This window comes from Dermacentor andersoni, chromosome 1 (genome assembly GCF_023375885.2).
Source record: "Dermacentor andersoni chromosome 1, qqDerAnde1_hic_scaffold, whole genome shotgun sequence".
NCBI classification, from domain to species: Eukaryota; Metazoa; Arthropoda; class Arachnida; order Ixodida; family Ixodidae; genus Dermacentor; species Dermacentor andersoni.
The window spans coordinates 286,203,420-287,145,146 of record NC_092814.1 but is presented as its reverse complement, the minus strand read 5'-3'; the positions used below and the strand labels follow the sequence as shown (position 1 = coordinate 287,145,146).

Genomic DNA, 941,727 nt, shown 5'->3' with positions numbered 1-941,727 from the left:
CAAATGTGAACAAACACAAGAGTGTCGTCTGGCCCCGCACATTCAGCAATATATCGCATTTATTACGAATATTCGTATCGTAACGAGTAGACGAACAAGGTCGACTATTCGAAAAATTTTGAATGTAAGGAAGCTCAGTAAGGAAGCTTTCAGAGTGACACAAGGTAGCCTCACCGCAATGAAGGCTTCCTTACTGTGGTAAGGAAGATTTCATTGTTTGGCCCTAAATTTCAAACCTAAATTGTTGCCTTCATGTCCACAGATATTAGCCAGACGTTGCAAATCACTTTGCTTAATTGTTAGCTAGCAACACAGTGTCGTCCGCATAAAATAAACCTGGAAGCCGCTCCATTACTACTGTACCCGCCTGTTTGTATGAGATTAAAGCCGATATTACTTCCTTCTAGCGCTCTCTGCATCCTCACCATGTACATAATAAAATTTAGTGGGGATAAAGGGCACCCCTGCCTCAGTTCCTTGTTGATATGAACTTTCTCCTCGCGCTTCATCCCTTCCCATTCAACGCAAACGTTATTTTCTAAGTAAGTCTCTCTCAAAAGCTGTAGACAATCGTTACCTATATAAGCCTTCCCCTTCCAGAATATCCCACAAAATGTAGCGGTCTACCTTGCCATAGGCTCCCGTAATGTCTAAGAAGGCCACATATAATGGTCTGCTTTCTACTTTTGATATTTCAAGACACTGAGCAAGAACAAATAAGTTATCATCCAAACGCCTACCTATTCTGAAGTCACTCTGATGTTCTCGCGGAATGCCGTTATGTCCCCATGCTTGAAGCTTTAATTTGATTGCCTGCATTGCTAGCTTCTATATAACCGATGTAATGGTCAATGGTCTATACGAGTGAATTCTATCTTTCTCCCCCTTACCTTTATAAGTTAAATCCATTCTACTTTGTCGCCAACTGTCTTGTATTCGTCTATCTTTTAAAGTTTTTTCCACTGCTTTCACCACAGCTTCCTTACTTTTTGGTCCTAGTTAATTAATCAGCCCCACGGAAACCTCGTCTAGCCCTGTGGCTGTGCGCTTAATAATTTTCTCTTCGGCTTTCTTCCAGTTGAAATTTGTCAGCACCAGCTCCTTTTCCACCTGGGTCTTTTTGATGCTCTTTTTTTCTTCAAATGCAACCTCGTCATTGCCTTGGAAAGATTCGGCTGTTATTTTTCGGACGTAATTTCTTGCCGCTTGTGCTTCCAGTCTGTTTTCATCTTCGTCTAGGATATGTTGTTGTATTGTTGTTGACTTCCTGCCTAATAATTTTATGTGGTTCCAAAGTATTCTAGGTGCGGCCTTCTTTTTCTCAGGTGTTTCTGACAACCAACGTTCACTTTCACCTTTTAATTTTGCTTGCACCAGTATTTGAACCGTCGACATTTTATCCCGGCATATTTCCCATTTACTGGTTACTTCACCCTGCGGCAACTGCGCCTTCTTTGTCTGCCTGTGCTCTCGGGATGATTTATTAATTAACTGTATTAATTAAATATTAATTAACCAACTTCTGAAGCAGCGAAGCTAGGAAAAAAATTCCACTTAGAAAGTTACAGAGCGGTTTGCAAAACGTCCGAATGAACAGTTTCTGTCTTTATATCTATTAAGTATTAGTGTTTTTCCGCTTACTGCGGATGTCCGCGAAATGCAAGAAGACACCACGTGACATGCCCGCTAGCGCGTCGGGATCGCACAGCTCCCAAGCGTTCCGCGCACAAACGAACATACCATTTAGCCGGGTGTGCTGCCGCTGCGTCAGCTTATCGCTATCATGAACCGCCGCGAGGGAAGCACATCGCTGGCGTAAATCGCACAGCCAACGCCTTCGTCACTGCCCTGTCGCCTTTTAAGCGGCAGCACGCCCTGCTAGATGCTGTGTTCGTTTGTACGCGGACAGCTTGGGAGCGCTGCAATCACGGCGCGCAAGCGGGTATGTCACGTAGTATTCTTCCTTTTCTTTTTTCTTTTTTTTGCAGCCATCCGCAGTAAGCTAAAAAACGCTAATACTTAATAGATAGAAAGTTAGAAGCTGTCTAATCGGACGTTTTGCTAAGCGTACTTGATCTTCCTAATTGAAATTTTTTGCCTAACTTCGTTTCTTCAGAAGCTAGGTAATTAATCTTCAGTAATTTTCTTATTAAGCAAAATACAAAAAATTGTTTGACACACTACATACAAAAGTGAGCAACATGCCTTTGGTCGCGTCGTCTTAGAGTGCATCGGCATATTTTTTAACTCTGGCTAAAGTTAGTTGAAACACCCTGTATATACAGGATGGCCCAGCTAAACGAATGTTTTAAAAACGACGGAGTGTGCTTTGGGGCTGAAACCAATTGAGTTGTGTTGACAATCGCGCAGCCGAGTTAGCGGTATTTTTTTCGTTTTGCAATGTCACCTATTTAGTATAGCTAATTACCTAACTTTTTGAATATTGGTTTCACCAAGAAAGTGCGAGTACGAAAGTTGTAGATCACATTTAAGAATGGCCGACTAAAGTGCTTGCAATTAAGTACCCATTGATGGAGCTTCTTGCCTGTAAAGAAAGCCCGCGAAATGCAAGAACAACCGCGTGACAGCGCCACTGTTTCAGCGCTCCCAGACGACCGATCAAGAAGCGAAATCTGTTTGCCTGCGCAGCCACCATATATCAGCGCTGTTCGGGAATGGTTTGGCGCTTCCGGTGGCCGCAAGATACGTGCCAGCAACTCTCACTCGTAAGATGTGATCGCGAACGAATAGAAAAACATGACAATTGCATTTTCCTTCGCGATTAAACAGTTATGTGTTATATATTTGCTCGAGCAAGAGCTTTTTCTTTCTCCCATATTTTTTTTTTCGTTGTCTTGTTCGTTCGACCTTCATTCCGCAAGGGGAGCGAATGATATGTTTGTGTGACGTCACGTCGAAGTGCGACACACTTTCATCACCGCCGCTCGCTCTGTGCGCCCGATCGCGACTTGGCACGCGAGTGAGTGTCGAAAAAAAGAAAAGAACCGTTTCCGTTTGATCGTCTGGGGCGCTAAAATATTGGCGCTTGAGAAAGAATGACGTTATCTCATCTCGCTTTGCGCTGCCAAAGAGTTGCGCACTTATTATTTCCTCGGTCTTTTCCTTGCTATGCTCGTACTGACACTTCTCGAAACGTCTTCATAAGCTGCAGCCCTTGTTGCGATGATCCTAAGATATTTTGCGTGGTCAATTGGCGATCTCTTATATCTGCTCAAATGGCACAGTCACGCTGACGGGTTGGTGCCTGTGCCTAAAGCCCGTCATATTACGTTCGATCTTTCACTGCAGCGCCCAGGAAGCGTGCTTCTTGTCTGTGAGCTACCGCTAAATGTACCAATCAATAAAGAATTAATTTTTTTTCTTGTAATATGAGTGTCTTTTATAGCAAGAACTTATTGGCCGCCAGACATACAAAGTGATGCAATCAGATGCCTAAAGCAAGCATTATGAAGCAAAGACGAGGTTCACACGTGGTCCCTTTATATTTACTACTACTACTGCTACTACTACTACTACTACTACTACTACTACTACTACTACTACTACTACTAATACTACTACTACTAATAATAATAACAATAAAGGAACAGACGCGACAACTAGAATACGCCATGAATCCTGTGACAAAAAAGTGAACAACGAAGACGACGTTCGTTTCGCGAGGCAGAGCAGTAGCATCCCACGATGGTCTTATAATCCACATTTCGCATACTTCAGCTTTCATCACTGCAGCACTATTAAGAAAATATACTACTGGAAATAACTTCGCGCAGTCATCGTTGTCAACATCTGATTTCCCTCATCTCAATCTTCCTTGCAAGAACTAGAAAAATCGAAGCAACAATTACGAGACTATGCTGCCGAGTGCCCCCACTGAACTTTTATCTCCGCAGGTCTGGTCTGGCTATAATACCTCTGTGCCCTTCATGCAATGAGAGTGAATTTCTGCAACACCTCTTGACGTGCCAGCGTTTCATTATTCAACGGAAAATAATTTCAGAAGAACACTTCCAAGAGCTTGGCTTAAATTTGATTCTTCCTGTAATTCCTTCCTTTGCTACCGTACTGGCTTACAGCCAGAGGAATGTGTGTGAAGCCCTCTGCCAAGAGTTACTATACTGACTATAGAGGACAAGCTACCCATAGGGCCCATGCATTGAAATCGCGGGAACCGCAAGAGCGCCGCCATGTTGCTACGCGCCGAGGTTACCAGTTCCTGAGACACTCGCTAGACTTGGCGACAGTAGTCAGTTTTAATGTGGCAACCGATAGCTTCTAGCAGTTACAAGCGTAGCCTACGTAGCAGCGTCTCGCTTGTAGTGATGTGATGTGTGAGCGTGCGGCCGTGTGTGGGGCTTTATAAGTTGGTTCTTTATTCTATGTTGCAAGTTGGTGGGGTAGATGCTGCACGTGCAGGTGACACTTATGCAACTGAAGGATGATCCTGCTGAAGTTTCCGGTGGTATGCGGTTTTCAGCGGTCATGCCTGTTGCAGGAGTGTCACGCGACGAGGTTGCCAGTTAGGAGCTCGAAGCTGTAGTCAGATTCCTCGTTGGCGTTCCGTAATTCTCTTAGCACGGGAGCGGTATGTTGCAGAAGCCGCTGTCAGGATCTATCGTCGCGACGATAGATTTTTTTTTTTATACAAGTACTGATCCAGCAGGAGGGCACATGTAAACGACAAACGGACGTCTCAGGAGATCACCTGAATTATAATAAAGCAGCCGGCGCAGGAACTCCAGGGCACCCAAATGACTGTGGGTGCATCAAAGCTCGAAGGGCTCGAAGCAGGTTGCGGCCGCCCAGGCAGGTGTGTGGCAGGGAGTGTTCGCACGGAGAGCTCCCCTGGCACGCGCAGCGGTGCCTCGCAAGGTCGAAATACTTTAAAGGCACCTGCGCCCACGATCTTTCTTTTGCCTCGTTGCAGTCAGCACGATTAACCAGAATAATATGGAGGGCATCCGGTGCAGTCGCGAATATGAGTCATGGCATATGCAGCTCGCGTCGCCTGGCGTATGTAGTAATGTCAGAGTTAGTTGTATGAACTTGATGCATAATACGCTTCGTTACGGTACCTTAAAGGAATGGGTACGCTTTTAGTACCGCCCTAATCCTGTACCACCCCCCCCACCCACAAACACACACACATGCCCCTTTTTTCTATATGTATACATACAATTCCTTCCCACGACAGATTGACCAGTTCAAGTTGTGAACTTGTCCATAACTGTCATAGAAATTACTGTAATAAAGACAATTCCACGATCGGATTGGTTACTTCTATTTTTTGTTGTAACACTGAGAACTACATAGAACCTTATTTTGTATATGTAAGAGAAGTATAGGCCTTTTGCACATGTGGATATCACAAGGTTAATCCAGGGTGCAATACACAGACAAAGCAGCTGCTACAACATGAACTGCAGCTTGAGGGCCACACAACACAGATGTTAGTAAAGGTGAAAAATATAGAGGGAAGCTTCAAATTATGCTGTGTAGCACTGCAAAGTATAACATGTATGTGTACACTAAATGTTCAAAAAATCAATTCATCAACGTCTCATTTGCCTTCAAGTTTATTATGAGCATATGTACAACAGGAATCTGCTGACACACCCGCGGTCAAGGTGTGTTGGCTGCCTCAGCGTATGAAAAAGAAATTGGGTGAATTTCAATGCCAGTGCCACTGCTTCTTGCCTCTGACCTGCACGTGCCTCCACGGCATCTTTGTTGGTGAAGGCTGCACAGGTGAGCTCGCATGGCGAGGCGTAGGAGTCATCCGAGAGAAAGAGTATCGTTTACATGGAGAAGCGGCTGTTTACAGTGCCTGTCGCTATCCCACAAACGCTTCCTTGGCGACTTGGGTGACACACCCACAGTCAAGGTGGCTGTTTGAGGTGGTCTGGCTGCCAAAACGTAAGAAAAAGAAAGAAATTGGATGAATGTCAATACCAGTGCTATTGCTTCTTTCCTCTTACCTGCATTTGCCTCCATGGCCTCTTGGCTTGCGGAGTCTGCATGAGGGAGCTGCTGAGGCTAGGCGTAGGCATTGTATATGCAAAAAGAAAATGCCATTCAAATGGGGAATTATAAAAATAAATGCAGTTCTTATGTCTTTCTTCTTACACTGTTCTTGCCTAAAAGTTTTTGCAGAAAGTTTTTACTGAAAGTTTTTGCTTTTTGCCTTCAGGTGTTACTGTAAGATACTTAGTATGGCGGCGTGCAGCATTGTAACACTTCGTGGAGGCATCTCAAGTGGTAACCAAAAATATAAAGAGTCATCCTTGTCTGCATGAATGCTTTCACTTTCTAAATGCAGTGGTAACTATCACTACTGGTGCAAGGGCCCCCACATCTATGCGGCAATGCCATAGCTCGAAATTGAATATTTCCTTTAGTGTTTCACAAGGTGTCTGATATGTCCACATTAGATGTGATCCCCTTGTTTTTGTTTATTCGAGTGTGGAGAGAGCATCATTAAATTGTTTTTATTTTTGCGTGGCTTGTTTTTTGGTTTGTTTCTGAATTTATCAAGCACAAGTCTCATCATGCTAAAGTGACTCATGTAATGACCATCAGCTTTTGTTTTTCAGGAAAACAACGCATTTCCTGACCCATTGCTTGCTGTCCAATTACTCGCATAATTTTGCAGAGTATTCAACGTATATTGACTTGCTTGACCTCGACTAAAGAGTCTTGCATTTTCAAATACCATTCTTTCTTTAAAATCTTTCGACAGTTCTCATAATTTCTGTATCTTGGGCTTCTGTTACTATGTATTTACCATTTCTGCTTGTTGTTTCTGACTATACACGTCTTCTTTAATTTAGAGCTTAAATTTTACCTTTGCAACTCACAGAATGGCTTGCTATTGCATATCTGCATAACAGGGAAACATGTTTCATTAAACATTTGCAAAATCCAATAGAAGATTGATGAATGCAGCTTGCAGTGTGATTTGACTGAATGAGCCATAAAAGTAACTAATCTCACTCGGTAAATTGAAGCACATATTTGTGTGATGTACAACGTATGTTACACTAATGTGGTGGGTTTTCTTGCTTATACAGAAAAATAATCGGTGCGCGAGAAAAAGTTATTTTTGCATACCCCTTGTACAGACTGATTTGAGGAAAATGAGCTGGAGCCGTCTGCATGATCTACTTATTTTACCTGCCAATATACTCAACAAAAATGTGTCCCAGCTGCTTAGCGGTATTTGAGATAATGTCAGTATTGCATATGTGTGGGTAGTCTAAAATAATTGAATTTTTAAAATGCTTGTAGGGATCTGATGTGTATATCTGCAGTTTACGTATACATGTAAAAGACTCAGAATCAAGTGCAAGTGAACGGTCCCACAGGACCGGAGTCACCATGCATATAGATTCGCTGCACACATTTGTGACCAGAAAAGATATGAAACATGAAATGGCATGCAAGGAAGTGTTGAAGATATTGCACAATTAATAAAACGCCTACGCTATAGATATGTGGGTTCATGCACTAGATTTCGTCAGTATTAGGCACTTGCCTCTTGATTGCTTCCCGACACAGAAATACTTGGCATCAGACTGTTTTTCTGATGTGGCCTTTGTAGAAGCATGATTGTTCAAACTGCAACAATTAACATTCTATAACTTGCTTGTAGATTCGCGAGTACAATTCCGGGTCGCTGGTCCACCTGTCCTGAAGGGAAAGCTGCAAATAAAAACATCGCTCCGCATGTAAAAAAATGCTCTACTGTGACGTTTCTCAAACGATTTTGATGCATCACAATAGCTGTTGTTAAGAATGGCGAACTGCAAGGCAAAATTGCCACCCAATTACGACTGGGGGACAAGACGCGCATCCCCCACTCTCCGTCGCTGCAGCTAGGCTGCGTTCGAAGAAGCGGGCTTTGTGCTGAAAACCGCCTCCATCCACCAGCCCCATCGCCGTTGTGACGAAACGGGTTCGACGGACGAACTATTGTGCCGGAGGTCCCCAGCGCGGACCTGATTTGCTACGCGTGAGCAAGCTGCCGCGGGAAAGCCGTTTTATGTCGCTTCCCATGCGCCGGCCGGCACGCAGGACAACGAGCTACCCAGAATGTCTCCGAGGTACTCGGAACGGCTCCCCTCTGACGTCGGCTCCGGACTTCGGAATGTGTGTGCCTTTGTGTGCGTAAACTGTTGTGCGGTGCGGCGGCGAATTTACAATGAGTAAACGAACGTTCGCGTCACCTTGTATCGCCGGCGGACCGAGTGTTTAAAAACGGCTGTTGTGCGGATGCTCGACACACTTCTCTCGTGCAGTCATGTTGGACTGACACTCTTTTTCTCAAGCAGTCATGTTAGACTGATTTAAATACTGTAAATAAACCCATATTCCTCGTTCTCGATGAGAAGCACTTCTTCCCTTCATCAACGTCCTCAGCGTGGATAAGTTGGACGACGGCATGGGCCCGCTACCTTCGAATTCATGCCGGACTCCAAACTTGACATCGGATCACGAGCGACGGGATTGAGCCCCCAATCCTGACACTGTCTACTCGCGTGATGTTCTGAACAAGAAGATACATTCGTTTACTTACATGTGAAGGTATATGCCAGAGCACTTCGGGGCTTGGGTGGCACAAAAGGCACGAATGTGCCATAGCGTCCGATGTCGTCGCGCGATCACATGTCGAACCTCAGCTGTGCGAAACTACTACGTATCCAAAAAAATAGAGATTCGAATCCGAAATTCGCGCCATGCTATATTGCATGAATGCGTACATCGTGATTTACATAAGTCACGCACAGTGGCGTAGCTGGGTCGTCTGGCACCCGGGGCCCATAGGTCTTCTGTCACCCCCCCCCCCCCCCCGGGTGAAGACGGCGGAAAGAAGGGTGTCTTCAGACGTATATGACACCCCCCCACCCCCACTGGTCCCTTGCACCCGGGGCCTTGTTAGATATGGGGCTGTTTCCTGTGCCTACTTCGAGTTCCCCAGACCACATCGAATCGCGCCACTGCTAAGTAGGAAATGCAGAAACACGGAAAGCACATTCTAGAGACGCGCACGTGCAAACAAGTTGAAGGCCCCCACTTCGTTCGCCGCCGGTAGCTATTCACTGCTTGGTTCTTCCAGAAAGCGAGGGGATAGCCCGGCACTGTTCCAGTTAACGTGAGTCCCGAAGCCAAACGCCTGTGATGTACCGGGAAGGCCTGGCAGCGTCGCACCGGTCGCCTTTGAAGAAGGCATTTGCCACCACAGCGGGGTCGTACCACCGGGAGCAGGTGGGCGCTCGGACAATGGAGCCCAATCGTCCCCCCTTCGCCGCCTTTGAAGAGAGCATTGCACCACAACAAGGCAAGACCGCGGGGAGCCGCCGGGTGTGACATCACCGCACGGGTGCCTACCATTGGCCGAAGGTGGCGTCATCGGAGCGGCCTCTCCCATTGGCCGAACATGACGCGACTTCCAGTCCTCGAAGGGTTTAAAAGAAGCATTCCAGAGAGACCAGAGCATTCCCTGATTCACATCTCTTGAACTTCTTGCCGCGGGCCGCAGCGTCCGAGTTGCTGCCGGCCCGTAATGACTGTACGACTGTTACTTGAGTCTCACCTCTCTGTACATAATGTAAAATGAACCCTCCCAAGTTTTGTTTTCATCCCGAAGTCCGTCCCTCAACCCCTACAGCCTACGGCCCCCCGGCCACCCCTGTTGCTACGCCACTGGTCACGCACTTAGCAAACACTTTCTGTAACCTTAATATTAACGCATCACTTTCATAAAGCCATCAGGTATGCGTTTTTAAATGAAGAAGCATAAGGTGACCTGAAGTTGTTTTCAGCTCTTTCTATAGTAACTGCGGTGGCCACATTGACCAGTAGCAACAGGGCGGCGCCCTAGCGGTTCCAACTTTTTCGGGCCAGCTTTTCCTCTAGAGTTGATTATATTAACTTATGCCCTCTGCGTCTTTCTGCGTGAGACAAAAAGAATTGTATGCTAGAATGCTTCTTAATGTTTGGTATAATGACATAGTTCTTTATGCAATACTAAGACAACTAATTATTCATACCCGTAGCAGTAGACGCTTTAAATCCCATTTGCAAGATACTTATTTGATTTTACCTTAATTTATTTTTAAAAAATGATACATTTTTTCACCGCCCGATTCACGGCCGATCCCCCATTGTGGTTTGTGCCATTTCACTTGGCAACTAGAACAAGAACAATATCGAAGGCGGTTATGGTCTACCTATATGCCTATACCCTTATAATCCCTCAGAAGAGCAGTGGGAGGCAATTCTGCTCAGCGATGATCCTGACCGTCAGCACTGGCTGGTGGGGAGGGCCAGCTCAGCAGCAATAACCAGTGGACTACCGGAATAGGCGGCCCACCCACGAGTTCTACGAATATCCTGCAAATAAAGATGTTTTCAATCAATCAATCTGGGTTGAGCGTCGCCGTTCCTCGGCGTGAGCGTGCGAACGCGCCAGTGCCGCTGCTCGCGCCTTCGTCGTCGTCTTCTTCCACAGCTGGCTCCGACGGCGCTCATCGTGCCAACGTTCCCATACTGCGCCTCCCTCTGCGAAGGCGCTGACGGCACTGGGCCACTGCCAGTCAGTGCGGTTGTTTCGATGTCAAATTCTTTGCCTCAATATATCGCGAAATGAAAACGTATTCAGCTGCGCTGAAATTTCGCATTCGGGAATATCACATTCGTCGGACGTATTTTTCGAAATTACGTTCTGACATGTTCAACGACTCTTCCTGTTATTTCTTTTAAAAGTATGAAAGCCCATTCACCTTGTTTAACTTCTCGATTAATTACTCTTTACTCTTTTATTCGCAGTTTTACATTTTCAAGTTTTCTGAATTCATTAGCTGTGCGTGCAACCTCCGAGCCTTGACCCATCCCCCATAGGTAGTACTAGCCATGCATGTTTTGAAGGCGCATCATCATCACTACTGCGTTCCATTCTTTTCTGCACGATACATCTCGCAAGAATGCGTTCCGCCTCTGCAGAGGACAATGACGACTTGTGTGTTCTTTGTCTGGTTTAGTGCAAGGTCCATCGCCGCCGCCCGAGCTGCCTTAGACCTTTAGCTGCTGGCGCCACTGCAGCTGCAGCTGAACGCTAGTATTTTCGGCGCCTCCCGAAGTTTTTATGCTGCCGTGTTCCCCCCGCAGATGTGCTGCAGACTCCATCGTTGCCCTCTCTCAAGTCTTCGTCGTCCCAGCCAGAACGCGAAGCATGGTTGGCCTTGCTCCGGCCCGAGTCTGTTGCCGCAACATCTGAGCAGCCGATTACCCAACGAAAGACATCAGTTAGCTGGAGCTGTCCACACCGCCACTACAGCGCGGCGCACCAGGCCCCCGTGGGCTTGGGGGTTGCCAACGCCACCGCTTTGCGCCGTGGCCACGATCCAGCCCGCTGGATTGTGCCACCATCGCCGGTTGCTGCGGTGTGTTTTCTCGGTGAGTACCCTCAGCCGTCTGCGACCGGTGGTCGCCCTGCTCGGGCTCACGGTTCTGGCTGCGCTCGCCCCGCCCGCGGAGTCCTGGAGCAACCCATACCTGCTCGTCCAACACCAAGTCTACGAGAAACACCAGGAGGTGCTCGCCAAGGACCCGTCCAAGCGGGCCGCGGGCGAGCAGCGAAAGGAGAACGGGGAGTTTTTCGACTTCATCAAGGACTACCTGTTCAAGTGGTGCGAAGCTGAACAATCGCACTGGCAACGGCCGTGCGCAGTTCGTTGGCGTCGACACCGGCGGCGCCAGAAGCAGCGCGAACGGGTCGGCGGCTTCGGGTGGCGCGGCCGACGCCAAGGACAGCGGCCAGTCCTACCAGCGGTACACGAAGCACACCTTCAAGTTCCGACTGGTGAATGTCAGCCACCCTGCCATCGCTGCAGCGGCCAGAAACGCGCGGGCAATGGCGCGGGCAATTACGCGCCCCAGAAGCCAAGCCACGAAGAACACCACGCGAACGGCAGCGGCGGCGAATCACACGCGGGCGATCACGGCAACAACGCCACGCTATTCGCGCGACAATGGACTGGCAGGTCCAGCGTCGTGTACAGGACGGCTCACCCGACCCACGTGACCGCCGCTCGCACGGACCCTCCGGGTCCGCCTCCGCCGAGGGCTGCTGCTGTGGCTGCGGACAACTGTGAGCAGCCCGAAACGGCCAGGAGAACCACCACCACCACGAGACGGACCACGACTAGGACGACGACAGCAACGACGACCAAGAGGACTACGACGAAGCCAAAGCCGACGACGACCACCAAGAGGCCGACGACGTGTCCACCGACCACGGTGGCCGTGGTTGGTTGCGAGCGACCGCCACCGCCGCCCACAACGACTACGACTCCGAAGCCCTATCTGCACGGCCATCCGTACGTGGTCATCAAACTGCACGAAGTGAAAGGAACCCGTCGCGTGCCGGTCGATCGCATCTCGCCGCATGTATACCTGCGGCAGCTGCTTGCCAACGGCACGAACCCAGAAAGAATGCAGCTGACACGGAACATGTCCTCGTGTTTGCCAGAATATCGCTTTTGGATGCGCGGTGACTCGTCGGAAGCGGCGGGTGACGGCGCGAGTGGCGGCGCATCGGGCTCCCAACTCAAAGGCAGGATGAAGCAGCGGCAGCAGCATTCTCGTTCGCGACGTGTGCCGGCGTACGCGTCCGAGACGGCGGCGCTCAAGCGCGAGGTAGCCGGCAACCTGATGCCCATGCTACGCACCATCCGGGCACTGGACGCCATCGCCCAGAAAGCTCAGCTCGAGGAGCAGCTGCAGGAGGAGGAGGTCCAAGAACAGGAACCGGAGTCCGAGCCCCAGCAGCAGGATTCCTTCGAACTGGTGGCAACCTACACGGCGGGGCAGATCGACCAGCTCCTCAAGCGCTCTCCAGCGGCGCGGCGCATCGTTATATTATTATGTTTTTTTTTTGTATATGGTGCCATTCAGGGGCTGACGCCACGGCGACATGTGATCGGCGTCACAATATCATGAGAATAGCCTGTTCGCACCCTGCTGCGCTTAGGAGTAGCCGAGTATCGACTGAATGGCGGGTGTTTGAATGGCCGGTATGGCTAGGTTAGGCTGGTGGCCTATATTGACCTCAGGCGGGGCGTAGCCCGAAGAGAAGTGGATCCCACACTTGTAGCTAGCACGTCACGGCCATAGGAACTCAATCGACTCTCTTGCATTGTTCAGCGTGTGATACAGCTCATCAGCGCATTGTAGATGACAAGCATGTGTATCTGTGGAAATGTCAGATAACGCTGTGACGCAACGACATTGTGTATGTGCACGTATCACCAATGCGCCCTTGTGACGACCTGCGATCTTTGATCGCCGTATTCTAACCAATGCTGACTGAATCTCAACCGCTACAGCTTGACATTTTTGTTTTTAATTGCCCTTTTATCTTGATATTTAAGTGTGAGCATTAATTTGTGTAAAAAATGTTAACGAATTTCCGTTCATATTGGGTTCGAAAGCGTAGAACCTGCAAATTTTGTTCCCCGGGTCCTCTCTAATCCACAGAATCTACAATTTTAATCGCCGTTCGCCCGAGTATTTAGATGATTCAGCTGTTTCAAAGCGAATCGAGTAAAATAGAGGATGCGATGAACATGCTTAAGGGCCATTTTGCAAAAGGGAACAAAAAAAGTTGGCAGCTTACCAAAACCACCCGTGTCATGAGCGCCCATAACTGCGCCTTAAAGCGACGCTAATAAGATAGCAAGTCGAGCCAGATTGAAAAATTGGGCTTCCGTAATAAGCAGTTTGTTATTCCTTGGGAGGAAAGCATTTGCAAGCGAAAAAATGACGGAAATAGAAAATTGGGATGGTGCGCCCTATCAGATGGTACATTCCATGTGTTGTCATCACTGGCTGACTCACAGAGAGCCACTAAGGGGAAGGGCACGTAAGGTTTGCGTCAACTCGTCCCATTCAAATTGAGGAGCAGCAGGTCGACATTTTCTCCTCAACAAAGTCGCATATTGGCACATAGAAGACGATGAAAAACTTCTAGGCGAATAATCTACCGATTTAAATTGGCTTGATAATTCGCTCTAGTGTCCTTTTAAATTTACTCCACCTGTTGACGTGATGTGACGCCTATTGAAAAGATTCGTATGTCCCAGATTATATGTGTCTATACACGTATGTGAATTGTCCAGGATCCTGTAAGAAAACCCGTTTGTTTACACAGAAAGCCACGTGACACTATAAGAATATGGTTCGGGGCACAAAGGTATTTTATTGCGAGAGCAATTATATAGAAATCACAGGCGCATTCTTGCCGTCGGCGCCGCTGTCTCCGCCGTCACCGTGATGTTCCGTCAAGGTCCACGGGCGATAACACCGCCGCGCGCCTTATGCTGTATGTTCGAGTGAAAGCATGCGAGGGTGAACCGTCGATCGCGGCTCAATCTCGCGCGCGCAAGGGAGCAAAGCGGGGAGGAAGCGCGCCGGCTTCCGTCGCACGCAAGGAACTCGCGGGAGGGGAGGTAAGGGGGCGTTGTACTTCGGCAACAACCTGCAGCCGCGTGCTGTCGCCCGGGCTTTATCTTTTTCATGTTTCATTTATTATACCCTCAAGGCCTGTCAAGGCGTTACAGAGGGGAGCGGCGAGCGGGGAGTGATTAGATGAGAAAATACAGCATAAAAAGTACGTTTTGACAAATAATTCGGTAGGAATAGAATGAGTCGGGAAAAGAAAGATGCTATTATAAAAAAACACAAGATATACAGGCTTATGAAACCGCATTCTGCTAAGTAATGTTGTCTAAGGCATCACGAAGCAAGGAAGTATCGCTGATAAATACAATGTTTACGAGGAGGCCGTTCCACTCTAGTTGCTTCTGAGGTATGAATGACTGGGAAGATGTATCTGGACTGTAAGAAGGAGCGTGAACCTTGTAAGATTGATCTATGCGACGGGATGCGTAGTGTGGAGTATGAATGAATAGACCATGCAGTGGTGTACTGTGAAAAGTTTTGTGAAATAACGATAAACGGGAAACTTTGCGTCGAGGTGCAAGAGATGGAAGAGAAAAGCCAGTTTTTGTGGCTGTTACGCTGGCAGTTCTTTTATAATTCGAAAGAATAAAACAAGCAGCGTTATTCTGACCTAATTATAATGCGTTAATTAAGTTTGTGTTATTAGGGTCTTAGACTGCTGTAGCATAATCTAATTTCGGATGCATTAATGTTTTATAAGCAACAATTCAACAAGCAACAAGTCTGGAGCCTTAAAAACGTTTCGCCTTAAGTAACCAAGAGCGCAGTTAGCATTGTTCACTACAGTATTAATGTGGGTTTCCCAGGTAAGGTTGAATGCGATATGAATTTCTAAGTAATTGTACGAGTTTACTTGTTCTTAAGGAAGATTACTTAAATAGTATACCTGAGTGGAGTTAGGTGTCCTAGATACATGCGTAGCTTTACACTTGTTAACATTTAATTCCATTAGCCTTATACTGCACCAGTTAGGTATTTATATCTAGGTCGGATTGAAGATGGTTAGTATCACAGTCTGTAGTAATTTCTCTAATTAAAGCACAATCATCAGCTAATAGATGAATGTTAGGAGTAACTTGCGAACGAAGGTCGTTAATACAGATTAAGAACACCGAAGGACCGGGAACCGATCCTTGGGTCACTCCGGAGACAACAGAGCACATCGGTGAATCGGAGCCTTCAGCAGTAACGCATTGCGAGCGATTAACAAGAAAGAATTCGATCCGTTTTAAAATATTAGCATTAATATTCAAATGAGTTAGAAGTTTGGGACAGACTTTATCGAATGCTTTTGAAAGTCTAAAAAAATGCAGTCAGCGCATGATGAGCGATCGAGAATTCGATGCAACTGATCAGTGAAAGTTACGAGTTGAGTTTCACATGTGTATGATTTCCTAAAGCCATGTTGGGCCGGTAAAAAAATGCATTACCTTCAAGAAAGTCGACGAGGCTTTTGAAAACAATGTGTTCTAGCAGTTTGCAACACATACTGGTAAGTGAGATGGGGCGATGTATTTAGCTGCCGAGTTTTTATTACCAGATTTGTGGAGAGGAACCGCCTTCCCAACCTTCCACTGATGAGGCAAAGCGCCTGTGTTGAGTGACTGCTGAAAAATTTTGGTTAGGTTAATATAACTATACGCAGAAGTGTTAAGAACTTAGTGTTAATTGAGTCGAAGCCAGATGAAGAATTGTAGTCAAGCTTGTCGATAAGAGCCAATCTAAAAACTTTGATAAGAGCTGCATGATAAAATCTTGAAATCGATCTGTTTTCGTGGTGGAGTCTAGGTGGACCGACGGCTCGTTGCTTTGCGGGTGCTGTGTTCTCACCGCAACGTTTGCGTTGAAGCGATAGACAGCACGAATGTCACTTCGCTCGCTGCTGCTGCCGCACTTCCTCACGCCAGCGTTTTCACAGCGAGTGTCTGCGGTCATCGAAAGTGATATTATGCATGTTTGCCTGTGCGTGCTGACATCATGCTTGTTAATTTATACAGTAAGCGAGTGTTTACAACTTTATACGACCGATAAAACTACTATCTTTAAGTCGTATGGCTGTCTACTAATTTGCTATCGCAATAGGTGCTTCGCCTTCCGGGCGAAAGTGTGCCTCCCCCCCCCCCTTTTTTTTTAAGGTTGTGGGAAATCACGCACAGCCTCCCGCTTTTTTATGTATATCGCGCAAGAACACTATATCATCTGGCCGTGCGTCGTCTTGAAAGGGGACAGCGTAGCACAAGACGCTCGCAATGGATAGTGATTTGGGTGCTTGTGCGTACTTCTGCCGTTCTCGCCGATTATCGCCGCTATAAGACGCTAACATGGCGTGTGATCGACGCTTGTGTAACATAGTTAAATATGCGGGAGTATTGCGTTTCGGTCACATGGCAGAGGCCGGAGTGTCGCCGATGCACTCGTCCGGCGGCGACTTCCTTTACACGAACTCGATGCGAACGAGTGGAGTCTGATTTAGTTGGGCTGGGGCACTGCGCTTTCATGCATTTCACTGAACGCGTGGAGTGAGTTAACCCACCTCTTGTAGGCGAGTCGCTGGTTGGACGCTGGTCGGAGCTGACCGGACGCTGGTTGGAGGCTACGTGCTTCCGCTCCAATAAAAAATTGGAGGCTTATCAAGGTTAAGCCCAGTGGATGCGAAGCATCCACTGGGCTTAACCTTAGCGTATCCTTAGCGTTTGGAGGCATCTTGACCGCATACACGCCCGGCGCGAAGACGCTGGCGCGGTTGCGGGCACAGAGACTGACGCGACGGCGGGCGCGCGCCGCTTCATCCCTGGCGTGACGTCACATATCACGTGATGCAGCGATGGTGGCGCCGCCGCCGCGTCGCGCGCGACGGCGCGAACCGAAGCGTGGAGGCCTCCGCCGGGCGACGTCCGACGGCGCGATATGAGGCCCCATCTGCAGCCGGTGTGACGTCATCACGTGACGTCACATCATGTGATCTCACTTCAGGGTCAATGGTGGCCACCGCCGGGAGGCGACCGATGGCGCGATATGAGGCCCCATCTGCAGCCGGTGTGACGTCATCACGTGACGTCATGTCACGTGACCTACTTGAAGGTCACTTGAAGGTCAATGGTGGCCACTGCCGGGCGTCGCGCGAAGGCCCGAAACCTACGTTAATATGCTTCGCATAAAACAGCCGATATAGCCAGTGGCGTAGTAAAGGGGGGGGGGTGTCATAGATGTCTGAAGATCCCCCTCTCTCCGCCAGCTTGACTGGACCAGTAGCGCGAGCTCATGTACCCGTTGTATCAGATGTGTAGTGCCGCACAATGGTCCGCGCAGCAGCTTTTGTCAACATCCTACGTAATAATTGCACGAACGTTCGGGCTAAACAATGTAATTCGCCAGGTGGTCGCTAAATTACTCGCCTGAGCGGAACGTTTCCTGTGTGGTGCGCTCTTGCGGTGTGCTCATGCTCGGAGCGGGCCGTCACTAAACATACATTCTGGCGATGTGGCTCTTGGGTCCCTCTTCGGTTTAGTCCGCGCTATCTTAAGATAGAATGCCTTAAATATCTGTAATTAGGAATTATAGAGGAAACATTGCAATTCAGGAATTGAGGACCGAAAGTCATTTTAATAACTCAATAAAAACATCTCTGAACAAGATCATCTTGGGTGCTAGAGCCTGCAGTACTTTGGCACTGCGGGTGGCCCAGTATAGCAGTACCGAAATAATAAATATTGAAGACGTCGATCTTCCTATCCTCTCCATTCACTCGTGAAAAAATTACCCCCTTTGGGGCTTATCTTGTCCCACAACAATAATGTTCATCTAACTTGGCCGCATTTCCCTTCTTTAACGCTGCGAGCCCGGTACTGCCAAGTAACGAACAGCTTGCGCCTTATCAGTGTGACACAGCATTCTCGACACGAAAGTAGCGAACGCCGAGTTTTCAAGGAAGGAAACGCAAGCATGACAGATGACGATAACTGTTGCGGGGCAGATGTATACCCCAAAGGGCGCAGCGGTTGTAAGAGTCTTGCCATGTGTTGCGAGCGCAGACAAACAGTATAGCGCAAGCCTTCGCTGGAGTGGGCTTCATCGTGGCCTTCTCTGTTTTTGCGTGGTGCAGGAGGGATCGACGCGAAGCGTGCTCTGTGCCATTCCCAGCCTTGTGGGCGGTACCGCAGCTCGTAGAGTCATGTTTGCCAATAGAAAATAAAAAAAAGGCCTTATAGACCAGAATGAAGAGAACTCGTAATTGTCATACCATTGGCGCCCGCGCAGCAGGCAATCAGATGGCGTTTTCTAATAGAGCGGAGAAACCAGCGTCTCTGACACGCTATTTTCGTTTGTGTTCAGGGTTGCCCAAAGTCAAAATGCTTCAAGGCGTAGCATCTGCGACGATTTTTGTGGAGTTGTTGTTGGGCAACGTATGACAGTCGGGCTTCAATATTGCAAATGCCATATTGGAAATAATGCCTCTAAAATAGCTAATTAAAATTTATATTAAAATATTTTTGTTACTGAGCCATATGTTCAGAAATTCCACATCTCTATTGGCTGCCAAGCCTTACAGTTCGACAGCAGGTGTGCAAATGCGCTTATCATAGGTGATCAGTGCAGCACCCTGTGTTATTTGGTGCAGAAAATAAAACAGCTACATTCGCGATCTCTGGAAACGAAAGCTAAGAGAGAGGGGGGCGGGACCCACGCAATATCCAAGGCGGCTGTGCTGGTCCTGAAACATCACCCCACCCTCCCGCCCCAGAAATTTTCAATATCCTTGCGTTCCTTATTCCACCCGGTAGTAAGGTGGGGGGGGGGGGTGACAGAAGAACTATAGGCCCTGGGTGCCAGACGACCTAACTACGCCACTGTATATAGCGAACACGTTTGGTTGCGTAAGACTACCTGGATTATTTTTCACATTGATTAAAAACAAGCTTGTGCACATTGGCATGTCTAATAATTCTAGAAACTGGCTTGAACGCGAACGATACGGCATCTGCTACCTTCGACGTCAGCTGCAGTCTCGTGAGGAGAGGGCAGCGAGGTATGCAGGTGCGTTTAGACGAGAGCGCCTCGGGCCGGGAGAAGATGTAGAGAAGGGGCGTGGGTGCAATGAATACAAAAAGATGCTCGGAGAGTTGCCAGCATGCGCATAGCAGATGAGGCCACAAAGCTAGGCAATCCATATGTATAATAGGCTGAAATTGAACAGGTGTCCCATTGATAGAGCTTCGGCCATGTGGACGAAAAACTACCTTCTGAATGACTTCTGTAGTGCATTAGCTCTTTAACTTATCAGAATTAATACCCTTGGCAAGTTCTCATAAGAGCTACCTCGCATGGTCGTCCGGTATTCATTTGCCTTGCTCGATTTGTGCTCCCACCTCAGTGTTGGCTAGAATGTATTCGGCTCGTATTCGCTTTGTGGCACATCCTTTTCTTATACTCTCTGATTTTTGAGCTCAGTAATTTTTGCTGCAACTAGTTGTTAAAGGGTCACTAAAGCGAAACAATAAATCAGTTTAGACTAATGAAGTATTGCTTGAGAACCCTGCAGGCAGTTATTTCAAAAAAATAGTTTGATCATTAGATGAGAAAATGAAGGTCCAAGTATCAGTATTTGAATTTCGCGCCGAAACGCCAGCGCTGGTACGTTAGCGTGACGTCAGGGATTCCAGAGTATGTTTTCGCATTTGGGCCACGTTGGCTGAATAAAGGTTCCCGAAACTTGCCGTGTCTGATATTTGGTTCCTTTAGAACACAATGTAGTCAATCTGTACCGCTTTATATAATTAGTAGGCGCTAGAATACGCCATCAAAATCCAAGACATCACAGCCCCCAGGTCTGACAACTTAAGTAGGCGTCGCCACCCGTATTTCGTTCTTGCGCTTTTTCTGGCTTACCAAACGTGTTATCGTTGTAAGAGTGGTGTTTTTGGTGTTGTAGAGCGGTAATTTACTGATGCAGAAGAAATCACTTTTCGCTTTAGTGTCCCTTTAATATTTATTCATTGTAAAAAAAAAATTTTGTCAACTTTGAATGGGGTGACTAGGGGTCTTTACTAGGCGCTACAAAAAAGAAAAAAGAAAAGAAAGAAAACCAGTTTCGAATTATTGGAAAAATGTACGTCCGTTACATCGGCAGATTATTTTTGGAGCATGGTTACAAACTCTCTCTCTCTCTCTCTCTCTATATATATATATATATATATATATATTATGTTTGTGTGTGTGCGTGTGTGTGTCGGATGTGGACTGATTAGTGCGGTCATGTAAGCCATTACACTGTGGGCGTTGTGAGCTTGTACAAAGCTGATGAATGTTGTTGCGTTTGAGGAATTATTTGAATTTGCCCGCGGCGAATCCTGTGCCACAGTCGAAATGGACCTTCCGAGGCTTTCCTATAATGAAGATACTTTCTGGCAGGAAATGTAGATGTGATAATACGGACACAGTACTGACACAGCACAGACCTATTCGAACACATCCTCTAGGCTGGTGTTTAACGGAGCTAACAAATTCATAGATAATAAGGGTACAATGAAAGATTATGATTTTCTTTTTTGGAGACATCCTGATTGCCCATTCGGCTCATTTAGAAGTGGAACGTATATTTATTTTCCTGAACACATTGGTTTTGTCTTTCCTCTACATGTTGTTGGCTTCCCAGTCGGCTTATCTCGCTTTTATTTTTTGACAGGAGTTTGTTTTTGCAGCACGTATGTACTTTCATAAAAGATAAAATGGTTACTTTAATTTGGCTTTGATCCGAAGCAAGTTTCTGGCGCGAAATATAGCTTCGCGCGCACTCTTTCGATGCAGTGCAAGCAAAAATCCGAGATATTGAAACATTCTGTGCCTTTTACATTGCTTTTCGCATTCCTTGCGTGGTCAGAGCGGCGCATCGGCCGCGTTATCAAGGGACTTTTGTTTTCAATGTGATCAGTCGGCCTTAAGAGATGGATAATAAGTCTCACGTAGAAAGGCAGGAATGTATCTGCAAAGCCTAGAAACCTGCTGTTTGTGCTCCTTCCATACCATTATCATGGTTATACGCTGTCTCTTCGGGTTTGCGATAGGCAATGCAGTTGCTTTCGATCAGCTTATTTGAGGGCACTGCTTTATGATGCGGGTGGCCAGCACGCTCAGGTGGTATTTTTCATACTTCGTCAGGTTTTTTTGCCAGTCGGAAAAAATTGTACGCAATTAGTATGTCGCTGAAAACGCCACAGTTAGATGTCATTTTAGGGTGCCTACAAATGCCTCACCGACACTTTGAAAAGTTAGACAGTACCTCTCGAGTTAGATAATTAATTGCAATTACCGAATTAAATGTCAGTAGCAGAAAAACTACTGACGGCTACTCCACTGTACTGGAAACAATATGCACTATGTTTTTTTCGAGTAACACAACTGCTCCTTCTTTAAGTATTCCTGCATGACAGTTGGGGAACACTATGATTCACTTGGTTACTGAAATGAGCCCAAGCCGGATTCACTTGAAATCATAATCAACAGCAGTCATGCGCAGCAGTGCTTATACTCGGACTCACGGAAGAGAGAGAGAAAGGCTGCAGTTTCGCCACTAAGGCGAAGCAGTATTAGTGATAGCCAAGCATGCAACAATTAGACGAAGGAAGATTACACCACCGAGAAGACTCACGCTGTCAAATTGAACTGTCCCTTTTATGATGGCTTGTATAACGCCGTCACTTCAGCGCTCAGTCATTTGAGGTCACACTAAGTTTCTTCATGTGTGTGCTTGTGTGTGTGTGTGTGTGTGTGTGTGTGTGTGTGTGTGTGTGTGTGTGTGTGTGTGTGTGTGTAATATATCATCATCAGTCTGGTTACGCCCACTGCAAGGCAAAGACCTCTCCGCTACTTTTCCAACTACCCCGGTCATGTACTAATTGTGGCCATGTCGTTCCTGCAAACTTCTTAATCTCATCCGCCCACCTAACTTTCTGCCGCCCCCTGCTACACTTCCCTTCCCTTGGAATCCAGTCCGTAACCCTTAATTACCATCGGTTGTCTATCCTCCTCATTATATGTCCTGCCCATGCCCATTTCTTTTTCTTGATTTCAACTAAGATGTCATTAACTCGCGTTTGTTCCCTCACCCAATCTGCTCTTTTCTTATCCCTTAACGTTACACCTATCATTCATCTTTCCATAGCTCCCTGCATCGTCCTCAATTTATATACATATATATATATATATATATGTGTGTGTGTGTGGTTTGGAAAGCTGGTCGGGTCCGCCCTCTCCCCTCCCCCCCCCTCCCGGAAAAATGAGAACTCTCCGCCTATGATGCAAAGTACGCCCAAAGACCGAATTCGAATTTTTGCTTATTTGTATATGCTTTGTGGATATGTACAGGTTCATGTATATGTGGCACAGCATTTTTTACCAGAAACTGTACATTCCAAACAGTCATAAAGATTTGGAGGACGCTTAACCTTCGCCTTGAAGAGTAGAATGCGACAGCATTCAAAGACCCCTTCATGCTTCCAGGCAATGGCAGATTATGTAATCGTAACGTTTGCCGGGAAATGCTGAATGCGAACGCTATGCATGAAGGTGAGCTTTCTGGTAGAAGCGCGGCCTCTTGCGTGGGTCGATCTCCTGTTATTGTTTCGTACTTTTAATATATCAGGCTGAGAAAAGATAACACTTTGTTTCATTACATTTGTTTATGAGCTGCCATTCTGAAAATTCCGAGGAATAACTATAAAAAATGAAAGACAAGGTATGAGCATCTTTCGTGGTGGAGAAGTGGTTTGGTATGCGTCGTTCGGAATTTGGTTCGAAATTCTTTTTGCCGAGGCGATGTGCAATGCCGGACGCGATGCGATAGGCTGGATCTATTGCGACACGAGCTCCCTAACTCTATCGCGTTAAAACATGTTTGAATACTGAGAAACACCGCAATAGATTTGGCAAAGATTACCAAACCTTGCGTATGATCGTTGTTTTCGAGAATCGTAAGATACAGTGAAACCACAAATATTTTAACTATTTCCTTACCTGGTCCACAGAAATCATTCAGTTCGATCGGCAGTTATTCGACACATCGAACACTTCCGTTGGAATTTTTCCACTAACAATGCCATGCACCGTATGAAATGACGACTGAACTTTAACTAATGGCCAAACTTTACAATTTTCAGTAGATTTGGGAGCCTGGAAAAAAATTAACTTAGACTGGAGGTACCGTCGAAATCAGCCTCCAGTGTCCCTAGCAGTTCCTCAATCAAACGGCGCAACAACTGCGCTTTGGTTCACTAGGCAACATGATTTTTCAAATGACAGCGGCAGTGAAGGTACAGAAGCTTCTGTCGGGTTGTCTAATTTTCCCATCCAACGTCAAGGCTGTTTTAACGAAGTCTCAAGCAACTGTGGGTGCTCATGAGAGCATGTTATTCTGATAATTGAGTTCTACTACTATCAAGTGCAACTTTGTTTTTTTCGCCGTAGGTTGCATTTATCCATCGGTCTTTTGAGAGCGTATGTGCAAATTATTACGAACAATTATTCCCACTCTGTGGAGCTTTCATTTACACAGAAGCACGCAGTGTATTTCAGACCAACCTTCGAGCAAAGCTTAATTGACTAGCTGTCTTATTTCTAAGTTTTTGAACACCACCTTTCCAAAGACTGTTTTTCATTACTGTACAATATCGTGCAACACAGCACATTACTGGTCAGTACTGTACTGTACAAAGCCCCTGGAGGGTCCCGCGTCAGTTGAACGCACACGACTAGCAGAAAGCCTGATCAAACACAACAATCAAGCATGAGGAGGCTTCTGCATGCTTTCCAACCTGACAACCATTGCTTGGCGAGCCTAAAGCATGCAGTTAAAAAGGAACCAGGTGCCTGCTGCGAAGAGTACAAACAAATGCTCCATGCACACTGGCACTTAACCATTTTCACATTTGCAACGCCACGGTTTTCCCGCATAGCATGAGTATCACTATGGCTAGTATTCATGCCTACAAATCTGCATAATTATATGCACATATGTAGATATGTGCGCTAAACTTAGAGGTTGGGAACGAGGAGCCAGGCACATATACTTCAGACTCTTTTTCCTTCCTGCAGTGTACTTATACTAAAAATAGCAAATTATTACTTTCATTCATGCTTCTTGAGGTGCTTCATTGAAGTTTTGCATAAGAAATCAAAAACTATTGGAACAATTATTTCTGCTTTACATTGATTCAGAACACCAGTGATTGGGCTACTATATTATGAGTCGTGGTGTACGGTGCAACTACTAAGTCTTCAAATAAGACTTTTTATTATGCAAAAAAGGGGTGAGGCATGCAATCAGGACACAAGAGTAGAAAAGGTGCAAAAGGAAAAAGGAGCAGGTAAAAGGCAAAAAAAGAACAGATATTTGTCCAGTGAAGCACAATAAGAACAACAGTTTTACTGACTGTCGTATGGGTGTGGTTTATAAAATTCCCCTCAGCTGTGGCCAGTTATACGTAGGGCAAACGGGACGGTGTATCAATCAGAGGCTAATGGAACATAAAAGGTCGTTAACCAGTGGATCGCCTTCTAATTTTTCCCTACATTGCCAAGAGTGTAACTGCACACCAGAGTTAAATGAATGCGCGATATTGTACAAGCATAAGAATGAAGATACGCCTCTTTTGGTGGAGGCATGGCATATCTATAATGGTGGAAGTGCGTGCGTGAGTCAGCCTTAGAATACTTTACATAAGGAGGAGATTAAGTGCCTTAACAGCTATCTCTCACGTAGACCGACACATGTAGCCGACTGACACGTGGTGATACCATTCCTGAGCTTGCGCAGATGAGTTTTGTGTCTTCTTTGTTTCTTTTTTTGCCTCAGTGCTCCCTTCACTTGATAGTCGGCGTTCATTTTGTCCGCTTTTCTACTCTTTTGTCCTGTTTGCACGCCTCACATCTTTTTTTGCATATTGAATCCTTACCAACTAGCTCAGCTTTCTGTCATTCTAAGACTTTTTAATATAAATGGGCCGAAAGAGAGCACATTTCTAGCAGTAACAAGAGAGTTAATAATGAGCACTATAACATGTACTATTGACATATTGCAGAAGCAAAGTTTCAGGGTGCCTTGTTAAAAACTAACAAATAAATTTCTGCACGACGGAGCTTGACATAAATTAGAAATTCGAGGGTACTTTACCCGATCAATTTTTTTTTTCGGCAGGAATGTTTTGGCAAAGTACTACATTCCCTAGTACAGCAAAAATCCACTATATTTTATCAGTTTTTAGGTGGTCGAACGCCACATCTGGTCAGCTTTTGCTTCACCACTAATATAAAGAAGCATAAAATAAAGAAAAATAATAATTAGCCAGGGGAACTTGACATCAGTGTCTAGCATGAGATAAGAGTATTTATGTAAGATCCTGCGGTTAACAAAACAGTTCAGGCAGAGGATTAAAATATACGACACCGAGTTTTACCACCACCGTCACGTAAAGTGTGCGTATCGGTAGCGGCAGCATTCTATAAGTGATTCGGAAGCTTATGATGTGCAATTTCCGAACCAAAAGGTGTGAATCAATTAATCGAATTTCAACTGACATATAGATTTTTTTTAACATTCAAAGAAGTAAATTTCGCTTCACAGAAACAATACTGGAGGCATGAAAGGGGCAGAAAAGGAGCTGTAAATTAAATAACTAGTGCTCCTGTTTGGGAACGTTCACACCCGTGTCCCTAGTTCACGCGCAATTTTTTCGCGTTCGTCCTGGCCGATCAGTGCAGGGAAACACTCTTCTACCCTTGTTTGGGCTAGCGTACTGCATTCCCTGAAGGCGATGGGGCATTGTTGCTCGACTGTACGCTGCACATACAGGCAGTGCCCCAGAGTGGACCCTTACCCTTAAAAAAAAAATTGTGGAGAAGTTAATCAAATATCATTGTTCAACGTTAACAAGTGAGATTGAAAGACTATTGGGGAATTGTAACATTATTGAGCAAATTGTTGACAAGTGTTGATAGTTGGCATGCGACGTATTGTCAAACCATCATTGTGGCCTTTCAATTTGAAATATTGTTAGCATATTGTTGAAACTGATGTATTTCAATGTTGAAAGCCCATCGAAGCATTGTTGAAGATGTGTTGAGTCTCAAAATTGAATGCCCATTGAGGTATTGTTGAAATGTATTTGTCAATATGCCCATGGAAGAATTGTTGCAGATCTGTTGAACATCAACGCTCAAATTATGTTGAAAACCCTTTATGCCCCAGTGTGTATTTAGCAGTGTTTAAAACTGCACTTTTCTTAAAGTACTGCAGAGCTATGTTATGTTGCATATAATGATCTTTGATGTCACGATGTTTGCTATGAGAGGATAAGGGTGAAATTTAAATACAGGTGCTTTTGTATTGCAGGCCTCTGTCACCCTGGGCTCAAAAGCATGCTCCTAGATTGCCTGTAATAAACCATATTGTAAAGCTGCTAGCAGTACTGTTATGCCACTTTTTAAATTGTCAGAGTGAATGGTCTTCCACGAGATCAAAAGTGCTGAACTGATGCAGACAAAAACCATTTTTCTAGGTGAACTGTTTATTTGTAACCAAACATCTGTGTAAATGTACAACCATTTGTAGTTTGGGAACATCAGAAACTTCTTAAAAGCTAATTCCAAAGAACAAACTTCCTGCAGCTTGACACCATAACAAAATTGAATACTGACAGATGTAGTCCGTGTGGCACTCAAGTAAAACACATTTCCCAAAAGAATAAACGTTAAAAAATAAATACCCAAATACAATAAGTAGAAGCAGACTGACATGACTGTAAATAAGAATTAACACTCAAGAAAGGTACTTGCTTTCTTTATTAGGTAGCCAGTGGTACTACAACCATGGCATGATTCGCTTGAGCCCACAGCACTCACTGAGACCTGATATGAAGGGTGGTTATCTTTAAGTTTCATGGAATTTATTAAAGACTGGCTGTTGCAGCTAACATAATTCTAGATACAGAGTGCTAAACATTACTTGCACAAGAAATCAAGATACCATATGCAGCTAATTAACAGAAACTCAGTTCCTAATAAATTTTTTACGAATTGTAGCCGGTAATATTACAAGGTGTGTGCATTTAGAATGAATTTCCAGAATGACACCAGTAACGAGACACATGCCATCAGACTGGTTGTAGAACTGCACTGTTGTCGCACACTTACTTATTTTTTAACAAAATGCACATTGAAGCACAAAAGTAACTGGAATGCCCATGTATTTCTCTCACATTTATAGAAAAATCTCGAAACTGGTGTCATCGTGGATATTAATTTCAAGTGAATACGTCTTTCAATTAAACTCACTGGCTGCAATTTGCAAACTGAAATATGTGCCGTGATGTTATAAGTGAATTAATAAATTTGTGAGAATCGGTTGAATATGTTTCCTTTTTTATGTGCTAATAATGTCCACCTCTGAATAATTCAGCTCAAGAACAAGAATTATGCTACCTAGCACAGGCAACTTGAAAAAAAAAAAAAAAAAATCTGTAATACTGAGAAAGGATCACTCTGTACAATTCTTATTTGTTGGTTGAATGGTGTTTGCCAGTTTGAGTAAACCTTATCTACTTTTGAAACATGGCAATCACAATAAGTGATGCTTATGGGAGCAGTTTATTATGCGGCATTGCTGTTGTATGATCCAGTTGTGTTTCCTGCCATGATAACGTTCCTGCGCAGGTCATTTCATATCAAGCGACTTATTAATATTGAGTGCTTCAGATTTTTATATGAAAAAAAAAAAAACAGCTATTAGTGATGTGCTGGAATACTACAAAGTTACTCCTTGTGTGAGTTCCATTTCAATTTTGTTCACTGCCACTAAAAAAAGTATAACGAAAGAATACACAAGAAATCTTGTTTCACGCAAACATGAAAGGCACATCATTGCCATTACCTGAAATTTTTTGTTGCATTTTAAATTTAAGCCGACTTATACCTATTAATTTTTACTCATGTATTTTAGATAGCAATAAACCATTTTTACGAAGTGATGTAAAATGCAGTTTTTACCGAACAACTCTGACAGTGGCACAGATGCACTTGCAGGTGTGCGATTCCATGCCAAATGGACCAGCATTTTTTTGGCACCACAGATATAGCTGAAAACACTGCCATATGTTTATTAGAGTTCAAAACTCCTTACCCACTTTTATTTATTTTTGCCAGATATTTTGTAGCATTTTGGTGACACTTTAGTTTTCCTGCTCAGCTGAGTTAGAGGACATCAATCAAGATTCTTTTTCAAATGCACATTGTATTGATTGAGGCCTTCAAATGGTGTGCATGGACATACAGTGAAGTGATGCAACTGCCAAAATAGCAACATTTTCAAATATTTTAATAATTCAAGTGCTTTTTGGCACTGGCAAAAGTGAGTGAAATTTCAATACGTTAATTTTTTTCGTAACGAAAAATTAAAAGGACAGAACTTAATTACAGAATAGCCCAGGTGACATAGTATAGGAAAAAAAATATGTTGAAGCTCTAAAGGTTCAGCTGATCGCCCGAAAAAAACTAGAATTCTAATCTTTTGCAAGAAGTTTCATGTTCAAGGTAAAAACAGCTTTGGTAGTTGGCCAAAAAATATGTGACACATTATTGGATAGCTCTACATGTCTGCTATGCATGTGTGAAGTTAAAAAAGGCATTATTTTTAAATACAAAAAATTATTTTTTTTTAGTTTTTTGTCAGCACCAACTTTTCTCGGATGTGCGCACAAGCTTGCCGGCCGGGAATGCAGATGGCAAAGCTGGCTTCGTCTGCAACACAGATAACAGAGAAGCGGTGCTGGGGTCTGCATTTTATTGCCAAGAGATGCACGCTCTAATGCAACGAGGCTTGTGCTTGGTGTGGGCCGGGTAAACCATACAGCCATTGCTCATATTATATCAATACGTGTTAAATTCGTGAGGCAGCCCTGCAGTGCTAAAAGATATGTTTCATGCAGTTTACAAAAAGAAATAGCTGCTATTATGTAGACAGTAAATCTAGAAAGAGCGCTGACATTGTTCATACAAAGCATTTTAAAAGACATGTCGCACTGCAATGCAATGCATGCAGGGAGCAGGACACTTTCTGCCCTGCTCCATGGAGCCCAATGACGATGCAAGTAGAAAACACCTTAATTTAAAGGGACCCTGAAACGATTTTGACGATTTTCTACAAACGTACTGAGTCGTTAGAGTAGGTCCTTCCGATCATTAATTGACACATCTAAGTGCTCCGCGTAAAGCGTGTAATTTATTATAAGGTTTTAAAAATGCACATCGCTGCCGATCGGAGCACGCTGCTCGGCGGAATTTTAAGCCGCCCCTACCCATATGACGAAAATCACCCATATGACGTCAGTGGGGCGAGCTGTCCGATTGGCTGACCAGGGCGCGTGATCAATAATTTTTCCAACTTTATGGTAAACAAATGATCTTCGTAATAGTTGGAACGTTAGTTCATTTGTTTTTATAAACAGAAAGTAACATAAAGAGAATGCACAAGAACGATTTTTCAATACAATTAAGCACTTCCGGCACACAGCAAGTGTCGTCTGCTTGTGTTACAACGTACTCCATTTTGACGAGAGCTCCGCGGTCAGAGTTGGTCTCAGTCTTTTCGCGAGCACTATGATTCGACTTTGTTACTTTGTGGACTGCAAACGTAGCGACTGGCAATATGTCAAGCTGCGACATCGTGTCCCTCTGCAAGGCAGCATACGAGCGAGCTGGCTGCTGCGCATCGGACTGCCGCTATCCGATCGGCGCCAGGGTTTGCGCGTTTGTGGCCGTCACTTTACACCGGAAGATTACTAACGCAATAGCGTTTCGCGAGTCCGGTGTTAGGGCAAATGCAAGCGCAAGGGGACAGGGTCTGGCCGCTTGACTGTGCCGTAACGGGATGAGCCATGGGATGAGCAGAATCGCAAATGCGAATGGTCTGCACGGTGCAGCCACCTGGTGGCACAGAGCTCAACCATACACAGTAGCAGTAACGAAGTGTATTCTTCTTTGCTGCTGGTGTGTATTTTTCGCAGGAGTGTAATCATAAACACTTTGTTTTTACAAATGTTTAAAATGTTTTACACTTGGTTAGAGCAATATTAGCGCTTTGTTTGGCTGGTTAAGCGCTGCGCCAACAAGTGGCTGGACCGTGCAGACCGATCAGGCCGCACGTACGTCTACGCTAAAGTTCCTTCATCAGCTTGAGTTTATGCCTCCAGTCATTTGCCGAAATGACTAGCTTGCCTGTGGTTACCGGAATACCAGACACGTTCGGCGCTACGACAGAATGCTCGCAATGCACGCTGCTTCGATAGCTCTCGCTTGGGGTCGACGGCCAAGCGGCTAGCGGAGAGGCTTTACGCGGGCGGGGGCGGGCTTCAAAACAACCGGAAGTGGACGATGTGACGTCGCATCATGACGCGAAACCAGTGAAGGCGGAGCTTAGCCCCGATCGCTCGGCGAACGAGTTGAGGAGGAAAAGCATGACTAGGGAGGAGGGTAACTTCTAATCGCTTGTAGCTCCATTAATACGTAACGCTTCACTTAAATTGTGGTGTGAATGTTCTACTTAAGCTGTACCCTACGCGTCTACAAAATTTGTCCGAACCGTTTCAGGGGCCCTTTAAACTGAAAACCTACACGAGTATGAACAAATTTCTTGTGATGTTGCGTGTTACCACTGTTTCCGAGCCTGAGCATGTTCATCTATAAAAGTCATATATGTGCCGTGTTCAGTCTGATGTGGTGATACGTCGTTGGTGACCAATTTTCGCGTTCATATTAAAAAAATACGAGTTGAGACTGTGGTGCTTGACGTCACCTGCCTTTGTAATGATAAAAAAAGGCAGTCACAGTTTGTTGACAAGCTTTGTGGCTAATTATATTAACAATCTTTCCTTACTAGATGACAAGGCTTCATATATTTATGCTGTATGTGTGATCCACAAATGACCATTATAAAAAATTTATTTATCACACTTAAAGAATAATATCTTTTCGTAACTTGTCACATGCATAGCAGGACATGTAGGGCTATGTAATGATGGGTGACATGTACTTTTGCGCCAGCCACCAAAGCTAACTTCAGTCTCTTGACATGAACACCATCTGAATATCTGGATCATACAATTTCGCTTTCAAAAGAAACGTGTATCAGTGCCGTCTAGCTTGGCTGGGCAAGAACAATCAATTTTTGCCAAAATTCTAGCAAACTTTTTGCGAAGGAAAATAAATGGGGAGGAAGAGTTCGGAGCTTCAACAAACATATCTAAACTTTTTTAACTATATCTGTGATGGTCAAAAAAACGCTGGTTGGTTGCCCTGGAATGACTAAGTGTACGTATGAAAGCAAATTTTTTCAAGAATTTTCTCATTGTATCTACTTTTGAACATCAAGCAAATTTGAAATGGTTTGCCATAATTGAACAGTTCTTGACAAAATTGGGTGGTCTGGCATGAAATGAGTGGAGATACTTAAAAAATATAATAATAAGGAAACACTATCCTAGCTGGAACTATATCAAAAACTAACAAAAATTGTAGTAAAATATAACAAAGCACAGCACTTGTATTCTGGATTGAGCAATCCAACATGGGCTTCTCAGGAGACTAGCATAATTAACATAAATAAAATAAACATAAAAATGTCAAGGCATAGAAAGGCACAACATTTGTATGCTCGTTTGAGAAATCCGAATTGGGCTCTTCAGGACACTAACATAAACATCAACGAACATAAAAATGCAGAGAGTTACAAAAGCACAACACTTGTGTTTTGATATGAGCTGTCCAACTTGGGCTCTTCAGAGGCTATTGGTCCCATGCGAGAAGCGAGGCGAGAGTTCTTTCCATAGGGCATGTTGGTACCAGGAAATCTGCGACACGTGAAGCCTGCAAAAACAACAAAAAGCCAGAACAAGTTTTAAAAAGCAACTTCCACATGCAAGAGTATGGCATATGCAATATGCCCTCGTTATAATAAAATCGATTTATATATTTGTCTTGCTTTATTCCAACTTTCTGTGGGCACAGCTTCACAGCATGACAATTTAAATTTATTCAATGTGGCACAGGGCTCCACTAAGTGTGTGAAATGCAGGAAAGGGCAAAGAGGAATTAAACACTGTAGCAAAATAACTTTATGAATATCCTCAATGTCGAAGATGTGAACTTTACTTACTTAGAAACAAAATAGCGGACAAAAATTTCTTGTCGTTCATAAGAAAAATATTCTTATTGTGCTGTCGCCCCTTGGGTTTCTCCAAAACTGAATTTTCACTTAACTCCTTGATGTGCAGTGGTTTGGGAGTATTGCCACTTCACCTAGTTTACTTTAAAACAAGTTTTTGTAAGTTTCCTTACACAAAAAGAAATATGCTGCTTTATCCTGCATAGAAAAATAAAACCTGTAAAACTGCAAATACTGAAAGGGTTTTGCTGCTCTATTGTGACTTAAAAAAATTATTTACCAGCTTTCTTTTTCTCGGAAAATCACTCTGAAGAACTTAAATCTGCAATAAAAATATTAGGGATGCACGAATAGTGAGACCAAACCGAATAATGCCAGAAGCAAATTGAATATTGGATAGCTTCTGAATAATGAATAGCTGATATCACAATTAATGTAAAATGATGTTCACATCCTACTATTCTTAAAGTTGGCAAGTTTCTGTCATGGCATATTATGTTTCTATGAAGAGCTGTTTATTAAAAGCACAAATGGAGCAGCAAAAAGTTTCTTCACGTGCACAGGACTCTTCAGTAAGCATAAATGATTGCTGTACAGCCTCTAAAGTACAGCTACATAAGTAACGTAGCCTGGTCTGCTATTCGTACAAGTTCTCATGTTTTATGTCTATACTATGTTATTGGAGGTGAAAATTTACCGTACTTTGGCTCAAATTTTGTTTTATTGGTGTCTTGAAACATTCGAATAATATTTGCATTTACAAATAGTGGTAATTCAAAGACCAAATCGAATAGAACACTATTCAATTCGAAAGTTTCCAGTATTTGAACACCACTAAAAAATATGTAGCTCCTAAATTGGAGAGGCATATTTTTCCCCAAAATGTGATCCTCAACGGGCTAAATAAGAGCGACGGGAAAGCCCATTTATCGTTTTGATAAATTTAAGCCCATGCTCTACTTAGCAGTGGTTCATAATAACCCTGGAAACAGGCAAGTGAAGTAAGGAAGCAGGAAACAATTCCAACAATTTCAGAATGGGAGTAGTGGACATGTCCCATGGTCTGTAAGCTTTACACATCATCATCATCATCATTCTATTCATGTACACTGCAGGACGAAGGTCTCTCCCTGCGGTCTCCAATAACCCCTGTCCTGCGCCAACCGATTCCAACTAGCACACCCGCAAATTTCCTAATTTTGTCGCACCATCTAGTCTTCTGCCATCCTCTACTGCGCTTCCCTTCTCTTGGTATCCATTCTGTCACCCTAATGGTCCAACGGTTATCTAGTCTGCGCGTTACATGACCCGCCCAGTGCCATTTTTTTCTGTTAATGTCTATTAGAATATTGTCAATGTCCGTTTGCTCTCTGATCCAAACCACTCTCTTTCTGTCTCTTAAAGTTATGCCTAGCATTGTTCGTTCCATCGCTCTTTGCGCAGTCCTTAACTTGTTCTCAAGCTTCATTGTCAGTCTCCAAGTCTTTGCGCCGTATGTCGGCACTGGTAAAATGCACCGATTGTATACCTTCCTTTTTAATGATAACGGTAAGCTCCCAGTCAGGAGCTCACAATGTCTGTCGTATGCGATCCAACCCATTTTTATTCTTTTGTGAATTTCCTTCTCATGGTCAAGGTTCTCTGTGATTAGTTGACCTAGCTAGGTAAACATACTACTCCACAGACTCTATAGGCCGACTTGTGATCTTGAACTCTTGTTCCCTTGACAGGTTATTTCTCATTATCTTTGTCTTCTGCATATTAATCTTCAGCCCCACTCTTACACTCTCCCTCTTAAAGTCCTCAATCATTTGTTGTAACTCGTCTGCATTGTTGCTGAATAGAACAATGTCATTGGCAAATCGAAGGTTGTTGAGGTATTCGCCATCAATCTTTACTCCTAAGCCTTCCCAGTTTAATAGCTTGAATACTTCTAAGCATGCAGTGAATGGCATTAGAGAGATTGTGTCTCCTTGTCTGACCCCTTTCTTTATAGGTATCTTCCTACTTTTCTTGTGTAGAATTAAGGTGGCTGTGGAATCTGTGTAGATATTTTCCATGGTATTTACGTAAGCGGTCTGTACTCCTTGATTACGCAATGCCTCTATGACTGCTGGTATCTTTACTGAATCAAATGCTTTTTCGTAATCAATGAAAGCCATATAGAGAGGCTTATTGTACTCTGCGGATTTCTCGATGACCTGCTTAATGACATGGATGTGATCCATTGTAGACTAATCTTTCCTGAAGCCAGCCTGCTTCCTTGGTTGGCTAAAGTCCTTATTCTATTGGAGATTATTTTGGTAAATATTTTATATAATACTGGGAGTAGGCTAATGGGCCTATAATTTTTTAGTTCTTTAACGTCGCCCTTTTTGTGGATTAGTATAATGTTTGCATTCTTCCAATTTTCTGGGACCCTTGCAGTCGATAGACACTTCTTATAGAGAGCCGCCAGTTTTCCTAGCATTACGTCTCCGCCGTCTTTGATTAAATCGACTGTTATTCCATCCTCTCCTGCCGCTTTTCCCCAGCCTTGCAAAGCCTTTCTGACCTCATCTCCAGTTATTAGAGGAGTTTCTGTATACTGTTTATTATTGTTTCAAATAGAGTGCTCCCGAATCCTCTGGGTACTGTAAAGGTCAGTATAGAACTCTTCCGCTGCTTTTATTATACCTTCGAGATTGCTGATGATATTACCCTGCTTATCTTTCGGTGCATATATCTTGGTTTGTCCTATGCCAAGTTTCCTTCTCACTGATTTCAGGCTGCATCCACTTCTAACAGCTTCTTCAGTCTTTCTCACATTATAATTACTGATATCACTTATTTTCGCTTTGTTGATCACTTTTGACAGTTCTGTGAATTCTATCTTATCTCTTGAGCTGGACACTTTCATTCTTTGTCGTTTCTTTATTAGGTCCTTTGTTACTTGGGAGAGCTTGCCTACTGGTTGGCCTTGGTGCCTTCCCTCCCACTTCAATTGCTGCCCCTGAAGCCAGCCTCGTTACGGTTTCATTCATTACCTCTATGTCATCGTCATCATCTCTCTGTTCTTAGGCTGCATATTTGTTTGCAAGTACCAGCCTAAGTTTGTCTGCTTTTACCCTTACTGCCTCTAAGTTGACCTGTTTCTTCACCAACGTTACTCTTTCTCTGTCCAAATTAAGGTGAATCCTGGCCCTCACTGACCTCTGATCACTACACATTACCCTACCTATTACTTCTACATCCTGCACTATGCTGGGATTGGCAGAAAGTATGAAATCAATTTTATTTATTGTTTCATCATTAGGGCTTTTCCAGGTTCATCTTCTTTTGCTACGTTTTCTGAAAAAAGTTTTTATTATTCTCAGCTTATTCCTTTCTGCGATATTCTACCAGCATCTCACCTCTAGCATTTCTAGAATCGACCCCTTAGTTGCCAACTGCCTATTCACCCGCCTGCTTTTTGCCCACTTTTGCATTGAAGTCCCCCATTACTACTGTATACTGCGTTTGCACTTTTCTCATCGCTAATTCAACATCTTTATAACACTGATCTACTTCCTCATCGTCGTAACTGGACGTTGGAGCGTAGGTTTGTACTGCCTTTAATCTATACCTCTTACTGAGTTTGATTACTGTAGTGTCTATTAACAGCATTTAGCCAAATGTGAGTACTCGGTTGGCAACCTGAAATAAAGTATGGCATAGAGTTTCCTACAAAATTACTAGAGGGAACTCTGGCGGTGCAGTCGTTGTCCTACCATGGGAATTATGATGGGAAGTACATGGATTTGTCTGATCTTCGTGCTTGTGGATTCAGACGTTCTTGTGGCTTTGTATATTATGCTATATAAATATTATTGTCGTATATTTCGGCGCAATCTATATTCTTCGAAGTGCAGAAGACGCCGGGAACGCGTACAGGTTCTATTAATTGCAGCGATTGAGCTTGTCCAGGTGGCCAAATCGAAACGTGCCAAGCGTCTCAAGGTACTGGCATGCCTGCAATAAATTCATAAGGGCATTTCATTCGCTTGTGGATACGTGCGTCCGTGGCTTAATGGTTTCAATATCAGGCTTCTGTGCTAGAGTCCCTGTGTTCGAATCCTGCCGTCGGGCAATTTTAATGATGTTTATTTATTTATTCAGCAATATACTGTTGAAAATGACGAGTTAACAAAGTCACAATGCCGTTTGAAGCCAAAAAGACGAAGTTTAGGCAAATCCATGTACTTCCCATAATTCCCATGCTGGGACAACCGCTCCCATTGCAACTCCCGTAGACACTAGCGCCAGAGTTCCCTCTAGTAATTCTTGTAGGAAACTATGAAGTATGGGAGCTTGAGCAATGAGTGCGTATCACCGTGTCTCTCCAATCTAATCAATCAGACCGCATCCCGATCTATGCGAACACTAAAATGGTGTCAGAAGTGTTACTTGGTCTCATGTGAGTGCCAAACCAAGTCATTCCGTCGTATCATCCCTCAGCAGCAACCGGAAATCGCAGCCATGGCACACGCGCTCCCTCCTTTCCCAAGTTTCGACCTTCGCGCCACAGACGCCAAGAATACTGGTCACGAATGGACTAAGTGGATAGAAAGGTGCGAGAACTTTCTTTTAGCGTGTGATATCACGGCAGATGTACGCAAGAAAGCGCTCCTACTGCACTACGTCGGCGAGGAAGTCTACGACATATTTTGCTCCCTCCTTGACAGCCCTACACAAGCTGCAACAGCTACAAGCACGACCCAGACCACGCAGAGCCCATCGATGCCAGAATACGATGCCGCACGAGCGAAACTGAGTGCATACTTCGCCCCGCGAGCGAACTCGACATTTGCGATCTACAAATTTCGCCAAGCCCAGCAAAACGTTGGTGAGCCACTTGACGCCTTCTATGCGCACCTCCGGCAGCTCTCTCGCCACTGTAACTTCGAGAACATCGACGCTGAAGTCCAGAACCAAATAATCCTCGCCACAACGTCGGCTCGCCTTCGCAAATATGCAATGCTTCATTCCCTCACTTTACCAGACTTACTTAAACAGGGAAGAATGCTCGAGGATGTCGAACGGGGTGTATCCGAAATCGAAAAGAATGTTGATAGCAATGCAGCGGTGCTCGCAGTGCACAAGGAAGGACAGCACCATGGCCAACACCAAAGAAACAGCCAACAGATGCCACGACAAACCTATGCACCTCAACGACCTCGTGCCTCATCAGCAGATTGTCGCAACTGCGGTGGCAAGTGGCCTCATCAAGGCGGACAATAAAGTTGTGCTGCATGGGGCAAGACATGCAAGGCATGTAACAAGGTTGGTCACTTTGCACGATTCTGTCATTCAACTAGACAAATGGTACAAGCAGTGGACTGTGACAATGGTCCAAGCAGGAATTCACAGACAGTCTGCAGTAAGAGTTCTAGCACCAAAGAATGTGCTGCCACCTGTGACACCAGTTCAAACAGTGACGAGTATGTTTTCGTTGCCATCATGACCTCACCTCAGACAGGCCCATCTCCAAAAGTTATTGTCACTGTCAACAATGTGCCGGTCGGTCACTTTCATAATCGACACAAGTGCAACAGTGTCAATTGTTGGCGAAAATGACTTTGAGAGCTATCGCCTAAAGGTGAAACTCCAGGAAACATCTGTCAGAGTGTTCCCATGCAAAGCAACATCTCCACTTGAACTTCTAGGCAAAGTCTTTGTCACAATGAGATACAAAGATAACTGCATTGAAGAAGACATCTTTGTCATTCGAGGAAACTGTGCACCACTCTTAAGCTTCCCAGCAGCATCCAACCTGGGGCTTGTCCAGGTCACATACCAAGTTAATGAGTGTCAAGGTGACAATTAAGTCAATCGTGGAAGCATTCCCCAAGTTGTTTAGTGGAGTTGGAAAACTCAAAAACTACCACATTCACCTTTTTGTGGACGACACTGTCCCGCCGGTTGCACAACCACACAGGCGTATTCCGTTTGCCTTACGTGACGCCACAGAGAAAGAACTTGAACGCCTCCTGTCAGAAGACATCATTGAGTCAGCCATAGGACCTACACCGTGGGTGTCCCCTGTGGTTATTGTGCCTAAACCACATCAGCCTGATGAAATTCGAATCTGCATGCGTGTTGTGAACACTGCCATTCAACGAGAACGACATTTGTGCCCAACAGTGGATGACATCGTTGTTGCCTTAAATGGAGCAACAATGTTCTCCAATCTTGAGTTAAAGAATGGATATCATCAGTTGGAACTTGACCCTTCCTCAAGGCAACTCACCACATTCTCAACACATGTTGGCTTGTTTCGCTACAAACGACTGAACTTCGGCATGAGCAGCGCAGCTGAAATCTTTCAGAACACCATACTGCTCAATGGCATCCCCAATGTCCTGAATGTTAGTGATGATATTCTTGTTTTTGGGCAAACAAAACAGGAGCACGACTTGTCCTTGGAAGCCATTCTGCAGCGACTCCAAGAAGCTGGATTGACACTGAATGAAAAGAAGTGTCACTTTCATCAACGTGAACTGAACTTCTTTCGACTTAATTTTTCAGCTGATGGCGTTCGTCCTGATCCTAAGAAGATAGCAGCCTTCGTACAGATTAAAACACCGGAATCACCACAAGAAGAGCCTGCTAGGAATGATCAACTATTCAGGCAGATTTCTGAGAAATCTTGCTGACCTCACACAGCCTTTACGTGAACTGACAGTGAAGGATGTTGTATGGGAGTGGACGGAACGACAGCAAAATGCTCTTCAGAGCCTAAAGCAAGCCATGTCCGATGCCTCCACCCTTGCTTACTTTGACCGATCCAAACCGACAGAATTGGTGGTAGATGCAAGTCCACATGGACTGGGTGCTATCCTCACACAGCGTGACAGTGAAGACATTGTAGTGATAGCTTATGCAAGTAGAGCACTTACACCAGTTGAAAGTCGCTACTCCCAAATTGAACGTGAGATGCTCGCAGCTGTATGGGCCATGGAGCACTTCCGTCTTTACCTTTGTGGAGTCAACTTCCTTTTGCTGACTGATCACAAGCCTTTAGTGAGCATACTGCGAAACCCAAGATCGTCACCATCTGCCCGCATTGAGCGCCTTGCTCTACGCATTCAACAGTACAAGTTTGTTGTACAACACACTGCAGGAAGTAGTAACCCTTCCGATTACCTTTCCAGGCATCCAGTTCCTGAAACGAAAATGTGTGCCCGCATCGACAAAGTACCTAATGAGTCTGTCAACATTATCCAGTGCCACAACATCCCAAAGGCCTTTTCAGTTCAAGAAGTCGCTGATGCAACGAAAGCAGACCAGCAGCTACAGTCACTTATCAGTGCTATCCAGCACCCCACACTCACCAGCTGGGTCTCAGCTGAACTGAAGCCATTTGCATCTATATAAAGACAGAACTAACAACAACGCCCGAGGGCATCGTCCTTTGAGGAACACGCTTAGTTCTTCCCGCTACCCTGCAGAAACAAGCAGTGCTGCTTGCCCACAAGATCGAGCCATCAAGGGATTGCGAAAACAAAACAAATGTTAAGAGAAAAAAGTGTGGTTCTCAGGCATGGATAAGCTCGTGCATACTTTTATTAAAAGCTGTCTACCATGTCAAGCAGCTGTTCCCCAAGCAAAGCAAGAACCACTTGCCATGACAGAACTACCCAGTGGTCCCTGGGAAGAAGTATCAGTCAACTTTGGTGGTCCCTTCCCAGATGGAAAGTACGCTATGGTGGTGTTAGATAACTTCTCATGATACCCAGTGGTACATGTCATACACTCCACAAGTAAAAACAATGTGCTTCCCTCCCTGCGACAAGTGTTTTGCCAGTTTGGAATCCCTGCACAGGTAAAAAGTGACAATGGGCCACCATTCCAAGGCAAAGAGTTTGCTGCATTCGCAAAAGAATTCGGATTTCGGCATCTTCAGATCACACCTTTGTGGCCTCAGGCTAATGGCGAAGCTGTGTGGTTCATGAGAACATTGGAAAAGCATGTTCACACTAGTCAGCTTGAGAACACAGATTGGAAAGTAGAGCTCGACACTTTCCTGATGTCATACAGGTCTTCAAAACACTTGCCTACCGGAAGATCACTGTATGAACTGCTGTTTGGCAGACCGATGAGAAATCTTCTGCCTTGCTATGTTGAAGCTGCTTCGGAAACGGATGACGTAACAAAGTTGAAAACAACTGTGCTCCAGAAAAGGGCATACAACAAACAACGTGCTGATGCATGAAGACACGCTCAACCACATCGCTTCTGTGTCGGTCAACGAGTCTTGCGCAATTAAGCAAGACAGACACGACACGTTCACTTCGTACTATGATCCAGACCCTTATGCCATTGTCAGCGTTCATGGATCACAGATCAAGGCATCGAGAGGAAATAGAGTAATAACGCGCAACTCAAGTTTTTTCAAAGATGCCTCTGGCCTTAAACAAGCACCAGCCAAAACATCATTTGACTGTGATGACATCATATATCCTCTACCCACCTCAGTGCCAGATCCTGCACCACCTGCATTGCACCAGAGTTCTCCAAGAGACTGCTACCCAAAGAGAAACAGAAAGCCTCCACGCCATTTTTCTGATTTCGCAACCTGACATTGTGACTGTTTGTTGGTAGGAGATATTCACGACTTTTCAACAGTGAACTGTTTTCCGTTTATGGTTTCCCTAATCACATTGTGTCCGCATTCATTTCATTTTCCCCAAGCAGGGTAATATAGTGTCTATTAACAGCATTTAGCTAAATGCGAGTACTCGGTTGGCGACCTGGAATAAAGTATGGGAGCTTGAGCAACGAGTGCGTATCACCGTGTCTCTCCAACCTAATCAATCAGACCGCATCCTGGTCTATGCGAACACTAAAATTACGACTACTGCTACCCTCTCGTTGATGCTGTAGAATTCGTCAATGTTGCCTGCTATGTCTTTATGGATTAGGAATCCTACCCCGTATTGCTTCTTATCTGGGAGACCTCTATAGCAGAGGACATAGCCGTTATTCAGCAATGTGTAGGCCTCACCAGCTCTTCTGATCTCACTAAGGCCGATAATATCCCAAACAATGCCTGATAGTTCTTCAAAGAGTCCTGCTAAGCTAGCCTCACTCGAGAGGGTTTGTGTGTTAAATCAAATCAAATCAGCTTATTGTCATCTCAAGGATGAGGGCAGGCTTGGAATAAAAGTGACATTAGTCACTTGAGGGGAACCCCAGCCTCCCTGATACATGGAATGCATTGAGGACAGACAAACAAAATTCGTTCATAGCAAGAAAGGGTTAATATTTTACAAGTCGTAATACACATAGATTCAACATGAACTGAAAATATAGATACACAGATTCCTTTAGGGTCAAATTACACAGTACAATACATGAAGACAAATTCCAATATTACACTGAAAGTTTAGTTAGTGATAAATAATATTGCGTTGATTTCATGATAAAAGGGCTTCCCTAATAACACGTGTGCCACATTCTTCAATTATTACCCTTTTTCGAATTAATTTGTGTAATAAAACAGGAACAGTGAAGCGAAGCATTTGTCGGGCAAAGTGTGTTCTACACAATGGAATGATCCAGTGTTGTTGGTGACGAGTAGAGTATGGGATAGTGTATGGTTCTAGTTGAAAAATATCCAAAATATATATTTTTTATATCTTATTGCTAGGTAATACTCGTAAAGCTGATGAATTGGGATAATGTTAAACCATTTAAATAATTCACCCGTGTGTGCATAAATAGTAAACATTAGCAATGTGCCTAATCGCTTTTTTCAGTGGTTTGTATAGTCTACTAATGTTCGTTGCTGTTGTACTTCCCCATACTAAAAAACAATAACTGACATGCGATAAAAACAAGCTGTTATAAAGTGTTATCTTAATGGAAACTGGAAGCAAGGAACGCAGTCGTGCAAGTATACCTCACATTTGGAAATATTAGTTATTAGCTTATTAATTTGTGGTTCCCATGACAACATTGTACAATTAAAAATACACTCCTAAAGTTTTAACCGTCTCTACAATTTCAATTGTCGCACTACCTAAGCGTAAGGCATTGTGTGATGTAATCTGCATCCGCGAGTGAAAAATAACAGCTTTTGTTTTTGATGCGTTAATGACTAATGAATATTGCTCACTCCATGCATTTAGGCTCTCTAATGTAGTGTTGATAAGTGTAGTCAATGCACCCATATCGTTACCAGTGAAGAAAATGCTAGAGTCATCGGCACAGATTATATATTTAGGTTTATTACTAATTTTTACAATATCGTTGATGTATAAGTTAAAAAGCAGCGGCCCTAAAATGCTACCTTGTGGTACTCCAGTGATTATCGGCTGAAGAGAAGAGCAGTAATTGTTCATTTTTACACATTGCGATCGGCACTTAAGGTATGATTTCAAGAGTGAAAGTGGGATGCCACGAATACCATACATTTCTAGTTTTTCAATTAAAGTGTAATGACGGAGACGATCAAAGGCCCTGGAAAAATCTACGAAGATTCCAATGCAGAGCTTCTCATCTTCAAAAGATTTTAGAATCATTTCTTTTTGGGCAGTCTCAGTCTCAGTCGACCTGCCCTTCATGAAACCGTATTGTGATTTTGTTATTATGTGAAATTTGGTGCAAAAGTATGACTCTTTTAAAAATAATTTATTCAAAGCCTATTGAAAATATCGGTAATATAGAAATGGGTCGGTAGTTTGCAAGGTCACTTTTGTCTCCTTTTTTATATAGCACAGTGACAGCAGACGTTTGCATTTGTTCTGGAAAACAGCCTGTCGATAAAACAGGTTATATATGTGAGTGAGCACAGGAGCTATAATATGGATTACATGCTTAATCGGAGATATCTGAAAACCGTCTATGTCACGCGCGCTGGTGTTCTTTAGCGTAGAGAACGTTAAGGCTATTTCTTGATCGTCGGTTGGTCCGAAAAAGATGCTGTTCGTTTCTGTAGTCTCTGCACGAGTTACCGTTGGCTGTAATTGTTGCGCTGGCTGTACAACGTTTATGAGAAAGTGGTTAACTTTTTCTGCAAGCTCTAGATCTTTCACAATGCGGCAATCTATTTCTTTTTCCGTAATTCCTGAGCAAATAGGCGTCCTGTGAAATAACGTATTAAGCTTCCTCCAGATGTTTGCACTCCCATTGCAGCAGTCTGGATCAAGTTGTTGACCTAAATAATTTCTTTTTTCTTTCTTAATAAACGCATTTACTTTGTTGCGGAATTCTTTAAATGTTTTTAGGTCTGATATGTCTCGAGTTCTTAAAAACCTTCTAAAGAGTGTCGTTTTCTTTTTGATCATTTTTAAACATTCATGATTTATCCATGGTTTTCGATTTCTTACGGCATTCTTTTACAACCTTTTCTTTAAGATGCTTCAGATAAATTTGTTTAACAATAGCTATGAATGTCTCGTAGGCCGAATCTGCAGTTAATGAAAGGTTGACTGTACTCCAATCTGTTTGGGAAAGACTTGTGCTGAAAGCAGCTAAGGTAAGAGGCATGATGTCTTGAACTGTTCTAGTCGGTAACTCCGTGGGATTTTTGGTAGCACTGTCTGTAATAAAATAAAGTGCTAGGTGGTCGCTCATATCGCAACACAATACACCTGACTCCACATTATCTTTGTTTATGCTGGTAATAAAAACATCAATAAAAGTTGCCGAATCTGGTGCGATACGTGTGAGGGTATCTGTTACTATCTCGTAACCGTTTGACACAACCGTAGCCACAAACTCAGTTATGAGGGGAGAAGACTCAAGTACGTTGATGTTAATGTCGCCACCAAGAATTAGTCTTGTTGTCGTTTACGTAATTGAATCATTTTTCAAGAACACTGGTAAAATTATTTACAGATGAATCAGGTGGTCAGTATATGACAGAGTAAACGTAATTTCTTGACGTTAGAGTTAAGCATTCAATGTCAGAATTAATAAAAGAAAATTCTGGTACTATCTGAGAGTCTATGTCGTTCTTTACTAAAACGGCAAAGTCACCACCTTTTTTATTCGTACGGCTGAGGAAGTAAGTGTTATGACTACCTTGCCTGTAAACCTGGTCTTCTTATAGTATACCAAGTCTCCGTAATCATTAAAATGTCAAAAGTAGAAGAAAACGTGTTAAGAAAAGCCGATAGTTTATCTTCCTTTTGTCGTGCTGAACGAATGTTTAGATGAAAGCAGCACAGTTTGTAACGAAAGCGACTCGCTACAAGATTATTGACGTCACGAGATGATATTGCCATGGCAAAAGAAAAGAGGCACCACAACAGCGCACAGTGATCCTAAGCAATCTTTTAAATGTCACATATGCTTCACGAATGTGCAGAACACGCGAGTTTTCATTTTTGCATGCAAGAATACGCCCCTCATTCGTCCACACAAACTTCCAGTTTGCTGTTTTCTTTTTAGCTATTGCCATGCCAACAAGTTTCTTTAAAACTGGGCATCAGTGTTCATTGATGAACACAGGCGTGTTAGAGGAGTGGCCAAGATCCTTTGTCGAAATGCGTGTTTTCTTTGCTTTTAAAAGCACCGAATCGCGTTTGGAGAGGCTCTTGAATTGCCTACTATGTTTGGGTTTGAAGTGGCATTTTTTGCAGGTACACGGCGACACTTTTCAACATCATCTTTCGAGATGGGAACATTTAACATGCGCCAATCTCGTGAAGGGTACTAGGGAGGTCCTCATCAGCAGGTTTGGGTATTCCCTTAATTTCAACATTACATATTCGAGAATATTGTTCAGAGGCAGTGATCCTCTGATCCTGTTGAGACATTTGTTTCCTCAAAGCTTCACACTCAGTTGTTAGGTTTTCATTGATGCGCCTTTGAGACTTGTTGTCCCTCGCAAGATCAACGTTTTCTCCCTTTAATTTTTCGTCTTCCTCATTAAAAAAGCTCACTGTTTTTTTAGGTCTCTTATTTCTTTCTGTAGTTCTCTCTCAATTGCATATTTGAATTCAAGCATTTCTTTTCTCATTTCTTCTTGAAACTTTGCTAATTCGCTCATATTCACAACACCAAATTATCACTTTGGCAGCAGAGAGGCAGCAATTTGAATGATACTTGTGTAGTAAAAAAATGATTGCTAGCCTACAATAAACGAAAACAGGCATGTGAGGAACGAACTTTCGCTGCCCTCGCTGCTGCCAAGTGAGGTGCAGGGCTCCACTGGAGCAGGTTTTATAGGAAGGTTTCGTCTGGCGGTGCCCTGCGTCGGTAGTGTCTTTGCTTCGTCAGGTAGTGTTCGTGCCTCGACACGTGTCGATGCGTTGATTTGGCTCTCAATACTTGTGGTGCAGTCAGCAATGCATGGCGGTACAGTCAGTAGACCATGTGTAGCTGCGTCGATTTTGCCAGCGCGCTGTCAACTGCAATAAACGAAAACAGGCGTGTGAGGAACGAACTTTCGCTGCCCTCGCTGCTGCCAAGTGAGGTGCAGAGCTCCACTGCAGCAGGTTTTATAGGTAGGTTCCGCCTGGCGGTGCCCTGCGTCGGTAGTGTCTTTGCTTCGTCAGGCAGTGTTCGTGCCTCGACACGTGTCGATGCGTCGATTTGGCTCTCAATACATGTGCTGCAGTCAGCAATGCGTGGCGGTACAGTCAGTAGACCATGTGTAGATGCGTTGATTTTGCCAGCGCGCTGTCAACTGCTATAAACGAAAACAGGCGTGTGAGGAACGAACTTTCGCTGCCCTCGCTGCTGCCAACGTCCCAAGTGTCGGTTTCCATAGTCGCCAAGGCCTATTCTCAATTTATTAAAGTATATGGGGAAAGGCACATGAATATTTTTTTTCATATCTTAGAATACAAAGTGCTAAAGTGCATGTTAATAAATACGAGTCATAGGTTAGGTGCTTAGAATGAGTAAGCGTCCACTAAACATAGTACTGTTGACAGTGACGCTGGCAATCCTGTCCCTGTTGTTTCTTTGATTGAAATAACCAAAAGAAAATTGCCACACAAATCATGTTCCCTCTGCTGAAAGGCTGCTGTCTGGCATTACATGGACCTTCTTCAATACAGGAGCAACTTTAATTCAGTGTGGTCTGTTCAAATTGGTGGAACTACTGTTTCACATCCCAGAACCTGGAGAGCTGTGTTGATTGCTGAAATTTAGCAAACGTGCTGCTCCTCGAGCTGAGCAGTAATCACACTTGAGCATAGCTTCTCCGCAATTCATGTATTAGAATAATACTTTCAGGCTACTTAAACATGTCCTCCATGCCACTAGATTTGGAGCGTGCTTCACAGACGACTATTCATTGCAATGACAACCAAGTAGCACTGGTAATGCGCAAATGCAGCTCATTTCATCTGGTGGAGCCGCCAAAAACTTCTGGCAATGAAGGCAACTTTTAAATTTTAGAAGCATTTGAGTATGGCGGCATTAGGCACTTAAGATCATATGAACAGTCATTCCAAATGGTAGGCTATTGTAGCACACAACTGCACACATGGGCTACTTGAAAGTCGATTGTTATGCCAATGGCAACTTGCTAATTTTAGAAAACAATGTGAATGTAAAAATGCAACCGGAAAGGATATATGGTACTTGCCTATAACAGCGCTGACCCTGGTGGGGTCAAGAGCCTCTTTTGCCCCTTGGTGTTATTTCCAAAGCGCAAATGGCCCATGAGCTCCTCCTCTGTGAACATATGGTGGAGCAAGGCCCTTGCAAACTTTCCTGGTCCACCAAGGCAGGCCATGGTAAGATGTGCCAGGATAACCTCAATGTGCACTCCTCCAACATATGTGAACCTGCATGTTTAAGTAAATGTTATCAAAGCAGTTTTAAGCCTTTCAAGCATATTTACACAACAGCCCTACTGCAAATAAATTTCAAAAGTACCTGTTGCAAATCTAGAATGCTAAACTTGACTTCTTACTAGCTTCTTATGCTGTTTGGATGCCACGTGTTTCAGAAAAACAATCCAGCACAAACAAGAAAAATAATAAGTAATCCAAAGTATCCAAAACATCTAGTATGATTTAATGTGATTACCAATCTTAGCATACTTCATATTTTCGGGTGTTTGTCTCTATTTTCCCACCCATTTATGTCAATGAGTAGCCCATGGTCTAATGGAAAGAGATTGGGCTGCTATGTTGAGGGAAGTGCGTTCATAATCAACCTTCAGAACAGCTTGGGTGACTAGGTATGTGACCCTGGGCATATGCCACTTTTCAATTATTCTCTTTCACGCTATCTTGGGCAACTGCTGCTGCTTGTGTTTGGCAAGCAGGATTAGGAGCTCGATGAGGGATATGACTGTCGATCGTTACTAAGATTACCACTACACATCAGGTTCGCTTGCTGTGCTCCAGAAGTAATATGTGAGATTCCACTCCATTGTATGAAATGTACATAAGCCGCAAAGACAGTATGTGCCAACCACCACCTCATCAATTAAATTAATCGACTCGCAAAGCACAGGCTAAACAATATCAAGGAGTGAACTCAGAAGTTTGTGGACAGTCAGTTGATGTCCATGTCAGGGACTTCTAGGGAGACTTGGTCACTTCCTCGATGTCCGTCATCGTGCCCTCACACAGTGTATTACAATTCTGTCTGTCTCATTGTGCCACCGTTCTAATAGTCATCACATATCACCACTAATTAAAATATAAATTATATCTACTGTTTATTAAATCTTTATGGAGAATACTTTGAGCATGAGTTTTTGTAGAGATAATGAATGCTACAGCTTAAAGGAGCACTAAAGAAAAATTAAATTAATTAAATTCTGGCGTGTTACGTGCCGAAACGACTATCTGATCTTGAGGCATGCCATAGTGGGGAACTCCGGATTAATTTTGACCACCTCAGGCTGCACGGTACATGGGTAGTTTAGCATTTCACCTCCATCAAAATGCAGTTGTTTAATCCTGTGACCTCGTGCTTAGCGGCGCTGTGCCAACGCCTCTAAGCAACTACGGCATAAAAGCACTAAAGAGAAAAATTATTTTAGATGTATCTGTAAATGACCTTCTACAATCCAAGAGATTCACTCGTACCGTCACAAGAGGCTGAGTAAACCATAAAAGGAGCAAGAGGAAAGATTCGTGGCAGTCCTGCCTTGAAGTCGCCACACCAGCTTGCTGTGACGTCATTGATTTTGATGATGTCTGTTCAGGTGTAGCAATTTTTTTTTTTTACAAATAAAGATGTTCTTCATCGTATTACAAGAAGCCAAAAACCCAAAATAAGAAGCGTCAGGAACTTTTACTGAACCAATACAACCCAAGTTTGTAAAAATACTTGAAATCCACAATGGGACAATGAGGTGTCAGCACGAATATTTTAGGGTGATACCCAGAAAATTGAACTTTGAGCTTTATTTTCTCTAATAATCAAGCAACTACCAAGAAGTTAACGAAACTAGATATTTAAAATGATGTTTTTTATTTTAAATTGATTTAGGGTGTCATTAGTGTCCTCTTAAGAAGGAATGCACTTGGCTGTGTAATAGGATAACATGCATCACTGGTTCACATTAAGGTTGGATTATCAGTACAGCAAAGGGCATGCACTGGCTGCTCCAGAGGGGCGCCCTGCCACCTCCTCTCAACCTCCCAATTTCCCATTGCTTTATGAGCAGTGATGCAATTTTTGTATCTTAAAGAGACATAATGCCAAAAAGATTCATGCCCTGCTGGCTACAGTATGTGGCGACCGGCACTTCACACCGTCCAGCTTGGCATCAATCTTTTTGGAATTTGGCCCTTGAAATGCAGAAAGCCCCGATCACTGATCATTCTTCAACCGATTTTCTCAATGGGTGCTGCCGTTTTGGTTTGATACCCCTAGCAGTGCACTGCTGTATGACATAGTTCATAATACCTTCATTCTGGTAAAACTAGAAAGATGTGCACTCATGTAGACCACTAATGTCCACACTAAGTTTCTGAACGCCCCTGTTATATCAGTCATATACACTGAAAAAGGCACATTCTACGTTTAATATGTTCACAAGTGACACTGAAATTCACTCCCAGTCCCGGTGCAGTTGCTATGTCTTTCAGCTGAGTGCTTAAAGGCAGCATGTCTTATACTGAAGTCACTCTGTACCAATTTATCACTACAGGAAATGTTTGCAGTTGCATCAGCAATGTTTTTTCTGCTTCCTGCAATACATTTTCACGGCATCACTGTATTTGATCATGGTGACGCTACAGAATGGATGGCCAAAGAATTCACCTTTAGCGTTCCAGCTGGGGTGTCTTCCAGCTCATTTTGAATCTGAAAAAAGATGTCAGTATTAAAACGTGAAGCCACGATGCATCAAAAGCAACAATCAAAAGAGTTACATGGAACATTAGGCTGATATAAATGGACGGATACAAATGACTAGTCATTGAAAACACTTAAGTGTGGCTGCTCTTGCCAATGGCAGTGTGAGCTGGTCAAATAATTTATTTCACATTCCTTCCTTATATTAAAAATTATTTCTGCTCATCTACTTAACTGTTATGGCCACATCTTAAAGGCAGCTCCTTCATATAAAACCACAGTGTTGCATTCTTTTACTCCCCATCTGCCTGATGCTACTGAAGTTTTGCTTACTCTCAAAGAAGGTATCTCACAGAACTGCTCCACCGACAAAGCATTATTCCAAGCTTGTGGCAAAGCGTCATTGATTTCACAACGATGCACTTCCCTTTCAATCTGTTCTCTCTATAGTGCTCGGATTCAAAGCAAAAATAGTTTTTCGACATAACTAGCTACTTCCATGGTCACAAGAAACTTTGCTAATTATTGATGTTTATGTTGCCGATAGCGTATACGTGCCGCCTGGAAACACAGCAGGACGACAAGGCACATATGCCCAGGCATCTCGTTCCTTTACTGATTTTAAAACTTTGTAAAATAAATCAGTTACTGAAGTGCGAAAAGCTGAAATTCCACGCTATTACATTTATTTTGAATGTTCTATCCCAGTAAAGTAGGACCTGGAGTGCCATGGAATCTGCCTTTTCCGTGAATGCAAAGAGCGCCTACGCGAAGACGTTTGCGCGAAGCACTCGATGGTGTCAAACGGAAAGATGAAAAAAGAAAGTTGAATGCGCGCGAACTGGTGGAAAACAATATACACGCGGTTGGCAAGGCGTATAACTCGATGATTTTGCAGCAGTCGGTGGCACCACCCTTATTTTATCTCACGTATCGCATAGCATCGCACGTACACCCTTTAAATTTTTTATTATTATCGCGCGTTAGCCTCCTCTGTGTTTTCTGATCGCGCGAACGTCGGCCGCACGGCGTGTCAGCGGCCTTGCAGCAACGCGGGGTCACTCGATTCTGAAGCGAACAGCGCAACAGAATACATTTTCGCTGATCCCACCGCTCCTCGTTGCTACAAGCCCGCTCACATGCCATGTACTAGACGGCGTAACGCAAACGAATTATCTTCGATTACAGTACAGATCGGATGGTTTCGCGTCGCATTGTTTTGCGCTCATTAATAAGGCTAACTCAATCGGTGCTCGAACACCGTATAAGAAATCGTGGCGTACAGCATGCCCTGTTTTAGCTTGCACCACATAGCTGCCTTACGTCCAGTGGCGTAGCAACAGGGGGGGCCGGGGGCCCCGGGTGCAAGGGGCCAGTGGGGGGGGGGGGGGGGGTCATATACGTCTGAAGACACCCCTCTTTCCGCCGGCTACACCCGGGGGGGGGGGGGGGAGGGGGGCGACAGAAGACCTATGGGCCCCGGGTGACAGACGACCTAGCTACGCCACTGCTTACGTCACCACAAGCGGAGTGTGAAGTTAAACCAGAACAAAACTCCATGTTATATACCACAAATCTAGTGCTGTACAACCGATTCTCGCAACGGAAGGATAGTCCTCGGAATGAAAACTAGAAAAGAGGCGCGCGGAACACACACAGGCGCTGAACGCATTTCCGCGCTTTCGTTCACCGCGTCGCAATGGACGAAAACAAGGGGAATTCTAAACACTCACTCACCTTTGATGTCGCTGAGTCCGGGGCGATCTTCGAGGCAACAACTCGATAAAAAGCTAGCAACACGCAGGAATATTCCAAAGAAATCACAGCGAAGCACACGAAGAACGCAAAAAACGCAGGACACTCTCAAGCAAACGGCGTGCACAAACTCCAGGAATGCGGCGAAGCATCAACAGCGCAAACGCGCAATCACATGCAATCATACAAGTACACTCACACAAATGCACACATATATTATCATAAATTGTAGCATTTGATAACAAATTTTGTAATGTCATGAGATTCCTGAACAATTACTGCAATTTTCAGTGTATAAAAGTTTTCTGCTTCGCTTCTTTGATGAACTATTTTCTTTATCGCAGTAACGCAGTGCACCAGCTGGAGCTAATGGAGTGTGCGGGAAATAGCGCAAAATTCAAACGTCGCAAACGCCGCGCCATGTATGCGCGCACAGTTTTCGTCGTTTGGATAGAGAGAGAGAAATAATCTTTATTGTGAGACCAGGCTTCTTGAGCCCAAAGGTGGGTGGCCTCCTCAGCCCAGGTAGCCATGGCTCGCTGCCGCCGTCCGAGCCCTGTTCACCAACCGCAGCTGGCTGTCAGGGTCTTGCGTCACCAGCAGAGCCTCCCACTGGTCTTCCAATTCTTCTGAATCCGCCTCTTTCTGCATGTTATCGCCTGGTGGTGATGATGGTGGTGCTTCTCGATTATTCCTGCACCCCAGTACCATATGGCGCAAGGTGTTGGGCGTGTCCGGCGGGCAGAACTTGCAGTCTCGCCCGTAGGTGCCCGGATACATGGCGTGCAGCGTGTTCCGTGTGGGTAGGTTCCAACCTGTAGTCTTCTCCGGATTTCCGCTTGGTTCCTACTCATTGTCTTATGCGCGTGCGGGTAGCGACGCCTCTGCTTCCTGTAGTGCGCCAAGATATCCGTGTACTTCTTGGATATCCGTTCATCATCCTCCCTCTTCGGAGGAAGACTGGCTCCGGCTCGTCACCAGCTCCGCCAAGGAAGAGCAACTCAGGGCTGTCCAGAGAGCCCGCGATATCGCCGAGAGTCTGAACCTTCCGGCTCCGTCGTGGGTGCGGCCCGCAGACGCTGCCCCCTAACGGGGACACTCATCGTCTTCTCAGGACCAAAATAAAAGTTCTTTGTCTGTCTGTCTGTCATCCTCGTCACAGTCGTTGGTCCGTGTTCTCTGCGTGTCGGAGATGGCTCGGCGTGCATGATCTCGAGCCGCGGCGTGCGCCGTCTGGTTCCCCGCGAGAGACTCGTGTCCCGGCGTCCAGAGGATTTGTGCTGCTCCTATCTCGGTGTTGGTCAAGACCTGAAGTGCTGCCTTTCCAATCCTTCCGTTCATATACCTTCTGCATGCTTCTTGCGAGTCTGTCACCACGGTAAACATGGTCTTCTTGCACGTTGCGATGGCCAGGGCTATGACTATGCCCAGCTCTTCCGCTGTGCTAGCGTCCTTGGCACGCATGGATGTGGCTGTAAGTTGTTCGCCCTTCTCGTCGACCACGCTGATTGCAAATCGGTCGTTCGTTTTGTACGCCAGCTGTGTCTATTATCCCACATTTTCTTCTTTGCTGTTGGTGCGTTCGAGTATGTGCTTGAGCACCTGTATTCTCGCCTGTCTCCTTTCCTTGTTGTACTCAGGATGTATGTTTCTGGGAATGGCACTTATATATAGCTTGTGTCTGATCTCGTGTGGGATACGCTGAGGTAGATGCCTTTCATCCTCGACTTGGTAGCCCAGATCTTGGAGCAGGGCTCTTCCCGTCTTTGTCAGCTTTAGTCTCTCCAGTTGGTTGACGTTGTGCGCTTCGACGAGCTCTTCCCACGTGTTGTGGACTCCCATTTTGAGTAATTTCGCTGTGGACGTGGAGGGGGACAGGCCCAAGGCAATTTTGTAGGATTTTCTGATGAGGGCGTTTACTCGCCACTGTGCACTGTTCGCTGAATTTTTTCCAACTCTGCTCCCCCGGCCTCGTCCTTTTGAATCAGGAGTCCGAGGATGCGGAGCGTCGTAACCTGCGGAATCATGATGCCTCCCACGTTTACTACCGGGTCTGGTATCTGCTGCGGTTGTCGGCCTCTTGTACGCTTTCTTAGCACCAAGAGCTCCGACTTTTCAGGTGCGCACGCAGTGGCGTAGCTAGCTCGTCTGGCACCCGGGGCCCATAGGTCTTCTGTCACCCCCCCCCCCCCCCCCGGTGTAGCTGGCGGAAAGAGGGGTGTCTTCAGACGTATATGACACTCCCCCCCCTATGGACCCTTGCACCCGGGGCCCACGGCCCCCCGGCCCCTCCTGTTTCTACGCCACTGTGCGCACGTCAGTCCACATGCTTCCAGGTACTTTTCCGTAGTGTCAACCGCTTCTTGCAGAGCGTCTTGCTGTTTACCTGTCGACCCTCCCGTAGTACAGATGGTGAGGTCGTCAGCATATATTGCGTGACCAATCCCTTCTATTTGCTTTAGTTGCTTGGGTAGCGAGCTCATCGCCAGATTGAATTGAATAGCATCGGCGAAATGACGGAGCCTCGTGGCGTTCCCTTTCACGGTATGTCAAATTTCTCAGAACGTAAGTTGCCTATCCCCACTGTGGCTGTCCGTTCTTTCAGAAAGGCTTTGGTGTAATTATATATTTTTTCGCCGCAGTTATATACGTTGAGGTGTTGAAGTATGGCTTCGTGTGACACGTTGTCGAAAGCCCCTTTAATTAATGTCAAGTGCGAGGATGGCTCTTTTGCTGTGCGTGTCCAATTTGTCGATGAGTTTTTCCTTGATGTGCAGCAACACGTCTTGCGCGGACAGGTGAGCTCTAAATCCGAACATAGTGTTTGGGACGTGTCCGTTATCTTCGAGATGTTCGATCATGCGGTTGTGCACCATGTGCTCGTAGAGTTTTCCAGCACACGAGGTGAGGGATATAGGTCGAAGGTTCGGCACGCTGATGGACTTCTTGGGTTTAGGTATCATATGGTTACCTCGGCATCAGTGGCGTAGCCAGAAATTTCGTTCGGGGGGGGGCTCACGGTGCAGGTGGACCACCTCCTTAAGAGGAAACATTAGGTCGGATGCTCCTATCTAAATACATGTAGAAGGAGAACTGGCTTTTCTCGGAACCCACTGCACCATATTTGATGAGCCTTGTTGCATTTAAAAGAAAAACTTAAATTCTAGTGACTGTTTGTTTCGAATTTTCTATTTAGGTCGTCAATATTTTATTGAAAAGTGGGAAAAGTCGAATATTTTCAGAAAACGATACAATTAAGCTTACAACTCTGTAAATCAATGAAAATTGATATCACAATTCTGTGAATTGCACATAGTAGTACATCTACAGCGGAAAAAAATTTATATGTTGCACATGAGTCTCAAAAAATTAAGTATTATGGAAATACGGCTTTCGCAGAACCCATGTACATAATAGAGCCAATTCACGTAAGATACAAATTGACATATCGAATTTCTTCGCTTTAAATGGTGTAATGGATGCCGTTTACAGAACCGCGATATCTGTTCTTGATGCAGAGCTAATAATATTTAAACTTCGTGCTTCTATTTGTTTCGAACTTTCGAATTTTTCAAAATATTTTAAACAAAGTTCAGGCCCTAAATCGAAATTTCGCTTCCGATAGACACTAGAATTTAACATGCTGTCTCAAATGCAACAAATTTCATTAAAAGCGATTCAGGAGTTATCTCAGAAAACGGTTTCTGCGTTTTACATGTATCTGAATAGGCCGCGTCGGAGTTGAGCCCGAGCTAAAGCTTCCTCTTAAACAATTTGCCTAGGGATCAAATACACGAATAACTGAATTTCCATTGCCAAAGATGCTGCAAACGAATTGTTGAACGCTATGCACTGTCAATACAAATAAAATATGTATTTTTTCATAAAATAATGTACTCGTATGTGCCAAAAATTGTGCCCAACATAACTGATGTCAATGCTTCTATGTATTTTGTCTATTTAATAAGTAAAGAAAATATCACACGAACTTTAGAACTACATCAGTTTGAAGCCAGCAAAGCAGTGCATGCCGCTGATATGAAAAATTTAAAGGCCATGAAATGAACAAGTTGAGGACAAATATGTTAATAACACTTTGTCATTCAAGATCCTTGTTTACATTCTTGTACATATGCAACGGCCAGTGAAAAATCTCAATGACGCTGCCATTTCTTCCAATGTATTACGCAGCAGCAGCTGTCACCGGTCCTGTATTGTGAGTAATTGCACCGAAATTATAGTCGCAACAGAGACCACGTATAGAAAGCAGAAGTTCTGCAGAATTACGAGGGCGAGTCAAATGAAAGTGAGCCAATGCGAATATATAGCAAACGGGGTACTTTAATTAAAAGTAGCCCCCATGAGCATTTAGACATTTGTCCCATTGACTAAAGAGTCGCGCAATTCCCGTCTCATAAAGCTCTTTGGGTTGCTGCTTCAAAACGTCTGCAACTGACTTTCACGACGTCGTCCGAGACAAATCTGGTTCCCTTGAGCTGTTTTTTTTTTTTCGGTTGCCCCAAAATGTGGATGCCGCAAGGCCACAGGTCTGAGCTGTATGGCGGATGTTGCAGCGTTTCCCGCTTGAACTTCGCCAGTTTTGTATTAACCACATCGGCAACGTGGGAACGGGCATTGTCGTGGAACAAGATGACCCCATTAGTCAATTTTCCACGTAGTTTGTTCTTGATTGCGACACGCAGCCGATCCGGCGTTTCGCAATACCGGAAACAATTGATAGTCTCTCAAGATTTAGCAAATTCTATCAGTAATGGCCCCTGACGATCGAAAAATAAAAGTCAACAGCACCTTTCTGGCGGAAAGGACGGCCTTTGCTTTCTTTGGGGAAGGTGAATTTGAATGTTTCTATTGTAAGCTTTGCCGTCGTGTTTCAGGCTCTTAGTAGTGGCATGATGGTTCGTCTCCGATCACAATTGCAGACAAGAAATCGTCACCTTTATTGTGATACCGGATCAGATGAGTAAAGGCAGCGCTGATCTTCTCCGCATTCTGGCGGTGGTTCAAAATCTTGCGCATCCATTGCGCACACAAGAGCCGATAACCGAGGTGTTCATGAATTATGGCGTGAACCAAACCGTGACTGATGTTCACACGCTCTGCCAAGTTCATCGATGCTTATCCTCCGTTCTTGTCTCATCAGCTCATCAACCTTTGCAATTTTGTTAGGGGTGATTGCACGATGGCTTTGGCCCGGTCTGGGATCGTCTTTGCGAATTTCACGTCCTTCTTTGAACCGTTTGTGGCCAATGAAATGCAATGTTCCATGTACACGGCAGCCATACGGCGACTAATTTCTTTTTGGGAAACACCTTCAGCTGTCAAAAACCTGACGGCACCACGCTGCTCAACTTCTGGAGAGTCCATTACGGCACGCAACCATGTTCAACCCAGTGTATGAGAGCATTAAAGAACATTTATCCTCACACCTGCGTGTCACTTTTGTATATGAGAGATGCCTGAGCGCTACGCGCAGGCCTTGAAGATAATGAACGGAACCATAATTGCGCGGGGTGGGTAGGCTCAATTTCATTTGACTCGCCCTCGTATATTAGAAATGCGAAGATGCAATGTAATATACAAATGCGAAGATACAGCTTGATAAATGAAAAAAGTGTCACTGGAAACAAAACTCACTGCACGTATACACAAAACCTCGTAACAAGATATTTAAATATACGTATAAGTCTTCAATAAATCTGCGTATCTAAGCAAAAAGCCACTGTTATAATGTGTCAAACAAGGCAAATAAACATGTTGCACAATCACAGATTAACAGAATCCTAGATCCTGCCCCAATTCCATCCACTTCCCCCGATGTATCGCGCGCGACGGAAGGCGGCGCGCTTGCTCGTCACTTTTCTCCCTTGCGCACACGAGACTGAGCCACTATCGTCGGCTCACCCATTCCCCCCCCCCCCCCTCCACACCCCACACTCCTTTCACTCGCACATACAGCATGCGGTGCGGGGTCACGATGTTATCGCACTTGGACTTTATGCGGAACATGAAGGCGACGGCGACGGCAGGAATGCGCCTAGAGTGTCCATATAATTGCTATCGCAATAATATAATAAGAGTATCCGGCAGCTGAAGCGTACCATGGCCCATTACTTTCCGCAAAAGAAGCAACAAAATAGCACTTTCATTATGCGACAATTCGCTGCACCGCAACAACGCTTCTTTTTCCTTTTGTGGGGCGGGGGCTCCGTAATGAAAAAAAAAAAAAAAAAACGCAAAGTATGTTGGTAACAATAGAATGCCTACTTTGGGCAACTGATATGGCTATTAAAGGAATATCGAAGAGAACACGAGACGCTTGGTCCACCAAGAACCATGCGCATACTGCCCGGTATCCTACACCGGCGAGACAGGACTTTCTGGAGAGGTTGCGCTCAAGCGAACGCGCTGCAAACCCTCGAGTCCCCACAGTGATGGCGGCTACCGACCATTGTTTCTTTTTCTCGTCTGCTAGCTAGAAAGCGTCCAAAGCTCTGCCAGGCGAAAATGCACTTGGCCAGAGAAAACCGAACGCGCACCGAAGTGCGCCGCGCGGTGGTCGGGGCAACACGAGAAAAACGCATGCGCTCTGGCTGGCTCTGGCAGCGCGTGGGTACGGGAGAGAGAACAAAAAAAAAAAAAAAACAAAAAAAAAAAAAAAAAAAAATTGGAGAGGCTCAATGTGTCCTCGCGATTAAAAGTCAAAGTAGAAAAAATAAATAAGAACGTAGTTGCCTTGGCTGGCTTTAGTGTCTTCACTGGATGCTTTGGCGCAGGTGAAAAAAAAAATGATATTTTTTATGTGACATGACGGCATGAATGAACCACCACAACCCTTAGTCTCATCGGGCCTCGCTGTGGGCTTCGTCAACTTGTCTGATAGCGTGTTCATTTGGCTTGTCTCGTTGTATGGCCCGATGTGCGACTGTGGAAGAGTCAATGCACCTTTGGCGCCAAATATTTATGGGAGCATTAAACTTACAATGTTTCGCAATTGAAAATCTAAAGCACACGTTTGGAAATGCCAATGCACCTTTCACATCAAAAGTTTATGACAACTTTATACCCATAAAGTTTCGGAATTGATATCCACGCGATCCGTAAATTCCATGATAGAGTGTAGATTCCGCGGCCTCCGCGAAATGCCGCGGCGCGCCCGTGCGCCATGAAAACATCCTTGAAACTTTGTGCTCGAATGGGGCTGCTTGCGTTATGTGACTCCCGGTGCATGGGCGTTGCCGCGAAATTCAGCCCGAGTTCGCAATTTTCGTGGTGAAATGGCTGCTCGAGCGTGAAAAAAACGCTCTAGACAAAATCCAGAATGATTTCCGGCGCCGGGGGTTGCTTTTGTCGGCAGTGCATGGACAGCACGAAAAAATTTCGGGGGGGGCGGGTTGAAGCCCCATAAGCCCCCCCCCCCCCCCCCCCCCCCCCGGCTACGCCCCTGCTCGGCATGTTTCCATTCCGGTGGTACTTTACCGTGTTCCCAGCACTCGTTGATGTATATTAAGAGCGCGTCTACAGAGGGTCCGTCAAGGTTTCGGAGTGTCTTGTTGTTTATTCTGTCGTACACCGGCGCCGTGTTGCGGGTGAGCTTGCTCAAGGCCCTCTCGATTTCTGCTTCTGTGAAGGGCTGATCGAGTTCTATATTTGGGTTGCCTCTATACTCGTCGAAGTGCGAATCTACAGTTCTTTTCCGCTCCGTACCGAGGAACTTCTCCTTCACTTCTTTGATAATGTCTTCCTCTTTCCCCGGGTGGCTGTGTATGAGTCTGCACTTTCTGTTTTGCGGCGTTCTTGTTCTCCTTCTTTGATAGGAGAGTCTTGAGCACCGCCCAAGTGCGCTTGCTGCTTAAAGTACCTTGAAGCTTGTTACATATTTCGCGCCAGTTATTTCTTTCAAGTTGTTCAGAGTACTCTTGCGTTTCCTTGATCAGCTTGGAGCTTCGAATTTTGAGTTTCCGGTTGCACTTGTTACGCTGCCAGCGTTTCGCGAGACCCCTCCGCGCCTCCCACAGGTGGAGTAAGTCGGGGTCGACCACGGGGGTGATTTGCGACAGCTGGATTGTCCTCGTATGCTTCTCGGCTCTTTCCACGACTCCTCTGATCCATATTTTTATGTCGTCTATCGTCGCATTAATGGCGCTCTCGTCTTTGCGAAAACATTAAAATTTACGGGTTTTACGTGCGAAAACCACTTTCTGATTATGAGGCACGCCGTAGTGGAGGACTCCGGAAATTTCGACCACCTGGGGATCTTCGCGAAAGGCCTGCCAGTCCGTGATCTTGGCTTTTCCGATCTTCATCGTTGCTTTGTGGTACGGAATGATCGCTTGCACTATAGAATGGTCGCTACCCAGATTCTCGTCCATGCAGCTCCACTCATACTGTTTGAGTCCGTGTACGAATGTGAGGTCAGGGCTGGTGTTTCTAGATACACTGTTGCCGATGCGCGTGGGTGTCTGGGGGTCGTTGAGTAGCGTGAGGAGGTGTTGTTGGGCTACGTTGTGCACGTCTTCTCCTTTTTTCTTTGAGGCCGCATAACCCCAGGCCGCATAACCCCAGGCCGCATGGGGAGCATTAAAATCTCCAACGACTATCAGCCCGTTACCCTTGCTCAGCTTCTTCACCTCTCTCATTAGCTTGTCTAGATCCTTTAGGCAATTGCGGGGCAAACGTGTACAGCCCACCTTTGGTGGGCTGTACACGTTTAACACAAAGAGGCTTTGCTGCTGTTTTTTTTCGGGTACGCTTTCGAAGAGGGTGTGTTCGATGCGGTGTTGGATGTGTCGTTGAGCGTTGATGGCCTTCTTGGTCAGGTTTGCTGTCCTCGTTTTACCGTCGGTGACGTGAGTGAGGTAACCACTGACCTTGAAGTCTTCCGCTTCGGTTTCTTGTAAGGCTATAATATCTGGGTCAAACTGCGCGCAGAATTGTACAAGGTTGCTTCTCTTACTTCGAATAGAATGACAGTTCCATTGCCAAATTTTGAGCCGTGGGTGTTGCTTGTAGTCATCTTTCTTTTTAGTTAGCCTCGCCATCTTGTTCGCTTAGGGTCTGCATTATCTTGGCTTCTCTCGCAGGGTACTTAGGTTTCTTGCGAGCATTATCTCTTTCTTCTAGCATGTGGATGCGTTGACTGAAACTTTCTCCGGATTGTGTCATTTTGGTCTGTAGAGCCTGAATCTGGTTCTCTATTTCGCTCTTGAGAAATTGGAACCCAGTCTGTATCATCTGTGTTACCGTGGTTTGCATAACCTGTGTTACTGTGGACAGCGTGGTTTCCATCATGACTGTCACGTTGGCCTCGATGCGGTCTTCAAGTATCTTGAGAGAGTTCTGGGTTATCACCGCTTGGTTCGACAGTGTTGATGGCTCTGGTCGTGTTGGTGATGATGGTGGTGGTGGGCATGAAGGCCGCGCCGCGGTTGGGGTGTTTGCGATTGCTGGGTCTGTTCTCTCCGTAGTTGTTCTATTTCTCGCATCAGGTATTCAAGCTGTTTTTCTGTGCTGGCTTCCTTCTCTTGTGTCTTCTTCTTTTGCTGTTCTAGCTCTCGCTTCAATTCATAGTTCTGTCTTCGGAGAATCATTATCGTGTCTTCGTACCTCGAGTGCCTTGTGGTTTGAACGCCATTATTTTCCCTCGACGTATGATTGTGCCCTGTGACGACGTTGGCCCAGCTTACCTTGCGCTGGGTGTTGTCGTGTTCCACGCCCGTTGCCGTTGTCCGGGGGACGCTCTGTTGTCTTTCCCTCGATCGCGATCCCGACTTGGATCTGGATCTCTTTGTCTGCTCGGCCTCATTTGGTGACTGTGGCGATGGTGACATGGTCATCATGTGCTCGTTGTCGTTGGTAGATACTACGCTGGCCTGGTGCCAGAAGCGTCTCTGTCTCGATCTTGAGCGCTCCCTGACTCTCAGCGGTGGCGGGGCCGGCTTCAGCTTCCTTCGACAGTCTCTACTCGCCGTTTCATGGGGAATTCCGCAGAGCTTACATCTCGGTTCGCATTGGTGGTTATTTGGATCAGCGTTGTGTTCTCTGCAGTTGTCACATAGTTCATCGTTTGGATTAGGGCAGACGTCTTGTCTGTGTCCTATCTCCCCGCAAGATCTGCAGTACTGGACTGACTTTCTGTAGGGTCTGCAGCGGGTGAGCGTACATCCAACTTTAACGTAGAACGGAACGTACGGGCCCTCGAAGGTGATCACTGCCGACGTCGATCTTCCCAGCATTCTAGCGTACAGGATTTTGCACTTGTTTTCGTTGCTAGTAGATCTACTAGCTGCTCGTCGGTGTTCCTTCCTCTATTCCGTGAACAACGCCACGTACAGTGCTCGGAATTGGCTTGAGGTACGGTGTGACTTCGTATGTTGCGTCTCCTATTTCGTTGCTTGTTATTTCTGCTAGTTTAAGTGCGCAATCCTCTTCTTCAGTACTTGCCAGAATTAAGTTTTGTTGCCACTGTGTCTGTGTGATCACCTTGGCCTAGAGCTCCTGGGGTGTGACTCCGCATGCTTGGGCTAATCCTCTTGCTATCACTCCGTCTTTCCGGTTTGACACTTTCACACCGGCTTTAGGTCTGTAAACAATTTTGTAATGGTACTCTAGTAGCAGTGGGGTCGTTGGCAAGCGAGGCCGTGGCTTGCTTGCGTTGTGGTGGCTCCATGGCTTTTGAGGGGCTTGTTGCCGTTTTCCATCATTCGTGTTCTGCCTTTGTGCTGTGTTCGTATGAGAACTCCTTCTGCGCCTTCGACGTTGCGATGGATTCTTTCTTCTTCTGATGTCGCGCTAGTAGCATCACCCACGGTCCGGTCTTGCATAGTGTTTTTCCGCTGTTGCTGTCGAACCTCGAATCCGTGTCGTTCATCGCTGCTTCATTATTTGTTTTTCCTGTTATGGAGTTCGTTCGGTCAACTTCCATAACGCTAGGTTGCGACTACGTTTGAAGAGAGATAAAACATTTTAAAAAGCCGTTGTCGGGCGGCCCGGCGTGCACGTGGATCTTGAGGCACGAGGCGCGAGGCGCGTAGCCTCAGGCAGCAGGGCTCGACGATCGTGAGTAGGCTTAGCGGGGTACGGCCATCTGCTTGCAAGTTTCAAGATTAGTACTTGCGTGAAGAATAAACTCACGTCGGTGTGCGTGGTCTGTCTGAATGGCGTTTCTTGAGCTGAGTCGAATGCTGCGGACAGTCAAGCGTTGCGAGGGGGCGATCCGCAGGTATTGCAAGCTGAACCGGGAGCACTTGTAGAGCAAGTCTAAAAAAAAAAAAAAGAAGAGTAATGCGTGCCGCAACCATGCGAACTGAACTATTGATCAGAAAAGTATAGAAATGTCGCTGTTTGTGCTTCTTAGTTCGACGTCATGGCAAACTGCAGACAGACCGTCCCATTCTTTCAACATTTGTGCGTGTGCTTCTGCGCTGTGCGATTTGTCTCCGGAAAAGTATAGCAGCGCAGATTGTGCTTGGTGGCCAAGCAGATTCCCAGCACATTGACCAGCCCCCCATCTATGTTACAGAAAAGACATTGGCCTCCATCTGAAATATGAGCACTATGTCGTACATATCGGCCAAGCTTTTAGTTTCGTTCTATTGGGCGCTAAAGGGTAACATCTAAGCGAAACGCACTATGTAAAAACAATGTTCACTACTTTCTCCGCCGCACCCGCCGTGGTGGCGTAGTGGCTGAGGTGTTGCGCTAATAACCCGAGTGCCTGGGATCTAATGCCGGCCGCAGTGGCTGCATTTAGATGGGGTGAAATGCAAAAACGCCAGTGAACTGAGCGTTCGGTGCAGGTTAAAGAACCCCAGTTGGGTCAAAATAAATATGGAGTTTCTTACTACGGCGTGGCTCGTAATCAAAGCGTGGTTTTGGCACGTAGAACCCCAGACTTGCGTTTTGTTAACTTTCTCCGCTATCTTGACCATATTTAACATGGAGGCATGCAATGCCGTTTCCTAACACAAAGCCAGGGCACAGGAAACTTACAATGGACGCCGATGGAAATGCAGGATGTGCCCAATCATCGGTTGTTGGTCACTGCTTGTACGGACGGTTGTCTTCTTCTCGAACTGCGCATATATATATATATATATATATATACACACACACACACAGGGTGTTTCAGCTAACTTTAGGCCGAGTTTAAACTCTGCACTCTATGAAGACGCGACCAAATGCATGTTGCTCACTTTTGTATGTAGCGTGTCGCGCTATTTTTGCATTTTGCTTAATTACCTAATTAGTCAAGGATGATTAACGAACTTCTGAAGCAAGGAAGCTATGAAAAAATTCCGATTAGAAAGTTGCACAGCAGTTGGCAACACGTCCGAATAAACAGTTTGTCTTTCAATCTGTTAAGTATTAGTGCTTTGCAGCTCACTGCGGATGCCCGCGAAATACAAAAAACAAAACAAAAACACCACATGACATGCCCGCCTGCGAGTCGTGATTGCACTGCTCCCTTCCGCGCACAAACGAACATATTGCCACGTGGTGGTGACGTTGAAGAACACAATAGCAATACTGTGAACGACAAAACTAACTTTTATTGGGGGAACCTGTGCCCACAAGACAGGCTACACTTATAGCACAACAATAGCGGCGAACACGGTCGGCGATCGTCGAAAATCTGATCAACGGGTCAAGCGCGTCGGCTTTTATACATCATCGTCGAATGTTCCAAACTAATCGTTGGGACCCGCGTGCCTTCCACAAAGTTCTACACCATTCGCGTCAGGCGATGAAATCAGATAACATAAGGTTCGGCGACAACAGAAAGAGGATAGAAGAATCGATAACTTTCCAGAAACTTCGGATACATGCAGGCGCGTCCCGCGTTATGCGATAACATTTGTTAGGCCTCGAAACTTGGTCGCCCGATAAAGATAAGTACACGTGTCAATATCATTTAACCGGTGTGAACACCCGTCAGCTTATCGCCATCATGAACCGCCGCCAGGGAGGCAGGGAAGCACGGCGCGAAAGCGGGTATGTCAGGTGATATTTTTTTTTTCATTTCGCGGCATCAGTAGTAAGTTGAAAAGCACTAACACTTAATAGATAGAAAGTTAGAAATTGCCTAATCGGACGTTTTACAAAGTGCTCTACAACTTTCTAATTGGAATTTTCCACCTAACTTTGTTGTTCAACATGGCTCATTTTCTTGACTAATTAATTAATTAAGAAAAATACAAGGATAGCGTGACGCATACAAAAGATAGCAACATGCATTTGGTCGCGTTGTCATAGAGTGCATCGGCATATTTTTAAACTCTGAGTAACGTTAGCTGAAACACCCGGTATAACAAAGAATGCGCGTGAAAGAGAGAAAGTTGTTTTCCAAGAAGTGCATCAACTTTTCACATAGAACCTTGTGGCAACCACACATGCCTCTATCCCGAAGTCATATACATACATGTGTGTGTGTGTGTGTGTGTGTGTGTGTGTGTGTGTGTGTGTGTGTGTGTGTGTGTGTGTGTGTGTGTGTGTGTGCGTGCGTGCGTGCGTGTGTGCGTGCGCGCGCGCGAGCGACATTAACTCCCGATACAGCTTTCTGTTGCTCAATACGTGCCACATAAAAGTATTTTTCCCAGCGTGAAAAAAGCCCGCGAATAAACGCAAAGTGCCTCGAGCGGCCAGTCGCGCGGCAATCACTAGCCATCTGCTGCGCGAAAAAAATTGCGCCTGTGTTCCAGCTAACCATGCCACGCATTGCAGATATCGGCGAATAAGCCCCATTCGTTGACTGAACTGCTGGAGCGGTTTCTACGCCTTTCCGCTCAGTCAACGAACCAGCCTTGGCATCATATGCTTCGCGGAGAAGGGAGCGTGCCTCACTTTCAGACCTTGGCTACCTTGTACAGTGCAGCCCGAACTTTCCCATGCTTTTCCCTGTCGTGTTCAACTCTAGACGAAAAGAATTGCTGTCAACTCCTTTCTCTTGAGCACCTGCATAGATTTTCTTATAATAAACTTTATACAGCGACACTGAAATTTATTTGTTTCTGAACATCAATGAAAACTCGCAAAAACAACAACACATTGACCATTTCAAGGGAAAAAAAAGCAAATGAAATCCTTAGGGAACATCACAGCTAAGTTTTTTTTAACAGATAAGACTACGACGTTTCATTAAACAGAGAAAACATTTACGTTCTTGCTCATGTTAAAGGGCCCCTCACCAGGCCCCATAGCAAATTTCGGTTATACGCTGGAAGTTGTTTCATGTCCTCTGGGGAGCGTTCTGCCGCAAAAATTTTTCAAATCGGCTCATTAATAGCCAAGATAGATATATTTCAGTCTCGTGAACCTCAGCAGGCAGTCTCCACTGCCAAGCAAGACGCTCTCTCCACTCGCCCCGTCTAACCTACGGAAGCGAAATTCCCTCCCTCCGTTCTTCCACACCGGAGCTCGAGGATCGCGTGACGCACACGTCACAGGCCCCGCCTTCATTTTTTTTCCTGGCTTTTTTTTTCGGCGCTACGCATTTCCGCTGACGGCGTCGCGCGCGAGCTGTTGTCTCGTTCGCGCAGCACATGATTTTGCGCGCTGTGCACAAGGAAGCATGACTAGCGGTATAATTCAGTGCTACACGAATACTGAGGCAGAACAAGCGGATCGCAGAGCTTGATCACGCGCTGGAACAAAGTAGAAAATGGCCTAGTTTCGGTACCTGCGCACGTGGCCACACGACCGTGGGAACAAGCAGACTGTCTTGCTCCCGTGCGAAGTAAAACAAAAAAAAAAAAAAAAAAAAACACGCAGACATTCCGTTTCTGTGTTTTATTATTTCTCTAAACTTCAATTCGTCAATTCAAGCTACATATTGAACAGATAACAGATGTTGTCTTGCATAATTCTCGAAATCACGTGTCACCACCAGTGACATCACGCTACAGACACGATTACGCAGGCGCAGAGGCACGATTACGTCACCGTCCGGCTTGGGGCGCGGCGGCCGCGAGGGAAGAGGGTGTCAGGATTGGGGGCTCAATCCCATCGCTCGAGATCCGTTGCCAAGATTGGAGTCCGGCATGAATTCGAAGGTAGCTGGCCCATGCCGTCGTCCAACTTAAACACGCTGAGGACGTTGATGAAGGGAAGAACTGCTTCTCATCGAGAACGAGGAAAATGTGTTTACTTACAGAAATTAAATCAGTCTAACATGACTGCTTAAGAAAAAGAGTGTCAGTCCAACATGACTGCTCAAGAGAAAGTGTGTCAGTCCAACCTGACTGCACGAGAGAAGTGTGTCGAGCCTCCGCCCAACAGCCCTTTTTAAACACTCGGTCCTCCGGCGATGCAAGGCAGCGAATGTTCGTTTCGTCATCGCAAAACTAGCCGCCTCCCGCGACAAGGTGACGCGAGCGTTCGTTTACTCATTGTAAATTCGCCGCCGCCCGCAGACCAGTTTACGCACACACACACGCAAACACACAGGTGCGAAGGACTGGAGCGGACGACAGAGGGGAGTTGTTCCGGGAAGCTCGGAGACATTCTGGGTAGCTCGTTGTCCCGCTGCGGCTTGCTCATGCGTAGCAAAATCAGGTTCGCGCTGGGGACCTCGGGCACAATAGTTCGTCCGTCGAACTCGTTTCGTCACAACGGAGATGGGGCTGGTGGATGGAGGCGGTTTTCAGCACAAAGCCCGCTTCCTCGAACGCATCCTAGCTGAAGCGACGGAGAGTGGTGAGGATGCGCGTCTTGTCCCCCATTCGTAATTGGGTGGCAATCCTACATTGCAGCTCGCCATTCTTAACAAGGGAAACGGCGTTCGGATTGAATTTTCAGATCTTTCCTCTGCGCGTGGCGATGTAATACTTTGCAGACACGTTTGTAATCGCGCATTGTATGCTTTGCGCTTGTCAGCTAAAAATGGCCAGACCTGGTGGGTACCCTTAAATTATTATTTGCGCTTTAAGAACACGAAAGATAGGGAAGCCAAACAAGAAGGATAGTGCACTGGAAACTATGCCGCTTCTTGACATCTGATTACGAAAATTTTGTCATAGAAAGTTTCGTTTAACTCTTTTTTTTTGTTTTTAAATATGGACATAGAGCATCCTTTGGATCAGCTCCGCGTTTTGCCTTCACTGCATAGCACCTTTGCTCCCTAGAATTTTGTAAAAAAAAAAAAAAAAAGGCATCGATGCTTTTTCTTTTATTCTCCTTGAAGGTGTTTGTGCGTGGGTGGCGAGAGAGTTCAAGGTGGAGCTAGTCGAATACACCGACCGCAACAGACGACAGCCTGGGAAATGTCGCAACCGCGCTTGCAACTTCTATCGCTGGCGCAGTTTAATTTCCGTATAAGTACTAGAACGAGTACTGAAACTACTGAAACCTGTTAGGAACCTCCTCTAAACTCGTTGCTCACTAGGTTTCCGTTTCGATAGTTTCGCGTGGTTCTGAAAATCTCAAACAACTTACGGAGTACCGTAAGATAGTGGCTGCAAGTTTCACTTTAGGAGTGGACACCTAAAGCTCTAGCGCAGCGGTCAATTCGCCGTAAAGCTACTGTATTACTGCCTTAATTTCATGTCTGTCGCTGTGTCTAAAATATCTCACGATGAAACCAATAGCTACATATGCAGACGAACAACGAATGTCTTCAAGGAAGTTTTTCCTTGCTAGGCTAGCGGACAACAAAGCAGACGTCACTGGCTGGCTGGAAAGGCTGCGAAGTGGAGGAAACTGTTTCTCTTGTGTACGGCCCTATTTTACGGCGAGCGAGGGTATAAAAGTGCTCGTGCGCAGCTTTAATAATAGTAATAATACAAACATAAGACAAAACGCTGTTTTCCTTCGGCATAACAAGTTGGTACGGCCTCAAAACGCCTAACACATTGCTTTTCTCTTTCTGCTGTTCTACGTAGTTGTTTCTCTTCCTCACTTGTTAACGCAAATGCCCCAGTGTTACCCTTAAGTCACGTAGAAAAACAAACCGCGTCAATGTTAATTTAGAATACAAAACGAACAGCGAACAAAAGCGGTGGGTCAAGATCCGTAAGGATGATCTCGGATCTCGGAGGAATGTGAAAAAACTGCAATTTCGGTTGCTACAAGTTTTTCTTTTTACCGAAAATTCAGCTTGTCTATTTTTTTTTTCAGCCAACAGCAAGTCTGCGCGATTTAAAGCGTCGATTTCAACAGCATTCAGCGGAAGCAGGTTTTCATGTTGCCTAAATTTTATATCGTGTTTTCAGGGTTGCCCATATTTTGCGACAAAAACAAAACCTGCTATTTGACGACAGTAAGTGTCAGATATTAAAGTTTTAAAAGAAGCATCAGATGTAATTACATAAAAATAGTATGCCGGTGTTATTTCTGGCTGAATGAATTTACGTCAGAAGTGGAGTTCACCTAACGTGGCCAGACTTTCACAAAATTCAATTTGTGGCCAGACTTTTACGGACATCAAACTGAAAACACTTTGCTTTTCAAATATAAGTGTACTTATTTTCTACGAAAAACTTTTCGCGTTATTAATTTGTAGTTGTTATGTAATAATGGTTTACATTGTATCAGTGTTGCCTAATTACTGCAACTGCGTGCTGTACATTGTTGCCTGATTTTTATGTACCATTAAAATCGACACGAGCATTTACCTTTTATATTTTAGCTGATCAGTAATGTAAATGTAGTGCTTACTGAAATGTATTTAAATATTGCCTCGTAGGGCTTCTGAGGAAAACTTTCTACACCGCATTGTCATGGCCAGACTCCGGGAGTGCCAAATTTAGCGTAAGAGCGGTCTGGAAACATTTCGATCTCTAACTTTTTTTTCTTTTCTTGTATGATATATATCCGAGCGTCATATGTGCCGGTGGCGCGTGTGAGCAATTGAAAACTTAACATTGTAGAAAAATAACAGAAACTATACATTTCTATGCCTGTGTCAATACTGTCGACAGACGGCACCACTGCGGTGAACAACATTCGGCGCCCTGTCCGGGTGCCGCCGTGTGATGGTCCGACGGCTGGTTGCTTATTTGTTCGACTGGTACAGCCGGTAAACTTACATCGCGAGCATGACGCAAGGTGCACCTTTACCGGCAGTGGCAGCAGGGTTCAGTGAGCCACTTCGGGAAATCGCGTACGCCGACGCAGCGAGCGCTAGCAGACGACGCGAGTGACCGCACCACGCTGTGTCCCACTCCTGCCTTCGGCGGATGCCAAAAATTGACGCCGTTATTCTGTGCTGGCCGCTCTATTGAACTGCAGCAGCCTAGCGGAACGTTGTCGCACTGCATTTGCGACTGCTTTAATATGGCATTTATGCGTCAGGTTTGTGTGCTCTGTTTATTTGTTGTGGCTGGAATCGTGCTGCAAATCTCGTCTCTGCCTGTTTCGTAGACAGCAGTTTCTTCATTACGCGTCGCACCGGAGGCTATGGAAGCGTCAGTGCTGGCTGAAACAAGCTTAAATCGGGAGTGCGCATCAGAATTTCCATAGCCCCGAGAGGAGCTTCGAGGAAGCGTTTTCAGCAACCACTCTTGCTGAAATTTAACGCCATCACTTAATACTGCATCTCACCGTGTTGTATTCGTTTGGCGTGCGCCATATTTGCGTGCGGTCCCTTTGCTGGCGTCACGCGTTCTTCTGTACATGCGCACCTGTACCGCTGGGGAGGCGGATTTCGGAGCGTCGGTATTAAGGAGGCGGCGAAAAAAAAAAAAAAAAGAGGACCAAATTACAACAAATAAAATTTAAACACGTGGCCTGGCTGAAAGTCGCGCGTTCCGCCCGTCTTTTTGAAAACAAGGAACGAACGTGGAGCGTCAACACGTTGTAGGCGTGGAGTGCGATGCTAGTGCGAATCGGCCGAAACGACGATGGAAGGTGTTGCTCTTGCCGCACCGAGTAAACTGCACAGAGAAAAGCTGAGGGTGTTTTGGATGCATTACTGTTGCATTCCATGTTGTATTGTGTCCTTCAACGCAGTCCTCGTCGGACACACGCGCCGACGCGGTGAAATGATATAGATCGCTAAAAACGATTTATTGGGTTTTTCAGGAGATACGCTGACGTCCAAAGGCCCGAGCTGCTTCGATTAGCCGCTGGTAAAGCAGCCAGCGTCAAGCAGGGATCGAAGTGACAGTTAACTGGCTCACCATACCCCTTGTCATTGAGAGGTTAGCTGTCCCGCAAGCCTCGTGAGGCTGGTGGCTGAGCCTACTTTTGGCGCTAAATTCCGCCAGGTGAACGTAGCCAGTAGCGCAAGATCGGGCACACAATAGCGAGTCAAATGTGAACAAACACAAGAGTGCCGTCTGGCCCCGCACATTCAGCAATATATCGCATTTATTACGAATATTCGTATCGTAACGAGTAGACGAAGAAGGTCGACTATCCGAAAAATTTTGAATGTTCGTGTTGTTCTTTGTTTTTTTCTTCTTTCTAATCAAATACGAATAATAAAAGGATGATATCTGACCGGCATTTAAACAGTTGTTCGAAAATTCGCACACCCCTAGGATTGAGCTTCGCTTGGCGTACTGGCTGGCTTCAATTTTGCAGTGACGTTCGCGCCCTAAATGTGTTACGTTCGTAGTTTGGATAACCGCCTACTCGGCGCGAGAAGCATTGCCGTGCGTATTTTTCACCCACCCCGCACTCACCATCTCCCTCCACTGCGTTCTATTCTGCGTGCTAACTATTACGGCTGCCTTGTTACCTGCTTTTAAACTCGGCATAATATACCGGTATGCGTGACAAGAATTGACCATGTGCAGGAAGCTGAATTTTTATTTTGTTCAAGCTTCTTTCATGTAGAAGATACACACGGTGCAAGAAGTTAGTTGCATGTCTCTATTGAAATTTCAAAAGTAAATAATATAGTGTCCGAGGCAGGCACGTACCCTAACGTACCCAGGGAGGAGGCGCCCCGCTTTCCTAAAGCGCCGCCAAATCAATGTTGAGATTTAACAGCTATTCGGTGGTCAACATATTGCTGCCTTTTTCACTCCTTTTGGATGACTGTATTTATCAGCATGTCCTGGGGTGTAAACGGCAGTTTTATGATCGATTCGGTGCCCGCGCGATTAACTCGAGATGCGTTCAGTTGTCACCATCTAATTGCAATGGTCATGCGTATCGCTCTGGCTTCGTTAGTTCAACCTTCTTTGTTTAGACTGATCCAGGGATCAGCAAAGGGATTCGGTTCGTAGTGAGCTGGTCTCTATGCTCGTGGAACGAGTTGCGGCAGGAGGAAACGCCACTTGCGTTTAACTTTTCGTTTTCCTTCATTATTTCCTCGAGTGACAGCTCACCGCGACGCTGGCAGATCCTCGGAACCATACACCCGCCATAGGGGCTATAGAAGGCGGAAATTAAAATAATGTGAAACAGCGTCCATGATCAAACCCTGCAATAACCCTTAAACCCATAAGCAATATCACTGTCACCCGTTAGCTCGTCTGGTTTTTCCCTAATTGTACAGCACTTTTCGTGCAAAATTGGCAACTGGAAACAAGAGTCGCAAGGGAGTTGAGAAATTAAGTGAAGCCAAAGGCCTAACAGGAAGGAAAGGCTAAAATTAACAAATTTAACCATTCTTTATGAAAATATTTGTGGATCAACATCTCTTTACTTAAAAAGGAAGTAGAACAGAAAAAGGAAGTGGAGAACAGTTCTGTGTCTTCTGAATGACGCTTCAAGAGTTATCAGTGGAGCCGCCTGACGCAGCCACTTCTCTGCTGTCCTTATGCAGGTGTTATTCTGACCTTCTGCAGTGGGCGCAGTACGTCTAGAACCGCAGCGTCCTGCGCTCTACACGGTTGCACTTCACTTGGTAGAGCAGTAAACGAGGGATCCAAAAGAACAGTGATTGTGCCGCAAATATATATATATCTATAATGCTTCCAGAGCTAACTAAAAAAAAAAAAAACGCCACTATAGTCGGATACAACTTCAGTCTGTGAAGCTCCGCGGACGCCCTCATCACCGCCAGCCACTATTCCTCCGCCAGGCTGCAAATAATTCGTACTTCAAACTTCTCCTGTTACCCAAATAAGGGGGTAATCACAAAAATAAAATTATTAGTGCGTAATTTTGTACGTTTTCCCTCGCCTGGTTTAGTGGACTGGCGAAAGCCTAATTTTTTATTGAAGTGAAATAAAATGCTTGCTTCGCTGCAACTATTTATTGTCAAGTTTTACTTGAGTTGACATGAAATTTATGAGTAAAACGGGTTCTGGAGTGAAAGGAACTGTACCGCAGATATTTGAAAATGTAATTAATTATGGAGTTTTATGTGCCAATATCACGATCTGATAATGAGGCACGCCATATTGTGTGACTCCGGAAATGTGCATCACCTGGGCTTCTTTAACGTGCGTCTAAATCTCAGTAGACGGGTGTTTTCGCATTCCGTCTCCATCGTAATGCGGCCGCCGTGGCCGGGATTCGATCCCGAGACCTCGTGCTTAGCAGCGCAACACCATAGCCACTAAGCAACCACGGCGGGTAGACTTTTTAAGAGTGAAATGCTCAGACTCCATACGCTTTGTCCATGTCTGTTGCACATCTCCTTGCTTCCATCGATGAAAAAGACTCTTCAAGAACAGCAGACGCTCCGGACTTATCAAGTACGACGCCATTATGAAAAGGCCGCATGACGACGATTTTGTTTGCTTCCGTGATTGGCTGGCAGAGTAACACAACCCCGCGCACTCCGTGTGCCTTGGTTGCCAACTGCTGTTAATTAAGTTGTATGCTACTATAGAAATCTGGTATAGGAAGAGGCCTTCGTCCTGCACTGGACATAAAATAGGCCGATGATGATGATATGAACCTTTGTTTTGTACTCCCGCTTGTTTACTTGTTCTTTGCAGTGTTCTTCCTGCGCGAGTCCATTCGATGTGCTTCCTTGTTCGCCAAGTAAAGAAGAGGTGTACCTCACAGGCGTACTACCTGTGAGGTACACCTTATTTCATTTCTCTTTTGCGAGTTTACGCGTCTTTATGGTTAATGGCGGGCGTTATTCACATTAGTACTAGTAAATGTGCCCCCCTCTCTTATTTGCATTGAAAAGTTACCTCGAGTGCCCCCCCCCCCCCCCCGCCCCCGAAAAGAAGTCCTGGGTACGTGCCTTGTCCGTGGGAGAAAGACCAGGGCTTCTTCCGCTTCTTAAGGGGACGCTTTAGCTCGAGCCCAACTGCAACGCGGCCTGTTCAAATACACGTAAAACGGAAAAACGTTTTTCTAAAATAACCCCTTGACCGTTTTTATGGTAATTGGTTGTATTTGAGAGAGAAAGTCGAACTCTAGTGACTGTTGGAATCTGATTTTCGATTTAGGGCCTGAATTTTGTCAAAAAAGGTTTTCGAAAATTCGCAAGTTTGAAAATATAGAAGCACGAAGTTTACAAATTAATAGCTCTGCATAAAGAACAGATATCGCGGTTCTGTAAACGGCACCCGTTATATCATTGAAAGCGGACAAATTCAATATGTCATTTTATATCTTACGTGAGTTTGTTACGTTGTGTACAAGAGTTCTGCAAAAGCTGTATTTTCATATTACTGAGTGTCTAGGATTTATGTGTGACATGTAAATTTTGTCCGCTTGTATGTTCTAGTAGAAGCAATACATAGAATTGTGATATCATTTTTCATTGCTGGGTAACCGAGTTGCAAATTTGATAGTTAAATTTTCAGAACATTTTCGATTTTCGCCAATTTTTAATAAAATATTGACGATGTAAATAAAAAATTCGAAACCATCAGTCACTAGAGTTTAAGCTTTTCTTTTAAACGCAACAAACCTCGCCAAATGTGTACAGTACTTGGCAAAAAATACTAATTCACCTTTTACGTGTAGTTAGACAGGCGCACCCGAGCTAAAGCTTCCTCTTAAGAACATAGCGCTTTGTCACGGCATAAGGCCTCAGCTTCCGTATAATATACCTCACGTGAATTTCCGTGGTTCTCGCCCTTACGGGTCGCTTTAAAAGAAGGAAAAAGAAAATTAGTTTGTGTGGCAAGGTGAGTGTCAGGAAAAGTTACTTAAGGCGGGTAAGTTTTTTTGCGAGCCCTCATGCAGACAGGAGCAATGAAAGGGCAGAGAGGCGAGATGTGCCGAAAGATGATGCAGAAATGATTTCTAAACGGTGGCACTCCCTGCAGACGGGTCTCAAGCAGGTGAACTGCCATACATTTCGCCGATCGTATCCCTATACAAATCCCTACAACGTACGCCCTTCGAAGTCTCGGCACCCTTAGTGACACAGAGATGATCGCCATCATTCACTCGTGCGCTTCTGTTTCTTTGACGTTGTGTGTCGGGCACTCACTTTCCTGCCACGCACGTTTATATGCACGTAGCTGTATTGACGGGCGCCTCCATTGACCTGCTTTCGTGCACACCTGCTGCCCCTGACGAGAGGGACATCGAGACACCCTATTCCTACCCATTCAGCCCCGCCGCCCCGATAGCCCGCGTATTTCCACTTGCTAGTAGGTACAGCGGGGCGTGGCACTTGCGGAGACGACGGACGTTTGCGCGCATGCACGAGTAAGAACAGGGTGCGAGAGAGTAATTGTGGGGGCTTTTGCTCCTTGAATATTCGACTCTGACTAGGTACTACAGAGGAGTTTCTTAGCGCGTGTTGTATGCGCTGGTCCCTAGACGTGCCGGCAGAAGTCGGGGGGCGCGGTAGTGCTGAACTTAGCATCGCAAGTTGGTGGCTGGACGTAATAATATTCATTGAATCGTCTTTTGTACTAATTGAAACAATGTGGCATTACTTCGCAATATAGGCGGCGCCTCCAGGACACCAAAGCGGCAACGGGGACATCAAAGCTGGAACCCGGACTGGTGGGTGGGTTGGGGCTCGCCGAGGCCTGCGCGTGCCCCAACCCACGGGCTGCCCTGCTTCGAGCTTTGATCCCCCCGCTACCCCTTGGGTGCCCTGGAGACCTGCGCCGCCTGCTTGATTATAACCTCAGGTGCTCTCTTGAGCCCGCCGTTTGCCGGTTACATGTGCCCTCCTGGAGCAGTGCTTGTAAAGAAAATGCAGTCTATAGTCGCGACTAATGAAGTCACCCGAAACTGATACAACACTAGTCAGAACCTTGCCCCTTCAGGCACAGCGTTCACCACATGGGGCGTCCGTGCTCACTGCCTCACTGCGCGGGCAGGCAGCGGCGGAGCGTAAACAAACTGGACCGCACTCCGCAATGCCTGCATGCCTAGGCTACAAATGTGCAGAACACGTGTTAAGAAACCTCCTCCGTTGTGCCTAGGCAGACAAAGGAGCAAAGGCCCTCAGATTTTCTCTCTCGCACGCGCTCTTTCTCGTGCCTTCGCAGAAACGTCGAGCGCCGTGAAAAGTGCCACGCCCCGCTGAACCTACTAGCAATTAGAGAGTTTTAGAATAGTGGCCGCAATAGTTTGGGGTCCCAAAGAGCTTTCCGGGTGTTAGCGTTGGGGCACGCAGGAGTGAAGAGTTTTAGAATAGGGCTTTGCGTTTGCGGATAGCTGTATGGATGTCATGAGCGTCCCCTTTGGAACGGGGCGGTGGGTTCGCCACCAAGCTCTTGCTTTTATACTGCCTAATGTCCTACCTAGGTTAAAAAAGATAAAAACAAAAAGAAAACACCATGAACTCTCACAAGGAAGTTTTCTGATCCCCTTTTGTGAACTGTTCTTTTGTAGTTCTCCGTTTATTGTCGTTTCCCTACTTCCACCAATCCTCCAATCGCCTCTTACTAATCCCTTTTGCGGACTTGTTCACTTTTCCACTGCTCTCGCTGAACCCAAGGGCTTCAAGGAGGCCAGTGGTGCCTAAATCGACCACTGGGTAGACGTCTTCACATTCTAATAAAACATGCTCCATAGTTTCCCTAGCTTTACCGCAGAAAGCACATGCTTCTTCCTTCTTACATCTCGCTTTATAGGTACGTGTTCTAAAGCATCCCGATCTCGCTTCGAAAAGTAATGAGCTTCCCTTTGAGTTATCCGAAATTGTTTCTTTCCTGATTTCGTTTTTTCCTCTTAAGTGGTTAATCATGGCAGGTTTCTTTTACACTGCCGCACCCATGAGATTATTTCAGCTTCTTTGACTTTCCGCTTGACGTTCTCTGTTGCTGTGTTGCCCACCCTACAGGCCGCATACTTGCTGGTAAGCTTCCTAGTTCTCTTCCTCTACTGTGAATCAATGTTTTTCCTGTACAGTTACCTCAACCACGGCCGCTCGATCCAAAAGCTTGCATCGAGCGGCCGTGCCTCAACACTCTCCCAGCCCATTTGCTTTCTTCCATATTCCTCAGTCCTTCTTCATACTCAATTTTTCTGCGAGCTTCACTCACTTCAAAACTAGTCCAGCCCATATCACCCTGCACAGCTTCATTTGTAGTCTTCCCGTGAGCGCCCATTGCGAGGTGACCCCCTGACCTTTGGTACCCATCGAGTCCTGAATGTACCCCTGATTTAAAGCAAACAACCGTATTGCCAAACGTAAGCCCTGGAACCATTACTCCTTTCCACATACCCCGGACCACCTTGTACCTATTGTATCCCCATAGCGCTATGTGCTTCATTATGGCTGCATTTCTGTTCCTCTTCACTGTTATTGTTTTTACGTGTGTTTCCATATATCTATTGCCTTCGTTTATTCATGTACCAAGGTATCTTTATTTTGTTACCCGAGTCGTTTCCTGGCCCTGTATCGCCACCGTCTGTTCACTGTTTTCATTGAATACCATAACACCTGATTTTCTAGTACTAAATTTCAAACCTAAATTGTTGCCTTCCTGTCCACAGATATTGGCCAGACGTTGCAAATAACTTTGCTTGTTAGCTAGCAACACAATGTCGTCCGCATAAAATAAACCTGTAAGCTGCGGCTCTACTACTGTACCCGCCTGTTTGTATGAGAGATTAAAGCCGATATTACTTCCTTCTAGCGCTTTCTCCATCCTCACCATGTATAACATAAACAGGAGTGGGGATTAAAGGCACCCCTGCCTCAGTCCCTTGTTGATATCAACTTTCTCCTCGCTCCTCATCCCTTCCCATTGAACGCAAACGGTATGTTCTAGGTGAATCTCTCTCAAAAGCTGTAGACAATCGTTACTTATATAAGCCTTTCCCTTCCAGAATAGCCCACAAAATGTTGCGGTCTACCTTGTCATAGACTGCTGTAATGTCTAAGAAGGCCACATATAACGGTATGCTTTCTACTTTTGATATTTCAATACACTGATTAAGAACAAATAAGTTATCATCGAAACGCCTACCGATCCTGAAGCCATTCTGAAGTTCTCCCATAATGCCCTTATTCTCTGATGATTGCAGCTTTAATTTGATTGCCTGCATTGCTAGCCTGTATATTACCGATGTAATGGTCAACGGTCTATACGAGTGAATTCTTTCTCCCCCTTAAATTTATAAATTAAGTTCATTTTACTTTGTCACCAACTGTCTGGTATTCGTCTATCTTTTAAAGTGTCTTCCACTGGTTTCACCAGAGCTTCCCTACTTTTTGGTCCTAGTTCATTAATCAGCCTAACGGGAACGTCGTCTAGCCCTTTGGCTGTGCGCTTAGGAATTTTCTCTTTCGCTTTCTTCCAGTTGAAATTTGTCAGCACCAGCTCCTTTTGCACGTGGATCTCTTTCATGCACTTTTTTCTTCAAATACAACCTCATCATTGCCTTGGAGAGATTCGGCTGTTATTTTTCGGATGTAATTTATTGCCACTTCTCCTTCCAGTGTTTTCTCATCTTCGTCAGGATATGTTGTTGTATTGTTGACTTCCTGCCTAATAATTTTATGTGGTTCCAAAATATTCCAAGTGCGGCCTTCTTTTTCTCACGTATTTCTAAAAACCAACGTTCACTTTCACCTTTTAATTTTGCTGGCACCAGTATTTGAACCACATACTTTTTCTCCCGCTATATTTCCCATTTACTGGTTACTTCATGCTGCGGAAACTGCGCCTTCTTTGCCTGCCTGTGCTCTCGGGATGCTTTCTGTCGTTCGGCGATCGCTTCTCGTATCTCCTTGTTCCACCAGCTTTTCGGTTTCTTTTTTTTTCTTTCCAACAAATACGTTGTTTCTCTTTCCGTATTTGTGTCGGTATTACACTTAGAAGCTCCCTATATTCCCACTCTTTATTTGGCCATTTGCGAAGTTCTTCCTCGACTCTAGTGACTATATTTGGTATTTGTTCAGCGTTCAAATTTGGACTTGCCATTTTGCACTCCTTGTTCTCTTTCCCAACTATTTTCAAAATGATGCGTTTATGGTCACTCCCTATGCTGCTATACCCTTCCTCATCAATGACCATTTCTCTCAACTTATGAATTTTTTCTGTCATCAGACAGTAATCAATGGTTGATTGCCGGTTTCCCACTTCCCTGTATTCACGATAACGAGGTTATGTTGCTCACAAAGATCTAGCATTGACTTGCCGTTGGTGTCGGTATAGCCATGTAATTCGTGTATGTGGGCATTCATGTCGCCTATTAGGAGAATTTCAGCTCCATTCCCTAAACCCTTAATATCAGCGCTTATCCATTCCACTAACTCTTTATTCTTCTCTGTGCAATTATTTCCGGTCGAGAAATACGTAACGCCTAGCCAAGTTTTTTTCCCGCTCCTTGTACCTTATAACCAAAGATGCTCTTGACATTTTGAATTTACTTTTTTCCATTTGGCTCCCTGATGGATGAGCATTCTGACTCCCCTCCCTTTCCTTCCGACTTAGTTCTTTTGCTCCCTTCCCAAACAGAATTCTCACTCACTGGCGGCTCTTCCGAGTCTCTTAGGTGCGTTTCTGTAACCGCATACACCCGTTCTCTATTTAACTGCTCCTCAATCTCTGCCCACTTTTCCTTTCTTCTCCCGCCTGGATAATTATGTAGCCTATTGCATGGCGAGCTCTCTTCCTTGCGTTCCTCCTTTTTCTGTTATCGACGGCGATGCTCTTCTGAGTTTCCCCTAGGGGACATTCTTCATTACTATCTGCTCTGGCCTCCTGAGTACCCGTGGGCCCCCCGAAAAAGCAACAGCGCGACCACCAAGTCACCAGCCCACTTTTCATGCCAGCCTGTAATTGAAGTGGATCCCGCCTCGTTTAAAACCACTACACCGTCTCACTTCCCTGTTTACTTCGACAACCTCGAAGCCTTTCTCTCCGCTCATTTTCCATATCGCATAATTAGCCGCCACTACGGCTCTTTGTACGTGACTGTCATGTGCAGGCACCTCTGGCACCGTGCACACCACGATCTGCCCCTGAGGGGATAGCTCGCTCGATTTGTCCACCCCCTTCGCCAAGCGCTAGGCTAGTCCAGTCCCTTTCCTGTTTAGGACGTCATTTAGCCCACCTGTTACTATGTCAAGGTTGCGCACAGGGGCATTTTCCGCGAGCTTTTTTCTTGCTCGCTCCATGACAGAACCCAGTGTTCGCCCTGGAAATCTTCCTACCGCCACTCTTTTATCGCCTTTCACTCTCTCCTACCTCTCATTGCTTCCTTCGTCCTTTTCATGCGTGATTCGGACTCGACAATGGGCATTGTCCCCTGTGCTCCCGCTTTTTCCGCGTGGCGGCGTCAGGGTAGGCGCCGCTCATTCCAGGTAACCCTTCATCACGTTGCGCGCATGCCACGTACTTTGCTAGCACTCGCTCTCCTGTCACGTTGGGGGACGGCGTTCCATTGTCACGCACATTCTCGTTCACAATGGCGACCCTGTTCAGCTTTTCCTCGGCTGCCTCAAGTCTTTTTTCAACTACCTTCCGTGCATCACGTTCCCTATTTAGCTCATTTTTGAACTCTTCCACGTGTTTGACAAGCGCTTCCTGGAAAGCCTCCATTTTCTTGAGCCTAGCATCGACATCCCAGTGTGTGCCGATTGACTCAGTTCCCTCTCCATTCTCATCCTCTCCATTTAGCTCATTTTTGAGCTCTTCAACCTGTTTGACAATCTCTTCCTGGAAAGCCTCCATATTCTTGAGCCTATAGCATCGACATCACAGTGTGTGCCAATTGACTCGGTTCCCTCTCGATTTTCATCCCTTCCCTCCTCTGCCTTGAGGGACTCCCCGCGCACTGCCTGCTTTCCCGGCTTTCTTGCCATGTATTGCACGGCTTTTTCTGATGCAAATACTATAATAGTATAATAATGTAGAGCACGTGCCTTTTAGCAAAAACCGATACGCACAGGATCCAAATCTTCACAATGTCGCAAAGCAACTCTCACCACTGTTCCAAAAGCAATCAATGGCGCGGAGACCCAAGTATGATACGCTCTCGCACGCGCTGAACCACGCAGCCATGCTCTCACTTTCCTGCCAAAACACACACAGTAGAACAACTAATAATCATACTAGTCTTGCCACTTTCAAGATACCATTTAAAGGCTACAAACACTCAAGGTCCCACCCGGCTGCACGTGTTGAAATACGTGGCGCGAAAGGGATCTCTAACCACCCTGCAAAACCAGATGTACACGAAACACACCCGCGCGCACGAAATACGAGAGACAAAAAAGAAAGAAAGAAAACCACCGAAATATTGTTTAAAGGCAAAAAAATTAGCAAATAAAAATAAGAAGCAAGCTCAAAGCATACACAAAAACTCATGATTTCGTCTCCACCACGGAGCCCCGAAACGCACGTCCATTCGCCACAACATCCTAATTCACTCATGCCCCCAGGGCAGCGCCAGCGCCTCCTGGGGGCCGGCGCCGAAAGCAACCACGCATTCGGTGGTCGGATGGATGGTGACGGCGTAGCGTGGAACATATGTCCAGATATTAACAGAGCATAATATCTGTACACGAAGAGAATACAAACCAAAAGTGGAGAAACAGAAAAAAAAAACTTTACAGAATGACGGAACACACAACACACATGAGAGTTTTTGTTCAGCTATTGAATTCGCTCTGCAACTCCTTTCAGGAAAATATTAAATTAGGGATGAAGATATCCAGGCACTCTCAATGGGTGTTATATGTCGCCTGCACTCTAGATAGAGGGTCACAAAAAATCTGAAGGCTGAAAGGTGCGCTATTTCCTTGTGCCTTTCTGCGATATGTAAAAGCGAACGTTAGGAAGCAAGTGCGAGCAGAAGATTTCTCCATGTATAAATTTGTGGAGAAAAAGAACATCCGATTTGTTGCGTCTACAGGTGAGGGTAGGCAACGTGAGTGTCTGTGTTAGCTATATGGAGATGGAAGGCTTTTGACAGAATCGATGTTTAAATGTAGACGTGAACTTTTTTTGCACATTTTCGAGAAGTTCACAATTTTACCTACAAGTGCCGCCCCAAACCACGGAGGCGTACTCAAGAACTGGACGGCATATGCTCTTATAAAAGGTTGCAAAGGCCCGGGTCGTTTGAAGTCTCTCGTCAACCGACATGCTGTGCCCCGAGCGTTAGAAGTGCACGCTGCCTCGTCTGTAGAGCGTGCGGCGAGAAACACAGAGAGCTATCGAAGTACACTCGAAGGTCCTTTCTTTCCCTGAGCTCTTGGCAAGAGAACATATTTAGCGCCATAGGGAAATAAAGTCCTGTTAAAAAAAAAGAAGACGTTTCCTATTGGTCGTTTGGGGCGCTAAAATATTCGCGCTATCACGCGGTTGTTTTCTTTTTTCTTCCTTACTTCGAGGGCTTTCTTTAAAGGGACACTAAAGGTTAATATGAAGTCAAGTTAAAGTGATAAAGCAATGCTCTAGAACGTCTATAAGGGGTCAATATAATCGCGAACAGAGCTTCAGTAACCGAGAAATTGGCGTAAATGCGTGACACGATTTGAGACCCCCTAGCGACATTCCGGTACTAGCATGATGACGAAGCACTCCTCATCATAATTTATGTCACTAGTACTCAACTACTCGTATTAAAGAGATCATTTCATTAGATTATAAGACGGAAGAAAATGCTATCTACTTCTATTCGATTCTAAGAAAAATAACATTTTGACGTTACCCTCGAGTAGTATGGGTGGTCGAAAGGTTTCGTTTTCTCTCGACTCTGCGCGCTCGACTATGCGCCTCGCGCGCTTTGGAGTTTCAGTTGTTTCGTTATCGCGTCGTGCTGCGCTGGTTCTGCTGGCTCGCGAAACTTGCTTTTGGAACAAGCAGCGAGAATGCCACGTCCATGTGATGTGGGATGCGTGAGCGGTCCGCGGAACTTGGCCAAGGGCAGTTGCAGCGGCGAATCCAACGTTACTTATCACTGTGTGCCAACGAGTGAACTTCTCCGTTCGACGTGGTTAAGTGCCGTACCACAGCGTGTTGGTAAAGAGCCGAAAAATCGCATAGTGTGCTCGCTGCACTTTTCGTCCAGAGCATTACGAGTTCAACGCCGACTTACTGAAGTCGTGTGGAGTGCCTTTCAAAGCAATGCTTTCCCGTAGCGCTGTTCCGCCGGTCTTGCCTGCATTCTCCGAAGCGCAAGAACAACTACAGGTCGAAGACGGGACTGTGAGTGCGGTATTTGGTTTTCACGAAGGAAAACCTACAAATGTGCTAATATGTACAGCCATGACATACAGTTGCCTTCGTAGTAGTACGCAACGACGGCGGCAGCGCAAGCCCTCAGCAGCAGGTCACGTTCATCAGTGCTTAAATCGCTGAAGTCGAGCCCAGCATCGCGAGCCAATGTGTCGTTGTCAGGGTCGTCCATTGCAACAACCGTCAAAATTGGCGTCATAAAATGAAGAACCAGCTTATCGTCACGCGCTTTCCCTTCAGCTAGCCACAATAGTTCCGCTTTCACTCTGCTGTTGGCTCTGTCGTGGCTCTGTTTCTGGCCGCGCGTTTGCGTTTTGCGCAGAAAAGCCGTAGCGCCGTGTGCGGCGCCGTTTTACTCACCGACGGCGCAACGTCACTATGAGACCATGACGTCACTACTGCTCGATCGGAGGGCGGGCGACTTGAACGGCGCTAGAGGTACGCGGACGCTTCAGAACGCATTTTCTCTTAAAATAAGTCTCTTCTTCGCATGAAACCAGCGTTTCGAGGTTTCTGGGATGGTATTTCAACAGTCCACGTTGACTTAATATTAACCTTTAGTGTCATTTTAAGATGAAGCTTTAGCTCGGGCCCAACTCCGACGCGGCCTATTCAAATACATGTAAAACGCAAGAACGTTTTTCTGATATAATCCCTGGGCCGATTTCAATTAAATTTGTTGCATTTCAGAGAGAAAGTTAAATTCTAGTGATTGTGTGAAGCGGAATTTTGATTTAGGTCCTGAATTTTGTCACAAGAATTTTCAAATATTAGACAGTTTGAAAAAAATAGAAGCACGAAGTTTACAAATTTATACCTCTGCATCAAGAACTTGTTGTAAACTTGACAGTTTCGTATTTTGAAAATTTTCGATCTTTGTCAATTTTTAATAAAAAAGTTGACGACCTAATTTAAAAATGCGAAACAAACAGTCACTAGATTTTAAGTTTTTCTTTTAAATGCGACAAACCTCGTCAAATTTGGTGCAGTGGTTGCCGAGAAAAATGAATTCTCCTTTTACATGTATTTATGTTGGAGCACCCGAGCTAAAGCTTCCTCTTAAGAGGAAGCTTCAGCTCGGGTGCTGAAAGTCTGAAAGTCTGGTTATACGGCACTGGAACTCAAACCGTAATCTTGACATCCAGTCAACAAGCGTAGAGCGCGCCCACTGGCTCGCTGAATTCGAACAAAATAAGAACAGACGAATTATTATTAAGCTCGCCAACTTCAAAGTAAAACAGCGTATTCTTTCCAATAATAATAATAATAATAATAATTAATAAAAACCTAAGAGGATGAGGCTTTAAAATATCAGATGACCCCCGATACACGCGAAAGCTGGTAGAATATGACGAATCCCAAGAGAAAGTTTTTAAGCTTCGCCACGACAAGCTGATTATAGATGGCAGGAGCTGCGCATTTGACCACACCAACAATATGGCCACCCTATGTAAAACACGGCTACCTCGTGATGCCTCCACAAGAAAGTGGGACCCTTTACCGTTTCTTTCACATGAACATTAAAAGCATTCTTCCGAAACGTGATTCTCTTCAATACCTTATCGAAACAACTGAATCTGGAAGAGTAGCATTTACCGAAACACGGCTAACTTCATCTGTTGATTATTCTGAATTGTTCTGTATTTTCTCCGATTTTTATATCTTTCGGCACGGCCATGAAGGTAGGCGCGGCGGTGGTGTTATGCTGGCTACCCACCGTAATCTCAGCTGCTCATTAGTCCACATACCTACGTCAACCGAAGGCTAATTTCATATTTGTAACACTGCATACCCCCCTGTTATATTCGGTGTATGCTGTCGCCCTCCTGACTTGGAAGCTTCCTTCAATTGTTTCGCTACACGAATTGCTTTGCTCTGAAATGTCCTCACACTGTGACGCTTCTGTCATTTTATACGGCGATTTTAACTTTTCCTCCATAAACTGGCTTGATCTGCTATCATGTACAACAAGGACTAACGAACAATACGAATTTTTGAACACGTGCCTCACATTTGGCCTTACACAGATAATCTTGAAACCAACGAAACTTACTGATCAATGCACATACTAGATCTTTAACGTTACATCCTGATAACGTGTCGTCACTAGCAATTTTACCTGAGTTGAGTGATCTCATAATAGTTTACGGTTCCGTTCATTGCAAGCAACCGCACCCTAAAAAAGAAAATAAGTTATTAACACTGTACGATAAAGGAGATTATGCAAACATGAATAGACACTTCGCTGAGTTATGTACTTGGTTCCTTGTTGATCTTCCTGGTAGCTCAGTAGAAACAAACTGGCTATTATTTAAAAACAAATTGTGTGACCTAATTAACACGTAGATATGCCAGTTATTTATGTTAGTGAGCGCGTATCGTCCCCTTGGTTGAATAAAAACAACAGTCTGAACAGCAAAAGAAGGGACATTTTCGAGCTGAAAAAAAAATTAAAGCAACGCATGCGCTTGGGAAAGATACAACGCGACAGAAAAAAAAAAGAAAATAAAAAGCATTTCAGCGCGTTGCAGCGCTGAAATGTTACTTACAATGTTGCGGAATAATTCAAAGCCGTTCTGGAAAATTAAACCAGGCCACCATGAAACTGTCTCTTTATACGACGATCACTATAACTCGCTTCCTGAAGCAGAGATTCCTTAAGTATTCCTTCTGTATTGTAAAACTTGTAAACTTTTTCTTCTGTATTCACCTCTGAACCCCATTATAATCTGCCCGATTTTCCAGAATTTAATTACCGCATTATGCCCGGCATACTACGCCGCCCTCATGGTATCAGTGAACTAAATGACAATCTTAAGTTATCATTTTCAGACGACATCGTTGGAATTAACTCTATGTTAAAGAATACCAAACTTAGTACAGGTGTCATCCTGTCTCATATTTTCCAACAGTTTCTGTCATTAGCAGTGGTGACGCAGTACAGGAAGGTGGACAAGAGTATCTCAGTTCCAAAGAGAGGCCATCACGTACGTAACAGCTATCGACACATTCGATTAACCAGTGGGCCCTCAAAATTAATGGAAGACAATCTATTCGCATATAACCAATTTCGTAATCTTTGTTGGGCTTTCCACTGACAGCAACATGACTTCCAAAAAGGTTTATCCTATGATACTCAGTTTGCATCATTTATTCAGGACATAGCTCAAGCCCTCATCACAATATTCTCATAGGTAGGAATATTCTAATGTTCATGGACTTTGACAAAGCCATTGACAAGGTGGCACTCAAACGGCTATTCCTTAAGCTGTCATACCTAAATCATAAGAGGAGTTTTTTTTCGAAATGGGTCAAATCCACGTAAACAAAAGTTGAGAAAAAAGCAAAAATTTGTTACCGGACCTAAATGCAACGCTAGCAAAGCTATTATATGATATGCTTTACATGTCGGCTAGGGCAAGTTTACGACCACAAGTAATGAAAAATTATGCGGCAGATATGCCCAATATTAGGGTGAGAACTCTGGATTTGGCTCGTATTGAATTGAAACACTGGATTTTAGGCGGTATTGTTATGAAAACTTTATTAAAATTGGCTTTCCAGAATGGCATCATGTAATAATGACAGAAAAGCTATAATAACATTGGCAGCAGGGCTTTGCTGTGCTTCAAGAACAATAGAACTATACTTGAAGAGCAGGTGCGTCTTCTTGGCAGCATAAGCAGCTCTCTTCTAATTCTTCCGCAGGATCATTTCTTTGGGCGCGCCTGAAGACACTAACGAAGTACGCAAGCTCTTCATTGTCTTGCCAGGAATTTCCGAAATGCTTCACAAGAAGGCTGGTCACATCTCTGACTTTCATTTCGTTGACGTGGTGTGCGTACAGTGCACATCTTATGGGTGCTTGTGCAAGGGACCTTCCCCTTTTTAGCACTGACACGAAATTTGACACAGAAACTTTATAGTGAGGCTCTGCTCTAATTTGAGGACTCCTACCAGCTGCATTTCTTTGAATGTAGAAGACCTTCGTTTCGGTTATCTTGAACGGCAAGCTGGATGTCGACTTCATCACCTCCGTGCAGTAGGCCTTCCAGTCGTACGCATGCCAATGTTTTCCAAGCTCTAACACAGTGCCGTGATTTGAAAAAATCCTTTGGTAGCTTTGTGGATTCAGGATTTCTTCGTGTCGTCTAACATCTTTTTCAATTCTGCCAAATACCCTGTCTTGGGGTAAAAAACTGTGTCCTGTGACAGGAAACACAAGGGAAACTACTGAGACACCTGCTGGAGCCTCATTCTGGAGCCACCAAAGAAGCATGCAAAGCACAGTACTGTTCTTGTTTTGTCCAGCACAGCCATCGGCTACTAACCGCACCTCTCTAATTCCTTCGAAGTTAGCGCTTCGAAGTGTATTATGTACCGCACTGGCTACTTGGTTGCTTCCTTTGGAGCTTTCATCTTCGCTCCATGTGTAGGAATGGATGGCCTCTTTGGGCATTGATCCATCTGCCTGGTTTTCCACCACGCAGAGGTGGTACTGATAGAGCTGGCGGCTGTAGTAGGCTTCCTGGTCTGGAACTTTGGGGAGCACTTGATTTTGTTGGCAATCAAATGAGAATGTTTTCAAGTCTTCCATCTTCTCACGCAGCAGGGAATAAAAAGCCTTATACTTCAACTTGTGTACACGTTGCTCTGTTATGACACGCTGCTTCAGTGAAACATCTCCACAAGTTTTCATCTCATACGCATTTTTCAGGCACACAGAGCAAACGTCTGTCCTCGGTGTTCTGAACGAAAGATTGAACGTCGCTCGAAAAATGTGGTGAAAGAAGCCATACTTCACCCTCACATCTTCGGGTGCTTGTTGGTTATAAATCTGCCACAGGTTTCGGATGCTCTTCAGCTCACTTGGAAGGTATAACTTTTTTTTCTTCTTCCGGTTGTAGTGCGACTCTCTTGCCCGAAGTCGCTTAATGAAACCCACAACAGCTGATCGCTTTCGACCGTAGCGCTTGATCTTCTGGTCACCTCCACGACTGTCGGCTTTCACTTCACCTTTTTCATGCTTGTGCTTTATATAGCGAGTAACTGTGCTGTGACTAATATCAAGCACTGCGCAAAACATATCGCGACAAACACGAATCTCTTGGCAATTTTCTATCCGTACCTTGTAAACAACAGCAAGGCTCCGACGAGGTTCCGCTTCTTTTCCTCTCCTACGTTTTACGGCTGTTGGCGTGCAGTACATCAAAACGAACGCCTTTTGTTCCACGCTACACAGTTCGTAAAACTTCTCCTTGAAACGTTTAGTGGATGCTTCTGTCACAAGCGCACACCTGAGAGTCTTTTTCGCGTGTTTACATTTTGGCAACGGCGCATTCTTGCTTTTACGGTGGTGATACGGCTTTTTTTCACTTCGCCGTCGACGTCTAGGGATAGATCTTTCGCCGATCTCTTCATTGCCATCCGAATCCATGAACAACGATATCAGAAAAGCGAAGAACTCGCGAAAACACGAACGAAACACTGAGCTGTCAGGCGGGAACCAACTCCTTGGCGGGAACTGACAAGGAGGCAGCGATGGCTAAATGACGTCATGCCGAAAGCGCTCTCCTATTGGGCAAATGGATTTGGCTCATTTTGATCCGTGCAACAGCTGGATCTGGCTCAATTTCGATACGAAATACGATCTGCGAACACGTTCGCCTGGCGTTATTTGACCCATTTCGTTGCAACGGTTTTTCTATGAGAAAGTTGCCTAGTTTTTCTTGTCATTACCGTTTTATCTGACCCAGTTTCGGTTTGTGGATTTGGCTCATTTCGAAAAAAAAACTCCTCATAACCCCTTTGGCCCAAACAATGAAGCGTTCCTTTCCTTCGACCGCTTCCTAACCTTACGTGCGGCCTCTTTACAGCGAAGGACTGATGGAGGAAGCAAGCGTACTCTGAAAGCTCCCTTCGCCCGTCCTCACGCAAGGAATGGTTGCCGCATGCCTGGGTTCGAGAGGATCTCTTGAAAGATTTACGCGAACACCATTATTCAATAAAAATATGCTGTATCGTCGCATAACTTTTAAATTGAAGTACTAATATAGAGTCGCGTGCGCGCTTTCTTCTAGTTTTGTATACTAAACACAAAAAAGTACCACATTAAAGCGCGAAACTTGATGTGCTAAGCAACGCTGGCACGCCGGCGTCGTGCAGCGCCTAGGAACGCCTCTAACGCCCCTCATGCCGAAGGTGCGACTGAAACAAGCATGCCACCCGCCGTGGTTGCTCAGTGGCTATGGTGTTGGGCTGCTGAGCCCGAGGTCGCGGGATCGAATCGCAGCCATGGCGGCCGCATTTAGATGGGGGCGAAATGCGAGAACACCCGTGTACTTAGATTTAGGTGCACGTTAAAGAACCCCAGGTGGTCGAAATTTCCGGAGTCCTCCACTACGGCGTGCCTCATAATCAGAAAGTGGTTTTGGCACGTAAAAACCCCATAATTTAAACAAGCATACCTGGCAAGACGTACCTTATGGTAGCGTGCTCGCGCTTCTCCGCAGGCGTGCGACAGCGCGCATGCGCAAGCAAACGTCACATGTCTAAGCAGTGAGGTGAAGCGCTCATTCAGGGCGAGGAGCGGCGTAAGGACGCATGAAGGTAGCTTCGGAGCTACCTTACGCTGAGGAGGCGCCAAGGAATCCTTCACTGAGGGCCCCTCAGTAAGGAAGCTTTCAGAGTGACATAAGGTGGCCTCACCGCAATGAAGGCTTCCTTACTGAGGTAAGGAAGATTTCATTGTTTGGCCCTTTATTTTCGACTGACTGTGTGACTTCCTCACAAACAGGAAACAGTTTGTCTGTGCTAATGGGCATACTTCTTCGTCAGGACTTGTTATATCCAGAGTTCCTCAAGGCACCCTCCTAGTGCCATTACTTTTTCCAATCTTCATCAATAACCTATCGACTAACACCTCCTCCTCTATTCGCCTTTTCGCCGACGATTGTGTCCTTTACCGTCATATCCATGGCTTCCATGATAACATTGCCTTTCGAAATGATTTACTAACCCTCGAAAATTGGTTTAGGACTAGGTCAATATCTTTAAATGTCAGGGGAACTTCGCAGATCTCATTCTACCGCCGAGCTTCCTACCAAGCACATAGGTACGCCGTTTTTGGTCCGAGTTATGTTTAGTGAAATCATAGGTATCACACCTATGATGGCATTATGATCACATCGCCTGGGTATCACAGTGACTTATGAATTCAGCTGGTCGCATCATATAGGAAGTGTAAGAAACGGAGCTGTGTCCTTGACTATGTCCTTAAGATTAGCTCGGGGGCTCCTATCTGAATACATGGGAAAGGATAAATCGCTTTTTCTGGCATTCACTGCAGCAAATTTGATAAAGTTTGTTGCATTTAAAAGAAAAAGTTATAATCTAGTGACTCGTGATAGCGAATTTTTTTCATTTAGCTCGTGAACTTTTTGTAAATATAGTTGAAAATAAAAAAAATTCCGAAAATGCTACTTTCATGTTTACAACTCCGTAGCTCAACAATGAGAAATGATATCACAATTGTGTCAGTTGCATCTAATGATGCATATAAAGCGACCAAAACTGATGCATTATACATGGCTTTGAAGTAGACCACTAATATGTGAGTAGGACTTTTGCAAAAGCCTTGATTGCTTCCCGACACAGAAATACTCGGCCTCAGGCTGTTTTTCTGATGTGGCCTTTGTAGAAGCATGATTGTTCAAAGTGCAACAATTGAACAGATTCTATGATTTGCTTGTATATTCGCCAGTACAATTCCGGTGCGCTGGTCTACCTGTGCTGAAGGGAAACCGGCAAATAAAAACATCGCTCCGCATGTAAAAACATTCTCGACTGTGACGCTTTTCAAACAATTGTGATGCATCACAACAGCTGTCTACTCGCGTGATGTTCTGAACAAGAAGATACATTCGTTTACTTACATGTGAAGGTAAATACCAGAGCACTTCGGGGCTTGGGTGGCACAAAAGGCATGAATCTGCCACAGCGTCCGATGTCGTCGCGCGATGTCGAACCTTAACTGTACGAAACTACTACGCATCTACGCAACAGAACAGATATTAGAAACCGAAATTCGCGTCATCCTTTATTGCGTGAATGCGTACATCGTGAATTAGCAAACTTAGCAAACGCTTTCTGTAAACTTAATATTAACGCATCACCGTCATAAAGCCATCTGGTATGCGTTTTTAAATGACAAAGCATAAGGTGACCTGTACTTGTTTTCGGCTCTTTCAATAGTAACTGCGCTAGCCACGTTGACCAGTAGCAACAGGGCGGCGCCCTAGCGGTTCCCACTTTTTCGGGCCAGCTTTTCCTCTAGAGTTGGTTGTATTAACTCTATGCCCTCTGCGTCTTTCTGCGTGAGACAAAAAGAATTGCATGCTAGAATTCTTCTTAGTGCTTATTATAATGACATAGTTCCTTTTTTATGCAATACTTTATTGTCCTCTATGTAACATGCATATTTTTATGATTATTGTTCCTATTATTATTGCGGTGTTTTGCCTTTTCCTTTGAAGTACGCATGTTGTATTGTTTTCTCATTTGTTATAGATTAATGGTCTGAGTGCTTTCTATGACCCGGATTACCCTCCACTTCTGTGTGCTTGTGACTCGTATTCTCTTTTTGTACACTTCTGATTATAATTACTTCTACGATAATCTTATTGGCCTTGTATTATTATTTTTTGTGATTATTGTTGATCAGTTCCCGTTTTTTTTCAGCTTATTACTCACTTATTACATCTGTATGCCTTACTGCACCCCCCCCCCCCCCCCCTATGTAATACGCTCCTGCGAGAGGGCCTTTGGGGGTTTTCTGAATAAATAAATAAATGAATAAATAATAATTATTCATACCTGTGGCAGTAGACACTTTATATCCCATTTGCAAGATCCTTATTTCATTTTACCTTAATTTTTTTTAAATGATTACAGTTTTTTCACCGCCCGATTCATGGCCGATCCCCCAGGGTGGGTTGTGCCATTTGACTTGGCAACATGAAAGAGAACAAAATCGAAGATAGTCACGGTCTGCCTATATGCCTACACCATTATAATTCTAGAGCTCGGCTCTTTGGCGCCCGTTCCTGGGTTGAGCGTCGCCGTCCCTCGGCGTAAGCTCGCGAACGCGCCAGTGCCATGCTCGCGCCTTCGTCGTCGTCGTCTTCTTCCACAGTTGGCTCCGACGGCGCTCATCATGCCAGCTTTCCCATACTGCGCCTCCCTCTGCGAAGGCGCTGACGGCACTGGGCCAGTCAGTGCGGTGGTTGCGGTGTCAAATTCTTTGCCTCAGTATATATCGCGAAATGAAAACATGTATGCAGCTATGCCCAAATTTCGTATTCGGGAGTATCGTAATCGTCGGACATTTTTCCATTCCATTGCATGCTGACTTGTTCAACGACTCTTCTTTTATTTCTTTTAAAAGTATAAAAGCCCATTCATCTTGTTTCACTTCTCAATAACCCTTTAATCTTTTATTCGCAGTTCAACACTTTCAAGTTCAATTTTCTGAATTCATTAGCTGTGCGTGCAACCACCCCAGCCTTGACACATCCCCCATAGGTAGTACTAACCATGTTTTGAAGGCGCATCATCATAATCATCATCATCATAATCGTCGTCGTCATCATCATCATCGCTGCTGCGTTCCATTCTTTTTTGCACGAGACATCTCGCGAGAACGCGTTCCGCCTCTGGACAGGACAATGACGACTTGTGTGTACTTCGTCTGGTTTAGCGCAAGGTCCATCGCCACCGCTCGACCTCTGTAGCTTCTGGCGCCTGTGCAGCTGAACGGTAGTATTTTCGGCTCCTCCCGAAGTTTTTATGCTGCCGTGTTCCCTCCGCAGATGTGTTGCAGACTCAATCGTTGCCCTCTCTCAAGTCTTCGTCGTCCCAGCCAGAATGCGAAGCATGGTTGGCCTTTGCTCCAGCCCGGGTCTGTTGCCGCAACATCTGAGCAGCCAACTGTTACCCCACGAAAGACATCAGTTAGCTGGAGCTGTCCCACCGCCACTACAGCGCGGCGCACCAGGCCCCCTTGGGCTTGGAGGTTGCCAACGCCACCGCTTTGCGCCGTGGCCACGATCCAGCCCAAAGTCACCAGTCGTGAGAGCTGTCAACGCTTCAGCCACGAAGCCCCCGCAGGATTGTGCCACATATTGCCGGTTGCTGTGGTGTGTGTTCTCGGTGAGAACCCTCACCCGTCTGCGACCGGTGGTCGGCCTGCTCGGCCTCACGGTTCTGGCTGCGCTCGCCCCGCCCGCAGAGTCCTGGAGCAACCCATACCTGCTCGTCTAACACCAAGCCTACGCGAAACACCAGGAGGTGCTCGCCAAGGACCCGTCCAAGCGAGCCTCCGGCGAGCAGCGAAAGGACGAGGAGGGGTTGTTCGACTTCATCAAGGACTACCTGTTCAAGCGGGGCGGCACGGTAAAGCTGAACAATCGCACTGGCGGCGGCCGGGCGCAGTTCGTTGGCGTCGACACCGGCGGCGCCAGAGGCGGCGCGAACGGATCTGCGGCTTCGGGTGGCGCGGTCGGACGCCAAGGACAGCGGCCAGTCCGACCAGCGGTACACGATGCACATCATCAAGTTCCCACTGGTGAATATCAGCCACCCTGCCATCGCTGCGGCGGCCAGAAACGTGCGGGCAATGGCGATGCACAAGAAGGGTGACTACGCGCCCCAGAAGCCAAGCCACAAAGAGCACCACGCGAATGGCAGCAGCGGCGAGTCACACGCGGGCGATCGCTGCGACATCGCCACGCTATTCGCGCGACAATGGAGTGGCCGGTCCAGCGTCGCGTACAGGACGGCTCACCCGACCCACGTGACCACCGCTCGCACGGACCCTCCGGCTCCGCCGCCCCGGAGTGCTGCTGCTGTGGCTGCGGACAACTGCGAGCAGCCCGAAACGACCTGGAGAAACACCACCACCAAGAGACGGACCACGACTAGGAAAACGACAGCAACGACGAGGAAGAGGACCACGACGATGCCAAAGCCGACGACGACCACCAAGAGGACGACGACGTGCCCACCGACCACGGTGGTCGTGGTTGGCTGCGAGCGACCGCTACCGCCGCCCACAACGAATCCGACCACTACGTCGACTACGACTCCGAGGCCCTATCTGCACGGCCATCCGTACGTGGTCATCAAACTGCATGAAGTGAAAGGAACCCGTCGTGTGCTGTCGATCCCATTTCGCCGCAGGTATACCAGCGGCAGCTGCTAGCCAACGGCACGAACCCGGAGAGAATGCAGGTGACACGGAACATGTCCTCGTGTCTGCCAGAATATCGCTTTTGGATGCGCGGCGGCTTGTCGGAAACGACGGGTGATTGTGCGAGTGGCGGCGCATCGGGCTCCCAACTCAAACCCAAGAAGTAGCAGCAGCGGCAGCATCAGGAGCATTCTCGTTCGCCATGAGTACCGGCGTACGCTGCTGAGACGGCGGCACTCAAGCGCGAGGTAGCCGGCAACCTGATGCGCGTGCTACGCACCATCCGGGCACTCGACACCATCGCCCCGAAACCTGAGCACGAGGAGCAGCAGTAGGAGGAGGAGGTCCAAGAACAGGAACCGGAGTCCGAGCCCCAGCAGCAGGATTCCTTCGAACTGGTGGCACCTGACACGGCGGGGTAGATTGACCAACTCCTCAGGCGCCTGGACGAGTCGCAAGGGTTCAGGTCACCGAAAAAGTGGACCACGGAGTACCCGGACGAACTGAAAAAGAGCCAGGCCGAGGAGGGCGACCTCCAACAGTTCAACATCCTGCTCAAAAAGGCGCTCGACAAGCTGAGCGTCTCGCCTGACGTCAAAACCAGGACGACGACGGCCAAGCCCCGCAAGGCCGCCGTCTGCAGACCGCGGCTCGGCCTCCGAGACGTGCACGCGTGTTGCTATCCCCGCTTATGGACGAGTCTTGTTTCACCAAGACAAGAGCCTCATCACCGCGTGTGGCCCAGCAAGTGCGCACTTCCTACGTTCCTATAGCGCTGGTGCTAAGGTTGTGTTAGCGTGTGCTATTTAGTACCTGCTCTACCTAAAACTTCAGCTTAAAGGTGTGGGGACTACGAATTTCTGGTGAGCATGCTTGGGGAAACAGTAAGTGTGTGGACTCAGCCAGCCACTCTGCTGGTTATGAATCCACGGTGGCTCGAGTTGGGGTGGATAACGGTACCACCTGACTCGTTCAGGGGGTGTCATCTTCCTGTCCAGCCGCACCGCGCATCGTTATATTTTTTTGTATATCGTGCCATTCAGGAGCTGATGCCACAGCGTCATGTGATTGGCGTCACGATGTCATAAGAATAGCCTGTTCGCACAATACTGCGCTTAGGAGTAGCCGAGTATCGACTGCGGCGACTGTTATGAATGGCGGGTATGATCAGGCTAGGCTCGTGGTTTATCCTGACCTCAGGCGGGGTGTAGACCGAACAGAAGTGAATTCCACATTTGCAGCTAGCACGTCACGGCCATAGGAACTCACTCGACTCTCTTGCATTGTTCACCGTGTGATACAGCTCACCAGCGCATTGTAGATGGCATGCATGTGTATCTGTAGAAGTGCCAGATAACGCTTTGATGCTACGACACTGTGTATGTGCACGTATCATCCATCACGTGAGGTTTGCGTCAACTCATCCCATTCAAATTGAGGAGCAGCAGGTCGACATTTTCTCCTCAATAAATTCGTATATTGGCACACAGAAGACGATGAAATACTTCTAGGCGAATAATCTACCGATTTACCTTGGCTTAATTATTTCCTTTAGTGCCCTTTCAAGTTTACTCCACCTGTTGACATGATGTGGCGCCTATTGGAATGGTTCCTATAGGAATCATTCGAATAGAAATTGGAATAGGAATAGGAATAGAAATAGGAATATATGTCCCATATTCCGTGTGTCTAAACACGTATGTGGATTGTCCAGGATCCTGTAAGTAAGCCCGTTTGTTTACACAGAAAATCATGTGACACTATAAGAATATGGTTCGGGGTACTAGGGTCTTTTTTTGCGAGAGGAATTATATGGACATCCCAGGTGCATTCTTGCCTTCGACGCCACTGTCTCCGCCGTCGCCTTGATGTTCCATCAAGGTCCACGGACGATAACACCACCGCGCGCCTTATGCTGTATGTTCGAGTGAACGCGTGCGAGGGTGAACCGTCTATCGCGGCTCAATCTCGCGCGTGCAAGGGAGCAAAGCGGGGAGGAACCGCGCCGTTTTCCGTCGCACGCAAGAAAAGGGGGGAGGGGAGGTAAGGAGGCGTTGTACTTCGGCAACAACGTGGGGCCGCGCGCGGTCGCCTGGGCTTTATCTTTTTCATTTTAGAGCGCAGCTCTTTGGCGTCCGTTCCTGGGTTTCGCGTCGTCGTCGGCGTTGTCGTCGGCCTCGTAACCAGCTCCGCCCCCCTTTCATCCCCCCAGCGCTAGCAGCGACCGACTGATACCGCTGGATGCCGCTGACGCCGCTAGAGAGTCAAGATAACGTGACTGCATAGAACACCGTCGCCGCCATGCAGAAAGAGGAGGAAAGGGTCCCCCCCCCCCCCCTGTTCTTGTGTGGCGGATAGGGTGCTCTTCAGTTGCCGACGCGCCGGTTATTTCACGTAGGCCCCGGCACGTCGACGAATACGTGACCACCTTCCCACGGCTAGACCTGGTTCTTAGCGCTGCGGAAGCGAGGGTATCATATTGTTTGTGTCGGCATCGGCGGCGTTGTCCCTGAAACCAACTCCGCAGCTGGGGTTGACTCACTATCGGCGTCAGCGGCATCAGTCAGTCGCTGCTATCTCTTCCCTCCTCCCTTTATCGTGTTGTCCGCTTGCTGCGCGCGCTTCTGCCCCCATCGTTTGCCGCTGGGTGTACACGCCGCCCCCCTCCCCCCTCTTCCTGCGAGTCTCCGGTTGTCAAAGCGCCGGCTCGAACTTAATTCCTTTCTTCGCTCCTCCTCCAATGCAACCCCTGTGCGGTGGCAATCAGAGAGCCAGATCGGTGGCGGCGGATCTGTATATGTGCACCGCCCGAGCCGAAATTGCCGCTGCCGTTCGCCCTGTGCGGTGGCAATCAGAGAGCCAGATCGGTGGCGGCTTGACATAAAGACAAACAGCAATTTCCTAACACTTATGCGGGAGAACATCCCGTTCCTCTCGCTCGTAACGCGTCCCACGGCTGTGACAACCTCGCGAGGCACTTGTATAGATCTCGTCTTTGAGAATCAAGCATTGGTGTACCAAGTCGAACATATATCAGTCTATTTCTCCGACCACAAAGCTTCCTTCATGACTGTCAAGAACTGTTAGTGGAGTCTTTGTTAAAGGAATACGTGTGAAAAATAAAAAAAAAATTCTGTGATAGCGCATACATGTGTTGCTCGATTTCTTTGCCTCAATCTATCGAAAAGGTGAAACAGCTTATTTGCTGCGCTCAAATTTCGCATTAGGAAGTAACGTAATCGTCGGTAATTTTTTTTCATTTATTATACCCTCAAGGCCTATCAAGGCGTAACAGAGGGGAGTGGGTAGCGGCAGTGATTAGATGAGAAAAGAAAATACAGCATAAAAAGTATAATTTGACAAGTAATTCGGTAGGCATACAATGAGTGGGAAAAAACAGAAGCTATTACACAAAATACAATATATACAGGGACATGAAACCGCATTCTGCTAAGTAATGTTGTCTAAGGCATCACGAAGCGAGGAACTATCGCTGATGAATACAATGTTTACGAGGAGGCCGTTCGACTCTAGTGACTTCCGAGTTATGAATGACTGGGAAAATGCATTTGGACTGCGAGAAGGAACATGAACCTTGTAAGAATTATCTATGCGACAGGATGCGTAGTGTGGAGTATGAATGAATACATTATGCAGGGTTGTACTGTGAAACATTTTGTGAAATAACGATAAACGGGAAACTTTACGTCGAGCTGCAAGAGATGGAAGAGAAAAGCTAGTTCTGATGGCTGTTACGCGTGAAGTTATAATTCGAAAGAATGAAACGAGCAGCGTTATTTTGAACTAATTATAATGTGTTAAGTGTGTTATTAGGGTCCTAGACTGCTGTAGCATTATCTGAGTTCGGATCTATTAATGTCTTATAAGCAACAATTCAACAAGCAACAAGTCTGGAGCCTTAAAAAGTTAAAGAAGTAAAAAAAAAGAGCGCGGTTAGCATTGTTCACTACATTATTAATGTGGGTTTCCCAGGTAAGGTTGAATGCGATATGAATTTTTAAGTACTTGTACGAGTTTACTTGTTCTAAAGGAAGATTACTTAAATAGTGTACCTGAGAGGAGTTAGGTGTCCTAGATGCATGCGTAGTTTTACACTTGTTAACATTTAATTCCGTTGGCCTTATACTGCACTAGTTAGATATTATATCTAGGTCGGATTTAGGATGGTTTCTATCACAATCTGTAGTAATTTCTCTAAATAAAGCATAATCATCAGCGAATAGATGAAGTTTAGAAGTAACTTGCGAAGGAAGGTCATTAATATAGATTAAGAACAACGAAGGACCGAGAACCGATCCTTGGGGCACTCTGGAGGCAATAGAGCAAGCACATCGGCGAATTGTAGCCTTTAGCAGTTGCGTATTGTGAGCAATTAACAAGAAAGAATTCGATCGGTTTTAAAATGTTAGCATCAATATGCAAATGAGTTAGTTTTTGGATGAGAAGTTTGGGACATACTTTATCGAATGCTTTTGAAAGACTAAAAAAAAAAATGCCGTCTGCGCATGATGAGCGATCAAGAATTCGATGCAACTGATCAGTGAAAGTTCCGAGTTGAGTCTCACATGTGTATGATTTCCTAAAGCCATGTTGGGCAGGTAAAAAAATGCATTACCTTCAAGAAAGTCGACGAGGCTTTTTAAAACAATGTGTTCCAGCAGTTTGCAGCCCGTGGTGGTAAGTGAGATAGGGCGATATATTTAGTTCCTTAGTTTCTATTACCCGATTTCTAGAGAGGAACCGCCTTCCCAACCTTCCATTGACAAGGCAAAGCGCGTGTGTTGAGTGACTGCTGAAAAATTTTGGTTAGGTTACTATACCTGTACGCAGAAGTGTAAAGAACTTAGTGTTAATTGAGTCGAAGCCAGATGAAGAATTGTAGTCAAGCTTGTCAATAAGAGCCCATCTAATAACGTTGATAAGGGCTGCATGATAAAATCTTGAAACCGATCTGTTTTCGTGGTGTAGTCTAGGTGGACCTACGGCTCGTTGCCTTGCGTGTGCTGTGTTCTCACCACAACGTTTGCGTTGAAGCGATAGACAGCACGAATGTCGCTTCGCTCGCTGCTGCTACCGCACTTCCTCACGCCAGCGTTTTCACAGCGAGTGTCCGCGGTCATCGAAAGGGATATGTGTGCATGTTTGCCTGTGCGTGCTGGCACCATGCTTGTTAATTTAATCAGTAAGCGAGTGTTTACAAGTTCATACGGCCGATAAAACTACTATCTTTAATTCGTGTGGCTGTCTAATAATTCGCTATCGCAATAGATGTTTCGCCTTCCGGGCGAAACTGCGACTTTCTTCTCCTTCTTTTTTAAGGTTGTGGAAAATCACGCACAGCCTCTCACTTTTTTATGCATATCGCGCAAGTACACTATATCATCTTGCAGTGCGTCGTCTTGAAAGGGGACAGCGTAGCACAAGACGCTTGCACTGGAGAGTGCTTTGGGCGCCTGTGCGTACTTCTGCCGGTCTCACCGATTATCGCCGCTATAAGACGCTAACATCGCGCGTGATCGACGCTTGTCTGACATAGTTAAATATGCTGGAGTATTGCGTTTCGGTCACATGGCAGAGGCCGGATACGCCGATGAACTCGTCGGGCGGCGACTTCCTTTACACGAACTCGATGCGAACGAGTTGAATCAGATTTAGTCGGGCTGGGACACTGCGTGTTCGTGCATTTCGCTGAACGCGTGAAGTGAGTCAACCCACCTCTTGTAGGCGAGTCGAGCCACGCTTGTCCGGACGCTGGTCGGACGCTACGTGCTTCCGCTCCGATAATAACAGCCGGTATTGCCAATGGCGTAGTAAAGGGGGGGGGGGGGGGGGGTGCCAGTTGGGGTGGGTGTCATATATGTCTCAAGATCCCCCTCTCTCCCCCGGCTTGAGTGGACCAGCAGCCCGAGCTCATGATCTCGTTGTATACGATGTGACGTGCCGCAGAATGGTCCGCGCAGCAGCTTTTGTCAACATCCTACGTAATAATTGCACGAATGTTCGGGCTAAACAATTTGATTCGCCAAGTGGTCGCTAAACTACTCGCCTCAGCGGAACGTTTCGTGTCTGGTGCGCTTTTGCGGGTTTCTCATGCTCGGAGTGGGCCGTCGCTAAACATACATTCTGACGATGTGGCTCTTGGGTCCCTGTTCAGTTCAGTCCGCGCTATATTAAGATAGGATGCCTTAAATATCTGTAATTAGGAATTATAGAGGAAACATTGCAGTTCAGGAATTGAGGACCGAAAGTCATTTTAATAACTCAACAAAAACATCTCTGAACAAGATCTTCCTATCCTCTCCATTCACTCGTGAAAACATTACCCCCTTTGGAGCTTTTCTTGTCCCACAACAATAATGTTCATTTAACTTGGCCGCATTTCCCTTCTTTAACGCTGCGAGCCCGGTACTGCTAAGTCACGAAATGCTTGCGCTTTATCAGCGTGACACAGCATTCTCGACACGGAAGTAGCGAACGCCGAGTTTCCAAGAAAGGAAACGCAAGCAAGGCAGATGACGATAACTGTTGCGGGGCAGATGTATACCCCCGAAGGGTGCAGCGGTTTTAAGTCTTGCCATGTGTTGCGAGTGCAGACCAACAGTATAGCGCAAGCCTTCGCTGGAGCGGGCTTCATCGCGGCCTTCTCGGTTTTTGCGTGGTGCACGCCAGGGATCGACGCGAAGCGTGCTCTGTGCCGTTCCCAGCCTTGTGGGCGGTACCGCTGCTCGGAGAGTCATGTTTGCCAATAGCAGCAAATAAAAAAAATGGCCTTATGGACCAGAATTAAGAGAACTCGTAACTGTCATATCATTGGCGCCCGCACAGCAGGGAATCAGATGGCGTTTTCTAATAGAGCGGGGAGACCAGCGTCACTGACACGCTATTTTCGTTTGTGTTCAGGGTTGCCCAAAGCCAAAATGCTTCACGGCGTAGCACCTGCGACGATTTTTGTGGAGTTGTTGTTGGGCAACGTATGACTGTCGGGCTTCAATATTTAAAATGCAATATTGGAAATAATGCCTCTAAATATAGCTAATTTTAGTTTTATTAAAATATTTTTGTTACTTGTGAGCCATATTTTCCACAATTCCACCTCTCTATTGGCTGCCAAGCCTTACAGTTTGACAGCAGATGTGCAAATGCGCTTATCACAAGTTATCGGTCCAGCATCCTGTGTTATTTGGTACAGAAAATAAAACAGCGGGTACACCTGCTACATTCGCGATCTCTGGGAACGAAAGCGAAGGGAGAGGGGGGTGGGACCGCCGCAGTATCCATGCGACTGTGCTGGTCCTGAAACATCACCCCACACCCCGCCCCAGAAATTTTCGATATCCTCGCCTTCCTGACTCCACCCGGGGGTAGGGGTAGTAGGGGTGTGTGTGGGGCATAGAGTTACTGGTGTGGGGGGGTGACAGAAGACCTATAGGTCTATAACCTATAGACCTATAACCACACACACACACACACACACATACTTAACATATATATATATATATATATATATATATATATATATATATATATATATATATATATATATATATATATGTTACGTATGTGTGTGTGTGTGTGTTTCGAACGCGCACTGATTATTGCGGTCATATTTAAGCCATTACAATATGGGGGTTGTGAGCTTGTATAAAGCTCATGAATGTTGTTGTGTTTGAGGAATTGCTTGAATTTTCCAGCGGCGAATCCTGTGCCGCGGTCGGAAAGGAGCTTCCGAGGCTTTTCAGCAATGAAGATACTTTCTGGCAGGAAATGTAGGCGTCGCAGGTCTCATTTCTATGTGCAAAAGCCCACACATAACGGGTAGCATGGTCAACGGCGAAGTGAATGAATCTTTTGGAGGAACGTATATAGTTGGCAAAAGCTCCGATAGTTTCCACGGCCAGAAGATCAAATGGTTGCTGTGCGGGTGGTAACGATTCCAAGGAACCAAAACATTTGGTTTTCGTCTTCTTGCAGCGCTGGCAAGTATCCCAGTGTCGAACGTATTCGGAAACGTCGGTGTCGATGGCAGGCCAATAATATTGTGGAGAGAGATGTCGCAATATCTTCTTTACTCCGGCATGACCGAATGCGTCATTAGCCTTCTTAAGAAGAGAAGACCGGAGGGCAAAGGGAACGTAGATTTTTCGTATTGCTCTGCGCATCACTATGGTCATTCCATTCTCAATGGTATGCTTGCAAGGCGGTTTGTCGTGGTGGTGCTCTCGCAGTTGTTCAGTAGATAGGAGCTGATTGATAGGGTTTATAGACAGTGCATCGGCTTCGATGCTGTTAACGCCCTTTTGATGCTTGATGTTTGCTTTGTACAGTCTGTTTCACACTTAGGGGAAAACTCGAAGCGCATTGCATCGCGATGCGGGAAGCGCTGGAGTCGGGCGGCGGCAGATGATGATGATGAAAAACTTTTATTCAATAAATTGAGAGTTTGCAGGCCAGAAATGGCCCTTTACATAGGTGGAGTCTTTAGTGTGCGACCCCACTGGACGAAGCTGCTACCCGCGCCCGTTGGATTAGAGCCCTTTGCGATTCCAGCGCAGAGCAATTGAGTAGGGCTGCCTCCCATGCCTCTCTAGTGGGGGCAGGGTTGGGGGGAAGGGACGAATTCATATGACATGCCCACACCATGTGAAAGTTATCGGAGACTTCCCCACAGTGAGGGCATCGCCCATCAACTTTCGGGTCAAAATATTTTGCTATTTCAGGACACAAGAGGGTGTTTGTCTGCAGGCGCCGCAGGGTTCGTTCATCGGCCTTACTCAGGCCCTTAGCAGGGACCGGGAAAAGCCGATGACGTTCGGAATAGTCTGCCAGGATTTCCCTGAACCTCAGAAGCGGTTGTGTAATCTCTGAGCTCGAAGAGTCTGGTTGAGGTGCCCGGTGGGTAAGCGCTCGGGCGTACGCGTCCGCAGCCTCGTTACCTCTAAGGCCTTGGTGGCCCGGAGTCCAAATAATGCGTTTGGGTGAGGGGTCCGATCCCCTCACGGCTCGCTTTAAAATTCGGTAGGCTAAAGGTGATACCTCGCCCGCCAGGTAGTGCTCAGAGGCTCTGCGCGAATCTGTGATGATTACCTTCGAATTCGGGTCCGAGGCGGCAAGTGCTATAGCAACCTCCTCGGCCTGCGCGGAGTTTAAAGCGCGGTAGGAAAGTCCGTTAACTCGTTGGTCCTGGTGAATTACGGCAGCCATGTAGAATCCAGTGGGCCACGGCCCTGCCACATCAACGTAGTATACACCCTGCTTTAATCCATATTGGTGTTCGAGGGCCCGAGCGCGCGCCTTTCGTCTGCCTTCATGTGTCTGCGTGTCCATGTTGCGCGGGAGTGGAGGAACCCAGAGCTTGTGACGCCAGAGCTCCGGAAGCCTGCATGTTTCCTCTGGAATGCACTCGTGTTGTATGTGCAAGCGGTCTAGCAGGTGGTGCCCGGACACCGTCTGCGAGAGTCGCGTGTATTGGTTCACAAGGTGGGCCTCCTTCAACTCCTGGTAGGAGTTAAGCACACCTAGAGCCAACAACTTAGCGTTGCAGGTAACCACCGGGAGGTCCAAAGCTCGCTTTGTAACCTTCCTTATGATGGCGCGTCGATGCGTTCATCGTGTTTCTTTGTAGTGCGAAGGTAGGGTACGGAGTATAGGATCCTGCTTGTTACGAAGGCATGGGCGAGCCGAAGCGCGTCCCTGCCCCGCAACCCGCCGCGTTTGTTGGAAACGCGGTGGATCATACGTCCGACCTGTTCGCCAACGCGTTTGAGTTTGTCGATAGTGGATTCCGGGCTGAGTCTGTGATGGATGAGCAGACCCAGGATCCGGATCTCCTCGACCTCTCTAATAGGACCTCCCACCAGAAAGAGGCGCAAACTCGTGTTATATTTGGGATTGGTTCTGATGTGAAGAAGTTCCGATTTCGCAGGAGCGCATTGGAGACCACAGTGGATAGCATAGCCATCGACGATGGAGGCGGCCCGCTGGAGGCCGTCCTCCATTTCCCCAACGCTCCCTTCGGTAGTCCAAATTGTTATGTCATCCGCGTAAAGTGCGTGATGGATGCCTTCCACCTGGGGCAATTGTTATGGAAGCTGCATCATGGCAATGTTGAAAAGGAGTGGTGACAAGACTCCTTGGGGAGTGCCCCGTGTGCCCATGGTGTATGGGCCATATTCCTCATCCACGATCTTAAGGAGGGCCTGACGCTTCGAGAGGAAACCTCTCACGTAGGCGAATGCCTTGTGCCCGCAATCCGTGGTGCTCAGGTTTGTCAGGATGCTGCCGTGACGAACATTGTCAAACGCCCCCTAAGATCGAGGGCAAGGATGGCCTTGTCGTTGTGGCGCATGGCCGTGGGTCGTATTATGTCGCGATGTAGTTGGAGGAGGACGTCCTGTGCAGACATATGCGGGCGAAAACCAAACATAGTGTCTGCAAAGTGGCCCTTAGCCTCTATGTACGGAGTGAGACGATCCCTAACAATCTTCTCCATAAGTTTGCCCGCACACGAAGTCAGTGAGATGGGCCTTAGGTTGTCGGTATTTACGGTCTTGCCTGGCTTAGGAATGAAAGTGACCAAGGAGGTCTTCCAATCGGGAGGGAGTGGACGCCCGTCCCAGATCTGATTAATGTACTCTAGCAAGTGAAGGCAGGCCCAGTACCGAAGATTCGCCAATAGTTTCACTGTTATGCGATCGCGGCCCGGAGCCGTACCTCTGCGCATCTTAGCTAAAGCCGCCCTAAGGTAGTGGAATGTAAAAGGGACATCAAGGTTTGGATTAGGCTTGCCCGCGTACTCGTACTCGTGCCCAATCGGGTCCTCTATGCGACAGAGATACCTGTCATACAGCGTATCCGCGAGTTGAGCTGTCGTGCCTTGGTTCCCGTGCAAAGCCCGCAGAAATTGTCGTTGCGTCTCCCCTCTCGTCTGAGTGGGGTGAATGAGGCTGCGAAAGAGACGCCACGTCCTTCTCGAGCTCATCTGACGCGCTGCCGAATTGCACTTTTCCATCCAATTTGAGTCCGTGAGCTGGGCAGCATACGCTGCGGCTTGCTCCGTGAGTTCGATAATGCGAGCCTTAAGCTTCCGATTCAGCTTTTGCTTCTTCCACCGTTTGGTAAGGCTTCGGCGCGCCTCCCACAGGTGCATTAGGTGATTGTCCACTGCGGGGATGTCTTCAGAAGTCTGAACTGTCGTAACGTGTTGTTGCTGTATTGTGTGTAATTGCTTTGCCCACTCAGCGTAACCCCCGGAAAAGAGCACGGGAAGTACCTCCTGCATTCTGAACTTATGCCAATCGGTCAATTTCATCTTGCCCCACTTTTTGCGAGCCGCCTTCGTCAGAAGAGTGATTCGGAGAAGGCAGTGATCGCTACCAAGACAGTCCCCCAGGTTCTCCCAGGCGGCATCTTTAGCGTTCTTAGCAAGAGGTAGGTCAGGGCATGTGTCACGCGTTACGGAATTGCCCACGCGTGTGGGCCATGCCGGATCCGTGAGCAGCGTGAGACGAAGTGTGGTGATTAACTCCGCCAGTTTGCGTCCTCTGGCCTTCTCAAAGCGGTATCCCCAATGAAGGCTGGGAGCGTTGAAGTCTCCAACAATCACGAGAGGTTCCTTGTCAGCCGATTTGAGCGCGCGGTAGAAGATTTCGTTGAAAGTTACGCGCTGCTTGTGCGGGGGGAGTAAATATTAGGAATATGTATTGACGGGTAATGGCGCTTAAGTGGCAGGACCTTGACCATGGTATATTCCTGTTCAATCTCCAAGTCGAGATCGACCAGGACTGCGGTGTATGCCTTGTTCACCAGGATGCACGTTGTAGGACATCCCTGAAACGAGCTATACCCAGTGAATTTAGCTTCCGTGCCGGGTTCCTATACAGCCAGGACCGCCGACACGGAACCGAGGGACTGCAGGTAGAGCTGAATGTGCGACCGTTTCTTCCAGCTCCGAAAACCCCTGCAGTTCCACTGTATGATCTCGAATTTCTCTTCTACGGCTTTATTTTGGGCTTTCCGCTGGGGTCGGCTAGCCATAGTGAAGGTTGTTTTTAATTGTGAGGGGCATATGCCCACTCCCCGAAGGCGATGGCACCTCAGACAGAGGCACCACGATCTCCGGAGAGGCGGCAGCCGGACTGTGTTCCTGGGAGCCTATGGTCTGACGAGTGACCACCTTTCGCCTACGCGAATGCGGTCGCGGGGAACGAGAGCGAGAGTAGCTGTTCCTAAATTGGACGCAAGCCCGTTCTTGTACTGTGGACAGGACAGTGTCAATCACGGCTGGAGTTATGCTCTGCACAATGTGCGGGAGCTGCTATTCCCAGAGTTCCCGGAAGGAAGCATGTTCCTATGGGTGGGCAGCGCAACCCGGACGAAAGACGAGAGGAAGTACACAACACGAGCGCAGACTAACAACTGGTTTGTTATTTCAAGCAACGGACTAAGGGAAGATCACCAACTCGCCCAGCTTGCCGTCTTAATCCGGAAGGAAGCCCTGATGTCTGTTAAAATTTTACCTGGCATGTCCGCAATTGTGCGTTATAAATTTTCCAAACGGTGCTCCATAATGGGCATGCGCTCGACTGTTGTGCTGCCCGAGCACTGCGAGACGCTAGATAGTCCTGACGTGACTGAGGCCCTGTCATCTTGTTCAGCTACCTCAGCTTGCTGCATGGGCTCCGAAGGCCCGTCTGTGCCCGAGGCTCCGTGAGCCTGGCCAATTTTGCCTCTAGCTCTTGTATTTTCTTAGCTAGAATTTCGGTCTGGCGCCTGAGTTCAGCATTTTGCCGCTGTAGTGCGGCTTCGGTTGGGGAGGGGGAGGGAGGCCCGGAGACAGCCCTAACGCAACCGCTCACCTTGGTTTGGACGTTTTCCAGGGACGGGAAATCCCCAGCGTTGAAAGTCGGCGCCTTCGTCCTGGAGTGAAAAGGATTGGCGACAAGACCACTCCTTGGGGAGTGCCCCGTGTGCCCATGGTGTATGGGCCATATTCCTCATCCTCGATCTTAAGGAGGGCCCACTCGCTGATGACGGTGGACCAGAGCCTATCCTCGGACAACCCATGCAGATGATGGCGCGCCAGCGATACTTTGAATGAGCCCCAGACATTTTCAATGATTTTGAGGAACGGGGATTGGGGCGGCTACCCCAGGACAGTGACGCCGCGCTCATCGAGCAGTTCTTGCACAACACGTGCAGTGTGGATCGGCGAGCTATCGTGTTGGAATATATAGTCGCCTTCCGGGAACAGGCTGTCATGACCGTAGGGAATCAGTACATCGTCTAAGATTGCCCCGTACCTTTCAGCGGTGAACTTGCCTTCTAAGCGTATCAGTGGGTCAAACCCATCTTTGAAAATGCAAGCTCACACGCTCACACTAGTGCGCCCGCTCGCTGCGACCCGTTGCAGGTACGGCAGCATATATCTGGGACAAGAAAAGAAAGCATATATGGATTAGATATTTTCGATTAGGTAATCAAGTTGTCTAAGGATCTGGGCCAGTCTCACTTATGTTCATGTTTAAAGCATGGATTGCAAGCACTGGCTCGAATCACAAGCGCATGCACTGGCTCAGGCTCGACGATGTAACTGCAGTACTGACCGCAATAAGTTGTTTATTCGTGGTTCACTGGCCTACTTTATTAAGCAAATATGTTAGCCAAATATAGTTGCCCTTTTTACTTCTTAAGTGGTCTAAGAGTTGGAGGTCGTAGGGAGGAACTTGGGAGGAACTAGGCGTACAGGATTTATTTACATGTTTACATTAAAAGAAGGGATACATTCGACAGTCTAACGTGACTCCCAAATAGAGCACGCAAGACGAAGTACAAAGCACACGAGCTCCAAGCTCCAAGCACCCTCGCACACCACTTGTCGAGCACGCGCACGAGCACACAGCTCACGAGCACACAGCTCACGAGCACACTCTAGTAGCCGACAACAGCTGCTTATAAGCACTCTGTCCTCCCTAGAACCCTAGGTGAGGGAAAAACGGCAGTTCACCGCCGATTCGTCGCGTCCAGCGACATCGTAGTCGACCCGCCTTTTAGGGAGAGGGTTACACGCACTTCTACACAGGTTTTACTGACCACGTCGAGGAGAGTGGGTTCTCGTGGTCACGGTGCTTGACCCGAGCAGGCGCCTCTTAATCCCCGAGCTGACCTCGCACAGCGGCCACCTCGGCTGTCCATTGTCTGGTGTTTTCAAAGGCCCATGAGAAGGCACCGCAAAGCATCTCCTTCCAGGAATTCGCTCTGCTTCAGTCGAACCGTGAAGGCGTTGGCGATTTCAATAACAATAGTTGGTCCGTCGATCGCGTTTAGTCATAGTGGCGCCGAGGGGTTTGACGCGGCACATCGTCGTCCCTACGAAACGAGTCACCGCGGCAGGTGGTGAAGGCTTCCATGGTCTCTTCGGGGAATCTCGCCACGCTCGCAGCTGCAGCTGGCTGAGAAAACTTTGCATGTCAGCAGCTAGCCCTGCAGGCCGACAGTGGAGAAATATCTTAGCACTGAATTATTGATCTCACCGGAGCAAATAAAATTAGGATGGATCCGCATGCGAGGTAAACCAACTTAAATTTTAAGAAGTACTGTCTTAAATTTATAGATGAGTAATAATTGGTTCTAGAAAATAACTTACCGAATCTTGGTAGGGTGCCAAATACGGTTTCTCTGGTCGCCAGCGGTCATAAAAGTGTATTTATCACTGAACACAACATTTTTCCTTTGTGACACAGTCCACCCTTCATGTTCTTGGCCAAAGCCGAGCCACTTTGCTCTATTTGTAAACCTAAGTAATGGCTTTCGGGCGGCTAATCTGCTCCTTAGGCCGGCTTCATTGAGCCGCCGCCTCACGGTAGACCTCGAAGCCTTCAGCTTCAAGCTTTGTCGTAGCTCTTGAAGTGAGGCGTGGGGGTCTTGTAGGAGTTGAGGAGGACGTCGGGATGAAAAAACTTGGGAGGTTTATTTACATTATTTACAGTGAGCGTCAATTAACAGTAGTAGAGTCATTACGGGCCGGTAGCAACTAGGACGCTGCGGCCCGTCGCAAGAAGTTCGAGAGAGATGAATCCAGGAATGCCCTAAGAATGCTCCTCTGCTGCTCCCGGTCTGCGTCTTTTAAGCCCTTCGGTGTCACGTTTGGCCAATCGGCGAGCCCGCTCGGGTGTCGTCATTTTCGGCCAATGGTAGGCGCCCGTGCGATGGAGTCACACCCGGCGAAGAGAGTCGCTCCTTGGTCTCCCTGCGGTCTTGCCTTGCTGACTTGCAATGCGCCGTCACCATAGAGGGTAGGGGGCCGCCGCCAGGTTGTCACGGCGCATTACAGCCGTCTTGCTTCGGGACCCAGTTTACCCGCCACAGTGCCAGGCTCTCGCTTTACTTTCGGGAAGAGCGAAGCAGTGAATAGCTCCACCGGCTGTACACGAAGTGGGGTCCGCCAACTTGTTTGCACGTGTCGTGCCTCAGGAATGTGGCATCCGTGTTTCTGCGCTCCTTAATTAGCTGTGGTGCGATTCGATGTGGTCTGGGGAACTCGAAGTAGGCTCAGGAAATGGTCCCGTATCTAACAGTCTCCTACAGCAGCCGCAACAATGGACAAATCCTACTCGTCCGTTGTGTTCCTAGGTGGACGTCCGCGAGGGGCATCCCTGATGCGCCCTTCTTTCTTGTAGGCCTGCAGCATATTTTGCATATATCTCTGCTATATTTTTTTAGTATAGTTCTTAGAACACAGTTCAATATAGTTCAGTCGTTCTTTCTCCGGTACACGGCCAATGTGAAGAAGGCGAACGACTTAGCCCCGTTCTGGTCCGATAAAAAGCTGGAATGAACTAAGACAGACGTGCGCCAGCTTTATTCACATCAATCTCGAATCTTGTAAGCCTGGCTGATCTGCAGAGAGCCGCATCATTCTTCGATCACCAATGAGCGAAGGAAGGAGATGACACTGCATTGGCTTTTCAAGGTACTTTACTTTTATTATCTTCAGAAGTTTAGGAATATCGGCTCAGTTCCCCCAGTAACAATGAAATCCGCGCACTGCCCCTGACAGTAGCACTCTTCCCAACAAAGCGGTCAGCGCGCGCCGCCGTAGTAGACGACGCGGTTCAAGACTACGCTCCTGGGGCGTCTGCGTCGGCGCGAGCTCCTGCCGCCGCCCGACTCCAGCGCTTGCCGCATCGCGATGCAATACGCTCCGAGTTTTCCCCTAAGTGTGAAACAGACTGTACATGGAGAGCTTCATTCAAGGAGCATCGGAACAGACGGCTTCGAGGATTTTTGATGTTTTTAAGCCACTGCACTGGCGCGTGATCGGCGATCACAGTGAAAGGTTTTCAATGTAGATAACAATGCCATTTATCGATGGCATTAATAATTGCTAAACATTCAAGTTTTGTGATGGCGTAATTGATTTCATGTTTTAGCAGCTTGCGTGAATGGTATGCAACTGGATGCTCTCAACCTTCAAGCTTGCTTCAAGACAGCGCCGATACCTTTATTGGATGCACTGCAGTAGAGTACACAAGGTTTGGCGGTATCGTAGACGCCAAGGATGGGTTCTTCCGTTGCACATTTATTAAGCGGAGTGAAAGCCAATGCACAGTCATGGTCCCAGTTCCAGGTGGTGTCTTTGCTGAGTAGGGGTGTCAGTGGATGAGCAATTTCATTAAAGCGGGCGATTTATCAACGGTAAACACTGTCGGGGCCGAGAAAGCGCTGTAACTGTTTAGTGCGTGATGGCGTGGGAAACCGCAGGATTGCCTCCACGTTGCTTTGTTTCGGAGTGACTGTGCCATTTCAAACCCTGTGTCCCAGGTACTCAGTGGAAGTTTGTGTGAACTTACATTTCTTCAATTTCAGTTTAACACATTTGCTTCTAAAAGCGTTTATAAAGGTATCTAAATGCTTCAAATTGTTTGGGAAAGTGTCGGAATAGACGAAAATGTCATCAAAGTATAGTTCGTGACGTACGTCAAGTGTTGTTTAGTGAAGATGGAGTTGGCAGACAGTTCCAAAGCGGCTGGAGCGTTCCGCGGACCAAAAGGCATGGCAAGCCAATAGTAGTGACCGGTACGTGCGACAAAAGCCATTTTCAGAATGTCTTCCGGATGCATCCTCGCGTGCCTGTAACCTGTCGTTATGTCTGACGTCGAGAAACACGTCGATTTCCCGAGATCCAGAGTCAAGAACGTCGTCGATGCGAGGGATGGGTTGATAGTCGGGCACCGTCACTGCGTTTAGCTTGTGGTAATCTACGCAGAAACGCGTGCGTCCTTCTCCTTTTTTCTTGGCCAGAAGCGCTAGCGCTGAGTACGGTGACGTAGACAGTCGCATCACTCCTTGTATGAGAAGGTCGTTGATTGGTGTGTCCATTTCGACGCTATCGGCTTGTGAGCACCGATATAGGGAGCCCCACCGATATATATAAGCTGCTTCAGTGCCATACTCTGAGTTTCATTTACATGCACGAAATCAGAAACTGCACGAAATCAGAATCAGAATGCACGAAAAGGAAACCAGGTTCAGGCCCCCGACCGCGAATTCTACCGAGGTGTCAAGCCGGCTATTTCTACGCCAGGATGGTAGCCTTGGCACACAGTCTAAGGAAAATATTTTCCTCACTTCTGTTGTTATTTTTATTGGTTTGTTTCATCTTGTCTCGCTAGACGTATAGGGAAGGTCTACGTCAAGTATGCGCCAAGAACCATCCCCCCCTAGCGAACCTCTATAGTACCGCGCTCTCATCATATTCCGTGTTGTTCTGTTTTGTCACTTCTCAATGCACGCTGGCGTTCTTGCGCTTGAGAGTCGACACACCTCTTCCTCTATAATTAATGCACGCGCTGCGCTCCAAGCTGCAGGTGACGGGGCAAAAATTACAAGCCCTCCACCTCCACTGGACATGCGTCGTTAACATATAGGTCAGCAGAACTAGCGGATACTCGCTCGTACTTCAGCAATGTTTTCGCTGGGTATGTACTCTTGCTCGTGTGGCAAGACTGCACTATAGTGAACATTGTGGAAGGCCACCTTTAATTTTTTTTCTGCTTGCTTTAAGAGAACTTTGGTTCGATAAACCTTTCAGAATGGTTTACCAATGAAGCGTTCTATGCAATACGCTATGTAGCATATATATACGAATACCACGAATAGATACCACGAATACCACGAATACCCCTACCACGAATAGATGACGCCGTCGACTGCCTCCACTCTGCGTCGTATTTCTCTTCTGTTGATTTACGGTCAGGATATTGGCAAATCCCCACGCACCCCTCAGACAAGGAGAAGACAGCCTTCGTGACACCTGATGGTCTCTTTGAGTTCAACGTTATGCCCTTTGGCTTATACAACGCTCCAGCGACATTCGAGCGATTTATGGATACCGTGCTCCGCGGACTCAAATGGGAAATTTGCATGTGCTATTTAGACGACGTCATTATCTACGGCCGGACATTTCACGAGCACAATCAGCGCCTGTCGATCGTTCTTGACTGTATCCAGCAAGCTGGCCTTATTTTAAACTCGAAGAAATGTCATTTCGGCGAGCGTCAAGCCCTCGTACTAGGCTTTCTGGTCGACAAAGACGGCATACGACCAGACCCTGAAAAGATAACAGTGGTTCGCGACTTCCAACAGCCACAAACGGTGAAAGATCTGCGAAGCTTTTTGGGCCTCTGCTCATATTTCCGGCGCTTTATCAAGAATTTCGCACAGCTTGCCTCTCCCCTCACGTATCTCCTTCACAAAGATACCCCATACTTGTGGACTGCTGACTGCGAGTCGGTGTTTCAACAGCTGAAATTTTTGTTGACTTCTGGACCGGTACTGCGGCATTTTGATCCGGAGGCATCAACTGAGCTGCACACTGACGCCAGTGGTGCGGGTGTTGGCGCTGTGCTTGTTCAACTCTGCGATGGCCGTGAGCATGTAATTGCCTACGCTAGTCGGACATTTACAAAAGCGGAGACAAACTACACCGTTACTGAACTCGAGTGCCTAGCAGTCGTATTCGCCATTCAGAAGTTCCGTCCGTATCTACATGGCCGCGCATTCACGATAGTGACTGACCATCATTCACTCTGTTGGCTGGTTGGGCTGCGTGACCCGTCTGGTCGGTTGGCCCGCTGGGCTTTGCGCCTTCAAGAGTACAGCTTTTCCGTTAACTACAAGAGCGGGCTCTGTCACACGGATGCTGATTGCCTATCCCGTCTCCCATCGCCTCACACTAAAGCTGAGGATGATGACTTCGATGACTACCTAGTTTCCATCTCTTCCGACTTTCCAGACCTGCGTACCTTCGAGAGCGAGCAACGTTACGACCCTACCTTGAAATCCCTACGGGCAGCTGCACGTGAGCCAGCAGGAACAACACCGTTTACTTTTCGTAATGGTTTGCTGTACAAAAAAAATTACTCGGCGGATGGTCCCCCATTGCTTCTAGTTGTGCCCGAAAATCTGCGCCCTGCTGTCCTTCGTTCCATGCATGACGATATCACGTCCGGGCACCTTGGATTTGCACGCACACTTTTCTGGCCCAAGCTCTGGAAAACAACGAAACAGTATGTCGCCAGCTGTACTGTTTGCCAGCGCCACAAGCAAACGACGACGGCCCCAGCAGGCTATTTACAACCAGTTAGGCCACCGACGCTACCCTTTGAAAAAGTCGGCATCGACTTGCTTGGCCCGCTCCCAAAGACGTCAGCTGGCTACCGCTGGATTATTGTATGCGTAGACTATCTTACTCGCTACACGGAAACGGCGGCACTTCCATCCGCCACTGCAGCAGATGTCTCTTCATTTTTGTTGCACCACGTCATACTCCGTCACGGCGCTCCCCGGGTTGTCATCAGTGACCGTGGACGGCAATTCACCGCCGACGTCGTTGAAGAACTTTCACGGCTTTGTGGTTCTGCATATCGGCATTCCACTCCTTACCACCCGCAAACCAATGGCCTCACGGAGCGGACGAATCGAACCCTTACCAACATGTTATCAATGTATGTCGCTGCTGACCACAAGAATTGGGACGCCGTCTTACCTTTTGTAACGTACGCGTACAATAGTGCCAAGCACGAAGTTACTGGATATGCGCCGTTCTTTTTGCTGTACGCACGCGCTCCCCAGATCTTTCTGGACACTATTCTACCTTTATCGTGCCAAGAAGATCTTTCCGTCGCCCAAACTCTGTGTCGTGCTGAGGAAGCACGTCGACTGGCGCATCTTAGGACGTTGTTCTCACAAGGCAACAGCAAGATTCGCTATGATGCGCGGCATATCCCCGTCAGCTTTACTCCCGGTGATTATGTTTGGTTGTGGACAGCTGTTCGGAAAAAGGGATTGTACCGCAAGTTTCTCGCCACTTACACGGGACCATTCGTTATACTCAGCCGCTTGAGTGATGTGAACTATGTCGTCGCCAAAGTGACGGCAAGTAATCGGCGTTCACGTGCGACGCAAGTTGTTCACGTGGCCAGACTCTAGCAGTACAATCACAGGTCCCTTTAACTCGCTCAGCGAGCTTCGTCTGCCCCCGGGGAAAATGTCGCAGCAGTGCGCAACTGATGCAGAGAAAGAAGTAGGGTGCGCGCGTGATCTCGGGGTACTCTGCGCCGGCTGGGCCTAACCTGTAGCTTCCATCTCGGATCTCGTTTCACCCTGTAAATAAACATCATTCGTAACAATATATCGGGGGGAGGGGCATCGGCGTCGCCAGGGGGTGGGGGGGGTCTGAGCCCCCACCCCCCTGGCGATGCCGATGCCCCTCCCCCCGATACACACACACATCTAAGTGTCATTACCAGAGATTTGTCACCCAGATCAGTAGAGGTTTCTTTGTACTTTCCTCGACCTTCTCACTCGAAATTTTACGGGGGCTGATACCTAACTGCATCAGTATTGGCGCGGACGTGCACGGCTTTTAATTCATTGTATTGCTTTTTTTTTCTGCAAATCCCGACAATAGGAGGACACGCGCAGTAGAAGCACTAGCGGCGGCTGCCTCATCCGCATTTTCTCACTTCAACTTTTTTGTAAATTTCCGCTGTAAATGCCATGCTCATATACAATACATTTAAATATACACACAGGACAAAGTTTATTGTTTTTTTAAAAGAGATGGAGGTAGCCAATTAAAAATTACTTGTAAAAGTATGGATAGCCTATGCCTAGACAATGAATGTGTTGCTGTATGTTCACCACACTTCAAATTGCTCTGCGTGCTTTTTTGACCATGAAAGAAACATATACACTGCAATGACTCCTTGGGCAGAGTCTTTTATCAATGGCGTGTGAAATACACGTGAATGTTGTGTGTCTCAGTATTGCTTCTCTTTCCAGTAAGCAATTCTAACGACTCACGATAAAAACATTTCTAATAATTTACAACATATATTAAGGATGGAAACATTGTCAGTTGTTGACGAATTTGACTTCGCCCTGCCATCTGTTAGCCGCCTGGTTAGCCCAGATGGTTGAGCGGCTGTCTCGTAAAGGTCGTGGTCCCAGGTTCGAGTCCTGGACCTGCACGAAGTTTTTCTTCAACTCCGAGGCTTTTCTTTCGAGGAACCCGTATGGGTTTCGTTTGTAGTAATTGATTGGTTGGATGTCTCAATTTTCCTTAATTAATATGTAGGGTGTACCAGTTAACTATCATGCGCCAAGATTTTAAAAAAGAACAATGCATTACTCGAAGTAAACCTAGTGCATGTTGTTTACAGTGAAGCGGATGCCAGTAATTTTTTCGTTGCTGAGATTTAATTAGGTAATTGTAAATAATTATCTAACTCGAACCGTACTATCCTAATTATCAGAGTATGAGTGAGGCATTTGAAGGCACAGCCAAGGGACATTTAACTGCGGTATCTTCAGCGACGTACTAATTTCGTACTAATTCTTTTCCGACTGATAAGTAAACCCCGCGAAATATGTAGAATACCACGTGACTGCGCTCCCACCCCGGATCATAAAGCAGCCCCCTCGAACAGGGTCCCTGTGAGCTATCCAGAACGAAATAAAGGAAATAAAGAAAGATATCGTGACGATCTAGTGCCTTATCTACCGCGCCCCAGTAGATAAGTAACAGGTCGCGTTTGGTGTTACTTGGAAAGAAGCTGTGACAGCTGTTGTCTTAGAACAGATAAAGTGCAGGGATATATAATATATATATATATATATATATATATATATATATATATATATATATATATTTGCAACAATACCCATCACCACAAAAGCGAATTGACAACGTCAGTGCAAAGGTTTAAAGGTGCGTTTTGTTTCGTCCCAGTCACCGTGTGTTTCTCTAATGAGCGGAAGGTAAACATGACCCTTGCCTTGGGAGCTGCAAATGGCAACAAGAGGAAGGCCGCAGATATATATATCAGTCATGGAAGTGTGGCGGTAGACCATACTCATCGACCATCATGAGAAATTATGAGAGCCTTAGACAAACCGGCAACTTCAAGAAAAAGCGGTGGAGGAATCCATCTTTCAGTCCTATAGCGTACGCACGGATGTTCTAGTATTGATGTCCTCAAACCCTCATGCTAGCGTGCAGGGACGTGGCCACCCAGGTATACCAATTTTTGGGGGATTCTAAACGACGGCCTTTCAACCGTACCACCATAGCCTGCAGCGATGCTTAGGAGAGAGGGAACTGTACAATCGTCTAGATTTCTCTAATTGGGTCCTCACAAACGCCGATGAGTCACCAGACTTTTTTAGCAACATCAGGTGCACAGATGAAGCCAATTTTTGCAGAAACGCGAAAATTTGCATAATGCACGCTATTGGACGGACTTCTATCTACACTGGGTTAAGCGAAATCGGCGCGAGTACCTGTGGTCGCTCAATGTGTGGCTCGGAATTTACGCCGGTCCAATTTTCTTCAATCACACACTGACTGGACAGCGTTGCTTGAACGAAATCCTCGGTGGATGAGTTTCTCAGCGAAGTGCCGCTGTCACGTCTTCCACTTCTGTGGTATCACCAAGATTGGGCGCCAGCACACAGCAGTAGTCGAGCACGAAACTGGCTGGATTCAACTTTTCATGCGTAATAGATTAGCAGGCACGGGCCTGTAAATTGGCCGGATAGGTCACCTGACCTCTCTCCACTCAATTTCTTTCTTTGGGGTTATGTGAAAGATCGTGCTTACATGATTGAGACGGACGTCAGATTAGTCCATTACAAGGCAAGGATAACGGATGTCTGCCGTAAGCCACTGAAGATGTGATAATACGGACACAGTACGGTGTAGCTGCAAAAGGGGACCTATTCGAACACGTTCGTAGATAATAAGGGCACACTGAAAGCTTCTTTTTTTTTTTGGGGGGGGGGGGGGGGGGGTGGACATCCTGATTGCCAATTCGGCTCATTTAGGAGTGGTACGTATATTTACTTGCTTGAACGGATCGGTTTTGTCTTTTCTCTACATGTTGTTGGCTTCCCAGTCGGCTTATCTCGCTTTTATTTTTTGACAAGAGTTTGTTTTTGCAGCACGTATACACTTTAATAAGAATAAAACGGTCGCTTTAATTCGGCTTCGGTCCGAAGCAAGTTTCTGGCGAGTAATATAGCTTCGCGCGCACTCTTTCGATGCGGTGCGAGCAAAAAGCCGGGATTTTGAAACATTCTGTGCCTTTTACATTGGTTTTCGCATTCCTTGCGTGGTCACAGCGGTGCTTCGGTCGCGTTATCAAGGGGCTTTTGTTATCAATGTGATCAGTACGTCTTGAGAGATGGATAATAAGTCTCACGTAGAGAGGAAGGAATAGCTGCAAAGCCGCCAAACCTGCTGTTTGTGCTCCTTCCATCCCATTATGAAGGTTATACGCTGTCTCTTCGGGTTTGCGATAGACAATGCAGTTGCTTTCGATCAGCCTATTTGAGGGCACTGCTTTATGATGCGGGTGGCCAGCGCACTCAGGTGGTATTTTTCATATTTCGTCAGTTTTTTTTTGCCAGTCAGAAAAAAATGTATGCAATTTGTACGCACGTCGTTGAAAACGCAGCAGTTAGGCGTCATCTTGAGGTGCCTACAAATGCCCCATCGATACTTTGAAAAGTTAGACAGTACCTCTCGAGTTAGATAATTAATTGCAATGACCGAATTAAATGTCAGTAACAAAAACATTTCTGACGGCTACTCCACTGTACTGAAAACAATATACACTAGGTTTTTTTCAGTAACGCAACTGCTCCTTCTTGAAGTCTTGCTGCATGATAGTTGGGGAACACTGTATGATACACTCAGTAACTGGTCAGTTTCTGGTGGGCAGTAAATGGGAAGTTTCTGGTGTTTGTTTTCGCGCTCGCGCGGTCTATTTAGCATGACATGCGTCTTCTACGCGCTAAACGATTCTGTGAGACATACTGAGGGGGTTTAACTCGGCATGGCCGGACTTTCTGCTGGCATTGAGGCGGACGGAGCACGCAGCGCGACGTTTGCGCGCATATATGAGCCGACAATCAGCCTCGGAGATCACTTGTGTATTTCTGAATGTTTCAATCACTAATGTGACTTTATTGCAGTATTATCCTCCTGTTCTAAGCTGCGGTTTAGGAGAAATGAAACATGCGCGACAATCGTAACAACGTGGGTACCGTTCTGCTACGATAGGAGCTGTGCTGTTATACTTTGACAAGCGTTCAAACTGTTCGCTGCAGGTTACATTGCGTGACTACTTGGTTCGATGGATGAGGTTTCCACCCATGAATAAAATAGCTTTGGCTAGTAATCGCATGATTACAACGAAGGCGCAAATAAAACAACGGACGAAGGAAGGTGACAGGGGACAACCACGTCGCCTTCCTTCGCCCGTTGTTTTATTTGGCGCCTTCGTCGTAATCATATATAACCAACTCACCCACCAACATGTGCTTAGTGATAGCAGCATACCTTGCAGTCTGAATTAAGCTTGTCCAGCAAACGGACTGTTTACGAACTGCGCGAGCGTCCCAAGCAGTGGTAGGTGCTGGATTACAGATACCTTTGTTCTATATAGAGCATGGTCCAAGAATACGGCATCAACGTTTATAGATCTATAAACGTTGTGCGGTGTGACTATGCAAGGTCGTATGGCGGCGTTATCATCTTTTCTCTTGCTTTTTCGAGAAAGACGATGATAACCGAATTTTTTTTTCGTTTGTTCCGTCCTCTACGACGCACTCACACGTATTACGGAAATAAAAAATAGCTATCGCATTCTTTTTATGCGATCACTCTCATATATTATGGCTGTATACAGGCCAAAAAAGGCAATGCCGAAGCACGCAGCTTATATATGTATCGTGCTGGTTCACAGCCACAGTGATCGCTGTGTTGAGCAGCGCCATCGGACTCATGTACGAAGGCTAGCGTAGACATATAGCAAATTCAAGCCAACTAGACTTGAAATGCGTGAGAACAATGCCGGTGTATCACAAATATTTGATAGCGCCTGCCCCTTACATGTTTCGTGGTTGCCTTAGGTTTGCCGCGTGTACGAGCATGCGCTCTTATTAAAACATAAGACATGCGGCCAAGCGCCAAGCGATCAGACAGTGAGCTGATTTGCCATTTAATGCTGGTAATACAGAAAAACCGGTTTTCTTTTTTGAATTAAAACCGATATAAGCAAAATAGTTCACAACACATGCACACACCGCGACTGATAATGCGCGTACACCGCGGATGATTATGCACGTCACATTTTTGCGCCCCGAAGTGCCTACTGTAGTTACCGATGCACCGAAAGGCTTCCCTGACGACCTTATATGAACGGACATGGCGTAAATATCACAAAGTACGATGTAAAACATCTCGAAATCGTTCCGCAGCACGCGACAGCAATACTTTCAAGCAGCGCCGCGCCGGATCGCCCAAGCCAGAGAGGAGGAAAGGCTCGCCGCGCGCCCTATCCCCCTCGCCCGATGAAAAGGTCCGGAAGAGAGAAAGAGAGAGAGAGAGAGAGAGACTGCAGTTATGCCGCAAAGGAGAAGCAGTATTAGTATGATAGCCAAGCATGCAACAATTACACGAAGGAAGATTACATCCACCGAGAGGACTCACGCTGTCAAATTGAACTGTCCCTTTTATGAGGTCTTGTATAACGCCGTCACTTCAGCGCTCAATTACTTGAGGTCACATTAAGCTTCAAGTATATATATATATGGTCCGGAAAGCTGGTCGCCCCTTCCTCCCGGAAAAATGAAAACTCTGCGCCTTTGGTGCAATGTACGGCCAAAGACCGAATTGCACATTTTTGCTTATTCGTATATGCTTTGTGTAAACGTACTAGTTCATGTATATGTGGAACAGCATTTTTATCAGAAACTGTACGTTCCAAACAGTCAAAGATTTGGACGACGCTTAAGCTTCGCCTTTAAGAGTGGAACGTGATAGCATTCAAAGACCCTTGCTGCTTTTCATGCTTCCCGGCAACTGCAGCTTATGTAACCGTAACGTTTACCGGAAAACGCTGACTGCGAACGTTATGGACGAAAGCGAGCTTTCTGATAGAAAAGCGGCACCTCGCGTGGGCCGATCTCCTGCTATTGTTTCGCACTTTTAGTACTTCAGTCTGAGAAGAGATAACATAAAAGGTATGCGCTGTCGGTGTTTTTTTTTTATTACGTTTGCTTGTGGGCTGCCGTTCTGAAAATTCGGAGGAATAACCTTGTAAAAAATGAAAGACAAGGTATTAGCAACTTTGGTGGTGGAGAAGTGGTTGGGTATGCGCTGGTTCGGAATATGGTTCGAAATTCCTTTTGCCGAGGCGACGTCCAACGCTGGACGCCGGGCGCGAGAGGCTTCATCTTTTGCGACACTGACGGGCTCGTTAACGTTATCGCGTTAAAACGTGTTTGAATACTGAGAAACACCGCGATAGAATTGGGAAGGATTTCCAAACCTTGGGTATAATCTTGGGTATATATTGGGTATATATTCGAGAATCGTAAGATACAGTGAAACCACAAATATTTTAACTATTTCCTTACCTGGTCCACAGAAATCAGTCAGCTTGATTGGCAGTTTTTCGACACGTTGAACAATTCCGTCGGAATTCTTCTTCTAACAATGTCATGCATCGCATGAAATGACGACTGAATTTAAGCTGGCCAGATTTTACAATTTTCGTTAGATTGGAAAAAATTTACTTAGACCGGAAGTACCGTCGAAATTAGCATCCAGTGTCCCTAGCAGTTCCTCAAGCAAACGACGCAACGACTGCGCTTTGGTCCACTAGGCAACATGATTTTTCAAATGACAGCAGCATTGAAGACACAGAAGCTTCTGTCGGGTTGTCTAATTTTCCCATCCAACGTCAAGGCTGTTTTAACGAAGTCTCAAGCAACTGTGGGTGCTCATGAGAGCATGTTATTCTGATAATTGAGTTGCACTAATATCAAGTGCAACTTTGTTTTTTCCGTCGTATGTTGCATTTATCCATCAGCGTTTTCAGAGCGTACGTGCAAATTATCACGAACAATTATCCCGCTTTGTGGAGCTTTCATTTACACAAAAGCAAGCAGTCGATTTCAGACCAACCTTCCACCAAAGCTTGACGAGCTGTCTTATCTCTAAGTTTTTGAACACCGCCTTTCCAAAGGCCGTTTTTCATTACTGTGCAATATCGTGCAACACAGGACATTACTGGTCAGTACTGTACTGTACAAAGCTCGTGGAGGTTCCAACGGCAGTTGAACGCGCGCTATTCGCAGAAAAGCTGATCGAACGCAACAATCAAGCACGAGGAGGCTTGTGCATGCTCCCCATCCTGACAACCTTTGCTTCGCGGGCCTAAAGAATGTAGTAAAAAGGTAACCAGGAATTTGCTGCAGTGAGTGACAACAAATGCTCCATGCATGCACACTAGGCACTTAGCCGTTTTCAGATTTGCAAAGCCACCGCTTTCCCGCATAGCATAAGTATCACTATGGCTAGTATTCACGCCAAAAAATGTGCATAATTTTATATGGGCGCTAAACTTAGAGGTTGCGAACGAGGAGCCAGGCGCATATTCTTCAGACTCTTTTTCCTTCCAGTACTTATACTAAAAATAGCATATTACTTTCATTCATGCTTCTTGAGGTGTTTCATTGAAGTTTCACATAAGAATTCAAAAACTAACGGAACAATTATTTCTGTTTTAGATTGATTCAAAACACCAGTGATCGGGCTACTATATTATGTGTCGCGGTGTACGGTGCGACTACTAAGTCTTCAAATAAGGCTTTTTAACATAAATGGGCCGAAAGAGAGCACATTTCTAGCAGTAACATAAGAGTTAAAGATGAACACTATAACATGTAGTATTGTAGATTGCACATGCAAAGTTTCAGGGTGCTTTGTTAAGAAAGAACAAATGAATCTGTACACGACACAGCTTGACATAAATGCCTGAAATTCGAGGGGACTTTACACGATCGTCCTTTCTTTTTTCGGCAGAAATGTTTTGGCAAAGTACTACATTCTCGAGTACAGCAAAAATGCACGATATTTTACCCCAACGTTTTTAGGTGATCGAACGCCACATCTGGTCAGCTTTTGCTTCAACACTAATATAAACAAGAATAAAATAAAATAATAATAATTAGCGAGGGGAACTTGACATCAGTGCCTAGTATGATATATGCGTATTTATGTAAAATCCTGCGGTTAAAAAAACAGTTCAGGGCAGCGGATTAAAATGTAGGACACGGAGTTTTACCAACGCCGTTGCATTCATGTAAGGCGCGTATATTGGTAAGCCATTCGGAAGCCTTCTATTGATTCCGAAACTTATATGCGCAGTTTCTGTAACAAAATGTGTGACTGAATTAACCGAATTTCAACTGACATATCGATTGTTTTTAACATTCAAAGAAGTAAATTTCGCTGCACAGAAACAATACTCGAGGCATAAAAGGAAAAAAAGAAACAGCTGTAAATTAAATAACTAACGCTCATGTTTGGGAGCGTTCAGACTCGCGTCCCTGGTTCACGCGTCATTTCCCGTGTTCGTCCTGGCCGGTCAGTGCAGGGAAACGCCCTTCCATCCTTGTGTGGGCTAGCGTACTGCATTCCCTGAAGGTGATGGCGCCGGCGCGATGGGGCGTTGCTGCCCGAGCGTACGCTGTGCGCTGCGCATACGGGAAGTGCCCCAAAGAGCGGGTTCCCCCGTCGCCTCCGCGCAACACCGCTCTTCCTTTCATCAACCTGACGGTAACTTTCTTCAGTGGAAGAGCGCGTGAGGCTACTTGTAGCGAAGAAGAGGGACGCTATATAGTGCGCTATCCTCACCAGTGTTTTCTAGCGGGTCAATCTCTCCAGCGCCTTTGCTCGGGGAACGCCACTCGTGCCCTGCTCTAACGGTCGGTACCAAACGCCGGTGACTAATAATTAAGCGCCTTTACAAGTGGTGGAGGACGCTTCGGCCTACAACGTCAACCCTGGAACTGCGATCCCGTATACCCTACGCTCAACCACGCCTGAAAACGCATCCCAGCAAACGCCTCCTACTCCATCCCAGCAAGCGCCTCCTCCGTCCATCACGTGCTCTTGTGTGCCTCGCCACTGGGACCCTGCCATTTTGAGCCGCGCTGACGACACCGACGTCGAGTACTGGCGGACGACATAATAGATGGTTAGCGCCCACGGCAAATGGGACGACCCCGCAATACTGAGCAGCGTGCTCTTCCAGGCGGGTGTGGCCCGCCTCGGGTACAACAACTATCGTCCGATTTTCCGACGTGGTCCTCGTTCAAGGCATCTTTAGTGGCTTTGTTTGGTCGCCCGGCTGTGCGCAAACTGCGTGCGGAATCGTGTTTGCGAGAACGTTGGACTTCTTCCTCTAACAATGTCATGCATCGCATGAAATGGCGACTGAACGAATTTTGAAACTCCGGCTAAAGTTAGCCGGGACACTCTGTATACGTATGTGTCTTGCTACTATTAATTTTCCGCATTCACAATTCCGTAACCTAACCTAACCTAACCTAACCTTTAACGGGATGGAGGACGATGCTCTCAACATGCTTCTTGCAAACAATCCTCAGTCCCTGACCGACATCGCCACTCTATGCACATGCTACGAGGAGCTACGCAGGCAGCAAGCGTTGAACCGTCGCCCTTCATCGCGCTACGAACACATTGCCAGTTTGGCTACCATCTCCGACCAGTCAGCGCTACTTTCAGAAATGAAAGCGTTCGTCTGTGGCATTTGCATATTTTGAAACTCCGTCTAAAGTTAGCCGGAGATGTGTCTTGCTGCTATTAATTTTCCGCATTCACAATTCCGTAACAATTTCCCTAGCTACTACTGCACAGATTGGGGGCATTGTTAGATGCAATGTAGCCGGAACGTACCTAGAAAACGCGCAGCTTCACCAGTGGCAGCTGGCTCTGTCGGGCCAGGTATGTGACCTATAGCAAGGTGGACCTATAGCTCGCCTTACACCCCCCCCCCCCCCCCCCTTCCTCCGCCATTTATTTTTTAGCAAAGATATAGCTCGTTGCGGCCTCTCACGGGAGCTTTCACTTGCAAATATCTACTACCCGCACAGGGCCGTAGTCCTTGGTTGTACCTGCCTCTTGTTCAGTGCTATCCACTCTTGAATGGAACACACTAATGGGTGGCTCTCACTTTACAGGTGTGTACAAAGGTGCAAACGGCACTAATCACTAGCCGTCTGCTGCGCGAAAAAAATTGCACCTGTGTTCCAGTTAACCATGGAACGCATTGCACATATTGGGGAGTAAGCCCCATTCGTTGATTGAACTGCTTTAGCCGTCTCTACGCCTTTCCGCTCAGTCAACGAACCAGCCCTGGCATCCCTTGATATGCTTCGCGCAGATGGGAGGATGCCTCACTTTCAGACCTCGGCTGTTTTGTACAGTGTAGCGCGAACTTTCCCATGCCTTTCCCTGTCGTGTTCAACTCTAGATGAAAAGGATTGCTTTCACCTCCTTTGTCTTGAGCACCGGCATAGATTTTCGTGTAATAAACTTTATACAGCGACAATGAAATTTATTTGTTTCTGAACCTCAAAGAAAACTCACAAAAACAACAACACATTAGCCATTTCAAGGAAAAAAGGAAAAGGCAAGCGAAATCCTGAGGGAACATCATAGCTATGATTTTTTTAACTGATAAGACTACGACGTTTCATTAAACAAACAGAGAAAATATTTACGTTGTTGCTCATGTTACAGTGTGCCTCACCAGGCCCCATAGCACATTTTGGTTATACGCTGGACCTTGTTAAGTGTCCTCTAGGGAGCGTTCTGCCGCAAAAAGGTTTCAAACCGGCTAATTACTCGCCGAGATAGAAATATTTCAGTACCGCGAACCTCAGCAGGCGGGCTCCACTGCAAAGCAAGAGTATCGCTCCACTCGTCCCGTTTAGCCTACGCAGGCGAAATTGCTTCCCTGCGTTCTCCGATACCGGACCTCGAGGATCCCGTGACGCATACGTCACAGGCACAGCCTTCATTTTTTTTTTTTTGTCCTCCATTCATTTTTTTTTTTTTTTTTTGGCGCTACGCATTTTGCCCAACGGCGTCGCGCGCGAGCTGTTGTCTCGTTCACGCAGCGCACAATTTTGCACGCTGTGCACAAGGAAGCATGACTAGCGATATAATTCACTGCTACACGAATACTGAGGCAGAACAAGTGGATCGCAGAGCGTGATCACGCGCTGGAACACGGTAGAAAAGGCATAGTTTCTTTACCTGCGCACGTGACCGTACGACCGTGGGAACAAGCAGACGAAGCGGAAGTACATCTCTTTTGCTCCGGTGCGAAGTTAAAAAAAAAAGAAAAAAAAAACCACACACACACCACACACGCACACGCACACACGCACACACACGCACACGCACACACGCACACACACACACACACACACACACGCACACACGCACACACGCGCACACGCACACACGCACACACGCACACACGCGCACACGCACACGCACACGCACACGCACACGCACGCGCACACGCACACGCACACGCACACGCACACACACACGCACACGCACACACACACACACACACACGCAGACACTCCCTTTGTGCGTTTTATTTTTCTCTAAACTTCAATTCGTCAATTCAAGCTACATATTGCAAAGATAACAGATGTTGTCGTGCATAATTCTCGATATCACGTGTCACCACGAGTGACAACACACTGCAGACACGATTACGTAGACGCAGAGGCACGATTACGTCACCGTCTGGCTTGGAGCGCGGCGGCCGCGAGTGAAGAGGGAAACGGCGTTCGGATTGAAATTTCAAATCTTTCCGCGGCGCGTGGCGATGTAATACTTAGCAGACACGTTTGTTATCGCGCATTGTATGCTCTGCGCTTGTCAGCTCAAAATGGCCAGACCTGGTAAGGGGCCCCTTAAATTACTAGTTGCGCTTTAAGAACACGAAGGATAGGGAAGCCAAACATAAAGGATAGTGCACTGGAAACTATGCCGTTTCTTGATATCTGATTACGAAAATTTTCTCATGGAAAGTTTTGTTTAACTCTTTTTTTTTGTTTTTAAATCGGGACACACAGCATCCTTTGGGCCAGCTCCGCGTTTGGCCTTCACTACATAGCACCTTTACACCCTAGAATTTTGAAGAAAAAGAAAAAAGAAAAAGGCATCGATGCTTTTTCTTTTTTTTTGTTCTCCTTGAAGGTGTTTGTGTGTGGGTGGGGAGAGAGTTCAAGGTGGAGGTAGTCGTATACACCGACCGCAACAGACGACAGCCTGGGAAATGTCGCAACCGCGCTTGAAACTTCAATCACTGGCGCAGTTTAATTTCCGTATAAGTACTAGAACGTATACTGAAACCTGTTCGGAACCCGCTCTAAACTCGTTGCTCACTAGGTTTCCGTTTCAATAGTTTCGCGTGGTTCTGAAAATCTGAAACAACTTACGGAGTACCGTAAGATATTGGCTGCAAGTTTCACTTTAGGAGTAGACACCTAAAGCTCTATCGCAACGGTCAATTCGCTGTAAAGCTACTGTATTACTGCCTTACTTTCAGGTCTGTCGCTGTGTCTAAAATATTTCACGATGAAACCAATAGCTACATATGCAGACGAACAACGAAGGTCTTCATGGAAGTTTTTCCTTGCTAGGCTAGCAGACGACAAAGCAGACGTCAGTGGCTGGCTGGAAATGCTGCGAAATGGAGGAAACTTTCTCTTGTGTACGGCCCTATTTTACGGCGAGCGGTGGTATACAAGTGCTCGTGCGCAACTTTAATAATACTAATAATAGAAACATAATAATAATAATTATGGGGTTTTACGTGCCAAAACCACTTTCGGATTATGAGGGACGCCGTAGTGGACTCCGGAAATTTCGACCACCTGGGGTTCTTTAACGTGCACCTAAATCTAAGTACACGGGTGTTTTCGCATTTAATAGAAACATAAGACAAAACGCTGTTTTCCTTCGGCATAACAAGTTGGTACGGCCTCAGAACGCCCAATACATTACTTTTCTCTTTCTGTTGTTCTACGTAGTTGTTTCTATTCCTCGCTTGTTAAAGCAAATGCGCCAGTGTTACCCTTCAGTCACGTAGGTAAACGAACCGCGCCAATGTTAATTTAGAGTACAAGACGAACAGCGAACGAAAGCGGTGTGTTAAGATCCGAAACGACGATCTCGGATCTCGGAGGAGTGTAAAAAGCTGCAAGTTCGGTTGCTACAAATTTTTATTTTAACCGAAAATTAAACTCGTCTATTTTTTTTTCAACCAACAGCATGTTTGCGCAATTTAAAAGCATCGATTTAAACAACATTTGGCGGAAGCAGTTTTTTGTGTTGCCTAAATTTTATGTCGTGTCTTCAGTGTTGCCGGCATTTTGCGATAAAAATAAAACTTGCTTTTTGGTGACAATAAGTGTCAGGTACTTAATTTTGTAAAGGAACACAAGATGTAATTACATAAAAATAGTATGCCGGTGTTATGTGTGGATGAATGAATTTACATCGGATGTGGAGTTCAGCTAACGTGGCCGGACTTTCACAAAATATGAGTGGTTGCCAGACTTTTGCAAACATCAAATTAAAAACGCTTTTTTCTCAAATATAGGTGTTTTTTTTCTTCCACAAAAAACTTTGGGCGTTATTAATTTATAGTTATTATGTAACAATAGTTTATAATGTGTCAGTGTTTGCTAACCACTGCAACTGCCTGCTGTACATTGTTGCCTGATTTTTATGTGCCATATAAATCGGCATGAGCATTTACCTTTTATATTTTAGCTGATCAGTAATGTAAAAGTAGTGCTGACTGAAATGTTTTTAAATATTGCCTCCTAGGGCTTCCGAGGAAAACATTCTACAACGCATTGTCGTGGCCAGACTCCGGGAGTGCCAAATTTAGCGTAAGAGCGGTGTGGAAAGGTTTCGTTCTTTAACTTTTTTTCTTTCGTTGTATGATATATATAGAGCCTCATATGCGCAGATGGCGCGTGCGAGCTATTGAAAACTTAAGGTTGTAGAGAAACAAAAGAAACTATACATTCCTACCCCTCTGTTGATATTGTCGACAGACGGCACCACTGCGGTTGACAACATTCTCAGCCCTGTCCGGGTGCCGCCGTGTGATGGCCCGACGGCTGGTTGCTCATTTGCTCGACTGGTACAGCCGGTAAACTTACTTCGTGAGCATGACACAAGATGCACTTTTACCGGCAGTGGCAGCAGGGTTCAGTGAGCCACTTCGGGAAATCGCGTACGCCGACGCAGCGAGCGCTAGCAGACGACGCAAGTGACCGCACCACGCTGTGTCCAACTCCTGCCTTCGGTGGATGCCAAAAATTGACGCCGTTATTCTGTGCTGGCCGCTCTATTGAACTGCAGCAGCCCAGCGGAACGTTGTCGCACTGCATTTGCGACTGCTTTAATATGACATTTATGCGTGAGGTTTGTGTGCTCTGTTTATTTGTTGTGGCTGGATGCGTGCTGCAAAGGGAAGAAAGCGTTTGTAATATGGGTGCGATCTCGTCTCTGCCTGTTTTGTAGACAGCAGTTTCTTCATTACGCGTCGCACCGGAGGCCATGGAAGCGTCAGTGCCGGCTCAAAGAAGCTTAAATCGGGAGTGCGCATCACAATTTCCATAGCCCCGAGAGGAGCTTTGAGGAAGCTTTTTTCAGCAACCACTCTTGCTATAATTTAACGCCATCACTTAATACTGCATCTCACCGTGTTGTATTCGTTTGGTGTGCGCCATGTATGCGTGCGATCCCTTTGCTGGCGTCACGCGTTCTTCTGTACATGCGCACCTGCACCGCTGGGGAGGCGAATTGCGAAGCGTCGATATTAAGGAGGCGGCGAAAAAAAAAAAAAAGAAAGAAAGGAGGAACAAATTACAACAAATAAAATATAAGCACGTGACCTGGCTGAAAGTCACGTGTTGCGCCCATCTTTTTGAAAACAAGGAACGAACGTAGAACGTAAACACGTTGTAAGCGTGGAGTGCGATGCTTGTGCGAAGCGGCCGAAACGACGATGGCAGGTGTTGCTCTTGCCGCACCGAGTAAACTTCACAGAGAAAAGCTGAGGGTGCTTTGGATGCATTACTTTTGCATTCCATGTTGTATTGTGTCCTTCAAAGGATACCTCGTCGGACACACCCGCCGACGCGATGAAAGGATATAGGGCGATAAAAACGATTTATTGGGTTTTTCAGCAGATATGTGCAGACGCCCGAGCTGCAGCGATTGGCCGCTGCTACGCCAGTTTATGGGCTACCGTCAAGCGGAAACCAATGCCCCTTGTCATAGAGAGGTTCCCTTTCCCGCAAACCTTGTCAGTCCTGTGGCTGAGCCTACTTGAGGCACTAAATTCCTCCAGGTGAATGTAGCAAGTAGCACAAGATCGGGCACACATTACGAGTCAAATGTGCACAAATAAAAGAGTGCCGTCTGGCCCCGCACATCCAGCAATATATCGCATTTATTTCGAATATTAGTATCGTAGCGAATAGGCGAACAAGGTCCGCTATTCGAAAAATTTTGAATGCTCGTTTTGTTATTTGTTTTTTTCCCTTTCTAATCGAATACGAATAATAAAGAAATGATGTCTCTCTGCCAGTGAAACATTGTTTTCGAAAATTCGCAAAGCCCTAAATGTGAGCTTCACTTTGCGTACTAGCTGGCTTCAATTTTGCAGTGACGTTCGGGCCCTAAATTTGTTACATTCCCAATTTGCAGAACTCTGTACTCGGCGCGAAAGGCATTGCCGTGCGAATTTGTCACCCGCCGCCCACCTACCATCTCCCTCCACTGCATTCTACTAGTCAACCGTGCTAACGATTTCGGCTGCAATTGTTACCTACTTTTAAACTGAGAATAATATACCGGTAAGCATGACAAGAATTAACCACGTGCAGGAAGCTGAATCTTTCTTTTGTTCGAGCTTCTTTTATTCAGAAGATGCACACGCTGCAAGAAGTTAGTTGCATGTCTCTTTGGAACTTAAAAAAAAATATATATATAGCGTCCGAGGCTCGCACGTCCCCACTGAGGGGGAGGGGGGGAGGGGGAGAACGAGGGGGCCTGGCCAGCCCTCCCCGCCCGCGCCACCAGTCCTCACACACATTCCTAAAGCGCCGCCAAATTAATGTTGAGCCTTGACAGGTATTCATTGGTCAACATATTGCTAACTTTTTCACTCCTCTTGGATGACGGTATTTATCGGCATCTCCTGGGGTGTCAAGCCAAATTTTCTCATTGATTCGGTGCACGCGCGATTAACTCGAGATGCGTTCCGTTGTCACCATCTAATTGCAACGGTCACGCGCATCACTGTTGCTTCGTTAGTTCAACCTTCTTTGTTTAGACTGACCCAGGGACCAGGAAAGGGATTCGGTTCGTGGTCAGTTGGTCTGTATGCACGAGGAACGAGTTGCGGCCGGAGAAAACGCCTGTTGCGTTTAACTTTTTCTGTTGCTTCATTATTTCCTCGAATAACAGCTCGCCGCGACGCTGACAGATTATCGGAGCCATATACCCGGGATATTGGTTAGATAAGGTGCAAAATAAAATAACACGAGAGAGGCGTCCATCATCAAACCCTGCAATAAACATAACAATGACAATAAACAATATGTCTGTCACCCGTTAACTCGACTGGTCTTTCCCTTATTAGTAGAACTCTTTTCGTTCAAAATTTCCTACTGGAAACAAAAGTCGCAAAGAGTAGAGAAATGAGGCGATCTACTAAGGGACACAGCCAAGGCAACAACCAAACAGGAAGGAAAGCGAAAATTAACTAATTTAACCGTTGTTTATGAAAATATTTATGAATCAACATCTCTTTACCTAAAAAGGAAGTAGAACTGAAAAAGGAAGTGGAGAACAGTTCCGTGTGTTCTGAATGACGCTTCTACAGTTATCATTCGAGCCGCCTAACGTAGCCACTCTCTGCTAGGCTTACGAAGGCGTTTTTGTAAAATCCCGCGGTGAGCGCGGTACGTCTAGAATCGAAGCGTCCTGCCCCCTACGAGGTTGTGCGGGAGTGGCAGCCACGCATCGTTAGGTAACTTTCCAAATAACAATACGTGTCGGTTGTGGCACTTCACTTAGTGGCCAGCAAGTGACGACACAACGAAGCAACGGAAGATGTCGCGGCTCTACCTAGAGCATAAACGAGGGTGGTTATTCCCCAAATATATGTTTCTTTATAGTTCTTCCAGAGCTAATTAAAAGAAAGCGCTACTATAGTCGGAAAGAAATTCAGTCTGCAGTGAAGCTCCGCCCGCGCCCTCTTTACCGCCAGCCACTGTTCCTCCGCGAGGCTGCAAATAATTCTTACTTCAAACTTTTCCTGTTACCCAAATAAGGCGGTAACCACACAAATAAAATTATTAGCGCCTAATTTTATAACTTTTGCCTCGCCTAATATAGTGGAATGGCCAAAGCCTAATTGTTTATTGAACTGAAATAACATGTTTGCTTTGCTGCAACTATTTATTGTCAAGTTTCACTTCAGTTGGCAGTGAAGTTTCATGAGTAAAACGGGTTCAGCAGGGAAATAAGCTGTACCGCAGAGATTTGTAGATCTAATTAATTATGCAGTGTTGTGTGCCAAAACCACGATCTGATAATGAGGCACGCCATATTGTGTGACTCCGGAAATTTGTACCTCCTGGGGTTCTTTAACGTGCGCCTAAATCTAAGTAGACGGGTGTTTTCGCATTTCGTCCCCATCGAAATGCCGCCGCCGTGGCCGTGATTCGATCCCGAGACCTCGTGGTTGGCAGCCCTATATCATAGCCACTAAGCAACCACGGAGGGTAGAGTTTTTGAGAGTGAAATGCTCAGACTCCATACGCTTTGTGCATGTCTGTTGGACACCTCATTGCTTCCGTCGATGAAAAGGCTCTTCAAGAAGAGCAGATCGGTATTAGGTATCAAGTACCACGCCATTTTGAAAAGGCCGCATGACGACGTTTTGTTTGCTTCTGCGATTGGCTGGCAGAGTAACACAGCCCCGCGCACTCCGTGTTCCGTGGTTGCCAACTGCTGTTTATTTAAGTTGTATGCTACTACAGAAATCTACTATAGGAAGAGGCCTCCGTCCTGAAGTGGACATAAAATAGACTGATGACGATGGTCATCATCATCATCATCATCAGCCCGGTTACGCCTGCTGCAGGGCAAAGGCCTCTCCCATACTTCTCCAACTACCCCGGTCATGTACTAATTGTGGCCATGTTGTCCCTTCAAACTTCTTAATCTCATCCGCCCACTTAACTTTCTGCCGTCCCCTGCTACGCTTCCCTACCCTTGGAATCCAGTTCGTAACCCTTAATGACCATCGGTTATGTTCCCTCCTCATTACATTTCCTGCCCATGCCCATTTATATTTCTTGATTTCAACTAAGATGTCATTAACTCGCGTTTGTTCTCTCACCCAATCTTCTCTTATCCCTTAACGTTGCACCTATCATTCTTCTTTCCATAGTTCGTTGCGTAGTCCTCAATTTAATTAGAACCCTTTCGTAAGCCTCCAGGCTTCTGCCCCGTCCGTGAGTACTGGTAAGACGCAGCTGTTGTACACTTTTCTCTTGCGGGATAATGGAAACTTGCTGTTCATGATCTGAGAATGCCTGCCAAACGCACCCCAGCCCATTCTTATTCTTCTGATTATTTCAGTCTCATGATCCGGATCCGCGATCACTACCTGTCCTAAGTAGATGTATTCCTTTACCACTTCCAGTGCCGCGCTACCTATCGTAAACTGTTGTTCTGTTCCGAGACTGTTAAACATTACTTTAGTTTTCTGCAAATAAATTTTTGGACCCACCCTTCTGCTTTCCCTCTCCAGGTCAGTGATCATGCATTGCAATTGGTCCCCTGAGTTACTAAGCAAGGCAGTATCATCACCGAATCGCAAGTTACTAAGGTATTCTCCATTAATTTTTATCCCCAATTCTTCCCAATCCAGGTCTCTGAATACCTCCTGTGAACACGCTGTGAATAGCATTGGAGAGATCGTATCTCCCTGCCTGACGCCTTTCTTTATTGGGATTTTGTTGCTTTCTTTATGGAGGACTACGGTCGCTGTAGCGCCGCTATAGATATCTTTCAGTAATTTTACATACGGCTCGTCTACACCCTGATTCCATAATGCCTCCATGACTGCTGATGCTTCGACTGAATCAAACGCTTTCTCGTAATCAATGAAAGCTATATATATAAGGGTTGGTTATATTCCGCACATTTCTCTATAACCTGATAAATAGTGTGAATATGGTCTATTGTTGAGTAGCCTTTACGGAATCCTGCCTGGTCCTTTGGTTGACAGAAGTCTAAGCTGTTCCTGATTCTATTTGCGATTACCTTAGTAAATACTTTACTATGGACACTTTAAACGGACAGTAAGCTGGTCGGTCTATAGTTTTTCAAATCCTTGGCGTCCCCTTTCTTATGGATTAGGATTATGTTAGCGTTCTTCTAAGATTCCGGTACGCTCGAAGTCATGAGGCATTGCGTATAGAGGGTGACTAGTTTTTCTAAAACAATCTGCCCACCAGTCTTCAACAAATCTGCTGTTACCTGATCCTCCCCAGCTGCCTTCCCCCTTTGCATAGCTCCCAAGGCTTTCTTTACCTCTTCCGGCGTTACCTGTGGGATTTCGAATTCCTCTAGACTATTCTCTCTTCCATTATCGTCGTGGGTGCCACTGGTATTGTATAACTCTCTGTATAACTCCTCAGCCACTTGAACTATCTCATCCATATGACTAATGATATTGCCGGCTTTGTCTCTTAACGCATACATCTGATTCTTGCCAATTCCTAGTTTCTTCTTCACTGCTTTTAGGCTTCCTCCCTTCCTGAGAGCATGTTCAATTCTATCCATATTATACTTCCTTATGTCAGCTGTCTTACGCTTGTTGATTAACTTGGAAAGTTCTGCCAGTTCTATTCTAGCTGTAGGGTTAGAGGCTTTCATACGTTGGCGTTTCTTGATCCGATCTTCCGTCTCCTGCGTTAGCTTATTGGCATCCTGTCTAACGGAGTTGCCACCGACTTCTATTGCACACTCCTTAATGATGCCCATAAGATTGTCGTTCATTGCTTCAACACTAAGGTCCTCTTCCTGAGTTAAAGCCGAATACCTGTTCTGTAGCTTGATCCGGAATTTCTCTATTTTCCCTCTTTCCACTAACTAATTGATCGGCTTCTTATGTACCAGTTTCTTCCGTTCCCTCCTCACGTCTAGGCTAATTCGAGTTCTTACCATCCTATGGTCACTGCAGCGTACCTTGCTGAGCACGTCCACATCTTGTATGATGCCAGGGTTAGCGCAGAGTATGAAATCTATTTCATTTCTAGTCTCGCCGTTCAGGCTTCTCCACGTCCACTTTCGGCTATCCCGCTTGCGGAAGAAGGTTTTCATTATCCGCATATTATTCTGTTCTGCAAACTCTACTAATAACTCGCCCCCGCTATTCCTAGACCCTATGCCATTTTCCCCCACTGACTTGCCTCCAGCCTGCTTCTTGCCTACCCTGGCATTGAAGTCGCCCAACAGTATAGTGTATTTTGTTTTCACTTTACCCATCGCCGAATCCACGTCTTCATAGAAGCTTTCGACTTCCTGGTCATCTTGACTGGATTATGGGGCGTAGACCTGTACGATCTTCAATTTGCAGCTCTTACTAATTTTCACAACAAGTCCTGCCACCCTCTCGTTATTGCTATAGAATTCCGGTATGTTACCAGCTATATCCTTATTAATCAGGAATCCGACTCCTAGTTCTCATAGCCCCGGTAGCAAAGGAAGTGTTCGCTTTTCAGCACTGTTAATGCTTCTTTTGTCCTCCTAACTTCACTGAGACCTATTATATCCTATTTACTGCCCTCTAATTCCTCAAATAGCACTGCTAGGCTCGTCTCACTAGATAACGTTCTAGCGTTAAACGTTGCCAGGTTCAGATTCCAATAGCGACCCGTCCTGTGATACGATTACGCGACGATGATATCAATCTTTATTTTGCACTTTCACTTGTTTACTTGTTTACTCGTTTTTGGCAGTTTCCTGCGCTTCTTTCCTGCGCGAGTCCATTCAATGTGCTTCCTTGTTTGCCAAGTAAAGAAGAGGTGTATCTCACAGGCGTACTACCTGTGAGATATACCTTATTTCGTTTCTCTTTTGCGGGATTACGCGTCTTTATGGCGAATGGCGGGCGTTATTCACATTTGTACTAGTAAAGGTGCCCCACCCCCTCATTTGCATAGAAAAGTTACCTTGGGTTGCCCCCCCCCCCCCCCCTCCCTCGCATAGCTCCGGCCCAACTCCGACGCGGCCTATTCAAATACATGTAAAAGGCAAAAACGTTTTTTTTTTAAATATAACCCGTTGACCGATTTTAATGAAATTTCTTGAATCTGAGAGAGAAAGTTAGACTCTTGTCACTTTTTGAAGCGGATTTTTGATTTAGAAGCAGAATTTTGTTAAAAAGATTTTCTAAAATTCACAAGTTTGAAAATATAGAATCACGAAGTTTACTATTTAATAGGTGTGCATCAAGAACAGATAACGCGGTTCTTTAAACAGCACCCGTTATATCACCGAGAGCGGACCAGTTCAATACGTCATTTTATATCTTACGTGAATTTGTTACGTTGTGTACAAGGGTTCTGCTAAAGCTGTATTTCGATATTACTAAGTGTCTAGGATTTATGTGTGACATACATATTCTATCCGCTTTAGATGTTCTATTAGATTCAATTAAAAAATTGTGATATCATTTTTCATTGCTGAGTGAGCAAGCTGTAAGCTTAAGATTTTCGCCAATTTTTTATAAAATATTGACGACCTACATCAAAAATTCGAAACCAACAGTCACTAGATTTTAAGTTTTTCTTTTAAATGCAACAAACCTCGCCAAACTTGATACAGTACTTGCTAAGAAAAACAAACTCTCCTTTTACATATAGCTTCCGTATAAAATACCTCCCGTGAATTTTCGTGGTTCTGGCCCTTACGGGTCGCTTTAAAAGAACGAAAAGGAAAGTTAGTTTGTGTGGCAAGGTGAGTGACAGGAAAAGTTACTGAAGTCGGGAAAGCCTTTGCGAACGTTTTTTTGCGAACCCTCAGGCAGAAACGATGACAGGGGAGAGGTGAGATGTGCCGAAAGATGATACAGAAATGGCTTCTAATCGGTGGCACTCCCTGCAGTCGGGTCTCAAGCAGGCGAGCTGCCATACATTCCTCCGATCGTATCCCTATAGAAATCCCTACAAAGTACGCCCTTCGAGCTCTCGGCATCCTTCTTGACACAGCGATGATCGTCATCATCCACTCGGGCGCTTTCTGTTTATTTGACGTTGTGTGTCGGACACTCACTTTCCTGCGACGGAAGATTGTATGCACGTAGCGCTATTGACGGGTGCCTCGAATGACCGGCTTCGGTGCGCACCTCCTCGCCCTGACGAGAGGGACATCGAGGCGCCCTAGGACTACCCATCCAGTCGCGCCGCCCCGAAAACCCGAGGACGCGTAGGATAAGCACGACAGCACGGATGGCGCGCCACGTAGTCTGCCAGCCGCTGCTTGTTTACGTGTCTGCGTTAGACGCGCATATCTTTTAATATTTGTTTGTTTCTTATTGTATCTAAACGGTGGCATGCATTTTTTGATGAAGTAGAGACTCATTTAGCTTCGAGCTGTAGTCTTCGCGTTGCAATACAATCAGTCGCACGATGCAATCGCTCTTACGTATGTAATTGCAAGGCTGTGGTTCTGACTGTGGTTAGTGGTTGCGCGACCACCTTTAGCTGTTCCTGCGGTGCCTTTGTGGATATCTCTCTAGGCGGAAATAATTGTGCCACGCGAGCGAATTTTCGCGCTTTGGTACTTTGATTACTACCAAAGTCAAGCGGATATAGCGATTTGCAAGAGGACGTAGGGCGTTGCAAAACTGGTCATTATTTAAAAGCGGTAATTATGTACAAAAAGAAAGGGTAATAAACTTGGCGGAAGATAATTTAACTTTTTTTCGCACTATTATCATGCACGTAATCGTGCAAAAGATCGTTGTGCTAAAATGCTATGTTGTTACTTTTACCGCGTATAAAAGAAGAATAAAAAAAAGTACCGACGATTACGTTACTTCCTAATGCGAAATTTGAGCGCAGCAAATAAGCTGTTTCACCTTTTCGATAGTTGAGGCAAAGAAATCGAGCAACACATGTATGCGCTATCACAGAATTTTTTTTTTATTGTTCACACGTATTCCTTTAACAAAGACTCCACTAACAGTTCTTGACAGTCATGAAGGAAGCGTTGTGGTTGGAGAAATAGACTGATATATGTTCGACTTGGTACACCAATGCTTGATTCTCAAAGACGAGATCTATACAAGTGCCTCGCGAGGTTGTCACAGCCGTGGGACGCGTTACGAGCGAGAGGAACGGGATGTTCTCCCGCATAAGTGTTAGGAAATTGCTGTTTGTCTTTATGTCAACATTAAAGTCCCATCGGTCGTCTCGCTCATGGCTCAGAAAGAACTGGCAGATAATTTCGCAGTGGCGAACGGCAGCGGCAATTTCGGCTCGGGCGGTGCACATATACAGATCCGCCGCCACCGATCTGGCTCTCTGATTGCCACCGCACAGGGCGAACGGCAGCGGCAATTTCGGCTCGGGCGGTGCACATATACAGATCCGCCGCCACCGATCTGGCTCTCTGATTGCCACCGCACAGGGGTTGCATTGGAGGAGGAGCGAAGAAAGGAATTAAGTTCGAGCCGGCGCTTTGATAACCGGAGACTCGCAGGAAGAGGGGGGAGGGGGGCGGCGTGTACACCCAGCGGCAAACGATGGGGGCAGAAGCGCGCGCAGCAAGCGGACAACACGATAAAGGGAGGAGGGAAGAGATAGCAGCGACTGGCTGATGCCGCTGACGCCGATAGTGAGTCAACCCCAGCTGCGGAGTTGGTTTCAGGGACAACGCCGCCGATGCCGACACAAACAATAAGATACCCTCGCTTCCGCAGCGCTAAGAACCAGGTCTAGCCGTGGGAAGGTGATCACGTATTCGTCGACGTGCCGGGGCCTACGTGAAATAACCGGCGCGTCGGCAACTGAAGAGCACCCTATCCGCCACACAAGAACAGGGGGGGGGGGGGGGGACCCTTTCCTCCTCTTTCTGCATGGCGGCGACGGTGTTCTATGCAGTCACGTTATCTTGACTCTCTAGCGGCGTCAGCGGCATCCAGCGGTATCAGTCGGTCGCTGCTAGCGCTGGGGGGATGAAAGGGGGGCGGAGCTGGTTACGAGGCCGACGACAACGCCGACGACGACGCGAAACCCAGGAACGGACGCCAAAGAGCTGCGCTCTAAAAAACGCGTGTGAAGTTCCACGGCGATCCTGTTAGTGCGCTCTCACTGACAGTGGTGAACCATGCTTAACTAAACTTAGTAACTATCTTGTATTTGACAGATGTTGAAAAAAGAAAGTAAAAACTAGTTATGGTGTGCGTACAAGCGGTTGAGTATAATCACATTAATAACTAACTGTTTTCACTTACTTGTACAGGAATACAGGCATCTTTATAAGCAGTCTAAGAATAGCGAAAAGTTGAGTTGCACAACAGCAGTGCCACCAGGATAGGCAAGCCAAACACCGACAAAAAGCACCATGCATCTATGTACCGGAACAGAAGCTGCGTTTAGCGCTCCTTTCACGTATAGCAGGAAGATTCGCTGCGGTTTAAAGCAAATATGTGACGCCGTGGAGCAATGTACATATGCCATCAGTTCACTGCAGTCAGCGCTTTTCGCTACCACACAATATGCCCAAATTGTTCACAGTGAAGCTCTGACCGCCCGGGCTGCCATGTATAGTCCGATCCCGCGGCCGGTAGTAGGGTGTTGCTGCTTTGTCCATCCGTCCGTCCATTCGTTCCCCTGTTGCCACTGGTGCTGTTCTGTGGTCGTCAGACCGCCCACTCACCCTTCAGCACTGGCGTAGCGCGAAGGAAGAACTATATTTTATCCACGCTACATAGCTCGCGCTGTAGTGAATTTAGACAGGCCTATATAGTGCGTGATCGACACAGAATGCGTGGATGTTCTGCAAAATAATACAATAAATCGTTGCATAATTTATGCATAATATATATTCGCCTCGCAGGCCTCTCTAAAGCACAGAGACTTGATGACATATGAACATGCGATAGGAAGCAGTTTCATAATTGTGGCAGAATCCATAGGCTGTTGTAATACGTCAGATTACACATATAAGCGTGGGCAAAACGCGCGGAAGGTAGCTAAATAAGACAACAACAACAACAACAACAACGTTATAATTGTTATATTCGTAGCCATTCCTCCTAGGGAAAAGACACGCCTCAAAGGGTACAATCTTTTTCCTAGAGTATGGTGCTCTGTGATAGCAATCAGCCTATTTTCAGTCAACTGCATTGTGAAAGCAGCTCCCAGCGATCTCCACTTACACTTCTAGAGCTGACTCTTTCCTGTGCCTGCATATTTCGTTGTCGATCGCACCACCAAACACATCTGCCGTCCTCGTCTGTATCTCCCTCTTCTTCCACCCCGTTCTGTAACTCTAATAGCGCACCGGTTATCACCTCTATATATGCATTACAGGACTTGTTAAATTCCACTTTTTTCTCCTAATCTCAACTAAAATATCAGCTATAGTCACGTTTTCATTCTCATTCACATTGTCTTTGTCCTCACGCATAACGTTCGGCCTTTCCGTTCCATCCGTTTCCGTTGCCATATAGTTGCGTTCTCATTTTTTTGTAATGCTCAATGTTAAAGCTCCACAGGTTAGTACAGGTAAAATGCAAATATTGTATATGGTACAGTCGCAGACAGAATATTATGCACCATGAAATCTAAGAAAAAGCTGAATATCTCCGCAACCTCACAACGCAATCTGGTATTTGCATTTTGGACCTCGACTAGAATATGCTAACAACATTGTCGTGGGCAGTTTTACTGGTTACGGCTACAGGCTGCTCGGGAATTGAAGGTTTTCGGAGATCCCGTGGTCCATTTTATTCTGTCCGCGACTGTACTTGTCGGGTGCCTTTCATAACTTGGAGAGAGTCTGGTATTTCCCTTCCAGCCTATTATTTATGTGCCTAGAAATCTCTTTCTCGTGATTCGGTTCGGCTGCTGCTACTTTACGTACTCTGGCACAGCTTCTGTTTATTGGCTAACTACCAACCGCAAACGCTTGTCGCCTTGCAAAGCCTATGAACATATTTTGTCATTTTGCATCTTCAAACCCAGCCTTAGACTATGCCGACTCATGGCCTCAATCACTCTGTGTGAAGTAACTACAGTATTGCAGATTAGAACCTGTCATCTGCAAACCAGAGGCAACTGAGAAAGTCCCAGCTGATCTACACGTCGAATTCTTTCCCACTCTTACAGGTTGAGTGCTTTGAAACATTCAGTAAATAGTGACAACAGTATTTATGACAACTCTAGACGGTGATAGAAGCAAGCATCCCGTATATCGTGGGGTGCCTCAACGAGGTTTGCTGAGCCCAACTTTATTTAATGTCGTTCTCGTTGGACTTGTCAAAAAAAAAAAAAAATCGCAGGCGCAATCTCGGTCTCTGTGTACGCAAACAACATCTGCATGTGGACAACGAGAAAGTACAAACAAACCTACAGCGTGCAGGGTCAATAACGTCCACATACCTAAATAGTTGTGGGCTAGAGCTCGCATTGAAAAAGAGCGTAGACATGCCATTTACACGGAAGTCTAATGGCTGCTACCCCGTTATGATTGATGGAAAAATTATTCCTTCGGTTACCCACGCCAAGCTTCTCGGAGTCGCCATCGACTGTGACCTATCTTGCTCGAAGCGCATTTCTTCATTAAGAAAAAAGCTCGACAGCTTCGCTGAATTCATTCGACATATGTCTGAAAAATCGTGGAGGCCATCCAAATCATCTCTTCTGCAGCTCTAACAGGCACTTTTTGTTGGATAGCTCCGCTATAGTGTACCTGTACTTTCTCGGATTAGTACATCTGCCGTCCGCACATCTGAAAGTGCTCAGGCTCGCACATTAAGAATTTTTCTAGGGCTGCCACGATGTGCTTCCACATGGGGCACTATTGCAGAGGCATGCGCGTACCCAGCTCGAGTTTATCTAGAACGTCAGCCAATGCGAGTGCATGTAAGGCTACTACGAGGCATGGGAATCATCCACTGACAAACGTCACAAGCATACGGCCTGAAGCAGCCTACTCAGAAGCCCTATTGTCGCAGCAACATCTACTGTCGTCGGACTTCGCGCCGCATGACGTACAGTAAGTTGCACTCTACACTGCGTCAAAGCCGAGGGTGAGACTCTCAACCCCCAGAATAAAGAAGCAGTCGAAAACCGAGCTTGCTGGACTCTAACATTTTGCTTTATCCTACATTGCTTACAAGTACGGACACACCGAACATGTTTTTTAGATGGTTGTCTAACACAGGTCTCTTCCGCGGCAGCTTACACTGTACACGGAAAGGGGATCACGCAACGGTTCAAGATAGGACACAGAACATCGTCAGCAGCAGCTGAGTCGATCGGCGTTCGAGAAGCAGTGCGCTGCATACTGCAACAATGCCTCGAGAAGTGGTCAGCTATGCGTTTTTAAATGACAAAGCATAAGGTGACCTGTACTTGTTTTCAGCACTTTCAATAGTAACTGCTGTGGCCACATTGATCAGTAGCAACAGGGCGGCGCCCTAGCGGTTCACCCTTGTCCGGGCCAGCTTTTCCTCTAGAGTTGATTATATTTGCTCTATGCCTTCCGAGTCTTTCTGCGTTAGACAAAAAGTGTTGCTTGCTGGAATTCTTCTTAATGCTTATTATAAGGACATAGTTATTTCTATGCAATACATAGACAATTAATTATTCATACCTGCAGGAGTAGACACTTCAAATCCCATTCGCAAGGTACTTATTTCATTTTGCTTTTATTTATTTAAACAAATAATAACAGTTTTTTCACCGCCCGATTCATGGCCGATCCCCCTGTGTTGGTCATGCCATTTCACTTGGCAGCATGAACAAGAACAAAATCAAAGACGGTTACCGTCTGCCTATATGCCTACACCATTATAATTCTAGAGCTCGGCTCTTTGGCGCCCGTTCCTGGGTTGAGCGTCGCCGTCCCTCGGCGTAAGCGCGCGAACGCACCACTGCCGCTGCTCGCGCCTTCGTCATCGTCGTCGTCTTCCACAGCTGGCTCCGACGGCGCTCATCATGCCAGCGTTCCCATACTGCGCCTCCCTCAGCGAAGGCGCTGACGCCACTGGGCCAGTCAGTGCGGTGGTTTCGGTGTCAAATTCCTTGCCTCAATATATCGCGAAATGAAAACCTATATGCAGCTGTGCCCAAATTTCGTATTCGGGAGTATAGTAATCTTCGGACATTTTTCCATTCCATTCCATTCTGACTTGTTCAACGACTGTTCCTTTCTATTTATTTTGAAAGTATGAAAGCCATTCATCTTGTTTCACTTCTCCATTACTCTTCAATCTTTTGTTCGCAGTTCTACATTTTCAAGTTCGATTTTCTGAATTCATTAGCTGTGCGTGCAACCACCCGAGCCTTCACCAATCCCCCATAGGTAGCACTAGCCGTGTTTTGAAGGCGCATCATCATCATCAACATCATAATCAGCATCATCATCATAATCGTCGTGGTCGTCGTCGCCGTCTTCGTCGTCATCATCATCATCATCATCATAATCATCACAGCTGCGTTCCATTTTTTGCTGCACGAGACATCTCGCAAGAATGCGTTCCGCCTCTGGAGAGGACAGTGACGACTTGTGCGTTCTTCGTCGGGTTTAGCGCAAGGTTCATCGACGCCGCTCGAGCTTCCTTAGAGCTGAAGCTGCTGGCGCCTGTGTAGCTGACCTAACGCTTGTATTTTCGGCTCCTCCCGAAGTTTTTATGCTACCGTGGTCCCTCCGCACATGTGCTGCAGACTCCATCGTGGCCCTCTCTCAAGTCTTCGCCGTCCCAGCCAGAATGCGATGCATGGTTGGCCTTGCTCCAGCCCGAGTCTGTTGCCGCAACATCTGAGCAGCCAACTGTCATCCGACGAAGGACATCAGTTAGCTGGAGCTCTCCACACCGCCACTACAGCGCGGCGCACCAGGCCCCCGTGGGCTTGGAGGTTGCCAACGCCACCGCTTTGCGCCGTGGCCACGACCCAGCCCAAAGTCACCAGTCGTGAGAGCTGTCGACGCTTCAGCCACGAAGCGCCCGCAGCATTGCGCCACCATCGCCGGTTGCTGTGGTGTGTGTTCTCGGTGAGAACCGTCACCCGTCTGCGACCGGTGGTCGGCCTGCTCGGCCTCACGGTTCTGGCTGCGCTCGCCCCGCCCGCGGAGTTCTGGAGCAACCCATATCTGCTCGTCCAACACCAAGTCTACGAGAAACACCAGGAGGTGCTCGCCAAGGACCCGTCCAAATGGGCCGCGGGCGAGCAGCGAAAGGACGAGGAGGGGTTTTTAGACTTCATCAAGGACTACCTGTTCAAGCGCGGCGGCGCGGTAAAGCTGAACAATCGCACTGGCAACGGCCCGGCGCAGTTCGTCGGCGTCGACACCGGCGGCGCTAGAGGCAGTGCGAACTGGTCGGCGACTTTGGGTGGCGCGGTCAACGCCAAGGACAGCGGCCAGTCCAACCAGCGGAACAAGATGCACATCATCAAGTTCCGACTGGTCAATGTCAGCCACCCTGCCATCGCTGTGGCGGCCAGAATCGCACGGGCAATGGCGATGCACAAGGTAGGTGACTACGGGCCCCAGGAGCCGAGCCACAGACAGAGTGCACCACGCGAACGGCAGCAGCGGCGGGTCACACGGGCGCGATCGCCGCGATAACGCCGCGCTATTTGTGCGACAATGGAGTGGCCGGTCCAGCGTCGCGTACAGGACGGCTCACCCGACCCACGTGACCACCGCTCGCACGGACCCTCCGGCTTCGCCGCCGCGGAGGGCTGCTGCTGTGGCTGTGGTAAACTGCGACCAGCCCGAAACGGCCAGGAGAACCACCACCACCACAAGACGCACCACGACTAGGACGACGACAACGACGACGGCCAAGAGGATCACGACGACACGACAGCCGACGACGACGACGGCCACCAAGTGTACGACGACGTGCTCACCGACCACGGTGGCCGTGTTAGACGGCGAGTGACCGCCACCGCCGTCCACAACGAAGTCGACCACCACGAGAACTACGACGACTACGACTCCGAAGCCGAAACTTTTGATACTTGATATACTTCAGCTTGATACTTTTGTTTTTAATTGCCCTTTTATCTTTATAGTTTAAGTGTGAGCATTAGTTTGTGTAAATAAATGTTAACGAATTTTCGTTCATATTGTGTTCGAAAGCGTCGAACCTGCCAATCTTGTTCCCCGGATCCTCTGTTATCCACAGAATCTACAATTTTAATCGCAGTTCGCCCGAGTATTTAGATGATTCAGCTGTTTCAAAGCAAACCAAGTAAAATAGAGGATGCGATGAACATGCTTAAAGCAATTTTTCAAAAAGGGAACAATAAAGCTAGCAGCTTACCACATATCCCCGTTTTATCTGTCGCAAGAGTTAACTATACCATGTGCTCTACGAAGGGGATTAGATGCACAATGCTGTCAACATTCATAGGAGGGGCCGACAAGAGAAAGATCCCTCACGAATGATATATAGGCTTATTACCTAAAATTTCCTAGTATACTTCTAAATCGTCAAATGTTAGGCTGCCTGTGCGAAGTGGGTGTTTCTGGTCTGTAGTAAGCTCATAACTCAGCTTTTAAGCAGATCAAAAGCCCTCACTTAAAGAACGATTGCGCTCAAAAAACCGAAACCATGCGTGTCATGATGGCCCATAACTGCGCCTTAAAGCGACGCTAAAGAAGATAGCAAATCGAGCCAGATAGAAAAATTGGGCTTCCGTAATAAGCAGTTTGTTATTCCTAGGGCGGACAGAGCATTTGCAACCAAAAAAATGACGGAAATATAAAATTGGGATGGAGGGCCCTATTAGATGGTGCAGATCAACAACGTACATAATTGTTATATTCTTAGTTACTAGTTACCCTGCGCCATTATTTGAGGAACAAGCTAACAAGCAAACAAGATGGCGGCGTCCACTGTGAAAGAATAATGACTTGGCGGTAAATGAGTTCTGAGCGAAAATCCTGCATCTCCTATTTCGACTAAGTGCAAACTGGAATCGCTGTCTCTTTTTTCTTTTTTTAGACGCTTGCCCCTCTAATTTGGTATCAGCGCCATCATACTGATGCCAAATATCCTTGATACTAGCCAATGGAACTTCGCAAAGAAAATCCTAAGCGCCCCATCAAGGGTGTCGTTGACGTATCTTTCGCGTGTAAGCATGTTATCATAAAACGCGGGGCCAATAAAAGTGCCACCGTAAATTCTACACCACACATTAACCGACCACTGATCTTGGTGATGTGACTTCGACACCCTTGAGGGTTGTCGTCGCTCCAATAGTGAGCGTTGTGGATGTTCACTTGGGCATTACGTAAGAAAGTAGCTTCACCGGTCCACTGTATTTTGTTGACAAAGCCTGACCCCTCTTCCAGCTTGATGATAATCCATTTTGCAAAGTCCTTTCGATTTGGAAAAACATCTGGTGCAGCTGCACGTACGTGGTATGTATGAAGTTGCCACTTCTTGAATACTCTCCGCACTGTAGGCTTTGACACTCCAGCTTCAGCACCCACACTACGAACACTTGCATGTGGGTCTGAATCAAACTTTGACAGAATATCTGTCTCCACGTCCTCGCCCCGGATTGAAGATTTATGCCGTTTCTTCGGAAAAGGCCCTGTCTATCTCAGCGTTTCATATGCACGCCCAATCGTCATTCAGCTCGGACACGTACCAGGATGCCAGCGTTGAAATAGCTCAACGGCGCGTCTAATGCCAAAACCATATCCGCTCTTTCCTCATTGGAGTAAGCCATATGTGCTGCTCAACGTTGGTCACAACCAATGTTAAGAACGGCCAGCTGCAGTGCAAGTTTGCCACCCACTTACGACTATGGCGGCAACATTCCGGGAGCGCCGCCGCCAACTTCTAGCCACAGCGTGACTAAATCGATTTTGTGACGGAATGAGTTCGGCGGGCCAACTATATTTCCCAAACTCCCCAACGCGCTACCCGGAACGGCTCCGAGCTCTACGGGGCCCCTCTGACGTCGGTTCCGGACCTTCGAACGTGTGTGCATTTGTGCGTGTAGACCGTCCTGCGGAGAGGCGGCTAGTTTGCGATCACCAAACGAACGTTCGCGTTGCCTTGTGTCGGGGGAGGACCGAGCGTTTAAAAAACTGCTGTTGTGCGGATGCTCAACACACTTTTCTTAAGCAGTCATGTTGGACTGAGACATTCTCTCTCAAGCAGTCATGTTAGACTGATGTACTTTCTCAAACAGTCATGTTAGACTGATATAAATACTGTAAATAAACCCATATTCCTCGTTCTCGATGAGAAGCAGTCCTTCCCTTCATCAACGTCCTCAGCGTGGATAAGTTGGACCTCGGCATGGGCCAGCTACCTTCTAATTCATGCCCGACTCCAATCTTGACAACGGATCACGAGCCCCCAATCCTGACACCAAATAGCGTTGCTGTGGAGAACACGCAGAGATACGGGTGCCTGAGGAGCACTGGATATATTGCACTTCGCTGCGATTGGTTCAAACGAGGTAGTACATAAGGTATGATCTACATCCGGTAAACTGGAACAGCCTGCGGGCCCACTCTCTCAGGAACTGACGCGCCGGTCACGGTGCACGAGTGTGAAGCCAGACGCGGCCACCCGATACTGGGACCACGAAGCGATCCGCGCGTGCGGTATGCGAGATCAAAAAAAGAACGTCTGGTAGGCAGTAAGTGTGAGAAGGGGAGCAGACTGGGCCAGTGCGAAAAGAGTCATCGTCTGTAGAAGACGCCTAATCTTCTTGAATATAGCCAAGTTTTCTTTTTTTACCATTAGTTAGACTATCCTCGTGTAATTTATCCGCTGTTATTCGTGCCCTAAGGTTTAAAGCAGTAGCATCATTATTCAATTCGAAAACTACTGCAAGGTCATTTGTGTACAAAGGCGAAATTGTAGCAGCCGTGATCGCCTTCCATCGTTCCCACACGCTTCGCCCTTTCCTTCTTCCAAGCAGAATCAAAATGTCGCTTTCGTGTTTTCTTTTTCGTGGCCTTAGACGCTTTATCGCTTCGGCACTGCTCGGCGAGCAGCACGCATGTGCACCGTCTTGCGATAAGAGCCGCATGCCCAGATACCTACACCAGGCATAACGCCCTGTCGTGGTCCAGTCTCGCTGCAGCCGACCTTGTTCTTCCATCGCACGCTTGAGAGCAGCCGAGCGAATTCGCTTCGCTCGCCGAATTTTTGTAGTAGTGTGAACGAGCTAATAACAGTGCGCAAGCGCCCCGCCACGTGGTATTTTTTCACATTTCGCGGGCATTCGTTGGAACGCGGAAAAAAGGACCACGTGACATATATCGCGTTGGAAACAATTTATTGAGAGATTTCTCAAGGTGCTCTACAACTTTACGTATCGCACTTGACAGGCCCGTAGTGGGGCCATTAGACGACGCTATGGCTCGCAAAATGGAGTGGTACGCAGCAAGGCACCCTCGCGGCGACCTCATGACCGCGGTGGTAGCGGACGACTGATGGAACACACAACAATCGCGGCTGGCCGAGTGGTGGAAGCGGAGGAAACTGCGATTACCATGGCCATGCTAGCGGAAGCGAATACCGTCATCAGCGTTAGCAAGCAGGCCATTGCCAATTTGGTCCGTGGTAGAATTTCCAAACAGGCGTATCATGTCCTCACGCGGCGCCCCCTAAGTGGCTTGAAAACCCTGGTGTGGACCCCGCTCACGCGGCTGTGCCCGGCAACGTGTCGGCTCACAGTTTGGCTCGAGATTTCGCGCGCCGAGCCTCGTCCGCGAATGCGGATGGCTTGAACGAAGAGGAGAGACAAGAGGAAGCCTTCGAGACTTATAACGACTTAGCCCATACGCATCGCTTGAGGCGTCGCGTGCTCCCACCACCGGCTAAGCAACTCGATAAAGCGCTAGCGGTCGCGTTTAGGCGACTCCAGACACATACATATCCACACCCAAAGTACATTAACAAAATCACAGGATGCAAGGAAAGCGACCTATGTAGGCTCTGTTCACAAACAGGGACACTCACACACATAATGTGGGAATGCACCTCGCTCCCATTTTCTCATCCCCCCGTCAGCAGCGAAACTGACTGGACAGCCTGGCTCAGCGGGGACGTCGATCGACAGCTTGAACTGATGGACTGGCCTGAGAAGGCCAAGCAGGCCCAGTTCCTTACTTGAGGCCGATCTTTCAGCCATCTCCGCATTTCCTCTTCCCCCTTTTCATTAAAATTTACGCCCACCACCACCACTTGGGGTCTGCAGCCAATACATAAAAAGTTGATCAACGAAACATAACTAATCCGTTTGGTAAGGGGAAAATAAATATCCCAAGGGAGTCGAGGCTAGTGCCAACATTATGCATTCGGTTCAAGTCGCGTCCGGAGTGCGTTTACGCAGGATTTCATATTATATATATATATATATATATATATATATATATATATATATATATATATATATATATATATATATATATATATATATATATATATATATATATATATCATGTAAAATCCTGCGTTTGACAAAAACTTCCAGATTCCTTCCACCTCGTTTTTTCATGTATCTTTTATTCATTTATTCATGTATTTTGTTTTCTGTCTTTTTCGTTTTTTTTTACGTTGACTATGGGATGCGTAAAATTCTGGAAGCAAGATTTTCGGCACTATTAGGTTGCTCTGCATGCAGAAAATGAGCGACTTGTCAATCGCGTGACACCATTGTCCCACTTTCACGGGCTATGGTCTCCCGTGTTCAGCCGTCACGCTTAAAAAATATATTCACCACGGCTATAGCCGTGGGTGGGCGCGTATACAGCGAGGATGTAGTAAGAAGAAATGGCGGCGCGGATAGAGGTTGTGCGCTCCGGCTTTATTTCCACTTCTGGGGCGACGTCTGCCATGTTTTATTTTGTGTGTGTGTGTGTGAAACGAGATGCAATGAGAAGCGAGCTCGCATAATTTTGCGGATCGCCTGTTAGAGATTAAAAAGGATTACTTATTATTATATTATTTTTCCTTTTTCTTTCGGTAACCGAGCATTCTTGGTAGTGGAGCATGAGAAATTGGGTGAAATCGCCAATGCGCGATTTACTTATCAAACTCGGAAATTAAGCTCTCCCCAACGCCTCCCGTTCGACCTGTGGGTGACGAAGAAAAAGAGAAATCGAGAGTAGGTGGCGGAGGCGTGACTTGAGAATACGTTAACTTGACGATAGCGCACGAACTGCGCCAACTTGCAACAAATTGATAGCGAACTATATGTCGGTTGTTTTCCCTTTTTTTTAGACAGTGCAAGTTTTTATCAAAATGCTACTACCGCGAGACAATTGTGGTCTTCGCGTACGAGCTCTACGGTGAGGCGGAAATACTTTGCTGCTGGTTAAGTTGCCCTAAAAAACTAATTACCAAAAATTATCAATTATCTTTTTTTATTAGTGCCTTAGTGGAGGTTGTTCAAATGGCGAATTTGAAGGCAATCACATTTGAATCCACTATACTTTTTTTCCTTTCTTTTCAATCTTTAAAATCGCACATAATTCGAGATGTTTATCATCGAATTTCAATGGTAAATCCGGGCTATATCGAAACCGTGCTCAACGGCAGCGCGGAAAAGGCTGCCCCGCTATCATATCAGACGGAAACCACCCGCGTGAGGAGAAGCGCGAGGAAGTTGCAAACCGAACGTCTCGGCCTGTCGCGGCAGCTACTGATATACGTCACGTTTTGCCAGGCAAGCGTGTGCGTATGTGGTTCGGGTTGGGTTTTGCCGCGGCATGCTAACATTCAAAATTCGCCCTCAACCTTCTTCACGGGGCGCTGCCCTGTGACGAGCAGCGAGACACGCTCATTGTCTATATTGCCTGGTTTTGGAGTTCAATTTGGATAATGTATATCTAAATTACGTGCGGTTGTTGTTTTCTTCTAAAAGATGGGTCTGCCATAAGTTTTGACGTCCTACAAGTTTTCCGCATTAATGAATGCCATGAAGTTAATATTAAAAGAAATTTAAGTAAAAACTTTTTGTTAATTATCTTTTCAGAGTAACTTATGCAGCGGAAAAGTATTTCCGCCTCGCCGTAGTGCTCGTATGCGAAGGCGGTAGGTGTCTCACGATCATAGATTTTTACAAAAACCTGTATTCTCTAAGAGAGAGAGAGAGAGAGAGAGAGAGAGAGAGACCCTGTATAGGCGGCGACTAAAAGAAAGAAGTAAAACAACATGCAGATCTCACGCACAGTGTGAATCGATGTAAGCGAACGTTTCTGTGCTGTTTGCTTTCATTGAAGATAATTAACGGTGACGTTGACGGCGAATGGTTGTGTTGAATGTGTCTGCGATGTTTTGTCCAACACAAGAGTGGTGAGTTGACGGTAAACGTTACCTTGCGTGCACCACTGCTGTTTGTCTGAGTAGGACACAAAAGACAAAGGGAGAGGTGTTTGCTTGAGGCGTTGTGCGCCATATTTCATAACCACTGAGAGCCTTGAGCATTGTCATTGCCTAACATAGCACATCGCATCGTGGCAGAAGCATTAAACTTGAATTTGATTATGGAGCTCTACGTGCCAAAACTACAATCGGATTATGAGGCAGGCCGTAGAGGCGCACTCCGGATTAATTTTGGCGCCGTGGTGTTGTTGAAAGTGTCCCTAAATCAAAGTGCGCGAGCGTTTTTTATTTAGCCCCCGTCGAGATGCGGCTGCCTCGGACAAATCCGGCACCTCGAGAAATACCATAGCCGCAAACCTAACGCGGCTGGCAGAGAAGTGCTGATTTGACGGTCGACCGGTTCCGTAGTGTCTCCTGGACCCTGCGGTGCGCTTTAATTATTGCGGCTCTGTTTCAGCACGGCATGCGTAAGCTGCCCGCTAGACATATTTGCATCTATGTATTGTTCAGAACTAGCAGAAACGCACCGTACCATACCTTGAATTTAAGTTTATCCAGCGTTCTCTTGCCTTCTCACGTCACCTTTTCCATATTCCTCCCCCCCCCCCCCCCCCCGCCCCACCCTTTTACTTGTGCGGGAACTGCGAGCGAATAGTGGCAAGGCTGTTTTGCACTCGTTTCAGGACAGCGTCAGTTCTACCCATTCTCTGCCTCCTCTCCCCCCTCCTCTCTTCCATGCTGTCTAGCTTCTCTCTGGACTTGCACGTCGGTAGATAGGTAACCGATTGCGCAGGGTCGCGGATAATTACAGCTGTCAAGAGGCTTAGTGGCGACGACCCGGGCGCTCCAGAGGGTATCGTGCCCATTCGACACAGTGCTGTCCAAAGAATGTCCTCGCGGGTATTTTGTTCTCTGCCCCGCTCCTTCCATGTACAGACACGCTCTGAACCACCTCCCGACGCGGTGTGCCGGAAATCAGCAGCAGCAGCAGCAGTGGGAAAGTCGAAGGAAAAGGCAAAGAAAGCTTCGCTTTGAAAAGACAGCAGGCAACAGATTTTTGAAGGAAGCCTACAACAGATGGGAGGACACATTTTTCATAATTCGCATCTCCAGCGGACAATATGCAAATGGGCGAGTAGCTGTCGCAGTTCGTTCGCTAATTAAGTAAAATTGGTTAATCAATTTTTAATTTCTGGTTTTGATCTCCATGTTGTATCGGCAGCATTGCAGGAGGGCGCCGCGGATGCGAAATTTATTTACGCTTGTATTCGTCCACGAAAATTGGCCTTTCTCTCATACGATGTGTACTGCTACATCCAGTGGAGCCCTCCTGCAATTCTGCCAATGAAACATCTGTCTTAAAATGAGAAATTAGAAGTTGACCAAATTTTGTTACTTATCGAGCGGACTGCGCCGTGGCAATGAGCATCACAAACGATGCACATAGTTAACAAAGCTTATGGCGTCCTCGATAATTTGCACCGGTACACACTTGTGCGCCCCGGTACGCCCACTCGTCCTTGATGAATCGCACAGGCGTTCACACTCCGTAGATGGATGGATGGACGTTATGAACGTCCCCTTTGGAACGGCCCGGTGGGTTGCGCCCCCAAGCTCTTGCTATTATACTGCCCAATGTCGTATGAACTCCCACAACAAATTTTCTTATCCCCTATTGCGAACTTTGCTTTTGTACGTCTGCGTGTTTTGTCGTCTCACTACTTCCACCAATCCTCCAAACGCCTCTTACTAATCTCTATTGCGGACATGTTTACTTTTGCACTGCTCTCGCTGAACCCAAGGGCTTCAAGGGTGCCAGTGGTGCCTAACTCGACCACTGGGCAGACGTCGACGTCTGCATGTTTTATTAGAATGTGGAGATCTTCACATCCTAATAAAACATGCTCCATCGTTTCCCTAGCTTTACCGCAGCAAGCGCATGCTTCTTCTTCCTTCTTATATCTCGCTTTATACGGGCGTGTTCTAGGGCATCCCGATCTCGCTTCGTAATGTAATGAGCTTCCCTTTGAGTTGTTATAAATTGTTTCTTTCCTTATTTCATTTTTTCCTCTTAAGTAGTTACTCATGGCAGGTTTCTTTTCCATTGCCGCGACCCAGGAGATTATTTCAGCTCTCTCACTTTCCGCCTGACTCTCTTTGTTGCTGTGTTGCCCACCCTACAAGCCGCGTACGTGCTGGTAAGCTTCCTAGTTCTTTTCCTCTGCTGAGAATGAATTTTTTTTTTCTGTACAGATACCCCAACACTCTCCCAGCTCGTTCACTTTCTTCCATATTCCTCAGTCGTTCTTCATAATAAATTTTACTGCGAGCTTCCCTCGCTTCAAAACTAGTCCAGCCCATATCACCCTGCACAGCTTCATTTGTAGTCTTCCCGTGGGCGGCCAATGCGAGGCGTTCCACTGACCTTTGGTTCCCATCGAGTCCGGATTGTACCCATAATTTGAAGCAAACAACCGGATTTCCAAACGTAAACCCTGCAACCATTATTCCTTTCCACATACCCCGGACCACCTTGTACCTATTGTATCCCCAAAGCGATCTGTGCTTTATTATGGCTGCAATTCTCTTCCCCTTCACTGTTATTGTTTTTACCTGTGTTTCCATATATCTTTAGCCTTCGTTTATCCATATATCAAAGTATTTATAATCTCTTACCCGAGGTATTTCCTGGCCCTGTATTGCCACTGTCTGTTCACTTTCATTGAATACCATAACTGATTTTCTAACACTAAATTTTAAACCTAAATTGTTGCCTTCCTGTCCACAGATATTAGCCAGACTTTGCAAATCACTTTGCTCGTTAGCTAGCAACACAATGTCGTCCGCATAAGATAAACCTGGAAGCTGCTCCTCTACTACTGTACTCGCCTGTTTGTTTGAGAGATTAAACCCGATATTACTTCCTTCTAGCGTCCGCACCATCCCCACCATGTACATCATAAACAGCAGCGGGGATAAAGGGCACCCCTGTCCCACTCCCTTGTTGACATGAACTTTCTCCTCGCTCCTCATCCCTTCTCATTGAACGCAAACGGTATTTTCTAGGTAAATCTCTCTCAAAAGCTGTAGACAATCGTTACCTTTATAAGCCTTCCGCTTCCAGAATATGCGACAAAATGTTGCGGTCTACGTTGTCATAGGCTCCTGTAATGTCTAAGAAGGCCACATATAACGGTCTGCGTTCTACTTTTGATATTTCAATACACTGAGCAAGAACAAATAAGTTATCATCGAAACGCCTACCTATTCTGAAGCCATTCTGAAGTTCTCCCGAAATGCCTATATTCTCTCCCCATGCTTGCAGCTTTAATTTGATTGCCTGCATTGCTAGCCTGTATATTACCGATGTAATGGTCAAAGATCTATGCGAGTGAATTCTTTGTGCCCCTTACTTTTATAAATTAAGTTCATTTTACTTTGTCGCAAACTGTCTGGTATTCGTCTATCTTTTAAAGTTTTTTCCACTGCTTACACCATAGCTTCCTTACATTTTGGTCCTAGTTCATTAATCAGCCTAACGGGAACCTCGTCTAGCCCTGTGGCTGTGCGCTTAGGAATTTCCTCTTTGGCTTTCTTCCAGTTGTAATTTGTCCGCACCGGCTTCTTTTCCGGCTGGGCCTCTTTCATGCTCTTTTTTTCTTCAAATACAACCTCGTCATTGCCTTGGAAAGATTCGGCTCTTATTTTTCGGATGTAATTTATTGCTCTTCCCCTTCCTGTGTGTTTCCATCTTCGTCTAGGATTTGGTCTTGTATTGTTGAGGACTTCCTGCCTAATAATTTTATGTGGTTCCAAAATATTCTATGTGCGGCCTTCTTTTTCTCACTTATTTCTGACAACCAACGTTCACTTTCACCTTTTATCTTTGCTTGCACCAATATTTGAACCGCAGACTTTTTCTCCAGGTATATTTCCCATTTACTGGCTACCTCATCCTGCGGTAACTGCGCCTTCTTTGCCTGCCTGTGCTCTCGGGATACTTTCTGTCGTTCGGTGATCGCTTCTCGTATTTCCCTGTTCCACCAGCTTTTCGGTTTCTTTTTTCGTTTTCAACGAACATGCTGGTTCTCTTTCCGTATTTCTGTTTTTATTACACTTAGAAGCTCACTATATTCTTAATCTTTACTTGGCCATTTGTCAAGTTCTTCGTCACCTCTAGTGACTATATTTGTTATTTGTTCAGCGTTCGAATTTGGACTGGCCATTTTGCACTCCTTGCTCTCTTTCCCAACTACATATCCCATATTAAATATGAGTCGTTTATGGTCACTCCGTATGCTGCTATACCCTTCCTCACCAATGACCATTTTCTCAACTTGTCATGAATTCCTTCTGTTATGAAACAGTAAGCAATGGTTGATTGCTGGTTTCCCATTTCCCGCGTGATCTGCCTTTCACACTTAGACCCTGTATTCACGATAACCAGGTTATGTTGCTCACAAAGGTCTAGCATTGACTTCCCGTTGTTGTCGGTATAGCCATCTAAATCCTGTATGTGGGCATTCATGTCACCGAATAGGATAATTTCGGCATCATTCCCGAAACCCTTAATATCAGCACTTATGCATTCCACTAACTCTTTATTCTTCTCTGTGCAATTATTGCCGGTCCACAAATACGTAACGCCCAGCCAAGTTTTTTTCCCACTCATTGTACCTGATAACCCAAGATGCTCTTAAAATTTTTAATTAACTCTTTTCCATTTGGCTCACTGGTGGAGGAGCATTCCGCCTCCCTGACCCTTTCTTTCCGACTTGGTTCTGTTGCTCCCTTCCCAAACACAATTCTCAATCACTGGCGGCTCTTCCGAGTCTCTAAGGTGAGTTTCTGTAACCCCATACACCGCTATTTGTTCTCTATTTAACTGCTCCCCACTTTTCCTTTCTTCTGCCGTCCTGCAAGCTTATGTAGCGAACTGCGCGGTGAGCTCTCTTTCTTGCTTTCCTCCTTTTTCTATTATTGACGGCGTTGCTATGCTGTTAGGGGACCTTCTTCATTATTACCTACTCTGGCCTCCTGAGCACCCGCGGGCCCCCTAAAATAGCAACAGCGTGACCAGCAAGTCGCCAGCCCACTTCTCGTGCAAGCCTGTAATTGAAGTGGATCCCGTCTCTTTTAACATCACCACCCCTTCTCACTTCCCTGTTTACTTCGACAACCTCGAAGCCTTTCTCTCGGCTCATTTTCCATATCGTCCTCAACAAATAGGGCGCACCTCAAAAAAATCGGCGCAGCGCCGCTGTGCAAACCCAGCAGGCATTGCATGTCGTGCGCGTTGCAGACGACGCGGAACGACTGGTATGGCGACACCAAGGAAACTAGCGCTCCTTGAATTTTTGTAAACCGTTTTTTTTTTTTTCTAGTTTGTCCGATGACTACCAGCAGAGACGGTAATGAAACGCCAGAAATGAGCAATATTGTGGGAGGAGTCGTCAGGTTGTTCATTGACAGCGACTTCATTAATTAGAATTTTTTTATAGTGCCGAATTCATGTTTATTGCGGGGTCGTGCTGTTTATTTCATTTAGAAAAACACATTGGCGTATACAGGCAGGTGTGCTATAACATTATAGCAAAGTACAACAACTCTCAATTTTCTGCAGAGCAAGCTGGACGAGGACGAAATATTTCCAGAAGAAACTGCAGAAGAATACGTCCTGTCCTTCTCGTGGTGAGTGTTCTGCTACACATATGTTTAATAGCATCTATGCAACAAGCCGCTCGATGTCGTTCAGGTTTGGTTGAACTAGGACTTCTGAAAGGGCCATTGTCGTGCTGTTTGGCATGACCGAGAGTACCCTCCATGGGATCGTCCAACGGTTTCCTTCCTTTCTGGAAAGTATCAGTGGGAGATATGTATACGTTTTCCATTAACTGGGGAGGAGATGGCGGTCCTCGAACGTGAAATTCGAGCAGGTCATAAAAAATATTTTTCATCACATATTGGACTGTAATTCCCGCGTATACGGGTGTCCCAGCTAAAGTTAACCAAGCTCTATAAAAAATATCTAGGATATAGAAGGCTGCAACCAATGGTATTCTGTCAGCAGTGACGTACCCCATCAGGATGAGTTTTTTAATTAATTGAACTATCGATGATTCCATTACATCAATTAACACACTTTTTAATTACTAAAGTGAGGGCGCGAAATTTGATAGAAAAGTAATATTTGTGTTTTAAAACACGCGATTCAATTGCTTTTAGTGTACGTGCTATATCTCGCCTGGCTATTTTTTCCGCGTTATAAAGAAAATGTGCAAGATATGAAAATAGCCGCATAATTACTCGACACCAATCGTACGAGGTGTTACGTAAACGTATATGGTTTAATTACCATATACAAACATGACGATATGAATACGCCTTCGTTCAGCGGTTAATGCCTTACCTGCCATTATTTCGTCAAGTTGTAACTTCGCCATCGCAACGTAATATTTCGTGCCATCAATTATGATCTCTACGGGTAAGTTCAACGCGGCGCACGCGCTGCAAAAGGAAACTGACAGCTCGCTCAGTTATGCGCACGGTTCAAACTACGCGCGTAACCGCCAGACGGCGCTAACAGTGCGCACCGGCTAGGGACTTTAGCGCCGGCGCTGTGCATTTTTGTCCCTAGATTTATTTACGTTTGCCCCTCCACGGTGTATAGGGGCGTTGTCCCCCATCTGGTTCTGAGGCGACTCCGGGGCTTATGTGCCGAGGATGCTATTACACATTTATTCCATCGATGGAGCTATCAAAGCAGTAGCACTCATACAGGAATCGCCGAACTGCGCAGTTTTTACAGCTTCGATAATTTCATGAATCGGGCTATTCCAGCGCTTTCTCGGTATGGTGCGCTCATTAAATGTTGGGTAGCAACCTGAGGCGTCAGTCTTGCATATAATTATGCATCACCAACAAGGCGAACTTTCCGCTCCTATTGAGAAGATGGCGAAACATTATATCCGCAGCAGCTGACGCTGCCCTCATTTGTTTTCTTCGCATAACCGATATGACGTACACCAGTAGCGCGTCGACTGCCTGCCCTCACCTCCCCCCTGCCTCCCCCCCCCCAAAAGAAAGAAGAGGAAAAAGAAAAGAGAACTTTTGCGGTATGCAGGCGATCTTCTGGCAGTTCTCTTGAGTGTACAAGTTTTTAATATTCACGGCACTTAACTATCTCGGTTCCATCTGAATCGCTTCACTGCTGCTTGAACCCCTTCACTGCGGTTCCATCTGAATCCCTTCAAAACTTAACAACAACAATAATGTAAGTGAGGAAATAATGATTTACTGACAACTCGGCTTGTCTTTTACCGAAGATGTGTCGCCTTATATGGCTTTTATACACTGGCAGGGTAGAAAGCAGCTGATTATTAAATGTTTCCACTTTTTTACCACTACTGATAGCTTCCAGTCCAGTTATCAAGATAAATGTGCACGAGTATTCTTGTCTTCTTTCACACGTGTCTTAGTTTTTGTGGTGCCATGTGTTTTCACGGGTTATTCCGTGTACACGAGGTCACATTTGTGCGCAGCTAGATGAATTGGTGGCTCTCCGCGTGAGAAGGAACCAGTTTTCCGCAACTGCGAGTGGGAGCCTGCGGTCGATGGTCAGCGAACGCGAATATCAGCGCTGGCGCCCCCTGCGTCGTCTGCTACTACAGAGCCCCTCGCCACTTTCCGCTGATATTATCGCATCTCCACGTGAGTGAGGGCAGTGATCGAGAGAACCATCCGGTTACGTATCTGCGTCCAGTCACCCAAGGACTTGTTCGGGCATATTGGTCCAGTGGCCGCTGTAGGACCTTAATGTAGCTTAGCTAAATTGTCGGGAAAAAAAAATAGTTTACGGAAGGGACGACCCTATTCCTGCTCGATGAGCTGCCAAGGCTGCCTTTTGGCAGTCAAAATAACCAGAACTTTGGTTTCATTCCTGTTCGAAAAATGGTTTCAAGAATTTGAGGTGATCGTGGCACTGTTTGTTGCCTCGAATAATGTGTACTGAGCGTGTGCGGCACTGGCGTTCATTTGTGTGCGCGCATGTGTGCCTGTGTGTATGTGTGTTCCTACGCTGGGAAATTCATGTGCTTGTAGTGTACGGGCAACAAGGCGGTGCGATGCTAACGTTAGGTAGGTAACGGGCTGCAGCGTCAGCATTGTGAGACGTCTTGCTCGTGCCCATTATATTAACTGCAAGTTGGCCGCATTTCAGTGACAGAAAGATGTGGCGATGCTCACCTAACACCGCATGCGCAGCTTTGGCGAGCTCTTCGCTAGTGCTTGACGCGATGCATATCTTCCTCTGTGTCCATGATTACTTGACGTTTTTGTCCGATAAGACGTTTACCTTTTGTTTTATGCACTTTTTTTTTCTTTTACATCATCGAACACTGGTAATGTCTGCGTTGGAATTTGAGAAGGATGTAGTGAGTACTTGACAGAGCATTATTACGCGTAGAGTATTACAATACGGCAAGTTATTGAATAAATGGAAAGTCACTCGGAGCAAGACTTAAGATGTGCACCCTAGAAAAAGAGCACACCGTTTGGGGTGTATCTTGTCTCCAAACAATAATCACCATTTGTCTTGCTTGCGTTTGCTTTGTTGAAAATTCTTCGTTGGCTACTTTCGTGTCAAGTATGCCCATAACGCGCATGCCGTTCTTGACCTGGAACAACCGGTGCTCAGCGTTAAGGATAGGAAATGCACGCAAGAGAGATGACAATTCTTGTTTAGGGGAATTACATGCCTCAAAGGGTACAATCTATTTCTTACAGTATGGTTGTATGTTATAGTAATCAGCCGATTTTCAGTCAACTGCATTGTGAAGGCAGCTCCCAGCGATCTCCACTTACACTTTTAGAGCTGACTCTTTCCTGTGCCTGCATATTTCATTGTCAATCACATCACCCAAGACATCAGCCGTCCCCGTCTGTGTCTCCCTCTCCTTTGACAACGTTCTGTAACTCTAATAGCTCACCGGTTATCCCCTCTATATATGTATTACAGGACTTGTTAAATTCCACTTTTTCCTCTTAATCTCAACTAGAATATCAGCTATAGTCGCGTTTTCATTCTCATTCACATTGTCTTTGTCCTCACGCATAACGTTCGGCCTTTCCGTTCCATCCGTTTCCGTTGCCATATGGTTGCGTTCTCATCTTTTTGTAATGCTCAATGTTAAAGCTCGCAGGTTAGTACAGGTAAAATGCAAATATTGTAAATGTTTCTTGTGGGGTGCCGTTCATAACTTGGAGAGAGTCTGGTATTTGCCTTCCAGCCTATTATTTATGTGCCTAGAAATCTCTTTCTCGTGATCCGGGTCGGCTGCTGCTACTTTACGTACTCTGGCACAGCTTCTGTTTATTGACTAACTACCAACCGCAAACGCTTGTCGCCTTGCAAGGCCTGGGAACATATTTTGTCATTTTGAATCTTCAAACCCAGCCTTAGACTATGCCGACTCATGGCCTCAATCACTCTTTGTGAGGCAACTACAGTGTTGCAGATTAGAACCTGTCATCTGCAAACTAGAGGCAACTGAGATAGTCCCCAGTTGATCCCCACGTCGAATTCTTTCCCACTCTTACAGGTTGAGTGCTTTCAAACATTCAGTAAATAGTGAGAACGATATTTATGACAATTCTAGACGGTGATAGAAGCAAGCATCCCGTATATCGTAGGGTGCCTCAAGGAGGTTTGCTGAGCCCAACTTTATTTAATGTCGTTCTCGTGGGGCTTGTCAAAAAACTCGCAGGCGCAGACTCAAATACACAAATAACATCATCATATGGACAACGAGCAAGTACAAACGAACCTACAGCGTGCAGTGTCAATAACGTCCACATACCTAAATAGTTGCGCACTACAGGTCTCATCGAAAAAGAGTGTAGCCATGCCATTTACACGAAAGTCAATGGGCTGCTACCCCGTTATGATTGATAAAAGAATTATACCTTCGGTAACCCACGCCAAGCTTCTCGGAGTCGCCATCGACTCTGACATATCATGGTCGAAGCACATTTCTGCATTAAGGAAAAAGCTGGAAAGCTTCGCTGAATTCATTCGACATGTGTCTGGAAAATCATGCGGGCCATCCAAATCATCTCTTCTGCAGCTCTACCAGGCACTTTTTGTTGGATAGCTCCGCTACAGTGTGCCTGTACTTTCTCGGATTAATACATCTGCCGTCCGCACACCTGAAAGTGCTCAGGCTTGCACACTAAGACTTTTTCTAGGGCTACCACGATGTGCTTCCACATGGGGCACTATTGCAGAGGCATGCGCGTACCCAGCTCGAGTTTATCTACAACGTGAGCCAACGCGAGTGCATGTTAGGCTACTGACGAGGCACTGGAATCATCCACTGACAAACGTCACAAGCATACGGCCTGAAGCAGCCTACTCAGAAGCCGTGTTGTCGCAGCAAGATCTACTTTCGTCAGACTTCGCGCCGCATGACGTACAGGAAGTTCCACTCTGGACTGCGTCAAAGCCGTGGGTGAGAATCTCAATCCCCGGATTAACGAAGAAGTTGAAAATCCTGCTTGCTGGGCTCAAACATTTTGCTTTATCCTACATTGCTTACATGTACGGACACACGGAACATGTTTTTGTAGATGTTTCTCTAACACAGGTCTCTTCCACGGCAGCTTACACTGTACACGGAATGGAGATCACGCAACGGTTCAAGAGAGGGCACAGAACATCGTCAACAGCAGCTGAGTCGACCGGCGTTCGAGAATCAGTCCGCTGCATACTGCAACAATGCCTCGAGAAGTGGACAATTATGCGTTTTTAGATGACGAAGTATAAGGTGAATTGTACTTGTTTTCCGCTTTTTCAATAGTAACAGCGCTGGCCACAGTGACCAGTAGCAACAGGGCAGCGCCAAAGCGGTTCCCACATTTCCGGACCAGCTTTTCCTCTATAGTTGATTATATTAAGTCTATGCCCTCTGCGTCTTTCTGCGCGAGTCAAAAAGGATTGCTTGCTAGAACTCTCTTTAATACTGATTATAATGACATAGTCCTTTTTATGCAATACTTAGACAATTAATTATTCATGCCTGCCGCAGTAGGCACCTTAAATCCCATTTGCAAGATACTTATTTCATTTTACCTAAACCTATTTTTAAAAGATGATAACAGTTCTTTCACCGCCAGATTCATGGCCGATCGTCCAGTGTGGGTTGTGCCATTTCACCTGGGAATATGAACAAGAACAACGAAAGCCCAGTGCTTTCTCTTCAGTGTACCGGTTTCGACGCCGGTTGACGCCATCATCGACTCCATCGAAGAAGTCGTAGGTGCCAGAGGGTTGCAGTATCTGCAACATCACGGCGGCAACAAGTTCTTGGTTGCTGTCCGCTCCGCGGCACAGGCAGCCAAGATGGCGGCAAAAGGCTCCCTGCTGCTCGCCAACAAGGTCGTACCGCTGGAACGCATGGGCACTCCAGCAGTTTATGTGACGGTCTATCGTCTTCCACCCTGTGTCAGTGATGACGCCCTGATTGCTGCACTTGCACCGTATGGGAAGTGCCGAGGCATTTCCGACGTCGTTTTCAAGGACAGGACGGACATCAGCAATGGCAGCCGACTGGTCAAGCTCGAGATGGTAAAACCTCCACCGAATTTCATCATGGTGACTGGCTTTCGGGTAATGCTGGAATACAAAGGAATGAAGAGAGTGTGCTCCAAGTGCGGTGCAGAAGGTCATTTTGGGGCCACCTGCACATCAGCTCGATGCGCCCGATGTTCCATTTTCGGCCATGCGACTGCAACGTGCAACGCGCCATGCAGACGTTGTAATGGCGAGCACGCCACTGTTGACTGTGTGTTGCCGCGTTCGTATGCTGCTGCAGTGACACCAGTGACGCCCGCCCAGCCAGGACTGGGCGAGAATACATCTGAAGAGGCAGCACAGACGCAAGCCACAGATCAACCAGGAAAAGAAAGTGCCCCAGAGGCGCCGACGCCAGCGTCCCCCGATGCCAGCGACGCTGCGTCTTCTCCCTCTACTGACCAAGAGAGCAACGAGACGCCACCTGCCACAATGGCGTCGTGTGCCACGGATGACGATGAGGAGCCTACGTTAGACGCCCAGTCTACGCTATCACAGCGGGAACGGCTCCTTGCATGTGCTACAACACCGAACGCTAGCGAGAACGCGGATGGACGCCATCGCGGCCTCCCCGAAGTCTCGGCCCGTCCGTCGAGGATCACGCCGGTTGCCAAGAGAACGACCGCGCTTGCGAGTGGTACCAGTACAGCGGTGAATGAGAGACGCATGCGCTCGCAAAGAACGTCTGAAGAAGCCAAGAGAATGCTCTCTTCAGAGAGCTCTACGTCATCAGAACCAATGGCGACACCCTCCAAGAAATGCAAGAAAATGCCACGAGACACCACTACCATGGACGTTGTCTCCGATTCGGAGACGTACTAACAATGGCGCCTTACACTGCTTCTGCTGCCCGTAAGGGCTGCTTTTCCTCTACTCCCCGCTACGAAGCTCAGGCAGCGTTGACGGAACGGTGTTTGGCGCAGACATCGCGTTCCCGTCCCTGTGCGAGCGTCTGCAACCTCGGTATTTTAGTAATCAGCTTGCTTCCGGCTAACTTGTATGAAGAACATGAACAGTGCCCGTTTCGCGTTCGCCGCTGTGATACTCCTAAGTCATTGCTGACTTTGCCGTGTTCTGGCTTGTTGCACTGATGTAGGACGCCGATTCAGTTCGCAACTAGCTTGTGGTAAGCCATTTGTCTTAGTCTATTTCTGTACGCAACTAACTCACCATGTATTTGCACATAATGACACTTAACGCACAAGGTTTCGTAGCATAGATAAGCAGAGGGAAGTAATTCATTTCGTTCGCGAGAAAAAAGTCGACCTCCTGTTTCTTCAGGAGTGTAACTTGAGAAACAAGCAGGAAGTTAAAAGATTTCGCGATGAATTTTCTGTTAAAGCTTATTTTTCATATAGCCCCGGGAGATGTCGTGGTGTAGGAGTGGTGGTTTTTCGTAGGGTGCTTCTACATGGAAGTTACCGCCTTTTTGACTTGGAAGGTCGTGTAATAGCTTTTGATTTTTTCTGGGGTGAGAGGAAAGTTCGGGGATTGAATGTCTATGGACCCGCCGTACGGTCCGACCGCAATGACTTCTTTGCGAGACTCTCCCCATTTCTGTTAGACAACCACCCATTCTTTATCGTTGGCGATTTTAACTGTGTGCACGACCCCATGCGCGACTCACGAGGGCCACGACAATACGCTTCCAATACGCACGCAACTGAATTATCTCGTATAGTGAAAGAATACAATTTATCGGATGCGTGGGTCCATATGCATGGCGGAAGTTTTGGCGCCACATGGCAGCAAAGACAATCGCAATGTCGTCTAGATCGAATGTATTTCCCCCCTGAATTAACAACGCAAATTGTCCCGTGCAGCATCCTCGATCTCCCCGCGGACGCCGGGTACATTTCAGATCATCGCCCTTTCGCTGTCATATTGAACCTCGAAGGAAGGCCAGGTGAACGCACTGACATGTGGAGACTAGACATTGCTTCTTTGCGTGATCAGGCGACTCTAACCGAACTAAAAGTGTCAGTAGCTACAACAGTTTGCGATTATGAATGCAATATCGAAGCGTGGTATACTTTAAAGGAAAGGTGGAGGTCAGTATGCATAGCAGCTAGCAGGAAAAGAAAAAGAAAAGAGACCGAACAGCTTTGTGAGTGCCTGAGAAGGATAAGAATACTACGAGACGGTAACTCCCAAACACAGTTAATGCGCGAATACCTAGATCATCAGCGTGAACGCTACCATAGACTTATGAGCTGGTACTATCGCACGTCTGCAAAGGCGTGGATGACCAGCAGGCCAATTTCCGACCCTGAGGTACTGCGGCTGGCTCGTGCGTCCAGCAGGAGGCAGAATGGCAGCTCTTTCATTGAAAGGGTAATAATAGAAGATGGCACAGAGAGCGATGCGAGGCGAGATATCGAAAGAATTTTTTGGAACTGGTTCTCAGACGCATTTTCATCGGAAAAGATTTATAATGCAGAGCTATTGAGTGAAGAAATTTCAGACTTTTGCGCTAACCCACCTCAAGTAGAAGATACAGAAGGCCAGAATTTATTGTCTCAACAAATCTGCAAGAAGTTTTTGATGTTATACGATCTATGAACAGCGGATCAACACCCGGTCCAGATGGCTTACCAGTCGAATTTTACCGATCTTGCTGGGAGGAAGTAGGCACTGCCTTAGTGTCGCTCCTTAACGGCATTCTTGCACGGGAAGGTATTCCTAAATCGTTTAATCGGGGCCGCGTAATGCTCTTGCCAAAGCTAGACTCCAACCTTGCAGAACCCTCATCCTGGAGGCCTATAACGCTGCTCAACACAGCGGAGGATGGAGCTTGGATGGAGAAAATCCAGCGGGGGATGGAGCTTGCCGTGCATAGTTACATTCGGTAGGCTGTTGTGCACTAAGAGTACATGTGATCTACTTGATGATGATGAGTACCCTGGTAGGCCACAGCTTCTTTATTGGCTGGGCCATTACCGTCGAAGGCTTATGCCGCAGAGTACAGGCAACTTGCTTCCGACGGCGGTAACGCCAGCACCGCAGTATGCGGCGGCTGCGCGCTTGCAAAGCCAGCTTGTACAGCTAAGAATTACAATGTGGCGTGCGACACCAGTTTCCAGGCTTTGTGAAATATTGTGTGAGACAGCTGTACCTCCACGGACAGCTACTACACAAACATGGACAGCTGTGCTTTCACCTGATTTGCCCTCTCAAGTGAAGGATTTTCATTGGCAATATCAGTGGGGCATTCTACCTACAAGAGACAGGCTTGAACGCTGGCATATGGTAGCGAATGATAAATGCATATATTGCGCACAAACAGAGACAAACGCGCATGTAGTAAAGGACCGCGTTGTAGCACGCACCTTCTGGAAGTTAGTTGCAAGAATGTTCGGAATATCCATCGTGCGGCCACCACAGCGCCGAGATCGGTTTGCGAGTCTCGTCTACTACAGCGCTAGCTACATTTTGTGGTGCTTCCGTAACATCGCAGAACGATCTCGGCAGTCAAATAGAGCAATGTATACCCCAGAATGCGGAAACTACGGGTGATAATATGAGGTCATCTTGAAGAACAGTTGTTCAAACTCGGTGAAGCCGGGTTTCTTCGCCGCTGGCCTACGCGGTACATAACCGTCTCCCGAGGCAAAGTCTTTCTACAGCCAGAATAATGCTCAATTCTGTTGCCTGAGTTCAGACTGTATCTGTATGTGCCCCGGGTACCTTTCATAAATTCGAGGCTGACAATAATGCTTTTGCGTGGATACGGTAATGAGTTTTGTTGTTGTTGTTGTTGTTGTTGTTGTGTGGCAAAGCCAGTGTCAAGTGGACACCATTTATTATTTCATGTGTTAATCGGTTTTGTTTACATCAAGTATGATGTATTACATGTGATGTACTTTATATTGTACTTTTCGTTCATACCACAGTTGTAAGCGTGCCTACGGGTCAATAAATGTCCTTGTCAGCGAACGCACCAGCGCCGCTGCTCGCCCCTTCGTCGTCGTCGTCTTCTTCCACAGCTGTCTCCGACGGCGCTCATCATGCCAGTGTTCCCATACTGCGCCTCCCTTTGCGAAGGCGCTGACGGCACTGGGCCAGTCAGTGCGGTGGTTTCGGTGTCAAATTCTTTGCCTCAATACATATCGCGAAATGAAAACATGTATGCAGCTGTGCTCAAATTTCGTATTCGAGAGTATTGTAATCGTCGGACATTTTTCCATTCCATTCCATTCTGACTTGTTCAACGACTCTTCCTTTATTTCTTTTAAAAGTATGAAAGCCCATTCATCTTGTTTCACTTCTCCATCACTCTTTAATCTTTTATTCGCAGTTCTACATTTTCAAGTTAAATTTTCTGAATTCATTAGCTGTGCGTGCAACCACCCGAGCCTTCACCCATCCCCCATAGGTACCACTAGCCATGTTTTGAAAGCGCATTATCATCATCATCGTCGTCGTCGTTGTCATCATCATCATCATCATCATCACTGCCACGTTCCATTCTTTTCTGCACGAGACATCTTGCAAGAAGGCTTTCCGCCTCTGGAGAGGACAGTGACGACTTGTGCGTTCTTCGTCGGGTTTAGCGCAAGGTCCGTCGACACCGCTCGAGCTGCCTTAGACCTGTAGCTGCTGGCGCCTCTGCAGCTGCAGCTGAACGCTAGTAATTCGGCTCCTCCCGAAGTTTCTATGCTGCCGTGATCCCACCGCAGATGTGCTGCACACTCCATCGTTGGCCTCTCTCAAGTCTTCGTCGTCCCAGCCAGAATGCGAAGCATGGTTGGCCTTGCTCCAGCCCGAGTCTGTTGCCGCAACATCTGAGCAGCCAACTGTTACCCCACGAAAGACATCAGTTAGCTGGAGCTGTCCACACTGCCACTACAGCGCGGAGCACCAGGCCCCCGTGGGCTTGGGGGTTGCCAACGCCGCCCCTTTGCGCCGCAGCCACGATCCAGCCCAAAGTCACCAGTCGTGAGAGCTATCAACGCTTCAGCCACGAAGCCCCCGCAGGATTGTGCCACCATCGCCGGTTGCTGTGGTGTGTGTTCTCGGTGAGAACCCTCACCCGTATGCGACCGGTGGTCGGCCAGCTCGGCCTCACGGTTCTTGCTGCGCTCGCCCCGCCCGCGGAGTCCTGGAGCAACCCATACCTGCTCGTCGAACATCAAGTCTACGAGAAACACCAGGAGGTGCTCGCCAAGGACCCGTCCAAGCGGGCCGCGGGCGAGCAGTGAAAGGACGAGGAGGGGTTGTTCGACTTCGTCAAGGACTACCTGTTCAAGCGGTGCGAGACGGCAAAGCTGAACAATCGCACTGCCAACGGCCGGGCGCAGTTCGTCGGCGTCGACACCGTCGGCGCCAGAGACAGCGCGAACGGGTCGGCGGCTTAGGGTGGCGCGGTCGACGCCAAGGACAGCGGCCAGTCCGACCAGCGGAACAAGATGGACATCATCAAGTTCCGACTGGTGAATGGCAGCCACTCTACCATCGCTGCGGCGGCCAGAAACGCGCGGGCAATGGCGACGCACAAGAAGGGCGACTACGCGCCCCAGCAGCTAACCCACACAGAGCACCACGCGAACGGCAGCAGCGGCGAGTCACACGCGGCGGTCGGAGCGACAACGCCACCCTATTCGCGCGACAATGGAGTGGCCGGGAGAGCGTCGCGTACAGGACGGCTCACCCGACTCACGTGGCCGCCGCCGCGGAGGGCTGTGGCTGCGGACAACTGCGACCAGCCCGCAGTGGCCAGGAGAGGCACCACCACCACGAGACGCACCACTACTAGGACGACAACAACGACGACCAAGAGGACCACGACGACATCAAAGCCGACGACGACGACTGCCACCAAGAGTACGACGACGTGCTCACCGACCACGCTGGCCGTGTTTAGCGGCGAGTGACCGCCACCGCCGTCCTCAACAACTACGACGGCTGCGACTCCGAAGCCGATACTTTTGATGCTTGATATACTTGAGCTAGATACTTTTGTTTTTAGTTGCCCTTCTAACTTTATAGTTTAAGTGTAAGCGTTTGTTTGTGTAAATAAATGTTAACGAATTTTCGCCCATATTGTGTTCGAAACGTCGAACCTGCAAATTTTGTGCTTTATTGGAATGCATCATGTAACCGCGCAAACAATAAAGGACGAAGAAGGAAACACACAGGACAGGCGCGGACAGGCGGTGTTTCCTTTTTTTGTCCTTTGTTGTTTGCGCGGTTACATGATGCATTCCAATATCGACCACCAGCTAGCCCGCTTATCCCTGGTAAATTTTGTTCCCCGGGTCCTCTGTAATCCACAGAATCTAACATTTTAATCGCAGTTCGCCCGAGTGTTTCGATGGTTCAGCTGTTTCCAAGCGAATCAAGTTAAATAGAAGATGTGATGAACACCTTAAGGGCAATTTTTCAAAGAGGGAACAATAAAGCTAGCAGATTACCAAATATCCGCGTTTTATCTGTCGCAAGCGTTACTCTACCAGGGGCAGACAAAAGAAAGATCCCTCACGGATCATATATAGGCTTATTACCTAAAGTTTTCTAGTATACTTTTCAATCGTCAAATGTTCGGTGGCCTGTGCCAAGTGGGTGTTTGTGGTTTGTAGTAATTAAGCTCATAACAATTCAGCTTTTAAGCAGATTAAAAGCCCTCATTTAAAGCACGATTGCGCAAAGAATTTTGCTCCACCTTGCTCAAAAAAAAACCGAAACCATGCGTGTAATGAGCGCCCATAACTGCGCCTTAAACGACGCTAAAGCAGGTAGCAAGTTAAAGCCAGCTTGAAAAATTGGGCTTCCGTAGTAAGCAGTTTGTTATTCCTAGGGCGGACAGAGCCTTTGCAACCGAAAAAATGACGGTAATAGAAAATTCGGATGGTGGGCCCTATTAGATAGTACATGCCATGTGATGTCATCACTCGCTGATTCATAGAGAGCGACAGAGGGGAAGGCCACGTGAGGTTTACGTCTACTCGTCCCATTCAAATTCAGGAGCAGCAGGTCGAAATTTTCACCGCAACAAAGTCGTATATGGGCACATAGAAGACGATGAAATACTTCTAGGCGAATAATCTACCTATTTAACTTGGCTTAATAATTTCCTTTACTGTCCTCTTGCGTTTACTCCACCTGTTGACATGATGTGACGCCTATTGAAAAGATTCCTATGTCCCATATTACGTGTGTCCATACACGTATGTGGATTGTCCAGGATCCTGTAAGTAAACCCGTTTGTTTACACAAAACGCCATGTGATTCTATAAGAATATGGTTCGTGGTACTAGGGCCTTTTATTGCGAGAGCAATTATATGGACATCCCAGGTGCATTCTTGCCGTCGGCGCCATTGTCCCCGCCGTCGCCGTGATGTTCCGTCAAGGTCCAAGGCGATAACTTCCTCGCCGCGCGCCTTATGCTGTATGTGCGAGTGAAAGCTTGCGAGGGTGAACCGTCGATCGCGGCTTAATCTCGCGCGCGCAATGGAGCAAAGCGGGGAGGAAGAGCGCCGTCCTCCGTCGCACGCAAGGAACCGGGGGAGGGGGGGGAGGTAAGGGGCCCTTGTATTTCGGCAACAACGTGCGGCCGCGCGCGGTCACTCGGGCTTTATGTTTTTCACTTTTCATTTATTATACCCTCAAGGCCTGTCAAGGCGTTACAAAAGGGAGTGGGGAGTGATTAGATGAGGAAAATACAGTATAAAAAGTACAATGTGACAAATAATTCGGTAGGAATACAATGAGTCGGGAAAAAAAAGAAGCTATTACAAAAAAATACAAGACCTACAGGCACATGAAACCGCATTCTGCTATGTTGTCTAAGGCATCACGAAGCAAGGAACTATCTCTGATGAATACAATGTTTTCGAGGAGGCCGTTCCACTCTAGTGACTTCCGAGGTATGAATTAGTGGGAAGATGTGTTTGCACTGCAAGAAGGAGCGTGAACCTTGTAAGAATGATCTATGCGAGGGGATGCGTGTTGTGGTGTATGAATGAATACATCATGCACTGTTGTACTGTGAAAAATTTCGTGAAATAATGATAAACGGGAAACTTTACTTCGAGCTGTAAGAGATGGAAGAGAAAAGCCTGTTCTTATGGCTGTTACGCTGGCAGTTCTAATTCGAAAGAATAATACGAGCAGGGTTATTCTGAACTAATAATAACGTGTTAAGTTTATGTTATTGGTGTCCCAGACAGCTGTAGCATAATATGATTTCGGATGTATTATTGTTTTATAAAGCAACGCTTTTAAAGAGTCTGGAGCCTTAATAAGTATCGCCTTAAGTGACCAAGGGCGCGGTTAGCATTGTTCTCTACATTATTAATGTGGGTTTCCCAGGTAACATTGAATGCGATATGAATTCCTAAGTATTTGTACGAGTGTACTTGTTCTGATGGCAGGTTACCTAAATGGCGTACCGAAGAGGAGTTAGGTGTCCTAGATACATGCCTAGCTTTACACTTGTTAACATTAAACTCCATTAGCCTTAGACTGCACCAGTTAGATATTATATCTACGTCGGATTGTATACGGTTAGTATAACAATCTGTAGTTATTTCTCTAAAGAAAGCGGAATTATCAGCGACGAGATGAATGTTAGAAGTATCTTGCGAACGATGGTCGTTATTATAGATTAAGAACAGCAAAGGACCGAGAACCGATCCTTGGGGCACTCTGGAGGCATTTGAGCAAGCACATCGGCGAATTGTAGCCTTTAGCAGTTGCGTAATGCGAGCAATCAACAAGAAAGAATTCGATCCGTTTTGAAATATTAGCATCAATATTCAAACGAGTAAGTTTGTGGAATAGAAGTTTGGGACAGACTTTATCGAATGCTTTTGAAAGTCTAAAAAAATGCAATCAGCGCATGATGAGTGATGAAGAATTCGATGCAACTGATCAGTGAAAGTTACGAGTTGAGTCTCACATGTGTATGATTTCCTAAAGCCATGTTGGGCAGGTAAAAAAATGCATTACTTTCAAAAAAGTCGACGAGGTATTTGAAAACAATGTGTTCTAGCAGTTTGCAGCACGCGGTGGTAAGTGAGATGGGGGCGATATGTTTAGTTGCTGAGTGTCTATTACCAGATTTCTGGAGAGGAACCGCCTTTCCAACCTTCCACTGATGAGGTAAAGGGCCTGTGTTGAGTGACAGCTGAAAAATTTTGGTTAGGGTTAGTATACCTGTACGCAGAAGTGTTAAGAACGAAAGTGTTAATTGAGTCGAAGTCAGATGAAGAACTGTAGTGAAGCTTGTCAATAAGAGCTGCCTGATAAAATCTTGAAACCGATCTGCTTTGGTAGTAGAGTCTATAGGCGGACCAACGGCTCGTAGCTTTGCGTGTGCTGTGTTCTGACCGCAAAGTTTGCGTTGAAGCGATAGACAGCACGAAGTTCACTTCGCTCGCTGCTGCTGCCGCACTTCCTCACGCCAGCCTTTTGACAGCGAGTGTCCGCGGTCATCGAAAGGGATATGTGTGCATGTTTGCCTGTGCGTGCTGGCACGATGCTTGTTAATTTAATCAGTTAGTGAGTGTTTACAACCTTATAAGGCCTATAAAGCTACTATCCTTACTTCGTATGGCTGTCTACTAATTTGCTATCGCAATAGATGCTTCGCCTGCCGGGCGAAACTGCGACATTTCTCTCCTTCTTTTTTTTTTTTTAAGGCTGTGGGAAATCACGTACAGCCTCCGGCTTTTTTATGCGCATCGCGCAAGTACACTATATCATCTTGCAGTGCTTCGTCTTGAAAGGGGACAGCGTAGCAGAATTAAGACGCTTGCACTGGAGAGTGCTTTGGGCGTCTGTGCGTACTTCTGCCGGTCTCACCGATTATCGCCGCTATAAGACGCTAGCATGGCGCGTGATCGACGCTTGGATGACATAGTTAAATATGCGGGAGAATTGCGTTTTGGTCACATGGCAGAGGCCGGTCCGCCGATGAACTCGTTCGGCGGCGACTTCGTTTACACGAACTCGATGCGAACGAGTGGATTCAGATTTATTGGAGCCGGGACACTGCTTGTTCGTGCATTTCGCTGAACGCGATGAGTGAGTCAACCCACCTATTGTAGGCGAGTGGAGCCACGCTTGTCCCGACGCTGGTCGGAGGCTACGTACTTCCGCGCCGATAAAACAGCCGATATAGCCAGTGGCGTAGTAAAGGGGGGTGTGCCAGAGGGGAGGGGGGGGGGGGGGTGTCATATATTTGTGAAGATCCCCGTCTCTGCGCCGGCTTGACTGGACCAGCAGCCCGAGCTCATGTACCCGTTGTATCAGATGTCATGTGCCGCAGAATAGTCAGCGCTGCAGCTTTTGTCAACACCCTACGTAAGAATTGCACGAATGTTCGGGATAAACACTTTAATTCGCCAAGTGGTCGCTAAACTACTCACCTCAGCGGAACGTTTCATGTGTGGTGCACACTTGCGGTGTGCTCATGCTCAGAGCGGGCCGTCGCTAAACATAAATTCTGGCGATGTGGCTCTTGGGTCCCGGTCCGCGCTGTCTTAAGGTGGGATGGCTTAAATAACTGTAATTAGGAATTATAGAGGAAACGTTGCAATTCAGGAGTTGAGGACCCAAAGTCATATTATTAACTACACAAAAACTCCTCTATAAAAAATCATCTTGAGTGCTAGAGCCTGCAGTATACTTTGGCACTGCGGGTGGCCAAGTATAGCAGTACCAAAAGAAATAAATATGGTACAGAGACGTCAATCTTCCTACACTCTTAGAGAAAGTTACACCCTTTGGGGTGTATATCTGCCACACAACTATAATCGTCATCGGCCTTGCTTGTGTTTGCTTTCTTGAAAACGCCGCGCCCGCTACTTTCGTGTCGGGAATGCTATGTCATGCTCATAACGCGCATGCCGTTCGCTACTGGGAAGTGCCGGGCTCGCAGCGTTAAAGAAAGGAAATGCCGACAAGACAGATGACGATTTATGTGTGCAGGGTGTCTACCAACCGGGAAAACCGGGAATTCTCAGGGAATTTGAATAGCCTGGAAATACCCAGGGAAAATTAGCTGTAACTTTATTCAAAGGGAACGAAAGTCGTGTTAATGCTGGCTCCAGTAACAGAGGAATCCCAACGAATCGTCATTGACCCCGTGTCATCGGCACGATGTATTGCCAGAGTAGTTATCTACCGATTTTCCAGACGCCCGATTTTTCGGACATGCCCGATAATTCGCACGGCTTTGCGGCACCACCACGTACTCTATGTAGTCAATGTATATTGCCCTGCCTCCAGGTGTGAAATGGCATTAATCAAAGCCACCACCGCCGCCATTTTGATTATCTCGCCGCCTCGAACCGGCACTCTCGCACGCAGATTCGCTGGCAGCTGTAGCCGCCAACTCGGCAACGTTAGGCCTAGCTGCTTCTACGTGAGCCATTAAACTTCTTGCCGTGCACTGTCGTGTTTTTCATTGAAAGAATTCGTCGCTGTCATCAATGGCACCGACTCCGCCTTTGTAATCCTCCTGATTGACTTCGAAACTCGCAGAGCACATCGCGTTGCGTAATGCCAGTCTCCGATAGTTAGCTTCGCCTGAGTACTGCTTTGTGGGGCGGAGAAGAAAAACAAGCGTGGGAAGGGGCAATTGGCACGGAACACAGTATATATTCCTTAATTATACACGCGTGCACCCCCTCTCCTGTCACAGTACGAGCATCGATATGCCTAATAAGTGTACTGGCAGGTCTTAAGATCTATTTTGGACGCGCCTGTGACAATTTTAGCCCTTAAGGGCAGTTAGAGACGTGCATTCATTTTATTCGGACTGCCCGATTTTCGGATATTTTTGCGGGCCCTAGGGAGTCCGAAAAATCGCACGTTTACTGTACAACTGACTAAGAGGATGCTTCAAATGATCCAATGTGGGGTGAAAGGGTGGTAGAAGCAGGATGAGAATAGAAAGGACCGATGCACTGAGGAAGTAACGGGAAAGGAAGCGTGCCGCCGCCCCTTTGAAGGAGCTTGAGCCCAAAAAAGAAAGTTTTGGCTGAGGCCGACATTCAGATGTCCCTCATCCAAACCAAAATAAACTCTTTAAAGCAGTGAAACCCAACACTGAGATGTTGTGTACGGGCTGAGAATATGTCAGGACAGTTTAGGTTGACTTCTCAGCTGCAAAGAGATAATCTTAGTTGCGACAGAGTTCAGGCGGCATACCGATAAGCTTCCTATCAATTGATAGAAATATCTCATATTCAAAAATATTTACTTATGCATGCATCTCCTTTTCATTCGTATTTGAAGATGTTCGACTCAATTTGGAATGGGTCTTACCATTTTTTTCACTGTGCATTTTACTAACACCTTCCTGCTGTGTTCTTTTTAAATAAAATAAATATTACTCCTTACTATTCAAACTAAGTAGATGTATTCCCTTACCACTTCCAGTGCCTCGCTACCTATCGTAAACTGCTGTTCTCTTCCGAGACTGTTAAACATTACTTTAGTTTTCTGCAGATTAATTTTTAGACCCACCCTTTTGCTTTGCCTCTCCAGGTCAGTGAGCATGCATTGCAATTGGTCCCCTGAGGTACTAAGCTAGGCAATATCATCAGTGAATCGCAAATTACTAAGGTATTCTCCATTAACTCTTATCTCCAATTCTTCCCAATCCAGGTCTCTCAATACCTCCTGTAAGCACTCTGTGAATAGCATTGGAGAGATCGTATCACCCTGCCGGACGCCTTTCTTTATTGGGATTTTGTTGCTTTCTTTACGGAGGACTACGGTGGCTGTGGAGCCGCTATAGATAGCTTTCAGTATTTTTACATGCGGCTCGTCTACACCGTGATTCTGTAATGCCTCCATGACTGCTGATGCTTCGACTGAATCAAACGCTTTCTCGTAATCAATGAAAGCTATATATATAAGGGTTCGTTATATTCCGCACATTTCTCTATCACCTGATTGATAGTGTAAATATGGTCTATATATTGTGGAGTAGCCTTTACGGAATCCTGCGTGTTCGTTTGGTTGACAGAAGTCTAAGGTGTTCCTGATTCTATTTGCGATTACCTTAGTAAATACTTTGTAGGCAACGGACAGTAAGCTGATCGATCTATAATTTTTCAAATCTTTGGCGTCCCCTTTCTTGTGGATTAGGATTATGTCAGCGTTCTTCCAAGATTCCGGTATGTTCGAGGTCTCTTATCTTGAACAGAGACAACTCCCACGCCGGGAGCAGACATTACACACCCTAAATAAATTACACCGCAGGCCTTTCAGTTTAAGGAAACTTTTGGGTCCTTGACCAACAACGTCCTTGCAGAAGAGCGCTTTAAAAGCTCGAAAACTTTTCTTGAAGACAGCGGCATTGTTGGGTGGTAGTAACGCTTTTATTGTTCCCTTCATTTCAATGTCGCTGTAAATATGCATGTGTTTGTGAATTATGTTATGTTGACTCTACTGTCGTTACTATATGTCCTAGTGCATTTACACGATGTATGTACCACCCGCAGACTAGACGCTGTGCTATTAGGCGATAGTGTCATTTGTATCTTTGAGACTTTTATCCACATAACTGTGGAGACATTTACCTTGTACATTGTATGTAGCATGTGTTTCTGACGTCACAGTCTTCCTGGGAAAATGTTGCGTGACGAATCCTGGTGCTTGTGTTAAAGGATTATTTGGCATGTAATCTTCAACCCTGTATGTTGTATTATAGAACCACTCAAGAGATAAGGAGTAGCCGGCGCCTTAAATTGTGCGCCAACATCTCCATATATCATATCAATAAAAAAAAAGTGCTTTACTTTCTGTGCTTGTTTTCATTGTGCTAACAGTCATTATCAAATGTGCATGAAACTGACTTGGGCCTGCAAAGTATGTCCATTAAATGTTTTTCCGGTGCTCTTTCATCTATATCTTAAGCTTACTGCTACCTCACTGATCTTTATTTTGCACGTGCCACGGTTCCACTCATTATGTGAACCATCTTCAGCTGCGCTGCCAGGCTATGGAAAGAGGTGCCTTGCCTCTTGTCATTCTTTAGCACGTTCGGGGACACAGTGCATTGCGAGAAGTCAGCTGCTATCACAATGTAAAAAGTGCGTATTGGCTGTCATGAGTATATCCTGAACACACATTTTCAGGATTATCTCAACATTAGTTACGCAATCGAAGCCAGCCAATGAGGATGAACTGCTGGCAAAATTTTCAAGTGACTCTGCTGGCAGAGTGTCTGCTCCCTAATATTATGTTAGCCACACTGTTTTGTCAGTGTGCTGCATTTATCTTTTCTGACACAAATTTACTACCCAGCCAGATAAGATATTGTCAAACCATTAATTTTAGGCCCATACACATGGTCCCTTCTTTATTTTATCATATTCTGGAAATGACACCCACGTCTAGCTTAGATTAGCAACATCAGCTTAAGTTATGCACAGAGTTGAGTTGCTCCACGTGAGAAAAAAAGATCACTGCGTAGCTAATAGGAATTAGATGGGTATGAAAAATTATTTGTCTTTATGTCTTGTTGTACAAGTTGTGCTGTTCATTTGATGCACATAGTACGTAACACGTAAACACAAATGTTTGTGTATCTTGCATTTACGTGCATGTGTGTGTGAATAAAACAGCACAACTTCTAATATCAAGGCATGTTGTACCAACTATACCCCATCAAAGATGGTGTATGTGGTATTCAGCTGATCTTGTTTAAATTTTATCACATGGTGCATTTACAACATTTCATACGTGTACGTAAACCAATTTATGGACTGTATCCGCTGCATGTGAGAGTGCATATTTTAGACCAATGCGGTACTTGAGGCAGCAGCTTTTTATTTACCTTTTGCCATCGCTTATTAGAGGGAACTTGTTGATTATGCCAGCCAAACATTAACTCATATAGAGGTTTGTATTTGGTATACCAGCAGTGATATACTGAATGCAGCTGCACTCCTTTGTGTACTAGTGAGATGAATTCCACTGCTCAGCATTCTGTCACGTGTTGTTCTTCAGTCATACACGGTGACTGTATTTTGTGTCATGAGTTCTAGGCTCATTTTCACTTGGGCCTTTCGATGAAGTGAAATCTGCCTCTTCAACAGTCAGTTTAGTGGAAAGCCACCACTGAACCAATAGCTCAAAGAGCAATTCCTGCATGCTTTTCACCAATCAGGTAGTGTGCGGAAACTATGTGTGATACGTCGCTTCAGCTACACCAATAATCACACAGCTGAACCTGCTACATGTAGTAAAGTCATTGATATAGGCAGAGGAAGATGTTGCACGTATGCAACAGTTACTCATCCCTTGAAGTGTGAATGACCCAAACCTTCGCAAGCATATCGGTCACAACCATCCGGCAGCACAAGTGGGAACACTTGGGCTATCACAAGTGAGAACAAGCAGAATAGTGCCACCATCTGAGCTGGTTTGTCGTGATTACCTCGCCTGCATGTTTCTTGTTTACATTGGGTAGGCTTCTTACTTTTTGAATTAACAGTTTTCGCAACATTTACTGTGCTAATGAAGGCACAGCACAAATACCAGTACTGAAGGAGGTATATACAAGTAGGGCAGAGAACTTATGAGTAAGTTCAAAAATATACAGGTAAAACTACGTCGAAGAAACTAGTTTCTCTTTACAATATATAACACCGGCAATGAACACACATTCAGAACATGCAATAAGTACCCTGTGTGGAAGATTGACACCTGTGATGCCAAAAACCTGTTTGCCTTTTGAATATTGACATAAAGAAAAATTCCACTGTGTACTTCAGTGTCGGAGGGTAAAATATCAAAGAAGAGGTGCAAAACGGATTTTGTATGTAGTAGTCCATTATGAATGTGCTACACAAGCTGTGCCAGAAATAGCTATCTGTGTGCAAAGCATTGGACAAGGTACCATGCGTATGTCTGACGCATTAAAAATCTTTCGCATTGAACATTCTGAGCTCTAGATGTGAAATGCATGTTGTGTTAAGCTACAAATAGCACATATACGTATTGACCTGCACCACAACAAGCTGATGTAACAAAAGAATATGTACACCTTAGTGTTATGTTGCTTTTCATGGTGTCTCAGTTTACTTATTACAGTTTTGAAATTACAGATTGCTTCAGATGTTTATAGCTGAAAACCACAGAAAACTACTTGCATTGTTACTGCAAGGTCACAATACGAGGATGTGTGTGGTATCCTTCCTGTCCATCGATGTGTCCTTGCACTACAAATGCAAAATGTCTCACCCCCTGCAAAGCTGAGCATCCACCCTTACATTCCAAATGCTCTTTTGAATGCTCTGCGGTTATGCTTATAAGCACATTGTGATAGGAAATCTAGAACACCTTAATTTAAGCGTGATGTAGAGGGTGGTTTCTGCATAGCCAAATCGTTCTCGCGTGCGTGCAGGAATACAGCATTGTCCAGTGACACTGTATAGTCAAGGCGTAACAGTGAACGACTAGCAAACAAAGCAATGGTTAATACTAAGCTGACCCATACGTAGGAGCATTATGTTATCTAACCCACACGCAAAGTTGCTTTCAGTGTACTGAATAACCACAGCTTTGATTTACCAAGTTATATTACTGCACATACACAATGCTGAAACGTTCTGTACAATGGTGAGCAATGCGCCAAGGAAGGAAAGATTACTTGTGATGTGTGGATTTGAATAGTAGATGTGAATGCATACCCAATTCACCAGTATGCATGTTTTCTTCTGGAACAATCTTACATTTGGCACAGAGGCCGATCTACTACGGCCTCTTGACTGCAAATTTCTGTGCTTTCACAGTACTTATGGGAGTAACATTCATTTGGCTACACGAATAGTGAATAAATAATGGAGCACAAGAATCTTTCAGTTTTACGTAGAACACCTTGTGCATTATTCACAAAACTGAACTTAAGAAACTATTTGCTGGTTTATTATGTGAATAAAAAAACATGGCAGTGAGTTTTTCCTCATCTTTTGTGCAGCCCTGTCTTCCGCCATATGAGCCTTGATTTCATTGTCATGTGCATGTTAAAGCAGGTACTAATGAAGAAAGACAAACACAAAGCCACTAACTACATCAACCTTTTCACACCACAAGAGGTCACTGAACTCGATCACTACTAAGTCAGGTGATTTGATAATCTCGGTTTGCCTTCAAATAAAATACAGGTACTGGCCAGCTAGCTGTTTATGCTATGCTATGTATATTTTGTTTTGCTAAAATATGGCACTGTGCATCAGCTAGAAGGTTGTCACTGCACAAATACATAAACAACATGCAGCCTATGCCCACCTAAGTGGGCATGGGCTGCATGTTGCATAAGTGGGCATGCTGCATGTTGGATGTTGCATAAATAACCTGAGTAGAGCTTACAATAGTTCATGTGTCCTGTGCATCCTGTGAGCTTATTTTTTGTATGTAGAGCAATCAAAATGCATGTATGATGCTGACAGTATCAAACAGTCTCAAGTCGATCATCCTTGTTTGCTGCCATGGGTACCATGGCTATGGTACTGCTTAATTTTGTGCACTTTGGTAATGTTTTGTACATTGTTGAAATGCTAAATTAGGTGTGTCTAAGTAGTAAGGTGGCAACAGATTGGCCACCCAGGCTGGCAAGAAAGAACGCCATTGTTTGATTTCTCTCAAACAGCAACAGAAATTATTCGCTTTCAAATTACTCCCCTTGGAAACATCTCATGAGTATACATCTGCATAAGGTCACTGCTATACATACATATTGCTTTTATGCCAGTCATAATTAGTTGTACACTCACTGCTTAACCTTGAATTCCTTGCTGCATCAAGTTAACCACTTATGCACAACCTTATTGCACACAGTGAGAAATTAATTCATTCATCGCTGAGCACATCATCTGAGGTTATATTTTGTTTGGTAAGTTTACAAGCCGCAAGTATTAAATTTCTAATATGCATGTTTGATGCCTCATTTTTGGTGGCTTTAATTGTATAAAAAAAGGAAAAGGCATTTCATGCATCCAAGTGCTCTAAACACTTTTTTATATTGGCAGAGTGAAAAAGAAAAGAAAGCATGAGCAAGCAAATGCAGCATATGAGCAAGCTGTACCTGGAGCCTCACACGCGTGCTCAATGGTAAATAGGGGTGTCTTGGCGACCTACACAGCTGTATTCCGCGACAGATGAGCCTGTATTCCGTATTCTTGCTTTCATTAACACTACAGAAACCGCGCCGCAAACACGGGGATTTCGGACGAATCGCTTCCGGCGACACTATCACTGTCGCGTGACGTAGAACGCAGCACGTTGGAGAGTTGGAGATATTTTGTTCAACCAGCCAAGGCCGCCCGCACTGAAAGTACTCGTCCGAGAATACGTTGCATGCTGCGACGTGATGGGATTGCAATACATATGTATAAGGTGGCGCAGATAAGATGACTGTGCAGTGTTTCGAAGAAGGGTGGCGGTGCCATTGCAACACATCCGGCTGCAGTTGAGAATGTGGCAGCCTAGAGTCGCATTTTCACCGTGACGTGGAAACCTGAAATCACATCTGCAAAAATATGCCAGTGTCGTCTGCTGCAGCGCCTCCTTTACGTAAAGGATGTCTGTTGTCAAAGGTAGTTGCCAACCTTGAACACCTTTGCTCCGCCGAATGGTTGCCAGCTGTCAACAGGCCGTGTCGCCCAATAGTAGTGCGCTTGTGATCCGCTCGTGCGGATTGAGCGCGCACCGAATTTTGCGACACCATCCGCCTTTTGGGCGTCCGGACGCGAGCGGACGAGAGCGGGAGGGATGGTCGGATTTGCCATGTTTGGGCACTTCGATAAAAATATCAATAGAAAAAGACAGTGTATGGGAAATTAACTACACTTGCTAATCGAAATAAACAAATGATAAATAAATGGAAGTGGATGAAGAAACTTCTGGCCACCGGTGGGGATACGGACTCACGTCTTCAATTAAGAACTGCAGTTAGTTTCTCTTTTAAGTGAAACAATCCTTTGAAGCGCTTGAAACGAGATTCAGGCACACGGCCGCGAATTCTTCCGAGGCGCCAAACCGGCTATTTCTACTCCAGGATGGTAGCCGTGGCACCCAGTCTAAGCAAAATATTTTCCTCACTTCTGTAAAGTAATTTTTAATTGGTTTGTTTCATCTTGTCTTGCTAGACGTATAGGGAAACTCTACGTCAAGTATGCGCCAAGAACCTTGCCCCCTAGGTAACCTCGATAGCACCTCGCTCTCATCATGCTAATTGTTCTGTGTTATTGTTAATTGTGTTAATCATGTTAATTGTTCTGTGTTGTCACTTCTCAATGCACGCTGGCTTTCTTGCAGTTGAGAGTCGGCCCACCTCGGCCTCTATAATGTACGCGCTGCGCTCGAACATGCCGGTGACGGGGCAAGAATTACATAATTAAGCCCTCACCTCCACTGGACATGCGGCGTTAACATCGGTCAGCAGCAATACCGGATACTCGCTCGTACTTCAGCAATATTTTCGCTGGTTATGTACTCACGCTCGTGTGACAACACTGTACTATAGTGAACATTGTGGAGGGCCACCTTCAATTTTTTTTTTGTTTAAGCGAACTTTGGTTCGATAAGCCTTTCAGAATGGTTTACCAATGAAGCGTTGTATGGAATACGCTATGTAGCATTTCTTTTTCATGGGCCATGTCACTGTGCAAAGTACGGCCAAGGACCGGAACGCAAATTTTGGCTTATTTGTATATGCTTTGTGGAAACGTACATGTTCATGCATATATATGTGGAACAGCATTTTTATCAGAAACTATACGTTCCAAACGGTCATAAAAACGTGTTTGAATACTGAGATAAAGCGCGATAGAATTGGGAGAGATTCCCAAACCTTGCGTATAATCTTTGTTTCCAATATTTTATTATCCAAATATTTTAAATATTTCCTTACCAGGTCCACAAAAATAAATCAGTTTGATCGGCAATTTTTCGAGACGTTGAACAATTACGTTGGAATGCTTCCGCTAACAGTGCCATGCACCTTATGAAATTACGACTGAAATGGCCAAACTTTACAATTTTCAGTAGATTGGGAAGCCTGGAAAAAATTAACTTCGACCGGAGGTATCGTCGAAATCAGCCTCCAGTGTCCCTAGCAGTTCCTCAATCAAACGACGCAACGACTGCGCTTTGGTCGACTGGGCAACAAAACTTTTCAAATGACAGCAGCAGTGAAGGCACAGAAGCTTCTGTCGGGTTGCCTAGTTTTCCCATCCAGGGTCAAGGCTGTCTTAACGAAGTCTCAAGTAACTGTGGGTGCTCATGAGAGCATGTTATTCTGATAATTGAGTTCTACTACTATCAAGAGCAACTTTGTTTTTTCCGCCGTAGGTTGCATTTATCCATCGGTCTTTTGAGAGCGTATGTGCAAATTATTACGAACAATTATTCCCGCTGTGTGGAGCTTTCATTTACACAGAAGCACGCAGTCGCTTTCAGACCAACCTTCGACCGAAGCTTGACTAGCTGTTTTATCTCTAAATTTTTGAACACCGCCTTTGCAAATGGCGTTTTTCATTACTGTACAATATCTGTCCCGTTCAGCGAGAGCCGTGTTCGCTATCGTGCGAGACACGTTGCCCTTGAGAAACCTCTCTATAAATTCGTTCCCGCACGATATATTTCACGTGGTCCTTTTTTCCGCGTTCCAAAGAAAGCACGCGAAATATGAAAAAAAAGTACCAGCTGACGGGGCGCTTGCTCACTGTTATTGTGAGCAAGCGTGCGATGCATAAACAACGTCGGGCGCAGCGAGACTGTGTCGCGACAGGGCGTTATGGCTGGTGTAGGTATCTGGACACGCGGCTCTTATCGCAGGACGGCTCAAATACATGCTGCTGGCCGAGCGTTGCTGAAGAGATAATGCGTCTAAGGCCACGAAAAAGAAAATACGAAAGCAGCATTTTGATTCTGCTTGAAAGAAGACCAAGCGCGTGGGAACGATGAAGGGCGATGACGCCTGCTACAATTTTGCCTTTGTACACAAATGACCTTGTAGTAGTTTTCGAATTCAACGATCATGCTACAACTTTAAACCTCAGGGCTGAAATAACTGCGGATAATTCACGCGGGGACAAAACTAAGTAATGGTAAAAAAAAAGAAAACATTTGCTATATTCAAGGAAGATTACGCGCCTTCTTCAGACGATGACTCTTTTCGCACTGGCCCAGTCTGCTGCCCTTCTCACACTTAATGTCTACACGACGCTCTTTTTTGATGTCAAACACCGCGCGTGCGCATCGCTTCGTGGTCGCAGTATCGGGTGACCGCGTCTGGCTTCACACTCGTGCACCGTGACCGGCGTGTCAGTTCCTGAGAGACTGGGCCCGCAGGCTGTTCCAGTTTACCGGATGTAGATAATAAGTTATGTACCTCGTTTGAAGCAATCCCAGCGAACTGCAATATATGCAATACGGCCGTATCCCTGCGTGTTCTCCACAGCAGCGCTTTTTGGGTGGGACCAACGTTGAGCAGCAGATATGGCTTACTCCAATGAGGAAAGAGCGGATATGGTTTTGGCTCTCGGCGCGTCAAGTGGACATAGAAGGCGCGCAGTTGAGCTACTTCAACGCTGACATCAAGGCACGCGTCCGAGCTAAATGGCGATTGTGCGCGCATACGAAACACTGAGACAGACTGGGAGGTTTACGAAGAAACGACATAAATCTTGCATCCGGGGTGAGGACGTGGAGACAGACATTCTGTCAAAGTTTTCTTCAGACCCACAAGCAAGTGTTCGTAGTGTGGGTGTTGAAGCTGGAGTGCCACCGTCTAGGATGAGGAGAGTACTTAAGAAGAATCAACTTCATCCGTACTACGTAGGCGCATCTGCACCATATGTTGGAGCCCCTCGATTTCCAAAATCCAGCGGACTTTGCAAACTGGAATATAATCAAGACTTTGAGGGACCTAGGCTTTGTCAACAAAATACTGTGGACAGATGAAGCTACATTCTCACGTAATGCCCGAGTGAACATCCACAACGCTCACTATTGCAGCGACAAAAACCCTCACTGGGTTCTTAAGACACATCACCAATATCAGTGGTCAGTTAATGTGTGATGGGCAATTCACGGTGGCACTATCATTGCGCGGTGTTTTTTGATAACACGATTACAGGCGAAAAATACGTCAACGACACCCATGATGGCGCACTTAAGGATTTTCTTTGCGAAGTTCCTTTGGTTAGGATCAAGGTTATTTGATATCAGCATGATGGTGCAGAAAGGAATAAGCTTTGAATAATGAACACCTTTTTCAAGAAGCGTAGCAACAGAAAGTGGACGTCTAGAAGCCCTAATGGTGAAGCAAGAAATGAAATTGACTTCATACTTTCTGCAGACCCCAGCATAGTGCAGGATGTAGAAGTGATAGGTAGGGTAAAGTGCAGTGATCATAGGTTAGTGAGGGCTAGGATTCACCTCAGTTTGAAGAGAGAAAGAGCAAATTTGGTCAAGAAGAAATAGGTCAACCTAGATGCAGTAAGGGTAAAAGCAGACAAATTCATGCTGATACTTCCAAACAAATCTGCAGCCTTTGAACAGAGACATGGTGATCACATAGAGCTAATGAATGAAACCGTAACTTGGTTGGCTTCAGAGGCAGCAGTCGTAGTGGGAGATAAGGTACCAAGGCATCCAGTACGCAAGCTCTCCCAAGTAGCAAAGGATATAATAAAGAAAGGACAAAAAATGATAGTGTCCAACTCAAGCGATAAGATTGAATTCGCGGGACTGTCAAAAGTGATCAACAAGGCGAAAATAAGTGATATTCGTAACTATAAAGTGAGCAAGACTGAAGAAGCCGTCAAAAATGGACGCAGCTTAAAATCAGTGAGAAAGAAACTTGGCATAGGACAAACCAAGATGTGTGCACTGAAAGATAAGCAGGGTAATATCATAAGCCATCTCAAATATATAGTAAAAGCAGCGGAAAAATTCTAGACGGACCTGTGCAGTACCCGGAGTGGTAAGGATACTTCAATTAGAAACAGTAATGAACAGGATACAGAAACTCCTCCTATAACTAGCGATGAGCTCAGAAGGGCCTTGCAAGACATGAAACGAGGAAGAGCGGCAGGAGAAGAGGGAATAACAGACGATTTAATCAAAGATGGAGGAGACATATTGCTCAGAAAACTGGCGGCTGTTTATACGAAGTGTCTATCGACTGCAAGGGTCCAAGAAAACTGGAAGAATGCAAACATTATGCTAATCCACAAAAAGGGAGACGCCAAGGAATTGAAAAATTTAGGCCCATTAGCTTACTCCCAGTTTTATATAAAATATTTACCAAAATAATCTCCAGTAGAATAAAGGCAACACTGGACTTTAGTCAACCAAGGGAACAAGCTAGGGTAGGAAGGGATACTCTACAATGGATCACATCCATATCATTAATCAGCTTATCAAGAAATCCGCAGAGTATAATGAGCCTCTCTATATGGTTTTTATAAATTACGAGGAGGCATTCTATTCAGTAGAGATACCAACAGTCATAGCGGCATTACGTTATCAGGGAGTACAGAATGCTTACGTAAATACCTTGGAAAATATCTACAGAGCTTCTAGAACTACCTTAGTCCTACACAAGAAAAGCAGGAAGATACCTATAAAGAAAGGGGTCAAACAGGGAGACACAATCTCTCCAATGCTATTCACTGCGTGCTTGGAAGAAGTATTCAATGGGGAAGGCCTAGGAGTAAAGGTAGACGGCAAATATTTCAGCAACCTTCGGTTTGCCGATGACATTGTTTTATTCAGCAACAATGCAGACGAGTTACACCAAATGATTGAGGACGTTAACAGAGAGAGTGTAAGAGTGAGGTTGAAGATTAATATCCAGCATACAAATATAATGAAAAACAGCCGAGTGAAGGGAAAAGAGTTCAGGATCGCCAGTCCGCCTCTAGAGTCTCTGAAGGAGTACGTTTACCTATGTCAATTAATAACAGGGAACCCTGACCATGAGAAGGAAATTCATAGAGGAATAAAAATGGGTTGGATCGCATACGGCAGTCATCGTGAGCTCCTGACTGGAACTTACCGTTATCATTGAAGAGGAAAGTATACAATCAGTGCATTTTGCCGGTGCTGACATATGGCGCAGAGCCTTGGAGACTGACAAAGAAGCTTGAGGACAAGTTGAGGACCGCGCAAAGAGCGATTGAACGAAGATTGCTATAGGCATAACGTTAAGAGAAAGAAAGAGAGCGGTTTGTATCCGAGTGCATACGGGTATAGACGATATTCTAATTGAAATCAAGAGAAAGATATGGAGCTGGGCAGGTCATGTAATGCGCCGGTTAGATAACCGTTGGATCATTAGGTTTACAGAATGCGTACCAAGAAAAGGGAAACGCAATCGAGGACGAAAGAAGGCTAGGTGGCGCGATGAAATTAGGAAATTCGCTGGTGGTAGTTGGAATCGGTTGGCGCAGGACAGGGGTAACTGGAGATCGCAGGGAGAGAGGCCTTCGTCCTCCAGTGGACATAGAACAGGCTGCTGCTGCTGCTGCTGCTGCTGCTGATGATGATGATGATGTTGATGTTGATGATCGCGCGCACGGCAGCAGCAAAGCTTGCAAATGGCTGCATGAAGTATTCCCGCAGCAGTGGATTGGAGGGCATTGGCCCATTGCTTGGCCGGCACGGTCGCCAGATTTAACTCTCCTCGATTTCTTTTTCTGGGGCTACGTCAAGGATCAAATATACCGGACACCAACCACAACATCAGAGAACCTAAAAGGAAACATAAGTCTGCAACTCCATCTCGGATATTATGATCAAGAACGCCTCGGAAAATGTGCCTATGAGATGTCAAATGTGCATTGCAGCAGATGGTGACCTCGTCGAACACGCTTTATTGCTGGAATATCATTCCGGCCCTAACGCCGCCTCCCCCCGAAGCCCCATTACATTCCGTCGGCAGGCTGCCAGCTCTTGCCCATTTCAAGCATGAAAAATGAAGCTATGTTCTTGCCCTTTTTCGTCTCCTTAAATGTTTTATCGCTTCGGCAACGCTCGGCCAGCAACACGCATTCCCGCAGTCATGCCATAAAAGCTGCATGCCCAGATAACAACCCCAGACATAACGCCCTGTGGCGGGCCAGTCTCGCTGCAGCCGACCCTGTTCATCCATCGCACGCTTGAGAGCAGCACAGTAACTGTCACGTGGTGTTTTTGATATTTCGCGCGCTTTCTTTGGAATGCGGAACACCACGTGAGATATATCGTGTTGCAAACAATGTATTGAGAAGTTTCTCAAGGGGCTCTACAACTTTGCATATATGACACTTGGGGTGTGCAGCCAAAATTTTAAAAAGTTGAGTAATAAACATATCTAATCCATTAGTTAAGGGCAAAATAAGAAAAAAAGACGCCTGAGTAACTCTAGGCCAGTGCCAACATTATGCATTCGATTGAACTCGCGTACGGAGTACCTTTCAGTTTTAAAACTTTGGCTCAAGTTATGTGGGACAACGTGTATACAAGGTGTCCCTGCAGCTAACTTTATACAGAGTGTAAAAATATGCAAGACCCGCCGTGGTTGCTCAGTGGCTATGGTGTTGGGCTGCTGATCAGGAGGTCGCGGGATCGAATCCCGGCCACGGCGGCCGCTTTTCGGTGGGGGCGAAATGCGGAAACACCCGTGTGCTTAGATTTAGGTGCACGTTAAAGAACCCTAGGTGGTCGAAATTTCCGGAGTCCTCCACTACGGCGTGCTTCATAATCAGAAAGCGGTTTTGGCACGTAAAACCCCATAATTAAAAAAAAAATATATGCAAATGCCACGTAGCCGGACAGAACAAAGGTATGTTGTTTGCCGTCGCTTGGAGATACTGAAACTATTTTTTTTGTACCGCCTAATTACATAATTAGCCATTATTAATTAATCAAAGAAGCTCGCGAATATACACGCAAAATTACCGCGCGACTGGTCGCTCGAGGCACATTTCGTGTATTCGCGGTTTTTTTTTTCACGCTCCGAACAACACTTTTATGTAGCACATATCAAGCAACAGAAAGTTGTATCGGGAGTTTTTCATGTCGGTATACAATTTTCTCATTGACACTTTTCATGTAATTATAATATTTACGAAATTTATTTATTTATTACGACTAATTATCTAATTCGGCGGAATGAAAAAAATACTATGAGTATCTCCAAGCGACTGCAAAGAATATTCTGTCCAGCTATACGTGGCACTTGCATATATTTAAACTCTGGCTAAAATTAGCTTGGACACCCCGTATATGTATGTATCTTGCTGCTATTTATTTTCCGCACTCAAAATTCTTTAAGAATTTCACTAGCTGCTACTGCACAGATTGGGGCCATTGTTAGATACAATGTAGTAGGAACGTACCTAGAGAACGCGCAGCTTGCCAGTGGCAGCTGGCTCTGTCGGGCCGCGTATGTGACCTATGGCAAGGTGGACCTATGGCTCGCCTTACTCCCCCCCCCCCCCCACCCCCCCCACCTTTATTTGTTTGAACAAACCTATAGGTCGCTGCAGACTCTCAGGGGAGCTTTCACTTGCAAATATCTACTACCAGCCCAGGGCCGTAGTCCTTGGTTGTACCTGCTTCTTGTTCAGTGCTGTTCCCTGTTAAATGGAACAAACTCATGGGTGGCTCTCACTTTACAGGTGTGTACAAAGGTGCGAGTGGCACTAATCACTAGCCATGTGCTGCAACGGGAAAAGTTTGCACCTGTGTTCCAGTTAACCATGGTGCGCATTGCACATATCGGGGAATTCGTTGATTAAACTGCTGGAGCCGTCTCTACGCCTTTCCGCTCAGTCACCGAACCAACCCTGGCATCCCTTGATCTGCTTCGCGGAGATGGGAGCGTGCCTCACTTTCAGACCTTGGCTACCTTGTACAGTGCAGCACGAACTTTCCCGGACTCTTCCCTGTCGTGTTCAACTCTACATGAAAACGATTGCTGTCAACGCTTTTCGCTAGAGCACTGTAGATTTTCGTGTAATTAATTTTATACTGGGAGGCTGAAATTTATTTGTTTCTGAACATCAAAGAAAACTCGCAAAATCAACAACACATTGGCCATTTCAAGGAAAAAAGAAAAGACAAGCGAAATCCATAGCGCACATCATAGCTAAGATTTTTTTTAACAGATGAAACTACGGCGTTTTATTAAACAACGAGTGAAAACATTTATGTTCTTGATGATGTTAACTCATTGTTTGCGCTTGAAGAACACGAAGGATAGGGAAGCGAAATATAAACGACAGTGCACTGCAACCTATGCCGTTTCTTGACATCTGATTACGAAAATTTTGTAATAGAAAGTTTTGCTATAACTTAAGTTTTTTTTTTTTTTTTTTAATCCGGGCATATGGCATCCTTTGGACCACCTCCGCGTTTTGCCTTCACTGCAGAGCATGACCATGACCTTTACACCCGAGAATTTTCGACAAGAAATATGTATCGATGTTCTTTCTTTGAAATGTTGCAGCCGCGCTTGCAACTATTGTCACTGGCATAGTTTAATTTGCGTACAAGTTCTAGAATGAAACCTGTTGAGAACCTCCTCTAAACTAGTTACCGACTAGGTTTCCGTTTCGATAGTTTCGCGTGGTTCTGAAAATTTAACCCAACTCTCGGAGTACCGTAAGATAGTGGCTGCAAGTTTCACTTTTGGTGTAGACACCTAAAGCTCTAGTGCAGTGGTCAATTCGGTAAAGCTACTCTATTACGGGCTTATTTTCAGGTCCGTCGCTGTGGCTGAAATATTTCACGATGAAACCAATACATATGAACATCGAATGGCTTCAATGAAGCTTTTCCTGTCTAGGCTAGCAGACGACAAAGCCGACGTCACTGACTGGCTGGAAATGCTGCGAAATGGAGGAAACTGTTTCTCTTGTGTACGGTCCTATTTTACCGCGAGGGGTGGTATACAAGTGCTCGTGCGCAACTTTAATTAGTAATAATAAAAACAGAAAACAAAACGCTGTTTTCCTTCAGCATAACAGGCTCAGAGTTGGTACGGCCTCGAAACGCCTAACACATTGCTTTTCTTTTCCTTTGTTTTACGTGGTTGTTTCTCTACCTCGCATGTTAACGCAAATGCGCCAGTGTTACCCTTAAGGCATGTAGGAAAACAAACCGCGTCAATGTTAATTTTGAGTACAAAACAAACAGCGAATGAAAGCGTGTTAAGATTTGTAACGACGACCTCGGATCTCGGAGGAATGTCTGCGGATTCGGTAGCTACAAATTTTTCTTTTTACCGAAAATTAAGCTGGTTAATTTTTTTTTTTCAACCAACAGCAAGTTCACGCGATTTAAAAGCATCGATTTGAACAACATTCAGCGGAAGCAGTTTTCTGTGTTGCCTAAATTTTATGTCGTGTTTTCAGTGTTGCCCATATTTTGCGACAAAAACAAAACCTGCTATTTGGCGACAATAAGTGTCAGATATTTAATTTTTTTAAGAAACATAAGATGTAATTACATAATAATAGTATGCCGGTGTTATTTGTGGCTGAATGAATTTACGTCGGAAGTGGAGTTCAGCTAACGTGGCCGGACTTTCACAAAATACAATTGGTGGCCAGACTTTTACGCACATCAAATTAAAAATGCTTTCTTTTCAAATATGAGTGTACGTATATTCTACAAAAAACTTTTCGCGTTATTAATTTGTAGTTATTATGTAACAATAGTTTACAAATTATCAGTGTTTGCTAACTGCTGCAACTGCGTGCTGTACATTGTTGCCTGATTTTTATGTACCATTAAAATCGGCACGAGCATTTACCTTTTATATTTTAGCTAATCAGTAACGTAAAAGTAGTGCTTAGTGAAATTTTTTTAAATATTGCCTCGTAGGGCTTCTGAGGAAAACTTTCTACACCGCATTGTCATGGCCAGACTCCGGGAGTGCCAAATTTAGCGTAAGAGCGGTCTGGAAACATTTCGATCTCTAACTTTTTTTTCTTTTGTTGTATGGTATATATCCGAGCGTCATATGTGCAGGTGGCGCGTGTGAGCAATTGAAAACTTATGATTGTAGAAAAATAAGAGAAACTATACATTTCTATGCCTGTGTCGATACTGTCGACAGACGGCACTACTGCGGTGGACAACATTCGGAGCCCTGTCCCTATGCCGCCGTGTGATGGTGCGACGGCTGCTTGCTCATTTGTTCGACTGGCGCAGCCGGTAAACTTACATCGCGAGCATGATGCAAGGTGCACTTTTACCGGCAGTGGCAGCAGGGTTCAGTGAGCTACTTCGGGAAATCGCGTACGCCGACGCAGCGAGCTCTAGCAGACGACGCGAGTGACCGCAGCACGCTGTGTCCCACTCCTGCCTTCGGCGGATGCCAAAAATTGACGCCGTTATTCGGTGCTGGCCGCTCTATTGAACTGCAGCAGCCTAGCGGAACGTTGTCGCACTGCATTTGCGAGTGCTTTAATATGGCATTTATGCGTGAGGTTTGTGTGCTCTGTTTATTTGTTGTGGCTGGATGCGTGCTGCAAAGGGAAGAAAGCGTTTGTAATATGGGTGCGATCTCGTCTCTGCCTGTTTCGTAGACAGCAGTTTCTTCATTACGCATCGCACCAGAGGGTAGGGAAGCGTCAGTGCTGGCTCAAACAAGCTTAAATCGGGAGTGCGCATCAGAATTTCCATAGCCCCGAGAGGAGCTTTGAGGAAGCTTTTTTCAGCAACCACTCTTGCTGAAATTTAACGCCATCACTTAATACTGCATCTCACCGTGTTGTATTCGTTTGGTGTGGGCCGTGTTTGTATGCAGTCCCTTTGCTGGCGTCACGCGTTCTTCTGTACATGCGCACCTGCACCGCTGGGGAGGCGGATTTCAGAGCGGGGGTATTAAGAAGGCGGCGAAAAAAAAAGGAGGAACAAATTACCACAAATTTACCGCACTGGGTAAACTGCACAGAGAAAAGCTGAGGGTGCTTTGGATGTATTACTGTTGCATTCCATGTTGGGTCCTTCAACGCAGACCTAGTCGGACACACGCGCCGACGCGGTGAAAGTTTATAAGGCAATAAAAACGATTTATTGGGGTTTTCAGTAGATACGTGCAGACGCCCGAGCTGCAGCGATTGGCCGCTGCTAAGCCAGTTTATGGGCCACCGTCAAGCGGAAACCAATGCCCCTTGTCATGGAGAGGTTCGCTTTCTCGCAAACCTCGTCAGTCCGGTGGCTGAGCCTACTTTAGGCACTAAATTCCACCAGGTGAATGTAGGAAGTGGCAAAAGTAGCTCAAACCCTGCAATATCCCTTAAACTCATAAACAATATGACTGTCACCCGTTAACTCGGCTAGTTTTTCAGTAATAGTAGAGCTCTTTTCGTGCAAAATTGCCAACTAAAAACAAGAGTCGCAAAGAGGTGAAAAATGAGGCGATCTACTACGGGAGACAGCCAAGGCAACAGCCAAACAGGAAGGAAGGCGAAAATTAACAAATTTAACCGTCGTTTATGAAACTATTTCTGGAGCATTATCTCTTTATTTAAAAAGGAAGGAGAAAAGAAAAAGGAAGTGGAGAACAGTTCCGTCGGTTCTGAATGACGCTTCTACAGTTATCATTCGAGCCGCCTAACGTAGCCACTTCTCTGCTATGTTTATGAAGGTGTTTTTCTTACCTTCTGCGGGGGGCGCAGTACGTCTAGAATCGCAGCGTCCTGCGCTCTACGACGTTGTATGGGAGTGGCAGCCGCGTATCATTACGCAACTTCCCAAATAACAATACGTGTCGACACGGCTGTGGCGCTTCACATCCTAGAGCATAAACGAGTGATCCAAAAGAACTATTAATGTTCCCCAGAGATATATTTCTCTATAATTCTTCCAGAGCTAATTCATAAAACTGTACTATTGTCGAATACAAATTCAGTCTGCGGTGAAGCTCCGCCCGCGAACATTTACCGCCAGCCACTGTTCCCCCGCGAGGCTGCAAATAATTCGTACTTTCCTGTTACCCAAATAAGGCGGTAAACACACAAATAAAATTGTTAGCGCGTAATTTTATAACTTTTGCCTCGCCTAATATAGTAGAATGGCCAAAGGCTAATTGTTTATTGAACTGAAATAAGATGTTTGCTTTGCTGCAACTATTTATTGTCAAGTTTCACTTCAGTTGGCAGTGAAGTTTCATGAGTAAAACGGGTTGAGCAGTAAACTGAACTGCACCGCAGAAATTTGAAGATATAATTAATTATGCAGTGTTATGTACCAAAACCACGATCTGATAATGAGGCACGCCGTAGTGGGGGTCTGCGAAAATTTTACCACCTGGGTTTCTTTAACGTGCACCGAAATCTAAGTAGACCGGTGTTTTCGTCCCCGTCGAAATACGGCCGCCGTAGCCTGTATTCGATCCTGCGACCTCTTGCTTAGGAACCCAATACCATAGCCACTAAGCAACCACGGCGGGTAGACTCTTGAAGGGTGAAATGCTCAGACTCCATACGCTTTGTCCATGTCTGTTGCCCACCTCATTGCTTCTGTCGATGAAAAGACTCTTCAAGAACAGCAGACCGGTATTAGCTATCAATTACCATTTTGAAAAGCCCGGATGACGACGTTTTGTTTGCTTCTGTGATTGGCTGGCAGAGTAACACAACCCCGCGTGGTCCGTGTACCTTGGTTGCCAACTGCTGTTTAATTGAGTTGTATGCCAGTACAGAAATCTACTATAGGAAGAGGCCTCCGTCCTGCTGTGGACATAAAATAGACTGATGATGATGATATGAATCTTTATTTTCCACTTTCGCTTCTTTACTTGTTCTTGGCAGTGTTCTTCCTGCGCTTCTTTCCTGTGCGAGCGCATTCGATGTGGTTCTTTGTTTGCCAAGTAACCAAGAGGTGTATCTCATAGGCTTACAACGTGTCAAATACACCTTATTTCATTCCTCTTTGGCGGGTTTACGCGTCTTTATGGCGAATGGCGGGCGTCATTCACATTTGTACTAGTAATGGTGCCCCCCCCCCCTCATTTGCATAAAGAAGTTACCTTGGGTTGCCCCCCGCGAAAAAACAATCGTGGCTACATGCCTGGTCGGAGGGACAAAGTTTCTTCCGCTTCTTAAGAAGAAGCTTTAGCTCGGACCGAACTCCGACGCGGCCTATTCAAGTACATTTAAAACGTAAAAGCGTATTTTGAAAAATAACCCATTGACCGATTTTAATGAAATTTGTTGCAATTGAGAGAGAAAGTTCAACTCTTGTGACTGTTCGAGGCGGATTTTCGATTTAGAGCCTGAATTTATTTAAAATGCTTTTCGAAAATTCGCAAGTTTGAAAATATAGAATCACGAAGTTTACAAATTAATAGGTGTGCATCAAGAACAGATATCGCGGTTCTGTAAGCGGAATCCGTTTTATCATCGAAAGCGGAGAAATTCAATATGTCATTTTAGAGCTTACGTGAATTTGTTACGTTAAAAAATTAAATTATGGGGTTTAACGTGCCAAAACCACTTTCTGATTATGAGGCACGCCGTAGTGAAGGATTCTGGAAATTTCGACCACCTGGGGTTCTTTAACGTGCACCTAAATCTAAGTACACGGGTAATTTCGTATTTAGCCCCCATCGAAATGCGGCCGCCGCGGCCGGAAAATTTGTTACGTTGTGTACGAAGGTTCTGCAAAAGCTGTATTTCCATATTACTAAGTCACAAGGATTTATGTGTGACATATATATTCTGTACGCTTTAGCTGTTCCATTAGATTCAATTCAAAGAATTGTGATATCATTTTTCATTGCTGAGTGAGCAAGCTGTAAGCTTGATAGCTTAATTAGCAGAAAATTTTTCATTTTCGTCAATCTTTTATAAAATATTGACGACATAAATAAAAAATTCGAAACCGACAGTCACTAGATTTTAAGTTTTTGTTTTTAATGCAACAAACCTCGCCAAACCTGATACAGTACTTGCTAAGAAAAACAAACTCTCCTTTCACATGTAGCTTCCGTATAAAATATCTTTCGTGAATTGTCGTGGTTCTGGCCTCTACGGGTCGCTTTAAAAGAACGAAAAGGAAAGTTTGTTTGTGTGGCAAGGTGAGTGACAGCAAAAGTTACTGAAGGCGCGAAAGTCTTTGCGAACGTTTTTTTGCGAACTCTCAGGCAGAAACGATGAAAGGGGAGAGGTGAGATGTGCCGAAAGATGATACAGAAATGGCTTCTAAACGGTGGCACTCCCTGCAGTCGGGTCTCAAGCAGGCGAGCTGCCATACATTCCGCCGATCGTATCCCTATAGAAATCCCTACAAAGTACGCCCTTCGAGCTCTCGGCATCCTTCGGGACACAGCGACGATCGTCATCATTCACTCGGGCGCTTTCTGTTTCTTTGACGTTGTGTGCCGGACACTCACTTTCCTGCGACGGAAGATTGTATGCACGTAGCGCTATTGACGGGTGCCTCGAATGACCGGCTTCGGTGCACACCTCCTCGCCCTGACGAGAGGGACGTCGAGGCACCCTAGGCCTACCCATCCAGTCGCGCCGCCCCGATAACCCGAGGACGCGTAGGATAAGCACGACAGCGCGGATGGCGCGCCACGTAGTCTGCTAGCCGCTGCTTGTTTACGTGTATGCGTTATCCGCGCATATCTTTTAATATTTGTTTGTTTCTTATTGTATTTAAACTGTGGAATGCATCTTTTGATGATGTAGAGACTCATTTACCTTCGGGCTGTAGTCTTCGCGTTGCAATACAATCAGTGACTGCACATGTCAAGCGCGCGATGTTTGATCGTCCCGCCCTCTGTTAGTCGCAATTACTCACATTGTGATTCAAGCAGCTCACACACAAAAAAAGAAAGAAATACCTTTAGCGTTGTTTTAACCAAATCCATGTGGTGGCTGCGATACCTGAACACAGCGGTTTAGCGATCCCTTGTAACGATGTGTTGATTATTCTGTAATCTTTGTGAGACCAGGAAATATCGACAAGGTGGTGTGAGATCATTCAGCACCAGGAAGGAAAATCTTAAGCGCTCATATGATTTTGCGCGATGCAATCGATCTTAGGCGTATGTAATTGCACGGCTGTGGTTCTGACTGTGGTTAGTGGTGGCGCGACCACCTTTAGCTGTTCCTGCGGTGCCTTTGTGGATATCTCACTAGGCGGAAATAGTTGTGCCACGCGAGCGAATTTTGGCGCTTTGGTACTTTGATTATTACCAAAGTCAAGCGGATATAGCGATTTGCAAGAGGACGTAGGGCGTCGCAAAACTGGTCATTATTTCAAAGCTGTAATTATGTTCAAAAAGAAAGGGTAATAAACTTGGCTCGCGATAATTTAACTTTTTTTCGCACTATAATCATCCACGTAATCGTGCAAAAGATCGTTCTGCTAAAATGCTGTGTTGTTACTGTAACCGCTTATAAAAGATGAAAAAGAAAACGCGTGTGAAGTTCCGCGGTGATCCTTGCTGTTAGTGCGCTCTCACTGACAGTGGTGTACCATGCTTAACTAAACTTAGTAACTATCTTGTATTTGACAGATAGTTGAAAAAAGAAAGTAAAAGCTAGTTATGTATGCGTACAAGCGGTTAAGTAGAATCACATTAATAAGTAGCTGATTTCACTTACTTGTACAGGAATACCGGCATTTTTATAGGCAGTCTAAGAATAGCGAAAAGTTGAGTTGCACAACCGCAGTGCCAACAGGATAGGCAAGCCAAACAGCGACAAAAAGCACCATTCATGTATGTGTCGGAACAGAAGCGTTTAGCGCTCCGTTCACGTATAGCAGGAAGATTCGCTGCGTTTCAAGCAAATATGTGGCGCTGTGGAGCAATGTATCGCATCAGTTCACTGCAGTCAGCGCTTTTCGCTAGCACACAATATGCCCAAATTGTTCACAGTGAAGCTCTGACCGCCCGGGCTGCCATGTATAGTCCGATCCCGCGGCCGGTAGTAGGGTGTTGCTGCTTTGTCCATCCGTCCGTCCATTCGTTCCGCTGTTGCCACTGGTGCTGTTCTGTGGTCGTCAGACCGCCCACTCACCCTTCAGCACTGGCGTAGCGCGAAGGAAGAACTATATTTCATCCACTCTACATAGCTCGCGCTGTAGTGAATTTAGACAGGCCTATATAGTGCGTGATCGACACAGAATGCGTGGATGTTTTGCGGAATAATACAATAAATCGTTACATAACTTATGCATAATATATATCCGCCTCGTAGGCCTCTCTAAATCACAGAGACTTGATGAGATATCAGCATGCGATAGGAAGCAGTTTCATAATTGTGGCAGAATCCATAGGCTGTTGTAACACGTCAGATGACACATATAAGCGTGGGCAAAACGCGCGGAAGGTAGCTAAATAAGACAAGAACAACAACAACAACAACGTTATAATTGTTATATTCGTAGCCATTCTTCCTAGGGAAAAGACACGCCACAAAGGGTACAATCTTTTTCCTTGAGTATGGTGCTCTGTGATAGCAATCAGCCTATTTTCAGTCAACTGCATTGTGAAGGCAGCTCCCAGCGATCTCCACTTACACTTGTATAGCTGACTCTTTCCTGTGCCTGCATATTTCATTGTCGATCACACCACCCAAGACATCTGCCCTCCCCGCCTGTGTCTCCCTCTCCTTCGAGCCCGTTTAGTAACTCTAATAGCGCACCGGTTATCCACTCTATATATGCATTACAGGACTTGTTCAATTCCACATTTTTCTCTTAATCTCAACTAGAATATCAGCTATAGTCGCGGTTTCATTGTAATTCACATTGTCTTTGTCCTCACGCATAACGTTCGGCCTTTCCGTTCCATCCGTTTCCGTTGCCATATAGTTGCGTTCTCATTTTTTTGTAATGCTCAATGTTAAAGCTCCACAGGTCAGCACAGGTAAAATGCAAATATTGTATACGTTTCTTGTCGGGTGCCTTTCATATCTCGGAGTGAGTCTTGTATTTGCCTTCCAGCCTATTATTTATGTGCCTAGAAATCTCTTTCTCGTGATTCGGTTCGGCTGCTGCTACTTTACGTACTCTGGCACAGCTTCTGTTTATTGACTAACTACCAACCGCAGACGCTTGTCGCCTTGCAAGGCCTATGAACATATTTTATCCTTTGGCATCTTCAAACCCAGCCTTGCACTTTGCCGGCTCATGGCCTCAGTCTCTCTTTGTTAGGTAACTAGAGTGTTGCAGATTAGAAGCTGCCGTCTGCAAACCAGATGCAACTGAGGTAGTCCCAAGTTGATCCTCACATCGAATTCTTTCCCAGTCTTACAGGTTGAGTGCTCTCAAACATTCAGTAAATACTGAGAACGATATTTATGACAACTCTAGACGGTGATAGAAGCAAGCATCCCGTATATCGCTGGGTGCCTCAAGGAGGGTGCCTCGTTGGACTTGTGAAAAAACTCGCAGGCGCAGTCTCGGTCTCAGTGTACAGAAATAACATCTGCATGTTGACAACGAGAAAGTACAAACGAACATACAGCGTGCAGTGTCAATAACGTCCACATATCTAAATAGTTGTGGACTAGAGCTCTCATCGAAAAAGCGTGTAGCCTTGCCATTTGCACGGAAGTCAATGGGCTGCTAGCCCGTTATGATTGATAAAAATATTATACCTTCGGTTACCCACGAGAAGTTTCTCGGAGTCACCATCAACTGTGACTTATCTTGGTCGAAGCACATTTCTTCATTAAGAAAAAAGCTGGACAGCTTCCCTGAAGTCATTTGACGTATGTCTGGAAAATCATGGGGGCCATCCAAATGATTTCTTCTGCAGCTCTACGAGGCTCTTTTTGTTGGATTGCTCCGCTACAGTGTGCCTGTACTTTCTCGGATTAATACATCGGCCGTCCGAACATTTGAAAGTGCTCAGACTTGCAAACTAAGAATTTTTCGAGGGCTACCACGATGTGCTTCCACATGGGGCACTATTGCAGAGGCATGCGCGTACCCAGCTCTAGTTTATCTACAATGTGAGCCAGTGCGGATTCATGTAAGGCTACTGACGAGGCACCGGAATCATCCACTGACAAACGTCACAAGCATACGGCCTGAAGCAGCCTACTCAGAAGCCGTGTTGTCGCAGCAACATCTACTGTCGTCGGACGTCGCGCCGCATGACGCACTGGAAGTTTCACTCTGGACTGCGTCAAAGCCGAGGGTGAGAATCTCAATCCCCGCAATAACGAAGAAGTCAGAAATCCAGCTTGCTGGGCTCAAACATTTTGCATTATCCTACATTGCTTACATGTACGGACACGCCGAACATGTTTTTGTAGATGGTTCTCTAACACAGGTCTCTTCCACGGCAGCTTGCACTGTACACGGAATGGCGATCACGCAACGGTTCAATATAGGACACAGAACATCAACAGCAGCACAGTCGACCTGCGTTAGAGAAGCAGTCCGCTGCATACTGCAACAATGCCTCGAGAAGTGGACAGCTATGCGTTTTTAAATGACGAAGCATAAGGTGACCTGTACTTGTTTTCAGCTCTTTCAATAATAACTGCGGTGGCCACATTGACCAGTAGCAACAGGGCGGCGCCCCAGCGGTTCACCCTTTTCCGGGCCAGCTTTTCCTCGAGGCTTGATTATATTATCTCTATGCCCTCTGCGTCTTTCTGCGTTAGACAAAAAGTATTGCTTGCTAGAATTCTTCTTAATACTTATTATAATGACATAGTTCTTTTTATACAATACATAAACAATTAATTATTCATACGTGCAGCAGTAGACACTTTAAATCCCATTTGCAAGATACTTATTTCATTTTAATTTTTTTTTTAAATGATTACAATTTTTTCACCGCCCGATTCGTGGCCGATACCCCAGTGTTGGTTGTGCCATTTCAGTTGGCAACATGAACAAGAACAAAAGTGAATATGGTTACGGTCTGCCTATATGCCAACACCATTATAATTCTGGAGCTCGACTCTTTGGCGCCCGTTCCTGGGTTGAGCGTCGCCGTCCCTCGGCGTAAGCGCGCGAACGCGCCAGCGCCACTGCTCGCGACTTCGTCGTCGTCGTCTTCTTCCACAGCTGTCTCCGACGGCGCTCATCATGCCAGCGTTCCCATAATGCGCCTCCCTTTGCGAAGGCGCTGACGGCACTGGGCCAGTCAGTGCGGTGGTTTCAGTGTCACATTCTTTGCCTCAATATATCGCGAAATGAAAACGTGTATGCAGCCGTGCCCAAATCGGACATTTTTCCATTCCATTCCATTCTGAATTGTGCAGCGACCATTCCTTTTATTTCTTTTAAAAGTATAAAAGCCCATTCATTTTGTTTCATTTGTCCATTACTGTTTAATCTTTTATTCGCAGTTCTACATGTTCAAGTTCAATTTTTTTAATACATTTGCTGTGCGTGCAGCCACCCGAGCCTTGACCCATTCCCCATAGGTAATACTAGCCATGTTTTCAAGGCGCATGATCATCATCAGCATCATCTTCATCAGCGTCGTCGTTGTCATCATCATCATCACTGCTGCGTTCCATCCTTTTCGGCACGAGACACCTCGCAAGAAGGCGGTCGGCCTCTGGAGAGGACAGTGACGACTTGTGTGTTCGACTGGTTTTGCGTAAGGTCCATCGCCGCCGCTCGAGCTGCCTTCGACCTGTAGCTGCTGGCACCTCTGCAGCTACAGCTGAGCGCTGGTATTTTCGGCTGCTCCCGAAGTTTTTATGCGGCCGTGTTCCCTCCGCAGATGTGCTGCAGACTCCATCGTTGCCATCTCTCAAGTCTTCGTCGTCCCAGCCAAAATGCGAAGCGTGGTTGGCCTTGCTCCAGCCCGGGTCTGTTGCCGCAACATCTGATCAGCCAGTTGTTACCCAACGAAGGACATCAGTTAGCTGGAGCTCTCCACACCGCCACTACAGCGCGGCGCACCAGGCCCCCGTGGGCTTGGGGGTTGCCAACGCCGCTGCTTTGCGCCGTGGCCACGATCCAGCCCAAAGTCACCAGTCGTGAGAGCTGTCAACGCTTCAGCCACGAAGCCCCCGCAGGATTGTGCCACCATCGCCGGTTGCTGTGGTGTGTGTTCTCGGTGAGAACCCTCACCCGTCTGCGACCGGTGGTCGACCTGCTCGGCCTCACGGTTCTTGCTGCACTCGCCCCGCCCGCGGAGTCCTGGAGCAAACCGTACCTGCTCGTCCAACACCAAGTCTACGAGAAACACCAGGAGGTGCTCGCCAAGGACCTGTCCAAGCGGGCCGCGGGCGAGCAGCGAAAGGACGAGGAGGGGTTGTTCGACTTCATCAAGGACTACCTGGTCAAGCGGGGCGGCGCAGCAAAGCTGAACAATTGCACTGGCAACGGACGGGCGCAGTTCGTTGGCGTCGACACCGGCGGCGCCAGAGGCAGCGCGAACGGGTCGGCGGCTTTGGGTGGCGCGGTCGACGCCAAGGACAGCGGCCAGTCCAACCAGCGGAACAAGATGCACATCATCCGGCTGGTGAATGGCAGCCATCCTACCATCGCTGCGGCAGCCAGAAACGCGCGGGCATCGGCGATGCACAAGAAGGGCGACTACGCGCCCCAGGTTCCAAGCCACAGAGAGCACCACGCGAAGGGCAGCAGCGGCGAGTCACACGCGGGTGATCGCAGCGACAACGCCACGCTATTCGCGCGACAATGGAGTGGCCGGTCCAGCGTCGCGTACAGGACGGCTCACCCGACCCACGTGACCACCGCTCGCACGGCCGGCTTCGCCGCCGCGGAGGGCTGCTGCTGTGGCTGCGGTAAAGTGCGACCAGCCCGAAACGGCCAGGAGAACCACCACCACCACGAGACGCACCACGACTAGGAGGACGAAAACGAGGACGACCAAGAGGACCACGACGACGCGAAAGCCAACGACGACGACGGCCACCAAGAGCACGACGACGTGTTCACCGACCACGGTGGCCGTGTTAGGCGGCGAGCGACTGCCACCGCTGTCCACAACGAAGCCGACCACTACGACAACTACGACGACGACGACGACTACGACTCCGAAGCCGAAACTTTTGATACTTGATATACTTGAGCTTGATACTTTTGTTTTTTATTGCCCTTTTATCTTTATAGTTTAAGCGTGAGCATTAGTTTGTGTAAATAGATGTTAAGGGATTTTCGTTCATATTGTGTTCGAAAGCGTCGAGCCTGCAAATCTTGTTCCCCGGGTCCTCTGTAATCCACAGAATCTACAATTTTAATCGCAGTTCGCCCGAGTATTTAGGTGATTCCGCTGTTTCAAAGCGAACCAAGTAAAATAGAGGATGCGATGAACATGCTTAAGGGCAATTTTTCAAAACAGGAACAATAATAAAGCTAGCAGCTTACCAATATCCACGTTTTATCTGTCGCAAGAGTTACTTTACCAGGTGCTCTACCAAGCGGATTCGATGCACAATGTTGTCAACGTTCATAGGACGGCCGACAAGAGAAAGATCCCTCACGGATGATATGTAGGCTTATTGCCTAAAATTTCCTAGTATACTTTTCAATCGTCAAATGGTATAGGCTGTCTGTGCCAAGTGGGTGTTTGTGGTTTGTAGTAAGCTCATAACAATTCAGCTTTTAAGCAGATCAAAAGCCCTCATTTAAAGAACGATTGCGCTCAAAAAACCGAAACCATGCGTGTCATGAGGGCCCATAACTGCGTCTTAAAGCGACGCTAAAGAAGATAGCAAGTCGAGCCAGATTGAAAAATTGAGCTTCCGTAATAAGCAGTTTGTTAATCCTAGGGAGGACAGAGCATTTGCAATCGAAAAAATGACGGAAATATAAAATTGGGATGGTGGGCCCTATTAGATGGTGCAGATCAACTACGATATAATTGTGGTATTCTTAGCCTTTCCTCCTAGTTACCCTGCGCCATTATTTGAGGAACAAGCAAACAAGATGGCGGCGTCCACTGTGAAAGAATAATGACTTGCCGGTAAATGAGTTGCGAGCTAAAATCCCGCATCTCCTATTTCGACTAAGTGCAAACTGGAATCGCTGTTTTTTTTTTAGACGCTTGCCCCTCTAATTTGGTATCGGCGCCATCATGCTGATACCAAATATCCTTGATCCTAGCCAATGGAACTTCGCAAAGAAAATCCTAAGCGCGCCATCAAGGGTGTCGTTGACGTATCTTTCGCCTGTAAGCGTGTTATCATAAAACGCGGGGCCAATGATATTGCCACCGTAAATTCTACACGACACGTTAACCGACTACTGATATTGGAGATGTGTCTTCGAAACCTTTGAGGGTTGTCGTCACTCCAATAGTGAGCGTTGTGGATGTTCACTTGGGCATTACGTGAGAAAGTAACTTCATCGGTCCACTGTATTTTGTTGACATAGCCTGACCCCTCTTCCAGCTTCATGATAATCCATTTTGCAAAGTCCTTTCCATTTGGAAAAACATCTGGTGCAGCTGCACGTACGTGGCACGGATGAAGTTGCCACTTCTTAAATACTCTCCGCACTGTAGACTTTGCCACTCCAGCTTCAGCACCCACTCTGCGAACACTTGCACGTGGGTCTGAATCAAACTTTGACAGAATATCTGTCTCCACGTCCTCGCCCCGGATACAAAGTTTATGCTGTTTCTTCGGAAAAGGCCCTGTCTATCTCAGCGTTTCATATGCACGCACAATCGTCATTGAGCTCGGACGCGTACCTGGATGCCAGCGTTGAAATAGCTCAACGGCGCGCCTTCTATGTCCACTTGACGCGCCGAGAGCCAAAACCATATCCGCTCTTTCCTCATTGGAGTATTCCCATATCTGCTGCTCAACGTTGGTCCCACCCAAAAAGCGTTGCTGTGGAGAACACGCAGGGATACGGCCGTATTGCATATATTGCAGTTCGCTGGGATTGGTTGAAACGAGGTACATAACCTATTATCTACATCCGGTAAACTGGAACAGCCTGCGGGCCCACTCTCTCAGGAACTGACGCGCCGGTCACGGTGTACGAGTGTGAAGCCATATGCGGCCACCCGATACTGCGACCACGAAGCGATGTGAAGTTAGTCTATCCCCGTGTAATTTATCCGCTGTTATTCGTGCCCTAAGGCTTGAAGATATAGCATCATCGTTCAATTCGAAAACTACTGCAAGGTCATTTGTGTACAAAGGCGATATTGTAGCAGCCGTGATCGCCTTCCATCGTTGCCACGATCTTCGCCCTTTCCTTCTTTCTAGCAGAATCAAAATGTTGCTTTCGTCTTTTCTTTTTCGTGGCCTTAAACGCTTTATCGCTTCGGCACCGCTCGGCGAGCAGCTCGCATTTGCGCCGTCTTGCGATAAGAGCCGCATGCCCAGATAACTACACCAGGCATAACGCCCATTCGTGGTCCAGTCTCGCTGTAGCCGACCTTGTTTATCCATCGCACGCTTGAGAGCAGCACGGTAACAGTGCGCAAGCGTCCCGCCATGTGGTATTTTTTCACATTTCGCGGGCTTTCTTTGGAACGCGGAAAAAAGGACCACGTGACATATATCGCGTTGGAAAGAATTTATTGAGAGGTTTCTCAAGGTGCTCTACAACTTTACATATCACACTTGACAGGCCCGTAGTGAAGCCATTAGGCGACGCTACGGCTCGCTAGATGGAGTGGTACGCAGCGAGACACCCTCGCAGCAACCTCATGACCGCGGTGGTAGGGGATCACAAGGGACGACTGATGGAACACACAACAATCGCGGCTGGCCGAGTGGTGGAAGCGGAGGAAACCGGGATTGCCATGGCCATGCATGCGGAAGCGAATACCGTCATCAGCGATAGCAAGCAGGCCATCGGCAATTTCGTCCGTGGTAGAATTTCCAAACAGGCGTACCATGTCCTCACGCGGCGCCGCCTAAGCGGCTTCAAAACCCTGGTGTGGACCCCCGCTCACGCGGCTGTGCCCGGCAACGCGTCGACTCACAGTTTGGCTCGAGATCTCGCGCGCCGAGCATCGTCCGCGGATGCGGATTGCTTGAACGAAGAGGAAGGACAACAGGAACCCTTCGAGACTTATCACGACTTAGCTCATAGGCATCGCTTGAGGCGTCGCCCGCTCCCACCACCGGCCAAGCAACTCGATAAAACGCTTGCGGTCGCGTTCAGGCGACTCCAGACACACACATATCCACACCCAAAGTGCATTAACAAAATCACAGGGGGCAAGGAAAGCAACCTATGTAGGCTCTCTTCACAAACAGGGACACTCACACACATAATGTGTGAATGCAGCCCGCTCGCGTTTTCTCATCCCCCCGTCGGCAGCGAAACTGACTGGACAGCCTGGCTCATGTTCCGGGGACGTCGACCGACAGCTTGAACTGATGGACTGGGCGGAGACGGTCAAGCAGGCCCAGGGCCTTACTTGAGCCCGATCCCTCAGCCAACGTTACTAGACTAGCACCCGCCGTGGTTGCTCAGTGGCTATGGTGTTAGGCTGCTGTGCACGAGGTCGCGGGATCGAATCCCGGCCACGGCGGCCGCATTTCGATGGGGGCGAAATGCGAAAACACCCGTGTACTTAGATTTAGGTGCACGTTAAAGAACCCCAGGTGGTCGAAATTTCCGGAGTCCTCCACTACGGCGTGCCTCATAATCAGAAAGTGGTTTTGGCACGTAAAACCCCATAACTTAACGTTATTAGACTAGCTTCAGTTGTAAAACTCCCTGCCTGCGCGCTTACAGCTGCTGTCGCCACTTCTGTGACAGCCGCCAGATGGCAACGTCCACTGCAGACGCCTCGTCACAGCCTTGAGCTCGTGCGGAGGGGCAGTTAGCGCGTGTTTCACGCTCGCTGGCGTTCTCCCTTGTCCTAATTAGTGATACCACGAGAAAGCGGTATCCACCCGCAGGAATAAGATTTATCGCGCCAGTGCGTTAATACTGAAAGAAGGGTGCACTGCACGAAAGGAAGAAACGCATACAGCGAAGCGCAGAAGCTGCTTTTCTAGATGTCGCGTGTTTCTTCCTGTCGTCTTAACGTTTCGCGCAGTTTAGGCTCGCGAGCCTGAATATCTGGCGAAAGGGCGTGATTGTAGGATGACCTTCATCCCCACCGAAGCTTCTCACCACGCCAAAGAAGCGCTACAAAAAGAAAGATGAGGTCGGTCTTTCTACACACATGCCACAAAGAAAAAAAAAAAAAGAAGAAGAAGAAGTCGCATTTTTCATTCCGTGAAGATGCTTAATCAGCAAAGCTGAAACGTGCGGCCCCTGTGTTTATCACTGGGTTAATCCCGAGGGTTCATTAAAGTATTTCTCAGTTATAAGGTTACACACACAATCGGCTGCGACGGAGAGAACGACGTCACTGACGGTATGCCCGCAGCCCGCAGTTGTCGCTTGCGTTCAAGGTCTCGAGTTTGCTCGGCGGCGTGGTTAGCAGCCTTCCAGTGGCGTAGCCAGAAATTTCGTTCGGGGGGGGCTCAAGTTGCAGCTCGGCCTCCTCCGTATGAGGAAGCATTAGCTCGAGTGCTCCTATCTAAATACTTATAAAAGGAAAATTCGTTTTTCTCGGCAACCACTGCACCAAATTTGACGAGGTTTGTTGCATTTAAAAGAAAAACTCAACATCTAGTGATTGTTGGTTTGTAATTTTTGAATTAGGTTGTTAGTCTTCTATTAAAAATTGGCAAAATCGAAAATTTTCAAAAAACGAAACTATCAAGTTTACAACTCTAACTCAACAACGAAAAGGGGTAATACAATTCTGTAAATTTCATCTAATAGTACATCTAAAGCGGGCAAAATTGATATGTTACACATGAATATAAAAAAACAATAATATGGCAATGCAGCTTTTGCAGAACCCTTGTACCCAACGTAACAAATTTACGTAAGATGCAAAAAGACAAATCGAATTTGTCCGTATGAATGATCTCATGGATGCCGTTTACAGAACCGCGATATCGGTTCTTGATGCAGAGCTATGAATTTGTAAACTTCTTGCTTCTATTTTTTTCAAACGGTCGTATATGTGAAAATCTTTTCACAAAATTCAGGCCCTAACTCGAAATTGCGCTTCCAACAGTCGCTAGAAATTAACTTTCTCTCTCAAATGCAACAAATTTGATTAAAATCTGTCCAGGGGTTATCTCAGAAAAATGTTTTTGCGTTTTTCATGTATTTGAATAGGCCGCGTCGGAGTTGGGTTCGAGCTAAAGCTTCCTCTTTTAAGAGGAACAGCTCGGGTGCTCATATCTAAATACATATAAAAGGGGAATTCCTTTTTCTCGGCAACCACTGCACCAAATTGGACGAGGTTTGTTGCATTTAAAAGAAAAACTTAAATTCTAGTGACGGCTGGTTTCGAGTCTTTCATTTAGGTTGTCAATTTTTTATTGAAAATTGGCCAAAATCGCACATTTTTCGCAAACGAAACTATCAACAATGAAAAATGATATCACAATTCTGTGAATAGCACCTAATAGTACATCTACAGCGGACAAAATTGATTTGTTACACTTGAATGTCAAAAAAGATAAGTAATATGGAAATGCGGCTTTTGCAGAACACTTGTACACCACGTAACCAATTCATCTAACATACAAATTGACATACCAAATTTGTCCGCTTTGACTGTTATAATATATGCCGTTTACAGAGCCGCGATATCTGTTCTTGATGCAGAGCTATTAGATTGTAAACGTCGTGCTGCTATTTTTTTTTTTCGAACTTTCGATTTTTTCAACCTATTTTAAACAAGATTCAGGCCCTAAATCGAAATTCCGCTTCCAAGAGACACTAGTGTTTAACTTTCTCAAATGCAACAAATTTAATTAAAAGCGATCCAGGTCTCAGAAATGTGTTTCTGCGTTTTTCGTTTATTTGAATAGGCCGCGTCGGAGTTGGGCCCGAGCTAAAGCTTCCTCTTAAACAATTTGTCAAGGGATCAAATACCCGAATAACTGCACTGCCACTGCAAAGATGCTGCAAACGAATTCTTAAACGCTACGCAATGTAAAAAAAGTAAAATATGTATTTTTTCATAAAAGAATATACTCGTATGTGCCATGTGCCAAAAATTAAGCCCGAAATAACTGATATCAATGCTTCCATGTTTTTTGTCTATTTAATAAGTAAAGGAAATATCACACGAACTTTAGAACTAGATCAGTTCGAAACCAGCAAGGCAGTGCATGTAGCTGATATGAAAAAAGTAAAGGCCATGAAATGAACAAGTTCAGGACAAATATGTTAATGAAACTGTCGTTCTAGAACCACGTGTTTACATTCTTGTACATATGCAACGACCAGTGAAAAATCTCAATGACGTTGTCATTTTTCCAATGTATTACGCAGAAGTAGCTGTCACCGGTCGAGTATCGTGAGTAATTGCACCGAAATTATAGTCGCAACAGAGAGCATGTATAAAAAGCAGGACTTCTGCAAAATATACGATGGCGAGCCAAATGAAAGTGAGCCAATGCGAATATACGACAAGCGTGGTACTTAATTTAAAAGTAGTCTTCATGAGAATTAGGCAATCGTCCCATTGACTAACGAGTCTCGTGATTCCCGTCTCACAAAACGTCTTGGGTTGCTGCTTCAAAAAGTCTGCAACCGACTCTTTCACGTCATCGTCCGACATGAATCTGGTTCCCTTTAGCTGTTTTTTTCGGTTGGGCCATAATGTGGAAGTCGCAAGGCGACAGGTCTGAGCTGTATGGCGGATGCTGCAGCGTTTCCCACTTGAACTTTGCCAGTTTTGTATTAACCATATCAGCAACGTGGGGACGGCCATTGTCGAGGAGCAAGATGACCCCCTTCGTCAATTTTCCACGTTGTTTGTTCTTGATTGCGACACGCAGCCGTCCCGGGGTTTCACAATGTCGGAAACAATTGACAGCCTCTCAAGATTTAGCAAACTCTATCAGTAATGGTCCCTGACGATCGAAAAAAAGTCAACAACACCTTCCAGGCGGAAATGATGGCCTTTGCTCTCTTTGGGCGTGGTGAATTCGAATGTTTCCACTGTAAGTTTTGCCGTAGTGTTTCAGGCTCGTAGTAGTGGCACCGTGATTCGTCCCCAATCACAATTTCAGACAAGAAGTCGTCACCGTCATTGTGTTGCGGGATCAGATGAGTCAAGGCAGCGCCGAACTGCTCCACCTTCTAGTGGTGGTTCAAAATCTTGGGCATCCATTGCGCACACAAGAGCCGATAATCGCGACGCTCATTAATCACGTGACTCCCGGTACATGGGCCTTGGCGCGAAATCCAGCCTGAGTTCGCAATCTTCGCTGTGAAATGTCTTTTAGAGCGTGAAAAAGACATTCTAGACAAAACCCAGAATTATTTTCGGCTCCGGGGGTTGCTTTGGTTGGCGGTGCATAGACAGCACGAAAAAATTTCGGGCGGGGGGGCTGAAGCCCCATAAGCCCCCCCCCCCCCCCCCCCCCCCCGCCCCCTGGCTACGCCCCTGCAGCCTTCGCCTGCAATTTGCCGCTTGTGGTTCTTCGAAATTAAATTTCTTCAAAATTAAATCTTTCCGTTACGTAAGACCATGAGTGGCTCATACCCCCGTAAACGCGGCCTCCCTATTACGACGACAGAAGTGAAATTCTACGCTGGAAAGATGAACGGCCACGCAGCCAGGTCCTGAAGACGATGACGAACGCGGGAGCAGTGGCACGAGCGCGTGCCATTGATTTCGCAGAGAGTTCCCGGTCGGCACGAGGAATCGCTCTGTTTCACGCCGAGCGAAGCGTCGCATTGCTGGGAGCAGTGGCGTAGCAACAGGGGGGGCCGGGGGGCCGTGGGCCCCGGGTGCAAGGGGCCAGAAGGGGGGGTGGGGGTGTCATATACGTCTGAACACACCCGTCTTTCCACCGGCTACACCCGGGGGGGGGGGGGGGGGGGTGACAGAAGACCTATGGGCCCCGGGTGCTAGACGACCTAGCTACGCCACTGGCTGGGAGCACAGAAAAAGTGGTGCGCCGAACTGTCGACATCGTTCCGATAGCCGCCTATGCAGCCAGGCACGCAGCACGTCGGCATCGTCTGCTGATATTCTTAACAAAGTCGGCGAAGGCTACAGTTTCGTGGATTACATGCTTGCTGAAATTTGCCGTCGAAACGAACCACAGAACACACCAACGCTGCAACGCACGCTTAGTCCGGCCCGCTCGCAGAGCCGGCTAGTGAGGAAGTGAAGCAGGGCGCGACTGCAGCGCCACGAAGGCGCGGCCGGGTGGCGGTTCCGCGCAACGGCGCCGAGTTTTAAAACTGAAGCTAGTCTAGTAACGTTGGCTTCAGCCATCTCCCCCTTCCCCTTCCCCCTTTTCATTAACGTTTCCGGCCAACACGACCACTTGGGGTCTGCAGCCGATACTTAAAAAGTTGATCAACAAAACAAAACTAATCCGTTAGGTAAGGGGGAAAAAAAAAATATCCCAAGTGAGCCGAGGCCCGTGCCAACATTATGCATTCGGTGCAACTCGCGTCCGGAGTGCCTTTCATTTTATTAACTTTGGCTCAAGTTATGGAGGACAATATATATATATATATATATATATATATATATATATATATATATATATATATTATATAATGTGATATGAAATCCTGCGTTTCACAAAAACTTCCAGATTCCGTCCACCTCGTTTTTTCATGTATCTTTTATTCATTTCTTCATGTATTTTGTTTTCTGTCTCTTTCGTTTTTTTTTTTTTACGTTCACTATGGGATGCGTGAAATTCTGGAAGCAAGATTTTCGTCACTGTTAGGTTGCTCTGCATGCAGAAAATGAGCGACCTGTCAATCGCGTGACACCATTGTCCCCTTTCACGGGCTATGGTCTCGCGTGTTCAGCCGTCACGCTCCAAAAATATATTCACCACGGCTATTCAGCGGTCGGTGGGCGCGTAAACAGCGAGGATGTAGTAAGGAAGAAATGGCGGCGCGGATAGAGGTTGTGCGCTCCGGCTTTATTTCCACTTCTGGGGCGACGTCTTCCATGTTTTATTTTTGTGTGTGGGTGTGAAAAGAGATGCAATGAGAAGCGAGCTCGCATAATTTTGCGGATCGCCTATTAGAGATTAAAAAGCAGTACTTATTATTATATTATTTTTCCTTTTTCTTTCGGTAACCGAGCATTCTTGGCAGTGGAGCATTAGAAATTGGGTCAAATCGCCAATGAGCGATTTACTTACCAAACTTGGTAATTAAGCTCTCCCCAACGCCTCCCGTTCGACCTGTGGGAGACGAAGAAAAAGAGAAACCGAGAGTAGGTGGCGGAGGCGTGACTTGAGAATACGTTAAATTGACGATAGCCCACGAACTGCGCCAACTTGCAACAAATTTATAGCGAACTATATGCCGGTTGTTCTGCCCCCCTTTTTTTAGGCAGTACAAGTTTTTTATCAAAATCCTACTACCGCGAGACAATTGTGGTCTTCGCGTACGAGCTCTACGGTGAGGCGGAAATACTTTGCCGCTGGTTAAGTTGCCCTAAAAAACTGATTAACAAAACTATCAATTGTCTTTTTTATTAGTGCCTTAGTGGAGGTTCTTTAAATGACGAATTTGAAGGGAATTACATTTTAACCCACGATACCTTTTTCCTTTCTTTTCAATCTTTAAAATCGCACATAATTCAAGATGTTTATCATCGAATTTCAAAGGTAAATCCGGGCTATATCGAAACCGTGCTCAACGGCAGCGCGGAAAAGGCTGCCCCGCTATCACATCAGATGGAAACCACCCGCGTGAGGAGAAGCGCGAGGTAGTTGCAAACCGAACGTCTCGGCCTGTCGCGGCAGCTACTGCTGTACGTCACATTTTGCCAGGCAAGCGTGTGCGTATGTGGTTCGGGTCGGGATTTGCCGCGGCATGCTAACATTCAAAATTCGCCCCCAACCTTCTTTACGGGGCGCTGCCCTGTGACGCGCAGCGAGACACGCTCATTGTCTATATTGCCTGGTTTTGGACTTCAATTTGGATAATGTATATCTAAATTACGTGCGGTTGTTGTTTTCTTCTAAAAGATGGGTCTGCCATAAGTTTTGACGCCCTACAAATTTTCCGCATTAACGAATGTCATGAAGTTAATAGGAAAAGAAAGTAAATTAACAAATCGTTGTTAATTATCTTTTGAGAGTAACTTATGCAGCGGCAAAGTATTTCCGCCTCGCCGTAGTGCTCGTATGCGAAGACGGTAGCTCTCTCACGATGGTAGCTTTTTACAAAAACCTGTATTATCTAAGAGAGAGAGAGAGAGAGAGAGAGACCCTGTATAGGTGGCGACTAAAAGAAAGAAGTAAAACAATATGCTGATCCCACGCGCAGTGTGAATTGAAGTAAACGAACGTTTCTGTGCTGTTTGCTTTGATTGAAGATAATTAACGGTGACGTTGACGGCGAATGTTTGTCTTGAATGTGTCTGCGATATTTTGTCCAACACAAGAGTGGTGAGTTGACGATAAACGTTACGTTGCGTGCACCACTGCTGTTTGTCTGAGTAGTACACAAAACACGAAGGGAGAGGTGTTTCCTTGAGGCGTTGTGAGCCATATTTCATAACCACTGAGAGGGATGAGCATCGTCATTGCCTAACATAGCACATCGCATCGTGGCAGAAGCATTAAACTTAAATTGGATTATGGAGCTCTACGTGCCAAAACTACAATCGGATTATGATGAGGCAGGCCGTAGAGGCGCACTGCGGATTAATTTTGGCGCCGTGGTGTTGTGTAACGTGTCCCTAAATCAAAGTGCGCGAGCGTTTTTTATTTCGCCCCCGTCGAGATGCGGCTGCCTCGGACAAATCCGCGACCTCGAGCAATGCCATAGCCGCAAACCTAACGCGGCGGGCACAGAAGTGCTGATTTGACGGTCGACCGGTTCCGTTGTGTCTCCTGGACCCTGCGGTGCGCTTTAATTATTGCGGCTCTGTTTCTGCACGCCATGCGTAAGTTGTCCACTAGACATATTTGCATCTATTTATTTTTCAGAAATAGCAGAAACGCACCGTACAATACCTTGAATTTAAGTTTAACCAGCGTTCCCTTGCCTCCTCACGCACCTTTTGCATATTCCTCCCCCTCCCCCCCCCCCGCCCCACCCTTTTACTTGTGTGGGAACTGCGAGCGAAGAGTGGCAAGGCTATTATTCACTGGTTTCGCGACTGCGTCAGTTCTACCCATTCTCTGCCTCCTCTTCCCCCTCCTCTCTTCCATGCTGTCTAGCTTCTCTCTGGACTTGCACGTCGGTAGATAGGTAACCGATTGCGGAGGGTCGCGGATAATTACAGCTGTCAAGAGGCTTAGTGGCGACGACCCGGGCGCTCCAGAGGGTAATGTGCCCATTCGACACAGTGCTGTCCAAAGTACGTCCTCGCGGGTATTTTGTTCTCTGCCACGCTCCTTCCATGTACATACACGCTCTGAACCACCTCCCGACGCGGTGTGCCGGAAAGCAGCAGCAGCAGTGGGAAAGTCGAAGGGAAAGACAAAGAAAACTTCGCTTTAAGAAGACAGCAGGCAACTGATTTCTGAAGGAAGCCTACAACAGATGCGAGGATAAATTTTTCATAATTCGCATCTCCAGCTGACACTATATAGATGGGTGAGTAGCGTTCGCAGTTCGTTCGCTAATTAAGTAAAATTGGTTAATCAATCTTTAATTTCTGGTTTTAATCTCCATGTTGCATCGGCAGCATTGCAGGAGGGCGCCGCGGATGCGAAATTTATTTACGCTTGTATTCGTCCACGAAAATTGGCCTTTCTCTCATACGATGTGTACTGCTACATTCTGTGGAGCCCTCTTGCAATTCTGCCAATAAAGCATGGGTCTTAAAATGAGGAATAAGAAGTTGACCAACTTTAGTTACTTATCGAGCGGACTGCGCCGTGGCAATGAGCATCACAAACGATGCACATAGTTAACAAAGCTTATGGCGTCCTCGATAATTTGCACCGGTACGCACTGGGGCGCCCCGGTACGCCCGCTCGTCCTTGATGAATCGCACAGGTGTTCACACTCCGTAGATGGATGGATGGATGTTATGGGCGTCCTCTTTGGAACGGCGCGGTGGGTTGCGCCACCAAGCTCTTGCTATTATACTGCCCAATGTCCTATGAACTCCCACAACCAAATTTTCTGATCCCCTATTGCGAACTTTGCTTTTGTACGTCTCCGTTTTTTGTCGTCTCACTACTTCCACCGATCCTCCAATCGCCTCTTACTAATCTCTATGGCGGACATTTTTACTTTTGCACTGCTCTCGCTGAACCCAAGGGTTTCAAGGGTGCCAGTGGTGCCTAACTCGACCACTGGGCTGACGTCGACGTCTGCATGTTTTATTAGAATGTGAAGATCTTCACATCCTAATAAAACATGCTCCATCGTTCCTTCTTATATCTCGCTTTACACGTGCGTGTTCTAGGGCATCCCGATCTCGCTTCGAAATGTAATGAGCTTCCCTTTGAGTTGTTATAAATTGTTTCTTTCCTTATTTTATTTTTTCCTCTTAAGTAGTTACTCATGGCAGGTTTCTTTTCCATTGCCGCGACCCAGGAGATTATTTCAGCCTATCTCACTTTCCGCCTGACTCTCTTTGTTGCTGTGTTGCCCACCCTACAAGCCGCGTACTTGCTGGTAAGCTTCCTAGTTCTTTTCCTCCACTGTGACTCAATGTTTTTCCTGTACAGATACCCCAACACTCTCCCAGCTCGTTACTTTCTTCCATATTCCTCAGTCATTCTTCATAATAAATTTTACTGCGAGCTTCCCTCACTTCAAAACTAGTCCAGCCCATATCACCCTGGGCAGCTTCATTTGTAGTCTTCCCGTGGGCGGCCAATGCGAGGCGTCCCACTGACCTTTGGTTCCCATCGAGTCCGGATTGTACCCCTAATTTGAAGCAAACAACCGGATTTCCAAACGTAAACCCTGCAACCATTATTCCTTTCCACATACCCCGGACCACCTTGTACCTTATTGTATCCTCATAGCGATCTGTGCTTTATTATGGCTGCATTTCTCTTCCCCTTAACTGTTATTGTTTTTACCTGTGTTTCCATATACCTATTGCCTTCGTTTATCCATATATCAAGGTATTTATAATCTCTTACCCGAGGTATTTCCTGGCCCTGTATTGCGACTGTCTGTTCACTTTCATTGAATACCATAACACCTGATTTTCTAAGACTAAATTTTAAACCTAAATTCTTGCCTTCCTGTCCACAGATATTAGCCAGACTTTGCAAATCACTTTGCTCGTTAGCTAGCTACACAATGTCGTCCGCATGAAATAAACTTGGAAGCTGCTCCTCTACTACTATACTCGCCTGTTTGTATGAGAGATTAAACCTGATATTACTTCCTTCTAGCGTCCGCACCATCCCCACCATGTACACCATAAACAGCAGCGGGGATAAAGGGCACCCCTGTCTCAGTCCCTTGTTGACATGAACTTTCTCCTCGCTCCTCATCCCTTCTCATTGAACGCAAACGGTATTTTCTAGGTAAATCTCTCTCAAAAGCTGTAGACAATCGTTACCTTTATAAGCCTTCCCCTTCCAGAATATCCGACCAAATGTTGCGGTCTACGTTGTCATAGGCTCCCGTAATGTCTAAGAAGGCCACATATAACGGTCTGCTTTCTACTTTTGATATTTCAATACACTGAGCAAGAACAAATAAGTTATCATCGAAACGCCTACCTATTCTGAAGCGATTCTGAAGTTCTCCCGAAATGCCTATATTCTCTCCCCATGCTTGCAGCTTTAATTTGATTGCCTGCATTGCTAGCCTGTATATTACCAATGTAATGGTCAAAGATCTATGCGAGTGAATTCTTTCTCCCCGTTACTTTTATAAATTAGGTTCATTTTACTTTGTCGCAAACTGTCTGGTATTCGTCTATCTTTTAAAGTTTTTTCCACTGCTTACACCAGGGCTTCCTTACATTTTGGTCCTAGTTTATTAATCAGCCTAACGGGAACCTCGTCTAGCCCTGTGGCTGTGCGCTTAGGAATTTCCTCTTCGGCTTTCTTCCAGTTTAAATTTGTCCGCACCGGCTTCTTCTCCGGCTGGGCCTCTTTCATGCTCTTTTTTTCTTCAAATACAACCTCGTCATTGCCTTGGAAAGATTCGGCTCTTATTTTTCGGATGTAATTTATTGCTCTTCCCCTTCCTCTGTGTTTCCATCTTCGTCTACGATTTGTTCTTGTATTGTTGAGGACTTCCTGCCTAATAATTTTATGTGGTTCCAAAATATTCTATGTGCGGCCTTCTTTTTCTCACTTATTTCTGACAACCAACGTTCAGTTTCACCTTTTATCTTTGCTTACAACAGTATTTGAACCGCAGACTTTTTCTCCCGGTATATTTCCCATTTACTGGCTACCTCATCCTGCGGCAACTGCGCCTTCTTTGCCTGCCTGTGCTCTCGGGATACTTTCTGTCGTTCGGTGATCGCTTCTCGTATTTCCCTTTTCCACCAGCTTTTCGGTTTCTTTTTTCGTTTTCAACGAACATGCTGGTTCTCTTTCGGTATTTCTGTTTTTATTACACTTAGAAGCTCACTATATTCTCACTCTTGGACATTTGTCAAGTTCTTCGTCACCTCTAGTGACTATATTTGTTATTTGTTCAGCGTTCAAATTTGGACTGGCCATTTTGCACTCCTTGCTCTCTTTCCCAACTACATATCCCATTTTCAATATGACGCGTTTATGGTCACTCCCTATGCTGCTAAACCCTTCCTCACCAATGACCATTTCTCTCAACTTGTCATGAATTCCTTCTGTTGTCAAACAGTAAGCAATGGTTGATTGCTGGTTTCCCATTTCCCGCGTGATCTGCCCTTCACACTTAGGCCCAGTATTCACGATAACCAAGTTATGTTGCTCACAAAGGTCTAGCATTGACTTCCCGTTGTTGTCGTTATAGCCATCTAAATCCTCTATGTGGACATTCATGTCACCAAATAGGATAATTTCAGCATCATTCCCCTTAATATCAGCTCTTACGCACTCCACTAACTCTTTATTCTACGCTGTGCAATTATTGCTGGTCCACAAATACGTAACGCCCGCCAAGTGTTTTTCCCACTCGCTCTACCTGATAAGCAAAGACGCTCTAAACATTTTGAATATATTCTTTTCCATTTGGCCCCCTAATGGATGAGCATTCCGACTCCCCCTCCCTTTCTTTCCGACTTAGTTCTGTTGCACCTTTCCCAAACATAATTCTCAATCACCGGCGGCTCTTCCGAGCCTCTAAGGTGCGTTTCTGTAACCGCATACACCCCTATTCGTTCTCTATTTAACTGCTCCTCAATCTCTGCCCACTTTTCCTTTCTTCTGCCGCCCTGCATGTTTATGTAGCCTACTGCGCGGGGAGCTCTCTTTCTTTCTTTCCTCCGATTTCTCTTATTGACGGCGATGCTATGCTGAGCTTCCCTTAGGGGACCTTCTCCATTACTGCCTACTCTGGCCTCCTGAGCACCCGCGGGCCCCCTAAAAAAGCAACAGTGTTACCAGCAAGTTGCCAGCCCACTTCTCGTGCAAGCCTGTAATTGAAGTGGATCCCGTCTTGTTTAACATCACACCTTCTCACTTCCCTATTTACTTCGAGAACCTCGAAACCTTTCTCTCGGTTCATTTTCCATATCGTCAACAAATAGGGCGCACCTGAAAAATCGGCGCAGCGCCGCTGTGCAATCCCAGCAGGCATTGCATGTCGTGCGCGTTGCAGACGACGCAGAACGACTGGTATGGCGACACCAAGGAAACTAGCGCGCCTTGAATTTTTGTAAGCCGTTTTTTTTTTTTAGTTTGTCCGATGACTACCAGCAGAGGCGGTAATGAAACGCCAGAAATGAGCAATGTTGTGGGAGGAGTTGTCAGGTTGTTCATTGACAGCGACTTGATTAATTATAATTTTTTATAGGGCCGAATTCATTTTTATTGCAGGATGGTGCTGTTTTTTTTTTACTTCGAAAAACACTTTTGCGTGTCCAGGCAGGTGTACTATAACATTATAGCAAAGTACAAGAACTCTCAATTCTCTGCAGAGCAAGCTGGACGAGGACGAAATATTTCCAGAAGAAACTGCAGAAGAATACGTCCTGTCCTTCTTGTGGTGAGTGTTCTGCTACACATCTCTTTAATAGCGTCTATCCAATAAGCCGCTCGATGTCGTTCAGGTTTGGTAGAACTAGAACTTCTGAAAGGGCCATTGTCGTGCTGTTTCGTATGACCGATAGTACCCTACATGGGATCGTCCAACGGGTTCTTTCGTTTCTGGAAAGTATCAGTGGGCGAAATGTATGCGTTTTCCATTAACTGGGGAGGAGATAGCCGTCGTCGAGCGTGAAGTTCGAGCAGGTAATAGTATTTTTTATCCCTTAATGGCAGAATATATTCAACTGTGATTCTCGGCGTACACGGGTGTCCCAGGTAATGTTAACCAAGCACTTATAGAATATCTAGGATATATAGAAGGACGCAACCAATGGTATTCTGTGAGCAGGGACGTACCCCATCAGGAAGAGTTCTCTAATTAATTGAACTATGGATGATTTGATTACATCAATTAACAAAATTTTTAATTTCTAAAGTTAGGGTGCGAAATTTGATATAAAAGTAATAATTGTGTTTTGAAACATGCGATTCAGTTGCTTTCAGTGTGCTATGTCTCGCGTAGCTATTTTTTCCGCGGTATTCCGCGTTATAAAGAAAATGTGCAAGATATGAAAATAGGTACATGATTACGCGACACCAACCGTCCCAGGTGTTACATAAACGTATATGGTTTAATTGGCGTATAGAAACATGACAATATGAATACGCCTTCGTTGAGCGGTTAATGCCTTACCTGCCATTATTTCGTCAAGTTGTAACTTCGCCATCGCAACGTAATATTTCGTGCCATCAATTATGATCTCTACGGGCAAGTTCAACGCGGCGCACGCGCTGCAGAAGGAAACTGACAGCTCGCTCAGTTATGCGCACGGTTCAAACTTCGCACGTAACCGCCAGACGGCGCTAACAGTGCGCACCGGCCACCCTAGCACCGGCTAGGGACTTTAGCACCGGCGCTGTGCATTTTTGTCCCCGGATTTATTTACGTTTGCGATTTACGAGGAGACTCCGGAGCTCATGTGCCGAGGATGCTATTACACATTTCTTCCGTCGATGGAGCTATCTAAGGAGTAGTACTCACACAGGAATCGCCGAACTGCGCAATTTCTACAGCTTCGATAATTTCATGAATCGAGTGATTCCAGCGCTTTCTCGGTATGGTGCGCTCATTAAATGTGGGGTAGCAACCTGAAGCGTCAGTCTTGCATATAATTATGCATCACCAACAAGGCCGACTTTCCGCTCCTGTTGAGAAGATGGCGAAATATTATATCCGCAGCAGTTGACGCTGCCGTTATTTGTTGTTTTCTTCGCATAAGCCATATGACGTACAGCAGTACGTAGCGCCACGACGGCCTGCCCTCCCCTCCCCCCTACGCACCCCCTCCAATAAATAGAGGAAAAAGAAAGAAAAAAACCTTTTGCGGTATGCAGGTAATCTCCTGGCAGTTCATTTGAGTGCACAAGTTTCTAATATTCGCGGCACCTAACTATCTCGGTTCCATCTGAACCCCTTCACTGCTGCTTGAACCCCTTCACTGCGGTTCCATCTGAACCCCTTCAAGACTTAACAACAACAACAATAATGTAAGCGAGGAAATAATGCTTTACTGAAAACTCGGCCCCTCTGTTACCGAAAATGTGTCGGATGGTATGGCTTTTATACACTGGCAGGGTAGAAAGCAGCTGATTAATAAATGTTTCCACTTTTTTACCACTACTGATAGCTTCCAGTCCAGTTACCAAGATAAATGTGCACGAGTATTTCTTGTCTTCAGAACGTGTCTCAGTTCTTGTGGTGCCATGTGTATTCACGGGTTATTCCGTGTACACGAGGTCACATTTGTGCGCAGCAAGATGCTTTGGTGGCTCTACGCGTGAGGAGGGACCAGTTTGGCGCAGCTGCGAGTGGGAGCCTGCGGTCGATGGTCAGCGAAAGCGAATATCACCATTGGCGCCCCCTGAGTCGTCTGCTACTACAGAGCCCCTCGCCACTTTCCGCGGATATTATCGCATCTCCACGCGAGTGAGGGCATTGATCGAGAGCACCATCCGGTTACGTATCTGCGTCCAGTCACCCAAGGACTTGTTCGGGCATATTTGTCCAGTGGCCGCTGTAGGAGCTTAATGTAGCTTAGCTCAATTGTTGAGAAAAAAAATAGTTTACGGAAGTGAAGACTCTTTTCCTGCTCGATGAGCTGCCAAGGCGGCCTTCCGGCCGTCATAATAACCAGAACTTTGGTTTCATTCCTGTTGGAAAAATGGTTTCAAGAATTTGAGGTGATCGTGGCACTGTTTGTTGCCTCGAATAATGTGTACTGAGCGCGTGCAGCACTGGCGTTGACATGTCTGCGCGCGCGCGCGCGCGTGTTGTGTGTGTGTGTGTGTGTGTGTGTTCCTACGCTGGGAAATTCATGTGCTTGTATAGTGCACGGGCAACAAAGTGCTAACGTTAGGTAGTTAACGGGCTGCAGCGTCAGCATTGTGAGACGTCTTGCTCGTGCCCATTATCTTAACTGCAAGTTGGCCGCATTTCAGTGACAGAGGGATGTGGTGATGCTCACCTAATACCGCATGCGCAGCTTTGGCGAGAATTCGCTAGTGTTTGACGCGATGCATATCTTCCTCTGTGTCCATGATTACTTGGCGTTTTTGTCCGATTAGTCGTTTACCTTTTGTTTTATGCACTTTTCTTTTTTGTACATCATCGAACACTGGTAATGTCTGCATTGGAATTTGAGAAGGATGTAGTAAGTACTTGGCAGAGCATTATTACGCGCAGAGTATTACAATACGGCAAGTTATTGAATAATTGGAAAGTCACCAGAGAGATAGGACTTAGTACTTGCACACTACAAAAAGAGCATACCGTTTGGCGCGTATCTTGTCTCCAAACAATAATCGTCATCTGTCTTGCTTGCGTTTGGTTTCTTGAAAATTCTGTGTTGGCTACTTTCGTGTCAAGTATGCATGCATATAACGCGCATGCCGTTCTTGACCTACAACAACCGGCGGCTCGGCGTTAAAGATAGGAAATGCACGCAAGACAGATGACAGTTATTGTTTAGGGAAAAGTCACGCCTCAAAGGCTAGAGTTTTTTTCTTACAGTCTGTAAACTGCATTGTGAAGGCCGCTCCCAGCGATCTCCACTTACACTTGTAGAGCTGACTTTTCTTGTGCCTGCATATTTCATTGTCGATCACACCACCAAAGACATCTGCCGTCTCCGTCTGTGTCTCCGTCTCCTTCCACCCCGTTCTGTAACTCTTTTAGCGCACCGGTTATCACCTCTATATATGCACTACAGGACTTGTTAAATTCCACTTTTTTTCTCCTAATCTCAACTAGAATATCAGCTATAGTCGCTTTTTCATTCTAATTCACATTGTCTTTGTCCTGACACAAAACGTTCGGCCTTTCCGTTCCATCCGTTTCCATTGCCATAGAGTTACGTTCTCAATTTTTTTAATGCTCAATGTTAAAGCTCCACAGGTTACTACAGGTAAAGTGCAAATATTGTATACGTTTCTTGTCGGGTGCAGTTCATAACTTGGAGAGAGTCTGGTATTTGCCTTCCAGCCTATTATTTATGTGCCTAGAAATCTCTTTCTCGTGATTCGGTTCGGCTGCTGCTACTTTACGTACTCTGGCACAGCTTCTGATTATTGACTAACTACCAACCGTAGACGCTTGTCGCCTTGCAAGGCCTATGAACATATTTTATCCTTTTGCATCTTGAAACCCAGCCTTACACTTTGCCGGCTCATCGCCTCAGTCTCTCTTTGTGGGGTATCCACAGTGTTGCAGAATAGAACCTGTCATCTACAAACCAGAGGCAACTGAGATAGTCCCCAGTTGATCCTCACGTCGAATTCTTTGCCAGTCTTACGGGTTGAGTGCTTTCAAACATTCAGCAAATAGCGATAACGATATTTATGACAACTCTAGACGGTGATAGAAGCAAGTATCCCGTATATCGTTGGGTGCCTCAAGGAGCTTTGCTGAGCCCAACTTTATTTAATGTCGTTCTAGTTGCACTTGTCAAAAAACTCGCAGGCGCAGTGTCGGTCTCAGTGTACACAAATAACTTCTGCATGTGGACAACGAGAAACTACAAACGATCATACAGCGTGCAGTGTCAATAACGTCCGCATATCTAAATAGTTGTGGACTAGAGCTCTCATCGAAAAAGAGTGTAGCCATGCCATTTGCACGGAAGTCAATGGGCTGCTACCCCGTTATGACTCACGAAAAGTTTCTCGGAGTCACCACTGACTGTGACCTATCTTGGTCGAAGCACATTTCTGCATTAAGGAAAAGGCTGGACAGCTTCCCTGAAGTCATTGGACATATGTCTGAAAAATCGTGGGGGCCATCCAAATCATCTCTTCTGCAGCTCTACCAGGCTCTTTTTGTTGGATAGCTCCGCTACAGTGTGCCTGTACTTTCTCGGATTAGTACATCTGCCGTCCGCACATTTGCAAGTGCACAGCATTGCACACTAAGAATTTTTCTAGGGCTACCACGATGTTCTGCCACATGGGGCACTATTACAGAGGTTTGCGCGTACCCAGCTCGAGTTTATCTACAACGTGAGCCAGTGCGAGTGCATGTAAGGCTACTGACGAGGCACGGGAATCATTTACTGACAAACGTCACAAGCATACGGCCTGAAGCAGCCTACTCAGAAGCCGTGTTGTCGCTGCAACATCTACTCTCGTCGGACGTCGCGCCGCATGACGTACAGGAAGTTCCACTCTGGACTGCGTCAAAGCCGTGGGTGAGACTCTCAACCCCCAGAATAACGAAGAAGACGAAAATCGAGCTTGCTGGGCTCAAACATTTTGAGTCATCCTGCATTGCTTAAATGTACGGACACACCGACAATGTTTTTTAGACGGTTCTCTAACACAGGTCTCTACCGCGGCAGCTTACACTGTACACGGAATGGCGATCACGCAACCAGGGGCGTAGCCAGGGGGGGGGGGGGGCTTATGGGGCTTCAGCCCCCCCCCCCCCCCCCGAAATTTTTTCGGGCTGTCCATGGACCGCCAACCAAAGCGACCCCCGGCGCCGGAAATCACTCTGGATTTTGTCTAGCATGCCTTTTGGCGCTCGAAAAGACATCTGACCGCGAAGATTGCGAACTCGGGCTGGATTTCGTGGCCACGCCCATACACCGGGAGTCACATAACGCCAAGCAGTCCCATCCGAGCACAAAGTTTCAAGGGCGCTTTGATGGTGAGCGGGCTCGCCGCGGAATCTCACTGAGGCCACGGAATCTATGGAGCGCATGGATATCAATTGCGAAACTTTATGGGTGTAAATCTCATAAGCTCTTGATGTGAAAGGTGCATTGACATTTCCAAAGTTGTGCTTTTGATTTTCAATTGCGGAACTTTGTGGGTTTAATGTTGTTATAAACATTTGACGCCAAAGGTTCATTGACTTTTCTAAAGTCTTACATCGGAACATACAATGAGACAAGTCAAATCAAAGCAATGGCAGACGAGTTGACAAAGCACGCAGTGAGGTCCAATGAGATGAAGCGTTGGGGTGATTCATTTGTGCCGTCATGTCACATAAAAAAATATCAACATTTTTTTAACCTACGCCAGAACATCCATGTCAAGACACTAAAGCCAGCCGAAGTAACTACGTTCTTATTTATTTTTTCTACTTTGACTTTTATTCGCGAGGTCACATTGAGCCGCTTCAATTTTTTTTTTGTTCTCGCTACCCTACCCGCGGGCTGCCAGAGCCAGCCAGAGCGCATACGTTTTTCTCGTATGGCCCCGACCACCGCGCGGTGCAGTACGGTGGCGTTCGGTTTGCTCTGGCCGAGTGGATTTTCACCTGACAGAGTTTTGGACGCTTTCTGGCTAGCAGACGAGAAAGAAAAAAAAACAATGGTCGCTCGCCGCCATCACTGTGGGGAATCGAAGGATTGCACCGCGTTCCTTGAGCGGAACCTCTCCGGAAAGTCTTGTTTCGCCGGTGTAGGATACTGAGCAGTATGCGTATGGTTCTCAGTAGACCAAGCGTCTCATGTTTTCTTCGGCATTCCTTCCGTAGCCGCATTAGGTGCCCGAAGTAGGCATTCGATTCTGACCAACATACTTTCCTATGCGCTTCTTTTTTTTTTTTTCATTTCGGTGCCTCCGCCCCACAGCAAAAAAAAAAAAAAAATACATTGTTACGGCGCAGCGAATTGTCGCATGGTGAAAGTTCGATTTTGATACTTCTTTTGCGGAAAGTAATGGGCGACGGGACGCTTCAGTTGCCGGATACGTTTATTGTATTATTGCGAAAACAATTATATGGACACTCCAGCCGCATTCTGACCGTCACCGTCGCCCTCATGTTTCGTATGAAGTCCAAGGGTAATAACACCGTGACCACGCGCTGCATGCTGTATGTGCGAGTGAAAGCGTAGGAGGGGAGGTGGAATGGGTGAGCCGACGATGGTGGCTCAGTCTTGTCTGCGCAAAGGAGAAAAGCGGGGAGCAAGCGCGCAGCCTTCCGTCGCGCGCAATACATCGGGGAGAGTGGATGGAATGGGGGCGGAATCTAGGATTCTGTGAATCTATGATTGTGCAACAGCTTTATTTGCCTTGTTTGACGCATTATACACAGTTACTTTTTCTTACATACACAGACTCATTGGAGACTTATACTTATACTTAAATATCTTGTTGCGAGGTTTTGTGTATACATGCAGTGAACTTTGTTTCCATTGACACTTTTTTGTCCTTTATCAAGCCGTATTTTCGCATTTGTATATCCCATTGTATCTTTGCATTTCTAATGTACGAGGGAGAGTCAAATGAAAGTGAGCCTACTCTAACCGCGCAATAATGGTTCGGTTCATTATCTGCGAGGCATGCGCGTAGGAGAACGGCATGTCTCATTTACAAAAGTGACACGCAGGTGTGAAGATAAATGTTCTTTAAGGCTCTCATACACTGGGTTGAATATGGTTGCGTCACATAATGGACACTTCGAAAATTGAACAGCTCGGTGTCGCGAAGTTTTTGACAGCTGAAGGTGTTTCCAAAACAGAAATTAATCGCCGTATGGCTGCCTTGTACGTTGAACACTGTATTTCATTGACCACTGTGAAGCGTTGGAGCAAACGGTTCAAAGGACGTTGCAAAAACATTCCAAGACCGGGCCAAAACCATCGTGCAATCACCCCCCACACAATTTCAAAGGTTCATGAGCTGATGAAACAAGAACGGAGGATAAACATCGATGAACTGGCAGACAGTCTGAACATCAGTCACGGTTCGGTTCACGCCATAATTCATGAGCTTCTCGGTTATCGGCTGTTTGGCGCGCTATGGATCCCCAAGATTTTGATCCATCGCGAGAAGACGGCGAAGTTTCGCGCTGCCTTGACTCATCTGATCGGGTATCACAATGAGGATGAAGACTTCTTGTTTGAAATTGTGATGGGGGCGAACCTTTGTGCCACTACTACGAGCCTGAAACACGATGGCAAAGCTTACAGTGGAAACGTTCGAATTTACCACGCCCAGAGAACGCAAAGGCCATCATTTCCGCTGGAAAGGTGTTGTTGACTTTTTTTTCGATTGTCAGGGTCCATTACTGATAGAATTTGCTAAATCTTGAGAGGCTATCAATTGTTTCCGATATTGTGAAATGCCAGAACGGCAGCGTGTCGCAATCAAGAACGAACAACGTGGAAAATTGACGAATGGGGTCATCTTGTTCCACGACAATGCCTGTCCCCACGTCGCTTATGTGGTTAATACAAAACTGGCAAAGTTCAAGTGGGAAACGCTGCAATATCCGCCATACAGCTCAGACCTGTCACCTTGCGACTTCTACATTTTGGGGCAACCGAAAAAACAGCTCAAGGGAACCAGATACAGACTTTCTTAAGCAGCAACCCAAGGAGTTTTATAAGACGGGAATCACGCGACTAGTTAGCCAATGGGACAAATGTCTAAATTCTCATGAAGACTACTTTTAAATAAACTACCCCGTTGTTGGCTCACATTCATTTGACTTGCCCTCGTATATCTTGCAGAACTCCTGCTTTTTGTACGTGCTCTCTGTCGCGACTATAACTTCGGTGCAATTACTCACGATACACGACAGGGGACAGCTACTCCTGCGTAATACATCGGAACAAACGACAGCGTTATTGAGATTTTTCACTGGCCATTGCATACATACAAGAATGTAAGCAGAGTTCTTGAATGACAAAGTTTCATTAACATATTTGTCCTCAACTTGTTCAGTTCATTGCCTTTTAATTTTTCATATCAGCGGCATGCACTGCTTTCCTGGTTTCGAACTGATATAGTTCTAAAGTTTGTGTGATATTTTCTTTACTTAATAAATAGACAAAAATATGGAAGCATTGATATCAGTTATTTTGGGCAAAATTTTTGGCACATACGAGTATATTCTTTTATGAAAAAATACATATTTTATTGTTTTGACAGTGCGTAGCGTTCAAGAATTCATTTGCAGCATCTTTGGCAATGACAATGCAGTTATTATTCATGTATTTGATCCCTCGACAAATTGTTTAAGAGGAAGCTTTAGCTCGGGCCCAATCCGACGCGGCCTATTCAAATACTTGTAAAACGCAGAAACGCTTTTCTGAGATAATCCTGCTAATCGCTTTTATTGAAATTGGTTGCATTTGAGAGAGAAAGTTAAATTCTAGTGTCTGTTGGAAACACAACTTCGATTTCGGGCCTGAATTTTGTTTAAAATATTTTGAAAGATTCGAAAGCTTGAAATATAGAAGCACGACGTTTACAAACTAATAGCTATGCATGAAGAACAGATATTGTAGTTCTGTAAACGGCGTCTATTATAACAGTGAAAGAGGACAAGTTTGATATGTCAATTTGTATCTTACGTGAATTGGTTACGTTGTGTACAACGGTTGTGCAAAAGCCGTATTTCCACAATACTAAATTTTTTTGAGATTCATGTCTAACATATCTATTTTGTCCGCTGTAGATGTACTATTAGATGCAATTCACAGAATTGTGATATCATTTTTCATTGTTGAGTCACGGAGTTTTAAACTTGATAGTGTCGTTTTCTGAAAATTTTCGGTTTTGACCAATTTTTAATAAATAATTGACCACCTAAATGAAAAATTCGAAACCAGCAGTCACTAGAATTAAACGTTTTCTTTTAAATGCAACAAACCTCCTCAAATTCGGAGAAGTGGTTGCAGGGAAAAACGAACTCCCCTTCTGCATGTATTTAAATAGGAGCACCCGAGCTAAAGCTTCCTCTTAAGGAGGAGGACGAGCTGCAACGTGCCCCCCCCCCCCCCTCGAACAAAATTTCTGGCTACGCCACTGGCCCCATGTATATAAATATATATATATATATACATGGGGCCAGTGGCGTAGCCCCCCCCCGAACAAAATTTCTGGCTACGCCACTGCACGCAACGGTTCAATATAGGACACAGAACATCGTCAACAGCAGCTGAGTCGACCGGCGTTCGAGAAGCAGTCCGCTGCATACTGCAACAATGCCTCGAGAAGTGGTCAGCTATGCGTTTTTAAATGACAACGCATAAGGTGACCTGTACTTGTTTTCGGCTTTTTCAATAGTAACAGCGCTGGCCACATTGACCAGTAGTAACAGGGCGGCGCCCTAGCGGTTCCCACTTTTCCGGGCCAGCTTTGCCTGTAGAGTTGATTATATTACCTCTATGCCCTCTGCGTCTTTCTGCTAGAGTCAAAAAGGATTGCTTGCTAGAATTCTTGTTAATGCTGATTATAATGACATAGTCATTTTTATGCAATACTTAGACAATTAATTATTCATACCTGCAGCAGTAGACACTTTAAATCCCATTGACAAGTTACTTATTTCATTTCACCCTAATTTATTAAAAAAAATAACATTTTTTTCACCGCCCGATTCATGGCCGATCGCCCACTGTGGGTTGTGCCATTTCACTTCTCAGGATGAACAAGAACAAAATCGAATATGGTTACGGTCTGCCTATATGCCTATACCGTTTAATTCTAGAGATCGGCTCTTTGGCGCCCGTTCCTGGGTTGAGCGTCGCCGTCCCTCGGCGTAAGCGCGCGAACGCGCCAGTGCCGCTGCTCGCGCCTTCGTCGTCGTCGTCGTCTTCCACAGCTGGCTCCGACGGCGCTCATCATGCCAGTGTTCCCATACTGCGCCTCCCTTGGCGAAGGCGCTGACGGCACTGGGCCAGTCAGTGCGGTGGTTTCGGTGTCAAATTCTTTGTCTCAATATATCGCGAAATGAAAACATGTATGCAGCTGTGCCCAAATTTCGTATTCGGGAGTATCGTAATCGTCGGACATTTGTCCATTCCATTCCATTCTGACTTGTTCAGCGACCATTCCTTTTATTTCTTTTAAGAGTATGAAAGCCCATTCATCTTGTTTCACATATGTCCATTACTTTTTAATCTTTTATTCACAGTTCTACATCTTCAAGTTCAATTTTCTGAATACATTAGCTATGCGTGCAACCACCCGAGCCTTGACCCATCACCCGAAGGTGGTACCAGCCATGTTTTGAAGGCGCATCTTCATCATCATCATTATCATCTTCAGCGTCCTCGTTGTCATCATCATCATCACTACTGCGTTCCATTCTTTTCTACACGAGCCATCTCGAAAGAAGGCGTTCCGCCTCTGGAGAGGAGAGGACAATGACGACTTGTGCGTTCTTCGTCGGGTTTAGCGCAAGGTCCATCGCCGCCGCTCGAGCTGCCTTAGACCTGTAGCTGCTGGCGCCTGTGCAGCTGCAGCTTAACCCTAGTATTTTCGACTCCTCCCGAAGTTTTTATGCTGCCGTGCTCCCTTCGCAGATGTGCTGCAGACTCCATCGTTGCCCTCTCTCAAGTCTTCGTCGTCCCAGCCAGAATGTGAAGCATGGTTGGCCATGCTCCAGCTCGAGTCTGTTGCCGCAACATCTGAGCAGCCAACTCTTACCCAACGAAAGACATCAGTTAGCTGGAGCTGTCCCACCGCCACTACAGCGCGGCGCAGATGTCCTCCGTGGGCTTGGAGGTTGCCAACGCCGCCGCTTTGCGCCGCGGCCACGATCCAGCCCAAAGTCACCAGTCATGAGAACGGTCAACGCTTCAGCCACGAAGCCCCCGCAGGATTGTGCCACCATCGCTTATATTGCGTAGGCACCAAGTCCCTCACCACGAGCGGTAGCTAGTGGTGAAGCCTTGGTGCGTCGTGTTCGTTGATGGGTGACTTTCACCGGTTGCCACCGTGTGTGTTCTCGGTGAGAACCCTCACCCGTCTGCGATCCGTGGTCTGCCTGCTGGGCCTCACGGTTGTGGCTGCGCTCGTCCCGGCCGCGGAGTCGTGGAGCAACCCATACCTGCTGTTCCAGCACCAAGTCTACGAGAAACACCAGGAGGTGCTCGCCAAGGACCCGTCCAAGCGGGCCGCGGGCGAGCAGCGAAAGGAAGACGAGGAGTTGCACGACTTCATCAAGAACTTCCAGTTCCTCCGGGGCGGCGCGGCAAAGCATAACAATCGCACTGGCAACGGCCGGGCGCAGTTCGTCGGCGTCGACACCGGCGGCGCCAGAGGCAGCGCGAACGGGTCGGCGGCTTCGGGTGGCAAGGTCGAGCCAAGGACAGCGGCCAGTCCGACCAGCGGTACACGATGCACATCATCAAGTTCCGACTGGTGAATGGCAGCCACCCTGCCATTGCTGCGGCGCCCGGAATCGCGCGGCCAATGGCGGTGCACAAGAAGGGCGACTACCCGTCGCGTGCCGGTCGATCGCATCTCGCCGCAGGTATACCTGCGGCAGCTGCTTGCCAACGGCACGAACCCAGAGAGAATGAAGCTGACACGGAACATGTGCTCGTGTCTGCCAGAATATCACTTTTGGATTGGCGGCGGCTCGTCGGAAGCGGCGCGTGACGGTGCGAGTGGCGGCGCTTCGGGCTCCCAACTGAGAGGGAAGAAGAAGCAGCGGCAGCAGCGGCAAGATCATTCTCGTTCGCGAGGAGTGCCGGCGTGCACGGCCGAGACGGCGGCGCTCAAGAGCGAGATAGCCGGCAATCTGATGCGCGTGCTACGCACCATCCAGGCACTGGACGCCATCGCCCAGAAACTTAAGTACGAGGAGCAGCCGCAGGAGGAGGAGGAGGTCCAAGAACAGGAACCGGAGTCCGAGCCACAGCAGCAGGATTCCTTCGAACTAGTGGCACCCGACACGGTTGGGCAGATCGACCAGCTCCTCAGGCGCCGGGACAAGTCCCAAGGGCTCAGGTCGCCGAAAATGTGGACCACCGAGTACCTGGACGAACTGAAAGAGAACCAGGCCGAGGAGGGCGACCTCCACCAGTCCAGCATCCTGCTCAAAAAGGCGCTCGACAAGCTGAACGTCTCGCCTCACGCCAAGACTGGGACGACACCGGCCAAGCCCCGCAATGCCGCCGTCAACAGATAGCGGCTCGGCCTCCGAGACGTGCGCGTGTGCTGCGATCCCCGCGTATGGACGGGTCTTATTTCACCAGGCCCAGCAACTGCGCAGTCTCTAGCTTCCTATAGCGCTGCTTCTAAACTTGCGTTAGCGTGTGCTGGTTAGTGCCTGCTCTACCTAAACCTTAAGCTTAAAGGTGTGGGGACTACACATTTCTGGTGAGCATGCATGGGGATACAGTAAGTGTGTGGACTCAGCGAGCCAGCCACTCTGCTGGTTATGAGACCATGGTGGCTCGAGTTTGGGTGGATAACGGTGGCCCCTGACTGGTTCGGGGGGTGTCATCTAATTAAGTACCTGTCCAGCCGCGCGGCACATCGTTATGTTGTTATATTTTTTTGTATATCGTGCCATTCAGGGGCTGATGCCACAGCGTCATGTGATCGGCGTCACGATGTCATGAGAATAGCCTGTTCGCCCACTGCTGTGCTTAGGAGCAGTCTTGTGACGGTATACGATCTTTGACCGCCGTGTGTTCTAACCGTCGCTGACTGAATCTCTAGCGCTACAGCTTGATATGTTTGTTTTCAGTTGCCTTTTTATCTTTATAATTTAATTGTAAGCGTTAATTTGTGTAAAGAAATGTTGCCGAATTTTCGTTCATATTGTGTTCGGAAGGGTAGAACCTGCAAATTTTGTTCCCCGGATCCTCTATAATATACAGAATCTACAATTGTAATCGCCGTTCGCCCGAGTATTTACATAATTCAGCTGTTTCAAATGGAATCATGTAAAATAGAGGATGCAATGAACATGCTTAAGCGCAATTTTTCAAAAAGGGAACATTAATAAAGCTAGCAGCTTACCAAATATGGCCGTTTTATCTGTCGCAATAGTTACTCTACCAGGTGCTCTACAAAGCGGATCGATGCACAATGCTGTCAACTTTCATGGGAGGGGCCGACAAAAGAAAGATACCTCACGTATCGTATAGGCTTATTACCTAAAATTTCCTAGCATACTTTTCAATCGTGAAATGTTAGGCTGCCTGTGCGGAGTGGGTGTTTGTGGTTTGTAGTAAGCTTATAATTCAGCTTTTAAACAGATTAAAAGGCCTCATTTAACGCTCGATTGCGCGAAGAATTTTGCTCCACGTTGCTAAAAAAAACCGAAACCCTGCGTGTCATGAGCGCCCATAACTGCGCCTTAAAGCGACGCTAAAGAAGATAGGAAGTCGAGCCACATTAAAAAATTGGGCTTCCTTAATAAGCAGTTTGTTATTCCTATGGAGGACAGAGCATTTGCAACTGAAAAAATGACGGAAATAGAAAATTGGCATGGTGCGCCCTATTAGATGGTACATTCCATGTGATGTCATCACTGTCTGATTCATAGAGAGCGACAGAGGGGAATGGCACGTGAGGTTTTACGTCAACTCGTCCCATTCAAATTGAGGAGCAGCAGGTCGAAATTTTCTCCGCAGCAAAGTCGTATATTGGCACACAGAAGACGATGAAATACTTCTAGGCCTATAATCTACCGATTTAACTTAGCTTAATTTCCTTTAGTGTCCTCTTGGGTTTACTCCACCTGTTGACATGATAGGAATCTATTGAAAAGATTCCTATGTCCCATATTCCGTGTGTCTATACACGTATGCGGGTTGTCCAGGACCCTGTAAGTAAACCCGTTTGTTTACATGTAACAAAAAGGCATGTGACACTATAAGAATATGGTTTGGGGTACTAGGGTCTTTTATTGCGAGAGCAATTATATGGACATCCCAGGTGCATTCTTGGTGTCGGCGCCACTGTCCCCGCCGTCGCCGTGATGTTCCGTGAAGGTCCAAGGGCGATTACTTCTTCGCCGCGCGCCTTATGTTGTATGTGCGAGTGAAAGCGTGCGAGGGTGAACCGTCGTTTGCGGCTCAATCTCGCACGCGCAATGCAGCAAAGCGGGGAGGAAGCGCGCCGTCTTCCGTCGCACACATGGAAGCGGGGGGGGGGGGGGGGGGTAAGGGGGCGTTGTACTTCGGCAGCAACGTGCGGCCGCCCGGGCTTCATCTTTTTCACTTTTGATTTCCCTCAAGGCCTGTCAAGGCGTTACAGAAAAGAGTGGGGAGTGATTAGATGAGTAAATACAGTATAAAAAGTACAATTTGACAAATAATTCGGTAGGAATACAATGAGTCGAGAAAAAAAAGAAGCTGTTACAGAAAAAGATACAAGATAAAGAGGCACATGAAACCGCATTCTACTAAGTAATATTGTGTAAGGCATCACGACGCAAGGAATTATCCCTGATGAATACAATGTTTGCGAGGAGGCATTCCCACTCTAGTGACTTCCGAGGTATGAATGACTGGGAAAATGTGTCTGGACTGAAAGGAGGAGCGTGAACCTTGTAAGAATGATCTATGCGACGGGATGCCTATTGTGGAGTATTAATGAATACGTCATGCAGTGTTGCACTGTGAAAAATTTCGTGAAATAATAATAAACGGGAAACTTTAGTTCGAGCTGCAAGAGATGGAAGAGAAAAGCCTGTTCTTATGGCTGTTACGCTGGCAGTTCTAATTCGAAAGAATAAAACGAGCAGCGTTATTCTGAACTAATAATAACGTGTTAAGTTTATGTTATTGGTGTCCCAGACAGCTGTAGCATAATCTAATTTCGGATGTATTATTGTTTTATAAAGCAACGCTTTTAAAGAGTCTGGAGCCTTAATAAGTATCGCCTTAAGTGACCAAGAGCGCGGTTAGCATTGTTCTCTACATTATTAATGTGGGTTTCCCAGGTACCGTTGAATGCGATATGAATTCCTAAGTACTTGTACGAGTTTACTTGTTCTAAAGGAAGGTTACTTATATAGTATACCTAAGAGGAGTTAGGTGTCTCGGATACCATGCATAGCTTTACACTTAACATTTAATTCCATTGGCCTTTAACTGCACCAGTTAGATACCATTTCTAGGTCGGATTGAAGACGGTTAGTATCACAATCTGTAGTAATTTTTCTAAGGAAAGCACAATTATCAGCGAAGGTATGAATGTTAGAAGTAATTTGCGAACGATGGTCGTTAATATAGATTAGGAACAACAAAGGACCGAGAACCGATCCTTGGGGCACTCTGGGGGCAATAGAGCAAGCACATCGGCTAAATGTAGCCTTTAGCAGTTGCGTATTCTGAGCAATTAACAAGAAAGAATTCGATCGGTTTTAAAATATTAGCATCCATATGCAAATGAGTTAGTTTGTGGATTAAAAGTATGGGGCATACTTTATCGAATGCTATTGAAAGAATAAATAAACTGCCGTCAGCGCATGATGAGCGATAAAGAATTCGATGCAACTGATCAGTGAAAGTTCCGAGTTGAGTCTCACATGTGTATGATTTTCTAAAGCCATGTTGGGCAGGTAAAAAAATGCATTACCTTCAAGAAAGTCGACGAGGCTTTTCAAAACAATGTGTTCCAGCAGTTTGCAGCCCGTGGTGGTAAGTGAGATAGGGCGATATATTTAGTTCCCGAGTTTCTATTACCCGATTTCTAGAGAGGAACCGCCTTCCCAACCTTCCATTGACGAGTCAAAGCGCCTGTGTTGAGTGACTGTAGAAAAATTTTGGTTAGGTTAATATACCTGTAGGCGGAAGTGTTAAGAACTTAGTGCTAATTGAGTCGAAGCCAGATGAAGAATTGTAGTGAAGCTTGTCAATAAGAGCTGCCTGATAAAATCTTGAAACCGATGTGCTTTGGTAGTTGAGTCTATAGTCGGACCGACGGCTCGTAGCTTTGCGTGTGCTGTGTTCTCACCGCAAAGTTTTTTTCTTCTTCTTTTTTTTAAGGTTGTGGGAAATCACGTACAGCCTCCGGCTTTTTTATGCATATCGCGCAAGTAGACTACATGATCTGGCCGTGCGTCTTCCTGAAAGTGGACAGCGTAACACAAGACGCTTGCACGGGAAAGTGCTTTGAGCACCTGTGCGTACTTCTGCCGGTTTCGCCGATTATCGCCGCTTTAAAACGCTAAAATGGCGCGTGATCGATGCTTGGATGACATAGTTAAATATGCAAGAGTAATTGCGTTTCGGTCACATGGCAGAGGCCGGAGTGCCGCCGATGCACTCGTCGGGCGGCGATTTCGTTTACTCGTACTCGGTGCGAACGAGTGGAGTCTGATTTAGTCGGGCTGGGGCACTGCGTTTTCGTGCATTTCGTTGAACGCGTGGAGTGAGTCAACCCACCTCTTGTAGGCGAGTCGAGCCACGCTTGTCCCGAAGCTGGTCGGAGGCTACGGTCTTCCGCGCCGATAAAAACAGCCGATATAGCCAGTGGCGTAGTAAAGGGCGGCGGAGGAGGTGCCAGTTAAGGTGGGGGGGGATTGTTATATATGTCTAAAGATCCCGCTCTTTCCGCTGGCTTGAGTGGACCAGCAGACCGAGCTCATGTATCCGTTGTATCAGATGTCACGTGCCGCAGAATAGTCAGCGCTGCAGCTTTTGTCAACAACCTACGTAATAATTGCACGAATGTTCGTGCTAAACATATTAATTCGCCAATTGGTCGCAAAAGTACTCGCCTCAGCGGAACGTTTCATGTGTGGTGCACTCCTGCGGTGTGCTCATGCTCGGAGCTGGCCGTTGCTAAACATAAATTCTGGCGATGTGGCTCTTGGGTGCCTCTCCGCGCCGTCTTAAGATAGGATGCCTTAAATAACTGTAATTAGGAATTATAGAGCAAACATTGCAATTCTGGAATTGACGTCGGAAAGTCATATTATTAACTACACAAAAACTCCTCTAAACAAAATCGTCTTGGGTGCTAGAGCCTGCAGTATACTTTGGCACTGTGGTTGGCCCAGTATAGCAGTACCGAAAGAAATAAACATGGAACAGAGACGTCGACCTTCCTACACACTCTTAGACAAAGGTACACCATTCGAGGTGTATATCTGCCACACAACAATAATCGTCATCTGCCTTGCTTGAATATGCCGCGCCCGCTACTTTCCTGTCGGGAATGCTCTGTCATGCTCCTAACGCGCATGCTGTTCGCTACTGGGAAGTACTGGACTCGCAGCGTTATAGAAAGAAAATGCCGACAAGACACGAGACGATATATGTGTGCAGGGTGTCTACCAACCGGTAAAACCAGGAATCCGCAGGGAATTTGAATAGTCTGGAAATACCCAGGGAAAATTAGCTGTAATTTTATTCAAAGGGAACGAAAGTCGTGTTAATGCTGGTTCCAGTAGCAGAGGAATCGCAACGAATCGTCATTCACGCCGTGTCATGGGCACGATATATTGCCAGAGTACTTAACGACCGATTTTCCAGACGCCCGATTTTCGGACATGCCCGATACTTCGCACGGCTTTGCGGCACCACCACGTACTCGATATAGTCAATGTATATTGCCCTGCCTCCAGGTCTGACGTGGCATTAAGAAAAGCCGCCACTGCCGCATTTTGATTATCTCGCCGCCTCGAACCGGTACTCTCGCACGCAGATCGGCTGGTAGCCGTAGCCACCACTGCGGCAACGTTAGGCCTAGCTGCTTCTACGTTCGCTATTTTGCTTCTTGGCGTGCGGTGTCGTGTTTTTCATTGAATGAATTCGCCGCTGTCAGCAATGGCACCGGCTCCGCCTTTGTAATCCTCGTGATTGGCTTCGAAGCTCGCAGAGCACAACGCGTTGGGTATTGCCAGTCTCCGAAAGTTAGCTGCGCCTCAGTACAGCGGTGTAAGCATAAGAAGCGTGGGAAGAGGCTATTGTCATGGAACACAGTATGTATTCCTTAATTACACACGCGTGCACCCCATGTCCTGTCGCAGTACGAGCATCGATATGCCTAATAAGTGTACTGGCAGGTCTTAAGAGCTTTCTTGGACGCGCCTGTGGTGATTTTACCCCTTAAGGGAAGTTAGAGACATGCATTCATTTTTTTCGTCTGGCCAATTTTCGGATGTTTTTGCGGTCCCCAGGGATTCCGAAAAATCGGAAGTTTACTGTAGAACTCACAAAGAGGATGCTTCAAATGTTACATGGGGTGAAAGCATGGTAGAAGCAGGATGAGAACAGAAAGGACTGACGCACTGAGGAAGTAACGGGAAAGAAAGCGTGCCGCCGCCCCTTTCTTTGAAGGAGCTTGAGCTGAAAAAAGAAACTGTTGGCTGACGCCGCGATGCAGGTGTCCCTCATCCAAACCAAACTCGTTAAAGCAGTGAAAGCGAACACTGAGATGTTGTGTACGGGCTAAGAATATGTCAGGGCATTTGAGGTTGACTTCTCAGCTGCAAAGAGATAATCTTAGTTGCGACAAAGTTCAGGCCGCATACCGATGCGCTTGCTATCAGTCGATAGAAATGGCTCATATTTAAAAATATTTACTTATGTATGCATCTCCTTTTCATTCGTATTTGAAGATGTTCAACTCAATTTGGAATGGGTCTTACTTTTTTTTTTCACTGTGCATTTTACTAACACCTTCCTTCTGTTTTCTTTTTAAATAACGTAAGTATTACTCCTTACTATTCAAACTGGATTAAGAGGAAGCTTTAGCCCGGGTGCTCCTATCTAAATACATGTAAAACGAGAATTCGTTTTTCTCGGCAACCACGGCACCAAATTTGACGAGGTTTGTTGCATTTAAAAGAAGAACATCAAATCTAGTGACTCTTGGATCCGGATTTGTCATTTAGGTCCTCATATTTTTATTAAAATTTGGCAAAAATATCATATTTTCAAAAAACCAAACTATCAAGTTTACAACTCCGTAACTCAGCAACGAAAAATCATAATGCGATTCTGTTAATTGCATCTAATAGTACATCTAAAGCGGACAAAATTGATATGTTACCCATGAATCTAAAAAAAATTGGTCATATGTAAATAGAGCTTTTGCAGAACTTTCGTACAGAACGTAACAAATTCACGTAAGCTGTAAAATAACATATCGAATTTGTCCCCTTTTAATGGTCTAATGAATGCCGTTTGCAGAACCGCGATATCTGTTCTTGATGCAGAGCCATAAATTTGTAAACTTCGTGCTTCCATTTTTTTTTTTTCAAGCTTTCGAATATTTGAAAATTCTGTTAACAAAATTCAGGACCTAGATCCAAATTCCGTTTCCAGCCGTCACTAGAATTTAAGTTTCTCTCTCACATATGCAACAAATTTCATTAAAATTGGTCCACGGGTTATCTCAAAAACGTTTTGTGTTTTACATGTATTTGAATAGGCCACGTTGGAGTTAGGCCAGAGCTAAAGCTTCCTTTTAAGTCATTTTTTTTTTTGTTTCAGCATGCTTACTAGAGATTCACAGCATCGGCCAACATGGTGTCAGTCTGTCATGATATAAATGTTCAGGCTCATTCACGGAATTTTGCAAAGGTGCTCAGGGAAAACCTGGAAAACTCACGAAATTTGGAAATGTCAACTTGGTAGACACGTTGTGTGTGGCAAGATACGACCCAAATGGTTTAATTTCGTTTTAGAGTTTGAGAATTTTGTTCACTCCTAAAAAATTACACCCTTTGTGCCTTATCTTGTCCCTCAACGATAATCGTCATCTGCCTTGGTCGCATTTCCTTTCTGTAACGCTGCGAGTCCGGTACTGCCAAGTCACGAACGGCTTGCGCCTTATCAGCGTGACATAGCATTTTGGACACGAAAGTAGCCAAAGCGGAGTTTTCAAGGAAGGAAACGCAAGCAAGGCAGATGATGATAACTGTTGCGGGGCAGATGTATACCCCGAAGGGTGCAGCGGTTTTAAGAGTCGTGACATGTGTTGCGAGTGCAGACCAACAGTATAGCGCAAGCCTTCGCTGGAGCGGGCTTCATCGCGGCCTTCTCTGTTTTTGCGTAGGCCACGCCAAGGATCGACGCGAAGTGTGCTCTGTGCCATTCCCAGCCTTATAGTGGTACCGCAGCTCGGAGAATCATGTTTGCCAATAGGAGCAAATAAAAAAAAAAAGGCTATATGGACCAGAATGAAGAGAACTCGTAACTGTCATATCATTGGCGCCCGCGCAGCAGGCAATCAGATGGCGTTTTCTAATAGAGCGGGGAGACCAGCGTCACTGACACGCTATTTTAGTTGAGGTTCAGGGCTGCCCACAGCCAAAATGCTGCAGGCCGTAGTACCTGCGACAATTTTTTTGGAGTTGTTGTTGGGCAACGTATGACTGTCGGGCTTCAATATTGCATATAATGCCTCTAAAATAGCTAATTAAAATTTTATTAATATATTTGTGTCACTTGGTAGCCATATTTTCCACAATTCCACATCTGTATTGGCTGCCAAGCCTTACAGTTTGACAGCAGATGTGCAAATGCGGTTATCACAAGTTTTCAGTGCAGCACCATGTGTTATTTGGTGCAGAAAATAAAACCGCGTGTATACCTGCTACATTCGCGATCTCTGGGAACGAAAGCGAAGGGAGTGGGGGGGGGGGGGGGGGGCTGCGCCATATCCAAGGCGGCTGTGCTGGTCCTGAAACATCACCCTACCCTCCGCCCCAGAAATTTTCGATATGCTCGCCCTCCTGACTACAGCCGGGGCGGGGGGATGACAAGAGCTATATGTCGCGGGTGCCAGACGGCCTAGATACGCCACTGCATATAGCGAAAACGTTTGGTTGCGTGAGACATGGTGGAATATTTTTCACATTGATGAAACACAAGCTTGTGCACATGGACCTGTCCAATAATTCTTGAAACTGGCTTAAACGCGACCGATACGGCGCCCGCTACGTTCGACGTCAGCTGTGGTGTCGTGAGGAGAGGGCGGCGATGAGTACAGGTGTGTTTAGACGATCGCGACTCGGGCCGGGAGAAGACGTAGAGAAGGGCGCGTAATGAGAAGGGGCGGGTGGAATGAAAACAAAAAAATGCTCCGAGAGTTGCCAACATGCTCATAGCAGATGAGGCCACAAATCTAAGCAATCCATATGGATAAGAGAGTGAAATTGAACAGGTTTCCCTTTCATAGAGCTTCGGCCATTAAGCAGAATGGACGAAAAACTAGCTTCTGAATGACTTCTGTAGTGCATTAGGTCTTTAACTTATCAGAATTAATACTCTTGGCAAGCTCTCATAAGAACTACCTCGTATATTCGTCCGGTATTCATTTACCTTGCTCGATTTGTGCTCCCACCTCAGTGTTCGCGAGAATGTGCGTGCGTGTGTGCGTGTGTGTGTGTGTGTGTGTGTGTGTGTGTGTGTGTGTGTGTGTGTGTGTGTGTGTGTGTGTGTGTGTGTGTGTGTGTGTGTGTGTGTGTGTGTGTGTGTGTGTGTGTGTGTGTGTGTGTGTGTGTGTGTGAGGAATATGGGCTGATTAGTACGCTCGTTTTAGCCATTACACGCGTACATGTTGGCGTTGTGAGCTTGTATAAAGCTGATGAATGTTGTTGTGTTTGAGGAATTGCTTAAATATTCCTGTGGCAAATCCTGTGCCGCGGTCAGAAATGAGCTTGCAAGGCGTTCCAGCAATGAAGATACTCTTCAGCAAGGAAATGTATGTGTCGCAGGTCTCATTTCTATGTGGAAAAACCCACACATAACGGGTGGCATGGTCAACGTCCAAGAGAATGAATCTTGCGAAGGAACCGTAGTAGGCAAAACCCCCGATAGTTTCCATGGTCAGAAGATGAAATGATTGATCTGCCGGTGGTAACGATCCCAAGGAACCAAAACGTCTGGTTTTCGTCCTCTTGGAGCTCTGGCAAATGTCGCAGTGTCGAACGTATTCGGAAACGTCGGTGACGATGTCAGGCCCATAATATTGTGGAGAGAGAAGTCGCAATGTGTTCCTTATTGCGACATGACCTTAAGCGCCATGAGCCTTCTGAAGAAGAGAAATCCGGAGAGCAAAAGGAACGTAGACTTCGTATTGCTCTGCGCATCACTATGGTCATTGCATTCTGAATGGTATGCTGCAAGGCGGTTTGTCGTGGTGGTGCTCTCGCAGTTGTTCAGCAGATAATACCTGAATGATACGTTTTATAGACAATGCATCGGCTTCGATCTTGTTAATGCCCTTTTCGTGCTTGATGTTTACGTTGTACTTGGAGAGCTTCAAGGACCTTCCGAACAGACGGCCTCGACCATCTGTGATGTTTTTAAGCCACTGCAATGCCACATGATGGGCGATCACAGTGCAAGGTTTTCCACGTAGATAAGAATGCCATTTATCGATGGCATCAATAATTGCTAAACATTCAAGTACTGTGGTGGCGTAATTTATTTCATGTTTTAGCAGTATGCGTGAACGTTATGCAACTGGATGCTCTCGACCTTCATCATCAGCCTGCTTCAAGACGGCGCCGATACCTTTGTTGGGTGCATCGCAGTAGAGTACACAAGGTTTGGCGATATCGTAGATGGCAAGGATGGGTTCTTGCGTTACACATTTATTAACCTGAGTGAAAGTCAGTGCACAGTCATGGTGCCAGTTCCAGGTGGTGTCTTTTCTGAGCAGGCGTGTCAGTGGATGAGCAATTTTACTAAAGCGGGCGATGTATCGACAGTAAAGTTTGACGGTGCCGAGAAAACGCTGTAACTCTTTAGTGCGTGAGGGCGTGGGAATCCGAATTGCCTCAACGTTGCTTTGTTTCGGAGTGACTGTGCCATTTGAAGCACTGTGTCCCGGGCACTCAATGGAAGTTTGTGCGAACTGACATTTCTTGAATTTCAGTGTAACGCTCTTGCTTCTAAAGGCGTTAATATGGCATTTAATTGCTTCAAATTGTCTGGCAAAGTTTCAGAATACACGACAATGTCATCGAAATATAGATCGTGACGTTCGTCAAGTGGCGTTTGGTCAAGATGGACTTGACAGCCTGTTTGAAAGTGGCTGGAGCGTTCCGGAGACCAAAAGGCATGACAAGCCATTCTTACTGACCGGTACGTGTGACAAAGGCCGTTTTCGGAATGTCTTCCGGATGCATGCTCACGTGCCAGTAACTTGAGGTTATGTATGACGTCGAGAAATACGTCGATTTCCCGAGAGAGTTAAGAACGTCGTTGATGCGAGGGATCTGTTGATAGTCGGGCACCGTCCCTGCTTTTAGCTTGCGGTAATCTACGTAGAAACGCGTGCGTCCATCTCCTTTTTTCTCGGCTGAAGCGCCGGAGCAGCATACGGTGACATAGACAGTCGTATCACTCCTTGTGTGAGAAGTTCGTTGATTTGTCTGTACATTTTGACGCTATCGACTAGTGAACATCGATAGGGAGCCCTGCGGATGGGACCATTCTTGGTTAGAGAAACGTGATCCGTTTCGCTAGTGATGCACCCAATGTCAGTCATTAATTTGGAAAAGATGGCCTCGTATTTATGGACAAGCTGCTTCAGTGCCTCCTCTGAGTTTCATTTACATGCACGAAATCAGAAACTTCGACTTCCTGCAAACAGTCGTCCTTATTTGCCGTGGAATGCTTTTGTGGACGAGGGTGGAAGATGTCATTGCCTTGGCGAAGAGTTACGGTATCAAGATCCAGAGGCAAGCTAAAGAGACAGGAATTGTCCAAGCCAAGACGTTGGTTGCTCTTCATGCCTTAGAGAACATGTGCCTGAATTTCCTTTGTGATTTTTCCGATCTGTGTCTTTAGATTGACGCCACCCAAAGTTTTGGTAGATGATGTAACTCGTTCAATATTGATGCATGAATTTCTCATTATTTGGAGGTGAAGAGCCGCCAGCACTGCTTCGCTGATACAGGTAATCGTGGCTCCTGTGTCAAGAGTAGCGCTAACAGGGTACCCGTTATTGAGTGCATCAAATTGAATTAACAGAGCTTTTGGTCGCCCTCCTCGTTTCCCTGGTTGGTAGCGTGGGCGGGAATGCTTGCGCGTCATGGACATTCATTGTACCAGTGCATCTGTCGGGGCAAGCCATCCGTTGCGCCGTGTCTGCATTCGAACGCGGTTGCTCGTATTACCGCATTAGGTGGACGCTGACGGGCGCTGGTGTTTGCTGTGTTGATCCGCATGTTTTTCGGCCTGGTAGAACGCGCTGTGATTTAATTCGCTGCATAGTTGACTCTACTTGCAGCGCAGCTTAGAGCCCCGTCGCTGGTGTAGACGGGTTAAGCCCAGCAAGAGCCATCTCCATATCGGCGGGAAGGTCGTCGATGAGCCCTGATATGAGGTGCGCTGTTACGTTTGGCCGAGCAGGGCTCCGAGCCGTGACAGGAACACGACGCCGAACGACGAACAACGTTATTTTAATCTGGCATAGCTGCTGCCGGTTTCTACACCGTAGCTTCGGCGTGGCTCCGCTATCATTTTTAACGTCGTCGCCTTCACGAAGGGAAAGGGAAACACAATCCTCCTCACCATAACAACCATACGCGACGGCATCACGCTGACAGGCTCGCCGGCCTTCGGCGCCTGGTAAAGGTAGACGCCTGCGCGTGAGCGCAACAGCGTGTCCTTATGGCCGGCGAGGCGCCCCAGCCACATTTTTTCATTGTAGTAATACTCCAGGTACTGGCTCGAATTAGCCGACAATGAACTGACGGGAAGGATCCGCGATGGTGCTTGTAAGGCGTTGTGTCATGATTTGAGTGACGGTCTCCCAAGATGCGTCAGTGTCAAACTCCTCGGTAAGGTACCATCGGAAGGCCTCACCTTCAAGGTAATCAGAGAAATGGCACAGCTTGTCTCGCTCCGTCCATGCAGAGGCCGCAGTCTTCACCTCGAAGTGAAAGGGGACTTGTCAAAAGGGACGTCCTCGGGTGGTCCCGACTACTTCAGCATGTTGATGGCTTTCTTGGATGTTGTTATGATGTAGGGCACGGTCGATCCTGCCGTCTAGTGTTCGGGCGACCATCTCCGTCGGCAACCTCCTGCTCGCGTCATGTATATATATAAACGAGAAGAAAGGAAACCGAGGGCCCCCATTTTTATTAATCATTTCGTAAGAAGCCAAGAACCAACGATACCAAAGACAGTATCGGAGGAAGAAGTCCCACCGTGCGGCCGCTGCTTCTCCGGTGAAATAATATTTTCTGTTTTCTTCGAAGAATCGGTGGTGTATTCAGGCTGTGCTGTTTTCCAGAGAGAACAGATATCCCGTGGAATACCTATGTTCTAAAGATCACGCTCAATATCGCGTGGTATTGCTTCGCTCTGCAGCGCATCTACGCCTACCACGGCGGTAGGCAGCAAAGAACACCGGCACGAGCCATATGTCCCACAGCGCGTTCCTAGGGGCATGAGTGCCGCAGAATCGGCGCCGCACTCGGAAGTGCCACAACACGCGCCTAATGTCATCAAGCCGGCAACACTAGTTTTCAACGCTGCGCTACCTTCCAGCGCACATTCAGTGAATATGGCTGAGACAAGCGAAAGTAAAGCCAAGAAACCACGGGTTGACGACGACAGGACATCTACCTATGAGCTAAGATGAAGACGTAGACTTCGATAAAACACGGTTCTCCTTGCTAATGTATAAGAAGAAGCGGCCTGAGGGAATTTCAGTTGTTTTTCTACCCTCACAGGAAGGCCGCAATTTCTGGCAAGTGAATTCAAACCGCGCTGCGTCAGAAATTCCGCTGCAAAGGAAAAGGTACAGTCATTCCGCGTGAATAGAGATGGAAGTTTCGCTGTCAGCGTTACTTCAGTCTCATCTGCAAGACATCTACTGTCGTAATGAAGCGAAAATGAGCCATCCTCCCAATCGTAGCAACTGCTACAAAGGAAACCCATGCGGATTCCTCGAAAGAAAAACCTCGCAGTTGAAGAAAAATTCGTCCTGGTCCGGGACCACCGCCTTTCCGGGGAAGCCGCTCTACCATCTGAGCTAACCAGGCGGTTAGCAGATGGCAGGGCGAAGTCGAATTTCAGCATTCGTCATTCCACATTTACCGCTAGACCAAACATTTAAAATATCCAGAGAGACATCTTCCACCGTGTCAGAACTGTTTGGAATCCTGTGTGCTTTGCGTTTCATAACACCAGAAAAGCATTCGCCAAAATTGGTTATCTTTAGCGATTCGCAAGCCGCTCTCACATTACTACAGAGCAATAAGAAAAATTCTTTCAGCACTTTGCTATTGTATGAGACGCCCAAAGAACTTACAAAAGCAAGGGCAATGAACCACGTAATTGCACTTCAGTGGATACCTGTTCCTGGTAATACTGCAGCGGACGCAGCTGCGAATCGGGCAAACAACCAATCTTCCCCTATTCCCTAGCGAAGTCCGTCTGATCCTGAGACAGATTTCCTGTCGTCTCAGCAAAACTACCTGGTTTGATCGCAATCTAAGAACTCGGAGTTATACTTTATAGACCCATGCATAAACCTAGCTATCAATGCCGCAAATTCTAAGAGACAACAGAAAATTTGAAACATTGGTGCACCGCCTGCGTCTTGGTACTGTATTTACGAGATACTTCTTGTACAGGATAAAATGTGTCTCCAGTCCGCAGTGTTCTTGTGGCCATCGAGACGAAGATGTGCATCATCACCTCCTCGAGTGCACGAAATACGATCCACAAAGAAGAGTATATACTGCAAGCAAATTTGTTGCTATTAGATAGAAGACCATTCACCATTAAAAAGATGCTTGGCCCATGACCAACTGCGGGCCTTGAGAAAAGAGCACTTCTTGCTTTGGAAAATTACTTAGAGGACACCAACATTTTGGGAAAATATTAAGTTTCAGATGATCCTAATACATTAAATGAGTGACATAAATGTGGTTCTGGGTTCAAAATTGATTCATGTAGTGATCGTAATTTTTACGCAATATGTATAATTCTCTTCTGTACTTGAAGTGTAATTACATGTGTTGTGTTTTGGCTGTTCAAGATATATGACTTTGTAGATGCGTATGTGCACTGAACTCACGCACAAAACTTTGCGATTCATGTACTGTAGGACTGTATAGTTTTTACTCATCCGGTGTTCTACTGAGTGTAACATTTTGTGGCACCATTCTCCCTTTCTACGCAAAAATTTGTTTCTTTTGCAATTGACAAGTAGTAGCCGGTGCCGTCATCCGCCCGTCCGTTTCGCCATCGTCCGCACGCCTGCTTGTCTGTCATTGGCTGGTCTGAGGCGGACGGTATCGGGTGTCGTCACAGCAAACATGGTGCTTGCTCAAAGCGAAGCCGAAGCGAAGCGGGGACGCGAGGTCTAAGCTACAGCCGTGTCAGAAGTAGTATTTTTCTCCTTCTTATGATTTTTACTAGAGTTATCTGGCACCCACGGAGATAGTCACCGAAGGCAGCAAGCCGGTGCACCCTTCCAGGCCTCGTCAGTGCGTGCGATCGCCTAGAGGAACAGACGGAGCGCAGGAAGTGTGTTGTGTTTACGAGAGCGTCGGAAGAAGTATTTGAAGCCGTCGACTTCGTGATTTTTTTGTTCCACGCTTCGCGTGCCCGTCGCAAACGAGTAGTCTATCACATACACGTGCATTCTCAGCAGGACACATGTTCAGTGCGTGGCGAAATAAGCAGTGTACGATTGGCGCACCCAGCGAACACGAATGATATCCGTTCTGTTTATGCGGTTCGTTGCCGCGAAGTGGTGAACGGCAGCCCTTCGCAACTTTCAGAAGTAATGATACGATCAGTAGCGATAAGCTTTTATTGCCTCGTTATCGCTGCCATTCAGCGTGTGAGCCGTTTCGCCGGCAGCGATGCCCAGAGGTGACCGCGACGTTCGAGCGGTGTTCTTGCTGTTACGGAATGTGTTCGCAAGCTACAAACCGTGACATATATGTGCGATGTGTCGCAGCGTTGCTGGGTGTAGAAGTGCTCGATCTACGCGATGTGCGTGTGCTCAGAAGTGAACTGTGCAGAAGTGTTGCCGATCGCATTTTCATATTTAGTGCCATTACAGATAAGCCCTATCACACCGGCCTTTTCTGCTTTGTGCATGTATCGTTTGTTTCAGAAGTTGTTACTGCAATTTCGAAGGTGGTTCTATTGTGGGGGAGTTTAGGGAACATCATAATAGTAACGTGCGTTAGGACATAAAGCCTTGTCCTGAAATGTGGACGCGCCGGACAGCACTAATGCCATGAATGAAACTTTCGGGCAGCCTTTTTTATCACGTGGAAATTGGTATGAATAGCAAGAATTTCAAGATTTCACGAAGTAAATTGCTTTATATTTTGTCATGCAAGTGTCTTACATATACACAAAAATCCTAACTGCATTTTTTTTTTTTTTTTGCTGGTGACTAAGCAAAGAGTCTGTTTGTGATGACACCAGTGGCTTGGTAGATGAATACGTTATAGGTAAGAACTGGTTATTTCCTTCTTATTAACTACAAATTCCACATTCGCTGACAAAAGGCAATATGAATGTAAAAATGAACACGTAAGACTAGTAACAAATAATTAAGTGTCACAGGCACGGTGATATATGATATTCAGCTAGCAGCCAGCAGAAATACGCGAATGAAATTTTGCCTGCAGTTCATCCTCACTGGTTAGCTATGGTCACGTTACTGATGCAGGCAGAATTGGGTAAGCGAAAGTTTGCTGTTACTTTGTATATCCACCCTATTTGATTATCTGGTTCGTGTCACCTGTTTTGGCAGGAGCCTACAGTTTAAAGCAAATAATAGCACACGTACCAACATTATGTGCCTGATAAGTGCTAGTTATGCGAACTACAGAAATATGCCGACAGTACTTTCGTCTTCAAACACAGCATAAAAGCCACCCATTGTCTCTAGACATAATGAAACGAGATAGAACTTATGTTCATATAGAAATTCGAAAAAATCTTCACATATTGCCAAGAAATGAATTTTGGAACTCAGATGTCGAATATCCTCCATGGCTGCTTACACTTCCAAAATTCGAATTGTCAGTAGACGGGATATTCAAAAAAAGAGACATGTCCATTCACGCTGCTCAACAACTAGCATTTTACCAGATATATATGCGGTATTCAGGATACACACATCTATACACATGGCTCCAGTACAGCAACCTCTTCAACTTCATCATTCATTATACCGCACCTCAACAAACAAGAATCATTTAAGTTATCTCGTGCGACTTTGTCCACAACGGCTGAACTGTTCGCAATCCTATGTGCGATAAAATTTATATTGTCAGTAAGAGATGCACAAAAATGGGTAATTTTCAGCGATTCACAGGCAGCTCTTACATCACTCTGCAGCAGAAAAGGGAAAACATTCAGTGACAGTATAATATACGAAACACTTAAACACCTCACAAAGGCAAGCGAAGCGAAACATGCAATAGCATTCCAGTGGATACCAGGACATTGAAACATTCCTGGCAACACAGCAGCCGATGAAGCAGCACGACAAGCATGCCTCAAAGATGATGCGGTTCTGCTCCCAATATCAAAGAATGAATTACGCTGCATTATAAGGACGTCTTTCAAAATATGTAGAAACACTTGGTTTGACCAGAATTCTAAGAGCTCGAACTTATACTATATCGATCCATTTATTGAATTCAAATTTTCATTGTCATTAGACAGAACTATGGAAACCCTTATTCATCGATTAAGGCTAGGCACTGCCTACACAAAGCATTTCCTACACAGAATTGGCCGTGCGGAAACCCCTGAATGTGATTGTGGATTTGTAGACGAAGATATATATCACCTCCTTCTAGATTGCCCACATCACGACACACCAAGAAGTCGACTTAAATCAACCCTGTAGCATCGTCAAGAAAAGCCAACCTACAAGCAGCGCACCCTACGTGCATTACGCAAGAATCCTGGTACGACACCTGGGCTAGAGGGGAGAGGGCCACGGGAAGCGCGGCGCTCGGCACAGAGTGGAATAAACGTTCCTTTGAGTTTTATCCGAGTCTAGTCTTCTTCTCATCATCAGCAGCAGCAGCCTGGTTATGCCCACTGCAGGGCAAAGGCCTCACCCATACTTCTCCAGCCACCCCGGTCATGTACTAATTGTGGCCATGTCGTCGCTGCAAACTTCTTAGTCTCATCCACCCGCCTAACTTTCTTCCGCCCCCTGCTACGCTTCCCTTCCCTTGGAATCCAGTCCGTAACCCTTAATGACCATCGGTTATCTTCCCTCCTCTATACATGTCCTGCCCATGCCCATTTATTTTTCTTGATTTCAACTAAGACGTCATTAACTCGCGTTTGTTCCCTCACCCAATCTGCTCTTTTCTTATCCCTTAACATTACACCCATTATTCTTCTTTCCATAGCTCATTGTGTCGTCCTCAGTTTAAGTAGAACCCTTCTCGTAAGCCTCCAGGTTTCTTCCCCGTACGTGAGTACTCGTAAGATTAAGCTGTTATGCACTTTTCTCTTGAGGGATAATGGCAGCCTGCTGCTCATGATCTGAGAATGCCTGCCAAACGCACCCCAGCCCATTCTTATTCTTCTGAATATTGCAGTCTCATGATCCGGATCCACAGTGACCACCTGCCCTAAGTAGATGTATTCCCTTACCACTTCCAGTGCCTCACTACGTATTGTAAACTGCTGTTCTCTTCCGAGACTGTTAAACATTACTTTAGTTTTCTGCAGATAAATTTTTAGTCCCACCCTTCTGCTTTGCCTGTCCAGGTCAGTGAGCATGCATTGCAATTGGTCCCCTGAGGTACTAAGCAAGGCAATATCATCAGCGAATCGCAAGTTACTAAGGTATTCTCCATTAACTCTTATCTCCAATTCTTCCCAATCCAGGTCTCTCAATACCTCCTGTAAGCACTCTGTGAATAGCATTGGAGAGATCGTATCACCCTGCCGGACGCCTTTCTTTATTGGCATTTTGTTGCTTTCTTTACGGTGGACTACGGTGGCTGTGGAGCCGCTATAGATAGCTTTCAGTATTTTTACATGCGGCTCGTCTACACCGTGATTCTGTAATGCCTCCATGACTGCTGATGCTTCGACTGAATCAAAAGCTTTCTCGTAATCAATGAAAGCTATATATATAAGGGTTGGTTATATTCCGCACATTTCTCTATCACCTGATTGATAGTGTGAATATGGTCTATTGTTGAGTAGCCTCTACGGAATCCTGCCTGTTCCTTTGGTTTACATAAGTCTAAGGTGTTCGTGATTCTATTTGCGATTACCTTAGTAAATACATTGAAGGCAACGGACAGTAAGCTGATCAGTCTATAATTTTTCAAATCTTTGGCGTCCCCTTTCTTGTGGATTAGGATTATGTTGGCGTTCTACCAAGATTCCGGTACGCTCGAGGTGTCTTATCTTGAACAGAGACAACTCCCGCGCCGGGAGCAGACATTACAAACCCCAATTAAGTTAGACAGCAGGCCTTTAAGTTTAAGGAAACTTTTGGGTCCTTGGCCAACAACGTCCTCGCAGAAGAGCGCGTTAAAAGCTCTAAAGACTTTCCTTGAAGACAGCGGCATTGTTCGACGGTATGAACGCTTTTATTGTTCCCTTCATTTCAATATCGCTGTATATATGCATGTGTTTGTGAATTATGTTATGTTGACTGTACTGTTGTGACTATATGTGATAATGCATTTACATGATGTATGTACCACCCGCAGACTAGATGCTGTGTTATTAGGCAATAGTATCATTTGTATCTTTGCGATTTTTATCCACATAACTGTGGAGACGTTTATCTTGTATATTGTATGTAGCATGTGTTTCTGACGTCACAGTCTTCCTGGGAAAACGTTGCATGACAAATCCTGGTGCTTGTGTGAAAGAATTATTTGGTATGTAATCTTCAACCCTGTATGTTGTATGACAGAACCACTCAAGAGATAAGGAGTAGCCGGCACATTAAATTGTGCGCCAACATCTCCATATATCATATCAGTAAAAAAGAAGTGCTTTACTTTCTATGCTCGTTTTCATTCTGCTAACAGTCATTAGCAAATGTCCTTTAAACTGACTTGGGCCTGCAAAGTATGCCTATAAATGTCTTTCTGGTGCACTTTTATCTATATCTTAAGCTTACTGCTACCTATAATTCGTGGGTGTAGGATGTTGGACGCTATAAGTGGCTATCTCTCTGATCTTTATTTTGCACGGGCCACAGTTCCACTCATTAAATGAACCATGTTCAGCTGCGCTGCCAGACCATGGAAAGAGGTGCCTCGCCTCTTGTCATTCTTTAACACGTTCATGGCCACAGTGGATTGAGAGAAGTCAGCTGCTATCACAATGTAAAAAGTTCCTATTGGCGGTCATGAGTCTATCCTGAACACAAATTTTCAGAATTATGTCAATATTAGTTACGCAATCGAAGCCAGCCAATGAGGACGAACTGCTGGCAAAATTTTCAAGTGACTCTGCTGGAGGAGTCACTTGGACTTGTCTGCTCCCTATATTATGTTAGCCACACTGATTTGTCGGTGTGCTGCATTTATCTTTTCTGACACAAATTTACTACCCAGCCAGATAAGATATTGTCAAACCATCAATTTTAGGCCCATACACATGGTCACTTCTTTATTATATCATATTCTGGAAATGACACCCACGTCTAGCTTAGATTAGCTACATCAGCTTAACTTATGCACAGAGTTGAGTTGCCCCATGTGAGAAAAAAAGATCACTGCGTAGCTAATAGGAATTGGATGGGTATGAAAAAATTATTTGTCTTTATGTCTTGTTGTACAAGTTGTGCTGTTCATTTGATGCACACAGTAACACGTAAACACGAATGTTTGTGTACCTTGCATTTACGTGCATGTGTGTGTGAATAAAACAGCGCAACTTCTAATATCAAGGCATGTTGCACCAACTATACCTCATCAAAGATGGTGTATGTGGTATTCAGCTGATCTTGTTTAAATTTTATCACATGGTGCACTTTCAACATTTCATACGTGTATGTAAACCAATTTATGGATTGTATCCGCTGCATGTGAGAGTGCATGTTTTAGACCAAAGCGGTACTCGAGGCAGCAGCTTTTTATTTACCTTTTGCCATCGCTTATTAGAGGGAACTTGTTGATTATGCCAGCCAAACATTAACTCATATAGAGGTTTGTGTTTAGTATACCAGCAGTGATATACTGAATGCAGCTGCACTTCTTTGTGTACTAGTGAGATGAATTCCACTGCTCATCGTTCTGTCATGTGTTGTTCTTCAGTCATACACGGTGACTGTATTTTGTGTCATGAGTTCTAGGCTCATTCTCACTTGGGCCTTTCGATGAAGTGAAATCTGCCTCTTCAACAGTCAGGTTAGTGGAAAGCCAACACTGAACCAATAGCTCAAAGAGCAATTCCTGCATGCTTTTCGCCAATCAGGAAGTGTGCGGAAACTATGTGTGATACGTCGCTTCAGCTTCACCAATAATTACACAGTTGAACCTGCTACATGTAGTTAAGTCATTGATATAGGGAGAGGAAGATGTTGCACGTATGCAACAGTTACTCATCCCTTGAAGTGGGAATGACCCAAACCTTCGCGAACATATCGGTCACAACCATCCGGCAGCACAAGGTGGGAACACTTGGCCTATCACAAGTGATAACAAGCAGAATAGTGCCACCATCTGAGCTGGTTTGTCGTGATTACCTCGCCTGCAAGTTTCTTGTTAGGCGAGGCTTCCTACTTTATGAATTCACAGCTTTCACAACATTTACTGTGCTAATGAAGGCACAGCACAGATACCAGTACTGAAGGAGGTATATATATAAGTAGGGCAGAGAACTTAAGGGTAAGTTCAAAAATATACAGGTAAAACTACGTCGAACAAACTAGTTTCACCTTACAAGATATAACACCGGCAATTAATGCACATTCAGAACATGCAATAAGTGCCTTGTGTGGAAGATTGACACCTGTGATGCGAAAAACTGGTTTGCCTTTTGAATATTGACATAAAGAAAAATTCCACTGTGTACTTCAGTGTCGGAGGGTAAAATATCAAAGAAGAGGTGCAAAACGGATTTTGTATGCAGTAGTCCACTATGAATGTGCTACACAAGTTGTGCCAGAAATAGCTATCTGTGTGCAAAGCATTGGACAAGGTACCATGTGTGTGTCTGACGCATGAAAAATCTTTCGCATTGAACATTCTGAGCTCTAAATGTGAAATGCATGTTGTTTTAAGCTACAAATAGCACGTATACATATTTGACCTGCACCACAACAAGCTGATGTAACAAAAAAATATGTACACCTTAGTGTTATGTTGCTTTTCATGGTGTCTCAGTTTACTTAATAGCGTTTTGAATTTACAGATTGCTTCACATGTTTATAGCTGAAAACCACAGAAAACTGCTTGCATTTTGACTGCGAGGTCACAATACGAGGATGCGTGTGGTATCCTTCCTGTCCATCGATGTGTCCTTGCACTACAAATGTAAAATGTCTCACCTGCAAAGCTGAGCATCCAACCTTACATTTCAAATGCTCTTTTGAATGCTTGGCAGTTATGCTTATAAGCACATTGGGACAGGAAATCTACAACACCTTAATTTAAGTGTGATGTAAAGGGTACTCTCTGCACAGCCAAACCGTTGTAGCGTGCCTGCAGGAATACAGCATTGTCCTGTGACACTGTATAGTCCAGGCGTAACAGTGAATGACTAGCAAACAAAGCAACGGTTAATACTAAGCTGACCCATACGTAGGAGAATTATGTTATCTAACCCACACGCAAAGTTGCTTTCAGTGTACTGAATAACTACAGCTTTGATTTACCAAGTTATATTACTACACATACACAATGCTGAAACGGTCTGTACAATGGTGAGCAATGCGCCAAGGAATGAAAGATTACTTGTGATGTGTGGATTTGAATAGTAGATGTGAATGCATACCCAATTCACTAGTATGCGTGTTTACTTCGGGAACAATTTTGCATTTGGCACAGAGTCTGATGTACTACGGCCTCTTGACTGCAAATTTCTGTGCTTTCACAGTGCTAATTGGAGTATCATTCATTTGGCTACACGAATAATGAATAAATAATGGAGCACAAGAATCTTTCAGTTTTACGCAGAACACCTTGTGCATTATTCACAAAACTGAACCTAAGAAACTGGTTTATTATGTAAGTAAAAAAACATGGCAATGAGTTTTTCCTCATCTTATAGTGCGGCCCTGTCTTCCGCCATATGAGCCTTCATTTCATTGTCATGTGCATGTTGAAGCAGCTGCTAATGAAGAAAGACAAACACAGAACCGCTAACTACATCAACCTTTTCACACCACAAGAGGCCACTGAACTCACTACTAAGTCAAGTCATTTGATAATCTCGGTTTGCCTTCAAATAAAATACAGGTCCTGGCCAGCTAGCTGTTTATGCTATGCTATGTATTTTTTGTTTTGCTAAAATATGGCACTGTGCATCAGCTAGCTAGGTTGTCACTGCACAAATACATAAACAACATGCAGCCCATGCAGTGGGCATCCTGCATGTTGCATGCTCCATAAATAACCTGAGTAGAGCTTACAATAGTTCATGGGTCATGTGCATCCTGTGAGCTTATTTTTTGTATGTAGAGCAATCACAATGCATGTATGATGCTGACAGTATCAAACAGTTTCATGTCGATCATCCTTGTTTGCTGCCATGGGTACCATGGCCATGGTACTGCTTAATTTTGTGCACTTTGGTAATGTTTTGTACATTGTTGAAATGCTAAATTAGGTGTGTCTAAGTAGTAAGGTGGCAACAGATTGGCCACCCAGGCTGGCAAGAAAGAACGCCATTGTTTGATTTCTCTCAAACAGCAATAGAAATTATTCGCTTTCAAATTACTCCCCTTGGAAACATCTCATGAGTATATATCTGCATGAGGTCACCGCTATACATACATATTGCTTTTATGCCAGTCATAATTAATTGTACGTACACTGAACTTTGAATTCCTTGCTGCATCAAGTTAACCACTTATGCACAACCTTTTTGCACACCCTGAGAACTTAATTCATTCATCGCTGAGCACATCATTTGAGGTTACGTTTTTTTTGGAAAGTTTACAAGCCGCAAGTATTAAATTTCTAATATGCATGTTTGATGCCTCATTTTTGGTGGCTTTAATCATGTAAAAAAAGGAAAAGGCATTTCATGCATCCAAGTGGTCTAAACACTTTCTTAAATTGGCAGAGTGAAAAAGAAAGAAAGCATGAGCAAGCAAATGCAAGCATATGAGCAAGCTGTACCCGTAGCCTCGCACGCGTGCTCATTGGTAAAGAAGTGTGTCTTGGCGACCTACACAACTGTATTCCGCGACAGATGAGCCTGTATTCCGTATTCTTGCAAGCTTTCATTAGCACTACAGAAACCGCGCCGCAAATACGGGAATTTCGGACGAATCGCTTTCGGCGACACTATCACTTTCGTGTGACGTAGAACGCAGCACGTTGGAGAGTTGGATAGATATTGTTCGCACTGAAAGTAATCTAAAGTAAGATAAGATGACTGTGCTGTGTTTCGAAGAAGGGTCGCGGTGCCAATGCAACACATCCGGCTGCAGAAGAGAATGTGGCAGCTTAGAGTCGCATTTTCACCGTGACGTGGAAACTTGAAATCACATCTGCAAAAATATGCCAGTGTCGTCTGCTGCAGCGCCTCCTTTACGTAAAGGAGGCGATGTCTGTTGTCAAAGGTAGTTGCCAACCTTGAACACCTTTGCTCTGCCGAATGGTTGCCAGCTGTCAACAGGCCACGTCGCCCAATAGTAGTGCGCGTGCGATCCGCTCGTGCGGTGCGCACCGAATTTTGCGACACCATCCGCCTTTTGGGCGTCCGCACGCGGGCGGACGAGAGCGGGAGGGATGGTCGGATTGACCATGTTTGGGCACTTCAATAAAAATTTCAATAGAAAAAGACAGTATATGGGAAATTAACTACACTTGCTAATCGAAATAAACAAATGATAAATAAATGGAAGTGGATGAAGAAACTACTGGCCACCGGTGGGGATACGAACTCACGTCTTCAATTAACAACTGCAGTTAGTTTCTCTTATAAGTGAAACAATCCTTTGAAGCGCCTGAAACGAATTTCAGGCACACGACCGCGAATTCTCCCGAGGCGCCAAACCGGCTATTTCTACTCCAGGATGGTAGCCCTGGCACCCAGTCTAAGCAAAATATTTTCCTCACTTCTGTAAAGTAATTTTTAATTGGTTTTTTCATCTTGTCTTGCTAGACGTATAGGGAAACTCTACGTCAAGTATGCGCCAAGAATCTTCCCCCCTAGGTAACCTCGATAGTACCTCGCTCTCATCATGCTCCGTGTTTATTGTTCTGTGTTGTCACTTAATTCTCTATGCACGCTGGCGTTCTTGCGGTTGAGAGTCGGCACACCTCGGCCTCTATAATGCACGCGCTGCGCTCGAACGTGCCGGTGACGGGGCAAGAATTATACAAGCCCTCACCTCCACTGGACATGCGTCGTTAACATCGGTCAGCAGCACTAGCGGATACTCGCTCGTACTTCAGCACTATTTTCGCTGGTTATGTACTCACGCTCGTGTGGCAACACTGCACCATAGTGAACATTGTGGAGGGCCACCTTCATTTTTTTTTTTTCGTTTAAGCGAACTTTGGTTCGATAAGCCTTTCAGAATGGTTTACCAATGAAGCGTTGTATGGAATACGCTATATGTAGCATATTTTTTTTTTCATGGACCATGTCACTGTGCAAAGTACGGCCAAGGACCGGATCGTAAATTTTGGCTTATTTGTATATGCTTTGTGGAAACGTACATGTTCATGCATATATATATGTGGTACATCATTTTTATCAGAAACTATACGTTCCAAACGGTCATAAAAACGTGTTTGAATACTGAGAAAAAGCGCGATAGAATTGGGAGAGATTCCCAAACCTTGCGTATAATCTTTCTTTTCAATGAGGTAGTGATCGACTACACTGACGGGGCCCCGTACTTTACCATGTGCACTACAGCGACGGGGCCCGGCACTTTAACATCTACACTACAGAGGCGGGGTCCGGCTCTTTAACCACATTGAATTATGACAAAAATACGAACATATATATGGACATGTTGATATAAGAACGGTAATCGAGGTCCCATGACCATGATCGTATATGACAAAACGTGGAGAATAGCGTTTTTGCGATTTGCGATACATTTTTGTTGCACATGGATATTTTCTCAGCGATCAGTGATCAAATCTCGATACATCTTGCGTGAAGTTTGGGCTGAAAAGTGGCTTCTTCATAGCGCGTAGCTCGTGGAGAAATGTTCAGGAATTTTTCCCAGAATAAGAAGACAACAAAAGAAATAGTGTTTGAAACAAACAAGTTGTTAGGCCTACCTGAGAAAATACTCAAGCATGACAAAAACAATTGTGCATGCAGGAGGGCCCCAGACTTGGAACTTTGCGAAATCGCAAAAATAGCATACTCCATTTCTTGTCATATAAAACGTTTTCCCAAGAAAACTAGAGCATTTCGAGCTAAGGGTTATTCCTTTGTGTCAACATATTCGCCCATTACATATAAAAATTCTATAGAAAAAAAAAATGGTAATGGGACTTTGATTAGCGTAATCTGAAGATGCCCATATTGAGAAAACTTTGCATAATTTGGAAAATTTCACACAATTCCGACAAAACCACACCTTACTTTTTGGCGCAGATGTGACAGACACACATTTAAAGTGCAGTCACTTCAGGCACGCGTCACACCCAATGGCGTTATCATGAACCCTTTGCTGACATGCACTACATGTCCAGAAACTGTGATTACGCTTCTGAGTAATTGTTGCAGTGAGCGCGGCCCACCCATCATCGGTGAAATAGTTCCGAATTTCACCTATCTCAACTCTGTCGTCCAGAACTGCTGAGGAACTTTCTCAGGGGCGACTTCAATTCCTTTCTCACCAATCTTGTGTCCCCTGATAGTCTTTGGAGACATGGAACAGCGTACCCTTACAAAAAAAAAGCACAAACTTTCGGCAAATCACTACAATCATATTTATTAGCTATAAACCACTGATTTGGTGCCTGTATTCCTGCTTGGCGTTCTCTTCTTTGCGGTTTGATAATTTATATAACTGGTGATAATTTTTATGCATGCTGTAAAAAAATTCTTTTTTTGTGTGTGTTTTTAATGTGCTAATGTGTTGCATTCATCCTCTGCATTGATACCGCTATGCTTGTACCGAATGTGTATTATATTTCGCATCCAGACCCATCCACTAGCTTACGCCTATTGAGTCCAACAGTTTTTTTCGTATGCACTGTAACACCTATGATGATGATAATAAAGAAAGAAAGAAAGTTTACAAAAAAAAAAGGCAATGGCATATGTGGATGCTTGTGTAGCACCAGACAATGAATACTGTACTGGATTAAGAAAAAGAAGCAGCGGGTAATTGCTCGCTTAGAAGACCGATAAGCATTCAGTGCGATGCAACTTGAGAAATAATGATATTGAAGCTTCGGAGACTTTAGAAGAAAAGAAAAAGAAAACACTGAATCATCGCGACGGCACAGCACAAGTCGCCGTACGTATAGACGTCGAAGTCCCTAGCTCTAACGAAATTATTTTTGAACAGCTCTGGTAGTGTACATGCAAGAATGGTTGCTTGCGTACGGTCAAATGCTCATATACTGCGGCATAAAGCTCATGGCACGGTGCGAAAACGCTCTCGCAGCGAAAGCGAAACATTGTGCGCGGACATGCATGCAGACGCGCAGTCGGTCACCGCGAACCCGTGCGATCGCTGCATTGAAGCTTAATTCTGTGATGCTCCATTTGGTTACACAGACGGCCCGCTATAAGAACTTATTTCACATAGTTTTCTCTCAGCGATTGCTACCTTTAACGCAAGAAATCGGTTCCGGGGAATCGACCACGGCGACCGCGGGCAGTGTCCCAGCTTACCGTACGCAGTAGGTAACGAGATAGCGTCTGTAAACCATTCTGTGCCTTCTGTTTGTCCAAGATTATGATTTTAAAGGTAAGATGCATCTGTCATTTCGAGAGTACTTGCAAAAATGCCCAGGAGAGCTCCCGCGTAGTATGTTTATTTAGCGCCGATAGCCAAACCTAGGTATGCGGAGCGTGCCGCGTTACCCCTCAGGCGCTTCCGACAGATGGCGACTCCGTAAGCACTCGGCCCCCATTAGAGTTTTTGTAGGAAACTCTATGCTAGCACCCAATACCGACATCGTTATAGTGACGGCCCCGTCGATACAGTGTTGTTGTTAAGTGACGGGCCCCGTCACTGTAGTGCTGTTGTTAAAGTACCGGGCTCCGTCACTGTAGTCACTACCTTTCAATAATCTTAAGATACCGTGAAACCCAAAATATTTTAAATATTTCCTTACCAGGTTCACAGAAATCAATCATTTTCATCGGCAATATTTCGAGACGTTGAACAATTCCGTTGGAGTTCTTCCACTAACAATGCCATGCACCGTATGAAATGACGACAGAAATGGCCAAACTTTACAATTTTCAGTAGATTGGGGAGCCTGGAAAAAATTAACTTCGACAGGAGGTATCGTCGAAATCAGCCTCCAGTTTCCCTAGCAGTTCCTCAATCAAAGGACGCAACGACTGCGCTTTGGTTGACTGCGCAACATAATTTTTCAAATGACAGCAGCAGTGAAGGCACAGAAGCTTCTGTCGGGTTGTCTAATTTTCCCATCCAACGTCAAGGCTGTATAACGAAGTCTCAAGTAACTGTGGGTGCTCATGAGAGCATGTTATTCTGATAATTGAGTTCTACTACTATCAAGTGTAACTTTGTTTTTTCCGCCGTAGGTTGCATTTATCCATGGGTCTTTTGAGAGCGTATGTGCAAATTATTACGAACAATTATTCCCGCTGTGTGGAGCTTTCATTTACACAGAAGCACGCAGTCATTTTCAGACCAACCTTCGACCAAAGCTTGACTAGCTATCTTATGTCTAGATTTTTGAACACCGCCTTTGTAAATGGCGTTTTTCATTACTGTACAATATCTGTCCCGTTCAGCGAGAGCCGTATTCGCTATCGTGCGAGAGGCGTTGCCCTTGAGAAACCTCTCTATAAATTCGTTCCCACACGATATATTTTACGTGGTCCTTTTTTCCGCGTTCCAAAGAAAGCACGCGAAATATGAAAAAATACCAGCTGACGGGGCGCTTGCTCACTGTTATTGTGCTGCTCTCAAGCGTGCGATGCATAAATAAGATCGGCTGCAGCGACACTGGCTCGCGACAGGGCGTTATGCCTAGTGTAGGTATCTGGACACGCGGCTCTTATCGCAGGACGGCTCAAGTACATGCTGCTGGCCGAGCGTTGCTGAAGGCCAGGAAAAGAAAAGACGAAAGCAGCATTTTGATTCTGCTTGAAAGAAGAAAAGACCAAGCGCGTGGAAATGATGAAGGCCGATGACGACTGCTGCGATTTTGCCTTTGTACACAAATGACCTTGTAGTAGTATTCGAATTGAACGATGATGCTACAACTTTAAACCTCAGGGCTGAAATACCTGCGGATAAATCACGCGGCGACAAAACTAAGTAATGGTAAAAAAAAGAAAAAATTGGCTATATTCAAGGAAGATTACGCGTCTTCTTCAGACGATGACTCATTTCGCACTCGCCCAGTCTGCTCCCCTTCTCACACTTAATGTCTACACGACGCTCTTTTTTGATGTCAAACACCGCGCGTGCGCATCGCTTCGTGGTCGCAGTATCGGGTGACCGCGTCTGGCTTCACACTTGTGGACCGTGACCGGCGCGTCAGTTCCTGAGAGAGTGGGCCCGCAGGCTGTTCCAGTTTACCGGATGTAGATAATAAGTTATGTACCTCGTTTGAACCAATCCCAGCGAACTGCAATATATGCAATACGGCCGTATCCCTGCGTGTTCTCCACAGCAACGCTATTTGGGTGGGACCAACGTTGAGCAGCAGATATGGGATTACTCCAGTGGGGAAAGAGCGGATATGGTTTTTGCTCTAGGTGCGTCAAGTGGACATAGAAGGCGCGCAGTTGAGCTACTTCAACGCTGGCATCAAGGCACGCGTCCGAGCTCAATGACGATTGTGCGCATACGAAACACTGGGACAGACTGGGACGTTTACGAAGAAACGACATAAATCTTGCATCCGGGGTGAGGACGGGGAGACAGATATTCTGTCAGTTTTCATCAGACCCACAAGCAAGTGTTATTAGTGTGAGTGTTGAAGCTGGAGTGTCAAAGTCTAGGATGAGGAGAGTATTTAAGAAGAATCAACTTCATCCTTCATCCAACTTCATGTTGGAGCCCTGCGATTTCCAAAATCGAACGGACTTTGCAAACTGGATTATAATCAAGACCTAAGGGGACCCATGCTTTGTCAACAAAATACTGTGGACAGATGAAGCTACATTCTCACATAATGCCCGAGTGAACATCCACAACGCTCACTATTGAAGCGACGGAAACCCTCACTGGGTTCTGAAGACACATCACCAATATCATGGTCAGTTAATGTGTGGTGTGGAATTCGCGGTGGCACTATCATTGGCGCGGTATTTTTCTTTTAACACGCATACAGGCGAAAAATACGTCAACGACACCCATGATGGCGCACATAAGGATTTTCTTTGCGAAGTTCCATTGTCTTGTATCAAGGTTATTTGATATCAGCATGATGGTGCAGAAAGGAATAAGCTTCGAATAATGAACACTTTTTTCAGGAAGCGTAGCAACAGAAAGTGGACGTCTAGAAGCCCTAATGGTGAAACAAGAAATGAAATTGACTTCATACTTTCTGATGACCCCAGTATAGTGAAGGATGTAGAAGTGATAGGTAGTGTAAAGTGCATTGATCATAGGTTAGTGAGGGCTAGGATTCTCCTCAGTTTGAAGAGAGAAAGAGCAAATTTGGTCAAGAAGAAACAGCTCAACCTAGATGCAGTAAGGGTAGAAGCAGACAAATTCAGGCTGGTACTTGCAAACAAATCTGCAGCCTTTGAACAGAGACATGGTGATGACATAGAGCTAATGAATGAAACGGTAACTTGGTCGGCTTCAGAGGCAGCAGTCGAGTGGGAAGTAAGGCACCAAGGTAACCAGTAAGCAAGCTCTCCCAAGTAACAAAGGACCTAATAAAGAAACGGCAAAAAATGAAAGTGTCCAACTCAAGAGATATGATAGAATTCGCGGAACTGTCGAAACTGATCAACAAGGCGAAAATAAGTGATATTCGAAAGTATAGCGTGAGAAAGACTGAAGAATCCGTCAAAAATGGACGCAGCTTAATATCAGTGAGAAAGAAACTTGGCATAGGACAAACCAAGATGTATGCACTGAAAGATAAGCAGGGTAATATCATAATCCATATCAAAGATATAGTAAAAGCAGCGGAAAAATTCTAGACTGACCTATACAGTACCCAGAGTAGCAGGATGCTTCAATTAGAAACAGTAATGAACATGATACAGAAACTCCTCCTATTACTAGCGATGAGCCCAGAAGGGCCTTGCAAGACATGAAACGAGGAAGAGCGGCAGGAGAAGATGGAATAACAGTCGATTTAATCAAAGATGGAGGAGACATTATGCCTGTAAAACTGGCGGCTCCTTATACGAAGTGTCTATCGTCTGCAACGGTTCCAGAAAACTGGAAGAATGCAAACATTATACTAACCCACAATAAGGGAGACGTCAAGGAATTGAAAAATATAGGCCCATTAGCTTACTCCCAGTTTTATATAAAATATTTACCAAATAATCTCCAATAGAATAAGGGCACCACTGGACTTTAGTCAACCAAGGGAAGAAGCTAGGGTTGGATCACAATGGATCACATCCATGTCATTAATTAGGTTATCAAAAAATCCGCAGAGTATAATGAGCCTCTCTATATGGCTTTTATAAATTACGAAAAGGCATTTGATTCAGTAGAGATACCAACAGTCATAGCGGCAATACGTTATCAGGGAGTACAGAACGCTTAGGTAAATACCTCGGAAAACATCTACAGAGCTTCTGCAGCTACCTTAGTCCTACACAAGAAAAGCAGGAAGATACCTATAAAGAAAGGGGTCAAACAGGGAGACACAATCTCTCCGATGCTATTCACTGCGTGCTTGGAAGAAGTATTCAATGGGGAAGGCCTAGGAGTAAAGGCAGACGGCAAATATCTCAGCAACCTTCGGTTTGCCGATGACATTCTTCTATTCAGCAACAATGCAGACGAGTTACAACAAATGATTGAGGACGTTTACAGAGAGAGTGTAAGAGTGGGGTTGAAGCTTAATATGCAGAAGACAAATATAATGATAAATAGCCGGGCGAAGGAACAAGAGTTCAGGATCGCCATTCGGCCTCTAGAGTCTCTGAAGGAGTACGTTTACCTAAGTCGATTAATAACAGGGAACCCTGACCATCAGAAGGAAATGCATAGAAGAATAAAAATGGGTTGGGTCGCATACGGCAGACATCGTGAGCTCCTGACTGGAACTTACCGTTATCATTGAAAAGGAAAGTATACAATCAGTGCATTTTGGCGGTGCTGACATATGGCGCAGAGCATTGGAGACTGACAAAAAAGCTTGAGAACAAGTTGAGGACCGCGCAAAGAGCGATTCAACGAAGAATCCTAGGCATAACTTTAAGAGACAGAAAGAGAGCGGTTTGTATCAGGGTGTATACGGGTATAGACGATATTCTAATTGAAATCAAGAGAAAAAAATGGAGCTGGACAGGTCATGTGATGCGCCGGTTAGATAACCGTTGGATCATTAGGTTTACAGAATGGGTACCAAGGGAAGGGAAACGCATTCGATGACGAGAGAAGGCTCGATAGAGCGATGAAATAAGAAATTCCCGAGTGGTAGTTGGAATCGGTTGGCGCTGGACAGGGGTAACTGGAGATCGCAGGGAGGGGCCTTCGTCCTCCAGTGGACATAAAACAGGCTGCTGTTTCTGCAGCTGCTGCTGCTGCTGATGATGATGATGATCATCATGATGGTCATGTTGATCGCGCGTACGGCAGCAGCAAAGCTTGCAAATGGCTGCATGAAGTATTCCCACAGCAGTGGATTCGACGGCATTGGCCCATTTCTTGGCCGACACGGTCGTCATATTTAACTCCCCTCGATTTCTTTCTCCGGGGCTACGTCAAGGATCAAGTATACCGGACACCATCCACAACATCACAGAACTTAAAGAATAAATAAGGCAAGTCTACAACTCCATCCCGGATATTATGATCAAGAACACCTCGGAAAATGTGCATATGAGATGTCAAATGTGCATTGCAGATGAGTGTGACCTCGTGGAACACGCATTATTGCTGGAAAATCATTCCGGCCCTAACGCTGCCTCCCCCCTCAAACCCCATTAGGCTCCGTCGGCAGGCTGCCAGCTCTTGCCCATTTCAAGAATAAAAAATGAAGCTATGTTGTTGTTCTTTTTCGTCTCCTTAGATGCTTTATCGCTTCGGCAACTCTCGGCCAGCAGCACGCATTCCCGCAGTCATGCGACAAGAGCTGCATGCCCAGATAACAACCCCAGACATAACGCCCTGTCGCGGGCCAGTCTCGCTGCAGCCGACCTTGTTCATCCATCGCACGCTTGAGAGCAGCACAGTAACTGTCACGTGGTGTTTTTTGATATTTCGCGGGCTATCTGTGGAATGCGGAAGACCACGTGAGATATATCGTGTTCCAAACAATTTATTGAGAAGTTTCTCAAGGTGCTCTACAACTTTGCGTATGACACTTGGGGTGTGCAGGCAAAATTAAAAAAAAAGTTTATTAATTAAACATAACTAATCCATTAGGTGAAAGCAAAATAAAAAAAAAAGCCTGAGTAACTCTAGCCCAGTACCAACATTATGCATTCGTTTCAACTGGCGTCCCGTGTAGCATCTAGTTTTAAAGCTTTGGCTCAAGTTATGTGGGACAACCTTTATACAAGGTGTCCCAGCTAACTTTATCCAGAGTGTAAAAATATGCAAATGCCAGGTTGCTGGACAGAACAAAGGTAATGTTGTTTGCCGTCGTTTGGAGATACTGAAACTATTTTTTCGTACCGCCTAATGATATAATTAGCCATAATTATTTATTCAAATGAGCCCGCGATTACACGCAAAATTACAGCGCGACTGCTAGCTCGAAGAACTTTTCGTGTATTCGCGGGCTTCTTTCACGCTCCGAACAACACTTTTATGTAGCACATATCAAGGAACAGAAAGTTGTATCAGGAGTTTTTCATGTCAGTATACAAATTTCTCGTTGACACTTTTCATGTAATTATAATATTGACGAAAGTTATTTATCTATTACGACTAATTATCTAATTAGGCGGAATGAAAAAAATACTCTGAGTATCTCCAAGCGACGGCAAAGAATATTCTGTCCAGCTATACGTGGCACTTGCATATATTTAAACTGTGGCTAAAATTAGCTGTGACACCCCGTATATGTATGTATCTTGCTGCTATTTATTTTCCGCACTCAAAATTCTTTAAGCATTTCAGTATCTGCTACTGCACAGATTGGGGCCATTGTTAGATACAATGTAGCCGGAACGTACCTAGAGAACGCGCAGCTTACCAGTGGCAGCTGGTTCTATCGGGCCGCGTATGTGACCTATGGCAAGGGGGATCTATGGCTCGCCTTACTCCCCCCCCCCCCCCACCCCCCGCCCCCTTTATTTGTTTGCACAAGCCTATAGGTCGCTGCAGACTCTCAGGGGAGCTTTCACTTCCAAATATCTACTACCAGCCCAGGGCCGTAGTCCTTGGTTGTACCTGCTTCTTGTTCAGTGCTGTTCACTGTTAAATTGAACACACTCATGGGTGGCTCTCACTTTACAGGTGTGTACAAAGGTGCGAGTGGCACTAATCACTAGCCATGTGCTGCAACGGGAAAAATTTGCACCTGTGTTCCAGTTAACCATGGAGCGCATTGCACATGTTGGGGATTTCGTTCATTAAACTGCTGGAGCCGTCTCTACGCCTTTCCGTTCAGTCAACGAACCAGCCCTGGCATCCCTTGATACGCTTCGCGGAGATGGGAGCGTGCCTCACTTTCAGACCTTGGCTACCTCAATTGCACAGTGCAGCCCCAACTTTCCCGGACTCTTCCCTGTCGTGTTCAACTCTACATGAAAACGATTGCTGTCAACGCTTTTCGCTTGAGCACTGTAGATTTTCGTGTAATAAACTTTATACTGGGACGCTGAAATTTATTTGTTTCTGAACATGAAAGAAAACTCACGAAAACAACAACACATTGGCCATATCAAGGAAAAAAAGAAAAGACAAGCGATATCCATAGTCCACATCATAGCTAAGATTTTTTTAACAGATAATACTACGACGTTTCATTAAACAACGAGAGAAAACATTTATGTTCTTGATGATGTTAACCCATTATTTGCGCTTGAAGAACACGAAGGATAGGGAAGCGAAAAATAAACGACAGTGCACTGCAACCTATGCCGCTTCTTGACATCTGATTACGGAAATTTTGTCATAGAAAGTTTTGCTTAAACTTAAGTTTTTTTTTTTTTTTTTAATCCTCGCACATAGCATCCTTTGGACCACCTCCGCGTTTTGCCTTCACTGCAGAGCATGACCATGACCTTTACACCCGAGAATTTTCCACAAGGAATATGTATCGATGTTCTTTCTTTGAAATGTTGCAACCGCGCTTGCAACTATTGTCACTGGCGCAGTTTAATTTCTGTACAAGTACTAGAATGAAACCTGTTGAGAACCTCCTCTAAACTAGTTACCGACTAGGTTTCCGTTTCGATAGTTTTGCGTGGTTCTGAAAATTTAACCCAACTTGCGGAGTACCATAAGATAGTGGCTGCAAGTTTCACTTTTGGTGTAGACACCTAAAGCTCTAGTGCAGTGGTCAATTCGGTAAAGCTACTGTATTACGGGCTTATTTTCAGGTCCGTCGCTGTGGCTGAAATATTTCACGATGAAACCAATACATATGAACATCGAATGGCTTCAACGAAGCTTTTCCTGTCTAGGCTAGCAGACGACAAAGCCGACGTCACTGACTGGCTGGAAATGCTGCGAAATGGAGGAAACTGTTTCTCTTGTGTACGGTCCTATTTTACCGCGAGGGGTGGTATACAAGTGGTCGTGCGCAACTTTACTTAGTAATAATATAAACAGAAGACAAAACGCTGTTTTCCTTCAGCATAACAAGCTCAGAGTTGGTACGGCCTCGAAACGCCTAACATATTGCTTTTATTTTTCTGTGGTTCTACGTAGTTGTTTCTCTACCTCGCATGTTAACGCAAATGCGCCAGTGTTACCCTTAAGGCACGTAGGAAAACAAACCACGTCAATGTTAATTTTGAGTACAAAACGAACAGCGAACGAAAGCGTGTTAAAATCCGTAACGGCCATCTCGGATCTCGGAGGAGTGTAGAAAGCTGCGGATTCGGTAGCTACAAATTTTTGTTTTTACCGAAAATTAAGCTGGTCTATTTTTTTTTTCAACCAACAGTAAGTTCACGGGATTTAAAAGCATCAATTTGAACAACATTCAGCGGAAGCAGTTTTCTTTGTTGCCTAAATTTTATGTCGTGTTTTCAGTGTTGCCCATATTTTGCGACAAAAAAAACCCTGCTATTTGGCGACAATAAGTGTCAGATATTTAATTTTTTAAAGAAACATAAGATGTAATTACATAAAAATAGTATGCCGGTGTTATTGGTGGCGGAATGATTTTACGTCGGAAGTTGAGTTCAGCTAACGTGGCCGGACTTTCACAAAATATGATTTGTTGCCAGACTTTTGCAAACATAAAATAAAACGCGCTCTTTTCTCAATTATAAGTGTAGTTTTCTTCTACAAAACTCTTTTTGCGTTAATAAATTATAGTTAATGTGTAAGAATAGTTTATAATTTATCAGTGTTTGCTGACTGTTGCAACTGCGTGCTGTACATTGTTGCCTAATTTTTGTGTGCCATTTAAATCGGCACTGGCAATTATCTTTTATATTTAACTGAACGGTAATGTAAAAGTATGGCTGACTGAAATGTTTTTAAATATTGCCTCGTAGGGCTTCCGTGGAAAACATTCTACACCGCATCGTAGTGGCCAGACTCCGGCAGTGCCATATCTAGCGTGAGAGCGGTGTGGAAACGTTTCGATCTTTAACATTTTTTCCTTTATTTGTATGATATATATCCGAGCCTCATATGTGCAGGTGGCCCTTGTGAGGAATTGAAAACTTAACATTGTAGAAAAATAACAGAAACTATACATTTCTATGCCTGTGTCAATACTGTCGACAGACGGCACCACTGCGGTGAACAACATTCGAAGCCCTGTCCCTATGCCGCCGTGCGATGGTCCGACGGCTGGTTGCTCATTTGTTCGACTGGCGCAGCCGGTAAACTTACATCGCGAGCATGATGCAAGGTGCACTTTTACCGGCAGTGGCAGCAGGGTTCAGTGAGCTACTTCGGGAAATCGCGTACGCCGACGCAGCGAGCTCTAGCAGACGACGCGAGTGACCGCAGCACGCTGTGTCCCACTCCTGCCTTCGGCGGATGCCAAAAATTGACGCCGTTATTCGGTGCTGGCCGCTCTATTGAACTGCAGCAGCCTAGCGGAACGTTGTCGCACTGCATTTGCGAGTGCTTTAATATGGCATTTATGCGTGAGGTTTGTGTGCTCTGTTTATTTGTTGTGGCTAGATGCGTGCTGCAAAGGGAAGAAAGCGTTTGTAATATGGGTGCGATCTCGTCTCTGCCTGTTTCGTAGACAGCAGTTTCTTCATTACGCATCGCACCAGAGGGTAGGGAAGCGTCAGTGCTGGCTCAAACAAGCTTAAATCGGGAGTGCGCATCAGAATTTCCATAGCCCCGAGAGGAGCTTTGAGGAAGCTTTTTTCAGCAACCACTCTTGCTGAAATTTAACGCCATCACTTAATACTGCATCTCACCGTGTTGTATTCGTTTGGTGTGGGCCGTGTTTGTATGCAGTCCCTTTGCTGGCGTCACGCGTTCTTCTGTACATGCGCACCTGCACCGCTGGGGAGGCGGATTTCAGAGCGGGGGTATTAAGAAGGCGGCGAAAAAAAAAGGAGGAACAAATTACAACAAATTTACCGCACTGGGTAAACTGCACAGAGAAAAGCTGAGGGTGCTTTGGATGTATTACTGTTGCATTCCATGTTGGGTCCTTCAACGCAGACCTAGTCGGACACACGCGCCGACGCGGTGAAAGTTTATAAGGCAATAAAAACGATTTATTGGGGTTTTCAGTAGATACGTGCAGACGCCCGAGCTGCAGCGATTGGCCGCTGCTAAGCCAGTTTATGGGCCACCGTCAAGCGGAAACCAATGCCCCTTGTCATGGAGAGGTTCGCTTTCTCGCAAACCTCGTCAGTCCGGTGGCTGAGCCTACTTTAGGCACTAAATCCCACCAGGTGAATGTAGGAAGTGGCAAAAGTAGCTCAAACCCTGCAATATCCCTTAAACTCATAAACAATATGACTGTCACCCGTTAACTCGGCTGGTTTTTCAGTAATAGTAGAGCTCTTTTCGTGCAAAATTGCCAACTAAAAACAAGAGTCGCAAAGAGTTGAAAAATGAGGCGATCTCCTACGGGAGACAGCCAAGGCAACAGCCAAACAGGAAGGAAGGCGAAAATTAACAAATTTAACCGTCGTTTATGAAAATATTTCTGGACCATCATCTCTTTATTTAAAAAGGAAGGAGAAAAAAAAAAAGGAAGTGGAGAACAGTTCCGTGTGTTCTGAATGACGCTTCTACAGTTATCAGTCGAGCCGCCTAACGTAGCCACTTCTCTGCTAAGTTTATGAAGGTGTTGTTCTTACCTTCTGCGGTGGGCGCAGTTCGTCTAGAATCGCAGCGTCCTGCGCTCTACGACGTTGTACGCACTGGCAGCCACCCGTCATTACATAACTTCCAAATAACAATACGTGTCGACACGGTTGTGGCACTTCACATCCTAGAGCATAAACGAGTGATCCAAAAGAACTATGAATGTTCCCCAAAGATATATTTCTCTATAATTCTTCCAGAGCTAATTCAAAAAACGCTACTATAGTCGGATACAAATTCAGTCTGCGGTGAAGCTCCGCCCGCGAACTTTTACCGCCAGCCACTGTTCCCCTTCGAGGCTGCAAATAATTCGTACTTTCCTGTCACCCAAATAAGGCGGTAACCACACAAATAAAATTATTAGCGCGTAATTTTATAACTTTTGCCTCGCCTAATATAGTGGAATGGCCAAAGCCTAATTCTTTATTGAACTGAAATAACATGTTTGTTTTGCTGCAACTATTTATTCTCAATTTTCACTTCAGTTGGCAGTGAAGTTTCATGAGTAAATCGGGTTGAGCAGTGAAATAAACTGTACCGCAGACATTTGAAGATCTAGTTAATTATGCAGTGCTGTCTACCAAAACCACGATCTGATAATGAGGCACGCCGTAGTGGGGGTCTCCGAAAATTTTACCACCTGGGTTTCTTTAAGGTGCACCGGTGTAGACCGGTGTTTTCGTCCCCGTCGAAATACGGCCGCCGTAGCCTGTATTCGATCCTGCGACCTCTTGCTTAGGAACCCAATACCATAGCCACTAAGCAACCACGGCGGGTAGACTCTTGAAGGGTGAAATGCTCAGACTCCATACGCTTTGTCCATGTCTGTTGCCCACCTCATTGCTTCTGTCGATGAAAAGACTCTTCAAGAACAGCAGACCGGTATTAGGTATCAATTACCATTTTGAAAAGCCCGGATGGCGACGTTTTGTTTGCTTCTGTGATTGGCTGGCAGAGTAACACAACCCCGCGTGGTCCGTGTACCTTGGTTGCCAACTGCTGTTTAATTGAGTTGTATGCCACTACAGAAATCTACTGTAGGAAGAGGCCTCCGTCCTGCTGTGGACATAAAATAGACTGATGATGATGATATGAATCTTTATTTTCCACTTTCGCTTGTTTACTTGTTCTTCGCAGTGTTCTTCCTGCGCTTCTTTCCTGTGCGAGCGCATTCGACGTGGTTCTTTGTTATCCAAGTAACCAAGAGGTGTATCTCATAGGCCTACTACGTGTGAAATACACCTTATTTCATTCCTCTTTTGCGGGTTTACGCGTCTTTATGGCGAATGGCGGGCGTCATTCACATTTGTACTAGTAAAGGTACCCCCCACCCCCTCATTTGCATAAAGAAGTTACCTTGGGTTGCCCCCCGCGAAAAAACAATCGTGGCTACATGCCTGCATGGTCCGAGGGATAAAGTTTCTTCCGCTTCTTAAGAGGAAGCTTTAGCTCGGACCGAACTCCGACGCGGCCTTTTCAAATACATGCAAAACGTAAAAACGTATTTTCAAAAATAACCCATTGACCGATTTTAATTACATTTGTTGCAATTGAGAGAGAAAGTTCAACTCTTGTGACTGTTCGAGGCTGATTTTCGATTAAGAGCCTGAATTTATTTAAAATGCTTTGCAAAAATTCGCAAGTTTGAAAATATAGAAGCACGAAGTTTACAAATTAATAGCTGTGCGTCAAGAACAGATATCGCGGTTCTGTAAACGGCATCCGTTATATCATCGAAAGTGGAGAAATTCGATATGTCATTTTACAGCGTACGTGAATTTGTTCCGTTGAAAAAATTAAATTATGGGGTTTAACGTGCCAAAACCACTTTTTCATTATGAGGCACGCCGTAGTGAAGGATTCCGGAAATTTCGACCACCTGGGGTTCTTTAACGTGCACCTAAATCTAAGTACACGGGTGTTTTCGTATTTCGCCCCCATCGAAATGCGGCCGCCGCGGCCGGGAAATTTGTTACGTTGTGTACGAAGATTCTGCAAAAGCTGTATTTCCATATTACTAAGTGACTAGGATTTATGTGTGACATATATATTCTGTCCGCTTTAGATGTTCTATTAGATTCAATTCATAGAATTGTGATATCATTTTTCATTGCTGAGTGACCAAGTTGTAAGCTTGATTGTTTAATTTTAAGTAAATTTTTCATATTCGCGAATATTTTATAAAATATTGACGACATAAATAAAAAATTCGAAACCGACAGTCACTAGATTTTAAGTTTTTGTTTTTAATGCAACAAACCTCGCCAAACCTGATACAGTACTTGCTAAGAAAAACAAACTCTCCTTTCACATGTAGCTTCCGTATAAAATATCTTTCGTGAATTGTCGTGGTTCTGGCCTCTACGGGTCGCTTTAAAAGAACGAAAAGGAAAGTTTGTTTGTGTGGCAAGGTGAGTGACAGCAAAAGTTACTGAAGGCGCGAAAGTCTTTGCGAACGTTTTTTTGCGAACTCTCAGGCAGAAACGATGAAAGGGGAGAGGTGAGATGTGCCGAAAGATGATACAGAAATGGCTTCTAAACGGTGGCACTCCCTGCAGTCGGGTCTCAAGCAGGCGAGCTGCCATACATTCCGCCGATCGTATCCCTATAGAAATCCCTACAAAGTACGCCCTTCGAGCTCTCGGCATCCTTCTTGACACAGCGATGATCGTCATCATTCACTCGGGCGCTTTCTGTTTCTTTGACGTTGTGTGCCGGACACTCACTTTCCTGCGACGGAAGATTGTATGCACGTAGCGCTATTGACGGGTGCCTCGAATGACCGGCTTCGGTGCACACCTCCTCGCCCTGACGAGAGGGACGTCGAGGCACCCTAGGCCTACCCATCCAGTCGCGCCGCCCCGATAACCCGAGGACGCGTAGGATAAGCACGACATCGCGGATGGCGCGCCACGTAGTCTGCTAGCCGCTGCTTGTTTACGTGTATGCGTTATCCGCGCATATCTTTTAATATTTGTTTGTTTCTTATTGTATTTAAACTGTGGAATGCATCTTTTGATGATGTAGAGACTCATTTACCTTCGCGCTGTAGTCTTCGCGTTGCAATACAATCAGTGACTGCACATGTCAAGCGCGCGATGTGTGATCGTCGCGCCCTCTGTTAGTCGCAATTACTCACATTGTGATTCAAGCAGCTCACACACAAAAAAAGAAAGAAATACCTTTAGCGTTGTTTTAACCAAATCCAGTGGTGGCTGCGATACCTGAACGCAGCGGTTTAGCGATCCCTTGTAACGATGTGTTGATTATTCTGTAATCTTTGTGAGACCAGGAAATATCGACAAGGTGGTGTGAGATCATTCAGCACTAGGAAGGAAAATCTTAAGCGCTCATATGATTTTGCGCGATGCAATCGATCTTAGGCGTATGCAATTGCACGGCTGTGGTTCTGACTGTGGTTAGTGGTGGCGCGACCACCTTTAGCTGTTCCTGCGGTGCCTTTGTGGATATCTCACTAGGCGGAAATAGTTGTACCACGCGAGCGAATTTTGGCGCTTTGGTACTTTGATTATTACCAAAGTCAAGCGGATATAGCGATTTGCAAGAGGACGTAGGGCGTCGCAAAACTGGTCATTATTTCAAAGCTGTAATTATGTTCAAAAAGAAAGGGTAATAAACTTGGCTCGCGATAATTTATTTTTTTTTCGCACTATAATCATCCACGTAATCGTGCAAAAGATCGTTGTGCTAAAATGCTAAGTTGTTACTGTTATCGCGTATAAAAGAAAAAAACAACGCGTGTGAAGTTCCATGGCGATCCTGTTAGTGCGCTCTCACTGACAGTGGTGTACCATGCTTAACTAAACTTAGTAACTCTCTTGTATTTGACAGATAGTTGAAAAAAGAAAGTAAAAGCTAGTTGGGGTATGCGTACAAGCGGTTAAGTAGAATTGCATTAAGAACTAGCTGATTTCACTTACTTGTAGAGGAATACAGGCATCTTTATAAGCAGTCTAAGAATAGGGAAAAGTTTAGTTGCACAACAGCAGTGCCAACAGGATAGGCAAGCCAAACACCGACAAAAAGCACCATGCATCTATGTACCGGAACAGAAGCTGCGTTTAGCGCTCCTTTCACGTATAGCAGGAAGATTCGCTGCGGTTTAAAGCAGATACGTGGCGCTGTGGAGCAATGTATCGCATCAGTTCACTGCAGTCAGCGCTTTTCGCTACCACACAATATGCCCAAATCGTTCACAGTGAAGCTCTGACCGCCCGTGCTGCCATGCATAGTCCAATCCCGCGGCCGATAGTTTATGCTGAGGTAGTTGATGGCCTTTGACAGTCGCGGCTGTGCGCCTTCAAACTGCTCCAAATAGCCGTGTTATCTGCAGTGCCATTGAGAGTTCGTTTCTCATATTGTTTAACTTAGGTGCGGTTTGCGAAAAGGCTCTCGCTTCGGGAGCCCGCGTGGGGTCACAGTTTTGCTTGTCTCGTACACTGTGGCAGCGCCGTTCCGTTCCGTTCTGTTGAAGTTTTGCGAATTAAAAGAGAAAACCGGCAACTTCATCACATTGGAAAGCAAGATGGACCTGCTGCCGGGGTATCTGCTGCTGCCTGCTGCCACTTGGGTGTTGCTGCTTTGTCCATCCGTCCGTCCATTCGTTCCGCTGTTGCCACTGGTGCTGTTCTGTGGTCGTCAGACCGCCCACTCGCCCTTCAGCACTGGCGTAGCGCGAAGGAAGAACTATATTTCATCCACTCTACATAGCTCGCGCTGTAGTGAATTTAGACAGGCCTATATAGTCCGTGATCGACACAGCATGCGTGGATGTTCTGCGGAATAATACAATAAATCGTTACATAATTTATGCATAATATATATCCGCCTCGTAGGCCTCTCTAAAGCACAGAGACTTGATGAGATATCAGCATGCGATAGGAAGCAGTTTCATAATTGTGGTAGAATCCATAGGCTGTTGTAACACGTCAGATGACAGATATAAGCGTGGGCAAAACGCGCGGAAGGCAGCTAAATAAGACAACAACAACAACAACAACAACGTTATAATTGTTACATTCGTAGCCATTCCTCCTAGGGAAAAGACATGCCTCAAAGAGTACAATCTTTTTCCTTGAGTATGGTGCTCTGTGATAGCAATCAGCCTATTTTCAGTCAACTGCATTGTGAAGGCAGCTCCCAGCGATCTCCACTTACACTTGTATAGCTGACTCTTTCCTGTGCCTGCATATTTCATTGTCGATTACACCACCCAAGACATCTGCCCTCCCCGCCTGTGTTTCCCTCTCCTTCGAGCCCGTTCTGTAACTCTAATAGCGCACCGGCTATCCCCTCTATATAGGCATTACAGGACTTGTTCAATTCCACATTTTTCTCTTAATCTCAACTAGAATATCAGCTATAGTCGCGGTTTTATTCTAATTCACATTGTCTTTGTCCTCACGCATAACGTTCGGCCTTTCCGTTCCATCCGTTTCTTTTCATTTTCTTTTAATGCTCCATGTTAATGCTCCACAGGTTTGTACAGGTAAAATGCAAATATTGTATGCGTTTCTTGTCGGGTGCCGTTCGTAACTTGGAGAGAGTCTGGTATTTGCCTTCCAGCCTCTTATTTATGTGCCTAGAAATCTCTTTCTCGTGATTCGGTTCGGCTGCTGCTACTTTACGTACTCTGGCACAGCTGATGTTTATTGACTAACTACCAACCGCAAACGCTTGTCCCCTTGCAAGGCCTATGAACATATTTTGTCATTTTGCATCTTCAAACCTAGCCTTACACTTTGCCGGCTCATGGCCTCAATCATTCTTTGTGAGGTAACTAGAGTGTTGCAGATTAGAACCTGTTGTCTGCAAACCAGAGGCAACTGAGATAGTCCCCAGTTGATCCTCACGTCGAATTCTTTCCCAGTCTTACAGGTTGAGTGCTTTCAAACATTCAGTAAATAGTGAGAAAGATATTTATGACAACTCTAGACGGTGATAGAAGCAAGCATCCCGTATATCGTGGGGTGCCACAAGGAGGTATGCTGAGCCCAACTTTATTTAATGTCGTTCTCGTTGGACTTGTCAAAAAAAAAAAAAAAAAAAAGAAACTCGCCTGGCGCAGTCTCGGTCTCATGGTACGCAAAACACATCTGCATGTGGACAACGAGAAAGTACAAACGAACCTACAGCGTGCAGTGTCAATAACGTCCAAATACCTAAATAGTTGTGGACCAGAGCTCTCATCGAAAAAGAGCGTAGAAATGCCATTTACACGGAAGTCAATGGGCTGCTACCCCGTTATGATTGATTAAAAAATTATACCTTCGGTAGCGCACGCCAAGTTTCTCGGAGTCACCATCGACTGTGACCTATCTTGTTCGAAGCACATTTCTTCATTAAGAAAAAAGCTGGACAGCTTCACTGAAGTCATTCGACGTATGTCTGGAAAATCATGGGGGCCATCCAAATCATCTCTTCTGCAGCTCTACCAGGCACTGTTTGTTGGATAGCTCCGCTACAGTGTGCCTGTACTTTCTCGGATTAATACATCGGCCGTCCGCACATTTGAAAGTGCTCAGGCTTGCACACTCAGAATTTTTCTAGGGCTACCACGATGTGCTTCCACATGGGGCACTATTACAGAGGCATGCGCGTACCCTGCTCGAGTTTATCTACAACGTGAGCCAGCGCGAGTGCATATAAGGCTACTGACGAGGCACGGGAATCATCCACTGACAAACGTCACAGGCATACGGCCTGAAGCAGCCTACTCAGAAGCCGTGTTGTGGCTGCAACATCTACTGTCGTCGGACGTCGCGCCGCATGACGTGCGGGAAGTTCCGCTCTGGACTGCGTCAAAGCCGAGGGTGAGACTCTCAATCCCCGGATTAACGAAGAAGTAGAAAATCAAGCTTGCTGGGCTCAAACATTTCGCGTTATCCTACATTGCTTACATGTACGGACACACCGAACATGTTTTTTAGATGGTTCTCTAACACAGGTCTCTTCCGCGGCAGCTTACACTGTACACGGAATTGCGATCACGCAATGGTTCAATATAGGACACAGACCATCGCCAACAGCAGCTGAGTCGACCGGCGTTCGAGAATCAGTCCGCTGCATACTGCAACAATGCCTCGAGAAGTGGACAGCTATGCGTTTTTAAATGACAAAGCATAAGGTGACCTGTACTTGTTTTCAGCTCTTTCAATAATAACTGCGGTGGCCACTTTGACCAGTAGCAACAGGGCGGAACCTATAGACCGTTTCATCGGGCGAGGAGGATAGGGCGCGCGGAGAGCCTTTCCTCCTCTCTGGCTTGGGCGATCCGGCGCGGCGCTGCTTGAAAGTATTGCTGTCGCGTGCTGTGGAACGATTTCGAGATGTTTTAAATCTTACTTTGTGAAATTTACGCAATGTCCGTTCATATAAGGTCGTCAGGGAAGCCTTTCGGTGCATCGATAACTACTGTAGGCAGAAATATGTCTTTAGGGCGCAAAAATGTGACGTGCATAATCAGCCGCGGTGTACGCGAATTATCAGTCGCGGTATGTGTATGTGTTGTTTACTATTTTGCTTATATAGATTTTAATTCAACAATCAAAACCGGCGCCTCTGCATTACCAGCATTAAATGGTAAATCAGCTCACTGTCTGATCGATTGGCGTAGGGAGTAAAACATAAAACATAAGAGCGCATGCTCGTGCACGGCCAGCCTAAGGCAACCACGAAACATCTGAGTGGCAGGCGCTATCAAATATTTTTGATACACTGGCATCGTTCTCACGCATTTCAAGTCTAGTATACTTGAAATTACCATATGTCTACGCTAGCCTTGCTGCATGGGGCCCATGGCGCTGCTCAACACAGCGATCACTGTCGTTGGTGAGCCAGCATGATACATATATATATATAAGCTGTGTGCTAGGGCATTGCCTTTTTGGCCTGTATTCAGCCATATATGAGAGAGTTCGCATAAAAAGAATGCGATGGCTATTTTTGAGCGCAAAATTTCCGTAATACGTGTGAGTGCGTCGTAGAGAACTGAACGAACACAACTGAAAAAAAAAAAAATTCGGTTATCATCCTCTTTCTCTAAAAGGCAAGAGAAAACGGGCTAACACCGCACAACGTTTATAAATATATAACCGTTGATGCCGTATGCTTGGACCATGCGCTATATAGAACAAAGATATCTGTAATCCAGCACCTACTACTGCTTAGGACGCTCGCGCAGTTCGTAAACGGTCGCTTTGCTGGACAAGCTTAATTCAGACTGTAAGGTATGCTGCTATTACTAGCCAAAACTATTTTATTCATGGGTGGAAACCTCATCCATCCAACCAAGTAGTCACGCAATGTAACCTGCAGCGAACAGTTTGAACGCTTGTCAAACAGCACAGCTCCTATCGTAACAGTACGCTACCCACGCTGTTACGATCGACGCGTATGTTTCATGGCTCCTAAACCGCAGCTTAGAAATAGAGGATAATACTGCAATAAGGTCACATTAGTGATTGGAACATTCGGAAATACACAATTGATCTCCGAGGCTGATTGTATATAGCCTCAAATATGCGCTCACACATCGCGCTGCGTGTTCCGTCCACCTCAACGCCAGCAGAAATTCCGGCCATGACGCCTTAAACCACTTCAGCACGTCTCACAGAACCGTTTACCACGTAGAAGATGCGCGTCATACTAAACAGACCGCACGACCACGAAAAAAACGCCAGAACCTACCGCCGAGCGTATACCTGCCATGCAAAAGACCGCTTTCACCCAAGCCAGTATGGCGCTGCTCATAGGCGGCGCCACTGCGTTCACAATATGGCGGCGCCTACGAAAAAAACGGTCTATAGCGGTTCCCCCTTTTCCGGGCCAGTTTTCCTCTAGAGTTGATTATATTAACTCTATACCCTCTGACCCTTTCTGCGTTTGACAAAAAGTATTGCTTGCTAGAATTCTTCTTAATACTTATTATAATGACATAGTTCTTTTTATACAATACTTAAACAATTAATTATTCATACATGCAGCAGTAGACACTTTAAATCCCATTTGCAAGATACTTATTTCATTTTACCTTAATGTATTTTTTTAAAAAATGATAATTTTTTCACCGCCTGATTCATGGCCGATCGCCCAGTGTGGGTTGTGCCATTTCACTTGGCAACATGAAAGAGAACAAAATCGAAGATGGTTACGGTCTGCCTATATGCCTACACCATTATTATTATAGAGCTCGGCTCTTTGGCGCCCGTTCCTAGGTTGAGCGTCGCCATCCCTCGGCGTAAGCGCGCGAACGCGCAAGTGCCGCTGCTCGCGCCTTCGTCGTCGTCGTCTTCTTCCACAGCTGGCTCCGACGGCGCTCATCATGCCAGTGTTCCCATACTGCGCCTCCCTTTGCGAAGGCGCTGACGGCACTGGGCCAGTCATTGCGGTGGTTTTGGTGTCAAATTCTTCGCCTCAATATATCGCGAAATGAAAACATGTATGCTGCTGTGTCCAAATGTCGTACGCGGGAGTATCGTAATCGTCGGACATTTTTCCATTCCATTCCATTCTGACTTGTTCAACGACTCTTCCTTTTATTTCTTTTAAAAGTATGAAAGCCCATTCATCTTGTTTCACTTTTCCGTTACTCTCTAATCTTTTATTCGTAGTTCTACATTTTCGAGTTCAATTTTCTGAATTCATTAGCTGTGCGTGCAACCACCCCACCTTGACCCATATCCCATAGGTAGTACGAGCCGTGTTTTGAAGGCGCATCATCTTCACCATCATAATCATCACCATTATCATCATCGTCGTCGTCGTCGCCGTCATCATCATCATCACTGCTGTGTTCCATTCTTTTCGGCACGAGACATCTCGCAAGAAGGCGTTCCGCCTCTGGAGAGGACAGTGACGACTTGTGCGTTCTTTGTCTGGTTTCATCTGCCTTAGACCTGTAGCTGCTGGCGCATCTGCAGCTGTAACTGAACGCTAGTATTTTCGGCTCCTCCCGAAGTTTTTACGCTGCCGTGGTCCCTCTGCAGATGTGCTGCAGACTCCATCGTTGCCCTCTCTCAAGTCTTCGTCGTCCCAGCCAGAATGCGAAGCATGGTTGGCCTTGCTCCAGCCCGAGTCTGTTGCCGCAACATCTGAGCAGCCAACTGTCATCCGACGAAGGACATCAGTTAGCTGGAGCTCTCCACACCGCCACTACAGCGCGGCGCACCAGGCCCCCGTGGGCTTGGAGGTTGCCAACGCCGCTGCTTTGCGCCGGGGCCACGATCCAGCCCAAAGTCACCAGTCGTGAGAACGGTCAACGCTTCAGCCACGAAGCGCCCGCAGGATTGTGCCATCATCGCCGGTTGCTGTGGTGTTGTTTCTCGGCGAGAAACCTCACCCGTCTGCGACCGGTGGTCGGCCTGCTCGGCCTCGCGGTTCTGGCTGCGCTCGCCCCGCCCGCGGAGTCCTGGAGCAACTCATACCTGCTCGTCCAACATCACGTCAACGAGAAACACCAGGAGGTGCTCGCCAAGGACCCGTCCAAGTGGGCCGCGGGCGAGCAGCGAAAGGACGAGGAGGGGTTGTTCGACTTCATCAAGGACTACCTGTTCAAGCGGGGCGGCGCGGCAAAGCTGAACAATCGCACTGGCAACGGCCGGGCGCAGTTCTCGGCGTCGACACCGGCGGCGCCAGAGGCAACGCGAACGGGTCGGCGGCTTTGGGTGGCGCGGTCGACGCCAAGGACAGCGGCCAGTCCGACCAGCGGAACAAGATGCACATCATCAAGTTCCGACTGGTGAAAGTCAGCCACCCTGCCATCGCTGTGGCGGCCAGAATCGCACGGGCAATGGCGATGCACAAGATAGGTGACTACGGGCCCCAGGAGCCGAGCCACAGACAGAGTGCACCACGCGAACGGCAGCAGCGGCGAGTCACACGCGGGCGATCGCAGCGACAACGCGACGCTATTCGCGGGACAATGGAGTTTGGCCGCCTCAGCGTCGCGTACAGAACGGCTCACCGGACCTACGTGACCACCGCTTGCACGGACGCTCCGCTTCGCCGTCGCGGAGGGCTGCTGCTCTGGCTGCGGTAAAGTGCGACCAGCCCGAAACGGCCAGGAGAACCACCACCTCCACGAGACGCACCACGACTAGGACAACGACAACAACGACGACCAAGAGGACCACGACGACGCGAAAGCCGACGACGACGACGGCCACCAAGAGTACGACGACGTGCTCACCGACCACGGTGGCCCTGTTCGGCGGCGAGCGACCGCCACCGCCGTCCACAACGAAGCCGACCACCACGACAACTACGACGACTGCGACTCCGAAGCCGGAACTTTTGATACTTGATATACTTGAGCTTGATACTTTTGTTTTTTATTGCGCTTTTATCTTTATAGTTTTAGTGCGAGCATTAGTTTGTGTAAATAAATGTTAACGAATTTTCGTTCATATTGTGTTCGAAAGCGTCGAACCTCGAAATCTTGTTCCCCGGGTCCCCTGTAATCTACAGAACCTACAATTTTATTCGCTGTTCGCCCGAGTACTTAGATGATTCAGCTGTTTCAAAGTGATTCAAGTAAAATAAAGGATGCGATGAACATGCTTAAGGGCAATTTTTCAAAAAGGGAACAACAATATAGCTGGCAGCTTACCACATATCCACGTTTTATCTGTCGCAAGAGGTATTCTGCCAGGTGCTCTACCAAGCGGATTCGACGCACAATGCTGTCAACGTTCATAGGAGGGGCCGACAAGAGAAAGATCCCTCACGGATGATATATAGGCTGATTACCTAAAATTTCCTAGTATACTTTTCAATCGTCAAATGGTAGGCTGCCTCTGCCAAATGGGTGTTTGTGGTTTGTGGTAAGGTCGTAACCATTCAGATTTTAAGCAGATTAAAAGGCCTCATTTAAAGCACGAATGCGCGAAGAATTTTCCTCCACCTTGCTCAAAAAACCGAAACCATGCGTGTCATGAGATAACTGCGCCTTAAAGCGACGCTAAAGAAGATAGCAAGTCGAGCCAGATTGAAAAATTGGTCTTCCGTAATGAGCAGTTTGTTATTCCTAGGGCGGACAGAGCATTTGCAACCGAAAAGAATGACGGAAATATAAAATAAAAAAATTGGGATGGTGGGCCCTATTAGATGGTGCAGATCAACAACGATATAATTGTTATATCCTTAGCCATTCCTCCTATGGACGCCAGCGTTGAAATAGCTCAACGGCGCGCCTTCTATGTCCACTTGGCGCGCCTAACGCCAAAACCATATCCGCTCTTTCCTTATTGGAGTAAGCCATATCTGCTGCTCAACGTTGGTCACAACCAAATAGCGTTGCTATGGAGAACACGCTGAGATACGGGTGCCTGAAGAGCACTGGATATATTGCAGTTCGCTGCGATTGGTTCAAACGAGGTAGTGCATAAGTTATGATCTACATCCGGTAAACTGGAACAGCCTGCGAGCCCACTCTCTCAGGAAATGATGCGCCGGTCACGGTGCACGATTGTGAAGCCAGACGCGGCGACCCGATACTGCGACCACGAAGCGGTGCGCGCGTGCGGGATGCGAGATCAAAAAAGAACGTCTGGTAGGCAGTAAGTGTGAGAAGCAGAGCAGACTGGTCCGGTGCGAAAAGAGTCATCGTGTGAAGAAGACGCCTAATCTCCTTGAATATAGCCAAGTTTTTTTTTTTTACCATTAGTTAGTCTATCCCCGTGTAATTTATCCGCTGTTATTCGTGCCCTAAGGTTTAAAGATGTAGCATAATCGTTCAATTCGAAAAGTACTGCAAGGTCATTTGTGTACAAATGCTAAATTTTAGCAGCCGTGATCGCCATCCATCGTTCCCACGCGCTTCGCCCTTTCCTTCTTTCAAAATGTTGCTTTCGTCTTTTCTTTTTCGTGCCCTTAGACGCTTTATCGCTTCGGCACCGCTCGGCGATGTTAGATACGGGACCTTTTCCTGAGCCTCCTTCGAGTTCACCAGACCACATCGAATCGCGCCACAGCTAGTTAAGGAGCGCAGAAGCACATCTACCCCGTTCCCGAAGCGCGGCACGTGCAAACGAGTTGGCGTCCCCCACCTCGTGCGCCGCAGGTGGACTATTCACTGCTTGACTCTTCCCGAAAGTGTAACGGGAGCCTGGCACAGTTCCAGGTAACGCAGGTCCCGAACAAATCTGCTTTGCAGCACTGAAACGTCGCCCCCATCCGCCTATTGTGACGGCGCTTGCAAGCCGGGGAGGCAATACCGCAGAGAGAAGTAAGCACTCGGACAATTGGGGCCCAAGAAGCGAGCGTGTGCGCCGGGTGTGACACAATCGCACGGGCGCCTACCATTTGCCGAAAATGGCGTGACCTGGGCGGGCTCGCCGATTGACCGAAGGTCACGTGACTTCGTGACACCGAAGGGCTTAAAAGACACAGACCGGGAGCAGCAAGGGAGCATTCCTTCATTCATCTCTTTCGAGCTTCTTGTCACGGGCCGCAGCGTCCGAGTTGCTGCTGGCCCGTAATGACTTTGTGACTGTTAATTTCTTGGTACTCTCACTGTAAATAATGTAAATAAACCTCCAGTTTTCATTTCAAAGTCCTCCTCAACCTCGGCCAACTCCCGCACCCAACGGCAAGGTCCAAATATCTGGGGGACAGCAATTGGGATTGTCCTCCAGATCCAACAGCGAGCAGCACGCATTTGCGCCGTCTTGCGATAAGAGCCGCATGCCCAGATACCTACACCAGGCATAACGCCCTGTCGTGGGCCAGTCTCGCTGCAGCCGACCTTGTTCATCCATCGCACGCTTGAGAGCAGCACGGTAACAGTGCGCAAGCGCCCCCCCCCCCCCCACGTGATATTTTCTCACATTTCGCGGGCTTTCTTTGGAACGCGGAAAAAAGGACCACGTGACATATATCGCGTTGGAAACAATTTATTGAGAGGTTTCTCAAGGTGCTCTACAACTTTACATATCACACTTGACAGGCCCGTAGTGAAGCCATTAGGCGACGCTACGGCTCGCAAGATGGAGTGGTACGCAGCGAGACACCCTCGCAGCAACCTCATGACCGCGGTGGTAGGGGATCACAAGGGACGACTGATGGAACACACAACAATTGCGGCTGACCGAGTGGTGGAAGCGGAGGAAACCGCGATTGCCATGGCCATGCATGCGGAAGCGAATACCGTCATCAGCGATAGCAAGCAGGCCATCGGCAACTTCGTCCGTGGTAGAATTTCCAAACAGGCGTACCATGTCCTCACGCGGCGCCCCCTAAGGGGCTTGAAAACCCTCGTGTGGACCCCCGCTCACGCGGCTGTTCCCGGTATTAGATTCGTCGGACGGTCCTACCGCTGTCGACCAGATGTAGGAGTCGTCGGACTATCTCGCCGCTGCCACCATTTGAAGGAGATGAAGGTCGTAGACAGGAACTCGGTGAACAGGATTTATTTACATATTAACAGATTAAGCAAAATACATTGGCAGACTAGCGCGACTCCCATATAGAGCCCGCAAAACTAACATACAGCAAACAGTTTACGAGCACACAGCTCACTAGTACATTTCTAGTATGACAGAGCAGTCAGCTCCCGACAATGATCACGACACGAGCACTCCCTAGCAGCCGGCAAACGCTGCTTATAAGCTCTCCGCTTGACGTCATAGTTCGGCGTCATCGTTCGGACGAGGACGGAGCAGGAATGGAGGGTGAGGTGTGTCCAAGCATTGTAAACTTGCCGCCGCCCCGCACTGAGGCTTCGGAGGCAACGACCGAGGGGAGTCGTTCCGCAGTATCGTTTACGCCCACACACACGCAAACACACAGGTGCGAACCCATACACACAAAGGCTCCGGAGTCGACGACCGAGGGCTTCGTAGAACTGTGCTCCGTCTGGTGTGGCGCGGCGGAGTGCCACATTCCTGAACTGACCGCGCGCCACGTGGCCGCTGGTCATCCGCAGTTCTCGGTACTGCCCAGCTTTCAGTGCCGACGTCAGAGGGCCTCGTAGAACTGCTCTGTCCCGGGTGGTGCGGCCAAGTACCAATTTCCGGAGTTGATCGTGCGCCTCGTGGCTGCCGGCCGTTCGCAGCTCTCGGAAGGGCGCACCGACTGGTGGGCTTGGAACTCGTGCAGCGGGCTGAAAGCTGGCACGTTGCCACCCCGTATGGCCATTCTTAACAGCTCCTCCATGGCCCGGAAAATCTCGCCTGGCCAGTGCTGGCAACCGCTGGGCAGGAAGAGAATGGCTGGCGAGCAAGACGATGGCTTTGCTCTCTGCAACCCCTGCGTACTTGGAATGCCTTCAACCATCTTACAACAACTGGCACAGAAGAGCCGACCCGGCAACACAATACCGCTCAGCGTTCAAACGCCCGGAATTAGCTGCTAACCCACCAGGCCTCCTATCACAATTTCCATGCAAGTCACTCAACTGGGAATCCCAAATTTTGCCCCAAAATTTCGTGCCGCCAAAGCGAGCGTTCACGTTCCTCCTGAGTTCGACCAAACCCGACCGTCGCGCTGCACAAGAGTAAAGGTTTACGCAGAATTAAACAGAAGCCTTTCAAACACCAATACTCAAACATAACTTCAGCAGCCTAACTTCGCGAACAGCCTGTTCCTAGCCTATCACAGTGGCCTACTTATCTCACGTACTGTTGCCACTGAACAGTCTGGCCAACTCCACAGGTACGCAATCACAATCGCGCTAGCTTTGCGGTCCCTATTCCGAACACGTGCTTGCATCCTACAAAGTTTTCATGACGCTGACTCACATTTGTTCCTTTAGTCCACACAGGACACGTTCCTTAAATAAACAACCAAATTTGCGTAACTTACGCAACACAGAGGAACCTTCGAACAAATGTGTCTTCTACTAACTAGCTCTTCGCACGCGTACTAGAGAAGTCAGAACACGGCTGCCTTCGACACACCCGAGCAACCCAGTCATAAACGTTCTGCTTCCTTCCGTCCACACAGGACACGCGCTAATGGACCTAAGAGCTCTTCTCAGTGCAAATCACGCACTTACTGAAAATCTACGCGGTTAACCTTAGAAAATAAAGAAACGCTTATAAAAAAAAAAGAAGGTTAACTAAAACACACGCGCGTTACGATAGGCCTCTCAACAATAACCTTGACACTCAGGTTATTTACACACACACACAAAAAAAAGAAAGCCTATGTACTCATTATTGAACATCTCGCGAGACTACAGGTTTACATAAAACGCATCTTTCAAATCTCGGAGCTTCCCAAACGAAAACACAAACAAAGCTCAAACCTTACACATTGAAAGAAATCCCAGTCTCAATTCGCGAAAATTCTCCGATGCTCAAAAAAATCAAACAAAACAACATGTTTCTACGGAAGGACTCTTGGCCTCCCTTTCCAAACGCTTTCGTCTGACTCATACTTTGAGTCGGAACCGAGGTGGCCGCGGTTTAAAAGCTACTCTGGCTACGGAGGAACAACAAAAGGGCTGACTCACTATCAGCTCCCGCAAGACGTTACGGTCTCTTGCCAATTTGCGTCCTCGCGCCCCGCTTTCAACATGACCTCGACTGACCGCGTCGCTACTCCCCACCTGGTCTCGTCTTGCCACTTTGCGCTTCTTTGTACTGCACGCTGAGCTTCGAAGAGAACGACGGAACGACGAGGAATTTGACTGCCCCGTGCCCTTTGTCCGCGTCCGTGCAGAACAAGCTTCTCGGTCCCCCTTTGACCGGTGGCTCGAACGTTTTCGATGCGTCAACATCGTCAGTGACGACCGCACCTTTTTCCTCGCGCCCTGCACTCTTGGGTCTCTCGCCATCTTTGGCGGGGCTACATTAGTTACCGTCTTTCGGTCTTTACGGCGCTTCTTTCTGAGGCGCTTTCTCCTCGAACTCTCTTTCATGCCGTCATCTCGCGCCTCGTGCTGGCCGTTACACATCTCGTCGGCCCGGATCGGTCTCTTACCCGCACAGTCTGAGTGATTTACATTTAAATCTACTCTCACTTTGCCTCGACTGGCGGACAGCTCAACCGACTCTGGAACAATGCAGCAGGCTTTACTCGAGTTAGACAACCCGCACTCTTGCGAACTGCCCTCTACTACATTGCCCAGCTCACGCTGTTTATCTGCACACAGCCCGTCGGTATCGATCGCTGTCTCACGCGCACAGTCCGAATGATTAACAACTGAATCATCCCTATCTAGGCTATCTAGACTGGCGGAGAGCCGCACCGATCCCTGAACAATGCAGTTGTTTTCTCGTGAGCTACGGAGCTCGCCATCCCGAGAACTACTCTCAACTGCACCGTCCAGCTGGCACTTCTCTTCTGCACGGAGATCTGACTCGACATGGGTGCTCGCGTCTGTCAAGTCCGTAGTATTCTGTACCTCGCTAACGACCTCACTACCATGAGATGCGACGCACACGCGCGGTAACTGTGCCAATTTGTTCGCAGCTGGCCTAGCTGTCTCTACAGTCCTCTTTTGGCACAGCACCTCGTCGCTCTCACTCTGGCCTTTAACGGCCTCTGTTGCCACTAAGGCTTCGTTAGCTGCTAGCACTTCGAGTTCACCTATGAACGTGCTGCTACTCTCACAGGTACTACTACCTTTCTCGGCTTTCGACGAAAATCTGCAATCTACTTCTTCACACTTTTGCTGCGTCCAGCCTACGGATTTCTCAAGCCGCTGTTGTCTCTGTGCCAATAACTGATCACAATACTGTATCTCTTTGATCAGTGCTGCCTTCTCTCTCTCATATTTTTGCTCCCGCTCACGCTTACGTTCCTGATACTCGCGTTCGCGTTCATTCTCACGTTCGTGACGCTCACACTTAAGAGTAAGTTCTTGAAGCTCACGCTTCCGTTCATTCTCGCGTTCTTCACGCTTACGCTCACTCTTACGTTCACGACGCTCACGCACCAGTGGTTCCTGTCTTTTACTTAGAATTCTTTTGCCCATTTGTTCTATGAATTCCAAATCATTGTTACTTTCTAGAATGGTTTTACGAATCTCTGACTCCCTCAAGTCCTCATCTACGTTTACCTCGATCTCCTCACACAACCACAACAGGTCAGCTCTCGTCAAACACATTAGGACCATGGTCGCTACTTTAAGCTTTGGCTCTGCTGTCACACAATACTTGTTGCGATACCCACGCAAATCAAAATACAAGTAAAAGATCCCAGCGAATCAAATCAAAAACACAGAGAAATTGAAGCCTGGTAAATCTTACAGCCAAAACCAAACGCTTACCCACTGAAGCAGCACCATATCGCCAGTCCTTCCCCGCCGTATCCAGTCAGTTGCAAGAGGTGGTGTATCTCAAGTCGCCTCCAACTTGATCAGAATGCCGGTCGGTCACCATGTGCCAACGTCCGTCAGCTGCCGTTGCTGTCTCCGAGTCGTAGGCCGATTTACGAGCCGCAGGCCGATCTAGGAGCCGTAGGCTGATCTCACCGCTGCCATTCAGTTATTAGATTTGGCGGTCGTAGCTGTAGAGATGAACTTGGGACGACAGGGCTAGGCGAGCAGGCTTTAATTGCAGGATTAACATTTAAAACAGGACATGCATTGGCAGACTATTGCGACTCCCATATGGAGCCCGCAAAACTAACATACAGCAAACAGTTTACGAGCACACAGCTCACTAGTACATTTCTAGTATGACAGAGCAGTCAGCTCCCGACAATGATCACGACACGAGCACTCCCTAGCAGCCGGCAAACGCTGCTTATAAGCTCTCCGCTTGACGTCATAGTTCGACGTCATCGTTCGGACGAGGACGGAGCAGGAATGGAGGGTGAGGTGTGTCCAAGCATTGTAAACTTGCCGCCGCCCCGCACTAAGGCTTCGGAGTCAACGACCGAGGGGAGTCGTTCCGCAGTATCGTTTTACGCCCACACACACGCAAACACACAGGTGCGAACCCATACACACAAAGGCTCCGGAGTCGACGACCGAGGGCTTCGTAGAACTGTGCTTCGTCTGGTGTGGCGCGGCGGAGTGCCACATTCCTGAACTGACCGCGCGCCACGTGGCCGCCGGTCATCCGCAGTTCTCGGTACTGCCCAGCTTTCAGTGCCGACGTCAGAGGGCCTCGTAGAACTGCTTTGTGCCGGGTGGTGCGGCCAAGTACCAATTTCCGGAGTTGATCGTGCGCCTCGTGGCTGCCGGCCGTTCGCAGCTCTCGGAAGGGCGCACCGACTGGTGGGCTTGGAACACGTGCAGCGGGCTGAAAGCTGGCACGTTGCCACCCCGTATGGCCATTCTTAACACCGGCAACGCGTCGGCTCACAGTTTGGCTCGAGATATCGCTCGCCGAGATTCGTCCGCGGATGCGGATCGCTTGAACGAAGAGAAGAGACAACAGGAACTCTTCGAGACTTATCACGACTTAGCCCATTGGCATCGCTTGAGGCGTCGCGCGCTCCCACCACCGGCCAAGCAACTCGATAAAACGCTTGCGGTCGCGTTTAGGCGACTCCAGAGACACACATATCCACACCCAAAGTACATTAACAAAATCACAGGTTGCAAGGAAAGCGACCTATGTAGGCTCTGTTCACAAACAGGGACACTCACACACATAATGTGGGAATGCACCTCGCTCCCGTTTTCTCATCCCCCCGTCAGCAGCGAAACTGACTGAACAGCCTGGATCAGTTCCGAGGACGTCGACCGACAGCTTGAACTGGTGGACTGGGCGGAGAAAGCCAAGCAGGCCCAGGGCCTTACTTGAGCCCGATCCCTCAGCAACCTTCCCCTTTCCCCTTCCCCCTATTCTTTAAAATTTACGGCCACCACCACCACTTGGGGTCTGCAGCCGATACTTAAAAAGTTGATCAACGAAACATAACTAATCCGTTAGGTAAGGGGAAAATGAAAAATATCCCAAGGGAGTCGAGGCCAGTGCCAACATTATGCATTTGGTTAAACTCGCATCCGGAGTGCCTTTCATTTTATTAACTTTGGCTCAAGTTATGTTGGACAATATATATATATAATATGAAATCCTGCGTTTCACTATAACTTCCAGATTCCTTCCACCTCGTTTTTTCATTTATCTTTGTGTTCATTTATTCATGTATTTTGTTCTCTGTCTTTTTCGTTTTTTTTTTTTACGTTGACTAGGGGAGGCGTGAAATTCTGGAAGCAAGATTTTCGGCACTATTACGTTGCCCTGCATGCAGAAAATGAGCGACCTGTCAATCGCGTGACACCATTGTTCCGCTTTCACGGGCTATGGTCTCCCGTGTTCAGCCGTCGCGCTTCAAAAATATATTCACCATGGCTATTCAGCGGTCGGTGGGCGTGTAAACAGCGAGGATGTAGTAAGGAAGAAATGGCGGCGCGTATAGAGGTCGTGCGCTCCGGCTTTATTTCCACTTCTGGGGCGACGTCCGCCATGTTTTATTTGTGTTGTGTGTGTTTGTGAAACGAGATGCAATGAGAAGCGAGCTCGCATAATTTTGCGGATCGCCTATTAGAGATTAAAAAGGAGTATTTATTATTATATTATTTTTCTATTTTCTTTCGGTAAGCGAGCATTCTTGGCAGTGGAGCATGAGAAATTGGGTGAAATCGCCAATGAGATTTAGTTATCTATCAAACTCGGTAATTAACCTCTCCCCAACGCCTCCCGTTCGACCTGTGGGAGACGAAGAAGAAGAGGAACCGAGAGTAGGTGGCGGAGGCGTGACTTCAGAATACGTTAACTTTACGATAGCGCACGAACTGCTCCAACTTGCAACAAATTTATAACGAACTATACGCCGGTTGTTTCCCCCTTTTTTTAGACAGTGCAAGTTTTTATCAAAATGCTACTACGGCGAGACACTTGTGGTCTTCGCGTACGAGCTCTACGGTGAGGCGGAAACACTTTGCCGCTGGTTAAGTTACCCTGAAAAACTAATTAACAAAAATTATCAATTATCTTTTTTATTAGTGCCTTAGTGCCAGTTTAAATGGCAAATTTGAAGGCAATCACATTTGAATCCACTATACTTTCTTTCCTTTCTTTTCAATCTTTAAAATCGCACATAATTCGAGATGTTTATCATCGAATTTCAATAGTAAATCCGGGCTATATCGAATCCGTGCTCAACGGCAGCGCGGAAAAGGCTGTCCCGCTATCACATCAGATGGAAACCACCCGCGTGAGGAGAAGCGCGAGGAAGTTGCAAACCGAACGTCTCGGCCTGTCGCGGCAGCTACTGATATACGTCACGTTTTGCCAGGCAAGCGTGTGCGTATGTGGTTCGGGTCGGGATTTGCCGCGGCATGCTAACATTCAAAATTCGCCCCCAACCTTCTTCACGGGGCGCTGCCCTGTGACTCGCAGCGAGACACGCTCATTGTCTATATTGCCTGGTTTTGGACTTCAATTTGGATAATGTATATCTAAATTACGTGCGCTTGTTGTTTTCTTCTAAAAGATGGGTCTGCCATAAGTTTTGACGCCCTACAAATTTTTCGCATTAACGAATGCCATGAAGTTATTATCAAAAGAAAGTTGATTAACAATTTTTTGTTAATTATCTTTTGAGAGTAACTTATGCAGCGGCAATGTATTTCCGCCTCGCCGTAGTGCTCGTATGCGAAGACGGTAGCTGTCTCACGATCGTAGCTTTTTACAAAAAACTGTATTCTCTAAGACAGAGAGAGAGAGAGACCCTGTATAGGGCGGCGACTAAAAGAAAAAAGTAAAACAATATGCAGATCTCACGCGCAGTGTGAACCAATGTAAACGAACGTTTCTGTGCTGTTTGCTTTCATTGAAGATAATTAACGGTGACGTCGACGGCAAATGTTTGTCTTGAATGTGTCTGCGATGTTTTGTCCAACACAAGAGTGGTGAGTTGACGATAAACGTTACCTTGCGTGCACCACTGCTGTTTGTCTGAGTAGGACACAAAAGACAAAGGGAGAGGTGTTTGCTTGAGGCGTTGTGCGCCATATTTCATAACCACTGAGAGGGTTGAGCATTGTCATTGCCTAACATAGCACATCGCTTCGTGGCAGAAGTATTAAACTTGAATTGGATTATGGAGCTCTACGTGCCAAAACTACAATCGGATTATGAGGCAGGCCGTAGAGGCGCACTCCGGATTAATTCAGGCGCGGTGGTGTTGTTTAACGTGTCCCTAAATCAAAGTGCGCGAGCGTTTTTTTATTTCGCCCCCGTCGAGATGCGGCTGCCTCGGACAAATCCGCCACCTCGAGCAATGCCATAGCCGCAAACCTAACGCGGCGGGCACAGAAGTGCTGATTTGACGGTGGACCGGTTCCGTTGTGTCTCCTGGACCCTGCGGTGCGCTTTAATTATTCCGGCTCTGTTTCTGCACGCCATGCGTAAGTTGTCGGCTAGACATATTTGCATCCATTTATTTTTTGAAACTAACAGAAACGCACCGTACCATACCTTGAATTTAAGTTTATCCAGCGTTCCCTTGCCTTGTCACGTCACCTTTTTCATATTCCTCTCCCCCCCCCCCCCCCCGCCCCACCTTTTTACTTGTGCGGGAACTGCGAGCGAAGAGTGACAAGGCTGTTATTCACTCGTTTCGCGACTGCGTCAGTTCTACCCATTCTCTGCCTCCTCTCCCCCTCCTCTCTTCCACCTTGTTTAGCTTCCCTCTGGACTTGCACGTCGGTATAAACGTAATAGTTTGCGGAGGGTCGCGGATAATTACAGCTGTCAAGAGGCTTAGTGGCGACGATCCGGGCGCTCCAGAGGGTATTGTGCCCATTCGACACAGTGCTGTCCAAAGAATGTCCTGGCGGGTATTTTGTTCTCTGCCACGCTCCTTCCATGTACATGCACGCTCTGAACCACCTCCCGACGCGGTGTGCCGGAAAGCAGCAGCAGCAGTGGGAAAGTCGAAGGGAAAGACAAAGAAATTTCGCTTTAAAAAGAGAGCAGGCAACTGATTTTTGAAGGAAGCCTACAACAGATGCGAGGATAAATTTTTCATAATTCGCATCTCCAGCGGACACTATATAGATGGGCGAGTAGCGTTCGCAGTTCGTTCGCTAATTAAGTAAAATTGGTTAATCAATTTTTAATTTCTTGTTTTAAGCTCCTTGTTGCATCGGCAGCATTGCAGGAGGGCGCCGCGGATGCGAAATTTCTTTACGCTTGTATTCGTCGACGAAAATTGGCCTTTCTCGGATACGATATGTACTCCTACATCCCTTGGAGCCCTCCTGCAATTCTGCCAATGAAACATAGGTCTTAAAATGAGAAATTATAAGTTGACCAACTTTAGTTACTTACCGAGCGGACTGCGTCGTCACAATGGGCATCACAAACGATGCACATTGTTAACAAAGCTTATGGCGTCCTCGATAATTCGCACCGGTACGCGCTGGTGCGCCCAAATGGATGGATGGATGTTATGAGCATTCGCTTTGGAACAGCGTGGTGGGTTGCGCCACCAAGCTCTTGCTATAATACTGCCCAATGTCCTATGAACTCCCACAACCAAGTTTTCTGATGTATATTGCGAACTTTGCTTCTGTACGTCTCCATTTTCTGTCCTCTCACTACTTCCACCAATCCTCCAATCTCCTCTTAATAATCTCTATTGCTGACATGTTTAATTTTGCAATGCTCTCGCTGAACCCAAGGGCTTCAAGGGTGCCAGTGGGGCCTAACTCGACCACTGGGCAGACGTCGACGTCTGCATGTTTTATTAGGATGTGAAGATCTTCACATTCTAATAAAACATGCTCCACCGTTTCCCTAGCTTTACCGCAGCACGCACATGCTTCTTCTTCCTTCTTATATCTCGCTTTATACGTGCGTGTTCTAGGGCATCCCGATCTCGCTTCAAAAAGTAATGAGCTTCCCTTTGAGTTATAAATTGTTTCTTTCTTTATTTCATTTTTTCCTCTTAAGTAGTTACTCATGGCAAATTTCTTTTCCATTGCCGCGACCCAGCAGATTATTTCATCCTCGCTCACTTTCCGCCTGACTTTCTTTGTTGCTTATTTGCCCACCCTACAAGCCGCGTACTTGCTGCTAAGCTTCCTAGTTCTTTTCCTCCGCTGTGAATCAATGTTTTTCCTGTACAGATGCCCCAACACTCTCCCAGCTCATTTACTTTCTTCCATATTCCTCAGTCATTCTTCATAATCAATTTTACATCGAGCTTCCCTCACTTCAAAACTAGTCCAGCCCATATCACCCTGCACACCTTCATTTGAAGTCTTCCCGTGAACGCCCAATGCGAGGCGTCCCACTGACCTTTGGTACCCATCGAGTCCTGAATGTACCCCTGATTTAAAGCAAGCAACCGCATTTCCAAACATAAGCCCTGGAACCATTACTCCTTTCCACATACTCCGGACCACCTTGTACCTATTGTATCCCCATGGCGCTCTGTGTTCCATTATGGACACATTTCTCTTCCCTTTTGCAGTTTTCCGGTGTTTCTTACATCTATTGCCTTCGTTTATCCATATGCCAAGGTATTTATGTTCTCTTACCCGAGGTATTTCCTGGCCCTGTATTCCCACTGTCTTTTCAGTTTCATTGAATACCATAACACCTGATTTTCTAACACTAAATTTTAAACCTAAATTGTTGCCTTCCTGTCCACAGCCAAACATTGGAAATCACTTTGCATGTTAGCTAGCAACACAATGTCGTCCGCATAAAATAAACCTGGAAGGTGCTCCTCTACTACTGTACTCGCCTGTTTCTATGAGAGATTAAACCCGATATTACTTCCTTCTAGCGCCCTCTCCATCCTCAACATGTACATCATAAACAGCAGTGGGGATAAAGGGCACCCCTGGCTCAGTACCTTGTTGATATCAACTTTCTCCTCGCTCCTCATCCCTTCCCATTGAACGCAAACGGTATTTTCTAGGTAAATGTCTCTCAAAAGCTGTAGACAATCGTTACCTATATAAGCCTTCCCCTTCCAGAATAGCCCACAAAATGTTGCGGTCTACCTTGTCATAGGCTCCTGTAATGTCTAAGAAGGCCACATATAACGGTCTGCTTTCTACTTTTGATATTTCAATGCACTGAGTAAGAACAAATAAGCTATCATCGAAACGCCTACCTATCCTGTAGCCAGTCTGAAGTTCTCCCGAAATGCCATTATTCTCTGCCCATGATTGCAGCTTTAATTTGATTGCCTGCATTGCTAGCCTGCATTGCTCCCCCTTACATTTAAAAATTAATTTCATTTTACTTTGTCGCAAACTGTCTGGTATTCGTCTATCTTTTAAAGTTTTTTCCACTGCTTACACCAGATCTTCCTTACATTTTGGTCCTAGTTTATTAATCAGCCTAACGGGAACCTCGTCGAGCCCTGTGGTTGTACGCTTAGGAATTTTCTCTTCGGATTTCTGCCAGTTGAAATTTGCCCGCACCATCTTCTTTTCCAGCTGGGTCTCTTTCATGCTCTTTTTTCTTCAAATACAACCTCGTCAGTGCCTTGGAAAGGTTCGGCTGTTGTTTTTCGGAAGTAATTTATTGCCGCTTCCCCTTCCAGTTTGTTTCCATCTTCGTCTAGGATATGTTCTTGTATTGTTGTCGACTTCCTGCATAATAATTTTATATGGTTCCTAAATATTCTAGGTGAGGCCTGATTTTTCTCACGTATTTCTGAGAACCAACGTTCACTTTCACCTTTTATCTTCGCTTGCACCAGTATTTAAACCGCAGGCTTTTCCTCCAGGTATATTTCCCATTTACTGGCTACCTTATCCTGCGGCAACTGCGCCTTCTTTGCCTGCCTGTGCTCTCGGGATACTTTCTGGCGTTCGGCGATCGGTTCTCGTATCTCCCTGTTCCACCAGCTTTTCGGTTTCTTTTTTCTTTTCCAAAGAACTTGTTGTTTCTCTTTCCGTATTTCTGTTGTTATTACACTTAGAATCTCACTATATTCTCACTCTTTACTTGGCCATTTGCCAAGTTCTTCCTCAATTCTAGTGGCTATATTTGTTATTTGTTCATCGTTCAAATTTGGACTGGCCATTTTGCACTCCGTGCTCTCTTTCCCAACTACATATCCCATTTTTCAAAATGATGCGTTTATGGTCTCTCCCTATGCCGCTAAATCCTTCCTCATCGATGACGATTTCTCTCAACTTTTGAATCGCTTCTGTCATCAGACAGTAATCAATGGTTGATTGCCGGTTTCCTACTTCCCACGTGATCTCCCCTTCAAACTTAGGCCCTGTATTCACGATAAACAGGTTATGTTTCTCACAAAGGTCTAGTATTGGCTTCCCGTTGTTGTCGGTATTGGCCTCGAGCTACACCACTGGAAAGGCTGGCGCCACCGTCGGCGTGACGTCCTATTAGGGATCACGTGGATATAGCGGCCGCGTCGGCTGCTTCGGGAGCGCCGAAGCGTGCTGAAAACGAGAGTTTAAATTCCCTCGTACGCTGCGGTCCTCATTTAGTGGCGAGATTTTCCCTCTTCGAGTGTCTCCTTTGCAACGCTTGAGAGCACTACAATAGATAGTGGCTGACTTTGAAGGCGCGCAACATGGTCTACTGCTGGGTGCCCCATTGCCGGACGAACGCAACAGAGCCCGGTGACAGCCTTATTCACACGTATCCGCAGGACAAGAAGGTGCGTAAACCTTGGCTCGCGAAACATAAAACCGACAAACAGTCGTCGGCTACCACTCGGGTATTCAGCAAGCACGGACGCGGGGAAGATTTCTGCTATGGCGCCGGGTCTGCGATGTTCGGAAAACGCGCACTGAGACGCTCGCCCGAGTCCACTGCCCGACTAATGTCATGCCGGTTTGGTCTATGAACTTGTTGATGCTATAGATACTGGCGAGTTCACTGGAGTGGAAAGGGAGCGGTAAGAAGCACATTAAAAAAAAAGCAGGGCATATGGTCATGTTTTTGTTATGAATTAATCCACTGGATTACAAAAAAAAAAAAAAAAAAAAGCAGCCGCGGGAAATCGCACGCTGAGAACACCTTTAAACATACAGTGCGACGCAACTCGAGAAATATTATTGAAACGTCCAAGAATTTAGAAGAAAAATAAAAGATTGAATCGTCGCGACGGCACATCACAGTCCCCGTAGGCGTCGAAGTCTCTACAATGGAATTATTTTTGAACAGCTCTGATAGCGCCCACGCAACAATGGTTGCTTGTATACTGTCAAATGCTCATATTCTGCGGCCTAAAGCTCATTGCACGGTGCGAAAACACGCAAGCGGCGAAAGCGAAACAGTGCGCGGACAAACATGGAGACGCGCGGTCGGTCGCTGCGAATTTGTGCGATCGCTGCACTGAGGCTTCATTCTATTACGCTCCATTTAGTTATACAAACACTAGAAGAACATATTTCGCATAGTTTGCTCTCAGCGTTTGCCTACCTTTCACGCAAGAAGCTGGTTCGGGAGACTCCATCGCGGTGACCGCGTGCTGTGGCGTTCACTGTACGTATTCGGTAACGAGATAGCGTCTGTAAACGATTCTGTGCTTTCAGTTTGCCCAAGATTATTATTTCGACAGTAAAAAACATCTCTCGTTTCGAAAGTACTTAGAGAAATTTTTGGGAGAGCACCCGGGTGGTATTTTCAGTGAGCGCTGACAGCAAAACCTATGAGGAGCGCGCCGCGTGATCCCTCATACTACGCCAGCGAGGCGCTTCCGATAGATGGCGACTCCGTAACTCCTCGCCGCCAATACCTGCTGCATTCGCGACCTCTGGGAAAGAAAGCGAAGGAGGGGGACCCGGGGGACGTGCGCGGTGTCCAAGGCAGCTGTACTGGTGCTGAAACCCGGAAATTGTTGATATCCTCGCCTTCCTCGACTACACCCGGGGGTGGGGGGGGGGGGGGGGGTGACAGAAGACCTATGGGCCCCGGGTGCCAGACGACCTAGCTACGCCACTGCTCTTAACGCATACATCGGATTCTTGCCTATTCTTAGTTTCTTCTTCACTGCTTTTAGGCTTCCTCCATTCCTGAGAGCATGTTCAATTCTATACATATTACACTTCCTTATGTCAGCTATCTTACGCTTGTTGATTAAGTTTGAAAGGTCTGCCATTGCTATTCTAGCTGTAGGGTTAGAGGCTTTCATACATTGGCGTTCCTTAATCAGATCTGTCGTCTCCTCCGATAGCTTACTGGTATCCTGTCTGACTGAGTTAGCGCTCACTCTGACTGAGTGAGCGCTGACAGCAAAACATATGAGGAGCGCGCCACGTGATCCCTCATACTACGCCAGCGAGGCGCTTCCAATAGATGGCGACTCCGTAACTCCTAGGCGCCAATAGCCATCTAAATCCTGTATGTGGGCATTTATGTCACCTAATAGGATAATTTCAGCATCATTCCCGAAACCTTTAATATCAGCTCTTATGCATTCCACTAACGCTTTATTCTTCTCTGTGCAATTATTTCGGGACCACAAATACGTAACGCCCAGCCAAGATTTTTCCCACTCGTTTTACCTGATAACCAAAGATACTCATAACATTTTGAATTTATTCTTTTCCATTGGGCTCCCTGATGGATGAGCATTCCGACTCCCCCTCCCTTTCTGTTCGACTTAGTTCTGTTGCACCCTTCCCAAACATAATTCTCAATCACTGGCGGCTCTTCCGAGTCTCTAAGGTGCGTTTCTGTAACCGCATACACCCCTATTTGTTCTCAATTTAACTGCTCCTCAATATCTGCCCACTTTTCCTTTCTTCTGCCGCCCTGCATGTTTATGTAGCCTACTGCGTGGGGAGCTCTCTTTCTTGCTTTCCTCCTTTTTCTGTTATACACGGCGATGCTATGCTGATCTTCCCTTATGGGACCTTTTTCATTACTACCTACTCTGGCCTCCTGAGCGCCCGCGGGCCCCCTAAAAAAGCAGCAGTGTGACCAGCAAGTTGCCAGCCCACTTCTCGTCCAAGCCTGTAATTGAAGTGGATCCCGTCTCTTTTAACATCACCACCCCTTCTCACTTCACTGTTTACTTCGACAACCTCGAAGCCTTTGTCTCGGCTCATTTTCCATATCGTCCTCAACAAATAGGGCGCACCTGAAACAATCGGCGCAGCGCCGCTGTGCAATCCCAGCAGGCATTGCATGTCGTGCGCGTTGCAGACGACGCGGAACGACTGGTATGGCGACACCAAGGAAACTAGCGCGCCTTGAATTATCGGAAGCCGTTTTTTTTTTTAAGTTTGTCCGATGACTACCAGCAGAGGCGGTAATGAAACGCCGGAAATGAGCAATATTGTGGGAAGAGTCGTCAGGTTGTTCATTGACAGCGACTTGATTAATTATAATTTTTTATAGTGCCGAATTCATTTTTATTGCGGGATGGTGCTGTTTTTTTTTTTTACTTCGAAAAGCACTTTCGCGTATGCAGGCAGGTGTGCTATAACGTTATAGCAAAGTACAAGAACTCTCAATTCTCTGCAGAGCAAGCTGGACGAGGACGAATATTTCCCGAAGAAACTGCAGAAGAATACGTCCTGTCCTTCCTGTGGTGAGTGTTCTGCTATACGTATCTTTAATAGCGTCTCTCCAATAAGCCGCTCGATGTCGTTCAGGTTTGGTAAAACTTCTGAACGGGCCATTGTCGTGCTACTTGGCATGACCGAAAGTACCCTCCATGGGATCATCCAACGGGTTCTTTCGTTTCTGGAAACTATCAGTGGGAGATATGTAACTGTTTTCCATTAACCATCGTCGAGCGTGAAGTTCGGGCAGGTAATAATATTTTTTATCACTTAATGGCAGAATATATTGGACTCTAATTCCCGGTGTACACGGGTGTCCCAGCTAATGTTAACCAAGCACTTAAAAAATATCTGGGATGTAGAAGGACGCAACCAATGGTATTCTGCCAGCAGGGCCGTACCTCATCAGGAAGAATTCTCTAATGAATTGAACTATCGATGATTTGATTACATCAATTAACAAACTTTTTAATTACTAAAGTTAGGGCGCGAAATTTAATAGAAAAGTAATAATTGTGTTTTAGAACACGCGATTCAGTTGCTTTCAGTGTGCTATGTCTCGCGTAGCTATTTCTACCGCGTTATAAAGAAAATGTGCGAGATATGAAAATAGCCGCATGATTAGGCGACACCAACCGTAACAGGTGTTACATAAACGTATATGGTTTAATTGGCGTATGCAAATAGGACAATATGAATACGCGTTCGTTGAGCGGTTAATGACTTACCTGCCATTATTTCGTCAAGTTGTAACTTCGCCACCACAACGTAATATTTCGTGCCATCAATTATGAACTCTACGGGCAAATTCAACGCCGCGAACGCGCTGCAGAAGGAAACTGACAGCTCGCTCGGTTATGCGCACGGTTCAAACTACGCGCGTAACCGCCAGACGGCGCTAACAGTGCGCACCGGCTAGGGTGCCTCGATGCGCGCGCCCCGCTTAGGGTGAGGTCACCCTTTGAACCAGCCGGCGCCGCCTAAACCTGTTTTCGCGCGCTCCCTCCGCCATTGCGTTGCCCGCGTCGACTTCGCCGCGCTGCTGTGCGGGCGTCCTCGAAACGCTGCTGCGTTCGCGCGGCTTTCATCGGCGTAGAATGCCTGGATGTTGTGTTCCTCAGTGCTCCAACCATTCGAGAAATGGTTGGAGGATGTTCCATTTTCCAAGGGACCCAAAAAGGCGGCTTCTGTGGCTGGTGCGAGTCAAGCGTGACAAGTGGCAACCGACGAACTCCTCGTGTGTCTGCAGCGTAAGTGCCACATGTTGGTTCAGTGCTGTTTTTGTTGCGATTTATTTGTATTTTGTTGCGTTTGGGCAGCTAAGTGTCGTTCAATATTCTTCTTGCTCGGCTTAAAAAAGCTGCGTGAAACACTAAAACAAAGTAAATGAGTTTCACTACAGCGCGGTACAGGCCATTGTCTGCCGCTTGCTTGTTCGCATCCGAAATTGCACGACACGTGTCCGCTGGGGAATACGTACCACGCGTGCTTTCGCCGCTTCTTTTCATTCAAAGGTAATTGCCTTTACTAGGCGCTTGCCAGCGAATTGCGGTCTGGGCCCAAACATTGCATCAAGGCACAGAGCATGAGGACAAGCAAGGGCACATAAGCTGTGGCAATTACTGTGCAAATGGATGGTCCAGGAACCAATTTTGATTAATTCACTCACGATTTCTGAAGTTGTTTTTGACATGTGTGCGGCGTTGGGTAGCTTCCGCTGCCTATTAACCGGACGCTTCGTCCTACGACGCCGCATTATGTCAGTAAATGAGATTAACAGAGATCGTTGTTATGTGCAGATTGAGGCGCTCATTCGAGTAATTCGCCTGATATTTCGACTAATTTGTTCTTTGGCCTGTTAACCCGACGCTTCGTTCTGCGATGGCGGATTAAGTCAGTGAATGAGATAGACAGGATATGTTATGTGCAGATTGAGGCTCTCATTCGAGTAATTCGACTGATATTTGGACTACTGTGTTCTCTTGCGTGCTGCCTTCATTGTTTTCATTATCGAGCCGGAAATGCGCCGCTAATTTCAATATCAAATTCATCTGCAGGCTCATTTCGAAGCCAGCAGCTTCGAACAGAACCGCGCGGATGGGTGGAAGAAGCTCAAGCCTAATGCTGTACCAACGGTGTTCCCATTCAAAGGTGAGATGCCTCCTGACCCTGGTATTTGTTACCACGTTGCTTATCGGCTCATTATCTACATTTGAAAAAGTTATGTGAGGAAACGATTCATGCGCATACATATTAAATTTTCTGGCGCGCCTTCTATTCTGCTTTTAGTTAACACAATCTTAAATATATGTAATGGGCATTTTTTCTTATTTATCTGTTTCCAGAACTTCCTAAAGAGCGAAGGCCACCAAGGGAACGAAATGCACACGTGCCTGCATTATTCAGTGACGACGCAGCCGCACACAATTCTTCACGAGAAGTGAGAAACGTTCTTCCCTCAACTACGCAGGAATTTTCTCCCGCTGATTCTTCGTCAGACGGGGAGATAAATGAGAGATTGGCGGCTACGGAAACCAACAATGCTAATGGGCAACTTACTTCGACCCCCAGGGATGCACGGCTTCAAGAAACTGCAATAGTTACTGCGACCCAACCCCTCGATTCTGAGGCAGCTGAGCTTAGGAAGAAGATTGCAGATCTCACAGCAGCCAATAATAAGCTTAGACAACATCATAACGAATCTAAGAACACTGTCAAAAAACTACAGATGCAGGTACGCAAGCTGCAGAAAGAGGCAACTAATTTCTCACGAAATACGAAGTTTTTAAATGAAGACCAAATTCGTGCTCTTTCTCGGAACAACAATCATGGTAATTCGTGGTCAGCGCAAACAGTAAAGCAAGGTCTAAAAATTAAATTTGCTTGTGGAACCACCGGGTATGAAACACTCAGAAAGATTGGCTACCCTCTTCCATCCAGCAGAACGTTAGCAAGAAGAATTCAGGGCCTGAAGTTTCTGCCAGGTATCCTGCATGAAGTGATCGACGTCATGAGGTCGAAAGCAGAGGGAATGGAGGACGTGGAGAAAGACTGCGTTCTCTTTTTAGATGAAATGGAGATAGCACCCGGATTTGAACTCGACCGTGGCGAAGACGTGCTTCTGGGAGGAACGACGTTGCCCTCAAAGCCTGAAGAGCCAGCCAATCATGCTTTGGTGTTTATGCTAGGTGGGGTAAACCAGAGATGGAAGCAAGTGATAGCCTATGAATTCACTGGTAGGCACGTGGACGGCTCTGTACTCAAGGCATATGTCCTGGAAATAGTGCAGATATGCAGCCAGATTTCTCTAAGAGTCCGTGTTATCACATGTGACATGGGTGCAGCAAACCGCGCTATGTGGAGAGAATTTGGCTTTTCGAGCCACCGCCATTCGACAACTTCGTGCTCAATACCTCACCCAACCTTAAAAGGGAAGGAACTTTTTTTCATCTCGGACCCGGCACATGTCCTTAAGAACCTGAAAGGACAGCTTCTAAGCTCAAAAGTTTTCACACTCAGTGATACTACAGTAAGCAGGAACGGACTGACGGCCTCGAAGGTGAAATTGGAGCATGTACAGGCCGTCTTGGATTATGACGCAGCCAACGAACTTAAGGTAGCACCAAATTTGTCAGAAACCCACATTAGTTGTGGGCACTTCACCAAAATGAAAGTAGGAGTCGCTGTCCAGCTCTTCCGTGAAGCCCCACCAGCTATTCGGTTCCTAATAAAAGAAGGAGTGATTGAGCCAGAGGCCGAAACAACAGCGTGGTTTATGGACCTCGTTTCTAGGTGGTATGCCCTCATGTCATCGCGTCATCCCACCATGGCGCTAAGCCGCAGGAACATTACTAAATATCATGCCGCCTTGGACACACTACGCACGGCAACAGACACCATCAGAGAACTGAAAATGGGCACTGGATCTCAGTGGAAGCCATCGCAAGCAGGGGTCCTAATTGCGACAACGGCTGTCCTTCGCCTTCAAGAAGTGCTTCTTGGCAGTGAAGGGTATGAATTCCTCCTCACGAGCAGGCTGTTGCAAGACTGCCTAGAAAACCTTTTTTCTGTGGTGCGGCTCATGAAGCCAGTGCCCACTGCGTATGACTTGAAGTGTGCACTCCGACTCGTCAGCGTCAGCCACTTTCTTCACACTCCGAGATCAACAAGCTACGAACTTGACGACCGCGAATACCTTGTCGATCTGCTTGCACATAGCAAGAAGGAATGTGCAGAAAGCGAAGTCGATGAAATCAACGACACGGAAATTCTGTTCATTGAAGAGCTCACGTCAACCGAGTGCCGCATCTTGTTTTACCTTGGCGGTTTTATTTTGAAAGGAATTTTGAAATCTATAACTTGTCCGCAGTGCAAGGCTGCTCTCCTTGGCAAGCCTGACGATCAGTATGCTTCCCTGACTGCACTCAAGGAATACGTCAGGGATGGGCAAAACCTCGTATATCCAAGCGCTGATGTCATGAAAACTTTAAAAAACTACGAGGAACATTTCACCGCTGTCAACTCATGGTGCACAGGCAAATTTTTCACCATGAAGTCGCCACTTCGTTCTCTGATAGCCTATCTCGAAGGCATAGACAAACCCTCAGTGAACACATGCATGGCTCACAAAGAACGAATAAGCAAAATGCTGACTGCTGCATATGCCAGAGTGAGGCTCCGAATTCATCTCCGACAAATTCCGAGCACTCATCCTAGTGGCCACGGAAGCAAGACTTGTGCAGGGGTCAGCCTTGCGTAAGCAAGCTGGAATCTGCAGTTCTGCGAGCCTTTTCCTTCAAAGTCTGAAGTCTGCATCTATATATATAGTGATCACAACTATTTTATCAATTACGGTCTATTTAACATAAATGTCGACTTTTAAAAAGTGCAATAATGTTCAGTGTTCACGTTCCCATTAAACACAAATCTCTAACTTTGTGTGTTTTCATAAGCACTGAATAAATGATTTCATGTTTGCTTGGGTAACAGCTTTTGTATTCATCTGGCTGTTACCAGACGAAAAGGGGACTTTATATTTTATTACCGTTGCTGATGCTGTTTCTTCAAAGCGTGCAGAACCAAGACGTTGTTGCATTGACCGCGTCGGCTGAATTTTCTTACCGATCAAATTCACTCACTTGCATTGGGACATCAGTGAGGTTTCCCATGCAATCCTGTTTACCGCGCCTCCGTTCACGAAGAAAAATGCCCATTCAGCCTTTTAACGCCCTCCGCATAACAGCGCGGGAGAAAGGGGGTTAGCCCCAGTCGCTGCCGAGCGTGAGATAGGGAGCCGGAAAGCGGAGGAGTCCGTTCTCCGCGAGAACGAGCATGCAGTGGGAACGAGAATGGCGGCCGCCGTAGCAGACGACGCAGATGTCCTCACCCTAAGCGGGGGCGCGCGCATCGAGGCACCCTAGCACCGGCTAGGGACTTTGGCACCGGCGCTGTGCATTTTTGTCCCCGGATTTATTTACGTTTGCCCCTCCACGGTCTGCAGGGGCGTTGTGCCCCCATCTGGTTCTGAGGCGACTACGGGGCTCATGTGCCGAGGATGCTATTACACATTTCTTCCGTCGATGGAGCTATCTAAGGAGTAGTACTCACACAGGAATCGCCGAACTGCGCAGTTTCTACAGCTTCGATAATTTCATGAATCGGGCGATTCCAGCGCTTTCTCGGTATGGTGCGCTCATTAAATGTGGGGTAGCAACCTGAGGCGTCAGTCTTCCATATATTATGCATCACCAACAAGGCCAACTTTCCGCTCCTGTTGTGAAGATGGCGAAAAATTATATCCGCAGCAGTTGACGCTGCCCTTATTTGTTGTTTTCGTCCCACAAGCCATATGACGTACAGCAGTAGCACCTCGACGGCATACCCTCCCCTACCCCCTACACGCCCCCCTCAAAAAAAAAAAAGAAAGAGAGTAAAAAAAATTTTGCGGTATGCAGGTGATCTCCTGGCAGTTCCTTTGAGTGTACAAGTTTCTAATATTCGCGGCACCTAACTATCTCGGTTCCGTCTGAACCCCTTCACTGCTGCTTGAACCATTTCACTGCTGTTCCATATGAACCCCTTCAAGACTTAAGAACAACAATAATGTAAGCGAGGAAATAATGATTTACAGACAACTCGGGCTTGTCTGTTACCGAAGATGTGTCGCATTATACGGTTTTTATACACTGGCAGGGCAGAACGCTGCTGATTATTAAATGTTTCCATTTTTTTACCACTACTCATAGCTTCCCGTCCAGTTATCAAGGTAAATGTGCACGAGTATTTCTTGTCTTCCGCACGTGTCTCAGTTCTTGTGGTGCCATATGTGTTCCCGGGTTATTCCGTGTACACGAGGTCACATTTGTGCGTAGCAAGATGCTTTGGTGGCTCTGCGCGTGAGGAGGGACCAGTTTGGCGCAGCTGCTAGTGGGAGCCTGCGGTAGATGGTCAGCGAAAGCGAATATCAGCGCTAGCCATAGAGTTACTATACTGACTCTAGAGGACAAGCTACCCATAGGGCCCATGCATTGAAATCGGGAACCGCAAGAGCGCCGCCATGTTGCTACGCGCCGAAGTTGCCAGCTCCTGAGACGCTTGCTAGACTTGGTGACAGTAGTCAGTTTTAATCCGGCAACCGTAGCCGCGTAGCAGCATGGCGCCTCGCTAGTAGTATCGTGATGTGTGCGTGGAGCCGTGTGTTTGGGCTTTATAAGTTGGTTCTTTATTCTATGTTGCGGGACGGTGTGGGTGTGGTCCATGTTGGCCGTACAGGTGGCAGTTATGCAACCGAGGGATGATCCTGTTGAAGTTTCCGGCGGTATGCGGTTTTCAGCGGTCATGCCTGTTGCAGGAGTGTCACGTACTCGACGAGGTTACGAGCTCGAAGCTGTGGTCAGATTCTTCGTTGGCGTTCCGTAATTCTCTTCGCACGGGCGCGGTATGTCGCAAAAGCCGCTTTCACGATCTATCGTAGCGACGATAGATCGGGTTTCTTTATTATTATAAGTACTGATCCAGCTGTAGGGCACTTGTAGCCGACAAACGGAAGTCTCAGGAGAGCACCTGAGATTATAATAAAGCAGGCGGCGCAGGAACTCCAGGGCACCCAAGGGACAGTGGGGGGATCAAAGCTCGAAGCAGAACGGTATGTAGGTTGGGGCCGCCGAGGCAGGTGTGTGCCAGGGAGTGTTCGCACGGACAGCTCCCCTGGCACGCGCAGCAGTGCCTCGCAAGGTCGAGATACTTTAAAGGCACCTGCGCCCATGATCTTTCTTTTGCCTCGGTGCAGTGAGCACGATTAATGAGAATAATATGGAGGGCATCCGGTGCAGTCGCGAATGCGTCATGGCAAGTGTAGCTCGCGTCGCCTGGCGTGTGTAGTAATATCAGAGTTGGTTGTATGAACTTTATGCATAATACGCTTTCTTACGGTACCTTAACGGAATGGGTCTGGAGGACGGTGTTGGCACATTTTTTTCGTACCGCCCTAATCCTATACCCCCCACTACAAACACACACACATACCCCACCCCCCTTTTTTATGTACACATACAATTCCTTGCCATGATGGATCATAGCCTCCTTTATTTTTGAGAAATAGAGGAGGCTATGGACGCATTGACCAGTTCAAGTTGTCAACTTGTCAGTAACTGTCATAGGAATGACTGTAATAAACACAATTCCACGATCGGATTGTTTACTTTCATTTTTTGTTGTAACACTGAGGACTACATAGAACTTTATTTTGTATATGTGAGAGAAGTATGTGGATATCACAAGCTTAAGCCAATGTGCGATACACAGACAAAACATCTGCTACAACATGAACTGAATTGAGGGCCACACAATACATACGTAATTAAAGGTGCAAAATATAGGGGGAAGCTTCAAAATACGCTCTGTAGCACTGCAAAGTATAACATATATTGTATGTGTACAATAAATGTTCAAAAAAACACTGCATCAATGTCCCATTTGCCTTCAAGTTTATTATCAAGTTCAAGTTTACTGAAGTTTATTATGAGCATATGTACAACAGGAATCTACTAACACACCCGCAGTTAAGGTGGCTGTTCGAGGTGTGCTGGCTGCCTCAGTGTAAGAAAAAGAAATTGGGCGAATGTCGACACCAGTGCCACTGCTTCTTGCCTCTGAGCTGCACGTGCCTCCGCGGCATCTTTGTGCACAAGTGTGCTGGCGTGGCGAACGTAGGAGTCATCCGAGAGAAAGAGTATCGTTTACATGGAGAAGTGGCTGTTCACATTGCCTGTCGCTTTCCCTAAAATGTTTCCTTGGCGACTAGGGTGACACACCCGCAGTCAAGGTGGCTGTTCGAGGTGTGCTGGCTGTCTAAACAAAAGAAAAAGAAAGAAATTAGATGAATGTCGATACCAGTGCTATTGCTCCTTGCCTCTTACCTGCATTTGCCTCCACGGCCTCTTGGCTTGCGGAGTCTGTATGAGGGAGCTGCTGTGGCTAGGCGAAGGCATTGTCGAAGGAAAAAGAAAATGCCATTCAAATGGGGAATTATAGAAATAAATACAGTTCTTATGTCTGTTTCTTGCACTGTTCTTGCCTAAAAGTTTTCAAAGACAGTGTCCAGAATACACCAGCACTTTGACTGCTTTTGCTGTTTACCTGCAAGTGCTGCTGTGAGATCCTTAGTACGGCTGCGTGCAGCATTGTAACACTTAGTGGAGGCATTTGAAGTGGTAGCCAAAAATATAAAGAATCATCCTTGTCTGCATGAATGCTTTAAATTTCTAGATGCAGTGGTAACTATTACTATTGGTGCAAGGCCCCCCACATCTATGCGGCAAGTGCCATAGCTCGAAACTGAATTTTTCCTTTAGTGTTTCACAAGGTGTCTGATATGTCCACATTAGACGTGATCCGTTTCTTATTATTTATCCCAGTGTGGAGAGAGCATCATTAAATAGTTTTTTTTAATTTTTGCATGGCTTGCTTTTTGGTTTGTTTCTGAATTTATCAAACAGCAGTCTCATGATGCTAAAGTGACTCATGATATGACAGTCATCAGCTATAGTTTTTCAGAAAAACAAAGCATTTCCTGACCCATTGTGTGCTATCCCATTACTCGCATAATTTCTCAGAGTATTCTACCTATACTGACTTGCTTGATTTCCACTAAAGAATCTTGCATCTTCAAATACCATTCTTTCCTTAAAATCATTTGACACTTCTCATAATTTCTGTACCTTGGGCTTCTGATACTCTGCATTCACCATTTTTGCTTGTTTCTGACTAGAAATGTCTTCTTTAATTTCGAGCTTAAATTTTACCTTTGGAACACACGGAAGGGCTTGCCATTGCATATCTGCATAAAAGGGAAACATGTTTCATGCGAAATCCAATTGAAGATTGATGAATGCAGCTTGCAGTGTGATATGACTGAATGATCCATAAAAGTAACTCATCTCACTTGGTAAATTAAAGCACTTATTAGTGTGATGTACAAGATACGTTACACTAACGTGGTGGGTTCTCTTGCTTATACAGCAAAAGAATCGGTGCGCGAGAAAAAAAAATGTTTTTTGCATACCCCTTGTACACACTGATTTAAGGAAAATGAGCTGGAGCTGTCCATATAATCTACTTATTTTACCTGCGAGTATGGTCAACAAAAATGTGTCCCAGCTGCTTAGTGGTATTTGAGATTATGTCAGTATTGCATATGTGCCTGTTGTCTAAAATAACTGAATTTTGAAAATGCTCGCAGGGATCTGATGTGCATATCTGCAGTTTATGGATACATGTAAAAGACTCAGCATCAAGTGCAAGTGAACGGACCTACAGGCCCGAAGTCGATCATGCAAATAGATTCGCTGCACAAATTTGTGACCAAAAAAGATATTCCACATGAAATGGCATGCAAAGGAAGTGTTGAAAATATTGCACAGTTAATAAAACGCCTACGCTATTAATATGTGGGTTGATACACTCGTTATGCAAAACGGAGATGAGGCGTGCAGACAGGACACAAGAATAGAGTATTTACAAGCAAACATGCAACACGAGCGCCGCCCACTTCTCTACTCTTGTGTCCTGTCTGCACGCCTCACCTCTGTTTTGCATAATGAATCCTTACGAACTAGCTCAGCTTTCTGTCGTTCTAAGTCTCGATGCAGTCGATTTCGTCCGCATTAGGCACTCGCCTCTTGATTACTTCGTGGCACAGAAATACTCGGCATCAGGCTGTTTTTCTGCTGTGGCCTTTGTAGAAGCATGATTGTTCAAAGTGCAACAATTAAACAGATTCTTTGAGTTGCTTGTGGCTTCGCCAGTACAATTCCGGTGCGCTGGTCCGCCTGTCCAGCAATTTCCTACTGAAGGGAAACCTGCAAATAAAAACGCCGCTCCGCATGTAGAAAAATGCTCTACTGTGACGCTTCTCAAACGATTGTGATGCCCCACAAGAGCTGCCTACTCGCGTGATATTCTCAACAAGGAGATACATTCGTTTACTTACATGTGAAGGTATATGCCTGGGCACTTCGGGGCTTCGGTGGCACAGATTGCACGAGTGTGCCATAGCGTCCGATGTCGACGCGCGATCGCATGTCAAACCTAAACTGTACGAAACTACTACGCATCCAAAAAACAGATTCGAAACCGAAATTCGCGTCATCCTTTATTAAATGAATGCGTAGTTCGTGATTTACATAAGTCACGGACTTAGTGATCGCTTTCTGTAAACTGAATATTAACCCACCACCTTCATAAAACCTCAGGTATGCGTTTTTAGATGACAAAGCATGCGGTGACCTGTACTTGTTTTCAGCCCTTTCAATAGTAATTGCGCTGGCCACATTGACCAGTAGCAACAGGGCGGCGCCCTAGAGGTTCCCACTTTTCCGGCCCAGCTTTTCCTCTAGAGTTGTTCTACTAACTCTATGGCGCTAGCGTCCCCTGCGTCGTCTGCTACTACAGAGCCCCTCTCCTCTTTCCGCGGATATTACCGCACCTCCACGCGAGTAAGGGCATTGACCGAGAGCACCATCCGGTTACTTATCTGCGTTCAGTCACCCAAGGACTTGTTCGGGCATATTTGCCCAGTGGCCGCTGTAGGAGCTTAATGTAGCTTAGCTCAATTGTCGGGGAAAAAAATAGTTTACGGAAGTGAAGACTTTTCCTGCTCGATGAGCTGCCAAGGCGGCCTTCCGGCCGTCATAATAACCAGAACTTTGGTTTCATTCCTGTTGGAAATATGGTTTCAATAATTTGAGGTGATCGTGGCAGTGTTTGTTGGCTCGAATAATGTGTATTGAACACGTGCTGCACTGGCGTTGACTTGTGTGCGCGCGTGTGTGCGTGTGTGTGTGTGTGTGTGTTCCTACATCGGGAAATTCATGTGCTTGTAGTGTACGGGCAACAAGGTGGTGCGATGCTAACGTTAGGTAGTTAACGGGCTGTAGCGTCAGCATTGTGAAACGTCCTGCTCGTGCCCGTTATCTTAACTGCAAGTTGGGCGCATTTCAGTGACAGAAAGCTGTGGTGATGCTCACCTAACACCGCATGCGCAGCTTTGGCGTGCACTTCGCTAGTGTTTGACGGGATGCATATCTTCCTCTGTGTCCATGATTACGTGGAGTTTTTGTCCGATTAGCCGTTTACCTTTTGTTTTATGCACTTTTCTTTTTTTTACATCATCGAACACTGGTAATGTCTGCATTGGAATTTGAGAAGGATGTAGTAAGTACTTGGCAGAGCATTATTACCCGCAGAGTATTACAATACGGCAAGTTATTGAATAATTGGAAAGTCACCGGAGAGACAGGACTTAGGACTTGCACACTACAAAAAGAGCACACCATTTGGGGCGTATCTTGTCTCCAAACAATAATAATCATCTGTCTTCCTTGCGTTTGGTTTCTGGAAAATTCTGTGTTGGCTACTTTCGTGTCAAGTATGCATGCATATAACGCCCATGCCGTTCTTGACCTACAACAACCGGCGGCTCGGCGTTAAAGATAGGAAATGCACGCAAGACAGATAACAATTATTGTTTAGGGAAAAGTCACGCCTCAAAGGCTAGAGTCTTTTTCTTACAGTCTGTAAACTGCATTGTGAAGGCCGCTCCCTGCGATCTCCACTTACACTTGTAGAGCTGACTCTTTCTTGTGCCTGCATATTTCATTGTCGATCATACCACCAAAGACATCTGCCGCCTCCGTCTGTGTCTCCGTCTCCTTCCACCCCGTTCTGTAACTCTTTTAGCGCACCGGTTATCACCTCTATATATGCACTACAGGACTTGTTAAATACCATTTTTTTTTCTCCTAATCTCAACTAGAATATCAGCTATAGTCGCTTTTTCATTCTAATTCACATTGTATTTGTCCTGACACATAACGTTCGGCCTTTTCGTTCGATCCGTTTCCATTGCCATATAGTTACGTTCTCAATTTTTTTAATGCTCAATGTTAAAGCTCCACAGGTTACTACAGGTAAAGTGCAAATATTGTATACGTTTCTTGTCGGGTGCCGTTCATAACTTGGAGAGAGTCTGGTATTTGCCTTCCAGCCTATTATTTATGTGCCTAGAAATCTCTTTCTCGTGATTCGGGTTGGCTGCTGCTACTATACGTACTCTGGCACACTTCTGTATATTGACTAACTGCTAACAACAAACGCTTGTCGCCTTGCAAGGACTGTGAACATATTTTATCCTTTTGCATCTTCAAACCCAGCCTTACACTTTGCCGGCTCATGGCCTCAGTCTCTCTTTGTGGGGTATCTACAGTGTTGCAGAATAGAACCTGTCATCTACAAACCAGAGGCAACTGAGATAGTCCCCAGTTGATCCTCACGCCGAATTCTTTCCCAGCCTTGCAGGTTGAGTGCTTTCAAACATTCAGTAAATAGTGAGAACGATATTTATGACAACTCTACACTGTGATAGAAGCAAGCATCCCGTATATCGTGGGGTGCCTCATGGAGGTTTGCTGAGCCCAACTTTATTTAATGTCTTTCTCGTTGGACTTGTCAAAAAAAAAAAAAAATCGCAGGCGCAATCTCGGTCTCTGTGTACGCAACTAACATCTGCATGTGGACAACGAGAAAGTACAAACAAACCTACAGCGTGCAGTGTCAATAACGTCCACATACCTACATAGTTGTGGGCTAGAGCTCGCATTGAAAAAGAGCGTTGACATGCCATTTACACGGAAGTCAATGGGCTGCTACCCCGTTATCCCACGACAAGTTTCTCGGAGTCATCATCGACTGTGACCTATCTTGGTCGAAGCACATTTCTGCATCAAGAAAAAAGCTGGACAGCTTTGCTGAAGTCATTCGACATATGTCTGAAAAATCATGGGGGCCATCCAAATCATCTATTCTGCAGCTCTACCAGGAACTTTCTGGGGGATAGCTCCGCTACAGTGTGCCTGTATTTTTTCGTTTTAGTACATCTGCCGTCCGCAGATTTGAAAGTGCTGAGGCTCGCACACTAAGAATTTTTCTAGGGCTACCAAGATGTGCTTCCACATGGGGCACTATTGTAGAGGCATGCGCGTACCCAGCTCGAGTTTATCTACAACGTGAGCCAGTGCGGATTCATGTAAGGCTACTGACGAGGCACGGAAATCACCCACTGAGAAACGTCACAAGCATACGGCCTGAAGCAGACTGCTCAGAAGCCGTGTTATCGCAGCAACATCTACTGTCGTCGGACGTCGCGCCGCATGACGTGCTGGGAGTTCCGCTCTGGATTGCGTCAAAGCCGAGGGTGAGACTCTCAATCCCCGGATTAACGAAGAAGTCCAAAACCCACCTTGTTGGGCTCAAACATTTTGCGTTATCCTACATTGCTTACATGTACGGACACACCGAGCATGTTTTTGTAGACGGTTCTCTAACACAGGTCTCTTCCGCGGCAGCTTACACTGTACACGGAATGGAGATCACGCAATGGTTCAAGACAGGACACAGACCATCGTCAACAGCAGCTGAGTCGACCGGCGTTCGAGAAGCAGTCCGCTGCATACTGCAACAATGCCTCGAGAAGTGGACAGTTATGCGTTTTTAGATGACGAAGCATAAGGTGAATTGTACTTGTTTTCGGCTTTTTCAATAGTAACAGCGCTGGCCACAGTGACCAGTAGCAACAGGGCGGCGCCCTAGCTGTTCCCACTTTTCCGAGCTAGCTTTTCCTCTAGAGTTGATTATATTAACTCTCTACCCTCTGCGTCTTTCTGCGTGAGTCAAAAAGGATTGCTTGCTAGAATTCTTGTTAATATTGATTATAATGACATAGTCCTTTTTATGCCATACTTAGACAACTAATTATTCATACCTGCAGCAGTAGACACTTTAAATCCTATTTGAGGAGATACTTATTTCATTTCACCTTAATTTATTTTAAAAAATCATAACAGTTTTTTCACCGCCCGATTCATGGCCGATCGCCCAGTGTGGGTTGTGCCATTTCACTTGGCAATAAGAACAAGAACAAAATCGAAGATGGTTACGGTCTGCCTATATGTCTATACCATGATAATTATAGAGATCGTCTCTGGCGCCCGTTCCTTTGTTGAGCGTCGCCATCCCTCGGCTTAAGCGCGCGTACGCACCAGCGCGGCTACTCGCGCCTTCGTCGTCGTCGTCTTCTTCCACAGCCAGCTTTCCCATACTGCGCCTCGCTTTGCGAACTCGCTGAGGGCAGGGCCAGTCAATGCGGTGGTGTTGGTGTCAAATTCTTTGCCTCAATATATCGCGAAATGAAAACATGTATGCAGCTGTGCTTAAATTTCGTATTCGAGAGTATCGTGATCGTCGCACATTTTTCCATTCCATTCCATTCTGACTTGTTCAACGGCTCTTCCCTTTATTTCTTTTGAAAGTATGAAAGCCCATTCATCTTGTTTCACTTCTCCTTTACTCTTTAATCCTTTATTCGCAGTTCTACATTTTAAGTTCAGTTTTCTGAATTCAGTAGCTATGCGTGCAACCACCCGAGCCTTGACCCATCACGCAAAGGTAGTACTAGCCATGTTTTGAAGGCACATCATCAACATCATCACCACCATCATCATCCTCGTCTTCGTCGTCGTCATCACTCCTGCGTTCCATTCTTTTCTGCACGAGATATCTCGCAAAAATACGTTCCGCCTCTGGAGAGGACAATGACGACTTGTGCGTTCTTCGTCGGGTTTAGCGCAAGGTTCATCGACGCCGCTCGAGCTGCCTTAGACCTGTAGCTGCTGGCGCCTCTGTAGCTGCGGCTGAACGCTAGTATTCTCGGCTCCTCCCGAAGTTTTTATGCTGCCGTGGTCCCTCCGCAGATGTGCTGCAGACTCCACCGTTGCCCTCTCTCAAGTCTTCGTCGTCCTAGCGAGGATGTGAAGCATGGTTAACCTTGCTCCAGCTCGAGTCTGTTGCCGCAACATCTGAGTAGCCAACTTTTACGCAACGAAAGACATCAGTTAGCTGGAGCTGTCCCACCGCCACTACAGCGCGGCGCACCAGACCCCCGTGCTTGGAGGTTGCCAACGCCGCCGCTTTGTGCCGCGGCCACGATCCAGCCCAAAGTCACCAGTCGTGAGAACGGTCAACGCTTCAGCCACGAAGCCCCCGCAGGATTGTGCCACCATCGCTTATATTGCCTAGGTGAAGTCCCTCACCAGGAGCGGTAGCTCGTGGTGAATGAAGCCTTGGTGCGTCGTGTTCGTTGATGGGTGACTTTCGCCGGTTGCCATGGTGTGTGTTCTCGGTGAGAACCCTCACCTGCCTGCTCGGCCTCACGGTTCTGGCTGCGCTCGTCCCGCCCGCGGAGTCCTGGAGCAACCCATACCTGCTCGTCCAACATCAAGTCTACGAGAAACACCAGGAGGTGTTCGCCAAGGACCCGTCCAAGCAGGCCGCGGGCGAGTAGCGAAAGGACGACGAGGAGTTGCACGACTTCATCAAGGACTACCTGTTCCACCGGGGCGGCGCGGCAAAGCTGAACAATCGCACTGGCAGCGGCCGCGCGCAGTTCGTTTGCGTCGACACCGGCGGCGCCAGATTCAGCGCGAAGGGGTCGGCGGCTTCGGGTGGCGTGGTCGACGTCATGGACAGCGGCCAGTCCGACCAGTGGTACACGATGCACATAATGAAGTTCCGACTGGTGAATGGCAGACACCCTGCCATCGCTGCGGTGGCCAGAATCGCGCGGCCAATGGCGATGCACAAGAGGGGCGATTACGCGCGCCAGGAGCGAAGCCACAGAGAGCACCACTCGAACGGCAGCAGCGGTGAGTCACACGCGGGCGATCGCAGCGACAACGCCACGCTATTCGCTCGACAATGGAGTGGCCGGTCCAGCGTCGCGTACAGGACGGCTCACCCGACCCATGTAACCACCGCTCCCACGGACCCTCCGGCTCCGCCGCCGCGAAGGGCTGCTGCTGTGGCTGCGTACAACTGCCAGCAGCCCCAAACGACCCTCAGAACCACCACCACCACGAGACGCACCACGACTAGGACAACGACAACAACGACGACCAAGAGGACCACGACGACCACGACGACGCCTAAGCCGACGACGACCACCAAGAGAACGACGACGTACCCACCGACCACGGTGGCCGTGGTTGGCTGCGAGCGACCGCCACCGCCGCCCACAACGAAGCTGACCATTACGTCGAGTACGACTCCGAAGCCCTACCTGCACGGCCATCCGTACGTGGTCATCAAAGTGCACGAAGTAAAAGGAACCCGTCGCGTGCCAGTCGATCGCATCTCGCCGCAGGTATACCTGCGGCAGCTGCTTTCCAATGGTACGAACCCAGAGAGAATGAAGCTGACACGGAACATGTCCTCGTGTCTGCCAGAATATCACTTTTGGATGCGCGGCGGCTCGTCGGAAGCGGCGGGTGACGGTGCGAGTGTCCGCGCATCGGGCTCCCAACTCAAAGGGAAGAAGAAGCAGCGGCAGCATCTGCAAGAGCATTCTCGTTCGCGAGGAGTGCTGGCGTACACGGCCGAGACGGCGGCGCTCAAAAGCGAGATACCCCGCAATCTGATGCGCGTGCTACGCACCATCCAGACACTGGACGCCATTGCCCAGAAACTTAAGTACGAGGAGCAGCCGCAGGAGGAGGAAGTCCAAGAACAGGAACCGGAGTCCGAACCACAACCGCAGGATTCATTCGAACTGGTGGCACCCGATACGGCTGGGCAGATCGACCAGCTCCTCAGGCGCCGGGACAAGTCCCAAGGGCTCAGGTCGCCGAAAGAGTGGATTACCGAGTATCCGGACGAACTGAAAGAGAACCAGGCCGAGGTGGGCGACCTCCACCAGTTCAGCATCCTGCACAAAAAGGCACTCGACAAGTTGAGCGTCTCGCCTCACGCCAAGACTGGGACGACAACGGCCAAGCCCCGGAACGCCGCCGTCTATACGGATAACGGCTCCGCCTCCGAGGCCCGCGCGTCTACTGCGATCCCCGCCTATGGAAGGGTCTTATTTCACCAGGCCCAGCAACTGCGCAGTTCCAAGCTTCCTATAGCGCTGCTGTTAAACTTGCGTTAGCGTGCGCTGGTTAGTGCCTGCTCTACCTAAAACTTAAGCTTAAAGGTCTGGGGACTACGCATTTCTGGTGAGCATGCATGGGGATACAGTAAGTGTGTGGACTCAGCGAGCGAGCCACTGTGCTGGTTATGAAGCGATCGTGGCTCGAGTTTGGGTGGATAACGGTGCCACCTGACTCGTTCGGGGGGCGTGATCTAATTAAGTACCTGTCCAGGCGCGAGGCGCATCGTTATGTTGTAATTTTTTTTGTATATCGTGCCATTCAGGGGCTGATGCCACAGCGTCATGTGATCGGCGTCACGATGTCATGAGAATAGCCTGTTCGCCCACTGCTGCGCTTAGGAGTAGTCTTGTGACGGCATACGATCTTTGACCGCCGTGTGTTCTAACCGACGCTGACTGAATCTCGGGCGATACAGCTTGATATGTTTGTTTTCAATTGCCTTTTTATCTTTATAGTTTAAGTGTAAGCGTTAATTTGTGTAAAGAAATGTTGCCGAATTTTCGTTCATATTGTGTTCGGAAGGGTAGAACCTGCAAATTTTGTTCCCCGGATCCTCTGTAATATACAGAATCTACAATTGTAATCGCCGTTCGCCCCAGTATTTACATAATTCAGCTGTTTCAAATGGAATCATGTAAAATAGAGGATGCAATGAACATGCTTAAGCGCAATTTTTCAAAAGGGGACAATAATAAAGCTAGCAGCTTACCAAATATGCGCGTTTTATCTGTCGCAACAGTTACTCTACCAGGTGCTCTACCCAGCGGATTCGACGCACAATGCTGTCAACGATCATAGGAGGGGCCGACAAAAGAAAGATCCCTCACGTATCGTATATGGGCTTATTACCTAAAATTTGCTAGCATACTTTTCAATAGCCGAATGTTAGGCTGTCTGTGCGAAGTGGGTGTTTGTGGTTCGTAGTAAGCTCATAATTCAGCTTTTAAACAGATTAAAAGGCCTCATTTAAAGCTCGATTGCGCGAAGAATTTAGCTCCACGTTGCTAAAAAAAAAAAAAAAACCCGAAACCCTGCGTGTCATGAGCGCCCATAACTGCGCCTTAAAGCGACGCTAAAGAAGATAGCAAGTCGAGCCACATTGAAAAATTGGGCTTCCGTAATAAGTACTTTGTTATTCCTAGGGAGGACAGAGCATTTGCAACCGAAAAAATTGACGGAAATAGAAAATTGGCGTGGTGCGCCCTATTAGATGGTACATTCCATGTCATGTCATCACTGTCTGATTCACAGAGAGCGACCGAGGGGAAGGGCACGTGAGGTTTACGTCAACTCGTCCCATTCAAATTGAGGAGCAGCAGGTCGAAATTTTCTCCGCAGCAAAGTCGTATATTGGCACACAGAAGACGATGAAATTCTTCTAGGCCTATATTCTACCGATTTAACTTGGCTTAATAATTTCCTTTAGTGTCCTCTTGGGTTTACTCCACCTGTTGACAAGATGTGACGCCTATTGAAAAGATTCCTATGTCCCACATTCCGTTTGTCTATAGAGGTATGCGGGTTGCCCGGGACCCTGTGAGTAAACCCGTTTGTTTACACAAAAAGCGATGTGACACTATAAGAATATGGTTCGAGGTACTAGGGCCTTTTAGTGCTAGAGCAATTATATGGACATCCCAGGTGCATTCTTGCCGTCGCCGCCACTGTACCCGCCGTCGCCGTGATGTTCCGTGAAGGTCCAAGGGCGATTACTTCTTCGCCGCGCGCCTTATGTTGTATGTGCGAGTGAAAGCGTGCGAGGGTGAACCGTCGTTTGCGGCTCAATCTCGCACGCGCAATGAAGCAAAGCGGGGAGGAAGCGCGCCGTCTTCCGTCGCACGCAAGGAAGCGTGGGGGGGGGGGGGGAGGTAAGGGGGCGTTGTACTTCGGCAACAACGTGCGGCCGCACGCGGTCGTTCGGGCTTTATCTTTTTCACTTTTCATTTCCCTCAAGGCCTGTCAAAGGGTTAAAGAGGGGAGTGGGGAGCGATTAGATGAGTAAATACAGTATAAAAAGTACAATTCGACAAATAATTCGGTAGGAATACAATGAGTCGAGAAAAAAAAGAAGCTATTACAAAAAAAGATACAAGATAAAGAGGCACATGAAACCGCAGTCTACTAAGTAATATTGTCTAAGGCATCACGAAGCAAGGAATTATCGCTGATGAATACAATGTTTGCGAGGAGGCATTTCCACTCTAGTGACTTCCGAGGTATAAATGACTGCGAAGATGTGTTTGGACTGAAAGAAGGAGCGTGAACCTTGTAAGAATGATCTATGCGACGGGATGCGTGTTGTGGAGTATTAATGAATACGTCATGCAGTGTTGTACTGTGAAAAATTTCGTGAACTAATGATAAACGGGAAACTTTAGTTCGAGCTGCCAGAGATGGAAGAGCAAAGTCAGTTCCTATGACTGTTACGCTGGCAGTTCTAATTCGAAAGAATAAAATGAGCAGCGTTATTCTGAACTAATTATAACTTGTTAATGAAGTTTATGTTATAGGGGTCCCAGACGGCTGTAGCATAATCTAATTTCAGATGTAATAATGTTTTATAATGGAAAAAATTTAAAGAGTCTGGAGCCTTAAATAGTATCGTCTTAAGTAACCAAGGGCGCACTTAGCATTGTTCACTACATTACTAATGTGGGTTTCCCAGGTAAGGTTGAATGCGATATGAATTCCTAAGTACTTGTAGGAGTTTTCTTGTTCTAAAGGAAGGTTACTTATATAGCATACCTAAGAGGAGTTAGGTGTCTTGGATACCCATGCATAGCTTTACACTTAACATTTAATTCCATTGGCCTTTTACTGCACCAGTTAGATACTATATCTAGGTCGGATTGAAGACGGTTAGTATCACAATCTGTAGTAATTTCTCTAAGGAAAGTACAATTATCGGCGAAGGTATGAATGTTAGAAGTAATTTGCGAACGATGGTCGTTAATATAGATTAGGAACAACAAAGGACCGAGAACCGATCCTTGGGGCACTCTGGGGGCAATAGAGCAAGCACATCGGCTAATTGTAGGCTTTAGCAGTTGCGTATTCTGAGCAATTAACAAGAAAGAATTCGATCGGTTTTAAAATATTAGCATCCATATGCAAATGAGTTAGCTTGTGGATTAAAAGTTTGGGACATACTTTATCGAATGCTATTGAAAGAATAAATAAACTGCCGTCAGCGCATGATGAGCGGTCAAGAATTCGATGCAACTGATCAGTGAAAGTTCCGAGTTGAGTCTCAAATGTGTATGATTTCCTAAAGCCTTGTCGGGCAGGTAAAAAAATGCATTACCTTCAAGAAAGTCGACGAGGCTTTTTAAAACAATCTGTTCCAGCAGTTTGCAGCCCGTGGTGGTAAGTGAGATAGGGCGATATATTTAGTTCCCGAGTTTCTATTAGCCGATTTCTGGAGAGGAACCGCCTTTCCAACCTTCCCTTTACGAGTCAAAGCGCCTGTGTTGAGTGACTGTTGAAAAATTTTGGTTAGGTTAGTATACCAGTAGGCGGAAGTGTTAAGAACTTAGTGCTAATTGAGTCGAAGCCAGATGAAGAATTGTAGTGAAGCTTGTCAATAAGAGCTCCCTGATAAAATCTTGAAACCGATCTGCTTTGTTAGCAGAGTCTATAGGCGGACCGACGGCTCATAGCTTTGCGTGTGCTGTGTTCTCACCGCAAAGTTTGCGTTGAAGCGATAGACAACACAAAGGTCACTTCGCTCGCTGCTGCTTTACACTTTAATTCGCCAAGTGGTCGCTAAACTACTCGCCTCAGCGGAACGTTTCATGTGTGGTGCACTCTTGCGGTGTGCTCATGCTAGGAGCGGGCCGTCGCTAAACGTAAATTCTGGCGATGCCGCTCTTGGGTCCCGGTCCATGCTGTCTTAAGGTAGGACGCCTTAAATAACTGTAATTAGGAATTATAGAGGAAACATTGCAATTCGGAAATTGAGGACCGAAAGTCATATTATTAACTACACGAAAACTCCTCTAAACAATATCGCCTTTGTGCTAGAGCCTGCAGTATACTTTGGCACTGCGGTTGGCCCAGTATAGCAGTGCCGAAAGAAATAAATATGGAACAGAGACGTCGATCTTCCTACACTCTTAGACAAAGGTACACCCTTTGGGATGTATATCTGCCACACAACCATAATCGTCATCTGCCTTGCTTGTGTTTCCTTTCTTGAAAACGCCGCGCCCGCTACTTTCGTGTCGGGAATGATATGTCATGCTCATAACGCGCATGCTGTTCGCTACTGGGAAGCACTGGACTCGCAGCGTTAAAGAAAGGAAATGCCGACAAGACACATGACGATTCATGTGTGCAAGGTGTCTACCAACCGGGAAAACCAGGCATTCTCAGGGAATTTGAATAGTCTGGAAATACCCAGGGAAAATTAGCTGTAACTTTATTCAAAGGGAACGAAAGTCGTGTTAATGCTGGCTCCAGTATTAGAGGAATCGCAACGAATCGTCATTGACGCCGTGTCATGGGCACGATGTATAGCCAGAGTAGTTAACGACCGATTTTCCAGACGCCCGATTTTTCGGACATGCCCGATAATTCGCACGACTTGGCGGCACCACCACGTACTCGATATAGTCAATGTATATTGCCCTGCCTCCAGGTCTGAAGTCGCATTAATAAAAGCCACCACTGCCGCCATTTTGATTGTCTCGCCGCCTCGAACCGGTACTCTCGCACGCAGATCGGCTGGTAGCCGTAGCCACCACCGCGGCAACGTTAGGCCTAGCTGCTTCTACGTTCGCTTTTAAGCTTCTTGACGTGCGGTGAAGTGTTTTTCATTGAATGAATTCACCGCTGTCAGCAATGGTACCGACTCCGCCTTTGTAAGCTTGTAAGCTCCGCCTTTGCGAGCTTCGAAGCTCGCAGAGCACAGCGCATTTCGTAATCCCAGTCTCCGAAAGTTAGCTTCGCCTCAGTACAGCTTCATTCTACATTCGCGATCTCTGGGAACGAAAGCGAAGGGAGGGGGGGAGGGGGGGCTGCGGCGTATCCAAGGCGGCTGTGCTGGTCCTGAAACATCACCCCACCCCCCGCCCCAGAAATTTTGTATATGCTCGCCTTCGTGACTACACCCGGGGCGGGGTATGACAAGACATATATGTCGCGGCTGCCTGACGGCCAAGCTACGCCACTGGATATAGCGAACACTTTTGGTTGCGTGAGACTTGGTGGAATATTTTTCACATTGATTAAACACAAGCTTGTGCATATGGACATGTCTAATAATTCTAGAAACTGGCATGAACGCGACCGATACGGCACCCGCTACGATACTGCGCCCGCTACCCACACACGCGCACGCGCCCGCGCGCGCGCGCGCGCGCGCGTGTGTGCGTGTGTGTGCGTGTGTGTGTGTGTGTGTGTGTGTGTGTGCCTGTCTGTGTGTGCGTGCGTGCGTGTGGATGTTTGTGTGTATGTGTGTGTGTGTATGTGTGAGCAGCACGACAAGCATGCCTAAAAGATTATGCGGTTCCATTCCCAATACCAAAGAATGAATTACGCTGCATTATAAGGACGTCTTTCAAAATATGTAGAAACACTTGGTTGGACGAGAATTCTAACGGCTCGGACTTATACCATATTGATCCAGGCATTGAATTCAAATTTTCATTGTCATTAGACGGAACTACGGAAACCTTTATTCATCGATTAAGGCTAGGCATTGACTACACAAAGCATTTCCTACACAGAATTGGCCATGCGGAAACCCCCAAATGTGATTGTGGATTTGTAGACGAAGATATGTATCACCTGTTTCTAGATTGCCCACATCACGACACACCAAGAAGTCGACTTATATCAACCCTGTAGCATCGCCAAGAAAAGCCAACCTACAAGCAGCGCACCCTACGCGCGTTACGCAAGAATCCTGGTGCGACACCTGGGCTAGAGGGGAGAGGGCCACGGGAAGCGCGGCACTCGGCACAGAGTGGAATAAACATTCCTTTGAGTTTTATCTGAGTCTAGTGTTCTCATCATCAGCAGCAGCAGCCTGGTTATGCCCACTGCAGGGCAAAGGCCTCACCCATACTTCTCCAACCACCCCGGTCATGTACTAATTGTGCCATGGCCATGTCGTCGCTGCAAACTTCTTAATCTCCTCCACCCACCTAACTTTCTGCTGCCTCCTGCTACGCTTCCCTTCCCTTGGAATCCAGTCCGTAACCCTTAATGACCATCGGTTATCTTCCCTCCTCATTACATGCCCTGCCCATGCCCATTTCTTTTTCTTGATTTCAACTAAGATGTCATTAACTCGCGTTTGTTCCCTCACCCAATCTGCTCTTTTCTTATCCCTTAACATTACACCCATTATTCTTCTTTCCATAGCTCATTGTGTTGTCCTCAGTTTAAGTAGAACCCTTTTCGTAAGCCTCCAGGTTTCTGCCTCGTACGTGAGTACTGGTAAGACAAAGCTGTTATACACTTTTCTCTTGAGGGATAATGGCAACCTGCTGTTCATGATCTGAGAATGCCTGCGAAATGCACCCCAGCCCATTGTTATTCTTCTGAATATTTCAGTCTCATGATCCGGATCCGCAGTCACCACCTGGCCTAAGTAGATGTATTCCCTTACCACTTCCAGTGCCTCGCTACCTATCGTAAACTGCTGTTCTCTTCTGAGACTGTTAAACGTTACTTTAGTTTTCCGCAGATAAATTTTTACACCCACCCTTCTGCTTTGCCTGTCCAGGTCAGTGAGCATGCATTGCAATTGGTCCCCTGAGGTAATAAGCAAGGCAATATCATCAGTGAATCGCAAGTTACTAAGGTATTCTCCATTAACTCTTATCCCCAATTCTTCTCAATCCAGGTCTCCGAATACCTCCTGTAAACACACTGTGAATAGCATTGGAGAGATTGTATATCCCTGCATGACGCCTTTCTTTATTGGGATTTAGTTGCTTTCTTTCTAGAGGACTACGGTGACTGTGGAGCCGCTATAGATAGCTTTCAGTATTTTTACATGCAGCTCGTCTACGCCCTGATTCCGTAATGCCTCCATGACTGCTTAGGTTTCGACTGAATCAAACGCTTTCTCGTAATCAATGAAAAATATATACAAGGGTTGGTTATATTCCGCACATTTCTCTTTCACCTGATTGATAGTGTCAATATGGTCTATTGTTGAGTAGCCTTTACGGAATCCTGCCTGTTCCTTTGGTTGACTGAAGTCTAAGGTGTTCCTGATTCTATTTGCGATTACCTTAGTAAATACTTTGTAGGCAACGGACATTAATCTGATCGGTCTATAATTTTTCAAATCTTTGGCGTCCCCTTTCTTGTGGATTAGGATTATGTTAGCGTTCTTCCAAGATTCCGGTATGCTCTAGGTCTCTTATCGTGAACAAAGACAACTCCCGCACCGGGAGCAGACATTACAAACCCTAATTAAATTAGACCGCAGGCCTTTCAGTTTAAGGAAGCTTTTGGGTCCTTAATTGGCAAACAACGTCCTTGCAGAAGAGCGCTTTAAAAGCTCTAAAGACAGCGGCATTGTTAGACGGTATGAACGCTTTTATTGTTCCCTTCATTTCAATGTCGCTGTATAAATGCATGTGTTCGTGAATTATGTTATGTTGACTCTACTGTTGTGACTATATGTGATAATGCATTTACACGATGTATGTACCACCCGCAGAATAGACCCTGTGTTATTAGGCGATATTATCGTTTGTATCTTTGAGACTTTTACCCACATAACTGTGGAGACATTTACCTTGTACATTGTATGTAGCATGTGTTTCTGACGTCACAGTGTTCCTGGGAAAATGTTGCGTGACAAATCCTGGTGCTTGTGTAAAAGGAATATTTGGTATGTAATCTTCAACCCTGTATGTTGTATGATAGAACCACTCAAGAGATAAGGACTAGCCGGCACATTAAATTGTGCGCCAACATCTCCATATATCATATCAGTAAAAAAAAAAGTGCTTTACTTTCTATGCTCGTTTTCATTCTGCTAACAGTCATTAGCAAATGTGCATTAAACTGACTTGGGCCTGCAAAGTATGTCCATTAAATGTCTTTCCGGTGCACTTTCATCTATATCTTAAGCTTACTGCTACCTATAATTCGTGGGTGTAGGATGTTGGACACTATAAGTGGCTATCTCTGATCCTTATTTAGCACGGGCCACGGTTCCATTCATTAAATGAACCATTTTCAGCTGCACTGCCAGACTATGGAAAGAGATGCCTCGCCTCTTGTCATTCTTTAGCACCTTCGGGGACACAGTGCATTGCGAGAAGTCAGCTGCTATCACAATGTAAAAAGTGCGTATTGGCTGTTATGAGTATATCCTGAACACAAATTTTCAGAATTATGTCAACATTAGTTACGCAATCGAAGCCAGCCAATGAGGACGAACTGCTGGAAAAATTTTCAAGTGACTCTGCTTGGCGCTATTTTGTAGCAATGCCTTCTGTCATCGTTCTGTCATGTGTTGTTCTTCAATCATACACGGTGACTGTATTTTGCGTCATGAGTTCTAGGCTCATTTTCACTTGGGCCTTAAGTTCGATGAAGTGAAATCTGCCTCTTCAACAGTCAGTTTAGTGGAAAGCCATCACGGAACCAATAGCTCAAAGAGCAATTCCTGCATGCTTTTCGCCAATCAGGTAGTGTGCGGAAACTATGTGTGATGCATCGCTTCAGCTACGCCAATAATCACACAGCTGAACCTGCTACATGTAGTGAAGTCATTGATATAGGCAGAGGAAGATGTTGCACGTATGCAACAGTTACTCATCCCTTGAAGTGTGAATGACCCAAACCTTCGCGAACATATCGGTCACAACCATCCAGCAGCACAAGTGGGAACACTTGGGCTATCACAAGTGAGAACAAGCAGAATAGTGCCACCATCTGAGCTGGTTTGTCGTGATTACCTCGCCTGCAAGTTTCCCTTTTATATTGGATGGGCTTCCTACTTTATGAATTCACCACTTTCACAACATTTACTGTGCTAATGAAGGCACAGCACAGATATCAGTACTGAAGGAGGTATGTACAAGTAGGGCAGAGAACTTATGGGTAAATTCAAAAATATACAGGTAAAACTACGTCGAACAAACTAGTTTCACCTTACAAGATATAACACCGGCAATGAACACACATTCAGAACATGCAATAAGTACCCTGTGTGGAAGATTAATGGCTGTGATGCCAAAAACCTGTTTACCTTTTGAATATTGACATGAAGAAAAATTTCACTGTGTACTTCAGTGTCGGAGGGTAAAATATCAAAGAATAGGTGCAAAACGGATTTTGTAGGTAGTAGTCCACTATGAATGTGCTACACAAGTTGTGCCAGAAATAGCTATCTGTGTGCAAAGCATTGGACAAGGTACCATGTGTATGTCTGACCCATTAAAAATCTTTTGCATTGAACATTCTGAGCTCTAAATGTGAAATGCATGTTGTTTTAAGCTACAAATAGCACGTATACATATTTGACCTGCACCACAACAAGCTGATGTAACAAAAAAATATGTACACCTTAGTGTTATGTTGCTTTTCCTGGTGTCTCAGTTTACTTAATACAGTTTTGAATTTACAGATTGCTTCACATGTTTATAGCTGAAAACCACAGAAAACTACTTGCATTGTGACTGCGAGGTCACAATACGAGGATGTCTGTGGTATCCTTCCTGTCCATCGATGTGTCCTTGCACTACAAATGTAAAATCTGTCACCTGCAAAGCTCAGCATCCACCCTTACATTTCAAGTACTCTTTTGAATGCTTAGCAGTTATGCTAATAAGCACATTGTGACAGGAAATCTAAAACACCTTAATTTAAGTGTGATGTAGAGGGTGGTTTCTGCATAGCCAAACCGTTCAAGCGTGCATGCAGGAATACAGCATTGTGCTTTGACACTGTATAGTCCAGTCGTAACAGTGAACGACTAGCAAACAAAGCAGCGGTTAATACTATAAGCTGACCCATACGTAGGAGCATTATGTTATCTAACCCACACGCAAATTTGCTTTCAGTGTACTCAATAACTACAGCTTTGATTTACCAAGTTATATTACTGCACATACACAATGCTGAAACGGTCTGTACAATGGTGAGCAATGCGCCAAGGAATGAAAGATTACTTGTGATGTGTGGATTTGAATAGTAGACGTGAATGCATACCCAATTCACCAGTATGCGTGTTTTCTTCTGGAACAATTTTACATTTGGCACAGAGGCTGATCTACTACGGCCTCTTGACTGCAAATTTCTGTGCTTTTGCTAATGGCAGTATCATTCTTTTGGCTACACGAACAGTGAATAAATAATGGAGCACAAGAATCTTTCAGTTTTACGCAGAGCACCTTGTGCATTATTCACAAAACTGTACCTAAGAAACTGGTTTATTATGTAAGTAAAAAAACATGGCAATGAGTTTTTCCTCATCTTATTGTGCAGCCCTGTCTTCCGCCATATGATCCTTCATTTCATTGTCATGTGCATGTTAAAGCAGCTACTAATGAAGAAAGACAAACACAAAACCACTAACTACATCAACCTTTTCACACCACAAGAGGCCACTGAACTCACTAAGTCAAGTCATTTGATAATCTCGGTTTGCTTTCAAATAAAATACAGGTACTGGCCAGCTGTTTATGCTATGCTATGTATTTTTTGTTTTGCTAAAATATGGCGCTGTGCATTAGATAGCTAGGTTGTCACTGCACAAATACATAAACAACATGCAGCTCATGCCCAACTAAGTCAAGTAACCTGAGTAGAGCTTACAATAGTTCATGTCTCATGTGCATCCTGTGAGCTTATTTTTTGTATGTAGAGCAATCAAAATAGAACACGCATGTATGATGATGACAGTATCAAACAGTCTCAAGTCGAACATCCTTGTCTGCTGCCATGGTTACCATTGCCATGATACTGCTTAATTTTGTGCACTTTGGTAATGTTTTGTAAATTGTCGAAATGTTAAATTAGGTACGTGTGTCTAAGTAGTAAGGTGGCAACAGATTGGCCGCCCAGGCTGGCAAGAAAGAATGCCATTGTTTGATTCCTCTAAAACATCAATATAAACTATTCGCTTTCAAATAAGTACTCTCCTTGGAAACATCTCATGAGTATATATCTGCGTAACGTCACCGCGATACATACATATTGCTTTTATGCCAGTCATAATTAATTGTACGCTCACTGACCCTTGAATTCCTTGCTGCATCACGCTAACCACTTATGCACAACCTTTTTGCACACCGTGAGAACTTAATTCATTCATCGCTGAGCACATCATTTGAGGTTATGTTTTTTTTAAAATGTTTACAAGCCGCAAGTATTGAATTTCTAATATGCATGTTGGATGCCTCATTTTTGGTGGCTTTAATTGTGTAAAAAAAAGGAAAAGGCATTTCATGCATCCAAGTGCTCTAAACACTTTCTTAAATTGGCAGAGTGAAAAAGAAAAGAAAGCATGAGCAAGCAAATGCAAGCATATGAGCAAGCAAGCTGTAGTGCTCATTGGTAAAGAAGTACGTCTTGGCGACCTAAACAGCTTTATTCCGCGACAGATGAGCCTGTATTCCGCATTCTTGCAAGCTTTCATTAGCACTACATAAACCGCGCCGCAAACACGGGGATTTCGGACGAATCGCTTCCGGCGACACTATCACTTTCGCGTGACGTAGAACGCAGCACGTTGGAGAGATGGAGAGATTTTGTTCAACCATGCAGCCAAGGCCGCGCGCACTGAAAGTAAACGAAAGTAAGATAAGATGACTGTGCAGTGTTTCGAAGAAGGGTTGCGGTGCCAATGCAACACATCCGGCTGCAGAAGAGAATGTGGCAGCTTAGAGTCGCATTTTCACCGTGACGCGGAAACTTGAAATCACATCTGCAAAAATATGCCAGTGTCGTCTGCTGCAGCGCCTCCTTTACGTAAAGGAGGCGATGTCTGTTGTCAAAAGTTGTTGCCAACCTTGAACACCTTTGCTCCGCCGAATGGTTGCCAGCTGTCAACAGGCCGCGTCGCCCAATAGTAGTGCGCGTGTGATCCGCTCGTGCGGATTGAGCGCCCACCGCATGTTGCGACACCATCCGCCTTTTGGGCGTCCGGACGCGAGCGGACGAGAGCGGGAGGGATGGTCGGATTTACCGTGTTTGGGCGCTTCAATAAAAATTTCAATACAAAAAGACAGTGTACGGGAAATTAACTAGACTTCCAAATCGAATTAAACAAATGATAAATAAATGGAAGTGGATGAAGAAAGTACTGACCACCGGTGGGGATATGAACTCACGTCTTCAATTAAGAACTGCAGTTAGTTTCTCTTTTAAGTGAAACAATCCTTTGAAGCGCCTGAAACGAAGTTCAGGCACACGACCGCGAATTCTTCCGAGGCGCCAAACCGGCTATTTCTACTCCAGGATGGTAGCTCTGGCACCCAGTCTAAGCAAAATATTTTCCTCACTTCTGTAAAGTAATCTTTAATTTGTTTGTTTCATATCGTTTTGCTAGAAGTATAGGGAAACTCTACGTACAAGTATGCGCCAAGAACCTTCCCCCCTAGGTAACCTCGATGATGATGATGAAAAACGTTTATTTGCTCTATTTTGCAGGAATTTTTGCGGCTTCAGATGGAGTCTTCCATCTTCTCTCCAGGGTCGGTTCCCCTAGTCCAGGGATCCGCTGAGGGTAGCTGCCCGGCGTGCACGCCTTACTAGTCCTTATTGGACTTTCTGGATGTCGCTGGATAGCATCCTCTCCCACTGTTCCGCACTCGGGTTCTTTATTATGGCTAGCCCATCTGTTTTCTGGCAAGCCCATGTGGTATGGTATAGGGCTCGTTTGTCTCCACACCATGGGCACTTGCTCTCGTACTGCGTGGGGTAGATCTTGCTTAGCATGTTTAGGCACGGGAATGTTCCCGTTTGTAGCTGTCGCCATGCTACGGCGTCTTCTCTATTTAGTTGTTTGTGAGGGGGCGGGTATTTTCGTCTGATGCCTCTGTAGTAGTTTAGTATCTCTGAATAGCTTTGGGCTACCGGCTCGGGTTCCTCAGCGGGGTCGGGATTGTTGGATGCTCGGTTTGTTGCCTGCCCTCGAGCTATCCTATCCGCCTCCTGATTTCCCGTAATGTCGGTATGTCCCGGCACCCAAACTATCGTGTGTTTGGCCTGGTTGTTGACGGTTTTGCCACTTGAGTGGAGGATGCGGAGCGCGCTGTGGCACGGTCGCCAGATTTAACTCCCCTCGATTTCTTTCTCTGGGGCTACGTCAAGGATCAAGTATACCGGACACCAACCACAACATCAGAGAACTTAAAGAATAAATAAGTCAAGTCTGCAACTCCATCTCGGATATTATGATCAAGAACGCCTCGGAAAATGTGCCTATGAGATGTCAAATGTGCATTGCAGCAGATGGTGACCTCGTCGAACACGCATTATTGCTGGAAAATCATTCCGGCCCTCACGCCGCCTCCCCCCCAAACCCCATTACACTCGTCGGCAGGCTGCCAGCTCTTGCCTATTTCATGCATAAAAAATGAAGCTATGTTCTTGTCCTTTTTCGTCTCCTTAGGTGCTTTATCGCTTCGGCAACGCTCGGCCAGCAGCACGCATTCCCGCAGTCATGCGATAAAAGCTGCATGCCCAGATAACAACCCCAGACATAACGCCCTGTCGCGGGCCAGTCTCGCTGCAGCCGACCTTGTTCATCCATCGCACGCTTGAGAGCAGCACAGTAACTGTCATGTGGTGTTTTTGATATTTCGCGGGCTTTCTTTGGAATGCGGAAGACCACGTGAGATATATCGTGTTCCAAACAATTTATTGAGAAGTTTCTCAAGGGGCTCGACAACTTTGCTTATGACACTTGTGGTGTGCAGCCAAAATTTAAAAAAGTGGACTAATTAACATAACTAATCCATTAGTTAAGGGCAAAATTAAAACAAGAAACGCCTGAGTAACTCTAGGCCAGTGCCAACATTATGCATTCGGTTCAACTCGCGTCCGGAGTACCTTTCAGTTTAAAACTTTGGCTCAAGTTATGTGGGACAACCTGTATACATGGTGTCCCTGCAGCTAACTTTATCCAGAGTGTAAAAATATGCAAATCCCACGTAGCCGGACAGAACAAAGGTAATGTTGTTTGCCGTCGTTTGGAGATACTGAAACTATTTTTTCGTACCGCCTAATTAGATAATTAGCCATTATTAATTAATCAAAGAAGCCCGCGAATATACACGCAAAATTACCGCGCGACTGGTCGCTCGAGGCACTTTGCGTGTATTCGCGGGCTTCTTTCACGCTCCGAACAACACTTTTATGTAGCACATATCAAGGAACAGAAAGTTGTATCGGGAGTTTTTCATGTAGGTATACGATTTTCTCATTGACACTTTTCATGTAATTATAGTATTTACGAAAGTTATTTATTTATTACGACTAAATATCTAATTCGGCAGAATGAAAAAAAAATACTCTGAGTATCTCCAAGCGACAGCAAAGAATATTCTGTCCAGCTATACGTGGCATTTGCATATTTTTAAACTCTGTCTCAAATTAGCTGTGACACCCCGTATATGTATGTATCTTGCTGCAATTTATTTTCCGCACTCACAATTCTTTAAGAATTTCACTAGCTGCTACTGCACACATTGGGGCCATTGTTAGATAGAATGTAGCCGGAACGTACCTAGAGAACGCGCAGCTTACCAGTGGCAGTTGGCTCTGTCGGGCCGCGTATGTGACCTATGGCAAGGTAGAGCTATTGCTCGCCTTACTCCCCCCCCCCCCCTCCCCCCTTTATTTGTTTGAACAATCCTATAGGTCGCTGCAGACTCTCAGGGGAGCTTTCACTTGCAAATATCTACTACCAGCCCCGGGCCGTAGTCCTTGGTTGTACCTGCTTCTTGTTCACTGCTGTTCACTGTTAAATGGAACACACTCATGGGTGGCTCTCACTTTACAGGTGTGTACAAAGGTGCGAGTGGCACTAATCACTAGCCATGTGCTGCAACGGGAAAAATTTGCACCCGTGTTCCAGTTAACCATGGAGCGCATTGCACATATCGGGGAATTCGTTCATTAAACTGTTGGAGCCGTCTCTACGCCTTTCCGTTCAGTCAACGAACCAGCGAGCTGGCATCCCTTGATACGCTTCGCGGAGATGGGAGCGTGCCTCACTTTCAGACCTTGGCTACCTCAATTGCACAGTACAGCCCCAACTTTCCCGGACTCTTCCCTGTCGTGTTCAACTCTACATGAAAACGATTGCTGTCAACGCTTTTCGCTTGAGCACTGTAGATTTTCGTGTAATAAACTTTATACTTGGACGATGAAATTTATTTGTTTCTGAACATCAAAGAAAACTCGCAAAAAGAACAACACATTGGCCATTTCAAGCAAGAAAAGAAAAGACAAGCGAGATCCATAGCGCACATCATAGCTAAGATTTTTTTTAACAGATAAAACTACGACATCTTATTAAACAACGAGTGAAAACATTTATGTTCTTGATGATGTTAACCCATTATTTGCGCTTGAAGAACACGAAGGATAGGGAAGCGAAAAATAAACGACAGTGCACTGCAACCTATGCCGCTTCTTGACATCTGATTACGAAAATTTGGCATAGAAAGTTTTGCTTAAACTTAAGTTGTTTTTTTTTTGTAATCCGGGCACATAGGATCCTTTGGACCACCTCCGCGTTTGACCTTCACTGCAGAGCATCACCATGTCCTTTACACAAGAAAATTTTCCACAAGAAGTACGTATCGATGGTCTTTCTTTGAAATGTTGCAACCGCGCTTGCAACTACTGTTTCCGTACAAGTACTAGAATGAAACCTGTTGGGAACCTCCTCTAAACTATTTACCTACTAGGTTTTTGTTTCGCTAGTTTCGCATGGTTCTGAAAATTTAACACAACTTGCGGTGTACGCTAGGATAGTGGCTGCAAGTTTCACTTTTGGTGTAGACACCTAAAGCTCTAGTGCAGTGGTCAATTCGGTAAAGCTACTGTATTACGGGCTTATTTTCAGGTCCGTCGCTGTGGCGTAAATATTTCACGATGAAACCAATACATATGAACATCGAATGGCTTCAACGAAGTTTTTCCTGCCTAGGCTAGCAGACGACAAAGCCGACGTTACTGGCTGGCTGGAAATGCTGCGAAATGGAGGAAACTGTTTCTCTTGTGTACGGCCCTATTTTAACGCGAGGGGTGGTATACAAGTGCTCGTGCGCAACTTTAATTATAGTAATAATACAAACAGAAAACAAAACGCTGTTTTCCTTCAGCATAACAAGCTCAGAGTTGGTACGGCCTCGAAACGCCTAACAGATTGCTTTTCTCTTTCTGTTGTTCTACGTAATTGTTTCTCTACCTCGCTTGTTAACGCAAATGCGCCAGTATTACCCTTAAGGCACGTAGGAACACAAACCGCGTCAATATTAATTTAGAGTACAAAACGAACAGCGAACGAAAGCGTGTGACGATCCGTAACGACAATCTCGGATCTCGGAGGAATGTAAAACGCTTCGGATTCGGTAGCTACAAGTTTTTTTTTTTACCGAAAATTAAGCTGCTCTGTTTTTTTTTCAGCCAACAGTAAGTTTGCGCGATTTAAAAGCATCGATTTCAACAACAATCAGCGGAAGCAGTTTTTTATGTTGCCTAAATTTTATGTCGTTTTTTCAGCGTTGCCCATATTTCGCGAGAAAAATAAAACCAGCTGTTTGGCGACAATAAGTGTAAGACATTTAATTTTTTAAAGAAACAGTAGACGTAATTACATAAAAATAGTATGCTTGCATTATCTGAGGCGGAATGATTTTACGTCGGAAGTGGAGTTTAGGTAACGTGGCCGGACTTTCACAAAATATGATTTGTTGCCAGACTTTTGCAAACATAAAATTAAACGCGCTTTTCTTGTCAATTATAGGTGTAGTTTTCTTCTACAACTAACTTTTTGCGTTATTAATTTATAGTTAATATGTAACAATAGTTTATAATTTATCAGTGTTTGCTGACTGTTGCAACTGCGTGCCGTACATTGTTGCCTAATTTTTGTGTGCCATTTAAATCGGCACGGGCATTTACCTTTTTTATTTTAGCTGATCAGTAATGTAAAAGTAGTGCTGACTGAAATGTTTTTAAATATTGCCTCGTAGGGCTTCCGAGAAAAACATTCTACACCGCATTGTCGTGGCCAGACTCCGGGAGTGCCAAATTTAGCGTTAAGAGAGGTGTGGAAACGTTTCGATCTTTATCTTTTTTCTTTCGTTGTATTATATATATCCGAGCTTCATATGTGCAGCTGGCGCTTGTGAGGAATTGAAAATTTAAGATTGTCGAAAAATAAAAGAAACTATGCATTTATATGCCTGTGTCGATACTGTCGACAGACGGCACCACTGCGGTGGACAACATTCGGACATCAAAAGCGTTACGTTTTGGGCGAGTTGGTTGTACGTGGTTCTTATCAAACTTTTGCGCGCAGAAAGACAGCACGTCGAACGAAGAAGGGATGCATGTTGTGTGTCCTTTCTTCGTTTGACGTCCTGTCTTTGTGCGCTCAAAAGGTTGATCAGAACATTCGGAGCACTGTCCGTATGCCGCCGTGTGATGGTCCGACAACCCGTTCGTTCCACTGGTACAGCCGGTAAACTTACTTCACGAGCATGACGCAAGATGCACCTTTACTGGCAGTGGCAGCAGGGTTCAGTGAGCCACTTCGGGAAATCGCGTCCGCCGACGCAGCGAGCGCTAGCAGACGACGCGAGTGACCGCACCACGCTGTGTCCCACTCCTGCCTTCGGCGGATGCCAAAAATTGACGCCGTTATTCTGTGCTGGCCGCTCTATTGAACTGCTGCAGCTTAGCACGAATGTTGTCGCACTGCATTTGCGACTACTTTAATATGGCATTTATACGACTCGAAGTGGGATTTGTCTGCTCTGTTTATTTGTTGTGGCTGGATGCGTGCTGCAAATCTCGTCTTTGCCAGTTTCGTAGACAGCAGTTTCTTCATTACGCGACGCACCAGAGGGAATAGAAGCGTCAGTGCTGGCTCAAACAAGCTTAAATCGGGAGTGCGCATCAGAATTTCCATAGCCCCGAGAGGACCTTTGAGGAAGCTTTTTTCAGCAACCACTCTTGCTAAAATTTAACGCCATCACTTAATACTGCATCTCACCGTGTTGTATTCGTTTCGTGTGCGCCATGTATGCGTGCGGTCCCTTTGCTGGCGTCACGCGTTCTTCTGTACATGCGCACCTGCACCGCTGGGGAGGCGGATTGCGGAGCGTCGGTATTAAGGAGGCGGCGAAAAAAAAAAGGAGGAACAAATTACAACAAATAAAATATAAGCACGTGGCCTGGCTTAAAGTCACGCGTTCCGCCCGTCTTTTTTGAAAACAAGGAACGAACGTGGAGCGTCAACACGTTTTAGGCGTGGAGTGCGATGCTTGTGCGAAGCAGCCGAAACGATGATGGCAGGTGTTGCTCTTGCCGCACCGAGTAAACTGCACAGAGAAAAGCTGAGCGTGCTTTGGATGCATTACTTTTGCATTCCATGTTGTATTGTGTCCTTCAACGCAGACCTCGTCGGACACACGCGCAGACGCGAATAAAAACGATTTTTCGGTTTTTCAGTAGACACGTGCAGACGTCCAAGCTGCAGCGCTTGGCCGCCGCTAAACCTGTTTATGGGCCATCGTCAAGCGGAATCCATGCCCATTGTCATGGAGAGGTTCGCTTTCCCGCAGACCAGGTCAGTCCGGTGGCTGAGGCTACTTTAGGCACTAAATTCCACCAGGTGAATGTAGGAAGTAGCACAAGTAGCTCAAACCCTGCAATAACCCTTAAACTCATAAACAATATCACTGTCACCCGTTAACTCGGCTGGTTTTTCAGTAATAGTAGAGCTCTTTTCGTGCAAAATTGCCAACTGGAAACAAGAGTCGCAAAGAGTCTAAAAATGAGGAGATCTACTACGGGAGACAGCCAAGGCAACAGCCAAACAGGAAGGAAGGCGAAAATTAACAAATTTAACCGTCCTTTATGAAAATATTTCTGGATCATTATGTGTTTATTTAAAAAGGAGGGAGAAAAGAAAGGAAGTGGAAAACAGTTCCGTGTGTTCTGAATGACGCTTCTACAGTTATCAGTCGAGCCGCCTAACGTAGCCACTTCTCTGCTATGTTTATGAAGGTGTTTTTCTTACCTCCTGCGGTGGGCGCAGTACGTCTAGAATCGCAGCGTCCTGCGCCCTACGACGTTGTACGCACTGGCAGCCGCGCATCATTACGTAACTTCCCAAATAACAATACGTGTCGACACGCTTGTGGCGCTTCACATCCTAGAGCATAAACGAGTGATCCAAACAAACTATGATTGTTTCCCAAATATATATTTCTCTATAATTCTTCCAGAGCTAATTCAAAAAGCGCTACTATTGTCGGATACAAATTCAGTCTGCAGTGAAGCTCCGCCCGCGCCCTCATTACCGCCAGCCACTGTTCCCCCGCGAGGCTGCAAATAATTCGTACTTCAAACTTTTCCTGTTACCCAAATAAGGCGGTAACCACACAAATAAAATTATTAGCCCGTAATTTTACAACTTTTGCCTCACCTAATACAGTGTAATGGCCAAAGCCTAATTCTTTATTGAACTGAAACAACATGTTTGCTTTGCTGCAACTATTTTTGTCAAGTTTCACTTCAGTTGGCAGTGAAGTTTCATGAGTAAATCGGGTTGAGCAGTGAAATAAACTGTACCGCAGAGATTTGAAGATCTAGTTAATTATGCAGTGTTATGTACCAAAACCACGATCTGATAATGAGGCACGCCGTAGTGAGGGTCTCCGAAAATTTTACCACCTGGGTTTCTTTACCGTGCACCGAAATCTAAGTAGACCGGTGTTTTCATCCCCATCGAAATACGGCCGCCGTAGCCTGGATTCGATCCTGTGACCTCTTGCTTAGGAACTCAATACCATAGCCACTAAGCAACCACGGCGGGTAGACTTTTGAAGAGTGAAATGCTCAGACTCCATACGCTTTGTCCATGTCTGTTGCACACCTCATTGCTCCCGTCGATCAAAAGACTCTTCAAGAACAGCAGACCGGTATTAGGTATCAATTACCATTTTGAAAAGCCCGGATGACGACGTTTTGTTTGCTTCTGTGATTGGCTGGCAGAGTAACACAACCCCGCGTGGTCCGTGTACCTTGGTTGCCAACTGCTGTTTAATTAAGTTATATGCCACTACAGAAATCTACTATAGGAAGAGGCCTCCGTCCTGCTGTGGACATAAAATAGACTGATGATGATGATATGAATCTTTATTTTCCACTTTCGCTTGTTTACTTGTTCTTGGCAGTGTTCCTCCTGCGCTTCTTTCCTGTGCGAGCGCATTCGATGTGGTTCTTTGTTTTCCAAGTAATCAAGAGGTGTATCTCATAGGCCTACTACGTGTGAAATACACCTTATTTCATTCCTCCTTTGCGGGTTTACGCGTCTTTATGGCGAATGGCGGGCGTCATTCACATTTGTACTAGTAAAGGTGCCCACCCCCCCTCATTTGCATAAAGAAGTTACCTTGGGTTGCCCCCTGCGAAAAAACAATCGTGGCTACATGCCTGGTCCGAGGGAGAAAGTTTCTTCCGCTTCTTAAGAGGAAGCTTTAGCTCGGACCGAACTCCGGCGCGGCCTATTCAAATACATGTAAAACGTAAAAACGTATTTTCAAAAATAACCCATTGACCGATTTTAATGAAATTTGTTGCAATTGAGAGAGAAAGTTCAACTCTTGTGACTGTTCGAGGCTGATTTTTGATTAAGAGCCTGAATTTATTTAAAATGCTTTTCAAAAATTCGCAAGTTTGAAAATATAGAAGCACGAAGTTTACAAATTAATAGATGTCCATCAAGAACAGATATCGCGGTTCTGTAAACGGCATGCGTTATATCATCGGAAGCGGAGAAATTCGATATGTCATTTTAGAGCTCACGTGAATTTGTTACGTTAAAAAATAAAATTATGGGGTTTTACGTGCCAAAACCGCTTTCTGATCATGAGGCACGCTGTAGTGAAGGACTCCGGAAATTTCGACCACCTGGGGTTCTTTAACGTGCACCTAAATCTAAGTTCACGGGTGTTTTCGTATTTCGCCCCCATCGAAATGCGGCCGCCGCGGCCGGGAAATTTCTTTCGTTGTGTACGAAGGTTCTGCAAAAGCTGTATTTCCATATTACTAAGGGACTAGGATTTATGTGTGAGACATATATTCTGTCCGCTTTACAAGTTCTATTAGATTCAATTCATAGAATTGTGATATCATTTTTCATTGCTGAGTGACCAAGTTGTACGCTTGATTGTTTAATTTTCAGAAAATTTTTCATTTTCGCGAATTCTTTTATAAAATATTGACGACCTAAATCAAAAGTTCGAAACCAACAGTCACTAGATTTTAAGTTATTCCTTTAAATGCAACAAACCTCGCCAAGCTTGATACAGTACTTGCTAAGAAAAACGAACTCTCCTTTTACATGTAGCTTCCGTATAAAATATCTTTCGTGAATTGTCGTGGTTCTGGCCTCTACGGGTCGCTTTAAAAGAACGAAAAGGAAAGTTAGTTTGTGTGGCAAGGTGAGTGACAGGAAAAGTTACTGAAGGCGCGAAAGTCTTTGCGAACGTTGTTTTGCGAACCCTCAGGCTGAAACGATGAAAGGGGAGAGGTGAGATGTGCCGAAAGATGATACAGAAATGGCTTCTAAACGGTGGCACTCCCTGCAGTCGGGTCTCAAGCAGGCGAGCTGCCATACATTCCGCCGATCGTATGCCTATAGAAATCCCAGAAAGTACGCCCTTCGAGCTCTCGGCATCCATCGGACACAGCGATGATGGTCATCATTTACTCGGGCGCTTTCTGTTTCTTTGACGTTGTGTGCCGGACACTCACTTTCCTGCGACGGAAGATTGTATGCACGTAGCGCTATTGACGGGTGCCTCGAATGACCGGCTTCGGTGCACACCTCCTCGCCCTGACGAGAGGGACGTCGAGGCACCCTAGGCCTACCCATCCAGTCGCGCCGCCCCGATAACCCGAGGACGCGTAGGATAAGCACGACAGCGCGGATGGCGCGCCACGTAGTCTGCTAGCCGCTGCTTGTTTACGTGTCTGCGTTAGACGCGCATATCTTTTAATATTTGTTTGTTTCTTAATGTATTTAAACGGTGGCATGCATTTTCTGATGATGTAGAGACTCATTTAGCTTCGCGCTGTAGTCTTTGCGTTGCAATAAAATCAGTGACTGCACATGTCGAGCGAGCGATGTGTGATCGTCGCGCCCTCCGTTAGTCGCAATTACTCACATTGTGATTCAAGCAGCTCACACACAAAAAAGAAAGAAAAACCTTTGGCGTTGTTTTAACCAAATCCAGTGGTGGCTGCGATCAGCGTTGCCAGATTGGAAAGTCGGCACGACACCAGAAACTCGCTAAAATTTCCCCAGATTTCACCAGAAAATAACATTGCCTTAAAATGCACAAAAATGACCAAGAATTAACATTCGTCAAGCACTCATCTTATTATTTATATAAAATCACGATGAGAAGCCTTTAATCATCCCTTGGAGCATCGTAGATGCCTGAACGAAACCTGCGTGGCATATCGTCTGTGATAGTGAACTTCACGCAACACCCCTCTCTGGAGGTCAACGTTGTGCGAATTCGTACAATGGAATTCAAAGTTTTCAGCGACATTTTGTTCCTGTACTTCGTCTTAACACACGTGAACTGACTGAAGACACGCTCCACCACTGCATTCGACACTGGGCAAGAAAGACATGCCAGTGCATACAATGCAATTTCCTGGTAGGGCTTTTCCCCCATGGCATTTTTAAACTTGAAAATTCTAGCCCAGATTGTTGCAGAATCCTCAGGAAGTTTCCCGTCGAAGGCGGCCTGCGCAACAGGTTTTTGTGACAGCGAAACGAGCGGAGCATCAGCACGTGTGTTGGCTGGCCACTTGACGCATTGCCGGTGGCCCGGTATTGCTCTTCCCCTGCTTCCCACGGTAAATTTGTACCTCCACTAGAACAGCCGGTGCCGTCTATTGAAACGACTTATAACTATACGTGCGTTGAAACCTAGAGCTAGCATCACACGCTAGCACAAACTTTAGCTACAGTAAGCTTTATATAGTTCACTGTACCCTAGCAGTAGCACAACAACACAGGGATTTCATGAGGAATAAACAAATACAAATATAGGCCTTAGAATCGTGGCGGCCGCAGGCGCTACCTAGTGTTAAATGTTTGGATGAGCAGCGCGGGTGGACGGTAATTTCGGTAGAGTGGTTTTCCCCAGATATCCCCAGATTTTGTCTGGTGTAGTAGACTGTTGGCCTGGCCACCAGGAGCTCTACATTTTCACCAGATTTCCGAAATCTGGTGGCCAATTTCACCAGATGGCAACGCTGGCTGCGATACCAGAACGCAGCGGTTTAGCGATCCCTTGTAACGATGTGTTGATTATTCTGTAATCTTTGTGAGACCAGGAAATATCGATAAGGTGGTGTGAGATCATTCAGCACTAGGAAGGAAAATCTTAAGCGCTCATATGACGTCGCACGATGTAATCGAGCTTAGGCGTATGTAATTGCACGGATGTGGTTCTGACTGGGGTTAGTGGTTGCGCGACCACCTTTAGCTGTTCCTGCGGTGCCGTTGCGTTCAGTTCTGTTGAAGTTTTGCGAATTAAAAGAGAAATCCGGCAACTTCATCACATTGGAAAGCAAGATGGACCTGCTGCCGGGGTAACTGCTGTTGACTGCTGCCACTTGGGTGTTGCTGCTTTGTCCATCCGTCCGTCCATTAGTTCCGCTTTTGCCACTGGGGCTGTTGTGTGGTCGTCAGACCGCCCACTCACCCTTCAGCACTGGCGTAGCGCGAAGGAAGAACTATATTTCATCCACTCTACATAGCTCGCGCTGTAGTGAATTTAGACAGGCCTATATAGTGCGTGATCGACACAGAATGCGTGGATGTTCTCCGCAATAATACAATAAAACGTTGCATAATTTATGCATAATATATATTCGCCTCGTAGGCCTCTCTATATTTTATCCTTTGGCATCTTCAAACCCAGCCTTACACTTTGCCGGCTCATGGCCTCAGTCACTCTTTGTGAGGTAACTACAGTGTTGCACATTTGAACCTGCCGTCTGCAAACCAGATACAAATGAGATAGTCCCCAGTTGATCCTCACATCGAATTCTTTCCCAGTCTTACAGGTTGAGTGCTTTCAAACATTCAGTAAATAGTGAGAACGATATTTATGACAACTCTAGACGGTGATAGAAGCAAGCATCCCGTATATCGTGGGGTGCCACAAGGAGGTTTGCTGAGCCCAACTTTATTTAATGTCGTTCTCGTTGGACTTGTCAAAAAAAAAAAAAAAAAAAACTCGCCTGGCGCAGTCTTGGTCTCTGTGTACGCAAATAACATCTGCATGTGGACAACGAGAAAGTACAAACGAACCTACAGCGTGCAGTGTCAATAACGTCCAAATACCTAAATAGTTGTGGACTAGAGCTCTCATCGAAAAAGAGCGTAGAAATGCCATTTGCACGGAAGTCGATGGGCTGCTACCCCGTTATGACTGATTAAAAAATTATACCTTCGGTAGCGTACGCCAAGTTTCTCGGAGTCGCCATCGACTGTGACCTATCTTGGTCGAAGCACATTTCTTCATTAAGAAAAAAGCTGGGCAGCTTCGCTGAATTCATTCGACGTATGTGTGGAAAATCATGGGGGCCATCCAAATCATCTATTCTGCAGCTCTACCAGGAACTTTCTGGGGGATAGCTCCGCTACAGTGTGCCTGTACTTTTTCGTTTTAGTACATCTGCCGTCCGCACATTTGAAAGTGCTCAGGCTCGCACACTAAGAATTTTTCTAGGGCTACCAAGATGTGCTTCCACATGGGGCACTATTGTAGAGGCATGCGCGTACCCAGCTCGAGTTTATCTACAATGTGAGCCAGTGCGGATTCATGTAAGGCTACTGACGAGGCACGGGAATCATCCACTGACAAACGTCACAGGCATACGGCATGAAGCAGCCTACTCAGAAGCGTGTTGTCGCAGCAACATCTACTCTCGTCGGACGTCGCGCCGCATGACGTGCGGGAAGTTCCGCTCTGGACTGCGTCAAAGCCGAGGGTGAGACTCTCAATCCCCGGATTAACGAAGAAGTCGAAAATCAAGCTTGCTGGGCTCAAACATTTCGTGTTATCCTACATTGCTTACATGTACGGACACACCGAGCATGTTTTTGTAGATGGTTCTCTAACACAGGTCTCTTCCGCGGCAGCTTACACTGTACACAGAATGGGGATAACGCAACGGTTCAAGACAGGACACAGAATATCGTCAACAGCAGCTGAGTCGATCGGCGTTCGAGAAGCAGTCCGCTGCATACTGCAACAATGCCTCGAGAAGTGGACAGTTATGCGTTGTTAGATGACGAAGCATAGGGTGAATTGTACTTGTTTTCGGCTTTTTCAATAGTAACAGCGCTGGCCACAGTGACCAGTAGCAACAGGGCGGCGCCCTAGCGTTTCCCCCTTTTCCGGGCCAGCTTTTTCTCTGCGTTAGACAAAAAGTATTGCTTCCTAGAATTCTTCTTATTACTTATTATAATGACATAGTTCTTTTTATACAATACTTAAACAATTATTTATTCATACGTGCAGCAGTAGACACTTTAAATCCCATTTGCAAGATACTTATTTCATTATACCTTAATTTATTTTTTAAAAATGATAATTTTTTCACCGCCCTATTCATAGCCGATCCCCCAGTGTAGATTGTGCCATTTCACTTGGCAACATGCACAAGAACAAAATAGAATATGGGGACGGTCTGCCTATATGCCTACACCATTATAATTATAGAGCTCGGCTCTTTCCCGCCCGTTCCTGGGTTGAGCGTCGCCGTCCCTCGGCTTAAACGCGCGAACGCGCCAGTGCCATGCACGCGCCTTCGTCGTCGTTGTCTTCTTCCACAGTTGGCTCCGACGGCGCTCATCATGAAAGCTTTCCCATACTGCGCCTGCCTCTGCGAAGGCGCTGACGGCACTGGGCCAGTCAGTGCGCTGGTTTCGGTGTCAAATACTTTCTCTGAATGTATGTGTACATGTGTGCAGCTGCGCTCAAATTTCGCATTCGGGGGTATCGTAATCGTCGGACATTTTTTCAAAATTCCATTATGACTTGTTCAACGACTCTTCCTTTTATTTCTTTCAAAAGTATGAAAGCCCATTCATCTTGTTTCACTTGTCCATTAGTTCTTAATCTTTTATTCGCAGTTCTACATTTTCAAGTTCAATTTTCTGAATACATTAGCTGTGCGTGCAACCACCCGAGCCTTGACCCATCCCCCATAGGTAGTACTAGCCATGTTTTGAAGGCGCATGATGATCATCATCATCATCATCAGCATCGTCATCGTCGTTGTCATCATCATCATCACTGCCGCGTTCCATTCTTTTTCGCACGAGACATCTCGCAAGAAGGCGTTCCGCCTCTGGAGAGGACAGTGACGACTTGTGCGTTCTTTGTCTGGTTTCATCTGCCTTAGACCTGTAGCTGCTGGCGCCTCTGCAGCTGCAGCTGAACGCTAGTATTTTCGGCTCCTCCCGAAGTTTTTATGCTGCCGTGGTCCCTGTGCAGATGTGCTGCAGACTCCATCGTTGGCCTCTCTCAAGTCTTCGTCGTCCCAGCCAGAATGCGAAGCATGGTTGGCCTTGCTCCAGCCCGAGTCTGTTGCCGCAACATCTGAGCAGCCAGTTGTTACCCAACAAAGGACATCAGTTAGCTGGAGCTGTCCACACCGCCACTACAGCGCGGAGCACCAGGCCCCCGTGGGCTTGGAGGTTGCCAACGCCGCTGCTTTGCGCCGTGGCCACGATCCAGCCCAAAGTCACCAGTCGTGCGAGCTGTCGATGCTTAAGCCACGAAGCGCCCGCAGGATTGTGCCACCATAGCCGGTTGCTGTGGTGTGTGTTCTCGGTGAGAACCCTCACCCGTCTGCGACCGGTGGTTGCCCTGCTCAGCCTCACGGTTCTGGCTGCGCTCGCCCCGCCCGTGGAGTCCTGGAGCAACCCATACCTGCTCGTCCAACATCAAGTCTACGAGAAACACCAGGAGGTGCTCGCCAAGGACCCGTCCAAGCGGGCCGCGGGCGAGGAGCGAAATGACGAGGAGTTTTTCGACTTCATCAATGACTACCTGTTCAAGCGCGGCGGCGCGGCAAAGCTGAACAATCCCACTGGCAACGGCCAGGCGCAGTTCGTCGGCGTCGACACCGGCGGCGCCAGAGGCAGCGCGAATGGTTCGGCGGCTTAGGGTGGCGCGGTCGACGCCAAGGACAGCTGCCAGTCCAACCAGCGGAACAAGATGCACATCATCAACTTCCGACTGGTGAATGGCAGCCATGCTACGATCGCTGCGGCAGCCAGAAAGGCACGGGCAACGGCGATGCACAAGAAGGGCGACTACGCGCCCCATGTGCGAAGCCACACAGCGCACCACGCGAACGGCAGCAGCGGCGAGTCACACGCGGGCGATCGCAGCGACAACGCCCCGCTATTCGCGCGACGATGGAGTGGCCGCCCCAGCGTCGCATACAGGAGGACTCACCCGACCCACGTGACCACCGCTCGCACGGTAAACTGCGACCAGCCCGAAACGGCCATGAGAACGACCACCACCACGAGAGGCACCACGACTATAGGACGACGACAACGACGACGACAACGACCAAGAGGACCACGACGATGCGAAAGCCAACGACGACGACGGCCACCAAGAGTACGACGACGTGCTCACCGACCACGGTGGCTGTGTTAGGCGGCGAGTGCCCGCCACCGCCGTCCACAACGAAGTCGACCACCACGACAACTACGACGACTGCGACTCCGAAGCCGAAACTTTTGATACTTGATATACTTGAGCTTGATACTTTTGTTTTTTATTGCCCTTTTGTCTTTATAGTTTAGGTGTGAGCATTATTTTGTGTAAATAAATGTTAACGAATTTTCGTTCATATTGTGTTCGAAAGCGTCGAACCTGCAAATCTTGTTCCCCGCGTCCTCTGTAATCCACAGAATCTACAATTTTAATCGCAGTTCGCCCGAGTATTTAGATGATTCAGCTGTTTCAATGCGAATCAAGTAAAATAGAGGATGCGATGAACATGCTTAAGGGCAATTTTTCAAAAAGGGAACAATAATAAAGCTAGCAGCTTACCAAATATCCGCGTTTTATCTGTCGCAAGAGTTACTTTACCAGGTGCTCTACCAAGCGGATTTGACGCACAATGCTTTCAACGTTCATAGGAGGGGCCGAAAAGAGAAAGATCCTTCACGGATGATATATAGGCTTATTACCTAAAATTTCCTAGTATATACTTTTCAATCGTCAAATGTTAGGCTGCCTGTGCCAAGTGGGTGTTTGTGGTTTGTAGTAATGTCATAACAACTCGGCATTTAAGCAGATTAAAAGGCCTCATTTAAAGCACGATTGCGCGAAGAATTTTCCTCCACCTTGCTAAAAAAACCGAAACCATGCGTGTCATGAGCGCCCATACTGCGCCTTAAACCGACGCTAAAGAAGATAGCAAATCGAGGCAGATTGAAAAATTGGGCTTCCGTAATAAGCAGTTTGTTATTCCTAGGGCGGACAGAGCATTTGCAACCGAAAAAATGACGGAAATATCAAATTGGGATGGTGGGCACTGTTAGATGGTGCAGATCAACAACGTTATAATTGTGATATTCTTAGCCATTCCTTCTATTTACTGTGCGCCATTATTTGAGGAACAAGCTAACAAGCAAACAAGATGGCGGCGTCCACTGTGAAAGAATAATGACTTGGCGGTAAATGAGTTGCGAGCGAAAATCCCGCATCACCTATTTCGACTAATTGCAAACTGGAATCGCTGTTTTTTTTTTTTTTTTTTTTTTTTAGACGCTTGCCCCTCTAATTTGGTATCAGCGCCATCATGCTGATAGCAAATATCCTTGATCCTAGCCAATGGAACTTCGCAAAGAAAATCCTATGCACCCCATCAAGGGTGTCCTTGACGTATCTTTCGCCTGTAAGCGAGTTAGCATAAAACGCGGGGCCAATGATAGTGCCACCGTAAATTCTACACCACACATTAACCGACCACTGATATTGGTGATGTGTCTTCGAAACCTTTGAGGGTTGTCGTCACTCCAATAGTGACCGTTGTGGATGTTCGCTTGGGCATTACGTGAGAAAGTAGCTTCATCGGTCCACCGTATTTTCTTGACAAAGCCTGACCGCTCTTCCAGCTTGCAGTTTGCAAAGTCCTTTCCATTTGGAAAAACATCTGGTGCAGCTGCACGTACGTGGTACGGATGAAGTTGCCACTTCTTAAATACTCTCCGCACTGTAGACTTTGACACTCCAGCTTCAGCACCCACACTGCGAACACTTGGATGTGGGTCTGAATCAAACTTTGACAGAATATCTGTCTCCACGTCCTCGCCCCGGATTGAAGATTTATGCCGTTTCTTCTGAAAAGGCCCAGTCTATCTCAGCGTTTCATATGCACGCACAATCGTCATTGAGCTCGGACGCGTACCTGGATGCCAGCGTTGAAATAGCTTAACGGCGCGCCTTCTATGTCCACTTGGCGCGCCTAACGCCAAAACCATATCCGCTCTTTCCTCATTGGAGTAAGCCATATCTGCTGCTCAACGTTGGTCACAACCAAATAGCGTTGCTATGGAGAACACGCTGAGATACGGGTGCCAGAGGAGCACTGGATATATTGCAGTTCACTGCGATTGGTTCAAACGAGGTAGTGCATAAGTTATGATCTACATCCGGTAAACTGGAACAGCCTGCGGGCCCACTCTCTCAGGAACTGACGCGCCGGTCACGGTGCACGAGTGTGAAGCCAGACGCGGCCACCCGATACTGGGACCACGAAGCGATCCGCGCGTCCGGTATGCGAGATCAAAAAAGAACGTCTGGTAGGCAGTAAGTGTGGGAAGGGGAGCAGACTGGCCCAGTCCGAAAAGAGTCATCGTCTGAAGAAGACGCCTAATCTTCTTGAATATAGCCAAGTTTTTTTTTTTTTACCCTTAGTTAGCCTAACCCCGTGTAATTTATCCGGTGTTATTCGTGCCCTAAGGTTTAAAGATGTAGCATCATCGTTCAATTCGAAAACTACTGCAAGGTCATTTGTGTACAAATGCTAAATTGTAGCAGCCGTGATCGCCATCCATCGTTCCCACGCGCTTCGCCCTTTCCTTCTTTCAAGCAGAATCAAAATGTTGCTTTCGTCTTTTCTTTTTCGTGGCCTTAGACGCTTCATCGCTTCGGCACCGCTCGGCGAGCAGCACGCATTTGCGCCGTCTTGCCATAAGAGACGCATACCCAGATACCTGCACCAGGCATAACGCCCTGTCGTGGGCCAGTCCCGCTGCAGCCCACCTTGTTCATCCATCGCACGCTTGAGAGCAGCACGGTAACAGTACGCAAGCGCCCCGCCACGTGGTATTTTTTCACATTTCGCGGGCTTTCTTTGGAACGCGGAAAAAACGACCACGTGAGATATATCGCGTTGGAAACAATTTATTGAGAGGTTTCACAAGGTGCTCTACAACTTTACTGTCACACTTGGCAGGCCCTTAGTGAAGCCATTAGGCGACGCTACGGCTCGCAAGATGGAGTGGTACGCAGCGAGACACCCTCGCAGCGACGTCATGACCGCGGTGGTAGCGGATCACAGCGGACGACTGATGGAACACACAACAATCGCGGCTGGCCGAGTGGTGGAAGCGGAGGAAACCGCGATTGCCATGGCCATGCTTGCGGAAGCGAATACCGTCATCAGCGATAGCAAGCAGGCCATCGGCAATTTCGTCCGTGGTAGAATTTCCAAACAGGCGTACCATGTCCTCACGCGGCGCCCCCTAAGCGGCTTGAAAACCCTCGTGTAGATCCCCGCTCACGCAGCTGTTCCCGGGAACGCGTCGGCTCACAGTTTGGCTCGAGATATCGCTCGCCGAGATTCGTCTGCGGATGCGGATCGCTTGAATGAAGAGGAGAGACAACAGGAACCCATCGAGACTTATCACGACTTAGCTCATAGGCATCGCTTGAGGCGTCGCGCGCTCCCACCACCGGCCAAGCAACTCGATAAAACGCTTGCTGTCGCGTTTAGGCGACTCCAGACACACACATATCCACACCCAAAGTACATTAACAAAATCACAGGTTGCAAGCAAAGCGACCTATGTAGGCTCTGTTCACAAACAGGGACACTCACACACATAATGTGGGAATGCACCTCGCTCTCGTTTTCTCATCCCCCCCGTCAGCAGCGAAACTGACTGGACAGCCTGGATCAGTTCCGGGGACGTCGACCGACAGCTTGAACTGATGGACTGGGCGGAGAAGGCCAAGCAGGCCCAGGGCCTTACTTCAGCCCAATCCCTCAGCCATCTCCTCCTTTCCCCTTCCACCTTTTCATTAAAATTTACGGCCACCACCACCACTTCGGATCTGCAGCCGATACTTAAAAAGTTGATCAACGAAACATAACTAATCCGTTAGGTAAGGGGAAAATAAAAAATAGCCCAAGCGGGTCGAGGCCCGTGCCAAAATTTTGCATACGGTTCAACTCGCGTCCGGAGTGCCTTTCATTTTATTAACTTTGGCTCAAATTATGCGGGACAATATATATATATATATATATATATATATATATATATATATATATATATATATATATATATATATATATATATATATAGGGCGGCGACTACAATACAGGGCGGCGACCGGCCTGTATAGGGCGGCGACTAAAAGAAAAAAGTAAAATAATGCGCAGATCTCACGCGCAGTGTGAATCGATGTACACGAACGTTTCTGTGCTGTTTGCTTTGATTGAAGATAATTAACGGTGACGTTGACGGCGAATGTTTGTGTTGAATGTGTCTGCGATGTTTTGTCCAACACAAGAGTGGTGAGTTGACGATAAACGTTACCTTGCGTGCACCACTGCTTTTTGTCTGATTAGGACACAAAACACAAAGGGAGAGGTGTTTGCTTGAGGCGTTGTGCGCCATATTTCATAACCACTGAGAGGGTTGAGCATTGTCATTGCCTAATATAGGACATCCCATCGTGGCAGAAGCATTAAAGTTGAACTGGATTATGGAGCTCTACGTGCCAAAACTACAATCGGATTATGAGGCAGGCCGTAGAGGCGCACTGCGGATTAATTTTGGCGCCGTGGTGTTGTTTAACGTGTCCCTAAATCAAAGTGCGCGAGCGTTTTTTATTTCGCCCCCGTCGAGATGCGGCTGCCTCGGACAAATCCACGTCCTCGAGCAATGCCATAGCCGCAAACCTAACGCGGCGGGCACAGAAGTGCTGATTTGATGGTCGACCGGTTCCGTAGTGTCTCCTGGACCCTGCGGTGCGCTTTAATTATTGCGGCTGTGTTTCAGCACGCCATGCGTAAGTTGTCGGCTAGACATATTTGCATCCATTTATTTTTTGAAACTAACAGAAACGCACCGTACCATACCTTGAATTTAAGTTTATCCAGCGTTCCCTTGCCTTCTCACGTCACCTTTTTCGTATTCCTCCCCCCCCCCCCCGCCCCACCTTTTTACTTGTGCGGGAACTGCGAGCGAAGAGTGACAAGGCTGTTATTCACTCGTTTCGCGACTGCGTCAGTTCTACCCATTCTCTGCCTCCTCTCCCCCCTCCTCTCTTCCATCTTGTCTAGCTTCCCTGTGGACTTGCAAGTCGGTAGAAACGTAATAGTTTGCGGAGGGTCGCGGATAATTACAGCTGTCAAGAGGCTTAGTGGCGACGACCCGGGCGCTCCAGAGGGTATTGTGCCCATTCGACACAGTGCTGTCCGAAGTATGTCCTCGCGGGTATTTTGTTCTCTGCCACGCTCCTTCCATGTACATGCACGCTCTGAACCACCTCCCGACGCGGTGTGCCGGAAAGCAGCAGCAGCAGCAGCAGTGGGAAAGTCGAAGTAAAAGGCAAAGAAAGCTTCGCTTTGAAAAGACAGCAGGCAACAGATTTTTAAAGGAAGCCTACAACAGATGCGAGGATAAATTTTCCATAATTCGCATCTCCAGCGGACATTATATAGATGGGCGAGTAGCGTTCACAGTTCGTTCGCTAATTATGTAAAATTGGTTAATCAATTGTTAATTTCTCGTTTTAAGCTCCTTGTTGCATCGGCAGCATTGCAGGAGGGAGCCGCGGATGCGAAATTTATTTATGCTTGTATTCGTCGACGAAAATTGGCCTTTCTCGGATACGATATGTACTGCTACATCCTCTGTAGCCCTCTTGCAATTCTGCCAATAAAGCGTGGGTCTTAAAATGAGGAATAAGAAGTTGACCAACTTTAGTTACTTATCGAGCGGACTGCGCCTTGGCAATGAGCATCACAAACGATGCACATTGCTAACAAAGCTTATGGCGTCCTTGATAATTTGCACCGGTACACACTTGTGCGCCCCGGTACGCCCACTCGTCCTTGATGAATCGCACAGGTGTTCACACTCCGTAGATGGATGGATGGACGTTATGAACGTCCCCTTTGGAACGGCCCGGTGGGCTGCGCCACCAAGCTCTTGCTATTATACTGCCCAATGTCGTATGAACTCCCACAACCAAATTTTCTGATGTCTATTGCGAACTCACTACTTCCACCAATCCTCCAATCGCCTCTTTGAATCTATATTGCTGACATGTTTAATTTTGCACTGCTCTCGCTGAACCCAAGGGCTTCAAGGGTGCCAGTAGTGCCTAACTCGACTACTGGGCAGACGTCGACGTCTGCATGTTTTATGAGAATGTGAAGATCTTCACATTCTAATAAAACATGCTCCACCGTTTCCCTAGTTTTAGCGCAGCACGCACATGCTTCCTCTTCCTTCTTATATCTCGCTTTATACGTGCGTGTTCTAGGGCATCCCGCTCTCGCTTCAAAAAGTAATGAGCTTCCCTTTGAGTTGTTATAAATTGTTTCTTTCCTTATTTCGGTTTTCCTCTTAAGTAGCTACTCATGGCAGGTTTCTTTTCCATTGCCGAGACCCAGGAGATTATCTCGCTTACTTTCCGCCTGACTTTCTTTGTTGCTTATTTGCCCACCCTACAAGCCGCGTACTTGCTGGCAAGCTTCCTACTTCTTTTCCTCCGCTGTGAATCAATGTTTTTCCTGTACAGAGACCCCAACACTCTCCCAGCTCATTTATACTTTCTTCCAGATTCCTCAGTCGTTCTTCATAATCAATTTTACATCGAGCTTCCCTCACTTCAAAACTAGTCCAGCCCATATCACCCTGCACAGCTTCATTTGTAGTCTTCCCGTGAGCGCCCAAAGCGATGTGAGCCACTGACCTTTGGTTCCCATCGAGTCCTGATTGTACCCCTGATTTAAGGCAAACAACTGCATTTCCAAAAGTCAGTGCTGGAACCATTACACCTTTCCCCAAACCTCGGAAGACATCTTACCTATTGTATCCCCATAGCGCTCTGTGCTTCATTATGGCTGCATTTCTCTTCCCCTTCACTGTTATTGTTTTTTCCTTTGTTTCCATATATCTGTTGCCCTCGTTTATCCATATACCAACGTATTTATATTCTGTTACCGGAGGTATTTCCTGGCCCTGTATCTACACTGTCTATTCACTGTTTTCCTTGAATACCATAACACCTGATTTTCTAACACTAAATTTTAAATCTAAAGTGTTGCTTTCCTGTCCACAGATATTAGCCAGAAGTTGGAAATCACTTTGCTTGTTAGCTAGCAACACAATGTCGTCCGCATAAAATAAACCTGGAAGCTACTCCTCTACTACTGTACTCGCCTATTTGTATGAGAGATTAAACCCGATATTACTTCCTTCTAGCGCCCTCTCCATCCTCACCACGTACATCATAGACAGCAGTGGGGATAAAGGGCACCCCTGGCTCAGTCCCTTGTTGATATCAACTTTCTCCTCACTCCTCATCCCTTCCCATTGAACGCAAACGGTATTTTCTAAGTAAATCTCTCTCAAAAGCTGTAGACAACCGTTACCTATATAAGCCTTCCCCTTCCAGAATATCCGACAAAATGTTGCGGTCTACCTTGTCATAGACTGCTGTAATGTCTAAGAACGCCACATATAACGGTATGCTTTCTTCTTTTGATATTTCAATACACTGATTAAGAACAAATAAGTTATCATCGAAACGCCTACCGATCCTGAAGCCATTCTGAAGTTCTCCCATAATGCCCTTATTCTCTGCCCATGATTGCAGCTTTAATTTGATTGCCTGCATTGCTAGCCTGTATATTAACGATGTAATGGTCAACGGTCTATACGAGTGTATTTTTTCTCCCCCTCACATTTAAAAATTAAGTTCATTTGTCTTTGTCACAAACTGTCTGGTATTCGTCTATCTTGTCAAGCTTTTTCCACTGCTTACACCAGAGCTCCCTTGCATTTATTCCTAGTCCATTAATCAGCCTAACGGGAACCTCGTCGAGCCCTGTGGTTGTACGCTTAGGAATTTTCTCTTCGGATTTCTGCCAGTTGAAATTTGCCCGCACCATCTTCTTTTCCAGCTGGGTCTCTTTCATGCTCTTTTTTCTTCAAATACAACCTCGTCAGTGCCTTGGAAAGGTTGGGCTGTTATTTTTCGGATGCAATTTATTGCCGCTTCCCCTTCCAGTTTGTTTCCATCTTCGTCTAGGATATGTTCTTGTATTGTTGTCGACTTCCTGCATAATAATTTTGTATCGTTCCTAAATATGCTAGGTGCGGCCTGCTTTTTCTCACGTATTTCTGAGAACCAACGTTCACTTTCACCTTTTATCTTTGCTTGCACCAGTATTTGAAGCGCAGACTTTTTCTCTAGGTATATTTCCCATTTACTGGCTACCTTATCCTGCGGCAACTGCGCCTTCGTTGCCTGCCTGTGCTCTCGGGATACTTTCTGTCGTTCGGTGATCGCTTCTCGTATTTCCCTGTTCCACCAGCTTTTCGGTTTCTTTTTTCTTTTCCAAAGAGCATGTTGTTTCTCCTTCCGTATTTCTGTTGTTATTACACTTAGAATCTGACTATATTCTCGCTGTTTATTGGCCATTTGTCAAGTTCTTCGTCACCTCTAGTGACTATATATGTTATTTGTTCAGCGTTCAAATTTGGACTGGCGATTTTGCACTCCTTGCTCTCTTTCCCAACTACATATCCCATTTTCAAAATGACGCGTTTATGGTCACTCCCTATGCTGCTAAACCCTTCCTCATCGATGACCATTTCTCCCAACTTATGAATTGCTTCTGTGATCAGACAGTAATCAATGGTTGATTGCCTGTTTCCTACTTCGCACGTGATCTCCCCTTCACACTTAGGCCTTGTATTTATAAACAGGTTATGTTTCTCACAAAGGTCTAGCATTGACTTCCCCTTGTTGTCGGTATGGCCATCTAAATCCTGTATGTGGGCATTCATGTCACCTAATAGGATAATTTCAGCGTTATTCCCGAAACCCTTAATATCAGCAATTATGCATTCCACTAACTCTTTATTCTTCTCTGTGCAATTATTTCGGCTCCACAAATACGTAACGCCCAGCTAAGTTTTTTTCCCACTCTTTGTACCTGATAACCAAAGATGCTCTTAACATTTTGAATTTATTCTTTTCCATTTGGCTCCCTGATGGATGAGCATTCCGACTCCCCCTCCCTTTCTCTCCGACTTAGTTCTGTTGCACCCTTCCCAAACATAATTTTCAATCACTGGCGGCTCTTCCGAGTCTCTAAGGTGCGTTTCTGTAACGGCATACACCCCTATTTGTTCTCTATTCAACTGCTCCTCAATCTCTGCCCACTTTTTCTTTCTTTTGCCGCCCTGCATGTTTATGTAGCCTACTGCGTGGGGAGCTCTCTTTCTTGCTTTCCTCCTTTTTCTGTTACTGACGGCTACGCTACGCTGATCTTGCCTTATGGGACTTTTTTCATTACTACCTACTCTCGCCTCCTGAGCGCGCGCGGGCCCCCTAAAGAAGCAACAGTGTGACCAGCAAGTTGCCAGCCCACTTCTCGTGCAAGCCTGTAATTGAAATGGATGCCGTCTCGATTAACATCACCACTCCTTCTCACTTCCCTGTTTACTTCGACAACCTCGAAGCCTTTCTCTCGGCTCATTTTCCATATCGTCCTCAAGAAATAGGGCGCACCTGAAAAAATCGGAGCAGCACCGCTGTGCAATCCCAGCAGGCATTGCATGTCGTGTGCGTTGCAGACCACGCGGAACGACTGGTATGGCGACACCAAGGAAACTAGCGCACCTTGAATTTTTGGAAGCCTTTTTTTTTAGTTTGTCCGATGACTACCAGCAGAGGCGGTAATGAAACGCCGGAAATGAGCAATATTGTGGGAAGAGTCGTCAGGTTGTTCGTTGACAGCGACTTGATTAATTACAATTTTTTATGGTGCCGAATTCATTTTTATTGCGGGATGGTGCTGTTTTTTTTTTTTTTTTTTGCTTCGAAAAGCACTTTCGCGTATCCAGGCAGGTGTGCTATAACGTTATAGCAAAGTACAAGAACTCTCAGTTCTCTGCAGAGCAAGTTGGACTTGGACGAAATATTTCCCGAAGAAACTGCAGAAGAATACGTCCTGTCCTTCCTGTGGTGAGTGTTCTGCTATACGTATCTTTAATAGTGTCTATCCAATAAGCCGCTCGATGTCGTTCAGGTTTGGTAAAACTTCTGAACGGGCCATTGTCGTGCTCTTTGGCATGACCGAAAGTACTCTCCATGGGATCATCCAACGGGTTCTTTCGTTTCTGGAAAGTATCAGTTGGAGGTATGTATGCGTTTTCCATTAACTGGGGAGGAGATAGCCGTCGTCGAGCGTGAAGTTCGAGCAGGTAATAATATTTTTCATCACTTTATGGCAGAATATATTCAACTGTAATTCCCGCGTATACGGGTGTCCCAGCTAAAGTTAACCAAGCACTTAAAAAATATATAGGATATACAAGGACGGAACCAATGGTGTTCTGTCAGCAGGGACGTACCCCATCAGGAAGAGTTCTCTAATTAATTGAACTATCGATGATTTGATTACATCAATTAACAAACTTTTTAATTACTTAAGGTAAGGCGCGGAATTTGATAGAAAAGTAATAATTGTGTTTAAAACACGCGATTCAGTTGCTTTCAGTGTGCTATGTCTCGCGTAGCTATTTTTTCCGAGTTATAAAGAAAATGTGCAAGATATGAAAATAGCCGCATGATTACGCGACACCAACCGTCCTAGGTGGTTACGTAAACGCATATGGTTTAATTGGCGTATACAAACATGACAATATGAATACGCCTTCGTTGAGCGGTTAATGCCTCACCTGCCATGATTTCGTCAAGTTGTAACTTCGCCATCGCAACGTAATATTTCGTGCCATGAATTATGATCTCTACGGGCAAGTTCAACGCGGCGCACGCGCTGCAGAAGGAAACTGACAGCTCGCTCGGTTATGCGCACGGTTCAAACTACGCGCGTAACCGCCAGACGGCGCTAACAGGGCGCACCGGCTAAAACCCCTCAATTTTTCAAAAGTAGCGCCATTCTTAGATCTTTCCGCTACCCCGCTCACCAATGGCTCACCCTGGCGCGTCCTAGCGCGTTCACCTCCACGCCTCCTGTCCCCCAGCCTCCTCCGCTCCCCCATTGGCCAATCTGTGTCACGTGGAAGCAGGCGCCGCGATTTTGTGTATTTTTTCTTTCCAGCGCGGAGCAGGGGCCGCGCTTTTGTATATTTTTTTCTTTCCAGTGCGCGCCGACCTCCATTGTAGGGCCTGCGCGACGAAAGTACGGCAGGCGGACTGACGGAGTGCGTTAGCGTAATAGTATGTGTAGGGCCGAGAACTTAATTGCGATGCCATGCTGCTGCGCCTTCGGTTGCCACAACAGACACAGCGAGGGCAAAAACCTTCTTGCTTTGCCGTCCGGCTGGCGCAACGCAAAAAGAAGTGTGGAATCGCAGGATCGGGCGGGCTGACTTCGAGGAAGTGGCAAAGAGCGCACGGCTTAGTGAAGTAAGGGCCACGGCTACTGACAACCTCTTATTTTGAGCCTAGTTCACGCCTTCCGCTTCGAAAAAGTGTGTGTTCATGCTCTGCGTGGTTTTTAGCGCGTTGTTTGACTTTTTTTTTTCGAATGTGCTCTCTTTGTTTCATGTAGTTTCGTCTTGCGGTGAAATGCACGCATCTGCAGCTGGCCTGTGACATAAAAGCGACTTTATTCAGGGTGTGTTTTGAGCTCCACCAGAAGTTAGCACATTCTTGGCGCTTTTGCAAGGCTCAATATGATTTACGATGCAGTCTTTTAGCTTCGAATGTACGCCCGCATGTATTGATTTGGTTTGTGGTGATTAACGTTTTTAACGTTCCGAAGCGACTAAAGATAGGATGGAGGTCGTAGGGGATGGCTCCACATAACTTTATCTAGCTCGCCTGGGGATGTTTAACGTGCACTTTGATAGTAGAGTCGTACGTGGGCCGGTAAATTCCTCGTTGGCGTTTCATAATACTCGCGCGGGCGCGCTAGCGCTGCTTTAGAAGTTGGTGCCTCGGCGCGATTGTATTTCTTCAATAAATTTTATTTACTAGTTGTAAGAACCTGTCATTATTTCGTATTATTGACGGCGCTTCCAGGGCACCAAAGCGGCAACGGGAACACCAAAGCTAGAACCAGGGCTAGATGGGGCTCGCCGAAGCCTGTGCATACCAAGGGGGTATAAGATCGCGGAGAACCAATTTTGTATGCGAACACTCCCTGCGACGCCTGCATTATTGTAATGTCACGTGCTCTTCAGAGGCCTCCGTTAGCCATTACATGTGCCCTCCTGGAGCAGTACTTGTAAAAAAAAAACAATATATCGTCACGATTACCGAAACACCCCGCAATTAAGAAAACGGCCCAGTTAACAGGTATTGCTGACCGCACACAGCCGGAATCTCTCACGCGCCGGCCGAACAAAAGTATCCTGCAGATACGTAAATGAACCTACGAAACTACGTACACATACTTTCACGCTGTCGACACCTGAAACTTTGGTAATTACGCGCGTGTTTGAGTACACCGCGTGCTTGCGTCGTGTTTCAGCAACGCGAACTCTCAACGTCGCGCGCTTTACGCTTTAAATACGCCTTGAATAACGGTCCTTTTCTCTATTTCTTCCGCAATTCCAACACAAAATTCTAAAGCCCAGTTACCGACTGACAAAGAAAGACCTCGATTGCAAAAACTGCTCCGCAGGGCTCGAACGAACTTTTCTGCGCATTTCCTCCCGTAGCGTGTTAGCCGTCGTCTGCTGCGGCAGGCCCACCACCGGCGGCGCCACCGTCGAGGCCGCGCCGAGCGGAGGAGGAGGGAAGTGAATGGCGCTACTTTGGGAGATTGAGGGGTTTTAGCACCGGGTAGGGACTTCAGCTCCGGCGCTGTGCATTTTTGTCCCTGGATTTATTTACGTTTGCCCCTCCACCGTCTATAGGGGCGGTGTGCCCCCATCTGGTTCTGAGGCGACTACGGCGCTCATGTGCCGAGGATGCTATTACACATTTCTTCCGTCGATGGAGCTATCAAAGCAGTAGCACTCACACAGGAATCGCCGAAGTGCGCAGTTTTTACAGCTTCGATAATTTCATGAATCGGGCGATTCCCGTGCTTTCTCTGTTTGGTGCGCTCATTAAATCTGGGGTTTTCTCGCCAGAAGCGCTTTCTCGCCAAACACCTGAGGCCTCAGTCTTGCATATAATTATGCATCAGCAACAAGGACAACATTCCGCTCCTGTTTAGAAGATGGCGAAACATTATATCCGCAGCAGTTGACGCTGCCCTTATTTGTTGTTTTCGTCGCACAAGCCATATGACTACAGCATTAGCGCCACGACGGCCTGCCCTCCCCTCCCCCTTACCCGCTCCCTGTCCAAAAAAAAAAAAAGGGAAAAAGAAAAAAAAAACGCTTTTTGCGCTATGCAGATGATCTCCTGGCAGTTCTTTTGGGTGCACAAGTTTCTAATATTCGCGGCACCTAACTATCTCGGTTCCATCTGAACCCCTTCACTGCTGCTTGAACCCTTTCACTGTGGTTCCATCTGAACCCCTTCAGTACTTAACAACATCAACAATAATGTAAACGAGGAAATAATGCTTTACTGAAAACTCGACTTGTCTGTTACCGAAGATGTGTCGCATTCTATGGCTTTTATACACTGGCAGGGTAGAAAGCAGCTGATTATTAAATGTTTCCACTTTTTTACCACTACTGATAGCTTCCAGTCCAGTTATCAAGCTAAATGTGCCCGAGTATTTTTTGTCTTCCGTACGTGTCTCAGTTCTTGTGCTGCCATATGTGTTCACGGGTTATTCATGTACACGAGCTCACATTTGTGCGCAGCTAGATGAATTGGAGGCTCTACGCGTGAGAAGCTACCCGTTTGGCGCAGCTGCGAGTGGGAGCCTGCGATCGATGGTCAGCGAAAACGAATATCAGCGCTGGCGCACCTTGCGTCGTCTGCTACTACAGAGCCCCTCGCCTATTTCCGCGGATATTATCGCATCTCCACGCGAGTGAGGGCATTGATCGAGAGAACCACCCTGTTACGTATCTGCGTCCATTACGCAAGGACTTGTTCGGGCATATTTGTCCAGTGGCCGCTGTAGGAGCTTAATGTAGCTTAGCTAAATTGTCGGGAAAAAAAAAATAGTTTACGGAAGGGACGAGCCTTTTCCTGCTCGATGAGCTGCCGGGGCTGCCTTCCGGCCGTCATAATAACCAGAACTTTGGTTTCATTCCTGTTGGAAATATGGTTTCAAGAATTTGAGGTGATCGTGGCACTGTTTGTTGCCTCGAATAATGTGTATTGAGCGCGTGCTGCACAGGCGTTGACATGTGTGCGCGCGTGTGTGCGTGTGTGTGTGTGTGACAGAAAGTTGTGGCGATGCTCACCTAACACCGCATGCGCAGCTTTGGCGAGCACTTCGCTAGTGTTTGACGCGATACATATCTTCCTCTGTGTCCATGATTACTTGGCGTTTTTGTCCGATTAGCCGTTTACCTTTTGTTTTATGCACATGTCCTTTTTTCACATCATCGAACACTGGTAATGTCTGCATTGGAATTTGAGAAGGATGTAGTAAGTACTTGGCAGAGAATTATTACGCACAGAGTATTACAATACGGCAAGTTATTGAATAATTGCAAAGTCACCAGGGAGACAGGACTTAGGACTTGCGCACTACAAGAAGAGCACACCGTTTGGGGCGTATCTTGTCTCCAAACAATAATCGTCATTTGTCTTGCTTGCGTTTGCTTTCTTGAATATATAGCGCTGGTCTACTTTCGTGTCAAGTATGCGTGCATATAACGCGCATGCCGTTCTTGACCTACAACAACCGGGCACTCGGCGTTAAAGATAAGAAATACACGCAAGACAGATGACAATTATTGTTTAGCGAAAAGACACGCCTCAAAGGGTAGAGTCATTTTCTTACAGTATGTGATAGTAATCAGACTATTTTAAGTAAACTGCATTGTGAAGGCCGCTCCCAGCTATCTCCACTTACACTTGTAGAGCTGACTCTTTCCTGTGCCTGCATATTTCGTTGTCCATCACACCACCCATGACATCAGCCGTCCCTGTCCGTGTCTCCCTCTCCTTCGACCCCGTTCTGTACCTCTAATAGCGCACCGGTTATCACCTCGATATATGCACTACAGGACTTGTTAAATTCCACTTTTTCCTCTTAATCTCAACTAGAATATCAGCTATAGTCGCGGTTTTATTCTAATTCACATTGTCTTTGTCCTCACGCATAACGTTCGGCCTTTCCGTTCCATCCGTTTCCGTTGCCATATAGTTGCGTTCTCATTTTTTTTAAAGCTCAATGTTAAAGCTCCACAGGTCAGTACAGGTAAAATGCAAATATTGTATACGTGTCTTGTCGGGTGCCGTTCATAACTTGGAGAGAGTCTGGTATTTGCCTTCCAGCCTATTATTTATGTGCCTAGAAATCTCTTTCTCGTGATTCGGTTCGGCTACTGCTACTTTACGTACTCTGGCACAACTTCTGTATATTGACTAACTACTAACCACAAACGCTTGTCGCCTTGCAAGGACTGTGAACATATCTTATCCTTTTGCATCTTCAAACCCAGCCTTACACTTTGCCGGCTCTTGGCCTCAATCACTCTTTGTGAGGGAACTACAGTGTTGCAGAATAGAACCTGTCGTCTGCAAACCAGAGGCAACTGAGATAGTCCCCAGTTGATCCTCACGGCGAATTCTTTCCCAGTCTTACAGGTTGAGTGCTTTCAAACATTCAGTAAATAGTGAGAAAGATATTTATGACACCTCTAGACGGTGATAGAAGCAAGCATCCCGTATATCGTGGGGTGCCTCAAGGAGGTTTGCTGAGCCAAACTTTATTTAATGTCGTTTTCGTTGGACTTGTCAAAAAAAAAAGAAAAACAGAAAATCGCAGGCGCAGTCTCGGTCTCTGTGTACGCAAATAACCTCTGCATATGGACAACGAGAAAGTACAAACGACCCTACAGCGTGCAGTGTCAATAACGTCCACATACCTAAATAGTTGTGGGCTAGAGCTCAGATCGAAAAAGAGTGTAGCCATGCCATTTACACGAGAGTCAATGGGCTGCTACCCCGTTATGATTGATAAAAAAATTATACCTTCGTGCTCAGTCTCAAAGTGCTCAGGCTTGCTCACTAAGAATTTTTCTAGGGCTACCACGATGTGCTTCCCCATGGGGAACTATTGCAGAGGCATGCGCGTACCCAGCTCGAGTTTATCTGCAATGTGAGCTAGCGGGAGTGCATGTAAGGCTACTGACGAGGCACGGGAATCATCCACTGACAAACGTCACAGGCATACGGCCTGAAGCAGCCTACACAGAAGCCGTGTTGTCGCAGCAACATCTACTGTCGTCGGACGTCGCGCCGCATGACGTGCTGGAAGTTCCACTCTGGACTGCGTCAAAGCCGAGGGTGAGACTCTCAATCCCCGGATTAACGAAGAAGTCGAAAATCAAGCTTGCTGGGCTCAAACATTTCGTGTTATCCTACATTGCTTACATGTACGGACACACCGAGCATGTTTTTGTAGACGGTTCTCTAACACAGGTCTCTTCCGCGGCAGCTTACACTGTACACGGAATGGAGATCACGCAATGGTTCAAGACAGGACACAGACCATCGTCAACAGCAGCTGAGTCGAACGGCGTTCGAGAAGCAGTCCGCTGCATACTGCAACAATGCCTCGAGAAGTGGACAGTTATGCGTTTTTAGATGACGAAGTATAAGGTGAATTGTACTTGTTTTCGGCTTTTTCAATAGTAACAGCGCTGGCCAATGTGACCAGTAGCAATAGGGCGGCGCCCTAGCGGTTCCCACTTTCCCGGGCCAGCTTTTCCTCTAGAGATGATTATATTAACTCTCTGCCCTCAAAAAGGATTGCTTGCTAGAATTTTTGTTAATACTGATTATAATGACATAGTCCCTTTTATGCAATACTTAGACAATTAATTATTCATACCTGCAGCAATAGACACTTTAAATCCCATTTGTAAGATACTTATTTCATTTCACCTTAATTTATTTAAAAAAATGATAACAGTTTTTTCACCGCCCGATTCATGGCCGATCGCCCAGTGTGGGTTGTGCCATTTCACTTGGCAATATGAACAAGAACAAAATCGAAGATGGTTACGGTCTGCCTATATGCCTATACCATTTTAATTAAAGAGATCGGCTCTTTGGCTCCCGTTCTTGGTTTGAGCGTCGCCGTCCCTCGGCATAAGCGCGCGAACGCGCAAGTGTCGCTGCTCGCGCCTTCGTCGTCGTTGTCTTCTTCCACAGCTGGCTCCGACGGCGCTCATCATGCCAGCGTTCCCATACTGCGCCTCCCACTGCGAAGGCGTTAACGGCACTGGGCCACTGCCAGTCATTGCGGTGGTTTCGGTGTCAAATTCTTTGCCTCAATATATCGTGAAATGAAAACATGTATGCAGCTGAGCTAAAGTTTCGTATTTGGGAGTATCGTAATCGTCGGGCATTTTTCCATTCCATTCCATTATGACTTGTTCGGCGGCCATTCCTTTTATTTCATTTAAAAGTATGAAAGCCCATTCATCTTGTTTCACTTGTCCATTACTTCTTAATCTTTTGGCAGTTCCACATTTTCAAGTTCAATTTTTTGAATACATTAGCTGTGCGTGCAACCACGCGAGGCTTGACCCATCCCACATAGGTAGTACTAGCCATGTTTTGAAGTCGCATGATCATCATTATCATCATCAGCGTCGTCGTTCTCATCAACATCATCACTGCTGCGTTCCATCCTTTTCGGCACGAGACATCTCGCAAGAAGGCGTTCCGCCTCTGGAGAGGACAATGACGACTCGAGCTGCCGCTCGAGCTGCCTTAGACCTGTAGCTGCTGGCGCCTGTGCAGCTGCAGCTTAACTCTGGTATTTTCGACTCCTCCCGAAGTTTTTATGCTGCCGTGGTCCCTCTGCAGATGTGCTGCAGACTCCATCGTTGCCCTCTCTCAAGTCTTCGTCGTCCCAGCCAGAATGCGAAGCATGGTTGGCCTTGCTCCAGCCCGAGTCTGTTGCCGCAACATCTGAGCAGTCAATTGTTAGCCAACGAAAGACATCAGTTGGCTGGAGCTGTCCCACCGCCACTACAGCGCGGCGCACCAGGCCCCCGTGGGCTTGGAAGTTGCGAACGCCGCCGCTTTGCGCCGCGGCCACGATCCAGCCCAAAGTCACCAGTCGTGAGAACAGTAAACGCTTCAGCCACGAAGCCCCCCGCAGGATTGTGCCACCATCGCTTATATTGCCTAGGTGAAGTCCCTCACCACGAGCGGTAGCTAGTGGTGAAGCCTTGGTTCGTCATGTTCGTTGATGGGTGGCTTTCACCGGTTGCCATGGTGTGTGTTCTCGGTGAGAAACCTCACCCGTCTGCGACCCGTGGTCTGCCTGCTGGGCCTCACGGTTATGGCTGCGCTCGTCCCGCCCGCGGAGTCCTGGAGCAACCCATACCTGCTGTTCCAGCACCAAGTCTACGAGAAACACCAGGCGGCACGTGCTCGCCAAGGACCCGTCCAAGGGGGCCGTGGGCGAGCAGCGAATGGACGACGAGTAGTTGCACGACTTCATCAAGGACTACCTGTTCCACCGGGGCGGCGCGACAAAGCTGAACAATCGCACTGCCAACGGCCGGGCGCAGATCGTCGGCGTCGACACCGGCGGCGCCAGAGGCAGCGCGAACGGGTCGGCGGCTTCGGGTGGCGCGGTCGACGCCAAGGACAGCGGCCAGTCCGACCAGCGGTACACGATGCACATCATGAAGTTCCGACTGGTGAATGTCAGCCACCTTGCCATCGCTGCGGCGGCCAGAATCGCGCGGCCAATGGCGATGCACAAGAAGGGCGACTAGGCGCCCCAGGAGCGAAGCCACACAACGCATCACGCGAACGGCAGCAGCGGCGAGTCACACGCGGGCGATCGCAGCGACAACGGCACCCTATTCGCGCGACAATGGAGTGGCTGGTCCAGCGTCGCGTACAGGACAGCTCACCCGACCCATGTGACCACCGCTCGGACGCACCCTCCGGCTCCGCCGCCGCGGAGGGCTGCTGCTGTGGCTGTCCAGCAGCCCGAAACGACCCTCAGAACCACCACCACCACGAGACGAACCATGACTAGGACAACGACAACAACGACGACCAAGAGGACCACGACGACGCCTAAGCCGACGACGACCACCAAGAGGACGACGACGTGCCCACCGACCAGGGTGGCCGTGGTTGGCTGCGAGCGACCGGCACCGCCGCCTACAACGAAGCCGACCACTACGTCGACTACGACTCCGAAACCCTACCTGCACGGCCATCCGTACGTGGTCATCAAAGTGCACGAAATAAAGGGAACCCGTCGCGTGCCGGTCGATCGCATCTCGCCGCAGGTATACCTGCGGCAGCTACTTTCCAATGGCAAGAACCCAGAGAGAATGAAACTGACACGGAACATGTCCTCGTGTCTGCCAGAATGTCACTTTTGGATGCGCGGCGGCTCGTCGGAAGCGGCGGGTGACGGTGCGAGTGGCGGCGCATCGGGCTCCCAGCTCAAAGGCAAGAAGAAGAAGCTGTAGCAGCGGCAAGAGCATTCTCGTTCGCGACGAGTGCCGGCGTGCACGGCCGAGACGGCGGCGCTCAAGAGCGAGATAGCCGGCAATCTGATGCGCGTGCTACGCACCATCCAGGCACTGGACGCCATCGCCCAGAAACTTAAGTACGAGGAGCAGCCGCAGGAGGAGGAGGTCGAAGAACACGAACCGGAGTCCGAGCCACAGCAGCAGGATTCCTTCGAATTGGTGGCACCCTACACGGTTGGGCAGATCGACCAGCTCCTCAGGCGCCGGGACAAGTCCCAAGGGCTCAGGTCGCCGAAAAAGTGGACAACCGAGTACCCGGACGAACTGAAAGAGAACCAGGCCGAGGAGGGCGACCTCCACCAGTTCAGCATCCTGCTCAAAAAGGCGCTCGACAAGCTGAGCGTCTCTCCTCACGCCAAGACCAGGACGACACCGTCCAAGCCCCGCAACGCCGCCGTCTACAGATAGCGGCTCGGCCTCCGAGACGTGCGCGTGTGCTGCGTTCCCCGCCTATGGACGGGTCTTATTTCACCAGGCCCATCAACTGCGCATTTCCTTGCTTCCTATAGCGCTGCTGCTAAACTTGCGTTAGCGTGTGCTGGTTTGTTCCTGCTGTACCTAAAACTTAAGCTTAAAGGTGTGCTGACTACGCATTTCTGGTGAGCATGCATGGGGATACATTAGGTGTGTGGACTCAGCGAGCGAGCCACTGTGCTGGTTATGAGGCTATGGTGGCTCGAGTTTGGGTGGATAACGGTGCCACTTGACTCGTTCGGGGGGTGTCATCTAATTAAGTACCTGTCCAGCCGCGAGGCGCATCGTTTTATTGTTAGTTTTTTTGTATACCGTGCAATTCAGGGGCTGATGCCACAGTGTCATGTGATGGGCGTCGCGATGCCATGAGAATAGCCTGTTCGCCCACTGCTGCGCTTAGGAGTAGCCTTGTGACGTTATACGATCTTTGATCGCCGTGTGTTCTAACCGACGCTGACTGAATCTCTAGCGCTACAGCTTGATATGTTTGTTTTTAATTACCCTTTTGTCTTTATAGTTTAAGTGTAAGCTTTAATTTGTGTAAATAAATGTTAACGAATTTTTTTTCGTATTGTGTTCGAAAGCGTAGAACCTGGAAATTTTGTTCCCCGAGTCCTCTGTAATAGACAGAACCTACAATTTTATTCGCCGTTCACCTGAGTACTTAGATGATTCAGCTGTTTCAAAGTGATTCCTGTAAAATAGAGGATGCGATGAACATGCTTAAGGGCAATTTTTCAAAAAGGGAACAACAATATAGCTAGGAGCTTACCACATATCCACGTTTTATCTGTCGCAAGAGTTATTCTACCAGGTGCTCTACCAAGCGGATTCGATGCACAATGCTGTCAACGTTCATAGGAGGGGCCGACAAAAGAAGGAACCCTCACGGATCATATATAGGCTTATTACCTAAAATTTCCTAGTATACTTTTCAATCGTGAAAAGTTAGGCTGCCTGTGCCAAGTGGGTGTTTGTGGTTTGTAGTCAGCTTATAACAATTCAGCTTTTAAGCAGATTAGAAGGCCTCATTTTAAGCACGAATGCGCGAAGAATTTTCCTCCACCAATCTCAAAAAACCGATACCATGCGTGTCATGAGCGCCCATAACTGCGCCTTAAAGCGACGCTAACGGAGATAGCAAGTCGAGCCAGATTGAAAAATTGGGCTTCCGTAATAAGCAGTTTGTTATTCCTATGGAGGACAGAGCATTTTCAACCGAAAAAATGACGGAAATAGAAAATTGGCATGGTGCGCCTTATTAGATGGTACATTCCATGTGATGTCATCACTGTCTGATTCATAGAGAGCGACAGAGGGGAAGGGCACGTGAGGTTTTACGTCAACTCGTCCCATTCAAATTGAGGAGCAGCCGGTCGAAATTTTCTCCGCAACAAAGTCGTATATTGGCACACGGAAGCCGATGAAATACTTCTAGGCGAATAATCTACCGATTTAACTTGGCTTAATAATTTCCTTTAGTGTCCTCTTGTGTTTACTCCACCTGTTGACATGATGTGACGCCTATTGAAAAGATTCCTATGTCCCATATTCCGTGTGTCTATACACGTATGCGGGTTGTCCAGGACCCTGTAAGTAAACCCGTTTGTTTACACAAAAAGCCATGTGACACTATAAGAATATGGTTCGAGGTACTAGGGCCTTTTATTGCTAGAGCAATTATATGGACATCCCAGGTGCATTTTTGCCGTCGGCGCCACTGTCCCCGCCGTCGCCGTGATGTTCCGTCAAGGTCCAAGGGCGATAACTTCCTCGCCGCGCACCTTATGCTGTATGTGCGAGTGAAAGCGTGCGAGGGTGAACCGTCGATCGCGGCTCAATCTCGTGCGCGCAATGGAGCACAGCGGGGAGGAAGCGCGCCGTCTTCCGTCGCACGCAAGGAACGGATGGGGGGGAGGTAAGTGGGCCTTGTACTTCGGCAACAACGTGCGGCCGCGCGCGATCGTCCGTGCTTTATCTTTTTCACTTTTCATTTAATATTCCCTGAAGGCCTGTCAAGGCGTTACAGAGGGAAGTGGGGAGTGATTAGATGAGAAAATACAGTATAAGAAGTACAATTTGACAAATAATTCGGAAGGAATACAATGAGTCGGGAAAAAAAAAGAAGCTATTACAAAAAAAGATACAAGATAAAGAGGCACATGAAACGGCATTCTACTAAGTAATATTGTCTAAGGCATCACGAAGCAAGGAATTATCGCTGATGAATACAATGTTTGCGAGGAAGCATTTCCACTCTAGTGACTTCCGAGGTATGAATGACTGGGAAGATGTGTTTGTGCTGCAAGAAGGAACTGCAAGAGATTCGGGCTGCAAGAGATGGAAGAGAAAGGCCTGTTCTTATGGCTGTTACGCTGGCAGTTTTTATTCGAAACAATAAAATGAGCAGCGTTATTCTGAACTAACTATAACGTATTAATGAAGTTTATGTCATAGGGGTCCCAGACTGCTGTAGCATAATCTAATTTCGGTTGTAATAATGTTTTATTAAGCAACAATTTTAAAGGCTCTGGAGCCTTAAAAAGTATCGTCTTAAGTAACCAAGGGCGCAGTTAGCATTGTTCATTACATTACTAATGTGGGTTTCCAAGGTAAGGTTGAATGCGATATGAATTCCTAAGTACTTGTACGAGTTTACTTGTTCTAAAGGAAGGTTACTTAAATAGTATAACTAAGAGACGTTAGGTGTCTTGGATACCCATGCATAGCTTTACACTTAACATTTAATTCCATTAGCCTTTTACTGCACCAGTTAGATACTCTATCTAGGTCGGATTGAAGACGGTTAGTATCACAATCTGTAGCAATTTCTCTAAAGAAAGCACAATTTTCAGCGAAGAGATGAATGTTAGAAGTAACTTGCGAACGATGGTCGTTAATATAGATTGACAAGAACAAAGGACCGAGAACCGATCCTTCGGGCACTCTGGAGTCAATAGAGGAAGCACATCGGCGAATTGTAACCTTTAGCAGTTGCGCATTGTGAGCAATTAACAAGAACGAATTCGATCGGTTTTAAAATATTAGCATCAATATGCAAATTAGTTACCTTGGGGATTAGAAGTTTGGGACATACTTCATCGAATGCTTTTGAAAGTCTAAATAAATGCAATCAGCGCATGATGAGCGATCAAGAATTCGATGCAACTGATCAGTAAAGTTCCGAGTTGAGTCTCACGTGTGTATGATTTCCTAAAGCCATGTTGGGCAGGTAAAAAAATGCATTACCTTCAAGAAAGTCGACGAGGGTTTTTAAAACAACGTGTTCCAGCAGTTTGCAGCCCGTGGTGGTAAGTGAGATAGGGCGATATATTTAGTTCCCGAGTTTCTATTAGCCGATTTCTGGAGAGGAACCGCCTTTCCAACCTTTCATTGACGAGTCAAAGCGCCTGTGTTGAGTGACTATTGAAAAATTTTGATTAGGTTAATATACCTATAGGCGGAAGTGTTAAGAACTTAGTGCTGATTGAGTCAAAGCCAGATGAAGAATTGTAGTAAAGCTTCTCAATAAGAGCTGCCTGATAAAATCTTGAAACCGATCTGCTTTGGTAGTTGAGTCTATAGGCGGACCGACGGCTCGTAGCTTTGCGTGTGCTGTGTTCTGACCGCAACGTTTGCGTTGAAGCGATAGACAGCACAAAGGTCACTTCGCTCGCTGCTGCTGCCGCGCTTCCTCACGCGAGCCTTTTAACAGCGAGTGTCCGCGGTCATCGAAAGCGATATGTGTGCATGTTTGCCGGTGCGTGCTGACACCATGCTTGTTAATTTAATCAGTAAGCGAGTGTCTACAAGTTTATACGGCCGATAAAACTACTATCCTTACTTCGTGTGGCTGTCTACTAATTTGCTATCGCAATAGATGCTTCTCTTTCCTGGCGAAACTGCGGCTTTTTCTTCCTTCTTTTTTTTTAAGGTAGTGGGAAATGACGTACAGCCTCAGGCTTTTTTTATGCATGTCGCGCAAGTAGACTACATGATCTGGCCGTGCGTCTTCCTGAAAGGGGACAGCGTAGCACAAGACGCTTGCACTGGAGAGTGCTTTGGGTGCCTGTGCGTACTTATCGCCGCTATAAAACGCCACAATGTCGCGTGATCGACGCTTTGATGACCTAGTTAAATATGCAAAAGTATTGCGTTTCAGTAACATAGCAGAGGCCGGAGTGCCGCCGATGCACTCGTCGGGCGGCGATTATGTTTACTCAAACTCGATGCGAACGAGTGGAGTCTGATTTAGTCGGGCTGGGGCACTGCGTGTTCGTGCAGTTCGTTGAACGCGTGCAGTGAGTCAACCCACCTCTTGCAGGCGAGTCGAGCGACGCTTGTCCCGACGCTTGTCGGAGGCTACGGTCTTCCGCGGCGATAACAACAGCCGATATAGCCAGTGGCGTAGTAACGGGCGGGGGACGAGGTGCCAGTTAAGGGGGAGGGGTGTCATATATGTCTAAAGATCCCGCTCTTTCCGCTGGCTTAAGTGGACCAGCAGCCCGAGCTCATGTATCCGTTGTATCAGATGTGACGTGCCGCAGAATAGTCAGCGCAGCAGCTTTTGTCAACAACCCACGTAATAATTGCACGAATGTTCGTGCTAAACATATTAATTCGCGAAGTGGTCGCAAAAGTACTCGCCTCAGCGGAACGTTTCATGTGTGGTGCACACTTGCGGTGTGCTCGTGCTCAGAGCGGGCAGTCGCTAAACATAAATTCTGGCGATGTGGATCTTGGGTCCCGGTCCGCGCCGTGTTAAGATAGCTAGGATGCCTTAAATAACTGTAATTAGGAATTCTAGAGGAAACATTGCAATTCGGGAATTGAGGACCGAAAGTCATATTATTAACAACACAAAAACTCCTCTAAACAAATTCGTCTTGGGTGCTATAGAGCCTGCAGTATACTTTGGCACTGCGGTTGGACCAGTATAGCAGTGCCGAAAGAAATAAATATGGAACAGAGACGTTGATCTTCCTACACTCTTAGACAAAGGTACACCCTTTGGGATGTATATCTGCCACACAACGATAATCGTCATCTGCCTTGCTTGTGTTTCCTTTCTTGAAAACGCCGCGCCCGCTACTTTCCTGTCGGGAATGCTCTGTCATGCTCCTAACGCGCATGCTGTTCGCTACTGGCAAGTACTGGACTCGCAGCGTTAAAAAAGGAAATGCCGACAAGACAGATGACGATTCATGTGTGCAGGGTGTCTACCAACCGGTAAAACCGGGAATTCTCAGGGAAATTGAATAGTCTGGAAATACCCAGGGAAAATTAGCTGTAACTTTATTCAAAGGGAACGAAAGTCGTGCTAATGCTGGCTCCAGTACCAGAGGAATCGCAACGAATCGTCATTGACGCCGTGTCATGTGCGCGATGTATTGCCAGAGTAGTTAACGACCGATTTTCCAGACGCCCGATTTTTCGGACATGCCCGATAATTCGCACGCCTTTGCGGCACCACCACGTACTCGATATAGTGAATGTATATTGCCCTGCCTCCAGGTCTGAAGTGGCATTAATAAAAGCCACCACTGCCGCCATTTTGATTATCTCGCCGCCTCGAACCGGTACTCTCGCACGCAGATCGGCTGGTAGCCGTAGCCACCACTGCAGCAACGTTAGGCCTAGCTGCTTCTACGTTCGCTATTTTGCTTCTTGGCGTGCGGTGTCGTGTTTTTCATTGAATGAATTCGCCGCTGTCAGCAATGGCACCGGCTCCGCCCTTCTAATCCTCGTGATTGGCTTCGAAGCTCGCAGAGCACAGCGTGTTGCGTAATGCCAGTCTCTGAAAGTTAGTGTCGCCTCAGTACAGCAGTGTAAGCATAACAAGCGTGGGAAGAGGCAGTTGTCACGGAACACGGTATGTATTTCTTAATTATACACGGGTGCACCCCGTGTCCTGTGGCAGTACGAGCATCGATATGCCTAATAACTGTACCGGCAGGTCTTAAGAGCTTTTTTGGACGCACCGCAATTTTAGCCCTTAGGGGCAGTTAGAGACATGCATTCATTTTTTCCGGACTGCCCAATTTTCGTATGTCTTTGTGGTCCCTAGGGATTCCGAAAAATCGGACGTTTACTGTACAACTCACCAAGAGGATGCTTCAAATGATACATGGGGTGAAAGCATGGTAGAAGCAGGATGAGAACAGAAAGGACTGACGCATTGAGGAAGTAACGGGAAAGAAAGCGTGCCGCCGCCCCTTTGAAGGAGCTTGAGCTGAAAAAGGAAACTGTTGGCTGACGCCGTGATGCAGGTGTCCCTCATCCAAACCAAACTCTTTAAAGCAGTGAAACCCAACACTGAGATGTTGTGTACGGGCTGAGAGTATATCAGGACTTTTGAGGTTGACATCTCAGCTGCAAACAGATAATCTTAGTTGCGACAAAGTTCAGGCCGCATACCGATGAGCTTGCTATCTCTTGATAGAAATGGCTCATATTTAAAAATATTTACTTATGTATGCATCTCCTTTTCATTCGTATTTGAAGATGTTCGACTCAACTTGGAATGGTCTTACCATATTTTTCACTGTGCATTTTACTTACACCTTCCTTCAGTTGTCTTTTTAAATAACATAGATATTACTCTTTACTATTCAAACTGGATTAAAAGGAAGCTTTAGCTCGGGTGCTCCTGTCTAAATACATATAAAAGGAGAATTCGTTTTTCTCGGCAACCACGGCACCAAATTGACGAGGTTTGTTGCTTTTAAAAGAAATACTTCAAATCTAGGGCCCTATAACGTAATACTATTCCAATATGTTTTTATTCCAATCTCCTGACGTCAAATATGCGTAACCGCCGACGCAAGGATCGGGCGGTCACCCGCAGGGTTGTCTTAATAGACCAATCAAACGCTCTCCTCGTTCATAGGAGGTCCCTTTTGTTTGCTTGAAAAACGAATAACATTGCCTACACTGAGCGGCTTGTCTTATCGAATTGGCTGACAAGAGGCGAGGAGCATGCTCAAGGGGAGAGGGATTCGATGGGGCCGAGCCACTGCACTGAAAATCGATAACCGGATCAAGAGGGTGGTGCCGGCGTCTGCGGTTGGTCCGCTTTTTCTTACTAGCTTGCGGGAGGGGGGGCTCGTCGAAAATCGCGGCGGCATGCAACGGAAGCTTAACAATGACGCTGAAACTGATCCTCGGCAAAGAAGTGTTGGCAGAACGAGGTCGTAAACGTGCCGAAAGTGCTCGAAAGCGTTACGCGGCCACGCAAGAAGTTTAGTTATACGCAAATAAACCCATGCTCTCCGGCAGGTGAGAGTCGCCAGTGCCTGAGCTATCGGCGGCAGCCATCTTTTATTCCTTTCGGAACGGGGCAGCCTGCGGCTATTCCGAAGAAAATTCAGTTTTGTTCGGCATATTAATGCATCTTTATCGCGTACACGTCACTTTGACGCGGTGAGTTTTTTCGGTTTTGTGACGTCGCGTGACAGCAGGTGAAGTGGGTGCAGCCCGAAAACTTTTGACCAATAGCCGAGGGCTAATGGCGAAAAGGGGTCGAATCAGAAATAACTGTTTTTCTTTTGTTCGATCAAATCATGCATAATCAGTGTGTACACAATGCGTTGGCGGGCTAGTTGGTGCGAATCCATGAATACTTTGTTTAGCGCAAAACGACAGAGACAAGAAAGACGACAGGACAAGGCGCTACTCTCAACTGACATCATTTTATTGCGTCACTCCTTAATAGACCGCTCAAACCAGAGGAACATGCGCAGTGAGCACCATGCGGTGGAGCCACCAACATCCGATCCAACAAAATTCCGTGAATGAGCCTGAACATTTATATCAAGACAGGCTGACACCATGTTGCCAGATGCTGTGAATCTCTAGTAAGCATGCTGAAACAAAACAAAAAAATGACTTAAGGCGAAGCTTTAGCTCTCGCCTAACTCCAACGTGGCCTATTCAAATACATGTAAAACACAAAAACGTTTTTGAGATAACCCGTGGACCGATTTCAATGAAATTTGTTGCATATGTGAGAGAGAAAGTTAAAGTCTAGTGACTGCTGGAAGCGGAATTTGGATCTAGGTCCTGAATTTCGTTAACAGAATTTTCAAATGTACGAAAGTTTGAAAAAAGAAATAGAAGCACGAAGTTTACAAATTCATGGCTCTGCATCAAGAACAGATATCGCGGTTCTGTAAACGGCATCCATTAGACCATTAAAAGGGGACAAATTCTATATGTCATTTTACAGCTTACGTGAATTTGTTACGTTCTGTACTTAAGTTCTGCGAAAGCTCTATTTACATATGACTAATTTTTTGTGATTCATGTGTAACATATCAATTTTGTCCGCTTTAGATGTACTATTGGATGCAATTCACAGAATCGCATTATCATTTTTAGTTGCTTTATCATTTTTAGTGCTGAGTTAGTTGCTGAGTTAGCCACCAACAACCGATGTCGCATGAGTGCGCTCTTGGGATCGGATGTTGGTGGCTCCACCGCATGGTGCTCACTGCGCATGTTCCTCTAGTTTGAGCCGTCTATAAAGGAGTGACGCAATAAAATGATGTCAGTTGAGAGTAGCGCCTTGTCCTGTCGTCTTTCTTGTCTCTGTCGTTTTGCGCTAAACAAAGTATTCACAGTGTGTACACGTCGTATCCGATGGGGAGCTATCACGGTTTTCGTGACGTCGCGTGACAGACAGGTTAAGGGGGGTGGTCCAAAAAAGTTTTTGACCAATCTTGGAGGGCTGATTGCAGAATTGGAATAGAAAAGTTTGGAATAGTTTTACGTTATAGCGCCCCTAATGACTGTTGGATTCGAATTTGTCATTTAGGATAGGATAGGATAGGAATAAACTTTATTTGTCCAACGGTTGTTGATGTTGGTGCCCGGGGCTAGGCTGCCAGGAGTCCATCGCCCGAGGAAAATCTTTCGAGATCCTCGGCAACGGCCCTGGCCCGCTGGACGGCCCACTCCTGGTCTTCGGGTGCCTCGCTGAGGAGGCCGGCTTGCCATCTCTCAGCGAGGCGCCCCGCTTCAGAGGGTTCTGCTGTTGTATTCCCCCTTCCTCTTCGTCCTTGTTCCACGTGGCGTCGGCATTCCCAAAGCACATGGGCCATATCGGCCCGTTCGTGCTCGCACCACGGGCAGCCGGGCGACGGGTGCAGCGCGGGCCACAGGCGGTGCAGGTGGTAGGGGTTGGTGAAAGTGCCCGTCTGCAACCGTCTCAGGTCGACCGCCTGGGACCTGTCTAGGCGCCCGTGGGGTTGTGGATATTTTCTTCGTTCTTTCCTATAGTGACCAAGCACCTCCCGGTACGTTGCCGGAAACTCCTTGACATCGCAGTCGGCGTCCGCGTGATCCCCAGCTCCGTCCGCCGCGATTTGTGTTGTGTTGGTAACAACAGCGGCCGCGCCAGACGGGGTGGCAGCCGCCGTCGCCGTCACTCCTCCGCTTGGGTCCCGCACAACAACGGCAGCGGCTGCCCTCTGGGTGACCGCGTCGCGGCGGGTAAGCTGCCTCGCGTCGACGTGGGCGCGCTCGTTGTGGTTGGGTGGAGTGTCGTTGCGTCTTCGGCCGTTAGCATTGTTGATGTCGTTATTGTCGTGGCTGTTGTTGTTACTGCCAAGCTCCCCGACGTGCGCGGGGAACCACTTGAGGGACTTGTTTGTAATCGTGCCGGATCCGAAGTCCCCGGCCCGGGCGTTGAGCATGCGTGCCACATCCGCGGACACCCAACCTTTGGTGTAATTCCGAATCGCTGATTTGGAGTCGCTGATGATCAAGTTATCCTCCGCACCTCCGTGGAGTACCGCGAGGGCTATGGCCATCTCTTCCGCTGCTTCGGCCGACGGCAGCCTCGCTGATGCCGTGACTCGGATCGTTCCCTTTGTATCTACGACTGCCATGGAGAAGGCGGGCGCCGCCGCCGTCGGCCGGCCGTGTCGATGTTGCCGTTGTTGCTGCTGCCGTTTTTGTCGTAGTAGCAGTAGTGGTGGTGGTGCTGGTAACTGCGGTTCGTCTCGCACATTCCCTTGTAGCGGCGGTGGTGGTCGACGTTCCTCATCGCCATCAGAGTCACCGACTGGCCGCGGGTACCTGGCTGCATCGACGAAGAGGACGCCTTCTTGTCTTCCATGCTTCTCGAGGATTGCTACCGCCCTGCGTATACGTCTTTGCACGTCATACAGCGGGTGCATATTCTTCAGCATGTTTTCCGTCTGTATGGCGTCCCTGACTTCCGGTAGCAGTGATTATTTCAGTCCACGCGCCTCGTGATATCGAATCCCGAGCAAGTCTAGGATTCGTCTTCCCGTTACGGTGCTCGACAGCCTCTCCAGCTGCGCGATTCTCTGCGCCTCGGCGATCTCCTCGAGCGTGTTGTGTACGCCCAACTCGAGGAGCCTGTGGGTTGGCGTGTACTGGGGTACTCCCAGGGCGGTCTTGAACGCCCTGCGGATCGCCACGTTCAGCTTGTCGGCTTCGCTCCTGTTCCAGTCGGCGTATGCGGCGACGTACGCTATGTGGCTCAGCGCGTACGCCTGTATCAGCCTCGTAACGTTGTGTTCCTTCATTCCTTTCCTCTTGTTCGCGACCCGCCGGACGAGGTGTGTGGCGGCGGCCACTTTCTTCTGCAGTCGGGCAACCAGCTCGCGGTTGGCACCGTTCTCTTCCAGCCACAGGCCGAGCACTCGCGACTTGGACACCGCCGGTATTCGGGTCCCCTCTCTCGTCGTGACGCGGACGCCCAAACGACGAGCGTCTAGCACGGCCTGCGGAAGGGGCCCTTTCTTGCGCGGCCTGTGGAGCAGGATCTCCGACTTGTCGGGTGAGCAGACGAGTCCCGTGTCTTCGAGATGCCGCTCCACCTCCCGGACGGCCCGCTGCAGTCGGTCTTGCATTTCGCCGACGCTCGTGTTCTCCGTGGGTGCACCGTCACGTCATCTGCGTATATCGTATGATTGATGCCCTCTATCGCGTCAAGACGCTCCGGCAGGCCGATCATGACGAGGTTGAAAAGCATGGGGGAGAGTACGGAGCCCTGCGGCGTTCCTGCACCACCCATTCGGACCGTTCGTGGTGGGGCCCCGTCGATCTTGACTGTCGCCTCGCGCCCATTCAGGAAGCTGCTGACATATCGGTGGAACCTCGCCCCGAGATCAAGTCGGCTGAACTTGTCCAGTATGGCCATGTGCTTCACAGTGTCGAAGGCGCTCTTGAGGTCTAGCCCGAGTAGGGCGCGCACGTGCGTGCTCGGAGCGTTCACGACCTGTTCCTTGATCTGCAGCATGGCGTCCTGCGTTGAAAGTCCCTTCCGGAAACCGATGATGTGGGTGCCGAAGGCGTCCTGCTTCTCGAGCAGCGTCGTCACCCTGTTAGGGCAGGCATGCTCCATCACTTTCCCGACGCAGGACGTGAGGGAGATCGGCCTCATGTTTCGGACCTCCAGCGGTTTGCCCGGCTTTGGTATCAGTATTATGTCCGCGGTCTTCCACTCTTGCGGAATTTGGCCCTCCTTCCAGCACGCGTTGATGTACTCGCAGAGCTTCTCGATGGCGTCGTCGTTCAGGTTCCTCAGGATTTTGTTGGTGATCCTGTCAGGACCGGGCGCCGAGTTGGTCTTCAGTAGCTGGAGGACCGTTCTAATTTCCTGCACGGAAACGTCCGCGTCCATCTCCTCGTTGGGAGCCCTAGTACTCTGGGTGACTCTGCCCTTCCGGGCGTGCGAGGTGCGTCTGCACGATCTCTTCCGCGAAGGCCTCTGGGTCGTCCTTGTACTTGTGTTGCAGCTTGGCCATCTCTGTACGGGTCGCCGTTCTGGTGCTTGCCGGGTCGAGCAGGTGCCTGAGAATCTTCCAGGTGCGTCCAGCGCTCATGTTCACGTTCATCGTGTCGCACAGCTCCTGCCATTCTTGCTCGCACAGGCGGGCGCAATGCGTCTCGATCTCCCGGTTGATTTCGGCGATCTTCTTGCGTATCTTCCTGTTGAGTTTTTGCCTACTCGCTCTCCGTTGCATGGATTTCTTGGCCGCAACAAGATGTGCCAGCCGGCTGTCCACTCTGGACGGTTGGGGAGCGCCGTCGCCCACGGCTCCGCGGGACCTGTCTGCCTCTTCTTTGGGTGGTTCTTGTCGCCAGTCCGTCCATTCGACCTCATCGGTGGCTTTCTCTACGTCCGCGAGTAGTACTCTGCACCATTCGCTGATGTCTTCGATCGGGCCCTCCTTCTTGTCTTGCTCTCTATTTTTCCGGAATCTGTCCCAGTCGACGATTCTCGCCTTTCGGCAGACGCCCTCTTCGCTTTCATCCTCTCCCACGGTCACGCACAGGATCCTGTGGTCACTCCCCAGGTCCTCGAAGGAGTTCGACCAAGTGACCACGCCCGCGCCTGACAAGACGGAGAGGTCGGGGGACGTGTCGCGGCACACTCCCTGTCCGATCCTGGTGTGCGAAGCAGGTTCGTTGAGTACAGTCAGGCCGAGCTCGTCCATCAGTCTGGCTAGCCTCTTCCCTTTCGGCGAGTCGGCTCCGTATCCCCATTGCGTGTGCGGCGCATTGAAGTCTCCGCATATCAGCACGGGACTGGAGGCGGCCTTGGCCTCGGTCCTCATTTTTTATTGAAAATTGGCAAAAATTGAATATTTTCAAAAACGAAACTATCAAGTTTACAACTCCGTAACTCAGCAACTAAAAATGATAATGCGATTCTGTGAATTGCATCCAATAGTACATCTAAAGCGGACAAAATTGATATGTTACACATGAATCACAAAAAATTAGTCATATGTAAATAGAGCTTTTGCAGAACTTTAGTACAGAACGTAACAAATTCACGTAAGCTGTAAAATGACATATAGAATTTGTCCCCTTTTAATGGTCTAATGGATGCCGTTTACAGAACCGCGATATCTGTTCTTGATTCAGAGCCATGAATTAGTAAACTTCGTGCTTCTATTTTTTTTTCAAACTTTCGTATATTTGAAAATTCTGTTAACGAAATTCAGGACCTAGATCCAAATTCCGCTTCCAGCAGTCACTAGAATTTAACTTTCTCTCTCACATATGCAACAAATTTCATTAAAATCGGTCCACGGGTTATTTCAAGAACGTTTTTGTGTTTTACATGTATTTGAATAGGCCACGTTGGAGTTAGGCGAGAGCTAAAGCTTCCCCTTAAGTCATTTTTTTGTTTTGTTTCAGCATGCTTACTAGAGATTCACAGCATCTGGCAACATGGTGTCAGCCTGTCTTGATATAAATGTTCAGGCTCATTCACGGAATTTTGCAAAGGTGCTCAGGGAAAACCTGGAAAACTCAGGGAATTTGGAAATGTCAACTTAGTAGACACGCTGTGTGTGGCAACATACGACCCAAATGGTTTAATTTCGTTTTAGAGTTTTAGAATTTTGTTCACTCCTAAAAAAATTACACCCTTTGTGCCTTATCTTTTCCCACAACGATAATCGTCATCTGCCCTGGCCGCATTTCCTTTCTGTAACACTGTGAGCCCGGTACTGCCAAGTCACGAACGGCTTGCGCCTTATCAGCGTGACACAGCATTCTGGACACGAAAGTAGCCAAAGCGGAGTTTTCAAGGAAGGAAACGCAAGCAAGGCAGATTACGGCAACTGTTGCAGGGCAGATGTGTACCCCAAAGGGTGCAGCGGTTTTAAGAGTCTTGCCATGTGTTGCGAGTGCAGACCGACAGTATAGCGCAAGCCTTCGCTGAAGCGGGCTTCATCGCGGCCTTCTCAGTTTTTGCGTGGTGCACACCAGGGAGCGACGCGAAGTGAGCTCTGTGCCGTTACCAGCCTTGTGGCGGTAACGCAGCTCGGAGAATCGTGTTTGCCAATAGCAGCAAATAAAGAAAGGGTTTATGGACCAGAATGAAGAGAACTCGTAATTGTCATGTCATTGGCGCCCGCGCAGGAGGCAATGAGATTGCGTTTTCTAATAGAGCGGGGAGACCAGCGTCACTGACACGCTATTTTAGTTTAGGTTCAGGGCTCCCCACAGCCAAAATGCTGCACGCCGTATACCTGCAACAATTTTTTGCAGTTGTTGTTGGGCAACGTATGACTGTCGGGCTTCAATATTGCAAATAATGCCTCTAAAATAGCTAATTAAGATTTTATTAATATATTTGTGTCACTTGGTATGAATATTTTCCACAATTCCACACCTGTATTGGCAGCCAAGCCTTACAGTTTGACAGCAGATGTGAAAATACGGTTATCACAAGTTTTCAGTGCAGCACCCTGTGTTATTTGGTGCAGAAAATACAACCGCGTGTATACCTACTACATTCGCGACCTCTGGGAACGAAAGCGAAGGGAGGGGGCGGGGGAGGCTGCGCCTTATCCAAGGCGGCTGTGCTGGTGCTGAAACATCACCCCACCCCCCGCCCCAGAAATTTTCGATATGCTCGCCTTCCTGACTACACCCGGGGCGCGGGGATGACAAGACCTATATGTCGCGGGTGCCAGACGGCCTATCTACGCCACTGGATATAGCGAACACGTTTGGTTGCGTGAGACATGGTGGAATATTTTTCACATTAATTAAACACAAGCTTGTGCACATGGACATGTCTAATAATTGTAGAAACTGGCTTGAACGCGACCGATACGGCGCCCGCTACGTTCGACGTCAGCTGCAGTCTCGGGAGGAAAGGGCGGCTAGTAGTGCAGTTGCGTTTAGACGAGCGCGACTCGGGCCGGGTGAAGACGTAGAGAAGGTGCGTGGGTCCAATGAAAACAAAAAGATGCTCTGACAGTTGCCAGCATGCTCATAGCAGATGAAGGCACAAAGCTGTGCAATCCATATGGATAATAGGCTGGAATTGAACAGGTGTCCCACTGATAGAGCTTCGGGCATTAAGTAGAATGGACGAAAAACTATAGCTTTTGAATGACTTCTGTAGTGAATTAGCTCTTTAACTTATCGGAATTAATACTCTTGGCAAGTTCTCATATGAACTACCGCGTTTGTTCTTCCGGCATTCATTTACCTTGCTCGATTTGTGCTCCCACCTCAGTGTTCGCTAGAATGTATCGGGCCCTTATTTGCTTTCTGGCACATTTTTCTCTTACTCTGTGGTTCCTGACATCAGTAACTTTTGCTTCATAACATTTCTCGTCAGTCTTGAATGGGGTGTCTAGGGGTCTTTAGCAAGCGCTAAAAAAAGAAAAAGAAAAGAAAGAAAATCTTATTCGAATTATTGCGCGCGTGCGCGACATGAAAGAGAGTTCGAGGAAAAAGCGCGCTAAAGATCGGAATGCGGGGGCTAATGTAGCGCAGCCAAAGACGGCGAAAGACGCAAAAAGCCAGGGCGCAAGGAAAAGAAAGGTGCAGTCGTCGTTGACGATGTTGACGCATCAAAGACGTTCGAGCCACAGGTAAAAAAGAGACGGAGAAGCATGTTCTGCACGGACGCGGACAAAGGGCATGGGGCAGTTATGTTCCTTGTCGGTCCGTCGTTTTTTTTCGAAGTTCAGCGTGTAGTACAAAGAAGCGCAAGGTGGCAAGACGAGACCAGGCGGTAAGGAATCGCGACGCGGTCAGTCGAGTTCGTGGTGAAAGAGGGGCGCCAGGACGGAAATTGGTAGGAGACTGTACCGTCTTGGAGGAGCTGATAGTGAGTCAACCCTTTTATTGTTCCTGGATAGCCAGTGTAGCTTTCGAACCGCGACCACCTCGAGTACGGCTAAAAAGTATGAGTCAGTCGTAAGCGTTTGAAACGGGAGGCCAAGAGAGCTTCCGCAGAAGGAGAGCGTGTTGTTTTGTTTTATTTTTTTTAACATTTTGAAAATTTTCACGATTTGAGGCTAGAGTTTCTTTCAATAAGTAAGGTATGAGTTTTCTTTATGTTTTCGTTTGAGAAGCTCGGAGGTTTGAAAGAGGTGTTTTATTTAAACAATTAGTCTCGCGAGTGTTAGTTAATGAGTATATAGGCTTTCTTTTTTTGTGTGTGTGAGTAACCTGAGTGTCAAGGTTATCGGTGAGAGGCCTATCGTAACGCGCGTGTGTATTAGTTAAACTTCTTTTTTTATATAAGTGGTTTTTTTTATTTTCTAAGGTTAAGCGCGTAGGTTTTCAGTAAGTGCGTGATTTGCACTGAGAAGCGTTCTTATTTCCAATTAGCGCATGTCCTTGTGCGGACGGAGGGAAGCAGATTGTTAACGACTGGGTTGCTCGTGTGTTGAGGGCAGCCGTATTCTGACTTCTCTAGTGAGCGTGCGTGGAACGAGTTATTAGCAGACGCATTCTTTTAAGGGTTCTAGGGAGTGCGTAAGTTACGCAAGTGTAGTTATTTGTTTAAGGTACGTGTCCTGTATGGACTAGAGAAAGACACATGAGTAAGCGTGATGGAACGTTCGCGTGCGACGCAAGTACAGGTTCGGAATAGGGACCACAAAGCTAGCACGCTTGTGATTACGTACTTGTAGAGTTGACCGGACTGTTCAGTGGCCCCAATACGTGCGATAAGTACGCCACTGCGATTATAGGTTGGAAACATGCTGTTCGTGTAGTTAGGCCACTTAAGTTATGTTCGGCTGTTTTCATTTGTTGCTTGCAAAGACAACGGCCCTTTGTTTTGCAACAACAATTTCACTCTGGCCTTGTCGGCATTCGGGGAGAAATGGATAGCGGTTTGGAAAGCGGGTTGGAACTGCTTTATCGAAATTGAGGAAATAAAAGATCAGGGTTCATTTTGACTCAGTAATAGCCTGGCGAGTCAGGGGTGAAGAGCCTGCGCTTACACGTAGTGCAGCGCTGTGTTGTTTTGTTTGTTTGACGTATGTTCTCCAGGGCCCAGGATCACGAAGTTCTTCACACGAGGCTCGACACCAGTACCCTGCAGGTTCTTTCAGCATTTCTCATGGCCAGCGAATTGATTTCACCGGCCATTCCGAACTTCCGGGGCGAGGAGGAGCTGTTACATACGGGACCTTTTCCTGAGCCTCCTTCGAGTTCACCAGACCACATCGAATCCCGCCACAGCTAATTAAGGAGCGCACAAGCACATCTACCTCGTTCCCGAGGCGCGGTACGTGCAAGCGAGTTGGAGTCCCCCACCTCGTGCGCCGCAGGTGGAGCTATTCACTGCTTGACTCTTCCCAAAAGTGTAGCAGGAGCCTGGCACCGTTCCAGGTAACGTGGCTACCAAGCAAAGCTGCTTTGCAGCACTGAAACGTCGCCCCCTTCCGCCTATTGTGACGGCGCTTGCAAGTCAGGATGGCAATACCGCAGAGAGAAGTAAGCCCTCGGACAATTGGGGCCCAAGGAGCGACCCTCGGCGCCGGGTGTGACACAATCGCACGGTCGCCTACCATTGGCTGAAAATGACGACACCTGAGCGGGCTCGCCGATTGGCCGAAAATGGCGTCACCTGAGCGGGCTCGCCTATTCGCCGAACGTGACGTGACTTCGAGACACCGAAGGGCTTAAAAGCCAGAGACAGGGAGCAGCAAGGGGGCATTCCTAGAGCATTCCTTCATTCATCTCTTTCGAGCTTCTTGCCACGGGCCGCAGCGTCCAAGTTGCTGCCGGCCCATAATGACTGTATGACTGTTAATTTCTTTGTACTCTGACTGTAAATAATGTAAATAAACCTCCAGTTTTCATCCCAAAGTCCTCCTCCACATCGGCCAACTCCCGCACCCAACGGCAAGGTCCAAAATCTGGGGGACAGCAATTGGGATTGTCCTCCAAATACAACAATATATGATATTCAGCTAGCAGCCAGCAGAAATGCGCGTATGAAATTTTGCCTACAGTTCATCCTCACTGGCTAGCTATGGCCACGTTACTAATGCAGGCAGAATTGGGTAAGCGAAAGTTTGCTGTTACTTTGTACATCCACCCTATTTGATTATCTGGTTCGTGTCACCTGTTTTGGCATAAGCCTACAGTTTAAAGCAAATAATAGCACAAGTACCAACATTATGTGCCTGATAAGTGCTAGTTACGCGAACTCCAGAAACTTGCCGACATTATTTTCATCTTCAAACACAGCATAAAAGCCACCCATTGGCTCTAGACATAATGAAACGAGATAGAAGTTATGTTCATATAGAAATTTGAAAACATCTTCACATATTGTCAGGAAATGAATTTTGGAACTCAGATGTCGAATATCCTCCATGACTGCTTACACTTCCAAAAATCGAATTGTCAGTAGACGAGATATTCAAAAAAAGAGACATGTCCATTCAAGTGGCTAAACAGCTAGCACTTTAACAGATATATATGCGGTATTCAGGATACACACACGTCTATACACATGGCTCCAGTACAGCAACCTCCAACTTCATCATTCATTATACCGCACCTCAACAAACAAGAATCATTTAAGTTATCTCGTGTGACTTCGTCCACAACGGCTGAACTGTTCACAATCCTATGTGCAATAAAATTTATATTGTCAGTAAGAGATGCGCAAAAATGGGTAATTTTCCGTGATTCACAGGCAGCTCTAACATCACTCTGCAGCACAAAAGGGAAAACATTCAGTGACAGTATAATATACGAAACACTTAAACACCTCACAAAGCCAAGCGAAGCGAAACATGCAATACCATTCCAGTGGATACCAGGACATTGCAACATTCCTGGCAACACAGCAGCCGATGAAGCAGCACGACAAGCACGCCTCAAAGATGATACCGTTCCGCTCCCAATATCAAAGAATGAATTACGCTGCATTATAAGGACGTCTTTCAAAATATGTAGAAACACTTGGTTTGACCAGAATTCTAAGAGCTCGGACTTATACCATATTGATCCATTTATTGAATTCAAATTTTCATTGTCATTAGACAGAACTATGGAAAACCTTATTCATCGATTAAGGCTAGGCACTGCCTACACAAAGCATTTCCTACACAGAATTGGCCCTGCCGAAACCCCCGAATGTGATTGTGGATTTGTAGACGAAGATATATATCAACTCCTTCTAGATTGCCCACATCACTACACACCAAGATGTCGACTTAAATCAACCCTGTAGCATCGCCAAGAAAAGCCAACCTACAAGCAGCACAGCCTACGCACATTACACAAGAATCCTGGTGCGACACCTGGGCTAGAGGGGAGAGGGCCACGGGAAGCGCGGCGCTCGGTACAGAGTGGAATAAACATTCCTTTGACTTTTATCCGAGTCTAGTCTTCTTCTCATCATCAGCAGCAGCAGCCTGGTTACGCCCACTGCAGGGCAAAGGCCTCACCCATACTTCTCCAACCACCCCGGTCATGTACTAATTGTGGCCATGTCGTCCCTGCAAACTTTTTAATCTCATCCGCCCACCTAATTTTCTGCCGCCCCCTGCTACGCTTCCCTTCCCTTGGAATCCAGTCCGTAACCCTTAATGACCATCGGTTATCTTGCCTCCTCATTACATGTCCTTCCCATGCCCATTTCTTTTTCTTGATTTCAACTAAGACCTCATTAACTCGGGTTTGTTCGCTCACCCAATCTGCTCTTTTCTTATGCCTTAACATTACACCCATTATTCTTCTTTCCATAGCTCATTGCGTCGTTCTCAGTTTAAGTAGAACCCTTTTTGTAAGCCTCCAGGTTTCTGCCCCGTTCGTGAGTACTCGTAAGACAAAGCTGTTATACACTTTTCTCTTGAGGGATAATGGCAAACTGCTGTTCATGATCTGAGAATGCCTGCCACACGCACCCCAGCCCATTCTTATTCTTCTGAATATTTCAGTCTCATGATCCGGATCCACAGTCACCACCTGCCCTAAGTAGCTGTATTCCCTTACCACTTGCAGTGCCTCACTACCTATTGTAAACTGCTGTTCTCTTCCGAGACTGTTAAACATTACTTTAGTTTTCTGCAGATAAATGTTTAGTCCCACCCTTCTCCTTTGCCAGTCCAGGTCAGTGAGCATGCATTGCAATTGGTCCCCTGAGGTACTAAGCAAGGCAATATCATCAGCGAATCACAAGTTACTAAGGTATTCTCCATTAACTCTTACCCCCAATTCTTCTCAATCCAGGTCTCCGAATACCTCCTGTAAACACGCTGTGAATAGCATTGGAGAGATTGTACCTCCCTGCATGACGCCTTTCTTCATTGGGATTTAGTTGCTTTCTTTGTGGAGGATTACGGTGGCTGTGGAACCGCTATAGATATCTTTCAGTATTTTTACATGCGGCTCGTCTACACCCTGATTCCGTAACGCCTCCATGACTGCTTAGGTTTCGACTGAATCAAACGCTTTCTCACAATCAATAAAAGCTATATATAAGGGTTGGCTATATTCTGCACATTTCTCGATCACCTGATTGATAGTGTGAATACGATCTATTGTTGAGTAGCCTTTACAGAATCCTGCCTGTTCCTTTGGTTGACAGAAGTCTAAGGTGTTCCTGATTCTATTTGTGATTGCCTTAGTAAATACTTTGAAGGCAACGGACAGTAAGCTGATCGGTCTATAATTTTTCAAATCTTTGGCGTCCCCTTTCTTGTGTATTAGGATTATGTTAGTGTTCTTCCAAGATTCCGGTATGCTTGAGGTCTCTTAACTTGAACAGAGACAACTCCCACGCCGGGAGCAGACATTAGAAATCCTAATTAAATTAGACAGCAGGCCTTTCAGTTTAGGCAAACTATTGGGTCCTTGGCCAACAATGTCCTTGCAGAAGAGCGCTTTAAAAGCTCTAAAGACTTTTCTTGAAGACAACAGCATTGTTGGACGGTATGAACGTTTTTGTTGTTCCCTTCATTTCAATGTCGCCGTATATATGCATGTGTTTGTGAATTATGTTATGTTGACTGTACTGTTGTGACTATATGTGATAATGCAGTTACACGATGTATGTACCACCCGCAGACTAGACGCAGCGTTATTAGATGATAGTATCGTTTGTATATTTCAGACTTTTATCCACATAACTGTGGAGACATTTACATTGTATATTGTATGTAGCATGTGTTTCTGACGTCAGTCTTCCTGGGAAAACGTTACGTGACAAATCCTGGTGCTTGTGTAAAAGAATTATTTGGTATGTAATCTTCAACCCTGTATGTTGTATGATAGAACCACTCAAGAGATAAGGAGTAGCCGGCACCTTAAATTGTGTGCCAACATCTCCATATATCATATCAATAAAAAAAAAAGTGCTTCACTTTCTATGCTCGTTTTCATTCTGCTAACAGTCATTAGCAAATGTGCATTAAACTGACTTGGGCCTGCAAAGTATGTCCATTAAATGTCTTTCCGGTACACTTTCATCTATATCTTAAGCTTACTGCTACCTATAATTCGTGGGTGTAGGATGTTGGACACTATAAGTGTCTATCTCACTGATCTTTATTTTGCACGGGCCACGGTTACACTCATTAAATGAACCATGTTCAGCTGCACTGCCAGACCATGGAAAGAGGTGCCTCGCCTCTTGTCATTCTTTAGCACGTTCATGGCCACAGTGCATTGCGAGAAGTCAGCTGCTATTACAACGTAAAAAGTTCCTATTGGCTGTCATGAGTATATCCTGAACACAAATTTTCAGAATTATGTCAACATTAGTTACACAATCGAAGCCAGCCAATGAGGACGAACAGCTGGCAAAATTTTCAAGTGACTCTGCTTGCAGAGTCACTTGAACTTGTCTGCTCCCTATATAATGTTAGCCACACTGATTTGTCAGTGTGCTGCATTTATCTTTTCTGACACAAATTTACTACCCAGCCAGATAAGATATTGTCAAACCATGAATTTTAGGCCTATACACATGGTCACTTCTTTATTATATCATAATCTGGAAATGACACCCACGTCTTCTAGCTTAGATTAGCAACATCAGCTTAACTTAAGCACAGAGTTGAGTTGCTCCATGTGAGAAAAAAAGATCACTGCGTAGCTAATAGGAATTCGACGGGTATGACAAAATTATTTGTCTTTGTGTCTTGTTGTACAAGCTGTGCTGTTCATTTGATGCACACAGTAACACGTAAACACAAATGTTTGTGTACCTTGCACTTACGTACATGTGTGTGTGAATAAAACAGCACAACTTCTAATATCAAGGCATGTTGCACAGACTATACCCCATCAAACATGGTGTATGCGGTATTCAGCTGATCTTGTTTAAATTTTATCACATGGTGCACTTACAACATTTCATACATGTATGTAAACCAATTTATGGACTGTATCCGCTGCATGTGAGAGTGCATATTTTAGACCAATGCGGTACTCAAGGCAACAGCTTTTTATTTACCTTTTGCCATCGCTTATTAGAGGGATCTTGTTGATTATGCCAGCCAAACATTAACTCATATAGAGGTTTGTGTTTTGTATACCAGCAGTGATATACTGAATGCAGCTGCACTTCTTTGTGTACTAGTGAGATGAATTCCACTCCTTTCACGAATTCCACGCATCGTTCTCTCACGTGTTGTTCTTCAGTCATACACGGTGACTGTATTTTGCGTCACGAGTTCTAGGCTCATTTTCACTTTGGCCTTTCGATGAAGTGAAATCTGCCTCTTCAACAGTCAGTTTAGTGGAAAGCCACCACTGAACCAATAGCTCAAAGAGCAATTCCTGCATGCTTTTCGCCAATCTGGTAGTGGGCGGAAACTATGTGTGATACGTCGCTTCAGCTACACCAATAATCACACAGCTGAACCTGCCACATGTAGTTAAGTCATTGATATAGGCAGAGGAAGATGTTGCACGTTTGCAACAGTTACTCATCCCATAAAGTGTGAATGACCCAAACCTTCGCGAGCATATCGGTCACAACCATCCGGCAGCACAAGTGGGAACACTTGGGCTATCACAAGTAAGAACAAGCAGAATACTGCCGCCATCTCAGCTGGTTTGTCGTGATTACCTCGCCTGCATGTTTCTTGTTTACATTGGATAGGCTTCTTACTTTATGAATTAAGAGCTTCCACAACATTTACTGTGCTAATGAAGGCACAGCAGATACCAGTACTGAAGGAGGTATATGCAAGTAGGGCAGAGAACTTAAGGGTAAGTTCAAAAATATACAGGTAAAACTACGTCGAACAAACTAGTTTCACCTTACAAGATATAACACCGGCAATGAATGCACATTCAGAACATGCAATAAGTACCCTGTGTGGAAGATTGACTCCTGTAATGCCAAAAACCTGTTTGCCTTTTGAATATTGACACAAAGAAAAATTTCACTATGTACTTCAGTGTCGGAGGGTAAAATATCAAAGAAGAGGTGCAAAACGGATTTTTTATGCAGTATTCCACTATGAATGTGCTACACAAGTTGTGCCAGAAATAGCTATCTGTGTGCAAAGCATTGGACAAGGTACCATGTGTATGTCTGCATGACGCATTAAAATCTTTTCCATTGAACGTTCTGAGCTCTAACTGTGAAATGCATGCTGTTTCCAGCTAAAAATAGCGCGCATACATATTTGACCTGCACCACAACAAGCTGATGTAACAAAAAAATATGTACACCTTAGTGTTATGTTGCTTTTCATGGTGTCTCAGTTTACTTAATACAGTTTTGAAATTACAGATTGCTTCACATGTTTATAGCTGAAAACCACAGAAAACTGCTTGCATTCTGACTGCGAGGTCACAATAAGAGGATGGGTGTGGTATCCTTCCTGTCCATCCATGTGTCCTTGCACTACAAATGTAAAATGTCTCACCTGCAAAGCTGAGCATCCACCCTTACATTTCAAATGCTGTTTTGAATGCTTAGCAGTTATGCTTATAAGCAGATTATGACAGGAAATATACAACACCTTAATTTAAGTGTGATGTAAATGGTGGTTTCTGCATAGCCAAACCGTTCTAGCGTGCCTGCAGGAATACAGCATTGTCCAGTGACACTGTATAGTCCAGGCGTAACAGTGATCGACTAGCAAACAAAGCAACGGTTAATACTAAGCTGACCTATATGTAGGAGCATTATGTTATCTAACCCACACGCAAAGTTGCTTTCACTGCACTGAATAACCACAGCTTTGATTTACCAAGTTATATTACTGCACATACACAAAGCTGAAACGGTCTGTACAATGGTGAGCAGTGCGCCAAGAAATGAAAGATTACTTGTGATGTCTGGATTTGAATAGTAGATGTGAATGCATACCGAATTCACCAATATGCGTATTTTCTTCTGGAACAATTTTACATTTGGCACAGAGGCTGATCTACTACGGACTCTTGACTGCAAATTTCTGTGCTTTCGCAGTGCTAATGGGAGTATCATTCATTTGGCTACACGAATAGTGAATAAATAATGGAGCAGAAGAATCTTTCAGTTTTATGCAGAACACCTTGTGCATTATTCACAAAACTGAACCTAAGAAACTGGTTTATTATGTAAGTAAAAAAACATGGCAATGAGTTTTTTCTCATCTTATTGTGTGGCCCTGTCTTCCGCCATATGAGCCTTCATTTCATTGTCATGTGCATGTTAAAACAGCTACTAATGAAGAAAGACAAACACAAAACCACTAACTACATCAACCTTTTCACACCACAAGAGGCCACTGAACTCACTAAGTCAAGTCATTTGATAATCTCGGTTTGCTTTCAAATAAAATACAGGTACTGGCCAGCTGTTTATGCTATGCTATGTATTTTTTGTTTTGCTAAAATATGGCGCTGTGCATCAGATAGCTAGGTTGTCACTGCATAAATACATAAACAACATGCAGCCCATGCCCAACTAAGTCAAATAACCTGAGTAGAGCTTACAATAGTTCATGTATCATGTGCATCCTGTGAGCTTATTTTTTGTATGTAGAGCAATCAAAATGCTTGTATGATGCTGACAGTATTAAACAGTCTCAAGTCGATCATCCTTGTTTGCTGCCATGGGTACCATGGCCATGGTACTGCTTAATTTTGTGCACTTTGGTAATGTTTTGTACATTGTTGAAATGCTAAATTAGGTGTGTCTAAGTAGTAAGGTGGCAACAGATTGGTCACCCAGGCTGGCAAGAAAGTACGCCATTGTTTGATTTCTCTCAAACACCAACAGAAATTATTCGCTTTGAAATTACTCCCCTTGGAAACATCTCATGAGTATATATATCTGCATAAGGTCACCGCTATACATACATATTGCTTTTATGCCAGTCATAATTAACTGTACGCTCACTGAACTTTGAATTCCTTGCTGCATCAAGTTAACCACTTATGCACAACCTTTTTGCACACCCTGAGAACTTAATTCATTCATCGCTGAGCACATCATTTGAGGTTATGTTTTTTTTGGAAAGTTTACAAGCCGCAAGTACTAAATTTGTAATACGCGTGTTTGATGCCTCATTTTTGGTGGCTTTAAATATGTAAAAAAAGGAAAAGGCATTTCATGCATCCAAGTGCTCTAAACACTTTCTTAAACTGGCAGAGTGAAAAAAAAAAAAAGAAAAGAAAGCATGAGCAAGCAAATGCAAGCATATGAGCAGGCTGTACCCGGAGCCTCGCACGCGTGCTCATTGGTAAAGAGGTGTGTCTTGGCGACCTACACAGCTGTATTCCGCGACAGATGAGCCTGTATTCCGTATTCTTGCAAGCTTTCATTAGCACTACAGAAACCGCGCCGCAAACACGGGGATTTCGGACGAATTGCTTCCGGCGACACTATCCCTTTCGCGTGACGTAGAACGCAGCACGTTGGATAGTTGGAGAGATTTTGTTCAACCAGCCAAGGCCGCGCGCACTGAAAGTAATCGTCCGAGAATACGTCGCATGCTGCGACGTGAGGGCATTGCAATACATATGTAAAAGGTGGCGCAGATAAGATGACTGTGCAGTGTTTCGAAGAAGGGTGACGGTGCCAATGCAACACATGCGGCTGCAGAAGAGAATGTAGCAGTCTAGAGTCGCATTTTCACCGTGACGTGGAAACTTGAAATCTCATCTGCAAAAATATGCCAGTGTCGTCTGCTGCAGCGCCTCCTTTACGTAAAGGAGGCGATGTCTGTTGTCAAAAGTAGTTGCCAACCTTGAACATGGATGGATGGATGGATGGATGGCGGGTATACCCTTTGTAACGTGCGGCGGCGTGCGCCACCTAGCCTTTTGCTCCCCCTCCTTTTTATTATTATTCTTTTTTTTCCTTTCTCTATATCCTCTTTTCCTTAACCTAGTTTTCACTCCCCTCCTCCCCCAAAATAACTATCTAAAACAGTAGAGGAAACATTATCTCCCCGATTTATGGTATTATCTATCCCTTGACTTCCTCCACCAAACCTCTAGCCTCCCCTTCGTTACTGCCACTCTTTTCTCGTCTATTTGCCCTCGTTCCCCGGGAAAACCTAATGCCCCTTCCATATCTGCCACTGTTCCCTCTGCCAGGGTCGGGCGAAGGTCTGTGCATCTCAGCACTATATGCTCAGTGGTCTCCATTTCGGCTTCGCAAGCTGTGCACCGAAGGTCCACGTCTTCAAATTTAGCCCTGTATGTTTTCGTTCTCAAAACCCCCGTGCTAGCTTCGAATAATAGTGAGCTGCCCCGCGAGTTATCAAATAAGAGCTCTCTCTTAATCTCCTGTTTTTGTGACCTATACATTGATAGCGCTGGCTTTCCGAGCATTTTTTCTTCCCACATTTTTCTTTCCGTCTCCTTCACCTCCTTTCCCACACTAGAACCACGTTGGACCCCCTTCCTCGGCTGTAGGTATCTATTCCTCAGCTTCCTCGTTCTGAGTGTCCACTTTGTGTTCAAACTTTTCATGTACAGATATTTGTACACTTTTCCTGCCCACCTTTTTTCCTCCAGTGCTGGGAGTCTCTGTTCAAATTTTAGTTTACTTATTGCCTCTCTACCTTCGAATGACGTCCATCCCATGTTCCCCTGCACTCCCTCATTAGGGGTGTTCCCGTGTGCTCCTAAGGCCAACCTGCCTACACTTCATGTGTCTCGTTTCCATGCATGCCTGAACTTCCGATTTCATGCACAGTACTGAATTTCCGAATGTGAGGCCAGGTACCATAACCCCTTTCCATACGCCCCTAACCACCTCGTACTTATTATAGTTCCAGAGTGCCTTGTGCTTCATTACAGCTGAGTTCCTTTTCACTTTTTCAATCATAATTTTTTCCTGTTCTTCCAAGTACTTTTTGCCCTCGTTTAGCCATGCGCCCAAATACTTGTATTTTTCAACATGATCAATCTTAGTGCTTTGTATTTCCAATGGTTCCCCCCTTTCTTCATTGTATACTATTATCCCAGACTTCTCTCTACTGAATTGCAGTCCCAATTTTTCTCCCTCCTCTCCACATATGTTCATTAGTTCCTGTAGCCCTACTCGGGTGTCAGCAAGCAGTACAATATCATCTGCATACATCAGTCCGGCTAGTACTTGAGCTACCCCAGTCAAAAAAAACAATTGAAACCATTTGGAAATATCAATGGGTCCAACTGGAAACGGCAATTTCCAATTGGGCCAAGTGTTATCACCAACAGGACCATTTGGGCCAGTTAGAACGGCCAATTGGTTCATATGGAAACCCTCACTTCCAATTGGGCCAGATGGAGTCTCCAGCAGGACCATTTGGGTAAATCTGAACTGCCACATGGTCCAAATGGAGTTTTCAAAACCATTTGGGCAAAATTTAAGTGAGAAAATGTTACTGTCTTTTGTGTACAAAATTTGCAGATTTCTCTTTCCCTTTTGAAATTTCTCTTTTGAGATTTGGACGTGAGATTCGAGATTGGATTCGTGAGATTGGAAGACACTATTTGGCATTTGGAGGGCAAGTAAATGTGGAACGACCGCAAAAAAAAAAAGTGGTCGGTCTATTGATCATGTTAAACAGTAAAAAAAAAAAAAAAACTTGCACTGTTTTATGTGTTTCTTAAACACACGGCTCAAACAACTTTTAGGCATAAAACAATTTGTAATTTAGCAATATTGTTTAAATTTTTTATTTCACATCTATGAAATAATTCTTCCTTGGAATTAAATTTTGTCTCAGCGTCATTTTTCCTTGGCGACCGAACGAGACAGCATAATCGACATCAACATTAGCAACATGTGCTCGTGTGTGCTGATCGCCTTGCGTGCTTCGAGCGACCGTCTAACAGCACTATGATCACCCACGCGTACGTGCGGTACGAAATCGACAAACATTTAGCAATTGTGCCCGTGACAGACATAAAGAACTTCAAGCTGACGACGACTTTTCGGCGGCTTTTTATATGGTCAAGTGGACGGACGCGGCCGGCACGTGTGCCCACTACCGTGCCAGAATTTTGCAGATCGGAGGTAAGTTTCCGCGTTTCCAAAGCTCTTGTAATTATATTGCACTACTGCACTACACGAGTGCACGGGTCACTCACACTCGTCTGAGTTAAATGATTGCACGCATATATGTATACGCTTTTGTGTAATGTAGCAAATATGCATGATGCACTGAACTAATTTGGACAAAAAGGTTTCAAGTGTGTTGCATGAGTGTTTTTTTAAAAGCAAGGTTTCCCCGAGAGCGTCGTGACAGCACTGGTGAAACGTACGTGGGGGAGAACATTGCTGACATTGACAGAACAGCGAAAAGCTATACTGATTATAGAACAATTTTCTTCCATTTGCTGCTTGAACCTTAGCTACATAAACAGCAAATTGTGACTCTCTTAAACCTGGTTGGATTGCTGAATATTAAAGTTGAGGTGTCTTTTTATCCAATTTCAGCTTGCCTGTCTTGCCAGCTTTTGAGGGCAACAGGTTTTTCAGGAGTCCATACACAATGCTGTCTTTTTTTATCCATTTCTGCAGGTTGTGGCGCGACTAGACCGGAAAGGTGCCATGAACAGTATCCAGCATTGCATTTTCCTTCGTAATAAAGCTTTAAATCCTACTTTTCACTTGTTGCCTCATTGTCACATGTAGTTATTATCTTAAGGAAGTAGTGGCTCCTTGTTGTGTGATATGATGTGAAGCAAGAAAAGCATTGGAAAGAGCATTAATGAAGAGATTCGCTTTTTGTGCTGTTCATATTGTTTTGCATCATATTAGATCACAATATGTATTAACCAACTTGCCGAGCAACATGTAACGTTGTGGTTCCTTATTGCTGTGCTAGTTTGCCAGATTCACACAGCGCAGGCTGTGCACAGTCAAAACCATTTGACCCGTCGAGCGGCTCCATTTGGACCATTTGGTTCCATGCCAATTAGCCCAATTGGTTCTATGCCAACTGCACCATGTGACCCAATTGGCAACAACCAATTGGTTCTATGCCGACTGCACCATTTGAACCAAATGGTATGCAACCAATTGGCCCAATTGTTCCAAGTGGCCCAATTGTGTACTAATACACAAATGGAACCAATTGGAAACAAGTGGAAATTTTCCAATTGGGTCCAATTGTTTTTTTTAACTGGGACCTTCTGCCCTTCCAGCATATAGCTTATGTCAGTTCCTATTGTGCTCTGTTCTAGTCTCTTTTCCATTTGGCTCATGTAAATCATAAAAAGCAGAGGCGACAATGGACAGCCCTGCCTGAGACCTCTTCTTATTTTAGCTGGCTTTGTAGTTTCTCCTCCCATGTTATCTCTACCTCATTATCTGTATAAACTTGTTGTAGGAACTCAATCATCTTTCTATCTATACCATATTCCCTCAACTGGCTCCATAACTTTTCTCGGTTTACATTATCATAGGCTCCTCTAATGTCTAAAAGAGCTATCCATAGCGGTTTCTGCCTGGCTGTCGCTATCTCTATGCACTGTGTTATAACAAATAAATTATCATCTAGCCTTCTGTTCCTTCTAAATCCATTCTGCAGTTCTCCCAAGATCTCTTCACGTTCTGCCCATTCCTCCATTCTCTTTTTCACCTTTGCTCCGCCGAATGGTTGCCAGCTGTCAACAGGCCGCGTCGCCCAATAGTAGTGCGCGTGTGATCCGCTCGTGCGGATTGAGCGTGCACCGAATTTTGCGACACCATCCGCCTTTTGGGCGTCCGCATGCGGGCGCACGAGAGCGGAAGGGAGGGGCGGAGTGACCATGTTGGGGCCCTTCAATAAAAATTTAAATACAAAAAGACAGTATATGGGAAATTAACTACACTTCCTAATCGAATTAAACAAATGATAAATAAATGGAAGGGGAGGAAGAAACTACTGGCCACCGGTGTGGATACGAACTCACGTCTTCATTTAAGAACTGCAGTTAGTTTCTCTTATAAGTGCAAAGTGGAAAATAAGTGCAAAATGCAAAGCAGAAGAGTGGGTCTAAAAATTAATCTGCAGATAACTTAAGTAATGTTTAACAGTCTCGGAAGAGAACAGCAATTTACAATAGGTAGCGAGGCATTGGAAGTGGTAAGGGAATACATCTACTTAGGGCAGGTATATGACGGCGGATTCGGATCATGAGACGGAAATAATCAGAAGAATAAGAATGGGCTGGGGTGCGTTTGGCACGCATTCACAGATCATGAACAGCAGGTTGCCATTATCCCTCAAGAGAAAAGTGTATAATAGCTCTGTCTTTTCAGTACTCACCTACGGGGCAGAAATCTGGAGGCTTACGAAAAGGGTTCTACTCAAATTGAGGACGACGCAACGAGCTATGGAAAGAAGAATGATGGGTGTAACGTTAAGGGATAAGAAAAGAGCAGATTGGGTGAGGGAACAAGCGCGAGTTAATGACATCTTAGTTGAAATAAAGCAAAAGAAATGGGCATGGGCAGGACATGTAATGAGGAAGGAAGATAACCGATGGTCATTAAGGGTTACGTACTGGATTCCAAGGGCAGGGAAGCGTAGCAGGGGGCGGCAGAAAGTTAGGTGGGCGGATGAGATTAAGAAGTTTGCAGGGACGACATGGCCACAATTAGTACATGACCGGGGTTGTTGGAGAAGTGTGGGAGAGGCCTTTGCTCTGCAATGGGCGTAACGAGGCTGAGGATGATGATGATAAGTGAAACAATCCTTTGAAGCGCCTGAAACGAATTTCAGGCACACGACCGCGAATTCTGCCGAGGCGCCAAGCCGGCTATTTCTAGGCCAGGATGGTAGCCTTGGCACCCAGTCTAAGCAAAATATTTTTTTCACTTCTGTAAAGTAATTTTTAATTTGTTTGTTTCATCTTGTCTTTCTAGACGTATAGGGAAACTCTACGTCAAGAATGCGCCAAGAACCTTGCCCCCTAGGTAACCTCGATAGTACCTCGCTCTCATCATGCTCCGTGTTTATTGTTCTGTGTTGTCACTTCTCAATGCACGCTGGCGTTCTTGCGGTTGAGAGTCGGCCCACCTCGGCCTCTATAATGTACGCGCTGCGCTCGAACGTGCCGGTGACGGGGCAAGAATTATACAAGCCCTCACCTCCACTGGACATGCGTCGTTAACATGGGTCAGGAGCACTAGCGGATACTCGCTCGTACTTCAGCAATATTTTCGCTGGTTATGTGCTCACGCTCGTGTGGCAACACTGCACAATAGTGAATATTGTGAGAGGGCCACCTTCAATTCTTTTTTCTTGGTTTAAGCGAACTTTGATTCGATAAACCTTTCAGAATGCTTTACCAAACAAGCGTCGTATATGGTATACGCTATGTAGCATATTTTTTTTTTTCATGGATATGTCTCTGTGCAAAGTACGGCCAAGGACCGGATCGCAAATTTCGGCTTATTTGTATATGCTTTCTGGAAACGTATATGTTATTGCATATATATGTGGAACACCATTTTTATCAGAAACTATACGTTCCAAACTGTCATAAAAACGTGTTTGAATACTGAGAAAAAGCGCGTTAGAATTGGGAGAGATTCCCAAACCTTTCGTATAATCTTTGTTTTCAATAATCATAAGATAAAGTGAAACCCCAGATATTTTAAATATTTCCTTACCGGGTCCACAGAAATCAATCAGCTTGATCGGCAATTTTTCAAGTCGTTGACCAATTCCGTTGGAATTCTTCCGCTAACAGTGTCATGCACCGTATGAAATGACGACTGAAATGGCCAAACTTTACAATTTTCAGTAGATTGGGAAGCCTGGAAGAAATTAACTTCGACCGGAGGTATCGTCGAAATCAGCCTCCAGTGTCTCTAGCAGTTCCTCAATCAAACGACGGAATGACTGCGCTTTCGTCGACTGGGCAACATAACTTTTCAAATGACAGCAGCAGTGAAGGCATAGAAGCTTCTGTCGGGTTGCCTAGTTTTCCCATCCAACGTCAAGGCTGTTTAAACGAAGTCTCAAGTAACTGTGGGTGCTCATGAGAGCATGTTATTCTGATAATTGAGTTCTACTACTATCAAGTGCAACTTTGTTATTTCCGCTGTAGGTTGCATTTATCCATCGGTCTTTTGACAGCGTATGTGCGAATTATTACGAACAATTATTCCCGCTGGGTGGAGCTTTCATTTACACAGAAGCACGCAGTCGATTTCAGACCAACCTTCGAACAAAGCTTGACTAGCTGTTTTATTTCTAAATTTTTGAACACCGCCATTGCAAATGGCGTTTTTCATTACTGTACAATAACTGTCCCGTTCAGCGAGAGCCGTGTTCGCTATCGTGCGAGAGGCGTTGCCCTTGAGAAACCTCTCTATAAATTCGTTCCCACTCGATATATTTCACGTTGTCCTTTTTTCCGCGTTCCAAAGAAAGCACGCGAAATATGAAAAAATACCAGCTGACGGGGCGCTTGCTCGCTGGTATTGTGCTGCTCTCAAGCGTGCGATGCATAAACGAGGTCGGCTGCAGCGAGACTGGCTCGCGACAGGGCGTTGTGCCTTGTGTAGGTATCTGGACATACGGCTCTTATCGCAGGACGGCGGAAATACATGCTGCTGGCCGAGCGTTGCTGAAGCGAGAATGCGTGTAAGGCCACGAAAAATAAGACGACGAAAGCAGCATTTTGATTCTGCTTGAAATAAGACGAAGCGCGTGGGAAGGATGAAGGGCGATAACGACTACTACAATTTTGCCTTTGTACACAAATGACCTTGTAGTAGTTTTCGAACTCAACGATGATGCTACAACTTTAAATCTCAAGGCTGAAATAACCGCGGATAATTCACGCGGGGACAAAACTAAGTAATAGTAAAAAAAAAGAAAACATTGGCTATATTCAAGGATGATCACGCATCTTCTTCAGACGATGACTCTTTTCGCACTGGCCCAGTCTGCTCCCCTTCTCACACTTAATGTTTACCAGACGCTCTTTTTTGATCTCAAACACTGCACGTGCGCATCGCTTCGTGGTCGCAGTATCGGGTGACCGCGTCTGGCTTCACACTTGTGGACCGTGACCGGCGCGTCAGTTCCTGACAGAGTGGGCCCGCAGGCTGTTCCAGTTTACCGGATGTGGATAATAAGTTATGTACCTCGTTTAAACCAATCCCAGCGAACTGCAATATATGCAATACGGCCGTATCCCTGCGTGTTCTCCACAGCAACGCTTTTTGGGTAGGACCAAAGTTGAGCAGCAGATATGGCTTACTCCAATGAGAAAAGAGCGGATATGGTTTTGGCTCTAGGTGCGTCAAGTGGACATAGAAGGTGCGCAGTTGAGCTACTTCAACGCTGGCATCAAGGCACGCGTTCGAGCTCAATGACGATTGTGCGCGCATGCGAAACACTGAGACAGACTGGGGCGTTTACGAAGAAACGGCATAAATTTTGCATCCGGGGTGAGGACGTGGAGACAGATATTCTGTCAAAGTTTTCTTCAGACCCACATGCAAGTGTTCGTAGTGTGGGTGTTGAAGCTGAAGTATCACCGTCTAGGATGAGGAGAGTACTTAAGAAGAATCAACTTCATACGTACCACGTAGGCGCAGCTGCACCATATGTTGGAGCCCCTCGATTTCCAAAATCGAACGGACTTTGCAAACTGGATTACAATCAAGACTTAAGGGGACCCAGGCTTTGTCAACAAATTACTGTGGACAGATGAAGCTAGATTCTCACGTAATGCCCAAGTGAACATCCACAACGCTCACTATTGGAGCGACGAAAACCCTCACTGGGTTCTGAAGACACATCACCAATATCAGTGGTCAGTTAATGTGTGGTGTGGAATTCACGGTGGCACTATGATTGCGCGGTGTTTTTTGATAACACGCTTACAGGCGAAAAATACGTCAACGACACCCATGATGGCGCACTTAAGGATTTTCTTTGCGAAGTTCCATTGGTTAGGATCAAGGTTATTTGATATCAGCATGATGGTGCAGAAAGGAATAAGCTTCGAATAATGAACACCTTTTTCAGGAAGCGTAGCAACTGAAAGGGGAGGACTAGAAGCCCTAATGGTGAAACAAGAAATGAAATTGACTTCATACTTTCTGCTGACCCCAGCATAGTGCAGGATGTAGAAGTGATAGGTAGGGTAAAGTGCAGTGATCATAGGTTAGTGACGGCTAGGATTCACCTCAGTTTGAAGAGAGAAAGAGCAAATTTGGTCAAGAAGAAATAGGTCAACCTAGATGCAGTAAGGGTAAAAGGTGATAAATTCAGGCTGGTACTTGCAAACAAATCTGCAGCCTTTGAACAGAGACATGGTGATGACATAGAGCGAATGAATGAAACCGTAACTTGGTTGGCTTCAGAGGCAGCAGTCGAAGTGGGAGGTAAGGCACCAAGGCAACCAGTAGGCAAGCTCTCCCAAGTAGCAAAGGACCTAATAAAGAAACGACAAAAAATGAAAGTGTCCAACTCAAGAGATAAAATTGAATTCGCGGGACTGTCAAAAGTGATCAACAAGGCGAAAATAAGTGATATTCGAAACTACAACGTGAGAAAGACTGAAGAATCCTTCAAAAATGGACGCAGCTTAAAATCAGTGAGAAAGAAACTTGGCATAGGACAAACCAAGATGTATGCACTGAAAGATAAGCAGAGTAATATCATAAGCCATCTCAAAGATATAGTAAAAGCAGCGGGAAAATTCTAGACTGACCTGTACAGTACCGGGAGTAGTCAGGATATTTCAATTAGAAACAGTAATGAACAGGATACAGAAACTCCTACTATAACTAGCGATGAGCTCAGAAGGGCCTTGCAAGACATGAAACGAGGAAGAGCGGCAGGAGCAGATGGAATAACAGTCGATTTAATCAAAGATGGAGGAGACATAATGCTTGGAAAACAGGCGGCTCTTCATACGAAGTGTCTATCGACTGCAAGGGTCCCAGAAAATTGGAAGAATGCAAAGATTATACTGATCCACAAAAAGGGAGACGTCAAGGAATAGAAAAATTTAGGCCCATTAGCTTACTCCCAGTGTTATATAAAATATTTACCAAAATAATTTCCAATAGAATAAAGGCAACCCCGGACTCTAGTCAACCAAGGGAACAAGCTGGCCTCAGGAAGGGATACTCTACAATGGATCACATCCATGCCATTAATCAAGCTATCAAGAAATCCCCAGAGTATAATGAGCGTCTCTATATGGCTTTAATAAATTACGAAAAGGCATTTGATTCAGTAGAGATACCAACAGTCATAGCGGCATTACGTTATCAGGGAGTACAGAACGCTTACGTAAATACCTTGGAAAATATCTACAGAGCTTCTACAGCTACCTTAGCCCTACACAAGAAAAGCAGGAAGATACCTATAAAGAAAGGGGTGAAACAGGGAGACACAATTTCTCCAATGCTATTCTCTGCGTGCTTGGAAGAAGTATTCAATGGGGAAGGCCTATGAGTAAAGGTAGACGGCAGATATCTCGGCAACCTTCGGTTTCCGATGACATTGTTCTATTCAGCAACAATGCAGACGAGTTACAACAAATGATTGAGGACGTTAACAGAGAGACTGTAAGAGTGGGGTTGAAGCTTAATATGCAGAAGACAAACATAATGTTAAATAGCCGGCCGAAGGAACAAGAGTTCAGGATCGCCAGTCGTCCTCTATAGTTTGTGAAGGAGTACGTTTACCTAGATCGATTAATAACAGGGAACCCTGACCATGATATGGAAATTCATAGAGGAATAAAAATGGGTTGGATCGCATACGGCAGACACCGTGAGCTCCTGACTGGAATTTACCGTTATCATTGAAATGGAAAGTATAGAACCAGTGCATTTTGGCGGTGCTTACATATGGCGCATAGCATTGGAAACTGACAAAGAAGCTTGAGAACAAGTTGAGGACCGCGCAAAGAGCGATTCAACGAAGATTCCTAGGCATAACTTTAAGACACAGAAAGAGAGCGGCTTGTATCAGGGTGTATACGGGTATAGACGATATCCTAATTGAAATCAAGAGAAAAAAATGGAGCTGGGCAGGTCATGTAATGCGCCGGTTAGATAACCGTTGGATCATAAGGTTTAGAGAATGGGTACCAAGGGAAGGGAAACGCATTCGAGGGCGAGAGAAGGCTAGGTAGAGCGATGAAATTAAGAAATTCCCGGGTGGTAGTTGAAATCGGTTGGCGCTGGACAGGGGTAACTGGAGATCGCAGGGAGAGGCCTTCGTCCTCCAGTGGACATAACACAGGCTGCTGTTGCTGCAGCTGCTGCTGCTGCTGCTGCTGCTGATGATGATGATGATGATCATGATGGTGATGTTGATCGCGCGTACGGCAGCAGCAAAGCTTGCAAATGGCTGCATGAAGTATTCCCACAGCAGTGGATTGGACGGCATTGGCCCATTTCTTTGCCGGCACGGTCGCCAGATTTAACTCCCCTCGATTTCTTTCTCTGGGGCTACGTCAAGGATCAAGTATACCGGACACCAACCACAACGTCAGAGAACTTAAAGAATGAATGAGTCAAGTCTGCAACTCCATCCTGGATATTATGATCAAGAACGCCTCGGAAAATGTGCATATGAGATGTCAAATGTGCATTGCAGCAGATGGTGACCTCGTCGAACACGCATTATTGCTGGAAAATCATTCCGGCCCTAACGCCGCCTCCCCCCCCAAACCCCATTACACTCCGTCGGCAGGCTGCCAGCTCTTGCCCATTTCAAGTGTAAAAAATGAAGCTATGTTCTTGTCCTTTTTCGTCTCCTTAGATGCTTTATCGCTTCGGCAACGCTCGGCCAGCAGCACGCATTCCCGCAGTCATGCGATAAAAGCTGCATGCCCAGATAACAACCCCAGACATAACGCCCTGTCGCGGGCCAGTCTCGCTGCAGCCGACCTTGTTCATCCATCCCACGCTTGAGAGCAGCACAGTAACTGTCACGTGCTATTTTTGATATTTCGCGGGCTATCTTTGGAATGCGCAAGACCACGTGAGATATATCGTGTTCCAAACAATTTATTGAGAAGTTTCTCAAGGTGCTCTACAACTTTGCGTATGACACTTGCGGTGTGCAGGCAAAATTTTAAAAAGTTGAATAATTAAACATAACTAATCCATTAGTTAAGGGCACAATAAAAAAAAGCCTGAGTAACTCTAGGCCAGCGCCAACATTATGCATTCGATTCAACTCACGTCCGGTGTAGCATCCAGTTTTAAAGCTTTGGCTCAAATAATGTGGGACAACCTGTATACATGGTGACCCAGCTAACTTTATCCAGAGTGTAAAAATATGCAAATGCCAGGTTCTGGGCAGAACAAAGGTAATCTTCCTTGCCGTCACTTGGAGATACTGAAACAATTTTTTCGTACCGCCTAATGACATAATTAGCCATAATTATTTATTCAAACGAGCCCGCGATTACAGGCAAAATTACCGCGCGACTGGTCGCTCGACGCACTTTGCGTGTATTCGCGGGCTTCTTTCACGCTCCGAACAACACTTTTATGTAGCACATATCAAGGAAGAGAAACTTGTATCGGGAGTTTTTCATGTCGGTATACAATTTTATCATTGACACTTTTCATGTAATTATAATATTTACGAAAGTTAATTATCTATTACGACTAATTATCTAATTCGGCGGAATGAAAAAGATACTCTGAGTATCTCGAAGCGACGGCAAAGAATGTTCTGTCCAGCTATACGTGGCACTTGCATATATTTAAACTCTGGCTAAAATTAGCTGGGACACACCGTATATGTATGTACCTTGCTGCTATTTATTTTCCGCTTTCCAAATTCTTAAAGAATTTCACTAGCTGCTACTGCACAGATTGGGGCCATTGTTAGATAAAATGTAGTAGCAACGTACCTAGAGAACGCGCAGCTTGCCAGTGGCAGCTGCCTCTGTCGGGCCGCGTATGTGACCTATGGCAAGGTGGACCTATGGCTCGCCTTACTCCCCCCACCTTTATTTGTTTGAACAAACCTATAAGTCGCTGCAGACTCTCAGGGGAGCTTTCACTTGCAAATATCTACTACCAGCCCCGGGCCGTAGTCATTGGTTGTACCTGCTTCTTGTTCAGTGCTGTTCACTTTTAAATGGAACACACTCATGGGTGGCTCTCACTTTACAGGTGTGTACAAAGGTGCGAGTGCCACTAATCAATAGCGATGTGCTGCAACGGGAAAAATTTCACCTGTGTTCCAGTTAACCATGGTGCGCATTGCACATATCGGGGAATTCGTTGATTAAACTGCTGGAGCCGTCTCTACGCCTTTCCGCTCAGTCACCGAACCAACCCTGGCATCCCTTGATCTGCTTCGCGGAGATGGGAGCGTGCCTCACTTTCAGACCTTGGCTACCTTGTACAGTGCAGCACGAACTTTCCCGGACTCTTCCCTGTCGTGTTCAACTCTACATGAAAACGATTGCTGTCAACGCTTTTCGCTAGAGCACTGTAGATTTTCGTGTAATAAACTTTATACTGGGACGATGAAATTTATTTGTTTCTGAACATCAAAGAAAACTCGCAAAATCAACAACACATTGGCCATTTCAAGGAAAAAAAAGAAAAAACAAGTGAAATCCATAGTGCACATCATAGCTAAGATTTTTTTTTAACAGATAAGACTACGACGTTTCATTAAACAACAAGAGAAAACATTAATGTTCTTGATGATGTTAACTCATTATTTGCGCTTGAAGAACACGAAGGATAGGGAAGCGAAAAATAAACGACAGTGCACTGCAACCTATGCCGCTTCTTGACATCTGATTACGAAAATTTGGCATAGAAAGTTTTGCTTCTACTTAAGTTTTTTTTTTTTTTTTTTTTTTTTTAAATCCGGGCACATAGCATTCTTTGAACCACCTCCGCATTTAGCCTTCACTGCAGAGCATGACCATGTCCTTTACACCAGAAAATTTTCCACAAGAAGTACGTATCGATGGTCTTTCTTTGAAATGTTGCAACCGCGCTTGCAACTACTGTCACTGGCATAGTTTAGTTTCCGTACAAGTACTAGAATGAAACTTGTTGGGAACCTCCTCTAAACTATTTACCTACTAGGTTTTCGTTTCGATAGTTTCGCGTGGTTCTGAAAATTTAACACATCTTGCGGTGTACGCTAGGATAGTGGCTGCAAGTTTCAGTTTAGGAGCAGGCACCTAAAGCTCTAGTGCAGCGGTGAATTCGCTGTAAAGCTACTGTATTACGGGCTTAGTTTCAGGTCCGTCGCTGTGGCGTAAATATTTCACGATGAAACCAATACATATCAACATCGAATGGCTTCAACGAAGTTTTTCCTGCCTAGGCTAGCAGACGACAAAGCCGGCGTTACTGGCTGGCTGGAAATGCTGCGAAATGGAGGAAACTGTCTCTCTTGTGTACGGCCCTATTTTAACGCGAGGGGTGGTATACAAGTGCTCGTGCGCAACTTTAATAATAGCAATAATACAAACAGAAGGCAAAACGCTGTTTTCCTACAGCATACAAGCTCAGAGTTGGTACGGCCTCGAAACGCCTAACAGATTGCTTTTCTCTTTCTGTTGTTCTGCGTAATTGTTTCTCTACCTCGCTTGTTAACACAAATGATCTAGTGTTACCCTTAAGGCACGTAGGAACACAAACCGCGTCAATGTTAATTTAGAGTACAAAACGAACAGCGAACGAAAGCGTGTCAAGTTCCGTAACGACGATCTCGGATCTCTGAGGAATGTAAAAAGCTGCGAATTCGGTAGCTACAACTTTTTATTTTTACCGAAAATTAAGCTGGTCTGTTTTTTTTTGTCAACCAACCAGAAGTTTACGCAATTTAAAAGCATCAATTTGAACAACATTCAGCGGAAGCAGTTTTTTATGTTGCCTAAATTTTATGTCGTGTTTTCAGAGTTGCCCATATTTTGCGACAAAAATAAAACCGGCCATTTGGCGACAATAAGTGTCAGACATTTAATTTTTTAACAAAACACAAGATGTAATTACATAAAAATAGTATGTCGGTGTTATCTGTGGCGGAAAGATTTTACGTCGGAAGTGGAGTTCAGCTAACGTGGCCGGACTTTCACAAAATATGATTTGTTGCCAGACTTTTACAAACATCAAAATGAAAACGCTTTTATTCTCCATTTTAAGTGTGCTCTTTTTCTACAAATAACATTTCGTGCTAGTAATTTGTAGTTATTATGTAACAACAGTTTATGATTTTACAGTGTTTGCTGACTTCTGCAACTGCTTGCTGTGCATTGTTGCCTAATTTTTATGCGCCATTTAAATCGCCACGAGCGTTTATCTTTAATATTTTAGCTGATTACTAATGTAAAAGTAGGCCTGACTGAAATGTTTTTAAATATTACCTCGTAGGGCTGGCTTCCGAGAAAAACATTCTACACCGCATTGTCGTGGCCAGACTCCGGGAGTGCCATATTTAGCGTAAGAGCGGTGTGGAAACGTTTCGATCTTTAACATTTTTCTTTCGTTGTATGATATATATCCGAGCCTCATATGTGCAGGTGGCTCGTGTGAGGAATTGAAAACTTAGGATTGTAGAAAAATGAGAGAAACTATACATTTCTACACCTGTGTAGATACTGTCGATAGACGGCACCACTGCGGTGGACAGCATTCGGACTTCAAAAGCGTTACGTTTTTCGCGAGTTTGTTGTACATGGTTCTTATAAAACTTTTGCGCGCTCATAGACAGGACGTCCAACGAAGAAGGGACGCATGTTGTGTGTCCCTTCTTCGTTCGACGTCTTGTCTTTGCGCGCAGAAGTTTGATAAGAACATTTGGAGCACTGTCGGTATGCCACCGTGTGGTGGTCCGACAACTCGTTCGTTCGACTGGTACAGCCGGTAAACTTACTTCGTGAGCATGACACAAGATGCACTTTTACCAGCAGTGGTAGCAGGGTTCAGTGAGCTACTTCGGGAAATCGCGTACGCCGACGCAGTGAGCGCTAGCAGACGACGCGAGTGACCGCACCACGCTGTGTCCCACTCCTGCCTTCGGCGGATGCCAAAAATTGACGCCGTTATTCTGTGCTGGCCGCTCTATTGAACGGCAGCAGCCTAGCGGAAGGTTGTCGCACTGCATTTGCGACTGCTTTAATATGGCATTTATGCGTGAGGTTTGTGTGCTCTGTTTATTTGTTGTGGCTGGAATCGTGCTGCAAATCTCGTCTCTGCCTGTTTCTTAGACAGCAGTTTCTTCATTACGCGTCGCACCGGAGGCTATGGAAGCGTCAGTGCTGGCTCAAACAAGGTTAAATCGGGAGTGCGCATAAGAATTTCCATAGCCCCGAGAGGAGCTTTGAGGAAGCGTTTTCAGCAACCACTCTTGCTAAAATTTAACGTCATCACTTAATACTGCATCTCACCGTTTGGTGTTCGTTTGGTGTGCGCCATGTATGCGTGCGGTCCCTTTGCTGGCGTCACGCGTTCTTCTGTACATGCGCACCTGCACCGCTGAGGAGGCGGATTTCCGAGCGTCGGTATTAAGAAGGCGGCGAAAAAAAAAAAACGAGGAACAAATTACAACAAATAAAGTATAAGCACGTGGCCTGGCTGAAAGTCACGTGTTCCGCCCGTCTTTTTGAAAACAAGGAACGAACGTGGATCGTCAACACGTTTTAGGCAGGGAGTGCGATGCTTGTGCGAAGCGGCCGAAACGATGATGGCAGGTGTTGCTCTCCGCACCGAGTCAACTGCACAGAGAAAAGCTGAGCGTGCTTTGGATGCATTACTGTTGCATTCCATGTTGTATTGTGTCCTTCAACGCAGACCTAGTCGGACACACGCGCCGACGCACTGAAAGGATATAAGGCAATAAAAATGATTCATTGGGTTTTTCAGTAGACACGTACAGACGCCCGAGCTGCAGCGATTGGCCGCTGGTAAACCTGTTTATGGGCCAACGTCAAACGGAAAGTATGCCCCTTGTCATGGAGAGGTTCGCTTTCCCGCTAACCAAGTCAGTCCGGTGGCTGAACCTACTTTAGGCACTAAATTCCACCGTCTGAATGTTGGAAGTGGCAAAAGTAGCTCAAACCCTGCAATAACCCTTAAACTCATAAACAATATGACTCTCACGCGTTAACTCGACTGGTTTTTTCCCTAATAGTAGAGCTCTTTTCGTGCAAAATTGCCAACTGGAAACAAGAGACGCAAAGAGTTGAAAAATGAGGCGATCTACTACGGGAGACAGCCAAGGCAACAGGGAAACAGGAAGGAAGGCGAAAATTAACAATTTTAACCGTCGTTTATGAAAATATTTCTGGATCATTATCTCTTTATTTAAAAAAGAAGGAGAAAAGAAAAAGAAAGTGGAGAACAGTTCCGTGTGTTGTGAATGATGCTTCTACAGTTATCATTGGAGCCGCCTAACGTAGCCACTTCTCTGCTATGTTTATGAAGGTGTTTTTCTTACCTCCTGCGGTGGGCGCAGTACGTCTAGAATCGCAGCGTCCTGCGCCCTACGATGTTGTACGGGAGTGGCAGCCGCGCATCATTACGTAACTTCCCAAATAACAATACGTGTCGACACGCTTGTGGCGCTTCACTTCCTAGAGCATAAACGAGTGATCCAAAAGAACTATGAATGTTCCCCAAAGATATATTTCTCTATAATTCTTCCAGAGCTAATTCAAAAAACGCTACTATAGTCGGATACAAATTCAGTCTGCAGTGAAGCTCCGCCCACGCCCTCATTACGGCCAGCCACTGTTCCCCCGCGAAGCTGCAAATAATTCTTAATTCAAACATTTCCTGTTACCCAAATAAGGCGGTAACCACACAAGTAAAATTATTAGCGCGTGATTTTATAACTTTTTCCTCGCCTATTATAGTGTAATGGCCAAAGGCTAATTGTTTATTGAACTGAAATAACATGTTTGCTTTGCTGCAACTATTGTCAAGTTTCACTTCAGTTGGCAGTGAAGTTTCATGAGTAAAACGGGTTGGTCAGTGAAATGAACTGTACCGCAGAGGTTTGAAGATATAATTAATTATGCAGTGTTATGTACCAAAACCACGATCTGATAATGAGGCACGCCGTAGTGGGGGTCTCCGAAAATTTTACCACCTGGGTTTCTTTACCGTGCACCGAAATCTAAGTAGACCGGTGTTTTCGTCCCCATCGAAATACGGCCGCCGTAGCCTGGATTCGATCCTGCGACCTCTTGCTTAGGAACCCAATACCATAGCCACTAAGCAACCACGGCGGGTAGACGTTTGAAGAGTGAAATGCTCAGACTCCATACGCTTTGTCCATGTCTGTTGCACACCTCATTGCTCCCGTCGATGAAAAGACTCTTCAAGAACAGCAGACCGGTATTAGGTATCAATTACCATTTTGAAAAGCCCGGATGACGACGTTTTGTTTGCTTCTGTGATTGGCTGGCAGAGTAACACAACCCCGCGCGGTCCGTGTACCTTGGTTGCCAACTGCTGTTTATTTAAGTTGTATGCCACTACAGAAATCTACTATAGGAAGAGGCCTCCGTCCTGCTGTGGACATAAAATCGACTGATTATGATGATATGAATCTTTATTTTCCGCTTTTACTTGTTTACTTGTTCTTGGCAGTGTTCTTCCTGCGCTTCTTTCCTGTGCGAGCGCATTCGATGTGGTTCTTTGTTACCCAAGTAACCAAGAGGTGTATCTCATAGGCCTACTACGTGTGAAATACACCTTATTTCATTCCTCCTTTGCGGGTTCACGCGTCTTTATGGCGAATGGCGCGCGTCATTCACATTTGTACTAGTAAATGTGCCCCCCCCCCCCCCTCATTTTCATAAAGAAGTTACCTTGGGTTGCCCCCCGCGAAAAAACAATCGTGGCTACATGCCTGGTCCGAGGGAGAAAGTTTCTTCCGCTTCTTAAGAGGAAGCTTTAGCTCGGGCCGAACTCCAACGCGGCCTATTCAAGTACATTTAAAACGTAAAAGCGTATTATCAAAAATAACCAATTGACCGACTTTAATGAAATTTGTTGCAATTGAGAGAGAAAGTTCAACTCTTGTGACTGTTCGAGGCGGATTTTCGGTTGAGAGCCTAAATTTATTTAACATGCTTTTCAAAAATTCGCAAGTTTGAAAATATAGAAGCACGAAGTTTACAAATTAATAGGTGTGCATCAAGAACAGATATCGCGGTTCTGTAAACGGCATCCGTTATAATCGAAGGCGGAGAAATTCAATATGTCATTTTACAGCGTACGGGAATTTGTTCCGTTAAAAAAATTAAATTATGGGGTTTAACGTGCGAAAACCACTTTCTGATCAGGAGGCACGCTGTAGTGAAGGACTCTGGAAATTTCGACCACCTGGAGTTCTTTAACGTGTACCTAAATCTAAGTACACGGGTGTTTTCGTATTTTCCTCCCATCGAAATGCCGCTGCCGCGGCCGGGAAATTTGTTACGTTGTGTACGAAGGTTCTGCAAAAGCTATATTTCCATATTACTAAGTGACTAGGATTTATGTGTGACATATATATTCTGTCCGCTTTAGATGTTCTATTAGATTCAATTCGTAGAATGGTGATTTCATTTTTCATTGCTGAGTGACCAAGTTGTAAGCTTGATAGTTTAATTTTCAGAAAATTTTTCATTTTCGCCAATTTTTTATAAAATATTGACGACCTAAATCAAAAGTTCGAAACCAACAGTCACTAGATATTAAGTTATTCTTTTAAATGCAACAAACCTCGCCAAACCTGATACAGTACTTGCTAAGAAAAACAAACTCTCCTTTCACGTGTAGCTTCCGTATAAAATATCTTCCGTGACTTTTCGTGGTTCTGGCCCTTAGGGGTCGCTCTAAAAGAACGAAAAGAAAAGTTAGTTTGTTTGTGTGGCAAGGTGAGTGACAGCAAAAGTTACTGAAGGCGCGAAAGTCTTTGCGAACGTTTTTTTGCGAACTCTCAGGCAGAAACGATGAAAGGGGAGAGGTGAGATGTGCCGAAAAATGATACAGAAATGGCTTCTAAACGGTGGCACTCCCTGCAGTCGGGTCTCAAGCAGGCGAGCTGCCATACATTCCGCCGATCGTATCCCTATAGAAATCCCTACAAAGTACGCCCTTCGTGCTCTCGGCATCCTTCTTGACACAGCGATGATCGTCATCATTCACTCGGGCGCTTTCTGTTTCTTTGACGTTGTGTGTCGGACACTCACTTTCCTGCGACGGAAGATTGCATGCACGTAGTGCTGTTAACGGGTGCCTCGAATGACCTGCTTCGGTGCACACCTCCTCGCCCTGACGAGAGGGACGTCGAGGCACCCTAGGCCTACCCATCCAGTCGCCCCGCCCCGATAACCCGAGGACGCGTAGGATAAGCACGACAGCGCGGATGGCGCGCCACGTAGTCTACTAGCCGCTGCTTGTTTACGTGTCTGCGTTAGACGCGCATATCTTTTAATATTTGTTTGTTTCTTATTGTATCTAAACGGCGGCATGCATATTTTGATGATGTAGAGACTCATTTAGCCTCGCGCTGTAGTCTTTGCGTTGCAATAAAATCAGTGACTGCACATGTCGAGCGCGCGATGTGTGATCGTCGCGGCCTCCGTTAGTCGCAATTACTCAAATTTTATTGCCACATTGTGATTCAAGCAGTTCGCAAAAAAAAAAAAAAAAAAAAAAAAAACGTCTGGCGTTGTTTTAACGTAATCCAGTGGTGACTGCGATACCTGAACGCAGCGGTTTAGCGATCCCTTGTAACGATGTGTTGCTCATTCCGTAATCTTTGTGATACCATGAAATATCGACAATGTGGTGTGTGTGTGTGATTGTTAGCAGTAGGAAGGAAAATCTTAAGCGCTCATATGATTTCGCACGATGCAATCGATCTTAGGCGTATGTAATTGCACGGCTGTGGTTCTGACTGTGGTTAGTGCTTGCGCGAGCGTCTTTAGCTGTTCCTGCGGTGCCTTTGTGGATATCTCACTAGGCGGAAATAATTGTGCCACGCGAGCGAATTTTCGCGCTTTCGTACTTTGATTACTACCAAAGTCAAGCGGATATAGCGATCTGCAAGAGGACGTAGGGCGTCGCAAAACTGGTCATTATTTCAAAGCGGTAATTATGTTCCAAAAGAAAGGGTAATAATCTTGGCTCGAGATAATTTAACTTTTTTTGCACTATAATCATACACGTAATCGTGCAAAAGATCGTTGTGCTAAAATGCTATGTTTTTACTGTTACTGCGTATAAAAGAAGGGAAAAAACGCGTGTGAAGTTCCACGGCAATCCTGTTAGTGCGCTCTCACTGACAGTGGTGTACCATGCTTAACTAAACTGAGTAACTATCTTGTATTTGACAGATAACTGAAAAAGAAAGTAAAAGCTAGGTATGTATGGGTACAAGCGGTTAAGTAGAATCACATTAATAACTAGCTGATGTCACTTACTTGTACAGGAATACAGGCATCTTTATAAGCAGTCTAAGAATAGCGAAAAGTTGAGTTGCACAACAACAGTGCCAACAGGATAGGCAAGCCAAACAGCGACAAAAAGCGCCAGGCATGTATGTGCCGGAACAGAAGCTGCGTTTAGCGCTCCTTTCACGTGTAGCAGGAAGATTCGCTGCGGTTTAAAGCAAATATGTGGCGCTGTGGAGCAATGTATAGCATCAGTTCACTGCAGTCAGCGCTTTTCGCTACCACACAATATGCCCAAATCGTTCACAGTGAAGCTCTGCCCGCCCGTGCTTGCATGTATAGTCCAATCCCGCGGCCGATAGTTTCTGTTGATGTAGTTGATGGTCTTTGACAGTCGCCGCTGTGCGCCTTCAAACTGCTCCAAATAGCCGTGTTGTCTGCAGTGCCATTGAGAGTTCCTTTCTCATATTGTTTAACTTAGGTGCGGTTTGCGAAAGGGCTCTCGCTTCGGGAGCCCTCATGGGGTCACAGTTTTGCTTGTCTCGTACACTGTGGCAGCGCCGTTGTGTTCCGTTCTGTTTAAGTTTTGCGAATTAAAAGAGAAATCCGGCAACTTCATCGCATTGGAAAGTAAGATGGACCTGCTGCCGGGGTAACTGCTGTTGCCTGCTGCCACTTGGGTGTTGCTGCTTTGTCCATCCGTCCGTCCATTCGTTCCGCTGTTGCCACTGGTGCTGTTCTGTGGTCGTCAGACCGGCCCGTCACCCTTCAGCACTGGCGTAGCGCGAAGGAAGAACTATGTTTCATCCACTCTACATAGCTCGCGCTGTAGTGAATTTAGACAGGCCTACATAGTGCGTGATCGACACAGAATGCGTGGATGTTCTGCGGAATAATACAATAAATCGTTACATAACTTATGCATAATATATATCCGCCTCGTAGGCCTCTCTAAAGCACAGAGACTTGATGAGATATCAGCATGCGATAGGAAGCAGTTTCATAATTCTGGTAGAATCCATAGGCTGTTGTAACAGGTCAGATGACACATATACGAACGTGGGCAAAACGCGCGGAAGATAGCCAAGTAAGACGACGACAACAACGTTATAATTGTTATATTCGTAGCCATTGCTCCTAGGGAAAAGACACGCCTCAAAGGGTAGAATCTTTTTCCTAGAGTATGGTGGTCTGTGATAGTAATCAGCCTATTTTAAGTAAACTGCATTGTGAACGCCTCTCCCAGCGGTCTCCACTTACACTTGTAGAGCTGACTCTTTCCTGTGTCTGCATATTTCATTGTCAATCACACCACCCAAGACATCAGCCGTCCCCGTCTGTGTCTCCTTCTCCTTCGACCCCGTTCTGTAACTCTAATAGCGCACCGGTTATCACCTCTATATATGCACTACAGGACGTGTTAAATTCCATTTTTTTCTCTTAATCTCAACTAGAATATCAGCTATACTCGCGTTTTCATTCTCATTTACATTGTCTTTGTGCTCACGCATGACGTTCGGCCTTTCCGTTCCATCCGTTTCCGTTGCCATATAGTTGCGTTCTCATTTTTTTTTTAATGCTCAATGTTAAAGCTGCACAGGTTAGTACAGGTAAAATGCAAATATTCTATACGTTTCTTGTCGGGTGCCGTTCATAACTTGGAGAGAGTCTGGTATTTGCCTTCCAGCCTATTATTTATGTGCCTAGAAATCTCTTTCTCGTGATTCGGGTCGGCTGCTGCTACTATACGTACTCTGGCACACTCTGGCATGCAATTTTTGTTGGATAGCTCCGGTACAGTGTGCCTGTACTTTCTCGGATTAGTAGATCGGCCGTCCACACATTTGCAAGTGCTCAGGCTCGCACACTGAGAATTTTTCTGGGGCTACCACGATGTGTTTCCACATCTAGCACTATTACAGAGGCTTGCGCGTACCCAGCTCGTGTTTATCTAACCTGTACCAGTGCGAGTGCATGTAAGGCTACTGACGAGGCACGGGAATCATCCACTGACAAACATCACAGGAGTACGGCCTCAAGCAGCCTACTCAGAAGCCGTGTTGTCGCAGCAACATTTACTGTCGTCGGAATTCGCGCCGCATGACGAACCGGAAGTTCCACTCTGGACTGCGTCAATGCCGAGGGTGAGACTCTGAACCCCCGGATTAACGAAGTCGACAATCCAGCTAGCTGGGCTCAAACATATTGCGTTATCCTACATTGCTTTCATGTACGGACGCACCGAACGTGTTTTTGTGGATGGTTCTCTAACACAGGTCTCTTCCGCGGCAGCTTACACTGTACACTGAACGGGCATTACGCAACGGTTCAAGATAGGACAGAGACCATCGCCAACAGCAGCTGAGTCGACCGGCGTTCGAGAATCAGTCCGCTGCATACTGCAACAATGCCTCGAGAAGTGATGCGTTTTTAAATGACAAAGTATAAGGTGACCTGTACTTGTTTTCAGCCCTTTCAATAGTAACTGCGGTGGCCACATTGACCAGTAGCAACAGGGTGGCGCCCTAGCGGTTCCCCCTTTTCCGGGGCAGCTTTTCCTCTAGCGTTGAGTATATTAACGCTATGCCCTCTGAGTCTTTCTGCGTTAGACAAAAAAGTAATGCTTGCTAGAATTCTTCTTAATACTTATTATAATGACATAGTTCTTTTTATGCAATGCTTAGACAATTAATTATTCATACCAGCAGCAGTAGACACTTTGTATCCCATTTGCAAGATACTCATTTCATTTTAGCTTAATTTATTTAAAAAAAAGTGATAACAGTTTTTTCACCGCCCGATTCATGGCCGATCCCCCAGTGTGGGTTGTGCCATTTCACTTGGCAACATGCACAAGAAAAAAATCGAATATGGTTACGGTCTGCCTATATGCCTACACAATTATAATTCTAGAGATCCGCTCTTTGGCGCCCGTTCCTGCATTGAGCTTCGCCGTCCCTCGGCGTAAGCGCGCGAACGCGCCAGCGCCACTGCTCGCGCCTTCGTCGTCGTCGTCTTCTTCCACAGCTGGCTCCGACGGCGCTCATCATGCCAGTGTTCCCATACTGCGCCTGCCTCTGCGAAGGCGCTGACGGCACTGGGCCAGTCAGTGCGGTGGTTTCGGTGTCAAATTCTTTGCCTCAATTGTGGGGCTTCGGGCTAACGTGCCCGGACCCGGCTAGCTAAGGTCTAAGGAGACACGTAGCTCGTCCCCACTCCGCAGCGCACGCAAAGGGGCGCCGCGGCGGGTTCGCTGACTCACCGGCAAGGCGTAGAGACGACTCCAGCCGTGGCACCAACGAATGGGGGTTTATTTCCTGCTATGTACAAAATACGAGTACAATACAGGAATACGGCACTGGGGTGGCAGTCGCAGACTACGGGTGAAAGCTCCCGGGAAGTCTGCTCCGCCACGCTGGCTCTTCCGAGCAGGTTCGCCACACAAAAGGGGGCAGCCTTGCTCAGAGGGGCGCGGGACCAAGGGGGTCCGCACGTCCGACAGCCATGAGCACCGAAAGTCAATCTGTCCGGGCGAAAGCGCCCGCGCACCTCCGATGCTGAAGGAGAGAGAAACCGAAGAGAGGGCGAGAGGGGTACCCGCTCCTCAGGTACTGTTCTTACGCGCGGCGCACGGCGTAACGTGAGCCGCTCGCGCAAGCAGCAGGCTCCGCGTCGCGCCGGCGCCCGCGGCCGCGGGGTATGTACGCTATCCAAAATGAGGCTTGGAACTGCGTGTCCCCAGCGATCGCGCGGCCGAATGGCCCAAGTCGCGCGTGCACAGGAGACAGGGGTCCCAAAAGGGGTCCCCACACAATATATATCGTGAAATGAAAACGTGTATGCAGCTGTGCTCAAATTTCGTATTCGGGAGTATAGTAATCGTCTTACATTTTTCCATTCCATTCCATTCTGACTTGTTCAACGACTCTTCCTTTTATTTCTTTTGAAGGTATGAAAGCCCATTCATCTTGTTTCGCTTCTCCATTAGTCTTTAATCTTTTATTTGCAGTTCTACATTTTCAAATTCAATTTTCTGAATTCGTTAGCTTTGCGTGCAACCACCCGAGCCTTCACCCATCCCCTATAGGTAGTATGAGCCGTGTTTTGAAGGCGCATCTTCATCATCATCATCATCACAGCTGCGTTCCATTCTTTTCTGCACGAGACATCTCGCAAGAATGCGTTCCGCCTCTGGAGAGGACAACGACGACTTGTGCGTTCTTCGTCCGGTTTAGCGCAAGGTCCATCGACGCCGCTCGAGCCGCCTTAGACCTGTAGCTGCTGGCGCCTCGGCAGCTGCAGCTGAACGCTCGTTTTTACGCTGCCGTGGTCCCTGCGCAGATGTGCTGCAGACTCCATCGTTGCCATCTCTCAAGTCTTCGTCGTCCCAGCCAGAATGCGAAGCATGGTTGGCCTTGCTCCAGCCCGAGTCTGTTGCCGCAACATCTGAGCAGTCAACTGTCACCCGACGAAGGACATCAGTTAGCTGGAGCTGTCCACACCGTCACTACAGCGCGGCGCACCAGGACCCCGTGGGCTTGGAGGTTGCCAACGCCGCCGCTTTGCGCCGCGGCCACGATCCATCCCAAAGTCACCAGTCGTGAGAGCTGTCAACGCTTCAGCCACGAAGCCCCCGCAGGATTGTGGCACCATCGCCGGTTGCTGTGGTGTGTGTTCTCGGTGAGAACCCTCACCCGTCTGCGACCGGTGGTCGGTCTGCTCGGCCTCACGGTTCTGGCTGCACTCGCCCCGCCCGCGGAGTCCTGGAGCAAACCGTACCTGCTCGTCCAACACCAAGTCTACGAGAAACACCAGGAGGTGCTCGCCAAGGACCTGTCCAAGCGGGCCGCGGGCGAGCAGCGAAAGGACGAGGAGGGGTTGTTCGACTTCGTCAAGGACTACCTGTTCAAGCGGTGCGGCACGGCAAAGCTGAACAATCGCACTGGCAACGGCCGGGCGCAGTTCGGCGGCGTCGACACCGGCGGCGCCAGAGGCAGCGCGAACGGGTCGGCGGCTTTGGGTGGCGCGGTCGACGCCAAGGACAGCGGCCAGTCCGACCAGCGGAACAAGATGGACATCATCAAGTTCCGACTGGTGAATGGCAGCCACTCTACCATCGCTGCGGCGGCCAGAAACGCGCGGGCATCGGCGATGCACAAGAAGGGCGACTACGCGCCCCAGGAGCCAAGCCACAGAGAGCACCACGCGAACGGCAGCAGCGGCGAGTCACACGCGGGCGGTCGCAGCGACAATGCCACGCTATTCGCGCGACAATGGAGTGGCCGGTCCAGCATCGCATATACAGGACGGCTCACCCGACCCACGTGACCACCGCTGCGGAGGGCTGCTGCTCTGGCTGCGGACAACTGCGACCAGCCCACAATGGTCAGAACCACCACGCCTACGAGACGCACCACTACTAGGACGACGACAACAACGACGACGCCAAAGCCGACGACGCCAAAGCCGACGACGACGACGGCCACCAAGAGTACGACGACGTGCTCACCGACCACGCTGGCCGTGTTTGGCGGCGAGTGACCGCCACCGCCGTCCACAACGAAGCTGACCACTACGACAACAACAACAACAACAACAACGTTATAATTGTTATATTCTTAGCCATTCCTGCTAGGGAAAAGACACGCCTCAAAGGGTAGAATCTTTTTCCTAGAGTATGGTGGTCTGTGATAGCAATCAGCCTATTTTAGGTAAACTGCATTGTTTACCAAAGCCAAAACTTTTGATACTTGATATGCTTGACCTTGATACATTTGTTTTTAATTGCCCTTTTATCATTATAGCTTAACTGTTAGCATTAATTTCTGTAAATAAATGTTCACGAATTGTCCTTCATATTGTGTTCGAAAGCGTCGAACCTGCAAATTTTGTTCCCCGGGTCCTCTGTAATCCACAGAATCTGCAATTTTAATCGCAGTTCGCCCGAGTATTTAGATGATTCACCTGCTCCAAAGCGAATCAAGTAAAATAGAGGATGCGATGAACATACTTAAGGGAAATTTTTCAAAGAGGGAACAACAATATAGCTAGCAGCTTACCACATATCCACGTTTTATCTGTCGCAAGAGTTATCCTACCAGGTGCTCTACCAAGCGGATTCGATGCACAATGCTGTCAACGTTCATAGGAGGGGCCGACAAAAGAAAGATCCCTCGCGTATCCTATATAGGCGTATTACCTAAAATTTGCTAGCATACTTTTCAGTCGTCAAATGTTAGGCTGCCTGTGCGAAGTGGGTGTTTGTGGTTTGTAGTAAGCTTATAGCAATTCAGCTTTTAAGCAGATTAAGAGCCCTCAGTTAAAGCACGATTGCGCGAAGAATTTTCCTCCACCTTGCTCAAAAAACCGAAACCATGCGTGTCATGAGCGCCCATAACTGCGCCTTAAACGACGCTATAGAAGGTAGCAAGTCAAGGCAGACTGAAAAATTGGGCTTCCGTAATAAGCAGTTTGTTTTTCCTAGGCAGGACAGATCATTTGCAATCGAAAAAATGACGGAAATAGAAAATTGGGATTGTGGGCCCTATTATATAGTGCATTCCATGTGATGTCATCACTGGCTGATTCATAGAGAGCGACAGAGAAAAGGGCACGTGAGGTTTACGTCAACTCGTCCCATTCAAATTGAGGAGCAGCAGGTCGAAATTTGCTCCGCAACAAAATCGTATATTGGCACACAGAAGACGATGAAAGACTTGAGTGATTATACTCTAAAAGTGATTAGATGACAAAATGCAGCATAAAAAGTACAATTGGCAGATAATTCGGTAGGAATACAATGAGTCGGGAGAAAAAAGAAGCTATTACAAAAAAATACAAGAAATGCACATGAAACCGCATTCTGCTAAGTAATGTTGTCTAAGGCATCACGAAGCAAGGAACTATCACTGATAAATACAATGTTTGCGAGGAGGCCGTTCCACTCTGGTGACTTCCGAGGTATGAATTACTGGGGAGATGTGTTTGGACTGGAAGAAGGAGCGTGATCCTTGTAAGAATGATCTATGCGACGGGATGCGTATATGTGGAGTATGAAGGAATACATCATGCAGTGTTGTACTGTGAAAAATTTCGGGAAATAATGATAAACCGGAAACTTCGAGCTGTAAAAGATGGAAGAGAAAAGCCAGTTCTTATGGCTGTTACGCTGGCAGTTCAAGTAACTTGCGAACGAAGGTCGTTAGTATAGATTAAGAACAACGAAGGACCGAGAACCGATCCTTGGGGCACTCCGGAGGCAATAGAGCAAGCACATCGGTGAATTGTACCCTTTAGCAGTTGCGTATTGTGAGCAATTAACAAGAAAGAATTTTGTCCGTTTAAAAGATTAGCATCAACATTAAAATTAGTTACCTTGGGGATTAGAAGTTTGGGACAGACTTTATCGAATGCTTTTGAAAGTCTAAAAAAACAATGCAGTCAGCGCATGATGAGCGATCAAGAATTCTATGCAACTTATCAGTGAGGGTTACGAGTTGAGTCTCACATGTATATGATTTCCTAAAGACATGTTGGGCAGGTAAAAAAATGCATTACCTTCAAGGAAGTCGACGAGGCTTTTGAAAACAATATGTTCCAGCAGTTTGCAGCACCTGCTGGTAAGTGAGATGGGGCGATGTAGTTAGTTGCTGAGTTTCTATTACCAGATTTGTGGAGAGGAACCGCCTTTCCAACCTTCCACTGACATCGGTGAATTGTACCCTTTAGCAGTTGCGTATTGTGAGCAATTAACAAGAAAGAATTTTGTCCGTTTAAAAGATTAGCATCAACATTAAAATTAGTTACCTTGGGGATTAGAAGTTTGGGACAGACTTTATCGAATGCTTTTGAAAGTCTAAAAAAACAATGCAGTCAGCGCATGATGAGCGATCAAGAATTCTATGCAACTTATCAGTGAGGGTTACGAGTTGAGTCTCACATGTATATGATTTCCTAAAGACATGTTGGGCAGGTAAAAAAATGCATTACCTTCAAGGAAGTCGACGAGGCTTTTGAAAACAATATGTTCCAGCAGTTTGCAGCACCTGCTGGTAAGTGAGATGGGGCGATGTAGTTAGTTGCTGAGTTTCTATTACCAGATTTGTGGAGAGGAACCGCCTTTCCAACCTTCCACTGACATCGGTGAATTGTACCCTTTAGCAGTTGCGTATTGTGAGCAATTAACAAGAAAGAATTTTGTCCGTTTAAAAGATTAGCATCAACATTAAAATTAGTTACCTTGGGGATTAGAAGTTTGGGACAGACTTTATCGAATGCTTTTGAAAGTCTAAAAAAACAATGCAGTCAGCGCATGATGAGCGATCAAGAATTCTATGCAACTTATCAGTGAGGGTTACGAGTTGAGTCTCACATGTATATGATTTCCTAAAGACATGTTGGGCAGGTAAAAAAATGCATTACCTTCAAGGAAGTCGACGAGGCTTTTGAAAACAATATGTTCCAGCAGTTTGCAGCACCTGCTGGTAAGTGAGATGGGGCGATGTAGTTAGTTGCTGAGTTTCTATTACCAGATTTGTGGAGAGGAACCGCCTTTCCAACCTTCCACTGACATCGGTGAATTGTACCCTTTAGCAGTTGCGTATTGTGAGCAATTAACAAGAAAGAATTTTGTCCGTTTAAAAGATTAGCATCAACATTAAAATTAGTTACCTTGGGGATTAGAAGTTTGGGACAGACTTTATCGAATGCTTTTGAAAGTCTAAAAAAACAATGCAGTCAGCGCATGATGAGCGATCAAGAATTCTATGCAACTTATCAGTGAGGGTTACGAGTTGAGTCTCACATGTATATGATTTCCTAAAGACATGTTGGGCAGGTAAAAAAATGCATTACCTTCAAGGAAGTCGACGAGGCTTTTGAAAACAATATGTTCCAGCAGTTTGCAGCACCTGCTGGTAAGTGAGATGGGGCGATGTAGTTAGTTGCTGAGTTTCTATTACCAGATTTGTGGAGAGGAACCGCCTTTCCAACCTTCCACTGACGAGTCAAAGCGCCTTTGGTGAGCGACTGCTGAAAAATTTTGGTTAGGTTAATATACCTGTTCGCAGAAGTGTTAAGAACTTAGAGTTAATTGAGTCGACGCCAGATGAAGAATTGTAGTGAAGCTTGTCAATAAGAGCTGCCTGATAAAATCTTGAAACCGATCTGCTTTGGTAGTAGAGTCTATAGGTGGACCGACGGCTCGTAGCTTTGCGTGTGCTGTGTTCTGACCGCAAAGTTTGCGTTGAAGCGATATATACAGCACGAAGGTAACTTCGCTCGTTGCTGCTACCGCACTTCCTCACGCCAGCCTTTTAACTGCGAGTGTGCGCGGTCATTGAAAGGGAAATGTGTGCATGTTTGCCGGTGCGTGCTGACACCATGCTTGTTAATTTAATCAGTAAGCGAGTGTTCACAAGTTTATACGGCCTATAAAACCAATATCCTTACTTCGTATAGCTGTCTACTAATTTGCTATCGCAATAGATACTTCGACTTCCGGGCGGAACTGCCGCTTTTTTCTCCTTCTTTCTTTTAAGGCTGTGGGAAATCACGTACAGCCTCCCGCTTTATTATGCATATCGCGCAAGTACACTACATGATCTGGGCGTGCGTCGTCCTAAAAGGGGAAAGCGTAGCACAAGACGCTCCCACTGGAGAGTGCTTTGGGCGCCTGTGCGTACTTCTGCCCGTTTCGCCGATTATCGCCGCTATAGGACACTAAAATGGCGCGTGATCGACGCTTTGATGACCTAGTTAAATACGCAAGAGTATTGCGTTTCGGTCACATGGCAGAGGCCGGAGTGCCGCCGATGCACTCGTCGGGCGGCGATTTTGTTTACACGAACTCGATGCGAACGAGTGGAGTCTGATTTAGTCGGGCTGGGGCACTGCGTGTTCGTGCATTTCGTTGAACGCGTGGGAGTCAACCCACCTCTTGCAGGCGAGTCGAGCCACGCTTGTCCCGACGCTGGTCGGAGGCTACGGTCTTCCCCGCCGATAACAACAGCCGATATAGCCAGTGGCGTAGTAACGTGCGTGGGAGGGGGTGCCAGTTAAGGGGGGGGTGTCATATATTTCTGAAGATCCCCGTCTCTGCGCCAACATGAGTGGACCAGCAGCCCGAGCTCATGTATCGGTTGTATCAGATGTGACGTGCCGCGGAATAGTCAGCGCTGCAGCTTTTGTCAACACCCTACGTAATAATTGCACGAATGTTCGGGATAAACACTTTAATTCGCCAAGTGGTCGCAAAACTACTCGCCTCAGCGCAACATTTCATGTGGGGTGCGCTCTCGCGGTGTGCTCATGCTCGGAGCGGGCCGTCGCTAAACATAAATTCTAGCGATGTGGCTCTTGGGTCCCTGTCCGCGCTATCCTAAGATAGGATGCCTTAAATAACTGTAATTAGGAATTATGGAGGAAGCATTGCAATTCACGTATTGAGGACCGAAAGTCATATTATTAACTACACAAAAACTCGTCTAAACAAAATCGTCTTGGGTGCTAGAGCCTGCAGTATACTTTGGCACTGCGGTTGGCCCAGTATAGCAGTACCGAAAGAAATAAATATGGAAGAGAGACGTCGATCTTCCTACACTCTTAGACAAACGTACACAGACCGTTTGGGGTAAATATCTGCCACAGAACAATAATCGTCATCTGCCTTGCTTGTGTTTCCTTTCTTGAAAACGCCGCGCCCGCTACTTTCCTGTCGGGAATGCTATGTCATGCTGATATCGGGCATGCCGTTCGCTAATGGGAAGTGCCGGGCTCGCAGCATTAAAGAAAGGAAATGCCGACAAGACAGATGACGATTATTGTGTCACGCAGGGTGTCTACCAAACGGAAAACCGGGGATTGTCAGGGAATTTGAATAGTCTGGAAATACTCAGGGAAAATTAGCTGTAACTTTATTCAAAGGGAACGAAAGTCGTCTTTATGCTGGCTCCAGTAACAGAGGAATCGCAATGAATCTTCTTTGACGCCTTGTCATCGGCACGATGTATTGCCAGAGTAGTTAACGACCAATTTTTCAGACGCCCGATTTTTCGGACATGCCTGATTATTCGCACGGCTTTGAGGCATTACCACGTACTCAGTGGCGTAGCTAGGTCGTCTGGCACCCGGGGCCCATAGGTCTTCTGTCACCCCCCCCCGGGTGTAGTCGAGGAAGGCGAGGATATCAACAATTTCCGGGTTTCAGCACCAGTACAGCTGCCTTGGACACCGCGCACGTCCCCCGGGTCCCCCTCTCCTTCGCTTTCTTTCCCAGAGGTCGCGAATGCAGCAGGTATTGGCGGCGAGGAGTTACGGAGTCGCCATCTATCGGAAGCGCCTCGCTGGCGTAGTATGAGGGATCACGCGGCGCGCTCCTCATAGGTTTCGCTGTCAGTGCTCACTGAAAATACCACGCGCAAGCTCTCCCGGACATTTCTGTAAGTACTTTCGAAACGAGAGAAGTTTTTTACTGTCTGAATAATCATTTTGGGCAAACTGAAAGCACAGAATCGTTTACAGACGCTGTCTCTTTACCGAATACGTACAGTGGACGCCACTGTGCGCGGTCGCCGCGATTTAGTCTCCCGACCTGGCTTCTTGCGTGAAAGGTAGGCAAATGCCGAGACCAAACTATGTGAAATATGCTCTTATAGTGTTTGTATATCTAAATGGAGCGTAATGGAATGAAGCCTCAATGCAGCGATCGCACAGCTTCGCAGCGACCGACTGCGCGTCTGCATGCTTGTCCGCGCTCTGTTTCGCTTTCGCCGCGTGCGCGTTTTCGCACCGTGCCATGAGCTTTAGGCTGCAGAATATGAGCATTTGACAGTATACAAGCAACCAATGTTGCGTGGGCGCTATCAGAGCTGTTCAAAAATAATTTCATTGTAGAGACTTCGACGCCTACGGGGACTGATGTGCCGGACGTCGCGACGATTCAATCTTTTTTTTTTTTTTTCTAAATTCTTGGACGTTTCAATATTATTTCTAGAGTTGCGTCGCACTATATGTTTATCGGTGTTCTGAGCGTGCGATTTCCCGCTGCTTCTTTTTTGTAATCCAGTATAATAATTCATAACACAAACATGACCATATGCCATGCTTTTTTTTGATGTGCTTCTTAGCACTCCCTTTCCACTACAGTGAACTTGCCAGTATCTATAGCATCGACAAGTTCATAGACCAAACCGTCATGACATTAGTCGGGCAGCGGACTCAGGCGAGCATCTCAGTGCGCGTTTTTCGAACATTGCAGACCCGGCGCCGAAGCAGAAATCTTCCTCGCGTCTGTGCTTGCTGCATACCCGAGTTGTAGCCGATGACTGTTTGCCGGTTTTATGTTTCGCGAACCAAGCTTCACGCAGCTTCTTGTCCTGCGGCTACGTATGAATAAGGCTGACACCGGGCTCCGTTGCGTACGTCCGGCACTGCGGCACCGAGCAGTAGCCTACCATGTTGCGCACCTTCAAAGGTAGCCACTACCTATTCTAGTGCTTTCAATCGTTGTAAAGGAGACACTCGAAGCGGGAGAATCCCGCCAATAAATGAGGACCGCAGAGTAAACTTTCCTTTTCAGCTTGCTTCGGCGCTCCCGAAGTAGCCGACGCGGCCGCTATGTCCACGTGATCCCTAATAGCACGTCACGCCGACAGTGGCGCCAGCTTTTCCATTGGTGGAGCTCGAGGCCAATACACGCTGTTCTTTTCTGCGCCAAATAACACAGTGTGCTGCACTGATAACTTGTGATAAGCGCATGTGCACATCTTCTGTCAGACTGTAAGGCTTGGCAACCAAAACAAATGCGGCATTGTGGCAAAAAAATTATAAAGTTTTAATTACCAATTTTAGCGGCAACATTGCATTTGCGAAATTGAAGGCCGACATTCATATCTTGCCCAACAACAACTTCACAAAAATCGTCGTAGGTACTATGGCCCGCAGTATTTTGGCTGTGGGCAGCCCTGAACGAAAACGAAAATTAAATTGTGTTTCAGTGACGCTGATCTCCCCACCATATTAGAAAAACGGAAAACGCCACCTGCCTCCCTGTTGCGGGCGCCAATGTTATGACAATTACGACTTTATTGTGATCAATAAAGCCTTGTTTTTATTTGCTGCTATACGGACAAACGTGATTATCCTAGCTGCGATACCACCAAAAGATTGGGAACAGAATAGAGCACGCTTCGCGTCGATTCTTGGCGTCACCATAAAAAAAAAAGAGAACCTCGATGAAGCCCGTGCCAGCGAAACCTGTTGGTCTGCACTCGCAATGGAGAGGGTTGAGGGATCAATCTCACTGGTCCCACTATTTCATATTTCTTTCGCTACTGCCATACTGGGCGCCACCCGCAGTGCCAAAGTACTGTAGTTTGTAGCACCCAAAACGATTTTGTTTAAGAAGCTTTTGTTGAGTTAATAATATGACTTTGAATCCTCAATTCTGGAATTGAAGTGCTTCCTCTATAAGTACTAATTAGGGGATTATTAAGGATATGGTTATTACTTACCTGCCATATTTTTCACGCTACCGAGTTCCTAGTAATCACAGACACATAACTTCATAAAATATCCGGAAATATCCTTACAAAATTCACGTTTTTTTTTTTAATTCTGTGCAGCTGACACAGACACTGTACTTATGACATGAAGTCACACAATAACAACAGTTTTCTGAAACTTTCGAGGGTAAGAAGGAAAGCGTGAAACATAACGGCAGGTTTCGCAGCGGCTTCTCGGAGCGAGCGGGAGAGGGGAAGTAAAAGCGAGCTGAACATCGCGGCGCCCGCGACTATATACAGCCTGTCGAGTCATACGCCGCCAAACTCTTCGGCCGCACCCAGTCTGAAGACGATCCAGAGAATCCCATTCGCGACTTTTGACGGCCGCGCTTATGCAACGTCGCTCTCAACGAACGCTTCGCCGTAAACGAGAGCGCCGGGTGCGCTCGTTGAACGCCCTCTTAGTGCTGTCTTTGTTCGTCTTCGCTGCGCGTTCTGAACGGAAGAGGGACCCAAGAGCCTCAACGCCTTACTGTATGTTTAGCGACTCCTGCTCCCAGCATGAACGCACGGCACACCCCACATGAAACATTCCGCTAAGGCGAATACTTTAGCGACCATTTTGGGAATTAAATATTTTTAGCCCGCACATTCGTGCAATTATTTCATGGGGTGTTGATAGAGCTGCAGCCGACAATTCTGCGACGCAACGCATCGGGTACATGAGCTCGGGCCATGGATACCGGAGCATTCTTTGCCATTTGCGCCCAGTCAAGCCGGCGGAAAAAGGGGTGTCTTCAGGCGTATGACACCCCCCCCCCCCCCCTCCCGCTGGCCCCTTGCACCCGGGGCCCACGGCCCCCCGGCCCCCCCCTGTTGCTACGCCACTGCACGTACTACTCGATATAGTCAATGTATATTGCCCTGCCTCCTGGCCTGAAGTGGCATTAATCAAAGCCACAACCGCCGCCATTTTGATCATCTCACCGCCTCGAACCGGCACTCTCGCACGCAGATTCGCTGGCAGCCGTAGCCACCACCGCGGCAACGTTAGGCCTAGCTGCTTCTACGTGAGCCATTAAACTTCTTGCCGTGCACTGTCGTGTTTTTCATTGAATGAATTCGCCGCTGTCATCAATGCCACCGACTCCGCCTTTGTAATCCTCGTGATTGACTTCGAAGCTCGCAGAGCACAGCGCGTTGCGTAATGCCAGTCTGCGAAAGTTAGCTTCACCTCTGTACTTTTTTGTGTGTCGGGGAAGAAAAACAAGCGTGGGAAGGGGCAATTGTCACGGAACACAGTATGTATTCCTTAGTTATACACGCGTGCACCCCGTCTCCTGTCACAGTACGAGCATCGATATGCCTAATAAGTGTACTGGCAGGTCTTAAAAGCTTTTTCGGACGTGTCTGTGGCAATGTTAGCCCTTAACGGCAGTTAGAGATATACATTCATTGTTTTCGGACTGCCCGATTTTAGGATGTTCTTGCGGGCCCGAGGGAGTCCGACAAATCGGACGTTTACTGTACAACTCACCAAGAGGATGCTTCAAATGATACATGGGGTGAAAGCGTGGTAGAGGCAGGATGAGAACAGAAAGGACCGACGCACTGAGGAAATAACGGGAAAGAAAGCGTGCCGCCGCCCCTTTGAAGGAGCTTGAGCTGAAAAAAGAAACTGTTGGCTGACGCCGCGATGCAGGTGTCCCTCATCCAAACCAAACTCTTTAAAGCAGTGAAACCCAACACTGAGGTGTTGTGTACGGGCTGAGAGTATGTCAGGACTGTTGAGGTTGACTTCTCAGCAGCAAAGAGATAATCTTAGTTGCGACAAAGTTCAGGCGGCATACCGATGAGCTTGCTATCAGTTGATAGAAATGGCTCATATTTAAATATATTTACTTATGTATGCATCTCCTTTTCATTCGTATTTGAAGATGTTCGACTCAATGTGGAATGGGTGTTACCATTTTTTTCACTGTGTATTTTACTAACACCTTTCTTCGGTTTTCTTTTTAAATAATATATATATTACTCCTTACTATTCAAACTGGATTAAGAGGAAGCTTTAGCTAGGGTCTCCTATCTAAATACATGTAAAAGGAGAATTCGTTTTTCTCGGCAACCACTGCACCAAATTTGACGAGGTTTGTTGCATTCAAAAGAAAAACTTCAAATCTAATGTTTGTTTGTTTCGAATTTTTTATTTAGGTCCTCATTTTTTTTCTTAAAAAGTGGCAAAATAGCAAATTTTCAAAAAACATAACTATCAAGTTTACAACTCTAACTCAGCAACGCAAAATGATAATGCAATTTTGTGAATTTCCTCTAATAGTACAACTAGAGCCGACAAAATTGATATGTTACACATGTATCTCGAAAAAAATTAGTCATATGTAAATAGAGCTTTTGCAGAACCTTCGTACACAACGTAACAAATTCACGTGAGCTGTAAAATGACATATCGAATTTGTCCGCTTTTAACGGTCTAATGGATGCCGTTTACAGAACCGCGACAGTATAGCGCAAGCCTTCGCTGCAGAGCGGGCTTCATCGCGGCCTTCTCTGTTTTTGCGTGGTCCACGCCAGGGATCGACGCGAACTGTGCTCTGTGCCGTTACCAGCCTTGTAGTGGTACCGCAGCTCGGAGAGTCGTGTTTGCCAATAGCAGCAAATAAAAAAAAAAGGCCTTATGGACCAGAATGAAGAGAACTCGTAATTGTCATGTCAATGGTGCCCGCGAAGCAGGTAATCAGATGGCGTTTTCTAATAGAGCGGGCCGACCATCGTCACTGACACGCTATTTTAGTTTAGGTTCAGGGCTGCCCACAGCCAAAATGCTGCACGCCGTAGTACCTGCGACAATTTTCGTGGAGTTATTGTTGGGCAACGTATGACTGTCGGGCTTCAATATTGCAAATAATGCCTCTGAAATAGCTAATTAAAATTTTATTATCATATTTGTGTCACTTGGTAGCCATATTTTGCACAATTCCACATCTGTATTGGCTGCCAAGCCTTACAGTTTGACAGCAGATGTACAAATGCGGTTATCACAAGTTTTCAGTGCAGCAACCTGTGTTATTTGGTGCATAAAATAAAACCGCGTGTATACCTGCTACATTCGCGATCTCTGGGATCGAAAGCGAAGGGAGGGGGGGTTGACCGAAGACCTTTTGGGCCCGGGTGCCAGACGGCCTAACTACGCCAGTGGATATAGCGAACACGTTTCGTTGCGTGAGACTTGCTTGATTATTTTTCACATTGATTAAAAACAAGCTTGTCCTCATGGATATGTCTAATAATTCTAGAAACTGGCTTGAACTCGAGCGACACGGCGCCCGCTACGTTCGACGTCAGCTGCGGTGTCGTGAGGAGAGGGCGGCGATGAGTGCAGGTGCATTTAGACGAGCGCGACTCGGGTTGGGAGAAGGCGTTGCTTCATTAGTTCAACCTTCTTTGTTTAGACTGATCCAGGGACCAGCAAAGGGGTTCAATTCGTAGTGAGCTGGTCTGTATGCTCGTGGAGCGAGTTGCGGCAGGAGAAAACGCCAGTTGCGTTTAACTTTTCCTTTTGCTTCATTATTTCCTCGAGTGACGACTCGCCGCTACGCTGGCATATCCTCGGAACCATATACCCGCGATATAGGTTAGAGAAGGTGGAAAATAATATAATGCGAAACAGCGTTCTTCATCAGACCCTGCAATAACCTATAAAACCATAAACAATATGACTGTAACGCGTTACCTCGTCTGGTTTTTCTGTAGTTGTACAGCACTTTTTGTGCAAAATTGGCAACTGGAAACAAGAGTCGCAAGGAGGTTGAGAAATTAAGCTAAGGCAACAGCCAAACAGGAAGGAAAAGGGAAAATTAACAAATTTAACCATTGTTTATGAAAATATTTATGGATCAACATCTTTTTATTTAAACAGGAAGTAGAGAAAACGCTGCCGGAAGTGGAGAACAATTCTGTGTATATTGAATGGCGCTTCTGCACTTATCAATCGAGCCGCCTAACGTAGCCACTTCTCTGCTGTGATTATGCAGGTGTTTTTCTAACCTTCCGCGGTGGGCTCAGTACGCCTAGAACCGCAGCGTCCTGCGCTCTACGCTGTTGTGCGGGTCTGGCGGCCACGCATCCTTACGCAACTTCCCAAATAACACTGTGGTATAAAGCTTGTAAACAGGGATAAGGTGCCTCAGAAAGGCTGGCCAACGTTTCGAAAGGAGGACCTATCTTCGTCAAAGGCGGCCTCGTCATCCTCGGCGTGTTAGTTTTAAAGGGTTAGTGCAGTGACGTCATGTGCGGTTGTTGTCGCTGGCGGTTGGTTTTAAAGAGAGAGATTACCAGAGGAAAGAAGCGCTGTCGTCCGACGTCTGTGAGCTTCATTCCCAAGACGAGGGAACAAGAGCGTGAGAATGGGCACGCGGGGAGAAAAGAAAAGAAATAGAAGCAGAAAAAAAGGAAAAAAAAGGAAAAAAGGGGGGTGGGGGAAGCCAGGGCGGCACCAAGACAGACAAAAAAAAGGGGGGTGGGGTGAGAGTGAAAGAAAAAGAAAAAGAAAGAAAAAAAATGAAATTTTTAAGAAATACGGGGGCTTGGGAGCATGTTGGGGATGGGAAAGGTTAGGAGGTATTCCGGGGGAGTCGTTGGCGGCATGTTTTTGAGGCATGCGCCGCTTGTTTGCTACAAGCGGCGCATTCTAGACAGTAAAGAATACAGTAAAGTAAACTGTCTAGAATGCACCGCTTGTAGCAAACAATACATAGGTGAGACTGGATAACAAATCAATACAAGACTCAATGGTCACCGCGCGGACACAAAACACAATTTACCCAAAGCAGTAGCCAGCCACTTTAATGAACATGGTCATATATTTTACAAGGCAAGGCTCTATATACTACAAACAAATTTCCGTTCCCCTCGCGAAAGGAAGTATACGGAATCATACCTCATACACAAGTTTAATTGCCTACACCCGACAGGAATTAATTTGGCACGCGGCAACTTAGAATCTTTAAAAGCGGTAACTTAAATCTGAAACTCTCATATCATCAACCAAGACACAAAACACATTAGGCCACCAGCTAACTTTAATTCTTAACCTCACCTACTCTTCCATTTCGAAAAAAATTTTTCCTGCCCACTACCTAATTTAATGTACTCTTTCAGGTTTTTACGTCTATACCAACTGTACGACCCCCTTCTTCCATGTACACTTGCCCCCGCCCGCTTCTGCGCGCGTCACCCTCCTGTTTGTTATTCCGGTTTCGGTCCCCCCCTCCCCCTCTCCCTTGCCTTCCCCCCCCTTTTTTTTAAATCTATTTTTTTAAACCCTCTCATCAACACATTCCGAAGTCAATATGCCTTTTTCGGTGCCTCAACCCAGAGTATCGCCATTTCTGGATGCCGCCGTAACGACACCTACGTTGAGCGACTGGGGCAGTGCCCCTTGAAAGACCATGCCGCTGCCTTTCAGTCACCCCATACATTGCACCGCAGACTCCTCGTCGCCATCTTAACTATTTCAAAATTACTCGACGTATTACTGCTATGCTACTCAAGTCACTTTCAACTCAAGTTTTTTTTTGTGTGTCTGTTTTTTTTTGTCTTTTGTGTTACTCGCGCACTGACCGCTTGACCGGCCGTTCTAATGCCTCAAAAACATGCCGCCAACGACTCCCCCGGAATACCTCCTAACATTTCGCATCCCCAACACGCTCCCAAGCCCCCGTATTTCTTAAAAATTTCATTTTTTCTTTCTTTTTCTTTCACTCTCACCACCCCTTTTTTTTTTGTCTGTCTGGGTACCGCCCTGGCTTCCCCCCCCCCCCCTTTCTTTCTTTTTCTTTTTTTTCTGCTTCTATTTCTTTTCTTTTCTCCCCGCGTGCCCACTCTCACGCTCTTGTCCCCTCGTCTTGGGAATGAAGCTCACAGACGTCGGACGACAGCGCTTGTTTCCTCTGGTAATCTCTCTCTTTAAAACCAGCCGCCAGCGACAACAGCCGCACGTGACGTCACTGCACTAACCCTTTAAAACTAACACGCCGAGGATGACGAGGCCGCCTTTGACGAAGATAGGTCCTCCTATCGAAACGTTGGCCAGCCTTTCTTAGGCACCTTATCCCTGTTTACAAGCTTTATACCACAGTGTGCTATTCCATCTGTCAGCCCCTTTCTTGTTTTTGGACTTCCCAAATAACAGTACGAGTCGGTTTTGGCACTTCACTTGGTAGAGCAGTAAAAGAGGGGTCTAAAAGAACTGTGATTGCTCCGGAAATATATATTTATCTATAATTCTTCCAGACCTAATTTTAAAAAAGACACCACTATAGTCGGATACAACTTAAGGCTGCGGTGAAGCCCCGCGCACGCCCTCATAACCGCCAGCCATTGTTCCTCCGGAAGGCTGCAAATAATTAGTTCTTCAAACTTTTCCTGTTACCCATATAAGGCGGTGACCACAAAAACAAAATTATTAGTGCGTAATTTTATGCGTTTTCCCTCGCCTATTATAGTGGAATGGCGAAAGCCCAATTCTTTATTGAAGTGAAATAAAATGCTTGCTTCGCTGCAATGATTTATTGTCACGCTCCACATCAGTTGGCAGTGAAATTTCATGAGTAAAACGGGCTCAGGAGTGAAATGAACTGTACCGCCGACATTTGAAGATTTAATTCGTTATGGAGTTTTATGTGTCAAAATCACGATCTGATAATGAGGCACGCCGTAGTGGGTGACTCCGGAAATTTGCACCACATGGGGTTCTTTAACGTGCACCGAAATCTAAGTAGACCGGTGTTTTCGCATAGAAATGCGGTCGCCGTGGCCGAAATTCGATCCTGCGACCTCGTGCTTAGCAGCCCAACAACATAGCCACTAAGCAACCACGGCGGGTAGACTTTTGAAGAGTTCAAAGTTCAGACTCCATACGCTTTGTCCATGTCTTTTGCACACCTCGTCGCTTCCGTCGATGAAGAGACTCTTCAAGAAGAGCAGACACTCCGGTGGTATCAAGTACGACGCCATTTTGAAAAGCCGCATGACGAAGACTTTGTTTGCTTCTGTGATTGGCTGGCGGAGTAACACAACCCCGCGCGGCCCATGTTGTTAAGAACGGCCCGCTGAGGTGCAAGTTTTGCCGGCCAGTTGCGACAGCGGCGTCAACTTTCTTGGAAAGCCACCGTTACGCTCTAGCCTCGGCGCCGTTGTGACTAAACGCGATCGGCGGACCAACTATTGTTACTGAACCCGCCACCGCCGACCTAATCTGCTATGAGCGGAGGAGTCACTGAGGGAACGTCTCCAGAGGCCCCTTCTCACGCGCCGTTCAAGACGCAAGACAATGGACAACCGGCGGCCGCGCTGCTGGGGGAATCGGATGTGCCGTTCCTGACGTCAGCTCCGAGTTCTGCGAAGGCCGTCTGACGTCAATTGGGGACCGTGAACCTCGCGCAAAGAGGTGTGTGTGTGTAAGCCCTCGTCTACGGTGCCTGGTCGAACGTTTCCCTCACCTTGAGATCAAGGGGTGACCGAGTGTTCATAAACCGCTGTTGTGCGGCTGCTCAGTGTACTTTCTCTCGCAGTCATGCTAGACTGATGAACTGCAACGTCCTGATCTAGATACTGTAAATAAACCCATATTCCTCGTTCTCGATGACAAGCAGGCCTTCCCTTCAACAACGTCCTCAGCGTGGATAAGTTGGACGACGGCATGGGCCAGCTACCGTCTAATTCATGCCCGACTCCAATCTTGACAACAGATTACGAGCAATGGGATTGACTCCCCAATCCTCAAAGTGTGCCTTGGTTGCGAACTGCTATTTCTTTAAGTTGTATGCTTGTATAGAGATCTACTTTAGGGAGAGGCCTTTGTCCTGGCACTGGACATAAAATAGGCTGATAATGATGGTGATATGATTCTTTATTATGCACTTTCCCTTGTTTACTTGTTCTTGGCAGTGTTCTTCCGGCGCTTCTTTCCTGCGCGAGTCCATTCGATGTGCTTCCTTGTTTGCCAAGTAAAGAAGAGGTGTATCTCACAGGCGTACTACCTGTGAGATACACCTAATTTCATTTCTCTTTTTGCGGGTTTACGCGTCTTTATGGCGAATGGCGGGCGTTATTCACTTTTGTACTAGTAAAGTGCCCCCCCCCCCTCCGCACCTTCATTTGCATAGAAAAGGTTGCATGCCCCACTCCGAAAAAACAAATCCTGGGTGCGTGCCTTGTCCGAGGGAGAAAGACCAGAGTTTCTTCCACTCCTTAACAACATAGCGCTTTGCCAATACCTAAGGCCTCAGCCTCTATATAAAATACCTTCCGTGAATTTCCGTGGATCTGGCCGTTACGGGTCGCTTAAAAGAACGGAAAATAAATTTAGTTTGTGTGGCAAGGTGAGTGACAGGAAAAGTTACGTAAGGCGGGTACGTTTGTTGCGAAAGTTTTTTTGCGAATCCTCAGGCAGGAGCGATGAAAGGGGAGAAGTGAGATCTGCCGAAAGGTGAGATCTGCCGAAAGGTGATACAGAAATGGCTTCTAAACGGTCGCATTCCCTGCAGTCGGGTCTCCAGCAGGCGAACTGCCATAAGTTCCACCGATCGTATCCCTATACAAATCCATACAAAGCACGCCCTTCGAGGTCTCGGCATCCACAGCGATGATCGTCATCTTTCACTCGTGCGCTTCTGTTTCTTTGACGGGTTGTGTCGGACACTCACTTTCCTGCGATTGAATTATGAACTCCACGGGCGAGTTCATCGCGGTGCAGACGATGCAGTTGCAAGCTGACAGCTCGCTCAGTTATGCGCACGGTTCAAACTTTGCACCTCCTTGATAATTTGAAACTACCGACACTCTCCTCCTCGCGGCGCTTTCCTCCTCGATTTTCCTAGGCCGCCGGATGCCCACGGCACGCCTTTTCTCCTTGCCTCCCGCGGACGGGCCGCAGCATTCTGTAGAGCCGTGCTACTTTGGGCAAGTTGCGTGCCCCAGTCGTGTTAAAAATTTTGAGAAATGCTTCGTTCCGTCGCACGCGAGCTTACGCTAACTCTGTGGAACACCAGTGAATTCACGAACAGTTATTTAACTAGAGCCACTCGTCGAACTTGGTGTCCTGCAGAAACTTCAACAACACTTTAGTTGCACGCATTGAAGTTGCAGTGTCACGCCATGGGCCGAGGATAGCTTCCTCCGATTGTGGTTGTCTGCCAACGCTGGGTAGGACGCTTTCTAACGTCCTTCGCTCCAGCATATATGCTGGGCAATCGCACAGTATGTGTTCCAGTGCTTCAGGCTTCTGGCAGTGTTCACAGTCGGCGCTGTTCGATTGGCCGATGAGGTGCGCGTAGCGACGGGTGAAAGCAACGCCGAGACGAATCCTGTGTAGCAATGACGTTTTGCTCCCTGTAAGCGTCGGGGGCAAACAAAATTTACCGTCTGGGTCGACCATATGTAGGCGCCTGTGAATGTTGTCATCGTGGGCTCTGTATGCCTTTGTAAAGTCCTGCCGCAACAAAAACGCTGGAGAGCAGGCCGGAGGAATGAAAAAAAAAATGCAGCATTACGGTATGTTTTGCCACGAGCAATAAGAAAGAAGCCTCAGCTTGCAAACAACGCTGTTCTTTGTCGCTACAAAGTTCTTGCGGCCAATGTTATGCAGCCACTGCTTCCTGCGCAAGCCGTCACGCTTTCCTTGTGGTATCATAAAGGTGGCACAATCAATGTTCAGGCTTATTGAATGCAGTTATATGCGAAACAGCACGGCATAGCGCTAGCACAGAGCAGGAAGCACAGCGTGTAACGTTCGCTGCGGCGACCTAAAGCGCCGAGCCAGCCGAGCTGAGGAGAAAAATGACCCGCACGAAAAAGAAAAACACAAGAAAAGCGCAAGATCCGCTCGTTTCCAAGGCCAACGGCAGGGAGGCCAATCGTCGTGCAGAAAAGCGGGGGCTAAACTGGTTGCGGCGGGGGGGACGGGCAAAGGGCGAGGAGGAGGCGAGGAGGTCGTGCGGCTGCGGCAGAGTTCAAAGAGTGGCGCTACTTTCAAATTATCAAGGTACTTTAGCACCGGCGCTGTGCTTTTTTGTACTCGGATTTATTTACGTTCGCCCCTCCACGGTCTATAGGGGCGTTGTGCCCCCATCTGGTTCAAAGGCGACACCGGGGCGCATGTGCCGAGGATGCTATTACAGATTTCTTCCATCGATGGAGCTATCAAAGGACTAGTACTCACACAGGAATCGCAGAACTGCGCAATTTTTACAGCTTCAATAATTTCATGAATCGGGTGATTCCAGCGCTTTCTCGGTATGGTGCGCTCAATAAATGTGGGGTAGCAACCTGAGGCGTCAGTCTTGCATATAATTATGCATCACCAATAAGGCCAACTTTCCGCTCCTGTTAAGAAGATGGCGAAACATTATATCCGCAGCAGTTGACGCTGCCCTTATTTGTTGTTTTCGTCGCACAAGCCATATGACGTACAGCAGTAGCGCCTCGATGGCATGCCCTTCCCTCCTCCCCGACTCCCACGTCCCCCCCCCCCCCCCAAAATGGAGAGGAAAAAGAAAAAAAACTTCTTGCGGTATGCAGGTGATCTTCTGGCAGTTCTCTTGAGTGTACAAGTTTCTAATATTCGCGGCACCTAACCATCTCGGTACCCTCTGAACCCCTTCACTGCTGCGCAAAAGAGGGCCAGGAGATTTGGCAGGACTTAACAACAATAATCTAAGCGAGGAAATAATGCTTTACTGACAACTCGGCTTGTCTGTTACCGAAGGTGTGTCGCATTATATGGCTTCTATACACTGTCAGGGTAGAACGGTGCTGATTATTAAATGTTTCCACTTTTTTACCACTACTATCAGCTTCCCGTCCAGTTATCAAGATAAATGTGCACGAGTATTTCTTGTCTTCTTTCCCACGTGCCTCAGTTATTGTGGTACACGGGTTATTCCGTGTATACGAGGTCACATTTGCGCGCAGCTAGATGCATTGGTGGCTCTACGCGTGAGAAGGAACCAGTTTGGCGCAGCTGCGAGTGGGAGCTTGCGGTCGATGGTCAGCGAAAGCGAATATCAGCGCTAGCGCCCCCTGCGTTGCCTGCTACTACAGAGCCCCTCGCCACTTTCCGCGGATATTATCGCATCTCCACGCGAGTGAGGACAGTGATCGAGAGAACCATCCGGTTACGTATCTCCGTCCAGTTACCCAAGGACTTGTTCGGGCATATTTGTCCAGTGGCCGCTGTAGGAGCTTAATGTAGCTTAGCTAAATTGTCGGGGAAAAAAATAGTTTACGGAAGCGAAGACTATTTTCCTGCTCGATGAGCTACCAAGGCTGCTTTCCGGCCGTCAAAATAACCACAACTTTCGTTTCATTCCTGTTAGAAAAATGGTTTCAAGAATTTGAGGTGCTCGTTGCACTGTTTGTTGCCTCGAATAATGTGTATTGAACACGTGCTGCATTCGCGTTGACTTGTGTGCGCGCGTGTGTACGTGTGTGTATGTGTGTTTCTACGCTGGGAAATTTATGTGCTTGTATAGTGCACGGGCAACAAGGTGCTAACGTTAGGTAGGTAACGGGCTGCAGCGTCAGCATTGTGAAACGTCTTGCTCGTGGCCATTATATTAACTGCAAGTTGGGCGCATTTCAGTGACAGAAAGATGTGGCGATGCTCACCTAACACCGCATGCGCAGCTTTGGCGAGCTCTTCGCTAGTGTTTGACGCGATGCATATCTTCCTCTGTGTCCATGATTACTTGGCATTTTTGTCCGATTAGCCGTGTACCTGTTGTTTTATGCACTTTTTCTTTCTTTTACATCATCGAACACTAGTAATGTCTGCACTGTAATTTGATAAGGATATAGTAAGTACTTGACAGAGCATTATTACGCGCAGAGTATTACAATACGGCAAGTTATTGAATACATGGAAAGTCACCAGGGAGACAGGACTTAGGACGTGCACACTACAAAAAGAGCACACCGTTTGGCGCGTATCTTGGCTCCCAACAATAATCGTCATTTGTCTTGCTTGCGTTTGCTTACTTGAAAAATCTGCGTTGGCTACTTTCGTGTCAAGTATGCACATAACGCTCATGCCGTCCTTCACCTGGAACAACCGGACGCTCAGCATTAAATATAGGAAATGCACGCAAGACAGATGACAATGATTGTTTAGGGAAAAGACACGCCTCAAAGGGTAGAGTCTTGTTCCTAGAGTATGGTGGTCTGTGATAGCAATCAGCCTGTTTTAAGTCAACTGCATTGTGAAGGCAGCTCCCAGCGATCTCCACTTACACTTGTAGATCTGACTCTTTCCTGTGCCTGCATATTTCGTTGTCCATCACACCACCCATGACATCAGCCGTCCCAGTCTGTATCTCCCTCTTCTTCCACCCCGTTCTGTAACTCTAATAGCGCACCGGTTATCACCTCTATATATGCACTACAGCACTTGTTAAATTCCACTTTTTTCTCTTAATCTCAACTGGATTATGAGCTATTGTCGCGTTTTTATTCTAATTCAGATTGTCTTTGTCCTCACACATAACGTTCGGCCTTTCCATTCCATCCGTTTCCGTTGCCATATTGTTGCGTTCTCATTTTTTTTTAATGCTCAATGTTAAAGCTCCACAGGTTACTACAGGTAAAATGGAAATATTGTATACGTTTCTTCTCGGGTTCCGTTCATAACTTGGAGAGAGTCTGGTGTTTGCCTTCCAGCCTATTATTTATGTGCCTAGAAATCTCTTTCTCGTGATCCGGGTCCGCTGCTGCTACTATACGTACTGTGGCACAGCTTCTGTATAATAACTAACTACTAACCACAAACACTTGTCGCCTTGCAAGGCCTATGAACATATTTGATCCTTTTGCATCGTCAAACCCAGCCTAAGACTATGCCGGCTCATGGCCTCAATCACTCTTTATGAGGTAACTACAGCGTTGCAGAATAGAACCTGTCATCTACAAACCAGAGGCAACTGAAATAGTCCCCGTTGGTCCTCACGTCGAATTTTTTCCCAGTCTTACAGGTTGAGTGCTTCTTTCAAACGTTCAGGAAATACTGAGAAAGATATTTATGGCAACTCTAGACGGTGATAGAAGCAAGCATGTGTCGTGCGGTGCCTCAAGGAGGTGTGCTGAGCCCAACTTTATTTAAAGTCGTTCTCGTTGGACTTGTAAAAGAGCTCGCAGGCACAGTTTCAGTCTCTGTGTACGTAGATGACATCTGCATGATGATAACATCTGCCTCTTGCTCTGGAAGCTCTTCAAAGCCGGCGCCCCAAGAAAACAGCTCATCAGACCCTACCAGAATTGCCAGATTCTCTGGGCTCCCCAGAACCCCATCTTGTACACGCATCACTACCCCTTGATAACCAAGATGGCTCCTCCTCAACATATATGTAGTAAGCGCGGGGGCTTCCCAGGCGAAACCACGGTGTGGCAGTGGAATTGCCGGGGCTAGAAGAACAAGTATGGATCACTGATACAATACATCGCTACATCAACAAGGCCACCTGAAACCATCGCACTGCAAAAAACGAACACACACGTCCGCCTACCCGGACACGTCACGTATGGCACCGATACAGGCGACAGCCTTCACATCCTGGTCAGTAAGAAGCTAGTGGCCGTTCAACACCATCTCCAGCAATCCGAACCGCTTGCCATTCGGCTCGAAATTATCCCACAGGCAACAAAGAAGAAGGGTCCCATGTTCGTTCTAAACGTCTACTGTCGGCCGAAAAGCGCGCCATCGGTCCTCAAACTGGTTTTGGAGCAAGCCACGCACGCAGCAGGCAACCACCCGCTTCTAATTGTGGGCGACTTTAATGCAACCCACCCCCTCTGGGGTTATACGTACACCAACCCCAGGGGAAACATGCTTTACAATGTTATTGAGGACATGGATCTCACACTCGTCAACGATCCAAGGAATAGCACGAGGCTCGGCACAAGTGTTCAAAGAGACACGAACCCCGACTTAACCCTCACCAGAAGTATCCCCCAAGCTTGCTGGACCAATCTGGAGGAGTACCTAGGCAGCGACCACGCGCTGCTAGCCACCACTCTCCATGGGCTCGAATACAAAGCCAGGATAGGCACTGCTCGCCTCACGGATTGGACCAAGCTGCGGGAGATAAGAGAAGAAAGAGCTGCGAACGAACAGAGCCAACAGCTTCAGTCAATTAAGGATTGGATCACGCAGCTTCACCAGGATGTGAAGGCGCACACCAAAATGCTTGAAACATCCACCACTACTCCGAGCATCGACGCTCGCTTGCTCCACATGTGGGAAGCCCGGCGTAGCCTGCTGAAGCGTTGGAAAAGGCAAAGATTAAATCGCAAGCTCAAGAGGCGAATAGCACTACTCACACAAGAGGCTGTGGAATACGCTACCACGCTATGGGCGTCTTGCGCTGGAGTTTGAGGTATAGTAGCGGCGCCTGGTGGCGGCGCGGGAAACTACATCTGGGTCGTACCAGCTTGGGTCGTATTGAGCCCTGGCTGTGGCGAAGCACGTTTCTAGGCCGAGTTTTGCGTCGATTCGCACTTTTTTCTGCCCTGTTGCGAGTGCGAAAAGGCTCGTCACTTTTCACAGACCACGCCGACCACGCTGCGAGCTAGCCGCAGCCTATAGTTTCACGAAAACGGACTATCCGTGAGACGTAATGCTGGAAGCAGAAGGAATCGACGACGCCGATCCGGAGGGACCTAGCTCAGCATCGAAAAAGCATCACCATCGATACTGCTGCGTCGTGGGCTGCCATGAACAAGAAGGCCTGAATCCCAACATCCGATTCTATCGTTTCCCTTCAAGGCTTCACCAAGTGGAGCGTCGGGCGCGCTGGATAACTGCAGTTCGTCGCGCTGGGTAAGCGAAACTTCGCGCCATGCTGACTGCTTCACCTGTCTTGAAGCTTGCTTGATTATAGATCTGCGTTCTAAAATTCGGTCTTTTGCACCTACAGTCCCGACGGCAGACCGACATAGCAGCAGGCATAGCTGGTGATTCACGATTCGAAACCCGGCCACAGTGACAATTAACAATTCGACCGGTGCGAAGTGGTGAAGTGCTCAGGTGTGTGCAAATGACCACAAATGGCCGGGCTGATTCGGTGACAATTCACTACCCCACTACGAGCAGCACAGGTTAGAGAGTTAAATGTGCTCATACTTGACCTCAAGCCAGCATGTTGAGGCAGCGCAGCTAGATAGCATAGAGTACAGCAGATCGATGTTCGAGCGTTGTCATTAAAAGCTACATCAAGCGAGCAGCGCACAAGTTCGCGCTGCATCGCGATTCGCACGTACGTGCGAGCTCATATGCATTGCATCAGTTATTACCAGTTACTAAAAGGGACAGATGGCCGCTACTACAACGCAGGCATAACTACTTGTTTAGAGACATGCAGTCAACAAAGATTGCAGGAGACCCGCCGTTTCGCGGCATGTCGAAAGACCGCTGCCGTCGCGGCGCGTACGATCGTGCGCTCGAGCAGTTCGTACATCGCGGCATGCTGAAAGACCGCTGCCGTCGCGGCGCGTACCGTCGTGTGCTCGAGCAGTTCCGTACACATGATGTGTGCTTATCGCTGCTGTGGATTCATTTATAGCAAGCATTTCCTCGCGTTTGTGCGCCTGAATCTAGCAGCGTGCAAACATTACCAGAAGTTCCACTTCGTACGCGACTCGCTTCACTTGCGATTGACACCACGCTAAAACTTCGCCGCTTAATTCTTGAACGGCATACACGTATTCGGCACTGCATAATTTCTTGCCTTTACGCAGCGTGCCACCCCTGAAAAAAATCTTCGGCGCCCGATATTCGCTGCAGGCCGTGATACAACACAACCGAAAGTGGCGGGTCCATATTGTAAACGTGCTTTCCGAAGCAGACGACCGAGCTTGGTACGACCCATTTTTGGACAGAGGGCGCTTTTTAGCACCTTTTTCGCAGCGCCCCCTGGGCAATGCAAGAGCCCCATGCCGAGAGAAGTGGCTATCCCTCTGCAAGAGCTTGTGAGGAAGACTGAGTGCTTCCAAGACGTGGAAGTTATTGAGGTATTTAATCAACCCGGCCAGCAGCAAAACGGAATCCCACCACAATATGGCCCGAGTAATTCACCAATTTCCTGGAAACGAGGCGGACCTCCTTTTGACTCTCAAAGCCCAGTACTTCCCCGCACAGCCATCGGAGCCTCTGCCACCCTACACCGGCACCCCTAAAGAGCTCCTAGACGAGGACATTCATCTACATGAAGTAACAGCGGCGATAATGGGCTTGAGACGCCACACAGCCCCGGGAATGGACCAAATTACCAATAAGGCACTTGTAAATCTTGACAGCCCCTCGCTACTAGAGCTTACCGCTTATCTTAACGAAGTATGGAGGGAAGGAAACCTTCCCGAGGACTGGAAAATGGCCGAGGTTCGTCTGATACCGAAGCCAGGCAAGCCACCAGCAATTGAGAACCTACGACCGATCTCCCTCACTTCGTGTGTAGGAAAGCTCCTAGAGCACATCGTTCTCAACCAGCTACAACCATTCCTGGAGGACTCGGGGAAACTTCCAACAACGATGATAGGATTCCGTCCACACCTCTCAACTCAAGACATCCTACTTCAGCTGAAAGAGGAGGTGATTGTACCAGCGACACGCAACTCCCCCACGGCTATCCTCGCCTTAGATCTTAAGGGGGCGTTCGATAACGTCAAGCATACAGCAATCTTACAGAGGCTGAACGCGCTGGGCTGTGGGGCCAGGACGTACTCCTACATCAGAGATTTCCTCTCAGATAGAAAAGCCATCCTAAAGGTCGGGGACAAAGCCACAAACCCCTTCCTACTGGGCGGGCGCGGCACACCACAGGGCGCAGTGTTTCCCCTCTCCTTTTCAATATCGCTCTAATAGGCCTACCGCCGCTCCTCGATAACATCCTAGGGATCCTGCATGGCCTATATGCCGACGACATTGCCATCTGGTCATCCACAGGGTCCATCGGGGAAATGGAGAACCGCTTGCAGGAAGCTGCAGACGGTGTGAGCGACTATGCTAAGTCATGCGGGCGCAGCTGCGCCCCCCAAAAGTCGAAGCTACTGCTGGTCTCACCGCGAAAGAAGCACACATCCGACTCGCCCACTATCAACATACAACTGGAGGGACACACCATCGTTCCGTCTCAGAGCGTAAAGATATTGGGAATGGTTTTCCAGTCGGATCGCACCAATACAATAATAATTCAAAAGCTTAAGAATACAACAGCCCAAGTTACCCACATGATCCGGCGAATAACAACCAAGACAAGAGGCATGGGGGAGGCGGACACGCTTCGGCTTGTCCAAGCCTTCGTCGTGTCTCGAATAACTTACGCTATTCCATACGCACTTCTCAACGCGACGGAACTCAAGAAAATCAACACAATGATCAAAAAGGCATATAAGCAGGCGATGGGCCTGCCAATCAGTACGTCCACAGAATGCCTACTACGACTAGGTGTGCACAGCACGGCCGAGGAGCTGATACAGGCACATTTATCCAGTCAGCGAACAAGGCTGGCGGTTGCGGAAGCGGGGAGGTCCATTCTCTTACGCCTGGGGCTTTCTGCCCCTCTGGGCCATCCGCCGCCTCAGACTGTGAGCTTACCCCATGCCATCCGAAGCAACATCACCGTACGTCCTCTACCTCGAAATATGCACCCAGTGCACCACGCAGAGCGAAGGGAGGCCCGCGCCCTGGCCATACACAAGCGATACGGGACTTTGCCCTCTACAGCCTACACGGACGCGGCTTCTTACCCCAGACGCGCAGCCACAACAGCCTCCGTAGTCGTCAACAAATAACATCGGACCAGCATTTCGCTCACACGATACAATCCCCTCCAAGCCGAGGAAGCGGCCATAGCCCTCGCGCTCTCCCAAGCAGAGGTTGAAATCATAGTGACCGACTCCCAACAGGCGTGCCACAACTTTGCTAGCGGCAGAATTCATACCACTACGCTCCGGATCATCAATCAAAACCCGCCAACGAGATGCAGTCATGATCATCTGGGCGCCAGCTCATCAATGCATTCCTGGCAACGAGGTCGCTAACCACGTGGCTCGAGATCTGACCCACCGAGCCGACGCCGACGAATCTGAACCAGAGCGCTTGTACCCTTTAATCTCGTACCAAGACATCACACAACACTACAAGCTGACCCGCAGAACATATGCACCCCCACACAAGTCACTTCCTAGAGAGCAGGAGCGATTCCTCCGAGCTCTACAGGTTAATACATTCCCCCACCCAACCAGAAATCACCTCATAGCACCTACACAATTCTCTCCGCAATGCCGCTTCTGCGCAGCGCCCGGGTCCCTCAGCCACATAGTAGGGGGTGGCAGAGCGGCACCATTAAATCCTCCGAACCCTTACCCCACTAACGAGCTTTGGGAGAGAGCCCTGGCCAGCTCCGACCTCGAGGATCAGCAACGGCTGATTGCGAGGGCCCAGGACGCGGCCCGAGCTCAAGGCATTCTGGAATGAGGACGCCTCTCCAAAGCTACATTGACCCAATAAATATGTTTATTCTCTCTCTCTCGGCTTAAGCGCGCAAACGCGCCAGGGCCGCTGCTCGCGCCTTCGTCGTCGTCTTCTTCCACAACTGGCTCCGACGGCGCTCATGTGTGTGTGAAGTGATTTTAGAAAAGGTGCCAGTGTTCCTATACTGCGCCTCCCTTTGCGAAGGCGCTGACGGCACTGGGCCAGTCAGTGCGGTAGTTTCGGTGTCAAATTATTTGCCTCAATATATCGCGAAATGAAAACATGTATGCAGCCGCGCTCAAATTTCGTATTCGGGAGTATCGTAATCGTCGGACATTTTTTCTAAATTCCATTCTGACTTGTTCAACGACTCTTCCATTTATTTCTTTTAAAAGTATCAAAGCCCCATTCACCTTGTTTCTCTTCTCGATTACTCTTTAATCTTTTATTCGCAGTTCTACATTTCAAGTTGAATTTTCTGATTTCATTAGCTGTGCGTGCAACCACCCGAGCCTTGACCCATCTCCCGTATGTAGTACCAGCCATGTTTTGAAGGCGCATCATCATCATCATCATCGTCGTCGTCGTCGTCGGCTTCGTCATCTTCGTCGTCGTCATCATCATCACTGTTGCGTTCCATTCTTTTCTGCACGAGACATCTCGAAAGAAGGCGTTCCGCCTCTGGAGAGGACAGTGACGACTTGTGTGTTCGTCTGGTTTAGCGTAAGGTCCATCGCCGCCGCTCGAGCTGCCTTCGACCTGTAGCTGCTGGCACCTCTGCAGCTGCAGCTGAACGCTGGTATTTTCCGCTGCTCCCGAAGTTTTTATGCGGCCGTGTTCCCTCCGCAGATGTGCTGCAGACTCCATCGTTGCCATCTCTCAAGTCTTCGTCGTCCCAGCCAAAATGCGAAGCGTGGTTGGCCTTGCTCCAGCCCGGGTCTGTTGCCGCAACATCTGAGCAGTCAACTGTCACCCGACGAAGGACATCAGTTAGCTGGAGCTGTCCACACCGCCACTACAGCGCGGCGCACCAGGCCCCCGTGGGCTTGGGGGTTGCCAACGCCGCCGCTTTGCGCCGCGGCCACGATCCAGCCCAAAGTCACCAGTCGTGAGAGCTGTCAATGCTTCAGCCACGAAGCCCCCGTAGGATTGTGGCACCATCACCGGTTGCTGTGGTGTGTGTTCTCGGTGAGAACCCTCACCCGTCTGCGACCGGTGGTCGGCCTGCTCGGCCTCACGGTTCTGGCTGCGCTCGCCCTGCCCGCGGAGTCCTGGAGCAACCCATACCTGCTCGTCCAACACCAAGTCTACGAGAAACAACAGGAGGTGCTCGCCAAGGACCCGTCCAAGCTGGCCGCGGGCGAGCAGCGAAAGGACGACAAGGAGTTCCTCGACTTCATCAAGGACTACCGGTTCAAAGGGGCGGCGCGGTATACCTAAACAATCGCACTGGCAACGGCCGGGCGCAGTTCGTCGGCGTCGAGACCGGCGGCGCCAGAGGCAGTGCGAACGGGTTGGCGGCTTCGGGTGGCGCGGTCGATGCCAAAGACAGCGGTCAGCCCAACCAGCGGTACAAGATGCACATCATCAAGTTCCGACTGGTGAATGTCAGGCACCCTACCATCGCTGCGGCGGCCAGAAACGCGCGGGCAATGGCGATGTACAAGTACGCGCCCCAGGAGCCAAGCGACAGAGAGCAGCACCACGCGAACGGCAGCAGCGACGAGTCACACGCGGCAACGCCACGCTATTCGCGCCACAATGGAGTGGCTGGTCCAGCGTCGCGTATAGGGCGGCTCTAACCGGCGCTGACTCAATCTCTGGCGCTACAGCTTGATATGTTTGTTTTTAATTGCCCTTTTATCTTTATAGTGTAAGTGTAAGCGTTAATTTGTGTAGATAAATGTTAACGAATTTTCGTTCATATTGTGTTTGAAAGCGTAGAACCTGCAAATCTTTCCCCGGATCCTCTGTAATACACAGAATCTACAATTTTAATCGCCGTCCGCCCGAGTATTTAGATGATCCAGCTGTTTCAAAGCGAATCAAGTAAAATAGAGGATGAGAGGAGGACGTTCATAGGAGGGGCCGACAAAAGAAGGATCCCTCGAGGGATCCTTCTTTTGTCGGTTCCTCCTATGAACGTCGACAGCATTGTGCATCGAATCCGCTTGGTAGAGCACCTGGTAGAATAACTCTTGGGACAGATAAAACATGGATATTTGGGAAGCTGCTACCTTTATTATTGTTCCCTTTTTGAAAAATTGCCCTTAAGCATGTTCATCGCATCCTCTATTTTACTTGATTTGCTTTGAAACAGCTCACGGATCCTATATAGGCTTATTACCTAAAATTTCCTAGTATACTTTCCAATCGTCAAATGTTAGGCTGCCTGTGCGAAGTGGGTGTTTGTGGTTTGTAGTAAGCTCATAACAATTCAGCTTTTAAGCAGATCAAAAGCCCTCATTTAAAGCATGATTGCGCTCAAAAAACCGAAACCATGCGTGTTATGAGGGCCCATAACTGCGTCTTAAAGCGACGCTAAAGAAGATAGCAAGTCGAGCCAGATTGAAAAATTGGGCTTCCGTAATAAGCAGTTTGTTATTCCTAAGGAGGACAGAGTATTTGCAACCGAAAAAAATGATGTAAATAGAAAATTGGGATGGTGGACCCTATTAGATGGTACATGCCATGTGATGTCAACACGGGCTTATTCATAGCGAGCGACAGAGGGGAAGGGCACATGAGGTTTACGTCAACTCGCCCCACTCAAATTGAGGAGCAGCAGGTCGAAATTTTCTCCGCAACAAAGTCGTATATTGGCACACAGAAGACGATGAAAGACTTCTAGGCGAGTAATCTATCGATTTAACTTGGCTTAATAATTTCCTTTAGTGTTCTTTTAAGTTTACTCCATTTGTTGACATGATGTCACGCCTATTAAAAAGATTCCTATGTCCCATATTTCGTGTGTCTATACACGTATGTGGATTGTCCAGGATCCTGGAAGTAAACCCGCTTGTTTACACAGAAAGCCATGTGACACTATAAGAATATGGTTCGGGGCACAAGGGTCTTTTATTACGAGATCAATTATATAGACATCCCAGGCGTATTCTTTCCGTCGGCGCCACTGCCTCCGCCGTCGCCATCATGTTCCTTTAGAGCCCACGGGCGATAACACCACCGCGCGCCTTATGCTGTATGTTCGAGTGAAAGCGTGCGAGGGTGAACCGTCTATCGCGGCTCAATCTCGCGCGCGCAAGGGAGCAAAGCGGGGAGGAAGCGCGCCGTCTTCCGTCGCACGCAAGCAACCGCGGTGAAGGGAGGTAAGGGGCCGTTGTACTTCGGCAACAACGTGGGGCCGCGCGCGGTCGCCCGGGCTTTATCTTTTTAATTTTTCATTTATTATACCCTCGAGGCCCGTCAAGGCGTTACAGAGGGGAGTGGGGAGCGGGCAGTGATTAGATGAGAAAACACAGCATAAAAAGTACAATTTGGCAAATATTCCGGTGGGAATACAATGAGTCGGGAAAAAAAGAAGCTATTACAAAAAATACAAGATACACAGGCACATGAAACCGCATTCTGCTAAGTAATGTTGTCTAAGGCATCACGAAGGAAGGAACTATCGCTGAGGAATACAATGTTTGCGAGGAGGCCGTGCCACTCTAGTGACTTCCGAGGTATGAATGACTAGGAAGATGTGTTTGGACTGCAAGATGGAGCGTGAACCTTGTAAGAATGATCTATGCGACCGGATGCGTAGTTTCGAGTATGAATGGATACATCATGCAGTGTTGTACTGTGAAAAATTTTGTGAAATAATGATAAACGGGAAACTTTACGTCGAGCTGCAAGAGATGGAAGAGAAAAGCCAGTTCTTATGGCTGTTACGCTGGCAGCTCTAATTCGAAAGAATAAAACGAGCAGCGTTATTCTGAACTAAAATAACGTGTTAATTAAGTTTATGTTATTGGGGTCCCAGACTGCTGTAGCATAATCTAATTTCGGATGTATTAAAGTTTTATAAAGGAACAATTTTAAAGAGTCTGGAGCCTTAAAAAGTATCGCTTTAAGTAACCAAGAGCGCAGCTAGCATTGTACACTACATTATTAATGTGGGTTTCCCAGGTAAGGTTGAACGCGATATGAATTCCTAAGTACTTGTACGAGTTTACTTGTTCTAAAGGAAGGTTACCTAAATAGTATAGCTAAGAGGACGTGTCCTAGATACATGCATAGCTTTACACTTGTTAACATTTAATGCCATTAGCCTTATACTGCATCGATTAGATATTATATCTAGGTCGGATTGAAGACGGATAGTATCACAATCTGTAGTAATTTTTCTAAAGAATGCACAATCATCAGCGAAGAGATTAATGTTAAAAGTAACTTGCGAACGAAGGTCGTTATTATAGATAACGAACGACAAATGACCGAGAACCGATGCTTGGGGCACTCCGGAGGCAATAGAGCAAGCACATCAGTGAATTGTAGGCTTTAGCAGTTGCGTATTGTGAGCAATTAACAAGAAAGAATTCGATCCGTTTTAAAAAATTAGCATCAATATTCGAATGAGTTAGTTTGTGCACTAGATGTTTGGGACAGACTTTACCGAATGCTTTTGAAAGTCTAAAAAAATGCAATCGGCGCATGATGAGCGATCAAATTTACCGTCTCGGTCAATCATATGTAGGCGTCTGTGAATGTTGTCATCGTGGGCTCTGTATGCCTTTGTAAGGTCCTGCCGCAACAAAAACGCTTGAGAGCAGGCCGGAGCAATGAAAAAGAATGCAGCATTACGGGATGTTTTGCCACGAGCAATAAGAAAGAATCAGCTTGCAAACAACGCTGTTCTTTGTCGCTACAAAGTTCTTGCGGCCAATGTTATGCAGCCACTGCTTCCTGCGCAAGCCGTCACGCTTTCCTTGTGGTATCATGCAAGTGGCACAACCAATGTTCAGGCTTCTTGCTGCAGTTATATGCGCAACAGCACGGCATAGCGCTAGTACATTGAGCAGGAAGCACAGCGTGTAACGTTCGCTGCGGCGACCTAAAGCGCCGAGCCAGCCGAGCTGAGGAGAAAAATGACCCGAACGAAAAAGAAAAACACAAGAAAAGCGCAAGATCCGCTCGTTTCCAAGGCCAACGGCAGGGAGGCCAATCGTCGTGAAGAAAAGCGGGGGCTAAACTGGTTGCGGCGGGGGGGACGGCCAAAGGGCGAGGAGGAGGCGAGGAGGTCGTGCGGCTGCGGCAGAGTTCAAAGAGTGGCGCTACTTTCAAATTATCAAGGTACTTTAGCACCGGCGCTGTGCATTTTTGTGCTCGGATTTATTTACGTGCGCCCCTCCACGGTCTATAGGGGCGTTGTGCCCCCATCTGGTTCAAACGCGACTCCGGGGCGCATGTGCCGAGGATGCTATCACACATTTCTTCCATCGATGGAGCTATCAAAGGACTAGTACTCACACAGGAATCGCCGAACTGCGCAGTCTTTACAGCTTCGATAATTTCATGAATCGGGCGATTCCAGCGCTTTCTCGGTATGGTGCGCTCGTTAAATGTGGGGTAGCAATCTGAGGTGTCAGTATTGCATATAATTATGCACCACCAACAAGGCTAACTTTCCGCTCCTGTTAAGAAGATGGCGAAACATTATATCCGCAGCAGTTGACGCTGCCCTTATTTGTTGTTTTCGTCGCATAACCGATATGACGTACAGTAGTAGCGTCTCGACGGCATGCCCTTCCCTCCGCCCCGACCCCCCCCCCCCCCCCCAAAAAAAAAAGAGGAAAAAGAAAAAAAAAACTTCTCGCGGTATGCAGGCGATCTTCTGGCAGTTCTTTTTTGTGTACAAGTTTCTAATATTCGCGGCACCTAACAATCTCGGTACCCTCTGAAATCCTTCACTGCTGCGCAAAAGAGGGCCAGGAGATTTGGCAGGACTTAACAACAACAATAATGTAAGCGAGGAGAGAATGCTTTACTGACAACTCGGCTTGTCTGTTACCGAAGGTGTGTCGCATTATATGGCTTTTATATACTGGAGGGTAGAACGGTGCTGATTATTAAATGTTTCCACTTTTTTACCACTACTGATAGCTTCCCGTCCAGTTATCAAGATAAATGTGCAGGAGTGCGTCTTGTCTTCTTTCGCACGTGTCTCAGTTTTTGTGGAGCCATATGTATTCACGGGTTATACCGTGTACACGAGGTCACATTTGTGCGCTGCTAGCTGCATTGGTGGCTCTACGTGTGAGAAGGAACCAGCTTGGCGCAGCTGCGAGTGGGAGCTTGCGGACGATGGTCAGCGAAAGCGAATATCATCGCCGGCGCCCCCTGCGTCGTCTGCTACTACAAAGCCCCTCGCCACTTTCCGCGGATATTATCGCATCTCCACGCGAGTGAGGACAGTGATCGAGAGCACCATCCGGTTACGTATCTGCGTCCAGTCACCCAAGGAACTGTTCGGGCATATTTGTCCAGTGGCCACTGTAGGAGCTTAATGTAGCTTAGCTAAATTGTCGGGAAAGAAAAATAGTTTACGGAAGCGAAGACTATTTTCCTGCTCGATGAGCTACCAAGGCTGCTTTCCGGCCGTCAAAATAACCACAACTTTCGTTTCATTCCTGTTAGAAAAATGGTTTCAAGAATTTGAGGTGCTCGTTGCACTGTTTGTTGCCTCGAATAATGTGTATTGAACACGTGCTGCATTCGCGTTGACTTGTGTGCGCGCGTGTGTACGTGTGTGTATGTGTGTTTCTACGCTGGGAAATTTATGTGCTTGTATAGTGCACGGGCAACAAGGTGCTAACGTTAGGTAGGTAACGGGCTGCAGCGTCAGCATTGTGAAACGTCTTGCTCGTGGCCATTATATTAACTGCAAGTTGGGCGCATTTCAGTGACAGAAAGATGTGGCGATGCTCACCTAACACCGCATGCGCAGCTTTGGCGAGCTCTTCGCTAGTGTTTGACGCGATGCATATCTTCCTCTGTGTCCATGATTACTTGGCATTTTTGTCCGATTAGCGGTTTACCTCTTGTGTTATACACTTTTTTTTTTCTTTTACATCATCGAACACTAGTATTGTCTGCATTGTAATTTGATAAGGATATAGTAAGTACTTGGCAGAGCATTATTACGCGTAGGGCATTACAATACGGCAAGTTATTGAATAAATGGAAATTCACTAGGGTGACAGGGCTTAGTACGTGCACACTACAAAAAGAGCACACCGTTTGGGGCGTATCTTGTCTCCAAACAGTAATCGTCATCTTTCTCGCTTGCGTTTGCTTTCTTGAAAATTCGGAGTTGGCTACTTTCGTGTCAAGTATGCATGCATATAACGCGCATGCCATTCTTGACCTACAACAAGCGGGCGCTCGGCGTTAAAGATAGGAAATGCACGCAAGACATATGACAATTATTGTTTAGGGAAAAGTCACGCCTCAAAGGGTAGAGCCTTTTTCTTACAGTCTGTGATAGTAATCAGTCTATATTAAGTAAACTGCATTGTGAAGGCCGCTCCCAGGGATCTCCACTTACACTTGTAGAGCTGACGCTTTCCTGTGCCTGCATATTTCGTTGTCGATCACACCACCCATGACATCTGCCGTCCCCGTCTGTGTCTCCCTCTCCTTCGACACCGTTCTGTAACTCTAATAGCGCATCTGTTATCACCTCTATATATGCACTACAGGACTTGTTAAGTTCCACTTTTTTCTCTTAATCTCAACTAGAATATCAGCTATAGTCGCGTTTTCATTCTCATTCACGTTTTCTTTGTCCTCACGCATGACGTTCGGCCTTTCCGTTCCATCCGTTTCCGTTTCCATATAGTTGCGTTCTCATTTTTTTAAATGCTCAATGTTAAAGCTGCACAGGTTAGTACAGCAAAAATGCATATATTGTATACGTTTCTGGTCGGGTGCCGTTCAAAACTTGGAGAGAGTCTGGTATTTGCTTTCCAGCCTATTATTTATGTGCCTAGAAATCTCTTTCTCGTGATCCGGGTCCGCTGCTGCTACTATACGTACTGTGGCACAGCTTCTGTATATTGACTAACTACTATCCACAAACGCTTGTCGGCTTGCAAGGCCTATGAACATATCTATCCTTTTGAATTTTCAAACCCAGCCTCAGACTTTGCCGGCTCATGGCTTCAATCATTCTTTGCAAGGTAACTACAGTTTTGCAGAATACAACCTGTCATATGCAAACCAGAGGCAACTGAGAAAGTCCCATCTGATCTACACGTGGAATTCTTTCCCACTCTTACAGGTGTAGTGCTTTCGAACATTCAGTAAATAGTGGCAACAATATTTATGACAACTCTAGACGGTGATAGAAGCAAGCATCCGGTATATCGTGGGGTGCCTCAAGGAGGTTTCCTGAGCGAAACTTTATTTAATGTCGTTCTCGTTGGACTTGTAAAAAAACTCGCAGGCGCGGACTCGGTCTCAGTGTACACAAATAACATCTGCATATGGACAGCGAGCAAATACAAACGAACATACAGCGTGCAGTGTCAATAACGTCGACATACCTAAATAGTTGTGGACTAGAGCTCTCATCAGAAAAGGGTGTAGCCATGCCATTTACACGGAAGTCAATGGGCTGCTACCCCGTTATGATTGATGGAAAAATTATTCCTTCGGTTACCCACGAGGAGTTTCTCGGAGTCACCACTGACTGTGACCTATCTTGCTCGAAGCACATTTCTGCATTAAGGAAAAGGCTGGACCGCTTCGCTGAAGTCACTCGTCATATGTCTGAAAAATCATGGGGGCCATCCAAATCATCTCTTCTGCAGCTCTACCAGGCACTTTTTGTTGGATAGCTCCGCTAAGTGTGCCTGTACTTTCTCGGATTAGTACATCTCCAGGCTCAGGCTCGCACACTAAGAATTTTTCTAGGGCTACCACGATGTTCTTCCACATGGGGCACTATTGCAGAGGCATGCGCGTACCCAGCTCGAGTTTATCTACAACGTGAGCTAGTGCGAGTGCATGTAAGGCTACTGACGAGGTACGGGAATCATCCACTGACAAACGTCACATGCATACGGCCTGAAGCAGCCTACTCAGAAGCCGTGTTGTCGCAGCAACATCTACTGCCGTCGGACGTCGCGCCGCATGACGTGCGGGAAGTTCCGCTCTGGACTGCGTCAAAGCCGAGGGTGAGACTCTCAATCCCCGGATTAACGAAGAAGTCGAAAATCCTGCTTGCTGGGCTCAAACATTTTGCGTTATCCTACATTGCTTACATGTACGGACACAGCGAACCTTTTTTTTGTAGACGGTTTTCTAACACAAGTATCTTCCGCGGCAGCTTACATTGTACACGGAATGGGGATAACGCAACTGTTCAAGATGGGGCACAGAACATCGTCAACAGCAGCTGAGTCGACCGGTGTTCGAGAATCAGTCCGCTGCATACTGCAACAATGCCTTGAGAAGTGGACAGTTATGCGTTTTTAAATGACAAAGCATAAGGTGACCTGTACTTGTTTTGAGCTCTTTCGATAGTAACAGCGCTGGCCACATTGACCAGTAGCAACAGGTCGGCGCCAAAGCGGTTCCCCCTTTTCCGGGGCAGCTTTTCCTCTAGAGTTGATTATATTAACGCTATGGCCTCTGAGTCTTTCTGCGTTAGAGAAAAAATTTATGCTTGCTAGAACTCTTGTTAATACTGATTATAATGACATAGTGCTTTTTATGCAATACCTAGACAATTAATTATTCATACCTGTAGCAGTAGACACTTTATATCCCATTTGCAAGGTACTCATATCATTTTACCTTAATTTATTTTTTTTAAGTGATAACAGTTTTTTCGCCACCCGATTCATGGCCGATCCCCCAGTGTTGGTTGTTCCATTTCACTTGGCAATATGAACAAGAACAAAATCGAAGATGGTTACGGTCTGCCTACATGCCTATACCATTATAATTATAGAGCTCGGCTCTTTGGCGCCCGTTCCTGGGTTGAGCGTCGCCGTCCCTCGGCTTAAGCGCGCGAACGCACCACTGCCGCTGCTCGCGCCTTCGTCGTCGTTGTCTTCTTCCATAGCTGGCTCCGACGGCGCTCATGATGCCAGTGTTCTCATACTGCGCCTGCCTCTGCGAAGGCGCTGACAGCACTGGGCTAGTCAGTGCGGTGGTTTCGGTGTCAAATTCTTTGCCTCAATATATATCGTGAAATGAAAACATGTATGCAGCTGTGCTCAAATTTCGTATTCGAGAGTATTGTAATCGTCGGACATTTTTTCTAAATTCCATTATGACTTGTTCAACGACTCTTCTTTTTATTTCTTTTAAAAGTATGAAAGCCCCATTCGCCTTGTTTCAATTCTCGATTACTCTTTAATCTTTTATTCGCAGTTCTACATTTCAAGTTCCATTTTCTGAATTCGTTAGCTGTGCGTGCAACCACCCGAGCCTTGACCCTTCCCCCGTAGGTAGTGCTAGCCATGTTTTGAAGGCGCATCATCATCATCATCATCATCATCATCATCGTCGTCGTCGTCATCATCATCATCATCATTGTTGCGTTCCATTCTTTTCTGCACGAGACATCTCGAAAGAAGGCGGTCGGCCTCTGGAGAGGACAGTGACGACTTGTGTGTTCGACTGGTTTAGCCTTAGGTCCATCGCCGCCGCTCGAGCTGCCTTCGACCTGTAGCTGCTGGCACCTCTGCAGCGTCAGCTGAACGCTGGTATTTTCGGCTGCTCCCGAAGTTTTTATGCGGCCGTGTTCCCTCCGCAGATCTGCTGCAGACTCCATCGTTGCCATCTCTCAAGTCTTCGTCGTCCCAGCCAAAATGCGAAGCGTGGTTGGCCTTGCTCCAGCCCGGGTCTGTTGCCGCATCATCTGAGCAGCCAGTTGTTACCCAACGAAGGACATCGGTTAGCTGGAGCTGTCCACACCGCCACTACAGCGCGGCGCACCAGGCCCCCGTGGGCTTGGTTGTTGCCAACGCCGCCGCTTTGCGCCGCGGCCACGATCCAGCCCAAAGTCACCAGTCGTGAGAGCTGTCGATGCTTCAGCCACGAAGCCCCTGCAGGATTGTGCCACCATCGCCGGTTGTTGTGGTGTGTGTTCTCGGTGAGAACCCTCACCCGTCTGCGACCGGTGGTCGGCCTGCTCGGCCTCACGGTTCTGGCTGCGCTCGCCCCGCCCGCAGAGTTCTGGAGCAACCCGTACCTGCTCGTCCAACACCAAGTCTACGAGAAACACCAGGAGGTGCTCGCCAAGGACCCGTCCAAGCGGGCCGCGTTCGAGCAGCGAAAGGACGAGGAGGGGTTGTTCGACTTCATCAAGGGCTACCTGTTCAACCCGGGAGGCTCAGCAAAGCTGAACAATCGCACTGGCAACGGCCGGGCGCAGTTCGTCGGCGTCGACACCGGCGGCGCCAGAGGCAGCGCGAACGGGTCGGCGGCTTCGGGTGGCGCGGTCGACGCCAAGGACAGCGGCCAGTCAGACCAGCGTTACAAGATGCACATCATCAAGTTCCGTCTGGTGAATAGCAGCCACCCTGCCATCGCTGCGGCGGCCAGAATCGCGCGTGCAATGGCGATGCACAAGAAAGGCGACTACGCGCCCCAGGAGCCAAGCCACAGAGAGCACCACGCGAACGGCAGCAGCGGCGAGTCACACGCGGGCGGTCGCAGCGACAACGCCACACTATTCGCGCGACAATGAAGTGGCCGCCCCAGCGTCGCGTACAGGACGGCTCACCCGACCCACGTGACCACCGCCTCGCACGGACCTTCCGGTTTCTGCTGTTTCTAATTAGTTAAACCGCGCAAAAAGATATATTATGTAGATTTGTTGGCGGGAATATTAGCCATAGTGATGCTCATGCTTTGCGGGAAAGCCTTCAATTTGCAAGTGTGAAAGAAGGGTAAGCGCCTATGGTGCATAAATAATTAATTTTTACTCCTTGCGGCAAGCACCCGTATCTTTTTTTTTTTTTTTACTGCATTCTTGAGGCTCTCGACGCAATGATTGTCATGTTGGGCAGTATGCGCAAGCCACCTCATACTTGATTATTATGTTTATCTGTTTGGCTGTGTACAAGATGATACAGTGCTACTACATATAAATGGCTCTGGAGAACTCACGTTCTTTGTATACAGTACTTCAAGCAGTGGCGTGGCCAGAAATTTATTTCAGGGGGCTTCCGCCGACAACTGCAACTCTTTCCTCTCCTTCATCTCTCTCTCTCTCTCAACATATATATATATATATATATATATATATGTAACGTTAAGGGATAAGAAAAGAGCAGATTGGGTGAGGCAACAAACGCGGGTAAACGACATCTTAGTTGAAATCAAGAAAAAGAAATGGGCATGGGCCGGACATGTAATGAGGAGGGAAGATAACCGATGGCCACTAAAAGTTACGGACTGGATTCCAAGGGAAGGGAAGCGTAGCAGGGGGCGGCAGAAAGTTAGGTGGGCGGATGACATTAAGACGTTTGCAGGGACAACATGGCCACAATTAGTACATGACCGGGGTAGTTGGAGAAGTATGGGAGAGGCCTTTGCCCTGCAGTGGGCGTAACTAGGCTGATGATATATATATATATATATATATATATATATATATATATATATATATATATATATATATATATATATATATATATGTATATTGTGGCTTTCGGCTTCTACAATCTCCACGGACAAGAATGATTTAACATGGAGGACGCGCGTCTTGCAGCCACTTTGCATCAAATATTGCTGTCATCGTTGTGCTGCTAGTAAAAGAAATGATAGTAAAAAAAAATTAAAATTTCGTTTACGAATTGATGCATTTATATAATGTATGCCGATGATCTACCTGGTACATGACTTGGGAAAATGAACAGCGCTGAAAATGGGGCCATACAAAAGCAAGAATGCGCACTATCATGTGTTCTTTAGTTTGCAGGCCAGATTTGTAGGTCAGGTAACAGGGGAGATCACCGTTGTTTTCCAGCCAAACCGCCTAGTGAGTGATACGGCCACGGATACGTACTGGAGAGGGCGGACACTATTTTGCAAGTTTGCTATCATTCAATCGCGTTTTCGGCGTATTTGGTATGCTATTTTATTCTAGATTTCAAAATAAAGGAACGAAGCTTTGCGCTAGAGCATCGATAGTATCATATGATGCGAGTTTCACTCATTCTTGGTGACCTACTGTACGACTTGTTTGAAGAGATGTTGGGAAATAACTTACGATCATGGTATTGTAGTCACCACACGATGCTCATTGTTATTTGTTCGCACTCTTGAATTGAGGCAGACTGTTCGAAACAGGGTTGCTTCCTGTTTAGAAGCCTCTGCGAAAATTACGGTGTCCGTTGCTCGCCGTAAAATAAGGGCCAGTAGCTCTGAGAGATTTGAAAGCGCCGTGTCTCCTGACACCCGTCTATTCCGGAAATTGCCGAGACATTTAATTAGGATGGGCTCTCTGTACTAAGCAGCACGTGTTACGACGAGGTAGGCGAGCCTCAGCTAGGCGACTAGCCACGGCCGTCTGGTGTTGAGCGATTGGGCAGGACGAGACTCTCTCTGTGGGTCCATAATTATCCGCCAACTTCGTTCTTAACTCCTTTTATGCAGGTCCTCCCCCCCCCTCCTCCTCGTATCCATCACTCCACTCCCTTTCTTAACATTCTGTTCCATTAGTCAAGTCACACTCTTCAACATTCACCGGTTTGTTGAACGGCTGCCGCTAACATTCCTATATTTATGTTTCTGCCTGGACTTCGAGGCCATTCACCTACCTTCCCTCCCACCTGTTTGTTGCGGTCATTTCTTAGATCCCGTAGCCCAGCACCCCCGTCCTTGATATACTGTGCTATGCGCAAATCAGCGTTCTTTTAAGGCGAACATTTTTTTTTTAAGTTTGCCCGCGTTGGGCGCGGTTCAAAGCATGTCTGTACAAGGAAGGAGCGTGGAAGAGAGGAAATACGCGAGAAACTCGTTTGCCTTTGTACCGCGTCGAATATGCGCAATGCCCTCTGGAGGTCCCTGGGGTCGATCGCCACATTAGCCTCTTGACAGCTGTAATTATCCGTGACGCCCACAATACCACTCCAGAAATCGCAGCGCTTACCTTTCTACTATAGACCGTTTTTTCATGGGCGCCACCAGCGCGTCTAAAGTTGGGTTCCTCTATATGCTCCCCATATACAGGAACACTACTCTCGGCGGTAGTTGTTGGCGTTTGTTTTCGCGCTCGTGCGGTCTATTTAGCATGACGTGCGTCTTGTACGTAGTAAACGGTTCTGTGAGGCGTACTGAAGTGGTTTAAGCCGATATGGCTGGACTTTCTGCTGGCGTTGAGGCGGACGGAGCAGTCAGCGTGATGTGTGTATGCATATTTGAGCCTACAATCACCTCGGAGATCAATTGTGTATTTGTGAATGTTCCAATCACTAATGTGGGCTTCTCGCAGTAATATCCTCTAGTTCTAAGCTGCAGTTTAGGAGCAATGAAATATACGCGACGATCGTAACAGCGTGGGTAGCGTTCTGCTACGATAGGAGCTGTGCTGTTATACTTTGACAAGCGTTCAAACTGTTAGCTGCAGATTACGTTGCGTGAATACTTGGTTCGGTGGATGAGGTTTCCACCCACGAATAAAATAGTTTGGTCAGTAATGACAGCATACCTTAAACTGAATTAAGCTGGTCCAGCAAAGCGACCGTTTACGAACTGCGCGAGCGTCCTAAGCAGTGGTAGTTTCTGGAGTATACAGATATCTTTGTTCTATGTAGCGCATAGTCCAAGCATACGGCATCAACGTTTAAAGATCTGTAAACGTTGTGCGGCATGACTATGCGAGTTTGTATTGCGGCGTGATCCCGTTTTCTCTTTCTTTTTCGAGAAAGAGGATGATTACCGAATTCCTTTCTTGGGTTGTGTTCGTTCCGTTCTCTACGACGCACTCACACGTACTACGAAAATTTTGTCCTCAAAATAGCCATCGCATTCTTTTTATGTGATCTCTCTCATATATTATGGCTTTGCAGGGCAAAACGGCAATGCCGAAGCACATAGTTTATATATTAAACGAGAAGAAAGGTGGTTAACCGACGGGCCTAATTTTTATTATTCGTTTAACAAGCCATCAAACACTGACATCAAGGACAACAAGGGGGGAATTACTTGTGCTTAATAAATGAAATAAAGAAACGATAATTTAATGGAAATTAAAGTGGATGAAAAAACAACTCGCCGCTAGTAGGAACCGAACCCACAACTTTCGCATCTCGCGTGCGATGCTCTACTTATTGAGCTACCACGGCGCCGTTTCCCCATCCACTTTCTTGGGTATTTATGTGTCCCAGTAGCACTTGCTAACACTCCCAGGGTTCTACTTGGTCGGTTGGTAACAACTTTATTTCGAGTCCTGCAGAGCTTTCACCGACGGGGCCTTAGGTCTCCCACGTGGGGACGTCGAGGTGTTGCCTCGCCGCCGCCTCGCGGGCCTGCTCGACGGCCCACAAAGTGGTCGCCGAGGCTGGGGCTGCGCAGGGCAGCGGCCCACCGCTGCGGAAGGGTTCCGGAGTTAGCACCGTGCGGGTTTTTGTTACAGTCCCAGAGCATGTGAGTTAAAGTGGCTATATCGGTGTGGCTGACCTTGCATATATTTGTCGGGTATGTGCCGGGGTAGAGCCTGTGGTATTGTACCGGGTTAGGGTACATGAGCGTCCGCAGTTGTCTGAGGGCCACCCCCTGAAAGGCAAATAACGAACGCAATCTCGATTCGGACGACGTCCTCTGAGATCGCAGAGCAGGCTGCAATAGCGATGGCCTTATTGGACGACAAGGGGACATCAATCTACAGTGACTCGATATCAGCTGTTAGGGCATTTGCCAAAGGAACCATATCCGAGCTGGCCCTAGGGATACTCGGAAGCAAGGAGATCAAGTCACACACATTGATCTGGTTTCCAGCCCAAATGGGACATATCGAGGGTGCCCCGCCCAACCTCAATGAGTCGGCACACGGAGCTGCGCGAGGGATCATCAACCGCGTAGCTACCGGGCAGCGTGACGCTGGGGGTACTGACAATCGGGACTCTCCTTCCTCGTGCACTGAAATTACTAAGCACTCTTACTTGGCTCGGAGGATCTACCCCCTCCGACAGTGCAAACTCAATAGACCTCAGGCTTTGACACTAAGGCTTCTACAGACGGGGGCATACCCAAACCCCCTACTTCTTCACAAAATGTACCCTGAAATTCAGACAACAAATGCATGTGCACTATGCAATGACTTAGCGAACTTACCTCACATGCTCTGGCGATGTCGCGCGTTACGCGGCGATGAAAGCAATACTTGTTCACGCTGGGATGCGGTCCTACACAGCCCATTAGAGTTGTCGGACGATCCCACCGCTGTCAACCAGATGTAGGAGTCGTCGGACGATCTCGCCGCTGCCACCATTTGAAGGAGTTAAAGGTCGTAGAGAGGAACTCGGTGAACAGGATTTATTTACATTATTTACATCTTAGACAAGACATACATCGACAGTCTAGCGTGACTCCCAAACGGAGCACGCGAGACGATGCATACAGCAAACAGCTTTCTAGCACACAGCTCACTAGTACATTTCTAGCATGACAACGAGCACGCAGCTCACTAGTACATTTCGAGCATGACAACGAGCACTCAGCTCACTACGACGAGCACTCACTAGCAGCCGGGAAACGCTGCTTATAAGCACTTGGTCCTCCCTTGATTCCAAGTGCACGGAAACGTTCGTCCAGTCATCGTTCGACGTCACCGTTCGACGTCACCGCAGATGACCCGCCCTTTTGGAGGAAGCGGGCTCACGTACTCGTGTTGCACACACACAGACAGGTGCAATGGTCCGGAGCCGACGTCAGAGGGGCTTCGTAGAACTCTGCTCCGTTCCGGGTGGCGCGGCCGGGTAGCACAAAGCCTGCTTCGTCGAACTCCTTCACTCGCAGCGGCGACGAGGCTACAGGTTGGCGGTTTCAGCACAAAGCCTGCTTCGTCGAACTCCTTCACTCGCAACGGCGACGAGGCTAGAGGTTGGTGGCGGCATTCCAAGATGAGGTTACCACGCTGGCGTAACTTGCTGGCAAACTTGCACTGCAGCTGGCCGTTCATAACAAGCCCCAACCTCGAAGAACAGTTATGGGCTGTCCAACGGGCCCGCGACGCGGCGGAGAGGCTCGGCCTCTCTGTCCCGACGTGGGAGCGGCCCGCTGCGTGCTAGTGCGAGCCCAAATGAAGATTTTCACCCTAATGAAGATTTTCATCCATCCATCCATCCATCCATCCATCCATCCATCCATCCATCCATCCATCCATCCATCCATCCATCCATCCATCCATCCATCCATCCATCCATCCACCCCCTGCGCCCTGTCCAGCTTGTCGCTGGGTGGAAGGAAGGTGCGGCGGGCCAGGCAGAGGGCCTTGGTAATTTCGTTGTAGCTGGTCAAGCAGTCTTTGGTGCTGTCCCATGGACGACGGTCGCCGGCGCGGTTCGCGGCGTGTGTCGTCTCGTTTCGGTTGCGATGTGTATCCGATACTTCTCCCATGTGCGCCGGGAACCACTGGATTCTGGTTTGAAAATCTACCTCCCGCTGGAATTGCCGATCGCTCAGGACTCGGGCCGCGCTCCGTGAAATCCATCCTTTGGCGAAGTTTCTGACCGCTTGTCGCGTGTCGCAGAGAACCGTGGTGCACGTCGGATCCGTAAGGGCGAGTGCAACCGCCGCTTCCTCCGCTTCTTCTGCGCGCGCGCACGCTACACTTGCCGTTATGCGCGTTTTCCCACTCGAATCGACGACCGCAACCGCAAATCGCGAGCGTTCTGCGTATTCCGTGGCGTCAACGAACCGTGTCCCCATTTAGCCTCCGTGGTTGTGTAGGAGAGCTCCGGCTCTGGCCACTCTTGTTCCCTGGTTGTGTTCCGGGTGGACGTTCCGTGGAATCGGGTCGACTCTTAGCGTTTGTCTGATCGCGTCCGAAACGGCGACTTTCTGGCCTTGTTGTGCGTGGTTACGGATGCCGAGGCTTTCCATGATCTGGCGTCCCGCTCTCGTGCCCGCTAATCTTTCTAGTGGTGAAGTGCGCTGCGCCTCGGCGATTTGGCTAAGCGTGTTGTGAAGCACGAACTGGAGCAGGTGGTGCGTGCTGGTGGACTCGGGTAGACCCGGTGCTATCTTGTACACCCTGCGGATGAAGACGCTGATCTTGGCTTCTTCTCCCTTGTACCAGTTGTGGAATGCCGCGACGTACGCAATATGGCACATAACGAAAGAATGTATGAGTCGTGTGAGACTCGCCTCCCTCATTCCGTTTCTTCGGCTGGTGACACTCTTGAGAGTTCTCATGGCGATAGCCGTCTTGTACTTTAATTTACTAATCGTTTCGCCGTTGACGCCGTTGGCCTCGATTATCATGCCGAGGACCCTAATTCTCCGCACTATCGGGATGGTTGCTCCGTTTCTCGTGCGTAGTTTGATCTCTTCGTATTCTCGCCTGGTCGTCGCCGCATTCCGACCGCACCCGGGTGGTCTGCCCCTCTGCGTGGGGCGGTAGAGTAGGAGTTCCGACTTTTTCGGTGAACATCGTAACCCCGTACTCAAAGGTATTCCTCTATTGTCTCAATTGCTTGTTGCAGTGCCGTTTCGATGCGACCGTCGCTGCCTTCGTGCACCCAGAGGGTTATGTCGTCGGCGTAGGACACATAAATACCCAAGAAAGTGGATGGGTAAACGGCGCCGTGGTAGCTCAATTGGTAGAGCATCGCACGCGAAATGCGGAGGTTGTGGGTTCGGTTCCTACCTGCGGCAAGTTGTTTTTTCATCCACTTTAATTTCCATTAATTTGTCGCTTCTTTATTTCATTTATTAAGGACAAGTAATTTCCCCTATGTTGTCCTTGGTGTCAGTGTTTGTTGGCTTCTTATGATATGACTAATAAAAATCGGGCCCCTCGGTTAACCCCCTTTCTTCTCGTTTATTACATAACGAGGGTCTCGCATCCGGCAACATTGATGCCTTCAGGTAGCATATGTAGGTTTATTGACCGGTTGCCTTCACCAAAAAAGATCACGTTCTCGTGACGCCTGCGGCAAAAAGGACGTTCCACGTCCGCCGCCAAGGTCTGTGAGTGGTGGCGCTGGTTAACACTCCCAGGGTTGTACTAGGACACATAAATACCCAAGAAAGTGGATGGGGAAACGGCGCCGTGGTAGCTCAATTGGTAGAGCATCGCAGGCGAAATGCGAAGGTTGTGGGTTAGGTTTCCACCTGCGGCAAGTTGTTTTTTCATCCACTTTAATTTCCATTATTTTATTGTTTCTTTATTTCATTTATTAAGCACAAGTAATTTCCCCTATGTTGTCCTTGGTGTCAGTGTTTGTTGGCTTCTTAGGATATGACTAATAGTTTATATATATTGTAGGAGTTGGAGGAAATCCCACCGCTGGCGCCAGTTGTAGGAGTTGAGGAGGACTTCGGGATGAAACACTTGGGAGGTTTATTTTACATTATGTACAGTGAGGGTCAATGAACAGTCTTAGAGTCATTACGGGCCGGCAGCAACTCGGACGCTGCGGCCCGTCGCAAGAAGTTCGAGAGAGATGAATCAGGGAATGCTCTAGGAATGCTCTCCTGCTGCTCCCGGTCGGCGTCTTTTAAGCCCTTCGGTGTCTTGGCTTAAAACGACGTTCGGCCAATGGGCGAGCCCGCTCAGATGACGCCATTTTCGGCCAATGGTAGGCGCCCGTGCGATGGTGTCATACCCGGCGAAGAGAGTCGCCGCTTGGTCCCCCTGCGGTCTTGCTACACTGTAGTCTTGCCTTGCTGACTTACAACTCGCCGTCACAATAGCCAGGTGAGGGCGACGGCGGACCAAGGCGGGCAGAATTTCACGGTGTCTTACTTCTCCCTGCGGTCTTGCCTCGCTGGCTTGCAACGCGTCGGCACAATGGGCGTATGGGGGCTACGCTGCCAGGCCTTCCCGGTATATCACAGCCGTCTTGCTTCGGGACCCACTTTACTTGCAACAGTCAAGCAGTCAAGCATTGTATAGCTCCACCGGCGGCGTACGAAGTGGGGGCCTTCAACTTGTTTGCACGTGCGCGCCTCTGGAATGTGGCATCCGTGTTTCTGCGCTCCTCAATTTGCTGTGGTGCGATTTGATGTGGTCTGGGGAACTCGAAGTAGGCTCAGGAAACGGCCCCGTATCTAACAATATGTATCATGCTGGTTCACCAGCTGCAGTGATCGCTGTGTTGAGCAGCGCCCTGGGTCTCATGCAGGAAGCTAGCGTAGACATATAGTGATTTCAAGCGTACTAGACTTGAAATGCGTGAGAGCGATGCCGGTGTATCACAGATATTTGATAGAGCCTGCCGCTTAGATGTTTCGTGGTTGCCTTAGGTTGGTCGTACACGAGCGTGCGCGCTTATGTTTTATATGTTTTAGTCCCTACGCCAAGCGATCAGATAGTGAGCAGATTTACCACTTCATGCTGGTAATACAGAGACACCGGTTCTCTTCGTTGAATTAAAACCGACATACGCAAAATAGTTCACAAGGCGTATACACACACCCCGGCTGATATGCGCGTCACATGTTTGCGCCCCCAAGAGATATTTCTGCGTACTGTAGTACCCGATGCACCGAAAGGCTTCCCTGACGACCTTATATGGATGGACATTGCGTGAATTTCACGAAGTACTATCTAAAACATCTCGAAATCGTTCCACAGCACGCGACAGCAATACTTTCAAGCAGCGCCGTGCCGGATGGCACAAGCCAGAGAGGAGGAAAGGCTCGTCGCGCGCCCTTTCCTCCTCGCCCAATGAGAAGGTCTATACCCAAGTCCAGAGGGAAGCTAGATAGAATGATAGAGAGGAGGGGGAGAAGAGGAAAGGTTGCGCTATCTTCTGCAGCCCTTCAAGGATCACGGCTACCAACACAGGTGGTGTTGGCTCAGCGCCACATGACAACCCCCTCCTCCCTCTTCGGACTTGCCCTTTCATCCATTTCGCTCGTTCGGAGCCCACCTCTTGAAACTTTGTGTTATGTGGGAAAGGGGGAGGGGTGTTGTCAGAAAATTTCGGGGGAGGGGGGGTAAGCTCCTTCCCCCCCGTCTACGCCAATGAGTACTTGTACAATATTAGGCAGTAATGTAGTGTTGCACAATATTGTATACAGTAATGAATAGACATGTGCAGAGTCAGTGTTCCAAAAGTAAGACATCAGACTTATCGCAAAGCTTCTACCGAGGGTCGATCTCAAATCGACTGTATCATCGTATGTAAAGGAAAACTCCGCACGACGGGAAAGATTGCCCGTAGTAAGTTGTACACAGGCTGTCGAAACAGTGATGGGTAAAAGCAGCTTAGTGCTGGAAAAAATGTTGCGCTTGATATTTGTCGAGAACAATTATCAAAACAGCTTGCACTCCTGAGCATGTACTGATGTTTGAGACGTCGTTAAAACTGCGTAGGCGTCGGATCGGAAAATTAGAATACCCGACAGAAGCTACTCTTTCTTTACTCTTTCTTCACTGCTATCCGGTGCGGTGGCTTAGCGGCTGTGGCGTTGCCCTCCTAAGTACGACGAGGTTACAAACAAAACCGATGTTGACGACCAAGTTGATCAGTTTGCGGAACTTGTTTTGAGGAGTATGCGCAAATACATTCCCCAGTACAGGCCTAAACGCTCTAAATATCCCCACTGGTTCTCATCTGAACTCATAACTGCCCTAACACATATAAATCGCGTGCACCGAAAATCTATAATTCCTCTTCCTATTGAGTGGAGAGAAGAATTCCGCTTTTTTCGGGCTCTCTGTAAACGCCTCTATCAGTTGGATCAAGACTCATATATTGCATTCTTGGAAAAGAGCGCCTCCGACCGGCCGGCGGAATTTTGGAAGTACATCCATAAGCGCTCTAATATACGTGGAAAGTGTCTTCGCCTGCTTGGCTCTATAGAAGTCCAAGCAGTGGTGGATTGTTTTGCTGCCCATTTCTCACATCTACGTTGAGCTACAGGTCTCAACGCTGGAGTCAGCAGCACACGACGGCTCCTACATCTAGTGCTGTGTTGCTTGATGAAAAGCTCATCCACGAACTCCTTAAGAGCTTGAAGCATTCCCTATCCTGCAGTCCTGATGGCATCCCCACCGCAATTGTAAAATCTTACGACAGCATATTTGCTCCAGTATTGATATCAGTATTTAACAACTCTTTGACTACTTCTACTTTCCCTCACATGTGGAAAACTGCTCGCGTTTTTCCTGTATTTAAGTCTGGCTCTAAAACCGATGTCTCGAATTATCGCCCGATTTCTCTTCTCTGGGCCTCGTGTAAGATTTTTGAGATTGATCGACACAGCTTGTTGTCTTTTACTGTGGTGAACTTACTCGTTTCGAATCAGCATGGAATTCTCATCGGCCGCTCCACTATCAAAAATCTCGCAAGTTTCATGACACAGACCTCCGCGCCGGTACTTCAAAGGGGGCAAGTTGACACCAATCACTCTGGCCTCAGCAAAGCTTTTGATGCACTCAGCCACTCACTTTTTCTGATCAAACTTACGCACTTTGGTGTTGACTCGTCAATTGTCAATATCTTGCGCATTTAACTTCTTGATAGATCATGTTATGTTAACGTCAATGGTCAAACATCTTTTTAAATGGCAACTAGCGGCGTCCCTCAAGGATCAGAATTAGGATCACTCCATTTACAAATCTTTATTAATGACGTTCATTCCGTTATTCGGAACTCTTCTTTCCTTTTATATACCGATGACATCAAAAATTTTAAGAAAGTTTACACTGTTGATGACTGTCACACCCTGCAGTCGGACCTGCTTTCCTTTTCTAAATGGTGCAAAGATAATAATCTCTCCTTGAATGGAGCGAAGACCAAAGTAATGACTTACACGCAAAACAGCAAGTATTTCTTTTTCTTATTCTGTAGATTCTGTACTGCTGTGTATAAAGCCTGTGAGATCAATGATCTTGATGTACGTTTTGATGCAATCACACTTTTCTGCTCATACTAAACGCTTAAGAGAACTTCTTGCTGGGCAAGTTGGTATTGATGCGTTCTGTCCCGTTGTCCTCTCTTGTGTACTGTGTCTTGTTTTTTTGGCGTCTTAAAAATAGGTATAATGAATACTGAACGTGTTGCTATGCGGGGTAAGCGCTCTCTTCGCTCTGTTTACAGACTATCTAGGGAATTCAAGTCTCCTACACCGTTCCGAAAGTTGTACTCAACTATCTGTCTTCCTCAGCTTGAATATGCTTCGGTTGTCTGGAATGGCTTTTCCAGATCCAACGGTGACATTTTAGATCAGGTGCAGAAAAAGTTTATAAGCATATATTATCACCGCTTTGCAAACACTCACATTGGACCTCGTTCTAACACTGCTGGATTATTTCCATTGCCCTTCGCACCTGACGTAATCCCGTTGACCTTCTCTTTCTCTTCAAACTCCTTCACAGTATCCTCACCTGTGCCGAACCCCTCAGTTGTATCATGCTTCGTATTCCGCGCAAGATCACCAGAGAACATACTTTTCCATGTCCCTGCCTGTCATCAACAACACGCAACCGTCCACAGAATACAGTGTCTTTATAAAGCTGATTTTCATAATCTTGATATTTCTCATAACTGACTCTCATTGTTCTTTCCGAGCTTTGCCTTGTTGTGTCTTAGTTTCATGCATTGTTAAACGGCCCCCCTCCTCCTTTTGCTTTTATGTTTACATTGAGCTTTGTTGTATCTATAGACCCTCTTCTTTTCACAATTCTTTTTATTCATTGCTTCTTTTTAAATTATATTCCCCTGCAGTGTTCTTGTTTTTTGTTTTTGGATTGTAACGTATGCGTGCGCCTGCACTCAGACTTTAGGACTGGGCATGTTAAATAAACATAATTGATCGATCGATCGATCGATCGATTGATTGATTGATTGATTGATTGATTGATTGATTGATTGACGATTGATTATTGTAGGTTGAGGCTTAGACCGGCCGGTTCGGGTTAATTGTCTTGCATTTTTGGTGGCAATAAACATTATTATCATTATCATCATCGTCATTATTATTATTATTGTTATTATTATTATTGTTATTATTATTATTGTTATTATTGTACCGAATAAAAACATGAAATTTACTGTAGACAACCATTAAATGGTTTACCTGGAACTTAAGAACCCAGCAATGCAGATGGACTGCTGAGCATAAAAGCACATCAGATATAGAGCAGGCAACGTACACTATTGCATGCCACCTGTCACTACATACGAGGGAAAGTCATCATCATCATCATCAGCCTGGTTACGCCCACTGCAGGGCAAAGACTTCTCCCATACTTCTCCAACAACCCCGGTCATGTACTAATTGTGGCCATGTCGTCCCTGCAAACTTCTTAATCTCATCCGCCCACCTAACTTTCTGCCGCCCCCTGCTACGCTTCCCTTCCCTTGGAATCCAGTCCGTAACCCTTAATGACCATCGGTTATCTTCCCTCCTCATTACATGCCCTGCCCATGCCCATTTCTTTTTCTTGATTTCAACTAAGATGTCATTAACTCGCGTTTGTTCCCTCACCCAATCTGCTCTTTTCTTATCCCTTAACGTTACACCTATCATTCTTCTTTCCATAGCTCGTTGCGTCGTCCTCAACTTAAGTAGACCCCTTTTCGTAAGTCTCCAAGTTTCTGCCCCGTACGTGAGTACTGGTAAGACACAGCTTATATACACTCTTCTCTTGAGGGATAATGGCAACCTGCTGTTCATGATCTGAGAATGCCTGCCAAACGCACCCCAGCCCATTCTTATTTTTCTGATTATTTCCGTCTCATGATCCGGATCCGCAGTCACTACCTGCCCTAAGTAGATGTATTCCCTTACCACTTCCAGTGCCTCGCTACCTATTGTAAATTGTTGTTCCTTTCCGAGACTGTTAAACATTACTTTAGTTTTCTGCAGATTAATTTTTAGACCCACACTTCTGCTTTGCCTCTCCAGGTCAGTGAGCATGCATTGCAATTGGTCCCCGGAGTTACTAAGCAAGCAATATCATCAGCGAATCGCAAGTTACTAAGGTATTCTCCATTAACTTTTATCCCCAATTCTTCCCACTCCAGGTCTCTGAATACTTCCTGTAAACAGGCTGTGAATAGCATTGGAGAGATCGTAGCTCCCTGCCTGACGCCTTTCTTTATTGGGATTCTGTTGCTTTCTTTATGGAGGACTACGGTGGCTGTGGAGCCGCTATAGATATTTTTCAGTATTTTTACATACGGCTCGTCGACACCCTGATTCCGTAATGCCTCCATGACTGCTGAGGTTTCGACAGAATCAAACGCTTTCTCGTAATCAATGAAAGCTATATATAAGGGTTGGTTATATTCCGCACATTTCTCTATCACCTGATTGATAGTGTGAATATGGCCTATTGTTGAGTAGCCTTTACGGAATCCTGCCTGGTCCTTTGGTCGACAGAAGTCTAAGGTGTTCCTGATTCTATTTGTGATTACCTTAGTAAATAGTTTGTAGGCAACTGACAGTAAGCTGATCGGTCTATAATTTTTCAAGTCTTTGGCGTCCCCTTTCTTATGGATTAGGATTATGTTAGCGTTCTTCCAAGATTCCGGTACGCTCGAGGTCATGAGGCATTGCGTATACAGGGTGGCCAGTTTCTCTAGAACAATCTGCCCACCATCCTTCAACAAATCTGCCGTTACCTGATCCTCCCCAGCGGCCTTCCCCCTTTGGATAGCTCCCAAGGCTTTCTTTACTTCTTCCGGCGTTACCTGTGATATTTCCAATTCCTCTAGGCCATTCTCTCTTCCATTATCGTCGTGGGTGCCACTGGTACTGTATAAATCTCTATGGAACTCCTCAGCCACTTGAACTGTCTCATCCATATTAGTAACGATATTGCCGGCTTTGTCTCTTAACGCACACATCTGATTCTTGCCTATTCCTAGTTTCTTCTTCACTGCTTTTAGGCTTCCTTCGTTCCTGAGAGCCTGTTCAATTCTATCCATATTATAGTTCCTTATGTCCGCTGTCTTACGCTTGTTAATTAACTTCGAAAGTTCTGCCATTTCTATTCTAGCTGTAGGGCTAGAGGCTTTCATGCATTGGCGTTTCTTGATCAGATCTTTCGTCTCCTGCGATAGCTTACTGGTATCCCGTCTAACGGAGTTACCACCGACTTCTATTGCACACTCCTTAATGATGCCCACAAGATTGTCGTTCATTGCTTCAACACTAAGGTCCTCTTCCTGAGTTAAAGCCGAATACCTGTTCTAGCTTGATCTGGAATTCCTCTATTTTCCCTCTTACCGCTAACTCTTTTATCGGCTTCTTATGTACCAGTTTCTTACGTTCTGCATGCAAGTGCATGCAAGTGCAAGTGCCATGCATTAAAACGCGCGCGACGCATGTTTCCTGTATTACCTGTTATAACGCGTAAACCGCACACACTCCAGCATCTGTACGGAGCATACGTTGGGCACACAGCTCTGGGCTGCAGCATTCAGTACATACGTTAGATGCATATAGCTCGAAATCACTTAAGCTACCTTGTGTATCGTACTTATCATGCTAAAGTCAGAAGAAAAGAAAAGAGTACGAAAGTAATATCACTCGCAGAAGCAGTTGTGGAGCATCACCCATCGTGCAGCGAGGTTACGCAAGAACCACAGCATGAACTGCTTGAAGGTTTTAAACGACTGAATTTCGTTCAGAGGTCACACCCGTCATGTATTAGCCGCAGGTGAGGTTTCACGAGCTGTTGCCCGGTGTTGTTTGCTCGCTTTCTCTGCCATTGCAGCGAAGAAACGCACGTCTCCAAGCAACGGCGCCTATCTCTATTTGCTTAATATGGCTGCGAATCCTGCCGCTATCTAGGGCAAGGAGAGAAAGGCGCAGCTCCATTCATTCATTCATTCATTCATTCATTCATTCATTCATTCATTCATTCATTCATTCATTCATTCATTTGCGTTTTATTTGTAACGTTCAAGCTGACCGTAGAGAAGGTTATTCCTTACATACCGTTGTTCGCTGCTGTTATCGTTCTTTATGCCGTAAAGTCACCCAGCCCTTAGTAAACATGGTTCATTTCTGCGAACATATGACCAGACCTTTCGCTGGCAAGAATAAAGCAAAATGCGACTGTGTCGTCTGACGAAGAGCTCGACACGACCGATATCACTACGCCCGAGGCCGCCCTTCCTATCCTACACGCATCCTGATCAACTACCGGCAGCACCGCCACTTAAGCTGGGAGGAGTCAGTTATTTTTTACAGCTCCCCTGAATTCGTTTCTTTCTTTTTCTTCTTTTTCTCCTTTCTTTAAAAAAGAGCCCCAAAGCAACACGGAGGGAGACACAACAGTGCAGGGCTCCGGATCATCAAAGTAACTATTTTCTAGCTTTGTGGATGGACGCTTAAGAGGCGCAGCGCGCGCTTTTGCGGGAGGAGCCACTCCTGCATTATTGACTTGTCAGATACTATATGGGTGGCGTAAGATACCAAGATGCAGCAAACGAGTTATATACTCGTGCAGGCTGCACTACGAATTATTGCAATATAAATGATATAGACACTCCAAGTACATTTTCACCGTTTTCATCGCCCTCGCCATTATGTTTCGTATATAAAGTCCAAGTACGATAAACTCCTATCGTGCTCTGTCTGATGTTGGTGAGAAGGAAAGTACACGAGGGTGAGGCGGTTCGATCCGCATAGTATTTCCGCACGCCCACTGTTGGAGGTCACGTGATGAAGCGTGCTCTAGGGGAGGAGGGCGCGTGTCTCTTCCTCTAACCTGGTCGTTGCTGCGCGTGGCTGTCCGCGCGGCTGAGCGCACACGCGGCCCACGCTAGCCCACGCGCGGTCTCTTGGAGGCATCCCTAGCGAGTCCAAGGCTATAGCAAGGCTAAGGGCGAGCCCAGACGGCAGCTTCCTGCGCACTGTGTTGCCGAGCGCCAAGTGTTCAAGATCGCTTAATCTCATGTTTCCGAGACGCGGTGAAGCGCGAGGCAGCTAGAAGCATTCGCTCCCAGCTGCCGGCGCTCTTCATCGCGCCAGCGATATGACAGTGAGTGTTCGTGCTCATCGAGTAAGATCTGTTCATGTTTGCCTACATGACATCATGCTTGTTCATTTAATTATTAAGCGAATGTTCGCTGCAATTCATACGGCTGACAAAACTACGCACCTCACTTTGTGTAGTTATCTAATACCTTGCTATCGCTATCAATGCTAAGCCGTTCGGGCAAAGCTGCGACATTTTTCTGCCAATAGCTGGTCATATTTACCAATGGTCTCGTGTGAACATCAGCCTCCTTCCGCACTTTCCAAATTTAAGTCACTGTACTGGACACTCTACAGTACCGTGACGCGTGCATCTACAATTGTGCGCGCAAGAAAGAAAAAAAAAAGACAGGATATTTTCTATACCTATCTGTATGTTACTCTTCCGGAATATCGGAAACGCCACAGCCACAGAACGAAACAGAGGTTTGAAGTTCCCGCGCTAGTTCTTCGTGACGTGATAGAGTTTTGACAGCGTCTGTTGCTCGAGTTCAATTAATGGTTTGCCGATGAACAACATTATACTGCATCGCAGAGAAATAAAGATTCCCAAACATCCCAAACTACTTTGAAATTCGTGAAGTCGTACTAAAACGTACCTGCACTGCAATTCGGGCGCGAAATTCGAAAATGGGTAGCATTGCTCTGGATTTTCTCCGCTAGTGAACAACTTTCCCCGCCCAAACGAAGGAGAATTGAGCCTTCAAGAACACAGTAAGAATAAATAAATCAAGCGAGAAAGAAAAAGAAACAAAGCACGCAAACCTAGATGACTCGGAGCTTGTTTTACTTAGCGAGGTAGCAGCAGCAATCATTGACGGAAACAGCTAACGGCCTCGCCGCCTGTAGCTGACCGCGTCGCGAGTGCACGTAGGTGATATATGATGCTTGTCGAGAAAATAATGGTTATTAGAGGTTTATGTCCAGATGCATTTAAGGCTCCGTACACATTGTGTCACATCCGTCCTGGGAGATTCGCCTAGAACGAGCATTTACCCAGTGCCGAAATTGTCTGTTGGGGCGCACACCCTGCGGCTCCAAGCAGTCTGCTAGGCCTGACTGCATCCAGCAGCAAGGCCTCGGGTGCCAGCTGGAGGGGGGGGGGGGGTCGCATATGTCTCAAGACGTCCCTCTTTCCGCCAGCCTGACTGGGCGTAGATGATAAAATGGTAAAGAATGCTCCGGCAACCAGCAGCCCGAGCTCGTGTACCCGATGTACCAGATGTGTAGTCACGCTGAATTGTCAGTTGCAGCTTTAACATCGTACGTATAATTTGCACCAATGTGCGGGCAAACAAATTTAATTCGCATGTGGTCGCTAGACTATGCTCACCTTAGCGGAACGTTTCATGTGCTCGTGCGGTGCGCTCATCTCCGATCATGGTTTGTGTGTCGTCAGTATATACAGGGTGTCCCAGCTAACTTTAACATGAGTTTTAATATATGCGAATGCCACGTAGGTGGACAGAATCAAGGTAATGTTGTTTGCCGTCGCTTGGAGATACCCAAATAACTTTTTGTTCCGCCTAATTAGATAGTTCGTCTTGTTAATTAATCAACTTTTTAAATGTTCTAGTTAGATTAAAGGTGTGAGTGAAAAAATTGGAGAGCAACATGATAAACTGCCGATCTAGCTTTCTGTTGCTCAATACGTGCGACGTAAAAGTGTTTTTCCGAGCGTTGTTGGAATCGCACCGCTGGCACGAGTTGTTGGGGTCTCGGTGCTGACGCCCGTTATTGCCAATGGGTCGCAAGCCCCAAGGGTAGCGTTGGCCTGGCGGCCTGGGGCACTGGAAGCATCCGAAGGTCCCGGCAAAGCATGAGAAGACTGGTAACAGAACAACTTGTTTATTCTAACATAGCAAAAGAGCGGCCGGTCAGGTCGACCGAAGTGGAGAGACGGGAGAGCACGTAACTCAACAGTACAAATCGGAGCCTCTCTCCTGGCGTCCGGGGGCAGCTGCTCTTATACTCTCGGCGTCGCGGTCCAAAAGGGAAGGCCACGGGATGAAGGTCACGGGATGAAGGTCACGGGACGGCGGAGCATGAGCCCACGACGGCGCGCACGGTCGAGCCGAGAGACCTGCTGAACCGAGTGCAGTGACGCATCGCCAACCCGCCCACACGACGGCGCGAACGGTTGAGCCGAGAGACCTCCAGGCTCCTCATTCGGGGAACTCCGCTCCCCGGCTGCCGCGCTTTGACAAGCGAGGGCACACACACACACACGCACACACGAAGACACGTGGCACTGAAACACGCCTGGACACGCTTGGCGGGGAGGCGTTGCGGCGGCGTCGCACGTGCCAAAATGTCCGCCGCTTTGAACGAAGCCTCGGCGTCCGTTGCATCCGCGCCGGCATTACCGCGCGTTGTAGGCGAAACGTAACAGACCGCCCCGCCGGGGGAAGGAGATCCCAATGGTCAGGGGACTGCATCCGCTGTCCGGAGGGATGTCGCTCGATGATGCTCATAACCGAAGTCGGGCGTCCTTTGGCGTTTCTTGAGCGCAGCGCACAGAGAAGGCCTCGTTCTCACGTTCAGGTGCACACAGGACACTGCAAAGTGACTTCGGGAGAGTTGACATTTTTGTTCTCGTTTCCGGCAAGCGTTAGAACTACGCCGAAAGTCAACCGCTCAGTCAGCAAGCACGGCACAACCCTCACTAAGCCCTGCCAGGCTCTTTCCCCTTTTATACTGCTGCCTAGTTCCTTACAGTAGTTTAGCAGCACTCAGAACGCGTCCACAAATCGGAAAAATTGCACTAAAAAGCACATCATCACTTTGAAACACTACACAAAAGCAATAGGTTAAAAATCCTGCCTCAGGAAGAAAAACATCAGTAACAAGCAATTTTGAGGCTGATTCCCACGTTAGGGGCTTCGGCTTAAGCCATCGGCGTTACCGTTGAGACTCCCCTTTTTGTAACGCACCTCAAAGGAATATTGTTGCAAAGCGAGGCTCCAGCGCAGGAGGCGGCCATTTTTGGGAGAGATGGTCTGCAGCCATTGGAGAGGGCAGTGATCCGTTTCAATGATAAACCTCGAGCCGGCTAGGTAACATGACAATTTCTGAACGGCCCACACGATACACGCACACTCTTTCTCGGTGGCGCTATACGCCTGCTCACGACTGGTCAGCTTACGACTAGCATACAGGACGGGGTGTTCTACTTCTCCATTTTCCCGTTGGCACAGTACAACGCCCATGCCTCGCTCACTAGCATCACACTGAACAACGAACCCTTTTGTGTAGTCGGGCGATCGTAGCACAGGCTGGCTTGTTAGGGCGCTCTTTAAGGCGCTAAAAGCTCTTTCCTTCGTCTCATCCCAGACGACTGTTTGCGGCTCTGTCTTTCTTAGAGCATCCGTCAAGGGAGCCGCGATATCAGAGTACCTGGGGATGTACCTCTGATAGTAGCCGGCGACACCTAACAACGACCGAATATCGGTCTTCGTACGCGGTTGCGGGAAGTCTCGCACAGCGGCCACCTTTATTTCAGAGGGGCGGCGACGACCCCGACCAATCACGTGTCCGAGGTAGACAACCTCGGCCTGTGCTAACTGGCACTTGGGAGCCTTGACTGTCAAGCCCGCATCGCGCAGGCGGGTTAGCACTGCCCGCAAGTACGCCATATGCTCAGGCCAGGATGCGGAGAATATCGCTACGTCGTCTAGATACGGTAAAGCGAATTCTTGCTGTCCCCGCAACACTTTATCCATGAGGCTTGAAAAGCAGTATGGCGCGTTCTTGAAACCAAAACTCAAAACTTTAGGACGGAATGTCCCCATTGGTGAAATGAACGCCGCATACCTACTAGCCTCTTCTGTAAGTGGAACCTGCCAATAACCCCTGACAAGATCTAGGGTGGAAATAAACTGAGCGCTACTCACTCTCTCAAGGCGCTCCTCGATGTTAGGGATCGGATAAATTTGATCCTTAGTGATGGAATTAAGCCTGCGGTAGTCGACGCAAGGACGAGGTTCCTTGCCCGGTACCTCAACTAAAATCAAAGGGGAGGTATAATCACTCTCACCCGCTTCTATAACACCGAGCTGTAGCATTTTCTTTACCTCAGCCTCCATAATATCGCTCTGGCGGGGTGACACCCGGTACGCCTTGGATCGTACTGGCTCTGGGGAGGTAAGTTCTATGTCATGAGTAAGGACAGAAGTCCTACCAGGCCTCTCAGAGAACAGACCTTGAAACTCTTGTAAGAGCTGGTGTAGTTCGGTTTTCTGCTCAGGCGACAGCGATGCTTTACTTATTAAGTCACTAATGACTTGATCGGCGTCTTTCCTGTTCGTCACTGAGCCTAGTCCCGGAAGCTCGACCGGAAGCTCTTCTAACTTTCCCGCATCGGGAATTTCCTCTCCAGTATCTGGTGCCTTTAACGCTACAGGCTCAATTTTATCCCGTTCGGGCGTGCTCTGAATACCAGCTTGCTGCGCCTCTGACCCTTTCTCATCGTTCAACAACGTTGGCCCCGCAACTACCGCCTTTGCAGCGAGCTCCCGAACCTTCGATTTGGTTAAGGCCTGAACGCTAGCCTCCCCAAACAAAAGCCCCTTCTCGCGCAGGAGGTGATCGGACCTGTTCGAAAATAGGTACGGGTACTGGGGGGGGGCAGCATAGATGACACTGCGGCCTCCGTCTCAAGTGCTCCGAAAGGTCCTTCAATAAGCACTTTTGCTACCGGCAGACACACGCTATGAGCTTCCACTGCTTGCTTGATCCATGCGCACTCGCCCGTGAACATATCGGGTTCTACGTAAGAGGGGTGAACTACATCCATTGTAGCTGCGGAATCGCGAAGCACTCGGCACTCTTTCCCGTTCACGAGGAGGTCTCGCATGTAAGGCTCGAGAAGCTTGATGTTCTCGTCAGTGCTGCATAATGACAAAAACACGACTTTTGGTTTTGTTTCTGGACACTGCGCCGAAAAGTGACCCGGCTTCTGGCACGTATAACAAACGCGCGCTTGCCTCGTCTCGAACCGCTTTCTGCGTTCGGCTTCGGTTGCCGCCGTCTCCTTACGTTCGGTCGGACTGCTTTCACTCGCATCCGCACTACGTGTATCCCCCTTTGCTCTCATGGGCGTGAACTTTGGCCTCTCAAACTTGGAGCCAAATTCACCCTTTTGACCGTCCTTAGCTCCGCGAGCCCGACGCGTCACAAACTCCTCGGCTAACTCAGCGGCTCTAGCCACCGTACTAACGTCTGGCCTATCCAAGACCCAGTACCGCACGTTCTCAGGTAACCGACTATAAAACTGTTCTAGCCCGAAACACTGCAGAACTTTCTCGTGGTCACCAAACGCTTTCTCTTCTTTGAGCCACTCCTGCATGTTTGACATAAGCCTGTACGCAAACTCTGTATATGACTCACTTTTGCCTTTCTCATTTTCCCGAAACTTCCGACGGAACGCCTCCGCTGACAGCCGGTACTTTTTTAGCAGACTCGATTTCACTTTGTCGAAATCCTCTGCCTCCTCTCTCTCCAAGCGAGCGACTACGTCGGCCGCCTCGCCGGGTAACAAAGTGAGCAAGCGCTGTGGCCACGTTTCCCGAGAGAACCCCTGCTTCGTTCCACGTTCCCCACGTTCGCTCAAAGTTAACCAGGAACAAACCAATGTCCTCTCCAAGCTTAAACGGCCGCATCAGGTCAGTCATTTTGAACAATACTCGTTCTCCTGCACCGTGTGCCTGACTTCCATTACGAGCGCGTTCCATCTCTACCTCGAGACGCTTCATTTCCAAAGCGTGTTCGCGCTCTTCTTTTTCTTTCTGTTCTTTTCGTTCACGCTCATCTTTCTCTTTCTGTTCTTTAAGTTCATGCTCATCTTTCTCTTTCTGTTCTTTAAGTTCACGCTCCCTCTCCTCAATGGTCTCAAGGCATTCCGACAGCTCGTCATCCTCAGCTTCTAACTCAAGAATAGCCCTTAGCAGTTCTGGTTTTCTGAGTTTGTCTGAGACATCCAGACCCAACTCTCTTGCAAGCTCCAGCAATTTCGGTTTGCGCAACGACTTCAAATCCATGGCTGCTCTGAATGCTGCTTTCTCTACTGCCTACTATTGTCTTGCCGCAAACTAACCCGGTAGCAACGACAACCACAATTACCAGCTCTGTTTCTAACACTAACAAAAGCCTGGCAAAACTCAGAAGAAGAAAGTCCCGCACTCACCAAACCTCGCAGCCAAGACTTCAGCGCAGTCGTTCCGCTGCAGGCAACCAGTCATCACACAGGGCTCGTTGCACTGCTCCCGGATGGTCGTTGTGCTGCTCAGCATACATTCAACCGCATCTCTTCGCTGCTGGCCTCCGTTGTCGCGATCCCACCGCTGCCACCAGATGTTGGAATCGCACCGCTGGCACGAGTTGTTGGGGTCTCGGTGCTGACGCCCGTTATTGCCAATGGGTCGCAAGCCCCAAGGGTAGCGTTGGCCTGGCGGCCTGGGGCACTGGAAGCATCCGAAGGTCCCGGCAAAGCATGAGAAGACTGGTAACAGAACAACTTGTTTATTCTAACATAGCAAAAGAGCGGCCGGTCAGGTCGACCGAAGTGGAGAGACGGGAGAGCACGTAACTCAACAGTACAAATCGGAGCCTCTCTCCTGGCGTCCGGGGGCAGCTGCTCTTATACTCTCGGCGTCGCGGTCCAAAAGGGAAGGCCACGGGATGAAGGTCACGGGATGAAGGTCACGGGACGGCGGAGCATGAGCCCACGACGGCGCGCACGGTCGAGCCGAGAGACCTGCTGAACCGAGTGCAGTGACGCATCGCCAACGCGCCCACACGACGGCGCGAACGGTTGAGCCGAGAGACCTCCAGGCTCCTCATTCGGGGAACTCCGCTCCCCGGCTGCCGCGCTTTGACAAGCGAGGGCACACACACACACACGCACACACGAAGACACGTGGCACTGAAACACGCCTGGACACGCTTGGCGGGGAGGCGTTGCGGCGGCGTCGCACGTGCCAAAATGTCCGCCGCTTTGAACGAAGCCTCGGCGTCCGTTGCATCCGCGCCGGCATTACCGCGCGTTGTAGGCGAAACGTAACAGCGTGAAAGAAGCCCGCGAATACACGCAAAATTGCCGCGCGATAGACAGCTCGATGGACTTTGCGTTAACTTACATTACCTTACCATTACAACCGTAAGCCTGCCCATCTACGTGGCATTCGCATGTTACCGTTACAATATTACCTTGGTTCTGTCCAGCTACGTGGCATACGCATATTTTTAAACTCTGGCTATAGCTGCGACACCCTGTACACAGTGTTCCATTTATCAGTTTTGTACCGTTTGTATTGGTTTTGTATTAGTTTCGCGGTGTTGAATAAAAACACTGTCTCCTAGTCTTAGCTAACCGTCTCTTTATTACTTTGTTGTTGTTTGACTTCATGTCAGAAATACAGTGTCTTGTTTTAGCTGCGTGGAATTTTACAGAAAGATCGATTTTGTGAGGATATTTCCCGATATTCTATCAGGTTATGTGTGTTTGTGACCACTAGGAACTCGGTATCGTGCAAAATATCGCAGATAATTAATTAGGGTATCTTAAATAACTTCTTAATTAGCCATTATATAGCGGAAATTTGGGAATTGAGGACCCAAAATCACTTCTTAACTCAACGAAAATTTCTCTAAACAAAATCGTCTTGGGTGTTAGAGCCTGCAGCACTTTGGCACTGTGGGCGGCCCAGTATGGCAGTAGCGAAAGAAATATGAAATAGTGCACCGGCGACGTCGATCTCTCTTTTCTCTCTATTGTGAGTGCAGACCAACAGTAGCTCAAGCTTTAGCTGGCACGGTCTTCAACGCGGCCTTCTCTTTTTTTGCATGGTGAGGCCAAGAATCGACGCGAAGCGTGCTCTATTCCGTTCCCAACCTTGTGGCGGTAGTGCAGCACGGATAATCACGTTTGCCAATACCAGAAAATAAAGAACGGCTTTATGGATCAGAATGAAGAGAACTCGTAATTGCCATAGAATTCGTGCCCGCGCCGCAGAAAGCAGGTGGCGTTTTCCAAGGGGGGGGGGTCAGCGTCACTGGCACGCTATTTAATATTTGTTTGGTTTCAGGGCTGCCCACAGTCAAATTACTGCACGCCGTAGCACCTACGACGATTTTTGTGAAGTTGTTTTCGGGCAACATCTGACTGTCGGCCTTCAATTTTGGAAGTGCAATATCGCCTCTAAAATCGCTAATTGAAACTTTATTAAAATATATTTGTTACTTGTGAGCCGTATTTTCCACGATGCCACATCTGTATTGGCTGGCATGCCAATACAGACAGCAGATGTGCAAACGCACTTATCACAAGTTATCAGTGCAGCACCCTGTGCTATTTGGGGCAGAAAATAAAACAGTTTGCATACCTGCTACATTCGCGATCACTGGGAACGAAAGCGATGGTGGGGGGGGGGGGGGGGGGGGGAGGGGTCATGCGCGGTATCCAAGGTGGCTGTGCTGGTGCTGAACCATCACCCCCACTCCCTCACCGGAAATTTGGGATATCCTCGCCTTGCTTACAGCAGCCAGGGAGGGGGGGGGGGGTGACAGAAGGCCATGAGCCCCGGGTGTCATACGACCTAGCCACGGCACTGCCGATGAGCCTGAAGATATACGCGAAACCATCGCTCGACGCTGACAGTGATCGGGGCCCTGCCGCTAAAATGCGACCGCCGGCCCCAGGCAGGATATTTTCTGGCCGCGTACTAGGAAAGGATGAAAAAATGTCAGCCCCATAATAAGTGTAACCGCAATAAGCATAACTTGACCACGTGATCGCAACATCGACTCTATGTGGTGTCATGGTTTGGCGCCCGAATGCATCTATATGGTTCACTATTTTGCACGTAAAATCAGTGTGCGATCGCGGTCGCGCGTCACTACGCAACAAATACAGGTTGCGCTGCTGAGGACATCACACAATTAACGTTCTATCTGCGGTCTACTTTCCTGCATTGAGTAGAGGGCAGAGATGACGGCCTCGCTACGGAATGGCTGAGTGGCCATTCCGTAATCATGGTCAAGTTTAGGAAATTCAAAGGCGTACGCCTTTGAATTTCCTAAATTTAACCATGATTACGCACGTCTTTTTACCCCAATGTCCCTTTTTCTTAGCACCCTGCTGCATTCTGGCGAAGCTCTCATTTCTATCACCTGTACTGTCATTACAAACGAAATAATGCAACATGTTTCTTAATATTCTTTTTCAAGTGCCTGTGTGAACAGCTGTTTATGAGATTTCGAGAAAAATTCACGATGCTGTATTTTTTTATTTTTATATTTAAATAGCGTTCATTTTCGTAAAAACTTGACATTTGAGGCGAATTGTCAAAACGGTAATTTATGATACAGTAACAATATGCAACAGAATTGTTGAATAGGTTAAGGTCTCGCAGTCCACCGAATTTCAAAATGCTACATGAATTGGTTTAGTTGATAAAAAGTCGTAAACATAGCAACTTTTGAAAATTGTAGCAAATTAAGCAGTTATTCTAAAACGCTTACGTTTTGCACGGAAGCCTCAGACAGTGCTAGCTGACCATTCTTTACTTCTGCGTTTTACAGACAAAAATATGTTCTTTGTACCTGTAACATATTGTATTTCACATTGTTGTGAATTTGCGACAATGCATTGTGCTTGAAATGGGTGCCTCCAGACTGAAGAATTTCGCTATTTTTTTCCTCCTAGAATATTCATTTGGCAAAAAAAGCTACGTTCACTTTCGTGCTGCCGAGTGAAATGCGCATAAAATATTAAATATTCAATGGAATCTAAGATATTAATTTTTTTACCCGTGTTGATCTCTCGTGGAATCAGCCAGGTACACACACACGCACACGCATGCACACGCGCACGCACAAACACCCACGCATACACACGCACAAGACAAGCACAGACACAGAAAAGTGAGAAAACTTGTGCAAGGTGATAGCGTATAGACAGGGTGCTCATTCTGTTGTCATTCTCTTACGAAATATACTCGCCCTCGTTGGACTTTCTTCGTCTTTGTGTTTCCTTTCCACCGTTCATTTTCCCGTAGATACACAGATTATTCCGTTCTTTTCACAAAAGTGCTTTCTGCACCAGTTCCTGACTGCTAAAAAGAAAAATGAACCCCACTGATGTATTGAGATCGGAGGCGCTAGGCGCGGATCTCGAAGGAATGTGAGACAATCGTTGCTGGTCTGGTCCTTATTTATTTTTGAGCGAGAATTGAACTAGCTCTTTTATTTTATGTAGTAACATGTAAGCCAACGTACCTTAAAAACATTTGTTGCCGTAACATGCAAATTTAGATGTTGTTACGTTGCCTGATTTTTATGACTACTTACAGTGTGGCTTGAACTTTGCAATTGAAGACTTTTTTTAATTTTCTCAATAAAGGCGCATCACTATTACAAATTATTTACTGTCTCTGTATGTAAGCACATAATCTTTAAATTCGGTTTTGATAGAAGCTGTTCACAAGTGTATGACAAGCTAGAGGTAGTGCGCAGTGGCCAGACTTTAATAAATGTTTTGACGTTGCCAGACTTTTAGCGACAATAAATAATAGACAAAGTATTTCGGCTTTTTAATAACATTTTAATACTTATTACACATTGTGTATAATTACTTCAGCTTTATTGTAGCAAATTGGTTTTACAGTTATCATTGTTTGCTGACTGTTGTGGACGTGTATTGTACATTGTTGCCTAATTTTTATGTATCAATTGCCGTAATTATACGTTTAATTTGTTATATTTCTATTCATTTGTGTAGATAAAAATAGTTCCCTATCTTGGAAGTTATCGAATATTTGCTTTAGTAAACGTGGTAATCAAATAACAGTTTGTGCCATTGTGACTAGGCGGCATGTGCTTGTGTGGCGCAGTTGTGAACTTGTGAATGCGTGCTTGCGTCGATCATTTCTAGACAACAACGTAATTTTAGTTGTTTACGTAGCGTAAATTCTCAAGTGCCGTATCTACGCGCTCCAGCAGTTGAGTGAGACCAACACAACTTAAAATACATCTGTGACCTAGCGCTTAAGCCGTTCGACCACGTCCAGCCAAGCTCGTCTGTCGTGTGCTCGCCTACGGCGCAGAACACCTGCCAGCTGTGAGCACAGTGCCGCAAGATACGTCCACTGTTGTGGCTTGTGATTATGGAGATCTTTCTTTATTTCCGTGTCGAATCCCGTTGTGCCTTATATATCTGTAGCATAGTAGACGTTCCAAAGGTATTGCATATTTCGTGTGATAGCCGTATTTCTCTCGAAAGTGCGCCTGCGTGCGCGCAAGCGAGCGATATCGCCCCGCTTGGCTCCTCGTAGTACGTGCAGACGCGAGATCTGCGCATACCGTGCTGCATGGGCGCTTTCCGCGCCTGTGTGTAGTTCAAGCCCAAACCACGTGAGAGCGATTTAGTGCGCGACGGCGACGAGCGACGGTCGCGCGAACAGTATCGCTTGTTCTTGTCGCTCCATCGCTCGGTTCTGGAAATCTAGAATTTGTCGCTCGTCGCCCGGAAGTGCTGTGAGCGAACTGGATGAGCCGGAACTGGATGTACATCAGTCGGGTACCATCGATTCTCGCACGGAACGGGCAAACGACCCACTTCGGATGCGTGCAAGGATAAGAACCTATTGCAAGACCTCCAGAGATACGTCATGCCGCTCTTTACTGCAAAACACGTCAACTTAAACCAATCAAGCACGCGTGGTGCCAGTTTCTGCGCGTATTTCCTGCCCTCGTACCGGCGACGCCAGGAAGACTTCGCTTAAAGTCGTCGCTCGCGTGTGGTTCGACTTCTAGGCGACGAGTGAACGCGACAGCCATCTCCATCCCGTCGCTGTCGCGCTCAAGATAGCTTGCATGGGGTTTTATACTTCAGTATTCGAAAGCGGTCGTTGCCATCAAATCTCGGCAACCATTTCAGTTCATATTTCACACCATGAGTTATGTCAAGTTGAACTACTCCATATCGTATGCGCAAGTGCTGCAGCCAGCCGATACCGGTTATACGAATTAGCATAAAGTTCCAGGATACGATATACGTGGCTCTTGGCTCGCCACCCCTAGCTGTCTCTCCTTGCATGCCGCGACGCCCCCTCCCCCTCACTCTTTTTAATAATTGGGAAGATCGCGCTCCGCAACTTTCTTTTTTTTTTCGCAGTGGTAAATGCCGGCGTGGTCGATATCAAATATGCAACTGCGACGCAACGTGCTTGGGAGCCCCGACATTGGCGCCAAACGCAATTATTAAGGGTTATAAAATTAAACGGGCTTAACGTATGCCTCATTGGAATAATTTGCAATTGCGCGTTCTTTTATCGCGTTCCAGTAATCTGTAATACATTTTTGCCCTCGCGTTACGGTTTAGCGACTGCACGCTCTATGTAAGCTAGATTTAGTATGTTTTTACTAGGGGTGCAAATATTCGAAACTTTCTAATATCGAATCAGTATAGTGTGCTATTCGATTCGGTCTCCGAACAGAATAGTCGTTCGTAAATGCGAATGTAATTCCAATACTTTTCAAATATTTCAAAACGTCAACCTCGCCCAATTAAACATCAAAGTGGAGCAAACGTACGGTAAATTTTTCACCCCCGCGGGCATCGCTTAGACATAAAACTTGGAAATACGCATAAGGGAGCAGGCTACGCCGCTTAGGTAGCCATACTTTACAGGCTGTGCGGCGATCGTTCGCGCTCTCCAAAAAGCCCTGTGAAGAAACTGCTTGTTTGCTCCTGATGTTCCATCTGTGCTTTTAATGAACAGCACTTCATAACGAATTATGTAATGACAGAAACTTGCTAACTTTAATAATACTAGGATGTGAACATCGGTTTATATTAATGATTGTTCATTATTCGAAAACTATTCGTCCGATTCCCTCCTGGCACTATTCGATTCGATCTCAAAAATCACTGTTCGCAGCGCAGCATGCCTGGGAGCCGTCGATGCGCTCAGCCAGCCACGGACCCGCACGGCCGCACTATACTTTCAAAATGTATCTCTGAAAAATTTTTTTTCTTTTTTGCGCTACAAAAAATGCCATCACATTTTGCATTTGTTTCGCTATTTCAGCGTGTCCAAGGGACTGCCGAAAACTGAAAGTTAGGGAACGAACTCATGGTTATTGCATCTGCAAGGAGACTGCAGTCTGCTTGCAGCTGATGTGCGAGCAGGCACGTTTCCGGAGGTGCCCGGCCCCCCGCCCCCCACGAAATTAAGCGGCATATCCTTCCCCCCCCCCCCCCTCCTTCCCCGCCCACCCCACCACTCCTCATACACATTCCTAAAGCGCCGCCAAATAAATCTTGAGACTTGACAACTATTCGGCGGTCAACATTTTGCTGCCTTTTTCACTCCTTTTACGTGACGGTAGTTATCGGCATCTCCTGGGGTGTCAAGGCTAGTTTTCTCATCGATTCGGTGCCCACGCGATTAACTCGAGATGCGTGTAGTTGCCACCACGTATTGCAACGGTCACGCGCATCGCTATTGCTTCGTTAGTTCAACCTTCTTTGTTTAACTGATCGTCGGAACCATACACCCGTGATATAGGTTAGATAAGGTGGAAAATAAAATCATGTGAAAGAGCAACCATCGTCAAAACCTGCAATAACCGTTAAACCCATCAGCAAATGACTATCACTCGTTACCTCGCCTGACTTTTCCTTAATTGTACAGCACTTTTCGTGCTGTGAGATACACCTTATTTCATTTTTCTTTTGCGGGTTTACGCGTCTTTATGGTAAATAGTGGGCATTGTTCAAATTTGTACTAGTACAACTACCCCGCCCCCTCATTCGCATAGGGAAGTTACCTTAGGTTGAGCAACCCCCCCCCCCAAAAAAAAGAAAGAAAAATCCTGGGTACGTGCCTGTGTGAAAGGACTCCTGTTCAGAGCTTACATGTCCCAACGCCTGCTTCACCTTGACTTTATACGTTAACTTTATTTATTTATTTATTTCATTTATTTATTTATTTTCCAGCATTTGCTAAATTTACGGCACTGCCCAGTGAGACATAGATTCCTCGGTCGGGATGATTTTGTTCGCTCTTCCTGTCCTACAAACACCTGGGCGTGCTCTGCTTAGTGAGTAAGGTGTCGCGTTCGCGAGGAGCTATAGACGCCTCATCGGTTGCATGACACTGGTCCAAGTTATGAACTCTACATCATGCCAGAAACACTTGCACGGCTGTCTTGCTTTTGTCCCGCGTCCGCGTGAGGACGGTAGAATCTGGTCTGTTCGATCGCACAATCGCTAGCAGACCACTGTCTGATGAGTTTATTTTGGGTCTGGCTCCGCGCATTACAACCCAGCCGCGATTACATAATCCTAGTAGGTTTGTCACTCATTTTCTTCCTGGTCCTTCTGCACCAGTTCAGAGTATATCGCATTTCTGTTAATGCATTCCTGTCGCATGAGTTCGTGTCGCACAAACCGCAGAAGTGCCAGAGGTGTGTCTCTTGGAAATGAGAACTGTCGTAACTTTGTGTAACTCTTCTCGAGAAACACCCTACCTGCTGAACAGTGGCTTCAGAGATGGCGGGGCGTTGAAATCTCCGAGGCAGCGCACGGGCTCGCGCGAACTCTGCACAGGGGGCGCCAAACGTGGCGCCATGCCGCGAGTCAGCGGTCAGTAAATAAATAAAAAAAGAACGTTCCGGACGCCACTAGTTGGTAAAACTATGCTCTCGCTGGTAGTGCGTTCTTCGCACGCTCAGCGTACGTCGTATGGGAGGTGGGGGGGTGACGTCACTTCCAGCGCGGTGGCAAAGTTGCGGTGCTTTCCACCCGCAGGTACCACTAGTCATTTCTTGCCTAGTTCAGAGGTGAAACCTTCGCGGCATTTTAGCGAATCTGGGTTGCAGTCATGTGCGTGAAGGGACTCTGGAGCGTTTCACTGTTTTCACGCCTCTAGTCATCGGGTGCTTGCGAGTGCAGTCTGTACCGGTTCGCTACGTGACCCGAGACTGAACAGCGTACGGAGTATAATAATAATCATAATAATAATAATAATAATAATAATAATAATAATAACCACTTTTTTCGCTTTTGCACGTGCTTATGCGCGTGCACGTGGCACAGCAGGTGAGTGAGTGAAGTAACTTTATTTCGGTCCAGAGAAGACGCAGGGGAGACCCCGCGCCACCTGGCTAGTCCCACGTAGGGACCGCCAAGCCGAGCTTGACGGCCTGATCGCAGGCACTCTGGACGGCCAGGGCTTAGTCGTTGAGTTCGGGGCTGCCCAAGAGCGCAGCCCACCTATCCTCGCTGAAGGAGGAGCCGATGGCTTCACACTTCCACAACACATGGTCCAATGTTGCCCTTAGTCCACAGGCAGGGCAGTCCGCACTGGGATATCTTTCAGAGTATATGACATGAAGAACCGCGAGGTTAGGGTATACGCACGTGCTTGTAAAAGTGGAAGGGTAACCGCCCGCGCTCTGCATAAGGCGGGGTGCGGGAGGGGGAATACCCGTCTTGACAGTAGTGTGTGGTGATTTCATTAAACGTGAGCAAGGGTTCCCCGCGGTGCAGGGGGACTGCTGAGGCGGCGCGGTCAGTGAGTCCTCGCGCGGCCTCGTGCGCGCCCTCGTTAGGGTTAGAGGGAGAACCCTCAATCGACCCCAAGTGAGCGGGAAGCCAAATGAGAGAATGCGGAGAGATACTTTTGGCGCTTTGGAGAACGCGGAGGGCCTGAGGGGAGACCATACCGGTTTAGTAGGCCTTAATGGCTGCCTTGGTATCACTATATATTGCCTCTCTGCGACCATCGAGCACAGCCAGCGCGATTGCAACCTGTTCGGCTACCACGGGCCTCGGAAGTGCGTACCGTAGCGCAGCAAGTGAGCCTTGAATTGGTGTCGACGATGGAGACGGCGAGTGTCTCTTGTTGGACATATGCCCCGGCATCCACGATGCTTGCCTCAATATGGTTATTGCGGACATGCTCGAGTAGAGCTGTACCCCTGGCCCGACGTCTGCCGACGTTGTTTGCGGGATGCATATTGCGGGGAAGGGGCGCGATGTGCAGTTGAGACCTGATGTCGCTGGGAATCCGCACGGCGTCGGGGCACTGGTCGACAGGATTGAGGCCCATCTAGTCGAGTATCTTGCGGTCCGTCGGGGTGCCGGATAGCCTGGGCAGCTGTGTGTGTGCCTCGATAATTTTTTCGAGCGTGTTGTGGACTCCGAGCTTCAACAGGCTTTCGGTGTGGGTGCTTGTAGGTAAGCCGAGGGCAAGCTTAAAGACCTTTCTGATGATGGAATTGAACTTGTTCCTCTCTGCAACATGCCAATTATGCATGGCCGCCGAGTATGAAAGGTGGCAGAGAACAAAAGCAGTATAAGGCCGATGAGATTGTCTTCTTTGATTCCCCGGGGCCTCTTGGCGATCCTTCGAGTGAGGCCGAGAGCACTCTCCGTCTTGGCGGTGATCTTTCTCAGTGCGGTTTCATTGGGACCGTTAGACTCGATATACATCCCCAATATTAGGAGCGAATCCACTCTGGGCACCGAAGACCCGTCACCAGTGAAAAGCCGTATTTCGCTCTCAGACGCCGGTTTCCAATCACGATGGCCGCCGCCTCTGGGTCTTTTCTTGTAGAGAAGTAGCTCAGATTTCGATGGAGAACATCTGAGCCCAGTGGGGGTGGAGGAAGCGCTCGGTCGCATCGATGGCGCTCTGCATGGCGGCTTCAACTTGGCCGTCGCTCCCGCCGACGCACCAGATGGTGATGTCATCTGCGTAGATGCTATGGTTGATTCCTTGAATCTTCGCGAGCTCCTTAGATAGCCCGATCATTGCGATGTTAAATAATGTTGGCGAGATGACTGAGCCCTGAGGCGTGCCGCGTGAACCGAGGGTGATATCTTGCGAGAGGTATCCTTTGATCTTGAGCTTGGCAGTTCTCTGGCTAAGGAAGGATCGGACGAAGTCGTAGGCCCTCTTCCCGAGCCCGAGGCCGGCAATAGACTGGAGAATGAATTCGTGTGCAAATTCACTGGCGCGAGGAAAACGTGCCTAGTTGCCACCACGGGGGCGATGACCAACTTCTCGTCACAGCCTCCGATATATGAAGCAGAGCGTGGTGTCTATTGACTCAGCCGCGCAAGAGAAGGGGTGGACGCGACTGACGCGAGGAGAGCTGTTGAGCATACGCAAATTTCGGCGAAAGTGGTCAATTCAGTATTATTTCTGGGCACATAATTGACTCGGCGTACGTGTTTCACCCTACTAAAGCCCTCGTTGAAACGTGCAGGTTCTGCCATTAAACCTTCGAAAATTGGTGGCGTCTACTCAAAGGCATCGTCTCCTCAAACGGGCGTCACTGTATGCTAGGCGTTTCCGCAAGAGTTCGCCGCGGGCAATATACTCGCAGTATATGTATATGCGACGAAGGCATCGTATGTAGGATGATGACGGCTTCACCACTGCTGGTAAGAAGTTGCGAGAGCTGACATACCATAGTTATTTTTTTTTTCTTTTCCTTGCACAGGACCCTCGCACATGCAGAAGATAGCCGATGTTTCTTTTAGTTAGCTTGCTCCTCTTTAATACATCTCTACATTGTTATTATTAACCGAGGGTCCTGTTGCAGTCTTTAACTTTGGGACCCTCGTCTGTGTATTGTCTCTTACCAATTCATTGTACTTAAAGAATAATAAACTGAAACAAACTGATGTCTTGATAGAGCGGTATTGGTTGAGCGCGCCAGTCTGAGAATAAAAAAGGACGAGGTGTCGCCTTGGCTCGTGCATTTGTTTTTTATGCTTGAATAATTAATTAATTGGAGATCAGGGGTGCCGTCTGGCAGAGTGTGTGGCGAAATGGCAGCGCGACGAATGTACTGTTGTAGCTGCTATTGACCGAGCTGTTGGCGTTGCAAGCGCGCTTATTTTGCAAAAAAAGGCTGATTCTTTGTCCCCGTGCATGCGCTGCTAACAGTGATCTTCTCCACTGTAAATCGTTCATTCATTCGGTTAGCATTTCTCGAGTAGCGTTCTAGGTTACACATACTAGTGACACATAAACACTGCCAGTTGCCGAAGTAGGCTTCTCCACACTATGTCTCTTCTTGAGGAGAAGCCATACTTACAAATGCATTTCAAGGCATGCATGAGTTTCCTTAAAAATTCAGACTAAGTTCGCGGATGCGGGCTATTCTTGCAAAGCGCACGCGGATACACGAGAAAGCTAGCAGATGTCGCAAGTACCAAGTTTAAACTGCCGAGCTAGCATGCTGGCCAAGTACTTTCACTAGCAAAACTTGAGTATTGAGGCAACGCAGGGAGTACATTGAATGGTTACTTTCGACGTTCACGTGCACTTCAGAGAAACTTTTACTGCATGGTACAGCTCCGCGTCCTCATCTGCTGACTCAAACTGCACAGCTGCTTGATGTTTTGTTTCTATGCAAATAAATTTTGCCGTTACGCGCTCTGCGTGCGTCCACTGTGTAACCCGAATTCACTTTCGTTTGACATAGAGCGTACAAGTTCATTATGAAAGTTGTCTGGGCCCGAGGCCAAAGGCAAGTAATGGGTACACGTTAAAAGTGCACTTGCGGCCGCGGTTATTCGTTCACGTGCAATAGGCGTGTTTACCGCAGGGGGGGCCAAAGTATGTCATGCCACCCCCCTCTGCCTCCCCCACCTGCTTTTGAAAGCGGGCACTGTCGGCTGCTCACTGGGAAATTCGACAAAACAGCATCCGAGTCCAAGTTTTCTTTCAAAATAGCGGTCACGTAAGTATTGCTTTCTTTATTGCGTATCTCTTGCTTGGGAAGCGAGGATTGTCTTTCGTGCCTCGCTACAATGCATGGTAGCGGATGACGCGTGGCCAGCATCACTAAGCACTTAACGCTTCTCCGCAGTGCGAGCCGTCTGCGGAAAGTGCCTTGCAGGCCGCCTGAACTGCCGCTGGGCAGTTCCCGCCAAAACAAGTTTCCCTATCCACCGCTTTCATCATCACGAGTTCCTTGGGGCCATCCAAGCACCTTTGAAAACACAGAAGCTGCTATTTTCTTTTTTTTTTTTTTTTGTATAGAGGTGGCGGGACGGGTCCAGATAAAGTATTATAATTTAGCGGTCCCTAATGGTTCACCACTTGGGATGGATGATAGGTCTGTTAATTATAAATATAAACTTCCACTCACTCACTTTGCTACGACGGCAGTTAAGTGCTCGAAATGAACTTTGCCTTGTTCTCAGTCCGTGCATTCCGTTAACGCTGACGACGACCGTTGTCATCGACGACGCACAACGACGATTTTTGTCGTCGTTAAGGCTATCTCGTCATACCCGGCTTCACCAATGCCACAGCGCTAAGAAAAAGAAAACTCCGCAACAGCATTTACCGGCATTTGAAGCCAATGTGTTTTTGGGAGTTGAGGGCGCGAACCACTGCACTATCTCTCGCCAGTGCTCGGCAATTAGTGCGAGGCTTTACGCTTTACACTGACTCCGAGAGCGGCGGCGTCTGTGCGTGTATTTCTAAGGCCAGAACGAGCAGTACTGTGGTGGACTGTAGTGGATTCCGTGCATCGCATAGAAATTGTTCTTAAAAAGATGGCGGCGTGTTTGCGTGCACTTCTCTGTTGCCGTGCTCATGAAAGTGTTTGCGGCACAGAGATGGCGTACATGACAATGATAAGCTGCGAACACGGCACATGCCCACAATGGTAATGCGCCGGGAGTGGCGTGGTTGGTGGAAAACCACGCCGACACAGCGCCCACAACGACAGCGTCAGCGTCAAGTAGTTTACACAGTAGCTCACAGGAATCACAGCCGCCGTGCGGCTGCATCTTTTACCCAAAGAAGCAAAACCAACATGCTCGAATTTCTGTCCTAATGTTAGCAACGCTGCACATCTACAGGGAAAATGAAATTGCTCAAATCCCCAGATAGCATTGTGTCATGTTCAATAGCGGTGCTTAGGCGGACACTGGAGCTCGTTCTAGCACTGTTGGATTATTCTCATTGACCTTACTTCGCTGCCTACGTAATCGCGCTGACCTGTTTTTCTGTTTTCTTTTTTTTTTTCAAACTCCTTCATGGTATCCTCGCCTGCCCCGAACTCCTCTGTTGTATCATTTATTGTATCCCGCCCAAGACCACCAGAAAAATGCCTTTCCACGTTCTTGCCTGGCATGGACACTCAACCGTACACAGAATACCGGGCCTTTAATTGTAGCGCTTATTTTCATGATCTAGATATTTTTTTCATAGCTCACTGTCATTATTTTTTTACCGAGCTTTACGTTCTTGTTTCATAGTTTCACACATTGTTCAAGTGCCTTTCACCTCCTTTTTCTTTTGTCGTTACCTTGCGTTTGTTTTCCGTATGTACACTTTCTTTTTCATATTTGTTCTTTTTATTCATATTTTTAAACATATATTCCCCTGTAGTCTTTCTTCTTTTTATGTATGCGTGCGCCAGCACTCAACCTTAAGGTTCTACCTGGCTACGTTAAGTAAAGGATTGATTGATTGATTGATTGATTGATTGATTGATTGATTGATTGATTGATTGATTGATTGATTGATTGATTGATTGATTTGCTTTCCTCGCGCGGCTGGCCGTTCCAGGCACATTGCGTGTATTCGAGGGCTTCTTTCACGCTCGGAAAAACTTTTACGATGCACGCATTGAGCAACAGAAAGCTGTATCGGGAGTTTTTCATGTTGCTCACCAGTGTTCTCATTTACACTTTTCATCGAATTATAGTACTTGAGAAGTTGATTAATTAAGACTAATTATGCAGTTAGGCTGAACTCAAAACATACTCCGATTATCTCGCACATTTACCTTGGTGCGTGATGGTTGAGACAACCCTATATATGTCCAACACCCTGTCGGAAGAGGTGGACACGAAGATTCTCGGCGACTTCCAACACACTGTTGGACCCGTATAATGCAGCGGTTCCTTTTGCTCGATTCTTTTCTTTTTTTCCCTCATCTACCGCTCACGACTGGCTGATCGTGGTGATGACGTAAGTAAGCGCAGCGCCGTTAGGACTATTAGACACGTTCCATTATCATGGCCTTGGTCTCGAGGTGCAGGTAGAATTGCAAGCACAGGCGCATATCTATACGCTAGACGGTTAACGCCTCTACACGGCCTTGCATAGACGTGATCAATTGCAGCTCCCACTCGAGAGGTGTAAGCGTTCTCAGGAGTTACGCACTGAACTATCCCCCTTAGTCACGAATTATGACGGAGTGTCTATAATGCGTCAAACCTTTATAATTTTATACCATACTGCTGCAGACTGTATTAAAGGAAGCCGCTCCGGTGTTTTCTGGCAAGTCTTCATAATTACAGAATAGTTAAATGTCGTGGCAATATACAGTCATTTATGCCACGTTTCTTCATGAAAAAGAAATTAATCATCAGCTCGAAAAACACTAACAAGTTAGCGCTTGGCTGCAGGTAACACGACAAAGGTGAAACGATACTCTCGTCGTTGCTAAACGTACGTAAAGTGGCACGTTGGACATCGCGTCAAACATGATATAGTGCCTTATACCCAAAGTGTTAGTGTGTGGCAGCGGTCAGCGCACTCAAGCGAATTGGAGCCGCATTGAAATTCACGTGACCCGCCGCTCAATGTCCGAAGTTGTTTTTTTTCCTTCTCACTACTGGACAAAACTGCCAGAAACAAGTTACGTACACGCGTACACTCCGTGAGTACACCGTTACTGATGCGGCTGTAGGATCATTCGCGACGTACAAACCAGCGCCACTATATGCCCGTCGTCTCCAAACTCCTGCACACTTACGTCACAGATGTTCATCGTGCTCGTGAGCCTCGGCTGCGTAAAATGTACTCCGATACGTCTACTCGACGAGACAGGCGACACAAAACTTCGTGGAGGTGGGCTTTAGAAGAGAAGAGTAAAAAAATAAACGTTGGTTTTAAAAGAAGTAACATGGGACGACGTTGTGTCCTGCGATGTTGAAAAGGACTCTTCGGGGCTGCTGACTCGGCGTGCGCATGGGTCTCGAGGCGGACTTCCAAAGTGAAAGTGGTGGCCCATAGATGGAAGCGCACCACACTGTGGGATGAAAGTTGGACGAGCAGAAGTAAGCTGCCTCAAACAGGCTGACCGACGTTTCGATCGGTCCAGTGGATGTCTCGTAAAACAGCTGCATTTTATACGCACTTGAACACTGAAATTTGTGCTGGATCTGAGCTAAAGCATCCTCTTAAGATAGCAACCAACTTGGTGCTAGCGTTGCTGCCGAACTTGTCCACAAGGCTAAGCACAAGCGAGCCAGTGAACTTCGGCAGGCTCCCGCATAACAACAACGCGGAAAACAACGGAGTTAAGTTGGATGAGGCTTCGGCGGTAGGTCGCTGTCCGCGGTTCGCGCATTTCGTCGTGAGCTGTGCCTGACGTCTGATAATTGTTAGCGTGACGTTTTTTTTAATTGCTATTATTTTCCTATCATTCCTGGTACGTTGCCATACCTGACTTAAGGGGTATGAACAAGTACATTTAATACAAATTCTACTGATATATTTACTATGTTACTGACCATTATCAAAGAACATTACAATCCTGAGTACACATCACACAAGTGCACACGTATTATTATATATACATGGCCATCTGTAGATGTACTATTCTTAGGAGATATGCGGCAAGTTATCTTTTGATCCACTTTAATTCCCATTTACCTTAATATTTCTACAATTCAATTAAACATAACAATTAACTTCCCGGACGCTTTCTCGGGCTTCATTGTCTTTTTCTTCCTGTGATTATACCTAATAAATCGAGCCGCTCGGATTCGCTTATTCATCTCGCTTCAGATAACGCGCCGTGGTTGCTTAGTGGCCACGGCGTCGCGCACCTGAGCACGAGTTCGCGGGATAGAATACCGGTTGCGGCTGCCGCTATTCGATGGGGGCGAAAAGCACAAACACCCGTGTACCGAGCATCGGGAGCACGTTAAAGATTCCCAGGTGGTCAGAACTGATCGGGAGCCCCCACCCCCCACTACGGCGTGCCTCATAATGAGATCTGGTTTTGGCGCGTAAAACTCCAGAAGTTAGCTTTTAATCGCGCTTGAATGGACGTCTGAAGGACATCCATTTGCCTTCGAAAGTCATATTTCAGATGTCTTTTGAAGTACGACATGTAAGACACGTGTACAGGACGTGCCTATGACAAACAGAAGCGGACATTCAGAAATTTGCTAAAGACGGAGCCGTGGCCTGCTATGCGAAATGCAATACTATTTCCGCAGGTGTAATGAAGCGCTGTTCTCATACATGTTGAGCTATAATGCAGCTGAAACGTGCTGCGTGCTCAATTGGACAACTTCAGTAAGTTTCGTAACCCCATGTGCAAAATTGGCTTGCAAATATCTATTAGCATACTTTTCCTGTACCCTATAGTACTAACTTTCAGGAATCCTACTTCACAACAGCTGTTGCTAAATGCTTGGTGTTGAAAATTCACCTAAGCATCTAAATGCTCAATTACATATTGACTTTCGATTGATACTTTTTAAAATGTTCTTTAATGAATAAAGTGGCTTACCCAGTTGGGCTACATATAGTTAAAGCGTTGGATACAGTATGCATTTCAACACACAACCAGAAACAAGCGCAACAAGATCGCTTGTGTGGTGGTAGGAAACAATAGAATAGGCATGCACATCGACACAGTGAGTTAATGGCGTTTATTATGTCGCTTTAGTACAGGCTAGAAGGCAGCCTATAACAGAGGAAAATGTACCAGTCTTAAAGCAGCATGCTTGTACTGCTGGAAGGCCAGATGCTACGGCACGGAAAGCCATGTTGTCTTGTCTTGTAGATGCTTCGCCTCTGGAGCACTTGTTTCAGCTGCTATATAATCCGACCACGTAAGCGTCCGAACGCATTACATTCCTCGTGGTGAGAAGCGCCGTTTTCCTGCATCAATAAAAAGAAATGTAAACAGACGTGTGACAAAGAGAAGCTGGCAGGCGGAAACATCTACCTTTCATCTTACTTTTTTTTTCGCTTTCTTTATGCAGGGATACTGATCTGTGAGGAAGCAAGGAATAGATATCAGCATGCAGTTGACGTAGAGCATGTCCAATGTAGAGTTAACGCGGCTGTCCCTTGCAGATAATTTACAGTGCTTTAAATAATACGAGGTTGGTATTGAAGTGCCACCTGAGGATCCCTTAACCGACTGGCAAAACGCAGAGTGTGGTCACTGAAAACCGCAGTTCCTCGACTGAAACTGCCTGCGAACGAAGGATTGTGGACGTCATCGCTTCGCCGCCTTCCTCGCGCCTTTTCGTTTTGCAGCCAGCGTAGCTCTGTTTTTGTTTCTTCTATTCTCCGCACCATCGAGGCCTGTCTCAGTGCCGTGTTCGCGAGTGCGCATGGATGTTTCGATTATATAAGGCAACCTGCTTACGTTGGCGCCTGCAGGACGCGAGCTGGCATTCTTCGTTTGTTTCTTTCTTTCTTACTTATTTACTTTTTCCTTTATGCGTAAGGTTGTGCCGTCCGTGCACACATGGATCGCTGGTTACTGTTTCTGGGGGACCGCATGATTTCATGCGCCAGCTTTGGAAGGCCGCAGCAGAATCTCCGCTTTAGTTGGTTTAAATGGTTTGGTGTCGAGTCTTAACACTGGTGGGTGCCGCATTGTCAAATTGTTCACGTTCGGCGATAATTTAGCGTTTTTCATGACGTAACGTCTCACGCGGTATACCCTCACTGACTCGAGATGCATCCTGTCTGCGCATTTGTCCAAATGAATGCTCACTGAAAGCGATACTCACGAAGGTGATCTACCGCGAATACTGCCGCTGCAAGGGCGTTGCGAAAGCACCAATCGAGCTTTTTGATCCACAATAAAATACTTTCCCATCACCAATAGAAAGAATTCGGAAAACAAGCGTAACCAAGAGCGGGAAGACTGATAATGGCTCAGGTGACAACAATGTGAACGACAACTTGACAAGCGCTATCGCAAAGCAAACATGAGTAAAACTAACATAACGGGCCTACAAAAGCACACTGAAAGTCGCAAAATTCAAGGACAGGTAGCTGGAATAGTGGAATATTTTCTTCGCGGAAACAAACCACTTTTAGTAGTGTGCAACCATATGGCACACATCAAATACTGCGTGAGAAGGCAAATGTTTCTACCACGAACAGCCATTGCTGACGTATTGGTTATTATTGTGGTGCAAATGTTGCGTCAATGCTGTGCCCCCGTGCAAAAGCATTGCAGACGCTGCCGCGCGTGCCTTTGCACTTCGGCACCACAGCCCAGAAAGGAGCTTCTCGCTGCTCCCCCCCCCCCCCCCCCCCCCCGGTCAGAATGTTAAACATCGTGCATAACTTTTACAGTTGTCCAGCTTTCACTTGGAATCATTCTTTTTTAATCGAAGCCGCAAGTTTAAAACACACACAAAAAAAGGCCAGCAAACTATCTTTAGAGCGTAAAATGCGGACTAGTGTAATATATTAGTTTATAGCTTACGTGAAATAGTTACACTGTTTTACAGATGTCTGCCAAGTACCTATTCACAAATTAGTTGAACATTGCAGAGCGATGTACGTATAATATATCGCTTGTTTGTCCACTCTGAATATCCTAGTGGGTGCACTTTGTCCTGCAACTATACTGGCTTATTCTTTTCTCTTTCTTTTAAAATTTAGCAGTTTTTGAGACAGAAGAAAGGAGGGTTAAGTAAGGCCCTTCTGTAAATGGGTAGAGCTTAATATCTTAGAGGGACCCAAATCGATCAGACTAAACAAGGATCTGTGATTGCAACTCGAATGCCCCATCAAAAATTGTTCAAATGACCTTATCTTGCAGCTTGACATGCCACCAAGACAACAAATGTTTTTCTTTTTCTCTCTTTTTCTTTTACCGTTCATTGCAAAAACAGTATTTATTGATACCCCGGCATTCAGTATAGATTCCTCCATTTTAACCACGTGCGAACTCGGTTTGAGGTAGAATTCTCATGACACACTGGGAAACAGCGAATAACGGCCATGTAACACTTTCGAGTACTTGATGAAGAAATATTTTACAAACGCTGTAATTTATGCACACACACTGAGCTCCCCGGACACATCGACTACGTGTCCGAACCCCTTGGTCAAATAAAGTTGTTTCTCTTCTCTCTCTCGGCGATAGTGTTCTCCCCACTGCAGTCTGTGGGTTAATTAGCTGCGTCATTCCACGCAAAATGTCTCAACCGTGACGCTCGAGAAAAATAATTTCTCTCAAAAAATTACGGAAAAAATGACAAGTATATAAGCGTTACTTGCACAGTATTTTCCCAAAAATATTTTGAACGGAAAAAAAATTTGGCCACGTGAGCGCCATTTGAATTCCAGAAATGATGGAAAACCAGGTGCAAAAAACAAATTCGCCAAAAATCTACCGTTTTTCGCATTATTTCAAAGTTGGGGTTTTGTGTTGTGTGAACGTTGTTCTTTCATTAGAAAACAGTTTCATAATATAACTTCATATTTTTTACTCCTTAGCACCGAGGTGAAAACGCGCAAATCCTAGCGTTATTGCGAAACTTTCCCCAGAAAAGGGCCATGATGGAAAACCTCGAATTACTTTTGTAGAACTTGCTATAAAAGCGTGCTATTTTGTAAAATATTATTTTCGCCTATGTGCTGCTCACAGGCTCCAAAATAAAAGCCTGAATTCCGCAAAAACGCTATTTCGGCCTATGTTTAGACGTTTGGCCTATGTTTAGATTGTTTCCAGTACAGTGCTGTAGCCGCCAGTAATTATTTCGTTATTTGAGATTTAATTCAGTAATTGCAATTAAGTGTCGAACTCGAGAAGTACTGTCCTAATTTTCAAAGTGTCAATGAGGCATTTTTATAGGCGTCTCACAATGACTTCTATATGCGGTGTTTAGAGCGACGTACTAATTGCGTGCAATATTTTTCTAACTGCCAAAAAACCTCAGGAAACATGAAAAATACCACGTCAGTGCATTCCCACCATCATCATAAAGCAGCGCGCTCAAATAAACTGGTTGAAACCAACTGCATTGCCTGTCGCAAAGCCGAAGTGAGAGAGCATCACCTTGATAATGGTGGAAGGAGCACCAACGGCAGGTTTCGCGGCTTCGCAGCTATTCCTCCCTCTCATGTCCACGTCACACTTATTATCCGTCTGTCGAGCTCGACTGATCACACTGATAACAAAAGCCCCTTGATAACGCGGCCGGAGCGCCGCTCAGACCACGCATGAAATGCGAAAAGCAATGTAGTAGGCATGTAGAATGTTTCAAAATCCGGGCATTGCTCGCACCGCATCGAAAGAGTGTGGGCTAAGCTACATTTCGTGCCAGAAACTTGCTTCGGACCAAATTAAAGTGACCGTCTTATTTTTCATGATAGTGTATACGTGCTGCAAAAACAGGTTGGTGCCAAAAAATAAAAGCGAATAAAGCGGACCCTGAAGCGATCAACATGTAGACAAAAGAGAAAACCGATGCGTTCAAGAAAGTAAATATAACACTCCTAAATGAGCCGAGTTAGCAATCAGGATGCCTGCACAAAAAAAAAAAAAAAATAAAAAAAAAAGTCCGATTTCACTGTGCCCTTAAAATCAATGAATTCGTCAGCTCCGTTGAACACCAGCCTATGGACGCGTTCGAATATGTCTCCTTTTGCAGCTACGCAGTACTGTGTCCGTTTTATCACATCTTCAGTGGCTTTCTTGATGACCGACGCCGGAATTCTATGGCAGACATCCGTTATCCTTGCCTTGAACTAATCTGACGTTCGTCTCGATCATGTAAGCACGATCTTTCACATAACTCCAAAGAAAGAAATCGAACGGAGAGAGGTCAGGTGATTTATCCCATCAATTTACAGGCCCGTGCCTTCCAATCTATTACGCATGAAAAGTCGCATCCAGCCAGTTTCGGGCTCGGCTGCTGCTGAGTGCTGGCGCCCCATCTTGCTGATACCACTGAAGTGGAAGACGTGACAGCAGGACTTCGCTGAGAAACTCATCCACCACACCTTCAAGGATTTCGTTCACGTAACGCTGTCCAGTCAGTGTGTGATCGAAGAAGATGGGATCGATTATAGCACGGGTGTAAATTCCGAATCACACATTGAGCGATCACTGGTACTGGAGCCGAGTGCGCTTTACCCAGCGTGGATTGTAGTCACTCCAATAGTGTGAATTATGCAAATTTGCCTAGGCGTTTCTGCGAAAATTGGTTTCATCTGTGCACATGATGTTGCTCAAAAAGTCCGGTGACTCATCAGCTTTTGTGAGGACCCGATTCGAGAAATCTAGAAGATTCTACAGGTCCCTTCTGAGCATTGGTGCTGGTTAAGCAGTACATGTGAAAGGCCGTCATTTAGAATCGTCCAAACTGATGACGTGGAAATTAGTACCTGGGCGTCCCGCACGCTAGCATGATGGTTTGAGGCCATCAATGCTAGAACATCTGTGCGTAAGCTAGGAGTCAAAGATGGAGTCCTCCTCCGCTGTTTCTCGAAGTTACCGATTTGTCTTATGTTTTCATAATTTCTGATGATGGTCGATGCGATTGGTCTACCGCCACACTTCCATGACTGATATATATATATATATATATATATATATATATCTGCGGCCTGGTGACTGGGACGAAACAAAACGCACCTTTAAACCTTTGCACCGACGTTGTCAATTCGCTTTTGTAGTGTTAGATATTGTGGAAACAAAAAAAGAAAACATCCGTGCTCTTTATCTACGCTAAGACAACAGCTATAGACAACAACAAACGCGACGTGTTACTTCGGCCGGGGGCGCGGCACATAAGGTACCAGCTCGATCACGATGTTTTCCTTTATTTCATTCTAGATAACTCGGAGGGAGCCTGTTCGAGGGCGCTGCTTTATGATCCGGGTGGGATCGCAGTCACGTGGTATTCTCTATATATCGACCACGGAGTTTTATTTATCAGTCGGGGAAAAAAAAAATAAGTGCGCAATTAGTACGTCGCTGAACATACCGCATTTAGATGTCCCTTGGCTGTGCCTTCAAATGCCTGATTGACACTTCGATAATTAGTATAGTACGTATCGAGGTACACAATTAATTGCAATTACCTAGTTAAATCTCAGTAACGATACAATTACTGGCAGCTACTGCACTGTACTGTAAACAATATGCACTAGGTTTTATTCGAGTAACGCATTGCTCTTTCTTCTTATTCTTGGTGCGTGATAGCTAATTGGGACATCCTGCATATATGTATGACCTTTGCATGCTACTGACGATGTTTCCATCCCTAATAAATGTAAATTATTAGAAATATTTTTTTTTCTTCAGTCGTATGCATTGCTTACTGGAAAGGGAAGCAATACTGAGACACAACATTCACGTGTATTTCACACACCCTTGATAAAAGACTGCTGAAGAGGTCACTGAAGCCTTTGGGTCTTTTTCGTGCTAAAAGAAGCACGCAAAGTAATTTAAAACGGGGTGAACATGCAGCAAGGTATACTTTCTTAGGCATAGGCTATCCATACCTTTAGAGATAATTTTTAATTGGCTACCTCCATCTCTTCCAAAAATATAATAAACTTTGGCCTGTGTGTATATTTAAGTATATTGTGGGTGTGCATGCTGTTTACAGTGGAATTTTAAAACAATGTTGAAGTGAAAAAATACAGATGGGGCTTCCTAGTGCTTCTAGTGCGCGTATCCTCCTATTGTTAGGATTTGCAGAAATAAAGCAAAACAATAAATTAAAAGCCGTGCACGCCCACGTCAACAATGAGTAACCTATTAACCCCAGTAAACTTTCAAGTGAAAACGTCGAGGAAAGTCGAAGGAAACCTCAAATGAAGTGGGTGACAAAGCTTTGGTAATGATACTTTAGGTGTGTGTGTGGGGGGGCACCCACCCCTGGAAAACTCCTGAGGGGGTTCGAGCCCCGGAGCCACCCCTGTAGACGGCGCCTATAGGAGCAAGCGACACCGGGCTAATAGAAGCGGCGGCGGCGGACGCGGTCGTTCATGCGAGATACCCTAGGCTGTCGTCCTGCAGTGGGCGCTGTAGAAGCCGGGGGTCGTGGCCTAGGAGCCAGGCGTCGCACAGAGGGTCGCTCTCTAATCTACGCCGCCGGTGCGTCTCGTAACGGGTAGCTGGCCTACGCTTCCGAGGCGTCACACGGAGGCTATAAGCAGGCCCACGCCGTCGTCGACTTTACTTGTCGTTGGTTGCTTCTTTCGTGAAGATTACGCGGTCGAGAGGATGAGGAACGGAACAGAGGGTTTATTTACATTGGAACTGCAAACTTATTTACATAAAACACGGGGTATCGCACTGGCCGGAGCACGGGGGGCAGTACCTCGTTCTCGAATCCCGAGCTACAGGTCAGCAAAAATATTTCTGAGGACCACACATCAGAACACGCTGGCACACTCCAGCAGTCCGCTTAAACCCCTTTGGTCCTCACTATGTCCCTAGGTCAGGGAAATCTGCAGTCACACCTTCCTCCAACCGGAGCGTTCAAAGTCGCCGCTTCTCCTCTCGGCCTTGAGACCGAGGGTGTGCATAAGCGCTCCGGCACCTTTGTTCCCAGAACACTAAGAAAGGAGGAAAGTTTAGTAGGCAGCTAGGGATTGTCACCCTTGACTCAAACCGGCGCGTCTTGATTCCCGGGATAACCCAGCATTTAGCTGGAGCGTCTGTCGAACGATCAAGAATATGTTACCGGAGTTCGTGAGGAAACGGCGTAGAACGCCCTTTTTCCAGGAGCTTCTTGCTCCCATCGTCCGTGACGGCGACAGTGAGTCATCAAACAACATTCGATTCGCCAAACGTGTCTCGCATTGCTGTCGCCGCAGGTCTGTCCGAGGGGACGCCTTGCTTCACTAAACATTTCGTCGCACTGGTGCAGGACAGGCTGGAAGGTCACTGCCCCCGCTGGCCTATCGTAACAGCGCATCATGGATTGCAAAGAGCACAGTCCGTCGTTGGTGTCTGGGAACGACAAGATCAGCTACGTCATGGTGGAAGTTCCTGCAGTGTATATAATGCCGTCCTGGAGAATGTATCCGCGATCAGAAGCGTCAGTAGTTGGAGAGTGCAGACTCTTGATAAGTACTCGCAGCCAACAGGTCCCTGTACTTCTCGTCCACTATGTTAGTGAAGGCAGACGCAGAGAAAACGCAGTTGGTGGTGCTGTGGTCGCTGTCGTCAAGCTCGTCGTCTGGGTAGCGAAACAGGCAGTCAGGGTCCCTGTGGAGACGGCTAGACTTGTAGATGGCAAAATACGAATGTAATTCAGGGTGTCTAACAACCGGGAAAACCGGGAATTCTCGGGGATATTGAATAGTCTGGAAATACTCAGGGAAAGCTTCGGGAATTTGTGCTTCTATCAGGGAAAATTAGCTGTAATATTATTGAAAGGGAACGAAAGTCGCGGTAATGCTGGCTCGCGTAACAGAGAGGGATCGTAACGAATCGTTTTTTGACGCCGTGTCATCGGCTGGAGGAGTTGCCAGTGAGCAGTCATTGACTGACTTTCCGGACGCCCAATAATTCGGACGACTCCGCGGCACCACCACATACCCGTAGAGTCAATGTATAAGAACGTCTGAAATTTCAGACGCAAGAGCCATTCGCTGTCCGATTTTCCGGACTTTTTGCCGTGACCACAGTTCCGAAACGGCATTAATCAAAGCAGAACTTTTTGTTAGGCTAGTTGGTGCATGTTACTGAAGTACAAAAGCGCCAAACAGACGACACAAGAAGAGACACGGACGAGTGCTCGTCCGTGTCTCTTCTTCTGTCGTCTGTTTGGCGCTTTAGTACTTCAGTAATTAATCAAAGCCACCACTGCCGCCATTTTGATTACCTCGCCACCGTGGTAAACGCTAGGCCTAGCTGTTCAACAAGCTTCTTGCCGTTCGGCGCAGTGTTTTTCATTGAAATAATTCGCCGTTGTAAGCAATGGCACCGACTCCGTCCTTGTGGTCCTCGGGATTGGCTCCGAAGCTCTCAAAGCACGGCGCGTTGCATAATGCCAGTTCCCAAAAGTCAGCTTAGCCTTAATACAGAAATGTTAAGCGGTGAAGCATACGCAAATGTATTGCGGTGAAGTATAACAAGCGTAGGAAGGGGCAATTGTCACGGGACCGTCATCATCATCATCAGCCTGTTTTATATCCACTGCAGGACGAAGGCTTCTCCTTGTGATCTCCAATTACCCTTGTCCTGCGCCAACCGATTCCAACTAGCGTCCGCGAATTTCCTAATTTCATCGCTCCATCTAGTCTTCTGCCGTCCTCGACTGTGTTTCCCTTCTCTTAATTGGTACCCATTCTGCAACCCTAATGGTGCAACACTTATCTAACCGGCGCATTACACGACCTGCCTAGCACCACTTTTTTCTAGTCTCTGTCCATGCATTTGCTCTCTGATCCAAACCGCTCTCTTTCTGTCTCTTAACGTTATGCCTATCTTAGTTCCATCGCTCTTTAAGTGGTCTTTAACTTGTTCTCAAACTTCTTTGTCAGTCTCCAAGTCTCTGCTCCATATGTCAGCACTGGTAAAATGCACTGATTGTACACCTTCATTTTCAATGGTAAGGGTAAGCTTAATTCCAGTCAGGAGCTGACAATAATGTCTGCCGCATGCGCTAGCTCCAACCCATTTTTATTCAATCTTCTATGAATTTCCTTCCCATGATCAGGGTTACCAGTGATTAATTGACCTAGGTAAAAGAACTCCTTTACAGACTCTAGAGGCTGACTGGCGATCCTGAACTCTTCTTCCTTTGCCCGGCTATTCATCATTATCTTTGTCTTCTGCATAATAATCTTCAACCCCACCCATACACTCTCTCTGTTAAGGTTCTCAATCATTTGTTGTAACTCATCTGCATTGTTGCTGAATAGAAGAATGTCATCGGCAGACCGAAGGTTGCTGAGATATTTGCAGTTGATCCTTACTCTTAAGCCTTCCCAGTTTAATAGCTTCAATACTGCTTCCAAGCAGGCAGTGAATAGCATTGGAGAGATTGCATCTCCCTGTCTGACTCCTTTCTTTATAGGTATCTTCCTGCTTTTCTTCTATAGAATTAAGGTAGCTGTAGAATCTCTATAGATATTTTCCACTATATTTATGTAAGCGGTCTGTACTTGATTACGTAATGCCAGGCTATGACTGCTGGTATCTCTACTGAATCAAATGCCTTTTCGTGATCTATGAAAGCCATATAAAGAGGCTTATTGTACTCTGCAGATTTCTCGATAACCTGATTAACAACATGGATGTGATTCATTGTACAGTATCCCTTCCTGAAGGCAGCTTGTTCCCTTGGTTGACTAAAGTTCAGTGTTGCCCTTATTCTATTCGAGATTATTTGGTAAATATTTTATAGAATACTGGGAGTAAGCTAATGGGCCTATAATTTTTCAATTCTTTAACCTCTCCTTTTTTGTGGATTAGTATATTATTTGTATTCTTCAAGTTTTCTGGGATCCTTGAAGTCGTGAGACGTGTTGTATAAAGGGCCGCAAGCTTTTCACGCATGATGTCTCCTCCATCTTTGTTTAAATTGTGCATTACTCTATGCTCTGCTGCCACTCTTCCTCGTTTCATGTTTTGCAAGGCCCTTCTGACCTCATCACAGGAGTTTCTGTATACTGTTCATTACTGTTTCTAATGGAGGTATCCCGACTCCTCTGGCTACTGTACAAGTCAGTATAGAATTCTTCTGCTTCTTTTACTATATCTTCGAGATTGCTGATGATATTACCCTGCTTATCTTTCAGTGCATACATCTTGGTTTCTCGTGTGCCAAGTTTCCTTCTCACTGATTTCAGGCTGCGCTCATTTTTTATGGCTTCTTTGGTCTTTCTCATGTTATAGTTTCGAATATCACTTATTTTCACCTTGTTGATCAGTTTTGACAGTTCCGAATTTATCTTATCTTGTGAGTCTCTTGTCGTTTCTTTATTAGGTCCTTTGTTACTTGGGAGAGCTTGCCTACTGGTAGCCTTGGCACGTGCCTTGCCTCCCACTTCAATTGCAGCCTAGTTACGGTTTCATTCATTACCTCTGTGTCATCTTCATCTCTCTGTTCTAAGGCTGCATAGTTCTTTGCAAGTACCAGCCTGAATTTGTCTGCTTTTGCCCTTACTGCCTCTAGGTTGACCTCTTTCTTCTTGACCAATTTTGCTCTTTCTCTCTTCAAATTGAGATGAATCCTAGCCCTCACTAACCTATGATTACTGCACTTTATCCTACGTATCACTTCTACATCCTGCACTATGCTGGGATCAGCAGAAAGTATGAAGTCAATTTCATTTCTTGTTTCACCATTAGGGCTTTCCCAGGTCTACTTTCTGTTGCTACGCTTCCTGACAATTAAAGGTGTTCACTATTCGTAGCTTATTCCTTGCTGCGAATGCTACCAGCATCTCTCCTCTATCATTCCTAGAATCAATGCAATAATTGCCAACTGCTTGCTCACCAGCCTGCTTTTTCCCCACTTTTGCACTGAAGGCGCCCATTACTACTGTATACTGAGTTTGCACTTTTCTCATGGCTAATTCAACATCTTCATAAAAATGATCTACTTCCACATCATCGTGACTGGATGTTGGAGTGTAGACTTATACTACCTTTAATCTATACCTCTTATTAAGTTTGATTACGACTACTGCTACCCTGTCATTAATGCTGTAGAATTCGTCAATATTTCCTGCTATGTCTTTATGGATTAGGAATCCTATCCCGTATTGCCTCTTTCTGGGAGACCTCTATAGCAGATGGCATGTCCGTTATCCAGCAATGTATTATAATCACCAGTTCTAATCTCACTAAGGCCACTGATATCCCAAACAATGTCTGATAGTTCTTCAAAGAGTACTTTTAAGCTAGCCTCACTCGACAGAGTTCGGGTGTTAAAGGTTTCCAGGGTCAGTTTCCACGACCTGTCCAGGTCCAGAGATTCTTAGCACTGTCTGCTGCGTTACAGGTCTGACTGCCGCCTTGGTCACATACTCCACTGCTGCTGGGGACTGAGGGCCATGGATTAATTGTAGGAATCATGAGGGAGGGAGTGGCCGAATACTGCACCAGGAAGGCCAATTCCTGTTCTGGGGATGGAGTGTCTTTGTTGAAGCTTAGTGGGCCTTCCTAATTTGGTTGTACCTAGATAAGTATAGCCCCACTCACTCTCGGCATCTTTTGCCAGTGTCAGACATCACTCCAAGCCTGCAGATTATACACACGTCCATCCGCCATCTCCTGCCACAGTACGAGCGCCGATACGCCTAATAAGTGTGCTGGTAGGCCTTTTTGGATGTGCTTGTGGCAATTTGAGCCTTTAATGGCAGTAAAACACATGCAATCATTTTTTCAGAATGCCCAATTTTTTTTAATGTTTTCGCGGTTCTAGGAAGTCCGAAAAATCGGATGTTGACTGTACAACTGACAAAGAGGATGCTTCAAGAGGTCCGTGGGGCGAACGCGCGGTGGAAGGAGCACGAGAACAGAAAAGACCTACGCATTAAGAATGAACGGGAAAGGAAGCTAGCCTGCTGCTGCTTCTTTCATGGAGCCTGAGCTCAAAGAATAAAGTGTTGGCTGATGCTGAGATGGAGGTGGCCCTCATCCAAACCAAAATAAAACACTTTAAAGCAGTGAAACACAACACTGAGGTGGTGTGTGCAGGTTGAGAGTAATGCAGGACAGTTGTGGTTGACACACCAGCTGTTGAGAATCTCACTTGTGACAAAGTTTGGGCCTCATACCAATGAGCTTGCTATAAATTGATGAAAATAGCTCATATTCGAAAACATATTTGTTTCTGTTTGCATCTCCTTTTTATTCATATTTGAGAGTGTTCTACTCGATTTGCAATGAGTCTTACCAGTTTTTTCAAAGATATTTTATTCGCTGTTCGTCTTACTAACCCCTCCCTTTTGATTTTTTTCTTGAATAAAATAAATGACACTCCTTACTATTCAAACTGGATTAAGTCTTTCATTACCATGCTTACTAGAGAGTGACTGCATCAGGCAACATGGTGTGAGCCTGTCTTGACGTAAAACAAAGTTCTGTGTCACTCAGGGAATTTTGCAAAGGCATGCATGCACTCAGGGAAAGCCTGCAAAACTCAAGGGATTTAGAAATGTCAGCTTGTTATAGACATCCTGATATTCTTGTAGATGTAATGCATAGCAGCCAAGTCGTCCTGAAGGATCTTTCAGTGAGGACAACAAGGAGAACATGTGATGGCCTTTAATGACTCATAAGGGCCGGTCATTTAAGTATGAGCGGAACTTCGCAACCACCAAAATTAGGCATAGATGCTCATGTTCAGTGATGGACTAGTTACACTTGGAAGTCGAGAGAAGCCTGCCGGTGTAAGCGATAACACGGTCGTTGCAACAATGGCGTCACGCTACTACTGCGCCCATTCCATGGCCGTTGGCATAGGTACGGACTTTGGCATATGCACAAGGATCAAAGTGGGCAAGCACGGGTGACGTTGTGAGAAGGCTGATCAAGTGAGAGAATAAGACAGAGGTTGCGTTATTGCCCCATGTAAAAGGGGCATCTTTCTTCAAAAGCTCAGTTAGCCGTCGTGCTATAGCCACGAAATGTTTCACGAAGCGGCAAAAGTACGAACAAAGGCAGATGAAGCTGCACACATCCTTGGCACACTTCGGAACAGGGAAGTTCATAACTGCGTTCATTTGTGCCTTGGTCCGGTTGCACTTAGTTCACATCAACGAGATGTGCAAGCACGATAATGTGGCAACAGCCAAAGGGGCATTTTGGTGCATTGAGTTGCAAACCGCTCGCCGAAAAACGTCCAGGACTGCTGACAGGCGCTCGAGGTGTGTTGCGATAGTTGTGGAGAATACTGTAAAGTCGTCCAAGTAGCACAAGTAAGTAAATCATTTGAAAACTTGAAGAAGGGGTTCCATCATGTGCTCAAATGTAGCCGGGGCGTAACGTAACCAAACGTCATCATTTTGAATTGATAAGCACCGACAGGTGTTTACCAATTACGGCGGAGCATAGGTCAATAGATGGAAAATAAGGTCATCAATGCGAGGTGGGGGATACACATCCTTTTTTTGTAACTCTGTTGAAGGGACACTAAAAGCAAATATGAAGTCAAGGTGAAGTGATTGATTAGTGCTCGAGAATCTCTAAGGCGTCAATATTAACGCGAACAGAGCCCTAATAATTGAGAAATTGAGGTAAATGCAGGACATGGTTAGAGACTCCCCCAGGACACTAAAGCACTTGCCCGATGACAAAAGCACTTCTGAATTAAATTTTGTCACAAGCACTCAACGATTCGTAGCAAAAAACATCCTTGTATTATAAGACGAAATAAAGTGCTCCTTGTCCAGTTTTACTTCATTTGTTAGAAGAAAGAACTCATTGAAATTACCCTTGATGACGACACGGGCGGTCGAAAGGTTTCATTTTCGGTCGACTCATTGCCGGCCATGCTTTCGCGTTTCACTAGATTCGCTATCGCGTAGTACAGAGATGGTTTTGCTGGCTTGCGAAACTTGCACAACTTGCAAGTAGCAGAGAAGTCAATTTCCTTGTGATGTTGCGGGATGCCCGAATGGTCTGCGCCCCATGACCAAAAAGCAGCTTCAGTGGCAAATCCAGCGCTCTGGATGGATGGAGGGATGTTGTACGCGTCCCCTTTGGAATGGGGCGGTGGGTTGCACCGTGCACCAAGCTCTTCCTATCATATGGCCTAATCTATACCTAGGTAAAAAAGAAAAAAAAAGAAGAAGGAAAAAAAATGCACGATGAATTCCCATTACCAAATTTTCTGACCCCCTATAGTGAACTTTGTTTTTGTACGTCTCTGTCTTTCGTCGTTTTCCTACTTCCACTAATCTTCCAATTGCCTCTTACTAATCTCTATTGCGGACATGTTTACTATCCCCCTGCTCTCGCTGAACCCAAGGGCTTCAAGGAGTCCAGTGGTGCCCAAATGACCGCTGGGCAGATATCTTCACATTCTGATAAAACATGCTCCATCATTGCCCTAGCTTTACCGCAGCAAGCACATGCTTCTTCTTCATTCTTATATCTCGCTTTATAGGTGCGTGTTCTAAGGCATCCTGATCTCGCTTCGTAAAGTAATGAGCTTCCCTTTGAGTTATGATAAAGTATCTTTCCTTATTTCGTTTTTTCCTCGATAGTCACTCATGGCAGGTTTCTTCTCAATTGCCGCCATCCATGAGATTATTTCAGCCTCTCTGACTTTCCAATTGACGTTCTTTGTTGCTGTGTTCTCACCCTACAAGCCGCATAACCAGGAAGCCGCCGTAAGCTTCCTGGTTCTTTTCCTCCACTGTGAATCAATGTTTTTCCTGTACAAATACCTCAACTCTCCCACCCCATTTACTTTCTTCCATATTCCTCAGTCGTTCTTTATGATCAATTTTACTGTGAGCTTCCCTCACTTGAAAACTTGTACAGCCCCTATCGATATCACTCTACACAGCTTCATTTGTAGTCTTCCCGTGAGCGCCAAATGCGAGGCGTCCCACTGACTTTTGATTGCGATCGAGTCCGGATTGTACCTCTGATTTCAAGCAAACAACCGCATTTCCAAACGTAAGCCCTGGAACCATTACTCCTTTCCACATAGCCCGATATTTTCTGGCCCTGCATTGCCACTGTGTTCACTGTTTTCATTGAATACCATAACACCTGATTTTCTAACGCTAAATTTCAAGCCTAAATTCTCGCCTTCCTGTTTATAGGTATTAGCCAGATGTTGCAAATCACTTTGCTTGTTAGCTAGCAACACAATGTCGTCCGCATAAAATAAACCTGCAGGGAAGCTGCTGCTCTACTACTGTACCCGACTGTTTGTATGAGAACCTGATATTACACTCTTAGACAAAGGTATACCCTTCGGGGTGTATATCTGCCACACAACAATAATCGTCATCTACCTTGCTTGTGTTTCCTTTCTTGAAAACGCCGCGCCCGCTACTTTCCTGTCCGGAATGCTATGTCATATGCTGATAACCCACATGCACTTCGTTAGACAGGATACCGGTAAGCTATATCGCAGGAGACGAAAGATATGATTAGGAAACGCCAATGTACGAAAGCCTCTAACCCTACAGCTAGAATAGAACCGGCAGAACTTTCCAAGTTAATCAACAAGTGTAATATAGCTGACACAAGGAAGTATAATATGGTTAGAAGTGAGCATGCTCTCAAGAACGGAGGAAGCCTAAAAGCAGTGAAGAAGAAACTAGGAATAGGCAAGAATCAGATGTATGCGTTAAGAGACAAAGCCGGAAATATCATCACTAATATGGATAAGATAGTTCAAGTGACTGAGGAGTTCTATAGAGATTTATACAGTACCAGTGGCACCCACAAAGTTAATGGAAGAGGGAATAGTCTAGAGGAATTAGACATCCCACAAGTAACGCCAGAAAAAGTAAAGAAAGCCTTAGGAGCTATGCAAAGGGGGAAGGCAGCTGGGGAGGATCAGGTTACCGCAGATTTGTTGAAGGATGGTGGGCAGATTGTTCTAGAGAAACTGGCCACCCTGTATACGCAATGCCTCATGACCTCGAGCGCACCGGAATCTTGGAAGAACGCTAACATAATCCTAATCCATAAGAAAGGGGACGCCAAAGACTTGAAAAATTATAGACTGATCAGCTTACTGTCCGTTGCCTGCAAAATATTTACTAAGGTAATCACAAATAGAATCAGGAACAACTTAGACTTCTGTCAACCAAAGGACCAGGCAGGATTTCGTAAAGGCTACTCAACAATAGACCATTTTCACACTAATAATCAGGTGATAGAGAAATGCGCGGAATATAACCAACCCTCATATATAGCTTTCTTTGATTATGAGAAAGCGTTTGTTTCATTCGAAAGCTCAGCAGTCATGGAGGCATTACGGAATCAGGGTGTAGACGAGCCGTATGTAAAAATACTGAAAGATATCTATAGTGGCTCCACAGCCACCATAGTCCTCCATAAAGAAAGCAACAAAATCCCAATAAAGAAAGGCGTCAGGCAGGGAGATACGATCTCTCCAATGCCATTCACAGCATGTTTACAGGAGGTATTCAGAGACCTGGATTGGGAAGAATTGGGGATAAGAGTTAATGGATAATACCTTAGTAACTTGCGATTCGCTGATGATATTGCCTTGCTTAGTAACTCAGTGGACCAATTGCAATGCATGCTCACTGACCTGGAGAGACAAAGCAGAAGGGTGGGTCTAAAAATTAATCTGTATAAAACTAAAGTAATGTTTAACAGTCCCGGAAGAGAACAGCAGTTTATGATAGGTAGCGAGGCACTGGAAGTGGTAAGGGAATCCATCTACTTAGGACAGGTGGTGACTGCGGATCCGGATCATGAGACTGAAATAATCAGAAGAATAAGAATGGGCTGGGGTGTGTTTGACAGGCATTCTCAGATCATGAACAGCAGGTTGCCATTATGCCTCAAGAGAATATAACAGCTGTGTGTTACCAGTACTCACATACGGGGCAGAAACCTGGGGGCTTACAAAAAGGGTTCTGCTTAATTTGAGGACGATGCAATGAGCTAAGGAAAGAAGAATGATGGGTGTAACATTAAGCGATAAGAAAAGAGTAGATCGGGTGAGTGAACAAATGTGAGTTAATGACATCTTAGTGGAAATCAAGAAAAAGAAATGGGCATGGGCAGGACATGTAACGAGGAGGGAAGATAGCCGATGGTCATTAAGGGCTACGGACTGGATTCCAAGGGAAGGGAAGCATATAGCAGGGGGCGGCAGAAAGTTACGTGGGCGGATGAGATTCAGAAGTTTGCAGGGACATCAGGGCCACAATTAGCACATGACCGGGGTAGTTGGAGAAGTATAGGAGAGGCCTTTGCCCTGCAGTGGGCATAGCCAGGCTGATGATGATGATTACAGAAGGAACATTGACGCATATAAATTACATCGGAACTAGTGCAAGTTATAATTTTCCCTTCGTGTATAATGTTGGGTGGTATCTTCGTAGGATGTTGTTTATGTTTGGGAGGGCATTAGAATATATTGTTATAAAAGCTAGTGGTCTCTCAGATTAAGGTTTAGGCTGTTTCTTAGCAAATTCCGACTGCCTCTCCAATCTTGACGCAACGTTATAAGCCCAGTCGAAAGGAACTTGTGAATAGTTTCTTTCTGCAAGCGTTGTTTTAAGGTCATTAGGGTGGTGGATATAATAATTGTCTTTGCTACAGATTCTTCTTATTCATTTCGCTTGTCTGACAAAAATTCCTCGCTTACAGTGCCGTTTTCTGTGTAGACCGTCATGTCGAGGAAGTTGATTTGACCAGGAGAGTGGTGAGCAGTAAATTTAATACTCGGGTCAAGGAGGTTGAATTTGCTAATCAAGTCTGTTAACGCGCTTGTGCCGTGTTCCAATATTATAAATAGGTGTGGGGTTTTAAAGGGTATGATTTTATCAGGTTTGCTTCAGCTGTCTTATGAAAATGTTTGCATACGTGGGAGCTAATGGTGTTCTTATGCTTGTGCCGAAAGTTTGAAGGTATATGAATAGAATCAAATTCGAAATAGTTGAGCATGAGAACTAACTGACGCCTGACACCGGCAAAAGATGCCGAGAGTGAGTGGGGCTATACTTATCTAGGTACAACCAAATTAGAAAGGGCCATTAAGTTTCAACAAAGACACTCCCTCACCAGAACAGGAATTGGCCTTCCTGGTGCGGTATTCGGCCACTCCCTCCCTCATGATTCCTGCAATTAATCCATGGCCCTCAGTTCCCAGCAGCGGCGGAGTATGTGACCAAAGCGGCAGTCAGACCTGTAACGCAGCAGAGAGTGCTAAGAATCTCTGGACCCGGACAGGTCGCCAATGGAAACTGACCCTGGAAACCTTTAACACCCAAACTCTGTTGAGTGAGGCTAGCTTAAAAGAACTCTTTGAAGAACTATCAGACATTATTTGGGATATCAGTGGCCTTAGTGAGATTAGAACTGGTGATTATAATACATTGCTGGATAACGGACACGCCATCTGCTTAGAGGTCTCCCAGATAAGAGGCAATACGAGGTAGGATTCCTAATCCATGAGAACATAGAGGGCAACATTGACGAATTCTACAGCGTTAATGAGAGAGTAGGAGTAGTCGTAATCAAACTTAATAAGAGGTATAGATTAAAGGTAGTACAAGCCTACGCTCCAACATCCTGTCACGATGATGAGGAAGTAGATCATTTTTATGAAGATGTTGAATTAGCAATGAGAAAAGTGCAAACTTAGTATACTGTAGTAATGGGTGACTTCAATGCAAAAGTGGGGAAAAAGAAGGCTGGTGAACAAGCAGTTGCCAACTACAGCATCAATTTGAGAAATGCTAGAGCAGAGATGCAGGTAGAATTCGCAGAAAAGAATAAGCTGAGAACAATAAACACCTTTTTAAGGAAGCGTAGAAACAGAAAGTGGACCTGGAAAAGCCGTAATGGTGAAACGAGGCTAAATTGATTTCACAATTTCTGCCAATCCCAGCATAGTGCAGTGATTGTAGGTTAGTGAGGGCTAGGGTTCACCACAATTTGAAAATAGAAAGGGTAAAATTGGTCACAAAGAAACAGGCCAACCTAGAAGCAGTAAGGGTAAAAGGTGACAAATTGAGGCTGGTACTTGCAAACAAATATGCAGCCTTAGAACAGAGAGCTGAAGATGACATAGAGGTAATGAATGAAGCCATAACTAGGCTGGCTTCAGAGGCAGCAACTGATGTGGGAGGCAAGGCACCAAAACAACCAGTAGGCAAGCTCTCCCAAGTAACAAAGGACCTAATAAAGAAACAACAAAGAATGAAAGTGTCCAGCTCAAGAGATAAGACAGAACTTGCACAACTGTCAAAACTGATCAACAAGGTGAATATAAGTGATATTCGAAACTTTAACGTGAAAAGACTGAATAAGCCATAAAAATTGGATGCAGCTAGCCTGAAATCAGTGAGAAGAAAACTTGGCATAGGACAAGCCAATATGTATATGCACTGAAAGATAAGCAGGGTAATATCGTCAACAATTTCGAAGATATAGTAAAAGCAGCAGAAGAATTCTATACCGACCTGTACAATACCAGAGGCAGCCAGAATTCCTCTATTGGAAGTAGTAATGAACAGGCTACAGAGGCTCCTTCTATAACTTGCAATGAAGTTAGAAGGGCACTAAAAGACGTGAAATGAGGAAAAGCAGCAGAGCATGGAGTAATACACAATTTAACCAAAGATGGCAGAGACATCATGCTTGAAAAGCTTGTGGCCCTTTGTACAAAATGTCTCACGACTTGAAGGATACCAGAAAACTGGAAGAATGAAAATATACTAATCCACAAAAGGGAGACGTTAGAGAATTGAAAATTTATAGGCCCGGCCATTAGCTTACTTCCAGTATTATATAAAATCTGCAATAGAATAAGGGCAACACTGGACTTTAGCCAACCAATGGAACAGGCTGGCTTCAGGAAGGGGCACTGTATAATGGATCACATCCATGTCATTAATCAGATAATTGAGAAATACACAGAGTACAATCAGCCTTTCTGTATGGCTTTCATAGATCAAAAAAGGCATTTGATTCAGTAGAGATACCAGCAGTCATATATGCATTACATAATCGAGGAGTACAGATTGCTTATACATAAATGTAGTGGAAAATATCTAAAGAGATTCCACAGCTACCTTAATTCTACGCAAGTAGGAAGATACCTATAAAGAAAGGGGTCAGACAAGGAGATACAATCTCTCCAATGTTATTCACTGCGTGCTTGGAAGAAGTATTGGAGCTATTAAACTGGGAAGGCTTAGGAGTAAGGATCGACAGCGAATATTTCAGCAAGCTTCGATTTGCCGATGACACTGTTCTATTCACTAACAATGCAGATGAGTTACTACAAATTATTGAAGACCTTAACAGGGAGAGTGTGGGAGTGGGGTTGAAGATTAATATGCAGAAGACAAAGATAATGATGAACAGCCGGGCAAAGGAAGGAGAGTTCAGGATCGCCAGTCAGCCTCTAGAGTCGGTGAAGAGTTCCTTTACCTAGGTCAATTAATCACAGGGAACCCTGATCATGAGAAAAAAATTCATAGAAGAATAGAAATGGTTTGGAGCGCATACAGCCGACATTGTCAGCTCCTGACTGGAAGCTTACCATTATCATTGAAAAGGAAGGTGTACAATCAGTGCATTTTACCAGTGCTGATGTGTGGGGCAGAGACTTGGAGACTGACAAAAAAGCTTGAGAACAAGTTTAGGGCCGTGCAAAGAGTGATGGAACAAAGATTGCTAGGGATAACGTTAAGATACAGAAAGAGAGTGGTTTGGATCAGAGAGCAAATGGGTATAGCCGATATTCTAATTGACATTTAGAGAAAAAAATGGACCTGAGCAGGTCATGTAATGCAGAGGTTAGATAATCGTTGGACCATTAGGTTTACAGGATGGGTAACAAGAGAAGGGAAGTGCAGTCGAGGACAGCAGAAGGCTAGATGGGACGATGAAATTAGGAAATTCGGGGGCTCAAGTTGGAATCAGTTGGTGCAGGAGCTTCCATATAAACCTCACAAAATTATCTAATGAAACATTTTCGCCAAATCAGTAAAGGAGTTGCTATATTTATGAATTTTATATATAAATTGTAATTATTGTACAAATCATAGATATGTTGGCACACATACAAGACCAGACATACACGCATAATGTCTTGACAGGGCGCCGGCGCCTTCTGAAATACCTAGCCTTCGATTAAATTGAAAAAATATTTGCGCTCCTGTACTACTTTTTTACTTGCTCCCGCAGAAGAAGAACTGCATAGACATGTAGCCTTGACAATGTGGGTTCGTTAGCAAATGTTAGAAACATCACCTCACACCCTCTTACCCCTAGCGGTATTCAAGAACGCAACTTAAGTTGAAGCCCATGCTTGACTTGATTTAAATCACGCCTGTCATGAATGCACTGCAGGAAACGCAGTGAGCGTCCTGAGCACGAGGCATGGGCTCCAACTTAAGTGTCATTGTTGAATGTGGCGGTTAATGTTGCGCAATAAGATAATATGCACTTTTCCTCAATTCAAATATGCTAAGATCACTCAATGGCAACTTTTATAGTGCACGTATCAGTTCAATCTAGACGCATGTGAAATACTAATTTCATTTAGGAACAAGAACTATCCATTTTGAGATTTATAAAATGAATTTACAGGTCAACTGCTTGATGTAAACTGTGACATGATACGCCCATTTGGCTCCCAACTGGGACCATTTACTGCCCACCTGGTCTATACCGGAAAATTTCATGGCCTGTACGTTGATGTCCAACTGGACCAGTTGGTTTCTACTCAGCCTCCAACTGGGACCAATTGCTGGCCAAGTGGTCTATACCTGGAAATAGCATGCCGCGTTGGCGCATAGCTGGAACCAGTTCACTTCCACTTAACTCCAACTTCCACTTCCAACTTGAACCAGTTGGTTTCCACTTAGCCTCCAACTGGAACCAGTTGGTGACCACTTTGCCTCCAACTAGCTGGGACCACTTGCTTCCCAGTAGGCACCCAGTAGAGCACTAGCTCGATTTCAACTGGGACCAGTTGATTACCAGATGAAACCGCTTAATACCAAATGTAACCACTTGAGTTCCCAGTTCAGGATTTTCACTAGGGGGGGGGGGGGGGGGGTAATTGGAGATCGCAGGGACTGGCCTTCGTCCTGCAGTGGACATAAAATAGGCTGCTGCTGCTGCTGATAATGATGATGAGAACTAACTTAAGGAGTGACAGATATAAACTTCAGGAGCGTGCATTTGAGGATCGACTGTGAAGGGGCTTCGACATGGCTTCAATTCCTGTACTCATGGGTATGTTAGTGTAAAGGGAAGAAACATATGTGGTGACAAAAATAGCGCGGTTTGAAAGCATTTAGTTGGCGTTAATGCCGTCGATAATTCGAAGGAAGTGTGGCGTGCCTTGAAGAAAAGATGGGAGGGTTGTCGGGTTGTTTGATAAGTATGACGATTTAAGAATATAGATACTGACTTGGTGGGTGTTGTTATTATACACTGTAGGCCGACCTGCGATTTCTGCTGTAAATATTTCTTCTATGGGAACCTTATGTATTTTAGGAAGAAGATAAGCAGCCTGCTTCTTTGTTCTTGAGCATCACGAAGCAATATTCAAATGGCGTGATTAGTTCCCTTACAGGAGCTTCGCTGTTGTGCCTTGCACAAGGTTGCTGTAGTCTGAAGTTGGGTTAGAGTTGAGTTTTCTACTATGGGTGTCGTTGCTCATTTGTTTCCAGGCCTCATTTGTACCTGCTTTTAGCTTGTTCTCGTTTTGCTCATCGTCTTGTCTGGCTGAGTGATGTGTGCATCAGCCCTGCGGCGCACAGCCAGGACGTCAGAATGTAGTATGGGACGTGGGGCACTCTTGACGTCTGTAGGCGGCTGAATAATGCCTTGTTCGCGGCAACTTGGTGACGGTAAAGGTTGCCGAACTAGTCTTGCAGCTTTTGATTAAGTATATCCCAATTGGTGCACTCACCTTCATGTGTCCGAAACCATACTCAAGGTATGCCACCGAGGTAAAATAAGTTTGCGTGCATGACTGTAGGGTCCCAACGCTTATTGGTGCTGATGCGTTCGTATGGGCTGATTCAGTCCTTAAGGTCTTCCCCATCTTTTCCCAAGAATATATCAAGATCACGGGGAGTGAAGAGTGGCGATGCAGGTCGTTGGGGCGGCAGCAACTGTTGGAGCTGGTTGGCTAGAGCTGTCATCTCCTGGAGCCATGATGGAAGGCTCGACGTACTGTCCACTGCGAAGCCCCGTGACAAGTAGAGGGAAAGTCCACTTCCACCAAATATGTTGTGCTAAACGACGCAGACGAGAAGCTATATACAAGTATATTTACAAGTGAATACGCTACTCTGGGCCAAAAGGCAACAGTCCGCACTAGCTTCACGTTGTCGCCGTCTTCTTCACACCACTAGCCTCTTTGTCATCAGAAGTACTAGTCCTTAGCAATATTGAAGTTCGAGCAGCACAGGTATAACGCAAGGATTCCTTTGCCTCCCAGTGTTAATATGAGCAGAGGCCGCTGAAATCCCCAAAGGAGCTTGAAATGAAATAGGGTTGGAATATAATTGTTACATTATCCCAACCCAGAAATGTGTACCATTTTGCACTCGATAACGTAAAGCAGCCAGTACCAGCACTTACCTTAATATACAGGAAAACTGATCTAACCAGAGTGGTGACAGTGGTTAAACACGCCAGTTTGCTGTGCTGTGCTCCTCCAAAGTCAGTCGATCAAAGTATTCCACATTGCAGAAGGAAGGTGGGAAGAACCGCGCGCTTGTAGTTGACATCGTCAGTGGTAGATTGATGAAGAACCCTTGGGCCAAGTCATAGGTTCTGAAAAAAGAAAAGAAGAAGAAATAAGTACGAGGTGGAAATGGGAGCCTTTAGCGAATAAATCTACAGGAAAGTATGATAGCATCACTCGCACTTAATGAACGCACTTGGAACTGAAAGTTTACGCTGAGGTAGTTGTGTCACTATTTTCTATCGTTACAAGCTAGTGAGCATACTTATGCATATTTATGCTGACCGAGCCCATTCACTCTTTGTGCCTACTACAGTTATCAAACGAACACAGCATCCAACCAAGGCACAGTGTAAACAAAATGGCCGAGATCACTTAACTCTGGCCGAACCTGCGTAGCATCAGCCTGCTGCCAACGTTTCCGCATTAGGGATGTGGCTTTTCGTTTTTTAGAATATATGGCAAAACATGATATTGTGCTTTTCTGTGAAAAATTATTACTATATGTTTTTAATGTAATTGTTGCTGTTGTTTTGATAAACTCAAACAAGACACTCTCAGATGACCACTGCTGCTACCATGGGGTCAGAGATTGAATGCATCTTGTTTATTGCTGTTGTCACATAGGTCCATATTCCACTTTGTTGATTCCATGGTGCTCACTGTTGCCTGTATTTATGCGTTTTCAAGTGTGTGTGTCTGTGCCTGTAGGCTAGCGGCCTGGCACAACGCCACACCAACTTTCGGAGCAGTTTAGCTCAGAAGACCAAAAATGCTAATTATATTGCATCATTGTGTCCACTACTGAGCGTATATATAAGATATAACCATATAAGACATACATACTGTACGTTACATACAAGGCAACAACCTAGCTCTCATATGGCCCGCTCACATCCACTACATTTATGAAAGCGCGTGCCTCCTGCATGCTTGGCTACCTGTGCTGCAACTTCTACTCTGCACTGACTTCCCTTAAGCTTCCCTTATATTGAAGCTCGAATATGCCTCTGCCATTTGGGTGCCCAGCCAGCTTACCATTGTTAACACACTTGAGCATATTCAAAATCGAGCCACTCATTTCATTCTTTCCAGTTATTTGCGTTTGCCAGTGTCACATCGATGAAGACCAGTTTAAACCTGCCAGATTGTTCAATGCATCGTAAGCGCTCCCGCCTCTGTCTCTTTCATAAAATTTATCATTGAACCTCTTTTGAAAGGTGAGATTTTTTTTTCTCCCCCTGCCTTACTAGGTCAGACTACAGCATTGAAGGAAGGAATGCCTGCTTGTCGTACAAACTTGTTTAGCGAATATTTCACCCCTAGGGCAAGCGTCTACTGCAACCATGTTCCTGCTTCCATCCATGGTTCTCACCTCGGATTGTAACAAGTTCAAATCTGCTGTTTGCCATGCTTTTCGTTAAATTGATTGCATGTGCATTTGTTTTTTTACCCCCCCCCCTCTCTCTGTAACGCGTTCGGGCCTTGAGAGTACTTAAAATAAATGAATAAATATATAAATAATTTTGGCAAGAATGAATATGTTATGAAATGAAGAAGACATTGAAAACACAACATGGTGTACTGAACATTGCCGAGGACCAGCCTTTGTCATTTAAGGCCACTTCCCGACGCTGAACTGTCCAACAAAGCGTGTTATCACACACACGCACGCACAAATGCACGTACCCCACCCCCTCACCTGCCGCATCTGTGCGTGCGTGCGCGGGGAGGAAGGCGGTGGTAATTCTAGCTATGTTGCGCTAACTCTTCGAGGCTCGGCGCTCGACCAACTGCGATTTCCTATAACTTGAAGCCTAACAGTATAACAGAAAGGCTCTTTTTACAATTCTTTTTATGAATAAACATTTTCACCAGCGCGCTCACCAGCTGAACTTAGTCGTAAGGCATAGAACTATGCGCCACCCGCCGTGGTGGCGAAGTGGCTATGGCGATGCGCCGCTAAGCCCAAGGGCGCGGGATCGATCGAATCCTGGATGGGGCGGCCGCATTTTAATAGGGGGCGAAATGTGAAAATGCCCGTGCACAGCGCATTCAGTGCACGTTAAGAGGAAGCTTTAGCTCAGGCCCAAACTCCTGGCTCAGATGACCCCTGGAACGATTTTAGTGAAATGTGTTGCATTTGAGAGAGAAAGTTAAATTCTAGTGATTGTTGGAAGCGGAATTTTGATTTAGGGCCTGTATTTTAATTGCGAAAAAAATTTTCAAAAATGGGAAAGTTCGAAAAATATAGACGCACGAAGTTTACAAATTAATAGCTCTGCATCAAGAACAGATATCGCGGTTCTGTAAACGGTATCCATTAGATCATTCAAAACGGACAAATTCGATATGTCATTATATCTTACGTGAATTTATTACGTTGTGTACAAGGGTTCTGCAAGAGCTGTATTTTCATATTACTGAATTTTTTAGGTTCATGTGTAACAGGTCAATTTTGTCTGCTTTAGATGTACCATCAGACGCAATTCACAGAATTGTGATATAATTTTTCATTGCTGCGTTACAGAGTTGTAAACTTGATAGTTTCGTTTTCTCAAAATTTGCGATTGTCGCCAATTTTTAATAAAAAGTTGAAGACCTAAATCGAAAATTCGAAACCAACAGTCACTAGGTTTTAAGTTTTTCTTTTAAATGCATTAAACCTCCTCAAATTTCGTGCAGTGGTTGCCGAGAAAAACGAATTCTCCGTATACTTGTATTCACGTGTAGGAGCACCCGAGCTTAAGCTTCCTCTAAGTGGTCCAGATTAATCCGGAGTCCCGCACTACAGCGTGCCTCATAATCATCTCGTGGTTTTGGCACGTAAAACCCTAGACCAGAATGTAATTAAAATTTAATAATTAACATGTATCGAAAGTTGAACAGAATTACATTAAACTGTTTAATTATTAGTCATACAGGGCGTTTTACAAGGGCAATACTTACTTTCTCATTGATCAGCGGCGCATTACGCCTAAAATAGCATTCAGTGACTGGTAGCCACTCTTCCAATTTCGATAAGCCGGTAAAAATGGACAAAATTACAAAATTCCGAGATTTTTTTTTTCAAGAAAAAAAATACCTTCCATCGAAAGTTTAAATTGCAGACTGTGCGAGAAAATAATTTTCTTACGTATATACACACAGAAATATACACGCATATAACGATGAATTAGCAATAATAATAATAATAATAATAATAATAATAATAACAACAACAACAACAGGAAGAAGTAGATGAAGAAGGAGGAGGACTGTGGTTTTTGACGTAGTTCAGCTGCTAATGTGTGCCAAATAGTGCGCCTGGTAGCACGATGCATCATAATTATTTAAGTAAGGAAGATTTATTTAAAGATACGGTTCAGGCAAGTAAAAACAAAAGTCTTAAAGTGCTGTTCCACAGGTCTGGGAATTTGCACCGTGTTTCGCCTCGGTCGCAAATCGTCTTGGCGGATATTTGGGACGCCAGCGTCCCTGTGCCGACGGCGCCTATCCCCCGGTTCTAACCCGGTTCGAACTGGTTTCTTTCAGCGCTTGCGTACACCCACAATCGAGTAGCCTCAGTCTCACAGAACTGCTGGATTGTATTTAACCGCACCAGGAAATACGCATCAACGCCACTGTGTTCACTGCAAGACTGTTAGCGCTAAAACAAATGTATAATTGCGAAGGATGCAGTACTACCTAAAATGCTCGTGGCTTTCGTTATGGCTACTTTACTGAAACTGTGGGCGAACAGGATGTTGTCTCCGCCGAGTGACATTGGGCTTTCATGGCGTCGCGTCCTGTTAGATTTTCGGCACGCAAGAAAAACGAAAAAAAAAAAGGAGAAAGAAAGAAAGCACGTTTCCTTGCTTTCGCAACTGTGCTTACAAAGAAATGAGACAAAATTCAATCCCGCGGCAGCATTTACTTGTTTTGCGCATGAGCCGCAAGGTTGACACGACGTACGGCGACTGTATGGGACCTAAAGAAAGGGCCGGGCGCCGTTGTGTTTTCGTGAAGGATCGTTTCAAAAGAACCATCGTCATTTATTGGAAACCAAATGAATATGTTTTACCAATTCATCAGTTCAGAAATATTTTTGAATGGTAGCACATTTTACGAAGTTATTAAAAAAAAAAACAGAGAGCGCACAATGAATCAATCATAGGCGCTGATCCAGTTCTGTGTACACTCTTACAACGGTTGCACCCTTTGGGGTGTACATTTGTCCCGCACCAATAATCGTCATCTGCCTTGCTTGCGTTTCCTTTTTTGAAAACTCGGCGCTTGGTACTTTCCTGTCGAGAATGCTCTGTCACACTGATAAGGCGCAATCCGTTCGTGACTGGGAGGTACCGGGCTCGTAGCGTTAAAGAAAGGAAACGCGGGCAAGACAGATGACGATTGCCATCGTGGGACAAATATCACACCCTTTGGGGCTTATCTTGTCCCACAACGATAATCGTCCTGTCTTGCCCGCGTTTCCTTTCTTATAACGCTGCGAGCCCGGTACCTCCCAGTCACGAACGGCTTGCGCGTTATCAGTGTGACAGAGCATTCTCGACAGGAAAGTAGCAAGCGCCGAGTTTTCAAAAAAGGAAACGCAAGCAAGGTAGATGACGATTATTGTTGCGGGACAAATATAAACCCCAAAGGGTGCAACCGTTTTAATAGGGTGCATGGCCATATCGAAGTGTAGAAACACGTAACTACACTTTTTACGTAGATTCTCTTCAACTTTCCGATATAAACGGACGTCGTAAAAAAAATTTGTTACTAAAGATTGAATTATTGCCATTAGGTTCATTATTGAAATAATTAACCTATTGACAATAACTTATCTGTAGTGACGTAATTCGAGTAAACATTGCAGGCTTTTTTTTAAGTGTTCGAGGTAAAAGAAAAGCATAAACACTGCATGTCCGCCATCAGGACTGGCTAAAATATTCTCTTACAACTGTTCTAGCGTAAGCGCTTTTGTGAATACGGGTCCTGATCATTCTCGCGAGAAAAATAATCTTGCCTTTGTAATGATAAAACGTTTATTTTTCTTATTTCCTCGCTTTTTTTTTTCCTTTTTCACATTTTAACGACCTTTGTAACATAGTTTCGTGCCTTACGACAAAGTTGAGGTGGCCCTCGCGCCGGTGAACCGACTTGCACACACGTGGCAGGGGAAAAAACAAATTAATCGATTGCTGTTACCTCGTTCGAAAGTGTAGTTAATTAATGTGGCCTATTCCTTCCCCACGAAATTAATTGGGTTATTAAAACGTAGTCGACGACTTCTACGTTAACTTCCTTCCTACTTTTATTAACATTGCACATATACAGTAAATAGAACGAGCTGGGTTCTTCTTTAGTTCGCCCTCCACAGCCCTTCTCACGTTGTTTATATCCACTAACAATTGCTCATCGAAATTTTCGCCGGTCGTCTTCCCTCGTTTTCTTGTGAGGCCATGATCAGCGACGCTGAAAACTCGCTCGATGTGCGCGCCACATGGAAGGGCGGTGATGTAATGCACGAACACGTTGCACACGATTGTGGTTACCCAATGTCGCGACGCTCGAGTCTGGGCGCTCTATTAAGCTCAGCGTTTCATTGTTGCATGGGCTCGGAAAAGGCGATCCCGGTAGGGCCAAAGAAACGTTGGGGGGGAAAAAAATCGTCGGTAGGTGATTCTCTGGAATCAATCCGATGTGGCTATAGATGTCGAGCCATAGCAGTTCCTGTTCAATTCGTCGGCCAATATCTGTTGATGAGGTGAATCCGCACCCGCGAGGCTACTGCGTTGCGCGACCACAGGTGTAGTGCCCGCCAAATTCAAGTGCTCAAAGCTCCTTCGCTTGTTACACCTTGTCTCGTCAATAAATTACCTGGTTCGGGGTTCGTGCAGAACATTTGATTGAACATTCAAGGACAATTCGATGGTTTCAAGGATGCCGAAGGCCAAAATTCAAGGAGAAGGAAGCAAACCTTGGGCGCTATAACATAAATGTATTCCGAAATGTCTGTATTCCATTTCTGCAGTCGGCCCTCCACGATTGGCCTAAAATGTTCCGGGCCATCCCATCACTTCTCCTGTCTGTGGCGCGACGTCTCGAAAACCGCGAAAACTCTACGTTTGGTATGGCGTGTGGACGCTTACTATATGCGTGATTAGACCGAACAAAAGAAAATTCTTGCTTTCCGATTCTACGCCTTTCTCACAATTAGCCTTCGGCGCGATTCGTCAAAATGTTAATCGGGCTGCACCTATTTCAACTGCCTGTCACGCGACGTCGCAAAACTGAGAGAAGTCACCAAGTAAAAGCTACGTGTACGCATTAAACATGGATTATTATGCCGAACAAAACACAATTTTCTTTCTTTATAGTCGGAGACTGCCCCGTCCCGAAAGGAATAGAATATGTCTGCCCAGCGATCGATCTGGCATTGGATACCGAACTGCCGGGGAAAACGGATTTATTTCCGTATAATAAATGTTTGTGGGGTAGTATAACGTTGCAGATCCCTTTCGGCATGTTACGACTTCATTCTGCCAACTCCGCTGAGGATCCGCTTTAGCGGCATTTTTAACATTCCGTTGCACTCCGCCGCGATTTTCGACCAGTCATAGCAAGCTAAGCAGGGAGAAGCAAGTCTCGCAGACGCCGGCACTGCCCTCCTCATCCGATTATCTGCTTTCACTGCGCTAGCTCGGTCCCACCGAAACCGTCTCCAATTCTGCGTCCTTCTCGACTTTTGTCAGCCAATTAGATAAGAAAAACATGTCAAGATATGCAGTGCTATTCGCTTTCATCATCATCATCATCATCATCATCATCAGCCTGGCTACGCCCACTGCAGGGCAAAGGCCTCTCCCATACTTCTCCAACTAGCCCGGTCATGTACTAGTTGTGGCCACGATGTCCCTGCAAGCTTCTTAATCTCATTCGCCCTCCTAACTTTCTGCCGCCTCCTGCTACGCTTCCGTTCCCTTGGAATCCAGTCCGTAACCCTTAATGACTATCGGTTATCTTCCCTCCGCATTACATGTCCTGCCCATGCCCATTTCTTTTTCCTCATTTCAACTAAGATGTGATTAACTCGCGTTTCTTCCCTCACCCAATCTGCTCTTTTCTTATCCCATAACGTTACACCCATTATTCTTATATCCATAGCTCGTTGCGTCGTTTTCGATTTAAGTTGAACCCTTTTCGTCAGCCTCCAGGTTTCTGCCCCGTACGTGAGTACTGGTAAGACACAGCTATTATACACTTGTCTCTTGAGGGATAATGGCAACCTGCCGTTCATGATCTGAGAATGCCTGCCAAACGCACCCCAGCCCATAGTTATTCTTCTGATTATTTCAGTCTCATGGTCCGGATCCGCTGTCGCTACCTGCCCTAAGTAGATGTATTCCCTTACCACTTCCAGTGCCTCGCTACCTATCGTAAACTGTTTTCTTCCGAGACTGTTAAACATTACTTTAGTTTTCTGGAGATTAATTTTTAGACCCACCCTTCTGGCTTTGCCTGTCCAGGTCAGTGAGCATGCATAGCAATTGGTCCTCTGAGTTACTAAGCAAGGCCATATCATCAGCGAATCGCAAGTTACTAAGATATTCTCCATTAACTTTTGTCCCCAATTCTTCCCAATCCAGGTCTCTGAATACCTCCTGTAAACACGCTGTGAATAGCATTGGAGAGATCGTATCTCCCTGCCTGACGCCCTTCTTTATTGGGATTTTGTTGCTTTCTTTATGGAGGAGTACGGTAACTGTGGAGCCGCTATAGTAGATATCTTTCAGTATTTTTACATACGGCTCGTCTGCACCCTGATTCCGTAACGCCTGCATGACTCCTGAGGTTTCGACGGAATCAAAGGCTTTCTCGTAATCAATGAAAGCTGTATGTAAGCGTTGGTTATATATTCCGCACATTTCTGTATCACCTGATTGATAGTGTGAACAGGCACGTACTCAAGGGGGGGGCGAAATTAAGCGGCATAGCCCCCCCCCCCCCCTCTCCGCCCACGCCACCACTCTTCACACACATTCCTAAAGCGCCGCCAAATCAGTGTTGAGACTTCACAGCTGGTGGCGGTCAACATTTTGCTGCCTTTTTCACTCCTTTTGGATGGCTGTAGTTATCAGCATCTCCTGGGGTGTGAAGACCTGGTTTCTCATTGATTCGGTGCCCGCGCGATTAACTCGAGGTGCATTCAGTTGTCACCACCTATTGAACGGTAACGCGCATTGCTGTTGCTTCGTTAGTTCAACCTTCTTTGTTTAGACTGATCCAGGGACCAGGAAAGGGATTCGGTTCGTAGTCAGCTGGTCTGTATGCACGAGAAACGAGTTTATTTATTCATTTATTTATTTATTTATTTATTTAAAATAGCTTTAAGGCCCAAAGGCATTACAGAAAGGAGTGGGTAAACATAAAAAAATTGTGCAAGATGCAAAGACATATTCAACGTGGCGTTTCATGAATGGTAGTTTTGAAGGTGTCCGTATCCAGGATGGCTGCTACGGTGGCGGGAAGGTAGTTCCAATCGTTGTTTGTGCTAGGGATGAATGCATTACTAGAAAGTTTAGTACGTGAAGACGGCACACCAACTTTGAAACTGTGGTCAGAGCGAGATGATATGTATGACGGTTGGGTGATAAGCTGTTCTTTTAACAAAGGGTTGTGGTGGTAGATTTTATGGAAGAGCGAAAGGCGGAAGCATCTACGACGGAAAGAAAGTTCTGGCAAGTGTTGTTTTCATTGAGTTAACGCTAGCATAACGGGAGCAGTTTGATAAGACGAAAGGCCTGCAAGATTTTGAATGGCTTCTATGCTGTTTATGAGTGTAATGTTAGCCGGGTCCCAAATGGCGCATGAGTATTATAGTTTGGAGCGAAGTAATGTTTTGTAGAGAGTTTCGGTGACGATGGAGCACATGAGAAATTTCGGCGCAAATAGCCCAACATGCGATTGGCATTGCTACATATAATGTCAACATGCATGTGCCAGGAAAGGTTGCTGGAAAGTTGCGGCCGGACAAAACGCCAGATGCGTTTAACTTGTCCTTTTGTTTATTGTTTGCTCGAGTGACTGCTCGCCGCGACGGTGGCAGATCCTCGGAACCATATACCTGCAATATGGGTTAGATAAGGCGGAAAATAAAATAATGCGAAACAGCGTCCATCATCAAACCCTGCAATGACCCTTAAAAGGAAGCTTTAGCTCGGATGCTCCTATCTAAATACATGTAAAAGGAGAATTCGTTTTTCTGGGCAACCACTGCACCAAATTTGGCGAGGTTTGTTGCATTTAAAAGACAGATTTAAAATCTAGTGACCGTTTGTTTCGAATTCTTGACTTAGGTCGTCAATTTTTTTTATTAAAAACTGGCAAAAATCGAAAATATTTAGAAAATGAAGCTATCAAGTTTACAACGCTATAACTAAGCAAAGAAAAATGACATAACAAATATGTAAATAGAATTAATAGTACATCTAAAGCGGACAAAATTGATATGTTACACATGAATCTGAAAAAAAATTTAGTAATATATAAATACAGCTTTTGCGGAACCCTTGTACACAACGTAAGAAATTCACGTAAGATATCAAATTTGTCCGCTTCCAATGATGTAGTGGATTCCGTTTACAGAACCGCGATATCTGTTCTTGATGCAGAGCTATTAATTTATAAAGTTCGTGCTATTTTATTTCAAACTTTCGAATTTTTGAAAATCTTTTTAACGAGATTGAGGCCGTAAATCGAAATTCCGCTTCCAACAGTCACCCGAATTTAACTTCCTCTCTCAAATGCAACAAATTGCATTAAAATCGGCCCAGGGGTTATCTCAAAACAACGTATTTGCGTTTTACATGTATTTGAATAGGCCGCGTTGGAGCTGGGCTCGAGCTAAGCTTCTTCAGAGGAAGCGGTAGACTTCCTCTTTAGAATTTATAGCCTGAATTTTGTGAAAAGGATTTTCAAAACTTCGAAAGTTCGAAAAAGAATAGACGCACGAAGTTTATAAATTAATAGCTCTGCATGAAAAACAGACACCGCGGTTCTGTACAGGGCACCCATTAGATCATTCAAAGCGGACAAATACGATACGTCAATTTATATCTTAAGTGAATTTGTTGCGTTGTGTACAAGGGTTCAGAAAAAGCTACATTTCCATATTACTGAATTTCTTTAGATTCATGTGTAACATATCAATGTTGTCCGCTCTATATGTAACATCAGCTGCAATTTACAGAATTATGATATTATTTTTCCTTGCTGAATTAGAGAGTTGAAAACTTTATAGTTTCGGTTTCTCAAAATTTCTGATTTTTTGCCAATTTTTTTTAATAACAAATTGACGATCTAAATAAAAATTTGGAAACCAACAGTCACTAGATCTTAAGTTTCTCTTTTAAATGCAACAAACCTCGTCAAATTTGATGCCGTGGTTGCCTACAAAAACGAATTCTCCTTTTACGTGTGCTTATAGAGGAGCACCCGAGCTAAAGCTTCCTCTTGAACCCATAAGCAATATGACTGCCACCCGTTACCTCGTCAGATCTTTCTCTAAATGTACAGCACTTTTCGTGCAAAATTTGCAACTGGAAACAAGAGTCGCAAGAAGTTGAGAAATTAAGCGATCTACTAAGGGAGAGAGCCAAGGCAACAGCCAAACAGGAAGAAAAAGCGAATATTAACAAATTTAACCACTGTTTATGAAAATCTTGATGGGTCAACATAATTTTATTTAAAAGGAAAGTAGAGAAAACGCCGCCGGAAGTGGAGAACAATTCCGTGTGCTCTGAATGACGCTTCTACAGTTATCAGTCGAGCCACCTGACGTAGCCACTTCTCTGCTGTGCTTATGAAGGTGTTTTTCTAACCTTCCGCGGTGGGCGCAGTACGTCTATAACCGCAGCCTCCTGCGCTCTAGACGGTTATACGGGACTGGTGGCCACGCATTGTTACGCAACATTCCAAATAACAGTACGAGTCGGTTGTGGCACTCAACTTGGTAGAGCAGTAAACAAGAAATCCAAAAGAACTGTGATTTTTCCGCAAATGTATATCCCTCTATAATTCTTCTAGAGCTGATTAAAAAAACGCTGCTATAGTCGGATACAACTCAAGTCTACAGCGAAGCCCCGCCCACGCACTCATAACCGCCAGCCAGTGTTCCTCCGCGAGGCTGCAAGTAATTCGTACTTCAAACTTTCCTGTTACCCAAATCAGGCGGTACGCACAAAAATAAAATTATTAGCGCGTAAATTTATGCGTTTTCCCTCGCCTATTATAGTGCAATGGCGGATGCCTAATTGTTTATCGAACTGAAATGCTTGCTTCGCTGCAACTATACAGTATATTGTCAAGTTGCACTTCAGTTGGCAGTGAAGTTTGATGAGTAAAACGGGCTCACCAGTGAAATGAACTGTTCTAGAGACTTTTGCAGATTAATTTATTAATTATAGGGTTTTACATGCCAGAACCACGATATCATTATGAGGCACGACGTAGTGCGGGACTCCGGAAATTTGAACCACCTGGGGTTCTTTTACGTGCAGCTAAATCCATGTACATGGGTGTTTTCGCAGTTCGCCCCAATCGAAAATGCGGCCGCCGTGGCCGGGTTTCGATACCGCGACCTCGTGCTTAGCAGCCCAACCCCATAACCACTAAGCAACCATGGCAGGTAGACTTTTGAAGAGTGAAATGCTCAGACTCCATACACTTTGTCCATGTCTGTTGCACGATACCACTACCGATACCACTACCGACGGAAGCGATACCGATCGTTCATCGCTTCCGTCGATGAAAGGACTCTTCAAGAACAGCAGACGCTCCGGAGGTATCATGTACGACGCCATTTTGAAAAGAACGCAGGACGACGATTTTGTTTGCTTCTGTGATTGGCTGGCAGAGTAACACAACCCTGCGTGGGCCGGGTGTCTTGGTTTCAACTGCTGTTTTTTTTTAAGTTGTATACTACCAAAGAAATCTTCATTTTACACTTTCACTTTTTTAATTCTTGGCAGTGTTCTTCCTGGGCTTCTTTTCTGCGTCAGTCCATTTGATGTGGTTCCTTGTTTGCCCAGTAAAGGAGATGTGTATCTCACAGGTACGCCTGTGAGATACACTTTATGTCATTTTTCTTTGGCGGGTTTACGCGTCTTTATGGCGAATGGCGGGCGTTATTACCGTTTGTACTAGTAAGGGTACAGAAAAGTTACCTTGGGTTGCCCCCCCCCCCCCCGAAAAATATCCTGGGTACGTGCCTGAGTGTGAATATGGTCTATGGTTGAGTAGCCTTTACGAAATGCTGCCTGGTCCTTCGGTTGACAGTAGTCTAAGGTATTCCTGATTCTATTTGCGAATACCTTAGTATATACTTTGTAGGTAACGGAAAGTATGCTGATATCGGTCTACAATTTTTTCAAGTCCTCGGCGTCCCCTTTCTTATGGATTAAGATTATGTTGGCGTTCTTCCAAGATTCCGGTACGCTCGAGGTCATGAGACATTGCATATACAAAGTGGCCAGTTTTTCTAGAACAATCTGTCCACCATCCTTCAACAAATCTGCTGTTACCTGATCCTCCCCAGCTGCCTTCCCCCTTTGCATAGCTACCAAGGCTTTCTTTATTTCCTCCGGCGTTACTTGAGGGATGTCAAATTCCTCTAGACTATTCCCTCTTCCATTATCGTCGTGGGTGCCTCATGGTACTGTATAAATCTCTCTAGAACTCCTCAGCCACTTGAACTATCTTATCCATATTAGTAATGATATTGCCGGCTTTGTCTCTTAACGCATACATCTGATTCTTGCCTATTCTTAGTTTCTTCTTCACTGCTTTTAGGCTTCCTCCATTCCTGAGAGCATGCTCAATTCTATAAATACTATACTTCCTTATGTCAGCTATCTTACGCTTGTTGATTAAGTTGGAAAGTTCTGCCATTTCTACTCTAGCTGTAGGGTTAGAGGCTTTCATACATTGGCGTACTGGTATCCTGTCTAACGGAGTTACCACCGACTTCTATTGCACACTCCTTAATGATGCCCATAAGATTGTCGTTCATTGCTTCAACACTAAGGTCCTTTCCTTAGTGTTAGGTCCTCTTTCTATTCGCTTTAAGAGCCCACAAAAGTGAGCTGCTATAAATGAGAAGAGCGTTTGAGTGGGCGGTTCAAACAACGCCGCGGGTCACCGCCCAATACTTGCGTCGCCCGGGCCGTTACATGAATTTGACGTCAGGAAATTGCAATTGGAGTAGTTTTACGTTATAAGGCCCCTTATTCGGACCGTTATTCGTGCTCTTAAAATGAAGAATAGTGTAATATCCTTCTGCTTAGCTGCAATTTCTTACAGCTGAGCAGCTGCCGAGTCGGACACACGCCTCAAGTTCTTTAAAGGGCTTTTCGAAGTTGAATGTTCTATTATACTGATGCCAATCGCCTTCCAGCAAGATAGCTAGTGGTGTCCAGCTTCAGCCAAAGATTAAAGCCAAATGGCTGAAACGTACTATTCGCCAGAAAATTCTAGAGCCCAGGGCTCGAAAATGGAGCCATGACGTGAACCAACCAGCAAAACAACAAAAATAGTGGTACGGCTCGACGTCTAGCTCCACAAACGCAATGGCAATTTAGCGAACCCAGTCGTTGGATGTGGGCACGTCACACTGCATCGCTTAGCGACACTGAAAAGAAGTACCCACCCTGGTGGCGTAGTGGCTTTGACGTTGCGCTGCTAAGGACGAGGTCGCGGGATCGAATCCCGGCCGCGGCGACCAAATTTCGGTAGGGACGAAAAGCCAAAACCTCGTGTACCGTACATTGGGTGCACGTTAGAGAACCCCAAGTGGTCCAAATTAGTCCGGAGTTCTCCACTACGGCATGCCTCATAATCAGGTCGTGGTTTTGGCACGTATACGTGAAACGATCTTCGATATTTTCTTTTCAGTGTTAAAAAATTCTGGGGTATTATACCCCAGAATTTTTTAACACTGAAAAGAAAATATCGAAGATCGTTTCATGGTAGACAGCGTCGATGGCATAGCCCCGATGCAGATCTTGTTGCTTTGAAGGTTCAAAAGTCGCCCGCCGTTCCAGTTTTCGAGGCATTCAAGGAACACATTTATTTCCAAGGTGATTCAAGAGCCCCTGAATATTTTTTTTTCTAAATTCGAGAACTTTCCAGGAGTTTAAGGTGGTGTACGAACCCTGTGGTTACATGTAATTGATGACTGAAAAAAGTGATTGCATTTAGCTGAGTACTTATTAAAAATGCAAACTATAAATACAAAACTATCAAAAATGTGATTTATTACGAGTAATTAATGACATGTAATTCGTTACTTGCAAGCCAGCGGTGAACAATCTTCTTTTGGCAAGAAATATTTTGTGAAAAGACCTTCTGCGTTATACTGAAAGGCCTCAGCAGTGTTTCTCTTTTCTCCTTTTAAACGCAGATGATCTAGCGCCAAGGTTGGGACAGTTGGCATCAAAGGATACATTTGTTATTGTATATCCCAAGGGCCTAAGCGGGCAGCGGAGAGCCTCCTGTCACGACAACTGAAGAAGGCACCTGCATCTCCGTCACCCGCCGCCGTCGCGATTGCCGCTTAGGCTTCTCACCCTTGTCCTCCTCAGACGCAAAGGCAGGTCGCACAGGTACGGTATCGCTAAGCAAGACTGTTCTTAATTACCGACTGGCATGATGCAACTTGTTGAAAATTATTATGTATTTATTTATTTTTAGTTTAAATGTCCCTGCTACATTCTGAAGGCAGCATTTCCATGCATACGTGGAGAAAAGAAGTGTGTCTTCACGCTTCTTGTCGTAAAAACCGCTTGATGTTAAAGATCAATATGCAACAGCTTGTGGTATACAAGGTGTCCCAGCTGACTTTAGCCAGAGTTTAAATATGTGCGAATGCCACGTAGCTGGACAGAGCCATGTTGTTTGTCGTCGCTTGGAGATACTCAAATCATTTTTTCATTCTGCCTAATTAAATAATTAACATTAATTAATTAATCAACTTCTCAAATATTATAGTTAGATGAGAAGTGTCAATGAGAAAAGTGTAGAGCGTCATGAAAAACACCCGATGCAGCATTCTGCTGCTCAATACGTGTTACATAAAAGTGTTTCTGAGCGTGAAAGAAGCCCGCGAATACGCACAAAGTGCCTGAGCGGCCAGTCGCGCGGCAATTTTGCGTGCACCTGCAGGCTTCTTTCACGTTCGGAAAAACACTTATGAAGCACGTATTGAGCAACAGAATGCTGCATCGGGTGTTTTTCATGTCGCTCTACACTTTCCTCATTGACACTTTTCATCGAACTATAATATTTGAGAAGTTGAACAATTAATTAATATTAATTATCTAATTAGGCAGAAGGAAAAATGATTTGAGTATCTCCAAGCGACGACAAACAACATTACCATGGTTCTGTCCAGCTACGTGGTATTCGCATATATTTAACCTCTTTCTAAAGTTAGTTAGGACACCCTGTATAGGTTGGCGCGTTTCTGTCAGCTCGCGGTATTCGAAACGCACCCGACGAGGGCTTTTCGTCGTGTCACCTTTCAAAAAACCTCACAACACAGCATGCAGTGCCGCGTCCATCCGACTTTATGTGGGATGAATATTTTGCGTAATCACTTCCGTGTTAATTTTGAAAAGTTTTATATATATATACCGGGTGATCAGTTTGAAGTTTTTATGAATGTTTAAAAATCGTCTCTTGCAGGTAACACAATTCTAGACCTTGAGCTGGATTATACAGAGGCGGATGTTATACTTGCACGAGATATCGAAACGCATGTACAACAAATGAAAAAAAATGCACTCATTAACTTCTTAACTACTTTACGGCACATATTGCAATTTACAAATTGTAGCTGGTGAGTTTACAAGGCGTATTCTTTTGGAATGAATTTACAAAATGACGTCAGCTTGGAGATATGTGCCATCAACCTCGCCGTAAAAATGTACTGCTATTCCACTTACTTGTTTTAACGAAACGCTCTTTGATGCATTGAAGCTATAGAGTAGATGGAACGCCCATGTTTTCGTCCCACACTTTGGGAAATAATTGTCTCTAAACTGATGTCATCCAGAAGATTCATTTCAAGTGGATAGGTCTAGAAAGCTCACCGGCTACAATTCGCAAATTGCAATATGTGTCGTAACGTAACAAATAAGACGTCAATTAGTGCATTCTTGTTAATTAGTTGACTATGTGTTTCGATTTCTCAAGCTAGTAATGTCCGCCTCTGCGAATAATCCAGCTGAAGGACAAGAATAGTGCTATATACTACAGGCGAGTTTCGAAAATTGCGATAAACTTAAGGATGATCACCCCGTATATAGGCAATGCTCATTACACAAAGGGTTGCACAAAGATATATGGTGCGTGTTTCTGCGGCGACTTTATCAGAAGAAATAGGGGGGGGGGATTCCAGACAAAATGATAATCTATATTGCCCAAGCTTTGTATTAGCGGTGGACGTCTGCATTTTGCCCGATAATCACCGACATGATTTTTTTTTACGAAATTCTGCTCATTAACTGTTTAAATAGCGACTTTGAATCCCTTAGTTTAAGTACTTGCAGAACTGAAGTCAGCAAACACTGAGTGCGTAACCTCTTAAAAGAAACCGTGTCCGTAGGATAAATCTTAATGAATGCCGACTCCAAATGTGCCGTCAAATGCATATGCGTTTAAGGTAGAACTTATCCTGCTGTTTTCTTTTTTTTTTTTTCCACAGCACGGAAACTTATTAACTGGAACGGCAACGCATTTCGCTGTAGATTTTGTGTGCTTATATTTCTCGGAACTAATGCAAGGCGCACTCCTATACACATGCATTCTTCGTTTGTTTTTCTTTCTTTTTTTTTAAACAATACAGCTTTCTTATTAAGAAGTGATGAGCGCAGCGAACGTGGTATTTTTGCAGACGTGTTCCTAGGCGAGGTGGACATACCTTGGCGCTAATAACGTGAGCTTCAGACTAACTTGGAGGCGGTCACATTTTAATGGACACACAACTTTTAAATATCTTGAAATACGCACTTAGTTCGATATATTCACAATCGACTCCCATATAAAGTCTAGCCCGGTTATAACGAAGCCACTTATAGCGAAATAGCGGTTATAACGAAGGGATTTCGATTTCCCATTCCCATGTTTGCATTCTTTTTAATAGTCCACATATTACGAAATAGCGGATATGGCGAAGTGATTTCCGATTCCCGCCGACTTCGTTATAACCGGGCTAGACTGTATATCGAGAATGAGCGCGTCCCGCTGCGCGTTAGATTTCTGCGGCCACACCCATACTGTAGGCCCCGAAGTGATCAGAGCATCGAGTACGGACGTATCTCGCCACCGAAACGACGACGGCTTTGGGGCTCGCGAGGCCACAGGATGGCGTGGGTCTCATCGGGAGCCTGATGCCATGGCGCCCGAGTCGTCGAAGCCACTGGCTGTGCGCCTGCTGATCTTTTGCGCCTTCATCGCGACGACCGTTACCAGGTTCGCGAGGCCAGGGACGCTGTGCTCTGCCAGCTGTACCGAGTGCCATCAGAATCATCGAACGCGCGAGCCATGAGCATGCAACATCAACAGTGACAATAAAAGTTTACGCGACGCCCCATGACACCGGCCGAAACTACGACGCAGCGAGTGCAAATATTGAAGACCAAGACGGCGAGCAGCTATTGATATCAAGGAATAACGTTCGTGCGAAAGTTCGACTGCTCGTAACAAAAATTCGTCAAGCGCTGGCGTCATCGCCGCCACAGGTGTATGAGCTATTCCGCCCACTCTCAAGGCCAAATCACCCGTGCGCTTGTTAGCACGCGAAAGCTCACGCCGGCGCACCTACGCATGCGCTGATGGTGCCGGAGAGATGGCACGCGTCGAAGCGCGGCGCGAGCACGGATATCTGCTTCGCCTGTTGGGCACACGCGAAATGCGCCGGGAAGCATACGTGTAGTCTGGCCTTTAGAGTCAACGAGAAGAGATCTTGCGAAAATGAATAAGTAGATATGGAAGGTGATCTATCTTGACCAAATGGAGAGCGAATTGGATGAATCTGGTAGCTTCCAGTACGAGGTATGCGAAGCAAAAGCGAGACATGAGTTGCGAATTAGCGAGTTTGAACGGAAGCCGTTCCTGAATACCTGTGGAAATCCAGTATTTCATATAAATGCATCAAACAGCCACTGGGAGTGCAAGAAGGATGCAAGGCCGACCAACAGATTGGGAGAGAGTGCATAAACGGTGCCCCCCAAGGAGACTAAAACCAAGGAGGTATGTAAACCTCCTTGACTAAAACAAACCAACCAGTTGGAGTGACTCCACCCTTTCCATACGAAGGTAAACGCCAGCGTTTACTTCTAAGACAATGCAATCACTGAAGACTGACGAGCAAAAGTCTGCGATAAGAACGGTTCTCCAACGTGAGACACTGACCAGTAAGAAGATGCGCACAGCGATCCTTTCTCTGGGGAAGATGGTCTGCTTGCTCCCACTGTGAAAACGTTTGAGCGTGTTTCGTGGTAGTAACAAGCGGACACGAAAACAAAGAAAAGAAATAAGGCCCTGCGGAGGAAAGCAAACAAGGCTTGGAAGCGACGTAGTTCGGCAAGAGCGATTGCAATGGGTATCAAACGTCATGTACGACATTTTCCCACTAGGCATAGGACACACTTAAAGTTACATTTCTGTAATGTCCGATCAATGAGAAACAAGCGCCGTGATCCTGGCATTAAAACAACGCCATGGAGCAACGCAAATCAAAAGCGTACATTGAAACGCGAAAACTGAGCGGAGCATAAGTCAACACCACGAAATCAGCACGAACGTGAAAGGAGCCGCCAAACCAAAGAGAAAGCCGAAAACTCGTAGATACTTTCAGTTCCGTGACACTAGAGGAAGGATGTATGAGGCACAGACAGATGGCATCACTCGGATGGATCGTGGTCGTGCCAACAACAACAACAACAACAAAAAATTATTGTTCGAAACCGAAATAAAAAATGGAAACACCGCTGGAGGATAAAGCGCTCTGATTAACATCCGGACAGCTTCGACGTAGACAGTTTTGACTGCAAAGGACATTCGCCGACAAGTAAAAGCCCCAAATTTAAATTAATTCGCAGGGCGGCAGATGTGCCATCAACCCCTTCGTGCACGCTTTTTTCTTTTGTCTTTTTTTTTTTTTTTTTTTTTACGTTCGGAAGTGCTGAACTTCTCCGCGAAATCGCGCATGCGGTCTGGACGGTGAAGCAATAACAACGCTGATCGTCGGACACGTCATGGTAGCCTGCCTGCATTTTTTCTTTCTTTTTTGTTTTGTTTTTGGTCAAATTAATGAATTTAAACACGAAAAAGGTTCACGAAGATAGTTTCTAGTATGTGTATCATTTGTTTTCACTGAAGTGGACTGAATCAGCAAAATAATTGCATCTTTCACTAGGCTCTCCCAAATGCAAAAATCGCAGTCAACCCGATCGGTGCATGCATGTGACAACGGAACGCGAAGTCCGCGTGTGCGGATATCGCAGTTCCGAAAAACGCAGCTCAATATCGCTCCATGTGCAAAAATCGAATGTCCCTGTCTACGTTGACAACGCAACATTCTTGTCTCGTAGTGTTGCAAAGCTTTCAGAGTTAAACAAACTATACCTGCTTCCCTGCTACGTCGTTCAAGGTCAGTTCTAGCGGCGAAGGCGTGGTACGTACCTGTCCTCTGTGCACAAACACGGGGAAGCCGCTGTTGTGTCAGGTTGGCTGCAGCATTTCCACGCACCAGCATGCACTGCAGTGCCTACAGCCAACGCGATCTGCCTTGTCCATTCCTTTGTGCTGGCGGCACTCTGTCTTCGAAACTGGAACCGAAGAGGACAGTTTTCTCGGTGTATGGTTCCATTCTGCACTAAATATGCTGAGCATACAGTTGAACGATCTAGTGATAACGCGCTCTCATTGCACCAAGGCTCTGAGCTCTCGAGATGCGAAATCAAGCTATCGCAAGTGCGGGAGCAGAAATGATATTATGCAATAACGCCGTGTTAAAACACACAAGTAAAGAACTCACCGTAAAAACTCACGATGGTCTACGAAAGACACTCCACCGCTGCAGGTTGCGGGCCTCGCGGGACACTGCACAGACTGTACCTGCGGTCTCAGGATGGCAAGTCGCTACAAGGTGGATTGCTTTGGCTTGCATAAGTCACCCACGCAGAAAAAAAAAATCTTGCTTACATGCGCCTGTCTCAATGGCCTGTCTTTAAAATTTGCTAGCCACCGCATATTAGAAGGTATGCGCGCAATAAACATTTATCAATTGACCTCGTGTTAAGTTCTCAGCTCTGCGTTTAGTTCAAGTCAAAGCCTGCGGGCGCCAGTTTCAAAACAGTTTTGTGTGGGAGGCGCTGAGAAGGCACACGATATGTATCTGTTTCAGAACGTGCATGTGTACTGTGAAGGTACTGTACGTCGGACGTGCAGCGGGCATGGACGGTTATGTGCGGGTGCATGTGTACTCGGGTCACAACCGGTCGAGCGCTGTCATCTGCCGTGAGGCGCAATTACTTGAAATGCGCTCATTGCGATGTCTTGAAAATGCTACCCGTTCGCTTACGCAGCCTGCTTAGCGCTACTCGCCGACATATCACCCTTGCGAGTCATTGGCTTTCACCCCGCCGGGTCACCGTATATCGTGCGTTGGTTCGGCCACTCGCTTGCGACGGACGATTATGTTTGCGGAATGATGCGGCCCCTCAGTTGGTACACACAAAGAGAGAGAAGAAGCAAGAAAATCGTATAGCGCTGTGGATGTCTAATCGTATTTACGAACGCGGTATAGATATGAGTGTGATCCTACTGATCGGTTTCACCGGGTCGCCGTGCAAATTATGCTAAACCCATATATGCAGCTAATTTGAATAACACTGCGCACCTCTTACAGATTATGTAAAGCCGGGCGCAACATATATTTTAAAGTATAAGTACTTCTCACGTCCATCGTGAACCCTAGGGTCTGGTTTGATACTGTAGGATGACTTTCTTGCAATCTGTGTAAATCGACGAATCGCCAGAAAAAATACGCGGAATTTTACGAATTCCGTTGCAAACGTTGAAACTTGAAAGCGTCTTGAAACGCTGTATGTACTCATTCGACCCGAGGTCATTTTGAAACGTTTCACTATATCCAATGCACTCGTTCGTTATACCAGAGTTCGTGTGCGCACTTCAAGAAGCTACCGGAAAGATACCCAAGCCTTTGCGAACACTTGACTATATGCGGTGCAATTCCTTCGCTATATATACCCGACTCTTTTCGTATGCTGATCACTGCATACGAGCTTGGGACGCATGTTCCTGTGTGCTGCTCGGGCTGCGGACTGCTCAATTGTACACTATATCACGTGCAACTCATTCGCTGTACACGATGTGTATTGAAACGATTCACTATATCCGGTGTGCTCCTTCGTACTACCCGAGGTCTTGTGCACAGTTTAAGTGAAGCAACCCCCAAACTTACACGAGACTTTCCAAACACATTCTATCACTATATCACTATACAATAACTTCTGCCGTCTCCACCGTATTCGACTCATGTTCCTGTATGCTGCGCCGCTCCACTCTTTCCTCTGTATGCGAAACGCCTGTTCCGCCTCGAGGCAGACCACGTCAGCGGCCGCTGCCTCACGAAAGCTTCACCGTAAAACTTTTGCGGTAAGGCTAGGGCCGTCCATTCAAGAGAGAGAGCCCTCGGTAGGTCAGAGCGACGTCGACGTATTTCGCCGCGTTTGCACATACTTTCCCAAGCACTCCGCGTCCCCCCACCCCGGTACTACGAGAAATAAGTGCGCGTTAGGCAAGACCCCACAACGTTAGCGTTGTGCATAATGGGCATAAAAACGCACATTCGTTGCGCCCGTTTTCTCGGCTGTACAAAGAAGCTTTTTTTCGTTTCAATCGTTGGTGCGGCGGAATGCAGACGACAGCCCGCTACTCAGTGGAGACCACGGCACCACGGTGGGTGGGGAGACGAGGCTGCTGCGAGGAGGTTTCGTTTTTCCTGATGATCTTGCGTTGATTTTGCAAATAAGCGCGCACTTTACAACTAGGGTCACTGCAAACTGTTTCAAGCTCGTTATCAGCTGTTTTCCACGTTTTGTATTCTATTTCCTTTTTTTTTTTCCGTATACACAGTGCTAGTTTGCGCGATTTTGACGCTAGGTGACGAATAATGCCGGTACGTCGAGGCGTGTTCGAATGCGCGGGCAAAAAGGTCTGTGTAAAAGTAAACGTCTTCTTTGTGGTTTGAATGGAGTTACCAAATTTTTTTTAATAAATCTTGTAATTACCCCGTCTTTATTTTTTATTTTGTGTCTCGCCTTGCGCGAGTAAAGAAAAAAAGTTTGTTTTTGTTGTACTGTACAAAATCGAGTATTTTATGTTGCCAGCATTTTGTGTTACATGTCAATGTTTGTTGATTTTTGTGGCTAATGCTACGCAGTACGTTTTGATAGTTAACACGTCAGTATTACAATTTTTTAAAACTAAATGCAGCAACAATAAACTAAATACTAGCCGCATCATTCGTACGTAGTGATTTATGTACCCCGCATTATAGGCTTTGGTGATTTGTGGCCAGACTTTGAACAATGATAAAGTGTTGCCAGACTTTTGCAAATTACGAATTATTGACACATTCATCGCAACATTTAATTAAAGATTCTGACCATTTTTTAACACGGCCTTGATTATTTGCTGTTGTTGTTTTAGAATTCGTGCTAAAGTGTCAATGTTGTCTGACTTTTGCATTGTCTCAATGAACATTGTTGCCTGGTTTTTGTGTGCTTGTTAAATCGTTTGGTGTTATTTAGTCATTGTATACGTTGTGATTTGTACAAAAAAAATTATGCTAGCTTAAAGTGCAGTAGTTTTAGCATGTTACATCTTTCGAACTATTTATTACGTTATACGTCGTTGTGTTAGCCGAGTTTGTTGTCAAACTGTCTCCGAAACTGAAACTGTAACTTACGGTGCAACCCGCTATGTTATTAATTAAATATGTGGAACCACGTGTGGAACACACTGTAGCCTTGTTGACAGCAGGGATTGCGTAGTCACACCCGTCGTGCAGGGACTAGGTAGCGAGTAACTCTTCTTGCGCACGTGTTCTTTTTTTATAGCCTCATTCTACGCTATCTGTTTGGCAAGGAGGATCAGCGAACTCGTCCTAATTAGCGGCATTTTGAATGCCGTTAGGTTTTTATCACGCTCCTGTAAGAAACGACGGTGGATCATGGTCCTTGGACGTGGTCAGAGTGCACTGTAGACGACGGCAGAGGACTGTTTTTGTCGCTCTCCGCGCCTGTCGGCTTGATGGCGAAAACGGACGCCTGTGGACGCTACTGTGTATACAGGAAGTTCTTTCTCTTTTTTTTTTCTTTAGTTGCACGAAATTTTGCCTTGTGAGAGGGTTGAGCGTTGTCATTTCTTGACATGGCACATCGCATTGTGGCAGAAGTACTAAACTTGAATGGGATTACGGGGCTGTGTACGTGCCAAAGCCACACCCGGATTACGAGGCACGCCGTAGTGGCGGACTCCGTATTATTTTCGACGCCGCGATGTCCTTTAACGTGTCCCAAAATCTAAGAGCAAGTGCGTTTTCTGTTTTCGCCCCGTCGAAATGCGGCTGCCGCGATTGGGATCAAATCCACGACCTCTAGCAATGCCATAGCCGCAAAGCAAACGCGGCGGGCACAGAAGTGTTGATTTGACGGTGGATCGCTTCCGTAGTGTCTCCTGGACCCTGCGGTGCGCTTTAATTAATGCGGCTCCGCTTCTGAGCGCCCTGCGTAATTTGCCCGCTCGACATATTTGCACGGCGTTTATGCTTCAGAAATAGCAGCAACGTACTGTGCCGTACCTTGAAATTCAGCTTATCCTGTGTCCCCGCAACCGTTGTCGTATAGTAGTGGGGTTTCCTTGCCTTCTCACGTCAGCTCCCCCCTCTCTTGTATGGGAACTGCCTCTTCTCCCTCTCCTCTCTACAGTTCTATATGCGTCCCCTCTGGCCTCGCACGTTAGTACACAGGGAAGCGCTGCAGTTTCTGCATTGCTTCTGAGGGGAGTTCCGTATGATTACAGCTGTCAAGCGGCTAATGTGGCGACGGCCAGGGAGCTCCAGTGGGTATTGTGCACATTCGATGCGGTGGGGTGAAAATGAGTTTCTCCCGTCGCCTTTCCTCTCTTACTTGCGCCTGTCATCTATATACACGCCCTGACCCCCCCGACACGCGGTGTGCGCGACAGCAGCCCACAGCAGCAGCAGTCGGAAAGTCGAAGGAAGAGGCAAAGAAAGCTTCGCTTTAAAAACAGATCATTGCTGCTGTAGCTGCTGTCTGCTCGCTTGCGCAGTGGTAGCAGTGGCCAAAAATTCGCGCGTTTTAGCGGACGTTCGAACCTCCATCGAAAAAAGAAACAAACGAAAAGGCTGTGTAGTTATTGATGTAGTTAACTCGCGCTAGCAGCTGGACGACAGTACAGGACATCGTTGCAGTGGTGTAGGCGCCTCGTCCCGTGGACGCGTGCGTTGTGGCCGCGCTGGAAGACCGTCGTTGTTAAGCTATGTAACTGTTGTCTGCTCGTCAGAAGAGTCACACTTTGTTAGCTCACACAACAATGCTCGGCCAGCAGCATGCATTTGCACCGTCATGCGATAAGAGCCGCATGCCCAGATACTTACACCAGACATAACGCCCTGTCGCGGGCCAGTCTCTGCGCAGCTGACCTTATTTATCCATCGCACGCATGAGAGCACCATAATAACAGTCCGCAATTTAAGCGCCCCGTCACGTGGTATTTTTTCATATTTCGCGGGCTTTCTTTGGAACGCCGAAAAAAGAACCACATGAGCTATATCGTGTTGGAAAGAATTTATTGAGAGGTTTGTCAAGGTTCCCTACAACTTTTCGCATCACATTTGGGGTCTGAAGCCAATACTTAAAAAGTTCATTAATTAAGCCTAACTAATCCGTTAGTTAAGGGCAAAATAAAAACTAGCCTGAGTAACTCTAGGCTAGTGCCAACATTATGAATTCGGTTCAACTCGCGTCAGGAGTGCCTTTCATTTTTAAAAGTTTGGCTCGAGTTATGTGGGACAGCCTGTATGTGTGTGTGAGGGGGGGGGGGGGGGGGATTGTCAGTCGTAAAATTTCAGCTTTTGTCGGTGGTTTAATTTTTCTAATTCTAATTATAAAATTTCTAATTCTAAAAGACCTTGCGATAGTTTACTTGTGAAAGAGATAGCGTGCTTCCATATTTTTCTTTTTTAGGCTGTTTGATTGCTTAACGACTATGTGTCTCGACAAGATTTCTTTATTAATTGGCCTGTTAAGTTATAATTTCGCCTTGTTTATATACTCGCCTTGTCATACGTGTTCAACTCGCTGTCAATGTTCGTTTCTGTTTCTAAAATGACTACTAGCGCATCTCTAAATATGAGACTTTGGGACCGCAGTAACAATCGGTGAATTCCAAAAGAGGGCGCACGCAAGTTTTTCAGCTGCTGAGCGCTTGTCTCCGAGACCGTGCACGTCTCTGCTTTTCAGAATACGCTCGACAATGGAGACCACGTCCAGAATGTCGTCAGCTGTTAAGTCAGGAGTGCCCGATTCCTGTCTCCTTGTGGCGCGCCAGTATTATCCGTGATCGATGAGGATCGCACACACTGGGAAGCATTGCGCGCAAGCGCAGTGAAGGCTCGTTCATCGCACTCCGAGCAGCTCCCATTTGCGTAGCAGACGACGCATTGGAGACCACATCCCGCCGCGCTGTGCATTGCGTCAGCGTATTTTCTGAGGATCCCCGAAGCTGATGATGCGCTGGCGCGAGCCACACATTTCCGTTTCCTCGCCATGCGCGGTTCGTCGTGTACACTTTACTGCATAGGGCTTGTATCGACGAAGCTTCTCTTAGGTAAAATTTGCCGGCGCTCGGCAACTCGCCAGGTGATAGCGTTTGACAATATTACCACACGACCGCCGCGACGATAGCCAGTCGGGTTAAGTTTTGTGAATATGGGTCGAGATTTATCGTTGCTAAGGTAACTTTTGCTGCTGTGGGGAATTTGGGCGTTGGCTTATTGTGGAAGTCAGCGATAACAGAGTGGTGCCATACAGGTGGTGCTTTGGGCGATCGAGTTGGAACAGTTCATCTTTGACAGGGTGGTGGTGGTGGGTCACCGAGCGCCTGTCAATGAGAACCAATCCTGCCGAGCGATCATATATGACTGAATTCTGCGACACTTTGTGAATACTCATTGATTGAGCGCCATCTAGCAAGATATGGTATCTGTCACTATGTTTGCATACGTTTATCAAAATTAAATTATGAGGTTTTACGTGCCAAAACCACTTTCTTATTATGAGGCACGCCGTAGTGGAGGACTCCGGAAATTTCGACCACCTGGGGTTCTTTAACGTGCACCTAAATCTAAGCACACGGGTGTTTTCGCATCTCGCCCCCATCGATATGCGGCCGCCGTGGCCGGGATTCGATCCCGCTACCTCGTGCTCAGCAGCCCAACACCATAGCCACTCAGCAACCACGGCGGGTTTGCATACGTTTATCTGGGATTAAAAAAAAAAAAATATTTTCTATGGATAGTTACCGTTGCTGTTTTAGAGTGCCTCGATATGCACGGAAATGTACAAATAGAGGGGGAGTGGGGGGCTTTGCTTGCAGGGTTTCGTGCCTAACCTTGTTTAACAGTTACCTGTAGTGCCCCATTTTTAATTTTTTTTTTTTTTTTTGCAGATCTTGCAGCGTTATATGAAGGCCAATATAACTACTATTCAAATTCGCGCTGCTTATATGCATTAAGAGGGAGCTTTAGCTCGGGCCCAACTCCGACGTGGCCTATTCAAATACATGTAAAATGCAGAAACGCTTTTTTGAGATCACCCCTGGAACGATTTTAAGGAAATGTGTTACATTTGAGAGAGAAAGTTAAGAGTGCTAGTGGCTGTTGGAAGCGGACTTTTGATCTGGGGCGGGGATTTTGTTAAAAAAATGTCACAAATTTGAAAGTGCGAAAAAAAAAAATAGAAGCATGAAGTTTACAAACTCGTAGCTTTCCACCAAGACAGATATCACAGTTGTGTCAACTACATCCATTAGAGCAGCCAAATCGGACAAATTCAATATGTCAATTTATGCCTTACGTCAATTTGTTACGTTGTGTACAAGGGTTCTGCAAAAGTTGTATTTCCATATTACTGAATTTTTTAGATTCGTGTGTAACATGCCAGTTTTGTCTGCTTTAGATGTACTATCAGATGCAATTCACAGAATTGCGCTATCAGTTTTCATTGCTGAGTTACAGAGTTGTAAACTTGATAGCTTCGTTTTCTGAGAAATTTGCGATCTTTGCCAATTTTTAATAAAAAGATGACAACCTAGATAAATAAAGTTGAAAGGAGCAGTCACTAGATTTTAAGTTTTTCCTTTAAATGAAACACACCCCGTCAAATATGGTGTAGTGGCTGCCGAGGAAGACGAATTCTCCTTGTACATATATTTATGCAAGAGCATCCGAGCTAAAACACACGCTCCGCATCGCTGCTTGTGCACATATGTCTTTACCTTTCTTTTGCTCTTTCAGTTCAATTAACTTAACTATATGACACGTCAGAATCAGCTATATATAGGCGCGTTAACAGGATCGATGGTCTATCATATGCGGTTATCAGAGAATGCAATTTTTTTTTATCGCAGCGACAGCATGAATACTAACACAACATTCCCTTGCAAGTGTTATTCTGTGCATCATTTATACGAATTATTTTCAGGGCTGAAAGTGTTAGGCTGCATCATCATCATCATCATTATCATCATTTGCATTATTATTATTATTATTATTATTATTATTATTATTATTATTATTATTATTATTATTATTATTATTATTATTATTATCATCTAATCACAGTGGCCGCGATTCTCGGTAAAACGTCGTCACACGTAACAGCGAAGAAAAATTAACGGCCGCTGGGAAGTTGGTGCTGTGGCACGCTGTATCTACAGACGACGTTGTCGTATACATGTTGCAGCGACACCAGTCAGGTCATCGGAACTGGCTTCGCTGTCTCCGTCCGTCCTTTCCATGAGACCGTTGTCGTATCCCCGTAAACCAAGAACATTGCCTGGACACCTCCACACCAGAAAAAAACATGGGCAATACCGAGAAGTATGATGGAACACTCAAACGCCAAAATGGTAGTGAACACCGTCCTGCAACAAATAAGCAATAAGTTCGAGGGAACAAACGCGGAACTTATAGAACACCTCAAGGAGATTTATCTTGACACAGAACAGACATCACATACGGACGCCGCATCGCGGATATACAGGGGCACCCAAAACGCTTCTGCCCAAACGCCTCTGCCCCATAACGGTGGCAGAGGCTTATGCAGCGGCACAGTCATTCAAAAAGAAGACCGCCCCAGGTAGGAATCGAATCACGTACGTGATGATTCGCAGCTTAAATCACGACGCGTTAGCTAAACTAACGGACTTCTTTAACGACAACGTATGGGACCCTCGTACAGTGCCACGGGAATGGAAGGAAGCTAACATAATCCTCATACCGAAACCAGGAAAACTCCAAAACATCCGAAATCTACGACATATATCACGCACGTCGTGCATAGCAAAACTTTTCGAGGAGGTAGTCCAAACACGGCTTAGAAGGCATATCGAAGAATCGGGATTCTATCTCCAATTCATGTTCGGCTTCCGACCATATATTTCAGCGCAAAACGTCTTCGTATACTCTGAAAGGAGTAGGCGCTCAACCCAACAAACGGAGGCGATGATAGTATAACCACAGCACTAGACATCCAAAAAAGCTTTTGGTACCATCTCCCATCTCACTATCCTAGATGATCTTGAGAAAACGGGATGCAGAAAACGAACGTACAATTAATTACATAAGATATTTCCTACCGAACAGAACGGCAGCGATAGGTATAGGGCCAACGAGATCCGCACACATCACACTAACCAACAAATGAGCTCCACAAAGCGCCATCCTACCCCCACTCCTCTTCAATATAGCAATGAAGAAGTTGGCGCTAGCTCTCAGGGAGGACCACAAGACCTGGGGCTCGCCATATACGCAGACGACATCACCCTGCGGGCACACACACAGGCTCATACGAAAAGAAAAAAAAAAGCAGGACATATTGCAGCAGGCGATTGAGAAAGTGGAACACTTTTCTTGAGAGGCAGACTTTAAATGCGCGCCGGAAAACTCGGAATATATACGAGTGAAAGCCAAATATTCGAGAACAGAGCACCCGAATATCAGCTTAATATCGTACGGGCAGCCGATTAGAGAGGTACAACAACACAGAGTATACTAGGCAAGTGGATACCAGCAGACAACGGTGGGGTATCGCACAAGCTAAACACATTAAAGGAAACCCACTACGAATGTGGCGCGGATCATCTACAGATTAACAAAACAGCGAACAGGCTTCAAAGAGCGGGGACGCTCAGACTCGTGCATAAATTTTTTATAAGCAGGGTGACATATATGAGGCCGCAACGACCAAAGTGAACTACATCCAGTGGTGTAACAACTATTTTTCGAGGTGGGGGTGCAAACCGCAAACAATCTGCTCTCCCCTTCGCCCTCTTACTATATATATATGTATGTATATATATATATATATATATATATATATATATATATATATATATATATATATATATATGTTGTGCCTAAAAAAATTAAATTATAGGGTTTTACGTGCCAAAACCATTTTCTGATTATGAGGCACGCCGTGTGGAGGGCTCCAGAAATTTCGCCCACCTGGGGTTCTTTAACGTTCACCTAAATCTAAGTACACGGGTGTTTTCTCATTTCGCCCCCACCGAAATGCGGCCGCCGTGGCCGGGATTCCATCCCGCGACCTCGTGCTCAGCAGCCTAACACCATAGCCACTGAGCAACTATATTGTGCCTAACTATTCCATTAAATGAAGTGAAACAGCCTGGAAATGCGTCTGTCAGTTATGTTTATTTATTTAAAATACACAGACCTGTTTATGCATCACACATGAGGAACCATGAGGGCCCGAAAAATTATTTGAATTTGCAGGTATTTCTTACAGCAATATAAGATCTCAATATGATATAGTTACAAAGGCACTGAGTGCCTGATAAAGGTCCCTGATCTCGCCCAGTAGTAGCAGCACAGCGCACATAATACATTCGCAATTCCTACAAACAATTCTAATGTTGAAACAAATAATTCTACTTGGTGTGTAAGTCTACAGCACACCTGTACTGCTAGTTAAGGTAATAGTGCTGTCGTGGTTATGCACAACAAAGTACAAGCAACATAAATGACTTCCAATATTAAAAAAAAAAAACGACAGCAGGTGCGTGCTACCTTGGAGAATCACAACCCGATTTCCAGCCAACCTGTTTCATTCGAGCATTTGCAATAAAAAGTTTCAGTGCGTTGTAATTGCATGGTTTAAAAAAATACTGCCCGTGTATGACTGTTCCGTTTGAAAACTTGCCCGCAAGTAACACTTTGGAGCGCTTCTCGCTCGGAAATTAAGAAGAAAAAAAAAAGCAGTACTTCATCAACACACATGTTACTTTGCCAGAACGTTTACCATGGTGTCCTCCCTCTCCTCCACCCTCCCCCCATCTCACTTAATTTTCGCAAGATTTGGTATCGGTTAAGTTCACAGTTCTCCCAGGCCAGCAAGATAAATTCTGCTTTCTTCGTAAAGCTCATTCATAAATCTCCGGATCGTTTCCATGCGTAATTTACTGCAAATGTCATAATCAGTCTCCTGACTTTGAAGTTTACCTACATGCTGCCCACAGCGCACTCTTTATTTTCGCCACATATAAACAAAGTAAATTGTTTAATTCACCGAGCACATCACTAGAAACGTTTATGACGCAGGAATATACGCAAAAAAGAAACGACTGCTCAGTAATTATTTGCACCGCTTCTATTTGGACGACAAACGTAAAAACTTTGTCGCGCATTGCACTTACCATGACCCCCTCCCATTTGCCACTAAATATAAACATGTAATCTACAGCTATGTCGCTACACTGGGAAGCATAGCTGAAAGCGGCCATATCACCCGCTCTAACGCTGGAATATAAATTGTTTACGAAGGATGTGTTTGATCCAACCGCATTTAACTTCCCACATGAAAATGGGATGTGAATGTCCTGCTGGAAAATTGTCTTTCCAGCCAGGTTTCCAACTGGATATTAGCGCCTCCAGCTGGAAATTTTGCAGAGCCAGCTGGAAATAGCTGGAAATGGCACTTTCCAGCGGGAAACGGAATCCACGTCAGCTGGTCTTCCAGCTGGAAGCTTTGCAGCTCCAGCTGGAAACATTCGGATTGAGCATTTTCCAGCTGGAAGTAGAATCCACCGGCTGGAAAGTGGCAGGCATATAATACCGGGAGCTTCACACTTACATTAAGACATTTTTTTATATCTGCGACATGCCCATATTTAGTCCTAGGAGGTGTTCGTATCAGAGCGAAGAACTTTCACTCTTGCAGCAGCGAAAATTTTATTTTCTTCGTTTGTTTTGAGACAGAAATCGTAATTAACTGCATGTTCTGCATGGAAATACTCGTCACTGAAGGTAATTTCGATCGCGATCGGGATTGATTACAATCGAAAGGGCCCTGTGTGATTGGGTTTCCAAAAAAAAAAAAAAAAATATCGCCAGGAAAAACCGCCACTTTGATTGAACCTTATTGCAGTAGGCAAAAGCGGCGAGCTCAATTCGCACAAAGAAGTTCCAAGGCCACCAATTTTCGCTAAATTTGGTCTTGGTGGTGGCAAGGGCAGCGGGCTCTATTCTTCCCCGCTAGTTAGAGACGCTCATAGCGCTTTAGAGTGCTTACATATGTGATTTATTGCGGAAACAACACTAACCCATCTATTATGAAATTTACCTATACCGCACCTATTATCTGGTCCCTACAGTCACCAAACATAAAGAAGCTGCCTCCTATAGTTAAGTCAGGATGCCAGGCGAATCTAATATATCACGCATGCAAAAGTGTAACGAAAAAAGTATGACGGCTCAGTAATTATTTGTAACGCTTCTAAATAAGCCAGAAACGTTAAAACTTCAAGAAACATTGCACCTGAAATGCTGCATATTCCTTCAAAGTATAAAATACCTGAAACGCAGAGTTCTCTTGGGACATTGGGAAACCTTGATGGTAACAGCCGCGTTATCACGCGGCTGTTATTATCAAGGTTTCCCAATGTTTCGAATACTTGTTTACGATTTTTTTAAAGCTATATTTGATCAACACACATTTACCATCGCACATAAACTTGGCTTATCCTTTTCCATATGTTCGCAAAATTCGACCTCAGTTGCAGGTGTAATTTTGCCAGCGCAGCAGTTGAAGTTTTACACCACTCATAAAGCACACCAATAACGCTTTGGACCACTTGCATACGTATTGTACTGGAAAAGGCGCATTTAGCCCACCCATTTGGAACACCACATATACACATTACCCATACCATGCCTTTAATTTTTCCCGGATATTTGTCCCCTTCTCATGTACACATGATCACTAAAGGAAGGTGTATTGTTTTGAGATAGGTAATTCTGTTTCATTATCTAATGAGCTGGCCATATTCCTGCAGGAATTCAGTCACTTAGCTCAGTCCGCAGATTGCAATACCCTCTGGGATACATTTTGCTCCACACTAAAGCAACTGGCTGACACACATGTGATATAAACATTAGCCTGCAAGAAAACGTAGTGATAAGCCTTGGGTTACCCGCGAGGTAAAGCGATTGATTCATAAGAGACATCGTCTCCTGAATGCTTATGGACGTCAGACTCTGGAGTTTTGCAGGACGTGTAGCGCCACCTGCCGGTGCGAAGAGGCAGTAATTGAGTAGTGCGAAGCCCGACTCCCTTGCTAAGTTGCCTATGCAGCTAGCGACTGCGAAACAACGATTTAACTAGATTTTGGTCCATATTGCGAGTGTTTTGCGCATTTAACACCCAGACAGAGAGCTATGAATTTCTACGCTAGTCAGACGCGCCGACGAACTGCCATAAAGCGTTTGCTGGCTCACTTTTCAGACTGATGGCGGAAACGACGGCAACCGCGATAGCTCCGCGTGCTACGAAGAAACGCCGCAATCGACGCTACTGTTGTGTTGTAAATTGCCATGAACGTGAAGGACGGAATAACAACGTTCAGTTTTACCGATTTCCATCGCGAGCGTATGAAGAAGAAAGGCGAGAGCGCTGGATACGGGCCGTTCAACCTGTTGGGTAATCGGATTACTTGCATTCCCCACAACACAGCGGCTTGCATGAGAAAGTGCGACATTTTTGTTCTTCTGTAATTGTGTTGCGTAGCCCTGACGGAGGACCGTGGTAACTAAGCGAAAACTCGAGAATTTGCAGCCGCCACTTCGTTGGCAACAGAAAAAACAACGTTGCGAACCATCCTGCGTTGTGCCATCGATATATCCACCTTTTAACAAACGTCCGCCTTCCGCTTGACTCAACAAGTGGAACAGAGAGATTTGGCAGGTCAGGTTAACCAAACATTTTGGTTCGTTTATGAATTCAAAATCCTGTTCTAGAGCATCGTTGTATCGCGAGCTCATTTCTACTTTCGGTATTTTGTATGTCCTGCGCCGATACAATTAACAAGCACGCTTCGCAATGTGCTGAGCCTGCTCGACTGCGTTTTACAAATGTGAGCAATAAAGTTGCTGTAGGAGCACTGGACGAGTAATTGCGAAGTAACGCACGTGTGTAAAGAAAAAAAAAATGCCGCGTTTATTTACATTTATTTGTGCGCGTTTGTTGCTCGAAGCGTCTGCGAAAAGTTCAAATTAAGGTATGAGCGATGCTGTAGCTCCTGCGAGAAAGAAAGATGCAGCGCGTAGGCACTGTAGGAAGCTTCCTTCGTTATGATCGCACGCTGTTTGCTGCCTTGGAAAACGTTTTCTGTTTGCTGCCCTGGAAAAGGCTATGAAAGGATTTACTCTCTGTAAATAATTGCGAGACAAAACATTACGATAAAATGCATAAAAATATAGGAGATACTTGAGTCTTGTGTTCAGGACAATATGAACCAATTTGAAATGCTTAGATTTTTATGCTGATATGCCTATACACAAACCTGATGCTCTCTGTACTTGCGAGTTGCAGCACGCCGAAATAACACTTGAAACTTTATTTTATATTGTACACGTACTTCGCCCTGCTGAGCTTCCTTGCCGAAGCGTGGATGGGCGGAAGACGCTTTCCAGGTCTTTGATTTTTAGGAAACCGTGCCTCAACACAAACGAAAGAGAAGGGTGCATTGTGGCCTATGCACCTTCGCTTGCGGACAGCTCTCCTTGCACTACTCAGTTCGCGCCAAGGCTCCGATGAGGGCGCTGGTGACGGGTTTTTCCGCAGCGCCGCCTGGGCAGAGTCTGAGGTCTATAGAAAGCAGCGTAACAGTTGTGTACTTGTAATGCTAAAGTCCCATGGAAAAGATATAAAAGTAAAAAAAAAAAGAAACAAGGTTGCTAAGGAAAAATACTTCTTACCATTGGTCCCAAAGTTACAATATAACCCGAAGGAAATATGGAAGTGTTTAAAAACAATTAGCACAGAATCAGTTGGCATCCCGTGCTTAAACGACTGCAGTGTACTTCTAACTGATGACCTCGATACAGCTTCTTGCTTCAACTTCTTATTTCCAGTCTCCTTTCACAACTCCTTGTCATAATGAATTACCGCGTATTCGCGACAATGTGTTCGAACCTATGCTGGAACTGGTCGGCACACGCGCTGGTATACTTAAGTTATTTGACAGTATAAATGCTTCTTCTGCAAGTGATCCTGATGGTATACCTTCTTATGTGTTAAAGGCTTGTTCTGACGTAATCGTTCACTACCTGGTTGTAATGAAATCGTTAAGTACTTCTTCTTTACCTAAAGAGTGGAAAGTTGCAAACGTGGTACCGATCCATAAAAGTGGCCCAAAAAACATTGTCTCCAACTACAGGCCAATTTATCTAACGAGTGTGTGTAGTAAAACACTGGAGTACATAGAGTACAGCGCCGTAATAAAACATCTATAAAACAAATATTTTTTTACAGAATATCAGCATGGTGTTACGTCTGGTCGTTCTTGTTCGACACAGCTCCTAGAACTCAGCCACGATCTTTTTGCATTCATTTGATCTCGCTGTACAGACTGACTATATATATATTACTAGATTCTAAAGAAAAGCATTTGATTCTGTTCCCCGTGTTTTGCTGTTACATAAGCTATCCCATCCCTCGGTATCTCTCCTTCATTGCTTGACTGTATTAAGTGTTATCTTCAAGAATGCATACAACGGGCTGTAATTAATGGCTCACAATCTGATTATATTGCTGTGATTTCGGGAGTTCCCCAGTGATCTGTTTTGGGGCCATTGATGTTTCTGGTATACATCAACGACAATGCTCAGGTTGTGTCATGCAAAGTGCGTCTGTATGCGGATGATTGTGTGATTTATAACTGCATTAGTTCTTCCACTGACCACGAGTACTTGCAACTCAATTTGGACTGTATACCGCGCTGTTGCGTTAGGCGGCAAATGTCTCTGAACCCCAGTAAGAGTCAATACGTCTCCTCTACACGTAAACGCGATCCATACCTGTTTGATTATACATTAGACAATGTCCAGCTATCGTGAGTAACTGAGTATAAATATCTTGGCGTTCATTTCTCATCGAATTTAACTTCGAATAAGCATGTTGAATATGTTACAGCGAAAGCCTGTGAAATGCTGAATTTTGTTAAACGTAACTTCCGGTTAGCTCCTCCCAGAATTAAAGAACTACTTTACTTTTCTAACGTAAGACCCATATTAGAGTATGCCTGTATGGCCTGGGACCCGCAAACCAAAAGACTGTCTAATATGCTCGAGCATGTGCAAAACCGCGCAGCCCGTTTTGTCTGAAGTAATTATGACTTTAGTATTACTGCCCTTACGGATAAGTTGGGGTGGGGAAAAAACACACACGCAGAAAAAAAGATGAGATTAGAAATGCTTTTTAAAATTTATCTAGGCATGGTTAAAGTAGATAAAGAAACTTAATGACCTTTTACCTCCTCATTTCTTATCTCACCGAAGAGGCCACTCTTTAAAAGTAAGAGAAATTATTTGTAGAACATACGTCTTCCAGCACTCGTTTTTCCCACGCACAATATCCCAGTGGAATCAGCTACCGCAGGAAATTGCTGACTGTCGCACTGAAGCATCGTTCAGAGCATTGCTCTGAAATTATAGCAGCGTGAACCTTTCTGTTGTTATGTTATTTTTGTTTGTTCAGTTATGTATTTTTTCCGAGCTTATGTAACCCTGTGTATTCCCCCTAATAATGCCTTCGGGCGCTGGAGGTACTTGAAATAAATAAATAAATAAAACATTTCAGCGCGAACAGTGCGAACTCGGGCTGGATTTCGTGGCAACGCCCATACACTTTGAGTCACATAACGCAAGGAGCCCGTTTCGAGCACAAAGTTTTAAGGGCGTTATGATGGCGAACGGGCTCGTCATGGTGTCTCGCGTAGGCCGCGGTATCTACGGAGAGAATGGATTTCAATTCCGAAATTTTATGGGTATAAAGTTCTGATATACTTTTCATGCAGAAGGTGCATTGACATTTCCAAAGTCTTGCTTTAGATTTTCAACTCCGTAATTTTGTGGGTTTAATGTTCTTATAAACATTTGACACCAAACGTGCATTGACTTTTCTTAAGTACATCGGACCTTACAACGAGACAAGCCAAATCAACACACTATCAGACAAGTTGACAAATCACGCAGCGAGATCCGACGTGACGAAGCGTTGTGGTGGTTCATTTGTGCCGTCATGTCACCGAAAAGTATATCAACATCCTTTTCACCTGCTCCAAAGCATCCATGTCAAGACACTAAAGCCAGCAAATAAGAACGCAGTTACCTAGGTAACTACGTTCTTATTTATTTTTCTACTTTAACTTTTATTCGCAAAGACACATTGAGCCTCTACAATTTTCTGGTTCTCGCTACCCGCGGGCTGCCAGAGCCAGCCAGAGGGCATGCGTTTTAACACGACAGCGCTAAGGAGCCCGTGTCGCAGAACATATGGTGTCTGCGTCGGACGCCCTCTCGGCAATAATATTTTCGAACCACGCATACCAAGGCCCTCCATGTGACGCAAGGAATTTACTGAATTAATTGAATTTCTCAATACTTTGGAAAGTTGGGCGAGTTGGTGATTAGCCATCATACCTTGGTGGTGAAACAGCGCACTGACAAGGACAAGACGAAGAGACACAAGTGTCGTGCAGCGAGTGTCGTGTATTCTTGTGTGTCTTCGCCTTGTCCTTGTCAGTGCGCTGCCTCACCACCTAAATATGATGAATTTATCAAGCTAAATACGTGGAAGAATCGTAAACCACAACTTACATACAACCTACAGACATGATAGCTCTCGGATTGTAATTTGACTATGCGAGAAAACATAATTTTCTTACACGCAAGCTCAAAGAAACCCCTTTTTCAGCGTTTCTACAATTCACAGACCGGCCGCGGCGTTCGCCATTTGCGTGTTCGCCATTGGGGGCCATGGAGTAGCGCGCCCGGTTCAATGCAATACCTCCAGCTGGTGCTTGCCTCCGCCGCATCGCGGCCCACGCAAGAGGCCGGGTTTCTACCACATAGCCCGCCTTCGTGCATAGCGTTCGCGGCCACCGTTTCCCGGTAAACATTGCGGTTACATACGCTCCAGTTGCCGCGAAGTGGGAGAAGCTGTCAGGGATCTTTGAATGCTATCGCGTTCCACTCTTACAGGCGAAGCTTAAGCGTCCTCCAAATTTTTTCTCGTGTTGCCCCGATCACCGCGCAGCGCACTTCAGTGCGCGTTCGTTTCTCTCTGCCGAGTGGATTTTAGCCTGGCAGAGTTTTGGAACGCTTTCTGGCTAGCAGACAAGAAGAAGAAACAATGGTCGCTCGCCGCCATCACTGTGGGGACTCGACGGATTGCAACGCGTTCGCTTGAGCGCAACCTCTCCGGAAAGTCTTGTCTTGCCGGTGTAGGATACCGAGCAGTATGCGTATGGTTCTCTGTGGGCCAAGCGTCTCACAGTTTCTTCGATATTGCTTCGGTAGCCACATTAGGTGTCAAAGTGGGCATTCTATTGTAGCCAACATGCTTCCTTTGCGTTTTTTTCATATCGGTGCTCCCCGCCCCACACACACAAAGAAAAGACATTGTTGCAGCGCAGTGAATTGTCGCATGGTGAAAGTACGATTTTGTTACTTCTTTTGCGGAAAGTAATGGGCCAGGGGACGCTTCAGTTGCCGGATACTCTTACTATATTATTGCGAGAGCAATTATATGCACACTGCAGGCGTATTCCTGCCGTCGCCCTCATGTACCGTTTAAAGTCCAAGGGCGATAACATCGTGAACGCGCGCCGCATACTGTATGTGCGAGTGAAAGCGTAGTGTGGGTGGGGGGGTGGGGGGGTGGGGGGGTGGCATGGAGTCGATGACGGTGGCTCAGTCTTGTGTGCGCAAGGGAGAAAAGCGGGGAGGAAGCACGCCGCCTTCCGTCGCGCGCGATACATCAGGGGTGTGGAGGGAGGAGGGCGGGCTTTAGGATTCTGTGGTTTGTGAATCTATGATTGCGCACCATGTTTATTTGCCTTGTTTGACCCATTATATACTGTGACTTTTTCTTAGATACGTAGATTTATTGGAGACTTATACGTATATTTCAATATCCTGTTGCAAGGTTTTGTGTGTATACGTGCACTGAACTTTGTTTCCAGTGACACTTTTTTGCCCTTTATCAAGCTGTATCTTCGCATTTGTATATTCCATTGTATCTTCGCATTTCTAATGTACGAGCGCGAGCCAAATGAAAGTGAGCCAGCACACCCGCGCAACAATGGTTCGGTTCATTATCTGCGAGGCGTGCGCGTAGCACACAAGCATCTCGCATTTACAAAAGTGACACGCAGGTGTAAAGATAATTGTTCTTAATGCTCTCATGCACTGGGTTGAATATGATTGCGTGACATAATGGACTCTCGAAAAGTTGAACAGCGTGGTGTCGTGAGGTTTGTGAGAGCTGAAGGTGTTTCCCAAAAAGAAATTATTCGCCGTATGGATGGCCTGTACGTTGAACATTGTGTATCATTGGCCACTGTGAAGCGTTGGAGGAAACGGTTCAAAGAAGGACGTGAAAGTTGCAAAGACGATCCAAGACCGGGCCAAAACCACCGTGCAATCACCTCCAACACAATTGCAAAGGTTGATGAGCTGATTAGACAAGAACGGAGCATAAGCATCGATGAACTGGCAGAGCGTATGAACATCAGTCGCGGTTCGGTTCACGCCAGAATTTATGAACATCTCGTTTATCGGCTCTTGTGTGCACAATGGTTGCCCAAGAGTTTGAACCACCGCCAGAAGACGGAGAGTTTCGGTGCTGCCTTGACACATTTGATCCGGTAGCACAATGAAGGTACCACATTCGAATTCACCACCCCTTAAGAAAGCAAAGGCCGTCATTTCCGCCGGAAAGTTGTTGTTGACTTTTTTTTTTTTCGATCGTCAGGAGCCATTACTAATCGAATTTGCTAAACCTGGAGAGACTATCAATGGTTTCCGATACTGTGAAACGCCGGATCGGCTGCGTGTCGCAATCAAGAACAAACGACGTGGAAAATTGTCAAATGGGATCATCTTGCTCCATGTCAATACCCGTCCCCACGTCGCTAATGTGGATAGCACAAAACTGGCAAAGTTCAAGTGGGAAACGGCCCAGACCTGTTGCCTTGCGACTTCCACATTTTGGGGCAATTGAAGAAGCGGCTCAAGGGAACCAGATTCTTGTCGGACGATGACGTGAAAGAGTCAGGTACAGATTTTTGAAGCCGCAACTCAAGGAGTTTTATGAGAAGGGAATAACGCGACTCGTTAGTCAGTGGAACAAATGTCTAAATGCTCACGGAGACTACTTTTAAATAAACTATCCCATTTGTCATATGTCAAAGCACTGGCTCACTTTCGTTTGACTCGCCCTCGTATATCTTGCAGAACTCCTGCTCTTTATATGTGCTCTTTGTTCTGACTATAATTTCGATGCAATTACTCACAATACACGACCGGTGAAAGCTGCTCCTGCGCAATACATTGGAACAAAGGAAAGCGTCATTGAGATTTTTCCCTGGTCGTTGCATATGCACAAAAATGTCAACAAGGTTCTTGAATTACAAAGTTTCATTAAAATATTTGTCCTCAATTTGTTAATTTCAGGGCCTTTACATTTTTCATTTCAGCGGCATCCACTGCTTTGCTGGTTCGAATTGATATAGTTCTAAAGTTCGTGTGATATTTTCTTTACTTATTAAATCGACAAAAACATGGAAGCATTGATATCGGTTATTTGGGGAACAATTTTTGGGGCATACGAGTATATTCTTTTACGAAAAAATACATATTTTGCTTCTCTTGACAGTGCGTAGCGTTCAAGAATTCGTTTTCAGCATCTTTGGCAACGGCTATCAAGTTATTATTCATGTATTCGATCTGTCGACAAATTCGATAAGGAGGAGGCCGAGCTGGAACGTGACCCCGCCCCCCCCCCCTCCCGAACGAAATCTCTGGCTACGCCACTGATATATATATATATATATATATATATATATATATATATATATATATATATATATATATATATATATATATATATATATATATATATATATATATATATAAGAAAAGGGGTCTAACTGAGGGTGTAAATGCGAAAATTATAGAGTAACGCGAAAAACTCCTGACACAGGTTTCTGTTGCTCAATACATGCTGCATAACAGTGTTTTTCCGAGCGTGAAAGGAGCCTGAGAATACGCGCAAAATTGCCGCGCCACTGGCCGCTCAAGGCACTTTGTGCGTATTCGCGGGCTTCTTTCACGCTCGGAAAAACACTGTTATGCAGCGCGTATTGAGCAACAGAAACCTGTGTCAGGAGTTTTTCGTGTTGCTCTGCAATTTTCTCATTCGCACAGTTTATCTAACTGTAATAATTAAGGATTTCATTAATTAATTAAGACTAATTATCTAGTTCTGCGGAATGGAAAAATAATCTGAGTATCTCGAAGCGACGGCAAGCACCATTACCTTGGTTCGCTCCAGCTACGTGGCATTTGCATATATTTTTAAATTTGGCTCAAGTTACGTGGGGCACCCTGTATATACATGTGTGTGTGTGTGTGTTTCTTTATTGTGATTAATAATAATAGGTTGTGCCGATGGCTACGCAGAGCATATAAGCTCGTGAAAAACAAGCTTTAGCTCGGGCCCAACTCCGACGCGGCCTATTCAAATACATGTAAAACGTAAAAACGTTTTTCTGAGATAACCCCTGGACCGATGTTAATGAAATTTGTTGCACTTGAGAGAGAAAGTTAACTCCTAGTGACTGTTGGAAGCGGAATTTCGATTTAGGTGTTGGATTTTGTTCAAATAATTTTCAAAAATACGGAAGTTCGAAAAAAATAGAAGAACGAAGTTTACAATTTCAGAACTCTGCATCAAAAACAGATATCGCAGTTCTGTAAACGGCATCCATTAGACCATTGAAAGCGGACAAATTTGATATGTCATTTTATATCTTACGTGAATTTGTTACGTTGTTTACAAAGGTTCTGCAAAAGCTGTATATCCGCATTACTAAATTTTTTGAGATTCATGTATAGCATATCAATTTTGTCCGCTTTAGGTGTACTATTATATGCAATTAACAGAATTGTATTATCATTTTTCGTTTCTGAGTTGCAGAGTTGTAAACTTGATAGTTCCTTTTTTTGAAAATTCGCGATTTTTGCCAATTTTTAACAAAACATTAAAGACGTAAATCGAAAATTGGAAACCAACAGTCACTAGATTTTACGGTTTTCTTTTAAAAGCAATAAACCTCGTCAAATTTGGTGCAGTGGTTGCTGAGAAAAACGAATTCTCCTTTTGCATGTATTTAGATAGGAGCACCCGAGCTAAAGCTTCCTCTTAAGACTATATCTTTGTTTAAAATAGGCTACGGTATGATATCTGCAGGCTTCGGAACAGGTGGCGCTTACAAAGCAACTAACATTTCCTTGGCTCTGCTAGAACTTTAGAGATGTTGTAGTTGCATTAGTAGTTCGCGTTTATCGAGGCTGTCAAAAAATGCACTCGCGATAAATGATATATGGAACACCAATCCACTTCTACACATATTTCCAGGGCGCATTTCTCGAAAGTGGTGAAGCAACGAGATTGCTAGCGAATAAGCATGGTTTGCCTACTGGATGCAAAAGTGTTGCTACAAGATTAATTTGTAAGTTTGAGTTAATTACGTGATTGATGAGGGGAATTTTTCGGGCACGTAATTTCCACCGCGGAGAGCATAAAACGAGCCGCATAACTCCTATAGACCTATGTATACCCAAGTGACAATGTTTTCATTACTGACAAATGTCAATGATTAAACAGTTACTTCATCAACAGGTAGCGCTGCCTACTCGCAAGAGAAGCAATAATGTTCAGACCAGTGTAATTTACGTCTATTTCGGGCGTCATTGAAAACGACTCCGTCGCAGTAACCACTAAAGTCTGCAGGTTAACTTTTCTACAGGAAAAAAAAAAAGAATAAAAGACAGCAGACTTGTGCGACCTTTCGGAATCACTGCCCGATTGCCAGAGAAGCTGTTTCTTTCCACCAGTCGTATTAAGGATTTTAGCTGCTTGTAAAAAACCATACACTTCAAAACGTTGCCCGCATATGACTCGCGCGTTTGTACCGTTCCCCGCAGGCTATAACGCTTTGGAGCACTTATTTACTTTTTTTCCTTCTTTGGCGTTAGTACTTACAGCTGTTTCATTGTGTTACCGCACCAACTTGCCTAGCTCTTCTTCCTTTCTTTTTTACAGAATTTTCAGGCAAGGCTGCATGCGCTTTTAACTTCCGATGCGTGTCGGCCGTAACGTTCACCCATCCACCAAATTTTAAGCCGGTGCCTTATAGTTCTCCTTGGACTACGGGATAAATTCTGCGCTGTAATTGAACGACACACTTTGAACTTTGCCTAAACATCACCCATAACTTTCCCCCTATACCCACGGAATGTAAACAAGGTAACTCATTTATCCAATGCGGACTGCGCAGGCGTTATACATAATGCCGGAATATATGGAGAATACGGCGGTGCAGCAATTATTTACCAAGCTCCTTAATTATTTAAAAACGTTAGCGTTTCGCTAAGAATTGTACATAACACGCCCCCCCCCCCCCCCCCCCCCCCCAATTTTCACCAAATGTAAACATGCTTTCTAGTAGAGTCATTTCGGGACATAGGGAAACACAGCCGTGCAACGCATTTAATTGAGCATTTCATGGTCAGTCAGTCAAGAACTTTATTGAGGTCCTGAGGGGGTTTAAGCCGTTGGAGATCGCACGCGGGGAGCTCCTTGGGCCGAAACCGTAGGCGACGCCCAAGTCGGGACGGGAACGTGGTGACGCTCCGCCAGTTCTTGGGCCCTCTGGACGGCCTTGAGTTGGAGTTTGAGGTCCGGGCTTTTGAGGGCTTCTTTCCATTCGGGCTCACTGGAGAGAGGGCCCTTTGGTAACGCGGTACATTGCCAAAGCATGTGCGAGAGTGAGCAATAGAGTTCTGGGCAGTCTGGGCAATTTGCCGGGATTTCTGAGTTGTAGTGGCTAAATAGGCCTCGTGACGGATACGAGTCCGTTTGCAGCATTCGAAACGCGGCCGCCTGCGCGCGCTCGAGTTTGGCGTGCGGGAGCGGGTATTTCATTCTGCCTTTTCGATAGTGTGAGGTGATTTCTTGGTAAGTGAGTAGCGGGTCATTAAACTGAATGTCCAGCCCCTCGGAGGCCGCGGGACCGTCGCGGCGGGCAAGTTCTCGCGCACGGTCGTGGGCCATTTCATTGAGGTTGGGTTTTTGCGGGTGAATGTCTTTCCCCCATGTGAGCGGGGAACCAGGAGAGGCATCGTTTGCTCTCTTTTGAGCTTGCTAGTAGTATATGCGCTACCTCTTTCGATACGTTGCCGCTTTCGTAAGCCCGAATCGCAGCACGCGAATCCGTGAGGACATGGGTAAATGTGGGGTCTGCCATGGCGATGGCTACGGCTATCTGTTCTGCTTTAGCGCTGGTGATCGATTTAACCGATGTCGATGATCGTAACGTTCCGTTGCCGTCCACAACTGCTATCGCAAAAGTTGATGTATTGCCGTACTGGGCCGCGTCCACAAATGCGGTGGCTTCACGATCGGCGTCGGTGCGGTCGAGAATCGAGAATTTCATGGAGGAATTTTTTTTTCTCGCAAAGGCTGTAATTTATGTACAAACATTTAAGTCCATATGCATGCCCGTTAGCTATAATACCCCGCCCCCCGAACCCCCTCCTCCTTTATTACAAATTTTGTCTAGGTGGTAGTTATGGTTCTACTAGCACGGGGTGCTAAATTCTGCGCCATTCCTAAAACGCACATAACTTTCGGAGCGCTTGCATACGTAATTTACTGAAAAAGCCGCAATTGACCGGCAAACCCTGAATTTCCCCTACACATGTTTTCCCTTGTTTTCACTCCATACAAAAGAAGTTCATCGTTTAGTTCGCCAAGGTTACCGGGTAATCCTATATCGTGCCTCGTGGAACGCTTGATAATATGCAGACGGGTATTCAGTAATTACTTGCATTGATTGTAATTAAGCCAGAAACGTTGCAGTTTTCTTTCACGCATCACTCCTAATATGACCCCCTCTTCCACCAACTTCGTTCCATCGCAATTGTCCTCGGAGACTGGAAAACAACGAATAACCGCCGAACGCTTTTAATCACATTCGAGCAATTTTCGCGAGTGCTATAATTTAACAGCACATACTTCGCATCGTCTTTGGCCATATAACGTTTCCCCCCTATTTTCACCAAATTCGATCCTGGCGGCAATTGCAGTTCTCTTGCTACAACAGCCTAAATTCTGCGCCGCTCGTCAAACAGACCCATAACGCTCTGAAGTACTTGGATACGTAATTTGCTCCAAAAGCTGTACACTTTTGACTTCACACGACATTGTTAGTGAGCGCAAAAAATAGACACAGCACAAGAAACAGGGCTGGACACGGGACAAGCACTATACTCTTAAATGTTTGTTCCACAAAGTCGCCATACAATATGTACAGGCATACGGAGTACTTGCCGATTTCTTAAAATAAAAAAAGACTATAAGCGCAGGGAACTTCGCGTTTTTGTAGAGTAGTTTCTAGGCGAGGCAGACATATTTACTTTGCCGCTAATAGCGTGAGCTTCAGGAGACGAATTATCATAAATTCAACAGTTAACATGTTTATTAGCGCCTTGGGTGGAGTTGTTTAAATGGCAAATTTGGAGGCAGTCATATTGTAACGCACTCTCATTTTTTTAACCTTCGAAGTCGCACCTAATTCTAGATATTCATCGTCGAATTTCAGTGGTAAATCTAGGTATAGGCATAGTGTAGATACATTAAGTAATATCGGAACAAAAAAAAAGCCGGCCCCGGGAGCAGGAGCGCAGCAGAGTAGGTCGCGCGGACGTACGGACGCGGACGTACTGTTAGGAATGGCCTGCCGAACTGGCAACATGCAAGTTTTCTCAGCCAGCTGCAGCTGCGAGCGTTGCGAGCTTCCCCGAAGAGAACCATGGAAGCCTATGACAATTATTGCGGTGACTCATTTCGTAGGGACCTTGAGGTGCCGCTTCAACCCCCCCTCGGCGCCGTTGTGACTAAACGCGATCGGCGGACCAACTATTGTTACTGAACCCGCCACCGCCGATATGATCTCTCTGCAGCAAGAAGAGCTTCCCTAACAAAAGGGTGCTTTGCGGCACGTGGGCCCCAGGATTCGTCACAGTCTGCTCACACTCGTGGCGACTACAGGACGCAAGACAATGGACAACCGCCGGCCACGCTGCGGGGGCCAGCTCGGGGAACCAACGCGCCTTTCAAGACTCAAGATAATGGAGAACCGGCGGGTCGACTGCGTTGACATTGGACGCTACGAATCGACGGTGGACTGCCGTTTTTCCCTCACCTAGGGATTTAGGGAGAACGGAGTGTTTATAAGCGGCTGTTTGTCGGCTGCTAGGTGTGCTCGTCTATGTGCTCGTGCTCTGTGCTGCGTGTTTGGAGCTTCGTGCTCGTCAGCGTGCTCGAGAGCTGTGCGCTCGTCAGTGTGCTCTGTGCTGCGTGTTTGGAGCTTCGTGCTCGCATGCTGTATGCTTCGTCTTGCGTGCTCCATTAGGGAGCCACGCTCGACTGTCAAATGTATCTCTTGTTTAAAATGTAAATACTGTAAATAAATCCTGCTCGCCTAGTCCTGTTCCCCCAAGTTCCTCCCTACCACCTACAACTCCGACAACTGGATGCCAGCAGTGGGATCATCCTCCAACCCCGACAGTACGGACGTGCCAGTGCGTGAGGAAAAGCGCGACAAAGGTTGTAATGAAACGTGTCGGCTAATCGCAGCAGCTACTGATAAGGCATGTTTTGCCTGGCAGGCAGTGCGGGTGAGTGTGCCGTGCCAGGGGCGCTATAGCGTAAAGCTATTCGAAACTGTTTCTATTCCATTTCTGCAATCAGCCCTCCACGATAGGTAAAAAATATTTGAGGCTAATTCCACTTCTTCTGTCTGTCACGCGACGTCACGAAAATCAACACCCCCCCCCCCCCCCTATCTGATATGATGTGTACACACGATTGTGCGTGATTAGATCGAATAAAAGAAAAACAATTATTTCCGATTGCACGCCTATTTCGCCCTCAGCCCACTGCGTTTGGTCAAAAGCTTTGGGACTGCGCTCACTTCGCCTTTCTGTCTCGCGACGTCACAAAATCGGGAAATCTCGACACGTCAAAGTGACGTTTGCAGATTAGACATGCATTAATATGCCGAACAAAACTGAATTTTTGTCGGAATAGCCGCATAATACCCTGTTCCGATAGGAGTGTCTGCCCACCGACCGCTCTGGCACAGGCTCTCGGAGCTGCCGGGGAGAATGAATTTATTTGCTTATATATAATACCAAATTTCACGTGGCAGTATAACGTTGTCGAGACCTTTTGACACGTATACGACATCGCTCTGCCAACTCTTCTTCGCTGCGGACTAGTTTCAGTGGCGTTTTCAACCTACCGTTGCGCGCCGCCGCGATTTTCTGCCAGCCACCGCAAGCTAAGCAAGCGGGCGCGCCATTCGCAGCCGCCGGCGCCACCTTCCTCATCCTGTTATCTACTTTTACTGCGCTATAGTTAGGCCCCACCGAAACACTCTCCAGTTCTGCGTGCTCCTCGCCTCTTGTCAGCCAATTAGATAACAAAAAGGTGTCAAATTAAGCAATGCTATTCGCTTTGAAATCAAACACAAGTGACCTACTGTAAATTATATAGGAGTCCTTTTGAATTGAATTGAATTCTTTGGTTCTACGTGCCAAAACGGCGATTTGATTATGCGGCACGCCGTAGTGGTGGACTCCGGGTTAATTTCGACGACCAGGGAATATTTAACGTATACCCCCAATGCACGGGACACGGACTTTTTTTTTTTTTTTTTCATTTTGCCCCCCATCGAAATGCGGCCGCCCCGGCCGCGATTTGATCGCGCGCTACCGCGTGTTTATATAGTAGCGAAACACCATAGCCGTTCGCGGTGCGTCGGAGAGCGTTTGATTGGCTGATTTAAACAACGCTTCGGGTCGCCGCCCGACGCTTGCGTCGGCGGTTACGTAAATTTGACCCCAGTAAATGCAGTAAGAACAGATTCGAATAGTTTTACGTTATAGGGCCCAGTATTTGCCTCGACATGCCATAACTCAAACTTCATCAAGCACTTCTTTACGGGGCGTGAACGTCTTGGATGTTGCCTCGATTCAGCTTTGAAATATCCTGAAATCCAATTTTTCTTCTAAAACTGAATTTACCCAATTTCTTAATCATAAGTGTATCTGCAACATTTCCTTGTTTTGAATGCTTTAACCGAAACGGCCCAGCACAAGGCTGCTACAAGAATTTCTCGCTCACAATAAAACAGAAGGAAACCTCGTTTTGAGGTTTTTCTGAGCGAAATACTTCGAACGCTGTTAGAGGACATTTGCTTATGCTACTTGACAATTGATGAAAGTAAAAGTCCTTACACAAGCGCTCAAAAGTTCTTCTTAACCGCTGCTTTCCATTTACATTGACTTCCCTGAAGCTCTTGCAAATTGTTTGTTGCGCCTCATCTTTGAACTTAGAGTGGGCAAGGACGACAAGTTCACCTTCCTTGTCAGCCTGCAGCAGGCACAAGCCGATTTCATGGAAGTGGGAAACGACTTGCCCCATCGCCACACTTTGGGGGCGTTGGTAGCCTGACTTCACAAGGCCTTCAACACCCTGCAGAAGGCAACCTTCGGTGGATACTAGGCCGGCCTCTCTTGCTGTTCTTCTATTCATTTTCAGGAGCTCGTGGGCTTTAATGCAAGGCGCGGTGCGAAATTTTGGTCGTTTCTCCAGTGCTTCAGTTACGTCTTCCAACCCCTCCAGGCAAGACAAAGCTATATATATTCCTGACAGTTTTCGTGTTAGTCATTCTTTCTGACGATCGCAGTAAGTTGCGAAGCATCCCTTGCCATGGCGTTTCTGTCACCCTAGCTGCCAGAAGCCTGAGACTGCAACATTTGTGCAGCATTTCAGGAAGGGTCACAGGTAAAGCAAATGACACGTAAACCAGTCGTGCAGTGAAGGCGCTCTTGACGCCTGAGCTCGGAGCGCAGAATCTTGCATATGCGCTTGTCATATATGTCCTCAACTTTGCACCTCGCTTACATTACCATAACATTTCCCTTATTTTCACAGAATCTGAACAAAGTAGGTTGTTTAGTACACCGAACACATCAGTGAAATCGACTACGAACGTCGCGTGACGCATTAAAATAAAGAAAAAGTAATGGTTAGGTGATTTATTTCCAAAACTCATTATCAAGTCAGAAACGCCGAAGTTTCGCCACACATCACACTTAAAATCATCACGTTGGAAACATTAATGATTACGCAAATTTATAAACGAAGCTCTTGGTTGATAATTTGTTGCATCAAGATAAAGAAGCTGATGAGGTTATACAGGGTATTTCACGTAATTTGAACCAAGCATTTAAAAAAAAGTGGTTAACCGTATACCTGGGTGAAAGCAACAACCTATGGTTTGCTCTGATGTGGTGCTCCTCAAAATATTTTTATGTTACCCTTAGTTAGTTAAGTAACTGAGATCAATTATTCAACATTTTCATATTCACTATAGGGCCAATTGAGTATCGTTATGTTGTAGAGGGGGCTCAGAAACCATAGTTTAAATTTTTTGTGGCAACGTACATGCTGCGTGGTGATCTTTTTCTTCGGCGTTTAAAGAAAGCCAGCGAAATACGAAATAAAACGAAGTGACTGCACTCATAAGTAATGTCCGCCTCTTCCAGTAGACCATCTCATGGACTAGAATTGTGCTATCTGCCGCAGGCAATTTAAAAATATTTCTGTAAGTGTTCGCTGAAACACCCGGTACAAATACAAACAGGCGAATTCGCGAGCATACAGCATAAAGTAAACGTACAAGCAGAAAGAGAGACCCCTTGCGTTAGCGGTAAAGTGATATAATAGTATCGAGAGTGGCAATAGTGCAATCGCAAAACCAGTAACAGGGATATGGTTTGAAGAGTGGTTTTTGTATAATTTAATTTTCCTTATACGCGGAAACAAAGTTCGTTTTTGTGGAAAAGACAAAAATTAGAACTTATCTAGGTTTTTTTTGTATTTTCTTTGCTAAGGTGTGCTAACAGCCAGCTTTTTTCACGTGCCACTTCAGCTTGGCACAGAATACCTTGGTCTGTGCAGTGCATAACGTTCGTGTGTGCTCGAAGACCCGACTTATATAGGCCCTTTAATGAGCGAGCTCGAGTCCGGCCCGGGCCCTTGGCTTTAAACCCGAACCCGGCCGGGACCCACAGCTTCAAGCCCGGGCCCAGGCCCGTACGGTGCACTAAACACACCACCTAGACTAACTAGGTGATATTGGGGACTATCCGCGAGTTGTGGAGCCCTTCCTCTTGCGGACGGACAGCTAGGTACGCAGAGAGCGCTGATCAGGGCTGGAGTGTCTGCGGGCGAAATGTATGTTCCGTCTTACGGCTGGAACGGTAAGTCGAACGAGGTTCAGAAGTGTAGCACAAGGGCAAGAAAATAAAGGAACGTTGGTAGAAGAGTGGACAGTAGCTGGACCAACATAAGCTGAGGACAGCAAAGCCACAGCAGAGCCGTCAACGCACAAATCCATACTTGCCAACTCTCCCGATTTGTTTTTTTTTATGTTTACGAATTTTGGCTCATTCTACGATTTTATGAATGTTGCATCAAGTTTTACAAAAAAAAAAGAAATTGCGTTCGTGAATGCTTTTTTCAGTTCTGTTGAAAGATAAGGCGGCGCACGCACGATTACAAGAATGCACGCAAAAAAAAAAAACATTGTGATGGTACTTGCGCCACCCTCTTAACAGCAGCACAGAATGCCACTTACAGGAAGCGTGCTTGCTTATTCGAGCAAGTTTATTCACATAAGTTCCTGAAGCAGGCAAAATCGCCAGCAGCAAAAGCCTTAAAGAACTCTGCTGTAATCTGAAAACAATGTTACGATGTCGACAAGTTCACCAAAACAGTCCTGAACGCTTCCGAATGGCAATTTGCTCGACCGACTCGAGCTCGGTGCTTCCTTGCAATGGCGCTGATGATGTATACAAAGCGCTGATAAAGAAAGTAAAACCAATGCACAAGCAATGTTATGCTCTCGTAGACCAAGTTCTGGCGAACCGTCGTTACGCAAGACCTACTAAACAATGAAGACAAATGAAAAAGATGTACGGCCAGTTTTTAAGATGTCGGGAGGCCGAAAAGTTACTCAGTTACAAAAAAAATATCGAAACTGATTAAACTGAGAATTGCGGTATGCAAAGTTGAAATGTTTTGATAATGTTTTCTCTCATTTGTCCAGTCGAAATGCTACTGTTCAGTGGACTGAATTACATAAGCTTCTCAATTTTTGAAGCAAAGGATAAGATAACATCAATACGAAAAGATGGACTTGTTCTAAGCGGTACTCAGCTTTCGAACGAGTTCAACGAATTATTCGTAAATGTTACTAGAACGCTTTCCTAGCTGCCCATCTGATTAACCTTCAGGCGTCGTCTAACAGGCACCACTTGTTCTAGAGCCCCTGTTTGTGTATCCTGCAACTGAAACATAAATAATGACAGTATTTAAAAATATTCGGTGGAGTAAATCTGAGGATAACGATGGCTTTCAAGTAAAACCTTTTAAATATGTGATTGATATATCTTGGCCCCGGTGTTAGCCCACATTACAACCTCGCAGTGAGCACTGGTACCTTACCCCTTGAAATGTAAATTTCCAAGGCTGTTGCTTTACGTAAAGGAGGCTCTTAGTCAGACAAGTCCAATTATAAACCGATTTCAATCCTTCCAGTTTTTGGCATTTGTTTGGCAAAAACAACTGGTTCTTGGGAGTTATGTAAAGCCTTCCAATGCTTTAGATCTGCTCAACCATCATTTATTAATACACAAACTTAATTGACATGGCATCGGAAGAAATGGTTTAGCCCTTATAAAGCCTTATCTCAGTTATCGCTAACGAATGGTGGTTCGCAATTTTTCATAATCAACATTAAAACCACTTATATCCGTTGCACCACAAGACAGTATACTAGGTCCCCTGCTGTTTCTGGTATACGTCATCGATATATTCTACAACCCCGTATCGGTTAATCTAGTCACGTACACAGCTAATCAATGTTAGTTTCTGGCACCACTAAGCATGATTACCCATGCATGGCAACACTTGCGTCAGTGGTCACCAAAAAACTGCCAAAAAATGAACACTAATAAGACAAAAGCCATAGTATACCGTGCAAAAAAAAAGCGTTCGTAGTAATTTCACTTTTGTTATGGGTAACAACATATTCGAAGTTGTGCCGTGAATTAAATGATTGGGTGTTGTTTTTTTCCGATGCACTTAGTTGGGATGTACATATTGGTTCCTTATGTCGACTGAGACATGTGCTGTTAGCACGAGTGAAAATTCTCATTTCCAATGCGTTCTTTTTACCAAACATCACTTACTGCTTGTCTGTATGGGGAACAACGAATAAACAGAATAATCCAAAGCTGCTACTTGCACAAAAGTGGGCTCTCAGACTTATCGGTAATGTACCATGGCACACACATACCAAACAATACTGCACAAAGCTTAAAGCACTGAAAATAACTGCGCTACATGTTTTCAGAATGATCTGCATGTACAAGACTGCTGTACAAACTACTAATTTTGAACTGTGCATAAGTGCACATGGAACTAATAAGTTAGTCCCTGATGTACTTGTTTATAACGTACGTCACCATGCTTCCTGGTCTTTATAACCCTTGGTCGCACCATGTACATATACACCGTTACACTTAATCTTATCACATTATCTTAATATCCTTGAGCGGAATAAAGTTTTACTTGAAGAATTATGGTAATGAAATTTGTAGCAACAAAACTGTGCAAACCGTCAAGAATGCAATCACTTGTCAATCAAATTCAGGACAGGAAAAAAAAACCTTGTTTAGATGTATTTCTTTTTTTTCTGCGAAGACACATAAGGATGGCTGCCCCCTTCGTGTGATTATTTCAAAGAAGGAAACATGGCAGAAATGTTTAGGTCTACTCCTACAAGATAAGTTCACTATGCTAAAAATTGAAGACCCGAATTCCACGCAGGTTGTCGAATATTGTCGGCCTTTTCGATCGATATAAAATATCTTTTTTACTCTTTACCGAGAGATACACTACTATTGTGTGTTGAAGATGCCTTTGACAAGGTAAGTGCCGTTTCCTTTCTAAACAGTTCTGGAGCATTCATTAGTGCTTTTTTAGAATTGCTTGAGGTGTATCTAATATCTACCTTTGTCCATGTGGAACAAAGGTATTTACCTGCAAAAAAAAAAGAAAAGCGGAATTTGCATTGGGTCATGTATTGCCCCTGTCCTTAGCGACCTATATTTAGCGATTCATGACAGGAATATGAACAAATGTCTCGAAGGAATAAATGTAATCCAAGTTTTTAGATTTGCAGACGACTTTCTAATCATCATTGACAACGCCAAAGCGGTTTTTCATCAAGCAGCTGGAAACATGCTTGCCATTTTCAAGCGAAACTTAACACCTTTAATTTTGACGCATGAACTGCCTGAGAAGAATTCCATTAGGTTTTTAGTGCTACGACGAAATTTTTTTAAGTGATCACGTATTTTGGGGTTATGAAACAAGAGCAAGAAATGCTTTATTGCCCGCTGTATCTGCACACTCCAAGCTCGTGGAGCGTAGCTTTGTTAACTACTGCTTTACTAATGTTCTAACGAAATATTGTCAACATATAATCCAAGAAAGCCTCGCACTTCAAAATAAACGGCTGTATGATGCGGGTCGAGGGCCTGTTGCAAAAAAAAATATGAGAACAGTCGGGCAATCTGAGAAGAAAGATGTGGCAAGTTTGGTTGCGCGCAAGAAAATGGCCGTTATTCCGTATATCCACCAGGCTTCCCATAAGTTGAAGAACATTGGAAAACGCGTAGGTGTTGATGTTCTGTTTTCGGCTCCGCTAAAACATTCAGTCCTTTGCTAGAAAACAAACCCGTGCAATGGCTTCAAGATTCAACACCAAAAACATTTTGTCTCTTGCGACGAGAGTGTCGTTCATCGCGTGCTGTTGTCTTTCGGACCAGAATACAATGTGCAGACTGGCAGATGCATAAACACCAGACTAAAATAGCACAAGCATATAAGTGACGGTAATCAGGGCCAGCTTAGCTTACGTTGCCGTAAAGGTGATGATAAGTCTACGCGTCGTCGTACCGAGCCATGCGCGCCTGAGAAAAAAAAAAGCGGAATTGTTTCTCGACACAAGGATCACTTACATTAACCAAGGAAGAGCTAAGGTTTTTAGGTTGTTGGTGATTAGGAGCTTGGGGATATCACCTTCTGCCACTCATGCTGATTGTTATTTTTCTTTTCCTTTCTCCTTCCCCCCCGCTTCGTATATGTACATATGCCTAGCATAAACAGTTTGAAGTCAGCGGTCTTTTCACCCGGTCTATATCGTCGTCCCTTCCTTAGTTTTCGCGCTGTTACACAAGTTGCCACTCCCAGCTCTCTGAGAACAGAGGGTCTACACTCTACGTGTTTCGTAAAACGCCTGAATCAAGACAACACTCGACGTCCTCAGGACGTCCTCAAATGACACAAACGTCCTCACAGTTTTACGACGTCCTCGGTACATCCTCGGGACAACATTCACGTGTTCATCCTGAAAACATCTTTCGCAGGGTTTATTAAGGATGTCTGATTATCCAAGGAACGTCCACTACAGGTCATCTTGAAGGCATTTAGTTATATGTAAGAAAAAAACCCTGAAATTGAAATATTTGCGATTGTTTCGGTTGATGAATGAAAAATTAGGTGCTATGCTTCATGTGACATTGTTACTACTCCGTGAAGCTTGATTTTGACCTTTTTTTTTTCGTTGAGTTAAACCTTGATCAACTGCTCTTGATACCTCACCACTGTTTTTGATTGAACCATTTTTTAAAACTTGTATCGTTGTGAGTACCCGCGGGCGATAGCATTTGTGATTGGCAATGAAAGAATGAACCGGCAAGGTATCCTGCGATATGTCAGCGACCAAGCCACCTCATTTTCTTTCCTTGCTGGCACCGTCGTGTCTGGCACATTGGCACTTTCGATTTGAAAAGTCAAGCCAAGCCAGTCCAAGCCAAGGGCAGCATTGGAGGAAAACAGGGCAGCCGGACAGCGGGTAAGTCTCTCACATATTTTTCAGGGTGACAGAAAGTGAAACGCAGGTTTGTACGGGGAGGAAACAGACGCATAAGCGCATGTTTTCACTAAGCGAACAGCGTAGACAGAACCTTCATCAATTACATAGTGAAATCAGACGGCTTCGCGCGACTTTGCCATGGAGCTCTTTTGGTCGGATGGAACGGGTGCTGGAACTCACGGTATCGCTTCGCCTGTAGAATAAAATCACCAAAGCTTCTCTCCACAGGTTTGACATTTTATGCCGGGTCGCGAAAGTGGACGGTTTCAACGTGATGGTTTCAGCATTTCTGGCCATCGCTTCTTCATGGTTCAACGCCGCTGTAACATCACTCTCAACCTCTTCGCGCTTTTTTTAACAACAGTAGCATTGTTCCAAATGTCCAAGCAATCCGACACTTTAGCACTGGCCGGACTCAAATATCGCGCTATGTCGGCCTCTAAGCTAGATGCAGTTATACTTAATATTTTTTTCTAAATCGTGTCCCGGCTAAGAAAATGAAAAATATTCGTTATGAAAAAAAAAAAAAAAAAACACATTGACTGGATTGATTTCGCCATAAAGAACAACATCAGATCAACAGTAGTCAATTGCTTTGGTGTTTCGTGCAATTATTTTGTGCTTCAGTGCTTCCATGTATGTAGCATAAACTCTTTCGCTTGTCATTTCTCTGTATTTGGATGTAAGTTGTTTTTGACGATGGTGCTGTTTATTATTTTTTTCAGTGTCTCCTATGGGCTCTCGCGCTTCAATCTTTTTTTGGATAAAGACATTTCAAGCGGACAGTTCCCCTGACTTTACCACGCTTCTTTCAACCTTTCAACGTTTCTTGTCAGTGCGACATGCACCGTTATTAAGTGAAATTAATAAAAGGCTGTTGTGTGCATCACTATGGGTGTATATACCTTTTCATTTCACGTGGTCCTCTGCAACAGGGCTCAAAAGTATGGTCTGTCAAGCAGTAAGTGCATGCTATAGTTTTAAGCCTGAATTTTTCACTACGAAAACAGCTTACTTTAGTTAATAAAATCTAGGATTTTTACTGGGCGCAGCGAATGTTTAGGTCTTTAAAATGTCCTCAACGCGTACTGAAAAGATCCTCGAATGCTCTTCTGAGAACGTCCTGAGGATGTGCTGAGGCCATACAACAGGACTTATAGGGATCTTTTGAGGCTCATGTGGGGACGTCCTGAGGACGTCCAAACGTACTCAATTGTATGTCCCAAGGATGTGCTGCGGATGGGATTGTGTTGTCTGGGTAAATAAGATGAAAATGAGTATTCAGTAATTATCTGGCAAATTAATGATTTATAAAGCGGAAACCTTAAATTTTCGCCACTCGTTACCCATAACGTGGCCCCAATTTTCACCAAATGTAAACTAAGTGTCCCGTACAGTTCTCTCGGCAAACTGGGAAAGGTTCTATTTAACGCTTTCAAGCAATTGTATAAGGTTTGTTTGTGTATTTATTTATTTATTTATTTATTTATTTACGCTGGTAACTCAAAGGCCCCGCTATCAAAGGCCGTAATTTATTAACCAACATTAAACTTTGCGTGCACATCAGATAAAACGTTCTCCTTATTTTTCGCCGAATTTGAACTCTGCGATTGTCATACTTCTCCCAGAACACCGTACTGAATCCTACACGGTTGGCAAAACACACTTATAACGCTCTGGAGTGCTTTACATGCGTAATTTACTGAAAGGCCGCAGATAACACACACGCCTTAAGCTTTGCGTATACACGTCACCCACAACAATATGCCCACTATCCCCACTAAGTATAAACAAGGTGCCTCATGCTTTAATTCACCGAGGACACCGAGAAACCCGACTGCGCACCTCGTATCATGGGAACAGGGGGAAAATGAGTCTTCAGTAATTAACTGCAAAGCTCATAATTACCTCAGAAACATTAAACTTTGGCCACGCACAGCATGTCCCTTTTTGCCGGATTCAGATCCCCAGGACACAGGGAAACAATATGTATGTAACAGCTGTATAACGGCTTCAAGCACTTTAGAAGTTCTTTTCAAAACCCGCGATTACCCGATGCTTCTGACTTTGCTCGTACATCACCCATAAAGCTCCCATCACTGTATTCCTTCGAAATGGAAACTATGTGAGACGTTCAATTCTTTCAGGACATCCGGAAAACTTCACATGCGTGGTTCGCCAACACCCTTCTGACGCTCTAGAACGCTTGTATTAGTCATCATCATCATCATCCTATTTTACGTCCACTACAAACGAAGGCCCCTCCCTGCGATCTCAAATTACCCCTGTCCTGCGACAACCGATTCCAATTGTAGCGCCCGCGAATTTCCCAATTTCATCGCTCCTCCTAGTCTTTTGCCGTCCTCGCCCGCGTTTCCCTTCTCTTGGTACCCATTCTGTAACCCTAGTGGCCCAACTGTTGTCTAACCTGCGCATTACATGACCTGCCCAGCCTCATTTTTTTATCTTAATGTCAATTAGAATATCGGGTAGAGCCGTTTGCTCCCTCATCCAAACCGCTCTCTTTCTGTCTCATAACATTGCTCATTCCATCGCTTTTCACGCGGTCCTTAACTTGGTCTCAAGCTTCTTTGTCACTCTCCAAGTCTCTGCCTCATAGTATTTTCCTGCAAAGGCTGTAATTAAGCTGCACAGTTTAATTGATCGTACATCACCTAAGACATAACCATATCACCATGCAAATTGAACCTCGGCGTCTACATTTAGTAGTTCTACCATAGCCCCGAGCAAACAAAGCACGCGCTTCATATACAGAGCGTTTCAGCGAACACATTCAAATTTTTTTACAAATTGCCTTTGGCAGATAGCACAATGCTAGACCATGAGCTGGTCTACTCGAAGGGGCGGACATTACTTGCAAAAAAATGAAAAAATAAAATGCATAATCGACTTGTAAACATAATTTAATTAATGGAATTTTAACTAATCACCTTATGGCACATATTAAAATTTACAAATTCTAGCGGGTGAGTCTGCAAGGCATATCCACTTGAAAATAATTGTGCGGATGACATCATTTACAAGATATGCGCCGTCAAACTTGCGGCAAAAGTGCCCTGTCGTCCCACTTACTTTCTTAATAAAGCGTCATTTTCTGCATTGAAACACAAAAGTAACTGGAACGAAAATACATTCCTCCGCAAAGTTCGCGAATTATTATTTTGAAACTGGCGTCTTTCTGAGAATTCGTTCAAGTGGATCCGCCTTGCGAAGTCCCCAGTCAGAATTTGTAAATTGCAATATGTAATTGTGATAAGTAATTGTGATATGTAATGTGTAATTGTAATATGTAATTAGGTAAAAACTTAATTCGTGATTTTTGTTAATTAGCTGATTATGCATTTCAGTTTTTTGTGCACGGAATGTCCGCCTCTTCGAGTAGACGAGCGCATGCACTAGAGTTGTGCTATCTGACACAGGCAATTTAAAAAGCACTTTTAACGTATTCGCTGAAATTCCCGGTATCACGCCCCTAACGAAGAAGAAAACGAGCATTCAGTAATTATTTTTATGCCCATAATTAGCTTGCACCCCCCCCCCCCCCCCCACTTCACACTTTCGGTAAACATAATCAAAAAATGGCCCCTATGATCTCCAGATATAAAATGCCGGACGCCTTTGGTAGCCCCAATTTTCGGAATTTTCTCCCGCAATATCGGGAGTAATCCGCGGAAAATTTGCAAGCGTTTCATATAACGCCTTCAAACAGACAGAAAACGAGTCTTTAGCAGTTTTCATTCATCCCCCAATCAACGCACACACTTCAGTTTTTGCCCGCACATCATCCGCTAACGCTGTTTTTCATGAATGTTTACTAATAGCTTGTCATGAGAAGCCAACAAAGACACCAAGGACAACATAGGGGAAATTACTTGTACTTACTAATTGAAGTAAAGAAATGATAAATTAATGGCATTGAAAGTGGATGAAAAACAACTTGCCGCAGGTGGGGAACGATCCCATGTCTTCGCATTACGCATGCGACGACATGGGCCCATCGGGGGCAGGTTGTTTTTTCATCCACTTTCATTGCGATTAATGTATTATTTGTTTAATTCAATTAGTAAGTACAAGTAATATTCCCTATATTGTCCTTGGCGTCTTTGTTTATTGACTTCTAATTATATAAACCCCCTTTCTTCTCGTTCTTTACTAATAGCTTGTGTAGCCCAGATTAAAATGGTCGTGCTTTTTGTTCCCGCTAATACAAGTGTAAAGAATTAGACAGTAGTTTGTACAATAAATAGGCAGCAAAATTAAGTTACAAATTACAACTTAACATTTTTCGTAGACATCTTCTATGTTAAAGGTTTTTCTATCTCATATAAAAATGGGTACGTGTTATTTCGTTTTTTTTTTTTGTTCTCGCTAATACCATGACTAAGAAATTACAGTAATACGTGCATAGGCGCCGACTACAGGGGGGGGGGGGTGCTCCGGGGCCCGCGCCCCCTCCAAGTTTTCCGGACTAAAGTGTCATTACCATAGTTTTATCATAAGAAGCCAACAAACAAAGACACCAAGGACAACACAGGGGCAATTACTTTTGCTTAATCATTGAATTAAAGAAATGATAAATTAATGGAAATGAAAGTGGATGAAAAAGCAACTTGCCGCAGGTGGGGAATGATCCCAGGTCTTCGAATTACGCGTGCGATGCTCTATCAATTGAGCTACCGCGGCACCTCTTTCCCATCCACATTCTGGGATATTTATGCGTTACTACGAAACTAACCCTTGGAGTGTTAGCTAGCGCCACCACTCACAAACCTTCGCGGCAGATGTGGAACATACTGTGGAACAAGCGTCACGAGTACGTCACGAGTAGAACCAAGATTAAAAAAAAAAAAAAAAATGCGCTACTCGAAGAAAACCTAGTGCATATTGTTTCCAGTACAATGAAGTAGCTGCCAGTAATTTTTTGATGAGTGAAATTTAATTTGATAATTGTAATTAATTATCTGATTCGAGATTTACTATTGTAATTATCAAAGTGTCAATGAGGCATTTGTAGGCACAGTTAACGGACATCTAATTTCGGTATTTTCAGCGACTTACTAATTTTTTGCGACTGATAAGTAAACCCTGCGAAACATGAAGAATACCACGTGACTGCGCTCCCACCACATCATAAAGAAGCGCCCTCGAACAGGGTCCCTCTGAGTTAGCGGGCAGTAAATGGGATATTATAGGGCTCAGTGAGGTTAGGAGGACAAAAGAAGCATATACAGTGCTAAAAATCGGGCACGTCCCGTGCTACCGGCGCTTAGCGGAAAGACAGAACTAGGAGTCGGATCCCTGATTAATAAGGATATAGCTGGTTTCATACAGGAATTCTATAACATTAACGAGAGCGTGGCAGGTCTTATTGTGAAACTTAATAAGAGGTACAAATTGAAGCTTGTACAGGTCTACGCGCCTACATCCAGTCACGATGACCAGGAGGTCGAAAGCTTCTATGAAGACGTGGAATGGGCGATGGGTAAAGCCAAAACAGAATACACTATACTGATGGGCGACTTCAATGCCAGGGTAGGCAGGAAGCAGGCTGGAGACAAGTTAGTGGGGGAATATGGCATAGGTTATAGGAATAGCAGAGGATAGTTATTAGTAGAGTTTGCAGAACGGAATAATTTGCAGATAATGAATACCTTCTTCCGCAAACGGGATAAACGAAACTGGACGTGGAGGAGCCCGAATGGTGAGACTAGAAATGAAATAGATTTCATACTCTGCGCTAACCCTGGCATCATACAAGATGTGGACGTGCTCGGCAAGGTGCGCTGCAGTGACCATAGGATGGTAAGATCTCGAATTAGCCTAGACTTGAGGAGGGAACGGAAGAAACTGGTACATAAGAAGCCGATCAATGAGTTAGCGGTAAGAGGGAAAATATAGGAATTCCGGATCAAGCTACAGAAGAGGTACTCGGCTTTAACTCAGGAAGAGGACCTAAGTGTTGAAGCAATGAACGACAATCTTATGGACATCATTAAGGAGCATGCAATAGAAGTCGGTGGTAACTTCGTTAGACAGGATACCGGTAAGATATCGCAGGAGACGAAAGATATGATTAAGAAACGCCAATGTACGAAAGCCTCTAACCCTACAGCTAGAATAGAACCGGCAGAACTTTCCAAGTTAATCAACAAGCGTAAGATAGCTGACACAAGGAAGTGTAATATGGTTAGAAGTGAGCATGCTCTCAAGAACGGAGGAAGCCTAGAAGCAGTGAAGAAGAAACTAGGAATAGGCAAGAATCAGATGTATGCGTTAAGAGGCAAAGCCGGAAATATCATCACTAATATGGATAAGGTAGTTCAAGGGACTGAGGAGTTCTATAGAGATTTATACAGTACCAGTGGCACCCACGAAGTTAATGGAAGAGGGAATAGTCTAGGGGAATTTGACATCCCACAAGTAACGCCGGAAGAAGTAAAGAAAGCCTTAGGAGCTATGCAAAGGGGGAAGGCAGCTGGGGAGGATCAGGTTACAGCAGATTTGTTGAAGGATGGTTGGCAGATTGTTCTAGAAATGCTGGCCACCCTGTATACGCAATGCCTAATGACCTCTAGCGTACTGAAATCTTGGAAGGACGCCAACATAATCTTAATCCAGAAGAAAGGGGATGCCAAAGACTTGAAAAATTATAGACTGATCAGCTTACTGTCCGTTGCCTACAAAGTATTTACTAAGGTAATCGCAAATAGAATCAGGAACACCTTAGACTTCTGTCAACCAAAGGACCAGGCAGGATTCCGTAAAGGCTACTCAACAATAGACCATATTCACACTATCAATCAGGTGATAGAGAAATGTGCGGAATATAACCAACCATTATATATAGCTTTCATTGATTACGAGAAAGCGTTTGATTCAGTCGAAACCTCAGCAGTCATGGAGGCATTACGGAATCAGGGTGTAGACGAGCCGTATGTAACCGTAACTAGGCTGGCTTCAGAGGCAGCAATTGAAGTGGGAGGCAAGGCACCAAAGCAACCAGTAGGCAAGCTCTCTCAAGCAACGAAGAACCTAATAAAGAAACGACAAAGATTGAAAGCGTCCAACTCAAGAGATAGGATAGAATTCGCGGAACTGTCAAAACTGATCAACAAGGAGAAATTAAGGGATATTCGGTATTATCACGTGAGAAAGACTGAGGAAGCTGTAAAAAATGGGCACACTCTCAAATCAGTGAGAAGGAAACTTTGCATAGGATAATCCAAGATGTATGCACTGAAAGATGAGCAGGGTACTATCATCATCAATCTCGAAGGTATAGTAAAAGCAGCGGAAGGATTCTATACTGACCTGTATAGCACCCAGAGGAGCCACGGTACCTCCATTCGAAGCAGTAATGAACAGGTTGCAGAGACTCCTCCTATAACTAGCGATGAGGTCCGACGGACCTTGCAAGGCATGAAACGGGGAGGAACGGCAGGAGAATATGGAATAACAATCGATTTAATCAAAGATGGAGGAGGCGTAATGCTTTGAAAACTGGCGGCTCCTTATACGAAGTGTCTATCGACTTGAAGCTATTAAACTGGGAAGGCTTAGGAGGAGGATCAACGGCGAATATTAACGGTGTGCATGGTCGTATCGACGACCAACAACGAAAGCTGAGCATAGACAGTAACTAGAAGATTTTTTTTTTTTTTTTTTTTTTTGGCTAATCGGTTCAACGCATAATTTAGCTATGCGTGCTGTCACAGTTTTGTGCTTAACTTGTATGACGAGTCCCACATTCAAATTCTCAGGTCAATTCTGTTCATGTCAGAGACAATATTTTTTTTTTACTTATTTGATTTCAGTCCCGTTAGGCTGATTCGAGTACTCGAATCTCGGAACCGAGGCCAATACTCAACTCGGAAACGCAGGCCAAACCTGCCACTTCCACCACTTTGTAAATATGCAAGGTTTAGCAGTGGAGGCAATATGGGCAGGCAGGCGGTTGCAATCCAAGTCTGTTCTTGGCACGAATGCCTTAGAGCACGATTTAGGCGAGAACATTCGTATAGCGACAATCAAATGGTGTTCGATATGCCGGAGGCGATAGGTGTATTGAGAGGATTGAAGGGACGTAGACCATAATTTTGTTCGCATATTTTATGAAAGGTGCACCGGGTCAGAGACGCGCTGGTCTAATGGTGACAAAGAGCTGCAGTGTTTTATTATTAAAGAGCCGCCCAAAGTATAATACGACAGAGGCAGGCGTGTCGAGCGCCTGTGGGGCAAGCGAACTGCACTTGACGAATACTCGACGAATACTTGCGCTCCATATAGCTAACAAAAATATGAAAAGGCGTCCCAATACAAGGGGCATACTACAGCTTCGAATGCGTAAGAAGCTTTTATAGCAAGTCTTTTGGTGAAGTTGGACTTAGAGCTACTACGTTAAAACAGAGAAAGCCAACGACATGGTTAACTTTTTGTTATCACGCATTTTACTAGGAAATATTTTCAATGACGTGGACAGCAAGACATTTTACGAGTCAGCACATGTATGATGCATATGTACACAGAATCGCAAAATGTATAGAGGTCGCCTGTAAAATGCTATAAATGTTCGCAAGAACTAATGTGCTGAAGGTATTTTTCTCAAGGAAAGTCAAGGTTCTTAGCAACTGTGTAAACTTGTGCAACGCGATTTATCTTTGGCTAACACGTTATTGTACGACCGATTCTTGTACAAATCTGATATTCACGACTGAAATGTTACTAAACCACTCTTACATTGCCGCTGACGTGAGAGCAGACTTGACGTGAGAACAAGTGTGACTCGTCATCCAATATATGCACGGGAAGGTGACAGCACGCATTCATGTGTTCGATCGTTTCGATTAACAAATATATATATGTTTAAAATGACTGCCTATGCTCAGCTTTCACTGTCGCTCATCGATGGGACCATCGCAGGACCTAGAAATCAATAGCAGGGGCTATGCGTTGCGATGAAGGTGCTCCGAGAGCAAGCGCAACCGGCCCCGCGAACGGAGAATCGTGCGCCGGAAGCGTCATCCGTCGAACCGGAAGAGCCGAGCAGACGACGCGTTCCATGAACCTTTGCGAGTTCGTGCCTCATCGTCGTCGCGGACAGACACTGCGTTTGTGCGCGTGTAAAGAGCGCCGAACCCGTGATGCACGCTGTGCAGGCGCAGCCAACGGAGCTACGGAGACCCTCGACGCGGTCGTTGCTGCACGGTCTGTGCAGGATTCCTCGGGATTCCTGCCTACATGTTGCAGAAGGAGGCAGTGCAGACGCCTCTGTAGCACACGTTCTGCGCGACTTCCACAGACACACTAACTAGCGGTCGCTTTTTGCCGTCGTCTTTGAAGTTGCCAAACTGTAGAAAACACCAGCGGCGCTCACTTTAGTGCGGTCTCTGCTGCGCGCAACGATCGCCGGGGATTGCATACCGGCTCACCGCCGATTTTCCCCGGTGCGCGAAGGGGGACGTGAGCAAGGGCGGGTTAGGGAAAGCGCGCGCTTCGCTCCTCATCAAAGATTCCCGGTCGCTACAGTCGGCGCTTAATCGAGGATGCCATAAATTTATTTATTTGTGTTTGTTTGTTTGTTTGTTTGTTTGTTTGTTTGATTGCAATCTATAAAGTCCAGTAAGTGATAAAAACTGAGTTAAACCCACTTTCGTGGGAACGAAGCTGGAATTCGTTTTCTAAAAGTAATTGATTTAATTCTTCCGTAAAGGGGCCATGCAAGACTTCTTGATCATGGTAAATAAGCCATACTAAACTCGAGACAGTGCTGCCGTGAACACCCGAGCCAAATATTATTCACATCCATTAAGCAGGGGATCATAACGTCGCTGTATAGTTTGGTCATTTGGCAGGTTTGGTATTTGCCATGTTAATAGTTGTGTGGCGTTATTTGTTTCAAATTTTCTTGTTCGAAAAGCTGGTGTTTCGAAAGACTGGTAACGCGCGCTTTGTGTGCATAAGTGTAGAGTAAAATGTAACTCGCGGTTTCTCTTAATTTGCGAAAATATTACTCCTCGCAAGTGCTGCTATAAGTCCGGAACTGACAATATCTTGTGTCGCTCAAAATGCGCTTGGTAATGTGTGCTCATACTCTACAAGGGTATCGGTAAACCGAACGCACTTCATTTGTATAGCATGCTTACTATTAAGGCGAGACGTAGACTTCACATACCACACATGTAAACAATACTTTAAGTGTCCCTGTATTGCGCTAAAATGAAGCTGACGAATTATATATATATATATATATATATATATATATATATATATATCGGCTTGGCAGTAGGCTGCCAAATCCATTTAATAAGCGTATTGACAGAGCCGTTTTTCTCTGGGGCAATTTATTTAACTAAATTAAATTCGTGGGCCTTATATGTCAAAACCACGATAAGATTTGAGGCACGCCGTAGGGGGGGGGGGGGGGGGACGCCCGTTTAGATCTGACTACCTGGACTACTTTTCCAATGTGCGCCCACTACACGATGTACAAGCGTGACTTCTTTTTTTTTTTTTTGTACTCCGCCTTCATTGGAATGCGGCCGGGATCGAACACACGATCTCGTGCGTAGCAGCGTAACGCCGTGGCCACGCAGCTGGTGGACGCTTCCAACAATTTCTTGCCGTAAGGCATGCCATTATTGGTTACGGCTGATTATAATAATTTGTCGGGTCACCCCTCCCCCACCCCCCATCATTAGGTTAGATAGAGCAAGCTGATTTTGTGTTTTCGAATATCGTTAGTCGATTCCCAAAAAACTCTGCGTGACGCCAGAAGCGCACCTGAAGTTTATTATGGCGGGATCTGTCCACTATATATATACAAGTAAACCTTAACGTACCCTCATAATTTACAAGTCATGCTACTAAGAAATACACGATTATAATAAAGCCAATTACAACGTTATGAATTCCGAGTAAGATATATTCTTTTCCCACAGTGGTGGAGAGGCCACGGTGGTCGGTCGGTGGAGGAGAATTCCATACTCTTCAGGAATACGATGTCTGCCTTGGTTAACCAGTACGTCCCTCTGATTACGATAACCAACGATAAATCTAACCCATTGTTCACCAGGTCCGTACGCTTACTGAGAAACAGGAGGAAACGCCACTGCGATAGCGCTAAACGCTTGCGCACGTTAGCAGCTTGGTGCACATAAAAGGAAATTTTAAAGAACTTACTATTCTACACTGTCTTCAGCTAAATACTTCACTCATGACTTACCCCATCTCTTCTAAAATCTTATCCCAGAAAGTTCTGGCACATTAGAAGCCCAGATCAGGGCCACAATAAAATTTCTTTATACAACAACAACTACTACAACAACAACAACAACAACAATAATAATAATAATAATAACAATAATAATAATAATAATCCATATTTGCAGATTTGCAAATCTCACTTTTAGGCCTCCTGCTGTAAATATGCTATGCACCATGTACTGTAAATACGAAATAAAAGCTTTGGAAACTTGGGAAAACTTTGAGATATTCACTGCGCTTCTACTCTCAATACTTCTGTTTCTTCTATATTCGCCACAAAAGATCAGTCTGATCTGCCGGATGTACCGCAATTAAACTAACAATATATGACACCTGTAGAAGTAACAGTTGAAGGCGTCGCATGCCTGATAGATAACCTCAAGCTAATCAACGTCGACGACATTAATTCTAAAATTGTCGAAAAACCACCGTCATAGTGTCAGTAAAGTTCTGTCCCACACCTTCAGCCAATCATTAGAGAGTGGCGTGCTGCCCTCAGACTGGAAGATATCAAATATTATGCCCATTGTTAAGTCGGGTAATAAATACGCACCGGAAGACTACCGTCCAATATCATTTTTTTTTATTGATATGATATAAAATGTTGACGCACAATTTAAGGCGCCGGCTACTCCTAAGCTCTTGAATGAGTCTAGCTTAGAACACACAGGGTTCAAGATTGCATATCAAATAACCGTTTCCATACGAGCACCAGAACTTGTCAAGCAACATTTTCACAGTAACACTATGACGTAAGAAATGCATTGTATACATACAATATACAAGCTAAATCACTCCATAGTTCAGTAGAAAAATGTCTCATAAATACAAGGAATACTGTCACCTAAAATTACATTCTCTTGTCAGCGGGTGGTACATATACATCGTGTAAATTCATTATCGCATATAGCCACAACAGAACAGTCATCATAACATAATCCACAAACACACATATATACAGTGACATTGAAATGAAAGGAAGATTAAAAGCGTTAATAACCCCCCCCCCCCCCCCCCAACCATGCCGCTGTCTTCGAGAAAAAAAATTTAATTCTTTTAAAGCGCTCTTCTGCAAGGCCGTTGTTGGCCAACGACTCAGAAGTTTCTTTAAACTGAAAGGTCTGCGGTCTAATGTAATTAAGGTTCATTTAAGTCGGCGTCTTGGTGTGTCGTGATGTGGGTAATCTAGAAGGAGGTGATGTATATCTTCATCTACAAATCCACAATCACATTCGGGTGTTTCCGCACGGCCAATCCTATGTAAGAAATGTTTTGTGTAGCAGTGCCTAGCTTTAATCGTTGAATAAGGGTCTCCATATTTCTGTCTAATGACAATGAAAATTTGGATTCAGTAAACGGGTCAATATGATACAAATCTGAGCTCTTAGAATTCTTGTCAAACCTCGTATTTCTACACATGTTGAAAGACGTTGTCCTTATAATGCAGCGTAATTCATTCTTTCATATTGGGAGCGAAACCACGTACATCATGTTGAGGTGTGCTTGTCGTGCTGCGTCATCGGCTGCTGTGTTGCCAAGAAGGTTACAATGTCCTGGTATCCACTGGAATGCTATTTCATGCTTCGCTTGGCCTGCCTTTGTGAGGTGTTTAAGAGTTTCGTATATTATACTATCACAGATTGTTTTTCCTTTTGTGCTGCAGAGTGATGTTAAAGCCGCCTGTGAATCGCTGAAAATAAACATCTATATGCTGCAAAATGCTGGAATATGTAATTGCATCAAATATCTACAGCCACCTGGAAGCCAGAAAATTTTTCTTTGCTAGTCAACACGGATTTCGGAGAAATTTCTCATGTGAGACCCAATTATTCGAATTAACAATAAATGTATGTAATAACATGTCAGATGATTTACAAAGTAATTGTGCATTTCTAGACTTTTCAAAAGCGTTTCACATTGTAGCACATTGCCGTTTGATTTTGAAATGGTCGACTCTTAAATTAGATTCTCTTCCGCTTACATGGATTCGCAATTTTGTATCTAATCGTCAGCAATTCACAGCAGTAAATAATTTTCCCTTTCCTCTTTCACACGTTACTGCAGTTGTAACACAAGGAAGCATTATTGGGCCGTTACCATTTCTAATATACGTTAATGTCTTACCGAATAACATTTCCTCACACGTGCGCATTTTTGCGGACGACTACATGCATTCTTTATCGTTCCATTAAGGCTGCCGATGATCATACAATCATTCAAAAACATCTATAACTTATTTCTTTTTGATGTAACACTTGGCTAATGAAGCTTAACGTTTCTAAATGTAAAATAATCTCTTTTAGACGCAAGGATACTAATTCTACGTTTTTTGTCTCATAATTAACATCACAATATTGCATGATACTCAATATAAGTATCTTGGTATTAACTTAACTTCGACTATTTCGGGGTCAATGCACATTGCATGCATGTACGCCAATTCTTCGAGATCATTAGGGTACATGCGCCGCAAGTTACATAATTCTACTAAAATGTTCGTAAACTATAGTGTCACGTGGTCGTGACGTCAAAGAACACAGTAGCAATACTGTGAAAGACAAAACTAGCTTTTATTGGGCGAACCTGTGCCCACAAAAGAGGCTACACTTAAAGCACAACGAGAGCGGCGAACACAGTCGACGAACGTCGAAAATCTGATCTGCGGGTCAAGTGCGTCGGCTTTTATACAGCAGTCATCGAATGTTCCAGACTAATCGTTGGGACCCGCATGCCTTCCACAAAGTTCTACAACATTCGAGTCACGCGATGAAATCAGATAACACAAGGTTCGGCGACAACAGACAGTGCATAGAAGCATCGATAACTTTCCAGAAACTTCGGATACATGCAGACGCGTCCCGCGCTGTGCGATAACATTTGTTACGCGGCGAAACGTGGTCGCCCGATAAAGATAAGTGCACGTGTCAATAGCTTACCTAACGTTTGTTCGACCTCAGCTTGAATACGCTGCATCCGTCTGATCTCCCCATCAAAAATATTTTATCTAAAAACTCGAATCTATTCAGAATAGGGCTGCGGGTTTTCTTTCGCGTTGTTATGACTATAAAAAATGCACAACACAAATTAAACTCGAATTCTCACTAAAGCCCTCGCATGGTCGTCGTGATACAGCCCTGCTATTATCATTTCATAAATACGTCCATAACACAGCGCCATCAGTTCTGCATCTTGAAACTACTCATTGCAGGTCACAACAGTCGTTTAAATTTTATGCACATCTACGGAAAGACTAACTCATTTGACTACGCCGCTCTACCAAGAGCCATTCGCCTTTGGAACGACCTTCCTAACACCATAGTTTATGAGAGTGACCAAGAAACTGTCCGGCTTCTTCTATCAACGATTTTTTCAAACAACTCTACATAACCTAACGTATTATTTTTGTCATTGCATTTGCCGTTGTTAATGCACAACTGCGCGTTAAATACAGCTTTGTTATAGCCTAATTATGACCCGCTCGTTCTGTAATTCTATTTTAGTTTACTGTGTGAAAATTTATTGCTGAATTAGCTGTCATGTCCAAAGCGTTCGGTTTGTTGCTTGTGCACATTGTAATGCTATATATTACTGTATGTTAGCGCACTTCTTACTCTGTTTTTTTTTGGTATACGTATTCACATATGTATTCTAATTAATGTATATGTTATAATCTTTGATTGTGCTCTCCTCCCTTAGGCAATGGTTGTAGGGGGCCTGTAAGGTATCTTTAATTTCATTGTGTAATCACCAATCACCACTTATCATATGTTGGTGAAAGCGACCTTCAGGAATGTCGACAGTTGGGCCAGTTGGTTACCAATCATTTTGCAGCTTGTTGTACTGTGTGGTCTTTGTGCTTTCTTTTTAGTGTTTTTGTTCTTGCGTCAAACGTTACAAAAACATTGTCGAATGTGCAGCGCCATTACAATACCATAACAGCACTGCCTTAAATTTTTTTCTGTCAGCATGTGGGACGTCTGACGTGGTCTGTCCATACTAATTTTAGGCTAGTTCAACATAAGAGTTACACTAGCACACGTTCCCTGGCAGAAGAAATAAGTTGAGATTTGATATTTTTAGGAAAATGTGGGCCACTTTTTGGGTGAAATATATGGAAAGTTTGAACAGCGTATGTTGCTTATGTGATTTGAAGACGTTTACTAAATACCCGCATTTTCACAACTTTCATGCGTTGCACAAGGCATTCAGTTGCTTTTCCTGGTTCCCTCGGTAAACTCTGTGAATCACGGTGTTTATGAATCACGGTGAAGTAGGAACCGTGTGCTGAGAGCCGAGCGACAAATGTTTAATCTGTGTGGATCCGTGGCAACCTCTGCGAGAAAGTTACTTACACAGTCGCTCCAAGGTGTCATACTACCGTTATTCGAAATGTTTCCCAGACCACTAAAGCAACTGCGCGAAGTACGAACTTCAAATTCCGTGTAAATAGCGAGAATTTTCAGTGTAACTTTTCGTCGTTCCAGTCGCATCATGTGAAGCGAAACGATCACGTACTCGCCTAAAATGTAACGTTGCAAATAATTACCGAACCTTCGTTTTTTTCCCCTATTTTTGTTCGTCATATACGAGGATCGCAGTTTGTTTCTCATGGTGTCTTCGGTGCACTAAACAAAGCGCCTTGTTCATGTTTGGGCAAAATTAGGGGAACATAATGGGTAGTGTGTAGACAACGTTCCAAATAGGTGGGTTAAATGTGTCTTTTTACCTTAGATTACGTACGCAAGTGGTCCAGCAGCGCTATTAGTGTGTTTTACGACCGGCGCAAAACTTACACCGCTGCCCTGGCATAATTGCAGTTACAACCGAGGTCAAACATTGAGAACATACGGGGAACACTACGCCAAGTTTATGGGCGATGTTAAATGCGGCATAACCTCCACACGCATCATTACCACGCATACCGTACAACGCCGACCGGCTTATAATGCGACGCTTATCTTAGACAGTTCCCGTTCAGGCAGGTTCCGCTTAATTTGTTACTCTACAAATGGCCTGGGTAATCTCCTATCGTCGTTGTGCGGGCCTCTTGGTGTGTTTGTTTGTTAGTTAGTTTGTTTGTTTGTTTCTTTCTTGCTTGTTTGTTTCATCTATCGTTGTGCTGAAAAAGTTCTCTTGAGCCCGGAGAGTGCACAACGTAAAGTACTGCGAGCATGTGTCGGTATTTTCTATACAATCTGGAGGACACCGATGTGAGCAATTTCGTAAGTCGAAAAGACAGCACCGTATACCTTCCGCTTCTGTTCGCCTGTCTCGTCATTGCCGCTACAGGAGCACGTCCAACTAACGCGCCGATCAGAGCGCAGTCGGCGTCAAAAGTTTGCGTACCACGGTATCTGAGCAAACGTAGAATTTTCGCGCGGTTTGTGACCGCAGCCAGTAAAACTGTACAGCACTACGTTGTCTGCGTGTACTATAGCAGATGTCTGAAATCCGAAGGCCACGCTGCGGAAATATTGACCTTTTTCTCAGATATCGCGGTCCGTAAGCTTTCGACGTCGTATGTACATGTCTTATCTGTGCATCCTTGTTTCAGTATCTTTGGAGGCGCGTTCCAGTATGCATGAAATGAAGAAACTGGTTGCTTTGACGTCAGACACATTTATCATATATATTTTCATCATTTATCGCGATAATTGGATAAAAGCTTCTTAGGCATTTTCCTTCTCTTTGATTTGTTAAGATAAATACATTAATTATTTCAATCTCTTCTGGACTTTAGCCTTAAAGTGGCATATAGACAACCACCGCAAACGGCACCGTGCAAGCGGGAGGCGGTTTCCAGCGTTCACTTTGAGTTAAAAGAGGCGATGATGAGAGGAAAAAGCAAATCAAAACACAACAAAATAAAATGCGTGGCTTAAATGGAAGTCACTTGATCTGACGTGGGTATATGATAGAAAAGAGGGTGCTTGTGTAAAAAAAAATTTGCACAAGGGTGCGAACTCGCTGCGTGGGTACAAGCATGCATGCGAAGCGGCCGGAACAACAAAGCCTTATGTTGCTGTAATGAAGAAAAAATTAACTAAATCACATAAACGAATGTACATGTGTCTGTAGAGTTGCGGTGTGCCTTTGATATTGACACGTGTACTTGTTTATCTTTATCAGGTGAACCTGTTTCGGCGCCTAACAAATGTTATCGCACAGCGCACGACGCGCCTGCATGTATCGGAAGTTTCTTGAATGTTATCGATGGTTCTATCCGCTGTCTGTTGTCATCGAACCTTGTGTAATCTGATTTCATGTATGCGCAATGCGAATGGTGTACAACTTTCGGGAAGACACGCGGGCACCAGCCATTACTCTGGGACCTTCGATGACTGATGTGTAAAAGCCGACGTGCTTGACCCGCTGATCAGATTTCGACCATCGCCGACTGTCTGTGCCGCTATCGTTGTGCTTTAAGTGTAGCCTGTTTCTGTGGGCACAGGGTCGCCCAATAAAAGTTAGTTTCGTCATTCACAGTATTGCTAATGTGTTCTTTACCGTCACTACTACGTTACATCCGATGGAGTTGCTTTGCGTTCATGTGCCGCACGCCCCCAGAAAGCCGTGACTCAAGCTCGAACGCGAGAGACAACGCCAACGTCGCCAAGAACCAGCGAGGTAGCCACAGGCTGCAAAGACTGCCCCCGGAGCATGACCAGGAAGATCGTCGCCAAGTCAACCCCAATGGCAGCTCCAGCGTCCCCCATCGTGCTGCAACAGCCCAGGGAGCCACCGACCTTCCATGGATCATCGACTGAAGATCCTGAAACCTGGCTGGACACTTACGAAAGAATCGCCAAATTCAACAGCTGAAACTCCGACGACAAGCTGCGGCATCTATACTTCGCCTTAGAAGACGCCGCCAGAACGTGGTTTGAGAACCGAGAATCTACCCTGACAACATGGGACCTGTTCCGCAATGGCTTCTTGCAGACTTTTACAGGTGTCGTGGGCAAGGAAAAGGCTGTAGCTCTGCTAGAAGCCCGAGTGCAACTTCCCAACGAGAGCATCGCGGTCTTCACGGAGGAGATGACTCGTCTGTTCAGACACGTCGACCCCGACATGCCAGAAGAGAAAAAACTTCGCTTCTTGATGAGGGGTATCAAGCAAGAGCTCTTCGCCGGATTGATGCGCAACCCGCCCAAGACAGTTGCTGAATTTGCTTCCGAGCCAACAACCATCGAGAAAACACTCGAAATTAGGAACAGGCAGTTCAACGGACGCACGCTCCCAACGAACTGCGCCGAAGTTCAACCAGTGGGCACCGACGACCTGCGCGAGACCATCACAGCGGTCGTGCGAGAGGAACTGTAGAAGCTCTTCCCTACGTCGCAGCCTCAAGCGGCCTCAATCGCCGACATCGTCAAAGAAGAGGTTCAGCGACCACTTGGGGTTACTGAAGTACAACCGCCATCGCCACAGCCGGAAGCGATGACATGCGCCGCCGTCGCCCGCCGCCAGATTCCCCCTCCGCGCCCACGCCAGGGCCCCCATGACGCCGCGATTCCGTCGCCAGACGCCGCCACTGCCGCCGGCGCCACCTCGCCCACCTGTCGGCCAGCGAAACATCCCGAGGAAAACAGACATTTGGCGCGTCCCCGACCACCGCCCACTCTGCTACCATTGCGGGGAAGCCGGCCATGTGTACCGCCGATGCCCATACCGCGACTTGGGACTGCGAGGGTTCGCCGTCAACGCGCTGCGTCAACAACTTGGGGAGCGCCCACGTGACATCGCTAACTACTTCGCCGCCACTCAGTGGAGTTCTCGACGACCGTCCCGTTCGCCGTCACCAGGCTGCTATTTGTCGCCGCAGCGCCGTCCATATATTGCACCAGCCCGGGGCCAGTCCGTCAGCCCTTGTCCAGAAAACTAAAAGCAGCAACCGATGGAGGTGCGGTTGCTGTTCGTCGAACTAACGAAGATCCTCCGCCGCCGATGAAGGTGCGAAGACACTATCTCGACGACATAATAACGACACGCCGCCATCCCGACGAAGTCTGCAAGGAAAGAATGCACCTACCAAAGCCCTGACGGCGCAGCGTACCAGCCACACGTCAGCGCGACGCAGCCGTGATCCGACGCCAAGACATAACTGCAACGCAAGACAAAGAACCACCGACCTCGAGGTACTTATCTATGGCCACGCAGTCACTGCCTCAATGGACACAGGAGCCTACTACTCCGTGATGAGTGGACCTCTTGCCGCCAAGTTGAAGAAACTTAAGACTGTATGTGAAGGCCCTCAAATCCGGACAGCTGGAGGACACCTTATAACACCGACTGTAATCTGCATGGCCAGAATTACCGTTAATGACCGTACCTGCCCTGCCACCTTCGTTATCCTCCAACAGTGTTCACGAGATGTAATTCTCGGCATGCACTTCCTGAACCAACACGGCGCAGTCATCGACCTGAAGTCGGAGTCGATAACGCTACCCGAAGATTAAGCGATACCACCGGAGAGCTCTCGTAGTCACCATGCCTTGTGTTTGCTCGAAAATGTAGTCAGCATCCCGCCCCGCTCCAGCATTGTCATTTCCGTCGGCACCGAAACACTTGCAGACGTAGAAGGCGTCATCGAGGGTGAACATCTACTGCTAGACCGTGAAATCTGCGTCGCAAGAGGGATCGCTCGACCGCACGGAGGAAAAGCGAAAGTTGATTAAATTATGGGGTTTTACGTGCCAAAACCACTTTCTGATTATGCGGCACGCCGTAGTGGAGGACTCCGGAAATTTAGACCACCTGGGGTTCTTTAACGTGCACCTAAATCTAAGTACACGGATGTTTTCGCATTTCGCCCCCATCGAAATGCGGCCGCCGTGGCTGGGATTCGATCCCGCGACCTCGTGCTCAGCATCCCAACACCATAGCCACCGAGCAACGGGTGGGTCAAAAGCGAAAGTGTTGCTGACAAACTTTAGCCAGGAGTTCAAGCACATCAACAAGGGCACGACAATCGCGTACATCGAAGAAATTCTGGAAACCAGCAATGCGTCTGTCCTCTCGGATGTACCGTGACGACCATAGTTCCCGAACCAGACTTCGACATAAATCCAAGTCTCCCCATGATTAAGCAGCAACAGCTCAGAAGTCTGCTCCGACGATACAAAGACTGCTTTTTGACGTCATCGAGGATTCGACAAACACCAGTTGCAAATCATCGCATAATAACCGAAGAGTGCGCTCGACTACTTCGCCAGAGCCCTTACCGAGTTTCGACGCGAGAACGTGAAGCTATAAGACAAGTCGACGAAATGCTGCGCGACGACATCATCCAGCCGTCGAAAAGCCCGTGGGCATCTCCTGTAGTCTTGGTGAAGAAAAAGGACGGAACCTTAAGTTTCTGCGTCGATTATCGTAGACTGAACAAGATCACCCCCCCCCCCCACCCCACCCCCCGCCGAAGAAGGACGTATAACCCCTCCCACGAATAGACGACGCATTGAGTCGGCTCTGCAACAGTAAATACTTCTCGTTAATGGATCATAAGTCTGGCTACTGGCAAATAGAAGTCGACGAGAGAGATCGCGAAAAGGCTGCCTTCTTCACGCCAGACGGCCTCTATGAGTTCAAGGTCATGCCATTCGGACTGTGCTCGGTGCCTGCAACGTTCCAGCGCGTGATTGACACGGTGTTAGCAGGGTCGAAGTGGCAGACCTGCCTCGCCTACTTGGATGACGTCGTCGTTTTTTCTGCGAGTTTCGACGAGCACTTGCAGCACAAGCTTGAAACAGTACCAAAGACACTCTAGTCCTGCGGACTAACTTTGAAACTGGGAAAGTGTCGCTTTGCGTACGAAGAGCTGTTGTTCCTGGGACACGTCATCAGCAAATCTGGAGTCCCCCCCGACCCGCTGGAGGCAGCTGCTATCGCAAAGTTCCAGCAGCCCGTCGACAAAAAGGCAGTGCGCAGATTTCTTGGCATGTGCACCTACTATCAGGCGCTTTGTCGAGGACTTTTCCCGCATCGCTACGCCGCTGACTCATCTAACTAAATGCGATGTCGAGTTCAAGTGGGAAACGCCGCACGCCGACGGATTTCAGCTCAAACTACGCTTGCAGTCGCCACCGGTACTTGTCGCGTGAGATAATTGCAAAGCATGCTTCAAGTACGTAAAACATGGTTTTGCAAGAAAATAATATTGAAATAATTTTGTTCCGTGACGCTACACAACTTTGTCTGGTGAACATACAAAGGTTTTTCTTCAATCCGTAGTGGTGTTTCCTGTCAACTTCCACCGAAAAAGAGGTTTAGGAGCTCCAAATTTGGGCAAGATTTTGCCAAATTGACCATCTCTTTATTGGCAAAATTACTACCGAATAATTCAGTGTAATTATTTTACCTGATTGTCCTAGAGCTGTACTTTAATTACTCTGAAAATTCTCTTGCGCCGATGTATTGTGCGGCTTTTCTGGAAAAAGCGTAACAAACATGGCAAAATATCGGTTTTCGTCCACTTTCAGCCGTGATTTTTGCTATGAGGCGTTCCATGTCATCATATAACACAAAGTGCATTAGATAGGCCATTTTTGCTAGCATTACATTTCCACCGTTACCTCATTTTTGTTCATGTTTTAGGAGAGATGTTAATTGTTCGTCCCTGAACCTCGCTCAGCATAGTTTCGTGCCACCGCTCCACCGCGCAGTGCAATCGCTGTAGTGCTCAGGTAGTCGGCACGTGTAGCGGGGGACTACAGGCCGTCTTATTTTGCAGCCTGCGCAGCCCGTCTTAGTTTGTATTTTCTTTTATTTTGTACTTATTTTCTACAGCGACGCTGTTTAAGGCTAGGGTTCCATTCATTTTTGGTCTGCGTGTGCAAAAACCGTGGCCCCATTCCGGAGAGAGGGCAATACCGGGCCGACCCGCGGCGGAGCTGAAGCAAGCTTCAAGCACTCCACCAACTTGCAACGTGCACTCCCATACGTTTAATATCTTGGGTCCAAACAGAACCCGTATGAGATATTAAGCTGATAAGACGAGATACTGCACTTTGACCCGCGTCGGCCGTGTCTACGTTCTCACTGCCCTCTCTTTGTCGGCGTCCCAAGCGCTTGCGTATCTCCTTTCCTTCCGCTCTCGCGTGGTGGCGGTCCCGTCGAAGCGTCACGCGTGACCAGTTTCCTCCGGCTCCTCGGGGTGGCGGTCCCGTCGTCCACGCCAATGTATATAAAATTCACGCTAAGTGAGTTCGTACCTTTTTGTTCAAAATTCTGTGTCACCTTTGTCCCGTGTGCTTAAACAGCTTCGCTGGTCATCCACCTTGACAGAGTGGAATGGCTCATAATTTCTTTTCTTACATTCCGATTGACACGCCTCCATAAAGAAACTTTAGGACACACACCTGAGTGCGCATGCTGGATCTGTCTAGTACACATGGAGATTTTATCCATGGATAAAGGCGTAGAAAGCCCGCCGGGGTAGCCCAGCGGCTATGGCGTCTCGCTTCTCAGCTCGAGGTCGCGGGTTCGATCCCGGCCGCGGCGGCCGCATTCCGGTAGGAGCGGAATGCAGACACGCTCGCATACACTGCATTGAGTTCACGTTTATTAACGAACCCCAGGTCAAAATTATTCCGGAGACCCCCCTCCACTACGGCCTGACATAACCAGATCGCGGTTTTGGCGCATAAAACATCCGAATTTAATTTTAAGTTGTAGGAAGCGGTGAAGCATAGTCGGCGAGTTCTTCCGTGTGCCATTGCGATAAAAAAGCTTGCGAGAAGGCGCGTGTGGGCAGCCAGGCGGACGCCTGTCATGAGGCAAATAAACTCTACTGTCGCATTCAAGACAGCTGGGTGGTTTCAGATAATGACAGACTGAGGGGGGTCCGGCTATTTTTAGTTTTCATCGAATTTTTTATGAGGTGGGAAAATGCCTGTATAAAAAGGAATGAACCATCGTTTTGCAAAACTTAGCACGGATTTCTTTTTAAAGAATATTCTTATTTCACTAAAGGTGGGAAAGAGCGTTTTAAGACCCGCCATGGTTGCTCAGTGGCTGTGGTGTTAGGCTGCTGAGCACGAGCTCGCGGGATCGAATCACGGCCACGGCGGCCACATTTCGACGGGGGTGAAAACACCCGTCTGTTTAGATTTAGGGGCACGTTAAAGAACCCCAGGTGGTCGAAATTTCCGGAGTCCTCCACTACGGCGTGGCTCATAATCAGAAAGTGGTTATGGCACGTAAAACCTCATAATTTTTTTTTGCGTTTTAACGGCTTGCACATTTTACAAATTAGAAGGCTTATCAAATGAACGCATTGTACCCCGCCAAATATCATTCGGAGATTCTACACCACTAGTATTATTGGCCCACGCGAAGTTCATGTCACCCGCAGTATGTTCTTGAATAATTGCCTAACTTTGGATCTTTCCTCTGACTAAACACGAAATCAGGATTTTTTTTTTTTGGGGGGGGGGTGGCATTTTATCTAAGGCGATGAAGCTGAAATATATTTCTGACAAATATTCATAAATGTTATCGCAAGCTAAAGAAATAAGTATGCAACTAAGCCACGTATTTATTTCTTTACAAAATCCCCAAAAGGGCAAAATTGCGAAAAACTCAAAATTTGGAACATTTTGGACACGTTTCAAACAAAATGATCATCGCCGTTGTTTATTCAAATTTTATAGAATACCCACCCAAGACAGGTAAACCTAGTACTGCATAAACATTTTGCTATATTTTATTTTACGTGATCAAATTGAGCCTATTTTAGCACCCATGTATAGTCATCCCAACGATGTATCTCGTTCTAATGATAAAATAGAAAAAATCGCACTCATATTCAATTGTGAATTCATTCTTTTTTTTTGTAGTAAAGAACAGTGACTCGGATTGTGTGTTGTCTTTTTTGCCCCTATTTAGCCATGAAATGAGCTTGAGTTTTCAGGGCTCCTGCATCCGTATTCCTACCACGGTCGTTGAGGAAGCTAGCGCGCGAGAGCGCGTGCAGCAAGTTTATTTTTACAGGGAAGCTGTCTGTGGCTAGGATCTGGAAAAAAAAAAATGTGTCGGTGACGTTGACAAAAACAAACCATCATGGGGGCCGATCCTGGTGATTGTGCAGAAGGGGTCCAAGCTCAATGGCACATACCTCTATGGGCTCGATGCTTGTCGAAATGTCAGTATATGTATAAAGTAAAAAAATAATTAAAAAGTGCAAAAATAACAAAAAAGAGAAGGAAAAGAAAACATGGGCCGGCAATATCTACAGCGCCTCCTCAAAAGCGCGCCCATTTGGACGAAGCTTCGGGCCACGACACTGCCACAATGGTTCGGCGCTCACCAACTGCTTTTCTACAGGTCTCTTGCTATCAAACTCGCTGTTACCGTAGCAATAATGTTTGTCTTCTGGCGGTGTCGTGGCCACCCAACCATTTCAAACGGTCTTGCACTGCTCTTGTTTATGTTTTGCGACTGTTGCTTTTGAGTGGGGATGTTGAGGAAAACCCCGGACCTATGACAAAGGCTCAAGAAGAGAAGTTAGATGGTGTGGCCGAGGCTGTAAAGCGTCTTGAAGCCAGCAACGCAAGTCTTCTCGAATCAATAATGAAAGTTCTAAATATGCGCGCAGAACTCAAAACAGACCTCGAAAGCTTAACCAAACGTGTGCAGGAATTGGAAAACAAATTAGAATCTGCTCCATCTGTTCATGCCCCAACATCTCTCGATAGTGGCTTTTCTAGCATCATTAACAAAATTGATAACCTAGAAAACCAGTCGCGTAGATCAAATGTTTTGTTTTATGGTGTTACCGATACTAACGAATCCGAAAGCTAGGAAAGTTCAGAGCGACTTGTGCATGAGTTCTGCCGTGATAAGCTTGGTGTCACTGTAACTTCCATTGCTAGGGCACACCGTGTGGGCCGTTTTTCGACTGTGAAAAAACGCCCCATTATAGCTAAGTTCTTCAACGATAAAGAACTTGAGGCTATTTTAAGTAAAGGCAGCAAGCTGAGGGACACAGGTTTCAGCATAGGACGCGACTATTCCCGAGCCGTTCGTGATAAACGCCGGAAACTTCTGCAGTTCTCTCGATCAATTAAAAAACAAGGTGACCGTGTGCGCCTAACGTTCGACAGGCTGCATATCAATAATGACACCTATGTGTGGGATGTCGCGGGCAACCATGCTGTGCTAGTTCGTCATCCCACCACAGTATGACATGTGCCGGCTGATAAGTCACCTACAGAATCTACGTCATTTTTGCCCAATGTGTGTCATAATTTAAAGAATAATACCAATTTCCTGTTCACAAACATCTGAAGTGTTCTTTTCAAAACTGTCGCCCTTTCTTCGCTTGCAGATTCACGTGCGTTTCACTTCTAGTATTGACTGAAACTTGGCTGGACGATACCGTTCCGGATGATTACATTCTTCTGAGTGAATCTGAATTTTCCTTTTTCCGGTGTGACAGAATAAATAGAAAAGGAGGAGTTGTCCTTATAGCCACAAAGAAACAATTATCTGCTGTTCCCTTCGCTGGTGATACTTTCCTCGAATGTGTATTGATATGGTGTAAATTCGGAGTTAATGATGTTATTATTGGTGCTTTCTACCGGCCGCCCGATATGTCTGATGGATTCTCGGGTGAATTCCATAGAATACTCAGCGACTTACATGTGCGTTTTCCTAACTCTATTTTCCTCGTATTTGGCGATTTTAATTTTCCAAGCATTGAATGGCCCACTCTCTGTGTTAATTCCAGTGATAACGAAGCCCAAACCTTTCTTCATTCCTGCTTAGATTTTTCTTTTGCTCAACTTATTACTAGTCCGACCCGTCGCTCAGCTACCACGGCAAATATCCTTGATCTTGTCCTAACAAATAACCCGGACGCTCTTTCTGATATACTGCATTTAAATGGTTTATCCGATCACGACATTATCACCGGGTGCATCACGCATCCACTTACTGAAAAGAAAACTACCATTAAGCAAATTCATTGCTACAATCGCGCGAATTTTGAGATGATCAACTCGGAACTACACACCTTCTCTGAGAACTTCCTGGCTCAGTATTCATCACGCTCAATCGAACTAAACTGGCTGTCGTTCAAAACCACCTTGTCTCACCTTGTTGATAAGTATGTGCCAATCATCACCATCCAACATCATAAAAATTCACCTTGGTTCACACATCGTCTTCGTCGTCCTAATAATAAGAAAAAACGTTTGTACCGCCAAGCAATGACCACACGTCTCCTGTCATCATGGAACAAGTACAAAAATTGTGATAAAGAGTATCAGTCCCTGCTTAGAACAACCCGTCGTAATTTCTTCACTCACGACCTGTCTACTATGTTAACCAATAATTCTCATAGATTCTGGCGCATTATCAATCCGAGTTCCTATCCTGATATAGTACTAATTAATGCTGACGGACAACCAGTCATTGAAACTGAGTGTTCGCAGCTTCTGAACGATGCATTTTCATCAGTATTCACCAATGAAGATATAACTTCTTCGCCTATATTAGAGCCATTGCCTAACATTTCCATGCCAGAAATTGTCATCAGTGATTCTGGTATTATTGCCCTGTTGAATAACCTCAAAACTACTACTAGCTCTGATCACCTTGGTTTCAATAACAAGGTACTTAAAAACGCTCCTTTAAACATTTTTCAAGTGTTATCAGCCCTGTTTTCACAATCATTATCATCTGGCATTATTCCTCATGACTGGCGAATAGCTAAAGTAATACCAATATTTAAATCAGGGGATCGCTTTGTCCCACTTAACTATCGTCCTATCTCATTAACTAGCAACATATGTAAACTTCTCGAGAACGTCATACACACACAAGTCATCAACTACCTACAAGACCATGATATCATCTTCAAGTATACCAGCACGGTTTTCGCAGGGGTTATTCATGCGACACTCAGCTCGCCGGTATTTCTAACGATATATTTTCCGCATTTAACGAAGGATTCCAAGTTGACGCAGTGTTTCTTGACTTCTCTAAAGCTTTTGATCGCGTTCCTCATCACAGGCTTCTAATCAAATTAACACACTTAAATATTCACCCAAACGTTCTTGCATTGATTAAAGGTTTTCTCTCAAACGGACAACAATTTAACTGTGCTAATGGCTGTAACTCTTCTTCTGTTCCTTTAGCATCTGGAGTCCCCCAGGGCAGCGTCCTCGGTCCCCTACTTTTCTTAATTTTTATTAATGACCCACCCAAATGTGTCTCATCTCGAATTCGATTATTCGCAGATGATCGTGTTATATATCGTAATATTAGTAATGACGCTGACCGACTTTCCTTACAAACTGATCTTCATGCGGTGACCGCTTGGTGCTCTTCGTGGTTAATGTCTTTAAATACGTCTAAAACCAAGCTAATGTCATTTACCAACCATTCCACTCGACTTCCTACCACCTACTTTCTCAATAATGCTAGAGTAGAACTTGCGCCAACTTACAAGTATCTTGGCCTTCATCTTCAGTCTGACTTAACTTGGCATTACCATCTTACACCGTCTTAGCATCAGCTAACCGAGCACTCGGTCTTCTTAAGCGTAACCTCAAGAACGCACCTTCACACTTAAAAAAACTTGCTTATATCACGCTGATCCGCCTAAAAATTGAATATGCTTCTGCCATATGGGATCCCGATCAAGCATACATAATCAACAACATTGAATCTCTGCAAAACCGTGCTGTTCCCTTCATCTTTTCCGATTATTCACGCTTCACCAGCGTCACATCGTTAAAACAACGTGCCGAGTTGGTATCACTATCACGTCGACGCCAGTTTGCTCGCCTAACCTTATTTCATAAACTTTATCACCATTCCACGCTTCACGATGACTTCTTTTCACCACCCCCTGCAGTTTTCCCGCGCCGTGACCACGCTAACAAAGTAAAACGCATAATGTGCCGCTCATCGCTCTACACAAAATCATTTATTCCTCGCACAATAATAGAATGGAATAACCTACCATCACGCATAGCTGCTGAAGTTAACTACCATCTTTCCAAACTTTGTTGGAAGAAAACGGTTAGTGGTAGCAGATTAGATATTACTTATGGTTATATGCACATATTAACATATTATGTAAAATGTTCTTGTGTTTTCATGTGTTCATATCTATTTATTTTATGTTCCTTGTGTGTATGTTTATTTGATGTAGTTTTATTTCTTGTGTATATTTCATGTTTGTGCCCCCCCCCCCCCTATGACCCTCGTGTGAGGGCCCTTAGGGGTAATGTAAATAAATAAAATTAAATAAATAAAAAAAATCAAATGAAAAAATAAAAGTTAAGAAATACAAAAGAAGACGAAACAAACGTTATGCTGTTGACAAAAACAATGCGCCGGAGCAAAGAACCCTGTCGCCCGAACGCTAGTATATGACGATGCGTGTCGGAACATCAGTGTTTATGTATAAAAAAAAAAATAATAAGAAATACAAAAATGAAGAGAAACGAAAAGTGCAAAAAAAGAAATAAAAAAAAACGGAATAGACAACGAAATTCTGTGTTTGTGCCTTTATTCAAACAATATAGCATGACCAGCCTATAAAACTTAATATAGCTGTTGAGCAACACAGCTTGGCTGGTCTTCCATCTTCACATAGTGAAACGGCTCTGAATTTTAGGAGGAAGCTCTAGCTCGGGTGCTGCTATCTAAATACATGTAAAAGAAGAATTCGTTTTTTCTCGGCAACCACTGCATAAACTGGGACGAGGTTTCTTGCATTTGAAAGAAAACTTTAAAATCTAGTGACTGTTGGTTTCAAATTTTTTTTATTTAGCTCTTCAATTTTTTTATAAAAATTGGCAAAAATCGCAAAATTTCAGAATACGAAACTATCAAGTTTACAACTCTGACGCAGCAATGAAAACTGACATCACAATTCTGTGAATTGCTTCGCATAGTACATCTAAAGCGGACAAAATTGACATGTTACGCATGAATCTAAAAAAAATCCAGTAATATGCACATACAACTTTTGCAGAACCTTTGTACACAACGTAACAAATTCATGTAGGATATAAATTGACTTAAAGTATTTGTCCGCTTTGAATTATTTAATGGATACCGTTTACAGAACCGCGATATCTGTTCTTGCTGCAGTGCTATTAATTTGTAAACTTCGTGCTTCTATATTTTTTTCGCACTTCCGAATCTTTGAAATTTATTTTAACAAAATTCAGGCTCTAAATAGAAATTCCGCTTCCAACAGACACTAGAATTTACCTTTCTCTCTCAAATGCAACAAATTTCACTAAAATAGGTCCTGGCATTGTCTCAGAAAAGCGTTTCTGCGTTTTGCATGTATTTCAATAGGCCGCGTCGGAGTTGGGCCCGAGCTAAAGCTTCCTCTTAAAGTCTAGTCGAGGGAAACTATTTCTCGCACTGTTCACTAATTACGTATGCTATCTGAAATGCTTCCCGTGTACATGAACGTTGCATCAGCCTAGTGGTATAGCCAGCTGGACATGTTTAGCTGAGGACAGTCGCAAAAGTGGTCCCGAATATTTTTCATTTTCACTTAAACTTTTATATTAGGTATAAAGTTCCTTCCACACCGCGGAAGTGCGATTGCTTTTCAAACACACATATTTTTAACGCACAAGAAATCTTAACAGGGAGAAGGGGCAAAGCTCTCGTTATCGGCTCGCAAAACGTTGCAAACACTAAAAGCGCGTGGTATAGGAAACACAGTTTTCCTCGCGCACGCACGCACGCACGCACACACACACACACGCACACACACACACACACACACACACACACACACGTGCACTGTAGGGCGACCGCTCTTGCCGAACTCAAACATATCAAAAGCCACAGCAGCTTTACGGACTCATGTAAAGTCATCTATGTTATTTATTTAGTTTCATGCAGCAGAACATGACTTAGTCGTACAGGTCGCTACGAAGTTCGCATGCTTCACGCACGGAGCAAGTTGGTTTAACTTGCACGGAGCAAGTTAAAGCGAAGCTTGCTTTGCCTCTTGGTCTCGCCGCGCGTGCGGCTGTGTTTCTTGCAACGCCACTAGTTGGCGATCGCATCCGCCCATCACGGCCGGTGCCGCCGCTTCATAGTTTGTGCGCATTGCACCTGCTGTACTTGCTTTCCTGTGCGACAAAAGCGCAGTTGCTATGCTGGGGAGGTCGCGTGCTGGGCTCTGATAATGTAAACATCACAATCGTCCACAGTCTGAAGAGAGCGCTTGGAGCTGGCGTCTCAACAGCGTGCTGGCCACGTATGCAGAAGGAGCACACGGGCCAGCACAATGTATAGTGTAAACACGGGCCAGCACAATGGCCCCAAAGCGTCGAGGACACCCAGGCCCTAAAGTAGCGTCGAGAAACGTGGTGCAGACCGCGAATGTATGTATACAACGTATGCATACAATTATAATTATTGAATTACGTACAACCCCGTAATTGATCAGTGCAAGTTTAACACTTCTGTCACGATGCGATGTGCCATGTGAGGCAATGATGATGCTAAACGCTTTCAGAGATTATGAACATTGACGCACACCAACGCCTCAAGCAAACACGTCCCCCTGTGTGTTCTGTGGACTACGCAGACAAACAGCAGTGGTGCACGCAAGGTAACGTTTTACATCGACTCACCACTCTCGTATTGGACTAAACCTTGCAGAACTTACACATTCGCAGCCAACATCACAGTTAATTATTGTCAATCAAAGCAAACAGCATGCATTGCTTCGCTTACATCGATTGCCTAAGTGCGAGGGATCCGACAACTCCTTGTTTTCAAAACATCCGCGTTTTACGTCACAGATCACGTGAATATTGCTTTTCTCATGCTTTTGATGTCTTCTTCTAATTTTTTTTTAACTTTATGTGCGACATGTTTTGTTTTCTTGTTATTGCTTTGCTCCTCTTTTCTTCACCTCTACAAGTGTCTCCCGTGCTAGCGAGATCCGAAAGCCATGCTGTAAATATCGGAAGTGTAATAGAAGTGGCGTTTTTTCAACCAGTAATGGAATAAAAATTTTGTAAAGCAAAAAAAATTTTTGAATTGATTCTTGAGACTATTAGTGACCGAGGAAGCCGCAAATGTATTGCCAGCACTGAACAATAAAGTGTGCAGTGTTGCCTAATTTTTGTGTATCACTGTCATGGTGGCCAGTTTTCTGAAAGTAAAACAAATTTCTATAGTCCTGCAAACAGAAACGTTTGTATTAATTTGTTATACTACATAAGAAAATATGAATGAAAAAATAACTCCAACCTTGATTATCAGCTTGTTGCATTCGCGGTGAAAACAGATAACTTGGTCTAGTAGCCAGACTTTGACAAACATTGAGTTGTTGCCAGGTTTTTGTGCATATAACAATACAAACCAACTTGTTCTAACACTAAATTATCACTTTATTTAATTACTGTTTTGTAGAGTATATAATCCATAATTATTACGTAAAATTAACTTACATAAGTACATTGTATGCTGACTTTTCTAGTTGCTTACTGTACATAGTTGCCTGGTTTTTGTGTACTACCTAATTTACAATAGCCACTAAGAGTTTAATATTTTGTTTGGTTATTTCAAGAAAATTGTTTGAAAGTGTAGCACCATTATTATTATTTGATTTAATTTTGGGAATAGCAATAGTTAGTGTGTCTTTGCTCATTGTGGCCCACATTCGTGAGCCATATTCATAGTAGTCGAGGTTCAACATGGAAGCGTTCTCATGTGTTCTTGTGCGGAAAATTTCGCCGGCATTTGTTATGACAATGCAGCTGAGCTAGTGTTCACTGCAGGGACCGCATGCTTTGTATCTAACAGTTCAACGAAAGCGACGACTTGGAAGTTGCGTTTCCGTCAAGTGGCGCCGGAATTCAGCAGGCTTTAAATGTACTACCCTTTCGATGCTTTCATGTGCCTTTTGTTGTAGAACACTTAGCTCATCTAGGGCAGCACTACACGTATGTGTCGCACCATCATCATTCTGGTGATCCACGGTGAAGCACGGTGAATTTCTTGGCCCAGTCCTTATCAGAGGTGGCGGAGGCGCACTAGCAGACGACGCTAGCAGTCGACGCGTATCTCACGCTGGCGTGAGCCTGCGTTGTTCGGCTGCGGTAGTTCATGGCGGCCTGATTCGTGTGGCCTGTGAAAATGTTCATTCACCAGTGTTATTCTTTATATATTTTAGCTGTTACTCTGAAAGCTTGTCACCAGTTTAGCTGTGGAGCAAGCTGCCCACAAAGTAGTCATGCGTAACCTTTCACGCGTACAGTTGTACTCAGCCGAATAAATGAGACAACACGATGAAGTTGCATTTTGTCGCCGTGTGTTTCAAGTCACGCTGTCACGGGAACTTGTCGTGATATGATAGACAATGTGACTGCATGTTCCATTCACGTTGCTGCTAAGTTCACATTGTTTCCTTTAACTTAATCGTTTACTTCGCGATGTCGTAAGCGGGTGCAGTCTTTGGATTTACCAGATGACATTGCAGAGCGACTGTGGTTTGAGACCTGGAAAAGGTCCGGATGGTGTTGCACTGGCTTTATCTCGGCCCCCTGGCTTTAGCGTGGCCCCGTGCTCTATGCACTGAATGTATTGAGCTGACGGCGCTAAAATTGGAAACCCTGTAGCGAAAGCGTTACCACTAGTAGTCGAAGGCGCCGGCTGCTAAACCATGGCCTCAAAGATAGTGGACTGCTCCGAGCTTTGAGTCAATATCAAGTCCTTGTAAAAACTTGCGTGCATCTCGCATAGAGGGCGCCATCGACGACAAAACCGGAAGTAATGGTCCGGATGTTGACGGCGGTGCGCGGGGGTTTGTCTGGGACTCGGGGGCGCAAACAGGCTCCAGCAGCATGTGAATCCCGGTTGCAGGCCACTCGATGCACGTTGTCACGAAAGCGCTGTGATCTGACCTAAGGTACGGCTCTTGTATTTTGTCTTTGATTAGCGAGAGCTGCGTTTCGTTATGCACTAAGTGGCGGGGATGTGTCGTCAAATCGCACGCGTCCCTGCTGTGACGGGAGTCGTAGGTATTCCGTCGACGAAGGTCTCACGATCGAAGTCTGAAATTCCAATGAAACGCGCGGAAGATTTGGGCTGTTCGTCTATAAACATGGCCAGACAATTCCCAGACGCTCCTCTTGCTCTAGTGTCTCGTTGTCTCTTCTAGTGTCTCGTTGCCTTCTGGAAACGCGAGTTTATGGGAGAAAATAACGCCCGTAGCAACTGAGCCAGGCTTTTATATAGTTTATAAAGAATCGCGAAGCAGGCCCGGGTCCGGGCACCGCGGCTGGTTTGTCACAGTCCTTCCTGCACTCTGTTTCCTCCTTGGCTGAGATGTCGCGCTGCTACTGCTGTGCTGTTTGGCGCGCCCGCTGAATTGGATGTTTCCAAGGTATACATAAAAGTTAATCGCGAAGGCCCCACTGAGGCTGACGTACGATTGCTGTAGCTGCGAGTCGAGATACACGCAACCATACGGCCGCATATTTTGTTTAGCCTCAACAGGCGATGCAATATAGGGCGCGCTGAACGCGTCTTTCATTGCACTTAGTGTAAGATGAAGCTTCATCAAATTGATCGGAAAGGCGGTTAATGTTGCAGCAGTGCAATTTTATCATCATCGGTCACTGCTGTGACGAAGGCTTCCCCCAGCTATCTCCAGTTACCCGTGTCTTGCGTGAGCCGTTTCTATCCTGTGCCAGTTGGAGTCCCTAATTTTTTCACACAGCCTTATCTATCCTCTGCTGCCCATGGTTGCGTTTGCCTTTTTTCAGCGTTCGTTCTGTTACGCTCTTGTGGACCATCGGTTATTAGAAAACATTACTTCTGATTTCTTGTACTATTTTAGTGATGGCCCGGCAATAATTTGTGGCAGGTGTTTCCCACCGTTCGCCCAATGTTATGATCTATGATGCTGAGGTCTCCAGGAAGGTATATTACGTACTGAAATATTGTCTACCAGCTATTAGTATTCTCAATGAATTGCCCAAATCTAAGTACCAAGCAGCACTTTCAGCAAAGCAAGGCATTCCGTGTACTTATACTTCAAGCATATTGATTGGTTGGTTTTAATGCTGCAAAAACATTGAGGTGCAGTTCCCCTTCCCCTGCCTCTCCGATTGTCAGCCCAAAAAAATGTTGATGCGGTGTATTATGATACATGAGTTCAGACGACTTCTGTCTTGATCTGAGACAGGAGAGTATCTGCGTAATTTGGCGAAAGGAAGCACGAAAAAAAAAAAAAAAACATAAGAGAGAGAAAGATTTAATTAACCAGAAGCGTGTGGGTACCTTGGTGGGGGTACCTTGGTGGGGGATACTAGATACGTATCAACGCAACGAAACATCAAATAAAACCAAATGATAGGCGTGTGCGAATATTTGAAATCTCGACTAGCAATCTAGTAGCATGTGTGATCCGATTCGTATTCGATTTGTATTCGATTCGAGAACTGATCATTCGAGATTGTCGAACACAAGAGACCGCAACATGTATTAATAAGAGTTTTGAAAGAGAAAACCCGTTGAAAGTGTAGGGTCTCTTCCCAATGATTCTGCTGCAGGAGAGCCGCGTTTGTGACTCGCATGCAGCCAGTTCCTTAAAGGGGACCTTAAACAATTCTCTAATTAATCATAGAACGCTGTCACTAAAAGGACGTTGTCTCACGAATGTCATGCCGCAAAAATGTTTCGAACTTTTATCGCACATATACCCGGCCGTCTCCGCTAGCGCGCTGGAAGCTGCACAGCGGAGAAGCCACGAGGAAAGAGCCCAGAGCTAAAGTTGAGTGTCGCGGCTACGCTCGTCGCGACACCCCGTGGCGGCCGCGGCAGACCACGCCACGCAGCACGCCGCTGGTATCGCGGAGGCTACGCGTAGTTCGAAGGCACGGTGGAAGATATTCTTATATTCTTCCATCGTGTTCAAAGGTGGACATTTTCTGTCATCTTGAGATCCCACACATACAGGGTGTCCCAGCTAACTTTAGGCACAGCTTAAGAATATGCACAAATATAGTAGCTGGACAGAACCAAGGTAACGTTGTTTGCTGTCGCTTGGAGACACTCGAATTGCTTTTTTTTTCGTTCCCCTTAATTAGATAATTGCTCTTATTTAATTACTCAACTTATCAAATATTATAATTAGATGAAAAGTGTCAATGAGAAAATTGTAGGGCGACATGAAAAAGTCCCGATACAACTCTCTATTGCTCAATACGTGCTACATAGAAGTGTTTTTCTGAGCGCGAAATAAGCCCGCGAATGCACGCAAAATTGCTGCGCGACTGGCCACTCGACGCACTTTGCGTGCATTCGGGGGCTTCTTTCACGCTCGGAAAAACACTTATGTAGTACGTATTAAGCAACAGAAAGCTGTATCGAGAGATTTTCGTGTAGCGCTACAATTTTCTCATTGACGCTTTTCGTCTAATTGTAATATTTGAGAAGTTGATTAAGGACTGCAGACTACTTATCCAATTAGGCAGACTGAAAAAATATACTACCTCCAAGCGACGACAAACAGCATTATTTTGGTTCTGTCCAGCTTCGTGACATTCGCATATTTTTAAGCTCTGGCTAAAGTTAGCTGGGACACCCTGTATATTTTTCGTTTGTTTAACTCAAAATTAGCAAATATGCACTACTGAGAATGCTCACGCGAGCACGAAATCAGCCACTATTGTTGATGGGTCCAGCTGCTTTCCATGATGCTGCGTGACGACATTGTGGGAGCCAGAGCAGTCGCGATGTTTCGCTCTGTTTTGCGGGAGACTGTAAATTCCGTGCTGCATGATGTGCAGTAATGTTTGGCCCACACGTTCACAGCAGCCTCTACGACACACCGGAATCGGCAACGTTTTCTTTCTGTGCCCAAAATGTATTTCAGGATCCCTTTAACGAACGCAAGGGATAGATAAGTTGTGCCCAGTAATTTCCGGTCATTCAGTAAGAATGGGTTGCAGGGCTGACATCTAACTCTTTTTCTCTCTCGCTTTTGGGCAGCCTGCTAAGCTGCTTTTATGAAATTATTTTTTGGGCAGTCTTACCGTACGCAGCCTGTGCGTTTTAATTTGGGCCGGTTGGCACATCTTATAAACCGCAGTTTCAAACGGCGCGACACAGGACACCGAAAAAGAACCACAGGACAGAGTGCCGCTTTATTTCCATGAACGGTGTACCCACGTTTTCATCTCAATAAACCAATGTGCAGTGCGTTAGTGTCAAACTTATCTGCTTTTCGAGAAACACGACACTGTGCGTGCGTCGGCGTGATGACGCTTCATTCCTGTCGCAGTTTTTCATCATTTACACGCTCCTCAGCTGGCATGAAACGTTCAGTCGTGAACCGCATTACACGCATGTTACAAGTAAATAAGCCGTTTGTTTACCAAATGGACTCACAATTTTGATATCGGACTTTGTATACAAATAAGAGAATATTCGGGGTTCGGTTAGATATTCGAAGGCCATTTGTTTGGAATATTCGTATTTGATTCCGAAACTCGCTATTTGGATGCTCCTTTGGGTGATATCAGTACCAAACTTATTGGGTTCTTATATAGTGCGTCGATCCGCTCACTGGACATCTACGTATATATAGTTATTATAACCACGTCCGCGTTTTTTAATGTAGCCCGTAACTAATTTTAATCAAACGTGCATCTGCTGCAGCTTCTTTTAAACCGCGCCAGTCTCGATTAACGAAAAAGAACTTTGTTCGTGCGCTGCCCGCGTCACTGGAACTTGTGGGATCGTTTTTCTTGCTGTGTGTGTGAAGGGCGCTTGGTAACAACGCGGCTACTTGGTGTAGCTGAGCAGCGTGGTGCTTGCATCCGTCCGGCATGTTGCGTTTGCTCACCTTGAGTGACGCGCTAATGCTGCTGCGGTCTTCTTCAAAGCGGACTGCAGGAGCGCGAAAATCTAACGCTCGACGATAACACATATTTACTTAACACTGGACTTCTCCAGAGAGAAACGATGCCAAAGAGAACTTTTACCGCGCATTAGTGCCACTCATGCTCTAACATTAATAAAGGAAAAATGTGACATCCACCCAAACGTAGCAAATTGCTACACAGGAAACCCATACGGGTTCCTCAAAAGGAAAAGCCTCGCAGTTGAAGAAAAATTCGTCCTGGTCCGGGACTCGGGACCACCACCTTTCCGAGGCCGCCCCTCTACCATCTGAGCTAACCAGGCGGCTAGCAGATGGCAGGGCGAAGTCGAATTCATCAACAACTCAAAGCAAAGGCAAGAGAACTGCCAATGTATACATTGGCAGTTCGCCATTTGTTTGGCACCCGGCCTTCAGCCCATACTTCGTTCATTTTCCTCGTAATGATTTGTATGACTTTGTCATCTAGATTTCTGAGGAGTTTGTGAGTCCATCTGGGCCAGGGGCCGAGCGTCCGTTTAGGTCGTGAAGGGCGACGCAATCTCCGAGACTTCGAAATGACGATCCAGCGAGAGTTGAGGTGTCCCCTTGCACTCGCGTGTCGGGTCGTCCCACGGGGCAGATTTGTGCTCTACCAGAAGGTGATGTCTGCCAGGGCGTCAGCAAAGTCCCGCGGACTCGTGCCTCCTTTCGTGTGGAGATGAACGTACTGGCGATTATTGCACAACTGCTGCTATTAGCTTCATCAACAAAAATAATTACTTGTATCGAATACGTCACCACCATCTTTTTTTGTTTTACGCGCAAGCGTACATTCCCCGTGTGTGAAATCGGCGAGATTAAAGTCGGAGGCCGCCGAACTGCAAAAAGAAGCGAGCGCCGGAGGAGGAGGGCACCTAGAGGTGGAGAGGAGGAGCGCACGCCGGGGAAGTATGGAGGAGCGCGCGGCGGAGCGGAGGAGGAGTGTCGGCGGAGGCGCGCTGGGTTCACCTCCTCTGGCAGTTACTCGCGTCTGTGTGTGCTATAGACCAGAATACGCTAGCCTCGCACCCAGACTAACCGAACGCATACTCTCGCACCCGGATTGCCCGGTCGACCAGCGCCATATTGTACTGGGCTGCCAAAGTGTGTTTGCCGGCGACCAGTAGACATGGCAAGCGCTAGCTCTAGGACTCCAAAGTGCGGAAATGTGCCCGTTCACGCGGATCCAAAGTACAAGAAGTCATATGGGCATCATTGCGTCGTGTTTGGATGCCAAAATAACCAGTGGAAAAGGAGCCGGTTGCTTAGCGCTGTTTGCGAAGAGCACAATACACGTAGGGAATCGTGCCGGTGCGGTGTTTTCAGCCTGCACCGATTTCCGTCCGCAACGAAGAATGACAAGCTGCGCCACCGGTGGATAGCTGCAGTGAGTAGGAAGTACTACCAACCCAGTGAAAATGCACGAGTGAGTATTCGATCTGTGTATATTTTGGTGCCACGTTCAACTTTGCGCCCTACGAACGTAATATGTGTAACACGCAGGTTTGCTCCGAGCACTTTCTGGACAACAAGCCTACAGAGCAGAATCCCGTGCCGGTGCTTCGCCTTGGCTATAACAAGAAGGCAAGCCTTTTCGTGTTTTCATTAAGGCAGAGCTCCCGACGGTTAAGCGGAACAGTTGAGTTTGCGGTTAGCGATACTTGCAGCTGGTGCACGGCATGACCACTAAGCGTGAACGACAAGTTGTAGGCAATAGTATGTTGCCCTGCTGGTGAGCGTTATTGCTAATGACAGCAAACCGAAGTCCGCTCGTCACGTAGCATGCGTGCACAAAAACGTAATCGACGACTGCTCGTCGCCGAAGGTGTTCTTGCAGCGCGCCTGTCTTTACGAGCTGGTATTGCAGGTGTCATTCGTAACGAATTCATTTGAGCCTCCTGAGCTCTAAACTGCGTGCGGGCTGTTATGCGGGGCAAAGCGCAAAATTTTTCCGTTCATATGGCGAGGAAAATAAGGTGCTTAATTATTGTTGTTTTTTGTTACAAAGTTTTGCTCGTTCTCACCAGTATTTTTTACTGTTTTTTATAAGGGAGCGCCAACAATCCGATATGGCCTCGCACAAGCGAAACAGGTCTGACACCAGGTAGCTGCAGTTGGTGGGGCTAATTCTTTGGAATGCAGGTGCGGTTGTTGTCTTGTACCAAAGGGGTCCCTGATGATGCAGCTTTAAGTAGGGATGGTAATTTTATGTGCCTTGTCATGGTTTGTGCAACTGTACAACACCTGCATCTGTCATGCTCGCCCTGTTAAACGGGCTTTGACTGCACATGTAGTTGAACATTATAACTACTGTAGTTCCTCATTTTCCAATGAGTGCAGGTTTAGCATCATATGCTGCTTGTTCGAGTGCTGTAGGCTTGTGTTCTGAATGTTGTACTCTTAAGTGGTTGCACGATACAATTTGCCTGGTGTATCTTCTATTTCATTTTGAGAGGACTTTATATCTTCGCAACAGTGATGGCATGGGAAAGAACTACAGCCCTTCTTACTATAACATCTATTTTGTTTTCAATGTGCAGGTGGTGAAGGGCAGGCGTCTGCTAATCAGGCAGTCAAAACGAGCTCACCAGTTGGTTGCCAAACGCGGCCAACCCAGTACTGACCATGACAAACAAGAGCAAACTGAAAGTGCAGAGGACAATGTTCTGGGTGCTTTAATAAAATATGGCACCAACACAGTGCTGTAAAATCCTTCACAGGTTACGTGCCAAAAAGCTCACACGTGTTCTAGCACATAGCGCGCGGTTTGTACAAACGTAATAGCGTACTTACCCGATATATTCGCTTCTGCAGTCTACACAGCACTCAGTGTGGCCATTGCGGACTTGCATGAGGTCTTGAAGTTTGATTGAATCGAGACAGCGCAAATGACAGGTTAGAAAAAACGCGAAACACGTCTTCCGCCCAGCTAAAAAGCCCAAGTTTCGCTTTCGCGCCGGGTCGCATCTCCCAGCGTGGCAGCCCAGGCCTGCTACTTCGCGGCGCTTGGGATAGATGGCGCGACAGGCGCTCATCAATATGGCGGCGCGCTTAGAATTCACGGTGTTCTGGTGTATAGGCAGGTTGCAAACGTAGTTCCCGCGCCTACTAGGGCGCCCCTCGCGGCGGCGAGCGCGCACCCGGCAGTATACGTTCCGCTTGCGTTCGGAAAGCCTGTGTGTGCACTGTTTTGCGCGTAGCTGTTGCCTTTCCTGAGCAATGTTGAAGTGCAACCCGAGCTGTTGCGCAGTGGGCTGCAACAGCACGTACACTAACTCACGAGGAACAAAGTTTTACAGGTTTCCGAGCCGACCGTATGAAGTAGAACGGCGTAATCGCGCTTGTCCGACGGCAGACTGTTTTATGTTCCGGCGTATGCCAAGTGCGTTAACGCTGAATTCGTTGCTATACAGCAACGGGACACCTGTAGTGCGTTTTAGCATATGCAGCAAACAAAGTAGTTTGTTTCCATACTCTACCGCAGTAAAGCTGTGGAACTATTTCCCAATCCTCTCCCATTCAACCAGCGCCAGGGCTTGCTGAGAGCTATAGGAGGGGTTGCAGCTGGCTCAGCTGACATACACCCTTCTTCGCCCAGCATATCAACTGAGGGGCAGTTGAGATCACCAAAATATTTGACGACGTGGTTTATTGTAACCTCCTTTGCACGTACTGAAAAATCGCAACAACATAAAAAGTCTCGAACTTTCAGTAACTTGGACGAAAATATTTTCCCAGCGTAGTCTAACAAAACTGTTAATTTCCTCACTTTTTTGTGTGTTTGGGCAGAGCAACGTTAGAATACCTTGGGTAGGTCTTACGAGACGGTACGCCCCACGTTCTTGGAATGAGATGTTTTGGAGTTGCACGGCAATCGCAGCTTCCCGCTAGGATTTGTCTGCTGTCGCCGATCTGCAAGAATCAATGTCACCTATAATTTCTTGCGTCCACATCGTATATAACGAAGTAACTTACGCTGATCTTCACGCATCTCGCTGGTGCGGTGATTTTCGTTTGCAGAATACTCCTAGCAGTCACTTCCGATCCATGCGAGTTCAGCAGTTTCCTCACGTCATAGACGTGCCCTGCTTCAAATAGACGACTTCCTTTCTCCAAATTCTTTCCACGAGAAAAGCTGTCAAGATCTTGTAATTCCTGAAACCTCGCTAAAATTGATATCGGTAGGTTGTTTCGCGCCATCACTACCATTTGACAGGGCGCCGAGCACGCTGCGCAAGCTGCTGACGCTGTGAGTAATCCTACCACATTTGAGCAACTATTCGTCAGATGGCGCTAGGGGTCTTAAAGACAGGGCGCCGCCTAGCACTTGCAACGTGCCCATGGATGTACCAGGTTCATGGAGGAAGGAAACTGAGGAGAGGCCCTACCCCTCCTCGCGCTAGGAGAAAAGTGTGGACGAAATGACGTAGTAGGTTCTCCTTTGTTTTGCTGTTTTTTTATTTCTTTGCTGTAGTGGCCCCGCCTTTCGGGCCACAATGGCGGCTTTGTTATTGTTCTGTGCGCTCACAGGTGTTGCTCCGTAGGTTTCGTACCATAGCAAAGGCGCCTTGCGGGCAGGTTTGCGTTGGTCTCCGTGACGCTGCGTTATCTGGACCGCGTTGCGCGGTCCAGCTCCGTTGCGCTGCGTTAGTCTCCGTTGCGCTGCGTCCAGTCTCCGTTGCGCTGCGTTATCTGGACCGCGCTCTACCGGATGTTGCTGTGGCCAGGTGGGACAGGAGGAACTAAAGTTCGTGAAATGAACGCTCATGCAACGCTGCACGCAATGTACCGCGCCACGGCAATGGCTACGGACGAAGGAATATCCGCGGGAAATGTTGCCCTCTTTCGCGGAATCATGCTAACGGGCTAACGATTGCTTAGTATTGCTGCGGAGCGCGCGGGTCCGGGCAGCACGGTTGCGCGCAGCGCGGCGTGGTTTCGCGAGAGATGTAAACAAGAGAGGAGAGCTGGCCCGATAGGCGGAGCAACGCCATGAGCAACGCAACTTCCGGCTTCACTTTAGCTTCACAAAGAGTGACGTCAGGGCACCTGGAGGTGGCACCTAGAGTTTCCTTCCTCCGTGTACCAGGTTCCTCTGGCGATGAAGTGGCCGAGCGCCGAGCGGGATGGATGTAGCAGCAACGCAAGCGGCGGCGAACCGAGCCGCCGAGTTACATTTCAGTTATTTCAGTTTTCACATTCCTGTCAAGAAACAAGTGGTACGAAGTAAAGAATGAGCGCTAAGGTGAAACGCTGTGGCATGCCGGACCTCCTGCTTCTTGGCTGTAGTTGCAGTGATTGATTGTTTTACCTTAGTTGCGTGGTGTGCAAGGTCACGTGGTTTAAACGGGGATTTCCGAACGAGGCGGAGTATTTACAGTTTTTTAGCGCTCATAAAATAGTTGAAATTGAAATGCCCGCGGCTAACTGTGTCGCCCACTGCCATGAAGATTCGCCAAATCCTATACACACTTCAAGGAGCTAGGGAAGGGAGTCCGTTCCACCTGCCGCGCGACGTGCTTCTTCGGGAAATGGGGAGTGAAATGATAGAATCTGGAGGGGAGGGAAGAGGTGTGTATGTTTCACAGCGTACGTGTCATTCGAAGTTCGCTGGCGTATCGAATAGGAGAAAGGGGTGCTGTTGGGTATTCGGCCCCCGTATATATATATATATATATATATATATATATATATATATATATATATATATATATATATATATATATATATATACTGTTCACACGCAAAAGAAAAGAGTAAAAGAAGGATAAAGTAAACACGACGGAACAAAAAGACAAAGCTGTGTATCGAGTTGAAGCCCTACGTATCACCGTTGTCTCTTCCCACCGCCCGTACCTCTTACCTCTCACTCCTGTGATGCGTGGGTATCGGTAGAACCAAATCTGGGAACGTAGGTGTTCTGTGCAAAGGGCAGAAAGCCGAGTATAGGCCACATACCGTCGAGTGCTTCTCCACCTGTGAGGGAAAAATCTGCCCCAAATACCTTTGGTGTCTTTGGTGTAATCAGTCGTTGAGTGCCAGCTGGGCAATAGCTATGGGTTGAACAATTATTATTAGAGCTGTTGAATTGGCGGACGCAAGTTGCTTAACCTACCCAATGAACTGAGGTCGACGACACTGCGCATGCGCACTAGCCATCCGATTCTTCTCTACGGAGCGCCAATAGCGTGCATTCACTTTAGGCCTGTTTTTCTTCTTCTAAAACGTCATATATAGGGAGACTTGCGTACATTGATTGTGTACGTTGATCCGGACCTCCAGCTGCTGCAGCTTCTAAGGCTAAAATGAACTTGCAAGCCTCTTCAGTATGTGAGGTAGCGGTGTAGCACCGCAGCAGCTGCAAATTTCGCTCCCTAAACGGCGCTGTGCTTTCGCGCGCCCCGAAATGTGAAGTACGATGTAGTGGCCACCGGCATGGAGGAAAGACCAAGAAGTAGCGCGACTTGATACACTTGAAGCTAGAAAAAGTCAGTATAACACATGATAACGTTCTGGTAGATTTTAATATTTCCCACCGCCGCTCGCATCCGTCTCAGCGCGCGCTCTTCCGAAGATACAACAGGTGCGACAGTAATGTGCGGTTACCGAACTTGCAACGGATCGGTGTACGTGTTACAAGAAGCAACCGAAGTTGCTCGAGCTCATCACGAGAAAATGGACACAGAGCGGTTAGCAAAGTGTTCCAAGAAGTGCGCATCGATTAAAACATGCCCGAAAGCAAACACTGTGCCCAGACCGCCGAACGCGGAGAAAAAATACTAATAATAATAAATAAGGAGGGTGCATCACGTCACAATCTTGAAACCTAGTAATAATAAAAAAATAGTAATAACTGGAAAAGCAGCCAAGCACGTGATGGCAAGGGGTATCTAAAGGCATCAAATACGGCGAGCAGAAAGCGAGCAGCACCGGCTGGAAGAAGGCGACGGCAACTGTATAGCGGCCCGCGGTACTCAAACGTATACCACTGACCAAGCCACGTATATACGGCGTTTCCCACGACTCCCCCGTTGAAAGCGGGGAGAGAACTGCGAAGGTTAGCTGCCTAGCGTCATGCTCCCGCCTAGTATTTTTCTTCCCTCCATGTCACCGAGCGCAGGGTTGCATGCTGGGCCTACTTTTGAAAAAGCTGCGTGACGTAATGCTACTTCCTATAGTTTCTTTACTTCCTCCATCCCCGCCAGCAAGGGTCTATCTGCGCACATTGCCGCTAGGGGCCTCTCAAAGCGGCAGCGGATCCCGCTTCGTGTCACCTAGTTTCCTCTAATCCATTATAGCCAAAGCACTCCAACTGATACCATCGTGGCTTACCTTTACCACTCTGCGTACTTGTGCGATATGTGGTCGAACCAGGAGGTCCGCTTGCCAGCGTAAGCGCTGACCCTATTGCTTGGTTACTCGATCTCTTGTGCCAATGTCGTCTGTTTGCTGAGCAGTCACTTCCAAAGTTCCAAGTTCTCCACACAACACAAAACGAGTTCTCCTCGAGGCGCGACTTCCAGTGGCAGCAACGGTCGAAAGTAGTGGGGCGGCGCCACTTGCGATGCGGCGGGAAGATGACGTTGACGGACCTGGCAGGGCGCGGTCAGTGCAGCCAGAGCTACACTCCTCGGGGATTCTTCTCGACACCGCGGTACCTCGCCAGGAGGACGCACGTGAAAGCTCCTATCGACCTTGTATAAATCGTGGCGTAGTCCAAACCGAGCTTGCGTTCTCTTACGAGTGAACCATGACGCGGGCGCTCTGTTGGTAGCTGCTGACCGCATTGTATAAGGAAGGAGAGCAGCTTCTCGCGTTCATTCTGGCGTCCTGACGTCGTTAGCTGCGAGGCGCAGTGAAAAAGAAATTGTCTATGCGAACCCGCCGTCTTCAGGTCTTCGAAATATGATGAGAAGGGTTCTGTCGGTGAAAACTGGATGCAGCGTTCGGAGAGCCCGGATCCAAGGCTCGTCCCTGCTCGCCAATGTGCCACCGACTGTGCGTCGCGCGAACGTCCGTACGTGGCGCCAGTTCTTGGACAATGGAGTGGGAGCCTGTGTAGATAAGCCCGTTTGCGACTGCAAGTCGAGACGCCGTCGCGCTTCTGCGGCGAAACGGGAACCGTGCGAGTGCTGCGCCTTCTGGAGTCGACGACGCTGCATTCGCACAATGTGCCGTCATCCGGGCCTGCACCCTCGAATGATCGATGCATGTAGCGACATAGCCTAACTATGAAAAGCTAACGATCATATTTTACGAAGAGAATGAAGAAGAAATGTAACTGAGTGTTAAGGTCCTGCTGTTTTTCTTAACGGCCGTACATCAGCTAGAAGACGGTAGGCAGTGGTCAGCAAAATTGAGGGGTTCTTGGTTTACATGAGCCTAACAAAATCTGGTCGTGTTGGTATGTCCGATTTAAGTTCCGTCATCTGGTGTACGTTGACGCCAACAGGATCGGATCATTGCGGCGTTCGGCCGGGGTGGTTCAGCCCGGGTGGGTCGGTTCGAACATGCTTGGCGAAATGAGTTTAAACGCGGTCGGATTGGTTTAGGTCAGTACGACTGAAAAGACTGGAACGGCACGCGTCGAGTTGGTGCCATGCATGTGGCACGCCTGTGGGTGGATGACATTTTTTTTCTCTTTTCATTCACCACTATGCAATGCCGTGGCGTCGCACAGTGGCGGCGAGAGAGGGAACACAGACGACACGACTGCTGATTTCTTCTTTGCGAAGTCGTTGCTTGCGCTGCCGTTTCCTAAAGACAATTCGTCCAAAAGTTATTGTCGATTCTATACAGAATCAGAGTAACGCTGGCACAGGCTCGCAAAACGTCCCCAAAGGCACAGTATGGGTGTTTTTGACCTTTCCCGTCGGTTCTCGTGACCGGCGCCAGATACCTTGCCACGGGCTGCGCGCCGTGAGAAGAGAGATCGACGCCGGGTTTACGGTTGCCGTACTTCCTGTCGCAAAGGAAATGTCATTCCGGCAATCGCCTATGAAAGAAAAGGATGGCGGCGAAGGGAGAAAAAAAAAAAAAAAGCGGAATGCGTGCATTTCCCTTCTCCCTTCATACAGACCTCGTGTTTGGCACTGTTTGTTGTGCCTTTGTTCTTCGTGTTCTTAACCATTGATTCCGTAGTTGCAGCAACGTTGCTCACTTAACGTGAACATCAGACTTGTACGTAACGAATTACATGCAAATAATTACTCGTACTCAATAAAATTGTTTGCTAGTTTTAATTGATGGATAACTTTTTTTACTCCCTAATACTCACGGTAATTCAGTTGCTTTCCTTTTTCTTTTTTCAGTACCGAATTGCACGCAGCCAGTAAAATTATTGACGAGACACGCCAAGTTTGTAACTATAGAACGCCCTCGGTCTTGCCACGCAGCAGCCTTGCGGAGGCGCATGTTCAGACCGGAAAACCTGGGTGTCAGTATTTGATTTCTCATCTTAACGCTCCTCCGCATGTTTGCCGACTATTTGAACCGGTGCTTCTCTAGAGCGATGACCGATTCGGACGCTGATGCCAAGAAATCACCCAGGGACGATTTTTTTCTTCTTTTCGTTTTCCATTCTGGGAGTGTTTTCTCCGAGCTCCAGTAACAACCAAGTGCTGAGCTTCATAGTGGACCCTGTGGTGTCTAGCATCCCACACCAACTACCGCGAGTTCGGGCATAGCGAGCCTTAGGGCCGCCTCAGCCGTCGCTTCGCGTAATCTAGCACGCTAGTGCAATATAGCGCCGCTGCGTGCGCGCTCAGCCTGCAAAGGGTGCCGAGCGCTGCAGGTTTATTCGCCTCCGGGGACACCTAACACTGCACATAAGACCGGTCTTGGTGTGACGCAGGAAGCAAAAGGACTCCCCAGCAAAGGGAAAAATACAGAAAGCGCGCCGTTTACACGTCGCTTCGGTAGGATGGTTCCCCGCGATACGCCGCTAAAGGCATCCCCTCGTCTATACTGCGTACTCTCGCAATGACCAATCTGCCTTCTCGCGGGAACTAGGGCAACCTCCGTCGGCTTGAGCCCCGATAAGTGCGGCTTAGCATAGTACTCCCACGCACAAGCACTAGGCGCCGCTCTTCGGCTGAGCGCTGAAAAAAGGATCAACGCAAGGTACGCCCTCGCCGTAGGTACGTTACACCGTAGAAGAGCTCAAGTTCGAGCGAAGCCCAAACAAAGGGGCCGGCGGACGAGAGGAAAAAAAAAAAAAACGCGTAGTGCCCTGTGCCTCGCCGGAGGCATTCTTTACAATTGCTAGCATCATTGCTAGTAAGTGCAGCGGGGCGAGGCATTTCTCGAGGCGTCCGACGTTTCTGCGCAGGCGCGAGTAAAACCGGGTCTGAGAGAGAAAATCTGGGGGCTTTTCCCTAATTCGCATATGACGAAAGCAAATGTCACGGAGTCGAAGCCCACAATTGCTCAAGTCAAACTGCGCTCGCACGAATATCGCGCACGTTGTACGTTTTCGACACGCACAAAAGCGCGCCAAGCGTGCGCAGAACGTCTTGCAGCCGACACGACGGCAATGGCTAATCTACGTTCGAGAGTAGCTATTTCAAAAAAGTAAAAACAAGCAACAATGTGACGTCACATCCTGCGAAAGAGTTGTTCTCCTTTCTCACCTTCTCTCAGCTCACGCATGCGCAGCGATCATGGAGCCCTCGGGGGCGATGTTCAGGTGCTTTTTTTGATTATGGCGCGTATTCCAAACGATATCTTACGGACAAGTGACTGCGCATGAAGATTGGATTTCAGATGCCTGTCTAAAACTACGCCAAGAAACTTAGTGCTAACAGATATTGGTATTAAGTTGTTTTCAAGACGCACCGATATAGAGTTCGAAATTAGTGTCGGGAAGGAATGAAAAACCATAAAAACCGTTTTTAGCGGATTTATGCGCAACATGTTCTTTTGACACCAGGAAGTTATGTTATGCAGATCAACATTAACATTTTGCTGTAGCTCGTCGACATTGTTAGCACAAGTAAAAATAGTCGTGTCGTCTGCATATAATATACAGTCCGTAGTGGTTAGAACATTAGGTAGGTCGTTGATAAATAGCAGAAACAGAAGCGGGCCAAGGATCGAGCCCTGAGGAACGCCTCGATATATGTTCTTAGCAGATGAGAGTTTGCCGTCAATCTGAACAACTTGAGTACGATTAGTTAGGTAGCTAGAAATAAGCTGAAGTGCTGGGCCAGTTATGCCGTAAGATTCAAGTTTATGTATTAGAATGTTGTGATTAATGGTCTCAAAGGCTTTTGTTAAATCTATGAATACACTTCCAACTAGCAAGCCTTGGTCGATTTCCTTCTTGACTTTATCGGCGAAGGTTATCGGCGAAGGCTTATCGGCGAAGTGAAATATTTGTAGTGCAGTTACTCAATTTGTCCATTCAGAAGGGCAATGCGCTAAATACGAAAAAAGAAAAAAACCCTACAGGCCCACTATGCAATGCTTTTGCCAAACTATCCAAAACTTCAATGTGTGCAAGTCCACAATGACTAGGAAAAGAAGTAAACAAATTTCTTGAAGATGGAATGAAAAAGAAATGTTGCGACAATTGAGAAATGAGTTCTTTACTTTCTAGTGGCACACGGATAGACAGTCGGTGGGCACAATTTGAACTTGAACTCGTGGCAGTGTTGCAGGGGCAAATACCACTCATACTTCCGAGAAGCGTCGGTTACAATGCTGAGTTGGAAGGGAAACTTTGCAAATACTTCTTCGGAAGTTCAAGCATCTGACCAGTGTGTGGTTGAGCATGACTAGGGGAAATATAATCAATTTCACAAAAAGCACCATTCCAAAAGAACTGGCACACTGCATTGATTTCTCAGGTGACAACTATTTTTCTAAAAGCCTCTGCGCGCGTTAACACAACCTGAGGCAGCTTAAATCTAGGTCACATGGAATCGAAAAATACAGCAGCGGGTGTAACACTTAAGTTTGCTATCTTACGAACATGAGCGAAAACTTCAATTTGAAAAGGTTTGCTCGAAAGGAAAACTCACGGCCGTAACGCTGCTGCCCATCGCCAGTTGTGTGAATAAAAAAAAAAAAAAATCTGCACGATGAATAGACACTTCGTCGATATTTGAAGCAGATCGTTAGTGGATATCAAGAAATTAATAATTAATTATGGGGTTTTACGTGCCAAAACCACTTTCTGATTGTGAGGCACGCCGTAGTGGAGGACTCCGGAAATTTCGACCACCTGGGGTTCTTTAACGTGCACCTAAATCTAAGTACATGGGTGTTTTCGCATTTCGCCCCCATCGAAATGCGGCTGCCGTGGCCGGGATTCGATCCCGCGACCTCGTGCTCAGCAGCCCAACACCATAGCCACTGAGCAACCACGGCGGGTGGCTATCAAGAAATGTGCACTGGATAAAAGCGAAACATCTAACCGACTGACTGACGGAAGTAAGGCTCACAGGATAAGTTTTCTCTATCTGCACCGATAATGCAGCACGTATTGTGCAATTAAATCGCCCGTAATGCGCAGCAATTACGCACTCGATTGAAGTCGCCATCGCAGCGACGCGCCATTTATTTCAGGACCACGAAAAACCTAAGTACAGCGGCGGTTTACCTGTCGGCAAGCCCCTAATTCGCATATGACGAAAGCAAATGTCACGGAGTCGAAGCCCACGATTGCTCAAGTCAAACTGCGCTCGCACGAATATCGGGCACGTTATACGTTTTCGACACGCACAAAAGCGCGCCAAGCGCGCGCAGAACGTCTTGCAGCCGACACGACGGCAATGGCTAATCTACGTTCGAGAGTATCTATTTCAAAAAATTAAAAACAAGCAACAATGTGACGTCACATCCTGCGAAAAAAGAGTTGTTCTCCTTTCTCACCTTCTCTCAGCTCACGCATGCGCAGCGATCATGGAGCCCTCGGGGGCGATGTTCAGGTCTATAGGGTGCCTCGATGGTCCTCGAGATGGTAAGAGGTGAAGAGGTGCGCACGGTGCGTAGTCACATGGTTCGTTGAAAATAATAGTGTGTTGAAAATAATAATTTAGGCTCTAGTCTGTGTATTTGACCCTCAGGCAGAATATCTGCCCGCACCAACCACCCCATTCGCCATTACGTCGTACACACACCTAGAGTTGACCTCCTTAAGTACACGGTCCTCACAAAAACCATGCTTGAATTTAATAAACTTGATCCGCACGTGTTTTACGGCACCAGTTCAGCTGAGACTTTTAAAAGAAAGCTGGAATCGTGCTTCCTGTATAGCAATGTGCTCTTCTGCTGTATTTTTTTTTCCCACTCTCTAACAGCCCGAGAAGGGCTTACAGTATTGTCAATAAGTAAAATAAATGTCTTCATATTTCCCGGACTTTCTGTATTTGCAGGAAAAGTATAACACGCGTTGCGTACGTGGCTGGAAATATTTTATTCCGGTAGCAATTAAGTGGACACTCCTGGCGAATTTCTACCGTCGCTGCCGTCGCCTTGGGCGTAGACGTTGGCGTGATGTGGCTTCGATAAGCTGAACAGATGCTATGCTATTCAACTGGCAAAGTTACTGTGACCAGGTTTTATGATCGTGACAGATATACTCGTCAGAATTTTGGCAATCCCAAAGCGCAAAGAACAGTAATAAAATGATTTCATTCACAGTGTAGGCCTTTTATCCTGAACCATTTAGTGATGCGAAATAATATTTCGGCCCGCAGTCTCAAAGTAAGGTAATTTCATTTTCACCGGCGCCACTGCTCTTTTCGGATCTCACATGTCACTGGGCACTGACTAATGCGGAGAGTTTCCCGTCGGTCTCATCCAGTTTCATCTCGTGCGGCGTCGAGGTCAGATGCCTGCAAGGCCACTGGCGGCCGGCACTCATGATGTTTGGTGGCTGCTAGGGCGCTTTTCCTTCTGGCCAGAAGTTACCTTGCGTGCTTCATCGAGCCATGTCCCAGCCGCACACATTTACAATACCGTCCGAGGAGTTCAAGCTCCAACGCTAAACCTTGTTATCACTTTCAATGATTCGCTCTTCGGGCGAAACTCCCATCTTTCTTTTTTCTTTTTTGGTCTCTGGCGATTCTTTACAGTCCCTTAATTCACATCTTGACAACTAGAAAAACAATTAAGAAGCTGACCATTCTTCTTTTGACTAGTTTAATGTCAGTGACTAAAAAAAGTTACTGCCGCTTTCTCAACGAAGATCCTAAGTAACATGGACATGGTCTTATTGCAGAATAATCCGCGTCCTTAAAAAAAACTAGGTGCGTGATAGCTGGGACACAGATATATTTGCGTACGCTAAGCCTCTTGGACGCGCTATTTCTAAAACTCCCCATTGCACCCTTCACATACGGCCTATCGGGAACGCACAACGTCCACTGCTGGCTTGATGTGTGATAGATGCTGACATTTTTTGTTAGGTGACTACTGTCACGTAACATTATTCGGTGATCTAACACATACATACGCGACTAAAACAGTGCAATACACAAACTAGTTATAAACACCCTAAAGAAAGGACAGAAATGAAAAGCTTCGGCATGGCCCTGTGATGCACATTTCATATCCTTGCATATATTTGCGACGGATGTCTGCAGGGTACGAAAAGAGCACCCAAACGATCATTCCAGGCATGTCCCCATTACGCATGCTGCGCATCCCAGAGATATCAATGTGCTTGCAGTGGATCTCCCGAGAGAGAGAAAACAACTTAATTTTCATATTAAGGGGACGTGGTGAAGAGACCTCCAGTTTAAAACCTCGAGTCCGGCATTTTTTTTCATTGCAGCTCTGATAAACGACGCTAGGCACCTTTGGTCGTCCGTTTTGGTGGCTTCTGTCAGCTACTTGGCATGGGGTTTGGGTATACAGTCGAGCGCCTCTGCAACGAAATGACCGGTAAGGCGACGGTATAATTCTGCCCCGGTTCTGCTGTGCGCTGTGGTGTACGCGACCTTTGCAACGAAGTGACCTGTATAACGAATTATTTCGGAGGCCGTTATAAAGGTGTTCGACTGTAGTGTTCTTGAAGGTTTGGTAGGTTTAGGCTACGTTTTTCTAGGAGTAGCAGGGGAGGGGGGGGGGGGGGGTCCTCACGACCAGAGGATATGGGATCTGTTCGGGTGTTCGCCAGTGTCGGCACGCTGGGGTAGAGAACTGCACGGGCCCGCTTTATGAAGCCCGAGCCCAGCCAGGCCCGTGATAGCAAGCGCGGGCCTGGTCCAGGCCCGGGCGCAGATGACCGAGGCCAGCCCTGGCCCGGGCTGGGCCCGGGCGTTCATGACTAAACTTAGCCAGGGCTCGCGTGTTCATGACCAGGCCCGGCCCCGGCCCACTAGACGATATTTGTTGTTGATGATGATTATTATTGAGGCCTTGCGCTTTGCAGCGGGCGATCAGACGGGGACAGAGAGAATCAACTTTTGTACTGAGCCCTTAGTAACGGTTGGTGCGCGCTGGCACCAGATGGGGTGGAACCTTCTTCTCAGGTCCCATATGTGTCCAGCAGTTCCTGGCCCCTAGCCGCCAGCGCGAGCTGGGTCGGTAGGTCGGGGCTGGACAACAAGGTCTCCCATCGCTCGGGGGCGGGGGGGGGGGGGGAGGGAGGGATGGGGGGGGGGTTCTTGAGCTTAGTGCACTCTGCAAGGATGTGTGCTAGAGTGCCTTTTGACCGTCTGCAAAAAGGGCATGAAGTGTCATGCTCTGTTGGAAACATCTTGTGCAAGAGCACGGGATGCGCTAGCGACCCCGCTTGCGTGCGTCGCACGATCGTTTGCTGCATTCGGCTGAGTTGCGGATGCGGACGGGGAAGCCTACATCTGCCGCTTCTGTACATTTGCGTGATTTCTTTGTAGCTTGTTACGGGGTGCGGTAGCTCTGGCTCGTCCTCGGCCCGGATTGACAGTTCTCGGGCATAGTGGTCGGCGAGTGCGTTGCCTTCCACTTGCGAGTGAGCCGGGACCCACACGAGGTCAACGGCCCGTCCCGGTGATTTGCATTTAGTGAGGATCGCTAGTGCCGCGGGAGAGATGTTCACCTTGCGGTAGTTTGCGTACGCGGTCTGGGAGTCTGTGACCACGCTCCTCACTCCCGGTTGTGCGAGTGCGAGGGCCACGGCCACTTCTTCTGCTTCGGGTATTCGTGCATCGAAACATTGCTTTACCCGCGGTGGTGGCTCAGCGGTTAAGCTGTTGCGCTGTTAAGCCCTAGGACGCGGGTGCGATTCCCGCGGCCACGGCGGCCGCATTTCGACATGGGCTGAATGCAAGGACACCCGTGTACTTATATTTAGGTGCACGTTAAAGAACTCCAGGTGGTAAAATTATTCCGGTCGCCGCTATGGCGTGCCTCGATCGTAATCATATTGTGGTTTTGGCATGTAATACTAAGGAATATAAATGAAATGTGGTACATGTACATGTGGTACATAAAAAGTCATTACAATAAAAGTATGATGACAATAAGGCATAGCAACAAAATTTATTTAAAAGGAGTGTACAACTAAAATGGAAAAGCGGATAGAAGCAAAACCGGGACATTTACTTTGGTGCTCTTTTCTGCACTCGCCTTGGAAACATTATTTACACAATTTTTTAAAAGAGGCTGTTGAATAATAATTTGTTGCAGCAAGGTAAAAAAGCTTTTTCATATATTATATTTTCTATATTTCATCAGCAAAAGGAGATGAAATATAAATCATTCATATTGTAACGTCGACACGGAAGCGTAATCGCCTCGTACAATATAATTATATAATCAACCTGTCCCGCACCATACTTCATGCCATTCCAGATAAAAGGTTTCTCCTTTTTAATGAAATAAAGAGAGAAAATACGCGTAAAATACGACCCAGTGACACAAAAATACCGCACCCGAAAACGATGGCACAGGAATAGGAGTCTGAAAGGGCCAGCAAATGGCAAAAATTTGTGTTCTTGTGCAAAAACAGCAAGTTGTCCAGGCTCTCCGGCTTCAAGCAGGTTCTCCTCTCTTGGAGTACGTACCCAGCTGCACAAAAATTTCGTTCGCTGCTGGCGCTCGTGGATGGGATGCAAAGTACTTTTTTTTTTGCAAGAATTGAAAGACCTCGGTATTTTCTACAGTATGCTTCCCACCATTCGAGCAGTTTCTCAATGTCCCCACACGAGTCACTGTCCCGAAGGTAACTGTCAAGCTCACTGTTGGCTGGCTGATTTTCCGCAGCATCATGTCACTCCTTAAATTCGTCAAGGAACGTACGCTTCGCTGGGGGTCCATTATCCAGCTGGTCTGTGCTCGTTTCTCCTTGTGGAAAACGCAGGTTTACATCAATCAACAATGAGAAAAACAGCTTTCTGGTGCTCAATACGTGCTACATACAAGTGTTTTTCCGAGCGTGAAGCAAGCTCGCGAATACACGCAAAATTGCGCGTGACTGGCCGCTCGAGGCACTTTGCGGGTATTCGCGGGCTTGTTTCACGATCGAAAAAGCATTTTTATGTGTCACGTATTGAGCAACAGAAAGTTGTATCGGGAGTTCCCCATGTTGCTCTACAATTTTCTCACTGACACTTTTAATCTCGTTATAATAATTGAGAAGTTGATATTAAGACTAAATATCTAATTAGGCGAATTGCAAAATATAAACTGAGTATCTACACGCTACGGCAAACAAAATTACCTTGGGTCTTTAGAGCTACGAAGCATTTGTATATCTTTAAAGTTTGGCCCAAGGTAAGTGAAACACTCTATAATGCGGTCTACAGCTGTATAGGCACAGCATCAAAAATCTTGCTATATTTACAGATTGTACCGTATGTGTCAACCTCACCTCCAGAGGGTCTGATCAGCTGCTGTGTATAAGCAATATAAGACCGATATCTCTGTTCCTCCCGTGGGAACATCCGTGATCTGGCCCATTGCTTGTGCTGTTATTTTTCCGCTGGTGTCCATGTATTTACATTGATCGTACGATTTCGACCGATGACGTCATTTAATATGCGAATATATATATATATATATATATATATATATATATATATATATATATGTGTGTGTGTGTGGGTGTGTGTGTGTGTGTGTGTGTGTGTGTGTGTGTGTGTGTGTGTGTGTGTGTGTGTGTGTGTGTGCAGGCGAATGCATGAGAATACACCATAGAATAAACGCACCATTAAAAACAGATACCCTTCACAGTAGCGCTAAAATGATGTAATAGTATCCAGAGTAGTAACAGTGTAATCGGAATAGCGGTAACGTGGAAATTGTTTGAAGACAGTTTTCTTGTATAATTTATTTTTCCTCACCGAGAATCAATGTTAGTTCTTGGGGAAAAGAAAAAAAATAGAACTTCACCTGTTTTTCGCTTTTCCTTACTAAGGTATACTAAGAGCAAGCTCTTTGCACGTGTCTTTAAGGACAATATCCATTTACTCGGAGAAGCTAAAGGGCGCGTTCTTCAGCCCGAAGCTGAGGGCAAGAGGGCGAAAAGTGCCTACAGGTGAGATAAATGCGGCATAGCGGCTGGCACTTTCTGAAAGGGGAACTTGCCAGTACCCGCGCACGAGATCTATAGTTGAAATGTATTTAGCAGCGCTAACTCTTTCAATTCGTTTCTCAATGTTGGATATCGGGTACAGCTGATCCCTAGTGATGGCATTTAACTTCATGTAATCAATACACGGACGAGGGTCCTTATTAGGGGTTCCTACAAGTATTAGCGGTGACGTGTAGTCACTCTCAGCGGGCTCAATAACTCCCAACTCTAGCATGCGCTCTATCTCTGCCTCCATAATTTATCTCTGTCGTGGAGACACCCTGTAAAGCTTTCATCTTACGGGTTCGGTTGATGTCAGCTCTATTTCATGCGTTATTAGTTCGGTTCTACCTGGCCGATCGCTGAACCTGTCGATATATTCCCCTAACACCCCTTTTAGTTCATCTAGCTGCTCGGGTCTTAGAGCGTGCGAGCTTACCGAGTGTTCTACTACTTCTTCTAGGCCGATTTCAGAGTTGGAGGTCGCCCTATACTCTTTAAACTTGGTACTAGTGCCATCCTGCTCTTTGATGGTATAGTTAACGACTCCGCTCCGCTCTATATACGGCTTCATCAAATTGCAGATATATATATTCAACTCCTTCCTGCGACCGGGCATTTTCAGAGCATAGTTAGTATCTGAAAGTTTGTGCAACACTTTAACGGGCCCGTCCCAGTGAACTTCAAGCTTGTTCTTTCTTGAGGGTTTGAGGATCATTACCTGGTCTCCGGCGTTAAACGTACGAAGCCTCGCATTCTTGTCGTAATAGAATTTGGCGTTCTTTTGAGCTACTCCCATGTTAATTTCGACTAGTTCTTGGGTTGCGCTTAGCCGCGTTCCAGCAGATTACCACGTATTCAACCACTGTAGGACTCTCTTCTCTTTCCTCCCACTTCTCTCTTAACATTCTTTGTGGAGAACGGAGTGTCCTCCCATACACTAGTTCTGCTGGCGAGAACCCTGTCGCTTCACGTGGAACCGTTCGCAAAGCAAACAAAGTTGCCGGCAGACAGTTCTCCCAGTCCTCCTTGCGCTCTGAACAGAGCGCACGCTGTTAGATACGGGACCTTTTCCTGAGCCTCCGAGTTCACCAGGCCACATCGAATCGCGTCACAACTAATTAAGGAGCGCAGAAGCACATCTACCACGTTCCCGAGGAGCAGCACGTCCAAACAAGTTGGTGTCCCCCACCTCGTGCGCCACACGTGGAGCTATTCTCCCACTGCTTGACTCTTCCCGAAAGTGTAGCGGGAGCCTGGCACTGTTCCAGGTAACGTGGGTAAAGCCCCTGCATCTACGCGCCACCGCCGCTTTCTTAAGTAGCGACAACCTTTCTTGTGCGCCGCCTTTTCCCCTCACACTAAATCCGGTATTTCCGGTTCCGGCATTTCCGCTTCCTGGAGTTGCGCTGCGGGAATTTCCGCTTTGACTGCTGTTAGACCATGGTGAGACGCCCGCGCGTGCTTAGCAGAGCTGTGGCAGTCACCATAAGAAGAATGCAAAGGGGACAAGCTGTTGTATTCCGCTGAAGTAGTAGTTCGCGGTCACTGTTTTCCAAATGCACGAAAAACGGCAGTGGTCTCCAAGCGCCCAGGCACTACATTCCACTGTACGTTGTCGCTCGTGCCACAACCGGTCGCAGGTTGACGCGAAGCAGCGAACACGAGGAGGTCGCTGGTTACAATAGGCAGTGGTTCTTGGATGGAATCGCATTCACAGTTTCAACCGCAGCTGGTGCAATTAAAGCCTCTCCAGCGACGCGAAAGTAAACAACGCTAAAAAACAAAACGTCTCTTCCACTCGGAACAGGAGGCTGCAGCTACGTAAGTTCCGCTTGTCGCCGGAAGCTAAGGAGCTGAGTGGGAGAGGAGCGTGGAGGAGGAGGGCAAGTTGGCGGTACTTAACCTGGTCGGCGGAAACGTGTATGGAGGGGCTTTAAACGTGGGTCCTGAGCCAAGCTGCTTTGCAGCTCTGAAAGGTCGCTCCAAGACAACCCGTCTCCCCCCATCCGCCCACTGTGACGACGCTTGCAAGCCGCGAGGCAACGACGGCCGTAGTGCACCGTGAAGCCCTGGGAGCAATCCCCCTCCGTCCGCCTTTGTGTCGGCAGTTGCAGACCGGGAAGGCAATACCCGAGACAAGTAATCCCGCGGACAGGTGACCATCACGGTCACATCACAAGAAAAGTCGAATGGGCGGCACTGTTGGGTACTGAAGCACATCCTTTCTATGAGAAGGACAGCGGCGGAACTATTTGAGAGGTGGAGGGTGGCGTGATGGTGACGAGGGGCAAGGGAAATTTAGGTCCTCATCCCACGTTACATGTTTTAGGTGTTTCCCCCTTGCCCCTCCTCTCCAGACAGCACTGGGCAGACGGACTGACAGGAAACCACGAAAACTCTTCCAAGCAAACGCACCTCGCTTCGTAAGAAAGAGGGCCCCGCCGGGGTGGCAGGAGATTACTGTTTTTGCAGCTCGACAAGCTCTCCCCAAATGATTAGGCTAAACGCATGCTGTTACGTTAGGCGTGGGCCCCCGTCTGCTCGTTCTGGTTTTCTCACTTCATACATGTCGCTCGAAGTTCCGTTGCCCATGGTTCGATATACTATGCAGGTTAGAATAAATGGGCCCTCTTCTCCTACTGCCCGAGGTGAGGCCCTAGGCTGCAGCCCCCCTCAGCCCCCGCCCCTTAATCCAGCGCTGGTAGAAGCGTCATTCAATACACACGGAATGGTTCTCCAATTCCGGCGGCGTTTTCTCTACTTCCTTTTTAAATAAAAATATATTTATCTATAAATATTTTCGCGAATAACCGTTAAATTTGGCAATTTTTGCTTTTCCTTCATGTTTGGCTATTGCCTTGGCTCTCTCCCTTAGTAGATCGCTTAATTTCTCAAGTCCTTGCGACTCTTGTTTCCAGTTGCCAATTTCGCACGGAAAGTGCTGTACAATTAAGGAAAAACCGGATGAGGTAACGGGTGACATTCATATTCCTTACGGGTTTAACTGTTTTTGCAGAATTTGACGATGGTTGCTGTTTCGCATGATGTTATTTTCCACCTTATCTAACCCATACCGCGGGTATATGGTTCCGAGGAGCTGCCAGCGTCACACCGAGCCGTCACTCGAGGAAATAATGAAGCAAAAGGAAAAGTTAAACGCAACTGGCGTTTTCTCCTGCCGCAACTCGTTCCACGAGCATACAGGCCAGCTTATCTACGAACCGAATCCCTTTTCTGGTCCCTGGATCAGTCTAAACAAAGAAGGTTGAACTAACGAAGTAACAGCGATGCGCGTGACCGTTGAATAGATGGTGACAACTGAACGCATCTCGAGTTAATCGCGCGGGCACTGAATCGATGAGAAAACTGGCCTTGACACCCCTGGAGATGCCGATAACTACCGCCATCCAAAAGGAGTGAAAGAGGCAGCAAAATGTTGACCACTGAATTCGCTGTCAAGTCTCAAGATTGATTTGGCGACGCTTTAGGAATGTGTGTGAGGAGGGGTGGCGTGGGTGGGAAGCCCTCCCCCCGCCCCCTTGGTACGTCTTTGATAATCGTACACATTGTTTAATTTAGTGGGCTAATTTTCCACCGAAATTTATCAATGTTTCTCTTCGCCCTGCAGGAAAAGATGTGGCGCGCAGACTTATTCACAGAATTTCGACCTATTTCGTCTTGAAGCCCGCTCCCATTTAAGTAACCAAGCACGTTTTTTTTTTTGTTAATGTCATTTTGTGTGCACCTTCCTCGGTCACCTATAGTAGGGTACACCCGCCGTGGTTGCTCAGTGGCTATGGTGCTGGGCTGCTGAGCACGAGGTCGCGGGATCGAATCCCGGCCACGGCGGCCGCATTTAGATGGGGGCGAAATGCGAAAACACCCGTGTGCTTAGATTTAGGTGCACGTTAAAGAACCCCAGGTGGTCGAAATTTCCGGAGTCCCCCACTACGGCGTGCCTCATAATCAGAAAGTGGTTTTGGCACGTAAAACCCCATAATTTAATTTTTTTTATATAGTAGGGTACAACTTAAAAAAACAGCAGTTAACAACCAAGGCACACGGACCGCGCGGGGTTGTTACTCCGTCAGCCAATCACAGTAGCAAATAAAATCGTTGTCATGTGACCATTTCAAAATGGAGTCGTACTTGATACCTCCGGAGCGTCTGCCGTTCTTGAAGAGTCTTTTCGTCGGCAGAAGCGATGAGGTGTGCAACAGACACGGACAAAGTGTAGGGAGTCTGAGCATTTCACTCTTTAAAAGTGCGCGATATATATATTTCATTTCACTGCTGACCTCATTTTACCCATGAAACTTTGCTGCCATCTGAAGTGAAACCCTACAATAAATAGTTGCAGCGAAGCAAGCGTTTTATTTCAGTTCAATGAACAATTTGGATTTCACCGTTAGGCTATAATAGACAAATGAGAACGTACAAAGTTACGCGCTTATAATTTTATTTTTGTGGTTACCGCCTTATTTAGGTAACAGGGAAAGTCTGAAGTACAAACTATTTGCAGCCTCGCGGAGGAACAGTGGCTGGCGGTAATCAGGGTGTGGGTGGGGCTTCACTGCAGACTTGAGTTGTATCCGACTATAGTATACCTACTTCTGCCTTCCCAGAGGCTGTGTACCTGCTGTTTCCGCGATGCGCGACTAGCTCCTGCAAACTCCCGCGCGAAGCTTGTTCTCCTTCTGCTTAAATTTGATGGCTACAGGTGATGTCCAAAAGGAAGGAAGGAAATCAACTTTATTCGAGGTCCTGCAGGCCACGAGAGCTTTGGGCTCTCATGGAGTAGGCGTCTCCCACGACGGAACCGGGAGGTTGAGTTTCCTGGCGGCGTCGTGGACCTGCTGGACGGCCCAGAGTTGGGGAGCTAGTTCTTCGCTCCGGAGTGCTTCCTCAAACTTGCGCTTGTCCTGTTCGCAGTTTATGTGAGCTTGCGAGCACGGCTCGAGTAAATGATAGACGTTAAGGGATGTATTACAATTGGTGCAATAAGATTTGTCGTAGAGCTCAGGCATGTAATGGTGTAGTCTGTTTTGCGTGGGGTATGTGTCTGTTTGTAGCATTCTGAGTGTAACCGCTTGAGCTCGAGTGAGCGTGCGGTGTGGCGTGCTATACTCTCTACGTTGTAGGTAGTAGTGTTTCGTGATTTCATTGTATGTAGTGGGGGCGTCCTTGTTCTCCGAGTGGTCGGGTGAAGCCGCGCGGTTTGTAAGCGCGCACGCAGCCTCGTGCTCCGCCTCGTTAAGGTTGGGTACGTCGCCGATCTTTGGTCCTAAGTGTGCCGGGAACCAGTATATGACGTGTTTTTTAATCTCCTTCTTTGTAAAAATTCTGAGAGCCTGTGCGCAGACCGTGCCCTTTTGGAAAGCTCTGATAGCGGCTATGGAGTGGCTGTAGATATGGGAAAGATTGTCGTTGGTGAGCACAACAGCGATCGCAACCTGTTCGGCCTGTTCAGGCTTCCTTGCAATTATCGTGGCGGCATGTCTTGTGGATCCGCGCCCGTCCACAACCGCCACTGCGAAAGCTTTGTTTTTCGCGTATGCAGCCGCGTCCACAAAAGCTGAGCGTTCGCGGTTCGCCAAGGCTTGTTAAAGAGGAATTGTCCTTTCGCTTGTCGTCTGCCCTTGTTGTTTTCGGGGTGTACGTTTCTGGGTATAGGTCGGACCGTGATCTTGGCACGGGTGTCCCGTGAGAGGTCCGCAAAGTCTTTTTCTATGTTTCCTTGAGCAAAGCCTAGCTTCCCTAGGATCGTGCGCCCCGGAGGCGTCGTCGAAAGCCTAGCAAGCTGGGCGCGCTGCTGGGCTTCGGCAATTTCTCCTAGGGTGCTGTGCATGCCCAGGCGCCCCAGCTTCTCGTTGCTGGTGCTCGGCGGAATGCCGACGGCTTGCTTGGTGACCTTTCTTATTTGGGCCAATTGAGCATTGTCCAATTGAGCATTGGACCAGTTGAGCATTGCCGCAACGTATGCGAAGTGACAGGTGACGAACGCGTGTATGAGTTTGATGAGATTATGTTCCTTGAGGCCCCTGTGTCTACCTGCAATTCTTCTAATGAGCCCGAAAGCGTTGTTGGTCTTGGTGATGAGCTTCTGAACCGTAGAGGCATTGACGTCTTTAGTCTCTACGATCATACCCAGGACTCTGATTTTGTCGACGCACGGTTTGGCGTGTCCCGAATCGGTTCGTACGGTAATTTCTTGACTATAATCGAAGTCTGACGAGTATGGCCTGCGGCCCTTCCACGTGGGTCTGCGTACGAGCAGCTCCGACTTGGAAGGCGAGCATCTGAGTCCTGTGGGAATTAGAAATTCTTCTATGGTATTCACTGCTTCTTGCAAGATGTCCTGCACCATGCCCGGGGTTCCTTTGGAGACCCACATGGTGATGTCATCTGCGTATATGGTGTGCTCGAGCCCGTGGATCTGTCCGAGTTTCTCAGCAAGTCCCGCCATGGTAAGGTTGAAAAGCATAGGGGAGATGACCGAGCCTTGGGGGGTGCCCCTGCTCCCCAGCGAGAGTGTCTCCGTGGAGAGGTCGGCAAATCGGAGCGTAGCCGTCCTGTTGTTCAAGAATGACTTGACGTACGCGTGGAATCTAGCTCCGAGGTTGAGGTGGGAAATGGTGTCCACAATGTATTGGTGAGAGAGGTTATCGAACGCTTTCTCGAGATCCAACCCGAGAATGGCCTTGGCGTTTCTAATGGAGACATCAATGATTTGGTGCTTGATTAAAATCATGGTGTCTTGAGTTGATAGACCGGGTATAAATCCGATGAGGGTGTGTGTCCCTTGTTTTCAAGGAATCTGGAGACTCTGTTCAGAACGGCGTGTTCCGCAGCCTTTCCCACGCACGACGTGAGTGATATGGGTCTGAGGTTCTCGACGCCCGAGGGCTTGTTGGGCTTTGGGATGAGAACCGTGGTGGCGTTCTTCCATTCCGGCGGGACTCTACCGGAAGCCCAGACCTGATTGATTCGTTCCGCTAGGAACCAGACGGAGTCTTCGTCCAAGTTACGAAGGGCCTTGTTACTTATACCGTCCGGACCTGGGGCCGATGTGCCACTCAGATTTTGAAGGACGGTCCTGATTTCTTCCAGGGTGAAGGGTTCGTCGAGGTCGGGGTTGTCCGCGCCCGTGTACGGGGAACCGGGTGCCTCGGCCTCGTTTTCATGACTGCTCGAGAGTGGCATGTATCTCTCGGCAAGTCTTGCCATAAATTCCTGCTCGTTGGAGTTTTTCAGTTCGAGTTTCGCTATCTTGTCAGCCGCCTTGGTCTGGGAGCTCCTGGTTTGACCTTTAAGAAGGTGTTTGAGCAGCTTCCAGGTTTTTCCCGATGTCATGCTGCCATCGGCCCTTGCGGATACTTCGGCCCATTGTTGGTTGGAGAGTACCACACAGTGATGCCCAATGTCCTTGTTCAGTAGTGCGATCTTTTTCCTAAGTCTTCTGTTGAGTCTCTGGGTACGCCATCTCTGCAATATGGATCTTTTCGCCTCCAGCATGTGGGCGAGCTTAGCGTCCATCCCGATTGTCTGGACATCTGTTTCTATTTCTTTGGTCGCGTTGTGGGCGTCCTCCTTGAGTTCTTGCGTCCATTTTCTAGGGTAGTGGGCTTGTCGGTACGTTGCTTCCTTACCTGTCTAAACGCATCCAGATCCGTGTATCTCCATTTCAGTAGTGGTTTCAAGGCAATTGCTATTGACGTTTCCACAATGTAATGGTCACTGCCGAGGTCGTCGGCGGTATTATGCCAGGTGGCCCCCTCGGTGTTGAGGACGAACGTGAGGTCTGGGGTGGTGTCTCTCGAGACCGAGTTGCCCATCCTGGTGGGGTAGAGCGCGGACGTGATCAGGTTGAGGCCCATCTCTTCCGCATCGGTGGCAAGATTTCTGCCTTTGGCGCTGGTGACGCCGTAGCCCCATTCTACGTTTGGGGCGTTGAAATCTCCGGCAATAATCAGCGGGTTGTCCCCGGCTTTGTCCCTGGCCTTCTTCAACAGTCTTCTGAAACTTTGCGTTCTGTGGTTCGGGCTGCTGTACAAGTTGAGTGCTAGTATGCTCTTGGCCTTTTTGCCTTTGGGAAAGACATCGATGAATAGGTTCTCGCATTTGCATGTCAGGATTACTTCTGTCAATTTCAGCCCACGCGAGCCTGTTACTGATAAACGTCGCTACGCCGCTGCAGGCTTTTGTGGGTGGAACGGCAATTGTTTCATATCCCGGAAGTGTGGGTGTGTCGGTGTTGGTCTGTTGAATGAGTATGATGTCCAGCTTGTCTGTAGTGTGTCTGATGTGTTGTTGAAGAACCGATTTCTTGTTGCGGAACCCGCGGCAATTCCATTGCTAGATTATAAGCTTCCCTTGATTGCTCGTTTGCGCTTGGTGCCTTTCGGCTGATTCTCGCTTATTTGCCTTCTCAATTTTTGCTTTCTACTTTGGTTGCGGACTTTACCGCCATTTTGGGTGTGATGATATCGCTTGTTGCAGTGTTCCTTCTGACCATGGGGGAGGCGGGGGAGTTGACCGGTGCCGTGGAGTGAGTAAAGACGGTTCTCTCGAGACCCTCGATCCTGGCGCTTCTACCCTGCTCGTTAGGCCGTCGACCGCCTCTACTAGTCTGTCGTGCCCCTTCTTTAATGACTCGACATCGAATTGGAGTTGACCGAGGGTACTAAGGATCTTGTCCAATTTACCGTCTATGTCCTTGGCAGGCGTGTCGCATTCCGTGCTCTTGGCCTTGCGTTTCTTGGTGGCTGGTGTGCCCGCGGGTGGGGTTTGACTAGCCATTTCTGATTCCGCTACGCTGGAGGGATTCGGACTGGGTGAAGTGTCCATGTGCGTGTCCTGTGTCTGTGCATTTGGTGCGCTGATTTGCGTTTTAAGCAATGTATTTTCGTTAGCCACTTCTGTCATTGTGTCATTGTCATTGCTATATGTTTATGACGTGTTTCGGGCTCTTAAAATCGCTTCCGCCACCTTCAAACCGAAAGATATAGCCTTTAATATCTACATTTTTATTCCAGAGGACGCCACGGAGACGTGGATTTGGGCGTGGATTTGGAGACAAACCGGCAGCTTCAAGAAACAGCGGCGGATGACTACATTTGTGAGTCCTATAGCCTACGCACGGACGTTCTAGCACTTATGGTCTCAAACCCTCCTGCTAGCGTGTGGGACGTGGCCGCCCAGGTACCAATTGCCAAGTCATCAGTCTGGATGATTACAAATGGCGGTCTTTAACCCGTACCACCTTAACCAACAACAATGCTTAGAAAATAGGCACCTGTAGAATCGTCAAGATTTCTCGAATTGTTTCCTCACAAAAGCCGATGAATCACCAGACATTTTGAGCAATATTATGTGCGCAGATGAGGCCAAATTTCGCAGAAACGCGTAGATAAATTTGCATAATGCACACTACTGGGGTGACTCCAGTCTACACTGGGTAAAGCGCAATCGGCACCAGTACCAGTGGTTTTTCCCATCTTGATCACACACCACACACTCATTGGTCAGCGTTACGTAAATGAAATCCTTGAAAGAGTGGTGGATGAGTTTCTCAGCGAAGTCCCGCTGTCACGTCTTCCAAGTCTGTGGTATCAGCAAGATATGGCACCCGCACACAGCAGCAGCCGAGCGCGAAACTGGCGGAATGCGACTTTTCGTGCGCAATAGATTGGAAGGCACGGGCCTGTAAATTGACCGGCTAGGTCACCGGACTTCTCTACACTCGATTTTTTTCCTTGGGGTTATGTGACAGATCGTGCTTGCATGATCCAGACGGACATCAGATTAGTTCAGGGCAAGGATAACGGATGTCTGCCGTAGAATTCCGGCGCGGGCCATCAAGAAAGCCTCTGAAGATGTGATAAAATGGACACTGTACTGCGTAGCTGCAAAAGGAGACCTATTCGAACACGTGATATAGGCTGGTGTTCAACGGAGCTTACGAATTCATAGATAATAAGGGCACATTGAAATCTGATTACTTTTTTTTTTTTGTGCAGACATGTTGATTGCCAATTCGGCTCATTTAGACGTGGTATATTTACTTTCTTGAACGCATCGGTTTTGCCTTTTCCCAACACGTTGGTCGCTTCCCGGTCTGTTTCTTTCGCTTTTATTTTTTGACACGAACCTGTTTTTGCAGCACGTATTCACTTTCATGAAAAATAAAACGCTCATTTTAATTTGGCTTTGGTCCGAAGCAAGTTTATTGCGCGAAATATGCCTTCGCGCGCACTCTTTCGATGTGGCGCCAGCAAAGCCGCGGAATTTTGAAACATTCTATGCCTATTACATTGCTTTTCGCATTTCGTGCGTGGTCAGAGCGGCGCTTCGGCCGCGTTATTAAGGGGCTTTTGTTATCAGTGTGATCAGTCGGCCTTGACAGGCACGAGACGTTAATTTGAGGGATCACCAGTCGTTTGTACGCAGGCGCGAGTAAGAGCGGGCGCGAGAGAGAAAATCTGTGGGCTTTTGCTCCTTGGATACATGACTCTGCCTATAGCACTACGGAGGACGTTTCTTAGCGCGTGTTGTGTGCGTTTGTCCCCTAGATATGCCGGTGTTGCGGAGTGCGGTCGAGTTTACGCTCCGTCGCTGGCTGCCCGCGCGGTGAGGCAGTGGGCAGCCATATGGTGGTCACTGTGTCTGAAGGGGCGAGGTTCTGACCGGTGTTGTATAAGTCGTGGGTCCGTTTTTTCGTCGCGACGATATATTGGATTTTTTACAATCACTCCTCCAGGAGGGCACGTAACCGGGAAACGGAGGCCTCAGGAGAGCACCTGTTATAATAAGGCAGGCGGCGCAGGATCTCCAGGGCACCCAAGGGGTAGCGGGAGGCAAACCCGAAGTGCTCTGGTGGTTGGTGCTCGCCGAGGCCTGCGCATGCCAGGGGTGTATAAGATCGGCTGCGCGCTATCGCGGACAGCCAATTTTTTATGCGAACACCCCCTGGCACGCTTCGGCCTTCGCGGCCCCAACCCAAGGGCCGCCCTGCCTAATTTCCAGCTTTGGTGTCCCCGTTGCCGCTTTGGTGTCCTGGAGGCGCCACCAATAATGCGAAATAATGACACGTTGTCACAATTAAAAAACCACGATTGAATAAATATAATTACTTCCAGCCGCCAACTTGTGACGCTAAGTTCAGCAGTACCGCGCCACGCGACTTCTGCAACACCAGTCAGAACTTTGCTTCTGAAGGTACGTCAGACAGACGTTCTCGCGCCTACGGTGCTAGTGCTGAGTCAGTCATCGTCACTGGCGGCCTTTAAGCTACTTGCGTTCAACCGCAATTGCTAAGGCCTTCTAGATTTTCAATCTGTGCGGCCCGGCTCGACTACAGTCGCGACTGCTCCCACAGAAACATCTGTGATGTTATTTGCAAGGGACATCGCCGTAAGGCGCGAGAAAGCTATGATCCGCCACGACTGACTTAGCACGAGTGCAGCAGGGGCGAGACAGTCTGTCTGACACAGCGGTCGCCAAATCGGGCGTCAGTGCTACAGTGTACTAGAATAATCAGTGCCTACTGCGTCACCATTTTACCGCGCCGGCAGCCAGCGTCGGAGCGTAAACAAACTCAACCCCACTCCGCAATGCCGGAACTCCTAGGGACGAACTCCTACAACACGCGCTAATAAACGTCCTCCGTAGTACCAAAATGGAAGGACTCTGGCAAAAGCAAAGGGACTTAGGGGCGCAGACCGCTAGAGGGCGCAGCGTGTTCAGAGGGAAGCGCGAGAGAGGATCCCGGCTGCAGTACGGGGGCTCATACGTGACGCGTTACACGTATACAGGATACGTGTATCTATACGGAAATCGGGATACTATATAGGAATAGTGCATACGTTTGTGGCTTGCTGTGCTGCATATGTCAGGTCGTTGGCGCATCTATATTTTTGCCGGTGTGGTGAGTAATGGTTACACGTATTACACGTGCACGCACCACTAAAATGCTAATCATATTAACGACGACAAATATGCCCGGATGACGGGTTCGGCCCTAATCGCTTCGAACGTTCGTTCGCCCAAACGTGCCGACGCTGCAGGCTGTGACTGGCGCTTCTCGGGCAGCCCGACGCGGCGCCTGGTGGCCGCCGGTTGGTGGCTGCTGTGCACAGTCATCTCGTGCGCCTACTGCAGCCTGCTCATCTCGTTCATGAGCCACCCGGGCATGGAGCAGGCTCTGGACACCCTGCCCAGACTGCCCCGGGAGCTGCTCGCGGGCCGCATATTCGTCGGCACCACGCGCCACACAGAGATGGAGCTCGCCTTCACTGTGAGTGCCGCTGGCCGGCACGGCGCATGCGCATTCTAGCGCGACAGCGTTGTGACGTCTGGTTCAACAACTGCAAGGCGGACGAGGTCCGAAGCATGCAAAAAGAAAAAAAAAGTGAGAGTTTCCGACCTCTGAAACTATACTACGTCACGTCTAATGAGAAGTAATGCGCAGATGGACACGTACAAGAGGAAGAGAGATATTGAGAACACCCCCCCCCTTTTTTTTTTTACTTAACGTGGAAAAACAAGCTGCGAGAAAGCAAAGGCGTGTCGAGCCGTCGCTGTAATCGCATTATGGCTTTCGAGCTGTCTCGCTCAATTATGCGGACAGAAGCGCAGAAACCACTGGATGTTCCCTAGCTGTTATATGCAATGTTTGACGTCGAGCCTTAAACCTGATGGACGGCACATAGAGATGTACAGCTTTGGTCCTATCATTGTCTCATGGGCGTACAAATTTTGCACATTCCGGGAGTACATATAAAAATGTCCATCAGTGATCTTCGTTTACAGGATACATGGATCTATCTGGAAATCGGAAGACTTTATAGGTATAGTGCATACGTTTGTGGTTTGCGGTGCTGTATGTGTCAGGTCGTTGGCGCATCTAAGTCGCGTTTGCGGTGTGTTGAGGAATGGTAAAACAAGCATAGTTAGAAACAGTTAAGTGCCTATGAGAAGTTTTTTTATGAAAAACAAAAACGAGCAGGAGGAGTAGATTAAAGGGACAGTAAAGTGAAAAATGATTTCTTCTGAGTCAGTAAATTACTTTTCTACAACACCAAAAACACCACTCTTACAACGATAAGACGTTTGGTAAGCCAGAAAAAGCGCAAGAACGAAATACGGGTGGCGACGCCTACTTAAGTTCCTGCACCTGGTGGCTGTGACGTCTTGGATTTTGATGGCATTTTCTAGGGCCTACTGAATATATATAGCGGTACCGATTGACTATATTGTGTTCTAGAGGAACCAAATATTAAACGGCAAATTTCGGGAACCTCTACTCAGCCAACGCGGCCCAAACGGAAAAACATACTTTGGAATCGCTGACGTCACGATGACGTACCGGCGCTGGGGTTTTGGCGCGAAATTCAAATACTGAAACTTGGACCATCATTTTCTCATCTAATAATCGAACAATTTTTTTTATATGACTGCCTGCAGGGTTCTCAAACAATCCTTCATTAGTCTAAATTGATTTATTGTTTCGCTTTAGTGTCCCTTTAAGAAACAGTAGTAGTAGCAGTAGTAGTTAGCTAGTAGTAGAAGTAGTAGCAGTAGTAGTATACAGTAGTAGTGCTATCGCCTCTCTCAAAAAGTATCAAGTGTACAGAGCACGCTGTTACGCGGACGAAGCTGCACATCCAAGGGAACCCCCGAGCTGCAACCCGCTCTCCATCTATGCAGTCCACGCGTAGGCGTGTTTTTGCTGTCGGCTTTGAACATTTTAATTTATTTTTATCATTTTCCCTCCATGAATAAAGGTGCGTGGATGTCCTGCAAGCAAACCAGTCATTGCGCTCACGAACAAAGCACACCAAGGTGGAAATGCTTTGCGCAAACGGTTTTCCTCAAGAGCTTCTGAAAGCGATCCTCGACAAAGAGAAGGGAAGGATGCAATTACGTTTTTTTGGTTTGCGTCACCAAGTCGTTAGTTCTACGTCACTGATGTTTCTCAAGACGAAATACTGCCAGCTCACTCGCATTGAAGAAGGTGACAAGACCGTGGTGCGTAGGGAATAGTAAAGAATGAGTGTGCGGTCGAGGTGTCTCATAGAAGAGAGACAATCGGTAATAGATGTAAAGAACAATTTGCAAGATACTCGGCTGCCCCACCCCCGAATCTAGGCTTCGATCGGACCGAAAACGTTCGTCTTCAGATTACACGATTACGTCAAGCAATCTCAGGTGTCATTGGTAAAGCACGAATGTACAAGACGATGGCCGGTCGCGTATAGGTGGAATTACGGTTTTCTTTTCTCCTGTCTGTCTACTTAAGTACAAGAAAAACTTTGCCACCAAACTAATTTCCCTCCTCCCTCCGTGCCCCTTACGCTGTGCAACCCTCAATGTAAGCAGGGACTACACTTTTGTTAGGCACGGTGTCCCGTTTCATTTCCCAAGCTAAGCGCGGAAGCCGCTTTGTGGACGAAAGCTTTTTTTTTTTTAATAAGTTTGTCTGGGCAGGGCCGACTTGTGGACATTCAACATTTGTCTATTAAGAACGTCACTCTGTTAAACAATTTCAGATGCACGAACTACAAGAATGGTGAAATTAATCGCGTCTGTCAGGGACTCTCAAAACTTCGATTTTATCTTAGTCGTAACTTAGACGTAAGAACGGAGTTCGCCGCATTCAATCCGAACGTATGTAATACGGCAACATCTGCGCATGCGCGAGAGCAGACGGTTGCGCATGCACCGTGCATGCGCGACTATGCGCGACGTCTCTCTCTCTCTCTCTCTCTCTTTTTTCTGTACACTAATGCGCGCCTCGATTCGTGAATGCGAACACAACCTGTGAACGCGCAAATCCGCGCTCCAAACACGAAGAAGGGGGCGCGTACTTTGAGGAAGCTTTTAGCGCGTCCCCGAATCCTCGCTCGCGAGCCGCTCATTGTTCTGCCGGAATGAGGAAAAGAAATTTGCGGCTCGTACACAATTGCGGCACATAGTATAGGCAGAGTCTTCCATGTTTAAATGGAAGGACTCTGGTAGTACCTAGGCTGAGTCATACAGTCAAGGAGCAGAAGCCCCTCATTTTCTCTCTCGCTCCCGCTCTTACTCGCGCCTGCGCACAAACGACTAGTGATCCCTCAAATGAACGTCTCTTCACAGGGCTGGCATTTGTGGAGGAGCGAAGTGAGCAAGGCTCGCGCCGTGCGCGGGAGATGGCGTCAAGAGCGCGCGCAGCTGTAGGAGTGCGCTGGTCCCAGCTACAGAGCTGGTTACGGCGAGGGACAACGGTGAGGCACAACGGCGACAGCCACACGAAACGCAGGAACGGGCGCCAAAAAAAGCTGCGCTCTAAAATAAAAGAAAATTTAAAACAGTCTATATGTGTCCTGAAAGGAACAGTGTTTAGTGCACGGCTTTGTGGGGTTGCACATGTACTAGGAGATATAAAAGAAAGGGTGCCTGAATGCCGATGACGTGTGAATGATCTGTAAAGAATGATAATTTGTTCCCGTGTTCTCCTATGTTTCAAAGTCTGCAATGATAAGATTTGTGCATGTGATGAAGGTGAAAATCTGCGATCATAGCGACCGTAGATGAATCTGATTTCTTTTTTTTCTGAACTGATTCCAAAATGTAAATGTCACATGCGCAGTGAAGGGACCAAACAGTTGAAGTGTATTCCAGTATCAGGCGAACTAGTGATCTGTAAGCAGCTTTAGACGTGGGAGCAAGTTTAGCAATATAAGTAAATCCAGTGCAGGTGGTCAAAACAAGGTCAAGCACGGTAGCTTTTCACAAAGTACATCAGTTTGGCTATGTATTAATTTGCACTAAATTGAATTCAGAACATACATTCAAGAAGGAAGTGCATTCACATGATAAAACGGATAGAATGAGGAAACAAGAAATACACTGCATCTTTATTACTGAACGGAAACATTGCGCAGAATGTAGAGGTGTTGAATTGCGTAAAGGGCAGTGATCGTAGTTAGGTGTAGGGTTGTCCTCGATTGGTAGAAAGAAGGGAGAAATATGAAAACAGGCCGACGTGGTAGGAGCTAAGAAAACAAGAAAATTCAGGCCAGTGCTAAACAAATATGAGGCTTCAGAAAAGGAGGATGTTAACATAGAGATAAAGGATATAAGACCCTAACGAAAATAATTTCAGAGGCATCTGTTGAAGTTGGGGGTAAGGCACCAAGTCATGGAACGGGCAAGCTCTCGCAAGCAACAGAGGACCGCAGAAATGACAGTACAAATCTTTAATACCAGTAATCACACTGAACCGACTGAAGTGTCAAAACTAGTAAAATGGAAAATAATTAGTCACATAAAATTAAGTTTACAAGATTTCTCAGATTGAGAAAGCACTAAAAAACAGAACCATAAATTCATCAACACTTGGCATTGGCTTGAATGAGATCTACAATATTGCCTCCTTTACTAGATGCCTGCGGCATGGCTCTAGCTCTCAGAGCAATGGTCCTGCCCTCAGTTGTGAACAAGCATCGTGTGGTGGCGTTCGCCACCGACACTATACGGTGCAAAAGACCGAATTTTAGAACGCAGATAATCAAGCAAGCTTCAAGACAGGCGAAACAGTCAGCATGGCGCGAAGTTTCGCTTACCCAACGCGACGACGGTGCAAAAGACCGAATTTTAGAACGCAGATAATCAAGAAAGCTTCAAGACAGGCGAAACAGTCAGCATGGCGCGAAGTTTCGCTTACCCAACGCGACGACGGTGGAAAAGACCGAATTTTAGAACGCAGATAATCAAGCAAGCTTCAAGACAGGCGAAACAGTCAGCATGGCGCGAAGTTTCGCCTACCCAACGCGACGACGGTGCAAAAGACCGAATTTTAGAACGCAGATAATCAAGCAAGCTTCAAGACAGGCGAAACAGTCAGCATGGCGCGAAGTTTCGCTTACCCAACGCGACGACGGTGCAAAAGACCGAATTTTAGAACGCAGATAATCAAGAAAGCTTCAAGACAGGCGAAACAGTCAGCATGGCGCGAAGTTTCGCTTACCCAACGCGACGACGGTGGAAAAGACCGAATTTTAGAACGCAGATAATCAAGCAAGCTTCAAGACAGGCGAAACAGTCAGCATGGCGCGAAGTTTCGCTTACCCAACGCGACGACGGTGCAAAAGACCGAATTTTAGAACGCAGATAATCAAGCAAGCTTCAAGACAGGCGAAACAGTCAGCATGGCGCGAAGTTTCGCTTACCCAACGCGACGACGGTGGAAAAGACCGAATTTTAGAACGCAGATAATCAAGCAAGCTTCAAGACAGGCGAAACAGTCAGCATGGCGCGAAGTTTCGCCTACCCAACGCGACGACGGTGCAAAAGACCGAATTTTAGAACGCAGATAATCAAGCAAGCTTCAAGACAGGCGAAACAGTCAGCATGGCGCGAAGTTTCGCTTACCCAACGCGACGACGGTGCAAAAGACCGAATTTTAGAACGCAGATAATCAAGCAAGCTTCAAGACAGGCGAAACAGTCAGCATGGCGCGAAGTTTCGCTTATCCAACGCGACGACGGTGCAAAAGACCGAATTTTAGAACGCAGATAATCAAGCAAGCTTCAAGACAGGCGAAACAGTCAGCATGGCGCGAAGTTTCGCTTACCCAACGCGACGACGGTGCAAAAGACCGAATTTTAGAACGCAGATAATCAAGCAAGCTTCAAGACAGGCGAAACAGTCAGCATGGCGCGAAGTTTCGCTTACCCAACGCGACGACGGTGCAAAAGACCGAATTTTAGAACGCAGATAATCAAGCAAGCTTCAAGACAGGCGAAACAGTCAGCATGGCGCGAAGTTTCGCTTACCCAACGCGACGACGGTGCAAAAGACCGAATTTTAGAACGCAGATAATCAAGCAAGCTTCAAGACAGGCGAAACAGTCAGCATGGCGCGAAGTTTCGCTTACCCAACGCGACGACGGTGCAAAAGACCGAATTTTAGAACGCAGATAATCAAGCAAGCTTCAAGACAGGCGAAACAGTCAGCATGGCGCGAAGTTTCGCTTACCCAACGCGACGACGGTGCAAAAGACCGAATTTTAGAACGCAGATAATCAAGCAAGCTTCAAGACAGGCGAAACAGTCAGCATGGCGCGAAGTTTCGCTTACCCAACGCGACGACGGTGCAAAAGACCGAATTTTAGAACGCAGATAATCAAGCAAGCTTCAAGACAGGCGAAACAGTCAGCATGGCGCGAAGTTTCGCTTATCCAACGCGACGACGGTGCAAAAGACCGAATTTTAGAACGCAGATAATCAAGCAAGCTTCAAGACAGGCGAAACAGTCAGCATGGCGCGAAGTTTCGCTTATCCAACGCGACGACGGTGCAAAAGACCGAATTTTAGAACGCAGATAATCAAGCAAGCTTCAAGACAGGCGAAACAGTCAGCATGGCGCGAAGTTTCGCTTACCCAACGCGACGACGGTGCAAAAGACCGAATTTTAGAACGCAGATAATCAAGCAAGCTTCAAGACAGGCGAAACAGTCAGCATGGCGCGAAGTTTCGCTTACCCAACGCGACGACGGTGCAAAAGACCGAATTTTAGAACGCAGATAATCAAGCAAGCTTCAAGACAGGCGAAACAGTCAGCATGGCGCGAAGTTTCGCTTACCCAACGCGACGACGGTGCAAAAGACCGAATTTTAGAACGCAGATAATCAAGCAAGCTTCAAGACAGGCGAAACAGTCAGCATGGCGCGAAGTTTCGCTTATCCAACGCGACGACGGTGCAAAAGACCGAATTTTAGAACGCAGATAATCAAGCAAGCTTCAAGACAGGCGAAACAGTCAGCATGGCGCGAAGTTTCGCTTATCCAACGCGACGACGGTGCAAAAGACCGAATTTTAGAACGCAGATAATCAAGCAAGCTTCAAGACAGGCGAAACAGTCAGCATGGCGCGAAGTTTCGCTTATCCAACGCGACGACGGTGCAAAAGACCGAATTTTAGAACGCAGATAATCAAGCAAGCTTCAAGACAGGCGAAACAGTCAGCATGGCGCGAAGTTTCGCTTACCCAACGCGACGACGGTGCAAAAGACCGAATTTTAGAACGCAGATAATCAAGCAAGCTTCAAGACAGGCGAAACAGTCAGCATGGCGCGAAGTTTCGCTTACCCAACGCGACGACGGTGCAAAAGACCGAATTTTAGAACGCAGATAATCAAGCAAGCTTCAAGACAGGCGAAACAGTCAGCATGGCGCGAAGTTTCGCTTATCCAACGCGACGACGGTGCAAAAGACCGAATTTTAGAACGCAGATAATCAAGCAAGCTTCAAGACAGGCGAAACAGTCAGCATGGCGCGAAGTTTCGCTTACCCAACGCGACGACGGTGCAAAAGACCGAATTTTAGAACGCAGATAATCAAGCAAGCTTCAAGACAGGCGAAACAGTCAGCATGGCGCGAAGTTTCGCTTACCCAACGCGACGAACTGCAGCTATCCAGCGCCTCAGGAGAGCACCTGTTATAATAAGGCAGGCGGCGCAGGCGGCGGTGGGTCACGAGCCAACGGCTCGTGACCCAACGCAGGGTGTTTACGTATTCGGTACCGCGTTGAAACCGCGGTCGGCACCATCCTTCGGGTGCACATTTTAAAGGCTGATTGTCTGGCTCTAGAATAGACCTCAGACTCTGCCCAGGCGGCGCTGCGGAAAAACCCGTCACCAGCGCCCCCATCGGAGCCTTGGCGCGAACTGAGTAGTGCAAGGAGAGCTGTCCGCAAGCGAAGGTGCATAGGCCGCAATGGACCCTTCTCTTTCGTTTGTGTTGAGGCACGGTTTCCTAAAAATCCAGGACCTGGAAAGCGTCTTCCGCCCATCCACGCTTCGGAAAGGAAGCTCAGCAGGGCGAAGTACGTGTACAATATAAAATAAAGTCTCAACTGTTATTTCGGCGTGCTGCAACTCGCAAGTACAGAGAGCATCAAGTTTGTTTATAGGCATATCAGCATAAAAATTTAAGCATTTCAAATTGGTTCATATTGAATATGTCCTGAACACAAGACTCAAGTATCTCCTATATTTTTATGCATTTTATCGTAATGTTTTGTCTCGCAATTATTTACAGAGAGTAAATCCTTTCATAGCTTTATCCAAAGCAGCAAACAGAAAACGTTTTCCAAGGCAGCAAACAGCGTGCGATCATAATGAAGGAAGCTTCCTACAGTGCCTACGCGCTGCATCTTTCCTTCTCGCAGGAGCTACAGCATCGCTCGTACCTTAATTCGAACTTTTCGCAGACGCTTCGAGCAACAAACGCGCACGAATAAATGTAAATAAACGCGGCATTTTTTTCTTTACACACGTGCGTTACTTCGCAATTACTCGTCCAGTGCTCCTACAGCAACTTCATTGCTCACATTTGAAAAACGCGCGTCGAGCAGGCTCAGCACATTGCGAAGCGTGCTTGTTAATTGTATCGGCGCAGGACATACAAAATACCGAAAGTAGAAATGAGCTCGCGATACAACGATGCTCTAGAACAGGATTTTTAATACATAAACGAACCAAAATGTTTGGTTAAGCTGACCTGCCAAATCTCTCTGTTCCACTTGTTGAGTAAAGCGGAAGGCGGACGTCTTAAAAGGTGGAGATATCGATGGCACATAAGCAGCATGGTTCGCAACGTTGTTTTTTCTGTTACCAACGAAGTGGCGGCTGCAAATTCTTGAGTTTTCGCTTGGTTACCACGGTCCTCCGTCAGGGCTACGCAACATAATTACAGAAGAACAAAATTGTCGCACTTTCTCAAGGGAGCCGCTGTGTTGTGGGGAATGCAAGTAATCCGATTACCCAACAGGTTGAACGGCCCGTATCCAGCGCTCTCGCCTTTCCTCTTCATACGCTCGCGATGGAAATCGGTAAAACTGAACGTTGTTATTCCGTCCTTCACGTTCATGACAATTTACAACACAACAGTAGCGTCGATTGCGGCGTTTCTTCGTAGCACGCGGAGCTATCGCGGTTGCCGTCGTTTCTGCCATCAGTCTGAGAAGTGAGCCAGCAAGCGCTTTATGGCAGTTCAACGGCGCGTCCGACTAGCGTAGAAATTCATAGCTCTCTGTCTGGGTGTTAAATGCGCAAAACACTCGCAATATGGACCAAAATCTAGTTAAATCGTTGTTTCGCAGTCGCTAGCTGCATAGGCAACTTAGCAAGGGAGTCGGGCTTCGCACCACTCAATTACTGCCTCTTCGTACCGACAGGTGGCGCTACGCGTCTTGCAAAACTCCAGAGTCTGACGTCCATAGCTGTCGCCTCTAATGCCTGCAAACGTGCGCTGAGCTGTGATTAAGGTTAATGGCCTTTGAGATTCGCGCGCACGCCTGATGAAGATTTCGGAAGCCACACGAGGTAATGCCCAGTGGTTCCGCCTGTCACATGTGGCGCTCGCGACCAACACTGTCGTCATCATCATCAGCCTGGCTACGCCCACTGCAGGGCAACGCCCTCTCCCATACTTCTCCAACTGCGCCGGTCGCGCATTTACATTCGCTCGCCTGTGCAGCCGGTCGACTGCAGCGCCGCCCCCGCGGCACCAACGGGAACTATATATCTAGGTAACTTTTCGCCCTAGGGGAGCATAGGTCCCTAGTTGTCGTGTAAAAAACGCGCCTAGCTCCTGAAACGCCCTAGCCCCTATGCGCGCGCGCGTGGGGCCCATAGAAGTATACCATAGCGCAGGGTTTAACCCGCTGGAGCTACAGGGTGGGCGGTTCATTGCGCTTGCACGCAAGCAACACGACCACGAACGAAGCGATACAAGGTGGAACAGCGCGTTTTACGGCAATCGAAGTTGTGTGTGTGTGACGCGCTTGGTGTGCAAAGAGCAGTTTAGTTGCGTGTGTGACGAAGGTGTATGCGCAAAATAGCACGACCACGAACGAAGGTGGAATATCGCGTTTTGGCGTTTGGTGTGTGCAGAGCAATCGAGTTGCGTGTGTGACGCGTTTGTTCGCGCAAACAGCACGACCACGAACGATGCGATACAAGGTGGAACAGCGCGTGTTGCGCACAATCGAGTTGTGTGTGTGCGTGTGTGTGACGCGTTTGTTATGCGCAAAGAGCACGACGACGATCGTCTTCTAACTGCGCCAGAGCAAACCGATTGTTGAATACTACACACGTATTGCGCGGGCGTTAAAACTAGAGAAACACGGGATTGTGACGCGACCAGCCGCAGTGTATAGGACTGTACGTACGTAAGTTTACAGCACCGACTTTTAATTCGGAGTGAATAAGGGACACACCACGAGTGATTCGTATGCGCAGGTTAACACATGTGCATTAATTAGCGGTGGTATAGAAAAAGAAAGGGGGGGGGGGGGAAGCGGAGTGCGGCGGGGATTGCTGAGACAGGTGCTCGAAAGCATTTCCGCGCAAGTTTTGTCGGTGTACTCGATGAACTAAATGCCGCATTAAAGAAATTGTGACGAAATGTTGGCATGTGCGTAGTGGCTTAGTTTAAAATGTGTCCGAGAGTAAATCCGAAAAGAACCGAAGCGTACCATGTGTAAAAAAATGTGTGAAAACTACAGCTTCAAGCTTATGTTATGCAGCATTGTCCAATGTCGAGATATTGTTCTTATGAATGTAGCACCCATCTCCCTTGTACACATATGTTCTGGCTTCGTTGCACTATCATCGAGGTTAATAAAACTGTATCCACAACAAGTGCGTCGCCCTGGTTTCGGTTTCGGTTTTCGCTGCCATTCGTGATAATAAACCGTTTGTAAATCGTACCTTTTGTTGGCAATTCTTTGGACAGGGAACGAAAACAAAAACTGGCAATTAAAATAAGCAATACGTAAAATGTTTTAAACGAAAAACTGTTTCAACATTCTTTAAAGTAACTCTAACATTCTAGGGCTCTAAGCGTCATCTGTTTCCGGTAGTCAAAATGTGTCATAGCGGCTTCCTGTCTCTGGTTTCGGTTTTCGCTGCCATTCGTGATAATAAACCGTTTGTAAATCGTACTTTTTGTTGACAATTCTTTGGACAGGGAACGAAAACTGGCAATTAAAATAAGCAATACGCAAAATGTTTTAAACGAAAAACTGTTTCAACATTCTTTAAAGTAACTCTAACATTCTAGGGCTCTAAGCGTCATCTGTTTCCGGTAGTCAAAATGTGTCATGGCGGCTTCCTGACAATTGGATGTGAGCGTGGACGTGAGCCCAACATGAGAGCTTCGATGGTACATCTAAGCTTTCTTGGTTATCCCAAGCTGTTCCTTATCCTTCCGCGTAATAACTCTTTCTTGTACCCAATAGAATGCCGAATAGAGATCGTATAGAAGCTCAGAGGCTGCACCTGTCATTCACATAGACAGGTAAGGTAGCTGTTTGCGACCACTTTCAACTCATCTGGGGCGCACATAATTTTTTTTTTTTTTTGTGTTATTTATGCATGAATAGGCATCATTTTTCACGCCGCCTGAAGTCCTCGCTAAAAGTACGCTTTAAATGCTCTGCATGCCTTAAATTGACACCCATCTGTAACGTGTTTGAGCCGTTATTTATAGCCCATATCTTGCGGACTACGATTTTAACCTTATGCGCACTACCGCCCCTTTGTTCTGTTGCGCGCGCGATATCAGTGTTTTTAGATCCAGAAGGCTGCTTCCGCATGCAAAAAGAGACTCGCTGTGTTAGATTGTACACATGGAGAGCGAACGCTGTGACACGCTCTTTAAATTGGCCGACTGTTGCAAGCGCTGGCATCATTGCCGTCGCCGAAGTATATATACAGGCACACTATAATAGAGACATACGTATTTACAGTGCCAAATGAACAATTTTCGTCCCTTGGCGCTCTTCTGCTTGGCCTGACAGGCAGAGGTCACGCAGTGCGTTGCAGTGAAAGCGCATGAGCATACAGCGAAATCTACGCGAACGTTTTTATAGACAAATGCTCGAAGATTTCTATCACCAGCTGCCACTTGAAAGTGCGTTTAGCTAGCAAGCCAGCACTAGTGTCTGCGCTTTCAAGCATACACTTGATAATACGAAGATAATGCGACAAAGTGTACACATATGAATGACAGATTCAATATTTCTTGACACTCGTAAATCCTCAAACCTGCCAGTTCTTGGTTAGTGCGTGAAAAAGTGGAATTTTGTGTTGTTTGAAAGCAGACATTGGTTCATCCAAACGTGGCTTTGCGTAGGCCGTCGCATTGTATGAATGAATTATCAAATGCTTGGGCATTGGAGCAATGATGCGATGTAGCTCCAAAAATGCACCTTTGTTCTCTTTTCACTTTGCCTCATGCTATTCTGTCTCAAGTTTAGCCAATGTCAAAGCAGCAATTTCGACTGGCACAGCAACGCTCATTTGAATGGCATCTGTCAATGTCGTAAGTTGTCATTGCTACTTTCAGCACATATGTTACATGGCCTTTGACATCTTCATCATCATCATCAGCCTGGTTACGCCCACTGCAGGACAAAGGCCTCTCCCATACTTCTCCAACAACCCCGGTCATGTACTAATTGTGGCCATGCCGTCCCTGCAAACTTCTTAATCTCATCCGCCCACCTAACTTTCTGCCGCCCCCTGCTACGCTTCCCTTCCCTTGGAATCCAGTCCGTAACCCTTGATGACCATCGGTTATCTTCCCTTTTCATTACATGTCCTGCCCATGCCCATTTCTTTTTCTTGATTCCAACTAAGATGTCATTAACTCGCATTTGTTCCCTCACCCAATCTGCTCTTTTCTTATCCCTTAACATTATACCCATCATTCTTCTTTCCATAGCTCGTTGCGTCGTCCTCAATTTAAGTAGAACCCTTTTCGTAAGCCTCCAGGTTTCTGCCCCCTACGTCAGTACTGGTAAGACACAGCTGTTATACACTTGTCTCTTGAGGGATAATGACAAACTGCTGTTCATGATCTGAGAATGTCTGCCAAACGCACCCCAGCCCATTCTTATTCTTCTGATTATTTCAGTCTCATGATCCGGATCCGCGATCGCTACCTGCCCTAAGTAGATGTATTCCCTTACCACTTCCAGTACCTCGCAACCTATCGTAAACTGCTGTTCTCTACCGAGACTGTTAAACAGTTTTCTGCAGATTAATTTTTAGACCCACCCTTCTGCTTTGCCTCTCCATATCAGTGAGCATGCATTGCAATTGGTCCCCTGAGCTACTAAGCAAGGCAATATCATCAGCGAATCGCAAGTTACTAAAGTATTCTCCATTAACTCTTATCCCCGATTCTTCCCAATCCAGGTCTTTGTATACCTCCTGTAAGCACGCTGTGAATAGCATTGGAGCGATCATATCTCCCTGCCTGAATCCTTTCTTTACTGGGATTTTGTTGCTTTCTTTATGGAGGACCATGGTTGATGTGAAGCATTATATCTTTCAGTATTTTTACATACGGCTCGTGTACACCCTGATTCCGTAATGCCTCCATGACTGCTGAGGTTTCGATTGAATCAAACGCTTTCTCATAATCAGTGAAAGCTATATATAATGGTTGGTTATATTCCGCACATTTCTCTATCACCTGATTGATAGTGTGAATGTGGTCTATTGTTGAGTAACCTTTACGGAATCCTGCCTGGTCCTTTGGTTGACAGAAGTCTAAGGTGTTCCAGATTCTATTTGCGATTACCTTAGTAAATACTTTGTAGGCAACGGACAGTAAGCTTGTCGGTCTAGAATTTTTAAAGTCTTTGGCGTCCCATTTCTTATGGGTTAGGATTATGTTAGCGTTCCAAGATTCCGGTACGCTCGAGGTCATGAGGCGTTGCGTATACAGGGTGGCCAGTTTTTCTAGAACAATCTGCCCACCATCCTTCAACAAATCTGCTGTTACGTAATCCACCCCAGCTGCCTTCCCCCTTTGCATAGCTCCCAAGGCATTACTTCTTCCGGCGTTACTTGTGGGATTTCAAATTTCTCTAGACTATTCTCTCTTCCATTATTGTTGTGGGTGCCACTAGTACTGTATAAATCTCTATAGAACTCCTCTGCCACTTGAACTATCTCATCCATATTAGTAATGATATTACTGGCTTTGTCTCTTAATGCATACATCTGATTCTTGCCTGTTCCTAGTTTCTTCACTGCTTTTAGGCTTCCTCCATTCCTGAGAGCATGTTCAATCCTATACATATTATACTTCCTTATGTCAGCTGTCTTACGCTTGTTGATTAACTTCGAAAGTTCTGCCAGTTCTATTCTAGCTGTAGGGTTAGAGGCTTTCATACATTGACATGTCTTGATCAGATCTTTCGTCTCCTGCGATAGCTTACTGGTATCCTGTCTAACGGAGTTACCACCGACTTCTATTGCACACTTTTTAATGATGCCCACAAGATTGTCGTTCATTGCTTCAACACTAAGGCCCTCTTCCTGAGTCAAAGCCGAATGCCTGTTCTGTAGCTTGATCCGGAATTCCTCGATTTTCCCTCTTATCGCTAACTCATTGATCGGCTTCTTATGTACCAGCTTCTTCCATTTCCTCCTCAAGTCTAGGCTAATTCTAGTTTTTACCATCCTATGGTCACTGCAGCGCACCTTGCCGAGCACGTCCACATCTTGTATGATGCCAGGGTTTGCGCAGAGTATAAAGTCTATTTCATTTCTAGTCTCATCGTTTTGGCTTCTCCACGTGCACTTTCGGCTGTCCCGCTTGCAGAAGAAGGTATTAATTATCCGCATATTATTCTGTTCTGCAAAGTCTACTAGTAACTCTCCCCTGCTATTTTTAGTGTCTATGCCATATTCCCCCACTGACTTGTCTCCAGCCTGCTTCTTGCCTACCTTGGCATTGAAGTCGCCTATCAGTATAGTGTATTTTGTTTTGACTTTACCCATCGCCGATTCCATGTCTTCATAGAAGCTTTCGACTTCCTGGTCATCATGACTGGATGTAGGGGCGTAGACCTGTACGACCTTCAATTTGTACCTCTTATTAAGTGTCGCAACGAGACCTGCCACCCTCTCGTTAATGCTATAGAAGTCCTCTACGTTACCAGCTGTATTCTTATTAATCAGGAATTCGAAAACATCTTCAGTACGACCTAAATATGTTTCACAGCTGTGATTGCCTCAGTGCGTATAGAAGCAACGAAGTGATGCCAAATACTTTTGCAGAATAACTGAAATGTGGGCAAGTTCATTCGGATTCATGATTATGGCAGATTTGAACCCAACACTGTGTAACACTACTACACAGACTGGCGTTTCGGGTAGTCGAGACAAGATTCTTATTAAAACCTCTTTGAGATTTGGCAAACTGTTAGCTAGGTGGGATAAAGTAATTGTGATTCAGAATAGTAGCCTCAACATTGAGCACAAGGCAAGAGGTGAGTTTTTTATTGTGATCATTTTCTACAAGCATGCACATTAGCCTTACAGTAGTACGAGCATCTTTGTAGCACATCTTTCCCTGTATAAAAAGGGTCATGTTGCTTACTGCTTAGTTGGTGTTATGCATTGTCCACTTCTATGGTGTTGATGCCCAGGATCTCTACTAAACGGAACCTCTTTGGTACAGTCTTGTGGCTGCTTGTGTTCTCCCTTAGCCAGAGACGTGAAGGGGGGTTCACGGTCACTGACCAAGTCCGATGTATAACCCGACGTTTTGGAACTGCATACGGGCTCCTTGTTCACTGAGTTGGACAGGAAATCGTCGTCACTTATGTAGCCAGCACGTGACGTAACAAACATGCGTAAATGGCAGGCATAGTCCCTGGTGTCTGGTTCATCGTAGCTGGCGTTGATTGAATGATTAGCGATTCTAGCAGCCGCCGGGATGACATGTTCTTTTCTTTGGCAACAACAGTGGCATTGTCCCAGTCAATCTTGTGACTATGTTCCTGCGCATGTTTGGTAAATAATAGTCGTGTGACTATTATTTCTTAGATCACATTTTCTTTTTTTTTTTCCCGTTTCCATGCCTGATCAGACGAACTTTCGTCGAACCCTTGATTATGTAGCCAGAGGCAGTGGCACTGGTTGTGTCCTGTTTGAGATGAATGGTCCTTTTGTCCGTCTCTATCCACTATGACCTGGGCTTATCTCCTGGCTGCTGAAGTGTGCCTGCATTTTCCAGGTCAACTACTCGGACATTAATGACTGGATACAAATTGGGTAGATCTCGCATGCCATGCCCAACATCAGAGTAAGTTTTCTGTTTCTGCCAGCACTTTTGCTCATGCACTTTCATTTTCCTCCGGTCCGGGAGTTGTGGAAAGAAGCTGTCTGCAGTAGCTAGAAGTGTAGTCCTAAGCCTTCGGCTCGTAAGCATTTGCACTAACGAGGAGCTATATTTCAGAAGGCTCAGTCTATAATCGTGTCTTGTAGGCATCACCTGACATCTCAAGGGAGTTCTTGGATAAGTTTACAGTGGCTTCTGTGAGATCACTGCGGTGTCGGTAGTGTGGACTGCATGCCATTTGTTGGAATTCTTATGAATTCTGCGAACAGCGAGCTGCGCCCTTTTCCAAGCTACAGTTTGTTGTGGTTCACGGCCACTACACTATTGCACGCCTTGTGAAAACAATGAGGCATTGAGTCACAACCACAGGTCCTGTCAAACTAGCCAGTACTAGCTCAGGATACCCTTACTAGTATTTTGTTATGATGAGCCACCGCACCCCTCCAATAGAAAATATGTCCATGGTGAACTTCTGTAACAGCTTTTCTCAGAATCCCAGTTGCAGGAGTGTCACCCTTCTCTTAGCCCTGTGGTGCTAGCATGCATGACATGACTTGAAGACATTTGCTGTTTGTATGTACTTATGATGCAGTACTTTGTCGTCTTGCTAGGTATTTATTGATTCCAAAGTGGCCTTCAAGTGAGAAGTGCTGGGTGGGTAAGCTCCTGTAGCTTCTTGGGCGCGATGGTTTTGTTGCCACAATATCAACATATATCAACATGCAACAATATCAACATCGTCCTTGTGAAGCCAGAATTCTTTCAGACTTTGCAACACCTTGGCCAGCTCTTTCAAGTGAAGATGCGAAGTTGGCAGTAGCATTAATCTAGTACTTGTTCTTTCTTCAGTTCTTGTAAAGAAGGTGGGGAGAGGCAGCATGCATAGCCTTCAATCCTGGTAGGCCCTTCTGGTGCCTGTTATTCTCCTTCACATGAGAACTTGACAGTGTATCAGCTGCGGGAAAGTCTTTGCCTAAGATGTACATTATGCCTCATAATGCATCAATCATGTGTGCATTTTATGATTTGGAAAACAGATTGTTGCCCCATTTATAGAATTTATCTCAAGCTTGCAAGAAAGAAAGCACTTCTTTCTATATCTAGGCATAGCCAGGCATTCTGTCTCTGCAAAATATCTTGAGGCGTATCTAGTAACATGTTGCCCATCGTCTTGCTTTTGGCTGAGCACTGCAACTAGACCACAGCACAAAGCATCAGCTGTGATTAGCAGCTGGTTTCTCATCTTGAGGAGCGCCAGCCAAGCACTGGATCTGAAGAAAGTATTTCTTTCCATTTTGAGAATTCTTGAACCTGTGTGGGTTCCAGATAAACCATGCTTTGAAAACAGCATGCTGGGCAATGGGTGTAGTGTTTGTCATGTTAGGAGCGAATAAACCTAGATAGGTGGTCATGCCCATTAGCAGCTGTAGTTCTGGAGGATGGTCTTGGCATGTCTGTGACAGCTTTGAGGTTGTTTTCATTCATGATATGCCCCAAGTAGGATATTATTGTGATGCCAAACTTACATTTCTCTTTGTTGATGGCAGCTCTTGCACAGTGGGTGCCCTCAAATGTACTGCAGAGTTTGTTGTGTTGCTGTTTAGTTGAGCATCAACTGATAACCTCGACCATATGACAAGCAACACATGTAAGTTCTGGATGAATATCATTCATATACCATTGTATTTGATCTGGGGCACGCCAGATACCAAATCGCATGAGCAGTTAAAGTGAAACCAATGGAATGGTGCTGTAAAGGTGGTCAAGAACTTTCCGTCATTTCTCAGGGATTTGTCAAAACCCTGAATTTGGGCATCAATTTTTCATACACCAAGCTGTGACTCGTAGTATCTGAAGGGTATGCTCTACTGCAGGAATTGGATATGATGCTCATAGAACTTGCTTGTTCAGTTTTTGTATAATCCATAAAAGTGTAGAGTGCTCCTGATGGCTTCGTCACCACTACCATAAGCGTGCACCAAGGAGTTGGCTCTGTCACAGCTGTCGTAAAACCAATCTTAAACCTGGAGAAGTTTGGCTTTTGTCTTCTATAAAAGTAGCCATACAAAACAGTGAAATATTAGTCCAAAGGACGCAGGCTTGAGTTTCAACATTGTCATGCAAGCTGCGCAAAGTATTTGAGGATGCGGCTTTGAATCTCCTTAACCATTAACATTCTCAATCTGTAAGCGCTCGACTTCACCTTCACAATCACCTCTGTGACCTATTTAGCAAATTTATTTGGAAATAGCAGCATTCTGCCTGATGCACGAGATGGAACTTGATGTTGTGCTAGTCGCCTTACACAGTGACCACAGTAACTTGGAGATCACCACCTTCTTGAAATGTCACGAACCACATTGTTTTCAGGTTGATACAAGAAATCGTGTCTAATAATCATCTCTGACAAAAAGAAATAACTGATGCCCGTGGCAAGGTGCCATGCAAGTGGTTGAGTTCCTCCGGGAGGTAGGGGGTGATACGAGAGAACCCTCAAAAGCCGATTATGGCCTTAGCCAAGCAGCCCTAGGTGACATAGTAAAGCTTTTTGGGCACGATGTCATTAGGCACCACCCTATGTAATTTATTTGCTTCCACAACCCCTGCATGGCTCACGAGTGTCTGGTGGTAAATTTCTGAAGCCACATCAACCTCAATGTACCATTCCTAGTTCCGAACACTTCAATCTGCATGCCACTATGTATGGCAGGTGTTACTGGGAAGGAGGCTGACGAACAGCTACACATAGATAAAAACTCTCTAAAGGCTGTTATTGCGAAAACACTGCCCAACATCAACACACGCTATATGATACAAGAATGTTGCTTCTATGAAAGATTAATTCAGTCAGTAATTGAAGATGAAGATGGTTTTACGCAATAGCCTTGTAAAAAATGGTAAAAGAAAGCTAATAAATTTGGAACTCATGTTTCAAATCTTGTCTGGAAAAAAAATCATTATGTCTTCAAATATCTCACGCAGCCGCTAATCCTGTTCTACTTCATCACCTTCAGGTATGCTAGAGAAGTCTTTCTCGTCATTGGGCTCCAAAATGTAGTTGAGCAAAAGGAGTAGACCTAGGTGGCTGACAGGATGGCTCTTCTTTAAGTGTGGTGCATAGAAGAAAAAAGCATGCAAACATCTTCAACACTGTAATGAGCATTAACTGTTAGGGATGAAACATGAAAAACCCCAGGGAAAACATTTAGGTTTGGTGGAAATGTAGAAAATACACAGAGACTAAAGACAGTGAAGGAAAATGAAAAATGTTTGTGTAAGCTTCTTCAGCAGTGCGTTTGTTGCCTGTAGACAACACCAGGTAGAACTTGGAAAGCGACCTTCACCCTGAGTTGACGTCAATTCTGCGTGCAATTGGTGCATATTGACACAAAGATGTGGGGCTCCCGCACCGCAGAACGGCGCGCGCAAAGGTCGGCGCTATGAAACACGAAGTGCGTAAGCTGCACGCTCTTGTTCTGGCCCCCTATTAAAGAGAAGCGTATATTTTGCAAGACTTCGTCTCTAATCTGCGTTACATTTTTCTGGTGGAGGTGCGGGGTACGTGCTACCACTCTCAGATCGAACACCGTCTACAAACCCAGTACGAAGTCCGGTCAAGCTGACTACTGTGCAAGTACGGACAAGCTGCCAACTTCAAGGACTGCCGCCTGAGCATGAGCCTCTACGCAGTCAAGTAAGAAGGACGAATACATCGGTTCCATCTTCCTCGACCGCGCCGACCGAGGTCGTCCTCAACCAGCCACGAATCCCCACGTCCTTCCATGGGGACACCTTTGAGGATGTAGAGGACTGGCTCGATCACTTTGAGCGTGTTGCAGAATTCAACGGCTGAACTCCAGAGCGCAAGCTACGGAACGGCTACTTTGCCCTCAAGGACTATGTGTGGACATGGTTTGAGAATCGTGAGGCGGGGCCCTATCGACATGGGACGAATTCTGACAACAGCTAATCGGCACATACGCCAGCTTCGATCACAAGGAGCGAACTGAATCTGCAATTCAGGCGAGAGTACAGAGGCCGAATGAAAGCGTCGCAATGTTTCTCGAAGATATATGCCGACTTTTCCGACACGCGGATCTATCCATGCCGGAAGAAAAGAAGCTCAGGAACTTGATGCGCAGTGTCAAGCAAGAGTTATTCGGTGCCCTAATATGCAACCCACCAAAGACTGTTACAGAGTTTCTCGCGGAAGCCGTATCAATGGAAAAGGCACTGCAGCAGCGAACAAGGCAGAACCGCGACGTGTCGACCCTATCGCGTGACTCTCTCGCTATACCCCTGGACAATACCGACGCCTTGCGGGAGCTCATTAGGTTTATCGTTCGAGAGTAGCTTCAAAATCTTCAGGTGGCTCCAGCATCGGTACAGCGGCTCGATCTGGCTGAGGTCGTCCGGGAGGAAATCAGGCAGTCAGTCGAAGTCCCAGAGTGAAGCGAGACACCACAGCACGAGGTACGGCAGCCACAACCTTGCATGTCGTATGCGGAAGCAACGTGGAGTTCGTATTTTTCGCGATGTGAGCGACGTCCCGGACTTTCATGGTGTGCACGCCGTTGAACAAGCAACTGCCGACTTCAGGCCTCGCCGCACGCCATTCATGGCTGAAACACGACCACCCCGCAAGAGCGACGTATGGCGCACCGCAGACCGGAGGCCCTTGTGTTTTTATTGCGATGAAGCTGATCACCTCTACAGGGCGTGTCCTTACCGTCGAGCTGGGCTCCTTGGATTTTCACTGAATGCACCGTGCCCGTGCAATGGTGAACGCCCCCTGGAGTTTGAAGCATACCTCGCAGAGGCCAGGACCTTGTTTGCTCCACGATTCCTTAAACCCCGGTCACCGTCACCCGCCCAAAACCGGTCTTCCAGCCCCCTCTTCACATCGAGAGCAACGAGGCGTCGCTCACCCAGCCCTGCCTCCCAGGAAAACTTGAGTCCAGCGACCTGCGCAGGTGAGGTTGCTGACGTTGCGAACGCTGAAGATCCTCCACTACGACGACCGCGATATGACGTAATTGAGATGCAGAGAAAGCAGTGTAGTTCCGTGTCAGTATCCTGCGACGTACGAGTTACCATAGATGACCACGAAGTCACGGCGTTAATCGACATGGGTGCAAACACGTCTGTCATGAGCCAGAATCTCGCGTGTATGCTGAACAAAGTTTCGACGCAATGGACCGGAACTCGGATTCGTACTGCAGGAGGGCATCTCATAACTCCAATGGGTCGGTGCACGGCATGAGTCAACATGCAGGGCTTCACGTACATCGGCTACTTCGTCATTCTTCCTGAATGTTCAAAGGACCTTATACTCCGCATGGATTTCCCTGAGGCGAACAGTGCCATCATCGACCTGCAAGTGTCTAGAGTCAGCTTCACGACTAGGCAAGCCATGGCGAACAGTAATGACAACGACCGTGACATCGTGCTCTGCGTAACTGACGATCACATCACGTTGCCACCCAAGAGTAGCGTGCTTACCCTTGTCCGATGCGACATGGAGGACGCCGCCGAAGGAATTGCTGAGGCAAACATGCCCCTGCTTCTTGAGCACCACATTTGTATAGCCAGAGGGCTTCTTCGGGTGCGAAACAAATGTTCAGTCATTTTGCTAACAAACTTTAGCAACAAGTATCGGCATGTACCGCGACGAACGAAATGGCTGAACTGAGCTCATTTCCTCGCGAAATCACTAACGTTACTGACATTGCCACATTGGAAACCGCATCGTCTCAGCAATCTGGGTTACCCAGCCTAAAAGAACGGATTCACTTTAACGCCGCTCTGCCAGACCATCAGAAAGACCGTCTACTGAGTCTTGTGAATGAATTTGTGGACTGTTTTTCAACGTCATCCAAAGTGCGGCGCACGTCCATCACAAAGCACCACATTATTACGGACGAGTCTGCACGTCCTGTCTGTCAGCATCCTTACAGAGGGTCTCCAGTGGAAAGGGAAGCGATCAAGCATCAGGTGAAAGAGATGCTCCAAGACGACGTGATCCAGCCATCCACCAGCCCGTGGGCCTCCCCTGCAGTGTTAGTCAGAAAGAAAGACAACACACTACGCTTCTGTGTAGATTACAGAAAGTTGAACCGTGTCACCAAGCGTGATGTTTATTCATTGCCACACATCGACGACGCAATGGATCGTCTACAACATGCCAAGTTTTTTTCTTTGTTGGATCTTAAATCAGGATATTGGCAAATCGAAGTTGATGAACAGGATCGTGAAAAAACAGCATTTGTGACACCTGATGGGCTTTATGAGTTCAGAGTTCTCCCCTTCGGTCTCTGTTCCTCACCTGCCACCTTTAATACCACCAGCATACCGTGCTTGCTGAACTCAAATGGCAAACCTGCCTCGTATACTTGGACGATGTCGTCGTGTTCTCGAGCACGTTTGACGAACATCTCACATGACTCGAGAGTGTCCTCACTGCGATCCATACTGCCGGCCTCACCATCAAGCCTGAGAAATGGTACTTCAGGTTCCAAGAGCTCAAATTTTTTCGCCATGTCGTTGGTCCTCAAGGCGTCCGATCAGACCCCGACAAGTTAGCTGCCGTCGCTGAGTTTTCACCACCCACAGACAAGAAGGCTGTCCAACGCTTCCTTAGTTTGTGCGCATATTATGGGCGCTTCGTCAAGGGCTTCTCAAGAATTGCTGAGCCTCTGACAGGGCTTACATGCGACGATGCGCCTTTCATTTAGGCGGATGAGCAGCAGCAGTCTTCAATGAATTGCGCGTTTGCAAGAGGCCCCGATACTTGCTCATTTCGACGAAGACGCTGACACTGAAATCCATACTGATGCCACCAATGTGAGTCTCGGCGCTTGTGCAGTGGCAAGCTGGTGCGGAACGCACCGTTGCTTATGCAAGCCGCAGTCTCACCAAGGCTGAGAAAAACTACTCAACTACTGAAAAGGAATGCTTAGCGGTTGTGTGGGCAATTGGCAAATTCTGACCCTACTTGTACGGTAAACCCTTTAACACTGTCAGCGATCAACCACGCCCTGTGCTGGCTTGCCAACCTCAATAGATCCTTCAGGCAGACTAGCCCATTGGAGCCTGCGCTTACAAGAGTATGATATTACAGTTGTCTACTGATCTGGCAGGAAGCACAGTGACGCTGACTGTTTGTCACGTGCACCACTCTCTAGACCTCATCGGACCCTGACCATGACTTGCCATTTGTCGGCGTTATCGACGCCATAAAGATGGCTGAGCACCAGCGCGCTGACGCTGAGCTGCTGCCGCGGATCGAACACCTCCAAGGAGTTGAAGGTGTTTTACCCCGCTCGCTCGTGCGCGGCTTATCATCATACTACTTGTACAACAACGTCCTTTACAGGAAAAACTGCGGAAGCGGCCCCAATACGTACCTCCTTGTCGTACCATCGGCACTACGCCACGACATTTTGCAAGCCTGCCATGATGAGCCATGTGCGGGACACCTGGGATTCGCCAAGACTTTAGGCAAGGATACGACAGAAGTATTACTGGCCCCGGCTTTATTCCTCTGTGCAACTGTACATGAAGACCTGCCGCGACTGTCAGCACCGCAAAAAAGCACCAGTTAAACCGACTGGCTTTCTCCATCCTGTGTACCTTCCTCAAGCACCGTTCCAACAAATAGAATGGATCTACTTGGACCGTTCCCAGTGACCTCTTCGCGCAACAGATGGATAGTCGTCGCTACCGACTACTTAACCCGGTACGCCGAAACTGAAGCTATTCCGCAAGCAAATTCATATGAAGTGGCCAAGTTCTTTGTAAGCCACATCGTCCTGCGACATGGTGCACCGTCTGTTCTCATCACTGACCGCGGTACAGCATTTACAGTGGAACTTATGCAGGATGTTCTCCAGCTGACGCATAGCTCTCACCACAAGAGCACTGCATATCACCCTCAAACCAATGGATTAACGGAGCGTCTGAACAGAACGCTGGCTGATTTGTTCTCCGTGTATGTCGACGTAGAGCACAAGACGTGGGACGCGATCTTACCCTATGTGACTTTCGTGTATAACACTGCCGTACAGGAGACTACACAGTTTACGCCATTCAAACTTGTATACGGGCGCCACGTCAGGTCAACACTTGACGCCATGCTACCACTGGCTGATAATAGCCCTGACACCCTTCGGTACAACTAGGGTCGATGCGACATCCATTACAATACCGGCGGCTGCGTGTGGGTCTGGATGCCTGTCCGCCGCCGTGGACTCTAAAAAAAGTTGATCCGCCGGTATTTTGGTCCTTACAAGGTTACACGCCGCCTCTGTGACATGACCTACGAAGTGGTCCCCTACAGTTCTGACCCCAGTTCACTCTGTCGTCGTCCTCCCGCTGAAGTTTTTCACGTAGTGCGCATGAAACCATACTATGCGCATACGTGAATGCCGAGATGCACCTGAGGAGCTCCATTTCTTATGTCACTGAAATAACTTTTTGACGTGACCGAGACGGTCGCTTTTCTCATGGGAGGCAATTGACACGAAGATGTGGGGCTCCTGCACCGCAGGACCGCGCGCGCAAAGGTCGGTGCCACTAAAGACGATGAAGTGCGTAAGCTGCACGCTCTTGTTCTGGCCTGCCATTAAAGAGAAGCGTATATTCTGCAAGACTCCGTCTCCAATCTACGTTACCATATAGTCCTTGTCGGGTGTACAATTAAACTTTATATTGCATGTTTTACATATTACTCATCTGATGTCTTAGCAGCATAGGTTTTTCCTCTGCCTTTCTTGTAAAAAAATGTTTGGGAAGTGCGCAAGTGCATCTACTTTGATTTTTTTTGTGCATGGCACATGTGCTGTTGGCTTGGAACTGATTCACAATATTAACAGCCGTAGCGTTCAGGGCCCCATGTCGCTGAAAATCCAGCAGTGGTGTTGGCGACCTTTTTCATGAGAAAATTAATCCCAAACCATGCATCCCGATTCATGCAGGCCCTCCACGTGGCATATAGGCGTTACTGAACGAATTAAAATTCTCAAAGTAGAATGTGTGAAAAATTCATAAAGTATGACTTGCACACAACCTCGAGACACGATAGCGTTGGATTGTAATTTGAATATGCGAGAAAACATAATTCTGTTGTGCAGAAACTCGAACACAAACCCCTTTTCCAGCTGCCATTTCGGGTCTGTCTTAGGAGTGGCACACCCCAGAAAGCTCGCCTTCGTGCATAGCGTTTGCCACCAGCATTTCCGGGAAAACATTACAGAAGCATAAGCTGCAGCTGCCCGGAAGCGTGAGAAGCAGCCAGGGATCTTTTAATGCTAACGTGTTCCACTCTTAAAGGCGCAGCTTAAGTGTCCTCCAACCTTTTTTTTTTTTGCTGTTTGGGGACTGCCTTCTTGAAGGTGTTGCTTCGTTTCCTTTCTGCTGTAGGGCGAATGTAATATCTGCTTTGAACAACAGCAAAGCCACATTTTGATTGCACTTGATGCTGGCTGCACTAGTGCGGCATCTCTCCTGAACACTATCCAACAGTTCACTATGATGTTATCACTGAAATAGAATACACAAGACACCTTCGTGTACCACTTCATCTACCTCGAAGTAATATGCCATAGCTCTATGATCATATCCTTAACATCCACAACTTTCTTGGATTCATTTCAGATAGCTGGAATGTACAGACTAAAAAAGCTCGGAAGCGCTTGCGCTCTTTGGAGAATTTTGTATGAGCATTTTCAGGCTGTTCTGGTGACACTAAAAAATACTGGCTCTCCTGTAATCGAGAGTGGATGTAAGCACGAAATGGCTGCCAACAAAACAGATTGATTGTAGATGATACTAGCCACAATCTTAAAATGGGTGTAGCGTACATTCCCAACGGCACACCCCACCCCACCGCACCACGCAACTGTACACTGGTCCATATGGAAGCAAGTTTCCTGTCAAAGACAGAACCCCATTGCAAGTCTCGTCTCGGTCCACCAGATGCGCCGTGGACCTCGCGGACTGCTGGCATTGAAAAGAGCACAAGCAACTGTGTCTCAGTGCCAAAAAATGACAATCAAGTGTACAGTGCCTTGTATCTGCCTCTGAACGTCGCTATTAGAAGTGACCAATAAAACTTCAGCGTACTAGAAGTTACAGCTTGAGTGATATTGTGAGCAAATATTTAGAACTCAGAAGCAATATTTTTTGTAACATGTTTGGGAAGTAACTAGCATATGTATTGCAGTCTTGACTGTTTGCCCGGATGAGCTGGTTTGAGTGACAGGATAATGACTCTGGCTTTTGGTTCATTGAAGGTGGCTGACAACAGGAGCTAAAAGCATTTCATGCTTAAAATGTCTGCAGCAGCGGCACTGTTCGGTTAGTCAAGGACCTCATTTCATGGCCCTCATTCTGACACCTTCGAACGCTGTTTCTGCCTTTGTAACGCTTCCTAGAATTTATCCTTCAAATTCTTATGTGAAAGAACCATGCATCAATTTTGGCGTATTTCTCAAACTGTACGAGCAGAATTGCTGCTGATTTCATAAATACAACCTATAAATCAATACAGCAGAATTGTTAGTTGAAATATGTAATCCAAACCAAGGAGCCATTCTCAAGACGATGTTCCCGCTGGCACTGATGCGTGGCATTCCTGGCGTTGGTGAAACCTTTATTCTACATGATAAAGCATGAAACATTCACATGTGCTCTTCTTTCCTTCTTTTTTGAGCTTTGCTGTTTCAAGGAGCTTTGCCCTTTGAGTGGCAGCAGCCTGATTGACATAGCTTCTGACTCACATATTTAACATTTTTGCACAGATTGGTCAAGGAGTAGCCAGATTTTGAGAAGTACATCTTTAGCAGAGTCTATAGGTGCTGGCTTTTGGTGTGGAGAGACAAGCAGCTTCATAGCTTCCCTCCTGTCTCTTGTCATTGTGTCAGCAAACTGAAATGAAAACTCTCGAAACAGTATATTTGCTAATGAGGAATCTTTGCAAGGCACATTGTGAAGCGCATGCCGATGAATTGCTTCAACCTTTTACATTAAACAAATTATGCCATGTGCTGTCGAGAGGCAAATAAAGCTGTTCGCTTTAAAGATTAACAATAATATCCGCAGTTTGTGAAGTGATTGAGATATTGTTACCCAGTACCTTCAACAAAGATGTTATGGGAAACAGTGCAAGGAACTAGCATACTTACACTAATTGCAGGTATTTGGCGGAGTTGTATGGGAGACAAGATAGCCAACCAATTTTCCTCTAATGCATGTGAGCTTTGTCATCCTCATGGTGTAATGTAATCATTTCAGGTAGCGGATAAAGAATGTGTGGCAACATGAAATGGCCTTTGACGACACAGGCGAGTAGTGGATGCCACACTTCAGTTCTAATTAAAGTTACATCAGCACAGAGCATGTATGCTACGACCAAGTTGGGTCCATACTTTGGATTACTGTGTACAGTGTCACTCTCTTCTGCATTGCAGAAGATGGAAGCCAGTGTTTCTTTGCTGTTGCCATTTCAATTTAGTATATTTTCATGTTTTCATGTTCTGAAAAATACAGCCAGAGGTTGCACGGTCTTGAAATGAAGACTACTTTTTGTGTTTTCAAGATAAAGGTTTAGCTATAATAAACGGAATTTCCAAAAAACAAATTTTATGTTTGGCCTGCCTTCTTTTGGGTGATCAGACATGGGAGCCATTGAGGCATCATGGCTCATACGTGCTCCATTTATGCTTGAGAGGTGTGTGCACAATGCTCCTTGCATGTTGAAAAAAAAAAAATGGAGACCACCCATAATTGGTGTTGGTTTGCTTTCTTAGCCACAAGTGTTATCTGAAAATATAGCTGGTTTTTGTTACTCTTTCTGGCGGTGCGTTTTAGATGCATAAAAATTATGATGGATGTGCATGTTCAGTGTGATTGCAGGAACGAGAAACTTTACTAGAAGATCCTTTGCAAGAGATGCAAGTGCTTGCCCATTTCATGAAAAAAAAAAAGGCTTTGTTTTCATTGTATACAGTAAGCTAAGGGTCAGGCGGACTTGATCACAAAAGCAAAGAGAGAAATTGGTTGACAGAGAAATGCACAGCCTGCTGACCACATCGTAACTGTCTAGCGCATAGACAACACCTGCACGTTGGCCAACAGCATGGGAAAGGAGAAGGGATGGAAAGATGAAAGAGATTGCCATGAAGCACATGTGGTGAAAAGGAGAATGAAGCAAGAATTGGTAGCATTCAGAAAAAGCTAGATATTCTTGAGAAAACTGAAACATTGGACAAATAATAGCAACCTTTATCAAGTCTTACCGCCGTATTCAGCAATACATCTTGAAGCTCATGCTTGACTTGATATAAATGACGTATGGTGTGAATGTGCCCAAGATGCTCATTGCATTGCTTATGGTGTGTTCACGACAGGCGTCATTTAAATCGAGTCAAGCATGGGCTTCAAGTTAAGATGCATTTCTGAATACGGGGGTTAGTGTTATGGCATGGTGAGGCTCTCTGGAATGAAGACTTCATGAACTAGAGAATAGATGTGCCCGTGAGAACATACTTTTACGTATTATCGCAGACATCTGAATCACAGGAGCAGTCTGAAGCATGTGGTAGGTTTGTGAAGAATTTCCGAGAAACCTGCATGGGTTTTCTCTGTAACAGTTTGCTACAATCGGGTGTATGACTCATTTTACATTTCCTGATCACCTTGCATATTTCCGCACAATGCTTTCGTCATTACTGTTCAGATTCATTACTGTTCAGTGGTTCTTGTTTAACAAAATGGAGTCATGAGAAAAGAAGGAAAAAGGGAATTTTTAGGCACTGAAAAGGCAATACAGGCATGAATGTCAAAAGAGGCACTTGTAGACAGGATAAATGCAAGATTACCTAGTTTACATGGCCATAGTTTGTGCTTACAAAGAAGGCAGAAGAAGGATGCGAGGAAAAAATAAGCATTTCGTCTGAGGTTCCTCTCATTATGAAGCTGTTTACAATGATGAGAGCTAAATACAAAAAGTGTGGTCCTAATGAACGGACACGTTCTCCCAGTTGCAATTCATAGTTTAAGTAAGATTTTGAGGGACTTCAATCGCACCTCAAAAAGAAGTCCATGATCAATAAACAGTGCAGAAAGCCAGTATAACAGTTTTCATTGACAGTGAGTTGGCCCTAGGATATGATCCAGTTTAGGATATGATCCAGTTTGCATCTTCAATAAAATGGCTATTGATTGGCTACTATTGATCTGTACAATAAGCGCAGCACGCATACAGAACAGCACACAGTCCCATTTATGCCTTGGGCCTCACTTATACCATGTTAAAATTGTGGAAATACAACAGATTCATAAAACCAGCTCTCTTTATCACCTTATCTTAGGGAGGGACTTGTCGATGTTACAGTGCCGAGCACGAACATTTCCTTAGGAGAAGGCTTCCAGTTATTTATGTATATGGCAGAGGTTCATTACCTCTTGAAAACTGTTCTGCATAACACTCGTGCTTCTTCACACATCTGTCGCGATCCATCAAATACGGGACAAGTTGGGTGCTGCGGATAAATGGTTCCTGCAGAGCCTAAAGCTACAGCATCAATAGGTAGCTAAATTTTCATTCTTGATGTTTGGTCCAGTTCTCTGAAACATACACATAGAACTGAAACTGTTCAATCTGAATACCAATATTAAATGTGTTATTTTGGGGCTTCAATGATTTGCTGAAGTTGATGGAAAGTGAAGGACTGTATAGAAAAAATGGCTGTAAGGTCAACTATCATCTGCGCATAACCTTTCAGATACTGCACTAAATATAATCTAAAACACATGAAAAGTTTTTATAGAACAAAGTACAGCCACACTGGATCACGCTGGCATCATTATCATATGTCACTGGTGTGGCACTTCAACACAATGTGGGAACCACCATGGCTCGTACAATGCTCCGAAGGATACATTGCAATAGCGCAACTATGCTCAATGGCATTTGAACTGTTCCTTGCAATTTACAACTTCTAGCCATGCACTTATTCATTTATGACTTGGATGGTCGTGCAGCCTAAGTGCTTTTCTACCTAGCAATACTGCAAGCTTGTCTGCTGACACTAGCTGCACAAAAGAGCAACAGTAGCTTGTGCTCCAGCAGAACTTGAGGGCGGATTACAAGTTCTTGCCACACTATAGAGGAGAAATATGAACATACTCCTAAGCTTCAATATCTTAGCTGGTGTAAAGCTGCAATACAGGTACTGCACTCCCTTAATTGCACTGCTTACAGCTGTCAAACTATACCTCTGGTGCTATGCACATTTTGGGGATGGCAAGAAGTTCCACTAGACAAGGTATCAACCACACAGGCATCTAAAACATTGAGTTAAGGGTGTTTAAGACTGACTATGCCACTTGGCTTGGATCTCGATTCCTTTCCCCTCTAGTGTCATTGACTGAAGAACCACAACACACACTGAGGAGTAAAGTAGCAAAGCTTTGTTGTTTTGCCAGTTTACTAATAGCAAGAAACTACGCTCTAGCACTGTAGCATAATGAAAGAACAAAAGGTCAAGTATATTGAGCAAGCTTGATCAACCAGCTCTCCAGTAGTCTGGGCCCCACGTCAGAGGGTATCGTCGTATGGTGTCATGACTACAAAAGTGCATGAAGCCTACTAGAGGCTGCAGTTTCAGTAGAAGGTAGGGGATAACCCCTAATTAAGGGTAAGCCTTTGCTTTTGACAATGATCGGCCAAATTTAATCACGATTTCCCACTTCTCCGCCGGTGCAGAAATGCCATCGTCCTTTTAAGATTGGCCACATTAAAAAACGTACGTACGTACGTACGTACGTACAGTCCTATACACTGCGGCTGGTCGCGTCGCAATCCCGTGTTTCTCTAGTTTTAACGCCCGCGTAATACGTATGTAGTACTCAACAATCGGTTTGCTCTGGCGCAGTTAGAAGACGATCGTCGTCGTGCTCTTTGCGCATAACAAACGCGTCACACACACGCACACACAAACAACTCGATTGTGCAACACGCGCTGTTCCACCTTGTATCGCTTCGTTCGTGGTCGTGCTGTTTGCGCGAACAAACGCGTCACACACGCAACTCGATTGCTCTGCGCACACTAAACGCTAAAACGCGATGTTCCACCTTCGTTCGTGGTCGTGCTATTTTGCGCATACACCTTCGTCACACACACACAGCTTCGATTACCGTAAAACGCGCTGTTCCGCCTTGTATCGCTTCGTTCGTGGTCGTGCTGCTTGCGTGCACCCTGTCGCCATACAATAAAGACTAACTTTATGCTGTCGCTCCGGCGAGTTGGCACAAACCCTGCGCTAGCGCATACTTTTATGGGCCTCGCGCGCGCGCGCATGGGGACTAGGGCGTTTCAGGAGCTAGGCGCGTTTTTTGCACGACAACTAGGGACCTAGGCCCCCCTAGGGCGAAAAGTTACCTAGATACATAGTTCCCTTTGGTGCCGCGGGGGCGGCACTGCAGTCGACCGGCTGCACAGGCGAGCGAATGTAAATGCGCGCCCCGGTCATGTGCTAATTGTGTCCATGTTGTCCCTGCAAACTTCTCAATCTCATCCTCCCACCTAACTTTCTGCCACCCCCTGCTACGCTTCCCTTCTCTTGGAATCCCGTCCGTAACCCTTAATGACTATCGGTTATCTTCCCTCCCCATTACATGTCCTGCCCATGCCCATTTCTTTGTCTTGATTTCAACTAAGATGTCATTAACTCGCGTTTGTTCCCTCACCCAATCTGCTCTTTTCTTATCCATTAACGTTACAGCCATCATTCTTTTTTCCATAGCTTGTTGCGTCGTCCTCAATTTAAGTAGAACCCTTTTCGTAAGCCTCCAGGTTTCTGCCCCGTAGGTGAGTACTGGTAAGACACAGCTGTTATACACTTTTCTTTTGAGGGATAAGGGCAACATGCTGTTCATCATCTGAGAATGCCTGCCAAACGCACCCCAGCCCATTGTTATTCTTCTGATTATTTCAGTCTCATGATCCGGATCCGCGGTCACTACCTGCCCTATAAGTAGATGTATTCCCTTACCACTTCCAGTGCCTCGCTACCTATCGTAAACTGCTGTTCTTTTCAGACACTGTTAAACGTTACTTTAGTTTTCTGCAGAATAATTTTTAGACCGACCCTTCTGCTTTGCCTCTCCGAGTCAGTGAGCATGCATTGCAATATGGGAGTCTGGCGCTGGAGTTTGAGGTATAGTAGCGGCGCCTGGTGGCGGCGCGCAAAACGTTATCTGGGTAGTACCAGCTTGGGAAGTACTGAGCCCTAGCTGTGGAGAAGCACGTTTCTAGCCCGAGCTTTGCGTCGATGCGCGCTTTTTACTGCCCTGTTGCGAGTGCGAAAAGGCTCGTCGCTTCTCACTGATTACGCCGACCACGCTGCGAGCTCGCCGCAGCCTATAGTTTAACGAAAACGGACTCTTCGTGTGCCGTGGGACGTATGTAATGCTCGAAGCAGAAGGAATCGGCGACCTAGCTCAGCCTCGAAAAAGCGTCACCGTCGTTACTTCTGCGTCGTGGGCTGCCATGAACAAGAAGGCCTAGCTGAATCCCAACATCAGATTCTACCGCGTTCCTTCAAGGCCTCACGAAGCGGGGCGCCGGGCGCGCTGGATAGCTGCAGTTCGTCGCGTTGGGTAAGCGAAACTTCGCGCCATGCTCACTCGCTTGTCTTGAAGCTTGCTTGATTATCTGCGTTCTAAAATTCGGTTTTTTGCACCTACAGTCCCGACAGCAGACCGACATAGCAGCAGGCATGGCTGGTGATTCACGATTCGAGACCCGGCCACAGCGACAATTAACAACTCGATCGGTGCGAAGTGGTGAAGTGACCAGGTGTGTGCAAATGAGCACAAATGGGGGGGCTGATTCGGTGACAATTCACTACCCCACTACGAGCAGCACAGGTTAGAGAGTTAAATGTGCTCATCCTTGACCTCAAGCCAGCACGCTGAGGCAGCGCAGCAAGGTAGTATAGATTGCAGCATATCGATGTTCGAGCGCTGTCATTAAAAGCTACATCAAGCGAGCAGCGCACCAGATCGCGCTGCAGCGCGATTCGCACGTACGTTACTGCGAGCTCATATCCATTGCATCAGTTATTTATCAGTTGCTAAAGGGACATATGACCGCTACTACAGTGCAGGCATAACCACTTGTCTAGCGGCATGCAGTCAACAAAGATTGCAGGAGGCCCGCCGTTTCGCGGCATGTCGAAAGACCGCTTCCGTCGCGGCGCTTACCGTCGTGCGCTCGAGCAGTTCCGTACACATGATGTCTGCTAATCGCGGCTGTGAATTCATTTACAGCAAGCATTTCCTCGCGTTTGTGCGCCTGAATCTAGCAGCGTGCAAACCTTACCTGAAGGTCAACTTTGTACGCGACTCGCTTCACTTGCGATTGACACCGCTCTAAAGCTTCGCCGCTTATTTCTTGAACGGCGTACACGTATTCGGCGTTGCATAATTTATTGCCTTTACGCAGCGTGCTACCCGGGCAAAAAAAGAAAAAAAAATCTTCGGCGCCCGATATTAGCTGCAAGCCGTGGTACAACAAAACCGGAAGTGGCGGGTCCATATTGTAAACGTGCTTGGTACCCTGAGTTACTAAGCAAGGCAATATCATCAGCGAATCGCAAGTTACTAAAGTCATCATCATCATCATCATCAGCCTAGTTACGCCCACTGCAGGGCAAAGGCCTCTCCCATACTTCTCCAACTACCCCGGTCATGTACTAATTGTGGCCATGTTGTCCCTGCAAACGTCTTAATGTCATCCGCCCACCTAACTTTCTGCCGCCCCCTGTTACGCTTCCCTTCCCTTGGAATCCAGTCCGTAACTCTTAGTGACCATCGGTTATCTTCCCTCCTCATTACATGTCCGGCCCATGCCCATTTCTTTTTCTTGATTTCAACTAAGATGTCGTTTACCCGCGTTTGTTGCCTCACCCAATCTGCTCTTTTCTTATCCCTTAACGTTACACCCATCATTCTTCTTTCCATAGCTCGTTGCGTCGTCCTCAATTTCAGCAGAACCCTTTTCGTAAGCCTCCAGGTTTCTGCCCCATATGTGAGTACTGGTAACACACAGCTGTTGTACACTTTCCTTTTGAGGGATAGTGGCAACCTGCTGTTCATGATTTGAGAATGCCTGCCAAATGCACCCCAACCCATTCTTATTCTTCTGGTTATTTCAGTCTCATGATCCGGATCCGTGGTCACTACCTGCCCTAAGTAGATGTATTCCCTTACCACTTCCAGTGCTTCGCTACCTATCGTAAACTGCTGTTCTCTTCCGAGACTGTTAAACAATACTTTAGTTTTCTGCAGATTAATTTTCAGACCCACCCTTCTGCTTTGCCTCTCCAGGTCAGTGAGCATGCATTGCAATTGGTCTCCTGAGTTACTAAGCAAGGCAATATCATCAGCGAATCGCAAGTTGCTAAGGTATTCTCCATCAACTTTTATCCCCAATTCTTCCCACTCCAGGCCTCTGAATACCTCCTGTAAACATGCTGTGAATAGCATTGGAGATATCGTATCTCCCTGTCTGACGCCTTTCTATATAGGGATTTTGTTGCTTTCTTTGTGGAGGACTACGGTGGCTGTGGAGCCGCTATAGATATCTTCCAGTATTTTTACATATGGCTCATCTACACCCTGATTCCGTAATGCCTCCATGACTGCTGAGGTTTCGACTGAATCAAACGCTTTCTCGTAATCAATGAAAGCTATATATAAGGGTTGGTTATATTCTGCACATTTCTCTATCACTTGATTGATAGTGTGAATATGGTCTGTTGTTGAGTAGCCTTTACGGAATCCTGCCTGGTCCTTTGGTTGACAGAAGTCTAAGGTGTTTCTGATTCTATTTGCGATTACCTTAGTAAATACTTTGTAGGCAACGGACAGTAAGCTGATCGGTCTATAATTTTTTGAGTCTTTGGCGTCCCCTTTCTTATGGATTAGGATTATGTTAGCGTTCTTCCAAGATTCCGGTACGCTCGAGGTTATGAGGCATTGCGTATACAGGGTGGCCAGTTTCTCTAGAACAATCTGACCACCATCCTTCAACAAATCTGCTGTTACGTGATCCTCCCCAGCTGCCTTCCCCCTTTGCATAGCTCCTAAGGCTTTCTTTACTTCTTCTGGCGTTACCTGTGGGATTTCGAATTCCTCTAGGCTATTCTCTCTTCCACTATCGTCGTGGGTGCCACTGGTACTGTATAAATCTCTATAGAACTCCTCAGCCACTTGAACTATCTCATCCATATTAGTAACGATATTGCCGGCTTTGTCTCTTAACGCACACATCTGATTCTTGCCTATTCCTAGTTTCTTCTTCACTGTTTTTAGGCTTCCTCCGTTCCTGAGAGCCTGTTCAATTCTATCCATATTATAGTTCCTGATGTCCGCTGTCTTACGCTTGTTGATTAACTTAGAAAGTTCTGCCAGTTCTATTCTAGCTGTAGGATTAGAGGCTTTCATACATTGGCGTTTCTTGATCAGATCTTTCGTCTCCTGCGATAGCTTACTGGTTTCCTGTCTAACGGCGTTACCACCGACTTCTATTGCGCACTCCTTAATGATGCCCATGAGATTGTCGTTCATTGCTTCAACACTAAGGTCCTCTTCCTGAGTTAAAGCCGAATACCTGTTCTGTAGTTTGATCCGGAATTCCTCTAGTTTCCCTCTTACCGCTAACTCATTGATTGACTTCTTGTGTACCAGTTTCTTTCGTTCCCTCCTCAAGTCTAGGCTAATTCGAGTTCTTACCATCCTGTGGTCACTGCAGCGTACCTTGCCGAGCACGTCTACATCTTGAATGATGCCAGGGTTCGCGCAGAGTATGAAGTCGATTTCATTTCTAGTCTCACCATTCGGGCTCCTCCACGTCCACTTTCGACTAACCCGCTTGCGGAAAAAGGTATTCATTATCCGCATATTATTCTGTTCTGCAAACTCTACTAATAATTCTCTTCTGCTATTCCTAGAGCCTATGCCATATTCCCCCACTGACTTGTCTCCAGCCTGCTTCTTGCCTACCCTGGCATTGATGTCGCCCATCAGTATAGTGTATTTTGTTTTGACTTTACTCATCGCCGATTCTACGTCTTCATAAAAGCTTTCGACTTCCTGGTCATCATGACTAGATGTAGGAGCGTAGACCTGTACAACCTTCATTTTGTACCTCTTATTAAGTTTCACAACAAGACATGCCACCCTCTCGTTAATGCTATAGAATTCCTGTATGTTACCAGCTATTTCCTTATTAATCAGGAATCCGACTCCTAGTTCTCGTCTCTCCGCTAAGCCCCGGTAACACAGTACATGCCCGCTTTTTAGCACTGTATATGCTTCTTTTGTCCTCCTAACCTCACTGAGCCCTATTATATCCCATTTACTACCCTCTAATTCCTCCAATAACACTCGCCTCACTAGATAGCGTTCTAACGTTAAACGTTGCCAGGTTCAGATTCCAATGGCGGCCTGTCCGGAGCCAGGTATTCTTAGCACCCTCTGCAGCGTCACAGATCTGACCGCCGCCGTGGTCAGTTGCTTCGCGGCTGCTGGGGACATGAGGGCCGGGGTTCGATTGTTGTATTCATATAGGAGGTTGTGGCCAAGTACTGCACCAGGGTGGCCAATCCTGCTCTGGTGAGAGAGTGCGTTACCGGTTCTGGTCACCGGGATCAGGCCGCACTCCAGGCCTGTTTGTGCAATTTTCTCAACACACGGTTTTTTTTTTTGTATTTTCCGGTGGAGAATTGCGCGGCACCGGGATTTGGATCACGGTCCTCTAGTTACTAAAGTATTCTCCATTAACTCTTATCCCCAATTCATCCCAATCCAGGTCTCTGAATGCCTCCTGTAAACACGCTGTGAATAGCATTGGAAAGATCGGGGGTGAAGGGGGGGCGCAGCCTCGAACCAAACGCGTTAGTAGATGCTCAGGCTTTGCCCTCGAAGACCAACTCTGGGCCGCCAAGCGGGCCGAGGAAGCCGCCAGAGCTCAAGGGCTCATTGTCAACGCCTAGGCGGGGATGTATCGCCCAATCCCCGAATAACTCAACGGACCTTTTCTCCTTGGTTGCAAAAAAAAAAAAAAAAAAAAGAAGAAACATTCTAAATACATATAACGCCCTGCAGGGCCTTTGTTTGTACTTTCTTCATGTTTGTTCAAGTTTAGCGCGTGGTTATCATTGTGACGTAGCATTCTCGACAGGAAAGTAGCGAGCGCAGCGTTTTCAAGGAAGTAAACGCAAGAAAGAGAGATGACGGTTATAGTTGTGAGACAAGATCAGCCCCAGAGAGTGCAAACTTTTTTAAGAGTCTAGTCAAGTGTTAGTCTTCGTATTTGTCTGTAGTCTCCGCCAGAAGACCGCTTTTTTTTCTTGGATAACCGATGCCACTTGTTAGAACGAAAAGTCGTAGGTTTTAAAACCGAAACCTGTACGCGCCGCAAAGAACCAATCGGCATCGTCGCTTCGCATCATGCACGCGCACGGACGCACGCGCTACGACCGGCCTGGGTCCACTCATTCCGTGCCGCAATAACCCTGCTGGTGTTCGAACGCCGTTTCGGAGCTGTGTGCACCGTCGAGGAGCATTCATATCTTGGTAAGCTGCTCTTTTATTTCACACGACTGTCGTACTTACAATGGTGCAGCTCTCCTCCGCTCCATGAAATTCATCTAGGAAGTTCTGCTATTACCGCGAAACTTGATTTTATAGAAGCAATGACAGTTTTGATGATGTGTTCCTTCCGTGTTCCATCGCCAGTGCCACGCTGAAGTATCGTCCAGGTGATCGCCTTTGCTTTATATTTACATATCTAGATGGCGTCATTCAGTTAGTGTAACTGTTCGCGAACGCACGTAAATGTAATCTCCTGGGGAATGCGTGGTTTCGTGGCGTCTCTAACGCCGTGGTCTTAGTGTGCGTGCGCTGTCCATGCACGCGCTCTTTGTTAAGGCGTAAACTGTCTGCGAGACGTTTTAGTCGCTATTGGACGTCGCATCAATGCTCGGAAGTGTTTCATTAGGCATTCCAAGATGCCTAGCTGGCACTAAATCGTCAACGCGTTTCGAAAAAAAAAAAAAAATCCCAACATTACCTGGATAGCTTTGCACTGGAACGCGTTTCTGAAGATGGCGTACGCGCTTTTGAGCACGATCTCGAGAGCTTCTTTCTCTATTCGCCCGACCCTTTTGCGTATGCGATAAAAAAAATATGGAGCCTCAGACAGTGTATTTTCTTTCTTGATGCTGGATTGTGCGCTATCGCGGTCGAGAACGATCGGTATTCCATATCTGTCTCGATATGTCCTCTTCGCAAACTCGAGCCACTGCTATCGAGAAATTCGAACGCGCTCGAAAGTGCCGCATATGTGACTGGGGTGGAATTTAAACAGACGCAACACTTATCGAATTATGTATCTGTTGCGCGTCTCTACAGCCGTGGTTAACTGCCGACGATATATCAAACTCAAGGAAGCAGGAAAATATTAACAGATAGTAAGTAGTTGAAGGGTTGAAATCTGGGCCAGTTGGTACATACTTGAACGAAAAAAACCAGTAAAAAACACAAAGGACAAGAAGAGATTTATTAGAATCGGTGTAGTCCCAGCAAGGCCAGCAGAGCTCTGCTGGCCTTGCTGGGACTACACAGATTCTAATAAACCTCAGTTGATAGTCCAGTCGTTGTGGTGTGAACCTCTCCTCTTGTCCTTTGTGTTCTTGGCTGGTTTTTTCGTTTAAGTAGTTGAGGCGTGCCAAAAGCGCCAGTGCCTATTAATTCGTGCACGCACTTTTTTTCTTTTCTTTATTTTTTTTTATTGCGATAGTCATTCGCCTTTCAAAAGCAAGTGCGCACTTCATCGTTGTCATCTTCTGGCATTACCAGTCACTTAAAATTTAGATGCATATCTTCTGGGGAACTCCTTGCAGTCAAGCGAGCGCATTGAGTTGCTTGGCCAACGCCTCCTAGCTTGCACAAGGCCGGTGCACTTCGATCCGTGACGTAATGCTAACTTGCCCGACTGCCATAGAATGTAATAGGGACGCTTGGCGAGTTTTGATTTGGCCTTATAGACCGAGACCATGCCGAGGCACGGTTACAACGCAGGCAATTCGCAACTTTCACAGACGGTGGCACCGTTGCGCGGCAGCGGCCAGAAACAATCGAAAGATTATACTCACCGCTTTCTGCTGCTTGTTCGCGTAACGTATTGGTGTTGTCTACGCTTTTCCTTCATTTTTGGTTGGTTTTAACGCGTTCAAAGCTCTCGTGGGATCCTGAAGGACACTTAACATAGAATGAGCAAACATAGAAGTAACCGTATTTGCTGCGTGCTGCAGTGCAAAAGTTATGCGGTATGTGATCTGAGCCTTCACTCATTCCCACTGGCTGCGTCCATGAGGAAGAAATGATTAAGCTGCGGATCGGCAAAGCTATCACAGAAGTGATGAAGGCTTGCAGTGCACACTTCATACTGGAGGACTTTTTTTGGAATACGACAGATGAGTGACGATTCCGAGCACTTGAAATCACGAATAGATGTACCTCTATAAACACGTAGGCATAGCACTATATTATGTGCAGGGAAAGAAATAATGCGCAATCCTAACTTAAATGTGTTGTACGATAATTGATGCTTGTGTTCTTGCCACTCACGCCTTTGCGGCTACGTTGGAGCGCAAACATTCTCTGTGAAGCCTTGTACCTGCTTTGAACTTGTACTTGTCGTCGTCTTCCACTTCGATGCACTGCTGCAACGTGTGCACAGGCGCACATGACTGCACTCGTAAGGTTACAAATCCTAGTCCAACAAACGTTAAACTACTGTGCAGTGTTCGAGTAGCGAACCCTCAACTGATTTGCGTGTATATTATTTGATAAAGTTAACTGGAAGAATGAAGCGAGCATTGCCGCGGACCGATAAATATCGGCTATGTATCGCTTGATCTGTCTATAGGCAAGACGCGGTAAAACATACACAGGATGTAAAACTACCACAAGACTGTAGATTGGACAGCACGCATAAAGCGCAATAACTAAAGTACAAGGGTGAACAGTTATCGTATTAGCTCGCAGAAGCGGTCAGATATGGGTTTTTGCTTCTTGTGTTCAATCTCCAGCTTTGTGAACACAGGCAGGGATAACTAGACAAGAAATTTTTGCTCACAAAACGCTGCTTTGAGGCTGCTTTTCATGCCGTCGACGTAAAGAACTTGGATCGCGCAACAGCAGGAAGATTTTTTTTCTCGACAAGGCGGCCAATTCAAGCGGTCCAAGTAACAATTTGCAGGAAGCACCACATCGTATAAAAGGTCATGGTACCAGTTCAATGTGGTCGAATTAATAGAATAGCAAAGAAAAAGCATGGTCACTTGTCTTTATAGCACCGTCGCGGTAAAACTGAAACCACAGCTCGTGTGGTTTGCTTCGAAGCCGCGAAGTTTGCATGCGAAGGCCTTCAACAGTCACGGACTTTGACGTGCACACAAGATGACCAGCGTTTAGGACTTCTCGCCTTCAAGTAGGCTTCGAATGCTGTGTTCTGCTCGCCAAATGTGAGCCATTAAGCAGGCTGACGACTGCGGGCATATAAACTGAGGAGACATTTGAACTCGACTACGTGAAACATGTCACTGAGCAAGACGACCGCAGGACTGCACCGACTGCTCTAGTTCTTAATCTTTCGGACAGCCACGTTGGATTTAAGGTGGTGCCCCCTATAGGCCATGAAAGTTGCGAATAGCCTGCATGGAGAATGAACACGCAGATAACAAAGGCTTCTGAGAGCGAGGGTGACGTGGTCACGGCGGTGCCCTCTCCCCGCACGCAACACCCGGCGCGCTAATGCAGCAGCAGGTGTTCCCCTGCCCGCTCTGCTCCGTCGAGGTGCGCTCGTAATGTGGTGTCTTAGCCAATAGAAATTTAGGTGCCGTACTTACGCGATATCGCGTTAAAGGCCCCGTGTCAGAAAAAATTCGGCGTTGGCGTCGGACGTCATTTCGAGAAAAATCATTACATACCACAACCAAAATAATTCTATTATGTGTAACCTCAAACACAAACCCCATTTCCAGCGTTTCTATTACTCGTAGAACGGTGTGGCCCGCCTGGTTCCTTGCAACAATACCATCCAGATGTCGCTTCCCTCCATGCATCTGCAAGAAAGCTGTGGTTGCTGGGAAGCGCGACAAGCAGTCGGGGATCTTTGAATGTTATTGCATTCCACTCTTCAAGCTGAAGCGCACTCCAAATGTTTTCGCTTGTCCAGCCGACAGACGCCAGCTGTTTTCACTCAATGGGTCATTCAATGCTTTCGAACCAAAAAGAAAAAACGCATGTATGCATGCAATATATAGTAGGGCAACTATAATTGGAACTTGAATGGCTTTTATGAAATTATCTTGCCTAATCCCCATTGGATTCAGTTAGGATCATAGCAAGTACCTGATTGAGATGTATTTGTTTGTGAAGTTATGTAGATATAGTTTCGCCGTGTGAAAGCTTCCAACTTCCTGCAGTTGACCTTTGGTTCACTTTCTTCGGACATACCCCAATTTGTAGCAGAAGTGTTGTCTCGTCTAATTTGCGTCAGGTCCTTCCTGCGTTGTCGTTTTGTATTTCTCCTCTCTGAGGCTCCCGTATGTGTGTATATGTCTGTGTGTTAAACAGATTTATTTATTGTGAATTTGCTTTGATCATTGCAGTGCCCTAAGTACCTATAGTTGAGAGAAAAATTTGCATGTTTACTTGATTATAACGAGCCTTCGATTATGATGTGCACCTTAAGTTTTCAGACTGACACTGAATATGCATTGTGCTCTTGATCGTAATGGGCACACAGATTTTCATATACTAAAGAAAGCACAAACTGTAATACCCTTATATTGTTCCCTCACAATATATTTTCATAGTAAGAGAGAATTGTGATTTGTTTGCACTCAAGAAAATAAATTTTATTTCATCTTTATCACAGGCACCTTTCGTCAAGGCTGTTTGAGGTGGGCTTAACACTGTTTGAGGTAAGATTGGAGATTTGGACATTACGCATTGCAGTTTTTGTTTGTGCTAGATTTGAACGCACACCTTCTTGCTAATTTTTCTGAAAAAAGTGTGCTTTAAAATGAAGTAAATATAGGGTACTTTGGACAGATCGAATGCTGGTGAACTTTTTATGCTGTACGTTGAATTCCTGGTACAGACTACCGGGTACGTATTTTTTATGATGTACAGAATTTTTACTAATCAACTGTGGCAGATAACGTAATTCTATTCCTTGAGATAGACTACTTAGAGAAATTACTTTCTCTGAAAAATTACTTGCACGAGAAATCAAAATGAATGATCAGTTAAGCAAATTTCACTAATTAGGTTTTTATCTAATTACTTCAGGACACGTATTTCAATTTACGAATTGTAGCTAGTGAGTTTCCAAAGCGTATCCACTAGGAACAAATTTTCGACCAGTGTCGAGATATAAATTTCCCAAAATATTCAACGAAGCACATGAGCGTCCCATTTATTTTTGTGCTTCAATGCATAAGTGGCATTTTCTTCGAGGTAAGTGGGACAGCAGTGCATTTTTACTGCAAGTGCGATGGCACATGTATCTAAACCAGTGCCACATCCTCAGAATTATTTCCTAGTGGATATGCCTTGCAATCGCGCTACCATTCGTAAATTGCAATTTGCCGTAATGTAATTCGTTCAAAACAAGTGACGGTTTTTAATTGGTCGTTTATGCATCTGTGTTTCGTGCAAGTAATGTTCACCTCAAGTAACGCAGCTCAATAACTAGAAGTATGCTTTTGCCACAGGTGGTTTCTAAAAATTTTGTCTAATTTAAAAATGTGGCATCCTGTATAATTACCCATTGCAAAAAGTACCATACACATAACATTTTTTTCTGCTTCTTTTCAAGCCGGCAATAATCTCAAACATTTTTGGCATTTTCATTGTTTATTACGTTTTTGTACTGTCTCTGTAGTTATTCCCCCCCTTTTTTTTTTACAATATTGCTACTATCTTAACTTGCCTTTCCATTTCATTGCACTGCATTTTTTTCATAGTCACCAGACACCTGAGGTATTCACAGAAAAGTGAGGAAGTTGCTATGTCTCTGGCATTTTCATTCCACCTTTGGCCCTCCTTTAATAATACAATAAATTGCGGCTACTATGCTCTGCATTTTCCTTTCAAATGTTTTCAAACTTGTAACGACAAGAAGAAATGAATGAAAAATCTGTTTGAAGCACTATAATTGGCCTTTTTAAAGTTTATAACAGTAGTATTTTATTGCTTTATTCGATAATTTCTGGCCACGTAGCAACAGGATGGTGCTAGATTTCCTTCAACATATGACAAATCATTAGTTAACTATGTACTTTTCTGATGCAACCAGTCCAATACACGCGCCTAATGCAGGAGAAAAGCAAAAACTAGAGCGTGGGAATGATGAGACACAAAGAGGAATCAATCAGTCATCCAAGTTTATTTGACACAAGATTCTCATCATCCGTCCTATCTAACTATCCATCCTAGCTGTCGCCAAATGCAGCTTGGCTTCTAGGCGTACGGGGCAGTTAAAAGGGTTCCTTTGCATGGTCACAAAATAAGGGGAGGAAGAGGGTCACATACTGCTGACGCACTTATCGGTCAGCCTGGTATACAATTGTTGCGAGCCACACAGTGACTGTGTCACCGAAAGCTGAATGAGCAGCGCATGTGTCATTGTTTCTGCTTTTACTGTGCGCTTCTCCAAATACGACACGGTGAGCATGGGCCGGTCATCTGCTGTTGCTTGTCCCGGAACGCACCGCAACCTTCTTTCCTCTATTAGCTCCTCTTTTAGCTCCTCTATTATCATATAGCGCTTTTGATGAGGTGATCAATTGCTGCTTTGATCTCCACACCCGCCTGTAAATGAGTGAGATCACATGAGCACATTCCCTCATTTTCTTATGGGAAGGAACCGTCGTAAACAGTCTATGCCGAGAAGCAGTGTTCCATTTGGCTTGCACTTTAAGTTAATTGCATTAAAAGTTTGTGTAATTTATGCTTTCTTTTAAATCTGAGAAATTTATGCCTCATATAGTACTACAATTGTGGCCACTAACTACTAATAAGGCAAAAAAAGAAATAAACGACAAGATATACGAGAGAAGCTCTTGCAGTACCTCTTTAAGGCTCAGCGACCATGAATAAATTATTCTGACTGTGATAACAACAGCTGAAGGTAATGAAACTTTTAAGGAATATACTGCCTAGTTGATCATCTCGATGCATATTCTTTTTTGTTGGCATTGGTTGCATGATTATAAACAATTCTTCCTGCTGCAGTGTGCACCTGAAACCTCCTGCCAGCTGCTAAGTCCACGCAGGATGATGACACTGCTGGGCACTACGTTGGAACACCTCAACCATGCCATGGGAGCCAACAAAGGCGTGCCTCTCTCCAGGCTCCAAGGCATCCTATCGCAACTTCCACCATCAATCCGGGGCCGGTTCGGTGCAAGAACTGAAACCATACGGTTGGTGGCGAGACATTTTCCCAGCAAGATTGTTGTCGGTTCAGACAACAGAGTTTACACATCCACACGACCTCTCGCATCTACGAGAAACAGTGGAGCAAAGAGCCACAGTCCGGCTGACAAGAAACATCTCAACATGACTGACGGACACATTGAGCTCTGTAATGTCACAGGCACCATCTCAAAGTTGTTAATGCTTTATGGTTTTGTTGATTTGGTACATCCACTTCGAGCTAGTGTTTCTTTTGACAAGAGATTCTTCAAGAAAAATAGGCACCATGACCTAACAAAGTTGGGGCTCAAGCTAGGCAACGTAGTCATATTAGATGCAGTAAAAAGTCCACCAACTCACAGAGCTAAGTATCAGGCCACTCATATAGAACTTCTAAGAAAAATGGCACATACGAGCAGCCCCACACCGAAGCAGGCAGCGTACCAACCAGGTAGTGACGGCATCGGAAGTGGACTTCCTGGCTCAATCCAAGCCGTCATTCCAAGCCATGCAGTTATATTATTTGGTGAAGACAATATAGAGTGTACCTACTTTTCTATTGATAACATTGACAAGTCCCTGCTTCAGCCAGAAAAGAGTTTGAATGAAATATTTAGCGTCGGGGACAAGGTTCTCTTTGATGCCCAACCAAATCCAAAGCCGACTAGCTACGCCAAGTGGTGGGTCACCAATGTCAACAAAGCGCAAAGTGCTCAACTTTCCCAGGCCAACGACAGCGGAGACAAGGCTTTTCTATCCGACAACGATATCGCTGAGTTACTGCTTGACCAAAAGGAGTTCTCTGCACGAAGGAAACTGTCAATCCAAGCCACGCATTTATATTATTCGGTGAAGACAATATAGAGTGTTCCTACTTTTCTATTGATAAAATTGACAAGTCCCTGCTTCAGCCAGAAAAGAGTTTGAATGACATATTTAGCGTCAGGGACAAGGTTCTCTTTGATGCCCAACCAAATCCAAAGCCGACTAGCTACGCCAAGTGGTGGGCCACCAATGTCAACAAAGCGCAAAGTGCTCAACTTTCCCAGGCCAACGACAGCGGAGACAAAGCTTTTCTATCCGACAACGATATTGCTGAGCTACTGCTTGACCAAAAAGAGTTCTCTGCACGAAGGAAACTGTCAATCCAAGCCACGAATTTATATTATTCGGTGAAGACAATATAGAGTGTTCCTACTTTTCTATTGGTAACATTGGCAAGTCCCTGCTTCAGCCAGAAAAGAGTTTGAATGACATATTTAGCGTCGGGGACAAGGTTCTCTTTGATGCCCAACCAAATCCAAAGCCGACTAGCTACGCCAAGTGGTGGGTCACCAATGTCAACAAAGCGCAAAGTGCTCAACTTTCCCAGGCCAACGACAGCGGAGACAAGGCTTTTCTATCCGACAACGATATCGCTGAGTTACTGCTTGACCAAAAGGAGTTCTCTGCACGAAGGAAACTGTCAATCCAAGCCACGCATTTATATTATTCGGTGAAGACAATATAGAGTGTTCCTACTTTTCTATTGATAACATTGACAAGTCCCTGCTTCAGCCAGAAAAGAGTTTGAATGACATATTTAGCGTCGGGGACAAGGTTCTCTTTGATGCCCTACCAAATCCAAAGCCGACTAGCTACGCCAAGTGGTGGGTCACCAATGTCAACAAAGCGCAAAGTGCTCAACTTTCCCAGGCCAACGACAGCGGAGACGAAGCTTTTCTATCCGACAACGATATTGCTGAGCTACTGCTTGACCAAAAAGAGTTCTCTGCACGAAGGAAACTGTCAATCCAAGCCACGGATTTATATTATTCGGTGAAGACAATATAGAGTGTTCCTACTTTTCTATTGGTAACATTGGCAAGTCCCTGCTTCAGCCAGAAAAGAGTTTGAATGACATATTTAGCGTCGGGGACAAGGTTCTCTTTGATGCCCAACCAAATCCAAAGCCGACTAGCTACGCCAAGTGGTGGGTCACCAATGTCAACAAAGCGCAAAGTGCTCAACTTTCCCAGGCCAACGACAGCGGAGACAAGGCTTTTCTATCCGACAACGATATCGCTGAGTTACTGCTTGACCAAAAGGAGTTCTCTGCACGAAGGAAACTGTCAATCCAAGCCACGCATTTATATTATTCGGTGAAGACAATATAGAGTGTTCCTACTTTTCTATTGATAACATTGACAAGTCCCTGCTTCAGCCAGAAAAGAGTTTGAATGACATATTTAGCGTCGGGGACAAGGTTCTCTTTGATGCCCAACCAAATCCAAAGCCGACTAGCTACGGCAAGTGGTGGGCCACCAATGTCAACAAAGCGCGAAGTGCTCAACTTTCCCAGGCCAGCGACAGCGGAGACGAAGCTTTTCTATCCGACAACGATATCGCTGAGCTTCTGCTTGACCCAAAGGAGTTCTCTGTACCAAGGAAACTGTCCGGCATTAAAGGCTCATTCTTCCCAAACTCCAAGATTAGGGCTCTTGTATCCACTGTTGAACCCAACGTCATGGTCCCAGTTCCAGACACAGTGACGTATTGCAACAGAAGGAAGATCAGGACATTCAGCGAGCTGTTGAAAGACAGTGCTGTCCTAGAAGATTTAGATGCCTTTATAGATGCCATCGAAGCAAAACACGACATATGGTTAGCGACGCTCATGTGGAATGGTGAACGTCCCAAGCACTTCCAGCGGAGACGAAGCTTTTCTATCCCCTACCCAACCAGAAATCACCTCAGAGCCCCTACACAATTCTCTCTGCAATGCCGCTTCTGCGCAGAGCCCAGGTCCCTCAGGCACATGGTAGGGGGTTGCAGACCGGCACCATTAAATCCTCCGAACCCTTACCCCACTGACGAGATTTACGAGAGAGCCTTGGCCAGCTCCGACCTCGAGGATGAGCAACGGCTGATTGTGAGGGCCCATGACGCGGCCCGAGCTCAGGGCATTCTGCAATGACGCCTCTCCAAAGCTGCATTCACCCAATAAAAATGTTCATTCTCTCTCTCTCTCTTTCTATCCGACAACGCTATCGCTGAGCTTCTGCTTGACCCAAAGGAGTTCTCTGCACGAAGGAAACTGTCCGGCATCAAAGGCTCATTCTTCCCAAACTCCAAGATTACGGGTCTTGTATCCACTGTTGAACCCAACGTCATGGTCTTAGTTCCAGACACAGTGACATATTGCAACAGAAGGAAGATAAGGACATTCAGCGAACTGTTGCAAGACAGCGCCGTCCTAGAAGATTTATATGCCTTTATAGACACCATCGGAGCAGAACACGACATATGGTTAGCGACGCTCATGTGGAATGGTGAACGTCCCGAGCACGTCCCTGCACTTCCCATTCTCAGAGAAAATGACATCATTCGGATTGACTACATGCTCAGTATGGTTGGAGGGAGGGTGGAGGTGTGCAGCCGCCTTGTGCGGCACGGCGAAAGGCCTTCAAACGCGCACCAAATGAGTCCCTCAGAGTTTGGTCTGCTGCTGAAGGCCAGGGCGGCGCAGCAAGACATCCCTGCAGCGCCTGGCAAGCTCGGCACACTAGCGTAAGTTTTGGAAAGGTTTACTGTGTTGTTCAAACTGCGTTTCTGTCGCCATTTTAAGTTTTCCAGAGTGAACCTAGTCTACTTGCACAAACCACGACTGAATTCTTGGCACAACACAGCACATTTCACACATAGCAGGTGAATGCTATGAAGGCTAGAGCGAGTTGTCTCACTGCTCTATTTGCGACTAAAAAATAGTGCATCACATATAAAAGAAAATGTATGGTATCTATTATAAATTGAATGTAACATTAGGCTTCATGCAACATGGGAGGCATCATAGATCGGGACCTCTTTAGCACCGTACTAATGAAGTGGCACATTTCTGAGACCAGTGGCCGCAGCCCAGAGTTTTTGCTTAAGCTTGAAACCAGACGTAGTATGATGCATGCTGGAAGCACAAGGGTGCACTAATAACCTTATGGCCACATGTTGTAGTTGTGATGTGAAATAGGTTATTCCATAGAAAGCATCGCAAATAAAAAGGTAACTAGTAAAACAAACTGAGTGAAATTCCTATAGCTGGACTACTTGGATGGCAACCTCAGCGTTGCCTGCTCACTGTGAACACAGCATAGTGAACATTAATTAACATTTCCTTTCAGTCATTAGCATCTGACATGAAAATGCCTGGAGTTGTCTCCACACGTTGTGCCTTGGCCCTTCACACCATGTATAGACAGGTTACATGACTGGATGAACTGCAGTCATCAGAGAGCTTTAGCTGTGTTGGATAATATGACCTGTGGGTCAGTTCCTCTGGTGTGGGTGCCTTAATACAGGCCTAATGTTTTGGTGTCTTTTAATGTATGTAAACATCCTTGACCGAAATCGGTCTGGGAGATCTGAATCTGTCGGTGAATATGTTTGCTGTTTGTTAAATGAGCTGTGGATCTGAGAGACAGGACCCATTTGAGGGAGACAATTGGCAAGACAGAAATATCTCAATCCAAGTTTGAAAATGAGAGTCCTAATGTTGTGGTGACAATTCAGCTTCTTTCTCAAAGCCGAATCGGCCTCAAGGTATTGTCACATTGATTTTTGAAACCTGGATAGAGGCTTTGCTTGTGTGGTGTCACCTTTTTGCAGACCCCCCTTTCCCTCTTTTTATTAAAATCTGCAATCGATCAGCACAGCAGGCCCATAGGCGTAGAATTAATTAAATGAAATCAATAAAGTTGCACCTTTACATACATATCTGACTACACAACCACAAGCAGCTATCTCTAACGCATATTTTTTTATTTGGGGCATGGCTGTGCATGATGAACAACAGTCTCACGGCAATGGACAAGGAGGGCCAAGCAGTGCTCCAAGCTGCAACTTTCCCGACGTCCAGAAATCGGGAACTAGCAGTCTGCCTCCAGAACCTGGTTGCTCCTAATGGCCGTCGGCAGATTCGCTTGGAAATATACTGGCTGTCAAGGAAGATGGTGAGCTTGGCATATGTTCTGTCTTGTTAGATACCGTGGTGGTACGTGAAAAATATGTATGCTATCTGTGGCTTCATAGTTATTACAGCGCAAAATACGAAGATGAAGGGAAGAAAAGAAGCGACAGGACTTTGCGCTGGCTATCGGCTGATTCTTTATTGGAGCAAGCGTTTTATAGAGATACCAAGCTTCTTCTCGCACATGCTCACCATAATAACACGCTATCATGCCACTATCTAACAAACATGCCTCCATCAATATAAAATGCTCGTTCCAATAAAGAAACATCAGTTGATAATCGGTGCATAGTCCTGTTGCTTCGCGCCTTCCCTTCACCTTCGTATTTTGCACTTCGCGCCTTCCCTTCACCTTCGTATTTTGCACTTTAATAACTATGAATCAGTACGAATTATTCCATTCACTATTCTCTGGCACTTATCTTGTCCCCAAGCAATAATCCTCATCCATCTTACGTGGATTTCCTCTCTTTAAACACTGTGCTTACTATCCTTTCAAGAATGCTATCGCTTGTTAATAAGCACTTGACGTTTGTGACCTGAAAGTAAAGGGCACGCATTAAGAATAGCCAAGCAAGGTAGGTGGTGTTTATTGTTGTGGGAGAAGATAAGCCTCAAAGAGCGCTAACTTCGAGAGTGCATGCACTGTTCCACATTTTTTGCAGAATCGGAATTATTGTTGAATTTGTTATAAAATTACAAGGTACTACAGTAACATACAGACAGTGTAGGATTGATTGTGAATAATATGAACGGCTTGATTTTGGATATCCTCATGAGCCCCCTTGTAGTTTCTAATGCACAACCCCCTATGTAGTACCCCGTCACAGGGTCTTTAAGGAATAAAAATGAAATGAAATAACGCCCTCAGCAACTAACTGTGGTAATTAAACTTTAAAAAATGGGTTTTTCACGTTGGTAACATAGCAAGTCAGTAATAGGAACCGAACTTGTAAAGCAATTAAACAGCTGAGTTGTCTTTTGATCTGAGGAAGTTATGGTGTCCATGGCAAAGGAATGTACCTCTTTGCCTGCCCTCATGCAGTCGCTAATATTTTTTTGTTGTGTTTCAGTAACCTTCCCGTCACTACCCTCGGGTCCTGCCACCAGCAATGTAAGTGATATAGGACAGGTCACTTGTGACCTCTGGGAATACTATTTTATTTTACAAGTTACAGGTTGTTTGTAAGACAGGCAGGGGAGGACAGTCAGTACACCAAAATGGAATAAGAGTGTACACTGGAATTTTTATATGTTGGAGATTGCGATGCTAGAAAGACACATTGACAGTGTGCACGATTCCTGAAGTAACATGTGAGAACAAGGACATGGACACGATAAAACATGAATTTAATTTATGTTGTAGTGCATACTGATGAAAAAAAATTATTTGAAATAAGGGGGAGCAAAAATAAGTGTTCAGTCTTGTTGTGTTTGTGTTGCTGTTCTTACGCTTGCGTGAGATTCATGGAACCTCACCAACTAGCCTAGTTTCAAGTATCGCTGGAAGTTGACTTGGCGTGAGACAATAATGAATGTTTAGAAATGTTTGTTTTGGCACTAAAAAGAATCTAATGGTCAAGAGTGATTACTACAGATTGATTTACTGCAAGGCTTTTATGATGGAGCTATTAATTCTTTCACAATTGGCACTCGCCGCTGATGCCGATAACAAGTCTGTCCTGGCCCCTCCTGACGAATACGACTCTGCACTCGCCGCATTGCGGCACCAATTTTCGACGTCGAGCGTCATCGCTTTCACCGCTGCAGCCAAAACACAGGCGAGTCCGTTCGTGACTTTCTTGCCGCTCTGCGAGAGCTAGCATCACATTGTTCGTTTGCCTCGCAAGATGATACTCTGCGGGATCAATTCGTTGCCGGCGTAGCTTTCACTCGCGTACGTGAGCGGTTATTGCTCGAGGGTTCCACACTTTCATTCCAGTATTCCGTTCAAATTGCACTTCAGTTTGAGCAGGCGGTTGAAGAGCTAAAGGAACTTTCTGCTTCGGTCGAGGCAATTTCATTGCGGCAGCGTCATAAACCATCTTCGCATTCTTCGCAAAAAAGAAATTCACAGCCGGCAGCCACCTTTCAGCAGAATTTAACGAGGAGCGCGGGCGGCTCACATGCGCCGCATCGGAACCGCCCCCTGAATGGAACCGAGAACAGAGTAGCCGCTCCTGTTCGCCACATTGTTTTTGATGCAGCTTGCGAAACCACATCGCGTCAGCGCCGCAGTGCCCAGCGTATGGCAAGACTTGTTCGTTTTGTGGTCGCAAGGGCCACTTTCAAAGGGTATGCAAGCGCAAACGAACTCAAATGCAAGGCCGGGTTCGTGAAGTTTAATTTCATGAAGATGTTTCGTCATCTAGCACTGCTGAGCAAGTTTTGACTGTGCAACGTTCCGCGCGTAGTGGAATTCATATTCAAATGCAAGTAGCGAATTTCACTTCGACATTCCTTGTTGATTCAGGGTCGTCTGTTTCAATCATGTCGGAACAAGAATTGAGTCAATATTTTCAGAGCGTTCCGCTCCTGCCTGCTCCGCATGTTACTTTGTTTGACTACTCTCAACGGCCGATTTCCGTGCTATGTTGTTTCCAGGCAGACATTGGGTTTAAAGGCTGCACAGCGTCACTACGTTTTTATGTTCACCGAGGAACTTGTCTGATCAGTCTTGACGGCATTAAAGGCTTGAATCTTGGCATTGAGGGTTCTGCTCTCAAGTGCTTGTACACGTACGTTGCTCCGTTGCAGACTATCGTTGACCCGCTATCCTGTTCCATTTTCTAGCGCGCAGCCCCGTGGCAAAGGTCTTCCGCCAGCCTTAGCACATGAATTCAGTTCACTTTTCAGTCCCGAGTTGGGTCTTGCTAAGGGGTTCACGCATCGCATCAAGACGCAGCAAGGCGGGCAGCCTGTAACTTCGAAGCTTCGCCGTCTGCCATATTCTTTCCGGTCACCAGTATCAAATGAGGTTCAGAGGTTGCTGAGCCTTGACATCATTGAATGGATCGATGCTTCTGAATGGGTGTCCCCCATTGTTGTTGTTAACAAGAAAGATGGTAGCATCAGGATATGTGTAGATATTCGAGAGCCGAACTAAGCTATTCTTCCAGACAGTTTCGCGTTGCCCCACACAGAGGAACTGCTTCACGCTTTGGTAGGCGCTACACACTTCTCAAAACTTGACTTGGCTTTCTCTTACCATCAGGTTCTCTTGCACCCTGACAGCAGGGATCTGACAGCTTTCATCACTCGTGACGGCCTTTTTCGTTTTTTAAACTGGAAAAGTTTGCTTTGGGTTGGTTTCCGCCCCAGCAGCATTTCAGAAAATGGTGACAATCCTTGACCGCTCCCCTGGCGTGTTCTACATTGATGATGTCATCATTTTTGGCAAGACTGCAGAAGAACACCTTTCAAACTTGGAAGACCATGCTGTAAAATATCAAGAACGCAGGTCTGAAACGGAACCACAAATGCCTCTTCAATGTTCCAGAACTTGCTTTTCTAGGGCACAAGGCCACCGCACGTGGTATTTCGCCACATCCATAGAAGGTAGACTCTATAGTTAACACACCAGTGCCAACTGATGCTGGCACCCTTCGTTCATTCCTGGGTCTCGTAGAATATTACTCCAAGTTTGTTCCACACTTGACACAAGTGGTCGAGCCTATGAGAGTCTTACTTCGTAAAAATGAGCCATTCGTCTGACCAACCGAAGCAGATGGCTGTTTCAGGAGGGTCAAGGAAATGCTTTCGTCGAGTACAGTCCTTCCATATGTTTGATCCGCCACTTCCAGTAATTGTGTCGACCAACGCATCCGACTGTGGGCTGGGAGCAGTCCTGCAGCAACAAAGTGGCCAAGAGCTCTGCACAGTCACTTTCGCATATCGTACACTGTCGCCTGCGGAGAGAAAATATTCAGTCGGTGTACAAGAAGCTCTTGCATGTATTTGGGCATGTGAGCGATGGCACACGTACCTTTGGGGTCGCCATTTCACAATTCGAACAGACCACCAGGCACTGGTGTCCTTGCTGTCGTCACAAGGACATGGAAGACGCCCACTGCGAATCGCACGCTGGAGTGCACGACTGCTTTGCTACAATTTCACTGTTGAATACCGCAAGGGGTCCACAAACACTGTAGTAGATGCACTTTCTTGGCTGCCAGCACCTACCTCGGAGGCAGAGATTGTTAAGGTGGAAAAAAATTCTCGTTCATTGAGCCAGCCTACATGACAAGGGAGAAGTTCAGGCAGGCCGCCCTCGACGTCAGTTGCCTGGAAACCATCAAGTAATTTGTGCTGAGGAACAAGTGTTTTTGCCCGTGAAGGCTACCCATAAGAGATCGTTTGTGACAGTGGACTTGAGTTCACTTCGCTTCATCACTTTCCTGCAAAACGGAAACGGTCAACGGTGAAACGGTCAACAAGCTCGCGGCCAAAGCGGCCGCGGCAATGAGACTCATCAAGAGGGTGTCCAACAGAAGAGCGGGGACGAAGGAGGAGAGCCTGACTAGGCTCGTTCAATCCTTCGCAGTTAGCCACATAACGTACGTGGCCGCTTTCCACAACTGGAGGCCGAGCGAACGTAACAAGATAGACGCCACCATATGCAAGGCGTATAAGGCGGCACTCGGCCTCCTCGGGAGCACAAGCACCGAAAAATTCATGGCGCTGGGAGTCCACAACACGCTGTACGAAATAGCCGAAGCACAGAGAACGGCGCAACTCGAGCGTCTCTCTGAAACGAGAACCGGAAGAAAGATACTGCGGGACCTTGGCCTCGAGCCGAGGGAAGGCGAGCAGCAGAAAGACGTACCTATACCAGATAGCATCAACAGAAAGCTCAGGGTCTGCCCGATCCCTAGGAACGTGAACCCTGAGCACAACAAGGAGCGGAGGTTGGCGAGGGCCAGGGCTCTCGTGGACCTCCACGCGAGAAGGCGCCATCTACGTGGACACGGCGGAGTACCGAGGGAGCAGCGACGCATACGCGGTGGTGGCTGTCGGGGCATCGACGGGTGCAACGAAGACCGCGGCGAGCGTCCGGACTCGAGAGGCGCACCGGGCGGAGGAGGTGGCCATCGCCTTGGCCGTCTCCGACCCCGGATGCACTACAGTGTTGTGTGACTCTAGAACGGCAGTGAAGAACTACGCCAAGGGTAGGGTATGTAGTGAGGCTGCGCGCATACTGCGCAAGGCCGAAGACATCGGACGCACAAGCGCTGTGGTGATCAAGTGGTTTCCGGCCCACATGGGCAGTGACGTGTCGGAACGCGGGAACGTGAACCACAACGAGACGGCCAACTCGGCCGCGCGAGGACTAACCAACCGCGCAGCTGCAAGCACGGCCGACTCGGAGTGTTGGTCGCGGTGCAGTGCCAAGGACAAGATGACCACTTTCAACGAAATGGTGAAGTGGTACAGACTTAACAGACAGACTATGCCGCCACCTCACCCGGGGCTTACCCGGATGGAGGCAGTGTTATACAGGCAATTACAGACGGGGTCCCTGCTCACCCCGGTGCTAGCTAAGCACGTGTGTCCGAGCGTGTACGCGAGTGACGTGTGTAGACTGTGCGCTAAGGAGAGAGCCACCGCGGCTCACATCCTTTGGGACTGTAGTATAAATCCACGAGAAGCCAGCGAGAAAACGACGATCCCGCCGCAGCTAGAGGCTGCAACGAGGAGATATGACCAAGATACACAACTCAAGGCCGTCCAGCAGGTCTCGGCAGCTCTAGAGAGGCAGCGACCTCGCGAAACCGAGGAGAAGGGGGGCAGCACCCCGAGGAAGGGGGCGGCGGCCCTCTCGGATCCGCGGAAGTAGCGAGGAACCAAGACCTCGAGGAGCACAATGCACGAGATTGACGTAGTGGCCGCGTCGCGGTAAAAGCTTGTCCTCCCTGCGTGGAGAGAGCCTAACCGACTCTGCAGGCATTTTCACTAAAGTTGTTCTCTCTCTCTCTCTCTACTACACCCAAGCCAATGGGCAAATAGAATATTTCAATTGCACATTGAAAAACTTCATTCAAGTCGCACTCCTCGAAAGACGACCACTCCGGCAAGCTGCCACAGAATACCTTGCCATTTACCACTGTACTCCGCACGCCACCACCGGGGTCGCCCCAGCAGTTCTGCTGCATGGTAGAATGCCCCGAACCAGGCTGGATGTTGTGGGTTTCTCAGCTCCAGCATTTGCGGAAGACCCAGCCAAGGAGTTGGCGCGACTTCGTCAAAGGGTTTGGCGTCAACAGCAAAGCAGCAAGCACTGCACGGACAAAAGGAGAGCCGCCAAGAAGACGAAGATAGCCGTAGGTGACTTTGTCCGTATCAAAAAACCGTCCGTTCGTTTCAAGGGAGACTGCGCTTTTTCTTGACCTACTAAGGTGATCAAGAGGAGGGGAGCAGCCTCTTTCCGACTTGGAGACGGCCGTACATGGAATGCCTCCAAGCTTTCCAGGGTTCCGGAGAGGTGCACCTGGGAACCAGGCCAGCCTGCCAATCTATTGCCGTGATCTCCTGATGCGCTGCAGCCCGCCACGCCACAGCCTCGGTCCCCTGATGTGCTGCAGCCTGCTGTGCTACAGCCGCCTTCCCCCAGGATGCAGGCACGGCCTCCTGGCATACTGCAGCAGTAGTCTACGACCCCGTCACCATCATTGCCAGTGCGACGTCAAAAGCGGCCGATCCAAGAGTGCCGACCACTGGCCTGGCTCCAAGACTACCAGACCAACTAGTTGGCCGTCTGACGTTGTATGCATGCTCTGTAAATATGTGTAAATAGGTACAGTGTGCATGCCTTGTGGTTTCCTGACTAATACTTACTAACAACTTATCACTAAAAATAAGGGGGGGAGTATGTTGTATTCAGTTTCATTATTCATTTCAGTTCATTTGCCAGAGGGCGCTTCTGTTCTTCGTTATATATATATGGTTGTATATGTTGAATAAACGGCTTTTTACATTGGGACGGCTGCAGCCCGACTTCAACCTCCGAAAATACCACAGACTGCTTACCCCAAACATCAGTGTTGCCGTAGCCACCGTGCTCCTGAAGCTCTTGCTGCTCCTCTAGGCCTCTGAAAAGTGAGCTAAGTTTTTTCATCCCATGCCTTTCTCTCAGCACATCATGTTCGCAATACAAGCTGACTTTGGAGCATTGGACATTGGACATTTGGACATTGACAGTTTTGTATTGGGTCTGTGTGTGTGAGTCTACGCAGTCTTCAACATGCCACGGAAAAACACAGGAACGCGTCTGCTTCACTAAAACTCTTACAGAAGTTTCGTAGGCTTTGTTCTGATGTGCGTCGGCAGCACACCCTTCCGGCGGCTCGTAGCAATGCAAATTCAAAACTCGTGCCTATCTGCTCCCGGCGAGCTGATTGGAGGCGCAAAGCGAGATGGCACACTAACATGGCTGCATTTCCGACTTCAAAAACGCTACTTCAGGGCCTCTCCTATTTTGTTTCTTTCCTCCATGGGTTCATGCATAGAAATCTGGAAGCGTAAGAGCGCCGCAATGTTGCTACGTTGAGGTTGCCAGCTCCCGAGACGATTGCTAGACTTGACAGTAGTCAAAAAGGGTGGTTGCTTGGGCTAATTCATGGTAAACACGACGTACAGCATGAAGGACAAGGGCTGAGAGTGACGATAAACACAGTAGTCAGGTTTAATCTGGCAACCGATAGCGTCTTGCTTGTAGTGTGCAATGTGGTGTGCGTGCAGCTGTGTGTGTGGGGTGTGTGGGCTTTATTCTATGGTGCGGGTGTTGGCTGTGTAAGTGGCAGTTATATGCAGTCAAAGGATGATCCTGTTAAAGTTTCCGGCTGTGTGTGGTTTTCAGCGGTCGCACACTGTTAGCTGTTGCAAGTGTCGCTCAACGAGGTTATGAGTGAGGAGCTCGGAGCTGTGTTCGGCTGATTCCTAGTTGGAGTTTGAAGTTGTGGTCGGCAGGTCCCTCGTTGGGCATTCCATAATTCTCCTCGCACGAGCGCGGTATGTTGCAGAACCCGCGGGGTGGTTTTTTTGTTGCAGGGTGCTTTGGTTCTCACGACGGTAGGTTGGTTTCTTTACAAGTACTGATCTAGCTGGAGAGCACGTGTAACTGACAAACAGAAGTATCAGGAAGGCATCTGAGATTATAACAAAGCAGGCTGCGCAGGATCTCCAGGGCACCAAAGGGGCAGTGGGTGGATCAAAGTCCAAGCATGGTAGTCCGTAGGTTGGGGTCGCCAAGGCCGGTGCGTGCCAGGGAATGTTTGCACGGGCAGCTCCCTAGGCACGCACAGCAGTGTCTCGCAAGGTGGAGATACTTTAAAGGCACCTGTGCCCATGATCTTTCTTTTGTCTCGGTGCAGTGAGCATGATTAACTAGAAGAATATAGAGGGCATCCGGTGCAGTCGCGAATGCGAGTGATGGCATATATAGCTCGTGTCGCCAAAGTTAGTTGTATGAACCGTATGCTTAATATGCTTTGTTACGATACCCTAAAGGAATGGGTCTAGAGGACGTTATATTGCATGCATTTGGTACGTTTGTTGCGCACACCCACCCTTCTTTTTTCTTTTCTATGTGCACGTATAATCCCTTCCCATGACGGATTAACCAGTTGAAGTTGTCAACTTGTCAATAAAAAATAACCGTCATATGCATTACTGTAATAAACAACTCCACAATGAGATTGTTTAGTGTTATTTGTTATAGTAAGACTGAGAACTGTGCGTAAAACCTCATTTTGTATTTGTCAGAGAAGCATAGGCCTTGTGCACATTTGGATATTGCAAGCTTAATCCAGTGTGCAATACACAGACAAGGCAGCTGCTACAACATGAACTGTGGCATTGAGGGCCACACAACATGTACATAAAGGTGAAAAACATAGAGGGAAGCTTCAAAATACGCTCTGTAGTGGTGCAAAGTAACATTGTATGTGTACACTAAATATTAAAAGAAAGCAATGCATTAATGTCCTATTTGCCTTCACGTTTATTATCAAGTTCAAAATTATTGAAGTTTATCATCAGCATATGTACAACCAGGAATCTGCCGACACACCCGCAGTCAAGGTGGCTGTTCGAGGTGTGCTGGCTGCCTAAGCCTAAGGAAAAGAAGTTGCGTGAATGTCAACACCAGTGCCATTGCTTCTTGCCTCTGACCTGCACATTCCTCTGCGGCATCTTTGTTGGTGGAGTTCGTGCAGGTGCGCTGGCGTGGTGAGGTGTAGGAGTCATCTGAGAGAAAGAGTATCGTTTACATGGAGAAATGACTGTTTTCATTGCCTGTGGCTTTCCCTCAAATGCTTCCTTGGCGACTTGGGTGACACATCTGCAGTCAAGGTGGCTGTTCGAAGTGTGCTGGCTGCCTAAACCTAAGAAAAAGAAAGAAATTGGTTTAATGTCAATACAAGTGCCATTGCTTCTTGCCTATTACATGCATGTCGTTTTAAGTTATGTGAAAAAAAAAATAACACCCAGGTATTTGAAGTCATTAACGTGGGACAGGTAACTACCATTAGCACTGTAAAAATGTGGCGGTGGCTTTTTATTACGAAATGTCATTGCGACTATTTTAGTGAAATTAATTTTAGTTTGTCACATATGTGGCAAATTAAAATGTTACTCTATTTGCAGAGCAATGAAAAAACATTATTTAATTGTGTTGATCATTAGCGTTGGTAACAGTGCGGTATAGCACGCAGTCATCGGAGTATAGACACAGCTCGACGGCTGTGTTACTGATAACATTTACTGCATAGTTAATGTACACTACAAATAACAAGAGGTCGAAGCATCGAACCATGAGGCACACCTGATGTGACTGTAACTGATGAAGACTGCATGCGATTAAAAGTGACAAATTGAGATCCTAATTGTAAGTAGTCGGTGATCCAGTCTAGTCATTCAGTCTCGCTGAATATTGCATGAATGCAGTTTACACAAAATGTTTATGGCAGACCAAGTCAATTGCTTTCAAATAATCAATAAAAATGTCCATTTGATCGCAGTTCAGTACAGAAGCTGCCGTGCGTAAATTGAAAAAGCTGCGTGACAATGGAAAAACCGTTTTGAAAGCCATGCTGGTTTTCGGAAAGGAGAGTGACAGGTTAAATGCTTTTAAATGTGCTTATGAATAATGAGAGAAATTGCTCAGTAATTGGCTATCAGTTCGCCAGATTTAAATGCTGGGATGTCACTAGTAATCTTCCAAGCTTGGGGAATGGTTGACGTGTCCAGCAATTTGTTGAAAATTACTGCAAGATACAGCACATTCAATTCCAAGTACCTCTTTAAGAACATATTAGGTATGGCATCTGGTCCCACGCTCTTAGTCATGTCAATATTTAGCAATAGATTATGAACCTCAGCGTAAGTTAATTCGAGACAGGGCAACTCGTGTATGGAACTATAAACGAAGTGAAGGTAGGAACCATCATCTTGATGAAAGACAGAATGAAAATAGTTCAGATATGGTGATTAGATTAGTTTAAATCTGATTGTTGATTATGAATACTACAGAGTCATGGGAAGAGGGAAGTATTGCTTTTGAAAATTTTGATGGGTTTTCTTTCATGGACTTTGTTATTGCACTGTTATGATAGTTTTTATCTTCTGTCATTTTTGTCTTTGGCTGACACTTGAGCGAGAAAAGGAGTGAATCGTGATTTTCGCAGCAAAGCCTGTTGGACTTCAGCATGCGTTTAATGCGTGATATGAGGTGGATTATGTCACGTGTGTACCATGGATACGTCGGGTTATGTTTTAAACATTTTTGAGCAACGAACTGCAGCATACAGGTGTACATAATATTATAAAACTGTTCTAACAAAGTATCAACATTGCAGGTTTCACTGATTACCACGAAACCGCCAAAGGAGGATTCTAACAGCTGAACAATACGACGATCATTAGCATGGGTGAAGTCGTAATGAAGTTAAATTGCAGGCTACAGGGTTCGCAGATTATGTTAATTTGTTCCAAAGCATCTTGTGATCTGATAAACCGTCAACTATTTCACACTCAAAACCGTACTGTAGTAGTTGATCAATAAAAACAAGGTCAAGAAAAGAGTTTACAGTTGGATGTTCAACCACCTGTGTTAAATCAAATGAAACAGCCATATCAAACAGGGAAAAACAAACAGCATTTAACGACCTGTTGAAGTAAACAAGGCCCAATCAATACAAGGAGTATTGAAATCACCTGTAGTTATAAATTATAATTATAGAATCTGTTTTGGGGGCTATGAATTTCGTAATATGGGAAAATAAATTTTCAGAACCAGGCAGTCCATAAACAGCGCCCACTACTGTGGCAATACCAGAAACCTTTATCCGGCGCCAAACAGACTCTGAAGTCTGAAGTTCTGCGAGTACTAAATATTCGATGCCTTTTTTAATAAAGAAAGCTACGTCCCCTTATTTTCCAAGTTTCCTGTTGCTTCTTGCGACCGAATAAGCTGGATAAACAATTTCAGAATCCGATATGCAGTTGTTTAGCCATGTTTTAGTCAGATAACTGACAGATTGTGACATTTTACTAGCCATTTGAAATTGTTAAATAAGCTTCGAGCATTTATGTTCAAAAGTGCGCGTTTCTGTTCATTATTGAGTCACTCTGTGTACCTAGAAACTGGCACGAGGAGCCTGAACAGTTGTTTTGCGAACATTGTCCCATGTGTATGGAACGCTGTTGACTATAAGGGATTCGTGCTTCAATCTGGATTTGGCTGCTTGTTTACGAATAGCAACCGAGTGATCCCACAAATCCTCGCGGATTTGCCATACATGTGCGGAAAATTCTTCACTAATGTATGTAGCGTTCGTAACTAGAACGGCAGTAGAAAAGACAATCTCAGTGAGATGGGTGTCGTCCACCATTTTATTCTACTTTCTTCGTCCTCACTTGTCCCCTAGCCCACCTCTTTGTCTTCTTTCGTGCATCCAGTGCAGACCGCTTCACTCTTCGGAACTTTTTTGATTACAGCTCCTGGGGCAATGCTTGAATATGTTGCCAATAGAGGCGCACTCTGTTTGACCTGAGGCTCCAGTGTACCCGACATTCTTCAATATTCCATGCTGGGATTGAGTCCTTATCACTTGAAATGGTTTGCAAAATTTAGAATTTGAAGCTACAACTCCTTTCCTTACAATGGCATGGTCTCCAGGTTGTATGTCCGGTATCTCGGTACTGTACCTTTTATCAAAGTTTCTCTTCATGCGGTGCTTGTAGACCTCCTGTTCTTTGACAGTTTTCCTCACTTCAGCGAGTTCAAGGTTCTCTAGGAGGCCTAGCCAAGCCCGTGACATTCCCATAGGGCCAATGGGGCCGGTTATCGCAGGCGACGCTAGCGCCGCCTGGATTCTAACGGTAGTTGCACTGATACTAGAAAAATGGTTACTTACTAATAATAGATAATGTTTTGAATATTATTCCCTTACAATCTAAATTTAAAAATGACAGGCGACGTCTGAATAATTTCTAGTTGCTTAGAAAGTTACATGCGTATCGAAAGCGCAATGACGCTTGTGAGGAATACCGCACAGCAGACGACCGACACCGGTGTCGTCTGCTTCTGCTATTGCTTTTGCGCTGCCTGCTTGCTTTGGCCAGGTATATCCCACCATATATATATTCTTATTTACCTTTAATATATATTCACTTATATATATTCTTATTTACCTTTGAAGGTTGGCACTACTGCATAGGCCGAGAGAAGTCACGACGCTAATCACACTAACTTGCTCCCAATAAACAGCTTTATTATAACATCATCGATGTTTACATGAAATAAAAAGCACATGAATGGCGTTTCAAAGATATACTGGTGTGTAACATGCAGAATTGTTTATGTGCTAAAAAAATACTACGTATAGTCTCGCCACACATTTCTGGTGAACACAAGCTGTCCGCCGCTGAACGAAGAAGCAGATCCGACCACATAATGCCATCGCACGCTGATATGTTGCTAAAGTTCCTCCGCTTTTGTAGCTGAAGATGTCACGTCACTTCGTTCACAATATTCATAAACAGCAACTTGATTTTAGCCAGTGCTTCCTGTTTGAGCAGAAACGCGTAGCTTTCAAAAGGGTGAATTCTGTCGCGATTGTTTGACTTCTTGTCCAGACTCCAGAATGCCTGCTCTCTCGCAATTAACCATTCGAGAAGTCACATTATAAAAATTTTCAGCGTTTAAGCTGAATTTGCTTAGAAAAATTTGTAATTTCAGATATAAATATTTTTATGTACGTGCTGGTTTGATAAGTTGCAAATAAAGTTTACATAATAAAGGCTTAGCTGGCGTTTCAATTACCGCTGCGAATGGTGCGCTGTCGTTTCGATGGTGGCGCCACCCCAAGGCTTGGACACGAAACGCGCCACATGCCACAGGCTTGGCCTAGCTCATGATCTGGAGGAAGTATGGGCACTGTACACGAAGTGGCAAAATGAGGACTGCAGCCTAAACTGGTGGTGTACGATCTGTTGTGATGTTTCACAGCGGCCCAGCCACCGGCAAAGTATGGATACATCTTCAGATACTGTTTGACGTCTTGTGTGGCACGTTCTGCTGGGCCGTTTGCTGTCGGGTGGTATGGAGAAGAATACTTGATCATTATCCTGTATTTCTGTGCCCACTTTTGAACTTTGCATTCCGGAAAGCCGGCCCGTTGTCGCAGACTAGTGTCTTTGTGTGTTAAAACATTCAGCCTTGAGGAGATCTATTACGCCGTTTGCATCTTTTTTGCCAGCTTTAGCCGCAATCGTCCTTGTGCACTCATCTATGGAGAGCAAGAAAGCTTGCGTTCGCTTGACTCCTTCCCCTTTCCTTTTGAGCCCCGCAAAGTCCAAATGAATTACTTCGAATGGGACGCTTGAATAATCAGGTTTTATCATACCGTCTCTCGATTGTTTGAATTTAACTTTGTTCACCTGGCAGAGGTGGCATGTGCGGATGTAATGGCTCATGTCCTTTTTCATGCCCGGCCATGTGAATCTCATCAGCAATTTCTTATAAGGGCGCCAGAAGGCATCATGTCCGCCCGATCCAGGAGTGTCGTGGTACAGTGAAGACTCCTTGGAACCATAGTTGGTGGTACATGATACTACTCATTGATAAACTGGAGCTCTTCTGTACCATCCCAATGCTTAGTACAATTAATTGCCTCTGGATTCTTGCTTGATTCGTGTACAAGTAATCTTGATAGTGTGTCACCGTGAGTGAGGAGTGGGCCAGGATGCTGCGAAATTGCGAAATCAATTTGTGTCCGATGGTTCACCCATCTAGCAATGCGACCTCTTGGCTGGGCCATGCTCAGAAGTTGAGTCAGTGCTTGATGGTCTGTTAAAAGTATGAATTTAGCACCTTCCAGGTAAGTACGAAAGTATTGCACAGCTTTTAAGATGGCCAGAGTTTCCTTTTCTGTGGTAGAGTAATTGATTTCAATGGGTTTCAGGGTATAGCTATAATACCCTACAACATAGTGGTTAGCTTGATCAGCTTCTTTTGAGGGTTTCTGGTATAGAACTGCACCGGTAGCATAATGTGATGCGTCTGTGTTCAGCACGAAAGGCAGAGAAAAACCTGGTATTTGTAAGATGGGGTCCGACGACATTAGTTTTACAAGCTCACAATAGACAGCTTCGTACTTCTCGTCCCATTGAAAAGGGAAGTCTTTCTGAATTAAACATGTGAGGCACCTTGTTCTTAATGCATAGTCTTTGATAAACGCCCTGAAGTTGCTCCTTGAATGCCCATTGCAGGAAGGCAGCGAAATGCAACTGGAAATGGATGCGAAACGAGCACAACAAGCAAACAAAGACCACCTATTTGAAACGTGGCAGGCTAAGCTCACCCTCGGGGACCTGGAACACCAACGGCAGCTCGTCTCCAAGGCAAAGAGGGCAGTTAAAGCCAGAGGGTTCTTAGACTAAGGAGCTTTCCTACCTCAGGGTGACAGCGGGCCTTGCTCGAGACACTGTTTCAGACAATAAACCTTTTTCTCTCTCTCTCTCTTTCTCATGCAATTTCTGTATCACACATTGTCACCCCACGTACAAATTCATGTTACCCAGGTTGTCCAAATCTAAAATTTCTGCATAAGATGATGGTGTTATATGAAAGTAGAGCGCGCAGAAAGAGTTACGTTCACTTTGTGATAACTGCGCTATGTAAAATTAAAACAACATGCAAATGAAAGATCGCACATGTACATGACGAGCACAGTCATGTATGTTCCTTCGTTTCTGAAAGTGAGTGAGTGAAAGAACTTTATTTCGGTCCAGAGAAGATGCAGGGAAGACCTAGGGCCTTCTATTCTACTTAGTGTAGTTATTATGATGTCATACCAACTAGCCTCATACCTCATTCACTTTGTTCAATTTACTACCTGAATCGGTGGTTCAGTGCCCTCCATTAGAGCAAGCCAGAAGGGCAACAGGAAAAGAATGACAGGTAGTGAGCAAGCTGAGTTGGAATTGGGAAGGTTTGGCTATAAGCACTTCAAAAAAGTTGCAGGCAGCCAGAACTGGCCTGAGGAATACTGGGCGACCATATCAAGCATGTTCCCGAAGAGGAGCACTAGAATGTCTTCCATTCACCTGGAGATGCAACAGGTAAAGGTAATTTGTAAAGCGTGCTAGTCTAAGAAATGACTGGAAAGCCAGCTGATGGCAACACCACTACTAAGTTGCCTGTGCACTTGCACAGGAAAAGCGGTGTTTAAATGTACATGGCTGTTTCAATAAATCAGTTGTAAGTCCGATGACTGTTTGTGTGTCTGCCTTCTTCTGGTCCTGTGTGTTGGTTTTCACTGGTTTTATTTCACTTTAAACATGAACCAACTGGCCCAGCAGTTTACGCTTTTGATTTGCCTCTGTCTGTGTATGTCTCTACATATAGTCGTATAGTTTTCTATTTGTTTTGTGTCGTTGAAACGTTTCCCTTGTAATTCCAGTGTGTCTTTCTGACAACCTTATGTAGCCTGCAGGTCCTTTATCGCAGCTAAGGCTAGTCTCTACAGCAATGAGCAAAGACACACACACATACCCACTATTTCCCCTCCTGTTTACGAAACTTCACACCATCTACAAGATGTAAACACAACACAGCGACATGCTAGCTGCTCTTCATCAGTGACTGAGGGAAATAGGTTACCTTCATGAGGTCATGCCATCTATTCTTCATGTTGACTGACGAGGGGTCAATTTCATCTCCAGGAAAGCTGCTTGGAGAACTAGTGGTTAGGACAAATACAACACCCGGTGTATTCATGGCCTGGCAGCTGCTGTCCACAGTATGTCCATTAGATATCATTGCAGTCACTGTGGTGTTACGTCGTTTCATACTGTGATCATGACTTTTTCTGGCAACTGACCAATTCTAGTGAAGATCTTAAAATCCTTAATGGCTTCGTGCAGGGTAGTGTATAGGCAGTATTAGGAGCTTCAGTGCAGGCAAGCTGCTGAAGGTGCTATCTACTGTAGGTCCTGGGATGCCTCAGCAACAAAGACTGGGTAGATATCTAGGTTGACAATCAAGTACTTCAAGTCGGTGCTGAAATGATTCACTGTCTTTGTTGGTCGGATGTACTCATCAGTGATTGATGGACACTTGCCAGACTATATACGAGAACTTTGGTACTTGTGGGTTCCACTGCAGGTTAATTGTTCACTTGAGTTATCGAGCAGATGCTTGGGGCGAACATCAATTGCCATTCCCATTGTCCATCTTGAAGGTGACTGTTGCTGAGAGCTTCCAGCGCAGATGTCCATGCAAATGTTGACACACTAGCTGCCAACTCTGAGTTGACTGAGGAAGAGACTGTCTTGTTCTGGCGTTGAGACATATGTCACACACACCTGATGCAATGGTGCATATCTGTTCTGCTGGCACAAGGATGCAAAATGTCCAAACTTTTTGCACTGTTGACGGTTGATGCCATATGCAGGACAGTTGCATGTAGCATTCACAGTATCGCACTTCGAAAATGGTGGAGTACATGGCTGCTGCGATTAGCTGTGTTGCTCAGCCGTGTTGTATTGATTGCTCTGCCATGTTGAATTTCTGAGACAGATTAGGTTGCTATGACAGGCTTTGTGGCCATGCAGTTGTTACTATGCTGATAACCACAGTTGTAGTTGTCTCTTAGATTACACAGGTTAATTGTATCCATCACTTGATGAGGTTCTGTCACCTGCAGGTCCTGAACATGCTTCTTCAACATCTTGATAGCTTTGCAAGTAGCAACAATATATTCCAATGCCAAGTTCTGCTCACTGAACAAGCATTCACGAAGTGCTGAATCCAGTATGCTAATAAGTCTTTCACCAATGAGGCAGTCCGTGATGCTGATAAAGTTGCTGCATGAGCCTTGGAATCACAGCTCAGCCACAAACTCGTTGACACACTGCCCCCCCATTGCATTATGAAGTTGAAGATGGTGGCCACTTTCATCACGTTCTTGTAGAACTTGTACAGTGCATCAGTGTTGTTCTAAATATATGGCACTATCAAAGTGAGCAGCTTCTCTGCACTATTTGGCAATTTTAGGTAGATCCTTTGTGCTTGTGGGACCAAAGACAGGAAAAAGGAGAAGAACTTTGCATGCCACATTGGGTTTGGACTTATACTCGCACGCTTCTTTATAGATGAGGTAGGAAGATCGCCATTGCCCCCATGCGGTCACTGTGTTGCCACTTGGTTTGAACGGCAGTGGCAGCTGGAGAAAACCACCTACCATGCTGTGGCTGACGCATTGTGCTGTGTCTTTGGATTACTGTTTCACTCCTGATGCCACATTATGTATATTACTGAGCAAAACAAGGCGAAGAGTGAATAGATATAGTTGTCCATTGTGTCTTGGTGCCTTTGTTGTCACACGCTATGCCCAGAGTACATTGTCATGCACTTAGTGCAGGGAAGACAGTATGTACTCTACATGAGCTTTTTATCAGTGATTTGAATGGGCACCGTCTGTGATAGGATGACTTCTGCAAAGCAGACTGAGCCTATTCAATGACGACTTCAGGTAGCAGTTCAGTGTTCATTGGATCCAGTTCAGTCTTCATAGGGTTCCCGTTTTCCACATGAGCAGACTTGCAGCCTATGACAGTCTGGGCCAGGCACGTACCCAAGGGGGGGCCCGGGGGGGCCCGGACCCACCCCGAAATTAAGTGACATACCCCCCCCCCCCCCCCCCCCATCCGCCCACGCCACCACTCCTCACACACATTCATAAAATGCCGACAAATCAATCTACTTGGCGGTCAACATTCTGCTGCCTTTTAAAGCGAAAGCAGTGTATGACTAACTTCCGTAGTTTGTTTTGGCGTCCTTTAACAGAAAAAATCATAATGTGGGCCGATCCTGGTGATCGTGCGAAAGCGGTCCAAGATCAATGGCACGTACGCCTGTGGACTCGGGAACCTATAAGGTGCGCTTCGGAATCTTCGGGATGGGCCCACGTATGGGTAGTGCTTAACGTCTGCTTCACCTCCGCCCAGGGTCGGCCCGATGTTTCACTATCTTCGGGAGCGGCCCACGTATGGGTGGTGGGGGGGTGCTTAACGCCTGCTTCACCTCCGCCGCGGATTGGCCCGATGTAACACTATCTTCAGGCCGACCCGCAACGGAGGTGAAACACTTTGCTTTTCGTTTGAGAGCTTTGACTGTCGTCAGCTTTCGATGCCATTCCGTCTTCACAGAGTCGAATGGTTGTCATGTTTTTCACTCCTTTTGGATGGCGGTAGTTATCGGCATTTCCTGGGGTGTGGAGGCCAGTTTTCTCATCGATTCGGTGCCTGCGCGATTAACTCAAGATGAATTCAGCTGTCCACATCTATTGCAGCAGGCAGGGCTTAGTTTCCTATTTTAAATATTTTACTTTTATTAATTTTTATTGCCCAACACAACCCTTATGTCCACATCTATTGCAGCAGGCAGGGCGTAGTTTATTGTTTTAAATATAATATTTTATTTATAATGCCCAACCCAATTTTATGTCACCATTTATTCAACGATCACGCGCATCGCTGTTGCTTCGTTAGTCCAACCTTCTTTGTCTAGACTGATCCAGGGACCAAGAAAGAAACTCGGTTCATACTGAGCTGTTGTGTATGCTCATGGAACGAGTTGCGGCCGGAGAAATCGTTTGGATTCGTTATTTCCTCGAGTAATGGCTCCCCGCGACGCTGGCAGATCCTTGGAACCATATATCCGCGATATGGGTTAGATAAGGTAGAAAATAGTATATTGTGAAACAGCGTCCATCATCAGACCCTGGAATAACCGTTCAACCCATAAGCAATATGACTGTCACCCCCTTACCTCCTCTTGTTTTCCCTAATTGTACAGCACTTTTCGTGAAAAATTGGCAACAAGAAACAAGAGTCGCAAGGAGATGAGAAATTAAGCGATCTACTAAGGAAGAAAGCCAAGGCAGCAGCCAAACAGGGACGAAAAGCGAAAATTGTTTGTGCAAATATTTATGGATCAACATCTTTTTATTTAATAAGGAAGTAGAGAAAACGCTGCCGGAAGTGGAGAATAATTCCGTGTGTTTTGAATGACTCTTCTACATTTATCATTCGAGCCGCTGACGTAGCCACTTCCCTGCTGTGCTAATGGGGGTGTTTTTGTAACCTTCCGTGGTGGGCGCAGTACGTCTAGAACAGGAGCGTCCGGCGCTCTACTCGGCTGTACGGGACTGGTGACCAGGCATCGTTACGCAACTTCCCAAATAACAACATGAGTCGGTTTTGGCATTTGGTAGAGCAGTAAAGGAGGGATCCAAAAGAACTGTGGTTGTTCCGCAAATATACATTTCGCTATAATTCTTCCAGAGATCATTCACAGGACGCTACTAGAAATCTTTATTTTGCACTTTTTCTGGTTAACTTGTTCTTGGCAAGGTTCTTCCTGCGCATCTTTCATGCACGAGTCCATTTGATGTGGTTCTTTGTTTGCCAAGTAAAGAAGTGGTGCCTCTCACAGGCGTACCTGTGAGATACACCTTATTTCTATTCTCTTTTGCGGGTTTATGCGTCTTTATAGCGAATGGTGGGCATTATTCACATTTGTACTAGTAAAAGTACCCTCTCCCTCATTTTCATGGAAAAGTTACCTTGGGTTGCCCCCCCCCCCCCCCCCCCCGAAAAAAAATCCTGCGTACGTGCCTGGTCTGGGCAGTCAGATTTGGCTGATCTTTGTACTCTTCAGGTAGACATGGGAAGCCCCAACCATAAATGAGCAGTAATACAACTCGAGAATTCTTCAATAAAGCTTCAGTTGGGCCTAGTTGGTACCCAGTATTTTGAAGGTGAAAAATTTAGTGCAAACACCCAAGACAACTCTCAAAGAAGCTAGAGACGACACAAGCACTGGCGGTGACTTTTTCAACTTGATAATTTTAACTTGATGAACACGAAGCATGTGCAGCTTGGAATGATAAAGTTTCCTTCATAGAAGTCGCTTCTCTGGTTGGCCGAGCGAACAAGCAACCCGTCTTCTTCGCTAGCTTCCAACTTTCAGATCCTGAACTACGTAATCTGATGCTCGTGTGAGGTTTTCTATTATCTGCTTTGCCAGAACAGGGGGCTTCCCATGGAGGAACTGAGGCATGGCATGATGATAGAGACAGTAAATAGTGAAAAACTCGCATTCACCGGAATGAACTGTATCTCAAGAACTTTTCAGCTACACTCTTAAAAAAGCTTGCACCCTGTGGGGCTTGTCTTGTCCCACAACAATATTCATCTTTCTTGCTTCCGTTTCCTTTCTTGAAAAGTCTGTGCTGGCTACTTTCCTATCAAGAATGCTATGCTGCTCTGACAATGCGCATGCCGTTCGTGACCTGGTAGTACCGGGCTCGCAGCGTTAAAGAAAGGAAACACAGGCAAAGCAGATGGGGATCATAGTTGTGGGAGAAGGTATGCCCCAAAAGGATGCTAACTTTTTTAAGAGTGTAGGACCCTCAGAAGCCCCTGCAGGCTATGACAACCACTGTGAACTTGTCAATTGTGGCTCCCACATGGGAGCCACAAATTGACAAGTTGTAACAATATTTATTACAGCAGGATAATTTTGGAAAGTACCACGACGTGTTTTCGACTTCCATATCATGAGCACACAATACCCTTAAACGTACTGCCACAATGGTGCTAGATTAGTTTTGTCCTGCCTTTTCCTAAATTACCACTTTCCTCAATCTCGATGTGCTGGTCAGCCAGCACCATCATTAGATCGAGAGCGTTAGTAATTCTCAACCTCTGTAATAATTAACAACATAAAGGGCAACTCCGGCAATTTTTCGATGTCCACTGAACTTAAAGTGACACTAAAGCGAAACAATAAATCAGCTTAGACTAATGAAGCATTGTTTGAGAACCCTGCAGGCAGTCATTTAAAAAAGATAGTTTGATTATTAGATGAGGAAATGAAGGTCCAAGTATCAGTACTTGAATTTCGCGCCGGTATGTCAGCGTGACGTCAAGGATTCCAAAGTATGTTTTCGCATTTAGGCCGCGTTGGCTGAATAATGGTTCCCGAAACTTGCCATGTTTAATATTTGGTTCCCTTAGAACTCAATGTAGTCAATCTGTACCGCTATACATAATTAGTAGGCCCTAGAAGATGCCATCAAAATCCAGGACGTCACAGCCCCCAGGTGCGGGAACTTAAGTAGGCGTCGCCACCCGTATTTCGTTCTTGCGCTTTTTCTGGCTTACCAAACGTATTATCGTTGTAAGAGTGGTGTTTTTGGTGTTGTAGAACGGTAATTTACTGATGCAGAAGAAATCATTTTTCGCTTTAGTGTCCCTTTAAGAAAATTTTCAATATACATTCTCTTTGACGCTCTGATTATTTGTGCCGAACAATGTGGCTGCAAGTCATTTATTTTTCCTGAACATGAATTGTAAAGATTGGTTGCGATCCCGACTCATGACCTTTTACTGGCCACCCTGTGTTTGTGACGTCAGAGTCTACACCGCCACTGTCGCTGAAATCTTAGCTGAAATCGCCGCTGTCTAGTTTGAAAAATCTGCAAAAGCTCCCTGTGTTGTCAGGAGACATCAGCTTCGCTTCTTTGGCGCATGTGAACTATGTGTTTAGCATGCTTTGTGCGTGTTTACACTAGCTATGGTTGTGTAGGGTCTGACAGCATCAACTGATCGTGACGTCATGCGAAGCAGCTGCCCGTTTCGGTTTCGGTATCTCGTTTATTGGTTATTTAAAATTATTGATGAATTTCTAAGTAAATTGAATCAGCCTACTGGTGACAGGACTGTCAATGCCATTTGAAAATAACAATATCCTAATATGCTTAAAAAATGCCAGAGTTGACCTTTAACAAGCACCCAAAGGACTACTCCATGATAGCAGTTCCTGGAGGTTTGCTGCTTCCTTGGCAGCTGTGTCCATCAATCAAAGCGTGGGCAAGTCACAAACTTAGTAGCGGTGTTGCCATAAGGTGGCTTTCCAGTCATTTCTTAGAGTAGCACTCTACAAATTGTCCGCAGAAGGCCAAAATAACTCTTTTGTCTGTAATAACTTGTCTTTTAAGTAACCTGTTTTGCATCTGCAGGTGAGTGCCTCTCGAAGACATTCTAGTGCTCCTCCTGTCAGGCAAATGCTTCATATGGTTGCCCAGTATTCCTCAGGCCAATTCTGGCTGCATGCAGCTTTTTCAAATTGCTTAAACATTACAGCCATCTTTCCTTTCATCATAAAATTCTCATTCTCTGCATAGCAATTAAAGAAAGTGGACATCAAGTGGCCCTGCCTCCATCACCCAGCATCTATCATAGGCAAAACACAGAGGCTCAGTATCTAACTGCAGCCATGGAGTAGAGCATGAGCATGTGTTCAATGTATACTAGCCCGCATGTAAGCATATGGATGTCACACTGACGCAAGAGTGAAAATTTGGGATGCCAGCAAAATGCTTCTTGGAATAAACAATTCTATGTCTGTGCTGCAAAATATGGCAATACACAAGCCAATTGCAAGCCGCAGTAGATGCAGCTGTATGAGCTCGGCGGAGACGAGCGGCCCTAGCCAATCAGCAGCGGCTGAAATGGACAGTCCAGTAGGTGGACTCACATAGAATACCCCCCCCCCCCCCTCCCCCGTACTTGCTGTGTACCGTTGCATCAGTTCTGAAGCATCAGTTCTTAAGTGTCAAACACACAAGCATGCACACAAAGAATGCGAGAAATGTGTGAGTTTGCCCTAGCTGGCACTGCTGAAAAAAGAAATAATCTATTTGAATGATTAAGTGGGGGCATATATGTATATACATATATGTGTTGTACCGATTTTATACTCTTGCGTGCAGATAAATGCTTAGCGGTTAACCGGTGCTTGTGGGTTTCACTTCTTTCAGTATATTTGTTTTGATGCTGTTTCTTTGCTAGCTGTTAACAAATGGTCTCATGTGAGCAGTTTGTGTATCACTCACTTCTATGTAAATTTCTCTAAGCCTATTTAGTGTGAACTAATAAATTTTGTGAATTTCTCATAACGTCCTTGCCAATTAGAGACATTCTATTGCATTTCAATGATTTGTTAAATCATACATCCCCTTCTAATAATGACTAGACAGGCCAAATTTTTCTGCTTTTATGCAGCGCAATACGTGTTCCTTTCACATTTTTGATGCTCACTTTTGTTGCAAGAGCCTGATAATAACAAAAAGTTCATACATACAGTTATTAAGTAAACCAAATGTGTAAGAGCATTTGAAGAAATTGTTTCAGACAAAGAAGCCATAAATAATAAGCTCTTTTAGACTGCCTATGTCCAAATTGGAATTAGCAAACAGCATTTATTTCCAGATATGTCAGAAGGACATATGACACAGATCTGTGTGTCTCTACACTATTTTTTAGCTATCATCAGATGATGATGGCAGCTTAGCACTTAAGACTCTTTACCTACCCTAGCAAAAATGACCAATAGAAAAACCAATAGGCTATGGGATTATTGAACATATTGGTCTATCGGTATTGTATAAGCCTATTGGTGGCTTACTGGTATATATTGGTGCTCTATTGGCCTATTAGTAGTGTATTTGTCTATTGGCACTCTATTGGCCTATTAGTAGTGTATTTGTCTATTGGCACTCTATTGGCCTATTAGTAGTGTATTTGTCTATTGGCACTCTATTGGCCTATTAGTAGTGTATTTGTCTATTGGTAGTGTTGCCTACTGGTCTAAGCACATTGTTTATGTATCAAAACAATAGTGCTATACAGAAGTGAGGACTGCAATGTGGCAACCAGTCTATAAAAAAGAACAAATTTCATTTGAAAGTAAGCATGTATTATATTTACAAACAATATTTACAAAAATTACTTCTTCTTCTTCATCAGATCCGCAATCTTTCCAGCAACAAGCTTTCCAAGCAGGTTGTGCCTCCTTCTTATGTCATCTTCACTGCTGCACCGCTTCTCCAGGTAGTGCCTGAAAAAAACTAAAATGGGAAAGGTCAGCAAGTGAGAACCAAGATTTAGAAGTACTACTGAAAGGACAAGTATATATGGCATATTAACATGAAAAAAATGTGCTGATCCCACGCACTGTGGAAACAATAAGCAAAATTTAATGAGCCAGCAATAACAAACAGCTAAACATGGTAAGAAATCCAGAGTGGTCATATATAAGACCTATGCAGAGATGTGACATATGTTACATCTCTGCATGCAGTGAATACAGTGACGAATGTATCTTGCAGTCACCCTTAGTCACAACAGCATACCTTGCAGACATTAGTGGAGAAACACAACAGTGTTATCACCAAATGGATAACGGCATCTATACCTTCATACATCAGAAAGAAAGCTTCACCAAACAGCCTTCCTACTGCAGCCAGTCTTGTCACACACACACACACACACACTTGAATGTGATTCAGCAAAAATGGTTGCAAATTATGGCATGGCTTCATGGGGTTTTTTGGGCACTTGCTCCACTACCACCTACCACAGTGCAATGTTTAAATTTCAAAAGTAAATTGTATGCAATATGGCATATATGCCATGTGTTTCAAAGTGCTAAATTGCAAGAGGGAAATGAGGGTAAGGTTGCTATACTGCAGTTCTTTGTGCATCTATGGCCTAATGAACAGTGCATCTGATGCTACACTGGAGTACCGATGTTCAAATCCCACCACAAGACCCATAATTTTTTAACTGACTGACAGCTTGTGCCGAGTCACTGAGGCAATAAATTGGCCAATTTATACAACCATGCCAAGCTTTGGGAGGCAGGCAAAGAAAGCTTTGAATTGAAAAAGTATTGTTAAAAAGTGGCGTAAATCTCAAACACACAAGCGCTGAGCAGCTACAATCGGAATAATACATTGAGAAAATTGCAAAGGAACATGTCGCTGACTTTTGAAAGAACTGTCTTATTGCTAAGGGGTGTATAAAAAAACAAACATGCCTTCTTCGGGGCCAATCAAGGAACACGACTGGATTGAAGCATACCTTTTAGCGCATCGTACTTGAATGCATCCAGAGCTGGTTTAGCTTCACCTTTAGTGCGATTTGATGCAGCACCCGTGACACTTTTACCCATAAGGCCTGCAGTTGAAAAAAACTGAACGCAGGCCTCACGGACAAAAATGCCATCTTTCTGGCGCTGCATCAAATGGTCATATGCTGCTTTTGGCACACACACACCACCAGATCCAAACAGCACCTGAAATAAAGCAAAATAAATAATAACTAACAGTTTCAGCAATGAGCAGTTATATTATGAGTAGTTAGTTAACAGGCAGGTCAATAGTGCTCTGCAATTCAAGAAACTGTTGCGGTATTGTAACTACTTTTGCACTGACATGCTATGATCACGCCGCTAACTTGAGCTGGATGAGCTTAATACAATCTTGAGGAACAAAAACTCACTCTTTCTTGACCACTAAACTAGCTTTGTCAATGCTGTTATAGAAAGGTGTGCAGTACCCAGAGTGGTGAAAAAAGAAGTTAGCTTAGACAGCGAGTTGCCATATGTCAAGAAAACAAGGCTGGGTGCACAGACCAGATCTGGATAGCAGCAAGAAAGCCACATGCACATGCTGAAATGTTTGTCCAGACTGTAATGCCCGTGAAATATATCGGAGGCATTGTGCGCACCTTGTCTCCCTCCACTGAAATTGGTGGTATGGTGACAAGTGGCTGTACGGCAGTTGAGATTTCTTCCTCCCTGGTGCAGCTGGGGGGCAAGTTTGTATGCACTGCAGGTGTAGCACAAGTGCCCTGCGGCACCTCATTTGCTTGTGCTGGATGCAAGCCAGGCCCTGCAGCAACTTCTTGCTGTTTCTGTGTTATTGTTGTAGCCATGGCTCCAGTTGAATTCTGTGCCACAGATGGGATGCAGCTTTCTGTGCGAGTTAAGAAACACACAATGATGTTGCTATTTTGTTAAAATACACTTCTATTTTGCTATCTTGGAAACGGCATACATATATGCAAACCATATAAATGAAGATGAAATGTAGGCAAAGATGATGAAAAACTCATGTCTACAGTGCTATACCAATTAGGTCTGCATGCAAATACTGGAACATGAAATCCAAACCTGATTCAAAAATTTTGCTGCATAATGCTTTCTCGAGCATTTCTAGTCTGCTGTGCAGCTTTTTGTTCTCATTCATGAGCTTTCCATTTTCTGCCCTTAGTGATTTGTTTTCATTTGTGAGACATGTCACTTCTTCCTGGAAATTAGGCACTTCATTCTCTGCAAGGAGCGAGTTGAGGTGACCATTTCGGAAGGCATCTTCCGATTTTCTAGCAGGGCACCTTTTTGCTGCCTTCCTGAATACCTGTTATAGTGAACAGTGGGCACGCACACATAAATTAGGCATACTTGTAAAGGCCAACAAACGTTTCCAATGAAATTTGTCGAATACGCAAAACAGTAGCACTGAGGTTTACAGGTTAGGAATATATGAATCAGCTTCACGTGCGTTATGAGCGATTCCTTTCAACAAACAATGAAATTCATCTACGCCACCACTATAGGCCGCACCACATATGAAATTTTTGGAAAAGTAAACTGCTCTCTCTGCTTTAGAGATGCCTAACCTACATTGAGTTCAAAATTTTAAGCAGTCTGCAGGGCATTCAACAACACTTGATCTCCTGGCATCTGCCTTTAAAGGGGCCCCCACTGATTTTCTATATGGTGCTGATTATGATGGAAATCTGTTTTTAATGTCGAGTAAATGTGCATGCACAAATAACAAAAGAAATTAGCACTAGCAGTCGTCACTTACTCACTTGAGAAATTTCAAAATACAAACAAGTGAAAGGTCGAATCTCTTGTGCCATTAAACTTCTCTATTTTTCATCATTTACTGGCATCATTGTATGCAGCCAAAACCAAGTACTGGTAACACATGCAGAGGAAATTCACATATGCCGTGTATGCCTGTTCGTTTTCACTTAGCTAGTTCCATGCGAGTTGGCGGCACCAATGTACAGTTACCAAAACCAAGTAGAGGAAGGCAAGAGAACGCACTTTTTCATTTCGTTTCTTTAATGCTGCGCACCTGTCAATTTGCTTTCAACACTATGCATGGTGTGGTATGTATTCCTGATTAAATACCTGGCCAAACTGACTTCCCGCACTCCGTAAACCTCTCGGCTCGTACGCATCGGTACATTCTTCGGAGAGAAGGGGTTCTTGAGGGGAAAAGGAAAGGTTGACGTTATCTTCTGCAGCCCTTGCGGGAGCACGGCTTTGCAGAGACATATCATGGACATATCATATGTAGTCATGTTGGGCGAGGGAAATCGCCTCTAGCCGCCCTACCAGCCCTACTGCCACTACTGTTCAATTGCCCAGTTTTAAATGCTCGTATGACTTTGCTCGATAAACTATGCGGATGCGCAGAAAAGACCCAGGCAACCCAGGCCTCCTACGGGAAAACAGTGGGGAAAGTTCGGAGGGCATTTTTCATCCTCCATGGGAGGATTTTGGGCCCCGCTGTCCACCCGTAGTCGGCTAAAAACACGAAATAAGCATGCTACATGTAGAGAGTTGAAATTTAAGCTTGTTGGTTTATGATCATCGGGCTGTATAGTGCTGAGGGAACAATCACAAGAAGGACAAGACAACACACACAGCGCAAACTGCACACTGTTTGCCTCCGAGATTCGACAGCACATTGCCCAATCTTGGAGGCACCAACACTACTGTGGTTTCGTCGGAATCTGCCAGGAGCCAAGACTTACGTGTACACGTGCACACGTGTTGTGTTTTGAGCTGTGCCAGCTGTGCACTTGAGTACGGCAGTACATAGTGGTACCATGCGGTACCATAGGCGGTACTATCAAAAACAAGGACCGAAACAGTTAAGTGATTGAAACACCGGTGGCTAGCATAGAAACGCCTTAACCGAGTGTACCATACCATCTTCTACTGTACGGATTCACTTCCTGCTTTACTTTGCTTCACCACTGCATGCCAGTTCGGCCGGGTTAGAATTTCACGCTGCCTTTTCACTGATATGAGGTATGTGTCTGTGTTTTCTTATAAGCATATTTGGCTATATATAGACTACAAAAATTTTGTAGGAAACTGTTTTGGGCTGCCGCTTCAGTTGCCAGTGACAAGCAGCGAAGACGAAGAAGTTAAAGGAACAGCTAGACGCCCGTGTACACGTGCACACGGGCGTCCGCTTTTTGACTGCGGCTTGTGCCCTTTCGAACGAGTTGTTCACTGGAAGGTCACACTACGTGTTTCTTCTGGCCGCAGTTTCATCTCTCAAGCAGTCGATTGCAGTTTCTTTCCTGAACGACTGCTTTGGCAGAATTCTCCGTTTTGGATTTGTTTCCCGAAGATGTGAAGCGGCAAGTGCTTACAAGTACTTGCCTTCAGAAGCTAAGCGCAATGCTTATCGTGCCTTCATTATTTAAGATCACATGCGCGGTCACACTACGAAGCCCTAACAAGAGCGCTGTAAAAGGAAGCCTGGCTGGGACTGTGTCTGCAATGGCACTACAGTCTTCGACAGACAAGGATCACAAGCTGTCAGACAGCAAACAAGACAGTTGGCGAGATATGAAGAGCAGTTCTCACACAAGCATATTCAAGATGGCAGCAGGCAGGGCTACATGTGATTTTGACATCTTATTATATTGTGAAACATGGCTTACTGTGAGTGATAACCCCCCGTACTGTGAAAATCACACATACCATGGGTTAGTAAGAACAGCATGAGGTAATTTCAGAATTTGCACTTGTAACGAACAATATAGAATGTATAATGGTACGCTTAGAATATGTCACAGTTGTGGTTATGTATCGCCCACCGTTGGGAAACAAACTGACGTTCTTTGATTTCCTAGAACAGGTACTACATCTCCTGAGCCATTCGTCCTCCCCCTTTATCATAATGGGTGACGTAAATATAGATATGTTGTCGGACGACATATCATCTACACAGTTTGCTGGTCTCATCAATTCGTTCATCTGCACAAACGTAATCTCGGAACCCACGAGGCTAACGGCGCAAACGGCTACCTTGCTTGATATATGCATAACCAATGTACTGACTGCCTTGTGGGACTGTTATCCGCTGATATAAATGATCATCTGCCTGTATTTTGTTTCATTCCTCACGCGCACAAACGAAGGGAAGGAGGAAAAAAAGCGCAGATTCGCAGTTTCCACGCAAGCGCATTAGAAAATTTTCGTGCTCTGATCCTATCAACAGACTGGTCATCTGTATTTGAAAAACAAGATCTTTCATAAAATGATTACGTGCTACGACCTAGCGTTTCCGTTGAAATTTTGCAATCAGAGGAGCAAGAAAATACAAAAACCCTGGATAAATGCTGCTTTGCTAAAAATGATAAGAAAAAACAAAATGTATCACTTGTTTGTAAAATGCAGGAGTGTGCAATTGTTGACTAATTACAAAAAAATACAGAAATAAGGTCAACAGTGCATTAAAGCAAGCAAAAGGTAAGTACTATGAACGGCTATTTACTAAAATAACAAATGACCCTAGGAAAGTTTAGAATGAAGTTAGAGACTTAACATCTACGAAAAGACAGAACACGGAGATAAGCATCCAGAGAAATATGTGACCAGAGATACAGGCAAAGAAGCTGAGCAGCCACGGAGGCCTCCATATCTGAGCAGCTAGCAGCTGTCGGCCGAGCGTGCACCGAATAAAAACTACCGGTAACCAAACGTCGCGGCAGATCTCGAATTTCCTCCGTGATATTGACGCGAGAGGCGACGTGTTGGGCCGCCACTGTGGCTTCACAGAGCGTTCGCTTGCCAAGGCTGGCTGCGTGACGTAATACTCCCTTCTATCTTTTTCCTTCCTCCACGTATAGCACGCATATACTTTCACGAGACGTTCATTTGATGGATCGCCAGCCGTTTGTGCGCAGGCGCGAGTAAGAGCTGGCGTGAGAGAAAATGTGGGGGCTTTTGCTCCTTGAATATATGATTGCCTAGGCAGAGGTTTCTTAGCGCGTCTTGTATGCGTTTGTCCCCTAGACATGCCGGAGTGCGGTCGAGCTTACGCTCCGCCGCTAGCTGCCCACGCGGTGAGGCAGGACACGGACGCCCCAATTGGTGATAGCTGTGTCTGAAGGGGCAAGGCAAGCCGCGGGTCGCTTTTTTCGTCGCGACGATAGCTTGAATTTTTTACAAGCACTGCTCCAGGAGGGCACATGTAACCGCTGTGAGAGTTGGAGGACAATCCCACCGCTGGCAACCAGTTGTAGGATTTGTGGTCGGGCATGAAAGAAGTGGTAGCTGGCCCATGCCGTCGTCCAACTCACCCACGCTTGAGACGTGGTTGTAGGGAGGAACTTGCTATTATCGAGAGCTACGAGTACGGCATTTATTTAGAATATTTACATTGAGACAGAAGATACATTTCAACAGTCTAGCATGACTGCAAAAAGGAACACGAAAGACGAAGCACCCAAGCACACCGAGCAGCCGAAAACGGCTGCTTAAAAACCCTCTGTCCTCCCTAGATCCCTAGGTGAGGGAAAGCTGCCGTCCAACCTTCGTCCAAACTCGTCGTCGTCGTAGTCGACCCGCCTTTGAGGGGGAAGGTTCACACACTCACATCGGCACTTTGGATTCACAGAACACACTAAGCGGAGAGGGTGCTCGTAGACATTGGTTGTCACGCTTGAGCCCTGCTGGCGCCTCTTGATTCCAGAGCTGACTCCTCAGGTAGGAATTCTGGGGCCCGTGAAAACGCATCGCAAAACACCCTTTTCCAGAAGTTATCTTGCTCCAAGTAGACCATGAAGGCGACAACGAACCAATTAACAATACTCGGTCCGCCAAACGTGGCTAACCTTGCTAGTGCCGTCGGTTCTCCGAAGGAGATGGTTGGTTTTCCAAAGCGACTCGTCGCTTCGGGCCGGGAAGCCGTCGGTTCTTCGAAGGAGGCGCATTGTTGACTTTCCAAAGCGACTCGTCGCAGCGGGCCAGGAAGGGTTCGAAGGTCGCTACCCCCGCAGGTCGATCGAAACATCTGCAGCGGGCTGGGAAAGGTTAGTAGGTCAGTACCCCTGCAAGCCGATCGTAACACCGCCAAACAGGCCTCAGGAGAGCACCTGAGGTTATAATAAAGCAGGCGGCGTAGGATTTCCAGGGCACCCAAGGGGTAGCGGGAATCAAAGCTGGAAGCAGGGCGGCCCGTGGGTTGGGGTCTCGGAGGCAGAAGCGTGCCAGGGGGCGTTCGCATTAAAAACCGATCTTATACACCCCTGGCACGCACAGGCCTCGGCGAGCCCCAACCCCCGGACCAGGCCGGGTTCTAGCTTTGGTGTCCCCGTTGCCGCTTTGGTGTCCCGGAGGCGCCGCGAATAATGCAAAATAATGACACGTTGTTGCAATTAGTAAAAAAGAGGCGATTGAATAAATATAATTACGTCCAGCCGCCAACTTGTGAGGCTAAATTCAGCATTACCGCGCGCCTCGCGACTTCTGCAACACCAGTCAGAACTTTTTCTCTGAAGGTACGTCGGACAGACTTTCTCGCGCCTGCGGCGCTGGTGCTCAGTCAGTCATCGTCACCGGCCGCCTTTCAGCCACTTGCGCTCAACCGCAGTTGCTAAGGCGTTCTGCCTTCTAAATTTTCAATATATGCGGCCCGGGCTCTACTGCGGTCGCTAATGCTCCCACAGAAACATCTGTGATGTCATTTACAACGTACATCGCCGTAAGGCGCGAGAAAGCAATGTTCCAGTGTTCCTGTATATGCTCCCGCAGGGAGCAGAGTTGCGCATAGGTCCGGTTTATGATCCAGCCCTGCAGTGAAGCCACTCCTCGCGCGCGCAGGAGGCAAATGCCGCGCGGTCAAGTCAAGTTTATTTACAACATGTACAAAGTACAGTGTTGAAGGCCACCCTGGCAAGAAAGCTGTAAACATACAGCTTGACGAGGCCAGGGGGCCACCACCAGGCAACATCAGCATCGCACACATCCGCAGTGCAAACAATAAGCTTTCGTGAGTAGCTTCAGTTATACAACACGTGGTATATATCCACTTCCCTGGGCATGAATAGATCTTCATACATGCATAATCATTCCGAGCGCATTGAAATTCGGGTGAATAACATTAGCGCCAGGGAAATATATACTGTTACACTTTAAAAAATGAACATTATTAAAAGCAATAATTAAAAGGAAGTTAAACAACAGTAAAGAATGTGCACGTGCAACTTACAAGAAATGAAATGAATATACATGTGACGAGTACATTCTGAATACGTATGAAAACCAACTAAATTACAAATTTTAAACAGTCAGGTGAAATTTATCAAAGACAAAGATATCGCGGAATAGCATGCGTGATAGAACCGTATCTCCATTTACACACTTCTGCAGTTGATTTAATTGCGCGGGTACGTTGTATGTCAGGGTTTGCATAAAGTAATTCGTTCGATGGTGCCTTATCATCCATTTTTCCGATCCTCTTGTTACACGGGTGCTGGGTCGTTCCATTTGTGTTCCATTTGCTTGTTCGTCTGCTGGTCGCGAGCTACACGCGGCAACTGTACGCAAGCGCTGAGCAAGGTGACACTTTTTAATGCAGGCAAAGCTCGAACGATTGGCGCAGACGGAGAGGCGCCAACCCACCGAAAGTTTTAATTTGTGTGTACATATATACACGCACATATACAAACACACGCACGAATGTACATATAAACAATAGCCCCCCCCCCCCCTCGATCCCTCGAAATAAAATCCTGACTACGCCCGTGGCTCGAACAGCTGAAAAGTTCGCGTGCAAACGCGCATTACCTTGCAACAAAAAGCGGTGCAACGTTTTTCAGCACGTATATGAAGTTTTCTCGCGGAGTCGGAAGACAAGAAATGTTTTCGACGGTGTTTAAAGAAAACTTCACACGCGTGTGGTAGACAATTATGTGAGCACATTTTGGCTGCCGAAACGAGACGAATAATCAATGTCGCCAACAGAAATATCGTGCCTGCAATTATGGCAGTGACCGTTGGCCGTCATTCATCACTAAACGTCGTTCACAGCAACTGCGCGTTTTCTATATATACGGTGCAGGCGCGTAAATTTAAACGCATTTCAAATGTCCACGTGCGCACATCTTATGCAAAGCTTATTTTTACGATTCATACCGCAAACTTAACAGCTGCTTCGTAGCAGCAAATCTGCAAATGGAAAAAGATTGAAGAGGCACGAGCTTCTAGATCAAATTTATTTCGTACAAGGGAATGGATGAGCAATGGCTGGTAGTAGCAGGGGATGAGTGCTGGTTCTTGGAGCCTCGGGGGGAAGAATTCAAAGCCACTGGAAAGGCAACAAGTTATTAAGAGTAACAACAGGTTATTTTTATTGGACTAATCACATAAGATGACAAACTGGCAAAGTAATTATTCACACATTTCAGACTGTAATATGACAGCACATCGTTCTTTATCTCTTCATACTACTCAGGTTAATTTACTATAACACAGCGCTTACTAAACGTACAAAACTAATTTTGCATTCCTCACGTCGACTAAGGCTGATCGAACAAGCGACATATTGCGGGCGGTAAATGCTGAAGCTATCGTAGCTGTCTCATAAGCAGGAGCGCACGGTGTCTTCGCTTACTACAAAACAATGAACACCAGCACAGCAATCGACTTTAAATGAAAAATCAGAACGCCGACAAATTAAAAAAAAAAAAAGAACGGTGCAGAGAAAAGCCAGGGTGCAGCGGGCAAATTGTACCTGCTGGCATTTACTCTGTTCTGAACACACTTTTCTGGAGCCGCATAGTCAGAACAATCGTACAAGCAACAAAGCGAATTGAGAGTGTTGGTAAGTTAACATTCTTGGCGTATATGTGCAGCGCGACACAGACGTGCCGTCCTTTCTTTGTACCGCGTCTGTGTCGCGCTGCACATATACACCAAAAATTGCACAACTGAACAACTTCTCATGCCAGGCGTACGCATTTCAGCGTGTACAAGAGTGTTACTCGAGATAAATGCCGCTTTAGTGTAAACAAGCTGAACTCACCTCTGTAAACAAGGCGAACGGACCTCGCATATCCCGGTCCCTTTCGGAGCCGGCCGGTCTCGTCCGTCCGCACGGCACCGCGTAAATAGCTTTGCCACCTTCCGTGCGATTTGCGCAGTTTGGTGCGCTGCAACCCGTCATACTTGAATACAAGTGTCAAAATGATCTGCTTCGTAGCACTTCACCAAAGTCAATAACTTGATATCCTCGAGTACCATACCTGCAACCCGGAGCCGATCGTTGCTACGCACGCTCGCTCGACGGTCCGCTGATTGCAATTTCGGTGGCACTGACAGAAACGAGTCGGCGCCGTTTCCGTAAAGTTGGCTTCGGAGCGCGCAGTTGATCATTTGACGTCATTTTGCGCCACGTGATTGCGCTCGGCGAATAGCGGTGCGAGCGGCGCCGGAAAAGGTATGCGCAACTCTGCTCCCTGCGGGAGCATATACAGGAACACTAATGTTCCACCACGGCTTACTTAGCACGAGCGCCGCAGGTACGAGACAGCGGTCGCCAAATCGGCCGTCACTGCCCGCTGCTTCACCTATTTTTCCGCGCCGGCAGCCAGCGTCCGAGCGTAAACAAACTCGACCCCACTCCGCAATGCCGGCACGCCTAGGGACAAGCGCCTACAACTCGCGCTAAGAAACCATAGAATAAAGAACCAACTTCAGAGAAGGGAAACTGTACCTTCCGCAGTGGTACGAAAATAAGCAGCGGCAGCGCATGGAACTTAGCGGGGCGGACGTCAGATGGCGTTGTTCAACAAGGAAGCAGCCAACTTGGTAGCTTGGAAGTGGCAAGATTAATAGCTATTAGTGGTTTTACCGTGCTTGTTTTGGTAGGAAAGTGAGAGCGTGGCCGCGTGGTTGAGCGCGTGCGAGAGCGTGTCATACCTTTGGTCTCCGCGGCATCGATTGCTTTTGAAATAGTGGTGAGAGTTGCTTTGCGACATTTAGAGGATTTGGATCCTGTGCGAATCGGTTTTTACTAAAAGGTACGTGCTCTGCATTGATATAGTATTATAGTGTTTGCATCAGTAGTAGCATTATTATAGTATTTGCAAAAAGCCGTGCAATACGTGGCGAGAAAGCCGGGAAAGCAGGCAGTGCGTGGGGGGTCCCTCAAGGCAAATAAGGAGACGGATGAAAATGGAGAGGGCATCGAATCAACCGGCCCACAATGTGATGTCCATACTAGGCTGCAGAAATGGAGGCTTTCCAGGAAGAGCTTGTCAAACAGGTGCAAGAGCTCAAAAATTAGCTAAACAGGGAACGTGATGCACGAAAGGTAGTTGAAAAGAGACTTGAAGCAGCCGAAGAAAAGCTCAACAGGGCCGCCATTCTGAACGAGAACTTGCGTGACAATGGAACGCAGCTCCCCGACGCGACAGGGTAGGGAGTGTCAGCAGAGTACGTGGAATGCGTGCAGCGTGATGAAGGGTTAGCTGGAAAGAGCGGCACCTACCTTGAGGCCGCCACGCGGAAAAAGCACGAGCTCAGGGGACAATGCCCCTTGTCGAGTCCGAATCACGCGGAAAAGGTCAAAGGGAAGCAGGGAGAGGTAGGAGAAAGTGAAAGGGTGATTATCGCCGGTGACTCAAACCTGGCTAGGTGCTCAAAAGCAATTGTGGAGAGGGTGAAAGGCGATTAAAGAGTGGCGGTAGGCACATTTCCAGGGCGGACACTGGGTTCTGTCATAGAGCGAGCAAAAGAAAAGCTCGCGGAAAAGGCCCACGTGCGCAACCTTGTGATAGTAGCATGTAGGCTAAATGACGTCTCAAACAGAAATGGGACAGGACTAGCCCAGCGCTTGGCGAATGGGGTGGACGACTTGCGCGAGCCATCCCCTCAGGTGCAGTTCGTGGTGTGCACGGTGCCGGAGGTGCCTGTACGTGACAGTCACGCACAAAGAGCCGTAGTTGCTGCTAATGAGGCAATATAGAAAATGAGCCGAGAGAAAGGCTTCGAGGTTGTCGAAGTAAACGGGGAAGTGAGAAGGTGTGGTGGTTTTAAACGAGACGGGATCCACTTCAATTACAGGCTGGCACGAGGAGTGGGCTGGCGAATTGGTGGTCGCGCTGTTGCTTTTTTAGGGGGCCCGCGGGCGCTCAGGAGGCCAGAGTAGATAGTAATGAAGGAGGTCCCCTAGGGGAACCTCAGAAGAGCATCGCCGTCGATAACAGGAAAAGGAGGAAAGCAAGAGAGCTCGCCATGCATTAGGCTACATAAGTTTGCAGGGCGGCAGAAGAAAGGAAAAGTGGGCAGAGATTGAGGAGCGGTTAAATAGAGAACAAATAGGGGTGTATGCGGTTACAGAAACGCACCTTAGAGACTCAGAAGAGCCGCCAGTTATTGAGAATTATGTTTGGCAAGGGTGCAACAGAACTAAGTTTGGAAAGAAAGGCAGGGGGAGTCGGAATGCTCATCCATCAGGGAGCCAAATGGAAAAGAGTAAATTCAAAATGTCAAGAGCATCTTTGGTTATCAGGGGCGCTATAATGTAAAGCTATTCCAAACTTTTCTATTCCAATTCTGCAATCATCCCTCCGCCATTGGCCAACTTTTTTAACCACCCCCCCATCGCCTGTCTTTCACGCGACGTCACGAAAACCGCGGTAACTCCCCATCTGATATGATGTGAACAGACTGGTTATGCATGACTGCAAAGAAGAAAAGAAAAATAATTATTTCTCATTCGACGCTTTTTCGCCATTAGACCTCGGCTATTGGTCAAAAGTTTTCGGGCTGCACCCACTTCACCTGCCTCTAACGCGACGTCACAAAACCGCGAAAACTCACCGCGTCAAAGTGACGTGTACGCGTTAAAGATTCATTAATATGCCGAACAAAACTGAATTTTTCTCTGAATAGCCGCAGGCTGTCCCGTTCCGAAAGGAATAAAAGATGGCTGCCGCCGATCGCTCAGGCACTGACTACTCGCACGTGGCAGAGAGCATGGGTTTATTTGCGCACAATAATACTTTTTTGCGTGGCTATGTAACGTTTTCGAGAACTTTCGGCACGTTTACGACCTCACTCAGTCAACCTTTCTTTGCTGATGATCCTTTTTACCGGCATTCTTAACCTTCCGTTACATGCCGTCGCGATTTTCGACGAGCCACCCCAAGCTAAGTAAGGGAAAGCGGACCAATCGCAGACGCCGCAGCACCCTCTTCATCCGGTTATCGATTTTCAGTGCACTGACTCGGCCCCATCGAATCCCTCTCCACTTGAGCCATGCTCCTCGTCTATTATCAGCCAATTAGATAACAGAAGCCGCTCAGTGTAGGCAATGTTATTCGTTTTTAAAGCAAACAAAAGTGACCTCCAATAAACGAAGAAAGCATTTGATTGGTCTCTTTAAACAACACTGCGGGTTACCGCCCGATGCTTGCGTCGGCGGTTATGCAATTTTGACATCTGGAGATTGGAATAAAAACATATTGGAATAGCTTTACGTTATAGGGCACCAGGTACAATGAGTGGGAAAAAAACTTGGCTGGGCGTTACGTATTTGTGGACTGGAAATAATTGCATAGGGAAGACGAAATAGTTAGTGGAATGCATAAGCGCTGATATTAAGGGTTTCGGGAATGGTGCTGAAATTGTCCGATTAGGTGACATGAATGCCCACATACAGGATTTAGATGGCTATACCGACAGCAACAGGAAGTCAATGCTAAACCTTTGTGAGCAACATAGCCTCGTTATCGTGAATACAGGGCCTAAGTGTGAAGGGCAGATCACGTCGGAAGTGGGAAACCGGCAATGGGCCATTGATTACTGTCTGATGACAGAAGGAATTCATGATAAGCTGAGAGAAATGGTCATTGATGAGGAACGGCATAGCAGCATAGGGAGCGACCATAAACGCATCATTTTGAAAATGGGATAGGTAGTTGGGAAAGAGAGCAAGGAGCGCAAAATGGCCAGTCCGAATTTGAACGCTGAACAAATAGCAAATATAGTCACTAGAGTCGAGGAAGAACTTGGCAAATGGCCAAGAGCAGGAATATGGTGGGTGGTAATAACGACAGCAATACGGAAAGACAAACAACATGTTCGTTGGAAAGGAAAAAAGAAACCGAAAAGCTGGCGGAACATCGAGATACGAGAAGCGATCGCCGAACGACAGAAAGCATTTCGAGAGCACAGTCAGGCGAAGAAGGCGCAGTTACCGCAGGATGAAGTAACCAGTAAATGGGAAATATACCGGGAGAAAAGTCTATGGTTCAAATACTGGGGCAAGCAAAATTAAAAGGTGAAAGTGAACGTTGGTTGTCAGAAATACGTGAGAAAATGAAGGCCGCACTTAGAATATTTTGGAACCACATATTAGGCAGGAAGTCAACAACAATACAACAACATATCCTAGACGAAGATGAAAACAGACTGGAAGGGGAAGCGGTTTTAAATTACACCCGAAAAATAGCTGAATCTTTCCAAGGCAATGACGAGGTCGCATTCCAAGAAGAGAACCAGATGGAAAAGGAGCTGGTGCTGACATATTTGAACTGGAAGAAAGCAGAAGAGAAAATTCCTAAGAGCACAGCCACAGGGCTAGACGATGTTCCCGTTAGGCTGATTAATGAACTAGGACCAAAAAGTAAGGAAGCTCTGGTGAAAGCAGTGGAACAAACTTTAAAAGATAGACGAATACCAGACAGTTGGCGACAAAGTCGAATGAATTTAATTTGTAAAGGCAAGGGGGAGAAATATAGAATTCACATCGTATAGACCGTTGACCATTACATCGGTAATATACAGGCTAGAAATGCAGGCAATGAAATTAAAGCTTCAAGCTTGGGCAGAGAATAATGGCATTTTGGGAGGACTTCAGAATGGCTTCAGAATAGGTAGGCGTTTAGATGATAACTTATTTGTTCTTACTCAGTGTATTGAAATATCAAAAGTAGAAAGCATACCATTATATGTGGCCTTTTTAGACATTAGAGGAGCCTATGACAACGTAGACCGCAACATATTGTGGGATAGTCTGGAAGAGGAAGGATTAGGTGACGATTGTCTACAGCTTTTGAGAGATATTTACCTTGAAGATACCGTTTGCGTAGAATGGGAAGGGATGAGGAGCGAGGAGAAAGTTCATGTCAACAAGGGACTTAGGCAGGGGTGCCCTTTATCCCCGCTGCTGTTTATGATGTACATGGTGAGGATGGAGAGGGCGCTAAAAGGAAGTAATATTGGGTTTAATCTCTCATACAAACAGGCGGGTACAGTAGTAGAGCAGCAGCTCCCAGGTTTATTTTATGCGGACGATATTGTGTTGCTAGATAACAAGCAAAATGACTTGCAACGTCTGGCTAATATCTGTGGAGAGGAAGGCAACAATTTAGGTTCTAAATTTATTGTTAGAAAATCAGGTGTTATGGTATTTAATGAAAACAGTGAACAGAATGCGGAGATACAGGGCCAGGAAATACCTCGAGTAACAAAATATAAATACCTTGGTATATGGATACACGAAGGAGATAGATATGTGGAAACAGAGGAAAAAACAATAACAGCGAAGGGGAAGAGAAATGCAGCCATAATGAAGTACAGAGCGCTATGGGATATAATATGTACGAGGTCCTCCGAGGTAAGTGGAAAGGTGTAATGGTTCCAGGACTTACTTTTGGAAATGCGGTTGTTTGCTTTACATCAGGGGTACAATCAGGGACCGATGGGAACCAAAGGTCAGTGGGTCGCCTCGCATTGGGCGCTCACGGGAAAACTACAAATGAAGCTTTGCAGGGTGATATCTACTGGACTAGTTTTGAAGTGAGTGAAGCGCGCAGTAAAATTGAGTATGAAGAATGCCTGAGGAATATGGAAGAAAGTAAATGGGCTGGGAGAGTGTTCAGGTATCTGTACAGGAAAAACATTGGTTCACAGTGGAGGAAAAGAACTAGGAAGCCTACCAGCAAGTATGCGGCCTGTAGGGTGGGAAACACAGCAACAAAGAACGTCAAGCGGAAAGTCAGAGAGGCTGAAATAATCTCATGGGTGGCGGTAATGGAAAAGAAACCTGCCATGAGTAACTACTTAAGAGGAAAAAACGAAATCAGGAAAGAAACAATTTATGATAACTCAAAGGGAAGTTAATTAATTTTCGAAGCGAGATCGGGATGCTTTAGAACACGCACCGTTAGAATAGGGGATCAGAAAATTTGGGCGCGGGAGTTCACAGTGTTCATGTTTTTTAATTTTTTTATTGATTAACTGAGGTAGGACATTAGGCACTATAATAGCAAGAGCTTGATGGCGCAACCCACAGCCAGCCAGCCAGCCAGCCAGCCAGCCAGCCAGCCAAGCCAGCCAAGCCAGCGTGGCTACGCACGCACATACCCCTATGGGCACCGGAACCTGTAATCGGAATGGGCCCATGTATAGCGAGTCCTTAACGCCTACTTTAAGTCCGCCGCGAGTTAGCCCGATATTGAATTATCTTCGGGCCGACCTGAGGCGGACGTGAAGCACTTTGCTTTTCGTTTGAGAGCTTTGACTGTCGTCAGTTTTCGCGGCCATTCTATCTTCACAGAGTGGAATGGTTGTCAATTTTCCACTCCTTTTGGATGGCGGTATAGGCATCGGCATCTCCTGGAGTGTGGAGGCCAGTTTTCTCATCGATTCGGTGCCCGCGCGATTAACTCACCGAGACAAGCACGTACCCAGGATTTTTTTTCGGGGGGGCAACCCAATGCAACTTTTCTATGCAAATGAAGGGGGTACCATTACTAGTACAAATGTGAATAACGCCCACCATTCGCCATAAAAACGTATAAACCAACAAAAGAGAAATGAAATAAGGTGTATTTTACAGCTGTGCGATACACCTCTCCTTTACCTGGCAAACAAAGAACCACGTCAAATGAACTCGCGCAGGAAGAACACTGCCAAGAACAAGTAAAGAAGCGCCGAGGGTGTAAAATAAAGATAACTTTAGAAGAGTAGAACTTAAAAAAAAGCAGTTGACAACAAAGGCACACGGACTGCGCACAGTTGTGTTACTCCGCCAGCGAATCACAGCAGCAAACAAAATCGTCGTCATGCGGCCTTTTCAAAATGCGTCGTACTTGATACCTCCGGAGCGTCCGCTGTACTTGAAGAGTCTTTTCATCGGCGGAAGCAATGAGTTCTGTGGCAGACATGGACAAAATGTAAGGAGTCTGAGCATTTCACTCTTCAAAAGTCAGCGGTGCAGTTCATTTCACTGCTGAACCCGTTTTACTCATGAAACTTCACTGCCAACTGAAGTGAAACTTCACAATAAATAGCTGTAGCGAAGCAAGCATGTTATTTTAGTTCAATAAATAATTAGGCATTCGCCATTTCACTATAATAGGCGAGGGGAAAGGTTTAAGATTACGCGCTAATAATTTCATTGTTGTAGTTACCGCTTTATTGGGGTAACCGAAAATTTTGAAGTGCGAATTATTTGCGGCCTCGCGGAGGAACAGTGACTGGCAGTCATGGGCGTGGGCAGGGCTTCATTGCAGACTTAAGTTGTATCCAAGAATAATAGCGTTTTTTTAAAATTAGCTCTGGAAGACTTATACAGAAATATATATTGCGGAACAATCACAGTTCTTTTGGATCCCTCGTTTACTGCTCTGACAGAAGTGCCACAACCGACTCGTATTGTTATTTGTGAAGTTACGTAACGATGCGTGGCCGCCAGTCGCGTACAACCGCATATGGCGCAGGAAGCTGCGGTTCTACACGTACTGCGCCCACCGCGGTAGGTTAGAAACACACCTACATCAGCACAGCAGAGAAGCAGCTGCGTTAGGTGGCTCGAATGATAACTATAGAAGCGTCACTAACACACGGAATTGTCCTCCACTTCCGACGGCGTTATCACTGATTCCTCTTTAAATAAAAGATGTTGATTCATAAATGTTTTCACAAACAATGGTTAAATCTGGTAATTTTCGCTTTTCTTTCTGGCGGTTGCCTTGGCTCTCTCCCTTAGTAGATCGCTTAATTTTTCAGCCCCTTGCTACTTTTGTTTCTAGTTGCCCATTTTGCACAAAAATGCTGTACAATTGTTGTTTATGCACTCCCAAACATAAACAACATCCTAAGAAAATACCACCCAATATTATCTAGTAACGAGCGTCTGCGAAAAGCGTTCCCGGATGTACCCAGGGTTACCTATCGCCGAAACAAGAACTTTAAAGACATGTTAGTGAACGCAAAAGTCAGCCAGCAGCATTTCCCCGTAATAAAAGCATGTTGTCGCCCTAGGTGCAAAGCCTGCAGGCACCTTCAAAGCGACATTAAAATTAAAAGCACCGCAAATAGTTATACACATGAAGTCAAATCTAGCTTCACTTGCATAAGTTCGGATGTGATTTATATGCTTGAATGTTCCTTCTGTAAGAAACAATATATCGGTGAAGCAGGACAATCAATGAACGTCAGATTAAACGGACATCGCGCGGACACAGCTAAAGAGCTTCCCAAAGCCGTCGCCGAGCATTTCAACCAACCAGGTCATAACTTTGATGAACTTAAACTCTACATCTTACAGTCAAATTTCCGTTCTGAACGAGGAAGAAAATACAGAGAATCATACCTTATCCATAAGTTCAAGACATTGCAACCAATAGGCATAAACGTTTCAAAGGGAGCTTTAGAATCTATTCGCTATGCTAAACTTCAAGCTATAGGCCACAGCACTTAGTTTGATTTCTTGGCATATCCCCCCCCTTTTTGCTCCCCCTTTCCTGTCAACGCGCGTGTGTTGACAGACCGGGGTTGGGGGGGGGGGGGGGGCCCTGAATGTGACCTTGTACACAGAGTTCCTTTACTCTCAATTCGACACGCTAACAGATTTTCCCTCGTTTCCGCGGCCTCCCGCCTCACACCCTCTCCCCTTTAGATGAACCCCACCTATATATACTGTGGCGAGGAAAGCATATGTCGCCTTGAAGAAGACTGTCGAAACGTTGGCTCCTGCATTCAACTTGTTCACGTTTTGCTCATCGTCATAAATATATGCTGCCATTCTTATGCCTATTCTAACGCACTTTGTTAAGTTTTGAATTAATGTGCAAATAAGAAACTGTTTTTGAACAATGTAAATAAATAACATGTGCTTTTGTTCCCACGTCTGATGACCGCAAGCTGGGAGAAATGGGAAACAAGATGTGTACAGTAAAGTGTTGTATTTCTTCAATGCTACCCATAAACACAACGTAGAGTGAACTCCTGATACATTGGTGTAGTGTATTGCTAAAAGTAATTATGTATTCAAAACTAGTCTCTTGTCGCGTCTGCGGCAAGTCATATCTGGACAGCGGTGACAGCAACGCAGCAGCGGGTAAAAGCACTCATAGAAAGAGTGATCATGTAATCGCTGCCTGCTCTGTATACATGGAAGTGAGCTGCAGTTTATAAGACGTGGACATGTAAATTTAAAGTGATGCTAAGATTTTTTAGATGGAATATAGTGTTTTACACACGCCAGCCCGGCTAGTTGCGTGCACGTAACTGCTGAAATAAAGGGATGGTACTGTGTGAACGTATTCAGTCATTTTTCGCAGAGAACAGAAAACGTGAGAAAAAGCATGGGTGTAAGGAAATATGATAAAATGTCTGATGGGTGCACCCATTCATACGTGACGCGCCTCTGAGCGTGCTCAGAAGCAGGTACCGGTGCCGGTTACTGTAACAGCTCCATTTGCGTATAGCAATGAAGTAATCAGCGAAGCTGTTTTAAATATAGTTCAGGCACCTCCAATTAACGAGCGTATCCTTGCGGATGCGCTTTCCTTACGAATAGCTGAACAACTGCATATCATATTGACTGCAAATAAAGACGGGGGCAGCGGAAGAGAACACAAAAACGACACGGGCGGTAACTTTCAACAGGTTCATTCACGGCAACCCGCGGGCATTATCATCATCATCATCAGCCTGGTTGCCCACTGCAGGGCAAAGGCCTCTCCCATACTTCTCCAACTACCCCGGTTATGTACTAATTGTGGCCATGTTGTCCCTGCAAACTTCTTAATCTCATCCGCCCACCTAACTTTCTGCCGCCCCCTGTTACGCTTCCCTTCCCTTGGAATCCAGTCCGTAACCCTTAATGACCATCGGTTATCTTCCCTCCTTATTACATGTCCTGCCCATGCCCCCATTTCTTTTTCTTGATTTCAACCAAGATGTCATTAACTCGCGTTTGTTCCCTCAGCCAATCTGCTCTTTTCTTATTCCTTAACGTTACACCCATCATTCTTCTTTCCATAGCTCGTTGCGTCGTCCTCAATTTAAGTAGAACCCTTTTCGTAAACTTCCAGGTTTCTGCTCCGTACGTGAGTACTCGTAAGACACAGCTGTTATACACTTTCTTTTGAGGGATAATGGCAACCTGCTCTTCATGATCTGAGAATGCCTGCCAAACGCACCCCAGCGCATTCTTATTCTTCTGATTATTTCAGTCTCATGATCCGGATCCGCGGTCACTACCTGTCCTAAGTAGATGTATTCCCTTACCGCTTCCAGTGCCTCGCTGCCTATCGTAAACTGCTGTTCTCTTCCGAGACTGTTAAACACTACTTTAGTTTTCTGCAGATTAATTTTTAGACCCACTCTTCTGCTTTGCCCCTCCAGGTCAGTGAGCATGCATTACAATTGGTCCCCAGAGTAATGATATTGCCGGCTTTGTCTCTTGACGCATACATCTGATTCTTGCCTATTCCTAGTTTCTTCTTCACTGATTTTAGGCTTCCTCCGTTCCTGAGAGCATGTTCAATTCTATCCATATTATACTTCCTTATGTCAGCTGTCTTACGCTTGCTGATTAACTTGGAAAGTTCTGCCAGTTCTATTCGAGCTGTAGGGTTAGAGGCTTTCATACATTGGCATTTCTCGATCAAATCTTCCGTCTCCTGCGATAGCTTACTGGCATCCTGTCTAACGGAGTTACCAGCGACTTCTATTGCACACTTCTTAATGATGCCCATAAGATTCAACACCAAGATCTTCAACACCAAGGTCCTCTTCCTGAGGGAAAGCCGAATACCTGTTCTGTAGCTTGATCCGGAATTCCTCTATTTTACCTCTTACCGCTAGCTCATTGATCGGCTTGTTATGCACCAGTTTCTTCCGTTACCTCCTCAAGTCTAGGCTAATTAGAGTTCTCACCAGCCTATGGTCAGTGCAGCGCACCTTGCCGATCACGTCCACATCTCTTATGATGCCAGGGTTAGCTCAGAGTATAAAGTCTATTTCATTTCTAGTCTCGCCAATCGGGCTCCTCCACGTCCACTTTCGGCTATCCCGCTTGCGGAAGAAGGTATTCATTATTCGCATATTGTTCTGTTCTGCAAACTCTACTAATAACTCTCCCCTGCTGTTCCTAGAGCCTATGTCATATTCCCTTACTGACTTGTCTCCAACCTGTTTCTTGCTTACCGTGGCATTGAAGTCGCCCATCAGTAGAGTGTATTTTGTTTTGACTCTACCCATCGCCAATTCCACGTCTTCATAGAAGCTTTCGACTTCCTGGTCATCATGGCTGGATGTAGGGGCGTAGACCTGTACGACCTTCAATTTGTACCTTTTATTAAGTTTCACAACAAGACCTGCCACCCGTTCGTTAATGCTATAGAATTCCTGTATGTTACCAGCTTTATCCTTATTAATCAGGAATCCGACTCCTAGTTCTCATCTCTCCGCTAACCCTGGTAGCACAGGACGTGCCTGCTTTTTAGCACTGTATATGCTTCTTTTGTCCTCCTAACTTCACTGAGCCCTATTATATCCCATTTACTGCCCTCTAATTCCTCCAATAGCACTGCTAGACTCGCCTCACTAGATAACGTTCTAGCGTTAAACGTTGCCAGGTTCATATTCCAATGGCGGCCTGTCCGGAACCAGGGATTCTTAGCACCCTCTGCTGTGCCGCAGGTCTGACCGCCGCTATGGTCAGTCGCTCCGCAGGTGCTGGGGACTGAGGGCCGGGGTTTGATTGTTGTATTCATGTAGGAGGTTTGGTCAAGTGCTGCACCAGGGTGGCCAATCCTGCTCTGGTGAGGGAGACCGTGGGCATATATCGACAAATTGAACATGCGCAGAACGCAGCAAACAAGAACACTCATCAGCCTAGCGGGGCAACCAATTATAAAAAAAATCTGTCTCCGATTGAAACAACCTAATGGAAGTGTCACTAACACGGTTTTGGCCTTTCTTTTTTGTGTGATATGCCTCCACCAGTTCGCGTGCAGTCTGGTCCTGGTTTCTCCCCAGAATCTTTATCTCCTTAAAAAGTGGTGCATAGGGGCACGTATTACAGTGCGCCAGGCAAGCGCGCCAATTCATCTTTCGTTAACTTTTGCTCATGTTCCCTATCTCGATCATTCAGGCATCGTCCTGTCGGCCCTACGTAGGACTTGCCACACGCCAAGGGGATTTCGTACACAACTCTTACATTGCATTTTGCATACGGCTTGGTATGGTTCGTGCCCCAGCCTTGCCTTCCTCTAGGATTACGGGAGGTGCGAGGGCAGAGCCGCGCCAGCTTAAAACGCCAGTGGTGGAAACCCTCCTGCAGGAGGTAAAAGGATCTAGGAGCAAAGCAACGGCGAGAACGAATATTATAGCCGTAAGACCTGAAGTAGTACCGTACATTCACTGGGTCACTCACAGCCTAAGGAAGGTGGCAGGCAGGTTTGCAGTCCCTGTTGTCTTTTCAGCCCCTTTAAGCTGGCGTGGGCGATTCCGGGCGATTCCGAAGCCACCTGCTCCCCCCCCCGCCCCCCCCCCCCCCCACACACACCTAAAGTGCCGTTACCAGAGCTTTGTCCCCCACATCATTTGAGGTTTCTTTTGACTTTCCTCCGCTTTTCCGCTTGAAATTTTACTCGGGCTAATAGCTTAATGCGTCATTGTCGGCGCGGACCTACACGGCTTGTCATTCATACTTTCGCTTTATTTCTGCAAATCCTGACAACAGGGGGACACGCGCATTAGAAGCACTAGCGGAGGTTGCCTCATCCGTATTTTCTCACTTGAACATTGTTTTAAATTTCATTTGTAAACACCATGCACATATACAATATATTTAATTATAAACACAGGACAAAGTTTACTATATTTTCGAAAGAGATGGAGGTCGCCAATTAAAAAAAATTTCTAAAGGTATGGATAGCTTACGCCTGGCGAATGAATATGTTGCTGTAAGGTTACCACGCTACAAATAGCTTTACCTGCTTTTTTGACCATTAAAAAAAACCTATAGCCTTTAGTGACCCCTTCGGCAGAGTCTTTCATCAATCGCGTGTGAAATGCACGTGGATGTTGCGTGTCCCAGTATTGCTCCTTTTTCCAGTAAGCAATCCTAACGACTCATGAAAAAATATATATATTTCTAATAATTTACAACATTTATTAGGGATGTAACCATCGTCAGTCGCATGCAAAGGTAGTAAATACATACAGGGTGTCCCAATTAACTATCATGCACCAAGATATTAAAAAAGAGAGCAATGCGCGCGTTACTCCAAGATAACCTAGTGCATATTGTTTACAGTACAGTGGAGTAGCTGCCAATAATTTTTTTTACTTAGATTTAATTAGGTAATTGTAATTAATTATCTAATTCGAGACGTACTATTCTATTATCGAAGTTGCAATGAGGCATTTGAAGGCACATCTAACTGCGGTATTTTCAGCGACGTACTAATTGCGTATTAATTTTTTTCCGACTGATAAACAAACCCCACGAAATATGAAGAATACCACGTGACTGTGCTCCCACCCGGATCATGAAGCGGTGCCCTCGCACAGGCTCCCTTTCAGTTATCCAGAATAAAATAAAGGAAATAAAGAAAAAAATATCGTAAGCAAGCTAGTGCCTTATCTGCCGCGCCCCGGCCGAAGTAACACGTCGTCTTTGGTGTTAGTTGGATACAAGCTGTGATAGCTTAGCGTCTTAGCGTAGATTAACTGCACGGATGTTTTTTTTTTTTTTGCCACAAAAGCTATCACCACAAAACTGATTCGACAACGTCGGTGCAAAGGTTTAAAGGTGCGTGTTGTTTCGTCCCAGTTGCCATGCCTTTCTCTAATGAGCAGATGGTAAACATGATGCTTGCCTTGGGATCTGCAAATGGCAACAAGAGGCAGGACGCAAATATATATATATATATATATATATATATATTCACATCCATGATATATATATATCATGGATGTGTAGTGGTAGACAAAACGCATCGACTATCATCAGTATTTATGAAAACTTTATCTCCATCTGGGATGGGGCACCCGCACACAGCAGCAGCCGAGCAAGAAACTGGCTGGATGCGACTTTTCATGCGCTATACATTGGAAGGCACGGGCTTTTAAGTTATGAAAACTCCTCTTTGAGTCCTAGCCTATACGCGCGGGTGCTCTATAGCATTTATGGCCTCAAACCCTCATGCTAGCGTGCCTGGACGTGGCCGCCCAGATATCAATTTCTAAGTCATCAGTTTGGAGGATTCTAAATGACGGCCTTTAACCCGTACCACCTTAACCAGCACCAATGCTTAGAAGATAGGGACCTGTAGAATCGTCTAGATTTCTCGAATCGGGTCCTCACAAAAGCCAATGAGTCACCGTACTTTTTGAGCAACATCATGTGCACAGATGAAGCCAATTTTCGCATAAACGCCTAGGTAAATTTGCATAATGCACACTATTGGGGTGACTCCAATCTACACTGGGTAAAGCGCAATCAGCACCAGTACCAGTGGTCCTCAATGTGTGGTTCGGAATCTCCGCCGATGCTATATTCGGTCCCATCTTCTTCGATCACACACTGACTGGACAGCGTTACGTGGACGAGATCTTTGAAGGAGTGGTGGATGAGTTTCTCAGCGAAGTCTTGCTGTCGCGTCTTCCACTTCCGTGGTATCAGCAAGATGGGGCCCCCGCAAGCAGCAGCAGCCGAGCACGAAACTGGCTCGATGCGACTTTTCATGCGCAATGGATTGGAAGGCACGGGCTCGTAAATTTACCGGCTAGGTCACCTGACCTCTCTCCGCTCAATTTCTTTCTTTGGGTTTATGTGAAAGATCGTGCTTACATGGTCGAGACGGAAGTCAGATTAATTCAAGGCAAGGATAACGTATGTCTGCCTTAGAATTCCGGCATCGGTCATCAAGACAGCCACCGAAGAGGTGATAAAACGGACCCAGTACTGCGTAGCTGCAAAAGGAGACGTATTCGAACGCGTCCTGTAGGCTGGTGTTTAACGGACCTTACGAATTCATAGATTTTAAGGGCACACTGAAATGTGACGGTTTTTTTCTCTTTTTTTGTGCAGACATCCTGATTGCTAAATCGGCTCATTTAGAAGTGTTATATTTACTTTCTTGAACGCATCGGTTTTGCCTTCTCTACACGTTGGTCGTTTCCCGATCTGTTTATTTCGCTTTTGTTTTTTGCCACGAACCTGTTTTTGAGGCCCGTATACGCTTTCACGAAAGCTAAAACCGTCACTTTAATTTGGCTTTGGTCCGAAGCAAGTTTCTGGCGCGAAATATAGCTTCGCACGCATTCTTTCGATGCGGTGCGAGCAAAGCAGCGGAATTTTGAAACATTCTATGCCTATCAAATTGCTTTGCATTTCTTGCGTGGTGAGAGCGGCGCTTCGGCCGCGTTACCAAGGGGCTTTTGTTATCAATGTGGTCAGTCGGTCTTGAGAGACGGATAATAAATGTGATGTAGAAATGAGAGGAAGGAATAGCTGCGAAGCCGCGATACCTGCTGTTGGTGCTCCTTCCGTACTATTATCAAGGTGATGCGTTCTCTCTTGGGGTTTGCGACAGGCAACGTAGTTGCTTTTAATCAGCTTACTTGAGGGCGCTGCTTTATGATGCGGGTGGGAGCACTCTCGCGTGATATTTTTCATACTTCGTGAGCTTTCTTTGCCGGTCGGAAAAAAATTTTTACCTAGTTAGTACGTCGCTCAAAATACCCCAGTTAGATGTCACTTTGGAGTGCCTACAAATGCCTCATTAGCACTTTGAAAATTAGGGCAGTACTTCTCGAGTTGAACAATTAATTGTAATTACCGAATGAAATCTCAGTAGCGAAAGAATTACTGGCGACTACTCCACTGTACTGGAAACAATATGCACAAGGTTTTCTTCGAGTAACGCAACTGCTCTTCTTTTAAGTGGGCATGGCGAAAGTGCTGTCATGAAGACTGAACCGGCCATTTTGTTGTTACAGGTTTTCCTGTGCAATGCACCCATTTCGGCATACACTTCAAGCAAGGAAACAGCCATCGCCAGCTGCGAGGTACGTCGCATCCAAGGAACATCGTGGCAGCTTGCTACTTCCGGACTGGAGCATGCGCACGGAACAGCACCGATAACGACAGTGACATCCCAGCGCAGCAGCTATATAATCGCAGTCGGCACGCAGCAATCCCAAGGTCGATTCAAATAGGTCGCGAAGCTTTGGGCGTAAAGCGGTTCAGTACAGATTGTCACCGACATCAGCATGGGGGGTTATGGGAGCAGCGATTGAAGCGCGACTATGTTTGGAGGGAACAGACATTGGGAAAGAAAAAAGCGTTTTTTAATTGAAACGAGACACAGTTAGATTCATTCAACGAAAATAAAATTCCTAGTCAATTTTATATATTCGTGACGAGTTAAGAAAATACAAGTTTAATTTTATTACTAGTAATAAATGAATTTCCTTTCAGCGCCCACCGCTACAGGGGGCGTTGACGCCGCTATCACTCGCAATGCAATGCACGTCTTGAAATGGGCAGAAAGGCGCTTGCAAAGTTCACCTGTTGAAATACGCCCCCCTCACAGTTTGTGCTTTCTTGCTTGTCGAAGTTTGTCTGAATTTGGTGACGCGGGTAGCTTCATCGCTTCTTAATCTGTTCAGTCAAAAGTAGTGAGTTACGACCGCCAGATAATTCTGTAGTTGTTTTCGTGCGACTGCGCTGGCCGACGGGCTTGGCATCCGACAATAGGATCAGCACTCTACACCTAAAGCTTTCGTCGGCCTCCAAAGAAAGTACGTTCTGTGCAGGGATGCGATTTCGATAACCGTACGGCTGTCCTTTTCCTGCATCGCTTTCCCCGCTGAAAGCTCGAAACGCCCATCAAGTCCAATGGCGGGACATTTGAATATATAGCTCCAAAGGAAGGACAACAAAACAAATTTCGCGCCTTCTAAAACAAGATGGCGTCACTTTTGCTTATAACGGACATGGCGTCACATTATTTTTTCTTCCGCCGGAAGTGTTCCCACCATATACAGATGGCGCTAAGCCCCATGAACCGCCGATGGACCGCCATGTTTTGAACGTATGGGCTCCTGTGGAAGCTTCGCTACCAGGTATATTTACCTTGGCAATCCCGTGGGCATGGCGAAAGTGCTGTCATGAAGACTGAACCGGCCATTTTGTTGTTACAGGTTTTCCTGTGCAATGCACCCATTTCGGCATACACTTCAAGCAAGGAAACAGCCATCGCCAGCTGCGAGGTACGTCGCAAGCAAGGAACATCGTGGCAGCTTGCTACTTCCGGACTGGAGCATGCGCACGGAACAGCACCGATAACGACAGTGACATCCCAGCGCAGCAGCTATATAAGTGCAGTCGGCACGCAGCAATCCCGTGGGCATGGCGAAAGTGCTCTCATGAAGACTGAACCGGCCATTCTGTTGTCATAGGTTAGTAAATTTGAGAAGTACTTCAGAAGTGACAACCGGTTTATTATTGTTCTGCCATGCCCCGAACTGTGTGCTTCTTGTGCCCTGGAATGTATTTCCATGTTGCTGATACTGTCTGGTGATGTTGAGCTTAATCCTGGTCCCAAAACAGTTGAAGGAATGCTCGCGGAAATTTTGGAAGGGCAAAAACTAATGAGTGAGGATATAAAACAAGTAAGAACAACACAGGCTACCTTTTCTAACCAGTTGGAAGTCATAAACAAGAAGATATCGGAGATGGAATTGACCATGAGAGCTGTAAAGGAAAATGAAGGAAAAATAGAGCGCCTTCAAACAGAAATTAACAACATAGGTAGTGCTCTGCAGTACAGCCAAGAAAGAATGGTTGATTTAGAAGGTCGAAGTCGTAGAAACAACTTAATTGTCTTCGGAATAACAGAGTAGTACTGAAACGAATGATGAATTAAAAACACGAGTTCTGCGAGATGTATTTGAGGAGAAACTTGGAGTGAAAGTCAGCACAGTTGAAAGAATTCACAGAATTGGGAGACAACGGAAGAATAAATGTCGACCAGTTATTGTAAGATTTTTTTACTACAACGAAAAGGCGAAAATATTCCAGAACTGCAAAAAGCTAAAGGGCAGCAGTATCTCAGTTGCAGATGATTTTTCCGAGCTGACGCTACGAAAGCGTAAAAACCTTTGGGAAAGTGCAAAAGCTGAAAAGGACAGAGGAATGAAGGTTCGCCTCGTGCGTGATAAGATTTTGATCGACGACGACACGTTTATCTGGGACGAAGAAAAAAAGTGTCGAAAGAAGGTGGTTAAGGGAGGTCAAGCTCGCGTACAACAAAGTGACAAAGAGAAAGGAAACCCAGGGATTTGAACTTGATTAATGTCAACGTTCGTAGCCTGGCAAACAAGACCGTCGAATTTGAACACCTTCTTTTGCAGTACAAGCCAGATGTCGTTGTTGTCACAGAAACGTGGCTACGCCCTGAAATAAAAGACTGTGAATTAATCCCCCCCGGGTTATATCATGATCCGCAAGGACCGCGGAACGCGTGGTGGAGGCGTGGCAGTTGTTTGTAAAGAAGACATTGAGCTGATCGTTCTGGATGACTGCCCTAATACTGAAAGTATTTGGTGCAGAACAGAATTTCTAGGCGTTCCTTTTATTATTGCAGCTGTCTGTCGACCTCCGGATGCTCCTCTTTCATTTTTACAATGCCTTCAAGATTATATGTGCAACAATGTTCCTCTTAACACCCGTGTCATTATTGCAGGAGATTTCAATTTACCGGGAATAGATTGGGTTGATCTTGCAGTGGGTACTACAGATGTTGCACATTGTGAAGCTTTGTTAAACTAGACTTTCAGTTACGACCTCACGCAAATAGTTCCTGAAAGTACTAGAGTTACACAGACCTCGGAATCCTTACTTGATCTTGTGCTCATTTCAAGCAATGTACCGGATTGTAGTGTTTCCGTCAAAGACGGAATTTCTGATCATAAACTGGTGTTGCTTTGTGTAAAGGAAGCCGTCCCGACGAAGAATTCAAAGAAGCCAACTATCTGTATAAGAGATTATAGCAACGCCGACGATGTTAGCATCTTGGACTGTCTTGAAATGTCACTGTCCTCGTTCGATGGAGCGACTGACGTCAACATCTTGTGGAATAAGTTTAAGAATACGGTGATCTACTGTCTGGAAAAGTTCGTGCCAAAACGAATCAAGGCAGTAAAGAAGCGCAATCCTTGGATTAACCGCAATATAATACAGCTTAAACGAAGAATAAGACGCAGAAGTAGGAATAAAGAGAGGAACAAAATGGAGATTTCGCAGCTTTCCCAGGCCCTTAAGCACATGCTCGTAACGGCAAAAGAACACTTTTACTCGCAGACGCTACCCAATTTCATGAGAGATTCACCACAGCATTTTTGGCGTCATCTTGCCCCGTCGCACGAACAAATACAATATGTTTGCATTGATGGCAACATAATTAACAACTGTGCTCAAATTGCTGAAATATATAATGAATATTTTCATTCTGTGTTCGCTCCACCCGAGCCATCTTCCACTGACCTTGATGAGAATAGCACCGAGGGTAGGTTGCCTATGCCAGACATCGTTTTCCCTGAAGAGGGGATATATGCACTACTACTTAACATAGACTCAAAAAAATCAGCCGGTCCCGATGGCATCCCAAGTGAATTTTTGAAACGATATGCGGAATGGATATCTAAGTATCTCTGTATCATTTTTAAGGCGTCCCTAGAGCAGCACAAATTGTCATCTGATTGGCTGACAGCTAGAGTTGTCCCCATGTATAAATCCGGCAACAGACACAGCATCGAAAATTATAGGCCCATTTCAATTACCTCTACATGCTGCAAGATCATGGAGCATGTAATATCAAAAAGCTTGTTCAAATATTTGGAAAATGCTAATATCCTTCCTAACGAACATGGTTTTAGGCAAAAATTGTCAACGGTTACCCAACTCACCGAAACCATACACGATTTTTTAAGCGTACTTAACGAGAAAGGTCAGTTAGATGCTGTTTGCCTCGATTTCTCAAAAGCGTTCGACCGCGTTGCACACCCAGAACTTCTTGACAAACTGCTTAGTCTCGGCGTTAACATTAACATTGTCAAATGGATTCAATCATATTTAATAAGAACACAGTTTGTGGAAGTGAATGGTGCGAAATCCGGAGTGTTGCCTGTAACGTCAGGAGTCCCTCAGGGATCGGTGCTGGGCCCTGTCCTTTTTCTCAGTTATATAAATGACATTGCAGACCAGATTAACCCCGTTATCAAAGTTCGACTTTTTGCAGACGACTGCTTAATGTATACCGCAGTATCCAGCCGCAATGACCAGATCGTCTTAAATTCCGCATAAAAAAGAATTAGTGACTGGTGTAATAAGTGGAAAATGAAAATAAACTGCAGCAAGACTAAGTATATAAGGGTAACCAAGAAGATAAAAAATATACACTCCTTCGATTATGAGATAGATGGTAAGGTCATAAGCCGCGAAAATCACATTAAGTACCTCGGAATTACCATATCCAGTGACCTGAACTGGAAAGCACACATAAAGAACATATGCTCGTCAGCTGAAAAAAAGCTCTGGTACTTGAGGCGAAAGTTAAAACTTGCTCCTCAACAAACTAAATTAGCTGCATATTTAACGCTTGTTTGTCCTACATTAGAGTACGCGAGCGTCGTGTGGGATCCGTTTAAAAAAAACCTGGTATATAGAATTGAAAAACTTCAAAGAAGAGCGGCAAGATTCATCTTGTCAAAATATCGTTCAACGGACTCCGCAACTGAAATGCTCAGGAAGCTCAACCTACCTCCACTTTTAGAACGCAGAAGGATAGCTAGACTGAAATTTCTTTATCTGATTCGCCATAACTGGTTTAACCTTAATACACAGCAGTACATAAAACAGCGCCTGTCTCGAACAGTACGAAGCAGCAACCTAGAGCAAATTCAACCCATTTCAGCACGAATAGATACACATAAGTACTCGTTTTCCCCCAGAACAATAGAGGAATGGAACGCGCTACCACCTGAATTACTAACAGTAGACAATCTAAATAAATTTGAAACCACACTAACAAAATTCTTTACTTCGGCTAGAAGTACATAGCTGCTACTTTAATAATGGTACTTTGTCTTACTTATGTTCCTGGTTGTAACACACATGATAATTCCAGCGGCTGTAGTAGAATTAATACCACCCTACTGCAATTTGTTTTTGCTGCTTCTTGATTTGCATTGTGCCTTTGCCTGTGTATATGCCTTATTTGGTCTGTTCTACACTGCGGCAGCGCTGCTATCTTGTATTGTTTGTCTTGCAACCACCCTGTAACGGCCTTCGGCCAACAGTATTGTTAAATAAATAAATAAATAAATAAATAAATAAATAAATAAATAAATAAATAAATAAATAAATAAAAAGGTCTTGGGCCATGATAGTTGGGGAACATTGTGTAATTCACTCAGTAACCGAAATGAGGCCAAGCCGGATTCACTCGAAATAAGAATAAACAGCAGTCATGCGCAGCAGCGCTTGTACTCGGACTCACAGAAAAAGAAAAAAAAAAAGCGAGGCTGCAGTCTCGCCGGAAATGCGAAGCAGTATTAGTGATAGCCAAGTATGCGACAATTACACGAAGGAAGGTTACACCACCGAGAGGACTCGGGCTGTCTCCTACTATCTGTCTCCTACTAAGAGGTCTTGTGTATACTCGTATAACGCCGTCACTTCAGCGCTCAATTCTTCCGGGTCACACGAAGTTTCTTGAAGTGAAGGGCAAAAAAAAAATATGTATATATATATATATATGGGGTTCGGCAAGCTGGTCGCCGCCCACGCCCCCCCCCCCCCCCCCCTTCCGCCGGAAAAATGAAAACTCTCCGCCTATGGAGCGTGTTGTATTAGAATGTGAAGATATCTGCCCAGCGGTAGATTTAGAAATCACTGGCCTCCTACAAGCCCTTGAGTTCAGCGAGAGCAGGGGGAAAGCAAACATGTCCGCAATAGAAATTAGTGAGAGGGGTTTGGAACATTGGTAGAAGTAGGGAAACGACAAACAACGGAGGCGTACAAAAATAAAGTTTACAATAGGGGTTCGGAAACTTTGGTTATGGGAAATCATCGTGTTTTTTTTTTCTTTTTTAACGTAGGTAGGGCATTAGGCAATAAAATAGCTAGAGCTTAGTGGAGAAACACCCCGCACAGTTCCAGAGGGGACGCTTATGACATCCACCCATCTTTCCACCCATCAGCAGTCATCGGCTGCGCCGCTACAAAAGCGTCTCGTTCGAAACTATGCTGCACCCGCACTTGAAATTAGTGATGAGGACTCGAGTGAAGATTCCGAAGATGACAGCAAAGCAGATTCAAGCTCTGACGTCGAGGATGTTTTGAGTCAGCCTGGGACATTCGCAGTTGTTCACGGGCGAGTTTCGTTAACGGCCTTGATCGGTCTCTTTCCTTGTGCGCCGATCTTTTTGCGTGACCTGAGCGCTCTAGTGATTATCTTCAGGTTGCATACTTCGCTTGGTCATGATGTGCTGCCACCGGCAGCAAAGACATTTCCGTTCGCGCTAACAGTGGCGTACTAACTATTTCTCGAGTAGGGAGGGGGGGGGGTACACTCAAACCGCAAACGATCTGACATTGCTCTCTCTCTCTGTCTCACACACACACACACACACGCATATATATATATATATATATATATATATATATATATATATATATATATATATATATATTGTAAGCATTTATGCGGACTTCATCTTCATCTGTACAAAGTCAACATCAATCATCGGCTCGTGTTCGTTTTTGCATCGGCGCCATTTTTCCTTTTTGGAATAAAGCGTCGTCTCGACCGTGGTATTTCAAGTGATGGAGGCGCTTTAAGATCCCTTCGACCTCAATCTACTTCAAGATCTCTCCTGGAGCTACGTTTGGGACGCCGCTTACGCCAAGAGGCCGCCATGTCGCAAGACCAAACCGCAGCGTCCACCATCTCGGTTCAAGTGCCAACCACCCCCACTCCGAGCCCTGCCAACAACCGGTATCGCGATCCTGAAATCTTCTCTGGCTTGCCTGGTGAGGACGTTGAAGACTGGCTCGACAACTACGATGGTGTCAGCGAATACAACTGGAACGAGACATCGAGGTTAAACAACGTGCCATTTTACGTCTCTCAAGTAGCCAAGACATGGTTCCTGAATCATGAGAGAGACTTCCGTGATTGGTCGTCTTTCAGGGAGCAGCTACGGCGGATTTTCGGAACAGCCACGGTTCGTTCGGAAGTTGCGAAAAAGAGGCTGTCTGAGCGCGTCCAGCATTATGGCGAGTCGTATACCTCGTACATTGAGGACATCCTCGCGCTTTGCCGCCGTGTCGACAGTGCCATGCCAGAACCTGATCGCGTGCGACACCTTCTTAAGGGTATCGGATCTACTGCCTTCAACGCACTCGCCGCTCAAAACCCTTCGACGGTGTCGGACGTCGTCTTCGTCTGTCAGCGCCTCGACGCCCTGCAATCAATCCGCTTGCAACCGGACTTTTCCGACAACCCCCTGGCAAACAGTATTGAGCTCCGGTCTATCATTCGAGCCATAATTCGTGAGGAATTGCAAGCGCATGGCTCACCCCCTTGCAGCAGCGCTCACGTCCAACCTGCTTCTACTGACCTGCGCGGTATTATTAAGGAAGAATTGGCCTCCCTGCAGAACGCCCAGCATACCAACGCTTCTCCTTGCCCACAACCGGCTTCTTACGCCCAGATTGCTGCAATGCCAGCCGCGCCGTCTCCAATCACACCACCTGCGCCTGTTCACGATCACCTGGCACCTTTAGTCACCCGAGTTCCGAACCCGCCTTACTACTCTGCCTGGCGTTCGTCGCGACCTATCTGCTACTACTGCGGCTTTCGAGGACATATCTCCCGGTTTTGCCGACGCCGCCAACAAGACGAACGTCGTGGTTACGCGGCCTTTGAACGCGATGAGCCACCATCTCGCGTTTACCGCACTGATGACGATAATCCCCCCGTTCGCCGATCTCCATCTCCGGCCGACTTCTCCAACACCGCACTCAACACACGTGCCTCGAGACGCCGCTCCCCATCGCCGCTCCGACGTTCTGTTTCGCCACTTCGCCCTGTCTCCCAACTCCATGTCCAGCGACCGGAAAACTAACCAGTGCAGTTTTTGGAGGGAAAACTGCATCGCCGCGAAGTGCTCCAAGTCCTCCTGAATGTCCTTCGAACATGTTATTGGTGTCTGTGGAGGGTGTGCCTTTGTTAGCTCTGATTGACACGGGAGCTACTATATCTGTTATGCGTGCGGACCTGTGCTCTCGTCTGCGGAAAGTGAAGACGCCTTATATTGGATCATCCCTGATTGGGGATAATGGAGCAATCATTCGACCATCAGCCCAATGTACAGCCCGCGTCTTCATTGATGGTATCCGTCATCACATTAAGTTCGCGATTTTATTCCCGTGCGCTCATGAATTAATTTTAGGTTGGGACTTTGTCTCGTCAGCGTCCGCTTTAATCTCTTGCCGTCAACGTGTAGTCCATATGACCGAGACAGTTCATTGCAGCGGGAGTGCCGATGAGGCACGACTGCGTTTTCTCATTGCTGCCGATTCTGTACTGCCTCCTGGCCACGAGCAAGTCATAAATCTCTTTTCTACAGACATCACCAATGGCGACGTGTTCATCACTCCTTACGGTCGCTGTCTTGGCCGTGGGATTGTCTTCGCTTCCTGCCTGGTGCGGTTCAAAGAAAGCTCTGCGTTAATCATCGCTTTAAACGCGACCACTGAGACAATCCTCCTACCTCAAGGCTCCGCAGTGACCTGTTATGTGGATACTCAACCAGTCTCCCTGCTTCCTCTTGCCGCCTCGCAAGGTCTTCCTCAACAGGACAAATCTGCTTCATCTGCCCTTGCTTCCGTGATAAGTCCTGACCTTACTGTTGCTCAACATGAAACGTTGCTAAAATTGCTTACGAAGCAGCAGGCCTCCTTTGATATGGATACTTCGTCACTCGGACAGACATCCGTTGCCTTCCATCGTATCGACACCGATGGCCAGACTATTGTACGCCGTCGTCCTTACCGAGTCTCTTTGGCCGAACGCAAAATCATCGAGGAGAACGTCGCCGATATGCTGAAACGAAACGTCATACGTCCCTCCGCCAGTGCTTTGTCATCACCAGTCGTTTTAGTGCAGAAGAAGGATGGATCGGTACGATTTTGTGTGGACTACCGTGCGCTAAACAAGATCACCCGTAAGGATGTATATCCCATGCCCCGTATCGATGACGCCCTTGATTCGTTGCAAGGCGCGCAATACTTTTCCAGCCTTGATCTTCGCTCCGGATATTGGCAAATTCCAATGCACGTAGCGGACAAAGAAAAGACCGCCTTTTCTACTCCGGATGATCTTTATGAGTTTAATGTAATGCCTTTCGGTCTATGCAATGCTCCCGCCACATTTGAAAGAATGATCGACACTGTTCTTCGCGGCCTCAAGTGGAAAACTTGTCTATGTTACCTCGACGACATCGTCGTGTTTTCCTCGACTTTCACTGACCATCTGCAACGCTTAGATGAAGTGCTCACATGCCTTTCTAATGTCGGACTTCAACTAAACACGAAGAAGTGCCGTTTCGCTAGTACAACAATTAAAGTCCTGGGTCATCTCGTTAGCAAAGGCGGCATCCAGCCCGATACAGATAAAATTGCCGCGGTGCTCAACTTTCCACGCCCACTTCGTGCAAAAGAACTGCGCAGCTTCATTGGACTCGCCTCATACTTTCGACGTTTTATTCGGAACTTTGCCAGCATTGCCTCGCCCCTCCACAAGCTCCTTGCTAGTTCCAGTTCCTTCGATTGGAAGGATCAGTGTGAAGCCGCGTTCCAAGAACTCAAGCGCGCACTAACATCCCCACCTGTTCTTTGTCATTTTGATGACAAGGCGCCCACATTACTGCATACTGACGCCAGCGGTCAAGGAATTGGTGCCGTACTGCTGCAGCGCGACCACGAATATTGCGAAAAGGTTGTTGAATATGCAAGCCGCACTCTCACTTCCGCGGAAAAGAAGTACTCGATAACCGAACAAGAGTGTTTGGCTGTTGTGTGGTCAATTCAGAAATTTCGTCCATATCTCCACGGTCGACATTTCACGGTTGTGACCGACCACCATGCCCTATGTTGGTTGTCGACGATCAAAAACTTGTCTGGGCGCCCTGGCCGCTGGATCCTCCGATTACAAGCATATGATTTCGATGTCATATATAAGTCTGGACGGAAGCACCAAGATGCCGATGCTCTTTCACGATGCCCATTACCACCATCATCGGAGCACATCACATCACCGTGTCAAATTGGCCGCACGGAGGACGCTTCGTCCATTACACCGATTTTTTCCTTGACTCCATCAAACCGCCCTTCAGTGCTTTCCACTCACCAGCGCGCCGATTCCTATTGCCATGGTATCATCAATCGCCTTAGCGGTGTTTCATCTCTACCCAATGCCAGGCTACGGAAACAGCTCAAACTGTTCAAGTTTGAAGACGACGTGCTCTACCGGTACATTTTTCACCCGGAAGGCCATCGATGGGTTCCCGTTCTACCGCGCTCTCTTCGCGCTGCAGTTCTGCAGGCCTCACACGATGACCCTACGTCAGGCCACTTGGGTTACCACAAAGCACACGAGCGCATACGCAGCCGATTCTATTGGCCAGGCCTTTCCACGAGCATAGCTAGATATGTTGCCTCGTGCACGCTTTGCCAACACCGTAAGCGACCTACTACTGCTCCGGTCGGGACCCTACAACCACTTCCTTGTCCAGCACAACCCTTCTCTGTCGTCGGCATTCACCTTTTCGGGCCTCTCCCACCTACTCCAGACGGCAACAGATGGATCGTCACTGCTGTTGACCATTTGACCCGGTACGCTGAAACAGCCTCAATACGCTCAGGAGCTGCCTCAGAAGTAGCGGCCTTCTTCTTGCAGGCTGTCTACTTACGTCACGGGGCGCCTCACGTTCTTTTGAGCGACCGAGGCAAGGCATTTCTTTCAAGCACTCTTAATCAAGTTCTGCAAGCGTCCAACACCGTGCACAAGACAATGTCTAGCTACCACCCTCAAACCAACGGCCTAACAGAACGATTTCATCGCACGCTGTGTGACATATGCTATCCATGTATATTCAACCTGATCATCGTAACTGGGATGCGATTCTCCCATTTGTAACATTTGCGTACAACACGTCTGTTCAACGGACCACCGGATACTCTCCATTTTTCTTAGTATACGGCCGCCACCCAACCTCATCACTCGACGTTTCTTTCTTCTCTGGCCCCGTCAACGCTTCACCATTCATTTGCGACAAGTTTGTGTCTCGTCTTGCCCAATGTCGTTGTCACGCCCGTATGAACACTGTAGCCAGCCAAGACGATCGCAAACATCGGTACGATGCCTCTCATCGCGTCGTTTCCTACCGCCCTGGTGACGATGTGCTCCTATGGACACCTGCACGAACACCCGGTTTATGTGAGAAGCTTGAGTCTCGATATATTGGCCCCTACAAAGTCGTAGAGCAGACCTCGCCGGTGAACTATCGCGTTACACCTGTTGAGGCCCCAAATGACCGACGCTGCCGCGGAACGGAGATCGTGCACGTTTCTCGCCTGAAGCCCTTTTATCTCCGTTCCACTGTCTAATGTGCGGCCAGGCTGGCCGCTTCCGTCCACGGGGGAAATTAGTGTAAGCATTTATGCGGACTTCATCTTCATCTGTACAAAGTCATCATCAATCATCGGCTCGTGTTCGTTTTTGCATCGGCGCCATTTTTCCTTTTTGGAATAAAGCGTCGTCTCGAACGTGGTAGTTCAATGTATATATATATATATATATATATATATATATATATATATATATATATATATATATATATATATATATATATATATATATATATATATATAGCGAATGAGTGCTGCAAAATGTCGCAGTTTCGCGCCACGGGGGAAGCATCGGTTGTGATAGCAAATTACAAATGAGTAGACAACCATATTAAGAAGGACAGTAGTTTTATCGGCAGTATAAACTTTTAACACTCGCTCACTAACTATATGAACAAACATGGTGTCACCGCGCACAGGCAAACATGCACACATCACACTCGATGACCGTGGACACTCGCTGTGAAAACACTGACGTAAGGAAGCAGCAGCGAGCGAAGTGACCTTCGGGCTTTCTATCATTGCAACGCAAACTGAGCGGCGAGAACACAGCACATTCAAAGCTACGAGCCGTCGACCCACCTAATAGCTAGTCAACCGAGCGAGAAGAGCAGTTAAGGCCGCTGTACTCCTGGACTGAGAAGACAACCCACTGCAGAGCGGAGGAGCTACCTACGCTCGTGTGCTCGTTTACTTAGGACGTCGTCACCTTTCGGGAAGGGGAAACCAGAAGGCGCTCAATGGCGGCATGGTGACGTGTTCAAAGATGGTATCGCCTCTGCAGCGGCGCTCTAAACGGTTTATAGGGCAGCCCGTGGGGTTCAATCCCCCCTGGCTGCCCCCAGGCTCCCCCTCTCCAGCCGTTCCTTCATGTCGCTCTCTCTCCCTCTCAACAAACGTCCCACTCTTCTGGTTTGACACCCTCATTTTCCACATAAACGCAGCGTCAAAGGTGATAAAAATCGTGATATCTACACGGGGAAAACAAGAAAGGAAGCAGGTCTGATAAACAGGCCTATCACATGACGGGTCGTGAAGTAGCGACGCGTACTCTGGCTCGCTTGGGTAATAAATAATATCAGCCGTTTGCGCCCAACTGGTACTTCTGTCAGAAGCTTTTCGAGTCAGAGAAATAGATCGAGTCACTCTTTGAGTCTATGGGCAGGAATTTCATTGTGTTCACGCTCATTTTGTTTTCCTTCCTGCGCGGGCAACTCGTAATTACATTCGCAGCTTTACTTAGAAGTCTCCTCCTTCTTGCTCAACTTCGCTGTTTTTTCGAGAGAAGAGCAGCCGCCCTGTCCTGGGCACGTGACAATCGTCGAGACTAAGCAGAAGAAGAAAAAGAGCATGTCGCCGCCGGGCTCTCGGGAACCGTCTCAGTACACAAGACGTTCGACGAGGCCACGAAAGCCGCGATGGCGTCCCAGAAGCGCCAATACTGAAGACAAGACAGGACAGGAGGGATGGGGCAGCCATGGACAACAGGTGCGGTCTCCCATTGCCCAGGTTCACAACGGCAACGCCACGTCGCAGACAGCCACGCCTACGAGGTCGGAGATATCGGGACGCAGAGGTCACATCTACAGCAGGCCAAGTGGTGGTCAAGATGAGAGGATTGCCAGCGAGCAGGTGGTCATGTCGCCCTCCCGGCTCGAGTCCAGGATGGCATCGAGACGCAGGATGATGTCGAGGCACCATGCTGGGTCACGGAAGGGACACGGGCGCCACCAGGAAATGAATGCCGTGGATGCCTATTTCGGAGCTTTCGAGGACGGTGAGATGCATGTTTCCTTTTGCGGCTTTTCATCGGCCCTGGAAATGCTTTGAATGGTCTTGTGTGCTCGCACAGCTTACATTGGTCCCTTCAGGTGCTAAGGTGCATCCATATGAAGACACTGCTTGTTCCTTTTTGTTTCAGTTGGCGCTGAGGAAAATTAGTAAAAGAAGAGCTTTACGGTGCACTATCGGGCATTAAAGAAACCGCAGAGTGAACCGTACAATGCAAGGGTCCTCTGGTTGAATTTTCCGGATAACGGAGCCCAGTCCTCCTTGCTTTAGCGTGCATTATCACCTTCAGTTCTGTCATGAACGTTAGGTGACACGTTGCTAGAAAAAAAATTCGGCAGTACCCACCTTACGATGAATGTCGACGGTAATGCATTTAGCATGGAATCAATATAGCGCCACAAGGTATTGTCACCATAGAAACGAGTAATTTATATGAGGCGTGTATTGCAGTGGGATTCCTCTTTCGCGCTTCCCTAAAAACACTCGGCGCCATCTAGCGCCTCCGCCGCGAAGCCTGAACGTGGCCTCTGAAATGAATGGCACGCCAGTGCTTACGAACATTGAGAAACACGTCATGCGGCAACTGGCCTCCTCTCTTGCGCTTCTTTCTGTACGCGCTGCGGCATCTAGTGGTGCTGCCGAACAGTGCGCGTGTGGCCTCCTAAAGAGGCGAGTTGCTATGATTGAGAAACCCTTGGGACGTGGGTTCGATTGCGCTCAGCATAGGAGAAATTTAAGGGATATTTTTCGTCATTGTAGAGCAGCACATTCCCAGTGACACATACTGTCACGGTTGGCGTGTAACACCCCGAGAAAAAAGGATGCTCGCAAGACCCTGCTCAACCGAAACGGAGGATGGATTCCTAATTTGCCATAATTGTCTCGTGTGGCTGCTGGTCCCTTTGTGCGTGCGACAAAGGGGAGAACCTTTTCCACGAACTGTCCAACTCTGGGGGAGAACGCTTTCCGCGAACCAACGTCGCCTAGAAGAAAGGAGCAGCCGCAAAGCAACAATGGGGACGTGCAACCTCGCCCATGAGAGAAGGAGCAGCCGAAAAGCACCAACAGGGACGTGCAAACTCACCTGGGAAAGTGGGAGTGGCCGCCAAGCACCGTGGGACTCAGTGCATGTCACGTGACGTTGAGGTGAGCGAGATCCCGCCTACAATTTTAGTGGGCCTATTTAAGGGCCCCGCAATGTACTTTTTCTTTTCATTCTCTTCTTATCCTTCACCAACCACTGAATAAACAGTGCAAGTTTCGCACTAGGAATCGTCTCGTCCTTGCCTGTGGCTCTGGTCTACCGGATGCCTGCAGCCCGCCAACAGCGCCCCGCTACCCAATAGTAACGTTGGTCAAGCTTGGAGAAACAGGCGTCGCAACAATACCTAGTTACCCAAGTTGGCCTCAAAGACGTTCATTGAAGACCAGCACAGACCGAGGGGCACATACCGAGCGCATGCTCCAAGTCGACGTCAATGAGTTTCATTGAAGAGATCCACAGTGACTCGTGCCGAGGTGAAACAGGTTCGTTGAAGAACGGCACATATTTTTCATATTGCCACATGCTCGGTGACCTAAGTTTTTCCAACAGTTGGTTTCGAACCCTGTTCCTTGAGCACAGCAGTCCAATGGGCGACCCATTCGAGTCACTACAGTCGTTACAGTCATTACAGAATATCTTTATTTTAATTAATTCCGGGGTTTTATGTAGTGGGGGACTCCGGATTCATTTTGTGCACCTGAGGTTCCTTAACGTGCGCCCAATGCACGGTGCACGGGCTTTTTAACATTTCGCCCCCATTTAAATGCAGCTTCCGTGGCCCGTATTCGATACCGCGCTCTCGGACTTAGCAGCGCAACGGCAAAGCCACTGCGCCGCCACGGCGGGTACAGCACATCCAACTCAGTTGTTAGAACCTACGCTAAGGGAAGCTTTCCTTTATCGTTTCAGCAAAATTCTATGCAAAGACACACACGATTCGCGCGGTTACCCGGCAGAGGCGTCTGCGTCAGCTGGCGTTTGGTGTGTTGCGATACCACGTACCCGAGCACACGAGGGTTGGTCCCTCCCGCGTCTAACCGTGCGCGGCTTAACCGTGCCCGGTGAAAAGGGGATCCTGGCGGTTGAGCCGATGCTGAGTGTCCAGACCTCTAAGGACCCTCGGCAGAGGCAACACACCCCATTGGTCTCGGCTTCATGTGGACGGCACCTCCGGACTGACCCATCTGGGGGAAATCGGTAGTTGCCTTTTACTGTCCTCCTCTCCAATCTTCCTCTTTCTCTCTCACACTGAATCTTTTGTGTCCTTCCCTTTATTTCCTTTTACTTCCAATTTCCTAGGCAGCAAAGGTTAACCTTGTGTGGTTAGCCAACCTTGGGTACACCATATCTGGTTATAGTAGTGCCGTACAGCAGGCGTATGCAGTGCCTGCCCTTTCAAGATCCTGCAGCGTCCCCTCGTTGGGCTCCGTGGTGGGTGCCTGGCGCCGCTGCCGAATCGGTTATGTTTATACGTGACAACTTCCTCCCACTTCCTGATCGCCCTCAGAATCGAGGGCGCACCGAAGAAATCTTTCAATTTTTTGGCGATCGAACACAGAACTTTCCCCCGCTTTCACGTAATCCACTCTGATAAACCTGAAAAGACGGTGAGAATGTGTCACCGTTCATCGTCTCGTAATCTTACTGAAGTTTTCGTTCCCGGTTATAAAGCATCAAAAATGGCAAGTGGTGACTGCCCAACCTTGTGTCCAGTAACAGTGACCCCACACCATATCATGAATACCACTCGCGACGTTGTCTTCGATGCTGATCTGGTAGAATTGTCTGAAGCTGAACTTCTAGAGGGTTGGAACGATCAGAATGTGATCAATGTTAAGCGAATAAAAATGAGGCGTGATGGAAAATAAATTGATACCAAAAACCTAATACTTACATTTGGCTCAAGCATCCTGCCCGACACTATTGAGGCAGGGTATGTGAAGATCCGGGTCAGGCCGTATCTCCCGAACCCCTCGCGTTGCTTTAAGTACCGGCGATTCGGCTACAATTCACAGAACTACCGAGGCCGTCAGACTTGTGCGACATGCGCTGCAAATGAACACCTCTCTGAATCATGTGAAAACTTCCTCCACTATGTGGACTCTGATGAGGAGCACGCCGCGTACTCGCGTTCGTGCCAATCCTGGAAAAAAGAAAAAGAAATTGTGACAATGAAAGTACAATAAAATATACAATTCAAGGAGGCACGCAAGCCGGTGTCCTGCCTACCCAGTCAGTTTTGCCGAAGTGGCGCGTCAGGGGGCAGCACCACAACGGCGCCCAGCGACTGCCCGGCCCACACAGTGTGAGCCGGCCGTGACGCCATCCGCCCTCTCGGCGGCTGCAGCTACTGTTTCTCCGCCGTCCCAGAAGAAAGGACCACCGACTGGCGACCCTTGCGGCCATCAGCTGGTGATCGCAAGGGTCTCGACCCCCAAGACGAGGCCTTCACGTCAAACACAGCGTTCGCAAGAGCGGGTGTCCAGCGCCCCGCAACAGGCGATGGGCACGACTCCCAGCCAAACGGTGGAGCTAGCGCCTAAGGAACGGCGAGAATCTCTCGACCGCTCCAAAAGAAAGAGAAATCTTGAATCGCAGGACCGGTAAAGGCCTCTGTTAGCTAACTCTCTTTTCTTAAACATACAGCACAGAACTCTTTTATTATGGCCACTCAAATAGTTCATTGGAACATCAGAGGTCTCCTCCACAATCTCGATAACGTTAAAGAACTCCTGCGCTAACTTAGTCATAGTGAGCTGTGTGTTCAAGAAACTCGCCTCAAACACACACAAACAAATTTTCTTCCACAATATACCATTTTTTTTTAAAGACCGTGATAATGAAGTCGCGTCACCTGGCGGTGCGGCTATTATAGTCGATAGATGTGTAGCCTGCCATGAAAGAAAGCTCCGTACGCCTCTAGAGGCAGTTGCTGTTCAAGCGTTGTTGTTTAATAAGCTAGTTAATATCAGCTCTATATACATCCCTCCCAACTATCAACTTCATAAAACCGAATTTCAAAATTGCATCGATGAACTCCCAGAGCCATGTACTGTCGGCAGGCACGTACCCAGGATTTTTTTCCGGGAAAAGGGGGGGGGGGGGGGCAACACAAGGTAACTTTTCTGTACAAGTGAGGAAGTGCATCTTTACTAGTACAAATGTGAATAATTCCCACCGTTCGCCATAAAGTCGCATAAATCAGCAAAAGAGAATTGAGATAAGGCGTATCTCACAGGTACGCCTGTGAGATACACCTCTCCTTTACTTGGCAAACAAGGAACCACATCATATGGACTCGCGCAGGCAATAAGCGTAAGATGAAAACTGCCAAGAACAAGTCAACAAGCGAAAGTGCAAAATAGAGATTTCTATTTGCGTTTTTCTGTATTAGCTCTGAAAGAATTGTAGAGAAATACATATTTGCGAAATAACCACAGTTCTTTTGCTTCCCTCGTTTACTGCTCTACGAAGGTAATTGCCAAAGCCGACTCGTATTGTTATTTGGGAAGTTGCGTAACCATGCGTGGCTGCCAGTCCCTTACAACCGCGTAGAACGCAGAACGCTGCGGTTCTAGACGTACTGCGCCCAACGCGGGAGGTTAGAAAAGCACCTACATAAGCACAGCAGATAAGTGTATTCGTCAGGCAGCTCAAGTGATAACTGTATAAGCGTCATTCAAAACACACGGAAATATTCTCCAGTTCTGGATGCGTTTTATCTACTTCCCTTTTAAGTAAAAAGATGTTGATGCATAAATATATTCACAAACAACGGTTAAATTTGTTAATTTTCACTTTTCCTCCCTGTTTGGCTGTTGCCTCGGCTCTCTCCCTTAGTAGATCGGGTAATTTCTCAACCCCTTACGACTCTTGTTTCCAGTTGCTTATTTTGCACGAAAAGTGCTCTACAATTAGAGAGAAGCCAGACGAAGTAACGGGTGACATTCATATTTCTTGTGGGTTTAACGGTTTTTGCAGGGTTTGATGATGGATGCTGTTTCGCATGATTTTATTTTGCACCTTATCTAACCGATATCACGGGTATATGATTCTGAGGATCTGCCAGTGTCGCGGCGGGCCGCCACTCAACGAAATGATGAAGCAAATAGAAAAGTTAAACGCAACTGGCGTGTTCTCCGGCCGCAACTCGTTCCACGAGCGTACAGACCAGCTGACCACGAACTGAACCCCTTTCCTGGTCCCTGGATCAGTCTAAGCAAACAAAGTTGAACTAACGAACCTCGGGTGGTGCGCGTGACCGTTGCAATACATGGTGGCAACTGAACGGATCTCGAGTTAAATGCGCGGGCACGGAATCGATGAGAAAACTGGCCTTCACACCCCAGGAGATTCCGAGAACTACCGCCATCCAAAAGGAGTGAGAAATGCAGCAAAATGTCAACCGCCGAACAGTTGTCAAGTCTCCAGACTGATTTGGAGGCGCTTAAGGAATGTGAGTGAGGTTTGGTGGCGTGGGCGTGGGGGAGGGGGTTATGCCGCTTATTTCGCCCCCCCCCCCCTTGGGTACGTGCCTGGTTGTCGGAAATCTAAACGCGAATAACAATCTGTAGGGAGAGTCCCGTTTCGATAGAAGAGGACGCTTAATATAAAACTCTCCCTATTCATCTGGTGCATGCTTACTCAATAAGAAGGAGCCAATGTACTATAGCGCTGCGCACAACATCTACGCTTCCATTGACTTAAGCATAGCATCCAGCACTCTCCTGCCGTACCTCGAGTGGAATGTCGTTACCGAAGTGACCACTTACAAATAGCTCTAAATCTTACAACACAGAATGAATGCTCCCCACATCACCCTCGGTGGAAGGTTGACTCGGCGAACTGGGAATTATTCCGAGAACGTACACGTTTAGACAGGGAGGACATTGCTGGTCTTAATGTAGACAATGCCGTGGCTTACCTGACAGGTTTTATAATAGACGCTGCCACAAAATGCATCCAGCAAACGAATGGACTGTCTAATAAACAATGCATCCCGTAGTGAAATGGTGGATGACAAAAGGTAAGGGAAAAAAAAAAAAACAAAGTTTGGGACTACTACGTGACTGCCCAACTGCCGGAAACCTCATTAATTTTAAACAAGCAAAGTCGTAGGGCAGAAGAACACGTCGACGAGCTAAGAGAGATACAGTTGGGAGTAGTATATATCCAGTATTAATGTATACACTGATCAGATAAAGGTATGGAACCGGCTAAACAAATGAAAAGGCTGTCAGTCTCATTCTCTACCCCTAGTAAATAGCGAAGGAGACGGCCTGAAAAATCAGGCAGACTTTCTAGATGAGCACTTTGAACAAATTTCGAGTGCATAGCACTACACACACACATTTTTCTGTGGTTCAGAGAAAAGGCACAGCGATGGCACCTTGAACGCAAATATGGAAGAAATGAGGCGTACAATCGCCCGTTCGGCTTAACTGAACTTCAGGCATCTCTCACTTGTTGCAAAGACACGGCGCCAGCTAGTGATCGCATTATTTATGAAATGATCAAACACGTACACTCATAAACTCTAAGAACACTTTTATCCCTTTTCAATGCTATGTGGGCGGCTGGGTACATTCTACCTGCTTGGAAAGAAGCTATTGTTATCTCCATACTTAAACAAGGGAAGCCCGTTTAACCCGTCTCTCGCCAGCAGTCACAGACCAACAGCTCTAACAAGCTATCTGTGCAAGCTCTTCGAAAAAATGATAAATCGGTGCCTAATCTGTTTCTTAGAAAATGACACAAATACTAGATCCCTTCCAGTGTGGTTTCCGAAAAGGCAGGTCGACGACAGACCACCTCGTTCGCATTGAGGCCAGCATCAGGGATGCTTTTATACATAAATAGTCGCTTCTTTCAGTGTTTGTCTGCCTGGAGAAGGCATACGATACGACATGGGGGGGGGGGGGGGGGGGGGGCGTTTCGGTATTCTTCGGTACCTTTCCGCAATGGGTGCCCGTGGCAACATGCTGAATACAGTCGAAAGCTATCTCTCTGATCGCACGTTTCGTGTAAGAGGGAGCAACAGTTCGTCTAGAACATTCACCGAAGAGACCGGTGTGCCGCAGGGAGGCTTGCTTAGTTGCATACTTTTTGTCGTAAAAATGAATTAACTTCGGACAGTCATTCCACGCACCATGTTTTTTATTCTGTATATGACGACGATGTGCATATAGGCTTTAAATCATGCTATACTGCTATGTGCGACCGTCAGGTGCAGCTTGGTTTAAAGGGGCCCTGAACCACCCCTCAGGCTTGGTGAAATAACATAGTCCGCGGGTAGCATACGCTGTTGTGAACATCTCAGCCAAGTTCTGCTGTCGTACGTGGTCCGTGGAGCTCGCAAGCGGAGCGCAAAGTCACCCTTTGCTCAAACGCTCTCGTTTCAAAAACCCCATGATCCTCGCTCTCTTCTGTGTGCTTTATTTCGTCATAAAGCACACTCCAATACGCGGCTGCTATTGGTCGCTGCGCTCGGCTACACCGTGGCCGCCGCTAGGTGCCGCCACGAGTCCAGTGGCTAAGTGCACTGCGGCTCTCTGAGGACAGCCGCGTTTGGCTTATGCCCCAACCACTGGCACGCGCCGAAAGCTTCGGCGCGCGCTGGCAAGCGAACGCGTCGCTTCGCTTCGGCTGGAGGGAAAGGGCGCGCAACCACTGGAGACAAGCTCCGACGCACGCCGAAGCTCGCTCCTCGGCTGCGGCGCACTGTTGCTGGACTATTCCGTCTTCATCTGTCAAAGTCCGGCCTAAAACAGCCTGCTGTAAACTAAGCTTGAAAGAATAAGTTAGTGATCTGTATGCGCTTTTAGATATAAAAAACACGTTTGAATAATGAAAATACACCTGCCGCAACAGTTTTTTATTTTTGAAGTAACAATAGTGTACAAAATATCGACATCAGCGCTCGCGCGTCGTCTGTCTGCAAGATCGCTTTGCAAACACCTGCACGACGATGCCATATATCAAAAACTGTTGCACCATTTCATTTTTTGGTAGCTTATTGCACAGCCAACTATGTAAGAATTAGGCGTGCAATGTATAACTGAAAAAATCTGTGTTGGAAATATTGCCACGTAGTAGTGACGGTAAATAAATAGTGCCGGCTCAATCGCAACGATAGCGGCGAGCAATGTCGGCAATCGAAGAAAATCTCATCTGCGGGTCAAGCGCGTCGGTTTGCATACGTCAGTCGTCGAAATTTACGGCCTATTCGCTGGTGCCCGCGCGCCTTCCAGAAACTACAACACAATTCGTGTCGCGTATGCAATCAGATTAGCAAGGTTCGTCGACAACAGACAGAACCATCGATAACATTCGCGAAACTTCCGATACGTTCAGGCGCATCGTGCAGCGAGCGATAACGTTTAACATTTTTTAGCCGGTGAAATACGGTAACCGGACACAGATAAAGCATCCGTGTCAATATAATTATGCTTGTTGGTACATGAAAGAAACGTGAAAAAGTGGGTTCTGAGAAAATCAGCACAAACGAATTGAAACACCTGTAGCACTCACAGAAAAAAAAACTAGAATAGCTAAAATGTATGTAATTCGTATCTTGTCTCCCCCCAATTCTTGATTCTGTCAAATCTAGCCCATGGAGCACCTCTATTATTCTAGGTTGTTTTGATGCATCAACACCGCATCCGGAGGCCTTCACATTGAGTGTATTGCTACAAAACATTTTCACAGTGTAAGGGCCATGTTCTATTGTAACTGGTTTCCACATATCAAGTTTGCCTTTCTTTACATTAATGAAATGACATACCGTCAGATAATAAATGCTTGAGAATTAGAGGGTTTTAATAGGAGTCTTTCGTTGCCCTTTGCCAAGTCGTACTATTGAAGCACTTATTCGAATGTATGGGAGCAGCTCATTTGCATAGTATAAGAAATATATAAACAGGTTATTTTCACAATTTATGCACTTCGTCACCACAAAAAGAAAAATTTCAGTTGTTTGTAGCCTGCTATGATGTTTTGACTGAGAAAGATATATTCAGTTTTTTCTGCGAGGCACGGAATAATTGCTGTGGCATATTATTTTATTGCACAACACTGCGTACAGTAGCCAGCCATTATTAAAACTCAGAAGAAATTAATAGCACAATGCATATGATCAGGCACATAGCATATTATTGCACTTTCTTAATTCATGCCAGAACGACGACCACAGGCGTCCTTCTCCAACAAGGTCAGCATCCATCGTGCCTCCTTACCATCGGGCTTCACACCCTCAGCACGTTCAACCTCAGCTTTGTGGTGTTTAAAGCAACCTCAAGTGCGTCTTACGGTTCCAGGGATAAGAAAGAAGACCGTCCTGCCTACCTTGGCCTTGAAGCAAGCAGCTCTGGATTATTTGCACACTTTCTACTTTGATCGAGTCCACATATATACGGATGGTTCTTCCACTCAGACCAGCTCCACCAGCGCAGTGGTTATACCGTCATGATCACTAAGCATCCAAGATTTCTCACTTGACAACATCGACCAGTTCGGAGCTTGTTGCCCTCCGAGGTGCCGTTGATTATATTAATAACCAACCGGCTAATCGGTGGGCAATATTCTGCGATTCAAAGGCGGCCTTACAATGTCTTCTGTCATCTCTTCGTCGCGGGTCATGTGAACAACTCGTGTCGAAGATACGAGAAATGCACCATCACGTGATCAAGAAAGGACACGACGTCGTGTTTCAGTGGCTGCCTGGTCATTGCGGTATCTCCGGCAATGACCTCGCTGACGAAGCTGCTAGGAAAGCCCACGAAGGAGCAACCCTTGTTTCTATACCTTTATCGCGGACCGACGCAGCCCAACACTTAGGCAAGCTAGCGCACTCTTTTGACATTGGAAAAGTGGCACACACGTGAATTCACTCAACATCGATTGCATTCCCTCAATCTCTCTATGCAACTGCGGCTGTTACCAGGTCTTCTGCGAAATGAGGAAACAGTGCTGTGCCGCTTACGTTTGGGCGTCGCATTCACCAGTGCATATGCATTTTTCATTGGAATGGCTGATAGCACCGAGTGCAATGCCTGCGGTGTCGAGGAAACCATAGAACACCTAATGTGCTACTGCCCATCTTTTGAAGATGAAAGGCAAGACCTCTGCAGAGCTCTCAATCAGCTAGATGGAAAGCCGTTCACCTTGAACAAGATCTTGGGAACATGGCCTCGCATATCGCAGCTACAAAAGGCCACAAAAGCGCTGCTGCGATATTTGAAAGATACCGGATTGAGTCAGCGTCTGTGATCCAGACTGAGTGACCGACTGATATCCCCAGTGGACTTTCTCTTCTTTTAATCTTTCGGTCCCCCTTTCCCTTTCCCCAGTGTAGGGCAGCCAACCGGGCTCAGTCCTGGTTAACCTCCCTACCTTTCATCTACCATTTTCTCACTCTCTTCTTAATTCATGCCCCTTTTTTAATTGCACGAAAGCTACTGCACTAAAATAGCATACTAGTACATACTTAAAAAGCACAGTTTTATACTACGATAATAATCAATCATTCAAATTTTTATTGTAGTGCCCAGGAACAGCTAGAGAGCTTTTGTACTGGTGCACTTAACGAGCACTATGTGAGACAAAATGTAGAGAAAACATGAATGTAGTAGACAAAAAAATGGAAGATAGAGAAACAAATAGGGAAAAACGGAAATGCGGAAAAGTAAAAGGGAGTTAATCCTACGTGATTATCTACAGATACACAATACACAGGAAATGAACTCTGAAGTATGTTTTGGAGTCGAGTCTTATTAGCACAATCTTGTAACAAGCCCAGGCAACGAATGTGGAATGCTACCTGTTATACTGTTGCGGCACAAACAAATGCATATAATCAAGAAGCTTTAAGGAATGTATAATGTCATGGACCACCTTATACAGGAACAAAAGGTGTGATTAATTAAGACTTGAATCTAGAGGTGCGAGTTGAAGTATATTTGAGAAGGCTCAACTGTGGTCGCCATAATGGCAAAACTGGTGCTTTAAAATAGATATCAATTTATTCTGGATGCGTTCAATGAGGTCAGAATTAGATTTGCTCATTGCACCCCCCTCCTACAGAGGCATACTCTAGTAGTTGGAGGCACACAGCAGAATTTCAGAAACACAACAGGTGAGTGGAAATCATGCAATATACGGCATGCAATTCCAAGAGCGTGAAGGGCATCTTGTGTAATTATCTATGTGAAGAGAAGCTTAGCATTTTGTCGAATTACACACCAAGATCTTTCATTTCATCGACCCTAAGGAGTGGAGCATCACGTAGGGTGTATCAAAATTTCACATGGTGCGTTTTGTGCATATAACTTAATGCCATAGTGTTGGAAGCATTTAAGAGTACTTATTGCTTCTGCACCAGTTTGAGAGTGAAAAAATGTCTTTCTGGAAGTCGATGCAGTGGTGAACACTGTTGACAGTCTGAAATAATCTGAAAGTCTGAAATGTCGGCACACAAAGTCATGCTGTTCATTTATTAAAATGCTCTTAGCACTAACAGAAAGCGAGGAATCCCATATCGATTCGAACACCTGACGCACTGAAGAGGATAGATATAGGTCGGCAGTTAGTAACTGCACATCTAGCACCTGATTTGTGCATGGGCAATGTTCATGCTACCTTCCGAGTGCTAGAAAAGGTACTAGACTTTAGGGAACTATTGAAGATGCTTGTGAGAACGAGGAACAAGTATGCTTCCATACGTCTTAACCCTTTCAGACACCACTTTATCCCGTTGATTGAAAAGTTGCTTTCACCACATCTCTTGCATCCTCAGAATCGTAGAAAGTGTACAGCTGCAGCAAATATTAAGAATTTTCAATTGTTTAGCGAGTTTTGTCAAGTTTACAAAATTTCGACTCCATGCGAAAACTCACTACAGGAACACAAAATATGAAAACATGTACTATCTCGTGTTTTGAAAAGCTTGAAAAGCACTTATCCAGCCACTTGACAATTATGCCTGGTGCACGGCATTGTAAAAAACAATGAAAGAAGTGAACCCGCTACATACAACATACTGACACAGAGTAACAACACCCAGCCGTCTACCTTCCCACTCATTTTGTTAAAACATTCTGCACATTATTCAAAATTGCAGCACAGTTCCAATAATAAGTGTTTCAAGATGTATGAAACACATTTTAAATACCATTACTTTCATCAGTGCTTTTGCTATTGATGCACGCTCCTGCTGTGCCCAATTGTGTAGACAGCGTCTCAAAGGGTTAAGCTCTGTGGAGGAAATACCATCAACACCACAAGAAAGGGATAGCTTAAGGCACTTCATATACTTGGAAATGAGGTTTTCATTGACTGTTAGCATACACTGCGCCAGACTGAGAAGGAAGGTTACTTGAAGCATATTTCACACTATATAGCAAACAGAAATGTTCTGCAAAGGCATCAGCAGTGTTCGATACAACACCACTATGTTCATGAAGAAGACGTACATCTTTGGCACTCCTTTTAGAAGAGAGAGCCCACAAAGCTCCAGAAATATTTTGAATTATGTGTCACGCTGGCTTCAACACAATCAATGTGGTCAAAGTGATGATTCTAATAATAATAATAATAATAATAATAATAATAATAATAATAATAATAATAATAATAATAATAATAATAATAATAATAGTGGTAACTTGGCACACTAGACTAAAAAGAAGGCTGATGCCTGTATCTGATAACCAGCCATCTAAAGCAGGAATTTGCAGGATGCAGAAGACACTTCCTTCCCCTCCACGTGCACACACACTTGCTCAATAACACAGCACGGCACACACGCACACATTCGACAGGTGCACAACACACAGGAGTGCCAATGAAGTCTGGTTCCAAGGAAGGAGAATCCAAATCGCCAGTGGGGTGGAGAGAAAGCTCTGCATGCCAGATATAATCATGGAGTTGTGGTGTCGGGCCATAGAGGCGTGATGAGGGCTCGGGCTGTGCTGACCACTTGTTCAGACGAACTGAAGAAAGATTAGTGCTGTCCAGAGAGACGTCAAACAACCTGCAGTATAGACTAGTGCAATGTTGTGTTGGTATTGCAGGGTGTGCTACTTGAGGGGTTTGAGGCAATCCTCGAAGGCTGGCATGAGCTTGTGACAACCGAAACGACGGGAGTAAAGGGTGCGTATTGTCCGGCGCTGAACAAGCTTAAGCTTGTTAGCGTCGCGAGTTTGGTACGGGAACTATACTGATGAGCAGTACTCAAGTCGTGACAGAATGATAGAAGTGTTGAGTGCTCGGAAAACCTTAGGTCATCAGGGAAGGGAGACACGGGACACAAACCCAAGAAAGGGCCGGTGCTTACATACAGTGCTGGTGACATATGCGGAAAAGTTGAGAGAACAGCTAAATGCTACACCCAGAATGGGAAGGGCCCAAACAGTCTTTATAGAAGTGCCTCCAAGGAAGAAGGTTGGACGTGCAGCAGTTTCGTTGTAGCTGATACGCATGGCAGCACTTTTTACGGTGCTACTACAAAGTTTGATATTGTAGGCCCAGTCGTTCACCTTTACGGAATGTATTTATTGTAAGCACGTATGCTGTGCATCGGCATATTGTTGTTGTGGAAGCGTTAACTTGTTAATCAAACACATTCTGCGCAGATGCATTAGTAACTTGGTTTTGAGTAGTTCTTTGTCCTGACTACAATTTATAGTATCGCAGCAAGAAACATTTTAGTAGAGGCTGAAGGCATTCCAGCAGTTTAAGCATACTTACTGCACAAAACACTGATGACACCTTTTCACGTTCCCCACAATGCACTGACACCATCTACACTTTCCATAAGCAAAAAGTGAGATAAAAAATCAATTACAGTTTCATTGACTCAGTACTTGCTGCTTCTGAAGCGGGCATCGAAGCAATCGTGGTATACGCTGCTACATGCATAGGTCTTGCATGATGCAGGTCCTGCTATGCACTGCACACAAGGCACACGTTGCCAACAGATAATTTCTTTTTGCAGTGCTCAACTATAACGACACACTGACTCAAACATGACTGCGTTGTCACGTATGCTTCAGTGCGTCAGTGTTCTTGATTGCTTCACGAGCGATTTATGCCCAACTAGCCCAAAAGACGGACGCACTAGAAAGAAGTGAGTGAATGAGTACAGTGAACTTGTACTGAACTGGATTCACATGCTGAATAGAAGAGCGCAGTGTCAGCTGAAACAGGCGGCACGGCTGATTATGTAAGTACTTCCAATAGTTCGGCTACTAGTGTATTTCGCTTTCGGAAGTTATCTTTACCACTGGAAACAGCGCAGAGCTTGCCCGTTAAACTTGAGTCAACCGACACCACACGAAACACGCCGCGGTTGACCAACCCAACTTCCACACGGTTCATTCACCACATCACAGGTCACACGAAGTCAAGAGGGCCATATTTTAAATCACTGCAGCACCAAACGGACCTGAAAATTCACTTCCTTCGACAGAGTTTCTCAGGTGAGTTCGTTCACTCGCCAGTTACGAACTCGATGGACGCGCTAGGCCTACGCGTAACGTAAACAACATCGGCGATAGGCGAGTGTTGATTATCCAGACTTCGGAGCTCGTAAACGTGTTTCCATTCGTTTTGAGCACAACAATATGCACATACAACAAGCACAGACGTACGTTGCGGCAATCGTGATTCGGTTGGCTGTTTTAGCAGACGATCGTACCGAGCCCGGCGGAACCCAGTGGGCAGGTTGGATTAGTCTGCGTCGTTCGAAGTCGCTTCGGATCCACGTCGCACTGCCACAACCCACGGTCGTCGGTCGGTCGGTCGTGTCGTTGTCGGCCTACTATTACAACACTGTCTTTCAGGAACACTGTCGCGCGCGTCGTGCGTCCAAAAAACTCGGACGATCGTCGGTGCCGGCGCCTTCGCACGGTCGGCCATTACAGGCCTAGCAGCCGGAGGCTCCGCAGCCTCCGATTGGTTGACGCCTGCGAGGCGTCGCAGCCTCTCATTGGTGCACGCCGGCGCAGCTTCGCCGCGCGTCGGCAAACTTCTAGCATCGGCAGTAGACATAATCGCTGCGCGACGTTCCGCTTCGGCGAGTTCCCGACCGACGCTTTGACGCATTTGACCCTTCGGCGCGCGCCGAAGCTTTCCGGCGTGTGCCAGTGGTTGGGGCATTACGTTTAGCGCTGCATAGGCAGAAGAAGAAGAAGGAGTGCTAGCGCAGCGGACGCACTTCGCGACGGCTCTGCCTTAATGAATGTTTTCCGCTGAATTATCGAGTCAAATACCTGAAAACCGACCACCATCGGATAGAGCAAATCGACCCGAACCCAGGGACACCGAGACCCGGGGTGAGCGACCATTTTCGAAGATTTTTCGAAGTGAGAAGCACAGCTAAGCTTAACGCCGACTAGGCCTATAGCGGAAGCCTACCGGCCCCCGCTAGGGCGGAAAACGGTGTCGCAGTGTAAGCCAGAGGTTCGGAAGCACTTCCGAAATGGAGGTAGACGAGGCAGAAGTGGGGGAAACCCTGAATACCAAGTCGAGAGAAGAAAGAAATGATCCCGCGAGCCGAGCCGAGGACGGCGACGCGGATGGATGGATCAGAGTTACGCACAAAAGAAAGGGCCGGGCGAATGCTACCCAAGAGGCAGACAAAGAAAGCACCCGCTGGAGAAGCCCGACGCGCAAAGGCGGGAAGAGCATAGTGAACAAGATTCTACGAGCAAGCAAGATGCCCAGGCTACCTAGAGACGACATCAAGATAATCGTAAGACCGAGAGACGGGCTGAACATCAGAAACAAGTGCAGAGCCCGCCTAGACGAGGCGATACGCAATGAAGCAGGAGTGAGCAGCGACGAAATCATCACGATCTGCCCCAACCACACGCAAAACATCTTGGTGGTAAGCACACCTGACGAGACGACGGCGACTAAAGTCGCCAAAATCAAGGAACTAACAATCAACGGGAGGCAACACACGACCAACGCGTACGTCTCGGCACCAGAAGAGATGGCCAAGGGGATAATCCGCAATATTCCCCTCAATTACACACAAGACCAGCTCTTGCACGCACTGGTGAACGTGAGGAACCCTTCCCTGGCGTACGCCAAGAGACTGGGCAGCACGACCACCGTGATACTACTGTACGAGGGCAACAGGGTCCCCGCGTGGGCGCACTTCAACAGCATCATGATGAGAGTATCCCTCTATCGGAAACAAATAGACTTCTGCAAAGAGTGCGGCAGGCTCGGGCACAGACCCAATGTGTGCCCCAGACCGGACGACAAGCTGTGCCCGGCGTGCGGTAGCAAAAACCCGGACAAAGACCACGAATGCACACCTAAATGCAAGCTCTGCGGAGAAGCTCACCCCACGGCGGACCGGACTTGCAGGGCTAAATACAAGACGCCGTACATGGTAAAACTAAGAAGATGGACAGCGAGAAGAAACGAGGAAGAACTCTTGCGAGTAGCCGGCTCACAAGACCCTGACGGCGGGGAAAGCAACCACACACAACCATCTCCCGCACCCAGATCCAAGTCCAGGTCCAGATCCAGATCCATGTCCAGGCCGGGTGCGCGGGGACGACCGATCTCGAGGTCCAGGGACAGATCCCGATCCAGGTCTAGGCCGGGAGCGCGGGGACGACCGACCTCGAGGTCCAGGTCCAGGAACAGGGACAGGACCGGGAGTGGGTCCATATCCACCTCGAGGGGGACGAAGCCCGACACGAAGGGGAAGAATCAAGAACAGACGACACCAGCAAAGGTGAGCTGGTCAGACGTGGTGGCCAATCGCGAATCGGGAAGGTCCGGCAATACCAGTAACCATAGGGGCAGGTACGATCACATAGAGGAACGCGTGAAGGAATATCGAACGGAAAACCAGCTACTCAGACAGGAGCTAGAAAAGGCAAAAAAACAAAACAGCGAATCAGCCAAAAAAATTGACGAACTACAGAAAACACTTAATGAAATACTTACCAAAATGCAGACACAATCGTCGCCCCCGTCAGCCGCCTTCGCCTCCGTCTCCACCCCATCCACCGAAGCCATGGAGGAGGAAGTGGATATCTTAGCAGATGTAGCACACCCACTGGGCGCCAAGCGTAAAATCCCGGAGACCAAGACCAACGAACAGGTCGCTTCGGTACAGGAGGTCAAGAGACCCCGACCTAGCACAAAAAAAACTGACGTCCTTGAGGACATGCTCAACAAACTCTCTGACAAAATGGAGAAAATGTTCGAGATGCTGGCGGCGCGCATTAGTGACAGCGAGGCAGAGAGGAAAGCGCAGGCCCTAAAGTACGACAGGCGGCTCGCAGAGCTGGAGAAGAAGCTCTCGTAAAGATGGCGGGCACCAGAAAGGGAAGACTCGTCATCTGGCAGTGGAACTGCCGCAGCTTCTCAAACAAAAAAGCAACAATGACACAACACATTAAATTGACCGCAAAAAGACAAAAGCCCGACGTAATCATTCTCCAGGAAACATTCGACCACGCCAAAATTGCCGGGTACGCCACCCACAAACAACGCACAAAAGGGACGGGGAGGGACATAGTCGTGACCACATTAGTCAAAAAAGGACTGGTCGCGATCCCGAGAATTATGAGAAACATTACGGACATTAGCCACATCCTCATAGAAGTCGTGCCACGCAGCAAGAAGGAGAGCAGCACTTTCGTCCTGAACGTCTACAGCAGCCCGTCCAAAAAGGGCCTAACACACAATTTCGAAGATTTAATAAACGAAACGTTGACCATCGCCGGCGACAACAGGCTCGTCATCGGTGGGGACTTCAACGCTCCACACACGCAATGGGGATATGGACACTCGTCCAAGAAGGGAAAAAATATGGCCGACCTCATAGAAAAGGCCGGCCTAACCCTTCTCAACGAGCCGGCCTCACACACCAGAGTGGGTGCGGGCCCCCATAGGGACACCACACCAGACCTAACGCTATGCAGGAGAGCCGGGAGAATCACCTGGGAGAACACCTTCGAGGACCTGGGGAGCGATCACAGGATACTCAGCATAGCCCTAGGAGAGGCCCGCGTCACGAAGGGAATAAAACATAAGTTCCGGCTAGTAGACTGGGACAAATTCCGCAAAATCAGAGACGAAAAAGAACAGGGACCCATAAGAAACATAGAGGAATGGAACGGAGAGCTGCTACGAGACGTAGAAAAGGCCACGACCGAGATGGAGTGGGACGACTGGGAGGCTCGACGCGAACATGAAGACGATGACAGCGGTGGTGGTCACTCTCCGCGGATGGACAGCAGGTTCGCGCACCTCGTACAAGCCAAAAAATCCATCCAGAAACGGCTGCAAGGGCAAAAACACAATAGAAATCTAAGGCGCAAAATCGCGGAACTAAACAAGATCATCGAAGCACACTGCGCCCAGTTATGCAATCAGGATTGGGACGAGGTATGCGACGCCATGGACGGCAACATCAACACGGGCAAGACGTGGAAGATCCTCAAGCACCTGCTCGACCCGTCGGGAACGAAGACAGCGGCGAAAGCGGAAATGACCAAGCTCAGACACAAGTACAAAGGAAACATCCGTGAAATGGGTGATGAAATCGTCAAGCTCTACCTTGAGAGACCTCCAGCCGTTGAACACCGGAACTACTCGGGCTCTCCCAACGAAGACCTCGACAGAGATTTCTCCCAGCAAGAAATCAAGGCGGTCCTGCAGACCATCAAGACCAAGTCGGCTCCGGGCCCCGACAAAGTGACCAACAAGATGCTCCGGAATCTGGACGACCAGGCGACGAGCCGCTTGACAGACTACATCAACGAGTGCTGGCGGAACGGCGGGATACCCGACGAATGGAAGAGGTCCGACGTGATCCTCATCCCGAAGCCGGGTAAACCCTTAGAAATACAGAACATGCGGCCGATCTCTCTCACTTCCTGCGTTGGTAAAGTGATGGAGCACGCTTGCCTGAGTAGAGTTAACGGCTACCTGGAGTCAAACGACCTGTACCACAGCAACACGATTGGCTTCAGAAGAGGGCTCTCTACACAAGACGCCATGATACAACTAAAGGAGCAAGTCATAGATACCACGGGGCGGGGCTTGAGTGCAATACTTGGACTTGATCTAAAGAAGGCCTTCGACAGGGTCAAGCACACGGCCATACTCGACAGAATCGTGCAACTCGGCCTGGGCGAACGAACGTATAATTTTATCCGAAATTTCCTTACGGGAAGAACAGCCAGAATCAGACTGGACGAGGAGGAGAGTATTCAGGTGGACATGGGCAGCGCTGGCACGCCGCAAGGGTCCGTCGTGTCACCGATGCTCTTCAACCTCGTCATGATCGGACTATCGGAAAAACTGGACCGAATAGAAGGCATTAATCACACCGTTTATGCAGACGACATTACGATTTGGACCACGAAAGACGCAAGCGAGGGCGATATGGAGAACAGGCTTCAAGGGGCGGTGGAGGCAATCGAAAATCATCTAGAGGGCACCGGACTTGAATGCTCGCCGGAAAAATCGGAATTGCTGCTCTACCGCCCCAGGAGGTTCGGCAAACCGCCCAGAGACGTAGCGGAACTACACAAAAGGGGAATCAGATTAACCACGAGGAAAGGCACGGAGATACCCATGGTCCAAAAGATTAGAGTCCTGGGTCTCTGGATCGAAGCCAGGGGAACAAACACGGAAACTATAACACGCCTGGAAAAAAAAGTCACGGCGGCCATTCGGCTAATACAGAGAGTCTCCAACAACAGGAGGGGCATTAAAGAAAGAAACGTCGTACGGCTCGTTCAGGCCTTCGCGATCAGCCACGTCGCGTACGTGGTGGCATTCGTCCACTGGAACAAGGCCGAGAAAGACAGGATCGACGCGCTCATTAGAAAAGCGTACAGAACAGCTCTGGGTCTCCCCCAATACACAAGAAACGAAAGGTTACTACAACTCGGGGTGCATAACACGCTGGAGGAGATCGCAGAAGCACAGAGAATAGCGCAACTCGAAAGACTCTCCGGAACCAAGGCGGGCAGAGAAATCATGGAAAAGATCGGCATAAACTACCACGGAATGAACGGCCCCAAGATGCAGATTCACCCAGACATCCGAGCTGCAATTAACACGGAAAATATCCCGAAGAACATGCACCCCGTGCACAATGTCGAGAGAAGGAAATGCCGCACGAAAACGATTCTCAAAAACCACGGCGCGCGGGAGGGGGTGCTCTTCGTAGACGCCGCGCGGTACCCCCGAAACAGGGACGATAATGGTGGTGTCGGCGCTGACAAAGGTAACTCCCTCTTCGCAATGGCGGTCGTATGCACGAAAGGAAAGACCGTGACTGCGGGCTCCGTAAGGACTAGATCGTCGGAGGCAGCGGAAGAAACGGCAATCGCATTGGCTATAATCAGCGGTCGGCAACAATACAGAACAATAATCAGCGACTCCAAGACGGCTGTTAGGAATTTCACAAAGGGCTGGGTCTCCACCGAGGCGGCCAAAATCCTGAACCACAGAGCAGAAGACTTTAGGAACGGCATAATTACACCCAAATACCTCAAATGGACCCCGGCACATATGGGAGAAGTTACCATGAGTGCCCCTCCCAACCTCAACGAGAAGGCCCACCGAGTCGCGCGAAAACTGACCCACCGCGGCACGGCCAGTGACGGCCCAACACCCCGCAACCCCCGGGGAAGGGGGAAGGACTGCGGCGGAGGCGATGGAGAAGACGGAGGAGGCGACGACGACGAAGAAGCGATAAAAGACGACAGGGACATACTGGTCACGTACCACGACATACTGACACACTACACGAAACAAAGAGAAGCATACCCACAACCCCACAAACAACTCAACAGGTCTCAAGAAACAGATTGGAGAAGATTGCAAACCAGAACGTTCCGAAACCCAGTACACTTAAACAGAATAAATTCAACACAATATCCAGACGCCAGCTGCAAGCTCTGCAAACACGAACACGCAGACATGGCACACATCTTGTGGAAGTGCACACAGATCAGTTCAGTATACGTAGAGGACAACATAGAACCGGACCTTCTCGAGGAGCGATGGCTAAGCGCTCTGACTAGCTCAGAACTAAACGACCAATTATGGGCTATACAGCGGGCCCGGACAGCGGTGGAAAGGCTATGCCTCACCGCACACAATGCCCGGGTGGCCTGAGCCCGGGCTGGCAACCTCGCAGGTCCTTTTTCCATTAAAGTTTTTTCCGTCCGTCCGCATAGGCACCAAATCGGAAATTTGAACTGCGCGCCACGGTGACGTCTCCGCCGTAGCCTTCGCAGTGCAAGGCATTGGAGGAGGAAAGGGAGCACAGCTGAGGCCGTGTTTGATTGCCGATAACTCCGCTTCTACTGAACGTATTTAAGTACTTTTTGCGGCAAAGTGGTTATGAAATAGCCTATCTTCACTTCAGATGTCTTTCTCCACTTCGATAAAAAGTGGTTCAGGGCCCCTTTAAACAAATGATCTGGATGGGCGGATGAAAACTGTTTTAAACTGAACACACAGAAAAGTACTTGCATGCTCTCCTCCAAAAAGAGAGTCGCAACACCGATCCCTAGTATGTTTTATCAATGGAAATGAGCTCACTGTCAGCGTGAAAATAAATTCTTATGTATTATCTTGGATTCAAAACTAGCGTTCATACCATGTATCAAGTATCTCAGGACGAAATTCATGAAAACAATGAACCTCTTAAACTTCTGTCATACACCACATGGAGTAGCGACAGGAAGTGCCTTTTGGACCTGTACAAAAGTCGCATATGTACACGGTTAGACTATGGTGCCATGGTGTACCACTGTGTCGCACCATGCGCGTTGAAGATGCTGAATGCAATTCATCATTTGGGTATCCGCCTGGCCACAGGTTCTTTCAGGACAAGTCCTCTGCATAGCCTCTACACGGGATTGAACGAGTGGTCACTTGCAAAGGTCATACTCTAGCTTTACATATTTTCTGAAAATACACGCAAACTCTGAACATCCAGGTTGCGCAACCATAAATGATATAACATGCACCACACTGTTCGCAATCGACTAACAGCAAAGGAGCCCTTTTCACTGCGTGTGAGGAAGCTCAGTGATGAGATGGGTATCCAACTTTTAGAACCTCGTCTAAAGGCCCCAGCAAAGCTCATACCGCCGTGGCAGTAGCAGCTTAATTAACGTGACACGTCGTTTGTTCATGTTACAAAGCACGCTCCACAGGAGCATATCCGAATGCACTTTCTATACCTCCAGTTAAAGTAGTCATGCTCGGAATCTTATACTGTTGCATCAAAGTTCCATGCTAGCGTGTCTTTTGCAGTGGTTGGTCCATCATCCTCAGTATCTGATGTCTTGCAGCCGGAAAAAAAATATCTTTTCTGCTCAGGCATACACAGCAATGTCGGCAGTTAAATGTATCAGGAAAACCTACCTACCCAGTGCCATCATATTCACTGACTCTTTGAGTCTAGTAAAAGACCTTAATGTCATTCTGCAAAAACAAAAATCCTGTACTCAACGAGCTTTATTCATTTCTGTGAACTACGTTTATGTCAAACCAGCTTGTTGGGATCTGCTGGGTGCCCTGTTGGGTGCCCTGTTGGGTGTTGGGCATGTGGCCCTGTTGGGTGCCCGGCCCTTGATGCCTCTGCAGAGGCATCAAGGGGAACGTGTTGGCAGACCAGATGCCTACATATGTTACAGCGAAAGCGAGCAAAACTTTCATACCTGTCCCTGTGAGCGACTTGAAGCCTTTTCTCCGCAGAAAAACTAGGACATACTGGCAGCGAATCTGGAACACTGAAACGTCGAATAAGCTTCATTTAATTAAGCCTGAGTTGGGTAATTGCCGACCAACAACGGAAAAATGCAAACTGAAGTAATTCTTTGTTGACTAAGGACAGGCCATACCTAAGGGACCCACTCTTAGTTGCTGACTGCTGGTAAACTTCCTGTCTTCGTTAAAAGTGGAGGGACGCTGACCGTTGTACGTGTCCTGGTGGAGTGCCGTGAATCATAAGCTGAAAAAAAAATTTTCTCTAGCTTACAGACAGGATATTCCTCTTCATACAGCAATGTTGCTTCATGTGGACTCATTTTTCAGCAGCAAGTCACTTTTAATATATTTAAATGATGTTCATTCATTACAAGTCCCTAGCCCGATAGATTCGTAGCACGACCTCTTAACAGAGGCTACTGCTGCGATAGTAGCATTTGTATGGCACATGCCTCCAAGGCCTTGTATCCTAGGTTTCTGATGTAGCAGCAGTGCCAATGGCACGTACACCCGTGAGAAAAAGTATACGGACCACGGATTGCGCGATAAAACTAATTTGCTCCTCGGTCTGTGAATGCAGCTTGAAATTAGAGACTGCAGTCCATAATTTGTATTACGAATTTTCTAGCGCAAGCGTCAGTTTCCGCTTATGCGTGTTAATTACGAAGAAATTCTGTTTTTTGGGTGACCCTGTGGTTCGTATACTTTTGCTCACGAGTGTACACATCTTAAAAGACCATTCTTTCAAATCTTTTACGTTCACAGGAAACTTTAAAACCATTGTCATAACCTTAATACATCTATGTGTTACGCACTGCACAATGACTATTTTTAGGCCCATATACAGCCGCATTCCATCAATGCTTTCCACTTCATTGTTACATTAAATACTCACAATCACTTGCATGGCGTTCTTTGGTCTGACCTGGCCCTTGTACCATTAAACATCGCATATCATCATCATGCGTACGATTACACCTTATTTCTAACTGCGCGCAAGAAACTGTCTGCACTACATACATCGCGTTGTTGGTCGTTTAGCATTTCTTGTTTTCATTTTATGTGTTACACCTTATACTTTAGACATATGTTTATTCGTATCTATTTTATTCGTGAACAAAAACTAAAGCTTATTTGACATTTACCGTTTGCCTTTTTTAACCCTACTTGTTGCGCGTGCTTTCACATTTTGGTTTAAACCCGCTACTAGCTTGTGGCTATGAGTGTAACCGATGTTTGCCTACTTCATGTACTGTATAATACAAAGGAACGATACGTTTCCCTTCAACTTGCAGCCTTCGGGGAGCCCTCGCCAGCCGAGATAGGTGTGCTGGCACCCATCGACTTGGAAAGTGGAGCTGAGGCGGTCGCGGCTGCGCTGTCGGTTCGCGCAAACATTGGCAACATAACCCTGAAAGGCGGCGCTGGTGGAGCTAACGGAAGGGCACCTCTGAAGCCTGCGATCAAGCGAGGTCCCATCTCTATGGAGTGTTCCGTGAGTGCAAGTCACGGTCGGTTTTTTCTATTACTGAATTTCCAGTGGCTCCTTATGACACACTTATAATGGAAAGCATGTCAGCAAATTTGAGGAGTCTCTTCCGGAACGGTCGCTCCATGATGGCTCCCTTGGTTGCTCCTGCATAAAGCAGGAAGCGCGCCAGCTATGTTCCTGGAGCAGTTTTCAAATTCGCATTGTCACTGAAAGCGCGCTTTGGCTCTTATTCGCACGCAGTTATACATTGTTTCCCGCGCACTACATGCCCTCTACAGTAGCGAGACGACAGCGAGGGACCATCGTTGAAGTAGACAACACTGTTAACGTCTATTCTTACTGACAACTGGCGCATATGGAAGGGGCGTATTTTGCGACGTACCTACGCTTCTGTGTTTCACACAAAGAACGAATGACATTTGCTGTACACGCAGAGAGTTATAACAACCTCAGGCAGCAATAGGTAAATGGTTCACAAGAAAAAAAAATATGTCGCAGTTTCGCCCGAAACGGGAAGCACCGATTGCTATAGCAATTTATTAGACAGCTGTACGAAGCTAGCGTAGTAGTTTTATTGACCGTATCAACTTGAAAACATTCGCTTACCAACCAAATTAACAAGCATGGTATCACGCGCGCACAGGCAAACATGAACGCATCTCACTCGATGACCGCGGACACTCTTTGTCAAAACGCTTGCTTGACGAACATCGGTAGCAGCAGTTGCCTTTTGTGCTGCTTCTCGCTTCAACGCGAACTGAGCTGAGCGAGAACACAGCGCACGCGAAACCATCAGCCCTCGGCGCACCTAGACTCTGTCCCGACCGCAGATCGCTTTCAAGATAGGCCCCGCGCAGCCGCAGTCAGCCGCGCCATACGCAGTCGCCGCAGGAGTAGACGCCCACCCCCCGCCCTTGCTGCCTTGCGCGCGATGGAAGACGGCGCGCTTCCTCCCTTGCACGTGTGAGGTCGAGCCACCAGCCTTCACGGCTGAGCTTTACACGCTTTCAGCCGCACCCACAGCATACGGCGCGCGGCCGTGATGTTATCGCACTTCGACTTTATACGGAACAGTGCGGCGACGCCAACGATGACGACGACGTCGGTAATGCCCCTGGAGGGTCCATATAATTGCTATCGCAACAAAAGACAGAAAATACTGTTACAGCATTTTTTGGCTTATCACAATGCTTGTCCGATGAGTCAGCCATGGCTGTAGCATTTGCATTGTCTGTAGTTTACGAATGCCTTCCAGCCGTATACGCCGTGCCAGAGTTATACATCATCAAGTGGGGAATGTATATGCCCCGTCCTGCTAGTGCTGCCACTGAGTTCATTATTCATTACTGTACAATATTGTACACAACTCCACATTGCTGTACAGCACTGTACAAGAACTCAACAAAGCACGTGGAGGCTCCAGCGCCAGTTGAACGCACACTAGACCACCTTGCTTGCGCAGCAAAGCTGATCGAACGCAATAATCAAATATGAGGAGGCTTCTGCATTCTTCCTGACCTGACAACTATTGTATTCGGGAGCCTAAATAATGCAGTTGAAGACGAACTAGGTGCCTGCTGCAATGAGTAAAGAAAATGTTGCCCGTACAATAGGAATTTACCCATTTCCCGTTTTCTTTTGTAAGATCTGATTTATAAAAGTTTGGAACTGGGAGCCCAGGTCCACATTTTGTATATTTAAGTTTTTTTTTTACTGTCAGTACTCATACAAAAAAATAGCAAATTATTACTTTCATTCGCGTTCCTTGAGGTGCTTCTTTAAAGTTTCACATAAGAATTCTCAAAAGCCATTCGAGCACTTACTGATGCTTTACATCCAAACAAACACCAGTAATCAGGCTATAATTTGATGCATCACGGTATACATTGCGACTTCAATGTTGTGAAACAAAACGTTAAACCATAAAAAGTCGCAGTCTCGCCCGAAAGATGAATCATCGATTGCGACAGCAAATTAGTAGACAGCTCTACGAAGTAATGATAGCAGTTTTATCGGCCGTATAAACTTGAAAACATTGACTTACTAACTGAATTAACAAGCATGGTGTCAGCGCGTACCAGCAAACATGAACACATCACACTCGATGAACGCGGACACAGTATGTCGAAAGGTTGGTGCGCGCAAGCGAGGCAGCAGCAGCGAGCGAAGTGACCTTCGTGCCGTCTATCGCTTCAATGCAAGAGCGGCGAGAATACAGCGCGCATAAAGGCATGAACCGTCTGCAAATCCCTTTCAAGATAGGGCGCGCCCGCGCGGCCGTGCTAAGTACGCGCTTGTTGGCAAAGTCGAAGCCCCCCTCCCCCCTCCCTCCCGTGCTGCCTCCTCGCTTTCTTCCATATATCGCGTGCCAGATTGAGCCGCAATCAGTTCCCCTTGCGCCCGGTCGCGAAATGCGCAATGGCTGCCGGAGCTCTACGCCGCCACCCCTCTTTCCCTCCTATCCCCCACGGCCTTTCGCACGACGGAAGAAGGCGTGTTCGCTCTCCGCATTCTTCCTTCGCGCGTACCAGATAGAGCCACGATCGTGGGCTTCCCTCGCGTGCTTTCACTCGCACATACAGCATCCGACGCGCCGCGCCGGTGTTATCACCCTTGCGTTACACGGAACATCACGGCGACGCTGCCGACAACGGCATAAATGCGCCTTAACTGTCTTTATAATTGCTATCGCAACTTTATGGACACATGACACATTTCTAGCGGTAACGAAAAAGTTCAAGCGAATAGATTGCTTTTTCTGACACGATAGCAATCCCAGCAGCTGGGGAGAGGCGAAGAGCGTACCGATGTGCAGAGGGTTTTAGTGGGGCCTAGCTAGCGGAGTGAAGGTGCATCACCGGGGGAGGAGAGTTGTCCCTGCGCCTACGATAGGGGCATGAGCAGCACAGAGTCACGCTGGCATCACAGAGGAGAGGAAGAAGTGAGCTGGTGGTGCTGGCGTCTCCGATCGGTCTGCTTGCTCTTGCTTAGCTTGCGGTGGCCTTTAGACGATCGCGGTAGCGTGAAACGGGTGCCAAGAGCGCCGCCCTAAAGGGATCCTCACCGAAGAAGAGTTGTCAAAGCCACGTCGTGTGTGGGGTGCCGAAAAGGCTCGACAACATCACCCTGCCAAGAGGGGTGAGACGGCAGCAACGACTGTGTTAGACGAGAAAGCTCCGCGCTCAACGCCACGAACGGGTAGATCAGCAACCATCTCCAACTGCTGCGCTAGCGATTACTTCGATAAGTACTTCCTTAATGACTCTTTCGGTGCGGTAGTCCTGGTCGGCTGTTGTTTCAGTGGGACACTCAGTATAGAAACATATCGAAGAATTAAATTGAGACTATTTATTGTAGCACGAAAACGTCTGTTTTCACTCGTCCAAAACATTGCACAATAAATTCATGGATTACAATGGACGTTTTTTAAAGCCTTAAGTGAGATATCTTCGGCCTCTTTCTAATACACCCGTTGCATTTGAGTGATCCACGGACCATTCAACGAAATAACAACTATTCGCTTATTTAGATAATCTTTTTATCTCCGATGGTTTCTGCATAATTTTTTTCGTTATAGCGACTTAATTTTTTTACAGGAGCGCTGAATAAATGAGCAGTTGCGCGCTACTGGAAGCGACATGTCATATATTTTTAAAGCAAAAGCGGATAGAATATATTTCGAAATAAACGTAAACACTCCGATGTTTACAGCCGTAGCCATATATATATACGTTGATTTCACGTCCATGGGCTCCGAGATCGGGCGGCGCGCGCTGTCGCTCCCTAGCCGTTCCATTGAGGCGCCCCCCAGCAGTTCTAGCGTAGTAGACGGTAGTTCGACAGCGCACGCCGCCCGACTGGCTTTGGGGGCCTACGGTAAAACCACAATAGAGGCAGTCCAAGATTGGCATGGATTGGGCTTCTTCTGAAGTCAGAGAAGCACGGAGCAAGATTGGTTTTGAAAAAAAGACTAAGGAACATGGATGAAAAGAAATGACCAGTCTTATGATTGCAGTAGCCAACATAGTAGACAACAGTAGCCAACGCGCAAGCGTAGAATGCGAGAACTATGCTGGGAAGATAGTTGTGATGGGGATAGTGATAGAAGTTTTAAATATGAAAGTTAAGATCGAGATCAGATAGGCAACATACGTAATAATACAATATAGTGACAGAAGTTTTAAATATGAAAGTTAAGATCGAGGTCAGATAGGCAAAAGGCTAGAGGGCGATAGATGTAGTAAAACCCGATGAAATCAAGCAGGCTAGGCTCCGTGTCCCGTTTCAAAGGGAACGCCAATAAACATTATTATCGTCATCATTATCATCTGATCGGCATTACGAGGCGCGCTGCCTTTACTTGAATTGGAGGTCTCGGCTTCGGAGGTGTACATTCGATCGAGGAGAAGTGTGTTTGCTGCAATCAAGTGGAAAACCAGGGGCCGAATTCTCAAGCTCTCCGTTCGTAAGTGCTTTCTGTCATTGGACGGCCGCCATCGCTAATACTATGTCCACCACCACAGTTGGATTGTCAGGCTGAAATTTTCTCTTGCGAACTTTGCTAGCGTAAGATTCTTTTGTGAATACGAGCTTATAAAAACAGAAATATGTGCGCAAACACCGTTTTACGAAACTCCTTTGAGCACGGGCGTGGGCTAAATAAGTGCGTGGTGCCTGCTCATGCATAAGCAGTGCGTACATCTCATTTTGAGATGGGGCGCTTTCGCAGTTTTCGTCGCTTCGCGGGACAGACAAGCGAAGTGGGCGTGGCCCTGAAATTTGTGACCAAGCACGGAGTGCTAATACAATGCTAATAATAGAAACAATTGGAATGCCTTTTAGTTATAGCGACCTAGATCTCCGCAAAGAGAATTCACCTCATTTATGCGGCTATTCTTGCTAACGTGCAAGTGAGAAGCTCACTCACTGGTATTTGTTATGTTGTTTGCCTGTTGAAGTATCCCGCTCATGAAAGTTTTCCCCATCACAAGCACACTCAAGCAAAATTGCCGGCTTTGAACGCAAATCCGAGGCTCTCTTTCATTTAGGCGGAGAGTGTACTACTGGCCCATACTATCTGCTGCACGTCACTTGAAAGGTTCAAAGGCTACCGTGAATGTCAGCGACAGAATGCCAGCGAGTGCTCGCTTTTTCTTATAGCGACATCTGTATATGCCGCATAGAAAATTGAAATTGAAACGGTGGAGCTTTACTTCTAGCTTCGTCGAAAGCAGGTGTGGCCTTGGCCGCCGAGGAGTGCTGCATCCCGGGTAGAACCATGCTCGCCGTCGTGCAGTCGTCGACATGCTGTGGTCGATGTCGTTATCGTCTCGTCAAGCCACCGACGATTTTTTTTTTCCCATTGAAGGAAGGATAAACTAATATGACTTTGGCTCTCACAAGCCTGTGCACTTCAAGGGGTGTGCAATTTAATACGGATCGCATACCGCCTCAATACAGCTGGCTATCTTGGTCTTCAGTGTTTTTTGTTCTTCAAGTTCGTATTAATCGAAAGGTTTTTGAAAGATATTTCATTTTTACCTCTGAGTACGGGGGATTGGGGTGGGGATCGTGCTTTAGCACTCCTTCAAGTTGCCTTTTAAAGCGAACATATTTTCTTTTTTTGCCTTTTAGCGTGTTTTCGTGGTGGGTGGCGGTCGGCGGTCAGCGAAAGAGAGGAAGCGACGGTGTGGCCAACTTCATGGAAGTTTCCTAGCTCTACGCATAGGTGGAAAATGTGGAAAATATATATATATATATATATATATATATATATATATATATATATATATATATATAGCGACATCTGTATATGCCGCATAGAAAATTGAAGTTGAAACCGTGGAGCTTTAATCTTAGCTTCCTCCCAACTGTCACGAACTAAGATTTAAAAATACGCAAATGCCACGTAGCTGGACAGAACCAAGGCTGTATTATTTGCCATCGCTGGGAGATCTTCATATTAGTTTTTGCATTCCGCCTAATTACATAATTAGTGCTAATTAATTAATCCTGTATTGGTTGGCTTGCAACCACTCTCAGACCCCTTTTTTCCCCCTTTTTTCTCGCATATATATATATATATATATATATATATAGCCAATTGGATAAGACAAGCTGCTCAGTGTAGGCAATGTTATTCGGTTTTCAAGCAAACTAAAGTGACCTTCTATGAACGAGGAGAGCGTTTGATTGGTCTGTTGAGACAACCCCGCGGGTGACCGCCCGATGCTTGCGTCAGCGGTTACGCAAATTTGACGTCAGGAGATTGGAATAAAAACATATTGGAATAATTTTACGTTATAGGGCCCCAGTTACGGTTTCGCGCTATTGGTTAGTCGCTCATAACACTTCCGGGCGACGAGCGACGAATTCTAGATTTGCGGAACCGAGCGATCTGTTCAAGCGACGGCCCGATCCGTCGCTCGAAGCTGTCGCTGGTCGCTGTCGCGCACAAAATCGCACTCATGGGGTTTAAGCTTAAATGTAGGTGATTGGTAGCTTCATAAGCGATAAGGAACAATTGAAAACAAAAAACAGATAAGAGAGAATACGCACAGGATACATAGAGCTTCGTAGAAAATACACGGGGAAGCTAAGAGTAGGGGTGAGCCAACTTTAATTTTGAAGGTCGGCCAACTTGAAGTTTGGGAGTGGGCTAACTTAAATTTGGGAGTGGGTCAACTTGAAATTTGGGTGTGGGCCAACTTAAATTTGGGCGTATGGTTACGCATACTTATTACACCAGTGGAGTTTCCGCATGGTTCTTGATATAAGAAAAACGGAGGGATACTCATGCGTTTTTCAACATGTGTGTTTACCGTTTAAAAAATACAGCGCCTATTAAACTGTTAGAATACACAAGAAAGAAATCAGACTTGTACCCGATAATACTTAAGCAAGAAATTGCTCTTCCAGCTTTGAAAATTTTGTGGGAAACGGTGCTCATTCGATCGAAATTGACGATATACTTACTTTTTTCGGTAATGTTTGTCCACGACGAATCTTTTTCGGGGCGTATGTATAATTCACGTAGAATGTTTTTTTCTCTTTTGTTTAATATTTAGGATAATTTTTCGGATGATCAATTTGAGCCACTGATTATGCGCGATTTCGCCAAGAAGCTGGAGCCGGACGACGTACCCAGCATGCTCTAGGCTCCAGGCTCTGGGCACACCATGCCCGAATGGCTGATGTGGCTTCAGTCACCCCTTTCGTTCGCCCTAACGACGTAGCTGTATAACTGATCAGTTAAAGTCGGCGGTACCCAAGGAAGATTTGTAGCTTCTGTTTCTGATGAACACTTTGAGGCAGCCGTGCTCCACAGCCATTTGCGACGATTTACAAACCATGCTTAGCGAAAACCTGTACCGAGACGCGAACGTGTGCTCCCACGCTATCCCTGTTGCGACTCCAAAGCATACATGTTTTTTTTTACATGTTCTTCCCGTAAAATTTCGTTAGTACCGCTTTCTCTTCTTCCGATAGTTCAAATAAGGATCTCGGATGTAATTTCAGTACGACAGCAAATAAATAGGAACTAAAACAAAAGCACCAAACTAAAAAGCCGTCATCCCACTCGCATTGACGCGTGGCGTCGTCTTTTACACTGAATCGGACAAGGGAGCACGCGAGAGCGCGCTGGGAGAAACGAGCGCGAAGCGGGAGAGAGTGGCGGAGATGGCGCTACTTCTAAATATTGGGGTTTTACGTTCGCCTAAAACTCCTGTATCTTATAAAAATAGCGAAAGACTTTGATCTCGCCGCCGAGCTACGCGAGTGGAAGACAACTGCACATGACCGTTTGGACCTGGAACAGCTGCCAGACCACGCGCGCCTCGCGCATCTTTCCCCGTTCTGAACCGGCGCGCACGCTGGCGCCCCGGACTGCTTGCGCAGTCGCCAGTTTCTTCTCAGTTTGTTCACACAAAGGGAAAGGAGCTTGAAAGAGCTGCCGAACTTTCGGATTGGCCGCCTAGTGTCACACAGCCGCTTAGTGTAACCGGGTCGTAGGGCTCGCACAAATAAATCTTTTTCTCTTGGCCCACACCAGAAGGAGCAGCCGGCAGTTCTCGCTACTTTTAGAAAATTGGGGGGGGGGGGGGGGGTTACTATCGCTAAGTAAACGACAAGGTGTGGATTTCCTGGGCTCGGTAATGGAGCATAGCGGTACTGTCAATTTATGTGCCATTTTAATGACATATTTATCTGTAACCGTCAAAACAACGTATGATGTAATACGAAGGCGGGTACAGGCGGGTACAGGCGGGCACATATACCTAGCGAGAACTCCATTACACGACAACGTGGTCGGGGCGCTGCGTAGCGCGCAAGTTTACCCGTAAGCGTCCATAGGCAGAGCAGCTTTGTACAGTCGCATTGTAGAATCGCAGTGGTCACGTGTTTAGGTGAGTTTCGGCATTGAGGAAATAAAACAAGTTGGATGCCTACCTGCATGCTTTGCTGCAAATGACTTGAAAGCGCGTATAAGCGTGGTGGTGTTGCGCGTCGGTACGTCCGGGCATCCATTAAAAAATAATGATTGCACATTTCATATTGGGGTCGTTAAGTGACTCGCTGTTTTGACACGGCTACATTCTGCAAGGACCATTGTCCAGTGTGCCAGCTTCCTTACAATTCAATTAAGGTTGCCATTCTTGGCATTTTACTGTTGTCCAAATCTGTTTCTCATGTCGAGCGAAGTATAAACGTGTACTGACGTGAACTGAAACTATATTCTGTGAATATAGCTTCAGGCAGGATGCTGTGTTAGTACGAAGAACTCTGGTTAGCGCACCCTGCATTGCAACAACATTGCAATTTGAATGCAGCGACTTCATTATTTAAGTTCATAAAAACGAACTGGGAAATATTTTTTAATTATAAATTCGCAGTATATTTGAACAAAAAGTTTATCTTTACGAAAATAATATGGACGAACTGAACAACTGTATATTACAAATATCTAGAGAAATCTAGGGAATTTCCTTATCCGATTTAGGGGAAAACTGGCTTCCGAGTTTGGCAGCACTGGGGGACGGGGACTGTCGCGCCTGAGCTTCCGTTCGTTCGGGCTATCCGCTTACATTGACAATCATCGTCGATATTTCCTGCACAATCTTTTTATGGGGTATGGAGAAATATTAACTGGAACGCCGATGTATTCCGTTACACATGTCGCACGCGTATTTCAAGAAACTGGTGCCAAGCTCATGATTTTCTTTGAGTGCCGGCTGGCTTGAATCCTGCAACTACAGCTCAATGCTATAAATACTAATTAAATACTTAGCAAACAATTATACTTAAGTTGTTCATGAAATGTAATTAGTCACTGATTCATTCATATGTGTGTCACTTCGATGGACATGTCCAGTTCGGGACGTCCGCCGCCGTGAATGAGGATGCTGCGTAAAACATACTCTCGTAAAAGCTCTGCATGTGGAGTGCTTGAAAATCGCCTTATACTCACACTGGCCTCGACTTGAAGCTTTTTCTCGCTCAACTCAAACGATTGGGACGCAGAGCTGACCCTCGACCGTAGAAGACACTGCGTGCGCTTCAATTCTAGGTGATTACTATGTTGCTCCAGCTTCTCTCCAGTGCAGTCGAGTAGGCGCTGAGAGAATCTCGCATGCAAAATCTTTTTTTTTTAAGAAGAACCGCCGTCAATTGTCACCGAATCGCAGTAGACGACTTCAGTCGAGGAGCAGCGCTGCCATTCACTTCCTTACAGGCGCAAACATGCCAGAGCAAATATACCACATACATACCACAACATACTAGAGCAACATGATGAGTCGTGTGTCCGCTGCGGCAAAAGTCCGGAGACGACTCAGCACATTGTAGTGTAAATATTCACCAGCGAGGAAGAGCGTACGGAAGGAATGTCCACCTTTCAGAAGCGCTCATGTTCAAAGCTGATGGGAATGTTCAACTGGTCAGTGGTTAAGATAAACAAGGTACATTTTGTCTATTTGCTGGAAAAAAAGGTCGGAAGCGATGGACCATGGGTCGTTACTGACATTGGTAACCTCACGATATAGAAGTATGTAGACTGCAATAGATGTTGTAAAACCTTCCTAGCTCAAGTAGGCTAAATGACTATTTGTCGCCGCCTCGTTTCAATGTGAATGACATTAGAAGTCATCATAATCATTGGGTTAGCCGGTGCGTCGACTGGAGGGGCGTCTTTAATACGGGTGTCAGTCGTCCCTGAAACACTCGGCGCGGGTGAAAGTGTCGCGAGACTCCAGCGCATGCGCGCGCGTGTTCCTGTCTCACGTGTTTGCGTGGGTTCCGCGTGCAGGCCCCCGCCTCCACGCCGGTGAACGTTCAAGCGGCCAGGCTGCGCTCCGTGCCCCGCAAGACCGTGGAGATGGCCCTCGCTCTCGGCGCCTTCCTCGCCGTCACGCTGTTGGTCGTGGTCCTCGTGGCGCAGGCATGGATTCCGCACGCGCCGCACACGGATCCGTTCTGCCGCAGCGACGAGTGCCTGTCGCACGCGCGCCTCATGGAGTCCAAGCTGGACGTAGCGGTGGACCCGTGCGAGGACTTCAACGCGTACGCGTGCTCCCGCTGGGAGCCACCTTCGGAATACTACAGCTACGCCACGACCGTCGCCAATCTCGCCGTCGACAACTGGTGCGACGCTCGAGCTTTTCATGATTGGTCACCTCTGTAACAGTGGGCTTGCTGTTCCATTTTGCTTCCTGCGCGTAACTTGAAAAAAAAAAAAACTTTCTCGTTCCCACTCCGTTTGCGTGACGCCGAAAATGAGAGCGGCACGTAACTTCAGTTACTGTGGCTGCCGCTGTATTAAACATGAGCCCTGTAACATCCATCCACCAAGATGCAATTTGTTTGACTCTGGCACTGGTATTTGACAAATATTCTTAAGGCGCAATCAAGAGACACGGCACAAAAGGAAGGTCATAAAGAGGACCGGCGCTATTTTCGTACTCGTATAGCGTCTTCGACGGCGCAGTTATAGCGAGGAACCCGGGTGGGTAAATGTACGCCGTGCTCTTCAGTCGATGTCTTAACAGCACTGCGCCTTGTTTTCGTCCGTGTGATTATTTAGTATTTTTTTTTTTTTTTGCCCCAGTTGGCGGTGGCAACTGCGGTTGCAAGTGCGCCGTTAACAAGTGAAATAAAACCGGCAAGTGGCGATGAGCTTTCTTCCTTACCGCATAATAGCGCTTTTGGTGACCCGTCAACCGGTGCCACGTATACGCAGACTCGTCAGTGTATAAGGATACAGGCCATTAACAGTGCTCTTATCGTACATTCGACTGCATGGTTACCTTCGAGAACTCTTTTTTGTAAAGCAGTCCGAGGACGTGCTGTACATACGGCTGGGCGAAATCGGGTGCTCTAAACACATTCGGCTGTTTCATTCAGAGTGGTATGCTCCAGCTTGAAGTGCTCGGAGGCGCTGTCACCTTCGAATTGTGTGCGATGGTGACTTAGGACTTACGGTCACAGATAGCTTTGAGATTGCCCTCAGATTGCTTTGAGAGCAGTTGAATGCTTGGCTTGGACTGTCTTTATTTAACTACATTCTCGAGAGTGCTCGCCATCACTGCAAAACGAGTCTAGACGCGGTAGAAACCAGTCGAATGTACTATTATATTTACAATAGAATGGTAAAGGGGAGCGCCGGTTGTTTTATATGTGTCGCTGTGAGCCTGTCAAGCAGACCCTGCTGTCCTAGGAAGTTAGTCCTATATAGAAAAGCAGTTGCAGCTTTCACTTTCATAATACGAGGTTGAATGAGAGAGACATTATTCAGTGTCTTAAAAAAATGGACTTCTGTTGATGCGCGCGCTCGCTGGTCACCTTCATTAAAATTGCCATTTTGCAAGCTGTAGGTGAACATATATATATATATATATATATATATATATATATATATATATATATATATATATATATATATATATATATATATATATATATATATATATATATATATTTATGGTTACGATCGGCTAGCGGGGTTAGTGACCTTCTAACCTCTCCCTGCCCGCTACAAAGAATCGCTTCGTGACGCCAACAGTGCGTACCCCTCGGATAGAGTTACTCTATATGCTACCGTAGGTAGCTACCTGCGGTAGCACATACAGTGACTCTACCCTCGGACAGATTGCAGCGCCACCAAGGCAAGGCACGTTTGGCGGACCGATTATTGTTTGTTGGTTCACAGTCACCTTCACGGACCAATAGGAGCAAGAAAATGTCTGGAAAAAGGTGTTCTAAGGCGTTTTCTCATGGCCCCCGGTAATCGACGTAGCAGCTAACTGCGGGGCCATCTCAGGAACCAAGACGTACCAGCTTGAGTCAAGCGTGGCAACCCCTGTCTACGAGGCCCCACTCCTTTCGGTGTGCTCAGTGAAACAAAGGTGCGGGAGTGAGTGTGTGAAACTTCACCCTCAAAGGCGGGTCCTTCGACGACTTTAGATGCTCCGATTGGACAAAGGTTGGAGAGCAGTTTCCCTGGTCTAGGGATCTAGGGAGGACAGAGGGGTTTTAAGCAGACGTTTTCGGCTCCTCGGTGTGCGCTTCGTTTTCAGTCTTGCTAGACTGATGAAATGGAATGTTCTCGACTCTTAATGGAGATATTGTAAATAAACCCAGTACTCCTCGTTCTCGATGAGAATAAGTTCCTCCATTCAAGAACGTTCTTAACGTGGATGAATCGGACGACGGCATGGGCCAGCTACCCCTGTTTAAATGCCCTACCCCAACTGTTATATATATATATATATATATATATATATATAGATATGAAGGAGAAGAAAGGGGGTTAACCGAATGGCCCGATATTTAATAATCACAGCATAAGAAGCCAACAATGACAACACGGGAAATCACTTGCACCTACTAACTGAATTAAAGAAATGATAAATTAATGGAAATAAAAGTTAATGAAAAAACACAACTTGCTGCAGGTGGGGAACGATCCCACGTCTTCGCATTACGCGTGCGGTGCTATACCAATTGAGCTACCACGGCGCCGTCCTCCCATCCACTTTCTGTGGTATTTATGTGTTGCTACTAGAATTAACCCTGGGTGTGTTAGCCAGCGCCACCACTCATAAACTTTGGTGGCGGATGTGGAACACCCTTTCTGCCGCAGGCGTGACGAGTACGTGATCTTTTTGGGTGAAGGCAACTGTTCAATAAACCCACACGTGCTACCTGAAGGCATCGATGTTGGCGGATTTGAGGCCCTCGTTATGTAATGAACGAGAAGAAAGGGGGTTAAGCGAGGGGCCCGATATTTAATAATCACAGCATAAGAAGCCAACAAACAAAGACAGCAAGGACAACACAGGGAAAATGACTTGTACTTACTAACTGAATGAATGAAATTATAAATAAATGGAAATGAAAGTGGATGAAAAAGCAACTTGCCGCAGGTAGGGAACGATCCCATGTCTTCGCATTACGCCTGCGATGCTCTACCAATTGAGACACCCCCAGGGTTCTAGTAGCAACACATAAATACCCCAGAAAGTGGATGGGAGAACGGCGCCGCGGTAGCTCAATTGGTAGAGCATCGCACGCGTAATGCGAAGACGTGGGACCGTTCCTCATCTGTGGCAAATTGTTTTTATTGCCAAAGCAATACTGCTCGCACTTTCGGCACATCGGTGGTCGTGGCGCCTCCTTACACAGCTGCGCGTCACGTGACCGTGTGACGTCACGCCAGACCGAGAGACGGGGCCCCAGGTCGCGGCATCGATGGTGGAGGCGAAGCCTTGCGCGCCGCTGCTGCGGCGCTACCGAGAGAGGGCGCTCGCTGGTGTGACGTCACGCTAAGAGGATAAATGGGGCTACAGCTCGGCTCCTCACAGTGGTCGGCGCAATGCCTTGCGCTATGTCAGATGATGTATAGCCATAAGTTTAACAAAGGGCAACCATGTCCACACCATCAGCCGAACCAAGGCGCAGCCAAGGGTATTGCTTTCGCAATCTTCCAGGCTTAACCAAGCTAAGCCTTCAGCCAATTTTTTTCATGCACTTTCATTTCCATTCATCTATAATTTCTTTAATTCAATTAGTAAGTACAAGTAATTCCCCCTATGTTGTCCTTGCTGTCATTGTTTGTTGGCTTCTTATGCTGTGATTATATATCATCATCATCAGCCTAGTTACGCCCACTGCAGGGCAAAGGCCTCTCCCATACTTCTCCAACTACCCCGGTCATGTACTAATTGTGGCCATGTTGTCCCTGCAAACGTCTTAATGTCATCCGCCCACCTAACTTTCTGCCGCCCCTGCTACGCTTCCCTTCCCTTGGAATCCAGTCCGTAACTCTTAGTGACCATCGGTTATCTTCCCTCCTCATTACATGTCCGGCCCATGCCCATTTCTTTTTCTTGATTTCAACTAAGATGTCGTTTACCCGCGTTTGTTGCCTCACCCAATCTGCTCTTTTCTTATCCCTTAACGTTACACCCATCATTCTTCTTTCCATAGCTCGTTGCGTCGTCCTCAATTTCAGCAGAACCCTTTTCGTAAGCCTCCAGGTTTCTGCCCCATATGTGAGTACTGGTAACACACAGCTGTTGTACACTTTCCTTTTGAGGGATAGTGGCAACCTGCTGTTCATGATTTGAGAATGCCTGCCAAACGCACCCCAACCCATTCTTATTCTTCTGGTTATTTCAGTCTCATGATCCGGATCCGTGGTCACTACCTGCCCTAAGTAGATGTATTCCCTTACCACTTCCAGTGCTTCGCTACCTATCGTAAACTGCTGTTCTCTTCCGAGACTGTTAAACAATACTTTAGTTTTCTGCAGATTAATTTTCAGACCCACCATTCTGCTTTGCCTCTCCAGGTCAGTGAGCATGCATTGCAATTGGTCTCCTGAGTTACTAAGCAAGGCAATATCATCAGCGAATCGCAAGTTGCTAAGGTATTCTCCATCAACTTTTATCCCCAATTCTTCCCACTCCAGGCCTCTGAATACCTCCTGTAAACATGCTGTGAATAGCATTGGAGATATCGTATCTCCCTGTCTGACGCCTTTCTTTATAGGGATTTTGTTGCTTTCTTTGTGGAGGACTACGGTGGCTGTGGAGCCGCTATAGATATCTTCCAGTATTTTTACATATGGCTCATCTACACCCTGATTCCGTAATGCCTCCATGACTGCTGAGGTTTCGACTGAATCAAACGCTTTCTCGTAATCAATGAAAGCTATATACAAGGGTTGGTTATATTCTGCACATTTCTCTATCACTTGATTGATAGTGTGAATATGGTGTATTGTTGAGTAGCCTTTACGGAATCCTGCCTGGTCCTTTGGTTGACAGAAGTCTAAGGTGTTCCTGATTCTATTTGCGATTACCTTAGTAAATACTTTGTAGGCAACGGACAGTAAGCTGATCGGTCTATAATTTTTCAAGTCTTTGGCGTCCCCTTTCTTATGGATTAGGATTATGTTAGCGTTCTTCCAAGATTCCGGTACGCTCGAGGTTATGAGGCATTGCGTATACAGGGTGGCCAGTTTCTCTAGAACAATCTGACCACCATCCTTCAACAAATCTGCTGTTACCTGATCCTCCCCAGCTGCCTTCCCCCTTTGCATAGCTCCTAAGGCTTTCTTTACTTCTTCTGGCGTTACCTGTGGGATTTCGAATTCCTCTAGGCTATTCTCTCTTCCACTATCGTCGTGGGTGCCACTGGTACTGTATAAATCTCTATAGAACTCCTCAGCCACTTGAACTATCTCATCCATATGATCTCATCCATATATATATATATATATATATCATCACCAGCCTGGTTACGCCCACTGTAGGGCAAAGGCCTCTACCATACTTCTCCAACTACCCCGGTCATGTACTAATTGTGGCCATGTTGTCCCTGCACACTTCTTAATCTCATCCGCTGGAAGTTTTGTCGGACGATCCTAACGCTGACATACAGTTGTAGGAGTTGTCGGACGATCTCGCCGCTGCCACCATTTGTAAGCGTTGAAGGTCGTAGAGAGGAACTTGGGAGGAACTAGGCGTACAGGGTTTATTTACAGTTTTTACAGTATAAACAAGAGATACATCGACAGTCTAGCGTGGCTCCCAAATGGCGCACGCAAGACGACCATACAGCACACAGCTTACGAGCACACAGCTCACGAGTACATTGACGAGCACACTACGAGCCCGAGCACACGGCAGCAGTGACAAACAGCTGCTTATAAACACTCAGTTCGACGTCATCGTAGACTACCCGCATTTTTGGAGGAGGAGGGCTCACACACACGTACACACTTTCACTGCCCCCCTCCGAGGGCAGACGACCTTCGCAGCACTTGGAGCTGACCTTCGCAACGCGGCCGTCGTGGTGTCCATTGTCCTGCGTCCCCGTAGCCAGGTGGTCACGCCCGACCATAGCCGCGTGGCCGCCGGTTGTCCCTTGTCCGGCGCCTCTAAATCCGCAGTTCTCTGAAGTAAGTTCATGGTTGGTTAGCGCTGTCCTCGCTGGTTCTCTGAAGGGCGCCCCCACCGCGGGTCGATCGAAACACGTGCAGCGGGCTGAAATAGCTCTGCAGAGCAGTACCCCTGCAGGTCGATCCTAACACCGCCCACCTAACTTTCTGCCGCCCCCTGCTACGCTTACCTTCCCTTCGAATCCACTCCGTAACCCTTAATGACCATCGGTTATCTTCCCTCCTCATTATATGTCCTGCCCATGCCCATTTCTTTTTCTTGATTTCAACTAAGATATAATTAACTCGCGTTTGTTCCCTCATACAATCTGCTCTTTTCTTATCCCTTAACGTTACACTTATCATTCTTTCCATAGCTCGTTGCGTCGTCCTCAATTTAAGTTGAACCCTTTTCATAAGCCTCCAGGCTTCTGCCTCGTACGTAAGTACTGGTAAGACACAGCTTTAATACACTTTTCTCTTGAGAGATCATGGCAACCTGCTGTTCATGATCTGAGAATGCCTGCCAAACGCACCCCAGCCCATTCTTATTCTTCTGATTATTTCAATCTCATGATCTGGATCCGCAGTCACTACCAGTCCTAAGTAGATGTATTCCCTTACCACTTCCAGTGCCTCGCTGCCTATCGTAAACTGCTGTTCTCTTCCGAGACTGTTAAACATTACTTTAGTATTCTGCAGATTAATTTTTAGACCCACCCTTCGGCTTTGCCTCTCCAGGTCAGTGAGCATGCATTGCAGTTTGTCCTCTGAGTTACTAAGCAAGGCAATATGATCAGCGAATCTCAAGTTACTAAGGTATTCTCATTAACTCTTATCCCTAATTCTTCCCAATCCAGGTCTCTGAATACCTCCTGTAAACACGCTGTGAATAGCATTGGAGAGATCGTATCTCGCTGCCTGACCCCTTTGTTTATTGGGATTTTGTTGCTTTCTTTATGGAGGACTACGGTGGCTGTGGAGCCGCTACATATATCTTTCAGTATTCTTACATACGGCTCGTCTACACCCTGATTCCGTAATGCCTCCATGACTGCTGAGGTTTCGACTGAATCAAGCCCTTTCTCGTAATCAATGAAAGCTATACATAAAGGTTGCTTATATTCCGCACATTTCTCTATCACCTGATTGATAGTGTGAGTATGGTCTATTGTTGAGTAGCCTTTACGGAATCCTGCATGGTCCTTTGGTTGACGGAAGTCTGAGGTGTTCCTGATTCTATTTGCAATTACCGTAGTAAATACTTTGCAGGCAATGGACAGTAAGCTGATCGGTCTATAATTTTTCAAGTCTTTGGCGTCCCCTTTCTTATGAATTAGGATTATGTTAGCGTTCTTCCAAGATTCCGGTACGCTCGAAGTCATGAGGCATTGCGTATACAGGGTGGCCAGTTTTTCTAGAACAATCTGCCCACCATCCTTCAACAAATCTTATGTTACCTGATCCTTCCCAGCTGCCTTCCCCCTTTGCATAGCTCCCAAGGCTTTCTTTATTTCTTGCGGCGTTACTTGTGGGATTTCAAATTCCTCTAGACTCTTCTCTCTTCCATTATCGTCGTGGGGGCCACTGGTACTGCATAAATCTCTTTAGAACTCCTCAACCACTTGAACGATCTCATCCTAGGACATACTGACGTACAGCATAGGACATACTGATGTACAGAAGTCTCGGAACGTGCGGAAGAGAGTTGCTGAATGGTGAGCTTTAGGGATTCATCCCGACGCTGTTCGGTGGCGATGTCACGTAAATCAGATATGGAGAGCACACAGGAATCATTGTCATGGTCAGCGAGGCTAGCAGGGTCCACCGGTTGGCGCGAAAGACAATCGGCATGGTGATGTAGCCTGTCAAATTCATAAATGACCTCAAATGTATATTCCTGTAGCACGGCCGCTCGATCCAAAAGCACAAGGTGCGGCCTGCTGCGTCGCGCCTGAACGGCGTCTCGGGCCTAGTTCTCCGTGCGCCCGCTGTGGCGCCACCGCTCGGGGATGGCTGCTGATAGAGAGCGCCTTCACAGCTGCGTCGACACGCGCGATCTCCACTCCATTCAATGCGTAACTAATGCGTTTTATATTTGGAAATTCCAGAAAAAATATTTTAGGTCGTCATTGCAATGACGACTTAAAATATTTTTTAAAGTATAAAAAACTTAAAATATTTTTTAAAATATAAAATCAGCACTTCCATGGAAGTGCTGATTACGCCACAAACGCCAACATAATGTCACAGGGGTGGAAATCTGTTCTAGAATACGCCTGAACGCTATCCGTGATGGCTGCCCGTACGATACACGACCGGGTGATGCACTTCCATCGAGAAGTTCTGCTTGAAGCAATCTATCAGTACTTTTATTCAGTTCTCGTGAACACGTACGCAAAGTAAAAACTTTTCATAGGGAGAACTTGTACGAGTTTCCCAAGTAATTCAAGCTAACTTAGATGAAATAAAAACGCTTATCATTGCAAATAATCATCAGTAGATTGTTTCTCATGAAAACGAAGCATATTGAGTGATGCTAGAGGTTATCTAAGGAGTGCGTCCCTTTTAACGAAGCTTCAAAAGGCATCTGCTTCGAACATGCTCATACACTTTATTTGAGCACGCTTTCCATAAAACACATTCCCGCAGGATTCTTTCCTTGTAGGCAGGTTTTTTGTCCCCTGAAGTGGCCACTTGGTTGCTGATAAAAACAGCAGCTCTGTCTCCTATTTCCGCTCTTTGTAATACCTGTACAAAGGACTGAATTTCGTTGTTCTCATAAACTAAGAGGTGTTTTTTTTTCATTTCGTCCGGTTCGGACTGCAATTTTTTCAACTCTTCTCCTTGACGGGCAACTTTCTTTTTTTTAATCTCTTGACTGCTTGCTTTGACTGTTCTAGGACGTCCACAATATCTAATGTAGTTTGGCAGGCCTGGTCAACAGAAAAACTACGTTCAGAGCATGATTCTAAGGCAGTCTCTGGAACTAGAGCTTCCACCTCGTCGCTGAGAAACTGCAAGGCACTTTCGATGTTGGGGCTTTCTCCGGAGCTGCCGCAATTATCGCTTGCCTCAACTACTGTGTGATCAGTAAGGTTTCTTCGATGGCGTTTTTTGGGCTGCACATCTCTTTTTGCAGGTACTGTGGATATTTGCAAAACACGGCCGGTACCGCATTCGGAAGCAGGAGCCTAAGTTTCGTGTTCGTTTTAGAGTCACTTTCTGTAAAGTGCAAGGAACATACCAGAGACCTATCGCTCGGTTCCCACTGGCTTCCTTTTCCCAACACTCCTTGGCGAGAGATATCTTTAGCCACGCTTCTCGACGCTCCAAGTGGCAGGGGAACTCGTGATATTCCACACTCGGGTCCTTTTTGGCATTTGTGTTGCAGAGTGGCACACAACAGTTGCGCGGCATCGCGCCACATGAACGAGGCTTGCTACGGCACACACGCACACCGAAGAGCCTTAACAAAGCACAGCAAGCACAGCAAGCACAGGCAAACTTGCTCACACACACGCACGCGAAAAAGCACGAGATTAATGCATATCGCACGAGGCAAACACGTTCTGATGCGAACCGACTTGCTCACACACACGCACGCGAAAAAGCACGAGATTAATGCATATCGCACGAGGCAAACACGTTCTGACGCGAACCAACTTGCTCACACACACGCACGCGAAAAAGCACGAGATTAGTGCATATCGCACGAGGCAAACACGTTCTGACGCGAGAACCAACGCCCGCTTAGCCCCGGCGCGAAGTCGCGAAAGCATCCCCGAGCAGTGGCGCCCTCACCAAGAAAAGCGGTCGCAACTGCAAACTCGGTCGAGACGCGCCCGCCTATTGTCCGCGGCGCGACGTAGCTGGCCGCACCTTGCTTTGCATCGAGCGGTCGTGCCTGTAGTTTGAGAGCCCAGCGACCGAGGCGACCAGTTGGGTCCCTGCGCGACGACAGCCAACAGAGAGCGTGGTGGTCGGTAAGAACCGAGAATGCGCGGCCCTAGATATACGGGCGAAATTTCGCGACAGCCCAAACCAACGCAAAGTACTCGCGTTCTGTGATCGAATAATTCCATTCAGACGTGGAGAGAAGGCAGCTGGCGTATGCAATAACACGTTTTTGGCGGTGCTGGTGCTGAGCGAGGACGGTGCCGATTCCATGCCCACTAGCGTTTGTGCGAACTTCATTAGTCGGGGACGGGTCGAAGTGAGCCAATTTAGGCGGTGAAGAGAGCAAGTTGGTCAGCGCCTAGAATGCAGCCGCTTGGTCGTTGCCCCACAAGAAGGGGACGTCTTTCTTTCGAAGGTCGGTTAGGAGTTGGGCTATGATGGCGAAATTGCGTATAAAACGGCGGAAGGACGAACATAATCCCACAAACTCCGAACATCTTTAGTAGACGAGGGCACCGCGAAGTTCTCGACGGCGCTAATCTTGCCAGGGTCAGGTTGGATACCTGTAGCACTTACAAGGTGACCAAGCACAGTGATTTGTTGTCTGCCGAAATTACACTTTTCGGAATTGAGCTGGACTCCCACTCCACGAAAGACAGCTAGAATGGTCGCCAAACGAGTGACTTTCAAACGTTGGAGCAAACACAATGACGTCGTCTAGGTAGCAGAGACGAACCATTTGTAACCACGAAGGAGAGAGTCCATCATGCGTCCGAAGGTTGCGGGGGCGTTGCACAGTCGTAAGGGAATAACTTTGAACTGATAGAGGCTGTCCGGTGTGACAAAGGCAGTTTTTTCTCGGTCCAAGTCGTCAATAGAAATCTGCCAGTAACCCGAGTGCAGGTATATGCATGAGAAATACCTCGCACTTTGAAGAGAGTCAAGGGCGTCATCGATTCGTGGCAGCGGATATAAGTCTTTGCGCGTTATCTTATTTGAGGCAGGACAGTCAACGCAAAATCTCCAGCTGCCATCGTTTTTTTGGCCAATACGACAAGTGCCGCCCACGGACTGGAAGAAGCCTCTATGGCGTCTTTGGAAAACATCTTATTGACCTCGCATTGTATGACCTGGCGTTCGGAATGGGACACGCGATATGGTGGCCGTCTGATAGGAGTAGCATCTCCCGTATGTATTCGATGACTTACAAGAGACGCTTGACCCAGGGGGCGGTCATCGAAGTCGGAGATATTCCTGTATAAGTCGCTTGGAGGTGGCAGAGTTACGCGGCTTCACAAGTTGGAATGTCAGGGGCAATTATCTTGATAATATCATTGGGGACTGGACTCGCCGTGCCGGTTGCGAGAAAGGACGAACAAGTTTCAGCTTCTAATGCCGCGATGTCGCATGCATCAAGCGCTGACACGTTGGCCACTGAGATGCCTTGAGGCAGAGCTTGGGTCGAATTGCTGAAGTTGAGGAGCGGGAGTTAAACGTGGTTGTCGACAACAGTTACGAGGGTGTGCAGCACAGCAATATTTCGGGTCAACAGCACGTGAACTAGTGGAGATATTGCGTAGTCGCCGTCGGGGACTGGTGATGCTGTCACCAAGGCAACACGTGTGGCGGCTTGCGGTGACAACTGAACGTAATCGACAGAGCATAATTGGTGTGACGGTGAAGGTGGAACATCAGCAAGTTGAGGAAGCTCAAGTTGGAGGACGCTGGTTGCACAGTCAATGAGAGCGGCATGCGCCGACAAGAAATCGAGTTCGAGAATGACGTTGTTGGGGCATTTCACGATGACAGTAAACAAAACAGATATATATGGCGACCGACGATGGTGATACGGGCTGTGCAAATTCCGATGACCGCGGTACTACCTCCATCAGCGACGCGAATACCAGTAGCCGCGGGGGTAAGTACTTTCTTGAGGCGGCGACGAAGTTGATAACTCCTCACGGAGATTTGTGCCCCAGTATCGACGAGTGCGGGAACAGTTAAGCCGTCAACGTCAAGGTCGATCAAGTTTCGTCGTGTCGGCAATACGAGGAAAGGATTGAAATGGAAGTCGAAGATGCAGCGTCACCTCTAAGAGCTGCATCTCTTATGGTTTCCTATATCGTAGGTTGAGCGGCGATGTCGGGCGTCGTCGTAGAGGCGAAGGAGACGACGGACGACACGCTGGCGGCGAACGGGGATGGTGACCTCGGGGCGACGGAGCGGCTGTGCGGCGTAGGGGCGGCATCGACGTTGTACTGCTCAAAAGGCTGGAAGCGGCGACAGCTATCAATGTTGTATGGCTGTGTGGGCTGAAAATGGCGGTAGTTGTCAGTGCGGATATCAGTGTCATCCCGGGTGAACGGTGACATCCAACGGTTGTAGCAATGGGCGTGACGTGGCCGATACGGCGGCAGTTAAAGCAAATCGGCCGATCATCTACCGTCTGCCATTCAGCCGAATTCCGAGAGCGAGGATAGAACCGTTGTTCCTGGGCGGCGATCTTGGGTCAGGCGGCGACCTAGGGCGAAAGTCAGGTGTGCAAAAATGAGCAATGGTGCAGATGGCGAAACCCAAGTTGCCGAGTTCCTCCTGCACAATGGACTGGACCAGGGAAACGGCCGGCACGTGAAAATCGCCGTGGCCGGTGTTGGGAAGAGCAGGAGCAATTGCGTTGATTTCCCTACGGACGATTCGCGTGAGTTCGGACGGCGGCGACGACTGCAGACAGAGACCTGTCCTTCTTCGCATGATGATGTCGGAGCGGTGTTCGGAAGCCGAGCGAATGTCCTCGAAATCCGCCTGCTTTTGGTCTGCTCAAAACGCCGGCATTCATCAATAATTTCGTCGACGCTGGCACAATTTCGGCACAGTAACAGGTTGATTGTATAGTCTGCGATTCCCTTCAGCACGTGACCACCCTTGTCCGACTCCGTCATGTCACTGTCAACTTTACGGAAAAGAGCCAAGACGTCCTGGATGTAGGACATGTATGGTTTAGTGGACGTTTGAGCGCGGATGGATAACTCTTTCGTTGCAGCTGCCTTTCGACCCATGGGCTTCCCAAATAAGGCCCTAAATTTTTCTTTGAAAGTGTCCCAATTTCCTATCTCCGCCTCGTGTTTCTCAAACCATACCTTTGCCTTTCCTTTGAGATTAAACAGCACGTTCGCCAGCATCAGCGTTGGGTCCCAACGAGTGAACTCACTGATGCGCTCATAATCGGCAATCTAATCTTCGACGTCAACTTCATCCGTATCGCAGAACTTTCCTAGGTCTTTAGGATGCGTAAGGACGATCGTTGACGCTGTCATCGTGGCTGGTGCAGGCGTCGTGTTGGCCGGCGCAGGCGTGGTCGGGGTCTCGTCTGTCATCATGATGACCCAGACTCGACAACCCGTGCGGAGCTCCTTTGTACAGCGCTTCTAGTACCCTGCACCTCCACCAAATTGTCACCGGGATTCAGAGCACACGGGGAAGAGACGAAACCGTATATTACAATATTTGGAGGCTGCTGCCACCGCATATTTACAGGCTGACAGCATCTCACGCGGCATGTCCCGTCTTCTTTCCCTTCACGAAGCAAAGCGCTCCTTTAACGGCATGCTCATACGCGATGCCTCTTAACAATGTACAGGCACCTGTATGTTAAGGACGCACGCACGAAAAAAAAAACGATGCTTTATCCTACGTTTCGGCTGGGGTCCAGCCGAAACGTATATACATTCTTTGGCGCATAAAAATCTTTGAGGGCAGCATAAATAAAAGGTGACTTCGCTCAATGACTGAATTCAAGTTCTTTTGTTTTACTCGTAATATCTGGCCGCCCATGCAGGTAAGAAAGGGTACACTAACTTTTCATTATTCAGTATAAGGCACGCGCCGCAACTGCGAAATTAGTCCTGAAGAGAATAATTAAAAGTTTGTTAGTGAACATTTTTAATTACCACCTGCACATTCGGATTTTTCGTGCAAGCGACCATCCGCCTCTTCAGGTATTTCCTCTGAACAGGCAGAATCGTGCTATATTCTTTCAGCACTATTAAAGCGAAACTTTCTTTGCCTCTTCCCTCCACTTTGCTGGTGTTGGCTGCTGCTTGCTCTCCTGAGCGATGGGCCGGTACCGAAGATTGTGCAAACCTGGTGGCCCGGGAATGCGGATGATATATATGTAAGCCCAGACGTGAGTTCACAACGCAAAGACGCCTTTATCGTAACGCTGTCATCGTCATTGCCGTCGCCTTTATTTCCATCTTGGTCACTCCGTCGTCGTCATGCCGTCGTCATGCCGTCGTCATCATTTCTCCTTCGTCACTGGGTCGTCGTCACATCGTCGTTGTCCTTTCGTCGCCGAAATGCCGCAGTCATTCCATTGTCCTCATTGCCGTCGTATGGCATTCGGTATGGGTTGTTCCCTGAGTGGCCCCCCTGTGTGGTCAGTTATGACATTACTACACGTGTGTCGTATTTCATTGTTTGAACGATGCGCGTGAGCGCCATCACTCGATAAAAGAGGAGGGAGAACGAACTGGGCTCGCTCTGTGAATCTAACCGGTCAGCGCTGCAACCGCTGTTGTAAATATAATCTGTAAATAGTTGCTCGTCTCACTGACTCGTCCTTCGCGTAACATTGTGGTGGAGGTGAAACATTCCCCGTCCTCGCCACGGAGCTCTGAAGCGGCCGCACCGTCGTCTACTCAGCCATGGCTTCCGATGGAACCACATCGTCGCCACCTACACCTGCGGCGCCAACCACGACGTGCGTTACGGTTCCTAGTCTCCGTGATCCTGGAACATTCTCCGCCCAAAATGACGTTGATGTCAACGACTGGCTCAGCATGTATGAGTGTGTTAGCCAAAGCCACCACTGGGACCCTACCACCATGCTTGCCAATGGGATCTTTTATCTGGCCGGGACACCGCGTGTCTGGTTTTGCACCCACGAGATCGAGCTCTCCAGCTGGGACATTTTCAAAGAGCGGCTTCGCGACCTATTTGGCAACCCGTCAGGTCGCCAACAGGCTGCGCAAAAAGAGCTTGCTAGTCGTGTCCAGTCGCCGACCGAATCGTATGTCTCCTACATACAGGAAGTGCTCGCGCTTTGCCGGAACGTCGACGAGCACATGACCGAGGTTGACAAGGTGGGCCATATCCTAAAAGGCATCGTGGACGACGCCTTCAATTTGCTCGTCTATAACGACGTTTCTACCGTCGATACAATCGTCAAAGAATGCCGCCGCTCGAGGTAGCCAAAAGCCGCCGCGTCGTCCCACAGTTTTCCCGGCTCCCTAACACCCCTGCCACGTCCTTACCGCCACACGACCATTTCAAGAGAACGTCACGCGTATCGCCGTGAGATTGAAGCGGCGAGTCTGGCCCCCCTTTATCCACGACCCCCTGACGGCAGCTTTGAACAAGCGGCTCCCACTATTTCCGTTATTCAAGCAGTTGTGCGGCAAGAAATTGCAAACCTTGGCATCCCTACCGCCTCCCGACCTGATTCTGCACCCATTCCCATGTCAACAACTTGTCATGACCAGTATTTCGCTCCCACACCACGCAATCCTGCTGAATGGCGAACCCAAGACAAGCCGATCTGCTTCTGCTGCCAACGGGTTGGTCATGTATCGCGCCACTGCCGCACCACCTGGTTGCCGCCGTACTGGAGCTCATTCCCTGCTCCTCGCCCATACGCCGACGCTCGCCATTAATCACCTCGCCGTCTGTACCCTACTTCTGATGCCCCTGACAGCCGCTCCTCCGTGCGATCGCCGTCGCCTCAACGCTGTCGCTCCCCGTCACCCCAACTTCGCCGCTTTTCCTCGCCAAATCGACGGACGTAAAACTAGGCCATGGAGCTCTTGGAGGTAGTGCTGCATCACGTTCGTCCTGTCCAAATCCTCCGTTGACGCTCTTCACCAACACGAACCTAATTGAAGTAGACGTAGATGGTGTTCCGTTGACGGCATTAATTGATACTGGAGCCCAAGTGTCCATAATGAGCGTTAATCTATGTCGTCGCCTCAAAAAATTTCTTACGCCTGCCATCACTCGAGCCGTATGCGTCGCCAATGGCGCCACTGTTGCCGTCAGAGGTATATGCACTGCCCGCATAGGAATTGCTGGCCGCCAAGTTCCAGTCCTGTTCACCGTGCTGACCAGTTGCCCTCATAACGTAATCTTCGGGCTCGACTTTCTGACGACGCATTCTGCCATCATCGACTGTTGCACCGGTACGCTGTGCTTCGAGCTTCCTCTTCTTTCAGACGTTCGCCCCGAACAACCGAACACCCTCTGCACTACAGCGTTTGTTCGCTTACCTCCAAAAGCCCTAACCTTCATCGAATTGACCTCAACGGCAACCGTGCCTGATGGCGACTATGTCGTCGCACCTATTCGTGATGTCCTCCTGGCGCGCGACATCTCTGTGCCACACTCCATCGTAACCCTTGCCGCTAATCGGATGTCTCTACCCGTTATCAATTTTGGCTTGACGAAGCAAGTGTTACCTGAAGGCATAGCGGTGGCAACGCTCCGGTCCAGTGACAGACGACCACGTCACTGCTTTTGCAGCCGACGCGTCTCCAGATCCTCCTGATTACCCGCAAGATGCCTTGAACCACGACGGCTCATCACGTCCCATGGTCGCTCCGGACCTGGCACCTGAGCAAGCAGCCGCCCTATATCGCCTTTTGCTTTCCTACCGTGACCTATTTGACACTGACAATCGACCACTTGGTCAGGCGTCCCTTGTTAAGTATCAGATAAACACTGGTGATGTTGTTCCCACTCACCGCGGACCGTATCGCGTGTCCACGGCAGAGCGGCAAGTTATTCAGCAGGAAGTAAACAAGATGCTCGCCAGAGGCATTGTTGAGCCCTCGTCGATTTCTTGGGCGTCGCCGGTCGTGCTCGTCAGAAAGAAAGATGGCACGTGGCGTTTCTGCGTTGATTACCGCCACATAAACCGAATTACTAAAAAGGACGTTTACCCTTTACGAGCAATCGACGAAGCTCTTGATTGTCTTCATGGTGCCAAACACTTTTCGTCCATGGACCTTCGATCTGGTTATTGGCAGATTTCCATCGATGAGCAAGACCAAGGAAAGACCGCTTTCGTCCCTTCAGATGGCCTCTGCCAATTCAAGGTTATGCCGTTCGGTTTATGCAATGCCCCCGCCACGTTCAAACGGATGATCGACTCTCTACTTCAAGGTTTCAAATGGTCAACTTGCCTTTGTTACCTCGAAGACGTCCTTGTGTTTTCTCCTACATTTGAGACGCACCTTGAGCGCGTCGCAGCCAGGCTTGACCTCTTCCGCAAAGCTGGGCTCCAATTAAACTCATCGAAGTGCCACTTCGGGCGCCGACAGATTACAGCGCTAGGCCATCTCGTCGGTGCTTCCGGAGTACATCCCGACCCGGAGAAGGTTCGAGCAGTAACGGCTTTTCCTGTACAGTACCTCAGTCTGTCAAAGACGTCCGGAGTTTTGTGGGGCGCTGTATTATTTCCTACGGTTCGTGAAAGATTTCGCAGCAATCGCTCGACCACTCACTGAATGTCTGAAGAAAGACGTGCCTTTAACGTGGGGTTCCCCTCAGGCTGCCGCATTTTCACGCCTTATCACGATCCTCACCAATCCACCGGTCTTGGCCCACTTTGACCCGTCCGCACCTACAGAGGCCCGAACCGATGCCAATGGTTATAGGATCGGTGCCGTCTTATCGCAACACCCACACGGACACGACCGCGTTATAGCCTACGCTAGCCGGCTCGTGACAACTGCAGAGCGCAACTATTCGATTACCGAGCGGGAATGTCATGCTTTCGTCAGGGCTGTTTCAAAGTACCGCCCATATTTGTATGGCAAGCCCCTCTCATTAATTGCAGACCATCATGCGCTCTGTTGGCATTCGTCGCTCAAGGAACCTACTGGCTGGCTTGGTCCTTGGGCCCTCCGACTACGAGAATATCCTTACACAGTGACTTACAAGTCGGGACGCCAACACCAAGACGCAGATTGCCTCTCTCGCTACCCAATTGAAGGCGCGACCTCTGCGTCTGATACAGACACCGACGCCTGTGTTCTCTCTGTTTTTCCACTGCTTTATGTCGCCGACGAGCAGCGCCGTGACCCGTCCTTGCGTATCATCACTGACCGCCTGGAATCGTCACTTGCCGGCAGTTCCCTTCGCTTATTCACACTTCAAGTTGGCGTAGTCTACCGCCACCACGTTCACCCCGACGGCCCTGCATTACTCCTTGTGATCCCTAAACACCTTCGCTCGGCTGTTCTCCACGAACTTCACGACCTCCCCACTGCCGGTCACCTGGGTGTGTCACGTACCTACGACGACCGGATCCTCCGAAGCTTCTTTTGGCCAGGGCTTGCTCGCTCCGTTCGAAGATACGTAGCTGCGTGTGAGAAATTCCAGCGACGGAAGACACCATCGACGCTCCCTGCTGGGTACCTTCAACCACTCGACATTCCCGCGGAACCATTCTTTCGAGCTTGTTTGGACTTTACCTCTTTCTACTTCTGGGAACAGGTGGATCGCTGTGGCCACGGATTATGCCACGCTCTACACCATCACCCGAGCGCTTCCTACAAGCTGCGCCATAGATGTCGCCGAGTTTCTTCTACGCGACGTGATTTTATTACATGGAGCTTTGCGACAACTTCTCACAGACCATGGCCGGACAGTCCTTCCAAAGTTATCGCGGACATCCTGCAGTCCTCCGCCACGAGGCACAAGCTATCCACGTCATACCATCCGCAAACAAATGACCTCACGGAGCGTCTCAATCGCACTCGCACAGACATACTCGCGAAATATGCCTCTTCAGACCACACTGACTGGGACCTCGCTCTACCGTTTCTCATATTTGCTTATAATTCCTCGCGGCACGACACAGCAGTTATTCCCCATTTTTCCTTCTGTTCGGCCGAGAACCAGCACTGCCCCTCGACACAACCCTCCCTGATCACGCGGCACCGACCAGTAAATATGCACTTGACGCCATCGCCCGCTGTGCCAACGCAAGGGCAATTGCCCGTGACTGCCTTCTGAAATCCCAAGAGAGTCAAAGGCGTTTGTACGACCGGTGACACCGAGACGTGCACTTCTCGCCTGGTTCTTTGGTGCTTCTATGGTCTTAGTCGCGTTAGGTCGCCTGTCAGAAGAACTGCTGTACACAGGCCCATACTGAGCGCTTCGGGCCGTGACTCCCGTCACCTACGAAATCGCCCGTGACGCCCCATCTGCTTCCCAGTCCAGTGATATCGTGCACGTTACACGACTGAAGTAGTATCATCCTCCCAGTAATGACATTTAGACACTCCGGGACGTCGCTTCTGCCGCCGGGGGATTATGCTACACGCGTGAGGTATTTGATTGTTTGAACGAGGCGCGTGGGTGCCATCACTCGAGAAAAGAGAAGGAAGAACGAACTGGGCTCGCGCTGTGAACCTGACCGGTCAGCGCTGAAACCACTGTTGTAAATATAACCTGTAAATAGTTGGTCGTCTCACTGACTCGTCCTTCGCGTAACAATATGATGCTTGGGTAGTGCCCAGTTTCTTTATGGGTGCCTTCCCATAATACATAAATGACATTGCTTGGCAATATAAGAAATTTAAAAAGATCACCGCCCAAGCACTCAGTACATATGGTTAACCAGCGAAGCTGAAACGTGTGGCCCCGGTGTCACGGGGTTAATCTCGGTGGTTCATTAGACAATGGCTTGGTAGGCTGCCGGATCCTCGGTACGCGGTTGCTGCTTGCTGTACGAGCCTGTTGTGCCCGGGCTGCAGCATCGGCACGGCGTAGACGAGCTCGTTCCTGGTTCTCCTCGCGGCGTTGCTGATCAATAGCTGCCTGCTCCTAAGGAATAGGTATGACGTGTGGCCTACCCATTGCGGAGCGGGAGAGAAATTGCTGTGCACGCGCTCGGCAGCGACGGAGAGCAACGACGTCACTACTGGCGCAGCAAATCCAACACCACCTAGATAGCACAAGGCCTTTTCACTCCAATCCATCACGTCATGTTACCTGGTCCGACTGCCATAGAATATAATGGGGATACTCCCGAGTTGGCAGAAGCGATTTTGACGTCACCGCTTCCATCACGCCAGCCTTGTCAATAGAAATTTCGCGCCAGGTAGCGTGACGTCATGGATCGGAGTAAACAGGCTTTGTGCTATCAAGGTAGTGTTGGCTAATCGTGCGCCTCTCTGTCTTTTTTCGCGCATGTGCATGGACTTTCGCCGGAGGAGTTCTTGGCGTACAGGCGACCGACAGACGGACGCACGGACGGACGGACAAATCGCTATAGCCATCTACAGCTTCGCTGTAAAAATCGCAGTTTCACTCGAAAGGCGAAGCATTGATTGCGATAGCAAACATTTAGACAGCTATACGCAGTAACGCTAGTTGCTTTTTCTGCTGTAAACATTCACTTACTGACTAAATTAACAAGCACGGCATTAGGTGCGTACAGGCAAACATGAACACATCGTATTCGATCACCGCGGACACTCGTTTGTCAGAACACTGGCGTGATAAGAGCGGAAGCAGCGGCGATTGAATTCCCCTTCGTGCTGCCTCTCGCTTCAAACGCTAACTAGGCGGGCGAGAACACAGCGTATGCTAAGTCATTAGCTATTTCGGATCGGCTAACCTTTCAACTCACCGCAAATTACCACCAAGCCGCGCTAAGCGCAGCCGAGGGTCGAGTCGAAGAGGAGACGCGCGCTACCCGGCTCTCTTCTCCCCCTCCTCCTTGCGCGCGCACATCTCACCTTCCCCGCCTTCCTCCCTTGAACGCTCGCGAAGGCGCCGTCGCTTCAAGCCACCATGCTTTTCGGCTCACTCTCGCAAGCTTTCACTCACGCCTACAGCTTACGGCACGCGGCCGCGATGTTATGGCACTTGTCCTTTATACACCTAACATCGTGGTGGAGCTGACAGCGTGATTTCACCTGGAGTCTCCATATAATTTTCATCGCAATAAAAAATTATGCAGAGCCCACGCACAGTGGAAATCGAAATTATGCGAAGAATTTTGCAGGCAGCTGGTTATGGCATCGATCCTTCGGCGGTGCGCCTCGACCGGCTTTTTGACTTTGTCGATGACTATGAGCAGGCGCTCATTGTGAAGGTGGGACGTGCTGAGGATCATAAAGAACTTGGGCTTGCCCCGCTGCCTTTTAAGAGCTTTTTTGTGAGCATCAGGCGCCGGATTGGCGCTCATGGGGTGGGAAACTTGCTTTTGAATAGTTGTTCGTACGGAGGCAACCATCATTCGGTGTTCCACAGCCGATATACACGGATCTTACGCGCGCCAGCTGGTTCGGTGCGGGCAGTACGCGAGAGTTGGAGGTGATAGTCGGATGCATGACGGAGCTCGAATGACGATGATGCCGCGATCACGCCGGCAACGCGAACATGAGCATATACCCAGAGGCTCAAGTCGGGAGGCACCGCCAGCCCCGCCGGCGGAGGAGGAGGAGGAGGAGGATAGATAGATAGATAGATAGATAGATAGATAGATAGATAGATAGATAGATAGATAGATAGATAGATTCAAATAGCTTGAAGTTCGCAATGTTTCGCATTAAGAAACATCCTATATTATGTGTACAGGTTCTACGTCGTGATTTATTCAACGTAGTTTGATTACGCAGGACAGACATGTGCTGACCGGCACTACGTAGACGATCAACATTCCGTGATATATAAGTCGTTTATTCACGTGGTCATTCGGGGAATCCATTCGATCGTCAGGCAAAAAGGCAGTAAATTAACGCGTATTAGCGTATGGCCCGCGGTGTGTTTCCGTACGCTATAGTACAGCAGTGCTAAGACTCTCTGTTACCTTCCTTTAAACACCGCAGCAATATTTTGGAGACATAAATTTCTTGGACATTCAGCGTTGCGTATTCCAAGTTAACCCTATGGCTCAACGACGATTGCTTGAATATCGCCTTGAATGTCATGGATGTGTCCTTGAGTAAGCCGGTTGGTTGCAACATAGAGATAAATTCTAACTAGACCCTTGGTTCCCACTGACAGGACAGCTATCTTGGCCGTATTGTGGTATATATTGTTCATTGTACAACGATAATGAAGAACGCGAGAGCGTTCATTCGCCCAGGAAGGAGGGCACAGGTTAACGAGTATCTGTCCTTGAACTTTCCCTTATATGCAGGTTCATGAACTTTCGCAGCATCGTAGCAAAGGGCATCGAAGATCTTCCCGCCGGCCTCAAACTTCAGGCCATGTTCAACGTCTGCGTGGCCAGCGTATTAGATGAGTCCTCCAAGCGCATGCTCACTGAGTTCATGAAAGAGCGCAAGATTCCGTGGCCAGACGATCCGATCCCAGAAACCAATCCGCTTGGCGTTGTTCTCGACCTCGCTTACAACTGGGCAGTGGATCTTTGGTTTGATGTACAACCACTGCACAGACCGAAGGGAACTACCGGACTTTCAATAGCTCCTGGTAGTCTCGTCAACCTATGGGGTAGCTACTTTAGAGATGCCGTTCCGAGGGATCGCTACGTAGAATACTGGAACAGCTTTTACGTGGCATTTGTATCGCCCGACGAACAAAGGGAACGCGCAGCGAGTGAGATTACTAGAATCGCCGACATCGAGTCTGACATCGTCGCCAAGCTATCCAATGCGTTTGAACGGCGGGGGAAGGTGCCTGCCAGGTTTAAGGTTGCTGACATCGAGAAACATGCCGACAGCTTTTCGTCAGGTGAGTGGACAACAGTGCTCGAGGCCAACGTCCGTTTGCATGAAGGAATGTTGAAGCCTTCGGACTACGTGACTTTCAGTGACATTGCCCTCCTCAGAGCGACGAACCAGTTCTTCTCCAAGTACAGCAGAACAGACCTGCTGCGGCACCTGTCCTGGTTCTTCATCCAGATATTCGCTCCGTTTGGAGGCGTAGGACCTAGCCTGGCCGACTCGGGAGACGATAGTCGTGCAGTCATGCGCCGGCTCGTGTTCTGCGTCACCCAAGCGGAGGCGGCTTACCGCGTGCTCGTGGCGTCGCTCTACGTGCAGCCGCGGTTCGCCGCCGAGGAGAGGCTGGCAGTTGAGGCTCACTTCGACAGGGTGAGGCAGGTGACCATGGAGAAGATCGCCAATCTGTCGTGGGGCGACAACCTGTCCAAGTACATGTGCACCGTGAAGCTACAGGAGCTAAAGACGCTTCTCTGGCCGCCCGTAGAACTGCTGGCTGCGAACGGCCTTTCGGATCTGTACGCCGACTTCGCGTCCAACAAGAGCACCCCGTTTGACTTTTGGCACGACGCCCACGAAAACTTGCGTGCATTGCGCGACAAGCCCCACTACGAAATGCCGCTGACTAAGCTTCCCGTCGGCTCCGTTCCGCCTCTGGTTCGGTACGACTACATACGAAACACAGTCGGTGTGTCCGCAGCAGCCCTGTCGCCGCCGCTGTACGCCTCACGCGGCACCCCGGCGATGATGTACGGAGGCCTCATGTTCTCGTATGCGCGTGAGTTGGTGCGGGTCCTGGACAGCACTGGCCTGAAGATTGACCCACAGGGCGACGTGGTGCCTTCATGGGCGTCCTCCAGCTGGCAGGAAGGCGCCTCTAGGGCCAGCTCTTGTCTGGCTCCCGGCTTTTCGTCGCCGTTCCCGGAGATCCCGACGCTCGAAGTGGCTTACGCAGCCTTCGAACGAGCCTTAAGCAGCGCCGCCAACGGCGGGAGCCCGTGGCGCACTACAGACGCGTTAAGCGAACAAAGGGTGTTCTTCATAACCGCCTGCTTCACGCTGTGCAGCCAGAACCGCACAGCGGCCTTCCTGCGTGGGGACTGCAACAAGGCTTTCGCACACTTCCCCAAGTTCGCGGAGGTGTTCGCCTGTGTGCCAGGTTCGGCTATGAATCCGCCTAAAAAGTGCCCCTTCTTTAACTGAACCCTTCAGTAACCCAGATTTTGTATTGATGGCCTGCCTGGTGCCTAAAGTAGACTAACTCGATCGCGGCTATGGACCGCGATATTACGCGGTCGTGTCCTTTGTTCCTAATTTTCACTTCAGACCACTTGTCAGTAACAGGGATATCTATTGTTCTAATTGAATATAATTGAGTTTCAGACGTATAAACTAAGCTCCTTCTTTTATGTGTGCTACAGTGCAGTGCACACATAAAGCCTCCTACACTTAGTCGTTTTTATTAGATCTCCGCAAATATGTTGGCCGGCGCAGCACATTTTCGTTTTCCATTTTTTCTGCATTTCGTCATCTGCTAGCATGAACTCTCGGCAACGCCCCCGCAATTGCGAAATCGGCCACTCATCGGGATGGCTGATAAATGAATTGAATGGGTCAAAAATAATCCTCACAAGATCCTACGTCACGTAGACTGCTGTAGCTTCGCCCGCAGGGATTTTTACATATCACTATCTTATTATAGATAGTAACCTTTATTATTGTAGCAAGTGCCCCTTGAAAGGAACATGCATATATGCGTGTAACAAATCTATACCAACAGTATTTCTCTTCGCATTTTGTCAGTGGTTCGAGCGGAGCTCCGCCCACGTTATCGCCTTATGTCTTGACAAGGGCATTAGAAAGAAATAGAATCTAGCGAAAGGAGTCTCCATTATAATGGCCCAAGGCTTGCTAATTGTCGCTGTGCAGCTGTGCCGGTGGCATGGAACACAAATGGATGAATAGCAGACGCATTCCCTTTATGTATTTCTTATTCTTCTTTGTATTATTAATGCGAAGCGTTATATAAAAGCTTTCAGCAAGTTTACGCAAGGTCATTTTAAATTTTTCGGTTCACATTAATGAATTCATTGAAAATTATTTTCGGCTTACAAATCCGGCGAAATAATGCTACAGTCTTAAACTACACCTAATAATGTTTATAATATCCAAAAACTCTCTGGATATGTGCAGTTCTTCATTGAAATTAAGAAAATGAATTCTTGGTTTTGTGATAAGTGATAAGTTAACTTAGGAGTTTGAAAATAGCCAGTTTGTATCCTCTATATATGCTCATTTAAGGTGAGTAACGTGCCCATGCATAAGCTTGGGGGCTCCGTTCCCTTCACGCGCGAATAAGGAGCCGCTGTTTAATGCTTCGCACCGCGATAATTCCTCTGAAGGGAGTTTCAGGCGTAATATTATTGTTACTAGTACTACTAATAATATTACTTATCATAATAATAATAATCTTTATTGCCATAAGGATACAGAGCTATTGTCAGGCCTGTCTAAGCCTACAAGGGCTTAGAGACATGGCTCTGCAGATTTGGCAAGGCAATACATTAAAATAGGAAAACAATCAGATATCAACGAAAAATAACGCTGTTAGGTAAAGCGCGCGACATTACATTTGGCTGCGCAAATTTATTACAGCAGTACATAGAGTTCAAGCTTACCTATAACGAACAAACGGACACACAAAATGCAAGAATTCAAATCTTTGTAACAATTTCCACATAAATGTTGCATGAGGTAAGAAGGCAAAGCTAATGTGAATATAGAACATGTTTAACCTACAGAGCACGGATCATACTTTTCAGTGATTTTTTCGAAGTTGCTCTGAAAATGTCCTCTGGTAGATTGTTAAACAGATTAGGAACGTACACACATGGCCGGGCCTCACCGTATCTGGTTGCGGAACGAGGCGCAGTGAGACGCAAACCCGAACGGAGCATGCGCGCAGGCTTATGCTCAACCTTGAAATCCGAGTCCCAAAAATGACGCAACACCACTGTTTGAACAAACAACGAGCGGAACAACGGAAAACCTACGGCGGTAAATATGTTTCGAGATGAAAGTAGAGGCGAGTTATACGCTACACTTTGGAGCATGTTTTTTAAAAGAGCGTCCACCCGGCTCTCCCAACGCACAGAAGTCGAAAATTGTGATGGCATACCTTAATATTCCGTACGCAAGAGCGTTCACAATTGTCTTTTTTACCGAAAAAGGAACTATACTTTTACAGTGAGGAAGTACCCAGGGAACACTTCGGAGTTTACTTCATAAATACGCTAAATGTGTTTCCCCCGGCAGGCTTGAGTAAAAAAGTACACCCATGTACTTTATTGACTGCACATACTGCAGTGGAGTACAACTACATGGCGAACAAATCTTATTGTGCAAATAGATATGTTCATCTATCGACGTCACCTTCAATGGATTTCTGAAATAAATCAGCTTTGTTTTTTAATTATTGATTACAAGGAAGTTTTTAGAAAACCAGTCAGTTACGTTACAGACATCTCTTTGTAGCATATTGATCGCCGATTTATAGCACAAGTGATTCGCTAGTAGAACGGCGTCATCGGCGTATTGAAAAACTGTGCAATTTGAAACAGTGGACGTAAGGTCATTTATGAAAATGTTAAACAGTAACGGGGCTATGCTAGACCTTTGAGGGACTCCAGCTTTAATAGCCAAAAGAGCTAGAGTGATTGCCTAATACTACTGTTTGCGATCTATTCGGCAAATAACATTTAAGGATGTCATGAAATCCTCCCCGGAAGCACAATAAATGTAATTTGTTCAACAGAATGTCGTGGTTAACCGTCTCAAAGGCTTCACTGTTATCTAGGAATAATGCAAAGCTAAACAAAATTTGGTCGAACGTGGAAAAAGATTTCATCAGAAAAGGATTCTACAAGTACGGTAGCACCTTTACCAGCGACAAAACCAAACTGATGAGATGACAAAATGGAGAACTTGTTAATGAAGGAAAGCATTATTTCCAAGAGAAACTTTTCTAACACTTGGGACAGTATAGGCAAAATAGATATAGGTCTATAGTTTTCCATTAAATCGTTTTTTTTCCTCCTTTGTGAAGTGGCTTGACTAACGCAGTTTTTAGCCTTTCAGGGATAGAGGAATCGTCCAGAAACCCGTTAAGCACAAAAAGAATGCCAGACAGCATCAAAGTTTCCTTGGAGCATGCGCGCTGAAAGGCCATCAAGACCGGGTGGTTTGTTCTGTCTGAAGCTGCAAACGATCCTACGTAAATCAAGTTCCTGCAACTTCGGCAGGAAGGCGGAAGCAGATACATATTTTTGGAGCGTGCAGTCCAGCGCATGCCCTTGAGCTGCTCCGTCAGACGAACAAGGCAATATGACGGTGAAATTTATTAGCCGTTGTTGCGGGGTCGTTCGAAAAAGAATCAATGGCAGATCTCATGTCTGCTTTACATCGAAGGGGATTTATTAAAGCCCAAGTCTTTGCCGGGTTTCTCAAGGCTAGATTCAATTGTTGTAAAAAATACTGCCGTTTTCTCGATCTAATAAAGGCGACTACCCTGTTTCTAGCTGCTGTGTACTCTGCGCGAAGTATTACATTTTGGGGGGAACGTTTCGAACGTTTCCACAACACATCTCTTTCCGCTATAGCACGAATTACGTTACCATTTATCCAGTTATGGTTTTTTCGGCGTTTCCTTGTTACAGTTTTTCTTTTTGTCAAGTTTTCAGATATCTGTATTTGTTCACAAAGGCAGTCGTAGACATGTGCAGCCTTTTGAGTTCATTAGCGTAGACCAATCAAACGCCCTGATTAGGTCATCCAGCTTACGCTGGTCTATTATAGAAAGCTTGACAACGTTGTTAGGCGAGTTCTCTGCGCAAGCACGTGTTTGCTATTGGGGTTGACGACACAAAACGGCAAGCCACAAAATAATGATCTGCCAAACGTTGTTTTATGACACATGAATCTAAGGAATAATTTTGAAGTACGAACCAAAATATGATCTATGCATGAACTGACTACATGCCCATTTACCAGGTCTTCTCTGGTTGAAATGTTTATAGCATCTTCAATCCCGTGGGAAGATAAAAGGGATAAGTAGTCTGCTACCACACCCTTCGTGTGACAGAGCGTTTATGTCCAGCTAGGCATATTTCATCCACCGGGCTGAATCGTTGCAAGAAGGCTTCCAATTATATTAAATACCGACTGACACTATTTGATGGAGGACGATAAACCGCGAATACGGATATCAGGAACCGCCCCTGAGCCACATGGACAGCAAGAAAACGTGAATGAAACATGAATGTGTGACACGTCATACACGTTTTCTGACGAAAATAGCAATCCCTCCTCCTCGCCGATGTGATCGTGTCACAAAGTGCGATTGATAAACGTGCAGAACAAACGTGTCCAGGCCTCTTTCTGCGACGTTAATTTCTGTAATAACAAACAAATGCACAAAACTAAGTGTTGAAGTGACAATCATTTTGAATTCATCGCAGTATTTCCACAAGCTTCTAATGTAAAAATTAATACTTTGAAGTCACCTTTAAACGTGTGATTGCAGCTCTCACAGACCGACTGAATATCGGGAAGCTCTTGGCAAGTGCTTGCCATTATGTTAGACAATCTTTCCAACGTCTGCTGGCATGTTGATTCGAATCAGTGCAGGGGATTCATCTTTCTTTGCGAAAATCTTTCCGGCTTTGACCCAAGTGAAATTGTATCCCTTTTCTTAAGCTACTGTCCTTACTCGCCAAGCAAATTCTCGATTTTGCTTGGTTAGATATTCATTGAAAAATAGTTTTGGCAGTTATAGAGTGATAGAGCTCCCGCGACTTGCCATGAGCTTAGAACCATCTTTGCTTAGCCGTAACGGACGTGAAGGGCACCAGGACTGAGCATCGAGTCGCGTTTTCCTTGTAAGCGATGAACGGCCACCACATCTGATAGGGTGAAATCCGCCAATCCCAATTTTTCAGCGAGCTCCCCAGCGTCTGCTTCAAGTCTTCGTGATCTTCTTGGGGAAGGCCGTGAATTTCTAGATTAGCATTGCGGCTATATTGCTCACTGTCATTTTGAGCATCGTGCAGACGCTCTGCACGATGCTCTGCCTGCATTTGCACAGTAGAAGATATAGCGGCAATCCCAGATTCGGATCTAATTCTGATCGAGTCTTGCATTTGTTTAGCTGGGTGATAACCGACTCGTATTTATTCGACACACACACACAAACACATATTATATATATATATATATCACCGCTTCCTCCAGATGGCCAACAGAATGAGTTAATTTAGAACAATCTTTCAGACCTATAAGTGTGTCCACTTTTGGAGTCAGGGATGGTAAGCAGAGAGGACCGTCTATTATCTCCTTGAGCTCAGCCGCCAGTGACCCATTCGGGATCGCGTTTTTCACTACATGAGAATTATCAGACTGAAGTGGAACCAGCCCGGCTCTTTGTAGCTCTGCAGGTTTTGCAAACCCAAGCTTCTCCTTGAGACAACCCCATTGTGATGAACGCATAGTGGGCAATACCAGAGCAAGATTGGCCTAAGTGATAGGAATGGTTACTGCTTCAACACTTCATTAACTTTCCATTAGTGGGCACACAGTGTTTGTGACACACAATGCAATTTCCATCACCGCCAGACATGGTGAATTCACGAGGTAGCAACAAACTTGCAATCAACAAAAATTGCAGTTGTCGCCGATACAGTCAACAAAAAATAATAGAGTCGCAACACTACCTGTTAAAAAACAAGGTGTCAGCGTTGGGCGAAGGTATCGCCGCCAACTGCGAGGAATCGTAGGCGTCCGGCCAAATCATATAGGTGCCCCTCTGCCAGAGTTTCCAGGTGAGTAGACGATTGTCGCTGAATCCAGCAACTAGCAACCCAGCCCTGCTGTTGCAATACGATGGACCGGTCCTGCGACGCTTTACGAGAATCCCGGAATTCAGGAGTAGCAGTGGGGGCGGAAGCTTGAAGAATCGGCAAACCAGTTGCAGTGCAGCCTCAACATCATCCCGCGGCATATCTGTAATCTGTTAAAAAACGAGGTGTCAGCGTTGGGCGAAGGTATCGCTGCCAACTGCGAGGAATCGTGGGCGTCCGGCCAAATTATATAGGTGCCCCTCTGCCAGAGTTTCCAGGCGAGTAGACGATTGTCGCTGAATCCAGCAACTAGCAACCCAGCCCTGCTGTTGCAATACGATGGACCGGTCCTGCGACGCTTTACGAGAATCCCGGAATTCAGGAGTAGCAGTGGGGGCGGAAGCTTGAAGAATCGGCAAACCAGTTGCAGTGCAGCCTCAACATCATCCCGCGGCATATCTGTAATCTGTTAAAAAACGAGGTGTCAGCGTTGGGCGAAGGTATCGCTGCCAACTGCGAGGAATCGTGGGCGTCCGGCCAAATTATATAGGTGCCCCTCTGCCAGAGTTTCCAGGCGAGTAGACGATTGTCGCTGAATCCAGCAACTAGCAACCCAGCCCTGCTGTTGCAATACGATGGACCGGTCCTGCGACGCTTTACGAGAATCCCGGAATTCAGGAGTAGCAGTGGGGGCGGAAGCTTGAAGAATCGGCAAACCAGTTGCAGTGCAGCCTCAACATCATCCCGCGGCATATCTGTAATCTGTTAAAAAACGAGGTGTCAGCGTTGGGCGAAGGTATCGCTGCCAACTGCGAGGAATCGTGGGCGTCCGGCCAAATTATATAGGTGCCCCTCTGCCAGAGTTTCCAGGCGAGTAGACGATTGTCGCTGAATCCAGCAACTAGCAACCCAGCCCTGCTGTTGCAATACGATGGACCGGTCCTGCGACGCTTTACGAGAATCCCGGAATTCAGGAGTAGCAGTGGGGGCGGAAGCTTGAAGAATCGGCAAACCAGTTGCAGTGCAGCCTCAACATCATCCCGCGGCATATCTGTAATCTGTTAAAAAACGAGGTGTCAGCGTTGGGCGAAGGTATCGCTGCCAACTGCGAGGAATCGTGGGCGTCCGGCCAAATTATATAGGTGCCCCTCTGCCAGAGTTTCCAGGCGAGTAGACGATTGTCGCTGAATCCAGCAACTAGCAACCCAGCCCTGCTGTTGCAATACGATGGACCGGTCCTGCGACGCTTTACGAGAATCCCGGAATTCAGGAGTAGCAGTGGGGGCGGAAGCTTGAAGAATCGGCAAACCAGTTGCAGTGCAGCCTCAACATCATCCCGCGGCATATCTGTAATCTGTTAAAAAACGAGGTGTCAGCGTTGGGCGAAGGTATCGCTGCCAACTGCGAGGAATCGTGGGCGTCCGGCCAAATTATATAGGTGCCCCTCTGCCAGAGTTTCCAGGCGAGTAGACGATTGTCGCTGAATCCAGCAACTAGCAACCCAGCCCTGCTGTTGCAATACGATGGACCGGTCCTGCGACGCTTTACGAGAATCCCGGAATTCAGGAGTAGCAGTGGGGGCGGAAGCTTGAAGAATCGGCAAACCAGTTGCAGTGCAGCCTCAACATCATCCCGCGGCATATCTGTAATCTGTTAAAAAACGAGGTGTCAGCGTTGGGCGAAGGTATCGCTGCCAACTGCGAGGAATCGTGGGCGTCCGGCCAAATTATATAGGTGCCCCTCTGCCAGAGTTTCCAGGCGAGTAGACGATTGTCGCTGAATCCAGCAACTAGCAACCCAGCCCTGCTGTTGCAATACGATGGACCGGTCCTGCGACGCTTTACGAGAATCCCGGAATTCAGGAGTAGCAGTGGGGGCGGAAGCTTGAAGAATCGGCAAACCAGTTGCAATACAGCCTCAACATCTTCCCGCGGCATATCTGTAATCTCTTAAAAAACAAGATATCAGCGTTGAGCGAAGGTATCACCGCCAACTGCGAGGAATCGTGGGCGTCCGACCAAATTATATAGGTGCGTCTCTGCCAGAGTTTCCAGGTGAGTATACGATTGTCGCTGAATGCAGCAACTAGCAACCCAGTCCTGGTGTAGCAAAACGATGGACCAGTCCTGCGACGCTTTACGAGAGTCCCGGAATTCAGGAGTAGCAGTGGGGGCGGAAGCTTGAAGAATCGACAAACCAGTTGCAGTGCCGCCCCAACACGTTCCGCCGGCATATCTGTAATCCCTTAAAAAACAAGATATCAGCGTTGGGCGAAGGTATCGCTGCCAACTGCGAGGAATCGTGGGCGTCCGACCAAATTATATAGGTGCCCCTATGCCAGAGTTTCCAGGTGAGTAGGCGATTGTCGCTGAATCCAGCAACTAGCAACCCAGTCCTGCTGTAGCAATACGATGGACCGGTCCTGCGACCTCTTCGGTCGGGGTACCACAGTCCCTGTCGTCGAAACGGCGCGATCTGAATGGGCCATGGTGGCCGCGCGCGGAGGCACCTCGGCGACGTCGTGAGTTCATAGTAGATGGCAGAAAGTGCGTTGAGCGACTACTGATGGGGCGCGGTGAATACCTAGACAAGCGCGGTGGAGTTGCTTTCGCTATGCGTTGATGCACCAGGCCGCTTTGGAACAGTGTTGATCGTGGCGCTTTGAAACAGTGGCAATGCGGACGGACCGACGCGCCCCAGCTGCGTGCTGCGTGCCTTGTCTTGTCTGCAAATAGTGGCTCCGTATAGTCTCCTATACGGGGGATTGACCAACAAGCAGGTGGCTTCAAGTATGTTGATCAGAATTAAAACAAAAACTAAATTTTCATAGCAGAGCGCCGGTTAACTAAATATAATTTGGAAATTAGAAAATAAAATACTGCTCAGAATTTCGAGATAAAAAATTTAACATATAGCAGTGAAATAATAGGAATAATTGAATGGAAGACGAAGAGAGTAACACCATTGAGGAGATTCAGAGAAGATCCCCACTGCTTTCTCATTGCACATAGCAGAGTCTGTAGCTATTATATTGTCAGTGATTAGCTGGTGTAGGTGGTCTTACGATGTATTAATTAAATGTCTGCTAGGTAATAGTTTTTTATCCGCCGCGGTGGCTTAGCGGCTGTGGTGTTTCGCTCGCTGCTAAGCACGAGGTCGCGGAATCGAATCCCGGATGCGGTGGCCGCATTTCGGTGGGGGAGAAATGCAAAAATGCCTGTGTCCCATGCATTGGGGGCACGTTAAATATCCTCTGGTGGTCAAAATTAATCCGGAGTCCCACACTAGGGCGTGCCTCATACTCAAATCATGGTTTTGGCACGTAATACCCCAGAATTAATTCAGGCAAGTTGAGCATCATTCGGAAATATGTGCTCGAACTTTGAGGTTTGGAAAGGCATCATTAGAATGACAAACTTGACGTATGGACACAATTGTTGTAACTCTGCTTGCACAAATATCTGGCGGCTGTGTAAGCTCGACAACGGTACGTAAAAAATTAAAACGGTTAGAGCAAAGGTAGAGGAGGCGCCCTTCTGGCAGAGAAATATACTCACTCTCGGAGTTAACTGAGAATCGGGCAGCACAAATATAAGAATGACATTATCTATACTGTAAGGGCATAATCACAAAGAAGAGACACACAAAACACGTCACAGGTGCTACTAATGGTTAGTAGCGCCTGTGACGTGTTCTGTGTGATCAGTGAAAAGAATACTTGGCATAGGATAGGATATTATGTATGCAGTGAAGGTAAGAAGTGTAATGACATCAGCAATTTTGCTGATGAAAAACTGTATCCTCCGCCAGGTGACCCCTGTTAGATATGAAGTGTATCCACTGGTTGCCACCGTGCCTTCACTTCTATCTGATATCATCCACGTTAGCCGACTCAAGCCCTACCTTTCCGGAACCAGTGAGCCGCACCAATAAGGTGCTTGTTCCGCCGGGGGTAATGTCACAGTCTGTAATGTTGGAAGAAGAGAACATGGATGGTGGCCTTGCAGACGACATAGAAGACTTTGGCTGTCGCTTTTTTATGCTTGTTGGCTCAGCCGTTAAAAGCCATATGTAAATACACGTACGCGTCTTTCTTTCTGTAACATCATAGTAAAAGAAGCGGAAGAATTCTGTACCGACCTGCACAGTACCCAAAGCAGCCACGCAACCTTCATTGGAAGTACTGGTGAACAGGATACGGAGGCTATTTTATAACTAGCGATGAAGTTAGAAGAGCCATGCAAGAAATGTCCCAGGAAATAGCGGCACGAGATGAAATAACAGTCAATTTAATCTAACATGGAAGAGATATGCCGGAAAAGTTTGCGGTCCTTTATGCGTAATCTATCACGACTTCAAGTGTATAGAGAGCTCCAAGAATGCGAACAGTATGCTAATCCATAAAAAAGACGACGTTAAATAATTCGAGAATTATAGGTGCATTACCTTGCTTTCAGCTATATATAAAATATTCACAAATCTAGTTTGAAATAGAGTCAGGAAGACACTTGACTTCAACCAACTGAGAGAACAGGCTGGCGTCAGGAAGGGATATTCTACAATGTATCGCATCCACGTCATCAATCAGGTAATTTAGAAATCTGTGGAGTACAATCAATCTCTATATGCGTGTTTCATAGGTTATGAAAATACTTCTGATGCAGCAGAGATACCAGCAGTCGTCATGGAGGCATTGCGTAATCAAAGAGTACAGGAGGCATACGTGAATATGTCGGGGAATGTCTAAAAAGATTCCATATATAGTTACCTTAAATTAAATTATGGGGTTTTACGTGCCAAAACCACTTTCTGATTATGAGGCACGCCGTAGTGGAGGACTCCGGAAATTTCGACCACCTGAGGTTCTTTAACGTGCACCTAAATCTAAGTACACAGGTGTTTTCGCGTTTCGCCCCCATCGAAATGCGGCCGCCGTGGCCGGGATTCGATCCCGCGACCTCGTGCTCAGCAGCCGAACATATATATATAGTTACCTTGTTTCTACACAAGTAGAAAATTATCGATCAAGAAATGGGTCAGGCAAGAATACACAATATTTCCAATGCTATTCCCTGCATGCTTAGCAGAAGTATTGAAGCTATTAGACAGGGAATGTTTAGGAGTGAGGATCAACGGCGAATATATCAGGAAACTTCGGTTTGTAGATCGAATCCTCGATGACTACGAGAAGCAGTTATTGCATTGCTGGAGCAGACCTTTGAGTTGTGGTTGCTTATGCTTCGGAAGACTAGGACATAAAGGCTGGTTCAGTAACACGAACCGTCGTTGTAGGTTCAACTGAATCCGAGACGACCAACACATCGATGACTGCTGTAACTTCTTCCATGCATGCAATCTTCGTGCCCTTGTTCAGGTGCTTAAATTTTTGACTTAGATTTGTCACCATTGCTGGCGCTTTTCCTCCGGGTAATTGCATGGTTCCCCTTGCGACGCCCATTTCGTGGTCGAGCAGTCGGTTGTTGGTCACTGTCAACGATGAGTTCTCCGTGTCTTCTTTTCCGACGGAAATCATCATGCTGGCGCGAGGTGGTATAGCATGCTCAAGGTACGGCAACTCCGACTCTTGTCAGGTGGTATCGTTTGCTCCGCGGACAGCCTTAGACTTCAGGTAGATGACTGCACCATGTTGGCTCAGGAAGGCCATGCCGAGAATTACGTCTCGTGAGCACTGTTGGAGGATGGCGAAGGTCGCAGCGTAGGTCCAGTCATGACGAAGATTCTTGCTGTGCAGATTCCAGTCGGCGTTATCAGGTATCTTCCAGCTGCTAGGATTTGAGGGACGTCCCATGCAGACTTAATTTTTTAATATTTGGTGGCTAAGGATCCACTGATGACGGAATAGTCGGCTCCTCTGTCTACAAGAGCGGCGACTTCGTGGCCGTCGAAAAGCACGTCGAGGTCTGTTTGCAGTTAGGGCGCGGCGTCGGATCACGGATACCGCCCGCTGCCCCCCCCCCCCCCCCCCCCAGCAATGATGCTTCTTCGGGTCGCCAGGTGTTCTTTAGGTGGCGTTTTCTTGGATTCGAAGCTGCTTTCGGGTGGCGTCGGGTCGTCCTAACATAATCAAAACGGTCTTTCCTGCGTCTTCGTCGGTGGCGCAAATCTTCGGCATTTAGACGGAAAGCAACCGCACCTCCATTGGTTGCTGCTTTTAGTTTCCGGATAGGGGCTTATGGGCCGGCCACGGGCTGGGCCAGTGTATGGTCAGTGCTGCGGCGACAGGTAACGTCCTGGAGACGGCAAACGTGAGAGTCGTCGAGGTCTCCACTGAATGGCTGCGAGATAGTCGGCGATGTCTCAAGGTCGCTTGCCCAGCTGCGGAGGCGGCGCGTTGACGGCGAATCCTCGTATTCCCATCTCACAGTATGGGCATCGACGGTACACGTGCCCACCGTGACACGTGGCTCGCGGGGGGGGGGGGGGGGGGAGACGCCAAACGTTAGTCTTGCTTTGAATGCGGCTCGGGGCGACGGGTAGGCGTGCTGGCGGCGGCGGTGGACGACATAATTGCGACGTTACCGGGCCTGGGCGCGGAGGGGTTACGTGACAGAGAGTGACGGCGGCGTAGATCATTGCTTCTGACTGAAGATGCGGTGGTGCAGGAACTCGCAGTAATGTTAGACATCTTGGCGGACGTTGCCAGAAACTGTGTCCACCTGTGGCTGAGTCGCAGGGAACATATTTCGTAGGTCTTCGCGCAGAACTTGCGTTATTTTCTCCCGCCAGTCATTGGAGCTTCTTGAACTTCTGCAGAGTCTGGCATCGAGCGGTGATTGAATTGTCTGGTAGGCCTTTCCAGCGTCTTCGGGATTTCCATGGCCTTTGACAGAAATTCTGCTACGGTTTTGGGTGGATTGCACATCGGCCCGGCGAAGAATTCTTGTTTCTTACCGCACATGAGAAGACGTACTTCCTTCCCTTTGTTGTGACTTCGGGGTGTAGGACGAAAGACGGACTCGTTCCGTAGACGAAGAAGAAACGAAAAACTTTATACAATATTTAGAGATAGTGGATGATAGCGTACAGGTAGCAGTAGGAGCGCATCAGACCGCCTGGGGGGCTGCAAGCGGCTCTCTCTTCTCACAATGAGCCGGTTCTCCCTTAAATCCCTTCGGCGACCCCTCGTTGGCAGGAACCAGGCGGGGAAGGGTGATGGGCTTGCCCGCGTCGAATACTTGATTCGTCGCGGAGATGGCTGGGCGCTTCTTGAAGTCGCCTCCCGTGTCGGATTCTTGATTCGTGGCGGAGAAGTGAGAGCTCTCGTCGCCTCGTGGTAGCCACGTGGTGCTCGTAATATGGCACAACGCTTTCGTACATTTCTGCGTCAGCGTGACAGGAAAGACGAGTCATCTCTTACATTTGAGCAATGCAAATCGTTATGCAGCATGCAAAACAATAGTTTAAAAACTCAGTTACTGGTAGAAGTAACGCATTCATTGTAGACAGAGAAATCTTAACAAGGTCACTGAATAAAAAAACAACACAAAAGTTTAAGATCCTGGTTCACATTCCCGGGCCAAATTCTTATTTTTCATATATATTGTGAACACCTCGACAGCGAAGGCCACTACAACGAATTTGCCTGCAGAACGAAGTAATTTTGGCGCCCCCGATAGCTCATTTGTTGCTTTACAACTTAATGCACAACGCTGTACCACCCCTGCCATACCCAGGCGTCACGAAATTGCGCTTTCTGCTAGCGCTAACGGTGGCGTTGGCGTCGCGATTGACGAGCACGCCGATGTTTGAAAAAATCCAACTGCAGTGCTCCAGGAGTCGCTGAAGTGGTACGCTCTCAGTGCAGCGCATCAAAGGGCGCGACGGCGGAAGAATTCGTCGCAGATGATAACGATTTGATGATGAAATCGTAATTGACCATCGATGGCGTCTTAAAAATCATTTGAGGCAGAAAGGAAGCAAATGTCAACGAGGGCAACTGTCATCAAGATTCCTCTAAAGGAAACAAATATTTTGACGGCAACGGACGCGATGGGGGTTTTCGAGGATCTGCAGCTTGTGGGGATTTGCGGAATTCGACGCGCCATTGCGCTGGCGCATTTCACCTATGTTCTGCAATCCTTAAGCCACATCGTCCTTGCTCCGAACCACTTGTCAGCGGTTGCGCTCCACTCGCAATGGTTCGCGGTGAGGGCGGAGCTAGTGACGTCACGAAGCGGCCCCTGGTGGCTACTGGCGTGACGGTAGCGGCTCTCTTGCTCCTTGGGATGGCGCCCGGTACGTACTGTTAGGAATGGCCGTACGGGGTGGCAGCGTGCCAGCTATTTCAGCCCGCTGCACGTGTTCCAATCCAACCAGACGGGGCGCACTTCAGAGAACTGCGGATAACCGGCAGCCACGTGGCGCGGGGTCAGCTCAGGAATGTGGTACTCGGCAGCGCCACCCTTGACGGAGCAGAGTTCTACGAAGCCCTCTGACGTCGGCTCCGGACCTTTACACCTGTGTGTGTGTGCAACACGAGTATGTGAGCGCGCCTCCTCCAAAAGGGCGGGTCATCTTCGGTGACGTCGAACGGTGACGTCGAACGATGACTGGACGAACGTTTCCGTTCGCTTGGAATCAAGGGGGGGACGAGAGCTTATAAGCAGCGATTGTCGGCTGCTAGGGTGTGCTCGTTTTCGTGCTCGTCGTAGTGAGCTGTGTGCTCGTAAGCTGTTTGCTGTATGCGTCGTCTTGCGGGCTCCATTTGGGAGTCACGCTAGACTGTCGATGTATGTCTTGTTTCAAATGTAAAATCTGCTAATAAAGCCTGCTCGCCTAGTTCCTGCCAAGGTCCTCCCTACAACTACGACCGCTCCAAAATCCTAACAGTACATGCTTCAATCCAGCGCTCACTTCTGTTTTCGTTCCTGACGTATGTGGCGTGTGTGTCTCCTGTTCCGACCCGAACCAAGCATATCTTGGAGAGGGTCCTCTTTCGTTTCCTTTGGAAGGGTACAAATGGTTGTGTAGCTAGGCGGGTGCTCAAGTTGCCCAGGGATAAGGGAGGACTCGGAATTCCCGACCTGGGCATCGTGGCTACTTCACTACACGTCAGATGGACACTGGTCGCTCTTCACTCGGATATGCTCCTGACTCGAAGCTTTACCTCGTTTTTCCTTAGCACCCGACTTCGCTTGTTTTCGCAGAGCACATTTTCCCACTGTGTTCCTCGCTCAGGTACCCCGTCCACCATTTATGCGGCGGCTGCCAACTCTTTGGTAAGCCTCCGCACGGTTTGCCCCGACATCGACGTAGTTTCAACTCCACTCCAAGAATTAGTAGACATCCTCACCTCAGGCCTCCCCTCGCATTGCCAAATGTATGACCTGTCCATTCACAGGCCAAATTGGACGCTCATCACGGCCAGTTTCCTCGACGCTAGGCGAGCTACTTTCATGTACCGCCTGGCACGAGGGTGCCTGCCGTTGGGCTACAGGCCCTTCACAGCTGTCCCGGCTAGTGGGGTGTGCCCGTTCTGTGGCGCTCGTGAGGACTCGGTTCATGCCTTTGCGCAGTGTTTGCTTCCTGCAGCTCTTCTCCGAAGGATTGCTAGTCTTTTTAATCTCCCAGGCGTGCCTGATCAGACAGTTCGATTTTTGCACCCTTTGCCTAATCAGGCGGTCAACCAGTTCGTGCTACTCCTCGCCGAGTGCTCCTAGCAAGTTTGGTTGGCACGCCGCGATACAGTTTTCGGAGATCGGGCGCCGGGCATTCACGAAGTGCTTGCGAAAGCACGGAAGGAGGTCTGGTTCCATCTCACCCGGGAGCGGTGCCGCTTGGGCAAGAAGTTTCTCGAAGTGTGGGCCCGTCCTGCTGTGATTTTTGATGAGTCAGGTGGAAAGCTATCCATTAAGTTATGATGCATGCTCCTAAGGTTGCTCGACTCGGCTGTGTGTGCCAGTCCATCTACGGGGTTTTGTTTGGTTCAGTGGAACCCAGAGCTGGAACCGGTGGTGGCGCACCCTTTTGTGGTCGCGCTGCTCCGCGGACGGCTTTGGTGCTCTCCATGGTTGTATGCCTTGGCCTTTTTTGCGTCAAGGCAGTCCGAGGGTCAGTCAGGCTTGAGTCCTGTAAGACCGACATGGCTGTTTGTGTGTTGAGTGCAGTCCCTCAGTTGTGCTGCACCACAACAGCCCCCTTGTCCGGGAAGGACCCGGGTTGAGGGGGGGAGCCGGGGTCAATGTATCGAATGATGCTGAGTTGATGAGTACACGAAAGCTCATGGACGAGGCGCCTTCAAATGTGCCAAGTCCTCTTCCCATCTGACAACGGCTCCTCTCGTCGGCCGACACCTTTGTGACTAGGACTGAGCTCACGCACGGTGCCTTTGCCCGTGCGGGGAGCGCGTACCTCGTGTTGATCCTATCTGGACGCTAAGCCGCAGAACGGGTGCCTAGTGCTCGCGCGAGGTCGTACCACGCCGAGCCGCACTTATCGGAGGCCCAAGCCAAAGGAGATGTGCCCGAGTTCTCGCGAGTTGGCCCATCGGTTATCGCGAGAGCAAGTAGCATAGCCGCCGGGACTTTTCCTAGTGGCGTGTCCCAGATTGAGCATGTGCTCTCGCAGCGACGTGCTACAGGCGCCCCTAACTGTATTTTCGCCCTTGGTGCGGGACCCCTTTGGCTCCCTGCCGTCCCGGGACCGGGCGTTCGTGCAATGTCGGGTGCCGTTGGAGACAATAAACGGTTTCCGCTAACATAGGGCAATACTGTGTTCTTGCGTGCGTCGCTCGGTAGCCCCCTGTGGTCTGAGCTCGCGCGCAGCGGCGCTAGAGGCTGACGGCTGACGCGGACCTGTGGCTTGCTAAGCTCGAACTCGCGGTGGTCGGTACTCCTGTGAGACACAAAGATACAACAAGCTTTGCTTGGCATATCTCCTACATTTCATTGCAGGGCATGCTGTGAAACTCGGTGCAAAATGATTGGCTGCAGTGGCACATTCTTGCTTACTGTGCTTCCGCCCCCCCCCCCCTCCACGCACACACACAAATAGTGACTTATTTCGCTTAGCTTCTCTTGGATTCGTATTAAATAAAGGCTTTCTTTTGCTGAGCTATACGGTGACGTGTATGACGAAGTATTTTGGAGGTCCCTAGCATTTCGTTTTAAAGACATTTGACTGTATATAGGCGACACACGTAAATGACTTTCTTGAGAAACAAACAAATAAACATATTAATTAGTGAACAAAATGGTTTCTCGTGGCTTGCGGTGATCAGGTCATGATGCTTATCGCTGTCGGAGTGGGAGCTGTGTGCTCGGGGTTCAAAGCGTGGCGTCGAAGACTTTCATGTTGACGTGTGGCGAATGAGGCGGATGTAAGGTCGCCTTCCTGTCGATTTGGTTGTCGCGAGCAGGAGGTTGCGGGAGTCGATAAACATGGTCGCCCGAACACTAGCTTTATTTATTCGTTTTATTTATTGGGACACCTTATTCTGTCCTCCGTAACACACGCACACACACACAAACACACACACACACACACACACACACACACACACACACACACACACACACACACACACACACACACACACACACACACACACACGCACACACACGCACACGCACACACACACGCACACACACACACACACACGCGCACGCACGCACACGCACGCACGCACACGCACGCACGCACGCACACGCACACGCACACGCACACAAAGATATATATATATATATATATATATATATATATATATATATATATATATATATATATATATATATATGTTAAATAAATTAACAATTAGCGATAGAATCGGGAAACGGCGAAGCGTTGCTGCAACACCGAAATGTTAACTGAGAGCAGCATGAGACGACGAAGAGGCGAGTAGTAGCAAAGCAATGTTCACTCATGTTATATGATGGTGCGTTTCGATGATGCCGCTGCTTCGCGGAAGATGAGCACGGGCCCATGGGTGCCGAAATACGTGACGTAATTTAACAGTGTCACGTTCGGTAGTCCTCGTACGCAGACGTGGTCTATGACGCAGCTTGCTCTCGACGCGAACCATTATCAACCGTGACCTGGGGCGGCGACTGCGGCCGTGGCTGCGTATGGCGCGGCCACGCAGGCCCTATCTTGAACGCGAGTGCACCGAGTGCTGATAGCTTTGCGCTGTGTTCTCGTCGACTAGTCCGCGTTGAAGCGAGAGGAAGCACGAAGGTCAAATTGCTCGCTGCTGCGAGCGCCATCTCGAAAGCGATCGTCTTACGTGACGAACGGACGGACGGACGAACAAACGGGTTTCCTCGTCGGATGGGCATAGAAATGCTTAGACACTTAAAGATCAATAAAACTGTTCGACCGCAGGATTCAAAGAGAGGACCCCTAACGCAACAGCCCGATGCCCTCACCTCGTGACCGCGGGAAGTTAGCCCAGCAGGTGGAATAGAACAACCTCGAGCATTTCCCACGTGCATTCCAACGCGTTCAGAGGCCTGGTGCGTTTTATTACAATATCAACTATACGAATAATCCATGGGATCTTTACCGTCGTCAATAAAAACACATAAAGGTACTGATTGCCTTAGGTGTAACACGTTTCCTGAAGAACATCTCACGTTAACTGTATACGCTTTACCTTTGCGTCAGAACGTGAACCCCAGTTGGCGAAATTGGTCTAGGCGTGTTCGTGTTCCAATCGCACAGACTGAAGCAGCTGTATTCGAAGGCCTCAAGTTAGACAGTTTTGCTTCCTGGAACGAATTGTAACATAGCCATGCGGACCCTGCCAGCTTGGACCATCGTTTTCCCACACTTAATTATAATCCGTTTCAGACATGAGGTGCGACGCTGAGGAAACTACGCAAGAAGTTCGGTCACGATTAGGGAGTTTTAGAATTGGGAAGCCAAGCCGCTTGGGGACCCAAGAAAATTGCACGCCGGAAGTGCGCATGTGCAGAACACAAGCCACTCTTGTGTTCTTGCGTTCGCGTTGACCCAAAGCCCAAAAAATCGAAAACTTGCGTTGTTCCAGGTGATTTTAGGCGTTTTTAGAGGCAAGAGATTTGGGCCAACGTCAGAAGACGCTAGCTCAGCTCCGGTCGGCGTCACTGAACCAGCCTTGGCTTAAAGAAGGGCAGGAACAAGATGTACAAACAATAACATATTCATTATTTTTATTTGAAACTATCCCAAGTCTTCTTTTATTTTTTAAAACGCATTAATTTAGGTTTCATTCGTAAAAAAAAAAAAAAGACTCTTGCTGTTGTTGTTGTGTACTTTTTTTTTTGCTTTGAAGCGTCTTCCATTTTCACCACTGCGTTGTCACGACGCGCAGCGCAACACTGCTCTTGTCCCAATTCTAAATCTCTGACTCTCCTCCGAAACCAAGAGAAACCAACGCAACGCGTCTTGCGGTCCCAATTCTAAAACTCACGAATTCATCATTCCGCGCGTTCCGTCAATACTTCGGTGGGCGCCAACGGCGTTTGCTCGCGCAAGCATCCACGTGAGGCTTCCCCGACGGGCTGCCAAAGAAAGGAAAAAAAAAGTGCGAATAAAAACAACGAAAAGCAAATTGATCTAAAACGAACCATTAGCAGCCGTATATCCCAGTTTGCTTGTTTCTATATAGGCTTTTTTCATTCAATACTCAGCCCGTATGAAGAGTACTTTCGCAAGACTGTGATAAAAACATCGAACTATTTTCAGGTGCAAACGCAGCAACTGCTAAAAGCATCTCTTATCGCCACTGAGTCGCGTCCGATGTATGAAACGGAGTATTTATAATAGCCATGCTAGTGCCCGTCGATGCGGAGTTTCTCTAGCGAAGCATCACGACGCTCACACCACGCGAACATCCCTACGCGCGATGTGATTGTCAGAGCACCAGCCGAGAAGCTCTCGTGAAACGCTAATCTCACTGTGAAGCAAGGCGCATCTGCATATACTCGCCCAGACCACTCCGTTAGTTCAGGCGCTGTCAAAAACGTGCTACATGCATGTGCGGCGCACGCTGCGCAGCTCAACGCCGGTGACGGCCATGACACGGCACTGCGCAAACGCGAGAGGCCGAGGCGAAGCGACAACGCCGACGCAACTGAGCAGATGAAAAGCGCGAAGCGGACGGACACATCGTGCCCGCCATTGAGCGTGCAGCAGTATACGCGAACGCGAGGTCGACACTATAGGGGACAGTCGAGTTCTCCTGTTCATGCACGGACACGCGCCACAGCACTCGTGTATACTGATAGTCAGTTTACGTTTTATGCAATTCACACTGCCACTACAACCTTACATCGTGTAATATCTTTACATGTTGCTATCGCATTCATTGCTGCGCCCTCAGGGTGACATTGTTATTCCTTCCATAACTAAGTCAACAGTTGGGAGGGCACCCAAGCACTTCTTACGAGTGTTGAATGCGAATTCAACGCCGCTGAGCGGTCCTTCGAGATTTCCGCTGCGAGTAACGTTTTCGAGTTTTGCTGAGGGGTAGCTTATCGAGTATTTATCGAGTTTAGCATATTGGCGGCAGACCGGAATCATTTGGGGATAATGCTCAGAAATCAAGCGCAGTTACTTTCACGCCTTGCGTTCCCTATGACGAGAGTCAAGCTCACGATGTCATCTTCGGTGGCCACGATGTCTTCATCCCCATTCAGCTGGCTGCCTCTTCGCTCGTTTTGCTGCGTTCTTCCGCTCCATTACTTTGCCTGCGGTGTACTGGCGTGGAAGGCCACGTTTCGCTACTGCCGAGGTTGCGGCCGCCGCCGATGTAGATGCTTCAGACTCCATAGCGGTACGTGCTGCCCTAGCCAGCAAGCAGCACCAGCCTGCGGTGCCAACGCCGCATGCCACCGACGTCCTGCGCGACGAGAGACCGAGCAAGCAGCAGCGGCCACCAAGGCTGGCAGGCGAGCGCTGCAGCTAAGCCCAGTAGGGGATAGAGTTAGAGATAGGGACTGCGCGCCGGCTTTCGGGAGCGAGGTAGAGGTGGCGTCGTGGCGATGCCCTCTTCCCTCAGGCAACACTTGGCGCGCTGAGGCAGCAGCAGGTGTTCCCTTTCGCGCGCTCTGCTCCGTCGAGGCGCGCTCGTCTCGTAGCCTGTACGTCGTGGGCGTAGCAGCCAATGGGAATTTAGGTGCCGTTTCGCTGTTACAGAAACCAGCTGTTTTGCTCAATGGGCCACGTCATGCTTTCACAAAAATAAAAATGTCCAACGGCCGGATTCAAACAGAGGACGTCTAGCACAGAAGCATGATACTTTACCCTAAGGCCACGGACGCTTTTCCTTCATAACGGCGTGCCTCGTAATTGGATCCTTATTTTCACACGTCAAACAACACGTCATTACACGTCAAAATTTGGGCCGATCTAGAAATAGTGCAGTCTCAGTATGTGTGCCGATCCCAAAGATTGTGCAGTAAAGGAATTACGAGTCCGATACTCTTCCTCCTCTTCATCTCACGCGAGGAGTGACGCGATTAAGTGCAGTGTCGGGTGACTCCGCCCCTAGTTCACCCCGAACTCGCTCGGGAAGTATTTTTCATGGACTTCAACTGTATGTTGAATCGCCTTCCAACTTTTTATTCTTTCTCTCTCTTGCGGGTGGACAGCAGCAGCAGCACAGCCGCGAAGTCAGTTTTTCTGCGAGGAATGATGCTTTCAACTCACGGGATCAAGGTTTAGCGAATAAGGGCGCGAGCCGGGCGTCAGAATGAATGCTCAAATCTCCGCGTCCGCTCCATACATAGCAGTGAACGCTGTGGAAGCTACGCAAGAAGTTCGCTCAAGCAAAGATATAACTCCGCGCCCTCCGTCCATGCTTCGCTGCGCGCCAACGGCGTTCGCTCGCGCGAGCATTCACGTTAGGCTCCTGCGACAGGTTTCAAATAAAAAGAACCCCGAACAAACAACAAAAATAAAAATAAGAATGATGTAAAACAACGCATTAGCAGCCGTATGCCACAACGTGCTTGTTTCTAATGATGGCAGCTTGTTTCATTCATTACTGAGCCTATATAAAAGAACCGTTGCGCACAATTGCGGTAAAAAAAAAAAAAAAAAAAAAACTAGCTCTATCCAAGTCCGAACGAAGCCCACCGCAAGAAGTCTCTCTAGATTTCACAGCGTTGACTGCTATGTATGGAACGGAGTATAGGTGTCTGTACCCGCCGTGGTTGCGTAGAGCCTGTACTGTTGGGCCGCTAAGCACGACGTCGCGGGATCAAATCCCGGCCGCGGCGGCCGGGATTTCGATGGGCGCTAAATGCGAAAACACCCGTGTACTTAGATTTAGGGACACTTTAAAGAACCGCAGCCGGCCCAAATTATTCCGGAGCCCTTCTCTAGGACGTGTCTAATAATCAGATCGTGGTTTTGACGCGCAATACCCCATAATTTACCACTAGCATATTTCTGTACCTGTGAGCGCTGTTGAAAGCTTGCGCGTGACCGCATGCACGTGGCGGCTCGCGCGTGGTCTTTAGTTGGGCGTTGCAGCGATCGTTCCGCTATCCGCGAGAGAACACCATCATATTCGTTGCTTGAGGGGGATGACCGAGGTTTGCAGCAGTGCGAGAACACCATCAAATCTCTCTTCTGAAGAAAGGTACAATGCTTGCTGGAACTTTGGTCACACTGAACTAACAACAATACGTTTTGTCAAATGAACTTCTTGTGAGCTTCGAACCAATCCAGATTATTAAACGAATTATTGCCCGAGACGCATACGATGCGCACTGGAAATATAAAGTGATGTTGGGGACTATAAGAATGATGTATCACGAAAGACATAAGATTAGAGTGTACGGTAATTGAGATTCCTTGTCCAAAGGTATCAAAATATTGTTGGAGTATATTAGAGCCTACATGGTTCTCATGGTTGCAATGACATGAAAAAACAAAGATATGAAGACATAACATAAATACCACAAGCGCTAGTGGTGTACACTTTGTACGCCTTCTTATGGTCGTATTTTTCGCGTCTCATTACTATTGCTACTAGTCAAATTTTCTTCGGGGGAGGTGGTGGTGGTGGGGGGGTGTCGCACGCCTCAAAAGAAGAAAAAGAATATTAGCTGACCCAATGTCACATTGACTATCGACAGTAATTCATTAAGCATTGAATCAGCGTAGTAAAAAACGTATTGCCACTGTCGAAACTAGTTATCTACGAGGCCTATAGTGGCGACTCCTCTTTTGCACTTGGTGATGGTGATCATGATTTATTGCCGTGCTCTTTGAAACGGGACGTTTGCAAACAGCCACCGAGCATGCTTGACGTAATCACGAATGCTGTGCATGCTTTTCATTCTAGTAGTTTTGCATACAACTCCTTAATTTTTAAGGCGAAAGCCTTTCTAGGCTCATTGTGAAGTTTGTGTCAGCGGTCCTGACCACTGCAGTGTCCGCCGAGGCGTCGTCGAGCCATATTGCTGCTACTCGGGGTCCGAAGACGTGGGATCCTCTTTCCTCGTGGAGGGGTGAGTGAACGTGAGGCTGGGTCCGATGTTCAGGACGTTAGACAAACACGTATATATTTACAAATGTGCAAGAAAATGCAAAAAGAGAAACGTTGATTTTGAAGTGGTAGTCACCGATTACTCCCGCCGTCCGTAGCTCCTTTTATGCCTTGCGTGATCATTGTTTAGTCAGTTCCCTCAATCCGGTGCCTGGGTCGGCGATGGCATCAGGTACCACCAATACGGTGGAGGCCGCTGACATCAGGTCCCACCAATGTGGAGGTAGGTGGCCCTTTTCGCTGACACCGATCGTACTCCCAGAGATGAAGGCCGCATCATCGCACTGAGCGCGTCTCTGGCTTGGACACGCCAGTTTGTGCTGCTGACAGGCCACAGCCGTACTAATGCTAATCGCTGAAACCCCTCATGAACAAGGTATTCGAGCGCTGGTTATAATTAATCTGTCTTAAGATCCATTTTGACGAGGGCGTCGGCCCGTTCCCCATAATCGTGCGAGCGGTGACCCAGCGGTGTCGCGGAGTGAACGGCCGATCACAATATGAAGACCGATTAAAGACAGACTAAAGAATAAAAAATGATTGGTAGTGAAAGTTAGTGATTGATAACGCTATAATAGAGATTGGTAGAGGTTAAGAATGACTAGTAATTACTAAAAATTAATGCTAATGACTTCTAATGACTACTAATGACAGCGAAACGACCAACATGTCTAACGACGGCTTGTAATGACCAAAGTTGATCAGAAATTACTAGAATTGTCTAGTAATGAGTAGTAACGACTAAAACGACTATAATGACTAAGAAATGACCAATATGTCTAACGACTACAATCAGTTAGAAATGACTAAAGATCCTTAATAATGTCAAGTAATGACTAATAATGACTGAAATCACTTGTAATAACTATTAATGATTACCAAGTGACCAATATGTCTAACGACAACTTGTAACGACAATTAATTGGTAATGAGAAAAACCTTAGTAATGACCAGTATTGACTAATAATGACTGAAGTGAATTGTATTGACTATTAATGACTATGATATGACCAACACGTCTCACGACGGCTAGTAATGACCACAATTGATTAAAAATGACTAAAATGCTTAGTAGTGAGCAGTAATCACTAAAAGAAAGAAGAGGCAAAGAGAAAGAGGCGAAAGATAGGAGGACGAAGAGCAGGCTTTCGCCATTCACCTCTTAAGAGAGATCTTAAGAGACCCAGTAATTTCTTTATCTTCCACGAAACCTATCTATCTGCGTTGTACCGCTACACATGCCTGTAATGGATCCCGTCATATCAATTTCTTCTCTGCATTTTTTTTATGCACTGATACTGTAAACGTCTCTTGCTTACCTCGAGTGTTGAACCGTTGATGATTCCGCACGCTTTAAATCCAAGCGCATCTGAAAGGTGTACCTTGCCTACGGGGCTCACTGGGTGAATCACTTCTCATTCGATTAGAATGCGCCGAGTGGTTTCTGCATTCGTGCTGCAGCAAGCCCATGCCTCATTTTGTTGTGAATGTTTCCTGCGGTATGTTTTTCTCTTTAGGCGACCAGCTCGAGCCTCAAATAACAAGGCACTGCCCTTTGTGTCATCGTACAGATGTTCCTTTCTCATTTCTTTCCTTCCGATCTGGTAAATCTCCGTGGCCTTTCTTGTTCCCACTCTTTCTTTCCCTAAGAACACTCCTGCTGTGTGGTGGAGCCGACCAGAAGCCGTCATTTGATCTGCGAAATGCAAGGCGCACCGCTGCCTGCCAGTGCGGAGAAACGCATAACGCGGCAACCGGGATCCTATCTCGCACTTATTTCTGGACACGCTGCGCCATCTGATGGCGCTGCCGATAAGACGGCGCGTGGCCAGCGAGACAAGAAGCACGGCGCGCCGGTGCGTGCGAACGCTGAGAATTGTTCCCTCGGTTGCCATACATACAGTGGCACATACTCAGCGACCCAAGCCGACGAGATGTTCATAGAGGAGCGGCACATACCCAGTGCATTCATGGCGCAGCTCGGTAAAGCGCTGGCGTGAAAGGCGTGCATTGGAAGCGGGACACACACAGTGCGTTTGTGGCGGAGCCTGCGAATGCGTCGGGTGTAGGTCCTTGAAGGAACCCTTGCTACGCGGCTGCAGTACCGGGTGACCCCGCCCTTATCTCACCCCCGACTCGCAAAGGAAGGCTGTTTCATCTACTTCAACATCATGAATCGTCTTCCAACTGTTATACGCTAGGTTCAGGAGATTTGTGTGCGTAGGCAAAAAAAGATGGCCGTGGCTTAGCTTGGTTAAGCCTGGTGATTGCGAAGCAATTGTGTGTTATTCTCGGATCAGCTGGTAGTATGGCTGGTGGTAGTCTTGGGTTATGCTAGTGTTACGGCTTACAGTGAATCATCTAAGAGGAAGTCATCCGTCGAATCCGTGTATGCCGACAAACATTTCGCTCACCAGCGTGCCCATTACAAAATCCTCCAGTATCGATTGGCCGACGGTGCGGTAACACTCCATTTTCTCCGCGTCCTAAGATATGCCCACTCGGTGCTTGCAGCAGTGTCCTTCGGGTTGAGTCGGGCCAGCCTTGGTGAGAGATTTCTCCTGTGTTTTCTTCGAACGCTCTTGTCTCTGCTGGGGTATTTCTTCTGCACGCTGTTTTCTTCGCTTTTCGTTTTCCTTCTCTCGAAACGCACGTTCCTTCTCGAGCCGCTGCTGCCGCTGTTCCGGGTTTCTTGGACACGCCTCTGCCGTATAGTCGCGTTCCAGCGTTCTGAACTAGTAGAAGGAGACTCACTGTCGGGCAAACTCATAATTTCTTCCTTTGCTTCTGCTGTTTCCACAGAGGAGGTTGCACGTTGTCGCCGAGCTGCATACTGGGCACGCCGCTTCGAAAGTCGTTCTTCTCGTTCTTCTTCCGTCTCCGTAGCTCGCTGATGCTTCCTCTTTGCATTCTGCCGAGCTGCCTTGTTCGTAGGCACCATCGTAACATCTGGCTGTATGACTGCCTTGGCGAAAGGAGCGGAGCTGTTTTATACAGCTGGTGTGGCGTCACTCTGACCGTAGCGCCCCTGGTGAGAGGAGCGGGAGTTAGGCCGCCGTTGGTGGCTACCGCCTCGCCTCGCGACGGCGTGAGATGGGGCCCCGTTTTTACACAGCTGGTGTGACGTCACACCGACCGTAGCGCCCCTGGTGAGAGGAGCGGGAGTTAGGCCGCCGTTGGTGGCTACCGCCTCGCCTCGCGACGGCGTGAGATGGGGCCCCGTTTTTACACAGCTGGTGTGACGTCACTCTAGGTCACGTGGTGTGACGTCACGCAGCGAGGTCACGCTAAAGGTCAATGGTGCCTACCACCGCCTCGCCACGGAACGGGCTGAAGTGCGACCTAAAGTAGTATTGCTTCGCAATAAAAAAAATGGCGGCCACCGCAGAGCTGAGAGAGCTAAATCATAAAGCGAGAGCGTATAGCCGGGTATGCCCCAGCTGCGTTTAAATGCGAGAATTGTCAAGAATTATTGTGATGAAAAATGTCGTAATAAAAATGGATGTGGCTTAGCTTGGCTATGCCAGGATATACGTAGCGAAAGCTAAGACATGGTATGGTTAGCCTTGGTTAATCTTGATTGCAACTCCAGGGTAGTCTGGTTGTCTAGCTATGTTGCGGCGTTTAGCCAGTCGTTCGACGCGCTGTTCGTCTGTTTCCTGGGCGATTTGTTTCCTCTTCATCTCGTTCCGATGTCGATCGCAGGCGTGCTTCTGCGTATCAGAATTGTCGCCGTCCATACTGCCGGCGGAACTGTGTTTGCGACGCACGCGAGCTCTCCTTTTCAATCCTCCGACATGTTATCAGACATGCGACGCAGCTGGCGAAGCAAGCGGAGGCGAGCACAAAGACGAGGAACGCGGTTTGACGTCATACCAAACGGCGGCGGCGGGTAGGCGCGGCGCTGCGCAGCGGCGGAACACCTATGCCTCAGTGCTACTAGTGGCGCATGCGCAGTAGTGACTAAGGAGCGAGAGAGAGAGAGAGAGAGAGAGAGAGAGAGAAATATCCGCAGCGAGGCGAGTGTTGTGACATCATGTGCCTCTTTAGAGCACCGCCACGGCGAAATCGCAAGTTCGCGGCCAGTAAAGCTTTCGCTTTACAAAAATAAAACCAGAATAAACACTGTTTAGTATGGATTCCGGTTTGACGTGACGAGCTCTATTGGAAATCCACGTAATCTTACCTCAGTTTCCTTCCGCTCGTACAAATGGTAGGCCGCGTGAGGTGAAGACTGCGAATGAACAGCGCGGCTACTAAGAACACCTTCGTGAACGTAAGCGGGAATGTGCGCGGCGACGACGGGCGGCACGTAATACGGACGAAGATCGTGCCGCAAACGCCAAGTGCATGCACCTTTGGATGGATCACCCCTCCCGACTCTACTCCCATCATAATTGTGGGTGATTTCAACATAGACGTGTCCGATATGCATGTCATTCTGCAGATTATCTCTCTGATTTGGTTATGTAGTAACACACCCACACCCACTTCTCTCTACGCCTTTGCATTCCCGCTGGACTCTGCCATGCGAAGCTAACCTGTTTTGTCGAATATGGCTAGGGGCGGCCTTCACTAAGTCTTTTGCATTGCGAATCGGATGGGCCGACGACGCCTCGTGTGATGACTATGGTAGCGAGGAGACTCTTCAACACCTTCTCTGTGACTGTCCTCGCTACAATTTACAAAGAAAATAGCGCGCTTTGACCAAAAACCTCTAACCGAGGAACTTATTTTAGAATGCCGACATCACAAGCCATCGCAGCGGAGGGCGATGAGGGCACTGTTTCACCTTTTAAGGGCAACAGAATTGAACAAGTGGCTGCAGCCTGAACAGATCATTATAGTGCTGCAAGTGATACTGTGCTCTGCGGTGACGGTATGCAGTCACAGTGACAGACTGTTATTTTATGTCTTTGCTCGTTTCTTTTTGTATCTCTACTTCCCTATCACTTTAGCTCCCCCTCTCTCCTCTCTCTCCAACATAGGGTAGCTCACGTGAATTTTAACACCCCGCTTCCCATTATCATGCCTTTCAGACAAATAAATGCAGCATGGGCTTTCGAGGTGGATGAATGGCTGGCAGCACAGAGTTAAACTCACATAAATGTCATGCAATTGCCATCATCACATTAAGCACATTACCATAGGCGTTTCGCTGAATTTAGTTCCCCTTTCACCAGATCTGAATGATAAAACATTTGCGCCAAGTACGTTAGTTTGCTAGAAAATGCAGTTAGCTGGGGTTCCTTTAAATTGTGCTCGATTTTTAACGTTCTGATATGATGTTGAAGAGGAATATATGAATATGATGTCCCCCGAAGAAAATTTCTGACCAGTAGCAATAGTACTGAGACATGAGAAACACGAGGATAAGAAGACGTACAAAATGTACACCGCTAGCGCTTGTGGTATTTATGTTGTGTCTTCATATCTTTGTCCTTTTCATGTCATTGCAACCAGGAGAACCATGCACGCTCTAATATACTCCAACAATATTGTGATAACTGTTGACAAGGAATCTCAATTACTCTACACTCTAATCTTATGTCGTTCGTGATAGATTATTCTGGTAGTCCCCAACTTCACTTCCTACTTTCAGTGCGCGCGAGCTGCATTACTTCTGTATAGAAATGTTAGTCCACAGTTGGAGCGCCCATTTTGAAGAATCACATGCGCATCGTATGCGTCTCGGGTAATACAACGTTTAATAATCTGTATTGGTTCGAAGCTCAAAAGAAGTTCGTTAGACAAAACGTAGTGTTGTTAGTTCAGTGTGACCAAAGTTCCAGCAAGCATTGTACCTTTCTTCAGAAGAGAGATTTGATGGTGTTCTCGCACTGCTGCAAACCTCGGTCATCCCCCTCAAGCAACGAATATGATGGTGTTGAAAGCTTGCGCGTGACCGCATGCACGTGGCGGCTCGCGCGTGGTCTTTAGTTGGGCGTTGCAGCGATCGTTCCGCTATCCGCGAGAGAACACCATTATATTCGTTGCTTGAGGGGGATGACCGAGGTTTGCAGCAGTGCGAGAACACCATCAAATCTCTCTTCTGAAGAAAGGTACAATGCTTGCTGGAACTTTGGTCACGCTGAACTAACAACACTACGTTTTGTCTAATGAACTTCTTTTGAGCTTCGAACCAATCCAGATTATTAAACGAATTATTGCCCGAGACGCATACGATGCGCACTGGAAATATAAAGTGATGTTGGGGACTATAAGGATAATGTATCACGAAAGACATAAGATTAGAGTGTACGGTAATTGAGATTCCTTGTCCAAAGGTATCACAATATTGTTGGAGTATATTAGAGCCTACATGGTTCTCATGGTTGCAATGACATGAAAAAACAAAGATATGAAGACATAACATAAATACCACAAGCGCTAGTGGTGTACACTTTGTACGCCTTCTTATGGTCGTATTTTTCGCGTCTCATTACTATTGCTACTAGTCAAATTTTCTTCGGGGGAGGTGGTGGTGGTGGGGGGGTGTCGCACGCCGCAAAAGAAGAAAAAGAATATTAGCTGACCCAATGTCACATTGACTATCGACAGTAATTCATTAAGCATTGAATCAGCGTAGTAAAAAACGTATTGCCACTGTCGAAACTAGTTATCTACGAGGCCTATAGTGGCGACTCCTCTTTTGCACTTGGTGATGGTGATCATGATTTATTGCCGTGCTCTTTGAAACGGGACGTTTGCAAACAGCCACCGAGCATGCTTGACGTAATCACGAATGCTGTGCATGCTTTTCATTCTAGTAGTTTTGCATACAACTCCTTAATTTTTAAGGCGAAAGCCTTTCTAGGCTCATGGTGAAGTTTGTGTCAGCGGTCCTGACCACTGCAGTGTCCGCCGAGGCGTCGTCGCGCCATATTGCTGCTACTCGGGGTCCGAAGACGTGGGATCCTCTTTCCTCGTGGAGGGGTGAGTGAACGTGAGGCTGGGTCCGATGTTCAGGACGTTAGACAAACCCGTATATATTTACAAATGTACAAGAAAATGCAAAGAGAGAAACGTTGATTGTGAAGTGGTAGTCACCGATTACTCCCGCCGTCCGTAGCTCCTTTTATGCCTTGCGTGATCATTGTTTAGTCAGTTCCCTCAATCCGGTGCCTGGGTCGGCGATGGCATCAGGTCCCACCAATACGGCGGACGCCGCTGACATCAGGTCCCACCAATGTGGAGGTAGGTGGCCCTGTTCGCCGACACCGATGGTACTCCGAGAGGGGATGGCCGAATCATCGCACTGAGCGCGTCTCTGGCTTGGACACGCCAGTTTGTGCTGCTGACAGGTGACAGCCGTACTAATGCTAGTCGCTGAAACCCCTCATGAACAAGGTATTCCCGCGCTGGTCATAATTAATCTGTGTTAAGATCCATATTGACGAGGCCGTCGGCCCGTTCCCCATAATCGTGCGAGCGGTGACCCAGGGGTGTCGCGGAGTGAACGGCCGATCACAATATAAAGACCGATTAAAGACAGACTAAAGAATAAAAAATGATTGGTAGTGAAAGTTAGTGATTGATAACGCTATAATAGAGATTGGTAGAGGTTAAGAATGACTAGTAATTACTAAAAATAATGTTAATGACTGCTAATGACTACTAATGACAACGAAACGACTAACATGTCTAACAACGGCTTGTAATGACCAAAGTTGATCAGAAATTACTAGAATTGTCTAGTAATGAGTATTAACGACTAAAACGACTATAATGACTAAGAAATGACCAATATGTCTCACGACTACAATCAGTTAGAAATGACTAAAGATCCTTAATAATGTCAAGTAATGACTAATAATGACTGAAATCACTTGTAATAACTATTAATGATTACCAAGTGACCAATATGTCTAACGACAACTTGTAACGACAATTAATTGGTAATGAGAAAAACCTTAGTAATGACCAGTAATGACTAATAATGACTGAAGTGAATTGTATTGACTATTAATGACTATGATATGACCAACACGTCTCACGACGGCTAGTAATGACCACAATTGATTAAAAATGACTAAAATGCTTAGTAGTGAGCAGTAATCACTAAAAGAAAGAAGAGGCAAAGAGAAAGAGGCGAAAGATAGGAGGACGAAGAGCAGGCTTTCGCCATTCACCTCTTAAGAGAGATCTTAAGAGACCCAGTAATTTCTTTATCTTCCACGAAACCTATCTATCTGCGTTGTACCGCTACACATGCCTGTAATGTGTCCCGTCATATCAATTTCTTCTCTGCATTTTTTTTATGCACTGATACTGTAAACGTCTCTTGCTTACCTCGAGTGCTGAACCGTTGATGATTTCGCCCGCTTTAAATCCAAGCGCATCTGAAAGGTGTACGTTGCCTACGGGGCTCACTGGGTGAATCACTTCTCATTCGATTAGAATGCGCCGAGTGGTTTCTGCATTCGTGCTGCAGCATGCCCATGCCTCATTTTGTTGTGAATGTTTCCTGCGGTATGTTTTTCTCTTTAGGCGACCAGCTCGAGCCTCAAATAACAAGGCACTGCCCTTTGTGTCATCGTACAGATGTTCCTTTCTCATTTCTTTCCTTCCGATCTGGTAAATCTCCGTGGCCTTTCTTGTTCCCACTCTTTCTTTCCCTAAGAACACTCCTGCTGTGTGGTGGAGCCGACCAGAAGCCGTCATTTGATCTGCGAAATGCATGGCGCACCGCTGCCTGCCAGTGCGGAGAAACGCATAACGCGGCAACCGGGATCCTATCTCGCACTTATTTCTGGACACGCTGCGCCATCTGATGGCGCTGCCGATAAGACGGCGCGTGGCCAGCGAGACAAGAAGCACGGCGCGCCGGTGCGTGCGAACGCTGAGAATTGTTCCCTCGGTTGCCATACATACAGTGGCACATACTCAGCGACCCAAGCCGACGAGATGTTCATAGAGGAGCGGCACATACCCAGTGCATTCATGGCGCAGCTCGGTAAAGCGCTGGCGTGAAAGGCGTGCATTGGAAGCGGGACACACACAGTGCGTTTGTGGCGGAGCCTGCGAATGCGTCGGGTGTAGGTCCTTGAAGGAACCCTTGCTACGCGGCTGCAGTACCGGGTGACCCCGCCCTTATCTCACCCCCGACTCGCAAAGGAAGGCTGTTTCATCTACTTCAACATCATGAATCGTCTTCCAACCGTTATACGCTAGGTTCAGGAGATTTGTGTGCGTAGGCAAAAAAAAAAAGAAAAAAATGGCGGCCACCACAGAGCTAAAGGGCTAAATCATAAAGCGAGAGCGTATGATTTAGCTCGTATGAGCTAAATCATACGCTCTCGCGTAAGCAAACGCGTATGAGCTGCGTTTAAATGCGAGAATTGTCAAAAATTATTGTGATCAAATATCGTAATAAAAAAAATAAAACCATAATAAACACTGTTTAGTATGGATTGCGGTTTGACGTGCCGAACTCTATTGGGAATCCACGTAATCTTATCGCAGTTTCCTTCCACTCGTACAATTCGTAGGCCGCGTGAGGTGAAGGCTGCGGAATGACAGCGCGCCTACTAAGGACACCTTCGTTAACAGAAGCGGGAATGCGCGCGGCTACGGCGGGCGGCACATATACGGACGAAGATCGTTGCGCCAACGCCATAGCGCATGCTCCTTTGGTTGTATCACGCCTCCCGACTCTGCTCCCATCGTAATTGTGAGTGATTTCGACATAGACGCGTGTCGGCGAGACTTAAATTGCTCGTGGCATTTCTCTTGGAAAAGTTCGACATTCAACGTTACCTAAACATCAGTGAGCCCATGACGCGTCATCGGTCGTGTATAGACCTCACATTGGCCAAGAACCTTTCCAGTGTCGCCACAAAGCCAGTGGCCGTATGTGACCTTATCGTAGTCACCTTGGTGACCAAATAATGAATACAAAAACGGAAACAAAAGGTCAGAAATAAAAAAAATGTATTGAATATGCAATTCAATAAAACAACAAAACAATCGTGAAAAACAAGATTCATTCCGATATGTGTCTTAATTTTAATCAACGTTTATCACCATATGATGAAGCTCTGCTGGTCATCCACCTTTACAGAGTGGAATGATTCTGATTTTTTTTTTTCGCTCTCTCTCTCTCACTTTTCCGTGGTGGGCAGCACCACAGCCGTGAAGTAAAATTCGCTGCGAGAATGGTGCTTTCAATGCACGTGGTCACTATTTAGCGAATAAGGGCGAGACTGGCGCGTCACAATGAATACGAAATCTCCGCGCCTGCGAGGAGCATACATAGATAGAGACACTACGTAGCTGTACCCGCCGTGGTTGCTTAGAGCCTATATTGTTGGGCCGCTAAGCCCGACGTCGCGGGATCAAATCCCGGCCACGGCGGCCGCATTCGCGAAATGCGAAAACACCCGTGTACTTAGAGTTAGGTGCACTTTAAAGAACACCATCCGGTCCAAATTATTCCGGAGCCCCTCTCTACGGCGTGCCTAATAATCAGATCGTGGTTTTGACGCGCAATACCCCATAATTTACCACTAGCATATTTCTGTACCTGTGAGCGCTGTTGAAAGCTTGCGCGTGACCGCGTGCACGTGGCGGCTCGCGCGTGGTCTTTAGTTGGGCGTTGCAGCGATCGTTCCGCTATCCGCGAGAGAACACCATCATATTCGTTGCTTGAGGGGGATGACCGAGGTTTGCAGCAGTGCGAGAACACCATCAAATCTCTCTTCTGAAGAAAGGTACAATGCTTGCTGGAACTTTGGTCACACTGAACTAACAACAATACGTTTTGTCAAATGAACTTCTTTTGAGCTTCGAACCAATACAGATTATTAAACGATGTATTACCCGAGACGCATACGATGCGCATGTGATTCTTCAAAATGTTCGCTCCAACTGTGGACTAACATTTCCATAGAGAAGTAATGCAGCTCGCGCGCACTGAAAATAGGAAGTGAAGTTGGGGACTACCAGAATAATCTATCACGAACGACATAAGATTAGAGTGTAGAGTAATTGAGATTCCTTGTCAACAGTTATCACAATATTGTTGGAGTATATTAGAGCGTGCATGGTTCTCCTGGTTGCAATGGCATGAAAAGGACAAAGATATGAAGACACAACATAAATACCACAAGCGCTAGCGGTGTACATTTTGTACGTCTTCTTATCCTCGTGTTTCTCATGTCTCAGTACTATTGCTACTGGTCAGAAATTTTCTTCGGGGGACATCATATTCATATATGCCTCTTCAACATCATATCAGAACGTTAAAAATCGAGCACAATTTAAAGGAACCCCAGCTAACTGCATTTTCTAGCAAACTAACGTACTTGGCGCAAATGTTTTATCATTCAGATCTGGTGAAAGGGGAACTAAATTCAGCGAAACGCCTATGGTAATGTGCTTAATGTGATGATGGCAATTGCATGACATTTATGTGAGTTTAACTCTGTGCTGCCAGCCATTCATCCACCTCGAAAGCCCATGCTGCATTTATTTGTCTGAAAGGCATGATAATGGGAAGCGGGGTGTTAAAATTCACGTGAGCTACCCTATGTTGGAGAGAGAGGAGAGAGGGGGAGCTAAAGTGATAGGGAAGTAGAGATAAAAAAAGAAACGAGCAAAGACATAAAATAACAGTCTGTCACTGTGACTGCATACCGTCACCGCAGAGCACAGTATCACTTGCAGCACTATAAAAATCTGTTCAGGCTGCAGCCACTTGTTCAATTCTGTTGCCCTTAAAAGGTGAAACAGTGCCCTCATCGCCCTCCGCTGCGATGGCTTGTGATGTCGGCATTCGAAAATAAGTTCCTCGGTTAGAGGTTTTTGGTCAAAGCGCGCTATCTTCTTTGTAAATTGTAGCGAGGACAGTCACAGAGAAGGTGTTGAAGAGTCTCCTCACTACCACAGTCATCACACGAGGCGTCGTCGGCCCATCCGATTCGCAATGCAAAAGACTTAGTGAAGGCCGCCCCTAGCCATATTCGACAAAACAGGTTAGCTTCGCATGGCAGAGTCCAGCGGGAATGCAAAGGCGTAGAGAGAAGTGGGTGTGGGTGTGTTACTACATAACGAAATCAGAGAGATAATCTGCAGAATGGCATGCATATCGGACACGTCTATGTTGGAATCACCCACAATTATGATGGGAGTAGAGTCGGGAGGGGTGATCCATCCAAAGGTGCATGCACTTGGCGTTTGCGGCACGATCTTCGTCCGTATTACGTGCCGCCCGTCGTCGCCGCGCACATTCCCGCTTACGTTCACGAAGGTGTTCTTAGTAGCCGCGCTGTTCATTCGCAGTCTTCACCTCACGCGGCCTACCATTTGTACGAGCGGAAGGAAACTGAGGTAAGATTACGTGGATTCCCAATAGAGCTCGTCACGTCAAACCGGAATCCATACTAAACAGTGTTTATTCTGGTTTTATTTTTGTAAAGCGAAAGCTTTACTGGCCGCGAACTTGCGATTTCGCCGTGGCGGTGCTCCAAAGAGGCACATGATGTCACAACACGCGCCTCGCTGAGGATATTTCTCTCTCTCTCTCTCGCTCCTTAGTCACTACTGCGCATGCGCCACTAGTAGCACTGAGGCATAGGTGTTCCGCCGCTGCGCAGCGCCGCGCCTACCCGCCGCCGCCGTCTGGTATGACGTCAAACCGCGTTCCTCGTCTTTGTGCTCGCCTCCGCTTGCTTCGCCAGCTGCGTCGCATGTCTGATAACATGTCGGAGGATTGAAAAGGAGAGCTCGCGTGCGTCGCAAACACAGTTGCGCCGGCAGTATGGACGGCGACAATTCTGATACGCAGGAGCACGCCTGCAATCGACATCGGAACGTGATGAAGAGGAAACAAATCGCCCAGGAAACAGACGAACAGCGCGTCGAACGACTGGCTAAACGCCGCAACATAGCTAGACAACCAGACTACCCTGGAGTTGCAATCAAGAATAACCAAGGCTAACCATACCATGTCTTAGCTTTCGCTACGTATATCCTGGCATAGCCAAGCTAAGCCACATCCATTTTTATTACGACATTTTTCATCACAATAATTCTTGACAATTCTCGCATTTAAACGCAGCTGGGGCATACGCGGCTATACGCTCTCGCTTTATGATTTAGCTCTCTTAGCTCTGCGGTGGCCGCCATTTTTTTTATTGCGAAGCAATACTACTTTAGGTCGCACTTCAGCCCGTTCCGTGGCGAGGCGGTGGTAGGCACCATTGACCTTTAGCGTGACCTCGCTGCGTGACGTCACACCACGTGACCTAGAGTGACGTCACACCAGCTGTGTAAAAACGGGGCCCCATCTCACGCCGTCGCGAGGCGAGGCGGTAGCCACCAACGGCGGCCTAACTCCCGCTCCTCTCACCAGGGGCGCTACGGTCAGAGTGACGCCACACCAGCTGTATAAAACAGCTCCGCTCCTTTCGCCAAGGCAGTCATACAGCCAGATGTTACGATGGTGCCTACGAACAAGGCAGCTCGGCAGAATGCAAAGAGGAAGCATCAGCGAGCTACGGAGACGGAAGAAGAACGAGAAGAACGACTTTCGAAGCGGCGTGCCCAGTATGCAGCTCGGCGACAACGTGCAACCTCCTCTGTGGAAACAGCAGAAGCAAAGGAAGAAATTATGAGTTTGCCCGACAGTGAGTCTCCTTCTACTAGTTCAGAACGCTGGAACGCGACTAAACGGCAGAGGCGTGTCCAAGAAACCCGGAACAGCGGCAGCAGCGGCTCGAGAAGGAACGTGCGTTTCGAGAGAAGGAAAACGAAAAGCGAAGAAAACAGCGTGCAGAAGAAATACCCCAGCAGAGACAAGAGCGTTCGAAGAAAAGACAAGAAAAATCTCTCACCAAGGCTGGCCCGACTCAATCCGAAGGACACTGCTGCAAGCACCGAGTGGGCATATCTTAGGACGCGGAGAAAATGGAGTGTTACCGCACCGTCGGCCAATCGATACTGGAAGATTTTGTAATGGGCACGCTGGTGAGCGAAATGTTTGTCGGCATACACGGATTCGACGGATGACTTCCTCTTAGATGATTCACTGTAAGCCGTAACACTAGCATAACCCAAGACTACAACCAGCCATACTACCAGCTGATCCGAGAATAACACACAATTGCTTCGCAATCACCAGGCTTAACCAAGCTAAGCCACGGCCATCTTTTTTTTTTTTGCCTACGCACACAAATCTCCTGAACCTAGCGTATAACAGTTGGAAGACGATTCATGATGTTGAAGTAGATGAAACAGCCTTCCTTTGCGAGTCGGGGGTGAGATAAGGGCGGGGTCACCCGGTACTGCAGCCGCGTAGCAAGGGTTCCTTCAAGGACCTACACCCGACGCATTCGCAGGCTCCGCCACAAACGCACTGTGTGTGTCCCGCTTCCAATGCACGCCTTTCACGCCAGCGCTTTACCGAGCTGCGCCATGAATGCACTGGGTATGTGCCGCTCCTCTATGAACATCTCGTCGGCTTGGGTCGCTGAGTATGTGCCACTGTATGTACGGCAACCGAGGGAACAATTCTCAGCGTTCGCACGCACCGGCGCGCCGTGCTTCTTGTCTCGCTGGCCACGCGCCGTCTTATCGGCAGCGCCATCAGATGGCGCAGCGTGTCCAGAAATAAGTGCGAGATAGGATCCCGGTTGCCGCGTTATGCGTTTCTCCGCACTGGCAGGCAGCGGTGCGCCATGCATTTCGCAGATCAAATGACGGCTTCTGGTCGGCTCCACCACACAGCAGGAGTGTTCTTAGGGAAAGAAAGAGTGGGAACAAGAAAGGCCACGGAGATTTACCAGATCGGAAGGAAAGAAATGAGAAAGGAACATCTGTACGATGACACAAAGGGCAGTGCCTTGTTATTTGAGGCTCGAGCTGGTCGCCTAAAGAGAAAAACATACCGCAGGAAACATTCACAACAAAATGAGGCATGGGCATGCTGCAGCACGAATGCAGAAACCACTCGGCGCATTCTAATCGAATGAGAAGTGATTCACCCAGTGAGCCCCGTAGGCAACGTACACCTTTCAGATGCGCTTGGATTTAAAGCGGGCGAAATCATCAACGGTTCAGCACTCGAGGTAAGCAAGAGACGTTTACAGTATCAGTGCATAAAAAAAATGCAGAGAAGAAATTGATATGACGGGACACATTACAGGCATGTGTAGCGGTACAACGCAGATAGAGAGGTTTCGTGGAAGATAAAGAAATTACTGGGTCTCTTAAGATCTCTCTTAAGAGGTGAATGGCGAAAGCCTGCTCTTCGTCCTCCTATCTTTCGCCTCTTTCTCTTTGCATCTTCTTTCTTCTAGTGATTACTGCTCACTACAAAGCATTTTTAGTCATTTTTAATCAATTGTGGTCATTACTAGCCGTCGTGAGACGTGTTGGTCATATCATAGTCATTAATAGTCAATACAATTCACTTCAGTCATTATTAGTCATTGCTGGTCATTATTAAGCGCTTTTGTCATCACTAATGAATTGTCATTACAAGTTGTCGTTAGACATATTGGTCATTTGGTAGTCATTAGTAGTCATTACAATTCATTTCAATCGTTATTAGTCATTACTTGACATTATTAAGGATTTTTAGTCATTTCTAACTGATTGTAGTCGCTAGACATATTGGTCATTTCTTAGTCATTATAGTCGTTTTAGTCATTACTACTCATTACTAGACAATTCTAGTAATTTCTGATCAACTTTGGTCATTACAAGCCCTCGTTAGACATGTTGGTCGTTTCGTTGTCATTAGTAGTCATGAGAAGTCATTAGCGTTCATTTTTAGTAATTCCTAGTCATTCTTAACCTCTACCAATCTCTATTATAGCGTTATCGATCACTAACTGTCACTATCAATCATTTTTCCTTCTTTAGTCTGTCTTTAATGGGTCTTCATATTGTTGTGATCGGCCGTTCACTCCGCGACACCCCTGGGTCACCGCTCGCACGATTATGGGGAACGGGCCGACGGCCTCGTCAAAATGGATCTTAAGACAGATTAATTATAACCAGCGCGGAAATACCCTGTTCATGAGGGGTTTCAGCGATTAGCATTAGTACGGCTGTCACCTGTCAGCAGCACAAACTGGCGTGTCCAAGCCAGAGACGCGCTCAGTGCGATGATTCGGCCATCATCTCTGGGAGTACGATCGGTGTCAGCGAAAAGGGCCACCTACCTCCACATTGGTGGGACCTGATGTCAGCGGCATCCACCGTATTGGTGGGACCTGATGCCATCGCCGACCCAGGCACCGGATTGAGGGAACTGACTAAACAATGATCACGCAAGGCATAAAAGGAGCTACGGACGGCGGGAGTAATCGGTGACTACCGCTTCACAATCAACGTTTCTCTTTTTGCATTTTCTTGTACATTTGTAAATATATACGTGTTTGTCTAACGTCCTGAACATCGGACCCAGCCTCACGTTCACTCACCCCTCCACGAGGAAAGAGGATCCCACGTCTTCGGACCCCGAGTAGCAGCAATATGGCTCGACGACGCCTCGGCGGACACTGCAGTGGTCAGGACCGCTGACACAAACTTCACAATGAGCCTAGAAAGGCTTTCGCCTTAAAAATTAAGGAGTTGTATGCAAAACTACTAGAATGAAAAGCATGCACAGCATTCGTGATTACGTCAAGCATGCTCGGTGGCTGTTTGCAACCGTCCCGTTTCAAAGAGCACGGCAACAAATCATGATCACCATCACCAAGTGCAAAAGAGGAGTCGCCACTATAGACCTCGTAGATAACTAGTTTCGACAGTAGCAATACGTTTTTTGCTACGCTGATTCAATGCTTAATGAATTACTGTCGATAGTCAATGTGACATTGGGTCAGCTAATATTCTTTTTCTTCTTTTGCGGTGTGCGACACCCCCCCACCACCACCACCTCCCCCGAAGAAAATTTGACTAGTAGCAATAGTAATGAGACGCGAAAAATACGACCATAAGAAGGCGTACAAAGTGTACACCACTAGCGCTTGTGGTATTTATGTTATGTCTTCATATCTTTGTTTTTTCATGTCATTGCAACCATGAGAACCATGTAGGCTCTAATATACTCCAACAATATTTTGATACCTTTGGACAAGGAATCTCAATTACCGTACACTCTAATCTTATGTCTTTCGTGATACATCATTCTTATAGTCCTCAACATCACTTTATATTTCCAGTGCGCATCGTATGCGTCTCGGGCAATAATTCGTTTAATAATCTGGATTGGTTCGAAGCTCAAAAGAAGTTCATTTGACAAAACGTATTGTTGTTAGTTCAGTGTGACCAAAGTTCCAGCAAGCATTGTACCTTTCTTCAGAAGAGAGATTTGATGGTGTTCTCGCACTGCTGCAAACCTCGGTCATCCCCCTCAAGCAACGAATATGATGGTGTTCTCTCGCGGATAGCGGAACGATCGCTGCAACGCCCAACTAAAGACCACGCGCGAGCCGCCACGTGCATGCGGTCACGCGCAAGCTTTCAACAACACTCACAGGTACAGAAATATGCTAGTGGTAAATTATGGGGAATTGCGCGTCAAAACCACGATCTCGTTATTAGCCACGCCGTAGAGAGGGGCTCCAGAATAATTTGGACCGGCTGGGGTTCTTTAACGTTCAGCTAAAACGAAATACAAGCGTGTTTTCTCATTTAGCGCCCATCGAAATGCGGCCGCCGCGGCCGGGATTTGATCCCGCGACGTCGTGCTTAGCGGCCCAACAGTACAGGCTCTACGCAACCACGGCGGGTACAGACACCTATACTCCGTTCCATACATAGCAGTCAACGCTGTGAAATCTAGAGAGACTTCTTGCGGTGGGCTTCGTTCGGACTTGGATAGAGCTAGTTTTTTTTTTTTTTTACCGCAATTGTGCGCAACGGTTCTTTTATATAGGCTCAGTAATGAATGAAACAAGCTGCCATCATTAGAAACAAGCACGTTGTGGCATACGGCTGCTAATGCGTTGTTTTACATCATTCTTATTTTTATTTTTGTTGTTTGTTCGGGTTTCTTTTTATTTGAAACCTGTCGCAGGAGCCTAACGTGAATGCTCGCGCGAGCGAACGCTGTTGGCGCGCAGCGAAGCATGGACGGAGGGCGCGGAGTTATATCTTTGCTTGAGCGAACTTCTTGCGTAGCTTCCACAGCGTTCACTGCTCTGTATGGAGCGGACGCGGAGATTTGAGCATTCATTCTGACGCGCGGCTCGCGCCCTTATTCGCTAAACCTTGATCCCGTGAGTTGAAAGCATCATTCCTCGCAGAAAAACTGACTTCGCGGCTGTGCTGCTGCTGCTGTCCACCCGCAAGAGAGAGAAAGAATAAAAAGTTGGAAGGCGATTCAACATGCAGTTGAAGTCCATGAAAAATACTTCCTGAGCGAGTTCGGGGTGAACTAGGGGCGGAGTCACCCGACACTGTACTTAATCGCGTCACTCCTCGCGTGAGATCAAGAGGAGAAAGAGTGTCGGACTCGTAATTTCTTTACTGCACAATCTTTGGGATCGGCACACATACTGAGACTGCACTATTTCTAGATCGGCCCAAATTTTGACGTGTAATGACGTGTTGTTTGACGTGTGAAAATAAGGATCCAATTACGAGACACGCCGTTATGAAGGAAAAACGTCCGTGGCCTTAGGGTAAAGTATCATGCTTCTGTGCTAGACGTCCTCTGTTTGAATCCGGCCGTTGGACATTTTTATTCTTGTGAAAGCATCACGTGGCCCATTGAGCAAAACAGCTGGTTTCTGTAACAGCGAAACGGCACCAAAATTCCCATTGGCTGCTACGCCCACGACGTACAGGCTACGAGACGAGCGCGCCTCGACGGAGCAGAGCGCGCGAAAGGGAACACCTGCTGCTGCCTCAGCGCGCCAAGTGTTGCCTGAGGGAAGAGGGCATCGCCACGACGCCACCTCTACGTCGCTCTCGAAAGCCGGCGCGCAGTCCGTATCTCTAACTCTATCCCCCACTGGGCCTAGCTGCAGCGCTCGCCTGCCAGCCTTGGTGGCCGCTGCTGCTTGCTCGGTCTCTCGTCGCGCAGGACGTCGGTGGCATGCGGCGTGGGCACCGCAGGCTGTTGCTGCTTGCTGGGTAGGGCAGCACGTACCGCTATGGAGTCGGAAGCATCTACATCGGCGGCGGCCGCAACCTCGGCAGTAGCGAAGCGTGGCCGTTCCCGCCAGCACACCGTAGGCAAAGTAAAGGAGTGAAAGAACGCAGCAAAACTAACGAAGAGGCTGGCGGCACATTAGCTGAATGGGGATGAAGACATCGTGGCCACCGAAGATGACATCGTGAGCTTGACTCTCGTCATAGGGAACGCACGGCGTGAAAGTAACTGCGCTTGATTTCTGAGCATTATCCCCAAATGATTCCGGTCTGCCGCCAACATGCTAAACTCGATAAATACTCGATAAGCTACCCCTCAGCAAAACTCGAAAACGTTACTCGCAGCGGAAAACTCGCAGGACCGCTCAGCGGCGTTCAATTCGCATTCAACACTCGTAAGAAGTGTTTGGGTGTCCTCCGAAGTGTTGACTTAGTTATGGAAGGAATAACAATGTCACCCTGAGGGCGCAGCAATGAATGCGATAGCAACATGTAAAGATATTACACGATGTAAGGTTGTAGTGGCAGTGTGAATTGCATAAAACGTAAACTGACTATCAGTATACACGAGTGCTGTGGCGCGTGTCCGTGCATGAACAGGAGAACTCGACTGTCCCCTATAGTGTCGATCTCGCGTTCGCGTATACTGCTGCACGCTCAATGGCGGGCACGATGTGTGCGTCCGCTTCGCGCTTTTCATCTGCTCAGTTGCGTCGGCGTTGTCGCTTCGCCTCGGCCTCTCGCGTTTGCGCAGTGCCGTGTCATGGCCGTCACCGGCGTTGAGCTGCGCAGCGTGCGCCGCACATGCATGTAGCACGTTTTTGACAGCGCCTGAACTAACGGAGTGGTCTGTGCGAGTATATGCAGATGCGCCTTGCTTCACAGTGAGATTAGCGTTTCACGAGAGCTTCTCGGCTGGTGCTCTGACAATCACATCGCGCGTAGGGATGTTCGCGTGGTGTGAGCGTCGTGATGCTTCGCTAGAGAAACTCCGCATCGACGGGCACTAGCATGGCTATTATAAATACTCCGTTTCATACATCGGGCGCGACTCAGTGGCGATAAGAGATGCTTTTAGCAGTTGCTGCGTTTGCACCTGAAAATAGTTCGATGTTTTTATCACAGTCTTGCGAAAGTACTCTTCATACGGGCTGAGTATTGAATGAAAAAAGCCTATATAGAAACAAGCAAACTGGGATATACGGCTGCTAATGGTTCGTTTTAGATCAATTTGCTTTTCGTTGTTTTTATTCGCACTTTTTTTTTCCTTTCTTTGGCAGCCCGTCGCGGAAGCCTCACGTGGATGCTCGCGCGAGCAAACGCCGTTGGCGCCCACCGAAGTATTGACGGAATGCGCGGAATGATGAATTCGTGAGTTTTAGAATTGGGACCGCAAGACGCGTTGCGTTCGTTTCTCTTGGGTTCGAAGGAGTCAGAGATTTAGAATTGGGACAAGAGCAGTGTTGCGTTGCGCGTCGTGACAACGCAGTGGTGAAAATGGAAGACGCTTCAAAGCAAAAGAAAAAACAACAGCAAGAGCCATTTTTTTTTACGAATGAAATCTAAAGGAATGCGTTAAAAAAAGGCTTGGGATAGTTTGTAACAAAAACAAGGGATATGTTATTGTCTGTACAACTTGTTTCTGCCTTTTTTTAGGCCAAGCGTGGCTCAATGGCGCCGACCGGAGCTCAGCTAGCGTCTTCTGACGTTGGCCTAAATATTGTGCCTCTATAAACGCCTAAAATCACCCGGAAGACGGCAAGTTTGCTCTGCAACCAACCTGAGTGAGGGACACGTGACGTTATGGCTCCGGCTCGTATCTATTTTGGCTATCTCGCGGTTTGTGTTCGCCCGTGAGGGATATTTTATTTTTATTTTATTTAATTTAGTGCCCACAGCGCCTTAACAGGCATCACAGTGGGGGAGGCTATACACAATAAAGGTAAAGAAATACATACAGTGTCAGTCACACAACTAATAAAAATAACCAAATCACAATCGGTCACAAAATACACATCTCATTGGCACAAGCTTAAACGCGGTTATGCTAACATAGAAAAGAAAACATCATTAGACATAACAGAGGAAATGTTTGACGGCAATTGGTTCCATTCGGGGATTGTTCTAGGAAAGAAAGACAATCGAAGTTAATCAGTCTTGCATGAGATTTTCCGTACCTTCAACATATGATCAACTCGGTCTGAGACATAGTGAGGTGCAAGCACATATTTTGTATTTTCAATTCGATACCCAAGATGGCATGGGCACCCACGCTAGTTTTCGTATTTCGGGCTTTGGGTGAACGCGAACGCAAGAACACAAGACTGGCTTCACACATGCACACTTGTTCTGCACATGCGCACTTGCGGCGTGCAATTTTCTTGGGTCCCCAAGCGGCCTGGCTTCCCAATTCTAAAACTCCCTAATCGTGACCGAACTTCTTGCGTTGTTTCCTCAGCGTCGCACCTCATGTCTGAAACGGATTATAATTAAGTGTGGGAAAACGATGGTCCAAGCCGGCAGGGTCCGCATGGCTATGTTACAATTCGTTCCAGGAAGCAAAACTGTCTAACTTGAGGCCTTCGAATACAGCTGGTTCAGTCGGTGCGATCGGAACACGAACACGCCTAGACCAATTTCACCAACTGGGGTTCACGTTCTGACGCAAAGGTAAAGCGTATACAGTTAACGTGAGCTGTTCTTCAGGAAACGTGTTACACCTAAGGCAATCAGTACCTTTATGTGTTTTTATTGACGACGGTAAAGATCCCATGGATTATTCGTATAGTTGATATTGTAATAAAACGCACCAGGCCTCTGAACGCGTTGGCATGCACGTAGGAAATGCTCAAGATTGTTCTATTCCCCCTGCTGGGCTATGCGCCCGTGGTCTAATGGCGAGAGCATCGGGCTGCTGTGTTTGGGGTCCTCATTTTGAATCCTGCCGTCGAACAATTTTACTGATTTTTAAATGCCTAAGCATTTCTATGCCCATCCGACGAGGAAACCCGTTTGTTAGTCCGTCCGTCACGTAAGACGATCGCTTTCAAGGTGGCGCTCGCAGCAGTGAGCCAATTGACCATCGTGCTCCCTCTCGCTTCAACGCGGACTAGTCGACGAGAACACAGCGCAAAGCTATCAGCACTCGGTGCATTCGCGTTCAAGATAGGGCCTGCGTGGCCGCGCCATACGCAGCCACGGCCGCAGTCGCCGCCCCAGGTCACGGTTGATAATGGTTCGCGTCGAGAGCAAGCTGCGCCATCGACCACGTCCACGTACGAAGACTACCAAACGTGACACTGTTAAATTACGTCACGTATTTCGGCACGCATGGGCCCGTGCTCATCTTCCACTAAGCAGCGGCATTATGGAAACGCACCATCATATAACATAAGTGAACATTGCTACTACTCGCCTCTTCGTCGACTCATGCTGCTCTCAGTTAACATTTCGGTGTTGCAGTCACGCTTCTCCGTTTTCCGGTTCTTTCGAGAATTTCGATTCTTTCGACACACACACACACACACACACACACACACACACACACACACACACACACATATATATATATATATATATATATATATATATATATATATATATGTATGTATATATATATATATATATACCTGTGCGTGTGTGTGTTACGCAGGACAGAATACGGTGTCCCAAAGGATAAAAGGACGAAGAATAAAGCTAGTGTTCGGGCGACCATATTTATCTACTCCCGCAACCTCCTGCTCGCTACAACCAAATCGACAGGATGGCGACCTTACATCCGCCTCATTCGCCACACATCAACATGGAAGTCTTCGACGCCACGCTTTGAACCCCGAGCACACAGCTCCCCCACCGACAGCGATAAGCTTAACCAGCGATAACCAGAAGCCATTTGGTGCACTAATTATTATGTCTATTTGTTTGTTTTTCAAGAAAATCATTTACGTGTCTCACCTATATACAGTCAAATGCCTTTAAAACGAAATGCTAGGGACCTCCAAAATCCTTCATGATACAGGCCACCGTATCCCTCAGCAAAAGAAAGCCTTCATTAAATACGAATCAAAGAAAAACTTGGCGAAATAAGTCACTATTTGTGTGTGCACGAATGTGCAAGAATGTGCAAGAGTATGCAAGAATGTGCCACTTGCACCGAGTGTGCCCCGCCATTTTGCGATCGCCGTCAAAGACTTGTCAAAGGCGCTGAGAAAGATGTCTGAAATAATGGGAGCGAGCGACGATGCAATGCAAATACCCTTGCATTGTACATAGTGTTGGTTCTTGAAACTAAAGACAGTGGAATGAAGATAAAAGCTTAACAGTTCTAAAAACTGGCCACTATTCACTCCGGTTGCACAACTGAACCTAACTTCACCAAAGTCTTCGATTTTGTTCCTAATGGCACTGAGCACTCCGTCATGAGGAATCGCATAATACAGGTCTTCAACGTCCAGTGAAAACGCGTACACATTGCTCCAAGTTCCTTGTTCTAAAGTCAGCACGACTTCTCTAGAGCTCCGCACAAGGAAGGGGTCATCTAGGGGTAACTGGCATAAATGACGCATCAGGTAGTGCCCTACTAGCATCTGCCATGTCTTCTTCTCAGAGACAATAGCCCTAAAGTGGCAGTCAGGCTTGTGGGTTTTGCCGGAGAAAAATATTTCCAAGACGCCTACCTCAGCCCTGTTCGTCGCCTTCCGAAGAGCATCTAGGTTGAAGTTTTCAAGTAGGTTGATCGCTTTGGCTTTTTTGCTTCTTGTGGTTGAAATTCACGGCCTTGAAATTCTTCTCAATCGCGCTGATGGCCCTTTCTCCATCGGCGCCCTTAGAAAGGATGACCAAGCCATACTCCTTGTCCGCCTGTACCGCGACGAGGTCATTTTGCCGTAGGAAGCCCGTTAAATTCTTGAAGGGTGGGTTAGGGGCGGATTTCGAACGCACGGTCCGAAGAAGGGTATCCACCGCGTCACTGGTAGCTCGATCCCGCTCTGCCTCGCCAGCGCAGTTTCCAGCGCAGCAGCTGGTGTTTCTAGGACGGCGGCTCAAAGCTGTATTTCGTTCCTTTTTGAAGTAGACTCCTAACGTCGTCTGGGAGCTCAACATCGCCGAGCAGTGTCACTTTAGTTGGCTGAATGTTTCGCCGACTTCGCTTTGTTAGGCCTATTCTTGACCTTTGCCAAAGGAATTCAGTCACTTGTTTGGCAATCCTTTTGGACTGGGCGAATTCACGGCCGCCTACAACATAGACACAGTGAAGGGGGGCACACGAGTGCTTAAGCACTCGTGTGCCCCCCTTCACTGTGTCTTTGTCGATTGTGCGCGCTAAATATTTCACTATGAATATAGGGTTCTTCATCAGTGCTCGCTTCGACGCCAGTGGCGATGCCAAAAATTTCCTTCGGGGGCGGGGCTCACGTTGCAGCTCGGCCTCCTCCTTATAGAATTTGTCGAGGGATAAAATACATGAATAATACCTGCATTGCCGTTGCCAATGATGCTGCAAACTAATTTTTGAACGCTACGCATTCTCAAGACAAGTAAAATATGTATTTTTTCGTAAAAGAATATACTCGTATGTCCCAAAAATTGTGCCCGAAATAAATTATAGCAACGCCTGTCTATTTAATAAGTAAAGAAAATATCACGCGAACTTAAAAACTATCACTTCGAAACCCGCAAAGCAGTGCATGCCGCTGATATGAAAAATGCAAAGATGATGATATGAAGAAGTCGAGGACAAATATTTTAATGAAACTTTATCATTCAAGAACCCTGTTTACATTTTTGTACATATGCAACGGCCAGTGTAAGATCTCAATAACGCTGTCCTTCGTTCCAATGTATTGCGCCGGAGGAGCTGTCACCGGTCGTGTATTGTGAGTAATTACACCGAAATTATAGTCGCCACGGAGAGCACATATAGAAAGCAGGAGTTCTGCAAAATGTACGAGAGCGAATAAAATGAAAGTGAGCCAATGCGAATATATGACAAACGGGACACTTTATTTAAAAGCAGTCTCCATGAGCATTGCGACATTTGTAACACTGACTAACGAGTCGCTTGATTCCAGTCTCATAAAGCTCCTTGGGTTGCTGCTTCAAAAAGTCTCTAACAGACTCCTTCCCGTCATCGTCCGACACGAATATGGTTCCCTTGAGCTGTTTTTTTTTTCCTTTCAATTGCCCCAAATTGTGGAAGTCGCAAGGCGACAGGTCTGGGCTATATGGCGGATGTTGCAGCGTTTCCCACTTGAACTTTGCCAGTTTCGTGTTAACCACATCAACGAGGTGTTGACGGACATTGTCGTGGAGCAAGATAACCCCATTCGCCAATTTTCCACGTCGTTTGTTCGTGATTGCGACAAGCAGCCGATACGGCGTTTCACAATATCGGAAACGATTGATAGTCTCTCCAGGTTTAGCAAATTGGATCAGTAATTGCCCCTGATGATCGAAAAAAAAAGTAAACAACTCCTTTCCAGCGGAAATGACGGCCTTTGCTTTCTTTGTGGGTGGTGAATTCGAATGTTTCCACGGTAAGCATTGCTGTCGTGTTTCAGGCTCGCATTGGTGGCACCATGATTCGTCCCCGGTGACAATTGCAGACAAGAAGTCGTGACCCTCTTTGTGATACCGGATCATATGAGTCAAGGCAACGCCGAACCTATCCGTCTGCTGGCGGCGGTTCAGAATCTTGGGCATCCATTGCGCACACAAGAGACGATAACCCACATGTTCATGAATTATCGTGTGAGCCGAACCGTAATTGATGTTCACGCGCTCTGCCAGTTCATCGATGCTTATATACTCCGTTCTTGTCGAATGAGCTCATCAGCCTTTGCAATTGCGTTGGGGGTGATTGCACGGTGGCTTTGGCCCGGTCTTGGATCGTTTTTGTAACTGTCACATCCTTCTTTGAACCGTTTGCTCCATCGCTTCACAGTGGCCAATGAAATGCAATGTTCAACGTACGCGGCAGCCATACGGTGACTAATTTCTTTCAGGGAAACACTTTCAGCTAGCAGAAACCTCATGACACCACGCTGTTCAACTTTTGAAGCGTCCATTATGTCACGCAACCATGTTCAACCCAGTGTATGAGAGCATTCACGAACATTTATCCTCACACCTGCGTGTCACTTTTCTAAATGAGAGATGCATGTGTGCTACGTGCATATGCCTCGCAGAAATGGACCGAACCATTATTGCGTGGAGTGGGTTGGCTCACTTTCATTTGACTCGCCCTGGTACATTATAAGTGGGAAGATAAAATGGAATATACAAATGCGAGGATATAGCTTGATAAAGGGCAAAAAAGTGTCACTGGAAACAAACTTCACTACACGTATACACAAAACCTCGCAACAAGATATTTAAATATACGTATAAGTCTCAAATAAATCTACATACATAAGAAAAAGTCACTGTATATGATGCGTCAAACAGTTACAAATAAATATGCCGGGCAATCACAGGTTCACAGACCACAGAATATTGAGCCCCCCCTCCCCCTCCCTCCACTCCCCCCGATGTATCGCGCGCGATGGAAGGCGGTGCGCGTCCTCCCCGCTTTTCTCCCTTTCGCACACAAGACTGAGCCACCATCGTGGGCTAGAAACGTCCAAAACTCTGCCAGGCAAGAATCCACTGGGCCAGACGAAAACACGCGCACCGACGTGCGCCGCGCGGTGGTGGCGCAACACGAGAAAAACGCATGCGCTCTGGCTCGCTCTGGCAGTCCGCGGGTAGCGAGAACAAGAAAATTGAAGAGGCTCAATGTGTACGTCCTCGCGAAAAAAAGCCAAAGTAGAAAAATAAATAAGGACGTAGTTACCTTTGCTGGCTTTAGTGTCTTGACATGGATGCTTTCGAGCAGGTGAAAAAAAAAGTTTATATTCTTTTCTGTGATATGACGGCACAAATGAACCACCACAACGCTTAGTCTCATCGCACCTCGCTGCGTACTTTGTCAACTTGTCTGATAGTGTGTTAATTTAGCTTGTCTCGTTGGATACTCCAATGTTCGAATTTAGAAAAGGTAATGCCCCTTTGGAGTCAAGTGTTTTGACAGCATTTTACCGACAATGTTCCCGAATGGAAAATGTGAAGCACGGCTTTAGAAATGTCAATGCACCTTTCCCATCAAAAGTTTATGAGAACTTTATAAACATAAAGTTTCGGAATTGAAATTACGCGCTCCGTAGATTACGCGCCTCCGCGAGATGCCGCGACGAGCCCGCTCGCCATCAAAGCGCCCTTGAAACTTTGTGCTCGGATGGGGATCTTTGCGTTTTGTGACTCCAGGTGCATGGGCGTTGGCATGAAATCCAGCCCGAGTTCACAATCTTCGCGCCGAAATGTCTTTTCGAGCTTGAAAAATACATTTTAGGTAAAATCCCAAATGATTTCCGGCGCCGGGGGTTGTTTTGGTCGGCGGTGCATGACAGCACGAGAAAATTTCGGGGGGGGGGGAGGGCTGAAGCCCCATAAGCACCCCCCCACTCTCCGCTGGCTACGCCCCTGTCGGCTCGTTGCAACCGTCGCCATCTACGTATTGTGGGGACAACTAACTGCAAGCAAAAAATAAAAAAATAAGAAAAGTGACGTCACAACCGGAAATGGCAGTGACGTCAAAATCATATGGTGGCTTGGCGCGAATGTTTGAATTTCTTTAGCGTCCGCCATTTCGATCGTTACGCAAACAGTTATCTTGCTTTTGAGGCTGAGGCGAGCTTGCCACTCACCTCAGCTGAAACGCCAGCGTGTCCTTTACGTATTGGAGTGGTGTCTGTCTTCTTAATGTGAACACAATTAGGCTGTTATTGACGGCAATTGCTCTAGTAACTTCCTTAGGAAAGTGAGCAAATAGGACGGATATAAATGGCATTGCCTCAGAGGTTTCAAAAGCAACTTATTTTGTTCGTCTAGAATGATGCAACCAATATAATTCACCAAACAAAATATGTTTCAATGGATGAAAAGTACTATGGCCAGCAGACAGACCTAATGTATAGCAACACATGCGTATCTTTTTCACAGAATCATTCATAATTCCTTGCGACAGTAATTGTTCATATGTAGCAGTTGTCAGACATCCCTGCCCACATCATCATTTAGAAAACATTCGACTTACTAATCTTGCTGCCCGTCGGACACTCAGAGCCTGTGCTACGGAGGGCAAACGAACATAGCGTGCTGTTTCTTCGTGGAGCGTTTCGCATTTATCGTCACGATGAGACAAGCGCATCGGATGCCACAGCGTGAACATGCAAGATAACAAAAAACTTCCACTCACACTTTTCGCCAATGAATGCCGTGCGCTAGGTCACGTCACATTTGAAGTGAAGCGCACGCCACACTTTTAACAAACACGCAAGGAAATAAAAGAACTCGGCCGAAACCGCCGCGTTGAAGTGAGCAACGCCATTCCGCACGACATATCTTGTTTGGACAGTCTTCCCAAGTCTTGCGCTGGAATCACTGGTTGATAGGGGTCACCAAGAGTGAACTAATAAATTGTGAAATAGAAAAAAAAATTGTAATTTGTTGTATTAGCACACCAAAAATATTGGAAACGGAAGAATTACTCGTATGACAGTATTCTGATTAAAAATTTTCGAACACTTTTTCACATAGGTTTTCTAGTTTCAGTGTTTTAGCTTTAGTCAAACATCTTGGTTGTTTGTATCTACGACGAGACAACCGCGCTCCTTCACAGACACTTCAGATGCAGAAAGCAGCCTATTCTTGGCCTCCGTAGTCTTCAGCGTAACCGCCCACACGTGGTTCATTTGGTATACCCCTAACGCTTCATCATCAGGGAGCATTGCCAAAGCCCCTAGTGCATCAGGTCTACATGGTAAGGTCTTCCACGAACATCCGCATGAAAAAATGCAGAGTTTAAAACAATACGACCGGTTGGTAGAGCAGATAAAGTAATTTCATAATCCTGGTTGGCACTGGCTGCATTCCGGTTACCACGGCTAGACATAGCCGCTCGCACCGCCACAGGGGAGCAAAACATTCCTAAACCGTTCACGGCGGTGGCCGGAAGTGGAATCCACCACTCGGCCACGACGGCGCATATAAGCTGCAACACTTCTTCGCCACAGTGATACGCGTTCACGAAGGGCTGGCGAATAAAAAAAGACACCACAAGAAAACACACGTCCCATAAGAAAACAGCGGCCCAGCAATGCAAGAAAACATGATATATGGTATCCAGCTTTTGGGAGATCAAACGGTGTGATCCTCATGGCACAAGACAGCCTCGTTCTTCCACAAACATCTTCACAGAGAGCGTTCCTGTGTGGAGCTTAAAAAAGAAGGTTTTAACCCCTGGTGGCACTTGCATGGGTTTCACCAGTTTAAGGACGTCTTGTCCAGGCCCTCCACTGTATATGGCTCTATATAACGGCACTGGGAACACAATGTCGCACACATCTCTATACAGTGTTTTCGTTTTCACTTGACACAGATAATCGTTTGAAAAACGAACTGAAGGGAAACGCACACTGTCGACCACTTCCTTAAAATAACCCCGACGGTGCGCAGAAAAGGACCGCGCACATCGCGAAAAAAACAAAAAGCGGTTGACAAGTTGTCGAACAAAAAGATGCGCCAAGCCCACACCCTCGTCCTTCACTCTTCTGAACAAATTTGTTCGGCTACATCTCTCCCATGCTGAATCCCAGATGAAGACAGCAAACACTCTGTGCAGCCTTTGCACATTTGCTCTAGAACAATGCAGCATTTGCATAACATTATATAGCTTCGCTATAAAAAACATATTACAAATTGTCGCTTTAGAAAAAATAGACGGGTTATTGCTTCTCCATCTGTCCACTTTTTCTTTCGTTTCATTAGTTTGGTTCCTCCAGTACTCATCGTTGCTTTTGTACATGTCGAGGGGAACACCCAGATACCTCGTCGTAGTTTTCGCGCGGTTGACATTCGCGAAGTAGTCCGGTGCCGAAAACCACTCCCCGTGCCACAGGCTTGGGATTTGCTCCAATTTACTCTGCTACCCTTGACGTCACAGAAAAGTTTCACTACAGCTATTGTTTTGGTTACACTTGGTCTGTCTGTGCAACACACTGCAACGCCGTCAGCATAGGCTAGCAGCTTCACTTCGGTGTCTGCTAATCTAAAACCATGTATATTGTTATTTGCAATAATGGCCACACACATTGTTTCTATGTAGATACTTCTGCGCCACAATGATACGCGTTCACGAAGGGCTGGCGAATAAAAAAAGACACCTAGACGCAGCCGACAGGATTCGAACCTGTGCGGGGACACCCCAATGGATTTCGAGTCCATCGCCTTAACCACTCGGCCACGACTGCGCATAAGAGCCGCAATACTTCTGCGCCACAATGATACGCGTTCACGAAGGGCTGGCGAATAAAAAAGATACCTACACGCAGCCGACAGGATTCGAACCTGTGCGGGGACACCCCAATGGATTTCGAGTCCATCGCCTTAACCACTCGGCCACGACTGCGCATATGAGCCGCAATACTTCTGCGCCACAATGATACGCGTTCACGAAGGGCTGGCGAATAAAAAAGATACCTACACGCAGCTGCCAGGATTCGAACCTGTGCGGGGACACCCCAATGGATTTCGAGTCCATCGCCTTAACCACTCGGCCACGACTGCGCATATGAGCCGCAATACTTCTGCGCCACAATGATACGCGTTCACGAAGGGCTGGCGAATAAAAAAGATACCTACACGCAGCCGACAGGATTCGAACCTGTGCGGGGACACCCCAATGGATTTCGAGTCCATCGCCTTAACCACTCTGCCACGACTGCGCATATGAGCCGCAATACTTCTGCGCCACAATGATACGCGTTCACGAAGGGCTGGCGAATAAAAAAGATACCTACACGCAGCCGACAGGATTCGAACCTGTGCGGGGACACCCCAATGGATTTCGAGTCCATCGCCTTAACCACTCGGCCACGACTTCGCATATGAGCCGCAATACTTCTGCGCCACAATGATACGCGTTCAGGAAGGGCTGGCGAATAAAAAAGATACCTACACGCAGCCGACAGGATTCGAACCTGTGCGGGGACACCCCAATGGATTTCGAGTCCATCGCCTTAACCACTCGGCCACGACTGCTTTTTTTTTTTTTTCTTTATTGCCAATCCTCGACATGTCACCACAACACACATTCCTTAAATGATATACACAGAAACGAAAGAAAAAGACAAAAAGGAAATAATGAATACAAAAACGGAACAAGAAACAGTAATATACACATTCGTTGCCGTCCGCTACTGTGGCATGACATTGTCGTATTAAAATTCCTTGAGCGCTGTCAGGGGTTCAACCCTCGGCAGCCACTCAGGAACAGGCTGTTGCAACTTCTGCACTTCTACATATTTTTGCATACATTCTCGAAAGTATAAACGCGCCGGTCGGGCATCCGGGTCACAATGGTAGCCCGCCATTCTTGCGCGCCATAAACAGTGGAGGCCTGTTAGCATGATAAGGTCGTACGGGAATCCTTCGTCATCATTAACTGCCAGAAACCTGATTCCGTGTGGATCTATCGGTAACTCCTTTTTCAAAGTCCTTTGCAACACGTCCCAGAAGAAAACCCCCTCCCAACAGTGGATGAAGACATGATCTATGCTTTCCGGTTTTTTACAAATGAGGCAGTGGGTTCCCCACGGCATGTAGAACCCACGTTGTTCCAGGAAAATTTTAACAGATAAGGTACCGGTATGTAATTTAAAGAAGAAAGATTTCGTGGCTGGTTGAACTGGCATCATCTTCACCCTTTTCAAGACGTCTAGGCCTGGGCCTCCACTGTACACGGCTCTGTACATGGGTACAAGCAATACACTATCACACAAATCACGGTATAACTTTTTCCGTTTTGCATTCCACAAATATTCACTTGAAAAACGAACACGCAAAAAAGAAACACTATCAACTATTTCCCGAAAGAACCCACGGACAGATCCTGGCATTATTTCGGTACCTACTACAAACTCGGGAAGTGATCTTGAAAGCCTCATTTGGATCACCGTGCGCAGAAATGGGTCGTTTGTATCTCGAAAGAAGAAGAATCTATTCACCAGTTGACGCAAGAAAAGGTGCGCCAACCCCAGACCACCATCCTTCACGCGTCGGAAGAGATTATCTCGGCTGCATCGCTCCCAGCTCGATGCCCACACGAATACAGCGAACACGCGGTGCAGTTTCTGCACATTAATCCGAGAGCACTGTAGGACCTGCATCACGTACCAGATCTTTGTCACGAGAAACGTGTTGCACGCTGTAGCTCGCGCGAACATGGACAAGTGAACGGCGTTCCATCGGTCGGCTTTTTCTTTTACTTCTTTTGTTCGCTCCTTCCAGTATTCGCTACTGTCCCTGTAGGCATCAAGGGGTGCGCCAAGGTACTTAACTGGCGTCGTGACCCAGGTTACGTTGGAAAAGTGGTCTGGTGTGGACGCCCATTCCCCGTGCCAAAACCCCAAACATTTCTGCCAGTTCACGAAGCTATTAGTGGCATTACCAAACTGTCTGACGATACTCACTGCGTTCAATACACTTTGCGTATCTTTACAACATACAGCCACATCGTCAGCATATGCCAATAACTTCACCTCTGCTGCTTGGAGGCAAAATCCCTTAATGTATTCATTTTCAATGATGGCCTGACATAGCGTTTCTATGTAAACACAAAACAGGAGTGGGCTGAGTGGACAACCCTGGCGAACGGAGCGCTTCACGTTAATGGGAGCCCCCAGCATTTGATTAATTATAAGTCTCGTATAGCAACTCCGGTACGCCATGGTCACCCCCTCAGTGATTATGTGGCCAAAATTAACATGTTGAAGGATGGTGAGCAATATCTCGTGAGAAACACAGTCAAATGCTTTCTCCAAGTCTAGCTGGAGGATCGCAACTGCCTCACACATGGCATCACAACACTCCAGCACACACTTCAACTTATGAATGTTAGTAAAGATGGTTCTTCCGCGAATTCCACACGTCTGGTGTGGGCCGACTACATCCTTAATGACTGACTGCATACGCCGTGCCAACACCTTCATCAATATTTTGTAGTCGCAATTAGTAAGCGCAATGGGTCTGTATGATGAAAGTTGCTTGAGCTTTTCGGTGTCTTCTGTTTTCGGTATTAGTACGGTATGGGACTGGCCAAAGGATGGTGGAAGTATTTTCAGTTCGTATGCTTCGTTGTAAACGGCGGTTAAGATATGAGCTAGGTGGCCTTTAAAAGATTTGTACCAGGCGGCACAAAGACCGTCTGGACCTGGCGACTTGCCAGGATTCAGGTCTTCGATGGCCTTCATCACTTCATGTTCTGTTAATGGTCGTTCTAAGGTTTCTTTAACTTCAGACGACAGCTGTGGCATTCGTTGCAAAAATAAATTATTGAAATCGTGCATGTTGACAGGCCTGAATGCAAAAAGTTTTTTGTAATGCTCAAGGAACGCATGCCCTATGTTATTGTTATCGGTTAATACCACCCCTTCATATTCAATGGCCTCAATCTGCTTACGTCTGGAATGTTTTTTTTCTAGTCCCATCGCTCTTTTCGTTGGCGTTTCCCCGCATGTTAGTCTTTCTGCTCTAGCACGCACGAGTGCGCCTCGATAGCGTTCTTCGTCGAACACTTCGAGCTTTTTCTTAACAGCGCGCATATCGTCTTGATAAGCGCCCGGTTGCTTGCATTCCAGCGTCGCCAATTTTGCCAGCAATGTTTTTAAATCCTTTTCACTGGCCTTTTCTTCATAACGCAGTACGCTACTTCTTTCAATTGCTTTCATTTTGATGGTTTGCTTCAACAACTCCCATTCCTCGCCAAACTTTATAGAACTATCCGTTGCAAAAGAATTCAGAGCAGCCACTACCTTTTCATTAAAAGTTTCATCTCGTAGCAGCTCAGAATTCATTTTCCACAGTTCCCAAACGAATTTGTTTCGTTCTTTCTTGCTGCCTACCCTGCATTTTACCAGGCAGTGATCCGAGAATGATATGGCCGTAACTGCATAGCACTGGCATTTTTCTACCAAATCGTATGATAGATAGATCCGGTCTAATCGTGCGTGACTTGTGCCCTGAAAGTGAGTGTACATCACGTCTCGGTCAGCCCGAAAACACTCAGCGACATCTTCTAATTCGAACTCATGTATAATTTGTGCGAGGATATCGCTGCTTTTGTCATAAACTACGCGTCGCGTAGACCTATCCTCAGCATTCAATACGCAGTTGAAATCCCCTACACAGGCTATTGTTTTTTGCACAGAGAAGTGATGCTTTAGGTTCAAAAAGAAAGTTGCCCTCTCTTGCACTGTATTAGGTGCATAAATGCACAACACGCGCCATTTGACATCGCAATAACTGAAATCACAAACGACAAGTCGACCGGAAGTGCACGAGAAGTAACCGTCAATAACCAGTCCTGGAAGCTTCCTCACGAACAACACACATCCCGCCGAAGTCCCTAAGGCGTGGCTCACTACCGTATAGTAGTTGTACGTGAACCTTTGCACCATGCTCCCGGTCTCCTCCTCGCCGTCTACCTTGGTTTCTTGCACGGCTAAAACGTCGAGGTCGTGGTCCACTAGTAGTCTGTAAACCTGACTCTGTTTCTTTTTGGCGGCCAGACCTCGAACGTTTAGCGTGCCGAGGCTAAGCGACGGGTTGGTAGCCATTACTGATTTAAACGGGAGGGGAGAAGGCCCGGAGCATGGTGCTCACCTTAACGTCTAGCTGACCGCTAGACGCCTCCGTGGCCATCCGGTGGCCGTCGTCCGAGTTCGTCTTTGGTCAGCTTCGGGGTGAGCCTGCGGTCAGCCTCCAAGTTCGGCTTAGGCTTGATGGTGGAGCGCCTTCCGGGTAGCGTCTTAGCGGGTGGTGGCTCGGAGTCACCGCCGGCCTTTCCGTCGACTTTCTCCTCGTGCTGCAGGGATCTCTTGACCGGTGCCGAGACGGATTCGACGCGGGCGCTAGCATGGGTCGCGTTGTCGTCCGCCTCTGCCTGCGTTGCATCCGTAGCTCGCTGGTGGCTCTCATTTTCTTGCGGGGCCGTCTGCACGCTCTCGACTGTAGCTGCTGGTTCCTTAGGGGGAGGGATATTATTCCTTCCTGCTTCGGCCTGCTTGGTCGTCGCGCTCGTTTCTGCCGCCACGTTGCTGTTTCCAGCACCCTTGGCCGCTTCCTCCGCCTCGGTCACGTCCATCATATGTTCTGATGCCGACGGCTCGCTCTGCGCCGAGCCCGCGGCTACTGCGTAAGAGCGTACACAGTCCGCGTCGTTGTGTCCAAAAAGCCTGCACCGGGAACAACGGGGAACCTTGCATTCTCGTCGAACGTGGCCAGAGCCCCGGCAGCGTAGGCACTGCATGGGGCGACCTGGGGCTACCACCAGCGCAAGCTCGCCGGCGACGCGGATCTGGTGGGGCAGGTCGTCAACTTTCATTCCGGCTTTCAGCTGCAGCAGCACTGCTCGGGTCGTCGAGCCCTTGTCGGAAACGCCATCCACTCGCCAGCGCTCCCGGGTCACTTCCGTCACTTTGCCGAAGGAGGCCAGCGCGGTCTTGACGTCTTCGTCGTCCACCCCATGCAGAAGCCAGTGGATACGAAGCTTCACCTGTTGTTCCTTGGGGTCGATGACCAGGCAGCGACGCCCCTTCACCTGTAGCTCCTTCAGGGCAGCCAGCTTTTCGGCAGCCTCGGCTGTCTTCATCGTCACCGCCCATACATGGTTGATTTGGTATGCTCCAAGGGCGACGACGCCAGAGAGCATACCAACAGCTTGAAGCGCGTCCCGGAAATCTTCCACACGGAACGGGCGAACACGAGCGTCGCCGTGCAAAAAAACTGTATTTAAAACAATGCGTCCTGTAGGTAGCCGAGGCAAAATAATCTGGAAATCCTTATCTTCCTCCGTCGAAAGCCTGTTGCCGCGGCTAACAGCCGCATATGCCGCTCCATTGGAGCCCATGATCCTACGATCCGTTTAGCTCGGGAGCCGGAAGCAGAATGGACTCGGCCACGACTGCGCATATGAGCCGCAATACTTCTGCGCCACAATGATACGCGTTCACGAAGGGCTGGCGAATAAAAAAAAGATACCTACACGCAGCCGCCAGGATTCGAACCTGTGCGGGGACACCCCAATGGATTGCGAATCCATCGCCTTAACCACTCGGCCACGACTGCGCATATGAGCCGCAATACTTCTGCGCCACAATGATACGCGTTCACGAAGGGCTGGCGAATAAAAAAGATACCTACACGCAGCCGACAGGATTCGAACCTGTGCGGGGACACCCCAATGGATTTCGAGTCCATCGCCTTAACCACTCGGCCACGACTGCGCATATGAGCCGCAATACTTCTGCGCCACAATGATACGCGTTCACGAAGGGCTGGCGAATAAAAAAGATACCTACACGCAGCCGACAGGATTCGAACCTGTGCGGGGACACCCCAATGGATTTCGAGTCCATCGCCTTAACCACTCGGCCACGACTTCGCATATGAGCCGCAATACTTCTGCGCCACAATGATACGCGTTCACGAAGGGCTGGCGAATAAAAAAGATACCTACACGCAGCAGCCAGGATTCGAACCTGTGCGGGGACACCCCAATGGATTTCGAGTCCATCGCCTTAACCACTCGGCCACGACTTCTTTTTTTTTTTTTTCTTTATTGCCGTCTTGGACGTGTAATACAAAGTAACATATGGTAAAACACTTCAGCCACACTTGGGCTGAGGCGAGTGGTGCTAAAAACTTTTCATTTGTGACAAATCATCAAACAGTGATATCCACTCTGGTGGATCAGTCTGAGCCCTGAAACATTCGCGAAGATAAACTGCACTTTCGATGAAGTTTTCACGTGTGGATCTTGTATTTATGTCTGCATGTCGCACCTGCATTCGCGTTTTCCACAAACTGTGGAGGCCAAGAAGCATAATTAAATCGTAGGGCACTTCTTCACTTTCAACTGATAAGTACCGGATGCCGTAAGGACTTAAAGGGAGTTCCTTTTTAATCGTCCTCTGAAGGACATCCCAATAAAAAATTGGATCCCAACATTCTAGGAAAACATGTTCCACTGTCTCGGGCTTCCTGCATAACAAGCAGTTTGTTGTCCATGGCACGAAAAAACCTTTATCATGCAGCCAGGTTTTAACAGGCAGCGTACCGGAATGCAGCTTAAAAAAAAAGGTTTTGACCACAGGTCTAACGGGCATGTTCTTAACTCTTTTTAAAATATCTTGCCCTGGGCCTCCAAAGTGTGGTGTCCGATAAATGGGTTCCGGCAACATCACGTCAACCAACGCTTTGTACAGCTTTTTCTTATTGACATTACATAGGTATTCAGGGCTGAAACGTACTTCCAGCATCTTGCACGAAAGAACAACCTCGCGCAAGTATCCTGTCACAGCACCACACATGTTATCACAGGAGACTACCCTTCCAGGGAGCAGTCTCTGTAGGCGCACTTGCATAACAGATCTTAGAAAGGGATCACTTTGATCACGCAAAAACATAAATCGCGAGACCACTTGACGCAAAAAAAGATGCGCCAGGCCAAGGCCTCCGCTTTTAACGGAAACAAACAGGTTAGTTCGGCTAGTTCTTTCCCAGGTGGACGCCCAAATAAAAACAGCAAAAACACGATGCATTTTTTGAATAGCTGTTCGGGTCGCACACAGCACATTCATGACATACCAGAGCTTCGAAATCAAAAAGACATTACAGATAGAGGCACGGGAAAACATTGATAGCTGTCTTCCTTGCCACGCGACCGCTTTCTCTTTCATTCTCGAAGTTTCTTCTTTCCAGTACGAGCTGGGATCGCGATAACAATCCAGAGGTACTCCTAGATACCGCGTTGGCAAGGTGGACCATCGAAGCCGAGAAAAAGAACCCGGTGTTACGTCCCATTCGCCATGCCAAAAACCGGAACTTTTTCCCCAATTGATCTGACTTCCAGTCTGAGCGCAGAATTTTTCAATCACAATTGTCGCTTCACAGATGCTCTGTCTATCAGCGCAAAAAAACCGCTATATCGTCAGCATACGCGAGTACTTTCACGTGTGATGACTGCAGTCTGTAACCTGAAATTCGGTCAGAGTCGATAATTGCCAGGCATAGCGGCTCTAAATACACTGCAAAAAGCAAGGGGGAAAGCGGGCATCCCTGTCTTACTGAAGAACGTACAGCAAGTCTGTCAGTGAGATCGCCATTAACTATAATGCGGGTCGTACAGTTCTTGTAGGCCATTTTTACGCCCTCTACTATAATGTCGCCTAGTTTGGAGTGTTGCAGGATGGAAAAAAGGATTTCGTGGGAGACGCGGTCAAAGGCTTTCGCCAAGTCGAGCTGCATCATTGCTATCTGACCGCCAACTGCATCGACACACTCTAATACGTTGCGTGCGACATGTATATTTGTAGCGATGCTACGGCCTTTAATTCCACACGTCTGGTGAGACCCTACCAATTTCGTGATCACAGACTGCAGTCTTTTTGCTAGAACCTTCATAAATACTTTGTAGTCGACGTTGGTGAGACTAATCGGTCGATATGACCCCACCAACAGTCGTTCTTCCGGATCATCAGTCTTGGGAATGAGAACGATGTGAGACGTGTTGAAAGACAATGGAACCTGTTTGCGTTCATAAGCCTCAGTTATCACATGGAGCATGCACTGTGCAACAGGAAGCTTAAAGGTTTTATAAAAGGCCGCACTTAGCCCATCTGGTCCAGGAGCTTTCCCAGATGGTAGGTCGTCTATTGCTTTTTCTATCTCCTGTAAAGTTATAGGCAGTTCAAGACGTTCCTTAATTTCATCATCTAGTCTTGGCACCAGCCTCAAGAAGTCTACATGGAAGCCTTCTATGGTCTCGAGCTTATTGCTAAGAAGTTCTGTGAAATGTTCAGCTATAGCACACTGAATGTCTCTCGCATCTTCCGAAGTCCGGCCGTCAAATCGGATGCTCCTAATTTCTTTCTGGCAAGCGTATCTTTTCTCGTCTGATAGCGCTCGTTTTGTCGGCGTTTCGCCAGCCCACAATTTTTCAGACCTTGCACGTATGACGGCGGCCCTATACCTGTCCGCGTCGATTCTTTCGAGCTGGCATTTCACTTCCCGTATTTCTTTCGTGAAAGTTCCCGGCGCGCTATTTTCCATGCTCAGCATCCATTCAAGTTGCCCGTTCATTTCTTTTTCTTTTTCTTTCTCTTTATAGCGAGCCACGCTGCTCTTTCCTATTGCTTTCATTTTTACCCACTCTTTGAACCCCTCCCATTCAGTTGCAAAACTAGCTGGCTGCGCGTCTAGCAGTTTGTTTAGCTTGGTCTTTATTTGTATAATGAACCCTTCATCCTCCAAAAGCTTTGTGTTCAATTTCCATAAGTGCCAGTTAAAGCACAATTTCCTGCCCTTCATTCCTAAAGTCATGCTCACGAGGCAATGATCACTGAAAGGCACAGGTTTAACGTCATAACTTGAGCATAGCGGCATAAGATCGACAGATACATACATTCTGTCTAGTCTCGCATGGCTCTCCCGCTGAAAGTGCGTGTATTGTGGGTGGGTCCCAGTGGAAAACACATTGCCAACATCCTCGAGACCATACTCATGCACAAAAGTATTCAAAACTTCAGAGCTCTTGTCTCTCAGTGGCCTAAACTTCACTCTGTCAGCTGCGGCGCACACACAGTTGAAGTCTCCTAGTACAAGCAAAAGCTTGTCGCCATTCAACCATGGCTCAAGTGATTCAAAGAAAATTTTACGCTCGCTTTCTACATTAGGAGCATATACACAAACAATTCGCCACCAAAAATTCGAAAATGTGAAATCAGCAATCAGAAGGCGACCACTTGGGCATGCAAATACAGACTCTACGTTCACTCTTAACGTCTTACGTATGAATACAAGGCACCCACCCGACGTCCCAACAGAATGACAAACGCACACATGAAAGTTTGCTTGAAAGGAAGACACCATGCGGTCAGTGTGCTCTTGGCTCTCTATTTTCGACTCTTGTAAAGCAATTATGTCAATATCGTTATCCAGAAGAAGGCGATTAAGCTGGTATTGTCGCCTTCTTGCTCCCAGACCTCTGACGTTCAAAGTCGCAACTCGAAGTGGAGCAATAAGATTAAAAGCCATGTCTTAGAAGAAGAAACGCCTCTATCCGCATGGTGCCTACCTTCATGGTTGACGTAGCCTTCCTCACGACTGCCAGGACCTCTTGACACCGGTCGACCAACACAACCGGCGCTGACACCGACCAGGACACTGTGTTACTACGGAGGCTGTTTCCCCGCCTTCCGCGGGTCGGCCGGAAGGTTCGGCCGCGGTTTTAAAGACGAGCGTCTCACTCCCCCTGCCTTCGGCGGAGGCTCATCGCCGCTACCGCCTGGCTGCAGCTTGACGTCCCCGCTTTCTTCGTGCGGACGTTTTCCAGCAATGGTGCTCGCCGCTTCCTGGTTGCCGGGGGTCTCCACGCTGCTTTCTTTAGCGTCCGCGGCTTTCGCCGCCTCCTTTGCCTTGTCATCGTCGTCCTGTTCAGGCTTATGCTGCGCCTGTACACTACCATCTGTTGCGCCGGAGGGCCCCGCCTTCTGCTTCACCAGAGTCGTGAACGATGGCTGAGTATGGCGCTGTGGTTGTCCACCCACACGGGCTGCTTCCTCAGCATCCGTCTCGTCCATCAGCATCTCGGACGCGTCCTCGCTGGTTCCCGGGCCTGTAATGCTCGCGTAAGTGCGAGTACACTGGTCTTCTTCGTGCCCGAAGCGTCGGCAGATTCCGCAACGCGGGACTCGACATTCCTTGCGGATGTGGCCCGTACCGCGACACCGAAGGCATAGCGGGGGTCTGCCTGGTACCACGACAAGCGCCAACTCACCGCCAACGCTCAGCTGGTGTGGCAAGTCATCCAACTTCACGCCCGCTTTCAACTTGAGGGTGACAAGCCGGGTGGTTGATCCCTTCTCTGTCATACCTTGTACACGCCAGCGCTCCCGGGCTACTTCGGTAACTTTTCCATAGGGCGCAAAGGCGACACGCACGTCCTCATCAGGCACATTGTGTAGAAGCCAGTGGAGCTTCAGTCGAACGTCCTGGTTCGCCGGGTCAATCACCAGGCAGCGCCGGTTTTTTACACGCAGCTCCCCGATGCTCGAGATCTTCTTCACCGCGTCCGCGTCCTTGAAAGTGATAGCCCAGACATGGCTCATGCGATACGCCCCCAGGGCGATAACATCCGGAAGAAGCGAATGCGGTGCCAATGCGTCACGGAAATCTTCAATCCGGTACGGTCGCGCCGTGATATCAGCGTGCAAAAAAACTGTATTTAAAACATAACGACCTGTTGGCAGACCTGGCAGAACAACTTGGTAGGTGCCCTCCTGTTCCATCGTCCTGTTTCCGCGGCCAGAAAAGGCCGCTGAAGCCGCTCCAACGGAGCCCGTCATCATGCGTCCGTCACGCTCGGTGGCCGGAAGCAACTCGGCCACGACTTCGCATATGAGCCGCAATACTTCTGCGCCACAATGATACGCGTTCACGAAGGGCTGGCGAATAAAAAGGATACCTACACGCAGCCGACAGGATTCGAACCTGTGCGGGGACACCCCAATGGATTTCGAGTCCATCGCCTTAACCACTCGGCCACGACTGCGCATATGAGCCGCAATACTTCTGCGCCACAATGATACGCGTTCACGAAGGGCTGGCGAATAAAAAAAAGATACCTACACGCAGCCGCCAGGATTCGAACCTGTGCGGGGACACCCCAATGGATTTCGAGTCCATCGCCTTAACCACTCGGCCACGACTGCGCATATGAGCCGCAATACTTCTACGCCACAATGATACGCGTTCACGAAGGGCTGGCGAATAAAAAAAAAGATACCTACACGCAGCCGCCAGGATTCGAAGCTGCGCGGGGACACCCCAATGGATTTCGAGTCCATCGCCTTAACCACTCGGCCACGACTGCGCATATGAGCCGCAATACTTCTGCGCCACAATGATACGCGTTCACGAAGGGCTGGCGAATAAAAAAAAGATACCTACACGCAGCCGCCAGGATTCGAAGCTGTGCGGGGACACCCCAATGGATTTCGAGTCCATCGCCTTAACCACTCGGCCACGACTTCGCTTTTTTTTTTTTTTCTTTATTGCCTGTTTTATAACAAATACACGATTCACAGCTATTCTCCGCTGCGATTACAAAACAAAAAAAGACAGTTCAATGTGCGGGTGTACCTTGTCGTTTAATTTTGGTTTAAAAAGGCTGAATGTTTGCAAGCTGTTCAAATGCTGTTAACCACTCAGGTGGTTCGCTGAGCGCTTTAAACGCTTCGCGAATGTACAATACATTTTCAGCAAAATATTCTTTGGCCGGTTTTGCGTCAACATCCTCATTACGCACCGCCATTCGTGTTTTCCACACGCTGTGCATGCAGAGTAACATCACCATATCACATGGCACGCCTTCTGTCTCTTCAAACGGTAAAAAACGGATTCCAAAAGGTGTTAAAGGAAATTCTTTTTTTAGTGTCCTTTGTAGAATGTCCCAAAGGAAGACTGAGTCCCTGCACTCCAGAAAAATATGCTCCATTGTCTCCGGTTTCTGACATATCTGGCAATTCACACTCCAGGGTACAAAGATCCCCTTCTCCTGCAGCCATGGCTTGACAGGAAGCGTGCCAGTGTGTAGCATGAAAAAAAAAGTTTTTGTTGTTGCTCTTACAGGCATTTTCTTAACTCTTTTTAAGACATTCTGCTCACGCCCCAGTGCATATACTGCACGGTATATTGGTACTGGACACATGATATTAACTAAATCTCGGTATAATCGCTTTCTTGCGACTGTGTTCAGGTATTCCAAAGAAAAGTGTACTTTTAGAAAACGGAAAGAGCTTATCACTTCAAACAAAAAACCTCGGACAACCACTTGACGTATGCCATACGACGTCACAACATATTCTGGCAGTGCGTCACCTAATCGCGTCTGGATAACGCACCGCAAAAAACAATCGCTTTCGTCGCGCAAGAACATGAAACGCGACACTACTTGTTTCAAAAATAAATGCGACAAACCCAACCCTCCCTTCTGCACAGCGTGAAACAGATTCAGACGACTCGTGCGCTCCCATCCTGATCCCCACTCGAACATAGCAAAAACCCTGTGCAACTTTTGTACACACACTCGGGATATACATAAAACTTGCAACATATAAAACACTTTAGCGACAAGAAATAAATTGCAGACAGTGGCTCTCGTGAATATTGACAGATTCTTGCCTCCCCACTTCGTTGTTTGTGCTTTAGCCCGCTCAGTTTGTTCAGTCCATTGCGTCGTGGTATCGCGATAGTATTCCAAAGGAACACCAAGATAACTGGTTGGCGTATCTGTGAACGGTACTGTTTCTAACACTGCAGGCCGGCTGTCCCATTCACCGTGCCAGAAGCCTAAGCTTTTTGGCCAGCTTATGGCACTCCCCGTTAGACTGCAAAACTTTCTTGCATCCTTGACTGCCTCCCGAATGCTCTCTTGGTCAATGCAAAAAAGTGCGATGTCATCTGCGTAAGCTAGTATTTTTACTTCCTGAGTTAAAAGACGGTAGCCGCGAATGTTTTCGTTTTCTCGTACCTTCAAACAGAAAGGTTCAAGAAAAATCGCAAAAAGTAAGGGCGACAAAGGGCACCCCTGGCGCACACTGGATAATACTGGTATATTTTCGCTGAGTCTTTTATAGATTATAAGGTGAGCGGAACAGTTCTCATAAGCCATGGCTACTCCGTCCTGAATCACTTCGCCTACATTAATGTGTTTTAGCAGGGCAAAAAGTATGCTGTGAGCAACCCTGTCAAAAGCTTTTTCTAGGTCTAACTGAACCATTGCTACACCTTCGAGGTTCGCATCACAGCATTCCAATATACTCCTAGCGATGTGAATATTCGACAATATTGTTCTATTCCTAATACCGCATGTTTGGTGTGGGCCTACTATGGATTTAATAACTGACTGCATCCTTTTTCCGAGCACCTTCATGTAGATTTTATAATCCGAATTCGTAAGACTTATGGGCCTGTATCCAGCGACAGATTTCAGCTTTACCGTATCGGTGGTTTTCGGTATAAGCACAACATGACTTTTTCTAAATGATGGCGGCAAGTGCTTAGTTTCATGAGCTTCTGATATTACACAGTGCAGTATCTCGCTTATTTCGGCCTTGAAAGTTTTATAGAAAGCTGCTCCTAGGCCGTCTGGTCCAGGCGCCTTTCCTTTACCCAAGTCTTCTATGGCTTCTGTAATTTCTTTCGCAGAGATCGGTCTCTCGAGTCCCTCTTTTATTTCGTCTTGTAATTTTGGCAGAAGTGTTAGAAAGGTGTTCACAAACTCTTCTGTTACGGGCACCTGCCTACCGAGCAACGCTCGGTAGTGTTCAACGAAAGCTTTTTCAATTACTTCTGGGTCTTTTGACATTGTGTTGTTAAAACAAATTTCTTTTATTATGTTTTTGGATGCGTAACCCTTTTCGTCACTGAGCGCGCGCTTAGTTGGCGCCTCTCCCAGCCACAGCCTCTCGGATCGTGCTCTTATCGCGGCTCCTTGGTAAATTTGAGCGTCCACCCTTTCAAGTTCGCGTTTAATTTCTCTAATCTGTTTCGAAAACAATCCCGGTATTGTGCACTCCGCGTTTAGAAAATAATCGAGCATGCTTTGCAGTTCTTTCTCTCTTTGTTTAGCTTTATGACGCATCACACAAGCCCCCTCGATCGCACTCATTTTCACTTCAATTTTAAACTGCTCCCACAGCTCAGCCCAATTTGTTGTAGCATCTATTTGCATTACGTCCATTTTTCCTTTTACCGTTTTGACAAACCATTCATCACTTAAGATCGTTTCGTTCATTTTCCACAGTTCCCAGTTAAAGTGAGACCCTCTATGTTTCGTGCCCAATGTACACGTTACTAGGCTGTGATCACTGAAGCTCACGTGCTTTACTGCGTAGCTATTGACCGTTCGCGCAAGGTTTGCTGATACGTACAAACGATCTAGTCGAGCGTGACTCTGCCCTTGGAAATGAGTAAAAACAACACTGTTACCGCTTAATATGCTTCCAACGTCTACTAAATCATAGTCTGCCACGATTGCGCAGAGTTGATGCGCACTTGTATCCCGTATTATTTTACTGGGCACCCTATCTTCGGACATGCAAACACAATTGAAGTCACCAAGAAGAACAACATTTCTTTCACACGTCAGGTGTGACTCAACAAAGTTAAAAAAATTTTTTCTATCACTAATTTTGTTTGGAGCGTACACACAGACAACTCGCCAATCAATATTATTGAAAGAGAAATCACATAGGACCAATCGCCCATCTTGGGCCGACATTACACTCTGCGCAACAATACCTATTGAATTACGCAAAAATAAAAGACAGCCACCGGCCTTACCTACTCCATGACAAACACAAGTGTTGTAACGGGATTTAAAAACCTGAACCATTTTGTCCGTTTGCTCTTCGCTTTCAATTTTAGTTTCTTGAACAGCAAGAATATCTATGTCGTTTTCCAGCATCAGGCGACTTAATTGTGCTTGTCGCCGTCTAGCCGTTAGCCCTCGTACGTTAAGCGTGCCAATACGTATTGCTATTCCATGATTATTTGCCATTGAAAGAGGAGAGCAAGCACAAACTACAATACATTTCGGAGATCAAAGACCGCCAAACTTACAAAAAACAAAACCCTACACCATCAAAAGCTCCGTCTCATACGGCGAAGGCATGACGTTACCAAATGCGCTACTCATCATTCACTTAAAGGTTCCGCAGCACCTAGTCCTTACTGAGCCTTCTACCGAACAGCACCCCGCTACCGCGGGGGAACTGTCGGCGTTGTCCGCTTATCTGGTGGGACAGTCGGCGTCTGTCGCCCGTCTGGTGGGACGGTCGGCGTCTGCCGACCACCTGGCGGATTGGTCGGCGTCTGGCGCCCCTCAGGTGGATGTTCTCGCGTCGGCCTCCTCTCGAGCGGAACGTTCGGCTTGGGCTTGAGTGTAGACCGCCGGAAAGAGGAAGCCTTCGTGGGTGGCCCTTCGCTGCTGTCACCGTCGTCTTGCTCAAGCCTGACATCTTGATCGGGTATTTCGCGAGGTCTCTTTGAGACGGCGCTGGCCTGGTCCATTTTCTCGCCGGATTCTTCGATGAAGGCAGCGCCAGAGTTGCCCTGTCGCAGAACGCCCTCGGCAGCCTCCGCGTCCCCCTCACTTTCACGCACCGTAGAATTTTCTGCAGACGGTTCACTTTGCACTTCATTCTTGGCCACTGCCTCGCTACTGCCCTTTCTGGGTTGGCACTTGACGCTTGCCATGACCACTGGCTTCTCTTCCGTGCCTCGTGGGTCTCCGCCCGCTCCAGCAGTCTCTTCCGCGTCCGCTTGATCCATCAAGTGCTCGTCTAACGCGTCGCTCCAGCCAGACCCGGTCACGTTAGCGTAGCTTTTCACGCACTGGGTCTCGTCGTGGCCGAAACGACGACAGAGTCCACAGCGTGGCACACGGCACTCGCGCCGTATATGGCCGGTGCCGCGGCATCGGAGGCAGAGCGGAGCTCTGCCTGGAACAATCACGAGCGCATGGTCCTCTGATACTCGTAGCTGATGCGGGATGTCTTCCATGGTCATACCAGCCTTCAGCCGTAACGATACCAGACGCGTGTGAGAACCTTTGTCGCCGCACCCTGGTACTCGCCACCGCTCCCTGGAAATTTCGGTCACCGTTCCGAACGGCGCCAAGGCTGCTCTGACGTCCTCGTCGGGAGTCGTGTGAAGCAGCCAGAACAGCTTCATTCTAATATCCTGGTTGCAAGGGTCAATGGCGACGCAGCGGTGTTCTTTGACACTAAAGGCCTTCGCTGACAGCAGCTTCTTTTTTCCGACTTCGTCCTTGAATGTTATAGCCCAGACATGGTTCATCTGGTAGGCCCCGAGGGCCACCACCTCCGGCAACAGCTTATGACGGTCAAGCGCATCGCGAAAATGTTCGACTCGATAGGGCCTGGCCTTCAAATCACCGTGCAAAAACACGGTATTACACACGGTCATACCTGATGGCAGATGCGGCAAAGCAAGCTGGTAATCCTGTGAAGACGTTTCCGTAAGCCTGATACCGCGGCCCGGCTGGGCCGCATGAACCGCCCCTACGGAGCACAACATTCCGTGACTGTCCGCTGTGGTGGCCGGAAGTGGAATCGTCGGCCACGACTTCGCATATGAGCCGCAATACTTCTGCGCCACAATGATACGCGTTCACGAAGGGCTGGCGAATTAAAAAGATACCTACACGCAGCCGACAGGATTCGAACCTGTGCGGGGACACCCCAATGGATTTCGAGTCCATCGCCTTAACCACTCGGCCACGACTGCGCATATGAGCCGCAATACTTCTGCGCCACAATGATACGCGTTCACGAAGGGCTGGCGAATTAAAAAGATACCTACACGCAGCCGACAGGATTCGAACCTGTGCGGGGACACCCCAATGGATTTCGAGTCCATCGCCTTAACCACTCGGCCACGACTGCGCATATGAGCCGCAATACTTCTGCGCCACAATGATACGCGTTCACGAAGGGCTGGCGAATTAAAAAGATACCTACACGCAGCCGACAGGATTCGAACCTGTGCGAGGACACCCCAATGGATTTCGAGTCCATCGCCTTAACCACTCGGCCACGACTGCGCTTTTTTTTTTTCTTTATTGCCGGATTTCTCCTCGTACAGTGGACAGGAATTCTTGCTGGAATTCGACCTACATACACTTAGGTTGTATTAAAAACGAGACTCGTACTTTTTCTCGTGTTGTTATGTTAGTACGGCTCTTGGGTTAGCAACTGATCAAACACAGGTAGCCATTCTGGAGGATCGGGAAGTGTCCTGTAGACGTCGCGGACGTACATAATAGCGTCTCTGAAGTACACTTTTGACGGTTGTGATTTAACATTCTCGCGTCTTACATCCATTCGCGTCTTCCATACACTGTGCATTGTCAACAACATTAGGAGATCACACGGCACGTCCCCTGTCTGATCAAACGGGAGAAATCGAATCCCGTGAGGTGTAAGTGGATGTTGCTTTTTGAGTGTCCTTTGTAACATGTCCCACAGAAAAACAGAATCTGAACAGTCTAAAAATACGTTCTCGATGGTTTCGGGCTTATTGCATATTGTACAGTTAGTACTCCAAGGGACAAAAATACCCTTTTCTTTAAGCCAGGGTTTTACAGGGAGCGTGCCGGTGTGAAGAAAGAAGAAAAACGTCTTGGTCGACGCTCTCACAGGCATCTTTTTAACGCGACTCAAAACATTACGTTCTCGTCCTAGCACATATAAGGAACTATAGATCGGCACAGGACACATCACATCAAGCAAGTCTCTGTACAATTTCTTCTTTGTTACAGCCGAGAGATATTCAGTCGAAAAGTGGCTTTTCAAAAAACGAAAAGCATCAACGACTTCTTTCATAAACCCTTTCAATGGAACATGATTAGTAGAATACGATGACACTATGTATTCGGGTAATGCCTGGCTCAAAAACACTTGACAAATACTCTGCAGGAAAGCATCGTTCTGTTGCCTCAAGAAAAAGAACCCTGTAACAACTTGTTTAAGAAATAAATGCGATAAGCCTAGCCCTCCGTTTTTAACCAACTGAAATAAGTTCAGACGACTAGTACGCTCCCAGTTCGACCCCCAGATAAAAACAGCAAACAGTCTGTGTAACTTTTTACAGACATCCTTGCCATGCAAAGCACTTGCATCATATAGAAAACTTTTGTTACGATGAACATATTACACACAGTTGCACGTGTAAAGATTGAGAAATCGCGTCCGCCCCATTTTGTTGTTTGGGATTTAACCCGGTCAATTTCACACGCCCATTGGTCTTTGTTTCCGCGATATTGTTCCAAAGGAATGCCAAGGTATTTGCCCGGCGTGTAAGTAAACCTTATACCTTCGAATTGTGTCGGCCTCTCGTCCCATTCACCGTGCCAGAATCCTAGGCATTTTTGCCAACTAATGGCGCTTCCAGTTAGGCTGCAAAATGTTTTTGCTTCCTTAATGGCACTTTCGATGCTTTTTTGAGTTCGGCAAAAGATTGCGATGTCGTCTGCGTATGAGAGGATTTTAATTTCGTGCGTTAAGAAGCGATAGCCGCATATTGTTTTGTTGTTCAGAATTTTTAAACAGAACGGTTCAAGATATATGGCGAATAGCAGGCTTGAGGCTGGGCATCCTTGGCGCACACTAGACCTTACTGGGATTCCTTCACTAAGCTTTTTGTTAATGATAAGCTTAGTAGTACAGTTTTTATATGCCATTTTCACGCCTTCACTTATTACGCTGCCTACGTTAACTTGTTCTAGCACTGCGAACAGTATGCCATGTGCGACTTTGTCGAAAGCTTTCTCTAGATCTAGTTGAAGCATTGCTATCTTTCCGGAAAAAGCGTCACAACCTTCTAGTATGCTTCTGGTGGTATGTATGTTTGTGAATATGCTTCTTCCTTTAATCCCGCATGTTTGATGTGGGCCAGCTATAGCTGTAATTACTGATTGGAGTCTTCTTGCTATTACTTTCATAAAGATCTTACAATCTACATTTGTCAAACTTATGGGCCGATAAGACTCTACTGACTGCAATTTGGAAGGTTCATCGGTTTTAGGAATTAGAACTACGTGACTTAGTTTGAACGATGGAGGCATTTGTTTACTATCGTAGGCTTCTGCTATAACATGGTATAGTATTTCTGCTACTTCATTTTTAAAAACTTTATAGAACGCTGATCTGAGGCCGTCTGGCCCATGCGTCTTTCCTTTGCTCAAATCTTCAATTGCTTGTTTGATTTCATCTCTAGTAATTTGTCTTTCAAGTTCTAGTTTAATATCCTCGTCAAGCCTTGGCATTTGCTTAACGTAGTCATTTATAAATATATCATTTACTTGCACTTCGCTGCCGAGCAAACTACGGTATCGCTCTACAAATGCTGTTTCAATGACGCTCTTATCTGCCGAGACTTCGTTTTGGTAGCGAATTTCATTTATTTCGTTTTTTTGTTGCATATATTTTTTCTTCGCCAATCGCCCCCTTAGTTGATCTTTCGCCTAACCAAAGCCTCTCTGAACGCGCTCTAATAACAGCGCCTTTATATTTTTCTTCTTCCATCTGTTCCATCTGTCTTTTAACATCTTCGACTTCACTTTTAAACAAACCCGGTATTGTAGTCTCTGCATTCAATTGGAAATCAAGTGTGCACTGTAGTTCTTTTTCCTTTTGTTTTTCTTTATGTCGTAGTATGCATGATCTGTCTATTGCACTTAGTTTAACTTCGCACTTGAATTGTTCCCAAGCTTCGATGAAATTTGTGTGACTCGTGGACACTATTTCCAATTTCTCGTGTACTATTTGGACAAATGTGTCATCGGTTAAGAGCTGTTCATTTAATTTCCACAGTTAATTCCCAGTTGAATGCAGAGACTTTGCGCTTTCTATCTATTTCAAACATTACGAAGCTGTGATCACTAAAACTAACATGTTTCACAGCATAGTTACAACACATAGACATAACATCCGAAGAGATATAAACGCGATCTAATCGTGCGTGGCTTTCGCCCTGAAAGTGGGTAAATTGCACTTGATTTCCACGGAATATGTCCCCTCCATCAACAAGGCCACATTCATCCACCAACGCTTTAAGCTGTAGGGCACTTTTGTCCCGTACTGGTTCATTCTTAACTGAGTCTTCGGGCATGCGAATACAATTAAAATCGGCAAGCAAAATGAGTTGCCTGTCACACTTTAGAAATCCAGCGACATGATCAAAAAAAACTTTTCTTTCTGAAATTTGGTTCGGCGCGTACACACATATAATTCGCCATTGTACTTGGTTTAAATAAAAGTCGCACAATGCTAACCGTCCGTCATCCGAGGTGATAACACCCTCTTCAACGATTCCGATACCTCGTTTCAGAAAGATAGCACAACCGCCAGACTTTCCAACAGCATGGCAAACACAAACGTTGAAATCTAATGCGTAAGTTTGGACCATGCGGTCCGCCTGCTCCTCGCTGTCTATTTTTGATTCCTGTAAGGCTAGAATACCGATGGTATTTTCTTTTAGCAGACGTCTTAACTGCACTTGCCGCTTTCTTGCCGTGAGACCGCGCACATTCAGCGTGCCAATTCTTAATGCCGATAAAGACGTTGAATTCATAGAAAGCGAAAGGTCAAGCGGACAGCTGGGTGATTGTGCCGAATTGACAGGACGCGCACTTACACTGTTATATCGCACTGATTCTGAGTGCTTCGTCAAACATGGCGAAGCCGAGGCGTTTTCCTTGTGGGTAGGCATGGCGACGTTTCGTGCTGCGCGTCCCGCTCCAGTCTAGCGGTAAGGTCGTCCCTCGGACAGCGCCCTCCGCTAACGCGGAGGCCCTGTCGGTGTAGTCCTCCTGTCTGGAGGCACGTTGGGCTTCACCTTCAGGGGAGCCCTACGGTGGGACCCTGCCTTTGGGGTCGGTTCACCGGCGTTGACCTTCTCTCGGTTGTCGTCTTCGATGGTATTTTCCCGTGGTCTCTTTGAGACAGCGACGCCAGGGTTGCTTTTTCCTCCTTCCGAGTTGATGGCCTCCATAGCGGTACCGCTCTCTTCCGTCTCGCTAACGCCAGCACAGCTGCTAGGAGTTTCCACGGCCTCTGAAGTATTCTGAGGTTCGTCGTTCTTTCCATTTTGACTGACCGCAGCTTTCATAGGTCCCTTGTTTTCGGATGGGACAGAAGGCGTGGCACCCGACGTTGTCGTCTTCTCGCCTCCAATGACGGTCTCCTCCGCGTCGACTTGGTCCATGAGGTGCTCATCGACGGTGTCGCTTCGCCCAGTTCCGGTCACACTGGCGTAGCTACGCGCGCATTGACTCTCGTCGTGGCCATAGCGACGACAGAGCTTGCAACGCGGAACTCGGCACTCACGCCGTATGTGACCGGTGCCATGGCACCGGAGGCAGAGCGGGGGTCTGCCTGGGACATGCACGAGCGCATGGTCTTCCCCGACGCGAATTTGATAAGGCAGGTCTTCCACGGTAACGCCTACCTTCAGCCGTAGGGACACCAGGCGCGTGTGGGAGCCTTTGTCGTTGCAGCCTGCAACGCGCCACTTTTCCCTCGAAATTTCGCTGACCTTCCCAAAAGGCGCCAGGGCACCTCTGACTTCGTCGTCCGCAGTCGTATGTAGAAGCCAATACAGCTTCATCCTGACGTCTTGATTTCGAGGGTCTATTACCATGCATCGGTGGTCCTTTACGCTGAAGGCTGGGGCAGACAAAATCTTTTGTTTGCCCTTTTCGTCCTTGAAAGTGATGGCCCAGACGTGGTTCATCTGATAGGCACCGAGGGCCTCCACTTCTGGCATCAGCTGCAGATAGTCAAGTGCCTCACGGAAATGCTCGACTCAGTAGGGCCTCGCCTTCACGTCTCCGTGCAAAAAAAACGGTCGTTGTAACTGTCGATCCTGTAGGTAGTTGCGGCAATATAACCTGATAATCGTCCTTCGGTGTGTCGTTCAACCTGAGACCGCGGCCCTGCTGGGCCGCTGTAACCGCCCCTTCGGAGCAAAACATTCCGCGACCGTTCACTGCGGTGGCCGGAAGTGGAATCCCCCGGCCACGACTGCGCATATGAGCCGCAATACTTGTACGCCACAATGATACGCGTTCACGAAGGGCTGGGGAATAAAAAAAGATACCTACACGCAGCCGACAGGATTCGAACCCGTGCGGGGACACCCTCATGGATTTCGAGTCCATCGCCTTAACCACTCGGCCACGACTGCGCATATGAGCCGCAATACTTCTGCGCCACAATGATACGCGTTCACGAAGGGCTGGCGAATCAAAAAAGATACCTACACGCAGCCGACAGGATTCGAACCTGTGCGGGGTGTTAGGAATGGCCATACGGGGTGGCAACGTGCCAGCTTTCAGCCCGCTGCACGTGTTCCAAGCCCACCAGACGGGGCGCCCTTCGGAGAACTGCGAAGAGCCGGCAGCCACGTGGCGCGCGATCAACTCAGGAAATTGGTACTTGGCGGAGCCATCCGGGACAAAGCAGTTCTACGAAGCCCTCTGACGTCGGCACTGAAAGCTGGGCGGTACCGAGAAACTGCGGATGACCGGCAGCCACGTGGCGCGCGGTCAGCTCAGGAATGTGGTACTCCGCCGCGCCACCCGAGACGGAGCACAGTTCTACGAAGCCCTCGGTCGTCGACTCCGGAGCCTTTGTGTGTATGGGCTCGAACGTGTGTGCCTTTGTGTGTATGAGCCATACTGCGGGGCGGCGGCAAGTTTACAATGATTGGACGAACCTTCCCGACCATTCCTGCTCCGTCCCCACCGAACGATGACGTCGAACTATGACGTCAAGCGGAGAGCTTATAAGCAGCGTTTGCCGGCTGCTAGAGGGTGCTCGTGTCGTGCTCGTTGTCGGGAGCTGAGAGCTCTGTCATACTAGAAATGTACTAGTGAGCTGTGTGCTCGTAAACTGTTTGCTGTATGTTAGTTTTGCGGGCTCCATATGGGAGTCGCGCTGGACTGCCAATGTATCTTGCTTAAACTGTTAATATGTAAATAAATCCTGTTCACCGAGTTCCTGTCTACGAACTTCATCTCCTTCAAATGGTGGCAGCGGCGAGATAGTATGACGACTCCTACATCTGGTCGACAGCGGTAGGACCGTCCGACGAATCTAATAACTGAATGGCAGCGGTGAGATCAGCCTACGGCTCCTAGACCAGCCCACTGCTTCTAGATCGGCCTTTCGACTCGGAGACAGCAACGGCAGCTGACGGACGTTGGCACATGGTGACCGACCGGCATCCTGATCAAGTTGGAGGCGACTTGAGATTGACCACCTCTTGCAACTGACTGGATACGGCGGGGAAGGACTGGTGATATGGTGCTGCTTCAGTGGGTAAGCGTTTGGTTTTGGCTGTAAGATTTACCAGGCTTCAATTTCTCTGTGTTTTTGATTTGATTCGCTGGGATCTTTTTCTTGTATTTTGATTTGCGTGGGTATCGCAACAAGTATTGTGTGACAGCAGAGCCAAAGCTTAAAGTAGCGACCATGGTCCTAATGTGTTTGACGAGAGCTGACCTGTTGTGGTTGTGTGAGGAGATCGAGGTAAACGTAGATGAGGACTTGAGGGAATCAGAGATTCGTAAAACCATTCTAGAAAGTAACAATGATTTGAAATTCATAGAACAAATGGGCAAACGAATTCTAGGTAAAAGACAGGAACAGGAATCAATTAAGCAGGAATGCCAAGAGCGCGAGCGAAAACGCCAAGAGCGTGAGCGAAAACGCCAAGAGCGTGAGCAAAAACGGCAGGAGGTTGAAAAAGAAATTGCAGCAGTAAAGAAACAGATACCGGATTTGCAGCAGCTAAACGCAGGAAGTCAACAGCGGCTTGAGAAATCTGTAGGCTGGACGCAGCAAAAGTATGAGAGAGAGAAGGCAGCACTGATCAAAGAGATACAGTATTGTGATCAGTTATTGGCACAGAGACAACGGCTGTCTGAGAATTCTGTAGGTAGTACAGAGCGAAAGATTCAGGCAGCATCGAGCGGATTTTCGCCAAAAGCCGACGAGAATAGTAGTACCTGTGAGAGTAGCAGCACGTTCATAGGTGAACTCGAAGTGCTCGCAGCTAACGAAGCCTTAGTGGCAACAGAGGCCGTTAAAGGCCAGAGTGAGAGCGACGAGGTGCTGTGCCAACAGAGGACTGTAGAGACAGCTAGGCCAGCTGCGAACAAATTGGCACAGTTACCGCGCGTGTGCGTCGCATCTCATGGTAGCGAGGTCGTTAGCGAGGTACAGAATACTACGGACTTGACAGACGCGAGCACCCATGTCGAGTCATATCTGCGTGCAGAAGTGAAGTGCGAACTGGACGATGCAGTTGAGAATAGTTCTCGGGGTGGCGAGCTCCGTAGCTCACGAGAGAACAACTGCATTGTTGAGGGATCGGTGCGGCTCTCCGCCAGTCTAGATAGCCTAGATAGGGATGATTCAGTTGTTAATCATTCGGACTGTGCGCGTGAGACAGCGATCGATACCGACGGGCTGTGTGCAGATGCACAGCGTGAGCTGGGCAATGTGGTAGAGGGCAGTTCTCAAGAGTGCGAGTTGTTTAACTCGAGTAAAGCCTGCTGCATTGTTTCAGAGTCGGTTGGGCTGTCCGCCACTCGAGGCAAAGTGAGAGTAGATATAAATGTAAATCGCTCAGACTGTGCGGGTAAGAGACCGATCCGGGCCGACGAAATGTGTACCGGCCAGCATGAGGCACGAGAAGGCGACATGAAAGCGAGTGCAAAGAGAAAGCGCCGAAAGAAGAAGCGCGGTAAAGACCGAAAGACGGTAACTAATGTAGCGCCGCCAAAGATGGCGAGAAACCCAAAAGGGCAGGGCGCGAGGAAAAAGGTGCGGTCGTCACTGACGATGTTGACGCATCGAAAACGTTCGAGCCACCGGTCAAAGGGGGACCGAGAAGCTTGTTCTGCACGGACGCGGACAAAGGGCACGGGGCAGTCAAATTCCTCGTCGTTCCGTCGTTCTCTTCGAAGCTCAGCGTGCAGTACAAAGAAGCGCAAGGTGGCAAGACGAGACCAGGTGGGGAGTAGCGACGCGGTCAGTCGAGGTCATGTTGAAAGCGGGGCGCGAGGACGCAAATTGGCAGAAGACCGTAACGTCTTGGGGGAGCTGATAGTGAGTCAGCCCTTTTGTTGTTCCTCCGTAGCCAGAGTAGCTTTTAAACCGCGACCACCTCGGGTTCGGCTGAAAGTATGAGTCAGTCGTAAGCAATCGGGAACGGGAGGCCAAGAGAGCTTCCGTAGTAGTGTTGTTTTGTTTTATTTTTGAACATTTGCAGATTTTCGCGATTTGAGACTAGGATTTCTTTCAATATGTAAGGTATGAGCTCTGTTTATGATTTGTTTGAGAAGCTCGAGATTTGAAAGACGCGTTTTAAGTAAACCTGTAGTCTCGCGAGGTGTTCATTAATAAGTATATAGGCTTTCTTTTTTTGTGTGTGTAAGTAACCTGAGTGTCAAGGTTATCTGTGAGAGGCCTATCGTAACGCGCGTGTTTGTTATTTAACCTTCTTTCTTTTTAAGTGTTTTTGAATTTTCTAAGGTTAAACGCGTAGATTTTCAGTAAGTGCGTGATTTGCACTAAGAAGAGCTCTTAGGTCCATTAGCGCGTGTCCTGTGTGGACGGAAGGAAGCAGAACGTTTATGACTGGGTTGCTCATGTGTGTCGAGGGCAGCCGTATTCTGACTTCTCTAGTACGCGTGCGTAGAGCTAGTTATTAGAAGACACATTTGTTCGAAGGTTCCTCTGTGATGCGTAAGTTACGCAAATTTGGTTGTTTGTTTAAGGAACGTGTCCTGTGTGGACTAAAGGAACAAATGTGAGTCAGCGTGATGAAAACTTTGTATGATGCAAGCACGTGTTCGGAATAGGGACCACAAAGCTAGCGCGATTGTGATTGCGTACCTGTGGAGTTGGCCAGACTGTTCAGTGGCAACAGTACGTGAGATAAGTACGCCACTGCGATAGGGTAAGAACAGGCTGTTCGTGAAGTTAGGCTGCTGAAGTTATGTTTGAGTATTGGTGTTTGAAAGGCTTCGGTTTAATTCTGCGTAAACCTTTACTCTTGTGCAGCGCGACGGTCGGGTTTGGTCGAACTCAGGAGGAACGTGAACGCTCGCTTTGGCGGCACAAAATTTTGGGGCAAAATTTGGGATTCCCAGTTGAGTGACTTGCATGGAAATTGTGGTAGGAGGCCTGGTGGGTTAGCAGCTAATTCCGGGCGTTTGAACGCTGAGCGGTATTGTGTTGCCGGGTCGACCTTTCTGTGCCAGTTGTTGTAAGATGGTTGAAGGCATTCCGAGTACGCAGGGGTTGCAGAGAGCAAAGCCGTCATCTTGCTCGCCAGCCATTCTCTTCCTGCCCAGCGGTTGCCAGCACTGGCCAGGCGAGATTTTCCGGGCCATGGAGGAGCTGTTAGGAATGGCCATACGGGGTGGCGACGTGCCAGCTTTCAACCCGCTGCACGTGTTCCAAGCCCACCAGACGGGGCGCCCTTCGGAGAACTGCGAAGAGCCGGCAGCCACGTGGCGCGCGATCAACTCAGGAAATTGGAACTTGGCGGAGCCATCCGGGACAAAGCAGTTCTACGAAGCCCTCTGACGTCGGCACTGAAAGCTGGGCGGTACCGAGAAACTGCGGATGACCGGCAGCCACGTGGCGCGCGGTCAGCTCAGGAATGTGGTACTCCGCCGCGCCACCCGAGACGGAGCACAGTTCTACGAAGCCCTTGGTCGTCGACTCCGGAGCCTTTGTGTGTATGGGCTCGAACGTGTGTGCCTTTGTGTGTGTGAGCCATACTGCGGGGCGGCGGCAAGTTTACAATGATTGGACGAACCTTCCCGACCATTCCTGCTCCGTCCCCGCCGAACGATGACGTCGAACTATGACGTCAAGCGGAGAGCTTATAAGCAGCGTTTGCCGGGTGCTAGAGGGTGCTCGTGTCGTGCTCGTTGTCGGGAGCTGAGAGGTCTGTCATACCAGAAATGTACTAGTGAGCTGTGTGCTCGTAAACTGTTTGCTGTATGTTAGTTTTGCGGGCTCCATATGGGAGTCGCGCTGGACTGCCAATGTATCTTGCTTAAACTGTTAATATGTAAATAAATCCTGTTCACCGAGTTCCTGTCTACGAACTTCATCTCCTTCAAATGGTGGCAGCGGCGAGATAGTCCGACGACTCCTACATCTGGTCGACAGCGGTAGGACCGTCCGACGAATCTAATAGGGGACACCCCAATGGATTTCGAGTCCATCGCCTTAACCACTCGGCCACGACTGCGCATATGAGCCGCAATACTTCTGCGCCACAATGATACGCGTTCACGAAGGGCTGGCGAATAAAAAAGATACCTACACGCAGCCGACAGGATTCGAACCTGTGCGGGGACACCCCAATGGATTTCGAGTCCATCGCCTTAACCACTCGGCCACGACTGTTTTTTTTTTCTTTTTTTTTTCTTTATTGCCGGTAATCAGCAGTACATCGGAAGGACAACATAAGGAACATATATACACAGACAGATGAACTTCTCATCCGTTAACAAAAATTAATAAGTAAAAGCCGCCTGTTATATGTGAGCTGGCGTTGTTTAAAATTCTTTAAGATTAGCCAGGGGTTCTATCCTGGCCATCCAAGGCGGTGGGCACTCATGTGTAGCAAGCACATCAAGAAAACGTGTTATTTGTTCTCGAAAGAAAACACGGGCTGGTCTTGCATCGGGATCGCAATAGGAGCCAGCCATGCGGGCTCGCCATATACAGTAGAGGCCAGTTAACATTATCTGATCGAAAGGTGTTCCGTCCTCGTCATCTATCGGTAGATACCTTATGCCATGTGGATCAAGAGGAAATTCTTTCTTTATTGTTCGCTGTAGAACATCCCAAAAGAAAACCCCCGCCCAACAGTGTAAAAAAACATGGTCTATTGTTTCTGGTTGTTTGCATATGAAGCAATCTGAGCCCCATGGCATGTAAAAGCCCCTTTCTTCTAAAAACGTTGCAACTGATAGTGTTCCTGTGTGTAGCTTGAAAAAGAAACTTTTCATACCAGGCGGTACCTGCATTTTTTTAACACGTTTGTAAACATTCTGGCCTGGGCCTCGACTGTACATAGTTCAATACCGAGGTGAGGGAAAAAGGCTGTCCAATAGATCATTGCGCAGCCTTTTTCTTGTGACCGTAAACAAATATTCTTTGGAAACCGTACAGCAAGGAAACGAACACTCAGCACAATTTCCTTATAGAATCCGAATACTGCCACCGGTACACTTTCAGAGCTTATAATAAACTCGCGTAACAAATGCGCAAGTCTAACTTTGCAAACCGATTGAAGAAATGAATTATCATTGTTCCTGAAGAAAAAGAACCGTCCGACTAATTGCCTCACAAACAGGTGGGCCAGCCCTAGCCCTCCATCTTTCACCCGTCTGAAAAGATTGTTGCGGCTGCATCTCTCCCATCCAGAACCCCACACAAACACGGCAAAAACTCTGTGCAATTTCTGTACATTGGCTCTGTTACAAAATATGAATTGCATAACGTACCATAGCTTAGCTACGAAAAACAAGTTGCACACTGTAGCCCTGGCAAATACTGAAAGGTGTTTGGCTCTCCACGCCTCAGCCTTCTCTTTAACCCTTTTAAGCTCGCACTGCCAGTATTTGTCGCTCTGTTTATAAGCTTCAAGTGGTACACCCAGGTATTTTACTGGCGTTGTCGACCACGTGACATTCGCAAAGATAGCGGGGGTCTTAGGCCACTCCCCATGCCAAATACCGTGGCACTTGCTCCAGTTTACTCTACTTCCAGTGATTTCGCCAAATTTTTTAACAACATTTATCGTTTCCAAACCGCTCTCCTTGTCATTGCAACACACGGCTACGTCATCAGCATAGGCCAGAAGTTTAACTTCTGAGGCTTGCATTGTAAACCCATGAATACATTTGTTCTCAATCACTGCCAAACACAGAGTCTCTAGATAAATACAGAACAGGAGTGGGCTGGCTGGGCAGCCCTGACGCACGGAACGTTGAATGCTGATGGGGGCCCCCAGTGACTTGTTAATTATAAGCTTAGTACTTCCGTTCCGGTACGCCATGGCCACCCCGTCAGTAATTATGGACCCGACATTTATATGTTTTAGAATGGCAATTAAAATAACATGAGCAACACAGTCAAAAGCTTTCTCCAAATCAAGTTGGAGAATAGCAACTCGCGACCTTAAGGCGTCACAGCATTCCAGAATTGATCTCATTATGTGTATGTTTGTGCTAATAGTACGTCCCTTGATGCCGCATGTTTGGTGACTACCTACTATGGTTTCCATTACTGATTGTAACCTGCAAGCGATGATCTTCATGAATACTTTGTAATCATTGTTGGTAAGTGATATTGGTCTGTACGACGTTACATATTTTAGTTTCGTAGGCTCGTCGGTCTTAGGGATGAGCACGGTGTGTGCTTCCCCGAAAGAATATAGCAATGCGTTTACTTCATACGCTTCGTTAAAGACGTCAGCGAGAAGAGGCGACAAGTCTGATTTAAACTGTTTATAAAAAGCGGCGCAAAGGCCATCCGGACCCGGCGATTTTCCAGTTTTAAATCATCAATTGCCTTTTCCACTTCACGTGCTGATATCGGTGCCTCTAGTCTGTTCTTCGTGTCGTCGTTGAGTTGCGGCATGCGTCCCAAAAACGTGGCTCTAAAGGCATCTACGTCAACAGGACTCGATGCAAAAAGCTGTTGAAAGTGCTGGAAAAACACTTGCGCTATGTCCTCACAGTCGGTTATTTCGTGATCATCTACTTCAAGTACATCTACGTGGTTACGCCGTGCGTGCCTCTTTTCAAGACCGAGCGCACGTTTAGTTGGAGCCTCATCTGCTGTCAAAGCCTCTGCCCTTGCGCGTATAATCGCTCCCCGATATCGCTCTTCATCGCATATCTCCAATTTCGATTTGATGCTACGCAAATCGTCTTTGTATGCGCCCGGTTGGCTGCACTCTAAGGCCGTTAACTTTTCCAACACCACCCAGTTCTTTCTCTTTAACTCTTTCTTCGTACTTTATTTTGCAGGAGCGATCGATGGCGGCTAGTTTAATTCGTTGTTTAAAATTTTCCCACTTTTCGGTGACTCGCAACACGTTATTTCCCACTTCTTTCAAATATTCCTATACTTTGCTTAGAAAAAGCTCGTCAGTTAACAATTTAGAATTCATTTTCCACAACTCCCACGTGAAAGTGTGGTGTTTTGCTTTGCGTCCAACATACATCTTGACCAAACAGTGATCAGTGGATGAAAGAGGCGTGACACCGTAGCTGTTACACAGGGGTATTACGTCTAGTGACACGTACATTCTGTCTAGACGCGCGTGACTATTGCCTTGGAAGTGTGTGTAATGAACCTCGCGTGTTCCAACCAGACAGTCAGCCACGTCGTCTAGGTCGAAATCGGTTAATAATTCAGCGAGGACATGGCAGCTTTTGTAATTTGTTCTTCGGCCTGTTCTGTCCCGATCTCGGAGTACACAATTAAAATCTCCCAGAATTATCACTTTTTGGTTCATGCAAATGTGCGTCCTTAAGGATGAAAAAAACAGAGTGCGCTCTTCACAAACATTAGGTGCATATACACACACAACACGCCACGAATCATTACCAACATTGAAGTCAACGTACACTAACCTGCCTGAAGGGCATGAAAAATAATTTTCGATAGATAAGCCGGGAAGTTTCCTAATAAATAAAATAACACCCGCCGACGCACCTTTAGCATGGCTCACTACCGCGTAGTATAAAGACGTAAACCTTAGCACCATGACCCGGGTCTCCTCCTCCCCTTCAACCTTTGTCTCTTGCACGGCCAGAACGTCGAGGTCTTGGTCCACCATCATCCGGTACACTTGGCTTTGTTTACGCTTGGCGGCCAGACCTCTTACGTGTAGCGTGCCTAAGCTAAGCGTTGGGTTGGTTGCCATTGCTAATACGAGAAAGTTAGAGAGGCCCGGAGCACTGTGCTCACCACAACGTCTAGCCAGCGGCTAGACGCCTCCGGGACCGTCCGGTGGTGTGGTGTGGTCCGCGGACGGCTGTGGCTTGTCGCCGGCTTTCCTATCCCGATGAATGTTTGGAGAGGGCTTGAAGCTGCTCCTTCTCGTCAAAGTTGTCTTTGCAGGTGGCCCGTCGGCATGGTTCTTTGCAGCCGTTTTCCCATCGGTAGCGTCTAGCGGCCTCTTAAAGGTAGCGTTGCCGCTCGTATCCATAGGGTCGCTGGTTGGGGGCGGATCCCCACCTTCTGTCTCGCATGCGGCTTCATCAACTACAAGGCAGTTTTCCTTGCTTTTCGCCCGCTCTTCTGCAGGACCCGTTGTCGTCCCATCTTTCTTTTCGAGGGTAACAAATACATCTGTATCTTTCGCTGCCTTCGATGTCGCCTCTGCATTGCTGGCGCTCTCCTTGTCACCAGCCCCCTTGGCAGCGTCCTCGGCTTCAGCAGCATCCATCCTCATCTGCGCGACGACCTCGTTCGCTGGTGGCCCCACAGCTGCAGCGTACGTGCGCACACACTGATCTTCAGAGTGTCCAAAGCTGCGACACCGAGCGCAACGCGGTACCTTGCACTCGCGACGGACGTGTCCGACACCCTTGCATCGTAGGCACTGCATCGGCCGTCCAGGCGCTACGACAAGGGCCAGTTCACCGGCAACTCGGATTTGGTGCGGGAGGTCATCGACTTTCATCCCGCTCTTCAACTTCAACAGAACGGTCCGCGACGTTGAGTCCTTGTCGCCTACGCCTCTCACACGCCATCGTTCTCTCGTCACTTCCACGACCTTGCCAAAGGCCGCTAGCGCTGCCTTTATATCTTCGTCCGCCTCCCAATAAAGCAGCCAATAAAGGCGGAGGCGTACCTGTTGGTCTTGAGGGTCGACGATAACGCAACGACGCCCCTTCACGTTGAGCTCTTTCAACGCCAGCATCCTTTTCGTTGCCTCGTCACTCGAGAAGGTGACTGCCCATACGTGATTGATCTGGTAGGCTCCAAGGGCCATGACCTCCTGCAGCAATCCAGTCGGGATGAGTGCATCTCGGAAGTCTTCGACCCTATAGGGCCTCGCTCGCACGTCGCCATGCAAAAACACTGTGTTTTTCACGACAGGTCCCTTGGGCAGTGGTGGCAAAATAAACTGGTAGCTCGCTTCCTCGTCATCGTCCATAAGCCTGTTACCGCGGCCGGTGGCCGCAAAAGCCGCTCCTTCGGAGCCCATGATCCACACGTCTGTACAGCTCGGCTGCCGGAAGCAGAATCGGCCACGACTGCGCATAGGAGCCGCAATACTTCTGCGCCACAATGATACGCGTTCACGAAGGGCTGGCGAATAAAAAAGATACCTACACGCAGCCGACAGGATTCGAACCTGTGCGGGGACACGCGAATGGATTTCGAGTGCATCGCCTTAACCACTCGGCCACGACTGCGCATATGAGCCGCAATACTTCTGCGCCACTATGATACGCGTTCACGAAGGGCTGGCGAATAAGAAAGATACCTACACGCAGCCGACAGGATTCGAACCTGTGCGGGGACACCCCAATGGATTTCGAGTCCATCGCCTTAACCACTCGGCCACGACTGCGCATATGAGCCGCAATACTTCTGCGCCACAATGATACGCGTTCACGAAGGGCTGGCGAATAAAAAAGATACCTACACGCAGCCGACAGGATTCGAACCTGTGCGGGGACACCCGAATGGATTTCGAGTCCATCGCCTTAACCACTCGGCCACGACTGCGCATATGAGCCGCAATACTTCTGCGCCACAATGATACGCGTTCACGAAGGGCTGGCGAATAAGAAAGATACCTACACGCAGCCGACAGGATTCGAACCTGTGCGAGGACACCCCAATGGATTTCGAGTCCATCGCCTTAACCACTCGGCCACGACTGCGCATATGAGCCGCAATACTTCTGCGCTACAATGATACGCGTTCACGAAGGGCTGGCGAATAAGAAAGATACCTACACGCAGCCGACAGGATTCGCACCTGTGCGGGGACACCCCAATGGATTTCGAGTCCATCGCCTTAACCACTCGGCCACGACTGCGCATATGAGCCGCAATACTTCTGCGCCACAATGATACGCGTTCACGAAGGGCTGGCGAATAAGAAAGATACCTACACGCAGCCGACAGGATTCGAACCTGTGCGAGGACACCCCAATGGATTTCGAGTCCATCGCCTTAACCACTCGGCCACGACTGCGCATATGAGCCGCAATACATCTGCGCCACAATGATACGCGTTCACGAAGGGCTGGCGAATAAAAAAGATACCTAGACGTAGCCGACGGGATTCGAACCTGTGCGGGGACACCCGAATGGATTTCGAGTCCATCGCCTTAACCACTCGGCCACGACTGCGCATGTGAGCCGCAATACTTCTGCGCCACTATGATACGCGTTCACGAAGGGCTGGCGAATAAGAAAGATACCTACACGCAGCCGACAGGATTCGAACCTGTGCGGGGACACCGCAATGGATTTCGAGTCCATCGCCTTAAACACTCGGCCACGACTGCTTTTTTTTTCTTTATTGCCGTCTTGGACGTGTAATACAAAGTAACATATGGTAAAACACTTCAGCCACACTTGGACTGAGGCGAGTGGTGCTAAAATCTTTTCATTTGTGCTAAATCATCAAGCAGTGATATCCACTCTGGTGGATCAGTCTGAGCCCTGAAACATTCGCGAAGATAAACAACACTTTCGATGAAGTTTTCACGCGTGGAACCTGTATTTATGTCTGCATGTCGCACCTGCATACGCGTTTTCCACAAACTGTGGAGGCCAAGAAGCATAATTAAATCGTAGGGTACTTCACTTTAAACTGGTAAGTACCGGATGCCGTAAGGATTTAAAGGGAGTTCCTTTTTAATCGTCCTCTGAAGGACATCCCAATAAAAAATTGGATCCCAGCATTCTAGGAAAACATGTTCCACTGTCTCGGGCTTCCTGCGTAACAAGCAGTGTGTTGCCCATGGCACGAATAGCCCTTTATCATGCAGCCAGGTTTTAACAGGCAGCGTACCGGAATGCAGTTTAAAAAAAAAAAGTTTTAACCCCAGGTCTAACGGGCATATTCTGAACTCTTTTAAAAATATCTTGCCCTGGGCCTCCAAAGTGTGGTGTCCGATAAATGGGTACCGGAAACATCACGTCAACCAGCACTTTGTACAGCTTTTTCTTATTAACATAACATAGGTATTCAGGGCTGAAACGTACTTCCAACATCTTGCACGAAAGAAATACCTCGAGCAAGTATCCTGTCACAGCACCACACATGTTATCACAGGAGACTACCCTTCCAGGGAGCAGTCTCTGTAGGTGCACTTGCGTAACAGTTCTTAGAAAGGGATCACTTTGATCACGCAAAAACACAAATCGCGAAACCACTTGACGCAAGAAAAGATGCGCCAGGCCAAGGCCTCCGCCTTTACCGGAAACAAACAGGTTAGTTCGGCTGGTTCTTTCCCAGGTGGACGCCAAAATAAAAACAGCAAAAATACGATGCATTTTTTGAATAGCTGTTCGTGTCGCACCCAGCACATTCATTACATACCAGAGCTTCGAAATCAAAAAGACATTACAGATAGAGGCACGGGAAAACATTGATAGCTGTTTCCTTGCCACGCGACCGCTTTCTCTTTCATTCTCGAAGTTTCTTCTTTCCAGTACGAGCTGGGATCCCGATAACCATGCAGGGGCACTCCTAGATACCGCGTTGGCAAGGTGGACCATCGAAGCCCAGGAAAACAACCCGGTGTTACGTCCCATTCGCCATGCCAAAACCCGGAACTTTTTCCCCAATTGATCCGACTTCCAGTCTGAGCGCAGAACTTTTCGACCACACTCGTGACTTCAAAGATGCTCTGTCTATCAGCGCAAAACACCGCTATATCGTCAGCATACGCGAGTACTTTCACGAGTGATTACTGCAGTCTGTAACCTGAAATTCGGTCAGAGTTGATAATTGCCAGGCATAGCGGCTCTAAATACACTGCAAAAAGCAAGGGGGAAAGCGGGCATCCCTGTCTTACTGAAGAGCGTACAGCAAGTTTGTCAGTGAGATCGCCATTAACTATAATGCGGGTTGTACAGTTCTTGTATGCCATTTTAACGCCCTCTACTATAACGTCGCCTAGTTTGGAATGTTCCAGGATGGAAAAAAGAATTTCGTGGGAGATGCGGTCAAACGCTTTCGCCAAGTCGAGCTGTATCATTGCTATCTGACCGCCAACTGCATCAACACACTCTAATACGTGTCGTGCGACATGTATACTTGTGGCGATGCTACGGCCTTTAATTCCACACGTCTGGTGAGACCCTACCAATTTCGTGATCACAGACTGCAGTCTTTTTGCTAGAACCTTCATAAATACTTTGTAGTGGACGTTGGTGAGACTAATCGGTCGATATGACCCCACCAACAGTCGTTCTTCCGGATCATCAGTCTTGGGAATGAGAACGATGTGGGACGTGTTGAAAGACGATGGAACCTGTTTGCGTTCATAAGCCTCAGTTATCACATGGAGCATGCACTGTGCAACAGGAAGCTTAAAGGTTTTATAAAAGGCCGCACTTAGCCCATCTGGCCCAGGAGCTTTCCCAGATGGTAGGTCGTCTATTGCCTTTTCTATCTCCTGTAAAGTTATAGGCAGTTCAAGGCGTTCCTTAATTTCGTCATCTAGTGCTGGCACCAGTCTTAAAAAGTCTACATGGAAGCCTTCTATGGTGTCGAGCTTATTGCTAAGAAGTTCTGTGAAGTGTTTGGCTATAGCGCTCTGAATGTCTCTCGCATCTTCCGAAGTCCGGCTGTCATATCGGATGCTCCTAATTTCTTTCTGGCTAGCCTATCTTTTCTCGTCTGATAGCGCTCGTTTTGTCGGCGTTTCGCCCGCCCACAATTTTTCAGACCTTGCGCGTATGACGGCGGCCCTATACCTGTCAGCGTCAATTCTTTCGAGCTGGCATTTCACTTCCCGTATTTCTTTCGTGAAAGTTCCCGGCGCGCTACTTTCCATGCTGAGCATCCATTCAAGTTGCCCGTTCATTTCTTTTTTCTTTTTCTTTCTCTTTATAACGAGCCACGCTGCTCTTTTCTATTGCTTTCATTTTTACCCACTCTTTGAACTCCTCCCATTCAGTTGCAAAACTAAATGGCTGCGCGTCTAGCAGTTTGTCTAGCTTGGTCTTTACTTGCATAATGAACCCTTCATCCTCCAAAAGCTTTGTGTTCAGTTTCCATAAGTGCCAGTTAAAGCGCGATTTCCTGCCCTTCATTCCTAAAGTCATGCTCACGAGGCAATGATCGCTGAAAGAGACAGGTTTAACGTCATAACTTGAGCATAGCGGCATAAGTTCGACCGATACATACATCCTGTCTAGTCTCGCATGGCTCTCCCGCTGAAAGTGCGTGTATTCAGGGTGGGTCCCATTGGAAAACACATTGCCAACATCCTCGAGACCATACTCATGCACAAAAGTATTCAAAACTTTAGAGCTCTTGTCTCTCAGTGGCCTACACTTCACTCTGTCAACTGCGGCACACACACAGTTGAAGTCTCCCAGTTCAAGCAAAAACTTGTCGCCTTTGAACCATGGCTCAAGGGATTCAAAAAAAATTTTGCGCTCGCTTTCTACATTAGGAGCATATACACAAACAATTCGCCACCATAAATTCGAAAAAGTGAAATCAGCAATCAAAAGGCGACCACTTGGGCATGCAAATACAGACTCTACGTTCACTCTTAACGTCTTACGAATGAATACAGAACAGAATGACAAACGCACACATGAAAGTTTGCTTGAAAGGAAGACACCATGCGGTCAGTGTGCTCTTGGCTGTCTATTTTCGACTCTTGTATAGCAATTATATCAATATCGTTATCCAGAAGAAGGCGATTAAGCTGGTATTGTCGCCTTCCTGCTCCCAGCCCTCTGACATTCAAGGTCGCAACTCGAAGGGGAGTAATAAGATTAAAAGCCATGTCTTGGAAGATGAAACGCCTCTATCCGCATGGTGCCTACCTTCATGGGTGACGTAGCCTTCCTCACGACTGCCAGAACCTCTTGACACCGGTCGACCAACACAACCGGCGCTGACACGGACCAGGGCCTTGTGCTACTGCGGACGCAGTTTCCCCGCCTTCCGCGTGTCGCCCGGAAGGCTCGGCCGCGGTTTTAAAGACGAGCGTCTCACTCCCCCTGCCTTCGGCGGAGGCTCCTCGCCGCCACCGCCAGGCTGCAGCTTCACGTCGACGCTTTCTTCATGTGGATGTTTCCCAGCCATGGTGCTCGCCGCTTCCAGGTTCTTCTCCATCGTATCAAAGCCGGGGGTCTCCACGTTGCTTTCTTCGGCGACCGCGGCTTTCGCCGCCTCATTCACCTTGTCAACGTCGTCCTGTTCAGGCTTATGCTGCGCCTGTACACTACCATCTGTTGCGCGGGAGGGCCCCGCCTTCTGCTTCACCAGAGCCGTGAACGATGGCTGAGTATCGCGCTGTGGTTGTCCTCCTGCACGGGCTGCTTCCTCCGCATCCGTCTGGTCCATCAGCATCTCGGCCGAGTCCTCGCTGGTTCCCGGGCCTGCAATGCTCGCATAAGTGCGAGTACACTGGTCTTCTTCGTGCCCGTAGCGTCGGCAGATTCCACAACGCGGGACTCGACATTCCTTGCGGATGTGGCCCGTACCACGACACCGAAGGCACAGCGGGGGTCGACCTGGTACCACAACAAGCGCCAACTCACCGCCAACGCTCAGCTGGTGCGGCAAGTCATCCAACTTCACGCCCGCTTTCAACTTGAGGGTGACGAGCCGGGTAGTTGAGCCCTTCTCTGTCATACCTTGCACACGCCAGCGCTCCCGGCCTACTTCGGTAACTTTTCCATAGGGCGCAAAGGCGACACGCAAGTCCTCATCAGGCACATTGTGTAGAAGCCAGTGGAGCTTCAGTCGAACGTCCTGGTTCGCCGGGTCAATCACCAGGCAGCGCCGGTTTTTTACACGCAGCTCCCCGATGCTCGAGATATTCTTCACCGCGTCCGCGTCCTTGAAAGTGATAGCCCAGACATGACTCATGCGATACGCCCCCAGGGCGATAACATCCGGAAGAAGCGAATGCTGTGCCAATGCGTCACGGAAATCTTCAATCCGGTACGGTCGCGCCGTAATATCAGCGTGCAAAAAAACTGTATTTAAAACATAACGTCCTGTTGGCAGACCTGGCAGAAAAACTTGGTACGTGCCTTCCTGTTCCATCGTCCTGTTTCCGCGGCCAGAAAAGGCCGCTGAAGCCGCTCCAACGGAGCCCGTCATCATGCGTCCGTCACGCTCGGTGGCCAGAAGCAGAATGCCACTATACTAACGAGGAGCTCTCGGCCACGACTGCGCATATGAGCCGCAATACTTCTGCGCCACAATGATACGCGTTCACGAAGGGCTGGCGAATAAAAAAAGATACCTACACGCAGCCGACAGGATCCGAACCTGCGCGGGGACACCCCAATGGATTTCGAGTCCATCGCCTTAACCACTCGGCCACGACTGCGCATATGAGCCGCAATACTTCTGCGCCACAATGATACGCGTTCACGAAGGGCTGGCGAATAAAAAAGATACCTACACGCAGCCGACAGGATCCGAACCTGTGCGGGGACACCCCAATGGATTTCGAGTCCATCGCCTTAACCACTCGGCCACGACTGCGCATATGAGCCGCAATACTTCTGCGCCACAATGATACGCGTTCACGAAGGGCTGGCGATAAAAAAAGATACCTACACGCAGCCGACAGGATCCGAACCTGTGCGGGGACACCCCAATGGATTTCGAGTCCATCGCCTTAACCACTCGGCCACGACTGCGCATATGAGCCGCAATACTTCTGCGCCACAATGATACGCGTTCACGAAGGGCTGGCGAATAAAAAAAGATACCTACACGCAGCCGACAGGATCCGAACCTGTGCGGGGACACCCCAATGGATTGCGAGTCCATCGCCTTAACCACTCGGCCACGACTGCGCATATGAGCCGCAATACTTCTGCGCCACAATGATACGCGTTCACGAAGGGCTGGCGAATAAAAAAGATACCTACACGCAGCCGACAGGATTCGATCCTGCGCGGGGACACCCCAATGGATTGCGAGTCCATCGCCTTAACCACTCGGCCACGACTGCGCATATGAGCCGCAATACTTCTGCGCCACAATGATACGCGTTCACGAAGGGCTGGCGAATAAAAAAGATACCTACACGCAGCCGACAGGATTCGAACCTGTGCGGGGACACCCCAATGGATTTCGAATCCATCGCCTTAACCACTCGGCTTTTTTTTTTCTTTATTGCCTGTTTTATAACAAATACACGATTCACAGCTATTCTCCGCTGCGATTACAAAACAAAAAAAGACAGTTCAATGTGCGGGTGTACCTTGTCGTTTAATTTTGGTTTAAAAAGGCTGAATGTTTGCAAGCTGTTCAAATGCTGTTAACCACTCAGGTGGTTCGCTGAGCGCTTTAAACGCTTCGCGAATGTACAATACATTTTCAGCAAAATATTCTTTGGCCGGTTTTGCGTCAACATCCTCATTACGCACCGCCATTCGTGTTTTCCACACGCTGTGCATGCAGAGTAACATCACCATATCACATGGCACGCCTTCTGTCTCTTCAAACGGTAAAAAACGGATTCCAAAAGGTGTTAAAGGAAATTCTTTTTTTAGTGTCCTTTGTAGAATGTCCCAAAGGAAGACTGAGTCCCTGCACTCCAGAAAAATATGCTCCATTGTCTTCGGTTTCTGACATATCTGGCAATTCACACTCCAGGGTACAAAGATCCCCTTCTCCTGCAGCCATGGCTTGACAGGAAGCGTGCCAGTGTGTAGCATGAAAAAAAAAGTTTTTGTTGTTGCTCTTACAGGCATTTTCTTAACTCTTTTTAAGACATTCTGCTCACGCCCCAGTGCATATACTGCACGGTATATTGGTACTGGACACATGATATTAACTAAATCTCGGTATAATCGCTTTCTTGCGACTGTGTTCAGGTATTCCAAAGAAAAGTGTACTTTTAGAAAACGGAAGGAGCTTATCACTTCAAACAAAAAACCTCGGACAACCACTTGACGTATGCCATACGACGTCACAACATATTCTGGCAGTGCGTCACCTAATCGCGTCTGGATAACGCACCGCAAAAAACAATCGCTTTCGTCGCGCAAGAACATGAAACGCGACACTACTTGTTTCAAAAATAAATGCGACAAACCCAACACTCCTTTCTGCACAGCATGAAACAGATTCAGACGACTCGTGCGCTCCCATCCTGATCCCCACTCGAACATAGCAAAAACCCTGTGCAACTTTTGTACACACACTCGGGATATACATAAAACTTGCAACATATAAAACACTTTAGCGACAAGAAATAAATTGCCGACAGTGGCTCTCGTGAATATTGACAGATTCTTGCCTCCCCACTTCGTTGTTTGTGCTTTAGCCCGCTCAGTTTGTTCAGTCCATTGCGTCGTGGTATCGCGATAGTATTCCAAAGGAACACCAAGATAACTGGTTGGCGTATCTGTGAACGGTACTGTTTCTAACACTGCAGGCCGGCTGTCCCATTCACCGTGCCAGAAGCCTAAGCTTTTTGGCCAGCTTATGGCACTCCCCGTTAGACTGCAAAACTTTCTTGCATCCTTGACTGCCTCCCGAATGCTCTCTTGGTCAATGCAAAAAAGTGCGATGTCATCTGCGTAAGCTAGTATTTTTACTTCCCGAGTTAAAAGACGGTAGCCGCGAATGTTTTCGTTTTCTCGTACCTTCAAACAGAAAGGTTCAAGAAAAATCGCAAAAAGTAAGGGCGACAAATGGCACCCCTGGCGCACACTGGATAATACTGGTATATTTTCGCTGAGTCTTTTATTGATTATAAGGTGAGCGGAACAGTTCTCATAAGCCATGGCTACTCCGTCCTGAATCACTTCGCCTACATTAATGTGTTTTAGCAGGGCAAAAAGTATGCTGTGAGCAACCCTGTCAAAAGCTTTTTCTAGGTCTAACTGAACCATTGCTACACCTTCGAGGTTTGCATCACAGCATTCCAATATACTCCTAGCGATGTGAATATTCGACAATATTGTTCTATTCCTAATACCGCATGTTTGGTGTGGGCCTACTATGGATTTAATAACTGACTGCATCCTTTTTCCGAGCACCTTCATGTAGATTTTATAATCCGAATTCGTAAGACTTATGGGCCTGTATCCAGCGACAGATTTCAGCTTTACCGTATCGGTGGTTTTCGGTATAAGCACAACATGACTTTTTCTAAATGATGGCGGCAAGTGCTTAGTTTCATGAGCTTCTGATATTACACAATGCAGTATCTCGCTTATTTCGGCCTTGAAAGTTTTATAGAAAGCTGCTCCTAGGCCGTCTGGTCCAGGCGCCTTTCCTTTACCCAAGTCTTCTATGGCTTCTGTAATTTCTTTCGCAGAGATCGGTCTCTCGAGTCCCTCTTTTATTTCGTCTTGTAATTTTGGCAGAAGTGTTAGAAAGGTGTTCACAAACTCTTCTGTTACGGGCACCTGCCTACCGAGCAACGCTCGGTAGTGTTCAACGAAAGCTTTTTCAATTACTTCTGGGTCTTTTGACATTGTGTTGTTAAAACAAATTTCTTTTATTATGTTTTTGGATGCGTAACCCTTTTCGTCACTGAGCGCGCGCTTAGTTGGCGCCTCTCCCAGCCACAGCCTCTCGGATCGTGCTCTTATCGCGGCTCCTTGGTAAATTTGAGCGTCCACCCTTTCAAGTTCGCGTTTAATTTCTCTAATCTGTTTCGAAAACAATCCCGGTATTGTGCACTCCGCGTTTAGAAAATAATCGAGCATGCTTTGCAGTTCTTTCTCTCTTTGTTTAGCTTTATGACGCATCACACAAGCCCTCTCGATCGCACTCATTTTCACTTCAATTTTAAACTGCTCCCACAGCTCAGCCCAATTTGTTGTAGCATCTATTTGCATTACGTCCATTTTTCCTTTTACCGTTTTGACAAACCATTCATCACTTAAGATCGTTTCGTTCATTTTCCACAGTTCCCAGTTAAAGTGAGACCCTCTATGTTTCGTGCCCAATGTACACGTTACTAGGCTGTGATCACTGAAGCTCACGTGCTTTACTGCGTAGCTATTGACCGTTCGCGCAAGGTTTGCTGATACGTACAAACGATCTAGTCGAGCGTGACTCTGCCCTTGGAAATGAGTAAAAACAACACTGTTACCGCTTAATATGCTTCCAACGTCTACTAAATCATAGTCTGCCACGATTGCGCAGAGTTGATGCGCACTTGTATCCCGTATTATTTTACTGGGCACCCTATCTTCGGACATGCAAACACAATTGAAGTCACCAAGAAGAACAACATTTCTTTCACACGTCAGGTGTGACTCAACAAAGTTAAAAAAAATTTTTCTATCACTAATTTTGTTTGGAGCGTACACACAGACAACTCGCCAATCAATATTATTGAAAGAGAAATCACATAGGACCAATCGCCCATCTTGGGCCGACATTACACTCTGCGCAACAATACCTATTGAATTACGCAAAAATAAAAGACAGCCACCGGCCTTACCTACTCCATGACAAACACAAGTGTTGTAACGGGATTTAAAAACCTGAACCATTTTGTCCGTTTGCTCTTCGCTTTCAATTTTAGTTTCTTGAACAGCAAGAATATCTATGTCGTTTTCCAGCATCAGGCGACTTAATTGTGCTTGTCGCCGTCTAGCCGTTAGCCCTCGTACGTTAAGCGTGCCAATACGTATTGCTATTCCATGATTATTTGCCATTGAAAGAGGAGAGCAAGCACAAACTACAATACATTTCGGAGATCAAAGACCGCCAAACTTACAAAAAACAAAACCCTACACCATCAAAAGCTCCGTCTCATACGGCGAAGGCATGACGTTACCAAATGCGCTACTCATCATTCACTTAAAGGTTCCGCAGCACCTAGTCCTTACTGAGCCTTCTACCGAACAGCACCCCGCTACCGCGGGGGAACTGTCGGCGTTGTCCGCTTATCTGGTGGGACAGTCGGCGTCTGTCGCCCGTCTGGTGGGACGGTCGGCGTCTGCCGACCACCTGGCGGATTGGTCGGCGTCTGGCGCCCCTCAGGTGGATGTTCTCGCGTCGGCCTCCTATCGAGCGGAACGTTCGGCTTGGGCTTGAGTGTAGACCGCCGGAAAGAGGAAGCCTTCGTGGGTGGCCCTTCGCTGCTGTCACCGTCGTCTTGCTCAACCCTGACATCTTGATCGGGTATTTCGCGAGGTCTCTTTGAGACGGCGCTGGCCTGGTCCATTTTCTCGCCGGATTCTTCGATGAAGGCAGCGCCAGAGTTGCCCTGTCGCAGAACGCCCTCGGCAGCCTCCGCGTCCCCCTCACTTTCACGCACCGTAGAATTTTCTGCAGACGGTTCACTTTGCACTTCATTCTTGGCCACTGCCTCGCTACTGCCCTTTCTGGGTTGGCACTTGACGCTTGCCATGACCACTGGCTTCTCTTCCGTGCCTCGTGGGTCTCCGCCCGCTCCAGCAGTCTCTTCCGCGTCCGCTTGATCCATCAAGTGCTCGTCTAACGCGTCGCTCCAGCCAGACCCGGTCACGTTAGCGTAGCTTTTCACGCACTGGGTCTCGTCGTGGCCGAAACGACGACAGAGTCCACAGCGTGGCACACGGCACTCGCGCCGTATATGGCCGGTGCCGCGGCATCGGAGGCAGAGCGGAGCTCTGCCTGGAACAATCACGAGCGCATGGTCCTCTGATACTCGTAGCTGATGCGGGATGTCTTCCATGGTCATACCAGCCTTCAGCCGTAACGATACCAGACGCGTGTGAGAACCTTTGTCGCCGCACCCTGGTACTCGGCACCGCTCCCTGGAAATTTCGGTCACCGTTCCGAACGGCGCCAAGGCTGCTCTGACGTCCTCGTCGGGAGTCGTGTGAAGCAGCCAGAACAGCTTCATTCTAATATCCTGGTTGCAAGGGTCAATGGCGACGCAGCGGTGTTCTTTGACACTAAAGGCCTTCGCTGACAGCAGCTTCTTTTTTCCGACTTCGTCCTTGAATGTTATAGCCCAGACATGGTTCATCTGGTAGGCCCCGAGGGCCACCACCTCCGGCAACAGCTTATGACGGTCAAGCGCATCGCGAAAATGTTCGACTCGATAGGGCCTGGCCTTCAAATCACCGTGCAAAAACACGGTATTACACACGGTCATACCTGATGGCAGATGCGGCAAAACAAGCTGGTAATCCTGTGAAGACGTTTCCGTAAGCCTGATACCGCGGCCCGGCTGGGCCGCATGAACCGCCCCTACGGAGCACAACATTCCGTGACCGTCCGCTGTGGTGGCCGGAAGTGGTATCGTCGCCTTAACCACTCGGCCGCGACTTTTTTTATTTAATGCCGGTCTTTAACATAACACAGAAAATACAAATATTACACACATCTCAGAAATGCAAAACAGCGAGAGAAAAAAAATTACAATAATGCCATCCGTCCGTATAGGAACGGCGTTGTCAAATTAAAATTCCTTCATGGCTGTGAGAGCTTCTAGTCTCGACAGCCAATCCGGTGCACATTCTTGCATTTTCCGTACATCAACAAACCGCGACATACATTCTCTGAAATATATATGAACCGGCCGTGCGTCGGGAGCGCAGTGGTAACCCAGCCATTCGAGACCGCCATATACAGTGGAGAGCATTCAACATAATGAAGTCATATGGGACGCCGTCTTCATCTTAATAGGCAGATACCTGATCCCTTGGGGGTTTACAGGTAATTCTTTCTTCAGGGTTCGCTTCAAGACGTCCCAAAATAACACAGCAGCCCAGCAGTGCAAGAAGACATAATCTATGGTTTCGGGCTTCTTGCAGATCAAGCAGTGAGAACCCCACGGTACGAGACAGCCTCGTTCTTCCATAAACGTCTTCACGGACAGGGTTCCAGTGTGGAGCTTAAAAAAAAAAAAAGATTTTACCCCTGGTGGCACCTGCATGCGTTTCACCCGTTTAAGAACGTCCTGTCCTTGCTCTCCACTGTATATGGTTCTGTATAGCGGCACTGGGAATACAATATCACACACGTCTTTATACAGCGTTTTCCTTTTCACTTGACTAGGTAATCATTTGAAAACCGAACAGTAAGGAAACGGACACTGTCGGACACTTCCTTAAGATAGCCACGAAGTGTTCCATTCATGCTTGCCGTTGTGACAACATGAGCTGGCAATGTGTTGCTTAATCTGAGCTGACATACGGTGCGAAGGAAAGGATCGCGCACGTCCCGGAAAAAGAAAAATCGGTTGACCAGTTGTCGAACAAAAAGATGGGCTAATCCCACACCCCCGTCTTTCACTCTTCTGAACAAATTTGTTCGGCTGCACCTTTCCCATGTTGAACCCCATATGAAAACCGCAAACACTCGGTGCAGCCTTTGCACGTTTAGTCTAGAACAATACAACGCTTGCATAACATAGTATAACTTGGCAATTAAAAAGATGTTACAAACTGTCGCTCTTGCAAAAACAGACAGGTTAGTACCTTTCCATTTGCCTGCTTTTTCTTTCATGCCACTTGTTTGGTTCCTCCACTATTCATCACTGCTATTGTAACTGTCTAGGGGAACAACGAGATACCTCATCGGAGTTTTCACCCAGGTCACATTCGCGAAATAGTCCGGTGCGGAAAGCCAGTCCCCGTGCCACAGCCCTAGGGATTTGCTCCAATTTACTCTGCTACCCGTGACTTCACAGAAATGATTTACTACAGATATTGCTTCGGTTACACTTGGTTTATCTATGCAACACACTGCAATGTCGTCTGCATACGCCAGTAGCTTCACTTCTGTCGCTGCCAATCTAAAACTACGTATTTTGTCATTTTCATTTATTGCCACACACATGGCCTCTATATAAATAGCAAACAGAAGTGGACTGAGGGGACAGCCTTGGCGCACTGAACGCATAATGTTAATGGGGGCCCCCAGTGACTTATTAACAATTACTCTGGTTGTGCAATTCTTGTACGCCAAGGCCACGCCCTCAGTGATGATGGAGCCGACATTAACGTGATCCAAGATGACAAACAAAATAACATGCGCGACACAATCGAAAGCTTTCTCTAGATCGAGCTGAAGAACTGCAACGCCACCACCGGTGACGTCACAGCACTCGAGAACACATCGCATCTTATGAATGTTAGAAAAAATAGTTCGCCCTCTGATGCCACAAGTTTGATGGTGTCCGACTATTTCTTTGATGACGCCTTGGAGTCTGGTAGCTAAAATCTTCATAAATATCTTGTAATCAACATTTCTTAGTGATATTGGCCTATAGAATGACACTAATTTTAGTTTATCTATTTGATCGCTTTTAGGTATTAGTATGGTGCGCGCTTTTCCAAAGGAAGGGGGGCAAACATTTCTGCTGATACGCGTCATTTAATACCTCTGCCAACAATGGAGCGAATTCTCTCTTAAACGCCTTATACCACCCAGCGCAGAGGCCATCAGGTTCAGGCGACTTTCCAAGGTTCAAATCGTCGATTGCCTTTTCTACTTCCCCCTCAGTTATTTTGGCTTCTAACCCGCCGTCGTTGCTCAGTGGCTATGGTGTTGGGCTGCTGAGCACGAGGTCGCGGGATCGAATCCCGGTCATGGCGGCCGCATTTCCATGGGGGCGAAATGCGAAAACACCCGTGTGCTTAGATTTAGGTGCACGTTAAAGAACCCCAGGTGGTCGAAATTTACGGAGCCCTCCACTACGGCGTGCCTCATAATCAGAAAGTGGTTTTGGCACGTAAAACCCCGTAATTTATTTTTTTTTAATTTTGGCTTCTAATCGTTCTTTGGTATCATCACTTATTCGCGGCATGCGATTAAGAAAATCCGCTTTAAAATCCCCTACATTCGCTGCCTGAAATGCAAAGAGCGACTGGTAGTACTCGAAGAAGGCGCGCCCAATGCTCTCGCTGTCTTCAACGACAGTCCCGTTCATTGGAATTTTATTGATGTGGTTTCGCCGTCCGTGCGCCTTCTCTAGACCAAGCGCCCTTTTAGTGGGCGTCTCGCCTGCCGCTAGTGCATCTGCTCGCGCACGCACGATAGCACCTTGATAACGCTCTTTGTGGAACTGTTCAAGTTTTTCCTTCATGTTTCGCACATCGTCTTTGTGTTTACCAGGCTCTCTACACTCAAGCGTTATCAGCTTCTTATGCCCCTCTCTTTCATTTCACTCTCAAACTTTATGCAACTCGATCGTTCTATGGCTTTAATTTTAACCTTTTGTTTAAAACATTCCCACTTCTCTGTTATTGTTACCGCTGCATCATGGACTATTTCATTAACCGCCTCCCTTACTGCTTTTGCAAATCACTGATCATTAAGTAACAATAGGCGTTCATTTTCCACAAATCCCAATTAAAAGCATATTTTCTTTTCAGTAAACCTATGTGACATTTTACGAGGCAGTGGTCTGAAAACGACATGGGCACTACACAATACCTGTGGCATCTTAGAATCGTATCCAATGACATGTACATTCGATCCAGTCGTGCATGAGTACTGCCTTGAAAACGAGCAAAAGTCACTTCACGCTCCCCTTCCAGACACTCGAAAACATTTTCAAGTTCATTTTCACCTATTAGTTTTGATTATACGCTACAGCTTTTGTCCCAAACACCGGTATTATTCACTCGGTCTCTGGCATTCAACACACAAAGTACCGTAACAAAATAACGCGCTTATTACAATGGACATGCTTAGAAAGGTTAGAAAAAAAAAGACACGCTCCTCCACTGAATTCGGAGCGTAGACGCATATGACGCGGAATTCCACATTACATATCAAAACATCGCAAAAAACAATCCTTCCAGATTCGCAGGAAAAAAACACTTTGAATCTGCAGTCCAGGCAGCTTGACGAACAGAATGCACTCCCCGGACGTGCCTACCGCATGGCTAACCACCCCAAAATATCTGTGCGTGAGTCGTCGCACCATGCTCCCGGTCTGCTCCTCTCCGTCAACCTTGGTCTCTTGGACGGCTAGTACGTCTATGTTGTGGTCGCTTGCCAACCGTAGGACCTGAATTTGCCTACGACTAGCCGCCAACCCTCGCACGTTCAATGTGACAATAATAAAGGACGGTATTTCAGCCATCTTCAACTAGCGAGAAAAGCAGGCCCGGAGCATGGTGCTTACCCTTCACGATTAGCCCTCGGCTAGCCGCCTCCGGGACCTCTCGGCTTGTTTCTGTCGTTAGGCGAGGCCGCTTTGCCCACAGGCTTCTTTTCAGGTGGTACATTAGGCTTTGGCTTCTAGCCCATCCGCCTTCCTTGAGGCGTCTTCGTCGGCGGCCCCTCGCTGGTGCTGGTGGCACCACCGTCCCTGTCCTTGGTCTCGTCGTGGAGGCGCTTGACTGGGGCACCGAGAGTCACAGTCCGCTCACCGTCGTTGACTTCCTTGTCTTACAGCATTGCCTTCGTGTCGTTGTCGGGTGCGTCTTCGTTAACGCCCCCCGTAGCAAGGCTCACTGCAGGCAGGACCTGTACCGGTTTGCCCGCCTTCTCGGCAGCATCAGCCACCGTGTCTTCAGCGCCGGCTGTAGATGACCCTTTGAGTGTCGCTGTCGAAACTATGTCTCTGGTTCCTTTGGCGGCGTCCTCCGTCTCGACCACGTCCATGACGTGCTCAGCCGCTCGCTGCTGGTCCTGTCACGGCGGCGTAGGATTTGATGCAGTGAGCGTCAACTTGGCCGAAACGTCTGCACCTGGAACAGCGCGGGACTTTACACTCTCGGCGGACGTGCCCCGTGCCTTGGCAGCGCAGGCACTGCATGGGTCGACCGGGCACGACCACAAAAGCCAACTCTCCGCCGACGCGGACCTGATGAGGAAGGTCCTCAACTTTGACGCCGCTTTTTAGCTTGAGGAGCACCGTCCTGGTGGTCGACGTCTTGTTCCCCATGCCATCGACTCGCCACCGCTCCCGGCTCACCTCCTCCACCTTGCCGAAAGCCGCGAACGCTGTCCGGATGTCCTTGTCGGCCACGCCGTACTGCAGCCAGTGAAGCCTAAGCTGCACCTGCTGGTCCTGTGGGTCAACGATGACGCACCGTCGTCCCTTCACTTGCAGGTCCTTAAGGGAAACCAGTCTTTTCGGCACAGTCGCATCATTCAGGGTCACCGCCCAGACGTGGTTTATCTGGTACGTCCCTATGCATACTACGTCAGGCAGCAGGCCTGTCGGCAATAGGGCTTCCCAGAAATCTTCGACCTTGTATGGTCTCGCACGCACATCACCGTGCAATAACACGGTGTTCATCGCAACTAATCCTTTCGGCAATTTTAGGCAAAATGAACGGATATTCCTCATTATATTCCGTAATCCTGTTTCCGCGACAAAAAGTGGCCGCTGTCGCTGCCCCAGAAGATGCCATGACCCTACGATCCGAACAGCTCGGCTGCCGGATGTAGAATGCCACGACTGCGCAAATGAGCCGCAATACTTCTGCGCCACAGTTATACGCGTTCACGAAGGGCTGGCGAATAAAAAAAGATACCTACACGCAGTCGAAAGGATTCGAACCTGTGCGGGGATACCCCAACGGATTTCAAGTCCATCGCCTTAACCACTCGGCCACGACTGCGCATATGAGCCGCAATACTTCTGCGCCACAATGATACGCGTTCACGAAGGGCTGGCGAATAAAAAAAGAACACCCCACCACGCGGCCGACAGGATTCGAACCTGTGCGGGGGCACCCCAATGGATTTCGAGTCCACCGCTTTAATCACTCGGCCACGAATTTTTTTTTTCTTTATTGCCTGTTTTATAACAAGTACACGATTCACAGCAATTCTCCGCTGCGATTACAGAACAAAAAAAAAAGAACATTCCAATGTGCAGGTGTACCTTGTCGATTAATTTTAGCTTAAAAAAGCTTAACGTTTGCAAGCTGTTCAAATGTTGGTAACCAATCAGGTGATTCGCTGAGCGCTTTATACACTTCGCGAATGAACAATACGTTTTCAACAAAACATTCTCTGGCCGGTTTTGCGTCAACATCCTCATTACGCACAGCCATTCGTGTTTTCCACACGCTGTGCATGCATAGTAACATCACCATATCACATGGCACACCTTCTGTCTCATCAAAGGGTAAAAACCGGATTCCAAAAGGTGTTAATGGAAATTCTTTCTTTAGAGTCCTTTGTAGAATGTCCCAAAGAAAGACTGAGTCACTGCACCTCAGAAATACGTGCTCCTTTGACTCCGGTTTCTGACAGATGTGGCAATTCACACTCCAGGGTACAAAGATCCCCTTCTCTTGCAGCCATGGCTTGACAGGAAGCGCGCCAGTGTGCAGCATGAAAAAAAAAAAAACGTTTTTGTTGTGGCTCTTACAGGCATTTTTTTTTACTCTCTTTAAGACATTCTGCTCACGCCCCAGTGCATATATTGCACGGTATGTTGGAACTGCACACATGATATCAACTAAATCTCGGTATAATCGCTTTCTTGCGACAGTGTTCAGGTATTCAAAAGAAAAGTATGCTTTTACAAAACGGAAAGAACTTATCACTTACAACAAAAAACCTCGGACAACAACTTGACGTATGCCATACGACGTCACTACATATTCTGGCAGTGCTTCACCTAATCGCGTCTAGATAACGCACCGCAAAAAACAATCGCTTTCGTCGCGCAAGAACATGAAGCGCGACACTACCTGTTTCAAAAATAAATGCGCCAAACCCAACACTCCTTTCTGCACAGCATGAAACAGATTCAGACGACTCGTGCGCTCCCATCCTGATCCCCACTCGAACATAGCAAAAACCCTGTGCAACTTCTGTACACACACTCGGGATATACATAAAACTTGCAGCAGATAAAACACTTTAGCGACAAACAAATTGCAGACCGTGGCTCTCGTGAATATTGACAGATTCTTGCCTCCCCACTTCGTTTTTTGTGCTTTAGCCCGCTCAGTTTGTTCGGTCCGTTGCGTCGTGGTATCACGATAGTATTCCAAAGGAACACCAAGATAACTGGTTGGCGTATCTGTGAATGGTACCGTTTCGAACACTGCAGGCCGGCTGTCCCATTCACCATGCCAGAAGCCTAAGCTTTTTTCTAGCTTATGGCACTCCCAGTGAGACTGCAAAACTTTCTTGCATCCTTGACTGCCTCCCGAATGCTCTCTTGGTCAATGCAAAAAAGTGCGATGTCGTCTGCGTAAGCTAGTATTTTTACTTCCTGAGTTAAGAGACGGTAGCCGCGAATGTTTTCGTTTTCTCGTACCTTCAAACAGATAGGTTCAAGAAAAATCGCAAAAGGTAACGGCGACAAAGGGCACCCCTGGCGTACACTGGGTAATACTGGTATGTTTTCACTAAGTTTTTTATTGATTATAAGGTGAGCGGAACAGTTCTCATAAGCCATGGCAACTCCGTCCTGAATCACTTTGCCTACATTAATGTGTTTTAGCAGGGCAAGAAGTATGCTGTGAGCAACCCTGTCAAAAGCTTTTTTCTAGGTCTAACTGAACCATTGCTACACATTCGAGGTTCGCATCACAGCATTCCAATATACTCCTAGCGACGTGAACATTCGACAATATTGTTCTATTCCTAATACCGCATGTTTGATGTGGGCCTACTATGGATTTAATAACTGACTGCACCCTTTTTCCGAGCACCTTCATGTAGATCTTATAATCCGCATTCGTGAGACTTATGGAACTGTATCCAGCGACAGATTTCAGCTTTACCGTATTGCTGGTTTGCGGTATAAGCACAACATGACTTTTCCTGAATGATGGCGGCAAGTGCTTAGTTTCATGAGCTTCTGATATTACACAGTGCAGTATCTCGCTTATTTCTGCCTTGAAAGTTTTATAGAAAGTTGCTCCTAGGCCGTCTGGTCCAGGCGCCTTTCCTTTACCCAAGTCTTCTATGGCTTCTGTAATTTCTTTCGCAGAGATTGGTCTCTCGAGTCCCTCTTTTATTTCGTCTTCTAATTTTGGCAGAAGCGTTAGAAAGGTGTTTACAAACTTTTCTGTTACGGGCACCTACCTACCGAGCAACGCTCGGTAGTGTTCAACGAAAGCTTTTTCAATTACATCTGGGTCTTTTGACATTGTGTTGTTAAAACAACTTTCTTTAATTATGTTTTTGGAGGCATAACCCTTTTCGTCACTGAGCACTCGCTTATTTGGCGCCTCTCCCAGCCACAGTGTCTCGGCTCCTGCTCTTATCGCAGCTCCTTTATATATTTCAGCGTCCACCCTTTCAAGTTCGCGTTTAATTTCTCTAATCTGTTTCCTAAACAATCCCGGTATAGCGCACTCGGCGTTTAAAAAATAATCGAGCATGCTTTGCAGTTCTTTCTGTCTTTGTTTAGCTTTATGACGTATCACACAAGCCCTCTCGATCGTACTCATTTTCACTTCAATTTTAAGCTGCTCCCACAACTCAGCCCAGTTTGTTGTAGCATCTATTTGCATTACGTCAATTTTTCCTTTTACAGTTTTTACAAACCATTCATCACTTAAGATTGTTTCGTTCATTTTCCACAGTTCCCAGTTAAAGTTAGACACCCAATGTTTCATGCCCAATGCACACGTTACTAGGCTGTGGTCACTGAAGCTCACGTGCTTAACTGCGTAGCTAGTGACCATTGGCGAGTGGTTTGCTGATACGTACAAACGAACAAGTCAAGCGTGACTCTGCCCTTGAAAATGAGTAAAGAGAACACTGTTGCCGCTTAAAATGCTTCCAACGTCTACTAAATCATAGTCTGCCACGATTGCGCACAGTTGATGCGCACTTGGATCACGTATTATTGTACTGGGCACCCTATCTTCGGACATGCAAATACAATTGAAGTCTCCAAGAAGAACAACATTTCTTTGACACGCCAGGTGTGACTCAACGTAATTAAAAAAAATTTTTCTATCACCAATTTTGTTTGGAGCTTACACACAAATAATTGGCCAATCAACATCATTCAAAGAGAAATCACATAGGACCAATCGCCCATCTTGTGCCGACATTACACTTTGCGCTACAATACCAATTGAATTACGCAAAAATAAAAGAAAGCCACCGGCCTTACCTACTCCATGACAAACACAAATGTTGTAACGCGATTTAAAAACTGAACCATTTTGTCCGTTTGCTCTTCACTTTCAATTTTAGTTTCTTGAACAGGAAGAATGTCTATGTCGTTTTCCAGCATCAGGCGACTTAATTGTGCTTGTCGCCGTCTAGCCGTTAACCCGGGTACGTTAAGCGTGCCAACGCGTATTGCTATTCCGTGATTAGTTGTCATTGAAAGAAAAGAGCAAGCGCCCCCCCCCCCCCTTCCCCCAATCTACAATACATTTCTGAAATCAAAGACCGGGAGACTTACAAAAAAAATTCTGCACCATCATAAGCTCCGTCTCATACGGCGAAGCCATGACGTTTCCCATTACGTTACTCATGATTCACTTAAAAGGTTCCGCAGCACCTAGTCCCTACTAGTCCTTCTACCGAACAGCACCCCGCTACCGCGGGGGAACTGTCGGCATCGTCCGCTTATCTGGTGGAACAGTCGGCGTCTGTCTCCCGTCTGGTGGAACGTTCGGCTTCTGCCGACCACCTGGTGGAATGGTCGGCGTTTGCCGCCCTTCAGTTCTGGCGTCGGCCTCCTTTCGAGCGGAACGTTCGGCTTGGGCTTGAGCGTAGACCGCCGGAAAGAGGAAGCCTTCGTGGGTGGCCCTTCGCTGCTAACACCGTCGTCTTCCTCAAGCCTGCCATCTTCGTCGGGGATTTCACGTCGCCTCTTTGAAACAGCGCCAGCCTGGTCGCTTTTCTCACCCGATTCTTTGATGAAGGCTGCGCCAGGGTTGCCCTGTCGCAGAACACCCTCAGCAGCCACCGCGTTGCCCCCACTTTCACACGCCTTGGAATTTCCCGCTGACTGTTCACCTTGCACTTCATTCTTGGCCTCGACTTCGCTACTGCCCTTGCTGGGTTGGCACTTGTCGCTCGCCATGACCACTGGCTTCTCTTGCGGGCCTCGTGCGTCACCGCCCACTCCAGCAGTCTCTTCCGCGTCCGCATGGTCCATCAGGTGCTCGTCTAATGCGTCGCTCCGGCCAGACCCGGCCACGTTAGCGTAGCTTCTCACGCATTGGGTCTCGTCGTGGCCGAAACGACGACAGAGCCCGCAGCGTGACACACGGCACTCACGCCGTAAATGGCCGGTGCCGAGGAATCGGAGGCAGAGCGGAGCTCTGCCTGGCACGATCACGAGCGCATGGTCCTCTGATACGCGTAGCTGATGCGGGATGTTTTTCATACCAGCCTTCAACCGTAAGGATACCAGCCGCGTGCGAGAACTTTTGTCGCCACAACCGGGTACTCGCCACCGCTCCCTGGCAATTTCTGTTACCGTTACGAATGGCGCCAAAGCTGCTCTGGCGTCCTCGTCGGGGGTCGTGTGAAGCAGCCAGTAAAGCTTCAGTCTGATATCCTGGTTGCAGGGGTCAATGGCGACGCAGCGGTTTTCCTTCACGCTTAAGGCCTTCGCGGACAGAAGCTTCTTTTTTCCGACCTCGTCCTTAAATGTTATAGCCCAGACATAGTTCATCTGATAGGCACCGAGGGCCACCACCTGCGGCAACAGCTTATGACGGTCAAGCGCATCGCGAGAATGTTCGACTCGATAGGGCCTGGCCTTGAAATCACCGTGCAAAAACGCGGTATTACACAAGGTCATACCTGATGGCAGATTCGGCAAAACAAGCTGGTAATCCTGTGAGTTCGTTTCCGTAAGCCTGATGGCATGAATCGCCCCTACGCAGCACAACATTCCATGACCGTGCGCTGTAGTGGCCGGAATTAGAATCAGACCAACGAGCCGGCGTCTGTTCCCATTTGCGGCACGTGTACAGTATGGTAACATCTTGGCTCTCTGCAATAACGAAGACGTGGGCATTTTTAATCACCTTCGTGCTGAGAAGAGAATAGGAACGTACAGAAAAAAAAGAATGGATAATGTTCTTCGGTTTTATTTAAACATTTCTTTATATGCCGGCTGACATTAAAAAGTGCAATAACAACGGGCTCGTCCGGGATTTGAACCCGGGACCTCTCGCACCCTAAGCGAGAATCATACCCCTAGACCAACGAGCCGACGTCTTTTCCAATTTGCGGCACGTGTACAGTATGGTAACATCTTGGCTCTCTGCAATAACGAAGACGTGGGCATCTTTAATCACCTTCGTGCTGAGAAGAGAATAGGAACGTACAGAAAAAAAAGAATGGATAATGTTCTTCGGTTTTATTTAAACAATTCTTTATATGCCGGCTGACATTAAAAAGTGCAATAACAACGGGCTCGTCCGGGATTTGAACCCGGGACCTCTCGCACCCTAAGCGAGAATCATACCCCTAGACCAACGAGCCGACGTCTTTTCCAATTTGCGGCACGTGTACAGTATGGTAACATCTTGGCTCTCTGCAATAACGAAGACGTGGGCATCTTTAATCACCTTCGTGCTGAGAAGAGAATAGGAACGTACAGAAAAAAAAGAATGGATAATGTTCTTCGGTTTTATTTAAACAATTCTTTATATGCCGGCTGACATTAAAAAGTGCAATAACAACGGGCTCGTCCGGGATTTGAACCCGGGACCTCTCGCACCCTAAGCGAGAATCATACCCCTAGACCAACGAGCCGACGTCTTTTCAAATTTGCGGCACGTGTACAGTATGGTAACATCTTGGCTCTCTGCAATAACGAAGACGTGGGCATGTTTAATCACCTTCGTGCTGAGAAGAGAATAGGAACGTACAGAAAAAAAAGAATGGATAATGCTCTTCGGTTTCATTTAAACATTTCTTTATATGCCGGCTGACATTAAAAAAAGGAATTATAACGGGCTCGTCCGGGACTTGAACCCGGGACCTCTCGCACCCGAAGCGAGAATCATACCCCTAGACCAACGAGCCGACGTCGTTTCCAATTTGCGACACGTGTACAGTATGGTAACATCTTGGCTCTCTGCAATAACGAAGACGTGGGCATCTTTAATCACCTTCGTGCTGAGAAGAGAATCGGAACGTACAGAAAAAAGAAGAATGGATAATGTTCTTCGGTTTTATTTGAACATTGCTTTATGTGCCGGCTGACATTAAAAAGTGCTATAACAACGGGCTCGTCCGGGATTTGAACCCGGGACCTCTCGCACCCTAAGCGAGAATCATACCCCTAGACCAACGAGCCGACGTTTTTTTTTTCTTTATTGCCAGTCCTCGACATATCACAACAAAAATTTCTAAATGATATAAACGAAGACCAAAGAAGCAAAAAGGAATGAATACACAAACGGAACAAAGAACAGTAATATTTACATTCGTTGCCGTCCGATACTGTGGCATGACGTTGTCGGATTAAAATTCCTTTGGTGCTGTAAGGGGTTCAACCCTCGACAGCCACTCAGGAACAGGCTGATGCAACTTCTGCACTTCCACATACCATTGCATGGTTTCACAAAAGTACAGACGCGCCGGTCGGCCATCCGGGTCACAATGGTAACCCGCCATTCTTGCGCGCCATAAACAGTGGAGGCCCGTAAGCTTGATCAGGTCGTACGGGAAACCTTCGTCGTCATATACTGGCAGAAACCTGATTCCGTGGGGATCTATAGGTAGCTCCTTTTTTAGAGTCCTTTGTAACACGTCCCAGAAAAAGACCCCTTCCCAACAGTGGATGAAGACATGATCTATGCTTTCTGTTTCTTTACATATAAGGCAGTGGGTTCCCCATGGCATGTAGAACCCACGTTGTTCAAGGAACATTTTAACAGGTAGAGTACCGGTGTGTAATTTAAAGAAGAACGATTTAGTGGCTGGTTGAACTGGCATCTTCTTCACCCTTTTCAATACATCTAGGCCTGGGCCTCCACTGTACGGGGCTCGGTACATAGGTACCAGCAAAACACTGTCACATAAATCACGATATAACTTTTTCCGTTTTACACTCCACAAATAGGCACTAGAAAAACGAACACGCAAAAAGGAAACACTCTGAATTATTTCCCTAAAGAAACCACGAACTGGTCCTGGCATTATTTCGGTGCCTACAACGAATTCAGGAAGTGATCTTGACAACCTTATTTGGATAACGGTGCGTAGAAATGGGTCATTTGTGTCTCGAAAAAAGAAGAACCTGTTTACTAGTTGACGCAAGAAGAGGTGCGCCAACCCCAGACCACCATCCTTCACGCGCCGGAAGAGATTATCTCGACTACATCGCTCCCAGCTCGATGCCCACACGAAAACAGCGAACACGCGGTGCAGTTTCTGCACATTAATCCGAGAGCACTGTACGACCAGCATTACGTACCAGATCTTTGTTACGAGAAACATGTTGCACGCTGTAGCTCTCGCGAACATTGACAGGTGACCGGCGTTCCATCGCTCGGATTTTTCTTTTATTTCTTTTGCCCGCTCCTTCCAGTACTCGCTACTGTCCTTGTAGGCATCAAGGGGTGCGCCAAGGTACTTAACTGGCGTCGTGACCCAGGTGACGTTCGAAAAGTGGTCTGGTGTGGACGCCCATCCCCCGTGCCAAAAGCCCAAACATTTCTGCCAGTTCACGAAGCTATTAGTGGCATTACCAAACTGTCTGACGATACTCACAGCGTTCAATACACTTTGCGTATCTTTACAGCACACAGCCACATCGTCAGCATATGCCAATAGCTTCACCTCTGCTGATTGAAGACAAAAGCCCTTAATATTTTCATTTTCGATGATGGCCTGACATAGCGTTTCTATGTAGACACAAAACAAGAGTGGATCGAGTGGACAACCCTGGCGAACGGAGCGCTTCACGTTAATGGGGGCCCCCAACGTCTGATTAATTATAAGTCTGGTATAGCAACTCCGGTACGCCATGGTCACCCCCTCAGTGATTATGTGGCCAAAATTAACGTTTTCAAGAATGGTAAGCAATATCTCGTGAGAAACACAATCAAATGCTTTCTCCAAGTCTAGCTGGTGGATCGCAACTGCATCACACATGGCATCACAACACTCCAGCACACACTTCAACTTATGAATGTTAGTAAAGATGGTTCTTCCGCGAATGCCACACGTCTGGTGTGGGCCGACTACTTCCTTAATGACTGACTGCATACGCCGTGCCAGCACCTTCATCGGTATTTTGTAGTAGCAGTTAGTAAGCGCTATGGGTCTATAGGAGGAAAGTTGCTTGAGCTTCTCGGTCTCTTCTGTTTTAGGTATTAGTACTGTATGGAACTGGCCAAAGGATGGTGGAAGTATTTTCAGTTCGTATGCTTCATTGAAAACGGCTGTAAAGATGGGAGCTAGTTGGCCTTTAAACGATTTGTACCAAGCGGCACAAAGACCGTCAGGTCCTGACAACTTGCCAGGATTCAGGTCTTCGATGGCCTTCATCACTTCATGTTCTGTTAGTGATCGTTCTAAGGTTTCTTTAACTTCGCTCGACAGCTGTGGCATTCGTTGCAAAAATAAATTCTTGAAATCGTGCATGTTGGCAGGCCTGTATGCAAAAAGTTTTATGTAATACTCAAAGAAAGTACGCCCTATATTATTATTATCCGTTAATACCACCCCTTCATATTCGATAGCCTCAATCTGCTTACGTCTCGAGTGCTTTTTTTCTAGTCCCATCGCTCTTTTCGTTGGCGTTTCCCCGCATGATAGCCTTTCTGCTCTCGCGCGCACGAGCGCACCTCGGAAGCGCTCTTCGTCGAACGCCTCGAGCTTCTTCTTAACAGCGCGCATATCTTCTTGATGGGCGCCCGGTAGCATGCATTCGAGATTCGCCAATTTTTCCAATAATGATTTTAAATCCTTTTCTCTGGCCTTTTCTTGATATCGGAGTACGCTACTTCTTTCAATTGCCTTCATTTTAATGCTTTGCTTCAGCAACTCCCATTCCTCAGCAAGCCTCATAGAACTGTCTTTTCCAAAAGAATTCAGAGCATTCACTACCGTTTCGTTAAAAGTATCGTCCCGTAGAAGCTCAGCATTCATTTTCCACAGTTCCCAGACGAATTCTTTTCGTTCTTTTTTGCGGCCCACCCTGCATTTTACCAGGCAGTGGTCAGAAAAGGATACGGCAGTAACTGCATAGCACTGGCATTTTTACACTGAATGATATGACAGATAGATACGGTCTAATCGTGCATGACTTATTCCCTGGAAGTGGGTGTACCTCACTTCTCGGTCAGCCCCGAAACACTGAGCGATATCCTCGAATTCAAATTCGTGTATGACCTGCGCCATGATATCGCTGCTTTTGTCGTAAATTACGCGTCGCGTAGACCTATCTTCGATGTTCAATACACAATTGAAGTCCCCAACACAGGCTATCATTTTGTGCACAGAGAAGTGGTGCTTCAAGTTCAAAAAGAAATTTACCCTTCCTTGCACCGTATTAGGCGCATAAATGCACAGCACGCGCCATTGGACATCGCAATAGCTGATATCACAAACGACAAGTCGACCGGAAGAGCACGAGAAGTAACCGTCTATAACCAGGCCTGGAAGCTTCCTCACGAACAAGACACACCCCGCCGAAGTCCCTAAGGCGTGGCTCACTACCGTATAGTAGTTGTACGTGAACCTTTGCACCATGCTCCTGGTCTCCTCCTCGCCGTCTACCTTGGTTTCTTGCACTGCTAAAACGTCGAGGTCGTGGTCCACTAGCAGTCTATACACCTGACTCTGTTTCCTTTTGGCGGCCAGACCTCGAACGTTTAGCGTGCCGAGGCTAAGCGACGGGTTGGTAGCCATTATTGATGAAAACCGGAGGGGAAAAGGCCCGGAGCATGGTGCTCACCTTAACGTCTAGCTGACCGCTAGACGCCTCCGTGGCCACCCGGTAGCCGTCGCCCGAGTTCGTCTTTGGTCGTCTTCGCCGCGAGCCTACGGTCAGCCTCCAGGTTCGGCTTAGGCTTGAGGGTGGAGCGCCTGCCGGGTAGCGTCTTAGCGGGCGGTGCCTCGGAGTCACCGCCGGCCTTTCCGTCGGCCTTTCCGTGCCGAGACGCTTTCGACGCGGGCGCTAGCAGGGGTCGCGTTGTCGGTTTCCGCTTCCTCCGTAGTATCAGTAGCCGGCTGGCGGCTCTCATGTTCTTTCTGGGCCGCTCTGACGCTGATTAGTGTGGTTTCTGGCTCGTTTGGAGGAGGGACATTATTCGGTCCTGCTTCAGTCGGCATGGTCGTCCCGCTCGTTTCTGCCGCCACGTTGCTGTTTCCAGCACCCTTGGCCGCTTCCTCCGCCTCGGTCACGTCCATCATATGTTCTGATGTCGACGGCTCGCTCTGCGCCGAGCCCGCGGCTACTGCGTAAGAACGTACACAGTCCGCGTCGTTGTGTCCGAAAAGCCTGCACCGGGAACAACGGGGAACCTTGCATTCTCGTCGAACGTGGCCAGAGCCCCGGCAGCGTAGGCACTGCATGGGGCGACCTGGGGCTACCACCAGTGCAAGCTCGCCGGCGACGCGGATCTGGTGGGGCAGGTCGTCGATTTTCATTCCAGCCTTCAGCTGCAGCAGCACTGCTCGGGTCGTCGAGCCCTTGTCGGAAACGCTTCCACTCGCCAGCGCTCCCGAGTCATTTCCGTCACTTTGCCGAAGGAGGCCAGTGCGGTCTTGACGTCTTCGTCGTCCACCCGATGCAGAAGCCAGTTGATACGAAGCTTCACCTGTTGTTCCTTGGGGTGGATGACCTGGCAGCGACGCCCCTTCACCTGCAGCTCCTTCAGGGTCGCCAGCTTTTGGGCAGCCTCGGCTGTCTTCATCGTCACCACCCATACATGGTTGATTTGGTATGCTCCAAGGGCGACGACGCCAGAGAGCATACCAACAGCTTGAAGCGCGTCTCGAAAATCCTCTACGCGAAACGGGCGAACACGAGCGTCGCCGTGCAAAAAAACTGTGTTTAAAACTATACGTCCTGTAGGTAGCCGAGGCAAAATAATCTGGTAATACTTATCTTCCTCCGTCGAAAGCCTGTTGCCGCGGCTAACAGCCGCATATGCCGCTCCATTGGAGCCCATGATCCTACGATCCGTGCAGCTCGGGAGCCGGAAGCAGAATGCCAACGAGCCGACGTCTGTTCCCATTTGCGGCACGTGTACAGTATGGTAACATCTTGGCTCTCTGCAATAACGAAGACGTGGGCATCTTTAATCACCTTCATGCTGAGAAGAGAATAGGAACGTACTGAAGAAAGAATGGATGATGTTCTTCGGTTTTATTTAAACATTTCTTTATATGCCGGCTGACATTAAAAAGTGCAATAACAACGGGCTCGTCCGGGATTTGAACCCGGGACCTCTCGCACCCGAAGCGAGAATCATACCCCTAGACCAACGAGCCGACGTCTTTTACAATTTGCCGCACGTGTACAGTATGGTAACGTCTTGGCTCTCTGCAATAACGAAGACGTGGGCATCTTTAATCACCTTCGTGCTGAGAAGAGAATAGGAACGTACAGAAAAGAAACAATGGATAATGTTCTTCGGTTTTATTTAAACATTTCTTTATATGCCGGCTGACATTAAAAAGTGCAATAACAACGGGCTCGTCCGGGATTTTAACCCGGGACCTCTCGCACCCTAAGCGAGAATCATACCCCTAGACCAACGAGCCGATTTTTTTTATTACCTTTCTCAGGATTGAAACAAAGCGATACAATCGCAAATTCACACTACATAAAGTAATTAAAAACGCTTGCCCGCTTTGGGCAAGCGTGGGTATTTAAAACCGCTTCAGGTTGACAAGAGCATCTAATACAGGCATCCATGCTGGTGAATCAATCTGTGCTTTATATATCTCACGAATAAACGCGATACTTTCTTTGAAGTACTCTCTGGCTGGCTGGGCGTTCATATCTGCATGATACACTGTCATTCTTGTTTTCCAGATGCTGTGAAGACATAAAGCCATAAACATGTCATACGGCACCCCTTCATCATTATCGGTTGGGAGGAAGCGAATGCCATATGGGGTAATCGGTAACTCTTTTTTTAAAGTACGTTGCAGTATGTCCCATAAGAAGGTGGCATCTACGCAATCAAGAAAGATATGGTCGATAGTTTCTGGTTGCTTACACAATAAGCAGTTTATCGTCCAAGGCACAAAGATACCCTTCTGCTCTAACCACGGTTTAACGGGCAGAGTTCCGGTGTGCAAGTTAAAGAAGAACGTTTTCACCGTGGACCGTACTGGCATCCGCTTCACCCTTTTCAGTACGTCTTTGCCTGCTCCTGTTGACAACATGGTGCGATACAGTGGTTCTGGCATATATACATCAACAGCATCTTTGTAGTTTCTTTCGTGTGACATTGCTTAGATACTGTAATGAGAACCGTGCTGCGAGGAACTCGTAAGACCAGACGACTTCTCGCAGGAAGCCTCGTACTTTCGGCCCATCAACCCGATCAGACGACACAATAAACGCTGGCATAACGTCACACAATCGCATTTGAATCACAGTACGTAGGAAAGCATTGCTTTGCTCTCACATAAAGAGAAATCTGGACACTACCTGTTTTAGAAACAAATGCGCCAAGCCCAGTCCGCCACTTTTCACTGACCGGAATAAATTTGTACGGCTTGTACGTTCCCAAGTTGATCCCCATATATACACTGCTAGCACCCTATGGAGTCTTTGAATGCTTGCTCTCGTCGCACACAGTACTTGCAGAACGTACCAAATCTTGGCTACAAGAAAAAGGTTACATACTGTTGACCTTGCAAATATAGATAAGTCTCTCCCTCCAAATTTTGTCGATTTTTCTTTTATTTGTTCCGCTTCATTTCTCCAATAATCACTAGTGCCTTTGTAGTGATTTAAAGGCACCCCGAGGTATTTCGTTGGCGAAACCCTCCACTGCATGCTTTCAAAGACGTCCGGGGTGTCGTCCCAATCCCCATGCCAAAAGCCCAAAGATTTGCTCCAGTTGATAACGCTTCCGGTCGCTTTACAAAAACTCTTCGCCACACTGACGGCATTCCTGACACTTTCTTGGTTAGAACAGAAAACTGCAATATCGTCAGCGTACGTAAGTACCTTAACCTTGCTTGTGCTCAACCTAAAACCTTTTATTGCACTCGATGACATGATTTTCAAACAGAAAGGTTCCAGGTACAGCGCGAACAGTAAAGGAGACAAAGGGCATCCCTGCCTAACAGAGGACTTTATCTGGAAACTGGCAGTTAATGATTTATTAATTTTAATCCTGCTAGAAATGTCTGCGTAACACATTTCTATACCTTCTGATAGGACCTTCCCGACATTGATGTGTTCTAGAATGTTGAAAAGGACTTTATGCACAACTCTGTCGAATGCCTTCTCTAAATCCAGTTGTACCATGGCGACCTTACCACAGTACGCATCACAGCACTCCAGGACGGTTCTAGCCACGTGTATGTTTGTTACAATGGACCTTCCTTTTATGCCGCAAGTCTGATGTGGCCCCACAAGCCTGGTTATAACACTTTGCAGTCTCCTACCCAAAACTTTAGCGAAGATTTTGTAGTCCGTGTTCGTTGGAGTTATCGGTCCATACGCTCGTACAGAGAGCAAGGCAGCAGGATCCTCTGTTTTTGGAAAAAGTACAACATGGCTCTGCCTGAAAGAAGGAGGCAACTTCTTTGTTCTGTATGCCTCCTTTATTACGTTATGCAGGACAACTGAGCCAAGTTCTGAGCCAGAGTTCTGAGCCAAAACCATCAGGGCCTGGCGATTTCCCTGCACTCAATTCATCGATTGCCCCCTCAATTTCTGCAACGCTGATTGGTGCTTCGAGATCCGTTTTAACTTCTGCTTCAAGTTTTGGCATGTGTCTCAAGAAATCGCTTTGAAAACCTTCCACAATCTGTGGTTCGTGGCCAACTAAATCCAGATAATAATCAACAAATGCGCGACGTATCAGTTCCTCGTCTTGCACAACTTCATCTCTGTACATTATCGCTTTTATTTCGTTGCGCGACGCATAGCTTTTTTTCATCTGATTGAGCGCGTTTGGTCGGGGTTTCACCCATATACATTTTTTCCGCACGCGCTCGTACAACTGCGCCCCTGTACTTTTCTGTATTAATAATTTCTAGTTTGCTTTTAATTTCTTTTATTTCTCTGGCAAAGTTACCCGGGGCTCTAGCTTCTGCATTCAAATAAAAATCAAGCTGGCTTTGGAGCTGAGTTTCTTCTTTGTTTTGCTTCCTCCGCAATGCCCCGGCTCTTTCGATGGCTGAGATTTTTGCGTTTTCCTTAAAATGTTCCCACGCCTCCGCATAACACTCCGGTTCATTTGCCAGTAGGTCTCCAATTTTTTCTTTTGTTTCCTTCATATATACCTCATCATTGAGGAGTTTAACATTGCATTTCCACAGCTTCCAGTTAAATTTCGCCGGTTTCCTCGGACCTAGCGCGCACACAACCAAACTATGGTCGCTAAAGAAAACGGTTTTAATGTCATACTTATTGCAGACGGGTGCCAAATCTGCCGAAACATAAATACGATCTAATCTAGCGTGGCTGTCCCCCTGGTAGTGGGTAAACCGAGGCAATGTGCCATATGACAGGAAGCACCCTACATCTTCTGACAGGTGACCTTCAGTCAGCGCATTTAGTACCGACACACTCGCATCTCGTATCGGTGCATCTCTTGTCCTCTCTTCTACTCTGGATACGCAATTAAAGTCCCCCATCATCATAATTGCCCTGTCACAATTCAGATAACGTTCAACACTTTCAAAAAAAAAACAATCTGCGCTCACTTGGTGCATTTGGGGCATGTAAACAAACTATTCGGAACTTCTGGGCTTGCAACGTTATGTCACATACAATAAGTCGTCCAGTGTCACACGCGTACACACTATCAACAGATATACCTGTGGAGTGCTTCAATAACAGCGCACAACCACCGGCTGTACCTACTGCATGCGCAACGCATACATTGTAGTACGCCCTAAAAGGTTGAACCATGCGGTTTGTTCCTTCCTGACTTTCGATCTTCGTTTCCTGTATGGCAATTATGTCCAATTCATTTTCCATAAAAAGTCGACTCAGCTGGTATTGTTTTCTCCGTGTCGACAGGCCCCGCACGTTAAGAGTGCCTACATAAAGAGGCGTTTGGAGAGTAACAGCCATTTTTTTATAATCACAAACGGCATAGTATCCCTTGCTTATCACAAGACGACAAAACACTCACATTTTTATAGAAAATCCCAGTCGTTCCAGCCATATTGATTGGAATTTAGACTTCGCCGTGACGACGTCAACGCACTGTCTTTCCAGTCCCTTCCGCTGATAGTGTCCGGTTGGAAAAAAAAGAAGGCTCGACACCCTGTCACGTCGCCGGCGGGGCCGGCGGTTTCCGCTCGGGCCGTGGCTCGAGCGGTATTTTCGGTGCGGGTTTAAATGTAGTCCTTCGATGGGGTGTCGTTTTCACAGGCGGCTCATCCGTTGCATTCTGGTCGGTCTTGTCCCCTTCTTTGCCGTCCTCATGGAGTCGTTTTGGTGCAGGGCTGCTGGTACTTGCCGTAATAACGTCTGTAGTCTCAGGGCTTTGCTCGACACTCGCGCCAGGTGCAATGTGTTGGCTCGTTGGAGCGCCCATCGCCTGTGTCGCTACAGCCTCTGTTGAAGCGATGGCTGTGTCTTCCGCAATAATGAGTGCAGCCTTTTGCTTCACATGTGACACGTTTGTTGCACCAATAGTTCGCGAGCTGTCTGCCTCGGGGGTAGTTTCGGCCGCGTCTGCCTCGTCCATTAGATGTTCCGTCGACAGTTCATCGCTTGCTTTGACTCCGGCCACGTTTGCGTAGGTTCGCACGCAGACGCTTTCATCGTGGCCATATCGCCGACATTTGGCACAACGCGGTACCCGGCAGTCGCGCCTGATATGGCCTGTGGCATGGCACCTCAAGCATAGCGGTGGGCGTCCCGGCGCAACGAGTAGAGCCATGATTCCTGCAACGCGCAACTGATGGGGTAAATCTTCTAGAGTTACACCAGGCTTGAGCTTCAGACCAACCGTGCGCGTAGGCGAGCCTTTGTCAGCTATTCCGTGCACTCGCCAGCGCTCCTTGTAGATATCGCTTGCTTTCCCGTACGGTGCTAGAGCAGAGCGCACTTCTTCGTCCGGAACATTATGTAGCACCCAGTAAAGCTTGATGCGCACTTCTTGATTTTCGGTGTCAACCACAAGGCACCGTTTCTCCTTGACCAGAACTTCCCCAATTTCTACCACCTTCTTCGTAGCTTCTGCACTTTTAAAAGTGACGGCCCAAACATGGTTCATCTGGAACGCCCCCAAAGCTATCACTTCAGGAAGCACTCCGAGATGAACCAACGTGTCCCGAAAATCTTCTACACGGTAAGGCCTGGCTTTCAAATCCCCGTGGAGAAAAACAGTATTCGCTACAGACGCACCTGTTGGCAGCGACGGCAGAATAACTTGATAGTCCGGGGCTTCATCAGCAAAAAACCTGTTTCCGCGGCCCGACTGGGCCGCTGATACCGCTCCGGCGGAGCACATTCCACACGCGTCTGTTTGCTATCACGGCCGGAAGTAGAATCCCCTAGGTCAACGAGCCGACGTCTTTTGCAATTTGCGGCACGTGTACAGTATGGTAACATCTTGGCTCTCTGCAATAACGAAGACGTGGGCATCTTCAATCACCTTCGTGCTGAGAATAGGAACGTAAAGAAAAAAAAGAATGGATAATGTTCTTCGGTTTTATTTAAACATTTCTTTATATGCCGGCTGACATTAAAAGAAGGAACAATAACGGGCTCGTCCGGGATTTGAACCCGGGACCTCTCGCACCCGAAGCGAGAATCATACCCCTAGACCAACGAGCCGGCGTCTTTTCCAATTTGCGACACGTGTAAAGTATGGTAACATCCTGGCTCTCTGCAATAACGAAGACATCTTTAATTACCTTCGTGCTGAGAAGAGAATAGGAACGTACAGAAAAAAAAGAATGGATATTGTTCTTCGGTTTTATTTAAACATTTCTTTATATGCCGGCTGACATTAAAAAGTGCAATAACAACGGGCTCGTCCGGGATTTGAACCCGGGACCTCTCGCACCCGAAGCGAGAATCATACCCCTAGACCAACGAGCCGACGTCTTTTCCAATTTGCGACACGTGTAAGGTATGGTAACATCCTGGCTCTCTGCAATAACGAAGACATCTTTAATTACCTTCGTGCTGAGAAGAGAATAGGAACGTACAGAAAAAAAAGAATGGATATTGTTCTTCGGTTTTATTTAAACATTTCTTTATATGCTGGCTGACATTAAAAAGTGCAATAACAACGGGCTCGTCCGGGATTTGAACCCGGGACCTCTCGCACCCGAAGCGAGAATCATACCCCTAGACCAACGAGCCGGCGTCTTTTCCAATTTGCGACACGTGTAAAGTATGGTAACATCCTGGCTCTCTGCAATAACGAAGACATCTTTAATTACCTTCGTGCTGAGAAGAGAATAGGAACGTACAGAAAAAAAAAAAAGAATGGATATTGTTCTTCGGTTTTATTTAAACATTTCTTTATATGCCGGCTGACATTAAAAAGTGCAATAACAACGGGCTCGTCCGGGATTTGAACCCGGGACCTCTCGCACCCGAAGCGAGAATCATACCCCTAGACCAACGAGCCGACGTCTTTTCCAATTTGCGACACGTGTACAGTATGGTAACATCTTGGCTCTCTGCAATAACGAAGACGTGGGCATCTTTAATCACCTTCGTGCTGAGAAGAGAATAGGAACGTACAGAAAAAAAAAGGATGGATAATGTTCTTCGGTTTTATTTAAACATTGCTTTATGTGCCGGCTGACATTAAAAAGTGTAATAACAACGGGCTCGTCCGGGATTTGAACCCGGGACCTCTCGCACCCGAAGCGAGAATCATACCCCTAGACCAACGAGCCTTTTTTTTTTTTTTCTTTATTGCCGGTTTGCAATACATACAAATATGAACAAAACACTGCAAGAAAAAATTTTAAAAGCGCCTGCCACTCTGAGGCTGACGCGAGGTATTTAAAAGCATTTCATAGATGCCAGCTCATCTAATACTGAAATCCACTCATTGCCCTCGTTTCTTGCCTTGTACACTTCCCGCATGACGACCATGCTCTCAATAAAGTTTTCCTTTGAAGAATGAATCTTAATATGCTCATGACGTATCGCCATTCGTGTTTTCCATAGACTGTGTAGACACAATAACATGAACATATCATGAGGGACTCCATCGTCATTTGATGTAGGGAGAAAGCGGATTCCGTACGGCGTCACCGGTAGCTCCCTTTTTAAAGTTCGTTGCAAAATGTTCCACAAGAATACTGCATCTGGGCAGTCCAGGAACATGTGCTCTATTGTTTCTGCTTTTCTGCATATTAAACAGTTGACTGACCATGCTACAAACAAGCCTTTTTGTTCGAGCCATGACTTAACCGGTAGCGTTTCGCTGTGAAGTTGGAAGAAAAAGGACTTGGCTGACGAGCGCACCGGCATCCGCTTTACCCTTTTTAACACATTTCCTCCATTTTCTATACAAAACTTGGTCCTATATATAGGTGTAGGCAGCAATGTGTCGACAACATCTTTGTAGAGTTTCTTTCGCTTCACACTGCTTAAATACTCTAAAGAAAAACGCGTGCACAAGATTTGGTACGCCCATACAACTTCACGCAGAAAGCCCTTGATATTTGTTCTCGCTAGTCGTGTTGACACAATATAATTTGGTAAAGCGTCACTCAGACGTTCCTGAAACACAGTTAATAAGAATTCATTTTGTTGATCGCGCAAGAACATAAAACGTGAAACCACTTGCTTCAAGAACAAGTGAACTAGGCCCAGGCCGCCTCGTTTAACCGATGTGAACAAATTGGTGCGGCTGGTACGTTCCCACACAGATCCCCAGATAAATACGGCAAGTTCCCGGTGCAGTTTTTGTATGCTCGTTCTTGATGCGCATATGGCCTGTAGCACGAACCAAATCTTGGCGACGAGAAAGAGGTTGCATACGGTTGCTCTCGCGAACATGGAAACGTCCCTCCCACCAAATTGTTTTGTTTTTTCCTTCACTTCTGTGCATTGCTCTTTCCAGTAACCTTTCGTGTCCCGAAAATGCTGTAGCGGTACACCGAGGTACCTCAAAAGGGTAGTCGTCCACTGTACACTTTCCATTTCAGTGGGAAAATGTTCGCAAGCGCCATGCAATATGCCTACCGATTTTCCCCAATTAATGACACTTCCTGACATCTTACAAAACATTTTGCCACATCAACCGCTTTATTAACGCTTTCTTTATCCCGGCATAACACTGCTACGTCATCTGCGTATGCTAGTATCATTATTTCACTCGTGCCTACCCGATAACCTTCGATTTCACTACACAAAAGTACCTTTAAACAAAATGGCTCTAAATATAATGCAAAACGCAAAGGTGACAAACAGCAACCTTGTCTCAAAGAAGATTGGAGTTGTGTATTTTCTGATAATGTATTATTAATTACAATCTTAGAAACTATTTGATCATAACACATTTTAACATCTTCTAGTAACATACATCCAACGTTCACATGTTGAAGTATAAGAAAAAGGATTTTATGCGCCACCCTATCGAATGCCTTTTCAAGGTCCAACTGTAATATTGCCACCTTCTCTGAAAATGCATCACAACACTCAAGGACCGTCCGTACCACATGAATGTTTGTCATAATGGACCGACCTTTTATTCCACACGTTTGGTGTGGTCCAACTAACTTCTGTATGACCGACTGTAGTCGCCTCCCGAGAACTTTCGTGTATATCTTGTAGTCTGTATTTGTAAGGCTAATGGGACGATATGCCCGCACCGAGAGTAGAGTTTGAGGGTCTTGACTCTTTGGTATTAATACGACATGGCTCTCACGAAACGAAGGTGGTAGAACTTGTTTCTCATATGCCTCATTTTTTAACTGATGCAAAATGATTGCCATTTCCTTTTTAAAAGCCTTATAAAAAGCGGCGCCTAATCCGTCAGGCACTGGCGCTTTACCTACAGCTAACTCATTTATTGCTTGTTGTATTTCTGCGATAGTAATTGGCTGCTCAAGGTTCCGCCTTGCGTCCTCATCCAACTTTGGAAGAAGCCTTAAAAATTCACTATCGAAACCTTCCGAGTGCTCGCGTTTACTGCCTAACAACTCGCTGTAATATTCATAAAAAGCCCGCTGAATGTGTTGGTTTTCATGTACAGTGCTCACAGAATGAAACGCGTCAATTTAGGGCTAAGTAATGCGCACACTTTCGTTTCAACCGATTGCAGTTCGTGTCACATCGACGTAATTCTGGCGCATACACTTACATCGGAGTCCTGGTCACCTTTGGTGATCAAATTCCTAGCGACATGAAATGCTGCTCTCGCGTACTTTGCACATATGTAGGGTTCTACTAAATGCTCCGTGTCCCATTTCATTCCGTGAGCACTGTACAATTGCGTTTCCATATGTGATGACCCTTATCTCCTTTCGTGAAGCGTAGCCCTTTTCGTCCGACAGAGCTCTTTTGGTCGGTACTTCACCGCACCATAATCTTTCTGCGCGCGCACGTATAACCGCACCTCGATATTTCTCTTGATCGCTGCTTTCTAACTGAGCTTTTACTTCTTTTATTCCCTTCGCAAAGCTACCTGGGCAAGCACCTTCCACTGCTAAGTAGAAGTTAAGTTGACACTGCAACTCTTTTTCTTTTCTTTGTTCCTCCCGTCATAAAGTGCATGATCTTTCCATTGCCATTAACTTCGTTTCCTGCTTGAAACATTCCCATGCTTCTGCAATACTTTGATGGTCCTTTTCTAATAGGTTCTGAATATGATCTTTAAGTTTCTGAACAAAAACCTCATCATCTAGCAGTTTAGAGTTTAATTTCCACAACGCCCAATTAAATTTTGGTTTTCTAGGGCCCAACGCAAACATAACTAAACAGTGGTCACTATATGACACAGATTTTACCTCATAGTTGCTACACATTGGAATCAAATCAGCAGACATATGCACTCGGTCTAATCGTGCGTGGCTGACTCCTTGAAAATGCGTGAACCTTGTATTCGTACCATTTCCCATGACATGGCCCACATCTATCAGATTCACTTCGCCAATAATTTCGGCTAAAAATTGCGCGCTTGCGTCGTGAACCGGCGGGCTTAGCACTCTGTCCTCAGCGTAACACACACAGTTGAAATCCCCCATCAATAAAATGTTGGTTTGGCAATTCAATTGGCTTTTAAGGCATTGAAAGAAAACCTTGCGTTATCATTCCTTGTTAGGTGCGTATACACATATCGCTCGCCACTTCACTGCTCCAATAACAAAGTCGCACACTATTTGTCGTCCATTAACATCACAAACCATGCTTTCAATAACTACGTCCAGAGAACTGCGAACAAAAAGGGCGCACCCACCAGACCTCCCTACACAATGTGACACACACACATAATACCGTGGCCGAAAAGCCGCTACCATACGTTCCGTTCCTTCTTCACTTTCTATTTTAGTTTCTTGCACTGCGATAATGTCAAGATCGGTTTCCATGAACAGCCTGCTTAGCTGGTACTGTTTACGTTTAGAACCAAGGCCTCTTACATTTATACTTCCAACACGTAACGCGACATTGGTGGAATTCATTATGTTATGAAGAAGGAAAAAGACCGGTCATGGCCTACATTCACTGCCCATAACTCGCTGCACACTCACGTTTACCGTCATAGCGCAGCGAAAACCATCCTCTGGACTGTCGTTGTTGGATGCCATATCTATGAATTTCCATCGCGAAACTTGCGTCTTGTTGCAGTGACCCGCTACCCCACCGTTCCCCCGCCCCCACCCCCCCCCCCCCACCCCACAAAAAAAAAATAAAAGGAAAAACGGAAAGCGTCTGTAGGCACATTCTCATGCTATGTCAGCGTTGACGCCGACAGTTTCCTATCGGGCGGCAGATTCGGCGTCGGCTTCAAAGTCGGTCGCCGGACGTTGGTTGTCTTCAAAGGCGGCTCGCTTTGAACCGCTTTGATTTTCCCTGGTTCGCCGTCATTGCTCTCCTCAAGGGACCTCTTCGGCGCCGTACCGCTTGGGCCACTGGTGTCCATAGGGGTTGCCTTCTCCGCTTCTGTCTTCTTTTTGTCTTTGCTGCTGTCCTTTGTGGCGACCTTAGTCACTGCGTCCTTGGCGGACTTTTCCACGTCCGCGTCTGTTCTTTGCACTTTATCGTCCTTTCCATGCTTGACAGTGCTGCTGGCCCCGTCAGGCGTAGCGAGGACTTTTGCCTTTGAGCCTTGCGTAACGTCGGACCCACCAGCTGCTTCCTCGGCATCAGCGGCATCCATGACGTGCTCTTGTACTACCTCGTCAGACTTTGCGGGGCCTGCGATGTTCGCATACGTCCGCACACACTGGCTCTCGTCGTGGCCAAAGCGCCGGCAAATAGAGCAGCGCGGTACGCGACAATCCCTCCTGATGTGTCCCGTGCGGTTGCACCTCAAGCATAAGGGAGCCCTTCCAGGTGCTACGAGAAGTGCCATCATAC

At 46.7% G+C, this 941,727-nt stretch overlaps 5 protein-coding genes, 7 long non-coding RNA genes, 38 other non-coding genes and 2 pseudogenes across 61 annotated transcripts; 8 read left to right on the top strand and 44 right to left on the bottom strand.

Moving 5' to 3' along the window:
* The first annotated feature begins 37,083 nt into the window (after positions 1–37,083).
* On the top strand, positions 37,084–38,043 carry LOC126548337 (uncharacterized; annotated as a pseudogene).
* An 8,959-nt stretch (positions 38,044–47,002) lies between these two features.
* Positions 47,003–51,883, bottom strand: LOC129380942 (uncharacterized). The gene is made up of 3 exons (XR_008609170.2): positions 51,725–51,883; positions 49,955–49,996; positions 47,003–47,514 (listed from the first exon to the last, which is right to left on the bottom strand). It is a non-coding gene; the product is annotated as an uncharacterized lncRNA (long non-coding RNA).
* A 51,090-nt stretch (positions 51,884–102,973) lies between these two features.
* LOC126548336 (uncharacterized) lies at positions 102,974–108,685 on the bottom strand (annotated as a pseudogene).
* Positions 108,686–156,720: 48,035 nt separating this feature from the next.
* On the top strand, positions 156,721–707,011 carry LOC140213731 (uncharacterized). 8 transcript variants are annotated; one of them, XR_011890656.1, is made up of 10 exons: positions 156,721–157,302; positions 219,211–219,278; positions 299,842–299,908; positions 355,142–355,209; positions 533,879–534,080; positions 639,275–639,357; positions 684,450–684,495; positions 691,821–691,977; positions 693,068–693,108; positions 706,764–707,011. XR_011890656.1 is itself a non-coding variant. In XM_072285011.1 (9 exons), exons 2-5 carry the CDS (start codon positions 638,888–638,890, stop codon positions 684,471–684,473), a joined length of 369 nt encoding a protein of 122 aa, XP_072141112.1. In that variant the 5' UTR covers positions 607,628–607,729; positions 638,739–638,887; the 3' UTR covers positions 684,474–684,495; positions 686,813–687,003; positions 691,821–691,977; positions 693,068–693,108; positions 706,764–707,011. The 8 variants fall into 8 exon arrangements, 2 of the variants coding, with proteins under 2 accessions (XP_072141112.1, XP_072141114.1); XR_011890655.1 differs by lacking the exon at positions 156,721–157,302 and having other exon boundaries at positions 218,846–219,278; XM_072285011.1 differs by lacking the exons at positions 156,721–157,302; positions 219,211–219,278; positions 299,842–299,908; positions 355,142–355,209; positions 533,879–534,080 and adding exons at positions 607,628–607,729; positions 638,739–638,919; positions 642,305–642,534; positions 686,813–687,003.
* Positions 246,798–251,529, top strand: LOC129380943 (uncharacterized). Its single transcript, XR_008609171.1, has 2 exons — positions 246,798–248,207; positions 249,339–251,529. It is a non-coding gene; the product is annotated as an uncharacterized lncRNA (long non-coding RNA).
* On the top strand, positions 300,831–304,868 carry LOC140213722 (uncharacterized). Its single transcript, XM_072284985.1, has 3 exons — positions 300,831–301,132; positions 301,940–302,033; positions 302,228–304,868. The coding sequence occupies exons 1-3, from the start codon at positions 300,980–300,982 to the stop codon at positions 304,639–304,641; spliced, it is 2,661 nt and encodes an 886-aa protein (XP_072141086.1). The 5' UTR covers positions 300,831–300,979; the 3' UTR covers positions 304,642–304,868.
* Positions 307,851–309,612, bottom strand: LOC129380938 (uncharacterized). The gene is made up of 2 exons (XR_008609164.2): positions 308,300–309,612; positions 307,851–308,231 (listed from the first exon to the last, which is right to left on the bottom strand). It is a non-coding gene; the product is annotated as an uncharacterized lncRNA (long non-coding RNA).
* LOC129380939 (uncharacterized) lies at positions 392,625–394,105 on the top strand. Its single transcript, XR_008609165.1, has 2 exons — positions 392,625–393,516; positions 394,024–394,105. It is a non-coding gene; the product is annotated as an uncharacterized lncRNA (long non-coding RNA).
* LOC126547795 (uncharacterized) lies at positions 495,727–539,912 on the bottom strand. Of its 4 annotated transcripts, none has more exons than XR_011890659.1 (6): positions 539,519–539,912; positions 539,164–539,309; positions 519,327–519,521; positions 518,650–518,922; positions 513,777–513,900; positions 495,727–495,973 (listed from the first exon to the last, which is right to left on the bottom strand). It is a non-coding gene; the product is annotated as an uncharacterized lncRNA (long non-coding RNA). The 4 variants fall into 4 exon arrangements; XR_008609163.2 differs by lacking the exon at positions 518,650–518,922 and adding an exon at positions 496,053–496,087 and having other exon boundaries at positions 539,519–539,824; XR_008609162.2 differs by lacking the exon at positions 518,650–518,922 and having other exon boundaries at positions 539,519–539,807.
* Positions 596,658–596,848, bottom strand: LOC126548684 (U2 spliceosomal RNA). The gene has a single exon (XR_007603016.1). It is a non-coding gene; the product is annotated as a U2 spliceosomal RNA (small nuclear RNA).
* On the top strand, positions 651,822–670,182 carry LOC126547797 (uncharacterized). Of its 2 annotated transcripts, XR_011890629.1 has the most exons (3): positions 651,822–653,586; positions 658,327–658,395; positions 659,979–670,182. It is a non-coding gene; the product is annotated as an uncharacterized lncRNA (long non-coding RNA). The 2 variants fall into 2 exon arrangements; XR_011890628.1 differs by lacking the exon at positions 651,822–653,586 and having other exon boundaries at positions 657,316–658,395.
* Positions 707,012–716,300: 9,289 nt separating the features above from the next.
* Positions 716,301–720,473, bottom strand: LOC129380936 (uncharacterized). Its single transcript, XM_055063247.2, has 4 exons — positions 718,582–720,473; positions 718,137–718,384; positions 717,489–717,702; positions 716,301–716,473 (listed from the first exon to the last, which is right to left on the bottom strand). Exons 1-4 carry the CDS (start codon positions 718,655–718,657, stop codon positions 716,352–716,354), a joined length of 660 nt encoding a protein of 219 aa, XP_054919222.1. The 5' UTR covers positions 718,658–720,473; the 3' UTR covers positions 716,301–716,351.
* Positions 720,474–743,902: 23,429 nt separating this feature from the next.
* Positions 743,903–791,465, top strand: LOC140213737 (uncharacterized). Its single transcript, XR_011890662.1, has 3 exons — positions 743,903–744,228; positions 780,425–780,624; positions 790,928–791,465. It is a non-coding gene; the product is annotated as an uncharacterized lncRNA (long non-coding RNA).
* Positions 791,466–803,509: 12,044 nt separating this feature from the next.
* On the top strand, positions 803,510–814,920 carry LOC126548332 (membrane metallo-endopeptidase-like 1). Its single transcript, XM_050196476.3, has 2 exons — positions 803,510–803,586; positions 813,174–814,920. Exons 1-2 carry the CDS (start codon positions 803,510–803,512, stop codon positions 814,918–814,920), a joined length of 1,824 nt encoding a protein of 607 aa, XP_050052433.3.
* A 53,563-nt stretch (positions 814,921–868,483) lies between these two features.
* Positions 868,484–868,565, bottom strand: TRNAS-CGA (transfer RNA serine (anticodon CGA)). The gene has a single exon. It is a non-coding gene; the product is annotated as a tRNA-Ser (tRNA).
* A 76-nt stretch (positions 868,566–868,641) lies between these two features.
* Positions 868,642–868,723, bottom strand: TRNAS-CGA (transfer RNA serine (anticodon CGA)). The gene has a single exon. It is a non-coding gene; the product is annotated as a tRNA-Ser (tRNA).
* A 234-nt stretch (positions 868,724–868,957) lies between these two features.
* On the bottom strand, positions 868,958–869,039 carry TRNAS-CGA (transfer RNA serine (anticodon CGA)). Its single transcript has one exon. It is a non-coding gene; the product is annotated as a tRNA-Ser (tRNA).
* A 76-nt stretch (positions 869,040–869,115) lies between these two features.
* TRNAS-CGA (transfer RNA serine (anticodon CGA)) lies at positions 869,116–869,197 on the bottom strand. The gene has a single exon. It is a non-coding gene; the product is annotated as a tRNA-Ser (tRNA).
* Positions 869,198–869,273: 76 nt separating this feature from the next.
* TRNAS-CGA (transfer RNA serine (anticodon CGA)) lies at positions 869,274–869,355 on the bottom strand. The gene has a single exon. It is a non-coding gene; the product is annotated as a tRNA-Ser (tRNA).
* A 5,003-nt stretch (positions 869,356–874,358) lies between these two features.
* On the bottom strand, positions 874,359–874,440 carry TRNAA-CGC (transfer RNA alanine (anticodon CGC)). Its single transcript has one exon. It is a non-coding gene; the product is annotated as a tRNA-Ala (tRNA).
* A 76-nt stretch (positions 874,441–874,516) lies between these two features.
* On the bottom strand, positions 874,517–874,598 carry TRNAS-CGA (transfer RNA serine (anticodon CGA)). The gene has a single exon. It is a non-coding gene; the product is annotated as a tRNA-Ser (tRNA).
* A 76-nt stretch (positions 874,599–874,674) lies between these two features.
* On the bottom strand, positions 874,675–874,756 carry TRNAS-CGA (transfer RNA serine (anticodon CGA)). Its single transcript has one exon. It is a non-coding gene; the product is annotated as a tRNA-Ser (tRNA).
* A 5,087-nt stretch (positions 874,757–879,843) lies between these two features.
* TRNAS-CGA (transfer RNA serine (anticodon CGA)) lies at positions 879,844–879,925 on the bottom strand. The gene has a single exon. It is a non-coding gene; the product is annotated as a tRNA-Ser (tRNA).
* Positions 879,926–880,003: 78 nt separating this feature from the next.
* Positions 880,004–880,085, bottom strand: TRNAS-CGA (transfer RNA serine (anticodon CGA)). The gene has a single exon. It is a non-coding gene; the product is annotated as a tRNA-Ser (tRNA).
* A 5,520-nt stretch (positions 880,086–885,605) lies between these two features.
* TRNAS-CGA (transfer RNA serine (anticodon CGA)) lies at positions 885,606–885,687 on the bottom strand. Its single transcript has one exon. It is a non-coding gene; the product is annotated as a tRNA-Ser (tRNA).
* Positions 885,688–885,763: 76 nt separating this feature from the next.
* Positions 885,764–885,845, bottom strand: TRNAS-CGA (transfer RNA serine (anticodon CGA)). Its single transcript has one exon. It is a non-coding gene; the product is annotated as a tRNA-Ser (tRNA).
* A 76-nt stretch (positions 885,846–885,921) lies between these two features.
* Positions 885,922–886,003, bottom strand: TRNAS-CGA (transfer RNA serine (anticodon CGA)). Its single transcript has one exon. It is a non-coding gene; the product is annotated as a tRNA-Ser (tRNA).
* Positions 886,004–896,314: 10,311 nt separating this feature from the next.
* TRNAS-CGA (transfer RNA serine (anticodon CGA)) lies at positions 896,315–896,396 on the bottom strand. Its single transcript has one exon. It is a non-coding gene; the product is annotated as a tRNA-Ser (tRNA).
* A 5,115-nt stretch (positions 896,397–901,511) lies between these two features.
* Positions 901,512–901,593, bottom strand: TRNAS-CGA (transfer RNA serine (anticodon CGA)). Its single transcript has one exon. It is a non-coding gene; the product is annotated as a tRNA-Ser (tRNA).
* A 76-nt stretch (positions 901,594–901,669) lies between these two features.
* TRNAS-CGA (transfer RNA serine (anticodon CGA)) lies at positions 901,670–901,751 on the bottom strand. Its single transcript has one exon. It is a non-coding gene; the product is annotated as a tRNA-Ser (tRNA).
* A 76-nt stretch (positions 901,752–901,827) lies between these two features.
* TRNAS-CGA (transfer RNA serine (anticodon CGA)) lies at positions 901,828–901,909 on the bottom strand. The gene has a single exon. It is a non-coding gene; the product is annotated as a tRNA-Ser (tRNA).
* A 76-nt stretch (positions 901,910–901,985) lies between these two features.
* TRNAS-CGA (transfer RNA serine (anticodon CGA)) lies at positions 901,986–902,067 on the bottom strand. Its single transcript has one exon. It is a non-coding gene; the product is annotated as a tRNA-Ser (tRNA).
* A 76-nt stretch (positions 902,068–902,143) lies between these two features.
* On the bottom strand, positions 902,144–902,225 carry TRNAS-CGA (transfer RNA serine (anticodon CGA)). The gene has a single exon. It is a non-coding gene; the product is annotated as a tRNA-Ser (tRNA).
* A 5,262-nt stretch (positions 902,226–907,487) lies between these two features.
* On the bottom strand, positions 907,488–907,569 carry TRNAS-CGA (transfer RNA serine (anticodon CGA)). The gene has a single exon. It is a non-coding gene; the product is annotated as a tRNA-Ser (tRNA).
* A 76-nt stretch (positions 907,570–907,645) lies between these two features.
* On the bottom strand, positions 907,646–907,727 carry TRNAS-CGA (transfer RNA serine (anticodon CGA)). The gene has a single exon. It is a non-coding gene; the product is annotated as a tRNA-Ser (tRNA).
* Positions 907,728–907,803: 76 nt separating this feature from the next.
* Positions 907,804–907,885, bottom strand: TRNAS-CGA (transfer RNA serine (anticodon CGA)). The gene has a single exon. It is a non-coding gene; the product is annotated as a tRNA-Ser (tRNA).
* Positions 907,886–907,962: 77 nt separating this feature from the next.
* Positions 907,963–908,044, bottom strand: TRNAA-CGC (transfer RNA alanine (anticodon CGC)). Its single transcript has one exon. It is a non-coding gene; the product is annotated as a tRNA-Ala (tRNA).
* A 76-nt stretch (positions 908,045–908,120) lies between these two features.
* On the bottom strand, positions 908,121–908,202 carry TRNAA-CGC (transfer RNA alanine (anticodon CGC)). The gene has a single exon. It is a non-coding gene; the product is annotated as a tRNA-Ala (tRNA).
* A 10,452-nt stretch (positions 908,203–918,654) lies between these two features.
* TRNAS-UGA (transfer RNA serine (anticodon UGA)) lies at positions 918,655–918,736 on the bottom strand. The gene has a single exon. It is a non-coding gene; the product is annotated as a tRNA-Ser (tRNA).
* Positions 918,737–924,203: 5,467 nt separating this feature from the next.
* TRNAP-AGG (transfer RNA proline (anticodon AGG)) lies at positions 924,204–924,275 on the bottom strand. The gene has a single exon. It is a non-coding gene; the product is annotated as a tRNA-Pro (tRNA).
* A 201-nt stretch (positions 924,276–924,476) lies between these two features.
* Positions 924,477–924,548, bottom strand: TRNAP-AGG (transfer RNA proline (anticodon AGG)). The gene has a single exon. It is a non-coding gene; the product is annotated as a tRNA-Pro (tRNA).
* A 201-nt stretch (positions 924,549–924,749) lies between these two features.
* TRNAP-AGG (transfer RNA proline (anticodon AGG)) lies at positions 924,750–924,821 on the bottom strand. Its single transcript has one exon. It is a non-coding gene; the product is annotated as a tRNA-Pro (tRNA).
* Positions 924,822–925,022: 201 nt separating this feature from the next.
* TRNAP-CGG (transfer RNA proline (anticodon CGG)) lies at positions 925,023–925,094 on the bottom strand. Its single transcript has one exon. It is a non-coding gene; the product is annotated as a tRNA-Pro (tRNA).
* Positions 925,095–925,296: 202 nt separating this feature from the next.
* On the bottom strand, positions 925,297–925,368 carry TRNAP-AGG (transfer RNA proline (anticodon AGG)). The gene has a single exon. It is a non-coding gene; the product is annotated as a tRNA-Pro (tRNA).
* A 5,078-nt stretch (positions 925,369–930,446) lies between these two features.
* TRNAP-CGG (transfer RNA proline (anticodon CGG)) lies at positions 930,447–930,518 on the bottom strand. Its single transcript has one exon. It is a non-coding gene; the product is annotated as a tRNA-Pro (tRNA).
* A 201-nt stretch (positions 930,519–930,719) lies between these two features.
* TRNAP-AGG (transfer RNA proline (anticodon AGG)) lies at positions 930,720–930,791 on the bottom strand. The gene has a single exon. It is a non-coding gene; the product is annotated as a tRNA-Pro (tRNA).
* A 3,704-nt stretch (positions 930,792–934,495) lies between these two features.
* Positions 934,496–935,686, bottom strand: LOC126548331 (uncharacterized). Its single transcript, XM_050196475.1, has one exon. The coding sequence runs from the start codon at positions 935,684–935,686 to the stop codon at positions 934,496–934,498; it is 1,191 nt and encodes a 396-aa protein (XP_050052432.1).
* Positions 935,687–935,940: 254 nt separating this feature from the next.
* On the bottom strand, positions 935,941–936,012 carry TRNAP-CGG (transfer RNA proline (anticodon CGG)). The gene has a single exon. It is a non-coding gene; the product is annotated as a tRNA-Pro (tRNA).
* A 195-nt stretch (positions 936,013–936,207) lies between these two features.
* TRNAP-CGG (transfer RNA proline (anticodon CGG)) lies at positions 936,208–936,279 on the bottom strand. Its single transcript has one exon. It is a non-coding gene; the product is annotated as a tRNA-Pro (tRNA).
* A 195-nt stretch (positions 936,280–936,474) lies between these two features.
* On the bottom strand, positions 936,475–936,546 carry TRNAP-CGG (transfer RNA proline (anticodon CGG)). The gene has a single exon. It is a non-coding gene; the product is annotated as a tRNA-Pro (tRNA).
* Positions 936,547–936,745: 199 nt separating this feature from the next.
* Positions 936,746–936,817, bottom strand: TRNAP-CGG (transfer RNA proline (anticodon CGG)). The gene has a single exon. It is a non-coding gene; the product is annotated as a tRNA-Pro (tRNA).
* A 202-nt stretch (positions 936,818–937,019) lies between these two features.
* Positions 937,020–937,091, bottom strand: TRNAP-CGG (transfer RNA proline (anticodon CGG)). Its single transcript has one exon. It is a non-coding gene; the product is annotated as a tRNA-Pro (tRNA).
* Positions 937,092–941,727: the final 4,636 nt, after the last annotated feature.

Coding starts and splice junctions, on each gene's coding strand:
- LOC129380936 (XM_055063247.2), bottom strand. CDS start 718,657: ATGAATGAGAACAAAAAGCTGCACAGCAGACTAGAAATGCTCGAGAAA. Junction 718,385..718,581: donor CAGCAAAATTTTTGAATCAG/GTTTGGATTTCA, acceptor TAACTCGCACAG/AAAGCTGCATCCCATCTGTG. Junction 717,703..718,136: donor TTTCAGTGGAGGGAGACAAG/GTGCGCACAATG, acceptor GCTTTATTTCAG/GTGCTGTTTGGATCTGGTGG.
- LOC140213722 (XM_072284985.1), top strand. CDS start 300,980: ATGCCTGGATGTTGTGTTCCTCAGTGCTCCAACCATTCGAGAAATGGT. Junction 301,133..301,939: donor ACTCCTCGTGTGTCTGCAGC/GTAAGTGCCACA, acceptor ATTCATCTGCAG/GCTCATTTCGAAGCCAGCAG. Junction 302,034..302,227: donor AACGGTGTTCCCATTCAAAG/GTGAGATGCCTC, acceptor ATCTGTTTCCAG/AACTTCCTAAAGAGCGAAGG.
- LOC126548332 (XM_050196476.3), top strand. CDS start 803,510: ATGAGCAATGGTGCAGATGGCGAAACCCAAGTTGCCGAGTTCCTCCTG. Junction 803,587..813,173: donor CTGGACCAGGGAAACGGCCG/GCACGTGAAAAT, acceptor CCTTATATGCAG/GTTCATGAACTTTCGCAGCA.
- LOC126548331 (XM_050196475.1), bottom strand. CDS start 935,686: ATGTGCTCCGCCGGAGCGGTATCAGCGGCCCAGTCGGGCCGCGGAAAC.
- LOC140213731 (XM_072285013.1), top strand. CDS start 638,888: ATGACTCGACATCGAATTGGAGTTGACCGAGG. Junction 639,358..642,304: donor AGCGGCGGATGACTACATTT/GTGAGTCCTATA, acceptor CCGACGCTGCAG/GCTGTGACTGGCGCTTCTCG. Junction 642,535..684,449: donor AGATGGAGCTCGCCTTCACT/GTGAGTGCCGCT, acceptor TCTTTATCACAG/GCACCTTTCGTCAAGGCTGT.